Genomic DNA, 1,079,964 nt, shown 5'->3' with positions numbered 1-1,079,964 from the left:
AAATACGTATGGCTCTTTGTGACAAGTTAAGTCTCCTGGCTGCATAAGCCGATTACCAGTTTGTATATGTCTCCTCTTAAACACCAGTGGGAAATAATGGTTCATGGCAGATTCTCAGAGCCATTTTGAGACTCGGGGACAATTAATCCTAGGGACTTGGTTGACTGGGAGAAGTCATTGCCTTAGCATTTTGTTCTTAACACTTGGAGGTGAGTGACAGGATTCCTGAGGCAGATTAATGAAGCCTGGCAGCAACTTCATCCTTAACATAAAAGTAACTTTGGGGAAAAAAAAAAATCTTTGTTTCCTAAATTTTTACCTGAAAGTAATAATAAATGATGAGTATTTCTTATTATAATGTGAAAGCAGTCTATTTACTAATAGAAAAGTAAGCTCAGTAATCATAGTCTGACCAACTGTTTTGTTCATGGTTTTATGTAGTAGATAATAACTAGACAGCTATGACACTAATAAAAATTGTTTTTTTCCTGGTTGATTCTTGAATCAACTGAAAAATTGGTAGCAGCTGCAACAGCCCATCCATACTTAAAAGTCTACCAGTTGTTCCAAGCTGTACAGACTAGCACAAACTGGTATGTATTTGCCCTGAGATGCATTTTGTGGCCAGTTTTGAACTAAAAAATAAGGGTATGGGTGTGGGTACATAATACAAAATAGAATATATGTAAATGTTACACTAACTTTTTATCTGTGCTAATGTGTGTACATGTGGTATTTTGAGACATAAAAGCAGTCTAGGAGCGTTGTACTCTATGGTTAGCATGGGTGAAAATATAATTGAAGAACCTCAAAGCCGTGGATGGCCAGGTTTTGCCCTTCATAAATTGAAGAGCGTACTTGCAAAACAAAGGATAATTGAAAGGTTTTTCTTTATTCAGTGAAATCTGCTTTCCTATTTTATGGGGCTACATTCCTATAGGATAAAACTTCTGTTTTGAATGGCAAACTCCGTGGAAAAACAAGGAAAAAGTATGGACATTGTCTCCAGGGGAAAGAAAAGGGTAAAGCGTGTGTACACTGAATGCACACACACACACACACATGTGCCAACTTTTCATACACTTTTCTGCACTTCAGTGTAATATTCAGCTAAGACCCCCTACTCTGAATAAGTGCTTTCTAGACCTTAATGTGCATAGGAATCACCTGGTCTTGTTACAGTGCCCGATATTTCAGCAAGTCCAGGTAGATTCATGTTTCTAACAAAGTTCCAGAGGTGCTTACTCTACTGGTCTGCACACCACATTTGGGGAAGCAAGGCTGTAGACCTGTGTGCTGGGCAGTACGGCAGCCACTTGCCACGTGTGGTTAATTTAAATTTAACTAAAAATAAAACTTAAAATTGAGTTTCCCAGTCACACTAGGCACAGTTCAAGAGCCCCATAGCCATATGTGTGGCTAGTAAGACAGCACTGCTCTGGATAACAAATCTGCCCCTCAAGATACACGGGAGGTACGACACCCAGTGATGCTAATGATGAAAGGCAAATGCTCAGGTAAATACATTCCCCAGGTGCAAGTGGGGTTACAGTGCTGTTAGATCCAGGGCTTACACTGATGGCTTAACCAGAAAAAAGCCTTAACTGCTGTCATTAAAAACTTTCCTTCCTGGCTGGCACGCACTATAGCTTCTTATGAAAGCAGCAGCTACAGAAAGCAAGAAGGGGTGAAGGGTTCATATGATCTGTAGTCTTGAGGAGTACTTGATGGCTGTGTTACAGCTTTTTCACCCATACTGAAGACTCCTGCCAAGTGAGCAGTATATAAAAGAGGTGGCAACAGAGAGCTGTAATGGGAGAAGTTATTCAGAGCCCTGTTCTCTGATACATACTTACCATCCCCAGAAAAGCTCTAAATGGTTTTCTAGAGCATCTCTACCCAATAGAAATACCATGTGAGCTGCATGTGTAATTTAGAATGTTCTAATAATCAAACATGGGTTCTGTTTCAAAGTACCATGTACATTTTACACTTAACAACACATCTCAGTTTGGATTAGCCACATTTCAGTATTCAATAGCCACTTGTGGCCAATGGCTACCATATTAGACAATAGGTTTTGAAAGATCACTTCTTTATTGCATGACATTGGTATAGTGGTAAATTTGTCTTGAGTACTCAGGTTTAACTTGTAAAACTGGGAATATGTAAGTTTGGAGTAAGACTGGTTAAATGTGATTTTGAAATGCTTAATAGATGATTACATTTTATGGTGATTGGGAGTAAATATTTTTGCTATGGGAGCACATAACAAACATGACTGTTAATAGATGCGAAATATTTCAGGATGCTTGAAATTTTCCTTAAGCAGTTCCGATAACACAGTGTAATTGTCTCTCCTCTGAATAATGCAGAGCTAATCCCTAGTGCAACTTCTTTTTAGATTTTAGATTCCAAATATATGGAATGTGAATTGAGCTTTCAGGGATGAGAGGGAGGATTTTGTGACTGGTTAGCATATAAAGCTTGGGAACTCAGGTTGTTTGTACAGACGTGGTAAGGTGATTGAAGCAGGGCTGAAGTTTTTGCCTTGTTTTTGCTTATAGCTTTTGTTGGGATATATTTCATATATTGTACAGTTCACTTATTTAAAGTATATAATTCAGGGGGTTTTAGTATATTCACAATTGTGCAGCCATCCCCACAAGCAATTTTACAATGCTTCTATCACCCCAAAAAAGAAACCCCATACCCATCAGCAGTCACTTTCCATGCCCAGCCCCTGGCAACCACCATCCTGGCAAGAACTACTTTCAGTCTCTATAGATTTGTCTGTTCTGATCATTTGTATAAATGAAATTATACAATATGTGATCTTTTGTAACTGATTTCTTTCACTTACCTTGTGTATTCAAGTTTCATCCATGGTGTAGTAAATATCAGCACTTCATTCCACTTTGTTATTGTCGTTCAGTCACTAAGTCGTGTCTGACTTTTTGCGACCCCGTGGACTGTGGCACCCCAGCCTTTCCTGCCCTTCACCATCTCCCAGAGTTTGCACAAACTCATGTCCACTGAGTCGATGATGCCATTCAGCCATCTCATCCTCTCTCCCCTTCTCCTCCTTTTGCTTTCAATCTTTCCCAACATTAAGGTGTTTTCCAATAAATTGACTTTTCAGATGACTAAAGTATTGGAACTTCATCGTCAGTCCCTCCAATGAATATTCAGGGTTGATTTCCTTTAGGATTGACTGGTTTGATCTCCCTGCTGTCCAAGGGACTCTGAAGAGTCATCTCCAGTACCAAAATTTGAAAGCATCAATTTTTTGGCTCTCAGCCTTCTTTGTGGTCCAACTCTCACATCGGTACCTGACTACTGGAAAAACCATAGCTTTGACTATATGGATCTTTGTTGGCAAAGTGATGTCTCTGCTTTTTAATACATTGTCTATGTTTGTCATAGCTTTTCTTCCAAGGAGGAAGTGTCTTTCGTGGCTGCAGTCACCATCTACAGTGATTTTGGAGTCCAAGAAAATAAAATCTGCCACTGTTTTCACTTTGGGACTGGATGCCATGATCTTAGTTTTTTGGATGTTGAGAGCTTTAAGCCAGCTTTTTCACTCTCCTTTTTCACCTTTGTCAAGAGGCTCTTTATTTCCTGTTTGCTTTCCACCATTAAAGTGGGTATCATCTGTGTATTTGAGGTTGTTGATACTTCTGCCAGCAGTCTTGATTCTGGCTTGTTATTTATCTAGCCCAGCATTTTGCATGATGTACTCTGCATGTAAATTAAATAAGCAGGTTGACAATATACAGCCTTGACATACTTCTTTCCCAATTTTGAACCAGTCTGTTGTTCAGTGTCTGGTTCTAATTGTTGATTCTTGACCTGCACACAGGTTTCTCAGGAGGCAGGTAAGATGGTCTGGTATTCCCATCTCTAAAAATTTTCCACAGTTTGTTGTGATCCACAGAGTCAAAGGCTTTAGTGCAGTCAATGAAGCAGAAGTAGATGTTTTTCAGGAATTCTCTTTCTTTTTCTGTGACCCAGTGATGTTGGAAACTTGATCTCTGGTTCCTCTGCCTTTTCTAAATCCAGCTTGAATATCTGGAAGTTCTCGGTTCACATACTATTGAAGCCTAGCTTGAAGGATTTTGAACATTACTTGCTAGCATGTGAAATAAGTGCAATTGTGCAGTAGTTTGAACATTCTTTGGCATTGCCCTTCTTTGGGACTGGAATGAAAGCTGACTTTTTCCAGTTCTGTGGCCACTTCTGAGTTTTCCAACATTGCTGGCATATTGCGTGCAGCACTATATCGTCTTCTAGGATTTTAAATAGCTCACCTGGAATTCCATCACTCCCACTAGCTTTGTTCATAGTAATATTTCTAAGGCCCATTTGATTTCACACTCTAGGATGTCTGGCTCTAAGTGAGTGACCATACCATCATGGTTATCCAGGTCATTAAGACCTTTTTTGTATAGTTCTTCCTGTGTATTCTTTCCACCTCTTAATATCTTACACTTCTGTTGAGTCTTTGCCATTTCTGTCCTTTACTATTTCTTTGCATGAAATGTTCTCGGTACCTCCAGTTTTCTTGAAGAGATCTCTATTCTTTCCCTTTCTATTGTTTGCCTCTATTCCTTTGCATTGTTCACTTAAGGCTTTCTTATCTCTCCTTGCTATTCTCTGGAACTCTGCATTCAGTTGGGTATATCTTTGCCTTTTACTTTTCTTTCCACAGCTATTTATAAGGCCTCCTCAGACAACCATTTTGCCTTGTTGAATTTTTTGTTTCCTTTGGGATGGTTTTGGTCACCTCCTCCTATGCATTGTTGCAAACTTCCATACATAGTTCTTCAGGCAATCTGTCTACCAGATCTAATCCCTTGAACCTATTCATCACTTCAACTGTATAATCATAAGGGATTTGATTTAGGTTATAACTGAATAGCCTAATGGTTTTCCCTACTTTCTTCAATTTAAGCCTGAGTTTTGCAATAAGGTGCTCATGATCTGAGCCACAGTCAGCTCCAGGTCTTGTTTTTGCTGACTGTATAGCATTTCTCAATCTTCGGCTGCAAAGAATATAATCAATCTGATTTTGACATTGACCATCTGGTGATGTCCTTGTGTAGAGTCTTCTCTTGTGTTGTTGGAAGAGGGTGTTTGCTATGACCTTGGCAAAACTGTTAGCCTTTGCCCTGCTTCATTTTGTACTCCAAGGCCAAATTTGCCTGTTACTCCAGGTATCTCTTCCTACTTTTGCATTCCAGTCCCTTTTGATGAAAAGGACATCTTTTGGTGTTAGCTCTAGAAGGTCTGTAGGTCTTCACAGAACCTTTCAACTTCAACTTCTTCCACATCAGTAGTTGGGAAATAGATTTGTATTATTGTAATGGTAAATGGTTTGCCTTGAAAACAACTGAGATATTTCTGTTGTTTTTGAGATTGCACCCAATTACTGCATTTGGACTCTCATTGACTGAGGGCTACTCCATTTCTTCTAATGGCTTCTTGCCCACAGTAGTAGATATAATGGTCATCTGAATTAAATTTGCCCATTCCCATTCATTTTAGTTCACTGATTCCTAAAATGTCGATATTCATTCTTGCCATTTCCTGCTTGACCATGTCCAGTTTACCTTGATTCATGGACCTAACATTCCAGGTTCCTATGCAATATTTATTGCTCTTTACAGCATCGGACTTTACTTTAACCATCAGACACATCCACAATTGAGTGTCACTTCTGCTTTGGTTCAGCCTCTTCATACTTTCTGGAACTATTTCTCCACACTTCCCCAGTAGCATATTGGACACCTACCAACCTGTGAAGCTCATCTTCAGTTGTGATATCTTTCTGTCTTTTCATACTGTTCATGGGGTTCTTGAGGCAAGAATACTGAAGTGGTTTGACATTCCCTTCTCTAGTGGACCATGTTTTGTCAAAGCTCTCTACCATGACCCATCTGTCTTGGGTGGTGCTACATGGTATTATTCATAGCTTCATTGAGTTATGCAAGCCCCTTCACCAAGACAAGGCTGTGATCCATCATTCCTTTCTGTTGCCACATAATATTCCATGTATGCATGTGCCACATTTTGTTTATCCATTCATCAACTGATGGATTTCTGCGTTGTTCCATCTTTTAGCTGACATGAATAATGCTACTATAAACAGTTTTGTTCAAGTTTCTGTTATGATGTATGTTATTATTTCTTATGAATATATAGCTAGGAGTTGAATTGCCAGGTCATATAGGAGCTCTGTGTTTAATCTTTTGATAAATTGCCATACTGTTTTCCAGAACATCATTTTACACTCTCACCAGGAGTGTAAGAAGATTCTAGTTCTCCACATCCTCAGCAACACTTTTATCTGATTATGGCCACCCTAGTGGTTGTGAAGTTGTATCTCATTGTGGTTTTGATTTGCATTTCCCTCATGACTAATTCTGAAGAAGGCAATGGCACCCCACTCCAGTACTCCTGCCTGGAGAATCGAAGTGACTTAGCAGCATGACTAATTCGGAGAAGGCAATGGCACCCCACTCCAGTACTCTTGCCTGGAAAATCCCATGGACGGAGGAGCCTGGTAGGCTACAGTCTATGGGGTCGCTAAGAGTCGGGCATGACTGAGCGACTTCACTTTCACTTTTCACTTTCATGCACTGGAGAGGGAATTGGCAACCCACTCCAGTATTCTTGCCTGGTGAATCCCAGGGACAGAGGAGCCTACTGGGCTGCCGTCTGTGGGGTCGCATGGAGTCGGACACGACTGAAGCGACTTAGCAGCAGCAGCAGCAGCATGACTAATTAGGCTTTCCAGGTGGCGCAGTGGAAAAGAATCCACCTGCCATTGCAGGAGATGCAAGAGACAGGGGTTCAGTCCCTGGGTTGGGAAGATCCCCTGGAGAAGGGAAAGCCTATCCACTCCAGTTTTTGCCTGGAGAATTCCATGGACAGTGGAGCCTGGTGGGCTACAGTCCAAGGGGTGGCAGAGAGTTGAACAGAAATAGTTTTCAACATAGAAGATCTGATTTTAACCAAGACAAAATGTTTCACTCTCAAAAACCTTGGTCTAGAGGACACAGTTACTTCATTTGACAAGGAAGCCATCATCCACTGACTTAACCCTTTGGAAAGATGATATTGCCTTAGTTGATTCTAATACTCTGTCTAATAATGTGGAGCTAAAGCCTGTCTTGTTTCTTTTCCTGGGCCATCTTGGCTTTTTAGGGCCAGGCCCTTGTGCTTTAGTGAGGAAGAAGTAATGATGTGAGTAAGTCCAAAAAGTGAAAACTCAAACTTAGACATTGCTTACTTTAAATATAGCATGGCTTACTGATACCTCTAATTCTGTAAAGAAAATGTATGCATTATTCGTACCCCAAATGTTTATTGCATTCCTGGTACAAGCATGCCTCATTTTACTGTATTTCACAGATACTGTGTTTTCTACAAATTGAAGGTTTGTAGCAGCCCTATGTGGATCAAGTCTATTGGCGTCACTTTCCCTACAGCATATACTCATTTCATAGCTCTGTCACATTTCAGTAATGCTTACAATATTTCAATTTTTTTCATTATTATATTTGTTATGGTGATCTGTGACCTTGATTTTACTCTTGTAATTGTTTTGGGATGCCATAGACTGCAACCATGTAATATACATGTTATATATATAACATGTTATATAATAATATAACATGCTTGTAATACATGTTATATGTGTTCTGACTGCTCCACTTGCCAGCTGTTCCCCCGTCTCCCTCCCTCTCCTCAGCCTCCCTATTCCCTGAGACACAACTATTGAAATCAGGCCAGTTAATAACCCTACTGTGGCTTCTAAGTGTTCAAGTGAAAGGAAGAGTCATATGTCTCACTTTAAATCAAAAACTAGAAACAATTAAACAGCAAGGAAAATATGTTGAAAGTCGAAAGCTAGGCCTTTTGTGCCAAACAGCTAGCCAAGTTGTAAATGCAAAGAAATTTGAACGAAATTAAAAGTGCTACCTCAGTGAACATGTGAATGATAAGAAAGGGAAACAACCTTATTGCTGATAGATAAAGTTTTAGAGATGTGGATAGAAGATGAAGCCAGCCACAACATTGCCCTAAACCAAGTCTAATCCAGACCAAGGTGCTAACTGTCTCTTTGAAGACTGTGAGATGTGAGGAAGCTTCAGAAGAAAACTTTGAACCTAGCAGAGGTTGGTTCATGAAGTTTAAGGAACGATGCCATCTCCATAGCATAGAATTTCAAGGTGAAGCAACAAATCTTAATGTAGAAGTTCCAGCAATTTTCCAGATTACGCTCAGGTAATTAATGAAGTTGGCTACATTACACAACAGATTTTCAGTATAGACAAAAACAGCCTTTTGTTGGAAGAAGATACCATCTGGAACTGTCAGCTATGAAAGAGGCGAAGCCATTGCCCAGTTTCAAAAGACAGGATGAAGACTCTTGTTAGGGGCTAATGCAGCTGGTATCCCTAAGTTGAAACCAGTGTTCTTTTACCATTCCAAAAACTCCTAAGGCTCTTAAAAACTATGCTCAGTCTACTCTGCCTGTGCTGTATAAGTGGAACAACAAAGCCCGCATGGTAGCACATCTGTTTACACAGTGGTTTACTGAATATGTGAAGCACACTGTGGAGACTTAACTGCTCAGAAAAAAAATATTCCTTTCTATAGTTAGGAAGCTTGGGATGGACATGTACACATGATTGTATTTAAAATGGATAACCAATAAGGACTTAACCTGTGTAGCACAGGGAACTCTGTTTAGTTTCATGTGGCAGCCTGGATAGAAGTGGAGTTCAGGGGAGAATGCTACATGTATATGTATGGCTGAGTCCCCTTGTTCACCCGAAACTATCATGTTGATAGCTTATACCCCAATACAAAAGTTTTTTTTTTTTAAAGATTCCTTTCAAAAATTACTACGTATTTACAAAACACTTGGTTATCCAAGAACTCTGATGTAGATGTGTGGCGAATTTAAAAGTTGTTTTCATGCTTGCTAACAGAACATCCATTCTATGTTCAAGGAATAATTTCAACTTTTAAGTCTTACTATTGAAGAAATACATTTTGTAAGGCCCTAACTAATATAAGTTGTGATTCCTCTGATGGATCTGGCCAAAATAAATTGAAAGCCTTCTAGAAAGGATTCACCATTCTCGGTGCCATTGAGAACATTCTTGATTGATGGGGAGAACCAAAATATCAGCATTCACAGGAATTTGGAAGGAATTGATTCCAACACTCAGGGATAGTTTTAGGAGGGCTCAAGACTTTAATGGAGAAGTAATTGCAAACATGGTAGAAGTAATAGGAGAGCTAGAATTAGAAGTGGAGGTGGAAGATGTGGTTGAATTGCTGCAATCATGATGAAACCTCAAACAGTTGAGTTGCTTCTTATGGATGAAAAAAGAGTGATTTCTTGAGAATGGAGTCTATTCCTAGCAAGGAGTAGACTGAGAAGATCGTTGAAGATTATTGAGAGGATTGTTAAAATAATAAAGGATTTAGAATATTATATAAACTTAGACAATTAAACTGGTGGCTCAGATGGTAAAGAATCTGCCTACAATGCGGGAAATTTGTGTTTGATCCCTGGGTTGGGAAAATCCCCTGGAGAAGGAAATGGCAACCTGCTCCAGTATTATTGCCTGGAAAATTCCATGGATAGAGGAGTCTACCAGGCTACAGTTCGTGGCATCGCAGAGTCTTGTGCATGACTGAGCGACCAACACTTCGACTTTTTGAAGGTTTGAGAGGAATGACTCCAATTTTGAAAGAAGTTCTTCTGTGGGTAAAATGCCATTAAACACCACTTGCATACTACAGAGAGATGGTTCACAAAAGGAAGAGTCAATGTGGCAGACTTCATTGTCGTCTTATTTTAAGAAATTGCCATAGCCACCCTTGCCTTTAGCAACCACCAGTCTGATCAGCAGCATCAACATCCAGACAGGACCTTCCACCAGCAAAAAGATTATCTAAAGACTCAGATGATGGTTAGCATTCTTTAGCAATAAAGTATTTTTCTAATTAAGGTATTTACTTTTTTTTTAAGATATGATGCTATTGCATACTTAATAGTACAACACTATTATATGCACTGGGAAGCCAAAAAACTCATGTGACTCATTTATTGCAATATTTGCTTAATTGTGATGATCTGGAATGGAACCCACAGTATCTCTGAGTATGCCTGTTTATGGAAAGCACTGTGTTGGTTTACCTTTAAGGAGACCTTGGCCTTCAAGGAGCTCTTGAAATTAGTTTGTCCAGTACTTCCTTCCTGTGCATATACCAACTGATGGTAGGAGAAAACTGCCATGCATGCTAGTCCAAAAGCATGCTAGAAAGGGAAGCCTGACTGCATAATAAAACTGGAAAATGAATCAGAAAATGGACATTAAGTAGATAGTCTAGAAACTGGAGATGAATGTGAAGTTTGTAACATTAGACACATGAATAATGTATTTATCTTACAAACTACTATATATGAAATAAGCAGCAAAGATACACTGCATAGCACAAGGAATTATACCAGTTATTGTGAAATAACCTGTAATGCAGTGTAATCGCAGTGATGTTGAATCACTATGCTGTACTGAAGCTGACAAAATATTGTAAATAAACTACACTTCATTTTTTAAAAATTTAACGAGTAAAAGAATATATTTCTCCTTAGATGAGCAATTTCCTAATTTTTTGATCAGCAAAGACATAATTTTAAAGACATAACTACACAGATCAGCTGTGTTAAGAAAACCAGAGAATTTGTGGTCCAGTAAAATATTAATGGCAAGATTAATGTTAATACAAATAACTACAAATGATTTTTTCTTACAGCTCATCTTCTAAAGGCTTTCAAACAAAAACCATCAAAGCTAATGTTGAAGAATTCACTGTGTATTATTTTTTTCAAAGAATGAGCTTTTGATTTCATTGCCTTTCTCGATTGTTTTCCTGTTTTTGATTTCATGGATTTGTGCTCTGACTTTTCAGTTGTTTTTCTCTCCTTGTTCTAGGCATAAATTGCTCTTTCTCTAGTTTCTTAAGATGGAAGCTTAGGTTATTGACTTTAGATTTTCTCTGAAATGCACATTTAATGTTATCTCCTACTAAGTACTGATTTTGGTACATCCCACAAATTTTGAAAAGTTGTATTTTCACTTTCACTTAAGTTCAAAATATTAAATTTTTTTCTTCTGACTTCTATTTTTGACTGATATGTTATTTAAAGAATCTTGTTTAATCTCCAGATATTTGGAAATTTTCTTAAGCAAAGCAAAAAGCCTATGGACTGGGTGAAAATATTTGCAAATGATGCAATCCACAAGAACTTAATTTCCAAAATATACATACAACTTAGTAACAAAAAAGCGAACAATCCCATCAAAAAATGAGCAGTAAACCTAAATGCACATTTCTCAGAAGATACACAGATGGCCAAAAGGCATATGAAAAGATGCTCAATATCATTATTAGAGAAATGTAAATGAAAGCTATAATGAGTTTACCACCTCACAGTGGTCAGAATGGCCATGATTATAAAGTCTACAAATAAGTGCTAGAAAGGGTGTGTAGAAAAAGGAACTCTCCCACACTTCTGGTGGGAATGTAATTGGTACAGCCTCTATGAAGGATAGTATGGAGGTCCCTCAAAAACCTAAAAGTAGAGTTGCAATATGATCCAACAGTCCCACTCCTGGGCATATATCCAGACAGAATTATAATTCAAGAAGATACGTGCACCCCTGTGTTCATGGCAGGACTATTTACAACAGCCAAGACATGGAAACAACCTAAATGTCCATCAATAGATGAACGGATAGAGAAGAAACGGTACAGATACAACAGAATACTACTCAACCGTAAAAAAGAAGAGCCAACCGCCATTTGCAGCAACCTGAATGAAACTGGAGATTTTCACGCTAAGCGAAGTAAGTCGGAAAGAGAAAGATAAATATTATATCATTTTTATGTAGAATCTAAAACATGACACAGATGAGCTTTTTTAAAATATGAAACAGAAACTAGACATAGAACAGACTTGTGATTGCTGGAGGCTTGGGGTGACAGGGGAGGGATAGATTTGGAGTTTGGGACTAGCAGGTGCAAAATACCAGTAATATATATAGAATGGATAAACAAGATTCTGTTGTTACAGCACAGGAAACTATATTCAATATCCTGTAGTAAGCCATTAAGAAGATGAAATATATATATAAAAGTTAAACTGAATCACTGCCTCAACCGGAAATTACCATAATATTTTAAATCAAATATGTGCTGTGTCATGCTTAGTTGCTCAGTCTTGTCAGACTCTTCATGACACCATGGACTGTAGCCCTCCAGGCTCCTCTGTCCATGGGGATTCTCCAGGCAAGAGTACTGGAATGGGTTGCTATGCCCTCCTTCAGGGGATCTTCCCAACCCTAGGATCTAATCCAGGTCTCCTGCATTGCAGGTTGATTCTTTATCATCTGAGCCACCAGGGAAGCCTAAGAATACTGGAGTGGGTAGCCTATCCCTTCTCCACAATATACTACACTTCAATTTAAAAATATTTTGGAGTTTTCCAGCTATCTTTCTGTTCTTGATTTCTAGTTTAATTCATTTTGAAGTGAGAATATACTTAGATTTTTCTTTTACTCTTCCAGTTCCTTCAGGTGTATCCTATGACCCATAATGTGGTTACTCTTGGTGAATGCTCCATGTGAGCTTGAGAAGATATAAGAGCTCCTGGAATACAGTCATTCACTATATAGTAACATTTCCAGGCTCACTGATTCTTCCTTTGATTATGTCCACTCTACTGATGAGCTCATTAAAGGCAGTCTTCATTTCTGTTACAGTGATTTTTTTAAATTTCTGGTATTTAAAAAAATTCTTTATTAGTGTTTCTCTTTGCTTACATTACCAACCTGTTCTTGCATATTATCTACTTTTTTCATTAGAACCTTAATCATAATTATTTTAAATCCCAAAGTTTATGCCATATCTAAATCTAGTTCTGATGCTTGCCTTAAAGCTTAGTATGCCTTGTAAATCATTGTTGAAAGCCAAACATTGTGTATTAGTTAATAAGAACTGAAATCAATGTGTTCTGTGTGAAGTTTTATATTAATATTGCTAAGACTTGGATTGTATTTCATATTTGCTGCAGCTATAGGTGTCAGAGACTCATTTCCTCCAGTGTCCTTGTTTCTGTCTTCCCTGTTGTCTCTGTGATGGAGTAGAATCTGCACCTCGCCCCTCTTTAAGCTGTGATCCACTGTTACAGCTGTGGCCCTGTTGACCTGGTAATGTATTGGCCAGAGAGGAAATGTTCTATCGTCCTATGTTTAAATCTCAATCTTTTAATGGGCCCTGTGTCCCTGAACTTTCACAAGTGTTTCTCAGCATTTTTCCCCCTAAGGTCAGAGAAGAAAGCTGTGGGGTGGTGTGTTAATTTGGGTAATTTCCCTTCCACCAACTCAGATAAGGCTCTGGTGAAGTCTTTTCTCCCTGCTGAATAGGTCTTTGTTAAGGAGAACGCTGGGCATATTTCAAAATGGTTATTTTTCCCCTCCCCCTGCCAGAAACACAAGTGTTTCTTCTTGGCTCTTCATAATGAGAACCTAGTGGGGTTCCTGGAAGTAAAACCCACTGAAGAATGGAGGCCTCTCTCAGAAAACAGCCCCTCAGAGTTGTTCACTCTAATGTCACTATCCATACCCAGCCTTTAGCAGTTGGTCAGTGTAGCATTTCCTACTGGTTTATGGCTCCTGCAGCTTCTTTTTCAGGTAAACTGATCTTCATCTGTGATTCACTCTGTTCTCCTCTCTCTCCAGATTCTGAGGTGACAGTTTGTCCTGCTGCCTCAATTTTCTGTTGACTTCAAATGAAGCCATTAAAGTCATCGATTTTTCAGTTTGTTCATCCTTTCTGTTTTAATCATGTGAGAGACAGCTTCCAAACTCAGTGTATCAGAGCTGACTCTACAAGCCCGCCTGTCCAAGTGTATTTTTTCAAATTAAACATTTATGTAATTAATCCCTCTTACTTGAAATAAATTTTTGCGATGCTGGTGCTTCTCAAACATCCAAACCACCTAAAATAACTTGTTAACACTTTGCTGTGATTTGATTTTTTTCTCTGTTTAGTGACGTGAACTCGCTCAGTCATGTCCAACTCTTTGCGACCCTGTGGACTGTAGCCCGCCGGCTCCTCTGTCCATGGGATGCTCCAGGCAAGAATACTGGAGTGGGTTGCCATTTCCTTCTCCAGGGGATCTTCCCAACCCAGGGATCGAACCCAAGTCTCCCACATGGCAGGCAGGTGCTTTATCCTATATGTGTGTATATACCATATGCCTCTCTAGGTATGTACTCACATATATATGTACACATTTTTTATGTGATGGTAATGTATGTATCATATTATGCTGCAACTTCTTTTTCCACTTAATATTCTCTGTACTTCCTTTTTCTTTAAAAGCTAAATTTATTTCAAATGAAGTTTATATTCAACTGAGAAAATTGGACTTTTCCTCAGGAGTCCTGAAATTTCATTTATATTATTAATATATATATTATATTTAGCATATAGTAATACACTGTATTGATACTATATTAAAATGTGATTCTGATAAATACCAGAACATTTTAATTCATTTCTCACTGCTTTTCATACAAGTATTCAATTATTATGTTCCTAATTTCCAAATAAAATAGCTCATATAATAAATAGAAAAAGCTGAACTAAGTTTTTCTATTTTCCATCTTGTAAGAGTCCAAAAAATGTTTGAAAATAAATTTCTTTTTGTAGCTTTCCTTTCAAATATATTTCTGGTTTAATATGGCAGACTGAACACACATGTATCTTCTTTCTCTCCCAAGGTCTCATTAAATTATGGAATTCTGGAAGAGATTGAGCATCTCTCTTCCAGATCCCAGGTGGGATCACACTGATAGAGAAAAAGAAGAGAGAATTGCACCTAATTCCACACACTGTATGTAATGAAGGAAATCCTGGCAGCTGGCTAGTTTGAGGTCAGTACATGAGCAGGGCTGGACCAGGAAGGCCTCTTTAGGACCATTTGCTACCAAAGCATGCTTAGACTCGCAGGGAGATGTGGGTCCCTCCCCACTCATCTTCCATCATGTATTTATTCAACAAAGATTTGTTGAGCACATTGCAAAGCACTAGGTGCTGTTCCAAGTGTTTTTTCCTGAAGAAAGTGGGCAGATGGACCAAGGAGGGCACCCAGTGAAGTGCTTCAAGCCTGGGCGGAGAGCGGAGCCCGAGCCTCAGAACTCCATGGCAAGCAGCTGTGGGTGGGGAGAAGGAAAGGCAGCTCAGAGGGAGAGAAACACGCTAAACCTGCTCCATGCAAAGTACAGCCCTCCTTAATTAGGTGACTGTGGGGTTCCCCAGCCTGCCTGCTGCCTCTGCACCCGCACATCTGGTGAGGCAGGCTGGAAGGCAAGCCCTGCCACTTGCTTCCCTTGAGGGAGGCCAGCTGGGGAACGGAGAGCTCCACTACTAAAGAAACACACCCGCCACGGTCTAGGCTAAGCAATGAGGCTTTTCTTTGTTCCTGCATCTGAGTGAATGTCAGGGCTCACCAGACGAGAGGAAAGGCAGCAGTAGCACGGAAGAGAAGGACCCAAATGAACTCAATGAAATAACAAGCCCTGTAGGAGACATAGATAACTCTAAAAACAGAAGAGACTTTCAAATTGTCCTAATTAGCATACTCAGAGGATAGTGCATCTATCACACACAGAGTCTGCCATGAAAGGGAATCAGTCAGACCACTGAAAGATTGATTGCCAAAATAACCTACTGGATCAGAAGAACGATAAAGTAGAAACCTGGAGGCTGAGTAACAGGAAGGATAAAAGAGAGGAAGCCTCTCAGAAACCAAAAAGCCAGCAGATGGAGGATATGTTAATATAAAGAAAGAGAGAACAAAGAGGGGAGAGGAGGTCCACACATTCCGATGACATTTCAGAAATTTTCCACAAAGGGAGGTGAAAAGCCATGACACCTGCAAAACATCCAGATCAGACCAATTTCAGATTTCTCATCATCAAATGGTAGAAGACACTGGAGCAATGCTTTCAAAGTTTGAGGAGAAAAGGGTTGGACCATGAAATTTTAAATTTAGAAAATTCTGTATTTAGCTAAAACATACCAAATGTGGAAGCAAAATAAAGATATCTTCAAGCATGAAAGTGAAAGTGAAGTTGCTCAGTCATGTCCTACTCTTTGCAACCCCGTGGACTGTAGCCCACCAAGCTTCTCCATCCATGGGATTCTCCAGGCAAGAATACTAGAGTGGGTTGCCATTTCCTTCTCCAGGGGATCTTCCCTACCCAGGGATTGAACCCAGGTCTCCTGCATTGCAGGTAGACTCTTTACCATCTGAGCCACAAGGGAAGCATCTTCAGGCATAGAGATATTCAAAAAGTCTGTATCCCTAATGAGAAATTTTTTGAAAAGATTCTCTAGCAACATCAAAATAAATCCAAAAGAAGAAGATGACATAGGTGTAGCAGAAAGAAATGAACGTATAATACAAGACTCCATGGACTGCACAATCCTTGGAATTCTCCAAGCCAGAATACTGGAGTGGGTAGCCTTTCCCTTCTCCAGGTGATCTTCCCAACCCAGGGATTGAACCCAGGTCTCCTGCATTGCAGGCAGATTCTTTACCATATGAGCCACAGGGAAGCATCTTCAGGCATAGAGATACTCAAAAAGTCTGTATCCCTAATGAGAAATTTTTTGAAAAGATTCTCTAGCAACATCAAAATCCAAAAGAAGAAGATGACATAGGTGTAGCAGAAAGAAATGAAAGTATAATACAATATGGTTAATGATAGAGAATATATTAGATATTGATATTAGATTCTCATTTGATTGCGATTAATATGTTAATGACATTGGGTTATGGTTTCCTTTTTTCCATGGGTTGCAATATACTATTTGCTTCTGTAATGATATTTGGATTTTCATAGCTTTTATGACACTACAATTTTCCTCTTTTAGGATTTATTCATTCCTTCAACAATGTATATTGAGCACCTATTTACCAGGACCTGTTCTTGGCATTGGGCATATTCAGGGGAACACAACAAAACTTCCCACGTGGGCTTACATTCTAGTGGGGAAACTTATAGATAATGTTAAGTCATGATAAATGCTGGTTTTTTGTTGTGTGCATGCTCAGTCGTGTCCAGCTGTCTGCAACCCTATGGACCATAGCCCACCAGGCTCCTCTGTCCATGGAATTCTCCAGGCAAGAATACTGAAGTGGGTTGCCATTTCCTCCTCCAGCAGAATCTTCCCAACCCAGGAATCAAGACCTGCGCCCCTTGTGTCTTCTTCATTGGCAGGTGGATTCTTTACCACTGCGCCACTTGGGAAGCCCTTGATAAATGCTGTGAGGAAAATTAACTAGAGGAAGAGATCAGAGAGTGACTGGACTGAAGAAGGGTTGCTCTTTTAGATAAGTTAGTCAGGAGAGCCGGCGTCTGAGCTAAGATCAAAATCCAGTGAGGGAGTAAGCCATGGAGAGCAAATATCCAGGCCCTGATGCAGAAACATATATGTATGGCTGCAGCAAACAGGACATTTAGCTCTAGGTTTAAATAGATAAGCTAAATATTATGTCAACAAAGTAAAATAATAACAAAAAAATGAAAAAGAACAAGTATATCAACTTACTGATTTTCAGAGAAGGATCAATAGATACAATCTGACATTGATCATTTAAGAAATAAATGACTTCATAAAATAAAGACAAAAAGATAGCCACTAGGAGAAGGAGAAATAAAAGCAACTAGACCTGTTGGAAGGTAAATGGGGAGAATCAGGGATTTGTCATAAGGGTAATAACTCACCATATATACCAGGAAGTAAAAAAGTCTAAAGTCAGATAATTCAGAATACAAAAGCAAAGAGACTTAACTATTATAATGAACTAAAGAATTCAACTGAAACTATGAACAGTGGTTGTCTTTGTATGTGTCCCTGGGCATGAGGGAGCACTTTCACTTTTCATTTTCTACCCTTCAGTACTACTACAATTTTCTTCTGCCTTTTCTTTTTTCTTTTTTTTTACCTTACATGTGCACTGTAATTTTAAAATAGTTTAAAAATAGTACCAAATCTTTTGTGTTCCAAAAGCATTTAAAGAAACTTACAAATATAAAAAAGCGACAAAAATAATAGTAGTAATTAGATGAATATGGGAAGGAGCAAAAATCATCATAACAAGTTTGAAGCTAAGGTAACGTTAGTCTTTAAAAATTATTTAACATATGTAACAGATTTCTCATGGCTTAGCCATTAAGAGATTAATGCTCTGCTAACTATTTTTTGTATATTGAATATTTCTCTGTTAACTCCAACAGAAAATTCCCTTTTTTGGAGATAGTGACCCACTGGAGACATATGAGAGAATGAGCCAAATAATTCCAGCCAAAAGTCCTTGACCAACATAATATGCCATAATATGCTTTTCTAAATTTAATTTACCTGAAGAGAAGATGGACACTTTTGTGATGGACACAAAGGACCTGGAAAACTGAAGATGGTAACCAAGATTTGAATGTAGTCTGTCTTTTTTTAAATTGGTTAACATTTTGTGTGTGGTTTATAAATTCTTAAAGATGACAACTTCAACACTTAAAAGAATAGAAATCTTTTCTCTTTTTTGACATTTATGACATGTTAGCCAGCAGAGGGAGACAAGGCTATACAGCTTTTAGCAGCTACACTTTTTTTTTTCTTTTTAAATTGACGAGTAGTTGATTTACAGTATCACGTTAGTTTCAGGTGTACAGCACAGTGATTCAGGTATATATTCCTTTCCAGATTCTTTTCCCTTATAGGTTATTACAGAATATGGAGTATAGTTCTCTGTGCTGTACAGTGGTCCTTGTTGGTTATATGTTTTGATATGTAGTTGTTGTGTTTAGTCACTCGGTTGTGTCTGACTCTTTGCAACCCCATGGACTGTAGCCTGCCAGGCTCCTCTGTCCAGGGGATTTTTCAGGTAAGATTACTGGATTGGGTTACCATTTCCTTCTCCAGGGGATCTTCCTGGCCCAGGGATTGAACCCGTGTCTCCTGCATCTCCTGCATGGCAGGCAGATTCTTTACCGCTAAGCCACTGGGGAAGCCCATATATAGTAGTGTGTATATGTTAGTCCCAGCCTCTGAATTTATCCATCTCTCTACCTTCTTTCCCCTTTGATAACTGTAAGTTTGTTTTCTATATCTGTAATTCTCTCTCTCTCTTGTGAATAAGTTCATCTGTACCATTTTTATAGATTTCACATATAGGCAATTTCATACGAAGTTTGTCTTTCTCTGTCTGACTTGGTATGATCATCTCTAGGTCCATCCATGTTGCTGCAGATGGCATTATTTCATTCATTTTTATGGCTGAGTAATACTCTGTTGTGTGTATATATATATATGTAACACATCTTTATCCATTTATCTGTCAATGGTCATTTTAGGTGGCTTCCATATCTTGGCTATTGTAAATAATGCTGCTATGAACATAGGGGTGCGTGTATCTTTTCAAATTATGGTTTTTCTCCAAGTGTATCCCCAGAAGTGGGATAGCTGGATCATATGGCAGCTCTATTTTAAGTTTTTTAAGGGACCTCCATACTGTTCTCCATAGAGACAGCACCAATTTACATTCCCATCAACCATGTTGAAGAGTTCCCTTTTCTCCACACCCTCTCCAGCATTTATTGTTATTATATTTTTTTGTTGATGGTCATTCTGACTGTAGTGATGTGGTACCTGATTGTAGCTTTTATTTGCATTTCTGTAATAACTAGTGATATTGAGCATCTTTTCATGTGCCTTTTGGCCTTCTGTATATCTTCTTTGGAGGAAGTGTCTATTTAGATTTTTCTACCCATTTTTTGATTGGGTTGTTTGGTTTTTTGTTTATTTTGAGCTGTTTGTATATTTTGGAGATTAATCCTTGGTTTGTTGTATTGTTTGCAAATATTTTCTCCCATTCTGTAGGTTGTCTTTTGATTTTGTTTATTGTTAACTTGGCTGTGTAGAAGCTTTTACATTTAATTAGGTCCCAGTTGTTGATTTGTGTGCTTATTTCCATTACTCTTGTAAATGGATCTAAAAAGTTAATGCTGCAACTTAAGTCAGAGTCCTACCTGCATTTTCCTCAAGGAATTTTGTAGTATCCAGTCTTACTTTTAGGTCTTTAATACATTTTGAGTTTATTTTTTTGCATGGTCTTAGAGAATGTTCTAATTTCATTTTTTTTATGTGTAGCAGCTATACTTTTCAACTAGCAAAAAGGATATCAGTCTATGATGAATCATCAGAATTCAGAAATGGTCTTAGAGACCATTTTCCAGATGAGGCAAATGAGACCCAGGGTAACATATTGACTTGGGCCACAGTGAGCTCCCCTCTCATCTCCAACGCCTTTCCAGCACTTTTCAGTGCTCTTTCCTCTACCTTGGCTTCTCAAAGTGGGCAGCAGTGCCCTCTCAGCATTCTGAAAACGTGTGAGGGCATTGTCAATTGTCACAATAATTGGGTGGTGCACCCCACTCCAGGACTCTTGCCTGGAAAATCCCATGGACGGAAGAGCCTGCTGGGCTGCAGTCCATGGGGTTTCTAAGAGTCGGACATGACTGAGCGACTTCACTTTCACTTTTCACTTTCATGCATTGGAGGAGGAAATGGCAACCCACTCCAATGTTCTTGCCTGGAGAATCCCAGGGACCGGGGAGCCTGGTAAGCTGTCCTCTATGGGGTCGCACAGAGTCGGACATGACTGAAGCGACTTAGCAGCAGCAGCAGCAACTGGCATTTTAATGCATGGAGATTGCAAATACAAGATGTCTGCCATACAGGGACATTCACATTTAATGAAGTCTTGTCATTCACCCTGTATAACTTCCAAATGTCCTATCAAACGTAGGTTGAAAATCTGTTTATAATTATGTGACCTTAGAAATAAACTTCATTTTACACATAAACACAAGTATTTTTTACACATTTTAAAATATACCCTGAATTTCCCAAGAAAACATTTTTCATGTATATTCAAGGAAGATTTGACTGTGTTATGGTCTGATCCTTAGCAAGAATTTTTTACCCTTTCAACATATCACCTATGTCAGCACCATGCAGGATATTCAGTTCACTATACAACACACTTAAGTTACTCTGTACTTATAACTGACATCTGGTGGCTTAGCTGGTAAAGAATCCACCTGCAATGTGGGAGACCTGGGTTTGATCCCTGGGTTGGGAAGCGACCCACTCCAGTATTCTGGCCTGGAGAATTCTATGGACTATATAGTCATGGAGTCGTGAAGAGTCCAACACAACTGAACAACTTTCACTTTCACTTATAACTGATCATACTTACTTCGATATTACATTGAGATTCAATTGTCTGATTTATTTCATTAAGCTTTCTTGTATAATAATGTCTGAAATGCAAATGCCTGTCTCCTTTATTTCTGGTTTATAATATAGTTGGAACATTCATTATCTTGATCCTTTATGAAATTATATTTGAGTAAAAATTATATGATCAATAAATTTCATTTATGGAAATATAAGAGACTCTGGTGATCCAGGTTAAGACTCTGCATGTCCACTGCAGGGGGCACAGGTTCTACCCCTGAGTAGGGGACTAGGATCCCTCATGGCATGCCGTGTGGCCAAAAAAACAAAGAAAAGAAAAATGCAAGGAACTCCACAGGACTTCCCTGGAAATCCAGTGATTAGGCTTTGCAATTTAATTGCTAGGGATCTGGGTTAGATCCCTGGTCAGGGAACTAAGATCCCACAAGCCCCATGGTGTGGCCAAAAAGAAATGCAAGTGACTCCAAATGGCTAAAACAGTCTTGAAAAAGAAAATCAAAGTTGGAGGACTTATACTTACTGATTTCAAAACACCCATAAAGATCAATGGAATAGAATAGAAAATCCAGAAATAAATCCATACATCTGTGGTCAATTCTTAGCATGGGGGTAGATCTTTATTATGTTGAATTAGGCAACAATTTCTTTGATAGGGCATTGAAAGCACAAGAATAAAAGAAAAAGTAGATAAATTAGACTTTGTCCAGATTTAAAACTTTTTTGTGTTATAGGGCACTATAAAGATAGTGAAACAACAACCCATAAAATGTTTGTAAATCATACATCTGATATGGGTCTGTTATCCAGAACATATAAAGAACTCGCACAACTCACCAACAAAGACAACCCAATTGAAAAATGGACAAAGAATTTGAAATGACATTTTTCCGAATACAGATGGCCAAAATGCACACGCAAAGATGCACAGCATCATTGATCATTGGGAAAACACAAAGCAAATGCACAACGTGATAACACTTTACACCCATGAGAATGGCTATAGTTATAATAATAATGTAATTGCAAGTGTTGGCCCAAATGTGAAAAACATTTGAACTTTCATGTATTGCTGAGGGGAGGCTAGAATAGCATAGCTACTATTGAAAGCAATTTGACACTTTTCAAACTGTTAAACACCAGAGTTACTATCTGAGCCAAAAACTCCATTTCTAGCTCTGTACCCAAGAAAAACGAAAACATTTCACACAAAAAATTGTACATTAATACTTAAAATAACAAAAAAGTGGAAACAACCTAAATTTTCATCAGCTAAAAAGCAGCTATATATGGAACATTATTCAGCCATAAAAGGAGACGAAGTATTGGTGAAAAAAAATGTGAAAATATTAGTCGCTCAGTCGTGTCCGACTCTGTGACCCCATGGACTGTAACCCACAAGTCTCCTCTATCCATGAAATTCTCCAGGCAAGAATACTGGAGTGGGTAGCCATTCCATTTTTCAGGGAATCTTCCTGAACCAGGAATCAAACTTGGGTCCCCTGCATTGCAGGTGGATTCTTTACCATCTGAGCCATAAGGGAAATACTGATACATGTTACTATATGGGTGAACCTTGAAAACAATGCTAAGTGAAAGATTTGGGATATAAAATGTCACATACATGATTTCATGTATATGAGATGTCCATAATAGTCAAATCCATAGTGACTTAAAATATACTAGTGGTTTCCGGGAGCTGGGAGATGATGGAATTGGAAGTTATGGGGTTTCTTTCTTTTCTTGATGGAAATACTCGGGTTTAGATAATGATAGTTGCACACCACTGTGAATATAATTGAAAAATACTGAGTTGTGCAGTTCAAAGGGTTAAAATGGCGAATTTTATTTTGTGTGAATGTTATGTTTAAAACATTTTAATAATGATAACAAACTCTTTACAAATTGTATTTTAATGGGAAACAACTATATTTTTCTAAGATACAAAGTACTAAGGGTATTGTTTTACATTTTGGCAAGCCTCTTTGATGTCTGGTCTAATAGAAAATAGTTAGATTTCATATCTGCTTTTACATTCATCCTGTTGCAATATATTGTTTTGGTTGAAGATTATCTGGCCTTAAACAAATGCAGTTAGAAAAGCGGGAGCTCACCTATCAGAATGTTTAAAATTTTAATATTTAAACTTTAAAGGACAGACCAAATGTTAGTGAGAATCTGGAACTTCACAGTTCTCATACTCTTACTGGAGAGACTGTAAATTGGTAGAACCACTTTGGAAAACAATTTGGTGGTTTCTTAAAAGTTAGAGTCACAGCAGAGTGGCGCAGCAGAAGCATGCTGGGCTCATAACTCAGAAGTGGATGGATTGTAACCATTCTCTGCTATTGGTGTATCTGCTTCCCTTGTAGCTCAGTTAGTAAAGAATCTGACTGCAGTGCAGGAGACCTGGGTTTGATTCCTGTGTGGGGAAGATCCCCTGAAGGAAATGGCAACCCCCTCTAGTATTCTTGCCTGGAGAATCCCATGAACAGAGGAGCCTAGAGGCTACAGTCCATGGGGTCTGCAGGTAAAGGTATACCCCACCATATGACCCAGTAATCCCATCCCTATGTACTTATCAAAGAAAATTGAAAGCACAGTACCTACAAAATTTTTTGCATAAATATTTATAGCAGCTTTATTTGTAATAGCCCCAAACTAGAAACAGCCCAAATACCCATCTACAAGTGAATAGTTATACAAATTGCAATATAGCCATTCAACACAATTCTATTCAGAAATGAACTGATGGTACATGCAACAATATTATGAATCTCAAAATAATTATGGGCCTTCCCAGGTGGAGCAATGGCAAAGAATCCACCCACCAACCAGGAGATGCAAGAGATGCAGATTTGATCCCTGGGTTGGGAAGAGAAGGAAATGGCAACCTACTCCATTGTTCTTGCCTGGAAAATTCCATGGACAGAAGAGCCTGGTGGGTTACAGTCCATGGGGTCACAAAGAGTCGGACATGATTGAGCGACTGAACACACACAGAAAATAATTATGCTGAGGGAAAGAAGCCAGACCAAAAAAGTATACATACTGTATGATTCCATTTTTAATAAATTTTAGAAAATGCAAACTAATGTGTAGAAAGCAGGTCAGTAGTTCCTTAATTTAAGAGTGGGAGTGTTTCAGGATATTGGGAAGGAGGGATTTACCAAGGAACATGAAAAAATTTGGGGAGGTGATGGATATATTCATCACGTTGGTTGTAGTAATAATTTTTCAGGTGAATAATATATTAAAAGTTATCAAATTGATCATTAACATGTACAGTTTATTGGTAAGTCAGTTTCACCATAGTAAAGCTGTTGTAAATAAATAAATGTTTAAAAAAAGGATCAACCAAATATACACAGAGGTCTTGTTCAGATCCTGTTTCAAATCATTTGTAAAATGATGCTTAAGACAAGGGGCAACATTTAAATCCTGACTAGGTATTAGACTATGTTAAGGAATTATTAATATTTTTTTGTGTTTGATAATGGAGTTGTTATCTTAAAAAGTGTCTTATCTTTTACAGATATGTGTGAAGTATTTATGGATGAAATTATATAATATCTGGGATTTACTGAATTGGGGTAAATGATGGGTATGTATGAAGCAAGATTATCCAAATAACTAATATCGCATTTAAATGATGGTTACATTGGGGGTTTCCTATACTGTTCTTCCTACAAATGTGAATGTTTGAGATTTTCCATGATAAATCATTTGATTTTTTTAAAAGAAAGTTTATTTTAGTCATGCTCCAAAGTGGCGGAATGGACTCACTGGCTTCTAATCTTCCCATCCAAGAAAACATGCTTTTTCTATTAAATGATAATCTCTATCATAAAGCTTTCTACTTCTAACTAGAAGCAAAAAATCGAAGTCTGAAGGACTCATGGGGTTTTTTGACCAATTACTCATAAATCTCTGTGCTGATCTACTGTTGGAAGCATTGCTTAAAAGATGAAAAAAAGAGCCAGTGGCATCAGATAAAAATGCTATTTTAAAACTTACTTCTTAACTCACCCAAAAATCTCACAGAAATGACCTGTCACTGGAGAGAAAGTATCTTATCATTCTTATCATTACTTTGAAACTCAAACAAAGCAAATTGCATTTTTATTCGGACTGGAAGAGAGCAGATGTGGTCTGATCTTTTCTGACTACATAGAAGTGTTCTAAATAAAAAACTGAGCCAACTGGAAACTATCTCTAGGGGGCAAACAAGATAAGCAATTATATCAAAGTATTATTTTCAAAAAGTTTCAGGTATGACTCATACAAGTAGAGAATGACCAAATGGAAAAGTATTTCTTTTCACGTCATTAGTGAAGGAAAAACCAGAATGATATGGCTGGTTCAAAGAGTGTTTGAGGAACTATGTACCATGAGGCCTTTACAAAGGGAAATTTTAAGTCAGGGTGTTCGACTTTCACCTAGATGGATCTCCAGAGAATTAGGCTCTGTGAAAAAAGCCAATCCCAAAAGGTTACATACTATATAATTCTTTTAATATTCTTGAAATAACCAATTTACAGAAATGGAGAATAGATTAACAGTTGCCAGGGGTTAAGAAGGAGGTGAGTGGAGGCCTGAGAAAGGTGATGTGACTATTATAAAATGACCACATGAGTGAAGTGAGTCAGAAAGAGAAAGATAAATACCATATTCTAATGCACATATACAGAATCTAGAGAAATGGTACTGAAGAATTTATTTACAGGGCAGCAATAGAGAAACAGACATAGGGAGTTGACTTATGGACATGGGGAGAGGGGAGGAGAAAGTGAGACGTATGGAAGGAGTAACATGGAAACTTACATTAAAATATGTAAAATAGATAGCCAAAGGGAATTTGCTGTATGGTTCAGGAAGCTCAAACAGGGGCTCTGTATCAACCTAGAAGGGTGGGATGGGGAGGGGAATGGAAGGGAGGTTCAAAAAGGAGGAGATATATGTGTGTGTGTATATATATATATATATATATATATATATACACACGTATGGCTGATTCATGTTGAGGTTTGACAGAAAACAAAATTCTGTAAAGCAGTTATCCTTCAATTAAAAAAAAAATGATCACATGAGGGAGATTGATCATGATGGAAATATTCTGCATCTTAACTCTGTCCATGTCAACATCCTTGCCGTGATACTGTATTACAGGTCAGTGTTGCCACTGGAGAGGTGTTACTACTGGAGAGACTGGGTAAAGGATGCACAGCAGCTCCTTATTATTTGTTACAACTGCATGTTAACCTGAAATAATCTCAAAATTCAAAGTTTAATGTAAAAAAGATGGTTCTGTTAGATACAAAACTAGTTAATATCATATGACAATAAAATAATAACTTTGCTGTTATATTTTTACCAAATCAACTTTACCTTTACTGGACAAAAATCTGCAAGTTAACATGTAAATTCATAAAATCTAAGCCTTTGGTCAGTAGTGAATAGTGAAACAAAGGGATTTCCTTTAGAAAAGGGTCCGCAGACTGTGGTCACCTGGCTAGTTTAGCTGCTGGTCTGATTTAGTGTAACCTGTGAGTTAAGAATGGCTTTTACATTTTTTAAAAAGGATTATAAAAAACAAAAACAGAAAAAAAAAAACCAAACCTAGAACCTGAATATTTGCTATCTGGTTCTATAGAGAAAAAGTCTACTGGCCCTTAGATTCCATAAACAATAATGAAATAACGCTTTGGTGAGCCTGTTAAACAGTACTTCGATGTGTCATTGAAAAGACATGCTGACCTCTCTATGCCTTATTTCCGGGTTTTGAACAATATTTTTTAACAATTAATACTAAAATTATATGAACCAGTTTGCATTCCTTCTGCCTTAATCACCATATTTTCAGAAAACCTTCACACTATTTTCTTTAAGTAATTCCTCATGTATTTCCTCAACTGAATTAATACTGATCTTCAAGCAGCTTCTCAGAACTCAATGTAGAGTAGTGTGTTCCTATTATAGCTTGCCCAAGTCAAGGGGAATCCATCCTTGATTATATTTTTGTAGCTGCCATTTTTTTATACTCATTATAATTTTAAAATGTTTACAAATTTTACCCCCCCAACCTACCAGCTAATAAAAGGCTTATCCATTCCCACTGTTTTATTCGTTTTCAAGGATGAAGAACTTCAATTTCAAATGTCAGAAGAAAATGTATTTGTTCCATCCAAAATACTTCTCATTATAAATGTTTCTTTGGTTAAAGAACAGATGATATTTAGATATTTTATGTCATCAAACAAGTCCTCTATTAGACTAAGTTGGCTCTAATGTCTTGGTAGCCTTCTGTCGTGTCCGATTCTGCGACTCCATGGACGGCAGCCCACCAGGCTCCCCGGTCCCTGGGATTCTCCAGGCAAGAACACTGGAGTGGGGTGCCATTTCCTTCTCCAATGCATGAAAGTAAAAAGTGAAAGTGAAGTCGCTCAGTCATGTCCGACTCTTCGCGACCCCATGGACTGCAACCTACCAGGCTCCTCCGTCCATGGGATTTTCCAGACAAGAGTACTGGAGTGGGGTGCTATTGCCTTCTCCATAAGCAAACCTAAGCCAGAGTAAATTCCTGTAAATGTCTCAAGCATAAGAAATCAAAACCTAAGAACAACCAACTACAAAGCCAATGAGGCTTTCCTGAAAAAGGCAATTGCTTAGTCAATCAAATAAGTTATCTGCTTTGCTTCCAGGCTGTTCTCTCAAAGTCTCTCCCCTAACTACTGTCACCAGAACACTTCTAACCACTCTTGGTTTGGCACTGCCAAGTATTTGCTAAGATGAACTCTTCGAAATGTTAATATAGCACAGTTTATCTTTTACATCTTTCATTCAGATATTCTCCATTTATAGGTTTCTTTTTCATAAGTTTAAGTAATAAAGACCACCACCTCATTCCTGTTTAAAATGTTTTATGCCTCTAAGAATTACACATTATGTATGTATTATTTATTATATATGCCTTACATGTACCTATGTATACTGTAAAATGTGTGTGCCTCTAAGAGTTATAAACACTTCTATTTCAAACCAAAACCCACTATTCAAGTATGTAAAAAATTCAAGAGATCATTTTGGTATTCTTAAACACACAATAATTGTTTTCATGGAAGAGAGTTTTTTGTTTGTTTGTTTGCTTTCATTTGTTTGTCTGTTTTGCTTTTTGGCCATGCTGTGTAGCGTGCAAGATCATAGTTCCTCCAGCAGGGATCCACCCCATGCCCCCTGCAATGGAAGTGTAGAGTTTTAACCACTGGATCACCAAGTAAGTCCTTGGAAAACAGTTTATATTTTATTAATCTGACCTTACTTCAGTTCTTCCTTTGAGCTTGCTTTTCTTTTTCCTTCAGTACACCATTTATAATTATTTCAGTAACAGTATAAGAATGAGAAAATTTTTATAGTTTGAAAAGTTTTGTTTAGGAATAAAAAAACAAGTGCTACTTCACAAAGCATGTAGATTTATGGAGTGTATTATGAATAGGGAGTATGATGATCAGAATTCCATATATGATGAAGAAGTCAGGGAAATTATAATTATAAGACAGCCCCAAACTCTAAATGTGTTTAACCTTTTTGACAGAAAGTCCTGGCAAGTGTTTTATGTAATGTCCTTTGCTGTTAGGACAAATACCCTCACTAGCCAAATGGGTCATTGTTCTCAAGTCCTGTGGCACTTTAAGAATTTTACATCTTGTCTTTGAACTCTTAATTGCATTGATACTGTTATTAATAATGTCCTCTTATTGACAGTTGCTATGTGTTAGGCACTGTGCTAGGTGCCTTTCACATATTTAACTCCATTTTTTACAAAACCACAAAACCCCCAGGAGACAAGTATTGTTAATCTCATGTTTCAGAGGAGAAGACTGTAAGACCCAGAAAGACTGAATTACTTGTCTACAGTCAGTGCTAGGGAGTGGCAGAGCTGGGACGGAAATCAGTTGGCCTTCTACTGGCCAAGGTTCAGACACAGTGTTGAATTCAATATGATTGTTTAAATGACACTCCCTTCCTAGTGTTAATTCCAACTACCATTTCATTATAAATATACACTTATGCTATGAACTTATTAAATGAATAGTTAATATAGCACAGATTTTAAAATGAACACAGTCACAACTATTTGTAGAAACTTGTGTGAACTTATTTGCCCATTTTGATGAAAAGTTTAGGCTTAACTGCACACACATGCAAAAATCATCAGATTTGGCACTTTGTTCTTAAAAATCTCTTTTGAGCAATTAATTTAATGACTTCAGACTATATACATAAAAATAGGACAAAAGAACAAGTCTTTGTGTTTGGGGCTCTAATAGATGATAAAATAGTTTAAATGCTTTATTTCATTTGAAAAATGACAGATTTGATATATTATAAACAATGAAATTTATAATAAATTTATACCATTTAAGCCATTTTGAAACACCCTAAACAAAAAAATACGTAAAATTCTTATCAGTTGCAGAGTGTTCTACTCAAATTTATTGATGAGAAAAATTAACACATATTCAGCATAAAAAGAATTTTTTATTGACGTGTAATTGATTTGTAATATTGTGTTAGTTTCAGGTATAAAGCAAAGTGATTCAGTTATTTTTTTAGATTATACTTCAATATAGGTTATTATAAGGTATTGAATATGATTCCCTGTGCTATGTAGTAAATCCTATTGGTTGCTCATCTATTTTATGTATTTTGTATCTGTTAAATCCTGCACTAGGAGTTTGTCTCCTCTTCTCTCCCTCTCCATTTTGGTAACCATAAGTTTGTTTTCTGTGCTTGTGAGTTTATTTCTGTTTTGTATATACATTCATTTTATTATTTTTTGGATTCCACATATAAGTGATATCATGTAGTGTTTGTCTGATTTACTTCACTAAGTATAATATTCTGTAGGTCCATCCATGTTGCTGCACATGGCAATAGGGTTGAGTAGTATTCAATTGTGGGGCTTCCCTGGTGGCTCAGATGGTAAAGAATCTGTCTGCAATGCAGGACACCTGGGTTCAATCCCTGGGTTGGGAAGATCCCTTGGGGAAGGAAATGGCAACCCACTCCAGTCTTCTTGCCTGGGAAATCTCATGGACAGAGGAGCCTGGCAGGCTACAGCTCATGAAGTCACAAACAGTCAGACACGACTGAGTGACTAAGTTTTTCAGTTTCAGTATTTCATTATATATATGTACATATCTTCTATCCATTCATCTGTCAATGGACGTTTAGGTTGTTTCTCTGTCTTGGTTATTGTGAATAGTGCTGCTGTGAACATTGGGGTACATGTATCTTTTTGAATTAGAGTTTTTGTTTTTTCCAAATGTATATCCAGGAGTAGGATTGCTGAATCAAATGGTAGCTCTATTTTTAATTTTTAAAAGAACCTCCAGCTGTTTTTCACAGTGGCTATAGCAATTTACATTAATCAGACTCTAAGCTGCAGAAATTTAAGACTCTCATAGATATATATCCTTTAGAAGACCCTTCTTATTTCTTACATTAGTTAATAAATATTTATTGATATTAATTAATAAATATTATTTATTATTGGTTAATTGGGAAAATCCCCTGGAGAAGGAAATGGCTACCCACTCCAGTATTCTTACCTGGAGAATTCCATGAACAGAGGAGCCTGGTGGGCTACTGTCCATGGGGTTGCAAAGAGTTGGACATGACTGAGCATCTAACACACAATAACTATTTATTGCAATTCATTTATTGCCAGGTCACACCAGTATATTTGAAATACATAATAAGGAATAGACTTTTGCTTTGATTATTGCTGAGTTGGGAAATAGAAGTAGGATAAAAAAGTAAATAGCAAATTAAGATAAAGAAAAAAAATATATATATAATTAATAATTGCTCTGAATGTGATATATAACTAGTTGTACTAATAGATTTGAAAGACAAAGCTGGAGAACACCACCTGAAATTTGTTTTTCCTCTCCTTATTTTCAGATCTTCTCAAAGACTCGAAAGGCCTCTCCAATTATGGGGCCCATCTTCATGTCTTCTATATTCCTATATCCAAATTTCTGTCTTCCTATAAGGACACCAGTCACTGGATTAGGGTCCAGCCTAATCCAATATGACCTCATCTTAATGACATCTGCAAAAATTGTTTGCAAATAAGGTCATGTTCACAGATATGGGAGTGAAGAGTAGGTTTGTTAAGATAGTAACATATCTTTGGGAGGACACAACTCAACCCACTCTAGGGCCCTCTCCTAGGCTCTTCTCTTTACGTAATACCCCCAAATACTACACCTAGTGGTCTACAGTAGAATACTGGTTGCTTGGGATTTGAAAGTGAAAGTGAAAATTGCTCAGTTGTGTCCGACTCTTTGCGACCCCATGGACTGAGGCTTGCCTGGCTTCTCTGTCCATGGAATCCTTCAGGCAAAAATACTGGAGTGGGTAGCTATTCATTTCTCCAGGAGATCTTCCCAACCCAGGTATTCAAGCCAGGTCTCCAGCGTTGCAGGTGGATTCTCTACTGTCTGAGCCACCAGGGAAGCTTGGGATTTGAATAAGTATTACACACTGTATTTATATTTATTTGTACATAAATGTAAAATTCAGCTTAGCCAATGTTTAGTGTGTGGATTTTTGACTCTGGCACCCTATCAGTTCATAACCTCAGTCGCTCAGTGTCAAATATGCTGTTCTGAGGAGAGAAAGAGTTCCTTGACATGGAGGTATTGAGAGTGGTGCTATCAAACTTTAGACTGTTGGGCTAATTGCAGATTACATAAGCCTAGCTTCAAGATTTGTAGGTTTTATTATTTCGTTGAATGAAAGCAACCCTTACAAAATCAACCTTGGCTTTAAAAAGACTCCCCTAGGCTAGTGATGCTCAACATGTGGTCTGGACACCCACAGAAGATCTGTAAGTCCCAGATACATAGCACTAAGGAAGCATGTGCCTTTCTCCACTCTCCATCTTTCCTGAGTTTATAGTGGAGTTTTCAAGAGGCTTTGTGACTTGTGATGACATCAGCTCTCTGGTGCAAATAGAATGTGTACTTGTGGATTCTTGCACTTAAAATTTGCTGTTTTGATTTCCAGTATGATGAATATTAGTAGATATATTGTTGTTGTTGTTGTTGTTAAGTCACCAAGTCATGTCCGACTCTTTTCAACTCCATTGGCTGCAGCATGCTAGGCTTCCCTGTCCTTCACTATCTCCTGGAGTTCGCTCAAATTCATGTCCATTGAGTCAGTGATGCTGTCTAACCATCTCATCCTCTGCTGCCCTCTTCTTTTGTCTTCAATCTTTCCCAGCATCAGGGTATTTTTCAGTGAGTCAACTCTTCACATCAGGTGGCCAAAGTGTTGGAGCTTCAAGCTTCAACATCAGTCCTTCCAATGACTATTCAGGGTTGATCTCCTTTAGGATTGACTGGTTGGAATGCCTTAGCCACACATTAAAAAAAAAAGCTCAGTGTTTACAATTTTTAAGAGTAGGAAACGGTCCTGAGACTGAAAAATCTGAGAAATCACAAATTGAAGGTAACACTAATATGTGGGCAAAAACTAATGACAGACTTCTATCCATTATCATTATTTGATAAACTTTTCCATATGTGTTTACTGTATTTTAGACCTTCATGGGATACCCTTTTGGCTTTGATAATGATAAAAACCAAGTACCAAGCTAAAACTTAAGCACCAGGATGAAACGAAAGACGATATTTTTAGTAAAAATGAAAGTCTTTTCATTTTATGACTAACAGACTTATTCTAAGCACCTGACATATTTTGACTCCTTTAATTTTCTCAGTAACCCATTGACATAAATACCATTATAATCCCCATTTCATACAAGAAGGAGGAGCTGTGGCACAGAAAAACTAAATTTCTTGTGTAGCAGCACAGAAAGTAGTGGAGCCAGGATCCCAGCCCAGAGCAGCCTGGCACTCCTGTCTGTACTGAATGCCCTTGTGTGAGGCGGCCTTGTTGAGGATGCTGGCAAAGAGAGAATAGGTACTGCTTGTGGAGTGAGTTTCCAGTGTGGACAGAGCTTATGCTTTTAGCAGAAGATGAAAGTCTGAACTCCTTTTCACAAAATCTTTCAATATTTGGATGTAGATAGCAAAATCATTTTAACCATGCTTCATCACACACTGTGTGGGCCAAGAGAGCACATCAGTGTGACAAGTTGGATATGGTCTTAGCACCCCCATGTGGCACCCCGCCTCCTTCTTCCTCCTCTTTTCCTTCCAGCGAAGCTCATATCCCATGGCCTCTAGCCTAGGTGTTGCAGTGGACAGTAGTTTGAACATCTAATGCCTCTTTAAATGTTAATGGCTGATAATTTCTTAGTATACAACCCTCAAGTAAAGTATTTGTAATTTTTTTTTTGGGGGGGGGCTGTGCTTTGTGGCATGTAGGTTCTTGAGTTCACTGACCAAGGATCTAACCCACATCCCCTGCACTGGAAGTGTGGAGTCTTAACCACTGGACCACCAGGGAAGTCTCAAGGGTGTGTAATTTTCAAGGTAGTTTTTTTAAGGTGATAATATGAGGAATTTCAAACATATACAAAAGAAAATTTTTGTTTTACTCCTGTGTACCCATTACCTAGCTTCAGTAATCTTATCCACTCATAGCCAGTTTTGTTTCACCTATATCCCTACCCACTCTTCATCTGTACCACTGGGGAATTTCTTAGCAAATCCAGACATTATATAATTTCACCTGGAAATTAAAAATGACTTATTGAGATTAAAAGCCTCAAAGAAATTATTTTCTAATGGTGAAATCTCTGTGCAATGGCAGAAGGATATTTGAACTAGAAGCCTTCAGTAAACCACCAAACTCTTAACCATTTAAGTAACTACCTCATATCTCTAAAAATAAAATAAGTTTGGTTCTTCAGAGAAACTATATTTTAGGAGGATTGTAGCTGAGATTGAAAAGGGAAAAGGCAGGTTGTTTATTTCATGCATATGAGAACATAAAGGCAAGCCCTTGAAGACAGAAGAAGACTAAATAGGAAAAAAAGGAAAGGTTGGGCGAAAACTCAAAATGGTTTTAATAATGAGATTTGTTATCTCATATAGTGACAAACCTAGAGATAAGCAGTTTCAAGGTTTGTTAATTCAGTAGCTCAATCATGTTGTCAAAGGCCCAGTATCCTTCCCCACTTTCCCCTGCCATCCTTCGTATGTTCTCTTTTCATGAACTCCCTCTTAATTCCCCTAGTGGTTGCATCCTGCAGAAAGAAAAGGATTATTCCCTTTTTTAAAATTAATGAATTATTTATTCGGCTGCATCAGGTCCTAGATGTAGCATGCAGGATATTTGTTGCGGCGCATGGACTCTCTAGCTGCATCATATGAGGTTCAGAGCAAGTGGGGCTTCAGAAGTTACGACTCATAGGCTTTGTTGCCTCACAGCTTGCAGGATCTTAGTTCCCTGACCAGGGATCGAACCCATGTCCCCTGCATTGCAAGGTGGGTTCCTAACCACTGGACCACAAAGGAAAACCCAGAAAAGGATTTATTCTTGTTTTGCCTTTTGTGGCAGATCCTTGGACTGGTTCTCTCAATATCCATTTTACTTCTTTTCTCTTTGGAGAGTCTAGAAAGCTATAAGCTGTATTTTCCATATTCCTTGAGGATAGAATTCTGGAAAATCAGGTCCTGCCAACTAGATGAAGTAGAGAGAGGTAAAAGATAGGAATGAGAAGGAAGCCATTTCTTGTGGCTGAAATGACTGAGGCAGAGTTTACTGTGAATTCCCAAGTCTAATTGCCAGTTCTGTGAGTGTGAGGCGCTTGATAACAGCTTTCTTTTCTTTGAATTGCAGCTACAGTGATGTGACGTTGAGCTAAAGTCCAGTGGCAGCCTCTTAGTCTGCTCTCCCACCCCTTGCAGTGACTGTCTAAGCACCTTATTCCCTGTATGAAATCTGTTTTTGTTTGATATATTTAGAGTAGTTTCTATTCTTAAACGAGCCACTGATTGATAAACATCTGTCTCTCTCTGTCTTTTTAAGGGCAAAAAAGCCATTCCCAAAAGCCCTCTAGAAGAGTTTATTCATATTTCATTGAGAACTGGGTCACATGCCTCATTGAGGAGATCTTGGTCACGTGTTCACCCCTAAAGGACCACCATGATTGGTTTAGATCAGTGATTCCTAACATGCAGTCTGGGAAGCCCTCTTTAGGTAGTCCAAACTATTTTCATTTCTCGTATTTTTCTTTTCATTCTCATATTTCTTAGGAATGTGCAAAGGAGTCCTCCAGAGGCTCTGTGACTTAGGATGGCAATGGATTGAATGCACATACAGGTGTGAAAATCTCTCTTCTATTAAGTCAGACAGAGAGATTTGCATAAATGTAAAATAGTGCCATTCTTCTAACTAAATATTTTATTTTGAAAAATAGTTACTTTTTCATTTAACATGTTATTTAAATGACCATATAGTGGGTGTATTGTTACTTAAAGTCAATTGATACATAAATATTTTTCTGGTTTTAACTTCTAAAATGATGGGGCAGAATATAACACAAGATTTCTTTGGGGTTCTTAACCATCTTTAAGAGTGTCAAGAAATCCTGAAATCAAAAAGTTTGAGAACTACTAGCTTAGATCAGTTTAAATATTCTCAAATCATGGAGGGATGATGGATACAGAAACAAAAGCTAGAGCCCTGAGAGCATGGAGGAAAAAGAAAATGGTTTCCAGTTGAGCAATGATGTCTGCTACTGGAGGGAGCTGGTTTGGATCTGGGGTATATTGCAGATGAGGAGAGACGTGTAAGAGTGACCCAAGAAAAAGCAGAACAAGTAAATTTTGGGACTGTCCTGGTGGTCTAGTGGTTAGGACTCTGTGCTTTCACTGCCAAGTGCCTAGGTTCAGTCCCTGGTCAGGGAACTAAGATCCCACAAGCTGCATGGGAAGGCCAAAAAAAGTAAACTTTTTCTTCTGTTATGTCTATATGAAGCAAGAAACAAGTTTCTAGAAGGCTGTGATTAGCAATGAGAAGTCTGAAACGGGGGGAAAGTCTGGCTATGTTGTTAGTAGCTATAAGTGTTAGTAGCATAGACTATTTGTAGTGAGGAAGGCTGGTTATTAGGAGACTAGTTAACCACTGAGAGACTATATTAATAGTAATTTTGTACCTTAAGTGTGAAATATTTTTACCTTTCTTCCCTGGATTATATGTTTTTTGAAACCACAGTTTTATATAGTCAAGCAGCACAATATAAGGAAAAAACTGTTTAGAAGACATCTGCACTCCTAGGTGAAGATGCTGGGGAGTGGGTTCATAGACCTCGGAGGCTCTAAGGTAGAATCCTAAACCAGGGCCCCAGAAGGCTGCTGAGGCCGAAAGAACCACCTTCTCCTCTGTCCAGGGTGCTGCACGGGACCGGGGAGGGGCTCCCAAACTGCTTTAGAGTATTACATGGCAGGACGATGCTCTATATCTGCAGATTGCCATTATATAATACAGCTACCGATCTGTGCTTGTAAAAGACTTAGGTCTATTCGTAGACTTTATCCTACTGAAAATATTCATAGTAAGCATTTTTTATTTGTTTGTTTTTAGTGTCTCAGCATAATTCATTTTCCGGACACTTCCAGCATCACTATCTTCTCTAGATTGATTTTAATGCTTGCCAGGAACTATAAGCAGATACGTTTGCTTTCGTGATATTCAGTTTATTTGTTTTCAGACAGATTAGATGCCTCATTTCTAGTGGTGCTGTACGTGCATGTACATAAATATGTGTCTGTCAACTCAATTTTCTCCTTGGAACTTTGGACTGGGTTGTAACAGCTTTGATTCCCTCCAGACAGTTTTGCTACAGCTGGAGAGTTTGATGTGGCTATGAGAACTCTTACTCTCCAATTTCTCTCTTTGGCCTTAGGTTTAATGTTCTCTAGTTCTTTCACACATACAAAGAGGGCAGGGGCAGTCTCTTGTGATTCATGAAAAAAAAATTTTTTTTTTAGAGGAGCAACCAATGTAGAAAAAGAAGTATATGTTGACTAAAAAGAGTGTGTGTGTTCCCTAGCACTCCTTCCTACTGCAAAATGGGGACTCCAGGGTGTTTTCCAAAGCCAACAACCTGTTCTCTGATTCTCCAGACAACAACTGAAATAATCATCATTTCAATTCAGTTTTAATACCAGCTACCCAGAGTCAATGCAGATCCCAAAGTTCAAGAGCTCAGTCCCACGAGACTGCTCCCCTCCCAGCTTCAGGCACTAGTCGCATATCCTGGAGAGACTGCCCATGCATCCGACTGGACTAGCTGTAAACTATGGCTTCCTATAACCCCCTCCTCAGATTTGATAATTTGCTGAAACAGTTCATAGAACCCAGGAAGGCATTTTATGGATTTGTTATAAAGGATATGACCCAAGAACACCTAAATAGAAGACATGCATAGGACTAGGAATTGGGTGGTGGGGTGCAGTTTCTGTGTCCTCTGTGGGCTTTTCATCTCCCAGCACCTTCACAGCCTGGAAGCTCAAATCTCCTTCGAGAGTTTTATAGAACGGTTCTCCTCCCCTCCCTGGAGGTGAGAGGTAGGGCTGAAATTTCCAGCTTTCTTATCATTTGTTCTTTGATGTCTGGCCTCATCCTGAGACAATCTAGGGACCCTAACCTAGGTTAGCCAGGCATATATAAAGGGGCTTATTATGAATAAAAAAAAGCACTCCTGTTACTCAGGAAATCTCAAAGGTTTTAGAAGCTCTGTGCCAGGGACAGGAATCAAAGACCAAATGTATTTCTTATTATATCAGTACCACCAGGATATACAGCTTTACCTATTTCACAGTATGGGTTTTTAAAAAACTTATTTTTATAGTAGACTTGAGTACTTCGCTGGTGATACAGTGGATAGGAATCTGCCTGCTAATGCAGGGAACACTGGTTTGATTCCTCGTCTGGGGAGATTCCACATGCTGCATGGCAACGAAGCCTGTGCACCGTAACTACTGAAGCCTGTGCACCTAGAGCCTGTGCCCCACAAGGGAAACCACCACAACGAGAAGCCAGTGAACTACAACGACAAGTAGCCCCTGCTCGCTGCAACCAGAGAAAGCCCATGTGCAACAATGAAGACCCAGTGCAACCAAAAAAAAAAAAAAGATTTGAAGCCATTCTTTTAGCCAGAAATTGATAATATATATTCCTAGCCTATTACTTTGTTCCTTGTGGCTGCTCAAAAAAAATTGTTTGACTGACCTTACAGAGGCTTAGGTGCACTGGCAAAAAAACATGCTTCAAAGGAAGTCCAGTGGGATGATACAGATACGCATCTATGGTAGATTGTTGTAAAATGACCTTAATTAATCTTGCCTCTCTGAATTCTGAATTCGTGCCCTAATGTGGCTGCCTTTCACAATTAATCTGGCCATAAGTTCAGTCTCTCAGTTGTGTCAACTCTTTGTGACCCCATGGACTGCAGCACACCAGGCTTCCCTGTCCATCATCAACTCCTGGAGCTTGCTCAGACTCATGTCCATCGTGTCAGTGATGCCATCCAGCCATCTCATCCTGTCATCCCCTTCTCCTGGCTTCAGTCTTTCCCAGAATCAGGGTCTTTTCCAGTGAGTCACTTCTTCACATCAGGTGGCCAAAGTATTGGAGCTTCAGCTTCAGCATCAGTCCTTCCAATGAATATTCAGGACTGATTTCCTTTAAGATTTACTGGTTTGATCTCCTTGCATTCCAAGGGACTCCCAAGAGTCTTCTCCAATACCACAGTTCAAAAGCATCAATTCTTTGGCGCTCAGCTTTCTTTATGGTCCAACTCTCACATCCATACATGACTACTGGAAAAACCATAGCTTTGACTAGATGGACCTTTGTTGGCAAAGTAATGTCTCTGCTTTTTAATATGCTGTCTAGGTTGGTCATAGCTTTTCTTCCAAGGAGCAAGTGTTTTTTAATTTCATGGCTACAGTCACCATCTGCTGTGATTTTGGAGCCTAAGAAAATCAAGTCTGTCACTGTTTGCATTGTTTCCTGTCTATTTGCCATGAAGTGATGGGACCAGATGCCATGATCTTAGTGTTTTGAATGTTGAGTTTTAAGCCAGTTTTTCACTCTCCTTTTTCACTTTCATAAAGAGGGTCTTTAGGTCCTTTTTGGTTTCTGCCATAAGGGTGGTATCATCTGTATGTCTGAGGTTATTGATATTTCTTCTAGCAATCTTGATTTGGCCATAGCAATCTTGAATCTGGCCATAGAAATTGCCTAAACCAATAGAATATTGTCAAAACAATGTCATGTGAGTTCTGGAGTCTACACAGCTTATGCCGTAACTCTCCTGGGACTTGCCATGTAAAGAAGCTCAGATAGAATAATTAAGATAATGAAGAAAGATAACCTGGGGACAGAAAGAGGTCTGAGTCTTCTAGTCCCTTCAAGGCCCCAGATATATAGATGGAGTCACCTTGGGCCTCCAGCTTTTGCTGACCTACCAGCTGGATGCAGTGGCATGAATAACCAAGATAAGATCAGATGAAGAACCACCCAGTAATAATAAATCATTGTTTTAAGCTGCTGATTTTGGGTGGTTTTGTAGCCATAGATAGCTGAGGCAACACCCAACTTGTGATGACCAGATTATTTAGATGTTAGGTGATGATAAATATAGCATTAGACAGGAGGGGAAAGGAGAGAGAAAGAATGAGAACTAAAGAAATGTCTGAGGAGTTGGAAACAGAAGGTACTTATATCACCTTGCATGATGACAACTTCCTCTCAGGTGACAAAAAGTGTATGAGAAGAGACATCCTTTTGCTATAAATCACTGCCCGTGATGAGTCAGAAGAACATGCCTTACATACCCCAGAGAATAAGAGATATAATTGTCTGTAATTCATAATTAGGTATATCTGCTTCCTCACCACTTTGTTAATCAGGTTATATTATTTATAACATCAGAGTGATGTCACCTTAACAATCCTGTATCATACAGAAACAAACTTGCACAACTGGAAACTGTGTGGTCAGAGAAAGCATGGATATCTTTTATAAACAAGAGTATGTGTTGCCTTCCCTCCTCTTTCCCCCACCCTAATTTTTGTTGAGTGGTTTTAAGAGTACTGATGGTGGTCAGCTTCCTATGTTAATATCTTCTAGCAAGCAGCTGCTTTTTCTCCAGGGTCTGCTCGAACCCTGAGTTCCAGCAGGTGCTAGAAACCCATTGGTTCTGGAGAGTTCAACTTGTGAAAGTTTCAGGCAGGGTGTGCAGAAGCAGGTTGTTTGTATAGGTGGTTGTGTGGGGTTTGCGTAGGTGATTCTTAAGACATCCCAGATGTTTGGGCATCCTGAAGTCTGAGTCACTCTAAGAATAAATCTCAAAGGGATTTTTTTTTTTTTTTTATGTGTATGTCCTTTATTTTTTTTTAATTTTATTTTATTTTTAAACTTTACATAACTGTATTTGTTTTGCCAAATATCAAAATGAATCCGCCACAGGTATACATGTGTTCCCCATCCTGAACCCTCCTCCCTCCTCCCTCCCCATTCCATCCCTCTGGGTCATCCCAGTGCACCAGCCCCAAGCATCCAGTATCGTGCATCGTCAAAGGGATTTAATTCAGTTTGAGATCACCACCAAAGGTTCTTGAGAGAGGGTTTGATTGATAGAGTTGATGTGCAGGTGTGAGGCTGCCCATAAGCAGCCCCCACCACTCTGGTGCTGCATCTGTTCCTGTGTCAAGTCATTTAAGCTGACTGTGAGGAGAAGAGCGGGTCTTGCAGGGCAAAGGAAGCAACCTGGGGAAACGGAGGCCTGTTTATCTACAGCTGCCCAGTGGAGTATGTGCTGGGGTGACTGAACATCCCTTAGATGGGACTGGCCTCAGTTTACATTGCTGTGTCACATTAGTCCACCTGTATAGGAAAACAGATTTAAGCTTCCTCTCATTATCTGTTCAACGTCATCTACTATGTGGCAGGCACTGATATGAAGGATACAAACTATGTCGTCAAGCAATAGAATCTCATTTTCTTTAGCACTGCAACATAAAACTTCTGAAGCTAAGATTAAATTAGAATGATGTGGAATTTATTGACTTCTAAATTTTAAAAGTTCTGAGGATTAGGTGTGAGATTCTGAGACTATCTTAGAATCAATGCAATTATTGGTACAACAACTTCAGAAAACATTCTGGCAGTACCTGCCAAAAGTGAACACACATCTACCCTGTGACTTAGCAATTCCATTTCATGTATATACACATTTCACCAAAAGACAGGTACAAGAATGGGCACAGCAGGGCACAGCATAATAGCCAATCATCCATTGCTGGTAGAATCATGTGTCCATTAGAGAGAAGGCAGGAAGTATTTACTTTTGTATTGCTGCTGCTGCTGCTGCTAAGTTGCTTCAGTCGTGTCCGACTCTGTGCAACCCCATGGACGGCAGCCCACTAGGCTCCTCTGTCCCTGGGATTCTCCAGGCAAGAACACTGGAGTGGGTTGCCATTTCCTTCTCCAGTGCATGAAAGTCGAAAGTGAAAGTTTAGTCGCTCTGTCGTGTTCGACTCTTCGCGACCCCATGGACTGCAGCCCACCAGGCTCCTCCGTCCACGGGATTTTCCAGGCAAGAGTACTGGAGTGGGGTGCCATTGCCTTCTCCGTTTTGTATTGCAGATTGGCTTAATAACAACAACAACAAAATAAGTTATTGTCTGGTTGAAGAGATATTAGAGAACCAAAGTGTAAAGGGGAGACAGGTAACACAGTAATAATGCAGGAGTCAGGGTCTACCCCAAGGGCTGGGGAACAGAGTGCAGAGATAGGGTATTAGACTTCAGAAGCTTAGAGAAGGGAGCTGGGACCCAGATGTCTGAGGAAGAACTATGGCCTGGCACTGACTGTCCTTTTAAGGGGAGACAATGAAGCTGGTTTGAGAGCACCACAAAACTTTAGACTGGAAGCGACTGCTGCTATAAAGACTGTGCCAAGGGTGTCAGGAACAGCCAGCAAACCGGAAGGAGCAAGTCCCTTCTCGGTTCTCCAGCCTTCCAGTCTCACCCTCTAGCGCCCCCAACTGGCAGAACAAATGGGAATCCGCTGGCAAAGGAGAAATGATAGCATTTCTCCTCACAGCGCCCTCATTACAAAGCTGAGAATGGAAGGGTGAGTTTGGGTTTGCAACAGTAATTTAATCAATAGCACCAGTAGATTAAAAAAAAAAAGTGGTGTATTTATAAAATGGAAGAATATACAACATTGAAAAGATTACTGAACACAACGCATGACTCAGTCTCACAATATAATATCGAGCAAAAGAGGCCAGATGCCAGAGAGTACCTAGCGTATGATTCCATTTCCTATAAAACTAAAAACCAGATAGTGTTAATCAGCAGTGTTAGAAGGTAGAATAGAGGTAACCTTGGTGGGAGCAGTGACTAAGGAGGGACAGTGGGGGCTTTCAAGCTCCTGGTATTGATCAATATTTTTAAACATACGCGTGTTCACTTTATTGTACTCTTGTGATTTATTAATATTTCATATGTACATTATGTAATGATAAAAAGTTTAAAAAGCAAGTTCAACTAAACACTATAATAATGAGGATTATAAAGCTGCTTTTTAAAGGTAAAAGTATATTTTGTCTCCAGATAGAATGCCTAAACCTACTTGAAGGTGACAAATATACATTTTGAAGAGCTGATTATGAATTATGCTTGAACAGAATTTGTGTTTAACTGTGAGCAAAATTATATTCAGTTTATTTTTATATTGGATTTTATATTGGATTTCTGAACCAGTTACAGTAAAATGGAAAGCCCAATTCTTATATGCAGAGAGTTCAAGTATTTGAGAAATGAATATTCTGTCATGGCTTTATCCATGTCTAAAAGCTTGAAAGAAATGGAGCCCGGGCTTTGGGTAAGTTCAATATAGTTTGTTATGGCCAGGCCATTTAATCTATTTAGATATGTGTGGACATAGTAGCCATTATTCTAAATCCATCCTACCACAGCCCTGCACAAATCTTCAGGAGTCATTTTTTAGCTGGTTTATGTAAGAGTGACATACAGAAGGCATATTATTCATAGTAAGTTTATTACTATTGATGTTTTTCCCTAGACAATCTTTCTAGTCTACATTGCTTTTACTTTAGTCTGAATGTTGGACTGAAAGTTCCCTTTCATTTCTACTTTTTAGACAATATGAATGAGAGGTCTGCAAGGATTCTCAGTTGCAAATCAGAGACACCAAAGGAAAGAAGGAATGACCCCTTGTGGTGGTTTATAAATACATACACACACTCTCCAATAATCCTCCCTACAAGAAGTGGCTTCATTTCCCTCCTCTAAGCCTGTGCTTTATTTGTTTTCAATAGATAGAATGTTGTAGAAATGGAGGATTGTGACTTCTGAGGATAGGTCATAAAAGGCATTGCAGTCTCTTCCTTGCTGTCTCTGGGGCCACTGCCTCTGGGGGAAGGCAGACACTCCAGCAGCCCCATGGAAAGATCCAGGTGGGGGGAGTAAGGCCTCTCCAAAATAGCCAGCAAGGACCTGAGGCCTCCTGCTGACAGCCATGTGAGTGAACCATCTTGGTGACAGATCTCTCAGCCTTCCTCAAGCCTCCAGATGACTGCAGCCCCAGATGACATCGTTTTCCAGCTAGACTGCTCTCAAGTTCCTGACTGCTCCCAAGTTCCTGGACCACAGAAATCGTGAGATGATAAATTCTTGTTGTTTTAAGTTGCTAAATTTGGGAGAGGTATGGTATGCAGCAGTACATAAGTAATACACATCTTAATGTGCATATACATGTAAATAGTTAATTTTGTGGGGAGACACTTGGATCCTTCTCTAAGCATTTTATGTGAAATGACTCATTTAATCCTCACAACAAATGTATAAGGTAGGTAATATTACTCTCTGCATTTGCAGATCAGGAAACTGAGGCAACAAAGAAACTAAGAAACTTGTCCAAGGTTACCCAGCTACTGGCAGAACTAGAATTTGAACTTTGACAGTTTGGCTCTATTCTGTACACTAATTTCTGTTGTTATGGTGCTAGTACCACGGAGAAATATGCTGTAATGAAATAACAAGAGATAGGCTTAACCTTCATAATAGAAGCTGTAGATTAAATATAAAGAAACTTTCCTAAAAATTGAAAAGTTTTGGGGAATTTTTAGAAGGAGGCTAGGTTCTCATCCACTAAAGGCCCCAAGATGAATTACTTGATCTCTCAAGTCTATTTACAATTCTATGACATACCCAATATACCTTCTAAGATATATCATGATTCAGTAACTCTCCCTGGAAATACTGAAGTTGGATTTATAGCATTGTTTTTTTTCTATGTTTGATAAAAATTAATATGATGTGTTCATATTGAATTCTATTGTGCTAGATGGGGGAGAATGCATATGTACTACCCTTTTCATTTATTTTGGACTGGTATAGAAACCTACATTTAGTTTTAATACTTTCCCTTTTAATTATAATATTCACATAATTAATTTGATTTATGTAGAAATGATGGTAGAAAAAAATTAAACTCCTACTTTATTACTTTCTTTTTTTATTTCCTTCAAATGTCATTCTAAATTTTCATGCATCTCAAAGAAATTTTTAATTTCCAAATTGACAGAGGTTCATAATTTGTCATTCTTTAAGCATCTAATATAGTATGTGTAAAGTTGTTCACTAATGATTAGGTTGGTGTATTTTAATTCAATAAACTCATAAATATTCTTGGTGGCAAATGTAGTTCTCTTCTAATTTATAGAAATAAAAAGATTGGCAAAATCACCTTTAAATCTTTAAATAAGTGTTACCTTCTCAGTGGGGACTTCCCTGGTGGCTCAGCAGTAAAGAATCTGCCTGTAGTGCAGGAGACCTGGGTTCGATGCCTGGGTCAGGAAGATTCCCCTGGAGAAGGGAATGACAGCCCACTCCAGTTTTCTTGCCTGGAGAATCCCATGGACAGAGGAGCCTGGAGAGCTACAGTCCATAGGGTTGCAAAGAGTTGGACATGACTGAGTGACTAACACACACACACACACACCTCCTCAGTGACATCTTTCCTAAACACCATCCCAACAGGTTACTGTTTTTTCTTGTCCTAGATGCTATTACCATCTGGTAAACAGAGTATATATTTTTCATATTTATTGGGTTTACTTTCTATCTTTTGGCTGTAGAATGTAAGCTTTATGAAGGCAGGATTTTTGTGTGTTTTCTATGCTGTCAATGTCATATCTAGAATAATGTCTATTATATAATAGGTGTTTGATAAGTATTTGTTGAATGAGTGTAAAAGATCCAGCAGATTGGGTATGTGTCTCCTAAATAATGTTCCTGATAATTGCCATCTATTGATTATTTGATTTTCATATTGATCTGGGAAGATTGGTATTGATAGTATTACTGTTTTCCAGATGTTGTGATTAAATAACATACCCAAGGTTATGCAAAGTTAAGCCGCAGATTTGTTTGAACATTAAGCTGAGAAAGAAGCCAGTCACAAGGCCACATATGGTAGAATTGCATTTATATGATCTGTTCAGAATAGGCAAGTCTTTAGAGACAGAAAGGTGATTAGTTAGAGGTTGGTTAGAGCTTGGCATCACTGACGCGATGGACATGAGTCTCAGTGAACTCCGGGAGTTGGTGATGGACAGGGAGGCCTGGCGTGCTGCGATTCATGGGGTCGCAAAGAGTCGGACACGACTGAGCGACTGATCTAATCTGATCTGAGAGCTTGGGGCAAAGGGAGGTTGTGGGGAATGGGGAGTGACTGCTAACAGCTATGAAGATTCTTACAGGGGTGACAAAAATGCTTTAAAATCATTGTGGTGGTTGTGCAGTCATGTGAATATATTAAAAAACATTGAATTTTGTACTTTAAGTGGGTGAATATATGATATGTGAATTATTTCTTAATAAAGCTGTTAAAAATAATAAAGTGGTTTCAAACTCAGATTTCTTTAGGAACCAAAACTGGAGAAAAGACTGGTTCTGAAGACCCAGTTAGGGATAGCACAAGGTTTCCTGGAACATTTTGTGCCAGAAAGTAAAGAGGTGCTCAGAAACTGACTGGAACATATCCAAAGACACTGAAATTTGAAAGCATCTTTCCTGGTCAAATATGGGACAATTCAAGAAGCAAAAATCAAAGAGACAGTAATTACTGTCAATACTGATACCAAAGACAAGAAACAAAAATTAAGACAAAAATAAACAGAAAACAAAGGGGTAGCAGGCGAAGTGAAAGCTCTTCCTTACATAAGCATGTCACCTAATTCCATAGATGGAAGGACAGGATTATAATATCATTATTCTCCAGCCATTATAGTAGTAATTGATTCAGGCAAACATCTTGGATAGATGCTAGGCCATGGAGTGAAGGATTCTTGGAAAAAGGTACTCACACAGTCCAAGTATTACCCCAGTTTTTTTTTTTTTTTTAATGAGATGAAATTCACCAAACATGTTAATCATTTTACAGAGAACAATTCAGTGGCATTTAGTACATTTGCAGTGTTTTTCCACCATCACGTTTCCCTAACTCCAAAACATTTTCATCACTACAAATAGAACCCCTTATCCATTGAGCAGTTGCTCCTTATTTCCCCTCCCCCCAGTCATGGACCATCACCAATCTCCTTTCTATGGATTGGCTTATTCTGAATGTTTCATATAAATGGAACAGAACACTAGATGGCCTTTTGAGTCTGGTTTCTTTAACTTGGCGTAAATGTTTTTGAGGTTCATCCACATTGTAGCATCTACCAGTACTTCATTCCTTTGGCTGAAAAATATTTCATTGTCTGTCAGTACCACAATTTGTTTATCCATTCATATACTGGTGGATATTTGGGTTGTTTCTAATCTTTTGGTCACTATGATTAGTGATGCTCTGAACATTTGTGTGCAAGGATTTGAATGCCTGTTTTCAATTCTTTTGGATATACAACTAGGAGTGGAACTGCTGATAATTGTATATTTAGGCTTTTGAGGAATTGGGAAACAATTTTCCACAGTGATTGCACCATTTTACATTCCCACCACTAATGTATGAGTATTCCAACATCTCTTTATCCTCACTAACACTTGTTTATCATTACAAAAAAATTATAATCATGCTTGTAGATGTGAAGTGCTATCTCATTTTGGTTTTGCCTTGCATCTGTCTAATGATGCTGTACATCATTTTATGTTGATATATCATCTTTTCATGTACCTGTTAGCCATTTGTTAATCTTCTTTGGAGAAATGTCTAAGTCTCTTGCTCATTTTTCACATAGACTACTTTTTAAATACAAAGGAAAAAAAATGTATCTTTACCATGGGGTAAAGATTACAATGTAACATCACCAATAATAGTATAGACATTGTATCTCTCTTGATGAAGTATACTGCTGCTGCTAAGTGGCTCCAGTCATGTCCAACTCTGTGCGACCCCATAGACGGAACCCACCAGGCTCCCCAAAATGAACTTAATATCATCTATTTAGTGTAGATGACAAAATTATTTAACTTGAATCTAATAGGGAGCAGATGAATACAAACTGAACAACATTCTGCAAACAGTAGAATTCTCCAAAAAAGTGAATGTTATAAAAGCAAAAAACAAAACTAGGGATTTTTCTAGACTACAGGAGCTTAAAAAGGCATGGCAATTAAATGTAATGCATGATCTTTGATTGTATTCCAGATTGAGAAAAAGGTCCACTAAAAAGGACATTTTGGAGATTTGAATATGGGTGCTGTATGTTACTTATAATGATAACTAAATTTTCTTGCAGTGATAATGGAATTATGATTACGTCGGAGAGTATCTTTATTCTTAGCAGATACTCATGGAAATATCTAGGGGGAAAGAGTAACAAAATCTACAAAAAACTCAAACGATTTATCATAAACAACACACCCCCTCCACACACACAGGGAAAGCAAATCTGGGGAAATGTTCAAAATTGATGAATATGGGTTAATATGGATGTTCATGATATATTTTTCTCAACTTTTCTGCACTTTTGATATTTTTTAAAATAAAAAATCAAGAAAGTATTGTAAAAAGCTCTTTAAGTTCAAGCAGCGCTGTTCAGGTTGGTTTAAGGATATTTAAAATACAACTAGCTCCTCTGATGAGTTAAGAATACAGTTGACAGAGTAAATGATCAGGATGAGTATCTTTCAAAAACATTTTGTTCCCAATCAAGTTGATTAGAGTCAGCTAGGCCTAAGTTTGAATCATTGTTGGGTAAACTCTTTAACCTCTTCAGGAGTCAATTTCCTCTTAGTAAGGAATAACTCATTGGTGGCTTGTGTTAAAATTGTTATACACTTGGCATTTATTGAACTGGACTTCTAATTCCTGTGCAAAAGCTTAATCCTACTTAATCCTACTGTTTGCATCTTCTCCTTCTTTACACTCAAGCAATCCTGTGGGGTAGGTAAAGATGAGAAATAAAATGACTTTTCCAAGGTCACACAGCTAGTGAAAGACCCAGGTTTCTCAGCTCTTGGTCCTGTGCCCTTTCCACACCCGCCGGAGAGGAGGAAGTGGCGCTCATGGGGATGCAAGGATGTAGAGGAGCAAAGGGGGAGAAGAGGCCGCGTGAGGAAAGGTGGTGTGAGACTCGAGGAGGCGCCGGCCAGGGAAGAGCGCATGGAGAGACGTGTGGCGCGACCGGCCGGGGTGGGTATGGGAGGCTGTGGTTGGAGGGGGAGGGTCGCGCGGGCCGGGTGCCGGGGAGAGGCAGGAGGCCTGGGCCAGCCGCGGGGGCGCAGAAGACTGAGGCCCGGGCGGCGGGCTGGGGCGGGGGAGGCGTGGGAGGGAGTGGCGGTGGTCGTGTGTGTAGGGTCACTTCCGCACAGGTGGACCGGCCGCGTGGGTGCGGGGCGCGCGGGCGAGACCGGCACGGGGGTCTCGACCCCACCGGGCGAGTGGGGGCGGGGGCGGGGGCGGGGCCGGCCGGGCCGGGTTTTTCTGGGCCCCCCGCGGGAGCGGCGGCGGCGGCGCAGGCGCGGTTCCCGCCTCCTCCCGGCCGGCGGAGCGAGTGAAGGCTGCAGCTCGGCTTGGCTCCCGCGTCGCTGCCGCCGCCGCCGCCGCCGCCGCGAAGCCCCCCGCCCCTCTGGCGCCGCGTCGGGATGAGTTCCCGGAAAGGTGAGTGGACCACGGCGTCCCCTCCTCTCCGCCACGTGGCCCCACAGGCCGGCCTGCCCGACCGTTAATGTGTGTCTTCTTTCCTCAGTGCTGGCCATTCAGGCCCGAAAGCGGAGGCCGAAAAGGGAGAAACATCCGAAAAAGTGAGTCCACATAGCGCTAGTCCCCAGACGCCCGTCCCCGCCCTGTCGGGGGTTGCCTGCGACCGAGCAGGGGAAAGTTGCCCGGATTCCTGGAGCCGGCGGGCGGGCGGGCTGATCCCCCGGGACGCCGGCGCTCGCCTCCTGCGCGCCCCGCGGGCGGCCCGGGGGGAGGGGCGGGAGGGCGGGGGAGGGGCGCACGCAAGCCCGCGGCCGGCCGGCGGAGCATCCCCGGACCCCAGGCCTCTCCGGCCTCCTGTCGCCGCGGCCGTCAGGGGCGGATGGGCGAGGAGGCGTGGGGCGTGCGCACCCTCCCCTTGCTCTCCTAGTTGGCCGGGGGGTCGCGAGCCTTCCAGGAAGGGGCGCTGGCGTCCGGCGCCGCGTCCGGGCGTGAGGCTGCGGCATTGCTCCCACCTGGGCGCCGGGACGCTAGAGGAAGAGGAGCCGAGTGTGTGTATGTGTGAGTGTGTGTATGTATGTATATGCATGTTGCTCCTCTTCCTCCTCGGCCCCCGCCTCTCTGCCTTTTTGCTGAAAACCCGAGCTGGTTGTCAAGTGGTTTGCCTCGGGCGTGTTCCTGGCGCGAATTCAGCTCCGAGACCTGTGCGTTTCGGTGCTTGGATTTTTTTTCCCCCCCGAAACTTTCTGCCCGGGCCGAGCGTGACTTCGCTGAGCCGCGGCTGCGCCCGGGTCTTGGGCTGCGCGGGGCGGGTGGGCGTGTGCGCAGGCGGTCCCCGGCGCGGCTGCCCAGCCCCTCATTGTGCCGGGAGGAGATGAATAGGGTGGTGATATTTCAAACGTGCCAGCCGCCAGCCACCTCCAGCTTGGCCGCGGACCGGAGTGGGAGCGGCCGGCGCCCGGGAAGCCTTTCCTGGAGAGCTGCTCCGAGACCGCAGAGCGCCGCCGCGTCTCCTTTACCCCCCTAATTTTGAAGAATCTACTAGCGTTCAGAATCTTTACTCCTCCTCCTAGATTTGTGGCTTCGCTCTTCCATTTGAGCAAGAAATACTCTAGGGTTTATTTGGTATTATAGGGATAGTCCGTGATCATCTTTAAATAAAATCACAAAGCATTTCTCGTTGGTTTGTTTTCTTTGGGGCACTAGCCTGCAGCGTCTTAGACTTTACCCCTTCTCATACACTTTAGTGCCTGCCTAGCGAATTTCATAACCTTTGGTGGCGTCTATGAAAGCTGCGTAAGTCATTACTAATGTGATGTATCATGATATTTACTTGAACGTATGTTCAGGATGTCACAAAATGTTTATCTATATAATAAAACCTTTCTTAAAAACAAGCACCCCGCCCTCAAGCCTACTACTAGAATGAGGGAAACATTTATTAAGGGCTTAAATTGATGGGTAAAAATTGAATTCTTAAGATTTTAAATCGCAGTGGATATTTGGTAGATTTAGGTACTTTAAAAATTAACGCTATCCATCAATCTTATATTTGAGGTTTCCTTTGGTAAATGATGGAAATTTAGCCCATAAGTAAGGAGAACTGTAGTGTTTTGGCTCTTGAGTTTTGGTCACGACTTTCAAATTTAAGCGTTTCTTCCTACATAGCCATTTTGTTCAGAAAAGTTAAAAAGAGTTGGAAAAAAGCATGCCCTTAGTTGTGGGGATGGCTCTTTGTGTGAGGGTGTGTAGATGGTTATACGTATATATAGATCTGTTTGATTGAGGCAGTGTCATTTTTAACTTAATTCTTTGAATCATGGCAGTATTATTTTAAAGGAATCCTTGATATCATTGCTTTATTCATATATTCAACAAGTATTTGTACCACTTTCCTAGAATACATTGGTGGAGCTTTGAGCAAGAAAAGCAAAGTTTATGAAGCTTTCTCTCTCCGGGGGCTTCAGAACCGATGACAAGATGATTCCGGATAATGCTGTGAAGATAGAAAGTGAAGATGGGGTGCATTAAGTACAGTGATAGATAACATTTGAAAACTGTGCCAGTCAATTTGCGGCTCTATTTTCATGTATCTATCCCTGGTGGTTATCCTGTGAGGCAGACACTGTAGTTATCACCACTTTATAGATGAAGCAGAGGCATAGCATGAGTAAGCAACATGTCCAGCTATTCAGTTCAGTCTAGGCAGACAGAGACCAGAGCTGACACTCAGTTCTCTGAGGAGGTGGCATTTGAACAGAATTTAGAATAAAGAGAAGATGGGAGTATGGCAAAGGCCCTGGGGAGGAATGGGCTAGGAATGTTGGAGGAACCCAAAGGTCTGAGTGGCTAGAGTGCTACTGGAGAGGATGGTGATTTGGGAGGAGTCGAAATGGGTAGGGCCTGGCCTTGTAGGCCCTTGATAGGCACACAGATAGGAGTGGCAGTATCTGATTCCTATTAAAAAGTATACTGGCTGTTAATGTGGAGAATGGATTATGAGTGGCGGGAAGAACTACACACTGAGAGCTTGCCTTCCATGGTAATAGGGGAGAACTCTGGTGCCTTGCTTGACTTGAAGTGGTGTAGGGGGAGAAGTGATGGTGGAGGGACTTCCAGGAGACTGGTAGCCTCAGAGGTTTTCCTCATTTTACAGACGGCTCTGATAGAGAGTAAGGTCACACAATTAGCTTAGTTTGAACCAAAATTCGGGTCTCTAGATGCCCAGTGTTTTTGGTTTTTACTTTGTTTTCCAGAGTGGGAGAGGGGGTATAGATCTAATTTTAAACTGTATTAGTATAGTGACTGGCACACTTGAATTTTATGACTATATAGCCCTGGCTTGATGCAATATGATCTACTTCTATCATTATCTGCTTGTATGTACAAGTGCCACTTCATTCATTTTAATTCAGTTCAGTTCTGTGAGTTTTTATGGCTTGAACCACTTCCTGTAGGCTCCTTTTTTAGAATGCTAGTATTTGTAGTTGTGAGAAATGAGATTAAGATATTTCAACTGAGATTGTTAGCTTGTCAGATTGTCACTGATTGTAGTTTGCTGATTATTAATTGTGCTGCTTTGTGAGTAACAGGCAGCAGGGAAGAGCTACAGTGTCATTCAAGCACAAATCAAACCTTAAGAATTGGCTAAAACACATGTCTTGTGATAGATTTTAGCTTTGGGGCCTGAGCAACTGTATACAGTTTTTTAATTTAAAGAGTAAAAGAATTTTTTTCCTCATGTGCAACTTTTTCTTGAAACATAATTCACATACCATAAAATTCTATTTTTTAAAAATTTAGTTTTTCAAGTATATAATTTGTTTTTTAAAAATATATTTACAAAGTTGTGCAACTGTTATCTAATTCCAGAACATTTATATCACCTCAAAAAAGAAACCCTGTAGTTGTTGCTTCCCATTCTCCCTTGCCCACAGCAGTCACTAATTTGTTTTCTGTTTTTATAAGCTTAGCTATTTTGGATGTTTCATATAAATAGAATCATCAACATATGATCTTCTGTCTGCTTGCTTTCTCTTAGCATAATATTTCTAAGGTTCATCTATGTTATAGCATGTATTGGTGTTTCATTCCTTTATATTGCCAAGTAGCATTTTTTTGTGTTGTTATACTGTGTTTTGGTTGAACATTTGTGTTTTAAACTTTTTTGGCTAAAATTTTTTTAACACCTTTTTTTAAATTAAAACTTTTTATTTTGAAATAGTATGATTTGCAGGAAGTTGCAAAAACAGTACAGAGTTCCCAGTCTTCGCTTTGTCCATCTTTCCCCAGTGGTAATATAGTCTATAACCTAGAACATTGTCAAAACCAGAAAATTGACTTGGACACAGCATCATTAACTCAGGTAAGGTTTTGCTGGTTTTTACATGCACTGTGTATGTGTACAGTTTTATCAAGTGTTATCACTGGTGAAATCATCACCACGATTAGAATGCAGAACTGTTTTATCATCACAATGTAACTTCTCTTGTACTTTTTAGTAATCGCACTCTCTCTTTAGCCCTAACCCCCCATAGGCACTGATCTGTTCATCACTGTAATTTTGCTACTTTGAGAAAATTGTATAAATGGAATCATATAATCTACAACTTTAAAAATTATTACTATTTTTTAAGTTAATGGAGAAGGCAATGGCACCCCACTCCAGTACTCTTGCCTGGAAAATCCCATGGACGGAGCAGCCTGGTGGGCTGCAGTCCATGGGGTCGTGAAGAGTCGGACATGACTGAGCGACTTCCCTTTCACTTTTCACTTTCATGCATTGGAGAAGGAAATGGCAACCCACCTCAGTGTTCTTGCCTGGAGAATCCCAGGGACGGGGGAGCCTGGTGGGCTGCCATCTGTGGGGTCGCAGAGGGTCGGACACGACTGAAGCGACTTAGCAGCAGCAGCATGTATTTTGGCTGCACTGTGGGGCATATGGGATCTTAGTTTGCTAACCAGGGATTGAACCTGTGTCCTTGCATTGGAAACATAGAGTCTTAATCACTGGACCACCAGGAAATCTGAGTATGTAACCTTTTGAGATTCACTTTTCTCAGACAGCATAGTGCCCTTTTGTCTCATCTTTGTTGCGGGTGTATTGGTAACTTCTTTCTCTTGCTCTTGCTGAGTAGCATTTCACTGTATGACTGTACCACAGTTTGTTTATCCATTATTCATTCATCTGTTGAAGGACACATGGATAGTTTATAAATCTGCTAAACATTCCTGTACAGGTTTGTAATGTAAACATGTTTTTTCTACTTATGTAGGGTACAGAAGGCAATGGCACCCCGCTCCAGTACTCTTGCCTGGAAAATCCCATGGACGGAGGGGCCTGGTGGGCTGCAGTCCATGGGGTTGCTAGGAGTCGGACATGACTGAGCGACTTCACTTTCACTTTTCACTTTCATCCATTGGAGAAGGAAATGGCAACCCACTCCAGTGTTCTTGCCTAGAGAATCCCAGGGACGGGGGAGCCTGGTGGGCTGCCATCTATGGGGTCGCACAAAGTCGGACACGACTGAAGCAACTTAGCAGCAGCAGTAGCGGCAGGGTACCCAAGAATATGATTGCTGGAGGACTTACTTTGCATTTTGACTTTCTAGCAAGTTAGCAACTTGGTCTGTTGGTGTCTGTCCCTATCTCTCTCTCTCTCTCTCTGTTCTCCTCTCCATGATATTTGTGATCTGTGTATATGGTATTGGTGATGGGATTCTGTATCCTTTGGGCTCTTAACTTTCTATTGGCTGGTGGAGCTGGTTGGTTATCTATATTCTTACAGATTGTATGAGTTCTGACTGCCACAGAAAATGGTAGGCATGGGACTGGTGGCATTGGGTCAGTAAATCGCAGGTGAGGCAATTTAGGAATGCTGTCATACAAGTTTATATCTTACTAGGTAAGCCTCAAGTGTACCCTGTGGTATAAACTCAAGCTCACAAGCCTATGACTTTGAAATTCCTCTTATGGAAGGAAATCACTTATTTTTGACTTCTTAACTTTATTATACTGTTGTGTATTAAACAATTATTTTTATATACCAACAAAGCTGTTCAATACAACAGATATATATGAAGCAGATACCTAGTGCTGCAGATACCTAGTGCTCGCCAGTGTGTTGGAAAGAATAAGATAAATCCCTATGCTAACTGGCAAGTAGGGGAGATGACCTGGGCAACAGACCATTGCAGAATGGTGTGATGAGTGCTGTAAGATTTAAGTACAGTGGTGCTTTGATTGTTAAGGGACTTTGATTGTTAGGAAGAGACCTTGTTGGATTTTAACTTTATTGTTATTTTAATGAATAGCTTAATTTTAAATGATAAAAGTAATATGGTCATGGTAGAAAATTCAGGGAATTCCCTGGCGATCCTGCGGCTAGGACTTGGATCTTCCATGCAGGGGGCACAGGTTCGATCCCTAGTCAGGAACTTGATCCTGCAAACTGTGTGGCGTGGCTAAAAAGGAAAAAAATAGTATAAAACAGTTTAAAGAAATAGACATCCATTGTAGTTCCACCAATTATTTTGGTGTGTTATCTTTTTATATGTCCATATTTTTGTCTTTAAATATATGTGTATATTTGATGCATTATCCTTTTATCTGTGCATATTTTTTCCAGCTTTATTAAGATATCATTGCCATATAATGTATGTAAGTTTAAGGTGTACAACATGATTTGGTGTATGTATATATTGTGAAATGATTTGTTGTTGTTTAGTTGCTAAGTCCTATATCCGACTCTTGGTGACTCCATGGCCTATAGCCTGCCAGACTCCTCTGTCCATGGGATTTCCCAGGCAAGAATATTGCAGTGGGTTGCCATTTCCTTCTCCAGGGAATCTTCCCGACCCAGAGATTGAACCCTTGTTTCCTTCATTGGCAGGCAGATTCTTTTCTGCTGAGCCACCAGGGAAACCTCTGTGAAATGATTACCACATTAAGATTAGTTAATACCTCCTCCATGCTCTCATATAATTACTTTTTTCTTCTGTGGTGATAACATTTAAGCTCTTTGCTCTTGACTTTCAAGTATATAATGCAGTACAGTTAATTATAGTTTGCTTACGCATATTTTTGTTTTTTCAAAGTTGAGCTATAGCATATATACATTCATGTGTGTATAGTAATGTAGTAAAGAGCTCTAATCTTCAGTGTATAGCTTGATGATTTTTACATTCATTTATATCCTTGTCACCACCACTCAGATCAGAATGCAGACCCTTCCAGTACTCTGTGTGTGCTCAGTCTTGCAGTGGTGTCTGACTCTTTGTAACACCCTGTGTAGCCTGCCAGACTTCTCTGTCCTTGGAATTTTCCAGGCAAGAATACAGAAGTGGGTTCCGTTTCCTACTCCAGGGGATCTTCAAGATCCAGGGATCGAGCCCACTATATGGTTCCTCAGACCTCTCCCCAGTTTATACCCTGCTGCCCAGAGGTAACCACTTCGCTGGTATGTGTCATTATTGGTTAGTTTTGCCTGTTCTTGAACTTCTTTTAAGTGGAATATATGGTATATACTTCAGGTTCTAGCTGCTTTCATTGCAACATTGTATCTGTGAGATTTGTCTGTATTGTTGCAAGTACCAGTTGTACCGTTAGTCTGTTGTTACTACTTTCTGATATTCCATTGAATGAATATACCACCACAATTTTTTTCCTTCAGTTTGTAGTCATTATTAATAAAGCAGCTACAAGTATTCTTGTACATGTCCCTTTGTGGACGTTTGCAGTTGTTTCTCTTTGGGATATGTTCTAGCAGTGGGATTGCTAGGTTATAGAAGAGGTGTATGCTTAGTAGTACTTGCAAAGATATTTTCCCCAACTTCATGAAATAGTTCTGATTGAACTGCTTTACATTCCCACCCACAATGTATGCAGTTTCAGTTGTTCCATGTCTTTGTAATATTTGATCGTGTCCTTCTTTTTAATTTTAGCTATTCTGGGTGTGTACTGATGTCTCATTGAAGTTTTAACTTGCATTTGCCTGAGTGATGCTTTTGAACATCTTTTTGTATGTTTATTGGTTGTTTGAATTTTCTGTTTTGTGAAGTGCCTGTTTGGTCTTTTGCCCATTAAAAAAAAAATGGAATGTAAGCCTTATTTCTTACAGAAAATTATGAACTTTGTTGAGATCAGATTTACATACCATATAGTTCATCTGCTTAAAGTGTACAGTTCAGTAGTTTTTAGTAGATTTACAGAGTTGTATTAAACTGGATCTTGTAGAGCCAATAAAAATTTGCCAAGTAAATAGGAGGGAGCAGAGTGAGGGTCTTCCAAGCAGAAGCTTCGTTGCAGTTGATGTTAACATGTCGGGGTGTAAGTGGCATGCTTGAATTCCTGAAATACCAAGCAGGGAGGTAAGACTGGGGTGCAGGTGTGGTGAGTGCTGAGTTGGGTTCATTGCTGACGGTGCAGATTGAGATGTTCTAGAAAGATTACTCTAGCCGCTGTGTGGAGAATGGCTTAGAGGCAAGAGATCCATTAGGGGGCTATTGCAGGAGGCTTCAGGAGACTGGTAGGTATTCAGGGAGTAGAATTCACTGGATTTAATGTCTCATGTCAGAGCAGAGTGAGAGGAGACTGGAATGAACCCCAGGTTTCTGAATTAGCTAATTTGTGGATGGTATTGCCATTCCTCAAGATAGAGAACGTGCAGCAGCTTTGGAAAAAGCTAATGATGGCTTTTGTTAGGCAGTTAGAGGTGTCTGGTTCACTTCCAGTTAGAGGTATTGGTCAGTGTTGACTGCTAGAGCACTGGGAGAGCTCCGGTTAGAAATGGTAACTGGAGTTGTTGGTGGCAGCTGGCTGAAGGTGTTGAATGTGTAGAAAAGAAAGCCATAGGTAGGGTAAAGGAGGAGGCAGAGGGATAGGAGAGCCAGGAGAAAGCTGATTCAGTTACCAAGGACATTTCAAGAAGGGAGTGGTCAGTAGAGCACAATCTGCGAGGGGCAAAAAAAATTCAAGTGAGATGAACCCTAGTGTTGGCCTTTTGACTTTGGCAAGTAGGAAATTGTTAAAGCCCACAGCTGGAGCAGTCTCAGCACAGTGCGTTTGGACACAGTGACCTGTAGCCCCATGAGTGAATGAGATGACAGGGTAATCTTTTTTTTTTTTTTTTCTTTTTAAAGATTACTAGTTAAATAAGCTTTCTTTGTGTCGAGGAGAAAAGGTAAAGAGAAAGTGGTTCTTGAGAAGTGTTTTTTCCCCCTGCCAAATATAAGCAAATGACTAGGAGCTAGTAGAAAATACTAACAAGGTATTTGGAGCAGAAGCCTTGAGTTGACAGGAGGGGATGGGATTAGAGCACAGGTCTCTTTTGTACAGAAGGAGGCTATCTTCTTCCTCTGAGAAGAGGAAGGCTGTAAGCTGCCTATTTTAAAAGCATGCTCCTTAAAAAATATATAAAAGCATGCTCCTAGACTTTGTTGGAATTTTACATGGTGCATGATATGGGCACCATGCCATATTGTCTTTGGAAAATCCAAATAGAGAAGACCTCTGGCCCTAAGGTTGTGTACTCATGGTAAATGTTCAGTAAAGTTTGGCTGCAGTTATTAGGATTTGGTTATCGGTGTCTTTTTTTTTTCAAAATGATTTGTCTCGTCATCCCAACTCTTTTGCAGCTCTCCATGTATGAGTATTAAAGGTGTTGACTTCTCTGTTCCTGCTTTAGTTCCCTATTGTTCTAATTACTGTAGTTCTGAGTACTTTTTAGGCTTTTGTAGGGCAAGGGCTCTCTCACATATCCCACATACACTTTGTCATTCTTGGTTTCAGAATTTTTTTGGCTGTTCTTGCATATTATTAAGATTATATTTCTAAGTTCCTCTTCCAATTTATTTTTGCTGTTTAGTTTAAAATAATACTGAGTTCACTGCCAGGGCCTGGGTTCCATCCCTGGTTGGGGAACTAAGATCCTTTATGGCAGAGCCAAAAAAAAAAGAAGAAAAAGAAGACAAAAATGACTCACGTTGTCACCATTTAGCAGGATACTCACACATGAAAAATTGTTAATATTTTGGTATTTTTCTTTCTAGTTTTCTTCTAATCCTTGTTTCTTTTTTGTGTTAATTATCTCGTACATGATTTTGTATCCTGTCATTGTTTGCTATTTTGTCATTAACATTTTTAATATTCTTAATATTTTCTCATAATCAATTATTAATGACAGTACTTAACTGCTTAATTTGTTTGAATATTTGTTGCTAGAAAATGTTTACTATCAGGCATTATAATATTTCAGTGAACATCTTTGCGTTTCAGATTTTCTTAGATTATATGGAATCTTAGAAATGGAAATATTAACTGAAAGATAGTGAACCTTTTTAAGACTCTCAATTTTGGAACATTTTTAAGAGTCACCAGGGCTGGAACTAGCTAATTATAGGATGTGAAGAGGAAAGCAATAAAAGAACAATGACAAAATTTAACTGAAAATGTTATACCTAATGAGGATTAAGAAGGTTGGGAGTTGTCTGGAAATGGGCAAGAGATTTCGTTTTTGGCACACTGTATTTGAAGTGACATCTATCCAAAGGGAAGTACATTATGGGGATTTTGTATACGGGTGGGAAGTGGGACTTAGAATATACCTTTGAGGACAGCTAGGAGAACAAGATCAGTTTACTGAAGAGAAGGGGGTGGAGAGAAGAGGGCTGGAGCCTGAAACTTGGAGAATGCCACTGGACAAAATAAGACAAAGGAAGCTAAAGATCAGTTTAAAGAGGATAAATAAATGGGAGAAGGAAGTTTAAGGAAACTGAGATTTGAGAAGAGTTCATTACATTTGTTTATTTAGTTCATCATTGATGGCCTTTATATTTCAGAGGTGGGTATTTCTTCCTCCTGCCTCCATCTCTCCCTCTTTCCTTCTCTTCCTTTCTTACCTATCATTGTCTCATCATCTGTCCCAGGTAGATAAAGTATTTTTTGTGTTGATGACTAAGGATTAAGAAATTTTTTTTTAGCTCTGTCTTTGTATCAAAGGTCTAATAGGCCCCTAGATTTTTATTACCAAATCTTATATTCTCTTTTTTTTATTATTTTAAGTCATTACCTGGAGTTGCCAGGTTTTTAAGCTTGTACCCTGCCTTGATTCCAGGAGTACTGTCAGCCAAGGATAAAGGTAGCACAGCCTAATCTAGACTCCTGGTTTGTGTGGATAGCTATTAGCCATTTTTTTTTTTCCTTTCTTTCCTTTGTTTTGGTGTGGGTGCTCTATTTTGTTGTGTATGTCTCCAAGGGAACATTTCAGATTCTTTGTATTACAAAATTCTTCATGTACCTGACTATAAGACAGCTTTGGTTATAAGTCCCCTAATTCCCCAATGAGAAATTTTAAATTTTATACAACTTGGAAATAATTTTATAGATATAGATGGAGTAGTTAAATGTTCACTTATGATATTTAATCTCTTAATTACAAATACATTTAAATTCACACATTATATTGGGTTGGCCAAAAAGTTCATTTGGATTTTTTGAAACATCTTCCCCAATACATTAGTTTAGAAGTACCTCATGTTTCATGAAGTAGTTTTATTCAGACATTTCACATTTGTAACATCAGTGACTTATCATTTGAAATGCTTTTACACTCACCACACAAAAAATGGAAATATATGTAGTGATGGCTGTGTTATTTAACTTGATTTTGGTAATCATTTCACAAAGATATGTATGTTGAATTATGTTGTACACTTTGAATATATACAATTTTGTCAGTTATGTACCTCAGTAAAGCTGAAAAAAGTTATCAAAATTGTGAAACTGCAGAAGCTGAGTACTTGGTTATGGAGATTCACTACTGTCTTTATTTTTCTGTTTATAAAAATAAATTAAAAAAAAATTTTTTGAAAAGTGCTTTTTGAATCAGTTTTTTCCAGAACACATGATACATATTTTTAAAAACTTTCCCCCCAGTTTTATTGAGAAATAATTGACAGAAATTTTTGTGTAACTCTAAGGTGTACAGCAGAACAGTTTGATATACATAATTGAGTAAATGATTACCACAGTAGATTTAGTTAACTTCCATCATGTCATATAGATAAAATAAAGAGAAAGAAAAAAAAATTCTCTTTAAAGAGAAAGGTAAAAAATTCTCTTTGTGATGAGAGCTCTTAGGATCGCTCTCCACAGCTTTGCTGTATGCCATATAGTCAGGTGTGCACATGATTAACTGGTCGTCATGTTGTACATTACTTCTCTGTACTTATTTATCTTATAACTGGAAGTTGGTACCTTTGACACCTTCCAGTTCACCCTCTCCCCATCCCTTGCCTCACAAATCTGATTTCTTTAAAAACTTTATTTCCTAGAACAATTAAAATTTATAGAAAAGCTGTGAAAGGTAGTACAGAGAGAGCATGTGGTATTTATGTCAGTCCAAACTGAGATGTATCATCCTTGAATCCATAGATGATACTATCACTGGATATTTTATCCAAGTGTAACGAACTTTTTGCAAAACTCTGAGGCCTTTTTGTTTTTCCTTCATTTATTGTTTGGAATTGCATTTTTTACCATTTAACGATTGACTGACTTTTCCAAAAAATTCTTAAAAAGATTTGTGTATGGCAAAGTCATGTCCGACTCTTTGCAACCCCATGGACTGCAGCACAGGACCAGGCTTCCCTGTCTCTCCCTATCTCCCAGAGTTTGCTCAAACTCATGTCCATTGAGTTGGTGTTGCCTTCCAACCATTTCATCCTCTGTTACTCCTTTCTTCTGATGCCCTCAATCTTTCCCAGCATCAAGGTCTTTTCCAGTGAGTTGGCTCTTTGCATCAGGTGGCCAGAGTATTGGAGCTTCAGCTTCACCATCAGTCCTTCCAGTGAATATTTAGGGTAGATTTCCTTTAGGTTTGGCTGGTTTGATCTCTTTGCTGTCCAAGGGACTCACGGTAGTCTTCTCTAGCACCACAGTTCAAAAGCATCAGTTTTTCAGCACTCAGTCTTCTTTACGGTCCAGTTCTCACATCTGTACGTGACTACTGTAAAAACAACAGCTTTGATTATACGGACCTTTGTCAGCAAAGTGATATCTCTGCTTTTTAATATGCTGTCTAGGTTTGTCATAGCGTTTCTTCCATGGAGCAAGCATGTTTTAATTTCATGGCTGCAGTCATTGCAGTGATTTTGGAGCCCAAGAAAATAAAGTCTGTCACTCTTGGCATTTTTCTCCCCATCTATTTGCCATAGACCAGATGCCATGATCTTAGTTTTTTGAATGTTGAGTTTTAAGCGAACTTTTCCAGTCTCCTCTTTCACCCTCATAAGAGGCTCTTTAGTTCCTCCTCACTCACTTTCTGCCATTAGAGTGATATTATCAGCATATCTGAGTTTGTTGATATTTCTCCCAGCAATCTTGATTCCAGCTTGTGCTTCATCTAGCCTGACATTTTGCATGATGTACTACTCTGCATAGAAATTAAATAAGCAGGGTGACAGTATACTGCCTTGACCTACTCCTTTCTCAGTTTTGAACCAGTTCCATGTCTGTTTCTGTTAATTCTTGACCTGCATACAGTTTTCTCAGGAGGCAGGTAAGATGGTCTGGTATTCCCATCTCTTTAAGAATTTACCACAGTTTGTAGTGATCCACAAGGTCAAGGCTTTAGTGTAGTCAATGAAGCAGAAGTAGGTATTTTTCTGGAATTCCCTTGCTTTTTCTATGATCCAACAGATGTTGGCAATTTGATCTCTGGTTCCTCTGCCTTTCCAAATCCAGCTCATACATCTAGGAGTTCTCAGTTCATGTACTGCTGAAGCTTAGCTTGAAGGATTTTTATAATTCCAAAAATATGTTGAAATTATTTGCCTGTTTTTAAATTGATTTTATTGGGTTGATGTCTCTAAGCCTCCCAAATTAGTATTGATTAAAGTGATTTCAGACAGTTCCCCAGTCAGTCATCAGTAAAGTGTGTTTTGTCCCTTCCCTCTCTTCTCGGTCTGACCAAGACTCATCTGAGTCAGGCTTCTCTAGGAATCATCATTATGTCACCCTCTGCCATCAAACCTAGCATTCCTATAATCCTGATTGTTCATTTCCTCTGGAAGATTCTTTTTTTTTTTTTTTTTTTTGCCTTATTATGTTAAAAATAAGATACTTGAGAGCAGTCTATCCCTTTAAAGACTTTATAAGGACTAGAATCTAAGGCAACTACCTCTTTTTTTGAGGGATAATTTTTGTGAAAATACCATGGTTTATACTTGGGCTTATATGATACTTTATGCTGAGTCCTTAGCCTTACTGGATAAATCCTACAAAATGTAGTTTTGTTCCTGATACTTGAATTCAGTTCAAAATTAATTGACCTATCAATTCCAGAGTGTGTGTTTTCCAGGTATTTTTTGGATATATTCTTAATGTAAATATTTTTAAGCTTTATAATTCTCAAGTTAGGGTCTTAGAATGTGGATCCTAAAAGGATAGGGACAAGAGGGACCATCTGTATGAGATTGTTGATTGCTTTAAACTTGGGTGTGTGTCCCACAAGAGCATAGAGTGTGGGTGCCGTGTCCCCTGTAGTACCTCAGTGTAGTAGATGTGCCCCTAGACAGCTGTGTGAACTAGGCAGGGTGGGTGAAGGAGTAAAGACAGATTCCAACCCCAGGAAGCAGAAGTTTGAGATAAGGGAGGGACAAGAAGGACAGTACACTGAGAAGTAACACTTGACTCTTGGGCCTCCCGTGGCCGGGGCTTCCTTTGCTCACCAGGTGCTGCTGTTGCTTCTGGCGCAAGGAACAGAGCTTGCCGCCACCGTTTCTGCTGTCAGTCAGCTCTTCCCACCGGTTACACAGGGAGTCTGTGGTTATTTTTACATCTAGAATATGCCAATGAAAGTTTTTTTTCGGGAGATGGGTTACATGATGTGCTTTATTCTAAAATAGGATGTACAGTAAGTCTCCTACATACGAACGTTCAAGTTGTGAACTTTCAAAGATGCGAACGTGTGTGCCATCAGTGTCAGATGTGAGTGAAATTGCAGCTTGCTGTCGGCCTTCTATTGCTGACGGTCCTTCAGCTCCACCGTCTCCCACCTCCTCTCTCTCCTCCAGTCACTTACTCTTCTTGCCTGTTCACTCGATGCCAGCCAGCCCCTGTATGCCAGCTGTTGTACTGTACTACTGTACTTTCCAAGATTAAAAATGTTTTTTTGTTGTTCGTTTATTTTTTGTGTATTAATATTATTTGTGTGAGAATGTTATAAACCTCTTACAGTTGAGTACTGTGTACCTGATTGGGTTGGTTGCGCACCAAGGCTAACTTTGGACTTAACGTGCTCTTGGAATGCAACTTGTATGTATGTATGTAGGGGGCTTTCTATAAGTGTTATTGTATCACTGATGTAAAATTAAAATTGACTGTGTTCTTTTCACAACAGAAATGTATTGCCTTAGGTTGTGGATCTGAGAGCACCTGGACAAGTGTTTTTCAGTCTTTGTAGTAGCAGAACGTTTTTTGGGCTGAGAGCCATGCCGTGCAGCTTGTGGGATCTTAGTTTCCTGGCCAGGGGTTTAATCTGTGCTTTTGAGAGTGGAAATGCAAAACTCTAACCACTGGACCACGAAGGAATTCCTGCAGAATGCTTTTAAAATAAAATTTTTACCTAGAACTCTATTATATGTAAAGTGGAAAAACTGTCTCTTGGTCTTTCCCTCATATACTATAGTGCTTCTTCAAGGCAGCTTCTTGAAAAAGAGCTTAAAATTCTTCAGTCCTTTATTTCTTCTTTTGTCCTTCAGTGCAGAAGTTCCAATGAAGGAGTAGTGAGGGGGACTGAAGAAGCAGGTACTTAATTAAGGTCACCTGTCTTTAGTTTCTGAGCCGGTTTAGTGCTGGTTAGGCTGCTAGATTCTGATTCACTGGCTTTCAACATTACCATATAGTCTGCAGAAAGCAAATCTTTCTGGGACTAACACAGAAGGTAAAGTTTTTAGCCCCTAGAGATTGTTGCAAGAACCTTATTTTTATTTTTTAAATATATATATCTTATTTATTTAATTACCTTGGTTGCACTGGGTCTCAGTCACAGCATGCAGGATCTTTCAGTTGCAGCATTCGCTGTGCTGGACCTTTAGTTACATGTGGGAGATAATTCCCTGACCAGGGATCAAATCCAGACACCTTGCATTGGGAGTGCACAGTCTTAGCCACTGGGCCACCAGAGAAGTCCTCAGAAATCTCTTCTTTTCCAGTTCTAGATGCTGGAAGTTGAGATCAAGGTCTCAGCATGACCGAGCTCCTTCTGAAGTCTCTAGATGAGGGTCCTTCCTTGCCTCTTCCAGCTTCCGTGGCATTCCTTGGCTTGGGGCTGCATCACCTAACCTCTGCCTCCATCATCACATGATGTTCTTCCTATGTGCCTGTGTCCAACTTTCTTTTTTTAAAATTTAATTTATTTGTTTTAATTGGAGGCTAATTACTTTACAATATTGTAGTGGTTTTTGCCATACATCGACATGAATCAGCCATGGCCACACATGTGTTCCCCATCCAAAACCCCCCTCCCACTTCCCTCCCCATCCCAGTGCACCAGCCCTGAACACCCTGTCTCATGCATCGAACCTGGTCTGACGACCCGCTTCACCTATGATAACATACACCTTTCAGTGCTACCCTATCAAATCATCCCACCCTCGCCTTCTCCCAGAGTCCAAAAGACTGTTCTTTACGTCTGTGTCTCTTTTGCTGTCTCACACAGAGGGTCATTGTTACCATCTTTCTAAATTCCATATATATGTGTTACTATACTGGTATTGGTGTTTTTCTTTCTGGCTTACTTCACTCTGTATAATAGGCTCCAGTTTCATCCACCTCATGAGAACTGATTCAAATGGATTCTTTTTAATGGCTGATAATACTTCATTGTGTATATGTACCACAGCTTTCTTATCCATTCATCTGCTGATGGACATCTAGGTGGCTTCCATGTCCTGGCTATTATAAACAGTGCTGCAGTGAACATTGGGGTACACATGTCTCCTTCAATTCTGGTTTCCTCGGTGTGTATGCCCAGCAGTGGGATTGCTGGGTCATATGGCAGTTCTATTTCCAGTTTTTTAAGGAATCTCCACACTGAAGAACCTTATTTTTAAATTCTTCCCTTTACTCTCACAAAAACAAAGGTGAAAATACAGTTTTTTTCCTTTGAATGGAAACTGCTCTTAGCATGTGACATGGACATGAGCTGTTTTATCATATGGATATATGGAAGGAGTGGGATAGAAATTTTAGTATACAGTAAGATAGTTTTCTATTTTTTAAGGGTTAGTTATGTTTTCTGTCTTAGTTTTAGAAACTTGATTTTTCAGTTCCTACAACACTAAGGCTTTCTGTATCCTTTATCTACGTAATAGACAGCCGGCACCCTGTAGGTTTAACAGTAATAGCAGATCTGTTCTCTTCCCCTTGACTCCACTGATGCCCACTACCTTCACTGTCTTTGCGATCAAGTTAAGGGACACCCGAGGATATGTTTACCTTTCAGAGGATCCTAGGGGGTATAATTTTACTCTTAAAGTTTGAATCCTGATACTTGGTGTAGGCAAAACCTGTCTTAGCTTAAAAAAGTCATAGTTTCCCCTTTTTTTGAAGTCTGGTTACTCTTTGAATATTCTTTGCTGAGGCTGATCCTGCTGTCAGAAGGAGGTGACTAGGGTTCAAGTTTTGAAGGCATCACTTTCCTCAGTGGTGTAAGATAAATTATTTAATTCTTCTAAGTCTTATAGTTTTCTTCTTAAAATAGAGCTGATAATATGTCTCAGAGAATAAATGTAAGGATTCAATAATGTAATTATATCTGTGTAGTACATAATAAACTAAGTAGCAGCTGTTATTTTATGGTGTTTCAGTTGTATTTTAGGGTTTTTTATAATAGGCAAAAAGAAAAGCTGTGGAATTAGTATAAAATTTTATTAAGCATCTAAATATGAACATGTCTTTAGTTATTTTGGCCAGCTTAATTTTTTTTTCTCATTAATAATGCCCACTAGTTATGGATAGGACATATGTTGTCTAAGGATAAGTCCTCAAGGTGAATTAGAGCAACAAAATTACCATTAGATCTAGAAATCATTGTTTGTAGCAGGTGATCTCTAGGTCTATAATTTGAAACTAGATTAAGGGAATGGGGGGGAGATTAAGACACGTGATAAAAGGAATGGGTAATCCTGGTAGTGGTTTTAAAAATTCATTTTTTATTTTTTAATTATGTTTAGGCTGAGTCTAGGGGCCTCTCTCGTGGCTCAGATGGTAAGGAATCTGCACCGTAGGAGACTCGGCTTTGATCCTTGAGTCAGGAAGATCCCCTAGAGAAGGGAATGGCAACCCCACTCCAGTATTCCTGCCTGGAGAATTCTCATGGACTGAGGAGCCTGACGGGCTTTAGTCCATGGGGTCACAAAGAGTCAGACATGATTGAGCGACTGACACACACACAGGCTGAGTCCAAGAGGGAAATAAACATTTAGTATTTCTTGTTTTATGAGATAAAATTATTTTGGGCAAGATTGAAAAATTACTTCTTGTTAAAGGAATTCTTGTTTCCTGTTAGCTTATATTAGGAAATCAAAGTGATGTTTTCCCACGAAAAGAATTCTTAATAAACTGAGTTGAGAACTTTGGCTAATAAAGGATTAAGGTGGCTGTCAGGCCTGAACCACAGTATGTATTGTTGTTAGCATAGGAAATGCTTCGCAGACTACCGGTCTCAGAGACTTCCCTTTCCCATACCTTGCCTCCCGTGTTTTCCACAAGACCAGAGAAATTCCTCTGACTCTATAATCTGAAGTTTAAAAAATTTTGAAAATAAGCCCCATTCCTTATGTTTGATATAGTTGCAGTCTTACACTGCATTATGGAAGAGCAGGCTGAACATGATTTATTATGTTTAATTTTTATCAACCTTAGATTGGGTTTTTGTATTTAGAATTTCCTTATTTTTAAAAATTGGGCTTTAAAATTTTTCAGCTGTTTAGAATCCATTTATCCTCCCAGAAAGAGGCCTCAGTTTTGTGTGGGGTTTATCTCTTATGTGTTTTTGGTTCACATACTTTGGGTCCTTTCCACATTTCCCAAGGATAGATCACAGCCTATTTCAGTTGTACAGTCTAGGGCCACAGTGAGACCGTCCACCCAGAGCTAACTCCAGGGCTTTGCTTTCTCCTATTGGCTTGACTGTTAGAGAATGTGAAATGGAGTTCTGAAGCCATTTTGTCACCAGGCAGATCTCAAAAATGAGCAGAGAACAGAGCCTAGCCAAGAAATGGAGAAAAAGTCAGTCCTGATGATGATTAAACGTGTGCTGGAGCATGGACTGCCTGCTGGGCTTTTAGTTATTTGCTTAAGCCAGATTGAGTTGCATTTTCTGTTACTTAAGACTGAAAGAGCAACATTATTTCTAATGACCAAGGGATAGAACTGAATGTCCATCAGCTGATAAACAAAATGTAGTATTATATCTACACTGGGATATCAATTAGTAATAAAATGACTGACGTCCTCTTACAACAACATAGATTTACCTTGACAGCATTTTGCTAAATGAAAGAAGGCAGTCATAAACATATTCCATTGACATGAAATGCCAGGCATAGGCAAATCCATAGAGTGTTTGCCTAGGGCTATGGGAAAAGGGAAATGATTGTTGATGGATATGCGTTTCTTTTGGGAGTGATGAAAATATTCTAAAACTGATCATGGTGATGGTTGTACAGCTTTGTACCAAAAGTCATTGACTTGCATATTTTAAATGGGTGTGAATTATGTCTAATATGGCTATTTAAACAAAATTGAAAAACTGAAATAATTCTAAAAGATAACACTTATTATTCTCATTTTGCATATGAGGTACTGAGGCACAGAAAACAGCAGATCTGTTGTTGAGAGATGGTAGGTTGTAGAGTTGGGATTCAGAACCACTGGTCTGACTACCAAGGCCAAGCATACAGTTGTGCTGTTCTGCCTTTTTCAAAGACAAGGCTCATCTGTATGGAACTTTGAAATTGGGAGTTGCTTAGCACTTAGTCAGTCTAACCTTTCATTTTACTGATGAGAAAATTAAACCTTGGATAATGCAGTGACTTATAAGATTGCCAAGTAAATTAGTGGCAGCCTGGGATTTGTGACCTACCCAAAGAGACAGGCAAGTAAATAACTAACAGTGGCAGAAGGTGGAGGGGTTAGTGGCAAATAGAGATACAGGCCTTGTGCACGTAAAATAAGGGAAGGGTCATTTAGTTCAGATGACTGCACGAAGGGATCTTCATAATAAAGGCCATGACATTCTGAGAGGATTGCTGGTGTAAACAGATGTGTTAGGGAGAGAATGAGGGGCCCTAAATATACAGTGGGGTGCAGGTGATTCCCAGTGGGAAAAATCATGAAGTGCTATCAAGGTAATGTGAGGGAATTCTGACTTGCTGTAAGCAGTGGGAACCATTGAAGATTTTTGGGAAGCTGAATAGCACGAACACATGCTTGAGAAAGATAATGGGCACCTTATGTAAAGGATGGATTGAGGTGGGGGCAAGAAGTGAAGAGAGAAACTTCAGCACATTGTCGCCATGGTCTAGGTGTGAGAGGAGGGTGGTTGTGGTAGGAATGGAAAGGGGATGGATATGAGAGTCTGCACAGGTGGAGTCCCTGGGACTTGGCAGTTAATAGGAAGCATGCTAGATTGTAAGTTCTTGGGTGGGGGCAGTGTGGACAGCTTGCAGTGTATCCCTGGCACCCAGCACAGTGTCTCATACATTTATTGAAAGCAGAAGGGGTAAGATTTTAATAAGACTTTGGACATCTTCTCTGACTTCATAGAGTTTGGTTTGTTAATAAATAGAGCAGGACTGGAGATGGGAAGAAGGGAAAAAAAGTATAAGGAATAACGGGAAATGCAAAAAATTCAGGTTTTGTTGAATTTGAAGTATTTGTGAGACATTCACGTGGAGCTGTTGAGCTGGGGAAACTGGGATCCTGACTCAGATGGGAGAGAGAGGCTGCAGTAGGTTTTGGAGCATTTGCAAAAGGGTCACCATTGAGGCGATGAGAATGAATAGGAGAGAGCTTTGAGGATAACCTACATTTGGAAGGGGCAGGCGGAGGAGCAGCAGCAGTAGCAGAGACCAGAAGAGGACCCTGTTATTATTAGTTCCTTCTCTGGAAGCCAAAGGAAGGGACAATTTTGGGTGAGCTTTAGGTACAGCCTGGAGTGAGTGAAGTAAATGAAGACCAGTGAAACAGGCTGTTGGACAACTTAGGAGAGTAATGGAGGTGTTCCCTGCTGAGAATTGGCAACTTTTTAAAAAATCTAGAGAAAGCTGCTAGTAAAGGGCAGATAAAGGAAATAAGATTAGTAACAGTGCATATTTACTGAACTTTCACTGTGTATTGGGTACCATGGCAAGTGCTGGACCCATTTTTTGATTTAATCATAGTTGACTCTAAGAGGTAAGGTAATGGAAATATTATTGTAAAATGGGGGAGTGTTTTAAAAATAATTTAAAAAATGATTATGTATCGTGTTACAGACGGCCAAGTGAGCCTGAGAAATTGCCTTTAGTCCAGGTCACAAAGCTTCTTTTGACAGGTGACCTGCAGAGCCTACATTCTTTACTGTTAATTGTTTTTTTTAATTGAAGTATAGTTGAGTTTTCACTGGTAGTTTTGATAGCAAAGTGTTAGTCACACTTTGTTGAGAGACTTGTTTTCCTTCCTCTTTGTTTTATTTATTACTGTGTAACAAATTGTCTTAATTACCAAGATGTACACATTAAATATCTTAGAGTTTTTTGTTTGTCTGTTAAGCTTAGAGCCGAAAAAAAAAAACCCCCGACAAACCATGGTGTCTTAATACAACAAACATTTATTGCCTCGTAGTTTCTGAGGATTAGGAATTCAGAAGCAGCATAGCTGGGTGGTTCTGGCTCAGGTTTCAGTCATTTGAAGGCCTGGCTGGGGCTGGAGCAGCCGCTTCCAGTCTGGCTTGCGATGGCTGTTGGCAGGAGGCCTTGCTTCTTTGCCATGTGGACCTCTCCTTGAGTGTCCTCGCAACATGTCAGCTGGCTGCATCCAGAGTGAGGAGTAGAGAGAACAAGGAGGGCCCTACAGTGCTCTTTATGACCTACTCTGGCAAGTCTCACACCTACCCTTGGAAGTCTTACACATGTCACTTCTGCCACATTTTATTTGTTAGAAGTGAGACAGTTGAAATTGGAACACAGTTAAAAATAAAAGCTATCAGAAAAAAAGGTGAGTTACTGAGGAGAGCCTTAGGTTCTGCTCTTTGAGGTGAGTTGTATTAAATAATTTGTGAACATATTTTTAGAGCTACCACACATATCAGGTATACTGCAGAGGAAAGGCCCTGGGTGAGGAATAGGAAGACTTGGGTTCCAGCTGGTTCTGCTGATTGCTGCCGTGTCTGCTGACGACGTGACTTACTTTCCCTCCATGTCTGTCCGCTCTAGGGGAAAAAAGGTTGTAACACTGCAGTCTGCTGCACAGTGTGTCCTGAAGGTGGTAGCAAGTAGATGGCGTCTGTGTACTTCAAAGTGGTGTGGGCGTCTGATCCCAGTCCTGCTGCTGGTGACTGTACAATCTTGAGCATGTTATTTAACCCATTGGTCCTCGTTTCCTTGTTTGTGAAACAGGAGATAGATTTGTATCTCCTGGGGCTACTCTGAGAGTTAAATGAGAGTTCATGTGACTTATTTAGCATGATGCCTGCATGTTTTAGGCCAGGTGTTACTTAATAAATAGTGACTTTAAGACTCTTTTGCTTGTGTGCATCCTCTCTTTCTTGGCCTTTACCCAGTACTTGGAACTTTCTCATGGTTATTCATGAAGAATCCCTGTTTTATAGGGTATTAAAGTATGATTATAGTTTAAAGCTGCCATTATTATTGTCACTTTCATATGTTTTTGGCAAGCTCAAGTGTGTTTCTTTAAATAAAACTCTTTTTAAGAATTTATCACCTGATTGTACAGAACTGATTTGGTTAGAAAGTATTTCAAACTATTCTGTACCACATAGTGACTTAATAAAATTGTCAAGTAATTATAGTCGCATTAGTATTAACACATATCATTTGTGTGAACCAGTTTGAAACTTGGTTTTCTGAACTTTCTTTTTCTGAGAGAAATTTCCAGTTGTGCTGTAATTGCATCTTTTATGCATAATTGAGACCTTTGAGATGTCTTTGCTAGTGGTAAGTTAGGATTAATTGTGCAAATGATCACATGAGTTTTCTTAATAGCAGCTCATAAACTGTTGAAGATGATATACATATAACCTCTTACTGAACCTTTAGGTTTTATTATGTTAAAAAATATATATCGTAAACTATCTTAACCATTTAAAAAATATTTATATATTAGTATGGCTGCACACATGGATCTTGAATCTTAGTTGTGGCATGTGGGATCTTGTTCTCTGACCAGGGATCAAACCTGGGCCCCTGCATTGGGAGTGCAGAGTCTTGGCCACTGGAACACCAGGGAAGTCCCCATTTTAATCATTTTTAATTGTACATACTGTTCAGTGGCATTAAGTACATTGGTACTGTTATGCAGTCGTCACCACCATCCATCTCCAGAACATTTTCATTATTCCAAATTGAAACTCTGTACTTGTTAGAATCTGGGATTTTATTAAACATTTTTTAAACTAGATGCCATTATGAAAACCATCTGATTTTTAAATTTTTAAAATGACTGATGCAAGATTCATTGCACCTCCATTTGCTACAGTAGAAAATAACAAATGAACACTACCTACATAGAGTAGCAGTGTATTTGTAGTAAAATATCTTTATGAAGGTCTTAGATAGCTCATTTTATATAGTAGACATTTTCAATAGCAGCAAAATATTATGGCTGTCTCTTTGAAGATGATTGTAAATAATTAAATACATAACAGCATACAGAACTTTTGCTTTAAGTTCTCTTTGGAAAAATTTGTATCACATTTGCTGTAGAACCAGTTTCCTATCACATGTAAGAAGTGTGGTTGAGGTGAAAAGCTGAAAGCCTTTCTGTTAAATTCAGGAACGAGACAGGGATGCCCACTCTTACCTCTTCTATTTAACATCTTGGAATTCTTAGCCACAGCTGTAGAGAAGAAAGAGAAATAAAAGGTAGCCCAATTGTAAGGGAACAGGTAAAAATGTCACTATTTGCAATTGATAGTTACTTTCTATATAGAGAACCCTAAAATCTCCACACAAACACTAGAACTAATAAATGAATTCAGCAGAATAGCAGGATATGAGATTAATATACAGAAATCTGTTGTGTTTCTGTATACTAACAATGAAAGAGAAAGTAAAAAAAAAAAAATCCTGTTTAAAATATGCCGTGAAAACCACCCCAGAAACTTAGGAGTAAACAAACTTAGCCATAGAGATGAAAGATCTGTATGCTGAAAGTTGTAAATCACTGATAAAGGAAATTAAAGATGATTTTAAAAAATAGATATTTCATGCTCGTGAATTAAAAGAATATTGTTTTGCCAAATATCAAAATGAATCCGCCACAGGTATACATGTGTATTTGGCAAAACTAATACAATTATGTAAAGTTTAAAAATAAAATTAAAAAAAAAAATAAAAAAGAATATTGTTAAAATGGTATACTACCCAGAGCAGTCTACAGATTTCATGCAGTCCCTATCAAATTACCCTTGACATTATTCACAGAACTAGAAGAGATAATCCTAAAATTTATATGGAGTCACAGAAGAACCAGAAAGCAGTTCTGAGAAAAAAGATCAAAGCTGGAGGCATAACATTTCCAGATCTCAGACTATCCTTCAAAGCTGCAGTAGTGAAAACATTTTGGTATTGGCACAAAAACAGACAGTAGATCAGTGGAACAGAATAGAGCCCAGAAGTAAACCTGTCCACACTCCTGTGGTCAGTTAATTGTAGACAAAGAATACACAATGGAGAAAAGACAGTCCCTTCAACTAGGGGTGTTGGGAAATGAAATTAGAACCCTTCTTTACTCCATGTACAAGGATAATCTCAAAGTGGTTGAAAGGCTTAAATACAGGACATGACACCATAAAACTCCTAGAAGAGAACATAGACAAAACATTTTCTGTAAATCATAGCAATGTTTTCTTAGGTTAGTCTCTCAAGGCAAAAGAAATAAAAGTAATGATAAACAAATGGGACCTAATCAAACTTAAAAGCTTTTGCATAGCAAAGGAAACCATCAACAAAACAAAAAGTTAACTGATAGAGTGGGAGAAAATATTTGCATGGTATGACCAAGATGTCATACCAAATGGTATATGACCAAAATACGTAAACAGCTCATACAACTCAATATTGAAAAAATAAATGGGCAGAAGATCTAAATAGACATTTCTCCAAAGAAGACATACAGATGGCCAATAGGCACATGACAGGATGCTCAGCATCATTAATTACTAGAGAAATGCAAATCAAAACCACAATGAAGTATCACCTCACACCAGTCAGAGTGACCACCATCAAAAAGTCTATATAAATAATAAATGCTGGAGAGGGTGTGGAGAAAAGAGAACCTTCCTGTAGTGTTGGTGGGAATGTAAATTGGTGTAGCCACTAAGGAAAACAGTATGGACGTTCTTTAAAAAGCTAAAAATAGAGCTGCTATATGATCCAGCAGTCCCACTCCTGAGTATATATTCAGAAAAGATGTAAACTGTTAATTCAAAAAGATATATGCACTCCAGTGTTCAGAGCAGCACTGTTTACAATAGCTAAGACATGGAGGGTGTCTGTGCCCCAACCCCTGAATTGTTCAAGGGTTAATTTAGTTTATACATATTCACTCTTTTATTGTGATAAAAAACCACAGTGTAAAAATTTTCTCATCCTAACCATTTTACCTGTACAGTCCAGGAGTGTTAACTCATTATTGACAGTGGTTGGTTTTTTGTTTTTTTGTGTGTTTTTTTTTTTTTTTTTTTTGCAATAACTAGTGCCTTTGGCCAGTGATTTGTTATGTAAGTGAATATTGAAACGTCTCTGGTGAATAACATTTGGGTCACAAAAGACGCATTAATACATCTCTGGTCAATACTGTGTTAATAACTGTTAACAAGTTGTGTAAAATAACTCTAGAACTTTTTCATCTTGGCAAATGGAATTGTCTACTTACTAAACAGCAACTCCTTCTCACTCTACACTTCATTCAGTTCAGTCGCTCAGTCGTGTCTGACCCTTTGCGACCCCATGAACCGCAGCATGCCAGTCCTCCCTGTTCATCACCAACTCCCTGAGTCCACCCAAACCCATGGTAGCAGTCACCATTTTACTTTCTGTTTCTGAAAGTTTGACAACTTCATTGTTATTCAGTGGCCAAGTTGTGTCTGACTCTTTGCAGACCCACAAACTGCAGCACGCCTGGCTTCCCTCTCCTTCACTATCTCCCTAAGTTTGCTCAAACTCATGTCCCTTGAGTCAGTGATGCCATCCAGCCATCTCATCCTATGTTGCCCCCCTCTCCTCTTGCCCTCAATCTTTCCTATCATCAGGGTCTTTTTCAATGAGTCAGTTCTTTGCATCGGGTGGCCAGAGTACTTAATCTTCAGCTTCAGCTGAATATTCCAATGAATATTCAAGGTTGCTACTTTTTGTAAGTGGAATCATGCAGTATTTCTCTTTTTGTGACTGGCTTATTTCACTTAGCATAATATCCTCAAGGTTCATCCATGTTCTAGCATGTGACAAGATTTTCTTCTTTTTAAAGTCTGAATAATATTCCAATGTAAAACATAAATCCATTGTATTTATATATATATACTTAAGAGTTAGTCTATTTCATAGATAAGTAACTGAAAATTTTATATTAATTTTGTAGTTCTGGTGTGGTATGTAATACTTTATTTCTCCTTGTAGACTTTTCACTTTTTAGTAGGTCCTTGATTTTTAAGAAACAAAAAACTTGTGTCTACAAATGTGTTGTGCCATTTAAATCTTACAGTCAGCAAAGTGCTTATAAAATAATCAGCAAAAGACTTAAAGCTGCTTCATTGGTACAATCACTATGGATAACAATATGGAGCTTACTTAAAAAGCTAAAAACAGAACTATCATATGATCCATTCATGGGCATATATTCAGAGAAAACCATACTCGGAAAGGATACGTGTGTACCCCAGTGTTCATTGCAGCACTATTTACAATAGCTAAGTCATGGAAGCATCCTAAATGTCCATTGACAGATGAATGGATAAAGAAGATATGGTACATACACAATGGAGTATCACTCAGCCATAAAAAAGAATGAAATAATACCATTTGCAGCAACATGGATGGACCTAGAGATTATCATACTGTTGCAAGAAGGGGGACCCCTTCCAGGGCCCGAAACTGGGCTCTTGTCTAACACTCGGAAATGAATTGTCGAGGAGACACATGTACTGACAAAGCAAGAGATTTTATTGGGAAAGGGCACCCGGGTGGAGAGCAGTAGGGTAAGGGAACCCAGGAGAACTGCTCTTTCAAGTGATTCACAGTCTAGGGTTATGGTGATGGGATTAGTTTCCGGGTTGTCTTTAGCCAATCATTCTGACTCAGTGGCCTTCCTGGTGGTGCAGGCCTTGTTCAGCCAAGATGGATGCCGGAGAGAAGGATTCTGGGAGGTGGTCAGACATGTGGTGTCTCCTTTTGACCTTTCCTGAACTCTTCTGGTTGGTGGAGGCTTATTAATTCCGTGTTCCTTACCAGGTCCTCCTGTCTTAAAACAACTCATGCAAATGGTTACTATGGTGCCTGGGCAGGGTGGGCAGTTTCAATCAGTGTACTTCCCCTAACAATACTAAGTGAAATTAAGTCAGACAGACAAACACAAATATATGAATTCACTTATATGTGAAATAAAAAAAAATGATACAGAAGAACTTATTTAGAAATCAGAGATAGTCACAGATGTAGAAAACTTAAGGGGGAAAAGGGAAGGGATTAAATTGGGAAACTTAGGACTGATACAAGTACAGTACTATACATAAAATAGATACTGAATATGGACCTACTTTATAGCACAGGGAACTGTACTTAATACTCTGTAATGATCTATATGGGAAAAGAATGTAAAAAAGAGTGGATATCTAGATGTATAACTGATTTACTTTGCCATACAGCAGAAGCATTGTATGTAAATGATACAGAAACATTGTAAATTGACTATACTCTGAAAAAATTTAAAAAGGAAAAGGTTTAAAGCTGCTTAAATATTAAATGCACGTAGTTAGGCAATGGAGTCTGGCTTTTTTGTTTTTTACAATTCCATAGAGACTTAGAGTTCATTGAGTTTTCATCAAACAGTTATTTGAGTGCTGGCTATATTTTACGCTCTGGCCAAAGGTGACAGGAAGGAGCTATTTTCCATTTGAAAGAGAATTGTGTGATAATCAGAGTGATATAGAGAATTATTCACTTTCCAGGACAATGAGATGTTGTAGTTGAGAATGTTAAAGATGCAGTTGAGAGTGGTTTAAAGCTAATAAGGAGGCTGAAATAGTTACTGATGAGCTACTCATTTTTCCAGAATGTTGTAAAGCTTTTAGAACCCTGGTAGAAGCATTGAAGATGATTATTTTGCTTTATGAGTTCTCCTAGGAAGAAGGTTTTTTTCAGCTTTTAATACAGTCAATACTTGTACCAAAAGACTTACTTGGTACTTCCCACATGGTAGGTGGCAGGAAGTAAACATTTTACACTTTTCTTTTGAAGGAAGGGAGAAGTTAAGTTTCATTTTTATGTTTATTTTATGTTTATGAGGCAGGGAAGCATGTAACAGGGCTGTCGGATAGATCTTTGTGTGATGGGTGATGGTAGAGATATTCCGTATCTGTCTTGTCCAATATGGTGGCCACAAGCAAGCTCTTGAGCATTTGAGATACATGACTAGTTTGACTGAGGAACTGAAGTTTTAATTTTGTTTCAGTTCTGTTCAGTTCATCAGTCATGTCCGACTCTTTGCGACCCCATGAATTGCAGCACGCCAGGCCTCCCTGTCCATCACCAACTCTCGGAGTTTACCCAAACTCAAGTCCACCGAGTCGGTGATGCCATCCAGCCATCTCATCCTCTGTCGTCCCCTTCTCCTCCTGCCCTCAATCCCTCCCAGCATCAGGGTCTTTTCTAATGAGTCAACTCTTCTCATGAGGTGGCCAAAGTATTAGAGTTTCAGCTTCAGCATCAGTCCTTCAAACGAACACCCAGGACTGATCTCCTTTAGGATGGACTGGTTGGATCTCCTTGCAGTCCAAGGGACTCTCAAGAGTCTTCTCCAACACCACAGTTCAAAAGCATCAATTCTTCAGTGCTATGCTTTCTTCACAGTCCAACTCTCACATCCATACATGAGCACTGGAAAAACCATATCCTTGACTAGACGGACCTTTGTTGGCAAAGTAATATCTCTGCTTTTCAATATGTTATCTAGGTTGGTCATAACTTTCCTTCCAAGCAGTAAGCGTCTTTTAATTTCATGGCTGCAATCACCATCTGCAGTGATTTTGGAGCCCCCAAAAGTAAAGTCTGACACTGTTTCCACTGTTCCCCATCTATTTGCAATGAAGTGATGGGACCAGATGCCATGATCTTCATTTTCTGAATGTTGAGCTTTAAGCCAACTTTTTCACTCTCCTCTTTCACTTTCATCAAGAGGCTTTTGAGTTCCTCTTCACTTTTTGCCATAAGGGTGGTGTCATCTGCACATCTGAGGTTATTGATATTTCTCCCGGCAATCTTGAGTCCAGCTTGTGCTTCTTCCAGCCCAGTGTTTCTCATGATGTACTCTGCATAGAAGTTAAATAAGCAGGGTGACAATATACAGCCTTGATGTACTCCTTTTCCTATTTGGAACCAGTCTGTGGTTCCATGTCCAGTTGTAACTGTTGCTTCCTGACCTGCATATAGGTTTCTCAAGAGGCAGATCAGGTGGTCTGGTATTCCCATCTGTTTCAGAATTTTCCACCATTTATTGTGATCCACACAGTCAAAGGTTTTGGCATAGTCAATAAAGCAGAAATAGATGTTTTTCTGGAACTCTCTTGCTTTTTCCATGATCCAGCAGATGTTGGCAATTTGATATCTTGTTCCTCTGCTTTTTCTAAAACCAGCTTGAACATCTGGAAGTTCACGGTTCATGTATTGCCGAAGCCTGGCTTGGAGCATTTTGAGCATTGCTTTACTAGCGTATGAGATGAGTGCAATTGTGCAGTAGTTTGAGCATTCTTTGGCATTGCCTTTCTTTGGGATTGGAATGAAAACTGACCTTTTCCAGTCCTGTGGCCACTGCTGAGTTTTCCAAATTTGCTGGGATATTGAGTGCAGCACTTTCACAGCATCATCTTGCAGGATTTGAAATAACTCCATTGGAATTCCATCACCTCCACTAGCTTTGTTTGTACTGATGCTTTCTAAGGCCCACTTGACTTCACATTCCAAGATATCTGGCTCTAGGTGAGTGATCACACCATTGTGATTATCTGGGTCTTGAAGCTCTTTTTTGTACAGTTCTGTGTATTCTTGCCACCTCTTCTTTGTATCTTCTGCTTCTGTTAGGTCCATACCATTTCTGTCCTTTATCGAGCCCATCTTTGCATGAAATGTTCCCTTGGTATCTCTAATTTTCTTGAAGAGATCTCTAGTCTTTCCCATCCTGTTGTTTTCCTCTATTTCTTTGCATGATTGCTGAGGAAGGCTTTCTTATCTCTCCTTGCTATTCTTTGGAACTCTGCATTCAGATGCTTATATCATTCCTTTTCTCCTTTGCTTTTTACTTCTCTTCTTTTCACAGCTATTTGTAAGGTCTCCTCAGACAGCCGTTTTGCTTTTCTGCATTTCTTTTCCACGGGTATGGTCTTGATCCCTGTCTCCTGTACAGTGTCACGAACCTCCGTCCATAGTTCATCAGGCACTCTGTCTATCAGATCTAGTCCCTTAACTCTATTTCTGACTTCCACTGTATAATCATAAGGGATTTGATTTAGGTCATACCTGAATGGTCTAGTGGTTTTCCCTACTTTCCTCAATTTAAGTCTGAATTTGGCAATAAGGAGTTCATGATCTGAGCCACAGTCAGCTCCTGGTCTTGTTTTTGCTGACTGTATAGAGCTTCTCCATCTTTGGCTTCAAAGAATATAATCAATCAGATTTCGGTGTTGACCATCTGGTGAAGTCCATGTGTAGAGTCTCTCTTGTGTTGTTGGAAGAGGGTGTTTGCTATGACCAGTGCGTTCTCTTGGCAAAACTCGATTGGCCTTTGCCCTGCTTCATTCCATATTCCAAGGCCAAATTTGCCTGTTACTCCAGGTGTTTCTTGACTTCCTACTTTTGCATTCCAGTCCCCTGTAATGAAAAGGACATCTTTTTTGGGTGTTAGTTCTAAAAGGTCTTGTAGGTGTTCATAAAACCGTTCAACTTTAGCTTCTTCAGCATTCCTGGTTGGGACATAGGCTTGGATTACTGTGATATTGAATGGTTTGCCTTGGAAACGAACCGAGATCATTCTGTCGTTTTTGAGATTGCATCCAAGTACTGCATTTCCGACTCTTTTGTTGACCATGATGGCTACTGCATTTCTTCTAAGGGATTCTTGCCCACAGTAGGAGATATAATGGTCATCTGAGTTAAATTCACCCATTCCAGTCCTAGAATGTCGACGTTCACTCTTGCCACCTCCTGTTTGACCACTTCCAATTTGCCTTGATTCATGGACCTAACATTCCAGGTTCCCATGCAATATTGCCCTTTACAGCATCGGACCTTGCTTCTATCACCAGTCACATCCACAACTGGGTATTGTTTTTGCTTTGGCTCCAACCCTTCATTCCTTCTGGAGTTATTTCTCCACTGATCTCCAGCAGCATATTGGGCACTTACTGACCTGGGGCGTTCCTCTTTCAGTATCCTATCATTTTGCCTTTTCATACTGTTCATGGGTTCTCAAGGCAAGAAAACTGAAGTGGTTGGCCATTCCCTTCTCCAGTGGACCACATTCTGTCAGACCTCTCCACCATGACCTGTCCGTCTTGGGTGGCCCCACAGGGCATGGCGTAGTTTCATTGAGTTAGACAAGGCTGTGGTCCGTGTGATCAGATTGGCTAGTTTTCTGTGATTATGGTTTCAGTGCGTCTGCCCTCTGATGCCCTCTCACAACACCTACCGTCTTACTTGGGCTTCTCTTACCTTGGACATGCAAAGCACAGCAGCTGCTCCTTACCTTGGACGAGGTTGCCCCTCCTGACCTTGAATGTGGAGTGGCTCCTGTTAGCTCTCCTGAGCCCGTGCAGCCACCACTCCTTGGACGTGGGTTGCTCCTCTCGGCTGCCGCCCCTGACCTTGGACCTGGGGTAGCTAATTTTGCTTAATATTAGTTAAATGTCAGTAGTCACATGGAGCTAGTGCTGTGTTATTGGCCAGAGTGGATAGAGAATTTAGCTCATATGATCAGAGACCATGTCTGTTTCAGACACTTGTTTCTTTTGCAACTTTGTTTTCCAAACACATTAATTTCTTCATGTGTAAAATAAATATGAATGGTTGTGAGAAAAGTTTTCATCCTTCCAAGGATGCTGTGTTTCAAGTATCTTTTGCCTTAGTATCCATTACAACTTCCTAATTGTTAAAAAAAAATAGAATGTCTTTTTCTTATATATATTATTTCCTCATTTGTTGCTATATACTTGGTCATATTCATTTCTTTAGTCTGGTTTTATGCATTTTTTAAAAATGTGAGAATAAGTTTACAGTATCTCATTAGCAAACTCAAAAGGTACACTTGAATTTTTAGTTTTTGAAACTATGGAAGAGAAATCAGGACTGAGAATTTTGAGATTCATCATATTGGACTTTTTTTTTTAAACACTCGACATCAGTTTGAGTTGTCATTGTTCTTTATTCTATTTCCACAATTACTTCAAATCCCCTTTTCCTTCCTTCAGTGTTTAAATCAGAAACTAGATAAGCAAGTTGTTTTTATTTTTTCCAAAGTGCGAATGTGGTTGAAAGTGAATAGGTTTAGGGCAGAAGAATGCTTAATTGTTCATTGTCTAGAGGCCATCGTACAGTTGTGCTAAGTGCCAAGTCACTTCAGTCATGTCTCACTCTTTCCAACCCTGTAACCTGCCAGGTTCCTCTCTCCGTGGGATTCTCCAGGCAAGAACACTGGAGTGGATTACCATTTCCCTCTCCAGGGAATTTTTCCCACCCAGGGATCGAACCTTCATTTTTTGTCAACTGCATTGACAGGCTGGTTCTTTACCACTCTTGCCACCTGGCGCTACAGTTTAAGCTTAGCAAAAATACTTGCAAATAAAGTTATTGGAATGCTGTAGTAATAAGGAATAATGGAAGGGTTGTACTATTGAGCCTTTAAGAGGGCCTAGGTAGGAGTCTGCAAACTGTAGAAGTCTGACTAAATACAGCCTGCCACCTGTGTTAGCATGGCCTGTCAGGTAAGATGGTTTTTATATTTTTAAGTGACTGAATAAATTCAGAAGAAAATTTTGTGACATATGGAAAGTATATAAAATTTGATTTTCAGTGTCCACAAATAAAGTTTTATTGAAGCACAGTCACATGCATTTGTTTTCATATTAAGTGTGTGCTTTTGTGCTATAACAAAGGCCATTTGCCTACAAAGTCTAAAATATTTGTCTGGTTCTTGCAGAAAGTTTGCCAGCCTCTGGTCAGAATGTTACTGAAAGATAGGGGAATATGAGACTGTAAGCTAAGTAGTTTTTTGAAAAGTAAGAGGCACATAACCAGTACTTAAAGCCTTAAATGGAAATACACTCATAGTGAGTCAACAAATGTGTATGAAGTGAGAGATGAATATGGGTTTTTTCTTCACAGAGCCTGAGTTCTGATAGAAAACTTGACAGGTGAATGCAAATTTCTGCAGGTTTTGTGGCCTTTACTTGCTCCTGTTAAAATTTAAGACTCTGGTACTGCTGAAATACTGTCTTCATTGTAATTTATCATAAGTTTTATGCATGTTTGCTATTTGGCAGTAGCTCCTTTGAGTCACATGTGGCACCTAAGGCCTCCTCATAGGTTTCTACTTACCTGACTTAAGCATCTCTTACAGCTTCCTACAGGTATTTTTTTTTTTAATGAACTTGTGAACACATCTTGCCCTCAAGATTCTCCGAGAGTAATTCTAGGCTTAAAGAAATTATTTTTCAGTTCCTTAGCAAAGGCATGTTCTTGTTCAGTCACAAACTCATGTCTCACCCATTGTGGCCACACAGACTGCTGCAATGCAGGCTTCCCTGTCCTTCACTATCTCCTGGAGTTTGCTCAAACTCATGTCCATTGATTCGGTATTGCCATCCAACCATCTCATCCTCTGTCACCCACTTCTTCTCTTGCCCTCAATCTTTCCCAGCATCAAAATCGTCTCCATGAGTTGGTTCTTCACATCAGGTGGCCAGAGTGTTGGAGCTTCAGCACCAGTCCTTCCAATGAATATTCAGAGTTGATCTCCTTCAGAATGGACTGGTTTGATCTCCTTGCAATCCAAGGGACTCTCAAGAGTGTTCTCCAGTGCCACAGTTCAAAAGCATCAGTTGTCTAGGTTTGTCATAGGTTTTCTTCTGTGGACCAAGTGTCTTTTAATATCATGGCTGCAGTCACCATCTGCAGTGATTTTGGAGGCTAAGAAAATAAAGTCAGTCACGGTTTCCGTTTTATCCCCCATCTATTTGGCATAAAGTAATGGGACTGCAACAGAGAGTTGCAGAAAAACATCTACTTCTGCTTTATTGACTATGCCAAAACCTTTGACTGTGTGAATCACCACAAATAGTGGAAAATTCTGAAAGAGGTGGGAATACCAGACTACCTGACCTGCCTCTTGAGAAATCTGTATGCAGGTCAGGAAGCAACAGTTAGAACTGGACATGGAAAAACAGACTGATTCCAAATAGGGAAAGGAGTACATCAAGGCTGACATCATATTGTCACCCTGCTTATTTAACTTTTATGCAGAGTACATCATGAGAAACGCTGGGCTGGATGAATCACAAGCTGGAATCAAGATTGCCGGGAGAAATATCAATAACCTCAGATATGCAGATGACACCACCCTTATGGCAGAAAGTGAAGAAGACTAAAGAGCCTCTTGATGAAAGTGAAAGAGGCTTAAAACTCAACATTCAGAAAACGAAGATCATGGCATCTGGTCCCATCACTTCATGGCAAATAGATGGGGAAACAGTGGAAACAATGACAGACTTTATTTTGGGGGGCTCCAAAATCACTGCAGATGGTGACTGCAGCCATGAAATTAAAAGACACCTGCTCCTTGGAAGAAAAATTATTACCAACCTAGACAGCATATTAAGAAGCAGAGACATTACTTTGCCAACAGAGGTCCATCTGGTCAAAGCTATGGTTTTTCTAACAGTCATGTATGGATGTGAAAGTTGGACTATAAACAAGGCTGCTGCTGCTCCTGCTGCTAAGTTGCTTCAGTCGTGTCTGACTCTATGCGACCCCATAGACAGCAGCCCACCAGGCTCCCCCGTCCCTGGGATTCTCCAGGCAAGAACACTGGAGTGGGTTGCCATTTTCTTCTCCAGTGCAGGAAAGTGAAAAGTGAAAGTGAAGTCCCTCAGTCGTGCCCAACTCTTAGCGACCTCATGGACTGCAGCCTACCAGGCTCCTTTGTCCATGGGTTTTTCCAGAGTGCCTAAGAATTGATGCTTTTGAACTGTGGCGCTGGAGAAGACTCATGAGAGTCCCTTGGACTGCAAGGAGATCCAACCAGTCTGTCCTAAAAGAAATCAGTCCTGAATATTCATTGGAAAGACTGATGTTGAAGCTGAAATTCCAATACTTTGGCCTTCTGATGCGAAGAACTGACTCATTGGAAAAGACCCTGATGCTTGGAAAGATTGAAGGCAGGAGGAGAAGGGGATGACAGAAGATGAGATGGTTGGATGGCACCACCGACTCAATGGACATGAGTTTGAGTAAACTCCAAGAGTTGGTGATGGACAGGGAGGCCTGGTGTGCTGCAGTCCGTGGGGTTGCAAGGAGTCGGACACGACTGAGTGACTGAACTGAACTGAATGGGACTGGATGCCATGATGTTAATTTTTTGAATGTTGAGTTTTAAGCCAGCTTTTCAGTCTTCTCTTTTACCTTTATCAAGAGACTCTTTAGTTCCTCTTCTCTTTCTGCCATTAGGGTGGTGTCATCTGCATATCCGAGGTTATTGATACTTCTTCCAGCAAATGCTTGCCATTCATCCAACTCAGCATTTCGCGTGATGTACTCTGCATATAAGTTAAATAAGGAGGATGGCAGTATTCCACCTTGACATACTCCTTTCCCAAAATTGAACCAGTCTGTTGTTCCATGTCCAGTTCTTGCTTCTTGACCTGCTTACAGGTTACTTACTTACAATACTTACTCTGTTTCTCAGGAGGCAGGTCAGGTGGTCTGGTATTCTCATCTCTTTAAGAATTTTCCACACTTTGTTGTGTTCCACACAGTCAAAGGCTTTAGCATAGTCAATAAAGCAGAAGTAGATGTTTTTTTGGAATTCCCTTGCTTTTTCTATGATCCAGCAGATATTGGCAATTTGATCTCTGTTTCCTCTGCCTTTTCTAAATCCACCTTGTACCTCTGGAAGTTTTCGGTTCGTGTATTGAAGCCTAGTTTGAAGGATTTTTAGCGTTACCTTGCTAGCCTGTGAAATAAGTGCAATTGTGGGGTAATTGGAACATTTTTGGCATTGCCCTTCTTTGGGATTGAAATGAAAACTGACCTTTTTCAGTCCTGTGGCCACTGCTGAGTTTTCCAAGTTTGGTGGCATATTGAGTGCAGCACTTTAACAGCATATCTTTTAGGATTTGAAATAGCTCAACTGGAATTCCATCAGCTCCTCTAGCTTTGTTTCAAATAATATGGAGAGCTCTGAAATAACTTTTGTTTATATGGATTATGTTTATCAATACTTAACTCTATTAAAATTTTAAATTGAGTTAAAAATTTATTTATAAGTAAGTTTATTGTTACTTAAAAATGATGGCATCATAGTCACATTAATACCATTTTAAAAAGAAAAGTAACTTTTCCAAAATAAACATTTACTGAGAAAAATGGCATTGTTTTACATTTTTTACAAGACTCAGTATTTGACTTAACAGAAGACGGTTGGATTCTCACATTTACTTCTTCTTTCGGTCTATTGTGAGGTACTGTTTGAAGTATATGTGAAGGAAATCTGGCCCTGGACAGATTTATTGTTAGGAAAATGTGTTTTTAGAGCCTTTCACAAAACTGTGGATATTTTTTGTTATCACACTGAAACTTGGCAAATGTTAAAACAAAGGTTGGTGGAAGAAAGATTGTATTGTGGAATCTGAACCCATATTGATGGACTTAGCATAAGTCTTGTTACTTAAAAATGTTAATTTTTGTCATCAGCTACAAATACTTTTATCTGTTTTTCTTTAATTGGTAGGCTTGCTTCACTCACTTTTTAAGAAGATGTCTACCATACCCAAGTGTGAATAAGTACAGTTTGTATATATGTTCTTTTAAGTATAAGTGATGTGTCATGAAAAAAGTAGCTTGTTTAGCTGACAACTCGGTGGTCAGAATGCTTTTTCTTGAGTGATAATGAATGATAATATGATATCATACTATTCTATGATAATATTTTTGTGAGCAGCAGTAGTTTTTGGTGTGTATTCTGTCACAGAATTTTAAAAGTATAAGGGTGAAGATTAAAACTGTATCTTTTTTACTTCTTCATTAAAGACTGTCTTAAGTGAAAAGCCTTTTTTTAAAAAACAGTGTTGACGTTTACACTGACTAGTACAGGTAGGGATTGTTGTGTTGATTCCTGCTAAGGCGCTGGCATTTTTATCTACCACTGTTAGTGCACCGTCAGTTGAAGAAAGCAAACAGCATTTTAGTAGTAGTCTGAGGGCCCACAGGAGTCCCTTAAAGTACGTCATCTGAACATAATCAGGTTTGCTTCTTTCTAATTTATGTGTGTTTTGTTTGGGCCCTGCTTTGAGAACTGCTGTTGAACAATCTCACTCAGTATTCGAGACTCAGTTATTACTGAATTTTTCTGGAAATCTCAGTTTGATTTTTTTCTTCCTTCAGTATTTTGTTAGAGTTTTTAGTACAATGTGATGATGTGAACTTCTTGAGAATATATACTTGGTGCATAGTCCCTGGATCATAGTATATGACCAAAAAAATGCTTGTGGAATGATTGAGGTAGTTGACACAGATATTTAAGAGAACTTCTAGCCTGAAATCTTTACCAAAAGAAAAAATGGCCCTGTATACCTCCTCTGTGTAGAATTCGTGAAGAAATGTTTTTGCTCATAGAACATTAAGTATTATGTACAATGATGACCCACAGTTATACTACATAAAAGATAAAATTGTACTTACTAGTCTGTGTGTGAGAATAGGACTTCCATTACTAGTTAATGCAGAAATGGATCAAAGGAGCAAGTTTGAATATCTCTGTTGAAAACCCTTTTAAATTAGGAATAGAAAGACCCTTCCTTAAAATCATTTTACAAGGGGACTTCCTGGCAGTCTAATGGTGAAGAGTGTTCTTCCAAGGCAGGGAACATGAGTTCCATCCCTGGTCAGGAAACTAAGATCCCACATACCTCATGACATGGGCCCCCACTGCCCCCCTGAAAATAAAATAATCAGTCTTAACCTGATAGACTTGGTCTTATTAAATGTTGTAAATATACCATTCCCATTAAAATTAGGAAACAGATTGGGTTGACAACAGTTGCTTGGTGTTAATTCTGTTAGTGCAGTCAGATAAAATACTAAACTAAACATACACAAATTAGAAATGAGCATAGTTTATTTATTTTCAGGTTATATGTCCACTTGAAAAATTTGAGACCATTTTGAAAATTATAATCATCAAAAAGAGTTGAAGAAAATTATCTGTTGTAAATAGAAAAAATCAAATTTTAAAAGTATTTCAGGAGTAATTTATTGGACATATAATGAAAAACCCTCTTTACAAAAGGATCTCAAAGTTATGATTTCTCTTTTGTAATTGAGGTCATTTATGCAGATAAATAATTTGGACAAGTTTTTTACTTAGAACATGGACATTTAATGTCAGTGCTTTTAGCTTGAGACTCTTAGGTGAGACCTGTTATTTGAATAAATTTGTTACAGAATTTTTAAAAGATAAAGTTTTAAGTCAACTCTTATTTCTGCCTCATAATACTTTCAGATTAGTGCTTTGTTTATCTTAAAACATTTTTAGAACCTCCAATTAAAATAAATTTATATTAAAAAAACATTTTTAGGTTTTAATTACAGGAATTATATTGAAAAGCATTTTCATAACATTTCTTTTTTAAAGTTTTTTTGGTTTTGAGAAGTTTCAAACTTAGAATTTGAGCTAATAGCATATCAAATCCCAAGCATCTCTTAACCTAAATTAAAAAAAATTACTAGTTTTGCTCAATTCTATTCCCCCCCCCCCCTTTTGTGAATGTTTTAAAGCATGTATCAGGTATATTATTTCACTCCTATATACTTCCATATGAATGCTGCCATAAGAAAATACTATAGACTGGGTGGCATGAACAATAGACATGTATTTTCTCACATTTCTAGAGGATAGAAGTCATAGATGAGGGTGCCAGCATGGCTGGGTTCTGGTGAGGGCCATCCTCCTGGTTTGCAGATGGCTTTCTTGCAGAATTCTCACTGTGGGGGAGAGAGTAAATTCTCAGATTTATCTTCTTTTAAGGGCACTAATCCTCTCATAAGAGCCGTATGCTCATGATCTCATCTGAACCTAATTATTTACCATAGGCCCCATCTCCAAATACTGTCACAGTGTTGGTTTTGGGTTTCAGTGTATGAATTTTGGGTTGAGGAGATGGGACACAATTCAGTTCATAGCTGTATCTATAAGACTTGTTTATGTTCTTATACATAATTCCAATGCTTTATCGTACCTAACCGAATTAATAAAAATCTTTGTTGTCATCTAAAACCCAATCTATATTCACCTTTCCACAGTTACTTAAAGGTTTTTTTTTTTTTTTTTAAAGTGGATTTGTTAAAATTGGGATCCAGAAATAAGTCTATGTGTTCCGTTCTTATGCTTTTCAAATCTAGGTAACTAAAAGAATGATTTTAAAAGCAGTGCAGTGGGACAACTGACTTTTTATTCCATCAACAGTTGTGTAAAGAACACAATGAGGAAGGAGAGGGGGGAGGGACTGCTGTGGAGTAAAAGTTACTTAAAATGTAACAGAAATCAACCTAATATGTGAGCCCCCCTTTGGATCTTTATGTTAATAGCTCAGTTGTAAAAAGGTGGCAATATCATGAGTTCTCTAGCTCCAATAGTCTAGAAAATAGGAGCATATAAACATTTGAGTTGTGAAGAAGAAAAATTCTGAAAGTATCAATGTTTTAAATAAGCATTTTTGTAGTTCCCATAGGTTTATAACAGTCCTAACACACTAATGAAAATTTTATGTGAGGATATTGTTAAAAGCCAAGGTACTGTTAACTCATGATACAGCTTTAGAAATTTCTCCAAAGCTGAATTCATCACAGTAGTTTTATAAAATTTTACAAAGAACACTAAGATATTTTTGACTGTAGTGAATATTTGAGGTGAAATGACATTATCCAAATATGATTTTAACCAGTAGGTGGCAACAAATCAATATCTGAATTTAGTTTTAAAAAATTGTTAGAGAAATTGTTTGTCATTGACAAGGTACATTTGATTTTTCCCCACAAATATTTTGTGCTGATATCTTTAATATATGATTTTTAATTTGAAAAATTAATATAGATTTTATTTTATATGCTATGCATAGTGCATTGTAAAGGTGTGATTGATTTTTGATAGTTGAATGATTATAGTTGCATTTAAAAACTGAGCAGTATTGCAGTTACTTGGTTTATTACTTGATAGAAACCAGTAATCAATGATTTGAAGAATTATTTTTTTGCCTTGCATTTTTTAAAGTTTAATAATATTTAAATTAATGCAAATAAGTTTATGCTGTTAAGGAAAACTTTGTAGAACTGTGTGACAGAAAAAATTGGGGAAAATCAGTGTTTATCAGTAAGGGTTATATTTCTGTGGCTATTGTAATGTAAATTCTCTAGATCTATTGGCATTTTTATCAGCTATACCTAACAGCTTTGCATCAGAAAGTTTGACACATGACACAAGAGTTGTAGCATCCTGGTGAAGTTTTCCAGTGACTCAGTTCCTTATTTTGTTGATGGATATGTGTATATTTTCTTCTTCCTGTTTCTTTCTTATAAAACTCTATGAAAATGGATTGGCAGGGTTACACCAGAAAATTAATGGAGTAACTTTGGAAGTAGAAGAGGAGGTTGGGGTTCAAGAGTTTGCTTTAAAGAGTTAACTTAGCTATTTTTTGTAATATTAGCAGTTGTCCATTCTAAAGAGGGAGAATGAATCTTTGTTAAAGTACTGTTTGTTTTTTTCTGTGTCATTTGAATTAAAACAGACACAGTTGAATGTAAATAATTCTGATGAGAGCAACTAGTGATTATAAAACGTTAATTGTGATTTCATATTAAAAATGTAAAGATATATACATCTTGCATTTTGTCCATTATCTGTATATATAAACTAAATGTCATTATTTGATACTTGATAGAGTAAACATTTTGGGGTATTATTAAGTCTATACTCATCTTTTTGATGTAAATTTAATGCATCATAATTTATATGGATAGACATTTGTAGGATTTTGGTAGTTTCTTATTTTTTATTTTATGAATGTAACTTCTGTACATATCTTTTGTGCAGTTATTATCCCTTTTTTTAAAAATTGAAGTATAGTTGATTTATAATGCTGTATTTTTGCTCTCCAGTGAAGTAATTCAGTTATATATACAGTCTTTTTAAAATATTCTTTTCTGTTACGGTTTATCATAGGATATCGAATATAATTCTCCATGCTATAAGTAGGACCTTGCTGCTTATCCATTCTATATATAGAAGCTTACATTTAGATTGTCTTTATAAAGGGTCAGGTAATGTATAATTCTGCTGATTGTGTGTATGTACTGCCCTGTCCCCATCCCTGGCAACTTTTGGCTTCATACTTGAGTTAATTTTGTTAGTTGGATAAATGCAGGTGGCCGTCAAGAATGTACTTTACTCACTTAATGATGTATTGTGTAGGAACTTGTGTGCTTCTTCATACTTTAAATGCCATCTTATGTAACTTACCTTTGTTTTGTTTTCTCATTTACGGTAACCCTGGGTTCTTGGCTGCCTGTGGCCTTTGCACTGCTGTTTTACTTACCCTTCATTTGGCTAGTTTCTTTCTTTCTTTTAATATTAAAAAAAATTATTTGTGCTAGATCTTAGTTGCAGCACTGGGATCTTCAATCTTGGTGTGTGGCATGTGGGATTTTTTAATTGCGGCATGTGAGATCTGATTCCCTAATCAGGAATCTAACTCAGGGCCCCTATATTGGGCACAGAATCCCAGCCACTCAACCACCAGGGAAATCTCTTGGCTGGTTTCTTGTTCCTCCTTGCATCAGCTTTGATGTGCTTTAAGAGAATTTTATAACCATTGCACCTACAGTGCCTCTTCAGTTGTGTTCTCTTGTAGCAGTGCGTCTTTTCCTCTGTAGTGTTTACAGGAAAATTCCATTGCTTTTTATGCTTTTTGCCCATCTGCCTACTAGACTTGAGCTCTGTGAGAACAAGGGCCTATGTAAACCCTATGCGCTCTATGCAAACCCTACAAAATTTCAGGGCCTACAGCACTGCTTGAAATGTTGTGCACATTTAATAAATAGTTGTTGAATGAGTGAACTTGAAAGATTTAAGATTTACATGTCAGAACTCATTTAACTGTCTTCTGTTCTTTTGTATTAATGAATATTTCTCTCCAAAGTTAGAGTATGCTCTCAGGATCAAAATTTTGTTTTATGAATTATTCTTTATGTTTAGCTCTCTGACACATCTGGAAGTTATTGTAGAATGTCGTGTTAGGTATAATCCAGAGTGATAATGTAATACTCGTTTGCTGTAAACTGCACTTACTGTGCATTTCTTATTGTTAGTTACCGAGGACTTAAAATGTAAATCTGTAGAGAAACCATTTTATTCCAATGATTAATATCTTTACTGTTTCAAGAGAAAAATCTATTTTTTGTTATTGATTTTTTTTTTTTTTGGCCACGTGGCTTGGATTTTAATTCTCTCCCAGGAATTGAACCCAAGGCCTCTGCAGTGCAAGTGTGAAGTGCTAAGCACTGGACCACCAGGGACTTCCCTGGAAAAATCTTTTAAGCTAATAGATTTTGAATTAGCATGGTAGCATGAATATATAATAATTACCATTTGTTGGGGGCCAGCGTGAGGCACTCCGCCCATGGCAAAGGTCATGAGGAAGGAGGCTCGACATACGCAAAGGCGGGATCGAGCCTCAGGAGTCCCCCTGGAAATTCTCGAGCATCTACCCTCATAACCAGAGCCTGCCTACTTTACTACTTTGTGCTCCCACCTACACCTCTGACTTTACGGGGGGCTGTCCCCCACCACCTCTTTCGGAGAAGGAGTTAACTTAGAGCTCCAGTTAATAATAATTCCTGGGCGTGACAGGAGTGTTTCAACTTACAAACTCCTCTGAAGGTTCTCTAGCCTGCCTGACAGGCTTGTCCGGCCACATGTGATTGCTCACAGCCTCCCAACCGTGAGAGGCATGAGATGCTTTAAACCTTCTAAAAACAGGTTCTTTAGAGAAGTTAGAAAATTATTAGTATAAGTATAATGGGCTGATTAGAAATTGTATTGGTGAAGGGTTTTTCATTTGTTGAGTCAATGTTTACTGCTAAGTCTCCACATCCCCTGCCCTTATACACATTAATGAATATATAGAAGAAATAAGTATTAACCTTTGATATAAATCACGTTAGACCTTAGGCCAAGTAAATTCTTTCCTTAACTAAAACCCACTACACCCTCACCCTATAGGAATGTAACTTTATTTGAGTGACGTCTGTTTTAAGAATAATCACCCTTGGAGAAAAAAGTGTTCTGGTTGACTGACCCCTGTCACAAGGAGAGGGTCATAAATTGTCAGCAGGGCCCCCTGGCCAGAAGATGATGTAACACCCCTAAGACCTTTGTATACATTTGTATGAAGCACCTGACTTTAACAAAAGTCAGGACTGCTGTCCCCGTGTGACTTTTGTATAACATCTCAGTGTATAAAAACAGACTCTGGAAAATAAAGAATTGGGATCAGTTCCTCGAAAGACTGGTCTCCCCATGTCTCTCTCTCACTCTGGCTGAGTCTCCATCTGGAGCGCGGAAAACCCACCATTGCTTACGAATTATGCCTGGGCTTCTAAGATCCGACCGGGGAGGCCTCAGTGTCTCCTCTCCTTCGGGAGAACGGAAGGATGCCTGCGGCCTACGTAAGTGGTGCAAGCTTCTTGTCTTGAAGTTTTATTGGTCTCCCGCGTAAACCAAGTTACTCAGCCTCTTTTCTCCACTGAATTTTCCTACTGAGCTATCCTCATTCTATTACTCTTTATATCTTTGATGAATAAATAATTAAATAGGTTGCCAATGCCGTCCCCGCTTCGAATACCCTGGATCAGCCAGGGCTGGACCCCAGCAACCATTTAAATTATTTACTTTTTATCAAACCCATCTAAATTTTACCATCAAAGGAGCAAGTTACAGAAAATATGTAGTTTCAGCCTGTGTTTCATATAAGCTCAAAATTTATAGTATTGTCCTTTTCACATTTGGGTAGGTTTCATGTTTTTAGGTTAAGTAGTACTTTGTATTTCATTCTACAACTTTATTCTTGGCTCAGCTGTTTGAGAGTATGTTATAGACATACTGACTTCACCCCTAAGTAATTCAGCATGTCTCCTAAGAACAGAGACTTTTCCTACAATTCAGTCACAATGCAAGTGTGACACTCAGGAAATTTAGTCTTGGTAGTACAGCATTTTCATCTCATGTCGCTGTTGTGTGCTCAGTTGTGTCTGACTCTTTGCGACGTCATAGACCAGCCTGCCAGGCTCCTCTGCCCATGGGATTTCCTAGGCAAGAGTACTGGAGTGGGTTGCCATTTCCTGCTCCAGGGGATCTTCCCGGCCCAGGCCCACGTCTCCTGCACTGGCAGGTAGATTCTTTACTACTGAGCCACCAGGGCAGCCTCTGTGCGCGTGTGTGTGTGTGTACCCATAAAATTTAAATCCAAGATTACACATTGCGTTTAGTTGTCATGTTTCTTAGTTCTCCTTGATATAGAGTAGTACTTCTGAAATTCTCTATGATGAAGGACCAGTTTTTCCTTTTTTCCATTTTCTATGAACCTGTAAATTTGTAAAATATTTTTATTGTATAATTGTATTTTATTATATGTATCTTTATAAAATACAGTAAAAAAATTCTTAGGAAAACAAAATGAAAGAAATAAAGACTTAGAAATGTAACTTATTTTAAAAATTAGATTCTACTATGAAGTTGTTTTAAAAATCCCTGAACTGTAATTTTTTTTCTAAACGGTCATGAGAGTTTAAAGAAGTCCAGGCCAGTTGTTTTATAGGTGCATCTTTTCATTTAGATTTGAGTGGTTGTTTTGTCATGATAAAAATCAGATTAAATACTTTGACAAGAATACAGCATAGAGGATTTTATATCCTTCTCAGTGCCTCACAGATGGGGGTACGTAAGTACTACAAATGTTAATAACCACTTGATTAAAATGGTATCTTCTAGATTTTTTGATATTGTAGTGGTTTCTTTTCCCTTTTAAAATTAGTAAGATACTTTGAGACTGTTTGAATAGCTGTTCTTTTATTTATACTGTGGCTTTAATATACTACGATGTTTCTTGCCTGATTGAGTCAGCTGTGGGTTGCAGGTGATAAATGTCTAATTGTTATTCTTTTACCTTGACTAGTTGTCATTCTTTTGAAGAGAAGAGCTTTTTCTGGTCTAACAGAGTTTTTAAGCCACAGAGTAAGAGACAAGCCCTGTCTTTTTCTTTTCTGCAGGATGAATGTCTGACATGAAGATAGAATTGGATATTTGTATTGGACATCTCCCACTTCCCTTTCTTTATTTTTTCTATTATTGCTCTTTGTTCTGTTTCCTAGTGTTCTTTGTTTTCCCTGAACTCCCTGGTTCAGAACTGTATCTAGGTCTGTGAGGGCTCTAGCTCCTTAAAATATCTACCTGTCTCCTTTTTTTTTCTCACTGTCAAAATTGATTTATTCAGTCCGCATTAATGCATGAGGTTTTGTTGTTTTCTTTAACTTTTCATATCTGTTTGTATTTTAAGAGATTTCTAATAAGGTGAGTGAATAGATTAGATGACTACTAGCCAGAGTGACATGGTGAAATATGAAGGAAAAAAAAAAATTTGTAGGGGGTGGTTAATGCTGGGAAGCAGCCCATCCTGTGATCAATGTCATGTAGGCTCGTTTCTGATACTGGGACCCTAAGTCACGCCTTTTTTGTTGTTAATACCTTTTACTACTGGACTGCAGATTAATTTAAAGCCCCTCACCCCTAATCTCCTGTATGATCCCAGTCTGTTTGTATGATGTTGTCGTTACAAAGGTCTGTATAGTCCAAGCTATCGTTTTCCCAGTAGTCATATACGGATGTGAGATTGAACCATAAAGAAAGCTGAGCACTGAAGAATTGATGCTTTTGAACTGTGGTGTTGGAGAAGACTCTTGAGAGTCCCTTGGACAACAAGGAGATCAAACCAGTCAATCCTAAAAGAGATCAGTCCTGAATATTGACTGGAAGGACTGATGCTGAACCTGAAGCTCCAGTGCTTTGTCTACCCGATGCAAAGAACTAACTCTCTGGAAAAGACCCTGATGCTGGGAGGGATTGAAGGTAGGATGATAAGGGGACGACAGAGGATGAGATGGTGGGATGGCATCACCGACTCAATGAACATGAGTTTGAGCAAACTCTGGGAGGTGGTGATGGACAGGGAAGCCTGGCATACTGCAGTCCATGGGGTCACAAAGAGGCAGACACAACTGAGTGACTGAACTGAGCCAAGAGGTAGATACAGTTATTTGTGTGGCTCCTTTGGAAAGTAACAGTCTGTATATCTGGTATCTTCTAGAAGAAACTCTTGTATGAGAGTTCTTTAACTCATCCAAATTTAGTACATCTGTCTTCCTCCTATTCATCAAATATTAGGGACTTGGTATAAGTGGGCATTGCTTGGCACTGGGGGTACAATAATGGGCAAGCAGATGTGGCCTTACCCCCAGCATAGTGTATTCTAGTTGGGGAGTCAGATGAGTAAGACAGTTACACTTCTCAAAGTGAATGAAGAGTGATGGGAGTAGAATAAGATGCTATGGGAAAACTACCTGAATTTGGCATGGAAAAGGAGCATTTCATGAAGACCAGGATGTTGGGGAGAGGTGAAAAATCAGGACACTATGGCACTTCTTCTGTGAACAACCAGAGAGTAAGTATTTTTGACTTTTCTGGTCACATCTCTGTTGCAGCTACTTGACCCTGTGATTGTAGTGCAAAATTGGCCATAGACAGTGAAAAAATGAATGAGTGTGGTAATGTTTGAGTCAGACTTTATTTCTGGACAGTGTACTTTGAATTATGTTTAATTTTCAGGTGTAATGAAATATTCTTTTTATTTAATTTTTCCCCCCTCACAACCATTTAAAAATGTAAAAACCAGCCATTAAAAAGAATACATTTGAATCAGTTCCAATGAGGTGGATGAAACTGGAGTCTCTTATACAGAGTGAAGTAAACCAGAAAGAAAAACACCAAGACAGTCTACTAATGCATATATATGGAATTTAGAAAGATGGTAATGATAACCCTGTATGCAAGACAGCAAAAGAGGCACAGATGTATAGAACAGTCTTTTGGACTCTGTGAGAGAGGGCGAGGGTGGGATGATTTGGGAGAATGGCATTGAAACATGTATATTGTTATATATGAAATGAATTGCCAGTCCAGGTTCAATGCAGGATACAGGATGCCTGGGGCTGGTGCACTGGGATAACCCAGAGGGATGGGATGGGGAGGGAGGTGGAAGGGGGGTTCAGGATGGGGAACACGTGTACACCCGTGGCAGATTCATGTTGATGTATGGCAAAACCAATACAATATTGTAAAGTAATTAGCCTCCAATTAAAGTAAATAAATTTATATTAAAAAAAACTGGAAGTAAAAATTAAAATCAATAATTAACAACAACAAAAAAGTAAAAACCATTTTTAGCTCACATGTAAGAAAAACAGATGGTGGGCTGTAGGTTCCTAAATCCTGGAACATGGTGCTAAAAATCCTGTTATCAATTCTATAAAAATGATGCTGTTATGTCATATATCTGTGGTCAGTGCATGTGTTAGTTTGTTAGTAAGATACACATTTGTAGGTAGGGTTGAAAACTATGGTATTTCTGCGCCTCTTGCTATTTTTTGAAACATTTCCATAATTCTTTAAGTTGAAAGTAAAGGATGTTGAATATTAATGAAAGGTATACATGCAGAGACACTTGCCTGGTATAATTAATAGTAAATTTAGAAGGCCCTGATTTCAGTCATGATCTTGTCAGTTATTGGCTTTGTAATATTGAGCAGGTCATTACACTTTTCTGAGCCTTGTTTGTGAAAAAGAGAAGCTTAACACAGATACTGCTCAGAATTACTGTAAATTAGCATACTTTAAAGCACCATGTAGTGTCAATATCTTAAAGTTACACAGCCATTTCTATTATCTTCACATACCATATAGGTGTAAGATGGCATTGTGATTGATTAGTTTATGTCATTAAGATGTGTTCTTGAAGAATTCAGGCATCATGCAGATATTCAGTGTTTGCTATGTGTTAGGTACTATTCTAGGTGTTTGAAGATACAACAGTAAACAGAAATTGTTCTGTCCTTGTGGGTTATAAATCGATGTGATATAGTATCAGTCATAAGTGCTGTGGGGATGGTGGATGAGGAAGAAACTGGGAAACTGCCTCTGGAAATGATGTTTGAACCAAGACCTTGTGGATTTGGAAAGTGGAGGAGCTTTCAAAGAGATAGAACATACAGTGTAAAGACCTGAGGTAAGAAAGAGTTTACTATATTTGAAAACCAGAATAAAGGCCAGCAAGCATAGATTAAATCAAGTGATGTAGGAAGGTAGGGGACAGATTTATAGGGCCTAGTGGACAAAGAAGAAGAGTTTGGATTTTATTCTGAGGTTAAAAAGCTATTGGAGGATTTTGAGCAATGGAGTGAAATAACCTAAGTCCATTTAAAAGTGATAAATCTCTCTTTCCCCTTTCTCCTCAGCAATTTTTTGAACTAAAGCCATTAGGTAATGCATGGCAACATAGGTACTCACAGTGTGAGGAGGGGATATGGGAGGCTGTTGTGGCCCCTGAGCAGCTTGTGTGTGCTAAGTTCCTTCATTTGTGTCCGACTCTGCGACCCCATGGACTGTAGCCCTCCAGGCTCCTCTGTCCCTAGGATTCTCCAGGCAAGAATACTGGAGTGGATTGCTGTTTCCTTCTCCAGGGGATCTTCCCAACCTAGGGATTGAACCTGTGTCTCTTACTTCTCTTGCATTGGCAGGCAGATTCTTTACCACTAGCGCCACCTGGGAAGCCTGAGCAGCTTATTTGGTCCCAATTGGGATGAGAAGAGGGTGCCCTGGAACAGAGTGTCCATGCTGGGAGGGCCTGACAGCTGTCACAAGAGTTAGAGGCCAAGCAGCGTGAAGACAGGATTTCTCCTACCTGGTGGCCTGATATGGGATGCCACAGCTCAGTCAAGGTTAGGATAGGGTGTTAAGGGAGAGCAGACTGGATGGGGAGTCCAGCCATAGCCTCCACCATGTATAAGGGATGGCCTGGGATTAAGTCATAGTAGTCTTAATTTTCTGATCTTGATGATTTTATTATAGTTACATAGACCATCCTTGTTCTTAGCATTTGAGTATGATGGAACATCAACATTGGCAACTACCTCTGAGGTGGTTTGGGGAAAACATTTCTTTGTACTGTACTTTAGTGCAATTTTGTTGTTTCAAAACAGAAAAAGAGAAAAGAAAACCAAAACCCAGTAATGTCACTCTGGTCACTGTGTAGGATGTGGACTGGAGAGTGACAGGAGTGAAAGTGTGAAAACCAGGGAGGAGACTGCTGCAGTCTAGTCTGGGCAGATTGTGATAGCAGAGTGGGCAGGTGATTTCAGTGGAGGAGGTGAGAATGGTCAGATGGCAGACTTCTTTTGAAGGTAGAGCTAACTGGATTTGCTGATGAAGTATGGGATAAGAGTCAAGGATAGCTTCTTAGTTTTTCCGTGTGTGTGTGTGTGTGTGTGTGTGTGTGTTTGCTTAGTTTTCTTTAAGGAGTGAGGATCTAGAAAAAGATGATGCCATTAAATAATGCAAGAATTCTTTTTTTAAAAATAGGGTTTATGAAAGCAACTGATTTCTAGTCTTAGCTTACCCACTGAGAATGGTGTGTGAACTTAACTTCTGTCTTGACATTTCTGGTTCTCTGTTACTTCAATGTGGATAGCATAGTATAGAATGTTTACAATGGGACCATTGGGCTACTTTAGCCATGGGAGGTCTTGATAATGGATTAATTGCTGACTTTTAAAGAGCTAGTTAAGCCTGCATGGGTCAAACTGTAAAGAGGGAGACCTGGATTCAATTCCTGGGTTGGGGAGATCACCTGGAGAAGGAAATGGCCCACTCCAGTACTCTTGCCTGGAAAATCTCATGGATGGAGGAGCCTGGTGGGCTACAGTCCATGGGGTCGCAAAGAGTAGGACATGACTTAGTGACTTCACTTTCATTTTCAAAGAGCTTGTTAGTGATGAACTGAAATACTTTGTCTTTGAAACTATTTTGTTAAATATTTTTATCATTGACTTAGATAAAGACATAGATTACCTAATTGTTAAATTAGCACATGTAGGGATCTTGAGAGCTGCCCTTTGAGAGAAGATGCAGTTGGGATTCATAAAAGTCTTACTTGAAAGAAACCACTTCTAAGTGATTGTTACTGATGAATACCATCAATTAACCTCCCAATGTACTTACTTCAGTGTACATGGTGGACTTTACAATAGGAATAATAGGATTACTGGGTATTAAATGGAAATCAGTGGGAAACTCAAGGCATGATGCCTAATCAATGCACCCGTTAAATGTCAGTAGCATTCCTCCCCAGTCAGAGAGTGTATCAGCTTTGCTTATTCCCACTGTACATTCATTTTTTTTTTCAGCTATGAATCATTTGGTCAGAGTGCTTTTAAGGAAAGACATTTGAATACTTTCAAAAATCTGTTTCTATTGTGCAAATTTGAGTTGGCATTTTTGAAAAAAGCTTTTATAGGTAAAATTTTCAGCCAGTTAGCTTGACTCCACTGTGGAAGGGTGTGAGTGAAGTGATATGTTCTCAAATCAGTACAATAGTATTAAAGATAAAAATAATATTTATATAATACTATGCATAATGTATTTTTACCTCTTGGAAGTTAATGTATTTTCTTCTTTGTTCTTCTTGAAATAGTCATTCTAAATGCAAGAAACAATGGTTCCCTCTGTTGTTAGTATGTAGCATCTTCTACACTTTTAGTCCTAAGTTACTTAGTAACTAAATTTGAAGAAAGATTTTATTGTTCTTAACATTCTGTATAGTGCCAGAAATATTTTATTTGCATTAATAAGATCAGTCCTTACAAAAAGTACTAACTTTCTGCTGTGTCTCAAATATGAAATATGGGTGTTTCAGAGAAATTTTTGTGCAATTCTGCCTTCTGGTTTGAAGTTTGAAACTCAGGAGGAAGTCATTTGATGCCTGAATTTTCTGATGTTTTTGCCGATCCTTCACTTTTATTTGTTTTTGAATTTTATTGAAGATGTTTTAGGCTTCCCAGGTGGCAAACAGTGGTAAAAAAATCTGCCTGCCCATGCAGGAGACGTGGGTTTGATACCTGGATTGAGTAGATCCCCTGGAGGAGGAAATGGTAACCCACTCCAGTATTATTGTCGGACAAATTCCATGAATAGAGGAAGCTGGTGGGCACAGGTTCATGGGGCACAAAGAGTCAGACACGACTGAATGACTGCATGCACGCACAAGGAAATTTTGGTGTGTACTCTTCGGTGCTTTTCCCCTGGTGCAAAATTTCAATATTTGTGTAAATGTACATTTTTACTACGTCTTTTCATAGTTCTTTTTTTACCGCCCCCCGACCTTTTTATTTTTCTCTTCTCTCCATCTGCATCTCTGCTGTGAGCCAGGGTCTCTAAAGGTGTTGAGAGGAGACCACTGAGCTGGGGGGAGTATTCTTGGCTGAGGTGGAGATACATGACTAGCAAATGAGATATCTGTGCAAGCTTTTGAAACAGTTGAGGCGAACATCACAAAACATTCACCATTTTAAGATGAATAGTTGCAGTTGGTACATTGACAGAGTTGTGCAGCCACCAGTTCTTTATGGTTCCAAAACATTTCATCATTCCCCAAAGAAATCCTGTAGCCATTAAGCAGTTGTTACCCACCCCCAAGGCGACCACTAGTCTGCAGTTTTTCTCTATGAATTTACCTATTCTGGATGTTTTATGTAGTAGAATCATAAAATATGTGACCTTTTGGGTCTGGCTGCTTTCATTTTGCTTAATATTTCTAAGGTTCATCCCATTGTAGCATGAATGAGTCTTCATTCCTTTTTATTACTGAACAGTATTCCATTATTTGTATATGCCACAATTTGTTTATCCATCCATTGAAGGATATTTGGGTTGTTTCCACCTTTTGACTTTTACAAATAGTGCTGCTATTAATGTATGTATATATTTGAGTACTACTTTTCACTTCTTTTGTTTATATACCTAGGAATGAAATTGTTGGGGTTATATTGTGATTCTGTTTTTACTTTTATAAGGAACCATGGGCTTTTTCCCCCAGAGGGTATGCCATTTGACATTTTTTCCAGCAGTGTATGAGGGTTTCTCTACACATTCATCAAAGGTCTGTGTAGTCAAGGCTATGGTCTTTCCAGTAGTCATGTACGCATGTGAGAGCTGGACCATAAGGACGGCAGAGCACTAAAGAAGGCAGAGCACTGAAGAATGGATGCTTTCGAACTGTGGTGTTGTAGAAGACTCTTGAGAGTCCCTTGGACAGCAAAGAGATCAAACCAGTCAACCTTAAAGGAAATCAATCCTAAATACTCTTTGGAAAGACTGATACTGAAGCTCCAGTACTTTGACCACTTGATGGGAAGAGCCAACTCAATGGAAAAGACCCTGATGCTGGGAAAGATGGAAGACATGGAGGAGAAGAGGGCAACAGAGGATGAGATGGTTGGGTGGTATCACCAATTCAATGGACATGAACTTGGGCAAACTCGGAGTTGGCTAGGGACAGGGAAGCCTGGCATGCTGCAGTCCATGGGGTTGAGAAGAGTCGAACAGAACTTGGCAAGTTTACAACAACAACAACAACAACGTGCCAGGTACCCACATTTGAATAACCATTGCTTGTCTATCACTCAGTTCCCAGGAAAAGGGACTGTTTCTGCCCAAATATAAAACAACTGCCAAATATTTTTTATCTTGAAACATCCATTGATGCAGTGCAAGTGCTTTCTATTTTATCAGACAGACTAGATACTCAGCACTGAGATTTAATAAAATTAATGTTTTACTCTTTCATTAACACACCTAAGTGAAACTGGCATTGCCTTAACTGCAATCCAGTAAAGAGTACAGTGACTCTTAGTACATTTTAGGGTCACTGCCTTGGTTGGTGCAGTGGTATCAGTGCTTTTACCCATTGTTTTTACATTGTCAGTTGCAAATGTCAGTAGTGAAAAAGGCAGTTTCTTGGTATTGTTATGAAAATGGTTTTGATATTGTGGATTTCTTGGGATTTGTGAACTGTACTTTGAGAATTGCTGGAAGGGATGGACATTCCCACTATTGAATTGCTATGGCAGCTCTTTTTCCCACAAAAAAGAGATCAGAGTTGAACTTTCAAGTATAATGGAGAAGTTGTTGCTTAATTACTCAGTCTTGTCCAACTCTTGGATTGTAGCCCTCTAGGCTCTTCTGTCCATGGGGTTTCCCAGGTTAGAATACCGGAGCGAGTTACCCGTTCCTTTCTCCAAGGGGTCTTCCCTACCCAGGGATCGAACTGCAATCTTCTGCCATTGACAGACGGATTCTTTCCTTCTGAGCCACTGAGGAAGAGGGGGAAACAAATCCTTACGGCTTCGCTGTTATTCATTCTTATTTAAGACTCTTGACTGCCCTATAATTCTAGATATTATTGTCACTTATTTGCAGGTGAGGTAACCAGATCCTGAGAGGTTAAATAGCTTGACCAATGTCATAAAACTAGTACATAGTGACTAAAGAACTGAAACTAAATTCTGGGTGAAATCAAAGCCCTTAGGCTCTTTCCTAAGCCAAACATGTCTCCAGATGGATGTCATGGATCCTGGAATGAGGAAGAGTCTAATGAGAAGGTCAAGTTATCTGTTCCCCTATCCTTGTACCAGTTTCGTGTCTCGTCATTAACCTTTTGTTGTTAAGAATAGTAGGAATCTTAATTAGAAAGATGCTCATGGAAACAATTTATAATTAATGGTATTTGATCCCATTTGTAAGATTGGAATAAAAACAAGGAATGAAATACTGCCAAAGCTAAAAACCTGAAACTTAGTTTATCTGGTCAGTTCTCTGGGTTTCAGAGTTATTTATACTGGTTTGCTCTTTTTTTTTTTTAAGTTTTATTTTATTTTTAAACTTTACATAATTGTATTAGTTTTGCCAAATATCAAAATGAATCCGCCACAGGTATACATGTGTTCCCCATCCTGAACCCTCCTCCCTCCCCATACCATCCCTCTGGGTCGTCCCAGTGCACCAGCCCCAAGCATCCAGTATCGTGCATCGAACCTGGACTGGCAACTCGTTTCATACATGATATTTTACATGTTTTGATGCCATTCTCCCAAATCTTCCCACCCTCTCCCTCTCCCACAGAGTCCATAAGACTGTTCTATACATCAGTGTCTCTTTTGCTGTCTTGTACACAGGGTTATTGTTACCATCTTTCTAAATTCCATATATATATGCATTAGTATACTGTATTGGTGTTTTTCTTTCTGGCTTACTTCACTCTGTATAATAGGCTCCAAAAATATGGAACGCTTCACGAATTTGTGTGTCATCCTTGCGCAGGGGCCATGCTAATCTTCTCTGTATCGTTCCAATTTTAGTATATGTGCTGCCGAAGTGAGCACTATACTGGTTTGCTCTTGAAGGACTTAACATGAAGGGCAAGTTGTACAAGTGAATATTGTGCTTTACCTAATTCTTGAGAGTGTCTTGATTAGTAGACTACTCAGGTAATACTGCCTTCAGTTCTTTCTGAATAGTTATTTGAGAGGTAGATTTCATTGCTTAAAGAGCCCTTTTGCTTCAAGTTAAAAGACACCTTTTTAAAGATTACCTGAAAGATGTCTTTTTATTTTTGCTTTGTGTACAAAGGCAGGAAGTTTCAGGATATCAGCTAGGAAGTACTTTCAGGAAACTTCTGGTAAGCAATGTCTATAATTTGAACACAGATGAGGAGGAAAATGATGAAAAGGTCTCGGAATTACAGTACAGTATATTAGAATCATGCAAGTACAGTTGGACTGGAGTTTTATTTGTGTGATCATCAAGAATATTTCTAGGCTTGCCATAGGGATGAGAACCCAGATGCATAGTGTTTGGAATGCTGTAATACTACCAGAAACTGTAGGGGTTATCTAATCAAGTGGTTTTAGACCAGTAAAATCTTTTCTTGAATAGAAATTGTGGCTAGGAGTCTTAATTTTTAAAAATAAAAGGCAGATGATTGAAATGAGAGTTGTGGGTCTGAAGTTCTGCTGCTTGTTTGGCAGGTTCTGTTTGTTGCTGCTGGGAGCCGTTGGTTAATAAACAACATTAACAGGGACTGAGTGTTCATTCTGGTCCAGGTACTGAAACACTTTACATGCATGATTTCACAGTTGGAAAGCTGCTCATCTAGTTCAGCTTCTGAATTTTATCTCTGAAGCAGCACACCCACAGAGCTACTATGAGTTGCCTAGGGTCTGAAACTCTTTAGTTCCTCTGGGGTCTGAAACTAGTTTATAGTTATTGTTATTAAAATCCTTTTAGTCATTTTATCTAACAATATATCTGTGTAGTGTGTTATTTTTCCAAATGTGAAACTAATACGTGTTCATTGCAAAAAAGCAAAAACAAACTTACAAGAGTATAAAAGGGAAAAAAAATAGTTAACCTCAGTATTTAGGGATTAATCATATTTTGGCGTTGATTTGTCTAGTCTCCTTTATAAGTTATTAGAAAATTAATATACCTATCATACCATCTTGTTATGAGTCTTTTATGGTTAACAATATATTCTAAGCATATTCTCTTTTTTCAAAATGTTCTTAGTGAGAATGATTACTTAGTGAAGTTTTACTAAAGTTGAGCAGTTTATTTAATGTTCCCAATATTGGACTTTTTCGATCTCCCCATTTTTGCTATTATATTCAATGCTTATTTAATAAGCTGCATATCATTTCTGGAGTACTAACTTCTAGATTTCAAATTACTGGATCATTTAAAATATATACTTTGAAATTTATTTTCATATTGATCTTTGGAAGGTGTTGCTAGTTTATACTTTCACAAGTCAAAAAATGTTTTAACTCTTATGTTGGAGTGTAGTTTATTGACAGTGTTGTGTAAGTTTAAGTTGTACAGTAGTGATTCAGTCATACATACACATGTATCTATTCTTTTTCAAATTCTTTTCCCATTTAGGTTGTTACATAATATTGAGCAGAGTTCCCTGTGCTATACAGCAGGTCTTCCTTGGTTATCCATTTTAAATAACAGTGTGTACACATCAGTCTCAAACTTCCCCAACTTTTCTTCCCCACATTCTAACCCCTGGTAAACCATAAATTCAGTCTCTTAAGTCTGTAAGTCTGCTTCTGTTTTGTAGATAAGTTCATTTGTATCCTTTTTCATTTTTTCAGATTCTGCATATAAGCGATATCATATATTTCTCTTTGTCTGACTTCTCTCAGTGTGACAGTCTCTAGGTCCATCTGTGTTGTTGCAAATGGCATTATTTCATTCTTTTTTATAATTAAGATTCCATTGTATATATGGACCACATCTTTATCCATTCTTCTGTTGAACGGCTCACAAGTCATTATTAAACTCCCATGAGTTCTGGACAGTGCCATTAAAACAAATGTCATTATTTAAATCTGCATTTGTTTGATCGTAAATGAGGCCAAACTTCCTTCTTTATTAGCTATTTCTGTTTTTTTCATTTGTAAATTCCCAGTATTTTTACTTTGCCTGTCTTTCTATTTGGATGTTTTTTTCTCTCTTAAAATATAAGAGTTCAAGAAACACATATTCTTTTGACGCACTAGTCTGCACCTCCCCACCCCCACAATATTTTAATTTTTCAGTGTGTGTGATGTCTGATTATCCCTTCTTTTATGATGTTGTCAGCCACTGATGACCATTGACACATCCATTAATTCGTTAGGTGTTCCAAAATGGTGATATTGTAGTTTTGTCATTTTTTTCTTTTATTTATTTCCTGGAATATTTTGTAAAGAAAAGTGTCCTCATTTCAGCTGTTTGGATACATCATGTACGGTTGGTATAGGCAAGTAAATATACATGCTTGATTCTTTACTATTACTTAGCATTTTTGAAATAGTTGATTTTACTAGTTTCTTCCAAAAGGACTAAAAGGATTAAATCAGTAGGTTTAAATATGTTTGTGTATTATTATATTTATTAATGCATAAACTGTTCCATCTGTGGCCAGCAGGAGCTCCTTGAACACAGCTAATAAGAGACAGGGCTCTGCTTTCCACTTGCTCTGACCTCTGCTCTTGCTTTTCACAGGCCACATACAGTCTGTGGAGTTGAGCTGGATGTTCTGAGAGGCCTAGAAGAGAGGGGAGGCTCACTGAAGGTTCCTGGGGAGTAGAGTTAACTAACTTGTTGCTGATCAGCACAACAGATACATGCCAGGGATACAGTAGTGACCATGAATAATTAGTTTCAGATAAATGCTCTGGAGAATATGAAATAGGGTGACATGTTAGAGAATTTACTGGTTTAGGCATCAGTGAACGGAATAGTTTTTAGCTGTTGTGCACCTGGAGTCTGTAAGATAGAATCTTGCCTTTTATGACCCCAAAACAAACCATGGAGTCATTGAGTGCGGCTGTGTTACATGATTTTGAGTAGAGAAGGAACCGTCTCCTGAAAGAGCAGTTGAAAATTGAGCCTAGAAATGTGTGTTTAAAGCTTTAAGGTGGATTTAAATTTATTAAGATTTGGGAGACTGTGTACTTCTATTAATAATTCTTCAATAATTCCTCTAATTACATGTGGTAAAAGTAATTCTGTACTTAAAATGGCAACCTGTCCTCCAGTGACACCTCAGGAGAGAAATCTCTTGACTGTAAAATAAAAGCCTCCATATTTACAGTCTAAGTTTTGTAGTCTTTGAAGAACTAACTTTTTGACTTTCTTTCCTGAGGTAATGGCTGTTAGAATTTACTGGAAGCAAGGAGAAGGGCATTGTACTATCTTCTTTTGGGAAAGCACTTAAGTTACAAATTTGAACATGTTACCGTTTTGGTGGAAGCACTGTTCATTGAGCTTTTAAAAATCCATACCATGATTCATTGTATGAAGCTGGATACGTGCTACTTCTAACAAGGATTTCACTCTTCAAGGTAGGGGAACTTAGCAATATCTTAGCAGTATCATGGATATACCTGAATGAGTAGACAAGGGCTCAATAAATATTTTAAGCAAGCTACTTTAACCTTGCTAAAGTAGATGATGAAGTTCACCCCTTTTCACTGTCTTTTTTTTTTTTTTTTAAAGATTATTTATTTATTTGGCTGCGTGGAGTCTTAGTTGCATCATGTGGGCTCTAGTTCCCTGACCAGGGATCGAACCCCAGGCCCCTGCATTGGGAGCTCAGAGGCTTAGCCACTGGGCCACCAGGGAAGTCCCTCACTGTCTTTTTTTGTTCATATTTTGCCCATTTAAAAGAAAACCAAAATTCTTGAACTTTCATTCCCGCCTATCCCATGGGTGTTACTCTCCTTCTCTTAAATTGTCTTGGGAAGGATAATCCGATGGATTGTTTTTACAGTATTAATGTTTTGGTTCTTATATTGGGGGTCCAGTCTTTGTCTTATGATTGTGCTGTTAACTTGCACACATATGTGTATTCTTTTGTATATTGCATATGTTGCATATTTTTAAAAGTATAAGCTCTTTATTTACAGTCTCCATATTCATTCATCTGCTTCTCCTGCCTTCCATTCTAGTTGTTTTCTATTTATTCGCAGTGTGTGGACCTACTCATGTGGATGACTCACACAGTATTATGTAATGGCGAGGTTAGCAAAGCCAGAAGGCCTTCCATCCGGAAGTTGAAGGTGGTGATGCTCTCTCTTTTGCCTGGAGTCATTGTGAAGCGCACATGAGAAATTTTGCAAACTGTAAAGGGCCATACAGATGTAAGGACTTTGATGGTCCTATTGGTACAGCTGCAGCAAGGCTTTGACTTGGCTAGAGTAACACAAGTAGTAGACTTACTTGGTTGGAACATGAGAATGTTTGATTTTTTTCAGCGATTGGAAGCTCTCTGAAATAAGACTGTGTACTCCTCTATCACTTGAGATTTTTCTTCTTGACTCCTGCTTGTCTTGTCCTGAGCCATCACTGTGATTAGGTCCGTGTGTCATGCGTGCGCACACACCCCTGTGTCCGACGGGGAGAACTTGCTTCCTTGAGGGTTGCCTTTTCCCAGACCTCCCCCTCCCTTTTTTTCTGTTTCTGTTGCTTCTCTCTGAGCTGCCTGACACCTGGTAGCTGGCCTTTTGTATTCCTTGGTCATTTAGAGATTTAGAGTGCTCTTGCTTTGCCTTGGTTGGGTGAACAGGGTGTCTCCGAATATTTGGACTTTCCATTCTGTTTTTGTGGTAACTTACAGTTTCTTCATCTCCCTCCCTTGTCTTTCTCTTACTACCTCCCTTGCTTTTTCTTTTTTTTAACCCTTTCTCCTAATATCACAGCTCATTAAACTTGACAGTAACTAGAACAGCTCCTGAGCACAAGCACCAGTGGAAATAAAAAGGCTGAGGTTGTGTCTGGGCTGTGCAGTAGTTAGGGCCCTGGTTCTAGCACAGGGGTAACAGGCTAGAATAGAAAAGGAAAACTGATAGGAAGGCAGAAGAACTTAATGGAGATGAGGAACAGCAGTGCAGTAAGTCTGTGGCATCGGATAAGATAGAACAGAGCAGCTGGTAGGTCAGTGAGGGTGGCCCTTAGGCTGTGGACACACGCCTGTGGGTGGGCCTGGTAGCGCCGGGGAACGCATGCTGCAGAGCTGCGCCCACACCGCCTGCACTCTGCTGTTCCCTGGAGTGGAAGGTAACGAGGATGTGTTAACCTAAAACTGAAAACTCATAAAGGTGGAAATGGGGGAAAATCTCATTTGACTAGTGGAGTTTTGATTTCATTGTTTTATATGGTACTGTAAGTTCAAAAGAATAGCTTCTTAAACAAAACATCCTTCAGATCAGATCAGATCAGTCCCTCAGTCGTGTCCGACTCTTTGCAACCCCATGAATCACAGCACGCCAGGCCTCCCTGTCCATCAGCAACTTCTGGAGTTCACTGAGACTCACGTCCATCGAGTCAGCCATGCCGTCCAGCCATCTCATCCTGTTGTCCCCTTCTCCTCCTGCCCCCAATCTCTCCCAGCATCAGGGTCTTTTCCAATGAGTCAACTCTTCGCATGAGGTGGCCAAAGTACTGGAGTTTCAGCTTTAGCATCATTCCTTCCAAAGAAATCCCAGGACTGATCTCCTTCAGAATGGACTGGTTGGATCTCCTTGCAGTCCAAGGGACTCTCAAGAGTTTTCTCTAACACCACAGTTCAAAAGCATCAATTCTTCGGCGCTCAGCCTTCTTCACAGTCCAACTCTCACATCCATACATGACCACAGGAAAAAACATAGCCTTGACTAGACGAACCTTTGTTGGCAAAGTAATGTCTCTGCTTTTGAATATGCTATCTAGGTTGGTCATAACTTTCCTTCCACGGAATAAACGTCTTTTAATTTCATGGCTGCAGTCACCATCTGCAGTGATTTTGGAGCCCAGAAAAATAAAGTCTCACACTGTTTGCACTGTTTCCCCATCTATTTCCCATGAAGTGGTGGGATCGGATGCCGTGATCTTAGTTTTCTGAATGTTGAGCTTTAAGCCTACTTTTTCACTCTCCACTTTCACTTTCATCAAGAGGCTTTTGAGTTCCTCTTCATTTTCTGCCATAAGGGTGGTGTCATCTGCAGATCTGAGGTTATTGATATTTCTCCCAGCAATCTTGATTCCAGTTTGTGTTTTTTCCAGCCCAGCGTTTCTCATGATGTATTCTGCATAGAAGTTAAATAAGCAGGGTGACAATATACAGCCTTGATGTACTCCTTTTCCTATTTGGAACCAGTCTGTTGTTCCATGTCCAGTTCTAACTGTTGCTTCCTGACCTGCATACAAATTTCTCAAGAGGCAGATCAGGTGGTCTGGTATTCCCATCTCTTTCAGAATTTTCCACAGTTTATTGTGATCCACACAGTCAAAGGCTTTGGCATAGTCAATAAAGCAGAAATAGATGTTTTTCTGGAACTCTCTTGCTTTTTCTATGATCCAGTGGATGTTGGCCATTTGATCTCTGGTTCCTCTGCCTTTTCTAAAACCAGCATGAACATCTGGAAGTTCACAGTTCACATATTGCTGAAGCCTGGCTTGGAGAATTTTGAGCATTACTTTCCTAGCGTGTGAGATGAGTGCAATTGTGCGGTAGTTTGAGCATTCTTTGGCATTGCCTTTCTTTGGGATTGGAATGAAAACGGACCTTTTCCAGTCCGGTGGCCACTGCTGAGTTTTCCAAATTTGCTGGGATATTGAGTGCAGCACTTTCACAGCATCATCTTTCAGGATTTGGAATAGCTCAACTGGAATTCCATCACCTCCACTAGCTTTGTTCATAGTGATGCTTTCTAAGGCCCACTTGACTTCACATTCTATTGAAGTATAATTCACACACTATAAAATTAATCCATTATAAGTGTAATTTAGTGGATTTTAGTATCTCACCTAGTGCCACCATCACTGTGGTCTAATTCCAGAACATTCTCATCATCCCATAAAGAAACCCATATCCGTTAGCAGTTGCTCCTCTCAGCTTCTGGCAACTGCCAGTCTACTTTCTGTCTCTATGGATTTGCCTGTTTTGGACAGACCATACAATATGTGACTTTTGGGTCTGGCTTCTTTCACTTAGGGTAGTGTTTTTAAGGTTTGCCCACTTTGTAGCATGTATCAGTACTTTATTCCTTTAAAAATTGAAAAAACATTGCAAAAATACACATAAGATTCTCCATCTTAACCATTTTAAAGTGTGCAGTTAAGTATATTCACTTTGGTGTATAACCAGTCTCTAGAATTATTTTCATCTTGCAAAACTGAAACTCTGTACCTGTTAAACAACAATTCCCCATTCCCTCTCCCCAGACTCTGGCAACCACTATTCTGCTTTTTGTTTCTATGAATTTGATTACTCCAGTTATCTGATATAGGGTAGAATCATACAGTATTTGACTATTTGTGACTGGCCTATTTCACTTAGCATAATGTCCTCAAGGTTCCATGTGGTAGCATGTGTCAGACTTCATTCTTTCTTATGACTGAACAATATTCTATGGTATATGTACATACCACACTTTGTTGATGCAGACTTGGGCTATTCATACTTTTTGTCTGTTGCAAATAGTGCTGCTGTAAACATTTATGTACAAGGATTTGTTTGAGTAGCTGTTTTCAGGTCTTTGGGGGTATATACCTAGGAAAGGAATTTCTGGGTCATGGGATAATTCTGTGTTTAACTTTTTGAGGAACTGCCACACTGTTTTTTCATAGTGATTAAACCATTTTACATTCCCACCAGCAATGTACAGGAGTTCCAGTTTCTCCATGTCTTTTATAACACTTATTTTCCCTATTTTTGACAGTTTAATAGGTGTGAAGGAATATCTTGTAGTTTTTATTTGCATTTTTCTAATGACTAGTGATGTTAATCATCTTTGCATATGCTCATTGCCCATTTTTATATCTGTTTTGCAGAAATGTCTGTTGCTCGTGTTTTAATTGGCTTGTCTTTGTGCTGAGTTGTAGGAGTTATTCTGGGTGGTAGACCCTTATCAGGTAGATGATTTGCAAATATTTTTTTCCCATTTTATAGGTTGTCTTTTCACCTTCTTGATAATAATTCTTTGCACAAAATAGCTCTTCACTTCTGGAAGATGTTTTTTGTCAACTAAGACAGTTAGGCAGGGTTATACTATGTACACAGCCAAACCTTTCCTAGTTTGTGGTATCTCTGGTGGAAAAGAATAAAAAGTGTTTCTCTTTCTATCCTGTGCTATGTGAAAAGGCTGAAGCAGTTGACGTAAATATTGTGTGTTTGTGGAAAGTTGGGTTTGACTTTTTAAACTGACACATAACTTAGTTTTTTTATGCTCCATTTCATTCCACAAAAGGTTTGAGAAAGCTTATAATGGATAAGACAAAATGGAGAAGTGTAAGCAGATAAAAATTAGAATCAAAGGAAAAGTAAGTAGATTAAAGACTGGACAGAAGAATGTCATTGGATATTTCTAGATGGAAAGAAAATGCATAGCAGTTGCTGTAGGATTATGGGTGATACGAAGTCTTTTTCACTGTATGTGATGGTTTTTATTTTTTCCCCATTTAGTACACATTAAAAGGGATAACGTTTTACTACATTATTATTAAAATTCTGAACACATTTTTCAGACTTGCTGCCTTCTTTGCACTGATACATGATCCATCTTCATGGTTTTATCTGCTTCCTGCATTTGTGTTCAGTTCATCCCTCTTCCCTGAACTTCAGTTGGCTTGACTGCTCAGGAACCACGACCACCACCACCACCTCAGCCCCCTCCCAAAATCCTGTCTCAGTCATGGACTCAGCAGGTGTCATGGACCCAGCAGGTCTGAGATGTTCCAGTTTTATTTTCCTAGCCTCACACTTTACATTTCTTTACATCCGAAGTGTCAAGCTGCAGCCTGGCCTCTCTGCCTTTTTCCCATTTGGCTCAGTCCTTCTAGTCAAATAGCCCTGGGGAAGAAGACTTCCCTGACCTCTTGGACTATTTCTCTTGCAGACTCAGGAGTCTTTTCTCACTGCTTCATGCCCTCTACCTGCTCTGTTACTGCACTGACCACAGTGTTCATGGCGTTACGTCTGTGTGCTTTTCTCCTCCACTGAATGAGGACATAGAGTGAGATTCAGTGCTTGTCCCCCTGCCTAGTAGAGTATGTGGTGCAAGGTTGGCACCATGGAACCATGCCTGTCTATTAAGTGAATAAATAAGACCTACACTATCACGTGGAGAAGGAAATGGCAACCCACTCCAGTATTCTTCCCTAGAGAATCCTATGGCCAGAGGAGCCTGGTGGGCTGCTGTCCATGGGGTCGCGCAGAGTTGGACATGACTGAAGTAACTTAGCATGCATGCATGCATTGGAGAAGGAAATGGCAACCCACTCCAGTGTTCTTGCCTGGAGAATCCCAGGGACAGAGGGGCCTGGTGGGCTGCCGTCTATGGGGTTGCAGAGTCGGACATGACTGTAGGGACTTAGCAGCAATGCTATCATGAGGTGAAAAATGGTGCTTGTGGGTTGGATCACACCTGTGGATGTGTTCATGTGCCTGGCAATGCTTGGAAGCTTGAGGTATTTCACATAAAAATTCCTTATTTCTGTATTCTGAAAAAATGAGACTTTCTGGCCACCCTGCGTCTACATTCTTTTATGATGGCTGTGCCCTAGACCTAGGTTGTGGTTTGTGCCCCTTTTAGATGGTCTGCCATAGTCCCACCCTGCTCATCTTACAGGAGCCTGGCTGTCCCCTTAAGACATTTGGGCTTAGAGCTCTGATCTAGTGGATGGATGGATGCTATAGAACCAGACCTCTCTACATCTGTCTCTGGTTGGTCTGTTGGTAGAAGGTAGACAGCAGTTATTTTGAAGTTTTGGTCTTTGGCATGTTTCTTCAGCTTTATACTTCTTTGAGTTGGTTAAGGATACTGCCTAAAACTTTGATACATATATACACAACTAAAACAAAAGTGCAGATGGATTGACTTTCCAAGGACATTAGCAGAATAACTGTGCTAATGACACAAGCTTGAATAAAATGAAGTGTTTTGCTACTGGGAAAGTTTATCATTCTGAAATTCCTAAATTCGTCTAGAACTTTTGATATGTAATCTGTACGCTGCTCTATGGCTTTTTGGTTAAACTTTTCTTAAACGTTCAAGAAATATTTATGGACTTGCCTGGAAATATCTTTAATTTATGAAATTAGAGATGGAATTTTGTTATTTTTGTTTAGAATTTTAAGACATTAAGTAAATTGTTTTCTCTGTGACTATGCAAAATTTATGTGCAACTTTTGGGGAGACGTCAATACTTCTCATTTTTTAATATATATTTTTATAGAGCTGTTAAGAAATGCTTTTTTTTGTTTTCTAATATTTATTTATTTGGCTGCATTGGGTCTTAATTGTGGCACACGGAATCTTCTTTGCATCATGCGGGATCTTTCTGTGTGGCACATGTATCCGCTGGTTCTGGCTTGTAGACTCAGTAGTAGTGGTGTGCGGGCTCCGGAGCACACGAGCTTCAGTATTAGTGGTTGTGACTCGCTGGTTTAGTTGCTTTGTGGCATGTGAGATCTTAGTTCCCTGACCGGGTATCATACTCATGTGCCCTGCCTTGCAAGGCAGATTCTTTACCAGTGAACCACCAGGGAAATCTCCTCTCCTTACATTTTTATAGGAGACTGATCACAAGCCAAGTAATTTGGCCTGAGGAAATGGGGCAGTGCTGAAGGGCTTTAAGCAGAGCTGTAGTGGGATCTATTTGCTGTTTTTGAAACTTGACTGCAGCAGTGATGGATGGAAGGTTCAAGAAGTGTGAGGCATCAGGGGCAGGGTTTCTGGTGGGGGAAGAAATGGTGAGGGCTCCAGCTAGAGGGAGGGAGATTCCTCCTGTTTATTTTTGATGAAGTTTTAAGTAGTTAGGTTAATTTTGCAACTCTTTTTCAGATAAGATGAATGAGTACTGGAAGTAGGTGACCAACAATATCCCCTTAATAGCTCACATGCAGATTGAATAAAAGAAAGGGTGAGATCATCTCATAACTCTCTTGAGGAAAAGATTCTTTTAGTTAAATAAGCAGACACTCATGATTACCCTTTTCTGCCCTCTGATACATTCAAGGTATACACGCCAAGTGCTTTAGACACTCCAGACGGGGTTCTGGTAATAGGAAGTGGTTACTGGTACCAGTCACCAAGCTGCAACCAGCCTAGTAGTTTAAGAGAAGAGATACTGTGTGGATTTCACTTATGCGATTGGCCATTTCCCCTCTCTTTGCTGCTGTTCCCTCAACTGTACCTGGGGATCCTAAAAGTATCTACCTCAAAGCGTAGTTGCAAAGACTAAATAAATTACTACATATTAAGTGTTTACAATAGTGTTGTAAGTAGAAATATTATCATAGGAATTATGTTAAAAACAGAAAAATACTGTTGGGTTGCATTACAGCCTTTTAGTTGGTCATCAGAATGAAGATTAATGTCCATACAGTTAGAAGTTTGTATATGTCCATCATCCACCTCCTTCACCTATTGATTGCTCTTGAAGTTCTAGTAATACAGCACTTTCCATATAAACAAGATGAACATTTTACATGTGAAAGCAGCCAGCATGCCCTGGAATGGGTTTTCGAGAGCTCTGCCACCCCATAGCCCTGTGAGTGGTTCTGAGGGGGAGTGGAAGGAGTACTCAGGTGCCATCTCAGTCTGTTTCACAGTTAGTTGTTGGTGAAAGGCCAGGGCTTGTTTCCTGCATATTTTTAAAATGCCCTTGATGCAGAATTTTTTTTTTTTTTTAATGAAAACAGTATATAAAGTATTATGACCTCCAGGCAGAGCAAGAAAATCTCTAACCCCTAACTTGTAACTGTGGGGCATATTCAGGTGATAAGCCCACAACTCTTAACAGTGAAGCTGTTGACTGATACGTATTAAGGCCTTCTATTTGCCAAATGCTTTTGCATGCATTATTTTCTGTCATCCTCACTACAATTTTGAGATAGGTATTCTTATTATATTCTCTTTTTGTAGATGATGATTAGGGATAGTAAGTAAGTTGAATTTTAGGTGCTGTCATTCAAGTCCAGGCAGTTGACCGATATTCTTAATCATCGTTGTATATACCCTTCATTGTTAAAATATTATCACAACTATAAAAAATAAAGCATTCTGATTATCAGATCAGATCAGTCGCTCAGTCATGTCTGACTCTTTGCGACCCCATGAATCGCAGCACGCCAGGCCTCCCTGTCTACCACCAACTCCCGGAGTTCACTCAGACTCATGTCCATCGAGTCAGTGATGCCATCCTGCCATCTCATCCTCTGTCTCCTTCTCCTCCTGCCCCCAATCCCTCCCAGCATCAGAGTCTTTTCCAGTGAGTCAACTCTTCGCATGAGGTGGCCAAAGTACTGGAGTTTCAGCTTTAGCATCATTCCTTCCAAAGAAATCCCAGGGCTGATCTCCTTCAGAATGGACTGGTTGGATCTCCTTGCAGTCCAAGGGACTCTCAAGAGTCTTCTCCAACACCACAATTCAAAAGCATCAATTCTTCGGCGCTCAGCCTTCTTCACAGTCCAACTCGCACATCCATACATGACCACAGGAAAAACCATAGCTTTGACTAGACGAACCTTTCTTGGCAAAGTAATGTCTCTGCTTTTGAATATGCTAGGTTGGTCATAACTTTCCTTCCAAAGAGTAAGCGTCTTTTAATTTCATGGCTGCAGTCACCATCTGCAGTGATTTTGGAGCCCAGAAAAATAAAGTCTGACACTGTTCCTACTGTTTCCCCATCTATTTCTGATTATATTTATAGTCAAATACAGAATATTTAGAAATGTAGAATAAAGGAAAATCCTCATCGTCTTACCACTTAAACAATGACGTTGAATATAAATTTGATAGCTAAATGATGTCTGATTTGTGATCTCCAAAGAAGATTTAGCTTCCAGACCAGGGACCAGGCTTGATAACTCAAGAGCTTTGTTGTAGCAGAGTTTTATTAAAGTGAAAGAGGACATTGGAAAGCTTCTGACATAGACATCAGAAGGGGGACGGAGAGTTCCCCCCTTGCTAGTCTTAGCAAGGGAATTAGACACTTTTTAAATTGGTTATTACAATAAATCAAAAGAAGGTCTCAAGGTCTTACTAGACTCACTCCCACAATTTACATTTTAAGATGACAGGATGAGAACTAACAGTAGAAGAAAGATCTTACCAGACTCACTCCCATAATATACATTTTAAGATAACAGGATTCAGTTCAGTTCAGTTCACACGCAGTTGGTTTCGACTCTTTGCAACCCCATGAATCGCAGCACACCAGGCCTCCCTGTCCCATCACCAACTCCCAGAGTTCACTCAAACTAATGTCCGTCGAGTCGTCTGAGATGCCATCCAGCCATCTCATCCTCTGTCGTCCCCTTCTCCTCCTGCTCCCGATCCCTCCCAGCATCAGAGTCCTTTCCAGTGAGTCAACTCTTCTCATGAGGTGGCCAAAGTACTGGAGTTTCAGCTTTAGCATCATTCCTTCCAGTGAACACCCAGGACTGATCTCCTTCCGAATGGACTGGTTGGATCTCCTTGCAGTCCAAGGGACTCGCAAGAGTCTTCTCCAACACCACAGTTCAAAAGCATCAATTCTTCGGTGCTCAGCTTTCTTCACAGTCCAACTCTCACATCCATATATGACCACTGGAAAAACCATAGCCTTGACTAGACGAACATTTGTTGGCAAAGTAATATCTCTGATTTTCAATATGTTATCTAGGTTGGTCATAACTTTCCTTCCACGGAATAAGCGTCTTTTAATTTCATGGCTGCAATCACCATCTGCAGTGATTTTGGAGCCCAAAAACTAAAGTCTGACACTGTTTCCCCATCTATTTCCCATGAAGTGATGGGACCAGATGCCATGATCTTCATTTTCTGAATGTTGAGCTTTAAGCCAACTTTTTCACTCTCCTCTTTCACTTTCATCAAGAGGCTTTTGAGTTCCTCTTCATTTTCTGCCATAAGGGTGGTGTCATCTGCATATCTGAGGTTATTGATATTTCTCCCGGCAATCTTGATTCCAGCTTGTGCTTCTCCAGCCCAGCATTTCTCATGATGTACTCTGTGTATAAGTTAAATAAGCAGGGTTACAGTATACAGCCTTGACGTACTCCTTTTCCTATTTGGAACCAGTCTGTTGTTTCATGTCCAATTCTAACTGTTGCTTCCTGACCTGCATATAGGTTTCTCAAGAGGCAGGTCAGGTGGTCTGGTATTCCCATCTCTTTCGGAATTTTCCACAGTTTATTGTGATCCACACAGTCAAAGGCTTTGGCATAGTCAATAAAGCAGAAATAGATGTTTTTCTGGAACTCTCTTGCTTTTTCCATGATTCAGCAGATGTTGGCAATTTGATCTCTGGTTCCTCTGCCTTTTCTAAAACCAGCTTGAACATCTGGAAGTTCATGGTTCACTTACTGCTGAAGCCTGGCTTGCAGAATTTTGAGCATCACTTTACTAACGTGTGAGATGAGTGCAGTTGTGCAGTAGTTTGAGCATTCTTTGGCATTGCCTTTCTTTGGGATTGGAATGAAAACGGACCTTTTCCAGTCCGGTGGCCACTGCTGAGTTTTCCAAATGTGCTGGCATATTGAGTGCAGCACTTTCACAGCATCATCTTGCAGGATTTGAAATAGCTCAACTGGAATGCCATCACCTCCACTAGCTTTGTTCGTAATGATGCTTTCTAAGGCCCCACTTGACTTCACATTCCAGGATGTCTAGCTCTAGGTCAGTGATCACACCATCGTGATTATCTGGGTCGTGAAGATCTTTTTTGTACAGTTCTTCTGTGTATTCTTGCCACCTCTTCTTAATATCTTCTGCTTCTGTTAGGTCCATACTATTTCTGTCCTTTATTGAGCCCATCTTTGCATGAAATGTTTCCTTGGTATCTCTAATTTTCTTGAAGAGATCTCTAGTCTTTCCCATTTTGTTGTTTTCCTCTATTTCTTTGCATTGATCGCTGAAGAAGGCTTTCTTATCTCTCCTTGCTATTCTTTGTAACTCTGCATTCAGATGCTTATATCGCTCCTTTTCTCCTTTGCTTTTCGCTTCTCTTCTTTTCACAGCTATTTGTAAGGTCTCCTCAGACAGCCATTTTGCCTTTTTGCATTTCTTTTCCATGGGGATGGTCTTGATCCCTGTCTCCTGTACAATGTCACGAATCTCATTCCATAGTTCATCAGGCACTCTGTCTATCAGATCTAGGCCCTTAAATCTATTTCTCACTTCCACTGTATAATCATAAGGGATTTGATTTAGATCATAGTACCTGAATGGTCTAGTGGTTTTCCCTACTTTCTTCAATTTAAGTCTGAATTTGGCAATAAGGAGTTCATGATCTGAGCCACAGTCAGCTCCCGGTCTTGTTTTTGCGACTGTATAGAGCTTCTCCATCTTTGGCTTCAAAGAATAGAATCAATCTGATTTCGGTGTTGACCATCTGGTGACGTCCATGTGTAGAGTCCTCTCTTGTGTTGTTAGAAGAGGGTGTTTCCTATGACCAGTGCATTCTCTTGGCAGAACTCTATTAGCCTTTGCCCTGCTTCATTCCGTACTCCAAGGCCAAATTTGCCTGTTACTCCAGGTGTTTCTTGACTTCCTACTTTTGCATTCCAGTCCCCTATAATGAAAAGGACATCTTTTTTGGGTGTTAGTTCTAAAAGGTCTTGTAGGTCTTCATAGAACCGTTCAACTTCAGCTTCTTCAGCATTCCTGGTTGGGGCAAAGGCTTGGATTACTGTGATATTGAATGGTTTGCCTTGGAAACGAACCGAGATCATTCTGTCGTTTTTGAGATTGCATCCAAGTACTGCATTTCCGACTCTTTTGTTGACCATGATGACTACTCCATTTCTTATAAGGGATTCTTGTCCACAGTAGAAGATATAATGGTTATCTGAGTTAAATTCACCCATTCCAGTCCATTTTAGTTTGCTGATTCCTAGAATGTTGACGTTCACTCTTGCCACCTCCTGTTTGACCACTTCCAATTAGTCTTGATTCATGGACCCGACATTCCAGGTTCCTGTGCAATATTGCCCTTTATAGCATTGGACCTTGCTTCTATCACCAGTCACATCCACAACTGGGTATTGTTTTTGCTTTGGCTCCATCCTTCTATTCTTTCTGGAGTTATTTCTCCACTGATCTCCAGTAGCATATTGGGCACCTACCGACCCGGGGAGTTCCCCTTTCAGTATCCTATCATTTTGCCTTTTCATACTGTTCGTGGGGTTCTCAAGGCAAGAAAACTGAAGTGGTTGGCCATTCCCTTCTCCAGTGGACCACATTCTGTCAGAACTCTCCACTATAACCCTCCCATCTTGGGTGGCCCCACAGGGCATGGCTTAGTTTCATTGAGTTAGACAAGGCTGTGGTCCGTGTGATCAGATTGGCTAGTTTTCTGTGATTATGGTTTCAGTGTGTCTGCCCTCTGATGCCCTCTCGCAACACCTACCGTCTTACTTGGGTTTCCCTTACCTTGGTCGTGGGGTATCTTTTCACGGCTGTTCCAGCAAAGCACAGCCACTGCTCCTCACCTTGGATGAGGGATATCTCCTGACGGCCATTCCTCCTGACCTTGAACATGGAATAGCTCCTCTCGGCCCTCCTGCGCCCGCACAGCTGCCCCTCCTTGGACATGGGTAGCTCCTCTCAGTCGCCGCCCCTGACTTTGGGCGAGGAGTAGCTCCTCTCAGCCACGCTTCTGTGCCGTCTGTCGCAGCCGGCGCGCTTCTGCGCGGTCAGTCGCAGCTGGATTAGTCAGATGGTTTTCCAGGAGAAACTGTCTTCAAGGAGGATACATTGATGTTATATAATCCTTACTATGGAATGTAGAAAAAAAAGTTTGTCCTTTCCTCCTCCTTGAGAATTCCAGACCCCTATCTCCTCATTCTCAACATTCAGAAAACGAAGATCATGGCATCCGGTCCCATCACTTCATGGGAAACAGTGGAAACAGTGTGAGACTTTATTTTTCTGGGCTCCAAAATCACTGCAGATGGTGACTGCAGCCATGAAATTAAAAGACTCTTACTCCTTGGAAGGAAAGTTAAGACCAACCTAGATAGCTTATTCAAAAGCAGAGACATTACTTTGCCAACAAAGTTTCGTCTAGTCAAGGCTATGGTTTTTCCTGTGGTCATGTATGGATGTGAGAGTTGGACTGTGAAGAAGGCTGAGCGCCGAAGAATTGATGCTTTTGAACTGTGGTTTTGGAGAAGACTCTTGAGAGTTCCTTGGACTGCAAGGAGATCCAACCAGTCCATACGGAAGGAGATCAGCCCTGGGATTTCTTTGGAAGGAATGATGCTAAAGCTGAAACTCCAGTACTTTGGCCACCTCATGCGAAGAGTTGACTCATTGGAAAAGACTCTGATGCTGGGAGGGATTGGGGGCAGGAGGAGAAGGAGACAGAGGATGAGATGGCTGGATGGTATCACTGACTCGATGGACGTGAGTCTCAGTGAACTCCGGGAGTTGGTGATGGACAGGAAGGCCTGGCGTGCTGCTATTCATGGGGTCACAGAGAGTCAGACACGACTGAGCGACTGATGTGATCTGATCTGATCTGATCTCCTCAAGAGCCCCATACTCCTCTCTGCTCCTTGGGAGGAGAGAAGAAGTCCTTCTGGATTTCTTATCAACCTGCCTAGGAATTGACTCTCAAATTCATCTTGATTTCTGTGTTGCCTCATATTTACTGATATTTATTAAAGATTTCTGCGAGGCACTGTGCTGTAGCATTGTACAGGTATGCCTATGGTATTTATCCTCTAGGAGAGTCTTTTTAATAAAAATATAATGTAAAAAGTGAGATTCAGGGGCTGCCAGTGGTGGAGGGGCTGGGGTGGGCTGCAGTGCATGGGGTCGCTAGGAGTCGGACACGACTGAGCGACTTCACTTTCACTTTTCACTTTCATGCATTGTAGAAGGAAATGGCAACCCACTCCTGTGTTCTTGCCTGGAGAATCCCAGGGACAGGGAGCCTGGTGGGCTGCCGTCTGTTGGGTCGCACAGAGTCGGACACGACTGAAGCGACTTAGCAGCAGCATCAGCAGCAGCAGTGGGGCGGCTGAGGGGCAGGGTGGGGGCAAGAGTGGCCTTTTTGCCTCATTGTGCCCTAATGCCACCTGGACACTGTGGTGGCTGCTGGCACCATTAAGATCTGGACTTGGGAGCATGTCTTTGACCACCCATAGGAAATCGTTACAACAGCTGCAACGCAGAAATACCCAAACCCTATGAACCTGAGTGTGATTTGAGTTGATGTACTAGACAGACACATAGATCCCTCTGAAAAGTTGCATAGCCATGCGCTTCTCAGCACAGAGTAGGGGCTGCTTTCCATTGTGAAATTTATTATTGGTGCAGCCAGAACCAAAACATATGTGCAAGAACATTCTATAGTGGATGCCATAGAGAAAACAGTGGAACTTAACTCTGCAAATATTTCATTTACAAATAAGGTTTCAGTAGATGAGAGATTTACATACAAACCACATCCTTAAGCTCCAGAAAAAGCTATTTTGACTCAAGAAGCCATAATTACTGTGACAGGAGTCAGTTTTGGCAGTTACCTTGAAGAGCTGATGGCAAGTTCGATATCGTCCAATGCTAATAAAGGCCAAGAAGCAATGGAGTGTTTAATACATAAATTAAATGCTGAAATTGAGGAATTGACAACTTTGGCAAGAGGAAGCATACGGACACCAATGGCGTCAGCAGCATTTGTGGAGAAATGATTATGAAAGTTGATATATGACACCTAGTTTCCCGGGTTTCTACAATCTGACAGTGTATTTATTTGTTATTTAAAAAAACACAACTCTATTTTAGGTGGAATTTTTTAAAAAATAAGCTGAAGAAAAGCTATGTGACTTGATTAAAACAAAGATGTGCAGGGATCAGTTGAAATTAGTTTTTTCTGAAATGACTGATTTTGAGGATTCCAGTTATTTATGCTGAAATTTAACAATTTTTGAAAAGTATACTTGGAAATTGGTATTGGCAGATGAAACCTGCATAAGGGAGAATTTTAAAGCTTTTCATGCGTTGAAACTCTACCTCACTCTGGACCAATCCCAGAACCAAGCAGAGTCCCCTCTGCATATGCACGACCACTGTGCTGTGGTAAACTTGGAGAGCTTACCTGAGGGAACTCACTTTTAAAGGAGAAATTGTATCATTTTAAAAATACATTAAAAAAATAAAAATATATTAATTGTATAAAATAATTTGTTCTGTTCTGTTACTGCTGCTGCTAAGTCACTTCAGTCGTGTCCGACTCTGTGTGACCCCATAGGCAGCAGCCACCAAGCTCCCCAGTCCCTGGGATTCTCCAGACAAGAATGCTGGAGTGGGTTGCCGTTTCCTTCTGCAATGCATAAAAGTGAAAAGTGAAAGTGAAGTCGCTCAGTCATGTCTGACTCTTAGCGACCCCATGGACTGCAGCTTACCAGGCTCCTCCGTCCATGGGATTTTCCAGGCAAGAGTACTGGAGTGGGCGCCATTGCCTTCCAGTGGAACCCCATAGATGGAGGCTAATGGACGCCAAATTGCCATTGCCTTCTCCTAAACCACCATTAAAAACGACAGTGTTTTAATTTTGTACTCGAATAACATTTTTGGAGTAAAAATAATCACGAAAGTAATGACTCCAACAAAAGTGAAAAAAAAAAAGGTGAGATTTAAATAATACTTTGAAACAACCGGAGAAAAAAAAGATAGAATACGCCTTTTGGCAAATGGATGGCACTGCCAGTGAGTGCTGTAAGGGGGTAGGAAGCTTTTCTCGTCTTTTTGTTCTTATTGGTATTTGTAGGAGTCCTAAGTCACCAGCTTCATAGACTTAAGTTCTAAAGTAAAGCACTTTGGAGTCTGTGGGAGAGGGAGAGGGTGGGATGATTTAGGAGAATGGCATTGAAATGTGTGTAATATCATATATGAAACAAGTCGCCAGTCCAGGTTCGATGCATGATACTGGATGCTTGGGGCTGATGCACTGGGATGACCCAGAGGGATGGTATGGGGAGGGAGGAGGGTTCAAGATGGGGAACACATGTATACCTGTGTTGGATTCATTTCGATATATGGCAAAACCAATACAATATTGTAAAGTTTAAAAATAAAATTAAAAAAAAATAAAGTAAAGCACTTATTATACATTGGAAACTGATTCTTTATGCTTGGTTTTGATTTATCGTTTGTTTATCCTTTTTAAAAGATCATAAAATTTTTTTTTTTAAACAATAAGACCTTCTTGCATGAAGAAAAGCCTCTTTGTATTCACCATGGCAGATGTAATGACATCTGTACTTCTAAAATTTTCAGTAGTAAGACTACTATAGCACTAAAATTAATTGCTTCAGTTGATCCCCCCTTTTCCCTACTGGGGAAATAATGCTTAACTCTGCCTCCAAGATAGTTCATGATCTCTTTTACATTATATGGTCCAGCCCTTACACTAAAATCTCCTTTTGAGCTGAGACCCTTTTGTTTCCAGGCCATGTTCAGTTGCACCTGCCTGATATTCAGATCTCTTTTTCCAGTAAGCATAGAGGGAAAGGCTTATGTTCCTTTTTTCAGAGCTAGAATGGTATGATGATTTGACACCTGACCATTAATTTACATTTTGCATTTCTGTAATCACATTGTGTTCCAGCATTTCTTTTTTCAGTATCGTAACTGTTGATACATCTCCCCCTTCTTAGTATTATTTTCTTTTAAGTAAATGTTCCTGTGATAGTGTTTTAATTTTAATCCTGTGAAATTTCTGACTTTGTTCCTCATTTTCTTCTTAAAAGTTGTTTTCTACTTAAGTTAGAGATGTATACAACATTAAAAATGCATCACAGCTAGAGACATTTGTAAATGAATGTTTTGGTTAAATGCTTTTCCAGCTGAAGGGTGGCATCTTGCCAGCCAGAGGGCGGCAGTTAGCCAGCAGTCTTTCTACATGACTGTTTCTTTTTTTTTCTTTGTTCAGGCAGAGTAGTATCTTGCTTCTTTAAGGGTAGAAAACTCTTGTCCTCTTTCCTCCATGAGATTTTAAATCAATGTTTTTTTGCTTGGTTTAAAAGAGTTGACCAGATGATTGTGGTGTGGTCTCCTGAGGTTAAAATTTCTATCTAAACAGTTTGGTTCTAGCAATATGTCATATGTAATAATAATAATTCATAGTTGTTATGAGTTTCATTAATGTTTTTAAACTTTGGTATTTTTGGTAAATGTATTTGAAGACAGACTGAGAGTACAGAGATAGATGACCTTCTGTGGCCTGATGAAGTCCTTTAAAAGCCTAAAACACTGCCTCTTTTTCTCTCCCTACAAGCTGTAATCTGATTGTACTGAATTGCAAACTAAAGAAAAGAAACCCGGCACAGTTCTCATCGTTGCCTCTGGCTCTTAAAACTAAATAATGTATGGATCTTGGCGAGAAGTATTCTGATTTTTGGGGGCCCCTCTTTTGTTGGTTCTCTAAGCATGTTAAATGAACAGAAGAATGGATTAATAAAGCATAAGAATGAGGAAGAGAGCATATTTTATCTGGAAGAATCTTTTTGTTTTTAAATGTTATTTGTCTAATATAAACTGTATATGAATTCCTTTTCATGATCTTTTATATACTGCTGTAGTAAAGTAACAGGCAACAGTATTTTTGATAAGTAAATATCCTGTATCTTCTCCAAGCCTTTAGAACCCCAGAGAATAGAGAACTTTATTAAAATAGATACTTAATCCTAAAGCATTTTGAACAATAGTTATTTGTTGCCACAGTGTAGATGCTTCTAGGGTTTAGACTAGAGTGATAGTTTATATTTTTCCTTTAGATCAGGAATCCGTGTTGTAGTTTGATTTTACAGTCTTAGTCTCAGAAGGCTTTTAGTTTTTCTTTTAGCAAGGAGGTGTGTGGGTCTAGGTTGAGATCTGTAGGCCTCACATAGCAATTACTTATAGCTACCTGGGGCTAGGGCAGTCCTGAAGTGCCTAGAATGGGTTGCTGTGTGTATCACTGGTCTCTGGATTCCCAGAGTCACAATATTGAAAAGGTAGAGCAAATATTTTAGTTTTTCAGTTTGTCAGTTTTCTTACCATTAGTCATATTAGGGTATTGCCTAATGGGAATTAAGGGTTAATACAAAAGTCTGTCTCAAGTCTTTGAGCAGGACATTTCTGTTTACTTTAGCATGCGTACATGCATATCCTGCCTTATTCCAAAAAAGAACTTAAGGTGGCACTTTCCTGTAGTTTTTATGATCTGAGTAAGTCTTACTTATAAATATGCTTGCCAGTCTCAAGTTGAAATGAATCTGGCGTCCAAATGGTGTGTACTTATTCCAACAATGCTTCCATTGTACTGTAAAGTCTTGTTATACCTTTAGGGTTTGAATATGTTCTCTTGTCATAAATCTTTATCCTTTGATGTTAGAATCCATTTTTGGCATTGGCTAAAAGTCATTGAGTGCCAAGCCTGGTGAATAACCTGGATAGGCAGTCTGGGTTGTTAAAGCTTTTTGGTTTATTGTTTTTGACTCATGAACTAGGAGCCAGAACAGTTTCAGGATGATGAAATGAGTTTCTGAGCCACAGTTAACTCGTTGTTACATCCAGCAGCCTTGAACAATGGGTCTAATTGACTCTTGGTCTTTGTGGGATGCGTCTACATTAGCAGTACCATTGATATCAAATAAACAAGTTAACATTGTCCTCACTGTGATTTTGATATGAATGTTCTCTTGCATTGGAACTGTAGCAAAGTTTTCCATTGCAGATTTCATGTTTTCAGATTATAGTGAAAACTTTTATCATTAGCTCTAGTTATTTTCTTAAAATGTCATTTGAAAAAGCTATTTGTGAAAGGTGCAAAATAGAGAACAACTTCTAACTTATAGTATAAATGTTTGAAACAGTCTTCACCAACTTTCTGTATCTTTATTTGCCACTGTCCGCTCACCACCACTACCCCTCCCCAACTTTTCCTGTGTTCTGATTTTCCTGAGTAATTACCTAATTGGATGAATCAAATTATTACTTTGACAACATTTTATAGAAGATGAAACAGACTTATGGAAGATGTGACTGATTAGTTTGAGGAATCAGAGATACTGCTGCTGCTAAGTCACTTCAGTCGTGTTCGACTCTGTGTGACCCCATAGACGGCAGCCCAGCAGGCTCCCCCGTCCCTGGGATTCTCCAGGCAAGAACACTGGAGTGGGTTGCCATTTCCTTCCCCAATGCATGAAAGTGAAAAGTGAAAGTGAAGTCGCTCAGTCATGTTCGACTCTTCGCGACCCCATGGACTGCAGCCTACCAGGCTTCTCTGTCCATGGGATTTTCCAGGCAAGAGTACTGGAGTTGGGTGCCATTGCCTTCTCCGCAGAGATACTAATGAGTCAAAATTCAAATCTCAGTTTTCTGATTCTGAATACCTTCCTTAACAATAACTTGAAAATTATGAGTTTTCTCCCTGTATTTCCATATATTTTACTTGTGGATTTAATGCCACACAAAGTTAAATGTTAAGCTTTTTCTTAATGAGGTAATTTTAAGTTTTATATTGACACGGAGCTAAACATGCATTAATCTCAACTGATTGTGTTTTGGCCTTGAAAATAATTGTTGCATATGAAAAAGTTACATCCCTCCTATGCCTGTGCCTTTGTTGTTTGCCAGAAAGTTATATTTTATAATCATATTTGTGTTTGTATTGAAACATTTGTTTGTAGCGGTGTTAGTCATGATGATGCTATGCAGCTGTAAAAGTCACGTTTTAAATTTTACTACATGAAATGTTTATTGTTCTATTTTGTCTTATAAATTTGTACATTTAAATTAGACTGAAGCATAAAGTTTACTTGTTAAATACTGTAATTCAAGTATGATGGTATCCTCTTGTGCTTGTGAATTGAAGAAGTGATCATTTTTATTTTGGAAATGTTTTAGAACTGTATAAATATTTGTATGGTAGTCTTAAGTTTGGATTGCAGTAGCTTAGGTCACCTGCACTGAATTCATTCCCTGGGAAATGTGATATGGACATTCACCTTGACACCTCTGTTGGTGTCAGCTTCATTGGAAAGTGTGCGTGTTCAAGACCAGTGGGTCCCCACATAAAAATTAGAATGCTTGTGGGAAAGGAGTTTCCTGTGACCTGCCTGCCACTGCCTGCTGATAAACACGAGTTTAATAGCTGTGCTCCAGGTTCTTATGAGCAAGTGTCATGTTAAACTCTGGCACACCCAAATGCTCGAAAGCTCAGAGGGAATGTTTATATGAAGGATTGTGTGTTGGATGTGCAGTCCAACCATCCTGTAGTATTCTACATTTTATGACTGTATTAAACTGAGCCATTTTGGTGACCTGCATTCCTGAAAAGCATTGTATCACAGTGGGTTATGCTTCTTTCCGTATGAAGGGGCCGTTTCATCTCTCCTGGCTCATGATACAATATAATTTCTAATTTTTAAAGTTCCTCTTAAAGGAAAGCAACCACAGTGTACTGATTTTCCTTAACTAGAGATAGGTTAGCTGTCGTATTCTTTTAGGTTCTGATTTTTTTTTTATGGTAGGCCTTAAAAAATGACAAGGTAAAGGATAATAGTAGAAAGAAAGCATTAAGTTTAGTTAAACAGAAAAAATTATAGAGCATCAGAGCACCAAATCTCATATTTTAAATTTCAGAGGACTGAGACCTAACAAATGTCAGCATCTTTCCCCCAAACTAATGAGGGCTTGGGGTTCAACACAGGTTTCATGACTCCAAGTTCAGTCCTGAGATTTATTACTGAGATTTTTTTGAGTGAAGATGCTTGATGCTTAGGTTGTGAAAGGAGGAATAAGGACTAGGGAGGGTGTCGGATGCTGCAGGAGTTGGGAATAATGACAACTGAAAGTTACCTGTTAATCTGGTATCATCATCAGCAGCTTTTATTGGGTGCCTCCTGTGTCAGGAGCCTTGTGTTTCAGTTCTTAGGAACAGAGAGAGGAGGACCTTGCCATCAAGGGTTTGTGCCAAGGAAAGGGAGAAGGAAGATGAACCTTTGCAAACATAAGAAATGATAGATATGGTCAGATGACCTCTCAGGTCTCCTTCATGTGTGTGTGTGTGTGTGTGTGTGTGTGTGTGTGTGTGTGTTTTAATCTCGTCATATGGCTTGTGGGATTTAGTTTCCCAGCCAAGGATTGAACTCAGGCCACAACAATGAAAGTGTCAAGTCCTACCACTGGACTGCCAGGGAATTCCCTTAAAATCTATACTTCTTTTCTCCAGCTGCCAGTCTCGGGACTACTCTTCCAGAGTAGAAACTGTGGAGTGTGTTCCGATGTGTGGAGCATGTGGGATAGGATAGAAGAAAATGATATGGTTTCAGTGAAGAAAGTGTTATTTATTCTGCAAATAATAAGTGTAATGGATATAGATGCAGTTTTATCTAGACAGCAGTTGACTTTACAAGATTTATAGTTCTTCTCTATTCTTAATATCTGATAAGTTATTTTACCAATATCTTTTTCAAAAAGGTTAATATGAAATTCTTAAAACAGGAGTTTTAGCCATCATGTTATTATATGGGATCATAATGTGTTATGTGGGAAATATGTATTTCCCACATGGAAACATGTATTATCATGTGTTATGTGGGAAATATTTCATTCAGAAAGTTTTGTAGATAAAATGCTGTTCAAAATGTTGAGATGGGATGAAACCTTTAGTTGAAGAGGGTTGTGGGAAATTTAAACTTTACTTGGAAGAACTGTGCTCTTCCATCCGAACCCAGTAATAAGTTGTAAGAATGGGAAAGTCTGAGACAGTGGTAGCCCCACCTCCATCTGGCCCTGCAGAAGAGGGACATTGGAAGAACAAGGGCCTCCATTCCCAGGATCTGCAAAAGCAGTTGTGTTCTCAGGGCCACCAGTTCTGTTAGTGCAAGAAACAATCCTTTTAGAGACTTGGCATAGGATCCTTAAGTTCTGGTGGGCATTGGGGGAGGAGTCCCCGAGGGCTGGAGTAAGGACTGGGAACGGAGAGCAGATTAGTGTTGCTGGTGATGTGCCTTGCCTGATTCTAACTGGGCTGAACAGGGTCTGGGAAGGTGGCAGTTCTAATTTGAACAGGTGCTGTTGCTGGTTCCTTGGTGGTAATGAAAGATCCCTGTGTGATGGAGGGCCAAGTGAAGGCCTCCTGAGGGAGGCAGGCTCTATTGGGTGCCTTTGTCTCCTCTCCTGCCTGTCTTGGGGAGAGTCAGTTGGAGGAGGGGCCAGGGCAACTTCTAGGCTGGGGGTTGTCAGCTTATTCTGAAGGCCTTTTTACTTAATTGTTTCACTTGCTTTCATCGGTGCAGAAACATTATACTGTAGTAGTGATTGGATCAATTTTTGTTGCTTTTTTGTTTAATGAGATTTTTAGCTTTTTAGTTCCCTAAAACATTCTGCCCAAAATGCTAGCATGCAGTGGTATCTGCCATGAATACAAAGTGGTTAAGAAGAATTCCTCCCCCTGCCCCATAGCTATTTCCTGAATAAGCCTTGTTCTTTCAAATCTTTGTATATTGCTTGTGGTATTTCCTCTTCCTCGAATGTTATTCTCTGCCTGGTGAACTATCGCTTAGTATAAATAACATCCCTCCTAGCTGTTAGCTGCTCAGTCCCTTCTCTTGCCATTGTGCATGAACTTATTACTCTTTTTTTAGCCTGCTAACTGTGTACTTTAGTGACTTGATTATGTTGTACTCTCTTATTTACTGTTACATTCTTCGGCTAAACAGAGGTGTTTAAAGAACAGTTGTAAAAAAAATACTGTCTGTGATAAGTGCCAGAACGTCGGATCAAGTAATAAAAAGAAAATAGTAATCAATACTTAGCTTCACAGTGTGCAAAAAAATTAACTCAAAAGGGATTATAGGCTCAAATGTAAAACTATGGACTATTAGACAAAACACTAGGTGAAAAATCTTTGTGACTTGAATTAGGCAAAAATTTCTTTGATAGGATATCAGAAGCATGATCCATTAAAAAAAAAAGTTGGACTTCCATAAAAGTCTGCTTTTTAAAGAGGCTCTTAAAGCTATCAGAAAGAGAAGCTACAAATTGACAGAAGTGAAGTGAAGTCGCTCAGTTGTGTCTGACTCTTTGTGACCCCATGGACTGTAGCAGAAAATATTTGCAAATTGCATATCTGACAAAGAACTGTTACCCAGAATATATAAAGAATTTTGCAGACTCATTTAAAGAATGAGCAAAAGAAAAGGACGCCAATTAAAAAATGGACGAAAGATCTAATGAGCCCATAAAAAGATGGTCCGTTTTGTCAGTCATCAGGGAATGTAAATTACCATGAGGTACTTCTACACATGTTTGTTATGGTTCAAATAAATAGAAACTGTGCCAAGTGCTGGAGAGGATGAGGAACCACTGGACCCCTTCACGTATCAGACCATATGACTCACTCCTGGGTTTTACCCAAATGAAGTTAAAACTTATGTTCATACAAAAACATGCACACAGGTTTTATAGCAGCTTTTCTTGGGTTTTGTTTTCAAGTGCCAAAAATGGGAACTATTCAGTTTTCTCTCAACTGGTAAATGGATAAGCCAACTGTGGCACATTCCATGCAGTGGAATATTGCTGAGCAATAAAAATAAATGAACTACTAAAAATAAATGAAATTGTTGCAACAAATGGGTGGATCTAACATGTATTATGCTAAGTGAAGGAAGCCAGATTCAGAAACACAGAGACTGTACAGTTGCATTCATATTGGAAAGAGCAAGGTGCTGGGAGCTGGGGGTCGGGGGGTTGGATGGCAGGGAGTTTGGGGAAGGGGATTGTTCTGCACCATGAAACTCGAATGTATTTGGTTCGTGGGGCTGCTTACACAATTGTCTGTTTCTCACAGAACATCTGCAGAACTGAACACTTACGGGTGAATTTTTCTGTATGTAAAATTTGCCTTAATTAAAAATGAAAACAGAAGTAATTGTACAGATGATTTAGTAAAGTTTTTGTTGACTCTAATAAAGCTTGATTAAACTTTGCAGGCTTGGATGCGATGACAATTTGCCAGAATGTAATAATCTCTGGAGGCCTCACAGGTGATTGCAGCAGGGACCTCTGTACCTAATCTTTTCCCGAAGTGCACAACTACAGAGGCAGGCCTTCGGATGTTGGCACAGTGTGTGCATGTGATGGTCCCTGTGTAGGGAAAGCCAGTGTCTTGAAAAATCCACGAATGTCGAATCAGACACCATGTAGTGGAGCTTATTAAGGAGAAGAAACTCCAGGATTAAGGAAAATGTGGCAAGACACAGCCCTGCATCCTCCTCCCTTGCCTTTCCCATAGTTGTTTACCACTGGGTGTGGTTTGTGGAGCAGCGCTTCATTCTGTTCAGTATGTTACTGAACTCCATGTAAAACTAAACATCTGTGATTGGCAATTGGTTTGCAGTTTTTAGGCATTCCATTTGTTTTTATTTTTTAGCTGTAAAGTAAAATTGGTTTATTTCATTTTGACAGTTTTGCCACACTTCTGAGTTATTGTTACTGAAGTCTCCCCAGAGGATTGCCCAGTGGATGGAGCAGGGGCTCAATAAGTATGCTTAGTTTCTACATTTTTTAAAGTTCGTTTATGACATTTGAAAGTGAAAGTGTTAGTTGATCAGTCGTGTCCGACTCTTTGTGACCCCGTGGACTATAGCCTGCCAGGCTCCTCTGTCCATGGAGTTTTCAAGGCAAGAATACTGGAGTGGTTGCCATTCCCTTCTCCAGGGGATCTTCCTGACCCAGGGATTGAACCTGCATCTCCTGCATTGCAGGCAAATTCTTTACCGGCTTCACCTCTGAGCTGCTGGGACCCACCATAAATATTGTGACAACCCCCTCATTGCCCCCCTGCCGTGGCTGTTATGCGAATCGGTAGTATATATAGTAGTGGCTTCTGGAGCCAGGTTGCCTAGATTTGTCTCTTCGCGCTACCAATTGTTTACTAGCTGTGTGACCTTGGGCAAAGTTACTTACTTTCTCTGTGCCTCTGTTTCCTCATCAGTAAACAGGGATGATATTAATAATTACACTACTGACTCCATGGAGGGTTTATGTAGATGAAATGAGCTAATAATAAAGGGAACGTCCTCACAGCAGATAGCAGGCAGGGAGTTTGATGTCAGTGTTACGGCTGTTGCTGTGGTTGTGCATGGACGTTCAGTCATGTCTGACCCTTCCGCGTCCCCACAGACTGTAGCCCGCCAGGCTTCTCTGTCCATAGGGTTTTCCAGGCAAGAATACTGGGTTACCATTTCCTCCTCCAGGGGATCTTCCCGACTCAAGGATCGAACCCGCATCTCCTATCTTTGCTGCATTGCACGCAGATTCTTTCCTGCTGAGCCACCAGGGAATCCTGTGGTTGTAGTTATTATTATTTTTATTCTATGTTAGTGAATAGCCTTATAAGCCTTCTTTAAATGTTGAAATCCAAGAAAGACTATGATGCTATTTCTACTTTGACTTCCTGAAAGTAGGTTTAGTTCTGGTAAAGTCAGCTGAGTTAAATCCTTTTTTTTTTTTTATCCTTGTTTCCCTGAAATTCCTCTATCTTATATTTCATTGTATATTTGATTTTTAGTGAATATGCTTGGTACATTTGGAATCTGCCTTCTGGCAACTCTTACATAAATTGCAAATCGTTTGTTACAGCATACCCTCTTCTGTGTTCAGAGGTTCAAAACCAGTTCATTGTCTTAAATATGCAACAAAACTAAATGTATCTCTTAAGTTAGAAGCCAGGGTATTGTTTTTGTGGTGGTATTCAGTCGCTATGTGGTGGCTGACTCTGCAACTCCATGGCTTGTAGCCTGCCAGGCTCCCCTGTCCATGGCTATGTATAAATTGAGACTTGGAAACCTCATTAAATTTAGAGGACTGAATCCTATAAATCAGAACATTGACTTGTTTGCTTCTCTGTGTACTGTGTCACCTTTGTAAAATTGTGTCTTTTATGTAGAGAAGTGCTCTCAGCACAAAGCTGATTGTATTTGTCAGAGTATTTTGAAGATATTTGTTAAAAAGCACTTGTGGAACGGTTTGTGGAAATGGCTATGAGGTTTCGGATTATTCTTGTCTTCTTCAAATCCATTCTTCAGGAGGAAAAAATAAGACTTGTCTTTTAAACTTAATAGTAGCAAACTGGTTTGCTAAGACCTTTTTCCTTGTGGGGTTCTATTGGGTAGTTGTTCATTAGAGTTACTTTAAAAAACCATTAACTGATTCGCTAGCAGCATGTATGTCCTCTACTGAGATTTGAGGTGACTCTCACAGCCCCTCTTCCTGCCTTGAGTAAGGCACCTTTCCAGCAGAGCCTGAACTGTATGGTTTCTCCTACCCAGTGCCTGGTAACCTCTGCTCTGTTTTCTGTCTTTCTTAATTTGCTTGTTCTAGGTATTTCATGTAAGTGGAATTACATAATATTTGTCCTTCTTCTGTGTCTGGCTTTCTTCACTTAGCATGTATTGAAGTTTCATCCATGCTGCAGCATGTGTCCAGTTTCATTCTTTTTTTACAACTGAATAATATACCATAAATTCAAAAATATAAATAATGTATCGAACCCAGCATATCTAAAACAGTATCATATCAACATGCAATCTGCATAAAAGTACTAATAAAATATTTCCCATTAACACATCTGTTCAGATGTGCCACATTTCAGGTGCTTGGTAGCTAACTGTGGCTGGTGACTGCTGTACTGGACATCAGAGAACTAGATAAGGGAAGGATTACTAAAGATTGTTAAGCAGCACAGACTTTCTTTAAAAAAAAAAAAAAAATTTGCTGAAAGGCAATATTAGAGATTTTAGTCATTAGCCGGGAGCTGGGGTGGGAAAGGGTTTTACAAAAATGATAAAGACCCAGACATAGCTATTCCTTTATTTCAAATCTCGTACAACATAGGAACCTTTAGAGGGAAAAATAGTTCACTGTGAGATTTTTTTCACCAGAAGTCCTGGTCTCTTGACAGGATTTTTTTATTTGATATTCACACTGTCCTAAATACAGTGCTAGTAAGCATCAGGTAATTAATGTTTTGAGTAGAAAAATTTGAATGGTGAGTTGAACTGGAACAGAAACTTGCACTGGGTGCTATAGGATTTAATGAAAACTCTTTTCCAAACTGGAATTTTTCCTTTCCAGGCCCATTTTTTGAACTTTGGAAATTGGGCCTGATTTATGTCAGTCACTCATTCTTCTAACTTGTTGGACTGTCAGGAACTAGGAGCACACAGATGAGGGTATAGAGAGGAGATGCCCATCCGCAGCCATTTTGGATGTGGCTTTGTTGTATGCTATGTCCCATGAAGGGCTTGGATTAGAAGCAGACCTTCAGCTACCTTTCAGAGGCCCTGAGAGTATGAATGTAGTGCCTAAAATGAAAGACTCTGAGATAGCCAAGAAACAGTATATTAACCTCAGCATGAATGCTTTGGTATAGAATAATTTAAATGAGGTAAGGAATGTTTCAGCTGTGACGAGCATGTGGCTGTCAGCGATCACTCGTTCCTTTAAGCTTGGGTATCTGAGGTTTACCTGTATTGCAGAGGAGTAAATAAGAGAATATGTGGTGAGAGTAATGGAAAAAACTAAGAAGTGAGTGACTAGGCAGGTGTTTTAAGATAAACAAGCGTTTCACTTTTGTCCTGGCACATCTTTCAGTTACTGTTCTGGTGAAATAGATCTTTTGAAGTTATAATATCTTTCATGTCTGTATTGTATGAATTATGAATGTAACTTTGTTGTTTAGTTGCTGAGTTGTGTCCAACTCCTTTGCAACCCCATGGACAGTAGCCCACCAGGCTCCTCTGTCTGTGGAATTTTCCAAGCAAGAATATTGGTGAGTTGGACATTTCCTTCTCCAGGGGATCACCCTGACCCAGGGATTGAACCCATGTCTTCTGCATTGGTAGGTAGTTTCTTTAGCACTGATCCACCTGAGAAGCCCGAATGAAAGTTTAGGAAACAATAAAATAGGCACCTGGATACCTACACCCTAACTCAAGAAATAGAATGCTGTCAGTCCAAGTCCTTGCCACCATTTTTGTAGTCTCAGTGCATATTTCAGAGTTAGACTTTAGAAGAAAGTTGGTTATTTTAGACAAGTTAAAATACATTGGTCAGTATATTTCATCAGAGATTGAGGAACTATTTGTTATTAAAATGGTTAATTATGTGTCTGGAAGGAGGTTATTTAGTTTTTTTTAAAGGCAAGAGTAGAATTTCTTGAAGCTCTCTTCTGAAGCCATTTCATACTTCCTCTTCTTGCTGTGGTTCTTTTGTGGAAAGGGCTTTTTGCTCTGTAATTGCACTGGCACTTGACTCGAGCTTCTTGAGCATATGCCTTCCTTCCTTCAATGGTCTAACAAAAGCATCTAATAATTCAGATGGCTCTACTTAAAAAAAAATTTTTTTTAAATCTTAAACTATCATCTATGGGATTCTCTTTTTCTGCAACAGTAGCATATCTTTTATAAACACGGTTTATTCATTAGTTGAGACTTGTTCATTTCAGGATTGCTAAATTAATACCTATGTTTTTAGATAGGTTGTGTTTTTAGTTCATCAATTTATTTCAGCAATTTTATTTTGTTTTAAGAGATTGTTCATGATAAAATTAGAAGGAACAGACTGAATTTAGTTTTTAAAACTAGTTTTAAATGGCCAATTTTGTACAACCTCCATGAGACTTCCCTTTCTTGTGATATAGCAGTATCAGAATAATTCAGCTGTTCTTTTTTCACTTTCAGTGTAACACTCTCAAAGTTCCAACAGAACATTTCTTTGACCTTGATTAAACTGTGAATTTTATTTGAAAGTGAAAATTGGCATTTTGGAGGCTATTTATAATGGTGTGATGGCAGTCTTTTTGCAGACTGTCCATTTGAAAGCTGTGTAACTACAAAAGAGATGTATTCGATATTTTAAATTGCATTTCCTTTGGTAATGCTTAACATTATTTAAGAAAATTATTTTTAATTATACAAGTAATACCTATAAAAAAATCTAAGTTCAGATAATCCCCTCTGACTGCCATTCCTCATTCCCTGTCCCATCTCCAGAAGTGAGGAAGCACTTCTAATCATTTTGAGATCAATATTCTCCCTCAACTTTATATATATATATGTGTGTGTGTGTGTGTGTGTGTGTGTATGCATATATGCCCCTGAGAACATAATACATCTGTAATAAAAGAAGTATATTGTGTATATTCTGCAAGTTGTGGGCTTCTTTTAGTTTTGGAGATGGTTCAGTACATGCATATCTACCATGAGGCTTTCTGTTGTGAATGTGCCATGGTTCTTTTAACAGTTGCATTGCCCCCATTACTTTCTGTTGAACACAGAGAATGTTGAGTGTCTGTTTCTGTGTGGTTCTCCTAGGACACATGTGAATCTTTTTCTAGCTTAGATTTGTAGCAAGTGGAATTGCTAGATTATAACTATCTAGTATCCTCTACATGAAAGTTAATAAATAGAATATTTTTTGGCATGATTGAGTGTTAATTGTGCTTCTGAAATGAATTGTGTATTTGTAATATTGGCATTTTAGTTAGATAGGGAGGATAAGGTCCAAGTATAAAACTAGTGATTGTCAACACTGGCTATGCATTAGAATTGCCTCTAGACTTTTTAGGCATCGTCACCCCCAAGAAAATGATTTAGTAGGTCTTCAGAGCAGTACAAATAGCTCCTTGGCATGAAGAGGAAAGTTAAATACAAGACATACATCTGAGACTTTTCTTAGACTGCCTGTTACCTGGCCCCAGTCTAGTACCTAAGTTACACCTAAGATGCAGTAAAATATAGTAGAAAAAATTTCATTTTCTTTAGACTCTTAATATAAGTTAACAACTCTTTCTTTCTCCGGACACTTAACATAGTGTATTAGTGTAATAAATGATTACTTTAATATTGATAGGAAGAAAAAGACCATTTTTTAGAGAGGAGAGGAATAGCAAGATTATAAACATGAAATCTGAATAGGACTGAAGTTGTAGGATTGTGGTACAGTTTTCATAAACATTATTAATAAAAATGAATGTTTAAGCTTAATTTTTTTCTTTTTATTTTTTTAATTATGAAAATATTTACAGGACACTTTGAAAATACAGAACAAAGTGACATACAGTTCCACTATATATTGGAATTTTTTTTAAGTAGGTAAATTTTATAGTAGTAGTAGATAATAAAGTTTTTAGTTGAAGTTTTAATATCAAACTCTCAAAAATTAACAGAATGAATATACAAAAAAGTAGAAGGTTCTGCTGCTGCTGCTGCTAAGTCGCTTCAGCCGTGTCCGACTCTGTGCGACTCCGCAGACGGCAGCCCACCTGGCTCCGCCATCCCTGGGATTCTCCAGGTTCAAGTAGACCTGAAAAGCACCATGAACCAATTCAACATAATTAAGATTTATACAATTTTCACAGAAAAATAGAATACAAATTCTCTTCAAGGTCCCATGGACTATGGGAGGCTCTGAAACATATCTAGGGACATAAAACAAGATGCAAAATTCATGGTTTTTAAGGCATTGAAATCATACAGAGTCTATTCTCGTATCACTATGTAATTGTTAGAAATCAATATCAAAAGATATTTGAAAATAACCCACATATTTTAAAGTGCAATGTGATATCTACCAAGAGAGATCTTTGAGTTAACTATTGAAAGCCTCCTGATTAGCTCTTTAATGTGGTTGAGGGCCCAGACCCTATGCATAGGTCACCTTGGTTTGTATTTTCCTACTAGTTCACATACTAGCTCTGTGAACTGTGGTGAGTTAGTTAGCCTTTCTATACCTCAAGTTTCCCTTTCTGTAAAATGGGACACCGATAATATTTACTTTACAAAATATACGGGATTATCAAGAGAATTATTATATCTTAAAGCAAGCAGAAGAGTGCCTGATGCATTGCAATTGGTTGGAAATGTTAACTGTTATCGTTGTTTTTCATTACAAATGCGATTAATACTAAAGTTTCAGTCTTCAGGCATTAATGTTCTAAGTGACCAGAAACCAACAGCTGAATACATAGCTGAAGATGATGAGGATGAAGTTCTTGTACTCTGGTGGATTGATTCAGTCGCTTTGATAGGACAAAGCTAAGATTCTTTGTGTGTCTTTGATAGGTTTAAGGCCCTGTTGCTTCTCGCATGTTAAGTGGAGAACTAGTTCAGATTTCCTGTTCATATAATTGGTAGGAAATCCCACAGACAGCAAGACAAGAATAGTCTGTTTCACTGAGGTGTTTGTGGTACTTTCTAACATTTTGTAAAGCAATGGAGCTTGGAAGTACACTTACTCTTGCTAACTTCTGTAAGGATTTTTATAGTACTAAAGGACGACTTACACTTGAGGTGAGAATTTTAGGATTAACAAACAACAGGAGTGATAATTGGCAACGTTCCTTAGAGGGTACTGTGTGGGCATACAGACACAAAATGAATTGTGGAGAATTGACAAGTCTTACAGGTACCTCCATGAAGTTTGGTATTTTTTCCTCAGCATGACATAGATTTAAAAAACTTGTATTTTAATCTCATTCACCTGTTGGGTGTCTTATTTTGGTTTTGGCTGCGTGGTTCTATATCGACCCTACATTTAGCCAGGACTTCTTTGTATGGCATGGAAGATGCTCCCGGAACAGTCCACTGCCAGTATCCCTGGCTTCTTTCCTTACCAGTACGTACTTGACTCTTGCCAGGCACCAAAACAGTTTAGATGGCTAGTGTGATAGGGTTCTCTGTAGCTTTGTTTGTGCCATTTTCCTGTTCGATGTGGACTTCTCTTCACCTGGCAAAGTTCTCCTAACCCCAGTCGCCAAGCCCAGCTGCCTTCTCTGACTGCTTGCTTTCCCCAGACACACTGCTTGTGTCCTGCTTGCAGGCTCGCTGCACACCTGTGCAAGTAGGCTTTTGGCTGTAGACTGTCTGCGTTGTCATCCTGACTTAGCCACACACTGGCTCTAGGATCTTTTTTTGTTTTTAAATTGAGATATTATTTACTTTAAGTCACCTTTCTAATCATTTAAAAGTGTACAACTCAAGGGCATTTATCATATTTATAACGTTATAAAATGTCTCCATTACCTAATTTCAGAACATTTTCATCCCCTTAGAAAGGAACCACTGTGTGTTAGAAGATACTCCCTATTTTCCCACCCCTCAGCCCCTAGAGTTTTCCCTCTGTAAATTTCCCTGTTCTGGGTCTTTCATGTAAATGTAATCATATGTGTTTTGTGTCTGACTTGTTTCGCTCTCTGTGATGTTTTCAAGATTTATCCATGAGGTAGCACATGTCAGTATTTCGTTCCCTTTATGTTTGGATATACCACATTTTGTTTATCCATTCATCTATTAAAGGATGTATGGGTTGTTTGCACTTTTTGGTTATTATGCATAACACTATTAAGAATATTTGTGTACAAGTGTTCTATGAACATGTTTCCTCTTGGGTTTACATGAAGGACTGGAATTTTTTAGTCATATGGTAACTCTGTTTAACTTTTTGAAGACCAGGTTGTTTTCCAAAGCAAAAGTACCATTTTACAGTCTTACCAATAATGCATGAAAACTCCAAGTTCTCCATATCCTCGCTAACACTTGTTATTGTCTTTATGATGATAGCCATCCTGGTGGTGATAAAGTGGTATTTCGTTGTTACTTTGGTTTGCATTTCCCTAATGACAAATAATGATGAACATCTTTTCATGTGCTTATTAGCCATTTGTATTTCCTCTTTCAAGAAATGTCTATTTAAATTCTTGGCTCAATTTTAAATTGGGTTGTTGGGGTTTTAATTGCTGAGTTGTAAGAGTTGTTTGCATATTCTGTGTGTTAATCCCTTATGAGATACATGATTTTTCAACATTTACGCTCATACTGTGAAGAATTTGCTTCTCAATAGCGAAGTCAACTGGGCCTTAGGAAGCATCACTGTGAACAAAGCTCTAGTGGAGGTGATGAAATTCCGTTTGAGCTATTTCAAATCCTAAAAGATGATGCTGTTAAAGTGCTGCATGCAATATGCCAGCAAATTTGGAAAATTCAGCAGTGGCCACAGGACTGGAAAAGGTCAGTTTTCATTCCAATCCCAAAGAAAGGCTATGCCAAAGAATGTTCAAACTACTGCACAATTGCACTCATTTCACACACTAGCAAAGTAGTGCTCAAAATTCTCCAAGCCAGGCTTCAACAGTATGTGAACCGAGAACTTCCAGATGTTCAAACTGGATTTAGATAAAGCAGAGGAACCAGAGATCAAATTGCCAACATACGCTGGATCATAGAAAAAGCAAGAGAATTCCAGAAAAACATCTACTTCTGCTCTATTGACTACACCAAAGCCTTTGATTGTGTGGTGGTTTAGTCGCTAGGTCGTGTCTGCCTCTTGTGATCCCGTGGACTGTAGCTTGTCAGGCTCCTCTGTCCAAAGGATTCTCCAGGCAAGAATGCTGGAGTTGGTTGCCATTTCCTTCTCCAGAGGATCTTCCTGACCCAGGAATCGAACCCAGGTCTCCTGCATTGCAGGCAGATGATTTACCAACTGGATCACAGCTCTTCAAGAGATGGGAATTCCAGGCCACCTTATCTGCCTCCTGAGAAATCTGTATGCAGGTCAAGAAGCAACAGTTAGAACTGGACATGGGACAACGGACTGGTTCCAAATTGGGAAAGGAGTACATCAAGGCTGTATATTGTCACCCTGCTTTTTTTAACTTATATGCAGAGTACATCATGAGAAATGCTGGCCTGGATGAAGCACAGGTAGTTATCAAGATTGCTGGGAGAAATACCAATAACCTCTGATACACAGATGATTCCACCTTTGTGGCAGAAAGAGAAGAGGAACTAAAGAGCCTCTTGATGAAGGTGAAAGAGGAGAGGGAAAAAGCTGGCTTAAAACTTGACATTAAAAAACTAAGATCATAGCAGATGGTCCTATAGCTTCATGGCAAATAGACCCACAGCTTCACGGCAAATAGACCCATAGCTTCATGGCAAATAGATGGGGAAACAATGGAAACAGTGACAGATTTTATTTTCTTGAGCTCCAGAATCACTGCAGATGGTGACTACAGCCATGAAATTAAACGACACTTGCTCCTTGAAAGAGAAGCTGTGACCAATACTAGACAGCATACTAAAAAGCAGAGACATTACTTTGCCAACAGAGGTCCATCTCGTCAAAGCTATGGTTTTTGCAGTAGTCATGTGTGGATGTTAGAGTTGGACCATAAACAAAGCTGAGCACTGAAGAATTGATGCTTTTGAACTGTGGTGTTAGAGAAGCCTCTTGAGAGTCCCTTGGACTGCAAGGAGATCAAACTAGTCAATTCTAAAGGAAATAATCCCTGAATATTCATTGGAAGGACTGATGCTGAAGCTCCAATACTTTGGCCACCTGATATGAAGAACTGACTTATTGCAAAAGACCCTGATGCTAGGAAGGATTGAAGGCAGGAGGAGAAGGGGACAAAGGATGAGATGGTTGGAGATGGTTGAGATGGTTGAAAGTTTCTTAAACTTTCAAAGTCGGCATCACTGACTCGATGGACATGAGTTTGAGCAAGCTCCAGGAGTTGATGGACACGGAAGCCTGGTGTGCTGCAGTCCATGGGGTCGCAAAGAGTCGGACATGACTGAGCGACTGAACTGATGACTCTCATTCTGTATATTATCCTTTTGTTTTCTTGATAGTACCTTTTGATGCACAAAAATTTTTAATTCTTACGTTCAATTCATCTATTTATTCTTCTGGGTTTTGTGTGCTTTTGGTATCATATTTAAGAAACTCAAGGCTAACCCAAAATCATCAAGGTTTACACCTGTATTTACTTCTAAAAGTTTTATAGTTTGATGGTGTAAGGCAGGAGTCGAGCTTTATTGTTTTACATGTGGACATTCAGTTTTCCAGCACCATCTTTAGAAGACTGTTCTTTCCCCCATTGAATGGCTCTGGCACTCTTGTCAGAAATCACTTGATTATAATGTGAGGGTTTATTTCTGGACTCTTAATTCTTTGGCATTGATCTGTATGTCTGTCTTTATGTTAGGTCCCCACTGTTTTGATTACAGTAGCTCTGTAGTAAGTTTTGAAGTCTATATGTGAGCCTTCCAACTTTGTTCAGTTTTTTTATTGTTGTGGTTATTCGGGGTCTCTTGCATTTCCATATGAATTTTAGGGTCAGCTTGTCTATTTCTCCAAAAAAGGCAGTTGGAATTTTGGTAGGGATTGTATGAATCTTTAAATCAATATAAGGAATATTGACACCGTAACAGTAGTAAATCTTCCATTCCGTGAACACAGGATGTCTTCCCATTTATTTGGGTCTTCAATTTTTTTCAACAGTGTTTTGTAGTTTTGAGTGTGTAAGTCTCTCACCTTGTAGTTAATTTTTTTCCCCTAAATATGTAATTCTATCTCTGGCATCTTGAGCAAATTTCTTAAACCTTCAAATCTTCAGTTTTCATGCATATAAAATGAAAATATTGAGTACTACCACTGCATTTATTGTAAGGATTAAATGAGGTAATCCACATAAGAGGCTTAAATAAACCAGATTGTTCAAGCTAAATGTTAAGTATTGTGAACTCCGAGAGGAGGAATTTATGTTACATATTTTTGTGTTATATTTTTTCTTTCCCTTGCTCAGGTAGCAATCACTAACTGTTGATACTTGAAGGAATGTAGAAGGGTGAGAAAATTGGACTATATCACAAATTTCAGTTCCTAAGTTTGAAGGTTAATGTTGGTTAGGAGTTAGGGACACTAATTCTTGCTTATACTCACATATTTTGATATGGCTTGTTTTCTTACACATTTCAATATGCCTTGCACGATAATCTTGTGATGTCTTGAGAGAGTGATTTGGTTTTTTTTAAGAAGTTAAGGGGACCTTGGCTTCTTTGGTGAACCCACAGTTCTTTATGTGCCAAAATTGTGAGTGAAATGAAACTATCTTAATATAGGACATTGTAAATCATAGTTTTAGAGAACTAAGTAGTTTCGCTTGTATATTAATATCTAGTATGGAAAACTATCTTTAAGTTAGAATTATAAAAAATGAAAGTGAAAATCGTTCAGTCATGTCTCTCTCTTGTGACCCCATGGACTATACAGTCCATGGAATTCTCCAGGCTAGAATACTTCAGTGGGTAGTCATTCCCTTTTCCAGGGGATCTTCCCAACCCAGGGATTGAACCCAAGTCTCCCACATTGCAGGCAGATTCTTTACCAGCTGAGCTACAAAGGAAGCCCGAGAATGCTGGAGTGGGTAGCCTATCCCTTCTCCAGCAGATATTCCCAAACCAGGAATCAAACTGGGGTTCCTGCATTGCAGGTGGATTCTTTACCAACTGAGCTATCAGGGAAGCCCTAGAATTATAAAAATACTTCCTTTTTCTGGGTACTATTCTGATATAATTTCTAAAATTCATATAATATACAATTGATAAATATTTTCTAAGCATGTTATAAAATAGAGAAAACTTTAAACCTTAGCATCGTGGCAAACAGAGCACTAGATCTCACCCTGAGTGTAAACATCTCCGTTATCTAAGAACTTGTGTTACTTCTTCTGTCTCCCCAACAGAGCAAGGATAAGAATTTAGTGGCTAGATTAGCTATTAATGATACTCTGCCGTGGTGAGAAACTGGTAGACAGTTTTCAGGGATTAGTTTCATTACATTTCATTGCTAATAGGGGGTGAGGCTCACAGAATTAGGAATTTATTTTAAAGATTCATGTTTTCACACTTTAATGCAGTTTTGTATTTCTGAAATACCTCAACATAAAAATAACAAATCAACAGAAAAAAAAACTGTGATGAACAGTGCTCAAAGTGTTAGGATGGTCTTGACCTGATACAGAGATAGTCCTAGCATTGGTCTCTTCCCTCTGCCTTCTTGTTTGATGGCTTCCAGGGGGTGGGTGAGAATGGGAATCCAAATTTTAGAGATTGACCCACTTTTCTTGCTAGGATTTGGAAATCAGAAACAAATCTTTTCTTTTAAAGTAGTATTTCTTTTGGGTTATACATTGTACTCAGATTAGTAATTTTAAAAATGATCAAAGGAAAAACATTTACTTTAGTAAGGGAAGTTTCTTGTAAGTGGCAGCAGAAGTTACCTTGAAAGTTTTAAACCAGAAACCTAAGCAGCCTGAAATCACCTCCAGCCCCCTCCAATTCCTTCCCACCTCCCTGCCCCCGCACATACTCCTTCCTCACTCCATTGTAGAGTTTGAAGTGAACACATTGTTGTTGGTTGGCATTGTGCCATATTCAGGATCATAAAGTAACCTTGTTTTGGAATTACAGCAGGAGAAAATTTGACACCAGAAAAATAAGCAACAAGCTAACTTTTAGGGAAGAGAGTGAAATGGAGACTTAACCTTGAAAAATAAAATCAGTATACTTATTTAACCAAAGTTCAAGTTATAGTTGAAAAATATGTACTGAGTTTTAGAATGAAGACAGGATCAAGTGTTGATTGTTTTTGGCATAAACATTTTCATTTTATGTTTAGTATATAGTTGATTCAGGGTGATTCCAAATCCATGGATACTCAGGGCCAACTAAGGGACTTGAGCATCCATAGATTTTGTTACTAGCAGGGTGTAAGGCAGAGGAACCTGAGATCAAATTGCCAACATCCGCTGGATCATCGAAAAAGCAAGAGTTCCAGAAAAACATCTATTTCTGCTTTATTGATTATGCCAAAGCCTTTGATTGTGTGGATCACAATAAACTGTGGAAAGTTCTGAAAGAGATGGAAATACCAGACCACCTGACCTGCCTGTTGAGAAACCTGTATGCAGGTCAGGAAGCAACAGTTAGACCTGGACATGGAACAACAGACTGGTTCCAGATAGGAAAAGGAGTACGTCAGGGCTGTATATTGCCACCCTGCTTATTTAACTTATATGTGGAGTATATCATGAGAAATGCTGGGCTGGAGGAAGCACAAGCTGGAATCAAGATTGCCAGGAGAAATATCAACAACCTCAGATACGTAGATGACGCCACCCTTATGGCAGAAAGTGAAGAAGAACTAAAGAGCCTCTTGATGAAAGTGAAAGAGGAGAGTGAAAAAGTTGGCTTCAAGCTCAACATTCAGAAAACTAGGATCATGGCATCTGGTCCCATCACTTCATGGCAAATAGACGGGGACAGTGGCAGACTTTATTTTTTTGGGCTCCAAAATCACTGCAGATGGTGATTGCAGCCATGAAATTAAAAGACGCTTACACATTGGAAGGAAAGTTATGACCAACCTAGACAGCATATTAAAAAGCAGAGATATTACTTTGCCAACAAAGGTCTGTCTCATCAAGGCTATGGTTTTTCCAGTAGTCATGTATGGATGTGAGAGTTGGACTAGAAAGAAAGCTGAGCGCCGAAGAATTGATGCTTTTGAACTGTGGTGTTGGAGAAGGCTCTCGAGAGTCCCTTAGACAGCAGGGAGATCCAACCCGTCGATCCTAAAGGAGATCAGTCTTGGGTGTTCGTTGGAAGGACTGATGTTGAAGCTGAAACGCCAATACTTTGGCCACCTGATGCGAAGAGCTGACTCATTTGAAAAGACCCAGATGCTGGGAAAGATTGAGGACAGGAGGAGAAGAGGACGACAGAGGATGAGATAGTTGGATGGCATCACCGACTCATTGGACATGAGTTTGGGTAAACTCCGGGGAGTTGGTGATGGACAGGGAGGCCTGGCGTGCTGTGGTTCATGGGGTCATAATAGAGTTGGACACAACTGAGCGACTGAAATGAATGGGGTGGGAGTCGGAGAACCAGTCACCCCTTATCCTGTGGATATCAAGGGATGACTGTAATAATATGACTGGGTATCTTATAAGTAATAATGGAATTGTAATGTTGGATATTTTTGCAGACTATTTAAGAGTATTATTATTTTCCCCTGGTAGTCTCTCAAAATCAAACAGTTATCATTCTTGAGACACTTCAGTTCAGTTCAGTCACTCAGTCGTGTCCGACTCCTCGCGACCCCGTGAATCGCAGCACGCCAGGCCTCGCTGTCCATCACCAACTCCCAGAGTTCACTCAGACTCACGTCCATCGAGTCAGTGATGCCATCCAGCCATCTCATCCTCTGTCGTCCCCTTCTCCTCTTGCCCCCAATCCCTCCCAGCATCAGAGTCTTTTCCAATGAGTCAACTCTTTGCATGAGGTGGCCAAAGTACTGGAGTTTCAGCTTCAGCATCATTCCTCCCAAAGAAATCCCAGGGCTGATCTCCTTCAGAATGGACTGGTTGGATCTCCTTGCAGTCCAAGGGACTCTCAAGAGTCTTCTCCAACACCACAGTTCAAAAGCATCAATTCTTCTGCGCTCAGCCTTCTTCACAGTCCAACTCTCACATCCATACATGACCACTGGAAAAACCATAACCTTGACTAGATGGACCTTTGTTGGCAAACTTAGCACCAATGAATCAACTTATCCTTGATTATTCCTAATGATAACTAACCTTCTTAACTCATTTTATATTGTCATTTGTTAGTGGATTTGCCTGAGGTTCAAACTTTTTTTTTTGTATTGTCCATCGGTTTTGTCTAAAATTGCATACTCTGTTGCTGATTTTCAGTGTTTACTTTGCTCTGGACTTTCATTTTATAAATAAAATGAAAACACTTATCTTTTTTTTAAAAGACTTTTTGGAGAAGGGAAAGGCTACCCACTCCAGTAGTCTGGCCTAGAGAATTCCACGTATATAGTCCATGGGGTCGCAGAGTCAGACACGACTGAGTGACTTTCACTTACTTATTGATTGATTTTGTTTTTTTGGCTGTGGTGTGTCTTCATTGTGGTGTATTCTCACTGTTGCAGGCTTCTCATTCAGTCTTCTCTTGTTGCGTAGCACAGACTCTAGGCACACAGGTGCAATAGTTGAACCTCACCAGCTCTAGTGCTTGGCTCAGTGTATGTTGCACGCATGGACTTAGTTACTCCAGGCATGTGCGATCCTTCTGGACCAGGGATTGAACTGATGTCCCTTGCATTGCAAGGCAGATTCTTAACCACTGGACCACCAGGGAAGCCCTGATGGTTATTTTTGCTTGCACAATTTTTGCTTTTTTGTGCATTCTCATCACAAAGAAGCCTGGAATAATAGGGACTCCTTTTTAGGCTAGACTGATCTTTCAGATGTTGGGCAGTTAATACTTGATGGACCTTCCTGGATGGCTCAGAGAGGCTGCTTTACTCCTTGCCCCTTTGAGAAGGGTATCTTGTGTGTCAGTCTCCTGAATTTTCAGTCAAGACCTCAGCGCTTGGTCTTAGGTGGTATAGGGTTTGACACCTGAGCCAGAAAAGTGTCTGCAGGCCGTCTTGTGGACTTAAACAAAAGATACTCGCTTAAGTTGGAGACACCAAGAGAAGGCTTTAAGTGTGCATCCCAAGGCAGTAGAATCTGCAAATGTGTGAAGTAAAGAGGAGAAGCAGTTAATTGGTAGTGAAGGAGAAATAGAATTAGGGTCAGAGGTGTTGACCACCAGAGTGGGAAGCCTTAAGGTGGAGAATAGTCCCTTTGAACATTTGGTACCGTAACTGGGTTTCAAGAGCTGCCCTGTTTTCTGAACAAGATTCTGAGACCTACTGAGGCTTTTTCTTCTTCTAGATTTATTCTTGCTGTATTATCCTATCATCTGAAGTAACCTGAGCACATACCTGTTTCTTGTAGCCTGAAAGTCCTCCAAACTTGACAAGTGGGAGGAAATTGAGTAAATCTGTTGGAATAACACCTGTGTTAAAAGGATGAAGGCCCGAGAGTTTAGGTAGAACTGTTTGTCCAATTGCGATGTCTTATTTAATTTCCATGTCATAAGAGTAAGGGGTCCTGTCTGAGCTGATGCTTGGTGTTGAGTGATCTTAAAGGACACGGTAGTGGATCGTCTCCATTACAACCCTGTGTTACTCTTATGCTGCTGTTGCTCTTAAAATTCTAGGTGGATTCAGGACTGCCCTGTTTTTCTTAGGGTCTGAATCTTTGAAGCATCTCCTTTCCTGTACTTTGTTTCAGTAGTACTTACCAGTCACCAATATTCCTTGTCAGTGATCTTAGGAATTGGTTCATCTCTGGACCCTAATTGTTCCATGAGTCTTCACACTCATGGTATTGAATGGAAAATGAAGTATTAGAGATAGTAGGCCATTAGATGAAGAGTTGAACTATTCATCTTTACAAGAAGTTTGAGTATGTTTTAAAGTGTGAGTGTAATAAGAATAAACATCATAAAGCAGGTCTGTAAGTTGGATAGAAGAGAATGAGCGGGCAAAGTCTCAGTGAATTGATTTTTCTTCTTTGTTATATATATTTAGTCATGAATAAGAAGAGTATGATGTCACAGACCAACCAGTTTTACTCAGGCAAGTTGACTAATCGTGATGATTTTAATTTATTGGATGTATGAGAAAATTGTCTCCCCTAATGGCTTAGTGGTTAAGAATTCGCCTGCAGTGCAGGAGATGTAAGACACATGGGTGGGTTTGATCCCTGGGTGGGAAAGATCCCCTGGAGGAGGGCAAGGCAACCCATTCCAGTATTCTTGCCTAGAGAATCCCAGGGACAGAGGAGCCTGGCGGGCTACAGTCCATGGGGTGGTAGAGTCAGATATGACCAAAATGAGTTAGCACACGCGCACACATGAGAAAATCACATTTAAGAAGTTGATTTAGAAGAAGGCTGGAATATTCTGCTTGGGTTGCTAGGTCCTTGGGAATTAGCGGTAGGTCTCAGAGACAGTAATCCTTTGGAGAAGATGAAGAATGTTATTGTTACCAGTTGTTTATCTTTTCACTCCTCAGATTCTTCTTTGTAGACTTTGTGATTCAGTGGTGTGATGATCTCTGTAGACTCTCCTAGCTCTACTAAATTCTAGTTGCTGGAATCTCAGAGTAATTTTATCTGGAAATATTTATTTAAGAACTAGGAACTTAACTATATTGTAACTTTAAATTGAATAGAACAGCTTAAGAATAGTATGAGAGTGTCAAGAAGTAAGTGTGAATTGAAGTGAAAATTCAGGTCTTTGTCTCTAAGGAAGCTGTGGTCTCAGAGAGAGTGACCCAGTGTATGTATTTTAGTAATTCTGTAATGCAGGTACATGTGATAATGTAGAGGGGCAGAGGAGACAAACTGTATTTCGTCTGGGAAGATGTCAGGGAAGAGGTACCGTTTGGGCTGAGATGAGAAAAATGAGTTGGGGGGCTTCCCTAGTGGTTCAGTGGTTAAGACTGAGCTTCCACTGCAGACGGCAAAGGTTCAATCCCTGGTTGGGGATCTAAGATCCCACATCCTCTGCAGCATGGCTAAAGAAAGAAAGAAAGAGTGAGTTGGGTGTTTAACAGAGTAGACAGTGGCATTCTAGGGAGAGGAAAGTGCATGAGAGAAGATTTGGTGGTATGAGAAAACATGATCCTTGGAGAATCACAGACTAGAGATCAATATTCTGGAGCATTTTATATATATGTGTGTGTGTGTGTGTGTGTGTGTGTGTGTGTGTATAATATATATATAAGGAGAATGGTGGCAGTAATATTCCAAATGAAACATGGGTGCTAGTCTGGGATCCCTCAAAAATGTCTGTCTTAGTGGGGCAATGATGTTGCCGCTCACTGAGATAAAGACTGTAACAGGACACATTAGACTGGTTAAGTTAGATTTGTTTTGTTGTTGTTGTTGTTGTTGCTGGCTGCACTGCATGGCTTGTGGGGTCCTAGTTCGTTGACTGAATTGAACCCAGGCCCTGGCAGTGAAAGCGCTGATTCCTAACCACTGGACCACCTGGGAATTCCCAGTGAGGTTAGTTGTAGACATTGCCTTCACAGCAAACCGGGGATCATCCATGTGAAAATGCCAAGTAGGCCTGGAAAGATATCTAGTTCTGGGGTTCAGGAGACAGTATTGGGCTAGAAATTCAGATCTGGTCATCATCAGTACCTTGATAATTATCCATGTCAGGGGTGTAGATAGAAGAGTCAGTGAGTGGAATCACCACCATTTAAGGTCCAGGTGAAAAAATGATCCAGCAAAGAACCCAGGGGAGAATCATAAGAACCCAAAAGCACTGAAAACAAAGCTTGCATTGTTCTATAATGTGCTTAGAAATTAAAACAAACTTATGACTTAAAAATAATCAACTTAATTATAATTTTCAATAATTTATTCACACTTCCAGGTACTACTTGCTTAATTCTTTGTGACATAAGTAAATGTGGCCATCTTTGTACTCACTGGCCTGAATGTATACATGGAGATTGTGGATGGTTGAATAAATATGTGTTTGCAAGGTTGTAAAACTGCTGCTTTGGAAGTACCAAGGAGGGATGGAAAAGAGAGTAATTTAAAATTGAGGGGATGGGCTGGGTGTAAGGTTTCAAAATGTGAACTTACAAAAACAGACCAGATCTCTATATCAATTCATGAACCAAAGTAAATTCTAGAAGGCAATATATTGGAGAAAATAGGATGACAATTTAAAATTTTTGGTGTGAGGAAAGTTTGTAAAGAGATTGGTGGAATTAATTGCAGAAAAATAAAATGTAGGGTCTTGGATACTGTGAAATATCCAGTATGAATATAGAAAAACAACTAATTTGGGGGACAGATTTGCAGTACATGTGAGAATGTGTCCTGTGTGTGGTCATGGTGGTAGATGACTCAGGTGATCAGGGGTTCAAGACACTTGGAGAGGCCACAGGCCATGGGACTTAGCCAAGAGTATTTGAAATCATATTGACATGAGCATCAAAGCCCCCAGGACTGTGTTGGATATTGTGGTGGAATGAACATAGGGAGTAGTCAGGCCCAAGAATGGTATTGATAAGGATTAGATAGGAGGGTTGATGGAATGCATGGCTCTCAGTGGATACAATGTTATCATGGTATTTGTGAACATTCCGGAACCTTTCAGTCCTTCTGGAGCTACAAACAAATCTGAAGGTTTGAAGAAAATGTGAAAATCATTTTGGAAGCCTTCTCATGAATTATTTGAAACTTTTTTGATTTGTAGTTTCCAAAATCACCAGCCAGAAACTGGTTTAGAGCTTTGACTTTTCTAATATATGTGTAAGATGGGGATATACTTCATTAGAGCTATGCAGTTTAATCTTGGGAGACTTTGAGCTTAAGTGCACAGGAAGTGTGAACTTTCTGTCTTTGTGGAATGAAAAACTGCTACAACAAAAAATGCAAGTGTCACCTCATTCCTGCAGTGGCTAGTTGATAAACTGAGAATAATTCTCTAGGTATATAGGAAGGCAGAGATACAGGTTAAAATTTAATTTCCACTTATAATAATACTGCAGTGATAGAAAGATGTATATTATGGGTGGCAATAAGAAAGAGAACGTGGATTAAAATTATAGAAAAGCTCTTTAAAGTGGGACAGACCTAGTCTACCTCATTATGTTATTCAGCAAATATTTATTTAGGATCCCATCCTTTTCTGGGCACTTCCTAGTAAATAGCAATAGGCAGAAACGGCTTATTACTTTGTGCCGAGCACAGCACTGTTTGCCTTTCATGAGCTTTGTCATTAAATCCTCACAGTAACGCTTCACATAGAATTATTATCCCCATTTTATAGGAGAGGAGATAGAGGCTTAGAGAGTTTTAAGTAATTTCCCCAAGGTCGTATCACTATTAAAAATGACGGAGGAGTCCGCTTTCGGATCCAAGGCTGCTTGGCGGTGGAGCCTGGAGCCTGAGTCTTAAATGTCTTTTTAAACGGGGCGTTACTGAGCATTCACTATGGCACCAGGTGCCAGGCTCTGTAATCCACGTAAGAATCCTAAAGGTAAGTTTCGTTATCATCATCTTCAGTTTTACCGCTGTGCTGTGTGCTCTCCCCAGTGGTAGTTTGGCTGTAGCCTGTGGTAGATTTTATGCTCTCATCAGATATTCATGCCAGCTTTATAATGCCCATTGGATGAAGCTGTTACCTTCAATTTGGAAAAACTATTTTAGCAGCATTGAGAGGATATTTTTGTACAAATCCATTGTATTTTATGCAACTATTTATTTTTCTTTTTCCTTTACATCTCATATTCTTTGTATTTCTAGAATTAAGATTCTTAAAAAGAAAAAAATCATTTTAACCCTTTAAAAAAATCTGAAAACTATTGAGGTCTACTTTGAAATTTCATGACTGCCTGTAGATTTCAGTGGCACTGTGTTTTATGTTTGATGTGTGAATTTTTAAGATTTTGAATAGGAAAACATTTACAAATAGAAAATCAGCTTTATATATATGAAATAGTCTGGGTAAAAGGACCACGTCAATTTTTTTTCACGTAAAATTATGTTCTTGGGTTAGTGGTTAGTATTTTAAAGGAAATGTGTTTGGTTTCCCCCCTTTTTCCTCTTTTATTTTTATCTGACTTTCCCTTTTAGTCTGTGATCTGTTTTTCCAAATCAATATGAGCAATGATCTTTTAATTAAATAGAATTGGTGCTTACATTTCTGTTGCAGATAGCATTGTCAGTCCTGTCCTAAAAGGACAAGTATATTATCTGCTCGGTAACTGGGTGTTGCTGTTCACTTGTGCTGTACTGCAAAGGAGGAGGGGAAATTAAGGTGTAAAACAGAAGTGTTTTTCTAAAGAGTTAGGGAGTAGGTACTAAATGTATCTTTAATTAAAAGTCAATCAATAAATTTTAACAGATTAAAATATTTTAATCTAAAAATTTGGGTTCTGGTTTAATATTTCATTCTTAAGTGACAAAAATGATTCACTGAGCCATATTTTTCAGGGCTGGTGAAATAGAAGTAGCCAAGGGTTGCCTGTCTGTTCATTACAGCCTGTAACTTTATTATCCCAGCTTCTCAAATTATCTAGTAAATTGAATCCAGTTGTTAGCATTTTTAGTTTGTATTTTAATTTGCCTCATTTAAAATCATCTTGGAGAGCCATGCTAGTTCTACCTTAAAAAAGAAAACACCCCTCTGCTTGGCAGAAATGGTACTTCCTGCTTTCATAAACAGTCATGTGCATAGTTTAGCAAGGCCTGATGCCTCTGGAGCTTTTTCCCTTTATAGCACCATTGAATCCCAGTCCTGACAGAAGTACTGCGAATCTTGTGGCCTCATTCTGAACAAAAGGGATTAGAGAAGAAAAATCTCTTGATATAAGGCTTGAAAGCAAAGGCAGGCAATCTTGGTTGTGAATATTTTCTGATTTTTCCAGAAATCAAGCAGAAGATTGAGCTGCTGATGTCAGTTAACTCTGAGAAGTCGTCCTCTTCAGAAAGGTACAGCTACATCTCTTGCATGAACAATTAATGGTGTAGCATTGCTAAGAAACAAATCAGGGCATATTGTTTTCTTGTCAAGTTTGCTATATAACGTATTGTACTGCATGCTGGTCATTGTGCTGTTTTGAAGGTGTGTATTTGGGTAAGCTGTTCTGCTTTTACAAAAGGGGTAATTGATTTTTTTTTTTTTTTTAATAGTGAAGCCTAATCAGCTGCAGCATGCACACCATAACACAGCAGAGCGCTGGCTTATGTGTGACAGCTGTTGAAGGCTTTAAAAAATAATTTACTTAGCTAGAAAATAAACAAAAATCTTGCTTTCTTTAAGGAAATAGTACTAGGTTTTCTTCCTATATTTTGAGGAAATTTTGCTACACAAAATTTCCAATATTATTGGTAAGGTCTAGGTTAAAAATACTTAGCTTTTGGTTGTAATAAATATTTTCTTGTGTGGAAAGGGAGTGCCATTTGTAAATAGCTTAGGAATTGCAAACCCACATATTAGTCACATTCTGAAAGAGAGATACGATGCTTCTTCAAGTCTGTGCTAGGAAATGGAACAGTCACTGCATGCAGTAATGGTTCATGCCTGCAGGTAAGGACAAAATGACTCAGAAGTATTTTTAAAGCGATTATTTTATCTGTCAGTCAAATGATTATACCTGTAAGGAGATATTTCCATAAAATGTCTGTTTAACTTAATAAATGGAATTAAGATACGTTTCTCTCAAGTCAGAAATGAGACTGTAGTTGCCTATTTTTATATGTAAATGTGTGTTCACTTCTGTTTACCAAAGGTTTATACTACATAATATTTTAAATTGAAGTTCTTGGGCATACAATTGGTACTTACTTTTCTGTTGGTTACCTAATAGTTTATACCTAATGTTGATATTTTTATATTTAAGATGTGTTGATTTATCTCTTTCCTGGTTACTCTTCAGGGTTGTCTTTTTGTTCACATTTAATATTTAGGAAGATATTATGGAGAAATAATTTGCTAAATAAAGAATGATGTAGGAAAAACACCAGAAAGAAAATAGGTGAAGAACCCAGCATGGTAAAATGAATTTAATTATAGTACACTAGTGTATGGAGGACATGATCTGATGGCAAAATGATGACATTAAATTGATTTATTAGTATAATTGGGTGAAAGGCCTCTGGCTTTAATTTAGGGAATTATAAATAAGGAAGATATTACTGCTTTCTTTAGAGGTTGAAAATAGAAAAATTTAGACACATTTGTGTTTATTTTTATGTAGCTTCTAACTTCTCGTTTGTGCCTAGCTATCCCATTTTAAGCGTTCTTTTTTGCTGAGATAAAAAGCAATCTTCAGCCTTGTGAATATTCTGCCAGTAAAATGGTGGTGATGGGAATGGGAGAGGATGGTGGTGTAAATAGTGATCGGACTGGGTGCCAACTGTAATGTTAGAGTTTTGTTACTAGGAAGAGCATTCTTAATGGCATGACAACAGTAATTATGTTGGCTTTTTGAGTATCATGTTTTCTCTATTGAGAAATTGAAGGTTGAACAGAATGGATGAGTATTACCAAGAAACAAGTTTGAAATGGGTGAGGCTTTTATGGTTAAAATATACTCTTATAAGGAAATAGTCTAAAATATTTTGGTAAAGACATTTATTTATTTTAAAATTATTATTACTGTCTCACCTAACGTCTTGTGGTTAAATCTGATGAAAGGGAGGATGAATGCAGACATGATTTTAAAGTTTAGAAATCAGCCACTGTGCTTATGACAATTTTATACACATTTTTACCAGAGCTTGCTTACTTTATTATTCTTTTGGGGGTTGTTCACACATATATTTAGCAATTGTGATATGCTGACCTAATGGATATTAATGTAGTTTATGGATTAGCCAACACTTTGCTAACACAGAAGTTGTTTTACTAATGTAGGCATATTAAAAATAGAAATTACTCCCCCCCCCCATTTAAAAAGTTATACAATGATAAATAGTCATTCGTTTTTTTTTTTATTTTATCTGGAAGAATTTGAAAACCAAGAATCTGAAGTTTAAAAAAAAATTACGGCCTAATTATACTATATTCGGCCTACAAATTTAATATAGTATCCTGTAGCATTGCCACTACACTCTGCAATTCCTTGTTCTCTAATCACCTAAATTTTTAACATATTTGACTGTTTTATTTTAAATTAGTTATTTGAAGCATGGCATGAGTCTTAAAGATATTTGGAATTTACCTCTGGTCAGTATTTCCATGTATTTATTGGTTAAAAAAAGAATGAAGAAACCTTTTTTCTTTAAAGAGAGTTATCTTTTGTTACGATTGATTTTTGTTTACTGTCTGCAGTGTAGCATGCTCTTTGAATGTTTGGGAGAATCAAGTGGAGGAATGATGTTTTAGTACAAAATACAGTAGGTATACAAACAGTGATGTGATGTTCCTAATAATCTTAACAGATCTCAATACACCTTGAAATTTATTTATTTATTTGTAATACCTTAAACAGAATGAGGGGGATCCATCCAATGTCATTTGGCTGGGGAGGTGTGGAGCACTTCTTTTCAGAATGGCTGACTCATAGGACAAAAACCAGTTGGGTGACAAAAGTTACAATTTATTTTTTGGTTTTATATGTTGGATAGAGAGAAAAAAAAAGTTAGCTTATCTACTTAAAAAATTAAGGATGGAGAACACTATTGAATGAATAAAAAACCAAATGATCCTAATTATTGCCAGTTAAAAGGAACACATATGTGGCAAGAGTGCCCTTCTGCAGATTTTAGGAATAAACCTTACACTGAATATTTTTCTTTTAATGGAGCTACTGTTGAATGGATGAATTGTATTCAGCTTAAATATGATAGAGACAAGGGTTAGGCACAATTTTACTTCTTCATCTACTACTACTTACTGTTTTTAAAAAAAACCATGCGTATTTATTTGATGCAAAAATTAAGTTTTCAGATATTTGCTGCTTCTTGCGTTTTCCTAGCTAGAACACTCCAGGCAAGTGGAAATTTATGGGGTTACAGTCGGTGGGGAAGAAGAGGATGGTAATAATGATAATACCTAGGAAAAAATGTAATGATCATTTATTCAACATTTGTAGATGATCATTTATTAAACATTTTCAGATACTAGTTCTAAGTGAGGAAAAAGTATGTGTGAGGGAGTGGGGTGCTGTTGGAAGGACTCTGATAAATCATTCCCAGAAAGGTCCTGAGTGAACAGAAAGCACTTTGCTCTACTACAAATTTTTTCACTCTATTACTGCTTCTGCAGTGGGCTCATGAACAAATTCAGACCATACTTAATACAAAAGAGTTGAGCCCAGAGTGCTGAGAGCTATGATCCCCAGTCCATCTAGGCTGAGTTCAGAAAGAATTGAGGAGGTAAGAGAGAAGGGGCTTGAGAAGCTGAGAATCCGCATCCGCCGTAAACATTGCCCACATCTGCTGTTATGTGTGAATGAATGATGTGATTAATAAAGTTCACAGTCACTCAGAAATTAAAGGTGTGTCAGTGTGTAGGAAATGTAAATATCAGTGCCTTGTAGGAAATCCATTTGCTTTTCAGGAAATGGATACCGAAAGGACCATTTCTTGTTGTGCATGTGTTTCTTACTATTTTTCTTTTTTTGTTGTCAAAAGGGGTCTTTATATTGGAATAGATAAGTAGTATCCTAGATCTTTAGCATCCCACAAAGCTAGCACATACTTGGCAAGTTGCTGCTGCTGCTACTGCTGCTAAGTCGCTTCAGTCGTATCTGACTCTGTGCGACCCCATAGACGGCAACCCACCAGGCTCCCCCGTCCCTGGGATTCTCCAGGCAAGAACACTGGAGTGGGTTGCCATTTCCTTCTCCAATGGATGAAAGTGAAAAGTGAAAGTGAAGTCGCTCAGTCGTGTCGGACTCTTAGCAACCCCATGGACTGCAGCCTACCAGGCCCCTCTGTCTATGGGATTTTCCAGACAAGAGTACTGGAGTGGGTTGCCATTGCAAGTTGCTAGCTACCTTTTAAAGAAGAGAGAAAGGGAGAAGGAGAAAGTATCATAAAAATAATTATGCTGTGGCCTATATTCTACCAATGCTATGTAGAGAGAGTTGGTAAGAGGTGATGGAGATTGGTGTGTTGCTCCTCCATTCATATAAGGGCATTTGAAATACATATGAAACCTGTGCTGTATGGCATATGGGATCTTAATTCCCCAACCAGGGATGGGACCCGTACCTGCTGCAATAGGAGTGTGGAGTCTAAAGCACTGGGCCACCCAGAGAAGTTGCGAATCTGTGCTATTTTTGTGTATATATTTTAGTTCCTCTTCTTACTTTGGAGCCTATTCGGTGAAGAGAAAAAGGGCATATGATAATAATGCGTGGTTGCAGAAAGCAAAAAGAGAAGTCTGGAAGAATCAGGAGGATGGAAGGGAAAGAATAAATAAGGATCTCACCACATAAAGAGAGAAGAAAGTAAAGGATGTTCAGTGGAAAATGATCCAGGATCAAGGGGTCTTTTATTTGCTCTGATGTTGAGTTTATTTTTCTCCATGTTGCTGTGGTGAAGTAGTTGTGAGAGGAGAGCCAAATTTTATATGATTCTCTCTTCGTTGAACCTATCCCCTCCCCATTCCAATACAGAGGGTAGATGGGCCTCAGTGATCACTATTTTTCCCCTTCGCACCTGTCACTCTGACATTCTTGGCTTTATTTCTGTATTTGCAGGATAGGAGCATTTGAGACATTTTTCTTGAGTGTTGAGATAACTGTGGCTTACTGGGTTGTCTTTCGTCTATTCTGTCTTTATTCTTTATTCTGCTTTTATTTATTATTTAGTAATATTTAAATTGTAGTTGTATATGGGAAAGTGTGTAGATCACAGATCATTATCAAATTCAGTTTGTTTTTTTTCTTTCTTGTGTAGTTTATGTGTTGTATCTAAATCTTGGCCAAGTCCATGGTCACTAAGGTTTTCTTCTAGATTTGCATATATAAATTTTCAGCTCTTAATATTTAAGTCTGTGATTAATTTTGGGCTTTAGTATTAAGGTAGAAGTTGCCATTGTTTCCGTGCATGATTAGTCAGTTGTTTCATCTCTTTTTGAGTAATATATGTATGTATGTATACACACACACACACACTCTGCATACTCTTTTGGTGTGTCTTCTCCCAGTGTTACCTATGTGAGATTCATATGTGTTTTCCTGTGTAGTTGTAATTGATGCAGTCTCATTGCTGTACAGTATTCAACATATGAATATACCTAACAGTAGATAAATAATCTGTTCTATTGATGAGCTTGTGGAATGTTTGCAGTTGATAGTTATTAGAAGTAGTGCTGCTGTGAGCATTTGTATACATGTCTTTTGGTGAATGAACCTTTGCATAGCATTTCTGTTGCGTGTATTCCTAGGAGTGCAGTTGCTGAGTTTTGGTGGATATTGCCAACTTTCCGAAGCAAATGTGCCAATCTGCACTCCCACCAGCTGTGCTCCAGGTCTTTGCCAGCTGGCTTCTGTATATTCTTTCTCTCTTCCCTTCCCTTTCCCTTTCTTTCCATACTTCCTATTTCTTTTACCATTCTGGTGGATGTGCAAGGGTGACCTAGAGTTTGAACCTTTTTGAAGAGGACTAGAGGCAGATAGAGGACTATTTCTGAGTTCCTAAGGTGGCTCAGTTGGTAAAGAATCTGACTGTAATGCAGGAGACCTGGGTTGGGAAGATTCCCTGGAGAAGGAAATGGCCACCTACTCCAGTATTCTTGCCTGGAAAATCCCATTGGTAGAGGAGTCTGGTGGACTACAGTCCATGGAGTCGCAAAGAGTCAGACACGACTGAATGGCTAAACCACCAGCAAAGATACTTAGGAAGAAGATCAGAATGAGAAGTTTAGACCAAACATGAACCAGAGGATATAGCCATATGAGGTACTGCTCTCCCACTCATGACTTCTAGTCTTTTACCTGGGTGTTAGAGACCATAGGTATTAACATCAGTTTTCAGATTTGGTTTTAGTAACAAAATTTTTCGGTCAGCTAAACCTTATTTGAAACCTTTCATGAAAAACATAAAAAAAGCAAAGTGTGAACAGGGAAGCAGGAAAGTGAGCAGAGCCCCACAGTTGTTGACACTCAGCCACCCCAGCCCTGAGAACCCCTCCCTAGAGTTCTAGTCCCTGCTACTTTAAAACCCTTGATGGAGGTAGGCCCCATAGGTCTGATGAAGAAATTATGACGTTTTTTATATGTTTTGGTCTAAGTGTAGTTGTTCCTAAATTATTCTGTTCATTTGTTACCTTTTTAAACTTTGATTCTGTATTCTGATGCCTCTTGAGAGGGTTGCCATATTACAGACATTTCAAACCTTCCAGAATGCAGATCTTCTCAGGTAGGTAACTCCACTTTACAGACTCTTCTCCTGTCTTCCTGTTGTTCTTGGCCTAAAGGTGAACCATTGAGCACTGATACTCTTCAGCCTAGCCTCAGACTCCTCCACTTTGGGCATGTTCCTCCTGCCTTGCTATTTTGCACCTCCTTACCCTATCATCTCAAGGAAGCCCTGTCTTGGTCAAATTATGCCTATTATAAGCCATTACAGAACCGTGCATCTTTGCGTTGTAGCATTTGTCACAGATGCTGTTTGCCAACTGGGATTGTCAGTGACATTTGGTTTACTTACTGGTTTACTTACTATTAGCCCCAAATTATGATCTCAAATGCAGAAGTGCTCTCATCACAAAATATTTTTTATGTCATCATTTTCAGCTTATAAATTATGAACTTTGTGCGAAGTTTTTTTTTTTTTTTGATGTAGGGAGATACCAATTTCTATGGTATTGGCATAGATTAAGTCAATATATATCAGTTCAGTTCAGTCCAGTCACTCAGTCATGTCCTACTCTTTGTGACCCCATGAATCGCAGCACGCCAGGCCTCCCTGTCCATCACCAACTCCCGGAGTTCACTCAGACTCACGTCCATCAAGTCAGTGATGCTATCCAGCCATCTCATCCTCTGTCATCCCCTTCTCCTCCTGCTCCCAATCCCTCCCAGCATCAGAGTCTTCTCCAATGAGTCAACTCTTCGCATGAGGTGGCCAAAGTACTGGAGTTTCAGCTTTAGCATCATTCCTTCCAAAGAAATCCCAGGACTGATCTCCTTCAGAATGGACTGGTTGGATCTCCTTGCAGTCCAAGGGACTCTCAAGAGTCTTCTCCAACACCATAGTTCAAAAACATCAATTCTTTGGCGCTCAGCTTTCTTCACAGTCCTACTCTCACATCCATACATGACCACTGGAAAAACTATAGCCCTGACTAGACGGACCTTTGTTGGCAAAGTAATGTCTCTGCTTTTCAATATGCTGTCTAGGTTGGTCATAACTTTCCTTCCAAGGAGTAAGCGTCTTTTAATTTCATGGCTGCAGTCACCATCTGCAGTGATTTTGGAGCCCCCAAAAATAAAGTCTGACACTGTTTCCACTGTTTCCCCATCTATTTCCCATGAAGTAATGGGACCAGATGCCATGATCTTTGTTTTCTGAATGTTGAGCTTTAAGCTGACTTTTTCACTCTCCACTTTCACTTTCATCAAGAGGCTTTTTAGTTCCTCTTCACTTTCTGCCATAAGGGTGGTGTCATCTGCATATCTGAAGTTATTGATATATATATATATAAAATCATATGATCAAGTATATGTGTGTGTTAAGTTGCTTCAGTCATGTCCAACTCTTTGCAACCTCATGGACTGTAACCCACCAGGCTTCTCTATCCATGGGATTCTCCAGGCAAGAATACTGCAGTGGATTTCCTTGCGAAGGCAATGGCACCCCACTCCAGTACTCTTGCTTGGAAAATCCCATGGACAGAGGAACCTGTTAGGCTGCAGTCCATGGGGTCGCTAAGAGTCGGACACGACTGAGCGACTTCACTTTCACTTTTCACTTTCATGCTTTGGAGAAGGAAATGGCAGCCCACTCCAGTGTTCTTGCCTGGAGAATCCCAGGGACGGGGGAGCCTGGAGGGCTGCCATCTATGGGGTCGCACAGAGTCGGACACGACTGAAGTGACTTAGCATAGCATAAGCTAATTTAACTCTTAATGTCAGGGTTACAAATCTTAGCTTTTTCTATCACCAAAAAAAATACAGTTTATTATTATATATATTTACATTTGTTTTAATGCAAAATAGAAATTAAAGTAAATCTGAACATGTTCCATCTTGGTTCTGTACTGGTAACATCAAGCCATACAGCCTTTTATTTCCAAATGTTAGTATTTCAAATATCACCTTGGTGCTTTTTGTCATGGTTTACACTTCACCGTCTGCTGTTAACATCTTGTTTTTTGTTTTTTTAATGGTTTACGGTGATAAAATACATAACATAAAAACACAAAATTTTATAATCCTTTTTAAATGCTAATTTTCTTTAAAAGGGAATCTTTGTACCCCTCCCACAATGGGTGAACCAGTATCAATTCCCTTTAAAAACAATTGCTGTTAAATTCTGTCTAGATTCTGTTGTCTGATAAAGCCTTCAGGCCTGAGCCATATGCTGTTTCTGTTTACAAGGGAAATTAAATTGGCCGGTGTCATAAAAGAGCTTAAATATGTGTGAGTACCAAAGTGAGGCTTGCTCTTTGATATATTCTGATAAATTTAAAGAACCTTGGGAGAGGGGTCATTTTCTCAGTATGTGATTCAATACCTAGTCCAAAGTATCATCTCAGATCATTTTATGTACCAGCAGTGGCCCTTCCTCTTCACTTTGAGAACTCCTCCCCCAAAATGGTAGTTCAGGGAGGTTTTTAACTAATGTGAGCTGCAATGACAATAATAAAAAGTAATTCTAAGCAATCATATTGCAGATTCCTTTTGAGGCAGAAATTAATGTGCCACTAGTTGGAAGAAATTAAGACTAACTTTGGTATAGATTACATTTGTCATGCATCCATTCTCAGTTCTTGGAAAAGAACCTGATGCTGGGAACGATTGAGGGCAGGAGGAGAAGGGGGCAACAGAGGATGAGATGGTTAGATGGCATCATTGACTCAATGAACATGAGTTTGAGCAAACTCCAGGAGATATTGAAGAACAAGGAAGCCTGAGGTGCTGCAGTCCATGGGGTCACAAAGAGTTGGACATGACTGAGCAACTGAACAACATCATCATCATCATCATCAGGTCATCCAGCCAACATGGATCAGCAGCTGCCATGTGCTAGCCAGTCAGTTATTGGGAGACCACGGAGCAGCAGTGGCAACACAAAAGCAGAAGAGATTTTGGTGGGTGGCTTACCCCGACATACCCTGGTTGTTGGGTGTGCAATGCTGAGTTACTGCATCACGAATGACTCCATGGTGGAAGGCCATTAGCACTCTTTGAAAGGATTATAAATAATCAATAGTTGCATTTTTAGGGAATGTATAGTAAGACTATAGCTGTGGTGAAGGGTTGCAAACACAATTGTCTACTGAAGGCCACTGTAAAGGAGCTATGAGGGCCTGGTGGGGACTTTAGCAAATTGACAACCACAGCCCCATCTAAAGAGATGGCACTGATCAGCTGTTGCTGATTGCTGCCATGTTAAAACACAGACCAAGTTGTGTGAGTTTCTGTGATTTTCAGGAAAAGTTGAAAATTTGGTTTTCATGTAAGGTGTCTCATTTTAATTGAGAGTGCGGATTAGAAAACAAAACAAAGCAACTGTACCAGTTTTTATTTTTTATTTTTTAAGAAAGTATCTGTTTTCTAAATTCAGTTCATGGTAAACATTTTTTCTACTGTACTGTAGCACATGGATTTACAATTTGTGAGCCACAGACCTGTGCAGATTTATTTTCAAGGAATTTCAAATCATATGAGTACTAAGCATTATCTATAGAATATAAGTCAAACAATTGTCTTGTTAAGGGATATATTTATAGGTTTTCTTGACATTTCAAATACGCAGAAATACTGATGACCTCTCCTCCAATAACCACATGCTAATAAGATACCTCAAATTCCATGAGATATTAACTGATATAGAGTAGAAATGACCTCCAAAAGAGATGCATTTCTCTGATGGAACTTAAACTATAATAAGTAATCTGAAAATTACAGAGGTAGAACAGTGTTCTGTTTGAATGACTGTCACTTCATCCTTTCCTCCTTTTTCCTCTTTGCTTCCATCTCTCCCCACAAAAAGCATTTTAAAGCTAGTTAGACATAAGAGAAGGGTGTTTGATCCCTGGATTGGGAAGATCCTCTGGAGGAGGAAAAGGCAACCTACTCTAGTATTCTTGCCTGGAGAATCCCATGAACAGAGGGTCTCAGAGGACTCCTGGCGTGTGACAGTCCATAGGGTCTCAAAGAGTCGGCCACAACTGAAGAGACTTAGCACGCACGCATGCAGAATACCTACAATGCAACAGAAAAGGGTCAGAGAAAATACATGTCGGGATAGAAAGTTACGAGGGAGGAGATTCAGATACACAACGCAGATATGTGGCGTTTTGCTGTGCAACTTCTGAAGGTGACTAACAGATTTGGCCTTATGTTTTCTAACAGGCAAACTAAAGGAAAAAACGTAACATTGCTCTTATACCTATAAAGAAAAATATACTAATTTATGCAGGAGAATCAAGCCTTAATTATGATTATTATTATCTAACAATCTTTCCCACATATCTCAGAAGATACACTTACTCATTTTAGAATATTCAGATTAAAAAGAAAGAAAGTACTGTGCTTTTATCATTAAAGGTCAGTTATTATTATTAATGTTTTTAAGGTTAACTTTTGTTTCAGCGTAATGTATGTCTATAAAATTCAAGCAGATGTATGTTAATAACATCACCAACAAGAAAAACCAGTGTTATACTGACAAATTATTTAGGAATTAACATTTTACACTTAACATATGCAGTTTTTCTTACGTTATGACAAACTTTTTTGCTTACACCCTCATTTGGGATTTTTGTATTAGTCTCTTTTTGAGTGTTTTATAGATGACTTTAGGCAATATGCTAGGCAGTGTCGACTTACTAGTCTCTTTACTCCTTGTCTCTTCCTTCTAGTAAAGTCAAATATTGTTGTGGTACCTTTGGTGTTTCTTCGGGTGTTTGTGAGTGATAGTGAGGTGAAGTCTGTATGATCAACTTTAACAAGATACAAGACTCAGTAGATTGCTGTATTCACTTCATTTCAGTTCAGTTGCTAAGTCGTGTCCTACTCTTTGCAACCCCATGAATCGCAGCACGCCAGGCCTCCCTGTCCATCACCAACTCCCGGAGTTCACTCAAACTCACGTCCATCGAGTCAGTGATGCCATCCAGCCATCTCATCCTCTGTTGTCCCCTTCTCCTCCTGCCCCCAATCCCTCCCAGCATCAGAGTCTTTTCCAATGAGTCAACTCTTTGCATGAGGTGGCCAAAGTATTGGAGTTTCAGCTTCAACGTCATTCCTTCCAAAGAACACCCAGGACTGATCTCCTTTAGAATGGACTGGTTGGATCTCCTTGCAGTCCAAGGGACTCTCAAGAGTCTTCTCCAACACCATAGTTCAAAAGCATCAATTCTTCGGCATTCAGCCCTCTTCACAGTTCAACTCTCACATCCATACATGACTACTGGAAAAACCATAGCCTTGACTAGATGGACCTTTGTTGGCAAAGTAATGTCTCTGCTTTTGAATATGCTGTCTAGGTTGGTCATAACTTTCCTTCCAAGGAGTAAGCGTCTTTTAATTTCATGGCTGCAATCACCATCTGCAGTGATTTTGGAGCCCCCCAAAAAACTTAGGCATTTGTTAAATTCCTTGAGTGTACTTAGTATTCATGCTAATGAATCTTAACTTTGTAAGAGATTTCAGGAAGTTAAATGATCCAAGCTTCTTGCTCCAGACAGATAGCCTTCAACACAGGTGGTTGGTTTTTCTCTTTTTATTTTTTAAAAAAATGTATTGGAATTAAGATTCTCTAACCTTCCTTGTTAAACCAGGGCCTTGTTGATGTGCAGTAAGTCTTCACTGACAATTGCATAATTTAATCATCTTTTTATTCAAGATCTTCCCTTAGACAAAATGCATTTTTCTTGGTGGAATTTGAATCTTTTGGGAGGAGTAAGGGTAAGGAGTATGCTTTGTACAGCAGGAGTCCAAATCCTTAGTTTAGCCTAGAAGTAGCATAGGAGAAGTCAGAGTGAAATGAAATGTTGTGGGACCATCTGGGAGCTCTAAATATTTGCACATGGCTTGGAATGAGGTAGAAGAAAGGATGGGAAAATAGGTGAGAGAGAGATGTTGTACCCTGATGGAAAGGACTCTTCTTTGTAGCAGTAAGGGTTTTGACTTTTATGCTATAGTTTACAAGAATCATGGAAAAGTTTCAGTAACAGAGATGTTCTGCCCATGTTGAGAACAGATGCATGCTCCATAAGGCTAAAAAGTAAGGTCTTTTAAGGAAGTTCAAAGAAACACATTTTATCTTCTAGGCTTGAAGGTTGTAGCATGTCCTGTAGAGTTGATAATTCATTTGTTCTGGAAATGGGTAAAAAAATTATAGCAGTGTTTTCCATTTGAGTGAGAGAGGGCAGATGAATTCCTTGATGCTGGGAGGATTACCAAGAGAGGCAGTCAGGACTTCCTGGTGGTCCAGTGGCTAAGAATTTGCACTCCCAATGCAGGGGCCCCAGTTTGATCCCTGGTCAGGGAACTTAGTGGAGTAGGAAATGGCAGCCCACTCCAGTATTCTTGCCTGGAGAATTCCATGTACAGAGGAGCCTGGAGGGCTATAGTCTATAGGGTTGCAAAGAGTCGGACATGACTGAAGTGACTTAGCACACACACACTCGGGGAACTAGATGCTACAACTAAGACTCAGTGCAGCCAAATAAATAATTTTTTTTTTAAAGCACAGTCACGCATGTGTACCTGTGGCTGATTCATGTCAACGTATGGCAAAAACCATCACAATGTTGTAATTATCCTCCAATTAAAATAAATTAATTAAATAAAAAATAAAATAAGCAATGAGGTCCTACTGTATAGCACAGGAAACTATATTCAATATCTTGCAATAAATTATAAAGGTAGAGAAACTGAAAAAGCCTCTAAAGTATATATATATGTATATAAAGGTATATATATGTTTATATATAAATATATATGTAATTGAATCACTTTGCTGTGCAGTAGAAACTAACAGAACAATGCAAATCAACTATACCTCAGTTTTTAAAATTTCTTAATAAATAAATAACCTAAAAAAATAAAAGCACACTCACACTCTGCTTTTTTTTTTAAAGGCTATGAAATACATTTTTCTTCAAGGCTGTAAAAGGAGGTAATTCCGTATTTGTTTGGATGCGTAGATATGCTCTAAAGACAGATAGTTTGCCTGTTGGACTTTCAGTATTTTTTCTGTGTTATATATGGTTAATCATGATTGCAGGATACCTAATAATCATGAATATGAAATATTAAAATATAAAATGTTTGCCTCAAAATTTTCTGTCAACAGTTTGTGACAGAAGTCTTTGTATGGTGTATATGTAAAACTTCACTTCTATAATTTGTCTAAAATACGCTAAACCAGGCCTGTACAATGGACTTTCTGTAGTGGTAGAAGGTTCTATAATGTGGTTATGCCTTACTGAGCATTTAATAAGTTGCTCTCATGACTAAAGAATAAATTTTAAATTTTATTTAATTTTAACTTAAAATTTATAACCACTGAATAATATTTTCAGATGGAAATGCCAATGAACTCTGTTGTCTTAACCTTTCTTTTTTCATTTAGAAAAGATTATTATTTGCTTTATTATTTTTCTTTCCTGACCTCCACTCTATCCCTTTCCATTTTCTTGTTATTTTGCTTTTTATCCTGACAATATTACAGTGTATGGGTAAAAGAATTTATTTCCTTTACTTGAACTCAAATTGATAATACAAAGGCATTCACTAGTTATTTGTCATTTGATAAAGGTATTTCTTGGAGAAGGCAATGGCACCCCACTCCAGTACTCTTGCCTGACAAATCCCATGGACGGAGGAGCCTGGTAGGCTGCAGTCCATGGGGTCGTTAAGAGTTGGACACGACTGAGCGACTTCCCTTTCACTTTTCACTTTCATGCATTGGAGAAGGAAATGGCAACCCACTCCAGTGTTCTTGCCTGGAGAATCCCAGGGACGGGGGAGCCTGGTGGGCTGCCGTCTATGGGGTCGCACAGAGTTGGACACGACTGACGCGACTTAGCAAGGGTGTTTCTAGTTCCTCTTTCTCTTTTAAGGGCAAAAAAATATCACTTAATTATTTGCCATTGCACCACTTAACTAAATTTTAAATCCTCTTTTTAATATTGTACTCACGTAATGTCACATTAGTACAAGTCTGTGTTCCATCTGATTTTATGGTTTAAGGTATGTAGCACATACACACATACACAGATTATTCTCAGATTGTTCTTGGCCTTGTTTTAGCCAGAATTTAAACAAAATCCAAAGACTTCCATAGTGGTCCAGTGGTTTAAAACTACACTTGCAGTGCAGTGGGCATGGGTTCAGTCCCTGGTCTGGGAATCCCTACATGCTACCAGGCACTCCCTTCCCTCCTCCAGAATCTGTTCTTGTCCTCTTCACTAGCCTTTTTGCCCCTCAACAGTTTTGTATTGATTGTGATAGTACCCCCTGAATTCTAAATGAAAAAGGGCATTTTATTTTAGGGGTCAAGATAATCCTTTGCAGGATTATCTTGCAGTTTGCAGGAGGAGCCTTTGTTTAATGCAAGGCTGAAGAAAGTTTACAAAATTATACTCACATACAAAATTATACTCACTTATGAAAAAAAATTATACTCATTTATGGAAAAGGAAGTCCGATGGAATTAAATACAGAATTGTGGGAGAAAGTTTTATATTTTGTTGCTGAGCTCAGTCATTTTCTTAAGAGATTAAATGTTTGCTTTTATAATTTGACAGTCTGTGTTTGAATAAATGAAAGACTTCTCTAGCAGAATCCTTGGCTGCCTATGATGCAGTGCAACACTTTGGTCTGTTATATGTGATTTTCTCTTTAGTTTAGGACTGTCAAATTTTTCTGGGCTTTTGTAGATGAAGGAAGAGAGTGTATTGATGGATTCATTGCTACGGTGGTACCTTGGTATACTTCTGTTTCACTATAGATGCAAGTATTTATTTCAAAGTGAACAAATCAAGAATTTGTGTTTGGGTATAATGAGCTGTGCAGTGTCCAGTTCATTCTCGCTCTGTTCCTCCATGGTCATGTGCCCCCAAGGAGCTTCTGCTGCTGTTGCTGCCCTGAGGTCAGCTATGTTCCCTGTGGCAATGTGGCCCCTATTTCATGGTCTCCTGACGTTAAACAGTTATTATCCCTTGTTTCTCTGAGTTACTATAAAGTATTTAATGACTGATGGCAAAGGTGGAACTGATTTTCATAGTAGTAAAACTTCCCCGCTGTTCACCCACCTGATTGTGTAATGGAATCACAGATTTTTGTGGAGAACATTAAAGGCTTTCTGATTCTTAGGACTAGATGTTATGAAGTATCTGTAGAAATATTTTTAGGTGAATGCAAATCAAGTGTTTTCCAAGAAATTCTTCAAATTTAATGTTTTAAAAGGGGATCCACAGAAGTTGACTTTTTCTAAAGATGAGGCTCGCTCTAGTTACCTGATGTGATTTGGTGCTTTTTGTAATTCTAAACTTTTAAATTCCCATGGCATCATTCAGTAGCATTGCTCCTTATATGCATGTAACTTAAAACCTCTATATCTACAAATGTGAAATTGTAGAGTGACTGACATCATGTCCCCCAGTAAGCCTAACACAGCCCATAGCAGTCTTTTTCTAGTCATACAGCATATCAGTGTTTCTTTTCTTGCACTTTTTGCATTTAAGTGCATGTTGTACAGAATAATGCACTTCAGTTTAAACACTAGAATAACATTTAGCTCAATGATAGCCTCATGCTTTGAGAAGCACATAGACAACAAGAGCTCATATGAAGAGCTTGAAGATCTACTGTCATGTCTCATTTTATTCCAAGTCATAGGCTTATTGAAAGGAATGTTTGGAGCAATCATCACATTATCAAAAGTATTATTTTCTCTCTACCTTTAATGTATCATAGTTGAGATGATAAAGGTAGAAGTGTACTTATGAATGATGTGGCTCAGTTAGAAGAATTTGTTTTTATTAACTAATCAAAAGCATTTAACTCATTTTTTTGACCAGGCTTATATGGCTGAATGTAATGATGAAAATTATCATAGCAAGAAGGGAAATTAGAGATCCAGTTTATCCTCCACCGTTATTTTCTGCATGAGAAAAGCCAATGCCTGAAATAGTGAAGTGATTCATCTAAGGGTCCAGATAGGATTCTTGTAAACTTTCAGTGTTTATAAAGTTAAGAAATCTGGAGTCTTGGAACATTGCACAAGGCAATTGGTTTGCCTAGTTACCTTCTCTTAAGAAAACCAAGAATGATTATTTTAAATTATACTAGTACTCTTCTTTAATATCTGCTCAAGCCAGAGCACGGAAGAAGTAATATTAAATGCCTTTCGTTTTATAGCACATTTTCATATTCACTATTAATTCTTCAAGAATCCTTACAGATGTATACTATAGATGGTTCTATTCCCACTTTATATATAAGAAACCAGTATGTTATGGTTTAACAGTGTCATACCTCAGTTAAGTCAAAGAGGTCCTCTCAAAGCCATATTTTGCAGCTCCATCAACTGTGCTCACATATTATCTGACAATTTTGAGTATTTTTTGGTAGTAGGTGTCCTGAGTCAGGTCGCATGCATTTAATAATTGAGTTTGTACTCATTTCTTTCTCCACTGACTTCAACATACAAGCAACCAAGAAGGAAAGAGATTAAGAGTGCCAACCTTTGCTTTGAAACAGAACAAATATAACTAGGACACACAGACAGAATTCAGACTTTTGCTGTCTAATACTCTAATGCTTGTCCTGATTTACTGTTGTGTGTCATGGTACTTCACACTCAACTACCTGATTCTAGAAGGCATTTGAGCTACAAACCATTCACATAAAGGGAAAGTTTCCCTTATCTGGAAATGCTTCTCATCAGCAGATTTCACTCATATGGAGTCCCTTTTCTCCTGACAGTTCTAGGCAAGTGAAAGATTGTTGTCACTAACTGGCCACCTCTCAACACTAGTAAAATTTATAGTTAATGTCTTCAGTATTCAAAATATCTGGCTCCGAAATAGATAGGCTTAATACAGAAGGTTTCTTTGGTTAGTGAAAAAGTTAGAAGATGAAGAAGTGAAAGTGATCTGTCTCAGTTTCTTTTTTGATTTCTTCTTTATCCATATGCTGACCCTTCCTCAGAGTCTCTGTCCAAGGTCTGCGCTCTTCTTGGTGCTTTCTCTCTGAAGATGATTTCATCTCTCACGTTTCATTTCTCATGTTTCTATGGTGTTGAGTACCATCTGTGAGCAGACTTTTGAACTTATACCTCCAGTTCTCCTTTCTGAGCTACAGACACATATATCCAGCTGCCTGCTTTATATTACTACCTAAAATCTACTGAAATGTCAAATTTAACCTACCCTATACCAAACTCATTATTTGTTTAATCTTTCCTCACTGTGCTGGTAGATAGGTTATATGGCCAATCTGTGCTTCACTTTTCTGTCTTGTAAAATGTATTTGTTGTTGTTGTTGGTTAGTCGCTCAGTCATGTCACATGTCAGACTCTTTGCAAACCCGTGGACTGCAGCATGCTAGGCTTCCCTGTCCTTCACCATCTTCTGGAGCTTGCTCAAGCTCATGTCCATTGAGTCAGTGATGCCATCCAACCATCTCATCCTCTGTCTTCCCCTTCTCCTGCCTTCAATCTTCCCCAGCATTGGGGTCTTTTCCAGTGAGTCAGCTCTTCAAATCAGGTGGCCAAAGTATTGGAGCTTCAGGTTCAGCATCAGTCCTTCCAATGAATATTCAGGATTGATTTTCTTTAGGATTGACTAGTTTGATCTCCTTGCAGTCAAAAGGATTCTCAAGAGTCTTTTCCGACACCACAGTTCAAAAGCATCAATTCTTAGGCACTCAGCCTTGTTTATGGTCCAACTCTCATCCATACAGTTCAGTTCAGTTGCTCAGTCATGTCTGACTCTTTGTGACGCCATGGACTGCAGCACACCAGACTCCCTGTCCATTTCCAACTCCCAGAGCTTGCTCAAACTCAAGTCTGTCGAATCAGTGATGCCATCCAACCATCTCATTCTCTGTTGTCCTCTTCCCCTTCTGCCTTCAATCTTTCCCAGCATCGGGGTCTTTTCTGATGAGTCAGTTCTTTGCATCAGGTGGCCAAAGTATTGGAGCTTCAGCATCAGTCCTTCCAATGAACACCCAGGACTGATCTCCTTTAGAATGGACTGGTTGGATCTTCTTGCAGTCCAAGGGACTCTCAAGAGTCTTCTCCAACACCACAGTTCAAAAGCATCAATTCTTCAGTGCTCAGCTTTCTTTATAGTCCAACTCCATACATGACTATTGGAAAAACCATAGCTTTGACTATATACGGACCTTTGTTGGCAAAGTGGTATCTCTGCTTTTTAATATGCTGCCTAGATTTGTCATAGCTTATCTTCCAAAGAGTAAGCATCTTTTAATTTCATGTCTCAGTCACCATCTGTAGTGATTTTGGAGCCCAAGAAAATAAAGTCTGTCATTGTTTCCATTGTTTCCCCATTATTTGCCATGAAGGTTGACATTAGATGCCATGATCTTCGTTTTTTGAACGTTGAGTTTTAAGCCAACTTTTTCCCTCTCCTCTTTCACTTTCATCAAGAGGCTCTTTAGTTCCTCTTCACTTTCTGCCATAAAGGTGGTGTCATCTATATTTCTGAGGTTATTGATATTTCTCCCAGCAATTTTGATTCCAGCTTGTGCTTCATCCAGCCCAGCATTTCAGATGATGAACTCTGCATATAAGTTAAATAAGCAGGGTAACAATATACAGCCTTGATGTACTCCTTTCCCAAGTTTGAACCAGTCTGTTCCATGTCCGGTTCTGTTGCTTCTTGTCCTGCATACAGGTTTCTCAGGAGGCAGGTCAGGTGGTCTGATATTCCCATCTGTTTCAAAATTTTCCACAGTTTATTGTGATCCACACAGTCAAAGGCTTTAGGGTAGTCAATGAAGCAGAAGTAAATGTTTTCCTGGAATTCTCTTGCTTTTTCAATGATCCAGCGGTTGTTGGCAATTTGATCTCTGGTTCCTCTTCCTTTTCTAAATCCAGCTTGAATATTTGGAAGTTCTTAGTTCACGTACTGTTGAAGCCTAGCTTGGAGAATTTTGAGCATTCCTTTGCTAGCATGTGAAATGAGTGCAGTAGTTTGAACATTCTTTGGCCCTGCCTTTCTTTGAGATTGGAATGAAAACTGACCTTTTCCAGTCCTGTGGCCACTGCTGAGTTTTCCAAATTTGCTGGCATATTGAGTGCAGTACTTTAACAGCATCATCTTTTAGGATTTGAAAAGTATTTGTAGGGGAAGGGAAAGAATAAGTAATCCTTTTGTTTATGGTTGCCCTTAGGGCTTTTGGAGTTATTGATAAAAATTACCTTATCTCTCTATAAGTTTATAAGTGCATTGTAAATATCTCTGAAAGAAAGCAGAAGACAACAGGAAATTTTGAGAGGCCTCTACAAGGATAGAAGGAAGTCCTTTACCCCTAATGTTACTCCAGCAAATGGTGATGTTTTGCTGATGTGTGTATGTAAATTTCAAGCTTTTCTTTTAGCAGCTGCTGGAGCCACTGTCACTTCTGCTCGACTTCTTGCTCATGTTACTTCTTAACTGCCAGGCTCTACAACTCTGGGCCCCACTGTGACTAGGAAAGGCTCTTTTGGCTCTAAAATTTTGTCACTCTGCTAATTTTAATTTTTAAAAGGGAATGTTTGTAACTTTCTGTAGACTTAAAAGCCTCAGCATTACTATATCTCATTTACCTCACAGTTTACATCCATTTAGTCACTAGGTCCTGTCTGCTCCCCTGCGACTTTATTGCACTGCTCTCGCTTTTCAGCCATTCCTTGCCTCAGGCCTCAGATGCTGACCTTCTTTCTGACCTCTGCTGGCCTCTCCCCTTTGCACCACCTCCAGGATCACCTTCCTTGAGAGACTCTTCAGTATAGCTTAAGGTCTTTCACAGTCTGGTGCCCCTCATCTAGATTCTTAGTGGTCTGCCATCGTCGGTGCTTTCACCCTTTTATCTTCCTAATAGACTCTTCCTTTGCCTTGACCTCATGACCTTTTAGGCGCCATCTCTGCTTTGAGCTGCACTTCTCTCCTCCTGGAGAAGGAAATGGCAACCCACTCTAGTATTCTTGCCTGGAGAATCTCATGGACAGAAGAGCTTGGTGGGCTACAGTCCACGGGTCACAAAGAGTCGGACACAACTGAGCGACTTTACTTTACTTCTCTCCCCCTGAGGGCCCTTCTCCCGGTTTTTGTCTCTTAGTTTGCTGTTTGTATTTCTGTACTAGATGAGAGAGACAAGTTTTGTGTTCCTGGTACCAAGAATGTCTTCTGACCCATATAGTAATAGACTTAAGTGTTTAATGTTTATTTGAATAAAGGTTTTAAAGTTTCTTTCCTAACTAGTAAGAAAGTTTTCTCTAAGAAAAAGTTATTTCTGTCTTTTTTATTAGAAAAAGCTGGTCAGTATCTTCTTGTTGCACTTTCTTCTAAAAAGCTTTGCTGAATGTTCTTTCTGTAGCTCTTTTACTCCACCTCCCTGTCCTTAGAGACCTCAAAGGCTAAGTCAGCTCTGCAGCAGCCTCTCTGGTATACCCTCTGCTTCTGGAAACACCTCCCTGATGTTGGGTATCCCATGAGCTAGGAGCTTTAGTGGCATACTCAGTTATTAATGTCAGAGTTGGGACTTGAACTTACGCTGCCGCTTTGTCTAGTGTTCTTTCCTTTGTGTCTGACCGAAGGCAGCATCCAGAATACTAGGCAAAGCTCCCTAGATTGGTTTGAGAAAACATTGTTTGGCTGGTTCTCACATTTAAATTTAGGTGATCTGCTGCTGCTAAGTCGCCTCAGTCGTGTCCATCTCTGTGCGACCCCATAGAGGGCAGCCCACCAGGCTCCCCCATCCCTGGGATTCTCCAGGCAAGAATACTGGAGTGGGTTGCCATTTCCTTCTCCAATGCAGGAAAGTGAAAAGTGAAAGTGAAGTCGCTCAGTCGTGTCCGACTCTTAGCAACCCCATGGACTGCAGCCCACCAGGCTCCTCCGTCCATGGGATTTGCCAGGCAAGAGTACTGGAGTGGGGTGCCATTGCCTTCTCCGAGGTGATCTACTGAACTGCATATATTTATTGATATGCTCTAGTTTATAGATAATTTTAAAAGTGAAATATAAAGTTTTATACATTTTCTCAAATCCAGAATTTATTGAAATTCTTACCTTTGTTCACAGCCCTAAATTCATTGTTATTTAAGGTTGTTTTGCAAGTGATTTTAGATTAATTAATTTTTAATTAATCTAGACAAGTGATTAAAATTAATTTTAATCTTGCCCCCTTTGCTCCTTCTCAGAGCCCTCTGCTATAAAGTGACTCAGTTAGACTTGGAGAATTACGATTGGAATGTAAGGATGTCCAGACTTTTGAGTCTTGGCCGACCTTTCTTTTGATACCAGAAGAAATGAGATACTGAAATAAATGTGTATATTTGAAATGCTACTTTCTTGGCAAACTGAAAATCTTTCTAGCTTTCTTTTCTTATATTCAATTTATGGATGCAGTCAAGCCAAAGGTTACTACTCTTAAGGACCGAAGATTTGTCTTGCCTTAGAGATTCATTGGTGAGCCAAGTTGACTGTTCAGCAGTTCAGTTGGCTACTGCAGACCAGCCTAGGCCATCTCTTGAGTGGATGTAAGCTAAAAATAGATGATTCTTTTGGAATTGGCAAAGCACAAACTCTGGATTGTTTTTTGTTGCTTGTTTCAGATTGGACTTTGTGTGCCTATGAGTAGATCTTTGTGTATACATTACAAGCTAATAATGGTTATTTTGCTTTAATTACTGTGGAGTTTTATCTACGTTCCCCCACCCTACCTACCCACCCCATACTTTCCAGCTTCTTCCCCAGTGAGGCAGAGGAAGGGAGGATGTGTATCAGATAACTTAGAGCTCTAAAATGCAAGATCATGCTGTTGATTTTATAGATGAAGTAGCAGACCTAGAAATGCCTGTCATTCACCAGGTTGATAATGGCACAAGATGGAAGTGACAGTGGGAAACATTTCATTTTTTTATTTTAAAAATATACCAAACCTAATTTGGTCCTTGGAGTAAGGTTATCATACAAAGTTCAGAGTGGTCCTGAGGACTTTTTCTGGGGGGAAGATTTCCTTCTGCTATCTTTAAGCATTTCCTGTTATGTGTTTGACAGGGGAGGTAGTGGAGTAATTGATGATAATCCTTGAGAAGTTGTTGGTCATTTTGCTGAGAGAAATGAGGGGGCCCGTGAAGAGAGGAAGAGGAGAGTTACCATGGTAACAAGAGATTCTGTCTGACTAGATCTTCATCCCAAATAGAATACTTCTTTCCTGTAAAGGAAGGGATCATCTTGTGTTAATGCGTTTATTCAGTTTCAGAACTGGAAAGCAGCATGATATATTGAAAAGAGTTTATAGCCTTTACAGCAATGAACCAGAAAGTAAATCCTAGCTAGCTACCTAACTTCTTTAGGTCTTAATTTTCCTAATCTTTATAATAAAGATGATAATGCCCACCTCACATGGAGTTGTAAGAATTTCAGGAGGTAATGTATACAACATGGGTGCTCAGGAGGCAGTGGTTGGTGGTGTTTTAGGAAAGGAAAGGCAGTGTAGAGAAGTCGTCATGTTTTGGAATCAGGCCAGAGTTTTGGTACAGCTTGGATCAGTTGACTTACTGTTTACCTCTGGCAAGTAGGTAACCTTTGGGCCCCAGATTTTGTATCTGTATAAAGCAAATCTAATAATGCATATCAATTGTGTATTTATGAGCTTTAACTGAGATAATGTATATGAAAATAATGTGCATAATGTACATGAAGTTCAGGGCAAGATAGCAATTCAGTAAATGGTCTAGGAGCTGGTAGATGCCTCAGAACAGGAATGTCTAGATTTAGTCCCTCAGGATTGTTATATACTTCCAATTTGCCACCATCAAATTTTGGTATCGGGATTAGAATTCTTTAGGAGCAAAATTTCAAAAGTAATACATGCCATTTTTCCCATACAGTCTTTTCTTAATAGTTAATATTTTGTATTCTGACTGCATTTCTGTTTTCAGTTAGAGCCCTTGCATCTTCTTTCCTTTGAGCTCTTCCTTCCAGTTTGACAAAATGATTCTTGAACATTTAAAAAAACTGAGACAAAATAATAATAAAAATAAAGGTTACAAACCATGAACTAGAGTAGTGTTGCTAGAGATTACTTTTATTAAATACCTGAAACACTTAAGTAAATATTCAGTAAATATATCTGACAGAAATATTTGCTAAATATTTTGGTAAATATCAAGTAAACATTTTCATTTGTAGTAAAGTCCTGCAACAAATCGTGAGCATATTTAAAATAAAACACATGGAGAAAATGTACTTGAGAAATTGCTGTTTCAAAGTAATATTCTCATCACCCAGAAATCTTTCCATTTTTGGAGACTATGGAGGTTCAAAGATCAGTTGTTAGTTTACCCTGTACTTTCTGAAACTACACTGTATGTTTAGGCTATTAAAGTTAAAACATTTTTTTCCCTTCTCCCTTCATTTGTCCCTGACTGTAATTTCTGTTCAGGATTTATATGTAGGGAACTATATAAACTAGAAATATTGTATGTTGCCTTGCATGGTTTTTATACCTTTTCTGTAATCTTGGGACTCAGTTTGAAGAAACGTTTTAAAGTATGTTCATTCCATACTGGTTCTAGATAAAATGATTATTTCACTAATTATCCATAAAAGGATAAAAATGGTAAGTTTACAGAAAATTTACCTTTGACCTTGTATATTTGTGCACAATGTATTTGATCTAGGGATTGAATTTACTGTAAGTAAAATATGATGCGTGATGATGGGGAATGCAAGCAGGATTGATTTTCAAAAGAACGCTTGTAGAAAAGAGGTAAGGCAGTAGCTTGTAGGTAAGGAGCAGTTACTGACTAGATCAGAAAGCCAAAAGTGAAGGTGCTACAAAGCAAGATTCTGGTTTAAAGAGGGGAGAAAAAATTAAAAGCTCACTGTCTCTGGTTTTCGTACTCTTATCAACTACTTCAGTTCAATTCAGTCGCTCAGTCGTGTCCGACTCTTTGCGACCCCCTGAATCGCAGCACGCCAGGCCTCCTTGTCCATCACCAACTCCTGGAGTTCACCCAGACTCACGTCCATCGAGTCAGTGATGCCATCCAGCCATCTCATCCTCTGTCGTCCCCTTCTCCTCCTGCTCCCAATCCCTCCCAGCGTCAGAGTCTTCTCCAGTGAGTCAACTCTTCGCATGAGGTGGCCAAAGTACTGGAATTTCAGCTTTAGCATCATTCCTTCCAAAGAAATCCCAGGGCTGATCTCCTTCAGAATGGACTGGTTGGATCTCCTTGCAGTCCAAGGGACTCTCAAGAGTCTTCTCCAACACCATAGTTCAAAAGCATCAATTCTTTGGTGCTCAGCTTTCTTCACAGTCCTACTCTCACATCCATACATGACTACTGGAAAAACCATAACCTTGACTAGACGGACCTTTGTTGGCAAAGTAATGTCTCTGCTTTTGAATATGTTATGTAGGTTGGTCATAACTTTCCTTCCAAGGAGTAAGTGTCGTTTAACTTATCTGTATTTAAATCTGTATTCAGATACTTTATATTTTTCTCTTGCTTTATGTATAGAATAGTATTATTTCTATATCTGGTTCTAACTAGATTTTGTTAATCATGGTTTTATTTTCTGCTCTCATCCCATTACTTCTTATCATCTCCCAGGAGTCTGTTTGAAACAGTGTATTTTGATGTTCAGGCTCTTTCCTCCCCCTAGCTTTCTTAAGGCTTCTGACCCAATTATAGGAGGGAAAACCAGAAAGATGTGTTATTTTATTTTGGGTGTGAAAAACTGGATGTACTGCTTTAGTGGTGCCTTGATAATCAGGAAAGAAGTCTTATTCTGTATGTGTTTTTTATTGGGTGACTTCTTAAGCAAAGATAAATTGTATCATTGTTTTTTCTAACTTAGGCAAGAGATCTATATTTTTTACTGTTTGATGCTAAGTATATTGTAGGTTTTTGCTTAAAAATTTTTTCATTAAAATTTTCAACTTGTTAGAACTTGGGTTTATCATCATCATCATCATCATCTTTTTTGTTGTTCTTGTTTTAGTTTTCTCTTTTTGACAAGTTATAAATATAAGTTGTAATTCATAGCCTCTTTGGGACTGTTTCTTAAGTAGATTCCTAAACTGTACGCGCAACTATTCTAATATGAAGGGGCAGTGTACACTTGGATTGGCCAGGGATAACCCCAATTTATGTATGTTTTTTTGGCTAACTTATTAATAGAAGGAGGGAAAGAAGCCCTTTCACTCTGAGTGAATTGGATGATGAAATATGTGGTTGCCCTGCCCTGGCTTAATGACTTTAACGAATCTCCAGTGTGGTCACTGTGTTTGTGCTTTCTTCTCTGGGGTCAAGATGTCCACTTCCACTGAAATCTTGGAGAGGTGTGCTCCAAAATGATTGTGGTTGTTTGTGTCTATGTGGTGGTATTATGGATAGTGTCACTTTTTTCCCTGTACTTATCTCTCACTTCTAGCTGTCTACTAAATGAAAGTGAAAGTTGCTCCATCATGTCCAACTCTATGCGACCCCATGGACTATATATAATCCATGGAATTCTCCAGGCCAGAATACTGGAGTGAGTAGCCTTTCCCTTCGCCAGGGGATCTTCCCCACCCAGGGATCGAACCCAGGTCTCCTGCATTGCAGGTAGATTCTTTACCAGCTGAGCCACCAGGGAAGCCCAAGAATTCTGGAGTGGGTAGCCTATCCCTTCAGCAGATCTTCCCGACCCAGGAGTCAAACTGGGGTCTCCTTCATTGCAGATGGATTCTTTACCAACTGAGTTATCAGGGAAGCCCACTAAATGAAATTATTTGTTATTAAAACCATAGCAAAACAACTGAACATGTTTTCAAAAATCATTTGTTTTTAACCCCCCAAAATGGAGACTGTGCAGTGGTGAAGCCTATCAGTCAAGCTTCTGAGTGCCAAGTGATACAAACTGGCTATTTTAAATAGAAATAGAATTGGAAGGGTTAAAGAAGGTGATGGAACAACAGAAAAGCTAGAGAACAGCTAACAAAGGCAGTAGATAACCTCATGCCATGGGCTTAGTCTTGGGATCTCATGGCTACTGGGCACACCATCACTGTAGCTGGACTCTTCCCACTTTGATTTTGCTGAGTCCTTGAGTAACTCTTTCAAAGTGGGAGTGTTACAAGCTGAACTTGTACCCTAGCCTCCAGGGAGCAGGAACAGACCACATCTTCCACTCCAGGAAGGGAAGGCAATGCTTTTTGGTGATTTCCGTTTGAGTTTTTTTTTTTTTTTTTTTAAACCATCAGCATGATGCTGATGATGAAAATAGTAACGATGATCTACTTATCTTGATATTTATTAGGAATTTAAATGAGACAGGCTGTACATTTAAAGGGAAATCTGCTTTGACTTGAAAATGATTGTTAATTGCCACTAGTTGGAGTCACAAGTAATGGTGCTTTGCTATTGTTTACCCTGCATAATTCAGCCCTTACTTAGAACCTTTTATCATTTCTTTGTCTGGTTGGAGGAGTTTGGAATACTAATTATTTTGACACAGGGGTTGATTTAGATACATGCCTTGCCTTTAACTCAGGGTTATTTTGCTTCTGAGTTGTGTCAAACTTAATAATATGGTAGCTTTTTAAGTGCTTTAATTGTCAGAATGTACTGCCACTGTTATGGGCTGTTTATAAACACTTAAATGCATTTCTGTAAATCAGTCTAGAACTTAAATGTTTATAATGAACCTAAAACCAAGTGGGGAAAATTAGAAACATCTTCTGTTTATTGCTCTGGCCATGTTTCCCTGGGTTCTTAAAGTTTGGCTTGGGATTTAATAGAGCACCCAAGTGGTAGATAGCATCTGTGTGACAGTTCTTCACTTATCAGAGTCAAGATATTCCAGTGTGCTGAGATTGTAGAATTTAGTAAATGTTTTATTAATAGACCTGCAGTAGGGAGTGGGGATATGTAGAATGTTATGACCAATAGTACTTGTTAGATTTTCTATTTTAATTTTCTCCTTTAAGTATTAGAATTGAAAAATAATTTGGCACTCTACAAAATGGTATTTCAGAAAGTCACAGTTTTCAAATAAAATTTAATCAAATGCATACAATTTTTGTTTTTTGGAGTCATTTCTGTTTGCCACTGAAATACCTTGGGCTTGTGGCGTCTCTTAGAAAGCCGATCATGCAGTGTTCTGGCAGCTCTTCATGCCCAGGGCCTGTTTTGGCAGAAACCTGACTTCATGGTATCATCTACTATAATTTAAAGTGGATCCTCAAACCAGTATCTCTCCTCAGAGAAATTATGTCATTCATATTCTGCATCTTGCAGCATGATGTGAAAGAAACCATGTTCACAAACTGCTGTTTGATTCTCTCTCTATATTTGTGGAGGTGGTTCACTTAGCTGTTTTCATTTATTTACAGTTTCATAATAAAAGTCTTGAAGAGATTCATCTTAGTTTCTTAAATTTGGTGTTTCGTACCTGGTGCCCATAAAAATCTTTCTTGGCTCCTGTTGATGTGTTTTGGTGCCCTGGTTGGCCCTCATTTCCTTTCTCTGGCGTGTGAACTATATAGGTCATTAGTATAAGCAGTATCATATTATGGGAAAGATGCTTGGTTTTTTGTGTCAAATGATTTTGGATTTTCTCATCTTGGACCTGTTGTTTAGTAACTGTGTGATCTGGATTGAGTCTCTTAGATTATCCTAAAATCTGTTTCCTCATCCTCATAGAATAGAAATAAAACTTACTTTCTCTTTTATAGAACGCTGCTTTCCTGGTGGCTCAGTGTTAAAGAATCCACCTGCTTATGCAGGAAATGTGGGTTTGATCCCTGGATTGGGAAGATACTCTGGAGAAGGAAGTGGCAACCCACTCCAGTATTCTTGCCTGGGAAATCCCATGGACAGAGGAACTTGGTGGGCTATACAGTCCATGGGGTTGGAAAAGAATCAGGCATGACTTAGCGTCTAAACAGCAACATGAGAAGAAATGACATTACCTTTCAGAGAATCAGCCACTTAACAAATTATAATGCACCATTATTTTATGTGCCACTAAGAAAGAAAATTCACTGCCTATTAAACTGTGATATACCAATGGTTGCAAAAATGCATCCTGCTTCCAGAAATTATAAATGTAAAAAAGTAATGTGCATTAGAATCAATGAGAGATGTTACCCATTCTCCTTAGTGATGTAAGAGTGGTATTTCAAAAACCACAAATCTTATGATGTCACTTCCCTGCTTGAAATACCTCAGTGACACCTATAGCCTAAGGATAAAATCCAAACCCTTAACATGATGAACAAGGCATGGCAAAATCTGGATCAAAGTGTGATGTCCAGACTAGCAGCATTGGCACCACCCAGGAACTTTTAAAAAATGCAGCAGCTCAGACTATCCCAATTCTGCGGAATCAGAAATTGCAGGACAGATCCCAGAAATATGTGCTTTAACAATCTAATCTCTTTAGGAGCTTCTGATATATCCCACAGTTTGAGAACCACTGGTGTAGGTCAAAATAATTTTAAGTTTCTCTTTTTCCCCTTCCTCTCATGTGCAGATAGAAGTTAATATAGAAATACTTTTGACTGCTAGAATAGAAGGTGAGTATTCTTCTCAAGAAATGATCTCCCAGTAAAGAGCGCTTGCACTCATATGAGAGGGGACTATCTCAATAACTGTTTTGAATAGATTCTTTGTAATGACATTATGAATTGAAAAGATTTCAATCAGTGCTTAGTTTCAGATATTTTTAGAATTCAGTGATGGCAAGTAGTTATGAAATGAGTTGCCAGTCCAGGTTCGATGCACGATACTGGATGCTTGGGGCTGGTGCACTGGGACGACCCAGAGGGATGGAATGGGGAGGGAGGAGGGAGGAGGGTTCAGGATGGGGAACACATGTAAACCTGTGGCGGATTCATTTTGATATTTGGCAAATCTAATACAGTTATGTAAAGTTTAAAAATAAAATAAAATTTAAAAAAAAAAATTAAAAAAAAAAAAAAAGCAAAGGCATTTAACACCAATTTTACAATTATTCCTCACAGTTCCAAATACTGAGTGTCTTTCTAAGGCCTTTTGAAGATCACGTAAAAAAAGTAAAACAATAGCTGACTATAATGTGGAGATGATATGTGTATAAAATCAAATGGGATAGTTAACTGACCGGAATGAAATAATTATTTCTGACTTGGTATAACAGTTCTGTGGCCATATCATATATACTTAAACAACTAAGGCAACTTAAAATGAAGATGCTATCTTTTGGAAAACTGACTTTATGAAGTGGCTTTATTGCTGGAATACAATAATGACCAACATGCATGTGAAACATTTGAATGAACTTGCTTCATGAGAGAAAAAAAAAACTTTCCGAGTAATATTTACATGAATTAAAAACCATCAAATATTTAAAATAAATCATATACTTAAATATTCATTATTATAAGTAAATATTTGACTGTTCCATCTCTGTACCTGAAAGTTCACTTAAAATTTTCAGGGAGCAATTGCCAAATAATAATAGTGGTAGTTTCAAAAAAAAACTACATCATTTTCTCTGCCTGAAATGGTTCTACCACATGTTTCTCCTCATTTGGGGATTCTTGTGTTCTTTGAAACATTGGTACCATCATCTCCCCATATTGACTGTTCCTGTTTTCTTTCCCACCCCAAGGTTAGCAGAACCTTTCTTTTGCCTCCTGTAGCATCTGACACATGCTGTAGCGTCAGTGCACCTGTCTGCATTGCTTTGGTGCTTTCTGTAGCTTTTTTATTTCTTCTGTTAATGTGTTTGTTATTTTAAGGCTGTGTCTGTATCTATAGAGTAACACTTAACTAAGTGTAGTAAGCATGGATTTTGTAGACAGTCTTGGTTTGAAGGATGGCTTATTCATTATTTAGTTTTATAACTTGAGGATATTTAATTTTAGTCTCCAGATACTGAAACTAATAATTAGTTTGTTGAATTACAGTAAGGAGTGAAGGAAGTGGCACATGGGAGCCTTTACCAAATGCTTATTATTCAATTTTGTTGTCACATCATAGGAACCTAGAATATATTTCTTAAATGATAGGGAGAGATTTTTTTTTTTTATAACTTAGACCTCACTGTCAATGGATAGATCAAAAAGCAATAGTAATCCATGGATATAATTTTAGCATATGTTTCAAAATTTTATTTATTAACTAATATTATTTGTATCATTTCAAACAGTATTAGTTTATTCTATCCCTTTGAAAAAATACCACCCACAGTCTTACCTTTCAGTGGCAACTACTGGTATATATGTTTTTATCCTTTTCATGTCTACTTTTTATTTTTGCATAACTGAATTTGCTAAAATACAGTCTTATTTACCTTTTATAACTGGAATAGGAAAAGTCTTCTTAAGGTGAATCTGTTTGAATTAGGGACCTAAATTTCACATAAAGGGTGAAAAAGGTTTCAGTTCAGTTCAGTCGCTCAGTCGTGTCCGACTCTGCGACCCCATGAACTGCAGCACGCCAGGCTTCCCTGTCTATCACCAGCTCCCAGAGCCCACTCAAACTCATATTCATTGAATCTATGATGCCGTCCAACCATCTTATCCTCTGTTGTCCCCTTCTCCTTCTGCCTTCAATCTTTCCCAGCATCTGGGCCTTATTTTGATACAAAAATAGTATAAGCTATTAAAATTAAATTAATTTTACCTTATACTTAACAAATATATATTGTTGCATCTGTAGGTCAGTTCATAGAATGAACAAAGAATTACTCAAACATTATTTCTGTTGTAATATTCCCATTTCCCTCCCCCAATATACTTTTTACTTCCTATTTGAACTTTACAGGAATTATTAAGAGGGCCTTTATTTTGTCAAAGTAGTGGAGAGTTTCATCTCTTCTCCCTGTGATCTCCCCTAATTCTTGTATATACAAGTTTTCCTCATTTGAAGAGTCTTAATGCGTTATTTTTGTTGATCTTATCATCTGCAGGTGTTAGTTGACTAGGTTCTCATTTGTCTGGAACTTTGTTATTATTTATATCTGTTTTCTTGTCACCATGAAGTCTTGTTTATTTTCAAGGTTTTTAGTTTCATTGAATTGTATCTGCATTCTGTTATCAAATGCTTAGTTTTCAGTGAAAGACTAATCTGTGCCTCCATTAGATAATTCTATGTTTGTTTGTTTTTTTAAAGTAGGGAGAGATACTTGAATTTATGACTGGTCAGTTCACTTTTGAGTATTTTTGTGTTACTTTTGCAAAGTCTTTACAAATTTGTGATTGATGACAAAATTTTAAATACAGCTTTTTACATGGCCATTTTTGCTTTACTCCTGACTCTTTGTAAGCTTCATTTAAAAAAAAATCTTATTTTTTAATGAATTCAGGTATACCGGATTCATATGGTCTTATGTTTGCTTCTATGAACAGTGATTCTTGATAGTAACTGGTATGTGCTTTTTTAATTTCAAAATGTTTGGATTGTTTTCTATGAAGAAATTCCTAAGGCAGGATCACAAAATAAGTAAGGTAGGATTTTTCTTTTTGCTACATACACTGTGCAGCTTGCAGGATCTTAGTTTGCCAACCAGGAATTGAACCCTGGACCTTGCCACTATAAAAGTGTGAAGCTTTGATTACTGGACTGCCACAGAATTCCCGGGATGGGACCATTTTAAAGGTTCTCGATACATATTGCCCAGTTATTTTAGTATTTCACATTGAGCAGCAGCATGTGAATTTCAGTACACTTTTATCTATATGTATTTTTTTTTTAAGAAAACAAATTACAACAAATGTGAAAATTAAATCAAGAGTATCCCATTGGTATATATGCCTTTTATAGGAAAGTAAATCCACTTTCTTGGTAAATTGTTTGGCGCATCCTGTGTTCTTCCATTCATTTTATTTAAGTGTTCCAGATTAATGCTGAAGTACAGGCAGGTATGTCATTTCCTTATTCCCCATTTTCTGCTTACTTGCTTTTCTACCAATTTCAGAGCCTAGCAGTGGTCTCCAACATCCATCTCCACCATCTTTGCAGTTGAGTTTATTCTGTCCCACGGATCCATGCTGCTGGCAGCCTGAAGCCCTGCATTTGCCTGTGTTCTCCTTACTGCTTTTCCTTTGCCTGAGGTGCTCCACCTCCATCTCTGCCAGAGCCATAACACATCCTTCAGAAGCCATTGTTTATTAAAGGAGTACATTTCTCTTATTAAAGAATTTTGTGGTTTTGGTCACTCATCCTTAGGTGCTCAGGTGGAGACTGAGCCCTGCAGCAACCAAACCAACGTGTCGGCTGTGTTCATTCCTAATCTAGTTTATTCAGGCTGGTACAGGGGCTGAGTCTTTCATTACAAAATGCCCTCCCCAAACCTGCCTGTATTCTGCCTTCAGGTCAGGAGCAGTTAAATCCTACATCCCATGAAGCCTTCCCAGATCACTAAGTCCTCACCATCTTCATCAGAACCACTTTGTTCTTAAAATCTTTAGTGCAATTTTTATCTTGGCTCCTGGGTTCAATCTCTGTGACACCAAATCTACTTTGACTTTTTTGTTACCACTTGTACTTGGTAATATATTCAAATATTTTTATCCTATATGTGCTTGACTGATATTTCTTGGCTCTTGGCCTCAGTACTTACCTCGGTAATCTTACCAGGACTTATTCCTTTTCTGTAATCATGGAACTTGACTCGAATTTTATTCCTGAATGAGGCGGTGGGAGAGGAATATCTCTGTCACAGCAAAGAGTTGTGATTAGGGCTTTATGTTTGATATAATAATGATGAGATATTTAGGTATCTGGATTTTTGTATGTTAGCCCCAAAAGAAGGACTCTTTAAAGTAACAGTCTCTTAAATTTTTGAGGTGTTTGTATTTGCTTGCTTTGTTGAGCTGACCTTGCTGCTGTTTTCTTGCTCTCTTGGGTATCTGTTTTTTAAACAACTGTTGGTGGGTTAGCGTGATTCCAGCTTCATTTCCGCCATCAAACGGCAGCAGAGACTGTTACTTCTGTGAACTGTAAAGTTTAATATAAGCAGAAACTAAAATATTTCTTTGTAAAGTACAGTGTTTCTATATAAAAAGGTACTGATGACAGTACATATTAGTTTGACTCCAAAGTAGAAGAATAAAAAGATGTTTTGGCATCATTTCTGCACCTTTACTTTGGACTCAGCATTATATATCTAAAGAACTTTTATTGCATTTTTCATATTCCCTTTACAGATACTGGATTATCAAAAGTTTTTGTGAGAAACATTTTGAAGAGAAATATTTTCATAAAGTTGATGTGCTTTTTGCAGCTTCAGATAGAAAATTTTAAAGTGTTATTCAAAGGATCTAAATCCAGACAGTGTATTTTTCTAGTAACAACCAGTCAGTTTTACACTTAGAGTGAGTGAGCTTTATATATATTTTTCGTCATCATATTTCACCTATCAACTTAGGATATTGGTTCTGGCCACTATTCATACTTTTATTATTGAAATCTTCCTGTTTTAAGAATAGTCAGCTAAAAATAGCTTGTGGATCTGGAATTTTTACCCATGTCAGTTATTTCCTTCTCCCTTATTTTTCCGAGGGTCAAGGTAGGTTGTTAGACATTTGCTGCGATTTTTTTCTCCTTTTTTATTAATAATATTTCTTTAAATGAAAGAGGAAAAACTACTTCTCTGGGCTCTCAGAACTGTTTTGTATTAGTATAGAACATTACATTTTCTGTGTAATTGAGTACAGTAAAGTATAGTAACTCAGTTTTTACTTCATCTTTCCTGACTGAATATACAACACAGAAGTGGGGACTGAAGTACTGTATTTTTAGGGCCTTTACTGCATTTACCTCATTGAGAAAAGAAATGTGACAAAACAAACACATTAAAATCGAAAATGTTTTTCCTTAACAATACATTTTATACTTTAAAAAGTTCTGTTTAGAGTTACTGGTTCAATTAATGGCAGTTGTTCTAGATACACGTTTTCCTCTAACTAGTAAATGGATTTCCTGTGGTCTGTGGCGTATGGTGTTAGTTTGCTTGTTTGATAGCACATGAGGTAAGGGTATAAAATGACTTCAAAGGACTGTGGGTAGGAGGGCAGGATAGGCCTATTAAATGCCCTTGTCAGACTTTTTATTTTTTTTAATTCTTTTCCTTGATATGAGGGTTAAATCAAATAGGCCCCAGTTTTCTAGTAGTACTCTGTAAAATGGAGGATAATAATAATATCCATCATAGAGTTGTAAGAAGGATTGAGTGAAAAGTACGTAAAGTGCTTAGGACAGTGGCTAGCATGCATTTAACTCTCTCTTGTTATTATTACATTCAATACTATTTTTAGTTGATTGTTCCCTGTACAGAAGCTTTTTAGTTTGATGTAATCCCACTTGTCTGTGCTCGCTTTCATTGCCTGAGCTTCCAGTGTCATCTTTGAAATCATTGCCATAACCAGTGTTATGAAACCTTTCCCTTATGTTTTCTTCTAGGAGTTTTATGTCTTATATTTAACTCTTTAAACCATTTTGAGGTGATTTTTGTGTATGGTGTAACATAAGGGTTCAATTTCATTCTTCTGAATGTGGATATTCAATTTTTTCAAGACCATTTGTTCAAGAGACTATCATTTAACAAGACAGCACTTTAGTTAGTGTTAGTCACTCAGCCATGTCTGACTCTCTGCGACCCCATGGACTAAAGCCTGCTAGGTTCCTCTGTCCATGGAATTCTCCAGACAAGAATACTGGAGTGGGTAACCATTCCCTTCTGCAGGGGATCTTCCCATCCCAGGGATCGAACTGGAATCTCCTGCATTGTAGGCAGATTCTTTACTTTCTGAGCCACCAAAGAAGACTGTATTTTATCCCATAGCAAAATAACTTTTGTTATTTATTTTTTTACTTGTAGTTTGGCCACAGAGGTTCATATTTTTCTGATACCTGCCTGGAATAGGAAGTGGAGAAATGGGTGAATCTGTTTGTTTTTTTCTTGCAGATGTCTGTGCATTTAGTAGTAGACAATAGGTAAATTTCTTGAGAACCCCTCAGGATGCAGTAAAATGAATCTAAATGGGAGGTGAATAACATATGTGATGTGATGGTTACTGAGTTGTGAAAAAGAATTCTGGATTTTGAGGCACAGTTAATTTGGCTTTTGGAGTTTCAAGAATAGGAATAGTTGCATTATTGACAGAGATGAGAGTTTTTAACATTGGGAGGGGGAGGCATAGGATCTGCTGGAGTGTTGAGGAGCCTGAGGGTGGTTTTGCATTCTTCCAAATTCATAGACAGGTGTTTCTGAAAAGCTTTCTGTTTTCTGAAGCTAAAGTATGAGCTTGGAACCCAGGGGAGGAAAAACAGAAGAAAAAGAGGCTCTCTATGTCTAATGTCCATTCAACAAATAAAACTTATCAGACATGTACTGTAGTTTTTGATTATGTATCAGTGCTTTAGCTCTTCTATATAGACTTGGGGTCTTTGTACCTTGAGATTTCCTTGGATGAGGTTGTAAAATAACAGAGATGTTTTAAGTCTGGGGACTCTGATGGAATAACTAGTGGGGGATTGTCTTCAAACTCAGAGATAAGGATTTGAGGAAGCATAGCTGGAAAATCCCATGGACGGAGGAACCTGGTGGGCTGCAGTCCATGGGGTCTCGAGGAGTCGGACACAACTGAGCGACGTCACTTTCACTTTTCCCTTCCCTGCCTTGGAGAAGGAAATGGCAACCCACTCCAGTGTTCTTGCCTGGAGAATCCAAGGGACGGTGGAGCCTGGTGGGCTGCTGTCTGTGGGGTCACACAGAGTCGGACACGACTGAAGCGACTTAGCAGCAGCAGCAGCAGCCTCTTATTCCCTAATAAAGCATGAGGATAAAGCCCAATCAAATCCTGGGCCCAGATCCTTCTTGATTTTTGTCATGGCTCTGTGGCTTCTTTTATAATTCACTTGACTTCACTGGTAGTCCCATCTCTCCCATTTTTGAGCCTGAAGTAACCCTTATGGTTAACCTTTTGTAGAAGCTTCCAAACTGCTTTGCAAAGCAGCTTGCCATTTTTCATTCACACATGCATTATAAGAGATTTCCACTTTCTCCACATCCTTGTCAACACTTGTTGTTATCTTTTTTATTATAACCATCCCATTGGGTGTGAAGTGGTATCTCACTGTGGCTTCTGTTTTTATTTACCTGATGGCTGATGAGGTTTGATTGTCATTACTTATTGCCATGTGCTATTTGGTCAAACATATATCATCTTTGGAGAAATGTCTGTTAAGATTCTCACTTGTCTCACTTGTAAACTGCGTCATTTATCTATTTTACCACTGAGTTGTGAGAGTTTTGTATTTGCTTTCAGCTATTGGGTTTGAACCTAACATGCCTTTTTTGATTCTGGGAGAAAAAGGACCTGACAGCAGTTAATAGCCACAGTTCTCATTACTAAGATGTTTCCAGTAATCTTAACATCTAAGGTAGAGAAAGCCAGAAATGAGGAATGACTTGCTCCTGAGTGCAGATGAAAGAAATCACTGTTCTCTTATCCTTATATCCCAATCGGTCTATTCTTTTAATTTAACTCTAAACTTTCCGTTCAATTCAGTCGCTCAGTCGTGTCCGACTCTTTGCAACCCCATGAATTGCAGCACACCAGGCCTCCCTGTCCATCACCAACTCCCGGAGTTCACTCAGACTCACGTCCATCCAGTCAGTGATGACATCCAGCCATCTTATCCTCTGTCGTCCCCTTCTCCTCCTGCCCACAATCCCTCCCAGCATCAGAGTCTTTTCCAATGAGTCAACTCTTCGCATGAGGTGGCCAAAGTACTGGAGTTTCAGCTTTAGCATCATTCCTTCCAAAGAAATCCCAGGGCTGATCTCCTTCAGAATGGACTGGTTGGATCTCCTTGCAGTCCAAGGGACTCTCAAGAGTCTTCTCCAACACCACAGTTCAAAAGCATCAATTCTTCGGCGCTCAGCTTTCTTCACAGTCCAACTCTTACATCCATACATGACCACTGGAAAAACCATAGCCTTGACTAGACGGACCTTTGTTATTTTCTTATTTTGATATTTTCTTATTTTTTTTGATTTTGTAATTACAGTATAAAAAATGGTTGTGCAGTTTTTCACCAAATTTTCACCAGATTTAAGATGTTCTGAGTGAAAATGAAGGCTGTGGGTCATACTTTGGGTGATTTTGGGAGTAAGATGGCCATCATCTGTGAGAGAGGCTGGGGGGTGATTTGGAAGCCCTGCCACACTTACCCACGATGTGACACAGGAACAACTTCAAGTGTGAGTTCTAAACAGAAAGTTACCAGGAAGATGAGCTTAAGTGCTGGTTGGCAGCTGGCTCTAGCCTGCTCCAGGGTTGGTAGCAGCGGTGATTCTCCAGTGCAGATGGAGAGAAGCCAGCTGCTTCTCTTAAATAAAATCCATCATTTACTGATTTTATAGGCAAAAAAGCAAGGCATATTTTACTGACAGTTTTCGGATGGTGGCAACATTCTAGCAAAGGGGGATCTGTTCAGTTGATACTTTTTATGTTTAAGCTCATGTGTCTCTTGAGATTAGGACCTTTTCTCATGAAAAGGACTAACTTTGATTTGGCAAATAAACATTTGAAACTTTTGGGGGTCAGGGAAGATGTTCAAGTTCACTTTAAATAACAGCACAACATACATAGTTCATAAAATCAGGTATAATGGTAGGACATATTTTCACTGACAGTTTGCAGTTTGATTTGGAATTCTAAATGTTCCAAAATGGAAGATGGTAGCAAACTACAAGTAGATAGCATTGACCAGATGATACTTGAGGGGTGTGTTTACTAGGTAAGTTAAAAGTGTGTTAAGATCTTTTGTGAGTAAAGGACAGAGATTCTGAATTCCTAGAAATAACTCGTTACAAAACTATGCCTGTCCTTATGGAGAAAATGACAAAGTATTCCTGAAGATGTAAAAGCCCTCTTGAACATGATGTGAACAGAGGATGAAATGATTTTTTATTGTGTGGAAGCCATTTCTTCTGAAATAGCCTGTAAATTCGGTGAACGTGTGTAACTTGATAATCTCATCTAAAATAAACAATTGCTGGGACATTTGGTTATACATATGGAATGAATCAATACCAGAGCTTTACCTCACACATTAAAGAAAAACTCCAAGTGGGTAATTCTTTGGCCTCTAGATTATACACTTTTAAGCAGGGAGTTTCATATTTTTTCTTTTGTGACCCAGTGTGTACCCAAACCTATCTTTGTATAACTGAAATGTTAAAAGAAGCAGTACTCTTACACCTAAATGCATATTTTCTACTTTATTTCTTTTTTAATAAAATACAGTCTGTGACCCAGTACATTGGTTTCATGAGTTGCTGAGTGTAGCTTGACAGAAGTGACAGGCTGCCTTTGAGAAGCTCTTTTATGTGTGTACAGGGAGATGTGTGTGAAAATGTCAGAATGTTTATGATAATATACATCCTGGACATTCATTGAGAAAAGGACTCAATATACTGATAAATATTAAGATGACGTAATACTATATGACAGTTACAGTGAGAACTGGAGTTGGAGTTACCTCTGTCAACATAGATAAATCTTGGAAAACAAACAGATTGGTAAAAAACTGTGAAATGTTGTATCATACTGTTATTGGTACAAGCTGAGTCTTAATTTCCGGATAGCTGTTAACTGTCGAAGGACAAACTGAGGCGGGGGAGAGGGTGGGCTTCAGCTCTGTAGTAACTTAGTCGTTCATTTAAAAAGATCTGAAGCAATTATGACTAAATGTCAAGGTTTGTTAATATGCAAGTGAGTGTACCTGTTTTGTTTTGAATAATGGAATATAATAAATAAATATGAGGGAGACAAAAAGGAGCAAAGGGGTTGGATGAGGCTGGGGCCTTAAGCAAGGCCCAGATCATCAGAGTTGTATTTATCATGTTAAGAATATTTTGCCTTATCTTGAGAGCAAAAGAATTTAAGAAAGAAATGAGATAACATTTGTGTTTTTGAAGACTTATTTTCACTAATGTGTAGGACATAAATTGGGTGAATGGAGGTTGAGGGTAACATCATCGTAATTCAGTGTTGAGGTATTTGTGGTCTGAGCACAGCAGGGCGGTAGGAGGGGGAGGAAGGTAGATATCAAAGAGGCCAATTCATTGGTAGCCAATCACATTTAGGGGCAGGGGCTGAAGTTGAGGATAACTCTTAGGGTCTCTGTTCACCACTGTTGTATATAATTGGTGGTGATTGTGATTGTCCCTGGAAGGGGAAACAGAAAAGCTAAATCAGATTATAGGTGATACATACAGAGAGAACTGGATAGTAAGTTAAATTTTTCTACGGGAAGGTGGTTATGCTAATCATTTTCAGCTTGAATTTAGAAAGAACTAGAACTAAAATTTTATAATTATTATTTTTATGTTCACACAGGTATATTTTGGTTTTTGTTACATTGTTTGGTTTTGATTACAAAGGTAATTTTCTCTTTAAAGATGCATGCATGCTAAGTTGCTTTAGTCATGTCTGACTCTTTGTGACCCTGTGGACCATAGCCCATCAGGCTCCTCTGTCCATGGGGACTCTCCAGGCAAGAGCACTGGAGTGGGTTGCCATTTCCTCTTCGAGAGGATCTTCCCAACCCAGGGATCAACCTGCTTCTCTTACGTCTCACTTTGGCAGGCTGCAGCTTTACCACTAGCGCCGCCTGGAAAGCTTTGTTAAAGACGGAAGAGGGGGCCTTTTCATGAAGATGGCGCAGAAGGCGAAGAAGGAAGCCCCTGCCCCTCCTAAAGCTGAAGCCAAAGCAAAGGCTTTGAAGGCCAAGAAAGCAGTGTTGAAAGGTGTCCACAGCCACAAAAAAAAAAAGATCCAGACGAAGCCCACCTTCCGGCGGCCCAAAACACTGTGGCTCAGGAGGCAGCCCAAATATCCTCCGAAGAGCGCCCCAGGAGAAACAAACTTGACCACTATGCCATCATCAAATTCCCCCTCACCACCAAGTCAGCCATGAAGAAAATAGAAGACAACAACACACTGGTATTCATTGTGGATGTCAAGGCCAACAAGCACCAAATTAAACAGGCTGTGGAGAAGCTCTATGACATTGATGTGGCTAAGGTCGATACTCTGATCAGGCCTGATGGAGAGAAGAAGGCATATGTTCAACTGGCTCCTGACTATGATGCTTTGAATGTTGCCAACAAAATTGGGATCATCTAAACTGAGTCCAGCTGGCTAATTCCAAATATAAAAGTTTTCACTAAAAAAAAAAAAAAAAAAAAAAGATGGAAGAGGGGAATTCCTTAGCTGTTGGATTTGGCCCATGTTCAGTCCCTAGCTGGAGAACTAAGATTTCGCAAGTCATGTGCCAAGGCCAGGGGAATAAAAAGATGGACCAAAAGGTGCTATGATTATCTGACAAAGTACCAGCTTGAATAGTAATGGAGATACTAGAAATGATAATGGAAAATTGGGTTTGCATCATTTATACAGTTTGTGTATGTTTATCGTACTTTCAGATGTACCATTGGGTATGGTTCTTTTTATCTGTTGGGTTTTTCCTTCACGATTTAGCATTCTTAAACATTATAAGAATTTTTAAAGTAATACCACTGTTTCTTAGGTTTATAATTTTAACTGTTTCAGTTGCAGCTGGTTCAGGAAGCCAGCTTTGTGTTTATTCTTTTATTACTTTATTGTCTTCCTTTCACATGAAAGAAATTTCGTAAAACCCAAAGTCAGCAATTCCACTGAACCCATAAATAGAAACCATTTTTCTGTTGGGGGCATGCTGGGATGCACCTGCTGGTGGAATGGAAACCTACTTTGTCTTTCTATATCCATCTTTATATGTTGGAGATGTTACTAAAAATCTTCAAATATGAGAGACCCTTGTGTGTTTCATCATCAGAGATTCTGTTCCCTTGTTTGTAAATCAGTGTATACCTAGCACAATGCATGGCATGTGCTGTGCTTAGTCGCTCAGTCATGTCTGACTCTTTGCAACCCCATGGACTGCAGCCCGCCAGGCTCCTCTGTCCATGGGGATTCCCCAGGCAAGAATACTGGAGTGGGTTGCCATGCCCTCCTTCAGGGGATCTTCCCAACTCAGGGACTGAATCCAGGTCTCCTGCGTTGCTGGTGGATTCTTTACCATCTGAGCCACCAGGGAAGCCCAAGGATACTGGAGTGGGTAGCCTATCCCTTCTCCAGGGCATCGTCCCGACTGAGGAATCGAACCAGGGTCTCCTGCATTGCAGGAGGATTCTTTACCAGCTGAGCTACCAGGGAAGTCTGCATGGCATGTAGTTGGTCTTTAATAAATACTTGTTGAATGAAAGTACCATCTTATTGAATGTTTGAATCTTTTATAGTTTGTTTTTAAAGTTCAGTTATTGCTTTGTAAAAATAAAGGCATCACTCCTGGAAGCATGTTTTTACTTAGAATAAGAACACAGAAGTGGTTCACAGTGAGCAGGATTATATGAGAGGTTTGGGTGTTCTGTGATGTAATTCATGGTAGAATGAGCCTTGTTTGTGCTGAGCCTTTCACTGGTCAGACAGTCTTATAAAGTACAAGTAGGGTTTCCAGATAAAGACATTTTTATTTGTTTAAATTTACACATATATTATTCAGAATTATATGGTAAATAATTTTATTACTTTTGGGCATTGAATTTATTTTAGAAAAGGGTTTAGATAAACAATATTAAAATTTGAAAATGGTGGCATATTTTTAAATTAAAGTAGTTAGATGTTTGAATAGTAGCTGTCTTCTTGAGCTATCTTCTATAGTAAGAACTCAGGGTTTTTTCTTCTTTATTTCAACTGTTTGAAATGCAGGTGAGAAAAAATACAGAGTTTTGAAATCTTGTGATGTGCAAGACACTGAACCAGAAATTGGACGGTGTGGAGAAGGTGGTGCCTGGGCATGGGAGAGGAAAATATGTCTGCAGGTGATTGAACTGCCTGAAGGCTGAGCTCTTTGGAGGACTGTAGGTCCTTCCGCAGACTTGCCTGTTGAAGGGAGAGTGCAACTGCTGAGATAGAGTGAGTGAGGAAGCATGGCTTTTTAAGGCAGACTAGATGGTCTTGCGGAGAAGGCAATGGCATCCCACTCCAGTACTCTTGCCTGGAAAATCCCATGGACGAGGAGCCCGGTCCATGGGGTCGCTAAGAGTTGAACACGACTGAGCAACTTCCCTTTCACTTTTCACTTTCAAGCATTGGAGAAGGAAATGGCAACGCACTCCAGTGTTCTTGCCTGGAGAATCCCAGGGACGGGGGAGCCTGGTGGGCTGATGTCTATGGGGTCTCACAGAGTTAGACACGACTGAAGCGACTTTGCAGCAGCAGCAGCAGCAGCAGATGGTCTTGAGTCCTAATAGGAGATCCACTTGGGTAGGGAGGCATGCGAGGATGATAGACGCAGATTGGGAAGGAACAGGCTTCAGTTCCACCCTCTGCCTGGATTATTAAAATGTGGAAAGAAAGCCTGTGACTAACTGGTCAGCACCTTCCTAATCTCTTCAGAATAAGCTTTTTCATTTTTGTGTACATTAGTTCAAGTATAGTTGTTGCAGTTGATTTTTTTCTTTTTAAGCTGAAGCGATGTGCAGATTATTCTTGGAGTTATGGCTGTTGGGCCCATCTGGGCAGGTAGAGTTTAGGTTGTGAAACCTAGTCCCATGTGCTTTTTCTGGATGGAGAAGCCCTGGGTAGAGGTGGGCCTGGCCCCTCAGGTGTCTTTGTGCAGTCAGCATAGACTCAACCACTCCCTTATCCTTGGGTCATTTTGAACAAAGAATTGCATTAGTAGTGGAAATTTTATTCTGTGCTCTTTGTTCCTTTTAAAAAAGATTGGTTTAAAAATATTTATTTGAATAAATGTGAAAGCTTTTAGATAATGCCTGCCTCATAGCAGGAACTAGAGTTTAACTTGGCTTTTTCCTCAGTAAAATTATAGACTTCTCTTTTCTGTTTCCCGTGTAGTTTCAACAAAATAACGTCAGCAGGGCCTTATCACTCTTGTTCATGATGAAGCAAATACACAATGATAACATATAAGTTAGGTCTGTTGGAAGTGTGTTTTAAGATTCATGTTATTATTCATTCAATTGCTGCATTTACACTAGAATACTTTCTCAAAAATGTAATTTATGATGGAAAACATGTAAGGGATACTGCAGAATAATAGTGTTTAAAGAGTTAGCAGTACTCAGAGTAGATACTAAAAGCAGGTAAGAAAATAGAAGTTTTAAAATGGCAATTTCACTGTTAAAAACTGTTTTCTGCTTGAAATGCTTAAATTGTTGGGAATATTGTTTTCAGCTACTGTTTAATCAAATTTTACTTCATATTTTAAGTTTCAAGCTTTACTGATGATAGTGCCTTTTTTGTTTTGATAGCATGGATTGTTACTTATTAGAAAAGTTAATGAGCCATTGAATGAAAATGGTGTTTTCCTTGGTGTCTGGGTGTCTGTAGAGGAATATGTGTAGGAGCTCATCTTAAGCAGTTAAACTATCAGTAAAGATGTTGCCTAATGTTGGCGGTGTAACTCATACAGATTTTTGTATAGCAGTTTCTTAGTATGTTTGGTTTTTAAATGTGGAAAATCTTTGACCTGGTAAGTTACCTTGAGACTGTGTTTCAGGACAATAAACTATTGAAAGAGGTTTTTTTTTTTTTTTTTTTTTTTTTTAAGCTTGGTATCACAAGTCAGACTGTAAAAACTATAAGGATCCAAGAATGAGGAGAAACAAGTTGACTTTAGAGCATTCAGTGTATAAAACATTAATTTTATTGCCACATTTAAGCTCCACCTTTTGTCTGCTGATTTTAAAACAACCATTTAAGTGAAAGCTTATTTCACTTTTTCAGGATTTAAATCATATTATTTGAGTTCCTAAAATTCTCCCAAATAAGTAGTGATGGATAGACTAACTTGTATGCCTCTCAGTCAGGTGTACACCAGCTGGGAATTTTTGCCTGTTCTTGCCACCGGTTTGTGGCAAGATTACTAAGATTCTTTGCTCATGAATTCCTAACATGTAGAAATAGTATATCTGTTCAACAAAATTTCTTGTACTTTCAGTTCGGTTCAGTTCAGTCGCTCAGTCGTGTCCGACTCTTTGCGACCCCATGAATCGCAGCACGCCAGGCCTCCCTGTCCATCACCAACTCCCAGAGTTTACCCAAACTCATGTCCATCGAGTCGGTGATGCCATCCAGCCATCTCATCCTCTGTCGTGCCCTTCTCCTCCTGCCCCCAATCCCTCCAAGCATCAGAATCTTTTCCAATGAGTCAACTCTTCGCATGAGGTGGCCAAAATACTGGAGTTTCAGCTTTAGCATCATTCCTTCCAAAGAAATCCCAGGGCTGGTCTCTTTTAGAATGGACTGGTTGGATCTCCTTGCAGTCCAAGGGACCTCAGGAGTCTTCTCCAACACCGCAGTTCAAAAGCATCAATTCTTCGGTGCTCAGCCTTCTTCACAGTCCAACTCTCACATCCATACATGACCACAGGAAAAACCATAGCCTTGACTAGACGGACCTTTGTTGGCAAAGTAGTGTCTCTGCTTTTGAATATGCTATCTATGTTGGTCATAACTTTCCTTCCACGGAGTAAGCGTCTTTTAATTTCATGGCTACAGTCACCATCTGCAGTGATTTTGGAGCCCCAAAAAATAAAGTCTGACACTGTTTCCACTGTTTCCCCATCTATTTCCCATGAAGTGATGGGACCAACTGGTACTTTATTACTTACTGCATATTTGGGAAGAAGAAAGGAATAGTAAATATATTCTTTAATACAGAAAATTTTCATGACTTCATTGAAGAATCAATGTAAGATAATGAAATCAAAGTTTTAGGTTATAGGCTTGATGAATTTATAAAGAAGTAGGCATATACTTCTTCAATTTAGACTTAAAATTTATTTATAATATTTTATTTTTGGCTGTGCTGGGCTTTTTTCTAGTTGTGGTGAGCAGGTGGGGCTACTCTAACTGCAGTGTGTGGGCTTCTCACTGCAGTGGCTTCCCTTGCTGTGGAGCACAGGCTCTCAGGTGCACGGGTTTCAGTAGTTGCGGCATGTGGGCTCAGAAGTTGCAGCTCCTGTGCTCTGGAGCACAGGCTCAGTAGTTGTGGCGCACAGGCTTAGTTGCTCCGTGGCGTTTGGGATCTTCGCAGATCAGGGATCAAACCCGTGTCTCCTGAATTGGCAGGCGGATTCGTTACCACTGAGCCTCCAGGAAAGCCCTCAATTTTGATTTTTTAGTCAGCTTATGTTATTTAATATCTCTCTTAGTAAAATGACACATGCTAATAAGCACACAGGCACTAAAGCATAGCTCTTGTCCTCAGTCATCTATTCAAAGTCACACCTAATGAAGAGTCTTCGACACCCCCTGCCCCAGTAGTGGAAAGCCTAAAACAGACCTGGGTTATAGGAGCTGGATGTCCTTCATCCCAGTGTAGAGAGAACCCAGTGGGTGATATGTAAATGCTCATTAGTTTTTAAGCGAAGTATTTTTAAAACTAAATTCTGTTGTAATTGTATGTGGGCCTGGCCTGGATGTGGCTATTCAGTTTCTTCCATAAAGAATTCTCTTCACGCCTCTAAAGGGAGGCAGAGTGGAGTAAGGAGTCTGAGATTCTATTAATCATCAAATTGGTTTCTCATCACAGTACCTTACCATAACCTCTCCAAAATTCTGTAGCCTGATTACAGTCTTTGACTGCCCTGGGGTTAGGGTGAGCAGAGAGGGAGCTGTTGCTGTGTCCAGCTGCTCTGCGGATTCAGTAGCATACCTCCCACAACCTGATGCTTCCCCAGCCCTTGGTTTTCATGCGCTGGTTCTAAGGAGGTTTCTGATCGATGTCTGTCACTTTTTGTTGTAGCTTTTGTTCTTCCTAGTTGTTACCTCTTCCATTCACTTTGTTGTCTTTCTTGTTTCTTGATTTTTACTGTTTTGTTGTCTGTTATTTTCGACTTTCTTGTTTTTTTGTTTTTTACTAAGGGAAGGAGGGGAGAAAAATATGTTAATAATCAGTCATGTTAAAAGTCTGTTAGCTGTGCTTTTCTGTTTGAACTCTTAATGGTATAATTATTTATATTTTGATGGAATTAACTAAAATTTGGTTTTACTTGAATGAAGTAGATGATTAAAACAGACTGTGATTAGTGTAATGACTTTTAAAGAGACATACATTTACTAGAATGGAGCATCCTATTCCTGAAATCTTTTGGAGCATCAGGAATTCTTATTTCTACCTGCCTTTCTTTGCCTGTGTCTATTTGTATCTGCTTTCCTCACTTGTATTTGAGTCATAAGCACACTTGGATGTGTTGCCAGTAGACATCTGTTAGATATGGTAATGACTGCTTATAGCAGAGATACTTAACCATGGGTGTGTGTCAGTCTCCTAGTGACATGGGCCAAGGCCACATTTGAGACCTGTGGAGTCAGAATCTCCTGTTCCTAGGCTTTTGTCTTTTGAAAAAGCTTCTACGTGATCATGGTATATAGTTCTAAGAACTACTATATATCTAAAGTAAAAATAGATTCAGTTTTGCATGGCATTTTATATCCTACTAGAAATAAATTCATATTCTTAATTCAAGGGTGTTAAGATCTGGTCCCAACCTTTCTTTCTAGCACTTCTGCCCATATTCTGCCCTGGGGACCTTGTGTATCAGCAGAAGCAGACTTTCCTGTTGCCATGCCTGGGTCTCCTTCCTGAGAGTCCCCCTCGCCTCCAAAGCCCTCATAGGTCAGCCTCAGAGGCCACTTCTTTCCAAATTCCTTGGGACTAAACTAGCCAGAGAGAGCATCTCTGCCTTTCTGGATATTTTCTTCTGTCACTGTATTCCTGAGCCATGACTGTGTTGAGGTAATTAAGGTTAGCAGGGTTTCTGAACCATTGTCTGCCTTGTTTTGTGTTGTTATTTGTATGCTCTAATCTGGTAAACACCTGGTTCCATGCATGAAGATACATTCTACTCATTTTAGAAAGAAAAAAAAAGTTTGATAAATACTTCTTGAACAGATGTGAGGTATTTTCTCTGTAATTGGGTAGTCAAGCAGAATTTGGAACTGGAGGGTAGAATCAGAAAATTTATGACACGAGGAAGAAGAGAATATCACAGTCCCTGAGTTCTCTTGGAGTTGGTGGGTTGCTTAGACTGGTGGAGTACCTTAGTTCCTGCCACATCAGTCTGATGAAATACCAGTTTGATGTTTTTCAAGCAGTCCTCAGTTGTGAGATAAACTTGAACTGGGATGGTACTGTGCTGTGTGAATACAAGGGAGAGTTATTTGTAACATTTGGTTTAATGGGTGCTCGGCTCAGCACCATCTTATATTTTGAATTTCTGTTCCACCTTAGGTAAGACTCTTATACATTCAACACTAAAGTTTTGTTCTCTTAATCTGTGCAGTACTGCCCTTGTAAAACAGTGAGTGGTTTAAAACTAGGCAATGAGTTTCCCATGTGTTCATATCTATGACTTGGAGGTTTGCAGGATTTCATATTTGGTAGTAAAGAGTATTTGACCTGAACCAATTGGGAGTGTAAAAAGAGCATAGGTTAAGAGTGGTTGACAGGAGAGAACTCACTGGTGGCTATGATGATCTGTTTTGTTTTGTTTTCCTTTTAGTCAGCTTTATTAAGATGTAATTTACATTAAATAAGTTTCACCATTTTCAGGTATACAGTTCAATGACTGTTGTACATACACATGGTGTAACCACATTGATGAGGTAACATTTCATCAGCACCAAAAGTTCCCGAGTCCCTTTACAGTCAGTACCCTCTCCCCACTCCTTAGCCTCTGGTGACCATTGTTCTGCTTTTCATCACTAAAGTTTTGCCTTTTTAAAATGGAATCATATGCATTATAGTTTGACTTCTTTCTTAGCAGAGTTCTTTTAAATTTATTCATGTTCTAGTATTTATTGTTCCTTGTTTTGTATTGTTGAGTGATTATTCCATTGTTTAGCAACAGTTTATCCTTTTTACTGGCATCTTTTGGTGAGCTTTAAACTGGCACATTATTTGTTTAAGGATTTACTTGACATCTAGTATCCAGACTGTAGAGAAGGATTCTTGCCTGAAAAATCCCATGGACAGAGGAGCCTAGTGGGCTACAGTCCATGGGGTTGCAGAGTCAGACGCAAATGAGCGACTAAACAACAGAAGCAATCCAAACTACACATGAGCGTAATTTTTCTTGCTTGTGAAAGTGAAAGTTGCTCAGTCGTAGATCATTAAAATCAAGTAGAAACAGACAAAAGGACTTGAAAGTAGTGTTTACAGTGGTTACATATGCAGTCTCTGAAAATGGTCATTCCTGTAAGAATAACATTAATGTTCTTCAACATCTTTGAAGAACTATATACACAATTCCTATAGTAAGGTTGGCATTAATGCTAATTGAAACAACAGTCTTAAAAAATAAAGCCATTTATCTAAAGTTTAAGAATGTGGATGACTGAAATTATGAAGTTTCAGAGAGGCAGAATATTGCAAAATTCTCAGTCAGCCATTGTAAATTGTTTTCCCTCTAGGGGAAACAACTTTAAGATGAGAACATTTCTGTTGTGTAGTCCATTGAAACTAGGTTACAAGACGGTCTGAGCACCGGGCTTAAGTTTGTACTTGTCAAAAAAAACCTATGTAGAACAAGTCATGTGTTACTGGAGAATGTTAGTATGCAGTTTGCTTACTTGTTAAAAAATTCACGTTAGACTCTTTTTTAAAAATCTAGATGTGTTTGTAGCAGCAGTACAACACCTTTTGCCATTGTGCTGTGTAGAAGTATATGATAATTAACAAGGGATCCTTCTGAAACATCCTTAAATCTCATAACCAGTCATGATTATAAAATACATGAGTTTAGAAACAGAGGTTAAGAGGTAGACTGATGCTGACCTTTGCATTAGGATAGTCACAGATGAGCAGAGGGCCAGAGAGGTCTGGTCACAGTATCATGCATGATATATCAGGGTCAGTCAGTTCAGTTCAGTCGCTCAGTCGTGTCCGACTCTTTGCGACCCTATGAATCACAGCACGCCAGGCCTCCCTGTCCATCACCAACTCCCAGAGTTTACCCAAACTCATGTCCATCGAGTCGGTGATGCCATCCAGCCATCTCATCCTCTGTCGTGCCCTTCTCCTCCTGCCCCCAATCCCTCCAAGCATCAGAGTCTTTTCCAATGAGTCAACTCTTCGCATGAGGTGGCCAAAATACTGGAGTTTCAGCTTTAGCATCATTCCTTCCAAAGAACACCCAGGGCTGATCTCCTTCAGAATGGACTGGTTGGATCTCCTTGCAGTCCCAGGAAGTCTCAAGAGTCTTCTCCAACACCACAGTTCAAAAGCATCAATTCTTCGGCGCTCAGCTTTCTTCACAGTCCAACTCTCACATCCATACATGACCACTGGAAAAACCATAGCCTTGACTAGACGGACCTTTGTTGGCAAAGTAATATCTCTGCTTTTTAATTGGCTATCTAGGTTGGTCATAACTTGCCTTCCAAGAAGCAAGTGTCATTTAATTTCATGGCTGCAGTCACCATCAGGGTATACTTCCTTATTAGTCATAACTGGAGCTCTGAGGAAACTAGTTCATGGTATCCACATACCAGAAGGATGGGAACTGGACATGAAGATTAACCTTCATTGACTGCCTATTACATGCAGTTACCATACCAAAGAATTTATGTATCATCCCTTTTAATTATCTTAAACCTCTGACTTTCATTAGAGGCTCAGGGAAGTAGTCACTGACTTGAGTTCTTGTGGATTTTTGAGTGATGAAACTGGTTTTCACACCTAACCCACAGGCTTTCCATCAGAAAACTGTGTGTTATTTCTGGTGTGTTTCTACCAGAAAACTGTGTGTTGTTTGGACTTGGACTTTTATCCTAGCTCTCTAGCCCTAGACGGTTCACTTTGTTGTTCTTTAGTAAATTCTCCTGAGGCAGCAAGGATTTGGGAGGGGTGGAGTGGTGTTGGGGTCAGAGATTGGAACCACTTTCCCACTTTCCCAGCATCCTCTTTTCTCTTTCTTGTCTTTATAAATTAATAATTCATTTCGGTACGCATGTGTGTGATACGCAGCTGAAAAGGTATGAAAGGAGTTTAAGGAATATTTGGAAAGTGGACGCTGCTCCCTGGCCATCGGTCACTGCGCGCCTTCTCCGGGAGGGAGCCGTCACTGTCAGTGCGCTGCTGCTGCTACCAGAAAGAGCCTGTTGACAGCAGGTGCGCGCTTGTGTCTGTAAAACAGATGTCACGTGCCATACACTAATGTTCTGTACCTTTGTATTCATCAATGGCATGTCTTCCATAGTAGAACATAGAGGACAGCCTCTTTTTTAGCATGTAACAACTTTTTTAGGCTACATACAGAATTGTGCAACCATCACCAGCCACCTCATTTTAGAACATTTTCATCATCCTTAAGAGTAATTCTGTATACTTGAGTAGTTACTTCCATTTCTTCAAATCCCCTCAACCATAAGCTGCTACTAACCTACTTTCTTTTTTTTTTTTTTTTTTAAGAGGACAAACAATTTTATTGAACCTACTTTCTCTCTCTCCTAGGGATTGCATATAAATGGAATCATGCAATATAATCTTTTATGACTGGTTTCTTTCATTTACCATAATCTTTTCAAGGATCATCCATGTTGTATCATCTATCAATACTTCCATTACTTTTTATTGCTGAGTAATATTCTGTTATATTATGATTTTCTTCTATTTATTCATTCATCAGTTAATAGATGTTAGATTGTTTCTGCTTTTGACTATTTTGAATAATGAGGCTAACAACATTTATCTGCAGGTTTTTCTTTTGAAGTATATTTTAGCCTCTCTTACATATATACTTAAGAATAGAATTGCTGGGTCGTATGGTAACTCTGTTTAACCTTTTGAGAAACTGCCTCTAGTTTTTCAAAATGGCTGTCTCATTTTCCTTTCTTATGAACAGTCTGTGAGGACTCTAATCTTTGCACATCCTTGCCATCCCTTGTTACTGTCTTTTTGATTGCTGCTGTCCTAGTAGGTGTGAACTCATGTCTCACTGTGGTCTGGGTGTTTGGCTGCGCTGGGTCTTAGTTGTGACACTCTGGGCCTTTGATCCTTGTTGTGGTATGAGGGGTGTTTATTTACAGCAAGTGAACTCTTAGTTGTGACATCATTGTGCTTTTGATTTTTGTTTTTCTGATGGCTAATGATGAACATCTTTTCTATGAGTTTTAAATAGTTTTAGCTCTTAATATCTGGTTCTGTGATCAACTATGAGCTGATTTTTTTTTTTTAATGGTGTGTGTTAGGAGTCCAAGTTTATTCTTTTGCATGTGGATATTCATTTTCTCATGACCATTTGTTTAAAAAAACACTTCTTTCCTTATTGAATGGTCTTGGCACCTTTGTTGAAAAATCATTTGACTGTAATCTGAGGGTTTATTTCTGAACTGTCTATTCCACAGAGTTGATTCCTGTACCTTTTTTGTAAGTTTTGAAATCAGGAAGCATGGGTTTTCCAGTATTATTCCTTTTCTATACTGTTTTGGCTCTTCTAGGTTGTTGGCTTGTCAATTTCTGCAAAGAAGCCAGCTGGTATTTTGATAGGCATTGGGTTGAATTTGTAAGTCAGTTTGGGGCATATTGTCATCTTAACAGTATTAAATCTTCAATCCATTAACAATGGATTTTGTTCTATTTATTTGATGGTAGTGGTTTAGTTGCGAAGTCATGTCTAACTCTTCGGACCCCATGGACTGTAGCCCATCAGGCTCCTCTGTCCATGGGATTTTCCAGGCAAGAATACTGGAGGGGGTTGCCATTTCCTTCTCCAGGGGATTTTTCTGACCCAGGGATCATACTCAGGTCTCCTGCATTGTAGGCATATTCTTTACTGACTGAGCCACTAGGGAAGCCCAAGATCTGTTTATTTAGATCTTTAATTTCTTTCAGTGGTAGTTTTTAGTTTTCATAGTGTATGTTTTGAACTTCTTTTGTTAAATTTATTCCTATGTACAGTTGACCCTTAACACAGGTTTGAACTACTTGGGTCCATTTACATGTGGATTTCTTTTTTACAGTAGTACCCATGTATACGGAGGGCCAGCCATAAGTAATATTTGGATTTTCAATCTTGCCCCAGCCCTCTCTAATGGCAGAAATAAATTCATTTTGAAAATATACTTTGGTATAATTCTGGTGAAACAGATTTTTCCCTCTGAACATGTTCCCCTACTGGCTGTCCCACTGAAGTTTTATTGTCTTGTAATTTTTAAACATTTCTCTGATTCCCATGTAATGAGCTGGCAGTAGCCATCTTCAAATCCACAGATTCCAAGGAGAGAGTATTGTTGGCTATTTTTCAAAGAATAGCACTTTGTATTTCAAAAGACTATAAAAACATTTTATGGAGACAGCACAGTTTAGGGTAAGTAGGCACATCTTTTATCAAAGTGTAAGAAAGGTGACAGGAAAAAATGCTGCAATGTAGAATAAGGCTTTCAAATGTGGTGGGAACCTTTTCAAGGCTGCTGATGGCTAAAACGGTCAAGTCAAGGAAAGTGGTCTGAGTATGAGGTGATTTTGAATGTAGAAGAGTTCTGTTTGTGATCTCAGTGACTGGTGTGCAGGTCTTTCTCAAGGGCGATGATGCTTGAGGTACCATATGGTTCCATTTTTCAGTTGTGGTCCAAAGAGAGAGTTGAGTTGGGCCAGAATTGTAACCAGCCAAAAGAGATAGCAGCAAACCAAACAGGTCACCAAAATGGTGGTGATAACTCCCCAGCTGGGAATGTTCAGGTGGAACCAGGACACCAGGAAGCTGATGAAGCCACAGAATTCATTGATCACATTGAAAGGCACCGTGAGGCTGGTATCTGCCATGATTGCTGCCAGAGCTTTGTGTGTATATATATATATTTTTTTTGATACTATTGTGAATGAAATTTTCTTTATTTTCCTCATTCTTTTTATTGTCGGCATGTGCCATAATCTATCATCAGGTTATTAACAAATCTCCCCTTGATGGATATTTAAGTCCCCAAACATTGCTATTTGTAGACATTTTCACTGTATTTGGTAAATTCCAATAAGGAGGTGTGCTGAGCTAAAGGATGCTCCAAAATATTGAAATCATCAAAAATGAATATGCTGTCCTTGTTTATAATTTTATGGCTAAAACTTTCAGAAGTGGACTGTATAAAAAAATGGTTCCAAATGCCTTTTCAGTTTGTTTTGTTTTTTTTTTCTTTTTCTTTTTAACTTATTAAAAGTAATGATATGCTAGAGGAAGTTCATGCTGCTAAAGTATTGCCTAGAGCAGCCTGTCCAGTAGAACTTTCTGGGATGATGGAAATGTTCTATCATCCGCACTGTTCAGTAATGTAGCCACTAACTGTTGTGTGTAACTGTTGAACACTTAAACTGAGGGAAGAGTGACTGAAGAACTGAGTCTTAAATTTTAATTCTGCTTAATTTGGCTAGTGGCTATTGTGTCATATAATTGTAGTTGCTTTTGGATTTAAGCTTGCAGAAGGGACTCCCTGGTGATCCAGTGGTTAGGAATCCACCTGCCAGTACAGGGGATGTGGGTTTGATCCCTGGTCTGGGAAGATCCCACATGTCATGAAGCATCTAAGCCTATGCATGGGCCACTACTGCTGAGCCCCGTGCACCTAGAGCCTGTGCTTCACGACAAGAGAAGCTACAAAAATGAGAAGCCCAATTCAGCAACTAGAGAAAACCCAGGTACAGCAGTGAAGATCCAGTGCAGCCAAAATTAGTAAATACATAAAATAAATTATACCAAAAACCCCTTACCAAAAAGAAAAAAAGCAACCTTGCAGAGGTGTGCAAGAGCCATGTCCAAAGTGGGACATCTTGCATTATTTCCTGAGTAGCATGAGGCAATCATTAGTGGTTCTAGTCAAGTTTCATCAATATGGATCTCAGTAAACAAGTTTTTTTTTGGGGGGGGGGGGAGGGGGAATGGTAGTTGCAGTTTACCCTATACCCAGCTGGCTTAAGATTGCCTACAAACAGATTTAGATAGAAACACGTGGGTCCTTAGTTTGCTAGTTTTTATATGTGTATCTCATCTTGATGTAAAAGGTATACTTATATAAGGTAAAACTTGTATATTCTCTAAAATCTGTTTTTAAATTTATGAATTTATCTCACTGATTATGCTGTGGGTCACTGACTGAAGATCAGGAACCGGAGAAGGCTAGAATCTGTTGGTGGTTTGACTAACCTTGTATGTTAGCTCTCAACTAAAGCTCTGCTCTTGGCTCTTTAATTCCTCAGTTCTTCCTGGCACTCACACATGCTTGGAAAGGCTTTAGCTACCAACTGCTTGGGCTTCTGAGGTGGCTCAGTGGTAAAGAATCTACCTGCCTATGCAGGAGACGCAGGTTCAATCCCTGGGTCGGGAAGATCCCCTGGAGAAGGAAGTGGCAACCTACTCCAGTATTCTTGCCTAGGAAATTCCATGGACAGAGGAGCTTGCTGGGCTATAGCCCATGGGGTTGCAAAAAGTCGGATGCCACTGAGCATGTACACACCAGCTACTTAATCATGACCTCTGATTCTATTTGCAGCCCAAACCTTTGTTTTTTTAGCTATGCATACCAAACAGTCCACTGTATTTCTACAATACTAGACATCTCACATGCTCCTCAAACTCTGATGAGATGAAACAGAAGTACACTTTCACTGAAAACCATTCCTCCTCCTCCTGCTCTGTTCTCCATCCAAATTAATGGCACTCAATATGCCAGCAAATTTGGAAAACTCAGCAGTGGCCACAGGACTGGAAAAGGTCCGTTTTCATTCCAATCCCCAAAAAAGGCAATGTCAAAGAATGCTCAAACTACCGTACAATTGCACTCATCTTACATGCTAGTAAAGTAATGCTTAAAATTCTCCAAGCCAGGCTTCAGCAATACATGAACTGTGAAATTCCAGATGTTCAAGCTGGTTTTAGAAAAAGCAGAGAAACCAGAGATCAAATTGCCAACATCTGCTGGATCATTGAAAAAGTAAGAGAGTTCCAGAAAAACATCTATTTCTGCTTTATTGTCTATGCCAAAGCCTTTGACTATGTGAATCACAATAAACTGTGGAAAATTCTGAAAGAGATGGGAATACCAGACTACCTGACCTGCCTCTTGAGAAACCTGTATGCAGGACAGGAAGCAACAGTTAGAACTGGACATGAAACAACAGACTGGTTCCAAACAGGAAAAGGAGTATGTCAAGGTTGTATATTGTCACCTTGCTTATTTAACTTATATGCAAAGTACATCATGAGAAAGGCTGTGCTGGAAGAAGCACAAGCTGGAATCAAGATTAGGGGGAGAAATATCAATAACCTCAGATATGCAGATGACACTACCCTTATGGCAGAAAGTGAAGAGGAACTAAAGAACCTCTTAATGAAAGTGAAAGAGGAGAGTGAAAAAGTTGGTTTAAAGCTCAGCATTCAGAAAACGAAGATCATGGCATCCAGTCCCATCACTTCATGGCAAATAGATGGGGAAACAGTGGCTGACTTTATTTTTCTGGGCTCCAAAATCACTGCGGATGGTGATTGCAGCCATGAAATTAAAAGACGCTTGCTCCTTGAAAGGAAAGTTATGACCAACCTAGACAGCATATTAAAAAGCAGAGACATTACTTTGCCAACAAAGGTCTGTCTAGTCAATGCTATGGTTTTTTCCAGTAGTTATGTATGGATGTGAGAGTTGGACTATAAAGAAAGCTGAGTGCTGAAGGATTGATGCTTTTGAACTGTGGTGTTGGAGAAGACTCTTGAGAGTTCCTGGGACTGCAAGGAGATCCAACCAGTCCATTCTAAAGGAGAGCAGTCCTGGGCGTTCATTGGAAGGACTGATGTTGAAGCTGAAACTCCAATACTTTGGCCACCTGATGTGAAAAGCTGACTCATTTGAAAAGACCCTGATGCTGGGAAAGATTGAGGGCAGGAGGAGAAGGGGACGACAGAGGATGAGATGGCTGGATGGCATCACCAACTCTATAGACATGGGTTTGGGTGAACTCCCAGAGTTGGTGATGGACAGGGAGGCCTGGCATGCTGTGGTTCATGGGGTCGCAAAGAGTTGGACACGACTGAGCAACTGAACTATCTTACTATGAGCAACCTAGGAGACAAACACTCACTTCCGGTTAGTGAATTACTGAGTTCTGAATTCAGGTTTTCAGCATCATCAACTCCTTGGATACCTCACTAGTTTTCCTGCTTCTGTTTTTTATCCTTTGTATCCATTCTGTATACCAATTCCATATATTCTTTGCAGAGAACAACTCTCTGGTCCTGAAGTTGTGTTTCAGTGGCTCCTATTTGCCTTCAGGATAAAGCCCAAATTCCTTAGAACTGTAAATTTTTTTCTCTTGTCAGCTGACTGATGCTGAACCTTTGTGCCTCTGATCACCCTGTTTCCTGGGCCGTGGCCACCCTCTTCCACCCTCTGTGCCTCATTCTGGTCTATATCTAAAATCACCCCCAACATGTAGATGTTTGTGGCTCAGCCCTCTGCCACCTCATCTTCCATGACAACACTCAGAGGAGCTAATTATGTTCCCATATCCATGTGTTTATAGGAATTTCTCTCCCTCTTGTTAGACCATGCATTCCCTCAATGCTGGGCTGCTTTGCACTCTGGTGTATGTCCTGGTACTTGCTGTATGCTTGTCTGAGTATTTGTGGAATCAGTGGATGCCATTTTTACATGCTCTTTTTACTCTGGTTTAAAGTTTTCTCTTTCTGTACTTCAGTAGTAATAACATGTTCTGCTAGGCCCCACAACTTTTATATAAGGTATTAATAAAGTGGATAAGAAGTATATAGCTCTGCCATACATATGTTGTCAGGTGGTCAAACGTTCAACTCATTTGTTGTGTAAGGTGTAGTTTACTTTGATTAACATCTTCACTAACTGTGTTCTGTGTTCTAGAAGACATTGTACCCTTAGATATAACATCATCTAAAATGTCTGACTTGATTGTTTCTGTTAGAATTGGGAACATAAAGTTTTTTTTTTTTAACCTTCCTGTGCCTCAAGGAGAACTAGTTCTCAATTCTTAATTCTTCTGATCATTTCAGTTACTTAAAAAAACAAACCCAACCCAGATCTCACTGTTGAGGCCAAAATCTGATAATTTAAAGTCAACTACTCTCTTACTTGGCAGCTCTGTTCATTTTCTATTGCTGCATAACAAATTACCACATTCTTAGCAGCTTGAAACAATACCTGTTTATCAGCTCACAGTTCTGGAAGTCAGAAGTTAGGGCTGCACACTGGACTGAAACCATGCTGTTGGCCAAGGCTGCTGTTCTCATTTGGGGATTCAAGCCCTCTTGTAAGATGTCTGGTATTGACAGATCTCATTTCTTTGCACTGAAGTCCTTGTTAGCCTTCTGGCTGTTGGCTGGGGACCATGCTCACTCCTAGAGGCCACTGGCAGTTTCTTCCAGTGTGGCCCTAATAGGCAGTTCATGACACATTTGCTCTTTTCCAGGCTAGCTCAAGCACATCCCTGACAGCTTCTGTGACCAGAGAACTCACTCTCCTTTAAAAAGGTTCATTTGATTAGATCAGGTCCACCCAGTGTAGCTGTCCTTTTGCCATATAACATAATTGAAAGAGTGATATCATATTCAAGGGCTGCCTACACCCAGCAGGGAATTACACAGGGTAAGGGGCTTTGGAGCTCGTTTTAGAATTCTACCTACCACTACAGACACTTCACATTTAGGTTTAATTTACAGAAAGATTAGAAATTCTCTTTTCATTGGAGAGGAATACATGAAATCATTGTGGCTTTTTACCCCCTAGCTGTGTGACTTTACCCAGTGCTATAGCGGCTAGCCTTTTAAGATAAGCTATTTTGAGAGAAAGTGTATATTGATTGAGTCTATCCTTAAGTAGAAATGCCAGATTGCATATTTCTCAGGCTGACAGTAGCCACCAAGAGAGGGAGAGTAAGAAGGAGGGTGGGAAGAAGAGAGTGAATTTTAAATCCGGGTGGTCAACATAAGAAAGAAAAATAAATTTGACTTTATGTGAATGTCCCTAGAATAATACCTGAAGAAATTGGTTTGGAATTTCTTTTTTATGTTTTGGTTAATGATTAAATGAATTAATTTCTAAAACTGTGTCAGTTACCATTTAAGCTGATAACAAAGGAAAGTACTTCTTTTTCTGCCAAATGTGAAGTTTACTAGTCTTTTTCTCTGCTGGAATAGAAAAGAAATAGCAGCTGGAAGGAAATCGGAACTCCTATCTGGTTTCCTTGGCAATATAGAGCAGATGATGCATGCGTTTTGCTAGGGTGGTTCAGTGTTTTCCTCCTTTTTCTGGTAGAGCAAATGTACATGAAAGATATAATATGGTGTAGATGATAATCTTAGAATTCTATGTATTTATGTATGTATCTTTGTTTCTAATGTAATATTAAAAGAAAAATATTTTGTGGTTTTTTTTTAGCTATTTTTACGATAGCCCTATTTGGAGTAATGATTAGGATATTTAGTTATATTGTATGTAGGGCAAAGTAAATATAGTTCTTTGTGAAAAGTATGAATGACAAGTTGGGACTGTGCTTTCTAAATTTTTTATTCTGAAATCTCTGAATTGGTACATTCCTAAATTACTAGGGCTTCCCCAAATGCTCAGTGGGTAAAGAATCCGCCTGCAATGTAGGAGACACAGGAGATGTGGGTTTGATCCCTGGGTTGGAAAGACCCCCTGGAGGAGAAAGTGGCAACCCAGTCCAGTATTCTTACCTGAAAAATCCTATGGACAGAGAGGAGCCTGGCAGGCTACAGTCCAAAGGGTTACAAAGAGTAGGATATGACTGAGCAACTAAGCAAGCAAAAATAACTTGGGCCCTATGTAAACTTCAGACTATTATTAAATAGATAGACTCTCAGACTACTTTTTACAGAACTACATGTTACTTTTCACTGTAAATGTACTGGGCAGTTGTAAAAGAGACCTTGCATATAGATTGCTTAAATTTAAATGTCGATATTTCTGATTTTTCTTGGAAGTGTATACTTTATTAAAGTATAAAGTGGATATTAAAAGGCATTATATAATTCTGTAGGCTTCTGCTTTTTAAAAACCAGCTTTTTGAGGTATAATTCACATACCATATATCTTAGACACTTGAAGTATGCAGTTTAGTATTTTTTAGTATATTCACATGGTTGTATAACTATCACCACATTAGAACATTTTCCTGCCCCCTAAAGAAGCCCTTGTACCTGTTACCAGTCTCCATTTCTCTTCTCTCTTTCCCTTGCTCCCAACCCTAAGCAACCATTAATTCACTCAGTCTCTATAAATTTGTCAGTTTTTCATTTAGTATAATGTTTTCAAGGGGCATCTGTGTTGTAGTGTGTATTATCAGCACTTCATTTCTTTCTCTTGCTGAATAATATTACATTTTAAGGATATACAGTTTTATTTATCCATCTATCAGTTGATGCACATTTGGTTTGTTGCCACTTTTTGTCTATTAAGAATAACACTTCTGTGAACATTTTTACACAAGATTTTGTGGGTCAAATGTTTTCATTCCTCTTGAGTATATATACCTGTGAGTGGGATTGTTGGGTTTTAATGGGCTTCCCTTCTGGCTCAAAAGGTAAAGAATCTGCCTGCAATGCAGAAGACCTGAGTTCTATCCCTGGGTTGGAAAGATCTCTAGAAAAGGGAATGTCTACCCACTCCAGTATTCTTGCTTGGGAAATCCCATGGTCAGAGGAGCCTGGTGAGCTAAATAGTCAGTGGCGTTGCAGAGAGTCAGATATGGCTGAGCAACTTTCACTTCTCTCATGGAAACTCTAAATTCAGCCTTCTTCAGAACTATCAGGTATTCCAAAACAACTAGTGCTGTATTACACTCCTGCTGCAGCGTACGAGGGCTTCAGTTTCTTCATTCTTGACAGTACTTGTTACTGTGTTTATTATTATTATTATAACCTTCAAGTAGGATGTGAAGTATTATATTATCTCATTGGAGTTTTGAATTCCCTTGCTCAAATGATTAATGATGTTGAACACATTTTCATGTGCTTATTGGTCATTTGTATATCTTCTTTGGAGAATTATCTGTTCTATTTCTTTTCCTTAATTTTTAAATTTATCTTTTTAAAATTGCTTATGCTTTTAGTATCATGTCTAAGAAGCATTGCCTAGCCTTAGGTGATTGAGATTTACTCATTTTTTCCCACAAGTTATGCATTTTGAGTTAATATTATGTGTTTATGTGTGGTAGGCCTCACACAGGTATTTTTGTGTTTTTTTTTGTTTTTATATACAGATAATCATTTGTGTCAGGACCATTTGTTGAAAAGAGTATTTTTTCACCATTTAGTTTTGTTGGCACCGATGTTGAAAATATTAATGTCCTGTCCTATCCCTCCCCCACTGCGTCTGACATGATTCTAATAATTTTTGGCCACCGCATGGATTGCAGAATCTTAGTTCCCCAACCAGGAATTGAACCCAGGGCATAGCACTGAAAACACTTAGTCCTAACCACTGGGCTGCCAGGGAACTCCCTAGTAATTCTGAATAATTTTTTCAGTTTGTTTTTTGAAATAATGTCTTGATGGTTATCGGTAGGATTAATGAAATTTTTTTTAATGTCACTTTATGTATTTCATGATTATGCACTTGATGAGATAATCTCTTGATTTTTTTTTTTTTTTTAAACAGTTGAGATTTTAACCAAGCTTTTAAGTGTGGTAGAAACCACCAGAGACCACTTTGAAGAAGTCGGCCTTAAGAACAATGTGGCATCATTCTCTCTTCTGTTCAGTTGCCCTAAGACAAATGATTATGCCTTTTCTGTGTGGTAGGCAGTAACAAGGCTGGATGGGATGAAAAGGAGTCAGTGACTGGGCTGTAACATTAGGCAATTCCAGTATATTGACCTTACTATGATGAACTGGGTAATTTGAGAATTGGTGGTTATTGGTATGAAGCAGATTACTGGGAGACACCTTAGAAATTATTCACTGGCGTGACCACTGCCAAGCCACTCCTCTGCTGTTGTTGAATCTGAGGGTCTAGACTAGTACCATCTAGTAGAAATGTAACGTGGGCCTCATTTGTAATTTAAAGAGTTCTAGAAGCCACATTAAAAAAATAAAAAGTAGCTGAATTTCATTTTAATAGTTTATGTTTAAAACATTATTTTAACATGTAATAAGTATAAAATTATTCAAATATTTCACTTTTTGTACTAAACCTTGGATACTCAGTATGTATTTTACATTTAGAGCACATCTCAGTTAGGACAAGGCATATTTTAAGTGTTAAGCACCCACATGGGGCCAGAAGACAGCACAGTTCTAGATGTTTTGATGTGATAGCCGGTCAAGATATTACATGAACATTACTCAACTTCCTCTGTGTTTCAAGGTACCCTGACTCATCCCTTTAACTTGATAGGACTGGCTTTTGGGTAACTATCTGCCTGCTGTTCAATGTGACCCTCCCTGAGACCAGAGGGTCTGAGAATTTTGTTAAGTGATATGGCAGCTCACCAAATGGGTCATGAATAATTGAGAGACATATATTATGATAAAGATACCTAAGCCTCTCAAACTAGACAAAATGGGCCTGTGAAAAACTAGAATCTTGCCTCCCGTATCACAGATACAATGTACTTCATTGCAGTGCAGCTGTGTATAACAAATACTACTGATGAGAGGTGCTCACATGGGCATCATTTTGCCCCTGCATCCTTGGATTTGTCAGTGTCTGGACATGTTTTTTTTGATGATATGAAAAAATGTTTTATTGGAATACAGTTGATTTACAGTGTTGTGTTAGCTTTAGGTTTACAGCAAAGTGAACCAGTTATACATAAATTCACCCTTTTCTTTTTTTAGTTTCTTTTCCTTTGTAGGACATTGCAGAATATTGAGTAGAGTTTCCTGTGCTATAGAGCAAGTTCTTGTTAGTTACTTATTTTATATGTAGTAGTGTGTGTATGTCGGAGAAGGCAGTGGCACCCCACTCCAGTACTTTTGCCTGGAAATCCCATGGATGGAGGAGCCTGGTGGGCTGCAGTCCATGGGGTCGCTGAGTCGGACATGACTGAAGCGATTTAGTAGCAGCAGCAGCAGCGTGTGTATGTCAGTCCCAATCTCCCAGTGTATCTCCACCCTCCCCACATCCCCTCGTAACTGTAAGTTTGTTTTCTATATTCATGACTCTACTTCTGTTTTGTAAATTGTTTGATTTGTACCCTTTTTTTTAGATTTCACGTATAAGTGGTATCATATGATATTTGTCTTTCTCTGTCTGACTGACTTCACTCAGTATGAAAATCTCTAGGTCTATCCACATTGCTGCAAACGGCATTATTTCATTCCCTTTTTTTGGCTGAGTTATGTTCCACTGTATATATGTACCACATCTTCTTTATCCATTCCTCTGTTGGTGGACATTTAGGATAGCTTTTTCTTGATATGTTTTGACGATCACAACTGGCATGCAGTGGCTTGAGACCAGGCTGATAGCATTCCACAAAGTATGAAGCAGCACCCACAACAGTGAGCTATCTGGCCCAAGTTTCAGTGGTGTTGAGCATAGCAGTACCCTGCATCAGTGAAACAAGATCCTTCAGTTTTACTAATTGTTACATAGTCTCCACAGGTAACATGCAGTGTTGTTTTTTCTTTGTTCTGTTTTTTAAATTTAGAGAATCTCTTTCTTCTTTCATGTAAAATTTCTAAGGAAGAAGCAGTCAACTTGTAAAGTATTTCTGATTGATCCAATTTGTCAGATAGATTCCACCCATGCCTCCTTTTCTCTAACCTCTTCACTTTGGGAAGTGGTGAAACTGGTGAAGTTCCTCTCCTACATCCCCTTCCTCAGACCTCTCTTCCCTGGAACCATTTTACTTTCACTAAAGAAAGTCATGTCTGTTAGAAAAGAAAATAAGCAGTTGCAAAGCTGCCAGAAGGATGATTGCACTTCCATAAGGTCTCCTGGGGGTTTTTTTGGATGTTCTGTCAGAGATGTGGGTGTTTGGTTGTGATGACTTCCTTTCAGTGCTCCGTCATGAGGCACAGTTAACTCAGAATGCTATCACCACCATTGTCCTAATGTCTGTTACCCAGGGAGCTGTAACTTTGAGTCTTCTTAAATTCAAGCAAGTAAAAATCAGTGCTAGTCATTCTCAGATTATAAATGTTCCTTAGTTGTTCTGTCAAAGGTAATCATACTTGCCCTTGTTTTGGCCTTTAAGGTTACCGTGGAGTGTGATCCCCACCCCATCCTTATGACTGCTGGTGTTTCTGTTGCCTTCCTTCATCTGCTGTGGCACTTTTGAGTTTTTGATGACAAACCACAGATGAGCTATAACAACCTTAGATTGAAGGCAACGTAATAAAGGCTATTTGGGGCCTATCTTAGATTTGGCAAGAATTTAGGGTTTCAGCTTAAAAGGGGGCAGCTCCTCAGGCTCTGCCTCTTGCTAGCAGCTGGAATGAGCTTGCACCCTGTGATGGCTGACCTTCTCAAGCAGGTTTTCAGGGCTCTACACCCTAGGCTGAACCACGGTGAAGAGAGAGGATTTAGAGCCAGCCTTTCATTCTGCAAGGAGTAACCGTGTTCCAAAAGGTGCTTTTAGAAAGGGGGCATCAGTACTAACTAGGCAGCCCCGCTCCCTCCAAAAAATGGCTGTTACCTGTTGGTGCCTGTGAAGTTCTCCTTGCTCCCCAGACTAGAGGCCCTCTGCCTATCCCACTGAACCTGTCTCTGGGGACCAGTTTAACAGCCAAATCCCATTGTGCTTGTTACTTGGCATCCGTTCCTTCCCCACTTTATGCCTGTAGAGCTATGGCCAGCTCAGGGAGAGTAATGGTGGTCCTGTTGTTAGGGTAGCTTGCAACTCAAGGGACATTCTGCATCCAGTTGAGTCTTGAGGTTCAAGATTTCCCATTGGGATATGGCTAGAAATTGCAGTTAAATTTTATAAGTGGAAACTTCATTTTATAGAGTTGCATTATGAATGCCTTATTTTTGAGCAAATTTAATATATTCTTGAGGTATTCTAGATATTTGAAAGGTTTACATCTGTAACCTCTTAAGTTTTTTGCTTCTTTTTAGTGTTATAGGTTTTCCTATCTTTTGTAAAAGAATATACTAAATATTTAGCTTTATGTGACAATCAGAAATGACCCATGGAAACTTTGCATTGATGTATGAATTGTATTTGTATTAGATTACATTCACATGTTTTCTTTGTTTAATTTCCAGTTTGGAACAATGTTCTTGTCTTGATAAGTAAGGTTGATAGATAACTGAATTGTTTAATGAAAATATCTATGTATCAGTTACAGTAAACATTAGTTGGCTTTTATGAGTTATCCAAGAATCCTAACCACATTTCTATGGTTTCAACGGGTAAATGAATTTTGATTTAAAAATGATGGATAATAAACTGTTTTTTTTTTTTTTTTTTTTTTTTTTTTTAATGTCCAGGATTGTTGTCCACTTTTTTCTAATCTCTGGGAATGTGTTCTAACTAACAAGAGTATGTGTCATGGGGGACTGATTGTCTTATTTCACTTACAATTCATGATATTAGTATATGAAGACTTAAGAAGTATTGAAGCTCTGAGTGGAAATGTGCCTGCAAAAATATTCGTCGGCTAATAGGACAGCCAAGGGTAGCCCTCTTGTGATTTGAAACTTTACTTGAATTCACCTAAAATGAAGTAACATTAATCAGCATCTCTTCTTAGTGTGTGAGAAGTTATATTTTTTTCCATATTAAGAAACTCTGAAGTGTGTTCATGACGCAGGATTTCCTTCTGAGTCAATAGGAATTCTCCCTCCTCTTGTTTCAGGCCGGAGCCTCAGCAGAAAGCTCCCTTGGTGCCTCCACCGCCGCCTCCGCCACCACCACCGCCTCTGCCGGACCCTACCCCGCCAGAGCCAGAGGAGGAGATTCTGGGCTCAGACGATGAGGAGCAGGAGGACCCCGCAGACTACTGCAAAGGTGATGTGCTTGCCTTCCCCCTCCCGGGCCACCCCATAATTTGCTGGGGGTAAGGACAAAGGGATGCAGACTACTTGATGTCAATATTGTTAAAAAATTTTTTTAGATTGTTTAGTATAAAATGATACCAGAAAATATGAGAGATATCAGAAGGAAAATTTTCTTAAGAGATAGAAAGTAAAATACATAGGTGCACATACATCTACTGAGTAATTTCAAGATTTAAATCTGCTGACAGAATTAAAGATGGTATACAGCAGGATACTTAAATATAAAAACAAAATAAGCCATCTGAGAAGAACATAGAAAATAGGTTGAGAACTGAAGAACTGATGCTTTTGAATTGTGGTGTGGAGAAGACTCTTGAGAGTGCTTTGGACAGCAAGGAGATCCAACCAGTCAATCCTAAAGGAAATCAACCCTGAATATTTACTGGAAGGACTGATGCTGAAGCTCCAGTACTTTGGCCACCTGATGTGAAGAGCTGGCTCATTTGAAAAGACCCTAGTGCTGGGAAAGATTGAGGGTAAAAGGAGAAGGAAATGGCAGAGGATGAGATGGCTCGATAGCATCACCAACTCAATGGATATAAGTTTGCCAAACTCCGAGAGAGAGTGAAGGAAATGAGTGTGCTGCAGTCCATGGGATCACAGAGAGTCAGATCTGACTGACTGACTGAACACCTACCACTACCAGACTCCTACTGGGGGAGCCAGTCTGTTGTTCATTACATTGGATATAAGTTTCCTGGCTGCCAAGACTATCAAGGAGCTCTTCCTTTCTCTGGATAGCATTGAGTTACATAGTATTTTGTCTGTGGAAAGAAAATCTGCCCATTTGTTTATGGAGACAGGGTTTTCCTGGCACTGTACTCAACAAAAAACCTATTTTGTGGGTTCTGCCATTGTGTGACATAGTAGATTATGTTTGCAGCTGTGATTTCACAGGATGCATAGAAATTATTCAGGTGAAGTGTTCTTGTATTTATGTTTTGTAAAGACCAAGAGCATACAGCTAAACTGCTAAAAGGCAAGCATATTGTATGATGAATATTGAAAATAATTTGATCCAGACCTCATAATCTGTGTAGACTGGATCCCAAGAATCTAGTAGAAAGGAAAGGTAGTCCATTTGTTACTTACCTTTCTCTCTTGGACTTTAATTCCCTGTAACAGAAAATTATCACAGTTTGAATTCTTAGCTTCTGAACAGTTAACAAGACATTTATTTGCTACAAATTATGGGAAATGTTAATCAGATTTTATATGGCTTAAGGATGCTGCTGCTAAGTCGCTTCAGTCGTGTCGGACTCTGTGCGACCCCATAGATGGCTTAAGGATAGATGGCTGGAAATACACACTGTTTAGGCCATAAAGTGTTAATGCCTCTCTGTCTCTCTTGTATCTTAGTATCAATTTAGCTAGTGATTGCAGGTCATTTGTGTGTTGGTTAAAGAATAATATACTTTTTAATTACCAGGAAGCGAAAGTTATCATTCTGCTATGAAACTTCAAGAAGGAATCTTCCTGTCTAACCTGATTCTTCCATAGGTGTAGATTTCTACACATAGAATCAGCATTTTCCTTAGAAAATGAAATATTTATCTGTAGCATTTATATAACTAGTGATTATGACCCCACAGGTAAAGGTCTGTGCCTTCTAATATGGAAAAGAAGATGTTTTCCTTCCTCTCTCTTGTAATCTGCATTTCTTGGTTTGAAAATGAAGTTATATGAAGAGGAGATGTGGACAGCTGTCTTTAGATTGTGCTTCTTAGGCCAAAGTATCAGGCTGGTGTGAAAGAACTGTTCTCTGCAGAACGTTAGGCTCCACCCTACTGGAATGAGATCTGTTTGCCTCACACATGGATCTTTTGTGGTATAGATCATAACATGTTGTTTAAGATAACTGATAAATACTTTCAGGGAGCTGATGGAGTTGATTGGCAATGTCTGGGAAAAGAACTGTGGCTCGCCCCGCCCCGCCCCATCCATTAGAATAGATAACTTTCTCCCTGGAGGTGGATGAGTTTCAGTTACCAACATGGTGCTTTATCACCCATGAATACTTTAGTATATTTTGCCGGCAGTCAAGTACGTTCTCCTGTGTTAACCACTACACAACTGTCAAGAAGTTAATGTTGATATACTTCTACCGTTCAGTCCTCGGACCCCACTCAGGTTTTGCCAGTTGCCCAATAGTGTTGTTTATGTGAAACCAATCCATTGCAGAATCACATTATATTTTGTTTTCTTCTTCCTTTGATCTGGAACAGTTCTTTAGTTTTTTTCTTGGCTTTTATGACTATGACATTTTTGAAGATGTGGGCCAATTATTTTGTATACTCTTTCTCAATTTGGAATAACAAAATAGTGTTGTTCTGTGAGAAGTGTTCTTCTCATTGCATCATATCAGATAGTACATGATTTTGATTTATACCAGTACTATTGATGTCAACCACTTGTTCAGGATGGTGTTTGCCAGATCGCTCTATTGTAAAATTGCTCTTTACCCCCTCATAGTTAATAAGCAGTCTGTTGAGAGTAACTTTGAAGCTGTGTAATATTCTTTTGTCAGAAAATTTATTTGCTTCTTCCTTTCCGTCTATCCTATCTCTCCTTCCCTCCCATCCATCCATCCATCCATCCATTTATCTGTCAGTTTGTGTATCTTAAATTTACTCACTCATGGGTTTTCTGTTTATTCAGTGGGTTATAGTCAGTTACTTTCCTTATTTGTCTTGATGCTTAGATTTTCTCAAATTGGCCATTAGAAGTCCCTTCAGGTTGATTATGTGTCCTTTTGAAAAGTACCTATCATTCTTTTTTTGTTTTATACATTATTTTTTCACTCAATATGTATTAGAAGTCACTCTGTAAACTACCTATAAAGCTGTGTCACTTGTTTCATTTAATGTTTTTTAAGTTTCGTGTAAACCTTTTTAACTAAAAAATTTTATACAGTTTTAAAGGTTATACTTTATCTACAGTTATTTCAAAATTTTGGCTATATTCCTTGTGTTGTACAATACATCCTTGAACCTGTCTTATATCCAATAATTTGTACCTCCTAGTCCTACAGCTGTGTATCTTCCTCCACCCCAAGCCTGTAACCATTACTTGGTCCTCTGTATCTATGAGCCAGCTTCCTTTTGTTTTTTTAATTTGCTGGTTTATTTTTTAAGTTTCTCATATAAGTGATATCATTACAGTATTTATCTTTCTCTCTCTGACTTATTTCAGTTAGCATGATGCCCTCCATGTCTGTCCATGTTTCTACAAATGGCAAAATTCCATTCATTTTAGTGGTTGTATAGTATTCCATTGTGTGTGTGTGTGTGTGTGTGTGTGTGTGTGTGTGTATAAAAGACACCATGTGTTCTTTATCCTTCTCTTGATGGAAAAAGTCCCTTTCATTCTTAAATCCTTTCTTATTTTCAAATAAGATGTATTCATCTTGTAATTTTCCTACTCCAGGCCTGGAATCAGCTTTCTCCACAAGGCACCCTGGAGATAACAGTATTTAGAAAAGAAGATCTGAGCATTAGAATGAGACTATTACTATTTGGGTGTCCCTGCTTCTCAGTCTCTTAGCACAGAGCTGAAGACACACACTTCCTTTAGATTTGTATTTCTGTTTTTATTTACAGATATATTAAAATCCATGAGTTTATTATATCTCATTTCCACTCTTAATACCAGAAGATTCAGCTCATTTTTCTCCTTAGCCTATCTGTAGTTTCTTTCTTTGGCAGTAAGAGATTTGGCTGTCATTATCCTCATTATATTTACTTATTCAACTTCCTTGTATGTAAGAGTCACCAGTCATTGTCACTGCCATTTTGGACATGTCTGCCCTTTCCTTATTACCTAGCTTGTTCTTAGACATCCTTTGCTGCTTGGCACTACCTCATGGCTGTGTACTGACGTGTTCAGGAAGATGGAAGGAGAGAGCTGCCCTTCACAGTCTAAGGGTATGTTTTGCTTAGTCTGTGTATGTGGCTTCTCTCTCTGTCACTTCACATCTTCGCTTGTTTCCTTCATCTTCATTCTTAGAGAATCTCTGCCCTGCCAGCCACTTCTTAATAGTCCCGAAGTAAAAGAAAACATCAACAGAAACAAAACACACCACACCTTTTATCTCTCTTTACAAAAGACGTTTTTGTTCATTATAGGAGTTATAAGTATTTTGGGGGTCATGGTGTGGAAAGTCACCTGGAATCCCACCACCCACCTTTTGCTGCAGGAAGCTTTTAAGTTCCTGCAATTCTGAATCATTTATGACCAACCAACTTGTATCTTAACTTTTTACCTTTTTTTTACCTCTTAAGGTAAAGATAAAGCTCTTTCCTTATTCAGAGCATGTGCAGTGTTCATTGTTTTAACAAAAAAGCCACTGTTTAAAGGTCTGATATTGCTAATGCATTATTCATTGCTCCCTTCTATTGTGCTTGGCAGTCTCTGTGGCCTGGGACTCTTTCCCTTTCTTCACAGCTAACATGTTCCTGCCCATGAGTCCTGGGGGAGTATGGACTTCAGCATCTGCAAAACTTGGGTCAAAACCTGGCCCTGTTGCTCTCCATTTCTGTATCCTTGGACAAATCCCTTTGTTCTAGGCTTGAGTGTCTTCATCTCTCCTATAATATCATCTGTCTGTGTAATAAAATATGTAATGGCATCTATCACCTACGATTTTATGAGGAATAAAATGAGATGAATATGCTTCTGTGTATCAGGGCATGTTACCTGATACCTAGAGACAGGATTGTTCTGAAGTACGAATTCTCTTTTTGCCAGTCCTTTTTTTGTTCAATCATCCTCTTCTTGTGTGTATTACCATCTGTACTTACATGCTGGCCCCTGAGTGGTCTTAACTGCCTTACTTGTGGTGGACTTGCAAACAGAGTGGTCAGCACTGCTTCTTTCTCCCCTTGTTTTTTATCGGTTACCTCTGGTCAGTTGTCTGGGGCAGTAACTTTAGCAGCATGCTGTGCGGTTTATTCTGGATTTTACTTCCAAGTTCAGAGGATAACAGGGGTCAGGTATGGAGTCAGCTTATAAGTAAACAGTTCCAGGAGGCCCTTGTGTAATACTTGCTCACTTTGTTTATTTTTTTTTTTTTAAACTTACAGCTTCCTTGTCAGTGCAAAACTTCCTCCTCTGGGGAGATTTTAGTCTAATGTGGGTTTTCAGAGTGTGATCTGTACCCCCTGCATCAGAATGTTCCTAGGCTGGACTCTGAATCTTGAGTTGGAATCCTTGGGAGTAGGACCTAGACTCTAAGTATTTAACAAGTTCACTTAGTGATTTTTTCTGCACATTGAAGCTGAAGTTGGCTCACATGGGGCACATACCATTTGTCCAAAACTCCAAAGCTATAACTGCAAGAAGTGATCCTTCTCTTCACTTTACTCTGTATTACTGATTTACTGTGAAAGGGGAATTACTGCTTTGAACTACATTATCTTCTAAAATTTCCCCAGAACTCTGAGCACACATGTACTCCCAGGACTAGTAAATGGTGAAAGAAGGAACATTGCTTTGATATATCATGCTGCCTGCACCGACTGACTTCCTCAGAGATCCTGTTTTGTAGCTCTCCTAAATCATTTTTAGATTAAGTTGGCACATTTGTTATGCAGTTTGTCACTTAACATTATTTCTGGAGACATTGGTTTCAACATAGTTGTGGCCTGACTTGGTACTAAAACGTGTCATTTCCTTATTCCTTCTTCAAATCCCTGACACATCTTATTTAGGACCCTTGATCACCCATAGTAGTGCCCACGCCACCCCATCCCCCTTAGCACTCATGATGTGTGATTATACATTTATTTTTGTGTTTCTGATCTCCTTCTCCTCAATCTGAATGATTTCCTATAGTCAGGAGCAGTATGTTTTGTTAATCCCACTGCATTTGAACCATCTACTGTGCAGTAAGTGTTTTTGGTTGGGTGAAGAAATTGTCTCTGGTGTTAAGTTTCAACTAAGGGCAAGAGAGTACTGGTGTTACCTGTGTGTCTGAGAAGGCGTGTCAGAGTGAGGAGGTTGACGTGCCATGGAGGACATACAAATCAGAGTACAGATTGTTCATTTCTGCCCTAAGTTGTCTTAAAATCATCCACAGTGCTCCAGAAAGCTTCAGTAGGGATTTGGGAATATCTTCTTCCAAACCTAGGGTAAATAATATGAACAGTTGCCTGCTGAAAATGTGGACTGGCTTCCTTATATACAAACTCTCCTTACCATGTGTGTTTGCTGTCCATTTGTGAACAGTTTAGGCTGGTTGAATGTTAGTAATTCTCAAAATTTAATGTTGGCTACAAGTTCATATTGGTCTTCTCTCTGCACAATCTGTGATTTATGACTATTTTATAGTTTTAAGGTTTGCTTGTTTTTTAAGGAAAAAAGGCAATATTCATTACACAAGTTGACTTAGAAATGGTGTCATTTAATTGAAATATTTTATTGAAAGTGTAGTCTTTTTTTTTTTTTCAGGCACAGCTTTATTATTTTTTTTTCTTTTGTTTTGAAATCAGTAAAGGAAACTGGGTTCTAGAAGCAGCAGTAATCTAATGCAGCAAGTTTGTGCATTCATCTTTTTTGTTTATGTTTAAATACATCTAAATTATCACACTGTTGGCACACCTCATTTGTGTGAAATTCTGCACCATACCTACTAATTGTAGTAAAGTTAGCCTCCCATGCCAGTTAAAAAACTACTCTGGAAGATAATTTTCACTGAAATCTAACCAACCTTGGTTAAGTGGACAGTGACAAGATTATAAATGATACAAAAAATAACATTTTAATATTTGGGCATTAACTTAAAGAAATGGTTTGCCTATACAAATTTTTGTAAACTTTAATATATTCTACCCTCGTATGGTCCTCAGAATTAAACCGCAATGAGCAGAAGAGGAAAAAGAATGCCACTGAGTGCCAAGGCAGAACATCCTGACAGAAGTAATGAATGGAGAGTCTATCCTAAATATCAAGTGCAGAATTTCATAGGGCCAACAGGTTAACAGTCTATATTTTTCACTTACACAGGTGAAGTGGATTTTGCAATTGTCAGTTATGTTAAATGCACCAAATAAAGCTCCTAAAATTGATACTATAAGGCTCCACCTCAAGTTTTCCAGACGCAACTGTGCAGAAGTATAGTCTTTTTTATTTATTTTTTGCAGTAGGTCTTTGTTGATTGTCTGTTTTAAATATAGCAGTGTATACTTGTCAATCCCAAACTCCCAGTCTATCCCAGCCCCTCACCCTTCTCCTCCATAACTATAAGTTCATTTTCTAAGTCTGTGAGTCCATTTCACAGACTTAATTAACTTAAATTAATTAACTTAAAAAGTTAATCTTTTTTAAGATTCCCTATATAAGTGACATCATAGGATATTTTTCTTTCTCTGTGTGATTTACTTCACTTGGTAAGTCCAGGTCCATCCAAAAATGTAGTCTTTAGTTTCTGTTGTTTTTGAAAGTAAAAAATAAACTTTATTCATTCACAGTTCTTTTCCTTAAACCACTAACGCTGCATACATACTGAATTCACCATGGTAGTCTGTGTTTTTAAAAATTACTTAGCTTAATTTGGCTTGCTTGAAGCCTTGAGAAGAGATTCTGCGTATCTATATGAGGAAGGTAATACGCCCTTGAATTTTTTACATGAGGCTTCATTATATTCCTTTTGCGGAGACTGAGGTGATTCCAGCACTGTAAGGCCTGTTGCTGCTGTGAATCACTAATGATGTGGCTATTTATTGATCACTAAGCTTTAGTTGCATAACCAGGGAATTCTCTGAGGCTTTCCTATATGTATTGTATTTTACTACAGTGATTGGAAGGGTAAATGAGAAACAGCCTGTGTTTTCTAGGAGTTCAAGGCCTTATAGACTTCGCTAGTAGAATATAAGCTCCTTCACGGAAGAGTCTGTCTAGGTTCCCGTTCCATGAATAATACAGAGGGAAAACAATCTGTGGTCTGCTGAATATGGAGTGATTGAATGGACCAGACGAAGAAACTACTGAAGTGCCTTTCTTTGTATTTTTTTGTGTGGTTAATTATAAGAGGAGGAAAAAGGAAAATTTGTGAGGATTTTAAAGGAATGAGGTTATATTTGATTAGAGGTAAAAGAAAAGACTTCATAGAAAATGAAAAGGGGGCCTTTCCAGTTAAGAATAATTGAACTTTGTTGTTGAGGGTGGGCATTTCTCTGGTGTTTTCAGTGCCGAGGGACCAGGGGGTCAGGAAATGAGATCCCACAAGCTGCTGAAGCAAAAAAAAGAACTCTTGTAGTGTGATCACCTCTCTTAAAAATGTGTTTAAGGATGAAATAGCTATACCAAAATGTCAGCAGTAGGTATGAGGTTAGTGTGGAGGCTTCTTTCTATACTTTCATGTCTAGTTGTTGTAGTACTGTCTGTTGAAAAAACACTTTTCTTTCTCCCTATGGAATTGCCTGGTGCCTTTGTAAATAAGTTTACCATATGTATTAGGGTCTATTTATGGACTCTTTTCTGTTCCATTCCACTTTTGGTCTGTTCCTGCTCTTACTCTGTGCTGCCTTGATTTGTGTAGCTTTATATAGTAAGTCTTGAACTGGGTAGTGGATGCCCTCCAACTTTGTGCTTCTTTTCCAGAATAGGTTTTGACTTAACTAGTTCCTTTGCATTTATGTATAATTTCAGCCTCAGCTTATACAGTTAATTTAGATGTCTTTCTTTAATAGCATTGAATCTTCTTATCTATTGTAGAAGAGCATAACTTACCAGCCCTAAAGTCTTTTTTGGCATGTGGTTTATTTTGAGCTGAAAAGGGCCAAAAGACTCAGGAAGACACTTTTGATCTTGTGTGGCCTGTGCCTGCAGCGGCTTGGGTTCCCACTCAGAGACTGAGACTGGGTCACAGTGTTGAACACACCAAATCCTAGACTGGATTAATGGTCAGTGACAAGGGCTCTGGCTTTTCAGCTTTACTTGGAAGAATTTCCACAAAGATGGAAAGTAGTGAGGCAAGTAAAGTATTTCTTAGGAGGAAAAGAGTACAGTATGTTTGAATAGACACACGGGCAGACTGAGAGGCAGAAAGTCCCTGAGTTGTGCCCTCCTGGCAGTTTAAATCACTTTTCTGGTTATCATGGCAATCACCAACTGTCAAGGCCCCGAGGGTTGTGTCATTTAGCATGCTAATGTATTACAGTGAGTGTATAATGAGGCCTATGGTCTCCTGGAAGCCACACCTTCCATCCTCTTGAGCCTTGTTGGTTCTCACCAGTTCTTTTTTTTTTTTTCTTTCCTCTTTGCTGCTTCCCCCTGAAACTTAGATAAGAGTAATTGATTTCTAGAAAAATATTTTTAAAAAGGAAAAAAGAAGAGTAATTGGTTTTTATTTGGAGGAGGGACTGGGATATGATTCTGGGGCCATAGTCTTGGCAACATGTTTATTTATGTCTTTAATTTCAGCGATTTTTTTTTTTTTCTAAGTTTTCAAAGTGGAGGTCTTGTGCATATTTAATTTTTGCCTTTCTCTCTCTCTCTTTTTGAATGCTGTTGTTATTAGAAGTTGTTTTTTGATGGTGTGTAAAATGTAATTGAGTCATTGACCATGTGTCCTGTAACTGCGGAATTTGTTTGCTAATTCTATTGGCGTTCTGTGTGCAGATTTTTTGTATTTTCTGCACAGTCATTTATCATTTCAACACAGATAGTTTTCTTTTCCTTAGCATTCATTATGTTTCTTTCTTTGCTTCATTGCTCCACACACAAAATTGAATAAAAGCGGTAGGACTGGACATCCTTATCTTGTTTCTGATCTTACAGTAAATGTGTAGATTTAAAAAAAAATACATCTCTTTATTAGGTTATGATGAATCCCATGAATTTAAAAATAAAATGAAAAGCGTAAGGCTTACAGAGAAAAACAGTAGATGTCTTCACAACCTTGAAGTAGGGGGAGATTTTGTAGAGAGAATGCAGGAAGTGTTAAGGTTAAACCAATTAGAAATTGGATTTCATAAAAAATGAAACGACCAGCTTCGAATTAGGAGAAAATAATTGCAATGTATGTAGTTGACAAAGACCGTAAATTGGAGACTATATCAGGAAACTTTGTGAAATTTTAGAGAACTGTTCTTTGTGTTAATTAGGGCATATACATTTGTCAAATATTAGGAAATTGTATATCTAGATTGTAGGATTTCTCTCTCTAGCTTCTTTGTCTTTTATTTGTTTTCTGCATTGAGCATATATTTCTTTGTAGGTAGAAAAAAAAAAATGTTCGCAGAAAAAAAACTTAGCAGTGAGGAACCATTGCAGATTTTGACCAGGAAAGTGCTGTATATACTTAAGGATAATTAATTTAAAATCTTAAATTACTTGATTTGGAGAGAGAGAAAAGGTATATAAAAGAGAAGATAAAAGCAGAGCATTACAGAGATAGCATCTTTATCATTGATGAACTATTGGACATAGAGGGCAGCAATGTCCAACAGTTTCCATAATGTCTGCATAGCAGATCCCTAATTAAAATTCCAGACCCTAAGACTTGGGTGACATTCTCTGGTTGGCAATACTATGTGTACATTGTCGTGTGTCATTAACACCGACACAGCGTATTGGGAGAGGACACTTAGAAGCTCTGAATTCGAGACCCTCCTTGATTCTGCCCTTGGTGTCTCTTTCCTCGACTGACATTGATTTGTAACCCCTCTGCTGTAATAAATTGTAACCACAAGTATAGCTGCCCTCAGTGTCTTTGGTGAGTTCTTGCCACATACTGCTCATTCCTGGGACTGAGCATGGTGTTGGGACCCTCCCAACCTGCACCTGGCGCCAGTAGTGAGGGTGATTTTGGGGACCCCTCGACCCTGCAGTTCTGTCAGGCGTGAGGGTGCTCTTGTGAATGGTTCTGAACCTTACACAAATATTATAGATTTCATAGGGAAACAAATGGTATAAGGAGTATTAAATGAATAAAAAAGATGTAGATAAGCTGTTCAGAGAGAAGCCTTTGAGAGATTCTGTGGGGCCAAGAGGAGAAAGAACAAGTGGGAGAACAGAGCAGTCAGGCAGGCAGGAGAGCACTAAAGGGTTCTGTTCCCCTCAACGTGGGGCAGATTGGGGAGCTCTGAAGGTACAGCTGTTAATCTCAATGAAAATTTCATTCTTGGGTGTAGATGATTGCATTTTGTACATGTCAGTGGCCCTTGTCCCCACGGGTCGGTCCACTGCATGGTCTGCCCCTCTGGATCCATTTGTCCCAGAAGAGGAGTTAGCGCGTGGTTTGTTGCAATATTTGCCACTCCCGGTTCCTGTGGTGCTGCCAGCACCCTCTGTGAGGTGCTATGGTCTGTGTACTCAGTACCAGAACAGGACTGCGTGGGGCAGGCAGTGAGAGTGCCCAGCCTGGATGCCCGCATGCCTGTGCCCCTGCACCTGCCCTTCGTGGGTCCTGCAGCTGTCCCGCAGCTCAGCCGTCCCACAGCCCAGCTCTCCAGCAGCCTGCAGGCTGGTTCAGAAAGGGCCCAGAGTCCATGAGATGGCTTCACTTCTACTCCTTCTGTGTCCCGTCCTCCCCCACCCCTTTATGGGCTTACTGGAGCACAAAATCCCTTCCTTCGTGCAGCTTCAAACTGAAGCATTCTTACCAATCGTTTCTCCTAGTTTGACTCTTTAGGAGCTGTTCAATAATTTCCTAGGTGGACCCACATGTTTGATTCTTATGTGGTATCTAAGGTATAATTCTAAATATGTTTACAAACAGAACCTAGTAAGGGGGCAAGTTTTTCTCTTTCTTAAAATTTATTTTTACTGAGATGTAATTGGTATGTTGTGTAAGTTTTAAGGTGTACACTGTGTAGGATAAGGTGTTTATTTGATAGGTTTACATATTGAAAAATGATTACTACCATATTCCTCTGTCATGAACTTCCCTGGTGGCTCAGATGGTAAAGAATTTGGCTGCAACGTGGGAGACCCACTTTCGATCCCTGGGTTGGGAAGATCCCCTGGACAAGGGAATGGCAACCCACTCCAGTATTCTTGGCTGGGAAAGTCCACGGACAGAGGAGCCTGGAGGGCTACAGTCCATGGGGTTGCAAAGAGACATGACTGAGCGACTAACACCTCTATCATACCACATAAGTATCATTTTACTTCTTTTTGTGATAGGAACAGTTAAGATCTTGTCTCTTAGCAGTACTGAAGTTTATAATACATCATTGTTGTCTATATTTTCTCTTTTGTTTTCCATCTGAAACTACTATAAAAAAGGACTGTGTTTCTGTTGTTGTTATTTAGTTGCTAAGTCATGTCCAACTCTTTGTGACCCCATGGGCTGCAGCACATCAGGCTTCCCTGTCCTTCACTATCTCTCGGAGTTTGCTGAAACTCGGGTCCATTGATGGTGATAGTATCCATCCATCTAAAACTCTGTCACCCACTTCTCCTCCTGCCCTCAGTCTTTCCCAACATCAAGGTCTTTTCCAATGAGCCAACTCTTCACATCAGGTGGCCAGAGTATTGAAACTTCATTATGAGTACTTCCAGCGAATATTCAGGGTTGATTTCCTTTAGGATTGACTGGTTCGATTTCCTTGCAGTCCAAGGGACTCTCAAGAGTCTTCTCCAGCACCACAATTCAAAAGCATCAATTCTTGGTGCTCAGCCTTCTTTATAGTCCAACCCTCACATCCATACATGACTACTGGAAAAACCATAGCTTTGACTAGATGGACCTTTGTTGGCAATGTGATGTCTCTGATTTTTAATACACTGTCTAGGTTTGTCATAGCTTTCCTTCCCAGGACCAAGTGTCTTTTAATTTCATGGCTGCAGTCACTGTCTGCAGTGATCTTGGAGCCCCAGAAAAGAAAATCTGTCACTGTTTCCACTATCTCCCCATTAATTGCCATGAAATGGAGGGACTGGATGTTATGATCTTTTTTGAATGTTAAGTTGTAAGCCAGCTTTTTCACTATCTTTCACCTTTATCTAGAGGCTCTTGAGTTCCTCTTTGCTTTCTGCCATTAGAATGGTATCTTCTGCATATCTTAGGCTGTTGATAATTCTCCCAGCAGTTTTGATTCCAGCTTGTGATTCATCCAGTCTGACATTTCACAGGATGTATTCGGAAGGAGAAGCTCTATACAGTCAACAAAAACAAGACCAGGAGCTGACTGTGGCTCAGATCATGAACTCCTTATTGCCAAATTCAGACTTAAATTGAAGAAAGTAGGGAAAACCACTAGACCATTCAGGTATGACCTAAATCAAATCCCTTAAGATTATACAGTGGAAGTCAGAAATAGATTTAAGGGACCAGATCTGATATATAGAGTGCCTGATGAACTATGGACGGAGGTTTGTGACATTGTACAGGAGACAGGGATCAAGACCATCCCCATGGAAAAGAAATGCAAAAAATCAAAATGGCTGTCTGAGGAGACCTTACAAACAGCTGTGAAAAGAAGAGAAGCAAAAAGCAAAGGAGAAAAGGAGCGATATAAGCATCTGAATGCAGAGTTCCAAAGAATAGCAAGGAGAGATAAGAAAGCCTTCCTCAGCAATCAATGCAAAGAAATAGAGGAAAACAACAGAATGGGAAAGACTAGAGATCTAATTTCAAGAAAATTAGAGATACCAAGGGAACATTTCATGCAAAGATGGGCTCGATAAAGGACAGAAATGGTATGAACCTAACAGAAGCAGAAGATATTAAGAAGAGGTGGCAAGAATACACAGAAGAACTGGTCAAAAAAGATCTTCATGACCCAGATAATCATGATGGTGTGATCACTGACCTAGAGCCAGACATCCTGGAATGTGAAGTCAAGTGGGCCTTAGAAAGCATCACTACAAACAAAGCTAGTGGAGGTGATGGCATTCCAGTTGAGCTATTTCAAATCCTGAAAGATAATGCTGTGAAAGTGCTGCAGTCAATATGCCAGCAAATTTGGAAAACTCAGCAGTGGCCACAGGACTGAAAAAGGTCCGTTTTCATTCCAATCCCAAAGAAAGGCAATGCCAAAGAATGCTCAAACTACTGCACAATTGCACTCATCTCACACGCTAGTAAACTAATGTTCAAAATTCTGCAAGCCAGGCTTCAGCAGTACGTGAACCGTGAACTTCCAGATGTTCAAGCTGGTTTTAGGAAAGGCAGAGGAACCAGAGATCAAATTGCAAACATCTGCTGGATCATTGAAAAAGCAAGAGAGTTCCAGAAAAACATCTATTTCTGCTTTATTGACTATGCCAAAGCCTTTGACTGTGTGGATCACAATAAACTGTGGAAAATTCTGAAAGAGATGGGAATACCAGACCACCTGATCTGCCTCTTGAGAAACCTATATGCAGGTCAGGAAGCAACAGTTAGAACTAGACATGGAACAATAGACTGGTTCCAAATAGGAAAAGGAGTACGTCAAGGCTGTATATTGTCACCCTGCTTATTTAACTTCTATGCAGAGTAGTACATCATGAGAAACGCTGGGCTGGAAGAAACACAAGCTGGAATCAAGATTGCCGGGAGAAATATCAATAACCTCAGATATGCAGATGACACCACCCTTATGGCAGAAAGTGAAGAGGAACTAAAAAGCCTCGTGATAGAAGTGAAGAGGAGAGTAAAAAAGTTGGCTTAAAGCTCAACATTCAGAAAACGAAGATCATGGCATCTGGTCCCATCACTTCATGGGAAATAGATGGGGAAACAGTGGAAACAGTGTCAGACTTTATTTTTTGGGGCTCCAAAATCACTGCAGATGGTGACTGCAGCCATGAAATTAAAAGACGCTTACTCCTTGGAAGAAAAGTTATGACCAACCTAGATAGCATATTGAAAAGCAGAGACATTACTTTGCCAACAAAGGTCCGTCTAGTCAAGGCTATGGTTTTTCCAGTGGTCATGTATGGATGTGAGAGTTGGACTGTGAAGAAAGCTTAGCACTGAAGAATTGATGCTTTTGAACTGTGGTGTTGGAGAAGACTCTTGAGAGTCCCTTGGACTGCAAGGAGATCCAACCAGTCCGTTCTGAAGGAGATCAGCCCTGGGATTTCTTTGGAAGGAATGATGCTAAAGCTGAAACTCCAGTACTTTGGCCACCTCATGCGAAGAGTTGACTCATGCTGGGAGGGATTAGGGGCAGGAGGGGAAGGGGACGACAGAGGATGAGATGGCTGGATGGCATCACTGACTGGATGGACGTGAGTCTGAGTGAACTTCGGGATTTGGTGATGGACAGGGAGGCCTGGCGTACTGTGATTCGTGGGGTCTCAAAGAGTTGGATGCGACTGAACTGAACTGAACTGAACTGAACCAGAAGTACATCAGTGTGCCTCCGCATAGCACTATTGTCTTTAAGTGATATCTCCAGTAATCTCTTTGTTTTTATTTTACTCATTTGATTATTCATAAGACAGTCCATTTGTATTTATTATTTTTAAAATATTGTGTCCTTCATATTATTTTTGACCATTGAACTTCTAAAATCTTGCTTTTCTTCTTTTTGTGTTATGTGACCTTGTATTTGGTTTTTTTAAAAGAAGTTTTAGTTCTTTGATTATAATTTCTTAGCATCTTGACTATACTCTTTTTTGTCCTATTATGCTAAGTAAAATAATTTCACCTATTTTCCTTGTGTTGATCCTGTCAGCAGCCTACTTAGCTCTGTTTACTATACCGTCCATATTCACTGTGACCTATCTCATCAGGCTACCAAAATTCTTCCCTAGGGAAATAGTAATTTTTCCTGTATTGCCAGCACACTAAGATGGTGGTGTTCTTTCCAATACTGAGGGATAAAAGAGTGTTTTCAGGAAGGAAGGATTTAATAATAGCAGTATTCAGTTAAGCCACAGTTTCAGGAAGATGAAGGCTAAGAGTCAATGAACTACTTGGGCTGGGGTCCGTAGGGAACCATCAGTTGGGGCCAATGATAGGTCAAGGTAAGGACGCACTAGAGCGAGCATAACAGATTCTTTGGTGAAATTTAGCAGTGAAATTGAGAGAGGGCTGTTGCTTGTAGGGGTTGAGGTCAGATATGGGCAGGAGAAAGTATACCTCAGAAAGGATACCTGAGCAAGTTTCTAGGCAGAAGAGAAGATATTTGAGGAAAGGTTGAAGAGCCGAGAAGCACAGAATGAAATGAGTGATTTTTGGATGTGGTGGGTTAATCTTGGAAAGATTGAAGGCACATCTTTCTTGCTGAACAGTGGAGGAGGTTTCATATGGCTTTTGGGTTTAGGAGAGTAAGGACAGCATAACATGTTGTGTAATGCATTGCTCCAAAACTTGGCACACTGGGCCAGCTTTTAATTTTACTTATAATTTTATGGATCAGGAATTTAGAAAGGGCAAAGCTGAAGGAGGTTTGTCTCTGCTTCATGAAATATGGGGCCTCAATTGACACATTCTAAAGGCTGGAGACTAAAATCATCTGAAAACCTATTATTTGCAAGTATTGCAAGACCAGGACTGCTGATGGGTGGGCCTCTCTGCATTTTTTCCGCGTGGCTTGGCTTCCTTATAGCATGGCAGCTTTGGGGTGGTCAGTCATCTTATCTGGTATCTCAGTTTCAAAAGGAAATGTCTCCTTTTCAGAATGGAAGGTGTGTTGCTTTATGACTTAGCCTCAAAAATTGCACATCCATTTCCATTATATTCTATTGGTTAAAAGCACATCAAAAGCCCATCCAGATCTACAAGGAGAATTAGAGTCTATTTCTTGTAGTAGAACTTCAAGGTTCCATAAGAGCCAGTGGTTTGAGAGAGGCTGTTGTGACCTTCTTCGGAGAGTACAGTCTGCCAGAAGAATGCCAGAAGAAATTAGTAAAAGGATGTTGTGCACTTTACATTATGTACAGCTATATTTTGATATAATCACTTAACCATTTTTCCTAAGACATAAATTCATCTAATATGCTTTTTGTCTGGTGCAGATTATAAGACCTAAGGCCCACTGACTGTATCTAACTTGCTATGTTGGGTACTTACCATAGGACTACGCACAAGCTGGTACATGAGTTAGGTTTTCTGATGATGATTAAACTGGAAAATGTTAATTACTCTTGGATTGTAAAACTAGGTGGGGCTTTAGAATGAGGCTTGGAAAGCAGTTCTGTTTTTCATCTATATGTCAAAGCACTTTTGCTTACTGCATTTGTAGTCACTCATCTATAAGACCCATGTTCTTTTCCTGTTTTTTAAATTCCTTTAGAAATAATAAGAATTTGGATAATTCACAATGAATTATTCTTCATTGTTTACAAGAGGTATGACGTACACCTGGGAACATGCCTGTAGTTGTGTGGATGAGTTAGATGTTGCTGTGTGCTGTGATTAAACCCATGCTCATTCATGAAGAGTAGAAGTATGAAATAACAATAGGTCTTAACTTATTGAAGGAACTTAGTCTTTCAGCTGTATTTTGATGTCTGAGTGTATAATTATGTCCTTTGCTTTTATGTGGACAGGTAAGTGTTGTCAGTTCTTTTATTTTAAAAATATTTTTGTTCCTAAAAGAATGTTTTGTTTTGTTTTTAGTTGTGAAAGAAATCTCAATATTTCTCAGGTATCTTCTGATTTCTAAAGTCTACTTTCATCCAGTTCTCATTGCAAGATCCTTTGTCTCCCCAGTTCATAATTCAATATATTTTATTTTTGCTTATCCAGAACATAATTAAGAACTGAGAAATGAGCTCCAAGTCTTTCAGTTCACATGAAGTGTCCAAGTTCATGTACTAAGGCTCATGTTTACTGTGGAGGAAACCCCCTGTTAAGATCTCAAATAATGTCTGTTTATTCTTCCTCTGCCTACCAAGCAAGTAAAGATAAGGCTAAGAATAAGAAGGAAGACATTAAAGCTATGAAAATCATTGTAAAACCCGGTGAACATTGCAGCCTTAGCTTGTTTGATGTAGTGATAAATTTTTTTAGGCAGGTAGACTCATCAGGGGTTAAAAGTCAGATTATTATCAAGCTTTTGTACAGCAACATTTGGGCAAGAGGTCAGTGCAAGTAAATTTTATAATACCTTTATTGGAGCAATGGTTGATTCCTCTGTCAAAGATACATTGATAAGACAAATGGCTGTGACTGGCACTGTGTACTTAAACAATAGAAAGTATTGGCAATGGATACGAAGTGTGTCCATTAACTATCTTTAATTGTAAATTCTAAGATTTGTAGAGTATTTATATACTCAGAATACCTTCAGTGAAATTGAACACTTAGTTGTATGTGTATGTTTGAGAAAAAAAGTCCGTAACTCAAATTAGAGAGTCAAGTAAATCTGTAGACTGGACCACTTGAAAACGGCCACTAGCAATCTGATCTGATGGTAACTCCTGTGTATTTTAAGAACTCCTGCCAATAACCCACCCACCCCACCTGCCCACCAGGGTGTATTTAAAATGCTTTTCTCTAAAGCCTTTTTCACTGGATTTAGAAATGATTCAGGACTGCTCTAGACTATAGAATGTAGAGATTGGGCTTTGAGATTCTGGCCTGACCCCCATGATGTGAATTGCATTTCCACTGTGAGCTCTGTTTTCTTTGAAGCTCTTTTCTGTCAATTTTCGGTGTATTTTTTTTAAACATTTACTTATTGCTCTAAAGTTACAGTACTAAAAGGAGAAGAAATCTAGATTATTGATCATAAAAGCAGAAGGAATCCTTATTTTTATTTTATGCTGTTTAGAAGCAGATTCTAATTTTGCAAACATATGGAGCTGTTAGTGCACTTCTGCCCCTGAAATGTTTGTAGATCCCCTGATCGTATGTTCAGCATCTTATGGACATTTTCATAGCTCAGTATCTTTCTTACTAGCTCGTCTTAAGTACTACACATTTTGATTTTGCAGTGTGACAAATATGATTTTTCATATATGCCATTCTCTTGGTAGTGTTTATATATGATACAATTTTACATTTAGATTATTAGTTCATTTTTCTCCCATCTAGTCTAAGAGAAAATTATATCTTTAAGGATATCCTGTCTTGTTAAATTGCTTTTCACAAATAATGAAAGTCTGGAATTGTACAACTGCTCTCACGGCTCTTCACAAAGACCATCAGTGTGTCTCTTCAAAAAATATGCCAAAATTTTGTTGATGTGGATCTGGTTCTCTCATGACGTTGCAGTCAAACCATGACCTGGGGCTGCTGTCAGCTGAAAGTTTGACAGTCCCAAAGGATCTGCTTCTTTTCCCTGCTCTTGCACGCTCAGGTGGTTGTTGGGAGGTCTCACAGGGCTGGTCGCAGCAAAGTAGCCAGCTTGGCGGGGGTGGGGAGGGCACCCAGGGCGCCTAGCAGAGAAGCCACAGCCTTATCTCTTGGGAGGTGACATTAAACTTGACTGCTGAATGTCTTGATTCTCTTATAAGAATATTTCAGTCTTTGGATAAGTAATTAATAAAAAAGTGAGTTAATTGTCATGTGGCCATTTTGTTTTATATAGAAATATCAAATCATTGTGTTCTGTGCCTTGAACTAACATAATTTTGTAGATCAGTTATACTTCAATAAAAAGAGAAAAGATGAGTTAGTTTCTTTTCCTTCCTTTTTCACTTTGGGTCAGTTAGTTGTACCATCTTAAGTACTATATACAGTACCTTAACGCTGGCCTCAGTTCAGTTCAGTCATGTGTGACTCTTTGCAGCCCCATGGACTTCAGCACGCCAGGCTTCCCTGTCCATCACCAACTCCCAGAACTTGCTCAGATTCATATCCATTGTATCAGTGATGCCATCCAACCATCTCATCCTCTGTCATCCCCTTCTCCTCCTGCCCTCAGTCTTTACCAGCATCAGGGTCTTTTCCAATGAGTCAGCTCTTTGCATCAGATGGCCAAAGTATTGGAGCTTCAGCTTCATCATCGGTCCTTCCAATGAATATTCAGGATTGATTTCCTTTAGGATTGACTGCTTTGATCTCCTTGCAGTCCAAGGGACTCTAAAGAGTCTTCTACAACACACTCTCAAGAGTCTTCTTAGATTCAAGGGATTAGATCTCATAGACAGAGCCTGGCCTCTGACTCACAATCTGTGTCATTAGTCACAGTGGGTTTGGGTAGTGGTTAAACAGTAGTCAACACTTATGGAGCACGTAATATGTGCCCAGATATGGTTTTGAGAAAGTGAGGTGTAGGGGCAAGTACCCAGAGAGACAATTTACTCAGTGTCACTTAATGAGTAAATGCTACTGCTGTGGTTCCAAGTCAGCATCCCTGAATTTAGGCACAAGTCTGTATAAGTAATTGATAAGGAGGCAAAGGCCTGAAATTATTTGTTGGCCTTTGTATTAACATTTCAAATGTTCAAGGTCTCTTATTCTGTTTACTGCAATCACCGTAGCTCAACTGCAAAAATTGTTTCTCCATCTGTCATATTTATCTTTTTAAGGTCATAGATAAATAAGGATCCTTTGTCTCTGGAACATTTGTCTTTGCTCTTGTTTTCCCTCTACAGCTCTCTCCCATTTATTAGTGTTACAGGAAATAGTTGATGTAATAACAGATTAATCTACATTCAAGAGTATTTAAATAAGTTTTCCCTATTGAATCTCCCCCAGTCAGAAGGGAGTTTAGCAGTTGTGTCATAGGCTTCATAATTGCTTATTTAGGGGTAGATTCTTGGGCTATTTTTTATACATTTATACATCCTGCTGTGTGTGTGTGTGTGTATGTGTGTGTGTGTGTGTGTGCATGCCACTTTGTGGCATGAGGAGCCACAGGGTCTTATTCCCAGACAAGCGATCAAACCTGAGCCCCCTCGGTGGAAGCACAGTCTTAACCATTGAACTGCCAGGGAGTCCCTGCCTTTTTATATTCAGCATTATTATTAGTGTTTCTACTGAGGTGCATATAATCTCAACTTTACTTTAAATTACTAAGGAAAATAGTGTTTCCTAATTTCAACAAATTTTTAGTTGATATACCCTACAAACATATTTCTTACAACTGTTATGTATGATATGACTGTCAAACATTAGGAAGTTTGTGTATGATATGATTTTAAAGCAGTAATCTATTTTCTTATTTGTTTTATAACCTGAAAATCATGGTTACTAAAGAATGGTTCAAAAATTTTGTTCATTAAGGTCAATTACAATAGATACTTATGTAACATTGATGAACCATTTCCAACTTCTTGTATTGAGAAAATCCATTCTGCTTAAAATGCCAGTTTCTATTTTATATCAGAGGTTTTCTGTATTCATTCACAATTCCATACAGTTAATTCATACTTAAATCATCATAAGGAAAAGGAGTACATATTTTAGCTATGCAGGTCAAGAAGTGACAGTTAGAACTGGACATGGAACAATAGACTGGTTCCAAGTCAGGAAAGAAGTACGTCAAGGCTGTATATTGTCACCCTGCTTATTTAACTTACATGCAGAGTACATCATGTGAAATGCTGGGCTGGATGAAGCACAAGCTGGATTCAAGATTGCTGGGAGAAATATCAATAACCTCAGATATGTAGATGACACCACCCTTATGGCAGAAAGGAAGAAGAACTTAAGAGTCTGTTGATGAAAGTGAAAAAGGAGAGTGAAAATGTTGGCTTAAAACTCAACATTCAGAAAACTAAGATCATGATATCCAGTCCTATCACTTCATGGCAAATTGATGGGTAAACAGTGGAAACAGTGACAGACTTAATTTTGGGGGGCTCCAAAATCACTGCAGATGGTGTCTGCAGCCATGAAATTAAAAGACGCTTACTCCTTGGAAGAAAAGCTATGACCAACCTAGACGGCATATTAACAAGGCAGAGGTAAATTACTTTACCAACAAAGGTCCATCTAGTCAAAGCTATGGTTTTTCCAGTGATCATGTATGGATGTGAGAGTTGGACCGTAAAGAAAGCTGAGCACCAAAGAATTGATGCTTTTGAACTGTGGTGTTGGAGAAGACTCTTGAGAGTCCCTTGGACTGCAAGGAGATCCAACCAATCCATTCTAAAGGAAATCAGTCCTGAATATTCATTGGAAGGACTGATGTTGAAGCTGAAACTCCAATGCTTTGGTCACCTGATGTAAAGAACTGACTCATTGGAAAAGACCCTGATGCTGGGAAAGATTGAAGGCAGGAGGAGACGGGGACGACAGAGGATGAGATGGTTGGATGGCATCACCAACATGATGGACGTGAGTTTGAGCAAGTTCTGGGAGTTGGTGATGGACAGGGAAGCCTGGCGTGCTGAAGTCCATGGGTCACAAAGTGTTGGACACAACTGAATGAACTGACTATTTTAGCTGATGGGTGAATACTTTATCATAATAGAAAGAGCACAGTGTTTGGAATCTGGCAGAGCTTGATTCTAATCCTGACTAATGCTTCCATCCTGGGTGATTGTGGACTAGTGTGTGTAACAACCCCCCCGCCCCCCACCACTACCAACACACATATACGTTCAGTAGAAATGGTGATAGAGCATCCCAGTGTTGTTTGCCTTAGATGGTATCATAAACAAGAGTCTAGAGTGGGCCCTGAGCAGGTTTTTCATTTATTTTCCCCTTTAACCTGCTTTTTAGAGTTTGTTTCTGAGCATCTGGAGTCCCACCCACATGCATTATCCAGGCCTGCGACAGAGCCTGTCTCCTCTGCCCCAGTGGTTGGAGCCTCTCTCCACCTGCTCTGGGATTGCCTGGTCATCCAGACAGCTCCTCACACCACCACACATTTGGAATGAGCAAGAGTCAGGTTGAAAAATGGCATTCTTTTTTATTATGGAAATTCTCAAACATAAAGTAATTTTAAAGAATAATTGGGGGAATCCCTGCATTTCATCTATTTAATTGTCTTAAGAAATGACTTTGTTTATGCTTTTTTCCTTTTTAAATTTAAGGTAATTAGCATTTGCTATTACATTGGTTATTATGCTGCTTTAATCCTTTTCTTATTTTTTAAAATTTTTATTGTTTGGGCCACACCGTGTGGCTTATAGGATCTTAGTTCTCTGACCAGGGATTGCAACTGGGCCACAGCCATGAAAACACTGAGTCCTAGCCACTGGACCACCAGGGGAGATCCCTTTCCCATCTTTGGTTAGATTTATTCCTCAGTATCTATCTATCTATCTATCTATCTATCTATCTATATTAGGATTATGTCTTTGTGATTTATCTTTTTTTAAAATTTATTTAGTTTTTGGTTGCTCTGGGTTTTCGTTCATTCACACAGCTTTCTCTAGTTGCGCCAAGTGGAGGCTTCTCGTTGTGGTAGCTTCTCTTATTGCGAAACTCGGGCTCTAGGTGCATGGGCTTAGTTGCTTCGTGGCATGTGGGGTCTTCTCAGACCAGGGATTGAACACATATCTCCTGTATTGGCAGGTGGATTCTTATCCACCGAGCCACCAGAGTAGTCCAAAGTATCATTATATTTTTAACATTTCAGTTTCTCATTGTTTATTGCGGATATCTAGAAATACAGTTGTTACATCTTGAGCTTATATCCTCCTATTCTCTTACTCAGTAGTTTTAGTAACCTTTTTGTAGATTCCTTCACCTTTTCCTATTGCCATTTAAGTTGTCTATGAATAGAGATATGTTACTGAACACAAGCAAGTTCATGTGCTGGACACAACAGTGAGACCAAATAGACTGAAACAGAGTTTCAAGTGGTGAAAGGTTTATTGCAGGGCTGAGCAGGGAGACTTCAGGTGGCTTGTGCTTCAGAAAACTCCGAATTCCCTGAGGGATTTCAGCAAAGCATATATTTAAAGGCAGGGTAAGGCCGGGCTGTCCCAAGGTGTGTGATCTCCTCACGCACAGTTCTGTGGTTGGTTGATGGTGACCACGCCTTAGGCACCAGTGAGTCTGGGGGCTACCTGCTTTTCATCATCAAGTAGTTAATTTCTGACATTTGGTGGTGGTTTTAGCATCTGAAAATCTTAGGTATATGCTTGAGGTACTATTATCTGGGTACTTCAAAGAAGAGTTGTGGCACAGGATATAGGGGAGGGGTTTGTCCCAGGAAGGCCACATAAGGGCCTCTTAGGTTACAGATAGTTTTACATCTTCCTTTCCGTTTATTTTGCCCAGGTGTGCTGACCAGAGCTTCCAGGCCAGTGTAGAATAAAAGTAGGGAGAGTAGCCTCACTCACCTTGTTCCTTATTTTAGCAGTTAAAGCATTCATTCTTTCACAGTTAGGACTGATGTTATCTGTAGATTTTTCACAGATGTTCTTTTTGTCCTGCTTTGTTGAGAATTTCATCAGGAATGCATGTTGAATATCGTGAAGTATTTTTTGTGTGCTTGTTGATCTGATATATAGTTTTTGCTCTTTTGGTGTGTTATTTGTGGTGAATTACATCTATTGATTTTTTAATATTAAACAACTTTTAATTCCTGGAATACTCCCTACTTGATCATGATGTATTATCCTTTTAATATGTTGTTTAATTTGTTACATCACCATCAGAGGGCTAAGAAACTAGGGTCAGTGAAAAAAATGATACTTAATATTTTTTGCTAGAAAATAGTTTGCTGAAAATTCTTCCAGGCTTTTGTCTATGAGAGAGTTCTGAACTTTTGATTCACTGTTCAAATTGAACCTGTCTTGTGCTCAGCAAGGAAAAGGGAGTCATCTTTATCCTGGCCAGCAGTTCGCCCCAGATAGCTGAGAATGTTGGTTTCAGAATTGTTTCCTTTGAAGCTTTCCTAATAAATGGTGCAGGTAGAGCTTTAGTTATAGTTTTTTGGGTGTGCTTGGGAGATAGGAATCGGAGTGGACTTAAAAATTGCTTAACAATCCATTCTTGCTCGCTTGTATTTGTAATCCAATCTAATATATATTTTTAAAGACTAAAAGGAAAACTTTGGGGAATTCCCTGGAGGTCCTGTGGTTAAGACTTTACTGCCGAGGGCGTGGGTTCAGTCCTTGTTCAGGGAATTTAAGATCCTCCAAGATGGGTGACATGGCCAAGTTTTTTTTTTTTTTTTTAATGAAGAATAAAAGGAAAACTTTTAAGTGATGAATGCATGATTTATAATAAATAGTGTAAGTCATGAAGTACAGTTGTATCAGCCAAACCCCTAAGTCAAGGGAGTCGTCATTGCTGGACCCTCTCTGGTTCTCTACCTGATGCCGTCAGCAGGGTTCTTGTGTGGCACTGCGGTTACCCTGTGCTCCTGTACTGAATGCTGGAGAAGAAGCAGAAGGAGGGGGCCTTGTCTAGCCTTTGACTGTTCTTAGGATTCCTTTTGTGTGGTCAGTGTTGTGTAGGACACAGGGTTTCCTCTGCTAGTAGCCATCGTGGTAATTATTGTTTGCTCATTGCAGGGAAGTAGAGAAGAGAACTCATTTTCTCTTAATTCCCTGGATGCTGAGGCAGTTGGTGAGGTCTGCTGTGCGAAGATGTGCTCCACCCTCTTGGCAGACTGAGAGTTACCATTCTGTGAGAAGAGACTGAAAAATGTTTGGAAAGACTGTTGCTTCCTGTAGAAATCAGGAAATTAGGATTTGAGAATGCATGGACTCAGATTTGAAACTGTGTACATCAATTTTCAAAATAAAAATTAGGATCAGAGCTAAGATTTTGTATGCTGCATGGCAAGGCCAAAAAGAAAAAAGTTAGGATATGTTTGATACTTTCAGTTGTTTTTATATTTTTGTTTTAAGATTTACTTTTATGCCCCTCTTGTTTAGTTGGCCTTTTTTTTGTATAGTATTCTTAGTGTAAGGGCTCCTGAGATAATGGGACCATGCTAGTAATTTCTTCAACTTTCAGTCCTATTGAGAAAAGGAACAGCTGCGCTTCTGCTGTGATTATTACTGGAAATAGTGCCCATTGACTGTAGCTCACATGAACCCACCCTGGCTGTTCAGGAATTCAAATCTGAAACATACAGTAGTGGTACAGGTTTCTTCTCTTTACACATAATTAAATTAGTTTTAAATTTAGAATCTTTCATGTTAGCGATAATATGCAATTAAATGGTAAATAGCTTTCAATTAAGCTATCAAATGTTCCCGTGTAATAAGACTGGGAAACAGTCCTCTGGGTATTAAAAATGGAATGCATTTCTTACTGATGAACAAAGCATGCTTTGGAGTCAGACCCAACTTCCAGCCCTGAACCAGCTACTTATGGTTGCTGAGACTTTTGTCCAGTTCAGCAGTGTAGAAATTACACTGTCTGCTCTGAGTGGTTGTAAGAAACAGTGTACATCAGTGTTTCCTAAATACTTTGTGCTGCAAAATGTGTCTAGTTTCTTGACGAAATGGTTTTGTGTGTCTGGAATTTGTAGCATCTTCTGTGCTTTTGGAGGTTCCCAATGTGTGTTAAGACACTGGGCTCTGAGGACCCCTTTGGTCAAGAAATTTACTCTCTTTGTTCAGCTTAGCATTTCTCAGACAGAACTTCTCCTCCCTTCCTCCTTCCTCACCCCCGCTTGCTCGCATTGTGGAAGGTCTGCAACACATGTTGCAGTTTACTTCTGTTTCGGTGGATCATGATTTTGGAAATACAGTGCTTAGCACAGTATCCCTAGTTTACTTGAATAGTATTCAATTTCTTTTCCTCCTTTTCATTGTTAATTTGAATGATTTAAACACTGTTGTGAACTCAGAGCCCACTTGAATTTGGTGTAGCCTTGTATATAAGTAATAAGACATTTTTTCTTCCAGTTTTATTGAAAAAGAATTGACTTAAGCACTGTGTGAGTTTAAGCAGTACAGCCTAATGGCTTGACATGTATATATTGAGAAATGATGACCACAATAAATTAGTTACCCATTCATTCATTTAATAATTTGTTATGTTTTATTCCTAATTTATTATCTTTCATGTCAGTTCTTCTTTTGCCCCAAATGTTGTTATAGACTTTGAAAGTTCATAGAAAGTTCTTATCTAGTTAAATTCCTGCTTTAATAATTCAACGCAATTTAAATAATGGTAACATTTATAATACTTCTTGAACTACTACTCCTGCCCTCCGACAGATGTATTGAGGGTGTGGTTTAGATGCTTCCTGTTTTGAGCACGAACCCTAGGCATGAACCATCCTTACCTTTCTTGAGGGATTTGTAAGAATTCTGAAGATTTAAAAAATGAGAACATCTTTGCAATTAAAAAAGAAGCAGTAGATATTAAAGAATAACTCATTATCAGAGAAATGCAAATCAAAACCACTATGAGGTACCAATTCACACCAGTCAGAATGGCTGCGATCCAAAGTCTACAAGCAATAAATGCTGGAGAGGGTGTGGAGAAAAGGGAACCCTCTTACACTGTTGGTGGGAATGCAAACTAGTACAGCCACTATGGAGAACAGTGTGGAGATTCCTTAAAAAACTGGAAATAGAACTGCCTTATGATCCAGCAATCCCACTGCTGGGTATACACACTGAGGAAACCAGAAGGGAAAGAGACACGTGTACCCCAATGTTCATCGCAGCACTGTTTATAATAGCCAGGACATGGAAGCAACCTAGATGTCCATCAGCAGATGAATAGATAAGAAAGCTGTGGTACATATACACAATGGAGTATTACTCAGCCATTAAAAAGAATACATTTGAATCAGTTCTAATGAGGTGGATGAAACTGGAGCCTATTATACAGAGTGAAGTAAGCCAGAAAGAAAAACACCAATACAGTATACTAACGCATATATATGGAATTTAGAAAGATGGTAACGATAACCCTGTGTACGAGACAGCAAAAGAGACACTGATGTATAGAACAGTCTTATGGACTCTGTGAGAGAGGGAGAGGGTGGGAAGATTTGGGAGAATGGCATTGAAACATGTAAAATATCATGTATGAAACGAGTTGCCAGTCCAGGTTCGATGCACGATACTGGATGCTTGGGGCTGGTGCACTGGGACGACCCAGAGGGATGGAATGGGGAGGGAGGAGGGAGGAGGGTTCAGGATGGGGAACACATGTATACCTGTGGCGGATTCATTTTGATATTTGGCAAAACTAATACAATTATGTTAAGTTTAAAAATAAAATAAAATTAAACAAAAAATAAAGAATAAAATGTAGAAAAGTATTTTTTTTTTTTAGGAAAAAATTGGAAAATATAGAGGAAAAAAATAAAATAGAGATAAAAAGAATAAAAGAGTAATTTTATAATCCAGAGATGTTTGCTGCTAAATATCTTTATCTTTCTAGACTTTTTCTTGTGTGTTTCACCAAAATGGTATCATATTAGGCATGCTACTTTGTACCCCGATCATCTTATTTACAATGCAAAGTGAGGTCATGTAGATGCCTATGAAGCATTCTTACCTCCCCAAGCCCGCCTTAACACTGAGTGCTCTCTTGCTCTCCAACCTGTTTCCTGGCAGGAGCATGAGGTTGAGGACAAGTGGTGAGAGAAGCAAGTTCTTTTGGTGGGTAAATTGTCATATATCATATACTTCCTTATTGGTATGCAGAACTATGCAGAGTACACATCCTTTGTTTTGGTGAGTTGTGTTACACTGACCCCAAAAGATGTGCATTTAACTTACTGGTTAGAAATGTCCAGAGTTGGAATATACATAGTATGTGCACCTAGACTTTAAAACCTCCAGTTACTGTTACGGTGTGTTGGGTTGGTTCATTGCTTTTTTAAGGTAAGTTTTTAAAAAATGAAGAAGCCTAAAAGAAAGACATAGGGCATTTTTCTCTTGATGAAAGATGCTCTTGAAAAAATGTTATATTATTAAACATGTTTCAAATCCAATTTTACTATTTAGAGATTTATTTACTGGTATGAACTGATAAGGAAGAAAGTGTTTCTATTACTATTATTCTGAAAAAAAAAAGAAAAGAAAAGAAACAATTTTTTTTTTTTTTTAAACAATCGTAGGTGGCTATCATCCAGTGAAAATTGGAGACCTCTTCAATGGCCGGTACCATGTTATTAGGAAGCTAGGATGGGGCCACTTCTCTACTGTCTGGCTGTGCTGGGATATGCAGTAAGTGCTCCTCGTCTGTGCTGTTGATTCCTGGTCTGGTTCAACATCTTTATTTTATAACAAGCTATTTAAATATTGACTTTCTTCTGCTTTTATATCTGAGACTTATTCTTTGTAATTGCACCACATTCGAGTCATATAGTAATTCATCCATACCAGAAAAACATTTCAAGTATAAAATAATAACATATAGACCTTTCAAATTAGTGGGTTTTAACTTTTTTTTTAAGCTATGATCCATAATATGAAACTGTCTTCTTATAGTACACATACACATGTGTAGTGTGTGTGAATTGAAATAAAAGTGTTTTAAAACAATACTTGATCTTAACCATATGTGATGATGAACTCTGATAGTGTGCCATATTTTTATGAGGACAGAACAGAAACAAAAAGCAAAAAAGATCTACCATGAAGCCACTGCTTAACTATGGGCCCACAATTTGAAAAGTACTATTTTAAAGGAAAGTATTAAAAGTTTCTATTAATTAGAGCTTATTAGAGTTCATTATAATGTTTAGTTTATTAGTCTAGTTTATTAGTTGTTACAGTTAACACTTCTGCTGTTAATATTTTTTTAATGCATTTTTTCAAAGGGGAAAAAGATTTGTTGCAATGAAAGTTGTAAAAAGTGCCCAGCATTATACAGAGACAGCCTTGGATGAAATAAAATTGCTCAAATGTGTAAGTACTACAAATACGTGAATGATATAAGAAAGGTTAATGACAAAATTTTACAGAGAAGTTTTTCTGAATTTTACGAAAGTAATTGCATTTATTATTTAGAAATTCAAATACTGAATCTTTTATTTTTTTAAAATTTTCTTTTATTAAAATAGTTTTGGTTGGTATAGTGGAAATGACTTTCAGTCTTAAACACTTCTGTTCTTGAATTTATTTTTCTTTCTCTAGGTTCGAGAAAGTGATCCCAGTGACCCAAATAAAGACATGGTAGTGCAGCTTATAGATGACTTCAAGATTTCAGGCATGAATGGAATACGTATCCTTTCTGACAGTTCTGTTGCTTCTTAATGGCTGAATTAATATTCTAGTTTTTCTTCTCCATTAAAAAAAAGTAAATATTTCAAGCACTTATAAACTTCTGTTTGCTCTGCTGCATCACTCTCCACATGAAACCTCTAGTGTCACCGTATTATATGATTTTTGAAAGATGAAAGCTTCTTAATTATAAAGATGAGTTGTTCCTTTTGCTTTTTGAATATGGCGGCCTTCTAGTTTTGGAGAAGAAATGTGTCTTACAAGTGGAGCAAGGGCATCTCATGACCTCTTTTTTTCTTGCTTCTGGTCAGTTGTTTGCGCGCTTAGTAGTTTTGGAGGTGAGGCTCAGCAGGGTGAATGGGTGTGGAAGGAGTTATTTTCTCCTTTTGCCCGGGGCATTACTAAAGGATAGCCCAGGAGTGGCAGTGACAGCAGAGTAACCTGTAGCTTAGTGTTGTTGGCACAAGTGGAGAGAAGAAATAATGTCTTTAGTTTCCAAAATGCTGTTTCCATATTCTAGTATTGGATCCTCTGAGTTAGCTCTTTGTGTGATTGACCTAGGCAATGCCTTCATTTCCCAAGGTTCAGGAATACTGGACTGTGTATTCATAGTCCTTTGAGGGATGAGTGCCAGGAGTGTGTCAAGAGGGTCTTTTCCTCCTTCCTGACCTTTTATTCTTTCCTTTATCATCTTTGGAACAAATCCAACATTTTGATGTTTGACCTGTTGAAGCTTCAGAAAGCTGAGGGCAAACCCTCTCCCAGCTTTCACCCCAGAATGACATCCTGTTTGTGCATCTGCTGGGTCCTGATTCCTCCGGGAAGCACTCCCCTCACACCTGATTTGAGGAGGTTTTTATATTTCTTCTAGGGATTGGATTCGAGGACATTGGCAAATTCTGGTGACTGCTGATGTTGCCTCTTCCTTTGCCTTAAGATCCTTTCTGTTAACTGCAGGGTGCATTTTCCCTCTTGATAGATGGAAAGATGGAACTGGTCCTCTGTCCTGCTCTCCAAGTGAGCCTGTTTATGGTAGGCAGGGCAGCCCTTCCTCTTGCATAACATTTGAAATGTTGTTGTTAAAACAGCTGATAGAGAGTTTCTTTGGAGGAAACACCTAATTTGTAGGTCAATGGAGTTGATTTTTGATATATACACTCCAGCGGCTATCAATGCTTTTAGAATACTCTGGTGATAATTTAGAAACCTTGGGCTGTGGCTCTGTGTCTGCTATTAAGTTTAGACCTTGGTTTCCATTTTTTTTTAATGAGTTTGGGATATAGTAAGGAACTTCTCATTTTAGATCATCTATACATAAGTCTGTAGCACATTTGTTTTCCAGTATTGTAGAAATATTTTTCTTATTTTTATTAAAGATATTTAAAGCAATAGTTACTATGATGATGTGGTTTTAATAGATCTAGATATTACATAAAATATTAAATGACCTTTTTATAGTCTATATATAGGCCTTAAAGGGTTTCAGAGCCATTCATTTCTGTATGAATGACATGTTTATATTTATATGAGAGACTTTGATGGGACATAGTTCTGGAGGGCCAGTGGTTGACTAGAATTTCTGTTTTTTAAAAAAATGACAACAGATTCCTGAGATTTCATTATTATAGGTTGTTCTTATGACCATGCCATGTCCTAAATTGTGATCATACATTCTTAAAAACGTAATTAAGAATTTGATCTAGTGACCCAGTGAAAGATATTATTGAAGGAAAAGTTTACTGTGTTTGGTAAATTTCTGTTTTATAAAATGTTTTATGTGATGATTGGATAGAAATTTAGGTAGGCAGGCAGGACACTTAAGAGGGGCTAGTTCTCTTGTTCTTTCCCTCATGGGTTTCTGTGAGGTTTCAGTCTTGCTCATTTTCGTTAAGGCTTATTGTCAGGAGGAGTGTGCTGGACAGAGCAAGCCCACAGGTAAGTATTGTCGAGTCATGACTCTGCCACCTTTACCCTGTGTCAGGCAGGAAGGGTTCTTTAAACTCGCTGAGGTTTACTTGCCTCATCCCTCCCATTGTTATGAGTACACATTAAATCCTATATGGTACATAGTAAGTATATTTAGTAAATGTTAGATTTTTCTGTTTAGGTGAGAAACAGTAAGCAGCCATTGTTTTCTTTTTAAATTATTTATCTTGGCTGCGCTCGGTCTTCATTGTGATATGCGGGCTCTGTAGTTGTGGTGCACAGGCTCAGTTGCTGCATGAGGGATCTTAGTTCCTGGACCACGGAACGAACCTATGCCCCCTTAATTGGGAGCATGGAGTCTTATCCACTGGACCACGAGGGAAGTTCCACACTTTTGTTATTATTGATAGTATTGATGTTACACTTTATAAAGAACTAATTCTTTTGCCAAGTGCCACAGTGATTCTGCTTTTAGTAAGTGTGTCACTCCAGGAAATGTATCTAGAAATGATCCTTAACTCTGTCCCAGATGTCTGCATGGTCTTTGAAGTGCTTGGCCACCATCTCCTCAAGTGGATCATAAAGTCCAACTACCAAGGCCTCCCAGTACGTTGTGTGAAGAGCATCATTAGACAGGTGAGACTTATGACCTCAAGCCCCATCCTGCATATACCTAACTGGTCAGCCTTTCCACACAAATTACTGTTTGTTTGTTTAAAAATATTTATTTATTTTGCTGTGTTGGGTTTTAGTTGAGGCACCCAGGCTCAGATAGCCCCAAGGCATATGGGATCTTAGTTCCCCAACCAGGCATTGAGCTGGCATTTCCTGCATTGGAAGGCAGATTCTTAACCCCTGGACTAATAGGGAAGTCCCAAATTACTGTTTTGTTTTAAATAAAAATAAAAAATACGTACACAGACACATATCTCCCATTTTAAAGATACATATATTACAGCGCTTAACACTGTGAACTTGTTAAATCAATTTTATATTGGTATTTACTTAATGATAAGCTATTCTGTCTTATGAAGACAGTAATATGTAAATGTCAAACACACGTTTCTTTTGGTATCTGAATCTTTTTTCACATAAATGATTCAGTAAAATAAGAAATTGTTTTATCCAATATCATTTACAAAATATTCCACTTAGAAGATAACACAGATAGCTCTCTACGCCAGCCCTTCAAGATGCCGAAGGGAAAGAAGGCCAAGGGAAGAAGGTGGCCCTGGCCCCGGCCATGGTGAAGAAGCAGGAGGCCAAGAAGGTGGTCAACCCCCTGTTTGAGAAGAGGCCCAAGAATTTTGGCATTGGACAGGACATCCAACCCAAGAGGGACCTCACCCGCCTTGTCAAATGGCCCCGCTACATCCGGCTGCAGTGGCAAAGGGCTATTCTCTATAAGTGGCTGAAAGTGCCTCCTACAATTAACCAATTCACCCAGGCCTTGGGCCGACAAACAGCTAACTCAACTGCTTAAGCTGGCCCACAAGTACAGACCAGAGACAAAGCAAGAGAAGAAGCAGAGGCTGCTGGCCCGAGCTGAGAAGAAAGCTGCCGGCAAAGGCAACATCCCCACCAAGAGGCCACCTGTCCTTCGAGCAGGGGTCAACACTGTCACCACCCTGGTGGAGAACAAGAAGGCCCAGCTGCTGGTGATCGCTCACGATGTGGATCCCATCGAGCTTGTGGTCTTCCTGCCTGCCCTATGCCGCAAGATGGGGGTTCCCTACTGCATCATCAAGGGCAAGGCCTGGCTGGACCGCCTGGTCCACAGGAAGACATGCACCACCATAGCCTTCACACAAGTCAACTCGAAGGACAAGAGTGCCCTGGCTAAGCTGGTGGAAGCCATCAGGACCAATTACAATGGCAGATACAATGAGATCCGTCATCACTGGGGAGGCATGTCCTGGGGCCAAAGTCAGTGGCTTGCATTGCCAAGCTGGAAAAGGCAAAGGCCAAAGAACTGGCCACCAAGCTGGGCTGAGTGTACACTATTGAGTTTTCTGTACATAAAAGTAATAAAAAAGATTCTTCAAAAAAAAAAAAAAAACAAAAAAACACAGATAAACATGTAATGTGTTGTTTTTATTTGCTATTTCTTAGTATTTGGATGAAGGGTAAATGAAAGATAATTTAAGGAATGTTTAAGTTATATAGGGAATATTTGTACTTTTGCCTTGACAAAAAAAAAGACCCTTCAGTTAGGGTCTGTTTGGGTGATGATACTTAAGCAGATGTTTATGGAATGGAAGTATCCACATATGGAAGATCTCCTTCTGATTAGGAATGTTTCCCAGATTCAGTTTTCTGCATGGAACATACCAGTCTTTGACTCATTGTCCTTAAAGCCTAAGGTAGGAAAGTTGTAGATATGTCTTATTCTGGATTACCTATTCTGATGTAATGGATAATATCTGTGGCTATTTCTGCAGTGTAAGTAATATCAAGGAGGTTGCTTGGTTTGCTTGAGAAGAGGACTAGGTGGTTTGGTTCTCTTTTTTTGGTCCCATGGCCTAAAACTTGAGCTAGATCTGCCTGAAGATTCTATACCTGAAATATAGACCTTGATCCAGAATTCTTAAATAAGAAAAGAGTCAGGGAATGATTCACAGTTAAGGAATTGTGAATTTTAAGATGTGAGTGTCTGAAGAAGCAGCTTCCTGACAGTTGTAGAGGTATTTGCATGTTGGCATATGTGTGTAGGTTTTTAAATTTTTAAAAAAATTTGAACCTGAATTTGTTTTGTTAAAAGCACCCTAGATACTGCTTTTGAAATTGTGTATAGGTCACTCTGTTTATTCAGTATGTTGTTCATCTCTTTATTTACCTTTGCCTTTTTTGTACTGCAAATTGGCAGCTTATCTTCTAACACTGTAGATGGTACTTGAGAAGAGGGGCTGCACTGGCTTACCCGGGAGGACTGCACTCCCACACTGTCGTGTGCGTGCGTGTGCCTAGTGTGGATCCATGGGTAGCTTTTGTTTAATATATCTGTTCCCTTGTAGGTTTTAGATAGTAGCATTTTAACTCATTATTTTAACATGCCTAACATCTCAAGTGAAAAAAACAATAACTTTCCTTTGATTTAGACGACGATTCATGTTAAGGGAAATGTTAATTGGAGTTTTTTGATCCCCAAATGTCCCTTTGGTATATATAACTATTAGTGTCAAATCTAAACTTAAAAAAAAAAAATCTAGTTAAAATTTTGAAAAAATTTGTTATCTAATGTAAATTTCCTACTTTATCTCTGATAAATCCTGGAAATCTTGAAAGATTTACATATTTTTTATTTTGATGGAAGGAAAATGCCCATTTATTTTTCTTGTAGTTAAAATTAAGAAAAAATGCACATTAAGAAATAACTTATTATTTATGACAATTCTTATTTCTAAATATGAAGTTAAGAAAGCATGTGAGTATAGTTTTTTTAATTGGAGTATAATTGCTTTACAGTGTTGCATTAGTTTCTGCTGTACAACAGCCTGAATCAGCTATACATATACATATATCTCCTCCCTGCTGAGCCTCTCCCCCCACCCCCGTCCTGCCTCTCTGGTCATTACAGTGCACCGAACTGAGCTCCCTGCGCTGTACAGCAGCTTCCCACTAGCTGTCTTACACGTATGGTGTATAATGTCAGTGCTACTCTCTCAGTTCCTCCCCCCGCTTCTTCCCCCACTGTGTGCACAAGTCCATTCTCTACATCTCTATTCTTCCCTGCAAATAAGTTCATCAGTACCATTTTTATAGATTCCATATATATGCATTAATACACAATATTTGTCTTTCTCTTTCTGACTTACTTCACTCTGTATAACAGACTCTAGGTCCATCCACATCACTACAAATGACTCAGTTACCTTCCTTTTTATTGCTGAATATGTACATCTTCTTCATCCATTCATTTATTGATGGGTATCTAGGTTGTGTCCATGTTCTGGATATTATAAATAGTGCTGCTGTGAACATTGGGATACAGGTTTTACATATTTTAACAAAGCACATAATTTCAGAAATAACAGCTTGCATGTATATCACACAGGTTCTGTCATCCCCTACTGTTGCCTTAGGTGTCACCACAACTTAAGCTTGACAGTGTTGGGAGAAAAGGAATTAGCAGAGGAACTGTCAATATTTATTTTGTATTCCAGAATGGAAAACCAAAATCTTGCCATTCTTAGCTAATAAAAATGTCTCTAAATCTAAATAAATTGTTCTTGAAGTGTATTGAAACTTTAATGCATACTTACTGAACAAATGATTTAATGAATGTAATCCTCACTTTAATTTATGTACACTGCTCCTTAGAGAGTAAGAACTCATGTAGTATTTTATTGGTCTAGAATAATTTCAAGATGGAATTTTGATTTTATGTGGTCTGCACTTAGTTCTTGTAGGCATTGTTAATAGAAGCTTTGTTTTGCTTTAATTTGATCCCATCTTTAATTTTCTTTAAGAAAAATACCATGAAATCTGGATTTTTTTCCCCCTCTAAACTTATATCTCTCAAAGTAGCACATTGTTATATACCCCAGGCAATAATCTCTCTGCCTGAATTTCCTTTCATTCCCTTTGAGTCATCCTCTGGGCTCAGTACTTTTGATTCCAGGAGGATCCTGTATTAATAGACCCACTCAGCTGTCACTCCCCAGGATACAACAGAGTGGGCCAGCTTTCTAATACTCTTTCACTGTGCGGCCTCCTTCACCTCTGAAGTCCAGTGTGGCTAACAGTGTTTCACTCATCGCTGTTGAACCCAGCCCTCTCCCCTGGTCACCTACCATTGATCCCTTCTGGCCATGTATGTTTCTCGTGGTATTCTTTTTGTTTCCAGCACCACCTTTCTTGGTGGTCCTTATCACCTCACCTTTTCACTTCAGTTTATTCTGTTGACAGTTATTTTCCTCAGTAACACTTCACTTTAATAATTCATATCCTTATGTAGAAACCTCTACTGGCATTCTGTTGCATGTTCTGGAAGATCAATATTGTTGGCTTTCGTGAAGCAATGTATAGAGTGATGTAGAACTTGGGTGTTGGTGTCAGAAATAATTCTATGTGTCCTTAGGTTTCTGAATCCATGGATTCCACCAACCATGAATTGTAAATATTCAGGGAAAAAATTCGAGAATGTTCCAAAAAACAAATTTGAATTTGCTGTGCAGACAACGAGTACATAACATTTACATTTTATTTACAATTATTTCTGTAGTATTTACATTGTGTAAAATACTATAAGTAATCTAGAGATGATGTAAAGTATGTGGGAGGATGTGTGTAGATTACATGCAAATACTGCTGCCCTTTCACCATAAGGGACTTGAGCATCTGGGGCTCTTGGTATACTCAGGGGAGGGTGGATGTCCTGGAACCAAACCCCTGTAAATTCTGAGGGAATTTACAACTGTATACGCTACTCCAGCTAAAGAACTTTGGCCAAGTTATATAATCTTTTTAAGCCATAGTTTCATTATGAATAAAATGAGAATAATAATGGTACCTTCATTATTATTGTTAAGGTATAAAGGGATATTGCTATTAATAATTGTGAATATTTGTTCAGTGCTTACTGTGTACAAAGCATAATTTTAAGTACTTTGTAAATTTTAATGTATTGAATCCTCACAATAAGCCTGTGATACTGGGTTTTTGTGTGCTTTTTCTTTTCTTTTTTTTTTAAGGAAGTGGAACCTGCGGTTCAGTAATTTAGCCCCAGTCAAGAAACAACCAGTGTTTGTGGTGGAGCAGGAATTCAAACCCAGGTAGTCTGGGTTTGGAGTGTATGTGTTTACCATTTTTCCAAGCAACAAATAATATCTTTGGACTTGTACACAGCTCATGTCCAATAAAAGTTAAACCATGGCTCTTCTTATGAACCTGTTTAAGGTCTTCTACCATCTGATGAAAGTCCATGTTTCCCTTACAAACCCTGAATCAGCTCTTATTCCCTGGCAGGTAAATCTTTCCTTATTGATTAATTAATTAATCATCTTTTAAATAGAGAAGATTTGTTAGTGTCCTTCAGATACACAGTTTCCTTTCTAGAATCACCCAAATTAGAGTTTTCTTATGAATATTCAGAGATGTCCCAAGCATTTATAAACACACACTGCTTTACCAGGATTTTTGTACATGATTTTTTTTTTTACTACTTTTCTCTAGGTTATTTAGAGAAAGTGCTTACTTTGCCATTTTTTTAAGCACCACATCTTTGATTCATTTCTTTTGTCCTAGTCTGTAGAAAATAACCATTCTTTATTTTCTACCATGTTTATAAAGATGCAACCAAAATTTCACTTCTATGACAAGGCTTCCCATACTCACCCATTAAGAGTGGTATTTCTTCCCTCCCCGGGGAAGGATGGCTGCAGCCTGCACTTGGTTCTTTCTTAATGATTACAGAGCCTTATAATGTAAGCTAATGTTTCTTACCCCTGGCACTATTGACATTTTGGACTGGATAGTCCTTTTTTGGACTGGATAGTCCTGGGGCTTCCCAGGTGGCTCAGATGGTAAGAGTCTACCTGCAACACAGGAGACCTGAGTTCAATCCCTGGGTCGAGAAGATTCCCTGGAGAAGGGAGTGGCAACCCATTCCAGTATTCTTGCCTGGAGAATTCCAAGGACGGTGGAGCCTGGCTGGCTGCAGTCCATGGGGTCGCAAAGAGTCGGGCATGACTGAGCCACTCACACTTTCACAGTCCTTTTTTGTAGGGGCATGTCCTGTGTGTTGTAGGTTGTTTAGACATATATGTGGCCTCAGCCCATTAGATACCTGTGTCAGCCAGCACCACCCCAACCGTGACAATTAAAGAATGTCTCTGAGCTTTGTGAAATACCCTCAAGGAGGCAAACTTTCCTTTCGCTGAGAATCATTGCAGTAGTGGGAAGTATGACGAGTACAGTTAAGTTTTAGCAATAGATTTAATTTCAAACTCTGACCTTGACATTTGCTACTTTGTGACCCTGATCAAATTACTTAGCTTCTGTAGGCCTGTGTCCTCATTAGTCACATCAGGATGATAATACGTAATTTGTGGCTTTCTTGTGGAGATGAGTTTGGAGGGATTGATGATAAAGCTTTTGGCATAGTGACCAGCACAGGGTAGCTGTTCTGTCTGCCCAGCTGCATTGTGAGCACCCTGTGTCCCCAACCATGTGTTATGGGTTCCACATCTCTCTGTAGCTTCCTTCATGTTGTAGGCAGTCTGGAATGATAGGTTATCTTTCCTTAAATGAAGTAAGAAATGTATGTTCCTCTTATTGTACAAAGTGGCTGACCTTTCTGTGATCTGACGGGCTTGTAGATAAACGTTCCCACTTAGTTTTGAAATGTCCCAGCATAATTGGATCACTTGCTTTTCCAGGGTTTCCCATACACTCTTACTAATCCTTTGATCATTTTTTAGCTGTTCTCATTTAGTCCTGGTGACCTTGTACAGGGTCAGGAGGGGCCATCCTCTGGTGGTGATGGTGAGAACACCCCCTTGCCTCCGCCCAGGCTGCTTCTCTGACCTCAGGTGGGGTCTATTCCCTCCCACCCCCAGCTTTCATTTCTTTTTCTTTTAGAATCAGCTTTATTGAAGTCAATTTTATGTTTAGCTTTTATTTTTAAAGCTGAAAGAAGAAATGGTGCTATGATGGCAGTATTTGTTATTTGTGGTGCATTCAAGATATACCACAGGTGATGGGGTTCTAAATACTGTTGCTGTTCTTTAAACACAGCTTTTACTTTCCTATGTAATCAAAAGGGTAGCTGATATTTTACTTTTTAAAACTTTATGGTTTAATTCATTGCCCTTTCCAGAAACCTTTTGAAGAAGTGGCGGCTTACCATTAAATGAGGCTTGGTAAGGACACGGTGACTTTGCTATGATATGCAGGTACAGCATGTAGCCTGGGATTTTTGAATCATTACTCTTTCACTTATCGTGATTATCACAAACATGCATTATGCTCTTGCGGGCACTCCCTGTTTAAGTGCTGTCTTTGTGTTATGCTGTCTAGTCCTCACCGCAGCCTTAGGAAGCTAGGGGTGTTCTTACCTCCACCCTGAAGGAGGTATTAAAAGCTTCTCCAGATTCCACAGTTACTGTGGGAATCAAGGCTGTGGGAATCTGGATGGTGTGATCCAGAGTCCATGCTCTTGACTGCGGGCTAGTGTTGTTAAGGAATGTCTACACAGGAAGATTGGAAGCATTTTACATTATAGCATGTCTTGTGAAAAGTGTGCATTCATGTTTCTGGAGATGGTCTACTTTTACATTAATAGTGGAAGTAGCAATTAGATCATTTCAAAGTACATTACTTAATTGGTGATATGTACTGCAGTATGTAAGCTAAGGGACTTTCCAAACGCCTTGCTTTTTCAAACCCACCTTCTGGGGGGTGGCTGATTTTGCAGACAAAACCATGAATCAGGTCCCCACCCAGCAGGCTGTTATCATGAATTTGTCAACACTTATTACTTATATACCATTTAAATGATCTCACTGGTCCTACTTATCAATGAATTCATTATGATCAAGCCAATATTGTTCAATTTTTAGAGTAGAAAATTGGTTGGTAAGCATTTTTATGCTCTTGGATTTGCCCATGTGGTAGTACATATGATTCTCTACTAACTTGAACTCTCCTCCTCAGAGTGCTGGGTATGCAACTCAGAAATTCAGGGAAGCTGCTCCCTTCAAGGGAATCGAGCCCCTTCCCCAGCTCATTCCTCTGCGCTGCAGTGCTAGGCAGTGTTTTATCTTTTGTCCTGACTGTATTCAGAAGTTAAGTACAGCTACTTAACTTTCTCATTAATTTTCGCTGCTCAGAGTTGGAAAGAACAAGGAGCAGGGAGATTTCAGGACAGAGTGGATGAGGAAAGTGTCCGTGGCCCTCGTCGTCGGTGATTGTGGCAGGTGTTCCCCACACTTCTCATTCAGTCTAGCATGTGCTTGTCGGAGCAGCTTGTAGCATTTACCTACTGTCTGTCCTCTGTCCTCGTGAGGAAGAGAGATCCTCTGGGAGCTTTAGCTTTCCCAGGAGCAAAGCCTCTGGCTTGAGGAACGCTCTCTGCTGTTACCCTCCATGTCCACAAGGACCAGTGTCCCCGTGTGGTGCTGTTGCCCTGGGCACTCCCCTGCACGGCCAGCCCCTCTGCCGCTGGTCGGGTCTCCCTGGTGCTGGTTACAAGGCCTTGCCCATGTCATCAGAGGTCACCCCCTCTCCTTGCCCTGCGTCCTTTGTTCTGGTGTGGCAGAAGAAAGGCGCCCATATTGTGACCAGAGTCAGAAGAGAATGTGCAGAATTGCTCTTGTTCTGTTTCTCTGTTCAGTTTAGAATTTAGGGGGAAGCTTTCTGTGGGTGGTGAGCAGGCCCTGGGAGATACATTCAGGTGAAACCTCCATGTTATTCCCAACTTACTCCGTCCTTTCTGTATGTGACAGGACCGATTTCTAGCACACCAAGGTGGAAAGGGAGTTAGTTTATGTTGTTAACACCAGTAATAAATGGTCTTTCGCATGGTTCATAGGTGCCTAGACAGAAATATTAGAGACTGTCCTAACCAAGTGCCTTATTTTATGGCTGAATTTGAGGTCAGGGGAGGGAAGAGACACTCTGAGCCATAGCTAGTCAGTTCCTGAACCAGAACTGAAATCTCCTGGCTTCCAGCCCAGAGCTCTGCCTGCAGGCCTGCACTACTGCTGCCTCACACGAAGAGAACGGGCCCTGCCCGTGGGGTGGGAGCTGCCTCCCTGGCGTGGGATGCAGCCTGTTCCTGGCCCGGCTATGATGACTTGACCTGGGGTCTCATGATGGAGCAGATGGCAGCGAGGATCTCTGCTGCCTCCTGCTGATGAGGCCAAGTATGTTTTTTAGGCAAGAGATATACACGTTCTGTAGTAAGACAAGGGAGATCTATCCTTGAGTGTGAAATTTGATTTGTTGATTGTTTTTTTTATTGTTATAATATTTGGCATAAATTTTTGTAAGATTGCCTATCATTTTTTGATTTTGGGTTTTGGGATGCTTTAACTTCACTGGCTGAGAACAGAAATGCTATTTTTGAAAATAAAATCATTCTTATAGCTATATATTTTAAAAATGTATCAGTATTCATTAAAAGAATCATCAGGTAGATCCAATTCATATTATAGATGGGAGAAATGAGACCCAGAGAAATTTAATAAGAGACTTAGCGAAGTTATGTTTATTAAGTCAGTATCAATACAAATCTTCTGACTTAGTTCATTTTACCATTTAGTTTGAGCTTCCTGTGAGCTAGACATTGTACTGTGAGGTTTTCATACATTAATTCTTCTCACATTTCTGTCTAATGGATAATGTTCCCCCTTTTATAGATAAGAAAATGGAAGGTCAGGCAGCTTAAGTACCTTGCCTTGTGAATGAGTGATTGAGAAGTAATGCAGGGGTGGTCTGAGTCCCAAGATCATGATTTAACAGTGTTCCATGCTGTCTCTTAGCTGTTTTCTTCAAGATTTGCGTTATCATAATTAGTTTATCCCTGAAAGCAATAGTCTTTTCCTTGTGTTCAAGTCTTCTCTTTATGTTTGTTGTTAGACATAAGCAATATTTCTTGAGGAAGGTTAACTGTGTTGAGTGCGGTTGTTGTTCAGTTGACCAGTCATGTCCAACTCTGTGACCCCAGGGACTGCAGCATACCAGGCCTCCCGTCCCTCTCCGCACAGAGTTTGCCCAAGTTCATGTTCATTGCATCGGTGATGCTGTCCAACCATCTCATCTTCTGAACGCCTTCAGCTCCTTCTGCCCTGAGTCTTTCCCAGAATCAGGGACTTTTCCAGTGAATCGGCTGTTCGCATCAGATGACCAAAATACTGGAACTTTAGCTTCAGCATCAGTCCTTACAGTGAATATTCAGGGTTGATCTCCCTTAAGATTGACTGGTTTGGTCTCCTTCCTGTCCAAAGGACTCTCATGAGTCTTACCCTAGCACCACAGTTCAAAGGCATATATTCTTTGATATTCTGCCTTCTTTACAGTCCAGCTCTCACAACAGTATGTGACCACTGGCCAAGACCATATGGACTATATGGACTTTTGTTGGCAGAGTAATGTCTCTGCTTTTCAACACACTGTCTAGGTTTGTCATTTCTTTCTTGCCCAGAAGCAGTCATCTTCTGATTTCATGGCTGCAGTGATTTTGGAGCCCAGGAAGAGGAAATCTGTCACTATTTCCACCATTTCCTTTCAATTTGCTATCACTACAAACAAAGCTAGTGGAGGTGATGGAATTCCAGTTAAGCTATTTCAAATCCTGAAAGATGATGCTGTGAAAGTGCTGCACTCAATATGCCAGCAAATTTGGAAAACTCAGCAGTGGCCATAGGACTGGAAAAGGTCCGTTTTCATTCCATTCCCACACTTCAAACTACTGCACATTTGCACTCATCTGACATGCTAGTAAAGTAATGCTCAAAATCCTCCAAGCCAGGCTTTGGCAATATGTGAAACGTGAACTTCCTGATGTTCAAGCTGGTTTTAGAAAAGGCAGAGGAACCAGAGATCACATTGAAAACATCTGCTGGATCATGGAAAAAGCAAGAGAGTTCCAGAAAAACATCTATTTCTGCTTTATTGACTATGCCAAAGCCTTTGACTGTGTGGATCACAATAAACTGTGGAAAATTCTTCAAGAGATGGGAATACCAGACCACCTGACCTGCCTCTTGAGAAATCTGTATGCAGGTCAGGAAGCCACAGTTAGAACTGGACATGGAACCACAGACTGGTTCCAAATAGGAAAAGGAGTACGCCAAGGCTGTATATTGTCACCCTGCTTATTTAACTTCTATGCAGAGTACATCATGAGAAACGCTGGACTGGAAGAAGCACAAGCTGGAATCAAGATTGCCGGAAGAAATATCAATAACCTCAGATATGCAGATGACACCACCCTTATGGCAGAAAGTGAAGAGGAACTCAAAAGCCTCTTGATGAAAGTGAAAGTGGAGAGTTAAAAAGTTGGCTTAAAGCTCAACATTCAGAAAACGAAGATTATGGCATCTGGTCCCATCACTTCATGGCCAAATAGATGGGGAAACAATGGAAACAGTGTCAGACTTTATTTTTTTGGGCTCCAAAATCACTGCAGATGGTGATTGCAGCCATGAAATTAAAAGATGCTTACTCCTTGGAAGGAAAGTTATGACCAACCTAGATAGCATATTGAAAAGCAGAGACATTACTTTGCCAACAAAGGTCTGTCTAGTCAAGGCTATGGTTTTTCCTGTGGTCATGTATGGATGTGAGAGTTGGACTGTGAAGAAAGCTGAGCGCCGAAGAATTGATGCTTTTGAACTGTGGTGTTGGAGAGGACTCCTGAGAGTCCCTTGGACTGCAAGGAGATCAGCCCTGGGATTTCTTTGGAAGGAATGATGCTAAAGCTGAAACTCCAGTACTTTGGCCACCTCATGCGAAGAGTTGACTCATTGGAGAAGACTCTGATGCTGGGAGGGATTGGGGGCAGGAGGAGAAGGGGACGACAGAGGATGAGATGGCTGGATGGCATCACTGACTTGATGGATGTGAGTCTGAGTGAACTCCGGGAGTTGGTGATGGACAGGGAGGCCTGGCGTGCTGCGATTCATGGGGTCACAAAGAGTCGGACACGACTAAGCGGCTGAATTGAACTGAACTGAATGGGGGTGGATGCCATGATCTTAATTTTTTAAATATTTAGTCTTAAGCTGGCTCTTTCACTCTGCTCCTTCACCTCATTGAGAGGCTCTTTAGTTCCTCTTCACTTTCTGCCATTTAGAATGGTATCATCTGCGTATCTGAGGTTGTTGATGTTTCTCCCTCCTATCTTGATTCCCGCTTGTAACTCATCCAACCCAGCATTTCTCATGATGTGCTTGGCGTACAGGTTAAACAAACAAGGTGACAGCAGACAGCCCTGTCGTGCTCCTTTCTGAATCCTGAACCAATCATTTGTTCCATACAGGGTTCTAACTGTTGCTTTTTGACCTGCATACAGGTTTCTCAGGAGACAGTAAGATGGTCTGATATTCCCGTCTCTCTAAGAACTTTCCGCAGTTTGTCATGATTCATACAGCCAAAGCCTTTAGTGTAGTTGATGAAACAGAGATAGATGTTTTTCTGAAATTCCCTTGCTTTCTCTATAATCCAGTGAATGCTGGCAATTTGATTTCTAGTTGTTCTTCCTTTTCCGAACACAGCTTGGACACCTGGAAGTTCTTGGTTCGCATAATGCTGAAGCCTAGCATGCAAGATTTTAAGCATGATTTTACTAGCATGGGAGATAGCTGCAATTGTCTGATGGTTAGCACATTCTTTGGTATTGCCCTTCCTGGGAATTGGGGTGAGGATTAACCTTTTCCAGTCCAGTGGCCACTGCTGGGTCTTGCAGATTTGCTGACATAATGAATGCAAAACACTGATGGCATCCTCTCTTGAAGTGAAGTCACTCAGTCGTGTCCAACCCTTTGCAACCCCATGGACTGTATGTAGCCTACCAGGCTCCTCCATCCATGGGATTTTCCAGGCAAGAGTAGTGGAGTGGGTTGCCATTTCCTTCTCCAGGGAGTCTCCCGCATTATAGGCAGACACTTTACCATATGAGCCATCAGGGAAGTCCTGTCCTCTAGGGATCTGGATAGTTCTGCTGGAATTTCATCACATTCACTAGCTTTATTAACAGCAGTGCTTCTTAAGGCCCACCTGACTTCACGCTCCAGGATGTCTAGCTCTGGGTGACTCACCACACCATTGTAGTAATCCAGTTCATTAAGATCTTTTTGATACAGTTCTTTTATGTATTTTTTTTCCATCTCTTCTCAATCTCTTCAGTGTCTACTAGGTCTCTACCATTTTTATCCTTTATTGTGCCCATCTTTGGGCAGAATGCTCCCTTGATGTTTCCAATTTTCCTGAAGAGATCTCTAGTCTTACCTCTTTTGTTGTTTTCTTCCATTATTAAACACTGTTCATTGAAGAAGGCCTTCTTCTCTTCTAGCTGTTCTTTGAAACTCTGCTTTTAACTGGATGTACCTTTACCTCTCTCATTTTTCCCTTCTCTTTGTTCTTCTGCTGTTTGTAAAGCCTCCTCAAATAACCGCTTTGCCGTCTTGCTTTTCCTTTTCTTTGGGATGGTTTTGTTCACCGCCTCCTGTACAATACTACGGACCTCTGTCCATAGTTCTTCAGACACTCTGTCATATAGATCTAATCCCTTGAATATACTTGTTACCTCTACTGCGAATTCATACAGGATTTGATTTAAGTCATACCTGCTGGCCTAGTGTTTTTCTCAGTTTTCTGTAGTTTAAACCTGAATTTTGCTATCATAGTCTAAGCCACAGTCAGCTCCAGGGCTTGTTTTTGCTGACTATATACAGCTTCTCCATCTTCGACTACAAAGAATGGAATCGGTTTGATTTCGGTATTGACCATTTGGTGATGTCTATGTGTAAAGTTGTCTCTTGTGTTGTTGAAACAGAGTATTTGCTATGACTAATGCAGAATTCAGTTAGCCTTTGTTTGCCCCGCTTTATTTTTTGTTCTCTAAGGCCAAACTTGCCTATTACTCCAGGTATATCTTGACTTCCTACTTTTGCATTCCAATCCCCATTGATGCATAGAATATCTTTTTTAGGTGTTAGTTCTAGGAGGTCTTCTAGGTCTTCATGGAACTGATCAATTTCAATTTCTTTGGCATCAGTGGAATGGGCATGCATGCTAAGTCGCTTCAGTCGTGTCTAACTCTGTGCGACCCCATAGACAACAGCCCACCAGGCTCCTCCATCCACAGGATTCTCCAGGCAAGAACACTGGAGTGGGTTGCCATTTCCTTCTCCATAGACTTGAATTACTGTGAGATTGAATGGCTTGCCTTGGAAACGAACCGAGATCGTTCTTTCATTTTTGAGGTTACACCCAAGTCCTGCATTTCAGACTCGTTTGTTGATTATGAGGGTTACTCTGTTTCTTCTTTGGGATTCTTGCCCACAGTTGTAAATACAATGTTCATCTGAATTAAATTCGTCCATTCCTGTCCATTTTAGTTTGCTGATTCCTAGGACATCGTTGTTTATTCTTACCATCTCCTGCTTGATCACTCACAACTCACCTTGATTCGTGGACCTAACATTCCAGGTTCCTATGCAGTACTGTTCTTTGCAGCACCGGATTTTACTTTCGACAACCAGACACATCCACAACTGAGCGTTGTATCCACTTTAGCCCAGCCACTTTATTCATTCTGTTAGTATTTCTCCTCTACTCTTCCCCAGGAGCATATTGGACACCTTAGACCTAGGGGACTCATCTTTTGGTGTCATATCTTTTTGACCTTTTTAAATAGCTCATGAAGGTTCTTATGGCAGGTATAACTGGGGTGGTTTGCCAATCCCTCCTCCAGTGGGTCGTTTTATCAGAACTCTCTGCTATGACATGTCCGTCTTGGGTGGCTCTGCATGGCATAGCTCATAGCTTCATTGAGTTATGCAAGCCCCTTTGCCACAACAAGGCAGTGATCCATGAAAGGAATTAAATATCTGAAACCTTAAATTCTTACTGAGAACACTTTGCTCATCTCAAGTGTCTCATTTTCATTGAAATTCATTTTAACACATTTGGATACTGGATCATATTAACTCTTGCTAAGTAGCTTCACACACAGTGAAACAACCTAAGAACTGTGAAAGAACTAAGGTGGAAAGTTAGGAGCAACTTGTTCATGAGATGGTAGTGAAAGATATTTTTGGAAAGATGCTGACATTTTAACTTTGAGTTAATATTTGATGATTAAAGTGAAATTTTAGTTGAAATAATTTAAAATAGTTTAAACTTTCTAAAAGTCTTATTCCTTGTACTTCCACAGACTGGAAGTCATCAGTGTACTTGTCCATTAATTTCTTGTACTTCTCAGAATTTCTCTTACTACTCATATGTAAGAATTCCATGTGATACTTCAGTTTGCACAAAGAAGATGCATGAATGCCAGTGAATATATACAGGCTCATTGAATTGTGTTCCCTTCAGAATTATAGCCTTATTCTCAATGGAAACATATAATGATATATTTCCTACTGTTGGTCTTTTGACATTTTAAACATAATTTAAACATATTCTAGTTGAAGTATTATCTAAAACATTAAATATTAATTTTAAGGTAAAAAAGTCAAAGCCTCGTGGAAATGGGGAACTTTGTTTATTGCTATGTATCAAACATCTGTAAGAGTATGCAGCCTGTTATAGGAGCTCAACTGATGCTCAGTCAGTGAAGTCATGTGAAAGTATTTCCAAGGAAAAGTTTTTTAAATGAATGTGAGGATTTTCATCTTGGTTAAGAGACTCATGTTCCTTCTACTTTCCTTGCGAAATCTCTGTGCCTTCACTTACTAATATTTTGTCATCTTAAGATTGTTTGGGCTTCCCTGGTGGCTCAGCTGCTGAAGAATCTGCCTGCAGTGCGGGAGACCTGGGTTGGATTCCTGGGTTGGGAAGATCTGAAGAAGAGAAAGGCTCCCCACTCCAGTATTCTGGCCTGGAGAATTCCATGGACTGTATAGTCCATGGGGTCGCAAAGAGTCGAACACAACTGAGGGACTTTCACTTTCAAGATTGTTTAGCAAGAAACTGAAGGTAGACAGAAGCATTGGGTTTTTGCTGAGAACTTTTCCGAGTTGTTCAGTATTAGATATCTTCTGCTTATCTTCTCCTCACTTCCTTGTCTAATGTGATCAAGACCACCAAATGACTTAGAATGTGTGAATGAAGATAGTTATCAAATACTAATGTTTATTGAGCATGTAGAATTTGTAATATATGGGAACATGAACTGTATTTTAATTTTAAAATATTTTTTTCCTTATGAAAAGAAAGAATTCCCCTCTTATGGAAAGAATTCCAGAAAAACTTTGGCCTGACATTTAGGTCACCATACTCTGTAATTTTTGATATATATAAAATGTATATATATAATACATTATATATATAATACATATGTTATATATGTATATTACATATACATATATATGTAATATATATATAATGTAATTTTTGATATATATATATATATTGTTCATAGGAAGCAGTTGGGTTAAATGTATACATGTGTGTGTGTGTGTGTGTATATATATACACACACACACACACACACGGTAAGTATGTGAATATCTTGGTTTCTTTTAGTTTCTTTTAGTTCAGAACTATAGTTTATTGCCTGGGTACCAAAGCTACCTAATTCTCCTTTCCTACAATATTAGAAATGTACAGACATCATTAGCCATTATGGGAATGCAGATCAATGAGATACACACTTCACACCCACTAGAGTGACTAAAATGAAAAGACAGATAGCAAGTATTGACCATCATGAAAAAATTGGAATCCTTGCACATTGCTGATGGGAGTGTAAAATGATGCAGCCATAGGATAAAACAGTTTGGCAGTTTATTGAAAGACTAAAGATAGAGTTACAGTATGACCCAACAGTTACACTACTAAGAAAAATAAAGACATGTCTACATAGAAACTTGTACATGAATGTTTATAGCAATATATTTATAGTAGCCATAAAATGGAAAGAACTCAAATGTTCATCATTGAATGACTAAACAAAATGTGGTATTTTCAGTGGAAAATTATTTGGCATTTAAAAGAAATGAGGTATTGCTACATGCTACACATGGATGAATCTTGAAAGTATTGGGCCAGGTACAAAAGACCACTCTGTGTCATTCCACTTACGTAAAATGTCCAAACCCAGAAAGTAAATTAGTGGTTGCCTAGGGCTAGAGGCGGAGAAGGCAATGGCAACCCACTCCAGTACTCTTGCCTGGAAAATCCCATGGACGGAGGAGCCTGGTAGGCCGCAGTTCATGGGGTTGCTAAGAGTCGGACACGACTGAGCGACTTCATTTTTACTTTTCACTTTCATGCATTGGAGGAGGAAATGGCAACCCACTCCAGTGCTCTTGCCTGGAGAATCCCAGGGACGGGGGAACCCGGTGGGCTGCCGTCTATGGGGTTGCACAGAGTCGGACATGACTGACGTGACTTAGCAGCAGCAGCAGCAGGGCTAGAGGGGTTGGAAGGAGACGGGGAGTGACTGCTAATGGGTGCAGTATTTCTTCTTTGTGTGATGAACGTGTTCTAAATTATATAGTGATGACCATTGCACATCTAAGAACCATTCTATTGTACACTTAAAAGGGTGAATTGAAAAAAAAAGTGAATTGTGTGACATGTAAATTACATCTCACCACAGTTGTTATTTTAATAAGCGTATGTTTAAATGCATTTGCTTCTATGAGCATAAATTATCTCCAGAATGATATCCACTGGTTGCTTATGGGAAGGACCTGGGTTCCTATCGGGCCCAAGTTCCTATTGTGCCTTGTAATGACTGTAACTATTTTACAAATAAATGTTGAATAATAAAAGTATTAATAACTCCTTTCTGATTTTATGTGATCAGGTCCTTCAAGGGTTAGATTATCTCCACAGTAAGTGCAAGATCATTCATACTGACATAAAGCCGGAAAACATCTTGATGTGTGTGGACGATGCATATGTGAGAAGAATGGCAGCCGAGGCCACTGAGTGGCAGAAAGCGGGCGCTCCTCCTCCTTCAGGGTCTGCAGGTGAGAGGCTGGGCCAGCTTTGTGTCAGTCTGTGTAGGGGCATTGAGAACCTGCAAAGTTGTTCATAGGAAGCAATTGAGTTAAATGTGTACATGTTAAGAACTTGCATAAGAGCCCGATGACTGGTAATAAGTAGACCTTTTTCTTGAGAAGGAAGATGCCCCAATTAAGTTGTACTTTAATATTTGAATTACTTAGCTTTGTCCTCCCTTAAAAGGTCACTGAACTCTTCTTACCTGCTGCTTCATTTCCATTTGAACGTTGTCTGCGTTGGCCACTTCTCTACAGAGGAGTGTATAGTAACAGGTTTCCTGTAGCCGACCTACAATCAGCAGAATGCTTCCTTGTCTCCATTGAGCATAGTTACATCAGTGTAACTGGTGCACTTAAAATTAGTTACAAGAACTTCAGGGTGAAAGAAGATCAACTGACTTGAGCATTGGTGTATGAAGTTTTATTTCTGGTTTTCACAAGGTGTCAAGGTGGCCGTGAAGGGTGGATGACGCTTTCATCCTCTCTCCACGTGCTTTCTGCCCTAGTGTGCTGTCAGGTATACACAGGGACTGCAGCGGGAAGGCCCTCAAACTGAGGCTGTTGGCAGATGAGCCACTTAGGAATCTTGTTTTCTACCATCAGGTTGCTGTTTAGATAATGGAACCATAGTCTGTTAAGCTTTTGACATTGGCCAAGTCTGTTCATGTCATTTCTAGACTATTTGCAGTAGTATTGGATCTATTTTAGTTGTATAAACTTGTGAAATAGTTTTCAAACATAGATGTGTAAATTAATTGTTCATCTCATTGTCTATAAACAAGTTGGGTTGTGTCACTCTTCTCCATTTTCTTATCAGTCAGTGTTTTGTGATTGTGTGTTTTTGAAATGAATGAGTGTTTAATTTCAGATTAATAAGAGAAATGACTCCATGTGAACCACTATGGCTTTGCTTTTTAAGAGCCAATCATTTGTTTGAGTTAGATAAACTTTCTTTAGGGCTCTGTGATTAACAAGCTTTAATATTTAACAGTTGTTTAAGTTGTATAGCCATTGAAAGGCAGTAGTTATTTCATTTTACAGTTCAGATTACCTACAAAAAGATAAGTATCTGTTTCACTCTAAATGTTCACTTTGTTTTGTTTTGTTTTTAGTGAGTACTGCTCCACAGCAAAAACCTGTAAGTACTTACACACATACTTATATTACCTCCTTGTCAAAAGTGACTAGTCATTATTGAACTTTTCTAATTGTAACATTAGTTTTTGTTTCTTTCTGCAACAGCTTTTCTTTAAGGGTTGTTTGAGGCAATTAGTTTTACTATTTGTTGCTGTTGTTGTTCCTTTCTCAATCACAGATGTTGTCATGTATTTTAGTGTAAAAGACAGCCATGTTTATAAATGCTGTGTATCCTTAAATATGCAAGACAATGTTTTGAAAAAGTGAAGTGATTTTTAGAGGTGGGATAATTAGAGCTGTCCCAAATTCTGTGTTTTCCTCGTGTACTTTCTGGAGTGCTGTTGGCTGAGTCTGATAAAATGTGAGGTTATAGAGATAGGGTTTTAAGTGTGATTATTCCACAAACACTTTCTATTATTTCTACTTTGCCTCTAAGTTACCTATTTTTTCTGAAGCTGCTGTTCTAATTTTTTTCCAGCTAGTAGTTAAATGTGAAAGAACGTTATCTGTGTTTTCCTATCAAAATATGAAGTGTGAGCACATGAAGCAGGCTGTTTGAAATTAAATTCTAGCCCAGAGGACCTAAACCTGGTTTAGTCTTGGTTCCAATCAAGCATAGAATATATGTATATCTCAAGTTAATGGGTCACCTGCAAGTTTTAAAGATCTTTATGACCCGAAAGCCCTTGGAAGGAAATGTGCAGAACTCCAGAGTGCAGCCAGCAACCCTCAGTCTGGAGTGGGAGTCCCAGCAGGAGGGGGAGCTGTAAGAATTCTGCCGCCTGGCCTGCTGAGCTCTGCCGTGGCTTGAGCAGCTTGCTTTGATTATTGGTTCTGTGAAAGACTGGAGGATCCCATTGCCAGTACTTTCCAAGTCAGATGGCCATGACTGGAGGCAGACTGAAACCATGGCTTTCTCTTTTTTTCCCTTTACTTCATATGTTCATTTCTTACAGTTCCTGCTGTCTTGGCTGTTGTTAACAACTTTGTGAGACCCAAGCACAAACAGCGCTGTTGACCAAACATGAATGAAGTACACCTGTTTTGGCAGAGAGTTGAGTAAGACAGTAGAGAAGGGAACATTGTTAATACTTTGTAGACAGGCAGCAGCAAATGAAACTTGTAAGAGACGCTTCTTGTCTAAAGGCAGGAATGCCTCGGCATATTTAGTTCTTAGAATTTAAAGGGAAAAGGCTTGCTGGATTTAAGCTGTATCTCTCCATTGGCAGGAGCTGGTAGTAGTCCCGCTACTTGATATCAGCACTGGTTTCTTTTTTTTCTGGCTTTGCTGCAACGCTAACCATATTGTGGATCTCATGTCTGGGCATGTGATTTTAATTGAATAGACCTGAGAAAACAGACTGTGTTGGTATTTGCCATGTTACCAGCACTTAGACGCTGCTGCATAGTGCTTTAAAAAGAAGCAAACTGACCTGTGCTATTTTCTTAACATGTTGTAGATAGGAAAAATATCTAAAAACAAAAAGAAAAAAATGAAAAAGAAGCAGAAAAGGCAGGCTGAGTTACTGGAAAAGCGCTTGCAGGAAATAGAAGAATTGGAGCGAGAAGCTGAAAGAAAAATAATAGAGGAAAACGTCACGTCAGTTGTACCTTCCAATGAGCAAGATGATGAATACCACCCAGAGGTGAAGCTAAAAACAGCAGGACTGGAGGAGGTGGCTGAGGGAGAGACTGCAAATAACAATGGTCAGTGAACACTGGAGAGCGGGCTGCACCCCAGGGCCTCAAGCAGGGCGACTTGGCGCTGCTGTGTTTCAGACCTGAGGGTCTTCCCTGGAGAATGTGGGAGCTGTCTGATACTTGCTTTGTAAAATATGCACCAGAAATAGGTTTCAAAATAGTTTTTGTTTTTTAATGGAAAGTGTCTGAGAAGCACCATGTCTTTATCATGTTAATGATTGTCCTTCATTTTGTGATTAAGCTTTGACTTAACAGTAATGTACCCTTAGACAATCTCTGAAGATTATATAGGAGAGGGTAGAAAATGGAAATACAGCTCTGTTTATGCTCATTTTCTCTAAGAGCTAACTTTTTCTAATAAGAGGAGGCTAGTTATTTAGTAAACGAAAAATAAGATTTAGAGAACCTGGAGATTTACCCCGAGAGCCCAGAGGTATTTGCTCTGTAGCAAGTGCAGTTAGCACGCTCAAACATGTCTCTTGTTGGAGAGGATAAATGCCTAGTGCAGTCTGTTCAGGAGAGTGACAAGCTCTAATTCTCACCCTTCCGCTTCGTAAGGTGAAGCTGAGGACCAGGAGGAGAAAGAAGACACTGAGAAAGAGAACACTGAGAAAGATGAAGACGATGTTGAACAGGAGCTCGCGAACATAGACCCTACCTGGATAGAATCACCGAAAACTAACGGCCATATTGAGAACGGCCCCTTCTTACTGGAGCAACAGCTGGATGATGAAGACGACGATGAGGAAGATTGCCCAAATCCCGAGGAATGTAACCTCGATGAGCCAAATGCAGAAAGCGATTACACGTATAGCAGCTCCTATGAACAATTCAATGGTGAATTGCCAAATGGACGACATAAAATTCCCGAGTCACAGTTTCCAGAATTTTCCACATCATTGTTCTCTGGGCCCTTAGAACCTGTGGCTTGTGGCTCTGCACTTTCTGAGGGATCCCCCCTTACTGAGCATGAGGAAAGCAGTCCATCCCATGACAGAAGCAGGACAGTTTCAGCCTCCAGCACTGGGGATTTGCCAAAAAGTAAGTGTTCCTTCCCATGAGCTCTGCTTTCAGTCCCTGAGTGTCCTGCCCCTGACAGATACTGGGAAGGGGATTCCCTGGAGGAGGTATAGCCATGTGTGTATGCAGTAAGCACTTTTATTTTATTACTTTTGTAACCGTGAGTAAGTTAGTATAATTTTAAAAATATCCTGGGCCACTAGGATTTCTCTTGCCCTCTGCATATCAGATCCCATTTCGGAGTTTTTTTTTTCCTTCTTCTGTCTTAGTGATGATACCTTTGCAAAAGTTTTCCAAGTCTAGCACTTTGCCCTGTAGCTTTCTATAGTGTACTTCCATCTGATAAAAATGCTATGTTTAGTTTTTGGTTTTTTTGTTCTGCTTCATTTCTAGTCAAGGGAAGATGTGCCTGCTCTCTATCTGTATTGAGGAAAAAATATCTTTATTTTGATAGCTGTTCTTGATTCCACCACTCTGCTGTTAAAATTTTAAAGGAAGTGACGTAGGTTTAAATGTGGTGATGGTGTATATCAAACCCTGATTTTGAGGGTGGATGCCACATGACATATCTCTGCCTGCAGTGTGCTGGGGGACTTCAGGAGGCAAACTGTGTCACAGTTGGCTTGCACTCTGGCCCACAGAGGAAAAGCTCAGAAACCTCCTCTGCTCCCTCTGCTGACAAGAATGTTAACACATGGCGAGTCCGTTGATGAGCCAGTCCTGCAAATAGCTCAGGATGTTCTGCAGCCCCAGAGACCTGCAGAGTCCTCTGTTACTCACTGGCCACAGCTAGTCATCCTAAGGGTGTGGTTTTTCTTGTAACTTGGATAGACGTATTCTCCTCCTGTCTACCTTTACTCTGACCAGGTTTAAAAGTGCTTGAAATGCTTTCACAAGCCATGTGGCTTCATCTAAGGAAAAACTCACCTCTTATTCTCCTTGACCCTCATTCTATTCCCGTACTACTGCTGACACTTCAGGTACCAAGTGTATGTGTAGGGGCTTTCCTACGCTAAATAGCTCTCCAGCGCCGGCTCAGTGTCTCGCAGTTTAAGTCAAGTTTGACACTGCCTGGAGATAGGGTCACATGCCAGGGTCTAGGGCTCAGTTTCATCAGACTGTATCAATCCCCCACCCCCAACCCGTCACAAGTCCAAGTCGTCATCTCTGCTTCTGGTAAGTTCTGAATTGGAGGTTTCCGTGATGCTGTCCTGGGGTTAGATTAATTTGTTAGAGCAGCTCACAGAACTCAGGAAAACAGTCAGCTAGCTGCTGGATGGTCTGTTAATGAAGAAAGGATGTAAGTCAGCAACAGCCGGATGGAAGGGATGCGCAGGGCATGGTGTCTGGGGAAGGTGCGAGGCTTTCATGCTCTTTCCCGAATCACCCCCTCCCTGACGTACCTTCCGTGTTCCTCTGTGGTACGGACTCACTGATTCTTTTTTCTTTCGATTAACACATCCAATTGTGTGTTGTTATCATTTACAGCTTTTTTTTTTTTAATGCCAGAATTACCCCAAATTTGGCCTTTGTCAGCCTCTTCAATTTGGTTCTTGGGTCCTTTTGACACAATCTCATTATTCTCCAGGTGCCTCCTCGCTCTTCTAGAACCACGGGTCCCAAGTTCATACTTGGGACAGGACCCAGGCTGAATTCAGACTTGTTGCTGAGTAGTTTTTGCTATTAAGATCTTGTAAATGTTTTATAATGTACATAATGTATAGGAACAGTAGTATGTAAACTTTATAAACACGCATATATTGAAATGAATGTTCAAACATCTTTTGTTGATGGAGTAAACAGCATAAAAAGGTTTAGTAATCTCAAGTGTAGCAGGTCTCTTCCCTATTTATTTTTAAGTCCTAATATCGAGTGTCTGTGTGAACGTGGCATGCTTGCTGATGCTTCTGGGAGAAAGAGCAGGTCTGGTTTTCCCTCTGGTGCCAGTCTGTTACCAAGCTGACCTTTTCGTTCATCCAGTCATTTGTTTGGAGGCACTCAGTTTGGGTTTTCAAAGCCTGGTCGTTGGAGAACTGTGGACAGCCTCCGCACGGAGGTGCTTTGTTTCCTGTTGGGAGGATCCTGTCCTGGAGGCTGGCAGTTGGCCACGGGGCACTAAAGAACAGGAAGTGGAAGAAGTACTCTTCACTCAGTTTGTGTGGATCCTTGTTGTTGCAGCAGAGGGTGTATATCAAGAAATAGTAGAAGAAATGCTGGGGCTGGAATGAGAAGATTGAGGATCACCTTATGTGGCAGGCTAGAGAATGTGAACTTCTCCCTGGAGTAATTGTGTAGCCACTGAAGGTTGGGAAGAGGAGGCAGGGTTCCTCTTGGATTATTAGCTGCTGGATATATATATACACACACAAATAATATTCTGTATATATATTTTACTCTTGTATAGTATTAGAGAGTCCTGGGAGCAGGGTGGCGCTTGCAGTGCACACGTCCTGTCGCCCTCACCTCGTGGTGGCCGTGTCGTCGGCAGTGCTTGGCTAGACGCTGGAACACAGCTCCACGCTCTTCTCTTTCCCACTCTTGCTCCCTAGACTGTTTCCTGCAGAGCAGTTCAGAGAGGGCTTTTTAAAGCATGCCCCCACCCCCAATCTCCAAGATATTTCCACCTCATTCTCTGAAGCTGACAGCCCCGCACAGTCCATCCCTAGCGCCTCTCCTTCTGATACCGTCCCCACCCACCTCTGTCTCCCCTGCTGGTTCTGCTCCTCCCACACGGTCTTCTTTCTGAAGTTTCTCAAGGGCGCAAGTTTATTTCTGCCTCTCTGCGCTTTGGACTTGCTGTCATGTCTGCCCAGAGCCTCTCTCCTTCATGCTGCCCTGCGTTCAGACCGCTCCTCAAACATCACCTTCTCAGAAAAGACCCCTTGGGCTGAATGCCCTCATCAGTAATCCATCTCTGTTCTCTGCTTTTTTCTTCTTAGCATATAGAGTTACTTGACATAGTATGTGAATCATTCGTTTTATTTATTTATCATCCATATTCTCAACGAGCATGTGAGTTTCCTAATTAGGGTGTGGTGGCAGAACCTTGCTCTTCTGGTGCCCGGACGGCAGTCGCCACATGGAAGGGACTCGTAAATACTTGGTGAACAGAGAGGTACGGTTTGAGTGTTAAATCTTATAGTTCTGCTCTTTCCTTGGGCTGGTATTAAATCTCCTGCATATAAAGAGACTATTCATGCCTTCCTTGTAAGGCTGTTTTAAACTTAAAGTATCAGTGAAGGCCTGCACAGTGCCTTGCAGATAAGTGACGGTGGCTGTTCATCATGGCGGCCCCGCTGGGCGGCATCTTGCTGGCACCCAGGCTCACTTGATGGCATGAATACAGTGACACTCAGAGACTTAACAGCACCAGCCCTTCCTGAAGCGAAATCTTCCTGCCTTTCTCTTTGCACTTTTCATTCCCTCCTTAGTAGCAGAGAGCAAGGATAAGCCATGATATAGTTGCATAATAGTGACTGAATCAGGAGAGGTGATCTGATTTCTGGGCGAAGCAAAATGTCTATGATTATGTAGCGAGTGTGTGTGTCCCTGTATTTAAATGGGCCTTTTTGAGTGTTGTAGTCTGGTAACCTTTCACAGACACTTAGAGCAGGAAACTGTCACACTGAGAAAAGAGATGCAAACTGATTCTCTTTTACCTCCTGTGTGTTCTGAGTATGGTTAAATTTTTGAGGTAGATTTCCGAGTATCATTTGGAAGGCATTGTGTGCTGGGTAACCATGCACAGACAGAAACCCGGAGGCTAACAGCAGGTCACCAAAGAGACTTTGTCTGGTGCTCAGAAGCCAGGAGTATTAAATGCAAAGAAACTGTACCGGTGGTGCCTGGATTAACAGTGGTTTGACTTTGTGATGCTTGCAAAAGTGAAATGCAGTGTGTAGAAGCTGTGCTTCACGTTTGGAGTGGTGGCACCCACCACGTGGCCTCTCATCCTTGTCTGGTCCCTCTCTGGCCTAAATAGAAGCCTTGGCCTCAGAGGGCAGGTAGAGTGGAGCCCCTAGCTCTCCTGTGTTTGGTCTGCTTGTGTTTTGGGGGGTGAGGATGGTCCTTTTCTCTTCCTCCTTTACTGAGAACTGAGCCTCACAGTGTTTAAGTCATTTGTAACTTGCAGATGTTGAAAATTAAATTTGAATCCAGTTCTGCAAAGCTCTAATTCCACTGTTGTGCCTTCTGACTCTCCTTTATTTAGTGGTAGGAGGGATTCATCTGGCCATTTCCGGTGTGGCCATCGGTCTGTTGGGACAGCATTTTTGCTTTCTCTGGAACTCAGTTTCTCAGCCCATTCCCTGTTCAGTGTGAACACTCACGTGTCTGTGTGGGTCTCTGTGCTGCCGCCCTTATCATTTCTGATTTCTGTGTTTCTTCTCCTTGGCTCATACCTGGCCTTTGGTGAGACCTCATGGTGTTACAACTTCTTTATAAAGAGGGATGTGGGCCTAGGGCAGATAGAAAAAAAGAAAACACCAGAGTCTGACTGACTTGGGTTGATCCATCAGTCTGAGGAACAGGTCTTGAGGGCTAAAATGTCACCCAGAGTTCTCTCGCATTTTCTGGCCCCTCCTGGGAAGCTTTGTGGGCGCCCCAGGTCTTGGATGCCTCACCCACTCACTGCCCTACTCATGGTACATGCCGCCTGGTCTTGCTGCCTGCCTGGGATGCCAAGCTTCATACAAGGGTCTGCCCAAAAATGGTTGTTCAGTCGCTAAGTCATGTCTGACCCCTTGCAATCTCATGGATTGCAGCATGCCAGGCTTTCCTGTCCTTCACAGTCTCCCAGAGTTTGCTCAAACTCATGTCTCTTGAGTCAGTGATAAAATGCAACCATCTCAACCTCTGTCACCCTCTTCTCCTCCTGCCCTCAGTCTTTCCTATCATCAGAGTCTTTTCTAATGAGTTAGCTCTTCACATCAGGTGGCCAAAGTATTGAAGCTTCAGTATCAGTCCTTCCAGTGAATATTCAGGGTTGATTGCCTTTAGGATTGACTGGTTGGATCTTCTTGCAGTCCAAGGGACTCTCCAGAGTCTTTTCCAGCACCACAGTTCAAAAGCATCAATTCTTTGGCGCTCAGCCTTCTTTATGGTCCAACTCTTACATACACACACACACCCCTCTCCGCCCCACATGCATGCACGCACACATACACCTCTCCATCCTGCAGGGGAATATTCTCTCTACCCTCGAGTTTAGTAATATCACACTTCCGAGCTAGACGGAAACCAGTAGGGAACTGACGTGGTCTAATGAGGAACAGCTAAAAGTTACAGGAACTGAGTGGCCTGACCCAGAGGTGAAGGAGGGGGAGAAAGGAGAATGGGCAAGTCAGTGTGCATGGGGTCTCTGGGCAGCTTGCCCTCTTATGAAGTATTTCCCTGAGATGGAGAATTTGAGAACTTAAATTTGTTGAGGTCAACTTACAGGATTCCAGGCCTAAATGATCATGCCACTACTTTTCTAGAAAAGGAGTGTGCCCTGCAAGCATTGTGTACACACATGCAAACCACTTAACCCAGGCCCTAACTGTCCTGCTGTTTACTCATGCCAGCGAAAACCCGGGCAGCCGACCTGCTGGTGAATCCCCTGGACCCACGGAATGCCGATAAGATTAGAGTTAAAATTGCAGACCTTGGAAATGCTTGTTGGGTGGTAAGTAAAGTGTTTTTTCTTTCTTTGGTTGTGATCATGTATTAGACGATGCTTTTTCTCTTTTTTAACGTCTGAGTTCCTCCACAGTAATGTAGTCTGTTCCCTTCCAGCATAAACACTTCACAGAAGACATCCAGACGCGTCAGTATAGATCCATAGAGGTTTTAATAGGAGCAGGTTACAGTACGCCTGCTGACATTTGGAGTACGGCATGTATGGTAAGAGCAGCCTGTGCCCTTTTCCTCCATGTAAAGGCTCATCCCTTTAGTCCCCACAGTAGGCCAGTCTTACGAGTGCCCATGGCCTAAGCCTTCTGACAGGAGGTTGTCCATGGAGGGGTGGGCGGGCAAGGTTTAGAGTTGGCAGGATCCTTCTCAGGCGTGTCCTGGTGTATGTTTTGATTTGGGCTTGTGAGAGACAACCTTGCAAGGCCCTCTATAGCCCCCAGCTACAGACCTCCGCCGTGGTGAAGGACTTCACGTAATTCCTGTTGGCTCTTGAAGTCTTGTGGGCTATACACAGCCTGTGTTTCCCTCACTCAGGCTGGGGAGGAAGATGAAATAGCTGTGATTTAGGGGAAGGTTTGAGGCGGTCTGACAGACGTGTTACTGGAGAGGAGAGGCTCTCCCACATACCACTGTTGATGCTCTCTCCTGTTAAGCACAGTCTGTTCTGGCTTACGGCTCTAGGCCGTCTAGCCTCGTCGGAGGTACCAGCAGCTGTGTGTGCTGTTTGAGTGAGTCTGGTCCCACAGGCAGCTTGGCGATGGTTTTCCTCAGGGCCTCAGGCTGCCTCTTGTTTCTCTCTATATATAGATACATAGAGATATAGCAGAGCCTTTTTGCTGCCACTTGTGTGCATCAAAAGTCTGGTTGTGTCTAAACTCTCCCAAGTTCCACCAGTGTCTCTTCTCACTCTCTCCTTACCTGTGAACCAATGAGCATGAATAGTCCCTTGTCTATAAGCCAGTTTCAGTTTCTTTCTTGGTCCTGTTTCCTGGCCAGTTTCTCTTAGTGAGCTGAGCTTGGTGGTCTTTTGTTGGAAACATGGGTGTATCTGTTGCCTCATGTGGTGTTTCATGATTTTCTTGTATCGTCTCCCCCCACCCCCCCCCCATTCTTCTTTTCTGTTTAAAGTGAGAGAGCATGTGTGTAAACCTTGGTACTTGTCTTCTCACTAAAAAAAAAAAAAAGAGTGCAGAATAAATACAACCGTCTGTGATTTAAAGGTTACTGCAGCGCTCATTGTGTGTGTGTCCTTTGATGCTAAAACTATGAAAAAAGAAACTCTGTCTTTCAAGTTTGCAACCAGTATGGCCAAAGAGGTCTAGAACAGAAAGTATGCCTTTCTGTTCTCTGATGGGTAATGCCAGAGAATAATTTTAAAATTGCATTTCTCAATAAGTATAAAAAACTGAGTCCTTGCTGTGCTGGGTATGGAGACAAACGGTTAGAAGAGCTGGTGTGTGTGTCATGGCTGCTTTGAATGTAGGGAAGAAATCAGGCTCCCTCTGCAGGAGTCCAGGGGCAGGATGGGGTGGAAGGGCTGGGAGGCAGTGGGAGGCAGAGGCCAGGTCAGGAGAGGGAGGGCACTTCCACCAGTTGGAGCTGCGGGGGAGCAGTGTTCTGTTTCCGGACGTGTGAGGTCAGGCCTTACTTGTCTTCAGCTACACAGAAGGGGCCATATGTGGGTTGTCCTGAATTACACTCTGAAAACTCTTTCAACTCTGAAATCTTGTACTTCTAATTTTGGGTGTTAAATTTTGGTGATATAACCAGAAAAATAGGACAAGATCACAGATGCAGTAGCATAGTGCTGGAGCTGCCAGTGCAGTTTTTACCAGATTATCTGTCTTGCTCTCCGTGAGATGAGTGTGCGCCTCCGCACCGGCCCCTGTCCTTCCAGCCCCTGTAATCACTGGGAACTGGGGCGTCGGTGTCACGCTCTCTCTCCGTCCCCTTCTGCCTCCTCCCTTCCCAAGAAGTGAAGTCCCTCAGTGCTTTTAGAGCTGCTTATACAGTTCCTTATAATTAGGGGTGATTTTCTGGGAGTGGGGCAAGCCTTCATTCCCACCCCACTCATCCCTGGAGGTCATGACTGAGAGGTCCCGTCTTGTTCTCCGTAGAGAAACTGGTGAAGGTGAGGCAGTCGTCACCCACCCCACTTCTGTTAAAGTTTAAATACATAACGGTGTATTAAATTCGTGACACCAAGCTGTAATAAAGCTCTGGATTGCTCTTAGTGGTAAAACCCAGGGTTCTTTGTTGTCAATGGCATTACGTTTTAGAGACTCCAGTGGAGGGAAGGGTGGTGGCTGGTGCCCGTGTTCACTGGCTAGTGCGTTTGCCACTGGCAGGGCGGAGTGCTCTTGGAGCTGGACAGGGTGAGGCGGAATAGCTGGGATATGTCAGTGGCTGACTCTCTTGTTCTTTTCTTGAGCTTTAGCACTCCTCCAGATGTAAGTGTGCATGATCTAAACATTTGGTGTGGATCCTGACATTGGTGGTTCTGCATTTGTGTGTCAGAATCCTTGAATAGGGCTCCATGGTGACCCCCAGTCAGTGCCATAAAGACAAGAAAACGTGCCAGTCTTGACACGTTTCACCAAACTGCTCAGGAGTGTTCACATCATGGAAGGAATTCGTGACCTTATTTATTCAGAATGGAGTGCTTTGCTATGCGATAGCATTTCAGGAAAGGGGTACCTGGTCTCCCCAGAGCCTGAAGGCAAATGCTGTTCCAGGGGAAGCCATCTGAGGGTCCTGCACCAAGTACCGAGGGAAGAACCCAGATCTCTCCAGTATTAAACATGGACAGTAACAACAAAGTTATATTGAGAGTAACTCAGAGAGTTGAAACCTGTGGCAAAGTACAGAGGCTAATGTTTCATTATGGTGCGTGTTTATCCTGTTGTCTATGTCCTATTTGTTAAAATCTTTTAAGCAGAAATCCTGCAATGAAAGATATTATATTTGCTAGACTCTGGACAAAAGATATTGTATACAAAGAGATTTTTTTGTGTGTCTTTAAATTGATTTTAGAAAGAAGTATTGAGTTTAATCAGGTTGTAACTTACGTTGGAGACAATTTGATACATAATAAAAGAGAACGACAACATGCAGAAAAAAAGAAAGTCTTATCACGATTCAGAGAATCAGGACCTGATAACTTGTTGGGGAGCCTTCATCTTGCCTCTTCCTTACCATTTCATTGACAGGCTTCTTCAAGTTGTATTTCCTTGGAAATACATGGATGCTAATCAAAATGGCCATCTTTACAAAATGCTGAGCTGATGTAGCTTAGTGTTAGGCTGACAGAAATGCATACAACCAGATTGGAATGGTTTTAGAAATCAATTAGAGGAATGAGGCGAAACCAAGGATGGTAAAGAGCAGTTGATGCTTTCCATGGATCCATCCCTCAACTTCCAGAGTCTTCTGCCTGCATTGGGCTTTTACCATTTTCTCTTGGCTTGTGTCCCCGGTGAGAAAGACGCTTTTGGACATTTAGTGTCTGATCCACTTGTTGCCCTTGGACCTGTGGCCAGGCATGAAGTTTTTCACCCTGATCTGGGGTTGCCGGTAGTGTCCTTGTTGTGTTCTGGGTGGAGAGGGCAGGCCCTGAGGTGCCTGCCCCCTTGCTCCATACCAAGACCTGGCACATCTGGGTTCAGCTCAGACCCAGGTCTGGTTCAGGGCAGGGATCCTGAGTTCATGAACTAGTGCTCATCGCAGGGTAGCTGGCAAGAGGCTTGTCATCCTACTTCCCTCCTTTCTTTAAAAAAAAATAATAATGCAAGAGGAAGAGATGTCCTGGGCTAAGTGCACTTGCCTTGGTTTGTGCGGGACCACACCCCAGGCAGATGAGCCTTCCCTCATGGGTGCCCTCGTTGCACGTTGGCGATCATCAACAGAAGGGGAGAGGGTGGGCCAGTTCGGCCAGGTCTGGAGAGGGAGCGGGCAGTGCAGCAGCCACTGATCCCTGGGCATCGGTGAAGCAGGGATGGGCCCCTGAGGGCCTCCACAACAGCGCACTCTAATATACAAGAGAAGTAAGTATGGGGGAGATCAGAAGTGGGGTTTGGCTTGTTCTTTTTAAAAAGAATTCTTTTAATTTGTTTAAATTCTTATTTAAAGCATATTTTTTTAGAAAACGATATTTGATCAATAGAGCAGTAGCAGTTGTCATCTTTATTTACTGTTAGCAAATTAGACTCATGGTCCTTAGACAGTTTGGCAGAAATGGAAATAAATACCTCTCCTGTCACCTCACCAGCACCCTAACCTGTACCCTTGGGGGCTGATCCTGTAACCAGGAAGCTCTCCTTGCCATCCACAAGCGGCCTATACAATGATCTAGCACCTCCTGGCCCAGGGTGACAGCAAGAGGGGTTTCTTTGGTTCTAGAAATTTCCTTTGGTTGAATCAGAAATGAATGAAGTGGTGAGAGTTGTTGAAAGGAGCCCCCAGTTACTAAGGCACGAAGGTCTTCCTTCAGGAGGGTGGCAACATCCTCGGTCCAGGCCCAGGCCAGCCTGCAGGTTGCGGGCAGGCTCAGGGTCAGACAGCCCTGGTCCCTGGAGTGTTCCGGCTAGGCCCGCACACAGCTGCTTCTTCCGAAATATTTAAGAATGTTTCTGAAGCTTCTTTGAACTTTTGGGAAGAAGAAAAATAGCCTGGTGTTGAGCCTTTAAAGGAGACTCTGGTTTGATTCAGATCCTCATAAAATGTAGGTCTCTTGTACCAGAAAATATTGCTGGCTTGGACCCAGTCTCTGAAGCGCTTAGCATGTCATCTGTTGTATCCTAGGCATTTGAGCTGGCAACGGGAGATTATTTGTTTGAACCACATTCTGGGGAAGACTATTCCAGAGACGAAGGTAAGTATTGTTGCCTGCTGAATACCTCGGTATGGGTCTACAGAGAGTCCGGGCCTTCTGGAGAACATTGTGTTTTTGCACAAAAATAGAACTGTGTTTGGTTTTCAAACACCAGATTCAGATGCTTTCCCTTAGAGCTTGAAGCCCCCTCAGTCACAGTGACTGGGCAGAGCCTCCCGGCACAGGTGACCCTGCGGGGAGCTTGTGGCCTCAGCCCACCCCCTCTCAGGCTGGGAGAGGACAGGCCGGACAAACCCGAGGCCTTTCCGTGGTCCTTATGTCCACTGATCTGCTGCCCATTTCTCTGTCCTGTCGGGGGCTGAATTTAAAACGACGGAATTCTGGCTTGAATTCCATCTGCAAACCTGCCCATCTCCATGCTTACTTGCTTGCAATGCTGGGGTGACCTGGGGTGAGCTGGCCTCAGGTCAGCTGGTTAACTGGCCGTTAACACTCCAGTCCTGAGGCCTGCCATCCCAGAAGCCTCTGCATGGATGTGCTGCAGACATTGTTGATTTGAATCTATTTCTGATTTTTTACTAATTTCGATTTCCCCCCCCTCTTCTTTTATCCCATCCTTCCCTCTGCCCCTCCCATTCCCGTATCCTTTTTTTTCTCTCCTCCATAGACCACATAGCCCACATCATAGAGCTGCTAGGCAGTATCCCAAGGCACTTTGCTCTATCTGGAAAATATTCTCGGGAATTCTTCAATCGCAGAGGTAGTACCTCTTCTTTTTGAAAAGCGCCACGATGCAGACAGAAACGGAATAGCAGCTGCTGATGGTAGCATTAATGGTGACAAAGGCATTTCTCTTAAATTCCCAAAGCAACCCAGCAGAATTCCTGTGCTGATCTCAAAGTTGAGAAGGAGACCGCATTTGGCCCCAGGCTGCGGCCCCTTGTGCATCTCCTCCGAGGGGCCTTCAGGCAGAGCCTGTGCTCTGTGCGGGCGGCGCTCTGTTTCTGTCTGCGCGGGCGATAGCGGTGTCTGCATGCAGTGTACTGATTAAACTGTCGTGTGTTTCTGTTTTGCTGGCAATGTTTCCCAATGCAGATCACATAGCATTGATCATTGAACTGCTGGGGAAAGTCCCTCGAAAATACGCTATGTTGGGGAAATATTCCAAGGAGTTTTTCACCAGAAAAGGTAACGGTATTTACGTAACACTAATTTTCAGCATGATCCTCTCCCTAAGGAGACAGTGTGCATTCACATTTGGGCAGTGGATACAGATCTGGACTTTTACACCTGCGGGATTCTGCTGAAGAAACCTCTCAAGAAATAAAGAATCATCCGATATTTGTGGGATAAGAATTTGTAAGAGAACAGTCTTCCGAAACTCCTTTGATCTTCTCCACACCTCTCCTTTATGCTAAGCACCGGTCCATGTATTCAAGTATTTATAAAAAGAGTTTAAATGATTTTTAGAAACCAGCTATACTTGCCTTTCCATTTTCCATGTTGTTCCTGGAGCCAGAGTGCTTTTGCAGTGGAGCAGAGCCCTAGAGAGTGGACTGAATGGCAGTCTGTCTGCGTCCTAATTCATGGGTCTGAGCTGGTTCTGTAGGGGGAGTGGGCCTGCGACATCCTGTGTACCTCACATTCTTACACATCAGCTCCTGTTCTCCCGGGGCCTCACCTCACACTGTACTGTAGGTGATTTATTTTAATATTATACTTGTTTATCACCCCTTGGCATGGCCTAGAACACAGCTCTTTGCCCTGGATAGTCCCTAGTTAATGATCAATTTTTAAAAACACCCAAAAGCCCCAGGGAATTTATTTTTACAGAACCTTTCCCCAGTGCCATTGTCTTTCATGTGAGCATGGATAGCCCTCTTAATTCATGTTTTTTCAGCGTAGATTTTTTTTTTTTGCAGGGGGAGGAGTGCAATTTTGCTTTAAAAAAAGAACTTTTTAAAGTTGATGTGGGCAGGACATGGAGTTTCTAGAAATCTTTGCAAGTACTGCTGTAGTCAAATTGATTCTCCAAATTTGGCTTATTTTCCTGTGAGATAAGGCATTCTTGTATAGTAGTGATGCTTTATGATTCACTTTGTTGATTTCCAGCTAACCAATCCTGTCTTATCTTTTGAATTTCATTTCCCTGTTTTTGCATGAGGCCTGATTGCTAACCATGCCAAAGATGATGTTTTCCTACTCCACTTACTCTGAGTACATTGACCAGACTCTCAACTTCATTGTGCCCACCTAGTGGGTAACCTGTGAAGTATGTAACTGGATGTAGTATTTTTTTTTTTTAAATCTCATCACAGGAAAAAAAATTGGGGAAAATGTTCTTCAGACATGTATTAGTTTGGTTCTGAGAATCTTGTCTTCAAGTCTGGGTCACTCCAGCAGGTACAAAGGTCCCCTCGCCACACACAGACTTTCACGTGGTCTCAGGTTGTACTCAGGGCAGCACATTCAGTGGCAGAGCTGGGGCTGGAGTGCAGCAGGGGACTGGGCATGGCGTGTTGCACTGTCCCCCAGGCCGCTGGGGGTCCCTTCTGGGGGTGCACCCTCCCTCCAAGGAGGTGTGAGAGGGTGTCTGCAACCCGGGGTATGCTGAGAGCTGATGCCTTTATTATTATAAACAGGAAGACACTGTGTACATTGTGAATTTCTGGACAGCAGTATTGCTGAGAGTGGACAGTTTCCTAGGAGATTTCCAGAAAATGTTATTTGAACATAGTTGAAGCAAAGGAAAGCTCTGGATTATTTTGGCCTGGGATGGCATGACTTGGGGAATTGTGTTTATTTTAATCAAGGTAGACTCCTTCCACATTTTGGAACATTTTCAGAGCCTGTAGGTGGCCTGAGCCCCATGGGGACTTGGCTGGGAGATGACCTGCCCCAGCCACAGCCTTCCCCCACGTCAGGAGTGGGTGTGAGGGGAGGGCAGCCAGAGCAGCAGCCTGATGTGCCGCGCAGTGTGGGCCTGCGGGCGCCCCAGAGGGGGCAGGGGAAGGCCCGGGAGGGCTCTCATCCCCGCCTCAGGCATCAGCTGTGCTGACGACCAGCAGCCAGCAAGGTGCACAGGGGCTTTTCCTTTCGTTGTGCTGCTGCTGCGCTTGGCTCTGTAGCAACAAGGGACCAGCACTGTGCGTAGTGGGGAAGAAGCTGAAGAGGGACAAAAGGCGGGGCCTTGAATGGTGAGAAAATGAAGTGAGGCAAATGATTTGAAGATGCCTCTGCCCACAGCCTGTGCACAGGTTTGCTCATGGAGACCCTGCTTGGAGACCCTTGCTCCTCTTGGGCTTTGCCTCTGATCTGAGCTCTAGGCACCAGGGGGTGAAAGCTGCCAAGTCCCAACAGAGCCAGTGGTGGGCCTGGAGCCCTCTCCTCACCGCACCTGTGGGGCTCCTTCAACAGGTGTTGGTAAGTGACCCTGGGGTCCTGATGTGCCCCATGGTTGAGTCCGGCTCAGGGTGCTCTGTCCAGGGTCCTGGCTTTCACACCGGCCTTCCCGTAGTGCCCTTACTCCTCGGACAGTGGGAGCACTGCTCGCGCCCAGAGGGGAGTATAAAGTGCTTGTGTGGACCTTGCTGCTCCATCATCACATTGTCATGTGTGTGTGTTGTGGAGATTGTGTGGCCGGGCTCTTGTTTGAAGAGCATGTTTGAAGGTGGCCTGCAGAGTTGAAGGGCATCTGGCGTCCTCGGTAGAGGTAGACTGACCCGGAGCTGACTTGTGTTACTCTGGCAACTAGAGTCCTTTTCTCCTTCCTTTGAATGATTAGGTAGGAAATCCCCTACAGTGACTGGGAATGGGGACTTACATTCTTTCTTGATTATTATTGATTTGTAGTAACTCTGAAACTCATGAGGGATTTGGGGCTTTCACAGAACTCATGGGAATAGTATGATGATGAGTGAGAGTCTGTCATGAAGTTGATTTCACCGTGTCCCTTGGCTGTAGTTAAAATGTGTGCTGGCATGCCTCCACCAGTAAGGGAAGTGTATATGTGTTCTAGAAATAATGGGATCTTAAATGGATCCATTTAAAATTTCTTCTAAAATACCTTTGTGCCAGAACTGGTAGAGAAAGGTGAAATTGAAAACTGCCATTCCTTTGCCTACGCCTCTTTGGAAAGCAGGGGGCTCGAGAGGGCCGAGCAGTGGCCTCCCGGTCTCTGTCCTCCCCGTCCTCCTGGGCGGGAAGCACATCTCACCCCCACCTGACGCTGGGGAGGAGGAGTGGGCTGTGTGCCTTACGGCTAAAACTGAGGTGCAGCTAAGTGGCATCATCTTGCTTAAAATTCAGGATAAAATAACTGCTAATAGTTTGAATTGTTTCTTGGTCAGGCCTTTTAAAATTGAGGTGCATTTTTTTGGCCAGAAATGTAATTACTGTTCTCACCATATTAGGATTTAATCTTCCGGTCTTTGAGTGTGGGACTAGCCTCAAAGATATATAAGAAAAGCCATCTTGGTCTGTGTGTCAAGGTGTGGCCCAGCAGAAGTGAGTGCCTCTGTGGGTCTTGTCCCCCTGCTGGCTCGCATTGGTCTGGGTGTCAGTATGGGTTCCTCCAAACCCGTGCCTGACCCCTAAAGGTGACAGTGTTAGGAGCAGGGCTGTTAGAAGACGCATCAAGTTATGAGTGGTGTAGCACCTTATGGAGACACCTGGAGAGCTCGCTGGCCCCTCCACCACCAGAGGACGCAGAGCCTCTGCCCTGGAAGAGGGCCCTCACCCGCCACACTGGCGCCCGCCTCGAGGACAGTGAGAAGGCAGTTTGTTGCTGTAAGCGGCAAATGGACTAAGACACGGACCTAGGAAAGTGACGGCGAGAAAAACAGTCCAGTCAGGAGCACACCTCATTGTTCTGCCAAACAGGTGGCGCCATCATTTTAGTAAAAGTTGCTGTATTGAGGATGGAAATATCAGAGGAGATGGTTATCTTTAAAAAGAAAAAGCTGCTTGATTCTAGCTGAGGGTGTTGAGTGTGTTGTAATACATGTGACTGATAGTATGTGTCAGACCAGAGACCTCGTAAGTACAGTGGGAAATTTCAGAGCATGCAAGAAACTCATGTGTAGTCAAAGGACTACATTTGCAGGCAACCTCAGGGTAAGTGATGTCCAGTAGGAGGAGGAGAAAAGTGCAGGAGAGGGTGAAACTCAGGAGCTGGGTTTTCAGTCTTTTTTTGTTTTTTCCTCTGGCTGCATCTCTCTGCTTGTGGGATCTTAGTTCCATGACCAGGGGTAGAGGCTGGGCCCCGGCAGTGAGAGTGTGGGGTACCAACCACTGGACTGCTAGGAAATTCTCAGGAGCCGGGTTTTAGTAGAGGTACTATTCTTGATTTTTAACGTTCAGATGAAACTTTTTAGGTTGATTTTTAACTTACCTCCAGAATTACCTAAAAATCATCACATTCTCTTATTTCTGTGAAGAGAAAAGCTCCTGTATGGTGTTTGGCCTGCACTGGCTGGGCGCTGCCCCACGTGATCTGCTTGGTTTCAAGTTTAAAACCTTCTTGATCATAGCATTTCCATGAGGCATACGCAGTGAAGACAGGAGGTAGCCCAGGTAGGCTTACAGTGGTTTGTAAACTTGAGGGCTGCCCGGCCTGGCAACACTGGGGAGGAAGGACGAGGCATCAGTTGAGGCCCCGCTCTGTCATGTGGGTGCCAGATGCTGAGATGGGCCTGCAGGCGCGTGTTGGCTCGGCTGAGCTCAGTGGGCACTTGATTCTGCAAATAACCAGAATAAAGTGTCTTCGTACTTGTGAGTCTTAAAGCCTTTGAAACATAAACTGCTTTAACTCTGATTTTATCGGGAGCATTAATTCTGTGTTATAAGAAGTCTGGTTTTTCCTCTCTGTGATAAACTCTCTCAGGACCTGAGCTCCGTGTGAGCAGGGGCTGGGGCTGCCAGAGGAAGTGGGGTTCTGTCCACAGTAGGGGCATTTGAAGTCTTCACTGGAGTCCCAGTCTTAGCTGTAGGTGGCCTTTGTGAGCTGGAAGCAGGGTGGGAACGGTCCCTACACTGGGCCAGTCCTGGTGATGCCTGTCGTCTCACAGGTCCCCGCAGGGAGGCTGTGTGACAGAGCCCCGCTGCGAGAGTTGCAGCAGGAGTCGGTGTGATGATGTCAGAGGCCATATGTACAATGCAGCACATAGCAAGGGCGCGAGGAAGATAGCCAGCCACTGCCGAGACTAGGTTTCAGTCACTGTTTAACTACTTCAATTTGAGCATGTGGTTTAAAAAAAAAAGGCAGTGAAATTGCTACAGCATGTTCAGGTAAATTCTGTCATAGTTCATCCCATTGATTGCTGTCATTTATTCTGAGCTCCTCAGTAGTGAGTTGTTTTTACCGCATCCTTAAACAGCCTTGGAATTCTTTTTTAAAGTTAATTTTTTGGTAAGCTTTGTGCCAGTTTTTCAGTATCAGTTTTATTGAGGTGTAATCTACATACCATACAATTCACCCTTTCAAAGTGTGCATTTCAGTAATTTTTAGTATATTCACACAGTTACGCAAATGTTACTGTTGTCTAATTTTAGAACGTTTTCATTACTGCAAAAAGAAACCCTGGGCCTGTTAGCACTCCCCCTCCATCCCCCCACCATCAGCCGCTGGCAGTCCTGGTCTGCTTTCTGTCTATGAATTTGCCTATTCTGGATTTTTTCATATAGTTGGAATCATAAAGTATGTTGATATTTGTAATGACTCCTTTCATTTACTCTCGTGCTTTCCAAGTCCATCCATGGGTAACATTAATCAGTGCTCCATCCTTTTTTTCATGTAACTAGACCACATTGGCAGAGAAGGCAGTGGCACCCCACTCCAGTACTCTTGCCTGGAAAATCTCATAGATGGAGGAGCCTGGTAGGCTGCAGTCCATGGGGTCGCTGAGGGTCGGACACGACTGAGCGACTTCACTTTCACTTTTCACTTTCATGCATTGGAGAAGGAAATGGCAACCCACTCCAGTGTTCTTGCCTGGAGAATCCCAGGGACCGGGGAGCCTGGTGGGCTGCCGTCTATGGAGTCGCACAGAGTAGGACACGACTGAAGTGACTCAGCAGCAGCAGACCACATCGGATTTTCCTGTTCACCAATTGATGGACATTTGGGTTGTTCCCACCTTTTGGCTATTAATAATGCTGCTGTGAACATTAATGTGCAAGTTTTGTGTAGATACAATGTTTTCATTTCTCTTGAATGTGCATGTGATACTTGAGTATCAGTTTTCTGTTTCTTAATTTTGTTACTTGTGCTTTTGATCTAATATCTAAGAAACCCTTATCTACTTCAAGATCATGAAAATTTATTTTTCTGTTTTCTTCTAAAAACATATGGCTCTAGCTCTTCTGCTTAGGTCTAGGATCCATTTGAGTTAATTTTTATTTGTGTGGGAGGTAGGGTTCATTTAGAATTTGACCTCAAATATTTACTTACATGTACTTTGTAGGAAATTATTCAGAATTTTTAAGTTTTTTGTCTTCCTTAGTACCTGTATCTACTGATAGGTTTCCTTTCTCTGTGTATGCTACTGAAATTTGTCCTAATTTATTTTATATCATGGTTTCTTTTTTAGTTACCAGTAATACAGTACCAGGATTTTGTTTTATAGTCCCCTGTGTGTGGTGTAAAACCTCACATGCTTCTGTGTTTAATTCTGGAATGTTATAACCTCATAGGCAAAATAATATATTTTCCTTCATAAGCCACCTAAAATAATACTCCAGAGAAGAGGAACAGAAGTGCTTAATATTTTTCCTTAGCAAGAGCTCGTAGCCAGGGCCTGCATGTGGAGTGGCCGACCCGAGCCTTTCCTCAGGGAGGCCCCTCCTTCAGGCCTGCTGCCATCAGCCTCCTCGTGTGTGTGTCGGGAGGCTCTGCCCACAGAGCAGGTCAGGAAGCCTGAGAGGCAGCGCTGCCTTGCTGGCACCCAGGTGGCCTGCATGTGTGTGAGAGCTTGATGCCAAGGGACAGTTACGTGTTACTCGGCATTCTTTACGCAAGAAAGGGTTGGAAACGGTTTAAGAAGTAAAGACTGTCAGTCAAGTGTTTTGGTATTGGCACAATTTGTTTCAACAAAACATATCTTGATATATTTTCCTAAGGGGAAAAATTGCCAAGGTGTAAAAGCTATTTGTACAGTAGGACAGATAGTAAAAAAATATTTTAAAAATGTTTTATTATCTGATAGTTTTATTTTTGTTTTGTATTATACGTGGTGGGAATGGGGGTGGCTGTGTTTCTTGAGTGTTATGGGTCAGACTGGAGCTGATGAGTGGACTTGAGGCCCTCCCTTATCAAAGGAGCCTTTTCTTGGCAGTTCTAGGAATGTGTGTGCTCAGTCGTGTCCGACTTTGTGATCCTGTGGGCTGCAGCCCATCATCCTCCTCTATCTGTGGGATTTCCCAGACAAGAATCCTGGAGTGGGTTGCCATATCCTTCTCCAGGGGATCTTCCTGACCCTGGGATTGAACCCGTGTCTCCTGGGTCTCCTGAATTGCAGGTGGATTCTTTACCCCTGAGCCACCAGGAAGGCTACTGCATGTATGAATTTGTGTGAGTTTGGGCACTTAAGGTTTGTTTTTAAGTAACTTCTGTCAACTGTTTATAAGTTAGTGCTGCTGCTGCTTATGCAGTTGAATATAAGTTGTACATATGATGACAGGGTGAGGTGAGTACATTACCCGTGTTTCTTGGCATTGTAGAGTTTTCCCACCTACCTTCTAATCCACATATTTGTTCATTTTAGAGGCAACACACTATTTTATTATTGCAATATTGTTATGTATTCAGTATCTTTGTACATACAGTTTTCTGTGTGGGTTTACCTGGTCAGAAGTGTGTCAGATATTCTAGGATTTCTTTTGGAACCATCTTTATCAGTTGATAGTATAGCTTTCCTGCCTTGTATGGTTTTCCTGTTACTATGCAGATTTTAAGGCATCTCTCATGATGAAGCAGCTCTCCTTTCATGGAAGATTGTGTGTACTTGGATGCCTGTTCATGGAGCTTAGTCTGAGAATGGCATCCTCAGGAGTAGATTCCCAGTTCTGAGCAGCTCGTGCTCAGCAGTTGCTCTTATTGGCAAACCTGGAGAGTGCTTATCCCACCCAGCACAGGGTGATGTCCCCCGTGGAGCGGGTTTTGCCATGTTGCGTGTGTGCCTCCATAGTTTGCGCTAACGTTGTCCTGGTGACATCAGCAGTCACTACAGAATCAGTGGAGCTGCGTTAGAGAGGATGCGGAAAGAGGAAGAAACAACCTTAAACAAAGCTGATGTCTGGGGACGCCTGCTTTCCATCTTTATGGCTCTTTGAAAATTACTTTTGGGATCATTTGTAGAACATAGTTTTGGTTTTTTTGGCCATGCCAGGCAACATACAGAACTTAGTTCCCTGATCAGGGTTTGAACCCATGCCCTCTGCACTGGGAATGTGGAGTCTTAACCACCGAACCGCCAGGGAAGTCCCTAGAATGTAGTTTTGACTTTTGTTACTACTTAACATGTGGCCATACAGTTTCCACCATGTTACTGAGTAATATTAAATAATATTCACCAAGTATATGTACTGGGTCTGGCTGTGTTTTTGGCCACAATTCTCTGATGACTGAACACTTACAATTTTGTGAGTATATAATATAATTTTGCAGTGAGCATATTTGGGGGCCAGGGTTTATTTCCTTAGGTAGGATTCCTACAACAGGAGTTTCTGGGTAAAGGGGTGAACATTCATTGGTTGCTCCCACTTATTCTCGTGGAGCCTGTCTGTTGCCAGGAGAGGGAACACTTGCTCCTCTCAGATGGCAGACAGCTGCCTCTTGGTCTCCATGCTTGGCTCTGAGCCCTGTCTTCATGTGGGAGTCAGGAACTTACTTACACCCTCTCCCTTTCCCAGAGATATAGTCTTGTGATTTCTTTGTTCAGAACTGTGTGCACATCATGACAACCCCATAGACAGACCAGTTCATAAGAATGTAGGTTGAAAGCATCTAGGCCAAAAGGAAGTCATCATGGGGTAATTACAAGTTATTTTTTCCTTTTGTTATTTTACATTGTGATACTGTCTTTTGGGATATTCTTTTACCTTATCTATGATTAAAGAAAGAGGAGGGGTGTGCATCTACTCTGAGTCACACACCAGGCCTCCTGAGAAGACCTCTGTGAGCGCAGGACCGACCCTCTGGGCGCGTGTTGTGTGCTAGCCCCCCTGCTCTGTTCAGGCCACAGCGGGCATCCCCAGAGAGAGGAACTGGCCCAGCCCGTGTGTGAGGCGTCTGTCAGCAGCCTGGTTCCCAGGGCATGGAGGTGGCTTCGCGGTGTGCAGGTCCTGTGGCACCTCCTGTGAACATTTCCAGCAGGGAAAATGAGTTATTCTTCATGACAGTCATCCTGTCCTTTTGACTTAAAATGACTTTTTTTCCTATTATGAAAAAGGCTATTACAGTTCCCAGACCATTTACTAGCATGTCAGTCACTCTGACATGAAGAGGGCTGTTCATGACTGGCACTTTTCATACTGCAGTTAGAAAATTTTGAAAAGGATAACTTAAGGCTTTTTATAAATTGATGTCTGATAGATTTTAGAACAGATTTGTGGAGATCAGTGGGATTTTGATTTGGGTGGACTCTAGAGTTTTGCTGTCCAGTAACAGTAGCCAGTGGCTACTTGTAGCTATTTAAACTAAATATTAAACCTCTGTTCCTTAGTCACCAGCTCCATCCTGAGTGCTCAGTAGCTGTGTTGAGCTGGCAGCGACCATATTGGACAGTAGAGATAAAGTATTGATACATCACCCAAAGTTCTCTTCATTAGCACTCTTCCAGATGAAAAGATTCCCCTTTCTTTTCATGGTAACCTGCAGGAAAAAAAGTCTATTTTAAGGAGTTTAAAATAGCATGTATCTTAAAGCTTTTTCTAAGCAAAGAAGCAAATTGCAAAGAGTCCCAAGTTGAAGAGTACCTGGATCCATCTTAGCAAATGAAAATACTCTGAGTGTCCTCAGCGTGCTCCGCTTATTTAAAGAAACCTGGAACTGATACAGATGAATTTTCCCTTTAAATGAACCCGTTTACATTCACCGAGCTTCCTCAGTGGGGAAGCTGGCCCTTGTTGTCGTGTAGTGTTGCAAAGGTAAGTATCTGCTTTATTGTAAAGAACTCAGCTGGACCAACAATGGGAAACGCACTTGAGAAGCTTTCTTGACATTGCCTGTTCTTCCCTGTAGGAGAGCTGCGGCACATCACCAAACTGAAGCCCTGGAGCCTCTTTGATGTACTTGTGGAGAAGTATGGCTGGCCCCATGAAGATGCTGCACAGTTTACAGATTTCCTGATCCCGATGCTAGAAATGGTTCCAGAAAAACGAGCTTCAGCGGGCGAATGCCTTCGGCATCCTTGGTTGAATTCTTAGCAGATTCTGCACTCACCCATTCTGATCTGGCCCATGTTGTCCAGTGCATTGGCCCTAAAGGGGGACTCTCATTCTTAACAGGATTACAAGTGAGCTGGCTTCATCCTCAGACCTTTGTTTTGCTTTGAGGTACTGTCATTTGACGTTTCGCTTCTTGTGCACTGTGATCCTGGGGAAGGGCAGTCTTGTCTTCAGCTTAGTAGTTTACTGACCCACTTTTCTTCTGAAAACAATAACATGTCTCTAAGCATTGTTTCTTGTGTTGTGTGACATTCAAATGTCATTTTTTTTTTTGAACGAAAAATACTTTCCTCCTTGTGTTTTGGCAGGTTTTGTAACTATTTATGAAGAAATATTTTAGCTGAGTACTATATAATTTACAATCTTAAGAAATTATCAAGTTGGAACCAAGAAATAGCAAGGAAATGTACAATTTGATCTTCTGGCAAAGGGACATCATTCCTGTATTATAGTGTATGTAAATGCACCCTGTAAATGTTAATTTGCATTAAATATGGGATGGGGACTCAAATTTCAGAAAAGCTACCCAGTCTTGAGTGCTTTGTAGCCTAAGTTGCATGTAATGGACTTTTAACTGCTCCAAGGAGTTGTGCAAACTTTTCATTCCATGACAGTCCTTTTGCATTGGATTTTAAACAACTGGCTCTAGGTTATGTCATTCCCTGTATGGCACTTTAAAGAAAGGACATGCTTCTCGTTCTGAAATACACATCATAGTTTAGTGGTCCCATTCGTATTTTTGCATATTTTTAATTAGAAGTACTTTTAAGGAAAAAGAGCAATTTCCCTTTAAAAATGTGGTGGCCCAGTACCACGTGGTGTTGCTTCCTCCAGGCACTGTAAGTTAAACTATACATAGATTAAATTGGACATGAGAAACATGTTCAGTGTGTGGAATGAAAAAATACACATATATTTTTTGGAAAAGCTTATTCGTGTTTGTCTAGAACCAAGGTATGGTATATACAACTTGCAGTGCAATGGGAAGAAAGAATACTAACATCTCAGAGAAAACAGGGACTGCATTCATTCCAGAGACAGTTTTGTGTGTGGCTACAACAAATTTTACTAGCTTTTTCATTGTCTTTCCATGCATTGAGGTTGAGAAAATGATTTTCCCTTTGCAGGTTGCACACAATTTTGTTTAAGCATTTCCTTAAAATTGTAGAATCCAGGACACAAACCATAGTAGGCAATACAATTTTAGAATGTAATATATAGAGGTACATTTAGCCTCTTTTAGAAATCAGTGGATTGAATGTTGTTTTTTTTTTAAATTTTACATTCCTCAAGGTGCCTCGTTTTTCTTGACTTTGTCCATTAACATTTATCCATATGCCTTTGCAATAACTAGATTGTGAAAAGATAACAAGTGTTGTAACAATAATCCATTGTTTGAGGTGCTTGCAGTTGTCTTAAAAATTAAAGTGTTTTGGTTTTTTTTTCCCAGACATTGCCTTGGTCATTGGCCTGTATTTGAAGTGATAGAAACAAACATTTGCTATCCTTTTAATGTAGTATAACCAGAATTAAAGGACATACCAGCATTCCTGTTGAAAGAAATGTAGAACATGCATCAAGGCTTAATATGAGGAAAACATTCATTGTTTGTAAGGGTTATGACAAGGGTCTAGAAAACATGCTGTACTATAGATTCAGAACCTAGAATCTCTGTGAACCTTTTCCATTCATATTTCATCAAAAACATGCTGATTACATTTTGAGCACTGTCAGTTTTATTTTTTTAAACTATTCACTGTGAAGGAATGAGACACGTAATTCTCTTGGGAATCAGCATTAGATCGTATTGCTGTGAGGTGGAAGATAGCATTCATTTATGTGATATGAATGCTAAATTTTTCTAATGAGGCTGCAGGTTACCTTGTAGGTTCTGTGAAAGATAGTGGCTGTAGACCAGTGATGCCATCCATGACGTGCACAGGAACCATTCTCCCGAGAACCACGGAATACATGTATGTCTTCCCTAAGTCTGTAAGAATTTTTATCAGGGTTATAGCACACTTGAATAGTTTGTCTAATACAGTTTTGGCCCATGTTAGAAAACAGTCTAGGTTATTATTACTTTTGTTAGGATCTGTCACTTATAAAATAGCCTACTAGTTTACAAATGTAAAAGCAATTGTTCTACAAAGAATATACAAGGGTATTAGGTATACTTTGGTTTTTAGCATATTCTTGGTGACTTGATGATGATGAACGCATATAAGCTCAATGAGAATCACTGGTTATGCAAAACACTATAGCCAGCTCAGTGATTTTAGTTGAATGTCCTATCTTTTCCTTTCTCTAGTCTGTGTGAAGTCTTCATGGAAAATGACAAGCAGTGGATCACATATGTGATTATAGCAGATTCAGAAGCTGGCTGGCTGGAAATTAGGACTGCCCCAAGGCAGAGGAAAAGTGGATATAGGAGCTTCAGAAAAACATAAACTTTCTAGGTGAAAACTGATTTACTAACTTGCTTCTTCCTGTACTTGGATCATCTATAGCTAGCTAACCAGGATAAACTACTGTTTTTCTATTGAGATACTTCTTAAATTCCAGTTTTCTCCCATTACTTTTTTAGAGATTAATGGAGTTTACAGAAAGGCTTCTGTATACTTATTTATGTAGTAGGCAAATATAAAACTATGAGGAATTAAATCTTCAGAACAGTCCTTTTAAAGAAGTGTGAATACTGATAATTCATTATGGGACTTTGTCTTCTGTTTAAAACTATCAGTCAGGCAGTAGATGATGTAAAGCTGTTTCTTCTCAGATAGATGTTTCTTTAGTGAATACTGTAAGTAGAATTTTGTCTGCTGATCAAAGAGGGCAAAGCTGACCTAAGTTCTTTTAAAATTTTAAGATGATCAGGATTGAGCCCTAAGCAAAGCTATGTTAATGTAGCTATTTTTAAAAGGAAATGGAAATTAAAAGTGTAAAACATATTACTGCCAATCTTAGTCATTTTTAGTCTGTCTACTTTTTTGTCCCGTACACAGATTTCATATACTGTGCCAAATTAAGCAACTGGATGATGAAAGATGTGTTGACAAATACTGTCCTTTCTATTGGTTATACTTACTCCTCCTGAGAGGTAGACGATAATAAGTACTATTCCAAAATAATATATTTCAGCTATAAAATGTTCACTTGAGAGGCCGTTTTCATTTTGCTTAGCTAAGAAATACTACTTTTCCTTTAGTTTTGTACACGCAAAACAAATTTTATTTCCTACTAGTCTTTTAAATACTATAGCTAGACATTATTGTGTTAATTTAAGGTTTTCACATAGTTTTGATTCATCAGTAGGACACTTCAGTCATGTGCTAACATGTCCAAGTGAGATATTCCTGTTTTTAGGTGAGATACTGTGTATTTTCAAAAGGTTGTAAAGTAGTTTATAATTGAATCATGTGCTGCTTTAATGAAATGGATTCCTTTCGTATGATGTCAGATAACTGAATGTTTGTAGCATTTATGTAGCATGGTAGTTTCCTATGGCTCTTGCTCCTGCGAAATGACATGTAGGAACATTACAGGAACAAGCCTTTACTGCTTCCTGACGCTTGTTGCGGTCCAGTCCAACTGAGGTAGTAGTTGCTAAAGAAAATGGAAGGCTCCTTACAAACTATCTGGAAAAGGTAACGTTTGTAAAAACAAACAAAAAAACGCTTAAACAGACCCCAATCTCAGAAGTTGTTCAGGACAATTTGGTAAAACTGACATAATTGTGGTTTATTAACATGAATTAAAATGCCCAACCAGTGCTTCAATGTGACAGTATATTTAAAATAAAGAAATTAAAAGCCATAGACTGTACTACTTTCACAAAGATCACATAGTTTTGCAAAGACTTGTCATATGTACAATGCTATATATCAAATGAGAAAAGCTGTAAGCAATTATATACGCAAAAGAAATGCAGTATTTACAGTCAGGAGACATTAAAAATCATTTATACATTAAATTACATTTTGCTCGCAAATAACCGATAAAATGATATAAAAATCTGTATTGCATTTTTTATACCTAAGATGCACTCACAGAACTGCTGATAGAAAGAAAATCCTCATACTGCCATTACCTAGCTGTGTGGTTAATGCATATGTATAAAATAATATAGAAAACATTCACTAAATGAATTTAAACTGCAACAATAAAATTTAAGGATCATGTAGCATCAAATCTACTGCCAGAAAAACAGCTGGAATGTTCACTTACAAAATAAAAGATACTAACACTGGCTTAACAGCACATTTTTTAAGGAATTTTAAAAAGCAAAAATGGGAAAAATACAATGAAAGAGCACTGGTGTTTTTTCTTTTTTTATACAAAGTTTCATGTACAAGCTTTAAAAAGTACCGTAACAGGTACATATGAAATATACAGTTTATCTTACAGAACATTTTAAAAAATGTTTTTGAAGTCCGTTTTAATGCCACCCCGAACCATGGTAATTGTTCTGAAATGTCGGTGGCACCTGTGCTCTGTGAATTGGAATCTGTCCAGGCACTGGAGATGCCTGCTGAGGTCCTTGGACCCCATGTGGCAGGGCCACAGAGCCAGGATGAGGACAGAACCCTGAAGCGGTAGGTGTTGGAATACTGTTTGGTCCTTGGGGCTGGAGATGAGGACCTGCAACTGGTAATGGACAATGTGGCCCTGTTCCAGAAGGCTGGTGTTGGGGTCCCAGTCCCAGAGTGGTGTGATGTGCAGCTTGTGAGGGATACGGTGGTACAGCTGGATGAGCACTTGAAGGAAAAAGTGGCGGTCCTTGATGAGGTGGATGGTGTAAGGCTTGAGCTGACGTGGTGTGATGCCCAGAAGCCAGAACACTGGAAGGCGGAGGGGGAGGGGGAGGGGGAGGGGCTGAGTTTACCACATGCTGGTGTTGTGCTTGTAGACCTTGGAGTCCTGTGGAAGGGTGGGGCGGGGGGTGGTGATGAGGGGCAGGACCGGGAGGGGGAGGGGGTGGTGGCAAATGGTGCCCAGCAGTTTGAGAATGAATATGCGATCCAGGGGTGGCAGCGTGAACAGGCCCCACCACGTGCGCTACTGAGTGTGGCTGATGGGAGCTTGGCTGTTGTACGAGGTGTGGTCCTGGAGCAGGTGGGGGTGGAGGAGGGGGTGGGACCACAGCAGTCTGATGGTGAACAGTAGGGTTCTGAGAAGGCAAAAAATGCCCTGGAGTAACGTGGTGTCCTGGAACTGTTTGCTGGCTTGTGGTGCCGGGAAGTGCTTGATTTGGTCCTGATGTAAACACAGTTTGTTGGGAAAGACTACCTTTAAGCTGATTATAATTCTGAAAGTTTGCAGAGGGCTGCTGGTTTTGATAATAAGACGAAGAAGAAGGGGGTGGAGGGGGTGGAGGCGGTGGTGCCGTGCTGCTCAGACTTGTCTGATTAAACTGACTGTATGTTGCCGAAGATTGTCCTGAGGGTGTCTGTGTAAATAATGCTCCAGAAGTTGCCTGCTGGGTACTGGCTTGAAGGTTCTGTGCGGCTGGGTAAAAATTTCTTTGAGGCTCTCGCTGAGGTGTTCCAACTTGAGGTGACTGTGAATGGTGAGGCCTGTAGGGAGAGCCTAACTGCTGTGTAGGAGGCTTTGGTGAGAGATAGCCGTGCTGTACAGGCGTGTGAGGCGTCGATGACTTTGGAGGATTTTCTACGTGAGGTGACGGAGGACAGTGCAACTTCATGGGTGCAGAAGGCAGCTTTTGTGAAAGTTGCTCAGATGAACAGCGAACGAGTGGCTGTGGAGGATGGTTCTTTGAAAGTGCGTGGGGGTTACTTGACAGCTGTTTTTGATGGAGTTCTGTTTTCAGGTGGACACCATTCTCAGCTTCAGATACAATAACTGTTCCCTCCCAATGGGAATCTGGTTTTGTAAGTATTTTCCCATGTGGCTGAACAGGAATTACAGGTCCAGGTGAACCAGGCTATGTAAAGAAAACAAATTATCTAAAGTTATGAAACATTCTGTATACATTGAGGTTTGTTATTATAACATTCATTTTATATTCATTTTAAAAGGGGCAGGGAAAAGGATAGGTCTGAAGACAACTACAGAGGTTTCAGATACTAAAAAGCCAGTTTTTTAAGTAGTTCAACAAATTCCGCTAATAAGCTTCAACTGAATTCCCCAAATTTTCATTGAACACAAATTAAGGACATTAATCTCCATTTTTTTCCCGTAAGCACCTTAAACACTTGAGGCAAGTTTCAAATTTCTATACTAAAATAATGACAAATCTGCTTAGGGTTGATAAACTTGCTCCCCACCCCCAACTGTTTTCATTCGTAATACCTTTTCAATGTTCAAATACAGATAATCCAAGTATGAGAGTATGTGAATATATAATGATGTTGTTTAAGGAGAAAGAAAAAATCAGACTGCCTCATTATTAGTTTCCAAAGATACTGCCCCATTAGGTTATCATGTATTCATGATCCAGGACACAGGTAGCATTTCTTTCACATGAATGTTCACATGAATGTCATCTGACCTTTTGTGTTTAGAGAATTAATTGACTGGTCAAATATTTCATGAACAGACTCTAAATTTCCTAGACACTAGCATAAGGAAGGGGTAAAACTGCTGAAGCAAACATAAGCTGCTGAAGTGTTTACCACGTTGGAACTTTAACAGGAAAAATGTCCAGAAATCACAAATTGATACTTGGGTACAGCAGAAAAATCTCCAGGTGCACTTTACCATCCACTTTTCAGAATGGCCATGTTCAAAGGTCAATGTTGTTATTACCTTGCTCATTTTTGAAGGACTTTTACAAGTATTTTGGGAAGTATCTGGGGATGGGCATTCATTTGTAGTTGTGGGTTCTAGATTTTCAGGATCAGGATCTGTAAAGCATAAGGAATCACAGAAAATGTAAAATTACATGATAAATATTTCCTTTTACTAATACTTCAATGTACATTCTATTAATTCAAACCAATGTCTAGAAAGGCTCTCTCCTTTATGCTTTTAAAAGGTATTTAAAACCACCACCATGACAGGTCATCTGCTTACTGACCTTCCGTAAGTTCACTGAAAGAAGGGACTGGGCCCTTGGGTTGCAACTGGGGAATGTGATTTGAATGAGATGAAGGAGAAGACGGAACATGATTCGGTGAACATGGGACACATGGTGACTCTGCCCCTAGAGACGAAGCAGAAGCAGACCCGGAGAGAACATTAGGAATGCAGAGGACGGGCGCAGGGGGATTAGCTGACTCCACTCTTTGGCAAAGGAACAAGCTCACTTACCACTGTCTTTATCTTTTCGGTGATCACTGAGAAGCAGAGCTCTCTGATAACTCCTCTCTCTCACTTGCTCCACTGAAGTTGAGGCCGTCCTTTAAAATCAAGTCATATCATCAGTTTAAAAGTTATTGCTGGGTAGATCATTTTTTGCCACTTGATGGTCAACATATCCTCCCAGGTATAAAGGCTTTGGCTCTTTAAGGAAAATACTTTGATGTTAAGTTTTGAAAATAGTACCCCCAACACCTCCCCAAACTGAGATTTTTATCCTTTATTTGAAGAACCCAAGCAGACTCCATTCCTTTGTCTTAAGCAAGTTCTTGGTGAAGAGGAGGTTGTTGAAGGGTAGCATGGTAACATTCAGACCATCACTTCAGATTACCAAAGGGACCAAATATACCCCTTACAGATTTACCTTGTGTCTGGATTATAAGAGGACCAAAATGTAAAATGCACGTGGCCTCCTGCCCTTTGCCAAGACCCTCATTAGCCAGCTGCTTCTATTCGTTTTGAAGAAACACTCAACATGATTGTTGTTTCAAGGTAATGATAAGGGTGGTAAACAAATTGTGAGATGCAATGATAAAGGTTCTTTGGAAAGGAGTATTTGTTTGAAAAACGTGAAAATTATCAAGGAGTAGATACAATGGACCTTTAACAACACAGGCAAATAAATATCTTGGTTAAAACCTTATCTATCAGCAAAAAGGATCTGTCAAAATTAATATTACAAACCGCTATCTGCTTAGCCTTAGGAGAACAACAACAAACAGGAAGTAACTGATTAACAAAAATCTGTTGTTTTGCAGAATAGCATAGTTCAAATCTTTACAGGTATAGGTCCATTCAAAATGAGCCAAGATGCTGACTGGGAGATAAAATAACAAAGATTACTTTCATAAGAAGGTATACTGTTTGTTTGTAGTTCTAAAGTTACCAATTAGGTCTGTGTTTTTTTTTTTTTTTTTTTTTTTCAAACAGGCAGCTTACCATTGAACTTCTGGTTCATTCTTTTCACTGGCAGACACTTCCTTAACAGTACCGTTATTGCTGGTTTCTTCCGAAGTAGCATGATAAACTGTAGCTGGTGTTGGTAAAGGTAGGCTAGCAGCGCTTTCTACCTGCTCCCCATTTTCACTCCTGTGGGCACACCCATCACCACTGCTGCTGCTCAAGTTGCCACTTGTGTGAGGTGATACACTAACCAGCGCAAAGTGCTCTGTCTTAGAGCCGCTCTTCCTAGCTTCACGTTGTCTCTTCCGGTATTCTAATAGAGAAACCTTAAGCAAGAAAGATAAGGAAAAGCACATCTTTAATTCTTGTTTTAAATATTAGAAACAATCTATTCTTTTTTCTAAAGAGAATTATTATATTTACATTAGGAAAATTATGTAAAATAATTTGATTCCGAACAAAGAACAATAAAAAAACAATTAGCAAATGCCTACTTTATGCCAGGCATTGTATTTAGATGATTTTACATACGTTATGTCATTTAAGCCTCACAACAACCCTATGAAATAGGTATATATTATCATCCCCATTTTACAGATGAGGAAATTGAGTAACTCACTCACTCAAGGTCACACAGCTGGTGAGTGTTGGAGCCGGGATTCGAACCTAGGTCTTACTTGAAAGCCCGTGCTCTTTCCACTATACTATATTGCTTCCCACAAAGTTGCCAACTGGACTCTGTTATAAAAATTAAAAGCACACATCACTAAAATTCTTTGACTTGAAAAGCAATAAGCCTATTAACAAATAAATACGTGTTGTAGTTTCTCCCACTGCTCTGAAATAAGGCATTCTTATTGTTTCAGTAGGTCTGCCAACCAAATAATGGTGGTAAATCAGGGAACTATTTATTTATATAATACTTATATCTCTTAGTACAATACTTTTCAAAATACTTTTATATCCATGGCCTAAAAATACTATAGGTATTACTGATGAGGAAAGAGGCCATTTCTTCCATTTAGGGCCTCATGTTCTATGTAAAATAAGGGTAATAACACAAATGGGGCTTCCCTCATAGGTCAGTGGGTAAAACAATCTGCCTGCAGTGCAGGAGACCAGGGTTCAATCCCTGGGTCAGGAAGATCCCCTGGAGAAGGAAACAGCAACCCACTCCAATATTCTTGCCTGGAGAATCCCCTGGACAGAGGAGCCTGGCAGGCTACAGTCTATGGGGTCGCAAGAGTCGGACACGACTTAGCGATGAAACCACCAAGAAGACATAGTACTCAGTTCCATTTATTTGGTTGGGAAGTGGTTATTTTTAAAAGTTACTCAAAGTGAAGTAATCACCTTGAGTTTCTGATCTCTGAAATCATGATCCTTATAATAATTTAGTTCTCTGCAAACAATATCTAGTCAATGGAGCACTGACAAAAGGTTTAAAAATGTACACATCAATAATTTAATATGAATAAAGTATGAATGCCTTACATAATACATAACTATTAATTATCCTCAGTAGCAGTATGAATAAAACACTATTAAAAGGACTATAAATTGTTAAATTTGTAACCTTTTTCTTTTGTGGTGGATTCTGGGGTGTGCAACTTCCGTCGATCAAATTGTCATTAACAGTCCGTCCGAAACCAGATATAAGCCCATCTTCTGAAGTACAAAACACGGGTGTTTCCATAAACATGCCTCTAGTATCATCCTGCATCAGGCACTTTGACTCACTTATTCGGAAGCCGCCTCCAACCTCCAACTGATGTGAGGGTGTCAGGTCCCTCAAGTTGGAATTTACTGAGAAGTTAACGCCTGTTCTCTCAGGACTCTTTACCCAGGAGGAATACAGAGGGCCCCGCCCTGAGTGAGCAGCCTCCAGCTGGCTGGCAGCCTCAGTCCTGTCGTGTGCAGCTGCTTCCATGGTTTTATGTAAGGCGGTCTGCTCGACTGCATCGAGTCCCAATTGAAGATCTGACACCGGTTCCTTTTCTCCAGGGCACTGCCTGCTGATTTCAGTCCTACTCCTAGGGCTGCCATAGCCAATAGTCTTTATTTCTTGCAGACCCAGTTCAGTTAAATTAGAATTTCTAAAAGGCCCCAACGTTAACATGGTTGACGATCTGTCATATCCCTGTTTACAGAATTAAAAAAAAAATTACACAAATAATCACATTTGGAAGCTACTTACATTAAAACTACCAATAATTTAAGCAAAATAATGATACTAAGAAAAAAGCCACCAATTAAAAAAAATCTTAATATCTCCTTACCTCTTGACTATAAGTGCGTCTCTTAATTTCTGGAGAACTTTCTGGGGAAGAAATATTCTACATAAAAGACAGAAGCAGAATTGAAAATTAAAATATATAACTAAACCCATATTTACAGAAATGAAAACTTAAGAGAAACTACTACACACACTTTGGTTTTAAACTTTTTTATTTCTATTGTCCTTATAGTTGGCTTTAAAGTCAGTTTGATATACAGTTATTTAGTCTGACTTCTGTAGATCAATAAAATGAAAGTTATGTTCATTTGAATTAAAAAAAAGTTTAAATTCACATAAATGGATGTTCAAAGTTTTCACTTAGTTCCTTAAAAACTATTATTAAAGGTTACACTATTTATTAGAAGGAGAGAAAAGCTATTAAAGAAACCCCGTCCCCATGGGCTTTTGTTTTTGCCATGTAAGTTTCTCACCTCAAAGTGCATGGTATTTCCTGGTGTGCCAGGAGTTACTGGGGTAACTGGTGAATATATGGGCTTATAACCATTTCTACAAGCTTCATCATCTGACTTTATCCGTGGAGGAGTGGAAAATGATGGGTCTGTAGGAGTAATATCTGTGTGAGTTGGTGTAGCATATGGTGAAGGAGTAGGTGTGGAGGTTTCTGAGTAAGCAGTATCTAGCAACTGATAAAGTCTTCGTTTTTTCAGTGGTGTAGTTAAATCTGTTGGTAAAATAATAAATTATAAATTATACTGCTAACATTTGCTACAATCTGTAATACATTCTGGGAAGGCACAAAACATTGACAATCATCGTTATCATGGTTTTCATCCCAAAACTAAATTTGAAGGTTTTTAAAGATAATAATACTAACATGAAGCAATCTCTACTCACCCCCATTTTCCTCCCCCCAATTTCACCAGTACCAAGCATTATCTTGCCAGAAGGCTTACAGGCCTAGAGGTTGCCAAGAAATCTTGGAAGTATAGCTGTTAATTTAACTGATTTCTAAGAGTCCTTTTGAATCTGAAAAACAGATGGCTAACTAGGCCCAAAATTCAACCATAAGCCCCAACATACATGGTACTGCAAATTATAGTTTTCATGTGTATATCTATCTTCATCCAAAATGTTGGAGGCAGAAAAGAGAAAGGGGGGGGGAATATATATATATATAAAAAACAATGTGCTACTTTTGGGCTTCCCTGGTACCTCAGATGGTAAAGAATCTGTGCTGCTTTTGTGAGGTACATAATAATTAGAATAAATATGCATATATATTTTATTTATATATATGTGTATGCCAAATACATCCTGCTACATTCTCCACACTAAAACAACACTGAAAAGAAGTTCTACCTGGAAGGGAACAGCTATCATTTAATAGTAGTGGACTTTTATTTTCACCATTGACTGTAGGACTTCTGGATCTTTCTTGACAGGGCGAATTAAATCTATGTAAAATTGCTGAGTTTTCCTCTTCCAGAGCTTGTTTCAACCACCGCTGAAATACACAAAACAATAAGTGAACAGAAGTCAGTTTGCAGCTATTAAGGTACAGCCAATTCCCAAAGTATTTCACTACCAAGAATGGTAGTATGGAATGAGAATGGCATTGGCTCATACTAGATTTTCATATCCAAAGAAAAGTTTACCTTCTTGCATGAGCCAGATATGTTTTCAGGAGGTTCTTTTCTTCTCCTTTTTTCCGAAAGGAATGGTGAAGTGAATCTAATATAGTGCTTAGGAGTAGAGTATACATGTGGACTGTAAGTGAGACCTGGCAAAGAATTGAGCTGTGTAGCTAGCACTTCAGGATCTGTAGTTATGCGCAGCGGCCTCTCTGAAAGGCTGTCTGAAGGTTTTCCTGTCTTCTCATTCTTCTCACTTAACCATTCACTGACCAAGTGCTAGGCAGAAACAAAATTTGGATCACTATATATGTAATTATACAGTTTATCCTATAGAGTATTTGAACAGCAAGTTGAAAACTGACATATTATCTAAAATGATTAATTTAAATCATTCATATACAATGTTCAAAAAGTCAATATAAGTTATTCTGCATTTCCTTGGTTATCCACTCTTATTAACTAAAATTTTTTACACAGTAATACTTCTATGAATATTTTTATAAAATAGTAAAAATCTAGGACACCTCAATACCACCTTAAAAACAACAAATTCTACAGTTAGGTTTGTTACCGCTTCTGTATTATGTGGAAAATGTCTGTCAGACATGAGGCAGTGCTCTTTTACCCTGGCTACCCATCACAGTCTCTAGCTGAGGCCAGCACATGTGATTTTTCTTTTAAAGCTGTTGGCATTGACAATCACTGTTGATTTATGGGGTTTGAAATCTTTTAGCATTAAGTTCCCATGCTTTGAAAATTCACATATTCCTTTTAATTCTGTTGAAGTTTTTGGATCTACATTGTACATAATAATTCAGTCTTTACTGGCTATATGAATATATCTGAATACCCTCACCACCTTCTTTAAAAAACAAAAAAAAACTAGTAAAGTTCAGGTTTAATGGTCATGAAAATAAGGAGTCCAGTTTGTCAGCATAAGCATATTTTCTTTGCTGTGTGGGCATTTATGTCTTTTCTATCTAGTTATTTTCTACAAATACCATTTATAATAAAAATATATGTAGAAAAACTAGTGTATATGTATTTAAACATACATTCTCACACATACAGAAACACACACATTAATATCTACCTACATCCTCACTTCTAGAAATAATCACGATAAGCATTTTGGCATCTTTTCTCTCTCTCTTTTTCCATGTAGTTAAACTTCCTTTCTAGGACAGGCAACAGAATGCAGTGCTAAATCAGGCTAAGACTGAACAGAGATTAATAACAGCAAAAGACTTTGCTGGGGGACTTTGTGGGGGAAAAAGAAAAAGAACCGCAGTGCTAAAGCACTTGGGATTCTGCAACCAGACTGCCACTTACACCATGACCTCGAGCAAGTTATGTAACTTTTTTCCATCTTAATCCTGACCTATATAAAAGAAGGGTTATAATAGAAACTAGCTCTACAAGTAGGGTTATTATTAAAAGAGTTAAATAACCAAAGCTCTTCTTACAGTACCTGGCACAGAGTAAGTGCTATGTACTAAATGAAGGATGCTTTTACATTATGGGAATTCAGGATCATTTGCTACTCTTGTCAAACAGTATGTTGTTTAAAATAATAGTATATATCGTAAGCAAAACCTGTGGGGGAAAGGTTTTTTTTTTTTTTAACAATATCAGGATATAGGAATCTGTATCTCAGACCAGGAGATAAAATCTCTAGCCCCACAACAGTCTAATAATTAAAGGGCAGGGTTTAAGTCATAATTTGTCATCAAGAAAGTAGTTTTTTTTTTCTGCACCACATGGCTTATGACTAGGGATTGAACCTGGGCCCTCAGCAGTGAGAGCTCAGAACTGCTAGAGGATTCCCAAAGATAGCTTTTACTTTGAAACATGAATCTGTTTTCTTCCTCACTAATCCAAATTATAAAGAAAATTGGTGGTTACTTTTTGTCCTTCCAAAGTGGGAAAAATAATGGTCATTTTCAAAAGTAAGTACTGGCTTGTTTGTTCAGGATCCAAAGTGCAAAAATGTGAGTACAGACTTCAAATCAGAGCTCTTATTTTAGCTCTTACCTCCATCCAGCCATTACAGTATACTTGCAGATTCAAACTAGGTTTTTACTACATTTACTAAAGTATTTCTCATGGTTTCATAGTACCTATAAACTATACTGAATTTGGTAAGAACAAAAAGGAGATAAATTGGGTTTCAAAGTATTTTGTTGTAAACAATATAACAAGGATTCATTTATGATCTACCCCACTTCCCAAAGAGCCTAAGGATTACCACTTTGGTATTCTGTTCCAATCCACTATACTCAGAATGGGAGTAAAACAAAGCTTCATAATGGTGGTGTGTTATTTCTGAGGTTACTATAAAGCTCCAAGTGGTGGATCTCAGTGAACTATTTCCCTCAATTGCTTTATTAAAACTGACAGTAGTTTTTGAAAGATTTTTATTAATAAGTTGATGTAAAACTACCCTTCCTGGAACTTTCCTACAAAGTTGGTGAGAATGTAAATTGGTACAATCACTATGGAGATTCCTTAAAAACCTAGTAACAGAGCTACCATATGACCTTCAATCCTACTCCTGAGGATATAACTGCAGAAAACTAATCAGAAAGGATACATGTACCCCAATGTTCATAGCACTATTTACAACAGCCAGGACATGGAAACCTCATGTCCGTTGAATGGTTAAAGATGTGTGTACACACACACAAACACACACACGATGGAATTTACTCAGCCATAAAAAAGAATGAAATAATGCCTGCAGCAACAGGGATGGATCTAGAGATTATCATACTAAGTGAAGTCAGTCACAGAGAGACAAATATCATGTGTTGTCACTCATGTGGAATCTAAAAAAACAAATGAACTTATTTACAAAACAGATTTACAGATACTGAATTGAAAACAAAATGGTTACTAAAGGGGAAACGTGGATGGGGAGGAGGTGTTAGTTCCTCAATCATGTCCAACTCTGCAACCCCACGGACTGTAGCCTGCCAGGCTCCTCTGCCCAAGGGATTTCCCAGGCAAGAAGAAGGGATTGGGTTGCCGTTTCCTTCTCCAGGGGGTTTTCCTGACCCAGGGATTGAACCTAGGCCTCCTGCATTGCAGGCAGATTCTTTACCATCTAAGCCAGTGGTGGGGGGCATGAATCAGAAGCTGGGATGAATATACACACTACTGTGTCTGTGTATATAGATTGTCTGTAAATAAAACAGACAACAAGGACCTACAGTATAGCACAGGAAACTAAATATTCTGTGATACTCTATATGAGAAAAGGATCTTGAATGAATGAATCACTTTGCTGTTCATTTGAAACTAACACAGCATTGTAAATCAACTATATTCCAACAAAATTAAAACTACCCTTTATACATTTCCACATCCTTAGTACATTCTATGAAAATCAATTTAACATTTAATTCTTGTAATTACCTATATACCACAAAATTTATTAATATATATATTATATATATAAAGAAAAGATAACGTCTCAAACCAGTCGTTTCTGAGAAATTTAAGTACATAAAGTAGGCAAAAGGAAATCATTAGAAATCATAACTGTAATACCAAAAAGAAGTCGATATATCAAATATTTTTGTATTTTTACAATTCTCTTTAAAATGTTTAGAAGTATAAAAACTATGACTCTTTAAAAATAACTATCAGTCTGTTCCTTATGAAATGTTATAGCCTTAATTCCTAAAACATGAATACATGTAACATCATGGAACTTGTTAGACAACAGTTCTTAACGTTCATTAAGAATCATACCTTCTTTGTTTTAGGGTACTTTGTTGGACATTTATTAAGTACTGGAACTTCATTTTCAGTAATTATTTCTGTTAGTGCAGTTTCAGTTTCTGGTTCTATTGCAAGTACAGTATTTTCCACATCGTTTTGTTGTGAGGTAACTTCGATGTCAGGAGAAGACGGTTGGATATCCGAACACATACTGACAGTCCTGTGTCTCCGACGCTGCTGTCCAATGTGAGTCCTGCTCCGAGAAAAACTTTTTCTCTGTTTAGTTCTATTTACTTTGGCTGGGGTTGGCTTGCTAGCAGTTTCTTCTTTTGCTTGTTCCTAATTCAAAATACAAAAGAATGGAACTTTGAATACCATGTTTATAAAAGATAGTAGTTGAAATCTAATGGTATCAATCTGCTTCAGAAGCTAACTTCCTCAAATTTCTTTATGAATACTGTAAATTGACATAAAAATTCCCTTACTCAAAAACGAAGCAAGTCTCATATCTGAAGCCTAAGTTGTCAAAGGATTTGAAAAATGCTGTTGAAAGGCTAATATCACATCAAAAATTCTTTAGAGATGTAATTGTTTGAGAAGATTTTATTAGAAAGTGGTTAAGTGTGAAAATAAAAGTAGACCTGAAAAGTAATACCTGAATAACTTCAGCATCACTGACAGTCTGTGCATCTTTACATTCAGTTTTAACTTCAGTTTTGGCTGTGCTGATTCTTTCCAAAGCTTGTTCTCTTCTCTTCTCTCTTTTTTCAAGTCTGGCAAAAGCCTGCAGAATTGCTTCCATTTTCCTTTCTTCTCTTGTCTGTGAAATTTAAATTTTAAGAGACATAATAAATATTTCTCTGAAGAAAATTCAAAATCCAAATGTTCATAGCAAATTAAAAAAAAATTTCTATGATGGTGTTAGCAAAACACTTCAACTGATGGTAAATAAGGGATAAAAAAACATTTATGTTCATTTCTGAGAATTCTGAACATCTTGGTAAACCCTGTCATTACAAATGTATTTCATAAAGATCAAAATTCCTAAGGTAATATGTTGAGAGTTAAATTCATATAAATATAAGAAGTGAATATATTGATATGTCATAGCAGGATATTGTGGGGTGAAGACTGGGGTTGAAATCATGACTCTATCCATGACCCCAGGCAACATAGCAACCCTGGGTGGGTAACAATAACTTCACTGAATTGTTAATGAGTTCAAATATAAAGTCTCTATGAAGTTTTCCAACCTTACTTGAAAAATGGTAGGCATTCCATAAGTGCTATTTATTATTTATATTTCGGTTCTCTTGTCTTCCATTATAATTCCTATAAGGCATTCCTCTACCTTCTACTCTTCCCAGGGCAGACTGGGGAACAGCACAAATTCCTTTGAGCATCAGTTCTCTTTGGAGGGAGAGCATTAAAAGCAAGACCCAGAGCCTTGCCCAGTGGGCCTGTTAAATGCTTCTGGTTTCAACCAGAAACAAGAAGCAGGTCGATCAACTGCCCAGTTCTCCAAATGAAGAAAACCAGGTCTTGAGGTTCAGATCCATTTGTCTTTCTTTGTCATCACTGATGTAGGAAAGATCAGTAACTCAAGATCTGGCTGCATGATCATCTCAACACTGGAGCTTTAGAGTTGGAGTAATTAGCAGAGATTCAAGCATCAAAACACCTACACTAAGGAAACTATTAACTCTTTCCTGTATTTTTTTTCCTTTGTTATACTTGATAAGGGAAATATATAAACAAAACCCCTCTGAGAACTTTCTAATTAGTTAAGGGCTTCACTGGTGGCTCAGATGGTAAAACAAACTACCATACTGCAAATGTGTTGGTCTTATAAATGCGTTATCCTCACCCTCTTTTACAGGTAAGGAACTGAGATCCAAAGAGGTAAGGTTACTTGTTCATGGACAGATATCTGCATCTTTAGCTTTCTTGGTCTGGGATGGTTAATAAGACACTAAAATAAAGAACATAGGCAAAAGATTATCTTTTTACTGGAAGTTTCAAAGCTGCATTCTTCAGCTAATTCATGTCTCTCAAGTCTTATAACTCACTTTACTCAACTGCCATTCATCTATGGCTGTCTATAAAAATCCTTTCTCCATATATTAGGACTTTTCTAAACCCTAAATTTAGAAGTCTGGAGTAGCTGAAAAATGTGACTTTCATAATTTCTTCACCTGTTGAATGGGAGTGGGTAGAAAGAGACGGGGTTCATTATTGCGCTTATACATTTAAAAATAAATCTAAGAAAAGTATACTTTTCCAAAAGAAACAGACTAGTCTTAGCAAGAATCATTTTATATGTAAAACAATTTACCCACAAGCCAGGCACCCAAAAAAGGTGTTTTCTAATCCACAATTATTCAAGGTTTTCTAAGATAAATATGAATTTATGCAAAAAGAAGTGTCTTTGACATAATCCATTTTTCACTTGTTTTAGAGTAAGAGAGAAAATTATTTGGTGTAAAGACAAAATTCATTCATTTAAAAATTGAACAAATATAACTGTCAGTAAAGCAAAATCCTTTATTTAAAGATGACTCAATTTTTTTGAGCTAGTCAGGATCTTAAAAGTAATCAGTCTACACTGCTGAAGAAACCAAAGCCCATGTATATTAAGTGAATTTCTAAAAGGCAGAACCATAATTGTTATCCAAGTTTCCTGGCTTCTGATTTTCTTCTTTCCAATTACCAACCACTGACATATTACATAAAAAGCATAACTCTTCCTATAGTTACTTCAACTATTAACTGAAAGCACTAAACAGCTATCCTAAAAGCTTTAACCTAGCTTTGTCTTAAAAAACACACATTAGAAAATGTAAACATACCTTTGATTATGTGAAAAAAAAAAAAAAAAAGTTACTAATCTACTTTTAAACTCCACATGTCATTCAGCTTGTATATTCAAGAATTTAATACATTCTTTGACACACAACCAGATATATAGTATCTAATGACTGAAAATTTACCATCCACTTTATAGATCTAACTGAAAAATAAAGTTTTATATGTTACTTGAGGTAATTATAGCTGTTTGTACAGGGGACTAGAAATTAGGAGTCTTAATTAGCCCCAGCAGACTGTCTATAGACCCTAACATCAGGGCTTGATGTAGTTTAGGTGATACTTGTCATGTAAGTCTACCACTAGGATGTGGTTGTTAAATTATCCAGACTCTTTCCAAGCCAATGACTGCCTAGACCTCAAAAAGTCATTTTTACTCTCTGTGAGCTTGGCAATTGTTAGACCCTGATACAGAATCAGAATCAGACAGGGTTGAATTGACACACTGTTATTGCTGGAGGGTTAGGTGCTAAAGTAAACTATGAGAGATCTCTGATGAGATCTACAGATGACTTTTATGACTTACTTCTCAGTTTATGCGCTTTATAGTAACGCATAAAGAGTAGTTTTTGTCAGCAGAAAACTTTGTAAGAAAGTCTGCTTAATAATATCCCTTTATAGGATTTTAATCATTTAAGGAATGGGTTTAGTGAGAATTTTTATTCCAACTTAGTGCTTCACTAAGTGTAAACACTTAAGTGTTTACTTCAGTGTAAACACATTGGAGGCCAACTGTAATTTGGAATCACATAACTTTGTACTTGGAACAGGTTACAGAGATCTTCTTGTCTAAGCCCCCTATTCAACAAATGGTGAAAGCCTAAAGTCCATATAGTTCAAGAATTACATAAATAAAGAAGATGAATTAAAGTTGTATACAATATCACAGTGAAACTATAAACTGAGTAAACCATTAAAATTCACTACAATTAGAGACATTGGGTAATTTGAAGCAGAGTGAAAGTAAGTTTATGCACTGCAGATGCCTTACAGTAGCTTTGGAAGGAAATCTGCTAGTAGGATGTAAGAATTAAGAAGGATACAGAAAATGAAGACATTTAGGTACTTGTGATGTACTTTTTTCTTTTTTTACCTTGCCACCATGTAGGAAGTAGCTCTTTAAAACAACAAAGTTGCCTTTTAAAGGAAAGGGAAATGGCAGGGCCAACCTGCCAAATTACTCTATTACAATCTTGAAATATAGAAATGAAAAGACTTCTTACTCAACTAAGGGCTTCTCTGGTGGCTCAGATAGTAAAGAATCTGCCTGCAATGCAAGAGACGCGGGTTTGATCCCTGTGCTGGGCAGATCCTCGGGAGACACGAATGGCTACCCACACCAATATTCTTGCCTGGAGAATTCCATGGTGAGAGGAGCATGGCAGGCTACAGTCCATGGGGTTGCAAAGACTTGGACACAACTGAATGACTAACACTTTCACACTTTATTCAAATAACTTCCCTTATCCTTCCAAAAAGGAATTAGAAACTAATTTTTTAAAAATGGGTAAGATTATTGCTTACCAATAAAACTGTTCCATAAGAATATCTCCGTTTCTTCTCTACCACATGATTTAGTTTAATCTAACAGTGCTGTTTCTTGTTTGATGTTTTTCCTTATACCCCATCCTCCATGAAAGCTGCTCCAGAATAGGACCCTTGCCTTCTTTGTTCACCAGACTTTAGGTGGTGCTCAGCATATAACATCCAAATTTTTGTATTGTGTATACACTGTATATATACATGTGTATATATATACACTATATACAGTATATAAACCACGTATATCACTATTATTTGAAGGCATGTAATGAAATCTTTAAGCAAGATTTTGGAAATCTTGATTTAATTAAGGCAGCTGAAGCTGCATATCCTCATTTTGTATGAACAGAAAACCTATACAAATAAATAGGTTCCTTTTTGCTATTCAATACTGTGATTAGTTACCCACTGATTACTCATATTTGAAGATATAATTCCTAAACAGTAATGAGAGAAAATGGGACCTTAGAAAATTAAAACTAGTAATCAGCATTAATGTTGTGAGGAGAGGAAAAATGAGATGAACAATACATGTCAGATGACTTTTCTGGCAGATTTACCCTGCTTATATTTTACTATTTATTATTAGAAATCCTTTTACATCTTCTAAAGTGATCTAAACCAAGTCACCTCCTGGAGGCATTAGTAAGAGCATGGATTCTACAGAGCACTGTTTTCTGAGTGTGTTTTTTCTATGGAATGAAAACTTGTGGTATGACAAAGGTGTCAACACCAAAACAAATTGCAAGGATGTATTAATACAAGTTTAGGAAATGCTGACAAACAGAATTTCTCAAGAGCATTTAAACACACCACGTATACTGGAAATCTCCAAGTTGGGGACAAGGTAGATTGTTTACTAAACTCAACTAGCCACAAAGCTCTTTCACAAAACATCTTAGAATTCCATGGAATACTTTTTGATGTGGAAGACCAATATTGAGAAAACTGGGGAATCCTGCATCCTGGTAAGACCTCCAGGGCACTGCCTGGACTAGAAGGAAGCTTCACTTAGTTCACACTCACGGGCCTATCTATATAGCTTTCTTCAAATGGCGGCCAGGAACATTTAGTGTTGAGCTCATTTATTGACCACCTACTTTTACAAAAGCAGACATCTTTTATTCCCTAGAAGCTACTATGGCTGTGACAATGAATAAAACTACAAATCCTTGCCCTTAGGCAATTTTTATTTTAGTGATACACAGTTAATTTTAGATTGTTCTAAATGCTTAATAGGTTCAAGAACTTCACACCTAGGTTACTATTCTTTCATACCCTTTGTTGGTCTCAAATTTCTCTCCTCCTAAGTGTGAAGACCACTGGAACCACAGGTTTCCCTGGTAAAGAATCCGCCTGCAATGCAGGAGATCCTGGTTTGACTCCTGGATCAGGAAGATCCGCTGGAGAAGGGATAGGCTACCCACTCCAGTATTCTTGGGCTTCCCTGGTGGCTCAGCTAGTAAAGAATCCACCTGCAATGCAGGAGACTTCAGTTCAATTCCTGGGTTGGGAAAATCCCCTGGAGAAGGGAAAGGCTACCCACTCCAGTATTCTGGCCTGCAGAATTCCATGGACTGTATAGTCCATGGAGTCGCAAAGAGTCATCAAATATTATCCAGACTATTCCCAAGGTACAGTCTTTCCATAAGGTTGTAAAAAATTATTTTGAAAACACAATATTAGAAGATACTATATATAAAGGAGGTTCTTTTAATTATAAATGGGGCAGAAGAGGGGAAGTAAACCTCCTTTTTAATTTAAACCTTTCAAAAGTTTTATAGTTTTTATCACCTGTTAGTTCATCAAAATAAGGTGAGCTTCCCAATATCAAACCCCCTTCTATACACTTAATCTTTCACAAGGTTATGACCACCTAAACTCAACTACCAAGGAACTGGGGGAGTCTATTCAGTAGTCCCGGTTTTAGAACCAGGTAAGTATAAGCAACCAGATGAAGTACAACTTACTGTATTTTAACCCACTGTATTCCAGCTTAACTAGGATCACTGTTGGAGAAGGAGATAGCAACCCACTCCAGTGTTCTTGCCTGGAGAATCCCAGGGACGGGGGAGCCTGGTGGGCTGTCGTCTCTGGGGTCACGCAGAGTCGGACACGACTGAAGCGACTTAGCAGCAGCAGCAGCAGGATCACTGTAAGATCTTCCCAAGTCAGTTTCAACCCACTGACAAAGAAGTATCTCTTGCTCAAGAGAAAATGTCTAATAACCATCTGTTCAGTTCTGCACCATTTAGCCACAAGTTAGCTTTTGTAAGCAGGTAATAAATTCTTAAAGGGCGGGGATGGGACAAACAATAATGAAGGAAAAAGGAAACTGTTAATAAAAGAATGGCTTCCTATCCTGGACATATAATGATTTGAATATTCTTCCATAAAATCTTAATCATTCAGCATTTCATATGATCTACAACCAACCAATCTTATTACCCTATATCCTTCCCCACACCTCACCCAAAAAACCAGCCAGCAAATTCCAGCCAAATGTGATTTATCACATAACCACCTCCAAGCCATTTCCCCTAGAGAAATAACCACCCATTCAATTCCACACAATTGAGCCACAAACTAATCTGTACTTATTTACTAAACATCATAAGGTCCATTGTAAAATCTAGACCTCTGTAAAATGGCCTCTGAACCCTCCAGCCGTAAGTCACCAGTCTTGTATCTCCTTTACCACACTTCCTGCTGCACTGTAACTGTTGAAGGCAGAGACATTGTCTTCCACTCTTAAGTAGCAACCAAAATACATAAAGACACTGGTGCTATTTTTGGAGACCAAGCAACATACGAATATTAAGCAACATACTAATATTGTATGGAACTGCCACTTATGTAAGTAAAAACTATCCTCAAAAATTTCATATGGTTCAAGCTGTACTACAAAAGGATAGGCTGAAGTATATTTGAATTTGGATATTACATGGTATTTATAGGGGAGGAAAGTCGGACTCTTTTTATACCCCAATCTCATGAGGACTGGTATCTCCTATTATAATGATTTAAAGTCTGTCCTGTCCAGGAGAAAATTTAAATGAGATTGACCTAAGTTTCTCAGGAGTTGACCTATCTTTCTAATTAGTGATGATAACCTAGCCTATAACCTAGTATAAAAGGCAAACACTAGACTATGAAGAAAGTGAAAGTCACTCAGTTGTGTCCTACTCTTTAGGACCCCATGGACTATACAGTCCATTGAATTCTCCAGGCCAGAATACTGGAGCGGGTAGCCTTTCCCTTTTCCAGGGGATCTTCCCAACCCAGGGATCAAACCCAGGTCTCTTGTATTGCAGGTGGATTCTTTATCCACTAAGCCATAAAGGAAGCCTGAGAATACAGGAGTGGGTGGCCTATCCCTTTTCCAGCAGATCTTCCTGACCCAGGAATCGAACCAGGATCTCCTGCATTGCAGGCAGATTCTTTACCAACTGAGCTATCAGGGGAGTGTGTAGATTAATAAAGGCTGATTAGCATTTAAACTTTTCTAAGCAAAATATTTCACAATATACTACAAATAGTAATACTTGGGGGGTTGTGGCAACTGCTTATGAATTCTTAAGATTCATGCTTTTGCATTCTCATTTGAGTATAGCAAAAATTCTATAATTAAAACATCAAGGCAAATATTGAAATTACAACAAACAACATTACAGTGACTTTGAAGGCTACAGGTTACAGAGCCAAGGATTTTAAACGAACTTATTTCAAAAGTGAACTCTAGAAGATCCGCTGGAAAAGGGATAGGCTACCCACTCCAGTATTCTCAGGCTTCCCTTGTGGCTTAGCGGATAAAGAATCTGCCTGCAATACAACAGACCTGGGTTCCATCCATGGGTTGGCAAGATCCCCTGGAGAAGGGAAAGGCTACCCACTCCAGTATTCTGGGCAAAAGAATTCCATGGACTGTCACACTGTTATGTATGACAAAAGGGAATTCTCATACACTGTTGGTGGGAATGTAAATTGGTGCAGTCACTAAGGAAAGCAGTATGGAGGTTCCTCAAAAAATTAAAACTATGATCCAGCAATTCTACTTCTCAGTATTTAAAGGAAACAAAACCACTAATTTGAAAAGATACATGTACCCCAATGTTCATAGCAGCATTATTTATAATTGTCAAGATACAAAATGAACCTAAGTGTCCATCAACAGATGAATGGATAAAGATGTGATACAGATATATGCACGGGCATACACACATCAATGGAATACTGCTGCTGCTGCTGCTAAGTCGCTTCAGTCGTGTCCGACTCTGTGCGACCTCATAGACGGCAGCCCACCAGGCTCCCCTGTCCCTGGGATTCTCCAGGCAAGAACACTGGAGTGGGCTGCCATTTCCTTCTCCAATGCATGAAAGTGAAAAGTGAAAGTGAAGTCACTCAGTCGTGTCCGACTCTTAGTGACCCCATGGACTGCAGCCCATCAGGCTCCTCCATCCACGGGATTTTCCAGGCAAGAGTACTAGGGTGGGGTGCCATTGCCTTCTCTGAATGGACTACTCCTCACCCATAAAAAATGAAAATTTACCATTTATAGCAACATGAATGGACCTGGAGGATATTATGCTAAGTGAAATAAGTCAGAGGAAAACAAATACTATTATGTTATCACTTATATGTGGAATCTAAAAAATACAACTGGTGAATATAAGAAAAAAGCAGACTCACAGATATAAAAAATAAACTAGTAGTTACCAGTGGGGAGAGAAGAGGAGGAGGTGGGGAAATATAATGGTAGGGGACTGAGAGGTACAAACTGCTAGGTATAAAATAAGCTATAAGGATATAATGTACAACACAGGGAATATAGCCAATGTTCTATAATAACTATAAATGGAGTTTAACATTTAAAAATTATGACTCACTATATTATATACCTGTAGCTTATGTAACACTGTACATCAACTATACTTCAATAAAAAAATTTCACACCCCTTCAAAATACCAGACAAATTCTAAATACTGACATTTGTTTATTCCTATGAAAAATACTGATATTAAAATGAGTATGCTAAAACAGATATAAAAACATGAAGTATTCATTTGTCAATATACCATACTAGTAGACAAAATCAGGACAAAAATGGATTCCCAAGAAAGCATTTTTATCTACCTATTCAAAGTTCCATCATGTTCAATAAAAGGCATTTATATTTTCTACTGGGATCTGAAAATGAGGATGTTATGGGTTTCCCTAACTTTTGCAATACTAAAAGAAGAAAGTATTTTTAAATCAGCCCCAGAGTCATATAACAAATCTCCAGGTTTGAGTTTTTTTTTCCCTTTCCCCATTGCCTATCTCCAGCCCCCATCCCCACCCTCACTGTCCCCAAGCACTGTTATATCCTTTAAAGCCATATTTTTACCAGACACATGCCTCAAACAGAAACCAGTTATAGCATAAAGTGATCTTCTAAAAGCTTCTCCAGGATTATTACAAAGACAAAGCTATGACAATTGTGGAATGAAATAGGCCAATATTGAAAATCAAGTCAAAAAAGGGCCATAGGTATTTGGGCTAAGTGCAAGTAATTTACTAGATGTAACTGAATCTTGGAAAAGGGTCAAGATAATTTCTCTAGGTAGAAGTAAAACTCCTTTTTCTTTATAAGCAACCACCAATATTTTTTCTCCTGTGTTTTCCTTCTCTCCTATTCCTAACACTACCCTTGTCCTATCAGAGCAGTGCTTCTGAAACCCTGAGGCTGTGGAACAGTCTGGCATCGCTTTTGCAGTTTTCAATATCAACACTACATCAATGTTAGAGTAATGACCATCAAGGCAACAAAACAGTTACATTAAGCAGGCCTAGAAATGACCAAAATCCAAAGATACTACCACTAAGTATAGTGACACTTGAGAGTCCATGAAACACAACATGAAGATCACTGAAACAGGAAATGAGGAAGCATATAAAAAGGGAGTGGGGAAAACCCACACCAAATCATCAGTTGGTAGATAAAAACATTTTCAAATCTTAAGGCAAACTATACCACAATATTTTCTTAACTGGCCTAGACATTTTATCAATTGCTAAGTTACCATGGATTTTTAAGAAAATATCTTGTCCTAGTTTTTATACAGGTATTTGCAAATAAATAATACAAGAGTATAAATGCCAAACTTTTTTTAATGAAAACCTTATTTTATGATAGCAGTATGAGATACAGAAATAGCAATTGCCAGTATCTTTTTGCATAAATCATGTTAGTGCTATTATCTTTTAAACTCCATTTTTGTTTTACATTAAATTATGAAGAGAAAAAATACATTTAGTTAAATAATGAAAAACATTTGAACAGTAATTCTGGCATTAAAATTTATTAACAGTACACTGCTTCAAAAATGTTAAAAGTATTCCATAAATGTTACAAATTCTAAATTGTCTAGTGAACATACAGTAAAAATACAAAAGATTAGTAGAAGTTACTTGAATGGTAATGACAAAGCCAAAGAGAAATGCTCCGTGACACCATCCTGTTTGCTAATTTCAAAGAACAGGGTCAAGGCCCACCTAAAGGCAGCAACAAGTACTCTGAGAAGAACAATGTCACTAAACACAAGTGACAGCGTGAAGCTGCTACTGGCCTTCCAACTTACCATCTTCCTTTTCCTCTCTGCAATCTGTTCCTCAGACTCCATTTCTACCTCATTGCTGATGGGAGTTTTTTCTTCTATATCATCAATAAAATCTGGTTCCTGAAAGATGGAAATGACTGCTTTAAGAATCTACTCCTCCATCTACAAACTACAGACATTGAACAATGTATTTTAAATAACTTTCATCCTGAACTAATTAAACATAAAAATTGTTCTTAAATTCATTTCAGAAATTTATAACTGGTTTCTTAATTCAGGAAACTTTTCAAAATCCTGCAATCAAATAATGTTGTTTTTAAAAATTCTAGTCAATAATATTATTTTATCTATAGAGACCACAAAGCCTGAGGTTTATATTCTTCCCAACACATAAACATATATATTATTTCACAAAACCTAGTGCCTACAAATACCAATTGCTCAGTAAATATCTGTTCAATTTAAAACTTAAGGGAAACTTATGAAAATAAGACACTGGAGATAAATAAAATCTTACTTAATCTTCACATTTAAAAGATCTTTCCACTTGTTTAGACAGCATATAACAAAATACTTCCTGGTGAAGCAGAATAGGCCAAACTCTTTCCTCAAATTTATCTTACATATTTCTAAGAGAATTTCCTCTCAAAAATCTTATGTCACACTTACAGAATTTACTTCGTTATGTCCCAAATATTGGGTTTCCCATGTGGCACTAGCTATAAAGAACCTATTTCCTGCTAGCCAACGCAGGAGACCCAAGAGACAGGGGTTTGATCTCTGGGTCAGGAAGATCCCCTGGAGGAGGGAATGGCAGCCCACTCCAGTATTCGTGCCTGGAGAATCCTATGGACAGAGGAGCCTGGCGGGCTATAATCCCTAGGGTCGCAGAGACTCACACGACTGAAGTGACTTAGCATGAACACATGCATGCATGTCCCAAATTAAAAGAAACATTATGGCTTAAGGTTTTAGAGTTCTTAATAAATAAGAACATTTATTATAAACATAAGAACAGTGTCATCTGGAAAAAATGTTTAAATTACCCAGTCTTAGAAAAATCTTATATTCAATTCTACAAGGATTTCCTGTGTGAGTTGTTCCTTAATAGTTTAACAAATATTGTACAAATTCTAGCAGAATCTGTGTTTTATGTTTATAAGCATACTTCCCTAAATAATAGAATGAACTTAATTTTAAGCCATTTTACATTAAAAAAGTTTAAAATATCATAAATTAATTTTCTTCCATTAATTTCTATCATCAAGAGTCAGTAGAGGACTTCCCTGGTGGTACAGTAGATAACAAACTGCCTGCCAATGCAGAGGACACAGGTTTGATCCCTGGTCCGGGAAGACTCCACATGCCGTGGAGCGACTAACCCCAGGCACCACAACTCCTGCAGTCTGTGCTCTAGAGCCCCCAGGCCACAACTACTGAGCCTGTTTGTCTAGAACCAATGCTCCACAAAAAGAAAAGCCACTGCAAGGAGAAGCCCATGCACCACAATGAAGAATAGCTCCCACTCCCCATAACTATAAGTTATGCAGAAAGCCTGCACTTATCAACAAAGACTCAGTACAAGCAAAAATAAAATACATAACTAAAATGTTAAAAAAAAAAACAACAACCCAGTTAGTCCTAAAATAATAAAATTCAGTACCTGATTATTCGATACTGATAGTCTCAGTGGAGAAAGCTTTCTCTGTTTAGTTTCTGGGCTCTTCATTTTGTTCGTTGTTCCTTCACAATCCAGAGTAATATTCTGATTTTGTGTCTCTTTTTCTTTTGAAATATCCTTTTCTTTTTTGCCTTTCTTCCTTCTGGTCTCATAACCGCTATTGATGTTCTCCGTGGATTCAGAACTACGTTTCAGAACAGGGCACTCTGAATTTTCTTTGAGGCATGCACAATCCACCTTGTACTTACTGGAAAGAAAATCACTTAAATATTTATTCAAGACATAAACTGTAAAATTTTCTAATCCATCTTAAGATATATCTCTACAAAACTCTATGCTATTACTAATTGTAAGCACTCCTTTTCACTAATTTTCATCCCTGGTAACTATGACAAAATAAATTTTATTTTTTCATAAAACCAATGTAATAATTAGAAGAACCAATCGTAAGGATCACCAGTGATGGTTTATAGAAGGAAAAAAACAAAACTGTAAGCTAAAACTGAGTTGTTTTTTTTTTTAAGTAAAATGATACCATGGCTTATATCAAGGCCAAAAAAAAAGTTTACTTCAGCGTGTTATAAAATATATATGCAGAAAATGATAAAATACTCTAAATCTGACTTAAATTAAAAAATGCTAGGTAAATAAATATCAAGCCTTAACTAGTTTTATACTTAAAGGAATGATTTCAATAACCAGAGTTCTTTAAAAAGCTACCTTGATAAAAAATTGAGTCTTAATTCCTTTTGCCCTTAAGTATTCCCTCTTTCAAATAAATGGAAGCTTGAAACATAATTGCCTTCTCTTATCTTCACAGCAGTGATAATTATACTCCTATTTTACAGATGAGATTAAAACTCAGAGGGTTAGTTTTATCTTGTCCAGAGTCACACATTAAGTAGTAGGGAAAACATTCAAATACATGTCTGTCTGAGTCCAAAGACCACGCTTTGAGCACTTCAATTTTCTTAACTTTCTGCCTTCTTTATGTCTACCACCAAGATTTATTAGTCCATTTCCTGGATACAGGTTGAATGCCCAAACAGGAATTATACAATAAGAGAAGTCTCCCATCTTGCATGTTTTGAATAGCTTAATGTTTGTTCACGACTTCACTTTCACTTTTCACTTTCATGCAGGAGAAGGAAATGGCAACCCACTCCAGTGTTCTTCCCTGGAGAATCCCAGGGACGGGGGAGCCTGGTGGGCTGCCGTCTATGGGGTTGCACAGAATTGGACACAACTGAAGTGACTTAGCAGCAGCAGCAGCACAATAAAAAATAATTTACTCTTCCAAGTTTCTAATAATCCTGCTCATTTCATGTTCAACACCAGTTCAGTTCAGTTCAGTCGCTCAGTCCTGTCTGACTCTTTGTGACCCCATGGATTGCAGCACACCAGGCCTCCCTGTCCATCACCAATTCCCTGAGTTTACTCAAACTCATGTCCATCAAGTCAGTGATGCCATCCAATCATCTTATCCTCCGTCATCCCCTTCTCCTGCCTTCAAGTTTTCCCAGCATCAGGGTCTTTTCCAAAGAGTCAGTTTTTCACATCAGGTGGCCTAAGTATTGGAGTTTCAGCTTCAACATCAATCCTTCCAATGAATATTCAGGACTGATTTCCTTTAGGATGGACTGATTGGAACTCCTTGCAGTCCAAGGGTCTCAAGAGTCTTCTTCAACACCACAGTTCAAAAGCATCAATTCTTCGGTACTAAGCATTCTTTATAGTCCAACTCTCACATCCATACATGACCACTGAAAAAACCATAGCCTTGACTAGACAGACCTTTGTTGGCAAAGTAATGTCCCCGCTTTTTAATATGCTGTCTAGGTTGGTCATAACTTTTATTCCAAGGAGTAGGCATCTTTTAATTTCATGGCTGCAGCCACCATCTGCAGTGATTTTGAAGCCCAAGAAAATAAAGTCTGCCACGGTTTCCCCATCTATTTGCCATGAAGTGATGGGACCGGATGTCATGATCTTAAGTTTTCTGAATGCTGAGCTTTAAGACAACTTTTTCACTCTCCTCTTTCACTCTCAAGAGGCTCTTTAGTTCTTCTTCGCTTTCTGTGATAAGGGTGGTGTCATCTGCATATCTGAGCTTATTGATATTTCTCCCAGCAATCTTGATTCCAGCTTGTGCTTCATCCAGCCCAGTGTTTCTCATGATGTATTCTGCCTATAAGTTAAATAAGCAGGGTGACTATATACAGCCTTGACGTACTCCTTTCTCTATTTGGAACCAGTCTGTTGTTCCATGTCCAGTTCTAACTGTTGCTTCCTGACCTGCATACAGATTTCTCAAGAGGCAGCTCAGGTGGTCTGGTATTCCCATCGCTTTCAGAATTCTCCACAGTTTATTGTTATCCACACAGTCAAAGACTTTGGCATAGTCAATAAAGCAAAAATAGATGTTTTTCTGGAACTCTCTTGCTTTTTCCATGATCTAATGGATGTTGGCAACTTGATTTCTGGTTCCTCCGACTTTTCTAAAACTAGCCTGAACATCTGGAAGTTCATGGTTCATGTACTGTTGAAGCCTGCCCTGGAGAATTTTGAGCATTACTTTACTAGCATGTGAGATGAATGCAATTGTGCGGTAGTTTGAGCATTCTCTGGCATTGCCTTTCTTTGGGATTGGAATGAAAACTGACCTTTTCCAGTCCTGTGGCCACTGCTGAGTTTTCCACATTTGCTGGCATATTGAGTGCAGCACTTTCACAGCATCATCTTTTAGGATCTGAAATAGCTCAACTGGATCTCCATCACCTCCACTAGCTTTGTTTGCAGTGATGCTTCCTAAGGCCCACTTCAGTTCGCATTCCAGGATATCTGGCTCTAGGTGACCGATCACACCATAGTGATGTGATTATCTGGGTCATGAAGATCTTTTTTGTACAGTTCTTCTGTGTATTCTTGCCACCTCTTCTTAATATCTTCTGCTTTTATTAGGTCCATACCATCTCTGTCCTTTTTTGAGCCCAACTTTGCAGGAAATGTTTCCTTGGTATCTCTAATTTTCTTGAAGAGATCTCTAGTCTTTCCCATTCTATTGTTCTTCTCTATTTCTTTGCACTGATCAGTGATCAACACTGGTAGAAAGATACAAATCAAACTGCCTAATTCTGTGAATCAAGGATACAATTCAAACATTATGCTCTATCCTTCAACTCTCCAAATCAGGTATTAATAGAAACTAACTCTTTCTGGGTATTTTCTTTGTGATTTTAGGATAATAGAACTGCAAACAGTAGCAATGGCAACAGGTAATATTTATTCAGCACTTATTCTGTACCAGGAATTGTTTGAAACCTTTTACATGTGTTAACTTATTCTTCTAAACATTCCTGTAAGGTGGTGTTATTCTCATAATGAGGTAATGAGGCAGAAAGATGACGAAACTGGTTCAAGGTTATGTAACTAATGTAAGTCACTGAGCTAGGATTTGAAACCAGAGTCATATTATAAAAAGCTTGTGTTTTTACCCACTACAGGAAAGAGTCTCTCAAAGCAATGAGCAAAGAGCCATTATGCTAAATTGGGAAATTTAACCTGGGGCGGAGTGGGGGTGGGGAGAAACAGCCAAAAAGGAAATACTTTAGTTATTAGGATAAATCTGACTCCAACAATCAAGTAGAGATGCATACTGAAGAAAGAGAGATTTCACTGACAGATAATGTAATGGGCATTAAAAAATGTCTCCATGTAAAATAAGATACCACACAAACTTTTAAAGATACTACATGGATTAACTTTGATTAAGTTGTACAGTAAAGAAGTGCTGCAAGGAAGTAAAGCTATGGGAATATAAACTGGTCATTCATCCGTATCTGGTAAAAACTGAGTTTGGACACATTCTACAACCGGACACATTCTACAACCGAACACATTCTACCTCTAGGTGCCTATCATGGGGAGAACATGTACACATGCAGCATTTTTTGTAAATCTAAAGGTCCACCAATGGTGGAATGGATAAATAACATCAGCAGTGAAAGTAATGAACTAGAGCTACACATAACAAAAGAACTGAATCTCATGAAAAGTAATGAACGAGAAAAGATAAATGCAAAATAATACAGATTGTAACTTACATAAATTTTTAAAACATACAAAATTACTGGTTACTATTTAGGGACATCTAAAGACATTGTAAAAACATTAAACTCACCAAATTAAAGATGGCAGTTATCTCTGGTGAAAGAGGGAATAGAAATGCAATCTGGCTGCTAAACATGAGGGCCTTCAGTGGACAGTGTTTTGTTTTCTTAATTTGGAAAGTAGGCACATGGACTTTTTTGGGGAGGTTCACACAGCTTGCAGGATCTCCGTTCCCTGAACAGGGACTAAACCCAGGCCATGGCAGTTAAAGCCCAGAATCCTAACCACTAGGTTACCAGGGAACTCCCTACATGGACCTGTGTATTATTATTTTTTACAGTAAGCTTTTTGAAAATTTAAATTGAAGTTTTTATACTCAGAATTAACTTTTCTTACCCCCTAGTGTTTCAGAACAATAGTTCTCAGAGTTTCCTTGCAGGATCTCCACAAACCCTTTCAATTTATATTGCAAAGAAAATTTGGCACAATTTTTCTTTTCTTTTGAGGGGCAAAAAGTGAAATCATCCATTTCTATTGATTAACCAAATTAATTGAATGACTAAAATTGCACACCCTACCTAAAATACAAGAAAGAAAAGGAAAAAATTCTTACATAAACAATGTCAGTATTGCTGAATTAGGATTACAAATTATTATACTATAAGCATTATATAACAACAATAAATAAGAAAATTTAGAATAAATTTTAGAATAAAATTTTATTTTTTAGAATAAATAAATAAATAAGAAAAACTTAGAAGAGTTAAGCAACCATGCTATAATGGAAGCTGATACCAAGTATTTTAAATTGCCTAATGGTAAGTAAAAATAAAATGCTATAAAAGTAATGATAATACCTATATTTTTATAGGGACATTCATAAATTATTTCAAAACAACAGACTTGAACTTACCAATTTCCATAGTCAAAATCAAAGGCAATAGTAATTTCGGTTCCCTTTGGAATACTTTGTATAGAATAAATGTAAAGATGTATGGTTCCATCTTCAATTTCATGCCTCACCTGTTAGTTAAAAGAATAATTTTATATTTCCAGAAGTACTTTTGTATCTCTATAAATTATTTTCTACCTTTAGGAGCATCTCATCTTACAATTTTGAAAACTATTCTTTTCAAAGTAATTCAAAATACAACATGGAAAATACACTATTAATTATAGGACTTGTACATAAATCAGTGATTATCAACTGGGAAGGAGGTATACATCAATGCAAGTTTGATACAGGCTCAGGTAGCATCGAAATGAAAATACTCTATTTCATCAATTCTATGATGCACATTTTTTCACCTTTTAACATCTCTGAATGAGAGTTTTACAACTGATGGCATCTTTGATTTAATGAAAAGAAGTAATGATACAGTTTGTAAGTCAACAGTCAAAGAACAGTTTAACACTATACTTTTCTACGGTACACACTGTTCCAGGTACGTAGACACGCATTAAATCCTTTAGTTCACATAACATCTTTTTACAGATAAAACTGAAGCACAGATAAGGATACAAAGCTAGTTAAGTCAAATAGAAGACATGAACGTACAAGTCTGGCTTCAAACCCTACACTCTTAACTGTAACATTATATAACTATAAAATGTTTATTTTGGTATGAGAAAAAACAAACCAGAAATATTTTATATACCACTTCTAAATCACAATTAAAAAAAAAAAAACTTTATAGAAGCACATATAAAATCAACTTTAGCTTTCAGCTTTGTCATCAACTTTGATCAAATCAGAGCATACATTTGACTCATAGAGCTTCCAGAACAGAGAAGTCCAATATTTTCTTAGAATGAACATCACTATTTCTTCAATATGTAAAGTAACTGAAGACCTCACAGCCAGTATCATCTTAATTTTTGTAATGAAAAGACGCTAGGCACTAGAAAATGCATCAATGGATACAAACTGGTGATCTTTTCTGGCCACCAGACTTCTGTGCTTAATTTAATACTCAGATTCCACGCATTCCCTACCCCTGCCTCCCCAAAGGATTTATGTATGCTAACCTCTGCATTGGGTGTACAAGAACGCCTGATGAACCGAGCTTCATTCCCAAAAGTCCTTGCATCAACACACATTTCTAGGCCATGAAATTTAGAATAGAATAAAACAAAAGGGTATGGTCTACAAAAAAAGAAATACATGAGAAACTATTAACATTTTGAATTTAAGAAATTTCTAAAAGACTCATATTAAGTAGGGAGGCCAAGATTTGAATATAGGCAATCTGATACCAGAATCCATTCTTAACCACTAGGCTAATTCATGCTAATAAGATTTTTACCTGCTCCTATAACCTTACCTAAGCCAAAGAAAATTAATTAGTTCAAGGTGGGAATTCAAATTTACAAACAATGATAGAAAGGGAATGACTACTGCCTTTACATAAGGATTCATAATGAGATGCCATTAAAGTTCCTATCACTCCATTTAAGTGTTTGAGTCACAGCACTGTTTCAGATCAAATCTGTTAAGTAAAAGGGAAAGATTCTTGTGTATCTTTCATAACTTAAGTAATACAAGTTATAACAATACAAAATACTTAAATAATTATAGTATATAGGTTGAGAATGTTACTTCCCTAGAGAGAGAAAAATACTTCCAGACCTCAGGGATGCAATGGCTATCATAAGATCACATCAATTCCCATTCCCCAAATCACAAATGATAGAAGAGGCCTCCAAAGTCCTTCCAGTACCAAGAAAGCCAGAGCTCAAAGTGGTGACAATAAAGTAAGACCAAATCTAACATACTCTGATAAAAGAAGGACATGGTCACCAATGGTCTTTGCAGGTTCTAGCAATCCTAGATGGAAAGGGTTCCTCATAACATCAGGTAATCAGAGATTTTCATTATACTATACTGCTACAGTTTATCTTTAAGTAGATTGTTTTAAAACTGTCAACAAAATAGGATGGGTAAGATTCTAAGGAATGCATCTGCATCTTTTTTGTTGTTATATTTTATCATGGTTCAAAAGTTATCATCAGTCACTGTTCAACCACACTATAGTTTTAAATATTAAAATGATTAGAGAACAAAATACACATTATAGTTAAATTAGTCAAAAATTCAATACTTAACTACAGAAAACTAATATGGGAAAATAAATATACCTCTTAAAGAAATATCCATTTGCTTCAAACTGTTCTCTCAACATAAACTTCCCTCTGTATTCAATGATAAGTGCATCAGGAGGCAAATCTTTTGCAGATTTCAGAATCTTCTTATTTTTTTGTATATGGCTCTACAATGGGAGAAAAGTTGAGATTAACTAAACCAGATTGCTTCTGGACTTTCCTGGTGGTACAGTGGGTAACAATTTGCCCACCAGTGCAAGGGACACGGTTCAGTCCCAAGTCTGGGAAGATTCCACATGCCTTGGAGCAACTAAGCCCATGAACCACAACCACTGAGCCCATGTACTGCAAATACTGGAGCCCGCTAGCCTGGAGTCTGTGCTCAGCACTAACAGAAACCACTGCAATAGTTTCTCTTTGAGCACTGCAATGCAGAGTAACCCCTGCTTGCTGCAACTAGAGAAAGCCTGTGTGCAGCAATGAAGACCCAGCACAACCTAAATAAATAAATAAAACCAGACTGCATTCAGTCTAAGTACTTAAAATACACAGTAGAAAAACATTTTTGTTCTATCATCTTTTGGCAAATGATATATTTACCTCTACAGGAGGTTTGAAGATCAAATTGTTGGTATTCAAATCTGATTTAATCTCTTTTTTGTCATTTCCATTGCCCAATCTCAGAGCTATTCTTTGTGCCTCCCTCTGAACACTCTCACTATATTGGTTATTATTTGCCTCTTCATATTGATCCATCCATGCTTTGATTTTTGTCTCCCATCCAAAATTTGAAACATCAGATGAAGGATCAATCTCTGGAGCTGAGCCCTAAAATCACAGCAAACTGAGCATTAATATCTAGATTTTAAGTATTTACACACACACACACACACACACACACAAAGACAATCTATATAAAAGAATATAAACTAGAAATAATGATAGGCCTTCTAAGTAGGTCCCAGTGGGGGGAAAAAACCCACAAGTGAGCAGCTTACTACATTTTACACTGATGCCAGACACACGACTTGGAAAACTGAAGGAAGAGGAGTTAATCTGAACAGCAGAAACTTTTTACTACTGTAGCCAAATTGGAGCTATCAATAAAACTGCAACAACCCAAAACAGTCTACGGTTTAAAAAAGATAGTATACGAAATACTTTTTTGAATCTACCAATATCTAGTGTACACTCACAGTTGTATTTAACCAGAAAAAAAATTTGCAATTATACGTAAACTATACATATTGCATATTAAGTATAAACTTATTTTCTGATATAATACTTCAACTTTTACCATGTTTGTAACAAAAATATACTGATACCTTAATTTTGTGTAATTCCAAGATCTATAATGAACTGTCCACATGATAAATTTTACATGAGAATAAAATGTCTCACACAGTGTGAACAAGGACCTTTAAGCTTAAGTGCTTGCCCCCCTCCATATCCCCTTTTAAAAGGTTTGAAAGTGAAAGAAAAGTGAAAGTGAAGTCACTCAGTCGTGTCCAACTCTTTGTGACCCACGGACTGTAGCCCACCAAGCTCCTCCGTCCATGGGATTCTCCAGGCAAGAATACTGGAGTGGGTTGCCATTTCCTTAAGAATGCTAAATGCTACACCACAGCAATATCTTTTTTGATCCATCTCCTAAAGTAATGAAAATTTTAAAAACTGAACCTAACTGAATTTAAATGCTTTTGCGCACCAAAGAAAACCATAAACAAAATAAAAAAGACAACCTATAGAATGGGAGAAAATACTTACAAATGAAGTGACTGACAAGGGATTAATCTCCAAAATAAACAAACAGCTTATGCAGCTCAATTGAAAAAATAAAAATAAAAAACGGGCAGAAGATCTAAATAGACATTTCTCCAAAGAAGACATACAGATGGCCAAAAAGAACATGAAAAGATGTTCAACATCACTAATCATTAGAGAAATGCAAATCAAATGAGGTTATCTCCTCACACTGGTCTGAAAGGCCATAGTCAAAAAGTCTACAAACAATAAATGCTGGAGAGGGTGTGGAGAAAACAGAATCCTCCAATCCTGTTGGTGGAGATGTAAATTACTATAGCCGCTATTGAGAACAGTATGGACATTCTGTAAAAAGTAAAAATAGAGCTACCATACGATTCAGCAGTCCCACTCTTGGGCATATATCCAGAGAAAACCATAATCCAAAAAGATACAGGCACCCCATTGTTCACTGCAGCACTATACACAATATCCAGGAATGGACAACCTAAATGTCTATCTACAAATGAATGGATAAAGAAGATGTGGTACATATATTAAATGAAACATTACTCAGCCCTAAAAATAACAAAATATAATGCCATTTGCAGCAACATGATGGATGGAGAGACTGTCAGACTGAGCAAAATAAGAGAAAGACAATTATGATGATATCACTTATATGTGGAATCTTAAAAAATGGTACAAATGAATTTTTTTATAAAACAGAAACAGAGTCACAGATGTAGAAAACAAATTTATGGTTACCAAGGTTGAAAGGGTCAGGGGAGGAATAAATTGCAAGATTGGGACTGACATATTTACTAATATAAAATAGATAACTAAGAAGGACCTATTCAATATTCAGTACTCTGGGAACTCTACTCAATACTCTCTAATGACCTATATGGGAAAAGAATTGAAAAAAGAATGTATATATGTATATGTAAAACTGATTCACTTTGCTGTATAGCAGAAGCACACCACAGTAAAACAATACTCCAAAAAAAAAAAAAAAAAAAAGGATGCTAAATGCAAAGTAGTAAAAAGTTACAACCTCTCAATAGGTTTTATGAAACAAAAAGGGAATCCCTTTTCTCACTGGAATAAAATTTATAGAAAGGCATAATTACCGCATATTTTAAAAATTTATTAAAGCCAGACTCCCTCAGTTATTTGTAATCTCAGGATGAAAATGAATTAATGCAGATAACAAAAACATATATTGTATCTTACTGATAGTATAATTCAAATTTATAGTGAATTTATAATGGATTTAACACAAAGTTTCTTTTTTAAAATATTTATTTATTTGGCTACACCAGGTCTTAATTGCAGCATGTGGGATCTTCAGTCTTCATTGCAGCATACAGGAATTTTTAGTTACAGCATGTGGGATCTATTTCCCTGATCAGGGCTCGAACAGGGGCCCCCTGCATTATGAGTGCAGAGTCTTAGCCACTGGACCACCAGGGAAGTCCCACACAAAGTTTCAATTAAGCTGTTTGTAAATGCTGTTCTGATTTCTACAGAACTGAACATCTTTATGAGAAGATAATTTCCATAATGTGTACAACTTGATGTAAGTATGAAATTTTGAAATCATGTAAAGATTTCAAGAAAATTTTTATATATGCTGTTAAACATGTACATGTGTACAGTAACACTTAACTAAAATTTACCATCAGTCCACCTTACGTATAAGTAAATAAACTATCACAAAAAGTATCTCCTCTGTAATGAAACAAACTATAGTAAGTTGTTCAGCTACTTGATAGGAGTAGGTTTATTTTACTAATTGATATTTTATGGGCTCACGTATTGCACATTAATAATTGATCACTTGATAAATAATAGATTTTTATTCAAATATGAAACATTACATATTTTGGCCTTTATTTTTATTTATTTTTCAGAGTTTTTCACAGTGAATATAGTTTATGTAATACAAAAATGTTTTTCATATATTATATACAGACAAAAGTCTACAAGCACTTTTTTTTTAACTACCCATTATTTATTCATAGAGGTACAGTTGATTTACAATATTATATTAGTTTGAGGTGTATGTCAGTGGTTCAAAATTTTTATAGATTATACTTCACTTAAAGTTATTATATAATAGTGGCTATATCCCCTGTGCTTCTTATTATCCTTGTAGATTATTTATTCCATACACAGTAGTTTGTAACTCTTAATCCTCTAACCCCCATCTTACCCTTATCCCCTCTTCTCCCACTGGTAACCACGAGTTTGTTCTCTGTAAGTCTGTTTCCATTTTGTTGTATTTATTCATATTGTTTAGATTCCATATGTGATAACAATGATATCTGTCTTTCTCTTACATGACACTACATATTAAGATTTTTATCACCTTTATTAAAGAAATGTAGTCCATTTAAATTTTCTTCTTTTCTGTTCCCCTTTAAAAAAAAAAAAAAAAAAATTCCTCTACAGAAGTGGATCAGAGCTCTTCTATATCTCTTGAACTTCTTTCATGTATGACAAAATCACTTACTGGAAATGTTATGATTATAAACAGACATCTTCCTTGAAAAGGAAAAGATTTTCAAAGATGCACAAAGCATTTTTAAAGTTTTAATTCCTTAGTCACTTCCTTACATAATAAATGAAAACATATTTCAGTTAAGTAAAGATGCTCCTTCCTCATTAAGTCTGATATTCAGATTAGATAAAATGGAAAGAAAGGAAAATCACTGAAGGATCAATAGATCCAAGAGTTTAATATAAAACCCTTTTCCAGATCTCTCTACTCTGGCATCATAAAAAATACCATAAATACAAATTTAACATGGTAAACATAAAATACCCAACTTTAACATATAAAGAACATTTTATAAGACTTTGGACTTGCAGTATGTTGAACAACACTATGTATTAACATTCTTAAGAAAGAATAATCATTTGACAGCTACTTAATCTGTTTTTCAGGAATGTGGGATAATTAATAATTATTATACTTTATACTACGGGGACAACAGATACATTTTAATATTATTCCCACATCCCATTTTAATATCTGCCAACTTGAGACACTTATTCTCCTTTACTACCTATCCTAGAAACCTAAGAGTAACACTGTGTAGCTGATCTATATCATCCAACACAAACCTATCTTTTAAGGGAAGGCAGAGTTGGAGGAGGGTGGGAGGGTTGGGGTTTGAGGGGCAGGGCTTGCTTCTCTCAGCAATCCTGGCATCTACAAAATTAAGGATGTATACTAATTATTCAAGGTACAAGTAACAAGTTTGTACTTCCATGGTGAATCTATGGTGATTTCAAAGTATTTTATAACTACTGACTTGACTAAATCCCTCGAATTCAAACTATGTAGAAGAGCAAAATTTCAAATTTCAAGTGTGATTTTGCATTTATATGTCTAGTATACTATAAAAAGTGGCACTAGAGACATGGAATACAATGATAAATGAAAAATGAATCAATATTAGAAATCATTTGTGTTATCTCCTCTTGTTTAATGTTAATAGTGTTAATAAACTCCAAGAATGGTATATATTAATCCAATTAGAATTCTCTATGGTCCCACTTCTTCCCACTTCATTTCATAAAGATAATAAGCAATGAAATGACACAGAATGCAGAGAGCATTCATGCAAGATTATGACCAAGCAACCACTTAGTAAGTTGTTAGATACTTGACAATTGATAGTAAGGGCTTAGATTCAATGTGTTTACCTTAACTCTTGATGATTTCCTAGATCCTTCACGAAAGGCCTGAAATAACACAGAATTCTGAGTTAGATCTTTAAAAACTGGATAAATTAATATTTAAGAATGATCTCACTCAAGCTTTTTTTTGAAATTGCATAAATTACACAAAATATGGTAAAAACCAATATAGTCAGAACTAAGGGAATACTGAAGTAAAATCATCTACTAGAACACTAAACTACTATTAAAAATAAATACAGACAATGCAAAAACATGAGAATATGTATGCATATAATGCTAAGAAAATGTCTAAATTTTCTATTTGCTCAATATTAAAATACAATCATGGAAAAACACCTGATAAAAGTTGGAAGGTATTAAAAATATTATAGTAGTTTTAAGTCATGAGCCAAGATTTGGCATGGGGATAAAACAATTTTGTTATTACTTTAATTTTCTAGGTCAACTAGCAAGTAATATTTGAGCACCTATTGGGACTCAAATAATAAGCAATGTGGTAAACAGAATTGTACTTAACAAATATTTAATGGGAGCTCTCTATTCTGCCACATTCTAAAGTGGAATTTAAGACTCACTTCACCACTCCACTCCACAAAGTGAGTATATTTAGAGAGATTAACAAACATTAAACCTAGAGTAAGCACTATAGTTCCAAATTTAAGTTCCAAGTTTGTGTGTAGACTGTCTGTTGGAAGAGAGCAAGTTTTGTTAAAAGAGAGGAGGAGGAGGAAGAGAAGCAGCAGCAGTAAGAGCAGCAAAGAGTCTTCACATAAAATATGGAAAAAGAGCCAGGAACACAGAAAATGGATTTGTTCAGCCATGTGGAAAACTGAACACAATTCTGGTACTAAAGAAATAAGAAAGAAGGCATGCAATAAGCAAAAATATGTCACATTAAAAAAAAAAAAACTAGCATACCACACTTGTACCTACTAAAAACAGTATGACGTAAGACTGGTTAAAAAAATGTAAAATTAGGTCATGAAAGTCAGTCAGATTTTAAGATTCTGGCTTAAATACTTTAAGTTCTTCATTATGATGGAGGAATCTATGAAATACCTCTCAACAGGGAAGGGCATCCCAGGTGACGCTAAGAACCCGCCTGCCAATGCAAGGAGCATAAGAGACACGGGTTTGATCCCTGGCTTGAGAAGATCCCCTGGAGAAGGAAATGACAACCCACTCCAGTATTCTTGCCTGGGAAATCCCATGGACAGAGGAGTTTGGCAGACTATGGTCCATAGGGTTGCAAAGAGCTGGACACAACTGAAGTGACTTAGCATGCAGAGAAGTGATATAAAACAATATTTGCAGAAAATGTCATAACCAAGTGCAGAGTGACTGAAGTGGAAAGAGGATAAAGTTGGAGAAATTAAAGAAGGTATTACTATACTACTATCAGGGCACACTGGGTTTGTAGAAGCAAAAATGAAGAAAAATAAGAAAACAGAGAAGAGACATTCCAAAGGAAAAATCAATAGTGAATGTCAAAGACTGAAGATGATTTACAGATTTTAAACCTGCATAATGGCTGTGCAGCTGAAACAAAAGAAAAATCTGAAGTATGATGAAAGAAGATACAAGTTTGGTTTACAGGGGAAACACTGAAAGAAAATAATAAAAGAACATTCATAGGTTAATATGTGCTGACAATCATTTTATGAAAAAATATCAAGTTTAAAAAATTCAAGTAAAACTGGAAAATTTTAACAATTAATAAAATTTTAAAACTCCTAATGGGTCACAATACACAATCTATGTCTTTAACAGTGTTAACACTTCATGTCAAAGCTCTGAATTGCTAAAACAGCAACCAGCAACACCTTACTAAGTGTTTATGAGTATTTTTAAAATGTCATCTGTCCAGAATGTCCACTGTGAACTCCATTCACATTTTTAACAATCAGCCATAACAACAGGTTGAATAAAAAGCAAAATTAGATACATCTTTTTGCTATGTATTTTTAACTACATACTGCCCCAACAGTACTAAAAACATAACAGCAAAGCAAACTAGATCTTTATGCCCAGTTCTTAGATTTTTTTTTTCCTAATCCTTATGAAGTATTACTAACTCAACATGAGAGAAAAAAATCGTTAATACCTAAACATGACTTCCTAAATTGTAAAATGCACTTAATAGATGATCTCTTCCTCTGTACATTACACTCTGAGATGAGGAAAGTTACAATGAAATAAAGCAGAATGTGATTAAGTGCTATAATAACAGGTTCAAGTGCCAAGGTGAAATACAAAGAAAGATGATCATATTTGATAGGAGAAAAGCAAACTTCATTGAAAAAGTAGTGCTTCAGATGGGCCTCAAAGTAGAATAGGAGTTTAAAAGATAAAGATGGAGAAAAGAATAGTCTAGTAATGAAGGGAACAGTGTAAGTAAGGATAACATGTCAGAAAACAGAGGTAGAATTTGGTTATAGTTGTATAGAAAAGCAAAATTAGAGAGACATATATGTGAAGACTATTAGAATCAAGACTTACTTTAAATAGGAAGGTGAAATTAGAAAAAGGAAAAATGTATTTAAAAGTACATGCTGCCTATTAAATAATCAAATATCATGAAGAATTACTCCAAAAAAACCAATGTTTTTTGGGGGTAAAACTTCATTTTATATCTAGGTATAATTTCACTCTTTACAGTTTTCTGCCATATCCTGGTGATATTTTAATACAAAAGTTTAAGTGAGAAAAATCTAGATAGTAAGAAACTCAACAAATGTGTATGTAGCCTTATTAAAATGATTAAACATGATTCAGATACAAACAGCTACAAACCTCTACCCATTTATAAGCTACTAAAAATTTAGCACTCTTATTTCTGTTTTATAGAACAGCAACCTTCACTAAATCTTACTTTATCTTTTGCATTTTTATAACTAGTCTCATCACAGTGATGATTTCAAAGCAGTTTGCAAACATTTTTCTCCACTCCATTTCAATCTATAAAACACATTAAAAATTTTTAATGTTTTTTTTTAAATTAAACTTAGATCCTGCTACCTTTTCTAGCTATTAATACTATCCATAATTCTCCTGTCTTTCCTGTAAAACTGTCACTTCCCTTCTAGTCATCTTCATAACAGAAAAAACTTACTTTTTTACATTTTGAAATATTTTGTTCTTTCTCCCCACTTTTTTTCCTTCTTTTATCATTAACCTTAGAAACTCTTGAAGCAGTTAAAGTAATCGATGTTGGGGTATGCTGAAATGCAGTATATAATTCCACAGGAACCTCATCACCACTCTCAGTTGCACTGGTATCACCATCTTCCAAGGCAAAATAAAAATTATTGCATAAATAATATTCCTATTTCAAACAATAAAATAACATTCTACATAACAAACTACTATGCCTCTATCTTTCAGAATAAAAGTTTTTCCCCCACTTCCTCACTCATAGTAAGACACATTTAAATGCAAATTACAAATATATTTCTTATACATTAAACTAGAAAGGATACAAAATCTGACAAGGTACTCAGATGGTGTGACCATGGGAAACAGACACCTACAAACATTGCCAGTGTCTGTAATTAAAACTTCTTTATGAAGGGGAATTAACTGAGCCATATCTAGCAAAATTCTATATACACTTACCATTTTTACCCAGCAACCCCGTATCTAGGGATCTATCCAAAGATAAAATGGGACACATACAAAAAAAACAAAAAACACTATCTAAAAGGGTTTCACTGACCTTCCTATTTGTAATAACAGAACAAAACAAAAATGCTAGAAACAATTTAAATATTCATCAAACAATTCAAAAAACTTATCATCATTCAAAACCACTTGTATTGGTATCAACATGTTTTAAAAGCTGCAGTGAAAGTTTAGCATATGTTACACCTTTAAATCCTATTCCTAAAAATAAAATAAATACTATTCCACGTGATCAACTAATGGATCGCCATCTTTCTAAAGAACAAACATATTTTACTTCTTTAAACCAAAAGGTTATCTATGTGCACGAAAATATGATTTTAAATTTTAATTTTGTTTTCCATATATTCTAAACTAAATATTACTGATCTATAAAATCTATAAAAAAGAATATTTAAAATGTATACCTGAGATAGTAAATTATACATATAACCAATGTTCATTAGCCAGGGGTTTATATCTGACTAAAAACATGCAGGCCACTTATTCTCTCAGTCATAGTAAAGTTTATTTACTATAGATCCTTTTTACCTACCTGACATATTTTCCCTTTTCCGGCGTTGTAGTAGCACCGCCCTCTCTTTATCCAAACTCCTATAATTAAAATATTAACATATTTATCAAGCTTTCATAAATTTAGATACAAAGCAGATCTGTTTTAAATGTGATAAAAACTTAATCATTTCTCTAGTATTCTTATTGAAAAATGAACAACATAAATTATGTATACTATCACTTGCCTTGCAGTTTAGATTTGATTAGCATAATTAGCAGTAGATGCCAATTAACTGACTCTGTTGTGTTAAGAAAACAATTTTTTACTTAAAAAACCAGATTCCTCCATTCTTGGGGATTCTCCAGGCAAGAATACTGGAGTGAGTTGCCATGCCCTCCCCCAAGGGATCTTCCCAATTCTGGGACTGAACCCAGGTCTCCGTTATTGCAGGCTGATTCTTTACCATCTGAGCCACCAGGGAAGCCCTACTTTTTCCCAAACTGAATATTTAAAAGCAAAAGTTTAGGGGGAAATGGTAATATAATTATTGCACTATTACTATCTGCCTAGATTATTTCCATTTTTGAAATGATAAACACTAAATAATTACTATTTGCCTAAATTATTTCCATTTTTGAAATGATAAACACTAAATATTTAACAACTAAAATATTTTATTAACCTGTTCCAGCCTCCACTCATGAACTAGAACATCCACAGTAATTGTTTTGTTTGCCCCCCTCACCACCCTTGCAACGTTTTCCCTGTCTAAACTTATTAGTCTAAAGGTCAGATACCTAGATACAGTTATTTGGGAGAATAAGGGCTTTCGACTGAAGTACCTGCTACTCAGACTTGCCTTAATGTCTAGTAGGTCAAAACTATCCTAGCATTACTGATAATTCTAGTTATCACAGAATGACAGCCAGTTATTGCTGACGTGACTATCCTCATTAATGGTCAGTTTTTAACTAACTCTTACTGAATTCATCAGTAGATATTCACCTCATGATTTAAAATAAAAGAGTCTAATATGTTAAAAAAAAAAAAAAAACAACTCTCTGGCAAAAGGCTGCTGCTGCTGCTGCTAAGTCGCTTCAGTTGTGTCCGACTCTGTGTGATCCCCGAGACGGCAGCCTACCAGGCTCCCCCGTCCCTGGGATTCTCCAGGCCAGAGCACTGGAGTGGGTTGCCATTTCCTTCTCTAATGCATGAAAGTGAAAGTGAAGTCGCTCAGTCGTGTCCGACTCCTAGCGACCCCATGGACTGCAGCCCACCAGGCTCCTCCATGCATGGGACTCTCCAGGCAAGAGTAGTGGAGTAGGGTGCCATTGCCTTCTCCTCTGGCGAAAGGCTAGTAACTAGTAAAAGGTGAAACAAAGTCACATAGAAAAACCTCACTCATAAGCAATGAAAAGTATCACAGTGAGATTACCATTTCTCATTTAGTTAAATCAGCAAAAATCCAAGTCTGTCAAAAACTCTGTTGTGAGGCAGAGGAAAATAGGCATGCTTATCCATGACTAGTGGAGATTCAAAATTGAACAGTTCCTACTGGAGGGGAATTTGGTGGTATCAGACAAAATTTTACACATACATTTACCCTTTTACTGAACAATCTCACTTCTATTTGCAATTACAAAAGACTGGAAACAACTCAAAGGTCCACTTAAAGGGCTGTCTAAAGTATACAACATGTAAAAGATTGAGCATCTTGAGTTATAGGAAGAAGTTAATTTCTATATTATTAACATGAAGTGCTCTTCAGAACAAATTTTTAAGACAAAAAACTACTGTGGCAAAAACTCTATGTGCCACTGCTTATCTAAGTAAGGAGGGGAATACAAATATACATGTTCATATCTGTACTTCCCTAGTGGCCCAGTGGGTACAGAATCCGCCTACAATGCAACAGACCTGGGTTTGATCCCTGTGTCAGGAAGATCTTCTGGAGAAGGAAATGGCAACCCAATTCTGTATTCTTGCCTGGGAAATCCCATGGACAGAGGAGCCTGGTGGGCTACAGTCCATGAGATCACAAGAGTTGGACATGACTTAGTGACTAAACCACCACCATGTGCATATCTGTTTCTAGTATAACAAAAATTGGAAGGAATAATTGATTTTTTAAAAAAATTGTTACTTTCAAAGTCAGAGGAGCAGGAATGATGGGACTACTTCTTACATAACTAAATAGGCATATGACTATACAAGTAAGATATAAAAAGTAATTCTTAAAAATAAAATTATTACTCATCCATTTCTCATAGGAAGTAAACTGATACAACTACTCTGCAAAATAATTTGACACTTTTTTAAAAAGTTATTTTTAATTGGAGGATAACTGTTTTACAATGTTGTGCTGGTTTCTGCTGCATGACAACGTGACAATTTCTTATAAAACTAAACATGCAACTGGGGCTTTGCAAGTGGCCCAGTGGTAAAGAATTCTCCTGCAGTGAAGGAGATGGGGTTTCAATCCCTGGGTTGGGAAGATCCCCTGGAGAAGGAAATAGCAATCCACTCCAGGGTTATTGCCTGGGAAATCCCATGGACAAAGGAGCCTGATGGGATACAGCCCAGGGTCGTAAAAGAGCTGGACACGACTGAGCAACTAAACAACAATAGCAAACATGCAACTACCAAATGATCAAGCAACTGCACTCTTGGGCATATACCAGAGCAAGCAAACCTTAGGTTCACACTCCAACCTGTACACAAATGTTCATAGCAACTTTATTTATAATAGCCAAAAAAGTGGAAATGACCCAAATGTCCTTCAGTGGGTGGTTAAACAAACTCTGGTACATATATACCATATAACACTAATCTGAAAAAGGAAAAAAGAAAAAAAAACAAAACACAAAATACTGATAACATGCCACAAATTAGCTGGTTTTCCAGGGAATTTTGCTCAGTTAAAAAAAAAGCCAATCCCAAGAGGTCACATACTGTGTAATTTCATTTCTGTCTTTAAATGACAGAATTACTGGAATAGACTATAGATAGATTAGTGGTTGCCAAGGGTCAAAGATCGGAGTGGAAAGAGGTGGATACGTCTAGAAAAGGCAACATGAGGGATCTTCGTGATTGAAATTTTTTGTATCTTGACTATACCAATGTAGTATACTGCCTGTGATATTGTATTAACAGTTTTTCAAGATGTTACCACTGGGAGAAATTGAATAAAGGACGCAAAGGATCTCCGTATTATTTCACAAATGCATGTGAATCTACATTACTTGAAAAGGTTAACTTTTAAAAAGTCAAAAATAAAACAACCAAAGCCTGAAGTGTGTAGTGTGTAAACAGTAAAATTCTTTTAAGAGAACTTAAACACAATAAATTAACTATACATCCCTATGGAAAATATCTAAAGGGGGAAAAAAGTTATAAACTTTTTACATAATCATATTGTTGGTGCTAATGTTGGTACTGTTACTCTGAAACTGTTATATTCTTCTATGCAATTAAGCAGTTGAGAAAATTATGTGATACTCTAATTACACTACTGACTGCATTGTTGAGAACTAGCATAGAAGGAGACACAGATGGAATATAGAAACAGTGAGATGAAAACCTTGTACAGTTGACCCCTGAACAATGAGAAGGTTAGGGGTGCTAAAATGCAGCGTGTGTAGTTTTGTAGTACTTACTATTGAAAAAAATTCACACATAAGTGGGCATGCATAGTTCAAATCCATGCTGTTCAAGGGTCAACTGTATCCCTAAATTTAAATTGCAATTATCAATATAAGCACCTGTATTTTATCTTAAAAATAAACAGACAAAACTTATAGTAGACTAGCTTCGTCTACTAAAAAGACATAGAAACACTGAGAAGACCAGTAGGAAGGAACATTACTAGCTCTCAGATTCTAGTCTTGAAAACCTATTCTGAGCTTGGGGCACAGAAGTATAAGATAAGCCTGAGATATCTTGTCATGCTGATAACTGCAATATGCTGATACTCAATATGTTTAAACCCCTGACTTCTTAAAATTCTTTTCATTATTCTAAAAACAGATAAACACTACAAATCAACAAGCATTTATCCTGCCATTCCTCAGTAAAATATAAAAGAACTGAACAGTTAATACGGGGAAGTTCTACAGAAACAGTCCAGCTAATAAGTGATAAGCAACAGAATTAACACGTCACTTAATTTGCAACCAACCCCTAATAAATAATAGATCTTAAAAATGACTATCAATGGGTCCCATTCATATATTGTGTGTCACCTGATAGAATACAGTCTATGTCTTACCCCCAAAAAAGGAGGGGGATCTAAATCTAATCACACACTATTTACAGAAATATAGAGAGAAAACTGTTAAATCATGAAAATGGAATTGGTAAACTCACCAGGATAAACAATTCATTCCCTTAAAGAAACAAACTGCAAAGGAGATTGAGGTTGGTGGGGTAAAGAGTATAGGTTTAGATTACTAGAGACTTAAAAGAGATGTATATCAACCGATCAATACTTTAAGAAAGGCTGGGGCCTTCCCTGAGGGCTCAGTGGCTAAAGAATCTGCCTGCAATGCAGTAAAAACAGGAGACTCAGGTTCAATTCCTGGGTTGGGAAGATGCCCTGGAGAAAGAAATGGCAACTCACTCCAGTATCCTTGCCTGTAGAGTCCCATGGACAGAGAAGACTGGTGGGCTACAGTCCAATGGGTCACAAAGAGTCAGACACAACTAAGCACGAGCATGAATGGGGGCTTCCCTAGTGGTCCAGTGGTAAAGAATCCGCCTGCCAAGGCAGAGGACACAGGTTTGATCTCTGATCTGGGAACAGCCTACAAGCTGCAGAGCAACAAAGCCCATGTGCCACAACTATTCAGCCTGAGTTCCAGAGTCCTCGCGCTGCAACCTCTGAGCTCATGTGCCACAACTACTGAAGCCCCGACGCCCTAGAGCCTGTGCTCCCAACAAAAGAAGCCTCCACACTGCAACTGAAGAGAAGCCTCTGCTCACCTCAACTAGAGAAAAGCCTATGCAGCAATGAAGACCCAGCATAGCCAAAAATAAATAAATAATGTTTAAAAATAAAAAGTGGTTAAATGTAGCAGATTTTGTTGCAAGTATACTAATCATTTTGTGATTACAGATTTTTGTTAATTCTTTTATCGATACATACTGAAATATATAAACAGAAATATATATATACTTAAATATATATACGGATACATATGAATGGAATAATATAGTTGGGATTTGCATTAAAATACATGAAGGAGAAAAATTCACAGCAGTGTAAATGAAAAGATTATTGAGAACTTTTGAAGCAGGGTGGTGGAAACATGTGGGTTCCTTATACCAGTACTTTTATATAGGTTTGAAATGTCCATTTAAAAAGATTTTTTAAAAACACAGAAAAAGAAATGGCAAGAAAACACATTATTGCCAATAGGCAGACTAATAGTATAAGCCCTACAAAACTGTGTATTAGAAGGGAAGGCCCTTGTAATAACTTTTTAACATAATGTGCAGTCCACTGAAAAAAGATGTCCCTTAGAAAATGCACTAGGATTTTATGCATTATTAAAAACCCTAGATAGAAAATAAACCATGACACATTATCAATGGAAAGATTCTTCCTGATTTTAGAGATGTCAGAATGAAAACAAACAAAACCCCAAACCATAAAAATGAAGCCCATATTAACACAGTATCCATTAATTGTTTAATCTAGAGTTCATATATAAACTTCTAGTAACTAAAGATTACCTCGGTAAAATTACTGGCAGTTTTACTACATGCACAACTTACCTAGGCTGACAACGTTCACAAAGATATGTATCAGGAATATGCTGCCTGTCAATCCCCATGCAGTCAATATGTTGCCAGACACTTTAAAAAGGAAGGGGGGAAAAAAAGCAGAACATACAAAATATTATTAAAATCATACTTAAATTAAGATTTGATATTCTATTTAACTATCACTTAATAAGTGCCTATTTTGAGTTTAGTAGTATAAAAGGTAATGTGAAGAATTCACAGAAATATGTCCTCGGGAAGATAAAACTTTGAGATGCAAAAGTAAGAGGACAAATATGGGATATCATATACATGATACAAATTTCTAAAGCAAATATAATATTAAAATGTAAAAGGTACATATTTTATTACAAATCACAAGCTGCAGATATCCACACTATTTGGTATTAATGGGAAAAGCATCCTGGAGAATAATGGGACTTGAAGAGAACCTCACATGGGAAATTATGAAGACAGAAATGTCACATAGCAACATTTTCTCAAGTAGATGGATATAGAGAGCAACAGTCAGAAGGCAGTTAATATATTTGAAGAATGTTCGTTTTGAGAAACAGAGGGGAATAAAATTCAATTAGTAAAGTGTATTTACAGTATATAGAACCTGGAATGTCAAAGTGTGTGTAGCACTCTTCTAACTGGCAACATGTAACAACCAGAGGTTGTTTTGATGGTATATAGTATTCAAAAAAAATTTTAAAAACCGAAAGTATAAAAATCAACTAAGAGGCTTTTCCAACATTCCAGATCTAAGTTAAAGAACCAAAATAACTAGAATGATGGCAGAGAAGATGAAGTTAAAGAATCCAAGAGTCATTCCATGAAGATAGAGACTAAATTTATTATGAACTCTATTTTTAAGAGTAATACATGGAGCAACTTGAGGCAAACTTCTAAAGTTTGAGGCTATTTTATGGCCAAAACTTTAATTGGTCTATAGCTGATATATATGCCTGTTTCTAAAAATAATCTTATTCTTTATACAATAATGAGCTACTTTTAATATATATAATTTATACATAAAAGCTACTAAGTTAACTGCTATGATCTTGCTCTTTCTTAACTGAGGATGTTGGGACAAGAATTGGTAAAATATAAAGATAACTGTCTATATATCAAAGATGATAGGGGAAAAAAGTTTAAAAGAAAAGCAAAGCACTTGATGAGAGGATAACAAATTATGTTAAATTTGGGGGGTAAGTAATAGTGTCATGGAGACAACAGAAGAAATAAAACTAGGAAATGAATAAATATCAGAGCTCTAGTTGGCAAACTTGAAAGAGAGTATGGGCAGCAGGTACATGAAAATACATAGAGCCAATGTAAAACAAGAATAGAGGAAAAAAGATTAAGCCTGGCAGTATATATTATACTCCAGGTTAAGCAGTAGAAAAGTAGAATAACAAAAAATTCATAACAAATAGACCAGTTGCTAAAAAGCAAATACCTTGAATAATCCAATATATGTGAACTGGTCCTTCAAGAATTTGTAGATAGGTATAAATCCTAAGAACTATTTCACTATTTTCTAATATAATTATATATTATATATAGATCATTGTAATCAAAAGAAAAACACTTTATGCATTAGAATAAAAATACTGTCAAATGGTATATAATTTATCACATAAGACAAAAATCAGCTATGAGATATTTTATATGATTGGTTAAAATATGAATTGAGAGTTGCTGCTAAATAATTAAAAAATAATGAGGAAAACAAGTTACCAGTGAAGTTATGTTCTTCGATTTTACATTTACCTCCTGAATAAATTTACTGAGGTGATTGCTCATGGTAATAGTATGTACCATAAGTTTAGTTGTTAATTTGAAAAAGTATCACAATATAGTTTTATTATTAAAATTAACTCAAAGTATTAATATTACAACTTTCCATAAAAATAACATCAAATTTCACATTTCACTTAAGACTAATTTTCCCCATTTTTGGCAAAGGTAAATCACCTTTTTGAAATATAATCCTAACTGCATGTTTGTATCAATTACATCTCACTCCTAATCACCTAACTTAACAGAGGGGAACAGATTACAAATAATGCAAAGTAATTTATATTTGGCTCAACAAGGCCAAATATTATACTCACATTCAAATATGAATACTATTTCAAGTAAAATAATGAAGCTATGCCTTAAGGACCAGATCCAGGATATTCTGAAAACTATCAAACTTTCTTACCCTCTACAGTGCTTAAATACTGCTTAAACACTCTCTGCTTCCCAGCCTATGCAGGGGATGGACTCAGTAACTTTCAGGTTGAAACCCTACTGTTCCCTCTCCATCCTCCCCAACTCCCTCCCACCAGAAAAAAAGATAAAGAAAGAAAACAAAACCCCACTTTCTGTCCCAATCACACCTTCTCTAGGGGAGGAGGCCTTTCTTGGTGGTTGAACCAGGGTTGGGGGAGGGGAGACTGTGGTTCTGGTTCAAGGAGACTCCAGAGTGCTGCAAGGTTCAAGTCAAAAGGAGGTGAGAGAGTCAGGTCAAACAAACATCAATCAAATGTATAATTCCCCCAAACTGGAAAATCACAGTTGACTATACAGCACAAATAATTCCAAAGGAAATACACAGGACTCAATTCTCCTCTCATTTGTATCTTGTCTACTTTATGTAGTGTATTACTATTGAATGAGTGAAAAGAGAGGTGTGATTCTGTATAAAGTTCAGAACTGACTGCCTATTACTCAATTAACAACAAGGATTTCCAAAAAACTCTTAAGATAGTTTTTTTTTTTTCTTTCTTTCTTTCTTTCTTTCTTTCTTTCCCATAGGGGCACTTTCTAGGAGCAAAACAGTCTGCAATGATAGTAGCAGAAGGATCACTTTAAAAATTCATTTATCAGTTTCTTTCAAAGCAACTTTAATTATCTTTTCCAACATTAACAATCACAAACATTAGGAGCATTCAAGAAAACAAGCAAATAGCATGAAATATTTTACCTGCATTTGTCACAACAGATCATGTATCCATCATCATGTGTAAAACCACATATGCACCTGGTTACATCAGTACCATAACTTCCATCTTCAGATGTGCTGATTGTAGTAGCACTGGAAGTTTCATCAAAATTAGGAGTGGTAAAGATGCTTACTTCATTTTTGCTAATAAGAACTGATGGAGGAGGGGAAGCTGGAGGTGTTGGAGGAGGACGAGCACCATAATTATGGTCCTGGATAATTAAACACAAACACAGCACAATGTAATTTCAGTAACAGTATGATCTAAGCAACTTAAATAAAATTCAGTCCTTAACCTATTTGAGAGAGATGAAATTGGCCCATTTCTTCCTTAACACCTTTAAAATAGTGACTTGCTGAAACTAAATTTTAAACTATAATAAATGAAAATATCTACCTACAACCTTGGTCAACTTCACAATACAAGATGTGAGAATAGTGATGGTTAAAAAAAACAAACACAAAACCCTTAGAAAATAGAGGCTAAAGAATAACAAAAACAATTACAAAAGACATATTGTCACTAGACAGTATACAATAGGGATTTTTAAAGTTTGGGTATTTTTTATTCTGGTCCAAGTGGTAAAAATTTCTTTTTTTTTTTATATTTTATTTTTTAACTTTACAATATTGTATTGTTTTTGCCATATATCAACATGCATCCACCACAGGTATACATGTGTTCCCCATCCTGAACCCTCCTCCCTCCCCCCTCCCTGTACCATCCCTCTGGGTCATCGCAGTGCACCAGCCCCAAGCATCCAGTATCGTGCATCAAACCTGGACTGGCGACTCGTTTCATATATGATATTATACATGTTTCAATGCCATTCTCCCAAATCATCCCACCCTCTCCCTCTCCAACAGAGTCCAAAAGACTGTTCTAAAAATTTCTGATAATGATAACTCGATAATACCACAAACGTGTTCAGTTCTGCAGCTGTTTCAGTCTGTACTCTGCCTCTTACTAGCTATGCAACACTCAATAAGTTAGCTTAGATAAGCTTTCATTTTCTCAGCTATGAAATGGGGATGAAAATTATACCCATATATGAGGTTGTTTTTGAAAATTAGATAATATATGTAAAAATATATATTAGTCAAGCTAATATATATATATATCAAAAAATATATATATGTCAAGCTCAGCACAGAGCTTGACATATAAGAGCTAAATCAGTGGTAACTATATAATTTATCATATAAAGTACTATATAATTTAAAATCAACGGTAGATAGTATAATTCTACGTACAATCTTTTTATAGAGAAGGTAAAGAATTATAACACTAAACTAGTAAAAGCATAAAAAGCAAAATACTACTACTATAAAAACTTCTAAGGAATTCCTCTTATAGAATTTTAATCCCTTGAATAAATATAATTAGATCAATGACAAATTAAACTACAAATTATATACCTAATTGTTTAGATAGTATAAAAAGTCTGCATTTTAAATATTCAGTTTTAGGCATAACACCACATACATCAACTTTCAACTTTTAGATGTAAAAAATTCAGATTTATATACAGATATAAAAAAACCTTCCAGAGAAATTTTTGACACTTACCGCATAGGGCAAACCAATGTAACTGTGTGAATGATGCGAGCTGCTGGTATATAACTGGTGGGGATAACTGTTGGATTTCTCAACTACCACAGGGCTAGCTTCTACGGATTCTGGTCTGGAAGGAAAAACATTGCATCAAAGAGAATTCCACTCAAACACTTACTATATTGGCTATACAAATAAAATGTCTTTAAAATGTCTAAAACATAAACACCCTGCAGATATGACATACCCTATCTAGAGTCCATGTTATAAAAAAACCTTTTAATTAAGTACAATAAATGTCCCATCTTCAAACTCTGATATAGTTTCCCTATCACTGAAAAAATTACTAGACATTAAAAATCACTTAATGTACTCAGTGGCACTGGGGACACTATGCACAGGGGTGGACAAAAGTGGTAGAAATAATTTAAACAAGACTAAGGACATACTGAATCCACATGCATGGACCCCAATTTGAATGTGAAGTATCCATTTCAATGTTCAAAGCTTTATGTATGTGTTACTATGTCAAGATATAACAAAGTCTTGGAACTATCAGAAAAGCTAAGGAAAGGAAACCTTACAATGAACCAAGACTTGCTTATGAAAAAAAAATGCAACCAGTAGCTGTGGTAGTGTCAGATTAGCAGTTCTGGCCTCATAATGACTAAATGATGATGAGCTGACCAACCACTGACAGTAACAACTCACCTACTATGGTTGACTTCTAAGTTCCCTGGTCTAGCATTTTATGTACATCACCTGCCCAGATGCTTCACTTGTATCAATCCTCCTGGAGCCCTCATCTGACAATTCCTATTGATCAATGTGGCAGTGAACCTACTTCTGAGGGCAATTCACACTGAAATTAATTTCTCCCTTGCACAAACACAACATGACTTATTTCCATGCCTTTATTCTTACCAAGCCACTGTTAGAGATGATTTTTTCAAAACCTTTATCAAACCTCTTAATCAAAACCTTTCCTTAGAATTTAATACTATTTGAATTCTTCATGGTTTAAGGCTGCTTAACGCAGTTACAATCTAACTGGTCAAATTTCTGTTGTCAACTACTTCTCTCCTCAACTCATCCCTTAAGCAAATTCTCAATTTCGCTCTAAGTGACTATTACTTGGGATCCAGTGTGCTACAATCAGGAGAGAGAGGAGACACAAACTAAGGTCAAGCAGTTCTGAAGGAGATTATAAAAGAAGAGTCTCCAAAATGTTCTGAATCTTTAGAAAACCAGTACTCACCTAATAGCTATGCTGTGATGTTAAAAATTGACTTGTTTAATCTTTTAAAGAGAAATGTGTTTAATTCCAAAATTAATTCATGTTTATTGTACAAACTTTAAAAGAGACATAACAAGAAAGTGAAAGATCATGTCTTCATCCAAACCTGATAGACCCATGTTAAGATGCTTTGTATCCTCCTCTATATTTGTCTATCCATAAATACATCTCACCGTTTTTTAAAAATGAGAATATACAATATGTATTCACAATTTGGTGCTTCCCTGATGGTTTGTGTGTGCGCTCAGTTGCTTCAGTCATGTCCAACTGTTTGTGACCCTGTGGACTGTAGCCTGCCAGGCTCCTCTGTCTGTGGAATTCTTCAGGCAAGAAGACTGGGGCAGGTTGCCATGCCCTCCCCTCCAGGGGATCTTCCATACCCAGGGACTGAACCCACATTTCTTAAGTCTCCTACATTAGCAGGCAGGTTCTTTATGGCTAGCATCACCTCAGAAGAATTCACCTGCCAATGCGGGAGACCCGGGTTTTATCTTTGGGTGGAGAAGATCCCCTGGAGAAGGAAATGGCAACCCACTCCAGTATTCTTGCCTGGAGAACTCCATGGACAGAGGAGCCTGGCCAACTACAGCCCATGGGGTCCCAAAGAGTCAGACACAACTTAGCGATTAAACAACAACAAATTCACAGTTTGCCTTTTCAACCTTCCAATGTTAACACATAGTGCTGTCTTATTTTTTATAACTGCTTATTTCATTATATGAATGTACTATAGTTTATTTAATAAATTCCCTACTGGATGTTTAAATTGTTCCTATTCTTCAGTGTTAAGGTATCATTGCAATTGTACACTGTTTTATATATAATTTTCTGTTTATATAATGGTATTTCTACAACATGGATTCCTTGAGGCAGACATACTGAACAAAAGGATAAAATTCACATAAAATGAATAGATAAACTGCTTTGATTACAATATTGATTCCTTTCAAATTATTTTAAAAATACACAACAGGAGGACTTCCCTGGTGGTCCACTGGTTAAGAATCCACCTGACAATACAGGGGATACCAGTTTGATATCTGATCACAGAACTAAGATCCTATAGGCGCCAGAGCAACTAAACCTGACTGCCTCAACTACTGAACTCATGTGCTCTGGGCCCATGCATCACAACTAGAGAATCTGTGTGCCACAGTGAAAGAGCCAGTGCAGCCAAGTAAATAAATAAATATTTTTTAAAATACATAGAGGGAAAAAGCAGAATTTTAGCAATTCCTGATTATTAGAACAACATGTAAGAATTATAGCCATTATAGAAAGAATCACTTTTAGGGATTTAGAGTGTGGCAAGAAATTTGTATTTTAGAGTAGATAATGGGTGTGAATTAAACAAGACTTTCAGCCCAAATACAGATAAACTCAAGCACGTAAACAAGCCACAAATCCTTTGCATAACCTCATGATTCAAATTAAAGCTATACAGTACTATTCACAATTGCCAAGACATGGAAACAACCTATATGTCCATTGACAGATGAAAGGGTAAAGAAGATGTGGCACATATTATACAATGGAATACAACTCAGCCATAAAAAAGAATGAAATAAACTATTTGCAACGACATGGATATAACTAGAGATTATCATACTAAGTGAAGTAAGTCAGACATAGAAAGACAAATAATGTATGGGGTCACTTATATGTGGAATTTAAAATATGGCACAAATAAACCTATCTATAAAACAGAAGCAGACTCACAGACATAGACAACAGACTGGTTATCAGAGGGGGAGGGAAAGAGAGAGGGACAGACTGGAAGTTTGAGGTTAGTAGATGCAAAGCACTATATTTAAAATGGATAAATAACAACATCCTCCTCTACAGCACTTAGAACTATATCCAATCTCCTGGGATAAACCATAATGGAGAAGAACACAAAAATGAATGCATATGTGTATAACTAAGCCACTTTGCTGTACAGCAGAAATTAGCACAACACTGTAAATCAACTATACTTTAATATTTAAAAAAAAAAAAATTAAAGCTCTAAGTACTGAAAAGCTGGCAATGCAAGAAGGCAGAAACACTTCATCAAGATCTTCATTTCTATGCTGATACTTACTAAGAGTAATTTTAAAAGGCAATAATGTAAAAAGAAATGGGTTGACACAGTTTAAGGATTTTCCTGAACTGTAAGATAGTATTTAACAGAAAACAAAACAAAAAATAGGGCACCAGACATTCTTAGAAATGTTCTTTAAAAAGTCCCATGGTGCTAAATATCCTCAAAGCACACAGTAAATCTGAAAACAACTTTGTGACAAATACCAACAGTCAAATATCCTTTAGATCCAGTAACCCCGTTACTGGAAATTTATTTTAATAAAATTAATTTCCACTAAGTAATTACTCACAGAATTGAGATGTTCTTTGTAATTCTATTCCTAAAACCAGGTATACAAGTAGAAATTATTTAAATGTCCAACTAGTAGAAAATGATTAAATTTGAGCAAACCTACTATATTTACACATGGACAATGCACAGCAAGAACTCACAGTAAACAAAAATTACTACATTATGGTTATGGGAGCTTTCTCAAAATCTCCTGGAACATTAACACAAAGCTTTAATAATTTTTTTATACTGCATGGCTAAAGAGATAATATACAATAGGTTTTTGTGTAAATAGTTGTTACAGAGTTTTGCCAAGAGAACACACTGATCATAGCAATACCCTCTTCCAACAAAACAAGAGACGATTCTACACATGGACATCACAGGTCATCAATAATGAAATCAGACTGATTATATTCTTTGCAGCTGAAGATGGAGAAGCTCTATACAGTCAGCAAAAACAAGACCTGAGCTGACTGTGGCTCAGATCATGAACCCCTTATTGGAAAATTCAGACTTAAATAGAAGAAAGTAGGGAAAACCACTAGGCCATTCAAATATTACCTAAATCAAATCCCTTACAATTACACAGTTGAAGGGACAAATAGATTCAAGGGATTACATCTGACAGAGTGCCTGAAGAACTGTGGACGGAGGTTCGTAACATGGTACAGAAGACAGTGATCAAAACTATCAAGAAAAATAAATGCAAATAGCTTAGAAAAGAAGAGAAGCAAAAGGCAAGCGAGAAAAGGAAAGATAAACCCATTAGAATACAGAGTTCCAAAGAATAGCAAGGAGAGATAAGAAAGCCTTCCTCAGTGACCGATGCAAAGGAACAGAAAAACAAAAGAATGGGAAAGACTAGAGATCTCTTAAAAACTAGTTACCAAGGGAACATTTCATGCAAAGATGGGTACAATAAAGGACAGAAATGGTATGGACTTAACAGTAACAGAAGATATTAAGAAGAGGTGAAAAGAACAGACAGAAGAACTATACAAAAGCAATCTTAACGACCCAGATAACCATGATGGTGTCATTACCCACCTAGAGCCAGACATCGTGGAGTGTGAAATCAAGAGGGCTTTAGGAACACGAACAAAGCTAGGAAAGGTGATGGAATTCCAGCTGAGCTTTTTCAAATCCTAAAAGATGATGTTGTGAAAGTGCTGCACTCAATAGGCCAGAAAATTTGGAAAACTCAACAGTGGCCATAGGACTGGAAAAGGTCAGTTTTCATTCCAATCCCAAAGAAAGGCAATCCTCAAACTACCACACGATTGCACTCATTTCATGTGCTAGCAAAGTAATGCTCAAAATTCTCCAAGCTAGGCTTCAACAGTATGTGAACCGAGAACTTCCAGATGTTCAAGCTGGATTTAGAAAAGGCAGAGGAACCAGAAATCAAATTGCCAACATCTGCTGGATCATAGAAAAAGCAAGAGAATTTCAGAAAAACCTCTACTTCTACTTCACTGAGTATGCTTTATAAAGCCTTTGACTGTGTGGAACACAATAAACTGTGGGAAATTCTTAAAGCCATGGGAATACCAGACCACCTCACCTGCCTCCTGAGAAACTTGTATGCAGATCAAGAAGCAACAGTTAGAACCGGACATGGAACAACAGACTGGTTCCAAATTGGGCAAGGAGTACGTCAATGCTGTATAGTGTCATCCTGCTTATTTAACTTATATGCAGAGTATATCATGCGAAATGCCTGTTTGGATGACTCACAAGCTGGAATGAAGATTGCTGGAAAAAACATCAATAACCTCAGCTATGCAGATGACACCACCCTTATATCAGAAAGCAAAGAGGAACTAAAGAGCCTCTTGATAAAGGTCAAAGAAGAGAGTGAAAAGGTTGGCTTAAAACTGAACATTCAAAAAACAAAGATCATGGCATCCGGTCCCATAACTTCTGGCAAACAGATGGGAAAACAAAGGAAACAGTGACAGACTTGATTTTCTTCGGCTCCAAAATCACTGCAGATGGTGACTGCAGCCTTGAAATTAAAAGATGCTTGCTCCTTGGAAGAAAACCTATGATATAAAAAGTTGTTTAATGCTAACGTCTTTGCCAACAAAGGTCCGTATAATCAAAGCTATGGTTTTTCTAGTAGTTCTGTATGGATATGAGAGTTGGACCATAAGGAAGGCTGAGTGCTGAAGAATTTATGCTTTTGAACTGTGGTGTTGGAGAAGGCTCTTGAGTCCCTTGGACTGCAAGGAGATCAAACCAGTCAATTATAAAGGAAATCAATCCTGAATATTCATTGGAAGGCCTGATGCTGAAGCTCCAATACTTTGGCCACCTGATATGAAGACCCGACTCATTAAAAAATTGACTCTGATGCTGGGAAAGATTGAAGGTAAAAAGAGACGAGGACAAGATGGTTGGATGGCATCACTGACTCAATGGACAGGAGTCTGAGTAAGCTCTGGGAGATGGTGAAGGACAGGGGAGCCTGGCATGCTACAGTCCATGGTGTCACAAAGAGTCAGACATGACTGAGTGACTAAACAACACCAATAATTTCTAGTTGTTACATGACATCCTGAACTTCTTTGAGTCGACTTTTCCACTTAAGACTGTTCAGAATTCTGAAAGAAACTTTTTATTTGACTATTTAGCCACACAAAGCTTGAGTCATCTCCAAGGGCTTGTTTTTGATTTATAGCACATTACTAAAGAGCTTCCAAAAAGATACCTTTACATAGACTCTAGAGTTGAGAAAATAAAATTGTATTTTAAACTCCTACTCTTAACTGTGAGATCTGCGAACTTAATATTCATTGGTTTAAGATAATATGATTTAAATTTCCTAGTTAAAATCTATCACTTAAAAAAATACCATCACTTGTTAAAATTTTTATACTGGAGAACTTTATATCCCTCCTACTCCTATATTCTGTCCCAATGTATTCTATCATGGTCAGTACTCAGTCACTTAAATAATACAGCAAATTTCAATCTCTGTCTTGTTGCTGTTTTAATTCTGCTAGTTTCCAGCTGCCTGAATTAGGCACTAACCAGAACTGTTAAACAACAAAGAATCTGCCTGCAATGTGGAAGACCTGGGTTCCATCCCTGGGTCAGGAAGATCCCCTGGAGAAGGGCATGGCAACCCACTCCAGTATTCTTGCCTGGAGAATCCCATGGACAGAGGAGCCTGGTGGGCTACAGTTCATGGGGTTGCAAAGAGTTGGACATGACTGAGTGACTAACACTTTCACTTGAAGCAGGCACTAACTGGAACTGTTACTTTAAAGAACTATACCATTCAACTTATTGAAATCACAGTATTATTTTTTACATATAGGGACATTTTGTTCAACTCTATAGTCCCTTATATCTGTCTACCATGAAGAGGCTATAAAAATTTTGTAGCCTTAGTTCTACCTCTCCTAAACAAATGAAATAGAATTAACTAAGATAACGAGCATTCAACAATCATTTGTATGTAGTAAGTTTCAGGGTTCACAAAGAGACCTTCAAGCCTTATGATTCATGTCTTACTACTGTTTCCAAACTTTTTCATCCTCTCAGACAGACACTTTGTTCTCATATCTCTTACCTTCTCCAGGTCCAATCGCCTGGTAACCTTTACTATTTATTTCTATTTGCCCATTCTAGAAAACTTACATCAGTTCAGTTGCTCAGTCATGTCCAACTCTTCGCAGCATACATAACTATTCGCAACATAAGACAATGTACACAAATGGAATCATAAAATGTTTGTCATTTTATGTCTGTTTTATTTTACTTAGCATAACATTTTCCAGTTTCATCCATTTTATACCATGTTTCAGAATTCTATTCTTTTTTATGGCTAATATTCCATTGTATAGATAGGCCACATTTTGATTTGTCCATTCATCTGTTGATGGACACTTGAGATGTTAGACCTTTTGTCTAACATAGACATTTTGTCTATTGCGAGTAATGCTGTTATGGATATTGATATACAAATATCTGTTTTGAGCCTTTGATTTCAATTTTTTCTGGGCCATAAGGTAATTCTGTTTAACATTTTGAGAAAGTACCAAACTGTTTCCCATTTTTTTTAATGCCTTAATCTTTTAAAATTTTTCTTTTCCCTATCTCCTAAATGTTTGTTTTTTAGGTGTCTGTACTTTAAACCTTGGAGGTTTCATCCACTACTATAGTTTTCACCATTTCCTATGTGTTCATGAATTCCAAATCATCCTTAATCTAACTGTATTTCATTAGCTCCACCCAAATAGTTCTCCATATTACTAGACCTCTTAATTTATCTAAATTTATCTCATGACTATAAAGTAGATGTTTGTTGTAGAAAGCCCTTTTTTACATCCCAGATTTTGGAATTTAAAATTAAACCAGGGACTTCCCTGATGGTCCAGTGGCTAAGACTGGGAGCTTCCAATGCAGGGGGCGTGGGTTCAATCCCTTCTTGGGGAACTAAGATCCCACATGCCATGCAGTGCAGCCAAAAAAAAAAAAAAGAATTAAATTTAGAGCTGGAGCCAACCAACTTTTTCTGTGAAGAACCAGAGAGTAAATATATTCAGGACCTCAAACAATATGGTTTCTGTTGCAACTTCTCAGCTCTATTGTACCTGGAAAGCCAGAAAATATAATTAAACAAGTGGGCATGACTGAGTCTCAATAAAATCTTATTCACAAAAATCAGGCAGCAGGCTGGGTTTGGCTCAGTAATCCTAGTTTGCTGACTGCTTGTTTAGAGAAAGCAAATTTGGGGAAGGAACTGATTGTAATAGAGTACCATTTTTCTCTGATTTCAATGGCTTTAGCAAGTGCTACTAGTGTAACAGTATAACTTTCTTTGAAAATGTAACATCAACTCAACAGGAATTTCTTATTAATTTATTAATAAATAATTATTGAGGGTTTATTATATACCAGCTACTGTTTTAGGTACTGGGAACACAATTTCATATCTAAAATCTAGTATTTACATTCAAATTGTTTTTCTTTTATAAAAATGGAAAAATGCCACTTTGTATTACAACCCTATTCTTCCACTTGCCCTCTGGACCTTATCCCTTCTCACATTTTCAAGATCTGTACACTTTACTCTTGCTGGCAACTATTCCTTGTGTTTTACATCTTCAGTCTACCTCTATATTAGATCACTGCTGTCTTATTTATTATTCCATTAAAAAAAAAAACTCCTGCCCCCTTTCATTTGTCATTTCTCTGTTCCTCTTTTTAGAAAACTTAAAAGAGTTGTTTGTGCTCAACATCAGGCTGCACAACACCACAATAACTATCCATATTGTCAAACTAATTGGTAATTGTAGTTTATATAGACTTTTCAGCATGTGATGTAAGTGTTCCCTTCCTAAAAAGACTTAACTTTGCTAGCTTTCTAGATTGGAGAAGGCATTGGCACCCCACTCCAGTACTCTTGCCTGGAAAATCCCATGGACGGAGGAGCCTGGTGGGCTGCAGTCCATGGGGTCGCAACGAGTTGGACACGACTGAGTGACTTCACTTTCACGCATTGGAGAAGGAAACGGCAACCCACTCCGGTGTTCTTGCCTGGAGAATCCCAGGGACGGGGGAGCCTGGTGGGCTGCCGTCTATGGGGTCGCACAGAGTCGGACATGACTGAAGCGACTTAGCAGCAGCAGCAGCAGCAGCTTTCTAGATACCACACTTAACTGGCCACTCTTTCTCATTTTTGCTTGATTTTCTTTTCTGCCCATGTTTTCTCTTTTCCCCCGGCTCATCTTTTTCTTTAAACAACTCTCCATCCAGTTACTTAATCCAAAACCATAAAGTATCATTCTTGATTATTCATTTGCCCTCACCCACCACATCTAATTCTTTGATCAATTCTGGCTCTTCTTACAATATACATTTACAATCAGTACACTTCTCCTCCTAGTCCAAGTCTTTGTCATCTCTTGCCTGGACATTGCAGTAACACTATGAATGTACTGAATGCTACTGAATTGTACACTTAAAACTAGTTAAAACGGTAAACTTTATGTTACGTATATTTTACTACAATTTTTTAAAAGAAAGAAAGAAAACCACAAAAGGCTAGTTTCACTAAAGCCAAAGGCACAGAGAATCAAGAGTAATAAATCCTCCTTAGACAACAAACAATATGAGGCCTGAAAACTATGCATTAGCTTCAACATGCCAGTAGCATGGTCAAAGTAAAAGTCAACTTGTATGGAGCAGCTGGAAGAAGAGTGAAGGACGCAAGCATTCAAGGATCTGAATAGACTGACAATTGAGACAGTGCCCAAGGAACCAAAAGAATGACAGGTGGAGATAATACTGATACAGGGTCAAGATTTAATCTGAAATAGTCACTCTCAGAACCTACCTCTGACCCTGTGAGGTGATACTGGGTGTTAGAAAAGGTAAAATGCTGTTGCTAAGACTCGTTTAGTGGAGCAGGTAGAGCAAAGATGTAGTGGGGATGCTTTGCAAATGGCTCCAAGGGAGTGGTAGAATATGGATTTCTTTCCCTCAGATTGGAAGTAGTTTTGTTCTGGCCTAGAATTAGTGGTAATAGATCTGCTTCTGCTGAGTGTATACAGGTGTAATGTGGAGGGCAATTCTTGGATCCCCAGACAATGCTACCATGAAGCAAGGGGTGGAGAAGCAGTCGCTGAGTTTTGCTTGTTGTGACACTGAGTATAGTAGGACAGAACTATTCAGGGAAACAGTACCTGCTGCTCCAAAGTGATATTCAGGAACTGTTCTAGAAGGTATTTTAAATATCACATTTGTTCAACCTCCAGTATTACACACCAGGAGTTGACTGATCTAAGTACCACAAACTGATTATCATTAAGTCTCTGTATATTCATGAGACATGAAACATAAGCTCTCTGGATCTCAGATTCCACATTTACAAAATCAAGTCTTAATTCTAAGTCACATGGCATTATAATAACAAAGTAAATACTAAAGCCTAGATCTCTTAGGTTGGTCTAGTACTATTTCTATCAAACTGCATTATCCCCACTTCCTGTGAGATTTATCAGAGTGCTATTTTGTCTATGGATTTATGACCTAATGATGTAAACAGCTTTACCTCATTTCTGTATTACAAAATGGTACCATGTATTATTTTATTAGAGTTACACAAAGCCTGATTTTTGGTAATTCTGAATCTATACCACTTTAACTGTCATTACTTCATAAACTTTACAAATACGGAGAACACATTTGGGCATTAAAATTTAAATTATTTATGTAGCATTTCCCTTCTTAAAAATGAAAAAAGGTTATTTTCAAATGTGTTACAGTCCTAAATTATTGTTGAAAAACTCAGAAAGCAGAACAACTACCATTTTGTTTGCAGTAATCTACCTGATGTTGCCACATTTTCCTGGAACCACTTTACAAATTTAAAATTGTATTTGTTTATACCAAAATATCCTTATTCTTTAAAAAGCCATCATAAATTATCATTTATTATATATTTTAGTGTAGACATTTAAGCAGTCAGGTGAACTGAAGATCTAAACAGAGAGAAACGCCAATCATAAAATTAAGAGAGGAACTGAGAGAAAAAGAATAGGCTAGAATGATTGATTAAATAAGCTCTGATTCCTCCTGAAACTGGACTTTAATGATTTCCTTCTTCCTCATCAAAATTTTAATTTCTTCCCTATATAAACCTTCAAAATAGTTGTATTTTAATGAGAAGTTTATATGAGTATTTTAAGTGAAACCTCTAGTTTTTCTTTCAATGTTAAAACATTCGGTAACAGACACTTGGGTATCAGTAATTGCACATGGATAGAATGGCTCCCTGTTACAGTAATGAATATAAAAGATATCCACGAGTTCTCACTATGCTCCTTCAGATTTGTGATCAAAACATTTCTATCATTCTTGTTACACCTAACACTTTTTAAAGATGTATTAAAATTAAACACATTACAATGGCATACAAGAAAAATTTTTAAATGGAGAGATTTGGTGTGACAACTGTCCTCAGTTTACCACATGTGGCATTTTACTTCATTTAACTCATCAATAAACAAAACTTAGCTCTTTTGATCGATGTGGCAAATGGATCTGGAGCCAAGCAGCCCTGGAATTAACTCTTTATTTTTTATTAACTAACTATGTGGCCTTAGGGAAGTCTCTTAATCTCCTTGAGCTGCATTTCTTTTGTAAAATGGGAATAATAGCTGCTTATACACTATGTTACAGACAAGAAAAAAAATTAGAGAAAAACTTTATTATTAAGTATAAAGCAAATGAGAAATTTCAACAGTTCTAAACAATGCTAAGAACAGTATTTCAAAACATTCTTTTGAGTATTAAAACAAATCACATTTAAATGAAAGCACTTCTAAATTAGGATAAGTAAATTAACACTTTTAAGGGCAGCAGAAAGTATTAGTTTCTTGACAAATAAAAAGCATAAAGAAATCATGAACAGAAACATTAAATACTAGTGGAACACAAGTAAAAAGCTACTGAAAACATTTCATTATACATTAAACATTTTAGTATCTTTAATTACATAAATTCAGACTACAAGCAGCCAAATATTTCAACAAACTAATAATGAATTCTGTCAGCAGATGGCTCTGGTGACACTGAGATAACCTAATATTAAATACTATAAACAAAATACAGACAGTAAAAATGTACTGAATCTCAGAAATCTGGAGTCAAAAAGAGTCACATTAATACTTCAAGCCCTCTTTTTCAAATGAAGATATCAAAGTCTACAATAATTGTCTTAAGGGCTCACTGGTTTATTAGTGGCAGAACAAAACTGAAAACCCAGATATCTCCCTTTAGTACTCTCAGTCAACAGAGAGGCATTTACTGTATTCCCAGTTATAGCACTAAAAGCCCTCTTCCAAAGTAATTTACCTGTAACTTAGATACGTCACATTTACTAATTTGTCTACCACATCCAAAAATACACATATTTATCCAAAACCTCATTAGAAAGATTTCTAAAGTAATATTTGGTAGTAAAAATAATGTTAAAAGGAATAGAATGTTAGTAATTATGTTCCCAGTCTCTGAGAAGAAAAGTAATTTGGTTTTTCTTTTTTAAAAAGACTAAGAAAGAATCAGTTTAACACTTCCTATTTAATACCTCTTCCCACTTCTCAGCTCTAGAAGGGTTTCTCACCTTTGCTTCTTTAACCAATTTAGTAATTCAGATAGAATGCCTGACATAAAAGACAGAAGCAGCAGTACAAGAAGTCAATTTATATCAATTAGGATAAAAACATACAATTCTAATTAATGCTGAACTCTGGCTCAACTTTCCTATTTATCTACTGGTAACTGAGTTTAGGTTTTCTTTCATATTCCTTATCTTCAAGCAGAGATCTAAAAATATCTTTGTTATATGCAGTCATTGATTATAATAAATTTACTACCCCTAAAAGTAAAGCTACTATTTACACAAACCATATATCAAAATAAATTACTTAAGTTACGTAAGTCATTTTTTGTAATAGTACTAGGAAAGAAGCTGTAATAGAAAATGCCTAAAATTAACACATCAATAAGTTCTGCTTCTGCCATTTAACTGCTCTGTGACTCGTTTCCTCATCTAAAATTTGAAAATAATATCTATCTCATAGTTATATCTTTATCTTTCTTATTCAAAAATAGATTGTTATGATCTCATAATTTTCATAACTAGCAGAGGCTTCACTGTTCTTTTCTCTTCTGAGATCCTACAGGTTGTAATTTAGCCTAGAATTTCTCTATCCAATACAATGGCCTCCAGACATATATGCTATAGAACACTTGAAATATGGCTAGTTTGACCTGAGAGGTTCTGGAAGTATAAAACCAACTTGTGGCAAGGTAATGGGAACAGAAAAAAACAAAATACAAGATCCCTAACTCTGCAGGAAAAGCAAGACAAACCCAAGATGTTTAAAAACTTAGTAATGAGAGGAAAACAAATATGTAACAAAGACTAATGAGTTTTATTTCAGAGACGAGATAATCCAAGAAGAAACATTACTGAGTATGGGAATACTGGACTAGAGTTTAGCAAGTCCATTATTATAGATCCTGAACCAGACCTTCAATTGCCTACTATAAAATGCGACAGATAGCATGTATTCTATCTAGATGAACTGTAAATGATTAAATAAATTCCCCTTTATAGTCTTAGAAATGAGTATAAATTTGGTTCAGTAAACTAATTCACTCAATAAACAATCAAGTATCTCCTAAACTTTATAGTAGTATAATTTATTAGTGATATATTTTAGCAGTATTTTTAAAAAATATAACTAATAGGGACTTCTCTGGTGTGTCCAGTGGCTAAGACTCCACACTCTCGATGCAGAGGTTCTGGGTTCAACACTGGTCAGGGAACTAGATCCTACATGCTTCAACTAAAAGATGCCACAGACGTGGCTACTGAAGACCCTGTGTGCTGCAGCGAAAATCAAAGATCCCACGTGCCACTATTAAGAGCCAATGCAGCCAAATAAACATTTACATATATATGAAACTAATATATAATTAATAACATCATATAGCTACATGAGTATAACAAAATTCAATACTTAAAAAAAAATATTGTGGAATAATTATGTAGCTGCACAGGACGTTAACAAAGAAACATATGGGGAAGTCCCATGTGCCCTTTCCCCAGCATCTTGCATCAATACAAGTACAGTATCTTCTGATTACATATTTGAAATAAAAAGGAAATGTTAATTATATAAAAATTTCTTATGAAAATAGCTCTAAAAGCTTTATATATAGTTTTTAAGTTTGAAAATTTAGCCACAAAAATTCTGATAGTTGTCTCACAGTAGAAATTGGTACCAGCTATACTTTTTGTGTCCACTGAGTAAGAGATACCATACCCAAGGGACACATACTTGTATGTGGAATAGAAAAAAATAATTTCCTAAAACATAAATGTTCTTTTAAAAAAAACAGTCATTCTGTAATTACCTACAAGTTGATCATTGTCTAATAATAAAAATGTCCATATTTGTACCAGGAAAGATTTGGCTCAACAATATAAATCATAATTATTCTACAAACACTCTTATAGATGCATTTAATAAAGAACACAGGCAGAAAGCTCTCCCCTAAACTGCTGTCAATACAGTATTCATTTTTTTTAACTGTATAATTAATATGTGGCTTTTATTCTGTTTGTGCATTGCCTAACAGCATACATACTAAACATGCAAACAAGACAAAGGAGCATCTCGCACTGTATGCTGGACTAATTCCTATTTCATACATAAATAATATTTCATTAATTACATTTTGTAGTAAGTGCTTATGAGGCTAATTTTAAAAAAACTGTCAAGGTGAATTTTTTAGGAAGTAAAAAATCTTTATTACCAATAAATGCCTATAACTATTATCAGATATAGATTTGCATCTATCAGATGCACTAAGAAAAACTGGTACTTTAGTCTGGGACCCACTTGCCTGTCAAGCCCACTTCCAGGTTCTTTTTTCTTCGTTAGGAGTGTCCCTATCTGGGCAGAAGGAATGTCAATCAACAGTCACAAGAGTACCCTTGTTTAGGAATCCCTTATTTTACAACAAAAATAACTTAAACATAGTGCAAAAAAAAAGAGGCGTTTAAAAACTGTAATAGTCATACGGTTAAATGGACTATGTAGCATATTACAGGAATATTAGAGAGCACCCCTGAGTCTTTCCTAATGGCAGAAGCAGGAGTGGTGAAAACATTTCTAGACCATTTGAAATGCCAGCAAACAAAGTATCAACTGTTTTTTGTCCTTTCTACACACCAGTTTTAGAAGCCCTAAAAGAAAGAAATTTCCTTTTTTTCTAAAAAGTTAAATTCAGCTTTCTGGGCAATGAGTGTCCCATTTAGCACAATTCAACTATATACTGAATCAGAGAGCAAACATACATCTTTCTATTCTTTAGGTAATCCAACACTGTTACATGAACCTTTTGCAATTTTCAAAACACAATCAATTTTCATAGCAATGATTCAGTGTTAACGTAGTGATCTTTCAAAATCAAAATAAAAGAAAATCTATCCAACACAACTGTCAAGACCAAACAGTCTTAAAGGCAAGGTAAAAACCTTTCGCTAAATCCCTCAGAAATGGCTCCCACAAAAGCAAAAGGTGCCAAAATATTCATCTAGAAGGAAATACTCCCTTTTTCTTATTTAAAACTGGCTGGAATTTTATTTTTCAACTCAACTTAAAAAAAAAAAAAAGGGCAACTGTGTTTAAATGGACATTACAGTTTAAAAAGATTTAAATTGAAAACCAAATTAATTTTCCAATATAAACAAGACAAATTCATAATTTTAAAAAACAACAACCTATTATCTTAATACTTGCTGTCAATAATCAGCAAATGGAAGAGACAAAAAAGAATCAGAAAAAGAGAATTTTGGCTCAAAAGCTCCTTACAAAAGTAATTTTAGTTACAGGAATTTTTGCCTTTAAACTTCTGACATTTACTTTAGCCAAGAGTCTAAAATGATAAAAATATAAATGCAAATCAAGAACTGCTTGGTTGTGCTAAAATAATTATATGAAGTATTTTGCTCTTCCCTATCCAAAGTACCTATGATTTAAATACTTACTCTGAGCCTGCAGCCATCTCCAAGTATGACGTTTCTGCTGTATCAACCCCCAATGGGATCACTATGCTCATGACGTTCGCCTCTGGTAAATTCGATTACTATGGAGTCCTATGCATTGGTATCCAAAACACTGGGGCATGCCAGCCACAGTGCTCATTGCAAACATCTAAGTGCATCCACAAACCCTGTTTAAAAGAAAAGGAAACCAGAAGTTAAGAATCATCTTCATATTCCCAGAAACAGTCAACCTATAATAAAGAAAAGTAAAATACATAAAGAAAGCATTCTTCATTAAAATATCAGTATCAGTGCAATTTGCTCAGGGAGTCTCTATTTTGTTCATCTTTCTGGAATTAAGTAATGAGATTATGCTCAAAAGAAGTTTCTGAATCATAATCTTCCTCAGGGAATGAATTTATTTAGGGTGCCATAAGTGGGATTACTAAGGCATATTGCTTAGTAAGGAACCAATAAATATTATTCATTTTGAAAGATGAAAAATAATTTCTTAAAGCACTTTCCAAAAATAAGTCTTCCTGGTTCAGTGAATGATCTAACAATAAACTAACAAACATTGAGTGCTTACTGTGAACTAAGCACCACACTAAGCTTTTACACAGATAATCTATTTAATCCTCACAACTCAAGTAGGCATCTCCATTTTATCACCAAAGAATTCAAAAGTAACCATAACCAAAGCTGCTCAGTTTAAGGGATAAAACCATAATTTGAAACAATTCTACTCTACTGTTTCTATATTTTTTTTAAAAAGCTATTTGTAATAAAATTGTTTTACAGTGGTTGTCACTTTCTATTCTACATAAATACATGTATACTAAGGGAGTTTCTCTTATTTTTCCAGTTTTCTTCCATGAGTTAATGATCCCTAATACAATTAAAAAACTAACATACTTGAATTATGTTTAAAGAAATTTACCATAGTAAAGAAAATATATTCAGCTTCAATATCAATTTTTCCAATTTAAATTCATTGTTTGTGCGTGCGTGCTCAGTTGTATCTGACTCTCTGCGACCCCATGAACTGTAGCCCACCAGGTTCTTCTGTCCATGAGATTTTCCCAGCAAGAATACTGGAGTGGGTTGCCATTTCCTCCTCCAGGGGATCTTCCCAACCCGGGGATCAAACCCACGTCTTCTGCATTGGTAGATGGATTCTTTACCACTGAGCCACCTGGGAAGCCCAAAACACCCGCTATATGTTGTGTGTGTGAAATATCTACTTAAAATATTTCAGCAATGATATAGTACAACTTGGAACAAAGCAGATAACCATATAAACAAGAAAAACAGTCAAAACTGTCCCTCTCATGTTATACCTGAAATACTGAAGACAAGTATTTCTTCAAATAGCAATTCTTTATTTATCCTTAATTTTTACAAGTAAGCTTGAGAATATCTACTCAGGTTAATTCCTGTTTCACAGATGATACAGATTGTGAGCTAATATTTTATGGGGGAAAAAAACACCAAAATAGGGAAATAACGAGGTAATAGTGGTTTGAATTCTCCAAGAAAACTAGCCTTTACTTTTAACCTGTATATAACTGGGGAAGAGCTACTAAATTATAAATTATAATAAAAATATATAATAATAGGCAATTGCATTTGAAAGTTAAAAACGTAAACACTGGAACCTATCTCTAACACTCAAACAGTAGACGTGTGAGCTAGGCAAGTTCTTTAACCACTCTAAGCTTCAGGTTCTCTGTTTATAAAATGGGGATACATCCTCATACAGTTTCTGTGAAAAAAAAAATGAAAAACGACTGTAAAGCATTTCATACACGGCACTATGCATATTTAGCAATCATTAAGTGGTAGTCACGTAAGAGTTGCTCTTATTTCATAATCAAAAAACTATGTGGATTAAAAAAAAAAAAACTCTCTAGCTCTCATTTAAAGAGAATCTTCTAATAGTTTTTTTAAAAATAAAGTATGTAATTATAGCTCACTGTTTGCTATGATTTTACAGTTTTCAACAAATTAAAATTATCCTCTAAAAACAACCGCCCTATCTACTTTTCTGCACCTGGGACTGTTTTGGAGTTACTTCATAAAAAGCTGTATTTATTAACCTGCACAAAGCTATAAAATCATAAAATTTCTAAATGATAAAATGCAAGTAATATATAAATCAAATGTTATATTATTCTGTATTTCTTTAAAATGCTGAAGACCTGGACCTAAGAACAATTACAGTTAAAAAAATTACTCCCTGATGGTACCATCTAGTTGGTAGAAGCTTTCTTCAGCTCAGCTTATCTTTTGACTCATAGGAAACCTTATTTTTTAGGTGTATGTTGCTAAATATATAGTTGTATGCTTTTTTTCCTTTTTAAAACCAGAGGCAGAAACTGGAAAACAGAAGTCAAATAATTATGTATTATTTTAGGTAACTGAGTAGTATTTCCAATCTAAAACAATCTATTTGAGCATGTATTTAATAACAGTACAGCCCATTTTTACATAAATATACAATCTTCAATATTTAACACTATACTTGAGCTGTTTTTAAATAGCAGTGAAAAGCATGCCACAAAAACCTATTTCAGACAATAGCTTATATTTGTGTCATTACTGTCTCTCTCTCAAACCCTGCACAGTGCACGGAATGAAACAGGCACTCTACAAAGAACAGGTAAATGAATTAGAGCACCCGGGATGAAAATGCAGCTCTGGCCTCATTAATCAAATGAGTTGTCAACCTATGCAAGTGCTATAAGAACAACCACATGACACCTTTTCCAGAAATGCACCTCTCTTCTAAAATCACAGAAGCTCATCCCCAGGACAAACACAGCATTACATCTGTAAAAGAACCACAGACGTTTGAGTTTGATTCAGCAGAGAAGATATCAGAATTTACTTACAAGAGGTCAGAAGGCAAGAGGTCATAGCTATTGAGATAATAAAAATGGCAAATATTTCACTATATTCGTTAATATCAAAAACTACATAGCCAGAAAACTCACGCTGCTTAAAAATCCAGCTGGTACTTAAATCATAAATTCATTAGGGTCAAATCACTGTGTCTTCAAAAATAAGAAAAGACAATATAGTATACAGATGTAGAAAAGATGTGAGCTTATAACACAGGCATAACTAGAGAAAAACAATTCAACAATCGAAAAAACTACCACAAAGGTTTCATATCTTATCTGTGAGTCAAAAACCTGGTTTACCCAACTGGCAAGTTAAATACATACAAAATATATTGAGAATAAATGGTGGCCATTAAAGAAATAATATAAAAGGAAATACCATGAGATGTCTGGTAAATCTGAGGTCCAAGAAAGAATATAGGTCTTCACAAAACCTGCTATCCAGTATAGACCTAGAAACCAAGTGAACATAGGAGTGTTGAGCTATTTATTAATGGCACAAAAGTATATATAGTACTTCTAACATGGAACCTAAAACCAAAGGGACTCATAAAGACAGCAGCTAATTCTTAAAATGATAGATTTATTCTTCACTCTTTAATACAGATGAATGCAAACAGAAGCAAAGGAAACAATGCTAACTACCAAATCAAACTGGAAAGAAACTGGGAAGACACTATTACAAAGAATTTCCTGGTAGTCCAGTGGTTAGGACTCCATGCCATCACTGCTGAGGGCATGCACTCAATCCCTAGTCAGGGAACTACGATCCCAATAGCTGTGTATCACGGACAAAACAACAAAAACAAATGAGAACAAAAAAATGAAACAACCCCACAGATTCAGCACAGCAAAGGCATCAATACCAAAACAAAAACAAGCAAAACCATAAAGTAGGAAAAATGAGATAAAAGGCAAGTAGGAAAAGGAATTACATTAGAAATGTCTATCAGAAAAACAGGAAAACTGAGGCTGCGACCACATTTAAAGGGCTCAGAAAACAAACAAACAAAAAAACACTGAAAAGATGAATATGATACCAAACAGGCAAAAAGGATGAAAATAAGGAAAACTGTTTTCCTAAAATTACAAATAAAGGGCCCAGCTCAATTTAACACAATCTCTTTGAGGAAAGGGTCACTTATTATTACCTTTCAGTCCTTAATAACACCTTACATACACAGAACTCAATAAACATGTAAAATTAGATCCATGTTGGACACTTTGGACATGTAATACTAAGAGAATAAGCGGGTGAATTTTGGGCTCAATTACTAATAGAAAGGAAACAAAGAAACTTGCAAGAAATTATGAGGCCACATAACTGAGATTTCCTTATAAATCAGAAGTTAAACTGTCTTCATTATTCATATAAGATTTTAATTTTATTTACATCTATTGACTAAGGTATAATAAAAAAGAATACTAGTTGATCAAAATCTATTACCAAGTTACTACCTATGAAACTCTGGGCACCTCATTTCACTATTGTGGGCTTCAACTATAAATGGAGGTAGGTTAGGCTGATCTTCGAGTTTAAATTTTAGTCTTAAGTACATTAACAGATAATTCCTGATAATCAAAATGACAGATACATATCAGATTCTAAAAACCTACAAAAAAAAAATAGAATCAATTATATATTTCTCCAACTGGGTTAATGTATCAGTACAGTGCTCCATGAGCACTCAAATGTCCTGAAAACAGGTTATAATAATGATATAATGATACAAATGATGATAAATACTGAGTGCTTTCAATGCTTAATCCTCACAATGAGTCTATGGCATAGGTACATTTATTATCCCCATTTTACAGATAAGGCAGAGACGTTAAACTTATCCAAAGTTCCACAGATAATAAATTAGAAGAATCAATTTTGAACCCTAATGGTGTGACTCTAGAACCTACACACTAGTTTCCCTGAAATTAAAATTTCCCAGATGACTGGTAAAATAAATAACCTAGAATTTACAGCTAGAGGGAGAGAAACTGACAACTGCCTCTCTCAAGAAGAGAAATTAAATAACTACGTTAAGTGTTTCACTGAAGAACATCCACACTATACATTTATTCCGGCTTATTAAATAACAGTTAACAAAATCTACTTAGCTCCCCTCCCCCCTCACGAACCTCATCTACTTCATAAACTTACACCTATCCCACAACAATGCATTAAAACACTATGAAATATTAGTAAAGAAACACAGGCTCAAAGCCTAAAATTTGTGTTAAAAAGAGTGTTTCAGTGACAGTACAAAGCATACACAAGAAGGATGAAAATATTCAAATTGCCTATTATTTTCAGGAGCAAACACATGCCTTGCTAGTGGGTTGAAAGCAACCCAAAAGTTAAGGAAACCAGGATCCAAATCTGAGATTACTCCTGGTGCCTCTGTGGAAAAGAATCCGCCTGCAACCTGCTCCAGTATCCATGCCTGGGAAGAATGGAGAGAGGAGAGGGTGGGCTATACAGTCCATGGGGTCACAAAGAGTCGAACATGACTTAGTGACTAAACAGCAACAATGCATACATAAGAATACTCATTTCCTTATACAAAACTATATTAAGCAAAGACCACCTATCTAACCAGTTGAATTTTAACTTGAGTCTCCTTTGATAACAATTTTGTTCCTAGAGATAAAATATTTCATCAATTCAACTTGCACTATGATAGTTTTGGCGCAAATACTCTTCATTTAGAGAAAAATCTTTCTTCTGGTAGTCAGGATTAATGCAGATGGGCCTACTTGAAAAATGGAAACCTATATATAAAATTCAGTGTTCAAAAAGCACAGTTTCTGTTTCTATTTGAGAGTTCCACAGAGTTTCACTATATATTTTAGTACTCAATTCAGTATCAAATTAGCAATGCTTTAGTTTTCATACTCTGCCACTTATTAATAATGGTTACTTATTCTCTTGAAGCATTAGCTTCTCATCTGAAAATAGAAATAATCACAGAACATATTTCTGAATTGTTTCAAGTATTCTGTGTGGCATTCAGTTAAGTATAAGCTATGATTACCAGATAATATTTCTAGGAATTAAATATTTAGGAAAAGTCTTTAGAAGATAAGTATTGAACCATATGGCATATGTGGAAGCTAAAATATGATGATACAAATGACCTTATTTACAAAACAGGAACAGACTCACAGACATAAATTTAGGAGAGATGGGAAAGGAATAAATTCGGAGTTTGGGATGAGCAGATACAACTTATTGTACATAAAATAAACAACAGGGTCCTACTGTATAGCACAGGGAACTATATTCAGAATCTTATAATAAACCATGATGATAATTTAAAAAAAAGTATTGTAGAACAATTCTCAGCTATTATACAAAAGTCAATTAAAGAGTTTTTTTAAAAATTAAAGAATTTTTTATTAAGAATTTCTGATCTATTCCAGAGTCCATTTTTGTCAGTAAAGGAGAAAGGATGCTTCTGGTAACAAACTGCAAATTTAGAGAATGTGACAGAAGTAGTTGCACTTAAAAAGCCAACAGCCAAACCTCTTTATTACAAACTCTAAACATACTGTTTCAATTATTTTCTTAAAATAAAAACCGGTACAGCCTAATGGTTAAAATAACTAAGTCATCTGGCCCTTGAAATCCTTTGTACAAAATTTCTGTCAAAACAAGATTGGCTTTAATAAGATTAAATTCTTTAAAGAATAAGTCAGTACCAGCCCTCATGATACTTCCCAACAAGCACCAGACCATCCCTATAGTTAAGAACGAGGCACTTTTTCAAATCAGCTAATATTTGGCAGTACTCCACGACAGCTTACCTTGCAACCCAGTTTACCTTATCTTTAGTTCACTAGAGATTCGAAGAGCTCAAAAACAAACAAACAAACAAACAAACAACACAGCAACATGAATACAAAGAGTGAGCCCTAATGTAAATTTTGGTTGTTAATGATATGCCAATGTTGGTTCACAGAATGTAACAAATATACTATAATGATGAGAAATGTTGATAGTGAATATGATATACCGAACTGTCTGGGGTACCACTCTTTCTAATAAGGTCTGGAGAAGCTATTCTAAACACCAGTTCTTCAACCTGTCAAACTACTGGCATACTCCTCTATTACCACCCTAAAACAACCTTGAATTAAAATAATTTCAATACTATCCAGTTTTTTAATGCATGCTATTACTTTAAAAGTGTTCATCATTCCTTAAAGTGTTGGATATCGCTAAACTCTAATGTAAAATCTAGTAAAATTTAGCCTTTATGCAATTCAGTGATTAGCATCTGGTTAATCTCTGGGTACAAATGTACAGCTTCTGTTTCCTACACACACACAAACTATTCTCAGAATGAGTTTAGTCTTTGTTCATACTCCAGTATGTAAGTAACAAAAAGTATTTCATTCTAAACTGTTACCTAATCCCACTTTCTACTTGCCATGTGGCCCATGACTATATACCTTAGAATGCACTGCTTGATATACAAACACAAAAGAAAAATAAATCTTCAAATTTAAGAATCACATCTTCCCAATTTCTTAATATCTTATTTTTATGTACAAAAGTAATGAGTACTATACTCATTACCACATGCTTCAATGGGTTCTAAACCTTTCTTCAGTTAGAAAAAAAACATTGTTATTTACAACAGTAGTTTTAAAAACTGTGCTCCCAATAGTCCTAACAGAGCTGGGGATTGAGATAATAAAAGAAAACAGGGAAGCAAACAAAAGAAAATGAGAGACAATACGTTCTGTAGATTTAAAAGGAAAAGTCTGAAGCTGCATGTTCTATGTGGTAGCTACAAAATGGGAAAATAACATTAACACTACTTAGCAATATAAAGGAATGGACTACAGATACATGCAACAACTTGGATGAATCTCAAAGAAACTGTGCTGATTTTTTAAAAAAGTCAATCCCCAAAATGTCACACATACTGTATAATTTCATTTATCTAACATTCTTGAATGACAAATTATAGAAATGGAGAACAGACTAGTGTGGCATTAATTCTAAGACAGTAACACCAGGGATCCTTGCAGTGATAAAACGTCTGTATCTTAACTGTGGTGGTGGAGATAGGAATGTACCTGTGATAAAAATGAAAAGAACCATAAAAACACACACAAGGACAAGTAAAATGGGATATCTGAACATAATGTGTGAATCAATGTCAATATGGTGCTCATACCTTACTATAGTTTTGCAAGAGGTTACTACTGAGGGAAACCAGGGAAAAGACACACCGAATTTCTATTGTTTCTTACAACTGCATGTGACTCTACAATCACCTCAAAATTTAAAAATTTTAAAGTGAGACCTTCAATTTTTGAGTACTGATAGAAACTTTCCTGCAAATAAGTAAAACCTTACACAAAAATCTAATCATCTATTTTTATTCTAGGATAAAAGACAGTTTTAATCTCCTATGCTTTTCCCAATGATTGCCAGCGTCAACTTCAAGTGTTGTGTCAAGGAGGCTACAGCCACATACAAATGGGAAGTGGCCACAGTGATTGATGATACTTGCTAATGGACACAGCAAACATTTTTACTTCATTATTTGCTAAGTCTGTGGTTAAACAGAGTGGCAGGGAAATGTCCCTGCCTGCACATCCTCCCACTTACCAGTTAAGTTTCATTAAAAATCTAAGAATTCCTGGAGAATAGTTTGAAAATCATTAGCTAAAAGGAAATACTAACTCAAAATGTGACATGAAAAACTTATTTCATTGGTGAATTCTCTTATCCAAAGGCAAAAAAAAGAAAAGCAGTCATAAAAAAAGTAGTATTAAGGTATAACAACTAAAAATCAAAATAAGCAATACAAATCCTGCATTTATCTTTAGTCTCTCAACCTATACAGACTATCAAGCAAGTTCATTCTCGCTTTTTTAGCCTACAAAAAGTATGTCATCAGGAAAGGGCATAGTTTTGACTGAAACAAAGTTCGCAATAATTTTATTCTCTCATTCTTTATCCTACTCTCAAGCAAAACAATGTTCTCACTCTTCATGATGAACTAAGTATTCCTTCTATCACTATTTTCAGTCATTTCTTTTAGACTGAGAATTGAATCCTCTCATTTCCCTATATAAAAACAATGTGCATCAAATCAAATTAACAGGATTTGAACAAATCTTTCTGATCCTACTGTCTACATTTTACTCTATTAGACTAGGCTAGCAGAATAACTTTCTAAGTAGTTGCTCTTATTCTGACTTGACCTTTAAACCAGTGATTCTCAAACATAGATCCACAAAGTGCCCCTTTTCATACACATGGAGTTAGGAGTTGAAAATAACAGATTTGTAGGCCTCACCCCAGAGATTCTGATTAAGTAGGTCTGGATGTGATCTTAAAATATATATATATATAAAGGATCTGCTTCAGTGCTCTATTTTAGAACTTGCTTAAATACTGAATATACTTCAAAGCCCACTCTAGTTCCCTAATTTTGCCCTCTTTAAAAAAGCATTTTAAAAAAAGCCTAATAGCTCACAGTAATAACTGGTTCCTAATCTTGGCATTATCAGGTTACCTTGTTCCATTCTAATATTCCAATATATAAATCCACTGATAATGCCAGTCTTTTTGTGATTGTTGCCATAGCCTTGCTCATTCTCCTTCATTTCCCTCTATTTATATCCATCCCACCCAATAATAAAAATATTATTAAACCTTCCAGGATCCTTTAAGTACCAACGCTTCCTTGAAGTCTCAACTTCCCAACTTTGACATCTCTGCCACAACCTAGCTTTAAGTTTGTCAGCAGATCAACCTCCTGATCACTGTTTACCTTATCTGTAAACAATAATGTGACTAGGTTAACTCAAAAAACTGTTACAGCTATAAGGTCTCTTACACACTAATCTCTTCCCTTCTTAACTTCCCAAAGAATATATTACTTATATTTTTTAACCACTGGTTTATATTCTGACACACTTTTAAGTGTTAGATATACAGATTATCTACTTCACTCTGTAGCAAGAACTGAGATATTTATATCTGAGAGAGGGATCTAGCTCTCAAAGCTTAGAACAAAGTGGCTAAGACATCATTAAGCTACTCTTTCTTTAAAAAAAAAAAAAATATATTTTCAAGTTTTTGGCTGTGCTGGGTCTTTGTTGCTGCGCAGGCTCTTGTCTAGTTATGCATGCGGGCTTCTCACCGCGATGGGTTCTCCTGTTGGGGAGCATGGGCTCTAGGGCACTCAGGCTTCAATAGTTGCAGCACATGGGCTCAGCAGCTGCAGCTCCCGGGCTCTAGAGTACAGACTTAGCAGTTGTGGCACTCACGCTTACTTGCTCCTAGGCATGTGAGAGCTTCCCGGACCAGGGATCAAACTTGTCTCCTGCCTTGGCAGGCAGATTCTTATCCACTGAGCCACCAGGGAAGTCCCACCTAAGTTATTCTTGTTTAAACCACACTTTAACACATTTAATCCCTTCCTCCCCTTTTAGATAAACATATCTTAAAAACAAACAAAAAAATCTGCCATTGAAGAATGTTAGTGATTGATTTCCATCTGTAAACATTTTTTTTGGTTTTTTGCTTCTTTTTTCTTTATTACTCGAAACTGTGGTTGTCCTCAATATTCCCCATTATCAGTCTCCACTCTTGGATTTAACCATTCATTTCTGATTCCCTATTCCTAGCCATCTACAGGTTGTACATTAATTCAAATACCTGCCATCACTGCAAAAACCAAACTTTCTAACAATCTTTTCACATTATCTTCTTCCATTGTTTTTATTAGTATTCTATTCTCCAAGTTCTATTTTTAATCCTTCTTTTCTCTAGTCATTTTAGTCACCCAGTCTTTTGCGTCTGCCCAGTATTTCAGATTCACTCTTTCTCAATTTTCATGCCCACCTCCACCAATCATTGTCATCTGAATAATTTCCAACAATCAACAACCCTTACAGCTTATCACCATCGATTTGAGTACTTTGTCTCCAAACAACAGAAGAAATCTTGAGTGTTAAGCATTCCCCCTCTCCACATCATGGCAACTATTCTGTTACTTCAAAACATAATAAATATAAATGCAAATTCATTCATTTAACATACTTATTGAGCATATATACTTTCTCAATACTGTTCGATGTGCTGGGGAATAAGTAGTGTATAAAATTAAGTTGCCCTTGAGACACCTGAAATGAGTTATGACAATCTAATTTAATCAAGGGTATCTTAAGAGTAGTTTTCTCAAGTAACTGCCTTGGATTAATAATTTGTATATTCTCATTACCTTGTCAAGAACTAGTCTTCTTTAAGGATTAATGGAAAGCTATGATGATTTTCAAATGACTTAAAATTCTTGATCACTCTTTAGCTCTGTGACCCTCAGTCTCTCTAGGTCTCTCATGAAAAATGGGTGAAAGATCTACATTGCAGAGTTGCTGTACAGAGAAAATAAGATACATAAATACACTGTAGATACTCATTTATGGACATTAGTGTTGTGCCTCTTAGAATTAAAGCCATGAAGTTTATATTTTCCAACTCAATGATAATTTAATTAATTCCAGTCAAAATTCTATTGAGTATCAAGGCCACTCAAATGGTGAAAAAACACATGAAAGAACAAATGATGGGACTACCTGGGGGTCCAGTGGCCAAGAATCTGACTACCAATGCAGGGGACAGGTGTTTAATCCCTGGTCTGGGAAGATTCCACATGCTGCGGAGCAACTAAACCCATGTGCTACAACTACTGATGCCCTCATGCCCTGGCACCCATGCTCTGCAATGAGAAGCCACTGCTATGAGAAGCCCACTCATTGCAACAGAGTAGCCCCCACTTGCTGCAACTAGAGAAAGCCTGCATGCGACAATGAAGACCCAGTGCAGCAAAAAATAAGTTTAAAAAAAATTTTTTTAACATCAAATTGATAAAAATAAATGGTCAAAGAAAATAAATACATGGTGAAACAGTTTAAAATAATTTACTATCAAAATCTTAAGTATAAAGTAAAAGTACTTTTGGGACTTACCTGGTAGTCCAGTGGTTAAGAATCTGCCTTCCAATGTAGGGGACTTGAGTTTGATCCCTCATCGGGGAAATAAGATCCCACATGCCACGGGCAACTAAGCCCACATGCAGCAAATATTGAAACCGAGCTCCATAACCAGAGAGCACCTGCATGCCACAATGAAAGACCCCATGCCACAACTAAGACCCGATGCGGCCAAATAAGTGTATTTTTTAAAAAAAGAGTACCTTAACTTCTAAATATTTAACAACCAACAAAGTCAGTGAGAGAATGAATAAAAAAAGGGAAAATACTTTCCATGTTTAAACTGTTTACTTTTATGGAATTTTCCCCAGTCTTTTGATTCCAGAGCTTACAGTATTCAAAGATCAACTTCCTCTTCATACTTTAATATAAAAACTAAATCTAGAAATAGAAGACTAGAGTATTACAACTAGACAGTTGAAGCTCAAGAGAAAAGGTCAATGCATTTCACCCTCAAAAATGAATCATGACACTAACAGATCTAAATCTCTATCAGGAAAGCTTTTAGAGGCATATACTCACTGAGAAATTTTACAGGAAAGAGAAAAAAAAATCAAGAACAAAGCTGGTAGATATGAGTGCTACAGTGACTAGTATTATATGCTAAAAGACAGGCTACGTCCACTTTTATTTTCAAATTTCAGTGTAAAGATTTTTATGGAAAAGTACATATAAATCAAAAATAATCCACATGTACTGAGCTGATCAGCCACTCTTATAAAAGTCATTTGAACATGGAGAAAGAAATTACTATGTAAAGTTGAGGACTGACCTAGAAATATTTTTCCCCAAATCCATAATGAACCACTTGCTTTAGTACATAAGAAGCTTCTTTTAAGTTATAGTTTAGGCTATATATAAAAACAAAACGTCTTTTAAAATCTCCATCACTCTAGATTAAATATCACACAGGCTGAAATTTGAAAACCACACAAACTGATCCCACGGACATTAGCCAACACAATCATCAGTTACTTTCCATAGGAAATATGTACAAGATCAGCAAGCCAAACTTAGTAGCTACCATGATACTTCCATACAGAGGGCATTCAACTCTTTGCTGTTAAATGAATCTAGTTTATAATATTATCAGAGATAAAAAGGTCCTTAAAAAAAAAAAGTACAATTTAAATTTCACAAGTTAACAAGGGTTCTTGGACCTTAACATGTTAGTGTATCTGTTAAATTCCAGAATCTGTCACTTCATTTAGGAAGGGTCCTATAAACCCCACTGGACAAACCAGGGTCTAATTCTGAAAGAATATTTTTAGATCTCCAAGATACTAAGTAAAAAAAAGAAAGTTACAGAACACTGTAAGATCCATCCTCTTTTGGATTAAATATAGAGAAATATAGATTTATATATAAAAAAGTGTGCTGTGCCTAATTAGTTGCTCAAGTCATGTCTAACTCTGCAACCCCATGAACTGCAGTTCGCCAGGCTCCTCTGTCCATGGTAATTCTCCAGGCAAGAATTCTGGAGTGGGTTGCCATTCCCTCCTTCAAGGGGATTTCCCAACCCAGGTCTCTCACACAACAGGCAGACTCTTTACCAAGCGAGCCACCAAGGAAGCCACAGAATACTGGAGTGTGTAGCCTATCCCTTCTCCAAGGGATCTTCCCTACCCAGGAATCGAACCAGATCTCCTGCATTGCAGGCAGATTCTTTACCAGCTAAGCTACCAGGGAAATCCAGGGACTAGAAATTCATGAGTTCAAAGTCCATCATTTAACATAGAGAATAATGCAAGACTGTATACAAATATATAATATAAACCTGTATTTTTAATTTAGGCTATCGCTCATCATTATTTTTGTGTCAAGCCAAAGTATTTTTTGAATATGGCTCTTAAAATTTGAATCCTGGGTTCTCATTATTGCATAAACCGTATCTATAATGCATTATCCATGGTTTTTGGTTTTAGATTATTCCAAGGTAAGAAATGACCTAGACATTTACGGAGCAATGTGAGACGTCCTTCTAGATTTGTATTATTTTTCCCCATAATCTTTTGTCTTATCAATACCTAACGACAATTTTCTTCAGCAATTAATTTGCCTTTATTAAGTTTTCCAAAGCATTTAACTAAGGTTTCGTCTAAACAGTTCTCTCTTCACATTCACTTATCTGATTCATGTAATATCTAACTAATATAAGCACAATACAATAAGCACTCCATGTAAACTATACATGTGGGCCCTGAGCCACAGTAAGATTCTTTAAAGAAAAGATCTCACACATTAATTCTAACTCTAGATTCTTAACTTTAGTCAACATGGTGATATTTTACATGTCTACAATGGGGATTTGGGCCTAAAAGAAAATCTAATTCATCATGGGACTTGTTTTTGCACCTTTTCACTCTATACTTTTTTAAAAACAATAGGATAAGATTTGGTAATGCTACAAATAAACTTTCTCTTAATGCAGTTGTATACAATTGACTCAAATAAGTTTTAAATCAACAAACTACCTCTAAAATGCTTCAAATCCACTGTATCATCTTATTAATTCTCACTATTCTGAAATATGATCATCTTAATTTTCTCAGAAGGGAATTTTAAGTTTTATAGAATTAAATCCCCACTCTGCAAATGTTTACAACACTTTCCTTCTCCTAATCTCTCTGAAAATTTCCAAAGAAATTAATAATTTTCATTCAATATGTTATCCAGGACCTGAATCAGTATAACATTCAAATTATCATCCAAATTCATTACCAAGATTTTGCTATCACTGAAAGGAAATATGCCAAGTTGATAAAAGTGTCATCAAAATGTAATCAAAGTATAAATGTGTGTTTTTTCTGTTTCTTGTCCCTCTCTTGTCCTTCTGAACTTTTTGAGGAGTACATATTTCTTTCACTACAAGGTTCCAAAGATCATACACTGCTTCGTCCTTAGAGTTGTAGATGTTTGATGCCCTGCTGTATTACTATCTTACCAATGCCTTTTTAAAAAGTACTGGCATGTATATATGTAAAAGAAGAACCTGTCTCAATGTTTTCAGAAAAAAAATACTTTACTTGTAAAAATTACACAAAAAAGAATTTTTAAATGGAGGAAAAGAAACAGCACAATTAAAATAAGTATTTTCAGCCTTGCCTTAGAAATCAAATTGCTAGCATTAGGAGCAAATCATAAACTGTAACTCAAGGTTCATATAACAATAACTCTAAAAATTAAACAATGACATGGAACTACACCATTAAAAAAAAACTACCAATCTAAGTACTTAATTTTTATGTTCTGAATTTAAAATTAGACCAGATTCGAGAAACTATTTTAAATCCCATTTGTATGGAAAACTGTGCAGGAATACTGTCAATACTATCAAAATTATCTATACTTTTCTTCCTTAAAATTAATTTATTGTTGTGATTATGAAAGCAAATTATATGCATTACAGAAAAACCAAAAAGGAAAACTCCCATAATGCCAATTACCTTGAAACAAACCACAAACTAAAAACCTTGTGCAGTCACCAGAGTAAAAACTGCACTGCACTTAAATGTGCAGTCACCAGAGTAAAAACTTACTCAAGCAAGAATCATCAATAGATGCTAAATCTAGGAGAGGAAAGTCTGATGAGGAACAGAATATTTATACAATCTCAAAATCTCTCTTTACAAATTACTTAATAATGGCAAAATGAGAAACAATTTACTATAAAATGGAGAAACTACTCAATACCTTAGCAAGCAATCAAAATGAACATACTGGTAGTGGGTAAACAAATATCAAGTACCTCCAGATACTAAAAACAAACAAACACAACACTTACTACTTATCCAGTATTCCAGCCAAAAATGCAAAATATAAATTTAATTATGAAGAATCCTTAGATTATGAAGAAACCCAAATTGAGGGGAACTGGATAAATAACTAGCCTGCTAATGTCATGACGAAAGAAAGACTGAGGAACTCTCTTCCAAACTATTGGAGTCTAAAGAGATCTAAGAACTAAATACAATTTTGGCTATTGTATCAGAAAAAAAAAAAAAAAACTAATAAAGAGCATAATTGGGACTACTGATAAAAATGGAATATGGCCAATAAGCTAGATAAAAGTATTACATCTCTGCTAATTTTCCTGAATTTAACACTCTGGTTACCTAAGAAGGGATGCTTGTTCTTAGGAAATGCATACTTAAGTATTAAGGGCTCTAACAGGGCACTACGTATACAATACACTCCCAAATGTTTCAAAAACTTTCAGAGAAAACAATATAGTATTATAGTGAAAAAACTGTTAAAAATCAGGGGATCTGGATGAAAGATATAAGGGCCTGTAAGTCTGACATTATTACAAATTAAAACAAAAATGAAAACCCTGGTTTTTCTGGGGAAATTGGTCAACATACACATACATATTTATGTACATGCAATATAGCATTTTTAAATTAAGAAACAAAATCATCAGTTTGATAATATTTAGTTTTAGAAATCTTCCCAGATACATCTGGGTATCTGGGGGAAAGGCAATTATTTTCAGATGAATTAGAGGTGTTTTTCTCTTGCCCTCCATCCAAGGAAACTATTCCCCACCCTACCCCCTACACACACACCATAAAAACTCAAACCACTACCATCTCCTTTACCAGTCACAGCTAATTAGAGGGATCAAGATGGAGAATACTGGCTCTCTGACACCTTGCCAATTCTTGTGAGGCCCAACTGCACTTTCTTCAAATAAGTTCTGTGAGATTTCCCTACAGCCTTGTAACAAATCGTTTACTTCAGCTAGCTGGAGCTGATTTCTGTTCCTTGCATCCAAACAAATCCTAAAACAGTAGGCTTTTGAGAAGTAGAAATAAATGGAACAAGGGAAACAGTAGCTGCTCAAATTAATCTTTTGTCTGTGCTTCAAAAGTAGTGTTTAGGTGGAAGTTTAAAGCCAAGATGTAATAAGGCCCTGTCAAATTCAACCATTATGCAGCTTCATTTAAGGAGAAATGCAAACAATTCCAAAAGAAACAATCTTACTTTCAAACTCACTTTCTCAAGAAGAGTTACTATGTATCAGACTAACCTCAGACTTGCCCCCAACCCCATCAATTTATGGCTACTGAAGTAAAGTCCTAACCATTCAAATCTCTCACTTCAAGAGAGTCTTTTGCCACATGATTAAAGATGAAATGAGCTTTCAAATTCTAGAAAGTTGTCTCTCTTTAAGTGACATACAAAATATGAGGAATACAAAAGATCTCTCTGTAAAATCAAAAATAGAAACTATCACCTCATTAATCTGTGGGGGAAAAAAAAATATTAGAGGGTGTATCTTTCTCATATAAGTCTCCTGACAGACCAAACAGTAAGAAAAATGGAAAACATATTATTAAATTTATTTAACCCTAAAGTTTAAATTATTTAAATTAATTTATCATAGTAAATTCTATTTAAGCCTTTAAATAAAAATTACGTTTTAAATACCTTTTGAGAATAAAAGTCAACATAAATCTTTAAGCGTTTTTTTTTTTTTTAATTTCTGGTCTCAGATAAAATGTTAGATAACTATGTAAACTTGAAATTATAAATACCACAATCCAAAACTAACTCAATCCCACTGTTATATTATATATTTAGCTTCTGCCACAGGCTCAGACCTTAAATGCTGCACCCATGTTGGTTATAACACAGGTATGATTACTCAATATTATCTTTCTCAATAATAAGCCTCAGAACCAAAAATGTTTGTTTGTTTGGATTAGCTCTAAATTGAGCAATCTAAGAGTTGCTAGAAAATTATAATCTTCTCCAGTTGTATAAATAAAGAAAGCTGTACTTATTTTGCTTCTCATGTTAAACCCAGATTTCACATTTGAGATAGTTTTAAAATGCAAAAACAAACATTTTAATTTAAAATTATGGATGTGTAATTATTTATCCAGTAAATTATGAATCAATTATTTATTCATTAAAAGGCATAATGCCTGTTTTGATGACATCTTAATGCAACACATCAAAAACAAATTCTGTGATTGACCTGTTGCATGGAAAATATTCAATATCCCCAAAAGCTTAAACAGTTCTGGTAAATAACCCAATGAGATCTGATAAGGGTGTACATTTTACCTAACAATAAAATATTTCCAGTTTAAATAAAATTTGATTTATAAGCTGTCCACAAGAATTCATTTCAAATCAAAAGAAATACAAGTGAAATACGAGTGAAATACAAGACTGACTACCTTCTTTACAGTTTTGAACCACAAATACTGCTCTTCATATTAAATTGTTAGGTAACAAAAATATTTTAATATTAAGAAAAAATGAAGCTCCTCCCAACATTATTACAAAAGAGGCAGTTAAAAAAAAAGGGGGGGGGGATCCACTCCAATTTTAAACCCAGCCTACAAACTGAATAAAATTTACACAGCAATATCTCAAATAGTATCTGTCTTGTTACTCGGCCAATCAACACAAAAACTTTATCGCAAAATAAAAATGTCATACTCAATATTAAAAAGTCTCGCAGAATACAAATATTTAACATTTATTCTAATACATGCAAGGAATGTCCCTGATCACTCTGAATATCTGAGATGTAAACATATTCACTTAAACAAAAGCTTTAAACTGAACAAACAATTGAGCACCTACTATCTGCTAAGAATGACTCCCTTGGATACAGACACTATTATATATTACTAAAATATTTTTTAAAAATAAACATTTCTTAAGATTCCATACTACTATTCTTTAAAGCAGTTTTTTGATAGTTCTTCAAAGTTCTGTTGATTTTATACAATACTTTAAACACACAGTGATAGTACACATTTTATGTCCCAGCAATAATTTCCAGAAAAGAGCTATTAGAATAATACACTTTAAAAAATAAAACCATACACTTCTTTAGGAGTTTGATGCATTAAAAAGGGTATACTATTCTTAGAAATCAACTTAATAAATTACAATTCCATTAAGACCACCATGGTATGTATTGAGAAGAGTTTTTTCTAACTTATTAATTGGCTTTTTGCCTCACTTTTTCATTTTTGGAGTCAAGAATTCCTAGGGCTAACTGTGGTATATAGGGTAAAAATTCTCTGGCTGGAAGCTGTGAGGAAAAGAGACAAGGCAAAATTGTAGAAGAGTTATCAGAGAGACCTAAAGAGTTGAAGAGAAATGAGAAGCCCTGTAAAGGTTCTAAACTTAAATTGATATCAAAGGGATCCTATAACTTATCCTGACAACAAAAAAGAAACATGATCAAAACATAGTCTCTAAAAATAAAATTTGCTCTCCAATTATGTTATGATTTTCTGCAGATCCATTTAAACAGATAAACAACTAATCCCTCAAACTTAGCCACCTTAAGAACAAAGACCATTTGACTAGCTTTGCCCCAAGGGCCAAATGTTTCAAAACTCTCTGTGAACAAAAATTATGCCTCACCTTTTAATAAATTTGCCTTAACAATCCAAAATACACATAGTCAACTGGAGTACACAAGAATCAAAAGCAAACATTTACAACCATGTTTTTTATAAAGGGTAATATACAAACAAATAAAAAGCCAGACTCATTTTATAGAGACCAAAAACATATCAAAAGAAAACAAAAAGAAACAAATCCTAAAGCAATGAAACAGGCCAGTATGAAGAAAGCTCATACAAGTGAAGGCATCTTTTCTCATAATCTCCACCTTTGTATTGTTTCTTTGAAGCCAAATAAAGCCAAATGCCTTATATGTCTAGACTTGATCAAGGTCAAGATCAACAAAAACACAGGTATAGACAGCATTCCCTCCTATGACTACATAAACCAAGTTTTCCTAGGAGTATACTTATTTCCTACATTAGGTAATAAGTTTAAAGTACCAACCCTCTGATCTTAACCCACAGATCTTAATCACTTAAGTCTATAAATGCGCAATCTTCACACAGCAGTTGAGGATCTGAATGAAATGCTCACTCAGAACATAATACAAATGAATAATGACCCCAAATCTCTATACAAACTCTCCCACTACCCACCAACATTTCATCTTATAACATTTCAAAGATTTTAAGCAAGGCAGTGTGTTCGGTCTCCCATGATGAAACTCCCTAAGCTAGTAATTTCTACTATTTTGTAAATTAGAAATTATCAGTCTACTTCACACAAGCTTCATAAGTCTCTCATCCCACTCTAAATATTTTAGAGCAGAATTTACAATGGAATAAGACAATCATTAGATAGTGGACCCTCTCCAACTCTTTAAGTAGTACTGGATTGAAAGGCACTCATCTTCCAGTTGCTCCACAATCAGAATGGTCATTAAATACCATTAATGACCCACTCATATCTCACTGCTTACTTCAGGCCAAAAAAGATCACCCTCCCACTAGACAGATGAATTCTAATCATTCACACTTGTAAAGTTAAGTGACATCATTTCATTTTCTGCCCAGATTCAAGGCCTTATTATGATATGACTTTTAAAAGTCCCACTAAAACAGACTAAATTTCATATCCCATAGCCAGTAAATAAATGGACATGTTTGGCAAGGAACAATATCAAGAGCTAGAGCTTTACTTTTTTACTTACGTAATTGTGACAATATGTTATAAGACAATTACAGGGCAGCAAAGCACAGAGCTCTACTTTATCAAATACACAATCAACTTACAAAATTCCTAAGCAACACTTAAATAGATGGGGAAAATGGATGCAAAATATAACAGTGAGAAGAACAAGCATCTCCACACCCAGTGAAGTAACAGGTTTAGGCTTGTTTGTACAGCTCCCTAAAAATTAATTTCAAAGAGTACAAAAACCAAAATTCACAAAATTGGTCAAAAGTTGAATGAGAAACGCTCTACTGTAGATTAAAACATCGATTCTTACAAAATAGGCTGTACTTGCACATTTACTAAATATTTTAATTTACTTTAGCTTATTGAATGAAAAACGCTTGGATTAAACCAAACAAAAACTATTATTTGCCCCCTAATAATTTTTTTATATGTAAGAGCACCTGACCTCACTGCTGAAATTTCTAATAAAAACACCTGAGTGCTTTTTAGTTTTTGAAACGTGGTGTCATTTTACTTGCCTCTCAGGAAAAACCTGTAAAACTAATCAACTAAAACACAGCATTTACAATTTGCAGTAAAATCGACACATCTTTGTAAACGGTTTGGGGAGGTGAAAAAAGGCCCAGCCTTTTCATGTAAACATAATAAGCCTGTAATATGCTGCAGACAAACGCACTGCAAGGGGTGTGGAGGACCCGAGCTGATTAGATTACCACAACATCAGCCTGGGGCCGCCATTTTTAGAATCTGTAAAGGACAAAAGAGGGAAATTTCACTTTTTACTGGCCATCTAGGAGATTAAAGGAAAAACTGACTGTTTTCCAATTAGGTATTGATGTCTCCAGCCTAGAGCTGAATGCACTTCACTTAATTCTCTCCAAGGTCTCCAGAACTCCTAACACCTTATGTTATTCACATCTCTAAAAGGTGAGGAGAAACGGGCAAAACGGGGCTCACTCTGAAGCTAACTCTAGCGATTCCCCCTTGACTTTAAACTGTATCGTTCGTAAAACACAGTCCAGCAAGAATGCATCTCTAAGGAGCTAAGGCCGATGGAAGAGAGCCCTCCGGATTGTTTGCTCTCTCCTCCTCCCCTGTTTAGCACAGTGAACCGTTTGTTTCTCTTCTGTGTCTGCTGCCACAGTGTTTGTGCCAATCCCTTGGTCAAAATCAGCTTTCCTGAAATGTGCCATATTGTGGCTTCTAAGCCTCCGCTACACTAAAAGGGCGACGATAAAGCAAGCGGGGAGGGGGCGGGGGGCAGACTCAGACGGCTGGGTGCTGGGGTGACCACCTCAGGGACGGGTTTACCCTCTCCCGGAGAGGATGAGGAGCTGACTTGTTCTCCCACAAAGGGATATACCCAAGGCGTTCTTTCCATCCCCTTCGTATTTACGAGAAAATTAAACCAGAGACTGCCAGGCGACAAATGGAAGCAGCAGAAGAAAATGGGGCCTATACGGGTTCCCAGCACCTGAACAAGATGCGGTAGAGGAAAGGGAGAGAGCTGGCAGCTCCTGGGACCACTTCGACACAAACCCTACTAACAACAGTCACAAACCTACCTCCTTACCCAAGCGGCTCTAACCCGCTGCAGGCGACGAGTGCGCCCCCTCCCTAACTCCCACTCTCAAGGGGGTTTAACTGCCAGTTTCCCCTTCCCCAACCCTAAAACCCGCCATAATACTCCCTTCCTAGGGACAAGGAGGAAAAAGGATATATTCGAATCAAACAAGCAACGTCTAGCCCCCGCCAAGACACCTGAGTCAACGTCGACTCCCCCACACCGTAAGGATAAAGATGAGAAAGCCCCCTCCCCCTGGAAACACACGTCCCTCCACCCAGCAAACCCCAGGAACTCCCAAGGAGACGACAGGCACTGACCTGTGATGTTCACACACCAGACACCCGAACCCCGTTATTTGCTCGACCCCCAAGGAGTCTCTCCACACCTCCGCGGTCAGACGATCCCCCGACAGCAGCCACTGCAGACACAAGACCCGGCTCCACACACCCCCTCCCCAAACAGCAGCGCTCAGCCTCTTCGCCAGCAAACGAGGAGTAGGGGAGAGGGCACAGAGACAATCAACAGGAACGCAGAGGCTACGGCGAGGCTGCTCAGAGTGTCTATGCCCCCTCTATTTGCCGCTCCCGAACTCAGGTACCGTCTCCGACTCAGCCCCCTGCGCCCGCTCAGTGTCACTGCCTCTCGCTCTGGGAAAATGGCGGCTGACGGCGGCGGCCGCGGCGGCGGCGGCGGCGGCGGCGGCGGCAAGTGCACGGGGCCCGCCCGCCCCGCTCCGCAGGGGCAGAGGGGGAGGGGACGAAGCTGCCCGCCGCCATTTTGCTTATGGGCTGCCGCCCGCCGTTGCCTCTCCACGGAGGCTCGAAGACAGCCAACTGGAGGCAGAGCGGTCAACAGAATCTCCGTCTATTTCACAACAGATGCATTCAACAATTCACCGAAGGTTTGGGAAAGTTTCGGTATTTGATGGGATTGGTTCTTTATCCCCTTTCCCTGAGTAGCCCTTAAGTCTGGATATCGGTGAGCTTGGGCGCGACACTACTGGGTGGAAGGATAATGATTGTAGGCCTTGGAAAGAGTCCCCCCACCCTCCCCGCAAGCACTTTCTCCCACTCCCAAAACCACCTCTGTCCTATTCTTTCCTCCCCACCCCCCCACCCCCCCCCCCCCCAGTCTGGCCTCCGGAGCGGGGGTGAACTCGGTTAGGGTGTCACTCGACGCCCACTAGGGGCTGAGGCGGCTTCAGTGCGCAGGCTCCGAGCACCGGATAAAAGCGGAGCTGTTGAGTCCAGCGCCGTCTCGATGGAGGAGCCAGAAACGGAAGAGGTCGGGGGGAGAAGCAGCTGGAAAAATACAGCCACCGTCAGCGCCGCCTCCCTGCCACCATGTATCGGGGTAAAAAGCTGTCGTTGCCGTCGGTGCAGTTGCCGTCGCTACCTCCTACTTCTTTGGCCCGGGGGAACGATTTCCCCGCCGCGGGATAATGTGCGGGGAGGGCATCGGGAATTCCTTTAGATGGCAGTTGACTAAACGGGGGAGGGTCAGACAGACGTTATCTAAGAACAAAAGGGTAAGCCAAAAAATAAAGGGTTTCCCCAGTAAAATGACACGGTGATTGCGGTTCTTGTTTTCGGGGTCTTTCCCCGAAATGGCGGTTTCCGTCTTCTTGCTCCACAGCGACCCGGAGCGCTCGGTAAGCTGGGTGGGGAGAGGCAGAGGTGGTCCACGCAGCCAATCAGTGTCTGATGTGTTGGGTCGAGCGCGTCCTGATTGGCTAGCAGTGACCTCATGCTGCAGCAGCGGGTGGGGCCAGAGCCGTCGGGGGAGGCTGTTGCAAAGGCCGAGAGGGAGAAGTGACGATGGTGTTCGTTGCTGCCGCGGCCGACTCCGAACACAAGCTGTGGCGAGGGAAATCTAAAGGCTCTTCCTTGATCATTTTCTCCTGTCCCTGCGCGAGGTGAGGGCCCCGGCTCGGCCTCTGCGAAACTTTGGGGCGCTGGCGCGGACGAGGAAACAAATTCTCCCGTGACTTTAGGAACTGCGTCAGGGCAAGATGGCGCTGGGTCTCCTTGGGGCGCGGGGGGAGAGGCACGTCCACCGTCGCCGCAGCGCATGTGACCGGGCTGCATTCCTGTGGGGTTTGGCTCAGACCCAGGCGGGGGCGGGGGAGGGGAAAGGGCTGGGGCGGAGTAGTCTGTGGTGCGGTCGGCGTCGGCGGCCTGAAGAGGAAGAGTTGACTGAGGGCGCTTCCCCTCCCCCATACTGCTTAGCAGCTGAGGCTCGCTGGGGAAAGCCCCCCGAGGGACGCTCCTGATGGGGATGTGACGGCTGTTGTGAAGGGAAAGGCTTGTCGCCCTATTTTCTTATCTGCCTTTCTTCTTACGAAGTATACTTACGTAAGGTGGCAGATCCCTAATGTGGGAGCTGGAATCAGCCACGAGTTGGGAAAGGCCACTGGACTGAGTGAAGAGTCTAGCTTCTGGGCCACAGCGCCGAGGAATATCGATTAATTTCTGAGAAAACTTAAGTTTTTCAGATTCGAATAGCAAAGTAATCCTTAAGTTTGGAATCAAGTGTAAAAAGTGTGATGATAAATACCCAGGAACACTTGTAATTTCCTGAAAGTTAAAAAGAAAACAAGGAGTATACCATCTGAAGTTGGAGGGCCCTTTTCAAACTTGTTGCTTCTATCTGTATTTACTTTCTTCCCGTTTTCTCCTTGTCTGTATATCCTACAAGAATGTGAAATCCTATAAATTTTTTTTAATTTAGACGTGATTAGTAATACAGAATAAAAAATGCTAGTATTGTAATAGACATGAAGTTGTAAGGGTGTTTTCAGTATTCTTGGTCTTCTGTTTTTCTGTCGTCCTCTTAACTGTGGTTTTTAAAAATAAAAATGAAACTAATCATTTTTGGTAAATATTAAGATTCCTGCACCATTATGAAATATTAAAACTTGCCTCTTTAAATCACTTGTATAAGTATGAATTTTAATTTTAGTATTTGAAACTTTGCTAGGTGAAGATTTCCAGCAGCTCAAAAGTTCTTATGGTCAATATTGGCAGATTAAGTAGGGAAGTCAATTTTATTTTTTTATTATTCCCACTTGCCAAAGTAGTATAGCAGCCATTAACTGAACTAGAGAAGAAATAGGGCTTCTCACATTGGGTGGTGTTGAGTGAGAGCTGGGAGTTATTCAACAAAGGCTTGTCCATCTAAAACCTGACTTGCTTATTTACTGAATATCTATATTTGGTACTATGAGAATGTTTGTTGGTCCTAAAAAGATAAGTTTAACCTGGAACCAAGGTTGAGCTATTTCCTTAGTCTTAGTTATAGACTTGGTAGTTTGAAAACAAGATAGAATTTTTAATACTTTAAGTAGTACAAAGATTTTAAAATTAAACTGTTTTGTCCACTCTCAATATAAATTGGGCCTTTTTCCTATAAGAATTCTTGAGTAATTTCAGGGATCTGTATTACATATAAGTAAATGTTTCATTCCCCTTAAAGGAATTTTCTGGCTTAGAGGGACTAAATACAAAGTATATTTAAATGTAATTTTCAAAAATGTTATAACTTCACTGTGCCTTAATAAGGAAAACAGACCATATTGCAAGCTAATGGAACCAAATCCTTGTGCTTTTAATCAATTTGTGTCCTTATTGTTCCTGATTGCCAAATCCATGAACATATTTAGCTCTAATTTTTCTTCATGTTCTTGTGATTCTTGAAATAGTACTTGCAGTTACTTGTCTTTGTCTGCCTTCTTGCATTTTATGTTCTCCCTGGACAATTTCATTTGTGCCCATTCTCTAATTGAACATCCAGATTTTCATCTCAGAGCTGCAGATGCAGTGTTCAGGCTTACCAGGGGCAACAGGCTTCCTGAACTCATTAAAAAATATATATATGTACTTGGTACTTGATCTCAAACTGTAAAGTACTAGCTTTCAGACTAAATCAACAAGCCAAAAAAAAACCCCCAAAAAACCCTCTTTTGACCCTCACAGAGTTTCTAGTAGAGGTAAAGGGCTGATGATGCTCAGCAGCAAGGTTTCCTCCCATTTCATGTGTGAGATGGGGAGGGAAGGCTGTTAATGGGACAGAGATAGTGCTGCCCCTGCAAAAATGGGAAAACAGCAAATGGCCTTAGTATTTTTGACATTCATATTTCTCACTTATTAATGGACATTTTAACCTACAAACTTCAATGATATCTGAACACCAGAAATGATTTGGGTTTTACAGTTCCTTGATGTATTTGGGGCTTATGTAGTACTGCTTGCTCTGATACAGAGGACCCAATAAGTTCTGCCCTTGTGTTTTTGTCACTTGTCATTTTATGTGTTACTGGGTCAGCCACTAGCAGTTACGTGTGTTTTATGTATTATAACAGTGGCATTCCAATAAGAGGGCTTATTAAAATGATATGTAAAATGAAGCCCACATAAAATGATATGTAAAATGAAGCCCCAGGAAATCAAATTTGAGCTTTTATCATAAACACTGATAACACTTCTGTCTTAAAGCTTTTGGGGGGATTTTTGAATAGTCATTGTCTATTAACTTTATTTTTTGACATTTGCTGAAACTAAATTCATAGTAAAGAAATCATCTTAATTACATGTGACTTTCAAAGGATTTTTTTTATATAAAACTCTTATGCTCCGCCTCTCCTTGATTTTAATGGCCTTTAAATGCAGAATGAAAAGATTTATATCTGAGAAGTGTTTGAGTTGAAACCATTAAATATACCTTAAAATATTATAAACATACACAGCTTGCTTAGTTTAACTTCCTGGGGTGGGTGGGCACAGATTAAGTACTACCTCATTCTCCCTAGGCAAGGTGTTTATTTGTGTTAACAATGAAATTCATATTTGCAAGTGTTGGTCAAAAAAACTTGCCAGGGTTTTGGATATCTTAGGTCAAATTGATGTTTTTCTCTTAAGGAGAGTTAATAAGTTTGTTCCTCTAAGTATCTAAAAGAAAGTTACCTGCTCTCTGCTGTTGAAAAAGATCAGGTCCACAGTCTCTTCCCTGTTGACTTGTTTATGTTTAGTTCAAGTTTGAAACATCTGTAAATACGTCATTTCACCTGGAAACTAGAAAAATTGTGTTGTTGTTCTATCTACGTGAAGCAAATAGGAAATAGCAAAAACTTACAGACCCCACCTTCTCTGAGTGATCTAGGAAAAGTATTTTATGCCATTTTTTTTCTTCAGTGCTTGTTTGCCATAAATTCTGCTTGCTTCAGTGTTGATCTTGCACTTACATTTCTTACAAAAGAAAACTGGGTTTGGAGTTTTTTTGTTTCTCCTTTATTATATGTATACAGCTTAACGGCATGGTCAACCTTGTGTTTCTGAGGTACAGAGTATACCTTCAGTAAACAATCTTTTATATGGTGCTGGTCCTATTAAAAGTAATTTGGCACTGGGACGACCCAGAGGGATGGTATGGGGAGGGAGGAGGTAGGAGGGTGCAGGATGGGGAACACATGTATACCTGTGGCGGATTCATTTTGATATTTGGCAAAACTAATACAATTATGTAAAGTTTAAAAAATAAAATTAAAAAAATAATAATTTGGTTATGGACTCAGGGTAAATGGTATTTCATACAACTGAAAGTTAAACCAAGTTAAATTATGTGACAATTTATTCCTAGGGATTATATCACTTTAATATATTTTATTCTCAAAAGTATTTATTTTTAAAGGTGATGGTAGTTTAGTCACTAAGTTTTGTCTGACTCTTGTGACTCCATGGACTCTTAACTTGCCAGGCTCCACTGTCCATGGGATTTCCCAGCAAGAATACTGGAGTGGGTTGCCATTTCCTTCTCCAGGGGATCTTTACCCAGTGATCGAACCCAGGTCTCTTGCATTGCAGATGGATGCTTTACCAGATGAGCCACCAGGGAAAGTACCCTCTCAAAGTATGTTAATATTTGTATCTTAGATTTAAAATCATATTATGGTTTTCTCTCTGCAGTTGCTTTGTTCTTGGGATAGATTGGAACTCTAGCTCTAGTTCTATTGGAACTCTGCAAATAATTTGCATTCCTACCATATTTAGGGCTTCCCTGGTAGCTCAGACAGGTGGGAAATCCAGGTTCAGTCCCTGGGTTGGGAAGATACCTTGGAGAAGAGAATAGCCACCCACTCCAAGATTCTTACTAGGAGAGTTCCAAGGATAGAGGAGCCGGGTGGGCTACAGTACATGGAGTCACAAAGAGGTGGACACGACGACTAAAACTTTTCACACCATATTTAAGATAAATGGCAACACGGAAGATAATTCCTAGCTCTTAACATTTTTAGTTAGGTTGACAAGATAATCTCCTTTGAAAAATTATATATGACTGAAGAGATCAGATCAGATCAGTCGCTCAGTCATGTCTGACTCTTTGTGACCCCATGAATCGCAGCACGCCAGGCCTCCCTGTCCATCACCAACTCCCGGAGTTCACTGAGACTCACATCCATCGAGTCAGTGATGCCATCCAGCCATCTCATCCTCTGTCGTCCCCTTCTCCTCCTGCCCCCAATCCCTCCCAGCATCAGGGTCTTTTCCAATGCGTCAACTCTTCGCATGAGGTGGCCAAAGTACTGGAGTTTGAGCTTTAGCATCATTCCTTCCAAAGAAATCCCAGGGCTGATCTCCTTCAGAATGGACTGGTTGGATCTCCTTGCAGTCCAAGGGACTCTCAAGAGTCTTCTCCAACATCACAGTTCAAAAGCATCAATTCTTCGGCGCTCAGCCTTCTTCACAGTCCAACTCTCACATCCATACATGACCACAGGAAAAACCATAGCCTTGACTAGACGAACCTTTGTTGGCAAAGTAATATCTCTGCTTTTCAATATGCTATCTAGGTTGGTCATAACTTTCCTTCCAAGGAGTAAGTGTCTTTTAATTTCATGGCTGCAGTCACCATCTGCAGTGATTTTGGAGCCCAGAAAAATAAAGTCTCACACTGTTTCCACTGTTTCCCCATCTATTTCCCATGAAGTGGTGGGACCGGATGCCATGATCTTCGTTTTCTGAATGTTGAGCTTTAAGCCAACTTTTTCCACTCTCCACTTTCACTTTCATCAAGAGGCTTTTTAGTTCCTCTTCACTTTCTGCCATAAGGGTGGTGTCATCTGCATATCTGAGGTTATTGATATTTCTCCCTGCAATCTTGATTCCAGCTTGTGTTTCTTCCAGTCCAGCGTTTCTCATGATGTACTCTGCATATAAGTTAAATAAACAGGGTGACTGACCTTTTTTTCTCTTAGCTTTTCTCATTCTGTTTCCTTTTAATGGTTCTCCCCTTCTAGGTAAATTTATATAATCAAACATTTTTCCAATCAATCTTTTTTGCTTAAAACACTCCATTAGTTTGCCACATTTGAGGATCAAGCTAGAACACACCCTATGGCATGCAATGTCCTTCATCTGTCTCCTGTTTATCTCCAGAAAATGAGATGTTCCCTTTTCTTTGTTAATTCTATGTCTATCACACTATCCTGTTCATGTTCTTCTTTTCCGTTATAGTTTATGAAATATTGGTAGGCAGTGTCTCATCTTTGTAGCGAAAGTGCAGAGTTCCTGGCATTTAACAGGCACTCAGTTTTGTTGCAGGAATAACAATATGCTCTGATGCTAACTGCCTGAACATTGTGCCATAGTATGTATTTATGGTAATAGCAAGTCAGTTGGATATATACATGGACGGAAAATGTTCTGGTTGATTCTATACCATCATGTTAAAAACTTTTGGGGTTCTCCCACCCACCCATCCATTTAACACCTATTTTGCCAGTGTTGTTAGTCCTCAAATCTGCTTTCTGCCACCTGGTCCTCTTCACTTAAATATTTGTACCTGTTACTTTACAAGCTAGGGTTTCCCTGGTGGCTCAGTTAGTAAAGAATCCGCTTGCAATGTGGGAGACCTGTTTCGATCACAGGGTTGGGAAGATCCCCTGGAGGAGGGCATGGCAACCCACTCCAGTATTCTTGCCTGGAGAATCCCCATGGACAGAGGAGCCTGGCAGGCTTCAGTCCATGGGGTCGCAAAGAGTTGGACACGACTGAGCGACTAAGCATAGCACAGGACTAGTCTGTATTCTATTAATTTATAATCTGGTTTGGGATTGGGTTTCCCCAGTGACTGAGATGGTAAAGAATCTGCCTGCAATGTGGGAGACCTGGGTTCAGTCCCTGGGTTGGGCAGATCCCCCAGAGAAGGGCATGACAACCCATTCCAATATTCTTGCCTGGAGATTCCATGGATAGAGGAGCCTGGTGGGCTACAGTCCATGGGGTGCCAAAGAGTTGGACACAACTGAGCAACTAACACTTTGGGATTAAGCCTTGTAGGTATGTACTGTAAGCATTCAGCCAGGAGCCCCAGTTAACAGGTAATGTGCTTTGTAGAGGAAATTGAATTTTTGAACTAGGGAGGGACAATGTGGATTTCAATAGTGGATGGGGTGGGAGCAGTGAAACAGTGTATTTGCAGTCAGTATGGCTTTATGTGCAAAGGCAAAGAGCAGGAGTAGAGAAAATATATTCTAAGTATAAGAAACCTGTTTGACTAGTCTTACATGAAGTACACTGAGAGATGAGACTGGAAAAGAAGGTGAACTGGAACCAGATGATTTTTTTTTTTAATCTAGAGTCCTTTTGTCAGTGAAGCTCAAGCCATTTGTTCCTCTCTTCTTTCTCTTTTATTTTGAGGAAATAGTTTCAAAGAGGGAAATCACTGACTTGTCTCACAGAAGTCCTCAGGGACTTCACGGGGACCCAGATATTGCTTACTAACTCCAAATTGAAAACTGGACATTTAGTAAAGAGTCTGATGTAACATTTTAGATACCAGAGTCATAATTTGTAAATGTTCACAAGTAGCTAAACATCAGAACAAGCTAAGAATGAATACTGTCTATAAGGGATCTTGATATTTGTGGGGCAAGGATATGAAGGGACAGCTGTGCTTCATCTGTCACGTGAGCTAGTGTTATCTTTGCCTTTGTGCTGTGTCTTGCAGAAATTAGTTTTTAGTGATAGAAGACACTTGGTTTTGATTGTCTTTTTACAAGTGAGGAAATATCCATCAAGATAACTTGGATTTAAGTACTTTGTTTTTCTAGGTATGACTGAATCTGATCATGTTTTCTTTTTTCCTTAATTTTTATATGAATCCTAATCAATGAGTACTTACGTTAAAGAAGTCATTCATGTTTGTTTTCAGTATCTTTGTCTTGCTCTCCTATGTGATCATTAGCATAGAGTAGACACTTAATTTTTGGTTCCCTTTCTTACTGTCCTCCCCCTTTTTTCCTTTTCTGTATTCTCCAGACTTCCCTCTTGATTACTCGATTAATTGCAGTTTCTGTAGTTAATGTAACAATGTATACTGTTGAAATATGTGTATCAAAGTGATCTAAATTTATCCTTATCTCTGTAGGCAAGAATTAGTATAACAAGTCAAACTTTGGTATTATTGAAACCCTCAGCCTCTGTAAAGATGACCAGTTAAATTGATGGGGAGATTAAGACTCTCTTAAAATTTCCTCACACTAAGCTACAGAGTAAACAGAGCTGTAATTGAAGTTAGGTAGTAGATTACTTCCTAATTCGTAGCTTTAGGCCCAAATAGCCTTCTCTGAAATTAAAACAGAAAACATTGAAAGAAGCAGAGGTTTATGTTATGAAAGTCAAAATTTCATGATGATGAGACTATAATAGCTATGGCATAGTTATTTCTGTGTATCCCTACCTTTTTTGAATCAGCCAAATGGGGATTATCAAATTATGTTCAAGGATAAGGCCTAAATTCTGACAGGAATTTAATTGGAGGCTTAGATCAAAGTGAAAAAAATTAAGGTAAATTATTTGAACAAATGGTTAAGTTTTCTGAACCAGCTACTTAGTAAAATCAACTATTTGTGGAAGTGAAGCAGCTGCTTGCTTTTCTATGCATAATCTTTTTTTCTCCCACCAGCCTTTGCCATCATGTGTTCCAAAAATACTACTAATAAACAATACTTAGGTTATGTCTTCCATTTTTCAAACAGTAAAACAAATCATATGTTCCCACTGGAATAAATGTTTCATTTATAAATGCAGTTTTTTCCTTGCTATGCATTTTTGTGAAATAACATAATTTGTGTGAAGTTAAAATATAATCATTCTGAAATGAATCAGCGATGTAAAATGAAGGAATCAGATTATAAAATCAAATGAGGTAAGGCTTAGAAGATGGGAAGAGGATAGTTAAGCATTCATATGTGGATTTTTAATTTCGTTCTTTGGAAAGGAATTCTCAGTGAAAAGAAGATCTTCCTATCAATCATAAAATTTGGTATTTTAGAGCTCAGTAATTAAGCCAGACCAGCAAACTTCTTAGAACTTGGGGCCACAGATTGACCAGGTGAAGTACATGTGTTAGGTATTGGTCCTCTTTAGATTGAGAGAGTAAGGAAGAGTTTTGACATCACAGGCTATTTTGACTTAAAGCATGAACTTGAAAGTAGTTTCATTTTTTACAGTTTATTCATTCCCTTGCAGCCTCTCCCTCTCACTGGCAAAACTTACTTCCTTGCTTGCTCATTCTGTTACTATGCATCAAAGAGGTATTGTGTACCCAAAGTTGTTAAGCTACTTGGAAGAAAGGCACTTAAAAGAACAGGGTAATTATTAGTCATAATAAACTGTCTTTGTAGAGATACATGGGTAACTCCCTTACATATTGGTAGCAGTGAGCAACTAGATAGCTTCCCAACAAGCTGGTTGGATTTGTTCTAAATCAAGGACTTCTGCCTCATAGTCTAGGTCTAATGTCTTATAGGAACCTAACAGAGTCATTGTTTTGAAGATAGGATAACAAAATTTAGGACAGATCAAACAATGTGTGTCCATAGATCTCTAAGATATGAATCAACAAAGCAAAATAATCATGAAATTTGTAGGGTTTTTTGGTAGAATGTAGCAATTCAATTCAGTGTGTATGAGAGGCAAACAAAAGAACTCGTTGGCAGGGGTTTGCTGCTGCTGCTGCTAAGTCGCTTCAGTCATGTCCGACTCTGTGTGACCCCATAGACGGCAGCCCACCAGGCTCCCCTGTCTCTGGGATTCTCCAGGCAAGAACACTGGAGTGGGTTGCCATTTCTTTCTCCAAGCATGAAAGTGAAAAGTGAAAGTGAAGTCGCTCAGTCGTGTCCGACTTTTAGCAACCCCATGGACTGCAGCCTACCAGGCTCCTCAGTCCATGGGATTTTCCAGGCAAGGGTACTGGAGTGGGGTGCCATTGCCTTCTCCTAGGCCTAATCAAATACACTATAGAGTTGCTAGATTAGTTGTCTAAATAGCAACACTGTTATTTTTCAAAAATAGTTACTAACAGCAAATAAGGACATGGTCTCTTGATTTTAGAAATTGTTACTTTGAAAAACTTGCTGTGCTGCTTAGTCCCTTCAGTCTCTCCAACTCTGTGTGACACTGTGGACTGCAGCCCGCCAGGCTCCTCTGTCCCTGGGGTTCTCTAGCCAAGAATACTGGAGTGGGATGCCATTCCCTCCTCCAGAGGATCTTCCCAACCCAGGGATCACACTCAGGTCTCCTGCATTGCAGGCAGATTCTTTACCGCTGAGCCACCAGGGAAGCCTGAAAAACTTGCTATGCTATGCTATGCTAAGTCGCTTCAGTCTTGTCCGACTCTGTGCGACCCCATAGACGGCAGCCCACCAGGCTCCATCGTCCCTGGGATTCTCCAGGCAAGAATACTGGAGTGGGTTGCCATTTCCTTTTCCAGTGCATGAAAGAGAAAAGTGAAAGTGAAGTCGCTCAGTCGTGTCTAACTCTTAGTGACGCCGCTCAGTCGTGTCCAACTCTTCGTGACCCCATGGACTGCAGCCTACCAGGCTCCTCCGTCCTTGGGATTTTCCAGGCAAAAGTACTGGAGTGGGGTGCCATTGCCTTCTCCAGAAAAACTTGCTAATTGTTCTTATTCTCATTTTGCTGCGGAATAATGAAAAATGGTCCAGAATTCATTTTGGATTATTATTTGTGAATCATTCATGTTATCTCAACTCTCACTTTGTGACAAGTCAGTCCTAGAAGTAGACAAATGTGTAAAAGGATTATAAAATTCCAACAATCTATTTAAAGTAGACTGTGCATAAGTACAGCCATTAAAATTATTTTTAAAGAATCCATTTGAGAGCATTGTATACTACAAAGAAATGGTAACAAAAACATGAAAATTTATAGTTCATAGGGCATTTGTATATTGTGTGTGCTTTCACAGAAATGACGGTAAAGGAAATAAAATAGAATGCTTTCACTGGTTCTCTCTGGGTTGTATGCTTACAGATGAATTATCTGCAACAGACAAGTATTCCCACAAAGCATTTTTATTCAGAGTTCTAGTTTGTAGTGACAAGGCAAAACGCTTGTATTTTATCTTTAAAAATATGATGCAAACAGTATGATCTACAACTTGTCAAAACCCAGGAACCATCTCTCATTTCAACACTTGGTGTCTGTTATGTCCATAAGCATGTCCGTTATCTTTTGGTTCACCTCCCCTTGATGAAGGGGAGGTTAACCTCCTCTTCATGACCATTGCCACTATTTTAGCTCAGACCTGGCATAGAGTAGCCTGTCACCCTAAATATTTGTCAAATAAATGAGTGTATATATAAAACTATGTAGTGACGAAGCTTACTCTGGCTTTAATCTTGCCCCTTCTAATCCATCTGTCATCCTTCAAAGTGATTTTCCTAAAATGTGAATCTGATCTTAATTGAAATGCTTTAAGGAAATCCATGTTCCTAGAGTGGTATAAAGGAAGGAACTCTGTGATTTGGCGGCTCCTCCCTTTTTTCCAAAGATCCAGTGCTTTTCCTTTTGCTTTCACCCGTATTGCTGCTTTCCGTTCTCCAAACTTAACTTGTTCTGTCAGACCTTTCTCTTGTATCATCTCTTCATGGAATATTCCTACTCTACCCCCTTGTGAATGCATCCTTCAGTTCAAGTGTTCTTTTCTCTCTGATGCATTTTCTGGTGCTCTCCAAGAAGTCTGTTGTTACAATTCCATGTATCCTTTACCCAGTTCTATTAATATCATAGCAGTTTGTTACAATTATTTAGAATCGCCTAACCCTGCTAGAATGTGAGCCCTTGACGGGCAGTATTTAACTTGCATTGTCTCAGACAAATACATAGTCCCTGCATTAATTCCCAGGGCATAGTAAGTGCTCAAGTAAATGTTTTAATTACTTACGTTTCTTCTCTGTTTGTTGTTTAAGTATGAAACTGCAAAATAGCTCCTGAATTTTAATTGTGAAGAGAAGTAAAGAGGCTTAGAGATGAATTTTTGTAGTTAAAAGCTAGGAAAATGGTAATAGTTGTGCCCAAGAGCAAAGCCACCACTATTTGGGGGTGGAGGTGTATGAATAATTGAACATCAGTTCTATCTTTGAAAGACTAACAATCCCAAGTGAAGGGTGTCCTAGTACTCTTTGTCCATTGCAGATAAAAGCCTCCTTAAAGTGTTCAGTTGTGTTGATCAAATTGAAAATTCCTGTCCAACCTCTGGCATTTGGTTATAAATTCTTATTTTTCAGGTTAAACTTGCCTTTCCATAGCATAATAATAATAAAAAGACAACTGTACAGGTACTTTTGCTTAATTACATTAGAAAAAAGAACCTTTCCATTGCAAACTTTTCTAAACTGATCAACAACCCTATTAACAGGATAGAATTTCAGGACTAGACTCTGGTATCTCATTTCAAAAGAATAGGTGTGGTCCCACAAATAATGAATGGAGATCATAAATGCTTACCAATATGCAGCAACAGTCGTAGGGACTAAACATCCCAAAATGGCTTTGATAAAAAAGTACATGTTTAAAAACAAAACCAAAAAGTACATGTTTATCTCTGCACAGAAAGATACTTAGTCTGAATTCTTAATAGTTTACAATCAACATGATATTGTTGATATTCATTTTTATAAAGTTGAATCCAGTAATGTGTTGACCAGTCCCTTCCACAACACAAGCAATTTTATAATCTTCAGGCAGGTTTGGCACTGTTAAAAATCAATTCTAAGATTTGTAACATTTTTATAAGTTGATGTTATACAGATCCTGAGAAATTTTTTTCCTTCTTTGCCTAAGTGTTAGGTGAAAATGCTACATAAAAAACTGGTAGAAATATCATCACACATTTAATTCAAGGCAGACTTAAGGTTGGTCATCCATTTCTAACACCTTAATTGATCTTTCATTGAAGACAGATTCTTAAGCCCACGGTCATACTCATGGCTACCAAGCCTTTAAAAAAAAAAAAAAACAACACTTAAAAAAATTAGCGTCTCTACTACAGGCATGTTAAAATGTTGCATGTCAGTAGTTCCCAAGCTAGTTTGACTACTATAATTATCTGGGAAGCTTACTAACTATACATTCCAGGACTCCACCCCAGTTCCCCCAAACAGGTTGTTATGTATCATTTATAATTTTCTTAGAATGTAGCGATTCCATAAGAACCACAATTGCTGAACTTCTTAGTGTGACCCAGGAATCTGCATTTTGCAGAAACTTCTCATGCTTAGGTACTTTGCATGCAGGTGCTACTTTGATAAACACTTATATGGAATGAAGCATTTCACTAAAATGTTTCTATAAAACTACAGTGCCAACAGTTGTTCCCCATCCCCTATTTCTTTTTTGGAGAGCTTTATTGTACCTCCAACCTAAGAAGCTTGAAGGTACTATTGGCACGAACCATTTAGTTTCTTCTTGGAGATTTCTTCAGAATAGCAACATAATTTGTTTCGTAAAAAAATCATAATGTTCTGATGGACTTTTTTCTGTAGTAGATAAGGGTCAAGTCTTGTTAGCCTGGGAATCAGTCTGTCTTTTTAGGAGTGCTTAGGTTTTTTGTGAAAAATACCTTATTTCTATACCCTTTTAATATATAGGAGCATTTTAAATGGGGAGGAGCTATCGGCTGTTATTTTAAACATAGTGACATTTCATCCTACTTTTACTGAGATATTTAGACAGTGATCTTTCAACCACAGTTACTGTTTTCTCTTAAAGGTAAAAGCAGGAACTTTAAATCCCAGAAGTGCAACTCAAGAGCAGAAAGAAGCATCCTTTCATTTAATATCATTAGCTTAAGAGTAGTAGTTTTTAAGAACTTCAGATTTCATGAGCTAGGACTTAAGGACCCACCTCAACATAAAAAATCCAGCCCCAGTACCAGTAAATATTCTCATCATGTAATTCCACATGTATCATGTTCACCAGGCAACTTTATGGACACTATTAGACTTCCTGTATAATAACCTCCTTGAAGGAAATTACTGGCTAAAGAGATAATAATGTGTCTTTTCTTCATAAACTGATAAATGACCTTTTTTTCAAATACACCTGCTCCTTGGTTACTCTGTCTTCCAAGAGATACCAGTTTGCTTATTAACAAAAACAGGTTTTCTGATCTTATATTTAGATTGTTAAATTAGTATTCTTTTGACTTAAATAAATGCCGAGTACAAAGAACTACAAATGACTTCAGCAAATCCATAATACAGCATATGGAGAGAGAGATATATAAATATAGTAGATAGTATACCAAGAGTTTATGTTTCCATCAAGCTGGTAATAAATGTTGTGTGTGGGTGGGTGGGTGTGTGTGAGGGAGAGAGGAAGGTTGTTTCTGAGAATGCTGACATAGTTTTTAGTCTTGATATGGTCACCATATTGTCCAGAGGATTAATCTGGAATAGGATATGTAAAATTTAACTTACGCTGGATCAGAATTAAGCTCAAGGAGGTCTTTGCCTGCTGATTGTGCCAAGCTAATTGTCTTGGCAGCGTTTCAGTGGATAGTGGGTAGGGACAGTGGGAGTTGCATTCATAGGCATCACTGTTCAGATGATGAGGCATTTGGCTATCTGAAGAGTCATAGTTGGAGAAGGCGATGGCACCCCACTCCAGTACTCTTGCCTGGAAAACCCCATGGACGGAGGAGCCTGGTGGGCTGCAGTCTATGGGGTCGCTAAGAGTCAGACACGACTGAGCGACTTCACTTTCACTTTTCACTTTCATGCATTGGAGAAGGAAATGGCAACCCACTCCAGTGTTCTTGCCTGGAGAATCCCAGGGACGGGGGAGCCTGGTGGAGGGCGTCGTGGGGTCACACAGAGTTGGACAGGACTGAAGCGACTTAGCAGCAGCAGCAAAGAGTCATAGTTACTCCTTATCTTACCCTCACTTCACGTATTTCTTTTTGATTTTTAATTAACTTTTATTGGAGTATAGTTGATTAGCAATGTATTAGTTTCAGGTGTACTACAAAGTGAATCAGTTGTACATACACATATATCAATCTTTTTAAAATTCTTTCCACATATAGGTCATTACAGAGTGTTGAATAGAATTCCCTGGTCTTTATTATCTATTTTATATACAATAGTGTGTATATCTCACTTAATTGAATTTTTTTACTTTTTTTCCCCCCAAATTAAAGCATAGATTTGCCTCAAATGGGAAACCTAAGTGGTCATGTCATTAATTATGGGATTCTTCAACTTGAAAAGCATGACGACATAAATGCATTTAGAATGTATGGATAAGATAATTTGTAGGGTGAGAAGGAAAGAAAATTTTTTTCAGATGAGTGTATTCCAACACATCTGCCTAATAAATTCAAGTCTGAAGGGACAAATGAGGTGTGGAATTGAGTCCTTCCAACATTCCACTATGTTGAGCATTCTTCCTGTTCAAAGAGGCAGTGAGGGATAATTTGTGAGTTGCTGCAGTTAAAAAGAATGTGCCATACAAGCACCCAAGGGCAGAGAGAAGGATGGAGTTACTGGTCGTAAGAAGAGAGCTGAGTTTACAAAAGTGCCAAATACGTGAACAAGAACACACCATTAAATTCCTCTCAGACGTTGTATATGAGAATAGGTACATCTGTGGGCTATCACAGTAGTCAGTCTTGCTCCATGCAGCATAAGCATAGCAGATGTTAGCAGAGATGGATAGAATTCAGATTAGCCTAAAAGCCTCCAATATACAGTGTTACCTCTCCCTCCCTCTTTATGCATGCATTAGTTTGCCCAACAAGTGACTGACTTCTGTTTAAACAGCCTCAGTGATACTGGGCATCTCTGTGGTCAGCTGTTTTCCTCTGCACCTCTGGAACTGAATACATTATTCCAAATTGGTTCTGTTCCACAAAACATGATGAGTAAAATGAGGAACTGGATAGGTAGGTGGCAAACAGCAAGTTATTTGGGCATGTAACTTGTAAGTAGACTAACCAAGTAAGCAAGAACTATTGTAAAAATTTAACCTTAATTTTTTTTTTATGTTATTTTTAAATCTTTGGGAATATTCAAAAATAACTTACTAGAATCACAGCAAGTTTCAGAAGTTATTTGAGATAAAAGATGTTACATGTAAAACTAAAATTATATACATAGTATATAATTATACACATTACAATAAACTTACATCTCAGTTTGAATTATTTCTTCATAATCACTGAGTTTCTTTTTCCCTAAGGTAAAGTGCATGTTTTAATACATGCTTTATTAATTGACCAAACAAGCACTTGGTGATATTTTCAGGTGCCAGAAAGCATTATGATGAAGACCATGTTGAAATAAATATTCAGCCAGCACTTGTAAGTTACTGTGACCATACATGCTTGCATGAAGTTGAGGTTTAACTACCCTTTATCCCATTAAGGACTAGAATAAGACTAGGCAAACTATAGCCAGCCCTGCCTGTGTCTTTATAGCTGAGGAGTTAAGAACGTTGTTTATATTTTTGAAGTGTTATTGTGGGGGTACAGGCACCCTATTTGAGACTGTGGTTTGAAAAGCCTAAAATACTTCCTTTGTGACCCCCCTATTCAGAAGAAGAAGAAAAGATTGTGGATTCCTGAACTAGAGCAGTTAAAGTATTCTGAACTTAAGACTTCTGAAAACAAATAATGTTCAAATGGTGACTGGTAAGCCAGAGAGCCTGCTGGTCATCAAGGGATCGGTTGGTACACAGAAAAGGAAGCCAGGTTAGCCAGGAGGTCAGACTACACATACCAATAAATGGCTAAGGAATAGGCAAATAATTATATACCCTGTGTCTGAGCCAATAGATGGAATAATATGCTGTGATTAAAATGAATTTATAATAACATGTAAAAAATGTTCTTAATATATTTAAACTATTAGTATAATGCTTTATACCCTATATCTTAGTGACATATAGGAAGAAAATATAGGCAGTATGCACATACAGTGCATACTTCTTTTGTGGGGGTAGGGTTTTACTTAGTCCTCTGCTGAGTGCTGCATAGTTGGTCATACAGCAGCACTCTCTGAAGTATCATGTTGTTGTTTAGTCACTCAGTCGTGTCTGACTCTGTTCCAGCCCTGTGGACTGTAGCACACCGGACTCCTCTGTCCATGGCATTTCCCAGGGAAGAACACTGGAGTGGGTTGCCATTTCCACCTCCAGGGGATCTTCCCGCCCCAGGGATCGGACCTGCATCTCCTTCATTGCAGGCAGAGTCTTGACCGCTGAGCCACCAGGGAAGTATAGTGTTGGCAGTACCTGTATTTTAAAGAGAAACAAGCTAATGCATTAAGGAAATTGTGAGTCAGGGCCTGAATCATGCTCAGTATTCAAAAATAATTAGTTAATGGGGTAGGTGACATTAATAAATGGAAAACAATTATTTGTCTCCTCACTAGGAAAGTAACCTTCAAATATGGCACTAACCAAGTAAAAGTTTTAGTGCTCTGGAACCACAGATGACCATGAATACTTCATTACTTGACAGACTACTAATAAAGTTAATTGAAGTTTAATAAGCATTGTCAAGATTTTCTTTTGAAATGATGGACTCTTCAGTAAGGTGTTGGCATTTTATAAAGCAATTAACAAAGCTGTATTGAACCTAAAAATTGGTCACCAGTTCAGTACATCCTATGTGTAGTTGCCTTCCTTAGGCAGCCATTGGCATATTAAAATTTAAAACAGAACTGTGCACTTAATCACAATAAGAGAATTTAACTTACTTCATGAGGCAATAATAAATAATACATACTCTACTGACAGTTTCACAGGGGGGACTAAGTTCAAACTGCAAAAATTACCCTATAAGATTTTCTTCTAATTGTGGTAAAATACATACATGAGGTCTGTTATCTTAAATTTTAAAGTGTGCAGTACCATAGTGTTTCTCCTAAGCTTTTTTTTTTTTTTGCTTCTTATTTTCCAGGTGCCCTGTCTTTCTAAAAATGTCTTCCTCTTAAGTCATCTTTCATTTTGCAGAACAATTTAGCACTTGTCAGCAGTATACAAACTTAGCAAGTATATTCTTATACTTGTTGAGGAAGTAGCATTACGATCAGATTGCATGTTCTACCTTGTGGCACTGATCTTGGTGCAAGGTCCCACTGAGTTGAGGACTGGTAGTATCAAGAATGCTGTAGCTGCTTGTCACAGATGGACACGGCTATGAAAGCAGCAGCATCTGTCTGTTATCTTTGAGAAGTGTCTCACTGGATTTAGCTAACTAATTTTACCAAGTATTTGGCAAGGTGTGACTGCAGTACAGGGCCTTTTATTTCACAACTTGATTCAGGTCCTTGGCCTACAAAGGCTTGGTCCACTTGAGTGCTTTCCGTCAACCCCAGGCCCTTGGTTGGCAATAAACAAGGTAATAAAGAGTTGTACATTTTAATCATAAATAGGTGAAAGAGAGCTTAAACTGTTTAATAAACTTCGCATACATTATCTCTGAGCCTAAAACATCTTGAATAAACAACAGCATTTGTACAAACTGGGTTTTCTGTATAAAGGCCACATTTCCATCTAGCACATTTTATTTGGCTGTGTTCCTTTCCTCTAATAGGACAGAACTTCAAGAATTCCAAAGCAAATTTGCACTTTCGCATAAATAAATTACTCAGTTTGGTGACTGTCATGCCTCCATAGGTATTTTCTACCTGATTGTATAAAATACGGATAGCTTGAGACTAACCAGAGAAATGATTCCAAGCAACCATGATGTATTTGCTTTTAAGCCAGTAGTTCCGGAGAAGGCAACGGCAACCCATCCCACTGTTCTTGCTTGGAGAATCCCAGGGATGGGGGAACCTGGTGGGCTGCCATCTATGGGGTCACACGGACACGAGTGAAGCAACCTAGCAGCAGCAGTAGTTCTTAAAATGGGGATTCTTGGTCAACCTATAGCAGAATTAACTGTGGTGCCTGTTTTTGACAAACCTACCAAATTAAATCAGTCCTGTATTTTTAAAAAGGTATACTTGAGAAAATTTAACCTTTTGTGAGGTACTGAATTTCAATGAGGATGTCAGAGAATAATGAAAACACTTTGAAAGATTAGTTGTGGAGACAGAAGGATTTTTCCTGGCCAGGTGAGCTTAAATATTATAACAAGGAAATTAGCAATCTTTAAGAAAATTGGTATCTAAAAGGAAGTTACTTGTCTGCACAGTAGGTTCACCATAAACAATCTGATATTGCTAACCTTTGGTAGGCTTTTAAAAAAACTTTGCACAGTTACATTTGTAATCTGTGAACCCAACCATTAACTGGAAAATAGTCAAGGGGAAATCAGGTGCAAAAAGCAAGATCTTTGTACATAGGGAATACAGCTTCAAAACACGTCCAGAGTGTGGATTAAAGTAGTTCATCATAATCCTTCCTTTTCTTACGGCATTTCATGAAACCAAATTATTTGGGCTAAGATTGTTTCAGGCACCCAGAAAATAAGCTTAAATGACCTTTAACATCAGCTTCTTCCAGAGATATTCCCTAGATTCCAAATACACAGATTCCTAACTAATTTTGTGCCCATGACCTTTTGATAGCCCCATTAAGTGAAGTGGTAGTCGCACAGTCGTGTCAGACTTTGCGACCCCATGGACTGTAGCCTGCCAGCCTCCTCTGTAAATGGGATTCTCCAGGCAAGAATACTGGAGTGGTTTGCCGTTTCCTTTTCCAGGATCTTCCCAACCCAGGGATTGAATCCTGGTCTTCGGCATTACAGGCAGATTCTTTACTATCTGAGCCACCAGGGAAGCCCCATAAAGCCTAAGAATTCTCAGCATGCTGTAAATGTGCATTACAGAGTGCACACACGACTCTCACGGCCATGGACTCGTGGTTAGTAATGAGGCCTTTAGCTACTGTTAGCCCAGCACCCCGTTCTAGCTTAGAACAGCCTCTTCCCTCAACAGTCCTTGGAGAAACCAGCTGACTTAAAAGTGGAGGTGAAAAGCCACAGTGAGGAGCTTTAGTTGGAAACGCTAACGGAAGTTAACCCTCTTCAAAGTCGGGCCAATAAAGAGGAAAGAGGTTCTGTCGTCCAGTTTTGGCCTTTTGTGGAAGTAGGCCCTTTCACTGTATATATGATAAACGGGCTTAATCATACAGTGGACACACCCAAGATCCCCTTTCTCTTCATTCAGAACTCCCTCGCTCCTGGTGGGATGGAACTTGCCCTCGTGAACTCTACCCAGCCGTCCAAACATTGGCTCCCCGTCTGGAAGAGGGAGCTGTGGGTGGCTGCGCAGCAGATGCAGCAAGCTCTTGGCTTGGCCACTGGCCCTAGCGAGTCGGGGCCTGGCGCTCTAGTCCAGGCAGCCGGCTGGCCTGCGCCGAGAAGGGCGTAGCCGGGCGGCTGCGAGCATCACATCGGCGCCGCCCTCGCGGCGGGGGAGGGGTCGGGGTTGGCCCCGGAAAGCGGCTTTCGCGTCTCAGAGGCCCGCCGCCCCTCTGCCCAGGCTGCCGGCAGCCAGCAGTTCCACGGGAGGAGGAGACTGCTGCCCGGCTGGAGCTGCCGCCCCGCCCGCGTCGTCGCGGAGGAGCCTCAAAAACGCACTTCCTCCGCGGCCGAGCCCACTTCCGCCTGGCGTTTCCTGGGGCCCCGGAGCCCAGAGTTTTAGCCTTTTCGGTGTTCTGTGACCTAGTTGACACACTTTAAGGTCAGCTTCTCATTCCTTCCAAAAAGTATATAATGTATCTTACAACTTACCGCGGTACACACTGCTCAAAGTGAACCGGGCCTTAACCACCGTCTTTGGAAATACTGGTAGCGGTCAGTCTGTCCATTGTCCTACGTGCCGAGTGGCAGTGATTGTTCATTATGCTCTGCTAGAGGAGGCCAGAACGGTAATGTCCCTGCCATGGGAAGGATCTGTATTTGAATTCTGAGTCCCCTGTCACCGCTTACCAGCTGTGTCCAAATTTAAAAGATGAATGTCGTGGAGTCATTTGTTGATGGAGCAAATGAGGTGAAGCATACAAACCTTTTAGCATACCTGGCATAGAGTTGTATCTAGCATAAAGGCTAAGTTAAAATAAGGAAATGTATAAACTATTTATCGAGCATCTCTTTGTTCAAATTATGTTGGTTGTGTTAGGTAAGGCTTCTCCCCGTCCCCATAGGAATGGCCTCCTCCCATCTGAAAAAGCTGGTGTTTCTTAGTATGTTACCAGCTCCCAGGCATCCTTTCAAGCTTCTGGTTCTGAAGAAGTTTCTGTTCGTATTCAACTTGACCATTATTTCAGAGCTTAGTACTGGATGAGTATTTTGTAGGGATGGTAGACAAGCCTAGGTTTGGTATGATTATAGCACCGTTCTGTTTTTATTTCAGAGGAAAAATGTAGTAGAAGTAGACAGGCTTCCTCCCAAGTACATTTTAGGCTGCTAACTGACCCAAACCATAATACTTCCCAACCCGTGCCCCCTACCATTTGGAGCCAGGTGCAGATTGGAGATGGGTGGTGAAAAAAGATCTAAACAAAGATGCTAGATTTTTTTGTTGTTAGTTGCACTAATGACTCTAGCAGTTTTCTATGCTGCTTGTGATAATTTACAAGGAAATGATAAGAGAACTAAGCATACAAAAATGATTTTCCACCAAAAAATTGACAAACTCCAAACTTGTGACTAATTCATTCATGATCCATTTAATCTTGAGATGTTGAGGAGTAATTAGAACTTTTCTAGGCTGAGTTGTTAACTTGTTTTGATTGATTTCTGCATTCCCAGCAGGACTCAATTTTAAGTCTTGCCCCTTCAAACACTATTCTCACTGCTGCATAACTAAGACAAGATCTTCAAATATCATAGTTTCTACTGTGGAGTGAAATGATCTGATCTTCATGCTGGTTAAAGAGGTGGAGGTTCCTTATACTTTAGAACATGTTTTGTGTAAGTTACACTACAGTTTTTTTTTAAATGCTTAATGACATGGAAAGATGAGCATCATGTATAATTTGATGAAATCCCATATACAAAGTAATCTCGTTACTGTAGAAAACATTAAATGTTCTGCAATGCAGTTATTCCTCTCTTAATATGGGGAAATAAAAGTTATTTTGTGAACTGGGGTGGGTTGCTGTGCCCTCCTCCAGAAGATCTTTCTAACCCAGGAATCAAACCTGCATCTGTTACCTCTACCTGCATTGGCAGGCAGGTTCTTTACCACTGGCACCATCTGGAAAGCCCATAAAGATAAATAATGTCAGTTTGATAAATCAAGAAATAGAAACATAAACATTATTTAGGAATCTGGAGTTACCTCTCAAAGATGTTGCCTCTTGAGGTTAAGAATGGGGTGTTGTTCCTTTTAATTTTAAGCTCTTGGATGTAAGGTGGGGTATTTGTTTTCTTAAAAAAAAAATGCGTGATTTACTTTGCTAAAATAAATATTAAACAATATCTCAGTGTTTAATTTTTAAAAATTTATTTTTATCCAGATTACCCTACCCTTTTCCAGGTTACTCTTCACCACTCAGCTCGCAGAGCAAAGAGAAATTTGAAAACCCAGCTGAAAGGCACTTTGAATAACAATCAGTATCAGGTAGAGACAAATTATAAATTGCTGAATATAAAGCACAAGGGTTTTTTCTTTCTTTTAATTGCGGGGCTAGAAATAAAGCTGTTTAATTGTCCTAAACTGCATCACACACTTTCTGGGATGGGCTTCTGGCTTGAATCTGTACTGATTGTATGTTTTGTTGCACTATGGGAACTATATTAGCAAAACAGTTCTAGAGTCACAGTTGTGTATTTGGCGCCCTCTAGTGCCATTTTTAAATGACAAAAGCATAGTTTATCTTTGCTGAGCTGTTAACTGGAAGAGAATAAAATTTAAATTTCAATTTACCTTCTCAGTGTGACTGATCTTGATTTTTTCCGACATCCGCCAAGACTGACACCCCCCCCCCCCCCCGGATCTACATGTTATTTCCTAGTCATGACACTCACTAGGCTGTGACCTTGCACTAACTAGTTCCTTAATCTCTGCACTTCAGTTTCCTCATCTGTAAAATGAGAATGATAATCATAAGAATGCTAACGTGAATGCCCTGCACATACTAAGAACACAATAATTGCTAGCTATCTTTGTTTTACACTTACTAGATCAGTCAGTACTAAACATATTTAAAGACAATAATTGATCTTGACTCATCATAATCTGCTAGTTGGAGAATGTGAAGAATGCTAATGAGTAGCTTAAAAAATAAAGAATAAAAGTCTAGATGTGATTCTCCTCTCTGGTCCCATCTTACTGAGTCAGTTCATGCCAAGTCTGAAGTCTGGAAGCATGGTGGATATCTGCATCCCTATTTCTTAAAGGGTATATAAATTACAGGCACTGTACATTACTTCTAACTCTCAAAACCACAATCTAGTTAGGCAGAGGATATTATCCCCATTTCCCAGAAGAGAAAATATGCTCTACGTCACCCAGATAAATGTCAGAGCCACACTTCCAACTTGAGTCAGCCTCTAGAGCCCATGGCCTCAAAGGACATCAGAAACACTTTCCAAAGGGAGAATTCTAAGTTATGTAGTCTTCAGAAGTGCAAAGAAAATCTTGTAACTCCCTTCAGGAATTCAGCCATCAGTTCAGAGGATTCTTCCTGTCAAGAAAGCCCATCTATCTAGCCCTGCCATAATGATATTATTTTTTAGATCCCTGATGGTTCACATTTGCTTGGCAGCTTGCAGTTTTCAAAGATTGGCCCATGGGGTATCTCATTTTCTATTCCGGAAAGCTTTTTGCACTCAATCATCCACTGAACCTCCAAGCTGGGGCAGTAAGTTCTTTCTTGGCAGAAGATAGCAGCTGCTTTGATTTACCCTCCAGGGAATACACTGCACACCCTAAGCCTTATAGCTGGGAACACAGATCTGGCCATGCAAGCATATAAAATAAACTCAATGATGGGGAGAGGTGTTCACAATCGGATCAACCTGGTCACCCCACGCTGGGCAATGAGCTCTCTCACTGGAAGCCATGCTGCAGAATCAAAGGCAGGGTCTTGGCTATCGAAACCACATTCAGCAGCCCTTCAATCAGCCAGGCCTCCCCAACATATGTGCTCATTTGCTTGGGGCAACTATATGATCATGTAATTGTTTTTCCTCTCTTTTACCTTTTCTCCCCTCTTCCCCTCACTCCCAACTCCCTCTGGTCCTTAAAAACTTCCTCCAGGTTTATACCTTAACCTCTTTGTTAGGATTCCAGTGAATGCCTAGACTTGTGTGGGTGCAAGGTTATGAATCAGCCATAGACACAGGCCCGGGGGATGGGCCTCCTGGAATGTAGAAGGGCCACAAGTTGAAAACAAATGAACCTCTTTTATCCCAGTGGGATTTTGGTGGTTTTCTAAAGCCTGCTGTTCCAGCAGGGCACTTCACCAGAAGCTAGTTTCTGGATCTTTTAGAAAGCATAAGCCCACATGTATGTCCTCTACAAGAATTTCAGCAGAGCCTGGGGGCCTGGAAAAGTTCTCTTTTAAACAAGCCTCAGTTTCTTCCTTAGGAGAACAGACTTTACATTATTTGAAAAGTAGCTTAAAGCATCACTCACCATCATTTTTTCCATAATGAGAAGTTCACAAAATGACAGAGGGGATCAGATTTGAGAGATCTGACTATAAATATAAGAAAAATAAAATCCTGTTCATTCTCAATTATATGTGCTGGTGGAGGGAAGCAGGAGACAGAATTCCAGTGCGATGTCAATACAGTTCATTTCTATTGGTTTTACAGGGCATTTTAGTCATTAACATTTTTATATGGGTGTGTCTGTGGTTCTGGAAATCTACAACTGTTTACAGCAAATAAAGCTACCCAGGGAAGATGCTGAAGGGGCTAGAATGCTGTCAAATGACTTTTCCATCCTTTGGACCAACTCTGCTTAGTGAGGGGTGGAAACAAAATGGGCTTTGGCCTTAGAGGAAGAAAGGTTTAAATCCTGACGCTGCTGTGTGACTTTTTACACTCCTTACTTGGAAAATGGGGGAAATGCTTTATGGTATTAAGAGAATAATCTTCCAAGTTGTGAGGGAATTCTCAAAACACAACCATGAAATGTCTCCAGTATTCATTCAGGCATTTTAATCTAGAGGAGCCTGGATAAGTTACAAATGTCCAAGAACAGACCAGAGCTGCTAGTTAACTTGGATTGGGGGACTTGAGCAACCTCTCTCTGAGATTCTGGCTACAGAGTATAAAAGGGCTTCCAGAGATGACCCAGGAAGGTCACAGACTAGAGTCTCTGGCTGGAATCTGGCCAGTGAGTAACTCAGCTTGGAAGATAAGCATATTTTGTGTCCCCATAAGAGAAATCAAAAAAGCTCAATTTCTTTTAAGTTGCTGCTCCATGGTTTATCCTTTGTCAATTTATCCTGATTAATTGCCAATATTTCCAATTTGAATTGGAAATTCCAAATTTCCAATTTGAATGTATATTAAGTGACAGATGGCAAGAAGGCTCATTTGAGCAGTTGTCCTAAACAAAATCCTGGCACCATATGCACAAGTTCTGAACTGGGGTGGCAGAAGTGGGTGGTGGTGGTGGAAGGATGGAATAAAGGCAGGGATGAGTTGGTTAGTATCAGGTAGAGAGAACTGGAAAGTGAGAGAACCCAAGTATATATGATCTGCTGAAAATACCAGATAAATTTCTGCATCTGTATTTAATCATACTTATGATGTAACTACCATGTTCTGGACTAAGGACCCACTCTTGATCACCAGGGTAGAAAAGGGTCCTTGTGACCATAAACAAAAGAAAGCTTGACAAACTCAATTGTATGTTCTTCCCAAAGTACATTTGTCTTCAGGATCAGGAAGCCTGAGCACTGTTCTACTAAATGTTTAGATCTGTATTCCTTAGGATATAGGTTCAACAACCAACAGAGAAAAGTTGAGGGACTTCTCTGGTGGTCCAGTGGCTAAGACTTGGTGCTTCCAATGTAAGGGGCCTGGGTTCAATTCTTGGGTCAGGGCACTAGATCTCACATGCTGCAGCTAAAGGTCCCGCGTGCCGAATGTAAGACCTAAATAAAAAAATACAAGTTCACATAAAAAACAAGTTCAGACAGTAGGGCAAGTAACATTTTCTGCCATGATTCCCTTCCTGTGGTTTCCCACTCCAAATCTACTTGATTAATAATTCAAAATGTTGAACTAGAAGCCAACTAAATTCCCTATACACAGAAAACACTGAAAACTAGAGGCAGTATTACCTTCTCTGTTGTTTTTTAGATAGCATAGGTATATGTTTGTTCTTGGGACAAAAAGTAAAAGAGTAAGGACTTAAGAACTGGCATTGTAAGACTATGCCCTATTGATAATGATACTAGGATCTTGATGTCTTTCCTGACAGTCTTATCTAATACAAATGTAGACATAAATTACATAGAATCTCTGGATGGTAATTTACATTACATGATGGCAGTGATGATAAATGGTCTGTATCGTTATATGGGGTGGGGAGAGGACTTTTAACTGGTTACAATTAAAACAGAAATTGGGAGACTTGGATTGTAGTTCCACTTTTTAATTGACCCTGCATGACTGAGCAAGTAACATATTCTTAATGTTTCCATTTTTCCATACATAAAATAGAAATTATGTTTGATTTTCTCATTCAAATCACTGTAGTGATTATCTCACTGTAAAAATAGTTATGAGAATCAAGTATTCCTTCCTGTATTCCTGCAAGCACTCTTGGGTACCCTCCATGTGGTGGGTACTAAAATGTGTTCTCTGCCTCCATGTAGCAGAATCTAGTGGGTGAGGCATATCAGAATGTTTCGAGGAATGTCCACTGGGTCACACAAGTCAAAGGTTATTATCAAGGGGTGACCACCAACTATCATAATGTTCCTTGGTCCTTCACTTCTCTCTTCATCCTTCTTTGTCAAGGCCGAAGTGATTGAAGAGGTAGGAGATTAAATGGTCATTTGGGAGGAGGTGATCTTTGGACAGGCTGCCATTCTCCCAGCCACACCCCCACCCCACCCCCTGCTCCCCAAACCCAGTCAGCCCTAACTCTTAACTACTGACAAATCAGCATTTTCTGGTTACATCTCTTCTCTTCCATTTGCCCCACCCTCTTAACAGGGAAGTAGGAAAATTGAGATTTGCAGAAGTTGGTAAAAACTCATGTCAGAAGGCAGAGTTCCATTTCTAGATCCAAGAAAAACTTCCTGTTTTGTTAAGACCCTTCTTAGGAGCGGAAACTAGCTCACTCAAATGAAAACCACAATGAATAATTTCACTGATTTGTACCATATGTTTAGCAAGCCTAAAATCCCAAGAGGGGGTTGGTGAATCAGAAGAGAAACCATCAGAAGGGAACTGACCCATATCATCCCCTCAACTGACCAGGCTCTTCCTCACTTCCTCCTGCAACACACCCTGCAGGAACAGCCACAAGTCACAGAGTGGAATAACTTTGGGAGCACATGATACAAAGGCAACCTGGCAGAGCCTCCTAGGTTGGTTCAAGCATGGCACCACTCAGATTGCTCATCCCTTCTCCAGATGGATTTTTGTTTTTTTGTTTTCGTTTTTTTTTTTTTTTTTTTACAAAAAGATCTAGAAAAGCAGCTGTATTAGCTTAGACTATGCTGTAGTAACCAGCTAAGCCCAGAATCCTGGCTCAACACAATTAAAGTTTATTCTTGCTTTCCTTATGTGACTGATGCAGGCTAGGAGGAGAGCGGGAGGTACACACTAGGGAATCCTGCTCAACAGCCCTGGCTGATACAAGCTCTGACATTTGGAGTCTTGGGCTTTCACCATCCTGGCAGTAGAGGAAGAGGATGCTTGGAGAAGGCACACGTGTGTGCTCTCCTGTGCACAGCCTGGAAGTGACACCATTTACTTCTGTCCCAGTGGTTGGACAGGGTACACTACGGAGGGGCTGTGACTGATGCGGAAGCATGCGGATATTTGGCAAGCGTTCAGTGCCTCTGCCCTAGTAGCACTGGAAGCTGAGCGCGTGCTGGAACACGTAGCGACAGTTCAGAATCCCAGACCATGGAAGAACTGTTTGAATCCGAATCCACTGAGATGTACCATCTCTGGGTCTTCCTTGTGGATTTCCTGAGTGCCTAACAAGCAGTTTCAGGTCACAGATGGACCACCCCATTTAAGGAGTGTTCTTCATGAGGGTTTTGCTGGTATTGCCTATTAATTTGCCTAATTAGCCAGTTCACAAGAACCGGTCGCTTAGCATAGCCTCACCAAAGGTTGTTGGGGGGCTGACTTAGCTTGGTGTCCCTGAAGCATGGACAGATCAATCACTGGAATCAAAGCTGACTTTTTAAAAGTCATGGAATTTTAAGCTGTTCACATTTAATTCCACAAACATGACACCATAAAACTGGAAGATTGTTCTCTGAAGGATTGTTGACCAAAATTGTTCAAAATATGATTCAAGCCTCCTCTTGCAAGTTGACTCATGTCTGACTCTTGTCCAATGTTTTTATGCCAGGGGAGCAATTAAATATACATAAAGCCCATACATGGATGATGGAGTTCTCTTAAATGATTTTGTATGTCCCTGCTGGGAGACAAGGAGTCACTTTCTATGTAATAGCTTATCCAGTACTAGAATTTCTCTGCCTCCCCTCCACTCTTGCTCCTTGCTCTGGGGACATCTTGCCATCCACCAAAAAGGAAAGAAGCAGAGAAGCAAGGGAAATACAGCTCAGTTTGAGGCCAGCTGACTTCACAGGGCGGTTCGCAGTCGGTCTGTTTTACTTGGCCTGCTTTGAAGCTGTTTTGGGACACATGAGGTTCTTCAACCAAGAGGTCTTTTCCAGGCCTGATTTCCCCTTGGAATGACACATTATTCTCCCTTCCAATGTAGCAATTGTAATTCCTGCCTGGGGAGCAGCAATTGCTTTGAATTACACACTATTTGAATAAACCAGTATGGGATTAACAAAGGCTTATTGCTTTGCAACCTTCTGAAACTTGCAGGAGTAATTTCTGGCGACATTACTTTTCCCGGCCTAGCATTTGACTATTCAACTAACACTTCTCCACTCTTTAATTGATCCTTCTTAGTTGAATGTAATAGAAACCTTTTTTAGCATTCTACAAACACTGAACAGGATGAAATAATACTATCAGGATTTTCTTAGTTCACCTTTTTCTCCCTTTCCCTCTCTGGCATGTTTACTATAATTCCATATCTTTAGAGTTTCTCAGATTTCTTGTGCCCCCAAACTACTTCCTGACCGCTATATATACATGCAAGTACACACACTAACACACTATTTAGGATTCTGTCCTTTACAATATGTGTATCATGCTGTTTTTTAAGTAGACCTCAGGAGCACAGAATATAAACGGTGATTATCCCCGATCTGGGACGACTCTCATTGTTGAGCTGGAAATGCTATTTTAAACATGTTTTTATGACGACTTGAGGAAAACACCTACATTAAAAAATTCTCATTCACTTTTTAAATCGTTTGCAAATGAAACTCAGTAACTAAGAATAAATCTACCAATATTCACTTCCAAACCAAAATTATTTCTAACAGTACCAAAAGAGGATCTCTTTACAATGACAAGGTCTAAAGTTACAACTATGAAAATGCTGAGACCAAGACATTGACTGATAGACTAGATCTTTATAAAAGCTTCTGATTCGGTGAATGTGAAATCAATCAATTAGAGCTCTAATGGATTTTTTTTCTAGCTGGTTTTAGGCCAGTTAAATCTAATAAAGATCATGAAGATATGAAGCTAACTTGAAACCAAAATAACTACCAAGAGCACTTTGTACTCCATTAATAGGTAATAAAAACCTATGCACTGCTAAATGAAAATATAAATTCTGCTTACTTATTTATGTAAAACTTTAGGCCCACATAATTATTGATCTAAAAAACAGCTTAATAGCACCATATTTTTAAAATCGGGTTTGATGAAATCCACAAAAAATAATCTTGACTCATTTGTCTCCAAACTGTCTTCTCAGATCCTATACCTAAGTTGAAATTTTTCTTCCAGAGGGAGTTGGAAGATATTCCAGATACAGTTATAAGAAGTATAATAAATTAGTGTTATTAAATTAGATGATGATCATGAACTCAGCTAAAAGAAAAAAAAGTCAAGTCTAGAATCTTCACTGAAAAGATTTCAATATATAAAAATATAAGCCAACTTTTCTCCTTTTTCAAACCAGAGACTGAAGCATTTCCTCTTAGAAAAATGAATAAATAAAAGTAAATGGTGTTGGTGTTGCTGCTGGTGATAATTTCATTAGCAAGGAGACAAAACTAATTCATTTAGGAAACTTGTTTCAAAGTTGAAGTGTAGATGAAATCCAACAACACAGCTGGAGTTGAGTGGGCCTTATATAGACACTTGGCTCACAGGCAGCATAAACAAGAAATCCCAGTAAGTTCAAACAAAGCTGAGGCCAAAATCATGCGGTGATCTGTAGAGGAGCAAAAGGTATTTGCAACTGTACTATAAACAGACATTAAAGTAAATGAAAATCTTAGGAGCAGGTTTTAAAAAAAAAAAAATGAAGGGCTTTAGAAAACCTGAATCTATCCCAGATTTATTTTTTTCCCCTCATGAGTAGTGAGTGCATGATTACAAACAAGTGAGTAACAGGGAACTTGAAGTATAAACTTCCAGACTTCTGGTAACACAGTTTATAACAGGCTCAAGTATTCAAGCTTCTAAATTAAAAAGAAACAAAAAAAAAATCCCAGTCTGAGCCTAAAACATTTCATATTTGGTAAACTATTTGGGGAAATTCCACCAAATCTTCAGGTCAAGTAATTTTATTTATTCTTACCCTCCAGCCTGTCCATTTCATTTTGCTTCAGCAGTTGTTAAAAAAAACTGAGTAGACAGCTGGGATAGACCCAGGAGCTCTCTTTTCTAAGAAAAAAACTACATGTGCATCCTAGGCAGATAAGAAAAGTCGTTTTCTTCCAGGTTTGGGCCCTTGTCACTGTTGAGGAATGTTCTCCTTACTCCTATCTCCCTCAGTGTGCCATATACTGACCACTCACCTCCCTGGGCACCAGGTGATCACATTGCTAGGAGCTGTGCTGAGTGCCAGAGTCACTGGTGGCCATGATCAGTGAGGCAGAACTCTGAGCGCCTGGGTGCTCACCCAGATCATAGCTTTTCCTCCCCTTCCTTCCTCTGCTGGATGTTCACCCTGCAGTGACCTAGTTGGTTATGCTGCCCTGGTTCCTCAATTCTCTTCATTAGGACTGAAGACCTGCCCCTTAGAGGTTACTCCGTATTGCTCTTTGCCAGCTATATGCCTTCCTATCCACCCTCCCACAGTCCACATGGGCTGGGACTCTGCAGGGAATGAGTCAGTTGCTCAAGAACCAGATACAGTCATTTCCCCTGAAGATACTGATGGCTGCCTGGACCAAATCCTAGTATGGGGACTTCCCTGGTGATCCAGTGTCTAAGACTCTATGTTCCTGATGCAATCACTCCCAGGGTTCTACCTCTGATCAGAGAACTAGATCCTACACACCACAACTAAAAGATCCTGCCTGCCACAACTAAGACCTCACACAGCCAAATTAATTAACAACAATGACAAACCCTCCAAATTTTAGCTTGCCTTATCTACTGAGCCCACCTGAGTACCTTTTCCAGAGCCAGTCTAACTGACAAAGTTTGCCGTTTGCCTCCCTCCTCCTACCTGCTGATGATGCTAAAATGTAGGTGATGGTAACAGTAATCAGTGATAGTTATTAGTAAAAAGATTAGTCTCAGGACTTCCCTGGTGACCCAGTGGTTAAAGAAAATCTGCTGGCCAATGCAGGGGATAAGGGATTGCTAGTCTGGGAACTAAGATCCCACATGCCACAGAGCAACTAAGCCCGTGAGCTGCAACTGCTGAAGCCCATGTGCCCCAGACCTTGTGCTCCAAAACAAGAAAAGCCACTGTGCAAGAAATCTGCGTACCACAACTCGAGAGTAGCCCTCACTCAATACAACTAGAGAAAGCCCATGCACAGCAACAAAGATCCAGCAGAGCCAAACAGTTAAAAAAAAACAAAGTTTCTCTCAGAAACTGTCATAGGTGTTTAATATACTTATTTATCTAATAATGACTATAGCACTTGGAGAAACCAACACTAGGAGAGGTTAAGTGACTTGCTCAGGGTCACCCAAAGAATAAATAGCACAGCTGGAATGTGAACCTAGATCTTTCTGATGCCAGGTATATTTCTGCTCCCAATTCCAACATGTGGGTTTTGCCACACACCAAGCAAATTTAAGGCACCAACTGGGTGTCCTATAGTTCAACTCAACTCCGACACTATCTATCTGGAGAGCATCAAACCCCACAGGCTAAGGGCTCAGTCCTATGAAAATTCATGCCCCACCCCACTTCAGACACAATCACAAGAACAGTTGTCAACCTGTGCTTCTGCTCATAGATTGGAGGTTCCACCAACTTCTTCCTTGGGATCCATTAATTTACTACAGTGGCTCATGAAACACAGAAACATTTTACTTTCCAGATTAATAGTTTACTCTGTAACTCAGGAACTGCCAGATGAAAGAGCTGCATTGGGCCAGGCAGGGGGAAAGGACACAGAGAGCACGCCACTCTCCTCAAGTCTCCACCTGTTCTCCAGCCCGGAAACTCCCCTAAGCCCGTCTTCTTAGCTTTTCCTTGTTCAGTCACTAAGTCACGTCAGACTCTTTGCAACCCCGTGGACTGCAGCACGCCAGGCTTCCCTGTCCTTTATTATCTCCCAGAGTTTGCTCAAACTCATGTCCATTGAGAGTCGGTGATGCCATCCAATCATCTCATCCTCTATCATCCACTTAGCTTTTTCTGGAGGCTTCATTACTTAAGCATGATTGATTAAATCACTGATCACTGGTGACTGAGTTCAGTATCCAGCCCTTCTCCCCTCCCCTTAGGTCAAGGGCATGTGACTGAAAGTTCTCTCTAATCACGTTGTTGGTTCTCCTGGTAGGAAGCCCCCATCGTCAGGTGGGGTCCAAAAATCATCTCTTTGAAAAAGCCACCTTTATCACTCTCATCATTTAAGAAATTCGAAGGGGCTCTGGAGCATTATGCCAGGAACAGGGACAAAGATCAGATATCTATTTCTTATCCTAAATCAGCATATCACACCAGATAAATACTCTTACCCGCAGGTCAATGGTTCTCAACATTCACTTTGTCATTACATCATCCCCACACGCTGAATGTTTGTTGAAGGGAGGCACCCCTCTGGGCTGTGCAGCATCTCAGCTATGCCTCGCAGTAGGCCTTGGATACCATCCATTAGAAAACTGATGTCTTTGCCCCTCTCGTTTATGTTTCTGTTATGTAAGCTGGCTTCACCACCAGCTGACATGGCTTGTTCACAATGACTGAGCTTTACACCTAAGTGTGGTTATCCATCTACTCTCTGGGGCCTGTGTAGGTTTCCCCAGGATCTAGGAAGCTCCAAATCTTAGGGTTTGAGCCCAGGCCTTTACTTTTACTATTCAGAGCTGAGCCTCAGAGAACTGAAGTGAGATGTCCCAAATCAACAACTAGTTAATGGCAGGGCCAGGACATTTTATATGTAGTATTACCTTTTTCAACTCCCATAACAACCCTATGAAATAGACGCTTTATCATTGTCATTTAACTGTAAAGAGATTGAGCCACAGAGAGATCAAGTAACTTGCACAAGATCACATAGCCAGGAAGTGGCAGAGCCAGGATCTGGATGAAGATGTCTATTTCCTAACCATACTCCTAACACCTGCACCAGATTGGCGTTCATGGGAAATGGGGAATGGATGTTTCTGAAACCCCCTCGAAAACACAGGCATCTGAAATTTTTGATGCAGGAAGAACAAGGACCATTTATCATAGACATCCATATTCCTAGGCTCAAGGCTTGCCTGGTAATGGCCAGGGGATCAAGGATGACCTTTACCGTCCGCAATTAGCTTTTCAGAGCTTTCACTTTGCTCCAGGAAACTTATCCAGCCCCATGTAGTCTCTAGGCCATTCTCTGCATGCTTTATGGTCACTTCAATTGCTAGGTTAAAGTTCAAAGCAGATAAGATGCAAGGAAACATAGAAAAGGAACCAATAAAACTACCAATAAAACAAAAGTTTGGCAATTTGGAAATCTTGTTGCATAACTCTTTGCTTGGGAAGAAATGCTCAAAAATCAACAAAAGGAAGAAAAAACAGGATGTTAAAAAGTACTTTTATTATGTTTTTAGAAGTTTACTGCCAAAGTACAATTATTTCTGCCAAAAATAACATACTTACTCCTTGCAACCTACAAGATTTGGGGTTTGCTTGGAATTTTGTGGACTTTTGGAGAGTGAAACCATAAGTTCCCACCAAGTTCATTTTCAAAAAGAATGTGCCAGAAATGAAGATGTGTCCAGGGAAGGAGTCCCCAGGGTGGAAACAGAGGTCCAACAGCCCCTACTATGAGTGATGGGTCCCAGAAAGCTTTGGCCTGGAGACCGGCACCTTCCATGGGGTCCCTTCAGTGCATGCACCTGGAGTGACCATGGGGCTCTTTTGGAAGGCCTCTGTCCTATGGGCAGGGGATGCAAAATGACACAAGATCTAATGATGTTGGAAGGGCCCAGGATCAGGAGCCAGACAAAGCTGGGCTCAAATCCTGGATCCACCAACTCCTAGCAGCGTGACCTCTCTGACCGTCCATCTCATTGGTGAAATGAGAATAACACACCGTTCTGCAGGATTGTTGTGAGGGTTAAATGAGGTATCAGATGTGCATGGCTCAGTGTCCAGAAGTGTCCAGAAGTAGTAGGTTAAGCCCTTCCACTTGGGAGAAGCTTGGATAGGGCCACATCCTGCCAGCCAGGAACGGAGGGAGGGGAGAAGCAAGACCTTGAGGGGGCAGAGAGCTGACGGGTGACTCAAGGGTTCAGGAGGGAGAGGAAGAGAAGAGAGAAGGGCTTGCTCCCTTTTGTCCTCCAAGATATACTTGGTGGAGACAGATGAAAGATTCCAAGGGTAAAGAAAAAATTACTTTGCACCATCCAAGAGTCAGGTTTTTCAACCACTTAAGCACCACTCTTCCAAATACAGAAAGCATAGAAAAGTGGTCCCCATTATTGTTACTAATGGTGGGATTCTTTTTTTTTTTTTAATGTTTTTAAAACATTCTCTGCACTTGCTTGGTCAAGCTTCATGTCGCTAGCAGCAGGGGGTTCCTGATCTAACTTCCACATTTCTCAAGTATAGCAACTGTAATGTGTTCATGAACTCAGTAGCTGCAGGGACAGTGCCCGGTCCCCCACCCTCCTAAGTTGGGCAGAGATTATAGCTCCTGGGGTGCTTTCTGGGTGGGAGTAAGTTCTCTGGGTTTTCAGGGAGTCACTGCAGAAGGCACCAGCCCAGAAGCCTGTTCCTTCAGTACTGCAAACTATTTTATAAGTACCAACTTTCCTAATTCGTTTTGTGCTTAAATCCTAGTTTGGTTCATATTTCTTGTACTAAGAGTATACTACTCCAAAAACGAGGGCCGAGGGGGCCTGCCTTTATTTTAAGTGGAGAATCAGGACATTTGTACAGAAATGTTTATGATTCCAGAAAACCACGCAGTGTGCCAAAGGAGCAACAGGACAGCATGTGTCTGAGAGGCTCCCAGGCAAAAATCTTCACCATCCCGGCTTTCTTAGGCTTCGCAGCAGGGTGGGACTTGAAGGAAACGTCTTCAAAGACTAAGCAGTGTGTGTTCTGGCTGACTTTCCTGTTTCAGCTGGCCATGGCCTTTGCCTTGCTCCTGCTTCCTTGTTTCCTCCTCCACACCTTCCTTTGTGTAACTGCCCATGTGCAGCTCCCTTTCTTTTCTCCTAAATACCAAGCCCCTTTCTCCTGCCATCTTTTTTACCAGCGTGACTCCTTTCAGAGTGTCCATGTGTCTGTATGTTTCAAAGAAGTTCATAGTCTGCAGCAAGCGTGACTAAATGGATGTCATTTATTTATTTCAGGATATGAGCCCCTGCTGATTGCCAAGCATTGTCCCAGCGCACGAGGACTCCACAGAGTTGCTGTTTGTTATTTGCTAGGGGAGCCTCCACTGTCTGAGGGCGGCTCAAGAAGCTGAACGTGGAGATTTCTGTTGCTGCCCGTGCCTAATGAGCATTTGATTAGCTTTGTCGAAAATAAACAGAAATTCAAAATGACCCATTCCAAGCCTGTAGAGTCAACCTGGACTGACTCTCCCTATAAGAAGCTTTCAACATGAAGATTCCAGCTTGGCAGGCAGGAGATGCTTTAGTATTTCAGTTGAACCCACTGTAGTTTTTCCAGGGGTAAGACCAGCCACGGGTACAGCTCAGAAGGTTGGTGTTCTAGCACGCTTCTCTAGGTGGAGGCAACATGAGCGTTTCTCAGGTGGCTCTCTCACCAGCGGTGCTCACTGAGCCACTGCACTGAGGCCTCAGCTCCCACTCAGGAAGCTCCTGTCCCTGGTCTGCCATCTGCTAATCTCCTGTTCGTGAGATCAAAGTGGTACTTCTGTTCTGCTTCAAGTGTCACGCCTAAAGAGAGAGTACTATGGGCCTGCATCAGTCAGGGTGTTCAGAGAAATGCAACTAAGAGGATCTGTATATATAGTGAAGGAGATTTATTTTAAAGAATTGGTGCATGCCATTGTGGAAGCCTGGATGTCCAAAATCTGATGGCAGAGGCCAGCAGCAGGCTGGAGACTCAGGAAACAGTTGTGGTTTATATCCACAGGTTCTGCTAGCAAGCCAGGGATAGCTGATGCTACAGATGCAGGGGTAAGGCAGCCTGCTGGCAGAATGCGCTCTTGCTTTGGGAAGGTCAGCCTTTTGTGCTATTTAAGCTTTTGACTGATCAGATGAGGTCCACCTACGTCATGGAGGACAATCTGCTTTATCTAAAATCTACTGATTTAATGTACACCTCATCCAAAAACATCCTCGCAGAAATATACAGAATAATATTGGACCAAATATCTGGGCACTGTGTCCCAGCCAAGTTGACTCATAAAATTAACCATCACAAACCCTTTTTACTAAGTGACAGGAGGGAGCTGTCTCATACTCTGTTCCAGCTGCACCCTTTCTCTGGTGCAGTCACTTCATCGTAGGTACCCCCCACACAGCTTCCTGTGTCCCTGACCTGGTATTGTTTCCCTTGGAGGTCAGTGACGGGGGGTTTGAGGTAGAAGAAGGCGTGCTGGACTAGAAGAGAGTTAGAGGGACACTGAGCTCAAAATCTACTCTCCTCATGAATTCCCAGCCTCTATGTCCAGACCAAGAAAGAGAACTCTAACTGCTCTCGGGTTTCCTTCCACAGCAGCCTTCACCCCCAGGTATTTCCCACCCTTCACCAACATCCTGGCTCTGGAGCCCAAGTTTAGCCAACCACTGTCTCTAAGGAGATACATCTCCAGCTGGTCAGCCCCAGCAGCCCATGGTGTGAGCACAAAACTTCCTGATTCCATGTATGTTGTTGAGTTAGCTATGGGGACATTAGTCATGTTTACTGCTGATGGGAAACAAAGAAAAGCTGTAACCAAGGCCTCACTGTGGTTCTTAACTGTTGCTCACTGACTGTAATAAGGTTATAAAAAGGCCCCAAATAGAAAGTGTATATACAGTCAGAGTAAACAGAGTCAGAGACCAGACTACTCCTACAGGGACAGATGGTGACTTGTCTCCTCCACTGGAACACTTTGTGTACACACCCTCCCTGATGCTGCCTGTATATTTCCTGTTTTATTGAGATACAATTCACATTTCATACCATTCACCCATTTAAAATGTATGACTCAATGGTTTTTAGTATAATCACAGAGTTGTGCAACCATCACCATGAAGAATTTGGAACATTTCATCATCCCCCAAACAAACCCCATACCCATAAACAGCCACTCTGATTGCTTCTTTCCCCCTCAAACTTCCCAGATCCCAGGCAGCCACTAATCTACTTTTTGTACCTTATGGATTTACCTCTTCTGGACATTTCATTAAATGGAATCATACAGTATGCGGTTATGACCAATTTTTACAAACATAAAATTAGCTTAGATCTTGTCATGATGATTAGACCAAGCCCTCACTTCCCAGAGATACCAGTCACATTGCTCATTTCAGTACAATAGGCAAATAAGCATCTAAGCAGTAAGAAAGTCAGATTCTGAATTTCAAGCAGCACTAAGCAGGCAGAAATCCTGGATTCCGTGTAAATCTGACTTACAGTCAAAAGAAAGCTCAAGGGGTGTTTAGTAGACAAGGTACTTGTGATCACATGAAGAGCCTGCTGAACAGTTCTGTCCGGCGGGCCAGGTGGCAAATTTCCTGGAGTCCAGCTGTACCCTTTAAGATGTGTTTCTTGGGAAATTAGTTCTCTTACCTCTTGTAATTCTCTTCCCAAGGAGAATTCAGTAAATATGAAATAGGCATTTTATGTCTATGTCCTGACTGAATAAGAGGAGGACACAGAGGGTGTAAAATCAAATGTGTACAGTATCAGAGCTGGACCCCAGGACCAAAGATCCAGAGCATGCTGCCCCACAATGCGGTGCATTTGGCAGATTCCAAGAAGGAAGTGCCGAGAACCGGAGTCAGTGCTTTGAAATGGTGAGAACAGCTAGCTATTCAAAACAAAGGAAACACTCACTAGCCAGCTCTCAATCGCCTGTCTCTGAGGCCTGTGGTATGATTTTCCATTCTCAGAGTCTGAGAATTATAAAATGTGGCTTAAAAAGAGATGAGTTCTTAAACATAAGAGTTTAAGTATCCCTCTGCCAGTTCATGAGGTTAATTAGGACCCATGTTTGTGACAAAGCTCCCTGTAGAGGTTACAGAAGGCTGGTCCATTGGAAAAAGGTACTGCCCAGATGAGCAAACTTGAGCTTGAAGGGAAAGAATGACTGAGTTTACATAACAGCAATGACCGAAGTGAGAGTGAAAGGAGAAGAGGGTGGAGAATGTCCCTGACGACAGCTCATTCCAAGCACGGCCTGGAAGTCAAATCCTCTCAATAAAGAACTCCGATGACCCCTAAGCTTTGTGCAAAAGTTTCAGTGACAGATCACAGTTATTCCCTCTCCTTCATGCAAATTTATACAAAGCTCAAGTTATTTTCATAGGCCTTAGGAAAATGCCAGATTGCCTTCCCTGATAGCCCATGCTTGGTCAGAGGAATGAAGAAAATAAATCACTCAGTTTATCTAGTCAATTAAGCTGGCAGACAAATACACATTCTAAAAGGAATCTAAACAAGGAAAAATTTGGAACATGGTCATTACTTTATAAACTGCCTTACACTGTTTTGATAATCCCTTGTGATTTCTTCTCTCCCCGTACGCATTTTAATCCTGACGGTGAGGGATGTGTATTTTCCTTCTTGCTGTCATTCACTGTGCCCGGCACACATGGGAGAGAGAACTCTATCATTTTAGGCTGGTGGTTTGAAGCCAAAAACTCACATACAGGCGGGCAATGGTGACACAGGCAGAGGAAGCAAAATTTTAACAAATTAAGCAAATCAGTTTGCGACTAATCAATAGTTAGTTGTAGCATCTTGAAACCCATTCTAAGACCCAAAGTGTTTTAGAAATTAATCCCATGAAATGTGTTGCACATTTTAGTGAACTGAAAGCAAAGTCACAGTTTTACAAGGAATGTATATTTTAATAAATCATGTGTGTAATCCCTTGAAACAGTCTAGAAAAAAATTTTTTTTTCTTGGGTGGGTGCAAACATATTAAATGAAGTTGAAATATGAGGAAAGAAAATGCAAAGGTCCTGTGTTGAAGAAGAGTTTTCTCATTCTGGGAAGGAAAAAACAACAACCCCAAAACGTCATGTGGCTTTCTGAAGTGCTGCAGCCAAAGAAAATACTGCAGATACAAGCTGGAATAACCAAAAAATGGGCAAAAGATCTAAATAGATATTTCTTCAGAGAAGACATACAGATGGCCAGGAGGCACATGAAAAGATGCCCAACATCATCACTAATTATTAGAGAAGCGCAAATCTAAACTTACAAGGTACCACCTCACACTGTCAGAATGGCTATCATTTAAACAATCGACAAGCAATATATGCTGGAGAGGGTGTGGAGAAAAGGGGACCCTCCTACACTGTCCGTGGGAATGTAAATTGGACATTCGCTAATTTCAGAAACCTGCATATTGCTAATAACAGTATGCAGGTTTCTTAAAAACCTAAAAATGGGGACTTCCCTGGTGGTCCAGTGGTTAAGAATCTGCCTTGCAATGTAGGGGACATGATTTCAATCCCTAGTTGGGGAACTAAGATCCCACATGCCATAGGGCAATTGAGCCTGGGCACTGCAACCACAGAGCCTGTGCACGAGTAGAGAGGAAAATGAATACACTGAAATGAATATCCTGAGAGATGCAACAAAGAGCCAACACAACCAAACAAATATTAAAAAATAAATAAATATTAAAAAATAAAACTCATTAAGAGTCAAAGAAAAAAAAGCTCAAGAATATTAAAAAAAAAAACAAAAAACAAAAAACAACCTAAGACTACCATATGATCCAACAATTCCACTCCTGGGCATATATGAGGCGAAAACCATAATTCAAAAAGATACAGGTACCCCGATGTTCACTGCAGCACTATTCACAGTAGCCAGGACATGGAACCTGCCTAAATGTCCATCACAGAGGAATGGTAAAGAAGATACGGTCCATGTATATAATGGAATATTACTCAGTCATAAGAAAGAACAAAATAATGCCATTTACAGCAACATGGATGGACCTAGAGATCGTCATAGTGAATGAAGTAAGTCATACAGAGAAAGACAAATATCATATGATACTGCTTATATGTGGAATCTAAAAAACTGGTACAAATGAACCTATTTACAAAACAGAAATAGACAGTGACAGACGTAGAACACAAATTTATGGTTACCAAGGGGGAAAATGGGGGCGGGGAGGAGGGATAAGTTGGGAGACTGGGATTGACATATACACACTATTATATATAAAATAAATTACTAATAAGAACCTACTGTTTCAGCACAGGGAACTTTACTCAATACTCTGTAATGACCTATATGGGAAAAGAATCTAAAAAAGATTGGATATATGTATATGTATAACCAATTCACTCTGCAGATACAGCAGAACCTAACACAACATTGTCAATCAACTATATTTCAATAAAAATTAATTTAAAAATAAAATTAAAAAGTGAATATATGTATAACTGATTCACTTTCTTGTAAAGTAGAAACTAATACAACATTGTAAATCAACTATATTCCAATAAAAATTAATTTTAAAAACTTAGAAAGTAGAAATTGGGGGATGGAAATACTGACCTTATGGAATTTCATGTTTTAGTTGCCCCTCCCCCGACATGTGGCAGGCCATTTCCAAGTCAGTGGTTCTCATCTAGGATACTTGAGATAGTTACTGCTGCTGCTGCTAAGTCGTTTCAGTCATGTCTGACGCTGTGCGACCCCATAGACGGCAGCCCACCAGGCTCCCCCGTCCCTGGGATTCTCCAGGCAAGAACACTGGAGTGGGTTGCCATTTCCTTCTCCAATGCATGAAAGTGAAAAGTGAAAGTGAAGTCGCTCAGTCGTGTCCAACTCTTAGTGACCCCATGGACTGCAGCCCACCAGGCTCCTCCGTCCATGGGATTTTCCAGGCAAGAGTACTGGAGTGGGGTGCCATAGTTACTAGAAGGTTATTAAAAAGTCAGATGCTGGGGCTCGACTTAGACCTACTGAATCTGGGCCAAGATTTCTGATACTGAATATTTTTAAAAGCTCAACAGGTCATGGTGTTATAGCTGGGTCTGTGGGTTGTACCTTGAAGATACATTGAAGTTGACTGCTGCTATGGACTGTTTCCCTTCCATATGGCTATGCTGACGCCCTAACTCCTGTGATGATATTTGGAAATGAAATCTCTAGGAGATCATTAGTTTAAGGTGGCAGCATTGAGACTGGGGCCCTCGTGATGGGATTAGAGAAGAGACACTCAGACACTCATGCTTTCTCTCCACGTAAGGACACAGCCAGAAGGCTGCTATTTTTGAGCAAGGAAGAAGGCAATCATCAGGAACTGAATCTGCTGACACCTTGATCTTGGACTTTCAGCCTCCACAACAGTGAGAAATAAATGTTGTTTAAGCCACCCCATGTATGGTATTTTGCTGTGGTAACCCTAGCTGACTAAGACAAGCATGCAGTAGATACATGGAGTTTCCCCTGCTCTGTAATGCTGGAAAAGCTGCAGTCATATCATAACACAGTTTTTCAAATAGTTTGAGGTCACATTTTCTATACACATTCAAACTTTTATTATGCTAGGTCTTGGAACACTCATATGTAAATGCTGAATCAAGCATCTAAGCCATGGGTGTGTGGGAATGGATTCGGTAAAGATAAATGCTTTTGAAACTGTTCTAGACAGTCTATTCCTTTTTGTAATACTTAGTATGTTTTTGGTCCTATACTTCATTTGTGTACAGGCTTTCTTTGCCACTAGACCATAAACTAGATTCAGAGGCAGTACCGTGACCAATCCACATCTTACTGTGATCAACCCACATCTGCAGCCTCAGAGTTTAACTGAGTGCCTGCACACAGTAAGTGTTCAATTAATATGGAATGAAATGCTTATTCAGTGAATTGTACCTTCAAACATTTGAAGGATAGTTTTCTGCTCAAAAAAATAAGCAATAACATCAACACCACTTTTGATTACTGGACATTTTCAAACATAAAATCATAAAATAAGCTCCTATACACTCATCACCCTGCTTAAAACATTACCAACCTATGACCAATTATGTTTCAACTATATCCTACCACTTCATGGGCCCCCAGATTACACAAAATACACAATTACTTTGACAAAAACCCCACACCTTACCTCATTTCATCCATATTCTTCAGCATCTATCTCTTTACGATAAAGACCCTTAAAACAAAACAGGACAAACTATAATTACAATAACATTATCAAGCTTGAAAAGATTAATTTTAATTACATAAAATATCCAGTTAGCATTCAAATTTTTCCAATTGTGTCATAAATAAATATTTTTGTTTTGGTCTGTCTGAATCAGGACCCGATGCCCCCAAGGCAAATTTACCTCTTGATCTGTCTCTCAAGTTTTTTAACCAACAAATTTCCCTTCTTTTTCTCCTCTTGCAACTTTTTGTTTGCGTTGTTGAAAAAGCCAGTTTGTTTGTCCTGTAGAGATTTCCACATTCTGGACTTTCCTGATTATATTTTTGTGACATCATGTTCCCCTATCGTGTTCCCTAATCCTGCAAAGTGGTAGGTAGAATGATATCTAGAAGATTGATAAAATTCAGGCCCCACCACCTGCCTGAAAACTGCTTTTCTTTGTAGGGGGTGAGGACAAGAAAGGCTTCTCTTTTTGTTACTATTGTTGCGTAACAAATTATCACTTAGCTCAGCAGCTTAAATTACTACATTTTTAAAATTAATTTATTTTTAATTGGAGGATAATTGCCTTACAATGCTGTGTTGCTTTCTGCCATATATCAACACAAATCAGCTACAGATACACGTATGTCCCCTCACTCTTGAACCTCTCTCCCACCTCCCACCCCATTGTACCTCTTAACTTTTAAATTTTGCTCATGATGTTTTGGGTCAGGAATTTAGAAAGGAAAACAGGTATGGTTTATCTTTGCTTCAGGGTGTCTAGGAGCTTGGTTCAGGCTAAAAACTATACACATACCCCAATACCAATATTACCACTGCAGCATGGAATATAGTTTTAAATTTCTTTATAGTCGGTTATGGGCTGAACTGTGTGCCTCCAAATTTATATGCTGAAATACCTCAGAAAGTGACAATATCTGGAGATGGGGTCTTCAAAGGGGTAATTAAGGTTGAATTCATTAGGGTGGGTCCTAATCCTATGACTGGTGGTGTTATAAGAAGAGGAGATTAAGAGAGACTGCACAGAAGACTGTGTGAAGATGAGAAAATAGCCATCTACACACCAAGAAGAGGAGCCTCAGAAGAAACCGATCCTGCTGACCCCTTGATCTTGGACTTCTAGCTTCTAGAACTGTGAGGTAGGAGAATCCTGTTGTGTAAGCCACCCAGCCTGCAGTATTTTTTTATAGCAGCCCTGGCAAACTAAGACATAGTTCCTTTTATCTTTAGGATATATCACAGTAGGGATAGAGTTAGCTTACTATATTATAAAGTTATTAGAAATAATTCCTTTCTGTATCAGTTCAGTCAGTTCAGTCACTCAGTCATGTCCGACTCTTTGTGACCCCATGAATCGCAGCACACCAGGCCTCCCTGTCCATCACCAGCTCCCGGAGTTTACCCAAACTCATGTCCATCGAGTCGGTGATGCCATCCAGCCATCTCATCCTCTGTCGTCCCCTTCTCCTCCTGCCCCCAATCCCTCCCAGCATCAGGGTCTTTTCCAATGAGTCAACTCTTCGCATGAGGTGGCCAAAGTATTGGAGTTTCAGCTTCAGCATCAGTCCTTTCAATGAACACCCAGGACTGATCTCCTTTAGGATGGACTGGTTGGATCTCCTTGCAGTCCAAGGGACTCTCAAGAGTCTTCTCCAACACCACAGTTCAAAAGCATCAATTCTTTGGCGCTCAGCTTTCTTCACAGTCCAACTCTCACATCCATACATGACCACTGGAAAAACCATAGCCTTGACCAGACAGACCTTTGTTGGCAAAGTAATGTCTCTGCTTTTTAATATGCTAACCCTAACCCATGAACGGTATGAAAAGGCAAAACGATAGGATACTGAAAGAAGAACTCCCCAGGTCAGTAGGTGCCCATTATGCTACTGGAGATCAGTGGAGAAATAACTCTAGAAAGAATGAAGGGATGGAGCCAAAGCAAAAAAATACCCAGTTGTGGATGTGACTGGTGATAGAAGCAAGGTCTGATGCTGTAAAGAGCAATATTGCATAGGAACCTGGAATGTTAGGTCCATGGATCAAGGCAAATTGGAAGTGGTCAAACAGGAGATGGCAAGAGTGAACATCGACATTCTAGGAATCAGCAAATTAAAATGGACTGGAATGGGTGAATTTAACTCAGATGACCATTATATCTACTACTGCGGGCAGGAATCCCTTAGAAGAAATGGAGTAGCCATCATGGCCAACAAAAGAGTACGAAATGCAGTACTTGGATGCAATCTCAAAAACGACAGAATGATCTCTGTTCGTTTCCAAGGCAAACCATTCAATATCACAGTAATCCAAGTCTATGCCCCAACCAGTAACACCGAAGAAGCTGAAGTTGAATGGTTCTATGAAGACCTACAAGACCTTTTAGAACTAATACCCAAAAGATTATTTCATTATAGGGGACTGGAATGCAAAAGTAGGAAGTCAAGAAACACCTGGAGTAACAGGCAAATTTGGCCTTGGAGTACAGAATGAAGCAGGGCAAAGGCTAATAGAGTTTTGCCAAGAGAACACACTGGTCATAGCAAACACCCTCTTCCAACAACACAAGAGAAGACTCTACACATGGACATCACCAGATGGTCAACACCAAAATCAGATTGATTATATTTGCAACCAAAGATGGAGACAGTCTAGACAGTCAGCAAAAACAAGACCGGGAGCTGACTGTGGCTCGGATCATGAGATCCTTATTGTCAAATTCAGACTTAATTGAAGAAAGTAGGGAAAACCACTAGACCATTCAGATATGACCTAAATCAAATCCCTTTCTGTATAGTTGCCAGTAATTCAGTACACAGATTCATTTCCTTTGCTCTCAATCTTTAGGAATTTCTTTTTTTAACCCATCTTGTAAAATTTTTGCTTTATAGTATTTAAAACATAGACATGGTTCCAAAGTCAATCCTACAAAATAAAGAACATTGGAGAAGTCAAGTCTTCTGTATATTTTTCTCCTCTTCACTTGACCCCCTTCTCCTTGAAGATAACCAGTTTTACTAGTGTTTGGTTTATATTCCATACATATAAGTAATTCCCTTCTTCAGATAATACTAGTATACTCTACATGCTGTTGCACATCTTGTTTTTGTCACTTAACAATATATTCCAGAGATCATGTGGATACACAAAGCCGCTTCTTTTCCACAGCTGCACAGTACTCCATTTGTGTAGATCCCTTTCTAGATGGACATCTGTGTTGTTTTCAGTCTTGTGCTATTACATAAAGTAGTTTCTTTGGCTGACTGAGACTTTAGGATAAAATCCGATTAACCCTGCCAACATCCTACATCCACCCCTGTCTCAAAGTGAGTTACTGCTAGTTTACCCTGATTGCTAAGATATTCCATCTTCCATTCTTTCTTACCTTATTTGGCATAGGAAATCCTTAGCATGAGTAACTCAAAATTCTATATTCAAAATAATACTCATTGGGTGTTTGAAGAAAAAAAGCAGCAATTTCTAGTTCTGTGGGTTACTTACTATTTTGCAACTTTGTCTCCTCGCCCTCCGTCCCTCCTTCCTACCCTAAGCAAGACCAAAGTCAGGGATTGTAGGAATGCTTCTGGTTCAGCATTCCTTACATCTAGATGAGGAGTCAGACCACATCTCAGGTACCATCTCCCCATTGCTGATGTGGAGAACAATCTGCCAGTTCACTTACTTATTCAGTAAATATTTAATGAATGTGTGCTGTGTGCTAGGTGCTAAAGACAAAGTAGTGAACCGGATAACCTCATTATCTATCTTCCTGGAGCTCAGACAGTGGTCCTTAGGTTCTGTGACTGGCTCAAGCCATTTTGGTCCACACATAAAACAGCACTTAGTTATCCTTCCCAAGGAGCTCACAGCTTCGAGAATATCATCATCTTCCCAAGGTCAACACTAGACTGAGACTTTCTCCTCTTTGTATGAAAGTGATGGCATGCTCAGTCCTTTCAGTCACGTCTGATCTTTGCGACCCCATGAACTGTAGCCCACCAGGCTCCTCCATCCATGGGATTCTTCAAGCAAGAGTACTGGAGTGGGTGGCCATTCCCTTCTCCAGGGGATCCTCCAGACCCACGTCTCCCACATTACAGGCAGATTCTTTACCATCTGAGCCACAAGGGAAGCCCGGAAAGTGACAGGAAAAAGCCCAAAATGTTTGGCAGTACTTTCAAGGCTTCACTCTCAGGTGGCCAGATTGTAGATCCAATGGGAGCAATTGCTCTAATTTTAATGGATAGTAGTGAGGCTTTCCTTTACATGCCTCTTCTAAATCAATCATGTCTCGGTCTTAATTTTGCATTTATTTTGCTGTGACTCCCAGATTCTTTTTATAAGAGCAACAGTCACCATTCATTGAATATTAAATATGCTCCAGGCTTCGTGCTAAGTCTTTTCCACTTAAATCATGTAGTTACCTCCAATTATAAGGTAGGTACTATTATTATTGGGTTTTCCAGGTGGCTCACTGGTAAAGAATTCACCTGCCAATGCAGGAGATGTGGGTTTGATACCTGGGTTAGGAAGATCCCCTGGAGAAGGAAAAGGATACCCACTCCAGTATTCTTGCCTGGGAAATCCCATGGACAGAGGAGCCTGATAGGCTACAGTCCATAGGGTTCCTAAAGAGTCAGACGTGACGAGATTAAGCAACATTACTGTTATGAGGAGCACACTGAGGTTTAGAGATGTTAAATAACATGCCAAGGTCACACATCTAATAAGGGCAGACACAGAGAAATCAGACTGTGCGGCAGGTAAGGCAGTCTCTACTATGACTAATAGGCTATAACTAGAAAAATAATAGTAACAACTAAGTTTTATTGAGCACTTAACTATTGTACCAAGTACTAAGTGTTTACGCATATTTATGGGGCTTCTAGGGTGGGAAAAAAGTTCTTCCTCACCCCTGATATGTCCTTCCACATGGCTGAAGCACTTCTGGCATAAAATTTCTAACCTCTCCTTTTTCCTTGACTCACTCCTCCCTAGGAGTGGGGAAGGACAGGAGGCCAGGAAAGGGGGAGGAGCAGCAGTTTCTCCGTGGTGAATATGTGGGTAGGAACCCCAAATGCGTAGCTCAGCCTCTCTCTTCTTTCTCTCTGCAGCAGGTCTCCTCCAGAGCCCCTATTGGTTCTCTTCTCCCCTAAAGCGTGGTTTTCAGGGAGAGTTCACAGCTGGGCGGCCTGCCCCAGCCTGCGTGGGCACCTAGCCTAATTCTGGGGTTCACTTAACTACACATATAAACCACTGACTTCAATAGAAAACCTAGGAGAGTAAAGTTGATATTTTGATTCCATTTATTTGAGTTGTTCCTCTCCATTTCTTAACTACTCAGAGCTTTGTAATGGATGAGGGGTGTCTTTATTATATCCTCTTGAAACCTCAACATTTTCAACCCATTTAATCCTAGTAAGACTTCCATTAAAAAAGTACTCTTATCCTCTCAGATGAGGAAACGAAGCAGTCCTCATTTGGCCTCTCCCTTGAAGGATAAATATTTGCTCTTAGTTCAGGATCAGAAGAAACTAAAGCACGTGAGAAAGAAAGTCTGCAAACTGTTAAAGCTATACAAACAGAAGGCCATAGAGCGGTGGTTCTGGGTCTGACGCTGGCAGTGGGACTCGGATTAGTTAACTTTCCTGCTTCCGGTTCCTTTATCAGTAAAGCGAGGGCTACGAGCGGCTGCCGGTTGCAGCTTGGTCCTGCTCTACCGTTCAGACTGTGAATCAATGGTGACTCGCCATTGACTGTTTCCCCTGGCTTCCTTTGCGTCATTGTGGACTTTTGGATGCTGACTTTTCCTTTGATCGAGCTGGGCCCAGTCTCTGGGGGACACGAAGTGCTTGAGGCTCCCCCTTCCGTAACCGGCTGTGCCTTCTGAGGTTTGCTGCTTGGTTGCTTTTGGTTGCGCGGCAACATAACACACGCCCACACTTCCGGTCCTGAGAGCCGGATCTGCTGTCGTCGGGCTGTCGTTGAAGGGGCTTCCCCCACCCTGCTGCATTTCCTTGCTTCCTCACAAGGGCCAGATAATGGCGAGAGAGACCCCCTAGTCATTCCTAGGAAGTTGTGGGCACTGAAAAACATGCACACCTACACCAGGTCACTATTAGGAAGAAAAACCTCAAGAGATCCAGGCTTAAAGCCTGGTTTGGAACAGTGAGTTCTGCCGTTGCAAAAGCCTGTCCTTTCAATGGCACCGTGAAATCTCTTTGAGTCACCAGGTTCTGGGGGGATGGAGGCCATGTGGCAGGCCTACACTATGTTTCATCTGATTCCGAAACTCTGGTGGTTTAACACCGGAAGACAGCAAAATAGCAAAGAACGGAAGTGGAAAAAACATTTTGCCTAGTGGAAACTACCTCTCCTTCACCTGCATTCCTCCAAAACAGCAGTCAAATTAGCACAGATACCTCCTTTTGGCGGGGGCGGGGGGAGGGGGGAGGGGGGATGGGCATCCCCAGATGGTGCCTCCCCAGAAAGGACTTTGTTGATGAATTTGATACCCCAGTTCTTCAGAGGAGTTCTAAAGGCTTAATTAGAGGAACCTGAGGTTGTGTCTCCCTGCTTCCATAACAAGATAGGTCACTCTCTTGCATTTTTTAAGAAAAGAAATTGCAGTGGGGTTGGGACACAAGAATAGAGCCAGAGCCAAGTTCTAAACCAGCCAAAGGAAATGTTTACATGCTGGGAAGTATTGGGACTACTCCTCCATAGGGAGGAACAGTGATGTGTTTGGTTTGACCAAGGGCAACAGAGGAATAAGACAAGCACAGGTTTTGAAAGTGCAAAAGGGTGGGGAGGTCAGTGTGTACCAGAGGGAAAAGAACAGGCAGTCAGGATAAGAAAGACTCCTCTGTCCTTCCGAACTTTGCCCTCATAGGACCTGTCCCCACCCGCCACCAGCAGACACTTCCTCACTTCGGTGGGGGAGGGATGCTGTGACCCTCTGTGGCATTATTCCCAGGATGAAAAATATGGGTGTTGGCAACCATATCAAAGGCCTGGAATTGTTCAGAAATCTTTACACCTCTGATCACCAGACTGCAGAGCCCAAGGGCCATTCAAGGCCTGTGGAAACTTTGGAACAATGGACTTGGCCCCCTGCCTATCTGTTTCCCTGGCTTTCTGACAGACGTATTGGGCTCCAGACCAATCACCAACTTGCTGATCTCCTTCAAGCTGGTTCTCACTAGTTAAAGTCTATGCTAAAGCCAACAGCAGTTAGAGACGGAGAGCTGAGGTTAGTGCACTCCACTCTTCTGCGACTGAAACTAGCCGGACTGAGTGAGGTACTCGCCTCAGTACACAATTTAAGGGAGTGACAAGAAACTCAATAACCAAGATAAATAATATTTAATATAATTAAAATGTTTTCTGATATTTTGTTCATCGTGGATTATTTTGCATTAGTTCTGATTTTTTTAAATGATTAATCCAAATATTATTAATCTTAAAATTACTGAGGTTTTTGGTGCCCCCTTAAATTTTATACCTTGCGGGGAGTACCTTAAATCATCTCACCCTAGACTCTAGCCCTGATGAGAAATGATTCACAAAGGGTTAAAAATAGGAGATGTGGAAAAGCTCTGTGAAGATTAATCAGGAGGTGAGGCTCCTTCAGAAGGTGTGGAAAGTGTGGCCCTGATATCCCAGGCCTGGATACTGAAGTTGGGTGAAAATATGAGAAAAGTCAGCCTTGTTACAGAGAATTCTGCCAGGGAATACAGCTGGAAAGTTCTCCCCCAGGGGTTTGTCCAGTCCACCTGAAACTGTTCACAGGGAGGCTGGGGCAAGTGTTAGCAGTAGGTTGTTGCCTACTTGTATCATCTGAGAAGGATTGAAAAATTTCCTTTTCCACAAGATCACAAAGGGTACACCATAGTAGAGTGGTCAGTCCTTTGGCTCTTGAAGTTGTTTTGGTTTGAAAGAAATTGCCATTGTTATGTTTAAAAACGACTGGACTATATAATGATCTTTTACTTTTATGTAGTTTGTTTCACTTTTTTCTATTTCATATTCAGTGCTCCCATTTCATTTCATTTATGTTTTCCAACTTCTCCATCTCTCTTTTTTCATGTTCTTTCTGAAGCCTTTATCAAGCATAGTAGAAAAGCTTTTGTATACATATACATACATAATAAATATAATATATATTTTAGAAAACTTAGGAATTTTTGCCTAACTAAAAATTTATGACATTTTGATTCTACTTGTTTGACTTAGTATGAAGAGAATGCTAGATTTCTAATTTTAAAAAGATGTGCAACAAGCGACAAAGGTTTACTGTATCGTGCAGGGAACTATAGTCATTATCTTGTAATAACCTATAATGGCAAATAATATCAAAAATAATATATGTGTATATGTATAACTGAATCACTTTGTTGTGCACCTGAAACATTGTAAGTCAACTATACTTCAATAAAATATATATATTAAGAAAAAAATAATAAAGAACCTGCCCTTATAATACAACAATCTCTGTGGCAAACAATTATTGGTAGAGATCTTAGCAGAAACAGACTTACTCATTCATTCATTCATTCAACAAACATTTACTAAGCACCACAAACCAGACTAGAGTAGGATCTACCTTGCCCAATATAACAGAAATGACAGATAGGAATGTGAACTGAGTATACCAAGGTCAGGATCAAGGGCAGGGCAGGATGGCAGAAGGACCCCTCATTCAGTTCAGATCTCCTTCCATCTGGGACTATGGTGTGTAAGGAAGAGGAGGACTCAGGGAAGGCACCTGCCTGGGATTACAGAAAGGGACAGAGAGAACTCTCAAAACACCCTCCATCCGTCTCGCAGATCTGTGCCTGGGCTTTGCAGGACTAAGCATGACCTTAATTTGCAGAGGTCTTGCTGCACAACTCCAGGGGTGCCATTCTCCTAGAATATAGTGGCTTTGGACAGGATGGAGGGTTCTGTCCTGGCACAGTGAAGACAGTCTCTGAGAGGGAGCTGAGTTTGCCCCTGAAGGTATGTCACTGAGCATCTGTGGGCCTGTGCACCAGGAATCCTGACCCTTGTTGGGGGGCGGTCAGTGGGGGGGTGGAAGAGGAGCTCAGATGGGTCCCACCTCTTGGATTTCTTCCCAGGGCTGACCTGACACTATGAGAGTTTGTTGGGCTTTGTGGCCCTGGCCTAGCTTCTTGGGTGAGACAGGGGCTGTGACCTTAGTTAGGCAGCCTCCCTGGGATACAGAAGCCATTCCGCTGGTGCTCTCCAGGATGTGCTTCCCAGGGGAGGTGGCCCGGGACCTAATCACTGGTCAGGAAGCCTGGGAAATGACAGGAGAGGGGACGCCAGGAATGTTTTAGGTCCCTGAAACCTCTCTCTCTTTTTAAACAATTAACCAACAAACTTGTATGCAGTGCTTTTAAACACACCTTCCTGTTCCCTTTTCATGACAACTCTGTTATGAGAGGTTCTATTATTTTATTCCTGTTTTCCAGCTGCGGAAATTGAGTCCCAAGAGGTGACATAATGTCCAGATAAGACAGTGAGTAAATGGAAAAGTTGGGATTGAATGTTACATTGGTGCCTCTTTCCCTGTGTCACTCAGGTCCTGTGACCCAAATGCTCCTAGACCTCAGACCAGAACCCGGGGTCACCCTTTCCTCCTCACACACGACCCCTGGCGGAGAGTGTTTCTACCTGAGAAAGGGGCTCCATCTGCTCATTTTCCCTCTCTCCCTGCCACTGTCCTAGTTCAAGCCATACTCATCATTCTCCTACCACTCCTGTAGTCCCTTGGTTTTTGTTTATTTTTTCCTCTTCATGCTGGCTGTGTGTCTTTGAGCAAGTTCCTCAACCCCTCAGGGCCTGTGCATTATCTCCTTAAAAGGGAACTGAGACTAGGGCCACCACTGGGCTATGCTAAGATCAGGCAAGAGAATTATAAATGTGAGACTCACGTGTAATTTATAAACTTTTCTAGTCACCATATTTAAAAAGGCAAAAAAGAAATAAGTGAAATTAATTTTAGTAATATAATCTATTTAACACCACATATATACACAGTATCCATTTTAAAGGGGCTTTCCTGGTGGCTCAGATGGTAAAGAATCTGCCTCCAATGCTGCAGACCTGGGTTTGATCACTGAGTCGGGAAGATCGCTTGGAGAAGAGAATGGCAGCCCACTCTATTATTCTTGCCTGGGAAATCCCATGGACTAAGGAGCCTGGTGGGCTACAGTCCATGGTGTCGCAGAGTCAGATTCCGCTGAGCAACTAACACTTTGTCTTTAGTATTTTAAAATATTAACATTTATGTTCATTTATTTCATAACTAAGTTTTCCAAGTCCAGTATGTATTTCACTCTAGCTACGTGTCTCAGTTTGAAGGACTAGTCACATTTCCAGGGTCCAGTAACCACTTGTGGCCAGTGGCTCCTGTCCTGGGCAGTATAGGCTTCAAGGGCTCAGAGCAAGGGCCTGGTGTGTCCGTGTGTGCTCGGCCAGGGGCCTGCTGGCTGTATACAGCGTCACAGCTGTTCCATGGCCCCAGGCCCCAGGCACACGCTTCCTCCTGAGATCATGGCTTCTGCTCTTGCTGTTCCCTGCCTGCTGCCTTCACCATAGGAGGTTATGGGGCTGACTCCAGGGGGCAGAAGTTCTGTCTCGTTTCCTGCCAGCTGCCAGCCTGAATGCGAGGCCCAACACTCCTTAGTTTTCTTGTCTGCTCATGGGAAGCCCTTCCACTCAGCGAACCTAATTATATCCAATCAATCTTCAAACAATGAGCGTGTCTGGTGAGGCTCCCGGGGTGGGAGAGCATATTTTGGGTAAGGAGGTTCAGGAAATTCCCCTTTGAGTCAGGAGAAAAGGCCTGTCCACATCCCCAGCCCCATGATGCAGAGGAGGGAGGTGCCAGAATCCACAGTGGAAGGAGGTGATTAGGAAGCGGTTTCTGGGCAGAGCGCCGAGCCTCTGCAGAGTTTAGGCTGTCCTTCCATTTCTTTCATTTTAAAAGAGTTTGCCTAGAAGCATCTGGAGCCTGGAAGGACACTCTGCCCTTCAGTGGGGTTTCCTGCTCCCATCCCCAGTGCTGCCCGCCTCTGCCCAAGCACAGAAGCGGAGTACTCTCTTTAGAGAGCTGTGTCCAACTGCTGGCCCTCAGCCTCGGCTCAGCTGCTGCCAGGGGCTACTCATGCTGGGGGGTCCACTGCTCTCCTGCCCAGAGCATCTCCATGGCTTGGCTTTGCCTTCCTCCTGTTGCTCAGGAACCCAGCTGTACGCATTTGCTGGGGCTGCCCTAGCAAAGCACCACAGACTGGCTGGTTTATCTTAAAAGAAAGTTACTGTCTCCCAATCTGGAGGCCAGAGGTCAGAAATCAGGGTGTGGACAGGGTGGGTTCCTCCTCTGAGCTGTGAGGGAAGGACCTGTTTGAGGCCTCTGTCCCAGCTGCTGGCGGCCTCTGGAATTCCTTGGCTTATGGGTGATGTCCTTTCAGTGTCTCTAGGCTTGACTTCCTCAGGGTCCACATATCCTTTTACAAGGAGCCCAGTCAAGCTGGATTGGGATCCACTCTAATGACCTCATTTAGCTTGTTTATCTTGGTAAAGACCCTTTCCAAACAAAGTCACTTTCTGTGGTACTAAGAGTTAAGATTAAACGTGTGAATTTTGGCGGAGGGACGCAATCCACTTTATAACACTAGCCTAAGCTCTTCTGGAAGAGAAGAGGGAACGTGGGAACCAAGGAGGTGACTGAGCCTCTGAGCTCTCCAGGGCCAGTGACCGTGTCTTCAAGCCTGTAGTGTATCCCATAGAGCTGCCAGGATAATTACCCATAACTACCAAACCAGCTCACAGAAACTCAGAATTGCCTGGGGCTGCAGCCAATACAGTGACCAACAAAACTCTGCCCCTGCCCTTTAGGAAATGTAATCCAATAGGAGAGATAATCAAGTAATAAAATACAGGGAGAGAAAGGTATGGAGAATAAAGCCATAGAAGTGGGAATACTTTCTTGCGGTTCAGAGATAAGTGAAAGATTCATGAAGAATTGCTTTGATGAGAGAAGCTTGGCAGACCCTTTGAAGGCAGAGATGAGACCAGCTGGGCACTCCTGGGGTGGAATTCCAGGGAAAGGTGGGCATTCCAGGGAGGACTGGACTGCTTGGACATGAGTGGAAGCAGCTGGGGACAGGGTGGGAGAGCAGGACAAAGCCTGCTCGTGGTGGGCTTTTCTTGCCAGGCCAGGAGGCCCGTGGGGTGTTCTGTAGCAGGAGCACCACATAAAGCAAATCACTCCTTAGGGATATACATCTGGTTGGTGAGAATGGACTGGGAGGGCTTAAGGTGGTGGAGAAGGGCAGGGGAGGGCTTGCAGGAGTCTGGGGAAAGGCCTGAGTTAGGGCAGGTGCTGTGGAAATGCAAAGAGAGGGTTGGGAGTGGGGAAGTGGAAAGGAAGAGCCCAGAGAACATGATGCCCAGGTGTGGGAGAAAAGAGAGCAAAGACAAAGATGGCTTCAGCTTTTCAAGTCTGGGCAATTCAGAGAGGGCGGGTACCCGTTCAGGGCAGGAAGCAAGGAAGTCAGGGTGTGGCTGTGCTGCTCCCTGCAGACACACCCTGCCGGGGGGGAGACTTCCCCTCCTCCCGCCTCCCTACAATTGCTAAAAGCAGGAGTAGCCTCCCCTGACCCCACTTCGTCTCTTTTTTTCCCTCAGAAGCTGTGTCTTAATCAGTTAAAGGTGCTCTGTTGTCTCAAGGGTGTTCTTAATGTCGTAATGAGGAAATGAGAGAAGGGAAGGACGTGAAAGCAATATCAGGGAGACTATGAAAAATGACGAGGTTTCGGTGGTGTAAAATAGATATCTGACAACATCAGCCCACAGCTGGCTCAGTATCCACAGAACACCTCTGACACTGGCATCCTCCTTTTGAGGCAAAACAGACACTTGTATTTAGTCCCCAGGTCCTGGTTTTTCTCCAGAACCTGAAATGTATGAGACGTAACTAGTGTCTCCTTATGAAAACTTCTCATCTCCTATGTGTATAGGCTCTGGAACATGCCTGTGCAGTGTGTGTGCACATGTGTGTGTGTGTACTGTGTTCCCTGCTTAGTATCTCTTCGTCCCTACCCTATCTCAGCCCTCTCCCACTGCTAGCAAGTTCCAGGGCCCCCAGCCTAATCGGGCAGAAACTCTAGTATGGATAGGGAGATACCAACAGTGTAGCTGGATAATCACTCTCTGCTAATAAAGATGCTGAAAATGAGATCTAGCTGACGCCACCTTTTTTGTCTCAGCCGTGATCTGTTATCTCTGAGGGCTGAGGTGTGGGGTGAGCTCAGTTAAGAGATGAGGTTGGGGCCCTGACCACACCTGTTTCTGGACGGGGCTCACACAGGAAAACATCTGGAAACATCATGAGGTTGAGTATAACACAGCACAGTGTACAAAAGGCTAAGCAGTCAGCCTGATGGAGACAATGGAGTTGAAAACTATAAAAGGCTGGGATATCACCCCTTCTGGTTTCAGCATCTGCCACTTCATAAAAGGATTTAAATTCCATAAGAAATGATCCAAATGGACTGCGGTAGGGGAGTGGCGAAACCATTACCTTTTATCCATATAATAAAACACACTACAGTCATTAAAAGGGAGTGGCAAAAGTGATTATACTGACATGGAAAGATGTTTATAATCTGTTGTTGAGCATATACTGTAGTAGCTAATTTGTGTGTGTGTGTGTGAAAAGCATATATAAACTCAATGTTGAAACTGTTTATGACCTAGCTGTATTGTGGGTGACTTATGTCCAAGTTGTATTATGGGTGATGTTTCTCTCTTTTTCTTCCTTTTTTTTTGTTCTTCAATGAAAATATAGTGCTTGTGAAATTTGAAATAGATATAATGACTTATCAGTTATTTAAAATTATTTAATATATGCCCTCAGAAATACTTCGTTGGTGCTTAATTAGAGAGTAGCCTTAGGTGAGGAGCATTTCCTGACTATGCGGGGGTCCCCCCCAGGCCCTCTCCTCATGGCTTCCCATCTCAAAGCTCCTGTCAGCAGGACTGCTCTCCTGAATCCTGCTGGGGAGGCTGTGGGGATAAGCATCACTGCCTTCATCAGGAGAGGAAGGGGGTCTTAGGCAGGTTCAGTGACTCTTACTGTGAAATCCCGTTACTTGGGTCCTATAGGAGGTAAGGATTGGCCTTTCTTTCTCTCTTCTCCTGTTTTCCAGCTGCTTCTCTCATGAATAGGTTTCCTTCCGGTTTCAGTCCCATGACTTTGCCCTCCCAGTGCTATTGTACCCAGGCCAGCTGGTGAGCAGGACTGGTTTTTAGGGTTACAGAGTCTTCAGGCCACATGGGTTAAGTGCCACGGGAAAGGCAGAAACAAAGTTAGAAGGTCACCGGGAAATCAGGGGGCCGGGGCCAGGGTGAAAGGAGGTGGGCCTCCCTGTACTGCATGATTGGAGGGCCTGTGCTAAGGGGGCAAGTCATGCTCAGGAACTTGAGTGCAAGGTTCCTGCAGCAAAACTCTTAGGGCCGGAAGAACATCCAGCTGTTCTTCAGACAGCTGTGCAGATTTTTGTCACTGCTCTGAAGGGTTAAAGTGGGTCAGACCCACCTGTTCAGCCCCACCTTGCCCTCCATGGGGCACCATGGCTGCAGGTGAGGGTACTCTGCTTTCTGTAGCACCTGCAGTGATCAGAGCCAGAACTTTGGTGCAGCCTTAGACACTGTTGGGTGGTAGGATGGCTTGTTCTTTGTGAGTTTTTACTATGACCCAGCTATCAGTGTTTCATCTGGGGAAATCTGACCTGAAGAAAAGGGACTACCCAAGGACACCCAGATTCCCCAGGGCCTCAGGCTGCAGCCTCTCGACTCTTCTTGACTGCTCTGCTTTTTCTTTTCTAAGGACAGAAGAATTCCAACAAACCAACTCCAGGGGGTTCAGCCAGAAAATAGGGAGCAGTGGTTACAAACTCTGCCTGTGACCCTGGGTTACTTATATAATTTCTCTGAGTCCCAGTTTCTTCATATGTAAAAAGAAAGACTAATGGTATATGATTTGGAGTTGTTGTGAAATAATGTATCTTAAAGAATTTAGAGGACAGCACTGGGAGGCTCTAAACAGGGATGGACTAGAAAAACATGTAACAACTGGTAAGGGCAGAGACAGCTGCTCTCATCAGAACAGAGGGCAGGGCTGCTGGAGCAGGCTCCGGAGAACCACTGGGTGCCAGGTGTTAACTCATTACCTGCTGGATTGTGGGGAGACTCCAGAAACTAGCTGGGGTGATGAGAAGGGTAATGCTGTGTGTCCACAAGTATGAAGTTACTTCAGTATTTTTAACTGTCAAGTATGTGAAGAGTTGACTCATTGGAAAAGACTCTGATGCTGGGAGGCATTGGGGGCAGGAGGAAAAGGGGATGACAGAGGATGAGATGGCTGGATGGCATCACCGACTCAATGGATGTGAGTTTGAGTGAAGTCCGGAGGTTGGTGATGGACAGGGAGGCCTGGCGTGCTGTGATTGATGGGGTCGCAGAGTCGGACACAACTGAGCGACTGAACTGAACTGATGGCAGCATACCACCTGAATATTGATTGTAATCCTGAATGTCAACTGTTAATTATTCATTAGGATAAATAGATATTAGCTACAGGACTTTGAAAGCTATCAGGTTGTCCAAAAATTTCACTTGGGTTTTTCTGTAATATGTTATGGAATAGATTCCCTCCTTCCCACTATATGTGTGTGTGCACTGACAAACAGACAGACAGACAGACACACACACACACACTCACAGAACATCTTAACCTTTAAGGCAGAAAACCCAGAAAGGTAAAGGACCGACATGTGTGAGACTTGGACTGCTGCTGCTCAGATGTGCGGTCTCAGGGTCTGGAGCGTGTGGGTGCCCGCAGCCTGTCCAGAAGGTATTACCTTCTGACGAGCCTTGCAGGCCCTCTCTGCCTCATGTGGGTTTGGCAGAGTTCACACTGCAGTGCCAGGGAAGGTTGGGTGGGATACGGGAAAACCTCCTTGGGCTCTGGCGGCAAATCAAGGTGTTTTCTGCTAGTTTGCTGCAGCTGATGCTAAGTCACGGCAGTCGTGTCCGACTCTGTGTGACCCCATAGACGGCAGCCCAACAGGCTCCTCTGTCCCTGGGATTCTCCAGGCAAGAACTCTGGAGTAGGTTGCCATTTCCATCTCCAATGCATGAAAGTGAAAAGTGAAAGTGAAGTTGCTCAGTCATGTCCGACTCTTCGCGACCCCATGGACTGCAGCCCACCAGGCTCCTCCTAGGACTGCCTTAACCCAGTATCACACACTGGGCGGCTTAAACAAGAGGAAGTCATTTCCTTGCAGTTGCGGAGGCTAGAAGTTCCAGATGAAGGTGCCCTCCTTCCAGGGGATCTATTCCTGGCCTCCCTCGTTGTCTTGCAGATGGCTGTGTTACACACCATTTTCCTTGGGGGTGTGTCTGCGTCCACACCTTCTCTTTTTACAAGAATTCCAGTCACCTTGGATCAGGGCCTTTCTTAATGACCCCACTTTAGAGCCTATCTCCCACTGTGTTTACATTCTTCGGTTTTGGGGGTTAGTACTTCAATATAACAAACTGGGGGGGAGACATAATTTGGTCCATAACAAGTTCTTTCCTCTTAGCCTGGTGTACCCAGCATACTTTGCAGGCTTTTCTCTCTGGCACATGTAGGGTACATGCTACTCTGAGATTTCTCCCTGTGTCTTCTTCTTTTGTTTCTTGTGAAAATACTCAAGCACATAGTAGGATATCTGCTGATACATGTATACCTCACTAAATTCAATACAGCTTACACATTTTGTCCAATATCATTCTTTGTATGTATGTATGTGTATTTCCCTAAAGGTAAATATTTAAGTTACCTCTAAATGTTGTAGGATGCACTTCTAAATATAAATGATAAAGAAAACGATAGTCTTTCACACACCACTGTACCATTATCAGATGTGTATGTGCTATGTCGCTTCAGTCATGTCCAGCTCTTTGAGACCCATGGACTGTATCCCACAGGCTCCTCTGTCCATGGGATTCTCTAGGCAAGAACACTGGAGTGAATTGCCATGCCCTCCTCCAGGGGATCTTTCGGACCCAGGGACTGAACCCACGTTTCCTGTGTGGCTCCTGCGTTGCAGGCAGATTCTTTATCACTGTGTCCTTGGTTCTAACAATAATTCCCTATATCATCTAAATATAATCAATCCATATTCATGATTCTTAGACTATCACCAAAATGTCTTACAATGATTTTCTTCACCAACCAAGCAAGATTCATGCATTGAAAATGGTTATGTATCGTCAGTATCTTGCCTCTTTTTAGCTTAAACATTTCTCCCTCACCCTTTCTTTTCAGGATACTGACTTTTTGAAGACACTAAGCCACTCATTCTGGAAGACATTCCAGCCACTAATAATGGAATGTCCCTTGTTCTGGTGTTGTCTGACATCGCCCTTGAGGTCACTGCAATAAACAGCTATTAAAACCATTTATTTACTGTAAAACAGCTGTTGAGGACAGACCTGGCATGACTCCAGCTCCTTATGTATGTTCTATATGAGCAATTCTCACCAGATTTTAGTACCAGGAAAGAGTTGTGCCTCCCTCCATGAATGGCATTTTATTTTTTTCTGATGAGAGCTAGGAAATGTTCTGTCTCTCTTTTTGTTCAAAAAGTGCAGAGTGAAATTTACAGCTGTGGTACTTTTTAGGGTTATCACATCTGCTTCCCCTTTTCCCCTTGATCCTGAGTTCTACTTTGTTCCCTCTTTAAGGTATTGTGAGTCTTTCACTGTAAATTCAAATTCTTTTTTTGTTTGCTTTGAAGATTTGGGATATAAGTAAATCCAGCTGATTTCCCCAAGGCCTTTCCTAACATCCAAGCTCAGAGATGAAGGGCTTGCCCAAAGGTGCTCTATAGCCAATTCCTTTTAGGGAACCAGAGGGCTGCAGAGAACTTCTGAAGACCAAGCCTCTCCCCCACACAAAGTGTTCTTCAAGGCAGTTATGATGTAACACTAACCTGGTCTTCTTGTCTTGTTAACAGTAAACAGGACATCTGCTCCACTTAATGATTTTTTAAGGGGATCCTGGCTCTCCCATACTAACTTGTGGCCCACATGTATCTGCCATCATTCAGCTGTTCACCAAGCTCTGTGCCAAGAATGAAGAGAAATCTAAGAAAGCAGTTATGGCTTCTGAACTATCGAGGTTAGGATTTATGGCTCTTTTATATTTCCTTGAGATCACAATAGCTTTTGATGTGCTAGGACTTATGCAAAGCCATCCAGTGGGGCTATTAATCTCAGTGTAAACTTGATAGCCAGAAATATAGATACCATGAGGTCTGATTCTAGTGGCTGCTTACTAAGTACTTATTATGTGTCAGGAACATAAGTGTATTGTCTTATCTAATCCTCACAACAATTCTGTAAGATAAACACTGGTGTCCACATTTTCTAAAACAGAAATCAGAGGTTCAGAGATGCTGAGTAACTTGCCTGAGTAAGTTGTGAAGCTAGGATTTAATCTACATCTGTCTCCTAAACACATGTTTTTTTTTTTACATTATACCACATTGTCTGGGTTTTGTTCCTTGCCTAGAAAAAAAATTAAAGAGGAGAAAAACACTGCTGCTAAACTCAGAGTGAGAGGAAAGGAAACTATTTATTACACATTTGACCTCCTCCAATACACACGGGGCAGGACTGCTCCAGGACGGGAGTTGGGTTAATTCTGTTTGTTTATTTTCCTGATCCCTAGGGTGGAAGTGACTTCTGACCACCCTGGCACCTGACAGTATGTGAGGCATCAGCAACAGCATCTGGTCACACAAGCTTCTTCCAGAAGGCCCACCCACGGCCTGCTCCCCGCCACACTGGCAGAATGAAAGCATCAGCATTCCCAGACCATGAGGCTCGCCAAGAACTCAAATGCTTATTCAATAGAACAAATATGGTTGAAGAGAGTTTATGATTTGATTACATGTTGGCAGCCCACTCCAGCATTCTTGCCTGGAGAATCCCATGGACAGAGGAGCCTGGAGGCCTTTGGTTAATAGGGTCGCCAAGAGTTGGACACAACTGAGTTACTGAGCACACAGAGGCAGGGCAGCTGCGCCAGCAACCTTGATGATCTGTGCTAATGAGGGGGATGTTGGGACTGAATGTGACACCCACACCATCTGCACTTGGAGGGGCTTTTCTGGGGTCTGGAAGTGTGAGGTCAAGAAGTGGTAACTTAAGGCTCCTCCAGGGCTCCAGGGAATCATCACTTTGAGACTAATTCAGATAATGTTTTATTACTTAATATTAACTGGAGCCAATTTAAAATTAGTTTACCTTTCTGTTTGGTTATCTAGGTGGTAGGGAAATGCCAAGAGTGAAAACTATGTCACTGATTAACTAGAGGAAGTTTAATCCAGCAGTTAAGAGCCAAGGTTTGGAACTTTGCTGTTCTCTAGCAACATGCTCTTGGGCAAGTTACTGAATTTCTCTGAGCTTCAGTTTAGTCCTCTGTAGAATGGGTTGAGTTCTACCTCATGATGTTTCCAAGTGGCACTAGTGGTAAAGAACCCACCTGCCAATGCAGGTTAGATGTAAGAGACACAGGTTCGATCCCTGGGTTGGGACGATCCCCTGGAGGAGGGCATAACAACCCACTCCAGTATTCTTGCCTGGAGAATCCCATGGACAGAGAAGCCTGGCAGGCTGCAGTCCTCAGGGTCGCACATGACTGAAGCAACTTAGTACACGCACACCTCATGATATTATGAGGGTTAAGCAAGATAATAAACACAAAGTCTTTAGCATTACCTAAGGTTAGCCATTATTTGTTTTTATTATTTTGTTTCTTATTTAACAGAATGGAATCATTACTGGTGGCAGAGTCTTCGTGGCAAGAAGCTGTCAAGGTTGTCCTTCCAATTGCCCCACATATTCAGCACAGGCTGGGTCCTCCCATATCATCCCTTCTCTCTCCTCCCTAGATCATTTAAAGCTGGCTTAGTCTTGAGGCCAGTTCAAGAACCACCTTCTCAGTATCTCCCAGCACACTCCATATTCCAGCATGGTTTATTATTTCTTCTTTAAAATTTTTTACATTGAAGTATAGTTGATGTATTATGCCTGGTGGCTCAGACAGTAAAGCATCTGCCTGCAATGCAGGAGACTGGGGTTCAATTCCTGGGTTGGGAAGATCCCCTGGAGAAGGAAATGGCCATCCACTCCAGCACTCTTGCCTGGAAAATCCCATGGACGGAGGAGTTTGATAGGCTACAGTCCACGGGGTCGCAAAGAGTCGGACTCGACTGAGCGACTTCACTTTACTTCATAGTTGATGTACAATATTATATAAGTTATAGGTATATAATATATAAAAATTCACATTTTAAAGGTTATACTATATTTACAGTTATTACAAAATATTGGCTATATTCCCTCTGCTGTACAATAAATCCTTGTAGCTTATTTTATATACAATTGTTTTTACCTATTAATCCCCTCCCCCTATATTGCCCCTCCTGATTCCCTCTCCCACTGGTAAACCTAGTTTGTTCTCTGTATCTGTGAGTCTGCTTCCTTTTTCATATATTCACTAGTTTGTTGTATTTTTTTAGATTGTACATGTAAGTGATATCATACAGTATTTGTCATTCTCTGACTTATTTCACTTAGCATAATGCCCTCTAAGTCCGTCTACGTTGCAGCAAATGGCAAAATTTCATTCTTTTCTTTGGCTGAGCAGCATTCCATTGTACGTATGCATGTGTGTGTGTGTGTGTGTGTGTGTGTGTGTATACACATTTTCTTTATTCATTCATCTGTTGATAGACAGTTAGCTTGCTTCTATATTTGGCAACTGTAAATGCTGCTGTGAATATTGGAGCACATTTATCTTTTCAAATTAGTGTTTTGTTTTTTTGTATATATACCCAGGAGTGAAATTGCTGGATCATATAGTAGTTTTAATTTTTTGAGAATCCACCATACTGTTTTTCACAGTCCATTTTAACCATCTTTAAGTGCACAATTTACTGACATTAGGTACATTCACACTATTGTGCAACCAAGATCACTATTTCATATCCAGAGCTTATTTCTTATCATCCTGAACTGGAACTCTGTATCCATTAAATAATAATTCCACTTTGCCTCTTTCCACCAGCCGCTGCTATCATTCTTCTTTCTGTTTCTGTGAATTTTACTATTATAGATAACATATATTGTGAATCAGACAGCATTTATCTTTTTGTGTCTGACATGTTTCCAAGGTCATTCACACATGCATCCGAATTCATTTGTTTTTAAGGCTGAGTAGCGTTCTATTGAGGAGAAGGCAATGGCAACCCACTCCAGTGTTCTTGCCTGGAAAATCTCATGGACAGGGGAGCCTGGTGGGCTGTCATCTATGGGGTCGCACAGAGTCGGACACGACTGAAGCGACTTAGCAGCAGCAGCGTTACATTGATGTATTAATATATGTCTCATTTTGTCTATCCATGCATTTGCTGATGAATATTTGGGCTGTTTCCACCTTTTGGCTACTGTGAATAATACTGTGATGAGCACTGGTGTACAAAATCTGTTTTAGTCTCTATTTTCAATTCATTTAGGTATTTACCTAGAATTATCGGATCATACAGTAATTCTAGTGACCAGAGACCTGATCTTGGATCTTCCTCGTGTCCAAAGATCTACCTGCTAATGGAATGGGACAGGCTGTTCTATCCCTGCATCCTGGGGGGCTATGCAAATTAGGCTGCCTGTGATCTGCCAATACAATGGTACCTTGTGTTCCCACTGGGCATCTACTTTGTGGCAGTTTCTGTGCTGAGTGTAGTGTCTTGCATGACTCTGTGAGATAGATTTGATTATTATCCTTCTTTTGTAGATTAGGAAACTGAGGCCTGGGAGTGTTTCATAACTCTCCAAGGGCACACAGGTTGCAAGTTCTAAGCCAGGATTTGAACCCAGATAACATAATGTAGCTTTTGTGTTTAACTGTATGCAATTCTACTTTTCCAAATGGAGTGACCATTAAATTAGTCAGTCAGGATTGAATTTCTTTGCCTAGGAGGAGTAAACAATTTATGTAGGATAATTATGGTTAAAATAAAAGATATAAATAAAAAAGCTAATCCAAGCCTCTGTGGTTTAAGAGAATCTCTCTTGGGCACCCCCTTCTATATCTATGTTAAAAAATTTTTTTAGCCTTATATGCTGTGTACAGGAGCTAATTTGCTTTCTATCTGCAACATAAATCCTCAATTCTACGATGTTTAAGGGTAACTCAGCGGACCTACAGAAATGTGCTCTAAGGCATTGAAATTTGCAATGAAATGTATCACTAGATGGCAGTACAAATCAATGTTTAAAAATCTAACTGCTTTCTAACTCTGAAAAATGAAGCTCTAGGAAAGCACCATCATTTCTGACAAGATCAGGGCAAGTGTATTTAATTCAAGATGGATTTTAATTACCAAGAAGAGAATTCACAAGCTTTTTAAAGGTAAAAGACCTGAAAAGTGTAAAGACTTTTATAAGGAAAGATACTTCTAAGATTTTAGAAATTCCTGCTTTGGAGAAAGACAAGGTTTTAAGTAAGTATTTTGACTTGGGAAACTGCCATTAGCAAGGTAACATCACATCCGCACACTTCTGACAGTCTTTCAGTCCACCATCTTGGTTTGGATAAGAATCAGCCTTTAGTCCATAAATGAAAACAAGGCTGTCAGTTTAGTCCTTGGGGAAGTTCCTTTCAGTTAATGCCAGACAAAAACCCAGTATTTAAGTAATTCAAGAAGTCAGAATTGACCTACAGGTTGGTTTAACACCTAAGCCCCTGGGTCTGTTGACTTGTGGTTAAGATAATGAAATAGATCTCACCCATCAGAAGGGAATTCCCAGCTTTTTATTTGAGAAAGTGGCAGGCAGTGAGAGGTGAAGTAAACACATTTTCTCATCTCAGCTCACCAAGATTTGGCTTTCATAGGATGAATTTTAATAATCTAACTGGTATCCTGCTTAGGAGAGAGGATTAATGTTTTATTTTAGAGAAGGCCTAGAGTCAAAATGGGAAACTTTCTTTTTTTTCTCTCAAGCTATCATATGCAAATTATAGCCTCTTCCAGAAAGTTCACAGGGAATTGGCATCAGAGAAATGGAATTGAGCTAGCATCTCCAAGAACTGAAATTTCAGGACACGCCTTTCAAAAGGCACACACAGGCTGACTCCAGCCCATAGGCCACCGAGAGTCAGAATACATCTTGAGGGCACTGTCAAAGCACAGAGTGACAAGACCGTCCTTTGCGACCCTATGGGCAAATCATTTAACCTCTCTGAGTCTCAGATTCCGCGTTTGTTAAACGGGCATAATAATAGCTCACAAGGGCATTGTGAGGGCAAATGAGATAATGGATGTGAAAGAATTTGTAAGCTATATGGTACCATCATATATGGGCTACTATGGCTTTTGATATGTCAGCCCACCTAACTCCGTTGTCATTCACACACACCCCCCCCTCCCCCCAATAACGTAGACTGGAAACCTGAACATTGTCTTTGTTCTCTGCTTCCCCATACCCATCAGTCTGCACCTCTTTGTCTCCATTTCCACAACCAGAAGAATCTCCTATGTGGAGTTTCTGCTCCTCACCCAGCCTTGCTTGACTCCTGCTCACTGCTGAAGAAATAATCCTGTTAAAAACTCACTTTGATTAGATCTTTCCTCTGCAAAACTTTCAGTGGTTTCCTACTGTCTGCAGAATAAAGTCCAAACTTCAAAGCAGCTGAAATGAAAAGCCATTGACAATCTGGCTCTCCTACCTAAATAGCATCAATAAGAGGGCCACCCAGAAATCAAAATGTAAGTGTTACATCAGAGGATAGGTGATATAACCACAAATGTTTGACAGCAATTCTTTCTTCCTCCTCTTTCAGTCTTGACCTTGAGAAAGTCCATCTGAGGCTTGCCTTCCTCTGTAGGGTCATTTTAAGGGAAACTTTCTACCCCTTCTAGCCTGCCCAAGTTCCCTGCACTCTGTCCTAGAGCATGCTCTGCCATGATACTTGGCTTACTTTGTGAGAGTTCACCCTCTCGCTGGAAGTCAGAAACTCATAACCCGTTGGCTGAACCTGACTCTGAGATGTGCTTTTGACCCTCATAATGTTGGTCTGCGCTGTGCTGAACAATATACCAACTTATTGGACAACTGATATTATAATTCTGCCTTGTCTTGAGAAACTGGGAAAGGTAAGCAGCCGACCCTAGCATCTCAGATTCAAATGGCTACAGTGGCCTTCTTGTAAAAGTTGTCTATAAAGCTGTCTCCACCTTCTCAATTTCAACGTTTCCCCCAATTCAATACTTACATATCTATTATTCCGCAAAGACTGCTCTTGTCAGTGTCATTAGAAACCTCCATAATTTCCAAACCTAGTGGTCTCTTGTCAGTTTTGTCTTACCCCACCTTTCAATATTTGACACTTTTACTTCTTGAAATACTTTTTACCTCCTCCTGGCTCTCATTATATCCCATGTTGTGGGTTCTTCTCACTCTCCTTTGCTGGCGCCTGTCCTCTGTCTCACTTCTAAAGTCAGGGTGGTTGGGACTGGCTCAAGGTCCTCTTCTCTATTTGTACATTCTTCCTAAATTAGCCTATGCAGTCTCAGAGCTTTAAAAGCTATCTATTTACCATGTCTACTAACTTTTTTTTCTAACTTGGACTTCTCTTTAGGAGTCCACATGTCCACATCTAACTGCCTGTCTAATTTGCCACTGCCTTCTGAATTTTTAATAAGCATTTCGAACTTCAGTGTCACAAAACATAATTTTTGGATTTCTGTCTTCCAAATCTTTTCCTTCTCCTCTTCTTCCTACCTCGGTAAACGGCACCACCATCTGCTCTCAAAGCAAAAAACCAGTAGCCCTCTTCCCACAAAGGCAATGCCAGAGAATGCTCAAACTACCGCACAACTGCACTCATCTCACACACTAGTAAAGTAATGCTCAAAATTCTCCAAGCCAGGATTCAGCAATATGTGAACCGTGAACTTCCTGATGTTCAAGCTGGTTTTAGAAAAGGCAGAGGAACCAGAGATCACATTGCCAACATCTGCTGGATCATGGAAAAAGCAAGAGAGTTCCAGAAAAACATCTATTTCTGCTTTATTGACTATGCCAAAGCCTTTGACTGTGTGGATCACAATAAACTGTGGAAAATTCTGAAAGAGATGGGAATACCAGACCACCTGATCTGTCTCTTGAGAAATTTGTATGCAGGTCAGGAAGCAACAGTTAGAACTGGACATGGAACAACAGACTGGTTCCAAATAGGAAAAGGCGTACGTCAAGGCTGTATATTGTCACCCTGCTTATTTAACTTATATGCAGAGTACATCATGAGAAATGCTGGACTGGAAGAAACACAAGCTGGGATCAAGATTTCTGGGAGAAATATCAATAACCTCAGATCTGCAGATGACACCACCCTTATGGCAGAAAATGAAGAGGAACTCAAAAGCCTCTTGATGAAAGTGAAAGTGGAGAGTGAAAAAGTTGGCTTAAAGCTCAACATTTAGAAAATGAAGATCATGGCATCTGGTCCCATCACTTCATGGGAAATAGATGGGGAAACAGTAGAAACAGTGTCAGACTTTATTTTTTTGGGCTCCAAAATCACTGCAGATGGTGACTGCAGCCATGAAATTAAAAGACGCTTACTCCTTGGAAGGAAAGTTATGACCAACCTAGATAGCATATTCAAAAGCAGAGACATTACTTTGCCAACAAAGGTCCGTCTAGTCAAGGCTATGGTTTTTCCTGTGGTCATGTGGATGTGAGAGTTGGACTGTGAAGAAGGCTGAGCGCCGAAGAATTGATGCTTTTGAACTGTGGTGTTGGAGAAGACTCTTGAGAGTCTCTTGGACTGCAAGGAGATCCAACCAGTCCATTCTGAAGGAGATCAGCCCCGGGATTTCTTTGGAAGGAATGATGCTAAAGCTGAAACTCCAGTACTTTGGCCACCTCATGCGAAGAGTTGACTCATTGGAAAAGACTCTGATGCTGGGAGGGATTGGGGGCAAGAGGAGAAGGGGACGACAGAGGATGAGATGGCTGGATGGCATCACTGACTCGATGGATGTGAGTCTGAGTGAACTCCAGGAGTTGGTGACGGACAGGGAGGCCTGGTGTGCTGCGATTCATGGGGTCGCAAAGAGTTGGACACGACTGAGCGACTGATCTGATCTGATCTTCCCACATTTAATCCTACTCCCTACATACACATCTGTAGTGGATGCTGTGACGTGCCCAGCAGAGGGGACGAGGGGACGTATGCCCACAGCTGCTGGATGTGCTGACAACCCACAGCCCTCTGCCCTCTCTGGAAATTGTTCTTACCTGAAAAGAGCTACCTCACTCAAGGTCACCCCCCTTTCCTAGGGGCAAGAAGCCATACAGAGACGGATGTTTGAGGCCTAACTCCTAACACAGGGTTACTCTGGAAAGCCATCCCAGCTTCAGTGTCCTCCCCACCCCCACCCCAGGGAATCAGCTGAGGCTTCACTGAGACTGCATCACAGCCCAGCTTCTCCTTCTGCCCAGCCTGCTTCCTTCCTTTCCCTTTACTTCCCTGCCATGGGTGTTGACCCCAAGAGCCCTAAATAATACACTTATTTCACCCTGATCTCACTCTCTTAGAGTCAGCTTCCCCGGAAACCCAGTCTGCAACACCATCCCATATTTATCCACCTTTTTCCATCTCCACTGACTATTCTAGTTTAAGCCACCACCTTCTCTTACCTTGACTATTTAAATAGCCTTCCCCCCATGACCCTGTTACTACTGTTTTCCTCACAACTGTCAGCTAGTTTTAAATATTCAACTTGTTTTATCTTATTTCATTAGATGATATTTGATACAAAAATGTAGTATATGTGTGTGTGTGTGTGTATATATGTTTTGAACCTTTAATAAAAGTAAAAAATGAATGCAAAAAAAGCCACAATGCAGAAAATTTAGTATGAATGTAAATCTCACTAGATGTTCAAATTTGGTATAGTGCAAGTTTTGTTCATACTATTTTGCATTTTTAAAAACTCAAATCACTTTGGTTTATATACTTGCTATAAAGTGTTGGCAACAAAATTCTTCAGATTCACAGTATTTTGGCTACATTATTTCTAACAGATATAGATTTACTTCCAGTTTAAAAGAAAGGAATATTTTTAAAATAGACAAAAAAATATTTACTGTTTGTACATAATCAAGTAGAGACTCAATTAGTGGTTTCATCTAAAAATTTGTTTTTCATAAAATGCTGGCATCGTCATTGAAATACATCTATATATATGCATGCCTTCCACTTAATTAAGATCTGGAACTATTGAAGCTGCCAGTGCATCTTTCCTGGATGATAGCCCCTCCTAGATCTCCAGAAGTGATCACAATTGTGAGATTTGTTTTTATCATTCCTGTACTTAAATCTTTATAGCTTTACCATATAGGCATTTATCACTAAATAATAAAGAGTTTAGCTTTGTTTTTGATTTTGAGATTTATAAAAATGGAGCCATAGTGTACCTGCTGAGCTTGTGTTTTTCCCACTCAAAAGTATATATCTAATATAATGTAATCATTTATGTTGATATTACTTAGGTTTATTCATTTCCATAATTATGGTAGTATTAATTAATAACATTTAATAAATTGATTATCTACATAAATAAATCCACTATTTATATATTCTCTGATGATAAATATTTGTATTTTTCATTTTTGTACATTTTTCTGGTGCTTATAGTTAAGAATGTCTCAGGCATATATAGCTAGAAACAGAATTGATGAATTTAGTATATGTAAAATGCTCAATTTTATAACATACTGACAAATTATTATATCAAATTTTATATTATATATATTTTATATATATATATTTATATATATATTATATCAAATTTTACTTTACCAACAGCATAAGAAGCCCTATTGCTGTACATCATCAGTTCAGTTCAGTCGCTCAGTCGTGTCTGACTCTTTATGACCCCATGAATTGCAGCACGCCAGGCCTCCCTGTCCATCACCAACTCCTGGAGTTCACTCAGACTCACGTCCATCGAGTCAGTGATGCCATCCAGCCATCTCATCCTCTGTCGTCCCCTTCTCCTCCTGCCCCCAATCCCTCCCAGCATCAAAGTCTTTTTCAATGAGTCAACTCTTCGCATGAGGAGATGTACACCATAGTAGTGCTTTAAATTTATGCCAATAAAATGGATATTATTGTTGTGCAATTAATTTTAGAATTACTAAGGAAGTTGAGTATCCTTCAATGTGCGTACCATTTGTTTCTTTTTCTATTAAATTCCTGTACATATCTTTTGCTCATTTTTTTTCCTTTTTTTTTGCTTTTAGGAAGTTGATTTTCAAGTTCTTATATATTCAGTATTATTATTTCTTACCAGTAATAAAGTTAATAAATACTTTCTACCAGTTTGTAGCATCACTACAAACAAAGCTAGTGGAGGTGATGGAATTCCAGTGGAGCTATTCCAAATCCTGAAAGATGACACTGTGAAAGTGCACACTCAGTATTTCAGCAAATTTGGAAAACTCAGCAGCGGCCACAGGACTGGAAAAGGTCAGTTTTCATTCCAATCCCAAAGAAAGGCAATGCCAAAGAATGCTCAAACTACCGCACAATTGCACTCATCTTACACACTAGTAAAGTAATGCTCAAAATTCTCCAAGCCAGGATTCAGCAATATGTGAACTGTGAACTTCCTGATGTTCAAGCTGGTTTTAGAAAAGGCAGAGGAACCAGAGATCAAACTGCAAACATCTGCTGGATCATTGAAAAAGCAAGGAAGTTCCAGAAAAACACCTATTTCTGCTTTATTGACTATGCCAAAGCCTTTGACTGTATAGATCACAATAAACTGTGGAAAATTCTGAAAGAGATGGGAATACCAGACCACCTGACTTGCCTCTTGAGAAACCTGTATGCAGGTCAGGAAGCAACAGTTAGAACTGGACATGAAACAACAGACTGGTTCCAAATAGGAAAAGGAGTATGTCAAGGCTGTATGTTGTCACCCTGTTTATTTAACTTATATGCAGAGTACATCATGAGAAATGCTGGGCTGGAGGAAGCACAGGCTGGAATCAAGATTGCCAGGAGAAATATCAATAACCTCAGATATGCAGATGACACTACCCTTATAGCAGAAAGTGAAGAAGAACTAAAGAGCCTCTTGATGAAAGTGAAAGAGGAGAGTGAAAAAGTTGGCTTCAAGCTCAACATTCAGAAAACTAAGATCATGGCATCTGGTCCCATCACTTCATGGCAATAGATGGGGAAACAGTGGAAACAGTGAGAGACTTTATTTTTTGGGGATCCAAAATCACTGTGGATGGTGATGGCAGCCATGAAATTAAAAGACGCATACTCCTTGGAAGAAAAGTCATGACCAACCTAGATAGCATATTAAAGACCAGAGACATTACTTTGCTAACAAAGGTCCATCTAGTCAAGGCTATGGTTTTTCCAGTAGTCATGTATAGATGTGAGAGTTGGACTATAAAAAAAGCTGAGTGCCGAAGAATTGATGCTTTTGAACTGTAGTGTTGGAGAAGACTCTTGAGAGTCCCTTGGACTGCAAGGAGATCCAACCAGTCCATCCTAAAGGAGATCAGTCCTGGGAATTCATTGGAAGGACTGATGTTGAAGCTGAAACTCCAATACTTTGGCCACCTGATGCGAAGAGCTGACTCATTTGAAAAGACCCTGATGCTGGGAAAGATTGAGGGCAGGACGAGAAGGGGACGACAGAGGATGAGATGGTTGGATGGCATCACTGACTCAATGGACATGAGTTTGTGTAGGCTCTGGGAGTTGGTGATGGACAGGGAGGCCTGGCGTGCTGCGATTCATGGGGTTGCAAAGAGTCGGACAAGACTGAGTGACTGAACTGAACTGAACCAGTTTGTGGCTTTTAGTTTTCTTTATGGAATATTTTGATGAACAAAAGTCTTTTAAATCTAGTTGTTTATTGTGTTTATTGATTATTTCCCTTATGATTTTTGTGTTTTGTTCAATAAATCTTTCCCGCTTTCCTCGGTTCTATTTTCTACCAAAAGTTAAATTTTTGCTTTTCACAGTTAAGACCTTAATTCATCTGGAATAGATTTTTGTGTACAATGTGAATAGATATCCAATTTCTTTTTTTCTCCAAGTGGCTAACTGTGAAGAACTGTGAAGGGTCTGAGACTTATCCTACTTGCAAATGGAGAAGCTAGCCTGCCACAGTTTTGTTGACACTGGCAGAATACACGAGACTGGATCTCAGACAAAGGGCAGGATTTATTACTGACAGCACAGCAAACAGCGTGTTGGGTGTTGGTTTCTTTTGTCATGTTCCCAGACAGAGGGCTTGAGAAGAGAGCTGGGTGGAACCTGCAGTGCAATGGGCTGTGTTATGGGAAAGGAAATGAAGTTTGAGAACCTGAATCTTTAATAATGGGCAGTGAGTCAGCCTGATCTTTACCCCAGTGTGTGCTGAGTCGCTTCAGTCGTGTCCGACTCTGTAGCCCCATGGACCATAGCCCACCAGGCTCCTCTGTCCATGGGATTTCCCAGGCAAGAATACTGGAGCAGGTTGCCATGCCCTCCTCCAGGGGATCTTCCTGACTCAGGGACTGAACCCGTGTCTCTTAATGTCTCCTGCATTGGCAGGCAGGTTCTTTACCACTAGTGCCACCTGGAAAGCCCACTAGGGATACATTATCTTCTTAGAAACAATAAACAAACCTACTCTCTTGTTCTGTAGGAAGAACGTATCTCTGTCTTCCCAGGTTGTTAGCTATACAAAGAGTCTTGAAAAGACAGCCTGGAAAAAGGCAGTCAATGTCTCTGCTCACAAGATGTTCAGAAACACAAGAGGCTCATGTAAAATTGTCTCCTAATAACAACCAATTTGGGGAGAATCAGATCTTAATGATATTGAGTTTTCCTATCAGTGAATATACCTCTATACTTGAAAACATGTTCTTTCAAGTTTTTCACTGACATTATATAATTTCCGCCATAAATGTTCTATATATATTTTGCTTGATGCATTCTTGGGTATCATAAGTTATGTTAATGTTATTTTTTTTGAAATTATGTTTTCTAATTGCCTGCTGCATGATTGAGCAATGCAGCTGTAAAAAAAAAAAAAACTTTACAAAACTTCTAAATTGTAAAGTAAACAAATGCAGAGCTTAGTGAATAACTATAAGGTGGCTACACTAGCAACCATCTGGGTCAAGAAACAGAACTTTTCTAGTCATATCACAAGTCCCTCTATATGCCCCATACAAGTCAGTGCCCCTTCTCTTCCTCCAGGATAACTACTATCCTGACTTTCATAGCTATCTCTCTCTTTTATTTCTTTATGCTGTACTTTAGTTTGCCTGTCTTTTTTTTAAAACACCTTGTTATGTCTTTTAACTCTCTCGATTTACAGATTCCCCCTCCATCCTTTCTTTTCTTTACACCTCATCTGTTGCAGAACTCAGTCTGCTGGACACAGTTTTACAATCTGGGTTTCGCTGTTTGCACACTTGTGCTGTAGTCTATCATGTTCCTGTGTCCTCTGTATTTCCTAGAAACTGGCAGCTCAGTTTGAGTTAGGTTTGATTCCTTTATGTTTTTTCTTCAGGAAGTCTGGTTTTCACTCTTTTTAAAAAATATCAGCAGCCACTGATATTCAGTGTTTAGACTCATTAACTGTCAGTTGCAAAAAGACAATATTCTATTTCTCCCATTTTGCTTTTATGGATTACTTTAAATAACTGAGATGCTTCCTTTTATCTACTAGCTGGTTATCCAATGGAACAGTTTATACAGAATAGGCAGGAAAAGCACTTGAGTTTTCTCTTTTATTTCCCCAGTTTTTTTTTTAAGAAATATAATTTTATATACTGATCTTAAATCTAGTCATTTAATGAATCTCTTATAGATTCTAATAAGTTTTACCTGTATCTTTTATGAGGGCAGTTAAAATTAAAAAATGATGACAGTTTCATTTTTCTTTTCAAATTCTTATCCCTTTTACTTCTATTTTTTGTTTTACTCTGCTGGCGAAGATAATGCAGTGTTGACAGAGGTAGCGATGGTGGGCTTATCTGGCTTATTCTTTATTTTAAGGGACTACTTTTTATATGTGATAATTACAAGCAGAAGTATCTTATTTGCTAGAAATTGTTTCTTAGGTAAAGGAAATTTTCCTCATTCCTAGTTTTGTAAAATTTCTTGTTATCATCAATGAGTTTTAAGTTTTATCAAATGATTTTTTTTGTACTTATCAGGTAATAATATGGTTTTAATCTTTTAGCCTCTTAATGTGATGATTTAAATAAATATATTTTAGAAAGCCATTCTTATTAACATATAAATGGGTCCATAGTTTTCCTTTTTCAAACTGTCCTCAAAATGAGTTGTAGAGGCATTGCTTCTATCTAGCCTCTGGATAACTGTGTACTAGATTTAAATAAATAGATTGTTCATTGAAAGTTTGATACTTACTTTCTTTGTGGGAGATTACCAGTTTTTTTTTTTAAAATCTGCTTTTTCTACATTTTTCTGTTTGCTTTTTTTGGGGGGGCCTTCTTTTGTATTGATTTAATGTTTTTTCCTTCTTATTCTACTCCCCCTCATTGAAGCTATATATTCTTATTGTTACTTAACATTTTTATCATTGCTATTTAACTTTCTAAAAACAGCAGAGAGTACTATACAGTGGATCCACTTTGGAGTTATTTTACCTGAGTTTGAACCCAGCTCTTTGCTTACAAGCTGTATGACCACTTTCTTTGCCACTTCATCTGTAAACTGAGGATAACTATAATATCTAACTCAGAAAGTTGTTAGGAAGGCTAAATGAGTTACTACATACTCCTGGTGCATTATGAACAATCAGCGGCTAGCTATTATTCATCTATATCTCAGCTCTCTTCCCAATTAAGACACATTTCTTTAACTCTGATCATCTCATCTTAATTAACATGCTATTGTTATCCAATATTTTAGTTGTCTTTCTTAATCCCACAATTTAGATGTTTTATTATTATTTTGTACTATATTTGTTTAGATGTACTCATGTATGTCCCAATTTCTTTGCTCTCTATTCCTTTTTGAATCTCAAATATTACTTGTTGACTCATTTTCAGAAATTTTTCCTGTGTTAGTTTATTGTAAGTAAATCCCCTTAGGTTTTGTTTATCTGAGAATGACTATATTCCACCTTTGGTCTTAAAAAACAGTTTTGATGTATAAAGTTGTACATCAACTATACTTAAATTTTTTAAAATATAATAAAGTTTTGCTGGAACAATTTCAGGCTGACAATTATTTTACTTCAGCACTTTGAATATATTATGCTAATATCTCTGGGATTTATTATCAGTCTAGAAATTATTCTCTTGTAGATGGTATACCACTTCTCTTTAGTTACTTTTATGGTAGTTCCTCAATGGATTGCACTTTTACCATGATGTTTGAATTTACTTTTCATTTATCTTGCTTGATATCTTTTATGATTCCTATATGTGTGGATTCATATTTTTCATCATTTATGGCAATTTTTCAAACAACTTGGATTCAAATATTACCTTTCCCTTATTCTTTATCTCCTACTGGAACTCTAATTAGGCATATATATCTTCCCTGATTCTGAACCTCTTTTCATTTTCCGACCCCTTGGCTTTGTGTATTTCATTCTGGGTAATTTCTTTAGATTCATCTTCTAGCTCACAACTTTCCTCTTCAGTTATACTTAATGTACATTTAATTTACAAACATATTTTAAATTTCAGTGATCATATTTTTCTAAGCATTTTTCTTCAGATCTATCTGGTTATAGCCAATGGATTCTTTATATATATTTTTAGAAACCACTTTTATTTCTTTTGCATATAAAATGTGATTATTAACATTCTCTATCTGGTGATTTCAATATCTAAAATCTGTGGGGCAATAAATATGTTGTTAATTATTTCTGATGATTCTGTCTGATGGTTTATTTGTGCGTTTAGTAATTTTAACATTGTGAGCACTTACTCTGCTGAGCGTAATTGGTGAGCCAGCTACCGATATTCTAGCAAGTTCACAGATTTCTTGGTTTGGAGTTTCTTTTGACTATCCAGAGTTTGTAAGATTGAATTCCAGACTAGAGTTGGCCAATTTCATGGGTTAAAAATTTCAGAGAGTGTCTCTTCCTCTTTTTCTCTTCTCTTTTTCACCCTATCTAGAATCAGTGTGGAGACAGAGTTCTTGACAGGCTTCTTTGCTTTGCTAGCTTGAATATTCTTCCTGGGCCACATTTATCTAATGTTGTAGCCATCTTCAAGGATACTGGTTTAGGGTGTGGGGATTCTCAAATTTAGTCCATCTACTTCCTGCAGCCCAAAGCTTAACCTCCCATTCCTTTATCCAATATATGGATTTTGCATATACTTCACTTTATACTACTTTTTACTCTTTTTCTTTTTTTATGCCTTTGGGATTTCTCTTACTTCCTTGAAAGCCAAGCTATGTATTAAAACTAAGTGCCCTGTAACAAAAGTAAACAAATGGGACCTAACTAGGCTTAAAAGCTTTTGCACTTCAAAGGAAACCATAAACAAAACAAAAAAACAACCTACAAAATAGAAGAAAATATTTGCCAACAAAGCAACTGACACAGGATTATTCTCCAAAATATACAAATAGCTCATGCAGCTCCAGAGAAGGCAATGGCACCCCACTCCAGTGTTCTTGCCTGGAGAATCCCATGGACGGGGAAGCCTGGTGGGCTGCCGTCTATGGGGTCGCATAGAGTCGGACACGACTGAAGCGACTTAGCAGCAGCAGCAGCAGCATGCAGCTCAATATGAAAAAAGAAACAACCCAATCAAAGAGTTGAGTGGAAGATCTAAATAGACATTTCTCCAAAGAACTCATACAGATGGCCAAAAAACATGAAAAGATGCTCGACATCACTAATTATTAGAGAAATGCATATCAAAACTGCAATGAGGTATCACCTCACATGGGTCAGAATGGCCATTATCAAAAAGTCTACAAACAATAGACTGGAGAGAGTGTGGGAACCCTCCCACATTAGTGGTGGGAATGTACATTGGTGCAGCCACTATGGAGAACAGTATGGAGGTTCCTTAAAACACTAAGAATAGAGCTACCATTAGATCCAGCAATACCGCTCCTGAGCATATATCTAGAGAAAACCATAGTTCAAAAAGATACTGCACCCCAGTGTTCACTGAAGCACTATTTACAATACCCAGGACATGGAAGCAACCTAAATGTCCATCGAGAGGAACAGATAAAGGAGATGTGGCACACAAACACAATGGAAAATTACTCAGCCATAAGAAATAATGAAATAATGCCACATGCAGTGACATGGATGGACTTAGAGATTGTCATACTGAGTGAAGTAAAACACTTCACTTCAGACAAAGACAAATATATGATACTGTTTATATGCAGAATCTAACAACTGGGAATAAGAAACCAATTTACAAAACAGAAATTGAATCACAGATATAGCAAACAAACTTATGGTTACCAAGTGGCCAGGGAAGAGATAAATTGGGAGATGGGGATTAATATGTAGATACCACTATATATAAAGTAGATAATCAACAAGGACCTCGTGTATAGCACAGGGAACTATACTCAGTACTCTGTAATAACCTTAATGGGAAAAGCATCTGAAAAATAATAGATATAGGAATATGTATAACTAAATCACTTTGCTGTACACCTGAAACGGACACAACATTGTAAATCAACTATGTTCCAATATTAAATTAAAAAAATAAGGTCATTATAATATCAAAGATCTGGTAGTATTGTGTAAGGAAGGCCTTTTAGAGTATCCAGCTGACACCTGCTAGGAGCACAAGCAAAGAATAATCTTTTAAAAATATAAAATAGTTTCCACCTCTCCCCTATTAAGACCCTCAAATGGCTTTCTCTAACACTTAAAAAATGTACCAACCATTCTGGCCTACCAAGCCAGAAGCTGGTTTCTGAAGCTCCTATCCCCTCCCTGCCGCCTGCTGCTCCTCACCTGCAGTGATCTTATTCCTGCCTTAGAGCCGTTACACTAGAGGCTCCCCCCTGTGTGGCATATCCTTCCCTCTTTCTTCACATGGCTGGCTCTTCCTGCCATTCAGGTCTCACCTTAAATGCCACCTTTTCATAGTAGACTTCTTTGATTCACTTCCCTATTTCTGCATCACATCACCTTGTTATAATTCTCTCTAGAAAGCCTCCCCTTCACCAATCACAGCCTTGTCATGGTGAAGGGACTTGTATAACTCAATGAAGCTATGATCCATGCCATGCAGGGCCACTCAAGACAGACAGGTCATAGTGAAGAGTTCTGACAATACATGTTCCACTGGAGAAGGGAATGGCAATCCACTCCAGTGTTCTTGCCTCAAGAACCCCATGAACAGTATGAAAAGGCAAAAAGATATGACAATAGAAAATGAGCCCCCATATTGAAACATGTTCAATACGCTACTGGAGAAGAGAAGAGGGCAATTACTAATAGTTCCAGAAAGAATGAAGCAGTTGGGCCAAGGCAGAAATGATGCTCAGTTGTGGAAAGTAAAGTCCTATGCTGTAAAGAACAATACTGCATAGGAACCTGGAATGTTAGGTCCATGAATCGAGGTAAATTGGATGTGGTCAAGCAGGAGATGGCAAGAGTGAATATCACTATCTTAGGAATCAATGGACTAAAATGGACAGGAATGGGCAAATGTAATACAGATGACCATTATATCTGCTACTGTAGGCAAGAATCCCTTAGAAGAAATGGAGTAGACTTCATGGTTAACAAGAGAGTCTGAAATGCAGTACTTGGCTGCAATCTCAAAAATGACAGAATGATCTCGGTTTGTTTCCAAGGCAAATCATTCAGCATCAGAGTAATCCAAGTCTATGCCCCAACCACTGATGCTGAAGCAGCAGTTGACCAGTTCTGTGAAGACCTACAACATCTTCTAGAAGTAACACCAAAATAAGATGACCTTTTCATCATAGGGTATTGGAATGCAAATGTAGGAAGTCATGAGATATCTGGAATAACAGGCAAGTTTGGCCTTGGAGTACAAAATGATGCAGGGCAAAGGCTAACAGAGTTTTGTCAAGAGAACATGCCAGTCATAGCAGACACCCTTTCCAACGACACGAGAGATGACTATGACTCTACACATGGACATCACCAGATGGTCAATACCAAAATCAAATTGATTATGTTCTTTGCAGCCAAAGATGGAGAAGTTCTATACAGTCAGCAAAAACAAACCTGGAGCTGACTGTGGCTCAGATCATCAGCTCCTTATTGCAAAATTCAGGCTTAAACTCAAGAAAGCATGAAAAACCACGAGGCCATTCACATATGACCTAAATCAAATTCCTTATGGTTATACAGTGGAGGTGATGAATAGATTCAAGGGATTAGATCTGGTAGATAGAGTGCATGAAGAACTATGGACAGAGGTTCATAACATTGTATATAAGGCAGTGACCAAAACCATTCCAAAGGGAAAAAAAAATTCAAGAAGGAAAAATGGTTATCTGAGGAGGCTTTACAAATAGTTGAGGAAAGAAGCAAAGTGAAAGGCAAGGGTGAAAGCAAAAGATGCCCAACTGAATGCAGAGTTCCAGAGAATAGTAAGGAGGCATAAAAAAAAAAAAAAAGAAAGCCTTCTTAAATGAACAATGCAAAGAAATAGAGGAAAACAACAGAATGGGAAGGAGTAGAGATCTCTTCAAGAAAATTGGAGAGATCAAGGGAACATTTCATGCAAGGATTGGCATGATAAAGAACAGAAATGGTAAGGACCTAACAGAAGCAGAAGGTATTAAGAAGAGGTGACGAGAATACACAGAATTATACAAAAAAAATCTTAATGACCCAGATAACCATGATGGTGTGGTTACTAATCTAGAGCCAAACATCTTGAGCTGTGAAGTCAAGGTAAGCCTTGAGAAGCATTACTACGAACAAAGCTAATAGAAATGATGGAATTCTAGCTGAGCTATTTAAAATCCTAAAAGATGATGCTCTGAAAGTGCTGTACTCAATATGCCAACAAATTTGGAAAGCTCAGCAGTGGCCACAGGACTGGAAAAGGTCACTTTTCATTCCAATCCCAAAGAAAGGCAATGCCAAAGAATGTTCATACTACCATACAACTGTGGTCATTTCACATGCTAGTAAGGTTATGCTCAAAATCCTTCAAGCTAGGCTTCAACAGTACATGAACTGAGAACTTCCAAATGTACTGCCTGGGTTTAAAAAAGGCAGAGGAATGAAAGATCAAATTGCCAACATTTGTTGCATCATGGAGAAAGCAAGGGCATTCCAGAAAAACTTCTGCTTTATTGACTACACTAAAGCCTTTGACTGTGTGGATCAGAACAAACGGGAAAATTCTTAAAAGAGATGGGAATATCAGACCACCTTACGTGTCTCCTGAGAAACCTGTATGCACAGTTAGAACTGGACATGGAACAACAAACCGGTTCAAAATTGGGAAACAAGTATGACAAGGCTGTATATTGTCATCCTGCTTATTTAACTTGTATGCAGAGTACATGTGAAATGCCAGCCTGGATGAATCACAAGCTGGAATCAAGATTGCCAACTTGATATTTATATATCAACAACCTCAGATATGTAGATGATACCACTCCAATGGCAGAAAGTGAAGAGGAACTAAAGAGCTTCTTGATGAGGGTGAAAGAGGAGAGTGAAAAAGTTAGCTTAAAACTCAACATTCAAAAAACGAAGATCATGGCATCTGATCCCATTACTTCATGGCAAACAGAAGAGGAAAAAGTGGAAGCAGTGACAGATTTTATTTTCTTGGCCTCCAAAATCACTGCATATGGTGACCAAAGCTATGAAATTAAAAGATGCTTGGCTGATGCATGTTGATGTATGGCAAAACCAATACAATATTGTAAAGTAAAAAATAATAATAATAATAATAAAAAAAAACTACTACTAAAAAAAAAAAGATGCTTGCTCCTTTGAAGGAAAGCTATGACAAACCTGGACAGTATATTAAAAAGCAGAGACATCACCTTGCTGACAAAGGTCTGTATAGTCAAAGGTATAATTTTTCCAGTAGTCAAGTATGGATATGAGAGTTGGACCATAAAGAAGGCTGAATGTCAAAGAATTGATGCTTTTGAATTATAGTGCTGGAGAAGACTCTTGAGAGTCCCTTGGACAGCAAGAAGATCAAACCAGTCAATCCTATTAGAAATCAATCCTGAATATTCATTGGAAGGACTGATGTTGAAGCTGAAGCTCCAATACTTTGGCCACATGATGGGAAGAACCGAATCACTGATGCTATGAGAAATTGAAGACAAAAGAGGGGGGCGGCAGAGGATGAGATGGTTAGACAGCATCATCAATCAATGGACATGAATCTGAGTGAATTTTGGGAGATAGTGAAGGACAGATGAGCCTGGTGTGCTGCAGTCCGTGGGACACAAAGAATCGGACACAACTTAGCAAGTGAACAACAACAACTAGAGCATCTGTTATTATTATTAGCAGACATTTCCCTATTTATTATCTGTTTTCCTACCAGAACATGAGACCCATAAGAGCAGGGATCTTATGTTTCTGGCTCACTACTATCTTTCCCTGGATTTAGAATAATTCCAGACACACAGTAAGGACTCAGTGCATGTTTGGTGAATGACTAGAGCCGAGTACTGGCAACATCAGCTCTGTAGACACGACCTAGGCTTTCCAGTGCTCCACTGTGTCCACTACTTCCTATTATTTTGGCAGCCCAGCTTGCTTTGCTCTGTAACTTACTTATCTCCCTGGCTCTAGTAGGTATTTGAGTTTTAAATCCCTACTCATAGTTACTTTATCTTCAACATTTTGAGAGCAGAGCTCATGTTTATGTTTCTTTTCTTCTTCAATGTCTTGCAAATAGTAGGGGGAAGGAATTAAATTCATAGAGTATATTGCCTACTAGTCAAGCACCAGCATGGCACTATACCTTAATTTATAGCCTCACAACACCACTGGCTTTATTATTTGTGTTCATTTAATAGGTGAGGAGTTGTTTAGAGTTATGCAGTAAACGAAGGATCTGGCATTAGGACCTACCCAGACAACACATACTCAATATGAACTACTGCAAAACTGCTGCTCATGTCTAGGGAACAGGTGGCTGTTTTAATATGCAAGAGCCAAGGTGGAGCAACTAATTGGGTATTTCAGAATATTTCAGGCCAGGTTTTACTTAACAGTCTGGCTATTCACTTCTCAATTTCATTCCACTGAGTCTATGAAGGTTTAGCTTGCAGTGTGTCTCTACGTGGTGAGAAGAGGCTTTGGAGGTTATTAACTGTGCCTTTCACATGATGAGGGTCCTGCACATCCAACACATGTCTGCTCTTGGCAAATATTATGGAATCTGACAGCACGGAGATTTTTCAAAGATGGTTATTTCAGTCAAATCATCACCTGCCGCTGGATCACTGAACAAAGACAGACGCTGAATACAATGAATGCACGCCACAACACCAAACCACCTTTTAAATAACAAAATCTTATTTTTATTTTTTACAGAAATTCAGATATTCCAACAAATTTCTTTACATTTCCTGGACCTTAAAAAATTACACACAACTTTTGGACGCAATACAACAGAACAGAATGAGAAAGGGAGTCACTTTTTTTTAAAAAAGATAAAAACATACCTCTTCATTAACATCTAGTGATTTACATGTGTTTTACCTATGTACAAATGGTACACATCAATGACCCATCTTCAGAGCACTATGGTATGCTAAATTACACTTAGGTTTTTTAGAAGGAAAACAACCTCTTAAAAACACTTGCATGTGGATAGGAAGCACTTTTTCATTTTCATAAACACCACTATTAGTGTTGCAGGACTCCCAGTGGAATCTACAATTTACACGGATTAAAGAAAGCCAATACCTTCTATTTTTATTATAGGTAAAGTAGAGCGGTACCTCCCCTTAACTAAAAGATGAATTCTTGAAAAGTTGTGTGTAATTAAATTTAGTAAGTAGGGTGTTTTGAATGCAGAGGGAGAGCTAATATTTAAAGCAACAAATAACTCCCAGAACAGCTAATACTTTAGAGATAATAAGTACTCCCCTAATGTGGTTCTTTAGAAAATCCATATCTTTGTGAATTGCGTGTCACTTATTTGACTGTATCTGTAATATACTTTTTAGCCATTTGAAACATAAAACTCATCTGGGGTGAAAAGATGCTAATACCAGAGACATTGACAAAACTAGAGTGTGAGACAGGATAAGAGAAATCAACCATGATTTGTGTCTTGGTTGATTCTTCTTGTATTACTCTCCATTGTTCCAATAATATATACTAAACGGATCTTAATTTTGAGTTAAAAAATGAAGGCATTCTACATGTTCATGTTTTCTGCTCAGGTATAGAATATGGTTCGGCTTATACTGATGATTCCTGCACGTACATTTTAGCTTGTGTCATTCTCAAGCAATTGGCTACTTCAATACTAAATATTTTTCTGTTGCTGCATATTGCAGGATATGTGATGAGGGTGATGGTGGGGGATGCCTGGGAGCAAAAGATTGTTGAAGACAACTGATCATTTGTCACTACTTCTAAATGCCAATCAGCTAAAAACAAACAATCAACAAACAGAGTGTTCTTGAAACTAAAATTAGTAAACAAAAAGGCAACTTATTCCTACCAAGTTTCTTTGACCTGTATTAAGTATATGTTCATTTAGTTCTAAGGCTATTAAATTATTATTTATTTTGTTAGTGCCACTTACTATCATTTAGAAATAGGTTTAATGGAATGGTGTTAGTAAGGGAAAGTAAGGGAAAGAAAGGATATGGATTTCTGATGATATGACAAAGAAATAGAAAAAGAAGATATTTTAGATGTTTATTTGTAAAGTATATTAAATTCTTATACATATTACTAGGGGCAATTAGAAAAAGTGTTTATTTGATAGCAGCCTATATATTACATGTGAGCATTCAAGGTGAAAATGAGCTTTCTATATTTTTCAGAGTTTCTTGATGTTGTTTCCTGAAAGATAGGGAAGTCTATGTTGCTCAGGAACCTGTGATGTAAAGATGTACTTCCTGTAATATACAGCTTGATGGAGTGATAGCATATGTCAGAAACACTTTCTCAGTAATAACTGGTACAGACAGATTAAACTGAACGAAGACTCAGTAAAAAGTTTGAAATGCTAACATCTCTTAACTGAGTGGTTGTAACTAATTACACAGTGACATAAATGAACGGCAGAGATGGGAACCAAAAGTCATGGCTCCTATGAAAATATTCAGAGGCATTTTCTAAGACGCTTCCTCAATAACTGATGGTTGATCAGCCTCTTGGCTATTGAGATAGGAATAATTTAGGATGCACTGCCTTTTTTAAAATAATGTTGAAAGATTAAAGCTTTTTGTTTTCTGTTTGATTAAAAAAGGACAGTTTACAAACCTCAGTACATATATATTTTACATGTTAATTCTAGCACATTTATTTTTCTCTTCCTTAAAATATTTCCTGAATGTGATTTCTCATGAATGTCATTTGCTCTTATTCAATGATAGTTTCCAGTGAGCTGGTGTTTACTCCGTGATCATATCTCCTTTCAGGAAAATCACTCCCATCTCTGCCGATCTAGGGTTAGTAGGTGCTTTGACAGCTGGATGCTTCATTCTCGCCGGTATCCATCTCGGTACTCTGATCTCTCCCAAGCGTCTTCCTTCTCGATGCTGATGTACAAAAGCTGTTATTCGATTAATTTAGCTGTTATTTGATTTGTTTTGTGCTCATTCTAGAGAATATTGGCTTAGCAGAACTGCAGAGGGGGGTGGGGGGATGGGTAAGAGAAAGAGAAAAGAGAGAAAGAACAAATGCATCATTTTCTGTCCTCAAGACTTTAGTGCATATTTGTCAAGGAAAAACCATACCAACAAATGTACCTTAGATTTGTTATCAAACAAGACTGGAAGGAGTGAGGTTTCTGGTCCATTAAACAAACAGCACAGCCTTCCTGGTGAGGGGGGTCCCCTGATAATTCAGGCATGCATATTCCCTACATGTGGGTGAAGATTACAGGCTGCTTTGAAGGAGCAAGGAAGAACGCAAAATGATCCCCTGCATCACTGATTTTTCTGCCTGGCACAGAAAATGCCTCACTTGAATGTTTTCCTTTTCCTTCCAAGTTTTATTTATTATTGAATGAACATTATAACAGTTTCAAAAGGAATGACTATAGACATGAATCATCCACAATCCAACCACTTTGAGACACCAGCTGTTTTCGTCCCATGTCTCTTTCTATTCCTTAGCTAAGGTGTGCACTTATTTGATATAGTTGGAATCACAGTGTAGATGACATTTTCAACACAATATTAAAAACAATTTACTATATTTCCACTCTCTGCATCATCAGCATCAGTTTCTCATGACTGCATTATAATTACATTCTATTCTCATTCCTCTCCAGGCCACGCTCGATATTTCACTCTCAATGATTTCACCACTGTCAGACACGTAGGTACGTTTCTGTTTCTTTTGTTACTGTCGAAAATGAATATTTTTGCATATGAAACTTGACTTGTTCTTTTAAATTCTTTTCTTTAGGACAAATGCTCAGGAGAAGGCTGGTTTTCCTTTTCTGCAACATATTAGGGACTGTGTCTGTATTGACAGAGACCACAGATGGTGTGATCTACTCCATCCTCTGGCTAATTTTCATAGATTTTGGCACTGCTAACCAGGAGTAAGGGGTACCTTATACATTGTGAAGATGGGCCAATGCACCTAGAAGCTCAGATTGGGGCTGACAGAAAACAATCTGTTGGGTTTTGAATCACAGAGCACTTAGAAACACAAATTATAATAAAACAATTGGCCCATTATTCAGTTATAGTCCTCATCCCACATTTTAAGATAAGATTATGCTTTCTGCATAAGTGCAAGAGAAATCCCTGAAAGATTCTGTCGTTTTTAGAATTTATCCCCTTGTTGGCTTCCAACAGGCTTTAAAAAATCTTAACGCACATTATGATTTTTAACGAACTTCTCTCAGTCAGAGAAGTTGTTTTAATGTACCCAGACTACACAGGGGATAATTGAAATGTGATCATGCCATAATGATGATTAGTCTGTAATGATTCTCTTAGCTTGAATCATGCTGGCAGAGGCCCTCTGGAAGGGAATGCTTTCTTCAGATAAGCAACGTAAGCCAGCAATCCAAGGATCTGACATAGTGCTACAGGCACTTCTGAACTTGACTGGTCTCTGCTGCAGTGTCATGGAGGTGCTCTGGCTCAATGGAATCCAAAGTTGGGCTTGTGGGTCCATGATTCCACTGCTCCAGCTCATAATTCTCTCATTCTGCATCATTTTCTATTTAAAATCCACAAAACTGAATGTCTGGGTTTTCCAGCAAGATTTGCGAAAGGTGCTACCTGGGGAGGGAGAAGGGGAGGAGTGGGTGGGCTTGCAAATGTGGGAAGGAGAATAGGGAAATGGTGATGAAATGGTGACCCTGTGTGCGGAAGTGCACTTCTCAGGGCTGTACGCATGTGATGCAGGGGATAAGGGAGCCAAGAGGGAGTCCCCATTGTATTGCGGTTCACAAATGAATATTCCCCTGATTTAATGATAGAAAAGTCTGCTTTGGTTGAACCATTTGTTTCCAGGTAGCACTAGTGGTAAAGAACCCGCCTGCCAGTGCAGGAGACATGAGATGTGAGTTCGATCCCTAGCTTGGGAAGATCCCCTGGAAGAGGGCATGGCAACCCACTTCCGTATTCTTGCCTAGAGATTCCCATGGACAGAGGAGCCCGTAGGGCTATGGTCCCTAGGGTCACAGAGAGTCGGACATGACTGAAGTGACTTAGCACACACGCACACAGAGCCCAAGACTCCCACTTTCTCTCTCCCCAGTGCTAAGCTGCCTGGTTTGGCCTTATAGCATCACATTGGGCTGGGAAGAGAGCAGACAGTGGAGGAAGGGCTTCAGATCAGCCCCTAGAGCGCTGACATCCAAGCCTGGGGAGAAAGGAACTTTCTATAGGCAAAGCATCTCCCTGTGAAGATCCTGAGCCTTCTTGTACAAAGGGAACGTCTGTGGCCAGTCTCCCAGGGTTTCCTATTTACACCCCACCATCTTGGCCCATGGCTGAGGGGCAGACCAGGACAAGTCTTCCATCACCAACCCTTCCTGGATCTGCTCTGGTCTTGGGTCACAGGTAGCCACTGTGTAGCCAAATGCCTCATTGGATCCCTCACTGCAATCTCACCATCAATTTCTCAGCTCTTCCTTCTTAAAGCTCTCTTCTTTGTTGACCACTGTCGGCAATGGGGCTACACTCCCCACCCCCAGTGCTAACCTTGGGCAGGGAGCTGAGGAATAAATGGGAAAAGAGAGAGTGAGGCCTCTGAGCCAGGCCTGGACAAAGGAGGCCAGTGGGTTTCTTTGCATACGAGATTCAAGGAGGTGCTCACTCTCAGGGCTGGGTAAACACAGGACAAAGGCCTCCTTAAATTTTGCGCACCAGGCTCCTCATTGGCCTCACCCTAGTCTCAGTCCTGCTGTGAGGGCCGGCTGCACTGTCACCAGATCCCTAGGGGAAGCTGGCTGGGCTGGGGTTACTCATTCATGGCTCGCACTGTGTATTCTTTCTTCCTAGAAAGACTGACTCCACTATGCAACAGGAACCCCGGGGCATGCAAGAATTCTGCAGCATGTGCTGGGCTGAAAGAACCAGCACTTGTGTTCCAGGGGTGATCAGAACACCAACACTCCCCACACGATGCCAGGACAACACTCTGCAGAAGCGGTCCAGTGAGGATGCTGCCATGATTACCTAAATGACCTGCACAAAGAATTTTCCACCTGAAGGCTTGGAGGGGCTAGCCCTTCAAACAGATGTGTGAAGCCGGCAGGTTAAGAGGGTAAAGAGCAGGGTTTTCCCCTCCAGATGTTGCTATCACTCCTAGTGATTCTGAGACACCAGGACTGTCTGCAGAATTTGGTGGCAGCATAAGCGTGGTTACACTGTGACCTTTGCTTTATAAAACTTTCTGCTTTTTTCAAAATTCTTGCTAACGTTTCCCACGCACCATGGATGCTGCATAGCTCAGGGGAGTCAATTTAAAAGCTGTCATCTTCTTCTAGGTTTGTACAGAGCAGGACTGAATAAATAAGTCATTCAGTGCTGTGGATCTTTGTTCAGTTGGGTTTGTCCTTGTAACATGTCATGGGCTCTGAGGCACCCATGTTCCATTTCCAAAGGGCTCTTTGCAAACCCTTTTTGAAGCTGTCATTTGAATCACTGCTCATGAGAGCAGCATTTATAATGGCCACGTTGTCCACACTATCTAAATGCTGTGGTATCGCTGGATTTTCTATGTGTTTGCCAGCTCTGAAAGGTCTCCTGTGACCTGCTTCTGCAGACTGTTCCCATCTGACCTATTCCATAAGGGCTTGGAGCTCCCACTGTCAGGACAGCTGAGGGGCAGGCGCTGAGCGAGAAAAATGCTTGGTGGGGCCGCTCAGGCTTTTAGCAGAATGGCACGCTACATCTTTGTTGTGAAAATGAGTAAGGGTGGGATTCCAGGCTGTTTTTTCCTCATTGGCCCTACAGGCTTTGTCAGTTTCTCCCACTCTGTTGTTTCAATCTGTGCCCATCTCTAACAACGCTTTCTGACACCCTTCATCTTCCGGAGGTTGAATATGGCCCCCTGGAAATAACACCTCACCTTCTAGGCCCTCAGGAGCTCTATAGGATCTGCCCCACAGTAGGGATGGCAGGGGGAGAGCTGGCTGCAGATTCTCTGCATTTCCTCCCACTGAGAGGTGGATTTATGTTCCCCTCCCCTTTAATCCGGGCTTTAAGAATATCAGTGGTTTTCTTTTTTTTCCTTTATTTTATTTTTTTAAATTTTATTTTTAAACTTTACAATATTGTATTGGTTTTGCCAAATATTGAAATGAATCCGCCACAGGTATACATGTGTTCCCCATCCACACACACAGAGGATACAATCTGCCGTCTCAGTCATTGTGAAGTGTGTAGTTCAGTAGTGTTCAGTAAATTCACATTGTTGTGAAACAGATCTCCAGGACTTTCCATAATGCAAGCCTGAAATTCTATACCCATTACACAAATGCCCTCTCCTTCAGTAACATACCCCCATCCCTCAATAATCGCCATTCTGTTTTCCCTTTCTATGAATTTGATGTCTTTAGATAGCTCCTGTAGGGGGAATTATACAGTATTTGTCTTTTTGCAACTGGTACATTTCACTTAGCATTATGTCCTCCAGGTTCATCTATGCTGTAGCATGTGACAGGATTTCCCTATTTTCTAGGGTGGAATGGTATTCCACTGTGTGTATGTGCCACTTTCTGCTTGTCCATTCATCTGCTGATGGGCATTTGGGTTGCTTCCACCTTTTGTGCATTGTGCACAGTGCTGCTATGACATGGGTATGAAGACACCTCATCAGGACCCTGATTTCAATGCTCCTGGATACACACCCAGAAATGGGACTGTGGATCGTACGGTAGCTCTATTTTTAGCTTTTTGAGGAACTTCCATACTATTCTCTTTTTTAGTTTTTTTTTTTTTCATACTATTTTCTGTTGCACTGTTTTATAATCCCACCCACAGTGCGCAAAGATCTAATTTCTTCATATCTGTCTGACATTTTAAAATTTCTGTTTTGAGAGTAGCCACCCTGAGGGTGTAAGGTGATAACTGTAGCTTTGATTTGCATTTTTATGATCATTAGTGATGTTGAGAACCTTTAGAGCACTGGCAGTTTCCAATCTCTCTGCTGGAGTGACCACATGAAGAGGTCCTGGCAGCACACAGAGAGGGAGAGTGGTCCAGCTGAGCCCACCTCTCCAGCCATCCCTGCAAGGGGCCTACCTGTGAGTGAGCCTTCTTGGACCTTCTATACCACTGATCCCCAAAGTGACCCTAGTTGATGTTACATGGAGCAGAAGAACTGCTCAGTTAAACCCTTCCCAATTTCCTGATCCACACAATTGTGAGAAATAATAAAACTGGTTGTTAGGAGCCATCCTAATGGGTATGAGGTTTTTCAACAAAATTTTGACAAAGTTTTAAGCCACAAAAATTTGGGATAGTTCCTCATGCAGCAACAGATAACTGCAATAGTGGGCAGATGGCGTTTCTCTGACTGTTGTTTAGATCTGCTGAATTAAATATTCCTTCATGACACAATTTCTAGAGGAGCAGTACCCGAAACCCCATCCTCTGATTACTGGTTTACCTGTATCCTTTCTTTGGGCAATCACTGGTTTGTCCCTCAAGGGGTCTAACTGTAGTGGGTTTGGATTTGTGCTGAAAATAAGTGCATGGTCAAAATATACTTCAGTGCTGAATTAAGGTCTAACACTGATTTTGGTTGCAGCTGATTAGCACTAACACTGTAGGTGATGAGAAGGTCTGAAGTTGTTGAGGTTGCATGTATATGTCCATTGCTCATCTTGACTTGCAGGCCACCCTCCCATTCATCAATCCCCACCAGCATACTCTCTGGCCCCTGACTGCAGTGATGCAAGAGAACAATAAGATAGGAAGCTATGCCCCAGTTACCAAGTCCTTCTAGATTCTCTAATGCCTTTTTACCACAACCAGAAAGGTAATACCAGTGCTTCTGGCTTTATCATCCAGCTCATGTGCAAATGTTTAGTTGCTCATAGCCTGGACTTTTTGATGGGCTTGGCTGTGACTGTACCTGCTTGGTGGCATCTAGAGTTTCAGTACCAGGGCCAGAGGCAGAGGGATGGGCATGGAGGAGAAAAGAAGGATTACAGTCGATAGTATTATAGTCTTTGACTCTCTTCACATAGGACCAGTGATTATGATTACATTTTTAGAACAGAAAGCAAAATACAAAATAGAAATAACTTTCTCATGAAGACATCCACCCCCGTTACCCGTCATAGTTCGGTTTGGTTTCTTACCATCACATTTCCGTTTATTTGCTTCATAGCACTGCTCATGATCTGTAACTAGCTCATGCATTTTGGTTTTATTCCCCTGCTTTTTTCCCCCATGAGAATGTGAGCTCTAGGCCATCAGCATCTCCTTTGTCTTGCTTACCCATGTACCACCAGCTCCCAGCCCCGAGCCTGATGACAGGTGATCAGTAAATACTAGCAGAATAAATGGAAGAATTAAGAAACCAAAGAGTCTCTCCGTCTCCCCTGCCAAAAATCCATTAGGTCAGTGCTTTTAAAACTTCAATATGCTTAAGAATTGCCCAGGTATCTTGCTAAATATGCAGATTTTGATCAAGCTGGTCTGGGATGAAGCCTGGAAATTTGCATGTTTAACTATCTCCCAGGTGATGCTGTTGCTGCTGCCGCCACTGGTCCCACACTCCTGGAAGCAAGGCCCTGGACTGAGCTCCCTGAGGAGAGACTGTGTCCTACTCATCTTTATACTCTCAGCTCAGTGAGGTGCTTGGTTTACAATAAGTGTTCAAAAATTGATTTTTTGAGTGAATGGATGAAACCAACCAGTCACAGAAATCTATGAAAAACCCAGCAAACCAAAGCTTAGGAGACCGGTGGAGGCACTCAGTGACCTGAAACTTCAATGAAGACTCTGGGGGGCTTTCTATTCCTTCTACTTCCATTAAAGAGCTGGGCAGAGGAAGCCAAGGTTAGGGAAAGGGGTTCTCCCATCCTGAGCCTACAGACAGAGATTTTCTCTCTTGGTTGTAACAATAATTAAAAAAAAATACATACCTACAGAGGTATCTAGGAAATGCAAAATTTCTGAGGCAGGCCCAGTTCATTTTCTCTCATCCTTTCTTCCCTTCTCCTACTTTTTAGCCTTTATATTCTCTGCCTTTCTTGCTCTTTTTCTTTCTGTCTCTTTCTAATTTCATTTCCATCTGACATACTGATTTGAACACAGGAGAGTTAGAGGATAATTGCAGAGGATAGTTCTTCTGGCTACTCATGTAGATCTTCTTTGCTGAGAAGGGGCAGAAAATGGCCTAAGGATAAGGTCCTGGTGACTGCACTATTCTTGTGTTCAATGGACAATTCACCACTGACATCAGGCACAACACTATCCCACATGACCTTTTCTAGAAAGTAAATAATTCATGAGCAGGAATTTCTATTGTTAACTCAACAACATCTCTTTCCTTTCTCCCCTTGTCTCTATTAAGAAATACTATAGAATCTGTTCTCTATAGTGGCTGTACTAGTTTGCATTCCCACCAACAGTGTAAGAGGGTTCCCTTTTCTTCACACCCTCTCCAGCATTTATTGCTTATAGACTTTTGGATTGCAGCCATTCTGACTGGCATGAGATGGTACCTCATTGTGGTTTTGATTTGCATTTCTCTGATAATGAGTGATGTTGAGCATCTTTTCATGTGTTTGTTAGCCACCTGTATGTCTTCTTTGGAGAAATGTCTGTTTAGTTCTTTGTCCCATTTTTTGATTGGGTCGTTTATTTAAAAAACTGGAAATAGAACTGCCATATGATCCAGCAACCCCACTGCTGGGCATACACACCGAGGAAACCAGAATTGAAAGAGACACGTGTACTCCAATGTTCATTGCAGCACTGTTTACAATAGCCAGGACATGGAAGCAACCTAGATGTCCATCAGCAGATGAATGGATAAGAAAGCTGTGGTACATGTACACAATGGAATGTTACTCACCTATTAAAAAGAATGCGTTTGAATCAATTTTAATGAGGTGAATGAAACTGGAGCCTATTATATAGAATGAAGTAAGTCAGAAAGAAAAACACCAATACAGTATACTAACGCATATATACAGAATTTAGAAAGAAGGTAACGATGACCCTATATGTGAGACAGCAAAAGAGACACAGATATAAAGAACAGACTTTTGGACTCTGTGGGAGAAGGTAAGGGTGTGATGATTTGAGGGAATAGCATTGAAACATGTATATTACCATATATTAAATAGATCTTCAGTCCAGTTTCGATGCATGAGACAGGGTGCTCAGGGCTGGTGCACTGGGATGACCCTGAGGGATGGGATGGGGAGGGAGGTGGGTGGGAGGGTCAGGATGGGGGACACATGTACACCCATGGCTGATTCATGTCAATGTATGGCAAAACCCACTACAATATTGTAAAGTAATTATCCTCCAATTAAAATCAATAAATTCAAAAAAGAGAACTACTATAGAATCTATTAAAAGCAACAGGTACAATTCCTTGAAAGGCTTCCACAGGCACACTGAGAATAGAATGAGGGTGCTTACTTGTTAATCCTAACAAAATTCACTGTCCAGTTTTAACAAGAAGCCATTCCATACTTTACACAGGTTGAAGGCTTTTAATAATAAGTTCAAAAGACACGCTGTCGGGGGGCAGAGTGTGTAGCACCCTCATTCTTAGTGCATTCCATAAGAACTCACAGGGTGTCAACCTTACTATGCCATCCCTGCTTTGCTGACTTCCATAGAAGTCATTTACTTCCACTTTAGTGACTTGCATAGAAGCACATACATATGCTTCTGTACATAGAAATTACAAATTTGTTCATAACTGTTTTGCTTTTCCCTTTCATGAACTAGCTCATAACTAACAATTCACTCTGTGGTCATGACAATCTTTTAAAATATTAATAAAAACAAAAACAAATTGAGTATTACCATACACGAAACTGCAAATCATGGGACCCAAATATGTGTGCGCTCCTCAAGATAAATATTCATTTCTGCCTGTGACAGTGAATATTCAGCCTCCCACATCTTCCTCTACGCTGCTTCTCCTTCCCGCTCAGGAAAGATGACCAAGAATAACGTGTCGTTTCCTCCTTCCTTGCTTCTGTCCACGTCTGTCTTGCCCTGGGTGCACTTTCCCTCTGCCTCACTGGTGTTCTCTTTTCCAAGTGCTACCTTGAGATATAAGTTTCCTGATTTTCTTGAAGGCATATAGCTGTCTGGTTAAATATGTTTTCTCTGGCTCTGAATACTAATCTCACCTGGGTGGGGAACCCTCTAGAAGTTCTTTAATATCTCTGAGTTTCATTTGAAAGATGGGAGGAACCCCTTCCCAAGGCTGTCCTGATGACTGATAGAGAGGATGCTTATAAGGTGCTGAAGACCGAATGGACAACTGTGGCCGATAGGAGGAACTCAGCAAATGTCGCCAGGTCGCTTATGTTGAAGGGGTGAGGTAGCTTAAAAAAATGTCTGAATACGAAACAGACACACACATTAGTGCTGTGTCTCTACTGTCATGATTTCCCAAGTGAGCTCGTGTGTATGTGTACCTGTATCTGAGGTTCTTGGTCTTGGAAAGAGGGGTCAGAGTGACTCTGTAAAGTGGCAGCCAACCCCAGAGGAGGTGCTAGCAGCTTCCAGAATGAAAGGCAGGGCCACTTTCCCTGGTCAGGCACATTAGATCTGCTTTTCTTTGTAACTTGTTTGGACTCTCACGCTGTTGAGAGTTGTCACTAGGAAAATCCAGCCCCAACCCAGAATGCCCCAGTCCACTCAATGAGAACCACAATCACCTGCTTCTAAGCATAGCTCCAAGGTTTCAGTTCTATGAAAACTTTCCACAGTTGTCCCATTCCGCTTAGTTTATACACAAGATGAGTTCATGGGAGAACATCCATTTTTTAGGAAATATTTTCCTGTAAAAGTCAGTATTCGCAGTAGAGGGTGTGGACTCTCCGTCTTTTACCCTTGGGTGTTGCCATTTCACTGTCCACTGGCCAGTGTCCCTCTGCCTGCCCCAGCATCTCTCTGCCTGAGGACTTTCTCTGGACATAAGAACCCTCTCTGCTTATGCACAGGGCAGACGAGAACCGCCAGGGAATTAAGTCTCCTCTTCCCAGCAGTCCTCAGTCGATGACTGATGGAAACTGAGGTATACATACCACCTCCCTTGTCCATGGTCTCTCTGGCTTCTCGCATGGGACTGAGCTCCAATTACCCAAGAAGTGACTTGTGGCTGCCCTCCCTTTCATGTCTTCCCTTCTCATGTCCCACCAGTGTTTTCTGGGATCACTTCCCCAACAGACTATTTACACTTGATTCCTGGTTTCAGGGACTGCCTACGGGAGAATCTGAACTGAGACTGTAATTTTTTTTAATTTATTTTTTTAATTGGAGGAAAGTTGCTTTACAATGTTGTGATGGTCTCTGCAGTACGACAATGCAAATCAGCCATAATTATACATATATCACCTCTCTCTTGAGCCTGCCTACTCTCCATCCATCCTAGTCCTTTGGATCATCACAGAGCACCTGGCTGGGCTCCCTGCGTTATACAGCGACTTCTCACCAGCTATCTGTTTTACACATGATAGCGTATGTATGTCTATGCCACCTTCTCCACTCATCTCATTCTCTCCTTCCCGCACTATATCCACGAGTCTCTGTAACTGTGTCTCCACATTAGAAAGTCATCTCCCCTTCACTCCAGCTGTTTCCTACAAAAGATTCAGTTTGGCCTTTTTGCTCTGCTCTGTGGAGCTGATGCTGATATGCCCCTAGTGGAAGTAGATACCTATCTTTGTGGGGAAGTTTATGGGTAATGGCTGCCAGCAAAACAAGCTTGGGCATGAAAAGAGAAAATGCTAAGGGTTTCTTTAAGGCATAGGAAGACAGGCAAAAAACAAATTATCCATCAAAGGTTATATGTTAAGATTAGTAAGCTCTTTTGTGAAGCTTCATCTTGCTTCCCTTCTCTTAACCCCTGAGACCCAGGGAGGCCTGCAAGAGTTTTAATGTGATTTCTAGAATGTGCTTAACTTTCAGAGAGGGAACAGCTTAGCCCCTGGGAGAATTCCATTAATACAATTTTGCAATAGAAAAGCTTCCTATTGCCTAATCTTAGTAGATCTGTTTTATGGACAGTAAGTGGGTAAAAGCTGAGTTTGTGACTTGGTAACTGTGAATACACAATTTTTGAGTGCTTAGAATTGTGGAATAAAGAAGAGATTTTCTGTGTGTGCAGAAAGGAGGTACAGAACTCCAGAAATGACCATTTACTAAAACAGAATGAAACAGGAGCATGCCATATCCAAGTAGCCACCATAAAGTAACACAAGGGAGGGAAAAAGAGAGGAACCAGTTACTTCAATCTTTCTCCAACTCTCCTAATAAATAAGACCTTTGATATAACCTTAAAACCACTTATTCGTAGCCATCTTTACTTATATTTCTACTTTTGCTTAGTTGTACATCAATCACTCAACAGCTACTAAATTGAGCATATACAATGCATCAGGCACAGTTGTAGGCACCGGGGACACAGTGGTGGACAGAAGAGAACAAGTCCTAGCTCTCACAGACCTTGCCCTTGAATGTGGTAGACAATAAACAAACAAACATACACTGTAATATATCAGATCATTTTAGGTGCTAGGAAGAAAAAGAAATCAGAGTAAGAAAAGAGTTGCTATTTGGAAGTAGGTGATCAGGGAGGGCCTCTCTGCATGAAGTGAGGGGACAAGATAGGTGAGGTCTCCACCTTCTGGGTGGAGCCATCAGCAAAGCAAAGGCAGGAGGAACAGCAGGGGAGCCAGGGTATCTGGGGACAGGAGACGGGTCAACCACATGGATGGGGCAAATCTTGTGATAGGGAAGTCATCGGAGGGTAGGGAGGTAATGAGAACTATGTTATAAAAAATTCAACTATGGCTATTTGTAGCAGCTAGACTGTAAGGGTAAGAGTGGAAGCAGGAAGGGCAGTTAGGAAACAATGAAGTAGCCTGGGTGAGCAGAAGTGCTGGCTTGGACCAGGCTGGTAGAGGTGGAGGTGGTGATAGGCAGATTTCAGATGCACTCTTAAGGCAGACTTGGTGATAGGCTGCATGAAGTGTGTGTTGGGGGAGAGGAGGAGACTGACTAATGGATGATGAAGGTTCTGATCCAACCCATTTGGGTAAATGATATGCTATTTCCTGGAACAGGGGAACACTGTGGGAGAAACATTATTTGAGGAAAATCAGAAATTTAGTTTTGTATGTGTTAAAGTTTGAGCCAATTATAAGACATCTAGGTGGAGGCCACCCAAGACAGACAGGTCATGGTGGAGAGTTCTGAGAAAACATGAAGAAGGGAGAAGGGAATGGCAAACCACTTCAGTATGCTTGCCTTGAGAACCCCATGAATGGTATGAAAAGACAAAAAGATACGACACTGAAAGATGAACTTCCCAGGTCAGTAGGTGCCCAACATGCTACTGGAGAAGAGTGGAGAAATAGCTCCAGAAGGAGTGAAGTCTGAGCCAAAACGAAAACAACGCCCAATAGTGGCTAAGACTGGTGATGGAACTAAAGTCCAATGCTGCACATAAGAACACTGCATAGGAACCTGGAGTGTTTGGTCCATGAATCAGGGTAAAGTGGAAGTGGTCAAACAGGAGATGGCAAGAGTGAACATCGATATTTTAGGAATCTGTAAACTAAAATGGACCAGGACGGGCAAATTTAATTCAGATGACCATTATATCTACTAGTATGGGCAAGAATTCCTCAAAAGAAATGGAGTAGCCCTCACAGTCAACAAGAGTCCGAAATGCAGACTTGGGTGCGGTCTCAAAAATGACAGAATGATCTCTGTTCATTTCCAAGGCAAACCATTCAATATCACAGTAATCCAAGTCTATGCCCCAACCACTAATGCTGAAGAAGCTGAAGTTGAATGGTTCTATTGAAGACCTACATGACATTCTAGAACTAACACCAAAAAAGATGTTCTTCTTATCATGGGGGACTGGAATATAAAAGTAGAAAGTCAAGAGATACCTGGAGTAACAGGCAGGTTTGGCCTTGGAGTATGGAATGAAGCAGGGCAAAGGCTAACAGAGTTTTTCCAAGAGAATGCACTGTTCACAGCAAACACTCTCATCAAACAACATAAGAGATGACTCTACATGTGGACATCACCAGATGGTCAATACTGAAATCAGATTGATTATATTTTTTGCAGCCAAAGATGGAGAAGCTCTACACAGTCAGCAAAAACAAGACCAGGAGCTGACTGTGGCTCAGATCATGAACTCCTTATTGCCAAATTCAGACTTAAGTTGTAGAAAGGAGGGAAAACCACTAGGCCATTCAGGTATGTCCTAAATCAAATCACTTACAATTATACAGTGGAAGTGAGAAATAGATTCAAGTGATTAGATTTGATAGACCAAGTGCCTGAAGAACTATGGATGGAGGTTCATATCTCTGTACAGCAGGCAGTGATCAAAACCATCCCCAAGAAAAAGAAATGCAAAAAGGCAAAATAATTGCCTGAGGAGGCCTTACAAATTGTTGAGAAAAGAAGAGAAGTAAAAGGCAAAGGAGCAAAGGAAAGATATACCCATCTGAATGCACAGTTCTAAAGAACAGCAAGGAGAGATAAGAAAGCCTTCCTAAGTGGTCAGTGCAAAGAAATAGAGGAAATCAACAGAATGGGAAAGACTAGAGATGTCTTCAAGAAAATCAGCAATACCAAGGGAACATTTCATGCAAAGATGGCCACAATAAAGGACAGAAATGGTATGGACCTAACAGAAGCAGAAGATATTAAGAAGAGGTGGCAAGAATACACAGAAGAACTAAACAAAAAAACATCTTAATAACCCAGATAACCATGATGTGATCACTGACCTAGAGCCAGACATCCTGGAATGTGAAGTCAAGTGGGGCTTAGGAATCATCACTATGAGCAAAGTTAGTGGAGGTGACGGAATTCCAGTTGAGCTATTTCAGATCCTAAAAGATGATGCTCTTAAAGTGCTGTACTTAACATGCCAGCAAATTTTGAAAACTCAGCAGTGACCACAAGACTGGAAAAGGTCAGTTTTCATTTCAATCCCAAAGAAAGGCAATGCCAAAGAATGTTCAAACTACCATACAATTGCACTCATTTCACATGCTAGCAAAGTAATGCTCAAAATGCTCCAAGCTAGGCTTCGATAGTACATGAACTGAGAACTTCCAGATATTCAAGCTGGATTTAGAAAAGGCAAAGGAACCAGAGATCAAATTGCCAGCATCTGTTGGATCATAGAAAAGGCAGAAAAATTCCAGAAATACATTTACTTCTGCTTCATTGACTACACTAAAGCCTTTGACTGTGTAGATCACAACAAACTGTGGAAAATTCTTAAAGAGATGGGAATACTAGACCACTGTACCTGCCTCCTGAGAAACCTGTATGCAGGTCAAGAAGCAACAGTTAGAACTAGACATGGAACAACAGACTGGTTCCAAATTGGGAAAGGAGTACATCAAGGCTGTATATTGTCACCATGCTTATTTAACTTATATGCAGAGTACATCATGAGAAATGCCGGGCTGGATGAAGCACAAGCTGGAATCAAGATCACAGGAGAAATATCAATAACCTCAGATATGCAGATGACACCAGCCTTATGGCAGAAAGCAAAGAGGAACTAAAAAGTCTCTTGATGAGGGTGAAAGAGGAGAATGAAAAAGCTGGCTTAAAACTCAACACTGAAAAACTAAGATCTTGTTATCTGGTCCCATCACTTCATGGCAAATAGATGGGGAAACAATGGAAACAGTGACAGACTTTATTTTCTTGGGCTCCAAAATCATTACAGATGGTGATTGCAGCCATGAAATTAAAAGATGTTTGCTCCTTAGAAGAAAAGCTATGACCAAACTAAACAGTGTATTAAAAAACAGAGACATTAGTTTGCCTATAAAGGTCCATATAGTCAAAGCTATGGTTTTTCCAGTAGTCATGTATGGATGTGAGAGTTGGACCATAAAGAAGGCTGAATTTTAAAGAATTGATGCTTTTGAACTATGGTGTTGGAGAAGACTCTTGAGAGTCCATTGGGCTGCAAAGAGATCCAAACAACCAATCCTAAAGGAAATCAATCCTGAATATTCATTGAAAGGACTGATTATGAAGCTGAAGCTCCAATACTTTGGCTACCTGATGTGGAGAGCTGACTCATTAGAAAAGACCCTGATGCTGGGAAAGATTGAGGTCAGGAAGAAAAGGGGATGACAGAAGTTGAGATGGTTGGATGGCATCATTGACTCAATGGACAGGAGTTTGAGCAAGCTCCGGGAGTTGGTGAAGGACAGGGAAGCCTGGGGTGCTGCACTCCATGGGGTCCCAAAGAGTCGGACACGACTGAGTGGCTGAACAACAACAGGGGGAGGCATAGAGGAGGCAGTTAGACACAAGGGTCTGGACAGCAAGGGGAGAGGGTGGGACTAGAGATACATATTTAGGAAACACCAGTTGTGTGGATGGTATTTAAAATCATGAGCTAGGAAGAGTTCACTTAGGGGCTCTAAGAGAGAAGGGAGGGGACACCCAATAATTGGAGGCTGGGTCATAGCCACCTTTAGAGGGAGAAGAAGTGGTCTGGGAGCAACAAAGAGCAAGGGGCTATTACTCCGTAGCAGCTTTATATTAGGCTGGGCAACTGGGCAGTTTCGTATTAAAAAAATAAACTGAGTACCAAATAAAATAGAAGCCTCAGTTGTGATGTCTCTGGGATAGAGTGTAAAGGATTGCAGCTGGGACCTTCTGCACTTGGATGAACTTGAAGCACACAGGCTGTTGGGGTGGGGATATTTGGGAGGGTGGTTCTTCCTGTCCATCCCTCTCCCAACTCCTCTCCTAACCTTCCATCTCCCACTCTTCCTCCTTTGCTTTCTTCTTCTCTTCCTTCTCTTTTCCCTCCACTCCACTAGTCAGTGAGCCTGGGGTTCCAGGACAGAAGAAAGCTTCCCCTGAGGTATGGGTCACTGGCAAGGTCATTTTACTTTAAACGTCCATCCCAGACGTTTCACTAATTGGGAATTCATTAAGATTTGTAAAACGTCAGAATGCAAATTCTCCTGAAAGGGGAGTTTATTTGTTCTTCACAGTTCAGTGTGAATTACTTTAATCAGATAATCAGTTAACAGCTGGTTGAGATCAATGTGTACTATATTTTCTGTTTAAAAAAAAAAATCTCACTAGGAATAGAGCAGAGATTCTCAAGTTTTATCATGCATAAGATTGACTTTGGAAGCTCATTAAAATGCAGAGTCCTAGATTCCATCCCCAGAAATCCCCACTTCCTGGATCCAGATGATTCTGATGCAAGTGGCTTTTGAACCACATGGGGAAACACTGGGTAGAGAGGATTAGACAGAACTTTGGGAATCACTGTATTTCTGTGGAGAATGTCCTTGGCAAATTGCCAGAAGGAAGACTTTTGAAGCAGGTCTCGGGATCTTTGAAGAAGGAGACAGGAAGGGGGAAGAGATCCTAGAATGGACGGAAATGGAGAAAGCTAATGCCTTCTCTGTGACCTTGTTGTCATCGGAACCCCCCAAAGGCTTCTAGGGTGTACTATGGAACTGAGAATTTACGACGCAAAAAGCACGGGATTAAGTATTAAGCACTTTCCAGACATTGACTCATTTAATTCTTATCTCTTGCCTCTGCCTGAGGTACTTTATAATCCTTGTTTGTGGATTAAAGAGGCCGCAAGGGTGCTAAGCGGCAGAGCACGTCTGTAACCTTTGACCGGCTGACTGTAAATCCATGCGCATACCCACCCGGTCGCTTTGCCGAAAGGCACAGACGGGGCCCGGAATCTCAAAGGGGAGGCTGTGATGATCACCCCGCTGCTCAGGAGCGTCAGACTCCGTCCTCAGGAATGGCCTTGCTTTGGTGCCCCCTGGTGGCCGCTAACCTGTAGTGCTGAGAAGTGACGGAAAGACCCATCACTGAATTGAGTCCTGGCTTCCAAGGTCACGAGTATGATTCTTAAAATACAGCGCCTTTTACCTGGTCAAACATGCAAGCCCTTGACTCCCTGTATCTATGCATTTCCAGGGAACTCGTGTTAGAGCTACGTCCCTCATCTTCTGCCTCAGTGACACATGACATGCTTTACAAGCCACAGCCTTTTAACCTGATCACACGGCAGCACACACCTTCCCTCCAACCATTTGGGTTCAGCTGCGGCTGCTGCTGCTAAGTCGCTTCAGTCGTGTCCGACTCTGTGCGACCCCACAGACGGCAGCCCACCAGGCTCCCCTGTCCCTGGGATTCTCCAGGCAAGAACACTGGAGTGGGTTGCCATTTTCTTCTCCAATGCATGAACGTGAAAGTGAAGTCGCTCAGTTGTGTCCAACTCTTAGCGACCCCATGGACTGCAGCCTACCAGGCTCCTCTCCGTCCATGGGATTTTCCAGGCAAGAGTACTGTGCTCAGAGGACCGGCTTACTTTTCATTAATTGATGAGGAAAAGCACTCCTGCTTCTCTACTCTACTAGACCTGCTTCTATTTTTAACAGCCTGTCTTCCAAAACACTGCTGCTGCTGCTGCTGCTGCTAAGTCGCTTCAGTCGTGTCCAACTCTGTGCGACCCCATAGACGGCAGCCCACCAGGCTCCCTCATCCCTGGGATTCTCCAGGCAAGAGCACTGGAGTGGGTTGCCATTTCCTTCTCCAATGCATGAAAGTGAAAAGTGAAAGTGAAGTCGCTCAGTCGTGTCCGACTCCTAGCGACCCCATGGACTGCAGCCTACCAGGCTCCTCCATCCATGGGATTTTCCAGGCAAGAGTACTGGCATGGGGTGCCATTGCCTTCTCCGTCCAAAACACTAGTGGGCTAAAAGTAGACTTACTTACAATACAGTTCTTCATGTACTCAGATGCCAGGAGGAACTAGCTTATGCTTTATCCAAGATGAAACACTTTAAAGAAGCACATTATTTCATGTAACTATTTATTAATATCATTCTTAAAGAGTCCTCTGACAAGAACCCTTTGCAGTAGACCTTGGAAATGAGAGAACTTGAGGCAGAAAGTTGTGAAAAGCGATTTCTGAAGAACTACTTGGTAATAATTTTGGCCAAGGCTCTAAAATGCTTTGGGAGCTTTCTTCCTTAACTTCAAACACTATAGGTCTCTTAGATTTAAACTTAACCCTAGATCTCTGCTTCTACATGATCTAGACAAATTGGATCATCCTGTAGAATTAGGGTTGCCAGATTTAGCAAATAAAAATAGAGGCTGCTTAAATTTCAGATAAACAATGAACTTTTTTTTTTTTTTAACTGTAAGTATGTCCCAAATATTGCATGGATTGCCTAGGACTTTTCTAGTTTTAGCACTGACTGTTATGTTTGGGAACGCCTTCAGTCCCAGGCAAATGAGAACAGTTAGATACCCTAAATAAAATATAAACCATACACTCCTCTTGAGGATTTTACCACTCACTGAGAAGTCTTGTGGAAGAGAAACTATTTTCTTGGTAATAGCTTTACTAAGATATAACTTACATACCATAAAACACCACTTAAAGAATATAATTCATTGATTTGGGATATATTCATAGAGTTGCACAACCAGCACTACTAACTAATTGTAGAATACTTTCATCACCACAAAATCATCACACCTCTCCATTCTCCCCTCCCTCTGGTCTTTGGAAACACTCATTTATTTACCTTCTGTCTCTCTGGATTTGCCTATTTCGGGCATTTCCTATTAAAGAAATCATGCAACACACGACTATCCTTTGTGACTGGCTTCTTTCACTTAGCAAAATGTTTTGAAGGTTCATCCATGTTGTAGCATAATTCAGTACTCCATTCCTTTTTATTGCCAAATAGTATACCACTGTATGAATATGCCACATTTTGCTTATTCGTTCTTCAGCTGAATAGTATTTGTTCCTAACTTACGGTTATTATGAGTAACGCTGCTCTAAACATTCTTGTACAAGTTATTGTGTGATGTAGGTTTTCATTTCTCTTGGGTACATATACCTAGGAGTAGAATTCCTGAGTTTTATAGGAACTGTGTAATTTTCTGAGGAATTTCCAAACTGTTTCTAGTGTCCACACCATTTTACATTCCCATCAGTAATGTATGTGTTTTTCAATTTCTCTATATCTTTGTTAACACTCATCTCTCTATTTGATCACAGGTATGCTAGTGGGTGGGAAATGGTATCTTTCTGTGGTTTTGATTCATATTACTCTAATGACTAAAGATGCTGAGTATCTTTTCATGTGCTTATTGGCCATCTATATATTTTATGTATATCATTTGGAGAAATTCTGAAATCCTTTGCTCAGTTTTTAAACTGGGTTACCTGATTTTCTTTGGTTGAGATTTAAGATTAATAAAGGAAACTAAAGATGATTCAAATAAATGGAAAGATACCCAACATTATTGGAAGAATATTGTTAAAATGGCCATACTACCCAAAGCAATCTACAGATTTAATGTGATCCCTATCAAACTACCCATGACATTTTTCATAGAACTAGAACAAATAATCCTAAAGTTTACACAAAAACATAAAAGACCCAGACTTGCCAAACCAATCCTGAGGAGAAAGAACAAAGCAGGAAGCACAACCCTTCCAGACTTCAGACAGTACTGCAAAGCTACCCTAAACAAAGCAGTGTGGTATTGGCACAAAACCAAATATACAGATCAATGGAACAGAACACAGAGTCCAGAAATAAACCTGCACACCTATGGCCAATTAATATTTGACAAGGGAGGCAATAATATAAAATGGGAAAAAGACAGTCTCTTCAACAAGTGGTGCTGGAGAAGTTCAACAGTTCCATGTAAATTAATAAAGTTAGAACACATCTTCATACCATGCACAAAAATAAACCCAAAATGGCTTACAAGACTCCATAAAACCCCTAGAAGAGAACATAAGCAAAACATTCTCTGACACTATCATACCGATATTTTCTTAGGTCTTCCAAGGCGATAGCCATAAAAACAAAAATAAACAAATGAGGCCTAATCAAACTTATAAGCTTTTGCACAGCAAAGAAAACCATAAACAAAATGAAAAGACAACCTACATAATGGGAGAAAATATTTGCAAATGATGTGACTGACAAGGGCTTAATTTCCAAAATATATAAACAGCTTACACAATTCAACAATAAAAAAAAACCCCACAAAAAGTCTACAAATAACAAATGCTGAAGGTGTGGAGAAAAAGAAACCCTTCTACTCTCTTGATAGGAATGTAAGTTGGTACAACCACTGTGGAGAACAGTATGCAGGTTCCTTAAAAAACAAAAAATAGAACTACCATATGACCCAGCAATTCCACTATTGAGCATATACCCAGAGAAAACCATAATTCAAAAAGATACAGGCACCTCAATATTGCAGCACTATTTACAATAGTCAGGACATGGAAGCAACCTAAATGTCCATCAACAGAGGAATGTATAAAAAAGATGTACATATATGTACACAATGGAATATTAGCCATAAAAAGAACAAAATGATGCCATTTGCAGCAATATGGATGAAGTTACTTTAAGTGAAGTAAGTCAAACACAGAAAGACAAATATCATATGATATTGCTTATATGTGGAATCTAAAAAAGGGGTACCAATGAACTTATTTATAAAACAGAAGTAGAGTCACGAATGTAGAAAATAAACTTATGGTTACCAGGGCATGGGGAGGGGGATAGACTGGGAGATTGGAACTGACATACATACATTACTATAAAATAGATAACTGATGAGAACCTACTGTATTGCATAGGGAACTCTACTCAATACTCTGTAATGGCCTACATGGGAAAAGAATCCAAAATAAAAGAGTGGATATATGCATATATGTAACTGATTCATTTTGCTCTACACCCGAAGCTAATGCAACATTGTAAATCAACTATACTCCAATAAAAAATTTTAAAACAGATTATGCATATGTGAAAAAGAAAAAAATACTAAATGTATTAGTACTGTAGTTAAAAAAAAAAAAGATACATGCACCCTTATATTCACAGCAGCACTAGTCACAATAACCAAGTGATGGAGACAATTTAAATGTCCTAGATGAATGGATGAAGATGGTGTGGTTTCTACACAATAGAGTAATACTCAGCCATAAAAAAGAATGAAACAATGCCATTTGCAGCAACATGCATACAACTAGAGATTATCACACTAAGTAAGTCAGAAAGAGAAGAAAAATACCATATGATACCACTTTTATGTAGAATCTAAAATATTACACAAATGAACCTATCTATGAGATGGGAATACCAGACCACCTGACCTGCCTCTTGAGAAACTTGTATGCAGGTCAGGAAGCAACAGTTAGAACTGGACATGGAACAACAGACTGGTTCCAAATAGGAGAAGGAGTACGTCAAGGCTGTATATTGTCACCCTGCTTATTTAACTTATATGCAGAGTACATCATGAGAAACGCTGGACTGGAAGAAACACAAACTGGAATCAAGATTGCTGGGAGAAATATCAATAACCTCAGATATGCAGATGACACCACCCTTATGGCAGAAAGTGAAGAGGAACTAAAAAGCCTCTGGATGAAAGTGAAAGAGGAGAGTGAAAAAGTTGGCTTAAAGCTCAACATTCAGAAAACAAAGATCATGGCATCTGGTCCCATCACTTCATGGTAAATAGATGGGGAAACAATGGAAACAGTGACAGACTTTATTTTTTGGGGCTCCAAAATTACTGTAGATGGTGACTGCAGCCATGAAATTAAAAGACGCTTACTCCTTGGAAGAAAAGTTACAACCAACCTAGACAGCATATTAAAAAGTAGAGACATTACTTTGCCAACAAAGGTCTGTCTAGTCAAGGCTACGGTTTTTCCAGTAGTCATGTATGGATACGAGAGTTGGACTATAAAGAAAGCTGAGCACCGAAGAATTGATGCTTTTGAAGTGTGGTGTTGGAGAAGACTCCTCAGAGTCCCTTGGACTGCAAGGAGATCTAACCAGTCCATCCTAAAGGAAATCAGTCCTGAATATTCATTGAAAGGACTAATGCTGAAGCTGAAAGTCCAATTCTTTGGCCACCTGATGCGAAGATTCATTTGAAAAGGCCCTGATGCTGGGAAAGATTGAAGGTGAGAGAAGGGGACGACAGAGGATGTGATGTCGGATGGCATCACCGACTCATTGATAGTGACTTTGAGTAAACTCTGGGAGTTGGTGATGGACAGGGAGTCCTGGTGTGCTGCACTCTGTGGGGTCACAAAGAGTTGACACGACTGAGTGACTGAACTGAACTGAACTCATGAAACAGAAACTGACTCACAGAACAGACTTGTGGTTGCCAAGGGGAAGGGGGATGGACTGGGAGTTAAGGATCAGTAGATTACATATACAACGGGAGGACAAGAAAATCCTACTGTATAGCACAGGGAACGATATTCAATGTCCTGGGGTAAACTATAGTTTAGGAAAAGAATATAAAAAGGAATGTATACATATGTATAACTGAGTCAGTGTGCTGTAGAACAGAAATTAACACATTATAAATCAATTATACTTCAATAAAAAATAGTGGGAAAAAAAAGAATTCTTAACATATTTTGGATACAAGTCCATTATCAGGTACATAATTTCCAAATACTTTCCCTCTATTTGTGGTTTGTCTGAGAAATCTCTTTTTCACCTAGTGTTCCCCAAATGGAACACTGGAATTCTTTAGTCCAGCCATCTTTCAAACATTGAGTTTATACTGTGCCAGGCAGTGTGGGTCCCAGGATGAAAAGGAGCTGCCAGGAGGAGCTCACAGTCTGCCTGTCGGGGGTGGGTGAGAAACATGCAAGGAAATGATTTTGGGCAAGACGGGGGTGGGGAAAGCTTTAGAAATACAGATATTCAGCTATCTCTAGTATTTGGTGCAATTCAGAACACACAGAAATGATGGATAAATATCTGAAATAAAATTAAGTCAGTAGCTAGATAAACTTGGGATCCTCTTGCCTCTCTTTTTCCTGGGTGTTGAGTTGTGATGTTTTTATTTGCCACATAATTGAAAGAATTCTAAACGGCTTGTAACAAGCAACATTTCTATCACCATTAAACATCCCTAAGACTTTGGTCTTGGTTACAAAGAAGACATGCTATCTGGGAGCTATTATCAGTTGGGTAACAGATTTAATGACCTGCCAGAACACAGGAGTGCTAAATTTCGAAAGACTCAGGCCAGGAAGCACAGAGCCTGCATAGATCCATGGATCTGGTGAGTTGGAGGGAGCGTGAGGATGTGAGGGTGCATTGATGAGGCGGGAGTGGCCACAGAAAGGAACCCAAGAGCGTCGAAGACGAATTCTGAGCGCACAACTGTGCCCCAGGCCTGCCCTGTTATGGGGAATGAGCGTTTCACCTTATAAGTTGAAAGGATAATTCACATAAAAGTATTCCCTGCAAGAAAGATCAAACTACAAAGTTTGAATGTCATGAGATGAGGGACAATGAACAAGTGTGAATTCACATGTATGTATTATGATTCTGAGGGCCTCCTGAAAACCAGCTCATTTGAACATAAGAAAGAATTACTTGAATGTAAACAGGCTCCCTTTTAGGCACTAAAACACTGTCAGCAGAAAGACACTCTTGAAAAATCTCTCCCATCTCTTTTTATATACGTCAAATATTAATTAAAGCAAATAAATTAGGTTGCAATTATGGGTAACTGTGAACTGTAGTATTAAGAGGAAATGCTCTTCAGCACAGCTAATTGGCATCTACTGCGATTTGTCCAAATTAATTTAATATCCAGAGTGAGGTTAATATTTTGAACATTCTAATAATAAAAAGAATTAGAGAAATGAGATTAGAGCAGCTGCCAGCTATGGATGACATTTCTTGGGAGTTCTATCACATTTCTGGGGTTACCTTCTGCTCACCCCAACATCAGTGGTTTCATCAGTGAGAGAAGACCCCATGGACCAGTTTCAATTAGGGATCTCCAAGCTTACAAAACAGGCTTCCCTCCTCTGCCATCTCCCCCACAAAAACCCTGTCAGACTTTATCGTGATATTCTGAGAAGACCAAGACTAGCTTTGTAAAATGAACACAGTTAAAAGTCTTGCCAAGGGCCATGTCTCCCATTCTGAGATCTCCCACTCTATGAAGGCAGTTTGCTCTAAACACTGGAATCCCCTTGGAAATATGCAGGAGAATAAATAAAATGTGTGTGTGTGTGTGTGTGTGTGTGTGTGTGTGTGTGTGTGTGAATGAATGAGCACATCCATATATTGTTAAAAATCAGAATTTAAAAAATTAACAAACTGGTTTCAGGTGTTTTTTTTCCTTAATAGGATCACCTGCCACTGTTTTTCTTCGAAAATAATCTTAGCAACAACATGTTTACTTGACACATGATCCTCTTGGGAAGATGAGCTGAAGACTAAACAAACCTGACAGAAATATTCATGTGCACACGTATGAACACACACACACTCCTATTTTCTCTTCGTTTGCAAAGTTTAAAGCAGCCCAGTGCTTCAACCTGCACGGCTATTAAAAGGACACCCTTATCAAGTATTTGGGTGGCCGGGGGGCCTCAGCCAGTGAGGCTGACTCAGTCCACTGCCATTACTTGCTCCCACCCCACGCTGAACTAGAGAACTGGGGCCTCTCAGGACTGGGTACACCCACCCTGACCATACAGTGCCTCCTGGCCTCACTCTTTGGTGAGAAGAAGATGTCCCAGTTGAGATCCTTTCCTCCTCTTTGCAGGGTTTTTGAAGACACATCTTTTACACAGGAAGGTGTGGGGATGGCCAAGTCCTCCAGACACCCAGGTTCTAAGTTCCAGTTTGGATACATCTCAAGTTGGCCATCCAGGAGGAAGTCAGAGTCCTTAAGGAAACTGCCCTGAGGTTCTTTCCTCGAAACACAAACTGGGCCATTAGTCCTGGGTGAAGTTCCTGCTGTCCCAGGCCCCCTGCTCTAGGACTGGTAGAATTTTCTGCTTGGGCTTTTCCACCTAGCTGAAATTTCATAAAGTCATTTCTTGGACCTGGGACAATGCCTACAATGACATTAGCATTTAGTATTTACCATTTATTTTGCTTTTGCCATGAGTGAGGCAGGCTCTCTGCTAACAGCCTTCATACATTTTCACCTGGAACCCTCGCCCCATGAGACATGTATCAATATTCCCATTTCACCGGTGTGCAGTCAGGCTTACAGAAGGGAAGCAGCTTGATCGTGGTCACTGGGTTGACCAGTGGCCCCACTAGGATTTGCACATTGTCCATGTGATACTAAACACCACGCTGTTAGCTATTAGTGGTTGCTTCTTCTCAGATTCAGGGCTGTTTCCTGCACAGAACATTTGCATACAGGGTGGCCCAAAACGTTTGTTGACTGAGTGAAGGGGAAGACCTAACAGTTTATACTGCTAACTTTATGCCAAGCAATGATCTGGGCACTTTATGAACATACACACCCAAACAATTCCAAAAGGCAAGTATCATTAACATCCCCATTTTACAGATGGACAATGGAGCTGGGAGAGGTAATGCAACTTGTCCAAGGTCCTATGGCTGGCAGGTGGTGGACCTGGAATGTTATCATGGGCAGTTTGACTGGTCCAGAGTCTGTGATCCTGAACATGACACATATTCCCACTCCTGAATGAGCATCAGCACATCCAAAAAGTGGCCGTGAGGCTTTTATTCTGGTGGTGTAAGGGAGAGTTATTCTGGATGAGGAAACTATTCTTGGAAGGTATCCTGGCTCCTGCAGACCTGCTCAGCTACTTCCCCCGCTGAGTTCCAGGAGCATCTGGTACTTAATGGCTTTCTTTTCTATTGCTCCTTGGCATGTAGTATGTGATTTGGTACATTTTAAGTGAATAATCAGCTAAATGCAATCTCCTCCACACATTTCTTGACTGTGCAAGAAATTAGCTAAAAAGGGGAAAAGGGAAATTGACAAATAATTTTAGAGATGAGAAGGAGAAGGACAAAAGCTGACAGGAAAGATAAAGATGAGATTGTGAGAAAAAGAATAGTAGGACCTAAATTAAAAGTAACACTAAGTGAAAAGATGGAGTTTTGTTTTTCCTCCCAGAAAAATACATGTGTCTGCATCAGGGAGGAGACTTGCTCAGCAAAACATGTGAAACTTCCTCTCTAGGGCTGCCTGTGTACTATGAATGAGTGATCCCAGTTTTATGAAGTTCATTCCCCCAGAGATGAAGTGGAATGAAGAGCATGGCCGAAGGAAGAGGAAATGGGCTTCCTAATCAGAGAAAACTGGGTTCAAATCCTGACCCAGCCAGTGACTCATGGTTTGAGCTTGAGCCAGTAACCTGATGTCTCTGGGCCCGTGTTATCACCTCTCCAATAAGGATAATAAACCTACCTATCCCATAAGGTTAGGTTAGAACTGAATGATGGCAACTGAAGGAAAGTGCCTGGCATGCAGTAGTTATTCAGTAAAAATGTCATCTGCCTTTTCCGCAGCACCCTGACATTCTGACTACAAGCTGCCCCAAGGCAGCTCAGGGTTTCTGCCACACAGACCTCAGCGGAAGAGGAGCTGGTGTAAGAGCAAAGATCCTGCAAACACCGTGCTTGCATTTTAGACAGCCTTTGATGTCACTGAAGCAAATGCAGAGGTGGCAACTGCGCTGCTTTATTTGTCATCAGCGACCACACATTTTGGTAGATGTGCTTTGAAAATGGAGGCAGGGGAGTCAATTTCGTTTGGCCAGAATGGAATTCAATACACTCTAAAAATAAATCGAAATGTAAAAAATAAAAATAAATAAATAAAAATAAATCGAAATGTTTCCAACTAGAAGATCAACCTTCTACTCATCACTTGCATTATTCACTTTATAGGATTTTTGAGAGGAAGAGAGAGAAGTTAAATGGAGGTCAAGGAAAACGAGGAAAATATGATCTAGAATCGATAACGCAAAGCCATTTCTATTCTTATTTCTTTTCAGGGCAGATTAGGGGTTCCAATTAGAGAAACCCATTAAGCCAAATATGAAGGGCAATTAAAGCATTATCCAGCTCTGCATAAATGGGCTTTGCTGTCCACCTCTGAGACAGTGAAGGTTGTTTGCAGACTTTCAGATGCTGTACAGCATCTTCCCACATGTGTTGTTCTGGGATTGGGCTTCTAAACAGCTGGGCTCCTCTCCCAGCTCTGACACTAGCAGCTGCTCACGTGTGTGTGTATGTGTGTGTGTGAGAGAGAGCGAGACAGAGAGAGAGACAGTTTACCTCTGACCCTCCCTGGATGAGTGTTCTCTGGCTATACCTACTTCCAGGTTGACCACGGGGAGGTGTGGATAAAGTGCCTTGAAAAGCTGGCCCTGGGGTCCTGCATGTTCAGATCTATGATCAGCTTTGAGCTTTGCAGGAGGAGGCAGTCAGATCTGGGACCCACTCAGGGACCAGGAACCTAGGGCAACACTGGCAGCTCATACACAGAAAGGTGGACCTGCCCTTCTCCAAATAACTGAGGCCAGAACATCAAACCTTCTGTTGGCTGGAGGGCAATGGCAGTGTCATCCTGTGCCTGAGGTCAGAGAAAGCTGGGTTCCAAAGCAGCCCTATCAGTGTGTAATGAGAACTGTGCTTACTGATGCCAAGACGCTCAGAATCAAATCTGACGCTCAGCTGCAGCAACTTTTATGATTAGCATATTTGAATTGGTTCCATTCCTTGGTTCTGAGTTTTCTCTTTTAATAATATATGTATCTTTTATTGTATATATATCCTTTATTATAAGTAATATATAGACATATATGCATGTATACTTTATTATAAGTGGAGTCAGATCCTTTTTTGGAGATGTAATTTTCTGCCCAATAGAAGTGGCTGGGTGATGATAACATTTAAGATTCATTGAATTTCCCTGGTGGTCCAGTGGTTAAAGAATCTGCCTGCCAATGCAGGGGACATGGGTTCTATCCCTGCTCTGAGAAGATCCCACATGCCTTGGAGCAACTAAGCCCATGCATCACAACTACTGAGCCCGCGCTCTAGGGCCCGCAAACTGCAACTACTGAGCTCGTGAGCCCCAGCTACTGAAGCCTGAGTGCCTAGAGCCTGAGCTCAACAAGAGAAGCCACTGTAATGAAAAGCCCAAGCATTGCAACGAAGAGAAACCCCCACTTCCCACAACGAGAAAGCCTTAGAGCAGCAATGAAGATCCAGCACAGACAAAAATACATAAATTTTAAAGCAAGATTCATTAATTAACTCAATGAGTTCATCCTCAAATAATCTTTTTTAGCATCTATCTCTTTGGGATAATTCACAAGCCTAATAAATCTGGGTTATAGCCTTAGACCCTCTGTGGTCTTTGAAGTTGTTTAATCTAAAGTCTCAGGATAAAAATCACTGCCCCATTTACTGAATAAAGTGCTACAGGGATCAAATAAAATAATGAATTCCTTTGAATTGAGGTTTTTTTAAGAAGTACAAGAATGGTTCAGCCATTCTTAATGTACAAATCATTGTTGCTTGATGAGGAAGATCAACTGGGAGGAGTGAGGAAGAAGATGAAAGTGTATTACACACTTCGCTTGATATTTTCTAGTGGCTCCTCTGGATCCCTTCTCCACCCAGCCCTACATCCTAGGAGGCTGATCCCCTTGGACTGCGTTAATCCACCTGTTTTGCCCTCTTAGCTGCAGCCAATAGGAAACACTGGCAGGAGACCAGAAGAGAGAGCAGTTAGGGGGTCTTTTCTCTTAGGAGCCACAGGTTTGTGGTAGCATCCTTCTACTGAAAGCCACAGCTCCTGGGAGAAGCCCTCTCCTGCAGCCAGCTACCAAAACACGCCTCTCCAGCTCTCGCCAGCTTTTTGTAACCACTCCCTATGTAAAGGCTCCCTCTGCTGGTAACGCCTCACCACCACTCTATGTTCTTTAGTCCTCCCCACTCTAGTCAAGGCTCTGGTTTTTCCTGTGGTCATGTATGGATGTGAGAGTTGGACTCTGAAGAAAGCTGAACGCTGAAGAATTGATGCTTTTGAACTGTGGTGTTGGAGAAGACTCCTGAGAGTCCCCGGGACTGCAAGGAGATCCAACCAGTCCATTCTGAAGGAGATCAGTCCTGGGTGTTCCTTGGAAGGACTGATGCTGAGGCTGAAGCTCCAGTACTTTGGCCACCTCATGCGAAGAGTTGACTCATTGGAAAAGACTCTGATGCTGGAAGGGATTGGGGGCAGGAGGAGAAGGGGATGACAGAGGATGAGATGGCTGGATGGCATCACCGACTCAATGGACGTGAGTTTGAGCAAACTCTGGGAGTTGGTGATGGACAGGGAGGCCTGGCGTGCTGCGATTCATGGGGTCGCAAAGAGTCCGACAGGACTGAGCGACTGAACTGAACTGAACATCTTTGTAAATAGTTGCTTGAATAAACTCTCTTAATTACTCTGATGGAGGGCATCTGTTTGCTTTTGGAATCTGGTTGTGTCCCCTCAGAGGCACAGCCGTCATAAAACCTCCTTAGGGTAGATATCATTGCTCATTTTATAGATGAGAAAAAGACATGGTTAAATACATTTCCCAAGGTCCTGTAAACTGTTACCTATACAGCTAGGTATCAAACCTTTGTCTTACGTCCTTTCTATCCATCTCATGTACTCTTCTATGGGTAAAGTGTTTTCTTTTTTGATATTTTATTAGGACCTATAGAATAATGCTCAACGACAGCTTGTGGTGAAGACATCTTGTCCTTTACCTTAAAGGGAGGACTTCCAGAGTTTCACAGTTAAGAATGATGTTTGCCATTGATGGATTTGTAGTGGATACCCTATATACAGGGTCACAACAAAGTTGTCCTGTATTCCAAGTTTTCCAAACTTTAAACTTTTCTTAGATTGCTGAATACTTTCTTTTTCTGTGACTACAAGAATGAATGTTGGCTTTTCAACTTTAATGTGATATATGACGAGTTTAGTTCTGGGCAGGTGCAGATCATCAAAGATCTTGGTGATGGAAGAGATGTGAAGAGAGGAAGCTGGAATTGCCATCTCCATATCCACTGAACTTGGAAGCTTGAACCTAATCACCTCCCCAGAAGGTCTTTCCATGCTCTGCCGTTAAGGGAGTGGAGAGTTTCTCATCGGCCTGGGGGGAACCAGTCTCCTGTGGTGCCTCTTCTGGCCACTATATAGCATGGGGCTACAAAAACCTGTCCGATCTCTCTTCCTCTGGAGAGCCCTTAGGACATGGCCAGAGGACCTGTGTCAGGTACTTTCATCATCTCAGTTCTTTCTGAACGCTCAAGGAATGTTCTCTAGGCTTGCTTTTAATGTGGTGTCTACAGCTGAAGTCAGCACTGCAGGCCTGGTTCAAATACTGTTAAATGGGGGACACTCCCTTCCTCGCTCTAGACATTTTATCTTTTACAGCCTGAGATTCCATCAGCTTTTTTCCCCCACAGTATTGTTGCCCAGTGGCCCTGCCATTTAACTAAATCCCTGTGGTTTTCCTCCATATAGCTCTTGACTTATGACCTCTCTGACTGTGTGGTTGGATGGTAGGAACCATGGTCAGGTCCTTGTATTGACCTTTGTTGAATTTCATGCTATTAGAGCCAACCTGTCAAAATCTTTTGGATCCATATACTGTTATTCAGCAATATGACATCCCACACAGCTTTGTTGTCTGATACAGTCGTCAAAATCATAGAGGCAAAGAGTAGAATGGTGGTTCCCAGGGGCTGGGGGCAGGGGAGAGGGACTAGGGAGTTGAAAGAAAAAGAACTCAGGAGGAAGAGGAATCTCTGGGATAGAAATAGGATGGATTCAGTGGCGAGGGGATAAAAAGTGTGCCAATAAAGATCTGAGATGGACAGGAGGGGATCTGAAGTTGTTACTGGATGAGCATCATGCCAGCAGAGGGGCTGGTGGGGTCCACCGGGGGTGGAGATGTATTTTGAACCTGAGCAAAGGCGAAGCAGTTTGGAGTCATTTCTGGAAGGGAAACGTGAAGGACCAACAGGGAACAGATGAAGGAGGTCCCCATGGGCGATGGATGAGTGCTCAGGGGTGGTTAGTCTTGGGTCTTTCTCCAGCAATGCTTGGCTACCTAGGAACAGAGGTGGGAAAAGCAGACGGGGTGTTGGTGGTGATCCTGCATGTGGGGTTCTCAATGTGGGGGAATAAGCGTGGGGTCCTGACAAGGTCTGAGGAGGGCAGGGCAAGACACCCTCTCTGTCTACAGTTAAGTTTAGGAGGAGGGGTCTCTGGATGCAGCTTTGCTTTCAGGAACCAAATTGTGAGGGGTGGCTGGGAGGCTTGTGAATTGTAGTTTGCTGTAAGATCTGAGTCTGCCCCAGGTCAGGGGCTTGAGCCCCGAGGGCTGCTTTGCCCCCATAGGAACACCTGTAATGTAAGAGGGGTGAGAAAAAGTCTTACAGATTGGTTAGGGTGGTTTGGGGTGAAAAACATCTGCAATGCTTATTTTCAGGGCAAGTCTAAAAGGTCTTCAAGATACTTTCACAGTTTTCCTATTGACAGTGAGATAGTCTGGTTTGTATTCAGTCTTCACAGCAGGCTGGGACATGGCTAGAATTTACCAACTTATTTTAAGTAGACTTTAACTGCCACAGAAGCTGCTACACAGTAATGATTGCAAACCACATGCACCATTTCTTTCCTGCAGAACCTTCAGTCAGAAAATCTCCCTGCTGTTCTCAGGCATAGCTTCGCTCTTTGTTTTTAGGAATGAGAATGAGGGGGCAGTTTTGGGAGCCAAGTAAATTTTTATCAGTATTCAGGAAGGAGGAAAATGATGGACTTTAACACACTGAAAGATGTAAAAATTACATTTATCTTTGCATGACAAAGAGGCTTCAGTTCCAAATTTACTGCCCCCAGGAGCAGTTTTGCTTGAGTAAGAACAGCTAAACTGGCAATTATTCTGACATCACACTAATGCAAGGGAGCTCGAAGCTCTGTCCCCTGAGAGAATTTTAGGAAGGCAAGCCACGCAGCTCAATGGGCTCAAAGCCGTTCAAGGAAGTTGGGGATTCTGAGTTTTAACTCTGGACTTTCTACACGATTCAACATTTTGGTAACTGGGACCATCTTGACAATGATTCATTTTGTATCCCCAGAACCTGGCATGCACTGGTGCTTCATGGGTTTAATACACAACAAATCACCACTGGAATAGAAACTGGGGGGCACATGGTGGTACGCACTTCACAGCATCACCTCCTAGTTTCTGCGTTATTAGGAAAAGGAAAATAACCACGATGGCTGGAGTGGTGGTGAAGAAGAGCCTGTGTTCTGGAAGTAGACTGTTGAGAGTGAATCCATGTTCAACTGTCAACTCGTCAGAGAGCTCCACTGGGCTATCTTCATCTGTAAAGTAGGACAATATTCTTGTGCCTACTTCACAGATGATTTGGAGGAAGAAATGAGATGATACAGGCAAAGTCTCTGACATATGGCAAAATCACAACGATGCAAGGGAGTGGGAGTCTTTTAGCCATTATCATGGTTACATTTTTCTCTAATCCTCCTAAAGATTGACTTCTCAATCCTGGCTTGCACCCTGAGGTTTTCCTAAGTACCCCAAACATGCAGGATGTCTCTGTTCAGAGAGAAGGCATGAGGATCAGCTAACTCACAGAAGCCGGCACCGTGCCCAAGTCACGGTACTTCCTCAGTTGGTGCTTACTGAGAGGACGAATGTTGAAGGAAACTGCTCTTGACTTCTGGGAACTACAGTGAGTTGCTCAGCTGTGTTCAACTCTTTGCGACCCTATGGACTGTAGTCTGCCAGGCTCCTCCATCCATGGGATTCTCCACGCAAGAATACTGAAGTGGATTGCCATTTCCTTCTCCAGGGGATCTTTGCGACCCAGTGATCAAACCTGGGTCTCCCACATTGCAGGCACTCTTTACCATCTGAGCCACCAGGGAAGTCTCCTAGTTAATTAAAAAATGCCCAAAGAATCAGAATTGGTAGATCTGGGCAGAATGCAGGCCATAGGATTTTAAACCAATTCCTCCAGTGGTTCTGACGCAACACTTTAGGGCAGCCTAAAGGCCTCCACTGAGAAACTCCAGGGGTTACTTAAAAATGTGATTTGTGCTGATGTTCTTTTACCTTTAGGTTTCCTTCTGTCTTCAGTGAGTGAAAGAACTGAAATCACCTTCAGTCATGTATTGGGTTGGGAAGGTCTGAGCCCAAGCAAATTCTGGGGCTCAGAACTTGAGCCCTAGAAGTTGGGTGGTACAAGCACGGACATGCTTAAAGGGTTTGCCACAAAGATCTAGAGTTATGTGGACATCCTCTATGTCTGGAAAACCTCCAGAAGGGCTATTCTTTCGATTGTTAAGCTAGAAGCCTATCTGTTCCTCGGTCTGACATTTCAGGATGACTGAATTTTCCACTTCAGAATTAAAGGAAGAAATACTCTGCAATGCCATTATAAATAATTCAAAATCCAAGAAGGTTTATGACCTGCAGTCACACTGCAAGTCCAGGAAGGATGTGTCTAGATCAGCAATATATGTATATTACTAGGAAATAAATGCTAGGCTCATCAGTCTGGAGGGGAGACATGTCTGTGTATTTCTATGCTTTGTCTAAGGAGTTACACTTTGCCAGAGTCTGGCTACTACCTTTCACCTCCAGTTGAGGTCACCAGTCTGTTCTATTACCACACGGTGCTACAAGGTACCACTCTGCCTTCCCCACTAATCTCTTATTGTAGATGTTGCCTTGAACTGGTCTTAAGATTCAATTATTAATCAGAACTAATTTAACAGGCTGTTGATGCCAGGAATGAAATTTTTTAAATTTGCAAAGCTGGGATAAGCTGATCAAGGAGAATGGTATGATTTCACAGGAAATACATTAAGCTTCCCGTGACTGCCTAAAGAGCTTACCAGGGTTCACGGGAATGCAGAGAAAGGTGTGTTTGGGTGGATGGTTACTGGTCCACAGAGAGTAATTAGGAGGAATTTGTAAACACAGCAGGCCTCAGTTTAGCTAAAATTTTCTTAACCTGTAAGGATCACAATGCTACTACACTCTTTTAAAAATCTTGTTTAAAATGTAGCACCACAAATTTTACTTAGACAAATGGTACTCCAGAGATATTTTCTGCACTGAAATCTGTTTTATTTCCTTTTATCATACCAAAGTAGTGAGATGTTATAATCTTACTATCTTTGAGGCACCAGACTTCAGACAGGAGGCTGATAAATGACCTAAATCATTTGCCATATACTGGAAATACAGAGGAATCTGTGTTAAGTGTGAGAAGCTGTTTTTGAAGACATTTTCTCATCCATTAATGAACTGACCTCACCCCGGAACTCTCACACTGCCCTGTGCTTATCTGAGGTTACCTAGAAATGTGCTGGGTGCTCATCTAAATGCAAGAATCTCTGTTTTTTTTTTCATTTTTATGTTTCCTCCTTTTTTTTTTCCCGCCTGTAGATGAATGTTGAGGAAGGTTGAAATTACTTTTAGTCGTAGATTGGGACCTCCCCATCCCCTGCCGCCAGGATTAGAATTTGTTCTGTAACACTGTGCAAGCTTTAAGTGATCATGTGCAAGTCAGGAGGGACTGTGAGCTGCACCATTTGCAGACTCAGTGTTAGATGAAAACTGTTCAAAAAGCAGAAAAAAGTGCCATTCAAGATATTAAAATACAAAGTTTTTTCATTTTTTTTTCCTGTGGTCGCTCTCTCTTGCCTCGTCATGAGGTTTGTTTCCACTCTTTCTTTTTGCTTATTGTGGTAATAGACATGTAACATAAAATTTGCCACTTAACCTCTTTTACATTTACACATTCCATGTACATCTTAAGCAATACAGTTCAGCTATATTAAATACATTCCCATTGATGAGCAACCACCACTGGCCATGGTGCTTTTTACTTCCAATTTAATGTCCCTCTGAGTAAATAAAAATTAAAAATTTAAACAGCATGAATTTTACCATGTGTTTTTACATCGTGTGACGCCAGTTTTAAATGCAAATGTCAGAGCATTTAACTTTTTTGTGCAATCACTTAAATCACACAAATATATTTTGTCCCTGAGGGGTGCCTTGAGCTGGCCAGAAAAAGTAAATACAGACAGATTCAGGAAGACTGGGAAGGAAGAGAGGGTTCCCCAGGCACAGAGTGGGCTCCAGAGAGTGGCGGGTTGGGCCTCTGGCTCGGGGACACTTCAGAGCCTCACTGGCACCCAGGAGCCCTGTCCTGCGTGCTTCTCATCCCTGATGGCTGCTGCTGCTCCCCCTCTCGCCAGCTGAGGGTCACACTGTTCCCTGGCTCGGGGAAGGCCTTGGGGTTCTCCTCTTCCCGTCATGGGATACACAGGTGGGAATCTCCAGCCCTCAGCAGATGGGTGGACTCCCCTCCCCGGGTACTGCAACCTCTGCACTAGGTAAATGGGTCAGAGCGGGCAACAGGTTCTTCCCTCACTGAGTTGCGGCCTCCTATCCACTGTCCACCAGACATGCTGCAGCAGGACCTGATTTCAAGGTGGGGGCTGCAGAGCATTCAGCCCTAAGCATGGGGCCCTTCTGAGCCTGGGACCCTGTGGGACTACACTGGTCGTGCACTCACAGTGCCCCGGGTACAGGAGCAAGAACAAGGAAGCAAGAGGAGGCTCGGCGCTACCCACCTGCAAGGCCGGCCCCACCCACCCCAACTAGCAAATGGGGTCCTTCCTGACCCAGGGGCAGCCCTGGGAAGGGCAGAATTATTCTCTGGACAAAAGCTTTCTCTTCTCTTTACTACTGCCCTGTTGGCAGCATTTTCCCCTTTTATTCTTCCTCTTGCTTCCTGCCAACTTAAGCCTGGTGCTTTTACCAGACCCCAGGGCTGGGGACAGTGTGGGTTGCGTTCCTTCTGAACACAGAGTTTAAAATTCGACACTGTTTGTGGCTTCGTTTTGAATTTTCCTTTGCTGCTCTTCCCTTTCTTGCTTCCCTGCTGTCTCCCTCTGTCTGAGCAAGGGGAGACGGGAGATCTGTCTTTTAATTATGCTTTACAGTAAATTAAGGTGACATTCCCTGCCTGGCAGAATGCCTGTGGTTTCAGCAGTTAATGCTGGTGAGGCTCTTTGGGCTCCTGGGGTGGGGTAGGGGAGCTGCTTTTCAGGACTATGGGAGGCCCAACAAGAAGAGGAGAGGGGAGAAAAAGCTGGAGAAATTCACAGAAGCACAGAAAACACAGGAAAGGAAGCAGGAGGAAATGAGTGAGGGAAGAAGATGGAATGAAAATGTCAACAAAGGAAGGGAGGAAAGGAGGAGGGGGAGGAGGAAAGGGAGCGAGCACATTTTCCTGCTCTACCCACGTGGTTTGAAAGACTAGAGGCTTGACTTGGTAAAGATGCTGCCCCAAGCAGACATACTCGTGCACACAAGCCTCTTGACAAGGACTGAGAATCCTGGGTGGAGACAAGGAATGTCAGTACCACATCTCTTGCTCTGTTTCTTCAGATTCTTGAAAATGTGAGTGCTTAGGAGTCCTGAAATGTGCTTAAGAGTCTTCTCAGAGCACAGCCCAATGAATTAGCACCCCATGAAGGTGTGGGTGCTTGGCAGAGAACTGGTGGTGGGGGGGAATGTGTGTTTAAATGGGAATGTTCAGTGGGATAGAAGAACGCTGGCAAATCCCCTCCTGGATCTTCCAGTAGGGCCCAGAGCTGTGATGAGAAGACCTGGGACTTTTCATTCACAAGAATCTTCACAACAAATGAACTCTATTTTTCTAGAGTGATCAAGGCAGGTGCCATAGAAGCCAACTGCACTCATAACCTCAAATCTTGAAAATTCTTTCCTCCTAACAGTATTAAAATGAACCGAAGTCTTGGGCCTCACTGAGAAAGTACCACTAAATCTCGAATTGTTCAAGAAGGGAAAAGAAAAGGGCAACTTGCTATCTGATGGGCTCATAGCCAAGATGGCAGACAGCTTCTTGGTCGAGTCTGACATAGCCCCCAGAGATCCAGACCCACAAGGATCTGCAGGAGTCCTGCTCTTGCTGTTCCCGCAGTAACTTGTGTCTCTTTGCAGAGGAAGGGCTCGTGTTGAATTATGATACAGATCCCACTGAGATCTTCCTTACAGCTGCAGCAACACCTCATCTGCCAAGGGAGACCTCCGTCAAAGACCCGGAGTATCTGATAGGTTTACCAAGGTTTCTCTCACGACCGGGGAAATATGAGAACACTATTTATCTCCCATTCAAGAGAGGAAGCTAACCCGTGCTGGCGAAGCTGGCTCTGCTCTTTTTAAAACAGACTTCTTCAACACGGTGGTGTGTGGATCTCTCCCATCAGAATTATACGGAATGATGGCTTATGAATCATCTTTCTGCATCCTCACCACAGAACTACTAAATCCCTGTGGGTGAGGGGGTCAGCACCCACATTTAAATAAGCTGAGAGTTTGCCATCACTTATATACTGATGTTTGTGAATCACTGCTTTTAGCGGGGGGCCGCAAACCGGGGCAAGCCTCACTGTCACCTGGAAGCCTGAAAGACACAGGTGGCGGGACCCCTCTCACAGAGCTTCTGATTCAGTAGCTCCGGGTGGGGCCTGAGCATCCGCATTGCTAACAAGTTGCTGGGTGATGCTGATGCTGCTGGTCTGGGGACCACACTTTGAAAACCACCGGGTTAGAACAATTAAAAACAATTTAGCCTTGTGTCAGTCAGGTGTAACCTACTTACTGCTCCCGGGAAGCCCTGAGGAACAGTGTGGGAGGCGGTGGCAGGCTGGTGTTCTGTCCCTTTGGGAGCTGAATGCCTGGGGAAACAGTACAGGGTTCCCTGACCCCAAAGCCAGGTGGGTCAACACTGGGACCCCAGGGGACAAACGTGGGCACATGTGCTGGTCAGATGCCCTTCAGACTCTAGGGAACTCAGTTTGGTTTCAGGTAACAGTGGGCTTAGGGTATTGTCTTAGGGCAAGTCTTGAACGGTCCCGCAGATCCCAGAACTAAGCTGGGATAACCAGAGGCAGACAAGAAGGCAAAGTCATCATCACCATGGTAGCAGCCACCTGGGCATGTTCCCACATCGACAGCCTCCACGGAGCACCGAAGTCGTGTCTGGCTGTGTTTTGGGGCTGTCCACAGAGTCTGACTTTCTCCCCTCCCACCACAGTCTCCTGTAGTTACCAATATGGCCACTAGAGGGCTCAGCAGGACAATGATTATCCCGAAGGGGCCGGGAAGGAGCTGGAAGAGGCCTGAAACACAGGCCTGAATTTCCAAAAGCTGCTCTCTCCCATTGACAAGGTCTACTGGCATTTTTCAACCTTATGTGAAGTGCCATGCAAATGTAGCTTTAAGAGTCCGTTAGAGCAACCCTTCCAGCCAGGTTTGCTGCCTACAAAGCCTCTACTCCATCAAAATGCTGGAGCTGAAATTCTGTCCCAGTAGTACTTTTCAAGGTCACAGCTCTTAGCAGTTCTCCATTTTGTCCAGCAGCATTAAGAACCTAAGACATGCACAGGAAGTTATCCACTTCTGTATTTCCACCTCCCTGTCCTGTTCTTCCCACCCAACTCTAAATCAGCATCAGATACAGGGAAGACGGCTGCAGACCTGATGCACTATCTTGGAAATAATTGCATGTTAATCCAGACTGGATATGGAAACCAAAATGGGCCAAATGTTAAACCAGTGATGATCCTTTGCTTTTTAACAAAGACTCATCATAAAATGCCTTGGATTTACCATGGAAAAAGAAATCTCTATTAACATGACACGGCACATTTGGTTAATCTCTGTATTTCTAATTTTACATAAACAAGGAGTGTATCTCAAAACTCTTCTGGAAGTTTGCACACATGGGTCTCTACACTTGCCTTAAGTGACTTTCAGATTAGGTTTGGACAGCCTAAGTGACTTCCCTGGCCCCATTAGTTCATTAAGCAATACACTAAAAGGAGAAAATGTGACTTAATTCAGCTACTGAGTGTCCTTAACTTCCAGAGCTCTAATCACCGGTGTCTTGGAAAGAAGTGGATACCAGCCAGGTAACCTCAGACTGCAGAAATCAGCATAACCGGGATGACTAAACATGGGGTTAGCCACGTCCACCTATGATGTGGTAGGTCTGTGTGGGGAGGGCAGGCTATCTGCCTTTCTCCTGCACCTTGTCCCTCCTGCCCTCATTGTTCCTCACTGAATAACAGAGACTCACAGGGCTCTTGTTCCTCTGGGCTGTCTCTTTGCACATAGCCCAACTATAACTTTCTCCATAATCCTACAGTGAGAAATGAATACTGCTTGGAGGAAGCTGCATGGAAACAGCTGAGTTAGAAGCAAACTTATCACTTACTTTTTTGAAACTGGCTGTTGTCAAAGTCATTTTATAGATGAGGAGCCCAAGGTCCAGAGAGGCAGTGTAACTCTCCCAAGCTCATCCAGATATGTAGTGGCAGAGCCAGGACTGGGACCTAGGGTCCTTTCTTGGGATGAAATCAAAGTGACTCCTTCACTTCATTCATTTCCTGGTTGTACATTTCTCATTTCCCAAAGAGAAATGAGCTGGGGGCAGCACATTAATAGGTGCTCTGATGGAAAGAGAACTGAGTTGCAATACAGGCTCTGCCCCATTTGGTCAGGGTGCTTTCCCTCAGTCATCTGTGAATTAAGGGTTCTGGAGTGAAGAATCCATCTCTAAGGACCCTTAAGCTCCACAATTCTTAGTGTGTCTAAATGATGGGTAGGGGTCCCAACACTGCAGGGGGAATAAGTGCTTAGTCACATCTCATGAAAGTCCCTGCAGTTTCCAATTCTTGTCACCACGACAAGTAACTTGTAAAGTTTCCTCCTACCCAATTTTTCCCTTTCAACACACATTTGAAACTTCAGGGAGACTGAGAACAGGAAGTTCCATCCCTGAAGTCACAGTCAGGTGGGGAGGCTGTACTGGAAGTCAGGACTCTGTGTCAGGTGCAGATTCCTTCTCCCCAACGTACTTATTCGGTAAATCTAGTTTATCACATTGAATTCACTCAAAGTGGAACTACGGTTTATGTAGATTCAAGGAACACCAAAGGAGAATGTGTGTGTGTGCACATGCATGTGTGTGTACAATGAAAGGCCAATATAACCCATATGTGGCTTAAACACCATTCTCCTTTCTCATTCATAATCACGTTTGTTCAATATATTTATATGTGTCCACCATAGACACAGGTACAGAGAAAACAATCAACAAAGGAGAAGATTTCCACTTTTCTCCATAGCTCATTTTAACCCTGTTGCATGGTATTTATTTTCACATGGCATTCACACCTGTGAAGACTCACAAAGCAATTATCTGTTTAGGCTGGTGGCCCCAGAAGAACACCGCACAGCAAAGATGCGCTGGTGACCACTGCCTGCATGAGGAGCCTACACACGTTTTCACTCTGTGGAGTAGAATGCTGCAGTGAGAATGTGGACACATGCCCAGAATCCTAAAAGCTGACAATATGAGGGCTCATTGTCAGAGAACAATAACCAAACGCTTTCCCCAGGCGTCCCCAGCTCCTTCCCAGGGAGGTGCCAGGCTGACAGCGGCAGTTCTCTGGGCATTATGGGAGAGAGAAATACAAATACAGAATCAGGAACAAAGACAGGAGCTCTATGGCTTAAAAGTGACGGTTCATGCGGCCCCACTGCCAAGCGGCGGAAGCAGGATCAGAGCAGCGGAGGAAGCATGCGGGGATGGCAGGCGGAAGCGCACGCAGCACAGCCGGCCACAGCAGCCATGCTCACACTCACATGGCGTGGTCTCACACTACCTTAGTGTGCTTTAAGCATGTCCATCATCTGAGAGTTTAGGAGGGAAAAACAGAAGGGTTAAAAGCACAATAAATTAAGAGCTCACACTTTTATTTTTAAAGGTTAAAAATCACAGTGTCATTCCTGGCCATTCCATTCCCAGTGTGAAGAGAGACGCATGTGACGATTCACAGTGGTGAGAAACACAGTTCTGAGAGCCCGAGTTTAGTTTCATATCTTGGTTTTGCCACTTGCAGCTGTGTGACTCCATGCCTCAGTTTCCTCATCTGTAAAATGGGTCTAATAATAACACTTACCTCATAAGACTGTGGTGAGGATGGAATCAATTAACACATGTGAAATACCTAAACAGTTCTATTCAATGCTAAGCATCATTTAAGTGTTAGTTATCACTGTTGTTATTTTTATCTTTGGCTTCCTCAGGCAATACCACCCAGATTAGATGATCAAAACTTTACAGAAAGCTAATGACTCAGTAAGAATTTTAGATGCTCAATAAGAAAAACAATTAAAGAAATAAAAAACATGTAGGAGAAAAAAAGAGACAGAGTTAGAAATGCACAGGTTGAGCAATAGTTTATAAATGTTATTATAATTCTTTGAGGGCATTATTTCAAATTCCAAAGCAATTCAGAGTTGCTTTTTAAGAAAGATAAATAAAAATTAATGGCACACACACAGATCGATTAGAGCCCTGAGGCCTGGTTCACGTTGGACAATGCCAGGCTATGTACACATCACCAGGTGTTACGCTTCAGGCTGCTGGCATTTTACATGCTTCGCCTTGTTTCTGCCCCATGTCTCACACAGTAAAGGCCAGTGCAAGGACAGGGGTGGGCCCTGAGCACCAAGCCACACAGAAGGACACACATCTCTCCTCTGTTCTTTTCCAGATCCATTCTGTCAGCTTTGACCTCACCGGCAGGATACTGTGGTCAAGGAAAGTATGAGACCTTAGCCTGAAAGGAAGCTGCAAGTATCGTGCTCTGAGGAGGATCACGCTGCCTTCACTGATGACACTGTGTCCCTGAGTGGGCAGAACTAGTGTCCTGCTAGTCCTTCACCTGCCTCCACAGCGAATTCCCTCCTCCACCTCCATCTTCTAGTGCTGCATCTGCTTACAGAGACAGGTTTTATTTAAAAACATGGCAGATGGCCATGAGGCACATGAAAAGATGCAAGAAATGCAAATCAAAACTACAATGAGGTATTACCTCACACCAGTCAGAACGGGCCATCACCAAACAATAAATGCTGGAGAGGGGATGGAGAGGAGGGAGACCTTCTACACTGTTGCTGGGAATGTAAACTGCTAAGAGCCACTATGGAGACAATATGGAGGTTCCTTCAAAAACTAAAAACAGAGCTACCATATTATCCCACAATCCCACTCCTGGGCATATATCTGGAGCAAAACATGGTTTAAAAAGATACATGCACTCCTATATTCACAGTGGTGCTGTTTACAGTAGGCAAGACATGGAAGCAACCTGAACGTCTACTGACAGATAAAATGGATAAAGAAGATATGGTACATATACAATGGAATACTACTCAGCCATTAAAAGGAATGAAATAATGCCATCTGCAGCAACACAGAGGACCTGGAGATTATCATACTAAGTGAAATCAGACAGTGAAAGAGAAGTATCATATGCTATCACTTACATGCAGAATCTTAAAAAAATGATACAAACAAATTTACAAAATAGAAACAGATTCACAGACTTAGAGAACAAACATGATTATCAGTGGGGGATGGGTGGGAGGGGAGGGTTAGACTGAGAGTTTGGGATTGACATGTACACATTGCTATATTTAAAATAGACAGACTTCCCAGGTGGTCCAGTGGTTAAGAATCCACCTGCCAATGCAGGGGATATATGTTCAATCCCTGGTCTGGGAAGATTCCACATGGTGTGAGCCAACTAAGCCCATGCACAACTACTGAGCTGGAGCTCTAGAGTCCATGAGTCGTAACTGAGCCCATGCACCGCAACCACTGAAGCCCGTGTGCCCTAGAGCCTGAGCTCTGCAACAAGAGAAACCACTGCAATGAGAAGTCCGTGCACCACAGCTAGAGAGTAGCTTTTGCTTGCCACAATTGGAGAAAGTCCATGTGAAGCAAGGAAGATCCAGTGCAACCAAAAAACTAATTAATTTAAAAGTAAAATAAAATAGATAACCAACAAGGGCCTACTATATAGCACAGGGAACTCTAGTCAATATCCTGTAATAACCTAAATGGGAAAAGAACTTGAAAAAGAATAGATACATGTATATGTATAACTGAATCACTCTGCTGTACACCTGAAACACAACCTTGTTTTTTTAGGACCATCTTACTTAACACAACTGCTAAGTCACTTCAGTCGTGTCCGACTCTGTGCGACCCATGGACGGCAGCCCACTGGGCTCCCCCATCCCTGGGATTCTCCAGGCAAGAACACTGGAGTGGGTTGCCATTTCCTTCTCCAGTGCATGAAAGTGAAAAGTGAAAGTGAAGTCGCTCAGTCATGTCTGACTCTCAGCGACCCCATGGACTGCAGCCTACCAGGTTCCTCCATCCATGGGATTTTCCAGGCAAGAGTACTGGAGTGGGGTGCTATTGCCTTTTCCAACTTAACATTTTCAATCAACTATACTCCACTATGAAATAAAAATTAAAAAAAAAAAAAGATGTGGCATTACATGAACCCAGAGTAATGGCTATCCTGTCCTTCTGACCCAGGGACACCTGATTCCTTCCCCTCTGACACCTCACATCTTCTGCTTCCCATTTCACCCTCTCCTGACTTCTCTTGTCTGGTAGTTACCTGACTATGTCACTTCTTATTCATCACTGGTCTGAGAAGGTCTCCAGGGTGGAAGCTGGAGGCCTCTCCCCCGTCACTCTAAGTTCCCTCAGGCCCTTCCCCGTCACTCTAAGTTCCCTCAGGCCCTTTCTCACTTCTTCAAAGGCAGGAAGGATTGTGTTGGCATTCAATGGGATGTGAGCATTTGGATGAAGCAATGTGATTCTTTAAAGCTGGAACATTCAGCACTAAAAACATCATTTCAAATGAAAAATTAAAAGCAACATTGAAGTCTTCAGCTGCTCAAACACAGAAGGGAAGAATGACAAGGAAGATGCCAGGGACTGTTCAGCACCCTGGCTTAACTGACCTTTGCCAGAAAGGATGGGTCATAGGCTTCCTGGGCAGGAAGCATACTCACCCCTGGAGCACAGATCCCACCATGGTTCTTAGCTTCCACAGGAGTGCATTCTCCCACCATTCAGTGTGTGTGTGTCTCTGTGTGTGTGTGGTGTGTGTATGTGTGTCCAGCCACAGACTGCTGTGCTCTGAGAAGGCCTCTACTCTGCTGGTATTCTTTGGTGTAAATATAACCCCAGCTGCCAGCTGGGCTGTAGGCTCCTAAAGGCTGGGCCTGGGTTCTTTCTCAGGCAGCCTCCTCACTCTGTCAAGCACAGCAGACCCCCACTGCAGGGGTGTGTCAGGGTTGCTGGTGACTGCAGTTTTATTTGCCTGGCAGGAAAGCTAGCTTCTTAAAGACACACTCTCAGATCTTTCCCAATCACAGGTACTGCTTCAAGGACATAGAATACAGAGCCTGGGCTCCGGAACACAGAGAGATGCCCTGATGTGTCCAACACCTCTTTGAAGGGATGCTACTTATGTCACATGGAATGTTGCTCTGGCAAAATTACAAACGGGAGAATGAGGCAGCGAATATTTAGGGGAGCAAAGGAATTTCTAACCAGAAAAAGCAGGTCTAATGAATTGATACTTGCAGCAAAGGAGACATTTAAATAGAATTATTAAGCAATTAGCCAAATTTCCCTGGTGGCTCAGATGGTAAAGCGTCTGCCTGCAGTACGGGAGACCCAGGTTCGATCCCTGGGTTGGAAGATCCCCTGGAGAAGGAAATGGCAACCCACTCCAGTATTCTTGCCTGGAGAATCCCAAGGACAGAGGAGCCTGGTGGGCTACAGTCCACGGGGTCGCAAAGAGTCAGACACGACTGAGCGACTTCACTTTCACTATAATTAGAATGGGAACTACATGATGATTTCAAAAGGAACCATTTGAAATAAGTCACTCTTTTGCCTTGGAGGGCTTTCATTCCATGCTGACCAGAAGGGCGTTATTTTAACAGAAGAGACAGAGGCAATCACAATTTTCTTGCCAATGGGACAAGCAATGCCATGAATCTCAGAGGAACAGTGATCCCATCAGACCATGGGACCACATCTGGAGGGCTGGAGTCCTTGGTGCGGGAAAGACAGCTGTGGCGTTGTCATTCTACATGGGGTGAAGTTTAGGGAGGAGTTCAACTGCAGTGACGTCTAAATTCTGCTCTGGATCCCACAACCCAGTGCTTGCCTCCCAAGGTACGATAGGTATTTCCAGGTATAAGTTTCCAGGCTAAGTTTTAGTGGGTAGCCAATGTAAGAAAAGGTCAAAAGAATGGGTTCTATTGCTGGCTGAGGAGCTGATGCCAGAGTAATCTTTAGAGTATTTTGATGCTCTGTGCTGTGTCTTGGCTGCACAGATCTCAAGGGAAACCTCTTCTGGATCCCTCTGAACTCTAAGAATTATCCCATAGATGACAGGTATGATATTCCAATCATGGCTGAGGCAATGGGGCATACTTTATGTGCATCCTTCCATAAGAGTGGGAGAGGACTTCTTAGAGAAAAGGAATTGCGTTACCTCTACCAAAAGGCAGCAGTGGCTTGGTGGTTCCATGTCCATGTGTGGCCAGCATGCTTTTTTCTCTGCTGTAGAGGCAGACAGGCCTTGTATACCAACACTGCTCATATGCGGCACCTTTGTCCTGAGAGCTCACTAAATATGTGTCACTGTCAGAGTGGAAGATCAACCAGCAGGCTGAGAGTCCACTCATCAAGCAGTTTTAATATTTATAATATTCAAAACATAAAAGCAGACATAGTTTTTGTGTTTCTATTTGATTTACTCACACTTGAATGAATATCTGTCTCATTCACTGGAAACTTTACAGAAACCAGCCCAAATGTCCCTCTGAGTATTTCTTTTTTATCTGGGTGATTTACACTGAGTCCTTGGAGTTTGGGTTTTATAGTTTAATTTCCCACTTCCTAGGTAGTAGCAGATAATAGATGGAAGGCTGAATGTTGACTGATTTTTTTTTTCCCCTTCAGATGCATCACCTCCTGACCCTTTGGTGCTCTGTGGTAGAGTGCAACAGTGAAAAGAACAGAAATGAAAGGAAGTCTTAGCATTTCAGCTGAGAGGCCTTTCATAGAAGATATATGAGATGATGCTGCAATTTATTGTGAGTATCAAAGAAATCTAGGCTGGATGTGACCTTGGTAATTAATTATCTAGTCCCCTGCTTCATTTTTCAGATGAGGAAACAAAAGCTCAGAGAGGACAAGTGAAAGCCAATTGGGAGAGTTAGGGTTAGAGGCAGAGCCCCTGACTAGTGATCTAGGACCACCCCACCCACTACACTGCTTCCCATTTGCAATAGAAAAGTACAAAGATATCCATCAGGGAATATAATAGGAATATTATGTCCAGCTTGCCTTCTGAGTTTGTAAAGATTTAACCTCTTCACAAGCAAGCTACGGAGAAGGCAATGGCAACCCACTCCAGTACTCTTGCCTGGAAAATCCCATGGACGGAGGAGCCTGGTAGGCTGTAGTCCATGGGGTTGTGAGGAGTCAGACACGACTGAAGAGAGTTAGCAGCAGCAGCAAGCAAGCTAAGGGCAAAGTTAGAAAACTGCTTTAACTCCTTCAACAAAATACAAATCAAAGGGTTTGTGTGGTCTGCCACTAGGTCACTGATCCCCAAATTTGAATAAATTATCGACTTCTTTAAAGGAAAATAATTCTATAGGACCTATGGTAAATTTTCTTAATCAGCACTTGAGAAACAGTTACATAAGAAAGCTGAAGTCTCATTCTTTGAATAAGATTTTCAATTGAGAAGTCTCACCGAAAAAAGACAAATTTTATCTTTATAATCGGTAAAATGAAAGCACAAAACCTAAACGTCCTTATTAAACTCCAAGACCCCCATCTCTCTGCAAGCATACGTGCCCGAAATCTGATTTGAGAAATCCTGTCCTAGCTTAGAACTCATCACTGCTCTCCTGTCTGGCCCGTGAATAAACTTCTGTTTACATCCCTCCCATCTTTGTTCCTTTGGTAGCTACTTCTTTTGTACAGAATGATTTTTTTTTTCTGGTTCACATTTTTGCAATGGAGCCTGTGTGTCCTGTATTCCTGTTTTCTCTTCACTCTATCTCTCTCTTTCTGAATCTGGGGTCATTTTCTGATTTTCCTAATATTTGATTTAGATGAAAATTCAGCATGTTCTATTTTTGTGGCATGGAATTTTTAATGGAAATGCTGGTTTTCTAAGGTGAAACAGATGCAGGTTTCGAATCTGCCATCTAGGAAGCATCAGTCTCTGTCTGGATTTCAGCAATGAAGTTGCATTGGTTAAAATGCATTTAAACACTTCAGCTGGCCTTGTACAGTTCCTTGTTTTACAACCTTACCAATTTAACATTGCCATCCTGTCCTCCCTCTGGGGTGACAGGTGGCTAAAAACACATTTAGATTTTCCTCTGAGGGGGAATTTCTCTCTCCTTGACAATCTTTCTATGCTCCATGTCTCATAGACAACTCGGAATTTGCAAGGGAGCTCCCCTTGGGAATGCCTCTTTGCTTCCTATCTCCATTTGTCTATCCTGGGTCAGAAATTTCTTTTTTTGTTAAGAATTCATTTCCCAGTGGAAATGTAAGCATGGTAGAGTTTCTTCTAGGTTTTTACAGTATCGTTTTTGCTTTGGATTTTATAGACACGGAATGGGTCCTAGCTCTACATTATTTTGGCTTAAAAAAAATGGAAAGATGTTTCTTTATACTGTACTTGTACATTCCAATATGGACTGCAAGGAGATCAAACCAGTCAATCCTAAAGGAAATCAGCCCTGAGTATTCATCAGAAGGACTGATGCTGGAGCTCCAATACTTCAGCCACCTGATGTGAAGAGCCAATTCATTGGAAAAGACTCTGTAGCTGGGAAATATTGAAGGCAAAAGGAGAAGGGAGTGAGAGGGTGAGATGGTTAGACAGCAGCACCAACTCAGAGGACTTGAACTTGAGCAAACTCTGGGAGATAGTGGAGGACAGGGAAGCCTGGCATGCTGTAGTCCATGGGGTCGCAGAGAGTCAGACACGACTTAGTGAATGAACAACAACAAATTGCTAGATACAGGATGCTATTTATATTTAACTTAATTAAAATAAAAACAATTAAAAATTTTAGTTCCTCAGTCTCACTAGCTACATTCCAAATGCTCAGAGGCCACATGTGTCTAGTCTAGGATACTGTACTGGACAGAGCAGATAGAGAACATTTCTATTATTGTTCTATGGGGCAGTCCTGCTCTATATTTCTTAAGCTCTCATAAAACTTTAATGTAAGCTGTGTATTATGTGATAGAAGTCTAATTCTGAAAAAGACACAATGAAACATAAGTATGTAAGTATGTAACTCCATCTTCCCTGAAAACCCACCTGTAAAAGTGTTGAGGATAATTATTTATTTTTAATAAGTGGTACAGTAGAAGTCTGGATGTCTTTATGTTCAAGTCAGCCACATAAAGCCTCATCATTTAATTTAAATTCTATGAAGATCAGCCTTTATTTAAATGAAAAGATAGAACTGACTTTCTCTAAATGGAGATGTGTGTGTGCAGAGGTGGGGATGGTGGAAGTGTTTGGTGAAACATATCAGAAACACCTGGAAACTTGTATCAACTTAGACCCTCTCCGACCCATCTAGGATGAGGATTTGTTGGGGGAGAGGAGGTGCTGCACTTGGAACTTCTGTAGTTTGAAAAAATTCATCAAGTGGTTCTCATGTGTCTCCTCATTCCATCCTTCTAGTTGGGAACCACTGCTCCCCAAAATGGTTAAACTAGTTGGGGAGACATGCCTAATCAGAGAATATCAAGGAAAATTTATGTAAGTCAAGTTACATAAGTCTTTATATAGGTTGTATTAGAGTTCTCTAGAAAAGCCAAACCAATGGGAGATAGATACACTGTGTAACTGATAATAAGAACTGATTCATGTAATTATGGAGGCTGAGGAGTCCCATGATCTGCTGTCTGCAGCCTGGAGAACCAGGAAACCCAGTGGTGTAATTTAGTCCAAGTCCAAACGCCTGAGAACCAGGGGAGCTGATGGTGTTAAGTCCCAGTCTAGGTCTGAAGGCTGAGAACCAGGCGTGCTAATGGTGCAGGAAGAGATGGACATTCCATCTAAAGCAAGAGAGCAAATCTATCCTTCCTCCAACTTTGTGTTCTATTCAGACTCTCAGCAGATTGGATGATGCCCACTCACATTGGTGAGGGTAATCTTTTTTTACTCAGTCTACTCTGTTCTGGAAATATCCTCACAGACATACCCAGAAATGATGTCTTACCAGCAATCTGGGCATCTCTTAGCCCAGTGAAGTTGATCATAAAATTAATGATCATATGGGTGGCTCCAGTTATAGGGACAGTCTCATGGACAATTCTGCATAACATAAGTAGAGTGAGTAAAGCTTTCTGGTGAGCAAGGTTACAGTGCTTCTACAAAGCAGCGTGAGTGATGACTGAAGGGAAGTCAGCAGAGCATTAAACATTTATTCATCCAACAATCACCTATTGAGCATCTAATAATATCTGTCAAACATCTTGACATGTATTGTGAATATGATTAAGTAATAAACAAGGGATGATGCTGCAGTGTGGCAGCTAAATTTTTGCATAGGTTTTGGAGTCAGTGTGGATTTAAATCTGGTATGCTCTAGCCATGATCTCAGGTAAATTAATTAACTTTTCCAAGGTTCAGTTTCTTGCATTAAATTGGAGATAATAATAGTGTTTACAAATGGGGTTATTATGAGAATTGAATAATATACATTACATAGTCAACATTAAAGAATATATAGTTTAGTAAGGGAGATAAACTCACTTGATCTGTACACTTCAGGGCAGAGATGCCTGGTTCAACTGATATAAAATGGTGCTAAAGAAGACAAAGGTATAGGTTTAATCCCTGTGTGGGCCAATCAGCTGTATGGCAGACCAGATGTCCCTGCCTTTAGTCTTACCATCTCACAAATGTGGGCCTCTGGAAATCAAGATGATGGTATATGGACAGTTAGATGTGAGAGCTGAGAATGATCCAAGATGGAGTCAGTTCAAGTTCCTTCAGAGATGAGCAGACTAAGGTTCAGAGTCAGAGTATTTTGTCAAACTTTAAACATAATCCCTTGGTATTCCTGATTCCCTGTCCAGTGTTCATCGTATACATATTGATATTTCCCAAAAGGAAGAGAAATCTTTATCACCATGAAATATTAGGAAAGATGCTTATCTTACTATCACTGGGTTGTGGGTTTTTTCCCAAACACTTTGCATTAGCTCCAGAACCCAGACACCACACTGAGTACAATTTTGATTTGTCCTCAGAAGTACATTGACACTCTATGAGATATCACTCCTAGGAGGGTCTCTATGCAGACTCACAATCTATGATGGTCAAGTGTTCTTGGGATCCAGTTTGGGGTACATTCAAAATGTCAACCTGGTTCATCACTGGTCAGCAGGAGTAAACCTTCAATTCTTTCCAGAATACTGGAATAAGTGTGACTGCACACTGAACTAATGAAAAACAAGGTGCAGGAAGGCAGAATCTGATCTTCATGTTCACTATAGCCCTGATACTAGCCTTCTTGTTTTTAATTCTCAGGGTAGATAGTCAACTTCCTGCTTCCAGTCAGTCAGTTCAGTCGCTCAGTCATGTCCGACTCTTTGCCACCCCATGGACTGCAGCACGCCAGGCCTCCCTGTCCATCACCAACTCCCAGAGCTTGCTCAAACTCATGTCCATCAGGTCAGTGATTCCATCCAACCATTTCATCCTCTGTCGTCCCCTTCTCCTCCTGCCTTCAATCTTTCCCAGCATCAGGCTCTTTTCCAATGAGTCAGTTCTTTGCATCAGGTGGCCAAAATATTGGAGTTTCAGCTTCAGCAACAGTCCTTCCAATGATATTCAGGACTGATTTCCTTTAGGATTGACCTGTTTGATCTCCTTGCAGTCCAAGGGACTCTCAAGAGTCTTCTCCAACACCACAGTTCAAAACTTGCTTTCATTTTGTCACCTCCTAAAAGCATAAATAATGAAAGAACCATCGGCTTTTCAGAATGTGATAGCCTCTTGGTCTGCTGAGTACTTCTTCCTGTGTGACTGTAGGGGATATCCTCTTTCAAAGACAAGAATGATTTCAGTGAAGAGGGCCAGCCATGCACAGTGACAGTAAAGAGAGGCATAAGACAGCCAGGATGTACCTTTAAAAATTTAAGTCAGATTATGCCACCCCCAGTTTACAGTCACTCAATGGCTCCCATCATACCTGGAATAAAATCCAAACTCCTTTCCCTGGCTTATGAAACCTTTGGAGCTGGCCCTTGCTTACCTTCCAGCTTCATTTCACATCACTCTCCCTCTCACAAAGTACTGTCCAAGCTGACCTTCTTTCTGCTTCTCATTCCCATCTTTGGATCTTTGACCTTGTTCCTCTCACTGCCTTGAAGTCTTTCTCGTGACTGTTGTTGGGTCTCTTCAAATTTTGACTTAAATGTCACATCCTCAAAGGCTCTTCCTGAACAACCAACCCAGGGGAGCTGCTTGGTTACTGTCTACCATACTGTGTGTGTACGCAGTCATTGAGTTGTGTCTGACTCTGCAGCCCTTTGGACTGCCAGTTTCCTCTGCCCACGGAATGGAATTTTCCAGGTAAGAAAACTAGAGTCGGTTGCCAATCCACATCTCCTGTGTCTCCTGCATTGGCAGGCAGATCCTTTACCACTTATTACCTAGTTTAAAAGACAGTCAGGATGTACCTTTAAAAGTTTAAGTCAGATTATATCACTCCCAGTTTACAGTCATCAAATAGCTCCCATTCCCTGGAAAAGGAAATGGCAACCCACTCCAGTATTCTTGCCTGGAAAAATCCCATGGACAGAGGAGCCTGGCAGGCCATAGTCCATGGGGTCGCAAAGAGTTGGACATGACTGAGCGACTGAACACACAAAATAGCTCCCATCACAGCTCGTTCAAAATTGGGAAAGGAATATGTCAAGGCTGTATATTGTCACCCTACATATTTAACTTATATGCAGAGTACATCATGTGAAATGCTGGGCTGGATGAATCACAAGTTGGAATCAAGATTGCAGGGAGAAATATCAATAATCTCAGATATGCAGATGACACCACCCTTATGGCAGAAAGCAAAGAGGAACTAGAGAGCCTCTTGAAGAAGGTTAAAGAGGAGAGTGAAAAAGCTGGCCTAAAATTCAACATTCAAAAAACAAAGATTATGGCAACCAGTCCCATCACTTTATGGCAAATAGATGGGGAAACAATGGAAACAGTGTCAGACTTAAATTTCTTGGGCTTCAAAATCACTGCAGATGGTGACTGCAGCTGTGAAATTAAAAGACACTTGCTCTTTGGAAGAAAAACTCTAACAAACCTAGACAGCATATTAAAAAGCAGAGACATTGCTTTGCGAACAAAGGTCTGTATAGTCAAAGCTATGGTTTTTCCAGTAGTCATGTACAAATGTGAGAGCTGGACAATAAAAAAGGCTGAGCACTGAAGAACTGATGCCTTCAAACTGTGGTACTGGAAAAGACTCTTAAGAGTCCTTTGGACAGCAAGGAGATCAAACCAGTCAATCCTAAAGGAAGTCAGTTCTGAATATTCACCAGAAGGACTGATGCTGAAGTTAAATCTCCAATACTTTGGCCACCTAAAGTGAAGAGCTGATTCATTGGAAAAGACCCTGATGCTGGGAAAGACTGAAGGCAGGACGAGAAGGGGATGATGGAGGACGAGATGGTTGGATGGCATCACTGACTTGATGGACATGAGTTTGAGGAAGCTCCGGGAAATAGTGAAGGACAGGGAAGCCTGGTGTGCTGCAATCCACGGGGTTGCAGAGAGTCAGACATGACTCAACAACAAAAACAACCTAGTTTAAATTCTCTGTGTAGCACATTTCACTCTGACATCTTCTTGCTTCTTAATTAAGTCTGTCTCTCTCTGGTAGAAAACAAACTCTAAGAGAAGTAGGATTTTTGTCTACCTTGTTCGCTACTTTATCTCCATCTTCTAGAACTGTGCTAATACATAATAGGTGCTCAATAGGTGTTTACTGACTGTAATGAACGGGTGAACAAGTGACGACTGTTTGAGGATCATAGCTCATCTTAACTTTCTTGTTGGTGCTATTTGTGCCTACAGTGAATTTCCTAGGCTGTGGATATTGGCTGCCTACATGCAAAGTGTGAAGCACCCTGAAGAGCAAATCTAAAGCTCACTCTTAACCAGCAAAACACACAGCAAATGTTGGCTGACTGAATAATGCTCAATGAGTGCTTACTCTGTATCTTATAATAGGGTCTTTATGAGCACTCATTCATTTCATCACAATAAATCAATCAGATAGGCACTATTCTCATTTCCATTATAAAACAAGGATCAGTAAACTGAAGTCCTTACAGTTAAATATATCACCCAGGGCCACACAGAGAGTAAATGGAAAGGTCAAGATTTGAACCCAGGGCATCTACTCCAGAGACAACACTGCTTAACTGTTACAGAAAATTCACAGAGGAACACATACAAGTGAAGAAAATGCAAGGGATGAATGAATGGCAAAAAGAAAATGCCAGAGAATTCAATTTATACTTGTTCAATGCATATAAATCTGGTTGATAACTGTCTTCTACCTGCATCAAAATAAAAAGTATCCCTACCTCTCCAAGGCTACGATGACCTTTAGTGGTTTGGGAACATCTGGTGAGATGTACAAACATCTCAGCAGTATGGAGATCTGTTAAAAGAATTCACTGGGCAAGATCCACCCAAACCATCACGTAACTGAGGCTGCCTTCTCAGCATCCAGAACCTGAGTAGGTCATGCTGAATGGATTGTGCACATGCATGTTGATTAACTAATCATTGTTACATTGGGAGCCTGTCAGCTAGCTTTTGGCCCTAAGTCTTCCTTCTGTCCCCTTTCTTCATGCAAGAGTTTGTCTCTACTGGACAATGGCAACTGCCACATCTTTCTGTCACCTGGACTTGCCATCTTGATCCCTCCTGCCCAGCCAGACCCCACTGATGTCTACTAGGCCCAGACATGTAATTTTAGGAAGCAAATGATGCTACAAAATATTTAAGGTCAAATAACAAAAGCACTGGAGTTGTCCAAGGGCATCCGGGAGATACAGGAGAGAAAGAGAATGAGAGAGAGATGAGGATTCAGAAGGAGTTTGTGGTTCAGCCCAGATTGAATCCAGAGACAGAAAAGTCCTCCTGAGGATTTAGTTATTCTCACCATCTGGTCTGACCTTTGCATCAAGTAGAAATACTGAACAGAAAGCTCCTAAGACAAGGTGGTGAGCTATGACAGGGAAAGAGCTTTTTGAGATAGATGAAAAGTATTCTAAGTGAGAAATGACAGAGTAAAAGAAATGCTTTAGGACTCAATTTGCTGGGTTAAATATGCTTTACAGAAGTATTACTCTGTGACACATTTGGACAGAATGAACATTGGTTATGAAGAAAATTATTCTCTCCTCAGATATATGTATTCAAGCCCTATGAATTAGAGTCATTGAGTAGCTGGGAGCAAAATTTGGTCCTTTGCAGCTATCTGGTTTTTTTTTTTTTTTGTTGTTGTTGTTCAATAGAGAATGCAACACTATGGGCACTAATACCGTCCCGTAGGATGATGGACAATGCAACCAATTTTAGATTTTCCATCATGAAAGGCCTATGACAGTTTGCTGCTGCAGTTAAACTCACAAATGTTCACGTTTATCTTCTGTGCCAAGCTCTTTAACTGGAGCGGAAAATAACAAAGGACAATGCTGATTTCTGTAAGTTTCATTCCATTTCAAAGTTTTCTCACTGTTCCAGCTTGGTTTTCATTAATATATACTGAAATTGCAAAAGAAAGGAAAATAGGAAGAGAGAAGGGACTGGAAAAACTTACATAGAACATACACCATTAGTCCCTAAATAGCTGGAGGGCTGATCAAGCAGAGGGACTGAGACTATTTACTGTATGACAGGCATTTCCTTGTGCCATCTTAGTCCATTTTCATGACATCTGTGAAGGCAAGTATTATTAATCCTCCATTTATAGATGAGGATAGTAAGTCCAAATATAGTCTCTTACCCAGAATGACCTAATTAGTAAGCAGTTGTGCAGGTTCAGTGGGTAGTGATTCAAATTCAGGGCTGGCTGCTCTTAAGACTACACTCTATCAAGCAGCCCCTGTCACCCTCCCCCCCGCCCAATGCCCCATGTGTTGCACAGCATTCCAAAGCACCTTTTTTCTTATGAATTAAGCAGTGGCACCCCACTCCAGTACTTTTGCCTGGAAAATCCCATGGACGGAGGAGCCTGGTAGGCTGCAGTCCATGGGGTCGCTAGAGTTGGACACGACTGAGCGACTTCACTTTCACTTTTCACTTTCATGCATTGGAGAAGTAAATGGCAACCCACTCCAGTGTTCTTGCCTGGAGAATCCCAGGGACAGGGAAGCCTGGTGGGCTGCCGTCTGTGGGGTTGCACAAAGTCGGACACGACTGAAGCGACTTAGCAGCAAGGTGGTCTATGAGACTTGACATCACTAAACTTCACAATTGTTTTGTGAAGCAGGAAAATCCCCGCTGCATCTGCTTTTTTTTCAGTGAGGAAACTGTGCTGAAGGGAGGCTCTCAGAGAATCTGGGAATCTGGCTGGGGTGTCTGGTAGGTTTGGTGTAGGCAGGCACTCGTGGGGACTGCATGGGAGAAGGTGATAAGGGCCTCCTGGAGGAGAGGGGCCACAGGTCACTCTCCTGTATGACAGTGCTTTAGCCCTGATTTTCCCTGATACAGGATGCGGTTACTCATAGGGCAACATACACCCACCTCCAGGCTCTAATATTTGCTTTATGGTTCGAAAATTCTGATTTTTCTTTCAAAAGAAACAAGCTCAGTTTTTCTCAAGGAAAAATTTTCGATACATTCTTGCCAAAGTTCTTTTTACATGTCCATAGATGGAACCGCCTGAATTGGGAGGGAAAAACCAGATAGCCTGCACCTTCACCAAAACCCTCTCTGGTTAGGTAGATACTGGAATGCTATCCTGCCGTAGGAAGTGGCTGTGACAGGAACATGTTATGCTTAATCAGACTTCTGCTCTGCCAGGCACAGTGATGAGCGTCACACATTTAAGTCCTCGTGGAATCTTCCTCAGATCCCCATCAGAAGGCAACAGCACACAGTGGTTAAGAACTCAGGCGTTAAGGATGAGCTGTGTGATCTTGGGCAAGTGCCTTAACCTTTTGGTTTGCTCTGTGTAAAAAATGAGGATTATTTAACAGTACCTCCCTCACCAGGTTGTTATGAGGATTAAATAAATTAATATATGTGAGCCACTGAGAACAGGGCCTGATCAGCAGTTCACAGTTGATAAATATAAGCATCCTTATTTTCATTCCCATATTATTAATATAGAAACAGAGGATGATGTTGAATAACACCGCAAAGAGAGATGAAAAACCGGACTTTACACCCAGCTGTATTGAGTCTAAAGTCTCTACTCCTCTATGCTGAGATGCCCCTCCTTAAATATCAATAAGCAAGTCTGGGAAAACATGAATCCATCTTTTGAAAAAGCAAAAACAAAGTTAAAAATAATCAAAAAGCCATGAAGATATTGAATTGGCTTCAACAAAAAATATTAAACCTATTATAATGATTTGTGGACTCAAACTATTAAACTCTCTCCAGTTAATTTTAGTATTACCACTATGCATGGATAATATTTTTTATTAGGAATAAAAGTGCAGATTGATGACATATTACTTTGATTAAGAGAGCTTAGATAAGAATATAATTTTTAATTTATAAAGATGAACATGGTCACATGGTAAAATGGTCAGTGTGTAGCTATAAATAGGAGTTATAAGAGAAAAGCCAGAAAAAGAGTAACTTTTTATTCTTTCTAGTCCCTCTCCAAGGTAAAGCCAACATGTTATTTATTATTCAGTCAGGTTCATTTTGAGAATGAAAGTGGATGCTATTCATAATTATGTCAGGTCAATAGGTATAAACCAGGCTGTCTGAGGAAAGTCAGGATGGATACCCATGCTCATCAGTTCAGTTGCTGAGGCGTGTCTGACTTTTTGAGACCACATGGACTGCAGCACACCAGGCTTCCCTGACCGTCACCAACTCCTGGAGCTTGCTCAAACTCATGTCCATCGAGTAGGTGATGCCATCCAACCATCTCATCCTCTGTTGTCCCCTTTTCCTCCTGCCCTCAATCTTTCCCAGCATCAGGGTCTTTTCCAGTGAGTCAGTTCTTCCCATCAGGTGGCCAAAGAATTGGACTTTCAGCTTCAGTATCAGCCCTTCCAGTGAATATTCAGGACTGATTTCCTTTAGGACTGACTGGTTTGATGTCCTTGCAGCCAATGGACTCTCAAGAGTCTTCTCCAACACCACAGTTCAAAAGCATCAATTCTTCAGCACTCAGCTTTCTTTATAGTCCAACTCTCACATCCATACATGACTACTGGAAAAACCATAACTTTCACTAGATGGATCTTTGTTGGCAAAGTAATGTCTCTGCTTTTTAACATGCTGTCTATGTTGGTCATGCTTTTCTTCCAAGGAGCAAGCATCTTTTAATTTCATGGCTGCAGTCACTATTTGCAGTGATTTTGGAGCCCAAGAAAATTAAGTCTGTCACTGTTCCCATTGTTTCCCCATCTATTTGCCATGAAGTGATGGGACTGGATGCCATTATCTTCAGTTTTTAAATGTTGAGTTTTAAACCATCTTTTTCACTCTCCTCTTTCACCTTCCTCAAAAGGCTCTTTAGTTCCTCTTTGCTTTCTGCCATAAAGGTGGTGTTATCTTGCATATCTGAGGTTATTAATATTTCTCCCAGTGATCTTGATTCATTCCAGCTTGTGCCTTGTCCAGCCCGGCATTTTGCATGATGTACTCTGCATATAAGTTAAATGAGCAGGGTGACAACATACAGCCTTGACATACTCCTTTCCCAATTTGGAAGCAGTCTATTATTCCATGTCTGGTTCTAAGTGTTGCTTCTTGACCTGCATACAGATTTCTTAGGAGGCAGGTCAGGTGGTCTGGTATTCCCATCTCTTTAAGAATTTTCCAGTTTCCTGTGATCCACACAGTCAAAGTCTTTAGTGTAGTCAATGAAGCAGAAGTAGATGCTTTGGATACCCATGCTAGCCAAAGGAAAACCACTTTTTGTCCATATCTTCCATGAAAATCCAGCAATCCGTGACTTAAAAGGCACCTATGACTTCTATCACTCCTCACAGCATGAGTGGGTCATTTTATATTTTTTCTATTCTCTCCCTTCATAATTTCCCATTTCTACTTGCCTTGATGGTAGGCAAGCCAGGCTGTGGACCCTTGGTCAGTGAGAATAGAACTATTCTAGGAGGCTCTTGACTGGGGGTGCTGTGTCTTTCCAGAAGGCAAGTCCTGAGGCCAGGAGCTTGGGACCGAACTGCAGCCTGGGCCTCATAAAGATGAGCTTTGGGAATCAGTATATTTGGCGACAATTTTTTCCCCTTACCTTTCTACTTATACCATCTGTCTGGTTAACTTCTTCCGCTTCTCTGGCCTGGGGAGCCTTCACCCATCTTTCCTGTGGTTGGAGGACAGGAGGGCTGATGGCTATGCGCTCCTGAGCCCTGGGAAGGGCCATCAGGCCAGTGCCCTCAGGCATAAGTTCTACACTCTAAGACACTGCTCCTTTGCTGGAAGGATATATGGGCATCTAGGTCTCTTGGTTTTGGACAAGAGGGCAGGGAGGGAGCTAGATTTGAGTTAGAGTCCTCTGCTTGCTGGGGCAGGGTTCTCCCCTCCTCATGCTGTGAGGTTATGTCCTTAACCGTCTGCCTGCTAATTCTGTGAACAGACAGCACCCTCCTCTGGGAAGTCTGAGGGCAGTGGGAACAGAGACCCAAAGGCCTTGTTTCTCTGCTCTAACAGCATCAGCACCCAGGGAGGTCAACTGTATTTCTTAGACCGTCCCATAGAAAGAGGCCTGAGCTGTCTCAGAACCTCTGATGAGAGTTTGCCAGGGCTGATTTATGAGTCAGGAACAGCAAGAGTGGGCTGCAAAAGCAGAGTCTGAAACTAGGAAACTGACAGAACTTCTCTGTTTCCTCTTGGGTTGCCCTCACCTGGATCATTTGGTTCTGCTGTGTGAGGCCCTGCTAAAGAGAGATCTGGTTCACAGCAGAATGTTCAGGACTTCTGACAATACCATCTGACTTTAACGATCAGGGGGTGGTTGGTCTTGGGCTGAGACAATCTAATAAGCACAGCCAAGTGGCTTTCAAAATGCCAAGGGTTGTCATCTGGAAGAGGGTCTGACTTCTTTTGTGAAGTCTCCAAAGGGTGGCAGAGGCCTCTGAGAGGTGGGCCTTGACCCAAAGATTGAATAGGCCTTCTAAGGGAGACAGAATAATGAGAGGGGCCAAGCATTTCCAAAATAGTTTTAAGAATACTTTAAATAAAGATTCCCTGGAGAAGAAAATGGCTATCCACTCCAGTATCCTTGCTTGGAGAATTCCATGGATAGAGGAGCCTGGTGGGCTACAGTCCATGGGGTCAGCAAAGAGGTGGACATGACTGAGCAACTAACACAACACCACATTCATTAAATAATAGCTTTTATTCACTGATAGATTCCTTTGGCTAGGTGCTTTACATACCATGCTGCTGCTGCTGCTGCTGCGTCACTTCAGTCGTGTCCGACTCTGTGCGACCCCATAGACGGCAGCCCACTAGGCTCTCTCATCCCTGAGATTCTCCAGGCAAGAGCACTGGAGTGGGTTGCCATGAGAGACTGCTAATTACCCAATCCATTCTTTCATTTTGCCTTAATCCCCTATCTTGTTGAGGGTAGCAGTGTATCCATCTAAAATCCTAACTCTTCCAGTCTCTCTTCAAGATAGGTAAGACCAATGAGTTAAAAATAAAAATTGTTGGGTGGGGCATCTAGTGTATTATAGTGTTAAGTTGTTCAGTTGTGTCCAACTCTTTGTGATTCCACAGATTGTAGCCTGCCAGGCTCCTCTGTCCATGGGATTCTTCAGGCAAGAATACTGGAGTGGATTGCCATTCTTTTCTCCAGAAGATCTTCCTGCCCCAGGGATTGAACCCAGATCTCCCATGTTGCAGGCAGATTCTTTTATCATTTGAGCTACAGGGAAGACTTGGGGCATCTAGGAAAATGTTTTAAACAGTTAGCTGGAAGGCAAGCTTCTTTTGTCCTTCCTTCTTCCTGTCTGAAACGCAAATGTGATGACTGGAGCCGCTGCAACCATCCTATGATCACAAGGTAATCTCAAGGATACAAGCCACAGCTAAACATAATTCAGCAAATTAAAGAAGCAAACTGGGAGATTCTTGATGTTGTGGGGCCCCCTTGCCAGTCATGAACTGCTACAATTAGAATTCATACTATATGAAGGAAAGTCAATGTCTCTGTGCTAAAGGCATTCTTATTTAGATATTCTGTTATATGCAGCTGACTCAGTCCGGAAACACACATTATTTCATTTAATTCCTCACAACAATTCTGGATTATAGGGCTTATTATATCCATTTTATAGATAGGAAAATGCAATCTCCAAGAGGTTAAATAACTTGTCCAAGAACACATAACTAGAAAGTAGTAGAGGTAAGATTTGATCTTGGATCAGTCTGACCCCAAGTTCATTACATTTCCGTGTTGCTTATTTCTCTCTCTCTTTTTTAACAGAGTAGTTACTGTGTGACAACACATTCTGTAGCAATCCATACCATGAACTTCTCTTGTTTTCTAAAGATGCTTCATTAGGCTCACTGATGTTATGCCTGACCCATGCCAACCTGAGTGGAGAAGGGAGTGATCATTTGCATCCTTCTAATCTCCGTGCCACTTCCTTCTATAACCCTCCTACCTTAACATATCCTCTCTCTTTCTCACTCACTCACACTCTCTCTCTCATACATGCCTGCTTGAAATGGATACTCAACATTAAGTGCTATTCTGTTTTAAGGTAGTGGACCAATTGCTTCCAATGTCCATTCTCTGCGTGTCTAGACACCAGCCAAGTCACATGAACATGAATAAGTCAAAGAAGGCAAGTCACAAGCTGAGACTTGTGCTTTCCAAGCTCCTAAATCTTGTTTGAATAGTTTATTAGCTGTATTTCTTTTATTCATCTTTTTTTGTTGTTGTTGTTCAACTTAGTGGCCATACTAGCAAATGTGAAGATTGATTTATAGTTTGTACTTTGTGCACTCTCTGAAGTGGAGCAAAAAACTGAAAGGCTTATGTCAAGCCCATTCATTCACAGACACATTTAGGATCAAATTATTTTTAAAGCACAAATTAACTTTAAAGCCCATAAGGGCTATTAAATGTTTTGGAGTTTTGCTTTACAAATCTATAGTGATCTCCCTGGCATAACATATATTTCAAGCTAAAGCTATTGCAGATTTGCAAATATGATTTTTTATATAAAACACTCTGGATGAAATACTTCAGAGGATGAAAAATTAAGCTCAGAGTGGAGTAAACCAAACCTGCTCAATAAACAGTCATCTGGAGACAATGGCCCAAAAGGCCTCAGAGTCACAGAATGTGGAAGGTCTGAGCGATCATCCAGTCTAGCCCTCTCATTTTAGGGAAGGGAAAACTGAGGCTTAGAGTGGTCATTTGGCTGTTGTCTAAACACACAGAGAGTGGACACTGGTAGCCATTGGTCCAGTAATTCAAAACAGAACAGCACTTAATGTTGAGTATCCATTCAAGCAGGCATGTATGAGAGAGAGAAAGTGAGTGTGAGAGAGAGGGAATGAGTTAAGGTAGGAGGGTTATAGAAAGAAGTCGCACAGGTTGTAGGTCACATAGCTGGTGTGAACTAGTGTGAACTAGTCCTTGAACCTGGGCATTCCAAACTCTTCATTCAAATGAAAAATACTTATAAAATAAAAAAAATTTTGGTAAGAGAAATTTTTTGGGACAAATTTATCTTTTTTTCTGAAATTATTAATCTGGGGAGCTATTAATAACATTCTCCACATACTTTGCTGCAGGACCTATGGAATACGCTATCATGTATCACTATTTCTGTTCATCACATATTGCTTGGATCATAATCCTACTGATGTACATGTCTATGCTCATTTCTTCATGCACACTCTAAAGTTCTAGAGGCTTGGGGCTCCGTGTTACTTTGGTTTTGTATTCCTTGCTGGTATAGCACCAAGACAGTCACATAGCAGACACTTAACAGCTACTTCTTGGTAGAATGAACAATGAGAACAAAGCAATCTTTGTGTACAAGCCCACAGTCCTTAAAATTCTTTACTTTTACTCTCCCATACATGTCCTGCCTATGTTAGCCCTTTGCTGAAGGTTACAGCTACTTTGAACCTCTCTTCAGTCTATGATTCCCCCAAGCTGTTATGGCTTACTTGGTCTTAGGGGCTGGGCAAAGAGGGGTTTGCTAATAGGCTACTGATAGCCCACAGGCTGCCTTTATGTGAATTTGAAAAAGATGACTCCTTCTTTGCCAAGGGTTCTCAGTCAGGGGGAAAGTTTGGATCCTAGGGGATATTTGGCAATAACTGGACACATGTTGGTTTATTACAACTGAAGAGTGCTACTGGCTTAGAATGGGTATAGGTCAGGGATGCTGCTAAACATCCTGAGATGCACAGGAAAGCCCCTGAGCCCCAGAGAATGAGCTGGTCCAAAATGTCAACAGTGGTGATGCTGAGAAATGCCACAGGAGGAGGAAAACATTCAGAACTAGACTAGAATGAAGAGGGACCTTGTTTTTACTTAATAAATGTGCTGTACTAAGAATTTAGCATTTTCTGCATCAAATATTGATTTGGACCAAGACTGAATACTTCAGAACATCTGCATTTAGGAACATCAGGACTACTCTAGAGTTTATTTAAGCTCTATGTTTCCACCTTCGAGAAAGACCCTTCAGACTAGGATCACTTCTGGAGCACAGTGAGCCTTGGACTACAGACGTCTCATCCAGTCACTTGGTATCATGGAAAGCTCCTTAAATGCACAAAGCCCCAGTTATGATTGATGATTGTGAATTATTGAGAGATCCTCCCCTGTTCCTCCTCCAGGTGATATTGTCACAAAATCCTAAGTTCAGCCCCTCATGCTTCACTCAATAAGCTTTCTCTCGCTGGTATTGATGTCTTCTTGATATATGCAGGTTGTTATCATCTCCACCCTCAAATTCAACAGAGCTAAGGAGCTCTCTAAAAAACTCGTAGTAAATTTACCAACCTTTGATTATACCACTTAATCTGTGTTTGCAAAGTGCTTCACCTATATTCTTATTTAAGCAGTTTATTGCATCTAAATGAGGTTTCACTTGGAGCTGGGAGAAGTGGTTATTTAATTTGTTCCTCTGTGAGCTCTGCTTTTGCAACTCCAGAAGCCCTGCTACTTTAGGCCTTCAAAGATAGCAAAAACAAGGTTATAAAGAAATGTAGGGAGCTGGTCGCACTGTAGGCTAAATCAGATCTCCTGAGTTCAGCATCACATGGAATGACTTTAATGGGTTTAGTCTTTGTTTTCCAGAACATTTGGGCTGACAAGGTTATACCCCCTGGAACTTGAAGACTTAGCTTTCTCTGAGGAGCAGGGACAGTAAAATGTACTTAAGAATAATTCAGGATTTCATTTCAGAACCAAGATGATTCTCCCCACTTCAGAGTGCATCTGCATTAAACCACCTCCTGTCCATAGCTCCAAGTGCTTCTGGATCAGAAACCTTCATTTCCTGTCTCTTCTGCTCCTATGGAGGCAGCCTATCTGACCCTGGGGTGGACACTGTGAGCAGGGGGCCTCTGCTACTCTGGAGGGAGGCGGAGGATGTTGTGCAGCCCACTCAGCCACATTTCTGCATGTCCTCACACCTACGTACACTTGCTAAAATCCATGGAATAGATTTTCTCTGGCAGGTACTCCCTTGCATGTTTATTAAAAATTCGCTACAACATAATAGTATTGTTTTAGAGACAGAAAACTTGCAGAAAAGATTAATCTAGGTATCCAGAATGGGAGACATCAGCAAGATGGCTGAAGAAGATGTTTGTTGCTTATATCCCTTCCTCAACAACAACAAAGTGGAATCCATCCATGGACAAAGTACCTTTGTGGGAACTATGGAATCCAGGTGGAGACTATGAAACGCCAGTACAGTCTAAGAATAAGGAAAGCTATTTTAGGAGAAAGACTCTCAATCAGGCATCTAACTGGCTGACCACAGTCATGCCTATAGACCCAGGAACAACACTGTCCCCTGAAGACTAGGCTACAGGCCCTTTTGGCTTTGGTTCTGTCTCATGGATCACGGGCTTCCCTCAATGCTCACTTGGTAAAGAATCCACCTGCAATGCAGGAGATCCCAGTTCGATTCCTGGGTTGGGAAGATCCCCTGGAGAAGGGATAGGCTACCCACTCCAGTATTCTTGGGCTTCCCTTGTGGCTCAGCTGGTAAAGAATCCACCTGCAATGTGGGAAACCTGGGTTCAATCCTGGGTTGGGAAGATCCCCTGGAGAAGGGAAAGGCTACTCACTCCAGTATTCTGGCCCGGAGAATTCCATGGACTGTATATAGTCCATGGGCTCACAAAGAGTTGGACATGACTGAACGACTTTTACTTCACTTTCATTTTCATGGATCATGTACTCAGGGACCTGGAACAAGTTTCATCCATCTGTGGGCTGAGTCTCCTGTGTACTTGGCCTTGGCTGTGGACCTTGTAAAGTGCCCTGTGGACTGGCTCCAGCTACTCTTGGCCATGGTCCAGGAGCCCCTGGTAAGCACTGACTTAGACAATCACCCATGGAGGAGAGCACATTTGTGGAAGTCTGCTTTTCTAGAAGAGAAATTCTAGCAGTTCACTGGAGCAAAACAATTCAAAACTGGATTCAGTGGAGAGGAAAAAAGGGACAATTTGACTTGACCTGTGTCAACCCTCCCAAGGTGGCACTGCTCAGAGCCAAGAGCCCTTCTCAGCCTGTGATTACTCCTGTGGGGCAAAGGAGGGTGTGTGCATGAGTGCTTAGCTTCCCCAGCCATGCAGGATGCTGCTGGAGAGGCTCACTTCTCTGTGTCATTAGCTGCAACGATGGAGGCTGCAACATGTCAAGGGGATGAGATTCTAAAGACAGTATTAAGGACTCCACAGGGGATGCCTGCCCATGGGTCAGAGGGGAGGTCTTACCTGTAGATCTCCTCAGCGGGCCCCTGCACATCCCCAGTGCTCTGCAGGGCCCATCCACATGCCCCATTTCCTCATGCCTGACTCCCTGTATGTGTTCCTAATGAGTGGCAAGAGCAAGCTTTTGCAGATGGCTAGTGGAGAAGGCGATGGCACCCTACTTCAGTACTCTTGCCTGGAAAATCCCATGGATGGAGGAGCCGGGTAGGCTGCAGTCCATGGGGTCGCTAAGAGTCAGACACGACTGAGAGACTTCCCTTTCACTCTTCACTTTCATGCATTGGAGAAGGAAATGGCGACCCACTCCAGTGTTCTTGCCTGGAGAATCCCAGGGACGGGGGAGCCTGGTGGGCTGCCATCTATGGGGTCGCACAGAGTCGGATGCGACTGAAGCGACTTAGCAGCAGCAGCACTGAGCTTGAATCAGCGGGTCCAGGAGATTGACGAACTCGAACATTTAGCACTATCCTTGGAAAAGCAAAAGAGAGGTTGTCAGCACCTGGCATGGCTCTGTAGGGTTGAGAGAACTCATTCCAATTTAAGAATTCTACCACAAGAGGAGGCAAGAAGTGTGGAGCAGGTATTGCTATAGAAGATCTGAGAAAGCCTCAGATCCACAGAAGGGCTGACAGAAAGTATTTGTCTCCTGAAATCAGTTAGTAAAGATGCAAGAGGCAACTACAAATGCTAAGAGAGCAATGCAAGAGTTCAAGGAACATAAAGAATCGAGGACACATGATATTACCAAAAGAACACAAAAATTTTCCAGTAACTGATCCCAAAGAAATAAGGATATATGATTCACTTGACAATTCAATAGCTGTTCTAAAGAAGTTCAATGAGTTATAAGAAAACACAGAAAGATAAACTAAAGTAAAAAAAAAAATATAAGAAAAATGAAAAGTTTAGTAAGTAGAAGCATTACAAAAAAAGACAATAGATCAAGCAGAAAAAAGAATCTGTGAATTAGAAGACTAGAACTTTGAAATTATATCAGAGAATAAGGAAAAAGAATAGGAGAGAGTGAAGAAAGGCTGTGTGATCTATGGGCTAGCATCAAAAGAAATAATTGGTGAATTATTGGAGTACTATAAGGAGAAGAAAGGGAGAACAGGGCAGTAGTTATTTAAATAAATGATAGTTGAGAACTCCCTAAATCTGGGGAGTGATTTAGACATCCACATTCATAAAGCAGATGGGTTCCCAAACAAACTCAATTTTAAGAAAGACACATTACAGTAAGACACACATTACACTAAAAGTATCAAATATCAAAGACAAAGAGAGGACCTTAAAAGAGCAAAGGAAAAGAAGTTTATAGCTTACAACAGAATCCCAGTAAGACTAAGAGTGGGTTTATCAGCAGAAACGATACATCACAGGAGAGCTTGCAACAATATATTCAATGGGCTAAAACTTTAAGAATTGCCAGCCAAGAATTTTCTACCCAGCAACGTTGTTCTTCAGAAATGAAGGAGATAAAGACCTTCCCAGGCAAATACTTACATTAGACAAAAAGAAAAATTTCAAATAACCAAACTTTACACCTCGCAGAACTAGAAAAAAAAAAAAGAACAAACTCACCCCAAAGTTAGGAGAAGTAAAGAAATAAAGGTTAGAGTGGAAGTAAATGAAACAGAAATGAAGATAATACTAAAAAAAAAAAATATCAATCAAACTAAGAGCTGGCTTAAACAAATTGACAAACATTTAACTAGACTAACAAAGAAAAAAGAGAGGTGATTCCAATTAATAAAATCAGAAATGAAAGATGAGCTATTAAAAGAGGAGATATACCACAGTAATAAAGAGGATCATAATACTATGAAAAAATATACACCACACATTGGACAATCTAGAAGAAATGGACAAATTCATAGAAATGTGCCGCCTACTGAGACAGAATCATAAAGAAAGAGAACATCTGAACAGACCAATAATGAGTAAGGAGGTTGAATCAGTAATAAAAAACCTTTTGACAAAGAAAAGCCCAAGATCAGATGGCTTCCCTGGTGAATTCTACCAAACATTTAAGGCAGAATAAATGCCAATCCTTCTCAATCTCTTCCAAAAAATTAAAGAGGGAGCACTCCCAAACTCATTGTATAAGTCCAGCATGATCCAGATAACAAAGCCAGATAAGGATGCTTCATGGGAAAAAAAAAAAAATATATATATATATATATATATATTTATTTATATATGAGCCAATATCTCTGAGAAATACAGATGTAAAATTTCTCAAAGTATTAGCACACTGAATGCAACAGTATATTAAAAGACTCATACACTATGACCAAGCTGGACATATCCCTGGGGTGCAAGGATGGTTCAACATATGCAAATAAAAAAATGTGATACACCACATGAACAGAATGAGAGCTAAAAATCATATGATCATCTCAAAAGATGAGAAAAAGCATTTGACAAAGTGCAACTCCCTTTCAAGATAAAAACTCTCAACAAATTGGGTATGGAAGGAATGTACCTCAACAAAGTAAAAGCCACATATGACAAACTCACAGCAAACATCATACTCAATGGTGAACAGCTGAGATCTTCTTTAAGATCAGGAACAAAATAAGGATATCCACTCTCACAACTCCTATTACATAGTACTGAAAGTCATAGCAAGAGGAATCAGGTAAAGAAAAGAGATAAAAAGCAGCCAAAATGAAGAGGAAGGTATAAAATTGCCTTTGCTTGTAGATGGTATTTTATATACATATATAATTCTAAAGACTCCATCATAAAAACTATTAGAACTAATCAAAAATTCAGAAAGGTTGCAGGATACAAAACCAACATGCATAAATCAGTTCCATTTCCACACATTAGCAACAAATGATCTGAAAAGGAAACAAAGTAAACAAAACTCCATTTTCAAAACAATAAAAAAATAGTAAAATACTTAAGAATAAATTTAACTGAGGAAGTGAAAGATCTGTACACTGAGAACTGTAAGACTTTGATGAAAGAAACTGAACACAATACAAATGGAAAGATTTCCTGTATTCATGGGTTGGAAGAATGAATATTGTTAAAATGTCCATGCTGCTGCTGCTGCTAAGTCGCTTCAGTCATGTCTGACTCTGTGCGACCCCATAGACGGCAGCCCACCAGGCTCCCCCATCCCTGGGATTCTCCAGGCAAGAACACTGGAGTGGGTTGCCATTTCCTTCTCCAATGCATGAAAGTGAAAAGTCAAAGTTGCTCAGTCATGCCTGACTCTTAGCGACCCCATGGACTGCAGCCTACCAGGCTCCTCCATCCATGGGATTTTCCAGGCAAGAGTACTGGAGTGGGGTGCCATCGCCTTCTCCAAAATGTCCATACTACTCTCCAAATGATCTGTAGATGTAATACAATTCTTATCAAAATTCCAATGGCATTTTTCATAGAAATAGAAAAAACAATCCTAAATTTTGTATGGAACCACAAAAGACCCCAAATGACCAAAGCGATCTTGAGAAAGAACAAAGGTGGAGCCTCATACTTCTGCTGTTCAAACTATATTACTAAGCTATAGTAATCAAAACAGTATAGTCCTGACATAAAAATAAAATAGACATAAGACTTGAAAGCCCAGAAATAAACTCATGCTTTTATGATCAATTAATCTAAAAGCCTGGCATGCTGCAGTTCATGGGGTTACAAAGAGTCAGACACAACTTAGCTACGGAACAACAAAAATCTACCAAAAAGGAAGCAAAAAAAATACAATGGAGAAGAGAAGTGCTGGAAAAACTGGACATCTACATGTAAAACAATAAAACTGGACCACTTTGTTTTTACACCATATCCAAAATAAAGTCAAAATGGATTAAACACTTACATAAGACCCAAAACCATAAAACTCCTAGAAGAAAATGTAGTCAATAAATTCTTAGGCATTGGTCTTAGCGACAATTTTTTTGGATCTGTCTCCTCAGGCAAGGGTGATTAAGCAAATATAAACAAATGGGACTACATCAAACTGAAAAGCTTTTGCACAGTGAAAGGAACTATCAACAAAATAAAAAGGCAACCTACTGAATGGGAGAAGATATCTGCAAACGTTACATCTAATAAGGGGTTACTATCCAAAATATAAAAACAACTCATACAAATCAATATAAAAACAATCTAATTTAAAAAATGGGTATTGAATCCAATAGTTTTCCAAAGAAGAAACACAAATGGCCAACCAATACATGAAAAGATGCTTCTCATTACTAATCATCAGGGAAGTGCAAATCAAAACCACGAGATATCACTCATACTTGTTAGAATGGCTGTTATCAATTCTATAATTTCAATACCTTTAGAGCATGAAATTTTTGCACCTTGTTTTATGTCCTTGGTTATATTCCAGTGTGTCCTAGTTTACAGTCTATGGGAACTTGAATAGAATTTGTATCCTACGATTGTGTGAAATCGGAGAAGGCAATGGCACCCCACTCCAGTACTCTTGCCTGGAAAATCCCATGGACGGAGGAGCCTGGTAGGCTGCAGTCCATGGGGTCGCTAAGAGTCAGATACAACTGAGTGTCTTCACTTTCACTTTTCACTTTCATGCACTGGAGAAGGAAATGGCAACCCACCCCAGTGTTCTTGCCTGGAGAATCCCAGGGACGGGGGAGCCTCGTGGGCTGCCGTCTATGGGGTTGGACACAGTCGGACACGACTGAAACGACTTAGCAGCAGCAGCAGCTGCAGCAGCAGTAGTATTGTGTGAAATGGAGAAGGAAATGGCAACCCACTCCAATATTCTTGCCTAGAGAATTCCATGGACAGAGGAGCCTGGTGGGCTGCTGTCCATAGGGTCTCACAGAGTCAGAGACGACTGAAGCGACTTAGCATGCATGCGTGCATTGGAGAAGGAAATGGCAACCCACTCCAGAATTCTTGCCTGGAGAATCCCAGGGACAGAGGAGCCTGGTGAGCTGCCGTCTATGGGGTTGCACAGAGTCGGACACGACTGAAGTGACTTAGCATGCTTGCATGCACTGGAGAAGGAAATGGCAACCCTCTCCAGTATTCTTGCCTGGAGAATCCCGTAGACAGAGGAGCCTGGTGGGCTGCTGTCCATAGGGTCGCACATAGTCAGACACGACTGAAGCGACTTAGCATGCATGCACGCACTGTGTGAAATGCATGTATAAATGCATTTTATACATTTTAAATGCATTGTATAAATCTTAATTATGTTAAATTGGTTCACCGTGTTGTTCAGGTCTACTATATCCTTCTACCTCCCTGTATATTCATTCTATTAATTTTTGAATGGTTGATATTGAAACTCTAACTAAAAATCTTACCTACTTAAAAAATAATTGTATATATAGATAGTGGAACTATATGTAACCTTGTTCTCTATTTCCCAAGTCTCCTGTAAATGTATTATCATACTTTCATAATTAAAAAAAAAAGGAATGGCTGTTATCAAAAAGACAACAAATAACAAGTGTTGGTGGGGATATGAAAAAAAGGGAATCCTTGTGCACTGTGGGTGGGAAGTAAATTGGTATGGCCACAATGGAAAACAGCATGGAGGCTTAATATATTAAAAATGGAGCTGACATATGATTCAGCAATTTAACTTCTGGGTAGATATCCAAAGGAAATGAAAACAGGACACTGAAGAGATGTCTGCACTCTGAAGTTCATGGCAGCATTATTCACAGTGGCCAAGACAAGGAAACAACTTAAGTGTCCACCACTGGATGAATGGATAAAGAAGATATGAAAAAAAAATATATATATATATAAATTCACCCATAAGAAAGAAGGAAATCCTGTCATTTACAAGAACACGAATGGACCTTGAGAGCATTATGCTAAGTGAAATAAGTAAAACAGAGAAAGACAAATAGTGCATGATCTAAACAGACAACGCAGTTGTAGACTGGTGGCTGCCTGGGGCTGGGCAGTGGGGGAAATGGGAAGATGTTGGTCACAGGGTATAAACTGCCAGTTATAAGAGGAATAAGTTCTGGGGATTCAATGTACAGCATAGTTAATATTGTATTGTACACTTGAAAGCTGTTCATTTAAGATCTTAAATCAGTTCAGTTCGGTCTTAAATACTCTCACTTTAAAAAAACAGATGAATATGTGAGGCAATGGAGTTGTTAACTAAACCTAACCTGTCAATCACTTAATAAACAGATAATCTGAACCAAATCATCACATTGTACACCTTAAACTTAATGCTACATGTCAGTTATGCCTCAATAAAGCTGAGGGAAAAGAAAAAAAAGATTAATTGTGGAGATGCTTTGAAGGTTCTATTTTGTAAATTAGCAGCATAAGGGTTAATGTTGGGAAGAAGGCTCCTGGAAGATGTTTGAAGCTCCCAGGAAAGGGAAAATGCAGGCCAGTTTAAGCAGGGAAACCCTGGGGGTGTCACTCTAGGCTCCTGGGATCAAATCCTGAAAATGATCAAAAAGCCTGACATGCTGCAGTCCATGGGGTCACAAAGAGTTGGACACCACTTAGCGTTTGAACAACAACAATCTCAGGACAAACTGGTTGAGAAGTTATCTATTTGCTTTCCTTGGCAGTGGGCTCATTGCAAAGGATCAGGAGGCATTTCCTCCTCTTCTGGAGAGGGTGTGGCTTGGACCTTCTGGAGGTCTTTGCTTCTTATGCTGGCAGGGGAGGCAAGGTGTCTCCCCTAAGTCAGTACTCACTAAGGCAGTGATGGTCAGACTGTATGAGTGAGGTGGGCTGCCTGAACAGAGGGAGAAATAGCTTCTACCTGACGGTGGGAGGACACTTGTGTTTCTGGTTCCATTTGTGGTAGACCTCTGTTTGTAAACTGAAGAAAACTGGGCATGAGGTAGTTAGGCAGCTGGGGAGCCTCAGTAAAGATCCCTGGAAACACCGATTAATTTGCCTCACAATTCTGCTAGCTCATCTCTGCTACCAGTTTGACAAGGCAAGCTTGGCTTATGAAAATGTATTCTGGACATTCAGCTCACATCTCTTTCAGTATCTTCCTTTTGCTAATCAAACTCAGAAAAGCATTTCAGCTGCTCAGATGCCAAGCAGAAGCACTGACACTTTAATCTGGACCGTGGCACGTTATTAGCACTGCGCTCACCCTTTCATTCATTTGCTTCTCTTGCAGAAGAAGCCGCATGAATGATTTTTTCACTGAGAATGATAAATGGGCTTGGCGTTTCCCGCTCTCATTTTTGGAATGGTCTGTGAATGTACTTGCATTTTCCAATTTTCAAATATAACATGTCCAGATGTGTATGAATGAAAAGATGCAAATATCCTGATGAGCTTAATTTTCCTGGAGAGAATTTTGCAATAATATGAATATGGAGCCCAAATTGTTAAACACACAAGGGAAAAAGAACAGAGAAAGAGCTTTCTCATTAAAAAGAGTTGCAATCAGCTCATTTTTTGCATTGCTTTGATCCTAGAGTTTCCCTCCCATCAGGGGCCTGGTGACAGGGGGTCTATTGTGGCAGCTGAAACCTCTCTATATAGCCATGTTTGTTTCTTTGTAATTTTTGAAACTGAGTTGTTCCTTGACAAACTGGGTGCTTTCAAATATATGGGCTGCAGTGGTGAACTCAGAGAGATGATGTGGAATCCCTATTAAAATATGCAAATATCAACAAGCTCTGATATAAAACGACTGGAATCCTGAATGGTCGTGATTATTTTTGAGCAAAGGGCTTCCCTGTGAACTGCATTTAAAGAGATTAATTTAACTGCTATAACATGGGGTATTAGTGTTGAAGGATATATACTTTATAATACAGGAGTAATACAACTGCTGTTTTTTTATGAGAAAAGAGGGAAACGAGGCACAAGCTTCCTACTGCAAATCATTTTCTGCTAGGATATTGAGAAATCATTCAGAATCCAGGGTCAGAGTTTTTTGTGTGTAATCATATAGGAGGCTCTGGTGCAAAACTGAATGTAAGTGGTTGAGGGAGCAGAGAATAGAGAATAGGGTTTTTTGTTTTTATTTCCTCAGAGCCAAATGGACTAGAGAAATGTATCCTTTTGATGACAAAGGGCAGAAGAAGATGTTTGCATAAAAATAAACTGGGAGCTGTGGTGGATTCCTAGTGGTGCTTTGTTAATTGTAATGGTTGTAAATATGGACCATCTGTTTGGAACCATTATTAAAAATGCAAGCACATTCCTCACCATTCACATGATTTACTACTTTCTTAGCAGGATCAAGATGAAAAATTTTCAGTTGCATTTACAGGGATCAAATTAAGCTGATATTAAATCCATTTAGTAATGCTGGGAATGGTTTGGGGCTTTGCCTAATGCATGTAAAATAAAAATTATGAATACCAACAGGAGGCCATAATATATTTGCTCTTAAGTTTCTACACAGCTATGAATTGTATAGGCAGTTTCTTCTATGTAGCAGACATATAATGAGAAGAGAGCATCTCAATGTTGGTAATGGCATTACCAGAGATTAAAAAAGAGGAAGAAGCCTAAACATTAGCACTTAAAGATGATATCTCAAAGATCTTGAGTTTGTATAGGAAATCCTTCTTCTTTTTTTTTTTAAATAACATTTGAGTCAGAGAAGAGAATAAGATAATAAATTCCCAAATCCAACCCATGTAAATAACCACATTATAGGAAAAGTGAAACATCTTTGTTTTTCTGACTTTGCTCCAGTTTCCTTCTCTGAGTGCTTCTGAACATTTGAAATTTAGATTATCAATTATTTCACTTATAAACTTGATTCCATAATGATATGCTCACTCAAGGTCAAGTACAAAAGAATCTCAGTAGAACATAAAACTGAAACTGCAATTTAAAAAATCAAGTAGATATTTAAAGATCACATATATTGGGCTACCCAGGTCAGCTGTCTCAGGCACACTAAGAAATCCACAAGTAAGGATAAACTTCAGGGAGAATTTCTTACTTGTGTGGATTGTGATAGGTTCAATAGATTACCCAGAAGGTGGTAAAAAGACTCTCCTTGTAATTGACAGAAAATGAAACAGAACAGGAAAATGAGCTAGCATATTCCTCAGAAGTTTAGGCCCATTCATTCCTAAGAGCTCAATCCTTCCTTCCCCTGTCTTCTCATCACTCCTCTGGCTTGCTGTAAATCAGCACTGCCCAATACAACTTTCCATGATGCTAGAAATATTCTGTATTTGTGCTGTCCAATATGGTAGTCACTGGCCACATGTGGCCAGTGAGCCTTTGATCACTGATCATTTGAAATGCAGCTAGTGTGACTAAATTGGAAACTTTAGGAAACAAATTGTATCTAATTTTAATTAGTTTAAATTTAGCCAGTGTAAGTCTAAGCCCTTAATATTACAACTGAAGACTTCATGATGAGTCAGCAGTGGGAGGATTCCAAAGGACAGTTGGTGATGTGGTGTGAAGGGAGGGATTGTTCTGAGCAGGAGGGTGTTACGTGTGTGGTTAAGGGAATTCATATGAGATTAAGATGATACAAACGGTGCCTTCCAAGGGAGAAGGTTTCTGTGAATCTATACCTAAAGCTCTCAATAAGCAAATTAGGGAAGGCCTTTGAGTTCCTCTGGAATGTGAAGCCCTCGGGGCTATATAATAAAGCACAGGCATGGTTTTTCCTTAGGATTCTCCCAGTCTAATGGAGAGAGATGAAGAAGAAGAAAGATTATACTATTGACCAAAACACAAGTAAATACATTTTGCAAGAGATTGGGAAAGGGATGGAATCCAGAGATAGCACTGGAAAGTAAGGTTGTTAAAAAATGGCGGCATCTACATGAGAAAACTTTCCAGGAACAAGAAAGCCATGATTTTCTCTGATTTGTGGTTGGGCTGGGTCAAGGTCAACCTTAGAGAAGATTAGAAAAGGTCAATCAGATGAAGAGGAAAGGGTTGGGGGGGCTGTGTGGGCTGATTGAAGATTATGAAAGTGAAAGTGAAGTCGCTCAGTCGTATCCGACTCCTTAGTGACCCCATGGACTGTAGCCCACCAGGCTCCTCCCTACATGGGATTCTCCAGGCGAGAGTACTGGAGTGGGTTGCCATTTCCTTCTCCAGGGAATCTTCCCGACCCAGGGATCGAATCCAGGTCTCCCACATTCCAGGCAGAAGCTTTAACCTCTGAGCCACCAGGGGACCCCCAAAGATTATGGGGTGAGGTTAAAAACTCAGAGTCTTTACCTGACATATCAATATTTAATGCCCAGCATGAGACAGGCATCATTTGTGCACGAAGTATTGAACAAGGTTCCACCCTCAGGAAATTATAACAGATGGCAAACCAGCTCTACCTAAGCTGCGATAAACAACAACACAAAGCAACACGTCAATGCAGTGCCTGGAGAGGCAGAGCAGGATACCCCCAGCTTCAGAGCAGGCAGAGACCCCTGTGGGTTAGGGTGGCCAGAGTGCAGCGGGGTAGGGCTTGAAGAGTTTAACTGGGTGGAAAGCAGAGGAGGGAGAAGGGACAATAGTCAGAGGGAAAGTACAGAATGACTGGAGGAGCTGGCTGTCCGAAAGTTAAGGTGGTCATGGTCAAAAGTGTGGGCTTGACCCAGAGGACCCTGTAAAAGTCAGAAGACAGAGAGCTGATGCGGCAGGCTTGGCAAGGGCATTCTCTTGACAAATGCAGTGGTGCGAAAACAGCCCAAGGCTGGGAGGCCCCAGGGAGGCAGTGACTGGAGCAAGATGAGCTACTTCTACACCCGGGCAAAGGCTGTTTAGGACCGAGCTCACTGTCCAGCTGAATGGTCTGAAAATCAAACTGTTCAGCTCTAACAGCCCTTGTCTGCCTGAGAAAGCAGGGTCCAAAGTTCATTTTATATGTGAGTTGCCACCCAGGTCAAGGCAGAAATTTCAGAGGAGGCTTAAGAGATTAAACCCAACGTCTCCTTTATGTAACTGCTCATAGTAATTGGAAGAAGGATTCTGAAACCATGGTTACCATAGAGGACTAAAATTAAGATCAAAGGTGATGATTTCAAATCCAAGGAAATAGAATAGGTTCAAGCTAGAGCTCACATTTATGCTTTGTATAGACTATCTGATAATCCTTTGCAAATGCATCCTTTTATAAAGCAATCTCAGGAGACAGTATAGCGGTTCACGCAGCCCTGAAGCTTAGTGCAAACCCTCCCAGTACTGGGTAACAGGACGGAATCCTAGGCTGAAAGGATGTGAGGTTTATAACAGGTATGAGGTTTTTAGACATGATTTTTACAGACACTGCTGATTCTTGTTGCTCCTGCTGGGCCTAGTTGAGAATTGGCATCTATTAGCAAAGGCAGTCACTGTAAAAAAATATTTTCCCAGGAGACTTCAGAGTAAAGATTTTCTAGTAGAGCTCAGTTCTTCAAGTTTTTCTTTCAGTCAGGGATAACCATCTCATTTATAAGGAGGGTGAAAACTGTTGTGGAATGTCCTAGAACAGGTGACAGGAAGTATACCCAAGGGCTAGTTCTCCTCATTGTGAAAGGGGTACTGGCCTGTCTGGAATGTTGTGGACAGCTATGAGGCCTCTCTACTCTGAATAAACATAGCAGTTCCCCGCATAAAGGCTTCCCTGGTGGCTCAGATGGTAAAGCATCTGCCTGCAATGCGGGAGACCTGGGTTCAATCCCTGGGTTGGGAAGATCCCCTGGAGAAGGAAACGGCAACCCACTCCAGTATTCTTGCCTGGAAAATCCCATGGACAGAGGACCCTGGTAGGCTACAGTCTATGGGGTCACAAAGAGTCGGACATGACTGAGCAACTTCACTTTCTTTCCCCGCATAAATCCCTCATTCTTCAAAGAGAGGGGTACACTGCCAGCTGTTCTCACCACTGAGCTTCTTTCCCGCATTGCTGCTGTCAGGCAATGTGGTGCTTACCCAATGTCTTCCAGCAGCCACAGCTGCAGCCTGCCTTGTGTCAGAAACTGAGATGGGGTTCAGAGCGTGGGAACCAACTATGGGCGGGGTAGGGGGTAGGGAAGAAGTGAGTGGAACTAAAAGCAAGGGCCATCTGAGAGGGAGGTGGCTTTGGGGAAGTGTTCTGAACAGGAGAAAAAGGTAGTGCTGGAATAATTCTTCATTTTTGGGGATAAATCACTATAATTAGAATTTTAAAATTTTATATTTTAAGTTCCCTCAAATTGTTACTCAAGTAGTCTCTTTATCTTCAAAAAGTTTTGTGTGTGATATAGAGTCCACATTCAGAAAAGTGCATAATAGACAAATGCACAGACTAATAATTTATTATAAAGTGAACACTGGTGTCACCACCAGTCAGGTCAAGAAATAGGACATCCTAGAAATCTCACGTGCCCTCCCCAGTCACATGCTTATGTCTTGCCTCTGGGGCTAACACCATCATTTTTCATTATGGCATTATGAGCTATGAACATATTCCAACAATATTCTAAGTCCAACTTTTGATACTAGAGTAATACTAAAAATATTCTTTTATATTTTCTTTCTCTCAGCATTGTACATTGTAAAGTTCATCCCTATTGATGTGGGTAGCTATGTTTCTTTTATTTTCATTTCTGTATTCCATTGCATAAATACACCAATTTATTCATCTGTCATAGTAGGGATGGCCACTTGGGTCATTTCCCTTTCCTTTTTGAGATCATTGTTCTCTCAGCAGCTGCTGGCTCCCCATCAGTAGTGGTCGTGCCAAAAAAATAATTAAAGTTCAGAAGGAGACTTTCCAGATTGTAATAAAGATCAGTCACTGAGAAAGTGGTATCGATCACTTTCCAAGTAAGACATCATACACAATGCACAATAGGGTTCACAGAGGCTCCAATACTGAGAGGAATTTGAGTCTCTATATTAGCAACTCAAATTTTTACCTGCTCTAATTTTATCAATATTAGATAAATAACTTTCTGTATTGGTACATTCAGGTTACAAATTATTAAATAATAATTTAAACCTTTTTTTTTGTGACCTGTATTAATTTTGCAGACTTAACTATCCAAATCTTTCCTTGTTGTGTGCATTCTCTAAAATAGCTTTCTCTCATGATGGTATAATCAGCTAGTAGGTGACAGCAATAATGTCTTCATGTTATTTCAGGCTTAGCCTTCAAAATGAGAATGAACTAAAAGTGGAAAGCACTTTAATATATGCATTCATTTATGCTAGCATTGACAAAGACTGATGCCAAGCATCAGTGTGGCATCTGTCATAATAATAATAATAATGATAATTGCTAATGATTATAACAACCATGGCAAAGCAACAACATGCTGTCATCCATACATAAAATGATGCCACTAATCCAGAGTCAGTAGACTGTAATTTTAAAGGTTTATCCCCTCCAGAATTGGGAAATATATGTCCCCAACCATCTCTGCTCTCCTAACTACCTACCACTAAAAGTCTGCCCTCAGGCAAGTTGCCTTTGATCATATTTCATCCTGACTCTAACTTCAAACTAGATAGAGTTCTCCTGGGCACACTCAGGGTATTCCTGGACCACCTGATACAAGAAATGCTATAAGGGAGAGGACAGAGTGATAATCATTTGCTGCCAGTTTATTTTGGCAGCTATGGTGACAACAGTCATAAAATGTGTCTTAATTAAACATCATAAAGTAATTGGAAAGAAACAACTCCCTTAATTGTTTTCCTAGTGGAAAACCCTTTGGTCACAGATTCCATATAAACTCAGGCCCATATATATCTGCTGTCTAATAGATATCTTGACTTGAATACCTTCTTGGTAGCTCCCACCTCAATACATCTCCAAACTAGAATGACCACGTCTGGTTTTCCAGCCACAGGCTCAGTTTATATTATTGTCCCAGTAGCATGAACAGTACCTCCCTTCCTTTCCAACTGTGTACTGGTCTGAACAATAAACAATATGCTCACCCTACCCAAAATGCACCCTTGTCCTCCCTGTCTCAATTTCCCTCCACATCTCCAATTTACTACTTCATTGATGTTCATTTTATCAGCTACTGGCACTATTATCCTTTCTATGGCTTAAAGTGGAGAAGAAAGATGCTCTCTCATGAAGCCTTGTGGATTCTACCTTGGAAGCCTCTCTCCCACCAAGCACTTCTCCAACTGCCACTGTGCTTCTCCACATACCATTATCTCTTGCCTGGGCGCCTCCATGAAGTCTCTCCTCTGCTTCCTTTGTGTCTAGTATTGCTCCTCTGTAACTTGATTTTCACCCTCTTTGAACCACAAGACTGATCATGTCACCTCAATTAAATCCATGCAATGGCCTCTCACTGCCCTTGGATGAAGTCCATGGTTCAGGGGGCCCGTCACAGCTACCTGCAGGCTGCTCCTTTTGGCACTGCTCACGTCACCCTCTACCCTCCAGGAGTGCAGGACCTCAGGTGTCAGGAGCATGGTACCTATACTCTCTAGATACACTTCTCCTCTGGTACCTTCTTCCCTTTCACTTGGCTCACTCCTCCAGATTTCAGCTTAGTTGCTGCTTCCTCCAGGAAGCTTTCTCTGGCCCTTCTAGACTAGAATATGTGTTCCTGCCAGGTATAGCCTGTGTCTTTCCTACTGGAGCACTGACCATAATTTATCCTCATTGCTTACTTATAGACTATATGGTCCAAGTGGCTAGAACTGTGTTCATCTTGTTTATCACCAAAACCCAACACCTGACTCAGTGAGTATCACTGGTGCTCACAAAGGGTTCATCAGTGAAATGACTAACATTCAAATCCAGGGTATCTGAGGCACAGAAGAATGAACCCTTTCTGTGCTCTTTGGGTCAGACACCTTTTATCTTCCATAATAATCTCCTTAGCAAAAATAAAGAAATAGGACCTATTCTAACTTACAAGTTTTTGCATAGCAAAAGAAACCATAAACAAAATGAAAAGAACCTATGGAGTAGGAGAAAATATTCGCAAATGATGCAACTGACAAGGGCTTAATTTCCAAAATATATAGACAGCTCATACAATTTAATAACAACAACAACCCCAATTGAAAAATAGGCAGAAGACCTAAATAGACATTTCTCCAAAGAAGACACACAGATGCTCAATATGTACATGAAAAGATGCTCATCGTTGCTAATTATTAGAGACATGGAAATCAAAATTATAACGAGCTACCACCTTACACCAGTTAGAATGGCCATCATTAAAAAGTTCACAAATAGTAAATGCTGGAGAGGGTGTGGAGAAAAGGGAATCCTCTTACACTGTTCGTGGGAATGTAAATTGAAACAGCCATTATGGAGAACGGTATGGAGGTTCTCCAAAAAACTAAAAATAGTTACCACATGATCCAGCAATCCCACTCCTGGGCATACACTCAGATAAAACTATAATTAGAGGGGCTTCCCTGGTGGATCAGTGGTAAAGAATCTGTCTGCCAATGCAAGAGACATGGGTTCAATCTCTGGTCCGGGAGGATCCCACATGCCAACAGAGCAACTGTACCTGTGCACCACAACTACTGAGCCTGTGTTCTAAAGCTGGAAACCACAACTACTGAGGCCACACACCACAAGTACTGAAGCCTGTGCACTCTGGAGCCTGTGTTCAGCAACGAGAGAGGCCACCACAATGAGAAGCCCATGCACTGCAACTAGAGAGTAGACCCCGCTTGCTGCAGCTAGAGAAAAGCCCAGCATAGCCAAAAATAAATAAATAAGATTATTAAAAAACTGTAATTTGAAAAGGTACATGTACCTCTATGTTCATAATAGCACTATTTACAATAGTTATAAGATATGGAATTAAATGTTCACTCTTGCCATCTCCTGTTTGACCACTTCCAATTTACCTTGATTCATGGACCTAACATTCCAGGTTCTTATGCAATATTGTTCTTTACAGCATATTATTTTACATCCATCACCAGTCACGTCCACAACTGGGCATTATTTTTGCTTTGGCCTAGCCTCTTCATTCTTCCTGGAGCTATTTCTCCACTCTTTTCCAGTAGCATATTGGGCACCTGACGGCCTGGGGAGTTCATCTTTCAGTCTCTTTTTGCCTTTTCATACTGTTCATGGGGTTCTCAAGGCGAGAATACTGAAGTTGTTTGCACTCTCTTCTCCAGTGGACCACGTTTTATCAGAAATTTAATTCAGATGACCATTCTATCTACTAGCGTGGGCAAGATCCCTTAGAAGAGATGGAGTAGCCCTCATAGTCAACAAAAGAGTCTGAAATGCAGTACTTGGGTGCAATCTCAGAAACAACAGAATGATCTCTGTTTGTTTCCAAGGCAAACCATTCAATATCACAGTAATACAAGTCTATGCCCCAACTGCTAATGCCAAAGAAGCTGAAGTTGAATGGTTCTATGATGACCTACAAGACCTTCTGGAACTAAAACCAAAAAAGGATATCCTTTTCATCATAGGGGACTGGAATGAAAACATAGGAAGTCAAGAGATACCTGAAGTAACACACAACTTTGGCCTTGGGAGTACAAAATGAAGCAGGGCAAAGGCTAACAGAGTTTTGGCAAGAGAATGTACTGGTCATAGCAAACACCCTCTTCCAACAACACAAGAGACAACTCTACATATGGACATCACCAGATGGTCAATACCAAAATTAGACTGATTATATACTTTGCAGCCAAAGATGAAGAAGCTCTATACATTCAGCAAAAACAAGACCGGGAGCTGATTGTGGCTCAGATCATGAAATCCTTATTGCAAAATTCAGACTTAAATTGAAGAAAGTAGGGAAAACCACTAGACCATTCAGGTATGACCTAAATCAAATCCCTTATGATTATACAGTGGAGGTGACAAGTAGATTCAAGGGATTAGATCTGATAGATAGAGTGCCTGAAGAACTACAGACAGAGGTTTGTAACACTGTACAGGAGGCAGTGATCAAGACCATCCCCAAAAAGAAGAAATGCAAAAAGGAAAAATGGTTGCCTGAGAGGCCTTACAAGTAGCTGAGAAAAGCAAGGAAGCAAAAGGCAAAGGAGAAAAGGAAAGATATATCCATTTGAATGCAGAGTTCCAAAGAGTAGCAAGGGGAGGTAAGAAAGACTTCCTCAGCGATCAATGAAAAGAAATTGAGGAAAACAATAGAATGGGAAAGACTAGAGATCTCTTCAAGAAAATTAGAGATACAAGGGAACATTTCATGCAAAGATGGGCGCAATAAAGGACAGAAATGGTATGGACCTAACAGAAGCAGAAGATATTAAGAAGAGGTGGCAAGAATATGCAGAAGAACTATACAAAAAAGATCTCCATGACCCAGATAACCATGATGGTGTGATCATTCACCTAGAGCCAGACATCCTGGAATGTGAAGTCAAGTAGGCCTTAGGAAGCATCACTACGAACAAAGCTAGTGGAGGTGATGGAATTCCAGTTGAGCTACTTCAAATCCTAAAAGATGATGCTATGAAAGTGCTGCACTCAGTATGTCAGCAAATTTGGAAAACTCAGTAGTGGCCATGGGACTGGAAAAGGTCAGTTTTCATTCCAATCCCAAAGAAAGACAATGCCAGAGAATGCTCAAACTACCTAACAACTGTAGTCAATTCACATGAGAGCAAAGTAAAGCTCAAAATTCTCCAAGCCAGGCTTCAACAGTTCGTGAACCGTGAACTTCCAGATGTTCAAGCTGGATTTAGAAAAGGCAGAAGAACTAGAAATCAAATTGCCAATATAAGTTGGATCATAGAAAAAGCAAGAGAATTACAGGAAAACATCTATTTCTGCTTCATTGACTATGCTAAAGCCTCTGACTGTGTGGATCACAACAAACTGTGGAAAATTCTTACAGAGATGGGAATACCTGGCCACTTTTCCTGCCTCCTAAGAAATCTGTATGCAGGTCAAGAAGCAACAGTTGGAACTGGATATGGAGCAATGGACTTGTTCAAATTGGGAAAGGAGTATGTCAAGGCTGTATATTGCCACGCTGCTCATTTAACTTACATGCAGAGTACATCATGTGAAATGCCGGGCTGGATGAAGCACAAGCTGGAATCAAGATTGCCAGGAGAAATATCAGTAACCTCAGATATGCAGATGACACCACCCTTAAGGCAGAAAGTAAGAGGAACTAAAAAGCCTCTTGATGAAAGTGAAAGAGGAGAGTGAAAAAGTTGGCTTAAAGCTCAACATTCAGAAAACTAAGATCATGGCACCAGTCTCATCACTTCATGGCAAATAGATGGGGACACAATAGAAACAGTGACAGACTTTATTTTCATGGGCTCCCAAATCACTGCAGATGGTGACTGAAGCCATGAAATTAAGACGCTTGCTCCTTGGAAGAAAGCTATGACCAACCTAGGCAGCATATTAAAAAGCAGAGATATTACTTTGCCAACAAAGGTCCGTCTAGTTAAATGTATGGTTTTTCCAGTGTCATGTATGGATGTGAGAGTTGGACCATAAAGAAAGCTGAGTGCCAAAGAATTGATGCTTTTGAACTGTGGTGTTGGAAAAGACTCTTGAGAGTCCCTTGGACTGCAAGGAGATCAAGCCAGTCAATCTTAAAAGGAAATCTGTCCTAAATATTCATTGGAAGGACTAATGCTGAAGCTGAAGCTCCAATACTTTGGCCACCTGGTGTGAAGACCTGACTCATTGAAAAAGACCCTGATGGTGGTAAAGTTTGAAGGCACGAAGAGAAGGGGACGACAGAGGATGAAACAATTGGATGGCATCACCAACTCAGTGAACATGAGTTTGAGCAAGCTCTGGGTGTTGGCGATGACAGGGAAGCCTGGCATGCTGAAGTTCATGGTGTCTTCATGGTGTTCAAGAGTTGGACATGACTGAGCGACTGAACTCAACTGAAGATATGGAAACAACCTAAATGTCCATTGACAGATGAATGGATAAAGAAGATATGGTCCATATATACAATGGATACTACTCAGCCACATAAAAGAATGAAATAATACCATTTGCAGCAACATGGATGCAACTAGAGATTATCACACTAAGTGAAGTAAGTTAGAGAAAGACATATCATATGATATCTCTTATATGTAGAGTCTAAAATACAACATGAACATGTCTACAAATCAGAAACAGACTCACAGACACAGGGAACAACCAACCTCCCCTTTGGTTGCCAACAGGGAGGGAAGTGAGTAAGGGAAGGACTAGGAATTTGGGACTAGCATATGCAAATTATTATATTCAGAATGGATCAACAAGATCTCTCTGTATAGCACAGGGAACTATATTCAATAACCTGTGGTAAACCATAATGGAAAAGAATAAAAAATATATACATACACATATAACTGAATCACCTTGCTGACTGCTGAGAGTAATACAACATTATAAATTAACTACAATAAAATTTTAAAAATATCCATCTGGCTTTAAATATGACAGTATATATTATACAAGATTAATGACAGGAAAAGCTATTTATCAATAATTCTAAATTAAAAATATTGTGAGTTTGCTGATTATTCATTTTAAAAAAGAAAATGTATCAAGAACTGGTATACACAGTTGACATTAGATCGACTGCCTCAGGACTTTCCCTCATAGGAAACCTGTCGTGTTTCCGGGCTCAGTCCCTTAGAGGCAGATGTGCATCGTGCCCCCAGCACTCACTGCAGCATCCACTAATCTGTTCTCTTAGACAGAAATTGGAAAGGGTGCTTTCCATTTTGTTCACTCCCTTCAGCACATGTACTAAGAAAAGAATCTGAAGGCATATGTTCATCTTCTGCCTGGCTTAGAAAACTGACATTTATGAAAAAGGAGTTCAGTGATTTATAAACTTATGAAGAGCTCCGGGCTGAAGGACTTGAACTTTATTTTTTAAAAAATACTTTGCGTCCAGCTTTATTCAGATATAATTGATTATTTAAGGTGTACAACATGTTGGTTTGATGCATTTACCTATTGCTAAATGATTACCATCATAGCATTAGCTCACACCTCCATCTTGTCCACAATTATTAACATCATTTCTTTTTTATGGTGAGATCTACTCTCCTGGCAACTTTCAAGTATATAACACTGTTAACTATAATCACCATGCTATCTATTAGACTCCCAGAACTTATAACTAGAAATGCATACTCTTTGACCAACATCTCCCCATTTCCCCCACCCCCCAGTTCCTGGTAACCATCACTCTATTATTTGTTTCTATAAGTTTATTTACATTCCACATATAAATTATATTTTCAGTATTCACTTTTCTGTAAGACCTGTGCTTTAGATTCATTCATAATCTTTTCGTAAGATGATCCAAGGTCCATGGGGTTTGTGTGAGACAGCAGCAATGGACCAAAGAGTGATGAATAAATATTTTGTGAGGGATTTTTCCAGGCAGTGCAGTGGTAAGGAATCTGCGTGCTAAAGCACAAGACACAAAAGACATGGGTTTGATCCCTGGATTCGGAAGATCTCCTGGAGGAGGAAATGGCAACCCACTCCAATGCTCTTGCCTAGAAAATCCCATGCACAGAGGAGCCTGGCAGGCTATAGTCCATAGGGTCACAAAGAGTCAGACACGATTGAGCATCCATGAATGTACCCTAAAATCAACAGACAGTCCTAATAATAATAATAATACCCTTTTGTTGTTGTTGTTGTTGCCATATACCTGTTTTAAGACTCATTAGCTTTAAGGTATCTAATAATAAATATTGCCTTGCAGTGTGTGTAATTATTACAACTTGGTAGAACCAGCCACTCGTAGAGCAAAAAGAATGAATATCTTTCCCTCAATATCCAGACCCCAGTCACCGAAAGCTCTGGCCTTGAGTTTCTGTCTTCTTCACCTCTTCTCTTCCAATTCTAGAGAATTTCTACCATGTTGTAAAGAGTGTGGGCCTTGGAGTCATTCAGGCCAGAAAATACTTGTTGAACCACTATGACGCACCAAGCACCGTTACAGGTCTGGCTTCTAAGCAGGGAATTCCTGAGGCATAAATTCAAATCCTAGTTCTGTCAATTCCTTGCTGGATGATCCTGGGCAATCCAGCCACCTTTGAAATGAGAGGTAATTTTTGAAATGGGAATAATAATTCTTCCATGCTGAAAGTGGGGGTTGTGGGATTGACTGGAATAATGACTATGTTCTAAGTGTCTCATAATGTTTTAAATACCTAGTAGGTGCTTGATTGGAGAAGGCAATGGCACCCCACTTCAGTACTCTTGCCTGGAGAATCCCATGGACGGAGGGGCCTGGTAGGCTGCAGTCCATGGGGTCGCTAAGAGTCGAACACGACTGAGCGACTTCACTTTCACTTTTCACTTTCATGCATTGGAGAAGGAAATGGCAACCCACTCCAGTGTTCTTGTCTGGAGAATCCCAGGGACGGGGGAGCCTCGTGGGCTGCCGTCTATGGGGTCTCACAGAGTCGGACATGACTGAAGTGACTTAGCAGCAGGTGCTTGATACATGGTACCATTTAAAATAACCTGGGCACTCTGGTCCCTGCAGGAGGTCGGCATAGCTTGCTGTCTCATGCCTCCTCATGCCTACTGGAGGAAGACTGTGGAAGGGGAAGAGAGGAGGTTGCAAGAGCACAAAGCCATAGGTATAGCCCTTGTGTGAACACAGACCACCTCTCCCCCTAGGATGGAGTCCAGTGCTGGCTGAGGCGGAGGCCCAGACCGCCTGACCATAAGGAAACACGTCTGTTGAATGTACACAGGGGCCAGGAACTATGCTTTCCTCTAAAGGACTATCCATGTGTGATTAAACACCAATGTCTACCAATATAATTAGTAAGAATAAACATTCAGAAGATTAAATAATGAGTCTGCTTTATTCTCTTTGGGTGGATGACTGAAATACAAAGATAGAAAAAAATACATATCTTGTGGAGACTGTTTACATTTTTCGTATTTTACAGAGGGGAGCCAGGCTCAGTTAATTCATTCTCTTCTTCCTCCTGCTGATTCTTTTGCGTCTCCTTTCACTGCTTGGCTTCTCCTCCCCCTTCTTCTTCTGCCACTTCACCAGCATCATCACTATCATCATTAGCAGCAATAGCAGTAGCAGCACCATTACCTTTTATGAAAACTTGTTATGGTTGAGGCATTAGGCTACGTAAGCCCTTTAGGATGCCTGTGTATCTCTTGTCAAGCAGGCAGTTTAGAAGAGGGTTTTGAGCTGGAAATAGTAATTTGGGAGTTGGGATCTGTATTCATTTTCTAGGGTTGCCATATGTACTGAGTGGCTTACGTAATAAATTTATTGCTTCAGAATGACAGAATTCTGTACTGCTACCAGTCTAGGATTCAGATGTTGGCAGGGTTGATTCTTCCTGAGGGCTGCAAGGAAAGATCTTTTCGAGGCCTCTCCCCTTTGGTAGTTTGCTGGTAATCTTCGGCTTCCTTGAATAGAAGCATCGTCCCGATCTCTGTTTTCATCTTCATATGGCGGTGGTGGTGGCAGTGTGTGTGTGCACACACGCATGTGTACAAATTTCCCCTTTTATAAGGGTAGAGTCACACTGGATTAAGGCCCACTCTAGAACTGCATTTTAACCTTACTACCTCTTTAGAGACCCTGTTTCCCAGCAAAGTCATATTCTAAGGTACTAGGGATCCAATATATCCTTTTGGGGAGGGACAAAATTCACCCCAACAGGGTAATGGGAATAAGTGAAATTTTTAGGAAGAACATGTAGAAGGAGGAGAGGACTGAGAAAAGGAGCTGAGAATTTCCAAAAGCAGTGTTTACTGCCTGCCTGTGAGGCATCATGAGGCCCTTGGCTCTGACAGTCAGGAGGGTGAAGGGCAGATGGCTGATCCCAGGCAATCCCATAGTAGGACTTGGTTGGGTGCCCTTTCTTCATTCCAGAGCCCAGCCCTACAGACGAATGTTTTGTTCAAATTGAATGAAGAAAAAGGACCTGCTTGCATTAATAAATAATATTAATTCTAGGAATGTCAACAGAATTTAATCATTTTGATTTTTTTTTTCATGTTATAAACATTCAGATGATGTTCAGATCAAAGAACATAATGGACAAACATTCTAAACAGATCCTAAGTACTCTCCATTTTAGTAGACACTTCAGAGAAAATTTCACAGTCATCAAAAGAGCATCTACGATTACTAAAAAGAGAGTTTTGATGCTTTGGTTTTGAGAATCCAAAAGCTGTATTTGTATCAAAGACAACTTTGGGGTCAGTGCAATCCCTTTGTTGGTTTAGGAATCTGCTGAGATCTAGAATCATTTGAGGATGCTGGGAAGAAACTGCTGCAGAAAATTTTCCCCTAATAGAATGAATTTTATTCTGAGTTAATAATTCAAAACACACAATGCATCTCTAAACAATCTATGAATAATTCAGTCCTGAAAAACTTAATATTTTAAATATGAGAGAATCATTATGCTTTGCAACAGTTAGCATAGGAACTCTGAAAAAAAAAATGAAGTGTAACTAAAACACAGAACCTTCAAGTCATTTTGACCCAAATGACCTAAACATCAACTAGAAAAAAGTTAGCGAGCTTTCCCCCAGAACCCTGCTCTTTGCCTGAAAGCTTGCACTTCTCAATGCCACGTGCCAGGCAGAGCTGTGTCTTCACCCAGGATTGCTGTAATTCTGCGCTGTCAGTCTCGGTCATTATACATGGCCTGCAGCAAGCTTTAATTACCCGTAAAGGCACCACCTGTCGCCTTTTTAGTGCTTAATCACAAAATATATCACGGTTTACTGTGTGACAAGCCTGAAACACTATACTGAGTCGCAGAATCTCAGAACCCATGGAAGAATAAAGCCCAGGTCTGAGATGAAACTGAGTGGCTGGGATAAACCTGGTGAATCTTATTCCCTGAGGGGTGAGGGATCCAGTCTAAAGCCTGTGGACTGGGCTAGAGGAAATGAGTGTAAGTAGAAAGGGTGTTTGGGGGTGACCTAAAATTCCCAGAGGAAAGAGGAAATATGACTCTCCATGTGGAATGATGGTTCTCCAAAGAACTGAGAGACCCTGGGGCCCAACTCCAGGCTGGACGCTTTGTGCTTTGGTGGCTGGAAGCCTCTCCGTGGTGCTGTGAATCCTCCTTCAGTGCCACTGCAGTCCAGGCCCCACAGGGTTGCAGCTGAGGGCCCCTGGAAGGAGTGATGGAGGGGAAGAGGAAGGGACTGAAGGCAGGAGGAAGACTGATGTGGGGCCATTCAGGTCAACTCTGGCCATTGCATGATGGCTCCAGATAGGAAAGGATGTCAAACCCAGTAACAGGTGATAACTGTCTCCATTATCATAGGCAGTCATGACCTCCATTCACAAGGACTGTTTTCATTTGAGTCATTTCTCTCTTGAAGAGCAGTTACTGGGGCTCCAAAATGCTTCCTTACCCTTTAGCTCTGCACCATAACATTATATGTGGGGCTGATTTCTGGAGCTGAACTTAAAAGATGCCAGAAAGGACCCCAGATATCATCAATGAAAAATGTCACTGAATGTCCTTTCCTTTGGGTTAAGGCCAGGAATCTGTGATAACTGGCCCAGTCAGATGCTTTCTCTGAACAGTAAACTGAGGTTAGTGTACAGACGAGTGAGGAGAATGTATGGGGAACAGGAGTCCTAAGCCTTCCCTAGGGTCCTCAAGGAGAAGGCATTACAAAAGGGCAGAATGCCAGGAGTTGGGGGTTACTTAAAAGGAGCCACTTAAGAGGCCACCTACCATATGGAATCAAGAAGGATGGTAGACACCTATTGTTTTTTTTCTGCTTTCTATCCTTTCATCTTTCTTCTGGTACTTAGAATATCCCTCTCCATCATCCCCAAAGTGATTTTGGCAGTCCTAGCTGCAGAGTTGGACATGTGAGTCAAGTCTGGTCAACTAGAATATCACACATCTGGTGATAGTGATTGGCTTAGGGTTGCATATATGGCCCAACAAGAGCCGATGAAAAACAATGAAACTTTCTTGGGAATCCTGGAAGGATATGTCCCACTAGATCTCTCTAGTTTTAAGTCAGTCTAAAAAGTGGTCTTCATACCCTGTGGCCTCTTTGTATAGAGCTCAAGGTTCTGCTAGACTGCTGATGTTCTCAGAATCTCTTGGCCTCTCCTGGGACAAGCAGGAACTTCTGAGATCCCTATATGCCTCGAGCAGCTCTCGGGAAACTGGTAGCATATCCTTAGGCCCATCTGCCTGGTCACCCTCCTTCAGCTCTGTATAGTCTGTGGCTCAGGGGACAGATGATATGGCTTTCTGCACAAGGCTGGTGGTCTCATAAAGAGAAGCTGGGGCAAGGTCCTATCTATTCTGGGGCCTCTGGAACTTATTTGGAGCTTCTATTGTACTCTGACTCCTGTCCACTCCCTGGTTCTGGTCTCAGAGTTGGGTGTGTGTGTGTGTGTGTGTGTGTGTGTGTGTGTAGAAACTCCAGCATCTCAACTGCCATGTACTTCTCCAATTCCTCCTTCATGTTCTGTCTCTCTGGCCAATAAGGAAAGGAACTAGATCTCTAAGAATACTCAAAGAGGTATTTGGGTAGGTAGGTTGATAGTGGGGGTAGGAAGCAAAGGTTTGGGTGGGAGATAAAGGGACATTTAGTTCAGCTTAGATTGAATTTGAGGTGTCTAAGTGCTGCACTCAATATGCCAGCAAATTTGGATAACTCAGCAGTGGCCAAGGACTGGAAAAGGTCACTTTTTATTTCAATCCCAAAGAAAGGCAATGTCAAAGAATGTTCAAATTACTCCACAATTGCTTTCATTTCACATGCTAGCATGATTAAGCTCAAAATTCTTCAAGCTAGGCTTTAGCAGTACATGAATCGAGAACTTCCAGATGTACAAGCTGGGTTTCAAAGAGGCAGAGGAACCAGAGATCAAATTGCCAATATATGTTAGATCATAGAAAAAGCAAGGGAATTTCAAAAATATATCTACCTCTGCTTCATTGACTATGCTAAAGCCTCTGACTGTGTGCATCACAACAAACTGTGGAATATTCTTAAAGATATGGGAATACCAGACCGCATTATCTGCCTCCTGAGAGACTTGTATGTAGGACAAGAAGCAACAGTTAGAACTGGACATGGAACAACAGACTGGTTCAAATTGGGAAAGAGGTACATCAAGGCTGTATATTGTCACCCCACTTATTTAACTTATATGCAGAACACATCATGCGAAAATCTGGAATGCATGAGACACAAGCTGGAATCAAGATCACAGGAGAAATATCAATAACCTCAGATATGCAGATGACACCACCCTTATGGCAGAAAGTGAAGAGGAACTAAAGAGCCTCTTGATGAAGGTGGAAAAGGAGAGTAAAAAAGCTAACTTAAAACTCAACATACAAAAAATGAAGATCATGGCATCTGGTCCCATTACTTTTTGGCAAATAGATGGGGAAAAAGTGGAAACAGTGTCAGATTTCATTTTCTTGGGCTCCAAAATCAATGTGGACAGTGACTGCAGCCACAAAATTAAAACACACTTGCTCCTTGGAAGAAACGCTATGACAAACCTAGACAGTATATTAAAAAGCAGAGATATCACTTTGCCGACAAAGGTCCATGGTTTGACAAAGTCAAAGCTATGTTTTTTTTTCCAGTAGCTATGAATGGATGTGAGAGTTGGACTATAAAGAAGACTGAGCACCTAAGAATTGATGCTTTCAAACTGTGGTTCTGGAGAAGATTCTTGAGAATCCCTTGGACAGCAAGGAGATCAAACCAGTCAATCTAAAGGAAATCAACCCTGAGTATTCATTAGAAGGTCTGGTGCTGAAGCTAAAGCTCCAATACTTTGATGACCTGATGCAAAGAACTGACTCATTAGAAAAAATCTTGATGCTGGGAAAGATTGAGGGCAACAGGAGAAGGGGGTGACAGAGGATGAAGTGGTTGAAAGGCATCACTGACTCAGTGGTTATGAGTTTGAGCAAACTCAGGGAGATAGTGAAGGACAGGGAAGACTGGCATGCTACAGTTCATAGGGTTGCAAACAGTAGGACACGACTTGGCAACTGGACAAAAACAACAAGGTATTTCAAGGGGCTTCCCTGGTAGCTAAGTGGTAAAGTGTCTGCCTGCAATGCAGGAGACATGGGTTTGATCCCTGGGTTGTGAAGATCCCCTAGAGAAGAAAATGGCAACCCACTTCAGGATTCTTGCCTGTGAAATCCCACGGACAGAGGAGCCTGGCAGGCTACAGTCCATGGTGTTGCAAAAGAATTAGACCTGACTTAGCAACTAAACAACAACAAGGTATTTCAAAACACCCTGCACTGGCCATTGGAAACAGGATTTGGAGCTCAACAGTGGTTGTGGTCAGAGTGGTTGATTATGGGTAGTCAAAATAATAGGAGTGGATGAGTGTAAGGAAGAGAAGAGAAGAGGTTTGAGAAACAGAAGCTGGGAGGATCCTGGGAGGGGGTGTTGGATAGGCAGGAGGCGAGTTCTCCATCCTGCTTGACAATGAAGCCTGAGATCCCACACACACATACATACATACATACGTATATATTCATACAGATCCATCCATTCATCCATTCATCCAGACCCCAGAGAGCTTGATGCCTCTTGGAAAGCTCGCAAAAATCTACTTAAGCAGCAATACAAAGTTCATTTTGCCTTTCAATAAGAGAGAAGTATATCTGGCAAACTGAGATGTAAACTCAATTATCACTAAGCAAAATTCTCAAAGGGAAGGCACTGTCAGCCTTAGGCTTAGAACATCACTGGATTAGGGACAGCAGCCTCTTCATGATCTGCCTTTATAACTGTTTAAAATAGCAACAAAGGACAAAGCCTGGACCTGGTGTCCTGAGACGAGCAGAACAAGAGACTCCAGCACCAACTGGTTGTGGGTCAGGAGGTAGAAGGCTGCCAATGCAATGCCAGGAAAGAAGACGGAAGACAACTCCTAGAGATCATGACAGCCAAGTTTATGCCTGAGCAGTGCCTGCAGGGTGAGTTGTGGGAAAGGCAAACTTATGAAGGGCATTAATCAAGAAAGAGCAAAAGGAAAATGAGGCGCTTCAGGGCACAGTGTGTGGGAAGCAAGGGTGTGATGGAAATCATTAGGAGAGATGCTGGGACTCCCTTGCCCAGCAGGCCCTTTTGTTAGCACTATCTGATTCTAGCTCCTAAGGTTAGATGCTGGGATTGTCAATGCCCAAGGGTGGTCCTCAAGGAATCTGATTCTTCCCTACAGTGTCATGAAAAAAGTGGGAGGCCAGGGTCTGGGAGCTTTGGGATGCTTTTCTCCCTGCACTAACTATTAGGGGAGGACTGGGTGGGACATGGGCCATGCGTCTCATGTTGACCGGACAGACCCACAAGGATCATTTGTCAAAGGGAAGGGAATCGTGCATTGATACTGGATGCTTGGGGCTAGTGCACTGGGACGACCCAGAGGGATGGTATGGGGAGGGAGGAGCGAGGAGGGTTCAGGATGGGGAACACATGTATACCTGTGGCGGATTCATTTTGATATTTGGCAAAAATAAAATTAAATTAAAAAAAAAAAAAAACAAAGGGAAGGGAATCTCTTCTTGAGGTGAGACTGGTGCAGCTGTCTGGATGTGAACACGCTGTACGTGTTTCCAGCACATGTCTGAGACTCTGCTCCCATGCAGACGTTGCTGGCTGCAGCATCAGCCAGCCAGGTCCAGAACCCAGAGCCCAGACCTTCTGGCTTCCGGGCCAGTGCCCTTTCACAAGCCAGTAGACAGCCCCGTAACAGTTTATGTGCCTGACCATTTTCACCTCTGAAATTATGACAGTAAAAAAGAGCTCTAAAGCACAGAATTTTAACTGCATTTTAGAATAGGGCACAAAAAATTTAAACTTGTCACTGAATCATGCCTTGTTTTGAAGATTATGACCTAATCAAAACTATCCAGATATGCTCTTTTGGAAGCTCTCAACAAGCAGACAGGGTGTTTTTGAATGCAGCAACATTTATTTATATGAGGGAAAACCACCGAGTCTTAAACATTACTCTCAAGGGGAAAAAAAAAAATCATCCTCCAAACCATTCTCAGATTATATTCCAGGGAATTCCATATGATTCATTATATACTAGGGAATTCCATATGATTCAGGGACTTCCCTATGATTCCAACCAGTTCATTTTGAACTAGTTAAAAATTTTTTTCAATATATACAGGTCAGAGTCAATTCAGAAAAAAAAGCAGTGACAGAGACAGGAGTTGGTTTTAAAAGTTTTTTTTAAGAAAATATATTTGAATATATGGAAGAGGTATTTTAATTATTAATCACTAAAAATTTGAGACTTTTCTTCTGTTTTATTTTTCATTTGACAATGAAGCTTTCAACAATCAGAAAATATCCACAGACTTTATAGCACTTAACTTTTTGGTACTAGGATAATCTATATCATATGCCTATTTGTTCATACTTTAAAAAATGCTGACATTTTATAAATAAGGAAATTAAGAGTGAATGATGATTACCAGGGTTTGGGGGAATTAGGGAGATTTTAAGGGTACAAACTTGTAACCAGTGGATAAGTCCTATAGATCCAATACATAGACAATACCATATTACAAACTTCAAAGTTGCTAAGAGATTAGATCTTAATTGTTCTCACCACAAAAAGATATGATCATTAAGTGATGGAATATAGATGTTAGCTAATACTATAGTGATGATCACATTGTGATATATAAATATATCAAATCAACATGCTGTGTACCTTAAACTCATACAGTGTTATGTCAATCACATTTCAATAAAAAGCCAATTATACGATGAAATGGTACCAAAATTATACTTGTTTGGTAGATTATACATTAGAGCAATAAGTGACTTCACTTTCACTTTTCACTTTCATGCATTGGAGAAGGAAATGGCAACCCACTCCAGTGTTCTTGCCTGGAGAATCCCAGGGATGGGGGAGCCTGGTGGGCTGCCATCTATGGGGTCGCACAGAGTCGGACACGACTGAAGCGATGCAGGCAGCAGCAGCATGTGTAGTAATATATACATATCAATTAGTGATACCTACATATTTCAAATGCATTTCAAAAACTAAAACTTATTTTAATAAATGTAAGACTTAAATTTTTTTTTCTATGTTGCAGGTTATTTTTTCCATGAATACATTTCTGATCCTAAGTAACTATTTATATGAATTCAGATTTCCTTCATTTGGGTAATCCTTTTTTCCCCAAATTTCTTGAGTAACTTCTTTAATTAAAAAATACAACAGAAAGTAAATTCTTTTTTTTTAATTTCTTATATGCCAGGCATGTATTTATGCCCTTAAGATCATTAGATTATTTAAAAGAGATGAATTAGGAATAATCTTTTTCTCTCATTTCCCTTGAGGACAAGAACCATAACTGGCAGCTCTGTCTGTAGAAGGGGATTCTCAGGACAATGTTTTGCTTTGTTTTGTTTTTCTGGCACAGACTTGCTCACCCTGGTCTGCTCATACTAACTGATATGTGATACTGATGTCCACCTTACCTGGCCTCCTTACCTAGGACAAGACCCCAAGAGCTAATACTATCTGCTGTCATGGATGTTGTTTACAGAGGTATCAAGGACAGATATTTTAGAGTAGAAAAAAAGATCTTAGTGGATTTTAACAACAAAATTTATTTCTTGTTCATCTTCACATGAGTTGGCTGGGGGCTCTGCTCTATGCCTCTTTATTCAGAGACGTGGACCAAATCAGCAGCCACAATTTTGAGCATTCATTTGTCTCACAAGCAGAACTGAAGATAGGTCTTGAGGCATCACATTGTCTGTTAAAAGTGTCTGGTCTGGACAATACTCGCTACTCATTGACTACAACAGTGCCATGACCGCACTCAATCTCTAGGAAGCAGAAAGTACAATCTCATCATGTGCCAGGAAGGTGGGAAGCCAGAAACACTTGGTGGACAGCATTAATGATTATTATAGTCACTTACACAATATGCATTCACTGTCGCCTTCCTAGGAGAATGCTCACTTTGATGAGTTATCTATCTCTCCCAGGCTGCCCATGGAGTTAGGCAAACTGACCCTTTTTCCTATTCCAGGAATCAACCTTGATGTATTTAAGTGAATCAAAATAATCTCAACCTGGTTGTAATAGTTCAGGAAGGAACATGAAACATAATTCAGGCCAATGAGATGGAGTGAGAGGTTGTAGGGCCTTTGGGGAAAGGTTCTTCTCATTTTTCTGGGACAGCTTCTAGGAATGACTCCCTTGTTCTCTCTGGATATGAAAGAGAAAGCATGAGAGCCCAAATGCAACTTGCAGCCATTCTGTGACCAAGAGGAGAACCAGTTTCAGGATGGAGTTGACACTGAGGATGGTAGAACAGAGAGACAGAAAATACCAGGGGCCCTGATGAAATAACTGGCCTCTGGGTCAGCCAAATCTAAAGCCTATCTTACCTTTGGACTTCTAGTTATCTTATCCAAGATATGCCCTTTTTGTTAAAGCCACTTTGAGTTGGATTTTCTGTTACTTGCTGCCAAAAACATCCAAACGGATACATCTGCTTAGCCAGGCCTCCTATCATATTCTTCCTGCTTGATCTGTAGTTCTTGACTCCAACCTGGCCTTCTTATTCATACTCTACTGGCTGCCTTTCTCTCTTGTCACAGTTCACTCAGATATAGAATATAAATTTGCCTTAAATTCCCAATATCTTCCATAAGATATTGGGATATCCTCCCCTTGCTTTCAACTTCATGACCTTCATATGTAGCCTGCTGATATTTTACTTTCTGCCTCCAACTACGTGGACCGTTTCTGGTCTCCATTGATTAGCAGCCCCCCACACCAGTGCTAAGAAGGACACCAGCTTCTCGAGGACATTTTTGCTTCTTGAAAACACGTCCTTTGTATTGTTAAATTGTATTTTACCTGCACAGTGGTTGAAACTAAAACAGCCTACCTGGTCAACTGCTATCCAACACCAAAGGTCAGTGGAGCGGTACCCCTACTCTGTCAGCAGCACATACTATCAAAGAGCTGCCAGCTTTGTGATTTAATGACTTGGTTGAGTCCTAAATTGGGGTTGCCCTCCCAAGGCCTCAGCCATCTGATTTAAAGCTGCCACTGAAGCATCCCATCACATCTCATACATGGGCTGAAGGGTGACGGCAGAGCCCATTCCTATGGCACTTGTCACAGCAAAAGGCAGAAGCCCAGCACTCAGTGAGCAGGGATGTGCTTTTAAGGTTCAGGTTTTAATGGGAATATTTTAGGAGAATTCTAATAGGACCGAAGTTAACACATCTTGTACGTCTCCCAGCCTGGCTCATTTACCACCATAAATATAAGAAGCTGTGCCAACATAACTTACCTCAAGTAGTTTTGGAGAAGTCAGGGATGAGGCAAAGCTGTGAGTGATTTAAGAAACAGAAATATTCTAGGAGCTGTCAGAGTGGAGGGCCTGGTGTGACTGGACATAGGGGTCTGAATTGGTCCTTTTCTGAATTATTAATACTTCCCAAAACCATACCATGAAAGACCTGGACCTCTTATATTTACTGTCCTTGTATCGAACAGGGATGATTCCAAAGAGATCTCTGGCAGATTCTAGGAAAATACTCCGAGACTGACAGTTGCTTTGGGGAATAGAGAGAGAGCATGTGTCTGCTTTTTTCTCCCTATTCCTTTTCTTTAGCTCATTTTATTGAGTCATGCAAGGCTTTCACTAATACAGTTGAGGCTTACAAACTGTCAGAAGAACCATTGTCTTAATGAATATCATTTAAGGAAGAGAGGAAGAAAGAAAGGAGACGAGGGACAGGGAGAGAGAACAGAAGGCTGTTATCTAGCCCTCTTGGCTTCCTCTCATCCAGAAGGCTGACTTTCCGGCAGTGGAAAGGAGGATGGGTCAAATTATGGTAATTAGAATCTTATGTGGCAGCTCATGATTTGCATTTCCTTCATTTCATTGTTTCCCTTCACGTTTGCTGGAGGATGAAATAATACACTTCTATGTTTGTACCAAAGGATTATTCTTGGGACTCAGAAGAGGGATGGCCATCAGCGAGCATGTCTGGCCTGGTTTCCCAGAATGGTTTTCAGGAGGACAAGGCAGGTGGCTTAACAGAATCAGGTGACTTATCTCTAGGGGACTTGAGAGACTTGAGAAAAGGATCATAAGATTTTTTAAGAATTTCCCTGTGCACCCAGGTGCTAATTCGTTTGATTGTACATTGGATTATCAAAATCATTTATTTTTCCTTTTGGTGCTCTGCTAAACATGTTTTGCCTTCCAAGAGACTCAAGTTGTAGGAAAAGCCCACAGGGAGTTAGGTATAGCTCATTTTCTTATTAAAGGGAGGTTGCAGTCTTTTCTTCTATCGATACAGCAAAGACCTTCCAGCCCAGGCCCTGGGCTTTCCCCGTCCATTGTGAGGTGTGATTGGCAACTTCTCACTGATGACAGAGACTACCAATTTTCCCTAGCTGACAGTCACAGGTCACCTTCAAGCTCACTTTATACTAAATAAGAAAGGAAAGAAAGTGCTTGAAACACCAAACCGGAGGATTGGTTGGAAGTTCCTATAATACATTTTAACAGAATCACATTTTCCAGCAGCTACTTTCAAGAAGAAACTATTAGAGAAACATTGGTTCTTGGATGTAATGTGATCGCAACATCACTAGTTGTGGGATGAATATCTGCTATTAAAAGCAGGGGCCCACACAGACAGCCACCTGAATTCCCCATCTTTGCTATCAACATGAGCCCTGTAGTTCCAATTATTATTCTACATCACTCCCCACGCAGAAAATTTACACAGCTTTCAGTTCATTCCCTCTTCTGGGAGGCCCTGTGGCAACCCTGCCCATGTTCTGATTATTATTCGAGTCACTAATAGCAGGAAAGTGAATGCTCTGCATTCATCATGTGCCAAGGATGATGGCCTGAGAAGCTTCAGCACCGGCATCATTTGGTCCATTTTCTCGTTTTGCACAAGAAATTGGGGCTCAAGTGACCTCCCCCAAATCTGTTGGTTATTTAGAGAAACTTTGGCAAGAGAATGCAAAGGTTTCTTAATGTAAATGTCTTATTAAAGTCTAATGTGTACTGTACTCTGTAGTATATGTAGAAAAGTATGCATATCATCTATGTAAGCTTAGTGAATTCACAAAGCAGGAACACCTAGCCAGATGGCACCCAGTTCAAGAAACAGAATCCATACATCTGTACTCCCTTCCCAACAATATTGTGCCCCCCAGAGATGACCTCATCTTGACTTCTAACACCTTAGACTAATTTTGTCTGTATCCAGACTTTATATTAACAGATCCCAAAGCCTTTAACTCAGTGCTTCTTCTACCACTACCAGAGTTTCTTTGGAAGAGAGATACCTTCTAAAGGAGATAACATAAAACTTTAGCGCTTTGGAAAATGATGCTGGAAGGAGAGTCCAACTTTATTCTGAGGTCAAATTTCCATCATATTCTAGTTGGCAGTGCTATAATCTTTAACAGTTAGGGAAAATACCACTTTAATGGGGCCAAGTTGCTAAAAAACAAAAAAAACACAAAAAAACAAGAGAAGCCCAAACCAGCTCCTGTTCAATCAGCTGTGGAGTGCAGGGCCACCTCTTTTCTTCATGGCTACTCTGATGACAGTTTTAAGTCTGTAAGTGTAGGTTCTAATCATTCTTTAGAAAAAATTTATTACCTTTTTGTGGCTGCTATTGAGTTTCACCCTGACATATTACTCTCCTTGACAATATTGCTTTTTCATTGCTGATCTTAGTAGATCCAGAGACAGAAGTATCATTTGAGTACATTTTGAATTTCTTCACAATGAACAGCCAACTTTCTAAGTCTCATTTCCTACAATGCAATGTTAGTCTTTTTGTTTGTTTTCATTTTGATTTAAACACTTAGTTTCTATGACAGACATCTACCATCCTTCCTCTGTTTTCTCCCTTTCCCCAGGAGGTAATGAAAATCTACATGCTTCATTTAACATCCCATTGTACAGCTTATAAATGTGAGCAAATAGCAGGGTCTGAGACAGACTAATGGTCAACTCACAAAATATTCGTGAGACTTAAATCTTTGGTCACACATCCCTTTGTTCATAGTCAGAAACTTTTTCCAAAACAGTTTTTTACGTATGGAAATGTAAGTGGCTAAAGATTCAGTCTATTAGCTGTTCAAACTTTTCAGCTTATCTGTGGATCATCTTATTTTTCTGCTCTACAAGTTACTGAATATGGGAGAAACAGAATAGACCCTCCTTGTCTAGTAAATGAAGGAGATCAAGTTACAGTAGTAGAAACAAGGTACAGGATCAAAGTGTGTGGGTTTGCTCTTCAGAGCATTTTATGCAGCCTGTGCCTTCTTCCTCAGAGGCAGCAGGATTCTTTTGCCATTTGAGTCCTGAAGAACTCTGAAAGAGCCAATAGTGAACAAGCTATTTAGTCATGGATTGTACCATGTACAAGTGAACTGAAATAAGTAGCCGTGACAGAAGTGATTAACTCATCTGTAATAGAGTTTGGACTCACAGAGAATTCTAGTAGTTTTTGATTTCAAATGGGGAAGAGAGATGTTATGGTTTCTAGGGAAGAAGCTAGCCATAGATAGTTCTTCCCTCGGGTTAAAAAAAAATTATAGGCTACAAGTCTTCAGCTAATAAGGGGACTAGAGGCATACACTTCTATCCATTCTCCTTCCTAAGGTGTCTCCCTATCCACTGGATGGTTGTAGGCCCTCTTGCTTTTGTGGGGTGAAGGAAGAGGGAAAAAGGAAAGAGGGCAAGAATGATACAGATCGGGAAATGCTCTATCCTTGACTTTGAATGGGAATGTGATGTTTTCCTTCCATCAGCAGTATGGACACTTTGCTATTTTGAACTTCTTAAAGATCCAGTATCTTTCTACAATCCATTGGGAGACTGGCAGTGTGAGCTCTCTCAGAGAAACTCTCAGGTTCCTGAGAGCATAGTATCTCAAGGAAGAAAAACCTGAAATCATCCTGTAGCTACTACTGAAGGACTCGTAAAAGCTAACTGTCAGATAAAGATTGTCCTAGTCTGATAGGCCAGGTGAATCAGACATAGCTGCCTTGGAAACCAAGAATACCAAGGCTCTGCACTCCTGAGAGAATATTATTTCTAATCAGGCATGAAATATATCCCTTAAGATGCCTGAAAGTTAGAAACTACCTCCAACTTTGATTGGCAAAAGTGGCAGTAGCCCAAAGAAGCTGAGGTCCCCAAGGATGGCAAGGCAACCAGCAGTTCCAGCCATGGCACCAAAGATGCAGGCAGGTGGGAAGACCCTTGAATTGTAGGGATCACACGGCTGGAAGCTAATAATATCAAGAAGCCTGTGATGTAAGGCTGCCAGAAAGTCTTTCTCTCTACTTAACTCCATGATTAATTGAATCTTTTTTCATTATGCCAGAAATAGCCCTGTCAATAGAAAAATTGCCCAAAGGCTCAGTGCCCAGCCTTTTGAAATTTCCTTTGTACTTCTTAGTGTTTGTTTTGAGCAATGAGAAAGTTTCTCTGATGCCAAGGAAGTCTAAGCCAGTGACACCCTCCCCCTTTTTCAGATAAGATCATGACGGTGATAACTTGGTTATTCGAGAGGAAACAGCTCAGAAAGACAGTTCCAGTTACAACATGAAGCATTAAAAAAAAGGGAGCAGGTTATGGCAAAAATAACAGACTATCAATCAGAAAATCAGTGGTAAAGCCTTAGATTTGTGGAAGATCTAGAAAGTTCAAGATGCTCTATCCACACTTTCATGTCAACAATGCATAGAAAAGCCAATAACTTGATACTTAAATGTACGTGTTTCAGTGTTTTATTGATATAAATTGCTTTGCTTATTCTTTTCTGATCCTTATTTGAACCTTGGAGATAGAAAGGTACGTAATATATTAATTTTGTATATAAGGAGAATGAGGCTCAAAAAGATTATGTGACTTGTCCAAAGTCACAAATAATTAGGAATCTTGTCACTTAGCAGTCAGTCAGATATCAATTTCAATGTACTAGAATGTCTTGTTCAACATATTTCAGAAGGATGAATTCTAGAAGATGGACTCGGCATCCTAACATAATCAAAGAATTACTCAGATTACTCTAGCCTGAACCATGAGCTTCAAAAGGAAAAGAGGATGTGATGCTGCCCATACATGGTTTACAATCTAGTTGGGGAGAGTGACCCTGAAATAAGGGATGAACAAGACACCGCAAAACTGGATGGTATCAAAAAAGCAAGCAAATTCCAGAAAGGAAACATATATATGGCTAGGCAATGCTGGAAGGTTTTCAGATAGGAGCCAAGATCTATAGGAACCAGGCATTGTAGAAAAGTAGTGCCACTGTAGAAAAGTAGTGCTCGTGGGGAGACCAGTGATTCTGTGATTTGGACCCAGAGAGCAAAAAGTCAACTTGAGGAACATCTTGATTTTAAGTTGTGTACAAAGAGATTTTGGAATTTGTGGGGAGAGCTGCCTTGGGGTGGTGAATAGGTCAGATTTTTGTTGTTCAGTCACTAAGTTGTGTCTGACTCTCTGTGACCCCATGGACTGCAGCATGCCAGGCTCCGCTGCTCCACTATCTCACTGTAGAGTTTGCTCTATTTCATGTCCATTGAGCCAGTGATGCTATCTAACCATCTCAACCTCCGCTTTCCCCTTCTCCTTCTGCCTTCAATCTTTCCCAGCAAAAGGGTCTTTTCCAATGAAAATAGGTCAGGCTACAAGGACTCAAATAATTTAAAGCTTCAGGCTAAATTTCAACACTTGGAATTGCATTTGGAAGCAGTCAGGGAGCCAGGCTAGAGCACAGAACCCTGGTGAACACACAAAGTCCATCTGGTTTATGCTACTCAGCAAAGTGCCATCACCAGTTTTCTTCTTGTCTTGAAAGGCAGTTTTGAATAAAAAACCTAGCAGGATGAATCAGGAAATTCAGAAACCCAGAGACATACTTGCCTGGATGGCAAATTCTACAATATATAATGTAAATTCAATGCTTTCATTATATTACAGAGAAGAAAAGAGCTCCTAGAAACAGTTAGGGCCTACAATCAGTCAGAAAGTTGACAAAGAGTCTTGTCAAGGCTTCACTCCTCCATTGAGATGTGTATGGAGGGGAATTCTCTCGAAAAATATCTAAGTCAGCCACAGCCACCTGAATCCAGGGTTGGTAATAGTCAGTGTTGAAGACTAATACTTTAAGGAAAATCGTAGTTTATGAATACATGGCTACATTAGGTACTTTTCTGTTTTTTTAATACTCAATGATTTGAATTGTCCAAACCCATTTTAAGATACAAATGGATTTAGTAGAAAACAGTGGGAAAAGAGTAATTGATGCTTGAAAACAGGAGTCAAAGCTTTTTACTCCTAGTAGGCTGGGCAGTGGGCAGGAAGCCAGAATCTATCAGTTCAGTTAGTTCAGTTGCTCAGTTGTGTCCAACTCTTTGCAACTCCATGAACTGCAGCACGCCAGGCCTCCCTGTCCATCACCAACTCCCGGAGTTTACACAAACTCATGTCCATTGAGTTGGTAATGCCATCTAACCATCTCTGTTGTCCCCTTCTCCTCCTGCCCTCAATCTTTCCCAACATCAGGGTCTTTTCAAAGGAGTCAGCTCTTCGCATCAGGTGGCCAAAATACTGGAGTTTCAGCTTCAAAATCAGTCCTACCAATGAACACCCAGGACTGATTTCCTTTAGGATGGACTGGTTGGATCTCCTTGCAGTCCAAGAGACTCTCAAGAGTCTTTTCCAACACCACCACAATCTATGCTTTTATATTAATTTTATTTCCTTCATGGTGGCTTCCTATGCAGATAGTTGAAGGCTGGTTGGGAACATGGGAAACCCCAGAAACCCAATCCATATAAAGATAGCACCTTAGCGATCCTCTTTTCTCTGGGAGTTTACTAGCCTTAAAATCCACTTATTCCCTGACCTCTGTTCTTAGGACTGTGCTAAGTTCTCTCCATGTGTTCACTAAGAACACCATGTGCTTATCAGGTGTAGTGTGAGAATGTATACGTGTGTGTGTGTGCGAGAGAGAGAGAGAGAGAGAGAGAGAGAGAGAGAGAGAGAGACAGAGACAGAGACAGAGACAGACAGACAGAGAGAGACAGACAGACAGGGAGACACAGGGACAGGGAGTTGGGGGTGAGGCAGGCAGAATGAAATGGTACAGGGTGGTTACTGACTTCCAGAGTAGTTCTGGAAGGGAAGCTGTCATGAGCATGTGATGGGCTGTGAATCCCAGTCTTTACTTTGTCCCTCTCAGTTCCCCTGTGCTTTTCACACTGGGAGCATCTTGGTCTATTGTATATTTTGGAGTTTAAAGATTTTTTTTTAAAGCATAGTCTATAAATACAAGAATGGCATTCAACCAACAGGCAGCAATTGCTTTCCATACCAGCAGAAAGCAAAGTTGGATGTGTTGGATTTAGAGATATAGTGCTTTCCTAAAGGAGTTTTCCAGGGTAATTCTGTCTATAATTTTTGTTCTGCTGCTGACTTTCACCACAATTCCCATGAGCAAGCAGTCTTGCCCAAGAATGAGAGAGAGACTGGTGAAAGTGAAGAGAAAGTCAGAGGAGGTGGGCAGTACAATTTGGACACTTCTTCCACAAACACCTCAGGAAAATGCCTCCTTGCTCATGAATGGCCACATCTCCATACACTGTTGACACAGTATCTTTCTCCTGGGCTTCAGCAATTCTCAGAGCATTCACCTGAAGAAGGCAGGGAGAAGACAGCCTTAGCCTCAGTAGAAAAGCAAGAAAGTCACGGTACCAGCTGGCCTTAGTCAGTGAGAAAACATTAGACTTGGAACTCCAGGCTCAGTTTATCTTCTCACATACATAATTTAAGCATAAAATAGAGTACTGTGTGCTTTCTCAACAGTGTGAGAGCAAAGTAACAGGAAAAGGCTTTATAGTCCCATTGGATAAAGCCCTACAGTAGATTGAAAAGATAAAGTGTGAAATGGTGTGCGAAGAGAATGAGCAAAGTTAACGGAGGAGTCAGTCTGAGAGGCTGCAGCTGACAGGATTTGGGATGGAGCATCTATAATGCCTTGTGGAGAACAGTCTTGAATAGTTTGTTCATATCTCTGGATACACATACGCTGAGCTCCCTAATAGGTGATTCTGTTCTGCGTTTTAGAGTATAGTTGACCTATATCATGCATCAGAGATTATAAGAACAGAACCAGGGAAACTGCTGCTGGGAAGGTTCTTCATCAAGGAGTTAAATTTCCTATGTGTGATCAGAAAGAAATGGTTTCTACTCCTCCTATGGTACTGTACACAGTTTATCAATACAAAAGCCTCACTAGGGATAGGCTGCACTGCCCAGGTTTTAAAAATTCAGTGAAAAGAATTCAGGGTAGATAACCATCCAAATCTATTGTCCTCATTCTATTGTTTTAGGACATGTGACTACCCTGGGAATGAACTAGCATTAATTTTTGGCTTCACAGCCGCTGTGTTCCAACAAGTCACCCAAATTATACTGAAAGGAATTACAAGACTCTCCTATACTTGAAGGGGCTTCCCTGATGACTCAGACAGTAAAGAATCTGCCTGCCAATGCAGGAGATGTGAGTTCGATCCTTAGGGTCAGGAAGATCCCCTGGAGAAGGGCATGGCAACCTACTCCAGTATTCATGCCTGGAGAATTTCATGCACAGAGGAGGCTGGCAGGGCTACATTTCATGGGGTCACAAAGAGTCAGACATGACTGAGCAACTAACACTTTCACTTTCCTATACTTGAAGGGCAGAGAGCATAAGATGAATAACATGAGGCTTCAGTGATGAAGCTGAGGGTTTCTGAGTGGTTCTCCAAACAACTGTGAGAACAAGCCCCTTTTATTTTTTTATTTTTTATTTTTTTTTCAGAGTTTATTGGAGAAGAATATTTTACAACTGTAGTTATTTAGAAATTCTAGATGATGGTGATAAATATAAGACCAGTTTTACATTCTAATCTTAATACTTTTTTTTTTAATTTTATTTTTAGACTTTACATAACTGTATTAGTTTTGCCAAATATCAAAATGAATCCGCCACAGGTATACATGTGTTCCCCATCCTGAACCCTCCTCCCTCCTCCCTCCCCATTCCATCCCTCTGGGTCGTCCCAGTGCACCAGCCCCAAGCATCCAGTATCGTGCATCGAACCTGGACTGGCAACTCATTTCATACATGATATTTTACATGTTTCAATGCCATTCTCCCAAATCTTCCCACCCTCTCCCTCTCCCACAGAGTCCATAAGACTGTTCTATACATCAGTGTCTCTTTTGCTGTCTCGTACACAGGGTTATTATTACCATCTTTCTAAATTCCATATATATGCATTAGTATACTGTATTGGTGTTTTTCTTTCTGGCTTACTTCACTCTGTATAATAGGCTCCAGTTTCATCCACCTCATTAGAACTGATTCAAATGTATTCTTTTTAATGCCTGAGTAATACTCCATTGTGTATATGTACCACAGCTTTCTTATCCATTCATCTGCTGATGGACATCTAGGTTGCTTCCATGTCCTGGCTATTATAAACAGTGCTGCGATGAACATTGGGGTACACGTGTCTCTTTCCTTTCTGGTTTCCTCAGTGTGTATGCCCAGCAGTGGGATTGCTGGATCATAAGGCAGGTCTATTTCCAGTTTTTTAAGGAATCTCCACACTGTTCTCCATAGTGGCTGTACTAGTTTGCATTCCCACCAACAGTGGAAGAGGGTTCCCTTTTCTCCACACCCTCTCCAGCATTTATTACTTGTAGACTTTTGGATCGCAGCCATTCTGACTGGTGTGAAATGGTACCTCATAGTGGTTTTGATTTGCATTTCTCTGATAATGAGTGATGTTGAGCATCTTTTCATGTGTTTGTTAGCCATCTGTATGTCTTCTTTGGAGAAATGTCTATTTAGTTCTTTGGCCCATTTTTTGATTGGGTCATTTATTTTTCTGGAGTTGAGCTGTAGGAGTTGCTTGTATATTCTCGAGATTAGTTGTTTGTCAGTTGCTTCATTTGCTATTATCTTCTCCCATTCTGAAGGCTGTCTTTTCACCTTGCTAATAGTTTCCTTTGATGTGCAGAAGCTTTTAAGGTTAATTAGGTCCCATTTGTTTATTTTTGCTTTTATTTCCAATATTCTGGGAGGTGGGTCATAGAGGATCCTGCTGTGATGTATGTCCGAGAGTGTTTTGCCTATGTTCTCCTCTAGGAGTTTTATAGTTTCTGGTCTTACGTTTAGATCTTTAATCCATTTTGAGTTTATTTTTGTGTATGGTGTTAGAAAGTGTTCTAGTTTCATTCTTTTACAAGTGGTTGACCAGAGTTCCCAGCACCACTTGTTAAAGAGATTGTCTTTAATCCATTGTATATTCTTGCCTCCTTTGTCAAAGATAAGGTGTCCATTTGTGCGTGGATTTATCTCTGGGCTTTCTATTTTGTTCCATTGATCTATATTTCTGTCTTTGTGCCAGTACCATACTGTCTTGATAACTGTGGCTTTGTAGTAGAGCCTGAAGTCAGGTAGGTTGATTCCTCCAGTTCCATTCTTCTTTCTCAAGATCACTTTTGCTATTCGAGGTTTTTTGTTTTTCCATACAAATTGTGAAATTATTTGTTCTAGCTCTGTGAAGAATGCTGTTGGTAGCTTGATAGGGATTGCATTGAATCTATAGATTGCTTTGGGTAGTATACTCATTTTCACTATATTGATTCTTCCAATCCATGAACATGGTATATTTCTCCATCTGTTAGTGTCCTCTTTGATTTCTTTCACCAGTGTTTTATAGTTTTCTATATATAGGTCTTTAGATTCTTTAGGTAGATATATTCCTAAGTATTTTATTCTTTCCGTTGCAATGGTGAATGGAATTGTTTCCTTAATTTCTCTTTCTGTTTTCTCATTATTAGTGTATAGGAATGCAAGGGATTTCTGGGTGTTGATTTTATATCCTGCAACTTTACTATAGTCATTGATTAGTTCTAGTAATTTTCTGGTGGAGTCTTTAGGGTTTTCTATGTAGAGGATCATGTCATCTGCAAACAGTGAGAACAAGCCCCTTTTAGAAGTAGAAGAGTATGTGCCACAATGCCCAGCAATGAAAACATTTACAACAAAACAAAGCATAAATGTTAGGTGGCTTGTGATAGCAAAGATCTACCTGAATAATCATACACTGCAGTAAGGCCGAGACATATACAGGGTGCCGTAAGAGAATTTTCTAGAACTATCTTGGTTCTGAACAATACTGGGCTTTTAGAATATATTACATTGTTTCTTTAAAAGTTATTATTCTAATAGTACAAATCCATTCATATGATCTGGGTAATTAAATTTAATTGTGTAACCAGAAAAAATGAGCAGAATTAACAGCACTAACCATATATAACAACGTTATTAGGCATATAAATCTTCCATTCAAGTTTCATACAATGTACATGATCCTGCTTACACACACACATACACGTCTTCACCAGGATCATGAACCTTCATCTTACCATGTTATTCAGTATGGCACCTATTATTCCAATGCCTCTTACTCCCCTACCTGCTGCTGCTAAGTTGCTTCAGTCGTGTCCGACTCTGTGCGACCCCATAGATGGCAGCCCACCAGGCTCCCCCATCCCTGGGATTCTCCAGGCAAGAACACTGGAGTGGGTTGCCATTTCCTTCTCCAATGCATGAAAGTGAAAAGTGAAAGTGAAGTCGCTCAGTCGTGTCTGACTCTTAGCAACCCTATGGACTGAAGCCTACCAGGCTCCTCCGTCCATGGGATTCCCCAGGCAAGAGTACTGGAGTGGGGTGCCATTGCCTTCTCCGACTCCCCTATCTACAAGGAAGTAATAGTACTCAAGATGTTAATGAGGTCTGTTAGTGAGAAAATGTGCTAAAGTAGCAGAATAAGAAAGTTCATTCTATGATAACAATAGCAGCCATTTATTAGGCATTACATATGTCTCATATTGGGTTAATCATTTTATGTATCATCTCGTCTAAACTTTGACAACTCTATGAGGTAGGTATTATTCTTAATCTTATTTGGTAGATGAGGAGACTGAGCAAATAGCAATCTACCTATAGAAGATACCAAAGTTTGGCTCCTAACCACTATACTACTTGGATGTTGATAATACTGATTATCTTAATTCTAAATATTGCGAGCCAATCCCTGCTCCTACATCTTTCCATGTGGGTATGTGAACTTAAACATTTCGGTCTGTAGTCAGTAGCTAAGCTGGCTGGACTACTGTGCTCAGGGGGGAAGTTTTTCAAAGTGAAATTGTTTATACCTCATCCATCTTGCTCCTTTGTAAGTGTTCACCTAATATCCATGAGGCATGAGTTGTTTCCACGAAGAGAAGTTGGGGGTGGGGGAGAGAGTGTTCACACAGAGGGATGCAGACCTGGAGTTAGAGATGGGCCTGGTGGGTGAGGGGAAGTGTGTCTGCAGTATGGGGGATCTGGGGTCAGGGAGGAGAAACTGACAGAGCAGGTGGGGGGTCAGAACACAGGTGTGCTACTGGCCCAACCAACGTGTGTGGAATAACTCCGTAGGTGATAGGAGTCCATGGATGTGCTCACGGGGTTAAAGCCTAAGCAACCTTGCTACATAATGAGATATGCCCTTCAGAAAGAAAAACTTGGCACTATTGCATGGAAGGAACTTCTTGGAGGAGCAAATGGAGACAAGGAAGAAGTTACTGACATAGTCCACTTGAGAGATGATGTGGCCCTGGGAAAGGAAAGCAGTGGTCAGATTCTCAAGACATCTCTAGTTTGAGATTAACAGGGTTTGGGTATCAGTGTGAAAGAAGATTGGGAAAATATGGACAATATTAACCAAGATGACAAGGAGGAGCGTCTTTATTTCCTTGCATGCATGCTAAGTCACTTTCGTTGTGTCCAACTGTGCGACCCTGTGGACTGCAGCCTGCCAAGATCCTCTGTCCATGGGATTCTCCAGGTAAGAATACTGGAGTGAATTGCCATGCCCTCCTCCAGGTAATCTTCCCGACCCAGGGATCGAACCCACATCTCTCACATCTTCTGCATTGGCAGGTGGGTTCTTTATCATTAGTGCCACCTGCTGCTGCTGCTGCAAAGTCACTTCAGTCATGTCTGACTCTGTGCGACCCCATAGATGGCAGCCCACCAGGCTCTGCCATCCCTGGGATTCTCCAGGCAAGAACATTAGAGTGGGTTCTAGGAGAAGTTAAATAAATGAAAATCTGGATATGCTGGGTTTGCCAGACCAGTGGGACAGTCAGCTGGCAGGGTCCACTGAGTAGAGCTAGAGCTCTAGATGCTCACTGACTTAACAAATTCATTGAGTGCCTACTTTATCTCCAAGCCCTCTTTTAGAGACTTGGGCAAGAGCAGTGAATAGTCATCATCATGTCAGCATCTGGTAAGGTCACTGCTGCTGCTGCTAAGTCACTTCAGTCGTGTCCGACTCTGTGTGACCCCAAAGACGGCAGCCCACCAGGCTCCCCCGTCCCTGGGATTCTCCAGGCAAGAAAACTGGAGTGGGTTGCCATTTCCTTCTCCAGGTAAGGTCACAGGGGTGGCTGAAATCCCGGGAGTGTGAGACAAGCAGAGAGGATGGCCAAAGACGGAATCCTAAACAACCTCAACCAGAGGGTAGGTGGGAGAGGAAAAGAGGGCAGCGAAGGGAGCTGAGAAGGAGTGGTGACAAGGGCAGGAGCACACAGTTTTAGCTGGAACAAAGGGAGGGGATCAGGTCTGCTTTTTAAGTTTAAAAAAATTTAATGTGCTTAAAATACACACAACCTAAAATCCATCATATAAACTATTTAAGTGTACAGCTCCATGTATTAAGTGTATTCACACTGCTATACAAAGGATTTTCAGAACTTTTTCACCTTGTAAAACTGAAACTCTATACCCTTTAAACAGTTACCCATTTTCCTCTCCCCTAGCCCTTGGTAAGTGAAAAGTGTTAGTCATTCAGTCATGTCGGACTCTTTGCGACCCCATGGACTATAGCCCCCACTCCGTGCTGTCATGGACTGTATGTAGTTCCTTCGTCCATGGAATTCTTCAGGCAAGAATACCGGAGTGGATTGCCATACCCTTCTCCAGGGGATCTTCCCAATGCAGGGAGTCTCTTGCATTTCAGGCAGATTCTTTACCATCTGACCCACCAGGGAAGCCCCCAGATCCTGGTAACCAACATTCTAATACTTCCTGCTTCTATGAGTTTGATTACTTTAGATTCCTGATGTAAATGGGATTGTACAGTATTTATCTTTTTGTGGCTGGCTTATTTTCTTAGCATAATGTTCTCCAAGCACATCCATGTCATAGCATGGGATAGGATTTTTGTTTTTTTAAAAGAAGAATAATATTCCACTGTATTTATATACCATATTTTATTTATCCATTTACCTGTAGATGGATGTTTGGGTTGCTTCTACCGCTTGGCTATTATGGATAATGCTGCTATGACACAAGTGTGCAAATACCTCTTGGAGTCTCTGCTTTCCATTCTTTTGGATATATACCCAGATGCAGGGCCGGCTGGGTCATACAGTCGTTCTAGTCTTAATCTTTTGAAGAACTACCATACTGTTTTCTATAGTCTACTTGGTTTTTGATATCTCTCTCTAATTCTGACTGCAAAGAATAGAAATTATCATTAACTGTGTGTTGAGGAGAATATATGTATTATCTCACATAATCCTCAAAACAACATTATAAAAGGTATTATTACCATGTTTTACAGGAGATACAGAAACAATAAGTAGTCCATATAGCTAGTTAAGACATGGGACTTGACTTCAGGTTGCTCTGATTTTCAGATATAGCCATTTTGTTGTTATATTTCTAACAAGAAGGGCTCATTTTTTTCAAATTTCCTATGATTCATGAACAGTTTTCCATAATTTGGGGAGTATTTTGTGAATCACATAGTTACACTGAAAAGGATTGAGAGTCAGTAATCATACAGCCACTCTGATAATGTGGGCCCCAAATTCTTAAATAGTCATATCCTTCTATGCAGAAAATAGAAGCAGTTCATTCCCAGGTATCACCAACAGTGCTCCAGGTTAGCACTACACAGAGCCTCTCATCTCCAGCTTGGTGTCTGCCTTGTACCCAGTTGCTGTTATTGTGCAAAATTAATGAATAGTTTGCAAACTAGCATCACTTCTGTGAAAGTTGATGGACATGCTAATTATACCTTATTTAGATTTCACAGTTGCATGACCCAGATTCTTCTTTTCTGCCAAATTTCCAAAGATTCAGGCATTTTAGAAACTCCAGTAAACACAGTGCATTAAAATGCAAGCAATGGAGGAACTGGCCACACAGAGGCAGGATGATGATGAGCTTGCTTTATCTGATTGGAGGGCTAGAGTCAGGTAGTCTGTTTTCGGGATTTTAAGTTGATTCAACAGTGTGTATCTTTCCTCTCTGGGGTTTTATTAAAGTCCTTTGTAGGCACTGTACCTACTCAGTGTCTCCTTTCTATTAGGCAAGGATGAAAGCATTTACTTGAAGCCTAATCCTAGCTGCTCATTACCAATTTCCTCAGTGCATTAACTCTCTGGTGCTTGTAGTCTATCTTTCTAGAAGATCAACATGCACACTTAGGTTTGAACTCTGGCTTCACCACTTTTCATTGAGCTACTAATATGACAGGCATTATGAACAGCAGTAAACAAGATACAGTCTCTGTCTGTGGAAGCTCAGAGAGAGCCCACTGGGGCTTAGCAAGTGAGGAGGCAAGTACACTACCTTGTGGCCAGGAGGAAGCAAGGGGACTGTGGAAACACATGGAAGAGATCCCTATTCCAGGAGTTAGGTGGAGGGTTATGTTTGGGAAAGCTGCCTGGACAAAGTGTTGTCTAAACCAGTGTTTTTCAGATTTTATTGCACACTAGAATCACCTGAGGGGATTGTTAACCAGAGATTTCTGGGCCCCATCTTTATAATTTCTGATTCAGTACATTTAGGGTGGGGCTTGAGAATTTGCATTAAGTTACCAGTTGATGCTGTTGCTGCCTACTCTGGGGGCACATTTTGAGAATCACTTTTTAAAAAAAATTTAGCTGCACCAAATCTTATTAATAGTTGTTGCATGCAGACTCTTTGTTGCGGCATGCAGGCTTCTCTCTAGCTGTGGTGTGCAAGCTCTCTTGTTGTGGTGCATGGGCTCAGTAGTTGAGGCACACAGGCTTAGTTGCCCCACAGCTTGTAAGATCTTACTTCCCCAACCAAGGATCAAACTGTACCCCCTGCACTGGAAGGCAGATTCTTAACCACTGGACCGCCAGGAAAGTCCCAAGAATCACTTCTTCAAGTCAAGATATGAAGGAGGGTGAAGATGGAAAGAGTGTGTGTGTGTCTGTGTGTGCACATGTGTGCTTGTGCTCACCCATGGGGGTGGCCGACACAAGGGGAGTGCTGGGCAGAAGTATTCTAAAGGCTTTGTGATAAAGAAGGCATGACATGCTTGGGGACATTAATGCTGTAGAGTGTAGAATGTACAAGTGCTGAGAGGGAGGTGTCAGCAGTGACACATTACAAAGGACTCAGCTGCCGTCTCGGTGGATTTATACAAGGACAAGGATTTGAGGCAAAGGATTGAAGATGTTGACAAAGAAAGGACTAAAGTGAGGGTCAGAAAGCAAGTGATGACAGATAAAGTCAAGCCTGAGGGATCAAGGTCTTGATCAGCTTGAAGGACAGAGAATGGATATCTGTTTTTTTTTGCCTTTTTTTTTTTTTCCTGGAGGCAAGAGGTAATGGCAGAGTCCAGGATCTAGAGTGGGTGACTGGAGTGGCAAGGAACTGAAGAGCATTAAGCAGAGGAAATCAAAGAACTGAGTCCACACTTGTGTGTATAAGCATTGATAAGCTCTTTATGAAGGTGGCAGGGCTTGAAGGTGAAGGAAGACTGGGGAAGCTGGGACTGGGGCTCAAATGCTCAGAAAGCATGCAGGTCTGAGAGGCTGTAAATTACAATGATGAGGGACGGGGAAAGAGGAGGCTTGGTGACACAAATCTCAAGTTTTTTTATTTTTTGTGTCTTTTTTTAAACCTGGGGGTGCCAGAGTATGCCCTGGAATCTGCACTCAAAATCAAGGAAGGCAGTGTCCTTAAAAGGCTGTGGGATGATGAGCAGGAGCTTCAGAATGGGGATCTCAGGGCAGAGCAGGACTTTGGTTGAGGCAAGGAGGTGGGGGAAGATTCAGGGAGGAAGTTGAGGGAGTTTTTCTTTTTTTTAATCATAGGGGGGGAAAAAGGAAGACAGTGTGCAAAGTCAGATGTCCCTCGCATTATGGTGGTTCCAGGGTCTTTCTGACATGGGAGTGGGACCACTGCCTGGGACACAGCTAGGGCTCTCTCCCATCCAGGGAGTCCTGGTTCCCATGAAGGAAAAGTAGACTTCTGCACGAGCACTTGCTCAGGAGGAAGAAGTGGCCACCAGTGTGTGGGGTGGGATCTCTTTGCTCAAGGATGAAGCCACACCTATACAAATTTGTAGCAGAGGAGGGGCACTGGATTCTGCAAAACTGCAAAATTCCTTCATTTATAGGCAACATTACAAGTTATGAAATAGATTAAAGATTACTTTAAAAACAACAAATTTCCCTGGAGAAGGAAATGGTAACCCACTCCAGAGGGAAATCCTATGGACAGAGGAGCCTGCTGGGCTGCAGGTCCATGGGGTTGCAGAGTCAGATGTGATTTTGTAACTAAGCATGCATGCATATTTGAAAAAAATAATTTAGAATATAATTATCTGCTTTTCATACATTTTCTGAGAGAACTATACGGCATAAAATTGAAAGTTGACAATCAATAACCTGGTAAGTACCTAATTTACCAGATTATTTCTTTCTTCTAATTCCTTCTGTAGAACCTTAAAAAAAATTTGTATTATATTCCACAGTAACAACAGGCCCTACTTTAGTTTTAAATTTAAATTATCCTGAATATTATAGCTTACTAGAAAATCTTTCTTACAGAGCTTCAATATTTTCTATGTAAAGCACATTATAATACATTTTTTCAAAACTGAAAAAAAATAAAAACAACAAATTTATACTATTTTGAAGAATTCCACTTATGGATTTTAGTCATGAAACTGTGCTGCAGGGATGGATTCTTAGAGATCAAAGACTTATGATAAGAAGCCTATGAACTGCAGTCAAGTCAGACTTGCTGCACATGCCTATTGAGCTTGTGTAGAATCCATGTTCCAGGAGAAATGAAAAGAGGAAGGAAATGAAAACTAGTGATCAGGAGTTCTAGACTAAACTATATTTTAGGTACAGAAGATACAGAAAATCAATAAGGCATCTCCCTGTCCTCAAGTAGCTCCAAGTTTAATTAGAGATAAGTGAGTCCACACTGATTAGAGGCTCTGCTTATGTGGCACTTGTTAGGCCCTGGTGATGCTTTACATGTGTAACTTACTTTATCATCACAACCACCCGATGAAGTTAAGACCTATTATTATTCATTCTACAGAAGAAAAAACAAAGGCACAGAGATCATACAGTTGATAAGCAGCAGAACCAGACCTTGAACCCAGGGAATCAGGCTGAAGACTTTGTGCTCTACCACAGGAAGCTGCCTGTAATTATAGTATGTGTGAAAATAGCTATAGAAGGCTCGTGAATAGGGAACAAAAGAGGGAAGGAGGGCTCCCAGAGGACATAGTGGCATTTGAATAGGCCCCTGAAGAAGAAAAACAGCTCACATTTATTGAGTCAGGCATTATGGCAAATATTTATATTCTACATAAAATAATTGCATTGAATTGAACCCTCTTGACATCCCTCCGTGGAAGCTCAGTTAACATCATCCCCATTTTAGAGAAGATGATACTGAGACACAAAATGCTTTAGCACTGGCTGCATGTGACAGAGCATATTTTGGACACTGCCTTCACTAAGGCAGTCTGGGGCCAGAACTGGGGCACCCTGCCACTGCACGGCAGGCGCCTCAGTCCAGGAGCTCCAGAGGGGAGAAATGGCGGGTAATGGTGAGAGGGGACAGGGGCCTGGGGCAGAGGGAGAGTGTTGGCCAAAGTAGGAGCAGGTGTGTGTGGAAATGCCCTGATGCTAGCGGGTTCAGGGACTTCCTGCAGGGAGCACATAGCTGGGAGACTGGACAAATGCAGAGTGAAGGATTTTGATTCCACTTGGGAATGAGGATAATTGTTCCTTCCGCATGAATACACAGAGCTCAAGAGTGCCTCTTGGATAAATTTGTGAAGTGGTGAATCTGTGGTTGGTGTGCTCCTGCCTGCCCCCTCCCCACACCAAGCATACATCCCTAACTCGTGTGACTCAGCAATTCCAATAGTCAGCTGATTCTGGCTTAGAGAGGGAATGGTTGCACAAGGCACTCAAGCCCGAGGTGGGTATGGTTGCCAACTCTGCACAAGGTTGTGGGAGAATGAGCTACTCACAGTACTGTCGGGCTGCTGGTGACTCGAGGAGGGACCACAGAGCCCACAACTATGCAATCTGAACTCAGTCAATCTGGTTTGAAGCATGTATGAAGGACACTGTGAGAAGTCTGTGGGCTTAGGATCTCTCCTGCCATAGCAACTCTGGCTCTGCCACCCTGATAGGAACCTGGTCTGCTTCCTTCTCAGTCCTTCCCCAAGACAGTGTTCTAGTCCCAGGAAGCTGAGCCCAGGTTGTTGTGGAAGGAGCTTGGGTAAGCACTGCCTGGGTAAGGAGAACAGATTAAACACATGCCAGATTCTTTCTAGACATCAAATCCTACACAGGCCAATATGCATCAGGGGGAGAGAGGCTGCTGAACTGATTTATTTAAATTACAAGGGACCCCCGTCCTTCCTTCTTTTCACAGGAAGGAATTTCTCAAGAGAAAGTGATTTCTGCTGTTTCTGTCCTAACTTTGCCTCCAGCTCAGTCATTCAGATAGGGAAGGAGAAAGAGCAAGAGGTTAATCTATAGCCACTGAGCCGCATATCAGTGAGCCATAGAGGATGGTGCAGTGGTCCCCTCAGGTTCCGCAGAGTAATTAAAGAAGACAAGCGATGTGATCAGGCACTGGGGATTTCTGGGAACGTTGCCTTTGGGGATTTGGATCAGGGCAAGGGAATACATAGCTGCAAAGGACAATAAGAAACTGCAAACATAGCAACTAGAAGGTATCCTCAGGAAAAGCCTTGCGGCTCCTCATTCCCATCAGAGCCCGAGCCTGCAGCACTCCCTGACTCGATACCACAGCAGCAACAGAATCAGGACTGATGGGCCACATAGGGATTCTGCTAAAGGACTTCAGGACTTATATGAGTGCCATTTCTTGCTAACTTCTTAAATCCTGTTTTCTAGGAGGCCCTGGAAGGAAAATACCAAGTGCTCAAGCCTTAGGTCATCTCCAAACATACCAAAGAATCTTCAGAGGTGATGGTTTAGGTGCTAAAGTCATGTCCAACTCTTGTGACCCCATGGACTGCAGCCCTCCAGACTCCTCTGTCCATGGGATTTCCCAGGGAAGAACACTGGAGTGGGTAGCCATTCTCTTCTCTAGGGGATCTTCCTGATACGGTCAGGGACCGAACCTGGGTCTACTGCACTGCAGGCAAATTCTTTACCGACTGAGCCACCAAAGAATGTACAGAGATCCATTAAAAATCATACATGGAACACTGCTCCCTCAAGGCAGAAAATAATAACAAGGGAGGTGGCTTCTTTCTCCTAAGGCCACACCAGAAGTCTGTGGGGCTACATTTCACTCTCTGCATCTCTTTCCTTTGGCACAGACAACTTGAGACTCCTAGAGGTCATGGCACTGAGAATCAGCACAGTGCCCTCTGGATGATGCTGGAACATAATGCTCTTTTTCAGCAAGGTGGTCTTAGGACACAGTTCACTAAATTAAGCATCATTTTATTTCTCAAATGGAGCTTTTTGCAGCTGAATCAGGAGTGAGGGGTGTTCATCCATAAGTAGATATGTTTGTTCCCTTTGTTATAAGAACCTGTCACAGATTTTTACAATGTGGGATTAGTTGCCCTTCAGTCTGGCAGCCCACCCATCCAATGTGATCTTCATAGCTCTACATGATATAAAAGAAGAAACCAAACATTAGGGAAATTCTCAATGAAAATGCAGCATCTAACTGTCAATACAAATATTTGGGATGTTAAAAAAGCTATTTCTTGTTGGATTAAGACCACAGATTCTCCAAGTGTGGACCCAGGACCCGTAGATCCATATGACCTATGAGCTTGTCAGAAATGCACATCCTTGGCCCCACCTCAGACCTTCCAAGTCAGAAACTTCGGGATGAGGCCCCGTGGAGCAGAAGGCTTGGAAGGTGGTTTTGGTGTGTACTGCTAGGTGAGAACCATTGGTTTACACGGACCTGAGAAAAAGAGGGAGCAGGCAGGGGGCACCTGTGCTTGAACTAGACTTCAGGGCCTTTCAGACACAGGCTGTCTGAGCTTGGGAGGAAGAGAGGAAAGAGGGCTGACTTGCCAGTGGGAGCGGGGAGATCCATAGGTAGCTTGGTAGCATGCATATGCAGTATGAATTTTTTAAATTTGCTTTATTTGACATTATAGTCATGGCAATAGGCTAAAGTGTCATATTTCCAAATACGCTTTTCTTATCAGTATAGGCACAGAGTTACAGCTGTAGCCTGGGGGACTCTGGACACACAGAGGTGACTTCCCTTCTCGTGCTTTGTATCTATCATGCCCACCGTGATGAAGCCTTGATGTTCTCAGGAAAGCCTTTAGAGCTATATCCACTGGATTTATATACCTCTTTGGCTTTAGTCGGGTACTAACCAGTCTATACCTTCACCCCCCACTAGGAAATATGGACAGAGGCTATTTTTGGAATTATAATTTCCTTCTTTTCTTCTCAACAAAACATTATAAGATTCTGATACAAATCAGATGCATTTTAGAGTACATATGGAAAATCAAGATTTAATAAAAATGTAAACATGCATTTTTTCATATTCTGGTAAGCTGAGAAAAAAAAGATGGGAAAGACAGTTCAGAGAATCTAGAAGAAGAAACCCTGAAGAATAAGCCTTTTGGCCAAGAAAAAAGATTGTTGGTTGTTGGTTACATTCAGAAGATTTGCATTTTTAAAGTTAATGACTGAAGTAATAAAAGGTTCCAGTTAAATTATTACAGTGACTGTTTGCTTCAGGGCAAGCAAAAAACCTTTGAGGTTTTAAATCACATTTTTCAGTCTGGCAGGAAAAGGTATTTTAAATTCCTACAAATGATTTCTTTAATCTTTGTAACTTTTCTCTACCTGGCCCCTCATTCTCACACACCTGGCAGGCAAATGAAAAAAAAAAAATGTACAAAAGAATGTTGGTATTTGGATATAAAGGTAGAGCTGAGGCTTCCTTGGAGATATCCTAGGTTAATAACCTATAAAAAATTGGTAGCTGTATTTAATTGCCTAAAAAACATCATGTTTTGGTTATCTTGTTTTTGAGCTTTGGTGTGATCCAACCTTTGACATGTGCATTGACAATGCGGCAGGACCCTTGAAATTGAACCTGGCCCTAGAAAAGCCCAGCTATGCTGTAACTGTAACACCAGTGCTGACATCTCAGCATTTGCATCAAAGAGGCAGGGCAAGTGGAAATTTTACAGTACAGTTCCGCGTTAATGCATAAAGATGCTAAGACTCACATATTTTGCCTCCTGAATGAGGTCTTTAATCCAGCATGCTCCTTGTACTGCAAACAGAGATCCTCAGAGCAAAACTCCATTAAAGAGCACGATCAGAAAGAACTGAATGCACAAAAGTTTTTGAATAAAACAAAACATATCTCAATGTCCAGAATATAAGTAATCAAAGCACTCTTTGTCAATAAAGCCCACATTCTGGAAAAACATTGGGGCCTAGTGATGGGCATTTGCTTAGAGGCTTTACTGAGGTTTAAGCCCTGGAAAAGCAAAAGGTTTTATTTGACCTCAGATTGCAAAGACTCTTTCTACACTGTCTGAATAAAGGTACAGAAGTGAACAGCAAAGTGGCTGGAACTGGGATCTGGAGACTGACTGACTGGGACCAAATTCTGACTCCATTGCTTATTAGCTGAGTGACACTGAACAAGTTATCTAACAATCTTTTGCATTAATTCCTTTATTTGTACAATAGGGCCAACAGCAGTATCTAACTCAAAGGTGGGGTTGGGTAATGATATAAAGTGCTTAGAACCATGGCTTGCACATAGCAAATTCAATAAGTTCAGCTACTACTACCAATATTATTATTATTTTTTAAATTTTATTTTATTTTTAAACTTTACATAATTGTATTAGTTTTGCCAAATATCAAAATGAATCCGCCACAGGTATACATGTGTTCCCCATCCTGAACCCTCCTCCCTACCAATATTATTTTAATTTTTATGAATGAGAGTCCTGTAAGAAGATGAAAGAAGCAGCATTGCTTTCTTCCTTTCTTTCCTCCTTTCTGTCACTGTTCTTTCTTTCCATTTCTAGTTCTTTGCCACATTCCAAAAGGGATCTGAAGCTGAGGAGTGACATTGAGCATGTTTAGAGTGATGTCTGGATGCAGCCTTGGTCTGGAGACAAAGAGGCTGAGTTCTCTTCCTGGCTCTACTGTTAACTACTAATAGCCATGTGACTGCAGGGAAGTTTGCTTGCCTTCTGTATTAGTTTGCTAGGGCTCCCTTCACAAAGTATCACTTCCTTAAAACAACAGAAATGTCTTGTCTCACAGTTCTGGAGGCTAGCGGTCCAAAGAAAGGTGTCCACAGGGTTGGCTCCTTCCAAGGCTTGAGGGGGAATCTGCTCTAGGCCTCTCGCTGGCTTCCAGGAGTTTGCTGGCCATCTTCAGCCTTCCTTGGCTGGTAGAAGCATCATTCTGCTCTCTGCCTCCATGGTTACAAGGTGTTCTCCCTGTGTGGGGGTCTGTATCCAAATGTCCTATTTTACAAGGACTGGATTAGAGGCCCACCCTACTCCAGTGTGACCTCATCTCAACAATTATATCTACAAGGACCCTATTTCTGGATCAGTTCACACTCTGAGGTACTGGGGGTGAGGACTTCAACATGTGAATACGGTTGTGGGGGCAAGACACACAATACAACCTATAATAAAGGGGACACTTTTCAGAGTCTTCTCGATGTTGCTGTGCTCTGTGATTCTCTGAGAGGGGCATAAAGCTTGTATGGTATTTCTCCAACTTAACTAGAGAGCACTTTGGTTCTGCTCTGGAGAATCCTGATGGCCTCATGCTAATCATCACAGCCTTGTGGACAATGCTGATGGGGCCGGGACTTCCCTACCATGAATATGGAGAATCAGGGCTGACCACAACCCAGCTTGGAATGTCCACCCTCCATCTCAGGGCAGAGTCCATCCTGGCTCTCCTCCAGCGGCACCCCACCTATCTGTGGCTAACTCGCTGGGATGATGGGTGAAACCAAGCCAGCAGCCCCTCACTGCCCTGTCAGTCTTTGGTTGGGTGAGAGCCCCCCACTCCCACCCCCGCAGAGGCCCTTTCTGGCTCAGAGACAGCTGGTGTGGGTGACAGGGAGACTGGGTGGCTGCATTTACATTCAAGCAGCTATGATCCCATGCAAACTAGAAGGGAAAGCCCATAAGGGAGAAAATGACTTACTCATAAAATTTTATAAATAGGTTGAAAGAAATACCTGCCTCAGCTTTGCTTTGTGTTGCTGTCAGCAAGCACATCTTTCATAGCAAGCTGACATTCTTGTCAACAGTGCTGTTAACAGCATTCTGAATAAGGTAATTACCCAATGAAGTTAGTGTTAGTCAAACTGCACAAAACTTGAGTTAAAAATATATCTGATTGCAGGACGGAAACCTGAGTCATGTGTCTTACCCACTGAACCTGTGATGTTCCTGCCTTGAGAAGAGGAACCGTCTCAGGAAGGAGGCTGTCATTTATATTCTGGACGTGAACCCACTCTTGGAAGGAGGAGCCTCAAGGATGCTTTCTTCTCTACCTTAAGGCATCAAGAAAACGAGATTTTTGCTTTCTATTTTATATCTGCATGATGTTTCTGCTCACTTTGCAGGGCACAGTGCAGTTTAGCACAGCCTGCCCTCTTCCTTGAAAAGTGAGCAAAGGTGGCATCAGAATAGGAATTCATGCCACTATATGGATTTCAATGTCCTTGTAGGACTGGTGCAAGTAAACAGTCTGAGTGCTGTCTGAGCTGTCCTGTATGCATGCCCTGGAACTGCAAAGCTGTGAGACAGCTCACACAAAGGGCATTAAGTTTGAGCAGAGGGAGTACAGGACTTAGGGTCAAAAGAATTGGGTTCTAATAGCCAGTGTGTCATTAATAATTGATTGATTTTTGGCAAGCCAGTTTCCTTTTTCATGCCTCATTTTTCTCATATGTCAAATGGAGGTAAAAAAAAAATTCACTCTATCCCTCTGGGATGAGATAATAATAATAATAGGCATGGAAGTACCATGAATATAAGTAGTTATTTTTAGACTAAATGATTGGCCAGCAGGGAAGTTGTCATTTTAGGATATTAAAAAAAAAAAAAAAAACAAGATAAAATAGGAACTAATAAAAATCAAAAATAAAATTAAGGAACTTCCTAACAAACATTAAGTCCATGGCAGATAGCCTCACTAATGAATTCTACCAAAAAATCAAAGAAGAATTAAACTAATTCTAATCAAACAATTCCAAAAAAATAGAAAAGGAAGAAGCACTTTCAAACTTCTTTTACAAGGTCAGTGTTACCCTGATACCACAACCAGATAAGGGTGCCATAAGAAAAGAAAATTAAAGGCAAATATCTGGGATAAACACAGATGTAAAAATTCTCAACAAAATATTAGCAAGCCAAACTTAACATTACATTAAAAGGATCATACATTATGATCAGGTGGAATTTATTCTAGAGTTGCAAGGATGGCTCAACATCCATAAATCAATCAATGTGATACATTAACAAAATAATGGATAAAAATTCTATGACCATCTCAAGAGATGCAGAAAAAGCATTTGACAGAATTCAACATCTATTTATGATTAAAAACTCTCAACAAAGTAGGTATAGAGGGAACATAACTCAGCATAATAAGAGTCATATATGACAAGCACATAGCTAACATCCTACTCAATGCTGAAAAGGCAAAAGCTTTCCCTCTAAGATCAGGAATAAGACAAGGATGCCCACTCTTGCCACTTTTATTCAACAAAGTATTTAAGTCCTAGCCACAGCAATTGGACAAGAAAAAGAAATACAAGGCATCCAAATTGCAAAGGAAGAGGCAAAACTGTCACTGTTTGCATATGAGATGAGATGATATATATTAATAGAAAACCCTAAATACTCCACCCAAACCCCTATTAGAACAAATAAATACAGTCAGTAAAGTTGCAAGATATAAAATTAATAGGCAAAAATCTGTTTCTATACACTAGTAATGAACTATCAGAAAGAGAAATTAAGAAAATAATCTAATTTACAATTGCATCAAAAAGAATAAAATACCTAGGAATAAATTTAACCACAGAAGTGAAAGTCTTACACAGTGAAAACTATAAGACATTAATAAGAGAAACACTACACAAATAAGTGGAAAGATATTATGTGCTCATGGATTAGAAGAGTTCATATTGTTGATATGTCCATACTACACAAAGCAATCTATAGATTCAATGTAATCCCTATGAAAAATTTCACAGAAACAGAACAATCTGAAATTTGTGTGGGGCCACAAAAGACTGCAAATAGATAAAGCAATTTTGAAAAAGAAGAACAAAGTCAGAGGCATCATGCTCCCTGATTACAAGCTATGTTACAAACCTACAGTAATCAAAACAGTATGATATTTGCATAAAACAGATATATAGATCAATGGAACAAAATAGAGATACCAGAAAAAATCCACTCATATATGATTTATTACAAAGGAGTCAAGAGTATGCAATGGGGAAAGGACATACTCTTCAATAAATGGTGTTGGGAAAACTAGATAGCCACATGCTAAAGAATGAAATTGGATCAATATCTTACACCACATACAATAATTAATTTTAAATGGATTAAATATTTGGATGTAGAAAGTAAAACTATAAAACTCCTTGAAGAAAACACAGGCAGTAAGTTCCTTGACATTGGTCTTGGTGATTTTTTTTTTTAATTTGGCGATGAAAGTAGAAATAAGTAATTGGGACTACATCAAACTAAAAATCTTCTGCATAGTAAAAGAAACCATCAACAAAATGAAAAGGCAGCCTAATGAGTGGGAGAAAATATCTTCAAATTATATATCTAATATGGGGCTAATATTATATCTATATGTATAAAGAGGGCTTTCCTGGTGGCTCAGTGATAAAGATCCACCTACTAATGCAGGAGACATGGGTTCAACCCCTGGGTAGAGAAGATCCCCTGGAGTAGGAAATGGCAACCCACTCCAGTGTTCTTGTCTGGAAAATGCCATAGATAGAGAAGCCTGGTTGCAGTCTGTGGAGTTGCATGACTGAGCACTAATATTACTACTACTTTATATATAAAGAACTCATACAACTCAACTGTGAAACCTCAAACAACTTGATTTTAAAGTCATCAGAGTAATTATCCTCCAATTAAAATATATTAATTAATTTAAAAAATTGTCAGAGGACCTGAACAGACATTTTATCAGAGAAGACATACAAATGGTCAACAAGCATATGAAGATATAGTCAGTAATCATCAGTAGTCATCATGAAAAAGCTAATCAAAACCACAAGGAGCTATCACCTCACTCCTGTCAAGAATGGCTGTGATCAAAAAGACCAGAAATAGCAAGTGTTAGCAAGGATATGGAGGAAAGGGAACCCTCTTACAGTGTTCGTGGAAATGTAAATTGTTGAAACCACTATGGAAAACATTATGGAGGTTTCTAAAAAATTAAAAATAGATCTACTATATGATCCAGCAATTCCACTTCTCAGAATTTATCCAAAGAGGATGAAAACAATAATTTGAAAAAATTTTCAAATATCTCAGGTGGAAGGGCTGAGAACGGTTCATTATGGAGGTTATGTGTGAGCTGCCCCTGAAAAGTGTGAACAAGCAAAGACTCATTAAATCAGTAATTGCAGAGCTCCAACTCTGTGCCAAGCATTGTTCTAGGGACTTGAGAGTTCATCAGTGAACAGAAGGAATATCCTTGCACTTAAGAAACTTACTTTCTAGTGGAGGAAGGTCCGGGCCAGGTGAGTCAGAAGATGCAAGTCATGAGGGTGAGAGATCATCCTGGGAAGACAGCAGTGTTAACAAAGATAACAGAAAAGAAACTCACAGGGGCAACAGAAAATACCAGAAAATTCACTTCTGGTTTTGTTTCAGATTATTTGGTAGTGGCTGTCTAGAATTGAAGCTGAGGAGAATTCTGAGACTTCCTTCTGGCTCAGGAGGATGAGGGACAGGGTTGAATAATGATGTGTATAAAGGGAAAATTGGAGGATAAGTGTTGGATGTTTGCCATTCTCACGTGGCTAGATTATACTTGTGCCATTATGATCCGTGCTCTTCCAGTCTCCTGAGAATGTTTTGAAGTTCAATAAGCAAGTATTATGAAGCCCAGCACTTGGATATTCTCACAGCAAGGCTTTCATACATACATGGAAGTGTTACTGGCCTACTTCTCTAATTTTTATCTCCTCTACACTGAGATCACAAGTAGGTGTGTAATGCAGCAATGTTTCATAGAACCTGTTTCTGTTTGCAGTTTCACTTCTTTGGCTCTCTGGACCCCAGCTCAAAGTGATCTTTAGCCTCTAAAGATTCTCAGAATTTTAAGTTGCTTATTTTTTTATTCCTGTCTTCTGTTTGGAGTCATCTAATTTATCCCATTCATAGCACTTTAGAGAATGATATATTTCTTTCCTTTAAGTTTCCTAAAGAAACTATGCAGCCCTTCTTGTTGACTCATCTTTGCCTCATAACTGTTACAGTTTGTTGGGGTTTCAGAATATCTTATACTGGAATGACTCCAGCTGTCTAGATGGGCCTCAAAGGAGGGAACCCTACTACTTAGGCTTTGATGAGTCAAATAAATAAATTTAGAAAATCCTTTCTCTGTTGAGATTGTACTGCTTTAAGGCTACCATGTTAGTGCAAAATTTATTTTGGATATCAAGAATGTCCATTTCTTCCTTTTGGAGCGGACTATAGGAAATTGCCATATATCAGTTCAAAAAGGCTGCCAAAAATTTCCTATGGTTCAAGGTATGTTTGCATACCTTCTTCAGCAATCCTAATCTGGAGCATCTGAGCTTTAGACTATATTAGGGAAGACTGTCTTGTTCTTAGAAAGGCAAAAGAGAAATGAATGTTAATATTTTGTTAGAACATGTCTTTCTGCCTTTAAAGCCCATTCTTCCTGTTACCTCATTATGACAGTAAGAAAAGTTGCTCAAAATCCTTTCTTTCAAAACTTGAAGAGCTGGATGCCCTTGAACTCAGCTTTTGTAAATAACTTAAAGCCAGAAGGCAGATTTTCCCCTTTAGTATTCACTGGTTGGATGGAAAAAATCAAGTATTTAATGAGAAACTCTGGGATATTTGAAATGATATTAACAACTCTGTTTGTTTCCCAAATGCCTGAGGGCAATTTGGTTCCTGGATTAACTATTGAATAGCATCTATGTTTAATAGCTGACAGAACCTTGCAGGCTGGTGTTCAGGAAAGTTCTGTCTGATCATCTTTTTATTTCATTCATGTAATCCAGTGACTGTTTGTGCATGCAATTATGGAGGTACCTGGATGTTTTGATAAACATTTGTATGAAGGATTGCAGTGCAGCTGAAGACTGCAACATAACAGGAAATTGGAGAGAGGGATGTTTCAGTTTGCTAGAAATTGGCAACTAACCCATCTTCTTAAAGGGGGATGCTGGGAGTACTGCTCTGTTCCTGGCAATAAGAGCCAAACCTGTCTCTTTGTGCCATGGACTTTGCTCACTGGACCTACTTCTCATTGTCTGAAAACTGTCAGTCATAGAAATAATGCAGCCAGTTGGCTAATTAGCAGGGATTCTGCTGCAGGAAGGGGAGCATCTATGGATGACAAAGGGCCACTAAGAGACCTTGGCTCCCTGCACTGTCACCTCATATCATTTAGTCACACGTATGAGATGTGCTGAGCAAAGGAGCAGGCTGAAGCGCAGCTCTGCTGATGTCACTGATAAAAATGGCAGCACTCAGAGAGGTTTTCACTCTCCGGAGACAGAGTGTGTTTGAAGTCAATTCACAAAAGGCTAGTGAGACGCTGTCCTTTGGTGTCAACTTTCTCACTGTGCCAAGAAGAGGGTTCTCAGCAAAGTCTCAGACTCCCTCTGCCAACTGACCAGGTCCCAGTCCTTAAAGGTGATAGACGACCTGAAGCATGAAGATCAAAACTAAAGATCTGAGATATTCCCAGTAACAGGAAGGAAGAAGCATTGTTCCCGGTTTTGTTTTCTAGTAGAAGAATCACAAGAGTGTTTGAATGCCTGCTTCAGTCTTTTATGAGCATTCTCCTTGGAGGTTGATGTGAAAGATATCAGAAGCTTCTTTTTCTTTCCTCAGACAGTCATTGTCTCAGAGCTTTAGGTATTAGAGAACAGAAGATGCCACGTGATGGGGATAAGAGGTAGAAAGCAATCTGGGAGTGCTTACTGTTAGGTAAAGCTGAAATCTCATGTCTTCTTTTTTCTGCTTTGTTCTACAATTTTCTTAAAATTCATGTCACATAAAGACAGTATAAATAAAAATTATTTTGCAAGTGGGGAAAAAGAACTCAAATTTGGAGGTGTGATGTTAGAAAGGCATAGTCAGAAGCCACTGAACTCTGAGTTTTTATTCTAAAGCCAATCTGTGGATCTGGTGATATATTTTGGTCCATTCATTTAACTTTCATGATTTCTTCAACAAAATCACTCCCTGCCACCTGTGGAAGTTGCAAGTTGGTTTAATTAGGGTTTGTCCTTTGAGAGGCTCATGAAAAGTGTTTAGAAATACAAGGTAGTGTAACAAAGTAAGCTGAGGACATCTTATAAAAAGATTAAAAATACACACAAGGTACCTAAAACTCATTTCAGAGAAGCCTAAAAGCAAACTTTGCCCAGAGGCTACATAAATACCAACTGGAGAGAGTAAGACCAGCTTTTCCAGGACTCAAAATATCAGAGATAGGGTAATTCTGTTAATCCTGTCCCTTTGAGTATTACCAGAATTTTCAGCCACTCTCTCCAGTTCCTCTCCAGGATGGAAGCACCTCTGGGCTTACAAATCCTCCAGCATCCCCACTTCTTCCAGAGCTCATTCCCTGACTGCAGGGCCAAATGACCTCTCTCAGCCCCATCCACTCCCCAGCAGCTCTAGTTCTAACAGTTTCTATACTGAGGGCACTAAGTGAGAAGACTGCAGAGAATGAGCATGATGGTTATCTTGACAAATAGCATCTTCAGAAAGTCCCAGTTTATCCCATTTCATCACAACTTTGACCTATTTTTAAATTGGTTTGGATTATAATTTCATCATTCAAAAGTTGGAGACATTCAGTGATTTTTGCTTTTAGCTTTCTCAAAAGAAAATCCAAGTATCTTAAGATAAAGATAAGCAATTACAATGCTTCCCATAATTATAAGCTCTGTTGAATGCAGATAATAATGGAAATAAAATGTATGAACTTGGTATCCAAACCAAGACTAAGCTACCCTGGCTTTAGTGCCAATCAGAGATACTGATTGCAAACACTTGAAATGAGTTTCCCTTCCCCAAACAGTCTTCCCTGGTGGTGCAGAGGTTAAAGCGTCTGCCTGCAATGTGGGAGACCTGGGTTCAATCCCTGGGTCCGGAAGATCCCCTGGAGAAGGAAATGGCAACACACTCCCATATTCTTGCCTGGAGAATCCCATGGACAGAGGAGCTTGGTGGGCTACAGTCCATGGGTCGTAAAGAGAGGACATGACTGAGCGACTTCACTTTTTTTTTCCCCCCAAACAGTCAATGTGTTCTGAGTATGAGTGTTCTGGGCCATCTGGTATGGTTTCCCAAAGCCACAGTTTGAACTTTGCCGAAGATTGACAGAGTGATAAAGGCAAAAAAACTGAGAAGAAAGGGGCATCAGAAAAATAATGGGAGCAGGAGGTTGGGGAGTAGAATGAAAATGGACGTTGGGGAGTAGAGTGAAAAACTGCTGCTCTCTTTCTCATCCTCTGATGTCACACTTTGTGACTCATCTTAAGGGCTCAGAATCAGAGGATCACACACAAAGCTAAAAGTATCGCAGTCGTTTTCAAACTGCAGACCAAGGAATCCCAGCAGTTCTTTTCTGGGGCTGCCTCATAGATGGGGAAGGAAAGAAAGGCTTCATTCCACTTTTCCCAGATCTTTCATGGACTTGACAACAAAACAGAATCCTAAAGGGAGAGCCAATTATAGTTTTCCAGATGAAATTTAACCCATTTAGCGTTTCGGTTTTAAAATTAGGATCATCACAAAATGAGCAAGGTGGAGAAAACTAGAAAACCTGTTCAAACCTGTTTCACTTGGACAGGATGTTCCAAGTGAAACATCCTGTCATTATCGGTTCACACCCATCGTGGCTGGACTTTCCAAGCTGACAAAGAGGGTACTCCTCACATTGGCCTCTCCAAAGTCTCATTCCTACGATATTCAGACTCACAAGAAAATACAAATTAGCTGTAGATCACTCCACTTCTCACTCGTACAACATCTCCCACCTCTCCTAAGTTTCTTTTGTTTTCTAGAAAACCAAGATAACAGCAAATCTCAGCTTCATGATTCGCACAAATTATTTTAAGGTCATTCCACATGGTCACCATGGATTTCTGTGCCAACTCAAGAACAAAGAATTTTTGTTACACAATGATGGGATAATAGAAAAGATATTGAAGCAAACCATAGACCAGGGTTTAGAGAATTACTGGAGCTGACTATAAAATATGGAAGAACGTGCTGGAGTTTTAAAACAGTTCCCAGGTAGTGTAAGAAGTGCAGGGGGGTAGACAGAGCCTGATGTCAACCATGAAAGAGCTGCCAGAAGTTTTCCAAAGTGCAGGATTTCTGCCCAAGAGATTGGAGGCTGGACTCCCACTGCTGTGCCAGTCCTCACACATCCGCACTGCACATAAATGGTGGGGAGTGGAAACACCTGCTGAAAGCTCTGCTGACACAGAATTACAATAATTGAGTCACAGGGCTCTGCCCTGCTGCCACAAGGTCATCATGGGAGGAATGATGGGGCAGCTTACAAAACTAAGAAGTATTTGGTCTTTTACATGCCCTGCACTGCACTTTGTATGTGACAGCAGCTTGGTAACTGTTAAAGATGGTGCAGGAAATGCCTTTGTAATTTCTCTTGGGAAATGTCTTTCTTTGCAAAACTTAGGTTGAAAGGAATGCATAAATATTTCTAAAAGTGATGACAAGAAAGCAAGAATGAGTCCTTTATGCTAATGCTGTCCCTCCCCAACATAAATAATTCCCAAGGTCTATTAAAATTGGAAGGTCATCTAGGCATCTCTTTGAAGTACAGCAAGAAACCACAGCAAGGTCATTTTGGTCAAATACCAAGTTCAACAGCATTCTGCAGCCTATGCTGAACTTTAAACTTATAAGAAAATAATCTAACCTGATTTCAGATGTGTTTTATCAGCTTCCTAGTAAACTACTGGTGTCATAACCTTTCCTCTTCCTTGTAACTAGGCTGGAATCCTTTCCCTTAAAACGGTCATTTATTTAGACCTATCAAAATTTTAAGAGTTCAACAGAATTTTCCCCACCCACTTCATCAAAAACCAAAACAACAAGCTAAGTGTCATCTTCCAGATGCTTTTAAGGAACCCATTATACGAAGTGTCTTTGAAGTTTTACATCTGATAGCCTATGAAATTGAGCTCCATTTACATTTTAGCTTCCCTCACCCATACCCCAACATTATTTCCTCTAAGAACTAGAAGATGGAGGTGTGAACCTTGGCACCAGCTCTTATGAAATGTATGACCTTGAACAAGTCACCTAGCTTCTGTGAGCATGAATTTTTTTTTGCCTGTAAAACGAGGACAATAAAATGAAGATTGCTGGAAGGATCAAATGAGATAGAGGATATAAACACACATTGTAAATTGCAGACTGCCCCACAGATATAAATACTGAAGAAACAGTGATAGTACAGTGGGATGAGCATCAAATTGACATCAGGAGACACAGGTATAAATCTGGAACCTTCTGCTTAACAGTTGTGTGATTTGGGGCAAGTCTTGTAAACTAGGGAAGACCACTTTCTTCAAATGTAAATGTGGACTATTAAAATACCAAAAAACTTTGTAGTTGAAATAATAGCCAAGTGAACCAGGGAGAGACGTCTAGCCTAACCCATGCCAATCAGTTATTTTCCCTTGGGAATGTGGGATTAGGATTAAAGGACTGTCATTCATTTCTGAACAAGGATGTGAGACAGGAGAACTCGAACCACCTGGTATAAAGGTCTAATTAGTAAAGAAAGCAGGTTTACTGATGAGGAAGAATGAAATGCATGAGAAAGACAGAGATACACACATACACAGAGCACTGTGTATGTACTTCTTTACTCTTCCATTTCTAGGTGACATCCATAAGTATGCTTTTTGTAAATTCCTCCTGGATTAGTCAAGGTTCAGTTGTAGATAAGAGAATCCATTCTAACTAGTTTAAGTGGAAAGGGATTTAATGCAGGAATTGGGTACTTACTAGGTTGTTGGCAGGGAGAGGAGCAGGCTTTAAGCCAAACTTTCAGGAAAATCCCCCAAATGACCCCACAGAAGTGGCCCACTGGGGGAGTTACTACCTGTCCAGAAAGCTGGTAAGCAAGAAAGCTGGGGAAGCAAGAAGCTGCTCCCACAGACACTGGCTTTGGACCGCACCAGTTTTGTCAGGGGGCACACCAGTAAGATTCTTTATACTTGTGAAGCTGAGGACTGGTCAAGGAGATAACTGCTACCACTCTCAACTTCCAAACCAATCCCATAAATTCTAAGGACCTGAGCAATGGGAGCTCTCTTGCTTCAGTCTGTGGCATGCAGCAAACCAGGCATGGGATATGATAGGGTTCAGTGGGCTAATCTACATATCCCCATCATATCTACTCTGACTCTTTCTCCTCAAAGGTGGTTCAGTCAATTTCTGTTCATTTGAACCGAAGAGCACTCATCAACACACCCAAGTGAAACTGCCAGGCTCCTGGATTTGCTAACAATGGAGCCATTAGGTTTCTTTCAATGAGATGTTCAGGGATGGCCACTTCAGAGACCAACATAAAGAAATAAGGACAAGGTCTGGCTCTGCTTGGGAAGTTGTGATCATTATGATGTCTCTTCTGTCCTCTTTCAACAATATTTTGTCCTGAATTATTGTTGGCAAGCCCAGAGCTTAAGATGTGGGTACTTCCTACATGAAATGACATAACTGCAGAAGAATTAACATCAACAAGAACATTTTTGGCATCATCACAAGCCTGAATTGAAGTCTTAGTAAAACAGCAGGTCTTTCTGTGTCCCACAATGCCAGGCACCTTACCCTTCCCTCACTCCCCCACCTTCAGCTCAGGCCACCTGCCACACTGAAAACCCACCTTCCGAGGATCTGGGGGCAGATTTCAGGAGCCCTGGGCTAGCCATTAGTGTGGTGCTAGGCCTGCATAGGGTCATGGAAAGTGCATAGAATGTGAGTCATTCGCTTTGGCACTTAATAGTAAGGGACCTTCAGTTCAGTTCAGTCGCTCAGTCACGTCTGACTCTTTGAGATCCCATGAATCGCAGCACGCCAGGCCTCCCTGTCCATCACCAACTCCCAGAGTTCACTCAGACTCACGTCCATCGAGTCAGTGATGCCATCCAGCCATCTCATCCTCTGTCGTCCCCTTTTCCTCCTGCCCCCAATCCCTCCCAGCATCAGAGTCTTTTCCAGTGAGTCAACTCTTCGCATGAGGTGGCCAAAGTACTGGAGTTTCAGCTTTAGCATCATTCCTTCCAAAGAAATCCCAGGGCTGATCTCCTTCAGAATGGACTGGTGGGATCTCTTTGCAGTCCAAGGGGCTCTCAAGAGTCTTCTCCAACACCACAGTTCAAAAGCATCAATACTTCGGTGCTCAGCCTTCTTCACAGTCCAACTCTCACATCCATACATGACCACTGGAAAAACCATAGCCTTGACTAGACGGACCTTTGTTGCCAAAGTAATGTCTCTGCTTTTGAACATGCTATATAGGTTGGACATAACTTTCCTTCCAAGGAGTAAGTGTCTTTTAATTTCATGGCTGCAGTCACCATCTGCAGTGATTTTGGAGCCCAGAAAAATAAAGTCTGACACTGTTTCCACTGTTTTCCCATCTATTTCCCATGAAGTGATGGGACCAGATGCCATGATCTTCGTTTTCTGAATGTTGAGCCTTAAGCCAACTTTTTCACTCTCCTCTTTGAGGCTTTTTAGTTCCTCTTCACTTTCTGCCATAAGGGTGGTGTCCTCTGCATATCTGAGGTTATTGATATTTCTCCTGGCAATCTTGATTCCAGCTTGTGTTTCTTCCAGTCCAGCATTTCTCATGATGTACTCTGCATAGAAGTTAAATAATCAGGGTGACAATACACAGCCTTGACGTACTCCTTTTCCTATTTGGAACCAGTCTGTTGTTCCATGTCCAGTTCTAACTGTTGCTTCCTGACCTGCATACAGATTTCTCAAGAGGCTAGAAATTAATCCCTCTGAATCTCAGATGCTTGTCCAAGATGGAGCAGTAATGCCTGATATAGATATTTGTGAGAACTATGTGAGATAGTAATTACACAGCCCTCTGTAACATTGCTCAGCACGCAGACCACATGTATTAAATACTACCTTTTTTAGGCTTGGAGCTTTGATATTTGTGGGCTCAGCCATGTTTTTGAAGCCCTACTTTTGGTCAGTGGAACCCTGTCTTGTTGCCTTCAGTATGAGTCTGTGTCTCAGTTATAGAAATCTGCTACTCAGCTGCTTGCCACAGAGACATCTGATAGTTTTGAGATTCTGCACTATATCAATCACCCTCTTTATGGTCACGACATCCTTAACTGCCACTGCTGGCTTCAGGTGCCACCTCCTATTTGTCATGTTGTTCTCTGGATGCCAAGCTCTACCTGGCTTTCCTCGCGTCACTTTTAGTTGGGTCCTTACTTTTCCTCCTGGCTACCTGTATCTCCCTCTCTTCCTTTCTGGCTTCAGTGAACATATCTGCTCTCAGAGTCTGGATATTAACCTTCTCATGTCAGGTATGAAACAAAGTCCTCCAGGTCCCTGCTGCTCAAACTGAGGTGTACTGGCATCGCCTGAAGCTTACTCTGAATCAGAATCTGCACTCTAACCAGATCCCAGGTGATTACAGGCACGTGAGAGTTGAGAAGCACTGAACTATAGCAAGGAAATGCAGCTAGCTTAGAAAAGCTTTTGGTAGTGTCTGGCAAAATCTTTTAACCTTTTTCCTTGTGATGTTCTAGAGACTGCTGTTTTCTAATAGAGCTTGCAGGCACCTCCATCAAAAGGACTGCAGTATGGTATTCTATGCCTTTTCATTCAGGGCATGGGCTTTTCGTGCTTTAAGGATGAAATCCAGACTTAAGTTAAGAAGCCATTAAATGAAAACTCTGGTAGGATGTTGACTCTAAGGCAGTTCTACTTGCTTCTGGATCAAATCAAATGAAGGAATTCCGCATTTGTGAATTATACTATAAAGAGAAAGCTCCTGAAGTCCATTTTTCATCTTTGGTTTGAAAGTGAAGAGGAACTAAAAAGCCTCTTGATGAAAGTGAAAGTGGAGAGAGAAAACGTTGGCTTAAAGCTCAACATTCAGAAAACAAAGATCATGGCATTCGGTCCCATCACTTCATGGGAAATAGATGGGGAAACAGTGCAAACAGTGTCAGACTTTATTTTTTGGGGTTCCAAAATCACTGCAGATGGTGACTGCAGCCATGAAATTAAAAGACACTTACTCCTTGGAAGGAAAGTTATGTCCAACCTAGATAGCATGTTCAAAAGCAGAGACATTACTTTGCCAACAAAAGTCTGTCTAGTCAAGGCTATGGTTTTTCCTGTGGTCATGTATGGATGTGAGAGTTGGACTGTGAAGAAGGCTGAGCACCGAAGTATTGATGCTTTTGAACTGTGGTGTTGAAGAAGACTCTTGAGCGTCCCTTGGACTGCAAGGAGATCCAACCAGTCCATTCTGAAGGAGATCAGTCCTGGGTGTTCTTTGGAAGGAATGATGCTAAAGCTGAAACTCCAGTACTTTGGCCACCTCATGCGAAGAGTTGACTCACTGGAAAAGACTCTGATGCTGGGAGGGATTGGGGGCAGGAGGAAAAGGGGACGACAGAGGATGAGATGGCTGGATGGCATCACTGACTCGATGGACGTGAGTCTGAGTGAACTCCAGGAGTTGGTGATGGACAGGGAGGCCTGGCGTGCTGCGATTCATGGGGTCTCAAAGAGTGGGACACGACTGAGCGACTGAATTGAACTGAACTTCCTACTCCAGCTTCCCCCAAACCTTCCTTTTACCAGTCCTTCAGGACTAGCACCCAGGCACAGAGCAGAGCCAGGAAGTCCTAAGGTACATGGTAGAGAAAAGCTTTGAAGTGACATGACTGAATTGGCATCCTGTGTTTGTATTCAAAACATGTCTTTGTGATACTGGGGTATTATAATTTTAACCTTTTTCAATTATCCAGATACACCAAAACCCTGCCCTTTCCCTTCTTAAAAGCTCTCAGTGGCATAAGGATGAACTACCTTAAACCTAAGCAAAAAGAAATCATCTTATGAAAGGTACAGAGATACTGAGAGACATAGTGGTCTTTCCCACCTAACTGCCCCACACCACCTCACTTCGACCTACACTGTCATTAGGTGGCTGAGGGGAAAAAAAACCACAGCCTTCATTTTGGTTTTGTACACATAGTTACTACCCATTTTTCTGATGAAGAGTTTAAGGAAAATAAGTCTTCCATTCTCAGTGCTGGTATCAGTTTGACCTGTTCCTATCCAATCAGCACATCTGGGTTGGCTGTCATCTTCTGAAAATGATGGGCTCCATGATGTGCATGAGGTAATCTGCTGTTTTCCTTCAGATATTGACAGGGTTTGAGAGTTGGGTTAGAAGAGAGGGCTTAACAGTCATTAAAAATAAATAAGAGGAAAGAAAAGGGCTCTCCTTTGCAAGCCTGAAAAGGTCTAGAGGTCAACGGCTAGAAAGATTGAAAATGCCCCCAAGACACTTAATAAATCAAGAGATGGTGGAACTTGCTGTTAGTAGAAAGGTAAATAATTTCTTGTTTCTTAAGCACAGCAGTGGTGGTTAAAATACAAAAAGTTAAATTTCTGACCTGAATAGGATTTTTCTAATCTGTGCCGAGTGCACAGTGACTATCACTTGCTTTTAAAAAATGCCACCAGGAAAATATCTAATGATGGGGCTCCATCTTAAATAAAAGATACTGTATGAATTTTTCAACAATAGGGATAACTTAGAAGTAAGTGCTTTAGAAAAGACTACCCGATGTGTACATGATGCAAGACATCTTCATGGTTCATTTCCTCATCCCTGAAGGGTGAAGAGGTGAATGTGTCCCTGCTTGCAATAAAATACTTATGTTCAATGGTTAATTACAAATTAATAAAAAGGGTCATAATGAGTAGATGAGTCAAGTGGGCCTTAGGAAGCATCACTACGAACAAAGCTAGTGGAGGCGATGGAATTCCAGTTGAGCTATTTTGAATCCTAAAAGATGATGCTGTGAAAGTGCTGCACCTAATATGCCAGCAAATTTGGAAAACTCAGCAGTGGCCACAGGACTGGAAAAAGTCCGTTTTCATTCCAATCCCAAAGAAAGGCAATGCCAAAGAATGCTCAAACTACTGCACAATTGCACTCATCTCACACGCTAGTAAAGTAATGCTCAAAATTCTCCAAGCCAGCCTTCAGCAATATGTGAACTGTGAACTTCCAGATGTTCAAGCTGGTTTTAGAAAAGGAAGAGGAACCAGAGATCAAATTGCCAACATCTGCTGGATCATCAAAAAAGCAAGAGAGTTCCAGAAGGACATCAGTTTCTGCTTTATTGACTATGCCAAAGCCTTTGACTATGTGGATCACAATAAACTGTGGAAAATTCTGAAAGAGATGGGAATACCAGACCACCTGACCTGCCTCTTGAGAAACCTGTATACAGGTCAGGAAGCAACAGTTAGAACTGGACATGGAACAACAGACTGGTTCCAATAGGAAAAGGAGTATGTCAAAGTTGTATATTGTCACCCTGTTTATTTAACTTATATGCAGAGTACATCATGAGAAATGCTGGGCTGGAGGAAGCACAAGCTGGAATCAAGCCTGCAGGAGAAATATCAACAACCTCAGATATGCAGAGGACACCACCCTTATGGCAGAAAGTGAAGAAGAACTAAAGAGCCTCTTGATGAAAGTGAAAGAGGTGAGTGAAAAAGTTGGCTTAAAGCTCAACATTCAGAAAACTAAAATCATGGCATCTGGTCCCATCACTTCATGGGAAATAGATGGGGAAACAGTGGAAACGGTGGCTGACTTTATTTTTTTGGGCTCCAAAATCACTGCAGATGGTGATTGCAGCCATGAAATTAAAAGACACTTGCTCCTTGGAAGGAAAGTTATGACCAACCTAGACAGCATATTAAAAAGCAGAGATGTTACTTTATCAACAAAGATGCATCTAGTCAAGGCTATGGTTTTTCCAATGGTCATGTATGGATGTGAGAGTTGGACTATAAAGAAAACTGAGTGCGGAAGAATTGATGCTTTTGAACTGTGGTGCTGGAGAAGACTCTTGAGAGTCCCTTGGACTGCAAGGAGATCCAACCAGTCCATCCTAAAGGAGATCGATCAGTCCTGGGTGTTCATTGGTAGGACTGATTTTGAAGCTGAAACTCCAATACTTTGGGCACCTGATGTGAAGAGCTGACTCATTTGAAAAGACCCTGATGCTGGAAAAGATTTAGGGCAGGAGGAGAAGAGAAGGGGATGACAGAGGATGAGATGGTTGGATGGCATCACCAACTCAATGGACATGGGTTTGGGTAGACTCTGGGAGTTGGTGAAGGACAGGGAGGCCTGGCGTGCTGCGGTTTATGGGGTCGCAAAAAGTCGGACAGGACTGAGTGACTGAACTGAACTGAACTGAATGAGTGGATCTTTCCCAGTCCACATTACAGGGTAGCTAACTTTAGCTACGAGAACAAAAATGCAGATTTTATAGAACAAAGTTCAGTTTCTGGAAGCATAGGGAAGCATCATTCTTAGCTTAAGACAAATGCCTATTAAAGATATTACATCCAGATGGTATAGCAGAGTTTTTCAAATTGTGGTCTCTGGGCCGGCAACATCAGCATCTCCGGGGAAGTTGTCAAAAACGTAAATTCTAAGGCCCCACCCTGACCTGCTGAATCAAAAACTCTGGGGGTAAGAGCTAGCAACCAGTGTTTGAATATGACCTCTGAGCAATTTGCGTGCTCACCAGTTTGAGAACCACAATGGCACCCCACTCCAGTACTCTTGCCTGGGAAATCTCATGGATGGAGGAGCCTGGTGGGCTGCAGTCCATGGGGTCACGAAAAGTCGGACACGACTGAGCGACTTCACTTGCACTTTTCACTTTCATGCATTGGAGAAGGAAATGGCAACCCACTCCAGTGTTCTTGCCTGGAGAATCCCAGGGATGGGGGAGCCTGGTGGGCTGCCGTCTATGGGGTCGCACAGAGTCGGACACGACTGAAGCAACTTAGCAGGAGCAGCAGCAGCAGCTACCCAGCAAAATCTAAGCAGGGACTGTGATAGAGTAGAAAGTGCCAGGGTTCTGGAGCCAAAACTGAGTTCCTCTCCTCCTTGCTTTGTCAGCACTAGCTGTGTGATGTTGGTGAGCCATTGGCCTTCCTGATCTTGACTTTTTCTTCTGAAAAATAAGGACCATTTCCCCTCCCCACAGATCTGTTGTGGGGCAAATGAGATTACCTAAGTCCTTGTTCATGCAGTAGCTCAGAAAACACTGATGCTTCTTTTCTTCCCTTCCCTGAAGCTGGGTTCCTGCTAGGAATCCAGCAGGTCAGATTCATCAATATTTGTGGAAAGTTTAGAGCATTTTCATATACTCATGGACATTATAATGAAAGTCAGATAACTTGTATTAGGCAGGCTATTGCTGCCTTGGCCTGTGCTGTCCTATTCAGGTCTCACTGCCATGTGTGGCCACTGAGCACTTGAAATGTGGCTCCTTGAACAGAGATGAGCTGCAAGAATAAAATACACACAAAATTTTTAAGACTTAGTATGAAAAAATGTAAAATATTAATTCATATTTTTTTCAATGTTGTTCACATATTGAACTTAAAGTTTGGATATCCTGGATTAAATAAATATATTCTTAAAATTAATCTCACTTTAAAAAAAAAAACAAACAAAAAGCAACTTTTAAAATTGTGAAGTGCAGTGAAGTGGAAGTCGCTTAGTTGTGTCCAACTCTTTGCGACCTCATGGACTATACAGTCCATGGAATTCTCCAGGCCAGAATACTGGTTCGCTTTGCCCTTCTCCAGGGGATCTTCCCAATCCAGGGATCGAACCCAGGTCTCCCACATTGCAGATGGACTGTTTACCAGCTGAGCCACAAGGGAAGCCCATTTAAAAGTGTGGCGACAGGTAAATGTAAAAGTATTTTTGTGGCTCATATGATATTTCTGTTGAACAGGGTTGGTCCAGGCATCCCAGGGACTGGCATGGCACTGTCCTCATGGCAGACCCAGGAGACCAGGGAATAAAAACTGCTGATAAAAACTGCTTATTAGTTTCTTGGCTACAAAATTTACAATCTCTGTGGAATTGCTCCTCATTAAAGTCTTTGCAGCATTTTGTAGCTGCAAAAGGATTCCACAATCTTTTCATGAGTTATTCCTCAGGACATAGTTTGTGAGGCAGGTCACTGCTAATTTATGAGGCTCGTTAAAATGATCTTCATCATTCAAAGGTCAGTGGAGGCCTCCACAGACATATACCCTCACACAGTGGGGAAATGAAATAGCAAAGGAATGGGAAGAACACAAAGGAGAGTCTGCGGTGGGGGTGGGGCTGACTTAGAGTAATCTGCACTTGTTAGTAATGTCCTCCCCCAGGGAAAGCTCACGGAGTGGTCCCTGTATCCCTTGTGGCATCACCTCTCCCCACTCCACCATGCTTTCTTACAGGTAGAATCTAGAGACTTGATTAACGCTTCAGGCATTTTAAAGTCAGTTTTCAGGAAATGAGAGTTCTTTCAGCATTCAGCCCACTCTATCTTCTCTTGCTTAACAAAAGATTGTGAAAGGCAATTCCCTCAGATGTCTATTTGTCCTCAGATCGACTTAAAAATCGGTTCAGGAAATCATCTGTCAATCAAGTATATTATAGAGAGAAACAGTCATGGAATTAAGTGAGCTGAGATGTTTCAAATGACAATTTTGTACTTGCACCTCTTCAATTATTCAAGACAGCACAAGTCTGCTCTAATCCTTAAAAAAAATTTAGGATTAAGGAAACATGGCACTCTGTGTTTCAAATATTTAGAGTTATTTGAAGATCCCAACTCTTACATGAGACTCAGGGAGGGTTCTAAAACTGGAAAGAAGACCCCCCAACATGAGAAAAGCACCAGGTAGTAAAGACAGGTGACCCCATGTATGTCTAATATGTGTAATATCTGATCACTCTTTTCATTTCAAGGGTTTGTTTTGATGGGGTGCAGGAAGTTCCCAGCTAGCTAAGCTGAAATAAATATTGAGCACCTGCTGATGCCAGACACTCTGCCAGGCACTGAGGGTACAGAACTGAAAGAGACACAGTCTGAGGTCCAGCTTGGCTAAAACAGAAATAGAGGACAATCCCCTTTATATATCCATGATTATTATTTTATTGATTTTCATCTATAGAGTTCATTGTTTTCTTTTTTTCCTTGCTTGCAAGGCACCATTCTAGGTTAATTGGCCCTTGGGACATTTTTAGAGTATAAAGGTATATTTAAATTTAATTTTAGCAACAGAGAAAGGGATATTTTACACACAATAGTGAAAAGGCTTTAGAGTCTATATTTAGTATTTAAAACAAAAATGCCTTTTTTGAATGAATGAATACTTCTTTGAAGGTAAAATTGTTGCATTATATTGTAATATGAATGCACATTTCAGGCTGCTTAAGCAGGTTTTCCCCTACCCTAGGACAAATGATTCATTTTTTTTTCTTAAGAGACTTGAGGATACTCGTCCATTTCATCAACTGATAATTTTGCATTTAAAGTTTATATATGCCAGACTGTAGCTATTGATATTAGTATGAATATCAACATCAGTCTATGACAGTCTACCAAAGGTTCAGGGCAAGGTACTGTTAAAGTTTTCTAAAAAACTTCTAATTTCATCTCAGAACTTAGTTAACATGTCTACATTTGTTCTGGATTCAAGAGAAGGTTTTTCCCTCTTCATTTCTTAAAACAATACCCCCAAATAGTACTTTCTACTCAGTTGTCTACTTTAAGGATAGATCTCCAACCCTCTGCACCTCCCACCCTCAGAGCCCAGAGTAAGACTTACCTATCTTTGGTTACTTTAGTTACTGTATTAAAATTAATACCACACTAGTTGCTGGGCTTCTGCCCTACTGTGTGTGGGTATTTCTCTCTGTGAGAGAGACTTGCTCAGGCCCACTTGAGCATCCAGTTTTCCTGCTTTTTCAGCTAGGCTGTGTTCCCTCTCTCCTGTCACTCAGGACTACTTGTCCGAGTCCATACAACTTGCTTTGACCAATGGACTGTTGCAATGTGACACAGCAGAGGCTCAAACATCCTGAGCTGTTGAGCTTGATTTTCCTGTGTCTCTGTCATCACCTTGCGAAGGACATGCTGGCCTATTAGTTCCAGGAAGAACAAGAGGGACACATGGCACAGAATACCCCCAGACGAGTCTAACCCAGATGCTCCACACCCAGGTAACCCACTGACTCGTAAGGAGTAACAAATGATTGTACTGAGCCACTGAGTGTCGGGATGGTTTGTACACAGCAATAACTCCCATCCTTCCCACTCTGTCATTACCACAAGGGACAGCTCTCCCCTTCTCTATTTCATAGGCTTCTTTCCCACCTAACTTCACTATGTCACAGCAACCATTGGCAAAAAGTGTGACCTTCTATGGCACTGGGGAAGTGGAAGAGGAAATCAGGGGAGGATATAAGGGCAAAGGAGAAGACTGATGCTGGTTGTGAGATTCCTATTAGGAGGATGAAAAACGTAATTGTGTTTTTTTTTTTAATTTAATTTAATTTAATTTAATTTTTTTTTAATTTTATTTTATTTTTAAACTTTACAATATTGTATTGGTTCTGCCATATATCGAAATGAATCCGCCACAGGCATACATGTGTTCCGCATCCTGAACCCTCCTCCCTCCTCCCTCCCCATACCATCCCTCTGGGTTGTCCCAGTGCACCAGCCCCAAGCATCCAGTATCATGCATCGAACCTGGACTGGCGACTCGTTTCATATATGATATTATACATATTTCAATGCCATTCTCCCAAAAAACGTAATTGTCACCATACTCAGCCTGCTCCTGCCTCAATTCTTCCATCCCCTTTCTCTCCTCGAGTCCTAATTTCTTACCCTTAATAAACATCATTCCCACAATCTTCACAATGAGGCTGAAGTTTTATTGTATTTATTGCTAACATTTATTTGATACTAACCAGATAGATTAAGCACTGAGCTAAGTACCTTACTTAGATTATATCTTTTAAACCTCACTGTGATGCTGTAAGATAGATAGTATGATCTACATTTTACTTCTGAAGAAGCTTAAGAGACATCAAGACCCACAGCTAGTAAGTGGTGGAGCTGAGGCTCCAGTGTAGGCAGCCTGATGTCGCAGACCGGGCTCTTCCCCCACATCCCACTGCCTCCTTGTGCTGAATCCCCTTGTCCCCACGTCCCACCGCCATTCTCCTCACCCACTCTACAGACACACAAGAACGAGTGTATTTTTATTCTAATATGTTTTATATTACACTGTGGATCACTGTTTGATGTGTATTATTTTTAATTTTTGTAAATGGTATTTTATTACTAATCATATTATTTTTCTTTTTCACTAAGCATCTTGTTTTTGATACATTCATGTGGTCATGTGTTGATTGCCAAAGCAATCTTGACAAAAATGAACAAAGCTGGAGGTATCATCTTTCCAGACTTCAGATTATACTACAAAGCTATAGTAATCAAAACAGCATGGTACTGGCACAAAAACAAATACACAGATTAATGGAACAGAATAAAGAATTCAGAAATAAACCCACATGCCTATCATCAATTAATCTATGACAAAGCAGGCAAGAATATACAGTGGAGAAAAGTCTCTTCAACAAGTGGTGTAGAGAAAGCTGTACAGCTACATGTAAAACAGTGAAATTAGAACACTCCCTCACACCATATATAAAAATAAACTCCGAATGGTATAAAAACCTAAATGTAAGACATGACAGCATGAAACTCCTAGATGAGAACATACGTGAAACACTCTCTGACATAAATCATAGCAATATTTCCCCAGATCAGTCTTCCAAAGCAAAATGTAAGTAAAAGCAAAACAATTTTTAAATGGAATCTTATCAAACTTAAAAGCTTTTGCACAGCAAAGGAAATTGACAACAAAAAGATGACCTTGGAAATGGGAGAAAATATTTGCAAATAATGTAGCTGACAGGAGGTTAATATCCAAAGTATACAAACAGTTCACACAACTCAATATATATATATAAATAACAACAACACAATAAAAAAAAATGGGCAGAAGACCTAAACAGACATTTTCCCAAAGAACACACAAAGATGGCCACCAGGCACAGGAAAAGATGCTCAACATCACTAATTATTAGAGAAATTCAAAATGCAAATCAAAACTGCAGTGAGGTACCACCTAACACCAGTCAGAATGATCACCATCAAAAAATCTACAAACAATAAATGCTGGGGAGAGTGTGGAGAAAAGGGAGCCATCTTACACTGTTGGTGGGAATGTAAATTGGTACATATACTAGGGAGAACAGCATGGAGGCACCTTAAAAAACTAAAAATAGAGCTACCATATGATCCAGCAATCCCATTCCTGGGGGTATATATTTGGAAAAAATAAAAGATACATGCACCCCAATGCTCACAGAAGCACTGTTGACAACAGCCAAGATATAAAAACAGTCCAAGTGCCCATCAACGATAAGTGGCTTAAGAAGCTGTGGTATACATGCACCATGAAAGAAGGCGTGGCATACGTACATGAAAGTGCGAGGGAGCTCAGACTTTCTGTTTGGTTTTGGTATAAACAGAATGGGAGGGAGGAGGGAGGAGGGTTCAGGATGGGGAACACATGTATACCTGTGGCGGATTCATTTTGATATTTGGCAAAACTAATACAATTTTGTAAAGTTTAAAAATAAAATAAAATAAAAAAAAAGATAAAGTTTATTAATTTGAAAAAACCACTTCTTAGAGCTGTTTCTTGGAATTACTGAGGCCATCTTTTCATTTTAAAATTTTACTTAAAATGAGTATCCCCAGGTACATATTCTTCTCAGAGAAGTTTGATAGCTGCAAGAGACTGAAGGCAAGAAAAGGGGGTGACAGAGGATGAGACGGCTGGATGGCATCACTGACTCAACGGACTTGAGCTTGAGCAAACTCAGGGAGATAGTGAAGGACAGGGAAGACTGGCCCACGGAAGTTCATGGGGTCGCAGAGAGTTGGACACGACTTGGTGACTGAACAACAGCCTGAAATGTATAGTTTTAATAATAGTAAAGCTTGTTATCTAGTGGTTGTAAATTAGCTGGTGAGGGAAAGGATCAATCTCTCTCCTGAGTGCATCAGGAGAGACAGCCAGAGAGGAATGGGTTTTGAATAATGAGGGAGGATTCCTCCCCATTTTAGCTTTGAATAAAATGTTATTATTTACATTTGTTTGACTCATGGCTTGTATTTGTCATGTGTATGGTGAGGAAGATAAAGATGTGCTCTGATCCAGACACAGTCACTCACTAGCTTAGTGGTGCGAAATTTTTATCACCCTGTGGACAAACTGAAGGGACTATGTTCTCCTATATTCAGCAGATTCTTGTCTTCACTGCATTTTCTGCCTTGGTGGAATCCCTTCCCTCTATCACTTCTGAAGGACACCTCTCACAGACATTTTTAAGGCCCTGAGTTTGCCTCTCATAGTTCCACAATGCAGTGAAGGACTTCACAGCCAGGTTGGAATTGGGTAACATGGTAAAGAGTAAGTCTCATTTCCATCAGGGGGTCAGGGACTCTCCTTGGTGACGGCCACTGAGTTTACAGAGCCAGCTATAAGGTTTGAGCTCTTTGAGTAGCACATGTAAAGGAATAACTCCTCCCACATCCCACCACTGCTTATCCTGAGATATGAATATATGCAGGAAGATTATAAAAAACAAAGGAAAAAGAAGCTTCCAACCAACCAACCCTCATCAGTCATATTAAAAATATTTGCAAGCTACCAGATAAAAAAAATCATATTTAAACATGTGGAAGGAGCAAGCTCTAGATTTTAATGAGGTCCCCATTATAACACAGAGTTGATAAGAACAGAGGGAGACCCTGGTACAGTGGTTAGAGTGTGGACTCTGCACCACACAAATAAGCTCTATATTATGTGTTAATATAATAAAAATTATAAAATCAAACTCTCAAAATAAACACAGTTGATAGGTGTCAAACACTGTGACAGACAGTTTACATGCATTATCTTATTTTCAAATCTCTGTGAGGCAGGTACTATGAACGTCCTTACAGAGGAAGACACTGAGGCTTACAGAGGTTTACCCAAGTTCCCAGGGCCAGCAGATGGCACAAATTGATTTCCCAGGACTGGCAGACAGCTCTGTTTCCAAAAATAGTAGCAACAGAACTATATTGTGGGTGCACGCTCACTCGTGTCTGACTCTTTGTGACCCCATGAATTGTAGCCTGTCAGGTTCCTCTACCCGTGGGATTTTTCCAGCAAGAATCATGGAGTAGGTTACCATTTCCTCCTCCAGGGGATTTTCCTGACCCAGGAATTGAACCTGTGTCCTCTGCATCTCCTGCATTGGCAGGTGGATTCTCTACCACTGCGCCACCTGGGAAGCCCAGACTATATCAGAAGGTGATTATTTAGCCTATTATAGAATGAAATTACTTTTTTCATGGGTTACCTGCTGATTTCAAATTATAATAATTAGAAATGATTTGAGACAGTCTTTATCTCCCTACTCTGTGGCTCAGCTTCCTTAGCTGTAAAATGAGGTGCTGGACAAGGCTATTGGTCCTTAGCCCTGGCTGCACATGAGAAACTCCTGGGAGTTCTTGTGCTTGGATCCACCTCACGCCAACTGAAGTGGAATCTCTGCAGTGGTGCCCAAGCACTGGAATCTGCTTTAAAGCTCCCCAGGTGATTGTAAAGAGTCAAGTGATTTATGCCTCTAAAAGTCCTCACTCTGTATTTCAACACTTCTTTAGCTTGATCATCCTCTGCCCAATACATGAGAGGGGAGAGTTGGTCATTCACTCTACATCTGAAGAGTTATGAAGCCCACCACTAAGACTTTCTCTCAGGTTGATTTAAAAAAACCCCCAAAAACTAACCAACCAGTCACTCCTGTTTTTAGAAGATTTTTCTGAAAATAAGACTTCAAGACAGTGTCATCTGGTAATCTGCTACCTTGTACTAATCAACATAGTACCTTTGAACACCCTCACCAAGGTCAGGGAAGTGTTTAAATTTTTTACTTTTTTTAAATGGGTGACCTGGAAACAAAGCTCCCAGAGCCCAGGTAATTGCACTTCTGTCAGGACAGTCAGAGAATGTCTTTCATTTTGTGCATTGGCATTGGCACCAAAAGGCCAGCCCCTGGTGAGGAACTATCCAGCCAGCAGATGGAGTTTGCTCATGTGACTTCTGGGCTTGTCACCTTCTCTGGGACGAGGGAGAGTGTTCTAGATTCTCTGTAGTGAACTGCCGCTTATAAGGGCTCTGGGTCAGAGCCCTCCTTCAGTGAGGGCCGCAGCCTCACCTGCTGCCCTGAGGGGCCGTGGCTGGCTTTTCTCCAGTGACCAACCAGTCTAGTGGCTCTGTCAGAACATGTGTTGGGGTGGCTGACACCAACACCACAGCTGCTTTTTCTCCCTGGTTGAATCCTGCCCTCCAGATCTCTTGACAATATTGTCACTCTTGTGGGCTGGAAAGCACATCAACCTGCAGACAGCATTGTGTGGCAGTTGCCAGAATGCACATTTCACCTCCTGGTTATTCCAGGCACATCACCAAAGGTGACATGGACGAATTAAGCTAGAGAGATGATATCTAGTCATGCCAAACTGATCTTTCTCTACCAAATCCAAGGCCCAGATTACATGTGCAGTAAAGCAGGAAGAAAAAGTCAATGAAATCATAAATAGCACTTGCTGAGGATCAGCTGGCTGACTGACTGGAAAGACATGGTTCAAGGGTGACAATGTTGGCAGTTACAAGGGACTTCTCCTCAGTTTCTGGAGCTTAGATTTTCAACAGGCTGCTCTAAAATGAACTGCTAAAATGTTTTAGCAGTAAGAGAAAACTCCCCACCTCTCCATTCTGACTAGGCCCTGTCCACAACACATCTACTGCAGTTTTTCATTTCTTCACAGTTGTGTTCTCTTTTGTTTATCTAACACTTACAGCCTCGATGCTTTTCTGCAAGCTGATTTTTTTAAAGCCTCTAAGCAGATGAAACCTTGTCTATCTAGTTGTCCTTGGGAAGCAGTCTCTGCTTATTATAGCGTCATCTTTCACTGGCGCTGGAGTGAGGTAGCTCAGGGATGGGCATGCACTCATTTTACAGAGACCAGGTACCAACAAAGTTACCTGCCAAAGCCACAGGTATGAGAATGGGATTGGACTTCAGAAATATAACCTAATACATGTAACACTACTTGTTCTCCCCAAAGAGACAGAGGGCAGACCCTGCCCCACTTACTCATGAGGCTTGGCATACACAAGGAGAGGAAGAAATGTTTGATGAGTTGACTGCCCTGGTTTTTCCCATCACTCAGCACACAGCAACTGCACATTTTTGTGGCTGTTGAAACAAGGCCACAAGTGGCAGAGTTACAGTACATTGTTCTAATACGCCATTCTTTGATTCTTTAAAAATACATGTGAAGGAAAAACTGCTTCATGTACAGAAAACATGTTAGGAGGGGACATTGTTTACAAATTTTTTTCATGTAATTGATTCAATAAAAATAGTGTTTAAATTGATTAAGCATTTGCTATTTCCTGAGAACTACAATACTGGAGATAAGAGATAAATAAGATACAGTTTTTATTTTCAAGAAACTTAGAGTAAAAAATGTTATTTGCAGGGTTTTTGTGAGAGGTGGTCATATTCTGTGAAGCACTGTTAGCCTACCAGACTCCTCTATCCATGGGGATTCTCCAGGCAAGAATACTGGAGTGGGTTGCCATGCCCTCCTCCAGGGGATCTTCCCAACCCAGGGATCGAACCCGGGTCTCCCACATTGCAGGTGGATTCTTTACCACCTGAGCCACCAGAGAAGCCCTGAAGCACTAACAAAGAACTATTTCTGCAAGTAATCTCAACATTTATTTATCTCAAGAGTATTTGCTTGGAACTGTGTCCTTACCTTCCTTACCAGATATTAAAAACAACACTCTTTATCCTTTGTCAGGGCCAAGTGAAGTATCAGGTTACACTTAAGGTCAAGTGAAATGACAGGTTACATTTTCAGTGTGTTCTCTGACCGCGCAATTGAAGATCAGTGAGCATGTAGCAAGAATGTAAACATCATTTGCCAAAAAAGTTTCATGTATACTAAAAAAAAGAAGTCTGAGTAGGGAGGCTGAGGCCCAAGGAGATTTAACTAGAATTAAAGTTAAGAACACTAACATTTCATTTGGTACCTATTCTTTTCCAGGTAGGAAACATGCAGAGAATTAGAGACTTCAACATGAATAAGAGAAAAAACTAGAGGGGTTCATTGTTAGGAAACTAACTAGATAAACAGGAAGAAACTAAACTACTTGAGCATATTTATGGGGGAGAAAAAATTTTCAGAGGTATATTTGTGGCCTAGAAACTTAAATGTGTAGATGAGAAGACCAGAAATAAGAGATTTTCCCTGAAATAAAGTTTACTTAAATGACTGAGTCTGTATTACATGTAAAAAACAGCAAATTTAGGAAGAGATAATGGATCTTAATTAATTAATTTATTGGATCATTAATTTCAAAGACTGAAGAGCCTACTGATACAATCTAGAGTACATAGATCTGAAATTAGACTCAGTCTTAATAAAATAAAATTAAAAAATAATTGGCCACAGATCAGTACTTAGAAGTTAAGTAAACATAATCAATAAACTTGGGTGGCCCCTCAAACTTGGGAGGTGGGGTTATGATATTCCCTAAATTTTCAGCTCTCATGATGATACTGTTAAATGGGGAAGTAAGGGGTAGGAAGAAGCAGGTAACTTTTAACCTAACTGCAGGACTTCATTTAAGTTTTGCTGGAATGTTGAAAATTTACTGGTAGGACTAAGTGTTAGATTTCATGTTTTTGTTGTATACAATTTCTTTTTCATTTTTCATTCCCTCCTTCTTCCTTTCTTTTAGCTGCTTTGATGTTTCCCTAGAGATTCTTTCTCAGGGACAGAAAAGATCAGTCCTAATTTCAGGGACTGAAAAGATCACTGAAATGTCAAAATTGTTTTGGATACTGGAGTAAAGTAGTTAGAGATGGAGCATGTGTGAGAGCCATTCAAAGTCAGCCCTGCCTTTGCCCTCAGATTCTTAAACCACTTCAGACTGGCAGTCTAATTGGGGAGGGCTGAGAGGAAGACACTTACTCTGAGGGCATCATTTCAGGTTGGGTACCCATCAAAGGGAGTGCTTCCTCTTCAAGCGCACCATGGTACATTCATGATCTCAATGTGTATTTGTTGGATGGACTAGAGTCAGTCTCACAACGACATCTTAGATGTTGTCCAAGTTACCTTGAGGCATAGAGGGTCAACTGAAGGAGACAATCTCTAGCAACACATCCATGAGCAACTGCAAAGTTCTCTTCCTTCTCCCATACTTTTGGATGTCCTCCCCTCCCCCTCCCCAGTGGTGCACTCTGCCCTGGCACCTAGGGTAGACAGTGGACAGCACTGACTACATGGGTGCCTGCAGATGCCCAGCAAGACATGGAGAATCATGCTGCTGGGTGAATGTGTAACTTTAACCATTACAGACACAATAACTGTTTCCGCATAAATCAAGACTCTGAAGTAGAAGAGGGGTTAGCTATGAATATTACAAGGATGTGGGCTTCCCTGATGGCTCAGATGGTAAAGAATCTGCCTGCAATGCAGAAGATGCAGGTTCAATCCCTGGGTCAGGAAGATCCCCTGGAGAAGGAAATGGCAACCACTTCAGTATTCTTGCCTGCAGAATCCCATGGACAGAGGAGCCTGGTGGGCTACAGTCCATGGGGTTGCAAAGAGTCTGACATGACTGAGTGACTAGCACTTTACTTTTACTTTAAACATTACAAGGAGGCATGTTTCATCTTAATAGAAATAAAAACTTTCCAAGGTTAAGATCTGTTTAAGATTGGAATGACCATCTCATGAGCTAGAGATTAATTCATTAAGTCACTCATTCAATACATAATTATTGTGTACTTACAAATGCCATGCATTATTCTAGGCACTGAGGAAACAGTAGAGAAGAAGAGAGAAAAATCCCTGCCCCTGTGGAGCTTTTCTGGGGAGACAATTAACAACAGCAGCAGCAACAACAAAAAAAGCAGAATATCCAGTGGGCTGGATAAAATACATGTGTCAGAAAACATTTTAGAGAGGTTGGCCCGGGAACAGCCCACTGAGAGGGTGATATTTGGGTAAGACATGAAAGATATGAGGGATCGAGCTTTGAGGTTTTGAGGAAGACCATTTCAGGCAGAGGGAACAGCAAATGTAAAGACCCTGAGATGGGACTACCCCTGGAGTGTCTGAGAAACAGCAAGAAAGTCAATGCGTCTGGAGCAGAGGAAACAAGGAGAAAAATCTCAGAGGAGGTCAGAGTGGCCAGGATGGAGGCAGGTCTGCAGGGTCTTGTACACCTTGGGAAAGGATTCTAGCTTTCACTCTGAGTGCATCATCCAGTCACGGGAGGGTCCTGAGGTGAAGAACAGCATGATCCAGCTACCCTTCTTTAACAGGATCGCGCTGGTTTTGCTCTGCTAAGACTTGGCCTGCACCAGGGTAGCAGCAGTGATGGGACAGAGAAGCGTGAGGATTCTGGGTGTCTTTTGACACAACTGAGCAACTAAATGGCAACAACAGCAAGTTAATATAAGGATTGACAACTGACTATGAAATCGAGCAGTTAGGACACTAGGGGCGCTCTTCATGTGACAGGGTCCGTGTAGCGCTGGGGGAGAAAATGTGAATGAAGTGAGCTTATGAAAGAGTGAGAAGCTGCAAGTATATAAAACCATTCTGTGAGCACTGAGGTCTGTTTCAACTCTCAGATGGATTTGAGTCCTTCTGAAAAAGTGTCAGGATATATGCTATTTTTTCGATGTACACTCTGAGATACTTCAGTGACCAGAAGGACTTCATTCAACACAAATCCCATTGGGAAGCACAATTCACTATGGCCTTGCTAAAAATTCAAAGTACTGGAAGGTTTCCTGATCTTATTTCACTAGGTTTTTATAAGGTTACAGAGTCAAGCAGAAGGATGAGTTTTAAATCAAGGCTATTCCCTATTCTCAAGTGTATTAAGCTTTTGATTGAATACCATTATCTAAAAGCCACCGAATGAAAATAAGACTAAACTCTTACTTGTACAGGGCTGACTAGTCAATGGAAAACAACAGAATCAGCATGCACTAAGAATTGATTACATCATGTTGTATAATAGAACTTGAAATTCTGAGTAAAATGATTTGTGTTTGAGTCCTGAATCCATTCCTTCCTAGCTGTGAAAATTTACACAACATATTTAACTTTTACAAGCCTCAGGTTCTGACATGTAAAACTAGGATGACAGTAACTATCTCACAGGACTATTCCAAAGATCAAATAAAATGTCATTTGGAGGAAATGATTAGCAATAAGTAAAGCCTGTATCAACATTACTGATTATAAATTGCTTCTATACCCATGTTTTTGTCAGATTCTCCTAACTCTATAGAGGAGGCAGAGCTGGGTGTTATTGTTTTCATTTTAAAGAAAGTGAAGCAGAGGCTCTGAGGTGTTAAGACACTTATTCAAAGCCACATGACTAATAAGTGCCAAAGTTGGGACCAGAAACAGAGTTTGAGTCTGTGATCTGGGCCTCTGTTTACTGTCAAGGCGTCCACATGGAATCTAGTGGGGCAAGGAGCCGCCTCTGCATGGGACTGAGTTTCTAAATCTGACTCATTCTCCTCTTGATGGTATGAATGAGCGGGGCTGTGGGGAGGTTCATGGCTAAGGAAGAAACACTGAGGCATCCTCGACCTCCTTCCTTGAACTTTCTTTCCCTTCTAGTCACCCCTGCATTGCTAACACATCCCTAAAGAAGTCTTTAAGGACAGCCTTTAAGGACATCCTTAAAGGACAGTTCTGAAGGTGTCCCTTGAATTGGAATATTTTACAGCTGGAAGAAACCTCAGATGCCATTTAGGCAAGCCTGCACTTTACAGACAAGGAAGCTGAATTCTGGGGCTATTAAGATATGAACACAGGGCCCCTCAGGTTACTCACACCAGCTCTCGGCAGTGAGCATTCTATCCACAGACCACACTGGCACCCACAATGAGGTCGTGGCATGGCATGGTACCTTCAGTCAAAATTCTGAAGTGTTTCTCAATTAGTTATTTACGTAAAATGAATTTATTGTAACTCCCCCTATTATAGCATTAAAAAGAGCTTAAACCACTTAATAAATGGTAGCTGAAGTCATCTCTTGGTGAATAATGTTTTCTCATTTGCAGTTAAAGTGCTAGAATACAAAGTGACTTTAAAACTGCTTGAGAGGCCCCAATTATCTGATAAGCAGTTCCAAAGACCATACACACAAATGCAGAAACAGACCTCTTTATAAGTGGTGTCTGACAAGGAAAGAGATATTTGTGGCAAAGGACCTCTGGAAAATGTAATTATTTTTCCTTTCACAATTAATGAAAGAAACTGAAAATGAAGCTTTCATTTCAAATCCTTTTTATCTGGATGAAACTTTAATTTTACATAATTAAATTGACTTCACAGTTCAGTGTGTTAAAATATGCAATTAAGCAGCATATCGAGGTTAAATGCCTAGTGTTGTTGGCTCATTTAGAAATCACACTGTCCAACTCCCAAACAAGAATGAACACCTGTCTGTCTGCATCTATCCCTAGAGCCAGGACAGCACACAGGCAGCAGGGCTGGCTCCCCAGATTCGGGGGACACAGCTATGTTTTCTTGTATATGCTAACTCTTGTATACAGTGAGCTGGGTATTTCAAGTTTTCACTCCTTTTTTGTTTTTCAGTGGAAGCTTTTGTGGGGCATATAAAAATATTCCAGGAGTCTGACTGACTGCCACAGAAGATTAACTTTATCTCTTACAGAAGTTCCCTCTATGATAACACTTGCATCGTCAAAGCTGTTGCTTTTGGTTTGGTGAAAGAACGTCACAACTCCTTCATTCAAATTTTGCCATTTCACAATTTATGATAAATTTCAGCTTAGAGCTCTTTCAAATTATGTTTACATTCTTTGAAAAGGAGGGCCTCATGAAATGCTGTGAGAAGTGTGGTATGGGGACATGGAAATGGGATCGAGGTGAGGTCACTGGAAATTAAGAGGCAGAGGTGGACGTGTTCATCTGAGCACCTCTCCCTCTTTTCTCTTTGAAAAGCACCTTCGTGAAGATTAATTCATGATTCTGGAGCATACAGGTCAACAATCAGAACTGAGTTTCCTTCCCTTCTTTGCTATAGTCTGTAACAGTGATTCTTGTTTTGACCACTGGGGTGAGTGTTGGGAAGGACTCATAGATCTAAGCAGTATCTTACTATACTGAACCCATTTGGTGGCTTCTCTAGATATACAGGGCAAGCGTGTTCTTATATTAATTATAAAAAACAAATGAAGAAAAGTGATAAGGCCTTTCAGGACAAACTTCTCTGAATTGGGGGGCATATGCTACTGTTGCAGGTTTATTCTTCCTATAATGGCCCCACTACTTGCTATAGGGTGTCGTTTGTTATGATGATTGGCAGGTCATAAAGCTGGAAGGCTATAAAAAGTATTACAGTGCGTGTGGCGATATAACCTATACATGAATGTACAAAGGTTTCTTCTTCTGAGCCAAAGCTTCAATTATGGTACTGTCTGCTTCCATGATACTAGAAGGCATCATGTAGTTTATAAAATCTCCTACAATTCCATGAGCTAGATCTGCCTCTTGTTTTACTGCATTGCCTTGGAACCCAAAGGAGGCCTTAGCTAGCAAAGGACATAATGTTAGTTTTATCAGGAAAAAAATTTATCATGAGAAACAGTTTCAATAAGGGAGAACTTATATTAACAAAGCCATGCAAATTGTAAAAGCCCCTATTGTATATAACCAATTTCATAATTACAAATTATTTTTATAGACCCTCATGGAAGTGAGATCTAACAGAAGGCAACATCAAGGTATTTGGTTTTGGTTACTGCTTGCACTTGAAAGCCATTAAACTACTGGTTAGTGAAACTGTGTCTATACACAAACATACAAACCAACCACTGATAGGCTTTCTCTCAAACAACCTGAGTTTTTGCAAGTTTTAACACTGAACAAGTGTTTGAACAATAACAATAAAGGCGACTTTGTACAACTGTAAATCTATCATTTCTCAGAAACATTCAGGTGTCATTACATTTTATACAAGGCTTAGAAACCTTGCTCTGACTTTAAACAGACCTTATTGTTTAAGAAATGCCTGGGTAATAAAACTGTTGACACATTCTCAGAGTTCTAGGAAAAGGAATTGCAACTGTGAAATAAAATGCAGTAGAATTGAAATATTTTATCAGTATGGCCTGATGTTCTCCGCTGCTTTACTAGATCTATCTGACATGATATAGATGGACTACGACAGAATTCAGTTCTTCAGAATCAAATGGAAGAAACTATGGTCTACACCCATATATGATACATCCAAATGCAGAAGAAGATCAACACGAAAAATTATACACAGATAGTCCCTAAACCTTATGTTGGTTTATTTAATCTTCTTTCCCATTAAAGCTTTTACTAAGGTGTTTCCAATATATCGAGTTGAAAATAACACTTTCTTTAATAAAGACCTAGATGGAAGGGATCAGACATCCACATTTAATTGAATCAACTGGAAGGAAAGATTCATCTTAAAAACTGTTTATTATTATTCTATAATCCTCCTGTTCCTTCCTGAGGTATGAATTCAGGAATTATCAGATTCTCATAATATGAGATTATGAGTTAGAATTCTCAGTAGTCAAGTGAAAACTTTCCTGGTTTTGCTATTTTTTTTCTTCTTGTTATATGTGGTCAAAGAGTACCTGGAAAGTTAAAGGTTCTTAATGTAACTTTGATTTGTACAGTGAAAAAATTGCATTCTGGGTGGTGGTGAGAAACAAGCATTTGCAGAACAAAGTAGTATTTTAAAAAATTCATTCTCTAGGGAAACTTATTCTAATATTAAGTTATCTTTACCATAAAATTTGAAGTGAAGTTTACAGGACAGAGACCCGTGTACATACAACAAGTCCCAAAGACAATAGCCAAGGGCACCAAATTAATGAGTACATGTGAAAGCACTTTGAATCTTAACATGCTTTATAAGTGTAATTACTATCTTCACATGGTCCTTTTTACGTAGAATAGGCAACTTTGAGAGAAGTAGTTGTGTTTTTAGGAAGTTCAGCACTATTCCCTTACGAAAGGATTATTTTTGTGTTTAGAATCTTTTTGATAGAACTGAGTAAACCGTTATGTTTTCTGTCTATAAATGAGGGAGATAAAGGGCTCATGGGTGACTGCTGCTCTCCTGGCCATCTCTATTTCTCTCTTTATAGTTCATGGTTTACCAGCATAAAGAGTGATGCTCTAAACACAAAGCTTACCACACTATCATTACATGTGACATTCATGCAGGTGCTAACGTGTGCTGATATTTGAGGCAGTAAAGAGTTCTCAAGTAAACACTACTCGAAAGAAGTGGAATTTCATAATTCAAGGATGGATTTAATTCTTAATTAGGGGAAAAACTAGAAGGCTGGGTCACTTAATTGAAGGTGGCTCCAAAGTATTAAAGATAATGTAAAGATAAAACAGTTTAAGGAAACTAAGGCTTTAACAAAACAGAGACAGTAAAATTCTATCCCAAGAAACTGGTTTAGAATTCTGGAAAGAAAATGAAAAGATTCATCTTGAGTAATGACTTGTTACCTCTTACCGGGATACTCTGATATTCATGTATCATTCACTAGTCCATGTCCTAGATTCTGTCCTAGTGTGTGTGTGTGTGTTTCAGAAGGCATTTTCTCTTTGAAAAGAAATTTGAGGACTTTGATTACCCAGATAACACATTTAAAATTCAGCTAATTAAGCAAATACTTAAATAGCTTACTGTAACTATTTGGGGTATCTCTACCTCTTTTGGAGAGACTGAGTCTAAATTAAAATATAGTGAGTAGCTGAGTAAAGATGCTTATAGATGATTCTCGAAGATTCCCCAGGCATTTATTTCACTTACTGTTTAGCCAAGTAGAGAATGCTCTCCTCCCTCTCTATACATACATATATATATATGAACTATACTATATATATACACACATATATATACATACATATATATATATATCATGAACTCAGAGAGGGAAGGAAAAAGAAACTGGAAAAAGTTGAAATATAATGGACTCAGAGAGCCTCAGAAAGATAAATGCAAAAATACACTTTTAATTGTGTAAATGTCTTGAGTTATGCTTGAGAAAGTCTATAAACTAGACACCATGAAAAGATGCAGCATCTGCTTGTGTCAAACTCCCAAATCATCCCTTCTCCAACCCTCCACCTCCTTGGTAAAGCCTAAGGTTGTATTGTATAGCAGAGGGAATTACATTCAATTTCCTGTGATAAACCATAATGGAAAAGAATATGAAAAAGAATGTACACTTTGATGTACAGTAGTTATAAGTCAACTATATTTCAATAAAATAGATTTTTAAAAGCATGCACAGTGGATAAACATCAAGGTCCTACTGTATAGCACAGGGAACTATATTCAGTATTTTATAATAAACCATAGTGGAAAAGGACATGAAAAAGAATGTAGATACATTGTCTAACTGAATCACTTTGCTGTACAGCAGAAATTAAATTAACATCGTAAATCAACTATACTTCAATTTTTTTTGTTTTTAAAAGCAGCAAATTAGACCAAGAGGGGATGCTACCGGATGGGAAAGGATGGAGAATGCCATTTTTTTGTGCTTTGGGGTAAGAGTTCCCCAAAGCAGTCTTACCTTTGTTTTCTGCCTTCAGTTCCTCTGCCATCAAGCTGTCTTGTCGGTTACCAAGCACGAATGCCAGAAACGAGAGGATGAGGGCATCCAAAATCCCAATGATAGCCAGGATGTAGGCCCAGCGGACTGAACAAGCCCCAAGAGTGTACTTGTCTGTCTTTTCTCCACACATCCGTTTTACTTCATCTGAATCCCAGCCATCAGGGAAAATCATACAGCCAAGCACAAGGCAGGCAGCTTAGAGAGAGGAAAAAAAGAGAAAAAGACTTAACATAAATTTCATTTTAGCAAATATTGCCACTGTGTGTCAAATCGTTGTCCAAACTCTTGATGTGAAGAACAGCATGTCTTACTGCTGTCCACCCCTGAGTGGTTCTCCCCTCCCCACCAGTTAACTTCAAAGCAGCCCATCACTCTGCAATGAAAGGGGCTGTGGGAACACTCTTTACAGTAGGACAGAACATTAAAAGAGAGGCCAAGGTAGGTTGATCAATAAGAAAAAAAAAAAGGTTGAATTGTAGCGTGCTTTTGTGAGAAGGCTTCCACTGCAAATAGGCCCACAAGCAATCCTGATACTGCAAGATGACAATTCAATTCCGACTTTTAAGAGCTATGACAGCAGTCAGATAAGGGATTAGGTGTGGGATAACATGGAGACACAAGAGCATATATTGACTCTGAGTCACAGCAAAAAATAGTTTCATATTGTGACCAACACACACTATGAAGTTTCTTGAAACTACACTTGCCACATGCAATGCACTCTGATATTCTCTATTCTGTTCTCTGTTCTATTTCATTTTTTAAAAGGTTGAAAATCATGGCAACACAGTGTGGCACTGCAGAGCTTTTATTTAATATGTAAATTCAGGAATTTAAGGAGAATGCTTAATACTTTTTCTATTTCCCAAAAATCACCATGTGAAATATACACTTTTTAATAAGAATATGTTGATTTGAAGGCTATCATTGCTACTCTCCTTACATTTAATCAAATTATTTTGGGGTAAGTGGTGACAGTGTTAGGTTATATTCTGAATAGGTGGTTCATCCATTAATTCATTCACTCATTAATTCAACAACCACTTACTGAGTGTCTCTGAAGGAGTACCAGACATAGTTCTTGGTGCTAGGGATACAGGGATCAAGAAGAGAGACATGGCTTATGCTACCATAGACTTTATGTTTTGTCAGGGAAAGAGGATAAAAAAAATGAATAAGCATGCAAATAAAGTAATTTTAAGTTGTAATAAGTAATGGGTAGGAAAGAAACAAAGGGCCTAGAGAACAGAGAGTGGACCTTCTTCAGAGAAAGTGAACAGGTAACGCCTCTTGAGGGGATGACATTTAAATTAAGGCCCCAAACAAGCAAACCACTAGACATATGAAATGGCAACAGCATGTGCAAAGGCCCTGAAGTTGAAAAGGTGTGTTTGACAAGCTACCAGGAGATTAGTCATGGGGCTGGAGAAAGTGATCATGTTGAGGCATCCTTGCAGGTTATCCACTTGAAGGGGATGTAACTAAAGAAAACTATGATGGCACAACCAAGTTAAGAGTTCTGTGACTGTCAGAGGCAAACAATCCCTGAGGCTGGCAAGAGGAAGTTAGCTCTTGCCTCACTGCTACCTACTGAACAAGCCAGAAGTAGACAACTACTTTCTTACTTAACAGAAGAACAGGTCTACAAGGCAGGTCTGGAGAAGACAGATAGCAAGGTGGGTGACAATTAAGAAGATAGCCTGGGAGAACTCTGCTTTAGTGTTCCTTTTGATTTTACAGAATGACAGTTCAAAACTTCAGGTCACACTTGGTTGCTCTTTTATCTTTGCCCACATCCCGGATGTTAACATGCTTGCCTTATCTATCTGTGCAGTATCTCTATATACACGCACCTACCTTAAGCCTTTGTTATCTCTCAAAGAGAACCCTAACTTCCCTCTGCCTTCTGTTTGCCTTCACTCTATTTCAGATCAGACACTACTGCTTATACTTAAAATGTCATGCTGGTTCCCACTGGTGCTGAAGAACACTGAAACACTCAGCCAGGTATTCAAAGCTCCACAGATCAGCCCCTAATTATGTTTCCAGTCCTCCTCCCCTTTATACTCTCCACTTCACATGGGCTGTAATATGCATGGTTGCCTGTCTACGCACCAAGTTTTTGGATCTCTGTTTTCTCTTTTGCCTAGAATATTTGCCACTGCTGCTGCTAAGTCACTTCAGTCGTGTCCGACTCTGTGCGACCCCACAGACGGCAGCCCACCAGGCTCCCCTGTCCCTGGGATTCTCCAGGCAAGAACACTGGAGTGGGTATATTTGCCACTACTATCCCTAAATATTCTACCCTTAAATAATATTTTTTGTTGTGGTAAAAGTCATATAATATAAAACATATTGCTGCTGCTGATGCTGCTAAGTCGCTTCAGTCACGTCCAACTCTGTGCGACCCCATAGATGGCAGCCCACCAGGCTCCCCATCCCTGGGATTTTCCAGGCAAGAGTACTGGAGTGGGGTGCCATCGCCTTCTCCAATAAAACACACTGCTTTAACCATTTTTAACTGTACAGTTCAGTGGCACTAAGTACATTCACATTGTTGTGCAACTCTCACCATCATCCCTCTCCTGTGTTTTTCACCTCCCTTAACCGAAACTCTGTCCCTGACACCCTGGCATCTATCAATGTACTGTTTGACCTAAGTGTTTAACTACTCTAGGTAACAAGTGGAATCAAACAGTATTTGTCTGCACCTAACGTATGTGTTGTGCTTAATCGCTCAGTCGTGTCTGACTCTTTGCGACCCCATGGACTGCAGCCCACCAGGCTTTCTGTCCATGGGGATTCTCCAGCCAAGAATACTGGAGTGGGTTGCTATGCCCCCCTCCAGAGGATCCTCCCAACCCAGGGATCAAACCCAGGTCTCCCGCACTGTAGGCGGATTCCTTATTGTTTGAGCACCAGGGAAGCCCACACCTAATGTATACTGGAAAGCATTTTTAAGGTTAACTTTATGTCCTACAAACATATTGCACCTTCTCCTCCCCACCCTGTACTCTACAGGAGGCCCTCACCAGGCGTCTACTTCACACACAGTAGCGTACACATGTCAACCCCACTCTCCCAACCCATCCCACTCCCCTTTCCCCTTGGTGTCCATACATTTCTTCTCTGTGTCTGTGTTTCTTTTTTTCTGCTTTGCAAATTGGTTCACCTGTACCATTCTTCTAGATTACACATATATATGTTAACATACAAATAGCTCATGCAGCTCAATTAAAAAAAAAAAAAACACACACACAATTAAAAAAACAGGTAGAAGACCTAAATAGACTTTTCTCCAAAGAGGACCGACAGATGGCAAAAAGGCAAATGAAAAGATGTTCGACACCACTTATCATTAGAGAAATGCAAATCAAAACTCAATGAGGGGACTTCCCTGATGGTCCAGTGGCTGGGACTTCACACTCCCAATGCAAGCGGTCCAGGTTCCATTCTTGGTCAGGGATCCAGATCCCACATGTCGCAACTGAGACCTGGTGCAGCCAAATTAAATAAGTACCAAAAAAAACCCTACAATGAGGTACCACCTCACACTGATCAGAATGGCCATCATCAGAAATATATTTACAAACAATAAATACTGGAGAGGGTGTGGAGAAAAGAGAACGCTCTTACACTGTTGGTGGGAATGTAAAGTGATATAGCTCCTATGGAGGACAGTATGGAGATTTCTTAAAAAAAACTAAAAATAAAACTACCACGAGATGGTTGGTATCATCAACTCAATGGACATGAGTTTGAGCAAACTCTGGGAAACAGTGAAAGACAGGGATGCCTGGAGGGCTGCAGTCCATAGGGTTGCAGAGTCGGACACAACTGAGCGACTGAACAACAAATGACTTAGCAATTTCACTCAAATATTTTTAAATTAATTTATTTTTTATTGAAGGATAATTGCTTTACAGAATTTTGCTGTTTTCTGTCCAACCTCAAAATTTCACTTAAACATTTAACATTCAGTCAAAAGCAACAAACCGAACCATCTCAAATTCTTCTTGACCTACACTGTTGCCCTTCTCTGAACTCACATAGCTGTTGACTGCATTGATCTTAAACATCTTGTTTTTTTCTTTTAACATATTCTATAGTTATTTATCTACAAGCATTGTCTCAATCACAGACTATAAACTTTCTAAGGAAAGACTCCTGGGTTAAGTCATATTTATAGCACCTAAATCAGTACCTTGTACAGACTGGCATTAAAATACTTTTGAATGGGAAAGTGAATAAGGGAATAATTGAATTATAGCACCTAGACAGTATACTCTAAAATACAGTTTATAAAAGTCAATATCACAACTACCAAAGGTCACAAATCTCGTTAAATATGGATTCATATTTCAGTGACATTTAACAGAAACAATTTTGTTATAACTAGTCAACAGATTACAAGTGCTTGGGAGATTAGAAAAAAGTGAAACTAATGATTTGAAAAATATTTCAAACTCCCATTCCTTCTGTAGTTTCTAGCATTTGGTACCAACATGCTCTCCAGGGCATTTCTAGTAGTAATCATTTTTGTATTTTAAAAATATGTAGTTTCTGTGAGTGAAAATTCATTTTATTTGCAAAGACCCAGATTTTTAAATACAAACTATATCTCAGAAAAACACCTCCAAGGAAGCTACATTACTTGGAATATCTTTTAAAATATCCTAATTGGTTTTTAACAATTTTTATTAATGAGACAATTACTTTCTTATAAGAAAAAGAAGAAAATTAAAAAATTTAATGAATGGGAATCACTTGGAGAATGCTAACTTGTAGTTTTAGCTAAACTTAACAGACATCACCAAGTGACCCAGGCTCAGGCAGGGTGTTGGATATTATAGGTCAATTTTGCTAGAATAGGATGTTTGTGGAAGGCTGACATCAACAAAGACATCTTTTCTCAGGGTCTTTCTGCACTGAAGGTAGACTATCTTAAAAGCTTCCATTTCTGGAAACTCTGAATTATCATACTGGGATAAAAAGAGCAAAGATAGAATTCACACTCTGAAGCTAAAACCACAAGAGAATATGAGTGGCAATTCATTATTCCTCATCTTCAAAGTATATGATTTTCTTAATCAAATTTTAAGTAAAGAACCTGGGAAAACAGAGGCTATATAAAATACTGTTGTGTTTCATTTTATACAATTGCTATTCTCCTGAAAGCAACAAAAATACAATTTTTGAAATGCAATTTTCATTTTCTATATAGTTTAAGTGATTTGGCTATTCAGTGAAATCCTAAGATAAAACCTGGGCTGATAAGGTTAGGTATTGGCCTCTCAGGGTCGGGGGAAAGGCTTAGGTTCCCCCAACCAACCCCACGGTGTGTCCTTCAGGCCAGGGGGCACTAGAATTTGTACTGGATTCTCTAACCTTTTCTTGTTGGCTCTCTCTTAAAGTGAAAGGTCTGATCTTTTAAAAAATTTGTCTGGTTTGAAAATCTGAATGGTTATATAGTACGATAATAAAATATGAAATTCAACTGCATTTAAAAGCTTTTATAACTCTGTAAGTGAAGTCCAATTTTTACAGAAATAAATCCTATCTTTTTGAAGCTGTACTACTTCAAATAGCCACTGCATAGCAAATTTTATCTTCTGACGATGTATTATTAAATACACATCTTCTTTTCATCCTATCTGAACTTCCCCAATTTGGCTGTTTTATTTTTGAAAGGTAAATCTCCCCCAAATTACAGTGTATTAAAGATTAATTTAAACCATTAAGGTAGTTTGGGCTCTATTGGTTTCTTTAGAAAGGTATGGGTATCACATTCTGCATTGATGCATTGATGCTATTATAAATTCTGCTTCCTGGCATTCTATTAACCAGAACCTTACCAACCTGCACAATTTGAGAGCTGCTGGAAACTAACAGCTATTTATAATCTTGACTAAGAAGTACCTACAAGATCCTAGGCTAATATCTCAATAAACGAAAGATTAAATAACATTCCTCTTGGTTCTATAATTATTTCTAATTCTTTACAAATTGATCATGTTGTATGATGCAGCACCATCATTACACTAAACATTAGAGTATACTGGCACCAGAACATTTGATTAATTTGGACATGCTATTTCCTGACTGGGAGGGATAGTGGAGAATTAGTTCCAACTGGGCTGTTATCCAAAAACGGGGTTCTTATTAGGATGTCACCTAGGAAATGACTAAGTTACTTGAAGTTATATATTCCTTCATTTCGGCAGCAGGTTTTCCGGAAGTGTATCACAGAATATTCTTAAATGTTAAAGAGAAACAAGAGCTCACAAGCTGGAGGTGAGCAGAGAAGAATGATGAAAAGAAACCCATGTCCTTACTGAATGCTGCCATGACATCTTCTAATCTGGAATATACAGTCAAGGCACCTTTGTGAAGGCAGGACTGTTGATTTCAATTTTAAGCATACTCCAAATAGTGAGGAAGCATTCACATTCTAAAAGGAACCTCTGTGTAGAGGCTACTGCTGCCCACAATGGGTCCTTCTGAAATAGTACATAAACAACTAGTGGTTCCCTGGAGCCACTAATTGCTCTGGCATTTTTCTTTGCCAAAGAGCTGAATGTAACCTCTGTGAAAGAAACAGCCTTAGAAAAATCCACAAATGTTTTTAATTGAGTCTTTCTCCAAAGGGAAATGAAGCAAGAGGGAAAAAGCAATAGAGGGATCTATGATTTGGGTCACTTTGGCCTGCTGATATTGCTGGACCAACTATCCAATCAGGACTTTCAACACTGCAAACCTGAGAATTGCTTATTTTTTTGGACAGGAAGGGAAAGTCTAATTCATTCTTTTAAAAGTTTATGCACTGGTGCACAGAAAGCATGATAAATTGCCTCATGTTGCTGAACCACTCAAGGGGAACACAGTGAAAAAAAAGAAGCTGCACTCACTTAACTCTATCAATTATTGAGGCATACAGTAATTGAAGAAACTGATGCCAGCAGAGCTGGCAGGCTATGGAGGGGGGACTTTCAAACGAGGACGGTTACTCTACACACCTGCTAAGGGAGAGGCAAATCATTCCTACAGTTTCTTCATTAGCACATGGCCAACAGAACTGAACTACTGTATGAACTACAGTATTCATACACCTGGAAAAGGTACTGTATTTATACCTCAGTTTATCTCTGGAGAACTGAGTTGCTAGACAATCCAGGACATGAAATACTGTGGTTTAGAGTCCAATGGAGAAAACAAAACTTTCTCCTAATCAGTTCTGATTTTAAACCTACTGTAATTTTGTGACATTTAACTTTGGGTTGTAGCACAAAAAGATACAACATCCCTTAGAAAGGGGAGAAAGAGAAAATGTAAATAAACAATGGGCTCTCAAAAGAAGAGCATTAGAAAGTTGTGTGTGATGAAGAAAGGAGCTTCTCTATGCAGGTGCTCAGCCCTAATCGCCCCAGTAAAGGCAGCCATCCATTCACCTGTACCTTGAGCTCAATCACCTGTGGAACCTACACCACGGGGTGGAATCAGAAAGGGGAGAAGCAGGAGTCCATCCACACCTGCACTGGGTGCTAAGGGGTGGAGAAACTGCGTTTCTGGAATAGGATACCAGACAAGAGGAAAAACATTTAACTAAGTACAATGTAGCTTGATACTTTGCTCAAATTTTGAGGGTTACTAGCCAGATATAATATAAACCAGAATGTAGGACTTAAAAATACAATGCAGTTCTGATCTCTAGAATGTCAGCAGATGGCTTTTGATGTCCATCTTCAATCCAATCAGACTCTGTGAAATCTTACTATGACATAGTTAATAACAGTATGCATCATAATAATTGCTAACATTTATTATATGAACATCATTAGTGGGGTTCACTGCACATACATCATCTAATTCTCAAATAAAGCTAAGACAAACACAAGAGCATGACTTCCTGGCTTCTCTAATTTCCAGAAAGAGGGATTTTTCCTGAAATATCCTTGGCTTCTTATCCAATTCTTTCTTCCTTCCCATGGAGATGAAGTGAATTCCCCAAGGAACACCTGGAGACTTACTGGCTGTACCAGCCCAGCCCTTTCCTCCACTTACCTTAGGAGCAGTCTGCCCTCATGAAGCATATATTCCACTCCTCTGTGCTGTACATTTTATACAGGGTGAACTTGATTTTCCAGTGCTGCCCAGGAGTAGGAAGATGACTATGCTTAATTCTGGGGTTGCAAATTAGGGAGTCCTTTTAGCTCAGAGACTCAAGAGTCATTTCTTCAGTCATCATCAGTCATTTCTTCTTTCTCACATAAAGGGCATATTTGGCTTTCATCTGCCAGCTCTCCTCTCTCTCAGTTGGTTCAGAGCTTGAGAGTGTCCCATAGTTCTGGAGGCTGGAAGTCTGAGATCAGAGCACCAGCATGGTGGGTTTGGTTGGCACCCTTTTCTGAGTTGCAGAGAGCTGGCTTCTCTTGGATCCTCCCTCACACACAGTGGAAAGGGAGCTAGCAAGCTCTGTGGCCTCTTCTACAAGTGAATCATGGGGGCTCCACCCTCAGAACCTAATTACCTTCCAAAGGCCCCACCTGCTAATACCATCACACTGGGATTAGGGTTTCAACCTATGAATCTTAGGGAGGCATAAACAGTCCTTTGCAGAGCAGAAACAGAGGGTTGTCATTCATTGCTTCTCTACCAACCCCAAGATTATTTTGTTTTTTACATATAGGAAAAAAGGAAGCTGAAGCACAGAAATTCCATATAGCTTGCTCAAGGTCATACAAAGCCCTCAAGTGGTGGAACAGGATTTGAACTCAGGTAGTCCAGTATTCTTGCCTAGAGAATCCTGTGGACAGAGGAGCCTGGTGGGATGCTGTCCATAGGGTTGCAGAGTCGGACACGACTGAAGTGACTTAGCATGCATGCATGCATTGGAGAAGGAAATGGCAACCCACTCCAGAATTTTGCCTGGAGAATCCCAGGGACAGAGGAGCCTGGTGAGCGGCCGTCTATGGGGTTGCACAGAGTTAGGCACAACTGAAGTGACTTAGCAGCAGTAGTCTAGCTTTGGAATCTATGCTTTTAACACCACATATCCTATCATCCTTTACTTATCAACAATAATGATGCATATGAAATTACTTTATCTTAGAGTTTAAGATTTGTTTTGTTTTTCTTTTTTTTCAGCCACGCAGCAGGGCATATGGGATCTTAGTTCCCTGACCACAGATGGAATCTGTACCCCCTGCAGTGGGAGCACAGTCTTCACCATCAGACTACAAAGGCAGTCCCCAAATTACTATGAGAACACTTACAGAATCTTGGCAGTGCTTGTTGTTTATAATTAGACATTTATTTTTTGAGTATAAGAACTACTAAAATGATCCTTAGAAACTGCTAGCTTTTATATGAATACTTTGTTTACACCAGTATTTCACCTAATCAGAATTTCACCTTTTATGTAGTGCCAAGAACATTAATTATAAATTCTAAATGTGTGAAATGGGAATTAATGAGATTAATTATAAATAAATATAGGTATATTTTGGTTTTATACATATTTCACAAAGAATGTATCCTTTTTTTGTTTGTTTTGGCTTGATATTTTGAGTGAGTTTTTGGCTTGATATTTTGAGTTAGTTTTTGGCTTGATATTTTAAGTTGGCTTCGTGTTAGCCAAACATTTTATGTGTTCTCAAAAGGCATATATTCCTTTTAAGAGTATATATGTATTTATGTGTATACATAACTAAGAATATATGTATCTTATTCATTTATATATGGCTCTATACATGTAGAATAATTTCTGCTTCAGGTACAAATAAAGACATGAATCAATCCAGTTCTATTTAAGTTTCTGTGAAGCTTTGCTTCTTTTAAGTAACTCCCTGGGTGTCAACAGACACATTGTTTTAATTAACATTTCAATCAACAGGATACCAAACATGCTGGCAGGTCACAAACTTGTCTGAAAAATTGCAGGAGAGCTCTTGACTCAGGCAACATTTTCAAGTGCTAAAATCTATATTGCATTTCAGACACAGGATCTTAATAGAGGAAAATATCATCTTTCCCCACAACCGTATGAACCATACACCAGTCACCGTTCTCCCAGCAAAATCTGCTTCAGCCATGATAACACCCAAAGCCGAGACCAATGATTATCTTGCCAGCACTTTTCCAAGTGGCTCTTTGTGCTGAGCTACTTTATTTGTAAAACAGGGAGCCCTGGTCTAGATGATTGAGTGGTTATCTGCTATTTACCTTATAGCATTCATATTTAGAAATACATTTGTATTCACCTGATGCTCCATACATACACACATGATGGGAAATAACTGCATTTGTAGAAGTGATTCCTGAGTGGACTCAATGTGGTACCCTCACTCTCTGCCCTAACTTGGGAAAAGTTGCCATTGGCTGGAGACAAAGTCAGGAATCTCATGCCAATCCAGCTTGCAACACTTTATTTCTCAGTAAAAGGGGTAAACTTAGGAGCAGCTGAATTCCTTGTCAGTGAGGACAAGCTCTCCCAAGCCTGCTAGACTCCCTGGAAACCATGTGCCTATTTGTATACACTCTACTGAAACAGACTTTGGCACCAATATAGCTTTAAGGTGGTGAGCTTTTCTTTTACACAGCTTGACTACTTTTTATTCTCCTGAAATAACATTTGAATGCTTTAGAAACTTCAACTGGCAAAAATCAATTGTTCAAAGAAAACATATGGAAAAACTACTACATACTAATGATGTTAAGCAGTGGAACCAAGCTTGAGCAAGATGGGTGCTTTCCTAACCATCCTTTGTAAGGATGGCTCTTACTTTCAAGGAGGCATCAGATACACGTTATTAATAGGCTCCCAGATTATGTTTTTTTTCACAGTTTAGCAGATATTTCTTTCATTCTCTTTCCCTTTCTTTCTCCTCCACCTCTTTACTCTCCCTTTTTTATATCTATATCGATATTAATATCCATATTGATCTATAGAGATCTCCCTCTGCTTCACTCCTGGTGCGAATACAGCTTAAGAACAGTCATATAACCTATAGAGTGCTGTCACCCTCTTTGCAGAAAGAGCTTGTAACATCACTCAGGACAGACACGATATAGTCTAGGCACTGAATTATTTTTTCACCATGTTGAAAAAGGCAGAACAGCAGAATGGGGCTCTGAATCTGGATAGCAAAATTTTCGAACTGACTGTACCTGACGTCTATTCTGGTCCTCTTTAGTGTCACTCCCTCTCTTCCATCCCCTCGCCCCTTGGATGCTTAAGATCAAGGTAATGTGGATTCTGAGGAATTCTTTATTACATCTAAAACAAAAAACTGCCAAAGAAAAAGACAACTATGGTAAATTGAGTTCCCTTTTTTTTTGGTTCTTTATTTCTTGTTCCCTTTCCCCATTAGATTTTCCTTGAAAAAAAAAATAATGTCTTTTAAAGGCTTCCACTCTTTTGCTCTGTCTTTGAAACAATTTATTAGACTTGGGGAAATTCTGTGAGATATGTCAGGCTTTAACCAATCTATAGTAAAATCTTCCAGTTATTTATATGTTTGTGAAGAATGCTTATGATTTAGAACAAGAAACTGTACTCAGAGAAACTGAATTGGAATTGGCAATAGGTATCAAAAGAAGAATAGGAGAAAAACAGGTCAAGGGAGGGTGAAATAAGTCAGCGTGTTAAATGTTCTGTCAAAAGATTTTCACACATCTTTCAACTTCGAATTCTGAAAGCCAGAAGTTTGTAGATAAAACCTTGACCGTTGTGACATTTGAAGAACAATGCCTGAATCAGAACAATGCCTTCCCTTGACTAAAACAAAGTGTAACCCAGTCTTAACTCGCCAGAGGTGGTTTTGCTTTGAACTCAGGTGCCAGAATGGCCCGAGGCAGGGCTGTGTGGAAGTCTGGAACCTCAGCAGGTAGCTTGGGCTTTTGCTCTCTGCCCTTGGGGATCATTCCTCCTCTCAGGGTTCAATACTTTCACCTTTTAACCACCACCCCAGGTTCCTGCTTGGGGGTTAAAAAATCTATTGTGATTCATTTGCCACTCTCATAACCAAGACTGCGGTATGCTGATGGAATTACAGGACTATGATGATCTAAAGTATTTTGAATTTTGAGATGATAGCCACATGAATTACTGATAAACTCTGCTAGTTAGAAACATTTCATAAAGTGATAGGATGGTAGACTTGTTTCAAGATGTTTCACTAAAGAATTTCTTTGTTCTGCTTTCATTTTTTAAAAAAACCTGTATCTTAATCCAGAATACCTGTTTTCTATTTGTCCAGACAGAGTAGGGGCTATCAATTTTTGATAGAGATAAATAAATGACCAGGGGAAGAGCTTAAAATTCCTGAAAGGAAATAGAACAGTCTAGAGCAGACATGATCTGGACTTGGGTCCTGGTCCCGATCTTAACTTGAGCCCAGCTCTAGGCCAATATTTTGGCCATGTGGTGCGAAGAACTCACTCACTGGAAAAAGACCCTGATGCTGGGAAAGACTGAAGGCAGGAGGAGAAGGGGATGATAAAGGATGAGATGGTTGGATGGCATCACCGACTCGATGGACATGAGTTTGAGCAAGCTCTGGGAGTTGGTGATAGACAGGGAAGCCTGGCGTGCTGCAGTCCATGGGGTCACAAAGAGTCAGACACGACTGAGCGACTGAACTGAACTGACCTAAGGAATAAGAAGATGAACACACATTCTCCACCTTACAACCCTGCCTGCTCTCTCTCTTCAAGGTATTGCATTCTTCAAAGTGAAGTCAACACATCATTTGGAACAAATTGAGGGTTTCTTGATTCTATAATCAAACACAGTTGATTAAACATTTCCTCATTTGCAATGTGTATTAGTTTTCTGTGACTATTGTTAACAAACGCCATGAACTTTGTGACTTAATACAAATATTTTATCATCCTGTACATCAGCATTCTTATTTGCACCTCAATGGGCTATTTTAGTTGTTTGAGGGCTGCATTCCTTTCTGGAGGCTATAGGCAATAATCCATTTCCTTGCCTTTTCTTGCTGGCTCTCCTTGGCTCCTGGCCCCTTAGTTCTCTTCAAGGTCAGCAATGGCAAGTGAAGTCCTTTTCATGTATCATCTAACTCTATTGCCTCTTCTTCATCCACTTTTATGAATTCATGTGACTAGACTGGAGTCACACAGATAATCTAGGATAATCTCCCCATCATAACATCATCTGATTAGAAACTTAATTTCCTATTTCCATGTGACCTAACATATTCAGAGGTTACAGAGACTAGTGTGTGGACATCTTTCTGCGTATGTGTATAGTGTGATATATGATGTGACACATAGTAGTGTGTCATTATAATTTTTTAAAATTAAAGTCTAGTTGGTCTATAATATTTCAGGTATACAGCAGTGATTCAAATATATATATATACACACACACACATATACGCTTTTTCAAAATTCTATTATTACAAGATATTGAATATAGTTCCTGTGTTAAAAAGTAGGTCCTTTTGTTCATCTATTTTATAAATAATTGTGGGCTATGTGTTAATCCAAAACTCCTAATTTATCCCTTTCTCCCACCTTTCCCCTTTGGTAACCAGAAGTTTGTTTTCTAAGTCTGTGAGCCTGTTTGTTTTATAAATAAGTTCTTTTGTATCACTTTTTCAGATTCCACATATAAATGACAGCATATATTTGCCTTTCTCTGACCTACTTCGTTTGGTATGATAATCTCTAGGTCCATCAGTGTTGCTGCAAAAGGCATTCATTCATTCTTTTTCATGGCTGAGTAATATTGCACTGTACATATGTCCATCAATAGATGAATGGATAAAAAAGATGTAAAAAAGGACTGTTCTTTACCAGGGTTGGAATGCCATATAGGACAAAACACAAACCACCTTGCCTCCTGTGATTTTCTCTATTCCAGGGCTCTGCTACTGGGTACTGTGTCACCTTTCTACCTCTGCAGTCAAGTCATCAAGTTACCATGTAGCTTGGGTTCAAACTCCCCAAGGAATGATCTGGTTAGTCACTATCTAGTATATAGTGTCTTGTTGATCAGAGCTTCTTCCCAGTCTGCTAGTTGGCTGACCTCTTTCTAGATGGCTGCCTTTGGCCCCAGAGTCCATCCCTGGCCCATAGCTGTGATCAGTTAGTGGGACACATGGTATGCTTCATTTGTGCATGAGGGACTGCCATGCTCATGGCCTTGGATGGATGCTGTTGATATGGCCATTCATATCATATTTTGCCCAGTTCTGGGGAGGCAGTGTTGAGGTAGGAAGTTAGGGTAAGGGTTAGGGGTGAGGGTGGTTGATTACTAAATACTCTGAATAATTTGTGGCACCCAAAGTTTAGTTTTGGTCCTCTTTAATGGTCACTCAAAAGTAAGATGAGGAGCACTTTCCTAAGTCCAGGGACAGACCCTTAACAGCTTTGGCATATGGGGAATTTACCCCAGAGGTAAGCTTTAGCATTTCAAAGATGTCAGCACCTCAAGGTGAATGTGGCCCGCCTGAGGGATCAGAGGGAGTGAAAGTGGTGGCCCTGGAGAGGCCAAAGCAGGAGAGGGCTAGGATATTTAGTGGTTGAAACTTGAAGAGACTGGTCTGTGAGAACACATGGAAAGCCTATGATGACTTTATTATTTGGGTTTTCTTCTCTGGCTGCTGTGGCTAGAACTCCAAAACTCTGCTGAATATAAGTGGTGAGTGTTGCCATGTTGTTATTATCCTGTTCCTGTCCTCTGATTTGTAGTTGCTGTGGTACAGACTGAGGGACATAAAGTCAACTGCAGATCTGCTGTGTGAGATAAACTCTGAGTACCTGTGCCTCACGAGGCTGGCCTTCCATGGATCTTTGTTGGGTTTTCTCAGTATGACATGGTTCTGTCTTGATTTCTTACTTAGCCTTACGTTTTCCTCTTGGGACCAATCTTTGACTTTATTTTGAGTCTGCTTGTCTGAAGTCCTGATACTTTCCCTATCTCTGACTGTGTACATCCTTTTGCTTAGGCACTCAAAGGCAAGTCTGAGTCATGTTTCAAGAATATGGAGTATCTTGACCAAAGCAAGTGATGCTCGGAAAGGCCATGACTTGGGGGCCTTCTTGCTATAGGATCAAATCCACTGCTCAGCCACATCTCTGCCTTGGATATTGCCTTCAGCTTGAATCATGCCTAAATTTGGAATTCTTTGGGCTATCTGCTATTCCTCTTAGTGACTCTATGCAAGCACAGACTTGCTAGTCCCTACTTTCTCTCTTTAAGTCCTGGCTCCCCACTGGGATCACAGCATACTATTTGGCTGAAGCTATCTAAATTGCAGCAAACAAGTCCATTTCAAAAGCTCCAAACTTGTAGAGGTGACTACCAAACACTATTATTTTCTCCTTCCTTCCTAAAAATGTGGGTGATCAATATGAGTACCTCTGATGTCTACAAGGTGACAGAGCTAAACAAAAATTTCCTGAAACTTTTGCTATTTAACACATTTGGAAGTTTGAATAAGAATGCATATGGGCCCTGTAGCCTAAATCTAGGTATTGTTGCACTCAACCTGAGGGCTCAACCTTCACACCTCTAATCTATTTTCACAAAGACAGGCAATATATTCTGAGGTTCAGATGTAGTTGCATGAAGTTAGTGATTGGTCTAGTGTGTAGCATGAGCTCAGTATCTTAGTTTTTACCCATTATTCCCATATACTAATCTCTATTAACAGAGAAGGCAATGGCAACCCACTCCAGTACTCTTGCCTTGAAACTCCTATGGACGGAAGAGCCTGGTAGGCTGCCGTCTGCGGGGTTGCACAGAGTCGGACACGACTGAAGCGACGCAGCAGCAGCAATCTCTATTAATATATTGATAATACATTAATAGTATTATTATTTTTATATAAAGCCAAAGTAATCATTTAGGTTTCTGAGAATTCAGAATCCTCAGTGAAAACAATCAGTTTGCACAACTGTTGAAGAAAATAAATTTGTCAGAGAAACTGGAGCAAACACCTTTCATTTCCTCATTTTCCTAAATTTTAATACTGTAAAAATAATAGCTAACATTACTAACCACCTGTATCAGACATATATGCATCAACTCATTTAAACCTCATTCCAACCCTATGAAGTGGGTATTATTATCATCCCCATTTTAAAGAAGTTGAAACAAGAACAGAGAGCTTAAATTCTTTAAAAATGCCACAGTTACCGAGACTGACACCTTTGGCAAGCTGATTGTTGTTCTCTTAACCAATCTACAATGATAGAGTTTAGTTTTTGCTATTTCAGGAAAATATGGAGCTTTCCTCTGACAATAAAATCAGAATACCAAAAGAGAATTAGAGTCACCTAAGAACTGATGAGACTGGTGTAGATAATATGACAAAAGACAGGTTTATGACTTAATTAAATACAGTCAACAATTAAGGTCAAAGAAGGCTGGAAAAAAGGCAAAAATTGGACTTATCAACAAATACTTGTATTGCAGCACATGGCTGCTGCTGCTGCTGCTAAGTCGCTTCAGTCGTGTCCGACTCTGTGCGACCCCATAGATGGCAGCCCACCAGGCTCCCCCGTCCCTGGGATTCTCCAGGCAAGAACACAGGAATGGGTTGCCATTTCCTTCTCCAATGCATGAAAGTGAAAAGTGAAAGTGAAGTCGCTCAGTTAAGTGTCCAACTCTTTGTGACCCCATGGACTGCAGCCTACCAGGCTCCTCCGTCCATGGGATTTTCCAGGCAAGAGTACTGGAGTGGGGTGCCATTGTCTTCTCCAGCACATGGCTAGAAGTCTGTTACTGAGAAATGGTCTTGTGGTGCAACAGTACTAGAGTTCTTACAAACTTCAAGAAATGGACCAACTTATCTTAAAGAATTGGCATTTTGAGTTGTCAGAATGACATCTCTACAAATAACTGGCAGCAAAATCAAAGTAAACTGAAATGAAGGTCCTTCATCGATTTTTGTTATTGTTGTTGTTGAACTTTAGAGCAATATATTCCTGTCAACAGCTGATGAGAATCTTAAGAGGTGCCATTTTTTGTATGGCCAGAGATAAAGTTATTTTAATTTCCTTGGCAAACAGCCTCTTCAGTCATGTACTGTTATGTATATTCCTGTTCTGGAGATAGCAGGTGATTAAGACACATCTAAATCCTTTTCTCAAGGGACTTTTAATCTAAAAGAGTACCCAGTTTAACTGTTGTTATTAGAAAAAAAGGGAAATATAGGCTTCTGAATATACTCATTGGAAAAGACTCTGATGCTGGGAGGGATTGGGGGCAGGAGGAGAAGGGGACGATAGAAGGTGAGATGGCTGGATGGCATCACCAACTCGATGGACATGAGTTTGAGTGAACTCCAGGAGTTGGTGATGGACAGGGAGGCCTGGCGTGCTGCAATTCATGCGGTCGCAAAGAGTTGGACATGACTGAGCAACTGAACTGAACTGAACTGAGTATACTTGAACATATACTCCCAAATCTGTAATCTATGTTTTGAAATCTCAAAATTTACTGGAAGGGGATTTAAGATATTTAGTCCCACACCATTATTCTTTCAACCAGATTCAAGAGTTGGAAGAGTACTGGAACACAGAGGAACTAGCAGCTGGAGATGAGAAGTGAAACAGTATGTGTGTGAATGTGTGTTGGGGCATGGTTGTTTAATTGTAGTATATAAAGTAAAGTATAGGTACAGATATAACTGTTAAGAATAGGAAGATAATTAGTACCAAAACAGGAATATGCAGTAAAACTTACAATTACCAGTGGAAGTCTCTGCTATGTGACAGTAAAATTCAAACTCAAGTTCCCTACCACTAGTGTGGTATGTTATTCTTCTACTGAAAGTACAGTAAATATCAGGACTAGATGTTTCCAGAGTGAAAATTATGTTTCCTCTAAGTAGCAGGAAAAATGATTTACAATTCCCATACTTTAGATGAGAATACTTCATATATTTCCTCAGGGCCAGATCCTAGAATGTTGCCTAGAAACCTAATGTGGTCTATGGTTTACATGATCGATAAAAGCTGACAAGAACCTCCCTCTTAGGTGTTTCTTCATGGTGATGGGTGTTTGGTTTCTACCAGCCCTCCAAGTTGGCCCTTGGAAGCAAGCATAAGAGTTCTAGACACTGATACTCCTGTTCTCCCCTTACCATTTCTTTATTTTTGGCACATTCTAGGTCTTTGGCCTCTCTGATATCCCTGTAGACTACATTATTAGCATTTCTTGGAATCAAGCACCATTTCATAGCTTTAAATTATACTTGCTTGCCTTTACTTTGCTGGTAGTATCATGGCTGAATATGCCCCTCAAAACCCGAGTTCTTCTCCTTGAGCATCCCTCTTCCTGCACTGGGTAGGGGGAATCATACTGGTTCCTTAAATTCTACAGGAAGTGTTTTCAGTCATGCAGATACAATCAATGGAGAACTCAGCACAGCCTTTATAAGCCAGAATAGAGCCAGTATACAGAAAATTCTAAAAAAAAAAAAAAGTACTAGAAAAAATGGAAAAGGCACACAGTTCTGTATCTAAAACTACTCACGGGTCAAAGAGAGAAGCAACATCCTCCTTGTGGTTCCAGCAAGACCTCTATCAGGGATGATTAAATCCTTAAGTTAAATGTTCCTTGAAGTTTCAGCTGTCATGAAGCTATTGTAGACTGGTCTTCCCAAGATAACAATAGCTGCAGTATTACACATTATTCTTATATGGTTGGTGGCCAGTGCATTCTCATGGTTCCTACTGGGTCCCAATTTTGTACATCCACCTGACCAGAAAGTTTCCACACCTGAGGAGGGGGTATGTGTTTTATTTTACACATTCCAGGCTGATATAATGTTAAATTTGATAGAATATATTTTTCAGTGAACTGGCTTGAAACCCTAAGCTCTTGGCTCTTCCCTGACTGAACACTATGTACCCTGGGAAATGGTGAGCTCTGGGGTGAATTAAGCCTAATGGAGCATGAACTTAGGTCTCCATCCATCTGCTGTCAAGCACATTCATATATTTGGTTTGACTTGAAATGGCGCTTTAGATGTGGTTGAGTGATGATGCAACTGCTCCTCTGGCACACCTGGGATGTTCAATGTTTGGTGTCAAGTTTAGAATGAAGACCTAAGGCTTCTTTTTGTTTCTTTTTTTAATCATCATGCCCTGAGGGACCAGGATATTGGTTACCATCATACAGTAGTCAAGCTGGGCATTGGATTCTGTACCTATTACCCACCCTTGCACCCTTGCCCCACTGCTGCTGACCCTGCCCCTGGAAAACTCTCATAATTGCAGCTTCTCACATTTTTTTTTTTTTTGGTCATTTTTTAAATTGTTGCCAAAAATGAGAATTGTGGCTGGGCCACTTAATCTGGAATGGTATTGACATCAGTACTGATCACCGAAATTTCATCACACAGACAAACATCATCCATGATGATCTTTCTCCTATTTGAAGATTAATAAAAAAGGAGGCCAGCATGGGGTATTGTAAGATATGTCCTACCAAACTGAAAATTTGACTTCTAGTAAATAGCTATTACCTATAATTTTTTATCACCTCAATGCAGTAAGTTCATACATCCTCAAACAATGTAGTTTGGGGATACAATCTTTACTGAACTTGATTTCTGGCTCTGCTTCAATCTAGAATAAGAGCTCTATTATGGATGCCAACTGTCTTGAATATGAGACCTTAATGGCCAAAATATTGAGAATACTGCCCACCTGGTCTGACTTGTCCAGCTGTAACAATGCCCACAGTAGTCCTTTGGGATGCTGAGTCATAGGCTGGAGCTAGATGTTATGCAGCAGTGTCCCTGTTGAGGCCTGTTGGTGATAGCCCTATCTGATTTATGTGCCAGTGGTAGCATTTGCTGGCAGCAGTTGATGTCTTGGAATTTTTAAGGGAATGCCAAGCATCATGCCTGTGGTTACTTTGGTTTGATGATGTTGACTAGTATAATCATGAAATACAGTTAGGCTGTATGCCTATAACATACAGTCTACTGCTTTGCCACTAAAATAATATACTGGAATATGAAAGCTTGACAACACATCCCTGACTCATTCCTCCAAACAAAATGAACAAATTGAGAGTGCTGGCAGAGACAGGAGGGTGTGTGCCAACCTGAGTCAAAATTTTTGCTCCCTATTGAGGAAGAGTGGAGAGGGCTGTGGAGACGCTAAATTTCCCGCTCCTGGAGGGGGTCAGACCAGCCTGCTTGCATGTGCTGCTTATATTCCTGGGAGAACTATAAGATTTCACATCCTGGAGGAGAGATATTTGGTCGCTGAAAAGAGGACTGCTGTTTGTTCCCAGAAATGCCTCCTTCCTGCCTCAGCCCAGCAACTGCCAGCTCAATGCTCATCAACTGACATTAGCAGAAGTTTTCATGACCAACATCAAGGGCCAAGGGAACCTTTTATCCTCAGTATCAGTGAGGACGAATAAACCATGAAGAGACAAAGGAATGATAATTCTTTTATGGGGAATCAGAGAACCAAGGAAGGAAGGCAAAGCTGAAATAGACCTGGGGGGTGTATTGCCATAGAATTGAAAAAAGTGGAAGAAAGACAAGAGATTTGAAGTTTAGAAACTTAAAATATAAATAGTAAGAACTCTGAGAATATATGGATAAATAAATTTTTTAAAAAGAAGAAAACATCTTGGGATAGACAAGTTCTTAAATTATTAATGGTTACCAAGACTCAGATGGGATTAATGGGAAAACATTCACATACCTAGTTATACCTTGGGGAAGCTTACAAATTCCTTGGACTAAAAAAACCTTATAAATTTCCACAAAGAATATTATGACAACAAAAATTAGTTAAAGCAATGGTTACTATGTGCTACAGAATTCTGAAACAAAACATATACTGAAAGGGAAAATAATAATTCCTCAACTAAAATTCTGAAGCAGTCTAGCAAATCCTACACATTTTAGTGGAAGTAGAAATGCAGTGGTATAGTGCAAATGATTAACAACTGACTCTACAGAAGAATGATAAACAAAAAAATGAAGACTTGATTTGTAGTGCGCGCCAATTTCACGGTGTAAATACTCCCTCCATGGTCAATTTCAAGCTATCAAAGTGATGTCATTGAACACAGAGTTGAAAAGAAATGGGTCAGTTTAAACCAGCGCTAGGACATCCCTCTACAAGAGAGGTAATGCAGACAAGAGAAGTTAAAACAGCTTAAAAATACCGTATTTGAGGAATACTGGATGAGTAAGCAAAGAAAATACCTTAGTGGGAGGACACTTTTAATATGTTAATAGAGAAATGCAGGTGTGATTATCACTGTTGGGCTGAGAAGGTAAGCCTTTGAAGACTTGAAAACAATTAATTTGCACTTCTAAATTAATTGAGCCAAATGCAATAAGGAGAGAACTGACCAAGTCAGAAAAGTAAGAAGAGGGACTTCTGGTTTCCAGTCCACCATACAAGGAGCTTGGAAGTCACCACTTAACCCGAGCCATAAGTAAAAATTTGAACTAAAAAGTCAATAAGCTTTCTTAGATCTGTCAGGGAAGGGAGGTCACAGAGCAAACCACTGCTTCCAAATTTGGACAGACATACAGGTGGACACAAAGATTCACAATAGATAAGAACAGAAATCCATGAGTGGAAACCTCAGGTACCAGTGCTGGGGTAGGAAAACCTGAACTAGGGACAAGTCTGAGGGTTAAAACCCCCAGGGGACCCTGTCATAAGATGGCCCCCACACTTTGGTGAATTTTACCTCCTTGAGCTCTGCCAGATCCCCACCACGAAGGCTGGAGAAAAATCACTGCATGCTTCTGGCAGAAAGATGGGAGAAGGGACCATTCTGAAAACCGTCAGAGCGTCTGTTCATCTTAACAGGACCTAGCTTCAAGGAAAACTATTTTACCAGAGTCTAAACCATTGGGATTTTATCAGAGGTTAATAACCCTTGGGGAAGGAAGGAAATAGTCAACACTAGCCTCTTCTAGCCATCCTGTTTCACGTAAGGCTAGAGAAAAATTGTAAGCACTTATAAAGAAAAATAAGTAGAGGCAAAAAGAAACTATGATGTATGATAATATTAAACCTAAAATAAATGGAAGAAACAACACAAAGAATATCAGTTATGGAACAAATATGAAAAGTCTGAATTTCCCTATCAAAATACATTATCATACTCAGACAAAATCCAGTTATATATGTTAATAAAAATCAAAATTAAGATAAGACAAAGATATGTCAAACATATGTGTGAATACGTCTCCTTAAGTAAGGAAAACAAAAGCAAAATTAAACAAATATGACAAATCAAACTAAAAACCTTTTGCTTTCAAGAAACTACAAAAAAAAAAAAAAAAGGAGAGAGAGAGAAAAGGCTACCTACTGAATGGAAGAAGTTATTTTCAAACAATATTACCTGATAAAGGGTTAATAGCCAAAATAGACAAAAAGCTCATACAACTCAACACCACAAACGACCTGATTAAAGACTGGTCAGAGGATCCAAATAGACATTTTTCCAAAGAAGATATACAGATGGCAACAGGCTTATGGAAAGATGCTCACCATAACTAATCATCAGAGAAATGCAAATCAAAACCACAATGAAATACCATCTCACACCTGTCAGAATGGCTATTATCAAGAAGACAACAAATAACCAGTGTTGCCAAGAATGTGGAGAAAGGGAACCCTTGTGCACTGTTATGGGAATGTAAATTGGTGTAGCTTCTAAGGAAAAAAGTATGGAGATATCTCAAAAAATTAAAAATAGAACCATCACACAATAAAGCAATTCTACTCCTGGGTATTTATCTGAAGAAAACAAAAACACTAATTATAAGAGATATATGCTCCTATGTTCACCGCAGCATTATTTACAATAGCCAACCCAAGTACCCATTAACATATGAATTGATAAAGATTTGATACATCTTTATCCATTAGACTTTATCCATAACGTTATACTTTATCCATTAGTATACAATAGACTATTACTCAACCGTAAAAAGAATGAAATCTTGCCATTTGTATCATCATAGATGAACCTAGATGGTATTATGTTAAGTGAAATAAGTCAGACAGAGAAAGACAAATACTGCACTGGATGATTTCACTTACATGTGGACTCTAAAAACCAAAACAAATCAACAAACAAAACAGAAACAGAGTTACAGATACAGAGAGTAAATAGGTGGGGGAAAATAAAAAAGAAAGGTTGAAAATAAGGATATGGACAAAGTTAAATCTAATTAATGCATACAAAGAAAGTAGAAATAGCACAATTCAAAGTGAAAAGCATTTAATGGGACCTCAGCCTCTGGTGGCTTAGAGGGTAAGGCGTCTGCCTACAGTGCGGGAGACTTGGGTTCGATCTCTGGGACGGGAAGATCCCCTGGAGAAGGAAATGGCAACCCACTCCAGTACTCTTGCCTGGAAAATCCCATGGACGGAGAAGCCCGGTAGGCTACAGTCCATGGGGTCGCAAAGAGTTGGATAGGACTGAGCAACTTCACTTTCACTTTCAGCCTCTGATAGCTCAGTTGGTAAAGAATCCGCCTGCAATTCGAGACCCCGGTTTGATTCCTGGTTCAGGAAGATCCCCTGGAGAAGGGATAGGCTACCCATTCCAGTATTCTTGGGCTTCCCTTGTGGCTCAGCTGGTAAAGAATCCACCTGCAATGTGTGAGACCTGGGTTTGATCCCTGGGTTGGGAAGATCCCCTGGAGAAAAGAATGGCTACCCACTCCAGTATTCTGGCCTGGAGAATTCCATGGTCTGTATAGTCCGTGGGGGTCACAAAGAGTCGGACACGACTGAGCAACTTTCACTTTCTGCCTCTGGCCGCTTGCCTGGCTAGGGTCACCTCCCAGCTCACAGTCTGTACCTTCATGAAGGTCTCTACCACCCCTTTGGCCATGTACAGGCTCATCCCTTTGTCACCCCTCTCCACAGGGCCTTCTGTGCTCGCCTCATCAAAGTCCAGGAAGAACTCCTAGGACAGATCAACAAAGTGCCCTACCTCCTTTACCTTCCTGGTTCGCTGAGGTCAGCCTTGCTCCTCAAACAGCCCGGTCTTCGCACATTTGTATATGGCTGTGTCCTCCTCAGAATAAAGTCAGGGAACATTTCTGAAGATACTGAGCACAGGAAGCTGCCTTGCAGCCATGAGCTAGTGACTTCTGGGGATTATAAGAATTCTGTGTGTATTTCTCTTACACACACACACGCACAAACTTCACACACTCTTTAGTGCACGGCCTCTTCCATGGCCACCTTCACTCTTCTGGTCTAGCTCTTCCTCCTTTCCATGCCCTTCCCCATCCATGCACCTTTTCACCTCCTCACCCCTCCCAGTACCTGGCCTTTCTGAGCACCTGTGCCTCCTGTCTGTACACTCAGGTGGAATGCTCTCTACCTGGTAACTCAGCACAATCCTGCCTCCTTCCCATTTAGGTGTGACATGGGGAGCTGTAGCTGGGTCACACGTGAAACCAAATTGCCTGCAACACATCTCCTCACACAATTCAAGGCCTGTTGGGGGCGAGTTAACCGCCCCCCTCCTCCCACCAATTTCCACCCGTGGAGAACACAGACACCTGTGTCTCGTCTTTCCACAGACCAAGTTCTTGGTATTTCAAAAGTCTAGACTGACACAAAGAATAATGTGAAAGCTCCAATATAAAAAGATAACCACTGTCACTGAAAAAAAAAATTTATTTTGCGCACCATTTGATTAAAATTTCCTTTCTTTTGATGAAATATCAGTAAATCTCCACCATTTTCTTAATTCTCCTGGGCCCCACAGCCATTTTCAAGTTTTCCTGAGTGCTCTCCCCAGAGATGAGCATAGCTTCCAAACCGCAGTTCTGAGGAACTGAAGAGAAACGAGAGACCCCGAGGAAAAGCCCTCTGCACTAGCGGAAGCGGCACGGGTATGGCCACAAGATGCAGGCGAGGAGTGCAGAAGTTGCCACACTCGCCAGAGCTCAGCGGGAGAACTGCCTCCACAGGGGCCACAAGACCAGTGACACTAACCTTCTGTACTCCAGTCAGAGGGAAAGGGACTCTGGAACCACAGGGGTTGAAAACGAGGCTGAGCCCTTCTGCTGCATGAAAGGCCTGTTCCGAATGCCTTTTCCAGCCAGTGGCTCCACGTAGGCGAGGCACACGTGCGATCATGTCACGTGGGCTTCTATACTTCAGGCTGATTGGTCGATTGATGGAGGGCAGGCTTACTGCAGGCTCTGGAAGCCGAAGTGGCACATCAGGCGCCTCTACGGAGATAGGATTTTGAGGGCTTTTTTTTTTTTCCCCTTTCTTTCTTTCGTATGCCTCAGAGTAGGGGCTGATATCTGGAGCTCACTTAAAATTTTGGATTAGGTCACACTGAAACTGTCTTAGTTTGCAACGAGTCCATTTCAAGAAGCAATTTATTAAATGGTGAGGCCAGAACTATGCTAAATCAGTGTGCTAAAACTTAAGAGACAGTTCATCCCTAAAATATCCCGTGTGGGTTTTAACTGGGTTCTGGTTTGCACAAAAGACGTTTTGAGAAACATGAGGTATAGTTTAACATAAACTGAAAATCAAATTGTGTTGGGGAATTATTGTTTTGTTAGGTAGTCAGGGAAGAGGCAAAGGAGGGAAAATAATTCCAGTTTTCAGCGAGGCATGTTGAAGTATTTAGCCAGCTAATGATGTTTGGAATTTGTTTTATAATATTTAAAATTTTACTAAATCAAGGATATGGGGTAAAATGGAAGGAGAGGAACTATTATAGAATAAACAAAGGAAAAATACTTAAGACCATGTGAACTGAATGCAATAGAATGGACCTTACTTGGATCAAAATTTCTGTCTGTGAGAAAGTGCCATCACAATCAGGGGAATTCAACAATGGCTTTTTATTAGACAGCATTAAAAAAATAATTTTATTAGGTAATAAGATTTTTTAGGCATGTATATTTAAGTCCCTATATATCAGATAGATATATGAAAGAATTTATCTTTAAAAATGTTATCTGGGATTTGCTTTAAACTATTCCAGGAAATACGTTGGTAGGGGAATAGATGAAACAAAATTGGCAGTATTGATAATTTCTAAAGCCAAGAAATGGGTACATGGGCAGGCTTATTATAGTAGACTGGTGCAAAAGTAATTGTGGTTTTTGCATTGCTGAACTTTGTCATTTGTTGTTGGAATACATTCTTAAATAAATGTGGTTATATTGTACATCATTTTTATGTGCATTTCTAGCTTTATTTATTTATTTTTTTTGCTAATGACATTGCTTGCTGTTTATATTTATTTCAGACTATAGAAATGATGTTAGACAAAAAGCAAATTTGAGCAATTTTAAAATTTGAATTCAAAATGGGTTATAAAGCTGCAGAGACAACTTGCAACATCAACAAAGCATTTGGCCCAGGAACTGCTAATGAACATACAATGCAGTGGTGATTCAAGAAGTTTTGCAAAGGAGAACAGAGCCTTGAAGATGAGGAACATAGTGGCTGGCCATCGAAAGTTGACAGCGACCAATAGAGAGGATCATGGAAGGTGATCCCTCTTACAACTACATAAGAAGTTGCCAAAGAAGTCAACATCAATCATTCTACCATCATTTGGCATTTGAAGCAAATTGGAAAGGTAAAAAAACTCGATAAATGGGTGCTTCATGAGCTGACCAAAAATCAAAAAGTTGAATGAATTGGGCTACACAGTCTTGCCTCATCTGCCATATTCACCTGACCTCTCGCCAACATACTACTACTTTTTCAAGCATCTCAACAACTTTTTGCAGGGACAATGCTTCTGAATGTGTAGCAGACCTGGAGACAGACTGGTACAGATTGGATCCTGGGGGATGGAGGGCTCTAGAAAAAAAAAAAGTTGACAGAAAACATGATGGATGTTTAAAGGAAAAAATAAAGGATATAGTAAAATCAAATAGTAGAAGACAAAAAGGCAATTAAAAATAGAAAAATCAAAACTGTAAACTAAATATGGCATGCGTTTAAACTTCTGGACTGTAAGAAGAGTGAATCTATTAACTTCAATGCTAAAAACACTTTCCTTTTGCTTGCTGATAGAGGAAGGAAATATAATTAAACATACCATGTGACCCAAGACAAAAGCATATTTGAAGCCTTATTAATGTAAAGGCAGTTCAGCCATTTTCAACTTTTAGAGTCAACCAATGGACAAAGTGGAGATGATTAATAGTGCTTGCAGGATATGTCACATAGGAAGTTCCATATACTAATCCCCCAAAGAAAGAGTGGAGAACCCTTCCTGCTGGTGGAATCAAGAGAGGGAGTTTCATGGTCAATGAGTAAAGAAGAGTGAAGACCCTAACTGGAGTCCTCATGAATCCAGTAGCTCACCAATCTAGCTCACGCCCTGGCCAAGAAGGGTGAATGGGTAGAGAAATTATAGACTTTGGTAGGCTAAGAGGAAAACCAAAAACAGAGGGGATCAATTAGCTCTTTCCTGATTATCTTTGTGCCAATATTGAGAAGTGACAGGAAAAAAATGAAATGGTGGTATGTTGATATTAAGAGAGGACTCAAGGCAGCTCTTATTGATTCTACATAGCCTGTAGATCTTGCATGGTCCTCACACATGGGGGGTGTGTAAGAAGCCTAAAGATGTTGTCTGGTAGTCTTATGGCCTGGGGCTGGGGGGCTGGGGATCAATACAGCAGGGAAAGAAGTGACCTTACAGCTAAGGACTGAAGGGTAGATTCCCAGACTGGGAAATGAGTAGAGATTGGAGCTGACCCCAGGGAATCTGGGAGGCCTGATGGCTGAGGTTGGGGCCTACTCATTAAAGGAAGATAGCAAACTCCTTGGGAGAACAGACCAAAGATATTATAATGCTGGAGGCAGTATGGCCAGAACTTCTTCAGGTCAAGACACCTCAGCTGACGTCAGAATGCAAACCAAGGGTGTGGCGCCAATGCTATGAAGATATCTAAGTTGCCTGAGGGAGAACCTGTAAAGTAGGGGAAACTGCTCTTATAATAAAATATGAGTGAATATCATTGGAAAAGACTCTGATGCTGGGAGGGATTGGGGGCAGGAGGAGAAGGGGACGAAAGAGGATGAGATGGCTGGATGGCATCACTGACTAGATGGACGTGAGTCTGAGTGAACTCCGGGAGTTGGTGACGGACAGGGAGGCCTGGCATGCTGCGATTCATGAGGTCGCAAAGAGTCGGACACGACTGAGCAACTGAACTGAACTGAACTGAATACATAATATAAAATTTACCATTTTAACCATTTTTAAGTGTACAGTTCTGTAGCATTTGAAGTTCATTCACATTGTTATGCAACCATCACCACCATCCATCTCCAGAACCTTTCATCTTCCTAAAATGATACTTTCCCCATTCCCCTATTCCCCTAACCCCACACCAACTTATGGCAATGACTATTCAACTTTCTGTCTGTACGAATTGGACAACTGTAGGAATTTCACAGCAGAGAAATCATACAATATTTGTTTTTTCATGCTGGTTTATTCCACTTAACATAAGGTCTTCAAGGTTCAACCATGCTGTAGCATGTGTCAGAATTTCCTTTCTTTTTTTAACACTAGGTAACATTCAAGATTGCTGGGAGAAATATCAGTAACCTCAGATATGCAGATGACACCATCCTTATGGCAGAAAGTGAAGAACTAAAGAGCCTCTTGATGAAAGTGAAAGAGGAGAGTGAAAAAGTTGGCTTAAAGCTCAACATTCAGCAAACAAAGATCATGGCATCCGGTCCCATCACTTCATGGCAAATAGATGGAGAAACAGTGAAAACAGTGACAGATTTAATTTTTTTGGGCTCCAAAATCACTGCAGATGGTGACGGCAGCCATGAAATAAAAAGACACTTATTCCTTGGAAGAAAAGTTATGGCCAACCTAGATAGCATATTAAAAAGCAGAGACATTACTTTGTCAACAAAGGTCTGTCTATTCAAGGCTATGGTTTTTCCTGTGATCATGTATGGATGTGAGAGTTGGACTGTGAAGAAAGCTGAGCACCGAAGAAATGATGCTTTTGAACTGTGGTGTTGGAGAAGACTCTTGAGAGTCCCTTAGACTGCAAGGATATCAAACCAGTCCATCCTAAAGGAAATCAGTCCTGGGTCATCATTGGAAGGGCTGATGTTGAAGCTGAAACTCCAATACTTGGGCCACCTGATGTGAAGAGCTGACTCACTGGAAAAGACCCTGATGCTGGGAAAGATTGAAGGCTGGAGGAGAAGGGGATGACAGAGGATGAGATGGTTGGATGGCATCACTGACTCAATGGACATGAGTTTGAGTAAACTCTGGGAGTTAGTGATGGACAGGGAGGCCTGGCGTGCTGCAGTCCATGGGGTCACTAAGAGTCAGACACGACTGAGTGACGGAACTGAACTGAACTGAACATTCCATTGTTTGTGCACCACATTTTGTTTATCCATTCATCTGTCAGTGGACACTTGGGTTGCTTCTGCTTTCTGTCTATTGTGAATCATGCTATAAACACAGGTGTACATGTTCATCAGATATTTTTCAAGTCTGCTTTTTTTTTTAATCATATACCCACAGGTAGAAGTGGGATCATATAGATTTTCTATGTTTTTTTATTGTTTTTAAAAAATGATACTATTTTAGCAGTTGCATCATGTATTAGGTTGGCCAAAAGGTTTGTTTGGGTTTTTCTGTAACAGCTTACAGGAAACACTGAACAAGTTTTTTGGCCAACCCAATACATTCCTACCAGCTACATGCAAGAGTTCCAGTTTCTCCACATCCTCACCCACATTTGATATTTTGATATTTTCCTTTTCTGTCTTCCTTTCCTTTCTTTTTTTTTTTTTTGATAGCAGTCATGTTAATGGGTGTGAGGTAATGCTGTGGTTTTGATTTGCATTTCCCTGATGACAAGTGGTATGGAGCATATTTTCATGTGCTTATTGGCCATTTATATGCCTTCTTTGAAGAAATGTCTATTCAAATCCTTTGCTCATTTTAAAATCGGGTCATTTGTCGTTTTGTTGTTGTATTGTAGTAGTTTCTTATAAATTCCAGATATCAGTTCCTTATTAGATACATGACTTACAAACATTTTCTCCACTTCATAAATTGCCTTTTCACTCTGTTGACAGTGTGCTCTGATGCATGAAAGTTTAAAATTCTGAAGAAGTTCAATTTACCTACTCTTTTTTTTTGTTGTTGTTCTTGGTTGTGCTTTTGGTCCTTATAGAGTTTTAAAATTAGAATTGACAGAGACCCCAAAGAATCTGTCAACACACCTCCAGAGCTTAATGAGCAGAAAGAAACATGGCTAACTTTAATTGGGAAATTCATACCTTTTTTAGTTTTTATATTTTGCTACTGAGTGACATTGGGAGCTCTACTGTAAAATATGATCATGTTGCTTTTTTGTTGTTCTTGTATATCTGAATTTTAGTGTGTACATTTTTGGCCCTTAATCAAAAAGGTGGCAGAAAATTCAGAAGCAAAATGTGACAAAAGCCTCATGAAAACTTTGATAGAATATCATTTCACACCAAGAACGAGCCCTGGCTGACAAGCACACTGCTCACACACAGGCCCTGTGATGTTATGAGGTTTGGGAACTTATTTACATTAGTTTGTTTTTCTTTCTCAAGAACGTGAAAACCATCACCCTGGGAATAAGAAAGCTGTAACACAACCATGCTAAAGATGGGAATTTAAATTGAAAGTCATAAAAGGCAAAACAGAATTTCAGAAGGGATCAGTGCACTGTTGCATCCATTACCTTCCCACCAGATCCACGGGACACAAGTTCATTAAGTGGGTGTTCTCTGTGCTGCTCTGCTTCCAGGAATGCCACTTTAAAGAACCTGACAAACTGGCTTTCTTTCCCTTTCGTATTTGAGAACATAAATATTGCATTGGCACTAGGGTAAAACTCAATTATAAAGACAAGTTAGATGAAAAGCTCAAAATAAAAGCTTTGCTCTTTTAGTTTTGTTAGACTTCTGCAATCGGGTATGGAGAAATTGTTTTAATCTCCAAAGGATACTACATGCTCATTGTTTTTGAAAAGGCAAATGAATTATTACACTTACATTCTTTGGCTTAATATAACACAAATCTGATTTTTGTTCTGTTGATGCTTCTAAGGAGACTATAAACCTCCTTTTGGCAGGAAACATCACTGTATATTTTATTTATTTTTTGATCCTGTGCTATTAATATTCTTAGGCAGTATATTTGTTCTATCCTTGTTTATGGATTCTTAAAGCATATAAATCATGTGAACCTCCTCATATATCTGCCAATTTGAAATAAACTCCAGGTTTTCACATAGATTCTCAACTCAAACTGTTTGATAAGTCCTTGCTCGGAGCTTATCTCTTATTAGTCATTAATGCTTTTCTTTATTTTGGGAGAGTATCTTCTTTTTGCATCATTACCCTTTTTTTTCTGACCTGATAACTATTTCGTTGTTGTGGGAAAGATTCCTTTGACATGGAACAGAGAAATCCTACCCAGAATGACTTGACCTGCCTCTCCCAGAGCTTGTTATTTTCTTTTTTGGCTGCACTGGGTCTTTGTTGCTGTGTGGGCACTTCTCTAGTTGCTGGGAGTGAGGGCTTCTCTCTAGTTGCACTGCATGGGCTTCTCATTGCAATGATTTTTCTTGTTGCAGAGCACAGGCTCTAGGGTACGTAAGCTCAGTGGTTGCAGCATACAGGCCTAGCTGCCCCACTGAATATGGGGAGACGACATTCCTGGACCAGGAAGATTCTTAACCACTGGACCACTAGGGAAGTCCTCTTCCAGAGCTTGTTGATGGAAAGTTTCTAATAAAAGGATAAAATGATGGATTATTTCTTTTTAACTTCACCAGCTGATTTGGCTTTAAAGAAAGACTCTTATCTTTTCTTATGCTTCCTATTCACCTTTTCCCAAAGAGTGGCATTTTTGCAAGTTCATTCCCACCCTTGAGACCCTTCTCCAAAGAGTCTGTCTACTGCCCTTTACCCTAACACTATGCATTTAATTTTTATCAAGCAACATCAATACCAACTCCCAAAACAAATTCCTGGGTTGGAACTCTACAGGAACACCCAGTTTGCCAGATGCTGAAAAATCCTCAGAGCCATTAATTTCTTTTATCTTTTGTGGCACATGCTTGAATTTTTCAGTTCTTGCTGTGTTCAGTCCACTTCTTTAGTGATGGTGAAGCAGGGACCTACACTTGTTTCTATCTTCCCTTCTAAGACTTCTTCCCCACTCCCTTAGCTAATTTAGCTCATATTCTCAGTAGCCTTCATAAAGTAAATTTGGTAAATTTACAGAATTTAAATTTGTACATAAGAAGTATGTACACACACACATACACACACATAAATGCTCAGTGACACAATTTTTTCTGTTTTATACTTTTAAACTTATCTCTTTTGAAACTCTCATTTGCTGAGCACATTTTTTACACTCTGTTGCTTTGCAGTTCACATTTAACCCTCAAAATGATCTTGTAAGTAGGGGTTAACCCTGGTTTAAAAATGAGAGGTTTGAATCTTGGGAGTCAAATCATCTGGCAAAGAGCATGCATATTTCAGAAGTGAGCAAACAAGAAGGTGAGCCCAAGCCTGCTCCTGTTTCTACTCTAGCCCACGACATTTGTACCTGGTGTTCGGCACAATTTCCAGGCCTTCAGCTCATTGCTAGCCCATGTCTATCTAAGGTAGACAAGTGCTAGATTTAGTACATTTACTGCTAGTGCTGTAGGTCCCTTGGGTAAGTGGTAAGTTTATTCTGGATGTTTTATATTCCTCCTGTCACCTTACTTCATCTTTTGTTACATAGATCTCACTCAACAGAAATAGTGTGTAAACATTCCAGATATGAAATATGCAGATGCAAAGCCCTTGACTTTCTTAGTCCCAGCAGCTTTTTGGCCTTTTTTACAATTAGGATATTTGCTCCTTTTCATCTGCATTTCTCTCCAGCTAATTGTCCTTACCAGAATACTGAGGATTCAAAAATCAAGGAAACCCAACCAATAAGGTTGTACCCTTTTGATAAGAGTCTCTCTGTCTTCTTACTTCTTTGTTGCTTTGCATCTTTCATTGTATCACTCAGTTCTGGTTGGAGATGACCCATCAATGACAATTACATTGAATTAATACAGTTAAGTGATTCAATTACTCAATTAAAAACCTGACAAACTATTTCCCTTTCTTTTGGGGAAGGGGTGGTGGTGGTAGACCTCCATACAAACCTGAAATTTTCACTCTATTTTGACATTAGGCCTGTAGTGACACAGATTTCTATCACCACTGCTTCCACTTTCAGAAAAAGAAAAAAAGGGGGATTTAGGCTTTTAATTGGATAAATGAATCAATTTGTTAATTCAATACAATTGTCACAGTGCCTTTAATAATTGTTATTCTTCTGGGTATACTTGGGTTAAGACTATTAAATCTGGTTCCCAAGGCTTCCATACTGCAATAGATCAGTGTTTCTCAACATTTGTTTTTTATTATTCCTGTCTAGGTTGGAATCAAGATTGCGGGAAGAAATATCAATAACCTCAGATATGCAGATGACACCACCCTTATGGCAGAAAGTGAAGAGGAACTAAAAAGCCTCTTGAAAGTGAAAGTGGAGAGTGAAAACGTTGGCTTAAAGCTCAACATTCAGAAAACGAAGATCATGGCATCTGGTCCCATCACTTCATGGGAAATAGATGGGGAAACAGTGTCAGACTTTATTTTTTTGGGCTCCAAAATCACTACAGATTGTGACTGCAGCCATGAAATTAAAAGACACTTACTCCTTGGAAGGAAAGTTATGACCAACCTAGATAGCATATTAAAAGGCAGGGACATTACTTTGCCAGTAAAGATCCGTCTAGTCAAGGCTATGGTTTTTCCATTGGTCATGTATGGATGTGAGAGTTGGACTGTGAAGAAAGCTGAGCGCCGAAGAATTGATGCTTTTGAACTGTGGTGTTGGAGAAGACTCTTGAGAGTCCCTTGGACTGCAAGGAGATCCAACCAGTCCATCCTAAAGGAGATCAGTCCTGGGTGTTCATTGGAAGGACTGATGCTGAAGCTGAAACTCCAGTACTTTGGCCACCTCATGTGAAGAGTTGACTCATTGGAAAAGACTCTGATGCTGGGAGGGATTGGGGGCAAGAGGAGAAGGGGACGACAGAGGATGAGATGGCTAGATGGCATCACCGACTCGATGGACATGAGTTTGGGTAAACTCCAGGAGTTGGTGATGGACAGGGAGGCCTGGAGTGCTGTGATTCATGGGGTTGCAAAGAGTTGGACATGACTGAGCGACTGAACTGAACTGAAGGAGAATTTTTAGATCTTTTTCTTAATTGCCCCCCTTCACAAGAAATTTTAATATCAAAGTGCATCATGTATCTGTTTATAAATTGCAGCCCTTTGGGAAGGGCTCACAGATTGCTGTAAATTGATATTGCCCCCATTGATAATGAATGCAGAGACCACCAAGGTAAATTTGACAACATTATGGTTAGATGTTAAAAAATTCTAGAACAGTTTTTATGATCCTTGCTGTTTCTGAATAGGGAAGGAGAGGCAAACACTCCTTATTTCTCCTTCTGTTTCAAGACCCTACCACTAGACCTAGCTACTTCTCAGCTATGTAGACTATAAACCAATTACTAATTATGTGTGTAATTATTAAGAATCTCAGATGATAGAAATCCAAATCAAAACTTCAATTAGGTACCAATTCACTGGTCAGAATGGCTATAATGAAAAAACCCACAAACAATAAATGCTGGACAAGGTGTGGAGAAAAGGGAACCTTCCTACACTGTTGTTGGGAATGTAAACTGGTGTAGCCACAATGGAGAACAGTATGGAGATTCCTTAGAAAACTGAAAATAGAGCTACCAGATGATCCAGTAATCCCACTTCTGGGCATACATCCAGAGAAAACCATACTTTGAAAAGATACAGTTGCCCCAGTGTTAATTGCAGCACTATGTACAGTAGCCAGGACATGGAAGCAAACTAAACGTACACTGGTGGAGGAATGGATTAAGATGTGGTACATATATACAATGGGATATTTTTCAGCCATAAAAAAGAATGAAATGATGGCATTTGCACCAACATAGATGGATCTAGAGATTATCATACCAAGTGAAGGAAGTCAGACACAAAAACACAAATATCATGTGATATCACTTATATGTGGAATGTGGAAAAAAAAAAGGGTATAAATAAACTTATCTACAAAACAGAAAGAGTTACAGATTTGGAAAAAACAAACAAACATGGTTACCAGGTGGTAAGGTGGGAGGGAAGAGATAAATTGGGAGATAGGGATTCAGGTATACATACTGTGCTGTGCTATGCTTAGTCACTCAGTCATTCATGTCCAACTCTTTGTGACCCCATGGACTGACCCCTGCCAGGCTCCTCTATCCATGGGATTCTCCAGGCAAGAATACTGGAGCGGGTTGCCATGCCCTCCTCCAGGGGATTTTCCCAACTCAGGGATCGAACACACTACTATATATATAATAGGTAACTACCTCCTGTATAGCACAGGAAACTCTACTCAGTACTCTGTAATGACCTATATGGGGAAATAATCTAAAAGGAAGCAACAGTTAGAACTGGACATGGAATGACAGACTGGTTCCAAATAGGAAAAGGAGTTCGTCAAGGCTGTATATTGTCACCCTGTTTATTTAACTTATATGCAGAGTACATCATGAGAAACGCTGGACTGGAAGAAACACAAACTGGAATCAAGATTGCTGGGAGAAATATCAATAAACTCAGATATGCAGATAACACCACCCTTATGGCAGAAAGGGAAGAGGAACTCAAAAGCCTCTTGATGAAAGTGAAAGTGGAGAGAGAAAACGTTGGCTTAAAGCTCAACATTCAGAAAACGAAGATCATGGCATCCGGTCCCACCACTTCATGGGAAGTAGATGGGGAAACAGTGGAAACAGTGTCAGACTTTATTTTTCTGGGCTCCAAAATCACTGCAGATGGTGACTGCAGCCATGAAATTAAAAGACGCTTACTCCTTGGAAGGAAAGTTATGACCAACCTAGATAGCATATTGAAAAGCAGAGACATTACTTTGCCAACAAAGGTCCGTCTAGTCAAGGCTATGGTTTTTCCTGTGGTCATGTATGGATGTGAGAGTTGGACTGTGAAGAAGGCTGAGCGCAGAAGAATTGATGCTTTTGAACTGTGGTGTTGGAGAAGACTCTTGAGAGTCCCTTGGACTGCAAGGACATCCAACCAGTCCATTCTGAAGGAGATCAGCCCTGGGATTTCTTTGAAAGGAATGATGCTAAAGCTGAAACTCCAGTACTTTGGCCACCTCATGCGAAGAGCTGACTCATTGGAAAAGACTGATGCTGGGAAGGATTGGGGGCAGGAGGAAAAGGGGACGACAGAGGATGAGATGGCTGGATGGCATCACTGACTCCATGGACGTGAGTCTGAGTGAACTCTGGGAGTTGGTGATGGATAGGGAGGCCTGGCGTGCTGCGATTCATGGGCTCACAAAGAGTCAGACACGACTGAGCGACTGAACTGATATGTATAACTGATTCACCTTGCTGTACACCTGAAATGAACACAGCACTGTAAATCAACTATACTTTAATAAATTTTTAAAATTAATTTTTAAAGAAGGAAAGGAGGATATCAAGTGAAAAACTGAGGTGTAAAAGAAACCCAGCTTTCTGTATTTTTCTATAATGAACTGAATTTTTATTTCTTTCTCCCAATTGCTGTATGGTAGAAATTTGATATCAGGCAACCCAAGGCTGTCACTCCTCTTTTCTCTGGGGTTTCATTTAAACTCCAGGCAGGCTTACAGACCTCTGGTCTTGAATTTCCTATCAGGACTGGTATCTGTGGAGATGCCCTGTCTTCCAGCTGCTGGTTTTGGTAGGGCACTGTTATATTCTCTTTGTGTGTGTGTGTGCTCAGTGGCTCATTATGTCCAACTCTTTGCAACCTCATGAACTGTAGCCCGCTAGGCTTCTCTGTCCCTGGAATTTTTCAGGCAAGAATACTGGAGTGCATTGCTATTTCCTACCCCAGGGGATTTTCCTAATCCAGGGATCGAACCTGCTTCTCTTGTGTTTCCTGCAATGGCAGGTAGATTCTTTACCATTGTGCCACCTGGGAAGCCCATACTTTCTTGATATCCACCTGCAAAGCTCTCTGTCCTCAGCGGATCCACTCAGTGCATAGGATGTATAGGGAGGCTCCCTCACGGTGGTGCTGCCATGAGTCCACCTCTCTATTCCAATCCGGCATCAGGGCTCACCAGGTATGCCTAGCAGCTGGTGCAGGGGACCTGGACCTGTCTGGGACCTGTCTGCTATTTCATGCTGCTTGTAGGACTGGGCTCTTGCTACCTCTGCCCGCTTTGAGGGTCTGAGGACTTGGTCCTGGGGTGTGATAAGGAACAGGATGTCTCTTTAGGGGCCCCCTTTACTCCCTTCAACCTTCCTTACACCCTGAAGGCACTTTGCTCTCACTATTTACAGTGCTCCTTTCACATCTTTTGTCTTATACCAGGGCTTAGGCTTTTGAAACTCAAAAGCCAAGAATTTGACTCTTGTTATTTGCTAAACTGTCCTTTATCTGAGGGAGTGAAGGCAGAGTTCTGCCCAGCTGCCCCAAATATGGAAAAAGCAAGGGTAACATAAAAGACTAGAGGAGCAAATGTAAGTTACCATTCTAAAGGTATGAGATCTAATAGGATCTCACCTATTCTCAGGTGCATATTTCTCACTCTAAAGGACTAGTTCTTAACTTTTTTGTCTATAACTATTTCTAAACTTAATACATTTCCATTGGTAAAAGTATTTCAATAGAGCAAGGCATGACCTACCCATTTAAGAATCAATGGTAACCACTCCTTGGTGAATTTAGTAAGGTGTGCCCATTTATATCTAAAATGCATAAACCACACAAGAATCCTTCTTTCTTTATTGCTTTCTGAGAATCTGTTGTGTTTCTTGGACTTTAAATTTATCCTTGGAACCCAGGTTTTGGAAGCAGAAGCCTAACTTCAGTCTGAGGCCTCAGATGGTGGTGGATTTGGCCCATTTGCATCTGATCATTCTTAGAGATATTTATGGAATGCAATCTGGAAAGAGACAGACTTCTTTTTGTGGTTGTAGCAAGACTGAGGTGAAGAGCATAATGATGGCCATTCACATTTAGAGCCTGGTTAATCTTGGACATACCAGTTACATGGAGAAATTTATTCTGAACCTGGCCTTGAAGATCAAGCAGAACTTCTTGTACCATCTACTGAGTGTTTGGAACTTTGCTTTTATAGCTCTTCTCCAAAGAGGGGCAAGGCACTAAGAAGTGCAGAGTGCAAGGAGTTCAAGTAAAAATTTATTCCCTTAACCAAAAATTTCAGAATGTACCCATTTAAATAGAGAGTCATTTCAGAAAGTACTCCCCTATGTTTAAAAATATTTCATTCAAGTAAAGGACAGAAATGGTTTGGACCTAACGGAAGCAGGAGATATTAAGAAGAGGTAGCAAGAATACACTGAAGAACTTTACAAAACAGATCTTCATGACCCAGATAACCATGATGGTGTGATCACTCACCTAGAGCCAGACAGCCTGGAATGGGAAGTCAAGTGGACCTTAGGAAGCATGACTATGAACAAAGCTAGTAGAGGTGATGGAATTCCAGAGGAGCTATTTCAAATCCTAAAAGATGATGCTGTGAAAGTGCTGCACTCAATATGCCAGCAAATGTGGAAAACTCAGCAGTGGCCACAGGACTGGAAAAGGTCAGTTTTCATTCTAAATCCAAAGAAAGGCAATGCCAAAGAATGCTTAAACTGCTGTGCAATTGCACTCGTCTCACATGCTAGCAAAGTAATGCTCAAAATTCTCCAAGCCAGCCTTCAACAGTACATGAACCGTGAACTTTCAGATGTTCAAGCTGGATTTAGAAAAGGCAGAGAAACCAGAGATCAAATTGCCAACATCTGCTGGATCATTGAAAAAGGAAGAGAATTTCAGAAAAATATCTACTTTTGCTTTATTGATTATGCCAAAGCCTTTGACTGTGTAGATCACAACAAAGTGTGGAAAATTCTTACAGAGATGGGAATTCCAGACCATGTTACCTGCCTCCTGAGAAATCGGTATGCAGGTCAAGGAGCAACAGTTAGAACTGGACATGGAGCAACAGACTGGTTCCAAATTGGGAAAGGAGTATGTTGAGGCTGTATATTGTCACCCTGCTTATTTAACTTATATGCAGAGTACATCAGGCAAAATGCCAGGCTGGATGAAGCACAAGCTGGAAACAAGATTGCCAGAAGAAAATATCAATAACTTCAGATACTCAGATGACACCACCCTTATGGCAGAAAGCAAAGAAGAACTAAAGAGCCTCTTGATGAAAGTGAAAGAGGAGAGTGAAAAAGCTGGCTTAAACCTCAACTTTTAAAAAACTAAGATCATGGCATCCAGTCCTATCACTTCGTGGCAAATAGATGGGGAAACAATGGAAACAGTGAGAGACTTGATTTTTTTGAGCTCCAAAATCACTGCAGATGGTGATTGCAGCCATGAAATTAAAAGATGCTTGCTCCTTGGAAGAAAAGTTATGACCAACCTAGATAGCATATTAAAAAGCAGAGACATAACTTTGCTGACAAAGGTTCATCTAGTCAAAGCTCTGGTTTTCCAGTAGTCATGTATGGATGTGAGAGTTGGACTATAAAGAATGCTTGGCACCAAAAAATTGATGTCTTCGAACTGTGGTGTTGGAGAAGACTCTTGAGAGTCCTTTGGACTGCAAGGATATCAAACCAGTCCATCCTAAAGGAAATCAGTCCTGAATATTCATTGGAAGGACTGATGCTGAAGCTGAAACTCCAATACTTTGGCCACCTGATGTGAAGAACTGACTCCTTGGAAAAGACCCTGATGCTGGGAAAGACTGAAGGCAGGAAAAGAAGGGGATGACAGAGGATGAGATGGTTGGATGGCATCACTGACTCTATGGACATGAGTTTGAGTAAGCCCTGGGAGTTGGTGATGGACAGGGAAGCCTGGAGTGCTGCAGTCGATGGAGATCGCAAAGAGTTAGACATGACTGAGCGACTGAACTGACTGAAGTTTAAACACAGACAGTATCAGCCCTAATTTCCCTTTCCCTTCCTCTCTGGCTAAAGAGCTCACTTTGGACCTCCATTTTCCTCTGCAACACCATGGTTGCTGCAATAGTAAATCTATTTATCATACTAACATGGAATCATCTGACTGCAATATCTCCTGGGATCTTGCCTGGAGTTGCTGTCCATTTTCTCAGTTCTTATTCATCTAAGCCTTCAGAGATATTTAAACACGAGGAGAAACCCATCTTCATGTGGGGAATACCTACAAGTTCCCTGGGCAGGTCTCAGAAGTGATCATGCATAGTGAGTGTATCATGGAATCTTTGTTCTCAGCACTATATTCTGTCTCTTGTTGAATGAACAAAATCTTAGAGACTGAGGGTCCTGGTGATCAGTTGATCGCTTGTGGCTATAGGTACCTGGTTATACCTTTTGGAAGCTTCCCATGATGAGCACGGGAAGGGCATCTCCTAGGGGCTCTTACACTCTGACATTTAAAAATCTAGTCAATTGAGTAAGGCAAGGAAAATATATTTTGGAGGAGATAGTGTGGAAGAGGATAAAGAGTACCTTGATATGGCTCATGCTACTGCTTCAGAGAATTTCTGTGTGTGTGTGTGTGTGTGTGTGTGTGTTTTAATGAAGCATTCTGGGTTAGGCTTCATCTGAAAAATGGAACACATGAATTAGACCTGCAGTATCCTAAAATTCTATATCTAATGCTTTCCTCAGTGGTCACAAGAATAAATAATTGAGTTTCTCTTTGAGAGGAATGACTTATTTCTCTTCTGGAAGTATCCACAGAGGCAGGATACTCTGAGATGATGAATTCATGTTTTGTTTTTACCGCTGTCAAAGAAACAGCATGAGTATAATTTTCCCTCTCACCCAAAAGAGGACAAAGAGAACCCTGAGTGGTGGAAAGCAGGAAAATCCTTAACTCCCAAGTTCTCAAATAAGGATGAAAATTATCTAAGAAGTAGGAGCCAATGAGGTCTGAGCTGGGTGTGTTTCTTGTCTCGGGTCCAGGCAGCACATGGGAGAGTGGAGCATCCAGGGCTGCCTGGCAATGGGTGCCTGCATTCCAGCCTGTGTAACTGCCTTTCTCTGGGGCACCAGGGAGGTTTTACCCTGAACACATCAGTAGCATCAAGTGTGGACAGAAGATTAGAGCAGGAGTTGGAAAATCATATACCCTGCTGCCTGTCTTTACACAGCCTAGGAGTAAAGAATGGATTTTACATTTTTAAATGATTGAAAACAAATAAAAAACAATACTTTTTTATGACTGTGAGATAATGGGGAGGGGGGAATGTATATATTGGTCTCTGTCCCTGGATCCTGGAACAGAGCTTCTCAAACCCTTGTAATTTCCTATGTGATAAGAACCCTAAGAATATCAGGACCCTGGTTCCTGACACAGAGTTCCCAAATCCCTAGGAATTTTCTGTGTGATTGGAGTGTCATTTGTTCTACTGAGGTGACTCTTCATGGACTCTTAGATGAAGTTGGTCACCAGAAAAGACAAAGTCATGATTAGAATCAGAATTTTCAGCTCCACCCTCCATTATCCAGAGAGGAAATGGAGTTAATATTGATAACTGATCATGCTTACATGAGGAAGCCTCCACAAAATTCTAATAGTATGGGGTTTGGAGAACTTCTGGATGGGTGACCACATGGAGGGCTGGGAGAGTAGTGTGCTCAGGAGAGAGCAAGAAGCTTGGCACCCCTTCCCACATATCTTGTCTTATATATCTCTTTCATTTGGATATTCATGTGTATCCTCATCATTTCCTTTTATAATAAAGTGGTAAACAAATAAATAAGCTGTTATTTCTGAGTTCTGTGAGCCACTCTAGCAAATGAATCCAAATCAAAAAGGGAGTCATTGGAACTTCTGTCTTATCCAGTCAATCAGAAGAACAAGTGACCACCTGGATATGTGACTGGCATCTGAAGCGGTGGGGAGTCTTGTGGACTCAGCCTTTAATCTGTGGATCTGATGATATCTCCAGATAGATAAAGTCAGAATTGAGTTAAATTGTAGGACACCAAGCTGGTGTCACAAAATTACTTGGAGTGGGATAAAACACACACACACATGGTGTCAGAAGTACTGTGACTGTGTAATAATGTGAGAGCAAAGGGGAAAGAGAGGAGGAAGGAGGACTAAGCTTTCTTTCGCATGCATGTGTGCTAAGTCGCTTCAGTAGTGTCCAACTCTTTGCAACCCTTGTAGCCTCCCAGGCTTCTCTGTCCATGGGGATTCTCCAGGCAAGAATACTGGAGTGGGTTGCCCTCCTCCAGGATATCTTCCCAATCCAGGGATCAAACCCGTGTTTCTTACATCTCCTGCATTGGCAAGCAGGTTCTTTACTACCAGCACCACTTGGGAAATCCAAGTTTTCTCCTATACAATGACAATTGAAAACTACATGAAATTCAAAGTTTCAATGTCTATAAATGAAGTTTTGCTAAAACACAACTACATTCATTTGTTAACATATGTATTGTCTATGGCTGGTTTCTACAGTATCAGAACCAAGCAATTCCAAGGGTGACCACTATGGCCTGTAAAGCCTGAGATATTTATTATCTTCCCATTTATAAATAATGAACCCTTGACTAGACAGCCCTAGGAGATTTTCACTTATCTCTGGTGAGAGGATGCCCATAATGATTGAGGTGAAATTCACCATCCCTTGGGGTTCATGGTAGACCAAATTAGATCTAGAGAGATAAAATAAATGTGATGTTTATTATATGAGTGATGCAGATTGACTTACACTTATTATTATTTTATTAACTGAACAACAATACGGTAATAAAAGGAAATAACTAGAAAGCAAAACTTAAATTCAGAGTTGTGGATTAACAAACTTGGCACTGATGTATGTTCTAGAAACTAAAACTTCAAAAGTAATCTAGGGCTTCCCTGGTGGTCCCAGAAGTTAAGAATCTGTCTGCCAATGCAGGGGACATAGGTTTGATTCCTATGTCTGGGAATTCCCATGTCCTGGAAGATCCCACATGTTGTGGAGCAGCTAAGCCCCAGCGCCACACTACTGAGCCCTTGCTCTAGAGGCTGCAGCCGCAACTACTGAAGCCCTCGCACCTCAAGTCCATACCCTGCAACAGGAGAAGCCACCTCAATGAGAAGCCTGAGCACTGCTATGAAGAGCAGCCCCTGCTTTCTGCAGCTAGAGAAGCCCACACACAGCAATGAAGACACAGCACAGCCAAAAATAAGTAAATCCTAAAAAAACTAACCTGGCATTTACTATAGCATTTTCTTTACTATAGGGGGTTAAGTACGTCCCCTAAATATAGATGTGTCATTTTTACAAACATTACAGAGAGAAATAGTTCTTTATCGATAATAACAGCATACATAAAAGCCAATAAATTTTTTTTGATTAAGTCTTTAATTTGAATAAATGGAAAGAAATGTCAAGTTCCTGGCTAATGAGGCTAAATGTTGTAGAAATGTAAATTCTTCCCAAACCAAATTAAAGGGGTGTGGACTTTTGATAGTTGTTTTTGTTTTAGTAACTTGGTGATAATGTTGAAGTTTACTAAGAAACAATGAAAGCAAATTAAAATAAGTAAGTATTATATTGGTATTACCTCCCTATTAGTAGAAACTCTGAAATATATACTAACTACAAGTTAGTTGGCTCTGAATTTAGATTAGTACTTAAACCGCTTTGGGGACCAGGGATTGGCATAGTCTTTCTGGAAGTTGACATTATGTTTCAAAGTAAAGGTATCAATTTCCTTTGACTCAGAAAGTGGGGTGGGAGAACCAATACTAAGAAATCACCAATCATGGACAAAGATTTATAAAGAAGAACATTCATCATACAATGATTTAAATAGCAAACAAAATTAGAAACCATATACCTTTTCAGTTAAGGGTAATTAAATTTTGAAATAATCACAAAGTAGAATAATAGAGATCCATTTAATTATTTTCAAATTATATGGGGTGGGAAAGTGTTCAGGACAAGTGAAAAAATCAGGTCACAAAATCCACCCATATAATACCACTTTTGCTTAAATTAAGATAGATAAGAAATGCATCTTAGCAGCAGTGGTTTGTATTTTCTAACTTGTCTACAATAAGCATGTATTATTTTTGTAGTCAGGTATAAATAAGTACCATAAGAAGAAAAAACATCCCATCTGAATTAAATATAAGCTTGAATTCAAACTGCTGCCTATTAAAATTAATGTCAAAGCACATGACACAATCAAATCCTAACAACAGCTCAGCAGTTGAGAGGATAAAAATAAACTTGCAAATATACATTCAAGCAGAGGAAAGGGGCCTAATTATCTAAAAATTGTCCTCCCTGTTGGCGAAGTCCCATTCCAGGACCCTCTAAAGCAAGCCCCTCCCTTTGACTCTATAGCACCAGACTACTTGATCTTCCCAGAGATTCAAGGTTTCCCATTACTGTATGGGAAACAGAATGGGGTATAAGGAACGGAACTCAGCTGAGCGCTGTCAGACACTATGTTGACAGATGAGGTCCTTGAGTCCTACAGCTGTGTTTCTCAAAACTCAATGTGTCTGTGAGTCACCTGGGGATCTTAAAATGCAGTTTCTGATTCAGTGGGTCTGGGGTGGGCCTACATTTCTAACAAGCTCCCGGGCAAAACCTGCACTGCCAGCCCCCGCCCACCCCCTTCCCCTCCACTTCCCCAACAGTGATACTTTGAGGAGCAAGGGTTTCCAGAGGGAGGTCTCTGGTCCAAGTCAAACCGCTAGTATAAAATGTGTGTGGGTGTAGCTTTCTACTTTTTTGACTGTTTTAAAAACAAATGTGAAATAAGCTTGAAAAATGGATGTGTGAAACATTAGCTTTCCCAGGATGAATTATTTTCCATAATTATTCAGGCTGCTAATAACAATGCTTGACAATTATGTAGTTCATTATATTTTCAAAGCTTTTCTGTAACTATTAATTTGCTCATCCAACAATGTATCTTGAAGGGAGGTAACTATTATCAGGGCTCAGTTAATGGTACACCATATTCTCAGTTCTTTACAGTAGGCTGATGGTGGAATCTGGATTTAACTTACACTGTGAAAGTATTACACACAAGTATTACACACAGACGTGTATGAGAACACAGACCAGGATAATGTGGGTGGGACCTGGCCCACAGATGCCTTAGTGTTGTCTTTCAAAGATTAGAAGAATGGTGTTTGTTGAATGTTAGAATCAAGTCCTTCGGTAGCTGTGTGGTTTAGGCAAGTTACTTAACCTCTCTAAACCTTAATATTCTTATTTGTAAAACAGGGATAAAAAGGTCTTGTGGGGATTCCTTCCTTCCTGTCTCTTGCTTCCTCTCTTTTATCCTCCCTCCCTCTTTTATTTCCTTCATCTTACCCCCCAAGTGTTAAGATATACGTAACATGTAACATTTTATAAGTTTAAGGTGTACAATGTGACACTTTCATACACACATATATTGACAAATGATTACCCCAGTAATGTTATTTAACATATCCTTCACCTCATATAATTATCATTTTTGTTGTTCTGGAGGACAGAACATTTAAAATCTACTCTTTTAGCAACCTTCAAATACACAATACGGTATTGTGAACTAAAGTCACCATGCTGTACATTAGACCTCAGGACTTATTCATTCTCTCACTGGATGTTTGTGCCCTTTGGCCCCTTTCCTTCTTCTTTCAATAAATAATGTTTGCAAGCATACTCTATGCCAAGAACTGTTGTACACGTTGCCTAGAGATACGGCAGTAAATGAGACGGACAAGAATCCCTGTCCTCATCCTCATGGGCTTTACATTCTATTGGAGGAAACAGACAGGGCACACGGACCCCCCCCTACCCCTGCCAAAGCCAAACAAGCAAACAAGCCAGCCTCTCAAAACCAGTAAAATATGTTAGCATGTACAACAGTGCCTTTCACTTAATAAATGCTTATTAAATTAAAATATTATCATACACTGGGGAATGAGGCTATGTCTCACGGAACACAATCTGTTCAAGTACATGCTCACTTTTCCATAGGAAACAGCAACATTTTATAAGCTTAAGCTTAGTTTAGGTTGGATGGATACTATCATTCTATGTATTCAGTCAGTAACTCTTCCATTCAATAAACATTTTAACCAGACTAAGTTTTCCTCCTTTAGATGCTTCCCTTCCTATGTTTTTGTCCTCTGGTAGAATTTACCCTGCGTGGGCACCCCCAAGCTTCCCTTCTTTACTTCTTCTTTTATCTCCTTCAAGTCTTTTTTTTTTTTTTGGTCCTGATTCTTCCAAGCAAGGATCTCTTAGTGATTACAGTAAGCATTGCATATTCAATTGTCCTGGCTAATGTATACATTTACAGCATGAATAGTCTTTCCTATACTCACAGAACAAAACCTGTGATAGGCCTTTGGGACAAACTTCCCTGGAAGGACTTGCAAATTGTTAGGTCCTGCAAGGGGAGTTCCTTTTTATGGAGGTATGAATGATATGGTAAGAACCGGAAAACGGTAGGACTTAGGGAGGTATTTTTGGAACAAAGAGAGTTTCAAGTATCCTCAAGTCACACCATCAGAATTTCTTGATCACGTCACTCACACAATCCTGAGCATAAGTGATTGATGAGTAATCCCCTGTGTAGGCAAATATTCCTGTAGCCATGAGGGGTGATGAATGCTGTCACATAGGCAGTGCCATGACATCCAAATAGGGGAAATCTGTTTTCAGTGTGGAGACCAGTCAGGACATTACTCTTACTGTCAAAGGAGTGGGATACTTCTCCTCCTTTCCCCTCTGCATAAGGAGCAACATGGTGGGGATGGCAGGCTGAGTAGCCATGACTCCACATGGGCAGAAACAGCCCATTTTCAGGTGAAGCAAGGAGGGCTCATTGTCCTGCATGCTTATCTCACTGCTTTTATTCTTCCCTGTGACGCTGAAGGAAATATTCTGCTTTGGACATGGCAGGTTTGAGAAGCCAATTAATCATCTCAGCAGAGATGTTGAGGAGGCAGCTGGATATTAAAGTCTGAAGATCAGGGAGAGGTCTGGGCTGGGAATAAAAAAAATGAACCTCATTGAATTGCATTAAATCACCCAGAAAAAGAATACAGATAGGGAAAAATAGAGGACAAGGAGTTATTTCAAATAAAAGGTCTTCCATTTGCCAAAGCAAAGCTGTAGACCATCCACTGTGAGACTTTTCTGTCCCTGTCCTTCAGAGGCAGGGAGACCTCTCAACTCTCTCTCAGAGTTGAGAGACCATCTGAGATTTCTTTGAGCTCTTCTTTCACAATGAGCCTAGAAGAAGTCTTAGGAAACAGACAGTACCATGCAGTTTTGGACTTTTGATTTCACAAAGGTACATTCTTAGTGGGGAAAATGTGTCAAGCACAGAATTACAATTACTGTGTAACAGAACCTTAAGAAACATGGGGGAGAAAAAGTATATTGTAAATCTGACATTTGACTATGAACCTTGGCTTGTAAATTCTATTCAGGTTCTAAGTATGGCTTTGTCTTTTGCTTTTTGACAAAAGTATAATAAACACAGACCAGTCAAGCTAGTTAACAGGCTAATTTCATGTATGTTTTGATTTAAAGTACACACGTCCCTTGATACTGCTTTAGAGCCTTCAAGAGGAGGACTCTCATTCCCTCTCTCTTCAATACAGGCTGGACTTAGTGACTTCTAATGAATAGAATAAGGTACACACATGGCTGTGTGACTTCAAGGATGGTCCACAGAAGATGAATGAAGTTTCAGACTTTCTCTTTTGGATTACTAACTGTGGCAGCAGTCACGCCATGTGGTGAAGACAGTCAAGCAACCCTGGGGAGAGATCCACGTGTTGAGGTCTTTGTTTCTGCCAATGCCCTGAAGGAACTGAGATTTCTTGCCAACAGCCACAATGGAAGTGGATGCTCCACTTGGAGGCTCAAGTTAAGGCTTCAGACGACTGCAGCCTGGCAGACAGCTTGACTAACATGAGAGACCTTCACCTAGAAACACCCAGCCAAGTTGCCATAGGATTCCTCATCTTCAAAACTGTGATTAATACATATTTTAGGTTGCAACTGCTACTGCTAAGTCACTTCAGTCGTGTTCGACTCTGTGCGACCCCAGAGACGGCAGCCCGCCAGGCTCCTCCGTCCCTGGGATTCTCCAGGCAAGAACACGGGAGTGGGTTGCCATTTCCTTCTCCAATACATGAAAGTGAAAAGTGAAAGGGAAGTCGCTCAGTTGTGTCCGACTCTTAGCGACCCCATGGACTGCAGCCTACAAGCTCCTCCATCCATGGGATTTTCCAGGCAAGAGTACTGGAGTGGGATGCCATTGAGTTTTACGTTAATTTTTTACAAAGCAATAAATAATGATTATAATGTAAAATTATCAGTCATAAAGTATATTTCTTTTACTTTTTTGCTTATTTTATAGAAAACTTACTTAGATTTTAATAAAATTTTCCATGAGTATCCTCACATTAATATGAAAACAAAAAGAAAAAAGATTTCCTATGTTATTTTTGAAAGCAAGAAACAAGTGCAACCTAAGGCCACACAAATGTCAATGTTCAGCAGAATTAATCTCAAAGTAAAGAAAGTCTAATTTAAAGTTTTTCATGGCTATATACCTAAATGCTTCTGATATAATTTCATTATTTTTAAAACATTATTCTCCCATCAGAGTATAATAATTACATTACCTTAAGTGCTACGAAATTTTATAATCTTGATGAGAATTAAGAATTCTGCGTTTTTCTTCTAGTTAAAAACAGAGATGGCAGTAGATTGGGGGGAAGATTTTAAACATGTTAACAAGAAGAAAATAGCTCTTAAAACCCCAGGCACAAAGCAAAATATCAGAAAATAAAGGTTTTTTTCCTCCTCCTTTTAAGAGGGTAGTTCTTCATCTGTAACTCTAACATGTAGCACATGCAGACAGAAACAAACCTATTTATTTATTTTAATTTAACTACAGTTGATTTACATTATGATGTTTGTTTCAGGCATGTAGCTTCAGATTCTTTTCCATCATAGGTTATTAGAAGATAGTAATAACCTTATGTTACAGAGTAAATCTTTGCTTATCTATTTTATATATAGTGGTATGTATCTATTAATCTCATACTCCTAATTTATCCCTCCCCCTCCTATTTTCCTTCTGTAACCATAATGTTTTCTCTATTCTTTATTTCATTCTTTATTATGGCCATGTAATATTCCACCACCCACCCACACACACGCACACACACACACACACCCCCATATGTTCTTTATCTATTGATGGACACTTAGGTTGGTTCCTCCCATGTTTTGGCTATTGTAAATAGTGTAGCTATGAACATTAGGGTGAAAATATCTTTTCAAAGTAGAGGTTTTTGTCATATGCCCAGGAGTGGATTGCTGGGTCATACAGTGACTGTTTTTAGTTTTTGAAGGAATCTCTATACTGTTTTCCAGAGTGACTGTACCAATTAGCATTTATCCCAACAGTGTAGGAGGGTTCCCTTTCCTCCACACCTGCTCCATCATTTATTATTTGTATACTTGTTGATGTGTCCATTCTGACTGGTGTGAGGTGATACTTCATTGTGGCTTTTTGTTGTTGTAAATATTGTCTTTCTTTTCTCCAGCTGTGCCACACAGCTTGCAGGATCTTAGTTCCCCAACCAGGGATTGAACCCAGCCCATGGCAGTAAAAGCACCAGATCCTAACCACTAGATCACCAGCGAACTCCACATTGTACTTCTGATTTGCAAGAAATAAGCTTATTTAAAAAGCAACATTTGAGAAGTGCTGTTGTCTTCCTCCTCTGATCATTAGACTCTTGCCTGTAACATTAGGATATTGTTTACCCTGTACAGAATTCTATCTTTACCAGGATCCAGAATAATTCTATAATTATGCATTTAATGACAACAACCAACTATAGAAATTAAGGGAAAAAAACCTATAGAAATGAGAACTCTATATGGTTTATTTAACAGTTAATTTACACCTAAATTATGTGCATCTATGAATTCCATACAGCGGGGTTGGAAATAAACCTCCAGTTTCTCATAGCAAACTGATGGGATCCAAACTTCAAAGGGGTTGATAGTCTTGAATCTCATCTACTCTGGATCTTGTCTCTTCGCATACTGAACAGGGTCTGCAGAGCCTTTCCTTCATGCCCCATGCCAAACCGCCATAGAACCCCACTGGCCAATACCATGGCCATTACCTGTATCTCGGTTCTGCAGATTTAACTTAAACTGAAGAACAGGTTTCTAAGTTGGACTAGCTACATTTTAAGTGCTCAAGAGCAACATGAGGCTGCTGCCTCAGCACAGAGACAGAGCATGTCCATCGCTGTAGAAGGTTCTAATGGATGCACTACCCTAGAATGCTGCTTCTGTGCTATTCCATGAAAAGTTCCCAGCCTTGTCTTTTGTCATTGCTCCATGTGCCAGTGTAACTAATAAATGAAAAGCAGAAAAACTGAAACAGGCAAATTTAAGAAAATTAAGATCATTTATCTGACACCACCCAGAGATGAACATGTTTTGGCTTATTTCCTTCCAGCAATGGAAGCAAATGTAAACAGAAGTAGGTCATAGAGTGTGTGTGTGTGTGTGTGTGTGTGTGTGTGTGTGTGTGTATAGAGAGAGAGAGAGAGAGAGAGAGGGAGAGAGAGATTCTTCTATGTCATTTCTATGTCAATATTTTCATATGTCCCTGGCATGACATCATCTCAATTGCTGTACAGGATTTTATCATACAGATATTTCTATATTGTTCATGCTGTTCCCAACTTTTCACCACCCTAATTTTGGATATAGCAAACATTCTCATAGTTAACTTATTTATTGTTTAATAAATCAATTATTGTTGTCTTTAATACATTTAACTGCTCAAAGAATACCGAAGTTTTCAGGTTTTTGATACAAATTGACACAATGTCTTCCAGAAAATGTACATTAATTGACAAATCCTCCAACACTATTTCAGAAGGACCCTGTCTTTTATTTCCTAGTAAGCTGTGGATTTTTTAAAATTTTGTGTTCTTTGCCACTTTGGTAAGAAGAAAATTAAATTTCATTCATATATATTTATTTACTAGTGAGGATAAACATCTACAAGTCTTTACCAATGGTATGCCTAAGATGCTTTGCTTCATCCAATGTGGTTGTCAGATAATTTTTAAAAAGACCAGATATGCTACAAGAAATATCATCTATCAGAAAAGAATTTGCACATCATAAGTGCATAATATGATAAGTTTCTTAATGAAACTTTGTCTACATCTTTGCTTTTATATGCTTAAAATACTATTTTTTTCACTCCTTTGGAAGCCAAAGATGATTTTTTTAAAAGGTGATAAGCTTGAAGCTATGACTTCCTAAATTCACATCTGTTTACATGTATAACCTTTTTTTTTTTTTTAACCACTGAAGTGTTAGTGTTTCTGCTAGACATTTCTGAGTTTTTAAATATATCAGGAATCTTAACCCTTTGTTCAAAAATTTCTCCTCTAATCTTGGTTTTTGCCTTCAGACTTAATTAGCAATATACTTAGAAGTAGAGAACTCTTAATAAACATAAAATGATTAAATGGACACCCCACTAAGTGATGGGACTTCTCTGGAGGTCCATTGGTTAAGAATCCATCTGCCAATGCAGGGGACAGGGTTTGATCCCTGATCTGGGAAGACCCCACATGCCGTGGAGCAACTAAGTCTGTGCAGCACAACTGCTGAGGCCATGCTCGAGAACCCGGGAGCTGCAATTAGTGAAGCCCGTGTGCCCTAGAGCCTGTGCTCTGCAACAAGAGAAGCCACTGCAATGAGAAGATCACGCGCTACAGCTAGAGAGTAGCCCCTGCTTGTTACAGCTAGAGAAAGGCCCTTACAAGCAATGAAGACCCAACCAAAGCCAAAAATAAACCAACAGATAAAAGCAGCATAAAAACAACAGGGCAAATCACGAAGCAAACCTTGACACATCTGACCACATAAAATTGTTACTCTTGTATAGTTCTGTTTTCTTTGCTGGCTGCTCCTCATTAGTTGGCTCTTAAGGTTAGGGTGCCCCAGGCTCAGCCTCAGACAACTTTCCTTCTCTCTACCTCTTCAGTACTCACCAAAGATCACATCTGGTTTCAGCTTTAAAAATACACCCATATACTGAGGATTCCCAGTGTCCACCTCTAGTCCCATCCTTTCCTCTGAACTCAAGACTTACATATACAACCACTTTGGAGGGACATCTCAAATATAACATGTGTATAAGGAAACTCCTGGGTTTTCCTCCCAAACCAGTTTTCCCCACAAACTCCCTCATGCTACAAATTACTGATCTAGCTACTCAGGTCAAAAAACCCTTGTGTCATTTTGAGACTCCTCTCTCTCTCACCCCCACATTGGCTCCTTCAGCAATATCTGCTGACTCTGCCTTCAAAATACGTCCAAAATTTGATTATTTCTCACAACTCTTTATTATCACCCTACTAGCTACTTTCATGTGCTATCTGGATTGTTGCAATTGCTTGCTAATTGCTTTCTCTTCTTTAGACTTTGTCCTCTCCATCTTTTTTGTACATAGCAACCAGAATGATGATCCTTTTAAATCTTAAGCCATACTATGTCTCTCTTCTGTTTCAATCTCCCAAATGCTTTACATCTCACTCAGAGCAAAGGCAGGAGGGAGCAGGAAGATCCTGCAGAACTGTTCTTATCTACTGTCCTTCTGACTTCATTGCCCATTGCTGTCCTTTCTGTCCACTCTGCTCAGCCACACGGGTAGCTCTTACATTGAAGACACTAAGTACTCACTGCCTCAGGGGATTTATAGCTGCTATTTCCTCTCCAGAGAGCTCTGTTCTTAGATATCCAAATAGTTCCTTCTCTTCTCTGCTCAAATTCATCTTTTTAGGCACACAGCCTCCCAATTCCTGGGATTCCTTACCATTTCTACTCTGCTTTATTTTGATTGCCTTGTTTAATCAATACATTTCTATTTCTTCTTCTCTGAATTGCTCAGATCTTTGATTCCTTTTTCTTTCAAATTTTTAGTGTTTCTGTTTAAATGACTGATTTATATTTGGGATACATTTACCCTTTGTGGGCAACATTTTCTCCTGATTTTGATTTGCATTAAAATTTCATTTATGATATCCCCTGAAGTATAGAAATATTAAAATTTTATGTTGTATATGTCAATCTTTCTTCCTTATCATTTATTTAGCTGCTTTTATGCCTTATGACGGAGAAGGCAATGGCACCCCACTCCAGTACTCTTGCCTGGAAAATTCCATGGACAGAGGAGGCTGGTAGGCTGCAGTCCATGGGGTCCCTAAGAATCGGACATGAGTGAGCGACTTCATTTTCACTTTTCACTTTCATGCATTGGAGAAGGAAATGGCAACCCACTCCAGTGTTCTTGCCTGGAGAGTCCCAGGGACGGGGGAGCCTGGTGGGCTGCCGTCTATGGGGTCACACAGAGTCGGACACAACTAAAGTGACTTAGCATAGCATAGCATATGCCTTATGAAGTTTTTTGCCCTTTAAAATTTAATAACATAATCACATATGCTTTCATGTAGAGTGTTCTTAAATTTTTTAACTTTTCAGTCTATCTGAGATCTTTGCTGTATGGTGTAATTGATAACAAGATTGAATAGCTGACAATAAGACCAAGATATGTGAGAACTGACCAGAACAGGATGAAGAAACCAGGGCTTCTAGAACATAATTGGTTTTGATATTTAAAAAGTATGCATTCTGAGATTTTCCTAATCATGGACAAATTAGAAGATGCCCCTGCTACTGGATTCTCATCTCTCTAAGCTGATTTTGGAAAAGCCTCAATGTGGCCGAGAAGCCTTGCTGAAGAACTGAGCTATTTCCAGTTGGTGTCTGCTCATCAGGAATCTGAAGAGTCCTGCAGAAGTCTTCGTTGGCAACCCAGTTTCTTCCATTATTAAATGGGTGAGCAATATTATTGATGAAATATATAGACAGGCAGCAAGTATCACACAGACATAGCTCCAACACAGAGTGGCTAAGGGTGTTATGTTTTCCCAGGTCTGAGGATCTAACTTCAAAACGAATAACTGTCTTTATTGTTCTCACCCAGTTCTGAGCTTTTGCCACTGATTAAGGTTGGTTTGGCTTCAAGCCATCCACAGCTTACTATAAGCAATGTCTCTAACTTTACACGACACTCACAGTCTGTAGTAGGCAATTTTTTTCTCTCATTGCATCCTCTTTTCTGGACTGTTATCTCATTGTTCCATACCTTTATGTCCTATTGCCCCAAAGAGAAAGGTTTTTTCCTCCAGTTTAACGCACACAGCTTTTGGAAAATATCAGAAAGCATCACATCTGAGTTGATTTGACCTAACATTTCACACAGTGCATGCAACAAAGGCACTAAGATGAGCAGTAACTACCAGCCAGAAGGGTCCCTGCATGTTGCCTTTGATTACAAAGCTCTCTGATCATGCAACAGTCATTTTAACCCTAATGATAAGATTACACAAAATCAGTGACTCTCCAACAAATGTCAGGGAAGAGCACATAACAGATAGAGGCAAATAATTTTATACTTAATATTTTATTTTGGAACTTCTTGAGGCAAACCAACAAGATAATGCTAATTTAGTGTTTCCCAAGAACTTCAAAAAAGATGTCCTTTTTATCATAGGGGACTGGAATGCAAAAGTAGGAAGTCAAGAAACACCTGGAGTAACAGGCAAATTTGGCCTTGGAGTACGGAATGAAGCAGGGCAAAGGCTAACAGAGTTCTGCCAAGAGGATGCACTGGTCATAGCAAACACCCTCTTCCAACAACACAAAAGAAGACTCTACACATGGACATCACCAGATGGCCAACATCAAAATCAGGTTGATTATATCCTTTGCAGCCAAAGATGGAGAAGCTCTAACAGTCAGCAAAAACAAGACCAGGAGCTGACTGTGGCTCAGATCATGAACTCCTTATTGCCAAATTCAGACTTAAATTGAAGAAAGTGGGGAAAACCACTAGACCATTCAGGTATGACCTAAATCAAATTCCTTATGATTATACAGCAGAAGTGAGAAATAGATTTAAGGGACTAGATCTGATAGAGTGCCTGATGAACTATGGACTGAGGTTCATGACATAGTACAGGAGACAGGGATCAAGACCATCCTCAAGAAAAAGAAATGCAAAAAAGCAAAATGGCTGTCTGAGGAGGTCTTACAAATAGCTGTGAAAAGAAGAGAAGTGAAAAGCAAAGGAGAAAAGGAAAGATATACCCATTTGAATGCAGAGTTCCAAAGAATAGCAAGGAGAGATAAGAAAGCCTTCCTCAGTGATCAATGCAAAGAAATAGAGGAAAACAATAGAATGGGAAAGACTAGAGATCTCTTCAAGAAAATTAGAGATACCAAAGGAACATTTCTTGCAAAGATGGGCTCAATAAAGGACAGAAATGGCAGGCACCTAACAGAAGCAGAAGATATTAAGAAGAGGTGGCAAGAATACACAGAAGAACTGTACAAAAAAGATCTTCACGACCCAGATAATCATGAAGGTGTAATCACTCCCACTCACCTGGAGCCAGACATCCTGGAATGTGAAGTCAGGTGGGCCTTAGGAAGTATCACTATGAACAAAGCTAGTGGAGGAGATGGAATTCCAGTTGAGCTAGTTCAAATTCCAAAAGATGATGCTGTGAAAGTGCTGCACTCAATATGCCAGCAAATTTGGAAAACTCAGCAGTGGCCACAGGACTGGAAAAGGTCAGTTTTCATTCCAATCCCAAAGAAAGGTAATGCCAAAGAATGCTCAAACTACTGCACAATTGCACTCATCTCACACTCTAGTAAAACAAGACTCAAAATTCTCCAAGCCAGCCTTCAGCAGTATTTGAACCATGAACTTCCAGATGTTCAAGCTGGTTTTAGAAAAGGCAGAGGAACCAGAGATCAAACTGCCAACATCCGCTGGATCATTGAAAAAGCAAGAGAGTTCCAGAAAAACATCTATTTCTGCTTTACTGACTACACCAAATTCTTTGACTGTGTGTATCATAGTAAACTGTGGAAAATTCTGAAGGAGATGGAAATACCAGACCACGTTACCTGCCTCTTGAGAAACCTGTATACAGGTCGGGAAGCAACAGTTAGAACTGGACATGAAACAACAGACTGGTTCCAAATAGGAAAAGGAGTATGTCAAGGCTGTATATTGTCACTCTGCTTATTTAACTTATATGCAGAGTACATAATGAGAAACACTGGGCTGGAGGAAGCACAAGCTGGAATCAAGATTGCTGGGAGAAATATTGATAACCTCAGATATGCAGATGACACCACCCTTATGGCAGAAAGTGAAGAAGAACTAAATAGCCTCTTGATGAAAGTGAAAGAGGAGAGTGAAAAAGTTGGCCTAAGGCTCACTATTCAGAAAACTAAGATCATGGCATCCAGTCCCATCACTTCATGGGAAATAGATGGGGAAACAGTGGAAACAGTGGCTGACTTTATTTTTCTGAGCTCCAAAATCACTGCGGATGGTGATTGCAGCCATGAAATTAAAAGACGCTTGCTCCTTGGAAGGCAAGTTATGACCAACCTAGATAGCATATTCAAAAGCAGAGACATTACTTTGCCAACAAAGGTCTGTCTAGTCAAGGCTATGGTTTTTCCAGTAGTCATGTATGGATGTGAGAGTTGGACTATAAAGAAAGCTGAGCGCCAAAGAATTGATGCTTTTGAACTGTGGTGTTGGAGAAGACTCTTGAGAGTCCCTTGGACTTCAAGGAGATCCAACAAGTCCATCCTAAAGGAGATCAGTCCTGGGTGTTCATTGGAAGGACTGTTGAAGCTGAAACTCCAATACTTTGGCCACCTGCTGCGGAGAGCTGACTCATTTGAAAAGACCTTGATGCTGGGAAAGATTGAGGGCAGGAGGAGAAGGGGATGACAGAGGATGAGATGGTTGGATGGCATCACTGACACAATGGACATCGTTTGGGTAGACTCCTGGAGTTGGTGATGGATAGGGAGCCTGGTGTACTGCAGTTCATGGGGTCACAAAGAGTCGGACATGACTGAACGACTGAACTAAACTGAGCTGAAGAACTTCATAGTATGTGTGGCTGATCACTTTTGACCCATGTATAGACCCTTTTTATGTTTTGCTCAAGTGTTTGAAAAAATTAAAGACTGATTTAGGTCATAATTCAAGTCATTCTCAGCCTTTAAATTTATAGAGACAACTTACAGGGCAGGCTGTGAACTTGTAGGGGGTCTGCTGAAAGTCATTATAGATTAGACATAAATATAAATTAATCAGTAAGTGAGCTAGTACTGCAAGGAATAAACATCTAAGGTCAAGTAAAAGTGGGGGGAACATTATTTCATTCACATTGGAATAAAATGTCTTGAGACAGTCATGCAGAGAAATGACCACATTTTTTCCTTTACTGATTGGGTAGAGAAAAAAAGACATGGGGACCCTGAGGGCCCATTTACTCTAAAGAAGAGGGTAGCAATTCATTCCTGGGATCAACCAAAATGTTGGGAGAAGAAGAAAGGTGAAGGAAATCAGCATAAACTCCATGAGGATTCAGGATGAATTGAAAGGATGTGCTTCTCCACGGAAGCCAAAACTAGATTAAGTTGTGATTCAAAAACACAGGTCTGGGACTGAGATAATTAACAGTACTTTGGTAGAGCAGAGCAAGGGAAAAATCTTTTGAGTTCCCACTAAGTGCAAGGCATATCCTAGGCACATCACAGTCTTATGATGCTGGTTCTTTCATCAAGAGAGAAGTGGGGAGGAGAGTCAGAGTTGGTACTGCCATTTCTTAGCATTTGACCTTGAAGAGATTGTTCATTTCTCTGGGCCTTGTTTTCATGCATGCCAGTCACTCTTTAGCCACTTACTCACTCATCCAACATTTATTGATCATATTCATTGTATCAATCAATGTGCTTGGAATCAACAACACAAAGAGGAATAAGGATATGGACTCTGGTCCCAATAAGCCCTCAGTCTAGAAGGGGGAAAAAACCACACCTAGCAGGTAGATTATAAAACAAGATGGTTAGTGCAACTAGGAGAGAGGAACTCTGTGGGCTCAGACCATTTATCCTGTGATGATATTCAAAATATTTATCATCTTATTAATATGGTTTTATTGAGTCACAAAGGATGCAGCCATAAAAAAATCAATCCATAACCCATCAGTTAGGCCCTTCCTCTGCCTACTGGCTGGATGTCAGCCCTGAAAACATCCCTTAAAGTAGGAAATTTGTATGAGTAATTACAGCAGCAACAATACAACAAAATATGCATTTGGGAATTAAAGAAGGGAAATTTTTTACAAAAAAAACTCAACACTCTTCCACTTGCTTTTATAAATTGCTCTTTAGTACTACCATCATAATCAATAAAAGTAATGAAAAGAAAGAATAATTCTTTCAAAAGGAAGAAGAACATTGATATTAGTAGAGAAAAAAATCAAACATCAATTCTTCAACTAAATTGTAAAATGCATATAATAACATTTTCTGGGTTATTAATAGGAATAAACTAAATAAAGGATGTAGGCCAGCTATTTCCATACTTAGCAGTTACAGGGCCCTGAATAAATGGAGACTCGAAGTCTTTTTAATGCATGAGGAAACAGACTCAAAGAGGTTAAGCGATTTGTTCAAATTTACATAACTAGTTAGTGCTGAAGCCAGAATTTGATATCATTATATAATCATACAATGGAGAGCCCGTAATTTTTCCTTGTATTTGTTTAATTATTTCTCTAAGTTGTAAGTTGCAAATATAATCATATGTTAACCTTGGTCACTATTTACCTTTAGCTGTTTTGACAAGTTCAGTGTTGTACACTAAACATTCATTAATGCTGACATTTGGTCCAATTACAAGGCTTTGGAGGAAGATTGGCTAATCTGACTGCAAGTTCATCACTCAGGAAACATTGATCCTGCTGGGGCAACTAATCTAAATTATAAGCATAAGCACCCAGGATGATGGAAGCAGCCACTGGGTTGTGAGCCCTGAAAAGTCAAATCTATAAAGTGACAGCAATGGCCCATACAGACAGGGAGTGTGAAAGGGATTTGTGATTACAAGAATGTGACGGAGCCACCATGAAACACCTTTATGCACTCACATATACCAGGTGCCATGTAAGCCAACGAAGGGTTTTCCCCACACAAAAAAAGGATAATTGTAGGAGGAGATATTTTCATTGAGAATTTGCACCTTTAAAAACGTTTCACCTAAAATCATTTAGAAACTATAATGGAATATTTTAAATAGGATTTGTAAAAATAAAGCAAGGTATACCTGCAATGCATTTGGAGTCTGTGATTTTTATGCCCAGAAGGAGAACTCCATGCAGAAACAAAAGTGAAAAGCAGGAGACCTCCCCTCCTCACACGGTCTGAGTCAGGCAGTCTTCTCTGATAGTTAAGAGATTAGGAAGATACCTATCAATCTAGGCACTGGACAAAGTAAAAAATAGCAGAAGATCAGTTCTTTCCTCAATTGCAAGTCCATTAGCTAGGTCATTCTTTCCTCATGCATCTGAAACAACTCACCTTTAAGCAGAGATAAAACCTATGGAAAGCTTCACTAAAAAAATAATCACATTTTCTTTCATTCAAGTTACGAACAATGGATACATGGGAATTAGGGTGTCTATAATTTAGCTCTTGCTGCCTTGGACACAACTCTATCTTGACATAATTGCTTTGCAGTTATGCAAAGCAGAGTTTCTGTACAAAGACAAGTCAAAGTGACCGTGGAGACTACAGTTTGGACTTTCCTGGATTTTTTTTCTTTACAAATAAAATCTCAATATGGTTTTATTTTTAAATTGAATGGATTAAATTTAAATCTGCATTTTAAATCTCTGAACCATATTTTCCTCATCTTCTGAAGAAAACATTTTAATTTTGGAAACAATTCAACGTCCAGTCTTCATTTATGGACCCACCTACTGAGAGTTCTGATGAAAACTATACAGAAAAAGTCACCAGTTAATTACAGATATGCAAACCACCACTTTCCAATAGATGCTACACTTGAAGATAACAAAAAATGTTTCCATAAAAACATGACCTATTATTTCAACACAGAATGAATTAACCTCTTTTGAAAGTTAGTTTTATAATAGCAGTCTAGGGCAAGAAATTCATAACTAGTAAATTAGTAATTAAGTGCTAAAATTCATCCCATGAATTGTGTTGCTTTTAAGAAATCTGAAATTCAACATACATTCCTTTTATAGGACCAGCAGAATAGTAGCTATATGATACACCTATGGCTGTGGTGGCTAAATGTCTATCAGGGACCCATATTTCACTTCCATGATGCAAGAGTGTTGCCAGGAAGTGACTCCTCAGCCAGGGACTACACTTCCCAAGCACCCCTGCATCTAGGTGGAGCCCTGGATTAATTCTCACTAATGGAAGTGTCAATGATGACACTTTCAAGGCAAGATGACTCAGTAAAGAGTGTGTGTGTTCTCTGCATTTTTTGAGAAGATTCTGAGACCCAAGGACAGGGGTCAGCAAAATATATCCTGGTGGGCAAATCTAGCCTGCCACTTGTTTTTGTAAATAAAGTTTTATTGGAATAGAGCCTTGCTTAGTCATGTTATGGCTACTTTCTGTGCTACAACTACAGAAATGAGGAATGGCAGAGGGGTATGTAGCCATAAAAGCCTAAAATATTTACTCTCTACCTCTTTAAAGAAAAAAGCTGCCATTTCTTGTCGTAGGGAATACTGGAGACAAAGTATGAAAGGAGCCTGTGTACTTGCATCATCATGAGGAAAAGTGCCTGATTAGAAATACCTATTTTGGGTCTAAAGGAGTGACAGAGAAGTAAACTTTTACATTTGAGGCACTGTAAAATTTTTAAGTAAAAGGTTTTTTTTTTTTGGTATTATTTTAGCATATGTTCAAAGAGAACTGGAAGGCCAAAGTTTTTATATGGCTGAAAGAATGCTTAAATGAAATTTGGTGCAAAACTAGCTAATGTTTTAGGACAACAAAAATGTAACCTTTTGGAAAGAAGAAGTAAAACTGTCACTGTTTGCAGATGATATGATACTAAACATAGAAAATCCTAAAGATGCTACCAGAAAACTGCAAGAATGAATCAATGAATTTGGTAAAGTTGTAGGATATAAAATTAATACATAGAAAACTCTTGCATTGCTATACACTAATAAGAAAAGATTATAAAGAGAAATTAAGGAAACAATTTCATTTACCATCATAGCAAAAAGAATAAAATACCTAGGAATAAACCTATCTAAGGAGGCAAAAGACCTGTACTCAGAAAACTATAAGATATTGATGAAAGAAATCAATGATGACACAAACAGATGGAGAGAAATATATCATGTTCTTGATAGGAAGCATCAATATTATGAAAATGACTATTCTCCCCAAAGCAATCTACAGATTCAATGCAATCACTGTCAAATTACCAATGAAATTTTTCACAGAATTAGAGCAAAAATTTTTACAATTTGTATGGAAACACAAAAGACCTTGAATAGCCAAAGCTGTCTTGAGAAAGAGAAATGGAGCTGGAGGAATCAGGCTTTCTGGCTTCAGACTATACTACAAAGCTACAGTAATCAAAACAGTATGGTACTGGCACAAAAACAGACACATAGATCAAGGAAACAGGTTAGAAAGTCCAGAGATAAATCCATGAACTTATGGTCACCTAATGTATGACAAAGGAGGCAAGAATGTACAATGGAGAAAAGACAGTCTCTTAAATAAGTGGTGCTGGGAAAACTGGACAGCTCCATGTAAAAGAATGAATAAAATTAGAACACTAAATAACACCATACACAAAAATAAACTCAAAATGGATTAAAGACCTAAATGTAAGGCCAGACACTATGAAACTCTTAGAGGAAATCATAGGCAGAACACTTGATGATATAAATTGCAGCAAGATCATTTTTGATTCGCCTCCTAGAGTAATGAAAATAAAAACAAAGATCTAAGTAAACAACTGAGATCTAATTAAACTTAAAATTTTTTGCATAGTAAAGGAAACCATAAACAAAACAAGAACACAATCCTCAGAGTGGGAGAAAATATTTGCAAATGAAGCAACTGACAAGGGATTAATCTCCAAAATATACAAATAGCTCATGCAGCTCAGTATAAAAACCAAGCAAAAGAAATAATCCAATAAAAAAAAAATGGGTGGGAGATTTAAATAGACATTTCTCCAAAGAAGACATTGTTGTTCAGTCCTTAAGTCGTGTCTGACTCTTTGTGACCCTATAGACTGTAGCCTACCAGGTCTCTCTATCCATAGGATTTCTTAGGCAAGAATATTGGAGTGGGTTGCCATTTTCTTCTCCAGGGGATCTTCTCAACCCAGGGATCGAACCTGCATCTCCAGGGAAGGTGGTTCCTTCGCAGGTGGGTCTTTACCACCCAGCCACCAGGGAAGTCCAAAGACATACAGATGGCCAAAAAAGCACATGAAAAGATGCTAAAAATTGATACTTATTAGGGAAATACAAATCAAAACTACAACAATGTGTCACCTAACACTGGTCAGAATAGCCATCACCAAAAAATCTACAACCAATAAATGTTGGAGAAGGTATAGAAAAAAGGGAACTCTCCTACACTGTTGGTGGGAATGTAAACTGATACAACCGCTATGGAGAATAGCATAGAAGTTTCTTAAAAAACTAAAAATAGAACTATCATATGACCCAGCAATCCTACTCTTAGGCATATACCTGGATAAAACCATAATCCAAAAATATACATGCACCCCAATATTCATTAAGCCAGGACATGAAAGCAATGTAAATACAGAGGAATGGATAAAGAAGATGTAGTACATATATACAGTGGAATATTACTCAGCCATAAAAAGAATGAAATAATGCCATTTGTAGCAACATGGATGAACCTAGACATTGTCATACTGAGTGAAGTAAGTCAGACACAGAAAGACAAATATCATATGATATTGATATATGTGGAATCTAAAAAAAAGATACAAATAAACTTATTTACAAAACAAAAGTAGAGTCATGCATGTAGAAAACAAACATAGTTATTAGGGGATGGGAGGCAGGGATAAACTGGGAGGTTGGGACTGATATATATACACCAGTATATATAAAATAGACAACTAATAAGAACATGCTGTATAGCAGAGGGAATTCTATTCAGTACTCTGTAATGGCCTATATGGGAAAAGAATCTAAAAAAGAAAGAGTGGATATATGTATACATATAACTAATTCACTTTGCTGTACACCTGAAAGTAATACAACACTGTAAATGTTATACTCCAATAAATTTTTTTAAAAAAATGTAACGTTCATCTTTTCTATGGGACAGAATAGGGGACATAAATTAATTTCTATCGCTATAAAATTTAATTGGATTGCCATCAGATAAGAATCATTTCCATCACTATCAATTTTCTAAAAGTTATTCTCTATCTACTACTAATCAACAGTAAAAAGGAAATTAAACAAACGAACACACTCTTAGAAAATCAGATAATCCCCAGGCAGTTCTGCTTGCTAGCATGTCCCCTAATGCTGAAAACACATGCAGTAAAACACTTTTGCCTGTTTCAAATTGTGTTTGTCTTATAGGCAAGGTGAATGAATACCTAGAGTCTGAGTGACTGACTAGTTGAATATCCAATTCCAAAGACCTTAAAAAACTAAAAATAGAACTATCATATGACCCAGCAATCCCACTCCTAGGTATATACCTGGATAAAACCATAATCCAAAAAGATACATGCACCCCAATATTCATTAAGCCAGGACATGAAAACAACCTAAATACAGAGGACTGGATAAAGAAGATGTAGTACATATATACAATGGAATATTACATGCAGTATTATATTTAATGGAATATTACAATGGATACAATGGATCCAATTCTAGAAATGTGACATTCTATGATAGTAAATACAAATTTATCTTGGTAATACACCATGAAATCTCAGCTCTTTTAGTTTTCTGGTCATTCTTTTTTTTTAGCATAAAATATGTAGTTTCCTAAACTGATCTTCCATATGGTAACCTAGAAAATTTTGGCATATACTCTAATTCTCCTTGGTTTTCCCATGACAGTAAGGCTGTTAGCAGGGCATATGAATTTTTACAACTCTGTGAAAGATATATGTTGTTGTATATGAATTCTCCAACCAGATGGTATAGCCATGTTTCATTTGAAGTTAGCAGTCTGGATCTATACTCAGTTAAGAGTGAGTGAGCCTTGGATCCTCCTGCAGACAGGGAGCTCCAGTCAGAGCTGACGCATGGTTTTCTTTTTTTTTTTTTTTTTTTTTTTAAACTTTACAAAATTGTATTAGTTTTGCCAAATATCAAAATGAATCCGCCACAGGTATCTCTTCAGATAAAAGCGACTAACACACTCACAGGGCCTTGGAAACCCCTGAGCTTGTGTATAAATTCTCTGTGTCTGTACAGATTTTTATCTTTGTCTGTATTTTTTCCTGGGGAGAAGTTCTCTATATTTCATTAGATTTATTTGGAACAAGAAAAATAAAATTTCATCTGGATTCACAAAAAAAAAAAAAAAAAAAATTCAGTTCTTCTTGGATTGGAATGTTAATATTTGCTGCCCATCGATGTTGAGGAAAACAAGAAAAATTCATAAAGATTCTAGGTGTTGGGTAGATGTTACTTCTGATGTTTCTATTCTCTCAGTGTTTGAGTTGATCTCTAGGATATAGTTAAAATAACTTGTTTTAAAAATCCTTAAAGCATTTCAGATTCAAATTCACATGCACTGTAAACAAGTTTGGTTATATAACTCAAGAGGTTGAGCCTTCAAGTTCTTGAGTTTGTGATCAAGGTTATTATTTTCTTTTATATTCTGAAGTTAACACTGGAAGAATAAGCATTCAATTAAATATATATATTTTAAAAAGTACTAGTCATGACTGGATTTGTGAAGAAAGTTTACATGAGGAATTGGGACTTAAATTGTGTTGAAAAGGAAAATACTTTAAACACAGAAGAGCATGACTTATTTGAGATAACTGAGAGAATCAATTAAAAATGTCTAAAGACAGGGACTTCCCTGGTGGCTCAGTGATAAAGAATCTGCCTGCCAGTGCAGGAGACATGGGTTCGATCCCTGATCTGGGAGGATCCCTCTGCAGAGCAACCAGCCTGTGTGCCATAACAGTTGAGCCTGTGCTCCAGAGCCCATGTGCCACAACTACTCAAGCCCATTCACTCTATAGCCCATGCTTCACAACAAGAGAAGCCATTCAATGAGAAGCTCGCACACTACAGCTAGAGAGTAGCCCCTGCTGGCCACAACTGGAGAAAGCCCATGAAGCAGCAATGACCCAATACAGACAATAAATAAATAAATAAATAAAAAGTGTTTATTATTTTTTTAAATGCCTAAAGATTGTTTCAGGAAAACCATATATTTTGATTTAAAACTTTGAAGATTGATGATCTAATGGTAATTCTACAGAGTTTTTGCTTTTATTAAATTATTTTGATCCAATATTTGAGAAGATAGGTTCTGTCAACAGTTACAAGTCCTAAAAGAAGAAACTTCTTTGTTTTCTTTGCAAGCTGGTTGAACATTCCTTTGTTTGTTCACTCACTTGTATCATCCCTCCAGCAAATACTCATTAAAGTGCCTACAAATCACCGTCATTACTCTGAGAGTTGGGTATCACTTATCATACTTCAAGGAGCACATAGTTAAAGAGACTAGGTTCCAGAGTCAAGCTCCCTGAATTTGATTCTAGACAGCTCCGTTTATTAGCTGTGTAACTTTGGATGAGTTACTAAAGATGGCTGTGCTCACTGTCTTCATCTGCAAAATGGAAATTAATAATAGTACTTACATCATTGAGTCTTTAGGAAAATTCAATGAAATAATCTAGTTTAAAAATCTGGAGTGGTGAAGGTAAATAGTGAATACTAATATTGCTGTTGTTAGGTTGTGTCTGACTCTTTGTGACCCCATGGACTGCCACATGCCAGGCTTCCCTGTCCTCCACTATCTCCTGGAGTTTGTTCAAACTCCTGTCCATTGAATCAGTGATGCCATCCAACCATCTCTTCCTCTGTCATCCCCTTTTCCTCCTGCCCTTAGTCTTTTCTAGCATCAGAGTCTTTTCCAGTCAGTCAGCTAGTCTCATCAGGTGGCCAAAGTATTGGAGCTTCAGCTTCAGCATCAATCCTTCCAATGAATATTCAAGGTTGATTTCTTTTATTATTGACTGGTTTGATCTCCTCGCTGTCCAAGGGACTCGCAAGAGTCTTCTCCAACACCACAGTTCAAAAGCATCAATTCTTCAGGGCTCAGCCTTCTTTACAGGCTCACTCACCCTTAACTGAGTATATAGATCTAGACTGCTAACTTCAAATGAAACATGGCTATACCATCTGGTTGGAGAATTCATATATAACATATGAAAGATATATGAAACATATGAAACATATATCTTTCATAGAGTTATAAATATTCATATGCCCTGCTAACAGCCTTACTGTCATGGGAAAACCAAGGAGAGTTAGTTAGAGTATATGCCAAAATATACTCTCACATCTTTACATGACTACTGGGAAAACCATAGCTTTGTCTATATGGACCGTTGTTGGCAAAGTGATGTCTCTGCTTTTTAATACACTGTCTAAGGACTGTCATGGCTTTCCTTCTAAAGAGCAAGTGTCTTTTGATTTTGTGGCTGCAGTCACCATCTGCAGTGATTTTGGAGCCCAAGAAAATAAAATCTGTCATTGTTTATACTTTTCCCCCTTCTATTTGCCATGAAGTGATAGGACTGGATGCCATAATCTTAGTTTTTTGACTGCTGAGTTTAAAGCCAGATTTTCACTCTCCTCCCACAACCCTCATCAAGAGGCTCTTTAGTTCCTCTTTGCTTTCTACCATAATAATAATCTGTAAGATGATTCAGTTCAAATATATCAACAGAACTGAACCATAAACACAAGCTATGTCCTGGCATCACAGTTATTAGTATCTACATATTATAAGGTAAACGCATATTGGGTTTATCATCTATTTCTCCCTGTCCCCATCCCAAAATAGCATACAAATATCTTTTTCTCTTCTCAATCAAGTAGACAAGACAAAAAGTCAGGATACAGGCATTTTGGATTCCTGAATTAATTGCCTGTCATTCGGGAAGATCCCCTGAAGGAGGGCATGGAAACCCACTCTAGTATTCTTGTCTGGAGAATCCCATGGACAGAGGACCTCATAGGTTGTGGTCCATGGGGTCGAAAAGAGTTGGACATGACTGAAGCGACTAAGCATAACAACAACACAGAGAAGAGCAGTTCAGATGGCTTGCTTTGGTCTAATATGAGTTAGCTCAATTAGTTACTAATATCGTCATGGATAGTGTAACTATCTGGGGAAAAGACTCCAGGGAAAAGCATACTTGGGTAGAATGGTTAGGGCAACCACCCTCCCCTCAGTCAGCAGAACACTGATTCCGGAGGCTAAGGAGAGTTCTCTGTAGTTTACATCTTTATTTACAGCTGCCATCACCACCTCACGGGAACTTGAATTTCCTTTGACATTGTCTTAATGAGGTTTACTGTGCTCTGGGTCCAGCAACTTCAGGGACCATTACTGCACCATTCTTAAGCCTGATTGATATCCATGTTCACATGATCTCAATATGGAAGCATCTACTTCCTTAAGAAAGCTAGTTGTACTACTAAAAGAAGTGTGATGTCTCCATGACAACACTGCCAGTCAACACAGTACCACTTTTAAGATTTAACCCCATCCAAGTTTACCTTTGTAGGTACAGTATGGAGATGTATGGCATCTAGTTTTAGAGAATGTGTTTGAAAGTAATGAAAAGGGGACCAGAAAAATGGTGTACAATAGAGTATATGTCCTTGGGAAAACCATTTGACTTCTATGTGTTATGAAAGAAGAGATGAATATTGATGCCCAAAGGGCTGCTGTGATGCCAAATGTGGAGGTTTTTGAAAACAAAAAGAGCTATGCAAATGTGACTATTAATATAACCTTCAAAGCAAAGATAAAAGTCTTCAACAATGGTTTAATTGACACTAACTAGAGAGCAATCTATTTCCTTAACACCTGTACATACACAGAAGGTGACTAGGAAGTTCACATGGGGTTGTTTATACAGCAACTTTCTAACCCACTCTGACACGAAAATCATGTACCTTCTGCTAAATTTGCATCTAGTTGATAGACAACTTGGCATAGTAAAAACAGGCAGCATGATATGACTAACACTCTCCCCCACACTGCCTGAGGGAAGAAAAAACTCCCCCTTTTTTTAGTCCAAGCCACAATCAACTGGAAAGAGATCTCAGCCTGAGATTGGAGATGGACAGAGTTGGGCTGGTTGCGCTGACAAAGTGGATGGTAAACGGATCACTTGTTGCACTTGTTGTTACATTAGGTTCAATTAAACAAAAAGAATTACAGTGGGAAACTTGAGGGCCAGGAAACAATCTGAAACATTTCATGATGATTAGGAAGAAAGTGACAATGAGGGGGGGCAGTGGGCCAGCAGGGCACAATAGGGGACCACTTCTAACTAAACCCTTTCTTGCTAATATTAGTGTTAGTTGGCTCAGAAATAGGGTTCCTGGCTAATTCAGATCAAAGCAAGACAGCTTTCTATGGTTGCAGTGCAGCTTCTTCCCTGACTTCACTGTCTGAAGTTTTGAGAAGCAGCACCATTCTGTTCAGTTGCTTATTTAGAACATTTCACTAAGGTACCCATGTTAATGGTTTCAATTTTTGTGCTAAAGGGTAGTCTCTTTGGTCTGTTATAGGGCCTCAAATCATTTCCCAAATCCTACTAAGAATTCCCTACCACCACCAGAAGCATCCATAAAAAGCATATGGCTATTCTGTGTGTTATGTAGCACTCCTAGCTGGCATCTGAAAGTTCCTGCCCTGCTGGTACAGCCTGGAATTTCTTGGTGAGAGGGAAAGAGCCCTGAAGGGCTGACAGAAGCTGGTGGTTCAGATTCTGGCTCTAAAGCCCAAGTGCTTTATGTAGGAAGTACTCTCTATGCTCTAGGCACAGAGGGAGGCACAGGGTATCTCAGAAGAAGCTTTCCATGGAGGAGTTGACAGTCTATAGGGGCACAGACAGGTGGAGAATGAAACACGTTAAATGTGGCATCTACATACCAAACCATCAGAGCAAGCCAAGGGCAAGGAGTGGATGATGCACTCTGCCCACATAGAGCCATGGGTGCTGAAGGATGAATGGGGTTCCAGTCACAAGAAGGTTGTGTGCAAAGGTATGTGGTGGGTTCAGGTAACCAGATGGTGCATGTAGTGAGACCTCATTGAATCTCAGATTTTCCACTGGTAAATTTCCACCTCACAGGCATGTATTGAGAAACAAACAAGATAATGTAATGTTTGTTATGCTAGCTCCTATATCTCTTCCAGTTTTTCTCCAAGTAGGGTTTGGGGATCACCTGTGTCAGAATTATTTGGGTTACTAGTCAAAAAGGCAGACATCTGGGCTCCAACCCAGATATCCTGAGTTTGAATCTGGGGTGCAGCCCAAGGAGATGACATTTCAGTAAGTACTCCAGGTGCTAAAGTTGGAGAACCACTGATGCCATCTATAGTGATTCTGAGCAATTCTGAAAGAGCTAACCTGACCTCACAGACTCACTGAGTAGCTAAAGGACTAAGTCAGCATGTTATCAAAGTTGGGCTGAAGTGAAAAAAAAAAAAATCAGAAAGATATCTGTGTAGATAGATTGGGGAATGTATTTCCCTAAAGTCTTTCTTCTCAGTCTATCTTGAGATATTTAAAAGAAGCTTGATATTTAAAAGAAGTCAGAACTGAGAACTTGTAATAATACATATACATATACATATACATATATATATATATACACACACACAGATATATTTAATGGTGCATAAAGTACTATATGCATATTTTCTTTTTTCAAAGTCAGCATTAAATACCAAGCAATTCTAACTGCAAGGAAGCAAGAAATTTGAAAGCTCTCCATAATTTTACTTCAAATCATGTATTATTTTCTTTCAATGAACACTTGGTGATTTAATATTATGGCCCTATTTTTTTTCTGCCAAAGGCATAGCATTGAAAATAATTGTACTAGTATCTATGGAAAAATACTTGATTAAATGGGCCCACATATCACTGTAATTGCTTTCTACTGGCAAGTTAGTAGCCAAATAAAATGGGATATTATTCAATTGTCAAGACTCAGGATTTACTATCATTAAAGCCGTTCAAGTTGACTGTGATTGTGGAAGTTCTCAGTATGGTGGAAAGAGAGAGTTTAAAGCCGTGACCCAGGAGCTCAGGAAGAGGAAGTCTGTAAGGGGCCAAAACAAAGCTCCAGAGGAAGGAAGACAATGGACAGAAGGGTGAGTGAGAATGAAACGCATCAAGGGAGAATCAATTATACCAGAAAGAGTGCGGGATTTGGAATCAAATCCATACTCACACTCAGGCACCTTCATTCATTTGGCAAAGTAATTAATAATAGCATTCTCAATTTATTCAGTAAAGTGAGAATATTACTGTCTATCTAATATCTAACAGAAATGTAAGAAAAAAAGACCTTAGATTTTATTTTTAATCCTCGGAATGAATTTCAACCAATGCTTTGTTGTTTGAAGAATCAAACTTAAACCTGACCTTTCCAAAGTCATTAGCTACATATGACGTAGAGAAGTTGAAAGCACTATTAGGCGGGCTTCGCAGAGTATGCTTTCGGGAAGCAGAGTTCCCTCCAGCGGCATTTCATCTAGTTTGAATTCTTCAAAGGTTGTAAGGGGCCAAAACAAAGCTCCAGAGGAAGGAAGTTGTGCCAACAGCTACCAGTTTTAAAATATACAGAGTTGGGAAATATGTTGATGATGGGATATTTTGATTCTTAAGAACCACTTGGAGAGGGATCCATAAAATTAATTAGCATACACATAAGATTGCTGAGCATGTATTATGTTCCACTAGATTATGCATGATTGAAAGAAAATAAAAAGGGGAATGTAGAGAAAGTGAGTCATCACAATCAGCCAAATCCCTATTCTTACCCTTAAAAAAGGGTAAATGGGAGGCCAGCACTCTGTTTCTAGCCCGGCATATTGTTCTGAGGCATGTGGACTTGTGGACAACCACACATAAGTTAACATGGGCTCCAAAGGGAAGTGGTAGACATCCATGACCTTTTTAAAAAAGATGCCCAGATGGAGAATGAGAAGATCCATATAATATCTTAGAAAGAAAATAAAATGTGATTGCAAATGTTCTTACAGTCAGCAGCTATTCATCCAGACAGGTCCTCCTCATCTCAGGGAGTCCTGAAGAAGTCTGAGAGGTAGGAGGAGAATGCTGTGAGGACGGTGGGCAGAGGAATCCTGTGCAAGGCCAGTGGGTTTCCTGTGGGCAGGCCCATCTCAGGCTGAGCGATGTCTAAAGGGCCACCCTCTTCAGGAAGCATGAAGAAGGAGGAGTCCTCTGTGTGTCAACTCCTCATGAGGGATTTATGTCAGGAGACTGGTCATTAGGTTTTAGACAGCATAAAGAAGTGGGGCTGGGAGCAGGGGATCATCAGTATCACATCGCTGAAAGTAGCCCCCAGATTAGGTCACAGACATTTATTTCCCAGCAAGACCCACTCCAGCTCATGTTGCCCTCCTCTATGACCTACAGCAGGCCTCACCAGACTAATGGATGCATCTGAATTAAGCTCATTTCCATCTAGTCAAGGCTATGGTTTTTCCAGTGGTCATGTATAGATATGAGAGTTGGACTGTGAAGAAAGCTGAGCACCAAAGAATTGATGCTTTTGAACTGTGGTGTTGGAGAAGACTCTTGAGAGTCCCTTGGACTGCAAGGAGATCCAATCAGTCCATCCTAAAGGAGATCAGTCCTGGGTGTTCATTGGAAGGAATGATGCTGAAACTCCAATACTTTGGCCACCTCATGTGAAGAGCTGACTCATTGGAAAAGACCCTGATGCTGGGAGGGATTGGGGGCAGGAGGAGAAGGGGACGACAGAGGATGAGTTGGCTGGATGGCATCACTGACTCGATGGACATGAGTTTGGGTGGACTCTGGGAGTTGGTGATGGACAGGGAGGCCTGGCAGGCTGTGATTCATGGGGTCACAAAGAGTCGGACACGACTGAGTGGCTGAACTGAACTGAACTTGTGTAGAACAGTATGTGGTGATCATGCAAAAACAAAGAAAGCCTCAATGGAACAGGCTTTTCCCCTGCACACCCTAGCTCCAATCTCATCTATTTTCCCCTGGAATCATGTAAGATACAATTAGCCAATTCAGGGATGTTGGAAGGAATAAAAAAAAATTTGCAGCAGACATCTTGTTTACTTTACTTAGGTGGAGAAGCTCAAAATTACTATTTTGTACAACTAGATTGATTATACAGAGTTTTAAATAAAATGTCTCAATTCTAAAATCTGTGACAAGAGATATTCCAGAAGATGGCAGAGGAATAGGATGGGGAGACCACTTTCTCCCCCACAAATTCATCAAAAGAACATTTGAACGCTGAGTAAATTCCACAAAACAACTTCTGAATGCCGGCAGAGGACATCAGGCACCCAGAAAAGCAGCCCATTGTCTTTGAAAGGAGGTAGGAAAAAATATAAAAGATAAAAAGAGAGACAAAAGAGGTAGGGACAGATCTCCGTCCCGGGAAGGGAGTCTTAAAAAAAGAGAGAAGTTTCCAAACACCAGGAAACACTCTCACTGCTGTGTCTGTGGCGAGCCTTGGAATCACAGAGGGCAACATAACCAGGAGGAAAAATAAATAAATAATTAAAACCCACAGATTACGAGCCCAATGGTAACTCCCCCAGAGGAGAAGCAGTGCAGACGCCTGCATCCACCATTAGCAAGGGGGGGCTGGGCAGGGAGGCACAGGCTGTATTGCTTAGAGTAAGGACCGGGCCTGAATGCCCCAAAGGCAATCTGAGGGAACTAACTTGGGATAGCAAACCAGATTGTGGGATAGCTACCACGCAAAAAGCCCTAACCTAAGACACCACCAGGCCCACTCACAGAACAAAGGACTGAACAGAGATAGCCGGCTGCAGGCCGGCCCATCCCCCTCTGGTGACAGGCAGGCGAGGGCAGCCAGAGCTGGAAGGGGGCAATCATGGCCCCAGAGAGGTATCATCTACCAAACTGCAAGCAGGCTTCCTTGCTAACCAAGACTTCTTGGGATTCTGGACAGTCAACATCTGCCTGAGAAGGTGCGCTGGTTGTACCCAGAAAACTGAGAGGCAGGGACCAGGGAGGTGATAAGTTGCAGCGACCGCACTCGCCAAACACCTGGTCACCTGAGTTGCTCACACCTGGGAAGAGCACAAAGCACAGGCCCAACCGAGTCTGCGCCTCTGACTACCCGAGAACTTGAATCTGAGTGGCTTAGACCTGGGAAGTGCATACAACCCAGGGCCGGCCTCAGACAGTTCCAGGCAGAGCAACCTAGAGGTTAAGCAGTGTAGACAGGGAAAGCACACATGCCGTGAGCAGGGGCAAACCCAGTGTGGCCGAGACACTGAGACCATCTGCCAGTGTTGTTTGTTTGCAATGTCCCTCCCTCCCCACAGCACGACTGAACAAGTGAGCCTAAAAAGTGTCCACCACTGCCCCCTTGTGTTAGGGTGGAAATTAGACACTGAAGAGACCAGCAAACAGAAGAAGCTAAACCAGAGGGAACCTCCTTGGAAGTGACAGGTGCAATAGATTAAAACCCTGTAGTTAGTACTGACTACATAGGAAGGGGCCTATAGAACTTGGAAATATAAGCCGGATCAAGGAACTATCTGAAAATGAACTGACCCCACACTGTCCACAACACCACCAGAGAAAGTCCTAGATATATTTTTACTATCATTCTTTAATTAAAAAAAAATTTTTTTAAGTCCTCTATTATTCCTTTAATTTTCATTTTTATAACCTACTATTACTTTGCAAAAAAAAGAGACCTTATTTTTTAAAGCAAATTTCATACTATATATTTTATAATTTTTGTGACTTTTTTCCCTTTAATATTGTATTTTTGAAAATCCAACCTCTACTCTAGATTTTTAATCTTTGCTTTTTGGTATTTGTTATCAATTTTGTACCTTTAAGAACCCGATCTTCAGTACCGATTTTTACAAGGGAGTGAGATCACTGGCCTGATTGCTCTCTCCCCCTTTGGACTCTCCTTTTTCTCCACTAGGTCGCCTCTATCTCCTCCCTCCCCCTTCTCTTCTGTACCCAACTCGGTGAATATCTTTGTGTGTTCCCAGCTGTGGAGAACACTTAGGGAACTGATTACTGGCCGGATCTGTCTCTCTCCTTTTGATTCCCCCCTTTATCCTCCTGGTCACCTCTGTCTCCTTCCTCCCTTTTCTCTTCTCTATATAACTCTGTGAACATCTCTGAGCGGTCCAGACTGTGGAGTGCACATAAGGAATTGATTACTGGCTAGCTTGCTCTCTCCTCTTTTGATTCCACCTCATCTCATCCTGGTCACCTCTATCTCCCTCTTTCCTCTTCTCTTCTCCATGTAATGCTGTGAACCTCTCTGGGTGTTCCTCACTGTGGAGAAACTTTTCATCTTTAACCTAGATGTTTTATCAATGGTGCTGTATAGATGAAGAAGTCTTGAGGCTACTGTAAAAATAAGACTGAAAACTAGAAGCAGGAGGCTTAAATCCAAATCCTGAGAACACCAGAGAACTCCTGACCCCAGGGAACATTAATTGACAGGAGCTTATCATACGCCTCCATACCTACACTGAAACCAAGCACCACCCAAGGCCAACAAGTTCTAGAGCAAGACATCCCACACAAATTCTCCAGCAATACAGGAACATAGCCCTGAGCTTCAATATACAGGCTGCCCAAAGTCACTCCAAACCCACTGATATCTCATAACTCATTACTGGATACTTCATTGCACTCCAGAGAGAAGAAACCCAGCTCCACTCACTAGAACACTGACACAAGCTTCCCTAACTAGGAAACCTTGACAAGCCACCTGTACAACCCCACCCACAGCGAGGAAACTCCACAATAAAGAGAACTCCACAAACTTCCAGAATACAGAAAGGCCACCCCAAACACAACAATATAAACAAGATGAAGAGACAGAGGAATACCCAGCAGGTAAAGGAACAGGATAAATGCCCACCAAACCAAACAAAAGAGGAAGAGATATGGAATCTACCTGATAAAGAATTATGAATAATGATAGTGAAAATGATCCAAAATCTTGAAAACAATATGTAATCACAGATAAATAGCCTGGAGAAAAGGATTGAGAAGATGCAAGAAAGGTTTAACAAGGACCTAGAAGAAATAAAAAAGAGTCAATATATAATGAATAATGCAATAAGTGAAATTAAAAACACTCTGGAGGCAACAAATAGTAGAATAACAGAGGCAGAAGATAGGATTAGTGAACTAGAAGATAGAATGGTAGAAATAAATGAATCAGAGAGGACAAAAGAAAAACGAATTAAAAGAAATGAGGACAATCTCAGAGACCTCCAGGACAATATTAAACGCTACAACATTCGAATCATAGGGGTCCCAGAAGAAGAAGACAAAAAGAAAGACCATGAGAAAATACTTGAGGAGATAATAGTTGAAAACTTCCCTAAAATGGGGAAGGAAATAATCACCCAAGTCCAAGAAACCCAGAGAGTCCCAAACAGGATAAACCCAAGGCAAAACACCCCAAGACACATATTAATCAAATTAACAAAGATCAAACACAAAGAACAAATATTAAAAGCAGCAAGGGAAAAACAACAAATAACACACAAGGGAATTCCCATAAGGATAACAGCTGATCTTTCAATAGAAACTCTTCAAGCCAGGAGGGAATGGCAAGACATACTTAAAGTGATGAAAGAAAATAACCTACAGCCCAGATTATTGTACCCAGCAAGGATCTCTTTCAAATATGAAGGAGAAATCAAAAGCTTTACTGACAAGCAAAAGCTGAGAGAATTCAGCACCACCAAACCAGCTCTCCAACAAATACTAAAGGATATTCTCTAGACAGGAAACACAAATATGGTGTATAAATTCGAACCCAAAACAATAAAGTAAATGGCAATGGGATCATACTTATCAGTAATTACCTTAAACATAAATGGGTTGAATGCCCCAACCAAAAGACAAAGACTGGCTGAATGGATACAAAAACAAGACCCCTACATATGTTGTCCACAAGAGACCCACCTCAAAACAGGGGACACATACAGACTGAAAGTGAAGGGCTGGAAAAAGATTTTCCATGCAAATAGGGACCAAAAGAAAGCAGGAGTAGCAATACTCATATCAGATAAAATAGACTTTAAAACAAAGACTGTGAAAAGAGACAAAGATGGTCACTACATAATGATCAAAGGATCAATCCAAGAAGAAGATATAACAATTATAAATATATATGCACCCATCACGGGAGCACCGCAGTATGTAAGACAAATGCTAACAAGTATGAAAGAAGAAATTAACAATAACACAATAATAGTGGGAGACTTTAATACCCCACTCACACCTATGGATAGATCAACTAAACAGAAAATTAACAAGGAAACACAAACTTTAAACGATACAATAGACCAGTTAGACCTAATTGATATCTATTGGACATTTCATCCCAAAACAATGAATTTCACGTTCTTCTCAAGCGCACATGGAACCTTCTCCAGGATAGATCACATCCTGGGCCATAAAGCTAGCCTTGGTAAATTCAAAAAAATAGAAATCATTCCAAGCATCTTTTCTGACCACAATGCAGTAAGATTAGATCTCAATTACAGGAGAAAAACTATTAAAAATTCCAACATATGGAGGCTGAACAACACGCTGCTGAATAACCAACAAATCACAGAAGAAATCAAAAAAGAAATCAAAATTTGCATAGAAACGAATGAAAATGAAAACACAACAACCCAAAACCTGTGGGACACGGTAAAAGCAGTCCTAAGGGGTAAGTTCATAGCAATACAGGCACACCTCAAGAAACAAGAAAAAAGTCAAATAAATAACCTAACTCTACATCTAAAGCAATTAGAAAAGGAAGAAATGACGAACCCCAGGGTTAGTAGAAGGAAAGAAATCTTAAAAATTAGAGCAGAAATAAATGCAAAAGAAACAAAAGAGACCATAGCAAAAATCAACAAAACCAAAAGCTGGTTCTTTGAAAGGATAAATAAAATTGACAAACCATTAGCCAGACTCATCAAGAAACAAAGGGAGAAAAATCAAATCCATAAAATTAGAAATGAAAATGGAGAGATCACAACAGACAACACAGAAATACAAAGGATCATAAGAGACTACTATCAACAATTATATGCCAATAAAATGGACAACAAGGAAGAAATGGACAAATTCTTAGAAAAGTACAACTTTCCAAAACTGGACCAGGAAGAAATAGAAAATCTTAACAGACCCATCACAAGCACAGAAATTGAAACTGTAATCAAAAATCTTCCAGCACACAAAAGCCCAGGTCCAGACGGCTTCACAGCTGAATTCTACCAAAAATTTAGAGAAGAGCTAACACCTATCCTGCTCAAACTCTTCCAGAAAATTTCGGAGGATGGTAAACTTCCAAACTCATTCTATGAGGCCACCATCACCTTAATACCAAAACCTGACAAAGATCCCACAAAAAAAGAAAACTACAGGCCAATATCACTGATGAACATAGATGCAAAAATCCTTAACAAAATTCTAGCAATCAGAATCCAACAACACATTAAAAAGATCATACACCATGACCAAGTGGGCTTTATCCCAGGGATGCAAGGATTCTTCAATATCCACAAATCAATCAATGTAATACACCACATTAACAAATTGAAAAACAAAAACCATATGATTATTTCAATAGATGCAGAGAAAGCCTTTGACAAAATTCAACATCCATTTATGATAAAAACTCTCCAGAAAGCAGGAATAGAAGGAACATACCTCAACATAATAAAAGCTACATATGACAAACCCACAGCAAACATTATCCTCAATGGTGAAAAACTGAAAGCATTTCCTCTAAAGTCAGGAACAAGACAAGGGTGCCCACTATCACCATTACTATTCAACATAGTTTTGGAAGTTTTGGCCACAGCAACCAGAACAGAAAAAGAAATAAAAGGAATCCAAATTGGAAAAGAAGAAGTAAAGCTCTCACTGTTTGCAGATGACATGATCCTCTACATAGAAAACCCTAAAGACTCCACCAGAAAACTACTAGAACTAATCAATGACTATAGTAAAGTTGCAGGATATAAAATCAACACACAGAAATCCCTTGCATTCCTATACACTAGTAATGAGAAAACAGAAAGAGAAATTAAGGAAACAATTCCATTCACCATTGCAACGGAAAGAATAAAATACTTAGGAATATATCTACCTAAAGAAACTAAAGACCTATATATAGAAAACTATAAAACACTGGTGAAAGAAATCAAAGAGGACACTAACAGATGGAGAAATATACCATGTTCATGGATTGGAAGAATCAATATAGTGAAAATGAGTATACTACCCAAAGCAATCTATAGATTCAATGCAATCCCTATCAAGCTACCAACAGCATTCTTCACAGATCTAGAACAAATAATTTCACAATTTGTATGGAAGTACAAAAAACCTCCAATAGCCAAAGTGATCTTGAGAAAGAAGAATGGAACTGGAGGAATCAACCTACCTGACTTCAGGCTCTACTACAAAGCCACAGTTATCAAGACTGTATGGTACTGGCACAAAGACAGAAATATAGATCAATGGAACAAAATAGAAAGCCCAGAGATAAATCCATGCACATATGGACACCTTATCTTTGACAAAGGAGGCAAGAATATACAATGGAGAAAAGACAATCTCTTTAACAAGTGGTGCTGGGAAATCTGGTCAACCACTTGTAAAAGAATGAAACTAGAACACTTTCTAACACCATACACAAAAATAAACTCAAAATGGATTAAAGATCTCAACGTAAGACCAGAAACTATAAAACTCCTAGAGGAGAACATAGGCAAAACACTCTCTGACATACATCACAGCAGGATCCTCTATGACCCACCTCCCAGAATATTGGAAATAAAAGCAAAAATAAACAAATGGGACCTAATTAACCTTAAAAGCTTCTGCACATCAAAGGAAACTATTAGCAAGGTGAAAAGACAGCCTTCAGAATGGGAGAAGATAATAGCAAATGAAGCAACTGACAAACAAATAATCTCGAGAATATACAAGCAACTCCTACAGCTCAACTCCAGAAAAATAAATGACCCAATCAAAAAATGGGCCAAAGAACTACATAGACATTTCTCCAAAGAAGACATACAGATGGCTAACAAACACATGAAAAGATGCTCAACATCACACATTATCAGAGAAATGCAAATCAAAACCACTATGAGGTACCATTTCACACCAGTCAGAATGGCTGCGATCCAAAAGTCTACAAGTAATAAATGCTGGAGAGGCTGTGGAGAAAAGGGAACCCTCTTCCACTGTTGGTGGGAATGCAAACTAGTACAGCCACTATGGAGAACAGTGTGGAGATTCCTTAAAAAACTGGAAATAGACCTGCCTTATGATCCAGCAATCCCACTGCTGGGCATACACACTGAGGAAACCAGAAGGGAAAGAGACACGTGTACCCCAATGTTCATCGCAGCACTGTTTATAATAGCCAGGACATGGAAGCAACCTAGATGTCCATCAGCAGATGAATGGATAAGAAAGCTGTGGTACATATACACAATGGAGTATTACTCAGCCATTAAAAAGAATACCTTTGAATCAGTTCTAATGAGGTGGATGAAACTGGAGCCTATTATACAGAGTGAAGTAAGCCAGAAAGAAAAACACCAATACAGTATACTAACGCATATATATGGAATTTAGAAAGATGGTAACAATAACCCTGTGTACGAGACAGCAAAAGAGACACTGATGTATAGAACAGTCTTATGGACTCTGTGAGAGAGGGAGAGGGTGGGAAGATTTGGGAGAATGGCATTGAAACATGTAAAATATCATGTATGAAACGAGTTGCCAGTCCAGGTTCGAAGCATGATACTGGATGCTTGGGGCTGGTGCACTGGGACGACCCAGAGGGATGGAATGGGGAGGGAGGAGGGAGGAGGGTTCAGGATGGGGAACACATGTATACCTGTGGCGGATTCATTTTGATATTTGGCAAAACTAATACAGTTATGTAAAGTTTAAAAATAAAATAAAATTAAAAAAAAAAAAGAGTCACTATATAATGAATAATGCAATAAATGAGATCAAAACACTCTGGAGGGAACAAATAGTAGAATAACGGAGGCAGAAGATAGGATTAATGAGGTAGAAGATAGAATGGTAGAAATAAATGAATCAGAGAGGAAAAAAGAAAAATGAATTAAAAGAAATGAGGACAATCTCAGAGACCTCTGAGACAATGTTAAAGCACAACATTCGAATCATAGGAATCCAAGAAGAAGACAAAAAGAAAGACCATGAGAAAATACTTGAAGAGATAATAGTTGAAAACTTCCCTAAAATGGGGAAGGAAATAATCACCCAAGTCCAAGAAACCCAGAGAGTCCCAAACAGGATAAACCCAAGGCAAAACACCCCAAGACACATATTAATCAAATTAACAAAGATCAAACACAAAGAACAAATATTAAAAGCAGCAAGGGAAAAACAACAAATAACACACAAGGGGATTCCCATAAGGATAACAGCTGATCTTTCAATAGAAACTCTTCAGGCCAGGAGGGAATGGTAGGGCATACTTAAAGTGATGAAAGAAAATAACCTAAGCCCAAATTACTGTACCAAGCAAGAATCTCATTCAAATATGAAGGAGAAATCAAAAGCTTTACAGACAAGCAAAAGCTGAGAGAATTCAGCACCACCAAACCAGCTCTCCAACAAATGCTAAAGGATCTTCTCTAGACAATAAACACAAAAAGGGTGTATAAACTTGAACCCAAAACAATAAAGTAAATGGCAATGGGATCATACTTATCAATAATTACCTTAAACATAAATGGGTTGAATGCCCCAACCAAAAGACAAAGACTGGCTGAATGGATACAAAAACAAGACCCCTATATGTTGTCTACAAGAGACCCACCTCAAAACAGGGGACACATACAGACTGAAAGTGAAGGGCTGGAAAAAGATATTCCACGCAAATAGAGACCAAAAGAAAGCAGGAGTAGCAATACTCATATCAGATAAAATAGACTTTAAAACAAAGGCTGTGAAAAGAGACAAAGAAGGTCACTACATAATGATCAAAGGATCAATGAAAGAAGAAGATACAACAATTATAAATATATATGCACCCAACATAGGACCACCAGAATATGTAAGACAAATATTAACAAGTACGAAAGGGGAAATTAACAATAACACAATAATAGTGGGAGACTTTAATACCCTATTCACATCTATGGATAGATCAACTAAACAGAAAATAAACAAGGAAAGACAAACTTGAAATTATACAACAGACCAGTTAGACTCAATTGATATCTATAGGACATTTCACCCCAAAACAATGAATTTCACCTTTTTCTCAAGCACACACGGAACCTTCTCCAGGATAGATCACATCCTGGGCCATAAATCTAGCCTTGGTAAATTCAAAAAAATTGAAATCATTCCAAGCAGCTTTTCTGACCACAATGCAGTAAGATTAGATCTCAATTACAGGAGAAAAACTATTAAAAATTCCAACATATGGAGGCTGAACAACACGCTGCTGAATAACCAACAAATCACAGAAGAAATCAAAAAAGAAATCAAAATATGCATAGAAATGAATGAAAATGGAAACACAAAAACCCCAAACCTGTGGGACACTGTAAAAGCAGTGCTAAGAGGAAGGTTCATTGCAATACAGGCATACCTCAAGAAACAAGAAAAAAGTCAAATAAATAACTGAACTCTACACCTAAAGCAACTAGAAAAGGAAGAAATGAAGAATCCCAGGGTTAGTAGGAGGAAAGAAATCTTTAAAACTAGGGCAGAAATAAATGCAAAAGAAACAAAAGAGACCATAGCAAAAATCAACAAAACCAAAAGCTGGTTCTTTGACAGGATAAACAAAATTGACAAACCATTAGCCAGATTCATCAAGAGACAAAGAGAGAAAAATCAAATCAATAAAATTAAAAAGGAAAATGGAGAGATCACAACAGACAACACAGAAACATAAAGGATCATAAGAGACTACTATCAAGCACAATTGCACTCATCTCACACGCTAGTAAAGTAATGCTCAAAATTCTCCAAGCCAGGCTTCAGCAATATGTGAACCGTGAACTTCCTGATGTTCAAGCTGGTTTTAGAAAAGGCAGAGGAACCAGAGATCAAATTGCCAACATCTGCTGGATCATGGAAAAAGCAACAGAGTTCCAGAAAAACATCTATTTCTGCCTTATTGACTATGCCAAAGCCTTTGACTGTGTGGATCACAATAAACTGTGGAAAATTCTGAAAGAGATGGGAATACCAGACCACCTGACCTGCCTCTTGAGAAATTTGTATGCAGGTCCGGAAGCAACAGTTAGAACTGGACATGGAACAACAGACTGGTTCCAAATAGGAAAAGGAGTATGTCAAGGTTGTATATTGTCACCCTGTTTATTTAACTTCTATGCAGAGTCCATCATGAGAAATGCTGGACTTGAAGAAACACAAACTGGAATCAAGATTGCCGGGAGAAATATCAATAACCTCAGATATGCAGATGACACCACCCTTATGGCAGAAAGTGAAGAGGAACTCAAAAGCCTCTTGATGAAAGTGAAAGTGGAGAGTGAAAAATTTGGCTTAAAGCTCAACATTCAGAAAACGAAGATCATGGCATCTGGTCCCACCATTTCATGGGAAATAGATGGGGAAACAGTGGAAACAGTGTCAGACTTTATTTTTCTGGGCTCCAAAATCACTAAAGATGGTGACTGCTGCCATGAAATTAAAAGACGCTTACTCCTTGGAAGGAAAGTTATGACCAACCTAGATAGCCTATTCAAAAGCAGAGACATTACTTTGCCAACAAAGGTTTGTCTAGTCAAGGCTATGATTTTTCCTGTGGTCATGTATGGATGTGAGAGTTGGACTGTGAAGAAGGCTGAGCGCCAAAGAATCGATGCTTTTGAACTGTGGTGTTGGAGAAGACTCTTGAGAGTCCCTTGGACTGCAAGGAGATCCCACCAGTCCATTCTGAAGGAGATCAGCCCTGGGATTTCTTTGGAAGGAATGATGCTAAAGCTGAAACTCCAGTACTTTGGCCACCTCATTCGAAGAATTGACTCATTGGAAAAGACTCTGATGCTGGGAGGGATTGGGGGCAGGAGGAGAAGGGGACGACAGAGGATGAGATGGCTGGATGGCATCACTGACTTGATGGACGTGAATCTGAGTGAACTCCGGGAGTTGGTGATGGACAGGGAGGCCTGGCGTGCTGCGATTCATGGGGTCGCAAAGAGTTGGACACGATTGAGCGACTGATCTGATCTGATCTGATCAGCAATTATATGCCAATAAAATGGACAACGTGGAAGAAATGGACAAATTCATAGAAAAGTACAACTTTCCAAAACTGAACCAGGAAGAAATAGAAAATCTTAACAGACCCATCACAAGCATGGAAATTGAAACTGTAATCAGAAATCTTCCAGCAAACAAAAGCCCAGGTCCAGATGGCTTCACAGCTGAATTCTACCAAAAATTTAGAGAAGAGCTAACACCTATCCTACTCAAACTCTTCCAGAAAATTTCAGAGGAAGCAAACTTCCAAACTCATTCTATGAGGCCACCATCACCCTAATACCAAAACCTGACAAAGAAACCACAAAAAAAGAAAACCACAGGCGAATATCACTGATGAACATAGATGCAAAAATCCTTAACAAAATTCTAGCAATCAGAATCCAACAACACATTAAAAAGATCATACACCATGACCAAGTGGGCTTTATCCCAGGGATGCAAGGATTCTTCAATATCCACAAATCAATGTAATACACCACGTTAACAAATTGAAAAATAAAAGCCATATGATTATCTCAATAAATGCAGAGAAAGCCTTTGACAAAATTCAACATCCATTTATGATAAAAACTCTCCAGAAAGCAGGAATAGAAGGAACATACCTCAACATAATAAAAGCTACATATGACAAACCCACAGCAAACATTATCCTCAATGGTGAAAAATTGAAAGCATTTCCCCCAAAGTCAGGAACAAGACAAGGGTGCCCACTTTCACCACTACTATTCAACATAGTTTTGGAAGTTTTGGCCACAGCAATCAGAACAGAAAAAGAAATAAAAAGAATCCAAATGGGAAAAGAAGAAGTAAAACTCTCACTGTTTGCAGATGACATGATCCTCTACATAGAAAACCCTAAAGACTCCACCAGAAAATAACTAGAGCTAATCAATGAATATAGTAAAGTTGCAGGATATAAAATCAACACACAGAAATCCCTTGCATTCCTATACACTAATAATGAGAAAATAGAAAGAGAAATTAAGGAAACAATTCCATTCACCATTGCAACGAAAAGAATAAAATACTTAGGAATATATCTATCTTTAGTTTCTTTAAGAAACTAAAGACCTATATATAGAAAACTATAAAACACTGGTGAAAGAAATCAAAGAGGACACTAATAGATGGAGAAATATACCGTGTTTGTGGATCGGAAGAATCAATATAGTGAAAATGAGTATACTACCCAAAGCAATCTATAGATTCAATGCAATCCCTATCAAGCTACCAACGGTATTTTTCACAGAGCTAGAACAAATAATTTCACAATTTGTACGGAAATACAAAAAACCTCAAATAGCCAAAGCAATCTTGAGAAAGAAGAATGGAACTGGAGGAATCAACCTGCCTGACTTCAGGCTCTACTACAAAGATAGAAATCATACAGTCATCAAGACTGTATGGTACTGGCACAAAGACAGAAACATAGATCAATGGAACAAAATAGAAAGCCCAGAGATAAATCCATGCACCTATGGACACCTTATCTTTGACAAAGGAGGCAAGAATATACAATGGAGAAAAGACAATCTCTTTAAGTGGTGTTGGGAAAACTGGTCAACCACTTGTAAAAGAATGAAACTAGAACATTTTCTAACACCATACACAAAAATAAACTCAAAATGGATTAAAGATCTAAACATAAGACCAGAAACTATAAAACTCCTAGAGGAGAACATAGGCAAAACACTCTCCGGCATACATCACAGCAGGATCCTCCATGACCCACCTCCCAGAATACTGGAAATAAAAGCAAAAATAAACAAATGGGACCTAATTAAAATTAAAAGCTTCTGCATATCAAAGGAAACCATAAGCAAGGTGAAAAGACAGCCTTCAGAATGGGAGAAAATAATATCAAATGAAGCAACTGACAAAGAATTCATCTCAAAAATATACAAGCAACTCCTGTAGCTCAATTCCAGAAAAATAAACGACCCAATCAAAAAATGGGCGAAAGAACAGACATTTCTCCAAAGAAGACATACAGATGGCTAACAAACACATGAAAAGATCCTCAACATCACTCATTATCAGAGAAACGCAAACCAAAACCACAATAAGGTACCATTTCACGCCAGTCAGAATGGCTGCTATCCAAAAGTCTACAAGCAATAAATGCTGGAGAGGGTGTGGAGAAAAGGGAACCCTCTTACACCATTGGGAATGCAAACTAGTACAGCCACTATGGAGAACAGTGTGGAGATTCCTTAAAAAACTGGAAATAGAACTGCCATACGACCCAGCAATCCCACTGCTGGGCATACACACCGAGGAAACCAGAATTGAAAGAGACACGCGTACCCCAATGTTCATTGCAGCACTGTTTACAATAGCCAGGACATGGAAGCAACGTAGATGTCCATCAGCAGATGAATGGATTAGAGAGCTGTGGTACATATACAGAATGGAGTATTACTCAGCCATTAAAAAGAATACATCTGAATCAGTTCTAATGACGTGGATGAAACAGGAGCCTATTATACAGAGTGAAGTAAGCCAGAAAGAAAAACACCAATACAGTCTACTAACACATATATATGGAATTTAGAAAGATGGTAATGATAACCCTGTATGCAAGACAGCAAAAGAGACACAGATGTATAGAACAGTCTTTTGGACTCTGTGGGAGAGGGCGAGGTGGGATGATCTGGGAGAATGGCACTGAAACATGTATAATAACATATGTAAAACAAATCGCCAGTCCAGGTTCAATGCATGATACAGGATGCTCTGGGCTGGTGCACTGGGATGACCCAGAAGGATGGTATGGGGAGGGAGGTGGGAGGGGGATTCAGGATGGGGAACACGTGTACACCCGTGGCGGATTCATGTTGATGTATGGCAAAACCAATACAATATTGTAAAGTAATTAACCTCCAATTAAAATAAATAAATTTATATTAAAAATAATAATAAATAAATAAAATAAAATCTGTGACAAGAGAAATAAAACCTCCCCAGTACAGAAAACCCCTACCAGTCATTTTCTGTTTTTTTGTTACTGTACTCGTTTTATTGAAGAAACAAAATGCAGTGCTTCTCTGGAGACAAAAGCACATCATTAGTTCTAACCTTTGTCAATCCAGCACAAGAGCAGACATATTTTGTTTAACATCAGAAACCCACAAATGAAAAACTGAAAGTCATTGGTAACCAAGGAAACTAACAGTGAATGGCTGGCTGTCTTTCAAAGAAAGATAAGAAGAGGCAGGAGAAAGATAATGGAACACAGGTTAAATCCCACTGCAGGAAAAGATGCACTGTGCCCAGTGCATTATTATCCTATTAGTACCTATTTGCATTTTGCTGATTTCTTGTAGCAAAATCCCCTGCCACAAACAATTCAACACAGGGAATGCCTATTTTTGGTCTTAGTCCACAGAAGAGTTGTGTTTTATGATAAAACCCATTTAATATTTCATTTTGCCTGTGGCCCTTTAGGTATCTCCAATTTTGCCCTCAAGGGCTGTCACCCCAAAGTGCATACCAAACACTATTTCCTGCCAAAATATTTATTTGCTGTGTGATTGCCAAGTTATCATTCCTGGAACATAATAACATTGTCAATTGCACCTATTCATGATGCACACCCAGATATCTGCCACAGAGTCATCTTTCTCCAGTTTTATATTTGGCAAAACTAATACAATTATGTAAAATTTAAAAATAAAATAAAATTAAAAAAAATTATCAGTCAAATGCATTCACAGGATGCCACCATGCACTGAGAGAAGAAATAAGATGTAAAATTCTGGGCCAAGATAACCTTAAGAGACGGAACAGACATATGGAGTGAAAAGATAAAAGACATCCAACTGGAAAAATAGCAAGAGAAAACATAGCAACTGCATTTTGCCAAAACCAGCTACACAGCATGGTACATACATGTGGGAGAGCTGGAACACGGGTTGTCATCACTCACGGATGGCTTCCTGAACCAGTTGGAGACAGAAAAGGAAGCAAAGATGGAAAGAAGCATAAGAAGCCCCTGAGGTAGGGAATGTGTCAGGTGTGAATGCTCACAAATAGGACAGAACAATTTGTACTTAGTGTAAGAGAATGAACGTATGTGTGTCTGTATGTGTATGTGTATGTGTAAGATTCACTTAGCTGGTATATGAAGTCTAGCTGCCCTATAAGAAAGAGCTGGTGGGGTAAAGAAGCATGTGGTTAGAAACCTGGAGTTTATAGAACTAGAATTAAAACAGACTTTGAAGAAAAGTCACATTGCTTAGTTGACTCAGATCCAGGCAGATGAATATCCAGACTGTTGGGCATAGATCGCACTTAGTTTCTTTCAGCAGGTTCTGAAATGAGACTCTTTGACCTTACAAATATTATTACAACCATATACAGAGTGCCTTCTGGGTGCCAGATGCCTCACTCAAAGGTTACAGATATTATGTCTAATCCTCATGATAATTCTGCAAGGTATGCACAGTCATCCTCATGTCACAGGTAGGGAGTCTGGGGTCAGAAAAGTTAGGTCACTTGCTCAAGGTCACACAGATAATTGAATCTGGAATTCAGATCCAAGTCTGATTCCCAATTTCAAATGTTCCCAATATAACCTGCTGCTTTCCTTAGAGGTGCATTTCAGAGGGTACAAGATTCAGAAAATTATTTACTCATGGCAGCGCACCTATATCCTCTGATCCTAGAAACATGTCTGAATATTAAAACAAACAAAAATGCTCAGACATTATTATCACTAGCTGAAAGGAGCAAATGCTTTGGGTCAGTTCTTGCATTTTCTTCCAATGACACGGGGCAGAAGGACCAGCATGATGCTGTGGATGGCTGTCACGTCTACTTTCCTATTCCTGTTTTTAGGTAATGCAGCTAAGAAACCTACTAATTAAATCGCATGTGGAGTGGCAATCCGAGGGGAACTGCCTACTTGTGGTTTCTCTTTGGAAGCAAGTCAGAAATTTCTTGGCACACAGTGAATGGGCAGACCTTAGGTACCATCTGAAGATATTTTTAATGTGAGCATTGTCATGCAGGAAGTTGCTCCCAATTAAGCTTAAGTAGTGGGCAAAAAAAAAAAAAAAAAAAAAAAACGGCCGTCTCCAGGGAGGCAGCATCACCTGGCTCTGAATGGAGGCTGCTAGCATGCAGCTTAAGCGAATGAATTGGGCCTGAGGATTTGGAGAGATGCCAAGCAACAAATTAGTTCTGCATCCAGTAGATGAGGTTGTAATTTCCTTTTCTTGGTGGGGAGGAGGGGATGAAATTTTACAGGTGAATGGTCTGAGAAAGTCCTCACAGATGGCGGAATGTCAAAGTGTTCTGTATAAATTTGATGGGGGAAAAGAGTGACCTCCACACACATATGGGGTCAAGCCAGAGCTCAGTAAAGGGGTCAGCAAGTGACAGCTGGTTAAATCTGGCTTGCAACCTGTTTTCAAACAACCAGAATGACTTGTACATTTTCAAAGGTTTAAGAAGAGAAGAATGTTTGACAGACCCCGTATATGGCCTGCAGAACCTAAAATATTTACTATCTGGCCTTTTACAGAGAAAATTTGCTGACCCCTAGTTTGAATGCCACTGGTAAGGGACTTAGGGCTCCTCTGTGCCTCAGTCCCATTCTGGGGATTTGATCATTTGTGCTTTTTAGTCAATCCTCAATTTCTGGTTCGGTCTTGCTTCTCTCTTGGATCTTTCCACTCAGCTTAAAAATATCTTTATGTTTCCAAGACCCTGCCTCCTTTGAAAGACTCTGCCCTTGGCCAAACTCAGGCTCCTCTGAGCCTTCTTCTAGATGAGGCCTCGATCTTGGCCTATAAAGATGGCATACTCAGAGTGAAGGACCTCATCCTCCCCTGCTCCACCAAGAGACTTGAACCAACACTAGTTTCTCACAACTCAAGGCCTCATCTCCATCCACTCTTAAGTTCATGTCTGAGAAAGCTCAAGGCTGCCAAAAAATTTACTGCATCCCAGCCAACACCAGAAAACCTGCCTCTGATAAGCATCAGTCAGCGAATCCAGATGCCCTAATTACACGGAGCAGGCCCTTTACCTGTGTTTAGTAATTTTCCACTCTTCCAGCTTGAGCCCTAATCATTGCCCTTGCCTAGTCCTTCCTTCTACCTTTAAAAGACCTAGTCACCTCTGCACAGATCAAAATTGAGCTCAGCTTACACTGGACTCACTTCCCTACTATGGTAGTTATTGAGTAAAATCAGTCTTATTTGCTTTTTAATAACGTCTAACTTCTCTTTCTGATGCCTCCCAAAACTTTCATCCATCAGCCAAATGGCCCTTATTACCTCCAAGATCCTACCTCCCACCCACTCCTCAGTCCCCAGAAAACAGGGTGCTATCTCCATAAAGTCCCCACTGTCCTCCTTGTTTGTATAAGTTGCGAGTCATTTCTGACTCTTTTGTGACCCATGAACTGTAGCCCGGCAGGCTCCTCTGTCCATGGAATTCTCCAGGCAAGAATACTGAGTGGGTTGTCATTTCCTTTTCCAGGAGATCTTCCCTGGCCCAGGGATTGAACCCAGGCCTCCCACATTGCAGGCAGATTCTTTACCGACTCAGCCATCAGGGAAGTCCCAACTGTCCTCCTCAGTTCAGTTCAGTCACTTAGTCATGTCTGACTCTTTGTGACCCCATGAACCGCAGTACGCCGGGCCTCCCTGTCCATCACCAACTCTCGGAGTCCACCCAAACCCATATCCATGGAGTAGATGATGCCATCCAACCATCTCATCCTCTGTCATCCCCTTCTCCTCTTGCCCTCAATCTTTCCCAGCATAAGGGTCTTTTCCAATGAGTCAGGTCTTCGCATCAGGTGGCCAAAATATTGGAGTTTCAGCTTCAACATCAGTCCTTCCAGTGTACACCCAGGACTGATCTCCTTTAGGATGGACTGGTTAGATCTTCTTGCAGTCCAAGGGACTCTCAAGAGTCCTCTCCAACACCACAGTTCAAAAGCATCAATCTTGATTCCAGCTTGTGCTTCCTCCAGCCCAGCGTTTCTCATGATGTACTCTGCATATAAGTTAAATAAGCAGGGTGACAATATACAGCCTTGATGTACTCCTTTTCCTATTTGGAAGCAGTCTGCTGTTCCATGTATAGTTCTAACTGTTGCTTCCTGACCTGCATACAGGTTTCTCAAGAGGCAGGTCAGGTGGTCTGGTATGCCCATCTCTTTCAGAATTTTCCACAATTTATTGTGAACCACACAGTCAAGGCTTTGGCATAGTCAATAAAGCAGAAATAGATGTTTTTCTTACCTGTGCCTGAAATAAGGAGCAGTGGCTGCACTTTGCCAGAGCAGCTGTGAAGAAAACCCCGCATCCAAGGTAAGAGAAACCCAGGTAAGACGGTAGGCACCGAGAGAGGGGATCAGGGGGCATATAGACTGAAAGTACAGTCACGGACAACTAGCCAATCTGAGCACATGGACCACAGCCTTGTCTAACTCAGTGAAACTAAGCCATGCCGTATGGGGCCGCCCAAGACGGACGGGTCATGGTGGAGAGGTCTGACAGAATGTGGTCCACTGGAGAAGGGAACGGCAAACCAGTTCAGTATTCTTGCCTTGAGAACCCCATGAACAGTATGAAAAGGCAAAAAGATAGGACACTGAAAGATGAACTCCCCAGGTCAGCAGGTGCCCAATATGCTACTGGACATATTGATCATACTGGGCATGAGATCAGTGGAGAAATAACTCCAGAAAGAATGAAGGGATGGAGCCAAAGCAAAAACAAAACCCAGTTGTGAATGGGACTGGTGGTAGACGCAAGATTCGATGCTGTAAAGAGCAATATTGCATAGGAACCTGGAATGTTAGGTCCATGAATCAAGGCAAATCAGAAGTGGTCAAACAGGAGATGACAAGAGTGAACATCGACATTTTAGGAATCAGTGAACTAAGATGGACTGGAATGGGTGAATTTAACTCAGATAACCATTATATCTACTACTGTGGGCAGGAATACCTTAGAAGAAATGGAGTAGTCATCATAGTCAACAAAAGACTCGGAAATGCAGTACTTGGTTGCAATCTTGAAAATGACAGAATGATCTCTGTTCATTTCCAAGGCAAACCATTCAATATCACGGTAATTCAAGTCTATGCCCCAACCAGTAACGCCGAAGAAGCTGAAGTTGAACAGTTCTATGAGACCTACAAGACCTTCTAGAACTAACACCCAAAAAAGATGTCCTTTTCATTATAGGGGGCTGGAATGCAAAAGTAGGAAGTCAAGAAACACCTGGAGTAACAGGCAAATTTGGCCTTGGAGTACAGAATGAAGCAGGGCAAAGGCTAATAGAGTTTTGCCAAGAGGACGCACTGGTCATAGCAAACACCCTCTTCTAACAACACAAAAGAAGACTCTACACATGGACGTCACCAGATGGTCAACATCAAAATCAGATTGATTATATCCTTTGCAGCCAAAGATGGAGAAGCTCTATACAGTCAGCAAAAACAAGACTGGGAGCTGACTGTGGCTCAGATCATGAACTCCTTATTGCCAAATTCAGACTTAAATTGAAGAAAGTGGGGAAAACCACTAGACCATTCAGGTATGACCTAAATCAAATCCCTTATGATTATACAGTGGAAGTGAGAAATAGATTTAAGGGACTAGATCTGATAGAGTGCCTGATGAACTATGGACTGAGGTTCATGACGTTGTACAGGAGACAGGGATCAAGACCATCCTCAAGAAAAAGAAATGCAAAAAAGCAAAATGGCTGTCTGAGGAGGTCTTACAAATAGCTGTGAAAAGAAGAGAAGCGAAAAGCAAAGGAGAAAAGGAAAGATATACCCATTTGAATGCAGAGTTCCAAAGAATAGCAAAGAGAGATAAGAAAGCCTTCCTCAGTGATCAATGCAAAGAAGTAGAGGAAAACAATAGAATGGGAAAGACTGTCCTCCTAGTGACCTCCTTTAATCCTTTTCCTCCCAGGTCTGTGCAGCACCTGACCCCATAAAAGATCTTCCTTCTGAAACTTCCCAAGAAACCAGGGCATTGCCATCAGCTGGTTCCATTCCTACTTTGCTAACTAATCTGGCTTTCTGTTCTCCAATCTATCCTTCAGTGTTAGCAATCTCTAGGGCTTTTTCCTTAACCTTTTCTCCACATGCTACTCACCCTTGTTAATGGCTATACAACCAACATCATCTACTGTCCCAGGATATTGATTCATCTTTTCAAGTGTCTCTGGATATTTCCTCCTCTTAATCTCAGTGATGTGTCAAATGAAACATCTCACCCAGACTTCCTTCTCCTCCTCTTAATCTCAGCGATGTGTCAAACTAAACATCTCACCCAGATTTCCTTCTCCTCCTCTGATGTGTCAAACTAAACATCTCACCCAGACTTCCTCCTCCTCTTCTTACATTTCCTTTCTCAGTTAAAAGTAACTCCATTTACCTAGTTGTCAAGCTTAGAAACTCAGACACCTCTTTTCTGCTCCTTTCCCACATCTTATCACAAAACCTCCCCATCATCTGGGTGATACAGATAAGGTAGCTGACATTTATTGAACGTCTGTTTTGGGTCATAGAAATACTAGACACCTCACCTAGGTGATGTTATTTAATCCTCACAACCTTTAATCAACATTCATAGATCAGGAAACTGAGGCTGAGACGTTACTATTAATACCTTCCCCAAGGTATCGCTGCTAACGAGGGCAGAGTGATTCTAGAGCATATGCCCTGATGTGCTTCTTAGGCAAAATCAAGGTGGTGCTATATGCCAGAGGCACAGAGAGTGGAACCAGAAATGTATCATCTTACAGTAGGAAGAAGACCTGGCTGAAATCATTTTTATTTCTTTTGTACACCTTTATGGAAGAATCCCCTGGAGGAGGGCATGGTAACCCATTCCAGTATTCTTGCTTGGAGAATCCCCATGGACAGAGGAGCCTGGTGGGCTACAGCACATGGGGTTGCACAGAGTCAGATACTACCAAGAGATTAAGCACAGCACAGCTCATGAAAGAATCACGATGCTGGATTTCTTGTGTCTAGCTCAGCCCAGTCTGAATAAAAAGCAAAGGCAAGTGCCCCGTTTCCCTTCCTTTCACAAGCTACACTGCTGAGGGCATGTGAGCATCTGATCAGCTGCCAGGCGCAGAGGCACCTGGAAGCAGGGGCCAAGGCCCCGGGGCTCAAGGTTGCACACAGACATGTTCTCCCAGAGATACTTAACCCTTGGGTTCCCAGAGCTCACAGTGCCATCCAGCTAGATAGCTTATGGCTTAAAATGTTTATTTCAGAATAATAGCCATAAGGAGCCCAATCAAGGCTTTGTTCAAATTTATACCAGTTTCAGAGCTTAAGGAGGCTTGGATTTCTAGCTCAGGGAAGAAACATCACCAAGGATGATGCTTCTCCTTATAAACCATTAAAGGGCAGCCTTCTCCCCACTTACCAAATATCTTCCCTCACTGGCTTGGCTCAAATTCACCCTTGTCCTGCACCCCACGGGGTGTTACATAGTCTGACTGATTATTCTCACAGCAGCTGCTTCCTCACCCCCTACTACACTCAGAGGTGACCCTGTCACATGAAGACAATTGGATTCTTATAAGTCCTTTGAGATGAAGACAGACTTCTATCGAAGTAAGTCACTGTTGAGTCACTGTTTTTAACCAGACTCTCTTTCAGAGTATGAATCATTCCTTTTAGAAGTTTCACTGTGATGTCCCATAGAAATTTTGAATCACCTTAAGTGACTGTTCACTTTGCTTTCACAATCTTACCCTCTTTTCCTGCCACAGACCTCTTTTGCATCTCTCTGCAGTGTCAAGGGCAACTCTCCCTCCACACTGTGGATTTTCTACTCCTCTCTAAACGGGCTTGTGTTGACAAGAGGAGGAGTACTCAGAAGTTTTTTGTATTGAAGAGCTCACTTTCTTCAGGTTGTAAATGCTTTCTGAAGGTTACAAACTCTTTGGGCACTCAGGCGTAAAGAAAACAATGCTTTTAGCCAGGGATTCACCAATCTGAATGAAATAATCTGAATTTTGCTTATGTAAAGTTCTGCATTGTCATTATTAGCCCTGTATGAAACATTCCTCTAATAACTTCAGAATCATAAAATCCTGAAGCATTTAACTGGCTAACTCCCACAGAAGGGACTGTTCGCTAAGGAGGAAGAAAGAAAGAAGTAGTGAGGATGATCTCTACCCTCACCCTTATTATCTGGGAGCTGTCTGCCAGAGTGCCTCTCTTGCCCCATTTTGTGGGCTTTCCAGCAACTTCTGAGGCTGTTGGGGATGTGTGCATCCATCTCAAAGGATGACTCAGTCACTCCTGGGAGAAGCTGTGTCTTCCAGTTTCAGTGGCTTAATTGCAGCCTCTTATTATACACATCTTCAGATCACTGTGCAGGAGCACATGGCATCTGATCCTGGCATTTCAGGCTCCTTTGCACTTATATGGGCAACAGGCAGATATCTACTCTTAGTTGCTGTCTCCCCTCAAGTAAAAGCCTTCTATTGGGGCTCATTCTTGGATGGGATTTAAAACAGATTCCTTGATAAAATTTTTCTCTCTTGCCCATTTACTAGAGCAATGCTTCTCAAACGTCAAACAACTTGTGGGTTACTTGAGGATTTTACCAGAAGTGCAGATTGAATAAACAGATCTTAGGTGGGGCTTGGGATTCTACACCTTTTTTTTTTTCTAATTAAAAAAAAATTATTTAGTTATGGCTGTTCTAGGTCTTTGCTGCTGTGCGGGCTCTTCTCTAGTTGTGGCCAGCCGCCTTCTCATTGTGGTGGTTTCTTGTTGCTGATCCCTGGCTCTAGAGCACAGGCTCAACATTTGTGGTAATTGGTCTTAGAGCTCAGCAGTATATGGGATCTTCATGTATCAGGGATCAAACCTGTGTCTCCTGTGTTAGCAGGCAGATTCTTTACCACTGAGCCACCAGGGAAGCCCAAGATTCTACATCCTTAACAAGCTTCCAGGTATTGCCAATGTGAACCACCAAATACACTTTTGAGTATAAGATATTAGCTTCAGTGAAATTAAAATTTTGTGACAGCATCTCAAGGGAATCCCTCCCAGAAGCTCATGGTCCCACTGGGATGTACAGGCACCTTCTTTGCTCTTGGTGCTCTCCATCACTCACACCTCTGCGCTTGTTGTTGTTGTTCAGTCATCAAGTCGTGTCTGACTCTGCAAACCCATGGACTGCTGAATGCCAGGCCTCCATGTCCCTCACCATGAACCCCATGAACCTCTGTGCTAGTCACACACAAATCCATCCTCCATCCTGGATTGCCCACCTTTGGCAGATGTGTACCCTCTCAGCAAGAGCTTGTATTCAGTTTGTCAAATCCTAAATGCAGTGAACATCACAATTTATCTTTCTGGGCTGGTCTCTTCTCCCCTCTAGTCCTAATCGCCTACTAAGTGACTGATCCTGGCTGAGAGGTTGCTACAGGCCAGGTCCTGCCCCTCGGACCCTGCAAACTCTCCATGCTCTGTCATTCCTCAAGACTCTTGAATACACTACTCCTTTTCCAGGAGTCCTCTCTCCCCTCCTCTGCTGTTAGGTACAAGAGGTCCATGCCACCTCCTCTTGGAAGCCCTCCTAGATTCCTCCAGGCAGGGCCACCTGGCATCCTTCACTGTACTCCAACAGCTTCCAGGAAAGATCTGCTTTATTTTGTTCATTTGCCTGTGTCTATTCCCCAAATGTACCCTCCAGACTGTGAGTTCTTGAAGTGAAGTGTTAGTCATTCAGGCGTGTCTGACACTTTGTGACTCCATGGACTGGGCTTGCCAGGCTCTTCTGTCCATGGGATTCTCCAAGCAAGAATACTAGAGTGGGTTGCCATTTCTTTCTCCAGGATATCTTCCCAACCCAGGGATTGAACCTGGGTCTCCTGCATGGCAGGCAGACTCTTAACCATCTGAGCCACCAATGAATTCTAGAGGGGCCTGCAAAGTGTCCTGTCATTCCTAGCATCAATCCCAATGCTTTTCCCTGATCTCCAAATTAATGCAATAAAGTGAATTCTGCTAGCTAACCTATTTGCTCTTCAGAACAGTCAAATCCTTTCTCAACTCCCAGATCATAGGTAAGCAACATCTAAGTGATGCTGTCCACTGATCCGCTTTACTGAAGCTCAAAGAATAAAGAGATATGGGAGGAGCTCTTCAAAGGATGGAAGGCCAGGGTATGTTCATGAAGTTCCCTATGGTTTGGGCTGGGGAGTTGACAAGACATGTCTCATACAGCAGAATGTGCTACTCTACGAGCCATTACTGCATCATGGTGAAGAGTACGGGGTGTGGGATTAGACATCCTGGGTTTAATCTGAGTGAGCAGGTTTACTTTCAGAGCCAGTTCTCCCAACAGGACTAGGACTCACCAGCCCTAGTAGTCACAGGCAGCTGTTGTGAGGATGGAATGGGCTTCTCTAAACCAGCACTTAGTCAGTGCCTGGCACCACGCAAGCACTCTGTACATGGCTGTTACCACATGCTATACAAGCACCATGCTAATCTGAGGAAGAAAGGCAATGCCAAAGGATGTTCAAACTACTGAACAAGTGCACTCATTTCACACGCTAGAAAAGTAATGCTCAAAATTCTCCATGCTAGGCTTCAACAATATGTGAACTGAGAAATTCCAGATGTTCAAGTTGGCTTTAGAAAAGGCAGAGGAACCAGAGATCAAATGCCAACATCCATTGGATTACAGAAAAAGCAAGAGAATTCTAGGCCATCCCTGATAAACTCACTCCTGAGCACAGTGCTTGGCAGTGGGGAAGTGCTCAGTACATGGAGTTGCTATTATCACTATTAGGAGTAGAAGCAGCCCAGGAATGAGAACAGCACACTTCAGGACTTGCATCTCTGCCACTGGCATCCTACACAGGAAAGGTTCTACAGGGATAATTATACTGATGTTTAGATCTGTTAGATGGAAATGGCCCAGTTACTCAGTTTAGAACGTGGAGAACACATATCTAAATATCTAATAGAAATGGTAGATATTTTACTCTCCAATCATTAGAATAGAAGCCTTCCTCAGAAGTCAGGTATCACTGCTGATACGAGTCAATTTGCTTTAATTAATAGATATGTGAGCCCACTTACACACTTATTTCAATATCATTCACTACAACGATGAGAGGGGTATATAGCAGACACTGGTGGTTGACTGACTCATCCCTTCCCAAATCCCTTTCCCTTTCTGGCTCAATGAATTGCCAGATGAAGTCTGTTGTAGGTTTCCTGGGAGCTTTATTTTTCTGATACAGATGCTGCCCCTTCCTCTTCATCCTTCTTCCTAAAGGAACATGAAAAAGATGTCAGGAACTGCAGCAGCTATTCAGTGATTATGAGGAAATGACAAAGAGAATCAAGGAGATTTCTGCACCGGCCTTGTAGAGTTGTTGAAACACATTCCAGTACTGTTACATGAAAACTCTTTGCTTAAGTCACTCTAGAGCAGGGTGCTGCTTGTGCTTGTGTGTGCTCAGTTAGTTCAGTTGTGTCCAGCTCTTTGCGACCTATGGACTGTATAACCCACCAGGCTCCACTGTTCATGGGATTCTCCAGGCAAGAATACTAGAGTGGGTTGTCGTGCCCTCCCCCAGGGGATCTTCCCAACCCAGGGATAGAACCTGTATCTCCTGCATCTCCTGCATTGCAGGCTGCTGCTGCTTCAGTCGTGTCCGACTCTGTGCGACCCCATAGACATCAGCCCACCGGGTTCCCCCATCCCTGGGATTCTCCAGGCAAAAACACTGGAGTGGGTTGCCATTTCCTTCTCCAATGCATGAAAGTGAAAAGTGAAAGTGAAGTCACTCAGTCGCGTCCAACTCTTAGCGAGGTTCTTTATAAACTGAGCTACCTGGGAAGCCCTGGAGGGTGCTGCTACTTGAAGCTAAAAGAATATCTAAATGAGGCAAAACACTCTCTGACATAAATCACAGCAGGATCCTCCATGACCCAGCTCCCAGAATACTGGAAATAAAAGCAAAAATAAACAAATGGGACCTAATTAAAATTAAAAGCTTCTGCACAACAAAGGAAACTATAAGCAAGGTGAAAAGACAGCCTTCAGAATGGGAGAAAATAATAGCAAATGAAGCAACTGACAAAGAACTAATCTCAAAAATATACAAGCAATTCCTGTAGCTCAATTCCAGAAAAATAAACGACCCAATCAAAAAATGGGCCAAAGAACCAAACAGACATTTCTCCAAAGAAGACATACAGATGGCTAACAAACACATGAAAAGATGCTCAACATCACACATTATCAGAGAAATGCAAATCAGAACCACAATGAGGTACCATCTCATGCCAGTCAGAATGGCTGCTATCCAAAAGTCTACAAGCAATAAATGCTGGAGAGGGTGTGGAGAAAAGGGAACCCTCTTACACTGTTGGTGGGAATGTAAACTAGTTCAGCCACTATGGAGAACAGTGTGGAGATTCCTTAAAAAACTGGAAATAGAACAGCTATACAACCCAGCAATCCCACTGCTGGGCATACACACCAAGGAAACCAGCATTGAAAGAGACATGTGTACCCCAGTGTTCATCGCAGCATGTTTATAATAGCCAGGACATGGAAGCAACGTAGATGTCCATCAGCAGATGAATGGATTAGAGAGCTGTGGTACATATACACAATGGAGTATTACTCAGCCATTAAAAAGAATACATTTGAATCAGTTCTAATGAGGTGGATGAAACAGGAGCCTATTATACAGAGTGAAGTAAGCCAGAAAGAAAAACACCAGTACAGTATACTAATGCATATATATGGAATTTAGAAAGATGGTAATGATAACGCTGTATGTGAGACAGCAAAAGAGACACAGATGTATAGAACAGTCTTTTGGACTCTGTGGGAGAGGGTGAGGGTGGGATGATCTGGGAGAATGGCATTGAAACATGTATAATAACATATGTGAAATGAATCGCCAGTCCAGGTTCGATGCATGATACAGGATGTTCTGGGCTGGTGCACTGGGATGACCCAGAGGGATGGTATGGGGAGGGAGGTGGGAGGGGGATTCAGGATGGGGAACACGTGTACACCCGTGGTGGATTCATGTTGACATATGGCAAAACCAATACAATATTGTAAAGTAATTAGCCTCCAATTAAAATAAATAAATTTATATTAAAATAAAGAATATCTAAATGATGCAACATGGATGCAATTAGAGATGATCATACTAAGTGAAGTAAATCAGAAAAAGACAAATACTACATGATATCACTTACATGTGGAATCTAAAATATGACACAAATGAAGCTACCTATGAAACAGAAATAGAATCCTGGACACAGAAAATTGATTGGTGATTGCCTAGGGGGAGGGAGGGAGTGGGAGGTTGGGGTTAGCAGATGGAAGCTTTTATATATAGAGAATGGACAAACAACACAGTCTTACTACAGAGCACAAAGAACTGTATATAATATCCTATGAGAAACCATAATGAAAAATAATACAAAAAGAATCTATCTATATATATATGTATAACTGAATGACTTTACTGTATAGCAGTAATTAACACCACACTGTGAATCAACTATACTTCAATAATAAATACAGTACAATAAATACATTGTGGTGCTTTAAAAATTAATATTTGTCATATAAACCCTACGAATATGTGCTAATACAACAATAGGAAGACAAATTAACTACTGATTCCAGACTCTTCCTAGATCCCTGCAGAACTCATATTCATAAATCCAGCTCCAATTCACTCTATTTCCTTGGAGGCAAAATGAACACTTTCCTTAGGCAAGAACCACTAGCTCAAGCTAAACTCAGCTATCCAAGGTCCAATCTTAAGTTGACATATGTCAGCCTTACTTAGTTCAGATCATTTCACTTGGGGTTCTGGGTGGCCTGAACCCTTATGACCTAAGGAGGAAGCTATCTAGAGTTGATCCAAACAGATGAATTCCTTCTTTCTGAGAAACTCAGGTTCACAACTTGTACATCTTAGCAACTGTATTATGAACAGTAAAAGAAACAAACGAATAAGGAGACTTGTGCTTTCATCAGGCTGAATGAAAAGAAGTAAATAATCGAGACTCCCCTAAGACTCCTAGCTTGTCCTGGGTGTCCCAGGGCGATTTCTAACCCCTCTCACTAGGCAGCACTTGGGGTCTGTGATTCCACATTAGTCAATCTTTCTAAGAGCGTCCACTGGACTCAGTGCACTGAATCGAGGCATTCATGTTCATAGCTCCATGGGGGGAGGGTCCTGAGGGCAGGAGGCTGGGAGGAGCAGGCGCTGTGTTTATTCAACTTTGTATTTAAGCAGTTAGCCCAGAATCTGGTACTCCACAGAAGTTTGCTAAATGCTGAATAAATGGAGTCATTTCTATTAATAGTGAGTTGGTAATTCAAATCTCACTGCTGTACTCTAAATGTATTATATGTGCAGAAAATCATCTTAGTGACAAATGATTTACATTATATAAACATTCAATAGCGCAGTCCTCTATAATTATGTTTATCTTTGATTAGGACAACTACAATTTGTGCCTGCCCATTTAATTTGTTTTAGTACAATACATACTACGAGTAAACTCCGAGAGTCGTCCCAGGTAAAACAATTTTCTTATTGAGTTTTAGGATCCGTTTTTCCAATGGAAACTAGATAATACAGCTAAAAAGATTTCAGGTCTCTTTTCTTGCTGTTTGCCAATTTTTATATTCTATTTCACAGAAATATAACTTTGAATCATAATTCCTCATTGCACATATATACAGCACTATTTTCCTTCACTTACAATGATACTGGTGATCATTTAAAGAACGTTCCAGAGTGGGCTACAGAAAATAAAACTTAGAGTCCTCGGTGAGCAACTAGCAACCAAAGTGGAAGTGAACAAATTCTCTAAAATACAGGTGTATAAACTGAACAACTGATTTATTGACTACAATACACCTGGCATTGGGGCTGTTTGCTGTACAAAATTTACTCAAGTCTCATACAGTCATTGAAGGGGATCAGGATATGCCATCTCCATATATGCCTTTTGACAAATAATTTTGAACTGAAGGCAATTAAGAAACAGCAGATATGGGGAGGGTTTTTGTCTGCCTAAGAATAGGGCACACATTTTCCCCTTTCCTGCTCTAGGATGAAGGGAGTGCTTATTGCCGGAGATGGAGAGCTGGCACTAAGAGTCTCATGTGTTTATAAGTCTCCATAAACTAATCTTCCATTAATCCCCACATATATTTCCTAGTTTGCTTTGCTTTGTTTAGTCACTAAGTAGTGTCTGACTCTTCGTGACCCTATGAACTGTAGCCCACTAGGCTTCTCTATCCATGGGCTTCTCTGGGCAAGAATATTGGAGTGGGTTACCATTTTCTTCTCCAGAGGATCTTCCTGACCCAGGGATCGAACTTGGGTCTCCTGCATCTCCTGCACTGCAGGCAGATTCTTTACCACTGAGCCACCATGAAACTGCATATTTCCTAGTTATACTGTCTAGCTCCTCCTGTGATATACGGTAAATTTCCTGACATTTCTGCTCAATGGGGGTAGGTTTTCCATACTATTGCTCTTCAAAATCAGTATCTCTCATCCTCAAAAAGCAGAGCAGTGCCTGATGCAGAGACTTTTTCATAACCCTCCAGACACCGTGGCTTAGGGGAATATGAGGGCTAGGTTTGCCTCCAGGCAGCACTTTGTACTAGCCAGCTACCCAAGAATAAGGGAATTAATCTCTCTGAGCCTCATATTCCTTGGTTATCTAAGAGAGGGGTAATAGTATTGTTGGGGAGTAAAACCTTTCCCTCTATCGTCTTATGTTCAGTGAACAGGGGTCTGTAAATTTAACTGATAAAAGACTGATAGGAAGACATGTGCATTAATATTTTTACACGCATGGGAGTTCACAGAAAAAAAGTGAAACTCAAAGAAGTGGTTAGATGAGGTTATATACCCTTTTTAACAAAGAAAAGAGGGTCTGGGCTTCAAGAGAATAATTGTAGAGAAGTAATCAGTCTTTTGTACTGGAGAAGGCAATGGCACCCCACTCCAGTACTCTTGCCTGGAAAATCCCATGGACGGAGGAGCCTGGTAGGCTGCAGTCCATGGGGTCGCGAAGAGTCGGACACGACTGAGCGACTTCACTTTCACTTTTCACTTTCATTCATTGGAGGAAATGGCAACCCACTCCAGTGTTCTTGCCTGGAGAATCCCAGGGACGGGGGAGCCTGGTGGGCTGCCGTCTATGGAGTCACACAGAGTCGGACACGACTGAAGTGACTTAGCAGCAGCAGCAGCAGCAGCAGTCTTTTGTCCGTTAAATTTACAGATCCCCGTTCACTGAACCTACCTCTTAGGTAGATGGAAAGCTTTTACTCCTGTTGGATGTCACACACTGCCAGATATCAAGGAGCCTTTCTACTGAGAAAACTGTCTTGATCACCGTAAAGTGCTCAGCTTGGCAGATGAAGAAAATGCTGTTAACCTAGTTTTATTATGACTGATTCTAGATGTTGCTTTCCCAAGAGTGAGCATGGCTGCTGCCAGTTCATCCATGGTGTGTGTGTGTGTGTGTGTGTGTGTGTGTGTGTGTGTGTGTCTGCTTCCTTTTAAGCACCCACTACTATTTATATGGCAATGGCTATGTTATGGGCAGTGTGAAAAGAGAGATTTCTTGGGAAGAGTTGGGTTTAAGAAAGTTAGTAAAGAACTCTCACAGTGCTAGCAGTTTGAGCCTGGGTTGGTGTTTGAGCAAGAGTTCTAGGTGAGAGGGTGTGGAAGACAAGTGAAGCTCTCAACTACAGCAGCAGATCATTTTACAGACATAGGTCCCTGAGCCTGTTAGAAACAGCAATTGCAATTTATGAGTGCATCAGTGAAATATTTGTCTGGTGATGAAGGAGAAACTTGATAATTAGTATTTTGACTAACCTGTGAAATCAATGACAAGTTATTTTGACTACTGTCAACGCAAAAACAGGAAATGTTTTATTAGTGGCTGCAGTCTTCTGGTACAGGTTAACATTCAGCAAAGAAAGAGTAGCTGACATCCATTAACAGGGCTTGGATTTGAACTATGTTAGTGGATAAGAGCTCATTAATAGATTTTTCAGGGTTTCTCATGGATAAGATCATAGTTCAATAGCCACACAAGGAAGTCCTACAATTTTTACCACAAGTAGTTGGAGTATTCCTTTGTGAATGGGCTTTATGCTGGCATTTTTACAAGCTGTTTGCTGAAGACAGAACCCCATTCTGGATTTTGCTCAGATTGTTTGAATCTAAGTTTAAACAAAAATAGAGTTTTCAGGGACCTCCCTAGGGGTCCAGTGGTTAAGACTGTGTTTTCACTGCAGGGGCTGCTGGGTCAATCCCTGGTTGGGGAACTAAGATCCTGTATTCTGTGTGGTGCAGTAAAAAAAAAAAAAAGTTTTTTAAAAAAGAGTTTTCAGCCTTGGCTGCCCATTAGAATGACCAAGGGAGCATTTAAAAGATCCAGGCTGTATTCCAGGCCAAACAGTTTAAGTACCTCTGGGTGTCGGGCCCAGGCATCAATACTGTAGTTTGTAAAACTCTCCAGGTGATTCCAACGTGTGACTAGGGTTAAGCAGTAATAGCCTAGAGCTCTCCATGGGTCACTCAATTTATCCCACCGCTCCTACTTTACCCTGGAGATAGCAAGATACATGCAAAAATTGCTAGGAAATTTTCAAGACAGTCTATCCAGAAGAATCATAATGTGTATGATAATCATAGTGTATATAATGTATATAGAAGGTATTTGATTCTACATATAACAGGCCCTGTAGTACTAAGTAGTAGAAGCAGTTAAGAATAACAACAAAAATAACTAAGACTATGAATTATCTCATTCAGTCATAAGAAAAGCCACGTGAGGTAGGTACTATTGTTACAAGGGTGTAAGAGTCTGCAGGAACGTTCAGAGAAGTTTTTATTTGGCATGAGTGCGCCCTAAGTTACTTCAGTCATGTCCGACTCTTTGTGACCCCATGGACTGTAGCCCACCAGGGCTACATCCTCTGTCCATGGAATTTCCTAGGCGAGAATACTGGAGTGGGTTGTCATTTCCTTCTCTAGGGGATCTTCCTGAACCCAGAGATCAAACCCACATCTCTTGCATCTCCTGCATTGGCAGGCAAGTTCTTTACCCTAGTGCCACCTGGGAAGCCTCTTTATTTGGCATGTCCCTCTCTTATTTCCTGTGTGAGAACTTGGTAGAGAAGGGGTCAGAAGGAGATTAGGCCAGGAGAGCTGCCTTCTTGCAGACAGAGCCCAGAAAAGAAGTCAAGGCTACACCGACAGAGGAGATCTGACGGGTAAATGCCTCCCTGATGAGCCAATTGTACCTGATGTTTAGACATCAGATTCTTGTGGACATACCTGCCCTCCACCTCCCTGTAAAGATCAAGCTGAGTTTTTGCAAAAAATAAATTATCGAAAACAGTAGAGCTTACAAGCAAGTAAGCTCACCGGTCCCTTGGCTAAGTATCACTGAAGTTGAACTAAAAAGGGGGTAAGCTTTTAATTTCATGAAACTAAAGAAAAATCACTGTGCATTACAGGATTTTGAAAATAACAGCTCAAGAGACAGTTGCTGGGTTATAGTTCAATAATCCGTTAGTGTTCAGAATGCCAGGTGGTAAGGAGGAAAAACCTCTAGAGCTGAGACTTACGCTGCATGTCTTATAATCAGATCTGACAGCTGGTGGAAGCAAGACGCTCCCCAGTCCTCTCCTATCACACCCTGCATGGGAGAGTGGGAGTCCAGGTTACTGAGAAGAATGTAGGAGGGGGTAAAAAGTGGTTTTTATTTTCACTTGGAGGGAAAAAAAAATACCCTCTTCCTTCCTATGACTAACAAGAAGGAGGAGGAAGAGAGAAACTTCACAAGCGAGAAGCTTCATTTTGTAAACATGAGAAGTACTGTGCTCTGAAAATTGAAGCAAGGAGTAAAACAAAAATTTTCGGTTGGAAACATTCTTATTTATGCTTGTTCTCTACCATATTTATTCCTGAACAACCAAATTACTCTAGGGGAGGAATAGAAAATAAACTAATTTGTGAAACTTGGAAGTTACGGACCAGCAGAAAAATCTCAGTGTGAAGCAATTTAAATATTGTTCCCAAGGAATCTTTAAGAGCAATAACCAAAAGATTTATTATTCTTCATGTGTATTTTGTTATGTCTGGTTATAAAAACTTAGGTTGTTTTTCACCATTTACATATTGCTTCAAAAACATTGGCTAAAATAATGAGGTGCAGAGAACAGATAACCATCACTTTCGTAAGATCTTCTTTCTATGTCTGTAAATAATAATAATTTAAAAGTTCTGATATGTACAATGCTATGGTAATTAAGAAGTGCAACATGAAAAAAATATCATTCAGAAGCGAATCTTCTGAGGACGTGAATGAGTGGTCTTCCAAATATTCTATAATCTCTCCCATCTATTTCTCCTTTCATATAAAACTTTTCCCACTCAATTTAAGGAGGAATTTGTCACTGAAATGACAGGCCAGAGCAAAAAAGGATAATTAGTCACCTGAAGGAACCCTCTCATGTTTTACTTAAAAGAAACAGCCAAGAAAGAGAGGTATCTAAATAAGTTCTGATTCTCAAGTTTACCTGAAATGAAAATGGACCAAAGAAGGATATTTACTGAGAAGTAATTATTGCATAAATAATCAGCTGCTGCTAAGTCACTTCAGTCACGTCCGACTCTGTGCGACCCCATAGATGGCAGCCCACCAGGCTCCCCTGTCCCTGGGATTCTCCAGGCAAGAACACTGGAGTGGGTTGCCATTTCCTTCTCCAATGCATGAAAGTAAAAAGTGAAGTTGCTCAGTCACATCCGACTCTTCACTACCCCATGGATTGCAGTCTACCAGGCTCCTCCGTCCATGGGATTTTCGAGGCAAGAGTACTGGAGTGAGTTGCCATTGCCTTCTCCAAATAATCAGCTGGATCCTCTTTTATAAAAAACTAGCTCATTCATGTATCCTCTCTATAGAGTTCACTGAGCATGCAATGTTTTCCAAGGTGCATTAAGAGAGGGAATTGCATAGTCCCATTCAAGTGAAGCTACTAGTGATTCTAATTTAACTCATTGGCTGATGATCTAAAAGTCTGATACTGCCAACTTTCCCTATCTTATGCATTGCTGGTGTTCAAAAATAATGCTTGATTTATTTTGACATTCACACTGTTATTGATATTTCTCAAGTTATTTGGCATTTCACTTGGAAATAAGATACTGTCCAGGAAAATATGTGGTACCAAAATACAGTCAGCATGCTTACTATTCCTTGAACTACTTTCAATGCAGTGTGCCTTATTCTTGCCCCCCCACCCACAGGATATGTTGAGGAGCAGACCTGTCTTTAATATGAGTCAACCTAAGGAAGCATTGTATAAGGGGCAAATATGCTTCTAAAATCAAGTAATATGGTCCAAAACCAAACATAAAAATTTTCCTCATCCCTCAGAGGTAAGGCCTTTCAATTCTTTGAGCTGTTTCTTCTAGCATTAACTTCCGTGTTTCTAGGTATATACATATACTGCTACCTCTTAATACATTTGCTTTAGACACTGACTATTGAAAAATGCTTAATTTCCTTTATGATGCATAAATATTCTTCTTCTCCTGCTAATATAATTATGGCTAGGTCCATATGTATTCAGTGTTCCCATTATAATGACAACATAAGGATTGTTCACTGCTGAACCAGTTAATATTATTCCATTTCCTTATTTGAATTATATTTTATTGTTCATGTAGCTCATAATTCCCTTATTTATTTACTCATGTGGGGGGGGGCATCTGATTAAATGTTTCTCACAACCTCCAACAGCTCTATAAAATGCCTTTCAGTATGACCTTCAACATGGTCAAACTGTCATTTAATTTATGGGTCCATATCCCTCTCTCTTGAATATATACCTATTAGGGTCCTCTAGTTTCCTGCTCCAATCTTGGATGGCTGTGTTCTGGCTGGTGGCAGAGATACCACGCTTGGACTTCCTTTCACTCTCATACGCTCTCCTTCATCTCTTTCCCGTTATCGATCTCTACTTGTCTTCCTCCTTCTTGCTTTACTCCCTTTGGTTTCATAGGACATGTGCTTTAGTAACTTCTGGAATAATGGTGCAGAGAGAGAAAATTGTTTGTGTGCTTGCATGTCTGAAAATGTCTATCTTCTTCTTTACATGATAGTCTGGTTATAGCATTCTCTGTTAAAGATCATTTTCTTTCAGTATCTTGAAGGTATCACTGTATTGTCTTCCAGCTTCCAATGCTTCTGTAGAGAAATTCCATACTCCTGTATTCCTTTTCATTTACATTTTGTCCCTTTATTCTCTCCAGAAGTTTTTTTTTAGCATACTTTCTTTCTCCCTGGTATTTTGGAATTTCATTATCATGTACCTTGGAGGATACCTTGCTTTCATTCATTGTCTGAGTACCTGGTAGCTTTGCAAACTAGAAATCAACACCATCCTTCTTAGAAATTCTGTTCCATTTCTTTGAAAATGCCTTCCTCGCTGTATTTTAAGTTCCTCTTTCTATAACTCTTATTAGTTGGGTGTTGGGCATTCTGAGTTGATACTGTTTTATTACCTTTCCTCTGTCTCCTTTTTTTTTTTTTTGTTCTACATTCTGGGGGATCCTTCCATTGAAGAAAATTATTAGGGCACACCGATTATCTTAACATTTTTGACCTTAAGTTCTCTGTATTATTACTAAATTCAGAGTTGTAGTAAGGCTTATGTGAATATATGTAAAATTTTTAGTGCACTTTTCAGTGAATAGTATGGGAATCCTTATGGACTGAATTGTGTCCCTTCCTAATTCATATGGTGAAGCCTGAACCCTCAATATAACTATATTTGAAGATAGGGTCTGTGAGGAGGTGATAAGGGTGGGGGCCTAACCTGATAGACTGGTGCCCCTATTAGGAGAAAAAGAGACACCAGAATTCTCTATGTCCACAACATGAGGTCACAGTGGGGAGCAGCTGTCTACAAAGGAAGAAAACTCACCAGGAGCCAAAACCAACCACGCTGGCACCCTGACCTCAGATTTTCAGCCTCCAGAACTGAACATAAATTTCTGTTGTGTAAGACATCTAGTCTATGGGATTTGTTATGGAAGCTCAAGCTGATTAATATATTTATAGTGACTATATGTTTTATGAAAAATGTTAATTAGCTATTGGACTTACATATTTACTTCAGAAAATAAAGAAGGTATCAGTGAAGAAAGATATCTGTATGTAGCCATGAAAGTTTAGGATGTTAGTGGTACTTAGTGCTATCGTAGAATCACTGAATTACATAGGTGAACAGAGGAGAGGTTAACATTTTACTGAAGTGGTCCTTATATCCAACACCAGCTGTCAGGTATCACAAGTGGGCTGGACCAACAAGGTCCAGCCAGAGAAATGAGTGGAGAATGGGTAGAAAATATGGCTATTCCATAGTGAAATAAATCAGCCTAATGATGGCAGCTTTAGCATTACTTTAATAAAGATGAAACTTTTTTAAGAAGATGGAAATACACAGATGGCAAGTTTTCCCAAGTGAGAAGGTTTATATCTAAGACAGATTAAAAAGATGAATTAAATATTGTTCCCACTAATGTAATTATGTAACACAGTAACAAGCTGTGCTGCCACAGTCTAATAAAACATGTGGCCAGGCCATCTAATATCAAGTTTTAGGAAGGAAGCTACAATGATGAAAATATTGGGTGGTTTCTATGCTTATAGAAACAAAATTAATAGAGAACAAATGTATAGACACCAAGGGGGTAAGGGGAGGCAGGGTGGATTGGGAGATTGGGATTGACATATATACACTATTGATATGCTCTATAAAGGACATAACTCATGAGAACTGACCACACAGCACTAGAAATTCTATTGGATGCTCTGGTAACTTACATGGGAAGAAAACCCCAAAAAGAGGGGATATATGTATACTTAAACTGATTCACTTTGCTGTATAGCAGAAACTAACACAACATTATAAAGCAACTGTATCCCAATAAAATAAACAAAAACCCCCAAATTCTTCCTGCTTCATTATGGTGATAACCTTCAGCCAGTCTGTTGGGGATGGAGGTACTGTAGGCCACTTATGGTCATCACCCTGGGGGAAGGTCATGAATAGACTTATTCAGTTCAAAATTATGTTTGGTTTCAGTTTACCAGTGGTTTCCCCAGTTACCTGAATAGAAACAGACAAGCAAAATGTCCATCACAAGGTAAGTACTGAGATATGGGTTGTGGAACCAATGAACATTGTTTCTCTAGAAAGTTGTTTTCATTGACTATAATCTTGGGAATTTACAATGGAAGATAAATCACTAAATTATTCCTCCAAATGTTTAACTAGTATTCAGGACTGACTGATGTTTTCAAGTATCTGACATTGATAAATTGAGTAACTTGGTCAATAGTTACTTTAAACTATTATAACAAGTTGGAAATAGTTTTAAAATAGTTTTATATTTATTTTTATAATGTAGTTATAAAAATAGAAGCCTTAGCCAGGGCTGGAAAAGTTTCAGAAGCCTCTCACAGCACTAAAAATTGTCTGTAGATTTCATGATTAATATCATCATCATCATTACCCTTTGTGTTTACCAAAAAATGCCTATTTTGAGGTGCTCGAAGCATTAGTGAGGCTATATGATTACTTGGATAATATTCACACTTTTCATATTTATATCTTTAACATTTAACCTGGTGCCCTGGATTGTATATAATTCTGACTTAATTTAAAAGGGTTATCTGTATAGAAAACTAGAGGCACTGAGTCAAGTTTCTTAGAAAACATTTCTAAGATAGCCATTGTTCATCTTTTAAAATGTAACTAGGTTATTTCACAATAGTTGTGTATTATAAATTGTTCACATTATAATACAGAATTAATCTTCAGGCTAAGAATTTGTATAACAGTTTAAAATGAACCACCAAATCCTTTCCTTTTATTGTAATAATAATATCTATACTCTGAAGACCACATTCAAGTAGTGGTATTAAAATGGTCCTATGCAAATTAATTATGTACAGGAATTTAATCATTTGTGTCTTTAGGACTAGGAAGACTGCAAATCTTATTGCTGTCTCTAAATGAAAAGCTGGGCTTAGCGATCTCTTCATTGTTTTCTTTCTAGAAGAGCTATGACCTCATTAGGCATTAATAACTTAGAGGATGGGTTAAATATGAGGTTTGAACCTTGTCTCTTTGGAGGAATATTGGGATAATAAGCAGGGTTACTTTTGCCTGTTCATAGAATCTCATAAAGGGTTAGAGAAAGAAGGAATCTCAAATAAATGTGTTCCATCTCTATCCAAAGAGAGATGACTCATTACCCACTAAATCAGTCTCTGATTTTTCTAAGCAATGCCAGTGTTGAGAAAGTCCTCCTTGGATTAAATCTCAGGTTCCTTTCTATAATGTATTCCTGATGGTTCCTCTTCTGACTTTTAGGATGATAATGCATAAGTTAAAATTCTTTTTTGATATGTGTGCTTATAAAGGCTGGAACCGTGTTTTCCTTCTGCCTTCTTTTTCTTAGGCTAATATCCCCAGGTCCCTCCAGCGTTCTTAGCTTCTTCATCATACTATTTTGCAACTGCCATAGTTCTTCATTTCTTTCTTTTTAAAAAAGTAATTAATTTATTTTAATTGGAGGCTAATTACTTTACAATATTGTAGTGGTTTTTGCCATACATTGATGTGAATCAGCCACGGGTGTACATGTGTTCCCCATCCTGAACCCCGCCTCCCACCTCTCTCCCCATCCCATCCCTCAGGATCATCCCAGTGCACCGACCCTGAGTGCCCTGTCTCATGCATTGAACCTGGACTAGAGATCTATTTCACATATGGTAATATACATGTTTCAATGCTATTCTCTCAAATCCTCCCACCCTCGCCTTCTCCCACAGAGTCCAAAAATCTGTTCTTTACATCTGTGTATCTTGCTGTCTTGCATATAGGGTCATCTTTACCATCTTTCTAAATTCCATATATATGCATTAATATACTGTATTGGTGTTTTTCTTTCTGACTTACTTCACTCTGTATAATAGACTCCAGTTTCATCCACCTCATTAGAACTGATTCAAATGCCTTCTTTTTAATAGCTGAGCAACATAGATGTTCATCAGCAGATGAATAGATAAGAAAGCTGTGGTACATATGCACAAGGGAATATTACTCAGCTATTAAAAAGAATGCATTTGAATCAGTTCATTGTCTTTCTTTAAAATGTGGTGCCTAGAATTGAATGCAGTATTTAGGCTATAGTAAAAGCTCTACAAATAAAAGCTAGGCCAATATCTCCCTTGTTTTGAATCCCATTAATGCATCCTAAGATTGCATTTGCTTTTTTTTTTAGGGATCACATCATTTTGTGGGCCCACAGTGTACTTTCAGCAAACTAACCCTCTACTCCCAGATATTTATCACAAAAACTAACAAATCCATTCTCCCTCCATCCTTTGCATGTAGAGCTGATTAACAGTCCTATTGAATATAAGCATGTTAGTTTAGACTACTGATTCCCAGTCAAGAGTCATGCTGCCTTCCAAGGACTAATCAGGATCTCTGGAGGAGGCAGAGTTGGGTGACTGGGTGACACACAGGTGGCTAATTTAAAAAGCATAGTCTATATGGTTGTATATTTGAAAAATAAAAAAGAGACACTGGAAAACCCTCAGGAAATGAGACGTCAAGGTATTCCAGTTACCAATTTATTACTCAGCTGCAAATTCATATTTATCACCTGCTTTGCAAAAATTGAGCTGGACCTTTTAAATATTTTATTTTGTCAGCTAGTAAGATGTTAAGCTTTGTCAGTAAAAGGTATTGTAGAGATACTGAGGGGGATGAGGCATCTCCTTGTGAACAGCTTTTCTTGGTACTCCAAGAGCAGATTTCTAGCAAGTCCCATCATCATGGTACCCCAGTGACTTCTCTGCCATTCAGAGAGCCACAGTTTGTCCCTCTTCAACAAGGTCTGGATTTTAATCCTCAGGCAAGGGTGGTGGATAGGGAGACTTTTTCTTGGACACTCTAAGCTCTAAGTGGAGTGGCTACTCCTTATATCTGATTTTCTTATCTTCTTTAGAGCTTTTTGGGCTTCCCAGTGGCTTCCCAGGTACAGAATCCACCTGGAGAAGGAAGTGGCAACCCACTCCAGTATTCTTGACTTGAGAATCCCATGGACAGAGGAGCCTGGAGGGCCATAGTATATGGGGTTGCAAAGAGTCAGACACGACTAAGCGCTTTTGTTGCTGTCCAGTTGCTTCTAAACAACAACAACAGTAGAGCTCTTTATTTTTTTACTAGTCAATCTCTTGTTGCTCCAATCCCCTTTAGAAATAATAGTTCTTTATATGCAACATTCCGGTTCAAGTTACTGTGTGATTTTATTTTCCTAATTGGAACTTGACTGTAATAAAAGGGTCATGAAAAAGAACTGGTTCCAGTTTGTAAAGATTAAGCAAGTAAATATCTCCATAACACCTGACACACGCAAAAGAAAATAATGGAGCTGTTTCCTCTCCTGAATCAAGTGGTTCTGAGGTGCTAGTTTCAAATCCTGTGTATGGTGCTCCAGGCCTCCCGTTGATGGTCTCTATTCTTGCTCGACCATCTTAGAAACCTTAGTTTTCAGATTTCTCCTGTCAGCAGTTAGATCTGTATGCTGGTCTCTACGAGGTGACCTGTATTCAAAACCATCTCTGCCTTTTTTTGCATGTGGTCACCTCCTTCTTGAATGCTTGTTCTCCTCCTCTGAACCAGCCTTATTTCCTTATAAACTTGGATTACCATTCCATTCCTCTAAAAAAAAAACCTTCTAATCAATTTTATCACATTTTAATTGCTCATTTGTCCTGCATCTGATGTTGCTATTTTTTGTGGCTTTGGTGTACATGTACAATGTAAAGTATGGATTTTAAATGTTTGAAGTCTCTTTTTTAAGTCTGTTGAAACTCTGACAGTAAATCACAAACTCCTCAAAGGCAGGGACTTTGTTTTTTATTTGTCCTGTATGTCTTTCTTGGGGGGCCTGGTACAGAGCTCATTGGAGGTTTCTTGCTTAGTCAGAGCTAGCTGAATGACTAGGGACAGCCAGAACCTTCAGTTCTTTGTCAGTTCTGTGACAAATGATGTGCTGACAACTGCTGCAGGAAAAGGAATATGCCCAAAGACACATCCATTCCTTGGGGTATATGTGACACTGAGGCAGTGCATATGGTCCAGTTTATACATTTCCTACTTAAGAGTACAGGTCAGAAATAACCCCATTCAGTGCAGCATAAGGGCTTCCCAGGTGGCACTTTTGGTAGAGAATTTGCCTGCCAATACAGAAGACTTAAGAGATATGGGTTCAATCCCTGGGTTGGGAAGATCCCATGGAGGAGGGCATGGCAACTCACTCTAGTTTTCTTACCTGGAGAATCCCATGGACAGAGCAGCCTGGTGGGCTACAGTCCATAGAGTTGCAAAGAGTCAGGGCATGACTGAAGTGACTTAGCATGCATGCAGCGTAGCATAAACACGGTGTCGAGATAAAGAGTCAGCAAAATGTTACAGAGTAGGATAAGAGACAATATGGTTGGGATATAGACTGGCTATAGCTACTATAAGTAGTTTCTTAAATGGTTTACTCAACACATTTTATTCATTAATTGGAAAGTCTGAGTCATGAGTGGTGAGCTGGAACACAGCCATTCTATCAGCACTGAAGCCAGGCTTGGAATAGCATCAGCTCTGCAGGATTGGAAATGTACAAATGACAGATAACACAAGGACTGCTAACCAGCTTCTATGTGGGGACATGAAGGGCAGGCAAAAGAAATGTGGTAAAGACTTCTTAAGGAAGAGCTGAGGTGCTACGACCTATACTGTAAGTACGGCAGAAGCTAATCAGCTTCACTTGTGGCCCTCAGATGCCAAGTAAATCATTTTAAACTGTGGGACCACAAACTCTAGAGAGTAAGTAAGCAGAATTGTGAACAGTGACCAAGTCAACAGCTAACTTTCCAGAAAATGCAATAAGTAAGGAGCTGCTGGCTTCTCTTTATCAGTCTTCATCACCATGTGAAAGCACAGGAGCCTCAGAGTTGTCAACAGCATCCTTCTATGAATACAAAGGGAAGTGAGGAGACAGGTCTAAGATGTCAGAAGAAATAAGAGAGAACTGACATTGTAAAGGAGAGAGGAACGTTTCCAGTCATCGATAAGTAATAATATATACAAGATATTTTTGGTGGCTTAAATGGCAGTACTACAATTACAGAAGAGGAAAAAAATGAAAACAAAATTTATGTGATAGAAGGCAAGATGTTATTTTATTTAGCAATATTTTCAGACACTTGACCTGCCTCTTTAGAAACCTATATTCAGGTCAGGAAGCAACAGTTAGAACTGGATATGGAACAACAGACTGCTTCCAAATAGGAAAAGGAGTACTCAAGGCTGTATATTGTCACCCTGCTTATTTAACTTCTATGCAGAGTACATCATGAGAAACACTGGGCTGGAAGAAGCACAAGCTGGAATCAAGATTGCTGGGAGAAATATCAATAACCTCAGATCTGCAGATGACACCACCCTTATGGCAGAAAGTGAATAGGAACTCAAAAGCCTTTTGACGAAAGTGAAAGAGGAGGGTGAAAAAGTTGGCTTAAAGCTCAACATTCAGAAAACTAAGATCATGGCATCTGGTCCCATCGCTTCATGGCAAATAGATGGGGAAACAGTGGAAACAGTGTCAGACTTTATTTTTTTGGGCTCCAAAATCACTGCAGATGGTGATTGCAGCCATGAAATTAAAAGATGCTTACTCCTTGGAAGGAAAGTTATGACCAACCTAGATAGCATATTCAAAAGCAGAGACATTACTTTGCCAACAAAGGTCCGTCTAGTCAAGGCTATGGTTTTTCCAGTGGTCATGTATGGATGTGAGAGTTGGACTGTGAAGAAAGCTGAGTGCCAAAGAATTGATGCTTTTGAGCTGTGGTGTTGGAGAAGACTCTTGAGAGTCCCTTGGACTGCAAGGAGATCCAACCAGTCCATTCTAAAGGAGATCAATCCTGGGTGTTCATTGGAAAGAATGATGCTAAAGCTGAAACTCCAATACTTTGGTCAGCTCATGTGAAGAGTTGACTCATTGGAAAAGACTCTGATGCTGGGAGGGATTGGGGGCAGGAGGAGAAGGGGACGACAGAGGATGAGATGGCTGGATGGCATCACCGACTTGATGGACATGAGTCTGAGTGAACTCCAGGAGTTGGTGATGGACAGGGAGGCCTGGCGTGCTGCGATTCATGGGGTTGCAAAGAGTTGGACATGACCGAGAGACTGAACTGAACTAAACTCAGACACTTAAGGAAAAACATTTTCAAGATATCTTAAGGTTAATATAACTGGTGCTGAGGACAGTCTTTGATCTTCTGGATTTGAGAAGTCTGCTTCAAATATGAAATCAAGAAACATTCCCATAGAAAGTGAAGTCGCTCAGTTGTGTCCGACTCTTTGTGACCCCGTGGACTGTAGCCCACCAGGCTCCTCTGTCCATGGGGTTTTCCTGGCAAGAATACTGGAGTGGGTTGCTATTTCCTTCTCCAGGGGATCTTCTCAACACAGGGATTGAACCCAGGTCCCCCGCATTGCAGGCAGACGCTTTAACCTCTGAGCCACCAGGGAAGCCCATTTAATGCACAAGCCTGCCCAAATTATGGCCTAAATGTCTAAAGGCACCATTATTAACCATAACAGTAGAACTGGGGTCAGTTCTTAAGTTCTTTAAAAAGAACCAAACTTTAATTAAAATTACATAGAAAAATTCTATAAAAATTGTTCATTTAATTTTAACTGAAAAAACCTAAATTTAACTCTAGGGAATCTCAGTAACATTAATCTCCTTATCTCACTACACACATTCACACACACAGTCACTTATTTCCACTGAACAGAAAACACTGCCACTCGTTGCAATAATTTAGCAATTCTGTACATGCAGTAAGATCCTTGGCAGTTTTCACCTGATAGAACCACAAGGGAAGATTTATTAAACAAATTTAATATTCTAGCATCACAGTCTCAAAGTAAATATTATTTACATCATCTCTGATATCTTCCCAAGAGATATTTTGTAAACATAAGAGGATCCTTCATACATCATCAGATTAAAACAAATCATTGAGCGTTGGATTTTTGCTGTTCATCAAATTCTACAGCTTGATTTGCCAGTGTTTGAGGATTGTGTATTCCAAGGCAGTGCTGTGTTTTGGCTTCTGGTGCTTTATCTTAGCTGAATATGACAGTGATTTAGGAAAGCCTTAGTCTAGGGTAGTCACTGTAGCAATAAAGTACTGTTCTATTTAAAGTTTGCTTAGTAATGTACCTAATACAACATTACCTTCAATGAAGTTTTATACTCATGCACAATTATCAGTATTGATGTAGACAGGAGTGAGCCATGTGTATCTGATTTTCAATGGACAAGAGAACAGTTATCACTGTCATATACCCCAGACTTGTGCTTCCCTCTCTCTACTCTACAAGCCCTTCCATCTAAGGCATTCAATGAAAAGTCACCTTGACTTCAAGATTAAGGCATACCATCCGTGACCCCAGAGGAATGTTATGAACCTCCTCTGCTCTGAAGATTCCAGATGAAAAGGGTCATAAATTTACTAGCTTTAATGGATTTAGACATCTGATTTGGATAATTCATGCTTACAATTATTTTCTGATTTCCTTTATTGCAGTCAAGTGCCGAACAAGAACATTAGATTTTTCAATAACTCTCTCACCACAACACCACACGAGACAAAAGTGCTGTCTTTGAATTCTGCCTTGGAGGCAATATAGGCTGGCAGTTTATGAATCAAATGTTAGAAACCAGAGTTCTAATCCCAGATTCCCAACATATAGCAGCTGATGTATGCAAGGAACCATCCTGGTGCTGAACTCTTCCTAGTCTGTTATTCACAAGAACATTCAGTGCAATAATGAAAATGATGGTATCTTCATGAAAGTTCAGCAAAATCAGTAGGTCTCTACATTGGAAAAACAGCTCAGGAGGAAACCTAATTTTGTGGTGAATCCTGTTCACCCCAGATCTGTCCAATATTACAATATCTTCTAGTTCTTCCTGAAGATGTCCCTTCTCTTACCATAATAACCAAAAGGTAGTTTGGTTATAAAAGCAGCAGGAATAGTGCTCTATCAACTAAATAATTTAGTTTCTAGATGTTCCCAACCAAGACATTCCAGTACCTACAATATCTCAAATTCTTCTGCATCTTTACAGTGTCCAGCATCCATATGTCAAAAATTCTATATTACAAAGATTTGTATCCTAGACTGAGGACCCTAGATCACAACAAAGGAAAGGAAAGTGAAGTCCTTCAGTCGTGTCCAACTCTTTGCAACCCATAGACTGTAGCCCGCCAGGCTCCTCCATCCACGGATTTTCCAGGGAAGAATACTGGAGTGGTTACCATTTTCTTCTCCAGGGGATCTTCCCCAGTCAGGGATCGAACCCTGGTCTCCCGCACTGCAGGCAGACTTTCACTGCAGGCAGACCATCTGAGCCACTAGGGAAGTCCTGGAGACTGAGGACTCCAGATCACAACAAAGAGGGCCATAAAATGAGAGATGGAGGGGAGGTAAGTATTTTAAAGTGCTTAAATAAGAGAACAGAGACAGTACATTATGCAAATCAGAGCAACTCAGTTTATTGTAGATTCCTGTTTGGGAAACAGAAAAAACAGAATGGAAGCTTAAAACCGTCTGCCTCTAACATTGACACCTGTAACTGTGAACAGCTGGACTCTAGAGGCAGGAAGTCTGATGCTCAGAGCCCTGTTTTTGGGGTTGAAATGAGTGACATATACCACCCTTTCTGGAAATCAATCTTGTAAGAAACAGGCACTCAGGTCAAATATGTGAGGCTCTGGAGTTAGCATATACATTGATTAAAGTGAAAAAATTACATGAGTGTGGAGATGTTTTCCCTATAATATTGCTGTCTTATTTATATGAAAGGAATGACTACAATACGTTTGTGTTGTTTATTCTTACTGACTACATGCCAAGTGTGAAAGTGGAGCTTATTAAGGCCTGTCAGGAAAATTGGCTCTGGCAGGGCCATGGGGGGGAAGATGACAGCTAGTTGGCTGGGGTGTTATTTTGGAAACTTGGAAGAAGCTTCATGATGTGAGTACTGCGTGAATATTTTAAACATTGCCATTTCTGTGTGGGCAAACTTGATTGTATTTGGTTGATAAAGTCACATCCAGTACATGAAAGACCCCAGGGAAGAATTCACAGATTGGTAAAAATTTCCTCTCAAGATTTCAAGTTTAGGTGGACCTTTGTGACTCAAAGTTATTTGTAACCGGGGGACGGAGGACAGCCAATGAGCAAGGGAGGCGGCTGTTCACATCACAAATGCCTGGTGATGGTAGCCTCCACAGAAATTATCAGTGATAAAAAGAAAAATATGGTCTTATGGATAAGCTATAAAGGCACAAAACTAAGGCAGGTATGGCAGATACTTTGAAGAGTGTGGGCGTGTGTGTGTGCTCAGTTGCTCAGTCGTGTCCACCCCATGCACTGTAGCGCCCCAGGCTCCTCTGTCCAGAGAAAATACCAAGTGTGGCTACTTTCTCTGCTGGTTTGCCACACTTATTACTGCTGTTGGATTTTGGGTCATGAATGGGAGGATTCTGGTCCCCTGTACTGTGGAGCTGAGACACGTGGCATTATACTTAAAGAACAAAAAGGTAAAATTTTAAGTTTGTTGTTTAAGTTGCCTGTTTCATGTGATAGGCCACAAAATGCCAAATGGAATTATAGTCATTGTTTTTAAATAAATGTCACACTTAGGTCAGAATTGTCACCTTTTCCACACATTTTGTTTGGTGAAGGGAGATAACATACTCGATGTAATTCCTGTCTTTGCATGATACTTAAAACTAGGTGGAAACTTAAAGCAAGGACTATCTTAGTAAAGAGTTTATCTGACTATGAATGATTTTCAGGGATGTTTTAATAAATTAGAAGCAGGAAGGGGCCTCTACATACAAATGTCACATAAATGATTATGGGAAGATGAAAAATGAATATGGGAAGGCTTTCCTGGTGCCTTAGATGGTAAAGAATCTGCCAGCAATGCAGGAGACCCAGGGTCAATATCTGGGTTGGGAAGATCCCCTGGAGAAGAGAATGGCTACCCACTCCAGTATTCTTGCCTGGAGAATTCCATGGACAGAGGCGCTTGGTGGGCTATAGTCCATGGGGTCACAAAGAGTTGGACACAACTGAGTGACTAACACATGAATATTTAATTAATCATAATCTTTAAGGAGGCGAAAACACAGTGCTTACTATCTATAAATCAACTTGATGATTTACACTACATATGATGAGAAAGTTCAAGGTTATACCAGAACTCAGATTTATTCTCCTTTTGCTCTTAATCAATCTCTGGAGATAAGTGTCTCTCATATATGATAAACCAAAGACACTTCCCACTAGGAAAGGACATTAGAAAATCTCATAAATTTCAACCTTTTTTGTAAAGCTTCATTTTTATTTAAGTTGAAGGGATACTACTAAATGGTCTCTCAAAGAATATTATTTTTCCTTCTATCTATTCTCCTATCCATTCAGACATCTATCCATACTCTTGTCCACATTTCTATCTATCCATCCATCCTCTCTCTCTTCAAAATAATAATAATTCAAAATGACTCCTTCTTTATTCCAAAGTTTAAGTCAGAAAAAAAGCAGAGCTGCTTTGGCTGAAGGGATGGTGATGAGGAGGCCCACCACTGGCCTCATCCTCCTTTCTCACCCCTTCTTCCCCCTGGAAGTATAGCTGAAGCACTACCATACACCCTATGGGACTCGGTGGAGTTCAGGAGGAAGATGAGTTCCAAGGAGATGAAGTGACTTATCCATGAGTGACTATTAGAACAGCTAGAATTCTATAGGAGTTCCTGACTTTCAGCAGTCCTCTTTTATATACAGGCCACAGAATTTAATTAGAGGAAGCCTCTGATTCTCAATATTAGGTATTTAGCTAGTAGCTGGGTTGTTGACCATAGCTACAGCTCCACAAACTGCACCCTGAATTGTTTTTAAAAGTAGATGCTCCATTTTCAGATGTGTGTAGAAGTCTCAAGATATTTGGTTTAAGTTTGTGGTGATGTTGCAAGCTGTTGAGGGATCACTACTGCCTAAAGGCCTGAAAAACTTCCAGCATCCACAATATTCAAGACTCAGGATCACAATCATAACACCAAAGAACATCATTTTTTATAGTAAATTCTTCAGTAAACATAACCTTTTATTTGTGAACTAGACATAGTCACTTCCCCAGTGTTTCAGTTACCTATGTTTGCAGAACAAACTGTCTCAAAACTTGGTGGTTTAAAATAACATCATATTATTTTTTAATGATTCTGAGTCAGGCATTTGGACAGGGTGCATCTGCATGGTTCTCCTGCTTCACATTGCAGCGGAATTCCCAAAAGATCCAAAATGGCCTCACTCACATGGTTGGCAGTTGATGCTGACTTTGGCTGGGAGCTTAGTTAGACGTGTTGGCTAGAGGTCTCAGTTATCCTTCATGTGGACTTCTCTGCATGGCTATTGGGCTTTCTCATAGCATGGCAGCTAGGTTCCAAGAGGAAACTTATCTGTATTTGAAGGCATAATCTGAAAATCTTTTAAGATACAGACTCAGACTCAGAAGTTGCTCAGAGTCACTTCTGCTATGTATCAGTCAAATGAGCCAAAGAGTCAGCCCAGATTGAAAAAGGAATGTCAAAATCACATTGCAAAAGAGTTTGTGGGAAGAGAAAATGTCTGCTAATCATATATATGATTTGTATCTAAAATATATAACAGACCCCTACTCAATAATAAAATACAAATAACCAAATTAAAAATGGACAAAAGGATTTAAATAGGAATTTCTCAAAAATAGATATATAAATGGCCTATAAACACACAAAAAGAAGTTCAGTGTTATTAGTCCTCAAAGAAATGCAAATAAAAACCACAATTTGAGAATACTTCCTAAATATTAAAATGGCTACAGAAATAGAGACATAATAACAAGTGCTGGTAAGGATTGGTGAAATTAGAACCCTCATTCAGTTCTGATGGGAATATAAAATGTTGCAACCACTTTGGAAAACAGTCTGGTAATTTCTCCAGATTAAACATGAGAGTTACCATGTAATCCAGTAATTCTATTACTATAATAGGTATACAACAAAGAGAAATGAAAATATATGAATGACCACACAAACTTGTACATACTATCCAGAGCAGCATTATTCATAACAGCAAAATACAAAAGTGGAAACAACCAAAATGTTCACTAGCTGATGAATGGATACATAAAATGTGGACTGTCCATATAATGGAATCAGTTCAGTTCAGTTCAGTCGCTCAGTCATGTCCGACTTTTTGATAGTATTTGACAATAAAAATAAATGAAGTACTGAGGCATGGAATAACATGGATTCATTTTAAGTGAATGATACTAATCACAAAAGAACACATATTGTATGATTCCATCTTATATGAAATGTACAGAAATATACATTAGTGAAATCTACAGAGACTAAAAGTAAATGAGTGATTGCCTAGGGCTGTGGTGCAAAGGATGGAGAGGAAAGGGAAAGTGATTGGGTATGAGGTTTGGGGTGGGGGGAAGGTAATGAAAATGTTCCAAAATAAATTGTGGTGATAGTTGTACACTTGTGACTATATTAAAGCCACAGAATTGTACAGTTTAACTAGGTGAGTTTTAAGGTACATAAATTATATCTCAATAAAGCTTTTAGTGGCATGAGGGATATTGTTGTAGCCATCTTTGAAAACGCAATCTACCACTCTCAGAGGGATTCACTGTTTATGCCACAGTAAGTAGAAATCTAGGGAATTTAATAAGTTGTAAACACATATGCTTTACCATCTTGAGTGGGAAGAATACTTTTTGGTAGGTAGAAGATGATGTTTTCTGTGTCAGCACGGATTACTAAAAGGCCAGAAGACTAGGCATGAGAGGCCTATTTAAAAAAAAAAAGTCTTTGGAGACCTAGAATTCAAAGTTGCTATAAAGCTAAAGTTTTGTGACCTCCGTGAGTGGAGGGATCCTCTCTTCTTGCCCTCCTTCCTTTTAACATTCTATGATAAAATGAGAACTGAAGTTGGAGTGTACATGCTACCATCTCTTAGCCTAGTTACAGATGCAACTAAAAAGCCAATTTCAATCCCCTTGTGAGAGAGCGAACAAGTCCCTAGTCTGTCGTTATCCTCACAGATGGCAGTAAGGTTGTGATCTGCCAGCTTCACGGAGGGAAAGGTATCAATGTCATCACCTCTGTTTGGAAGTACTAGGCGCCCCCTCTTGCCCAGCTCACTCTTCTCTGGTTTTCGTCATCATTTTGTAGCAGCTGCTTCTTTTCATATGAATCTGATGGAGTCGGCAGTAATTCAGTTTGCAAACGTGTTAACTCTGGGAAATGACATATTAGCATCGTGCTTTTAGGAAAGGCCACATACAAAAACATGAGTATCCTTGTTTCTGGAGTGGCAAACTCTTTCAGTGAAACCTCTCTCATGGAATATTAGGCTTTTCTCCTAAAACTTCAAGAGGGGGAAGAAAAAAACAACAACCCAGTTCAACTAAACCTCAAGAGCCCTCAAATTAATTTTCAGGGCCAGATCTCATTTGACTTTTGGATGGGCAGAGGATGCTTCATGGGATTATTTAATGGGTAGGGTTGGAGACTGAAAATTTGGAGATCTGGGGATGGGTCCACAGATTAGAAAGATAAAGAAACTTGAAATTGTAATCCTTACTTTGCCACTTGGATTGTCTGTGTAAGAGCAGACATGGAGGGCAAATGCCTGAGCAGAGCTGACTTCTGGGAGCAGAGGATGGGTTTTCCTAAAACGGGTAGAGATGTATCATGTGAAGGACTGTACAGAGGGCTTTCTTTCTGAGGAAGGAAACAAGACAGGTTCCTCTACCTCAGGGCATTTGAAGGTCAACCTCAGTCATGATCACATGATATCTTTCTCTATATTTGCACTCTGGCTATGACAAAAATAGTCAGATACTTCATTTAGCCTTCTTGTTAATCATAAACCCCCAAACTGAGCTCTGACGCACAGAAAGTATTGGTTTCAAGATCCTCAATGATGAGTCTGGACTATTATATAACTAAAAGTGGAAAATTGCTGGAGGGAAAAAGTGCTACACTAAAGATAAAAAGTATTTCTATTTGCTGTGTTATAGAGTTGCTGTGTGCAACAAAAGACCAAATTGGAGAATTAGATGAGGGGTTAAAACTGATAAGGAGTCCCTGTAGAAATGAAATGAATGTTGATTTATGAATATATTCAAAGAATCACAGACTTGAAGGAGTAAAGTACAGACTGTCACACAGTGATAAATGGTCAAAATGGAAGCAAAAACTGCACAATTTGATACAGCAAAAGATGAGGTAGAAGCAAAAAATATGTAACACAATCTACACAGACAAAAGGGTTTTTGCATAATTGTTCTATCTAAAACTCGTAAACACTTCTATGAATCTATGCTAGAGTGACAACTGTTTCTAATAAGTCTAAAGCACTATTAGACGTGAAAGTGACCTTTGGGTCTTCCAGGATTAAATTGTACTTAACAAGATTTTCCTGCTTCTCTAATTTCCCAAGCCTGGTCACAGGCTTGTCTGAAAGTCCCCTAAGTGCTGTGTTCTTACCCTCACCATATGACACTTGCCATCTCGTATGATGCTTGTGTAGCATCATACAAGTAGACCACACACTCCCTGGATAGAGACGTTATGACATTGTTAATTTCTCAATATCTAGAACACTGGTTGATTCAGCTAATACATATTTTCTGATTAAAGGAAAAATTAGTGAGCATTAAGTGGTTGCTGCTGCTGCTGCTAAGTTGCTTCAGTCATGTCCGACTCTGTGCAACCCCATAGACGGCAGCCCACCAGGCTCCCCCATCCCTGGGATTCTCCAGGCAAGAACACTGGAGTGGGTTGCCATTTCCTTCTCCAATGCATGAAAGTGAAAAGTGAAAAGTGAAAGTGAAGTCACTCAGTCGTGTCCGACTCTTAGCGACCCCATGGACTGGTTAGGTATATTTAATTTGCACTATTTGAAAACTGATACTTCAGCATATTGATTTAATAAATATGTAGCATTCTACCAACTAGAATAAATACATATTATTCTATTAACCAGAATATCTCTCACCCAAATAATTCCAAATTAATAGAAACTTAAATTATAAAGCTAATATGATGAGCACTGGCCAAAAAATTCTAAAACTAGAACAAGGACTACAGTTTGCAACCTGATATGTAGCACTAAAATATCAGTGGCATTAGACTAGAATTTTTAGAAAAAGTCATGGTAAAAGGAGTACATGAAAAATAACAGAAGAGGGTTTTTTTTTTTTTTAAAGATAATGAAATTAATGAAAGAACAGTTTTCACACTGTGTTCTGAAAATAGTATCAGAAATAAACATTAATAGTGACAAATAAAAGAGACTGTAAGTTGTGACTACATATGAGAGACTGAATATTATTCTTACTAAAGTCATTTACATCTGAAAACAGCCCTTTGTACAATCTTAAAAAGCCTCCAGTTTCTTACTCTCCACAGTACACACAGCACGCTGCCTCATTTCTCCTGGAGTCCAAAGGGAGGGCATTAAGCCTAAACAGTGCTCCTGATTCAACCACAACTGATGGTTTTATTTGATCACCAAGTAAAAGATTACTAGGTGGGGATGAGTTGAGAAGCTACCAAGGGGACTGTTGTTTCAGCTGTCCTGAATTCTAGTGATCTACTCCACTAGTGGAAAGGGGATTACACATCATTTTGAACTGAAGATAACCCTCCCTAAACTCAGCAAAGTAGCTGGCGAGATATTTATGTACTAGTCCTAGCTCTACTATTAAGAGGAGTGGGACTCCTTTGGCTATCATATGACCTTTCTGGATCTTAAAGAGTTTCCCATTTGAATCAAATAATCTGAATCTAGTGATTTTTTTATATTACACTTCCTTTTCAGAATCCAGTATGGAGCTCCTCTTTCTGAAAATAACTATTTTTAAAAGAAATAGTAGTTTCTCTAGTTTATTAAGGTCTGTGACATAGTCCAAGTGAATCATTAAAAAAATGCAATGACAAGTAAAGCCAACATAATCAAACAATATACAATGAATTGGAAGGGGTGGGGCCTTAAAAGGGGTGTAAGTGGAGGCAGCCAAACCTGACGTTTAAGAACAACGGCTCCAGAGCCAGACTACCTGGGTTTGAATCCTGGTTCTGGCACTTACCAGCCATGAAACTCTGGACAAGACACTTAACCTCTTGAAACATCAACCTCCTCATCTGTAAAATGGGGAGGACAATTTATAGTACCTTACTAACAGGGTTGTGATGAGGATTATATGAGCTTGTGTTGTAAAGCCTAGAACAAACACTGCATAGAGTGGGGGTTGTTAGTCAAGCATCTGTTCATGGAAGCACTGATGGTGTTATTTTTTTCATCACGGAATTTTTTGTCAATTTTAAAAATTGATGTATAGTTGATTTACAATGTTGTGTTAGTTTCTGCTGTACAGCAAAGTGATACAGTTATATGTATACACATACTTTCTTTTTCATATTCTTTTCCATTATGGTTTATCATAGCAATTGAATATAATTCCCTGCTCTATACAGTAGGACTTTGCTGTTTATCCATTCTAATATAATAGTTTGTGTCTGCTAACCCCAGACTCCCAATCCATCCTTCCCCCATCACCTTCCCCTTTGGCAACCACAAATCTGTTCTCTACATTACAGACTTTCTTTATTCTTCACTTTTTTCATGTTTATAAAACGTAATCTTTATCAAAATACAGTAACGGGTATCATACAGCAGTAAGAAGCCAAGATGAAAAGTTTCTGGCTATAAAAAAGAACAGCTGTTTTATGGAGCTAGTATGAAAAGACTTTATGGGAAAAAAAAAAAAACAAAAAACAAAAACAGCAAACAAGGACTGAACATAATTCTTTCAGTCACACCTGGGAGTCCTGTTGTGAAGAAACACGTATTCAGTCAACAAATATGTATTGAAATACTACATTGTGCCAGGCACTGTTCTAGTTGCTGGGATACAATGGTGAATAAAACAGGTAGCACAGAAGAAAATAAAGGAATTACTCATGATGCTGTTGGGAAAGTGGAACCCCTGTTAAAACAACAATACCATCACTACCAAACCACTGAACAATGGTGCAAGCTGCTAATGTCAACTTCAGGATGTGCTGTTGGTTTCTGCAGACATCAAGTGTTTTGGCTGGAGAGACATGATTTTGATCTATGTACATTACTGGGCAGAGTGTTAACGGAGGGGCCTGTCTTTTCACTACTTAAGTTTTCATAACATAAAGTTGTCATTCTCAGAGTCCCATTCCATAGGAATATGCAGGTGCTCCAGTGAGACGTCCATCCTCACCATTCTTCCAAAAGAAACACCTCTTGTCAAAGTCACCAATGATCTCCTTGATTCTAAGTCCAATGACTGGTATCCAAACCTGCTCCTATTCCCATGAGGCTGGTCCCTGAACAATCTTTCTCATCTCAGTTAATGGTGATCCTGTCCTCCTGGTTGCATAGCCCAAAGTCTCTCGAATCATCCTTGACTTTCTATATTTCTCACACACCATGCCCAATCCTCCAAAAGTAAATGTGTCCAGAATGCCACCACTTCTCTCTTCTTCCTCCACTGGGCCAGACTTTCATCATTTCTCATCTCAGAATGTCTTTGGTGTCTTCAGAGTGTTCCTACATTGCCTTTGTCCACTTATTATTTACTTTCTAAAAATACTAAGTCAGATCACATCACTTCTGTTTACAAACCCTCCAATGTCTTCTCATATAACTCAGAAGTGCATCCCAAGTCCCTGCTCAAATGATCCCTTATTCAGTGAGGTCTTCCCCAAATGTCCCATATAATACAGCAGTATCTCCCACCTCCCATCCCCAATGTGTACCTATTCCAGAAATCCCCCAACCCCTTCATCCTCCCTTTTCCCCTCCAAGGCACTTATCTCTGACTACTTGTTTTTTGTTTTGTTTCTGTTTTTAAATATTTCCTGCCTTTAGACCACAAACTTAACATGAACAGGGGTTAATCTGTTTTGTTCACTGTTCTATCCTCTGTTTCTAAAGTAGGCACTCAGAAAATAGTTGCATATGTATAGGATGTCAGAATATCCAAAGCCATCCCCTCCTTCTCTGATGGCAGAACCTGGACATCTAATTAGGGAAACTCCTGATTATTCCTTCATTCATAGTCTCATTCTTCTTGTCAGTGACTAGTATAGCCCTGCATAAGTGATTAAATAATATGATGCAATATGAAAATTGCTGGGAAAAGTTGGCTGATAAAAAAGGGACAGGTAGGAAAAGAAATCCCTTCTCCCTCAACATAGTATCTGGAGCTGGGGCAGTTACCTTTTGTTGCTGAGGACAAGGAAGACACCTGGAAGACTGAAGAACATAAACAATGGACAGTGATGAAATTGTTAAGCTGCAGATTCAACTAGTCTGGAACTGCCTCACCAATGAGTTCTTATTCAGTGAGATCATTTGATTCCTTATTATCTAAAGCTTAAGGCCAAAGTTATTCTGAGTTCATTTTCTGTTGCTTGGCAGGAAAAGCACTGTAACTGATACAGTATGTATAGATTGCAAATTTCCTCCACATACACAGACATTGGCTAGGATTTTGTCTTCAACAAAGTAGGGATTACTATTGTCGTGAATATGTTAAAGAAAGCCATAAAACTCCAAAGTCTCAGCTTGAAGTCATTACTGGAGCCATAGGAGTAGTAAACTCAGGGGCTACTCAAAGTTAAACCATTTGGATGAAAGGCAAACCATTTATTTAATTATTATTTCTTAACATCTGTATATCACTGTGATTCAGGTATCTGGAAATATCTGGGTAGTAGATATTATCTAGGAAAATCATAAAACTATTAATTGGATTTTTTATATCTAGGAAAAACAAAAGAAATGTAAGACGTCATTATTACAACTCTTCCAAATCTGAAGCTTTGGAAAGAACCAATTAAATATATAAAGGAGTAAATTAGCTTTGTTGTCTTTACAAGGCCCCTGAGAGTCCTAGAAGAAGAAAGCCTTTACTTTGTGTTATGTTTTAAGAATGCTGTTGTTTCATGTCATGCATGAAAAGCTGATTCTTGGTGGCTAGAAAAAAAGTTTAAATTTCTAGATTTGTTTTACTAAAGTCTGTTTCATGGCTTCACATTCAGTTAACAATCATCTTTATTTTATTTAAAAGGCAGCTGAATCACTGACTTTAGGGGTAGTATCCTTATTGAGGAGGCTGTATTCCAGGGTCTGTAAACACTTTAATTCTTCTATCAGAACTCATTCTTTTAGCCCAAGGCTAGACTTGAGTGATGATTTAAAATGTTTATAAAACTACAATGACTATTTCTGAAAAACGATGATGAATGGAGTGACTGCAAATGCTTTTACTTGCTGTGGGGAAATATTTTTGAGAGAAGAAAAATGACATAAGTACAAATGTTTCCAAGTAAATTTTAAAAGAGACATATGCCATTTATCTCCTGAAAGCATCTTTATAAATTTGAAGAGGGTATGCAAAATCTTTCCACATTTATTAGGGCTCATATATTAGTTTGAGCCAGCTCATACATATGAAAAAAATATTTTGTGCATCCTTTGTGTAGACTTTTGTTCTATCAGTGTTTACTTGACTTACCAAGGGAAAATCAAGTAAAAGGCATGCTATTCAGACATGACAGAGCTGTAGTCATGGGAATAAATATTTATAAATTAACAAATGAAGTCCTTCTTCTTTTACCTAATATCCAAATGAACCTTTAACCCTGTGATAACAAAGAAGAGCAGGGAAGAATTCTGAAGAAACCGGATTCTTTAAGAAATTTTTCCTTTGCCCACAAATATTAAATGAGAGCCTCGTATGTGTCAGGTACTCTGTACTAAGGACATAGTGGCAAACAAAAGACTGACCCTGTTCCTGTCCACTAAACATACTCAAGACTGGTACCTTTGGGGCTCTTATCAAAAACTCTAAGTTTTTAAATTTACAAACTTTAAGAAGCCCAAACAAGTAACTGTAAGTGAAGCAACTATTATGAAAGTGCCATGAAAGCATAGAACATACAGAAGGACCACGACCAAGATGTTTCTCGTGTTCTTCCTAACTGGTCTAAACTTTAGACAGGCTGCCACGATTTTCTTAGAACATTTACATCAGCATTTACCTCTTGCCAGTTTAAGGTAAGAACGTCTTTCTCAAGGACCTAGGAGCCATTCCTTGGAAGTGTAATCATCAAGAAAGACAGCACCCCTATCTCCCAGTCTGGGTCGTGAAGGGGTGTAGAAGCCTAGTTTAACTGCCAATTAGCAAACACAGATGGCCTAATTCACATTCACCAACCTTTCCTCTAGCTCACTTCAGTACTTGAAACATCTCCCTTCTTTTCTCTCAATAGAACTGAGTTTAATCCCTTGCAGTAGTCTTGAATAGTCTTCTCTGCCAGTTCAACTTGTCTGGTCCAGTTTTTCTTTGAGGGAATGGTCTAGTTTGAGTGGCAGAATGGCTGGTGACACTTCACAAAGGAACTGATGATTAAGACAAGTCTGAAAGTTGGATTGTCTAGGCAAATGCTGATGGGGGATGAATGGAGTGTAGGTGGGTGGTTGTTGGCGATGGAGGAGGTATGCAAGGCAAGAAGGGATACATTATTCTTTGTCACAGCCTTTCATCAGCCTTGGTCAATTTCAGGCTCCCCACTGGTTCTGAAGAGGTAATTTCAAAAGCATGATCATTTTATAATCCCTGGATTCCTTTCTTTGACAGCAGCAATTAAATGGCATTGAGGTTCATTTGCAATTACACAGGAAAGCCATTTTAAGATTCAAGGCAATAACGGTTTTGTTCTTAAAATTCTTAAATAGCTCAAGTTGCTTTTCACTTAGCTGATCTTTGAAGTTCCCATCTGGGCATTGAGCTTTTAAAAAGTTCTGGGGCTCTAGCATCATTTAATACTGACTCCCTTCACCCCACCCCCAGCTTTATTGAGGTATGACTGACAAAGAAAATTTGTATATGTTTAAGGTGTACAACATGCTTTGATATACATATACATTGTGAAATCATTACCACAAATCAAGCTAATTTACACACCCACCATCTCACATAGTCACCTTATATATTTGGGGGGTGAGGTGTGTAGTGAGAAGACATGAGATCTACTCCCTCAGCAAATTGTAAGTATACGACACGCTACTGTTGACTATAGGCACTATGTTGCACACTATGTCTCCAGAACTTATTTGTCTAATAACTAAAAGCTTGTATGCTTTGACCAACATTTCCCCATTTACTGTACCCCTGCCCCAGTCCCTTGTAAATACCATTTTATTCTCTGAGTTTGACCTTTTGGATTCCACATAAGAGGAGCTTTCATTACAAGCACTATTATTGCTAGATACATTTCTTTGCATATTTATTTCTGAATGAATTACTCAAATTCCACCTCTCAGTCACACACATGAGAACTGAGTGTGGTATGCGAAAACACTGATATGAAAAATTTAGGAACAAAGAAGCTATGATTAATGGCACAGGTTAGATCACAGCATTTGGGTTCTCAAAGATGGCCTATGGAAGAGGAGGAAGAGAATCACTGGGCAAGGCAGTTAGGAAAACAAACTGTCAGTCTCTCTAAGTAAAGCAGTGCCTTCATCCTTCATAGCCCTCCACTGCCCTGTATTGGCCCCAAACTACATGATTAATTGGTTGAGAGGTGTGAAAATTTAGATCTGAGCACATGTCACTGTGGGGCTTTCATCAAGAACTCTTTTTAATTCATAGACAAATTTTAGAAGCCCAAACACATTGTGTGGGCATTCAAATACTTCTAAAACTATTAGCGGCTATAGTAGAGGGACTTCTTTTTATTATAAACTTTGGTATTTGTAAGTGCACTCAGTTCATTTTGAGGCATTCATTGTTTTGTTCTGCTTCTTGGCAATCAGTCCATCCATCCATCAGACCATCCATCCATTTATCATCACTACTGGATCACCAGGATAATACTTAACATGATTATTCACTCCTCAACAACCTGGCAGTTGGCTAAAATCAGCACTAGTTTGCAGATGTGGAAACTGAGATACAAAGGATTAAATAACATATTTAAAGTCCTATAGCTAAAAGGCAAGGGATCTGGGATTAAAAATGTGGTTTGACACATTAGGACACATAGAGCCTATATTCTTCATCTCTGGTCTTGAATTTCTAAACCTACTTATGTAATTGTTCCCTAATGTTCCCCACACCATGTAACTCCAAAAGAAGAACAAAATCAGCTTATTGCCTAACGATGGAACAGGAGTTATTGTGATAATTATCCAACTCAATGTTGGAGAATGACAATATTTTACTGTGTACTTACTGTAGGCAAATTACTATGTCAGAAGCTGATGTCAGCAGTGGATGACATGCTTCCAAAGAGCCTACAGACAAGCTGATGTGTACAAGGCAGCCCAGGATTGATCATCTAATTGTACAAAACTCAGCACTTTTGTATTCTTTCTTTCAAATTATCTAAATTGGGATTTACTTCAGATACTTATAACTACCCTTATTCTAGCATTATCCTTATAAAGAATCCCATCTAAATTTTGTTTTCTAACATTTTCTGCCTTTTAATCAACTCTCTTATTTTGACCCCATGTTTCTCCTTCCTCTTCTATAATTAATTTCAAGTATGAGGATGGGGAGATTGAGCAAAGATGATTCTATTTCTCTTTTACTCTTTCCCTTTATTTTTCTTTTGCTGTAATCAACCATCTGCACTGCTAACTTCTCTCAGTTGAGGTAAACATCAGACCCTAGTCTTCTTCGTTTGCCTTTTAATTCAGACACTTTCAAGTGTTCTAACAAATACACCCTTCCTCTAATTAGCTAAGGCAAAACTGTGTAGAGGATGACGTGTGCCCTGGAGTAGTTTCTGCTTGGATTTCTCCCCACGCAGCCTGCTGCTTGGTATTGATATCTCCTTCCAACAGTATCACATGGTGGATTGGAATTCCAGCTGCGTAACTGACCTGTGACTGGATCTAACTTTCAGATATCTCACGTTCCTTGTTTGTAAACTGGAGACAGTAATAGTACATGCCTCATATGGTTGCTCTGATAATTAAATATAACTTGTGCTATCATCTTAACTCATGATCATTTAATAAAGTATCTGCTATCCTTACCACCACTACCATCACCCAACACTTTTAATCATCATCCTAGGGTTTTCCCCAACTCCCTTATCAGCCTATGTTGATATTTTCTGGTCCATACAGCTGTGCTGGAGAAGGCAATGGCACCCCACTCCAGTACTCTTGCCTGGAAAATTCCATGGACGGAGGAGCCTGGTAGGCTGCAGTCCATGGGGTCGAAAAGAGTCGGACACGACTGAGTGACTTCACTTTCACTTTTCACCTTCATGCATTGGAGAAGGAAATGGCACCCCACTCCAGTATGCTTGCCTGGAGAATCCCAGGGACGGGGGAGCCTGGTGGGCTGCCATCTATGGGTCGCACAGAGTCGGATACAACTGAAGCGACGCAGCAGCAGCAGCAGCAGCAGCACAGCTGTGCTAAGTTGCTTCAGTCACGTCTGACTCTCTGGGACTGTATGGACTGTAGCCTGCCAGGCTCCTCTGTCCATAGGATTCTCCAGGCAACAATAGAGTCACCGTGCCCTCCTCCAGGGGATCTTCCAGAGTCAGGGCTCAAACCTGCATCTCCTGCGGCTCCTGCATTGCAGGCGGATTCTTACCGCTAAGACACCAGGGAAGCCCCCCATACAGCTAAGAGCTGCTTTATTTCTCACTCTTCCTGCACTACTGGGTTTTTGGTTTTTGCCTTTTCATGCAGCTTGCAGAGTCTTAGTTTCCCAACCAAGTATTGTACCCTTGGCAGTGAAAGCAGGGAGTCTTAATCACTGGACTGCAAGGGAATCCCTTATGGTACTTAAAATCATACTCCCTAATGTAGAGAGTTGGCTTTGCTTTAGTCAATTAAAAGGGGGAAAAAAAAAAACCAAACCTGACTAATTCAATCAAAGATACCCAGATATTTAGTGAGTCTTTTAGAAGATTCGGGATACAAGGAGGATTTCTTATTTACAAGTCAAAGTCTAACATTTACTCCCAAGCTTTAATTTGTTGTATTGCATTTCCAGTCACAGAAAATAGTTATACAGCCAACTGGAATCAATACTAGAATGGGGATCAGCTAACATGTCAGTTCAGTTCTGTTGCTCAGTCCTGTCCGACTCTTTGTGACCCCATGGACTGCAGCATGCCAGGCCTCCCTGTCCATCGCTAACATGATAATGAGATATAATTTTGGTTTTGGCAATAATTCTGTGAAGGAATTATGGCAAAACGATGTCTATTTAATCTTAGTTGGGGGAAAGGTGTTTATTTTCGGTACTTTTCTTAGTTTGAATAGTTTCATTATGAAAAATTAAAGAATAACTATGCTTCCCTCATAAGCCCTAAATGTCTCCACTGGCAATGTCTGGGAATGTAATATCATATCTTCCCAGAATAGTCTCTTCCTTTTATCTCCAGAATTGCATTATTTAATTACTGTGCTATTTAACTAAAATATTTTAAAACTAATTAGACACTGTTTTGTTTTAACTATTTCTCCAGATGTCTTCTTTGCTTACCAGCCAAATGTAGGAAATGATGGCAAACAAAGCTTGGCGGAAGCTGCATGTTTAACTGTTTATGGGTGCCGTATAATACCAATACTGTCATTTTAAATGTACTTTACTGTTCTCACAGGTTTTTACACTCTCTGCCATTTCTATTACTGATGCTTCTGTGCTTCTTCCTGCTTATTTAAGCTGAAACCCCTTGTCATACCCAACCTCTAAAATAGAAGATAATATTTATTTTGGATATTATTTACTTCAAAATAAAAAATATCTATGTATCTCAAGACATATCTCAATTACTGAAAAAATCCTCTACTTGCAGGAGATGAGACGTTTCTTGCATTTATATTATAGATGGACAAATAGAAGTGCAGGACTTTAAACCCCAATTAAGATAATAAAAAAAATAACTGTAGCTAACATTTATTGAAAACTCACTCTGTTGCTTGTTATAAATTTTTTTTAATCCTTTCAACAACCCCATTGTTGTTGTTGCTGCTCAGTCACTAAGTTGTGTCTGACTCTTTGTGACTCCATGGTCTGCAGCACACTAGGCTCTTCTGTCCTCCACTATTTTCCAGCATTTGTTCACATTCATATCCATCGAGTTTGTGATGCTACTTAACTGTCTCTTCCTCTGCTTCCTACCTTTCCTTTTTCCTTTAGTCTTTCCCAGCATCAGGGTCTTTTCCAGTGAGTTGGCTCTTTGCATCAAGTGGCCAAGTTATTGGAGCTTCAACTTCATTCCTTCCATTAACTATTCAGGGTTGATGCTCTTTAGGATTGACTGGTTGATCTTCTTGCAATCCAAGGGACTCTCAACAGTCTTCTCCAGCATCACAATTCAAAAGCATCAATTCTTCAGCACCCAGCTTTCTTTATGGTCCAAATCTCATATCCGTACATGACTACTGGAAAAACCATACCTTTGACTATATGGACCTTTGTTGACAAAGTGATGTCTCTGTTTTTTAATTCATTGTCTAGGTTTGTCAAAGCTTTCCTTCCAAGGAGGAAGCATCTTTTAATTTCATGGTTGTGGTCACTGACCGCACTGATTTCAGTTCAGTTCAGTTCAGTCTCTCAGTCGTGTCTCACTCTTTGCGACCCAATGCACTGCAGCACGCCAGGCTTCCCTGTCCACCACCAACTCCCAGAGCTTACTCAAACTCATGTCCATCGGGTCAGTGATGCCATCCAACCATCTCATCCTCTGTTGTCACCTTCTCCTCTTGCCTTCAATCTTTCCCAGCATCAGGGTCTTTTCATATGAGTCAGTTTTTCACATCAGATAGCCAAAGTTTGGAGCTTCAGCTTCAGTATCAGTCCTTTCAATGAATATTCAGGACTGATTTCCTTTAGGATTGAGTGGTTGGATCTCCTTGCAGTCCAAGAGACTCTCAAGAGTCTTCTCCAACACCACAGTTCAAAAGCATCAATTCTTCGGTGCTCAACTTTCTTTATAGTCCAACTCTCACATCCATACATGACTACTGGAAAAAACATAGCTTTGACTAGATGGACCTTTGTTGGCAAAGTAACGTCTCTGCTTTTTAATATGCTCTCTAGGTTGGTCATAGCTTTTCTTCCAAGGAGCAAGCATCTTTTAATTTCATGGCTTCAGTTACCATCTGCAGTGATTTTGGAACTGAAGAAAATAAAGTCTGTCACTGTTTCCACTGTTTCCCCATCTATTTGCCATGAAATGATGGAACCAGATGCCATGCTCTCTGTTTTCTGAATGTTGAGTTTTAAGCCAGTTTTTTCACTCTTCTCTTTCACCCACATCAAGCGGCTCTTTAGTTCTTCTTCACTTTCTGCCATGTGTTATCATCTGCACATCTGAGGTTGTTGATATTTGTCCTGGCAATCTTGGTTCCAGTTTGTGATTCATCCAGCCCAGTATTTCACATGATAGAAACTAAACAGACAAGGTGACAATATACAGGCTTGATATACTCCTTTCTCAATTTTGAATCAGTTTAGTGTTCCATGGCCAGTTCTAACTGTTGCTTCTTGATCTACATACAGGTTTCTTAGGAGACAGTAAGGTGGTCTGGTATTCCCATCTTTTTAAGAATTTTACACAGTTTGTTGTGATCCACACAGTCAAAGGCTTTAGCAGAGTTAATGAAGCAGAAATATATCTTTTTATGGAATTCCCTTGCTTTCTCTAAGATGCAGTGGATGCTGGCAATTTGATCTCTGATTCCTCTGCCTCTTTGAAACCCAGCTTGTACATCTGGAAGTTCTTGGTTCATGTACTGCTAAAGATTAGCTTGAAAGATTTTGAGCATAACCTTGCTAGCATGTGGAATGAGTGCAATTGAATGGTAGTTTGAGCATTTTTTGACACTGGCATTCTTTGGGATTGGAATGAAAAATGACATTTTCCAGTCCTGTGGCCAGTGCTGAGTTTTCCAAATTTGCTCACGTATTGAGTGCAGCACTTTAACAGCATCATCTTTTAGGATTTGAAATAGCTCAGTTGGAATTCAGTCACGTCCACTAGCTTTGTTGGAAGTATTGATTCCTAAGGCCCACTTAATTTCACACTTCAGGATTTCTGGCTCTAGGGCAGTGACCACACCATTGTGGTTATCTGAGTCATTAAGACCTTTTTTTGTGTAGTTATTCTATATATACTTGCTACCTCTTCTTAATCTCTTCTGCTTCTGTTAGTTCTTTACTGGTTCTGTCCTTTATCATGCCTATCCTTGCATAAAATGTACCTCTAATTTTCTTGAAGAGATCTCTAGTCTTTCCCATTCTATTCGTTTCCCCTATTTCTTTGCATGTTCATTTAAGATGGCCTTCTTATCTCTCTGTCCTCTTCTCTGGAACCCTTCATTCAGTTAGGTATATCTTTCCCTTTCTTCCTTGCCTTTTGTTTCTCTTCTTTCCTCAGCTACTTGTAAAGCCTTCTCAGACAAACCTTCTTGCATTTCTTTTTCTTTGGGATGACTTTGGTTACTGGCTCCTGTACGAATAGTCCTCCTGTGTCCATAGTTCACTCTGTTCACTCTGTCTACCAGATCTAATCCCTTGAATCTATACATTACCTCCACTGTATTATCATAAGCAATTTGATTAAAGTCATACCTGACTGGCCTAGTGATTTCCCCTACATTCTTCAAGTTAAGCCTGAATTTTGCAATGAGGAGCTTATGATCTGAGCCACCGTCAACTCCAGCTCTTGTTTTTGCTAACTGTGTAATGCTTCTCCATCTTTGTGTACAAAGAACATAATTGATCTGATTTCAGAATTGACCATCTGGTGATGTCCATGTGTAGAGTAATCTCTTGCGTTGCTGGAAAGGGGTATTTGCTATGACCAGTGTGTTCTCTTGGCAAATTTCTGTTAGCCTTTGCCCCACACTTCAAGGCCAAATTTGCCTGTACTCTGGGTGTCTCTTTACTTCCTACTTTTGCATTCCAAAGTCCTATGATGAAAAGGACATCTTTTTCTGGTGTTAGTTCTAGAATGTGTTGTAGGTCTTCATAGAACCAGTCAATTTCAGCTTCCTCAGCATCAATGATTGGGGCATAGACTGGGATTACTGTGATGTTGTATGGTTTGCCTTGGAAATGAACCAAGATCTTTCTGTCAGTTTTGAGGTTTCGCCCAAGTACTGCATTTTGGACTCTTTTGTTGACTAACAACCCCATTAAATGTGCATTATGATTATCTTCATTTCACAATTGATAAGACTAAGGCACAGGGAGGTTATGTAACTTGCTCACAAAGGTAGATCAAGCAGGATTCACTTTCTAAACTCTGTTCTGTACAAGACTGACTTAATTACCATGCCTAGACTTGCATGCATTTGCTTAAAAGGTTAGATTTCTGCCAGAGGTGTCCTAATGCTTCCTACACGACTGACAACGTTCACAACAGCGTCAGCATCTTTTACTCTTTGTACTCACTCTAAGGAAATATTGTTCTTTTAAATGCCAGCCGTGATGCCTCTGGCCTCAGACTTGGCCCTCTGTGGGTGCTGACCCTCTGCCATGAGCCCTCAATCTTCAGTCTTGCTGGACCTAGCCATGGTGATGGTTTATAGAGGGGACATCACACAGGGAGCTTTGCAAAGCCTTTGGCAGACATACAAAGGCCTCTGATCTGAACACAGGGGTTTGCAAATAGTTAGGTTCAGGGATTGCTTGGTGCCTTTCAGGCAGACAACTCTCCTGAGACCATTAGAACAAAACCATACATTTGTGCAGTGTTTGTGGTTTTCAAAGTCCCTTAATATATAGAATCTCACTTGACCTTCTTCCCAATCCTTTGAGGCAGGCAGGAGCAGTATTATCATTATCTCCCTTTTTTACATTTTTAGAGAAATGTGACATTCAAAGAGGATAAGTGATTTGTCAAGCTCACAAAATGTGAAGCATTTCAAATACAGAGTCAAAGCAAGTCAGCCCTGGACACCTGTCAGGCTGCTTAAAACAACAAAGCTAGTTTTTTTCTGTAGACACGAACAAATGATGGATTTGAAAACAACAACAACATGATCAAAGCAATACTGCTTTCTGATATCTCTGTTTATCTTTTTACTTCCAAATCCCACTCACTACTGTCTGGTCCAAAACCAACCATGCTGATGGAACCCTATCACTAAAGATGGATAATTATGATGGGCGTGTGGTTCATACAATACGTTTCCAGTCCCCATGAGCTCCTAGTTCTGTCATCTAAAGTGTTCTTCATTGGCTCTAACCAACATGTTTACATTAAAAAACAAGAGTCTGACAAAATCTGTGGTAGCTTTTAAATATTTTTTATGATGTTTCTTTTCAGTAACTGACATTTTGATTTTGATCAGCTTCAAAAGCAACTTGGATTTTCTGCTCTCTTAATATGAAAGTAAGTTTGGTGTCGTTTCTGTAGATGTAGCAACAGTGATAAATATTGCTTTATGTGTCGGGGATGTTCTGGAAAATTATCTGTAAACTGAATCACCAAAAATGTGATTGAGGCTCTTAAAGTGAAGACTGCTTTGATAAGAAATATCACTTACTGATGTGTTATAATTTCACAGTCAGCTTTATCAAACCAGAGTAGACCTTAGAATTTTTCTCTCTCTCTGTGTATGCAGGTGTAATTTTTAAGTACATAATGATAAAATATTTTTTACTCATTACTCTCATTACTCTGTAGCCAGAATTCTTAAGTTATAAGTTTGTGCTACTATAGTAATTATAATATGAGTGAGCATGATTTTGAAAGACTTAACCAAATACAGGTTGGATAGCCATTTAGAAAACTAATATACATGCTTATCACTGTCACTGGAATTAGAGGAACTGACCATTTTATTTACTTGCTTTGATAGGAGAAAACTTTTCATTTCTTTTTATTCCATGACTAAGAAGGAATTCTTTGTAGAGTTGGATTATTAGAAAGGATAGGCACATAAAAGGATTGCCCTTATGAAACAAAGTGAAAGCTATTATTCTGACTGAGACCTGTCAAAGGTTTAAGAACTTTATTAGATGTGTAGACTTTTTCTTACAGGTTAAAAGAAAGGATAGTTTCTGAATTTACATCGCCAAAACCCAGGTTATTTGAGTATTTAGTTATCAATACCTTGTATAAACAGCTGAAAATAACAGAACTGTGTTTAATGAGAGACATTTCAGAACCTTAAAGGATGAAGGAGGTGGCTGGTAAATCCCAGTAAAAAACAACTGTTTCCCCCCAGTAAAGTCCATTTAATTCTGATGGTCCTTTGTGACTATTTTGAAATAATTCATCAGCTCCCTGGAGACTGACAATCCTGATAGCTTCATCTGGCAGGGGAACAGTCTTGAAACCACTTCTGCATGGCCCAGCAGCTTCAGCAGCTGAATAATTGAGTGGAAAAATCCATTATTGAAGGAATTTGATCTTCCTGCTATTTGCTTTTCCAAGAAGTTGAAAAAAAAAACAAACTATCATTGTGACGGACACATTTTTTCCTGTTATCCTGGAGGAGCTTATTTCAGAGCTTCTGTCAATCCAGGTAGATTAAAATTATACACTTATGCGTTTTAAGTCATAAAAACCTTAAAATTAAATCATCAGAACTTATACAGATTTCAAAAAAATTAACTGTTATATTTTAGTATGCATTTAAAAATCTATGGGGTGTAAGCTGATCAACATAGTACATGTTAATGAATACTTGCTGAAGGGATGAATAAACCAATTTAGCGTCCAAGCCCCATTTGAGAAGCTTATCTTAGAAATTCAGAATTTTGTCCAAATGCAGAAATTTCTATGGGTCTGAATATAAGAAATTGTATTCAACAAATCTTCAGCATCTATGTACAAGGCACTGCGGGGCCATAAGGGAAAGATAGTAAGTGCTGTGTAATATAGAGGTGCCATTGTAGACCCAGCAAGTATTGTGGAAGGGTGGGAGTGTGTTAATTCCAACTTGTGGTCATCAGAGAAGATTGTGTAAATCCTGACCCTGGCCTGGCAGTTTCTACAAGTTATAATTTATTTAAAGCTTGGTTTTGTGAAAAATGCTCTTCAAATAGGCTCCAGAATTTTCTTTCTGCTCCAACACAGACCATGAATAACAGAACTGAGTATAATGACTATTGTCAAAGGAATCATACCCCAGTATATGCATCACAGTTTTTTACAAGGCAAGAATGGAGTAATTTGAATAATTTCCTTAAAGGTCATCACCTCCTTTACTACCCCCTCCAGTTCCCCAATTTTTTAGATTATGGTTTAAAGTCTATTTTTCACTTTTATACAAACATAAACTTTTATACAAACATTCACTGTAAGTCCTAGACTGATGTATTTCAGTGATAGGTTTGTATGAAACACTTCTACTGACATCATTTTGAAGGCACCACTGATTCTGTGTCCTTGATGTTTAATTATGGGGAACTTCACCACTCAGCCCTCCTCTGTAATAAAAACTGAATGGAATCATAGTTGCCAGTCACCTTACATGTAAAACTTACAGGACACCAGGGACAGACATGTCAAGCAAGGACTCAAGAGCCCAACTGCTTTCTGGAATCTTCTAGTTCCTACCCACGCCACTTGCTGCTTGTCTCCTGTATATTAAGTTCTATTCAGAAGGCAATGAAAGAAAAGAATCCGGATCTTTAACAAAGGCAAACTGCTTACAGAAAAATAAGCCTCCAATGTAAATGGTTTTCAGTTTTTTAAAAATGGACATTTTGACAGTTGACTATCACATGAGTCAGGGGCTCTCTGTGTATAGGTTCCCACCCTTGCTAAAGATGGAATGAGTTTTTCTATGGGTTTGGGGAGCTGTGGAGCCAAGTGCAGGGCAGCCACGATTTCAGGTCATGTGGCCCAGAGCCAGCTGTAGGCTCTGGCATAGAGAATGGTTTGTGACGACCAGGCTTGCCTGGTGCTCTTGGCATTCCGGCCCTAGCTGGGAGTTGAGTAGTCTGAGTTCATGCTTGGTGCTTCTGTGGGATGAGAAAAAGCATTGCCAGTGCCAGCTGTAGGAAAAAAAAATGCCCAAGACCTGACTCTAGCTCTCCACATGGCTGCCTGCTTTTTCCCAAGTTCAGGCCTTGGTCTGATTCCTCCTCACAGAGGACTTCTTGACCACTCTATCCAGCAGCCACTCTCCCAAAGTCTATCTCCTTATCCTGTTTAATTTCATTCAGAGAACTTGTCATTGTCTGGAATATATGCTTCATGAGTGCTGGAGCCATGTGGATTTTGTTTACTGATGCTATTTCAGCACCTAGAACACACTTGGCACATGTAAATACTCAATAACTTTTTGTAGAAAGGATAAAATTAAGTTGGATTTTTTTTCTTTTTATAATAATAGGCTTTTTAGCCTATTACAAGAGTTAAGAGATAAGTTTAGTCACTAATAGGGAAGGGAAGAATCTTAAACTATCCTGTTTCCTGAATGCCCCTCTCTTCACCCCCTTCCTCTACCAACAGATTCTGATATATCTTTCAGGTGACCAAATCCTTTATGAAAAAATCTCCGTAGTGTAAGAAGAGATATTATCAGTGACCATGTGCTCTGCTTATAAATGGATTGGAAATGAGAAAATACTGCAAACCTCTGGCTTAATGGAAAGAACATCAGAAATGAATTTCAGCACTGCATCTGCTACCAGTAAATGGAGACTTGGGTAATTAATTGGTTTGTTCTTCCATCAGATATGGATAATAGTACCTACTTCATAGACCATTATGATTTAGATAAGACATTATATATGAATGCACTCAGCACAGTGTCTGACACAAAGTAGCAGCTTTATACCTCTTAGCTAGATATGAATATGCATGACTTTGGGCAGCTATAGCCCTTCCATGTACTTCAGTGTCCTTATCTGTAAAAGAGTACTAACTCCAACTCATGGGGAAACTGTGAAGAATGAATGAAATAACAGTACACCCTCTTATGAACGTTCAAGCATGAGGCTCTATTTCTGGTTTTGTCATGAGCTAAGTGACTACATCAGTCTTTGGTGTCTTTAAATCTTTATCAGTAAAAAGAGGATTTTATCTGCATTATCTGCTTCTTCACTTTGAGGATAAAATAAAATAAAGGTTTGGAAAATGCTAAAAGTAAAGAGTATTATGAAACATGAGTTTTTTGTCATCACCCCCATCAACATCAAAATGGTGCTTTCAATGGCTCTGATAACAACTCAGATAAACAGTAAAGGTCCTATTAGAACCTGCATGATAATAATCTTTCAGTCATAAATCAACTTGGTGACTTGGATAGTATATAGGATGAAAGTTCCATATACTTCTGAGGGTTTGTATTCTCCACAAAACAGAGCTCACTATTTAAATAAATATTTGTTGAATGGAAAGAATGGGGGCTTAATTCTCAAAAGTAATCAGCTCAGAAAATATTCAAAAGTGAAGTAATGTTATGGTGAGAAAATCTCCTAAACAATTCTTTTACTATGAATTCAGATACCTTACTTTTCCCTCACTTCCCAACATTATGTGTGGGTCAGTGGGCCAGGAGTTACAGTTACAAGGGTTAAACACAAAATAAAAAAGTGGCGAGGAAGGCTGGGTGCATTACCCTACACAGTCATCAGGCCAAGGGCAAAGAGGCTTGAGTCCTTTCTTGTGGCTCCTGGTATAGGATGGGGAGTCTACTAGCCTGGCTGGGGCCAAAGCCTGAGGATCAATGCCATGGTGCTCCCTGGGGCTGCAGTTGCAGGACAAGGGAAACTCTGGGTGGTGTCTAGTTTAAGAGGTATAGGGCTTTTACAAAACTAAGCTAGAGCAGCTCAGGACTGCCTGTGTAACCAGACTATGGTTATCATGGGGCTTCACATGAGTCATTGTTGATGTTTGGCACTTAGTTGCTTGGGTAAAAAAGAGACTGGGTCCCTGGCCTTTTCCCACCACTGCTACAAGGAAAAGAAGCCTGGTGTAGGTCCTCTGTGATGTTTCCATAACACCTAGTACACATCTACAACACAGACCTTCTTCAGCATATTCAAGTATTAAATTTTTGATGTTTCTGTCATTAGACAGTGATAGGTACTAAGCTAATCCTTACATCCCCAATGCTGGACAAAGTCTCTGGCATAGAAAAGGTTCTATACTGGTTAAATGAATGAGGGAGAGAACAGATAAAACGTGTGACAGGTTCTTTCACTCTCAAACCCCAATGCTGCTCTCACTTTAAAGAGAGGACAAAGGATTCATCAGTCAATTAAGGAACATCTAACATTGTTACTCTGTCCTACTACTTCTACCCCATTAGAACCAGTCCAAGAATTTCAGTTACACTTATAAGAAAAAGTTTATTTCCAAAATAGTACTTGAAAGCCACATTTAACTGAAATGATAATAAAAGGAAAGTAACTATAAAACCCTTCTGTGAACTATTAGTGGTAATTATGGTGATTCTATGTACATAGGTTTAAAAATCACACAAACTAGTAGAAATCTATAGGAATTACTCTCATGTATTATGTCACTAACTCTCAACTTGTGATCATTCAGATCGGAGCAAGAGCAAAGTTTTCTCTTTTAAAAATAAAAAGTAGACACAGTTGGGAGAATATTTACCTATTAAAAAAAAGTCTTCAAGGCCTTTAGAAGCATTCACATACATGCAAAAGGGGCAATCACAATGCTAGCAGAAGCCAGTATGGTCAATATACAAAGCAATTTTATATATGGACTGAAAGAGGACAAATTCTAGTCAGAATTTCAGCAAAGATAATGCCAGTTCCTTTAAAATTAAGTCTATTTCAAGCTTTAACTAATTACTATTGTATTCCCTCTGAATTAATGCAAGTAAGTAACCACATTTTATTTTCTTCCACATATGTCAGTAGAGGCAGACTCTACTTGTCTATTTATATGTATAGTGAAGTAAAGTAGACTTGAATAATCTAATGAGAATAATAAGCATTTAATTTCTTCTGGTATGACTATTATTGCAAGCCTGCAATCTACCTTTAATCAAGGGAGATCAATTTAAAGATGCATCTGCAAGTCTTAACTAAAGTGCTTAATGATTCAGTTGTATCAAAGCTTGAAATATAAAGAGTGGAAACTTCATTTTGTAGTTAATTCTAAAGGCAGCTTTAATGAATATTCACAAAAAGAATGACTGAGTTGAATTAAGCAGTGTGCACAAGACATACAAAATGAACAATTATGCAAAAACAAGTTTAAATGGTAAGAAATACCTTAACATGCTTTGTATACAAATTAATAAAAGAATGTTACTTATATCAAGCAAAGTATTATTGGCTGTGTCACCTCATATATCCATTTATCATGCCATAGCTTTGTGACTTACACCCTGCATGTATTTATCTGGCAGGCAGATGACTATACTTGCTTTTAATGAGGGAAGAACAGAAGTGATAGTATTTGTGAATTCTTTAGTTCAACCAACATTGTTATTCAGTACTCAGATATGGGTTAGACATTGGCATTGATCCTGGGGATAAAACAGAAGAATAAGATAAGGTCACTGATTCCCTCAGTGAGCTTATAGTCACTTGGGGAGGATGGACATACAAAAAGATAATGATTTAGAGCTCATTAGTCACTGCAATAAAGAGTGCAAAGGTCTAGCCATTTATCTTCTGGCAGTGAATGCTGGCCAAGTCTAAGAGTGTAAATCTTAGATTGTATTATTAGGTATTTGAATGCAGCCTCCATTTATAACAGTAGATCCTAAGATCACCAAGGCAGGTATGAAGTTCAGTGAAGAGCTTTGTGTCATGAGCTATGTTTTGTCATTAATGTGCCTTTAATCTACCTTGATACAAACAGATCTGAATAAAGTGATTTTTATTTCCTAATCTTTGATAACACTCTAAAAGATACAGGATTGCTATTGTTCTCTCTTTTTCACATTGGACAAAGAAACCTGGAAAGTGCTCACTTAGACTAGTAGCTACTCACCAATCATATTGAGATTAAAATCACAAATGAAGGAAACTACACTTGATGAAGATGCTGTTCCTTCTGAGTAGGATCTATGTGATCTGTCTCAACTGATCAATTCTACATATTTAAGTATGTCATGGGCTCACCGTGGAACTGGAGTTCACAGTGAAGGTCTTCATTGACACCTCTTGACTAAACACATGCTCATGAGCCCTGAGAAGGTCCTAGGCAGGGAGACTGGATCCTATGTGATGAAAATTAAAGGAGCAATTAGAAGTTCGGGCACTGTCATCACAGCTAGATAGAGGGCTCTTGCCTGCAGCCACAGGGAAGCCCAGGGAAGGCTTGCTCCAAACCATTTTCAGAAGAATCAGGTAAACAACTGTCCTCATATCTGCCATTATTTTCATACATGCCAGCAAAGGATGTTTGAAACAGATTCCACAAGAGGAAGGGGTATTTTGTGGGAGTATTCCACTAAAAAACTATTAAAAAAAAAAGCCAGTTTCTATCAAAGCAGTTCATATCACCCAGCATTTAGCAATCTTGATTGTTTAAAAAATAGAGAGTCATATGATGTACCTTAGGATTCTCTGCTACTTATTACAACATTACTCATTGGAGATATTGTAATCATAATACTATAAATGGAACTTAATTACAAAATAAAGTTTTCATTTTTCACTCTTGATACTTCGCTGTTCCTACTTCCGTCCTAACCAGATGCTATTAAGTGTAAAAAAAAACAAATGATTCCCATTAACACAAAGCTTATAGTCTGGTGGAGAAAATGGGCTTCCCCATCTGAATTACAGAAAAAAATTCAAAATTTTAATAGTGCTCAGTGTTTTAACTTTATTTATTTTTAATTGAAGTATAATTGCTTTACACAATTGTGTTGGTTTCTACCAAACATCAACATGAATCAGTCATAGGTTTACCCATGTCCCCTCCCATCTGAACATCCCTCCCACCTCCCTCCACATCCACCCCTTTAGGTTGTTACTGAGCCCCAGTTTGAGGTTCCTGAGTCATACAGGAAATTCCTATTGGCTATCTATTTTACAGATGGTGAGGTATGTTTCCATGTTACTCTCTCCATACCTCCCACCGTCTCCTTCCTTCCCACCCCAGGCAAGTCCATAAGTCTGTTCTCAATGTTTGTGTCTCCACTGTTGCTCTGCAAATAGGTTCATCAGTGCCATCTTTCTAGATTCCATATATATGTGTTAATATACAATATCTGTTGTTCTCTTTCTGACTGATTTCACTCTGTATAATAGGCTCTAGGTTCATCCAACTCATTGGGACTGACTCAAATAATTCCTTTTTATGGCTGAGTAATATTCCATTGTGTATATGCACCACAGCTTATTTATCCATTCATCTGTCAATGGACATCTAGGTTGCTTCTATGTCCTAGCTATTGTAAATAGTGCTCAGTGTTTTTAAGAAGAGTTGTGGAGGGCTAAGAGAGCACCCATCAGGAATCCTAAATTTGGTCAAGAGGGCTGAGAGACGTTTCCCCTGATGTTTAGGTAGAGACCTGGAGAATGACTAGGTAGAAGTGGGGTTGTTGGGGAGGCACAGAAAACAGCCCATGGAACAGTGCCTGTCACATAGTAGGCTCTTAATAAATGATTGCTTAATTAATAATGCAACAGCATGGGCTCTTTAGCCTTTTGCCAAAGCTGACAAGGGTACCATGATATCTTCAAGTCTATGATTATAAGTTTTCACTGCTGGAAGCTATGCTGTGAGGTCTACAGCAGCTTCAAAGACAAGTTTCTATTTATTATGAGGTATGCCATGGAAGTCCTGCAGGAATTGTTTCACACTGCTAAGAGTCAATTTCCGAGAAATTCATGCCCTTAGAGCAACTTGACCCTGAGAAGTTGTCAAGAGATTTTTGAAGCTGTTCCCCACAGACTGAGAGCATACAAGGAGAAACTATACCATTGAGTGTGAATTTAGTCATATGTACTGCAGATTACAACAGTCTAAACCTGTGGCAATGGCAACCCACTCCAGTACTCTTGCCTGGAGAATCCCATGGACGCAGGAGCCTGGTAGGGTGCAGTCCGTGGGGTCGCTAAGAGTCGGACACGACTGAGCGACTTCACTTTCACTTTTCACTTTAATGCATTGGAGAAGGCAATGGCAACCCACTCCAGTACTCTTGCCTGGAGAATCCCATGGACGCAGGAGCCTGGTGGGCTGCTGTCTATGGGGTTGCACAGAGTTGGACACAACTGAAGTGACTTAGCAGCAGCAGCAGCAAACCTGTGGCAAATGATCCATACCCAGTGTGTCCAAAATATGATTCCCTTCACTCCATGTGCAGCACACCTTTCGCTATAGTTTAATTTACCAAACCAAGTAGGAAAGATTTGTCAGGAAATCAAAGGTACCCTCTTACTCAAGTACACTCTCTGTACTGGCTTGTTATCCTATTATAACAAGGCTCAAAATAGAAAAAAGATGATTATAAAATAATATTTCTTTGGGCTTAATGACTCCTCTTACCCTCACACCACATTTTATGATTTTCATCTTTCTCTAATACTAAGTGAGCCAGTGGCTTATGTAATCAAGTCTTCACTCTGATTTTTGCTTGAGTGGGTGGTTTTTCTAGCTACTAAAACAATAATTAATATGTTAACCTAAAACTCCATTATGGGCATCTGAAGCTTTTTAATCCTTGAGAGATGGAGTGGTACATAGAACTTTTTGCAAATTCATATATAGCAACCTTGTGAAAAGCAGAGTCATCTTTTAAACTATTTAAACTGGTGTACGAGGCTCTGGCTTGCTAGTAGAGCATTAAGAGTCCCCTTACTCAACTCTCCTACCCTTCCAATGGCAAGTCTCTCTCATTTTTAAAAAATTGAGGTAGAGTTGGTTTACAATGTTGGGCTAGTTTCAGTTATATAGCAAAATGATTCACTGATACATATGTATCTATTCTTTTTCAGATTATATTCCCTTGTAGGTTGTTACAAAATACTGAATACAGTTTCTTGTGCTATACAGCAGGTCGTTGTTGGTTATCTATATCTTATATAGAGTAGTCTGTATATGTTAGGGCTTCCCAGGTGGTGCGATGGTAAAGGATCCACCTGCCAATGCAGGAGATCAAGAGACCTGGGTTCAATCTTTGGGTTGGGAAGATCCCATGGAGAAGGGAATGGCAACCCACTCCAGCATTCTTGCCTGGAAAATCCGTGGACAGAAGAGCCTGGTGGGCTACAGTCCGTGGGGTTGCCAAAGAGTTGGGCATGACTGAGTGACTGAGTACGCATGCAGTGCGTATATGCTACTGGCAACTCTCAAAATGGAACTGGTCGCTGTGGTTATTCCCAGTTCATCTTCTCACTTTTCAGTTGGTGCACAAAATGATGTTGCAACAAATGAAACTGACTTTGTGAAGGTAGAGGGAAAGCTCAGGTGTGGCTACATGAGAAGGAATGAGATTACGACACTTCATGGACCATGTCTGGCTCCAGAGAGAACATCTGGGGATGGCCCCAGTGAACATCTTCTGAGCAGGGACCACAAGCTATTTTGTCTTGTCATCTCCAGGGCCCATTGTAGGGCCTGGTACACAAGCACTCACTGAATGAATGAATATTATGTTTGTTGAGCTGGGTGGTGGAGAAGCAATAGGAAGTTAGGCAGCCTTAGAACTCCCAGGTGAAGGCAAGAAAACTGGCAAGCAGCAAGGCTTCTGCAGTCATGGTGGGTGTTGTGACTTGCTCTCTATGTCACTCAGATGACTTTCACAGTACGAATGCTGAATGTTTAATTTCTGGTAAAAATAAAATATCTTTAAACATTATTGCTTATATTTAAGTCCTCTTTTCTATCACCAGAGTTGTCTTCATTTTATAACTGATTGCATTACTCCTCCTGCTTAATACCTTCAGGACTGTCAAATGCCTACCAGATAAAGTCCACACCTTGACAGAGCTTAAGACAGCTTTCATAATTTGAAACTTACCTACTTCTCCAATTTGTCATCGCCTTAGAGACTTGACTCTGCATAAACTCAGCTACTTGTAATTTCCACAACTGGGCCATTTCATGGGCCCTAGGCTGCTGTTTATCTGTCTCCTTTGCCTTCCTCCCTTTGCTGAGCAATTGAACATCCACTTATCTTATAAGACTCAACTCTGAACAAGTCTCTGACTCTACCTTTCTGGATGGCCTTGTACACCCTTCTTCAGAGGCATGCATAAGATGTCACTGAATTTGTTAGTTAACATAGATATCTCTGAATTTTAGACAGAGGCCTAGAGGCCTCCTGTCTGGGGCCACTTTCATATTCATTTCTGTATCTCAAGTGTATATCATATGGTAAATGCTCAAGCAGACTAAATGAATAAATAACCCAATGAGCATTTCTCTCTGTGTTATTTTTGGCATCAAAATAGGAATAATTTGTCTCTTTTTTTCCACACACAAACTAACCTCCAAGTTTTATGTCTCTGATATGGAAAAGAATCTCTCAACAAGATACATTCGAAAAGAAAGGTCTTTTTCAACATTTTACATACTGCCAGAAGTGCCTACCAACTTTTCCAGTAGTTTTCCAGTTGATTCATCTGGGGCTTACAGATTGGGTTACTGTGCTCTGCTGGAAGACCTTTTTTATAAAACACCCCTATATTGCCTGGCATATAACATAGGAGACTTATAAAGTGAAAGGAAAAGGAAAGAGAAGTCGCTCAGTCATGTCCGACTCTTTGAGACCCTATGGATTGTAGCCTACCAGGCTCCTCTGTCCATGGGATTTTCCAGGCAAGAGTACTGGAGTGGGTTGCCATTTCCTTCTCCAGTGAATCTTCCTGACCCAGGGATCGAACCTGGGTCTCCCTCACTGCAGGCAGACTCTTTACCCTCTAAGTCACCAGGAAAGTTCTGTTTACCAAATCAATCACTTTTTAAAAAGTTACTACACTCATCTGTTGTGACTGCCTTCCATAAAAATGAAGTGAGTAGATAATGCTAATTCTAAAATATTTAAGATGTTTTCACTCCTTGGAAATTTTAATAGAATATTTATTTATTTATTTATTTAATAGAATATTTAAATTGAATTTTCTTAAAAAGTATACAACTTTTAAGAAAGGGAATCTGGGGACTTTCCTGGTGGTCCAGTCGCTAAGACTCTGAGCTCCCAATGCAAGGGGCCCAGTTTCAATCCCTGCTCAGGGAACTAGATCCCATATGTTGTAACTAAGACCCAGCACAGCCAAATAAATAAATATTGAAAAAAGAAAGGGAATCTGGGACAGGGGAGATGAAAAAAACATAATTTAAGTCATTTCAAATTCCTACTTTGTAATACTTTGTACAATCAATTATTTTTTGAGCAGGAAGGATAATTTATGTTGTGTTATCTCTTCTCTTTAAAATACAGAAGAAAAGATGTGGGCACAGATAACATCAGGGAAGAAAAACTAGTGGGGGGGCAAGTGGTATGTGAATTATAAAAGTTGCTTTTGGCTCTCTAAAAGATGGAAGAAGTATATGTGAGACGAAAGAATACTTGCTCTTCTCTAACTTGCTTTCCCCACGATCCTCAACTCCTCCTTTCTCTTTCTCCATTAGAACTGTCTAATTCTTAAGGCTTCTCTAGGTTCAAATTCGAACACACCTTCTTTTATTTCCCCCTTCCAAATGAACATAAATGAGTTTTATTTTCATGCTTCACCTTCCCCATAATTTATACATGTTCTGATATCCTAATTCAGATTTTCATTCTATTCATTTTTCACATTAATTCTCAACTGACTGACCCTCTTCATCTGTAATTATTACCATGAAGGTTTTGAATATCATTAAACTCTTCTCAATGGCTGTGTTAACTTTAAGGTAATTTGATTAATTCAGCAAGTCATTGGTAGATGCAAAACTAACACCTCACTGAATTTGTGCATTATCAGTATTTTGCAGTAACTAGGTATGAAAGATAAATTAAATCCTTAGGGACCAGATTTTTAAAAGGCTGGTTGTTTCCCTGCAAGATTTTAAGTAATTCTGCTAAGCTTTAAAAAGTACGTTCTAAATTATTTTCCCCAGAATTACAAACAGAACAATCTTCTGAATTCCCCTGCAGTCTTGGTTTAATAACTTTTCATTTCTGTGCAGTGTGTATATTTCCAGGGCTCGATCAAAGGTTCTTAACTTGGGAAAACACAATGACTTGGAGGCAGCAAAACTTATCAACTGATAAATTGTAGAACAATGTAACCTGCCAAGGTCCTCCTCATGCAAAGGCTTCTGCTTTCTTCATCCCTTCAGTTCAGTTCAGTTCAGTTGTTCAGTTGTGTCCAACTCCTTGCGACCCCATGAATCACGGCACGCCAGGCCTCCCTGTCCATCACCAATTCCCGGAGTTCACTCAAACTCATGTCCATCGAGTCAGTGATGCCATCCAGCCATCTCATCCTCTGTTGTCCCCTTTCCCTCCTGCCCCCAATCCCTCCCAGCATCAGAGACTTTTCCAACGGGTCAACTCTTTGCATGAGGTGGCCAAAGTACTGGAGTTTCAGCTTTAACATCACTTCATCCCTTATCCCAGTACAAAGCCAGGTTATTATGCATGTGTGTATGTGTGTGTGTCCGGGACAAAGCCAAGTTACTGTGTGTGTGTGTGTATGTTTCCCTAGTACCACTTCCTACATGAGCTGCATTATGTTCAAATACAGTAGCTTTGGATTAAATGATAAGGCAAGTGATGTAGAGTGCTGAAAAGCCCCATGCAGATCTTGACAAAAGTAAGGCCTGTTCATGGTGTGTGTGTGTGTGTGTGTGTGTGTGTGTGTGTTAGTTGCTCAGTCATGTCCGAGTTTTGTGGCCCCATGGACTGTAGCTCGCCAGGCTCCTCTGTCCATGGAATTCTCCAGGCAAAAATACTGGAATGGGTTGCCGTGCCCTTCTCCAGGGGATCTTCCTGACCCAGGGATCGAACCTAGGTTTCCTGCACTGCAGGCAGATTCTTTACCATCTGAGCCACCTCATGGTAAATGTCAACATCTTCTTTTAGAGGAACAAATAGCTAAAATGTTTTTGTGGGTAGAATGGGAGTCACCAGGTACTACAAGAATCCATGACAAGCCCATGGTACAGAAGAGACAGAAGGCAGATAATAAAATGAGGAAAGGAAGTGCAGGTAGCAGATGATACAGGATTGTTAGTAGCAGAGAAGGGAGAGTATATGAGAAATGAAAAAGTGCTAATCATGGCAGACACACATGAGGCTCAGGAGCCACTGAGGGATGACAGTGAGATGTAATTGCTGCTCTTTATGTATGTGCATAAGGCTTTAGTGTAAAAATAAAACATAAAACCAAAATAAAATCCAAAATATGTCATCTACATTGGTAAGCCTACTCAACATTTCCTAGTTGATTTAGGTTCATCAAATTCATTGAGTTACTTTGGTGACTTCTGTTTATTCTGTGGACCAGTATGACCAGTGAGTTTTTTCTTCTAAGTACCTACTTAAATGATAATTTTAGTTAAATGCTAGGAAGCAGAATAAAATCATGTTAAAACTTTATTAATAAAGATTTAGTACATTATTTTCTATTTACCTGCTTGACTAAAGGGGTAAAAAGGAATGTGTGCAATATTTTGGTTTGGACAAGTCTATCTTGGCAGTACTTTAAAATATCACCTATCCAGATACTCTGTAAAATGGTTCTAGAAGTGCCAGACCAGCTACTGAATGATTTTCAGTTTTTTATCTGGTTTTATTAAAAATAATATACAATAAATGAAAAAAACCCTTACCAAAATAATGTGATTCATAATATTACAGGCCCCAAACAGACATATAATCTCAATAGATATAAAGAAGCATTTGACAAAATTCAACAAATGGGAAAGATTAGATATCTCTTCAAGAAAATTAGAGATACCAAGGGAACATTTCATATAAAGATGGGTACAATAAAGAGCAAAACTGGTAAGGACCTAACAGAAGCAGAAGATATTAAGAAGAGGTGGCAACAATACACAGAAGAACTATACAAAAAAAGATCTCCATGACCCAGATAACCATGATGGTGTGATCACTCTCCTAGAGCCAGACATCTTGGAGTGCAAAGTCAAGTGGGCCTTAGGAAGCATCACTACAAACAAAGCTAGTAGAGGTGATTAAATTCCAGCTGAGCTATTTCAAATCCTAAAAGACGATTTTCTGAAAGTGCTGCACTCAATATGCCAGCAAATTTGGAAAACTCAGCAGTGACCACAGGACTGGAAAAGGTCAGTTTTCATTCCAATCCCAAAGAAAGGCAATGCCAAAGAATGTTCAAACTACTGAAAAATTGTACTCATTTTACATGTTAGCAAAGTAATGCTCAAAAGTCTCCAAGCTAGACTTCAACAGTATATGAACCATGAACTTCCAGATGTTCAAGCTGGATTTAGAAAAGGCAGAGGAACCAGAGATCAAATTGCCAACATCTGCTGGATCATCAAAAAAACAAGAGAATTCCAGAGAAACATATACTTCTGCTTCATTGACTCTGCTAAAGCCCTTGACTGTGTGGATCACAGCAAACTGTGGTAAATTCTGAGAGATGGGAATACTAGACTACCTTACCCACCTCCTCAGAAATCTGTATGCAGGACAAGAAGCAACAGAGAGAACAGGACATGGAACAATGGACTGGTTCTAAATTGGGAAAGAAGTACATCAAGGCTATATATCGTCACCCTATTTAACTTACATGTAGAGCACATCATGCAAAACGCTGGGCTGGATGAAGTACAAGCTGGAATCAAGATTGACGGGAGAAAGTATCAATAACCTCAGATATGCACATGACATCACCCTTATGGCAAGACAGCAAAGGAACTAAAGAGCCTCTTGAGGAAGGTGAAAGAGGAGAGTAAAAAAGCTGGCTTAAAACTCAACATTCAAAACACTATAATCATGGCATCTGGTCCCATCACTTCATGGCAAATAGATGGGGAAACAATGGAAACAGTGACAGACTTTTTATTTTCTTGGGCTCCAAAATCACTGCAGATGGTGACTGCAGCCATGAAATTAAAAGACACTTGCTCCTTGGAAGAAAAGCTATGACCAACCTAGACAGCATATTAAAAAGCAGAGACATTACTTTGCCAACAAAGGTCCATAGAGTCAGAGCTATGGTTTTTCCAGTATGGATGTGAGAGTGGGACCATAGAGAAAGCTGAGCACCAAAGAATTGATGCTTTTGAACTGTGGTGTTGGAGAAGACTCTTGAGGGTCCCTTGGAATGCAAGTAGATCAAACCAGTTAATCATAAGGAAATCAGTCATGAATATTCATTGGAAGGATTGATGTTGAAGCTGAAACTCCAATACTTTGGCCACCTGATGCGACATACTGACTAGTTAGAAAAGACCCTGATGCTGGGAAAGATTGAAGGCAGAAGAAGAAGGCAATGACAGAGGATGAGATGGTTGGAGGTCATCACTGATTCAATGGACATGAGTTTGAGCAGACTCTGGGAATTGGTGATGGAGAGGGAAGCCTGGCATGCTGCAGTCCATGGGATCGCAGAGTCAGATACAACTGAGCCACTAAACTGAACTGATTCATAATGAATATTAGCAAATATAAGAATAGGAGAGTAATTCTTTAATCCAGTAAAGAGTATCTATGAAAAACCTACAGGTAACATCATACTCGGGCTTCTCAGGTGGGACTAGTGGTAAAGAACTGCCTGCCAATGTAGGAGACATAAGAGACAAGGTTTGATCTCTGGATCAGGAAGATTCCCTGGAAGAGGGCATGGCAACCTACTCCAGTATTCTTGCCTGGAGAATATCCAGGACAGAGGAGACTTTTGGGCTTTATAGTCTATAAGTCTACAGTTTATAAGGTCACAAAAAATTAGACATGACTGGAATGATTTAGCACACAAAACATCACACTCAGTGGAGAAATATGGAGTACATTTCCAATGATCAGGAACCAAAAAAAGATGTCCATTCTCACTGCTTACATTGTTCTGGAGACTCAGTTCAGTTCAGTTCAGTTAGTTCAGTCGCTCAGTCATGTCCGACTCTTTGAGACCCCATGAACTGCAGCACGCCAGACCTCCCTGTCCATCACCAACTCCCGGAGTTCACTCAGACTCATGTCCATTAAGTCAGTAATGCCATCCAGCCATCTCATCCTCTGTCGTCCCCTTCTCCTCTTGCCCCCAGTCCCTCCCAGCATCAGAGTCTTTTCCAATGAGTCAACTCTTTGCATCAGGTGGCCAAAGTACTGGAGTTTCAGCTTTAGCATCATTCCTTCCAAAGAACACCCAGGACTGATTGCCTTTAGAATGGACTGGTTGGATCTCCTTGCAGTCCAAGGGACTCTCAAGAGTCTTCTCCAACACCACAGTTCAAAAGCATCAATTCTTTGGTGCTCAGCCTTCGTCACAGTCCAACTCTCACATCCATACATGACCACAGGAAAAACCATAGCCTTGACTAGATGGACCTTTGTTGGCAAAGTAATGTCTCTGCTTTTGAATATGCTATCTAGGTTGGTCATAACTTTCCTTCCAAGGAGTAAGTGTCTTTTAATTTCATGGCTGCAGTCACCACCTGCAGTGATTTTGGAGCCCAGGAAAATAAAGTCTGACACTCTTTCCCCATCTATTTCCCATGAAGTGATGGGACTGGATGGACTAGTCAGGGCATTAAGGTAAGAAAAAGAAATAACAGGCTTAGAGTTTGAAAAGAGTTTAAAAACTTACTTCTATTTACAAATGGTACAATTATTTTAGAAGAATATATTAATTAATTTAAAAAATAATTATTATTAAAGAATCAATAGATCACTGATAAAATCAAAGAGGAAATCAACAAATACCTGGATATAAATGAATGAACACATAATGATCTAAAATTTATGGTATACAGCAAAAGAAGTTCTAAGTAGGAAGTTTATTGCAATACTAGCTTACCTTAGGAAATAAGAAAAATATAAAATAAACAACCTTACCTTATATCTAAAGACACTAGAAAAAGAATGACAACAATAACAACAACAAATTCCCTAAAGTTAGGAGGAAAGAATGAAAGAAATCATAAATATCAGAGTAGAAATAAAATAAAGGTTAAAAGATCAATGAAACTAAGAGCTGGTTCCTTGAAAAGATAAAATTAAATAACTTTTAGCCAGATTCATAAGGAATAAAAGAAAGAGGGCCTAAATCAATAAAATCAGGAACAAAATAAGCAAAGTTACAACTGACACCACAGAAATACAAATAATAAGAGACTATTAAGAGCAAGTATATGCCAAAAAAAAAAAAAAAAAGGACAACCTAGAAGAAATGGACAAGTTTGCAGAAATGTACAATCTTCTGAGACCGAACACGGAAGAAATAGAAAATATGAACAGACCAATTACCAGTAATTAAAGTGAATCGGTAATGAAGAAAACTTCCAACAAACAAAAGTCCAGGACCAAATGACTTCACAGGTGAATTCTACCAAACATTAAGAGAAGAGTTAACACCTCTCCTTCTCAAATTATTCCGAAAAATTGCAGAGAGAAAAATGCTTTCAAATTCATTCTAGGAAGCCGGGGTCACCCCGACACCAAAACCAGACAAAGATATCATAAAAAAGAAAATTACAGGCCAATATCACTGATGAACATAGGTGTAAAAATCCTTAACAAAAATGATAGCAAACCAAATCCAGTAATACATCAACAGGATCTTATATAATAATCAAGTGGGATTTATCCTAGGGATGTAAAGATTTTCCACTATTGGCAAATCAATCAATATGATACATCATATTAACATATTGAAGAATACAAATCATATGATCATTTCAATAGATGCATAAAAAGCTTTTGAAAAAATACAACATTTATGATATAAAACTCTCCATAAAGTGGTATAGAGAAAATATACATCAACATAATAAAGGTGATATAAGACAACATAATAAAGGTGATATAAGACAAGCTCTTAACAATACCCAGTTGTGGATGTGATTAGTGACAGAAGCAAGGTCCGATGCTGTAAAGAGCAATATTGCATAGGAACCTGGAATGTTAGGTCCTTGAATCAAGGCAAATTGGAAGTGGTCAAACAGGAGATGGCAAGAGTGAACATTGACATTCTAGGAATCAGTGAACTAAAATGGACTGGAATGGGTGAATTTAACTCAGATGACCACTATATCTACTACTGCAGGCAGGAATCCCTCAGAAGAAATGGAGTAGCTATCATGGTCAACAAAAGAGTCCGAAATGCAGTACTTGGATGCAATCTCAAAAAATGACAGAATGATCTCTGTTCATTTCCAAGGCAAACCATTCAATATCACAGTAATCCAAGTCTATGCCCCGACCAGTAATACTGAAGAAGCTGAAGTTGAATGGTTCTATGAAGACCTACAAGACCTTTTAGAACTAACTCCCAAAAAAGATGTCCTTTTCATTATAGGGGACTGGAATGCAAAAGTAGGAAGTCAAGAATCACCTGGAGTAACAGGCAAATTTAGCCTTGGAATATGGAATGAAGCAGGGCAAAGGCTAATAGAGTTTTGCCAAGAAAATGCACTGGTCATAGCAAACACCCTCTTCCAACAACACAAGAGAAGACTCTACACATGGACATCACCAGATGGTCAATACTGAAATCAGATTGATTCTATTCTTTGCAGCCAAAGATGGAGAAGCTCTATACAGTCAGCACAAAAAAGACCAGGAGTTGACTGTGGCTCAGATCATGATCTCCTTATTGCCAAATTCAGACTTAAATTGAAGAAAGTAGGGAAAACCACTAGACCATTCAGGTATGACCTAAATCAAATCCCTTATGATTATACAGTGGAAGTGAGAAATAGATTTAATGGACTAGATCTGATAGAGTGCCTGATGAACTATGGACTGAGGTTCATGACATTGTACAGGAGACAGGGATCAAGACCTTCCCCATGGAAAAGAAATGCAAAAAAGCAAAATGGCTGTCTGGGGAGGCCTAACAAATGGCTGTGAAAAGAAGAGAAGTGAAAAGCAGAGGAGTAAAGGAAAGATGTAAGCATCTGAATGCAGAGTTCCAAAGAATAGCAAGGAGAGATAAGAAAGCCTTCCTCAGCGATCAATGCAAAGAAATAGAGGAAAACAACAGAATGGGAAAGACTAGAGATCTCTTCAATAAAATTAGAGATAACAAGGGAACATTTCATGCAACGATGGACTCGATAAAGGACAGAAATGGTATGGACCTAACAGAAGCAGAAGATATTAAGAGGTGGCAAGAATACACAGAAGAAGTACAAAAAAGATCTTCATGACCCAGATAATCACGATGGTGTGATCACTCACCTAGACCCAGACATCCTGGAATGTGAAGTCAAGTGGGCCTTAGGAAGCATCACTACAAACAAAGCTAGTGGAGGTGATGGAATTCCAGTTGAGCTAGTTCATATCCTGAAAGATGATGCTGTGAAAGTGCTGCACTCAATATGCCAGCAAATTTGGAAAACTCAGCAGTGGCCACAGGACTGGAAAAGGTCAGTTTTCATTCCAATCCCAAAGAAAGGCAATGCCAAAGAATGCTCAAACTACCACACAATTGCACTCATCTCACATGCTATTAAAGTAATGTCCAAAATTCTCCAAGCCAGGCTTCAGCAATATGTGAACCGTGAACTTCCAGATGTTCAAGCTGGTTTTAGAAAAGGCAGAGGGATGAGAGATCAAATTGCCAACATCTGCTGGATCATGGAAAAGGCAAGAGAGTTCCAGAAATATATCTATTTCTGCTTTATTGACTATGCCAAAGCCTTTGACTGAGTGGATCACAATAAACTGTGGAAAATTCTGAAAGAGATGGGAATACTAGACCACCTGACCTGCCTCTTGAGAAATTTGTATGCAGATCAGGAAGCAACAGTTAGAACTGGACATGGAAAAACAGACTGGTTCCAAATAGGAAAAGGAGTACAAGGCTGTATATTGTCACCCTGCTTATTTAACTTCTTTGCAGAGTACATCATGAAAAACGCTGGGCTGGAAGAAGCACAAGCTGGAATCAAGATTCCTGGGAGAAATATCAATAACCTCAGATATGCAGATGACACCACCCTTATGGCAGAAAGTGAAGAGGAACTAAAAAGCCTCTTGATGAAAGTGAAAGAGGAGAGTGAAAAAGTTGGCTTAAAGCTCAACATTCAGAAAACTAAGATCATGGCATCTGGTCCCATCACTTCATGGGAAATAGATGGGGAAAGAGTGTCAGACTTTATTTTCCTGGGCTCCAAAATCACTGAAGATGGTGATTGTAGCCATGAAATTAAAAGATGCTTACTCCTTGGAAGAAAAGTTATGACCAACCTAGATAGCATATTCAAAAGCAGAGACACTACTTTGCCAACAAAGGTCTGTCTAGTCAAGGCTATGGTTTTTCCTGTGGTCATGTATGGATGGTGAGAGTTGGACCATGAATAAAGCTGAGCACCAAAGAATTGATGCTTTTGAACTGTGGTGTTGGAGAAGACTCTTGAGAGTCCCTTGGACTGCAAGGAGATCCAACCAGTCCATTCTAAAGGCAATCAGTCCTGGGTGTTCTTTGGAAGGAATGATGCTAAAGCTGAAACTCCAGTACTTTGCCCACCTCATGCGAAGAGTTGACTCATTGGAAAAGACTCTGATGCTGGGAGGGACTGGGGGCAAGAGGAGAAGGGGACGACAGAGGATGAGATGGCTGGATGGCATTACTGACTTGATGGACATGAGAGTGAACTCCGGGAGTTGGTGATGGACAGGGAGGCCTGGCGTGCTGCAATTCATGGCGTCGCAAAGAGTCGGACATGACTGAGCGACTGAAATGAACTGAACTGAAGACAAGCTCACAGTGACCATCATACTCAGTAGTGGAAAGGTGAAAGCATTTTCTCTAAGGTCAAGAACAAGACAAGGATGCCCACTCTTATCACTTTTACTCAACACATTATTGGAAGTCCTAACCACAGCAATCAGAGGAGAAAAAAATAAAAGGAATCCAAATAGGAAAGGAGGAAGTAAAACTATCATTGTACATCAACTATACCTCAAAAATATATTAAAATTAATAATTAGAACTTAGTAAGTTAGTTAGTTATAAGGTCAACATACAAAAATCAATAACATTTTTATATATTAGCAATGAAAAATGAGATTAAATAACATTTCTCTTAATATGAGTTTCAAAAAATAATATAAAAAGGATTTGATAAGAGGAACAAATTTTTAAAAGATGTACAAACCCTTGTACTAAAGACTACAAGGTACCGTCATGAGAAATTAAAGAAGACTAAAGAAACAGAGGACATATGTGTGTTTAAACAAAGAAACAAACAATTGGCCAACCAGAGGTGTAGAATTGGTATAGAATTTAAAGGCTCAAGAGACAGTTTTCTATGACAGTTAACCTGGGGTATCCTCTAATGCACATTAATGAAGTCTCCTTTATGTACAGTTGGGAAGGTCCCCTGAGGAGGAAATGGCAACCCACTCCAGTATTTTTGCCTAGAGAATCCCATGGACAGAGGAGCCTGGCGGGCTACAGTCCATGGGGTCGCAAAAAGTCGGACATGACTGAGCGACTCATACTAATACTTACTGTGTGTTTGGATTGGAAGACAGGTAAGATACCAATATTCCTGAAACTGGTCATAGATTTAATGCAATTTTTATAATAACACCATTGAGGCTTTCTTTGAGAAAATGAACAAGTTAATTAAAAATTTTGCATGGACATGCAAAGTATCTAGACCATCCAAAGCAACATGGAAAGAAGGAACAAAGTTACTGGACTTTAATACTTTAAAATCTACTATCAAGCTATATTAATTAATACAGCATGGCATTTCATCATAACAGACAAAAACAGATCAATGAAACAGAAGAGAGAGCCCAAATATAGACCCACATTTATATGGTTATTTTCTTTTTGATAAATTGTACCAAGATAATTGAAAAGGGAAAAGAAAGTCTTTCAACAAATAAGACTGGAACAACTGGATATCTGTAAACTTCATCATACACAAAAATTAATTCAAGATGGATCATAGCCTCAAATATAAAAGCTAAAACTATAAAACCTCTAGAAGGAGACAAAGGAGAATATCTATATAAACTGGGGGTTGGAAAGGTTTCTTAGATTGGATACAGTACATATGCATAAAATTGTAAAAACTGATAAATTTGTCTTCATTAAAATTAAGACTTCTGTTCATCAAAGGACACTGCTAAGAAAATGAAGATGCCAGCCACACAATGGGAGAAATATTTATAAAACGTGCATAAGACGAGGAACTTATATCTAGATCATAAAAAAACTTCTACTCAAAAATAAATGGCAAACAAATCAATAAAAATGGGAACTATCTGAATCCAAACCTTAAAAAGGAAGATACCTGAATGGCCAATAAGCACATGAACAAATGCTCAACATCATTAGGCTTTGGGGATTTGCAAATGAAACCATATCACTAAACATCCACCAGATATCACTACACATCCACCAGAATGGCTGACACTAAAAAGACTGATGACTTTAAATGTTGGTAAAGATGTGGAACTCTCATACTTTGCTGATGGAAGTGTGCAATAGTCCAACCACTTTGGAAAACATTCTGGCAGTTTCTTATAAAACTAAACATACCTTACCCTGTGACCTAGCAATTTCATTCTTAGTTTCTTATACAAGGGAAATGAAACATATTCACAAAAAGATGAAGAAAAATTCATGACATCTTTATTTGCAATGTTCGTTAACTGGAAATAACCTAGAAGAGTACGTAAACAGACATTCATACACAGGAATGCTAATCAACATAAAAATAACTAGGATACGTGCAACAACATGAATGGATCTCAAAAACATTACACTTAGTGAAAGGAGCCTTATACAAAAGAATTCATCCAATTTTTTATATGAAGCTTTAGAACACACAAAAGTAATCTGTTGTGGAAAAAATCAAAACAGTGGATGCCTCAGACAGTAGAAGTTAGGACTGACTGAGAAGAGTATGGGTGAACTTCCTGGGGTGATAAAAATGTTCTATCATTTTTATGGGTGTTTGAGTTACAGGGGTATGCATTTGAATGGTATGCGTAAGACCCATACTTTATAATGAAATACTGAACTCTAGTTAATGATACGCATGCTGAAGTGTGTAGGTGTGGAAGCCACTGACATTTACAACTCATCTTGAAATATCTAAAAAGTAAGATGGATTGATAGAAAGATATATGATAAAGCACAAACATGTTAACAATTCTAGAATATAGATGGCAAGTACAAGGGTGATTACTGCACTATCTTCCAACTTTGCTTATGTTTGAAAATTTTCATAATAAAATGTGTAGGAAAAGATAATAGCATGTATTACAGTTGTCGCCTGTGATAGACTGTGCTCCTGGGCTACATGAATGGTCACTGATAATTAGCTTATGTCAGCACTTCAGAGGGAACCTGACTGGTCAGCTGAAAGGCATTTACTAAGCATGAAAAGAGTCTCAGAACTTATTTTGACTAAAGATGAGTGAGTGTTTTAATTTCCATGAGAGTCTTTGCCAGTACATCCCTGGGTATATCACCTTTCAACTTAGGACTGAACATTGAGAGGTCTTATGGCACAGAATCTAACATCAACAGTTAGCAATTTAAGGACCCCTGGCTGGGCAGTGGGGCTGTGGATATAACAGCCAAAGGCAGAATCTGTCTGTGAAAGGTGGTAATCCGTGTTCAGACGTCTCATGAAGTGGGATGGAAAGTGACAAGGATTATAACTGAAGTGGGCTCATCACAAGGCAGCTCCACAGGGCCTCTCAGTAGGGGGGCTCACTAGGAGTTATCTGTGCCTGGAAGAAACCTTTTCAGAACAAGTCTATAACACTGCGAATCTTCAAACATAAAACACAGTGACTCTGAAACCTCTTTCCCAGAAAAGCTAACTGACTATAACTTTTTGACATCTGACACACAAACAGCCAATATTAAGTGCTTTAGAAAAAATGTCTTAAATAATTATCCTTTATTGCATTTCTTTATCTGAGGTACCGTTTTTCCTGATACTCTGTATATGCCACAATAGAAGATGATATGCCAGCAGAATTTCTTTTTGTTTTTCCATAGAAAAACAGACCCAAATGTATTTTTCTCACTTCATGGTTGAGGGCAGGAGAATCTGTATTACTGTGGAAAAGATTTAAGTATTTATTAAAGATGTCAGAATGCATTAGGGGTCTTGAGGCAAAATGGACACAGTGATGGTTTTCTAGAGAATACAGGGTGATAATGAGAGTGACCACTCACAGAAGCCACAGTTCAATATGCCTCGCATTATGGAGAAAACTCCACCTCCAACTTAGTCATTAGCATTTATAGAAGGCACAGATTATGAAACTTCTAACAAAACCAATTATCAGAAGGAAAGCAGGTGATACCATCTATAGGTCTAAGAACTTATATATGAAATAATTGATTTTGCACACACACATATTCACTTATACACATGTACCCATGTGTTTACATATATACATTTATAAATATACAAACTATATATATTCATATTTATATTACATAATGCTGGAATTTAAACCACCATAGCCAATCCTCCCAAGTGTAGAATATGATGTGTTTTGAAACAGAAAGTATATTGGACTAGACTTTTAAAACTATTCCAAATTAAAATCTTAAACAAGTGTTAAAAGCTATATTAAAGGTGAGATAATAATAGTACAAATCAGATTTACATTGGTTGGAAACATATTTGAGCACGGACACAAGAGAAGGTATGCAGCTACTTTGCCTGTGTCCTGCTTCCCCTACTTCCATGCTCTTAGCTTGGAGAATTCTTCTCAAGGCATGATTAGAAAGACCCTCCAAGTACTTATGAAAATTTCATTTACATGAGCTATCTAATTTTAGTTGCCCCTAGAAACACTTCCACAAAACTACATTTTAATACCATGATCACTAGTTTCTGTTCTCTAAGGGTTTAGATTACTACTACCTTGGCACTGAGCTTCCCAGGTGACTCAGCGGTAAAGAATCCACCTGCCAATACAGGAGACACAGAAGACAAGAGTTTGATCCCTGGGTTGAGAAGATCCCCTGGAAGAAGAAATGGCAACCCACCCCAGTATTCTTGCCAGGAGAATCCCATGGACAGAGGAGCATGGTGGGCTGCAGTCCACAGGGTCGCAAAGAGTCGGACATGACTGAGCATGCACACACCTTGGCTCTACCATCTCAGTTATCACTTCTGTACCTGCTTGACTTCCTATCTTGTGAAAATATGTTGAAACCTTTCATCTACTGAAGTGACCTTTCTAGTTTTTTTGCACAGAGTGTGTAGGTGGTAGTTGTACTATTTTATTCCTGCCCTGTCATTTTATTGGGGTTTCAGGGGAAGACTGCTTCACTTAATTGGTATGTTTTTAGAAAAACCTAGAGTCAAATTTGTACTTGCGTTGCAGCAGCTAGCCTTAGCCTCAGTTTTTTCACTTCTAATTATTTTTCATCTATTTTTTAAAATCCTTATTATAATTTTCCTAATTTACTTTATTTCATCAATCTAAGATTATAAAACAATATTAGTCTATGAACCACAAAGAAAGAAAAAATTCTGTCAATTAGCCTAAGAAACTATGTTAAGATCTGTTGATATTAAAACATACATTGATTTCAGAGGGACAAAAATGAGAAAAAATGCATTTTTAGAATTGATAAGACATGGTACCTGTTTTGTATTGTTTGTTCCTCAAATTCTGTTTGGAGGCAGGTGGAATGTTTATAACAAATGACTGAATGAGCCTGCACATTGCATGGGGGTTCCACTTGGTTGGGTGAGCTATTGGCAAAAAGGACAGAATGACTATATCTCTGGCACTTGTGTTGGTACCCTGGTCACATAAGAGACCCACTCACAGACCGGCGATTCTGAGGTGCACATAATAACAACCTCTCCTCTGATATCTGTATCTTTAAACCCCACAGCAACTATAGCCCTTCCAAATGATATACAGAGAATAAAAATTTATGGAATTAATCTCCAAATAAATGATGAACTTACAGAAGAAAGTTTTATGTGAACCTTTATTGGCTACTTTTTAAATAAGAGGCCAAGTTAAACCATCGATTAAATTTAAGGTATTTTGATATCATTTAATGAGACTAAATAAGGCATTGAACATAATGCCTGATACAGAGTAGATCTTTAGTGAACATCTGCTGAATAATTAAACAAAATGAACTAGTTCTTTCTAAAGTTATCATGAAATAGAAATTTGAAATGTCAAGTGGTATAGTTGAAACAGAAAAAAAATACCTCAATTAGTTCAATCAGATGACTCTATGGTCTTGATTCTTAGCTTAGAATATCAAAAGTGCTGTGTGGATGATATTTTTAAAGACTAATCAACACAGTATGGAATTCAGGACCAGGTTCTCCCCTGGGCTGAAAGCTTGCCAACTGGCAGCTCAGGCTCTTCATTTACAAAAGAAAGTAAACAAAGTGAGCTCCCAGGCTCCTACCAGCTCCTAATGTTGATTTGTTAAAACTAAAAGAAATAAAATCATGAGGAGGGCCATGGCTGAATCGCCGTGCAATCCTGACTCTTCTATCCCTGGAGGAAACTACAAGGACATAACTTCACTGCCTTCAAGGATGACTTTTCTCATTCATATTCTTGGGAAAGCCTCGTATGAAATACACTGCCTTTGATAATAATCATAATTTTCTTGAAAATGGATCTACTAAATAAAAAATCAACAGAAGTAATTCCAGGTGAGTAAATGTTATTGAGCTAACAACAAGGTATTTAGCTATTTATCAAATAAACCAGAATGACATCATTTAAAGGGTGGTGCTACATAACATACCTTTGAGCCTAATGGGACCGTCGAGCAGTTTGTATGTAGGGAAATCTGTTGTTTCTCTGATATGACAGACTATTTTCCCACTCTTTGAAGCACTTCATAAGAATAAATTTATTTGGAAAACATCTTAAAGTTTTTAATAGAAATATAGTTGATTTACAATATCATATTGGTTTCAGATGTACAGCGTTTTTACCATTTGTATAAACTGTAAATAAAAGTTAAAAGTTATTACATTATTTATTATCCAATAAAAGTTATTACAAGATAATGCTATAATTCCATGTTATATAATATATCCTCATTGCTTGTGTATTTTATACAGATCCGTCTGAGTCTCTTACTCCCATTACCCTAATGTTCTCCACTCCCTTCCTTCTCCCCACAAAAAACTTCCAGTTTGTTTCCTATGTCTGTGAGTCTGTTTGCTTTGATATATACCTTCATTTATATTATTTTTTTAGACTCCACATACAAGTGATATCATACAGTATTTATCTATTTTTGCCTGACGTTTCACTAAAGTACAATATTCTTTAGGTCCATCCATGTTGCTGCAAATGACAGAAGTTCATTCTTTTCTATGGCCATTTTTTCAAATTCATGTTTTTGTGTTCTCCAGGAGTAGAATTCCTGGGTCATATTGTAGTTCAATTTTTAGTTTTTTGAGGAGTCTCCATATAACTTTCCATAGTGGCTGCATCAATTTATATTCCCAACAACAGTATATGAGGGTTCTCTTTCCTCCCCGTTCTCACCACATTTGTTATTACATTTTTTTTGAAGACAGCCATTCTGGCAGGTGTGAGGTGATATCTCATTGTGGTTTTAACTTTTGTTTCTCTGAGGATTAGTGATGGTAAGCATCTTTCCACGTGCTTGTTGGCCATCTGTATGCCTTCTTTAGAAAAATGTCTATTCATATCCTCTCCCCAGTTTTTAATCGGACTATTTGCTTTTTAAAATTTTGAATTGTATGAAGTGTTTATATATTTTGGCTATTAACCCCTTGTTGGTTATATCATTTGCAAATATTTTCTCCCATTTAGTAGGTCATCTTTTTGTTTTCTCAGTGATTTCCTTTGCTGTGTAAAAACCTTTAAGTTTAACTGGATCCCATATGTTTATTTTTGCTTTTATTTCTTTGCCTTAGGAGACAAATCCAATAGAATATTGCAACAATTTATATCAGAGTGTTCTGCCTATGTCCTATTCTAGAGTTTTCTAATTTTAGATCTTACATTTGGGTTTTTTAACACATTTTGATTTTATTTTTGTATGTGATGTGAAGAAATGTTCGAATCTTGCTGATTTACAAACAGCTGTTCAGTTTTCCAAGCACCATTTACTGAAAATATTGTCCTTTCTCCATTGTATACTTTTGCCTCATTTGTGATAGACAAAAAGGCAAAATGGTTGTCTGAGGAGGCCTTACAAATAGCTGTGAAAAGAAGAGAAGCAAAAGGTAAAGGAGGAAAGGAAAGATATACTCATTTGAATGCAGATTCCAAAGAACAGCAAGGAGAGATAAGAAAGCCTTCCTCAGTGATCAATGCAAAGAAATAGAGGAAAACAATAGAAAGAGAAACACTGGAGGTCTCTTCAAGAAAATTAGAGATACCAAGGGAACATTTCATATAAAGAAGGGCACAATAATGGACAGAAATGGTATGGACCTAACAGAAGCAGAAGATATTAACAAGAGGAGGCAAGAATACACAGAAGAACTTACAAAAAATATATTCACAACGCAGATAGCCATGATGGTGTGATCACTCACCTAGAGTCAGACATCCTGGAATATGAAGTCAAATGGGCTACGAACAAAGCTAGTGGAGGTGATGGAATTCCAGTTGAGCTATTTCAAATCCTGAAAGATGATGCTGTGAAAGTGTTGCAAGTCAATATGCCAGCAAATTTGGAAAACTCAGCAGTGGCCACAGGACTGGAAAAGGTCAGTTTTCATTCCAATCCCAAAGAAAGGCAATGCCAAAGAATGCTCAAACTACCGCACAATTGCACTCATCTCACATGCTAGTAAAGTAATGCTCAAAATTCTCCAAGCCAGGCTTCAACAGTACCTGAACCATGAACTTCCAGATGTTCAAGCTGGATTTAGAAAAGGCAGAGGAACCAGAGATCAAATTGCCAACATTAGCTGGATCATCGAGAAAGCAAGAGAGTTCCAGAAAAACATCTACTCCTGCTTTATTGACTAGGCCAAAGCCTTTGACTGTGTGGATCACAATAAGCTGTGGAAAATTCTTAAAGGGATGGGAATACTAGACCACCTTACCTGCCTCCTGTGAAATCTGTATGCAGATCAAGAAGCAACAGTTAGAACTGGACATGGAACAACAGACGGTTCCAAATCGGGAAAAGAGTACGTCAGGGTTGTATATTGTCACTGTAAATATTTCTTATTTAACTTACTCAGAGTACATCATGTGAAATGCCAGGCTGGATGAAGCACAAGCTGGAATCAAGATTGCCAGGAGAAATATCAATAACCTCAGATATGCAGATGACACCACCCTTATTGCAGAAAGCAAAGAAGAACTAAAGAGCCTGCTGATGAAAGTGAAAGAAGAGAGTGAAAAAGCTGGCTCAAAACTCAACATTCAGAAAGCTAAGATCATGGCATCCAGTCCCATCACTTTATGGGAAATAGATGGGGAAACAGTGGAAACAGTGACAGACTTTGTTTTTTTGGGGCTCCAAAATCACTGTAGATGGTGATAGCAGCCATGAAATTTAAAGACACTTGCTCATTGGAAGAAAAGCTATGACCAACTTAGACAGAATACTAACAAGCAGAGACATTACTTTGCCAACAAAGGTCCATCTAGTCAAAGCTATGGTTTTTCCAGTAGTCACGTATGGATGTGAGAGTTGGACTATAAAGAAAGCTGAACATTGAAGAATTGATGCTTTTGTACTGTGGTGTTGGAGAAGACTCTTGAGAGTCCCTTGGACTGCAAGAAGATTCAACCAGTCCATCCTAAAGAAATCAGTCCTGAATATTCATTGAAAGGACTGATGCTGTAGTTGAAACTCCAATAATTTGGCCACCTGATGTGAAGAACTGACTCATATGAAAAGACCCTGATGCTGGGAAATATTGAAGGCAAGAGGAGAAGGGGATGATAGAGGATGAGATGGTTGGATGGCATCACTGACTTGATGGACATGAGTTTGACTAAGCTCCGGGAGTTGGTAATGGACAGGGAAGCCTGGCATGCTTGCAGTCTAGGGGTTTGCAGAGTCGGACATGACTGAGCAACTGAACTGAACTGTCAAAGACCTGCATTTATTTCTTGGCTCTCTAATCTGTTTCATTGATCTATGTGTCTGTTTTTGTGCCAAAACCATGATGTTTTGATTAATGTAGTTTTTACAGTATAGTCTGAAGTCTGGGAGAGTGATACCTCCAGCTTTGCTCTTTTTTTTCTCAAGATTGCTTTGGCAATTCAGTTTTTTGTGGTTCCATGTACATTTTAGGATTATTTGTTTCTGTGAAAAATGTCATGGATATTTTGATAGAGATTGCACTGAATTTATAGATTGCTTTGGGTAGTTTGGGTATTTGCTGCTGCTGCTGCTAAGTTGCTTCAGTTGTGTCTGACTCTGTGCAATCCCATAGACGGCAGCCCACCAGGCTCCCCCATCCCTGGGATTCTCCAGGCAAGAACACTGGATTGGGTTGCCATTTTCTTCTCCAATGAATGAAAGTGAAAAGGGAAAGTGAAGTCGCTCAGTCGTGTCCGACTCTTAGTGACCCCATGGACTGCAGCCTACCAGGCTCCTCCATCCTGGGATTTTCCAGGCAAGAGTACTGGAGTGGGTTGCCATTGCCTTCTCCTTGGCTATTTGAACAATATTAATTCTTCCAATTAAAGAGTACAGAATATCTTTCCACTTCTTTTTATTGTCTTCTATTTTCTTTCCAATAGTTTTCTAGAGTATAGGTTTTTCACCTCTTTGGTTAAGTTTATTTCTAGGTATTTTATTCTATTTGATTTGTTTTGAAATGAAATTGTTTTCTTGATTTCTCTTTCTGATAGTTTTTTATTGGTGTCTAGAAAAATGATAGGCTTCTGTATATTAAACGTGTATCTTGAAACTTTGCTGAATCCATTTATTAGTTTTAGTAGTTTCTGTGTGGAGACTTTAGGGTTCTCTCTATAAAGCACCATTTCATTTGCAATTGGAGTAGGAAATGGCAACTCACTGCAGTCTTCTTGCCTGCAGAATCTCATGGGCAGCAGAGCCTGATGGGCTTCAGTCCACGGTGTCACAAGAGTCAGACATGACTTAGTGACTAAAGCACCACCACTACCATCTGAAAACAGTGACAGTTTAATACCTCTCTTGTAATCTGGATGACCTTTATTTCTTTTCTTCTTTGATTGTTATGGCTATGATTTCTAGTACTATGTTAAACAGAAGTGGCAAGTGTGGGCATCCTTGTCTTGTTCTTAAATTTAGTGGAAAGACTTTCAACTTTTCACTGTTGAGTATGATATTATCTGTTGGTTTGTCATATTTTGTTGAGATATGTTCCCTTTATTATGCTGAGATATTTTTCCTCTATACCCACTTTGACAGGAGTTTATATCATGAACGGATGACATTCACATGTGGCTCCTGACTTGTGCTGGCCACAGAAAGAGTTCTGATGCTTTGCTATGCCTGCACAGGTGCCTGTCACTCTGCTAAGACACAGTGTTAAGTGCAAGTCCCCTTTACCCTCACAGCCAATCATGGCCCCAGCCTCTGCCACCATCGCCCTCTATGGAATCACAGGGAATGAGCTGTGGTAGAGCAACTACTGTCAGTGATCTGTGCTGCTTCTGGGGCTCTGTTTGAGGAAGCACCAAGAGTGGCCACTGCCACTCTACCTCGGCTCCTTGTTGGGAACCAGTTGCCTCTATGTCCTATAGTTGAGTCTTTTACTCAGTCATGGCTGCCTCAGATCTTGTGCTGCAGTGTGACAAGGAGCATTTGCTCAGTTTGAGCTGGGGTGTTTAGCCAAGCAGTTGTGGGAAAACTGGAAGACACTAGATCATACCTTTCTCTGCCCTGCCTCAGAGGCAAGCCAGCTAGCTCGAGAGTGGCATCTGTCGTCTTCACTGCCCTTCTCTGTGGTCCTCCAACCAAACAAGGAGGCTTGTCTATCTCATGTTGGACCCAGAAATGGTGCGTTTTGGACTGCTCACTCCATAGGGTAGGTGTCTGCCTGGGTAACTCTGTCTCTTTTCCTCTGAGTCTCCTCCCGGGGGCACAGGTCCTGATCTGATCCCTTTTCTTCCCTTTCTCCCCAATTACATGTGGATCTTTCTTACAGGTTTTGTTGTACAGGAGTCCTTCTGCCAGTCTGCAGTTTGTTTTCAGTGAGATTGCTCTACATGATGTACTTTTGATGTGTTTGTGGGAAGAGGTGAGCTCCATGTCTTCTTACTCCACCATCTTGATCTGATCCCCCTTAAAAGATCAATTGCTTATTACTAGTCACAATCTATTGAGAGGCAAGAGTGGATTTTCACAAATAAAACAATATAGCTTAGGAATACAAAAATAAATTTCTCTGACATGAAAAAAAAGGGATCAAACCTCTTGATTTAAGTTTTGGATAGTTTATTATCCAATAGGAGTTAATTCACACTTGGGAAGTACTGATTTATAAGGCAGAAGGGACTAGATAATTAAGTTTGCAGACACTGAACAGAAAGAAAATCCTTAGAAAAGGTTAAGATATTTGGGAGCATTGAAAGAAAGTAAATTACATGTGGTTCTATAGTAAAATGCAGTGGCTAGAAGTTTAAGACTCTGTAAACAGAAAGGTTAAACTGCACAGTAGAGGTTATGATTATTTTCTTCACACACATCAAGAAAACTCTAAGTAGAACATGGAGCTTTCAATGTCAAATGAGGTAGAAATATTGGCCTGAATTCAAAGAACTGCAGCAGCAAAGTGATTAACACAAGGTGATTGAATTATGAGACAAGATTAAGGGTATTTCTTGTGTATAGGCTGGTCATGTGTAACCCAGTACCATGGAAAAGAACAGCAGGCAGAGGCTTTTATCTGAGACAAGACAGCGGTGGCTCCACGGCCATTTCACACTCATGCTGTACGGAAACTGAGGCTCAGGGGGACTGCCTGAGAGCTTCAGTGCTTTGGGTGGTGATGAGAGGGATTTAGCCCTAATTTTCAGTTCTGTAGGTATCCCATCAGGTGAGATAATCAGAAAATCGAGTAAACCATTTTCTTACTAAACGGTGAGGGGATCTTCCAATCCTGATCATACTAACTGTTCCTGGGTAATATCAGCCAAGGGCTTCTGAGTCTTGGCTCTGGACCACTTAAATTTCTAAGGAAGAATGAGTTTTTCAGAACGGAAGTCTGATGGTGGCACTATCACTTCTTTCCCCAAACATCCTGCCGCCACAGCTGTCGTTGCACACAAGGGCACGGATGGGCCACATCGCTCTCCCCAAAGCCTGGCTCCTGTTTTGCTCACCTTCACACCTCATGCACCCAGGACACAGTCTGGCACATGCCAGGTGTTCATAAAGGTTTGCTGAATAATAGAACTGATAGATATTTTCAAAGAGGATGTTTCAAGGAGGAGTTTAGCTAATTAACTCAAGAAAATACAGCCTACATGTGTGGGAAGTTTCCAGATCATGAGTTCCAAAGGAGAAACTCTCCCCAAGGACTCCAGTGGAACTCCCATTCTTTGCTCTTATTTTCTGATGTTTTTGATATGAGGGTAGATGGCTTATACAACAATTAAACTGACTTGAAGAAACCTTCTCTACAGTGATGCCTACCCTTGATTCTGACTGATGTGCAAACTACAAAGTCAACAGGACCAGCGATTCTGAATTTTTCAAGTATTCTCACAAGGGAGAACTGCTCAAGTCAAACAATCTCACTTGTTCCTTTTGTGATGGTATCTGACCCACTAAGTAAAAAGTGTCTGATATACTAGCTATTTTGCAGCGAGGGACAGGCCAGGTCACGGTTGCGGAAGAAACCTTGTCAGCTACTGCCAGCCTGCAGCCCTGTGAAGGCTGATGCTTGAATTTTAACTGCTAGAGTTCAAACACTTTCTTGGACATCAAATACTTTTCTTTGATATCATTGAAAAATACATTTGACATTAGAACAAGAAAGGTTTAAGCTCTTATTTTCATGGTGCAGGGAATTAAGAATCATAGAACAAATTTAGATCCAGAAGAGGAAGACTCAGGAGAAGGCAGGGAAAGAAGGGGTTAGAACAAAGAGAGGAGAATAAGAAGCCTACAACATTAAACTATGTTAAACTACATTAAACTCAACTAGTTAACACACAAATATAGACATGCACACACACTTCCCACTGACAGCAGATCTTCAAAACATCACCATAAAAATAGGTTTATTTCCCCACTGCCAGCTTCAACTAAATTTCCCTCTCCTGGGGCACTAGCACTTTCAGAAACAAGGGAAAGTGACTTGTGCATCCCAGCCCCAACCCCGATCCCATCACAGCTTCTCTGCTACCATCACCTGCTGGGATGTCTTTGAAACTAGGAAAACCACTCTGGCCCTTTATTTACTAACTGGGCCTAGCATCAATATCCCTGCCTCCCAAGTGCCTAGAAACGCCCAGGAAGTATCCCCCATCAATTTCTTGACTTGTCTTCAGTCAACTCCTTCTCTTTTTCCCCCTCAGTTGGAATCTTAGACTCACCTCACAAGGGACCAGTTAGTGGAAATGATCTCAAGCAATAGGGTCTCCTTAATGTCCCCCCAATTTACCTGCATTCAACTCATCCTCATATGCATATGCAGGTTTCAGAGAATGAAACAGGTCAGGTCCAATACTCTATCTGTGCCCCTGACCATATCTTCTCCAGTAAACTCTAGAACCATATTTTATCGTCCATTCCCTATCCCTTGCCCCTATCTTCAATCATTACAATTCTTTTCTTTCCTTTGGTTTTCTTCTAGTTACAAGATTCATCTTTCCCTTCCCTTTTCATTAAAACTCTCAAATACACCCTTAGTTTTTTTCCACCCCCATTCACATACATGCCCATTGCAGTCTGGCTTTTATCACACACACTCTCCCTGCCCACCCTATTTAATCCTCCTGCACTGGCTTGCAAAATCTAATGGGAACCCTTCAGCCTTTAAAATACTCAAACTTATTATTAAACATCAAACTGGTGATACTTCACTTTTCCAAATTCCTTCCTCCTTTAAGTTAACTTCCCCTCTTTCCTATTTCCCTGGTGAGGAGTTTCACCATCTACTCAAATCTTACAACAAGCAGGGTCCTAATTTCACAACTGCTTTTTTCTCATATATCCCAAGGCCAAATAATCACAACAGCTTGCCTATCTTGAGTCTTATATAGCTCTTATATTTGTCTTTTCCCTTGTCTAGTTTGGGCTTTTATAATTTTATCTTTAGATTATAACCACAGCTTCCTCACTTATCTCTCTACTTCCCACTTTGCATATCTCATTCTTTAATGTGAGCTTCTGGACTATTTCCATGCTTAAAACTCCCCACTGATCGCCTAGTCATTCTCGTCCTCTTAATATAATAGTTTATGTTTACAAACACTGAACGAGTTGAAATTCTCCATATTCTCTGTGCAGAGTCTTACATCCAGACCTTTGCTTATGTTGTTCTTTCTGCCTGGACACCTTTCTCTCGCTAACCTTTATTTCATGCAAGTTTATCCCTTAAGAATCAGATTACCAGTGACTTCTTTCAGGAAGCTCTCCCTGACATGCCCATGCTCCCACTTGCTTCTCTACACACTCCCATAGCTTCTCTGAGAGCACCTTATCTTTGATTATTTAATATGCCTGCTGCTGCTGCTGTTAAGTCGCTTTAGTCATGTCCGACTCTGTGCGACCCCATAGATGGCGGCCCACCAGGCTCCCCTGTCCCTGGGATTCTCCTAGCTCTCCCACTTATAAAATATGTCCCTCTTCTGAGGGCAAGAACTGAAGTTTATATCCTTAGAACTGCCAGTTCCTGATTCATGTTTAAAGTTCAGTAAATGTATATTGAATGAATAAATCAATGAACCGCTGGAGCCTTTTCATGAAATACAGGAAAGCTGAGGCTATATGGATTCAACTGATTTTGATGGGCTTCATAAAGGTAAGAGTCTTCAGAAGGCAACCGATTAAACAGAAGATTAAGCTAAAGCCCAGGGCCCAAGGAATGGTAAGCAGAGAATCTTTGGAGACAGATTTATTATGGACGAGAACTCAGTGAGAGAGTGTCAAGAGAGATTAATACATACATAAAAACCCATAGGAAGTGATGGCAGATTAAACTGATGGCTTTTGGAAATTTGGTGCTCGTCATTCTCTTGTTTAAGCTGTGATATGGATATAGCCACAACTTACTTATTTCTCAAGGAAATTGAAGTTCAAGGTTTAAAACTGTTGACTAAGGGGTGCTGGGGAATGAATGTCCATGAAACAGTATAGTGTGTCTTAGTCATTCAGTTGTGTCCAACTCTTTGTGACCCCATGGACTGTAGCCTGTCAGACTCCTCTGTCCATGGAATTCTTCAGGTAAGAATACTGGAGTGGGTAGCCATTCCCTTTTCCAGTGGATCTTCCTGACCCAGGGAGCGAACCCAGGTCTCCAGCATTGCAGGCAGATTCTTTACCAACTGAGCCAGCAGGGAAGCCCATGAAACAGTATAAGTCATGTAAAAAAGGACAACAACTTTCTCCAACAGGACAGAGGATCCACAGGTCCTCCCTGGAAGGAAGACCTATGTTTATAATGGTGGTGGGATATAGAAATCTAGCCTTCATTTAGATAGGAAGGCAATCTTGAAGCTTAAGAATTAATAACAAAGTCTAGCAATGGAGGGATATTGGTGATTCTTGAGACTGCCTATAATCATCATCAGTTTTCTTCCTCATACTACTCAAAATGAAAATACAGCCTAAATATAAACCAGTGTGTTTGCAATCTTTGCTACAAGACAAATTCCTTAACCACGCATTCTAAAAGAATGGCCTCAGTCAAGCCTCTTCTGTTTGGAAGTTCTGGAGATAGTGCTTTCAAGAGCCACAGATCAAGAACAGCTGGGGTAGGGGAAAGTAGTTTCCCTCTTCATGGTTCAAGGATAATGTGAAAAAGCCTACCATAGGGGCCTAGGCAGCTTGTTTGCTTCTGTTTTTTAAAATTCTTGGAAATATTATCTGCTATTTTATCACTCACTTCCCACATGTTAAAAATAGGCTTATTTGTCAACATTAAAAATGCACATAACCCTTTCAGTGAACTTTAGTCAGAATTGTGTAGCTAGTCATAGTCAATTTCTATTACTATAGTCTTTAAGTAAATTAATCTCCAAATTTCTTTTCCAGGTTGATTTTTTTTCAAAGTAGTTAGGGGCATATGATAGACTTCAGGGCTTTCCAGGTGGCTCAGTGGTAAAGAATCTGTCTGCTAATGTAGGAGATGCAGGTTTAACCCCTGGATTGGGAAGTTCCCCTGGAGAAGGAAATGGCAACCCAGTCCAGTATTCTTGCCTGGGAAATCCCATGGACAGAGGATTCTGGCCAGCTACAGTCATGGGGTTGCAAAAGAGTTGAAGACAACTTAGTCACTAAACAACAACAACAAAGTCTTACTGCCCTACTAACAAAAATTAGTAGAGCAGTAAGACTCTTCTGTAAAATAATCCAGGAGAAATATAATATGGTAGACCACAGTTTTCAAAGAAAGATAGAAAATGTACTTGTGACAATGGGTTATATAAAAAAAGTTGGACAACATATTATGAATGTTCTCAGTGTGTGAAGAAAAGGAAATCTCCCTATGCTTGATTTGGACATTTCCAATTGAATCTGTGTGCTGTAAAATTCTTCTTCTCAAATAGAATATTGTTTTGAACTAAGACAGACTTGATCACTTGCCAAACCAAGATCCATATTTCTCTCTTGCTTCCAAAGTGACATCTCTAATAGCTGGACCATGCTGCTGCTGCTAAGTCATAGATGATCCTAAAATTACAATTGTATGTTATTTTTTAAATAACAAAATATAGATTTATATCTGTGAGAAAAATACTCAAAAACATCATCACAGTTTTTCTTTTCATCTAACAGATTTCTTTCTTTCAAAACTCATATGGTACATCTCTTGAGAGGAACATAATTACACAGTTAAAAGCTGTACTTTAAGCTAAATTGACAGCCAGAATACCCACCAAACCAGCCAATGACTCAGAGCGGTTATCCCTGGGTGGGAGGGGTATTCAAGATTTTACAAAGTTTTTATATTCTGTTTTATGCTGACTGTGGCTCAGATCATGAACTCCTTATTGCCAAATTCAGACTTATATTGAAGAAAGTAGGGAAAACCACTAGACCATTCAGGTATGACCTAAATCAAATCCCTTATGATTAAACAGTAGAAGTGAGAAATCAATTTAAGGGACTAGATCTGATAGAGTGCTTGATGAACTATGGATGGAAATTCATGACATTGTACAAGAGACAGGGATCAAGACCATTCCCATGGAAAAGAAATGCAAAAAAGCAAAATGGCTGTTTGGGGAGGCCTTACAAATAGCTGTGAAAAGAAGAGAAGCAAAAAGCAAAGGAGAAAAAGGAAAGATATAAGCATCTGAATGCAGAGTTTCAAAGAATAGCAAGGAGAGATAAGAAAGCCTTCCTCAGTGATCAATGCAAAGAAATAGATGAAAGCAACAGAATGGGAAAGACTAGAGACCTCTTCAAGAAAATTAGAGATACCAAGGGAACATTTCATGCAACGATGGGCTCAATAAAGGACAGAAATGGTATGGACCTAACAGAAGCATAAGATGTTAAGAAGAGGTGGCAAGAATACACAGACAAACTGTACAAAAAAGATCTTCAGGACCCAGATAATCACGATGGTGTGATCACTGACCTAGACCCAGACATCCTGGAATGTGAAGTCAAGTGGGACTTAGAAAGCATCACTACGAACAAAGTTAGTGGAGCTGATGGAATTCCAGTTGAGCTATTTCAAATCCTGAAAGGTGATGCTGTGAAAGTGCTGCACTCAAATATGCCAGCAAATTTGGAAAACTCAGCAGTGGCTACAGGACTGGAAAAGGTGAGTTTTCATTCCAATGCCAAAGAAAGGCAATGCCAAAGAATGCTCAAACTACCACACAATTGCACTCATCTCACATGCTATCAAAGTAATGCTCAAAATTCTCCAAGCCAGGCTTCAGCAATACGTGAACCGTGAACTTCCAGATATTCAAGCTGGTTTTAGAAAAGGCAGAGGAACCAGAGATCAAATTGCCAACATCTGCTGGATCATGGAAAAAGCAAGAGAGTTCCAGAAAAACATCTATTTCTGCTTTACTGACTGTGCCAAACTCTTTGACTGTGTGGATCACAATAAACTGTGGAAAATTCTGAAAGAGATGGGAATACCAGACCACCTGACCTGCCTCTTGAGAAACCTGTATGCAGGTCAGGAAACAACAGTTAGAACTGGACATGGAACAACAGACTGGTTCCAAATAGGAAAAGGAGTATGCAAAGACTGTAAGTTGTCATCCTGCTATTTAACTTATATGCAGAGTACATCATGAGAAAGGCTGTGCTGGAAGAAGCACAAGCTGGAATCAAGATTGCTGGGAGAAATATCAATAACCTCAGATATGCACATGATATCACCCTTATGGGAGAAAGTGAAGAGGAACTAAAAAGCCTCTTGGTGAAAGTGAAAGAGGAGAGTGAAAAAGTTGGCTTAAAGCTCAACATTCAGAAAACGAAGATCATGGCATCTGGTCCCATCACTTCATGGAAAATAAATGGGGAAACAGTGGAAACAGTGTCAGACTTTATTTTTTTGGGCTCCAAAATCATTGCAGATGGTGATTGCAGCCATGAAATTAAAAGATGCTTACTCCTTGGAAGGAAAGTCATGACCAACCTAGATAGCATATTGAAAAGCAGAGACATTACTTTGCCAACAAAGGTCCATCTAGTCAAGGCTATGGTTTTTCCTGTGGTCATGTATGGATGTGAGAGTTGGACTATAAAGAAAGCTGAACATTGAAGAATTGATGCTTTTGAGCTGTGGTGTTGGAGAAGACTCTTGAGAGTCCCTTGGACTGCAAGGTGATCCGATCAGTCCCTCCTAAAGGAGATCAGTCCTGGGTGTTCATTGGAAGGACTGATGCTGAAGCTGAAACTCCAATACTTTGTCTACCCGATGCGAAGAGTTGACTCATTGGAGAAGACCCTGATGCTGGGAGGGATTGGGGGCAGGAGGAGAAGGGGACGACAGAGGATGAGGTGGCTGGATGGCATCACCGACTCGATGGACGTGAGTCTGAGTGAACTCCGGGAGTTGGTGATGGACAGGGAGACCTGGCGTGCTGTGATTCATGGGGTCACAAAGAGTCGGACACGACTGAGTGACTGAACTGAACTATATTGTTTTACATATTGCATATTGTTAGATTTTCTAAAAAAATAAAAGAAATATAATTTTTAAAAAATAACTTAAAAACAAAAATAGAATGCATCCAAAGAATTATCAGGCTGGTAAATATAGTTAACACCATTCCTTTGAGGAAGGAATGAGAGTGAGAGAATATTTACCCTTGGGAAGACTTGGTTGTCTGTGAATACCTAAGATGGAGTGGTGTTTCTTCTGAAGGTAGAACTCAGGTTAATTGGTAGAAATAGCATGTAAACAGGTTTTTGTTTCTATTCAAGGAATATTTTTCTTATAACCTGAGCCACTCATCAGTGGATTTCACTTCTTTCAAAGGAATGAGCTTCTGTTCACTAAATGTACTTAAGAAAAGGCTTGGGAACCACAGGCCAGGGACTTCAGAGCTGAGGCAGCTGCACTGTGAGGAAGTCAAGGGTGGAGAATGGAGCATGAACTTCGAAGCTCCTTCCAAATAGCAGATTCTCTGATTTGTGCTGAAACACATAGCTTCATTCCACACCTTATCTTCTGCCATTGATTGAAGATTGAATAAACAGAGGAAGGAGTTTAATTTAATGGAAAATCATTTTTGGTCTCTTAACTGGATGAAATGACAAATTCTTAACTTTTTCATGGCCATTTTTATTATATAGTCTAAAGTAGACACTTGAGGGAATCATGTAAAAATGAGAAGTATGAATTACTGACATCATAAACCATTTAGGATGGAGCTGCTGAAGGAGGTTTTGAAACACTGAGGCAAGATGAATTTAAGCAGAATATGAAATAGAATCAAATTAATATTTTAATTCAGATGCTACTCTGATTCACATTTGCTGGTTTCTCAAAAAGAGCTCTTTTTACCAGGGGAACACTGAGTGCAGGATATCTGACGAGTGTGAAAATGTCTGATAAATTATATGGTAAGAACAGCCACTGTTTCAGAGTGATTATTAGAAGGAAAGGAAGGGTTATTTGGGTAGGGTATATATTTACATAGAAGAGTTCATAAGACAGCAGCATAGAGTTTATTAGGAGCAATTCTATTAGTAGAAATTGATGATAATAAAGGCAGTGCAACTGCTAGGCCCTCATTCCTGGATAAGCAGGGACAGGTACTAGAAATAAATTTTTGCTTTTACTTGCTTTGCTTTTTATTTGCTTCAGATAGAGCATCTGCTCATTTATCAAGGAGACTGAAATTCAAGAAAATTGCTCCATCTTTTTGGCTTGTGACATAATAAAAAATGCAAATCATATCATCAGGTTCAAATTTCAGTTTGAAATTAGTTGCCTGGAGAATCTCCATGAACAGAGGAGCCTGGCAGGCTACAGTCTATAGGGTCACAAAGAGTCGGACATGACTAAAGCGACTTAGCATGTATGCATGCACTACCAAACGTATGGACTGAGTGTCACTGAGGACATAGCCAGTTGAGCTCTGAAATTTCACTGCAGAAGGTCCTTCTTTCAGTTGATGCATTCTTGTAATATGTCTCCAGGAAAGGTACGAGCTGTCATTAGCCAAAGTGTGGTGCTGCCATGAGGCATGTAAGCAATGCTGATGACTGCTCAGCATGGGCAAGACTTGCCAAGAGCAGGCAAAAGGTAGAAGTGGAAAGGCTTCAATCAATGATTTATCAAAATCAATTGAATATTTACTCTGTAAGATATATTTTACCCATCCCACAATATTTCAGTGGTTTTGGAAAATAGAGCTTTCATAACACAGAAACAGTCTAATTTAAGTCAGCACTTTAAACATATAAGAGCAAACAGATTTTGGAGAAGTCAGCATTTTCATATAAGACTCTGATGCTCCAAAACACAGTGAGTCATGTCTCTGTTACAGCAAATATTTGATTCTTATAAGCTTGTCTTAAGATTACCCTTGAAGATAATCAGGAAAATTGGGTGGTGGCAAGGAATGAAAGACAGTATATACAGCACAGTGGTTGAGAAGATAGTTTTTAGTCTCAAACAGAAAGTAGAGTTTGTTTGGATCTTATTTACAGACTATGTAACCTGGGAAAGTTACTTAACTTTTTTAAGCCTTTTTTGTATCATGTACGCAGGGGAAACAATGGCATCCCCCTCATAGGGCCTGCTATCAGAACTGAATGACATAACATCCCCAACTAAGCACTGTGCCTGACACATAATAAACCCTCTATAAATAGATGTCATTATGAATACTACATTTACAATTGTTGCTTTTAAGAGATGATGAATGAGAAGGTATGGACAGTCATGTACAATTCTTTCTACCTTTGCCATGAAAGTAAGAATATTTATTTTTAGTTTACAGGTCAAATGTCATCCATTCATTTGAATATGTATTGAGTATCAGCAAGATGCTGGTAATATAAAGACATATAAGGCATTTCTTTATCCTTATGTTCTTCAGAGTCTAACAGAGGAACTAACACAGTCATAAAAATACTTGTTGTACAGTGTCATGGGTGCTACCCTGGAGATAAATGTCAGAGATCCCATGGTCCAAAGAAGGAAGGTAAGGGCAGAGGAAAACTTCATCCTCTGCTTCTCTGTTCTTCAGTCACTACACAGTCTATACTATTCAGGGATACAACATAAAAGATGAGTTGAAAAACATTATTTAATAAAAATATGGCATTAGAGGTCTTGAATCTTTTAATGAAGACTAATCATCAATCAATTAGACAGAGGATGAGATGGTTGGATGGCATCACCAACTCAATAGACATGAGTTTGAACAAGCTCCGGGAGGTGATGATGGACAGGGAAGCCTGGTGTGCTTCAGTCTATGGGGTCACAAAAAGCCAGACATGACTCAGCGACTGAACTGAACTGAATCATCAATTCTATTAATTCTTAGGGGGATTTTTTTGTTGTTGTTAAACTATATTTATGTTAGCCTGTCACTTTCATGTATGTTGATTATATGTTTCATTCAAAACAAAGTTTCTTTCTCCATTAATTCACATAACTTAAAAAAAGCCCACTTTTTAAAAACTAACATTATGTTGTTTTACATCTCAAGGAATAGAGCCATGGGAAATTGAACAGGAATCTGAGGAACTGATTGAAAAGTTTAGTTCTTGATTTATAATGTTTTAGGGAATGAATTCTGGTTTCTCTGGCCTTTGGTAGGAAACCACCACTGAGTTTTGGGGACACAAGAATCTGTACCATATCATTGGTGGTAAGAAGGCAGAAACAACCAGAAAGGAAAAGGAAGCTGCCAGATAGGTGGTATGATTTTTAGCATGTCTTACAGGCTACAGCCAGGCATCAGTTAGGTCCTACAAGAGAGAAGCTCAATGGATACTATAAGGTTACAGGGTAAATGTAAGATGTCAGTCCTGGAATAATAGAAAGAAGAGTGGACTGTAAGTGAGATGATCACAGTCCTAGTATTAACTGTGCAAAAAGTCCATATGTGACCTTGGTTAAGTCATTTAACATTCACCAGTCTTGGCTTTCTCAGCTGAAGAAATTTCCATCTCTTCTATAGCACAAATACTGAGTACTTACCATAGGAAAAATAGTAAGATGCAAAGAATATGACATGGTCCTTGCTTCCAGTTTAGTGAGGGAGATGGGAAAACACAAGTACCTTTAGTACAAAAGGAAGAGTGCTACATGGCATCAGACGCTTAACTGGGACTGCGCATCAGAATCCCCTAGGGATTTCCATTTTGAATGGAAACCACCAAGTTAGCCTCTCTCTGTGGAGCCTGAGTTTGAAAATCCTCCCCAGGTTAATCCTAAGGTATATACCCATTAAGGATTCTATTAGAAGTTTTTTTTTTTTTTTTTTTTTTGTCTCCAGGGTTCCTTGAGGGTCCATAGGAAGGATGTGGAGAATGAAAAGGAGGGTAATTTAGACAAAGGTATCAGCCTCAGGCTCCTTTGAACCTGATACCTTTGAACCTACAGAAGAGCCAAGCATGGCTCCTGGGGAAGCCATTGTTGGTACTACAAGACCTGATGGAGAGGGTAACAGATATGCATTAGGACCCAGGGTTTAAAGGGGTTGGAGGAAAAGTGTCATAGGTGTGAAAGGTGTGGGAGGGTCCACAGGACAATGCAGCTGGCGTAACAATTAGTTCAATAGCAGGGTTCATCTGTTTGTACTGAAGGTAAGGCCTCTACAAAGCCAGGATCCATAGGCGCATGTGGAAGGATGCACTAGATCCTTGAGGCACATTCATGATACAAATTATAAGGAAAGAATCCCCCTCCCTTATCATCGGCACCAGTCACTTTCTTCACTGTGGTCTGGTCTCTGACAAAACAACTTTCTTATACTGTCTAAAAGGATTCCTCCCCAAAGAGGAGCGGACAAACATGGTTTTATGACTAGAGGAATGCTTTTGTCCTAGTTGTCTATTGGTTTTGACCCTAAAGCTTGTCCAGATCCTCATCTGACACCATAGAAGGACCGACATATCAGTTTTGGGGATGTCAGTACATTAACAAGAAGAACATAAGAATGTCTACATCTTTTGATACAATGTGGGCATTACCAAGGTGAATGAAAGCTGTATTGGAACCTTCTGAAGACATGTCAAGTCAGTGGCATCTCCCGGGAATGACTTATTTAGAGAGTCTAAAACATTGGTATGATTAAGCACTGCATTACTGCATGTGTGTTCCTTTGGATATGAGTATTGAGAAGAAGTCACTGAGTTCACTGGTAAAGGAAACAGAATAAGCATGGTCTCTCTCTTTGGAAACTGCTGTCACAGAAGTTAAGTGAAAGACTTTACTACCTAAAAATTTTGGTTTGATATAAAGTTGACTCCATTTTGTATACAAAATACAGAAAATACATAGCTGTCTGAGAAGAAGTGATGCAAATAAAACCAAATTTGACTAGAATTAGTTCAGCCATTGGGGGAAGACTGGCACAAAAGAGTGTGAGGAGTGAGCTACAAGCACATTATCTGGAGAACAGAAACCCTAACAGAAGATCAAGGAGAATTTTTGGTTTCACTTGAAAGTTAGAACATTTTATTCCTTATGAAGTACATCATACAGCATAGTTATGAAATGGAAAACTGCATGTAAGAGATAAATAATGTTTTTCCTTGATGCTTAGAGAAAGAAATAAGCAAATGGTATAGAGGTGACTTGGCTCCATCTCATGTAGTACTTCCTCAAAACTTTTCATTAAAAAAAATACAAATATAATTCTCATTAGATAAGGTACACAACTCCCCCAGTGTCGCCACTGGGAATAAAGGTGAGACTTTCGGGGCCATGGATTGACTAGTGAGAAAGAGGTCAGAAAAAAGGCCGTGTGTCCTCTCATGGTCCTCTGTACAGCTCTGTTTTAATAATATGCATAACCTTTGGATGTTACTTGAAAATTCATCATTTTTCCCTCTTTTAAAAAGCAACCCTGAAAGCCCTTGTGTAAAACTTATGATTGACAACTCAGTTTCTAAACATGAATAAGATGACTTGTCATGACCAGTCAGAGTATTTTTATTTCCAAATGTGGAAGTTGAGGGTAGGTGTTGAGTGCAGAGAGGAGGCAGATTCTGAGTCACCAAACTGATTAGAGCTTACCTCCCAATTCCTACCTCTGTTTAGCTCTTCTAATTAAAATACATTTTCCCGTTTGTGAGTGGATGGCTGTATGCCTTAATGCAGCGTGTTTTTGGCCCGGCCACATATAGTTCCAAATGATCATCACTCACCAGCAGCTTCCTCAGAATGGGAGCCTAAAGGATCTGTTGACTGATAATATAAATGTTACTAAAAGAATGGACTAGAAATGTCTTCAATACCTGTACAGACCAAATTTTTATATAAAACCCACTTACTATCATTTCTCTAATGAATCAAGATGCCACATGAGACATACCTTTTTCCAGAATTGATCTTTTAAGTGGTAGGTCACATGGCAAGATTATTGGAAATTATATTGAGACAGGATGGTAAAGCAGGGTGTCACTTATACAAACTCAGGGTAACATGAGAAATAAAAGGAGGGTATCTATTATCTATCTTCATCTGGATGAAGTGCATGGATATGCTGAATGACTTTCATTCAAGTGCCAAGCAATAAGTAATTTGATTTTAAGTTAGTATTTTCCCTGGATTTAAACACTCACACAGATTTCACTTCTCCTCCTATCTTCCCTGTCAATTTTCTTCTCTTCTCTCTTCTCTTAACACAACCTTCCCTCATATCTACTGAACAAATCTGTTTAGACAAGTTAGACCAATTTAACTGATAGGCCAGTTTAGTCCTGATTCTTAAATACAGTTTTTTTTTTTTAAGTAGTCAAGTAAATAGCAGAATTTCATCTTCTACATTAGTCTCTTCCATGTATTATTTAAAGCACAGAGCTTCCTAAACAGGAGGTAGACTGAAATTTATGATTTTCTGGAGGGCTTCAGTTTCTTTCAAAATATCTATGAGTCACAACACTAAATAAGGTTATCTCCACAGGATTTAAACATTTTTTCATGAAATATGTTTCACATGTTTGAATGCTTAGGTGATTGTAAAGACTTATTTACACTTTTCTAAAAGTCTACTAGTTGGCTGTAATTTTAACTCATTAATAATATTTTCTATTGATGATAAGCCATCTGAAAAATGAGTTTCTAGATATGCAAGCTACACATTGTTATTTAATTTTCCATTTTTGCAAGATTCCATCACTGACTTCTTTCAGCCTATATTTCATTGTCACTACTGGAGAGTGGTTACTAACGGGAGTAGTGAGCATGAATAATTCACAACACACAGCCAGCACCCAAGCCTCTGGTTCCAGCACCAAAAGAAACATGGCACCCTCCTCCCCAGTCTTCTACCCACTTTGGGAATCTGGGCACACTTTTCTCCAACACGGACACAAGCTGGGTGTTATGGGGTGGCCCTCCCAGACTTCAGAACCAGAGAACTCAGCAATGTCTGTTAACTCAAGGTCAACCTTCCCATCCTCAGCTTCTTCCCCTGCCTTCTGAAATTGACTGGTTGCACAGTCACTTCTGATTGTCTTGGTCATAGAACATAACCAGACTAGAGAGACATTCAGGAAAATACATTTCTTTCTGTCTAATTTTTCCTGTTTTGTTTCTTTCTCACATAAAAACTTTTATTTAGGTGATCAGATTTACTGCAGTATCTAGATGAGTTCATTACATTATTCAAATATCTTGTTATCCTTAACAATAATCAAATGTTATAGCTTACACACCACAGGCCCTTGGTAAATATTTGCTGAAATAAATGAAATATAATTTAATGTCATGAGTTCCTACTCCTGGCTAGTTTACCTGTCTTAGTGGTATATTTTGTAATGCAAGGAAGGATTTTCTAAAAGTGGTATCACATCAAGAATTACTAAGTCTTGACTATGACAAACAAAACTATGACTGTAATTTTGACATCTGAACATCAACCAGTAAAAGCAGACCCAATAAATCACACAACCTAGGGGTTATGAACACAAAAGTTAGACAAAAACGTGCAAATTCTTGATTCTATCTGGTGTGTGACTTTGGCCAGATTACTTTATCTCTCTGTTCTTCTTATATGGAATAATAGCAGCTATACCATAGGATTGTTGAAAGGATCAAATGAGATATTACATATGAAGTGTTGAACATAATGCCTGACATAATAAGCACATAATACTAATGGTAAATTAGAACTTATAATTGGTAGCTAGTACTATAGTTACTAGAAATCTTTTATGACAGCAAGATCAATTATTGCAACTCCATTTACCTAACAATCATTAAGTTCTTGGCCGAATGCCAGTTTTAATATTTCTGCTTAGCCAGATGATTTCTTTACAATTATTGAGTTTTATATATAAAATGCTATACTTAAAGGCGATAAAACATAACCCAAGGATCTTCCAATCAGGTTGTCAGCTTGAAATTTGGTTAGTTGCCTTGCAACTAGTGACAAGTCAGATTTGGAAATTTGAAATTTGGAAATTTTGAAATTTGGTTAGTTGCCTTGCAACTGATGACAAGTCAGATTTGGAAAACATCTAGAAGGCATGATAAGAAAAATAAATATTAATGAAAACAATTATAATGTTATTATAGTCCTTTTCCTAGATAAAGACAGGAATGTCAAATCAACTAAGATTGGTTAGAACAATTAAAAATAAAAACAAACTGGAGTCTATTATACAGAGTGAAGTAAGCCAGAAAGAAAAACACCAATACAGTATACTAACGCAGATATATGGAATTTAGAAAGATGGTAACAATAACCCTGTATACAAGACAGCAAAAGATACACTGATGTATAGAAGAGTCTTTTGGACTCTGTGGGAGAGGGAGAGGGTGAGATGATTTGGGAGAATGGCATTGAAATATGTATAATATCATATATGAAATGAGTCGCCAGTCCAGGTCCGATGCACGATACTGGATGCTTGGGGCTGGTGCACTGGGACGACCCAGAGGGATGGTATGGGGAGGGAGCGGGGAGGAGGGTTCAGGATGGGGAACACATGTATACCTGTGGCAGATTCATTTTGATATATAGCAAAACCAATACAATATTGTAAAGTTAAATAAAATAAAATTTAAAAAAATAAATTAAATATTATAAATTTAAAAAAAAAACAAAAACCAAAAATATTGACTTATTTATCAAAATTAAATAGACAAAAATAACTCACTGTAAGACTGATGGACAATATAAAGTATGGTGCAAAAGATCAGAGATTTTTTAGATGAACTGTCATCAGCAGGAAATAGACACATCATAAAGTATCTTAGGTATCACATGGAAAGAACTCTGGAACAGAGGCATCACAAGTGAATACTAGGGGACACAGTGAATGAGAATGAATACACAATCCACAGTAATTCACATTCACACAGTCAACACCTGAGCCTCTAGTCAGTCTGCCCAGACACTAGTTACTGGAAAAGGAAGATTCCTCCAAGGCTAGACTAATTAAGTTCCAGTGTTTACTTCTCAGCACAAAATGTTAATAACAGCTGGGATGTTAATATGCCAACAGAAGGGATTTCATTATTTTTAGGGGATGGAATAATCTCAATATTCTGTGGTTTTAATTTGTAAATCGCCTTAGTCTCATGAAAACTGTGATACATATCAGTAGGCACAGCAAAACAAAACTTAAATTGAAATGAGAAATGAGAACAAGGTGACCTCAAGCCACTTACATTTCAGATTCACACTCCTAAATTCACTGGGCCTAGGGGCAGTTTCATATTGAATGGGGAGAGTTAGGGTGAAAATTTTCTGAAAGATGTTCAAAGGTTAAGAAGCAGTAAATGGCCTCAAGTCATTCCTTCTTCCCATCTATGTTAGGAAAGGACCTAACTCTATCTAGGCTGAGGATATTGGGTCCTTTATAACTTATTATCAAACAGACAGGTGGCAAAGCAGCAGAGGAGAGCATATTCTTGTGTTACAACACAGTTTTCTGTGGGCTGCTTTCTGCCCTGAGTTATTAATCTGAAGGCCAAACTCTGGCTTCAATTCAAAAGGTGTGAACTCTGAGAATGTGAAATGTTGTTTCTCTTGGGCAAGGATATTGCAAAACATTTATAGAACAAGACCTGAATTCTTAGTTTAGATTCAGGGTCAAAATAACATAGTAGAAAGCTACACACCGAGCTGAAAGTGTGGACAAGCACCTTACAATAAAGAAATCTAATATATAAATAATCATAATTATAATACAGATTAATGTTTAATGAGGCAGCAGTCTAAGTGCTTTATGGATACATCCAATTGCAAAATAACACACAAAATACGTACCACTCACATAATCATTTAAAGAAGGAAAGCAGAGAAGTTAAGTAGCATGGCCAGGTCACACAGCTAATAAAAGGGTGAACCAGGATCTGAAACATAAGCTTTATGCGTTTTTCCATATTTTGAGATAATAAAAATCTAGCTTAAGAAAGAAGAAAAGTAGGAGATGGTAATTTTCATCATTGGATTCATTAGATTACAATCATTAACCTTAAAAATATGCTACACTTAAAGATATATCAATTATAAAATCTACATATACATAAATTTTATAATACAGATTAATAATAGGTAATATATGCACTTTCTTAGAAATGGTCAAGAACTGAATTTGTTCCTTATAAGGCTCCAATCTTGATTCAGACCTCTATTGTTTAATGCAAAAGCAACATAAGTCCCCAAAATAAATTTTCTGAGGGGAAAAAGAGTTGCCTTCCCATTCCTACTCCCCACTGAGGAAACTTAAACCCTCCTTACAGGACCCTCAGCAACATCTGTCAAGTTGGAAGATCTCAAGCAGCCCAGCCATGGACAGGGTGAGGCCTAATCAATTAGAAGGAAATCACTGCAGTGGTAAGTCATAAAGGCAACCATTCTTCTCTGGAAAAGGAACTCAGAGCTGGCTCACATGGAGCTGTCTATGATGCTGATCTCTTTTTGAGCCTGGCTACTCACATTGGTCTTGCTGGTATTTATAATTCTTCATCTCCGTTACTTGGTTCATGTCTTGCTGCCTGATACCTTTCCAATGTTGCTGCGGACGACTTTCATCCCCGTAGCCTATTTAGGCAGGGCTTTACAGATTAGGAAACTGAAGCACAAGGAGGTTAAGTAACTTGCCAGGGCATATGGCTAGTAAGTAGTGAAGCTGGGATTCAAGCCCAGCCAGGCCAGCAGCAAAGATCATACCCTCAACCTCCACATAGAATCACTTCCATGAATAAAGGTCTACAAGGCTTAAACACTGCATAGAAGCAGGCAGGAAGAGCCATACTGTGTAACTGAGAGTTCTGGAGCAGATATGGTGGCTATTGATGAGAGCACAATACAATTACAAAAGTAATCCTCAAAATTCTCCAAGCCAGGCTTCAACAATATGTGAACCGTGAACTTCCAGATGTTCAAGCTGGATTTAGAAAAGGCAGAGGAACCAGAGATCAAATTGCCAACATCCTTTGGATTATCAAAAAAAGCAAGAGAGTTCCAGAAAAACATCTGCTTCATTGACTATGCCAAAACCTTTCATTGTGTGGAGCACAACAAACTGTGGAAAATTCTGAAAGAGATGGGAATACCAGACCACCTGACCTGCCTCTTGAGAAATCTGTATGCAGGTCAAGAAGTAACAGTTAGAACTGCACATGGAACAACAAACTGGTTCCAAATAGGGAAAGGAGTATGTCAAGGCTTTGTATTGTCACCCTGTTTATTTAGCTTATATGCAGAGTACATCATGAGAAACGCTGGGCTGGATGAAGCACAAGCTGGAATCAAGATTGCTGGGAGAAATATCAATAACCTCAGATTTGCAGATGACACCACCCTTATGGTAGAAAGTGAAGAGGAACTAAAGAGCCTCTTGATGAAAGTGAAAGAAGAGAGTGAAAAAAATTGGCTTAAAACTCAACATTCAGAAAACTAAGATCATGGCATCTGGTCCCATCACTTCATGGCAAATAGATGGGGAAACAGTGGAAACAGTAACAGAGTTTATTTTCTTGGGCTCCAAAATCACTGCAGATGGTGACTGCAGCCATGAAATTAAAAAGACACTTGCTCCTTGGAATAAAAGCTATGACCAACCTAGAGAGCATATTAAAAAGCAGAGACATTACTTTGCCAACCAAGGTTCGTCTACTCAAAGCTATGGTTTTTCCAGTAGTCATGTATGGATGTGAGAGTTGGACTATAAGAAAGCTGAGTGCCTTAGAATTGATGCTTTTGAACTGTAGTGTAGGAGAAGACTCTTGAGAATCCCTTGGACTGCAAGGGGATCCAACCAGTCCATCCTAAAGGAAATCAGTCCTGAATATTCATTGGAAGGACTGATGCTGAAAATGAAACTTCATTCTTTGGCCACCTGATGTGAAAAACTGACTCATTTGAAAAGACCCTGATGCTGGGAAAGATTGAGGGCAGGAGGAGAAGGGGATGACAGAGGATGAGATGGTTAGATGGCATCACTGACTCAACGGACCTGAGTGTGAGTAAACTTTGGGAGTTGGTGATGGACAGGGAGGCCTGACATGCTGCAGTGCATGGGGTCGCAAAGAGCTGGACACGACTGAGCAACTGAACTGATGAGAGCACACCATGAAAGGAACAAATGGCCAGCTGACCACATTTCCATAAAGAAAATCTCCTCTTGGAGACCAGTGTGCTTCAAAAGGAGTCCTTCTTCCTTTTCTCATGGTCTTCCCTGGGAGAACTACCAGCATTTCCTCTGATTATGCAACCTTCCTTTATTTTTATTTCCGAGAATCACCAACACCTAAATTTTAAATAGGATTGTCAAGTTTAGGTTAATTTTTAAGTATTAATGTTGCCAAGGATAGGAAGGATGCTTGTTTTCCCATTTTGTCACCAACACTGTAATTACTATTACTATGAATACTACAATGATAAATAAACAGTAGAGGCATTTATGAGGGAGATAAAAACTTTATTCTGCATTCAAAGTACCTTGACAACATGACAGATGTCTCTCTGAGCAAAATCAATCCACAGGAAAAGTGCAGCAAAGTCAGGGGAGGGCACAAACAAGAGGGAAGGAATCGTGTTTCTAGGAGGAACACTACACTCCTGCAGGTCAATCTCTGCATGTTGATCCTGACTGCAAATCAAATCATACCTGAGAAACAGAAGCCAAGGGTGAGCTATCAAAAATTTATAGCTATTATAAACATGCCAACATTATTCAAACAGAGAAATTTCCTGTGAAAAACGAAATGCAAATCTATGCTCACCTAAGCTCAAAGAAATAAAGACTATTTACTTTTGGATTCTGTGGGAGAGGGAGAGAGTGGGATGATTTGGGAGAATGGCATTGAAACATGTATAATATCATATGTGAAACGAGTCGCCAGTCCAGGTTCGATGCATGATGCTGGATGCTTGGGGCTGGTGCACTGGGACGACCCAGAGGGATGGCACAGGGAGGGAGGAGGGAGGAGGGTTCAGGATGGGGAACACATGTATACCTGTGGCGGATTCATGTTGATATATGGCAAAATCAATACAATACTGTAAAGTTTAAAAATAAAATAAAATATTAAAAAAAAAGAAATAAAGACTATTTAAAACCTATATTGTTACCCAAATCACAAAACATCTGTCTTCCTCTGGACCAACTTAAAAGTTGTTTTTCCAAAATACTCCAAAACATGAATAAGTGTGTGCATGCACGCGTGTGGACAGGGCTGGGGTTGGGGCCACTAACCTCATTCAATTCTATTAAGAAATGTTCTGATTAGTATATCATGTTGTGCAGTCTATTGAAAAGGTCAAGGTCTATAGCTGAGCTAAATATAACCTGGTAAGAGGGAGTTAGGAGCACTCTGGAAAATTTTGAGAGGCTTTCCACTGTTTGGAAGATACGAACATTTTGTGAAGGGATTTTATTCTCTTTTTATGAAGTGTGTGATTTACAAAAAAGAGGTATCAAGGACGACTGAAACTTCTTAGACAAATAGCTTTAGAGAGAAATCTAGAATAATTTCTCACTGTTGAAGAAAAGCATACAAATAATGCTATGTTCCTCTTGTCTATCTCTTCTCTAAGAAACTTTAATCATCTTCACAGGTTTAAATAGAACTGGTAATCTTGCTGCTTTTGTGAGAGCCGAGGTCAGGGTGACCTTCCTGAAACAACAGCTGACTGGTGTACTTTGCTGCTTAAAACCCCAATGACTCCTCATGGCTTGTGGGATGAAGTCTAACAACCTTCTGCCACGTAATCAAGGCTTTTGGTTTTCCAGCCAATGCTTATGTTTCCAGCTCCCTCTTATGTTGTTTTTCTCCCACTCATTCTGTGGTCCTTCAAGTGACCTGAGATATAACTGTGAGCTTTGGACAGGTGAACCCACATTATCTGTATACTCTTCCTTACCCTTGAACTGTTATTTCCTCAATAATACCACCACCTACAGCTCTGTCGCACCCTCTGTTCCTCTTTACAGGGCAAAAATGATTGTCTCTTCCCTTTGGCCACCATTGTACCTTTTACAGGCCCACAATATAACACCCAGAATATTTATCATATTTATCAACATCCTTGTCCTCCCCTCAGCTGTAAATTCCAAGAGGGCAGTGTCCACCCACCACAGTGCCTGGTACATAATAAGTTGAGCTGTAAACAATCAAGATCTCCAGATAGATAAATACAGAAGTTAAGCAAAAGATTTCTGCATTGTGTAAAGACATCCTCAGATTAATCAAAGCTGCTATAATTTTTCTGTTTTTAAATCTCATCCCTTCTTCCTCACTATGTGCCAATTACAAAAGCTAAACCCTTAAAGCAATGTCCCTTGTGGGTTCCTACCATCCCAATACATATTTGGGAAGAAGAAGTACATACCAAAAGAGTATCGCTCCTGTAAGCATGTCAGGGGTGCTGAAAGAGTGTACCAAAATACTAGGCTGGTGACTCCTCTAGCCCTGTTTTAATCACTTTCAATTTTCTGTGCCAAGAAACGATGGTTATCACATGCCTAGCACTGAAGAATACTAAAAACAGTTGCACCTTCATCTTATATAATTTTACATGGCAGGAAACTGAGCTTTCATTTGCACAAGATTATTTTTATTAAGATTCTTCAGGTTTCCTGGACAAGTTTCCTACTCATCCCCTATACTAAACTGAGCTCAATGACAGAAAATCACCACACATCATGTTCCTTCCAGCTCTTCACTTCAAGCGCCATAAGACAGTGGCTGAAAGTTGGAACCAACTGCCTAGATTCAAATCCTAACTCCATTATAGGGTAGCTATACGACCTAGAGCAGTTTTCTTTACCTATCTGTGCCTGAATACTTATAAAACGGGGATTAACAATATCCGCTTCATTGGGTTGTAGTCAGGAAAATGATTAAAACAAAATAAAAAAGTATACATATATGCCTATATATGTATAGTATATGTATACTTACAATAAGGTAAGGACTAGAAGTATCATTCCTGATCAAGAAACTTCAGCAGCCCACCTTGGTTCCTGCATCAAGTGTGAACTTTGATGCTCCTTTTTAAAATCTTTGCCATTTATTTGTTTTTCCACTCACAAATCAGGTTCCCCCATTATTTCCTATTTAGAGCTCATTAACTCTCATCTCAGCCTATAGATGTCTCCTTCCCCCACAGGTCCACCTACCAGATTCTCCAAAGCTAAGCAAAGTCCAGTTTTCCCAAAATATTTCTTGACTCTACAGTTCAGCTCTAAGAATCCCTTGAACACTATCAAACAATTAAAATAATGCACTGAGTCACTGTCTAGCTGTTTTGTGTAGGAAAGCAAGAGCAATGGCGGCTGCCTCATTTCCTCCCAGGGCGGGTTCCCAGTCTGCGCTAGTACTTGTGTGCTAATTGTCAGAGAACGGCTGCTTTGTGTCTGTCTCACAGGAAGACAAAGAAAAGAGTTGTGGGCCCCACTTTCTTCCTACCACTCACTTGGGCTGGCTAATCAGTGCAGTTTGGCCAAACTGTATCTCTCCTGGGCAGGGATTCCTATTGAGGCAGGAGATAGATGGGCTCCAGGTGAGACATCTACAGCCAGCCTCTTGATTATACTTGTAGATAGGAATAACAGGAACAGGGTAGATAGCTGGACTTTGCCTTCCATGGACACTTGAACAGTAATGGCACGGGCAGAGAGGAGCTGAGTCCTGCCTAGATAAATATAAAGAGACCACATAATTCCCATTCTTGAGGTCAAGGAGACATTACCAACTGCACATACACAGAAAGGCTCCTTAGAGGTCAAAAAGGGAGGGGGTGCCACCCCACAGTAGGTGATGTCAACCTACCCATAGGCCTCTTCACTAGAATCCATCTTGACTAAGAGATTGTGGATACAGGAGGATCCTGAGGTAAACCAAATATAGTCTCAGAATCAGGCAAAGCAAGAAGACTGGCCAGAGGAAACTCAGAAGAAATATTTCATATAAGTGATTCAAACTACCAAAAAGGCCTGACTAAGTCTGCCTGTGTATGCATATCCACATACACTCTTTTTCCTCTTTACTTGCTTCGGCACTTTCTGTCTCTTTGTGGAAATTCATGAAAGCGGGCAGGCCAGGGGCCTTGCACTGGCCACTGGCCCTGGAGGCCTAGTGGCTAGGATTCAGCACTCTTGCTGCCACAACCTGACTTCACTCTCTGGCTGAGGAACTCAAATCTTGCTTCAAGCCACTGTAGGCCACGGTCACCTGAGATCACTACTGGAACACTTACAGAAGGTAATTTTCTACAATAATACAATAATGATCAGCTTAAAAAAGTCACCAGTTTTTTTAAAAAATTTCCAGATATAGATAGATCATACAAATTTATATTTGCAAGAGCTCTCCATTTGCTCCTTTCCCTCTGTTACTTTCATTTTGCAACACAGAACTATTTATGTGTTCATACACAGACATGCAACTGGAGAACAAATGCTTATAATAAAACAAGTAATCAAGACTAAGAGGAAAACTGCATTAATTATTCAAAAGAATTTTATCATTTAGAAGAATATTGGTTTCAGACATTTTGATTTTTATTTAGTTTAAGCATAGGATGAAATGTTACCCAGAATAAAATAACACTCTAAAAACTTTTAAATCACTGTTGCTGCTGCTAAGTCACTTCAGTCCTGTCCGACTCTGTGCAACCCCATAGACGGCAGCCCACCAGGCTCCCCTGTCCCTGGGATTCTCCAGGCAAGAACACTGGAGTGGGTTGCCATTTCCTTCTCCAGTGCACGAAAGTGAAAAGTGAAAGTGAAGTCGCTCAGTCATGTCTGACTCTTTGCGACCCCATGCAGTGCAGCCTACCAGGCTCCTCCATCCATGGGATTAGTTTAAATCACTAAATAATAATTAATTGTGTATATGTTCTCACAGTTGCCTAGAAGTATTCACATTTCTGAAAAGCTGTGTAATATTGAACCATTTTCTCTAGACTTGGAATAGCTGGAATTTAACTTGTATTTGCTGATATTTACAGTGAGAGCAAATGAAAATATTTTTTCTAAAATACTGAAAATCTAGTTGGTTGTCATATTATTTATTATTGTTGTTGTTGTTTAGTTGCTAAGTCTTGTCTGACTCTTTGTCACCCCATGGACTATAGCTCCTGCCAGGCTCCTCTGTCTGTGGGATTTCCCAGGCAAGAATACTAAAGTGGGTTGCCATTTCCTTCTCCAGGAGATCTTCCCAATCCAGGGATTGAACCCACGTCTCCTGCATTGGCAGGCAGATTCTTTACCCCTGAGCCACCAGGAAAGATGTATTTAATATAAATGAAAATTAAAGAGGGATGGCCCAAATATTCTTTCCATAAGCTTTTCAGGCTCCTGAAACTTGGAAAGGTATAAATCTCTACTTTATTCTCCTACTTTCCTCATGTCCTGTGGAATGAGAAAGGCCAATGAACTGGAAGGTCAGTGTACCATGTAGAAGTTTTCTAAGAGGAGTTTGCCAGAACATGTCCCTCTAGACAGCCAAGGAATCCTGTCTACTCTTACCATCATCACAGTCATGATTTATTTATACAGGATACGTGTGTGTACAATCTTTCAGCAGTGTCCAGCTCTGCAACCCCGTGGACTGTGGCCTGCCAGGCTCCTCTGTTCATGGGATTCCCCAGGCAAGAATACTGGACTGAGTTGCCGTGCCCTCCTCCAGGGGATCTTCTTGACCCAGGGGATCTTCTTGACCCAGGGGCTGAACCCATGTTTCCTGTGTCCCTGCACCGCAGGCGGATTCTTTTACCCACTGAAGCATCAGGGAAGCCCATAGAGGATACATATACATACAAATTGCTTATATATTCAAGAGGGAACCTTGAGGGATCATTTTGGAACCACATCATTATAATTGAAATAAATGCCCTTTATAATTTTCATGCTCCCTCCCAAGTCCAGATTCCAATCCCTGGAATACACTATTGAAAAAGAATTACAACATATCCCTCAAGTACTGTAAAGTAACCAATGCAGCTATCTACACTGACAAGTGAATAAATTAATTCCACCTGGAAGCAGAAGAATTAAACTGGCATAGACTACTTCTTTAAAGCCAGCATTTGTTGAATTCTTATTAGTACATGTGCCAGAAACCTTACATTATCTCACTTAATCCTCTCAACAACCCTCTGAGGTCAGTACATATTACCACCTTCACTTTACAGAAGAGAAAACTATGACTCAGAATAATGACCAAGGTCACATAGCTTTCTGAGACCAGGCAATGGAGCCAACATCTGAACCCAAACCTCCAAATCCAAAGTAAGAACTTTCATAACTCAGTTACACACCTTCTAGAGGACCCAGGAATTTACTGTAGGTGTTGAGGCCCTATACAATCCTCTATAGCTACAGTGGATCTTTCATTCAGTGTGTTACCAAGGACATTAGCAATAGTAACAATTTGTACTACAATGAATTCTACATTGTCACTTTCATTACAGGGAGGAGCCCATTTATTAAAAGATCAGTGTTCATGTCAATTATTAGTTTCATTACCTGACTTTATTTGAGTGACTTTCATCTCTCCCTGCCTCTCAAAACACAAAACTCCATTTGTTATCTGCTGCCTTATTAACCTTTATTCTGAAATGTGTGATTAATAATAATTGGCAACAAGTCTGGGCTACATATCAGGGGGATTTCGAAGATAAATTTACTGACCCAAAGGTGCTAGGTTAAATATTTTGTTATGGATTCATGTATTTCCACTAGAAATATACAATTAAATACAAACTACAAATGAGGTGTTAAATCAAATTCCATGGTTCTTTCCCTGGGATACATTTTTTTTAAAGTCAAGCTGCAAACAGGATGCATCTACTAAAGACCCATTAAGTACTCCATTACAGAAAGTTGTGTTATAATGAAACACACTGCAATACAGCTCAGAAACAGCCTCTGAAACAAAAATTTCATTTGCTATTACCAGGTCAAAATTTTCCTGCTTTGCAATATGCGCACACACGTGTGTGTGTACACGTATTATCCTTTGTAAGAGTTTTGGCTCACAGAAGGCTCAAAGGCAACCAGGAATCCATTGTTTCAGTGTCTGAATATTTTCACACAAGTTGAGGAGGAAAGAAAATTGCCTGCTTGTTCCATATAAAAAAGAGGTGCTTGCCTATTGTAAGCTTTTCAGTTTGCAATGCCCTAGTGGAAGAAAGCCAGGTGGAGGCAGGAGGCCGACCCAGGAAGACTGAATGTGTAATTTCCTTGCCCTTAGACTTTTCAAATAGATTTGCTAAAGCAGTACGCTCCAATTATGGGACCCTTTGGAGAGTGGTAGGAAGGAGCTGCTGGTTGGAAAGATGCAATAGGCTAAATTAAGTCTCCCTGACATCTCTGGGGACTACCCATCCAACTGGAAGGGAGGGAGTGGCTTCCATAGTATTCTACCAGAAGTCAACCTGATCGAACTCACCTTGAAGAAAGCTCTTGAAACGTTAGAACCCCTCTTCATACTCTACTCAGAGCAAGCAGGAAAGATGCAGATGAGTTGACTGGTAACAAGATCTGGATATTCCCTGAAGGTCAATATTAGAGGAGAACAAGAATCTAGGGAGTGATGGAAACTGGCAGGGACGAACATTTAAAAGAGGCCCAGAGCAGGCCATTCAGAAGTAAAAAAAAGCCCAGGGCTGGTACCATTAAGTGAGGCTAATTTGATATTTGATCATTCTCTTCAGTGACAAAAAACAAAGCCAGACAAAGACAAAAATTAAAAGGTAGTGAACTACAGGAAAAAGGGAAACCAAGCAAGTCCAAGATGGCAGTGTCAGAAGATCCTGACCTCACCTCCTCCCACATACTCACTGGATCTATAGCCACACATGGCACAATTCTTTTTTAAAAACACTTGAAAACTAGCTGAACAGTTCCTTCACAACAAACAGTAAAGGGGCCACACCAAGACAGGTAGGAGAGGCAGAGATGAAGTCTTGCCAAAACTCCACCCTAGGCATGGTGAGCTGCAATCAGGAGGGAGCTCATACATTTGGGTTTCTCTCTGAGGAGCAACGAGTTTGTGCCCCACATCAAACATGTAACCCTTGGGACCTGCAATGGAGAGATAAGCCCCAAGAACATCTGTTTTGGAAAACAAAATGGGGCTCATGACCAGGAGACTCAAAGTGCTGTAGGGAACTGAAGCTTCTCTCTCACTCTGGGGACCAACACAAAAGCAGCAGTTTGAAAAGTGACTAGACTATATGTGAAAGAGATTCATTTGCTAATCTCAGTGCCTGCTGAAGTATCAGGGCAGCTAATGGGGCTCTTCTCAAGGATGAAGGCACTGTAGGGCATCATTTTAAAGCCCTCAATCTGCCTTATAGCACTGGCAAGTGTGCCCAGCCCTGTGTTCTCCAGGCACCTTGCTAAAGCCAGCAGGCATGCACAGTCCATGCAGGGTATGCTTCTTGATCATCTGGCTCTGATTCCATATGTGTAGAACATCTTTTTCCATTGCTAAGCTTTCAGTCTCTGTGTGTCCTTATTCCAACCAAATGAGTCTCTTAAAGGCAACACATAGGTTTTTTTTTTTTAATTCATTCTACCTCTTTATGTCTTGATTGGAGAATTTAGTACATGTACATTTAAATTATTAATAGGTATGTTCTTATTGTCATTTTGTTCTTTGTTTTCTGGTTGTTTTATAGTTCTTCTCTATTTATTCCAAGGATGAAAACATGGTTTAATATTCATAAATCAATCAATATAATGCACCATATTAACAAAATGAAGGCTAAAAATCTTATGATAATCTCAACAGATGCAGAAAAAGCCTCTGACAAAATTGAACATCCATTTATGATAAAAAAAAAAAACTCTCAACAAAGTGGGTATAGAGGGAACATAGTGAAACATAATAAAAGTTATATATGACAAGCCCACAGCTAATATAATATTTAAGCTCAAAGCTTTCCTTTAAAATCAGAAATAAGACTAGGATGCTTACTCTTGTTACTTTTATTGTGGAAGTCCTAGCCAGAACAATTAGGCAAGAAAAAGAAATACAAGGCATGAAAATTGGAAAAAACCCAGCAAAACTGTTTCTATTAGTGGATAACATGTTTTTGTATACATAAAACTACAAAGACTCCGCTAACAAATAGAACTAAAAAACTCAATAAAGTTGCAGGATATAAAGCAAATGTACAAAAATCTGTTATGTTTCATACACTAACAATGAAGTATCAAAAAAAGAATTAAGAAAACAATCTCATTTACAATCAAAAAGAATAAAATACAGAGGAGTAAATTTAACCATGGAGGTAAAAGACCCATATATTGAAAACTCTAAGACATTAATGAAATAAATTAAAGAAGACTCAAATGGAAAGATAGTCCTTCCTCATAGACTGGAAGAATTAATATTATTTAAATGCCCATATTACCCAAAGCAATCTACAGATTCAATGCAATCCCTATCAAAATCTCAGTGGCATTTTTTACAGAACTAGAACAAAGAATTCTAAAATTTGTATGGAACCACAAATTATCATGAGTAGCAAAACAATCTTGAGAAAGAAGAATAAGGATAGAGGTATCATGCTTCTTGATTTCAAAGTATACTGCAAAGCTACTGTAATCAAATCATATGGACTAGCACCAAAAAAGACATAGAGATCAGTGGGACAGAAAACACAGCCCAAAAATAAACTCATGGATATATGGTTAATTAGTTTATGACAAAGGATATAAGAATATACAATAGGAAAAGGATATTCTCTTCAATAAATAGTGTTTAGAAAACTGGACAGCTATATGCCAAACAATGCAACTAGACTTTTCCCACTGTATATTCTTGTATCCTATCTTGCACCATATACAAAAGTTAATTCAAAATTAATTCAGGACTTGAATGTATAAACCATAAAATTCCTAGAAGGAAACATAGACAGTAAGCTCCTTGACATCAGTCTTGGAAATGATTTTTTTTTTTTTTTTTTGATCTGACTCCAAAAGCAAAGGCTATAGAAGCAAAAAGAATTTTAAAAAGCATGAAACAGGGCTACATCAAACTCAAAAAGCTCTGTACAGCAAAGGAAACTGTCGACAAAATGAAAAGGCCTACTAAATGGGAGAAAATATTTGCAAATCATATACCTAATAAGGAGTTAATATCCAAAATATATAAAAAACTCATAAAACTCAATACTAAAAATACACAAACAATCTGATTTTTTTTTAATTGGCAGAGGAACTGGATAGACATTTTTTTCCCAAAGAACATATACAGATGACCAACAGGCACATGAAAAAATGTTCAACATCACTAATTACCTAGGAAATACAAATCAAAACAACAATCAGATATCATCTCACATCTGTTAGAATGGTTATTATCTAAAAGATGAGAAATAACAAGTGTTGGAGAGCATATGGAGAAAAGGGATTCCTAGCACACTGTTGGTGAGAATGCAAACTGGTGCAGCCACTATGGAGATCAGTATGGAGGTTCCTTTAAAAATTAAAACTAAGACTATCACATGATTCAGCAATTCCACTTCTGGGAATATACGCACCCCTATATTCACTGCAGCATTATTTACAATGGCCAAGATATGGAGACAACCTGTGTCCATTGGTAGATGAGTGTATAAAGGTGTGGTATATACAATAGAATACTATTCAGCCTTAAAAAAGAATGAATTCTTGCCATTTGTGACAGCATGAGTGGACTGTGAGGGGACCCTCAAAGTGCCCTTATGTGAAATAAGTCAGAAAAAGAAAGACTAATACAGTATGATCTCACTTATATGTGGAATTAAAAAAAAAATCCAAACAAGCAACACATAACACAACAGAACTCATACATAACAGAATGGTAGTTTCTAGAGGCAAAGAATTTGGGGGATGGGCAAAATGGGTGAAGGAGGCCAAGAGGTGTATAAATGTTCAGTTATGAAATAAATAAGCTAAAAGGATTAACAATATTGTAGTGCACATCTGAAAGTTATCAAGAGAGTATATCTTTAATGTTCTCATCACAAGGAAAAAATCTTTTTTTGTATAATACCAGATGCCACCCTTATTGCAGAAAGTGAAGAAGAACTAAACCATAGCAAAAATCAACAAAGCCAAAAGCTGGTTCTTTGAAAGGATAAATAAAATTGACAAACCATTAGCCAGACTCATCAAGAAACAAAGAGAAAAATCAAATCAATAAAATTAGAAATGAAAATGGAGAGATCACAACAGACAACACAGAAATACAAAGGATCATAAGAGACTACTATCAACAATTATATGCCAATAAAATGGACAACGTGGAAGAAATGGACAAATTCTTAGAAAAGTACAACTTTCCAAAACTGGACCAGGAAGAAATAGAAAATCTTAACAGACCCATCACAAGCACGGAAATTGAAACTGTAATCAAAAATCTTCCAACAAACAAAAGCCCAGGTCCAGACGGCTTCACAGCTGAATTCTACCAAAAATTTAGAGAGGAGCTAACACCTATCCTACTCAAACTCTTCGAAAATTGCAGAGGAAGGTAAACTACCAAACTCATTCTGTGAGGCCACCATCACCCTAATACCAAAACCTGACAAAGATCCCACAAAAAAAGAAAACTACAGGCCAATATCACTGATGAACACAGAGGCAAAAATCCTTAACAAAATTCTAGCAATCAGAATCCAACACACATTGAAAAGATCATACACCATGACCAAGTGGGCTTTATCCCAGGGATGCAAGGATTCTTCAATACCTGCAAATCAATCAATGTAATACACCACATTAACAAATTGAAAAATAAAAACCATATGATTATCTCAATAGATGGAGAGAAAGCCTTTGACAAAATTCAACATCCATTGATGATAAAAACTCTCCAGAAAGCAGGAATAGAAGGAACATACCTCAACATAATAAAAGCTATATATGACAAACCCACAGCAAACATTAACCTCAATGGTGAAAAATTGAAAGCATTTCCCCTAAAGTCAGGAACAAGACAAGGGTGCCCACTTTCACCATTACTATTCAACATAGTTTTGGCCACAGCAATCAGAGCAGAAAAAGAAATAAAAGGAATCCAAATTGGAAAAGAAGAAGTATAACTCTCACTGTTTGCAGATGACATGATCCTCTACATAGAAAACCCTAAAGACTCCACCAGAAAATTACTAGAACTAATCAATGATTATAGTAAAGTTGCAGGATATAAAATCAACACACAGAAATCCCTTGCATTCCTATACACTAATAATGAGAAAACAGAAAGAGAAATTAAGGAAACAATTCCATTCACCATTGCAACAGAAAGAATAAAATACTTAGGAATATATCTACCTAAAGAAACTAAAGACCTATATAGAAAACTATAAAACACTGGTGAAAGAAATCAAAGAGGACACTCATAGATGGAGAAATATACCATGTTCATGGATTGGAAGAATCAATATAGTGAAAATGAGTATACTACCCAAAGCAATTTATAGATTCAATGCAATCCCTATCAAACTACCAATGGTATTCTTCACAGAGCTAGAACAAATAATTTCACAATTTGTATGGAAATACAAAAAACCTTGAATAGCCAAAGCTATCTTGAGAAAGAAGAATGAAACTGGAGGAATCAACCTACCTGACTTCAGGCTCTACTACAAAGCCACAGTCATCAAGACAGTATGGTACTGGCACAAAGACAGAAATATGGATCAATGGAACAAAACAGAAAGCCCAGAGATAAATCCACGCACATATGGACACCTTATCTTTGACAAAGGAGGCAAGAATATACAATGGATTAAAGACAATCTCTTTAACAAGTGGTGCTGGGAAAACTGGTCAACCACTTGTAAAAGAATGAAACTAGAACACTTTCTAACACCATACACAAAAATAAACTCAAAATGGATTAAAGATCTCAACGTAAGACCAGAAACTATAAAACTCCTAGAGGAGAACATAGGCAAAACACTCTCTGACATACATCACAGCAGGATCCTCTATGACCCACCTCCCAGAATATTGGAAATAAAAGCAAAAATAAACAAATGGGACCTAATTAACCTTAAAAGCTTCTGCATATCAAAGGAAACTATTAGCAAGGTGAGAAGACAGCCTTCAGAATGGGAGAAGATAATAGCAAATGAAGCAACCGACAAACAACTAATCTCAAGAATATACAAGCAACTCCTACAGCTCAACTCCAGAAAAATAAATGACCCAATCAAAAAATGGGCCAAAGAACTAAACAGACATTTCTCCAAAGAAGACATACAGATGGCTAACAAACACATGAAAAGATGCTCAACATCACTCATTATCAGAGAAATGCAAATCAAAACCACTATGAGGTACCATTTCACACCAGTCAGAATGGCTGCGATCCAAAAATCTACAAGTAATAAATGCTGGAGAGGCTGTGGAGAAAAGGGAACCCTCTTACATTGTTGGTGGGAATGCAAACTAGTACAGCCACTATGGAGAACAGTGTGGAGATTCCTTAAAAAACTGGAAATAGAACTGCCTTATGATCCAGCAATCCCACTGCTGGGCATACACACTGAGGAAACCAGAAGGGAAAGAGACATGTGTACCCCATTGTTCATCACAGCACTGTTTATAATAGCCAGGACATGGAAGCAACCTAGATGTCCATCAGCAGATGAATGGATAAGAAAGCTGTGGTACATATACACAATGGAGTATTACTCAGCCATTAAAAAGAATACATTTGAATCAGTTCTAATGAGGTGGATGAAACTGGAGCCTATTATACAGAGTGAAGTAAGCCAGAAAGAAAAACACCAATACAGTATACTAACGCATATATATGGAATTTAGAAAGATGGTAACAATAACCCTATATACGAGACAGCAAAAGAGACACTGATGTATAGAACAGTCTTTTGGACTCTGTGGGAGAGGGAGAGGGTGGGATGATTTGGGAGAATGGCATTGAAATACATATAATATCATATATGAAACGAGTCGCCAGTCAAGGTTAGATGCACGATACTGGATGCTTGGGGCTGGTGCACTGGGACGACCCAGAGGGATGGAATGGGGAGGGATGAGGGAGGAGGGTTCAGGATGGGGAACACATGTATACCTGTGGCGGATTCATTTCAATATTTGGCAAAACCAATACAATATTTTAAAGTTTAAAAAAAAAAAAAGAGTCTCTTGATGAAAGTGAAAGAGGAGAGTGAAAAAGTTGGCTTAAAGCTCAACATTCAGAAAACTAACATCATGGCATCCGGTCCCATCACTTCATGGCAAACAGATGGAGAAACAGTGGAAACAGTGGCTGACTTTATTTTTTTGGGCTCCAAAATCACTGCAGATAGTGACTGCAGCCGTGAAATTAAAAGACACTTACTTCTTAGAAGGAAAGTCATGACCAACCTAGATAGCATATTAAAAAGCAGAGACATTACTTTGTCAGCAAAGGTCCATCCAGTCAAGGCTATGGTTTTTCCAGTAGTCATGTATGGATGTGAGAGTTGGACTATAAAAAAAGCTGAGTGCTGAAGAATTGATGCTTTTGAACTGTGATGTTGGAGACTCTTGAGAGTCCCTTGGACTGCAAGATCCAACCAGTCCATCCTAAAGGAGATCAATCCTGGGTGTTCATTGGAAGGACTGATGTTGAAGCTGAAACTCTAGTACTTTGGCCACCTGATGCGAAAAGCTGACTCATTGGAAAAGACCCTGATGCTGAGAAAGACTGAGGGCAGAAGGGGATGACAGAGGATAAGATGGCTGGATGGCATCACCGGCTCAGTGGACGTGGGTTTGAGTAGACTCTAGCAGTTGGTGATGGACAGGGAGGCCTGGCATGCTCCGGTTCATGGGGTTGCAAAGAGTCAGACATGATGGAGTGACAGAACTGAACTGAACTGAAGATGGTAACTAGACTTATTATGATGTCCAGGGTATACCAATATTGAATCTTTACATTGTAGATATGAAACTAATACAATGTTACATCCTAATTACACCTAAAACTTTTAAAAAGCTGTGACTGTGGAGAAGAGTGCATTTTTACAAGAATGATGTATGTGGGAATAATTTTCACATTATTCAGTGACCCTAATCACACCAAAGAAGGAGTTGGACAACTTTCAAAGGTAAAAATTATTTGAGACCTTTTCAGGGGGAAATACGAACACAAAGGGCATCTTTTTTGCATGTTAGTTCTAGAAGGTCTTGTAGATCTTCACAGAAATGTTCAACTTCAGCTTCTTCAGCATTACTGTTTGGGGCATAGACTTGGATTACTGTGATATTAAATGGTTTGCCTTGGAAACGAACAGAGATCATTCTGTAGTTTTTGAGATTGCATCCAAGTACTGCATTTTGGACTCTTGTTGACTGTGATGGCTACTCCATTTCTTCTAAGGGATCCTTGCCCACAGTAGTAGATATAATGGTCATCTGAGTTAAATTCACCTGTTCCAGTCCATTTTAGTTCACTGGTTCCTAAAATGTCAATGTTCACTCTTGCCATCTCCTGTTTGACCACTTCCAATTTGCCTTGATTCATGGACTTTACATTCCAGGAATGCAAAAGTAGGAAGTCAAGAAATACCTGGAGTAACAGGCAAATTTGGCCCTGGAGTACAGAATGAAGCAAGGCAAAGGCTAATAGAGTTTTGCCAAAAGAACGCACTGGTCATAGCAAACACCCTCTTCCAACCACACAAGAGAAGACCCTACACATGGACATCACCAGATGGTCAATACTGAAATCAGATTGATTCTATTCTTTGCAGCCAAAGATGGAGAAGCTCTATACAGTCAGCAAAAACAAGACAGGTAGCTGACTGAGGCTCAGATCATGAACTCCTTATTGCCAAATTCAGACTTAAATTGAAGAAAGTAGGGAAAACCACTTAAACTTTCAGGTATGACCTAAATCAAATCCCTTATGATTATACAGTGGAAGTGTATAGATTCAAGGCATTAGATCTGATAGACAGAGTGCCTGAAGAACTATGGACGGAGGTTCGTGACATTGTACAGAGGCTGGGATCAAGACCATCCTCGAGAAAAAGAAATGCAAAAAGGCAAAATGGTTGTCTGAGGAGGTCTTACAAATAGCTGAAAAAGAAGAGAAGCAAAAGGCAAAGGAGATAAGGAAAGATATACCAATTTGAATGCAGAGTTCCAAAGAATAGCAAGGAGAGATAAGAAAGCCTTCCTCAGATCAATGCAAACAAATAGAGGAAAACAATAGAATGGGAAAGACTAGAGATCTCTTCAAGAAAATTAGAGATATCAAGGGAACATTTCAAGCGAAGATGGGCTCAATAAAGGACAGAAATGGTATGCACCTAAAAGAAGCAGAAGATATTAAGGAGAGGTGGCAACAACACACAGAAGAGCTATACAAAAAAGATCCTCACAACCCAGATAATCACAATGGTGTGATCACTCACCTAGAGTCAGACATCTTGGAATGCAAAGTCAAGTGGGCCTTAGGAAGTATCACTATGATCAAAGCTAGTTGAGGCAATGGAATTCCAGTTGAGCTATTTCAAATCCTAAAAGATGATGCTCCTAAAGTGCTGCACTCAGTATGCCAGCAAATTTGGAAAATTCATCAGTGGCCACAAGACTGGAAAAGGTCAGTTTTCATTCCAATCCCAAAGAAAGGCTATGTCAAAGAATGCTCAAACGACTGTACAATTGCACTCATCTCACATGCTAGCAAAGTAATGCTCAAAATTCTCCAAGCCAGGCTTCAACAGTATGTGAACCAGGAATTTCCAGATGTTCAAGCTTAAAAAGCAAAGGAATCTGAGATCAAATTGCCAACATCCGTTGGATCATCGAAAAAGCAAGAGAGTTCCAGAAAAACCTCTACTTCTGCTTCATTGACAGTGCCAAAGCCTTTGACTGTGTGGATCACAATAAACTGTGGAAAATTCTTGAATGATGGGAATACCAGACCACCTGACCTGCCTCTTGAGAAATCTGTATGCAGGTCAAGAAGCAACAGTTAGAACTGGACATGGAACAGCAGACTGGTTCCAAATAGGGAAAGGAGTATGTCAATGCTGTATATTTTCACTTTGCTTATTTAACTTATATGCAGAGTACATCATGAGAAACGCTCGGCTGGAAGAAGCACAAGCTGGAATCAAGATTCCTGGGAGAAATATCAATAACCTCAGATATGCAGATGACACCACCCTTGTGGCAGAAAGTGAAGAAGAACTAAAGAGCCTCATGATGAAAGTGAAAGAGAAGAGGGAAAAAGTTGGCTTCAAACTCAACATTCATAAAACTAAGATCATGGCATCTGGTCTCATCACTTCATGGCAAAAAGATGGGGAAACAGTGGAAACAGTGTCAGACTTTATTTTTTGGGGGCTCCAAAATCACTGCAGATGGTGACTGCAGCCATGAAATTAAAAGATGCTTGCTTTTTGGAAGAAAAGCTATGAGCAACCTATACAGCATATTAAAAAGCAGAGACACTACTTCTCCAACAAAGGTCCATCTGGTCAAGGCTATGGTTTTTCCCGTAGTCATGTATGGATGTGAGAATTGGACTATAAAGAAAGCTGAGTGCCATAGAATTGATGCTTTTGAACTGTGGTGTTGGAGAAGATGCTTGAGAGTCCCTTGGACAGCAAGTAGATCCAACCAGTCCATCCTAAAGGAAATAAGTCCTGAATATTTATTAGAAGGACTGATGTTGAAGCTGAAACTACAATACTTTGAGCACCTGATATGAAGAACTGACTCATTTCAAAAGACCCTGATTCTGGGAAAGATTGAAGGCAGGAGAAGGGGACGACAGAGGATGAAATGGTTGGATGGCATCATCGACTCAATGGACATGAGTTTGAGTAAAGTCTGGGAGTTGGTGATGGACAGGGAGGCCTGGCATGAGCAGTTCATGGGGTTGCAAAGAGTCGGACACGACTGAGTGACAACTGAACTGAACTGAAGAACAGAAAGGCTTGAATTCAAGATAAGACAGAGGCACTATTCATTTTAGTATAAGTCACAATGGACACACAGTCAGGTTTTATCTAATGTAACTAATCCAGAAATCCTATATTTGAGGGTTAAATGATGTTATCCTCAATTAAGCCAGATAACATTTGCAAATGGCTAAATCTCTTTGTTTTTCCAGAGCCTGTTTTATAACAACAGTTTCGCTTCTGGGGAAGAGCAGGAAGATGATCTCTCATTTTAAAGTATTTCACAATTGCACACTCCTTATCCTCAAATCACTATCTATTTACTACATAAAACAGACCTCTTTCCCTTCAGAAATCATTTTTGCAGATAGATTTGCAGTATGAAGGGATGGAGTGGCAGGGAACTGACCCATGGCGGGGGTGTTTTTGTTTGTCAAGAGCTCTCATTCATCATTTCTCATCTAAAACTTCTGGTTGTCCTACAAAGAACTGAAAGAGAAATGACTTCAGGCCTTGGGGTTATTGGGAAAAGAAAATGTTACGTTTCTGAGAGAGGAAAACAGATGTCCCATCAAAGTACGTCTGACCCTATAATATTCCAAATTTCTGTCTTTGTGAAGGCAAATTATAATCTTGTGGTTGCTTGCCTAACCACCACGTGTTACTCAGTGACTTGTGTGCGTGGTTAGCTTATATCCTGAGATAACTTTAGAGCCATGCACATCTTCCCCCAAACTTGTAAATGTGAGTTTGAATTTACTATTGGAGTTACTTTCATTCTCTAAAAGTGGGACCTTAAAATTCACTGGAAAAGGGTTGAAATTCCAGTTATTAGTGATGCTTTATAACCATCAGCATTTGGATATAATATACTGGTTTTATTTCCATTTTCTCTGAATGGAAATTAGTTAACTTAGATTAACTAGAAGAATTAAAATCAGACAATTCTGTACTTCCTCACCCACTTTTTGGGGTTGGATGAATTGAACACTCCAAAAAGAAGATATTTTAAAAGAGTTCTTGCACTGAGAAAAGTCAGTGAAAAAGAAAGCAGCATGTCTCTTCCCTTCCTGTTGCACTGGGGTGGTTCTAGTAGCCTCCCATGTGGGAATGGGTGCATCTGGGGAGGAGGCAAGGGCAATGTCTCACTGAAGACCATGACTTGTCTGGGCAGAGTCTCTTATCCAAGATTCCACTTGGGGGAAGACAGAACGATAGAATTGGGGTATCAAAGCATGTTCTGTATGGGACTTACTTGGGAAGTCTCAAAGAGCAGCCCGGGGCTGAGATTGGGTCTCAGGTTTTTTATGGCAGTTCAAATACTGCATCTGTTCTTCAGAAGATGGGGCTACTCCTCACTGGCTTTTTCCATTAAAATTATGGAATAAGTACTCTCTGGCTCCTTCAGACCATTCAGACCAGTGAAGAGCTTTAATCTTCACTAGTTGAATTGCCTTATCTTGTTTAGGGGAACAAAGTCAAAGTGATACAAGAAAGGAAAATTTTCAAAACTGAGTTTTTGTGACCAAGTCCTGGAACTGGGGCCAAAAAAAATACAAGTTGCCTTCCCCTTGAGCTGTCGTCTCTATTCTCTCCAAGTCTGCTAGCACTCCTGGTACTACTCCTTACCACGAGGGAAAGCTCTGTTGAATAGTCACCTCTCTCCCTTATCTTCCTCAGGCTTTCAGCTGCACTGCAATGAGATGATCAATTCTTTCTTCAAACATGCCCCTCTTCTTTTTTTTTTTTTTAATTTTTTTAAATTTTATTTTATTTTTAAAATTTACATAATTGTATTAGTTTTGCCATATATCAAAATGAATCCGCCACAGGTATACATGTGTCCCCCATCCTGAACCCTCCTCCCTCCTCCCTCCCCATTCCATCCCTCTGGGTCGTCCCAGTGTACCAGCCCCAAGCATCCAGTATCATGCATCGAACCTGGACTGGCAACTTGTTTCATACATGATATTCTACATGTTTCAATGCCATTCTCCCAAATCTTCCCACCCTCTCCCTCTCCAACAGAGTCCATAAGACTGTTCTATACATCAGTGTCTCTTTTGCTGTCTCGTACACAGGGTTATTGTTACCATCTTTCTAAATTCCATATATATGCGTTAGTATACTGTATTGGTGTTTTTCTTTCTGGCTTACTTCACTCTGTATAATAGGCTCCAGTTTCATCCACCTCATTAGAACTGATTCAAATGTATTCTTTTTAATGGCTGAGTAATACTCCATTGTGTATATGTACCACAGCTTTCTTATCCATTCATCTGCTGATGGACATCTAGGTTGCTTCCATGTCCTGGCTATTATAAACAGTGCTGCGATGAACATTGGGGTACACGTGTCTCTATCCCTTCTGGTTTCCTCAGTGTGTATGCCCAGCAGTGGGATTGCTGGATCATAAGGCAGTTCTATTTCCAGTTTTTTAAGGAATCTCCACACTGTTCTCCATAGTGGCTGTACTAGTTTGCATTCCCACCAACAGTGTAAGAGGGTTCCCTTTTCTCCACAGCCTCTCCAGCATTTATTACTTGTAGACTTTTGGATCGCAGCCATTCTGACTGGTGTGAAATGGTACCTCATAGTGGTTTTGATTTGCATTTCTCTGATAATGAGTGATGTTGAGCATCTTTTCATGTGTTTGTTAGCCATCTGTATGTCTTCTTTGGAGAAATGTCTGTTTAGTTCTTTGGCCCATTTTTTGATTGGGTCATTTATTTTTCTGGAGTTGAGCTGTAGGAGTTGCTTGTATAGTTTTGAGATTAGTTGTTTGTCAGTTGCTTCATTTGCTATTATCTTCTCCCATTCTGAAGGCTGTCTTTTCACCTTGCTAATAGTTTCCTTTGATGTGCAGAAGCTTTTAAGGTTAATTAGGTCCCATTTGTTTATTTTTGCTTTTATTTCCAGTATTCTGGGAGGTGGGTCATAGGGGATCCTGCTGTGATGTAAGTCAGAGAGTGTTTTGCCTATGTTCTCCTCTAGGAGTTTTATAGTTTCTGGTCTTATGTTTAGATCTTTAATCCATTTTGAGTTTATTTTTGTGTATGGTGTTAGAAAGTGTTCTAGTTTCATTCTTTTACAAGTGGTTGACCAGTTTTCCCAGCACCACTTGTTAAAGAGATTGTCTTTAATCCATTGTATAAAACATGCCCCTCTTCTGTCTTCCACTGCAGGCTCTCACTCTTCTGGTTTTCTCTGATTGTTGGGCATCTGCTTTTTCATTGCCCTTTCAGGCTCCCCCTCTAAAGACCTATGATTGTTGGCATTCCCTGTGCTTCATCTCAGGCTCCTTTCTCTGCCTTGCTAGATGTTCTCCCTAGGGGATCCCATTTATTCCTGTGGTTTTAAATGTCATCTATGTTTTATTTAGATGGTTCTAAAATTTAAAGAAAAAATGTTGATGTTTACTCATTTAACATTTATTGAGATTATGCAAGGCAGGAGCTTGCTTCTATATTATCATTTTGACAACCTTAACATCCTTAATGAGTTGTACACACTCATTCACTTAAGAATCCTCCTCAATACTCTTGCTCCATTAGCCCACATTGCCAGTCTGTCAACACGTCTTAAAAACATGCTTCTTTTGTGTTTTTCACACCTCCTCTTTGCTTCCTCCTGGTCAAAATCTTATTTAAGATCCTCATCACCTTCTGCCTATGGGGAAAAAACAGAATCTTATCTGGTCCTCTGGTGTGGAGAATACTGAGCCCAAGTCAATGTTCATACAGAGTGATGGTGGGGGTCATTCACGCAACACATATCATTTGGGCCTACAGAGGCAGAAAAATTAACAAACCACTAGAGGATGGTAAAGGCGATAACGGAATATGTACAGGTGCCATGGGAACACATGGGAAGGGCACTAGCCTCAGCCTTGGGGATCAGAGAAGTTCTACTCCTGAAAGTGAGCACTGAAAGAATTGGAGCAAGAGTTAGCCAGAGGTGTGAGTGTGTGTGTGTGTGTGTGTGTTGCAGCGAGGATGTGCATACGAGGAAAACGAGCATTAGCACAATGAGGCAGAGAAATTGCCAGTCTCCTCACCACAGGGTTTTAAGCAGCAAAGTGATAAGGTCAGAAGCACTCTTTAGAAAACTCCCTCTGACTATAGTTAGAAAAAGGATTGAGAGGAAAGTCATTTGGAGGCTGTTGAATTCAGTAACCAGCAACAGATAACGGTGGCTTTGAACTAAGACAGTGGCAGTGGGGATGGAAGGAAGTGGAATGATCAATAATTGACTGGCCTTGGCGAATGATTAAATGGAACAGAGCTAGGTTCAAATCTGATCTTGATCATTAACTGGATGCAAGCCAATCACAACCTTCCCTAGCTTCAGTGTCCTCATTGTATGAGGGAGATAACAATAACTAATGCCCAGGATCATTATGATGGTAAATCAGGATTTACTGCATGTGAGAATGCCTGACATAGAAAGTTGTCAATAAATTTTCGCTTCTTTCCTTCTTCAAACATTTTATTGATTTTATAATACCTTACTCCAGAACACAGCAGTTCTCTGCTATTTTATTATATTGAAATTAACTTCCTGTAGAGCAATGTTTCTCAGTCTGGGCAGTAGTGAGATTTGGGGCCTGGTGATTCATTGTTGTGGATGCTGTCCTGTTCACTGATTAGGTGCCACAAGATGCCACAAGTACCCCAACCCCAGTGATGACAATCAACAATGTCTCCAGACATTGCCAAACTTCCCCACAACCTGAAGGGGGGGAGTGGGAAATGGCTGTAGTTTAGAACCATTATTCTAGGATTTCCTGTCCCTTCACTAGCCAAACTTTCAATACCACCTCCATCCCTCCAAATGCAGAATTTTTGGTTACTTTCCTCCATGGACCACCACTCTAGCCAGGTAAGTATATTACAGTCTCATTCTCTTCTCATACCACCTAATTTTTCCCACACCATACATAATACCAAGAACACAGCACTGAATATCATGGAATGATATTTTCATCAACTCTATTATCAAGAGATTAAAGCCCAAACTCCTAGCATGCAGTCAATACTGCAAAGGCCTAGCCCCTGTAACTCTCCAGTTGGATATCATTAACTCCTTTTATTACCCTCCCTCCCCAATTCATCCTTTGCCATAATACTCTGCCTTCCAGACTTTAACATTTTGTAGATTAGGGCCTCTCCCCTGCCCTACCTTCAACCTCAGCTCACTCACACAAAGAAAACCAACATAGATTTTCCAACTTTATTTATCTAGGTAGTAACATTTCAACAACAATGACAGCAGCAAGCATCCCACTATCACTTCGTGAAAGGAAATTTTAAGAAAAATAGAAAAGAACATAGTCTCGGGATAAAAGAAAATAATTTAAATGGATTGAATTTAGTTTTATGAAAGGACTCAAAACATGATTCTTATTTTCCTCATTTCTGAGAAAACTGGTACAGATTTCATCATGGACCAGCTTCCAAAAACCACCAGTCTCATTTCCAGGTTACTAGGTTACTTTCTTCTTTGACCAGACCTTCCTGGCCCATGGGCTTCTGTATGCAACCACCCAATATGCTCTTCCCACCCATCTCTGCTGGAAACTTCCACTCCTTCTCCAAAATCAGCATATAGAAATTAAGTTATGTCCAAATCAGAGGCAATCTTTCTCTTACTTAACTTCTTGGGGAACTTCCATAGTCTACCTATTGGAGGTGTGTTTACACAGGCTACAACCAGCAGCGTCTCCTCACCTTTGACCCTGCAGGTAAATAGCAGGCATCTAATAAATGCATGCTGTATCAAGTGACTGGATAGACTCTGGCTTTGGATATTCCACTGCTTCCACCAGGAATACCTACTCTACTAGTTTTCTATTGCTGCCATAATAATCGCCACAAACTGAGTGATTTAAAACAAATTTACCACCTCAGTTATGTAGGTTAGAAGTCTTATACAGGTTTCACGGGGCCTAAATCAAGGTGGTGGAAGGGCTGTTTTCCTTTTTGGAGGCTGAATTCTATTTGCTTTTTCCCTCCAAAATTCCAGCTTGTAGAAGTCACCTGAATGTCTTGGCCCACAGCCCATTTCCTCCATGTTCAGAGCCAGCAGCGCTGCATCTTACTGACCCTTCTTCCATAGTCACATCTTTCTCTGACTCTGACTTGAGCCATAACAAGTCTCTGATTGTAAGTATCCATGTGATGATATAGAGCCCACTTGGATAATCTAGGTGAATACCTCTACCTCATGTTCCTTACATTTAACCACACCTGCTAAGTTACTTTTACCACAGAAAGCAGCATATTCACAGGTTCTGAGGATTTGGCTGTGGACATTTTTTAAGGCTATTATTTAATCATCTTTACCCACTTTCTCTGTTCTTTATCAATTCACATTCCTCACTCTTTACTCATGATCTGAAACTTGCTCACAATCACAAAAATAATAGATGATAGAATCAGGATTTGAACCTAGGTCTATGTGGACACAAAGCTCCCTCTAATACCTTTGTGATGAAGAAAGTGATGGAAAACCTCTGTCTTGTGCTGTGGATGGCCACCATGTGGACCAGGTGACAAGGCAATGAAGTACCTTATTCTGAGTACATTTTAGATGGCATTTGAAAATGCACTGATGCTTTCCACCAGCCCCTGTATGAGTCTGTGGTTCTGTGTTCAAAGACAAGTGTTCATGGTCATACGAGACATCTGAAAGACACTCTTGATTCCAGCTTCTGTAATTCATCTCTGCATGGTAAGGTGACACTCATCCCTAGTTGCCAATGTATTTTTAGCATCTTGGAACCTTACACAGTTAGGCTTCCTAAGCTTTGATCTAAGAACACATTTCTCACAAGCTTCCCTTTAGGTGTCACAGGGTTCTGATCTACAAAGCCCGTGTGGAGTATGAAGGGCTATTTTTGTTTAAAAATTTAGCATTGATTATACAGTGGTGATTCATGGCTTGGGTACTTCAAGGCTTAATTAATATAATAGCGCATGGTAAGTAAGGTCTCTGTGGCAGAATTCATAACTAATTGGCACCCAACTAAAATCCAGAGTTACTAAACTTTTTTTTTCTCTAGCAGGGCTTAGTAGAGACTGTTTCTTACAGTGGAAACCTTGCCATGATTTCCACTCACTATGACCTACAGACTGTTGAGCCAGTCAGACAACACTAAAAACTGCCCCTGACTTCAGAACAGTCTTCACCTACCTGAGGAAGACCTTGGTGGCAAGGTTCTAAAGAAATCATCTGTTTAGAGGCAGGGCTGTATATCCTAGATAAGTCTCTCTAATTTCTCTCATCCACTTGCATTAGAGACTACTAGGGAAAGACAGCTCTTTCCTTTTCCCCCAGCCTTGTTGAAGTATAATTAACAAGTTTGTTTTCATATATGTATACTTGTGAAGTGATCAGCACAATCAAACTAATTAACATATCCATCACCTCACAAAGTTACCATTTTCTTTCTGTCTCTCTCACTTTTTTTTTTTTGGTAGGGTGAACACTTAAGATCTACCTTTTAAGCAATTTTAAGTATATAATACAGGTTTGTTAGCTATAGACACCAAGCTGTACAGAAGCTCTCCAGAACTTATTTTTCTTGCATAAATGATACTTTATACTCTTGGATCAATAACTCTCCATTTCCCCTGCCCTTCAGCCCCTGACAATCCCCATTTCACTCTCTGCCTCTATGTGTTTAACTATTTTCGTTTTTAGATTTAAGTGAGATCATGCCATATTTGTCATTCTGTATCTGGCTTATTTCACCTGGCACAATGCTCTCCAGATCCATCCATATTTTTGCACATGGTAGAATGCCCTTCTTTTTAAAGGCTGAATAATATTCCATTGCAAATATATGCTACATTTGAGAGTGCTGTCTTAAGTAGCAAAGTGTCATTGATGATAATCCTCCATCTGTATATGATTATCTGAGCTTCAAAATGTTCATCCATGGAGAGAATTCAACAATTTTATCCATGCTAATTAAAACAGATGCATCATAGATTCACATGCACAACTTTTATTGACCATCAAGACATAAAATAGCTAGAGGGGCTGAGGTTCAGATGTAGGCTTAGTGAGATCACCCTGTTTCATCATGTGCTTCAGATATGGGCAATCTATCTAGCAAAATCAAACAATTGGGCTGGAACCCACAACAATTGAATAGTAGGGATAACAGATAAACAATCAAAAAGCAAAACCAAAGTGGCCTAAAATAGGAAATTTAGCATAAGAATATCTTTATAATAAATAGTCCAAAGACTCTACTAATAACCTCATTTTCTAAAAGTTCTCTATGGGAAACGGAAGTGTCAGAAGGAGGAGGTAACGTGAAAAGAAGCTGAGAGCCTTTAGAAATAATTACTGCTAAGTGGAAATGTCACTCTCTCTCACATTCCCATATCTTTTTAGATTAGCAAGCAGCAGTGACCAGATGGAGGCTGTGTATTCAATGCCTTCTGTGATGCTTGCCAAACAATTGCAGGAGTCAAGCTCCTCTTGAACAGATGGACCACTGATTTCTCAGGTTAAAGATCAGTCAGGCTCATTAAAGAAGTTGCAAGGGTTCAGCAGCTAAAATTCCTTTTTAGCCTCCCATCCTGAGGGACACAACCATCTTCTGCAACCAAAAAAAAAAAAAAAAAAAAAGATTGACCAGAGTTGGGCGATTTAATAGCCCACAATATTGATATCAAGGACTACAGGAAAACATGTGGAAGATGTTTTGTGTAAATCCAAGCTTAATTTATTACCATTCTGAAATAACCAGCACAAGCTGGATAAGGGAAGTCAACAATAGGGGCATCTTATCATCAGTGTAAAAGGATTACATTAAACGGAAAATTTGAGGCCAGCACTCCAGGGGAAACACATTAGGAACCAGAGGTCAAAAATTACATTTCATGTTTCCTGAGCAAGATCAGATCACAGAAGATTAGATCAATAGCTTCTCTGACTGAACAACTTTAATTGATATTGAAAAAGAGCCAATTATTTACTCCTACTTTATGGAAAGACTTGATTGATGTAATAGTCTGGGAAACTGTGTTTGGAAAAATTTTTTTCAAATTGACCTGGAGATGAAATGTCAAGTATTCCCAAGTCAACCATTAAAAAGCATGTGATTTAGTTAAAATTTGACTTCACTGTCCTCTCACATTCATCTGCTTTCCATCTTCATTTACTGCACTGTGGAGTTACAGATGTCTACCAGTTTCAGTAGAGACAGATATTAAGTATAGTCATGCTGCTGCTGCTGCTGCTAAGTCGCTTCAGTTGTGTCTGACTCTGTGCGACCCCATAGTCATAGATCAACATGAATGAAACCAATGATAACCAGAAATCAAAAACCTATGACAGATACACAAAAACTAGAGAGAAAGGAACACAAGCACACCACTACTTGAAATATTTTTATAATTAGAAATCTTTAGAAAGGTATAATATGTATCAATACATCTACACTTTCCTAAGCAGGAAAACAAAATGTCATTTTATCTTGGTTTGACTTTGGGTCCTCTTTACGATTATGAATTATTTACAATACCCTCTCTTATTTCTTTCCATGGTTTCCATTCCCAACATCTATAAAAAGCTTATGATTTCCACAGCTTGTTATCCCTGTTGATTTTAATATTCACCACTCTCTTCTCTCTGTATTTTTCTTTCTTGTCTCTTTGGATGCCCATGCTTCTCTCATGTTCCTTAGCTCTCAAATGTTGATACATTACTGCATAGTCATGGGGTTCTTTTTCCTTTTCTTTGTAATATGCCTAACAACTAATCTCAGTGTTCCTGTCTGAAATTTAGATGTTCTGTGGATTTCACTGTTGCTGGGCTCAAGGGTTACTCGTCTGCTGGTAAAGGCCCTTTTCAACTTGAAACAATGTTTAGAGCAGAAACGGACTCTTGAGGGGGCTCTTGGTGAGGAGGCTGTCTATAGGTTACCATGGATTTATTGAAGTGGGTCCTTTATTATTTCATTCAGTAATAGAAAATGAGTATTTTCCAGATATTCCATGGGCATGCACAGAATAAAATGAAGGGTACATTTCTGAATGCCTTAGAAATTGCATTTGGGTGCTTTTCATTGGATTGTAGCCAAATACAACTTCATGTAATACAGATGCAGAATGACAATCCTCACTGCCTGACAGAAGCATCATTTGGATTTTTGGCAACTTCTCATCAAGTAATATGATCAATCCTTTCTGAGAGATGTAAAATAACACAAAGTATTCCATTTTTCTCCTAGGTTTTCTCTCTTATCAAAGAATAATTTATCTTGAATAATTCATTTGCAGCTCAGTCAGAGAAATACTTATGCCTAAAACACCTGGTGATAGGATTAATGAGTATCTTAAATACAGGTTAACAGGACAAAAAGAGGACAGAAAGGGAGTCAAGACTTACTGTCTGTATATAGTCTTGGTAAATTGACTCTTTCCTCCTCTCCCAATATTTTATGCCAAAGTCTGTGTCCAGCATGGAAGAGGCAACAATGGAACAGAAGTCATAATTGTAAGTCCTGTTTGCTATCCTCAATGGGCTTGCGGTCTAGTTATTCAAAGCAGAAAAACCACAGTTTAAGAATAGCATAAAATAATGGAATAATTTGGGAAAGTTATCACCTTAGAGAAACAGATTTCTAAATTAATAGTGTAGAAGCAAAATGCACACTTCTTAGTTCAGTGATGACTAAGTGAGGGTATAAAAGCAGCCTATAAATACTTTAAAGGTGTAAATACCAAGGAGGGTGAGGAATTATTTTGTCTAGTACTCTCCAGAAATAGCACTGAGCACAGAATTAAGAAAAGGAATCTGCTGAATTATATTGTGAACAATTATAAAGGAATACTTAAACTGTAGTCCCAGGTTACTTATTGACCTGAAGAACAGCTCTGGCTCTTTGATACTATCTGTTGTTATCCTACAGTTGTCCAGTCAGGTCAATGAATATCAAGACTAAATAGACCCCAGGATAGAGAAGGGTAAGAAATACTCTCCAGCTGTTTCAGAACAGAAGGTGAGGTGGAAAGGTGGGTAGAGGTAGGTAATGGTAGATTTGGGGAGCCATGCTAAGGAAGCTGCACATCAGAGTTATCCAAGAAGCTCTACAGTACATTGGTGCCAAAGTCCTGTCTCAGATCTACTGAATTAGCAGCTTTGGAGTCAAAGCCAAAATCAATATATTTGAAACATTTCATGAAATTTCTTTTTCTGATGAGATATCAGGGTTGCAAATATTTGCTGATAAGTTTCAAGCAAAGGAATAATCAGTGCTGCCTTTTAGAATAATCATTCTGGCTGCCACGTGGGGATCAAAATTGGAGATGGAAACCACATGGAAGTTGCCGGAATAGCCCAGGGAAGAGGGGATGAGGGCTTAAGTTAAGGCAGTGTCAGAAAGAGTGCAAAGGAGAATCCAAAACATGTTCAACGATGGCTTAGCAGTTTGAGGATGTGAAGGAGAGTGAGGAGCCAAGACTTCAAGTCAAGTCTGGAAGTCAAGACATCCTTCACCACCCTTCACTAGAAACTAGTTAGGGAGTTTCTTCCAAGACTGTATGGGACAAAATAATCAGAGATATAGAGTCAAATATTAAAAGAGAAGTTGAAGCCCAAGAAGCAAAAGGGAGACCAAAGACTACCAAGCTGTCAGGGGAAGAAATAAAGAATGAAACTAAACCTGGCATCCCAGAGCCAGCTGAGTGACAGCAAGGAGACAGGGAATGTCACAACTATTTAGAACAGGTATAAATTTTGCGTGCTTGAGTGGACTGGTCAAGATTAAGAAGGAGGGAGGGGAATTATAATCATGTGGAAGATAAAAAGAAGCCTAAAGTGACATACAGATTAGAGGGATAGAAGCTGAGGCAATCTGCTCTGGAAAGATCAAGCTTGAAGTGTTAGGAACCATTCAAATGGGGGTGTCCAGGGCACATTTGGAGGTAAGGGTCCAGAGTTCACTGGGCTGGGCAGGAGTGAGTCATTAGCAGATGGTTGGTGGTTAAAACTTGGAGAGTGAGTAAGATCACCTTGTGAAAGGAACAGAGGACCAAGAACGGAAGGCTGGATTTGTACATGGATAAATATACAGATGTTGATAAAGGGATAGTCTCATGAAGAATTTTAAAGAAGAAAGATCGGGAAAGGCAGGACAAGAACTGAAAAAGTGCTTCTCTGGAGTCTGCGGGAGAGAAAGTTTCAGAAAAGAGTGATCACTCATGCCCAGTGCAGTCAGATGTCACAAGAAGGCTCATTTTTTTATGGTGTTTCTCTTTATATACATGCACCTCTATTAAAAAACAGTATAATGTAGAGGACTTGTCTTAATCTAATAGATAAAAGATGACTATAAAAATCATTGCATTATATATAAAATCATGGGCTTCTCTGGTAGCTCAGCTGGTAAAGAATCCACCTGCAATGTAGGAGACCTAGGTTTGATCCCTGGGTTGGGAAGATCCCTAGGAGGAGGGCATGGCAACCCACTCCAGTATTCTTACCTGGAGAATCCCCATGGACAGAAGAGCCTGGTGGGCTAGAGTCCATGGAGTTGCAAAGAGTCAGACACGAATGAGTGACTAAGTACAGCACAGCATGGCATGTATAAAATCATAAATAAAACAATTAATTTGGAAGTGGAAGCATGGCAATTATAAGTACCTGGGAAGATTACTGGGAAGCTGATCTTCTTTTCACTTTCTCCTCACTGACACACTAAACTAAACTTAGTTTCTCTTTTACCTTGGACACTGTGTCAAATGTATAAATTACTCAATGTGATGAGGTTTGTAGGTTCTTTTGTCTAGTGTTTTGTTTGTTCACTTGCTCAGTGTAAAAATGAATCAATCAGGCATCTACTTTTGAGAATATATGTATGTGTCTATGGTAGGATAAGTTTTTTGTGATACTAATTTATAATTTTCACTCCATGTTTCCTATTTCTTCTTCCTCTACAGATAAAGAAACAAAGACTGCCTATAAAAACTTCTCTTCTTGGCTTTTGTTTCCAGAAGCAAAATCCATTGAGAGTAATGGGGTGTCAGAAGATAGGGGTATCGTGAAGAAAACATGAAGAGAGAAAGATTTTCCCAAGTTAAAGACAGGCTCCCCAGAGTCAGAGGAACAAGAAAGAAAAGTCTGTGTGCATGCTTCTGATGGAAATAGGAAGAAAGGGAAATATTTTCCAAAGCCAAGAACATTATCTCTGCTGGAAGGAAGAGACACATGTATGGCTTCTTGGGCATTAGACACTATGAAGAATGGGTATTGAATAGAACAATAGAACCTAGAAGTCAGCCCAGGACTCCCAGCCTTGACATAGCTTCTTGTGTGCTCAGGGTCAAACCAAAGCCATCAATCAATGCACTTGATGACAGGAGCTGGGATAATGTAGGGACAGATATATGATGGCTGAGGGACCTCCCTGACTCCTGGCAAAACCATGGTGGGAAAAGACTTATGGATAGCTGAGTTTATAGTCCAGCAATATGTAGCGTATTATGCGTTGCATGCTAAGTCACTTCAGTCATGTCCAACTCTTTGTGACCCCATGGACTGTAGCCTGCCAGGATCTTCTGTCCATGGAATTCTCCAGGCAAGAATACTGGAGTGGGTTGCCATTGCCTCCTCCAGGGATCTTCCTGACCCAGGAATCAAACCCACATCTCTTAGTCTCCTGCATTGGCAGGTGGGTTCTTTAACACTAGTGCCACCTGGGAATAGTCAGAATTAAATTGCTAACTGAAAAATAAAGGAATATGGTATCTCCTATACTCATGAGTTTGTGGCCCTCTATTCATACCCACAACATAAATCATTCCCCACATGAATCCCTTTGTTATACATCTAGATATGATCCTTGGGGAAATCCTAAAAGACAGGCTTTCACACAACAGGTGGGCCAGGCTGTCTTTGTGAAGGTCTCAGGCTCCAGAAAAAAGTAAAACACTTGCCTTTGGAGCATCTCTGAAAGTAAGAGTTTCATTTTAAGGCCAATGATGTAATTATGTTAGCTTCATGCCACAAAGTTAACAGGGATCCTGAGTGTGTTAATCAGCAGAAGCTTAACTCTCCCGCTAGGAAAATAATCAGTTCAGACCCAAGGCCTTTGCCAACTCTTATTTTATCTAGTGGTTAACAGATGTTGTGGTTGTTGGCTTGTGAGAGCTACTTGTATCTCACTGGAGTCCTACTACTCCCTGAAATTCTCAGCTGACAAAGTGAACTGAGTAGTTTGGACACTTCAGGGAAGAAGAACGGGCTGTTGGGGGAAAGAAAATAATACTCAACACTGACAGGAATAAAATCAAATGAAAAGAGAAGCAATAATTGTAAAAATGAACATCAGTGGTTTAGAGCAAGAAGTAAACATTAAGTGGGCATCCTTCAGGGCTGGCTTAAGACTTTGTAACTCAGACCCATTCCAGACTGTGTTTCTACTTCTGTAATTTTAATTTATCTTTTAAATACAGGCAATATTTTTGTTTCAGACCTTACATAATTGTAAAACACTTTCTACCAGAACAACCAAAGAGCATTATGCCCCTGCCATGGAGAGAAAGTATAAATGTAAATTGATACTGGGTATCATAAATTATTTTTTATTACAAGACAAGTAAATGACTGCCTCTGAAAGTGGACTTGCTTGTGTGGTAAGAATTAGAAGAATGTTTATTGTTGCAACACAAACCTTTAAAACAAAACCCTTGGAGGTACAAAGACAGATTTTAGTGCTTCTATTACTACTCTACAATTTGCTGTAAAATCAGTCCCCTTTCTCAAAGCAGCTAGAAATTTATGGCCTAAAATATGTTGGCTGTTGTCATCTGTGAATTCAGAGTCACAAAACTGTTAAATTTAATGAACTATGGTTAAGAAATGAATGAATAGATATGAGCATCACAAATCAAATTCTCAAATCTACACTTCGCTTTTCTTGAATTCTAAGTATGTTTGCAGCAAGCACAGCTCCACCCCTCATTGGCTTGTCACGCTCAATTTTACAAGGACAAGCGAACAACCAGGCACACTAGCTGTCTGCCAATTACAGCTGTGGCTGCCCTGGGCCTCGGGTGGACTGGAAATATTACTGCTGGGTAGGAAAGTGCTCTCTAGGCCATATGCTTGCTGTTTGTGGCCATAAAGAGCCACATGGCCTCTAGTGCGAAGTGATTTGGGCTGTATTTGAGTCATTGGAAGACAGAACTAATATCTCATGCAAGTCTGCGGCAATTCACTTGCTTTCATTTCTAAGGGATATAAAATGACTTAGATTAGAACTATAGGCCCAAATCTCAAACTGACTTGCAATCAGTAATGATTATTCAGTGCATCATCTTTTCCTTCCTAATGTCAGGGTCCCCTTCAGACGTTACACTACTGTTAACATTTCAACAGAAGTTGTACTGAGGACCATTTAGTCTGGGAGGATAAAATCACAGAATAGGTACATTTTTGGATGAGAAGTAACTAAAGCAATACTCTCATGGACCAGTTTTGTAACTGTACATCCTCACTTCTCTTGTGTCTATACTCCCTTCAGAGCCTGACTCATGCTACCTGGGTCTCACTCTCAGATTTGCCATTGTTGGGTTACCCCAGCCTCATTTGAGGCTGTTACTCAGTCTCAGTGTCATAAGACACTGAGCTCCCATCCAGTATCTCCACCTCCTGTGCCGACTAAGCCTTTTCTGGAATGACCCTGCACAGATACTTTCCACCCTTGTTCTTGATCATCAAGCTATGCTCCAGCTGAAGAATCTGCCTGGCTTCTTGCTTGCTACTTCTTCTATGATTCTGGCCCTCAAACTGTGGGCCAAATCTTTCAACATGACTTTTGGCCTTCTGTAGAGAAAGAGATCGGAGAAGGCAATGGCACCCCACTCCAGTACTCTTGCCTGGAAAACCCCATGGACAGAGGAGCCTGGTAGGCTGCAGTCCATGGGGTCGCTGAGGGTCAGACACAACTGAGCGACTTCACTTTCACTTTTCACTTTCATGCATTGGAGAAGGAAATGGCAACCCACTCCAGGGTTCTTGCCTGGAGAATCCCAGGGACAGGGGAGCCTGGTGGGCTGCCGTCTATGGGGTCGCACAGAGTCAGACACGACTGAAGTGACTCAGCAGCAGCAGCAGCAGAGAAAGAGATGTCACTACCCACAGACAGGATATGGGAAGCACTTCACAACTACTTTCACTGAAGGGGGTGTTATACCCAATATTTGATGTGTGTTCTTTATCACACTTCTTGCAAGACCCGTCACCAGCTCTGGTCAGGCCGGAGCTGGATCTTGAACATGAGACTGAGTTTTCCTAAAAGAGGAGATGACAACACAGGCAGTGGCAACATATAAATACAAGTTCATCATTCTGAAAAGGGCTTGGGGTTCTTAGGAGACAGGAATTAACTCCTTGCAATAAGAACACTGGGGGTTGAGTAAGGAACAGCAAGAAATGAAGTTGGGGATATAAGGCCTAAGGGAGGATCTTGCGTTTAAGATGTGTGGTTTTGCTGTCGCAAAGACCACAAAAGAATATCCAAGGGAAGCTGTGTTAAAAAGTTCTGGCCAATCAGAGCATCACATCCTTCTGACTCTTGTCCTTGGTTCAGAGTTGGACATGTGATACAATCAGAATCAAGAGATGCAGTGAACCTTTTGCTGAACCTCTAGAGAAGAAAGCACATGCTCTTTGTTCCCTGGGACTATGAGCCTGGGGCTGCCAGGAGCTAACATGTAGGGTCAGACACTGAAAGCAGTGAGGGAGAAGGCCTCATGGGGAGAAACTGAGCTCCTATATGAAGCCATGAATGAAAACAGACCCAATCTTAGATTGGTTATATGAGCTAACAAATTTCCTTTTCTGTCAAAACCAGAGCTGGGTTTCCTATCCCTTGCAATGGTTCCCAACCTTTGTGGCACCAGGGGTCAGTTTCCTGGAAGATAGTTTTTCCATAGACTGGGGTGTGTGGATGTGGGGGATGGTTCAGGCAGTAATGCAAGCAATGCAGGGCGATGGGGAACAGCAGATAAAGCTTCGCTGACTCACCTGCCTGCCATACTCCTCCTGTTGTGTACCTGGTTCCTAACAGGCCACAGACAGTACAGGCCCAAGGCCCAGGGGTTGGGGACTTCTGCCTTACACCCCCCAAAGTCTTCACACATATGGCTCGGATGCTACACTAAGGTACTTGGACTTAATTCTCTAGAAAATAAAAAGACCGTGTGAGAGTATGGGATCTACATAGTTCAGTTCAGTTCAGTTCAGTTCAGTCGCTCAGTCGTGTCCGACTCTCTGTGACCCCATGAATCGCAGCACGCCAGGCCTCCCTGTCCATCACCAACTCCCGGAGTTCACTCAGACTCACGTCCATCAAGTCAGTGATGCCATCCAGCCATCTCATCCTCTGTCGTCCCCTTCTCCTCCTGCCCCCAATCCCTCCCAGCATCAGAGTTTTTTCCAATGAGTCAACTCTTCGCATGAGGTGGCCAAAGTACTGGAGTTTCAGCTTCAGCATCATTCCTTCCAAAGAAATCCCAGGGCTGATCTCCTTCAGAATGGACTGGGTGGATCTCCTTGCAGTCCAAGGGACTCTCAAGAGTCTTCTCCAACACCACAGTTCAAAAGCATCTATTCTTCGGTGCTCAGCCTTCTTCACAGTCCAACCCTCACATCCATACATGACCACAGGAAAAACCATAGCCTTGACTAGACGAACCTTTGTTGGCAAAGTAATGTCTCTGCTTTTGAATATGCTATCTAGGTTGGTCATAACTTTCCTTCCAAGGAGTAAGCGTCTTTTAATTTCATGGCTGCAGTCACCATCTGTAGTGATTTTGGAGCCCAGAAAAATAAAGTCTGACACTGTTTCCACTGTTTCCCCATCTATTTCCCATGAAGTGATGGGACCAGATGCCATGATCTTCATTTTCTGAATGTTGAGCTTTAAGCCAACTTTTTCACTCTCCACTTCACTTTCATCCAGAGGCTTTTGAGTTCCTCTTCACTTTCTGCCATAAGGGTGGTGTCATCTGCATATCTGAGGTTATTGATATTTCTCCCGGCAATCTTGATTCCAGCTTGTGCTTCTTCCAGCCCAACGTTTCTCATGATGTACTCTGCATATAAGTTAAATAAACAGGGTAACAATATACAGCCTTGATGTACTCCTTTTCCTATTTGGAACCAGTCTGTTGTTCCATGTCCAGTTCTAACTGTTGCTTCTTGACCTGCATATAGGTTTCTCAGAGGCAGGTCAGGTGATCTACATTGTTATGACTCTCTTAATATTAAAGTTATAATTAACCTTTCATAATCCTGAAGAAAGGCCTGGTGATCTTAGGGAATGATAAGCCATTCCTTAAAACTAGATTTGTTTGATTTACATTTGTTACCATGGTCTGTTGCTCATGGTTTATCAGATCAGATCAGATCAGTTGCTCAGTCGTGTCAGTTGCTCAGACTCTTTGAGACCCCACGAATCGCAGCACGCCAGGCCTCCCTGTCCATCACCAACTCCTGGAGTCAACTCAGACTCACATCCATCGAGTCAGTGATGCCATCCAGCCATCTCATCCTCTGTCGTCCCCTTCTCCTCCTGCCCCCAATCCCTCCCAGCATCAGAGTTTTTTCCAATGAGTCAACTCTTCGCATGAGGTGGCCAAAGTACTGGAGTTTCAGCTTTAGCATCATTCCTTCCAAAGAAATCCCAGGGCTGATCTCCTTCAGAATGGACTGGGTGGATCTCCTTGCAATCCAAGGGACTCTCAAGAGTCTTCTCCAACACCACAGTTCAAAAGCATCGATTCTTCGGTGCTCAGCCTTCTTCACAGGCCAACTCTCATATCCATACATGACCACAGGAAAAACCATAGCCTTGACTAGACGAACCTTTATTGGCAAAGTAATGTCTCTGCTTTTGAATATGCTATCTAGGTTGGTCATAACTTTCCTTCCAAGGAGTAAGCGTCTTTTAATTTCATGGCTGCAGTCACCATCTGTAGTGATTTTGGAGCCCAGAAAAATAAAGTCTGACACTGTTTCCACTGTTTCATGGTTTATAGCCCTTCACTATATGTTACCTTAGGCAGTTTATCATTGGTTCTTAGACACCTGTCTTGTTCACTCATTTAGCTCTTCTCTTGTTGATACTTGGGACCATGACTCTGTGTGCAACACATGGTCCTGAGGATACAGTAGGTATTTTTCAATTGCTTAACTGCCTGGGGTAAAAAGGATGAGGAAAAAAGGCAGAATTCTTTTATTGGAGACTGTGAACCCTTCTCATCAAGTTTAGTTTCAATTTCCTTTTCTCAACATAGCTTATTCTCCAAGAGGAAGCTAAACGACTCTATTTACAGAACTGCTAACTTTCCTGCTCTTGTATATGCTTCTGCCAATCAAAGCAACTCACCTAATTGCATTGAAATGCGTTGATGAATCTGCTGATGATTGATGAAACCAAAAGGAAAACATCAATTCCTATGAAATGATCAAACTAACAGAGTTTCTGATGTAAAAGCAACTTATTTAATTTTCCTTTGTGAAAAATGGATCACAGTATCTAAGGAGCTATTAATTTAATTATCAGCCTTCTGCATAAATCCTCTACTCTCTTGAGAGTTTAATTAATTTGGAACATTCATTTCCAAGAGATAGAGAAGGACAGAGATCAATGTTCCCAAAGATAACCATGAATAAATTCTGTTATTTGATTTACACTTAAATAAACATGGTCACCCTTTTTTAAAAGTACAGTTTCTGCCCTTGTCACTTTTTTTTTTTTTTTTTTTGAGTTCCAAGCTATCCTCTATCAGGTGGGGAGGCAGAACTAATAGATATTCTTTAAAGAGTTTAGAAGATAAGAAGTGAATTTTCCCCTGTATCCAACCTATAACTTCATGGCCACAGCGAGGCCAAAACCTTCAGTGGGGACACTCAGGCCAGTTGCTTGATCTTCCTTGTCACCTGCGGCTGCCCTCCCACCTCTCTGTCTAGCTTCTTCCCCAACGTTCTACCTGTACCTCTCCCCAATCAGTTCTGTTATTCTTCCTTCTATATAAAAATAAAATTGACCATTGTCTAATACAAGGCCCTTTTCTCAGTCTTGACTCTCCGTATTTGGGGGGATTCTTAACATTTGTTACTGTCCTCTTCTTATTGAAACTCCCTTCCCCTTGGTCTCCAATCCAGTTGCATCGTTCTTCAAAATACATCCAAATCTGTCCAAGCTAAACACCATCTCCATTGCTACCACCTAAGGACAGCTTTTATGAAAGCTTCCACCAAATCATTCATTCAGACTATGCCTTACACAAAAACCAGAGAGATCTTAAAAATTTGTAAAGTTTTCTCACCATGCTATGCTAAGTCACTTCAGCCGTGTCCGACTCTGGTGCGACCCCATAGACAGCAGCCCACCAGGCTCCCCCGTCCCTGGGATTCTCCAGGCAAGAACACTGGAGTGGGATGCCATTTCCTTCTCCAATGCATGAAAGTGAAAAGTGAAAGTGAAGTCACTCAGTCGTGTCCGACTCTTAGCGACCCCATGGATTGCAGCCTAACAGGCTCCTCCGTCCATGGGATTTTCCAAGCAAGAGTACTGGAGTGGGGTGCCATAATCACCGCCAAATCTTCCAGTGGTTCTCCACCACATTTAGAGCACAATTTCAAATCCTTGCAAAGGACTAAAAGGCCCTACAGTATATATTCTCTTCCTGCCCTTCCAACCTCGTCATCCACCACAGACTGCTGTAGCCACAGTGCTGTGAACCTTCTGAGACTGTTTTCAGAACAAGGCCTTTGCTTTGTTCCCTCACTTCGTTCCTGAGTCATCTCCTTGGAAGAGCCTTCCTTAAGCCTTCAGCTGAACTAGCACCCTTGTTACTCTTATTACCCTGCTTTATTCTTCCTCATTGTACTCAGCATTATTGAGCATTTTATTACATAAGTGTGTTTAGTTACTGTCTGTCTCTGGACTACAGCGTATGTTCCATGAAGGTAGAGATTTTGAGTCTTCCTCATCACAGGATAGTGCCTCTCACTTACTAGTTACTCAGTACAACCACTGAATGAGAGCTTGCCTGTCTTCATTGAGAAGAATCCCTTGGTATTAATCCTGAGTCCACAGAATCAGAACTAGTTTCTGAGATCTTAAAACTGCTTCCTGGCCTCTGATATCAGCACACCAAGAAATCTTAAATGCAGTGTCAACAAAAGTCTAGATAACATTTCTCAAGTGGGTCAATAGGATTGTTTACCAGTGTCTTAAACAACAGAAATTTATGTCTCACAGTTTGGGAGACTGGGAAGCCCACATCAAGGTACCAGCATAGTCAGGTGAGGGGCCTCTTCCTGTTCCACGGCTGGTGCCTTTTTATTCTTTCCTCACATGATGGAAAGGGCAAGGGAGCTTTCTGGAGTTTCTTTCACAAAGGCATTAACACCACATCCTCATGACCTAAGCACCTCCAAAAGGTACCACCTCCCAATACCAGTCAGGCACTAGGATTTTCAACATATGAATTTGGGAGGGAATACAAACACACAGAACACAGAAACCAACATTTTAAAGAAATGCTTGTGCATGCATGCTAAGTCACTTCAGTTGTGTCTGAGTCTTTGCAACCCTGTGGACTATAGCCCACCAGGCTCCTCTGTCCATGGGTTTCTCCAGGCAAGAATACTGGAGTGGGTTGCCATGCCCTCCTGCAGGGAATCTTCCCGATCCAGGGATTGAACCCGTGTCTCTTATGTCTCCTGCATTGGCAGGCAGATTCTTTACCACTAGCACCACCAACTAACATCAAAAAGGGGTGTGTCACATTTTCAGGTTGACACTGGTCATTATATACTCATGTTACTTAAGTAAATAGCTAATGAATTTGTCATTTTTAACTAGAGAGATGAGGACTGTTATGACACTTCCATACGAAAAGCTCCATATCTTTTTCCCACCTCTATCTTTCTGTGGTCTCACTGCTGTGCCATAGAGATGCTTGTAGACATTTTCATAGTCACATATCCTAAGTAAAATTCTTTTACGGATACTTTCTCTGTGTTTGTTTGGTTACTCTCATTATGTTTTGGAAAACCAACTCTTTCCCATTTCATGTGGTTTTCCTAACCATTGAAATTAGAATTTCTGCTGGGAGGGACTGGGAATCTGAATTTTCAAAAGTACTCAAGATAATTCTTATGCATAGTAAAAGGTCAGAAAACTTGATTAGAGGGGTGGGCAAAGGGCTCATGAGGGACCAATCCAAATCTTGCTTTGGATTGCTAGATGAAGTTTGAGAAAAAGATGCTGTTTATACTAGAGTTGCTGATCTAGAAAGAATGAATCTGGGTCTTCCACCAACTCTCTTTTTCACACATGGGGAGAGGCTCCCAACCTGCGGAATAAAGCCAAGGAGAGAAGGAGATTCAAGAGATTTGGAGGCAATTCCTGTGGACTAGTCCCTGAGACTTGATTCCTTAAGGTCTTCTTTCAGTCTTGTGAATCCTCTCAGAGCCCTCTCTGCTGCAGGAGCCAACACTTTTGCTTAAATGCATTAAATTCTCCTTTTGCTTAAATTCATTAACTTGGGTTTCTGTCACTTCCAAAAGAATCCTCACTACCCTAGAGTAAAATAATGCCCATAAGAATCAGAGTAAAATAATGCCCAGGAGGCTCTAGAAGGCTGCTAGAATCTTTATCATATACATTAAAAATTTTTTACATTTTATTTATTTTTGGCGCGCTGGGTCTTCACTGCTGCACAGGCTTTTCTCTAGTTGCAGAAAGTGGGCGATACTCTCTAGTTGTGGTGTGCGGGCTTCTCACTGCTGTGAATTTTCTTGTGAAGTACAGATTCCAGGGCATGCAGGCTTCAGTAGCTGCAGCTTGTGGCCTCAGTATTGGTGGCTCCCAGGCTTTAGAGCATAGGCTCAATAGTGTCATACAGGCTTAATTGCTGTGTGGCATGTGGGATTTTCCTGGATCAGGGATCAAATCCGTGTCTCCCGCTGTGGCAGGAAGATTCTTTACCACTGAGCCACCAGGGAAGCCCTTATCATATACATTTATACCGACACTGTTAGTCCTCAGAATGCCTAATGTCATTATGTTTCATTACAAGTGAATAAGTACATATAGAAATGGTGACATGAGCAGTTGGAAAAGGAGAGAAACTGCTTTTCTTGGAATGATTTGGGAGCTAAAACAGTGAACAGCATATTGAGATTTAGGATGTGTGATACACATTGAGGAGCTCAACTCTTGAGTGGGAAACAAACACCCACTACTACTTTAAGGGGAGCTGTTAAACTCCAAAGCAAGCTGAAGGAGCGGTTGAATCAGTACCACCTTCTCATATTTCCAGGATGATGCATATGTCCACAGCACAGTCTGCTTCTCTAGAAAGCCAGCATCACAGCAGAAATACTGGGTGCATATAATTTTTCAGTAGCTTGAAGTACTGCAGAAGCCAAACCAGAATAAAATGAATGAAGACTTTTTAAAAAAGTAAACTGTGGAACATAAAAATGAGATTAACAGGGATAAAATAATACTTTAGGAGAGGCACAGTATTTATACATTTTGGAAGAAATCTGAAGAATTGTGGGTCAAATATGACTCAGCACTGAGTCCCATTATTCTTGGTCTTATCCAAAGTAGCATTGTAATGAGTGTTCCAAAATTAAAACTCAATTTTTTCTTGTGGATATTATAAGACTCTTGAGCAATACCATGTGTCAGAGTCTATCAGGGTCCTAAAGTCAGTTTAATTCAGTTCAGTAAACACTGATAAGCATAAAGCTAATGCTGGGAGAGATGCTATAAGACCTTGACAATTGAAGAAGTCCAGAGAAAAAGGCAAGACAACTTTCACAAGTGCCAAGGGCAACCATATGTATAATTTCTAATTTTTCGCTTGTAAAAATGATGCTCCTGACCACCTTTCAATACATCTACAGTTGTTTCTCCAGAAGTACTTGGAGGCATGTGTGCACAGCTGGCTTCTCTCGTCTGTATTGATTATTGTCTATAGTTTCCAAGTAACATAAAATTAATAGTCAACACATAATCAAAGCCATAATCTTGGCCTGCTTCTTGGATTTTTTTGTAATGGAAAAAAAAAATCAAAGGTGTTTTCTTGGCACACAGTACAGTTGGGGGAAGATTGAGTTAACACAATTTAAAAAGACAAACAAACCCAAGGACACAAATGATCAGCTTCTTTTAAAGGTGCTGGTTTCCCTTTAACTCCCAAACTAAATTAGTTTCAATCTTATTTTCAGTATATATAAATATCCCTGATGGCTCAGATGAATCTGCCTGCAATGCAGGAAACCCAGATTCAATCCTTGGATCAGGAATATCCCCTGGAGAAGGAATGGCAACCCGACTCCAGTATTCTTGCCTGGGAAATCCCACAGACAGATGGGCCTGGCGGGCTACAGTCCATGGGATTGCAAAGAGTCGGACACGATTGAGCTACTAACACACACACATATACTGGAACAGTCATATCAGAAATATCATGGTTAAAATACTAAAAGCAACACATATATAGTGGGTTTAATTTTCTTAGTCATGAATTTAGCCAAAATTTGATTTGGTACATGAAGTTGCCAATGGCTCCTGTCTGTGTGGTTGGACAATTCTGAACATCCTGTATTACCTGAAATCAGAGAAGGCCCAGCAAATCTCAAAACACTCATATAAGATTTGGGAACTTTCCTTCTTCCCTCAAATGCCTTTATGTCTGGTTGAAAATTCTCATGGAAAAGAACCTAACATCATTCTTTCAGGTTACATCATTATTTCCAAGAAGACTTTGTACAGAACAAATGCTTTTGGGGAAGAGTAACTGATTAACAGTTACCCACACCAGAATGTAAATAGGAATAGCCAGCCATGATGGAGAACAGTATGGAGGTTCCTTAAAAAACTAAAAAAAGAGCTAACATATGATCCAGCAATCCCACTCCTGGGCATATATCTGGAGAAAATCATACATAGAAAAGATACATGCACTCCAATGTTCATTGCAGCACTATTTACAATAGCCAAGACATGGAAGTGTCTATCAGCAAATGAATGAACAAAGAAGATGTGGTATATATACACAATGGAATATTATTCATCCATAAAAAATGAAATGATGCCATCTGCAGCAACATGAATGGAACTAGAGATGATCATACTAAGTGAAGTAAGTTAGGCAGAGAAAGGCAAGTAGCATATGATATCACTTATAGATGTAATTTAAAAAAATGATATAAATGAACTTATTTACAAAACAGAAATAGATTCATAGACTTAGAAAATAAACTTATGATGACCAAATGGGAAATGTAGGGGGAGGAGGGATAAATTAGGAGGTTGGGATTAACATATACATACCACTGTATATAAAATAGATAATCAACCTGCTATATAGAATGAGCAACTCTACTTAATATTCTGTAATAACTATATGGGAAAAGAGTCTGAAAAAGAACAGCTTTATGTATGACTACACGCTAAATCGCTTCAGTCATGTCTGACTCTTTGCAACCCTGTGGACTGTAGCCCGCCAGACTCCTCTGTCCATGGGGATTCTCCAGGCAAGAATACTGGAGTGGATTGCCATGCCCTTCTCCAGGGGATCTTCCTGCCCCAGGGATTGAATCTGTGTCTCCTATGTCTTCTGCATTGGCAGATGGGTTCTTTACCACTAGTGCCACCTGGGAAGCCCAGATATACATATATATATATATATGTTAAAAATTATATATATATATAATTAAATCACTTTGATGTTCACCTAAAACACAACATTGTAAATCAAATATACTGCAATATAAACAACCACAACAGCAACAACAAAACAGTCACCCACACCAAAGTGGGTGCTAGCATGTCAGGCTAGAAGGAAGCAGTGAGGGTCCTGAGGGAACAGGAGGAGGTGAATTTTGTTGGAAGAGAAAAGAAAGCCCTAACACAAGGGTCTCCAAAACATTTTTGCTCATATATCCCAATCCCTCCAAATTTTGAAAAATTATGTGCCCCTTTGCAAATTTTTTGATTAAACATCTAAAATAATTTATTATAAAATGAAACAGCTATAAAGGAAGTATATTACTATTCTAAAACAAAACACTCTCATATTAGTCTTTTAAACATATCCAATGGAATTTAAGTAGCATAGAGACTGGATAACCTATTGTCATTTATTTAGTCAAACTAGACCCAAATTCTTAGTCAAAGTTTTTATGCCGTTCCTTTGCTCCTTTAAGTTGTTTGTTCCTTTGCTCCTTTAAGTTTGCCTTCCACTTCCCCTCTAGTCATTATTCAAAAATATTATATTTTCATCTTTGGAAAGCTTTTATGATTTTATCATAGCTGTCTGAAAAAAAAAGTATATGAATTAGAATTTTTTAATGTCCTATTACTACAGGTGGCAACAGGTTTAAAAATTTTCTCTTGAATAAAGAAATAACATTGACAACTATTGGTAGTAATACATAAATATTATCAATATTATAAAAAGAGATCAAAACAACACCTGTAGATTAAGTTTTGATAAAATATCAAAGTAAAATGCTTCTGGAAATGCAGCTCTAATGGTCTGTTATTTTTACTGTTGATCTAGCTCATACATTCCTAGATTAATATTTCTTATTGGAATGAACAGAGTTCATTATCAATTTGATTCCTCTTTTTCATTTTATAGACATATACTGTGAAATGTTGCTCACGTAAATAAGTGGATGGGATTGTATTACAGTAATTCCAACAAATTACTTGAACAAATTTTGAGTCATATGACCCAAAGCCCAGGGTGATTTATTATTAAAGTTAGTTAATAATTTAATTAATAAAATTAACCATTAAAATTTTGTCAAATAAATTTAGTCAATTAAATTTAATGTTAATAATTATTTAAAATAATGTAAATGCTTATTATCTTTTAATCTACTTTTTAAATTGTGGGATACTGATCTACAGTATTAGTTTCAGGTGAACAACATGATGATTTGGTATTTGTATATATTGTGAAGTGATCACCACAGTAAGTCTAGTTAACCTCCATCTCCCTTCATAGTTACAAATGTTTTCTTGTGCTGAGAACTTTTAAGATCTATTCTCTTAGCAATTTTCAAATATGCAATTCAGTAGTATTAACTATAGTCTCCATGCTATACATTACATTCCCAACACTTAGTATTTTATAACTGGAACTGTGTACCTTTTGACCTGCATCACTCACTTCACCTACCACCATGCCTCTAGCAATTTTTAATTTATTTTGGAAAACAGAAACTCGCCTTACAAAAGCATTTGATACTTATTCATTAGAGTAATTAACTTTATCGGGTTCTGGGAAGTATACCAGAAAGATTTTACCAAGATTCTTCAAATAACTATCAATTATAACTGTTTCTCTTTCACTAAAAGACATCTTATCCATCTCAGTGTACTCAGAAATGATTGGAGAAGGTAAACTATCATCAATTTCAAAACTCATTTGCCAACCAATTTTTTAAAAATAACATGACAATTAAATTTTTGGCACAACTTTGGAGCTGCAGATCTAGCTGACTCAATTTATGGAAGTTGGCTTTGATATAATGTAATTGGCTAAGTAGTCCTTATTGTCAAACAACTGGCTTGACAGCCACGCTTTTTGTTAGATTCACTTTGGCCTCATGTTTACCTTCTAACAAATGTGTTAATATGTATAGCCACCTCATTCTGGATTCTTATTTCTCAGATTGAGAGGTAGATAGGGCATGGAGCTCTGCCAAGAGTTTGTTGCAAGGATGAAATAAAATACTGCCATCTTCACCATTTCTTTTTATGCTCTGTTGGCTTTGTTCTCAAAGAACTCTCCCTCAGGAACAAAGCTTTCTTTAATAATAGTGGGGGATGGAAACAATGAGGTCATTAAAGAAAGATTACCATCACTTTGAGATCCAGACTATCTCAACAAGGACCAGCACACTTGCCTCTAACACTATGCTTGGCCTGTAACAGAAATGTGTCTAAACAGGGAAGATGCCCTACCTAAGCGCTTTGATTAAGGGAAGTTAACCAACTTCAATATGTCCAGTTGTCCTTTTGTTTGACATTTTGGGGGTTACCACAGTGAGATTTTCGAGGGCTTAAAGAGACTTTGTTTTATAAAGCAGGAAAAGAGTGAGCATGATAGAGGAGATGAGAAAGAAGAACTCTCATAACAGACATATTGGCTACAAGTCTCCTGTTAGGTAGATCAGTTTTAGTAAAGACTGTATGGACACTCCAGAAATTGATACCCTTGTACATGCTTACTGCATAGACACCCTCTGCAAGTCCTAGGAGCATGTGAACACAGGTGTGGAGCTCTCTTTCCTTAGGAAACCAAAGGAAGGTTGGAAGGCAGTGCTACGGCAGTTTGGTACATTCTGGCCAACTGCATGGGTTTTCCTAAGAAAGTCATGCCTCCTAGTTTTCAGGTTAAGAGAACACAACCCCTTTTTTTGCCAGCAGCAAAGTACACACTCAGTGTATCAGGAAGTATGTTTTTTGCAGACACATAGTTCAATAGTTAAATTTAGGTGAAAGAACCAAGTAGACAAATCTTATTTAAAAGGTCTCTAATTTGCCCTGAGGGTAACACACCCAACTCCAGGACCACAGTCCCATGGCTAATCCTCAGGAGCTCTCAGACTGCTTCTAATGATTTGAAATTCCCTACACTGGGGCCCCATTCGAACCTACTTTCCTTATGTCTTGAAATTAACCCCAATCTTCATCTCCCTCCCAATCCAAACTCTCAGTCATTCTTTATGGCTGACTTCCCTGAGGAAGAAGGTGACCTGATTTTCTAATTCACGGTAAAGTGTGAATGATTAAAAGGCTTAATTCTCCTTGACATTGCATTCATTCTCAAAGATGAGTTATTGGTGGATTATGAACAGAGCTATTTTGCTTGAGAGGTAGAAGTAAAGAAAGGGGTGTTCTCCTCTTTTGCTTTTCCTTCCCAAATACAGAACTGAAAATCAGCCCTTTGCCTGATTCCTTCCCAGTCACCAAATAAAAGATTGACCTAACCTACTGGGAGTATGTTCAGGCCTTTATCTTTTAACTAGTACATCAAACAGTTAGGGAGGCATGATACAAGTAACTGAACTGGAGAATGGGCTCAGATAGTATCCTTCTGATTTCAAGAAATGAACAGGTTTCCCAGACACTCACCTGGCTATCAGTGACTCAGGCAGAGATGGAAATATATTTGTCTACACTGTTCAAGGATGAAGAGGACAAATCTTCCTGATAGAAGAACAACTTAAATTGTCCTGGCATTTTCCTCATGCACCTTGTGAATGGACCATCATGGAAGTACATTTAATTTCAAAAATTCTTCCTCTTCAAAATGTTTTTTTTCTTATGCCAATGAACTTTTCTAATTAGAAAGAAATCATACAATTCAAAGCACAATTTTTAAAAAAAAATTCTAGTCATTCTACTAATCAGCTGAGATTTATTTCACAATCCCAGTAAACAACAGCAAAAAATAATACAACTTGGAGGAAGCTGGAGGGTGCAGCCCTGGCTTTTTACTTCAGGAGCAGCCTCTCTTATGCCTGGGTAGCAAGCTCTTTCCTAATTTGCATCTTGTGATCCCAGTTCTTTGAACAGGGGCACTGCTCTGTTATGGATAAAAGTCATGGAACCCAGTGAGTTCTTTTAGATCTTAGAGTCAATTACAGTTAAAAAGTGACAACAAATGAAATTTGTCATCAGACTTTATTTTTAGTGCCAAATATTAAAAACCGAACCAGGAAACTGTTAAAGAGTGAAATATCTCAAGGAATTAATCTTCAATGCAGATTAGCCCCTCTGGGCATTTGGATAGAAAGATGTGTTTTTAAACTGTTATTTTGAAAATCAGAAAGTTAAAAATCAAAAGAGCAAAATTTTACTTGCTCTGTTTTTATGTCAATAATTAATTCCCAATTTACTTATCTCTCACACAGCACCATCCCACAATCTCACTTTACAGAATCCCAGCAAGCCAAGTCTGTTGAAAGATGGCAGTGCAAACACTACCACTATTGAAGGTAAAAAACAGCAAGAAAATATTACTGTGATAGGTTACAAAGACCTTTCACTTTAAGTATGTCCCTGTGTTACCATGGGCTTGGTTTTTTTTTGGGTGCAGATAATTCTAACAGAAAAGAAGGACTATTTGCCAAAAAAAAAAAAAAAGTGGAAATGGCTGTTTTATATGATCTTAGAATCACTGTGCCAGATTTTAGGCATCATTAAGCTTAGTCCAGTGGTTTTCAATTTTGATTGCATATTCACTCTTCCTAAAGCATTTCAAAATGTCTAATACCTGGGTGCAACCTCAAATCAGTTAAATGAGAACATCTGTGTTGAGTCTTCCAGACCCTGGTATTTTAAAAGTTTTCCCAGTTCTAATGTACAGCAGAGTTTGAGAACTATCTCTCTTTCACAGATATATACATGGAGCCCCAGGGAGAATTAGTGACCTGTCCAAGGTCACATTAAATGGTTTTCAGTGGAACCATTCCTAGGCAACAGCTCTTTTGACATCCTCTGTCTCTGGTGAACACTCCCCAAGTTTCTAAATAAGAGACTAGCTGGTTCCTTCAGGCTATGAATTATTTATAGAGCATCTACAATATGCCAGATGCTGGGCTAGTAGCTGAGGATAAAATAGTGAGTGAAACAGATGAGATTTCTGCCCTTATAGAGTTTATGGTCTAGTGGGAAAGACAGACATAATGGATTAGTGATAAAATAATTGCAAAATTATCACTGTGATAAGTATTGAGAAGGAGAGGGTCATGGCAGCAAAAGAAGCTGACTTATCTGAGGAGGTGAAGACTGAACATGATATGAATGAGACCAATTTGGCACAGGCGAAAAAGAAGAATGGGTTGGGGAGGGGGTAGAGAAAGAGGGGGGACAGGTGGCGGGGGGTGAGAGAACAAAAGGGCAGAGAAAGGACTTCCTGATCTGTGTAGGAGAATGGCATCTGTGGCACAAGAGAACAGTTCCAGGAACTGAAGGTAGACCAGTGAGACAGGAAGGGAAGTCTTGGGGGAGCTAACAACCAACTCTGTTCATTGATTTCATTTACAATATAACCCCTGCCTTAAAACATGGACTTAACCTGTTCATTGTAGAAATAGTGCAAAGAGTCACATGTACCATGACATTGTCCCTTTTTCTTTCAGTTTGAAACAAACACAAGATATGAACCCACAAGTAAGATTCAAACAGACTGTGGACCTTGGATTGGGCACTGATTCCCAGCCTCTGGCTACCAGGTCCAATTACTTCAAGATTTTAAAAAACACTAAAGCTAAAGAGAAACCTCAGATCAATTTAATCAGAATTTAGGGAGGGGGTGTGAGGGTATTCGTCTTTTTTAACATCTTCTTGTGATCCCAGTGTACAGCCAAGATTGAGAATCCCTGTTCTAGGTTGAGGATTTGATCAGGGGAAATATAAGGAGTGAACAGAAAAATTGTTTGCATTTGCTCTTCTCCATCTTCAATTACTGCCTCCACTGGATGCATTACAACTCACCATGTAATGGAGTTCTCCTCTGTGTTAAAACTTCTTAATGAACAGCTGGATTGGAATTAAAACTGCACGAACACCAGGAAGAGCTCCTAAATGAAAAGTAAAACTCCCTGCTCCTGTTTCTCCCTCACATTCTCTCTTCTCATCTTTAATCTTGCCCTTTCTACTGACTCAGTGCATTTTGTTTTAAAAACTAGAATTGCATATTTTGAGATCACTATAGATTAATATGCAGTTGTAAGAAATTACGCATAGACTTCAATACCCATCACACAATTTTCCCCAAAGGTAATATCTTACAAACTGTAGTACAATATTGCAACAGGGATACAGTAAAGACAGAACGTCCATCACAAGGATCCCTCCTCTTGTCCTTTAATACCACAGCCCCTTCCCTCTACCCTCACCTACTCATTTACCCTTGGCAACCACTAATCTGGTCTAGATAGCTACAATTTTGTCATTGAAAGAATGTTATGTAAATAAAATAATAACTTTCTGGGATTATCATTTTTCACTCTGGAGATTCATCTAGGTTGTTGCTTTGAGTTTGTTCCTTTTAACCGTCAAATGGTATTCCATGCTATGAATGTACCACTGTTTACCGAAATCATTCACCTATTAAAAGACAACCTGAGTTGTTTCCAATTATTGAGTGTTATGAATGATATTGCTATGAATACTTGTATGTAGGATTTTGTGTGAACATATGTCTTCATTCCTCTGGGAGAAAAGTCTAGGAGTACAAGTGTTGGGGCTTATGGTAGTTAAACATTTAGTTTTATAAGAAATTGCTAAACTGTTTTCCAAAGTGGCTATACCACCAGTTTATATAACCATTAACAATGCTTGAGTGATGCAATTTCTCCATATCCTTGCCAGAATTTGATGGTGTCATTATCTTTTAATTTAGCCATTCTGATAGGTGCCTAGTGATGTCTTGTATTTAATTTGCAATGTCATTAGGGGCTAATGAAGTTGAAGATCTTAAATGTCTATTTGCCATTTGTATATCCTCTTCAGTGAGATGTCTTTTCATGTCTTCTGATTATTTTCTAATTGGATTGTTTATATTTTTATTGTGGAATTTGAGAGCTTTGATTGTTCTTTACTTGTTCTAGATACTAGTCCTTTGTCAAATATGCAGTTTGCAAAATTCATTCTACTGTGTAGTCTGAATTTTTGTGCTCTTAACAAGTCTTTCACAGAGCAAGAGTCTTACATTTTGATGAAATCCAATGTAAATTTTTCCTTTTATGGATTTCATTTTTTGATGTCAAGTCTAAGAACTCTTTGCTTAGCCCTAGATCAAAAAGATTTTCTCCTATGATTTTTTCCTAAAAGATCTTATAAATTTTCATTTAATTCCATAATATAGTTTGAAATAATTTTCCTATAAGGTGTGAGAATTAGGTCAAGACACATTTTTATACTTATGGAGGTACAACTGCCTCATCATTACTTGTTGAAAAAGCTATCTTTCCTCATTAAATTGCTTTTATATCTTTTTTCAATATGAATTTCTTTATTTTATTCCATCTATTCCTCTGCTAATATCTCTCTGCCAATCTTTTATATGCTGTGTTTAGACCATTTACATTTAAAGTAATTATTGATATCTTAGGGCCTAAGTCTGTCATTTTAATCTTTTATTTGTTCTCTCTAGTTTTTACTTCTTTGTTATGTTTTTACTGGCATCTTACAGTCACTTGAACATCTGTTTAGAAGTCCATTTTAATTTATCTATAGTGATTTGGAGTGTATCTCTTAGTATAGATTTTTTACTGGTTGCTCTGGGTAGGGGTTGGGGGCAGGAGGAGAAAGGAATGACAGAGGATGAGATGGCTGGATGGCATCACTGACTCGATGGAAGTGAGTCTCAGTGAACTCAGGGAGTTGGTGATGGACAGGGAGGCCTGGCATGCTGCGAATCATGGGGTCGCAAAGAGCTGGACACAACTGAGCGACTGATCTGATCTGATCTGATCTGGGTATTCCATTATTTATACATAACTAATTGATAACAGTCTACCATTATCATCATTTCACGAGTCTGACTGAAGTTTAGAAAATTTACCTCCTTCTATATCCCCTTCAGTTCAGTACAGTTCAGTCACTCAGTCCTGTCTGACTCTTTGTGACCCCATGAATCCCAGCACGCCAGGCCTCACTGTCCATCAGCAACTGACAGAGTTCACTCAAACTCATGTCCATTGAGTCGGTGATGCCATCCAGCCATCTCATCCTCTGTCGTCCCCTTTTCTTCCTGCCCCCAATCCCTCCCAGCATCAGAGTCTTTTCCAATGAGTCAACTCTTCTCATGAGGTGGCCAAAGTACTGGAGTTTCAGCTCCAGCATCATTCCTTCAAAAGAAATCCCAGGGCTGATCTCTTTTAGAATGGACTGGTTGGATCTCCTTGCAGTCCAAGGGACTCTCAAAAGTCTTCTCCAACACCACAGTTCAAAAGCATCAATTCTTCGGAGCTCAGCCTTCCTCACAGTCCAACTCTCTTACCCATATATGACTACTGGAAAAACCATAGCCTTGGCTAGACGGACCTTTGTTGGCAAAGTAATGTCTCTGCTTTTCAATATGCTATCTATGTTGGTCATAACTTTCCTTCCAAGGAGTAAGCGTCTTTTAATTTCATGGCTGCAGTCACCATCTGCAGTGATTTTGGAGCCCCCCCAAAATAAAGTCTGACACTGTTTGCACTGTTTCCCTCTCTATTTCCCATGAAGTGATGGGACCAGATGCCCTGATCTTTGTTTTCTGAATATTGAGCTTTAAGCCAATTTTTTCCCTCTCCTCTTTCACTTTCATCAAGAGGCTCTTTAGTTCCTCTTCACTTTCTGCCATAAGGGTGGTGTCATCTGCAAAACTAAGGTTATTGATATTTCTCCCAGCAATCTTGATTCCAGCTTGTGTTTCTTCCAGCCCAGCGTTTCTCATGATGTATTCTGCATATAAGTTAAATAAGCAGGGTGGTAATATACAGCCTTGACATACTCCTTTTCCTATTTGGAACCAATCTGTTGTTCCATGTCCAGTTCTAACTGTTGCTTCCTGACCTGCATATAGGTTTTTCAAGAGGTAGGTCAGATGGTTTGGCATTCCCATCTCTTTCAGAATTTTCCACAGTTTATTGTGATCCACACAAAGGCCTTGGCATAGTCAATATCCCTTTCAGTTCAGTTCAGTCGCTCAGTCGTGTCCGACTCTTTGTGACACCATGAATCGCAGCACGCCAGGCCTCCCTGTCCATCACCAACACCCGGAGTTCACTCAGACTTACATCCATTGAGTCAGTGATGCCATCCAGCCATCACATCCTCTGTTGTCCCCTTCTCCTCCTGCCCCCAATCCCTCCAGCATCAGAGTCTTTTTCAATGAGTCAACTCTTCCCATGAGGTGGCCAAAGTACTGGAGTTTCAGCTTCAGCATCATTCCCTCCAAAGAAATCCCAGGGCTGATCGTTCAGAATGGACTGGTTGGATCTCCTTGCAGTCCAAGGGACTCTCAAGAGTCTTCTCCAACACCACAGTTCAAAAGCATCAATTCTTTGGCACTCAGCCTTTTTCACAGTCCAACTCTCACATCCATACATGACCACAGGAAAAACCATAGCCTTGACTAGATGGACCTTTGTTGGCAAAGTAATGTCTCTGCTTTTCAATATGCTATCTAAGTTGGTCATAAATTTTCTTCCAAGGAGTAAGCGTCTTTTAATTTCATGGCTGCAATCACCATCTGCAGTGATTTTGGAGCCCCCAAAAATAAAGTCTGACATTGTTTCCACTTTTTTCCGATCTATTTCCCATGAAGTGATGGGACCGGATGCCATGATCCTCGTTTTCTGAATGTTAAGCTTTAGCCAACTTTTCACTCTCCTCTTTCACTCTCATCAAGAGGCTTTTTAGTTCCTCTTCACTTTCTGCCATATGGTGGTGTCATCTGCATATCTGAGGTTATTGATATTTCTCCCAGCAATCTTGATTCCAGCTTGTGTTTCCTCCAGTCCAGTATTTCTCATGATGTACTCTGCATATAAGTTAAATAAGCAGGGTGATAATATACAGCCTTGACGTACTCCTTTTCCTATTTGGAACCAGTCTATTGTTCCATGTCCAGTTCTAACTGTTGCTTCCTGACCTGCATACAAATTTCTCAAGAGGCAAGTCAGGTGGTCTGGTATTCCCATCTCTTGAAGAATTTTCCACAGTTTGTTGTGATCCACTCAGTCAAAGGCTTTGGCATAGTCAATAAAGCAGAAATAGATGTTTTTCTGGAACTCTTGCTTTTTCCATGATCCAGCAGATGTTGGCAATTTGATCTCTGGTTCCTCTACCTTTTCTAAAACCAGCTTGAACATCAGGAAGTTCACGGTTCACGTACTACTGAAGCCTGGCTTGGAGAATTTTGAGCATACTTTACTAGCGTGTGAGATGAGTGCAATTGTATGGTAGTCTGAGCATGCTTTGGCATTGCCTTTCTTTGGGATTGGTATGAAAACTGACCTTTTCCAGTCCTGTGGCCACTGCTGAGTTTTCCAAATTTGCTGGCATATGGAGTGCAGCACTTTCACAGCATCATCTTTCAGAATTTGAAATAGCTCAACTGGAATTCCATCACCTCCACTTGCTTTGTTCGTAGTGATGCTTTCTAAGGTCCACTTGACTTCACATTCCAGGATGTCTGGCTCTAGATGAGTGATCACACCATCATGATTATCTGGGTTGTGAAGATCTTTTTTGTACAGTTCTTCTGTGTATTCTTGCCACCTCTTCTTAATATCTTCTGCTTCTGTTAGGTCCATACCATTTCTGTCCTTTATCAAGCCCATCTTTGCATGAAATGCCCCCTTGGTATCTCTAATTTTCTTGAAGAGATCTCTAGTCTTTCCTATTCTGTTGTTTTCCTCTATTTCTTTGCATTGATCACTGAAGAATGCTTTCTTATCTCTTCTTGCTATTCTTTGGAACTCTGCATTCAGATGCTGATATCTTTCCTTTTCTCCTTTGCTTTTCTCTTCTCTTCTTTTCACAGCTATCTGTAAGGTCTCCCCAGACAGCCATTTTGCTTTTTTGCATTTCTTTTCCATGGGGATGGTCTTGATCCCTGTCTCCTGTACAATGTCATGTACCTCATTCCATAGTTCATCAGGCACTCTATCTATCAGATCTAGGCCCTTAAATCTATTTCTCACTTCCACTGTATAATCATAAGGGATTTGATTTAGGTCATACCTGAATGGTCTAGTGGTTTTCCCTACTTTCTTCAATTTAGGTCTGAATTTGACAGTAAGGAGTTCATGATCTGAGCCACAGTCAGCTCCTGGTCTTGTTTTTGCTGACTGTATAGAGCTTCTCCATCTTTAGCTGCAAAGAATATAATCAGTCTGATTTCGGTGTTGACCATCTGGTAATGTCCATGTGTAGAGTCTTCTCTTGTGTTGTTGGAAGGTGGTGTTTGCTATGACCAGTGCATTTTCTTGGCAAAATTCTATTAGTCTTTGCCCTGCTTCATTCCGTATTCCAAGGCCAAATTTGCTTGTTACTCCAGGTGTTTCTTGACTTCCTGCTTTTGCATTCCAGTCCCCTATAATGAAAAGGACATCTTTTTTGGGTGTTAGTTCTAAAAGGTTTTGTAGGTCTTCATAGAGCCATTCAAATTCAGCTTCTTCAGCATTACTGGTTGGGGCATAGACTTGGATTACTTTGATATTGAATGGCTTGCCTTGGAAATGAACAGAGATCATTCTGTCATGTTTTTTTCATTTGTTTGTTTGTTTTTATTTTTAAACTTTACAAAATTGTATCAGTTTTGCCAAATATCAGAATGAATCCGCCACAGGTATACATGTGTTCCCTATCCTGAACCCTCCTCCCTCCTCCCTCCCCATACCATCCCTCTGGGTCGTCCCAGTGCACAAGCCCCAAGCATCCAGTATCGTGCATCGAACCTGTACTGGCAACTCGTTTCAGACATGATGTTATACATGTTTCAATGCCATTCTCCCAAATCTTCCCACCCTCTCCCTCTCCCACAGAGTCCATAAGACTGATCTATACATCAGTGTCTCTTTTGCTGTCTTGTACACAGGGTTATTGTTACCATCTTTCTAAATTCCATATATATGTGTTAGTATACTGTACTGGTGTTTTTCTTTCTGGCTTACTTCGCTCTGTATAATAGGCTCCAGTTTCATCCACCTCATTAGAATTGATTCAAATGTATTCTTTTTAATGGCTGAGTACTACTCCATTGTGTATATGTACCACAGCTTTCTTATCCATTCATCTGCTGATGGGCATTCTGTCGTTTTTGAGATTGCATCCAAGTACTGCATTTCAGACTCTTTTGTTGATCATGATGGCTACTCCATTTCTTCCGAGGGATTCCTGCCTGCAGTAGTAGATATAATGGTCATCTGAGTTAAATTCACCCATTTCAGTCCATTTTAGTTTGCTGATTCCTAGAATGTCGATGTTCACTCTTGCCATCTCTCATTTGACCACTTCCAATTTGCCTTGATTCATGGACCTGACATTCCAGGTTCCTATGCAATATTGCTCTTTACAGCATCGGACCTTGCTTCTATCACCAGTCACATCCGCAGCTGGGTATTGGTTTTGCTTTGGGTCCATCCCTTCATTCTTTCTGGAGTTATTTCTCCAGGGATCTCCAGTAGCATATTGGGCCCTTACTGACCTGGGGAGTTCTTCTTTCAGTATCCTATCATTTTGCCTTTTCATGCTGTTCATGGGGTTCTCAAGGCAAGAATACTAAAGTGGTTTGCCATTCCCTTCTCCAGTGGACCACATTCTGTCAGATCTCTCCACCATGACCTGCCCGTCTTGGGTTGCCCCACAGGCATGGCTTAGTTTCATTGAGTTAGACAAGGCTGTGGTCCTAGTGTGATTAGATTGACTAGTTTTCTGTGAGTATGGTTTCAGTGTGTCTGCCCTCTGATGCCCTCCTGTAAAACCTACCATCTTACTTGGGTTTCTCTTACCTTGGGCGTGGGGTATATCTTCACGGCTGCTCCAGCAAAGCGCAGCCGCTGCTCCTTACCTTGGACGAGGGGTATCTCCTCACCGCTGCCCTTCCTGACCTTCAACGTGGGATAGCTCCTCTAGGCCCTCCTGCACCCGCGCAGCCACTGCTGCTTGGACGTGGGGTTGGTCCTCCTGGCTGCCGCCCCTGGCCTCCGGCGTAGGGTAGCTCCTCCCGGCCGCCGCCCCTGACCTCGGATGTGGGGTGGCTCCTACTGGCCGCCGCCCCTTATCTCGGACTTGAGTAGCTCTTCTCAGCCGTTCCTGCGCTGTTGCAGCCTGGCACTCTCTGCCGCTGCCCCTGACCTCATACGTGGGGTAACTCCTCTTGGCCGCCGCCCTTCGGGCATGGGGTCCTCCTGGCTTCTGCCCCTGACCTCGGACGTGGGGTAGCTTCTCTCGGCCGTGCTTCTCCCTTATTTATAAAATTGTCTTCAATAGTTCCTCTACATTCATTTATAACTGCATCAGTATTTTAATTTTTACTTCAATTGCCAAATGTAATTTAGAAAACTCAAGAGGAAATAACAAGTCTATCATATTTATCCACATTTTTGCTTATCATGTTCTCTCCTTCTGAGTGCTCTAACACTCCTTCTCTTGTTTTCTTTCTGTTCTAAGAATTTCCCTTAGCCATGCTTTTAGGATAGGTCTACCTTTGTTTCTCATTATCTGACATTGTTTTCATTTCTCTTTCATCCTTGAAGTATATTTTTGCAGGGAACAGAATTTGGGGTTGACAGTTTGGTGTTTTTTTTATTTTAGCACTTGAAAAATAGTATTCCAATGCCTTCTTTCCTCCATGGTTTCTAAAAAGAAATTCACTGCAATTTAAATTTTTTTTTTTTTTTTTTTTTTTTGGTATAGGTAACATGACATTTATTCTGGCTGCTTTAAACATTTTTTTTCTTAGTTTTCAGAAGTTTAATTATGAAGATCCTCATGTGGCTATCTTTGGGTTTATCCTGTTTACCCTGCTCAGCTTCCTGAATCAATGGGTTTATGTCTCTTGAAAAATTTGGGAAGTTTTCAACAAGGTTTCTTCAAGTACTTTTTCAGCCCCATCCTCTTTCTCCTTTTGACTGAGACTCTGATGACATAAATATTTGATTTTTTGTTATAATCCCATGGGTCCCTGAGGCTCTATTCATTTTGTTTCTTTTTCCCTCTGTTTTCTAGATTTGGTAATTTCTGTTGTCTTTCAGTTCACTGATACCCCGATCCCTACATTTTGCTGTTGATTCTATCCATTGAACTTTTCATTCCAGTTGCTGAGTATTTCAGTCCTAAAATTTCTACCTTTTTTTTTTGGTAGTCTTTATTTTTCTGGGACTTTATACTTCTTTCCTGAGGCTTTCTATCTTCACATTTGTTTCAATTTTATAAGTATTTATTCATTGAAGTATTTTATCATTGTTGCTTTAAAATCTTGGTCAAATAATTCTAATATGTCTGTAATTTTGATGTTGGCACCTACTGACTGTCTTTTTTTCCCTTGGTTTGAGATCTTCCTGGATCTTGTACGACAAGTAATGTTTAGTTGGAATCTGCACTTTTCATGTTATGTTATGAGGCTCTGGATCTCATTTAAACCTGTTTTAACTGGTTTTCTCTGTCATCACTCTGGCAGAGGTAGGGGTAGTTGCAGGTAGAACTCCATGTTCCCTACTTAGATCTGTTGACACCCAAGGGTATGGGTTCTTTGTTACTACTGGGTGATGATGGAAGTTCTGACTCTAGACTAGACCTTCTCTGATACTACATCAGTGTGGAGGGATAAAAGTACCTGGTTACTGCTGGGTGGAGATGGAAGTCCAGGCTTCCTGTGTGGTCTCCACTGACACTGAAGCAGGTTGAGGTAAGGACTTATTAAAGCGTGGATAGAGTGGAAGTCTAAGCCTCCAATTGGCTGTTGCTGGCATGGGTGGAGGTGGAGCCACAGTTTCCTCTGTGGTTTTGGCTGGAGTGGATTGTGCATGCAAGCTAGGTTGCTTCAGTTGGGACTGACTCTTTGCAATCCCATGGACTGTAGCCCTCCAGGCTCCTCTGTCCATGGAATTCTCCAGGCAAGAATACTGGCGAGGGTTGCCATGCCCTTCTCCAGGGGATCTTCCTGACTCAGGGATTGAACCTGCATTTCTTACCTCTCCTACACAGGCAGCAGGTTCTTTACCACTAGTGCCACTTGGGAATCTAAAAGTTTTCTATCTTGCTGGGCTGCCCCATGGTGCTTTGGATGTATTTGGAAAATAAATCTAATGCATTTAGAAAATGTATTTGGAAAATGTAATAATTAAATACATTATAAAATAAATCAAATGTATTTGGAAAATCATCTTCTCTGAGGTGGAACTTGGCTCTGTATTTTAAATGTGTACCATGTCTCTCCTTCTAAAGAAATTTCTTAGTATACCTCAGTAACCTTCACATTTTTATGGCCGTGACCAGAAAACTTTTGAATTAGCTATGTCTATTACTTCCACTTCATTGCAATTGGTTTTCCTTAAATTTCCTGGATTTGCAGTTCTACTGAGACTGCTCTCAAAGATTACCAGTTCACCCCCAAACCCTTTTTCTTTAAAGTAAATCCAAGTGTCTGCTGCACTTAGTATTGTTTGGTTACTGCTGTTAACATTATATCTTCCAGCTCTTTCACTGTCGATATGACTTTGTGCAAATTATAGTCTCATTTATCTTCATTAAAAAATGAGGGTTATAATCTGGACCTATACCTTTTAGGATTGAACTGAGGCCCAAGTGATACCATGTATATTTATTTAATGAACATCAATTAGTGTCAGACACTATGGTTGGCTCTGGATATACAACAGTGAGTATAATACAGCCTCAAGGACTTGAACTGATCTAAGATAGAGATAAGTGAACATGTCATGGGATAAGTGGAAGGGAACACTATATGCTCAGCAAAGTCATGGGTACACTTAGGAAACTTGAGGGCTCAGGTAAGGCTTCTCAGAGGAAGTAGATATAAGCTGAGATCTGAAGTATGAGTAGAAGTTCAGTGATGGGATAATATATGGGATATGTTCTGCATACTTTGAGGTACTAGGAAAAAGAGAATCTTTTCCTTATAAAGTCGGGAAAATAGCTTTAATGCTATTCCAACAAGCTGAAAGTGAGGTTCACTTTCAAAGAAATGTATATGTATTATGTGTAATCAACTCGATTCTCAGCTTTGGGGGAAGAAATACATACAAAATGTCTTTTCACTATGTAATTTTGGTCTACAACCATGATCTTTGAAAACAGAGAAGAGAAACTTTTTAAAGACTTTTCATTAATCTATTTGAGAGAGATTAGCTCTTATATTACAATGACACTCTGATAATTATAATGGTGACTAATTCCATTAATTGCATTTATTCATATTTGAATATTTGATTAGGTTCTTTTACTATCATCATTCAGTCATCATTTTGTGTTTATCTTTTTTGGATATATAAATATGTTATATATATGATAATTGGCCAATTAAATATTCCCAAGGCATTTTAATTTTTTACTTCATGAACAAAACAAGAACAAAACAACTCAGTCATCTATGCTCAGACAGGTTTCCCTACAACATCCAGCACCACTGTTATACCTTTTTCATCCAGAACTCACCTACAGTTCATGATTCTCCATCTTAACCATTTCCAACTTTTTACCCTCTGCTCTCTCATCACCTCTAAGTACATATAGGAGAATGCACAGTTGTGCTTTGCAATTATCATCATTTGCTTCTAACTTGCTCTTCAACATTGGCAATATGAAAGCTTTTCATTTCCATATCTCATTTTAATGTGATGGCTTTAAAAATAAATGCAGCCCAGGTAAAATGTTTTTTTCCCCATTCATGACTGAATGTAGTCATGGAGTTAGAAGACACAAATTCCACTAGTAATATGATTTATATCCCACAGGGCAGAAAAATAACATATATTTTCTTTAATGCTCATCTTTCTGAATATTGATTTGTGGGGCCAGTGTCACTCTGATACAACTGCAAATGTTGAAGAGTTCTGCTCTGATGCACTACTTCCTACATATAAGCAGTGTGACTTTGCAGTTCTTGAAGACTAGGGAAATTTCATCAGGTCATTGCTGAGGATCAGCCAACAGAAATCTACCACAATAGCTCTTTGAGGACTAAAGCATGCTAAGCCAATTAAATTTCTTTTTACATCAATGCCACACAAGAAAAACAAAGAAATAGTGACACAAGTAATTTATCTCAAAATATGGCAATGATTTTAATGCCATTACATGCCATTTCTCATCAACAGGGTAGAAAGTAAGGTGTTTATTGCCCTCTTTTAATGGGGGCAGATACCTGAATCAAGGATGGAACAGCGTGGAAGAGGTGGTATGGTATGTATTGGAATCAGTCCTGAGGCCACTGTATTTATATTCAACATTTATGATCCAGAATCAGAAATGCACTTACAGACCTGTGGCGAATTCTCAGTCAGAAGAGCTGTTACTGCTCTCAATATCACTGACTGCGTTCAAAAATACTTTAATACTTTTGAGATATTTTAGTATCAAAAGAATGCAATTTAATGCCATAAGGGTAAGCATATAAATAAGAGAACATGTGGAACAAAAATCTAGCAGCAGATATTAAAAATAAAAAAAAGAATATCCTGGGAAATATTAACTGTTTATAAGTATAAAGTGAATGCACAAGTAACAATGATTATAAAAAAAAATAACATGTTCATGAAGAGCTAAGGGTTAAGGATAATTCCTTCCACTGTAGTCTGTTTTTGCTACATTTTTCTATGAATACCTCTAGTTCAGTTACTACATTTTAAATTCTTCGTGAAGGAAGTAGGGAACAGTTAGAGAAGAGCAACAAATCAAGATGAAAGGAATAGAAAACTGGTTCACAAAGAAAGATGAAAGAAATGGGGTCACTTTAGGACTGGGGAGAAAAATAAGTAATAGGTGACTTGATTACTATTTTCAAATACAGGCTGAATCATGTCAGTGTGCCGAAGAGTTATTTTCAGTATTAATCAAATGAAAATAAAACAAGACACAGAAAACAAGACTCTAATGAAAAGAAATGGGCTAACATGAATGCTAAAGAAATATTGGACAGATAATTTTTTATTAAACATGGAAAATATCAAACTAGGAAATAGAATTACTTGAAAACATTTTGCAAATCATTTCCTAGAGCACATAAAATATTTTTTGTTTTTTATAAGATAAACAAGCATTCATCATAGAAAATCTAGAAAAAATAGTGAGCAAAAGAGGTGACTATAAAAAGCATCTATTCCACAAGCTAGAGAGAGCTAAATCCTTCCAGTCTTTATTTTTTCACGTGTGTGTGTGTGTGTGTGTGTGTGTGTGTGTGTGTTGTGTGTTTTTAGCAAAACAGGGTACCTTTGTCTGTTCTATTTTTGACCTAATTATCCCTCTAGTTAAAATCATATGTGAACACTTTTTCACACCTTTATAGTATTCTACTGTCCTATAAAATGAAAGCTTAGTCGTGTCTGACTGTGATCTCATGGACTGTAGCCTGTCAGGCTCCTCTGTCCATGGAATTATCCAGGCAAAAACACTGGAGTGGGTTTGCATTACATTCTCCAGGGGATTTTTCTGACCCAGGGATCAAAGCTATATGTAATTATATTTCTAATATAAATTTATATATATATTATCTAATATAATTTTCTGAACCAGGGATCAAAGCCATATTTCTAATATAAATTTCTAGAAGCAAATTGTTGAATCAAGGGTTTGCAGAATTAACATTTTTTTAAATTAAAAATATAAACATGCATAAACACATGCGGCAAAAATACAAAAACATGTACTTTAAAGGTATATAACTATTTAAGATGTTATTTGACTTTGTCTAGCAAATAGAAAGAATGTAGAAAGACACAAACAGAACTTCAGCTTGATTTGGAATTTTCTATGTCCAAAACATTTCAGCTAAAGAGAAAAGACATGTTTATAATTTTCCTACTAGGTGACAGAATGCATGGGAACTACTCTCTATATATATTTCTATAATCAAAAAACTCTTCAAAATAAATTAACCATTGTTGAGAAAAAAACAAATTCTAAGGGCATCAGTAACTGTTTCTTAATTATCTTCAATAAAATCTGAAATGATTGATAATAACACTGACAGTGTGAAAGAATGACTATTTCTAAAAACTCAGATATAACTGAGTATTACAACTTTAAAACATAATATACTGAAAACTAGACATACCAGAATCATCCTATAACCGTTAGTATAGAATAGAGTTGAATAAACAGTAAGAAATATTAACTATGCCTTAACAATACTGACATTGGAAAAATAAAGGTTATTAGAAACCCTTTGAGTTGTAAGGGTTAGAAAGACACTTTTAGACAAATTACACTACATTAGTGCATTTCACCTTCCTTGTAAGGAGCATACTCAAACACCTGAGGAGGTGATCTGTGTGATGAAGACAGGTAGAACACAGCATCCTGGATCCACCCTGGACAATAGGAACAATCTTCTGTAATCTTAACATGAGACAGTTACCATTCATGCCAACAGAATCAAGAACTCTGTAAATACATAGTAGGCACATGACTTAGCCTACACAAGGACTCTGATTCTGTGGTCTTTTTCTGCACATCTTTATGACTTCAAGTAAGAAGAGCTTAATACCATTTTTTTCCTCAATTTGGTGGTAAGCATCATATCTTTTAAGAATTAAAGCTTTAAAAACTGACTTCTTCCTTACTTTTTAGGTAAAAGTGGCATTTACTTCCAAATTACAAACTGTGGACAAAGATAACAAATTTTCAGGTGTCATTAATAGCAAGTCAATTGTGTTTTACACTATTATATTTCATATATAACATAGAAAGTAAAGTGCTATACTGGTCTGGGAGACATGAACAATTCTGAATTGTTTCAATGTTCCTAAAATCTCAATAATGATATGTAAAGGTTTGATGATTCATGTCTATTTTCACTGAATTGTTTTCTTTATAGGTATCTTTAGGGATCTAATTTCCATCCCTTTGACCAAATGCATTTACAATAAGCAGACCTCAATCTGATTATTTTTAAATTCTTTAAGTTAATCCTATTCCAAGCACAGTAAAATTGATCTAATTTATTGTTCAGAAATTCAGTTACTACAGCAGAAAAAGAAATGAGAAGAAAAAGAACAACAACCATGAAATCAACTATGCTACAGCTAGTTCAATAGCAGAGTGTAGACAGAGCTCCAGAATAAATTTGATTTTCTTTGAGATTTTCCTGGAGTTACAATCTTTCCTTTTCCTTCTATTTCAAATTGAAACCTGTCATTTCCAGAATTATCTTTTATTTCTGTTAATATACCTGAGCCCTAGGCTCTGACAGATCAATTGGCCCAGAACTTCTGAACTCACGGTATTTTATGGTAGACATCAGAGAGGAGCAGGGCTTGGGAAATACAGCCCCCATACCTCCAGAAAAGGAGTGAGTGGCTTGTCAATAAGGCTTACCCTTACGTTTAAGGGATAGGGGTATATGTCTTCAGTTCTACAGTTCACAAGAATAAAACCACAGGAAAAAATTCCATTTAGATGGAGCTCCAAATTTTATTAATATCTTATTTGCTCTTAACTTCAAATATAAAAATGTTTGCCTTCAGTTTAAACCACATTAGCAATTGTATAGAGCAGTTACTGCTCCCAAGTGACCGGAGTGGTTTAGTTGACTAGTTTTGAAGGCTTCATCTTACTTAATAGCTTTTAAATTAGTAGAATGAATGTTGTTGAAAGAAAAACAGTATTAAAGAAGTATATGGAATTGGATTACAATTTTGTAAACAGTCTCTGCAAAGATACTTATGATTAACGAAGGAATGATATTTGAAATTCATAGTTCAGTTCAGTTCAGTCGCTCAGTCATGTCTGACTCTTTGTGACCCCATGAATCGCAGCATACCAGGCCTCCCTATCCATCACCAACTCACGAAGTTCACTCAAACTCATGTCCATTGAGTCAGTGATGCCATCCAGCCATCTCAACCTCTGTCGTCCCCTTCTCCTCCTGCCCCCAATCCCTCCCAGCATCAGGGTCTTTTGCAATGAGTCAACTCTTTGCATCAGGTGGACAAAGTATTTCAGCTTTAGCATCAGTCCTTTCAATGAACACCCAGGACTGATCTTCTTTAGAATGGACTGGTTGGATCTCCTTGCAGTCCAAGGGAATCTCAAGAGTCTTCTCCAACACCACAGTTCAAAAACATCAATTCTTTGGCACTCAGCTTTCTTCACAGTCCAACTCTCACATCCATACATGACCACTGGAAAAACCATAGCCTTGACAAGATGGATCTTTGTTGGCAAAGTAATATCTCTGCTTTTGAATATGCTATCTATGTTGGTCATAACTTTCCTTCCAAGGAGTAAGCGTCTTTTAATTTCATGGCTGCAATCACCATCTGCAGTGATTTTGGAGCCCAAAAAGTAAAGCCTGACACTGTTTCCACTGTTTCCCCGTCTATTTCCCATGAAGTGATGGGACCAGATGCCATGATCTTAGTTTTCTGAATGTTGAACTTTAGGCCAACTTTTTCACTCTCCTCTTTCACTTTTAGCAAGAGGGTCTTGAGTTCCTCTTCACTTTCTGCCATAAGGGTGGTGTCATCTGCATATCTGAGGTTATTGATATTTCTCCCGGCAATCTTGATCCCAGCTTGTGCTTCTTCTAGCACAGCATTTCTCATGATGTACTCTGCATAGAAGTTAAATAAGCAGGGTGACAATATACAGCCTTGATGTACTCCTTTTCCTATTTGGAACCAGTCTGTTGTTCCATGTCCAGTTCTAACTGTTGCTTTCTGACCTGCATATAGGTTTCTCAAGAGGCAGGTCAGGTGGTCTGGCATTCCCATCTCTTTCAGAATTTTCCACAGTTTATTGTGATCCACACAGTCAATAGCTTTGGAATAGTCAATAAAGCAGAAATAGATGTTTTTCTGGAACTCTCTTCCTTTTTCCATGATCCAGTGGATGTTGGCAATTTGATCTCTGGTTCCTATGCCTTTTCTAAAACCAGCTTGAACATCTGGAAGTTCATGGTTCATATATTGCTGAAGCCTGGCTTGGAGAATTTTGAGCATTACTTTACTAGTGTGTGAGATGAGTGCAATTGTGCGGTAGTTTGAGCATTCTTTGGCATTGCCTTCCTTTGGGATTGGAATGAAAACTTTTCCAGTCCTACACCAAATGAAGAAGTTTGTTCTTTCCTTTATTGTTTCCTTCCTTCAGTCAATACACATTTAATTAGCACTTTTGCCAGACACTGTGAAAAACCGTGAGGATATATTAATTCATTAAAGATGAGAAGGCAAGAGGTAAATACAAAGTTGCAATATGAAATGATAAATGACCAAGACAACTAAATGTCAAGTATGCTAGAGGGTAAAGCTACTAGAAGTGTAGGGTTAGATGGGCAGGTTTGAGAAGGCATCTCAGAAATATGTGACAGCTTAAAGATGACAAGGTATTTGAAAGGTCAATAAGAATATTCCATGGAAGGGAGGCTGGGAGACATAAAGGAGCATAGACCATTCCCAGAACTGTGTGTGGTCACATATGAACAGAAGAGAGGGTTTATCCCACGGGCAGGGATTTGCTCAAGAATTTTAGGCCAGGGATTGATTTGATTTGCTTGTAGAAAATTCACTCAGTATTCTGTGGAAAGGAAAGGGTGTAGAAGAGCAAAAGATGTGAGGCAGAGGGACCAATATGGGCTAATTACAGTGGTTCAGGTGGGAGAGGATGAAAGCCCAAGGCAGCCCGGAAGGTACAAAGAAAGAGAGAAGGTGGGTGGATTTAAGAGATAGTGCAAAACCTACAAGGACTTCAACCTGCATCCACATATGAAAGGATCATTACATATTAATATGTAATTATATATATAATATGCATATTTTATATTGTTATATAATACAATTTTATATTGTTATAATATATATATTATAAATGTTAACATTCTTTCAGCTTTATGAAGCAAACTTTAGTCAGCCATACTTTATAAAATCATAAACTAGGTTGTAACAAATTATTTCTATTTTATGTTTCAAAATATCTAGTGTTGATTTCCACATAATTAGAAGGGATCACAAAAATATTGATAAAATCAGCAGGCCTACTGAAATAGATTTCAAGAAGCTGTCTAACCCCTCAACTATCTTTGAGAACAAATCTCAGAAGAACTCTGTCACAAAGACTTACGATTACCTGTGGAATCTTTGAGGCACCAATATTCACCCACATTTCCATTTCTTCTAGGACTGAATCAGTCCTGGAAACAGCCATCCAATGAGGGATGATGTACAGCCAGAGTTTACCCTTTTACATGTACTGTACTCATCTTTATTATTCAATCCTCTATTATTCTGTTAAAGAATTCTTTGACACAATAATACATTTATTGCATTTGGAAGAATAAAAATTGTGAAACATCTTCCTGTTGATTCATTTCATTATTTTTTTTATTTCTACCAGCATTTCCTTTTTCCTTCTACATTAAGAAAGCACTATTAAAATATAATGGAATCTTTTATAGCAATTTACCAAATTCTGAACAGTTTTGGTGTTAAATATGATTATAACTGCATGTGGTTTATTATCTTGCTTCAAAATATAGATGAGATCATTAGTTTAATGATTTAAACCTCCCAATAAAAAGAAATTAACATAACAGAATGAGCTAATTCATCTTATTACTACTCAATAGGCCTCTTTGGGGAGGGAAAACATTCTGTAATTAATGACACAATAGTGGTACACTGAAAGCTAACACAAGCACAACATACTCCCTCATTCTCTTGAACGCCTTTCTCCAAAGGCCTGGGAGCCACTGAGACTAGCTGGTGTGGAAAAACTTTTCAACAGGACTTGCCAGGGTGCTATTAGGAGAGTATAAAAGAATAAGAGCTGGGTCATGCTTCATTGTAAACATAATGGGCTTCTTCCCTTAAGAGCAAATACTGACACAAAGTTAAACAATAAAGGTTTGAAATATATTAAAAATTATTTTTTCAAAGTACATCACATCAGTCATTTTACAACAAGAACTCTGCTAATATGAGTAGGGAAATTTTGATTCATTTTGTAAATGAGGAAACACGTAAATAAGGGTTAAGTGGTTTTCCCAAGATCACCCATAAATTTGATGTCACAGTGGAGACTGGATTTCATGAATCCTGACTCTTATCCTTATATTTTTCTTTTCCCCATAAAGTGGTTAACATGACACTACTCCTTTCAGGAATAAGATTAAGACATTAAGAACGCTTTCTAACCATGTTCTATGCTATCACTTTTGGAGTAAAAAATGACTTTCATTCATGCTTCCCTGAATTTGACCTTCTATGAGTTATTATACTTGGAATGTTCATGCCAAAAGCCCAGACCCATTGTTTTCATGGGAGGAAATTCACTGAACAGTTTTGGAACTGATCCTCAAAGGAGAAATAGATAAATACGCCTTTCCATTTAAAAATTTACTTATACGTTCTATTTTTAGCTTAGAATTGACAGTGGATGCCTTTTCAGCCTACCAGCTGGTGTTTTTAAGTGTTCTTATTGCCAAGGGAAAAGAAAATTTTATTAAACGTTCTTGCCATGTACAGATAGTGAAGCATAAATGAATGCAACAAATGAAGACTAAAATTCATTTCAGATGAAAAGATTCTGGACCAATTATCTTCCAGTGCAAAGATAAGACATCTGGAATAAAGAACAGAGGCAGTTAACAAGGAAGAGTTAGTGTCCAATGTTTGACAGAACACATGGGGATTTTTTTTCACCCAGTAATGGTAGTTGTGGTTGATTTTGTTATCATAATAACAACCATGAGCACAACGATGAAAAACTGCATTTTATAGTACTGTAAGTCCGTAAAAAACTTCCATGGTGATTACCTCACTTAATCTTTACAATAACTCTATGGTAAGTATTATTTTTCTGTCCTGTTAGAGATTGAGAAACTGAAGATCAAAGATAAATCTGACTTAAAAAAAGAAACTTGGCAAAAATCACTAGGGTCTTGGGCACCAACGCCTACTTCACCCCATGCCTAGCTCTTCTGTCTTCCTTAAAACCCAGGCCTTTGGATCCTGACTTTTCACAGGGTGTCTGTGCTGCTTATGACAGGTTAGGACTCTGTGACTCAGGCGTCCAGACTCTGTTACCAACATGAGCCATGCAGGGTTCTGGCTCTGCCTCTCTGCCCTGAGGCATCTGCTGCCTTCTCTGGTGGCAGTAGAGATGGGATTGGTGGAAAAGACTGGGACATCAGAGTTAAGAGATTTCTGCCCACCAGAGTTAAGAGTTAAGAGGATCCAGGCAGGTTCCAGCAAAAGGCACCACCAATGGAAGGAGGAGTGACCAGCACTTTCCACACTCCAGCATATCTTGTATCCAGTTTTGCACATTTAGGGAAGGGTGTTAATATTGAAATTTATGTTTATGCTTTCTTTCCCTCCTTTTTTATTGGTGTGTGCAGAAATTCTGTAGGAGGGTTACCATAGTAACAGAAAAGTAAGAGAAATGATATTTCACCTCAAAAATGAATATCATAGGCTATTTACTAAAGTGGCAGATCTGCTTACCCTCACAGATGAAGACAAAGCCTTCTAAGGTTACTTCCAGTTGGCTTTACTATTGTTCCATCATATATATATATATATATATATATATATATATATACACACACACACACACACACACATATATTTACATTATGTATTCCTGTGTATTTTTTATTAATAATGTTCAAATGGAAATTTTACTTTTTGAGGTTGAAATCTAAGAATCTATCTTAACAGATAAATTAGCAATGCTTTTTGACTTTATATATATATACTCACAATGTATATATATTTTTAAATAATAATGTTCAAAAGGAAATTTTACTTTGAGAGGTTGAAACCTAAGAATCTTATTTATGAAATGAATTAGCAGTGCTTTGTTCTGACACATAAGTAAACCTTGCAAATGCATAAAACATGCTGTGGGAAGAATGCTTTTGTTTTTTGTTTTGTCAGTCATACTTGATGACTATAATAACGGTAATCAGATCATTTTCTCTTCCATTCTCACACCCCCGGCAGCTCAGCTAACCAGCAAATCACCTATAACAACCAGTGTCTCTCATCACAGAATAGTCCATGGGATGATTTCCCTTGGTTCTATGGAGACAGGAAGATGTTCAGGACAGGAATGATAGAACGAGCAAAAGAAATCTTGTTCTTCACTTAGGGCTTTAATTTTATGCCATAAAAAGGCAGAAATGATATCTGAAAAGCAATTTGGAAAAGTTCATAAGAACAGGAGATTTTATAAGAATCTAGACTAAAGTTTTTCTAGGTTTTTCTAGGTTTCCGCTCCCTCCCTTTCTGGGAATGTTTTGTATTCACGTCCTATTTATGGACTATTAAATTACATTTAAATTGAAGTAAAACAGGTTAATGCCTTAACACAGGCTTTGGAACCAGCAAGATTCCAAATATTGGTTAAAATCCTGGTTCTTGTATTTAGAAGCTGTGTGATTCCTGACCATTAGTTTATCATCGCAAAGTGAAGTAATAAGTGAAGATTAAGTGAGTTAATTTACACAGTGTCTGACGTACACTGAGAAACAATATGAACTGAAACGCTGCTCAAGTAAAGGTGTCCACAAAATCCAAAGAAGGTAGTAACTAGCTGACCGGTAGGGGTAGAAGAGAAAGGGGGTGAGCCTTCCCTGAAGAGATGTGTAAACTAGATAAACACCTTACAAGAGAAAGAAGTATAGAGAAAACAGGGTGACAGATTGGGAAACCGACTGTAATCTTGGCTTCCACTTCTTGCTGTGGATTTTGAAAGACAAAGGGATCTGCAAGCATGATCGTATTGAGGATTATGGAGCAATTTGCATACACTGCATAGAGCATTAAAGGGGCTGTGCTAAGTCACTTCAGTTGTGTCCGACTCTTCCTGACCCCATGGACTGTAAGCCCGCCAAGCTCCTCTGTCCATGGCATTCTCCAGGCAAGAATACTGGAGTGCATTTCCATTTCCTTCTCCAAAAGGAGCTGGGGGGCATTTTTTTTGGCATGGGAAACAGGGAAGATTTTATTATGGAGAGATATGGACATGGAGGGGTTTTAACAAGATTATTGGTAACCTCCAGGATCCCAGGTCATAGGGGGAACTGTAGCCAATTGTAGAAGGTTAAAGGTCATGTGGAAAATGAAGTGGAGCAGGGCACATATATTACTCTTTAAATAAATTTGAAGAATAAATAGATGAATACAGGAGAATTGTTTGAAGGAGAAAGTGAAGGTTTGATGCTTTGTCTTTTAGGATTAGTGAAACATGTTCCTCTTTAGAGACTCAAGAGAACGATTTGATGGCAAAGGAGAAATGAACAAGTGATGATGGACAGATGAAGGCCCTCAAAGAGGCAGGTGGGAAAGGGAACAAAGATGCAAGTGGAGGGAACAGGTGAACATCTACATTGTTATTTAAGACAGAAAAGAAGGGAGAGAGGGTAGGTTAAGATATAGCCGTTTTAAATTGGAAAGCAAGAAATTTGAGGGCTCTCACAAGTCATAGATCCTTTAAATTGGTGGACATGGTAGTTATAAATGAATGTGAAAACAGAATATGTTTTCATGTGATTTACATAAGAACCAGAACCATATGTCTTGAATATTTATTATTATACAATATTTATTAAGCTCTTCTGTGCACCTGTACAAGTTTTCAAATGGAAAGCACAGCCAAGAAAACAGTTTGCATGCGCCAGGCAAAGCCTGAAGACACAGCTATTGCCCAGTACTCCCTGCAAAGCACCATTTCTTTGGTAAATTCAATATGGTCTATGGTCTGATGCTGGGTTCAGGCATGCTCTGAATGAATTCATTTCAGAGATAATCAGTTTGAAACTGAAACAGTCTTCCTAAAATGAGTCAGTAAACAATCTGGGGTAGGACAGTCCAGTGATTCAAGAATTCAACCACCCTGTTTCTATCACAGGAATTTCAATGTTGTTTCCTGTCAACTGTTGTAAATAAGAAAAGAGAAACTATCAATGAAACACAAATGCAAAACCAAAAATTTTACAATAAAATCCAATTCCTAATAGCACTGTCATTCAAATGACCCTATAGTTCTCATTTGCTAGTTAGAATTCATGCAGGAACAAAAACCTATAATAATTTTAAACTAAATTAACTCCTGATGAATAAGCACATACTAAAGGAAAGAAACATTCAAAGCTAATGAGAATATTGTTTAAATGTGATGGGAATGAAACTGTAAATTGGTAAGCATAAAACATTTCTAATTGGAAGATTTGTATTTTGTGTGCTGTGTTGGTCATATTAGTTTGCATAGGAAAAGTTATTGATTATTTTGGATATAGTATTAGAATGCTTAATTTGGATAAGATAAACAGACTACAATGGAAATCACTTTTACATGTAAAAGGAATATAATTCTGTACTTTAATTTACTGTATGCCTCTAGGCCCCCACCTCTACACTGAAGGCGGGTGGTGGAGGAGCCCTGAGCAGCTGGTCTTCCCGGGTGATGTACTGCTCCCCGGCCTGTATCTGGTAGAGCCCTGATATCTGCCTGCCCTCCCTGAGGCAATGTGTGGGTTGCTGTTTTTAATGCCTCTCAATTTACAATGTGTTTTTGCAAATGGAAAAGTTCTTGCTATCTTGCCATGCTTGATAGGGTCATCTCTTTACTTGCAATGCTAAGGGAAAATACCTACAAAGGAATAGGAATGTGGAACTTCAGCTGAAATAGACCATGATCTACAGTGGGAGACACACACCTATGAACACATCAAAAAGCCCCTAAAACTCGGCTGAAAGTGATCATTTTCCAGTCCATTTCCCTCAACTGTGTATTCTGTGGGGCAGCAGAGTATTGCCAGTATTCCTATTTAACTGACTGCTAATGCAAAAGGTAAATCTTAGGAGTTAGGATAGAAATGAAACAAGAGAGCTGCATATCTGAGTCTCTGGTCCAATCTAAACCCTGTACTATCTGCCAGAGCTACAGCTGGAGTGAAGCCCAAGACTCCTGTTCTCTGAGATCTACTCTTCAGGATCTGAGCCCCCTAAGCATAAATTCTGGGTCCCCGGGATCTAGATACCAATATTTACAGGAACTTTCACTGAGTGTCAGATGAACTCGGCATGTAAATGAATGTAAATTCTAGAAACTCTAAAGGGGTCACCAACGCCTAGGACACAGCAGGAAGATGACCAGGCACGGGTATCTGTGGCCATTGTAACTGCAACTCCATAAGGAGTTCTTAAAAGCAGGGGATGGCACCCCAAAAGGAAACATGTGAGAGGAGGAAAGAATGAATTCCAGAGAGCAGTATTTAGATAGAAGAGGCTTAGGTTTTATATTATACATTGTTCTACCTGGAAAAAGAATTAAAGCAAGCTTTCTGGCAAAACATTTAAATCAATTTTTCCTGCATATTTTTCTGATCATTATTAATATATTTTAAATATACAGAGAATTATTTTTTCTTATTTTAATAGCTTTAGGTCTTTAGGCCCTTTTGTGGTTTTCTGTGCACCCAATGGAGAGTGGAGAACTCAAAAAAATTTTAAGGCTACCTAATACAACCAGCTGAAGCTCTAATACTTTGGCCACCTGATGTGAAGGACTGACTCATTGGAAAAGACCCTGATGCTGGAAAAGATTGAAGGCAGGAGGAAAAGGGGACAACAGAGGATAAGATAGTTGGATGGCATCACCAACTCGATGGACATGAGTTTGAGCAAGCTCCAGGAGTTGGTGATGGACAGGGAAGCCTGGCGTGCTGCAGTCCATAGGGCTGCAAAGAGTCAGACACAACTGAGCGACTGAACTGAACTGAACTGAATATGACCAGGGGAATTGTTGGATCTGAGTACTCAGGGGTTGATTTTCAGATATTCTGCTGGGGTCAAGAAGAATTAACATCCCCATGCATCTCCTACTCCATCTGGTTTCTCTAAAGAAGGGTCATTATTTATTTGTAAAATCTCTTACAAATTCAGAGGAAATATCACTCTACTGGGGGTGATTTGGGCTGTTTCCATGTATCCCATGGTAGTACAGGAACAAAAAGGAAGTACCTAAAAGGATGGGGGAATGTTGATCACTCACTTGTGGATTCTGTTTATCTTACTTGCTAAAAAAAAGAAAAGACAAGAGGGTTAGGCAAGAATATCTAGTTTCTAAAGAAAAAGAAAGTGGGCTGCTAGGAAGGTTAACAGTGGGACTGATTATAAAACTGCAGAAACTATCTGAAAGTTAGCTACAAAACCACCTAACAAGAGCTTGATAATGAGGCAGACATAGAGATCTCAGTGCAAGTCCCATACCGGCCCCACACTCTCCTATGGGATGTGAAGTGAAGTGAAGTGAAGTGAAATGACTCAGTCGTGTCTGACTCTTTGCGACCCCATGGACCGTAGCTTACGAGGCTCCTTGGTCCATGGGATTTTCCAGGCAAGAGTACTGGCTGCTGCTGCTGCTGCTAAGTCGCTTCAGTCGTGTCCGACTCTGTGCGACCCCAAGAGTACTGTAGTGGGTTGCCATTTCCTTCTCCAGGGGATCTTCCTAACCCAGGGATCGAACCCAGGTCTCCTGCATTGCAGGCAGACGCTTTACCATCTGAGCCACCAGGGAAGAATGGTTGGCACATATAAAAAGGCTCCCCTGATAAGCACACAGGAAGCCTACACTGGGCCACAGTGTGAAAATACTTAGGGCATCAACAGTGAAGAGGCTTTAAACTGCAGAACTATTTGTACCAGCCACAGGGAAAATAAGAATAAGCTAATCCTCCACAAAAATTCCTCATCTCCAAACTTTTCCACTGAACTAGAGTGCTATATCTACCTGGATTTGGGGGAAAGGTACTAGTCAGGGTACTAGGGTACCACATACATCACATACATGGTACCACCATGGCATCACTCATCTGTGCATCTTCAACGGGCCAGCTCCTGGTCCTCACACATCTCACTGCCTAGAGCTGAGAAACCTGGGGTTTATTCCCAACTCAGCTTCTGAGTTCCATCTTAGTCCTGACAAAGGGGAACTGAAAGAGCCCAAGGGCAATTACCCAAACCTTGTGCTCCCCCTCTGGTGACCACTACACTAATTTATTGAATGTTTACTGAGGCACACCAGATGATGAGGACAAAAAGTAAGATAGGAAATATTTGAAGACTTGAGCTGAAATATAAAGGATGAATAGGAATTCCCTGAGCTCTATCCTGAGTTACACATAGCACCTGCCACGGAATTCACAAGGTTCAGTGCAAATGAACATTCAGAACCCTTTGTTCAGAAAGTATTAAGAATTTCAAGATGGTGACAGTAGAGCAGTAAGTCGTGTGGGGCCCCTTCTGAGCCTGAAACACTGTCATGACACAGGTTGCTTGCCCAGGAAGCCAGCCCTAATTATACAACCTTTATTTCTTTGCCTAAAGTCCAATCTCCCAAGATCTCAGAACATGTCTTTTATCACTTGCCCCTCATTCTCAGTGGAGACTCTGGATCCTGCTAATGCTGGCAGACTTAGCTGCCTGCCTGGAGCTTTGTTGCATGCTCTGGACTTTCAACAAACCTGGATCATTGAAGCTGGGGTTCCCTGACACTACATTACTACAGAACCACCCCTGCAACCTGTTGCTATATGTAGACCTGACCTCTCACAGCCCCACTAGCTGGACCTCTCTCACAGTCAGATGGATGGACTTTCTCTCCTCCTTTGACCATCTGACACCCGCCTGAGGAGGTGAAAGGGTAGGTATAATTTAGGTCCTGGACCTTCCAAATTCTTCAGGCTCTGGGGGTGAGAGAGAGAGAGATATCATGAAGTCATTCCCCTAGGCTGAAGAGAAATGACTCAGGATCCCGAACTCAAGGGGACCAGATGAAAAGTAGTATGATGGCCTTCTTGGCCCTTTTATATTAGTAAAGGAAAAGTGAATCAATGAAAACAGCATTGCTCCCCAAAGATCAACACGGAGTTTTGATACATACATGTTTTTAATATGTACATGGTCAGCATTTTCCTTTTGCCTCTTGAAAGTCATCCAAAACCACACTCAATTTTTGGCAAAACTAGGTGAAGAAACTCTAAAATATTTGTAGGGGTTACCAAAAGCAATCAAGTTCACTCAGAAGCTGCATGAAAGAAACTGGAGAGGAGCCAAGCAGCGATTTCTGTGCAAGAACTCAGCTATGGTGGTCTCAGAAAGTATTAACAAAAATACACATTCTTAAGTCAAGAGGCCCATTCCAAGAGGACTGTGCTTGCAGCACTGTGGGTAGAAATGGGAGTGAGCTGACTTGGTTTAGTTCACAGAAGCAAAGGAGAAGGACATCAACCTACACCATCAACCGTGGACACAGCCATATATACAGGAAGCCAAGAAGAAGACCCATAGGTCTGTGAATCCCAGTTATCAAGCAGTACAACTCCTATCCCTTCCTGCCTTCAATTTTTTAAAAAAGCAGTAGAAAATCTATAGTATCTATTTTTCACAGGAAGGTGCCAAAGTGTTCTCCCCCATCCCTAAAAAAGAGTCAGGCCAACATGCTTCTACCAGAAAAGTTTACCAAACCCTGAAAAGGAATATAATTGTGATGCTACTTAAACTGCTCCAGGAAAGAACAATAAGAGGGACATTTCCAAATTCTTTTAATATAGTAAGCATAATATTAATACCAAAAGATGATAGAGTGTCCACAAAAAATTCCCAAAGGTCAATGTCTCTTATGGATGTCAATGTAAATAAATATTTATCCTAAATAAAATATTAGTAAATGTAATCCAACAGTACATTAAGGAATAATGATAAAAGATGGTCTAATGTTTAGAATTATGTTAATATAATTCATCATACTAGTAGTTTCAAGAAAATAAAAATATAGGATCAGCACCACTTTCAATTTTTTTAAAAAAAAACATTCCTTGAAATGAGAATTAAAGATATTGCCTTTCACAGTAAAATATATTTCTCTTAGTGTAAAAGTCAACATCACATCCAGAAACTGAGAGGATTGGAATAAGGTATGGGAGACAGACTTTTCACTGTCTTCATAATGTTTAAATTGCATGAATGAATTACCTATTAAAAACTGTATGAATAACATGTTAAGAAAGAAAAGACCTTCTCATCAGGCTTTCTGTCCACAGCCCCATTCTCACCCGTAGTAAACTCTCCAACCATGTGTGAGGGGCCTTAAATCCTCTGCCTCACCTGCCTCAGTAGAGAAGACAGACTTCAGGGAGGTAAGTCCAAGAGGAATCGAGAAGCCAAAGGGATCAACAGGAGCACGCTTCCTGCAGACCTAGAACTTTTAACCTCCTCCCCTCCCCACCTGCTATCATGCTGCATCCCCAGCACTTTGGCCTAGGAATGTCCATGCTCTGAGGGATGGCGCGAAGGAGGTGGAAATGTCTCTATGTCAGGGCGGGTGAGTGTGGAGTGAGCTTTGAGACCCTCTGGGTCACTAGTGCTTGTCTGCTCAGTCCTGCTTCCCTTGATCTTTTGGAGCCTGCAAGTATCATTCAAAATCAGATGGAGGAAGAAATGGAATACCTCTACTTTCACAGATGAGCTTTCTTCATAGCGAAAGGACGTGATAACTTAAAGAGCCCCAAATCACTGAACGAGAGGAAAGGGGGGAAGGAATTAAAAATCCTAATCTCCAGACCTACTATGATTAATAAGATGTGAAAATCTCAAAGATACTGTGTAGAGACAAATCAATAAAGTTGCCACATAAGCCAATTCTGCTCATTTACTGGAACCAATTATCTTATGTAAAATGACTATGTCAAAAATAACAAGTTTAAGATTTTTTTATTTACTAAGTTACTTGGAACAACTACTAATATTTCAAAATATATCAAGGGTATCTCACCCACATATGCACTCTTACATTTCCTTTATATGATACACATTTTTGGGGGAGACAAACAGTAAAAAATTCTGTAAAGCTTTAGAAATCTGTGGATCATTGATTTAAAAACCTTGTCCTTTTGTTAAGAAAAGATACTATAATTGAACATAAAAGTTATAAAATGGTAAATGAAAGTGGCATCATCATGATTCATACTTTTTCTGTATAATTCCATCATCCCCAATTTATCAACAATTAATTAAGCGTTACCACTTGCTGAAGATTATTTGCCACCCTACTTTTGGACAAGAAGGGCATATGAAGGAACAGAATTGATCTTGCAAAACAAATAAGGAATAAGACTGGAATTAAATGACTGGTTCCTGTCCTTTGATCAGTGGATGGACAGGTCCTCAAACTTTTGTTTTGATCATCATGAGCACATTTTCACAGAATTTAATGACGTCCACCTCTGGAGTCAATATCTCAGTTCAGCAAACACTTCAGTCTCTCTGCAAAACCAAGGTTGAGAGTATCCATGTGGCTTCACATGTGTCTATTTCATCAGTTCACGAAATATATACAGCATACTTCTTGTATTCCCATGTACATTTCCTTCCGTTTGGGCAGATAATAAATACTGTCCAACAAATTAAAACCCAGATGGAGACCTGGTTCTGCAAAGAATGATGCTGAGCGTATCTTCCAGGCCTTCGCTAATCCTCAGCCTGGATCACAGCCAGGCCACAAGCTGCCAGTCAAGAGGGGGCACACCCAGTGTGGGAAGAATGGCAGATGGCACACTGGGCAACCTGCCAGCTGCCTTTTGGGTCCTAAATCTGTTCAGTGTTCATGAGATGAAAGCAATTGCTGTTTCAGGGTTTGAGGAGGTGGCAAGGAGAAGGAACAATAAAAAGCAAAGCTCAGAAAGGCAATATCTTCTTTCAGCCCTTTTCGTGATGAATGACTGACTCATTTACCTACTACACACATTGCAGCAGGGAGAGAGTCACCAGAGTATAAACACCTAAGAGCCTAAAAGGACGGATCCAACTTAGAAAAGAACTTTGCTAACTACACCACTAATGGGATGAAAAGAGTAGCTTGAAAGAGGCTCCATCTGGGCAAATGCACAATTGACAGCAATCCTCTGGCGCCCCTTGATCAGGTGAGTCTGCCTCCACGAGAGGGTTAGACTGGGTCCCTAGAAGCAGAGCCAGAGCTAAGTAATTTTGCAAGTGATTTATGAGGAGTATTCTCAAGAGACACACTTGTAAGGAAATGAGGAAGGAAGGAGATGACGGGGGAGGGCCATCTATAAGGGGAAGGAAGCAATTATCCTCGAATAAGGGCAGTTCTCCAGGGAAAGGTACAAATGTGAGTTCACAGCAGCTAACATTTACAGACTGAGAGGGGTAGGTGGGTGCAGCATTACCCATGTGCTACCACAGCGTGGTGCATCCTAGACTTGCAAGGTCAACCACTTAGTCCTTGATCCTACATCCTTTCTAAAACAGCCATCTTGGACTTCCCTGGTGGTACAGTGGATGAAAATCCACCTTCCAATGCAGGGGACACAGGTTCAATCCCTGATCTTAGAAGATCCCACATGCCAAGGAGCAATTAGGCCCGTGTGCCACAATTACTGAGCCTTTGCTCTAGAGTTCACAAGCTGCAACTACTGAAGCTGTGCACTCTCGAGCCCATGCTACACAAGAAAAGCCACTGCAATGAGACGCTCACACGCCACAACTAGAGAGCAGCCCTGCCGGCCACAACTAGAGCAAGCCCACACGCAGCAACAAAGACCCAGCACAACCAAAAGTAAAATAAATAAATTATTAAAAAATAAATAAAAGAGCCATCTTCACAAGCAATGGCTCTTTTTCCACTCAATGGTTGAAGTGGGCCATCATATATCTTATACTCATGAGTTATTTATTATATAAATTTCAACTTCCCATTATGCACAGCTATACTGTTTCAAGTCACGCCAGTATTCTTGCCTAGAGAATCCTGTGGACAGAGGAGCCTGGTGGGCTGCTGTCCATAGGGTTGCACAGAGTCGGACACGACTGAAGTGACTTAGCAGCATACTGTTTCAAATACTTTCATGAACATGTTAGATCCCTCACCAGCTCACATGCTCTCATCCTCTTTTCTGATTCCTAACCTCCCACTATGTTTCATTTTCCATGTCATCCTGGACTCATGAGACTTGCCCTGCCCTGATCTACTTGCTCCTCATTGGCAGCATCCACACTTTATAAAGAAGGAAGGATAAGGAAGCAGAACAGAGCTCGGTACTTTCCCCACAGAGAAGGCGTCTCCTTTCAAAAAATATTCATCTCCACAAAATTAACTGAGTTTGGTCTCTGGGTTCTGAACTGCCAGTTATATGTATCCAGGTGTGCTGGAGACCTGCAAGTATGGATAATTTTATGTGGCTGAAGCGTAGGCGGAGTGAAAGTGAGAGAAGAGCAAGAATAATTGAAGAGTCTGATCATGGAAGGCCTAGTATGCCCTTATTCACGGACCTTATTCATAGAAGTGCAGAATATGTGTTAGGATAGCCCCGCATTTAATAGGTGAGAATCATGTCCCCTAGGAAGGCAAAGTGACATGATTGACCAGTGGCAGAAATGAGACTAGAGTGCTGGCTTCCTTTCTTCAGTCTGGTATTTTCCCCACAAGTGGTTCCTTAAAAGACTAGACCTAGTGCTTTATTTCATGAATGGGTAAATCTCATGGTTTTTCTAAGTAAATCAGAATTCCCAACACCCCCATCCTCAGCAACTCTAGTTTAAATGTCAGCTGCAAATATCTACTGAAAAAAATTCCTAATTTTGCCCACGGGTTATTCAGAATTTCATTATTGTTAGCTTTTTTGCAAACTGAATACCTGTTTTATGCATGGCCCCGTTCTGGCCATAGTTTCAGCTCTGGGACACTCTATGTGTAGAACAATTGTACGACGTTTCATAATTTGTTATTTTTTTTGCGGATACTTAACTTTGTAATGAAGTGATTCAAAATAGCCTACAACAGAAATCTGTACAAAGGAGCAACTCTCAACTTGGCAATTGGGCATAAGCATGCATGTTCGGGCCTCACAATTACTCATCCTGGGAGTATTTTCTCAGAAGAGTCCACTCCAAACTGTCCAAATAAAGTTGTTTATTCTCTTTTCTATTTGAGATACATTTTCCATTCCATGGAAGGGTATTTTCTCTATAATTTTTCACCTGCAGGTAAAAAGGACTACCTGCAACCAGCTACTCACAATTAAGCACTGAGTATCTTGTCATTTTATGCCTTTTGGAAATTGGGGAGATGGTAGGGAGGGATCGGGAGGAGGAATGTCCTTTGATGAGCAGCTGCTATGCATCAGGCACTGAACTAAATGACTTGCATGTTTAATCTCATTTGATCCTTATGACAATTCTGTGAGGCAGAATCATTATTCTGATTTTACAGTTAAGGAGCATAGCTCAGACAGTTAACAGTTAACCACAAGTCCCAGAGCACCAGGATTCACACTGGGGCCCGTCTTGCTCCAGGGCTTTGATTTTCCTCCTATGTGATATTTTCTTCTCTCCCTACCTGTTTCCATGACAGAATGCTTCAAAATTTTGTTTGGTATAAACCTGTGATGAGTAAATACCAAACACCATAAACTTCACCCTAAAGTTCTACTTTCTGTTTTGTATGTGACGATAATGAAACCTGTTTCATTACAATTTACAACCTTACAAATTAATTGTGAGGAACAAATGAGATGATCAATAAAAAAGTCTCAGAAAATAATAAACTGCTACACAAATGGGAAGCGTTATTCTACGTGTAGTTACAGTAGGCTCAACTGTGGGGGCTGGGAGTAGAAAACAGATGCTAGGGGCACGGAGAGCTCAAAAACCTGGCAGGTTTGGCAGACACAGGAAGTCTGGGAATTGAACAGATTTGCCCCTTGGGGCTGCTGACTGTCAGCAGAAGTGGAAGAAGCACCCAGGATGACACTCAACATCCTGAGTTAGTTCAAGGGTGGTACAGAACTATCAGACCTAAGAGCTCCTACAGAACCCTTCAGAATGGCCTTTAGAGAGTTAAGCACCTGAAGAAAGTAATAACTCCTTAATGAAAACTGCTTATATGTTACTGTCCACTATGAAGGATCCACAGTCACTAGATTTGAGTAAGTCAAATTCTCTCCTTTCAGATAATGGACCTATGGGCTCTTAGAGCTTTTTTTCCAGCATGAAGCCCTTCTGTATTATGTGAGACAATAGCCGAGCCCAGCCTCAGCCAAGCCCAGCAGCAGTGCAGACTCCAGCCAAGGCAGGCTTTCTTGAAATGGTTCTACTCAACAGTGGAGGGATATCTCCCTGGACACCACAAGGGTGTGGTTTCACCTGTCACTTTGCACAGCTCTCAAAAAGTTATTTTAGCCAACAACTAGGTCCAACTGTATAGCACAGGGAACTATATTCAATATCCTGTGATAAACCATAATGGAAAAGAATATGAAAAAGAATATATATGTATAACTGAATCACTTTGCTGTAGGGCAGAAATTAAAACATTGTAAATCAACTACACTTCAATAAAAATTTTTTAACAAGAAAAAAAAAACACCTGCTTCCATCAGATTATGGTTTTCTAATCTGGGTTCTGGGGCAATGTTGTCCTGTTACCACCCCACCCTCAGTCAGTGCTCGCTGTCTCCACTGAACATTCTTGCTACCCAGGGTACATTTATTATGCTTTGGAGTTAAGACTAATAATAGCTGAGAGCTAACTGTGCAGCAGCATACCAAGGGAGTGCCTGAACCTGGAGAAGGCTCCTTTACTAGTAGCCTTTACGTATCCACCTGAGTTTCCCTAGGAGGGAGATTTAAGATGCAGGGACAGAACACACAGAGCATACGTGTCAGCAGCACTCACAGAACAAAGTCCAGCTCAACAGGACCCTTATACCAGGGACATGACTGAGACAAAGACAAGTAAAAGGGTAAACCACTGGCCAGTTAGGGATGAAGATGACCTGAGGTGCCTGTTTGCTCCCAATCCCCCACCCCTGCCAGTTTCCCCCTGGAGGATTCATTAAGACTTTCTGGGTCCAGGGAAGTGCAGCAGTGGAGAAAACACTAAAGAAGGAAATATCAAAAACTGCCCTAAGGTCCATAATCTTGGCTTTTACTCATTCAGGAGCTATGGCTTCTAGGACTCCTTAGAGACCGAAGACCCAGAAACCAACAAGACTACACATCTTCTCATGCCAGGTAATTTTGTGGAAGTTAAAATAATTCCTCAACCAGTCAGAAGTTTGTTTAAAGATAATGGAGCCTCACAATGGGTTCCTATAAAAATATCAATCTAATAAATGCCCATTTTGATTCATGAGAATTTTGATAACTTTCAACTTTAAAAATATTATCTTCATTATTATAAAATGATAAAAACAGAAAGGTTAAAATTTACACTTAACCTTGTTTTCTTATTTTGCCAATCTTTCCTCCTTTGCAAAATGTAGAGAGAGCTTTGGAGATTTCAGTAATTAATTCCCATGGCATGGGACTCAACATGGACCAGCCCCTAGTGCTTTTCATAAGCTGTTCATAAGTCTGGAAAGCTTTCCTTCCCCCTCAGAAATTCAGCAGGTGAATTTCTGCTGCTGCTGCTGCTAAGTCGCTTCAGTCGTGTCCGACTCTGTGAGACCCCATAGACGGCAGCCCTCAAATCTCAGTTAAGTGTCATTTTCTCAGTGAAGCCGTCTTGGGTGTACTGGACTCCTTTGTCAAATCCTCAGGGTAGGCAGGGTAGGACACCATGCCTTCCTTTAAACCACATCACTGTGCTCATAATCACTCACTCTTTGGTATGATCACTGGATTAATGTTCATCTTCTCCTCATGGAAGGCTGCATGAGAGCAGAACCCACACCAGCTTTGCTCACCAACTTATGCCTATTGATAGCACAATGCTGGGCACATAGCAAACACCTGATAAATATTTACTGAATGAGTGAAAAAATGAATGAAAGTACCTATAAGAAATTATGACCTATAGAGACCAGGATCACAATGAAATGCTCAACACAAATCAACAGCAGTTTATCAAATGACCTCTCTTCTGTTTTAAAGTTAATATTGCTCCAAATGTGTGTGCCTATGAAGGAGATCAGCCCTGGGATTTCTTTGGAAGGAATGATGCTAAAGCTGAAACTCCAGTATTTTGGCCACCTCATGTGAAGAGTTGACTCATTGGAAAAGACTCTGATGCTGGGAGGGATTGGGGGCAAGAGGAGAAGGGGACGACAGAGGATGAGATGGCTGGATGGCATCACTGACTTGATGGACGTGAGTCTGAGTGAACTCCGGGAGTTGGTGATGGACAGGGAGCCCTGGCGTGCTGCAATTCATGGGGTCGCGAAGAGTCAGACACGACTGAGCGACTGATCTGATCTGATGAAGTGTATTTGTTTTTAGCTTATCTAATATGAAGACTTGAGTGAAAATAATTCCTCTAAAACTTTTCTTTTCCTTTAGCAATAAAATGGAGAGGGAGACTAAAGAGTCTTTTCAAACTTTCAGTGAAAGTCATTTGTATACATCCATTCCCTCCAATATTTGGATCTTAGAATACTCAAGGGGTGACAAAAGCCAGGAACAATATCAATACTCAACATCATCTGAAATCTAGTTTCCAAATCTGTTCACCAGAAAAGTCCTGCCACATTATTTTGCTATTTTATGTCTCCCGTGTGGTATTTCCGAGTCAGAAAACCTTTTGATGGGATTTTGTGTTTGTTTTATTTTTCTATTCATAATAACAAAGAAGCTCCTTTGGGCATGTCCATTCTACATGGACGAAGGTAGAATGAAAGCATTTTGTCAATAAAAAATGCTTGGGAGAACATCGAATCGATGTTTGCAATAATAAACACATGTTACCAGTCTAATTTCTCTAAGCTCAATACACACAGATTCGAGACATGCCATACTCAGGCAGGAAGAAAAATTACTTCTAAGATAGACAAGTGTCAGTGACAGTACGTGTTAAGAATTTTTCTTAAAATTAAGAGACTAAAAATTAACAGAAAAAAAACATTTATCAATTTCACATATTCCACTCAAGAAAGAACAGAAAACTATTTTCTAGTCACAGCATCTAGATAAGCATTTCCTGAACATTTTGAGAAAAACTAGTGTGTGCTACTATATTTCAAAATTTAGCACTAAACAGAATTAAATGGTGTCCTGTATTGCAGGACTTATCAGAGCCTTTGTGAACTGTTATATCACCAAAATGGAATTATAAACATGCATATTTCACAAACATACTTGACCACAGAGCTCTTTCTGTAAGACATGATTTTTTTTAAATTTAAAAATGTAAAATGGTTGTTAAAAACATATAACATAAAATATACCATTTTAAACATTTTGAAGTGTACAGTTCAGTGATGTTAAGTATATTCACATTGCTGTACAACAGATCTTCAGAACTCTCTCATTTTGCTAAACTGAACAACTATTTCCCCATTTCCTCCTTCCTTAGCCACCTTTCTGGCAACCACCTTTCTATTTTTGTAAGACATGATTTTTAATATACCAAAAAACAAGAGTTTTCAAGTAATATGCTCAAAAAAATATCTGGATTAGTTACAAGATTAAAACTACGAGGACAGATGTAGTAGATGATTAACTAAAATTATTTAGTGGTTTTCTTTGATGATAATGGGTCACATTTTTTGAATCCCCATCTGCACCATTACTTCAAAGTTTCTATTGACTATCATCACTATCATGAGTTTCAGAACCCACTTCAGTATTCTTGCCTGGAGACTCCTATGGACTGAGGAATCTGGCAGACTACAGTCCAAAGGATCGCAAAGAGTCAGACATGACTGAAGCGACTTAGCAGGCATGCATGCATGCATGAGTTTCAGAGAACAAAAGTAGGGAATGATGTTTTGATATTATTAGAAACAATGGTTTTTTCATCTGTACTAAGAACTTCTTGAGAGGAAGTTTATAGTTTACAAGGGCTGTTTTATATATAAGGAAGAATTACCATGGAAAATTATTGTTAAACTTATTGTATCATGTTTCTTCTCTGCAGTGACTCTCATGGCCTAAAACATGAAAATAAGTTTCTTTGTAAGTATTCTGTGGCTCCATGATTTTGTCCAAGTTTAAATTTCTAGTCTTTTTTCTCAATACTCACTGCTTCATACATCCCACTAGTCCTCTGCCTGCTGTATGCTATTTTTAGATCTCTGTGCCTTCATCTCTTTTTATGACTTTGTCTGAGCATGGGCTTCTTCCATGTTCTCCACTAAGAAGAAGCCAGCTTCTCTCTGCAACAGGAAGTAAAGCCTCTCCATGATATCTTGCTTATTCTTTCAGCACATAATTCATTCTGCTACAACATTCACTATTCCAGAGCCGCAGGCTCTTTGAGTTCGAGGATAATGCCTTAATCTTTTTATTCACCTTAATCCTAGCATAGTGTCTTTTCATAATAAATACTCAAAAATTAGTACAACTGAATCCCCAGATAGACCTCCTCTGAAGGTCTTTTAGAAGCATATTGAATTCTAACTATTCAGGGATGACTTGCAGCTTATATCTTCCACAAGGCAAGGGATGAGCTAAACCAGCTGCAATGAGTTTCTTGTACTGTGGTGAATGTAGGTAGAAGAGGTCTTATTTATTTATTTTATATGACTCTGCTGAGTAGATCACATGTGCCTCCTGGCTTGGTATGTTTTCCGGTCCCTCCATAATGGCAGGTCTGAAGGAAGCATGGTGAGCTTGTGGGCAAATACTGAACAGTGTGTGTGTGTGTGTGTGTGTGTGTGTGTGTGTGTGTGTGTCTAGGTGGGAGAAAGAGGATGTATATGTCACAGAGCTTTACAAATATTTTACCTCAAATAAATATTTTACTTCTTTCTTATTTAGTGAAGGGTGACTATTTAGATGCCATTTGTCAAAATCAATTTCTAAATTAAATTTACTCTAAGATTTATTTCATGCTTATTATGTGCCAGGCACTATTCTAAATGCTTGGCATGGGTATCTAATCTGATCACCACAACAACCCCATGAGATAAAGACTGTTTCATTGTCATTTTACAACCAGGAAAAACAAGGCACAGAGTGCTTATATAATTTGCCCAACATCACACATAGAGAAGGGATTTAAAACCAGGCTATTTTGACTCCACAGCCTCAACTTCTGCACCACGTGCATGAATAGAAATGCACAAAGTTAGGATTGAATAAATACCTGTTTTCTTGGCAAACAGTTGAATCAACTGATAAGACAGGAAGATTATAAGATAAGCACAATTGTGTTACATCTTTTATAATGTTAGTTGACGTGTCTGTCATTTGCTATTCATTCTGTATGTTGGGTGCTTGACTGAAAAGTCCAAATGGGAATAATCCTCATAAAGAAAATCTTTATTGTCATTAAGAGGAAAGCTTTAGAAAGACCAGCCATAAGTTGCACTGGAAAATATTTTAACAGGTTGTAAAACTTACATTTGAAAAAAGCATTTATTCCCTTTAGGGTTCTGGTAGTTCTTCTCACCATGGACAATATGTTGGTTGGATTTTTTATTTCATAGAATGTCAGTATAATTCTGAGCCATTTCTTTGAAAACAGTTCTCCATTTCACCGCCTCTAGGTCCACAAAGGATAAAATCTTAGTTTCGTTAAAATTACAGTTATTTGAAATTAGAAATCTCTTTTATTAGAATCATTAATACTTGTTATCAGTCTCCTAGAAGGTTTAACATAGGAGGCTCCTGTAATGCCACATCAAATTGTCCTTTGATCAGGTTCAAAATCTTCAATCAAGGGTTGGATTGTGACATTTTACAATGAAATTGCATTTTTAAAATCAAGCCAGTGTCATAAAAAAAGGACTGTGTTAAATCAAAAGAGACTTAAAGGATAATAACCAAATATAATGATACTGGTTTAAACAAATACAGAAAAATACTGGGTCAATTGGAGAAATATGAATATGGACTTGATTTAGATGAGACAAAATTTTACCTAAATGAAAAGGAAACCATTGGTTGTAAAAGTAACAGATTACATAATAGTGGGCATAATAGGATAACATTTTGATTAGTTAAAAATGAATATTTGCAAATACTCATATACATATCTGCATGCAAAGGGATTTGAAAACACATGCAGGAGAATACTACAGTGATGATTTCTGAGTTCTAAGAATGTCATATATTTTTTATTTTTGTTTGCTTATATTTTCTAATATTCTAGAAAACCCCTAGTGTTTAAAGGTTATTAAAAATAGAATGAAGTAGCTTTTTAGGACAGAACTTCATATTATCCATTTCATGGAAAGTGAGACTGGATTTCTAAAAATGTAGCTTCTCTCCACCTCTCATCTTTCCCTCTTGAAAGCACATAAAATTCATCAGTGGCACAAATCTGATCTATATTGTTTTACTCAGTTCTAGAGACTAAAACAGTATACATTTACTAACCCTGAGTAATGAAAATGTTACATTAAGTAAAATGTTTGATCAAAACATTAAAAATCCAACTTCAGTATAAGATTTCTCATAGTATATATACACATTTATTAATATAATTCAAATTCAATATATTAATCCAAATGAAAAGTATTAAATGTGAAATTGTATCATGCAGCTCTTAGATTCTATTAATAAAAATAAAATGTAGTCAGGAAAAATGAGGTACAGAGTGGTTATGTAACTTGCCAAAGGTCACAGAGTAGAGAACCTTCTATCTGAGATTGATTAAGGTTTCTGTAAACTATATACAGTAATTGTCAAGATCACAGATTTTGAAGCCATGTCTTGATTTTGATCTCTAACATTGCCATATACAAACTAGGGCAAGTAACCTAAACATCTGTTCACTCATGTGTAACACAAGAGTAATGACATTCATCTTATATTGGTGATGAAGCTTAAACGAAACAACTTATCACTGTGGCTGGTACAGTATAAACTCATGGTCAAAATAATGAAGGAAAGGAAGGAAGATAAGATAAAAACAAGGAGGAAGCCACATCACTTTGTTTCAACAGTGACAACAAAACATCATATCCTATTCTGAAACTGAGTATTGTCATCGTTGATAACTATTACCATTGCCATCAGAGATATATATTCAGAATATTCCATGGAATGCTCTAAAGTGAATTACAAAGACTATTCCTGACTTCTAGAGTCCAGCAGACCATTAATAAAAACACACAGAAAATAAACCAAAATAATCAGGCATACCCTCTAGAAAGAAGTATGTAATTGTCTTATTGTGTATAGCATAATGATCATGCACCAGAAATGCAATGAATAAGAAAATTGTGGGACCTTGATGTTTATAAAGAAAAACTGTCTTCTTATTGCTGACGGATGTCTTTGTAGAAAAGCTGAGACTTCCTGGACTTACTTGAAACTGAGAAAGCTTCAACAAGGCAAAGGGTAGAAATAATTACTCTGTTAACTGGGCTGGGAACTGATGGGGAGGCAGTATTCTGGCTGTGACATGTAGACTGGACAAAAAGATCCCACCAGAAATTAGATTATGGAAATGATGGTTGGGATGAAAGGGAAGAGATGGAAAAGCCAGAGAGATGGCTGTGAAGAGAAAGCATCAATGAGGAGAATATAACAAGTGTCTTTTCGCTACGTGACCCTGATCAAGGTCCCTACTTTCTTTGTTCCTCAGTTTTCTCATCTGTACAACAGAGAGTAATAGGGTTGTTATCAGAATTCAGCAAATTAGTATTTGTAGTGAGGTTTGTGATTGCACAAAGCGAGCACTTAAGGTGCTGCGTAAATGTAGCATGTTGGGACTATTCCCAGGCCAGGCATGGAGAAGGTCACAAAGATGAGCTGCTCTTTCAGTCAAGGTTAAAACATGCTGAAATCTTGTTTTATACACAGTATGTTATATGAATGAGATCATGTGGGAAATAGAGGCTTACAAAGAGTGAAATAACAATAAGAGGATCAATACGGATTAACCCATTTGTGAAACAGTTCATTTTCTCAAATTCAGAATAATCCTGCAAGAGACATGGCCTGGAATTATCAACAAAGGCCAATTCTGGCTAAGAATACTACTATAATTGATCATTTTTCTTTTTCTTGCTTTTGAGAATATGGGGACAGACACTAAGAACAGAGAAGGGGAAAAAAGCCAACAATATACACTTTCTCCTTTTCTCAGTATCTCCCAGCTGGTCCATTCTTCAACCTCTCATCAGATGTTCTGTCCTTTCAAAAATAAGCACAAAGCAATGAATGTGCTAATCCAACACTTGACCCCACACAGTGCCCTCACCTGGGGTGTGGGCATTCTCAGAGTGTACAGCCACTTACTTCACTACACTTTTCCATATCTGTGCTATAATTGTGCTCAAAGGGAATGTCAGATTAGGGATAGATATTAGTACATTATTCATCTCACATATAGAATATGGATTGTACCTCATTCGTGCTCACAAAGTTAAGAAATGTCACCTTTCTCTAATCAATGTCAACAAAAAAGGCTACATTGATTTGAGTTGGCTAAAGTTTCTCTGATAACCATTTTTTTATGGCCTTCTCAAAAACAAGAAACAAAATTTAATGTTTACTAATAGGGAATGGAGTTCTATCACTGTTAAAGGTAATTTGGAAGGGGGTAACATCAGGAATACTGGAAATCTTCAAGAGCTAAATTCAAATAGGATAGGCAGGAAAACTGATGGAAAATGCAAATTTTCAGTTAATGTGTATCTCAGTCACATGACCAGCCTTCGGAGAAGATTTATACCAAGTTTTATGAGCTATTTGAACCCTTGTAAATAATACTAAGAATAGTTAATAGGCTATTTATTTGGGAAGGAGCCAAATGAAGAAAAAATAAGCCAATTCACTAAGATCAGTTCAGTTCAGTTCAGTCGCTCAGTCGTGTCCGACTCTTTGCGACCCCATGAATCACAGCACACCAGGCCTCCCTGTCCATCACCAACTCCTGGAGTTCACGCAGACTCAATTCACTAAGACACAAGTAAACAAAACCCTGTTTGGCACCACTTCCAGTTAATGCGTCCCAGGAAGTACAAAACGAAGCCCCCTGCACAGTGCTGTAAAGCTGTATCAGTCAGACATGATGATTTCACATGACAGGGCACAAAATGTGGCAGGGGATTAAAAGGGTCCTATCCTTTCTCTACTTGAATAAAACAATGCTGATGAGCTGGGGACAGGATGGAGGTCTGCTTTGAGCCCCCCTGCTTGTCTGTTTCTACACAGCACTTACAAGGATCTGCAGCAGCCGTTTCTGACATTAATCCATCTGTTCTGAAGCTGTCAGACACTCACTTTATTTACTCCAGTGACCAGAGGTTAGATCAAACCATCCCTATGTCCAGAGGGCAAAGGTTTGATGTGAGCTCATTAAGTTGGAGTCTCCCATGGAATGAATGACAGGAGAGCTAAGTGAATCAAAGTTCTCTTTCCTGGGAAGCACCTCAATGGTTAAAGGTTGGAAATGTTTTGACAAGCCCCCCCTACCTTGGGAATTTGTCATTCTCCATGGAAACTGCTCCATGTTGAAACATGCCTATACATCTCTCAATCTGAGAGCAGATCTTCACATCTTTGCTCTCAACACATAGGAGTGCAAATGATGCATCCATTTTATTGTTTTCTTTTTTTTTTTTTTATATAACTGAAAGTCATTATTTCCCCCACTTTGTTTCTGAAAACTTCAGGATGGCCTGGCAATATAAGCCAGCCAGCCTCCCAAGCTGAAGCTATTGCCAATAGCTTCCATTTTCACCCCATTCTTGAAGAAGGTAGGAAGTTAAAAAGTACATTTCTAGACTCCTTAGAAGCTAAGGTTTTGGATGCAATATATATTCTGCCAACGAGATGCCTTTGCTGGCAACATAGGTCATTAAAACCTCAGGAACTGGATTCCATATTCCATATTCCACAGCTTCAAGGGTGTAAGAAAATTGAGGAAGGGGGCAGGCGGGGTAGGAGAGCAGCTGTGCTTCTTGACCTCTGGGTTGCAGCTATGGTATTTTAACCTCAAAATCAATTGTCCAGTTGATTTCTGCTCCTCCAGCTCTTCTGATAATTTTGTAAACACCTAAGTCTCTATACTAAATTCTTCTCTTTAAAATATCTCAAGTACACTGAAAACCAACAAGGCCATCTCTCCTGGGTGAAAGTTGGACAAAGACCTGCCCTCTACTGCTAATGTTATAGGAAAACAAAAACACTGAACACTAAGGAGATTCATGGGTCAGTCTACCAGTGAAAGACATCATAAACAATCTGGAGAAGAGAAAGAGAGTGGCAGGGCAGGGAGACAGAGAGGAGGAAGAACATAAGGCAGGGAGAAGGAAAGGGAGGAGGAAAGAAAGAAACCAAATGACTTGGTGTCCAAATTGATAATTTGCTCAATGCAAACTCTCAATTACTGCCAATCCGTGTTTTCAGTCTGTCCCTTCTCAAATATGCTCCTGTCCAAATGCATCTAATTTCTTGACTGGGTGAGGAGAAATCAACCCAAGAAATGTTATTAAATTGGATATGCATCTAAATGCTATCTGCCAAATAATAGAAGATGGCTTGTTTGTCATGCAGCACAGTCTAATACAGGGATAATGAAATGGATTAGCTCCACATAGTTAATTTGCCACTTTTTTTCTGAACAGAGATAAGCCTGTATAACCTGAATTTTTAGCACTTTACAGTGTATTAATACAAACTATATTCATATACCCTTTCTCATTTGCTCCTAATACAGTTTTGTGAAATAGACAAGTAGGAATTATTTTTACTCCTGTTTGACCATGGAAGGAATAGATACTCAAGGAGACCCCATGTTATTGAGTGGCAGAAATGTGAGTTAAGCTAAAGATTTTTGTCCTTTTCCCGATCCTAAGAGCATCCTATTTACTCTTGCTTGACCATCACACCAACCATTTGAGACAGTAAGGGCAAGGAATGACTTTCCTGGCATTTTTACAATGAATCTTATTGACACCAACAAAGAACAAGTCACTGTCTTTATACTGACTTACAACTAACTTTAGACACTACTGGACTTCACAGATACAAGTGCAAGAATAAAAAATAATTAATTCTATACAGAATGTTAGGAAAGAGGGGCATTGATGTGTGTGGTGATGTTAATAATAGAGGTGATCATTGGAAAATCATTAGGATGGGTTTATTCCTACTGCGGTGAGCATCCTAGAGGGCGGATGAACTAAAAGAGAGTATCAGATATACAGTTCTTGAGAAACAACAACAACAAAAAAATGGAAATAGGATCCAAAACTCAGATGATAATTCTGGGTAAATACTATGCTGTTGGAACATGTGGAGTCCTAAAACATGGTTTTGTTTGATTCTCATCAGAAGATTTTTAACTCCAGCTAAAGTCCTTTCTAATCCATAGACAGGAATTAGAGCTAGGTCAAACATCCAGTTCCACTTATCCATAAAGTCTTGACCCAATAAAAAAACAACAACATAAAAGCCAGTTTGCTTCAATCAAGTAGAACTGATGGAAATACTAGCAGAGCTATGTCTGAACAAGAATTGACAACACCATGGGCACTCAACCAGACTCTGTAGACTTTGCAGAAAAACACAGCAGTTGCTTTTTAGCAATGGAAGAGCAGATTGTTCCCAAATTACCTAGGCATTTTTAGTAGTAGCATTGATGGTGGTGGTTTAGTCGCTAAGTCATGTCCAACTCTTTGTGACCCCAGGGAACGTAGCCCTCCATGCTCCTCTGTCCATAGGATTTCCCAGGCAAGAATACTGGAGTGGGTTGCCATTTCCTTCTCCAAGGGATCTTCCTAACCCAGGGATCAAACCCGTGTCTCCTGCTTGGCAGGCAGATTGTTTACCACTGAGCCACCAGGGAAGTCCAGTAGTAGCATTAGTGTATTGCTACAGAATAAATGTTTGTGTCTCCCCCAATTCATATATTGAAATCTTAACCTCCCAAGTTGATGGTATTAGGAGGAGGTAGGGCCTTGGAAAGGTGATTCAATTATGAGGACAAAGCCCTTGTGAATAGGATTAGTGCTCTTATAAAAGAGACCTCACTGAGCTCCTTCGCCACTTCTGCCCTGTGAAGACACAGTGAGACGACACCATCATGAATCAGGAAGCTGATCCTCACCAAACATGGGACCAGTGCCTTGACCTTGAACTTCTCAGCCTCCAGAAATGTGAGAATTAGTTTCTGTTGTTTATAAGCCACTCTGTCTGTGGTATTTTGTAAGGGCAGCCTGATTGGACTAAGACATGCCCACAGTTGTCTGAAGCATGGTAACACAGTCCACTTATTTCTTGTTTCCAATATTGACATTTCCTGCTTTCCTGAGGAAGGACAAAGATGTAAGTACTGTCTAAAAACACATTAATGTGATGAGCTTTTGCAGTTCAGATGAACTGCAATGGATCCCTAACCTCTAGGAAATCCCCCAAAACCACTTTTTAGTAGGCTGAAATCAGAAACATACCTACAATTTCCAACAGCACTAGGAATTTTTTTTTAATTGAAGGATAACTGCTTCACAATACTGTATTGATTTCTGCCATATATCAACATGAATTATCCATAGGTATATACATATATGTCCCTTCCCTCTTGGATGTCCCTCCCACCCCCCATCCTATCCCACCCCTCTAGGTTGTCACAGGGCATGGGTTTGAGCTCCCTGAGTCATACTGCAAATATCCACTGGCTATCTATTTTACATATGGTAATGTATATGTTTCCATACAATTCTCTCCATTTGTCCTACCTTTTTCTTCCCCTTTCTGGGTCCACAGTCTGTTCTCTATGTCTGTGTCTCCACTGCTGCCCTGAAAATTGGTTCATCCGTACCATCTTTCTAAATTCCATATATATGTATTAATATAGGATATTTGTCTTTCTCTTTCTGAATTACTTCAATTTGTATAATAGGCTCTAGGTTTGTCTACCTCATTAGAACTGACTCAAATGCATTACTTTTTATAGCTGAGTAATAGTCCATTGTGTATATGTACCACAACTTCTTTATCCATTCCTCTGCTGATAGACATCTAGGTTGCTTCCATGTCCTAACTATTGTAAATACACTAGGAATTTTGTTTGTTTGTTTGTTTTTGCTTACTCTTGATAGCCATAGTTAAAAAGATGTCAATTTTCAGATATGTCAATTATTGTTAGGTAATAACCTCAGATATGCAGATGATACCACGCTTATGGCAGAAAGTGAAGAGGAACTAAAAGCCTCTTGATGAAAGTGAAAGAGGAGAGTGAAAAAGTTGGCTTAAAGCTCAACATTCAGAAAACCAAGATCATGGCATGTGGTCCCATCACTTCATGGCAAATGGGGAAACAGTGGAAAGAGTGTCAGACTTTATTTTTTTGGGCTCCAAAATCACTGCAGATGGTGACTGCAGCCATGAAATTAAAAGATGCTTACTCCTTGGAAGGAAAGTTATGACCAACCTAGATAGCATATTCAAAAGCAGAGACATTACTTTGCCAACAAAAGTCCATCTAGTCAAGGCTATGGTTTTTCCTGTGGTCATGTATGGATGTGAGAGTTGGACTGTGAAGAAGGCTGAGTGCCGAAGAATTGATGCTTTTGAACTGTGGTATTGGAGAAGACTCTTGAGAGTCCCTTGGACTACAAGGAGATCCAACCAGTCCATTATGGAAGAGATCAGTCCTGGGTGTTCTATGGAAGGAATGATGCTAAAGCTGGAACTCCAGTACTTTGGCCACCTCATGTGAAGAGTTGACTCATTGGAAAAGACTCTGATGCTGGGAGGGATTGGGGGCAGGAGGAGAAGGGGAAGACAGAGGATGAGATGGCTGGATGGCATCACTGACTTGATGGACGTGAGTCTGAGTGAACTCTGGGAGTTGGCGATGGACCGGGAGGCCTGGTGTGCTGCAATTTATGGGGTCGCAAAAAGTCGGACATGACTGAGCGACTGAACTGAACTGAACTGAACTGAAAGGTATCACTGATACAGTTTTTTAGTAAATCTGTTTAAGCAATAAAGATGAATTCTTCTTTAAAATTAAAGTTAACATGTCCCTGGAAAATAATATGCAAAAAGTAGGATACCTTGCTCAAATGTTAGATTCCATTATTAATTCTGGAACAAAAAGACAAGTATATCACCCCCTAGCTACTTATCTCCTCTCCAGTACCTGTCATCAATGGGACACTTCTCTTTCTCCCACTTGTCAAGGCTATAGCTTGGGGGTGATGTGATGTAGCCCGGAACAAGATGGGTAGAACCAGCTATAAAAGTACTTGGATCCCTATAAATTCTTGCCTTCTACACTCTTCACAGCCAAACATTAAAGTATTCTTTAGATGGTCAATGGTGGCTGTTTGTAAGAATTTTGATCTCCTCCAACCAATATTTCTGTCCTCTCCATCTTGTTATACAGGCTTCTTTGAAGAAGACTCAGAGTGAAGCCTTATGAATGAAGCCAAGGTTGTAATTTTCTTTTGGGGTTAAATCTGTTATTTCTGGTAAAATTCACTTAGCATACATAAAATACTGCTTAGCATACTAGGATTTGGACACATTAAGAAGTAACAAGTGATACTTAAATGTGGGGCTGAACACAGTACATTATTAACTGATCTGAAAACAGGAACCACTCTATATATTTTAAAAAGAAGAAATTTAATATTTGGTTATGCAGTTGTTGGAAGCATCTTAGAAGCCAAAGCAGACAAGGTTAAGTTGCTCAAAGATTAACTGCTGCCCAGGGCTGGAGAAATAGGAACATTCTCGGGGCCAGGGCTCCATGTGGTATGTTTCCGGCTATCCCTGCAGCTTGGTTATGGGTGCAAGAGTCCAGGAACCTGCTGCCTAGACAACCCCTCACCCCTGTGGCCAAGGCCACGATGCTGTTACCTCTCCTGCACTGTTAGAAATCCTCCCCTCTTCCTATCTCCCTATCTCCTAACAATGTGTTTCATTAGCAGAACCTCATGGAAAGCTCACTGATAACAAGATATGAGCAACAGAATCTGAGTGCTGGGACCTAGAAGAGCACAGGTTAGTTGAGAGCAAACAGGCCAATAACAGAATACAGGATTTTTAAAATATAGCAGAAGAGAGACCCTTTAAAACTGAGTTGGTGATAAAGTTGAAAACAATTATAAAGTATTTAAAGCCTAAATGTGAAGCCACTGTATATTTCTTTCCAGATCTTTGGCAACATCTCACAACTTAGTTTTTAATACTGGAATTTTTTATTTTTGAAACTGCATTCTGAACACACATATATTTCACTACTATTTCAATTTTGTAAATATATTATTAAAGGTGTATACCATTAGTCCTCTATTTATGCATTATCCCCTTCCACCCTTCAATCTTTCAGGTAAACATAAAGTTTTTCTGAGAGCATCTTAATAGCTCTATTTTGAGTTAACTATTTCATCATAATTTTTGAACTTACAAATACTTAAAGCAGCACATTGTATAAATATAACTTTATAAATTAAATGTATATGTATATTTATATTATTCTTCACTGAGAGTAAATAAAATTGCAAAAGACAATGTTAATTTATATATACAGAACTGTAATAGTTAACTCACTAAAAACTGACTCTGCAATTGCTCTAACAAACATAGATAACAAGAGTATTCCTGGCACTTAGAAACTCCATGCTCTATTGGACAACAGAAAACAAAAATGAAACCAAAATCTTCATAATCAACTAAATTCCCATTGTGAACACTTAAAATATAAAATAATTATCAAAATAATACATATAATAATTTATGAAAATAGAGGTTACTCTGACTTTTTGAATTTCTTTTTCTTATAAATAAGTTAAATATTTGAACAATCTTATAAGGAGTATACTTGGTCATTATCTTGAGCTGCTAATTCTTAGCAGTTTGAGAGAAATAACCATTAATACACAGAATTCAAATTCTAAGTCCTTCTTTTTTATGAATTGAGTTTGAGATTTGAAAGTGTTTGCCATACACTCTCTGAATTTTCAGATCATAAACTTTTCAATTAGTTTTCAATTATAGATCTGAGATAAGCATTGTGTGACTCAATTAATTTACCTCATCACCAGTAACTCATTAAAAGAAAAATGATAGTTAATGTGCATTTTTAAATCACAAAATCCATTTTTGGTGAACAGGGCTGCCTATAGTCAATGCTGGTAATGATGATGAAGTGAAAAGTTGCAATCCACACCTAGTTTGTAGATTAAGATTAAATGGAACTACAAAGGAAAATCACTGAGGAGGCTCTGAGGCAAAATGACAGAGGCACAAGGAAAGATCAGCTAACTGATCACACCTAATAAGGCAAGATGTAAGAAGTGGGTTACACACCTCATTTCCTTTTCATTTATCATTCACACAGTATAGACTAGACCATGACACCAAAGGGTAGGGTTTCCACATAATTTATACATATATAGCTGGGCAACAGAGGAATTAAAGAATAGAACAGTTAGGCAAGTATGCCCCTCATGTCTTTTCATCAAAGCAGTGGGATGGCATTAATGGGTTGGGGAGGCAACAGAATAGGAAGGAAACAATAATTATTTGAGCTCATTCTATGTGAGGGATCTGGGCCAGGCATTCTACATACAAGATCCCACTGAATTATTCTAAAAGTCTTGAATAGAACTATCTCCATTTTACTGGGAAGGACACTGAGTCTCACAGAGGTTAAATTACTTATCTACAGGATACTAATAACAGAGCTGTGACCAGAACTTAGGCCTGCATGTCTCAGGACTCCGGCTTTTCGCTATGTTATGCATACCCCTGACAGCTACAATGTGTGGCAGATGAGGATATAGTAACTGAGTAGAAACTAGCAGAATCCCTGTTCTGAGTGCCCAAGGACAGTAACAATTCTCATTTCTCAGAGGTTAGAACCAATCTTACAAGATAGATTTTGACTGCCTGCTTTATTTACCACAACTTGACCTTGGTGGAGGGTTTCAGAGGATAAGCAAGGGGTATGACTGTAACTGTTGTCTGACTGATACCCCTCCTCACCATCTTCCTTTTTCTTCAGCAACCATTTGTACACATATGACATGAATTTCAGTCCTAGCTTTTGCCTGAAAAGTACTTCAACCAGTAAATGGAAAAGTCAGAGCTATTCATCTCGCCCCATCTCTTTCCTTGATCACCTTCCTTAGGCTTGCGATGGGTGTTACCAACCAAGATAGTCTTAACAGCCCCCTCAGCTTTACTAACCATTAGACAGGTTTCTTCCTGATAATAGGCCCTTTAAACTTCCCTTTTCTTAGGGCATCTACTCTAGAAAACTTGTAATTGTGAATTTTTTTTCTGCCCCTTTGAGATGTTAAGTATTCTACAATGCAGGAACACCTTTCTCAAGGGCCTGGGAGCCATCCCTTCAAAATGTATTATCAGGAAAGATACCACCCCCATCTCCCAGTCTCTGCGGGAGTGCAGGAGCCTAACATAAAAAAGCACCAATTAGCAAACACATATGGCCTGAATCACAGGGTCTAACTTCTCTCATCCCAGAAGTCCTCCAGTATTTTTCCACTAGTTCATTCTAGTGCTTAAATTCGCCACCTTTTGTTTCAGTGAAGTTGAGTTCAATCTCTCTGCCATACTGCAACAGTCTTGAATAAAGTCCTCCTTGCCTATTTAGCTGATCCAGTTGCAACTCTTCTCTTATGTAAGCAAGTCTTATTTAGATCAAGAGCCAGCCAACTGTAAAGGCTCTATTAAGTAAGTTTTCAAGACAAATTACAAACCAAACAAGTATTTGAAATGCATATGACAAATGCAAGGTTAATATCTACTAAATAAATAACTTTTACATATTAAAAAAGGCACAAATCCTCCTACTCTGTTGGTGTGAATATACATTGGCACAACCACTATGGAGAATATTGTGGAGGTTTCTTCAAAAACTAAAAACAGAACTACCATGATCCAACAATCCCACTCCTGGACATGATCCAGAAAAGACAATGACTCTAAAAGATACGTGCACCTCAGTGTTCATAGTGGCACTATTTACAGTAGCCAAGACATGGAAGCAACCAAAACGTCCATCAGCAGAGGAATGGATAAAGAACATGTGGTACATATATATAAGGGAATGTTACTCAGCCATAAAACCAAATGAAATAATGCCATTTGCCCCCACAGGGATGGATTTGGAGATGACCATACTAAGTGAAACAAATTAGAGAAAAACAAATATCATATATCACTTATGTGTGGAATCTAAAAGTAAATGATACAAATGAACTTATTTACAAAACAGAAATAAACTCACAGACATAGAAAACAAACTTACGATTACCAATGGGCAAAGGGAGGGAGAAGCAAGGGATAAATTAGGAGATTGGGATGAACAGATGCATATTACTGTGTCTGTTTATATGTGTCTACACATATAAAGTAGATAGGAAGGACCAACTTGTCTGGCACAGGAAACTAAACCAATATTTTGTAATAACCTATAAGGGGAAAGAATCTTAAAAAGAAAATAAAAGAAAGAATGAGCTTTAACAAAAAAGGTGCAAGGATGCCTACTGTACCACTCCATGAAAACTATAAACGACTTAAATGTACATCAACAGTGTCAAGTAAATTAAAATTCTCCACCTGTTGATTAAGATACAATGCATCCATTAAAGCTGATACTTGAGGTGAGAAGTTGTCTTGTTACACTTTGAGTTCAATAAGCAGATCCCATTTGTGGAAAGTCACATAAATCAATTCATACCTACACATCAGTAGGGGGAGGATTCTGAGGAAAGAACACCAAAATGTTAATAGCGACTATTTCTGGGTGATACTTATAGGAAGATTTTTACTTTCTTTCTTTCGTATTTGACTATATTATTTGAAAATGTTAAACAATGAGCATCATCATTTTTGCCAACACAATAAAAATATTTTAAATATAGAATATATATTCTAAAACCAATTTTATCATATATATTCAGGCATAGAAAAACAGATGTTTTAACCAAAGTGTTGATAGTTATCCATCAATAAAATGATTACTAATTTTTACTTTTCTCATATTTTTTCTATATTGTTTGCTTTCATAAATATAGTACTTTTAAAATCGGAAAAAGCCATTGCATTAGAAAACAAACAGAAAAAAAAACTCTTCATCACCAGCAAAGCAAAAAGACATTTTTCCTTCCTTATTCATACCCTAGTACTTTAAAGATTAGGTATGCTTAAATGAATTTATAATTGGTTGGCTTGCCTTACTGGCTCCAATTCCTTTAGTTATCTTAACTTGGAACATGGAAGACAAGTACAGTTTCCAGTCTTGCCAGCTTATCACCAGGAAGACATTCTAAAATGTATGAGTCATAAGACACTCTCCCTGACATTCTTCATGAAAAAAATAATGAGCCATTGCATACACATGCTATCTGGAAAAAGAAAATCTTAAGTTTTGATTTCACTTTCAGTTCTCTCTGGTCCTAATCCTACTGGATTTTAAGAAGGAGTTATGGGATGGAATGGGGAGGGAGGAGGGAGGAGGGTTCAGGATGGGGAACACATGTATACCTGTGGCAGATTCATTTTGATATTTGGCAAATCTAATACAGCTATGTTAAGTTTAAAAATAAAATAAAATTAAAAAAAAAAAAAAAAGAAAGCAGAGATGTGACTTTGCCAACAAAAAAAAAAAAAAAAAAGAAGGAGTTATGGGCTCCATAACTCCCTCTTATGGGCTCTTATGGGCTCTGGTCCACCTATTATAAGCCCTCCACCTCTGAGAACCTGCCCTGGATAGAAGGGTGAAGCAAAGGAGTAGAGGGTTTATAGGAGCCTGATCTTTTCATTTCCACGCTACTTTGTCTCTTCAATTTAGTAAAGGCTTTTCAGAGAAGGGTGAGGGCAGAGAAAGAGCTCACCGTAGAATGGAGACAGAACATTCTTAGGGAAGTCACGAGGGCAAACACAGAGTCAGAGGCCATTCCTTTTCTCTTTGTTCCTTTTGAGAAGATTGACTTTGTGTCCATAAACGGCTTTTTAAAAGACATTATTTAAAATCTGTAAGTCAGGAAGGGTCTTCTAACCCCAAGTATAGGACTTTTGATGCTAAACTCCATAAGCAAAACATCTTTTTTCTTTCATTTCTGCCTCACCCTACTCTCTAGATTTCTCAGATAGGTTCGGGTGATTTTTTTCCCCTCAGAGTCCTCAGAAAAACTCAGAAGACCACAGATGTTTCTGAGGAAACAAACAGAAATTTAATTGCCTTAAGGTATCCATCCATCATGAGGGGGTTTTCTTTTGCCCCTTTTCCTTGACTATTTCCACTCAAATGAGGGATGAAAATACAAAACCAGAAAGTTGTATGAACTGAAGGAAGCAGCTTCCTTCATATGCACCTCCTAGCCTCCTCATATGCACCTACCAAGAGAATTCAAGCAGACACCCAAGCAAGTGGTCATCTGAGACAGAAAATGTTACTGACATTTCACATTCTAAGGGAAAACAGCCCAGAACAGAAAACAGCTAGTAGCTGGAGAGATAAAGCAGAGTTTAAGGCCATTATCACTGTGAGGGATGATGGGAAAGCACCATGGAGAGATGCTCTTTGTCCTTAAACTCAGTTTTCCACCCTGATTAAATCACACATGGATTAGCAAGATGGACTGAAGGACTTTCCTTGGAAATGTAAAGGGATCAAGGTAGACCCTCACACTAAGGCCTAAAATGATACATTGAGATACCACAAACCACAAATGTGAAGAGCAATCAAAATCTAATTCTTTGCCCTGTCCTCATAGAGTTATTGAATGCAGCAAGGGCTGATGTGACTTATGGGATTCCATTTCAGAATCCTTAGATGATCCCATTCTAATTCCCCACTTCTGTGCCCTGCAGAGACTTGCTAAATATACTGAGATTGTCACACCTGTACTCAGTATATGTATCATGCCATCAGGGGAAGAAGCAAGAAACAGCATGACATTTTCCACCAAAGCCCAGCAGCACAGGGCTGGGCAGTTATTTTTGGCTCTAGGAGGGGGGGAAAAATTACATTGGGTAGGGATTCCTTGTACATCCTAATGCATGGCTTTGTTAGAAATCCTCACATGATGCATCACTACAAAAACAAATGAGCACAGATTCCTCACCACTGTCTCCATGGAATTCTGTCTTTGAATTCTGAAGTTTACTTCACATTTGTCTCCTCAGGAAACCAGACCAAAAACTCCACAACATAATTTCATCTGAAAGGAAATGAACCCTTTCGAAAGATAAAGCCATCATCTTAATTTTAATATGAAAGGCATTTTTGTTTGTGAAACTACATCTATTAGTATTAAAGCTCAATCTTGCCAGTGCACACCTCCTTTCAAAAAGCAACAATAGACACTTCAGTATATCTTCTTAAATGGGTTTTATACTTCTGTCATTGCATGCATACTAAGTCTCTTCTGTTGTGTCTGACTCTTCATGAGCCCATGGACCTTAGCCCACCAAGCCCCTCTGTCCATGGGGATTCTCCAGGCAAGAATACTGGAGTGGGTTGCCATGCCCTCCTCCAGAGGATCTTCCCCACCCAGGGATCAAATACATGTCTCCCGCATCTCCTGCATTGCAGGCAGATTCTTTACCTGCTGAGCCATCAGTGAAGCCCCCACTTTTGTCATTAAGTTATTTCAAATTTAAATGATCGAATAAAAATTGTGTTAGGGCCTAAACATTATAAAATCATTTCTTCCCATTCTTTAAAGGCAATCAAAGCCATTTTCTTTTCTATCAAAGCAATTCACATTAATAGTCTGAGCACTGTGTCCTGGTATCTCTGACACTAAGAGATTCATAATAGAAATATCTATAAAAACAATCACACTAAGTGATTTTTTTACTTTGAAACAGAGCCGTATACAATGTTCATTTAGTACAAGGATGGTTTTCAAAAACAGGTTCCAAAATATTCAAAAGGGTGATAGGGAATTAACTGAATGCTGTGGATTGACAGGCTATCAACAAAATAACACATATTTTTCATGAAAATGGCTAAATCACTATTTACTTGATGAACTGCAATGTAATGGCTCTGAAGGAGCCATTCTGCTGTATTGGCTAAATAATATGTGTTTACCAAAACTGAGTAATTATAGAGTCATCATATAAAGCACTGTCTGTGCCTGCCAAGGAGCGAGATGAACCTGCTACAGGATGAGACCTTGAAATTTGGCTACAGTTATTTCTAATTCTGGCACTGCAGACAGGAATGAATAAACTATATCATGAAGTAAAGTAAAAGAAGGAAAAGAATTTCCCTGTCATTTTCACTATTAAATACTTTTTAGGAGAAAAAAAAGTCTACCAGTTAAGACTGTGATTCCAATAAATTATTTTACTGAGAGAGAACCCAAGGATGCCATCTTCCTTTGCAATATTTGTACCATATTAATGATAATGAAAGTTACCCACATGTCTTGAGGAGGAAAATATAAAATCAAAATAAATCAATTTAGCTGAAAATGAGAATTTTTTCATTACCATGAACTGGAAAGCCTAAAGGTAAATCATATCTCAACTTATACAGCAGAAGATGGATTTCGTACATAGTAGGAGAAAAACAAATAAAATATAAGAGAAAAGGAGGAAACTGTCAGTATTTGACCACTCCTGACTTACAAAAATAGTAATTTTATATAGTTCAACTTATGTCATACATGTGTCCCAAACTTTTACTTCCAGGTAAGTGGATACTTTCATTTATCTAAATTGACTGATAGAAAAAAGAAAAAAAGTATAAAGTAATGTTTTTAAAGCATTTTTATAAAAACAAATGTTTGTTTCAGGGAGAATTGAAAAATGCCTAAGATAAGAACCTTGATGAAATCTCTATTTAGGAAACACAGAAGTGAGAAAGGTAAGAGATTGTCAGCCTGCTGCTGCTGCTGCTGCTACTAAGTCACTTCAGTCAAGTCTGACTCTGTGCGACCCCATAGACGGCAGCCCACCAGGCTCCCCCATCCCTGGGATTCTCCAGGCAAGAACACTGGAGTGGGTTGCCATTTCCTTCTCCAATGCACGAAAATGAAAAGTGAAAGGGAAGTCGCTCAGTCATGTCCAACTCTTCGCGACCCCATGGACTGCAGCCTACCAGGTTCCTCCATCCATGGGATTTTCCAGGCAAGAGTACTGGAGTGGGGTGCCATTGCCTTCTCTGGAGCATGCACTGCTATATATAAAATAGATAACTGAAAAGGACCTACTGTATAGTACAGAGAGCTATATTCAACATCTTATAATAGCCTATAGTGGAAAGAATTTAAAAAGAATAAACATATATTAAATATTATAGTTTTTTTATACATATATAAAACTTAACCACTTTGCTATGTACATTAAACTGAAGGCAGTGGCACCCCACTCCAGCACTCTTGCTTGGAAAATCCCATGGACAGAGGAACCTGGTAGGCTGCAGTCCGTGGGGTCGCGAAGAGCCGGACACGACTGAGCGACTTCACTTTCACTTTTCACTTTCGTGCATTGGAGAAGGAAATGGCAACCCACTCCAGTGTTCTTGCCTGGAGAATCCCAGGGAGGGTGGAGCCTGGTGGGCTTCCATCTATGGGGTAGCACAGAGTTGGACACGACTGAAGCGACTTAGCAGCAGCAGCAGCAACACAACTAACTCAACTACAGTGTAGTATTAGTCACTCAGTCGTGTCCAACTCTTTGTGATCCCATGGACTGTAGCCCATCAGGCTCCTCTGTCCATGGGATTCTCCAGGCAAGAATACTGGAGTGGATTGGCATTCCCTTCTCCAGAGGATCTTCCCAACCCAGGGATCGAACCCAGGTCTCCTGCATTGCAGGCAGATTCTTTACTGTTTGAGCTACAGGGAAGACCAAAAACTTCAATAAATTAAAAAAAAAATTGTTTGATCAACCAGTTAGAGAAAGCATTCTCTCTTTAAATTCATTATTTATAGAATGAATCCCAAAGACAACTGGGGAGTGAAACTGTCTTTCACTGCTGATTAAAGTTATCATCAGAAGTTTTAGAGAAAGAATGTGGTTTTTCCCCTAGTGTTTATCTCCACAATATGGTCAAGTCCTCACACTCTGAAGTCTGAGAGCCAAGCTCAAATGCAATTTGATATTCAATTATATCAATATAACACATTAGAAAAAGTTGTAGAAAAAGGACAAAACATACTATAAAGTTGCAATCAGAACCCAAATGCAAAATAACAACTACAGATTTCAATACTGCTCATAATATAACAGCTTTCGTATCTTTGTGTCTGAAAACTAATATTCTCCTAAAGTTAAGAATTTACTTATCTATTACTATTAACCAGTCGGAGGAATGCATGTTATCTTGTAACTGATAGCTTAAAAAACAGTTGATTAAACTTGAAAAAAAATTAATACTTAAGATGTTAAGATCTAAATATGATATGCATGCCAAATAAAACTGTCATCTGTGAATAGCTCTGATGAAGAATCTTCCTATTGAAAGGGTTTATAGATACAGAAAGAAAATAGAACACTCAGTGTGATCTTCTGGTGGCCACATCTTCACTGATTTGGGTTTTAATCTGCTTTTCCACCTGCCCCCTTCCTTCTACAACGCAAGGTATCCTTCTAAGTGATTAGAAAGCGGAAAACACAAACAGAACTGATTTCCCTTAAGTCAATTTCTACAGAAGATTACTTCTCAAGTCCAAAGAATTTTTTTCATTTCTGGGATAATTTCAGTCCTCTTGAGAAAAAAATGATAGAAACCGACCTAAAAGGCATTTTATGAAATAAATATCCAGCTTTGTCCAATCCCTCGTGTCCCTCTGAGAAGGCACTAACTAATAAACCTTCCTGGTGATTAAAACAATATCATATAAGACTTGACTTTCATTAGCAGCTCCTGCAGAAGATGAAATATCCTGCTCACAGGGTCAAGAGGCTCAGATTAAATCAAAGGACAGGAAAAAATGGTCTTCGTTCTCTCCTTTGCTACTATTAACATTAAGGAGAGATATCAAGTGAGGTGGAATTTGAAAAATTAGTGCAGTACTACAATATGCAAAACTCTCTTTTTAAAAGACATATAAAAAAATGAAATCAACTGTTTCCATGTCTGATATCATCAACTCTGTCTACATACAAATTTGATTGTTATAGATGAAAAAGTTATCTGTATAGAAAGGAGGCACTAGACTAGAAGCCTGATTGTTTTGTGTCTCTTCCTTAAAAGAAATGCAGTAACCAGAAAAGGGAGAATTAACTCTAGGGACAGGTACCATTTCTCAAGCTTTGAGAATGTTAATAGATGAAATGATAAAAGTTTGGACTTCCCTGGTAGCTCAGACGGTAAAGCGTCTGTCTACAATGCGGGAGACCTGGGTTAGATCCCTGGGTCAGGAAGATTCCCTGGAGAAGGAAACAGCAACACACTCCAGTACTCTTGCCTAGAAAATCCCATGGACGGAGGAGCTTGGTGCAGGCTACTGTCCATGGCGTCGCAAAGAGTCGGGCACGACTGAGTGACTTCATTTCACACATACAAATTTGATTGTTATAGATGAAAAAGATATCTATATAGAAAGGAGGCACTAGTCTAGAAGCCTGATTGTTTTGTGTCACTTCCTTAAAAGAAATGCAGTAACTAGAAAAGGGAGCATTAACTCTAGGGACAGGTACCATCTCTCAAGCTTTGAGAATGTTAATAGATGAAATGATTAAAGTTTACTGGACATTTACTGTATTCTGGGTCCTTGTATTAAGTGTATTACTTCTTTTAATCTTCACAACAACCCTATAAGGTAGATGCTCTTTGATAGCCCCATTTAACAATGAAGAAACCAAAGATTAGAAAGATTAACTAGCTTGCCCAAGGACATACCTAGTAAGAAGGGAAGCTGCGGTTGGACTCAAGAGGGCTGACTCCAGAATCAATGCTCTTATCCATCATGTTATACCATTACCTTATACACTAATGCTTGTGAAATTGATATTTCAGTTCCATAAAAGGCCTACCTGTGTTTTAATGATATAAGGCACTTAAGTGTCCTAGGAACAAACAAATATACAAGACTACCACATATTGGCCAGATGACCAATATAGTATTAAAAACAAAAACAATAACTACTATAAACCAAAAACAAACAAATCAAAAGCTACCTAGGCAACACAAAACTTCAGAGCAACTATAGACCATTATTAACAAATATCTGAAAGGTCCCCACATTGAAAATATTCTTTAAAAAGAACCATCACCTACCTAAATCAGGTTCCTTGTTGTTAGGTTCTGCCAGTCTATATTTATGATTCAGAATTATTGGAAAAGAATAACTTTGGGTTGACAGAAGGTATTCTATAAACCAATACAGTGGAGGTACCCCAAACCTTCAATGAAAAGTTCTAAAATCCATAAACAACAAATCTCTTAAAAGAATGGCTTCTAAAACATCCACGAAGTGGGTCAATTAAAATAACACTTAATACAAGGGATTTCACAGCAAACATAACCTAGCACTCACTTCATTGACACACATATTAATTGTCCTGAAAATGCAAAAAAAAAAAAAAAAAAGGCTATTGTTTGCTTTCTATAGGGACGTGCACCTGGCTAGAATACACACATGGATCTCCCTTAATGAGTGGTGAAGTCACTCTGCAGGCATGTCACAGATACTCTGCTGGTTACAAATGGCCCCTGGCTGGTATCTCTCTCTCTACTTCTGTTCTGAATCATGCCTGAGAAAGGAAGTGCAGTGAAGGAATCCAGTTTCTGAGTTAGTTGTTAACTGCAGGTGGAATGACGGTTTCTCTATCCTCTCTAAAATGCCCAAAGGTTGTGTTAATTTGCCAACAACCTTTTTTCATGGTAATCATCAGTCAACTTTAGTGGGGATGAATACTGCATTAATCTACATTTCAGTTCAATAAGTCCATCAAGATGCTTGATTTTGACACGTCATCTTCCTATTATTATAATTTTTCTTTTTAAAATTTTATTCTTTCTTTCATGCTCCTCTGTATCTTTTTTTAAAACATAATTTTATTTATTTATTTTTGGCTGTACTGGTTTTTCATTGCTCTGCAGGCTTTTCTCTAGTTGCAGCAAGTGGAGTGAGCAGGGGCTACTCTTCCTTACAGTGTGTGGGCTTTTCCTTGCTGTGGCTTCTCTTGCAGAGCAACAAGAGAAGTGGGCTTCTATGGTGTGTGGGCTTCAGTAATTGCAGCACATGGACTCAGTAGTTGCAGCTCCTGGGTTCTAGAGTTCAATAGTTATGGCACATGAGCTTAGCAGGTCCACGGCATGTGGAATCTTCCTGGATCAGGAATCAAACCCACATTGGCAGGTAGATTTTCAACTATTGAGTCACCAGGGAAGCACCCTATAATTTCTCCTATCCACTCTGTATGCTTCTCTACTACTCTCTTCCAGTTTCCAAAGATAATACACCCATACCTCTTTTTCTGACCACTGAAGAACATCTCTGAAATTGCTCTTGCAAAAAACCTGCAAAAGTATAGGCCACGAGTATCTCCAGAATATCATGGAGTAGCCTTAGAATGAAATGGGGTAGAGTTCCAGACTCCTCACCTAGACCCCTTACCAGGAGTCAAGAGTCACAGTGGCTTTGGGATTAAGGAATTTTACATTTACACATCCTTGATGGTTAAACAGAAGCATGTGGGGCCAGCCTCCATAACTTTTATCTTGAATGCTTCTGAATTTTCTCGTGACATTTATGGAGGGTCTTTAAAGATGTTTTACCAGCTGAGCTACCAGGGAAGCCCAAGAATACTGGAATGGGTAGCTTATCCCTTCTCCATCGCATCTTCCCAATCCAGGAATCAAACCAGGGTCTCCTGCATTGTGGGCAGATTCTTTACCAGATGAGGTGCTAGGGAAGCCTTAAGAATTCTAGACATTTCTGAACCATTTGCTGATCTATGAGTGGTGGACCAGCTGGGTCAAGGGACTCACGCAAAGATGACTAATGGTGTTTGTATCCTTCAGTGCTAATGGTCAGTCACAAAATCATTAGAGCTCACAGAACACAGACCCTGGAGGTCAAGCATCCACACGTTGGAAATAATGGTCATGGACTCCTCCTGACTCCTCTTGCCAATTTATACTCAATTGCGCCATCCAGGGTGGGTACTATCCTGATAAATGGGTATTATTGGGGGACATGAGTATTGTGTAACACTGTGTTCTTTGCTTTGGGGACAGACTTAGGACTACATCTTGCCTGTCTCTCACCCTCTTCACTGGCTAAAAAAGACCAAAAATTCTCCTAAGTTTCTGCTAGCCATACTGATCTTTGTCTTTTAATTTCCTAACCACACTTTCTGAAAATGGGGTCCTGACATAGTTCCAACTGTTAGGTATAAACTTTCTTACTCTCCAAAGATAACCCAAGTCAACAAGGGCGATTCAAGATTTAATTACCAATCACTAGATCACCTATGACAAGCACGCCAAAGGACAACTCCAAATATCACAAAAATGAAAGATTGGCTTAAAAATAAAAAGCATCTCTGCAGAAGTACAGTGAGGTCTAAAGATAAGGAAGTTCTATTCTTTGGCATTCTAGAGCAGAGGAGAGTAAGTAGTGACCTCTGGTAGCCTCAGTGATATACTTAAAAAAATAATCACCACCCAAACTCAGCAGTTTGCCAAGGAGACTCTAAAAAAAAGTACAATATGCTGCCAGAAAGAGCAAGGTTTAATAAACACACAATTAAATAATCTAACAAACATTGCCTGGTCAGATGGCACCCAGCCTGCAGAACCATCTGGCCGAAGAAATATTCAGAGAACCATCAACCTAAAAACCTAGATTCTACCCAGTAGGCTACAAATCTAGGTTCCTAGATATAAACTGCTTCATGAAAAAAAAAAGATTCATAAAACCTCAGCAATCTACTCTTTTAGATATTTTCCCCTCAGCTTCTATATATTTATCATTCAGTTCATTCAACATACAACATGCCATTTCTTTTATCTTTCAAAAAGCAAGAATCCTTGTACCAAAGCTTCATGTCAATGTCTCTTATACATAGGCTGAAATGGAGAAGAATTACAGTAAGGCTAAAATTTCTTTTTAAAAAGAAGTGAAACAGATAAGGGGTTAAGAGCTAAAACATATAAGGAATTCCTACAATAGCAAACATTATATATAACGCAAACCTTGGCTAAAGACTTGAATAGATGTTTTTCCAAAGAAGACAAATAAATGGCCAATAGCTATATGAAAAGGTGTTCAAAATCACTAATCATCAGGAAAATGCAAATCAAAACCACAATGACATATTATCTCACATCCATTAGTTGGAGGAGAAGAGGTGTGAGAAAAAAGGAAGAGAAGTTGTATAAACTGTGATTGCATGTTGAATGAATTAGAATGCTAAGTAGAGAGTTCAGGAAAGATCGTGGGATTTTCAAAGGATTGCCATTTCCTCCTCCAGGGGATCCTCTTGACCCAGGGATCAAACCCATGTCTCCTGCGTCTCCTGCACCAGCAGGTACATTTTTTACTACTGAGACCCTGGGAAGCCCACACAACTTTGTGCTATACTTAACAACACTGTTTGCACACTTAAAAAATTTATTAAGGTAGATCTCAGGTTAAAGATTCTTACCACATACACAAAACAAAGAAAGAAGACGCATAAGGCAACTATTAGAGGTAACTGATATGTCTTGATTGTGGTGATGTTTTTATGAAAGTATTTATCTCTCTAAACTCATCAAATGATATATATTAAATTTGTGCAGTTTTTTTGTATATTAATTACATCTCAATAAAGCTGTTTTTAAAAATGTAAAAAAAAAAAAAGGAATTCAAATGAACCACTCACATGTCTAAGTCGTAAATCAGATATTAGTGTATGTAAATATTCAGTAAGTAGATACCCAGTCTTTCTTAGGATTCATGGTTAATCTATGCAGTCACACAATTCTTTAGAAATAGAGTCCCATAGTTCATATGTCTTGAATCAATCAGAAAGTCTCAGTGGTCATGATCTTTCCTGAACTCTCTACTTAGCATTCTAATTCAATCAACATGCAATAATAGTTTATGCAACTTCTCTTCCTTTTTCCTCATACCTCTTCTCCTCCAACTAGTTTTCTGCTAAAGAGAGGATATTTAAACTGTAGGTTGAATGTCATTTGCTTATGTGTCTATGAATATACACACACAGGCTCCCCTGGTGTCTCAGTGGTAAAGAATTTGGCTGACAATGCAGGAGACATGGGTTCGATCCCTGGCCAGGAAGACACCTGAGAGAAGGAAATGGCAACCCACTCCAGTATTCTTGGCTGAGAAATATCATGGACTGGGAGCCTGGTGGGCTACAGTCCATGGGGTGGCAAAAGAGTTGGACATAACTTGGTGACCAAACAACAATAATATGTTAGCTACGTGCAAATTTTCAATTTCTCAGATTTCCCTTCCCCTCATTATTAGGCTGTTCCATATAATTGCTGTTCAGGTAGCTCAAAATTTCATATGCCCAAACTTATACTTTGGTTCATTTAAAACCATACTCTATGGGTGATGAGGTTATGGGTTATGATGAGGGTGAAAGAGGAGAGTGAAAGGCTGGCTTAAAACTCAACATTCAAAAACCTAAGATAATCGCATCTGGTCCCTTAATTTCATGGCAAATATAAGGGGAAAAAATAGAAGCAGCAACAGATTTTATTTTCTGGGGCTCCATAATCATTGCAGATGGTGACCATGGCCATGAAATTAAAAGTTGCTTGCTCCTTGGAAGGAAAGCTATGACAAACCTAGACAGTGTATTAAAAAGCAGAGACGTCACTCTACAGACAAAGGTTGGTATACTCAAAGCTATGGTTTTTCCAGTAGTCATGTACAGATGTGAGAGTTGGACCATAAAGAAGGCTTAGCACTGAAGAATTGATGCTTTCAAATTGTGGTGCTGGAAAGGACTCTTGAGAGTCCCTTGGACAGCAAGCAGATCAAACCACTCAATCCTAAAAGAAATCAACCCTGAATATTCATTGGAAGGACTGATGCCAAAGCTGAAGCTCCAATACACTGGCCACCTGATGATGCAAAGAGCTGACTCACTGGGGAAAGATTGAAGGCAGAAGAAGAGTGGCAGAGGATGAGATGGTTAGACAGCATCACTGGTTCAGTGGCAATGAATTTGCACAAACTCCAGGAGACAGTGAAGGAAAGGGAAGCCTGCTGTGCTTTAGTCCATGGGGTCACAGAAAGTCAGACATGACTTAGTGACTGAACAACAACAATAATTGTATACTGACTTGAACTGTGAAACATATAGTAGTTTTAGTATGATCTGTCATGGTGGCTGAGATTGTGGTTGCTTCCTTAGAATTCTCTGTAAATCATGTTGTTTATATACAGGGATAGTTTTATTTCTTTATTACCAATTTTGTTTTACTTCTTCTTTTTTTTTTAACCTTATTCATTGGCTAGGATTTCTACTACTATGTAGAATAAAAATGGTGACAGTAAACATCCTTGGTTTGTTCCTGATCTGAAGGGGGAAAACATTCAACTTTCATCTTTTACTATTTTAGCTATATGTGTGCTGCATGCCAAGTCACTTTACACTTTTTGAGACCCTATGGACTGTAGCCTGTCAGGCCCCTCTGTCCATAGAATTTTCCAGGCAAGAATACAGGAGGGGGCTGTCATGCCCTCCTCCAGGGGATCTTCCTGACCCCCTGGATAAAACTCGCGTCTAATATCTCCTGCGTTGGCAGGTGGGTTCTTTACCACTAGCGCCACCATAGGCTTTTTGGAAATGCACTTTATCAGATGGGGAAGTTTACTCTATTCCTTGTTTACTGACTGTTAATTTTTTTACATCATGAAATGAACATTGAATTTTGTCAGATGGTCTTTCTCTATCATTTGAGATAATTGCATGATATTTAACTTTTAGTCTGTTAATACAGTAAGTAAAATTGTTTGATTTTTGAATCATTCCTGGGATAAAGCCCAGATGGTTATATATATATATTATACATATATATATGTATACTGTGTCATACATATACATTTGATATTCATCATTTATCTATACATATACATATGCATATATATATTAGTATATTATATCATAAATTCATCAGGAAGTATTTCTTTTTCTTCTGTTTTTCAAAGCTTATTTTATATATATATATATATATATATATATATATATATATATATATAGTGTGTGTGTGTGTGTGTGTGTGTGTGTGTGTGCATGCACGAGTATGCTCAGTCACTCAGACATGTTTGACTCTTTGCAAACCCCTGGACTACAGCCCAGCAGACTCCTCTTTCCATGTAATTTTCCAGGCAAGAATACTGGGGCAGTTTGCCATTTCCTTCTCCATGGGATCTTCCCAACCCAGGGATTGAGCCTGCGTCTTTTGTGTCTCTTGCATTGACAGGCAGATTATTCAACACTGTAGCACCTGGAAAGCCCATATATATCTCATACATAGTATTTTATATGTATTGTTGGATTTTATTTGCTAATTTTAAATTGATTTTATGTCTATGTTTATGAGGGATTTCATTTGTAGTATTCTGTAATATCTTTGCCTGACTTTGGTATCCAAGATTTCTCTGGCTTCATAAATTGGTCAGGAAGTATTTCTTTATCTTCTTCTGTTTTTCAAAGCTTATTATATCTTCCTAATTCTTTGATAAGATTCATCAGTGCAATTACAAAGATCTGAAATTTGCTTTATGAGATTTTTGTTAATAAATTTAACATTGTTTATTGATATAAGCCTGTTCATATCTTCTACTTCATCTTGTGTTAATTTTGATAAATTATAATTTTCAAAAAATGTTCATTTCATTGAACTTGTTGAGTTGATTGACATAAAAATGTCCATTTCATTGAACTTGTTGAGTTGATTGACATAGACTTGTTCATATTATTTATTTCTTATTCTTTTTAGTTTGCAAAATCTGTAGTGAAATCCCCTCTCCTTCCTGATATTGGTAATTTTCATTTTCTCTCTATTTTCTTGAACAGCTTTGCTAGAAATTTACTAATTAACATAATTATTAAATTATAATAATTAACATAATTAAATGTAATAATTTTGTTGATGTTTTTGAAAAACAGCTTTTGGCTTTGTTAATTCTCTCTGTTGTTTGCATTCTACTTAAGTTTTATTACTTCCTTTCTTCTATTGATACTTATTTTTGGGTTAATTTGCTCACCTTTTTCTGCCTTCTTAATAAGGAAATGTAAATCATTGATTTTTAAGCTTTTCCTTTCTTTTTTAAAAAAATTATTGAAGTATAGTTGATTTACAGTTTTGTGTTAATTTCTGTTATATATCAAAATGATTCAGTTCTGTATTCATTTGCATACTTTTCTATTATGGTTTGTCATAGGATGTTGAATACAGTTCCATGTGCAATATAATATCTTTCTAATATAAGCATTGAAAATTACAAATTCCTCTTAAGCACTGATTTAACTGTATCCCCAAACTGTTACGATGTGTTTTCATTATCATCCAGTTTTAAATATTTTCTAATTCCCTTCATGCACAAATTACACCTCAATGACAAAATCATGAAGAATTATTTTCATAAGCCTCTAAAGACAAGCTATAAAGAAAATCTATACGCTCACAGTATGTGAATTATTTGAAAATCTATGCAAGTATAACCAGCGGTGGAGTAACTTTTTAAATTAGAATTTTTAAAGAAAATATTTCCAAGGTCAAGTTTCAGAGAAAGCACCAGACATGAAAATCATTCACTGCAGTCAAACTAATGCCACTAACAAGAGCAGCCCAGGTGCACAATGTATCAGTGTCATCAAATGCAGTTCATTCTGAATAAACATTTTTTAAAATGTAGAACCTGGTAGAATCTTCACAATACTTTGGTAAAATCTTCCTAATACTTTAAAATAAGATTGCTGCTAACCATAAAATTTGTTTCATCTCTGGTATCCTGTGGAAAAATGCAGAACTGAATAAAATTGTCAAACATAAAGATGTTGCACATTTTTTTGACAAAGGACAAGTGTTACAAATCTTCCAAGTTTCTCTGTAATGACAAGTAGTATGTGACATAGCAGATACTTTGAAAAAAATATAATTACACTTCATCTGTCTCTTCAAAGCAAAGGTGTCATTTTTAGCAATGAGAGCAGAAACATTTGAAAGACAAACATATGGAAATGTTTAAACATATGGATTTTAAGAAATAACATATGGAAATATTTTCATTTTTTCCTTCATAAAAATTATGTGTCACCTTTAAAAAGTCTCACATCATTTTAAACCTGTTTTAAAATCTTTTAAAGAATTTTAGTAGGAACCATTTGAAATATAAAACTGCAACATCATCCAATTAGTGTGCCAGAACAACTTAATGACATGAGAAGAGATAGAAATCTACTAGCCGAATTTCAATAAAAGCCTTTGCATAATTAATGAGTAGATGAAAAAGCTGAGCATCATGCTTTAGTAAGTGCACTCAGTCAGTGATGCCCCTCCTCACATGATGCACATGTTATTGTAGATCTGTATTTCAGCCATCAGATCCATTAAATGCACACATCTTTATTTTTTTTATTTTTTTAATTTAATTTTATTTTTAAACTTTACATAACTGTATTAGTTTTGCCAAATATCAAAATGAATCCGCCACAGGTATACATGGAGGAGGGTTCAGGATGGGGAACACATGCACACATCTTTAAAATGAGACTTTCAAGCTGCTCCATCACAAAGTAAGAAACCAAGATTTAAAAAAATAAAGAAGCCTATTCAATCACATTGCTGTCGCTGGTAGCAAAAAAGACCTCACAGGTAATGCTATCAAAAATCTTAGAGACTACTGGTTAATAACACAAATTGGGTTTGTGTACTGGTTCTATCATAAATAATCCTAGGATAGTTATTTAATCTCTCTAATAATCAGTTTCCTTCCATGAATGATAAGAATATTAAAAATGTATATCTCTTAGGATTGTTGTAAAGATTAAATGAGACTAAAATGCATTTAAACTACCTAGATCACTCATAGTCAGTTATGTAATTTTATTTTAAAAATATTATTACATATCATTATATTAACAATTATGTTATATTGTTATTATAATTAACATTATATAACTTCATATAATGTAAGTCACTTATATAACTTTGAAATACTCTAGTAGCCTCATTAAGAGAGTGAAAAGAAACAGGTGAAATAGCTTTAATAGTATAATTTATTTAACCTTATAACTCCAAAATATTGCATGTATGCTAAATTGCTTTGGTCATGTCCAACTCTTTGCGACCCTATGGACTGTAACACACCAGGCTCCTCTGTTCATGGGATTCTCCAGGCAAGACTACTGGACAGAGTTGCCATGCCCTTCTCCAGGGATCTTCCTGACCCAGGGATGGAACCCACATTTCTTATGTCTCCTGCAATGGCAGGCGGGTTCTTTACCACTAGCACCACCTGGGAAACCCTCCAAAATATTATTTTTTGACATGTGGCATGGGTCATATTTCAAGTGATCAGTAGCTACAGGGTTAGGAGCTATCATATTTGGTCAGTGCAGGTCTAGAGGATAATAAACATACAATAGGTATAATTTGAAAATTTTTATTGTTATTACTACTATAGTTTTCAAAGCACCAGTCATCCTCACATTCAAATTCAAATCCAAAACATATTCCCAGATCAACTATTATAGTATTATCTTTGCCACTTCTCCTTTTGGATCTTGGCGATGGCCTTATTTTGTTGTTTGAAAATCATAAGCAACCCAGTTGACCTTATGAGGTTGAATCACAGGCCATGGGGCTAGTCTATAAATAATCAGTCAGAAAGAAAAGTATATTTAGATAGGAATTCAATAAGAAACAGACTTTCTTGAGGTGAACTTTCAAAATAGGTAAAAAAATAAAAGATATTAAACAATCCAAGCAAGGAGCCATGATTAAGGACACTTTATGTTCTAAAAAATCCAGAATATATTCCAATCATAAAAACTAGTGTTGTAAACCTTAGGTGAGAAGGGGTGATAAAAAATAAGTAAAGAAATCTAATCTGGGAGGGAAAAAGCAAAGTATAAAGGCTTTTAATAAATAAATACTGAAAAGAATATTACAGAAAGCATTCAATCCCATTTTTTTCCATTCATTTTTATTTTTAGATGCTTACTCTTCTTTCATTTAATGTTGAGAAAATTATATCTTTAGCAAAAAAGATATATCCAAGATGCAAATAAAATATTTAATAAACACTGAATATACTCAATAAATAATTAATAATATGTTAATAAATTAATTGTTAAATAAATATCTAATAAAGTGAATCAAATTGTTAATAAAAATATTATTTTTTAAAAAATATTGGTTTTTTGAAATCATCTGTCTAAAGAACTGATCAATAACTGAACTCTGTTCTTACAAAATAACTTTCTGAGCATAAGGCTATTTTGAATGTGACTTAATAGCATTAACCTGAAAATTTAGATCTTCATTTTCCTCTAATCATTTTTAAAGTCTATTTGCACAGTAAATGTCTAATTTAGAAACACTCACATCCTCAGTTTACATTACATACAGTACAGACTTCTACAAATACAATACAGAATCCTCACAGAATCATGCTATGCTATGCTAATGCTAAGTCACTTCAGTCGTGTCCAACTCTGTGCGACCCCATAGACGCCAGCCCACCAGGCTCCCCCGTCCCTGGGATTCTCCAGGCAAGAACACTGGAGTGGGCTGCCATTTCCTTCTCCAATGCATGAAAGTGAAAAGTGAAAGTGAAGTCGCTCAGTCGTGTCCGGCTCTTAGCGACCCCATGGATTGCAGCCTAACAGGCTCCTCCGTCCATGGGATTTTCCAAGCAAGAGTACTGGAGTGGGGTGCCGTTGCCTTCTCCATCACAGAATCATAGTAGGTATAAATATGCAATCATAAAATGGACCTGGGATACTGATAGATCTTGCACTAAGTTCACTCTTTTTCGTTGAAAATAAAATAGCCCATTACACACTGAAAAGCAAGTCATTAATTGTAAAGTGTCTCTCAGGATCCTTGAGCTTTTTCTGAATCCTTGAGCCCTTTCAAAGGGGAAAGCTATTCATGCCCTTCCCAGAAAAATTGACATATGCAAAAAAGCTTTTGTATGCAATTTTCATTGTGCCTCCTCACTCCTCCAACCCTAGATTAATCTACTGGTGGCACAGAAAGATCACCCATAGGCAAACATTCCATAGTTCTACCAGCCAAGAAAGTAGTTACACACAGGAAACTGCTTCTCCTTATGCCCTAGCCCCAACATACAATTACCTTGTTCCTAGGGGGAAGGTAGACTCAGTCAGGGACAGTTAATTCTCTGTAACCATCAAATAAGTTGGTCCATAGTATATACCCAGTAGCATCACAACTAACATCTTATTTTTTTTTTGGTCTTGTAAATTTATTTATTTATTTATTTATTTATTTTAAATTTTATTTTATTTTTAAACTTTACATAACTGTATGTTTTTATTTTTTTAAGTTTTATTTTAAATTGGAAGATAATTACTTTACAATATTGTGTTGGTTTCTACCATACATCAACATGAATCAGCCATAGGTATAATATGTCCCCTCCCTCTTGAACCTCCCCCATCCCCTCCCACCCCTCTAGGTTGTCACAGATTTGGGTTCCCTGCGTCAGACAGCAATTCCCGCTAGCTATCTATTTTACATATTGTAACGTATATTTTTCAATGCTGCCCTCTCAAATCATCCCACTCTCCTTCTCCCCCACTGTGTCCACAAGTCTGTTCTTCATGTCTGTGTCTCCTTTGTTGCCCTGCAAGCCAGATCATCAGTACCATCTTTCTAGATTCCACATACATGCGCTAATATACAATATTTGTTTTTCTCTTTCTGACTTACTTCACTCTGTTTAGTAGGCTCTAGGTTCATCCACCTCATTAGAACTAACTCAAATGCATTTCTTTTTTTCTGATTAATAGTCTACTGTATATATGGACCACGTCTTCTGTATCCATTCATCTGTCGATGGACATCTAGGTTGCTTCCATGTCCTAGCTAATGTAATGCTGCGGTGAACATTGGGGTACATGCCTTCTTTTCAATTATGATTTCCTTGGGGTATATGCCTTACTGGAGTTTTTAAATTGGAATTTTTTTAAACAAAAGGGGTGAATTAATATTTATTATAGAAAACCATAATGTCAGTTTACTAAGCATCTAAAGGAAAAATATGTAAGTCAGTTATACAAGCCTTATATTACTATACATCTGTTTTTTCATCCAATGATGCAGCAATGCTTTTGAACTCATACTGTGTGGCACTAGAAAGCTACAGCAAAGACCCAAGGAGCTTATAGTCCAATGAAGGAGACATAAGTAAACAACAGTTATAAAAGAAGGAAACCAGAGGAGGGGCCTGGTTTTCAGGGCAGATTTTAGGCAAAACTGAAGACGAACCTGAGCCCAGAAGAATGAGTAGGGACACAAGGCATCCCAGGTCATGAGAAAAGCAGGAGTGAGAGGAAAGAGAGGAAGTGCTGCAAAGAGAGGAAGTGCTGCAAAGAGAGGAAGTGCTGAGGCTGGCAAGCTCGTCAACCTGGCTGACGCAGAGGTCAAAATGGGGACGTCATAAGAGATGGGTCTGGAGAGATGGGTAGAGGCCAGATCATAAAGGATTTTATATATCTTGCTGGAGCTTTTGGACTCCATCCTGAAAGACTGTGGCAAGGTAATAAAGTGATTGAAACTGGGAAGCAAAGGGATGAATGGATTAAGCAGTGGTTCCCACAATGAGGTCCACAAAGCCCTAGGACATTGCTAAAACCTTCAGAGGTTTGTGTGGTCAAAAAATTTTCATAATAATAGCAATACATTGTTTACTTTTCTCACTCTCATTCTCTCATGTACCATGGAGTTTTCCAGAGGCTACAAATTGAATGATGACATCATTGATCTGATGCTCCTGGGTTATTCTTGTGTTTTTTTTTCACTTTTGTTTCTAATGAAGTAAATATCTGTAACTGTATCTATATCTATCCATTGCACATAAACAAAGCCCTCAACAAATTTTAAGAATGTAAAGGTTTCCTGAAACAAGACTATTTCAGAATTGCTGAATTAAAGGTTTCACTCCAACTATATAGGATGGAACAGGTGTGGAAGGAGAGGAACAGTTAGGAGGGTCATTTGCATCACTGGTGATTGATGATGATGCCTGGATTAAGGCTTAAAGTTGGAACAGAGAAAAGGAGATAAGTCTAAGATATGTTGAAGAGGTATAATCAACAGAATTTAGTAATTAATTAAATGTAGGCTATAAGGGAGAGATCAAGAAGGACACTCAGATTCTGGCTTTCAAAGTTAAGTGGAAGCCTCACAGAGAGAGCAACCAGGAGGAGCTCTCAGGAGCAGGATGATTTTTTTGGATGTGTTTTACATCTATTTGGTCATGTGCACTAGAGAGCTGGCTATACAAGTCTGGAGAACAGTAGTGTCTAGAGCTGGAACTAGATTGTTAGGTAGCCTCAGCGTGTAAATGGTAACTGAAGTCTTTAAAGGAAATGGGATCATCTCTAGAGAATGTGGAACATGACAAGAAAGCAGGACTTAGGAGAAACAGGAGTGGGCAGAAAAGGACTCTTAGGGAAAAAAAGCAACTCATAAATGTACTATCAGAAAGGTAAGGCGAGGGTGTTTTAGGAAGAAGACATGAGTCAGTTATACAAAACACTGCTGAAAGGAGTCTTCCAGTTCTGACAAGATGACAAACCGGACCTGGTCGTTGAGCTCCTTCCCCTAAATCAACCCTGGAGAAACTACGTAGGTATCAGGAACATTAAAACCGAGAAACTCCTGGGGATGCCAAAGGCTATCATGAATCAGCAAGGTCAAGGGCAGTCTGGTGCAATGGGAGGACAGATTGAGGCGAAGCTTTTAAATTCTGCTCTAGTTTCCATCTGGTAATGCTGTGGAAGATCACAAAAACCAGCACAAGTAGCCTGTTTCTGGGGTACAACATCATGCACTCAGAATCCTAGTGGGGCAGGGAGCTGGGGTACAACAGTGAAGCTGATTAACCCTGGAACATTTATTCCTCCACTTCTCCCCTTTAAACCTCCAGGACTAAATGATGACAAATGAAGGAGACTGGCATGATGGTGAAATGAAACACAGGAGAAAACTCTAAAGCCTTGAAGAAAGAAAGAGCTTATCATTTCCAAAGGGATAATGAAATCATGCCTCCAAATAGGAAAAAAAGGATGTAGAAAGAGAATAAAGTAATATTTAAAAGTATTGAAAGGAAAAACTTTTAGTCTACAATTTTATGTCCTACAAATTATTATATACCTGTGATGGTAAAATAAATACGCTCTCAGGCTGATAAGGTCTCAGAAACTGCACCTCAAAGGCCCACTTTGGAAATATTCTTAGAGGAAGTATTTAAAAAAGACAAGAAATAAATTCATGAGAATCCTCCAAGAGATACAGGAAATAAGAATGATCAAAAAAATAGAAAAATGTATTACCCTCTAAAAATGGAAGGACCAAAGAAAAGAAACAGAAAAACAAACTATAGCCCCAAACAATCCAGTTCTAAATATCAGAAGATATCAACATGGTGTGGGGAGGATGAGTGTCTCATTGGAGAAACCTGTAGGTGATGCTAAGTTAAGAATTCGACAACTCTGAATACAATAAGAATGGCACAATTATGGCAGAGAGGCCAGGAGAAAGCCTGAGAGGTGTCTGCTGACAGAGTCATTCTTGACTATATATATGGATAATCAATTTAAGACTACTTGGATGATCAATTTAAGAAAAGCCAGATAGCAGTGGATTTAGGAAAGACCAAGAGATGAAGAAACAGACAAGTGCAGAAAACTCTTGTGAAACTGCCCTTATGGAACAGACAGAGGAAACCACAGATAGGCAAAAACCCTGAGTTGAGGGAAGGCTTCTGAGTTGGGAAGGAAGTGAGCGTTTTTTATTTTATTTATCATCACAAAATAGATTTAAGGTGTTTCTGAAAGACATAAAAATCAGATGAGCAAATTAGGATAAAGGGGAAGTGAAAGGGGGAAATTAAGTCATCAGATGTACACCATGCATACCTTATGCACTTGTAAAGAGTGTGCTGAGCTTCCTTGCAGACAATCAAAGAGAACAATGTGCTTAAAAATAAACCCACATAAACATGAATTTCAATTAGAACCTCTATCTGCATTCACACAGATGGTACCATAGGCCCTAGAGGAGCTGGCCAAGTCTTTGCCTTGGACCATCACTCTTCCACTCTCATGTTTTCATCATCTTCCACAGAGAATAAGATGTTGCCTCGATAAGACATCAGTTACTCTAACTTGAAAGCAGACAAGACAAAGATTGAAAGGGCATTTTTTGCAAACCAGATTTTTAAAAGAATATCTTAAATTTAGGGTTTTTTTTCCTATCTTGTTTCCACTGTTTTTTATTTTTTCATGTTTTCTAAATGCTGTCACCATTACATTCAGTTGATACTGAAGCCCTGCTAGGAGTAATGACCAGAGCAGTTTGAGGAGCCATTGAGCCATTTCTCCTTGATTTTGTCCTTCTGTATCTCAAGTAGAGATACACAAGCTGGATGAAGCACAAGCTGGAATCAAGCTTGCCGGGAGAAATATCAATAACTTCAGATATGCAGATGACACCACCCTTATGGCAGAAAGCGAAGAACTAAAGAGTCTCTTGATGAAAGTGAAAGAGGAGAGTGAAGAAGTTGGCTTAAAACTCAACATTCAGAAAACTTAAGATCATGGCATCAGGTCCCATCACTTCATGGCAAATAGATGGGGAAACAGTGGAAACAGTGACAGACTTTATTTTGGAGGGCTCCAAAATCACTGCAGATGGTGACTGCAACCATGAAATTAAAAGACACTTGCTCCTTGGAAGAAAAGCTATGACCAACCTAGACAGCATATTCAAAAGCAGAGACATTACTTTGCCAACAAAGGTCTGTCCAGTCAAATGTATGGTTTTTCCAGTAGTCTTGTATGAATGTGAGAGTTGGACTATAAAGAAAGCTGAACACCAAAGAATTGATGCTTTTGAACTGTGGTGTTGGAGAAGACTCTTTGAGAGTTCCTTGGACTGCAAGGAAATCAAACTAGTCAATCCTAAAGGAAATCAGTCCTGAATATTCATTGGAAGGACTGATGCTGAAGCTGAAACTCCAATACTTTGGCCACCTGATGTGAAAAACTGACTCACTGGAAAAGAACCTGATGCTGGAAGGGATTAGGGGCAGGAGGAGAAGGGGATGACAGAGGATGAGATGGTTGGATAGCATCACTGACTCGATGGACATGAGTTTGAGTAAGTTCCAGGAGTTGGTGATGGGCAGGGTAGCCTGGCATGCTGCAGTCCATGGGGTCACAAAGAGTCAGACACAACTGAGTGACTGAACTGAACTGAACCAATCTCAAGTAGAACAAGAGCCTTGTCTTCAAAGAATAGTTCAAATATCAATAGACATGTTCCTTTTCATAAACCATGCATCCACCTTAGCTACCTGTTTTCTTTCTTTCCTGGATTAAAGTTCTAAGTCTACCTTCATTTTGCTTTGCTGATTTGCCTCATTTCATGTCTCAAATTCATATACATATGTAACTTCATTTATGTTTCCAAACATAAATGAGGGCTTCCCTCAGAGCTCAGTTGGTAAAGAATCCACCTGCAATGCAGAAGACCCTGGTTCGATTCCTGGGTCAGGAAGATCCACTGGAGAAGGGACAGGCTACCCACTCCAGTATTATTGGTCTTCCCTTGTGGCTCAGCTGGTAAAGAATCTGCCTGCAATGCGGGAGACCTGTGTTCGATCCCTGGGTCAGGAAGATCCCCTGGAGAAGGGAAAGTCTACCCACTCCAGTATTCTGGCCTGGAGAATTTGGACATGACTGAGTGACCTTCACTTTCACTTTCATGTTTCCAAACAACTCTGTTATGTACTATTACTCTACCTTTATAGATAAGGAAAAAAATAAAGCAGAGTAACCTGCCTGAGTTGTACTGATTATAGCCCAAATAGCAGTGCTGAGATTCCAACCTTTTTGTAAGAAATGATTAAGGAATAACACATATAGACCTCTGAGTGTACATCCCTGGATCTTTTCCTGGATCTTTAAATGGTTGTTGCTCTGCTCTGGTATTTTCTATGTTAGTCTGTTTGTTTGTTGTTGGTGATGGTGGTTGAAATAACATAGGGATGGTTAACATAAATTTCTAGCTAGAAGAGCAAGTCTATTTCACAGTACCTAGTGAGAATGTGAAGGGAAAATGTCCATCCTACAGTTATTTTGGAAGGTACTTTTTGTTTGCTTCAGAAAGTTGAAGGAAGACTAGGGACACATTGATAGATGCTGACAACTTTTTCTGTAGGAAAGAGTGAAAACTTGCCCCACTCTTGGGGAAGATGGAACATGAAATATTGTGTTATATTATCTTTCTATATTAAAAAAAAAAAAAGCTAGGCTGCTGTTTTAAAATAGGGCAGATGTGACCCCAATTGCCTTTTGGGAGGTTAATTTTTAAATGTTTGCACACCAACAATTTCATCAATAAAAGCATACATCTCTGATTAAAATGAGAAATACTCATACTAAGAAGAAAAATAGATAACATCACTAGTAGCTATTGATTTTTTGATGATCTTCAGTTTATCACAGGGATTTTTCTTTTGGTGCAAGCATTTTGCTTGCTTATTTTGGGTCAAATTCTAAACCTAGCTCTGACACCAGTATTTAATTCCCAGAGGCAAGTATATATGCACAAAGAAATCTTCCAAGAATATCTTCCTATGAAGTGAGTTATTTAAAATAATAATCTGTGCCTTCTTTGGTGGCTCAGTGTTAAGAATCTTCCCAACAGTACAAGAGTCACGGGTTCAATCCCTGTTCTGGGAAGATCCCACATGCTGAGGAGTAACTAATCCCATGCACCCACAACTGCTGAGCCTGTGCTTTAGAGCCCAGAAATCTAACTACCGAGCCCGTGAGTCGCAAATACTGAAGCCAGCATGCCCTATAGTGTGCGCTCTGCAACAAGAGATGCCACTGTAATGAGAAGCCTGCACACCACACCTAGAGAGTGGCCCCCTCTCTCCACAACTAGAGAAAAGCCCACAAAGAAATGAAGACTCAGCACACCAAAATAAATAAATAAATAAATAATTATAATCTATTTTCCCGCCAGAAAAAAAAAACATACTGATGTCACATTTCAGCTAGACTTTTGGATATGGAAAGTTATTTTCTTATTCATTTCTAAACAATTAAAAAATAGAAATATGAAAATAATTACAAAATAAAATTTTCTAGAGTCATAAAATTATTTTATAATCTTAAGTGGTTAATTATTTTTAATTAATTAATTAATGCAGAATATTTGATTTACAATATTGTGTTAGTTTCAAGTGTACAGTTAAGTGATTTAGTCATATATATATATATATATATATTCTTTTTCAGATTCTTTTTCCACCTAGGTTATTACAGAGTACTGAGTAGGGTTCCCTGTGCTATACAGTAGGCCCTTGTTGATTATCTATTTTATATATAGTAGTATGTATATGTTAATTCCAACCTCCTAATTTATTCCTCCCCTCTATCTTTCCTCTTTGGTAACCATGAATGTTTTCTGAATCTGGGAGTCAGTTTCTATTTTGTAAATATACATTTGTATATTTTTTTTAGATTCCACATATAAATGATATCATATGGTATTTGCCTTTTTCTGTCTGACTTCACTGAGTATATGAAGTCTAGGTGCATATGAATCTCTAGGTTCATCCTTGTTGCAAATGGCATTATTTCATTCTTTATTATGGCTGAAAAATATTCCATTGTATATATGTACCACATCTTGATCAATTCATCTGTTGATGGACATTTAGGATGCTTCCATGTTTTAGCTATTATAAATAGTGCTGCAATGAGCATTGGAGTGCATGTGTCTTTTTGAATTAAGTATTTTTTCTGGATATAGCCCAGGAGTGGGATTGCTGGATCATATGGTAGTTGTATTTTTAGTTTTTTAAAGAACCTCCATACTGTTCTTCATAGTGGCTGTATCAATTTACATTCCCCTAACAGTATAAGAGGGTTTCCTTTTATCCATACCCTTTCCAGCATTTATTATCCGCAGATTTTTTGATGATGGCCATTCTGACCAGCGTGAGGGGATATCTCATGGTTTGATTTGCATTTCTCCAATAATTAGCAATGTTGAGCATCTTTTCATGATTTTTGACCATCGGTATGTCTTCTTTGGAGAAACGTTTATTTAGATCTTCTATCGATTTTTTTATTGGGTTGTTCGTTTTCTGGGTATGGAGCTTTATCAGTTGTTTGTATGTTTTGGAGATTAATCCCTTGTTGGTCACTTCACTCACAAATATTTTCCCCTGCTCTGTGGGTTGTCTTTTCATTTTGTTCATGGATTCCTTTGCTGTACAAAAGCTTTTAAGTTTAATTAGGTCCCATTTTTTAAATTTTATCATCACTCTAAGAGGTGGATCCAAAAAAATACTGCTGACATTTATGTCAGAGTATTTTGCCTATGCTTTCTTCTAAGAGTATTATAGTGTCCAGCTTTACATTTAGGTTTTTAATTCATTTTGAGTTTGTTTTTGTACATAGTGTCAGAGGATGTTCTAATTTCATTCTTTACTTGTAGCTGTCCAATTTTCCCTGTGCTTCAAGTGGTTAATTCTAATAGTTCCACAAGGACAGGTTATAAGCAAGAAGCCAGAAGCCATGACTTGGACTTGAGGTAGATGTTTTAGTACTATATAAAGCTCTGTGAACATCTGACTAAGTAAACATTTTAGATTCCACATTAATCAGACAACATAATCAGGACAGGAATTGTTAATGTGTCAACTACACATACACAAATACTGGTGACAGAATTGGCTAAATTATCAAACCTGAAAAGAAAATGCCTACTTTGGTTATTTCCTTAGTTTTCAGAAGATCCAATTGTTCTCATCTTTGAAAAAAGAATATTGTCTCTGTACAAAAAAATGTACAGAGACAATAGTGTGGATTCTCAGATATGATGAAACAATTTAATTAATGATTATGTTAGGATCCCATTTTCATACATGCATTGTTCTATTGTCTTTTCCTAAGTGAGGAAAAGTTGGTACTATGGGATCACACTAGTGGGTTATATATCCAGATTTTAACATAATTGTGGGCAGACATCTACAAGACGGCCATCATTTAGGATGATGTTAGGCAAAGGCAGCATAACATGATTGCAACGCCAAGGGGCTTAAATGACCATTTAAAAATGAGCAGGGTGAAATGTTATCATTACCTACATGATGCATTATGACACAATGTATTATCTGCTGCTTTACTGGGATAGCACTTTCCATCGATTGTCATTAGACAAGTTGTATCCTGGCATATGCTGCATAACCTCAGCTTTTATACTGTGAAAGAGCAGTTGGGACTGCTGGGCAATAGTCCTCATCCCTGATACTCATCATAGCCAAAATTGATGCATGAGGTGTTTCAAGTTGTGATTGCTTGAAGTGAACAATCGAAGCTACTTTGTTCATGACCCTGCATATAAAAATGTCAAGTACTTGAAAAACTAGATGATTTAAATTTGAAACAGGGTTTAAAACTGATTCCACACAACCCTCTGGTCTGCTTATAACCCCAGATAGAGAGAGTGCAAATGATTTCAACTCACAGGAAAGAAGAGCCCTAACGCAGAGCAAATCAATCAGGATACAAGTCAGGCAAAGTCAGTACAAAATCTGATCATAGAATGTTTTGTAAGTTATGTAGCTTGCTTCTTTTAAATTTACATAGGAATTCAAATTACATGTTGACAAAAATGACCCTGCCAGGCCTGCTTTAAAGGATGATCTGACATTAGCACGATTCATTTTATGTAAGCAACTAACAGATTTAAAAGAATAATTTGCTTCCTTTAGGAATTAGGAGGGAAGCTCTCTGATGGTGAAGTTCTTAGCAAACTCTTCCACTTAGATAGTTTAGTGTAGACTGTAAGAGGTATAGGAATTATGATATTTCACTAATCCATAAAGCCAGCTTTTCAAGTTCAAGAGGTTTCATGGGAGAACTGGACTGGTCGCCGTGAAGATATTCAAGGACACTGTTTTTCTTCGCCCCCTCTTCTTCTACCTTGCTTTCCACCTCTCCATAAACATTACTGAATGTTGACAATGGACAAGTCTCTCCTGGATTTGACTAGACAGACTATGAACACCTTGAGATAAAATGTTTGTGAATCCCTAGCACAGTACCTAGAACATAGTAGGTACTTCACAAAGGTTTGCTAATTATTCATCACTTTAATTTTATTCAATAAAAATTTTTGAAAGTTTATTATGTGTCACATATTGGGCTGGGGGGTGGCTGGGGTGACAGTGAGAGCAGTGAATAATACATAGTTCCTCCTCTCTCATCTAGTAAAGAAGAAAGATCACAGAAGTTAATCATAAAGTAATGTGGAGTTCAATGCTAACCCATTCATCAAAAAGTATTTTTTAACACAATAATGTAAATAAAAGCATGAAGTTTGTCCAAAGAACAAAGGATGTCTTGTAGAAAGAGAATTCTTAGGAAAATGTATATAAGATAGAGAACTAACAAAATTACCCCTGGCACGCCTATTTTTAAATTCTCTGATCTGCTCTTATTTGGGTCCCTTTCATAAACACTGGGCTTCCCTGGTGGCTCAGCTGGTAAAGTGTCTGCCCACAATGTGGGAGACCTGGGTTTGATCCCTGGGTCGGGAAGATCCCCTGGAGAAGGAAATGGCAACCCACTCCAGTACTCTTGCCTGGAAAATTCCGTGGACGGAGGGGCCTGGTGGGCTACAGTCCACAGAGTTGCAAAAGAGTCAGACACGAGTAAAGTGACTTCACTTTCTTTCTTTCTTTCCTTCATAAACACTGACTTCATTTTCTGAAGAGCTTCACTATGTTTTGGAACATAGTGTAGAACACAGGAATAAAAATTAAAATGTAACATATAAGTTAGCTGATGAAATTCCAATCTTTAACAAGCAAGACAAATTAAAATGGAAATCCCTCCATATTAGAATAAAATGCTAAAATGGACAGTGGAGAAAATGCCAATAAACTGGGAGACATCCTTGTGCGACACTGCGCCAGCATCAACAGGGCAACAGAAATATTTTACTCCATTTTATGGGTGTTAAGTTATAATTTTACCATTGTGAACAGAAGTAATGGGTACTGTTGGTGAAAAGGCAGTTAAAATGACACAGAAGCTTCCCTGAAATGTATCTTCTAAGTATAATGATTTATTTTAAGAATATCCAGCCCAGTAGAAGGGAGAGCTGGGAAAGGATAAGAATGTATCTATTTTCTAAGTAAAAGGTTAAAAAGAAGATGGAAGAAATACTTCATTTAGTCCTCTATATGAAAAATCTCCAGAAAAACCTTCTAGGAAATAATTTAACCAAATCATCTCCCAGAGTTAAGATAATCCCTCAGGCATTCCCAACTGTGAAAATACAAAAACAACTTCATTACTAAAAATAGAAATTAGTAACATAATTAATCACCTACAGATGTGACATTAGAGCTAAGAAGAAAGCTGAATCTTTAAGAAAAGCATTTCATCTAAACTCTTTTTCTTTCATTACCTGTCCTTCTTTTCCCCTCAGGTAACAGATAGCAAAAAACCATAGTTGTCTTTCTAATCATCATCATAATAGTGATAATAAGAACTTATATTTATTGAGCACCTAATATGTGCCAGGTAGTACCATACTAAGAGCATGCATACATTATTTCATTCACTATTCCTAACAAGCAAATGAGGCAATTTTTTTTTTCAGATAAAATCTTATTCTCAGTGCAGTTAACAAAGATCACAAACTACTACATGTTGGAATAAACACTCAAGTTCAGGTCTATGTGTATGTGGCACACAAACGTCCTTTGTCAATATCAACACCTGGACAATCCCTTTGAACATCCCCATTCCAAGCATCCCCAGTCTCCAACTTCACATCGGCTTTCCATCTCATCTCCTCCTCTACCATGATTACAACATGCCTTTCCTCTCACTGGACCCTACAATCTACTGATTGAACAACATTTTACTGCCCCACCTCGCAAATTCCATGTATCTTAACTATAGACACGAAGCTCTATTATTAGATCCCCAGAACCTATTCATCTTATAACCAGAAGTTTTTATCTTTGACAACCTCTCCCCCTTCCAACAAATCTGTTCTGTTTTTATGAGATGGGTTTTCTTAAGATTCCATATATAAGTGAGATCACAGAGTATTTGCCTGATTTATATCCTCATGGTTAATCCATAATGTAGCAAATGACACAGGATTTCCTTCTTTTTAATGACTGAGTAATTCTGTTGCATATATATATATATATATATATATATATATATATATATATACACACAAACCACATTCTCTTTATCCATTCATCATGGACGTTTAGGTTTCCACATCTTGGTTATTGTAAATTATGCTGCAATGAACATGGGGGTGCAGATACATCTTCAAGATAATAACTCCATTTCTTTTGGATTTATATCCACAATTGGAATTGCTTCTATTTGCAATTTTTTTGAAGAACCTCTGTACTGTTTTCCACAGTTATGCCAGCCTTTCTAACCATCACTAACCCTTCCTAATAGTTCAGCCTTTGCTCCAAGGCCGGGCCAAGTTAGATAGCTCACCTCTTTGCTTCTATAAGCAGCAGCCTTCCTGATGACTTCAATATAAATGTCCCAGTGACAACCCCCAAACATCTTGCTCAATGAGGCCTACCTTACCCTTAATCTTTATTTTAACTGGCATCCCCACCACCTCCCCCACACTGGTCTCTATCACTATTACCTTATTCTCCTTTCCTCTCACAACACATAATGCATCCTTCCTAATGGACTAGAGTTATTTACTCTAATACTTATTTTTTTCTTTCTCTCAGTAGAATGCAAGTTCCATGAAGGCTGAGAATCTGGTATGTTTCACTCACCAATGTATCCCAAACACCTGAAACACTGTAAGGAGCTTAATAACTATTTGTCCAGTGAATCAATTAATTTGATTATAACTGTTGATTCACTCAAAGGTATTAATATATTTCCCAATAGCCCTTGAGTCCTTGGGTTTAAGGATCCATCTTATTCATCTCTGAATTCCCAATGTATTTTTCATCACAATAATCATCATCAGGGTAATGGGGGATAATAATGAATGTGTATAAGTTGCCAGCTCTGAAACCCTTTTTTTTTTTTTTGGTACAATACCATATTTCATCTTCACCATGAGAGAGCTATTACATATTATCCCCTTTGTACAGGTGAAGAAACTAAGGCTTACAGAGATGAAGTAACTTGTCCAAGTCATATAGACAATTCATGACAGAGTTGAGATTCAATTCCATGCAGTTTTACTCTAGAATTCTTGTTCAACCATTGTGTAATGAAAGTTAGTTGAAGATAAGTAAATCTCTATAAGCCACATAGCTCTACTTTAATGTATTTGGGGAGAAGGAAATTAGAGAGACCAGCATTAGGAAGACTATGGCAATCTTTGCTTTCTGCACTTGAACAAATTCCAAATCCATTTCTTCCTCCTTTTCATCTTGGCAACTTAACTTATTAGTCCCCCTTTTTATTTTTCTGTAGCACTTTTTCTCTTCCAGTGCTTTGATCACCAGTGTTGACAGCCATCATCCTCTCTGGCTTCCCTGGCTGAGCCTCTCCAATACTCAGTGAAGACTTCATTTCCTCTAGTTTAAGATGCTGCAGAAAAATTTTCTTCATGGCCTCTTTCCAAGAAGATTTTTAAGTGACTTGCCCCCATCATTATGTAATGTTCGTTGACGTCATCTCACATTTGCAGTCCATTTTTTTCTCTCCAGTATGCTCCTTTGGGTCTTTTCTTTTTGACTCATGAGACTCTGATAACATTCCACAAAAATTAGCTGCTAACAGGTGGCCATCTGCAGCACATCCAGTTTTCCCCTTTCCCAGTGCCTCTCATCTGGTTAGGACTCACTTCCACTTTTTCTCTTCTCTACCCTCAACCAAATCTGCCTATATCTTATCTTTCTTCCTTTAATCTACTTTAGCAAAGCTATTCTTGCTCACCTACTACAATTATATCTCAAACTCACAGCATTTTCCTTTTTAAAAAAATTTCAGTGACAAATCCTTTTCTAATGCTATCTTTTCTCATGTTGTCCAGCGTCTTACTTCATAAAGTGTGTATTTCTCTTTTGCACAAACATACTACATTTATTGTTTTCTCTCTCTGTCAGTCTTCCTGATCTTTCAAACAGTTAACAACTACAAATGTCTGTCATACTGTGCCCTTGAGTTCCTGGCCATCTCTCTCATTCTTCTTAACTCAAATTATCCCAAAGTGTAATCCACATTACTCTTCTCCATGCTTCCCACCTGATTATTCTCCAATCCTGTCAATATGTTTTAAATATACTATTCTACTAAATCCAACCCTTGGAAGGCTACCAGCAGCCATCTAAATTTTAATTTTAGATACCTTAAATGCAACATGTCTTCAATTTTCATCTTCCTCCATCCTTATATGGAATTCAACACTTACCACTACCTCTACCTCTCAGCTCTTCTTTTCTTCTTTGACAAGCCTCTTTGTTATCTACCTGTCTTGTCTCTTTATTAAATAAAAGGCAGAGGATTGTGATAAAGGTTATATCTGGTGCCTCTACTCCACCTGCAAGGGAGAGAGGCTGCCACAGACATTATGCTGAGCACTGTGCCAGTGGGTTGGGGCCCATTACTAGTGTGGCTCCCTCTGGTTCTCTCCTTCCTGTGTAGGAAAAGCAGTAAGAAGGTCTGGCTGTAACCCCTGGAAGAAAGCCCAGAAAAGTTCTTTCCATTCTGCTTTGCTTCTTGGCTCTTATGGCTTATCAGCCAAGGCAGACACAGTCTTCTGTATGACCAAGTCTGGGCCCCTGAAACTCTCACTGGGGTCAGAGCCAAAGCTCTCTACTAGTAAGTGTTCCTCTGCCTTTCTTTGCCTTCTCTGAACTTTTTTTCCACTTGGAATTTGAGGATGAGAGTAAACTTGTCAGGGATAGGATGGGGAAATTTCTAGTGCCCTACTCCAGCTCAATCATATTTTCATGCCTTCATAACTCAGAGAAGATGATTACTTCTCTGTGTTCCTCCTTCCCCTTTTCTTCCTCCCTCCCCTCACTGTGATATTCCTGAACTTCTAGCTTTGATATGATCCTATTCTGCCTTTCCTTCAGCAAACATATATGGCCACTGACCTCAACTAAAATCTCCACTCAGAGGACCCCTAAATCTGTAGCTTTAGTTTCATCCTTCTTCCCAGTTATAGTTTGGAATCTTGAACTTTTTGCTGAAGATATCCACCTCAAAATAAACATGTCTAAAGTCAAGTTTATAATCTTCCCCCTAAAATCCACTCTCCTTTTTAATATCTAGATCTGTGTTTTTAGTGGTACTATAATCCTCCAGTCACCCAGATCTGAAACACAAATCCATCTTTGACTTCTTCCTTTTCTTTCCCTTTCCCATTTTCCATAGGTCACTAAATTCTGCTCACTCATCTTAGGAGTGTCTTTCAAATTCACAACTGTTCTATATCAATCTATCAACTGTATTTCAAGCTCTTGTTACCTTAACAATGACAGTTTCTTTCTTTAACTGATCTCCTTAACTCTGATTTCTCTTTCAAGTAATCCTATACAATGTCACCAGCTTGCCCTTCCAAAGTAACACTGTGAACCTATCACTCTACTAGTCAGAACACCCATGGCACTCTAGTCTCTGCTGAATGAAGTTCAAACCTCTTCATCTGACACTTTGGCACCCTGCATGGTTTTTCACCAATATACCTCTTCTGTTTTCTCTTTCGTCAATATCCAACTTGCATTCTAGACTGCAACCAAATTGGATCTGTTAGTTTTACTATTTGAAGCAATTTCCTCACACAGAGTAAAGAGCTTGGACTTTAGAGTCAGACACATAAGAATTCAAGCTATGGACTTCATCATTTGTAGTCTGTATAACCTTCCTGAGCTATGGTTTTCTCATCAATAAAATGGAAACAATCATGGCATTTGTCTTATAGGCTTGCTGTAAGGATTTAAGTGCAGAATTAGCACAGTACCCAACACATTAGAAGGGATTCACTATCTTTTAGCTAGAATGAAAAGTGAGAGTTAGTCACTCAGTCATGTCCCACTTTTTATGACCCCATGGACTGTAGCCCACCAGGCTCCTTTGTCCATGGAATTCTCCAGGCAAGAATACCAGAGTGGGTTACCATTTCCTTCTTCAGGGGATCTTCCCGATCCAGGGATTGAACCCAGGTCTCCCACATTGCAGGCAGACTCTTTACCAACTGAGCCACCAGGGAGTTTTTTAGCTAGAATACTACTAACTATTTCTCCTTCTTGGAGCATGATTTATGCTTTCCTATCTATGTCTTCTCCATGCCATCCCCACTGCATGGAATGCTTCCACTCCATCTCTGTTCACTGAAATCACACTCTCATTTAAGGGCTAGGTTGAAATCCTTCCCTTCTATGAAGTGTTCTGGACTCATTAAGCTCTGAAGTGACTTGCCCCTTCTCCAAAATCCTAAGAAAATCTGCATAACTTTTAAGAAGCTTATCACATTGTATCACAGTTCTTCATTTTTAGAAACCATCACAATGTAAACTTTGCAAGTTTTCTCATTTCTTATACTCAATTCAAAGCCATTTGACCCATGTTCATTGTTGAATCATCTATTGTGCTGCTGCAGTCTCTTGCCTCATTTGTTTAAACAACGAATTAATAAAGTTTTGATTTCACTTCCCTTAAGAAAAATAGAAAATACCCACAACATAAAAATAACATGAAAGTTAGGCTTTATTGATATTTTATTGAGCATGTCATTGTACTTCCCCTAGGTCAGGCACTGCTAAGCATTTTATGGCATATTAGGCATGCCGTAAAAATAGGACTTCCTCATATATTTTAATTAATACAACTTGGGGGAAAAAGGATTATTTTCTTAGCTATTTCACATACAATTTGGTTGATTCTCAGCAAAAACACTGGCAGCAACTTAAAGCCTCTCAGGACTAATAGCTAAAAAGTGTTTGTTTAAATATAGCCTTCAAGAATAGCAAGGCACCAATAACATCAGATCAGAAGAAATTCAAAGTGTAAACTATGTATTTGGGAAGATCCCCTGGAGAAGGGAAAGGCCAGTATTCTGGACTAGAGAATTCCATGGACTGTATGGTCCATGGTGTCACAAAGAGTCGGACATGACTGAGTGACTGGCACTAAGCTATGTATGGAAAAACATTTATCTTTTCTAAAGGTCAAGTAAATGCAAATCAACACAGCCTTAAGGAAATGATGATGATGATGATTATGCTCAGTTGTGTCCAACATTTTATAATCCCATAGACTGTAGCCCATCAGTCTCTTCTGTCAATGAATAGAACACTGGAATGGGTTGCCATTTCCTACTCCAAAGGATCTTTCTGACCCAGGGATCAAACCCATGTCTCTTCAAGAATCCGCCTGCCAATGCAGGAGATGTAAGTTGAAATTCTGGGTCAGGAAGATCCCATAGAGAAGAAAATGGCAACCTGTTCCAGTATTCTAGCCTGTCCAGAAATCCTATGTACAGAGGAGCCTGGCGAGCTATGTCCATGGGGTTGCAAAAGAGTCAGACAGAACTCAGCAACTAAACCTCAGCAATATAGCCTAAGATAATGATCAAACAGGCACACACATATACTATCCATTAAGTTGTAAAGTGAGAAGACATTTTTTGAAAATAAATCTATGAATATGTAGTTGGGAGTCATGAAGGCTCTAATATTCCATTCAAGAAATGGCCCAACAGAAGCAAAATCATACAGGCAAAATATGTTACCACATAAAATAATATCAATCTGGAAGTTACTTTGCCCAATAAAAATGGAAAAAGCTTTTTAGAAATGGCATCAACATGATAGAATATTATATAGCCCTTAAAATTCATAACTATAAAGTCAATTATATCAGACTCCTGTCCTTCCTTTTGGTTGCTTGGCATCTGAGCCCCTCTCTAATGTTGGGAGAATTCCATATCTTATGAGTGTCAGTAAGAGGCTACTGAAATATAAAATACGAGATCCTCATTCTCCCGGCCTTCCCTAGAGCTAGGGCATGGACATGTGTCCTACAAGTTACTGTTCAGATGCTCCTGCTATGCTTTAAAGAGGAGCCAGGGAAGGTTTCTCTCTAGAGACAGTGGTGGTCGGTGGTGTATTAATTTGCTAGGGCTGCTATGTCAAAGACCCATAAACTAGGTGGCTTAAAACAACAGAAATTTATTGTCTAATGCTTCTAGAGGCCAGAAGTCCAAAATCAAAGTGTGGGCAGCACCATGCCGCCTCTGAAACCTGTACGGGAAAATAATTCCTTGTCTATTCTAGCTTCCAATGTTTGCTGGTGATCTTTGGCCCCCACTCTCTGCCTTCATCATCATGTGGCCATCTTTTCCTTGTGTGTCTCTCTCCTCTTACAGGGGTACCACTCATATTGGATTAGGGCCCCCCACTCCAGTCATCTTAACTACCTACATCTGTAACTATTTCTAAATGGGGTCACTTCTGAGGTACTGGAGATTAGGACTTCAACCTCTCTTTTTGCGGGGCCCAATGCAACCCCTACAGGGGCTTCCCTGTGGCTCAGCTGGTAAAGAACCCTCCTGCAACGCGGGAGACCTGGGTTCGACCCCTAGGTTGGGAGGATCCCCTGGAGAAAGGAAAGGCTGCTTGGTCCAGTATTATGCCCTGGAGAATTCCGTGGACTGTATAGTCCATAGGATCGCAAAGAGTCAGATACAACTGAGTGACTTTCACTTCACTTCACTTCGCTGCAATGCAACCCATGACAGGTGGTATCTACCAATCAATGCCAGTCTATCTGCAGTGCAAGCTTTAATGTCTAGTGCTTGGTGGCTTCCTCCTCATGCTGGAGACCTGACTGGGACCTTGCTTGGGGCTCTCTAGCCAATTACAGCCCTCCTGGCAATTTTAGAAGTTATCTAATACCCTTTAATAGTTATGTTCTACTTAAATTAGCTACATTTCTGTTGCTTTCAACCAGGAATGCTGTACACTATTTAGAAGTATAACAATTATGTGTCTATGGGTTTTGATACAGTTTAATGACATGTATCTACCCTTATGGTGTCATACAGAAAAGTTCCACTGTCTTAAAAATCCATGTGTGCGCTCAGTCATCTCTCCCTCCCCCCTCTCCTCTGGAACCACTGATATCTTTTAAAACTGTGTCCATATTTTTGCTTTTTCCAGAATGTCATAGAGTTGGAATCACACAGTGTTTAGCCTTTCCATATTGACATCTCTCCCTTAGCAATATGCATTCAAGATTTCTCCATGTCTTTTCTTTACTTCTTTTTACTACTGAATAATATTCTACATGTACCACTGTTTATCCATCAATCAAAGAATACACGTACACAGAGTAAGCCCCAATGTATCCTGTGGACTTTAGTTAACAATGTACCAATGTTGGCTCACCAATTGTAATAAACTCACCTTACTAATGCAAGAAATCAATAGAGTAAACTGTAAGGGGCATGGGGTGAGGGTAATATATGAATTCCCTATACTTCTGCCCAATTCTACTGTAAACCTAAAACTGTTCCCCAAGAATCTATTAATTAAAATGTATAATTATGTATCACATCAAGTGAAAAAAAAAGCAGGATAGAAAATAGAATATATGATTGTAAGCATATGGAAATATCTGTACTTAGGTAGCCAAGAACTGGAAATTAGGGAAATATATTGGGGTTGGGGTGACAGATAGCTCTGCTTTATTAATTTTTCACAACTGTCTTCCATATTTTTTATATAATTTTCTTAATTTTATATAATGTTCAAAATTTCTTAATTTTATATAATTTTCTTAATTTTCAAAAATTTCTTAATTTCACATAATTTTCTTAATTTTCAAAAATTCTGGAAGAAGTGAGAAGGAAAGAAACAATGAGTCAAACTACCTCCAATCTAATACTATAATTTATTATTTTCTTAGTAGGAATTTCAAAACAGTGTTTGGGGATAGAGAATCCATCTACCACTTTGGTATTAAGAAAAAAATATCAAGCATCATTCATAGAATAGTTAACAGTGACGGCCATTTAACCAAGCTCTCAAGACAGAAATTGAATCTTAACTATTTTGTTGTTAGTACCTAGCATAGGCATTACAAACAGAACATGCTTAAGTATTTGCTGTTGAACGGTTAAATTACATAATTGTATGAGTAAGCAACTGTCCTTGATGTAGGAGTAAGAATTTATTCTCCCACTTTTCTACTTCAATTTCCAATTTCTTGGCTCTGCTCAAACTGACACTAGTTGATGAATAAAAATTTATGCTCTTAAATCAATTTCTGCACTCATTGTTTTTCATCATGATCTCAATTATATGCTAACCGGAGTTAACATTTACTAGTGGTATCATGATATGGGGCAATCTGTTTTCTTTTCAGGCTGACTCGTGAGTGAATGCTAACAACCATTAAATCCAAACACATCCTGGGCAATGCCATTATTAAACATTGGAAATACACTCATTTGAAATGGTGAATAAAAATTTTTAGACAGAAACATTATATGAACTTGTCAAAGTTCTTTTTAAATCAGTGAGAGAATTCAACCCTCAAAATTGAAATGTAAAGGCTGCTGGTTGGTAGCATGAAACTGTATGCAACAAGCCTGTTTTGGATCACTGCTTAGCTACTAAGGTCAATAAGACTTTGTTTGTACCATTTACAGTTTATGCATAAATCTAACAGCATAAACAGATACTCTAGCCAATTTACATTCTCAGCAGCAACTCTGCTTTTACAATTTGTTTGTCTTCTGAAAAGGGGAAAAGAACAATTTAATTGATTGCACATAGTGTCTCCCTTACAATTTTCTTAAAAATATCAGGCCAGCTGTGTTTCATTTCAGAGCTCCCTGTCCTCGGATTGAGGCACAATCATGTTTTGCTCAGAATATAGAGGCTCCTAAGAAATTCTATGAAATGCTTAACAATGTTCCTTCTACAGAATCCTTTAAAAAATCCACACAGAAATTCCTCTGCTAGAGATCCTGAAAAACTCATCAGCTGCAATTTCCTCTTCTTATTCCTGAAGCTGTATGTTTCTTAAAAAGCAAAAGAGAAATTCTAATTAAGAGCATTGTTTTTACATGGATAAAATATGAAAGCTACTATGTCTGATGGTTAACCATTTTTGGTATAACTATGATTCTCCACCTACTGTTCACACTAATGCCCTCAAACAGGTTTCAAAGAAAAAATAAACTTTTGTGTGATACACAGTTCACACACTGTGTATCACACAATTCTCTTTCACTGACGTAATGGAGAAATACAGTGCCACATTTAGAGGAGATAAAGGGATTTGTTTAACTCTCCCATCTCTACTGTAAATTGTACTTTATAAAATGTCTCTATCTAATAAGCAAGAGAGATTTATATTTTAAATCACGTTTTCTACAGAAAAGAAGTTAATCAACCAGCAGTTCAAGCGGTAAAAAAAAAAAAAGATTCCTAGAGGAAAAGAGGTGATGCCACGAATAGGACACTTTGCCTCGTGTTTGACTATGATGGGAATAGAAAAGAGTTGCAAAAAATGACCCTAAGATACTAAAACCAACATGAGATGGTGTTTTTATGAGTAAACACTGTTTGTAGTGCAAAACACACTGCTGCCTGGAGCATCCCAGAAAGGTTTTACCAGAGGAGGGGCACACAGAGCTGTCCTCATAGAGAAAGCAAGAGCACAGTGCTCAAAAGCATGGACTCTAGAGCCAGACCACCTGGGTTCTAACTCTCACTCTACCTCTGATTGACTATGTGACCTTAATGCAAGCAAGTTATCTTACTGCTTTGTGCCTCAGTCTCCTTGGCTATAAAACAGGTATATATAGCATCTTCCCCATAGGGTTGTTCTGAATACTAAATGAGCTATTGTAAAAAGAGCTTGGAGGAGTACCTGACAAATAAGCGCTTTCTAAATCTTAGTATAATTATTTGTGGACATTGAGGATTCAGAAAAGAACCAAATGGCAGGGGTCAACTGGAGAAACAGGCACGTCTTAGGCAAACAAGGTAGGGATGTGATCACATCCCTTTATGCCAATGCTGGCTTAACAACATCAAATCCATTTGAGAAAAGAAGTTAGTCAGCATGACCTGGGATCTCACTCTGACTGGTCTGATGAGGAAGGAATCTGCAGATGGCAATAAGCCAGAGCCTACCCTTTTCCTTTTCTTTGCCTGATGTATTCTAAGCCTGTAGTTGATTTTGAAATGAGAATAGTAGCTACGTTTTCTTCCTCAAAGCTTGCAGGTAGAAAAAGAATAAAGAGAAGGTTTGCAATCCATTCTCTTCTGTTATTGTGTATGAATTGTGGAGTGGACTAGAAGGAGATGAAGAAAAAAATCTCCTTGTCAACACGCTAATGACAGATCTCTGATGACAAACGGTATTTACTTAGAAAAAAAAGATACATACGTATGTACAAGTGAATCATTTTGCTGTACACCTGAAACTAACACCATTTAAACAACCATACTTCAATTTAAAAAAACAAAAACAAATGGTATTTACTAACAGAAAAGTCCTTATCTATAGAATACTTATAGGAGGATGTACCTGGACTACCCAGGACTGCTTATAGTAAACAGACTTGGAATCTATAGATTTATGGGATAGAAAATGTCACATAATCTATGGAACTCTCTAGCACACAATGGAGATTCTTCTAAGTGATGCAAACTGCACACATCACTTACACACCTGTTTATCTTGGCCCAGGATATACATACTGGTGCAGCAAGAAAAGACCTGGGGTGCAAATTGGAGGTTCCAGACCACTTCCTGCTTTGTCTGTGCCCTGCAACTACTTGAATCCTTACAATTATTAGTGCGTGCATGCTAAGTTGCTTCAGTCGTGTCTGACTCTTTGCGACCCTATGGACCCTAGCCCGCCAGGTCCATGGGATTCTTCAGGCAAGAATACTGGAGTGCGTTACCATTTCCTTCTCCAATTATTAGTGTAACTGATACTAGGTAAGATTTTACTACTTTTTCTACAATGTGTAACATTTCACTATTTGTTGTTTCATGTTAATCTAGCTGTATTTTGAATGATTGATAAACAATTCTAGTTTCATTTGTTTCCTCTCTATGACAATCTTTACACAGCAACCACACACAGGGAGGTGGGGGAGTGGAGTGGATTGGAAAAGAGCAGGGGTGTTGGGTGTGACACCACCTATCACAATTCTGCACCAGCTATTTAATCTGTCTTCATTTCAGCTTCCTCATCTGTCAAATGGAGAGAGTCACTCTAGGGACTGCTGTGAGGATGAAATTAACTATGTGTATGTGTGTGTGTGTGTGTATATATATATATATATATATGGCTTAATATAGCACATAAAACTACAGTAAACACTTGCTAAATCACAGTTCTTGAAATTAGGGAGAGATCTTACTAAATTTTAAATCAGTGCCTCTTGTTGGCAGACAAAAGGGAGGAAAGAGATAGTAAAATGAGAAAGACCCTGTTCCTTTCACTTTAAATTTTATGCTAATGTGCTTCCTGTTCTGATTTGAACAATCAGAAAAGAAATTTGCATGTAGAACTTCAGTCACATCTTTTGAAACAGATTTAAAATAAATATATATAAAATATTGCTACTTGCCTTGTATCTGTTTTCTGGAGTTAGCATATCTAGTTCAACAGATTGCCACCAATTTAAATAAATGCTTCTACTTTCTAACATCTGAATTGCAGTACTGCAGTATTACTTCTAAAAGGCAAAAAATTTCTTTGGTTTGTTTTTAATATTGCCCTTGTCTGAACTGATTTTCATGTGTGTGCTATTTATCCTGCTGATATTCTGATAGACTCAACAATGAAATTAGAACAAATCCATAATCATTAAAGGAGTAGAAAAGAGCAAATTTAATTTTCTGAGGACTTCTTCTGGGCAGCCTATTTCTATTGTTCTGAAACTTACTTCTAAGTTTCAATTAGGTCTATAATAGATGACTTTAGGAAAAGAGTGGTGAGGGTCCTTTATGAAGATCCATGTTACCTGCATATTTCAAAGAATTAAGACTATTAAATTTCAAAGCATACAAAAGCTGTATAAACTATCTTTCCATCCTATCACCTTCTGTCAAAAAGTTGTACTAATAAGCATTTTTGGTTGTTCTCCTGTGAGGGATATACCTAGCCCAAATGCCATTCTGAACAACGACATCAAGATATTCATAATACAGCCAATGGCTCCATAACTATTATCTTGTTAATCCTTTCATAAACATAAGTACCCAACATTAAATTAAAATTAAATGTTAATTTTTAATTTAAAAAACTACTAGAACTGAGAACTGAAATTATAAGTCATAAATTGATAGGTTAACACATTCTCTTGATGAAAGTGAAAGAGGAGAGTGAAAAAGTTGGCTTAAAGCTCAACATTCAGAAAACGAAGATCATGGCATCTGGTCCCATCACTTCATGGGAAATAGATGGGGAAACAGTGGAAACAGTGTCAGTCTTAATTTTTTTGGGCTCCAAAATCACTGCAGATGGTGACTGCAGCCATGAAATTAAAAGATGCTTACCTCTTAGAAGGAAAGTTATGACCAAGCTGGATAGCATATTCAAAAGCAGAGACATTACTTTGCCAACAAAGGTCCATCTAGTCAAGGTTATGGTTTTTCCAGTGGTCATGTATGGATGTAAGAGTTGGACTGTAAAGAAAGCTGAGTGCTGAAGAATTGATGCTTTTGAACTGTGGTGTTGGAGAAGGCTCTTAAGAGTCCCTTGGACTGCAAGGAGATCCAACCAGTTCATCCTGAAGGAGATCAGCCCTGGGTGTTCTTTGGAAGGACTGATGCTAAAGCTGAAACTCCAATACTTTGGCCACCTCATGCGAAGAGTTGACTCACTGGAAAAAACTCTGATGCTGGGAGGGATTGGGAGCAGGAGGAGAAGGGGACGACAGAGGATGAGATGGCTGGATGACATCACTGATTCAATGGACATGAGTTTGGGTGAACTCTGGGAGTTGGTGATGGACAGGGAGGCCTGGTGTGCTGCAATTCGTAGGGTGACAGAGTTGGACACGACTGAGTGACTGAACTGAACGAACACATTCAAAACCAACTTATCACCAATAAGCATGGGAAGAGAATGAAGCACTTAAAAATTGATGCTTTCAAATTGTGGTGGTGGAGAATACTCTTGAGAGTCCCTTGGAAAGCAAGGAGACCAAACCAGTCAATCCTAAAGGAAATCAACCCTGAATATTCATTGGAAGTTCTTATGCTGAAGCTCTAATACTTTGGCCACCTGATGTGAACAGCCAACTCACTGGAAACAACCCTGATGCTGGGAAAGATTGAGAGCAGAAGAATAGGGCAAAAGAGGATAAGATAATTGGATGGCATCACCGACTCAATGGACATGAGTTTGAGCAAACTCTAGGAGATGGTGAAGGACCGGGAAGCCTGGTGTGCTGCAGTCCATGGGGCTGCAAAAAGTCAGACACGACTTAGCAACTGAACAAGCTCATATTACCTTTTAATTAAAATAGCCTTTCCCTTCTCCAGGGGATCTTCCCAACCCAGGGATTGAACACAGGTCTCCCACATTGCAGGCAGATTCGTTACTAAAAGAGCCACAAGAGAGGCCCAAGAATACTGGAGTGGGTAGCCTATCCCTTCTCCAGGGGATCTTCCAGACCCAGGAATTGAACCAGGGTCTCCTGCATTACAGGTGGATTCTTTACCAACTGAGCTATGAGGGAAGCCCTTAAATACCCTCACTGAAAACAACCCATTTGGAAAGAGTCTATTTTTATGAGGGCATAGTCAATATGTCTTCTCTATTCTGCAGTGTTTAAAGCACAGAAGAAATTTTCCATTAAAATAATTTCTGGTTAGGTTCTATAATACTCTTACATGATTGAGGAAATGAGTCATTTCTGAAAATCACTCAAAATCACATTGAGATGCTCAATATACTTCACTATTAGACATTTTGTTTTGCCAATCCATCCTTCAAATGTTTTAATTTACATGTTTACTAATATCCTTTTTAGCTGCTTCCTTGTACAGTTATTACAGAGAAGGCGATGGCACCCCACTTCAGTACTCTTGCTTGGAAAATCCCATGGATGGAGGAGCCCAGTGGGCTGCAGTCCATGGGGTCGCGAAGAGTCGGACACGACTGAGCGACTTCACTTTCGCTTTTCACTTTCATGCATTGAAGAAGGAAATGGCAACCCACTCCAGTGTTCTTGCCTGGAGTATCCCAGGGACGGGGGAGCCTGGTGGGCTGCCGTCTATGGGGTCGAACAGAGTCGGACACGACTGAATCATTTGGTGATTATCTTTGTATGATCCATATTAATCAGCAAAATATTATGTACATTGTTACACATACTTGTCTCTCTGCTGCAAAATAATACACTGTTTATGTCCTTTGCATGACCTTGTTTGAATCTTTAATAAGATGTGTTATAACCAAAAATGACTTAGTCAGCCATTTTAATGGTGAATCATTTCAATTTATGGATTATTACTCTCCTCTGCCACTAAATTTGTTAACTTTTAGCTTGTTTACACATTCATTATTTTAGTTATCCAGTTGATTCTCAAACATACAGGCAAAGATCTATGTCCAAAGATACTTATCACGTTATTTATGACAGCAAATGATTGAAATCACCTAGACATCCAAAAACAAGGCAATAATTACACATTCTAATCATAAATACAATGAAGTAGTATGCATTCATTTTATTTCCAAGACTATTGAACAAATGAGAAAACGTTTACAATTGGCTAACAAGAAAACACGTGCTCACAGTACTTAAACCTGGATAATAAGATGATGAGAGATGCTAAACTTTTCTTACCCTCTTCAGTTCAGTTCAGTCGTTCAGTTGTAACCCATTCTTTGTGACCCCATGGACTGCAGTATGCCAGGCTTCCTTGTCCATCACCAACTCCTGGAGTTTACTCAAACTCATGTCCATTGAGTCAGTGATGCCATCCAACCATCTCATCTTCTGTCATCCCCTTCTCTTCCTGCCTTCAATATTTCCCAGCATCAGGGTCTTTTCCAATGAGTCAGTTCTTTGCATCATGTGGCCAAAGTATTGGGAGTTTCAGCTTCAGCATCAGTCCTTCCAATGAATATTCAGGACTGATTTCCTTTAGGATTGATTGGTTGGATCTCCTCACCATCCAAGGGACTCTCAAGAGTCTTCTCCAACACCACAGTTCAAAAGCATCAATTCTTCAGTGCTCAGCTTTCTTTATACTCCAACTCTCACATCCATACATGACTACTGGAAAAACCATAGCTTTGACTAGATGGACCTTGTTGGCAAAGTAATGTCTCTGGTTTTTAATATGCTGTCTAGGTTGGTCATAACTTTTCTTCCAAGGAGAAACTGTCTTTTAATTTCATGGCAGCAGTCACCATCTGCAGTGATTTTGGAGCCCCCCAAAATAAAGTCTCTCACTGTTTTAATTGTTTCCCCATCTATTTCCCATGAAGTGATGGGACCAGATGCCATGATCTTAGTTTTCTGAATGTTGAGTTTTAAGCCAAGTTTTCACTCTCCTCTTTCACTTTCATCAAGAGGCTCTTTAGTTCTTCTTTACTTTCTGCCATAAGGGTGGTGTCATCTACATATCTGAGGTTGTTGATATTTCTCCTGGCAATCTTGATTCCAGCTTGTGATTCATCCAGCCCATCATTTCTCATAATATACTCTGCATATAAGTTAAATAAGCAGGGTGACAATGTACAGCCTTGATGTACTACTTTTCCAATTTAGAACCAGTCTGTTGTTCCATGTCCAGTTCTAACTGTTGCTTCCTGAACTGTATACAGTTTTCTCAGGAGGCAGGTCAGGTGGTCTGGTATTCTCATCTCCTTCAGAATTTTCCACAGTTTGTTGTGATCCACACAGTCAAAGTCTTTGGCATAGTCAATGAAGCAGAAGTAGATGTTTTTCTGGAATTCTCTTGCTTTTTTGATGATTCAGTGGACGTTGGCAATTTCATCTCCTGTTCCTCTGCTTTTTCTAAATCCAGCTTGAACATCTGGAAGTTCATGGTTCTCATATTGTTGAAGCCTGTCTTGGAGAACTTTGAGCATTACTTTACCAGTGTGTGAGATGAGTGCAATTGTGCGGTAGTTTGAGCATTCTTTGGCATTGCCTTTCTTTGGGATTGGAATGAAAACGGACCTTTTCCAGTCCTGTGGCCACTGCTGACTTTTCCAAATTTGCTGACATATTGAGTGCAGCACTTTCACAGCATCATCTTTTAGGATTTGAAATAGCTCAACTGGAATTCCATCACCTCCACTAGCTTTGTTCGTAGTGATGCTTCCTAAGGCCCATTTGACTTCCCATTCCAGGATGTCTGGCTCTAGGTGAGTGATCACAGCATCGTGATTATCTGGGTCATGAAGATCTTTTTTGTATAGTTCTTCTGTGTATTCTTGCCACCACTTCTTAATATCTTCTGCTTCTTTTAGGTCCATACCATTTCTGTCCTTTATTGTGCCCATCTTTGCATGAAATGTTCCCTTGGTATCTCTGATTTTCTTGAAGAGATCTCTAGTCTTTCCCATTCTGTTGTTTTCTGCTATTTCTTTGTACTGATCACTGGGGAAGGCTTTCTTATCTCTCCTTGTTATTCTTTGGAACTCTGCATTTAAATAGGTATATCTTTCCTTTCCTCCTTTACCTTTTGCTTCTCTTCTTTTCACAGCTATTTGTAAGGCCTCCTCAGACAACCATTTTGCCTTTTGGCCCTTCTTTTTCTTGCAAGTGCAAATCAAAACCACAATGAGATATCACCTCATATCCAAGTTGTCCAATTTTTACTTAAAATTTCCAGATGGTTGCCATGTAAGACAATGTGATAATTTAAATAAAATTATTTCACCCCAAATGGGAAATGGGGCACAAAGAACTTAGTTGATCTCTACTGATTATGTTCCCACCATCTCTCATGTTGAAATCTTAAACATCCTTCAAGACCCCATCCTCCATTTCTCTTGCTTCTTAAGATCCACATAGTAGTCTTTGTGCCCTTCTTATAGAATTTATCTTATCTGCCATTAGAGCTATTTTTGCTCTTGACTATCCCCTCAAAACTTTAATTACATAAGGGCAAGGACTTCTGTAGTGGTCCAGGATTGATCACTGGTTGGGAAACTAAGCTCCCATATGTAGTATGGTATGGCCAAAAAAAAAAAAGAAAACTCACTTAAGAACAGGGATTATATATTATAATCTTCCACCAACCACAGAACCTAGCAGGGTGACCTGATCTTTTAGAATTAGCATCCAAGTGAGAGTAAGCTGAAGAAAGGAAAAGAACTTCTTGTATCCAGCAGAGGGTCAGACGTGGTTATTTATACGGGATGTCATTGAACCCTCACTTCAACCTCATGAGGTAAGTTTTTCTGATTTTACAGACACAGCATCTGTGGATCAGAAGGGTTCCTCAGGGTACCCACAATCCAATAGCTATTAAATGACCAGGAGGAATCCAACCCATTTCTTGGACTCCAAAGTGCAAGGCCTTTCTAACTCTAACCTCTACCAAGAGATAGAGGTTAATAAGCACAGGTTTCTAGAAAGACAAACAATATGGATACCCTTAAATATTCCTTAAATTATAAATCCCTTGAAAGCAGGGTGTGTTGCATGTCTTTTTGAATCCCTCTGGTTTTTGTACACTGCCTTTAACTCCAAGAAAAAATCAGTGAGTATCTATTGTCTCCATTTCATTTCACCTGGCATATCTGACATGAGTTGGCTTGCAGGCAGCATCAATGACATCACATTTTCTTCCTGCACACCTATCCATGTCTTTCTCCAAAAGAACACATTTAGTTCAGTAGAAAGATCATTGGCTTCGAGTCTGATGGCCTGAATTTGAATTCAACTACACAACTACAGGAATGTTATTCGCTCTCTGACTTTAATTCATGTATCAGTTAAATGAAACAATTTCAATTAGTGGACATAGTTATAACCACATCCTAGGGTGATTCTTAGGAATCAATAATAGATCTGATTGTAGAATGTGATACATGAATTTTCTGGTACCTGATAGACTGGCAATTGTCTTAGTCTGTTTGGGCTGCTGAAAGAGTACTATTAACTGGATGATGTATAAATGATAGAAACTTATTTCTCACAGTTCTGGAGACTTGGGAAGTCCCAAGATGAAAGCACTCACAGATTTGGCATCTGGTAAGGGCCTGATTTCTGTTCATAGAAGATCATCTTCTTGCTGTGTCCTCACATGATGGAAAGGATGAGGGAACTTTCCAGAGTCTCTTTTCTGACCTAATCATCCCCAAATGACCCAACCTCCTAATGCTATCACATTGGGGATCAGGTTTCAACATACGAATTTGGCCGGTGGCGGGGTGGAACACAAAAATTCAGTCTATAGCAGCAATACATATTGGTTATCTCTTTGACCTTTCCTTGGATAACCACTGCTAATGTCAGCTATGAAACTGTTCTCTTAACATGTCCAACTCAGCCTGTATTCTGCAGGTAAAATGCTCCCTCTCTCTCCTGCCTTCAAAGATGCTTTGCTTATCCAAGTCTATGATCTTTGGACTCAAAGTCTCCACATAAATAGGAATATATCTGCTGCACAATTACACCTCCATTCAGTTGGGTCCCAGCTCACTAGGAAGCCCCCAGCTGGCAAGGATCTGAGTGGAGTGGCTGGGTTATAAATGAAAAGCTTTAAATTTGTGAATGACTATGACTTGACAGCATGCTTGTGAAAAGGTTTGAATCCTTATCTAGGGGACAATAAAGGAAAAAGAAATTCCTAGCCAGATTCATCCAGAAATGAGTCACTCTGTGCTAGAATTCTAGCTGTTGCTTTACCTGTTTAATTTAGGGAAACTTGTTAACCTCCTAAAGGTTCCATTTCCTATTTCATAAACAGGAATTATGAATCTTACATTTCAACGCTCTTGTGAAAAATAATGGGAATTATAAGAAGTGAATGCCACAGGCCTACAGTCTAACATATAATTAAACTCTCAATATATGTCAACTATATATTCTCAAACATATTCATGCTTTAAATATTATGTTTTGTTCCAAAGATCTAAAACCAAAATTTATGATTAAAAAGTTGCCAGGAATGATTGGTAGGCAATATAGTATAGTAGTTAAAATCTTGGACTTTTGATTTAAAGAGTTTGAATTTGAAACCTGAATCCACCATTACTGTGTGACTTTAGACAACTTACACTCTTTGCCCAGCTTATAAAATGAGGATAACAACAGTACTTGGTTCATTAGATTATTGATAGGATAAAGTAAAATTTTATGTTAAGCACTTAGGAGAATGCCAGGTATGTAATAATGCCCTAGTTAGCTGTCATTATTTGGGAACACTTGTTTTTTTTAATTGAGGTAACACGGGTTTATAACATTATATTAGTTTCATGTATACAACATTCTACTCATATTTCTATATATACTAAAGCATGATTACCACCAAAAAATGACTTTCCATCCATTACCATACAGCTGATCCCCTGGATTTTATTCTTTTTTTTTTTCTGCTAGAAATTTTATTTTATTTTATTTTAACTTTACAATGTTGTATTGGTTTTGCCATATATCAAAATGAATCCGCCACAGGTATACATGTGTTCCCCATCCTGAACCATCCTCCCTCCTCCCTCTCCATACCATCCCTCTGGGTCGTCCCAGTGCACCAGCCCCAAGCATCCAGTATCGTGCATCGAACCTGGACTGGTGACTCGTTTCATATATGATATTATACATGTTTCAATGCCATTCTCCCAAGTCATCCCACCCTCTCCCTCTCCCACAGAGTCCAAAAGACTGTTCTATACATCAGTGTCTCTTTTGCTGTCTTGTATACAGGGTTATTGTTACCTAGATGTCCATCAGCAGATGAATGGATAAGAAAGCTGTGGTACATATACACAATGGAATATTACTCAGCCATTAAAGAGAATACATTTGAATCAGTTCTAATGAGGTGGATGAAACTGGAGCCTATTATACAGAGTGAAGTAAGCCAGAAAGAAAAACACCAATACAGTATACTAACACATATATATGGAATTTAGAAAGATGGATTTTATTCTTACTTTGCCACTCATTTGATAAATTAAGTATTAAATGTATTACTAAAGTCAGCAATGAAAAACACTTTATTTCCCATAAATCCTACGTTATTACTAAAAGTGCAAGGGAGGAGAATAGTTTTTATACCATGAAATATAAACAGGAGAAAATAATATCTCGTGTCATTTTTTCTTCATTCTCTAATTCTATAGTACTGAAACCATTTTGCAAGGCTCAAAAATTTAATCACTTGAAGAGTAGACGAAGAAGGAAATGGCAACCTACTCCAGTATTCTTGCCTGGAGAATCCCATGGATAGAAGAGCCTGGTGGGCTACAGTCCACTGGGTTGCAAAGAGTCAGGCATGACTGAGCAACTGAACAACAACAAAATAGATTGACAAAGCCCATTATGATTTTACCTTAGGTGAAAAATAAGATCTCACAAAAAGGATCAATACTATTTTGAAAAACTATACATCTGAATTTAGAAACATATAAATCACACATATGTACACACATACACTCACCCACACACCCCTCCTTAAAAACTCAATTAACTAAAGTAAGTGTAAAAACTTGTTGACTGGTTTTGATGGATCTGATCTGTTAATGCCAAATATCAATAAAAGACCAGGGTGAAACAACCAACTTGAGAACAACCTAATTTTCATCTTCTTTGCATTGGTAATTCTAGACAAGTTTATTTTTACTTAAACTATTGGAATACTAAGCTATGAAGTCAAGTAACTTTGAGTCCCTATAAGGTGACACAGGATGAAAATACAAAGTATTTCAATATAAATATTTAGCTAGTTAACAAGTAGCTGGTTTCTAGCAAAAAAAAAAAAAAAAATGCCGCCTACTCACTTGAGTTTTTCAGGTTAGATTCATGGAGCTCAGCTCCTCTACCTTCTAAAAAAGTTCTTGTCTGACACAGAGGCAGAAAACCATGGAGACAAAGTACTTGTATGAACTAGTGCAGTCTGTCTTATACTTTTACGGCTCTATTCTGATTCCTTTTATGACCAAAGAGGTGACTACAGTGATTTACTGCTACTAACCAGAATCAAAAGTCAGTAACCTTGATTTTCAAGCCAGACTTTACCTTTTAAAATACTCTCTCTGAAATATACTGTGCATTTCTCAAACAACCTTACTTCAGCAAAAATGGGCCAGTAATCACATCATTATTGATCTCTAATGAAACACATAATCACTTTTTTTAAGAAATCTTTGCTTCATTTGGGCTGAGTCTAACTCCAAAGGCATTCAATTAAATGTAATTATATTTTGAAAATTTTTAAATGTTTAGTGTCAAATTTAAGCATAGTTATTCACCCAAAATCACTACAGATGGTGACTGCAGCCATGAAATTAAAAGATGCTTACTCCTTGGAAGGAAAGTTATGACCAACCTAGATAGCCTATTCAAAAGCAGAGACATTACTTTGCCAACAAAGGTTCACCTAGTCAAGGCTATGGTTTTTCCTGAGCTCATGTATGGATGTGACAGTTGGACTGTGAAGAAGGCTGAGTGCTGAAGAATTGATGCTTTTGAACTGTGGTGTTGGAGAAGACTCTTGAGAGTCCCATGGACTGCAAGGAGATCCAACCAGTCCATTCTGAAGGAGATCAGCCCTGGCATTTCTTTGGAAGGAATGATGCTAAAGCTGAAACTCCAGTACTTTGGCCACCTCATGCGAAGAGTTGACTCATTGGAAAAAACTCTGATGCTGGGAGGGATTGGGGGCAGGAGGAGAAGGGGACGACAGAGGATGAGATGGCTGGATGGCATCACTGACTCGATGGACGTGAGTCTGGGTGAACTCCAGGAGTTGGTGATGGACAGGGAGGCCTGGCGTGTTGTGATTCATGGGGTCGCAAAGAGTCGGACACGACTGAGCGACTGATCTGATCTGATCTGATTCACCCATATTACAGAAAGTAGGAAAACCAGAAAATAATTGTCTAAGTGATCTCATTAAAATAAATGTTTAAAGATTTAATTTATCAACCATGATATAACATATTCTTTTCAAGAGTATGTCCTGTGCTTTGTCGCTCAGTCATGTCTGACTCTTTGCGACCCCATTGACTGTAGCCTGCCAGATTCCTTTGCCCATGGGGATTCTCCAGGCAAGAATACTGGAGTGGGTTGCCATGCCCTTCTCCAGGGGATCCTCCCAACCCAGGGATCGAACCCAGGTCTCCAGCATTGCAGGCAGATTCTTTACCATCTGAGCCACCAGAGAAGCCCTTTTTAAGAGTATGGTAAAACTATTCTCTAGAACAAACATCAGCCAAATTTTTCTTTAAAGGGCCAGAGAGATCTTTGAAGTTTTGGGCCATATGATCGCTCCCACAGCTCCTCAAATTATGCTGTTACAAAAGCACCTACAGATAATATGTAAACAAATGAGCAGGGTTGTGTTCCAGTAAAACTTTATGTCCACTGAAATAAGAATTTCATGTAATTTTCACATATCACAAACTATTCTTTTGATTTTTTTTTCAAATCTATAAAAATATAAAAATCATTCTTAGACATTAAGCCATGCAAAACCAGGTAGCAGACCAAATTTGGCCAGGTAGCTATAGTGAGCCAACCCTGTTTCTAGCCATCACAAAGGAATGTGATGTTATAGATTTACTGTCTGGTAATAACAGAAATCGAGCACCCAGGCTCACAAAGGACATGCTTTGATCCATAGTGCCATCAAAACCACAATCTATTCTAGAGAGATCCTGAGGTTCACTTCATATTCTTTCTCTTTTTCTTTCCCCTCCAAAGACATCTTTAAGCACACTTGTAAAAAGCGTTATCAAAGTTATCCAAAGACCAAAGTAATGTACTCAAAAGGAGAAATTTAAATAGCTCCATCATTAATTATATATTTTTTCTCATTCATTCATCCAGGTGATAAAATTTCTCAGAGTGCCTACTCTGTGTTTGATGCCTTGAGAAATGTCAGGAGGGCAGAGAGGTTTAAGAACACAGTCCTTGCCCTGAAGGAGACCAGGGTGCAGTGGGTGAGACAAGCAAGTAAACTCAGATGCCACACTCTGTGCTCTGTGCTAGGGAGCAGGGATCCTCCTCTGCCTTGGGAGGATCCAGCTCAAAGGCCCTCTCCTCGCCTGTGTGGCAAAGCCTTCTTGTAGGATATGTGAGCTGAGCCTCAAATAGTTTGCCAGATAAGGTGAACCAGAACAGAGTAAGCAAAGGCTAATGGCAAAAGCCCTTGGCTAAGCAAGCCAATTCCCTACTTTAAACTTTCATATAAGTTTACTTTAATTAGATTGCGGAATCTCCCCCAAGTGAAGAGACTAATAAGTAATAACAAAGAGGAACTTTTCTGCTTTATTTGCTCAGAAAGTTCACTGTTTAAAACCTGAAGCACTTCTAATGGGAGTAAACATTGAGTCATCCACAAGTATTCACTGGTTGGAAGCTTTTTTCGATAACCTTTTTGAGTTTATCCTGTTATTTTTTATTGTATCCATGTGGCATAATGCTAAATAATTCTTCTTTCTCTCAGTGTTTTACACCTTTTAAATGTTTGTATACTGCTATTATCATTCCCCTGAGTCACTTCTAAGCAAAGATAGACATTCTTTGCTACTTTAATCTTTCCTCGTAATTTAATTCCATTGTTCCCTTATTAAAGTAAAGTCGTTCAGTCGTGTCTGACTCTTTGCAATCCTATGGGATTTTCTACTAGGCTTCTCTGTCCATGGGATTTTCCAGGCAAGAGTTCTGGAGTAGGTTGCCATTTCCATCTCCAGGGGATCTTCCTGACCCAGGGATCGAACCCAGGTCTCCTGCATTGCAGGCAGACACTTTACCCTCTGAGCCACCAGGGAAGCCCTGTTCCCTTAATAATTCTTATTATTTGTTTTCTCTTCATGGTGTTTTATCTTCAGTTTTCTGAATCTTTCTCTTAATGAAATGTCCACACCTGAGCCACTCAAATACCAGTAGCAGAAATAGAGAACATAGAAGTTTATTGATGGCTGCTTTTAGTATAAACCTAGTTTGTCTTGATTTATATTTTCTAAATATTCTCCTTTCCAAATTGAATTTGTGAAAAATATCTGGCACTGGGTAGCTTCTTTTTCCTTAAATAAAATATGAGTTTAGGATTTTTGCTTTCGTTTCTCAAATTCTAAATCATCCAAACAGCTATGCTCACTTTTTTTTTTTCCTTCCCCACTGGTCTCTGTCATTTTCTATTTGCTAAACACAAGTTACTTTTTGGTCTTCTGAATACTGCTGAAAGTAATATGGCTATTTTTATTTAATGAAAATGTTAGCTTAAATATTATGCCAAATACATTTCTAAAAATTCCATCCTTTGAAAAATGTTCAAAAATAATATTTTCTCTAAGGTTTTCTTTTCCTCCAAGAATTTTGAGAATCTTTATAAACACATTTGGGATAAATACTAGGAATGAGCCAATAGTAGCCATGCTATACTGTGTTTAGAGTTTGCAGCTGAGAATTTTGATTTTCTCAACATGTAATTCACTACTTGGGCTACTTCCAAACACTACACAGGGGGTGAGAGTCCTTTCCAATGAGAGGGGAGAGGTGAAGTGGCCCAACAGCCACACCTAGGACTGGAGCCCAGCCCAGACTACAAATGACCCTAGAACTTCCTCTGTACATAACAGACAAGAAAATACACATTTTGTTACTTCTACAGGACTTAAGTGAGAGCCTTCACAGGTGGCGAGGTGGTAAAGAATGCAGGAGACACAAGAGATGTGGGTTTAATCCCTGGGCGAGAAATGGCAACCCACTCTCCAGTATTCTTGCCTGAAAAATTCTATGGACAGAGAAGCCTGACAGGCTACAGTCCATGGGGTCACAGAGTCAGACACGACTGAGTGACTGAGCATGTGCATGCACACACACACACACTTCAGTGCAGTATCAATATAAAATTCATAGCTCTAAATTACTTACAACAATGTAATGAGACACATAGATAGTCCAGTAAACCTTTACAGATGGTGGCTGTCCTTCACCATCAGGGAGTATTTATGAGAATGATGTAAAATGGAAAATTCATAAATAGTTCTCATGAACAGCTTGGAGAAGAAGAGGGTTAAAATTTTTGAGCCAGAAATATTGAGAAAAAATTTGAAATGTCTGTGTGTTTCACAGAAATTATAGAGGCTGGGCTGCTATAGATAGTGTTAAAGTGTATTTGAATTTGTTAATTTGGTTCAGTGGAAAGGATATTGTCTTTGAGGTCAAATGTCTAGATTTTTTTTTAACATTTATGAAATCTGGTAAAAACCAGATGACAAGTAATTGAAATCTGGAATTTTTCAAGCATGACTCATAAACTAAGGAACCTCCGTATACTCTATGTAGAATATTTTATTTTCTTTAGCAAAATGGCAACCAAATGACTTGTCAATATGAATAACCTTAAGAATATGCCCCTAAGTAACTGAAAGAATTGACCTACCAGATAGGGCTAATTATATTCTCCCATTAAGTGATGAACAAAAATCTGCCCAAAACAACTTCTGTTACAGTATAATTTATGCCAAATTGTTCTTTTTAACAATAGTTAATTGGCAGGTTCAGACACTTCCTGTGTTCATCATCACCACTGAGAATACACATCTTCTTAGAGTATCAGTAAGGAGCTTGACCCTGGATGACTGCTGAAAGACATCAATCTGTGAAAACACATGGCAGATCAAGTCCTAATTCTCTCAGAGAGTCCTTCTATAGCCCTCCAGATAACCCCTGGGCAGGGTAGCCACTTCAGGGTAACATAATTGCCTTAAGAATAGACAAATGCAATGGAGTTCTCAACTGTGATCTCAGTGAACAGAGCAGATGTGGAAAAACATCATTAGAGCAATAATAAATGATAAGTGAAAGTCTTAAACTACCCAGCAAAATTAAAACTGTACGAAATACCAACATTCACTCTGATTTCAAACAAGCTAGATGCTTACTCTAGCGTCTTAGAGCTATACCCCGGCCTTGCCCACCCAAGGACACAGGATGTCCAGGGATGTGAGAGACAATAGGTCTAGCAGCTTCTGGGCCAGCTTACAGAAATTCTCCATCCCTCAGAAAACTCCACAGGAAGTGACTTCTTCCTCCCAGTACCTTGCCATCTTTCAGCAGTGCAAAGAAGCTCCTGGAAATTGGTGTTTTTACTCCCACTATGACCTATGACTAAAACTCCAGTCAATAGAAAGGGAATTTACCATTTGTAAAGTGAAAGTGACTCAGTTGTGTCCGACCCTTTGCAACCCCATGGACTATACAGTCCATGGAATTCTCCAGGCCAGAATACTGGAGTGGGTAGCCTTTCCTTTCTCCAGCAGATCTTCCCAACCCAGGGATCGAACCAGGATCTCTTGCATCGCAGGCAGATTCTTTACCAACTGAGCTATCAGGGAAGCCCCTTACTGTTTGTAAATATCTACTATATGTCAGACCCTACGGGAGGCACTGGGGACACTGAAACAAATAAGACCTAACACATGCTCTCAAGGCACTAAGGCCAGCAAGTGTCTTGGCCACTAAGGTCAACGAAAAAAAAAAAAAAGGACAAACAAATCATAGTAAAACAGTGTGATAGGAGCTGTGAAACAAAGACATGTAGCTTCAATGAGTACCCGTGCATGTTAAGTCACTTCTGTCGTGTCCTACTCTTTGCAACCCATGGACTGCAGCCCTCCAGGCTCCTCTGTCCATGGAATTCTCCAGGCAGGAATACTAGAGTGGGTTGCCGTGCCCTCCTCCACGAGATCCTCCTGACCCAGGGATCGGCCCCGCTGTTCTTAATGTCTCCTGCATTGGTGGGCAGGTTCTTTACCACTAGTGCCACCTGGGAAGCACCAGGAGAGTCCCTAGGGGATGCTCTTTTTGTCAGGAAAGGTTTCCTGAAGGAGGGAAAAGAGAAGTTTGCCAGTGAAGAACAGAGAGTAAGGGAGAGGAATGGGATATGGCAGCTGTCGAGCAGGCTCACCCCGTCTATCATCACAAGAAAGGATCGAAGTGTTTCTGGTTTTTGCCAGAACCCCTTTTCCATGGGGCTCAAGATAAAGTTTTAACTCATGGGAGCCTTTATTTATGTTATTTGCTTAACATGGAACCCTTATTCACCGTCTACTATCAAATTCCCACTCTCCCTTCAAGCCTCAAGTCCCTTTTGAGCTAAATGCTCCTTGGTTTAGTTCAAAGCACCTTGGTTTAGGATACTGCTTCTTTTCTGCTTGCTGTCACTCCTCCTTCTGCCTTTCAAATAACAGATGCTCTGTAAGTGTTTGCTGAATAAGTGGGTTATTGGAGGGTAAGAAATGTGCCTTCTTTTCATACCATGAGGTGCGTATGGGGGAGAAAGACAGATTGTAGAGAAGAGGAAAACAAAGGTCAATGTGGTAACTTGGGGGAAGTAAGGGGATAATGTGATGAAGTGGCTGAAAACTCCCTGATCCACAGTTAGGTTTTTCTTCCTATGTTTCCACTGTAAGTCATGGCATCCCAGGAATTCCCAGAATTTCTCAAGGGTCTCAGATTTTCTTAGGTGGTATGGGTGATGAGACAGCCAAAAATTAATCGAGATTTATATACAGGCATGCCTCCTTTTATTTCACTTTGCTTTACTGTGTTTTGTTTTGTTTTTTACAAACTGAAAGCTTGTGGCAACTCTGCATTGAGCAAATCTATTGGTGTCATTTTTCCAATAGAATTTGCTCACTTTGCTTCTCTGTATCAGATTTGGGTAATTCTCACAATTATCAAAACTTTTTCATTATTATTATACTTGTTATGGTGATCTCTGTTTGGTGATCTTTGAATTACAAAAGATTATGATTTACAAAAGCCTTAAATGATTGCTAGCATTTTTTAGCAATAAATTATATTTAAATCAAAGTATTTACTTTTTTAGACATAACGCTATTTACTTTTCTAGACATAATGCATATTTAAACATAGAGTACAGCATAATATAAAGATAACTTTTATATGCATGGGGAGATCAAAAAATTCATGTGATTTGCTTTATTGCAATACTCACTTTATTGCCATAGTCTGGAACCAAACTTGCGATATCTCTGAGGTAAGCCTATGAAAAATATTTTTTTTTAATGAAATAACTATGGAAGTTAAAAGGAACATGGTGAAATGATTTATTGGGTAACAAAATCCAAAAAACAATAATAAGATTCTCTACTCTTAGTGTTACAGCTCTAGAGAAATGTTTTAGATGAGAATATTACATGATATTAAATTATAGTCTATAATTTTTACTTTAATGGAATCTGTACAATTTTATTAGAAAATTCACTTGTTACTAATTACTTTAAATGTGTTTCAAGTGCTGTAAGAATGTTCTTTATGCTCTAATAAATTTACTTTTGCATTTGATTTTATTCACTCTTCTTTGGTTTCCAGAGTTTTACTGGGACTCCTTGGATATATTAATCTAACGATTTTTAACTCAACCAAGCAAAACACTACAACTAAAAAAAAGAGTAAGATCTCTGCATATTTTCCACCTTTCTTTTTCTTAACTCTTCAGTATTGTGCTTTTGTACCATATTTCACTGTAGAAACATAGAGGATCTAATAAAAAGCATGGGTTTAAGAAAAGAGGCTGTCTTTGATTTTCCTAGATTGAGCTTTGACATACCTTTAATGTAATAGCTCTGTCATTCCTTCCCTTGAGAAACTCAGATTTATAGCATCATAACTCTACCCTTGCTAGCTAAACCCTCTGCTTTCAGTCAACATCAACTCTCTCTGGTACCTTACCATAATCACTGCCATGGAGCCTTTCATTTCCGGACTATTATTTCTCTTATGTCAATACCATTTTCTGTCATTTTGTACCATCTTTATTTCACTATATTTGACCTCCTTCATGTCTCCCTGTAGAAACGGTTTCTGAATGCCATTTCACACAATGTAACCAGAGTTCCAAAGAATAGCAAGGAGAGATAAGAAAGCCTTCCTCAGTGACCAATGCAAAGAAATAGAGGAAAACAATAGAATGGCAAAGACTAGAGATCAGTACTCTTGCCTGGAAAATCCCATGGATGGAGGAGCCTGCTAGGCTGCAGTCCATCGGGTCGTGAAGAGTCGGACACGACTGAGCGACTTCACTTTCACGTTTCAGTTTCATGCATTGGAGAAGGAAATGGCAACCCACTCCAGTGTTCTTGCCTGGAGAATCCCAGGGACGGGGGAGCCTGGTGGGCTGCCGTCTATGGGGTCGCACAGAGTCGGACATGACTGAAGCAACTTAGCAGCAGCAGCAGCAGAGATCTATTCAAGAAAATTTGAGATAGCAAGGGAATATTTCATGCAAAGATGGGCTCAATAAAAGACAGAAGTGGTATGGACCTAAAAGAAGCAGAAGATATTAAGAAGAGGCAGCAAGAATACACAGAAGAACTGTACAAAAAGATCTTCACAACCCAGACAATCACGATGGTGTGATCACTCACACTCATCTAGAGCCAGACATCCCGGAATGTGAAGTCAAGTGGGCCTTAGGAAGCATCACTACAACAAAGCTAGTGGAGGTGATGGAATTCCAGTTGAGCTAGTTCAAATCCTAAAAGATGATGCTGTGAAAGTGCTGCACTCGATATGTCAGCAAATTTGGAAAAACTCAGCAGTGGCCACAGGATGGGAAAAGGTCCGTTTTCATTCCAATCCCAAAGAAAGGCAATGCCTAAGAATGCTCAAACTACTGCATAATTGCACTCGTCTCACATCTGGTAAAGTAATGCTCAAAATTCTCCAAGCCAGGCTTTAGCAATACATGAACCATGAACTTCCAGATGTACAAGCTGGTTTTAGAAAAGGCAGAGGAATCAGAGATCAAATTGCCAACATCCGCTGGATCATCAAAAAAAGCAAGAGAGTTCCAGAAAAACAACTATTTCTGCTTTATTGACCATGTCAAAGCCTTTGACTGTGTGGATCACAATAAACTGGAAAATTCTGAAGGAGATGAGAATGCCAGACCACCTAACCTGCCTCTTGAGAAACCTATATGCAGGTCAGGAAGCAACAGTTAGAACTGGACATGGAATCACAGACTGGTTCCAAATAGGAAAAGGAGTACGTCAAGGTTGTACATTGTTACCCTGCTTATTAAACTTATATGGAGAGTACATCATGAGAAATGCTGGGCTGGAGGAAGCACAAGCTGGAATCAAGATTGCTGGGAGAAATATCAATAACCTCAGATACGCAGATGACACCACCCTTATGGCAGAAAGTGAAGAGGAACTCAAAAGCCTCTTGGTGAAAGTGAAAGAGGAGAGTGAAAAAGTTGCCTTAAAGCTCAACATTCAGAAAACGAAGATCATGGCATCTGGTCCCATCACTTCATGGCACATAGATGAGGAAATAGTGGAAACAGTGGCTGACTTTATTTTTTGGGCTCCAAAATCACTGCAGCTGGTGATTGCAGCCATGAAATTAAAAGACGCTTACTCCTTGGAAGGAAAGTTATGACCAACCTAGATAGCATATTAAAAAGCAGAGACATTACTTTGTCAACAAAGGTTCATCTAGTCAAGACTATGGTTTTTCCAGTGGTCACGTATGGAAGTGAGAGTTGGGCTATAAAGAAAGCTGAGTGCCAAAGAATTGATGCTTTTGAACTGTGGTGTTGGAAAAGACTCTTGAGAGTCCCTTGGACTGCAAGGAGATCCAACCAGTTCATCCTAAAGGAGATTAGTCCTGGATGTTCATTGGTAGGATTGATTTTGAAGCTGAAACTCCAATACTTTGGCCACCTGATGTGAAGAGCTGACTCATTTGAAAAGACACTGATGCTGTGAAAGGTTGAGGGCAGGAGGAGAAGGGGACGACAGAGGATAAGATGGTTGGATGTCATCACTGACTCAATGGACATGGGTTTGGGTGGACTCTGGCAGTTGGTGATGGACAGGGAGGCCTGGCATGCTGCGGTTCATGGGGTCGCAAAGAGTCGGACACGACTGAACAGCTGAACTGAACATAAGGCAAGCAACTGAAAAAACTGAGTACGCCCAAGAGAGAGGATTGGTTCCTATTTTAGTGTCGCTGAATATATAGGATTCAGTTCAGTTCAGTTCAGTTGTTCAGTTGTGTCCGACTCTTTGAGACCCTAAGGACTGCAGCACGCCAGGTTCCCTGTCCATCACCAGCTCCCAGAGCTTACCCAAACTCATGTCCATCAAGTTGGTGATGCCATCCAACCATCTCATCTTCTGTCTTCACCTTCTCCTCCTGCCTTCCATCTCTTCCAGAATCAGGGTGTTTTCAAATGAGTTAGTTCTTTGCATCAGGTGGACAAAGTATTGGAGTTTCAGCTTTAGCATCAGTCCTTCCAATGAATATTCAGGTCTGATTTCCGTTAGGATAGACTGGTTGGGCCTCCCTGCAGTCCAAGAGTCTTCTCTAACACCACAGTTCAAAAGCATCAATTGTGTTCTGTTTTCTTTATAGTCCAACTCTCACACCCATACATGACTACTGGAAAAACCATAGCTTTGACTAGACAGACCTTTGCTGGCAAAGTAATGTCTCTGCTTTTTAATATGCTGTCTAGGCTCATCATAGCTTTTCTTCCAAGGAGCAAGCATCTTTTAATTTCATGGCTGTAGTCACCATCTGCAGTGATTTTGGAACCCAAAAAAATAAAGTCAGCCACTGTTTCCACTGTTTCCGCATCTATTTGCCATGAAGACTCTTGAGAGTCCCTTGGACTGCAAGGAGATCCAACCAGTCCATTCTGAAGGAGATCAGCCCTGGGATTTCTTTGGAAGGAATGATGCTAAAGCTGAAACTCCAGTACTTTGGCCACCTCATGCGAAGAGTTGACTCATTGGAAAAGACTCTGATGCTGGGAGGGATTGGGGGCAGGAGGAGGAGGGGACAACAGAGGATGAGATGGCTGGATGGCATCACTGACTCAATGGATGTGAGTCTGAGTGAACTCCGGGAGTTGGTGATGGACAGGGAGGCCTGGCGTGCTGCAATTCATGGGGTTGCAAAGAGTCGGACACGACTGAGCGACTGAACTGAACTGAACTTCCCTTGTAGCTCAACTGGTAAAGAATTCGCCTGCAATGTGGGAGACCTGGGTTGATCTTTGCTTTCTGCTGTAAGGGTGGTGTCATCTGCATATCTGAGGTTATTTGGCATTTCTCCTGGCAATCTTGATTCTAGCTTGTGTTTCATCCAGTCCAGCATTTCACATGATGCACTCTGCATATAAGTTAACTAAGCATCCTATATATAAATATAAATATATATATATATGATTATGAGCACATTAATTCAAAGGTGCAAAAAATTAATAAACAGAAACCTCAATTATTACAGAGTTGGGAAACCAGAAGGGGGAGCTCTCACACCCTGCAACTATAGCAGAGTCCAACTGGAAGAACTCTTCTTCCCTGGCAAGGACTCCACCAATGAAAAACCATGGGCTCTTTGTTTACTGAGCCCTCCCAACTTCCTTTTCCCCTCTAAAAGAGCAGCTCCTTCCCTTGCCCTTGGGAGACTTGCATGTGGCTCATCATAATTGCAGACCCTGACTGCACTTCTCTGCTGATCCCAAATAAACTCAATTTTGTGGGAGAAATGTCTGGCAGTTTATTATTATTTCAGGTCAACAGAGGTGATAGAGTTGCTATGCTTTCTATGTGGACTCAAGGACAGGAAAGATGCCCTACAGAGAAAGAAAAGGAAGAGGAGGAGCCTTGGTGTTCTTCCAATATGTCATTCTTTCAGGCCCGTCTGCCTTCCTGTGTTGTGGCCAGTGAGACAATGTGGATCCCCTTTGGGTTTTAGGTTTACTTGCCTATTTGTACCATGTTTAGCCAGAGATAGCTTTTATTAGTACATGTACATTTATAAAAAGCAAAGTTATTTTTGAGGGTTTGCAAAATCTAAAGCTCAATGAACACTATCCACATTAGGAAATAAAGAGCAAATCTCACTATGACTTAATCCAATATATGAAATTACCTGGCACCCTAGAAAAACCCAAGCTGAGGAAATTTACTCTCATAAAGTATTGAAATTTATTCTCATAAAGTATATTTGAGACAGAGCCGAAATTGAGATAAAAAATGCAGAAGAATGTCAGTATCTCAGTGGCGGGCAATTTATTTCTTCCACCTGTTGTCCAATTCCTCCCACGTCTCCTAACTATTGCTTCTCTTGTCAATCAATGGGCCCTTCTGGTAACTAAGTAGATAAAACCTGTGGAGAGTGTCTCTGGGGTAGGAATGGAAGAGGAAGTCTGAGAGTGGGTGGCAAAGAAACTGGCTGCCAGTTTCAGAAAAAAAAAATTATTGCCTGTAATGATAGGAGTGACACTAAGTGGCAGAGTGGCTGGAGCACAAAAGAAAGTCACTGAATGTACTCAAAGAACGAGGGGCATGTCAGCAGATGGGAAAATACAGCTATGTCACAACTAAACAGCTCTGAAGTCAGCTTTGTTAATGGACTAGACACACATATTTAGGAAAAACTAGAGTTAATTTTCGGAGAAGCCAATGGCACCCCACTCCAGTACTCTTGCCTAGAAAATCCCATGGATGGAGGAGCCTGCTAGGCTGCAGTCCATGGGGTCGCTAAAAGTCGGACACAACTGAGCAACTTCACTTTCACTTTTCACTTTCCTGCATTGGAGAAGGAAATGGCAACCCACTCCAGTGTTCTTGCCTGGAGAATCCCAGGGACGGGGGAGCCTGGTGGGCTGCCGTCTATGGGGTTGCACGGAGTCAGACACGACTGAAGCAACTTAGCAGCAGCAGCAGAGTTAATTTTAAAATCTCCGTGCTTGTTGATCATGCTAAAATATCCATCCAGTACTTAATAAAACATCTACAAGCTCCTTGTAAATCAAACCTTTAGAATCTCTTCCTCTCTGATGTCTTTCATGGCAATGAGGCATAGAGTAGATGTGGGGTAATATTGTAATATAAAATTAGCTCTCTGGACAAAAACTAGGCACAGCATGCAGTAGTGTTGATCCTTAGAAAATGATGGCTTCTAATTATAACTAATTAATCTCAACTGACTTATTAATGATAACCAGAATGCTTAAAAATAATATAAAAATAATAATATTAATTATATACTTAAATATTCATCCATAACTTCTTTACAAAATTAATCATCCTGACAGAAACATAGGACAAAAGGAAAACTAACACTAGCCTAAAACAAGTATAACATGCTTGCAGAAGATTTCTTTTCCTTTTTAGAAATAGCTATTTATATCTTTCTGATTATTTTAAAAAAAACTTTCAAAGAATCAGAAAACTTAGAAGGGTATAAAAAAGAAAATTTAAATGACCTAAATTATATCACTAGGTTCATTAATTGATACTCCTGAAATTATCCTTCCCAGACTACACTAAAAAGTTGAGAACTACTATACTAGGTAGATTTTTCAGTCTGCTTTGCCAAAAGGTTGAACCAGAATTTTTAATAACAGTTTTATTGAGATACAATTTGCATGCTATATAAATCAACCTTTTAAAATATACAAATGGGCTTTTTGTATATGCATAGAGTTGTCAAGCAATTGCTAATATATGACTTTAGAATATTGTCATTACTATTAGCAGTCACTCCCCACTGCTCCTACCCTCAAGTCTCCAGTAAACATTAACCTATTTCTGCCCCTAAAGATTTCCCTATTTTGGAAATTTCACATAAATAAAATCATATAATAAGTGATCTTTGTGGCTAGCTTCTTTCACTTAGCATGCCTTCAATATTCATCATGTTGTAGCATGTATCACTACCTCATTTCCTTTTATTGATGAACTGCTGCTGCTGCTGCTAAGTCGCTTCAGTCGTGTCCAACTCTTTGTGACCCCATAGATGGCAGCCCACCAGGCTCCCCCGTCCCTGGGATTCTCCAGGCAAGAACATATACCCCATTATATGGACACATGGCATTTTGTTTATCTATTCATCAGTTGATAAGCATATTTTTTCACTTTTTGGCTATTATGAACATTCATGTAAAAGCTTTTGTGTGAATGTATATTTTCATTTCTCTTTCGTAGAGTTGCTAGGTCATAGGGTAACTATATTTAATTGTTTGAGGTCCGGCCAGACTGTTTTCCAAAGTGACTCCACCATCCTGCATTCCCACCAGCAGTATATGAGACTTTTGATTTCTTCACATCCTCAACAACACTTGTTATTATCTGAATTTTTTGATTCTAGGCAACACAGTAGGTGTGAAGTGGTATTTTGGGGTTTTGATTTGCATTTCAATGATGGCTAATGATGCTGAGTATCTTTTCACATGTTCACCGGACATTTGTATATCTTTCTCAGAGAAATGTCTATTCAGACTCTGCCTGTTTTTAAATTAGGGATTCTTAAAGAAATGGGAATACCAGACCACCTGACCTGCCTCTTGAGAAATCTGTATGCAGGTCAGGAAGCAACAGTTAGAACTGGACATGGAACAACAGACTGGTTCCAAATTGGGAAAGGCGTATGTCAAGGCTGTATATTGTCACTCTGCTTATTTAACTTATATGCAGAGTACATCATGAGAAAGGCTGTGCTGGAAGAAGCACAAGCTGGAATCAAGATTACCAGGAGAAATATCAATAACCTCAGATATGCAGATGACACCACTCTTATGGCAGAAAGCGAAGAAGAACTAAAGAGCCTCTTGATGAAAGTGAAAGAGGAGAGTGAAAAAGTTGGCTTCAAGCTAGCTCAACATTCAGAAAAGTAAGATCATGCCATCTGGTCCCATCACTTCATGGGAAATAGATGGGGAAACAGTGGAAACAGTGACAGACTATTTTTTTTTGGGGGGGGGGCTCCAAAATCACTGCAGATGGTGATTGCAGCCATGAAATTAAAAGATGCTTACTCCTTGGAAGAAAAGCTATGAACAACCTAGACAGCATATTAAAAAGCAGAGACATTATTTTGCTGACAAAGGTCCGTCTCATCAAGGCTATGGTTTTTCCAGTGGTCACGTATGGATGTGAGAGTTGGACTATAAAGAAAGCTGAGTACCGAAGAATTTATGCCTTTGAACTGTGGTGTTGGAGAAGACTCTTGAGAGTCCCTTGGACTGCAGGGAGATCCAACCAGTCCATTCTAAAGGAAATTAGTCCTGAATATTCATTGGAGTGACTGATGTTGAAGCTGAAACTCCAATATTTTGACCACTTGATGCGAAGAACTAACTCATTTGAAAAGACCCTGCTGCTGGGAAAGATTGAAGGCGCAAGGAGAAGGGGACAGAGGATGAGATGGTTGAGTGGCATCACCGACTCAATGGATATGAGTTTGAGTAAACTTTGGGAGTTTGGACAAGGAGGCCTGCGTGCTGCAGTCCACGGGGTCTCAAAGAGTTGGACATGACTGAGAGACTGAACTGAACTGAACTGAACTGATTTGTCTTTTTTATTACTGAGTTCTTTAAAAAATAGACCCTTAACAAATAAATTATTATTTTCTCTCATTCTTTTTTTTTTAATTTTATTTTATTTTTAAACTTTACAAAATTGTATTAGTTTCTCTCATTCTAGGAGTTGTAATTTCACTTTCTTTTTGATGTTCTTTGAAGCAAAATAGGTTTAAACTGTGATGAAATTCAATTTATATATATTTTTTTTCTCTTGTGTTTGTGCTGTTGGAAACATAGCAAAGAAACTGTTACCCAAGGACAGAAAGCTTCACAACTATATTTTCTTCTAAAAATTTACAGTTTTAGGTCTAACATTTAGATCTACGATCTATTATGAGCTAATTTCTGTATATGGTGTCAGGTAGAAGTCCCGACTTCATTCTTTTCCATGAGGATATCCACTAGTCCCACTACCATTTCTTGAAAAGACTTATTTCCCCGTTAAATACTCCTAACATCATTTTTTTTAAGTGGACCATAAATAGATGTATAGGAATATTTCTTGACTCTCAATCCTATTTCCTGATCTATATGTCAATTCTTATGCCAGTACCACATTGTGTTGAATAATAAAGCCTTGTAATATGTTTTGAAATTGGGAAGTGTGAGTCTTTTAACTCTGTTCAAGATACTTTTGCTTTTTTGAGTCTCTTACACTTACAGGACATTTAGCATCAACGTTCCAACTCTTGCAAAGAAGCACATAGATTTTCACAGGAGTGGCATTGTCTGCAGATTAATTTGGGGAGTACTGCCATATTAACAATATTATGTCTTTGGGTCCATGAATATGGGATGCCTTTCCATATTAGTCCTTTAATTTCTTTCAACAATGTTTTGTAGTTTTCAGTGTACAAGTCTTAAATTTCTTTTGCTAAATTTGTCCCTAAGTATTTTTTGATGCTATTAAAATGGAACTGTTTTTTTGATTTCATTTTCATCATGTTGGTTGCTTGTGTACAGAAATAAAACTGACATATATTAATTTTTTATCCTACAACTTTGATAAACTCATTCATTAGCTCTATTTTTTCCAGATTCCTTAAGTTTTTCAATATACAAGACCATGTCATTTGAAAATAGTTTTTCTTCATCCATTTCAATCATGATGCCTTTTATTTCCTTTTCTTGCCCTATTTCCCAGATTAGAACCTCCAGTAGAATGTTAAAGAGCAGTTGTGAGAGTACACATTCTTGTCTTGTTTCTGATCCTACAGGGAAAGCATTCAATCTTTTAGGGCTTTTAGTAGTCTCTGGTGGCTCAGATGGTAAAGCATCTGTCTGCAATGCAGGAGACCCGGGTTTGATCCCTGGGTTGGGAAGATGCCCTGGAGAAGGAAATGGCAGCCCACTCCAGTATTCTTACCTGGAAAATCCCATGGACGGCGGAGCCTGGTAGGCTACTGTCCATGGGGTCGCAAAGAGTCAGACACAACTGAGCGACTTCACTTCACTTTAAGTATGATGTTAGTTGAAGGCTTCTATTCCAAGGTTGTTGAATGTTTTTTCTTTTATCATGAAAGAATGTTACGTTTTATCAAATGCTTTTCTTGTGTCTATTGAAATGCTCATGTGGTTTTTGTCCTTTATTAATAAGATATATTACATCACTAGTATTTTGTTAGGGATTTTTGTGTCTGCATTTACAAAGGATATTGGTCTATAGTTTCCTTTTGAGTCGTTGTCTGAGTTTGATATCAGGATAATATTGCTCTCATAGAGTGAGTTGGGTAGTATTCACTTCTTTTTTTAAAAAAATTTATGAAGGACTAATGTGACATTCTTTGGGCACTCTGAATACATCATTTTTGGCCTTCCAGTTAACAGTTTCAGTGAAAAGTGAGCTGTATATCTTACTGAATGAAGATCCATTATATATAATAAATTGTTTTCCTCTTGCTACTTTCAAGATTCTGTTTGTCTTTGTCTTTCAATGATTTGACTAATTTGTCTAGGTGTAGATATCTGAATTTATCCCACTTGAATTGGCTGAGTTTTCTGTATGTTCAGATTGATGTTTTTCATCAGTCTGGGGGCAAGTTTGCCAAAATTTCTTGAAATATTCTGTCACTTCCTCTTTCTCTCTCTTCTCTCATATCTCTCCTGCTGGGACTCCTACTATGCATGTATTGATACATTTGATAACATCCACAGGTCTCTGAGACTCTGATCATTTTCCTTCATTCTTTTTCTTTTTGTTTCTTAGGCTGGATAATCTCAATTGGGCTTGCTTCAGTTCTGCTGGTTCTTTCTTCTGCTAGCTCATATCTGCTTTGGAACTCCCTACTGAATTTTTCATTTCAGTTATTGTACTTTTCAATTCCAAAGTTACTATTCAGATCTTTATAATCTAGCTCTTTATTTATAGCCCCTATCTGGTACAATATCATCCTTCTATTTTCCTTTAATTCTTTAGACATGGATTTCTTTTAGTTCTTTGAATATATTTATATAGCTAAAGTCTATTAAACATAATAGCTAAAGGAATTGTGCTCAATAATTCCAGCATTTTGGCTTCCTCAGGAATAGTTCCCGTTGACTGCTTTTCTTCTTTTGTAGGAACCATACTTAGTCATTTCTTTGTGTGTCTTACAAGTTTTTGTTGAAAAGTAAACATTTTAAGTAATATAATGTGGCAACTTTGGAAATCAGATTCTCACCCCTATCCAGGGTTTGCTGTTGCTCTTTTTGCTTCTGCTGTTGTTGTTTGTTTACTGACTTTCCGGAACTAATTCTACAGAGTCTGTATTCTAGGTTATGTGTAGCTACAGAATTCTCTGCTCAGTTAGTCTAATGGTTGGTTAATAATTGGACAGGGATTTTCTTAATTGCCTTAAACTAAGTTTCCCAGCCTTTGTTGAGGGGTTCTATGTGTATACTGGGGCACAGCTGCAATGCACTGGAAGTTTATAACTCTGCCTTTAGTGCCTTCACTTCCTGCTTGTACAGAGCCTCAAAATCAGTCAGACATGATAAATCAGGACATTCTCTGGTCCTTCCTGACATGATCACAGCCTTACACATGTATGTAGCCTTGTATGTCCCCAAGACTATGGAAAAGCTTTTCAAAAACTCCTATGGACATCTTGCTTCTCACATCTTCCTTTTAAGTTTGTAGTCAGGCTCTTGGTTGCCCCAATCAGCACTGCAGCCTTGGACAGCAGTATGATTAAACAATTGCCAATGATTATCTTTCACACGCTTCTAGAGGACAGTGATTTTCCTAGATAGTAAGCTCCAAATCTGGAGAAGGCAATGGCACCCCACTCTAGTACTCTTGCCTGGAAAATCCCATTGATGAAGGAGCCTGGTAGGCTGCAGTCCTTGGGGTTGCTAAGAGTCAGGCACAACTGGGAGACTTCACTTTCACTTTTCACTTTCATGCATTGGAGAAGGAAATGGCAACCCACTCCAGTGTTCTTGCCTGGAGAATCCCAGGGACGGGGGAGCCTGGTGGGCTGCCGTCTATGGGGTCACACAGAGTCGGACACAACTGAAGTGACTTAGCAGCAACAGCAAGCTCCAAATCAGTCATTTTTTAAATAATTTTTAAAGACCCATTCTCAAAGTTCTTCATCCCTTCCAACTTTTAAAAATAAGTATTGTAAAACTTTTTCCTGTACTAAAAATAACAAAAAATGAGAACATGACATTTGAAGCAATGATCTTCAATTTAGAACCACTTATAGTTCACAGTATTCTAATCCTGGTAAGAAAGTACAGTTGCCTTAGCTCATCCTAGCATTAAAGTAAAACTCATTCTACTATTTCTTGAAGGACAGAATAACAATTGGTGCCTGACTAAATAAATGAATGAATGAGTGAACACATGCATAATTGATGAATGTCCTTCCTCCCCAGAAGCTCAAGTGTGACCAAGCGAGGCAGGCTGGCAGCCTACCAAGATGCCTTCTAGGGAGGCAATTATTATCTTGGTGATTTTACCCTGATGCCAAGTCTGGCTTTTGGATTTGCAGACTCAGCTTAAAGCTAGTCTGTCAGCTTATAAATGGGGCCACATCCCTCCGACAGCTTCTCATTAACCCAGCTGAGAAAGATCAGAAAGTCAACTTATTAATTTACTATATAAACTATAAATTCCATGAGGACTACTATTCAGCAGGTCTAGTGCATTTCCTCCCTGGAGTTAGATCTAGATGGAAAGACAAATCCTTTTGAGATGTTTGCCAGGTGAGCACAGAAACACAACAAGAATTATTATAAAACACAAATGTTTAATGACAGTGAGCTACTGAGGCCTGAGAATCTATTAAAACTTAGCTTCTGCCTTGTTCCTGTTGCTTAGGAGACTAGAAATAATGAAAAGGTAATCTCACCATATAAGATCTAAGATCTTTTTATCTGGAGGAGGGAGTTAGTAGAGAGGTAAATGAAAGAAAGGCAACAAATGCCTTCTTTTTTGGGGGGTGGGGTGGGGGAGGGGGCACCACAAGTCTTTGTTTGGAAAGTTGAGCCTAGCATGGAGTTAGGCTGGCATGGCCCCGGTTGTGATGGAAAGGGAGATAGATACTTATATGAGAAAAGGAAGTGGTCTGACCTAAGGAGAACAAGATTTCCCTGAGCCCGAGAAAGGTAAAGAGGGGACAGAGTTTGGGAAAGTGGTTCTACAAGTAGCCAAGGCCCACAACCCCCTTTCAGAAAGCTGTACATTTAGAACCTATCTGCTCAGAAACCCCAAGTTTTCAAACGGACCGTTCCAGCTATGAGAGTAAAGGCAGACTAAAAATGGGAGGCCCAACTTCTCTAGAACCTGGAGAACTTCCCTGTAACCTGTAGAATTCCTCAGTGGAAAATATGATTAAGATTTAAATTCCCAACTGCTCCTTACTTTTCTGGTGTGAAAGACTTCTTTCTGGGCAAAGTTTAAATGGTTCTCATCAAGGTCCTTTTTGCCGATTCCCCTTTTAATATGTACCATTTCTGAACAATCCCTCATTTGATATGTTTATTCTTTAGCCTTACTTTGTTTTCATAACTGATCTGCTCCAACCCAAGCTCTAGGAAGTATCTCATTTTATCAGCACCTCTTGATTCTGCTTCCCAGTTTTGTATCTACTGCATCTGCATCAAACAGGTTCCTGAGGCATTTAGTCTCAAAATAACTATCTAAAAAGACTTCTAATCTTTCTCTTTCCCATTTGTGTGAGTGCTCAGTCTCTTCAGTAGTGTCCGACTCTTTGCGATCCCATGGACTGAAGCCCACCAGGCTTCTCTGTCCATGGGAGTCTCCAGGCAAGAATACTGGAGTGGGTTGCCATTCCCTTCTCCAGGGGATCTTCCAAACCCAGGGATTCAACCTGTGTCTCTTATGTCTCCTGCATTGGCAGGTAGGTTCTTTACCACTAGCGCCACCTGGTACCCTCTGTTTAGTCTTCTATGTTCCTTTTATTGGGGTTCCTTGGTGGCTCAGTTGGTAAAGAATCTGCCTGCAATGCAGGAAACCCAGGTTCAATCCCGGGTTGGGAAGATCTCCTGGAGAAGGGAACCCACTCCAGAATCGGAGTGGCAGGCAGATTCTTTATCACTAGCGCCACCTTGTACCCTCTGTTTAGTCTTCTTTGCTCCTTTTATTCTTAAATCTTTTATTTAGTCTCCCTCAATTGCTGGTGTTGATAGCACGTCCTAATGTGCTTATTCACTAGGTCTTCTCCTTCTTCCTTCCTCAACATCCTCACAGTTGGCTTCACTTGGTTTCCTTTGCCATCATTATTGCCCACTTTTTAACTTATTCTCCCCACACACTCTGCTCTAATTATTCAAAATGTCCCTCACTTCCATTTTTCCCACTTGCATAGGTTGCAGATGGAAAAGGAAAAGTGAAGTGAATAGTACTCACATCCACCATGATTCCAGGATTCACAAGACACCCTCTTAAACTGCTGAAAGGGGCTATGGCTAGAAGTCAGACAACTGATGATTTGCCTCAAAAATAATTCCACAAGACACACAGAAACAAGCCTTACTGACATTCAAGATTCAAAACTAACCTTTAATGAGGGCCCATGGACTTTTTCCATTTCCCTGATGAGAAAAGAATGAAGAGTGTCACTTTCTTGTGTATTTATAGCTTCTTTTTTTTTTTCAAAAATAAAAAAACAAGACAGCAAGTCCTGCAATCTTACTTCTAGACTTTAAAGACTGTCAAAGAGAGCAGCAAACTTGCAACAAGGTCCAGGCTTACTGAAAGCAATCTTTTTCCATCTAGAAATCAAATGCATTTAAAATGTTGCTCTTTAGGAGAAAAGACCATTTCCTTCACAGAAACTCTTTGAAAGAGAAGCCAGGTGCTGTGTATTTAATCAGCAAATGCTAATGAGATGCTAAGATCTTAGGGCATAAACTGTCAAACTGAAGACCTTCAAATGCTGATTCAACTATCTGAATATCTAGTTAAAGGAAATACACTCACAGGGGCCAATTAGCATGGACATTTTTAAACATTAACTTTAATGATGATTGACAAGGCCAGCCTATGTCTAAACAGATTAGGAAAGTGCTAATTTGTGAGGGATGACGGCAATCCTGTGTCTAAGACCCCAGCCACAGATTATCTTGGCACTTGAAACCTCCACACGTTGTCACTGTGTTGTGTTGTGCTTAGTCGCTCAGTCGTGTCTGACTCTGTGATCCCATGGATTGCAGTGCACCAGGCTCCTCTGTTCATGGGGATTCTCCAGGTAAGAATACTGGAGTGGGTTGCCATACCCTCCTGAAAGGGATCTTCCCAACTCAGGGATCAATCCCAGGTCTCCCACATTGCAGGCAGATTCTTTACCGATTGAGCCACCAGGGGAAGTCATTGTGTTAGGAGCCACCATAAGAACTGACACTAAAATATGAACAACTGACAAGAGGAAAGAAAAGGCACAGGGAGGAAAAGCAAATAAAGTCCTATGAGGGTTTTTTCACATTTGTGACAAGTGATCCTATCACTACATAAGATATTGACAAAAAATCTCCCAAGATGCAACTGTTACTATCATTAAGACAAGCCATTACAGCATGGTGGTCAGGAGCACAGGCTATACAAGGAGACTAGCTGGACTTGAACCCTGGAGCTGTCATGTCCTAGTGCACAGAGTCAGACACGACTGAAGCGACTTAGCAGCAGCAGCAGCAGCAATGCCTTACTTGGCTCAGTTTTCTCAGCTGTAGTGGTAGTGAAAGTCACTCAGTTGTGTCCAACTCTTGTGACCCCCGGGACTGTAGCCCGCCAGGCTCCTCTGTCCATGGGATTCTCCAGCCAAGAATACTGGAGTGGGTTTCCATTTCTTTCTCCAGGGGATCTTTCCGACCCAGGAATCGAACCCAAGTCTCCTGCATTACAGGCAGATTCTTTACCGACTGAGCTATGAGGGAAGCCCTTCTCATCTGTGAAAGGGGGCAAATAATGTACTTTTAGCACTGCTGAGAGCAGTAGATTAATTATTACCGATAAGTTGCCTTTAAGAGTGGCTAGCACATGGTAAGAACATAACCAGTATTTCGGTTATTATTTTTCAGAAGAGAAAACTGAGCCATAAGGAAGTAAGGTGCCTGCTGAAAATCACACAGCAGTTGTGCCAGATCCCTGAGCAGTGGTAATCAGGGCCATCTGTCTCCAAACCCGGGCATGCACTTTGCCTATCATCTCCCCATAGTAAGATCTTATGAAGCTGGCTGCTATGTTTTTCAGATTTCTTTGTGGAAATGGGACACAGGATATGTAAACTGTGGTCAGATGTAGGGTATAAAGAGAATGATAATCCAAAAAGATCTAGGTCAAGGATACTCAAATTTCACTGCACAAGTTCAAAGCTCTCGATAATCAGGCTACATCCAAGAACAGTTAAACCCAGTATCTTTGGAGGTGGGACCCCATTCATCAGTAGTTAGTAAAGCTCCCCACCCTTGTCAGGTCAGAATCACTGGGAGAACTTGTTAATTCAAACTTCTGCCACGCATACCCCTCCCTCCTGCCCACCGCCCCAGAGTTTCTAATTCAGTAGAGATGGGATAGGACCTGAGAATGTGCATTTCTAGAAATTTTCCTGGATAAGTCTGAGGAGCTGCACATAGTAGGAGGATGAGTGTATGCAGAGACAGGAGGAGCTGATTATTCCAGACTGGAGTCTAGAGACACAGGGGGAACAAAACACACTCCTGCCCACCTTCTTTCCTAAAGCTCATTCAAAAAGGTTGACATTTTTATGCCCATCTTTGGTACTTTTAATCAAATTAGTGTCTCTCATCATTCCAGTGCATCTATTCTGGTGAAAGCATTAATATTTCATTCAACACCAAACTTTCAGATTGGATATTTTTAAAGTCACAACCCACTTACTGCTATTCATTTACAAAAATGTTTTGTATTAATGGATGAGCAGAGATTCATCCAGCAAATAGTGAAAAGAGGAGTTACAGTCCTAACTTGTCCTTGAATTCTAAGTTCCATGACAGCAAAAACATATCTGTTTTACTTACACTTCATGTCCTTAATAAGTGCAGTGCCTGATACACAGCAAACATTCAAGAGCTGTACATTGAACAGAGGAAAGAGGAAGGGAGGACGGTAGGAGGAGAAAGAGAGGAAAGAAACATGATGCAAAGCAAAAAACAACAAATGGAGCAAAGAAGATCAAGTTAATATTGTTCACAATAAAGAGAAAACAGTCATTGACCTTTATGTATTGAAATGCATAACATGTAAATATGGAAAAGAAAAACTTTTAACATATAAGGCAGAAATACTAGAAGCTCAATAATAGTAGATCTTTTTGAGTCACCCTATTGAAGTCTCCTCTTATATACAGTATTCCATTGAACTCTCCTGTTAATTGACTTGATCTGTAAATCTTGGTCAGCACACAGAGAAATGGCATCCACTTTAATTTATAGCCAAAAGTGAATACAGTCATATGTGAACACTGGATTTTAATCCTGTCATCAGGCTTTATGTCTTTTACTTTATATAGTAGTTTAATATTTCCTTTATGGTCTGTTTTTGCAACATGGATTATGTTTCATTTTTCTACACTTAAAAAACAGCTTTATTGTAGTATAATTTATATTACTTAAAATTTACCTGTTATATATGCCTATCTGCAGTCTCTATGTTTTTTGGAAGGTATAGTTCTATTTCAAATTCTACTTGTGAGTAGCTTTCAGCTTTAGAAAACACACTGAGCCTACGATACTAATTATCAGTAGAAGAGTAAAATAGTATTAACTCCCTCTCTTCAAGTAAAAGTGTTAGTTGCTCAGTCATGCCCAACTTTTCGGGACCCCCTGGATGGTAGCCCACCAGGCTCCTCTGTCCGTTGGATTCTCCAGGCCAGCATACTGGAGTAGGTGGCCATTCCCTTCTCCAGGGTATCTTCTCGACCCAGGGATTGAACCCCCATCTCCTGCACTGCAGGCAGATTCTTTACCATCTGAGCCACCACGGAAGTCCAAGAATACTAGAGTGGGAAGCCAGTATAAAGGGAAGCCCTTTATTTACAAATTTTCTCCTTACTATTCCTCACACTTGCTATTTTAACAATAATTTAGGATTTTCCACCAAGCTTATAAATAATAAACTAGTATTTGTTTTCTTTCAAGATTTATTACAATTACATTCTCAGTAAACACATTTTCAACAGTTAAGAATTAAATCTGCACAAATCAATTTTCTTAGTGATTCCTTTTATGACATGAATTCCCCTTTCTTGTTCTCTTTCTTTTTATTCATTTATTTCTTGGCTAGAGATTGCCTGTAAGAAAAATTTTCAGCATTATATATAAATCTGAGAATGTCTTTCTGTTTCTATCAGGCATATATGGCTTAGAATTCCTCTGTCACAAATGTGTCTCCTAAAATTCCGTTGACACATGGTTTCATCTTATGGAGATTCTAAGACTTATTTGACTTTTTATTGCACTGTAGGAAACTTATTTTTTTCCTTATTGAATGCTTGTCAGAATTTTTCTTTACTCTTGGAATTCAAAACTATCACACAGATATGTTTAGACTACAGCTATTTTCATTAATTTTTCCTGAAACACAATAAACTCTTTCAGTAGATTCAGATCTTCTTGGACCTTGGAACACTTTCTTCTATTTATATCTATGAATTTTGTTGACATTCCATTTCTTCACAAACCTTCTGTTAGAAACATCAATTACTACAAGCTAGACTGTGGTTTCTCATTTCCACCTCTAACATCTCTTAATTCTCATTTCTCTACACACACACACACACACACACACACACATATCTACAAGGATATTACTTTAAATAATATAATGGTTAATATCTAGGAAGGGTTCACCACATGCTGCTGCTGCTACTGCTGCTAAGTCACTTCAGCCGTATCCGACTCTGTGTGACGGCAACCCACCGGGCTCCCCCGTCCCTGGGATTCTCCAGGCAAGAACACTGGAGTGGGTTGCTATTTCCTTCTCCAATGCATGAAAATGAAAAGTGAAAGTGAAATCGTTCAGTCATGTCCGACTCTTAGTGACCCCATGGACTGCAGCCTACCAGGCTCCTCCGCCCATGGGATTTTCCAAGCAAGAGTACTGGAGTGGGGTGCCATTGCCTTCTCTGTTACCACATGCTAGGCACATGAATTATCTGAATGAATCTTCATAAGACAATTCTATAAGATGGGTTCTGTCGTATCCTCATTTTGCAGTTGGGAAACTTAAGGCTCAGAGAAGATATAGGCTACACAGCTGGTAAGGGATGGAGTTACGATGGGAAGGCAATTATTCTGGATTTTTGATGCAGTGCTCTTAACCACAATGTTTACTGAAAAGAATATGATATATATCATAATGAAACAGATAAGACTTTACAATATAAGCAGATAGTATTTTTCCCATTAGGTCTATGCCATCAGCAAAATTTAATATTTCTGCTCTAGTCAGAGAATTTCATATAATCAATCCAATAAATATAAATGTAAATATAAATACATAGCACTTCCCATCATGATTAACATGAGATTTGGTAAAACCTAGGATAGCACTATCAGATCAGTTGCTCAGTCGTGTCCGACTCTTTGTGACCCCATGAATTGCAGCATGCCAGGCCTCCCTGTCCATCACCAACACCCAGAGTTCACCCAGACTCACATCCATCGAGTCAGTGATGCCATCCAGCCATCTCAACCTCTGTCGTACCCTTCTCCTCTTGCCCCCAATCCCTCCCAGCATCAGAGTTTTTTCCAATGAGTCAACTCTTCGCGTGAGGTGGCCAAAGTACTGGAGTTTCAGCTTTAGCATCATTCCTTCCAAAGAAATCCCAGGGCTGATCTCCTTCAGAATGGACTGGTTGGATCTCCTTGCAGTCCAAGGGACTCTCAAGAGTCTTCTCCAACACCACAGTTCAAAAGCATCAATTCTTCGGCGCTCAGCCTTCTTCACAGTCCAACTCTCACATTCATACATGACCACAGGAAAAACCATAGCCTTGACTAGCCGGACCTTTGTTGGCAAAGTAATGTCTCTGCTTTTGAATATGCTATCTAGGTTGGTCATAACTTTCCTTCCAAGGAGTAAGCGTCTTTTAATTTCATGGCTGCAGTCACCATCTGTAGTGATTTTGGAGCCCAGAAAAATAAAGTTGGACACTGTTTCCACTGTTTCCCCATCTATTTCCCATGAAGTGATGGGACTGGATGCCATGATCTTAGTTTTCTGAATGTTGAGCTTTAAGCCAACTTTTTCACTCTCCTCTTTCACTTTCATCAAGAGGCCTTTTAGTTCCTCTTCACTTTCTGCCATAAGGGTGGTGTCATCTGCATATCTGAGGTTATTGATATTTCTCCCAGCAATCTTGATTCCAGCCTGTGTTTCTTCCAGTCCAGCGTTTCTCATGGTGTACTCTGCATATAAGTTAAATAAACAGGGTGACAATATACAGCCTTGACGAACTCCTTTTCCTACTTGGAACCAGTCTGTTGTTTCATGTCCAGTTCTAACTGTTGCTTCCTGACCTGCATACAGATTTCTCAAGAGGCAGATCAGGTGGTCTGGTATTCCCATCTCTTTCAGAATTTTCCACAGTTGATTGTGATCCACAGTCAAAGGCTTTGGCATAGTCAATAAAGCAGAAATAGATGTTTTTCTGGAATTCTCTTGCTTTTTCCATGATCCATCAAATGTTGGCAATTTCATCGCTGGTTCCTCTGCCTTTTCTAAAACCAGCTTGAACATCAGGAAGTTCACGGTTCACATATTGTTGAAGCCTGGCTTGGAGAATTTTGAGCAATCCTTTACTAGCATGTGAGATGAGTGCAATTGTGCTGTAGTTTAAGCATTCTTTGGCATTGCCTTTTTTGGGGATTGGAATGAAAACTGACCTTTTCCAGTCCTGTGGCCACTGCTGAGTTTTCCACATTTGCTGGCATGTTGAGTGCAGCACTTTCACAGCATCATCTTTCAGGATTTGGAATAGCTCAACTGGAATTCCATCACCTCCACTAGCACTATAGGAGAAGGAAATGGCAACCCATTCCAGTGTTCTTGCCTGGAGAATTCCAGGGATGGGGGAGCCTGTTGGGCTGCTGTCTATGGGGTCAAACAGAATTAGACATGACTGACGCGACTCAGATATGCAGATGACACCACCCTTATGGCAGAAAGTGAAGAGGAACTAAAAAGCCTCTTGATGAAAGTGAAAGAGGAGAGTGAAAAAGTTGGCTTAAAGCTCAACATTCAGAAAACTAAGATCATGGCATCCGGTCCCATCACTTCATGGGAAATAGATGGGGAAACAGTGGAAACAGAGTCAGACTTAATTTTTTTGGGCTCCAAAATCACTGCAGATGGTGACTGCAGCCATGAAATTAAAAGACGCTTACTCCTTGGAAGGAAAGTTATGACCAACCTAGATAGTATATTCAAAAGCAGAGACATTACTGGTCCATCTAGTCAAGGCTATGGTTTTTCCAGTGGTCATGTATGGATGTGAGAGTTGGAGTGTGAAGAAAGCTGAGTGACGAAGAATTGTTGGAGAAGATTCTTGAGAGTCCCTTGGGCTGCAAGGAGATCCAACCAGTCCATTCTAAATTAGGAGATCAGCCCTGGGTGTTCTTTGGAAGGAATGATGCTAAAGCTGAAACTCCAGTACTTTGGCCATCTGATGCAAAGAGTTGACTCATTGGAAAAGACTCTGATGCTGGGAGGGATTGGGGGCAGGAGGAGAAGGGGATAACAGAGGATGAGATGGCTGGATGGCATCACTGACTCGATGGACGTGAGTCTGAGTGAACTCCGGGAGTTGGTGATGGACAGGGAGGCCTGGCGTGCTGCAATTCATGGGGTCACAAAGAGTCAGACACGACTGAGTAACTGAACTGAACTGAACTGAACTGAAGCGACTTAGCAGCAGCAGGATAGCACTATGACTAAGAGTCCCAGACTGTGGCTTCAACCACATCCACTGCTTCCTCTACAATGATGTGCAGCCCTGTTCCCCCAACTTTATTTCCCCTAAAGTTGAAAATGAATCTACACATACACATGAAGACTTTTGTGACTTCCTGTGATTGATAGTTCAGTGGCTTTCTTCTCTATTAGATCTTATCTTACAAGCATTAACTGATGCACTTCCAGGAAAGTCCATTAGCTAATGTGTCTGTCTATTATACCACTCTCCTTCTCAGATGTCCTACTTCCTCACCACCAGCTTGGAAAATTAAAATAGTTGACTTGTTCAAGATTTTAGAAAAGAAGCACTTTTTTATTTCAGATACGCTGCTTCTCTCACATACATCATACTTAAGAAACCTTTACTGGCCTCTTGAAATAAAGAAGGAATTCCATTTTCATGCTCAAGAAAACATCAAAAGGGACAGGCACATTCACAAACTTACACAGGAAATACTCCCAACGTCAGCAGGTAGTTTGTTCTGGTTCAGGCCAGTCTTCAATGAGCAATGCCTGGGAATTTTACAAAGTTTCCCCAAATTACCTCAAATTCCCTGACAGATCAATTTGGCAACCTGTTCTTGTCCTGCAGCAGCATCAGGGACCTGTGAATCTATCTCAATTTTCAAGTCTGCTCTAGAAGTCGAGTTGGTTGCACTGAAGTTGGCAAGAAGGAGCAAGGTCTATACCTCCAGGCCATCTGGCACTATTTTTTTCAAAACTTCTATGCTAAGTTTATAAAATGAAAGTCAGTATTCTTGCCAGACATAATTTGGTTCTTGGTTTCAGTATTCAGGAGCAATATATTGGATGAAAGACAAGAATAAATTGAACCCAAAGCATAAAAGAAAAACATGGATAAACTGAACTGAAAGACTCCATTAACAAAAATGAAAAAAGCAATTCACAGACTAGGAGAAAAGATTCAAGATCTACATATATATCAAGGGAGTAGTACCAAGGGTACATGAAGAGCTCTCACACCAAACTCTTACAAAAGATTTGAAAAGATACTTCACTGAAGAAGATACACTAGTGGCCAAGAAGCACATAAAAAGATGCTTAACATCATCATTAGTCATCAGAGAAATGCAAATTAAAACAATGAGATATCATCATACATCCATTGAATGGCCATATACAAAGGACTATCAATGCCAAGTGTGAATGAAGATGTGAAGAAAGTGGAACTCTTGTACACTGCTGGTAGGAATGTAAAGTGACACAGCCATTTTGGAAAACAGTTTAGAAATTTCATAGAAGTTAAACATGCACTTACCCTTATGTCCAAGAAATTCCATCCACTAGGTATTTACCCAAGAAAAGTGAAAGCATGAGTCATTATACCTTGCACATGCATGCTCATAGTAGCTTTATTCTTAACAGTTAAAACTTGGAAACAACATAAACGCTCATCAACAGAAAAACAAAAAGTAGTACATCCATACAAAGGAACACTATTCAGCAATGAAAGGAAATGAACTACTGATTAACACAATCATTCTGATGAATTTGAAAAGGCTCTGCAAAAGAAGCACAAGACTACACACTGCATGTTCCAATTCTCTAAAATTCAAGAGAAGATCAGCTCATTTATAATGACAGAAAGTAGCTCAGTGGTTGCCTCAGTCAAGGATGAGGGGAATGACTGCAAAGGGGTGAAAGGAAAGATTTGAGGATGAAAAAAATTGTCTACCTCTTGATTGTGATAAGTATTTAGGCATACAGTTTGTCAAAATGCACAACTGCACACTGGAAATAATTGCACTTTGTTATATGAAAATTATACCCCCAAAGAGTTGAATTTTTTTAAAATTTTATTTTATTTAACTTTACAATATTGTATTGGTTTTGCCATATATCAAAATGAATCCACCACAGGTATACACGTGTTCCCCATCCTGAACCCTCCTCTCTCCTCCCTCCCCATACCATCCCTCTGGGCCGTCCCCGTGCACCAGCCCCAAGCATCCAGTATCGTGCAACGAACCTGGACTGGTGACTCGTTTCATATATGATATTATACATATTTCAGTGCCATTCTCCCAAATCTTCCCACTCTCTCCATCTCCCACAGAGTCCAAAAGACTGTTCTATACATTGAATTTTTTTAAACTAAGCTGAAAGTAAATTTCATTCAGGAAAGCTCAGAATTCTACTGCAGTGCTCCACCCATTTCATTTTTTAGAATTTTTATAAGAATGAGTTTGCCCAAACTCCAGGAGATAGTGAAGGACAGGGAAACTTGGCATACTGCAGTCGATGGGGTTGCAAAAAGTCAGATATAACTTAGAGACTGAACAACCACAATAAGAATTGAAGAAGCCGCCAGCAAGGAAACTCTACATTTCTAAGTTGAAGGCAAATAAAAACCTAGCTAACATTATTGAGACAACACAGGGAAAGTCAGGAAGCATTACTAGTTTTTTGTTTTTTTTTCCAGTATGCAGATTTCTCTTTCCCAGGGGTCACGTATTGCTGAGAAGACACTGAGATGATTTGGGAAGGGCATAAATGTGAAAGGTGGAGCAGTCACTATTGTGCCAACTATCACAGAAAATGGTGAAAGAGACAACTTATGCTAATCAACCCAGTTCTCACAGGTGCAAGCTGATTCTTTAGAAGAGCCAATAGACAGTTTTAAGTATTCCAAGCAATGAGGCTTCTGTCATTTCTTTAAAAATTGATTCCAAAGAATAAAAAGATATTGTGATGAAGAGATGCTTTTCTAAAGCGTTCGGTTTGAATTGCTTCACTCCTTAAACTCTTCTGTTCCTTTCCTCCTACCTATGTGTGCATTTGTGACACATCAAAATCTGATTTCTTTCCTTTTCCTATAAAGAACAGAGCGATGTCTCCCTTCAAGTAACAAAAAAGCAGGGAAACTAGGACATTTTAACAATCAAGTGTATTTCGCAAGAGGTATTCAGGATTATCAGCACTCCAGGATCCCTCTCTGGGTCACCTTTCATAGCAATGGTTTAAATCAGGCACCTGCGAGGATGCAAGGTGAGTCAGCAAATTCTTCCCTTCTCTCCTGTGATTACACAAGGCGTGGAACTTTACAAGATGTCACGGTGAATTCATCCCCTGTCACCCACAACAACAGGGATATTTTCGACCTTCCCGCAGTCCTAACAGAGTTAGTCGGGAACTGGAAACTGTCCAGATATTTGGGGAAATGTAGCCAATCTGTGATATTTCCTTTTTGCCCTCACCAAGCAAAACTTCCTTCCTACATCATATATCAAAATTTTGAAGTCATAACCCAGGTATACTACATAACAATGACAATGCTATCTTGCTTTGTAGGATTCCTAGAACTTTTAAGGAAAAAACTGCATATTCTGAATTGTAGATGTATAAATATTACTGGGAAGATGACTAAAATAGCATAATTCACCAATATATTCTAGCAATGGGGAGGAGGAGCATAGCTACAACTTCCCTGCCAGCCTTGAGTAATAGAGAATGGCCTGCAGACACTTCACCAACTTTATTTTCTTCTTGATGTCCACCCAAGGAGCATATTTTGACGAAGCTTTTTTATAGGGCAAAAATTCCTTCTTGCAATGTAACTTTTCACAACCCCCTGCCAGTTCAGCCTTATCACCATGACAACCTTATCCCAAGAAAAGCAGCAGGGATATCATCAAGAGAATGGAAAGGAGACAACTTCTAATGTTACCCTTGCCCTAACTGCGGAGATGACTGACTTCAGAGATCTCATCTAACATCACCCTTCCTGTAGGCTCTTGGTATTTGATGATACACTGAAAGGTTCTATATGAAAACTTCCTTATACTTCATTCATGACAGTTAGCACTATCTGAAAATACATACTTTTTACTTGTGTACAGCTTAACACAGAAGATGAAGGCAGGCAGCTATAATAATGGTAAGACAGTGCAGGAGTACTAGAAAGCGGTAATAATGCACGCTCTGGAAAATAGAGTGAGAAAAAATACTAGTCCATGCAGGTTTGCCTCCAGAAACACATTACTGAAGTAGTGGACCCAGGATAGTGACTATGAGGTTTCCTTTGCACACACTGTTTCTACCAGATTCTGGGGTCAAATCTTACAAATCTAAACGTTGTCAAGCACACTCCACCAATAAAAAATTGAAACGTGTCGTTTTCAGTCTCGTTAGTTTTATATTACTTTGATTACTTTTCATCAAGTCCAGTTTTTCCCAGGTCAATTTTTACAAATTTCAATTTTACCAAACAGATTTGGTCCTACAACTTGCTTGCCAAACATACCAAATTTTACCACGTGCAGTGTTTATCACTTTCATTTTCACTTTGAATTTTTATTTCATTGTGAATTTTCAATAAATTGTATGTATTTATTGCTCAAAGAAAGTAACATTAGTAAGGGAGACAAATATGATGACAGGTGGGGATCAAAACGCTCTGCTCCCAATTCTACTAATTTATTGAAGATTCAAAAAAATAATTTCATGTTTACCATGTGCCTAGGACTGTGCTAGGATCTAAAAGACAAAAAATCCCACATAAAGTCAGTCCTAAGAAGCTCATAGTCTGGTGGAAGAATCCATACTTCTAGTGGGCTCTAAATTATTTGCAATAGCATTAGTCCCTCTGATACCATTCACCGGAATTTACTACAAAACCATCCCATTAGATCAAGGCAAGGCCCTGTGTGTTTTTAACATCTCAGACAACATCCAGATAGGACTTCTCCTGCCATCTTATTTTCCATTTTTCATATGTGTCTCCCACCCACCCATCCTTATTCTACAAAGAAACTTTAATATTCATTCATAGATAACAGAATTATTCAAATAAACAAATATTCAAGACATGTTTGGGAGCTGATGGGATAGCAGGTTATAACACACCATCAATAAACAGAAAGTCAATTAAGTGAGCACACTGGATTAACAAAATTCACCAGCACTAGGTACTGTGGGACTTCTCAGAACCTTTAAGATATTAGTGTGCTTTATGAATCATTAGTAGAGCAAGAGAGCATGCAGCAATTCACAAACTCATTTGCCTATAGAAATATTTTTCTTAAAAAGTATCTCTTAAGAAAAAAAAATTGCATGTTTAAGCTATGGACATTTTCCTTTACTCAGAAGTATAGTCAATGTCAGGCAGAGTGTTTTATTTGTATTAATTCATTATCAACCATTCGCTGGTAAATGTATAATAAAATCACAACAAGCTGACCCTAGGACAAATCAGATGTGAACAAGATCCTGGAAACATTGAAGCCAATGAAGAATCAAGAACTATGCTAATACTCAGATGCAAGTACCAAATTTACAACTCCTGTTGGTCCCACATAGACATCATATATTCGGAACCTACAACCCTTGAATTTCCTTTCACAGGTTCCCTGGCCAGAAAAGGACGAAATCCTAAAAGTCAAAGTATATGTGAGAAAGTAGCTTCCTCACCATCTTCCAGACCATTAGTAATGTTTATGCTGTGGGTGGACATCTGAGTATTTCCAGCTATAAAGTTATCTTTTAGGTCCTGACTGCTCTGGCTGAATTCATACTGTTTTTAATGGCTGTTTGAAACGGTAACAATTTATCACCAAAGGGGAAATTATTCTGAAAGAGCTGGATTATTCTTAAATGGACTGCAACTTTCATTGAAAGGAAAAAGGAATTAACTGACCATTAACAAGCCATTCACCAAATTAATTTTTTTTTATCCTTTCTGATGTTTTCAATGTGTTGTGAGATAATTCTGGTCCAGATTTTGGTCTGGAAAATCCTACAGGTAAATTCATAGAATTGGGGGATGCTCATTTACTATGTGCATATCCCAGACACGTCACTTTATTTTGTTGCAACACTATTTTGTCTGTGCTAAATTATGTACCTGTACTCTTATAAGTATTCTCTAATGTCACTTTCAAAATCTTAGCATAAAGCCACCAAACAATCTATGAACCAATTATGTATGAATAACATCTATATTGTGACTCATCTGGAAACAAAGAAAATTTGCCAAATCTCTCATTTGGGGAAATTGATGGTAATATTACTACTCTAGAACTTGCAAGTTAAGGAATGAAAGCATCAAGTTCAAGTCCAAAGTAAAAACAGTGAACTATATTCTGAAACTCAGAGAACTAGAAAGCAACTAAAAAACAGGAAAGACATGATCAACTGGAAAACACAGAACCAAGTGAATTAGACTCTTACCCTCTGAGAGAATCATATCCAAATGATATGATATCCTCTAATGCTAAGTTCTCCTAACCCCCATGAGTCATTCTGGGAGAAAAACATTTGCTCTTGTTAGTAAATCATTTTGACGTTGTAGGAAGCTGAGAGTTGAAAGTAAAAGACACAGGTTTTTTTAAAAAGGAATAAACCAGGTAGATTGGCTTGTTTTGAAGGCTGAAGCCAAAGCTCACTGTCTGGGGTCTCTCTAATAAGGGTCTAGAATTTTATAATTCTCTTATGCATTCGAGAATTCCAGAAAACTATAGTAGCTTTTCTCAGCTAACAAGACCACAGGATCACAGAAGATCCAAGAGTACAAAATAGAAAGGAAAATTGTTTGCAAACGGCATGCCTTATTAAAACATGTGGTTGGATGAGAGAGGCAGAATAATTGCTGTTAAGAAAATGCACTAGTTGCAGTTAAGAAATCTGGAGCCAGATATGTGAGTTCAAATCTAGCTCTGTTCCTTATCAGCTTTAATATCTTGGGAAAGTTATGTAATTTATTTGCTCCATCTACACATGCTGGTTACTAAGCTACTTTCTATCAGCCCTCCCTTTTATACTGTAATCTTTAACGTTAGGGATAGAACTCTGCAAGCCACGTTTCTGCTTTGTCATATTGCTCATTTTAGGCTCTGCCAATATGGAAGGGGGAGGAGCCTGGAAGGTCAGAGGAGGAAAATGGGACTTCTTGTTGATCTTCTTGTCAGTTGTTCTAATCTTCTTCTTCTTCTCATCAGTGGCAGTTAGTTTCAAAACCTGCAGTTGACTCCAGTTTGCAGTGTTCCAACATTCCAAGAGCCTTCATTATATTTCCACATAGAGACTAGCAGCAACAAGGAAGCATCCTTTCCCGAGAGGACTAAGCTTGTTCTCTGGGCTTCTAAGTCTTATGATTTAACCTCTTCCCTTTGTTCTCCATCCTTAGAGGTGTTTGCTGCTTCTTGCAGTGGTTGCCTCCATGAAACTTTTGTGCTCTTTTTTTGCCTTTCAGTACATGGTTAATGTGTATGTTAAAACGGTTAATAATTCTTCATATTAAATTTTCTCAAAACAATTGATGTGTGAAAAGATCATCTAGAGCTTGGGAAAAAGCATTTGCAAATTATATATCTGATAAAGGATTTACATTCAGGATATATAAAGAAGTCTTTCAACTCAAAAATAAGACATTAAGGGCTTCCCTGGTAGCTCAGTGGTAAAGAATCTGCCTGCCAATCCAGGAGATACAGAGTCAATATCTGATCTGGAAAGATCCCACATACCATGGAGTAACTACACCTACCTGCCACAACTACTGAGCCTGTGCTCTAGGGCCCAGGAGCTGCACCTACTGAGCCGGTGGGCCACAACTACTGGAGCCCAAGCACCCTAGACCTCGTGCTCAGCAACAAGAGCAGCCACGGCAAAGAAGCCAGTGCACCACAACTAAAGAGTAGTCCCTGCTCTCTGTAACTAGAGAAAAGCCTGCGCAGCAATGAAGACCCAACCCAGCCAAATAAATAAATTAATAACAAGCAAGAGACTTTAATAGATAATTTACCAAATAAGACAAACTGGAATCTGGATTGCCAGCAGAAATATCAATAATCTCAGATATGCAAATGACACCACCCTTATGGCATAAAGTGAAGAAGAACTAAAAAGCCTCTTGATGAAAGTGAAAGTGGAGAGTGAAAAAGTTGGCTTAAAGCTCAACATTCAGAAAACTAAGATCATGGCATCCGGTCCCATCACTTCATGGGAAATAGATGGGGAAACAGTAGAAACAATGTCAGACTTTATTTTTTTGGGCTCCAAAATCACTGCAGATGGTGATTGCAGCCATGAAATTAAAAGACACTTACTCCTTGGAAGGACAGTTATGACCAACCTAGATAGCATATTGAAAAGCAGAGACATTACTTTGCCAACAAAGGTCCGTCTAGTCAAGGCTATGGTTTTTCCAGTGGTCATGTATGGATGTGAGAGTTGGACTGTGAAGAAAGCTGAGCGCCAAAGAATTGATGCTTTTGAACTGTGGTGTTGGAGAAGACTCTTGAGAGTCCCTTGGACTGCAAGGAGATCCAACCAGTCCATCCTAAAGGAGATCATCCCTGGGTGTTCACTGGAGGACTGATGCTGAAGCTGAAACTCCAATACTTTGGCCACCTCATGTGAAGAGTTGACTCATTGGAAAAGACTCTGATGCTGGGAGGGATTGGGGGCAGGAGGAGAAGGGGATGACAGAGGATGAGATGGCTGGATGGCATCACTGACTCGATGGATGTGAGTTTGGGTAAACTCCGGGAGTTGGTGATGGACAGGGGGGTCTGGTGTGCTGCGATTCATGGGGTCACAAAGAGTCAGACACGACTGAGCAACTGAACTGAGCTGAACCAAGAATGTGCAAGAAACTGGAACTCTCACACATTGTTCATAGGAATGTATAATGGGACATGCTGTGCAGTGCTTAGTTTGTGATCCCATGGACTGTAGCCCACCAGGCTCCTCTGTTCATGGAATTTGCCAGGCAATAATACTGGAGTGGGTTGGCATTTCCTACTCCAGGGGATCTTCCCAACCCAGGGATTGAACCCATGTCTGTCTCTTGTATCTCCTGCATCAGCAGGCAGACTCTTTATCATTGTGCCACCTGGGAAACAAAATGGTACATACACCATTTTGGTGTATGGAAATAGCTTAGAAGTTTCTTTGAAAGTTGTTTATAAACTTACCATATAACCAAGTAATTCCTAGGGATCTATCTGAAAGAAATGAAAACACATGCCCACTCATTATTCATAATAGTCAAAACTAGCAAAACATAAATGTCCATCATCTGGGGAGTTAATAAACAAAATGTAGTAAGTATATCCTTCTAACAAAACTCAATTCAGCAATAAAAAGGAATGAGCCTGTGATACATGCAACTACATGCATGATGTTTAAAAGCATTATGCCAGTACGAGACAAGGGATTCCCAGGTGGCTCAGTGGTAGAGAATCTGCCTGTAATGCAGGAACACAGGTTCAATCCCTGGGTCTGGAAGATACCCTGGAGAAGGAAATGACAACCCACTCCAATATTCTTGCCTGGGAAATCCCACGGACAGAGGAGCCTGGCAGACTATAGTCCATGGGGTCACAAAGAATCAGACATGAGTTAGGAACTAAACAACAACAATAATGAAAGACAACAACACAAAATACCACAGACTATAGGGTTTCACACTTATGAAATATCCAGAAAAATATATCTATACAGATACAGAGCATATGAGGCTGGAAATGGGAGCAAGTACAGACTGCAAACAGTTTCTAGGGAGTTCCGGGGGGTGATGGGAATGCTCTAGAGCTGGATTATAGTGATAATTATACACATCTATAAATTTCCTAAAAATCACTTATATAAACTTATGATGTAAACTTATGATGGTGAGTTTTATGGTATATAAAACTGTACCCAACAAAGCTATTAAAATGGTATGGTTTCTGTCTCCTGGACAGATCTGACAGATATAACTTTCATAGGATCTCTGTGAATATAAAACAAATTGATGAAGGTGAAGGAGGAGAGTGAAAAAGCTGGCTTAAAACTCAACATTCAAAAAAACTAAGATCATGGCATCTGGTATCATCACTTCATGGAAAAGAGATGGGGAAACAATGGAAACAGTGACAGATTTTATTTTCTTGGGCTCCAAAATCACTGCAAATGGTGACTATAATCATGAAATTAAAAGATGCTTGCTCCTTGGTAGAAAAGCTATGACAAACCTAGACAGCATATTAGAAAGTAGAGACATTACTTTGCCAACAAAGGTCCACAGAGTCAAAGTTATGGTTTTTCCAGGAGTAGTGTATAGATGTGAGAGATGGACCATAAGGAAGGCTGAATGCTAAAGAATTTATGCTTTTGAACTGTGGTATTGGAGAAGACTCTTGAGAGTCCCTTGGACTACAAGGAGATCAAACCAGTCCATCCTAAAGGAAATCAGTTCTGAATATACATTGGAAGGACTGATGCTGAAGCTGAAACTCCAATACTTTGGCCACCAGATGTGAAGAACTGACTAACTGGAAAAGACCCTGATGATGGAAAAGATTGAAGGCAGAAGGAGAAGGGGGCAACAGAGGACAAGATGGTTGGATGGCATCACTGACTCAATAGACATGAGTTTGAGCAAGTTCCAGGAGTTGGTGAAGGACATGGAAGACTGGTATGCTGCAGCCTATGGGGTCACAAAGAGTTGGACATGACTGAGCAACTGAACAACAACAAGGAGGTGTGTAGAATAGCATCAGGCATTTAGTAAGTGCTATGTAAGTGTTAACTCTTAATTATATTACTTTGTCCTACTGCAAATTAAACACTATATGTATGCTGCTCTTGGCAAAATGTTTGGCACATAGTAGGTATCTGTGCAGAACAAGCTGACCATGCCCTTGTAAAAGGCCAGTATGGAGGTATCCATATTGAAATGACAGAATCACTGGTCTGTGGGAATGCTATGCAAAAAAAAAACAAAACAGCACATGCATACACACACACCATATTTCAAAGCAGGACAAATACACTGGGCTAGGAGTCAGAGACAGGAAAGGAGAGGAAAGATTTAGGCAGAGGCAGGAGCAAAGATATAAATGAAAGGCAGGAAGTACTGGTGAGCATAAAGGAACAGACTGCAAACCAGAAAAGTGGGTCCCCCACCTCCCTCCCCGCCGCTACTCAGGCAGGTACATGTCTACAAGCATCTTGTCTTGGCCAAGGGTCTTGCAGCTTCTTGCTAAGCTAAAATCAGAGCCTTGAAATTTCCAAACTAAACCATTAAGTTTCCTTTCTTCCTTCCTTTTTCCCCAACACTTTTTTTTCCCAAAAGAAGCTGGAGGGAGGTTTTGACCACACGGAAAATGTTATTTAAACCCAAATTGTCCTGTTGGGGAAAATAAAGTGCAGCGCCCACAGCAAAGGCTGTCTGGTGAGGTCTCCTAATACAGCCCTCCTGAATTCCACAGTACACCTAAATCACATGTCTCACTGCTAATGAGCTGACTCTATACTACTCTCTATGGATAAACAACCTAGCAAGAGCACTGACTGCCCAATGAGAGGAAAGCTGGGTCCACAGGCAAGAAATGATAGCCAGAGAATTACAATGACAAATTCCTAAGTGCTCCTGGGCTAAAGGCTTAAAGTTCAGAAGTACAAGGGGAAAGTAAGCACTGGGGATATAGCTACTTCTAGTAAATGGACAGTTACAGAGATGCAATTTTTCCTTGTGTCTTTACATGAAATTCTAAAAAAAAAATTTACTGTGGGATACTCTCCCTCCTTAAGTTCCATCAATCTCTCAGCAATAGCCACTTTCATCTGCAAGTCATAACAACTCAATTTTATTTGCCTGGGTACCCAAAAGCAAACAAATAAGCCAAAACACATTTTTTTCTAACATGATGTGAATAGCTCTAGAATTTCCAAGTTGGAAAACACACATCCACTGTGCTGATGTTTCCAATCCCACTATTTCTAACTGTGGCCTCTGACTATGACAGCAGCTTCCCTCTTGTACCTGCTTAAAATTCAACAATCTATATCCCAAAGCCACAAACAGCCCATTTTATCTGGCCTAACATTAATACTAGATAGAAGTTAAAGTTGAATCCCATCTTAAGACAAAGCTTGAGTATAAAAATGCACCAATTCTCTAATAGAAATAGATTAAGAAATAGAATAAGAAAGATGCTTGTTCAGGTTATGACTTAAACACAGGGTATTTAGTCCCCAAGCTGGAAATAAAAGTGCTATACTTACATTTATAGCTAATAAAGCCCTCAGAACTCAGCATCAAAATAGTTCTGTCTGATGATCAAACGTGTTACTTGTATGCATTAAAGGTAGAGACATCATATATTCTCTCAAAAATTAAAAATGTCTCCCTGGTATTTTAGTTTGATTGTCAGAACCTAGCTAAACCTACTCCAATATAATTAACCCATAAGTGAAGTGAAAGTTGCTCAGTCATGTCTGACTCTGTGACCCCATGGACTATAGCCCATCAGGCCCCTCTGTCCATGGAATTCTCCAGGCCAGAATGCTAGAGTGGGTTGCCATTTCCTTCTCTAGGGGATCTTCCCAGCCCAGGGATTGAACCCAGGTCTCCTGCATTGCAGGCAGATGCTTTACCAGCTGAGCTACCAGCAAAGCCCCTAATTAACCCATAAATTCCATATCAAACCTAAAACACTTCTCAGATATATTTTAAGGGCAGAATAATGGAGCAAGAGGGCTCCATGCAGTCCAGACTTCATTACATGTAGAAAAAATGCTTCACGACATTCACAACTAAGCTATGAAGTATTTTCATAAATATGTAATTAATAATCATCCACACTTAGCAAAATAAATGGAAAAAAAATCTTACATTTGGCAGTGCTGGCTGTTTGATTTGTCTTTTCTTTCCTGGCTATCTTTCAAAATTCAACAATCCACAAATGGATTCACCCATCTCTAATATAAGTTAGTTGGGTTCTCATTTCTGTTTCATTTTTTATATCTTATCTGAATCTCCTGAAATGACTATCAAAAATGTATTCAAATCCATAACCATAAAATGTATTCATACAGGCAAGCAGAAGAATATAATTTTCTATCAAGATGAGAGCAGAAACCCTTCCTATAGAAGTGGGGCTGGTATAGTTAGGGAAATTACCCCTTATGTGTGGAGCCAGTCATAGAGAGGAAAGGAAAGCCCATGATGGGGTACTTGCCAGGATAAACAGATCATCTCCTCTAAATGAGACAAGAACTTTGCGTGTCAACCTACATCCCAGTCACTGCAGAATTTTTTTTCCTGATTTCATTTTCTTACATCATCATAGATAACATTCAGCTTACTTTGCTTCCAAAATGATCAACTGAGCAACTACTCTGTGCTTGACAACATACTAAGGCCTGGGATATCAAAATAAAAGCGACTTTGGCCTTGGCTTTGTTGGGCTCGTAGTTGAGCCCTCTGCCTTATTGCTCAACCTTCTCAAAATGAGAAAGTGATTTCCATTCTATTTCAGTCACTCACAGGTCTTAGAGCATCTTTGCTGAGTATTATTTTGCCTCTAGTATTTCCTGCATGTTCAAATTATCCTTTCGTTTCAATTGATCCTTCTCTACCCTCTTCTAGAGACCACAGGAAACTTCAAACTCTTCTGCTTCCCTTCCTAGCCAAGTTGCCAAGGGCAATCATTTCAAAGTGGCCCCATCTTTCATTCAGACCTCCTCAGCCCTTGTCCTTGTGTTTTGAAGTGTGAAAATACAGTAAATCATTATACTGCCATTCCTGTTGTTTAGTTTCAGGTGAGTCCTTGATGTCCTCCAAAATGTTGCTATTCCCTTCTTGGGAACTTTCTTGATCTCTCCACATAGTTGTTCTAAACTTTTTCTCTACTATGTCCATCTTCCCTCCCTACTCACATATCCTAGCAGATGACCAAGCTACTGCAAGACCTTTTATCTTCTTGATGCTGCCTCATCCTCCTCACTACCTGTATCTCTACCCACTGTGTCCCCACACCAGCCTGCCTCAACTTTCTGTACTGAATCTTTCAGAGTGATCTTCTGATGTTATTTTCTCCCACCTCTTTCACAAGCTTGCTATGGCAGAAATTTTCTCCTACACCTTGAGTAACTCTCTCAACTAACTCAGCATAAGTAAAAATACTCTAAAGTCTCTTCTAGCCTAAAAAAGAAGTTTCTCAGTTCTGCTGTACCTCTAAACTCACAATCCCTTCCTTTATTTTCATTGCCAATTTTAGAGCTTCAATCTTCTACAGTTTCACCTTACAAGTGAAGAAAGCAAAGTTAAATGTCCTGGTTACATAATCTGTGCATGTGAGAATGGACCCAAACACAAGGATACTACTACAGGTCTTCACCCTGATAACTTCCTTCCTCCTAACACTTCTCTCTCCTCCAATGCCTAAACTCTAATCATGATTGTGAACACCATTTTCCATGCCTAGAACTTGCCTCCGAGACAACAGTACAATTTTGGTAGAAGATCTGGGTTCTTTGGACTTCTGAATAGGGCTAAACAGACATAAAAGTCTAATATCTACTATCAGCTTTGCTGTTACTTGTTCAAAGCCATTTTTCTTCTTGCAAAACTTCTTCAAAATGTGTGTGTTGTGTGTGTGGTTAATGTTCCTTTTACATTTATTCTGTTTGGTTGTGTTTCTGACTCACAGAAAAAATACAGCTCACGACAAAAGAAGTTACTAGACCACAGGCTGAAAAGGGCAACCACTCATAAACAAGCCCCCCACCACCATCATGCAGTAATATTATCAAACTGTGCCTATTGCCAAAGGCTATTATTACATGTTTAAGACAAAATCTTTGAGTAATAATTGCCTGTCTGTATCCTCTGTCTTCGGGTGATCTTGGAAATGGCTAAAACCTAAGATTAGCTGTGGGTTGCTGATCTGGGGGCAGGAATTTTTACAGAGCAACCTCTTTGTTATTCAACTTCTAAGACTGAAATATAGGAACTTTCAGCTGTAGCACTTGGTTTCTCTGAATTTATATGACACCACATAGGAAAGTCAACATCTGAATTAAAAATATACCTAGCTGTAATGATTTCTCTAATAGCTTAAACTAGTAAACCTATTAATAAGAAAAGGAGGAAACTTGTGAAAATGAATTAAATCAAATCTACTCTGGGAGACTCTCATTATCATTCTCTAACATCTGGTTTTTTTTTTTTTAAATTTTTTTCTGGTCTTTCCATTTTTTCAATGGGAAGAGAACAGAAGCAGCTCTGCCACCCTGGAGGAAAGCATTAAGTGGCTACATATACTTCATCAGACCCTCTTCCCTCTGCCACTTAGACTGGACTATGGTAAACAAAGTAAGAAGCCTATGGTGTAAAATCTAGGAGGCACTCACAGAGCCACGTAAATGTAGGGTTGGCACTTATATGATCTGAGAGCGAAAGACAGCACCACCAGAGAGGGCTGCCCCATCAGCCTGGATCCCTAAGGGAAGATGCTTCCCATGTAGCCATGCTGCCACCCACATGGACATTAGCGAGAGGAATAAGTTGTGGTTAAATCACTGAGATTTTGAGGGTTATTTGTTATTGCAGCATAAACTCCCAACATGCACCCATCCTCCCAAGATTACAAATTTAAAACAACTTAAAGTTTTTGTAGGAAGACACTATATTCTAACACAGCATAGAGGAAAAAGCATGAGCAGGGCTTTTAGGTAGATCTGGTCTTGGATCCTAGGCCTAATGCTTACCAGTAAGTGACTGTGTAATTTATACTAACTCCTCAGTGTCTGGTTGTAAAATATTACTAAAGATACTTTTTCAGATTTTTTTTCCCCCAGAATTAAACAAAACTACTTAGTCAAATATCCGGCCACAATGTACGACCTCAAAACTTGGTAATGGTCATATCTGTCATACATGATTAGTTTACTAATTTCAACATTGTTTGGAATCTGAGGCTTAATCTAGAAGATGGAGTCCAGGTTGTCCACAGGTTAACCATCCCTGAATAGACTTGAATAGAACACCTGGATTTTATCCCAGGAAAACACCTTCTATTGGCTCTTCCTCTTCCTTCTCCTAATCTCCATTTTCCTTATTTTTATTTCCCAGGAGTACCTCCCCAAAACTGTCTTTTTACCACTTAAGACAGATTTATGTATCTTGAAATCACAGTAGTCTCTCATGGCTCCAAGATTTCCTTGCTAGTTTGGCCCCATTACAAACATTCATTTAATCAGGAAACCTGCACTGTTTTACTAGAAACCTATTATTTTGAGTCAGAGATGATCATTACCTCAAGGCCCTCTGTGTGTCATTAATAATAATGTCTTATACTGATCACCACTTTTCCTCGAGAAGCAAAAACACTGCCTATACATTATCTCATTAATTTTCATGACAGCCCGTGAGGTAGTGTGGCGCGAAAGCTGCTAGTAACCATCCCTCCTTTTCTCCTCCGTGCCTACTTTCAGACGGAAAAGCTCAAAAGCAATTTAAAAATTAAAGTTATTTTACCAAAATCAATCATGAGAGATTTTCCAGATGCTATTAATATTTATAATGTACCTTCACAATATGCAACAATTATTCCAGACTTTCATGCCAACACAGATTAAAGTTACACCATAAAATCAATAGAAATCTATAAATGAAATCATTCTGCTCTGCTGGAAGATTCCTGCAACAATGGAAACAATGCTATTGTTTTCCCACCAGCCTTATAAGGGGATGACACTACTCTGGCTTCAAGCACCAGTTAGTAAACTTTTTCTGCAAAAAAACAGTAAATATCTGAGGCTTGTGGGCCATAACATCATTGTGGCAACTACTCACCTCTGCTCTTGTAGCAAAAAAGCAGCCATAAATGAGTGGACATGGCTGGGTTCCAATAAAACTATACTTATGGACCCTGACATTTAAATCTCATATAATTTTCAAGTCATGAAATATTTTTCTTTCTATTTTTTCAACCACTAAACAATGTAAAAATCATTTTTAGCTCAGTTTTTGTAGAACTGTAGAAAAACAGATAGCAAGAGTAATTTGGCCCACAGGCTATACAGTTGCCCAACTATTAGATTAGAGACCAAAATGGGGATTTTTGAATCTTCAGCACAGATGATCTCCATATCTTTACTCTCCCTGAAGTCTTTCTCCACACTGTTTCACTGTTTTCATCTTGGGCAAAAATGTTTGTAAATGTTCAAACACACACGCACACAAAACAGAAAGCACTTATTTAAAAAATATATATCCACTGTGGAAATCAACTTCATTTAAGCTGAAAATACAATGAATAGAAAAGCTGGGTTTCATCTTCCAGTCTGTCACTGCATTTATACAGGTGCCAGCTGATCCATCCTCCAGCATAGAAACTGGTAGCTTGTCTTCAAGTCCGGTTAGAGGTGTCTGGTCGCCTACTTCCCCTGCCCAGTCTCCCTCTGGACGTCCCTTCCACCAGAATGCACCTGGATGCTTTCACCTGATTAATTCAATAAGCACTCATTCAGGTTTTCTCTGACAGGCTCTGTGCCAGGCACCATGTAGGATGCCAGGTGTGTACTACAGACACATGGTCAGATGTACAGCCAGTATAGAGGAGGGTGTGGTTAACTGTTGGACATGACACCTGGGGATGCAAAGCTCCAAAGAGGAGGTTATCCTTAAGCTGTGCTTTCTAAAGAACAGAAACCCTTCAAATGTATCACTAGCCATTGCCCTGGTTTTCTATCAGGGGACATCTCCTGGACTGCCCTGTCTCCTTTAAAGCTGCAGGTGCCCTATGTCTTGTTTTCTGGTGAAAAACAAGCTGCTATGGAATGAATGTTTGTGTCCCCCTCAAAATTCATATGTTGAAATTGGCCTTTGGATGGTGCTTATGGGTGGAACCCTCATGAATGGGATTAGTGCCTTATAAAAGAGGCCTCAAGATCTTGCTTGCACCTTCCACCAGGCAGAGACACACAAAGAAGTCTGTGATCCTGAAGGGAGCTACCACTCAACCATACTGGCACCCTAGTCTTAGATTTCCAGCTTTCAGAACTGTGAGCAATACATTTCTGTTGTTTATAAGCTATCCAGTCTGTGGCATTTTGTTACAGCAGCCCAAAGAGACTCAGACATTGGCTTCATAGCTAAAACCTGTTAGCATGATGCAAAGCAAAGTGACAGGGTTGGCCAACTCTAACACTTAATATCTGTGTGACTTGGCAAGTTATTCACTTTTCTGAGTGTCCAGTTTTGTGATATGACACATAGTGCATAAAATGTTAGAAAAAGTAAAATCAGAGGAATGTCAACTACTCAACATGGAGGCAGAGGTGGATAAACTGAAACTGATGCTGTTACCACTGCCTGAAGAAGAGAAAACTGTGGCAGAGCAATTAAGAGCTCACATGTTAGACTTAGGAAGAAATGGACTTGCAAAAGGGAACTCTAATAGGGAAGAGATCAATTCCAGAGAGATTTACGAAGATGTCTTATTAGCACTTAATGACTACTGGAGTGTGGGGAGTGGATGACAAAGATTTGGCTTGGGTGACTGGATAGTGATGCCTTCCACAAGAGAGAGGAATATAAGAAGAAGGACAGATATCGTATTAATAAAATTTAGCCAAAAGGATGAAATGGAAATAAAGAGATTTTTAAAATATATGCACACATGGTTAGTCTTGTAATTTTAGACAAGGAAGTCTCAACATTATTTTGTATCTATTTTTGTATAATCAGGATAACATAGACGTCCTGGCCTACTGTAAAAGAATATCCACATCAGTTCAGTTCAGTTCAGTTCAGTCGCTCATTCGTGTCCAACTCTTTGCAACCCCATGAATTGCAGGCCTCTCTGTCCATCACCAACTCCCAGAGTTCACTCAAACTCACGTCCATCGAGTCAGTGATGCCATCCAGCCATCTCATCCTCTGTCATCCCCTTCTCCTCCTGTCCCCAGTCCCTCCCAGCATCGGAATCTTTTCCAATGAGTCAACTCTTCACATGAGGTGGCCAAAGTACTGGAGTTTCAGCTTTAGCATCATTCCTTCCAGAGAACAACCAGGACTGATCTTTAGAATGGACTGGTTGGATCTCCTTGCAGTCCATGGGACTCTCAAGAGTCTTCTCCAACACCACAGTTCAAAAGCATCAATTCTTCGGCTCTCAGCTTTCTTCACAGTCCAACTCTCACATCCATACATGAGCACTGGAAAAACCATAGCCTTGACTAGACGAACCTTTGTTGGCAAAGTAATGTCTCTGCTTTTGAATATGCTATCTAGGTTGGTCATAACTTTCCTTCCAAGGAGTAAGTGTCTTTTAATTTCATGGCTGCAGTCACCATCTGCAGTGATTTTGGAGCCCAGAAAAATAAAGTCTGACACTGTTTCCACTGTTTCCCCATCTATTTCCCATGAAGTGATGGGACTGGATGCTATTATCTTAGTTTTCTGTATGTTGAGCTTTAAGCCAACTTTTTCACTCTCCTCTTTCACTTTCATCAAGAGGCTTTTTAGTTCCTCTTCGCTTTCTGCCATAAGGGTGGTGTCATCTGCATATCTGAGGTTATTGATATTTCTCCCAGCAATCTTGATCCCGGCTTGTGCTTCTTCCAGCCCAGCGTTTCTCATGATGTACTCTGCATAGAAGTTAAATAAGCAGGGTCACAATATACAGCCTTGACATACTCCTTTTCCTATTTGGAACCAGTCTGTTGTTCCATGTCCAGTTCTAACTGTTGCTTCCTGACCTGCATATCTGCATACCTCAGGTAGTCTGGTATTCCCATCTCTTTCAGAATTTTCCACAGATTATTGTGATCCACACAGTCAAAGGCTTTGGCATAGTCAATAAAGCAGAAATAGATGTTTTTCTGCAACTGTCTTCCTTTTTCCATGATCCAGCAGATGTTGGCAATTTGATCTCTGGTTCCTCTGCCTTTTCTAAAACCAGCTTGAAGATCTGGAAGTTCATGGTTCACGTATTGCTGAAGCCTGGCTTGGAGAATTTTGAGCATTACTTTACTAGTGTGTGAGATGAGTGCAATCGTGTGGTAGTTTGAGCATTCTTTGGCATTGCCTTTCTTTGGGACTGGAATGAAAACTGACCTTTTCCAGTCCTGTGGCCACTGCTGAGTATTCCAAATTTGCTGGCATATTGAATGAAGCACTTTCACAGCATCATCTTTCAGGATTTGAAATAGCGCAACTGGAATTTCATCACCTTCACTAGCTTTGTTTGTAGTGATGCTTTCTAAGGCCCACTTGACTTCACATTCCAGGAATATTCAGATACTGTCATACTGTCAGTCAAATGTGAATGAGCATGCTTTGGAAATTAAAGAATAGAAATTTGTTTTATATTTTAAAAAATAAAAAGTAAAATCATGTGTAAAGAGTGTCTAGCACATTTTAGACATCCAACATACATCACACTCAAACAGTCATCTTTTAACAGATGACTCCTAGAGTTAGGCCATTCTGGAGCATGGACCCTAATCATGGCCACCAGTGATATAGCTGGGCAGAACTCTCCCTTTATAAAGCTGCTCCTTAGGTCCCCGTGTGCAGGACTCAGGGACCTGAATAAGTCAGTGGAGACCTAAGATGTGTAAGTTTGCTGATTCAGTTTTGTGGAAAATTGTACATCAAATTGTACTTAGCTTTTTGATATATTTATAGAGTCATTAAGGATGGGAACATTCATATCTCAAAAAAATAATTTTGTCTAAAATTTGCTTTTTTAAGGCTGAAATCAGCTATAATGAAATCAGCAATATGATGGTTAATAGTATCTTTTACATTTCATTTTTAACTTGTAAAAATGACATAAAGGAAGCCCAACATAAGACTTCCCAAAGATTCTGTCAGTTGTCTGAAGTTCCACTTACACTAGTAAATAAATTCTTCCTTCAAGGCTTCAAATACTTAATGTTGTTTCTAAAAAAAAAAAAAAAAAGCTGGAAACATTTCCAAGGAGAAATCTCTGTGTTGAGAACATTAGGCATGCAATATGTTGTTTCCAGTTAAGAAGGAAGAAGCATGAACATGAACAGAAGGACATCCCAGGCTGGCCCTCTCTGTGCAGCTCTGCACATCGGCTCAGAACATATGCCCCATGCAGCCTCTTCCAGGGAAGGCCTATTTCACTCCCTGGCCCCAGGGCACTGTCAGAGCCCATTTTCTTGGTGATCCATAACTCTGGTTGGGAATTCATCTATGTCTGTCAGTAGCAACAACTTTGAAAAACATTTCTCTGAACTGTCACCACTGCAAAAGGCTCATTATGCTGACATCCACCATACACCAAGCAAAAGCTCATGCTATACACAGAGGAGAGGACACACACATCACAGACCCAATAAAAAGCAAGTCTCAAAAGCATTTATTGAGAATAAAAGAGCTATGGCAGTAAAATATTCCCAGGAACCCAAGTATAACAGCCAAGCTAAATCTCAGTTTTCTTTCTGACAGCCCAGAGATTCATGACCATCTTCCCAGTTAACACACTCTAAACAGAAGCTCCTTGTATCTGAAGATCTCCATCACTGGCCCTGTGAAAGCCACCCAATCTTGTTTTATCTTTATTACTCAATACACTTTTAAGTAGTCTAAGCAAAGCCTACCTGTGCCCTCACATTATAAGCTGGGAATTCAGAACAATAGACTTGAACAAAGTCCATCTCAAGTGCGTCAGGAAGCTGAAACTGCCAATTGTCAAGAACCTGAATTCTTTGCTTAAACAAAAGTAAACACACAAAATTGGCACTTCTAAATTACATCCTACCAATCCACAATGACAGGTGTGTTCCAGTTTTCCAACCCTCTGCAATTGGCTGTGCAGAGCACTGTTTAATGACAGTTCCTTTTAATTGTTTTTATTACGGTAAAAATACACATCACATAAAATTTATCATTTTAAAACATATAATTCAACGGCATTAAGTACACCCATGAGGTTGTGCAGCCATCACCATGCCTCAGTTCCGGAGCTTTTATATCGTCTCTAAATGGAAACTTGTACTCATTAAGCACTCACTCCCCATTCCCCACTACCCCTAGTCCTTGGCACCCAGAAATCTGTTTTCTATTTCTGTGGATTCATCTATTCCAGATATTCTTAGGAATAGATTTACATAATACTTGGTGTTTTGTTATCTCTGATTGAATCCTCTATGCCATTGCTGTAAGGTGACTTATTCCACTGTTAATATTACCTGCTCTCCCCTTAACATTGGGGCTCATCTAAAGGAGGTGTGATAGTCCACTTTACATGTCGATTTGGCTAGGCTACAGCCCCAGTTATTCAGTCAAACATTAATCTAAGTGTTGCCATGTAGGCATTGTATAAATGTGATTAAAGTCCATAATCAGTTAGCAAAGGCCTTAAGAGCATAACTGAGGCTTACCTGAAGATGACAGAGAAATTCCACCATAAATAGCAGCTTCGGCTCATGCCCAAGAGTTACTGCCTGTCCTTCCTGACAGCCTGCCCTATAGATTTCAGACTTGCCTAGTCTGTCCCCACCATGTAAGCCAATTCTCTGACTTATATACTTTCTTAACATGTATCTCCTACTGGTATTGATTTTCTGGTTGAACCCTGTCGTGTCCGACTCTGTGCGACCCCATAGACGGCAGCCCACCAAGCTCCCTTACCCCTGGGATTCTCCAGGCAAGAACACTGGAGTGGGTTGCCATTTCCTTCTCCAATGCGATGCATGAAAGTGAAAAGTGAAAGTGAAGTTGCTCAGTCGTGCCAGACCCTCAGCGACCCCATGGACTGCAGCCTTCCAGGCTCCTCTGTCCATGGGATTTTCCAGGTAAGAGTACTGGAGTGGGGTGCCATTGCCTTCTCCATTAAATAACATAGTATTCTGAATTTTCTAGTCTACTGAAGTTGGCTACCTAAAAGTTAGTGCTTACAGAGCTATAAAGATGCCCTATTTTAAATGGTTGTTTTAGATAGTCTTTGTCCAGATGCCTCTGTCAGTAACTATTAATTGACATTAAGAGGAAGAAAAAGGTCTGAGTCTGTATTCCTGGTTTAGATTCATACTTGGGGCGCAGGTATCTGGCCAATACTACACACAACTTGTTTCAGAGCTTTGAGATTACTCTGGGTTATCTTCACGAAGCTATGAGACACACAGGGCACAGATATGAATGCCTTCACTCGTTAGCCCTTTACTCCAAGTACAGTAAGCAAAGAATTCAGGCTTCATAATACCACTTGGAACAAGAAGCCTCACATGCTTTTTCTGGCTCATCTTTGTCTATGGAAATTTGACTCATTTAAAATTCACCTTAAAGACCAATCTACTCAATAGTTCATTCCAAGTCTCCAAATTAAATTAAATGTGAAGGCTTCCCATTGAACTCCTACAACACACTATGCCTCTCTTAGACCACACAGCACAGTCTGCCCTTGATTTTCATTGTCCATGTGGCACCATGATGCCAAGGTGCCATCTCCTCCCCATCAGATTATGTGAGTGACGGATCACTCACCTCTGGGATCCCATGAAGACTAGTACAGTGTCTACTAGGAGACTGTCTACTGAAGTGAATTAAGTCCTAGGAGTCTGGGGAGAAATGAGAGCCCATCTTTAATCTCTCTGGGTCAGAACTGGGTTGTCTTTTCTTCATTGTTTCTCTGCTCCATCACTCCTTTACCTGCTCTCCCTGTCACCTGTTTTTACCAAAACTAAAGGATCAGAGATATTACTTTGCCAACAAAGGTCCATCTAGTCAAGACTATGGTTTTTCCAGTGGTCATGTATGGATGTGAGAGGTGGACTTTGAAGAAAGCTGAGCACCGAAGAATTGATGCTTTTGAACTGTGGTGTTGGAGAAGACTCTTGAGAGTCCCTTGGACTGCAAGGAGATCCAACCAGTCCATCCTAAAGGAGATCAGCCCTGGGATTTCTTTGGAAGGAATGATGCTAAAGCTGAAACTCCAGTACTTTGGCCACCTGATGTGAAGAGCTGACTCATTTGAAAAGACCCTGATGCTGGGAGGGATTGGGGGCTGGAGAAGAAGGGGACGACGGGGGATGAGATGGCTGGATGGCATCACTGACTCAAAGAACATGAGTTTGAGTGAACTCCAGGAGTTGGTGATGGACAGGGAGGCCTGGTGTGCTGTGATTCATGGGGTCGCAGAGTCGGACATGACTGAGCGACTGAACTGAAAGGAAAATACTTGAATCCCACAGCTGCCATAATCCAAATGAAACTCTTCCTGGAAATGACAAAAAGAAAAATGGGAGATTTCAAAAGGGTCAAGTAAGGATGACTCCAAGCACACATATCTTCCCATTTTCTTGATTATTCCTTTCCAGCACCTGTTTCTCAAAATGGTCCTCACCAAGTTTAACAGTTAAAGTTGTTATCCCTTTTTCTGGATCTCTAGTCAGAGAAAGTCTGTGGTCAACATTAAGGATTAGAGAAAACAAGGAAGAAAATTCTTTCATCTGTTATATTCTTGCCTTGAGTCTGGATTCTGAACCTTTCTCTTCACCCTCCATGGGCTAAGTAGTGACTGTAAGTTGCAAGCAACCACATTTTTCATCCTTTTGTTACAGCATATTTCCTTCATTATAAAAGCTATATCTGGACACAATCATTTTACTGATATGGCATTTATCCAACAATTTTTCAACCTCTCTTTTTTATTAATGCTTGCCATATTGCATATCATTATTTCTTAATTTGGTACATCTGTGTAATGAACTATATCAATAATATCAAGATGAAAATCTATCTCTCTATATCATATTTCTCTTAGTAAAATAAGATTGTGCACTGGCTTTGCCTGTGCAGTAAAATCCTCTAACTAATCCTTATATCAGATTAAAATATTCAAAGATTGTTCTACTAATTCATTCTGGATAGATGCTGGTAGAGGAAGAGGTTTTCTACTAATTTAATCTCCAAGAAATTTCTCCAGTCACTTAAGACACGCTATAGTTATTTCTGAGAAGAGGTCTTCAGAAGATTTTGGGGGGTTGCTAGTTAATGTAGGGGGTATTTTTATTTTATTAAACAAAATTTATTTTTATAAGCTTAATTCCCTTCCCTTAGATATTGTGAGTAGGAGGTCACATATGATCTACACTTTTGTATTAAACATACAGTGGATGTATCAACAGAAGAATTATCAGAGAATAAGAAATTGTTAACCAAGGCCAGATGTGATTGGACTAAAAGCTAATTTAATTTTGGGTTACTTTGATGGTAGCAGTGTCTGGGTCAGAGGAGCTAGAAATCAGCTGGAGACGGCTCCATCCATCTAAAGAATCATTCTGCTTCCAGTGCCCCATCTTAGAAATAAAATGGACAATCTGGAATGTAATCAGCCGAAGGATCCAGTGTGATTAAATGAAAGAACTATGTCATGTGAGGCACAACTCAGGGAAATGGGGATGACGAGAACCAAGAAGAGAAGATGTCATGAGGAAACTGAAACTCAAGATCCAAGGGTCATCAGAATGTCCTCTCAAAGACAGATTACATATTTCATGTGTGGCTGGGAAAGCAGAATTAGACAAATGTATACAAATTAGAGAGATGCCAATTTGGGCTCAATATAAGAAGGACTTTCTAAAATCAGGACATCCTATATTTTCTTAAGAATGTAAAGTATTTTTCCATTATACAAAACTTTACTTATATAAAGTGACATTTAACTTTAGTCATTGAAAATTTAGCATCTGAACAGTGCTTTCAGTGTTAAACACATATGAGATTCTTATGATTTATTATGGAAAAATAATATTATATATCTCATGAATAATTTTTTTCAATTAAATATGCAAACAATAATTTATACCTATTGAGCTAAATAAGATACATTACTGAAATTAATTTCATTCATTTCTCTCTTTTTTTTTTAGGTATTCAAACATCATTCACTTCTTTATTTTCTATCAAAGTTGTTGTTCAGTCACTAAGCGGTGTCTGACTCATTGTGCCCCCATGGACTGCAGCATGCCAGGCTTCACTGTCCTTCAGTATCTCCTGGAGTTTGCTCAAACTCATGTCCATGAGTTGGAATTGCCATCCAACCATCTAGTCCTCTGTTGCCCTCCTCTCCTTCTGTCATCAATCTTTCCCAGCATCAGGGTCTTTTTCAGTGAGTCAGCCTCTGCATAAGGTGGCCAAAGTGTTGGAGCTTCAGCTTCAGCACCAACCCTTCCAAAGAATATTCTGGGTCAATTTCCCAAAGATTGACTGGTTTGACCTCCTTGCTGTCTAAGGGACTCTCAAGAATCTTCTCCAGCACCACATTTCGAAAGCATCAGCCATCTTTATGGTTCATACTTGACCACTGGGAAGACTTTAGCTTTGACTGTATGGACTTTTGCTTTTTAATACACTGTAGGTTGTCATAGCTTTTCTTCCAAGGAGCAAGTATCATTTAATTTCATGGGTGCAGTCACTGTCTGCAGTGATTTTGGAGCCAAGAAAATAAATTATATCACTGTTTCCACTTATATCACTGTTTCCACTTTTTCCCCATCTATTTGAGAAGAAGTGATGGGATTGGATGTCATGATTCATTTTTTGAATGATGAGTATTAAGCCAGCTTTTTCACTCTCCACTTTCATCCTCATTATGAGGCTCTTTAGTTCCTCTTTACTTTCTGCCATTTGAGTGGTATCATCTGCGTATCTGAGATTGTTGATATTTTTCCCGGAAAACTTGATTCAGCTTCTGCTTCATCCAGCTGGGCATTTCACATGATGTACTCTGCATATAAGTTAAATAAACAGGGGTCTTTGAGACCCCATGAACCGCAGCATGCCAGGCCTCTCTGTCCATCACCAACTCCTGGAGTTCACCCAAACCCATGTCCATTGAGTCGGTGATGCCATCCAGCCATCTCATCCTCTGTCGTCCCCTTCTCCTCCTGCCCTAAATCTTTTCCAGCATCAGGGTCTTTTCAAATGAGTCAGCTCTTTGCATCAGGTGATCAAAGTACTGGAGTTTCACCTTCAACATCAGTCCTTCCAATGAACAGCCAGGACTGATCTCCTTTAAGATGGACTGGTTGGATCTCCTTGCAGTCCAAGGGACTCACAAGCGTCTTTTCCAACACCACAGTTCAAAAGCATCAATTCTTTGGCACTCAGCTTTTTTTATAGTCCAACTCTCCCATCCATACATGACTACTGGAAAAACCATAGCCTTGACTAGACGGACCTTTGTTGATGAAGTAATGTCTCTGCTTTTTAATATGCTATCTAGGTTGGTCATAACTTTCCTTCCAAGGAGTAAACGTCTTTTAATTTCATGGCTGCAGTCACTATCTGCAGTGATTTTGGAGCCCAGAAAAATAAAGTCAGCCACTGTTTCCCCAACTATTTGCCATGAAGTGATGGGACCAGATGCTATTATCTTAGTTTTCTGAATGTTGAGCTTTAAGCCAACTTTTTCATTCTCCTCTTTCACTTTCATCAAGAGGCTCTTTAGTTCTTCTTCACTTTCTGCCATAAGGGTGGTGTCATCTGCATATCTGAGGTTATTGATATTTCTCCTGGCAATCTTGATTCTAGCTTGTGCTTATTCCAACCCAGCATTTCTCATGATGTACTCTGCATAGAAGTTAAATAAGCAGGGTCACAATATACAGCCTTGACATACTCCTTTTCCTATTTGGAACCAGTCTGTTGTTCCATGTCCAGTTCTAACTGTTGCTTCCTGACCTGCATATAGGTTTCTCAAGAGGCAGGTCAGGTGGTCTGGTATGCCCATCTATTTCAGAATTTTCCACAGTTGATTGTGATTCACACAGTCAAAGGCTTTGGCATAGTCAACAAAGCAGAAATAGATGTTTTTCTGGAACTCTCTTGCTTTTTCGATGATCCAGTGGATGTTGGCAATTTCATCTCTGGTTCCTCTGCCTTTTCTAAAACCAGCTTGAACATCTGGAAGTTCAAGGTTCACGTATTGCTGAAGCCTGGCTTAGAGAATTAAGAAAGTACTCAACAAGTAGTATTTTCTTTCTTTCTTTTTTATTTTAATTGGAGGGTATACTTTCAATATTGTGGTGGTTTTCGCCATACATTCACATGAATCAGCCATGGGTGTACATGTGTTCCCCATCCTGACCCTCCCTCTCACCTCCCTCTGCATCCCATCTCTCAGGGTCATCCCAGTGCACCAGCCCTGAGTACCCTGACTCATGCACTGAAGCTGGACTGGCGATCTATTTCACATATGATAATATACATGTTTCAATGCTATTCTCTCAAATCATCTCACCCTTGCCTTCTCCCACAGAGTCCAACAGTCTGTTCTTTATATCTGTGTCTCTTTTGCTATCTTGCATATATGGTCATCTTTCTAAATTCCATATATATGCGTTAATATACTGTATTGGTGTTTTTCTGACTTACTTCACTCTATATAATAGGCTCTGGTTTCATCCACCTCATTAGAACTGATTCAAATGCATTTTTAATAGCTGACTAATGTTTCATTGTGTATATGTACCACAGCTTTCTTGTCCATTCATCTGCTGATGGACATCTAGGTTGCTTCCATGTCCTGGCTATTGCAAACAGTGCTGTGATGAACATTGGGGTACACGTGTCTCTTTCAGTTCTGGTTTCCTCGGTGTGTATGCCCAGCAGTGGGATTGCTGGGTCATATGGCAGTTCTATTTCCAGCTTTTTAAGGAATCTCCACACTGTTCTCCATAGTGGCTGTACTAGTTTGCATTCCCACCAACAGTGTAAGAGGGTTCCTTTTCCTCTGCACCCTCTCCAGCATTTATTGCTTGTAGACTTTTTGATAGCAGCCATTCTGACCGGCGTGGGTACTTTATTGTGGTTTTGATTTGCATTTCTCTGATAATGAGTGATGTTGAGCATCTTTTCATGTGTTTTTTAGCCATCTGTATGTCTTCTTTGGAGAAATGTCTGTTTAGTTCTTTGGCCCATTTTTTGATTGGGTTGCTTATTTTTCTGGAATTGAGCTGTAGGAACTGCTTGTATAGTTTTGAGATTAATTCTTTGTCAGTTCCTTCATTTGCTATTATTTTCTCCCATTCCGAAGGCTGTCTTTTCATCTTGCTTATAGTTTCCTTTGTTGTGCAGAAGCTTTTAAGTTTAATTAGGTCCCATTCATTTATTTTTGCTTTTATTTCCATTACTCTGGGAGGTGGGTCATATAGGATCCTGCTGTGATGTATGTCAGAGCATGTTTTGCCTATGTTTTCCTCTAGGAGTTTTATGGTTTCTGGTCTTACATTTAGATTTTTAATACATTTTGAGTTTATTTTTGTCTATGGTATTAGAAAGTGTTCTAGTTTCATTCTTTTACAAGTGGTTGACCAGTTTTCCCAGCACCACTTGTTAAAGAGATTGTCTTTTCTCCATTGTATATTCTTGCCTCCTTTGTCAAAGATAAGGTGTTCATAGGTACATGGATTTATCCATGGCTTTCTATTTTGTTCCATTGATCTATGTTTCTGTCTTTGTGCTAGTACCATACTGTCTTGATGACTGTCGCTTTGTAATATAGCCTGAAGTCAGGCAGGTTGATTCCTCCAGTTCCATTCTTCTTTCTCAAGATTGCTTTGGCTATTGAAGACTTTTTGTAATTCCATACAAACTGTGAAATTATTTGTTCTAATTCTCTGAAAAATACCATTGGTAGCTTGATAGGGATTGCATTGAATTTATAGATTGCTTTGGGTAGTATACTCATTTTCACCATATTGATTCTTCTGATCCATGAACATGGTATATTTCTCCATCTATTTGTGTCATCTTTGATTTCTTTCATCAATGTTTTATAGTTTTATATATATATAGGTCTTTTGTTTCTTTAGGTAGATTTATTCCTAAGTATTTTACTCTTTTCATTGCAATGGTGAATGGAATTGTTTCCTTAATTTCTCTTTCTGGTTTCTCATTGTTAGTGTATAGGAAGGCAAGGGATTTCTGTGTGTTAATTTTATATCCTGCAACTTTACTGTATTCATTGATTAGCTCTAGTAATTTTCTGGTGGAGTCTTTAGGGTTTTTATGTAGAGGATCATGTCATCTGCAAACAGTGAGAGTTTTACTTCTCCTTTTCCAATCTGGATTCCTTTAACTTCTTTTTCTGCTCTGATTGCTGTGGCCAAAACTTCCAAAACTATGTTGAATAGTAGTGGTGAGAGTGAGCATCCTTGTCTTGTTCCTGACTTTAGGGGAAATCTTTCAATTCTCTCTTTTACCTTTTTCTTTACTGTGGATACTACAAAATTAGAAATTATATATATGGCTTACATTCTGAATGGGCGGTGTTTGTCTAGAGAGATGGGCATGGCCCTGACCATGACCTTCATCTCATGAACTGGAACACAGTATAATAGTAGAAAAAGTTCAGCTAACAAACATAAGAAAAGATGAGCTTTAAAAACCATTAAAAATCTAGAGAAAGGTAAAACAGTGAGGTATCAGTTACATATACAGACTGACCAAAAGAAGAAAATTAGAAAACTGAAGGTACCAGTGGAGATGAGAGGGTAGAGGAGAGCTCCCTGAAGGTGGATGTGTGGACTGGAGCAGTTGGCCTAGACAGCAAATCGACCCAGTACAATCAAAGTTAGTATATGCATGCCCTATGGATCTCAGTTCCCAAACAATCCCACACAGGGGCATCAAGGGATGTGGACAAGATGCTCAATGCAAGGTGGAGATCTAAAGGCAATCCAGGTGTCACCAGATAAAATGTGGTGAATACTGCTGTGAAGTATTGTGCAGGTGTCAGCAACAATGGACCACAAGTCTCTACAGCCAATGGATGGATCTTCAGAACCTGGTGCTCCACAAAAAAATGTTTCACCTAGATAATGGGTAACAGAGAGAAATCTATAGCAGTATACCTTAGAAAGCATCACTACGAACAAAGCTAGTGGAGGTGATAGAATTCCAGTTGAGCTATTTCAAATCCTAAAAGATGATGCTGTGAAAGTGCTGCATGCAATATGCCAGCAAATTTGGAAAACTCAGCAGTGGCCACAGGACTGGAAAAGGTCAGTTTTCATTCCAATCCCAAAGAAAGGCAATGCCAAAGAATGCTTAAACTACCGCACAATTGCACTCATCTCACACGCTAGTAAAGTAATGCTCAAAATTCTCCAAGCCAGGCTTCAGCAGTACGTGAACCATGAGCTTCCTGATGTTCAAGCTAGTTTTAGAAAAGGCAGAGGAACCAGAGATCAAATTGCTAACATCCGTTGGATCATGGAAAAAGCAAGAGAGTTCCAGAAAAACATCTATTTCTGCTTTATTAACTATGCCAAAGCCTTTGACTGTGTGGATCACAATCAACTGTGGAAGATTCTGAAAGAGATGGGAATACCAGACCACCTGACCTGCCTCTTGAGAAACCTATATGCAGGTCAGGAAGCAATAGTTAGAACTGGACATGGAACAACAGACTGGTTCCAAATAGGAAAAGGAGTACGCCAAGGCTGTATATTGTGACCGTGCTTATTTAACTTCTATGCAGAGTACATCATGAGAAATGCTGGGCTGTAAGAAGCACAAGCTGGAATCAAGATTGCTGGGAGAAATATCAATAACCTCAGATATGCAGATGACACCACCCTTATGGCAGAAAGCGAAGAGGAACTAAAAAGCCTCTTGATGAAAGTGAAAGAGGAGAGTGAAAAAGTTGGCTTAAAGCTCAACATTCAGAAAACGAAGATCATGGCATCTGGTCCCATCACTTCATGGGAAATAGATAGGGAAACAGTGTCAGACTTTATTTTTTTGGGCCCCAAAATCACTGCAGATGGTGACTGCAGCCATGAAATTAAAAGACGCTTACTCCTTGGAAGGAAAGTTATGACCAACCTAGATAACATATTCAAAAGCAGAGACATTACTTTGCCAACAAAGGTCCTTCTAGTCAAGGCTATGGTTTTTCCAGTGGTCATGTATGAATGTGAGAGTTGGACTGTGAAGAAGGCTGAGCGCCAAATAATTGATGCTTTTGAACCGTGGTGTTGGAGAAGACTCTTGAGAGTCCCTTGGACTGCAAGGAGATTCAACCAGTCCATTCTGAAGGAGATCAGCCCTGGGATTTCTTTGGAGGGAATGATGCTATAGCTGAAACTCCAGTACTTTGGCCACCTCATGCGAAGAGTTGACTCATTGGAAAAGACTCTGATGCTGGGAGGGATTGGGGGCAGGAGGAGAAGGGGACGACAGAGGATGAGATGTCTGGATGGCATCACTGACTTGATGGATGTGAGTCTGAGTGAACTCCGGGAGTTGGTGATGGACAGGGAGGCCTGGCATGCTGCGATTCATGGGGTCACAAAGAGTCGGACACGACTGAGCGACTGAATTGAACTGATACCATTTACTGAAATTTAAAAAAATAGAGGAATACGGAAGAGAAATCTTTTTTTTTTTTAAAGAACAATCCATACATTCCAAAGGATACACTGCAGATTTCTTACAATAGTTTGCCAGTGGGTGAGGAAGACAATGGGAGCTGGAAATGAGGGGAAAAGGAGTTAACAAAAAAAATATATCAAAGAAAAGAGACAATCAAGTCATGTTTCTGCACTTTCCATGGTGCCTTGGGCTTCCCAGGTGTCACTAATGGTAAAGAACCTGCCAGCCAATGCTGGAGACATAAGAGACATGGGTTAAATCCCTGGGTTGGGACGATCCCCTGGAGAAGTGTATGGCAACCCACTCCAGTATTCTTGCCTGGAGAATCCCACGGACAGAGGAGCCTGGAGGGCTACAGTCCATGGGGTCGCAGAGTAGGACACGACTAAAGTGACTTAGCATTCGCTTATATGGTGCCTATATAAGACAAGTGACATAAGCTCTCTGAATTTCAGTTACATCGTCAGCAAATAAAATCTACTTTCAATGACTGCTAATAAAAGTAAAGGTGCCACAAATAAAGCGCCAAGCACAGTGTTGGTATATCCCGGGGCTCCTTAAACAGCAACAATGATTATCCCTTGGAGTTTATACAGGTTCTGCACACCCTCTGAAGCATATCCTCTTACTCTTTATTAGGCACTGATGGTCACAGATTGTTTAACTCCAGGCTAATCAGGCCTCGATGAAGAAAATAAGGTGCCATGATTCAGATTTTAGGTAGTTTGAAAGGATTATCCTTGGTCTTACAGGAATTACTCTCCCTTTGCAAATACTTCTTCCAGAATTTGCTCTCTCTATTTATAACTATACAAATGAATAATTTATCACTGTATCTATCAGAAACACAGACCCAAACTAAGGCCTGAGGAAACATAAATAAAAAGAACTAATGTTATTCAATGACAGAATATTAAGAAGTTTTGACAAAATGGTGATCCTTCCCATATATTATGTTCCTCATTTAGTCTCAGCTAACATCCCCAGCAGGATGGCACAACCTGATTTACTCCTCTTCAGTGCCACTGCCTATAAGCTCAGGTAGCTTTAAAATGTGAATTCTTCCAACTTTGGCTCCTGTTGCATACCTTATCCTTCCTCACAGAGTGGCCCATAGTGTTATAGTGTAACATAATGCATATATATTACATATAAATGATACACATATGACATATAATAATATAAACTAGACAAAAATGCCTGGTTTCAGAGCTTTTATTGCTTCCTCACAAATTCACTGCAAACAGAAATCAGTACATTTCAAGCTCTTCAGAGCCTTTGTCAGGCATCCAGAACTGCAGAGGAAAAACAGCCTTTCTGCATAGCCTTCACAGGCACCCCACTGAAATCAGGCACCTGTCCAGTGCAGTTGGAGATGCACCTCCTTTCAGCTGCCAACTTTCAAGCTTTTATAGACTGTTTTTAAATGGGGTTGGGGAGCCCCAACTGTTACTGGAAGATTAGCCAGGATTATGTGGCTGGTTCTACCTGGACCCCTCCTCACTTGCTAGACCCAGACTCACAGCTGGAGTCCTGGTTATGGGCCCACATGATCCTTCTCCTACATTGAGGGAAGGATGGAGAAAGCTCCACTCTGGAGAAACAGGCTTATTGTCTTCTGTCTTGAGGTCTTCCCTTTAGATTATAAACAGGTGAAATCTTAACAGTGCATCATACAGGATATCAGAGAGTTTTCAGGGTGCAGGAACTGCCATTAGCAGGACAGGTTAGGAGAATCAGGAGGAAAATCAGTGCTCACCAAAGGAGATTTGCTCTGTGTATAAGCTATCAGGGACACAGGGCCGGGACAGAAGATATAGGTAGGCTACAGTAAAAAAGGATAGGATGCTAGGTTGTTTAAGGTCTTAAACAACCCAGAGGACGGGATTAGAGTACTGGGAGTAATGATGACAACTAACACTTAAGGAGCTCTTAGCATTATAATAATACCAATGTATTTGGTACTATGCAAATAATTTTGCATGTAAAAGTATCTTACATGTAAAATGCTTGGAATATAAATATAAAATTAATACTTTATATTAATTCATTAATTTGTCTATTAATTTATTAATAGGAAGAGAAAGGAGTAATTTGTACTAGATCTTAACAGAGAAAAGGAAAGTATGTACTTGGACTTACAGGATGTAGAGACCAAGGGAAGAACAGTGCCATAGTCAAGAAGGGATGGTGCATGGAAATTTCTAGGAATTGCCTTATGAATTCAAGCTTTCCAAATACTTGCCAAATGAGAGGCTGAATGTATCTTTATGGGGTGTCAAGGTAGCAGCTGTCTTAAAAAATTCAAATTTACTCAGAAGCTTGGGATTCATTTTCTATGTTTGATGAAACTATAAACAATTAAAATCATAAGACTGTTGATTCTAGAAGTAAAATTTTAGACTATGACTCAGTTTCTTTTCATCTTAATTTCCTTTTTAAAATTTTTATTTTATATTGGAGTGTTGTTTATTCACAATGTTGTGTTAGTATCAGGTGTACAGCAAAGTGACTCAGTTATTTATATATATGTGTGTGTGTATACACATATTATTTTTCAGATTATTTCCCATATAGATTATTATAGAATAATGTGCTATACAGTAGGTTCTTGTTGATTATTTTATATAGAAGAGCATGCATATGTTAATTCCAAACTCCTAATTTCTCTCTACCCCAGTCATTAATTTTCTTCTAAAAACAACTGTATCTGGCTTTACATATAGTAACTTGTAATCTGGTAGGCTTCTCTCTATTTATTGGGGAGAGGGGACCATGATAAGCAGAAAGATTTTTCCAACAAATATGATCCTTTAATCCCATTGAGACAAGGTTAATCATAGAAGGGTGTCAAGATTTGCTTTCTGTTGCAAAGTTTGCCAACAGCAAAATCAATACTATCTGACTCAAAGGAAAATGTACAGAAACTGGGGAAGAAAGGTGACATAGCACCAAGTATGAGATGGATCCAACAGGATCCAATAGGATCCTTGCTCCCACTGCCTGGCTTGTTCCTCTCTCATCTCTCTGTGTATCTTCTTTCTCCCAGGTCTCTTTTTAAATGGGGTCTTATCAGACAGACTTTTCATCAGCACTCCCCATCATCATCCTTACCATGCTTGGCTTTCTCCATAGTGCTTTTCGCCACCTAATACAGTATGTTACATATTTAGTTGTGTGTCTGTCTGCTCCCAGTAGAATGTAAGCTCTGTGAGGTCAGAGAATCCATCTGTTTGATTCACTGCTGCATCATCAACAGCGTCTGGAACAGTATCTATCACTCCGCAGGGGCTCTATTAATATTTGTAGAATGAATGGTGACCCATACCATCTTTAGCCATGAGCTTTCCTTTATCCTTCAGGTTAACATCAATTCATAGACTCTGGGTACCAGTCCCTTTATTGTTGATGGAAAGGGGAAAAGAAGACAGTTCAGTGTAGTTCTGAGTATGGACACCAGAACAAAACCACCTGGCTTCAAGCTTGGCTTCACGGCTTCCTTGACAGCACTGCCCAATAGAACTTTCTGCCATGATACAAGTCTTCTGTTCTACACTGTCCAGTACAGTAGACCTGAGGCTCGTGGCCCTACTGAGCACTTCAAGTGTGGCTAGTGTGACTGAGGAACTTAATTTTTATTTCATTTAACTTAAATGTAAATTTAAGTAGCTTCAGGTAACTAGCACTTACTGTACTGGATAGCACAGTTGTAGCTGTGTAACCCTAGAGAAGATTTCTTAATTTCTCTGTGCCTCCATTTCCTTATTAGTGAAATGGCAATAATAGCAATTGCAGTAACAATAACAGCAGCAGCACCCATAGGATTTTGTAAGAAGTAAATCAGACAATATGCAGTACCATAAAAAAGTACCTGATACATACTGAGCTCTAAATAAGTGGTACTATTGTGGGCAGAAAGTGGTACTTATGGCAGAAAGTGAAGAGGAACTAAAAAGCCTATTGATGAAAGTGAAAGAGGAGAGTGAAAAAGTTGGCTTAAAGTTCAACATTCAGAAAACAAAGATTATGGCATCTGGTCCCATCACTTCATGGGAAATAGATGGGAAAACAGAGGAAACAGTGTCAGACTTTATTTGGGGGGCTCCAAAATCACTGAAGATGGTGATTGTAACCATGAAATTAAAAGACACCTACTCCTTGGAAGGAAAGTTATGACCAACCTAGATAGCATATTCAAAAGCAGAGACATTACTTTGCCAACAAAGGTCTGTCTAGTCAAGGCTATGGTTTTTCCAGTGGTCATGTATGGATGTGAGAGTTGGACTGTGAAGAAAGCTGAGCAAAGAAGAATTGATGCTTTTGAACTGTGGTGTTGGAGAAGACTCTTGAGAGTCCCTTGGACTGCAAGGAGATTCAACCAGTCCATTCTGAAGGAGATCAGCCCTGGGATTCCTTTGGAAGGAATGATGCTATAGCTGAAACTCCAGTACTTTGGCCACCTCATGCGAAGAGTTGACTCATTGGAAAAGACTCTGATGCTGGGAGGGATTGGGAGCAGTAGGAGAAGGGGATGACAGAGGATGAGATGGCTGGATGGCATCACCGACTCGATGGACGTGAGTTTGAGTGAACTCTGGGAGTTGGTGATGGACAGGGAGGCCTGGTGTGCTGCAATTCATGGGGTCTCAAAGAGTTGGACACGACTGAGTGACTAAACTGAACTGAACTGATTGTGGGCAAAAGGAGCTGGCTTTGCAATAACACTGAATCATTCAGACATAAAAACAATATTAATCTAACATATAAATAAGCAAATGGAAACATAGGCATTTCCAGAAAGTAAGATTATATCAACAATGTGATAATTCAGAAAATAAGGTAAATGTAAAAGAAATCTAGGATCACATGCCAACAAGTTGACAATTTTAGTTGACTGTAATGTTCAGTTCAGTTCAGTCACTCAGTCATGTCCAACTCTTTGCAAAACTATGGATTGCAGCACAGCAGGCTTCCCTGTCCATCACCAACTCCCAGAGCTCACTCAGACTCATGTCCATCGAGTCGATGATGCCATCCAACCATCTCATCCTCTGTCGTCCCCTTCTCCTCCTGCCTTCTGCTCCTTCTCCTCCTCCCCCTGCACATGATTATGTGCAACATCAGGGTCTTTTCTAATGAGTCAGTTCTTCACATCAGGTGGCCAAAGTATTGTAGTTTCAGCTTCAGCATCAGTCCTTCCAATGAATGTATAGTTCCAATGACTGTAATGTTACTCTTTAATAAAAGAACAGTTACCATAGCAGCCAGACATTACAAAGTCATTTCAGAATCAAAGACAATTAATATCTTCTTAAAGAATCCTTGTGAACAATGTTAACTAAGCAATATCATAAAAGGGCTCCCTTCTATGTCTGGTGTTTATCACTGAGGATAGTTCACTTCCCAACACTTTTCTCCAGTTTCCCATCTCTACTGTATACCCAAGATTCTACACATTTTTCTTATTTCTGAGGGTCTATTTAGATGTCTTTTAAAAACTCACAAAAGTGAAATGGTAAAATGATCATTGTATAAGAAAACAGGATTATGAAGGATAGCTTACCACATCACTTTATTATCGCCCAAGGAAGCAGCAAACTGACATTATTGTATTTTGAAGGAGGCTTGAATTAACTTTTTTAGTATTTTGTATTTTTGTGAGCCTCCAAATGAGATGACTTTCACTACCTCTGCAGGTTTTATTTTCTTTATACACTTCATACTTTTCTTCCTTCCCAGAGAATTTTCATGTCAAGTTAAAATTGCAAAGGAGAAGAGGATGGGGGAGAGGAGAACTAAAAAAGGTTATTTTGCTCCTTGATTAGACTTTGCCTGATCAGCTCTTCTCTTGCTACCATTATATAAATGTCTGTAACCTGAGCAGGGATGGCAGTGACCACACATGATTACTGCTGCCTCTTTCACATGCCAGACCCATCTGTCTAGTTCCTTGAACTATATTGCTCTCTTTTATCTTTCTCCTTTGTCCTCTAGAATATCTCGCCTTGCTCTACTCTCAGATTTGATGGTCATTACCTTAAAGGCTGAGAGCTGAAAGAATTTCTTTTGGAAAATTGTTTAAAAACAAGGTTTATACTCACATATGTTAACATTTACTTGGTTTGGTAATGTTTTCATCCTTCATGTTAAGGTCAAAAATCAAAATCATAGGGCCCACAGATCTGATTTTAATAAAACATCTGTTTATTCAGTGCCATATTTCTCTGGTCAAGGTGAGCTGTTTAGAATGTGTCTTTCCATATTTACACACATAAGATATAAAGGCATAATCAAATTTGGTTCATGGTTCATTGTTTTGAAACTTGAAATAAAAATAGGACCTATTTTTCCAAATGATTAAATCATACAGAAGTGATAAGATCTCTAATCGCACTGACCCTGTGTGGAAATCACTATGTTGATCCCTCTCTAAAAAGAGCTAAGAAGCTGTCATTAGATCAGTTCTAGGACAGAGCTTTGAGTTGTGGCATCAGTTTAAAGCATTGAAATGCAAAGAGAACTTAAAACAACAAGTATCCTAGGCACTAAATGCAATGGTGAATAAAACAGCCATGATCCCTGTCCTCAGGAGGCTTCCAGTAAGAAGAGCACAAGGAGCTAAATTGCTAATTGCTACATTTCTGTCTGAACCCCAAAGATGTGATTCTACAGATTTCAATCTTCAAACCCAAAAAGAGGGCTAAAAGGGAATCCACTTCAGGCAGATTCCACAATCTTCTCTGTTCTCCTTTTACTATCATAAAGCTCCCACAAAGGACTAGAATGGAAAGGGTTAACCTTACTGAACAAAAAAGGGACTAACAATGAATTGACAGCTTCAAAATGCACATGATTCCCCTTCTAGTTTAAAAGAGAAATAAAATTTTGAGGTCATATAAGAGTTTTATGAAACAGCAACCTACTATATACTTTCCACTTCTAGAGTGATGATGATAATACAGAGATGATGATGGTGATACTATTATCTAACATTTGAGTCTCTTACAAGTTCCACCAGGACTTCCCTGGTGGCTCAGACGGTAAAGCATCTGCCTACAATGCAGGAGACCTGGGTTCGATCCCTGGGTCGGGAAGATGCTCTGGAGAAGGAAACGGTAACCCACTCCAGTACTCTTGCCTGGAAAATCCCATGGATGGAGGAGCGTGGTAGGCTACAGTCCATGGGGTCGCAAAGAGTCGGACACAACTGAACGACTTCACTTTCTTTCTTTACAAGTTCTAGATGCTGCTGCTGCTGCTAAGTCGCTTCAGTCGTGTCCGACTCTGTGTGACCCCCATAGACAGCAGCCCACCAGGCTCCACCATTCCTGGGATTCTCCAGGCAAGAACACTGGAATGGGTTGCCATTTCCTTCTCCAATGCATGAAAGTGAAAAGTGAAAGTGAAGTCGTTCAGTTATGTCTGACTCTTCGCGACCCCATGGACTGCAGCCTACCAGGCTCCTCCATCCTGGGATTTTCCAGGCAAGAATACTGGAGTGGGTTGCCATTGCTTTCTCCGAAGTTCCAGATGAGAAAGGTATTATTTTTATCCTCATTTTACAGATACGGAAACTGAGGCATAATAGGCTCTGAAATTGGTCCAAGTTCTTCTAAGTAGTGCAAATTTCTTCCCAAACTTGAGAAGAAAATCAATCACAAAGAGATCCTTAATATTAGAGAGCATTTTAGTCTTCATATTTTTCTAATACATGTAACAGGCATGTAACAGGGAAGGATAAATGAATAAATGAAATGATAAAAGAAAAACTGAGAAAATCACAGTATTTCTATATTAAATTGGTACTTTTATATTAAAACTAAGAAAATCTACATTACATGCATATGTCATTGGAAGTGGAGACCTTCACTTCCTTCCTCCTAATATAGAATTCATCTTAAAAAATATGATGTGAGTTCACATGGGAGATTCATCAGTTTAGAGTAGTTGGTTCAAAAATTAAAACTGGCGTACATGCATCCATCCACACTTCACCAATCATGGCCCCCTTCAGCAATGGCATAAATTGTTTGACTTGGCACTTTGAAATTTAGATTCTATATGGACAAAGAAAGTGAAGTGAGGTGAAAGTCATTCAGTCATGTCCAACTCTTTGAGACCCCGTGCACTATACAGTCCACGGAATTCTCCAGGCCAGAATACTGGAGTGGGTAGCTGTTCCCTTCTCTAGGGGATCTTCCCAATCCAGGAATCAAACCCAGGTCTCCCACATTGCAGGCAGATTCTTTACTAGCTGAGCCACCAGGAAGGATATATGGCCACAGAACTGAGAAATGTTAACTGAATATTATCCACAACATTTACATTTTGGGCAACATGACAGATCAGATATCCCCCACAAAATGGCACAAATAGAATACCTAAAAATGTTGAACAAAATTTCAAAATATTTTTTAATGTGCATAACTTACCAATAGTTAAGTAAGAGAAATACTTAGAAGTAAGAAAAAACTTCAGAGAAGCAACTGAATACTAACACTGACCTTGGTGGCATTCAGCTCAGTTCAGTCGCTCAATTGTGTCCGACTCTTTGCGACTCCATGGACTGCAGTACGCCAGGCTTCACTGTCCATCACCAACTCCTGGAGTTTACTCAAACGCATGTCCATTGAGTCGGTGATGTCATCCAACCATTTCATCCTCTGTCATCTCCCTCTCCTCCCATCTTCAATCTTTCCCAGCATCAGGGTCTTTTCAAATGGGTTAGTTCTTCACATCAGGTGGCTAAAGTATTGGAGTTTCAGCTTCAACATCAGTCTTTGCAATGAAAATTCAGGACTGATTTCCTTTAGGATGGACTGGTTGGATCTCCTTGCAGTCCAAGGGATTCTCAAGAGTCTTCCTCAACACCACAGTTCAAAAGCATCAATTCTTCAGCACTCTGCTTGCTTTATAGTCCGACTCTCACATCCATACATGACTACTGGAAAAACCATAGCCTTGACGAGACGGACTTTGTTGGCAAAATAATGTCTCTCCTTTTCAATATGCTGTCTTGGTTGGTCATAGTTTTCTTCCAAAGAGCAAGCATCTATTAATTTCATAGCTACAGTTACCATCTCTAGTGATTTTGGAACCCCAAAAACTAGTCTGTCACTGTTTTCTTTGTTTCGCCATCTATTTGTCATAAAGTGATGGGACCAGATGCCATGATCTTAGTTTTCCAAATGTTGAGTTTTAAGCCTACTTTTTCACTCTATTCTTTCACTTTTATCAAGAAGCTCTTTTTAGTTCTTTGCTTTCTGCCATAATGTTGGTGTCACCTGCATATCTGAGGTTATTGATATTTCTCCCAGCAATCTTGATTCCAGCTTGTGCTTCATTCAACCCAGCATTTCTCATGATGTACTCTGCATAGAAGTTAAATACGCAGGGTGACAATATACAGCCTTGACGTACTTCTTTTCCTATTTGGAACCAGTCTGTTGTTCCATGTCCAGTTCTAACTGTTGCTTCCTGACCTGCATACAGATTTCTCAAGAGGCATGTCAGGTGGTCTGGTATTCCCACCTCTTTAAGAATTTTCCACAGTCTGTTGTGATCCACACAAAGTCTTTGGCGTAGTCAATAAAGCAGAAATAGATGTTTTTCTGGAACTCTTTTGCTTTTTGCATGATCCAGTGGATGTTGGCAATTTGGTGGCATTAACTGACTCTTAGTGACTGAGGTTTTTTCCCTCATATTTTTCATATCATGATACACATAGAAAATGAAATCATTATAATAGCAACTGCTAGAAAAAAAGGGAGAGTATTTGGGAGCATTGATATGTAACTGCAAAAACATTCATCATACTTACTTCACATAAGAAAAATAAAATATAAAGTATTAAATATATTGAATAAATACTCAATGCTAAATATACTGGATTTGTATAAACTTGACATTAGAAAATTTGTAGATTTTTAAAAATTTAATTTAATTTTTAATTTTTCCCTGTACTATGTGGCTTGAGGGATCTTAGTTCCCTGACCAGAGACTGAACCTGTGCCCCCTGCAGTGGAAGTCCAGAGTTTTAATCACTGGACCACTAGGAAGGTCCCTGCAAATATTCTTAAAGTAACTTGAACTTTCTTTCATGAACATATATATTTTTTCATTTTATGTCATGCTTGAGATAGTTGCATATAATTCTTAATCAAATCTTTTAAAGATGATCTTTTCAAAAGCCTCACTATGGATAAGCCATTTTTTCTACAACTTTGTAGCAGCTAAAAATCAATGAGTTTGGTAATCAATTAAGAAGTTAGAGGAAGAATAAAAGAATATGCCCAAAGAAAATGGAAAAAAGGAAATAAAACATAAAAGCAAAAGTTAACGCCACATAGGACAGAGGAATGTAATGGAGAAGAAGAGCAAAGATAAAGTTGGTTCTTTTAAAAAGACTCATAAATTTGACAAACATTTGGCAAAGCTGACTTAGAGAAAATAGAGAAGACATCAATGAAGATCTTTTCAATGATTTTGAAGTATAGTGTGAACTTTATGCCAATAAAGTTGACAAGGTAGATAAAATGGACGAATCCTTAGAAAAATATATCTTTAAAAACTGAAGATGAAAAACCTGAATAATTCTATAACAGTTAAAGAAATGCAATCGGTAGTTTAAAGTCTTTCTCAAGGAAATACCAGGCCCAGACAGTTTTACACAGTAATCCTATTAAACATTCAAAGAATAGATAATTCCAATGGTTTACAAAGTCTTTCAAAGAAAAGAAACAGATTTTCTCAACTACTTTTATGAATCTTACATAACCTTGATATCAAAACTAGATAATGACAGTATGACAAAGCAAAAAATCAAAAATCTTACTCATGAAAATACTCTAAAAATAATAAATAAAATGTTAGAGTCTGCTAAGTCTTATCATATATGTGAAAGTTGGCTGTGTTTTTAAAAATACAGTATTTCAGCACCAGAAAATCCAGTATTGTAATTCATCTCATCAATATATACTAGTCAGAAAAGTTATTTGATCACCTCAATAGAGGCAGAAAATTCATTTGATAAATTTCAATATATATTCACAATCTAAAAACTTATCAATGTAGGAATATAAGAGAATTTCCTTAACCTAATAAATAGCATTTGCTAAAAAAAACTATGGCATATGTCATAGTGAATAGTGTCATAGTGAAATTTTAAAAACATTTCCTTTATCATCAAGAAACAAAGGGAGAAGAATCAAATCAATAAAATTAGAAATGAAAATGGAGAGATCACAACAGACAACACAGAAATACAAAGGATCATAAGAGACTACTATCAACAATTATATGCCAATAAAATGGACAACGTGGAAGAAATGGACAAATTCTTAGAAAAGTACAACTTTCCAAAACGCGATCAGGAAGAAATAGAAAATCTTAACAGACCCATCACAAGCATGGAAATTGAAACTGTAATCAAAAATCTTCCAGCAAACAAAAGCCCAGGTCCAGACGGTTTCACAGCTGAATTCTACCAAAAATTTAGAGAAGAGCTAACACCTATCCTGCTCAAACTCTTCCAGAAAATTGCAGAGGAAGGTAAACTTCCAAACTCATTCTATGAGGCCACCATCACCCTAATACCAAAACCTGACAAAGATCCCACAAAAAAAGAAAACTACAGGCCAATATCACTGATGAACATAGATGCAAAAATCCTTAACAAAATTCTAGCAATCAGAATCCAACAACACATTAAAAAGATCACACACCATGACCAAGTGGGCTTTATCCCAGGGAGGCAAGGATTCTTCAATATCCGCAAATCAATCAATATAATACACCACATTAACAAATTGAAAAATAAAAACCATATGACTATCTCAATAGATGCAGAGAAAGCCTTTGACAAAATTCAACATCCATTTATGATAAAAACTCTCCAGAAAGCAGGAATAGAAGGAACATACCTCAACATAATAAAAGCTATATATGACAAACCCACAGCAAACATTATCCTCAATGGTGAAAAACTGAAAGCATTTCCTCTAAAGTCAGGAACAAGACAAGGGTGCCCACTTTCACCATTACTATTCAACATAGTTTTGGAAGTTTTGGCCACAGCCATCAGAACAGAAAAAGAAATAAAAGGAATCCAAATTGGAAAAGAAGAAGTAAAGCTCTCACTGTTTGCAGATGACATGATCCTCTACATAGAAAACCCTAAAGACTCCACCAGAAAATTACTAGAACTAATCAATGACTATAGTAAAGTTGCAGGATATAAAATCAACACACAGAAATCCCTTGCATTCCTATACACTAGTAATGAGAAAACAGAAAGAGAAATTAAGGAAACAATTCCATTCACCATTGCAACAGAAAGAATAAAATACTTAGGAATATATCTACCTAAAGAAACTAAAGACCTATATATAGAAAACTATAAAACACTGGTGAAAGAAATCAAAGAGGACACTAACAGATGGAGAAATATACCATGTTCATGGATTGGGAGAATCAGTATAGTGAAAATGAGTATACTACCCAAAGCAATCTATAGATTCAATGCAATCCCTATCAAGCTACCAACAGCATTCTTCACAGAGCTAGAACAAATAATTTCACAATTTGTATGGAAATACAAAAAACCTCGAATAGCCAAAGCGATCTTGAGAAAGAAGAATGGAACTGGAGGAATCAACCTACCTGACTTCAGGCTCTACTACAAAGCCACAGTTATCAAGACAGTATGGTACTGGCACAAAGACAGAAATATAGATCAATGGAACAAAATAGAAAGCCCAGAGATAAATCCACGCACATATGGACACCTTATCTTCGACAAAGGAGGCAAGAATATACAATGGATTAAAGACAATCTCTTTAACAAGTGGTGCTGGGGAATCTGGTCAACCACTTGTAAAAGAATGAAACTAGAACACTTTCTAACACCATAGACAAAAATAAACTCAAAATGGATTAAAGATCTAAACGTAAGACCAGAAACTATAAAACTCCTAGAGGAGAACATAGGCAAAACACTCTCTGACATACATCACAGCAGGATCCTCTATGACCCACCTCCCAGAATATTGGAAATAAAAGCAAAAATAAACAAATGGGACCTAATTAACCTTAAAAGCTTCTGCACATCAAAGGAAACTATTAGCAAGGTGAAAAGACAGCCTTCAGAATGGGAGAAGATAATAGCAAATGAAGCAACTGACAAACAACTAATCTCGAGAATATACAAGCAACTCCTACAGCTCAACTCCAGAAAAATAAATGACCCAATCAAAAAATGGGCCAAAGAACTAAACAGACATTTCTCCAAAGAAGACATACAGATGGCTAACAAACACATGAAAAGATGCTCAACATCACTCATTATCAGAGAAATGCAAATCAAAACCACTATGAGGTACCATTTCACACCAGTCAGAATGGCTGCAATCCAAAAGTCTACAAGTAATAAATGCTGGAGAGGCTGTGGAGAAAAGGGAACCCTCTTACACTGTTGGTGGGAATGCAAACTAGTACAGCCACTATGGAGAACAGTGTGGAGATTCCTTAAAAAACTGGAAATAGACCTGCCTTATGATCCAGCAATCCCACTGCTGGGCATACACACTGAGGAAACCAGAAGGGAAAGAGACACGTGTACCCCAATGTTCATCGCAGCACTGTTTATAATAGCCAGGACATGGAAGCAACCTAGATGTCCATTAGTAGATGAATGGATAAGAAAGCTGTGGTACATATACACAATGGAGTATTACTCAGCCATTAAAAAGAATACATTTGAATCAGTTCTAATGAGGTGGATGAAACTGGAGCCTATTATACAGAGTGAAGTAAGCCAGAAAGAAAAACACCAATACAGAATACTAATGCATATATATGGAATTTAGAAAGATGGTAACAATCACCCTGTGTATGAGACAGCAAAAGAGACACTGATGTATAGAACAGTCTTATGGACTCTGTGAGAGAGGGAGAGGGTGGGAAGATTTGGGAGAATGGCATTGAAACATGTAAAATATCATGTATGAAACGAGTTGCCAGTCCAGGTTCGATGCACGATGCTGGATGCTTGGGGCTGGTGCACTGGGACGACCCAGAGGGATGGAATGGGGAGGGAGGAGGGAGGAGGGTTCAGGATGGGGAACACATGTATACCTGTGGCGATTCATTTTGATATTTGGCAAAACTAATACAATTATGTAAAGTTTAAAAATAAAATAAAATTAAAAAAAAAAAACATTTCCTTTAAAAACAGAAAAAGATAAAAATTAAACATGTTACTTGGGAATATGTACTTTAGTGATAAAACTAAGAAATATAGGGTAGTAACACAAAACTCAGAGAAATGGCTACGTCTGGGTGGTTATAATCAGGAAAATGGACAGTAGATACACAAAGGGTCATTATAGACAAACACACACAAGCACATATACAATATAAAATATATTATTCATAACATGTTTGCAGATGAACTGAAACAATGATTCATTCTGCAAATGTTAAACAAATCCAGAATGATGGCTAGTCTAAATAACATTATAACTATAATAGAAATTTAAATCACTTTATCTTCCATTGTACAAGTTCAAGCTTGTCTTCATATAAGTCATATTTGTACACTAAGGTCACAGTTTAACATGTTTGGGAATAAATTTCAAATGAACTGCTCACATCTCCATGAAGACATAAAGAATTAGATATGCAGACTCATTCTATTTCCTGAGTAAATCCATCACAATTAAAACTTTATGTTTAGGGACCACTTTCCACATCATTACGTTGGTTTTTTTAGAAACCTTTTGCAAAGAAATCAATTCTTTAACAGTACACAAAGGAAAGGAACAGCCTTCATCAAATGAACTCACATTGATTGCAGAATTCTTCCCCTTTGTTCTAGGCACGTTATATTCAGCCCCCAAATTCTAAGAGGCCAAATTCTAAGAGCAATGCTAGTGTGATGTATTGAACCACAGTATTCGGACAGTTCAAGATTTTCTGCTTTGTCTCTTCAGGCACAGACACTTTAGTGGGAACTGGAGCCAGAGTGGAGCACTGGGGCTAATGAGGGGGAACTCTGAGGAGGATTAACAAGAATGTTTTATGTTTGGCAAAACTAATACAATATTGTAAAGCTTAAAAAAAAAAGAATGTTTTCTGAGTATGAGATGGAAAAGGGGGCTTGATATTGAGCAGGGAAGTGTGCTTTTCAAAAGCCTTCCTCTAAAGAACTTTCTGAACTTCTGGTCCCCAAAGTAGAAATAGAAGACAAAATAGAAACCACACTGAGTTCAGGTTCCATTGTTTTGTTTTGTTTTGTTTTTAAAAAAAGGGGGGTACAAAAAAACAGAATTTGTGTGTTCTCTGAGTGGCTTCCAGCAGAGTAAGGTATATATGAATATAGTAGGCACTCATTCATTCTCCCTTTTTTGTTGTCATTGTGTTTAAGGACTAGAATATGTAGGTAGACAGTAGTAATGAAATTAGGTGCTCAAGTTTTCATTCTGATCATATGAAGCATGACTTGCTTATGGCTGGGGTCCATGTTCTAAGTTACTGTAAACATTATTTTAAATTCTGCAAAGTCCCTAAAGCTTCCCAAGAAATGCTATTTCCAATTTTACTTTTATTTTTTTTAAATTTTCAAAACATGATCAGGCTGCTGCAGATGCAACAGAGCAGAATCTTAATGGAGTCTCTTCCTGGGAAAGGCTCCTCCCCCATATTCTCTGCTGTAGTTCCTCTCTGAAGCACCTAATATCTGATACACATTTCCTGAATTATTTTATAGACACTAAAACCACCACCAAATGGCAAAAATTAACTACTTGATGATCATGAGCATGTAGCCCCCAGACCTACTGGCGCCTAAGGATTGATAAAGTTAACCTGTGACACAGCCCTGTTAGTCTTCATGTAGTCCAGTTAGTCTTCCCTGTAGCTCAAACAGTAAAGAATCTGCCTGCAACGCAGGAGATCTGGGTTCGATCCGTGGGTCGGGAAGATCCTCTGGAGAAGGAAATGGCAATCCACCCCAGTATTCTTGCCTGGAGAATCCCATGGGCAGAGGAACCTGGTGGGCTACAGTCCATGGGATCACAAAGAGTCGCACAACTGAGCAACTTATACTACACTACTACAACCCTGTTATCTTACCATCAACCACTCAGAGAATTGCACATAAGCTGATAGCATACACTTTCCTCCTTCACCTTGCCTTTAAAAATGTTTTGCTGAAATCATCAGTGAGTTCAAGTGTTTTGAGCACTAGCTCTCCTGAACTCCTTGCTTGGCACCTTGCAATAAATGTTGTACTTTGCTTCACAACAACCTGATGTTACCAGATTGGTTTTACTTTGTGTGGATTCATTAGGTTCAGTAACACAGAGATACAACCCACAACGATAATGCATAGTTTGTGACACCAAAATCAAACAGCTATTTAGAACCCTCCAGTTCTGAATTTCTCAACTTTTTTTGAATTCTACAATAACCTACTATAAGCAGGTCTCTAGTGAGCTGCTAATTCTCCAGGGGTGTCCAAGTTATTCCAAAGTGTCCATCTCCAAGCTGAGAAACAATAACCAAAAAGTTCAGATGGGAAAAAGACCAATTCATTGAGTCCTCTGAAAAACATAGGCCAGTGGAAAGTCACAACAGATTCTTAACAAGACAGATAAGTTGTCAGTTCAGTTCAGTCACTCAGTTGTGCCTGACTCTGTGACCCATGGACTGCAGCACGCCAGGCTTCCCTGTCCATCACCAACTCTCAGAGCCTACTCAAACTCATGTTCATCGCATCAGTGATGCCATCCAACCATCTCATCCTCTGTCATCCCCTTATAGAGAGTAATTTAAAAGAATTTATATCAAGGCAAAGGACTGCAAAAAAGTCCAGGAGGAGCTGACCTTTTCTGAGTGTTTCCTTCTACTGCCCGGATTCTGGATGAATGCCTTTTCTTATTCTTTTTCACCCTTCACATTTTATCCTCCACCCTCCATCATCAAAATGCTATCTTATACACAGTGTTAGTGGGGAAATGACTCTGGATCTGACTCTATAAAAAAGAGAGTTCTGAGAGGCACAAGATGACAAGGCTGGAGCTCCCTCTAGAGCCCATCCTGCAGTGCATGGAGGGGTCTTCAGTAAAGTGACCTAGGGCTGGACGGATCCTGGCCCATTTCCCCATCCCAGCTCACCTGCTGGACAGCCCTTTCCAGCAGATGGAGAGGTCTACAAGGGCAGAGCTATTCACCATGCCCTGAAGGATGTAGTTTGGAGGCTGCCCAGAAGAGATTAATCAAAATCTCTTCACCAGCACCTTTAGTAGCAAATGGTCTGAGCAAGAATGCTTATAAGTTCTCCTGTCAATCTCAACTCTGGATACTCACCACAAAAGGGATCTTGATACTGTGGATACAGAACAGACAATGTTCATTTGTTCAGTATTCAATCTAGAAGTCTGGGTCATAGTCACAGATATAGTCATAACAAATGAATACTCTAATTTTTCAATAAGCTAATGACTTCAAATATGAAAGGAAAGTATTAATAAGAAGCAATGTTGGGCTTTTAAAAATATTCTTTAGAAAAGCTAAAGAAATACAAAGAATTAACATGTTAATGAAAGAGTGACACAGTCTTCATTTGAGCATAAATCACTACTTTTTTTGCCTAGGAAGAAAAATAATGATTCACAGATATCATATTGAGAAACCTAATTTTCAGTGTATTACAGTTATTTTTAAAATATCAGATAATCACTCATTATCAGAGAAATGCAAATCAAAACCACTATGAGGTACCATTTCACACCAGTCAGAATGGCTGCAATCCAAAAGTCTACAAGTAATAAATGCTGGAGAGGCTGTGGAGAAAAGGGAACCCTCTTACACTGTTGGTGGGAATGCAAACTAGTACAGCCACTATGGAGGACAGTGTGGAGATTCCTTAAAAAACTGGAAATAGACCTGCCTTATGATCCAGCAATCCCACTGCTGGGCATACACACTGAGGAAACCAGAAGGGAAAGAGATACGTGTACCCCAATGTTCATCGCAGCACTGTTTATAATAGCCAGGACATGGAAGCAACCTAGATGTCCATTAGTAGATGAATGGATAAGAAAGCTGTGGTACATATACACAATGGAGTATTACTCAGCCATTAAAAAGAATACATTTGAATCAGTTCTAATGAGGTGGATGAAACTGGAGCCTATTATACAGAGTGAAGTAAGCCAGAAAGAAAAACACCAATACAGAATACTAATGCATATATATGGAATTTAGAAAGATGGTAACAATCACCCTGTGTATGAGACAGCAAAAGAGACACTGATGTATAGAACAGTCTTATGGACTCTGTGAGAGAGGGAGAGGGTGGGAAGATTTGGGAGAATGGCAGTGAAACATGTAAAATATCATGTATGAAACGAGTTGCCAGTCCAGGTTCGATGCACGATACTGGATGCTTGGGGCTGGTGCACTGGGACGACCCAGAGGGATGGAATGGGGAGGGAGGAGGGAGGAGGGTTCAGGATGGGGAACACATGTATACCTGTGGCGGATTCATTTTGATATTTGGCAAAACTAATACAATTATGTAAAGTTTAAAAATAAAATAAAATTAAAAAAAAATCAGATAATAAAATGCAGCTTCTGATTTGTTCCTGTAACATGATGTTATTAGAGATAAAGAATATTCAATTTTTTCTTTTGATAACTGTGAAGAGGGTAACACGATAATATTTCTCTGTCATTTGGTGAAACTTCACAAGAATGCCTAAGTATTTGACATAATCAAAAGATTGTCTGGTCCACATCACCTTCAAAACATGGCTTCTGTTTTTTAGATTAGTTCAGCTGAACTTACTAAACAGTTCAACATATCTCCACAACATCTTCTTGTTACTTCTGAGTCACTATTGTAGATAAATAACATGGAAGAGCTAGACCCTGTCAACACAAAATTAAACTCTTAACTGAATATGGTATTTTCTTAGTAAAGTACAAAATTCATTCTAGGAATCACAATGGCATTTATATAACAATGCAGTTTCTGAAAGGCTTTCATAGCCATTATCTTTCTCAATCCTCAGGACAAAGTAGATGTGAAATATAAAGTTGTGAAATGAAATTATCCTTCTTTAATTTGTGTATTGTGAGTCCAATTTTTCTGTCTACTAAATTTTCTGAATACTAACCACTCCTCCAGACCTGCACTCTTTAATGCAGCAATTATAGCTAACATTTATTGAGTGCTTACTGTGTGCTGAGATGGTTGGATGGTATCACCAACTCGATGAACATAAGTTTGAGCAAGCTCCACAAGTTGGTGATGGACAGGGAAGCCTGGCATGCTGCAGTCCATGGAGTCGCAAAGAATCAGATATGACTGAGTGACTGAACTGAACTACTGTGTGCTAGGTCCAGTTTTAAGTGTTTTACATGCATTAATTCAATAATCCTAAGAACACAGCTCCATGCCCGAGGTCAGGGCAGTGGCTGAGAGGGGCTACCCTGTGTCTGAGGTCAGCGGCTGCATGGGGGGCAGGAGGGCCGAGAGGACCTACTCCACATTCAAGGTCAGGAGAGGCGGCCATGAGGAGATACCCCTCGTCCAAGGTAAGGAGCAGCGGCCGCGCTTTGCTGTAGCAGCCGTGAAGATACCCCATGTCCAAGGTAAGAGAAACCCAAGTGAGATGGTAGATGTTGCGAGAGGGCATCAGAGGACAGACACACTGAAACCATAATCACAGAAAACTAGCCAATCTGATCACACGGACCACAGCCTTGTCTAACTCAAAGAAACTAAGCCATGCCATGTGGGGCCACCCAAGACTGACGGGTCATGATGGAGAGGTCTGACAGAATGTGGTCCACTGGAGAAGGGAACAGCAAACCACTTCAGTATTTTTGCCTTGAGAACATCATGAACAGTATGAAAAGGCAAAATGATAGGATACTGAAAGAGGAACTCCCCAGGTTGGTAAGTGCCCAATATGCTACTGGAGATCAGTGGAGAAACAACTCCAGAAAGAACGAAGGGATGGAGCCAAAGCAAAAACAATACCCAGTTGTGGATGTGACTGGTGATAGAAGCAAGGTCTGATGCTGTAAAGAGCAATATTGCATAAGAACCTGGAATGTTAGGTCCATGAATTAAGGCAAATTGGAAGTGGTCAAACAAGAGATGGCAAGAGTGAACATCGACATTCTAGGAATCAGCGAACTAAAATGGACTGGAATGGGTGAATTTAACTCAGATGACCATTATATCTACTACTGCGGGCAGGAATCCATTAGAAGAAATGGAGTAGCTGTCATGGTCAACAAAAGAGTCCAAAATGCAGTACTTAGTTGCAATCTCAAAAACGACAGAATGATTTCTGTTCGTTTCCAAGGCAAACCATTCAACATCACATTAATCCAAGCCTATGCTTCAATCAGTAACACTGAAGAAGTTGAAGTTGAATGGTTCTATGAAGACCAACAAGACCTTTTAGAACTAACACCCAAAAAAGATGTCCTTTTCATTATAGGGGACTGGAATGCAAAAGTAGGAAGTCAAGAAACACCTGGAGTAACAGGCAAATTTGGCCTTGGTGTACAGAAGAAGCAGGGCAAAGGCTAATAGAGTTTTGCCAAGAGAACCCACTGGTCATAGCAAACACCCTCTTCCAACAACACAAGAGAAGACTCTACACATGGACATCACTAGATGGTCAACACCGAAATCAGATTGATTATATTCTTTGCAGCCAAAGATGGAGAAGCTCTATACAGTCAACAAAAACAAGACCAAAAGCTGACTGTGGCTCAGATCATGAACTCCTTATTGCCAAATTTAGACTTAAGTTGAAGAAAGTATGGAAAACCACTAGAGGTATGATCTAAATCAAATCCCTTATTATTATACAGTGCAAGTGAGAAATAGATTTAAGGGACTAGATCTGATAGACAGAGTGCCTGATGAACTGTGGTTGGAGGTTCGTGACATTGTACAGGAGACAGGGATCAACGATCCCCACAGAAAAGAAATGCAAAAAAGCAAAATGCCTGTCTGAAGCCTTACAAATAGCTGTGAAAAGAAGAGAAGAGAAAAGCAAAGGAGAAAAGCAAAGATATTCCCATTTGAATGCAGAGTTCCAAAGAATAGCAAGAAGAGATAAGAAAGCCTTCCTCAGTGATCAATGCAAACAAATAGAGGAAAACAACAGAATGGGAAAGACTAGAGATCTCTTCAAGAAAATAAGAGATACCAAGGGAACATTTCATGCAAAGATGGGCTCTATAAAGGACAGAAATGGTATGGACCTAACAGAAGCAGAAGATATTAAGAAGGGGTGGCAAGAATACACAGAAGAACTGTACAAAAAAGAGCTTCATGACTAAGATAATCACGATGGTGTGATCACTGACCTACAGCCAGACATCCTGGAATGTGAACTCAAGTGGGCCTTAGAAAGCATCAGTACAAACAAAGCTAGTGGAGGTGATGGAATTCCAGTTGAGCTATTTCAAATCTTGAAAGATAATGCTGTGAAAGTGCTGCACTCAATATGCCAGCAAATTTGGAAAACTCAGCAGTGGCCACAGGACTGGAAAAGGTCACTTTTCATTCCAATCCCAAAGAAAGGCAATGCCAAAGAATGCTTAAACTACTGCACGATTGCACTCATCTCACACGCTAGTAAAGTAATGCTCAAAATTCTCCAAGCCAGGCTTCAGCAATACGTGAACCGTGAACTTCCAGATGTTCAAGCTGCTTTTAGAAAAGGCAGAGGAACCAGAGCTCAAATTGCCAACATCTGCTTGATCACTGAAAAAGCAAGAGAGTTCCAGAAAAACATTTATTTCTGCTTTATTGACTATGCCAAAGCCTTTGCATGGATCACAACAAACTGTGGAAGATTCTGAAAGAGATGGGAATACCAGACCACCTGACCTGCCTCTTGAGAAACCTGTATGCAAGTCAGGAAGCAACAGTTAGAACTGGACATGGAACAACAGACTGGTTCCAAATAGGAAAAGGAGTATGTCAAGGCCATATATTGTCACCCTGCTTATTTAACTTCTATGCAGAGTACATCATGAGAAAGGGCTGGAAGAAGCACAAGCTGGAATCAAGATTGCCAGGAGAAATATCAATAACCTCAGATATGCAGATGATACCACCCTTATGACAGAAAGTGAAGAGGAGCTAAAAAGCCTCCTGATGAAAGTGAAAGAGGAGAGTGAAAAAGTTGGCTTAAAGCTCAGCATTCAGAAAACTAAGATCACGGCATCCAGTCCCATCACTTCATGGGAAATAGATTGGGAAACAGTAGAAACAGAGTCAGACTTTATTTTTTGGGGCTCCAAAATCACTGCAGATGGTGACTGCAGCCATGAAATTAAAAGACGCTTACTCCTTGGAAGTAAAGTTATGACCAACCTAGATAGCATATTCAAAAGCAGAGACATTACTTTGCCAACAAAGGTATTTCTAGTCAAGGCTATGGTTTTCCCTGTGGTCATATATGAATGTGAGAATTGGTCTGTGAAGAAAGCTGAGTGCCAAAGAATTGATGCTTTTCAATTGTGGTGTTGGAGAAGACTTTTGAGAGTCCCTTGGACTGCAGGGAGGTCCAATCCGCCCATCCTAAAGGAGATCAGTCCTGGGTGTTCATTGGAAGGACTGATGCTGAAGCTGAAACTCCAATACTTTGGCCACCTGATGCAAAGAGTTGACTCATTTGAAAAGACCCTGATGCTGGGAAAGATTGAAGGCAGGAGAAGTAGGGGACGACAGAGGATGAGATGGCTGGATGGCATCACCGACTCATTGAACATGAGTTTGAGCAGACTCCGGGAGTTGGTGGTGGACAGGGAGGCCTGGCGTTCTGCGATTCATGGGGTTGCAAAGAGTCGGACACGACTGAGTGACTGAACTGAACTGAACTGAAGAACACAGTGCTGTGCTATGTGATTTACTTAAAGTCCCATTATATTAAGGAAATCTAACTCTAGACATATTCACCTATAATTGTTTCCTACTTGTTTTCTCTTCTAATTTCACCCTGTCTTTGATGGTTTTCCTAATATTTAATTTATTGGTAAAGGTAGCAACACTTGGTTAGCAGATGACATGCTTTTAATGTCCATAAAACCTGCAATCTCTATGTATCCCAAATACAATTAATGTAAACTTTAGAAGAATAACATCAAGAAAATGAAAAAATCAAGAGTAGTTAGATGACTTGCCCCAAATAATCCAGCCAATAAACAATCAAGTCAAACTATAAATCTACATCCAGTTCCCTAATGCCTCCTGAAGCTGCTTAAGTCTATTTTTACCCTTTTTGGAAATATGTCTGTGACCTGGTAATCCTGTCTACCGTCACCACCTTTATCATCACCATCAATAAACAAATCTACTAAGAACATTTCTACATTTGATGCAGGGCAGAAATGGATGTCACAGAGGCAGCAATGCCAACACTCCTACAGGAATTCACACTCTAATAATAGCGAGGAGATCAGAGGTACAACCAAGGGGATATAATGGGTAAAGAACCACCCAGGCTCTAGGTTATGAAAACGAATAGGACGAGGAGTACCTCATCTCACCTAAGCATGCTTGAAGAGGGAACCCTGATAAACATGTACTAGATATTTCCCTGTAAATACTAGCTCCTTTTCTTCATGTTGATACAAAATGTTGCAAATGTATACTGAAGATTAAAGTTAAGCAAATGAACATTTAAGTTAGGAGGCAAAGAAAGTGATAGAAAAGGCACTGCACTGGAAATCAGATGTGTTCGTTTCAACTCTATCAAGGTAAAATTTTGCCAAGACAACTTATCTCAGCCTCAGAGGCAAAATATTCTGTTGGATAGGGGGAGAATCTGATTTTGGCTCAAGGCATTTACTGGCTTTGTGACCCTGAACAATTTTTAACCTTCACTTTTTTCATATACAAAATGGATAAAATAATTCTAACCTTGTAGGTTTACTGTAAAGGTTAAATATACTAACTAAATAAAAAGATACTTGCTCCTTGGATTGAAAGTTATGACCTACCTAGACAGCATATTAAAAAACAGAGACATTACTTTGCCAACAAAGGTCCATCTCATCAAGGCTATGGTTTTTCCAGTAGTCATGTATGGATGTGAGAGTTGGACTATGAAGAAAGCTGAGCACCGAAGAATTGATGCTTTTGAACTGTGGTGTTGGAGAAGACTCTTGAGAGTCCCTTGGACTGCAAGGAGATCCAACCAGTCCATCCTAAAGGAGATCAGTCCTGGGTGTTCATTGGAAGGACTGATGTTGAAGCTGAAACTCTAACACTTTGGCCACCTGATGTGAAGAACTGACTCATGTGAAAAACCCTGATGCTGGGAAAGATTGAGGGCAGGAGGAGAAGGGGACGACAGAGGATGATATGGTTGGATGGCATCACCGACTCAATGAACATGAGTTTGGGTAAACTCTGGGAGTTGGTGAAGGACAGGGAGGCCTGACATGCTGTGGTTCATGGGGTCACAAAGAGTCGGACATGACTGAGCAACTAAACTGAACTGAACTGAAATATACTAAGGTCTTTGCAAATAGTAGTTGCTTAATAGTATTTACCGTTTTATCTCTTTATTGAGAAAAGAGGAGACTACTAAATAATTTTTCATATCCCTCCAATTTTTAAAAGCCTATATTCTTACCCGGAGAGTCCCAGGGACAGAGGAGCCACACAGGCTGCATTTCATAGGATCACAAAGAGTCAAACACGACTGAAGCGATTTAGCATGCACACACACATGAGTCTATATCTACTTGGCACTGGGTTAAGTACACTTGTTTAAATGTTTGCTTTAACAGATTGTTGCTTAATAACCATGTCATTTTTATAGCGTGAAAGGCCAATTAAATCACGTCTAGAAAAAATAATTCTTATTTTCAATCAACCCACAATCCAACTGGGGTATATTAGCATTAAGTCATTAATGGAAGTGAGATAAGAAAAATGTCTCAAATTGCTTAGATTAAGTATATTTTACCTAATCCATCCTCTAGTGAAAAATCACCTATGAATTGGGGCAAACCTTTCATAATTTTCCAAACAAGAAATAATTATTTTTCTAAATTCATACTATATCATCTTTTCTCTGGAATAGTATCTTTCATACATTTTGAGTACAACCCATTGCAATCTACTCCACACACACATATGCAAGTATTTTTAAAAATAAAAAAGAAATAAAGTTTCACAAACTATCTGCATTGCATTCACATTTTCTATTCTTTTTTAATTTAAGGATTAATGCTGATCATTATCTACTAAACTGATATCATGACCCATCGAAGGGTCACCAGCCACCATGTGTAAAACACTACAGTACAGCAATTCTTTCTCTATGAAGATTATTTAAAAACAACTAGTCAGTACTATTTCTTGTCCAGTCAGCTGCTTAAAACATGTACATTCAGTTAAATAATATGTCGCACACAGATCACAATATTGCTGGTCATTAATCAACTGGAATTTAGACAACTTCGATTAATCTAGCTTATAACTATATTATGTTCTTAAAATGCTCTAGAAATATATTTACCCTAAATGCTCACTATAAGTTCCCTTTTCTCACTAAAGGCATTCAGTTCAGTTCAGTTCAGTCACTCAGTCGTGTCTGACTCTTTTTGACCCCATGAATCGCAGCATGCCAGGCCTCCCTGTCCTTCATCAACTCCCGGAGTCTACTCAAACTCTTCTCCATTGAATCGGTGATGTCATCCAACCATCTCATCCTCTGTCGTCCCCTACTTCTCCTGCCTTCAATCTTTCCCAGCATCAGGGTCTTTTCAAATGAGTCAGTTCTTCACATCAGGTGGCCAAAGTATTGGGAGTTTCAGCTTCAACATCAGTCCTTCCAATGAACACCCAGGACTGATCTCCTTTAGGATGGACTGGTTGGATCTCCTTGCAGTCCAAGGGACTCTCAAGAGTATTCTCCAACACCACAGTTCAAAAGCATCAATTCTTCAGCGCTTAGCTTGCTTTATAGTCCAACTCTCACATCCATACATGACTACTGGAAAAACCATAGCCTTGACAGATGGACCTTTGTTGGCAAAGTAATGTCTCTGCTTTTTAATATGCTGTCTAGGTTGGTCATAACTTTCCTTCCAAGGAGTAAGCGTCTTAATTTCATGGCTGCAGTCACCATCTACAGTGATTTTGGAACCCCAAAAAATAAAATCAGCCACTATTTCCCCATCTATTTCCCATGAAGTGATGGGACCAGATGCCATGATCTTAGTTTTCTGAATGTTGAGCTTTAAGCCAACTTTTTCACTCTCCTCTTTCACTTTCATCAGAGGCTCTTTAGTTCTTCTTCTAAAGGCATTATATACATCAATTTAGCTTCACAATCTGTAACTAGAATTTCAAAGAGAAACTGTAGGAATGCTCTTTATCAAATTTTACAATGACTTTTTCTTTCTTAGGTTATTTTAATTCTCCATGTTTGCATCTATCATACAAGAAGTTCTATCATCTTTCTTTGTATACCTTTATCCCAGAATCTATGGCAACTTCTTATGGGAAAAAAGGGGGTGTAGTCATAATTTTTCTTTCTTGATAATTGGGATTAGCTCTCAGTTTTGGACTGTAACGCATATTCCAGCTCTCTGCTTGTCCTGTGTCAATATATTTTTAAGCTATTGATAATATCAAATTAGCCATGAAATCAAAAGGCACTTACTCCTTGGAAGGAAAGTTATGACCAACCTAGATAGCATATTAAAAAGCAGAGACATTACTTTGCCAACAAAGGTTTGTCTAGTCAAGGCTATGGTTTTTCCTGTGGTCATGTATGGATGTGAGAGTTGGACTGTGAAGAAGGCTGAGCGCCAAAGAATTGATGCTTTTGAACTGTGGTGTTGGAGAAGACTCTCGAGAGTCCCTTGGACTGCAAGGAGATCCAACCGGTCCATTCTGAAGGAGATCAGCCCTGGGATTTCTTTGGAAGGAATGATTCTAAAGCTGAAACTCCAGTACTTTGGCCACCTCATGCGAAGAGTTGACTCATTGGAAAAGACTCTGATGCTGGGAGGGATTGGGGGCAGGAGGAGAAGGGGATGACAGAGGATGAGATGGCTGGATGGCATCACTGACTCAATGGACGTGAGTCTGAGTGAACTCCGGGAGTTGGTGATCGACAGGGAGGCCTGGTGTGCTGCAATTCATGGGGTCGCAAAGAGTAGGACACGACTGAGCGACTGATCTGATCTGATCTGAATATCAAATTCAATAGGCTTTTGATGTTATCAAGTTTCACAGGCTTTCAGCCTTGAATTTCTATGTCTTCTCTCTTTGTATTTCATTTATTTTTGCTGTCACTCTTCTACATCCCGGTCATTCTTCACACCTGAATGTATTTGCCTATGTTTCAAATACCGAGCCTTCTGTCAACGATGATACACATTTCCCATTCTGATTTTTACAACTTCTCTCATGACACCAAAAATACCATGCAGCACACCCTGCCCCAGGAGTTCCCAGACATTTGAGTAAATGGGTTTATGATACATTCTATACTAAATCCAAAGCTGAGTTCCCTTCCGACTCCTGTCTGCCATGATTTTCTAATGTGAAAATTTTTCTTAGTTAAGTTCTTCATGTATGTCTTTGAGCTAAGGCCTTTTTTTCTGATCTACAACTATTTATCTTTCATTTTACTACCTTTCACTACTCTTCGACTAGCCCTTTCATCGATAAGTCATAATCTCAAAATTTCATGCAATTAGACTAACTTCACACAGCCTATCATTTAGGATCTTTTCTCCTATAAAGAACACACAGACAGTCCCTACACTGCTGGACACCTAAGTTCATTAGGAAAGATAGCAGAATCCAGGCACAAGAGACCCATTCTGGTAACTCTATGTCAGCAACTCTATTTCAAAAAGGTTTGCTATCTTCTTTCATTGTGCTCAGTAGTAATTAGATATGGTTCATGTCTATATTGATCAAAAAAGTATTTATCTTTCTCTCGCAAGCTACTCATTCTTCTGTTTTATTTTAGTAGAAGCAATGAGAAATGTGCTCAAGATTACACTTAAGAGAATTTAACAAGGATAGTGCTGTGATCCTGTGCAGTACATGTGTCACAGAATTGTAATCATAATTTGAGAGCTGTATGATAATAGTTGCATAAACACATAGGATGCTGGGGGAGGATGGTTTGCTTATTTCTTTTCTTGAAATGCCCTGGTGACTTTTCATAACAGCTTTATGTTTAAATCACCAAATAACTTATCTACTATTTGCCATGTGAACCAGCCTCTTAGCTTTCTGTTGTCGGTAATATCTTCTTGTTATTATTAAGAATAAAGGTCAGTTTCTTAGTCTTTCCTCATATCAAATAAAAACTCCAGTTGACTCATTATAAGGAAAAAAAAATCACATTAATGAAAGTTTGTGTTGACCCTCAAAGTTCATATATATCATGGAAATTACACTTAAAACTTTCCCAATTATCATGCTATTAAGCCCCCCAATTAGAATTCTCCTGGAGAGTTCTTTGCTTCATGCCAGTGTGAGATGAAGTTCTCTCTACTCCTGTCCCCATGGTTTATCTCCTCACACCACACACAGAAGGGCACTGAGCCACAGGCTACAACTACAGCTATATGCTCTGCTAGGTTTGGGTCTGTTTGTTTTCATTTAAAATTTTGCTCACTTTGAAAAGTCTCTAAAGTAAAGATATAAAATGTAATACATTGGCCTGGCCATCTGGATTCTTTTTACTGCATGATATCGTCACACCAAACATAAGCACCAATCACTAAAAATTCATTTTCATATTAATCATCTGATACAATGTTCTAGTTATGTATGTATACATATTTATTATTTATAAAAATATATAAGCACCTTTTTAACATTTTGACAATGGAAAAAAGCTTTTACATGTACATGTAGCCTCACACCAAAGAAAATACCTAATAAGATATGATATGGGTTATATAGGGCCCGTTATTTTTCACAAATGTTTGCTTAAAATCTCACAGTTATAAAAATTCATTTGATATTCACATTACTTATTTTCCAACATCTCTTCAATTCTCACACTATATAAAAGCAAAGAAAAAAGTTTCAAAATTCTCATTTAAAATCATTTTCTTGTAAGTTTGGCTTGGCAGATCGAAAATTCTTTTAAGTGAAATATGTTGTTAGAAAATGAAAACCACCTTTCCTGAGGGTACACATTCTTCTCTGCATCTGGGGGAATATTTGAAATGCTCTAGGCAGAGGAAAACCCCGCTTCAGGGCCATTCCATAACTCTGAACTTAGGATGGATTAGCATCTCTAAGAGGCAAGACCTTACTTTGTCATATGCTCTGCTACTGCTGCTGCTGCTAAGTCACGTCCGTGGTGTCCGACTCTGTGCGATCCCATAGACGGCAGCCCACCAGGCTCCTCTGTCCCTGGGATTCTCCAGGCAAGAATACTGGAGTGGGTTGCCATTTCCTTCTCCAGTGTGTGAAAGTGAAAAGTGAAAGTGAAGTCACTCAGTCGTGTCCAACTCTTTGCGACCCCATGAACTGTAGCCCACCAGGCTCCTCTGTCCATAGGATTTTCCAGGCAAGAGTGGAGTGGGTTGCCATTGCCTTCTCCTGTCATATGCTCAGCACCAGCCAAATGGTGAAAGCTGGTGACTGTTCTGAACTTGAGTAAATCCTGACCTTGTCTATTCAGAGTTCCACCATCGAGCTCTGCACATGCTGGGCCACACAGCTGAGCAGGCCTGCATATCCAAGAAGAGCACATCTACAATGATGCCCAAAATTATGAAAGGAAGGCTTGGAAGACACCCTCTTCTCCTGTGCTGACTGCTCCTACAGGCATGTAAGGAAATCCAATGTGGAACTCTTATGAAAGAGAGTAAGTCTTTCATAAGTCCCCACTCTTATGAAAGAAAGTCTAACCTTTTGATTCTTACATAAAACCTCCATTTTTAATAACATGATTTTTTTCATGAGAAACTAAAAGGTAAGGGGAAATTTGCTGGATCCTAATATATAACTGATTATATCCCAGCATTATAATAAAGATCATTACCTATGCATCAGAAAAACCCTTGATTTAGGAATAAGCTCATCATAAATTAGGCCATCAAAAAATTCTGGAAGAATTCCTTTAGTGCAGTTACTGCTGGGGTCACAAATCCATGAGAAAAATGAGTATCATGGCTTTCAAAGTATATGGTATTATTCACTTCACAACTTGGCATGTGGCACATTTTAAGTAACTTCCTTTTTTTTCCATTCTTCATGCCATTAATCACTCATTTTTTAATTCATTAACTCAACAAAAATGAATACCTATTATGTGCTATACATATACATACTACTGTGTGACAAGATACAGCAGTAATAATAACATAAGAACAGTAACCCTACCTATTGGCTCAGCTGGTAAAGAAACCGCCTGCAATGAGGGAGATGTGGGTTCAAGCCTTGGGTTGGGAAGATCCCCTGGAGAAGGGAAAGGCTACCCACTCCAGTATACTGGCCTAGAGAACTCCATGGACTACAGTCCATGGGGTCGCAAGGAGTCGGACACAGCTGAGCGACTTTCACTTTCACCATGTACTGAACACTGTTCTCCTATACACCTTGGCTTATTTAATCCTTGCAGCAATCTCCTGAGGTAAGTACAATTATATGCTCACCTTGCAGATGAGCAACTGAAGTACAGAAAGGTTAATTCCCTAGGTCATATAGTGAATGAATACTAGAGCAAGGGTTCACATCCACCTTTTTTACTCCAGTGTCCATGATCTTGACCACTATGATATATGAGAAAAGGACATGGGTTTGTAGAACTTTCAATGTACTGGAAAAGACAGACATTAAACAAATAAACACATTTGTAATCCCAAATGCTGATAAGATATACAAGAAAAGAGCACAGTGCCTTGAGATAGGATGGCATAACAATGCCAAGGCTCTTCCTGCTGCCTAAGAAGTATGATAATTACCTATGGTGATTCTTTACTCACCAAAACGGCAAAGGTATAAAACTGAAGAATGCAAGCTGATTAAAAAGACCTGGGGAAAAACTAAGACTGGGAAGCTGGGGAAGGTAAGTAAGCAATTCAGTCTTCAATCCTTGCCATACTTGCCATACAATCAAGGCTCACTATCTTGGAGGCCCTTCTTGTTGGTACAACTCAGAATGACTAGCGACAGGGATCTGGTGAATGCAACCCCCCCTTCCCATCTTACCCCTCCCAAATACCGAAATCCAATCAGGATTAGGTGCTCCTTCTTCCCAGGTGAAACCAAGACCCTCCTCATCTGCTATATTCCACCAAAGTTTATGGTAGATGTCTAAAAATTTCAAATTCTGCCTCAATGCTTTAGCTTATTTAAAAAAAAAAAAAAAAAAGGCGATGGAGAAGGATGGAAATAGCAACCCACTCCAGTATTCTTGCCTGTAAAATTCCATGGACAGAAGAGCCTGGCAGGCTGCAGTCCATGGGGTCACACATGCAGGAGAGGGGCTGGAGAGAGATGGGTTGGGAACAAAAAACAGAGGAAGAACTAAAAAGGAAAAGAAAAAGAAAGATCTCATTGGCTTGTAATTGGTAAAACTTACACTTCTGAAAATAAGATAATGGCTTATAGTCAACAAAACAAAAAATCTCCACCTTTACGAGACTTGGCTATTAACAGACTTGGAAACAGAGACTGAAATACCGATTTGAAAACAAAAACATGAAATCAGAGAATCACGCTCCCAGGAAGACAAAATCCCCTTTCCATTCAGATTTAAAAAAAAAAAAAAAGATCTGGACTTTATTGCCCTACTTGCCAATTACAGATCGTCCTCTTTTGTTAGTAGAGAAATTAAAAAAAAAAAAAGAAATATCTCTCTTCTCAAGAAATGATTTCCTTGTGGATTTGGGAAATTTTGCATCTCTAATTGTTATTATTTATTTTACACATTATTTTTATGTCTTCACTCTTTATGTTAGGCACAGTCCCTAAGTATAGGATTACATCTTGAAGAAGTGTGACATATTAGCTCCTAAGTCTGTAGTTTCACTCCACTGAGGTTAATGATGATTCAGAGGGGAGAGGGAGAGGGAGAGGGAGAGGGCAGGTGTTCATAATAACACCATTAATTATGGTCGTTTCACATATCTAGGTAGAAAGCAACATCATTTTCAGGTCCAATAAATTAAGTACATTTTCTAGTCCATTGTTCAGAATCATAAAAGAATAATTCTTGATGTTGTATTGCCATAAGAAAGTCTTCTGCTTTCATCTTAGTGTATTATTTCATATGGGATTTTATAGTCTACCTGGCTCTGATTTATGAGGTTACTATATTAAAATGCTTAGATAACTAAATACACAACTTAATAATTTGACTTCCAATGAAGGTTAAACAGTCTCTGATAAGCAAATGGCACATTAAGTCTCATCTTTAATAGTTAGCAAATTACACTTGAGAGACCTAGGTAAATTATAAGAAGGCTTCTTAATATTAAAGAGGAATAGTCTAAAGGTGAGAAACTAAACTTTGACAGTAATTTACAATTATGTCAAATATATTGTTAGTATTGAGACTTCTGTAAAAAACCTGAAAAGCACATTAAATGTGACTTTCTTCAGAAATACCTTCTTTATCCCATCTTTTAAAAAATCTGTGAATACAACTGACTTTAACTCTTAATATAATTGACTTTGAGTCATAATCAATTCTTTAATTGATATACTTCATTAATAAATAAAATTATGTCCTTTAGTGGTTTACCTAGAAATAAAATACCATATAAATGGCAAATAAGTGCCAAGAACTTAAGGATCTGGACTTATCTGAAAATGAAGTAAACATCCTTACAGCTTCATCAGTACAAAGGTTATCATCACATTTTATACTGATATATGGGAAACAGGATAGCATACTAATGTCAGATTTCTGAAAACATGACATCACATTTCACTACTGCAGAATAAATGATTTTTTTTTTTTTGTATTCTCTTCCAGGAAGAGAAAAAAACAAAACAAAACAAAACAAAACATCATAATAGTCTCAATTTGTATTAACTTCAAAGCTGGGAATTCTTTCCCAAAGATAGTTTACTTTCTTTCCTTTTTAAAACAACAATGTCAGCTTAGACACAAAATCTCATAAAAGTAAAACATCTTGTAATATGTTGAGAAATCACCCACAAATCACTTTCAGACTTTTGAAAAAACAATCTAATTTGAACCACCAGTCTAAATAGGTCATTTAACTCAGAAAAATTAAAATTAGAAAAAGAATTGACCCTGTATAGCTAAAGCATCTGCATCCTCAATGTCCTGCTGTCTTCAAAGTCAAACCAGAGCTAAGTGTCAAGAACAACAATAATATATTAATTTATTCCAAATCTCAAAGTTAGTCTGCTCTTGAGATGGCCATAAAAGACATTATATAGAAAAATCATGGGGAGGGATGCTTGAAGAAGTTGAGAGTGGAAGTACAGAAGAAAAGCAGAAAACTCTATATTTAAGAATAACGGTATATACGTATATGCGGGGGCGGGTCTCTACTAGTGAGACCCCCTTTCACATGCATATGTTCACAGTATATGGCAAATGGAAATCAGCTGCAGCACACTTAACACAAAGCAAATAACTTCCAAACAAGTTTATTCTCCCACAAGCTTCTCCTATAGTTAACTAGCAGCATAAGACCATGAACCTTAATGCTCTTGTCTGGCACCCTTCAGAACTTAATCAGCCTGCAACATTCTGGTAAACACAGGTATCAAAGCCCTACTCCCTAGAAAACCTTCCCAGGCATAGGAAAAACTACAAAATCTTAAAGGTAACACCTTTAAAGAAGGAGAACAATAAACTAAAACACAAATGAGAATGTGGCTGCCTGAGATATCCTTTACTTTTCCAACCAGATCATCCATAACATCAAAAGGACCCCCACCATACTGGAACAAGAAGGTGTCAAGTGTTGGAGGATGGAGTCTACCTTTAAAAGGCAGGGCATCGAAGGTGGCTAGCAGAAAGGGATTCTCTGCTGGAGGCAGAGAAAGGAGTCAGTTTCAGGACTCTCCAGAGCCACCAGAAAATGCACCCTCCGTCTCTTTTTGGGTTAAAAGTAACTCGGATGCTCAGAAAAAGTACTTTCACATTCTCCAGCTAGCAACAATCTATCATCCATAGTCAAAGAGTGATCAGAGACACCAAAGAAACAAGCTTTCCTCTGTGTCCATCTTCCTAAAGCCACTTCCCCAAAACTGAGATCTTGAGAAATCTTGATTCCCTCAAGATTTCTGTTTAAAGATGGAATGGAAGGACCTTTGCTCTGACGAAGCAAACAGAAGACTTGACATTGGCGAATTACAAAGGAACATCCTACGGTACAGTTTTCTTAAACGGGTAAATCCCAAAACAGAATTCGGGTTTATTCACCTCCAGACTGATGATAAAAATTTTATAACTTCCTGGGACAGAGACAAACAACTTCACTCCAGCCCCCAACCCCAATCACGCTCAGAAAGCAATGACTGAAACAGTCCCAAAGAGGGACTGAGCAGGCTGACCCTCCTTCCACTACAATCGCTCCAAATCCGCTTTTCGCCTCGCTGTCAGCCCCTCCTTTAGTTTCTCTGCACGCGCCTTAAGCGGCCGCTTCCTCTCCCCACCTCGAGTTCTTAGCGGACTCGGCCCAGCAACCGCCCTGCCCCTGACGTGTCCCTCTGGGTGGCGTCCCCCGCACTTGGGAGGTTCTCGAAAGCCCCAGTCTAGGCGCTGAGGCTGAGGAACCCTGGGGGTTCCAGCCTTCCAGGGCTCCCGCCAGAGCGGATTAAGTTGCTCGGCCCCCAGAGGCGCGCACTGCCCGCGTCGGTCCCACTCCCGCCCCTCCCGGGCTCCCGCGCCCCGGGTCCCCCAGCCTCCGCTGAGGTGAGCGCGCACTCACCGGAGGTGAGCTGCATCCAGGCACAGATCTTGTACACCGTAGCCGTGTTGCAGAAGAAGAAGAGGGTAAAGCAAATGATGCAGGCAATGATGAGCATCATGGAGAGGCCGATGAAAAAGGAGGCGGCTTTGAAGGCGCCCGAGGGCAGCGTGGAGAAGTCCGTGAAGCTGCCCCTGCAGGTCAGCTCCCGGGAGAAGCCGTTGCCGATGCAGTAGTGGAAGAGCCCGAAATAGCCAGCTTGCGGGGTGTCCACGCCGTCGCCGATCCAGTAGGGCTGGATGAAGCACACCACGTTGACGATGGCAAAGCAGATGGTGAAGATGGCCCACAGCACGCCGATGGCCCGCGAGTTCCGCACATAGTTGGTGTGGTACAGCTTGGCAGCCTCCTGAGCCGGGAGCATCGCGGCGGCGGCGGCAGCGGCGGCGGCTCCGGGCATTCTCCCCCTCCTCCTCCTCCTCCTCGTCCTCCGCCTCCCCCCCGCCTCTCCGCGCTCAGGAGACACACTCACCGAGCCGCGCTAGCTGCAACTCCCCTGCCTCCTCCTCAGCCCAGTAGCGCCAGTTTCAGAGTCTGCATCCTCGCTCCCGGAAGGAGGGCGGGGGAGCGCCGAGCACCCCTCCGGCTCGCCTGGCACAGCCTCCCGGCCCCCCTCCCTCCCTCCCTTCTGGCCGGGGCTCCAGCCCTCCTCACCGCCCTCCGCCCCTCTTCCCGCCGCCGCCGATGCAGCTGCAGCAGCTGAAGGCGGCAAATCCAGCGCGCGGCGTCGCGGCGCGCGAGCTCCGGCGCCCCTCCAGCCTTCCGCGCCTCGGCGACCCTGGGACGCCCCTCGAGTGCCGGGCGTGGGCCAGGGAAGCTGGCCTTGAGTTGCGGATGGGGGAACCTTAGAAGAGGGTGGGAGTATCCACAGGGATCCCCCAGGCGATCCCAGGATCCCAGTTGAGGTTGGGGGCCGGGCGCCGAAGACTGATTTTGGAAGCCTTTCAAGCACCATACAGCAACGTGCTTCGACCTCTGCATCTTTGCAGGCGTACGAGGGGCAACGTGGCAGGTGAAGGCGAGAGAGGCCGAAGGAAAAGAGACGTGCTGCCCCAAGAGAATACCTGGTGACAACCACAGAAAGACTGCCCCTGGCTAACTCCTCGACGGGGTGGAGACAAGTTGGGCAGGAGCCTGGCAGACAATAACGTAACAGACACACCTCATGAGTAGTCTCATACCAGCTAAGCTGGACTTATTTCTTCTTGGCATTCCCATTCCCTCCGCCCGCATTGGGTCAGACGAACCGACGCTTATACTTTAAGTAAGGTCGCTTCCCCCATAAATTCTGCCATAAATGGGGCCTGTGGGGCATAGAAGTGACTGTGTCACCGAAACGTATAGTTTTTCTCAAAACTGGTTATTTTGGCCAGTGTTCTATTTCTTATACAAATATTCATTGGCAGATATTTTGTGCCCAGGCACTAGGCTGCGTGCTAAGGATACAAAGCCACAGCAGATGGTTGTCTTCTTTCCCTGTCCAGGTATTTCTTCCTCCCCCACAACTAACCAGAAAGTTGTTTTCAGAGTAATTTCCTCTGAATTATCCATGTATAATCCCTTACATTTTCATGTGGCATTACTGTTATACACCCCTACTTGGTGCTGTTTCCTTAGCTTAATGTTTTTCCTTCCCAGACTTTCTATTGCTCTTTTAACAGTCCTTGCCTTTTAAACTCCTTTATTTCCATTTGTTACTTTTTTGGTTCCTTCTGACTATGAGATGAAACCTGTAACCCCTACACAAAACAATGAAACCAGAAGCAGCCTCAGATACGGGTAACAAATCATTTTGAACCCTATGATCACTGAATACTCTGAGCAGAAAGGAGGGATTTCTGTTAGAATTTGACCCTTAAATCTACACTTAATTGCACACCTTACTATAACCCCAAAACATATGTAAGCTCCTTGACACTGTCTTGCCATTATGTCCAATCTGCCCAGCTTCTTCTTAGAACAGTGAAAGACGTGAGATACCAGGTAGAAAGTGAAGTTAGCAGGAAGAGGTAAGAACACTTACTAATACAATGGTTCAGTTTGGAGGGGTGGCTGCTCAGCAAGCAGGAAGGAAAGCTCCAAAAGGTATTCAGCTACATAGATAGCAGTTATGTGGAAGAGGGGTCATACCCTAAGTGGTGAAGAGCAACCACGCCCCTCATCTATTAACCTGAAGATTTGAGATTTTATGGGGAGAGAAAGGGGAGTTTGTGGAAATGAGGCTATGGGACACAAAAGCTAATGAAGGGATTGAAACTAGATTTAAAAGTGTGAGTATTGAGTACTGGGATTTTGGACTTTCCTGGTGGCTCAGATAGTAAAGAACCTGCCTGCCAATGCAGGAAACATGAGAGATGTGAGTTTAACCCCTGGGTTGGGAAGATCCCCTTCAGGAGGACATGGCAACCCACTCCAGTATTCTTTCCTGGAGAACCCCATGGACAGAGGAGCCTGGTAAGCTACAGTCCATAGATTCACAGAGTTAGACACGACTGAAGTGACTTAGCAGGCACACAGGCAAGAACTTCTTACAAGTGTGCTTGCAGCCTCTCAGAAGATCTTTTAAAAATCAGAAGGATTGGGGTGTGGGGTGGGGGTGTGGAGAGGAAGGAGGATGACCTAAATATGAGCCAGCCCAATTTAACACTTGCAAGTCTCTAAAAATATAATTTGTGATGATATATCATCAGTGCATTGGTGGCAATGGAGGGTCAGAACATCTGTTAGGTTTCATTTGTTTTAACTTCCCTGAAATTGCTGTTAAATCAGAAAAGCAGAAGAATTTTAATATGGAAGGATGAAGAGGAAAGGTGAAGGTAATCGGATTTATGGGGCCATCTGGCAGGCCATGTGTCTTAGGGGCAGTGATAGCTTTATAGCAAGAACTACGGTAATTTCTAGTGACTCTTTCAAGCCTTCAAATCCCCCCCCCAAACCTGCTTGTATAAAGTGATCTTTCTTTAAAATCAATGCCTAAAAGAGATCTTACTGTTCCCCTGGGGTAGTTGAGATGGAAGGTTGCTGAGAGGGGAAAGGCTGAGAATCAAAAAGCCTGGTTTAGATCTCAGTGTTTAAATTGCCTTTACAGGACCAAGAAAGACTGGCGAGTGACTCAGATTCAAATGTTGTGATTCAAAGAGCTTTTCTATTTGAGTCATGCTGAAGGAGAGCCTTATTCTTATTCCCATTTTGGAAATGCCTCTGTGTTCAAGCTCAGAATCACTATGCCAAGGGGCATACTCAAGGTGTCCCCTCTTATCAATAGCATCTAGGGACAGACCAGTGTTTGTGTATTGTGACCCAAAGTGATCCCTTCCCCCTGAGAATCTGAGCTGTTGCTCCTTGAGGTGAGGGGTCAATCACAGATGTATTGAACACTTCCAATGGTCTTTCTCCTCACTTTTATCCTTCCCTGAAGATTTCCAGGATGAATAAGGATCTCCCAAGACTATTGGAAATAGGGATGCCCTGTAGACTTTTCAGTTACCATCAATGAATGCAGATTGTCCTTCTACATCTTCCCAAATCCACCCCCTCCCCTGTTGCACATCTCCAAACCTGCCCTTGGCAACCAGAAATCCCAGAGGTAAGGCTGTCCCTATCTTTAATCTAAAGCTTTAGTCTCAAACCATGCAGACTTTAGGAGTTCAGACAGTCAAGCATCTGGACAACTAATTACATTCATCAAATGTTATATGACCAAGGAAGTTGTTTTGGGGAGGAGGAAATAATACTAGCCTGGTTCATGCTAAGAAGTTACTATTGATAGAAAAGTATTTTGAAACTAAAGCGTGATTCATATGTGCTAAATAACTAGTAGAAGTCAGTGTCATTGACAGCATCAAATTAGAAACACTGAATACTCAAATCTCAAACTTCACTGTTTAAAATGTTTTTCTCTTACTGCCACAAAGGGTCAGTAGTGAGATCCAGTTATTCCCCAAACT

At 39.6% G+C, this 1,079,964-nt stretch overlaps 3 protein-coding genes, 2 long non-coding RNA genes, 1 other non-coding gene and 3 pseudogenes across 25 annotated transcripts; 5 read left to right on the top strand and 4 right to left on the bottom strand.

The window, feature by feature from the left end:
• Nucleotides 1-43,865: 43,865 nt before the first annotated feature.
• Nucleotides 43,866-298,102, top strand: SRPK2 (SRSF protein kinase 2). Of its 10 annotated transcripts, none has more exons than XM_025292015.3 (18): nucleotides 48,942-49,083; nucleotides 49,640-49,694; nucleotides 154,806-154,869; nucleotides 220,154-220,305; nucleotides 249,128-249,236; nucleotides 249,833-249,920; nucleotides 250,149-250,236; nucleotides 252,691-252,797; nucleotides 270,646-270,811; nucleotides 271,957-271,982; nucleotides 273,442-273,688; nucleotides 274,241-274,723; nucleotides 280,267-280,367; nucleotides 280,478-280,585; nucleotides 285,176-285,245; nucleotides 285,874-285,966; nucleotides 286,302-286,394; nucleotides 296,446-298,102. In XM_025292015.3, exons 1-18 carry the CDS (start codon nucleotides 49,054-49,056, stop codon nucleotides 296,628-296,630), a joined length of 2,265 nt encoding a protein of 754 aa, XP_025147800.1. In that variant the 5' UTR covers nucleotides 48,942-49,053; the 3' UTR covers nucleotides 296,631-298,102. The 10 variants fall into 10 exon arrangements, with proteins under 10 accessions (XP_025147803.1, XP_025147798.1, XP_025147802.1 ...); XM_044947159.2 differs by lacking the exon at nucleotides 48,942-49,083 and adding an exon at nucleotides 49,493-49,551; XM_025292013.3 differs by lacking the exon at nucleotides 154,806-154,869 and having other exon boundaries at nucleotides 48,938-49,083.
• On the top strand, nucleotides 49,646-196,276 carry LOC123466107 (annotated as a pseudogene).
• On the top strand, nucleotides 52,082-123,801 carry LOC102406215 (annotated as a pseudogene).
• On the bottom strand, nucleotides 104,341-104,447 carry LOC112586717. The gene has a single exon (XR_003111203.3). It is a non-coding gene; the product is annotated as a U6 spliceosomal RNA (small nuclear RNA).
• Nucleotides 207,892-208,137, bottom strand: LOC102400266 (V-type proton ATPase subunit e 1-like). Its single transcript, XM_044947160.1, has one exon. It carries the CDS (start codon nucleotides 208,135-208,137, stop codon nucleotides 207,892-207,894), a length of 246 nt encoding a protein of 81 aa, XP_044803095.1.
• Nucleotides 253,190-254,220, top strand: LOC102399931 (annotated as a pseudogene).
• A 2,269-nt stretch (nucleotides 298,103-300,371) lies between the features above and the next one.
• On the bottom strand, nucleotides 300,372-391,328 carry KMT2E (lysine methyltransferase 2E (inactive)). Of its 7 annotated transcripts, XM_025292009.3 has the most exons (28): nucleotides 390,885-391,328; nucleotides 371,842-371,914; nucleotides 371,320-371,388; nucleotides 368,560-368,744; nucleotides 352,339-352,453; nucleotides 350,751-350,980; nucleotides 347,783-347,863; nucleotides 342,047-342,105; nucleotides 340,943-341,115; nucleotides 337,834-337,872; nucleotides 332,974-333,201; nucleotides 332,410-332,540; nucleotides 331,300-331,417; nucleotides 330,185-330,294; nucleotides 325,144-325,408; nucleotides 323,502-323,600; nucleotides 313,129-313,293; nucleotides 312,504-312,812; nucleotides 308,769-309,023; nucleotides 308,473-308,617; nucleotides 307,584-307,834; nucleotides 307,154-307,210; nucleotides 306,451-307,014; nucleotides 304,911-305,200; nucleotides 303,924-304,012; nucleotides 303,691-303,816; nucleotides 303,420-303,517; nucleotides 300,372-302,595 (listed from the first exon to the last, which is right to left on the bottom strand). In XM_025292009.3, exons 4-28 carry the CDS (start codon nucleotides 368,628-368,630, stop codon nucleotides 301,090-301,092), a joined length of 5,574 nt encoding a protein of 1,857 aa, XP_025147794.3. In that variant the 5' UTR covers nucleotides 368,631-368,744; nucleotides 371,320-371,388; nucleotides 371,842-371,914; nucleotides 390,885-391,328; the 3' UTR covers nucleotides 300,372-301,089. The 7 variants fall into 7 exon arrangements, with proteins under 7 accessions (XP_025147794.3, XP_025147793.3, XP_006046368.4 ...); XM_025292008.3 differs by lacking the exon at nucleotides 371,320-371,388; XM_006046306.4 differs by lacking the exons at nucleotides 371,320-371,388; nucleotides 371,842-371,914.
• Nucleotides 391,329-417,559: 26,231 nt separating this feature from the next.
• LHFPL3 lies at nucleotides 417,560-1,076,556 on the bottom strand. 5 transcript variants are annotated; one of them, XR_006553063.2, is made up of 4 exons: nucleotides 1,075,979-1,076,556; nucleotides 635,572-635,808; nucleotides 434,811-434,858; nucleotides 417,560-417,941 (listed from the first exon to the last, which is right to left on the bottom strand). It is a non-coding gene; the product is annotated as an LHFPL tetraspan subfamily member 3 (long non-coding RNA). The 5 variants fall into 5 exon arrangements; XR_003110919.3 differs by lacking the exons at nucleotides 417,560-417,941; nucleotides 434,811-434,858 and adding exons at nucleotides 475,513-477,827; nucleotides 518,560-518,587; XR_003110918.3 differs by lacking the exons at nucleotides 417,560-417,941; nucleotides 434,811-434,858 and adding an exon at nucleotides 475,513-477,827.
• Nucleotides 660,882-662,538, top strand: LOC123334870. The gene is made up of 2 exons (XR_006553066.2): nucleotides 660,882-661,011; nucleotides 661,886-662,538. It is a non-coding gene; the product is annotated as an uncharacterized LOC123334870 (long non-coding RNA).
• Nucleotides 1,076,557-1,079,964: the final 3,408 nt, after the last annotated feature.

This window comes from Bubalus bubalis, chromosome 8 (genome assembly GCF_019923935.1).
Source record: "Bubalus bubalis isolate 160015118507 breed Murrah chromosome 8, NDDB_SH_1, whole genome shotgun sequence".
NCBI classification, from domain to species: domain Eukaryota; kingdom Metazoa; phylum Chordata; class Mammalia; order Artiodactyla; family Bovidae; genus Bubalus; species Bubalus bubalis.
Note: the sequence above shows the minus strand (reverse complement) of the source record. Positions and strands in the feature narration are given on the sequence as shown.

Excerpts from the sequence above, each read along its gene's own strand:
- SRPK2 (XM_025292013.3), top strand. The coding sequence starts at position 48,957 with ATGGGGATGCAAGGATGTAGAGGAGCAAAGGGGGAGAAGAGGCCGCGT. Across the intron at positions 270,812-271,956 it reads TCCTCCTTCAGGGTCTGCAG|TGAGTACTGCTCCACAGCAA; the intron begins GTGAGAGGCTGG and ends TTTTGTTTTTAG. Across the intron at positions 274,724-280,266 it reads CACTGGGGATTTGCCAAAAA|CGAAAACCCGGGCAGCCGAC; the intron begins GTAAGTGTTCCT and ends TACTCATGCCAG.
- LOC102400266 (XM_044947160.1), bottom strand. The coding sequence starts at position 208,137 with ATGGCAGATACCAGCCTCACGGTGCCTTTCAATGTGATCAATGAATTC.
- KMT2E (XM_025292009.3), bottom strand. The coding sequence starts at position 368,630 with ATGAGCATAGTGATCCCATTGGGGGTTGATACAGCAGAAACGTCATAC. Across the intron at positions 350,981-352,338 it reads ACATTGGTTTGCCCTATGCG|GACCATAATTATGGTGCTCG; the intron begins GTAAGTGTCAAA and ends TTAATTATCCAG. Across the intron at positions 305,201-306,450 it reads ATCCACCACAAAAGAAAAAG|GTTTCTCTATTAGAATACCG; the intron begins GTTACAAATTTA and ends TTCTTGCTTAAG.